Source organism: Moschus berezovskii, chromosome 22, assembly GCF_049115385.1.
Source record: "Moschus berezovskii isolate FMDL1 chromosome 22, NW_MosBer_1.0, whole genome shotgun sequence".
NCBI lineage: Eukaryota > Metazoa > Chordata > Mammalia > Artiodactyla > Moschidae > Moschus > Moschus berezovskii.
Genome location: NC_142481.1, coordinates 41,029,908 through 42,183,340, shown reverse-complemented (window position 1 = coordinate 42,183,340; position 1,153,433 = coordinate 41,029,908). Strand labels below are relative to the sequence as shown.

The window sequence follows — 1,153,433 nt, the reverse complement described above, 5'->3', positions numbered from 1 at the left end:
CGTGAGTTGGACACGACTGAAGCAACTTAGCAACAGCAGCAGCATCCTGAGGCTCGAGGTCTAGTGGAAGTCAACCTGTCCTCCATCCTGGACCCATTGGTTCTAATCAGTTGATGTCATGTCTTTGGTCTGTGTCCCATCTTTTCAAGTTTGTGCCCTGCCCCCTTCCCTCCTGCTTCAGAACTTCTCATGAAAAATCTCAGATTGGACTTCTGAAAGTGTACTTTGGAAAGTCAAGCCAAGAATTTGCCATCAACTATCTACTCTGCCTAAAGGTTTGGATAAAATCCTCTCTTCTCAAGGTCCCCAGAATATCCTCTTTCCTGCACCCTCCAGAAAGTGACTTTCCTTATTCACCTGTATGGCTGGGAATCCCATAATTCAGAGAATAAGCCAATTGTTTCAAGAGAGCTTCATAAGCAATGGCTCCATAAAGTCAATTTTATTTCCTTAAAACTGTCTGGTAGTATTTGATTTTATGTACATCATTCTCAAATACGGCATTCTAGTAAAAACTTTGGTTACATGATCAATTTTTCCAACAGTATACTATTAAAAGGAAGCCAGGTTCTAATTTAACTTATGCAAGTAACTATATTGCCATGAATATAACAACACTCGAAAAGAAGTATCTGAATTCTGGAAGGATCAAGAAGGGAGAAAAAGAGAAGTGCTTCAGTTTTTGTTTACAAACACTTAATATACAAAATTGTTGTAAGTTATAGATATCTTAAGAGAAATAAGAAAGGGGTTCCTTATATCCAGAAGGTGTAATATTAAAGAACCAGCAATGTTCCCCTAAAAAAGTCATAGATATTATAATAAATTTTCATGAGTTCAGTCAGTCTCATGTAATTAATTCTTGTTCTACTTGCTCTTGGTTTGCAGTTTCAACTAGAGTTCTCTACCCAGGCCAGTGTAATCATCTCAAAGTTATTAATACCATCAGAAGTCTGTACCCCAGAGTACATGTCATAACCCTTTATATGAGCCTGAGATGGTCCCTTTTTTTGAAGATGAAGCATTCTGGATTTTATCTGATCGTAAAGCACTATTTGTAAATAATAAGAGAATTAACATGACCATGGTTGAAAATTTGATGAAATTTTATTATAAAATTAACACAATTTTGTTGTTTCTGTGATATCAGTTCAGTTCAGTTCAGTCGCTCAGTCGTGTCCGACTCTCCGCGAACCCATGAATCACAGCACGCCAGGCCTCCCTGTCCATCACCAAATCCCGGAGTTCACTCAAACTCATGTCCACAGAGTCGGTGATGCCATCCAGCCATCTCATTCTCGGTCGTCCCCTTCTCCTCCCGCCCCCAACCCTTCCTAGCATCAGAGTCTTTTCCAGTGAGTCAACTCGTCACATGAGGTGGCCAAAGTATTGCAGTTTCAGCTTTAGCATCAGTCCTTCCAATGAACACCCAGGACTGATCTCCCTTAGAACGGACTGGTTGGATCTCCTTGCAGTAAAAGGGACTCTCAAGAGTCTTCTCCAACACCACAGTTCAAAAGCATCAATTCTTCGGCGATCAGCTTTCTTCACAGTCCAACTCTCACATCCATACATGACCACGGGAAAAACCATAGCCTTGACTAAACGGACCTTTGTTGGCAAAGTAATGTCTCTGCTTTTTAATATACTATCAAGGTTGGTCATAACTTTCCTTCCAAGGAGTAAGCGTCTTTTAATTTCATGGCTGCAATCAGCATCTGCAGTGATTTTGGAGCCCAAAAAAATAAAGTCTGACACTGTTTCCACTGTTTTTCCATCTATTTCCCATGAAGTGATGGGACCAGATGCCATGATCTTTGTTTTCTGAATGTTGAGCTTCAAGCCAACCTTTTCACTCTCCTCTTTCACTTTCATCAAGAGGCTTTTTAGTTTCTGTGATATACAACATCCTAAATAATAATTGGAATTATGACTGCTAATATTATGCCAGGATATTTCATGGAAGGTACTGATAAATTTTTAGAAATTTCATATAGTTTCTGAATACATACATTAACAATATTTTTCCATACAAATAAAGCCTAGGGAAGGTTAAGCATCCCTTTTTATTTGACAATGCTATTTATGCAGTTTAACACATCAAACAAACCTAATTAGTTTAACATCTCTCTTTTTACAAAGAGAGAAAAAAAAAAAAACCTCTTTGAGATGTTCTAGGAGCCTTCTGTGAAATCTCAAAGTCAGTTGAAGGTCAAAAAGACTTCATTGAGAATTTGATTTGGGGAAGCTGTCAAAAATGTCAAAGTGTTTAAACACTTCATTAACCAGAAGCACAGATCACTATGCACAAAACTTAATTGTCAATTTAACCAAAATAACGATAAAAATTTTCAAAAGTAAATATAGGGAGCAACATGGTTGTAAAAAAAAAAAAGCTCTTATAAAAAGTGAGAAGAATTGTTTCTCTTAAATAATTGAGGACATGATAAAGACAACACAGGAAATGATTGTGGGAACTCAGAGTTGTTTTCTAGGTGGATTAACCAAAAGGTAGAGGAAACCTATTATAATCTCTTATTGAAAACAGGCCAACAATTCAATACATTTTGTCTTTTTAAGACAGAGAAAAATCACACTTTAGTTTTGCATTAGTGCACCATCGATATTAAAGTTCACTTTAAAATCTTATAACAAATTCACTTCTCCAGTTTGACCACATGAGATTAAATATTCTCTTTCTCTCTCTTCCCCTGTCTCTCTCTCACAAACTTTTTACAAGTTTCTAGACCCATTCAGTTCTTGTCCTACATTTTCCTCTTTCTGATTCTGGAACAACTTTGACACAACTATTTTAGGATGAAATTACTCTCTTTTTTGCCTTAACAGAAACATAGCCTTAACACCTTGTATACTTTTTCTTATCAAAAACATATCCTACTTCCCTGGCACGTTTTACATAGATTTTTTTCCTTCATCCTTATTATTTCTAGTAGTGTCTCTTACATATACTGATTGTAATTCTCAATCCTTAGTTTTTTTTTTTTTTTTAAAGAGAAAACTAGGAAATAGTTTTTGATCCTGTAGTGGAATAGGTGCCGCTGTTGCTGCTCATGTTGAGTCCAGAACAGCAGCTGGACAGGAGGCTAGAGAATGTGCAAAGGATGCTGACCTGCTGACTGGGTCTGGAGACCCCAAGGAGGAGGAAGAAGTGGAGGAGGAATGAGTGGACCCCCTTACAACAGTGAGAGGGCAATGCAAGCAGCTGGAGAAATGTGAAAAGGCTCATGATCAGCTGGAGCTCTGAGATGAGCGTGTAGCCTCTGGGTCACAGGCAGAGGAGGACTGCACAGAGGAGCTCTTCAACTTCTTGCATGTGAGGGACCACTGTATGAGCCACAAATTGATTAACAGCTTGAAATAAGCGTGCAGATTCATTCACCCCAACCTTCGTCACCTGGGCATCGGGATATTTCCTTATGGTTTTGAACATATTGTGTAATCAAGTTCATGTGAATCTCAAAGATTTGGGCTTAGGCAAGTAGCTTCTATGTAATTATCAGTGATTTCATCTTAATGAAATTCAGTGATCAGCCAAAAAAAAACTAGGAAATAAACAATGGTGATATACCAGCATTCAGTAGTTAATAAGCAAAAGTATGAATATACCATCTCACAATTTCTAGAGCCATATGCTTCCCTACAGTACAGCTTCCCAATGTGGCAAAAGAACATGTTTATTAACAGGTTCAAGTATCTATTCTTTATGTAAAAATAAGAAGTCAGGTCAACTCCATTGCTGCCCTGCAAATAGTTTCATCAGTACCATCTTTCTAGATTCCATAAACATGCGCTAATGTACAAAGTTTGTCTTTCTCTTTCTGACTTACTTCACTCTGTACAATAGGCTTTAGATCCTATGACTGATTCATGTTGATGTATAGCAGAAATCAGCACAATATTGTAAAGTAATTGTCTTTTTATTTATTTATTTTTTAATTGACAATGACTTTACAGAATTGTGTTGTCTTCTGCCATACATCAGCATGAATCAGCCATAGGTATACGTATGTCCCTCTGAACCTCCTTTCCATCTCCCTTCCCATCCTACCCCTCTAGGTTGATACAGAGCTCCTGTTTAATACCTGAGTCATACAGCAAATTCCCACTGGCTATCTATTTTACATATGGTACTATAAGTTTCCACGTGACTTTCTCCTCCAATAAAAAACTTAAAAATAAAACTTTTTTTTTTTTCCAAAAAAGAAGGCAAGGAAACTTCCCTGATGGCCCAGCAGCTGAGTATCCACCTTCCAATGCAGGGGATATGGGTTTCAACCCTGGTCGGAGAACGAAGATCCCACATAGTGTGGGGCAAGTTAGCCTGTGCATTGTGACTAAGACCCAATGTAGCCAAATAAATACATAAAATAAATGTTTTAAGAGGAAGAAGAAACGGGAGAAAGTGGTCTCTTGCGCACATGCAATCTGTCTCGCTCTCTTTTTTAACCAATGCCACCTGGCTTGTGCCACCTGGCTTGTGGGCTCCTAGTTCCCCAACCAGGGATTGAACCCGGGCCCTCGGCAGTGAAAACTTGGAGTCCTAACCACTGGACCACCAGGGGATTCCCACTCTCTTCCTTTCTCTCGCTCTTTCGTTCTCTAATTCCTTCCTCTGTCTTTCTCATGTGAAAATACAGGGAGAAGCCTACAAGCCAGAAAATGACCTTTCACCACAATCCCAGAACACTTGTATCCTGATCTTAGACTTCCAGCCTCTGAAACTATGCAAAATAAATATTTGCTGGGTAACCCTCCCAATTTATGATATCTTGTTAAAGCAGCCCAACAATAACGACACACAATAACACAATGTCACACGTTTGCATACAAAAGTTGGGCCTCGCCTTTGCTCCACTTTATATTTTTATCTGATTTGTGCTTCTGGCAGATGGAACAAGCTGTCACTTCCTCAATACGGGGGTTAAAGCTTGGTCCAATATTTGTAGAGGAGCTTCCTTTTTTCTTGATATATTAATATAACTTTAAGGAGGCTATGGACTAAATTTTGTTTGCCATTAGTCTGTTTTTTCTCAGCCTCATGCGGTTGCTTTTAAGGATGAAATTGGAGCCAATTATACAGAGTGAAGTAAGCCAGAAAGAAAAACATCAATACAGTATACTAACGCATATATATGGAATTTAGAAAGATGGTAACCTGAACCCTGTATACGAGACTGCAAAAGAGACATAGGCATATAGAATAGTCTTTGGGACTCTGTGGGAGAGGGTGAAGGTGGGATGATTGGGGAGAACGGCATTGTAGCATGTATTTTATCATAAGTGACCAGTCCAGGTTCGACGCATGATACAGGATGCTTGGGGCTGGTGCACGGGGATGATCTAGAGAGAGGATATGGGGAAGAGGGAGGTGGGAGGGGGGTTCAAGAAAGGGAACACATGTACACCCGGGGCAGATTCATGTCAATGTATGGCAAAACCAACCAATATATTAATGTAAGATAATTTGCCTCCAATAAAATGAATTAAAAAAAAAAAAAAGAGTTCCTTGAGAGCCCCTGAGGAGGACCACAGTTTACCTGAAGTTCCAGTGACTATAGGAAGTTGAAGGGCTAAAATAGAAAGATAGAAAATCCAGCTTGGGAGATTTATGTTTTCCCAAAGACACTATTATCCTTAGAAAAGTCACACCAAGAAGAAAGGAGGCAGACAGAGTTAGTGCCATGGTGGTAGAACATAGAGTCAGTGGGGTTTGAGAAGAAAGGAGTTTAGTCTACTGAAAAGTTCCCATGAGAGGAACAGGATCAAGTAGGGAGAATATAGAGGCCTTGAAACCAAGGCCAGAAAGGAGAACTTCGCGTCCAAGAGGTATTTTCCAAAAAAGATGCTAGATTGTAACTCAGCTTCAGAAAGTATACTCATTTCAACTGTGACTCAAACATAAGTATCTTCCCTGGTGGGTCAGATGGTAAAGAATCCGCCTGCAGTGCACGAGACCTGGGTTCTATCCCTAGGTTGGGAAGATCCCCTGGAGGAGGGCATGGCAACCCACTCCAGTATTCTTGCCTGGAGAATCCCCATGGACAGAGGAGCCTGGTGGGCTACAGTCCACGGGGTTGCAAAGAGTTGGACATAACTTAGAGACCTTCACTTTCTTCACTTCACAGGACCAAAAATCAAAGAGGGCACAGAAGGTGCAACTCTCATACCCAAAGGTAGCCAAGGAGGAAGGAAGGAAGGATCTCCATCGCCATAGTGATGAACAGAGGCAGTGGGGACAGACAAGAGTCCTTATAGGATGAGACCTTTCAATATTTAGATTTAGATGAATTCCCTGAGAGTTGCTAATGGTCAGTAGAACCCCACTCCAGAAGTGGTACCCAGACTACCCATATTTCAGTCGTGTCTGACTCCTTTCGGCCCCATGGACTGTAGCCCACCAGGCTGCTCTGTCCATGGGATTTCCCAGGCAAGAATACTGGAGTAGGTTGCCATTTCCTTCTCCAGGGGATCTTCCCGACCCAGAGATCGAATCTGAGACTCATTGGCAGGTGGGCTTTTTATCTCTAGCACCACTTAGGAAGCCCCATTTCTACCCTTAAGCAGGTAGAAAACCAGAGTTAACTTTTCAGTTTCCAAAACCAGGTCCTCAGGAAACAACACTTGTAGCTATCACAAGCCAAAACAGTAGCACAAAAGACAGACAGAACAGCTACCTGTAACAAAAGTCCCAACATCCAAAGAACTCGGGGATGGGAGGAGTGGACGGGGAGGGAACGAAGTAGAAAAGAATGGCTTTATTGCTTTCCCAGGCAAAGGGGGACATGGTGGGTGCCTGCCCCCTAAAAAGTGTAAGTCCCAACACAGGAGGATTTGATAAGGAGTTTTATAGCAAGGTGCTTCCCTGGTGGCTCAGACGGTAAAAAAAATCTGCCTGCAATGTAGGAGGCCCAGCTTCAGTCCCTGAGTCAGGAAAATCCACTGGAGAAGGGAATGGCAACGCAGTCCACTATTCTTGCCTGGAGAATTCCATGGACAGAGGAAACTGGCGGGCTACAGACTGGGGGAGGTCACAGAGTCAGACACGACTGAGGGACTAACACACTTCATAGGAACGGTTTAAGGGTGGGCTCCTCTCACACTCCCTTAATCCTGTCTCAGGTGGTCTCCTCCCTAGAGAATTTGATGAAGGGTTTGAGAACAGTGGTTCAAAGCTGGGGTCTCCGACAAAATCAGGCTGTGAGCAGGGTTGGCAGTCCCTCCATCTCATCTCCCAGGTGGCCAGTCTCCTAATCTTGATAAGTTTCCCTGGTCCCTTTAATCTTGCCTTGGGTGATTTCTTGGCTGTTCCTCCCTTGTTTAAAAACAGCAAAGAACTGGCTTTAACCAAAAATTTTCTTCTGTAAATCAAAAATTTGGAAAATCTCTTTCAGAAAGGCAGGGAGAGGTTCTTACTGTCCTTGCTTGGCCAGAGTCTGGCAGAGACCCAGGATTCTGAGTGGTAAAATAAAGTTTACCTTCACTGGCATGGTCAAAGGTCCTGGGATCTCAGCAGCAGTCCCCTGAGAGTGGAGAGTCCCAGCCATCCCATCTTTATTGCCAAAAGTCTTGGGAAGAAAACTTTTCCAGCTTCTATCCAACAGTTGAGGCCTGATAATTTAAATGAGAAAAAGAAAAAAACAGATTAACAAGAGAAAACAGAATGTTAATTTTCACACAAGCTTGTGGGAGCTCCCAGTCATGGAAAACTCTTGAAATAACCCAAAGGAAAGGTATAGACATGTGTGCGTGCCTGCTCAGTTGTGTCTGACTCTTTTATGACCCCCGTGGACTAGCCATCAGACTCCTCTGTCCATGGGATTTCCCAAGCAAGAATACTGGAATTGCCATTTCCTTACTGGGTTGCCATTTCCTTCTCCAGGAATGTATATATAAACAATTTAACAAAGAGCGGTGGGTTTAGGGCTTCAGTGGGAGAGTATGAAAGGTTCTGTTGGGCTTTTTGATGCTAATGAGAATGGACAGTCCCTCTTCTTGGCAGCTAAATTCACAGGAAACTGCCTCGGAGGAGGTTTAATGGCAGCTGTATTTTGTAATGGCTCTGATTCAGGCAGCTAAAGGAAATTTACACAGCATTCATTTCTGCACCTTCTGTGCTCAAATGTTTTCACTTTAAAATAATCTTTATACCAATTCTGAGGGTCCAAGAGGATCGCCACAATTCTCAAAGGAGTTCTCCAAGTCTCACTCTCTGGAACCAAACTGCCTAGTACATGTTCCAGTTCTGTCTGGGAGAGCTGAAAGACCTGGAGTAAATTACTTACTCCTTTGTGTTTCAATATGCAGAAACAGGATGGAGTGATTGAAAGGATTAAACAAGTCCTATGTGTGATGCTAAAGCTGAAACTCCAATACTTTGGCCACCTCATGCGACGAGTTGACTCACTGGAAAAGAGTCTGATGCTAGGAGGGATTAGGGGTGGGAGGAGAAGGGGATGACAGAGAATGAGATGGCTGGATGGCATCACCGACTCGATGGACATGAGTTTGAGTGAACTCCGGAGATTGGTGATGGACAGGGAGGCCTGGCGTGCTGTGATTCATGGGGTCACAAAGAGTCAGACACGACTGAGCAACTGAACTGACTGACTGACTGATGTGTGAAGCATTTGGAAGAATCTCTGGGCACAGTTAGAGTGATACAAGTGTTTCCTATTGTTATTTTTTTTATTGCAGTATAACTGATATATAAGATTGTATTCATTTCAAATGTACAAAGTAATGATTCAACATTTAGGTATATTACAAAATAATCACCACAGTATGTTTAGATAGCATCCATCACCAAGCTAAAGAATTATTATTATTTTTTTTGTCCTATAAGCTTCTCAAACTCAACCATTCCAAAACTCATCTTCTCTCTAAACCTGTCCCTCAGGAATTCCCTGGCAACCCAGTAGTTAGGAGTCTGCGCTTTCACTGCCAAAGTTCCGTGTTCAGTACCTGGTGGAGAGACAGGCACCCACCAAGCCTCTTGGTGCAGTTTTGTTTTTTTCTTTTTTAAGTCATAAAAAAAAAAAATAGATAAACTTTTCCTTCCTCCCAGAGTCCCTTTTTCGTGTGGTGGCACCACCACCAGCCCCATCACCCAAGCAGAAACCCTGATTTCTCTCTCCCCTTTCACCCCATGTAAAATCAACCACTAAAACTGGTTCATTTGAACCCCGAAGTGCTGTTTGAGTTTGTTCTCTTCATTCTCATTTTTCTGTCAGAGCTGATTATTGCTTAGCACTTCCCCATCTTGTTGATGTTGGTTTTGGCCTCATGACTCGCTGCGGGCAATGGAATAGCATTAGACATGACTATAGCTGTGCAACTGGACTCAGCCTCTTATGCTCCTGCTATTGTCATGTGAACACTCCTCAGGTAGCCTTGATTGCCTGAACCACAGTGACTCATAGGCACACGAGTTTGAAGAAAAAGCTTACGCCTGTGTGCCACTGAGATTTTGTGGTGGCAAAATAGTTTTGGGTATTTTTTTTTTTTTTTCTTTTTTGCTGCAATGGGTCTTAGTTGCAGCACCCAGGATCTTCAGTCTTCATCACGGCATACAGGATCTTTAGTGGTGGTATGTGAACTTAGTTGCTTCATATGAAATCTAGTTCCCTGTCTAGGGATCAAACCCAGGGCCCCTGCATTGGACGCACACAGTCTCAGCCACTGGACTACCAGGGAAGTCCTAGCTATTAACAGGAATGCCTACCTGATGCATTTTTCCTAGGGCAGGCAATTGTCTCCTAGTTGGTGTTTCCATTTCTAGCCTTACTCCTCTCAACTGCATCCTTCAAATGGCTACCAGGTTACTCTACCTAAAGTGCAAATCTGATTTGAGCTGACTTACTCATAGTTCTTTGAAAATGACAGAAACCAAATTCAAATCACTCTTGTCAGGGGCGGGGGCGGCGGGGACTGAGAATCTATTGGTTTGTGTAAATCTTTACGGGTGGTCATAGATTCTCACATGGTTGGATCCAGTTGCCCAGACAAGCTCATTGGGAATACATCTCCCTTTCTCAGAACTCCATTCTCTTCTGTGGCTTCATTCTCTTCTGTGGCTTCATTCTCAAGCAGACCCCCTCCAGCCCGGTGGGAAAAATGCCATTAAGAGGTGCCAAACTAAAATCCTACTATTTTATTAGCTCCAAAAGAAAGTGAATATGTCTTTCATAATTGTGCCAACAAAACGTCTCCCAGAAGACTCACTGTACTGATTTGGGTTGGATGCCATTCCTTCAATTAGCCACGTTGAACAGAGAGGTGCAGTGCTCAGCCTTGTACCCGAGAGTGGGATCAGCCCCACTAAGTCATGTAAACCAAGAGTGGATAAGCAAAGAGTTCCCCAAGGGGAAAAGATGGGATTTGTTACCAGAAGGCAGGATACAAAGTAATCAAAAGCAAGTGATTTCTTGGCATCATTCCTCTGCCTAAAGTCCTCCAATGAACTCCTCATCACCATTAGGATGAACACTTAGCCTCTCAGGATGAACCGCAAGGCCCTCCATGATCTGTGGTCCTTTTCACTTATTAAGCCTCACCTCCCTGTCACTGTGTGATGGGCCCTTCGCTCCCACAACACTGCATATCATAACCTTGCAGCTCACACATTCGCCTTCTCCTGAAACACTTACCCTGTTTTCTCTAGCCAATTCCTACTTACTCGTAAAGGCTCCATATAGGTCTCATCAAAGCCGGAAAGATCTCTCTGACTTTCCTGCTCCAGGCTGTGCTCCCACAAGGACTACCTCAACATTTTATTAACAATGACGTGTTTGGCACAGAGGAGTCTCCGAGTAGGTCTTTCCTGGTAGCTCAGCTGGTAAAGAATCTGTCTGCAGTGCAGGAGACCTCGGTTTGATTCCTGGGTTGGGAAGATTCCCTGGAGAAGGGATAGACTACCCACTTCAGTATTCCTGGGCTTCCCCGGAAGCTCAGCTGGTCAACAACCCACCTGCAGTGCAGAAGACCTGGGTTCAATCCCTGGGTTGGGAAAATCCCCTGGAGGAGGGCATGGCCACCCACTCCAGTATTCCTGCCTAGAGAATCCCCATGGACAGAAGAGCCTGGCAGGCTATAGTCCATGGGGTTGCAAAGAGCTGGACACGACTGAGCGACCAAGTACAGCACAGCAGCAGTCTCCCAGTACCTGCTGGGTTAATAGATGGACAGAGCAAGGAATAAGACACTGAGTGGTAGAAACAATAAATATTTGCTTAATGAATGAATTTGGTTTGAAATGGGAAGTTGATTGACTCGTAGAACTGAAAAATCCAGGGGAAGAGCTGAATGTATCGGTTGGTGTTGTTCAGCTGCCAAGTCGTGTCCAGCTCTTTGTGACCCCATGGGCTACAGCATGCCCGGCTTCCCTGTCCCTCACCATCTCCTGGAGTTTGCCCAAGTTCATGTCCATTGCATCAGTGATGCCAGCCAACCCTCTCACCCTCTGTCACCTTCTTCTCCTTCTGCCTTCAATCTTCTCCAGCATCAGGGTAAAGGTAAACAGTATAGGTAGGTAGGTAAACAGATAGACAGACTGACAAATGACAGACGGATGGATTGAACGGACTGGATGAATGGGAGGCTGGATGAATAGGTGGAGAGATAAGTGGATAGAAAGGTGACTAGTAAGCAAAATCCTCCTCCTCGAGTAGTTGTGGGAGTGGGCCAGAGAAATGGCTTTCAAGTTATGGGCTGAGTCTATGCAGACCTGCCTTTAAAGGGTTTAAAGCTCATTTGCGTAGACATAATTCTCGCCACTTAAACCAGGCACTTGAGCTTCAGGGGGAGATAAATGGGTGATACTGGGCCCCCGTGGCACAATTGAAATATCGTTAAAAAGAAACCGGGTCCTTTTTCCTGTTCCAGATTAACTTCCTGGCAAACTGCAACATGCCTGCCACAGCTGGAGGTGGATGAAGAATCCTGTTTTTAAAACCCTCAGAGATCTCGCATTAAATTAAAAGAGCATTTTGCACCATCCCAGGAGGAAGCCAAACAAACCACCCTGTTTCTGAACTTCTAAGGACCTGGAGTCCCCTTCATTTGCAGTTGGTAAGAAGTTGAGTGAGTTTTGCCCCTCAGGAGCTGATGGAAATAAGCACCACCCTGCCTTCAAACCTCACCACCAGCTGAACTTTTTCCAAGAGTCCTGAGGGTGGACACTGAGCAGCTTCTGACCAGACACCATCCTGTTTTGCAGGGTGAATTTCCATTAGGAGGGAGGAGGGAGAAAAACAGAACTGTATTTAAAACAAAAAAAATTGAAAGCAGTTACCAGAGCTTGGCCTATGCCCAGAAAGCTGTAGAAAGAGGCCCCAAACTTCCTGATCCCCAGCTGCAAGCCCAGGCCTGTTTCCTGGCCCACTGCAAGTTTCCTACCCCCGGGAAAGAGCAGGGCTTCAGGCCAGCTGAGGAGGCCCCATCTCTCCTGCTCCCTCCTTGAAAGATGTCAGGCTCTGCCGAAGCAAAAGGAACGTTTTTGTAGTCAAGTTGCAGGCCAAATTGCTTTACTTCTGGTCCTTCCTTCTTCTCTTTACCCCCACTGCCAGATTCTCAAAACAATCTTATTCAGTTTCTGAAGTTTTGATGGCCAAAACAAGGGTTATTTCCAGTAGCGTGCTGCCTCTTTTTCTCCATTCTTCCATCTCCCTGCTTCTCATCACCCAAAACACCCCACACTCCCAGAGAAATAAATAAAAGGCCCTCAAAGCATCACCCGTGGCACAGTGGTAAGGAATCTGCCTGCCAATGCAGAAGACACGGGTTCAATCCCTCGGTCAGGAAGAGCCCCTGGAGGAGGGCACGGCAACCCGCTCCAATATTCTTGCCTGGAAAAAATCCCATGGTCAGAGGAGACTGGCGGGCTACAGTCCATGGGGTCACAAAGAGTCAGACACGACTGAGCAAGCCCACAAAGCATCACCCAGCCTGCAAGTGGCAGGGGTTGGGGCGGCGGGGGGCGGGGGGGGTGATGATCCTAGTTGACCAGTTGCCTCCCCCATAGGCAAGTAGATTCAATGGAGTAGAGAGAAATGGCCCCACTATACACAGGCTGGAACAGGACATGGATTTCCATTTACTTGTGGGAAAGACCCCCGCTACACACACTTTATGCAGGACTCTGCAAGGGTGAATTCAGCTGCTGGAGGGAACTCAAATCTGGGTTCTGCCCCATCCTGGCTGGCCATGCTCAGGCAAGTTATTTAATCTCTTACTACCTCAGTCTTCTCATCTATTAAATGGGGATGGTTGTGGTGGTTACATTAAACCACTCATGTAAATCCTCACCGTGATGCCTGAAAGCAAGTAAAGGCTCATAGCCCCGTTTCTTACGTTCTACTGAATTACACCCACCCTTCCCCGCTGATCCTCTAATCTCAGCTCCCCAGTCCTGTCTTTCAAACGTGTTGTGTCATCATTTATTTGCAAACATGTCTGTTTGATTTCCAATTAAAATGCTTCTGAGTCACATTAGAAAGCAAAACACATGCAAGGAGGGGAAAAAGAGACTGACAGACACGTGAATAAACAGCGAAATATTTCCGAAGTCTGGATACAGAGAGCTGAGACGCTCAGAGTTCAAATTGACACTCTTGATGGGAAGAGACACAGGAACATCAGCAGAGGGGCATTTTTCTGGGGATTAAAACACCAGGAACGTGAAACCCTCCTCCTTCCTTCCCACCAGTACTCAGTGTTCCACTTATTGGATGATCAAGCCTTGTTGTCTTCCATTGCCATGATCACAGTCTGATTCTGATTGCTCCCATAACTCATTAACAATTCTCCAAGTTAAATACTGAAGTGCTCAAACAGTGTGGACTGAGCCAAACCCCAAAACTTCCTGTGAGGGGCACTGGCTGTTCAGCTAGCTATTAGAAAAAGGAGAGGGAGGGATAAAACAAGACAAAACAAGGAACTGAGAGCCACACATCCCCATCAACACTGTGGCCCGAGAGCTTTCAGAGTTCAGGAAAGTGAGGCAGGTGGAAGGCTGGGGGTCACAGGACCATCACATCTCAGCAGCAGAGATGGACCAGAGCCAGAGCAGTCAGCCACGGGGCTCAGGGGAAAGTCCCATCATGTGAGAAGGCGTTTTTCATCCTCTCTGTCTGTTGGGGAGCTGGGGAAATAGGGCTACCAGGGCTGCGACCCCTCACAGCTCCAGAGCAAAGCCAGGTGAAGCTGACTTCTGAAGCCTGCATCCCGAAGGCGGGGATTTCCCTCTCCTTCTTCTCCTTGGAGCTGCTCAGGACAGGGCTCCCCTCGAGTTTCACTGGCCAAAGGCAGTTCCCGGAATGAGGTGAGGGCCCGCGAATCCAGAGCGAAGCATCTCAGTTCTTCTGCTCCGAGGCGCCATCCTTCAAGGAGGTGTCTCTGCCGTCCGTAGCCTCTGGGCCAGCCCCCAGATTTGGCTCCTCTCCCTTGGGCTGCTCTGCGGGTTTCTGGGGCTCCCCCGCCACCTCGGTGCTCTTGCTGGAGTGGCAACCCATCTCGGTCGGGCGCAGAGGGCGAGTGCCCTGGGAGGTCCCGCGGTGAGCAGGGGCTGTGCGGCTGATCCGCGAGGGCCAGAGTTAAATAACCCTTCCTCAGCGCACAGCTGAAAGAGAACGGGTTTGGTTGCCATGGTCACCGGGAGACACCAGTCCAATCTGCATAATGACAACGCCGCCCCCTAACCTTCTCCTCCCCCTGCATCTGTTGGGTGGGCTGAGCCTGGAAGGGGGCCCTTCCGGCTAAGCCAACTAGTTCTCAGAACCAAGCCCTATTCATTCCATCGCAAGAATTCCCTTTTGTTTAACTTGTAACTTCTTTACAAATTACAACCCCCCACGTAGTTACCTGTAAACACCGGGCCTCTCTTCGCACGCAAAGAAAGCCCTGTTACTAAGCAACTAGCTGTGCCCTTCCTCCTTGTCCCAGGGTCATATTCAGTTCCTGGGGCTCACAGACCCCCCACTTGGAGGCCATCCCCACCCGAGAATGCCACCTCCACCCAGGGTTGAAGAAGAATGGGAAGGGAAGGCCTAAGATCGTGCATTCCAGGGGTTACCCAAACAAGTAAGTAATGAAAAGAACTAGCATCAACGGTGCTGTATGTTAAATATGAAAGTTGGTAACAGTGAATCTTAAGAGTTCTCATCACACACACACACACAATTTTTTGTTCCTTTAATGTTGTATCTTTAGGAGAAGATGGATGTTCACTAAACTTATTGTGCTAATTATTTCATGATATAGGAAAGTCAAAACATTAGGCTGTACACCTTAATTTATTTATACAGTGCTATCAATCAGGCTCAGTCACTCAGTTGTGTCGAACTCTTTGCGACCCCATGGACTGTAGCCCGCCAGACTCCATGGTCCATGGAATTTTCCATGGCAAGAATACTGGAGTGGGTTGCCATTTCCTACTCCAGGGAATCTTCCCAACCCAGGGATCAAACCTGAGTCTCTTGCATCTCCTGCACTGCAGGTGGATTCCTTACCACTGAGCCACCAGGGAAGCTCTATGTCAGTTATATCTCAATAAAACTGAAAGAAAAATAAACAAATAAATAAATAAGCAAATTAGCAGGTACCAAGTGCTACTCTGTGCCAAGCACAATTTACATTCATCATCTTGTTTTATCCTCACAACCATCCCAAGGGGTAGGTTGGGTTATTTAACTTTCATTTAACAGATGGAGACACTGAGATTCAGAAAGACTGAATAACTTATTTAATGTCTAACAGCCAGGAAATACCAGGGATGGGGCTTGAACTCCGGTCCCTCAGATTCCACTCTATCATCATTCTCATTTATTTTAAAGACCCCATCAGACCATCTTCATGCACCATCATATGTGTCATCAGTTTGGGAGGCCTGTCATTGCTCTTTTAATCTGGACATATGAGTAAAGGTTTTCAAAGCTGTGAACGAATGTTCTATATATTTTTAAGTTGTTGTTTTTTTTTTTTTTTTTGGTGGTGCTGGGTCTTTGTTGCTGCAAGCAGGCTCTCTCTAGTTGCATGCGTGGGTTTTTCATTGCAGTTATTTTGAAGAACAGGTTCTAGGGATTTCAGGCTTCAGTCACTGTGGCACATGGGCTTAGCTGCTTTGAGGCATGTGGGATCTTCCTGAATCAAGGATCCAACTCACGTCCCCTGCTTTGGCAGGTGGATTCTTAACCACTGAACCACCAGGGAAGCCAAACACTCTATATTTGACTTCTATTTTATTTCTGATCACCTTGCTTTTCTTTTCCTAACTCCAAAAGGAGCCCAATAATTCTGGCCCAGCTCCCAGGAAGCTGGAAAGAGGATCAGGCAGGTCTACGAAGTAGCTTTTCAGAGAAGCACAGAGGGCACTCTTTTCCAAGTATGCACAAAGCCATCGAAAGTGACACTAGCTCCCATTCACTGATGGAGGGGTGGGCACATGCCAGCCTCGGATATCTCACACAAGTCCTCTCGTTTACTCGTCACAATCAAACAGCCCCACGTGGGAGTATTATTAAGCCACTCTAGAGGTGAAATAATTGAGTCCAGATTGGTTATGAGTCCAGGTCAATGGCCTGAGGTCAACTCCGTGTCTGGCAGGCAGTTCAGGATGCTGCCTGCACGCTCTGGAACCTTCCCAGTCCTTGTGCCCTCCTGCCCCCACCCCCACTGCCTTTGGTTCACGCCATTTATCTTCCAGGACTTAGGCACTCAGTGATCCACAAGAATGTGGTAAGCCTTCCCTATAAATCACCTGCCTTTGAATGAGCTTCTTGCCAACCAGGCTGGCAGAATGACAATTAGGAAGACATTTAATGTTGTCAATTTACCTCTCCCATATAAACCCCAAAGTACAGTCTGGAGGTGTCAGGGTGGGAGAAGGAGGTTGCATTTGCCTTCCGATTAATTAGAGGCCCTAATTAAGGCAAATGCTCATTTCGATACTGAGATGCTAAGCCAATGATTCTCTGGTGAAACCTCCAGATTAATCACGCTTATACCAACTCAGCACAAAAGATAGGCAGCAGGAATAGCAAGGAGACAGGTAAAACCCTCAGGTAGGGCTTGGGTTAGTTTAGAGGTGTGGTTGGTGAGAACACATGAGGGCCCTTTTCAGAGTGAATCTGGTGAGAAGCCTTGCCTTGCCCGTGCCGCCCACACCCAGGACAGGTTACACAATCGTGGGGCCCATGTGAAATTAAAATGTGGGCCCTTGTTCAAAAATTACTAAGACCTTCAAGATGGTGACAGTAGAACTTTAAATGAAGCATAAAGGCCTATGAAGCCAGACTTGCCCACACCTAACCTCTTCCCTAGCTTTTTCAGAAATGGATTCACCTCTGATGAAGACTGTAATTTGCCAGATTATTAGCTGGCTCTGCCGAGGGGACACTGCCCTAGGAACAGGATGAGGCCAGTGGAAAGACAAGGAAAGAGAAATGGGATATGGACCACCCAGTAACGGATGGGACCTCAGTAGGATAATTTCAATATATTTTCAGCGTTAAAATGCCTTCTTAACTTTTACTACCTATAAAACATAGCATGCGGAAGATATCAACATATCGAACAAGCAGGGAGACTTCCCTTGTGGTCCAGTGGTTGAGAGTCCACCTTACAGTGTTAGGGACTCAGGTTCGCCCCCCGGTCGGGGAACTAGGATCCCGTATGCCTTGGAGCAGCTAGGCCTGTGTGTTGCAACTACTGAACCCAAGCGTCATGATGAAGAATCCCATGTTACACAGTGAAGATACACAGGCCACAACTAAGACTTGATGCAGCCAAAAAAATAATAAATAAATATTTTTAAAAAAGAACAGATAGGGACTTGCTTGGTGGTCAAGCAAGTAGTTAAGACTCCCTGCTCCTAATGCAAGGTTCCCAGTTCAATCCAGGGTTGGGAAACTAAACTAAATCCCTGGTTAAAAAAACGACAAATACAAAGTACCGATATCATATTTTGGCAAAGCTGCAGAGCAACCAGAAGTCTCATGTGTTCCTGGTGGGAAGGCAAAATGGTAACATCACTCTGGAAAACAGTCCGGCAGCTTCTCATATGGTTAAGCATACACTTAACCATAGACTATTTACCCATATCAGTCTGCTCAGGTGGCCATAAAAAAATGCCTCCAAATTGGTAGCCTAAACAATAGACATTTTCTCCCAGTTCTGTAGGCTAAGACGTCCGTAGCCAGGTGTTGGCAAGTTTGGTTTCTGGAGGGATATTTTTTTCCTGTTTTGTAGACAGCCACCTTCCTGATGTATGTTTACATGGCCTTTCCCCTGCGCTCACAAAGAGAGAACTCTGCAGGCCCTTTTTCTTGTAAGGACACTAGTTCAGTGGGATTAGGACCCCATCCTTATGACCCCATCTAACCTAGTTACCTTGCTGCATGCTCGCATGCTCAGTCGTGTCTGACTCTTTGTGATGCTATGGGCTGCAGCCCACCAGGCTCCTTTCTCCGTGGGATTTCCCAGGCAAGAATACTGGAGTGGGTTGCCATTTCCTTCTCCAGAAGATCTTCCCAACCTAGGGATCGAACCCACATCTGCATCTCCCGCACTGCAGGCAAATTCTCTACTACTGAGCCACCAAGGAAGCCTTAAGGGCCCAATCTCCAAATGCAGTCACATTGGGGGTTAAATTCAACATATGAATTTGGGGAGGGACACAGTCAATCTACAACATTACCTATGGTAAATGAAAACCTATCAGTTCAGTTCAGTCACTCAGTCGTGTCTGACTCTTTGTGACTCCATGGACTGCATCACACCAGGCTTTCCTGTCCATCACCAACTCCCAGAGTTTGCTAAAACTCATGTCCATTGAGTCAGTGATGACATCCAACCATCCTATCCTCTATCGTCCCCTTCTCGTCCCGCCTTCAATCTTCCCCAGCATCAGGGTCTTTTCCAATGAGTCGATTCTTCCCATCAGGTGGCCAAAGTAGTGGAGCTTCAGCTTCAGCATCAGTCCTTCCAATGAACATTCAGGACAGATTTCCTTTAGGATGGACTGGTTGGATCTCCTTGCTGTCCAAGGGACTCTCAAGAGTCTTCTCCAACACCACAGTTTAAAACCATCAATTCTTTGGCACTCAACTTTCTTCATGGTCCAACTCTCACATCCATACATGACCACTGGAAAAACCATAGCTTTGATTATTCAGACCTTTGTTGGCAAAGTAATGTCTCTGCTTTTTAATATGCTGTCTAGGTTGGTCATAGCTTTTTTTCTAAGGAACAAGTATCTTAATATCATGGTTGCAGTCACCATCTGCAGTGATTTTGGAACCCCTCAAAGTAAAGTCTGTCACTGTTTCCCCTTCTATTTGCTATGAAGTGATGGGACTGGATGCCATGATCTTAGTTTTCTGAATGTTGAGTTTTAAGTGAGCTTTTTCACTCTCTCTCACTTTCATCAAGAGGCCTTTGAGTTCCTCTTCACTTTCTGCCATAAGGGTGGTGTCATTTGCATATCTGAGGTTATTGGTATTTCTCCCGCAATCTTGACTCCAGCTTGGGCTCATCCAGTCCAGCATTTTGCATGATGTACTCCGCATATAAGTTAAATAAGCAGGGTGACAATATACGGCCTTGACATACTCCTTTCCCAATTTGGAACAACAGTCCTTTGTTCCATGTCTGGTTCTAACTATTGCTTCTTGACCTGCACACAGATTTCTCAGGAGGCAGGCAAGGTGGTCTGGCATTCCCATCTCTTGAAGAATTTTCCACAGTTTGTTGTGATTCACATAGTCAAAGGCTTTGGCATAGTCAGTAAAGTAGGTGTAGATGCTTTTCTGGAACTCTCCTGCTCTTTCTATGACCCAACAGACATTGGCAATTTGATCTTTGGTTCCTCTGCCTTTTTGAAATCCAGAAAACCTATGCTCACATGAAAACCTGTCCATGAACATTTAGAGCAGCTCTATTAATAATCAATAATTAGAAACAACCCAAATCTGAATGGATAAAGAGTGGTACAACAGACAAACCTTCAGACAACAGATTATTGCTCAGCAATAAAAGGGGAAACTTGCAGTTACGCATAACAGATTTGATGAACTTCAAAGATATTCATGAGTGAAAGAAGCCAGTCTCAAAAGATTATCTACTGCTTGATTTCACTCACATGACATTCTGAGAAAGACAAAAATATAAGGATAGAGAGAACTTCCCTGGCAATCCAGCAGTTAAGACTCTGTGCTTCCACAGCAAGAGGGTACGGATTCAGTCTCTGGTCAGGGAACTAAGATCCCACATGCCCATCAGGCAAAAAACTATATATATACACATGTATATGTATGTACAAGGAAATATAGGGCTTCCCAGATAGCACCAGTGGTAAAGAACCTACCTACCAATGCAGGAAACATAAGAGATGTGGGTTCCCTCCCCGGGTCAGGAAGATCACTTGGAAGAGGGCACCGCAACCCAGTCCAGTATTCTTGCCTGGAGAATCCCCATGGACAGAGGAGCCTGGTGGGCTACACTCCACAGGGTCACATAGAGTAGGACACGACTGAAGTGACTTAGCACGCACCATATGTAGATGGAGAACAGATCAGTGGTGTCACTACAAAGTTATAGCTTGAAGGAGTTTTTTTGGTTTTCTGTGTTCTGTTTGTGGTGTGTTACACAAACCCATACACGTGCTCAAATTCATAGAACTGTACACCAAAATGTTTTTAAAGTCAAATTTGCTGTATATTAATTTAACAAAAAAAAAAATGTTAAAAGCACCCTAACAAGCAAACAAAAATAAATAAAAACTGTTTTGCCAGGAGCCTAGGGGCTTATTTGCCATCTGGTCCTAGTACTCCAGATCATTTAAAATTCTTTCTCTCCTGCTTTTCATTTGAACAAACAAACAAACAAACGCACCTGCCCCTAATTTACCTTGACAGCTGTTTGTTGAGCCACATGGTATAAGGTTCCATTTGGGGTACCCTGTGGTTTCCAGAACCTTAGTGAATTTCCATTAAGGAGGCCTGGATGTGCAGGCAGAGGGGGCTGTATAAAGATAACTTGAAAGCTCTGGCTGTAGGCAGGGGAGTGGCCAGTCCAAACACCCTGCAGGAAGGGAGCTGGGGCCATAAGCATCCCAACCTCACTGTCCTCTCTCCCTCTAGTCCCTCCCAGGTCTCCTGTTGGCCAAACCCAACTTGAAGCCAGTGGACACAGAAGCCTTTGGCTCTTGCTCATTTAGGTCAGTCCCCCAGGCTGCAGAGCAGGGTGGAAAAGGAGAGCGGATGTGGAGAAGTAAACAAACCATCTAGCACAATCCACGTGGATCATGTTCTCAAGGGCACAGAATCTGTATGGGGAGGCAACATCTTTGCAGGGAATTAAACTGTGAGGCAGAATTCAGTGCTTTAGTACAGGGAAAAGGGCATGTTGGAAAAAGGGGAGAGGGAGCAGCTTCCCAGAGATGGACCCAGAAGGATGAGCAGAATATTAGCTGGTAGAGGAGGAACTGATATCCTGGCCAAAATGAAGAAGGCAAATCCGTCCTGAGGCGTTCAGTTCATTTCATCATTCGTTTGTGGAAAGACAGCTAATAACCCAGGTGGTTCGGTGGCGAAGAACTGCCTACCAATGCAAGAGGTGCAAGAGACATGAGTTCAATCCCTGGGTCAAGAAGATCCCCTAGAGGAAAAAATGGCAACCCACTTCAGTATTCTTACCTGGGAAATCCCAAGGACAAAGCAGCCTGGCACGCTACAATCCATGGGGTTGCAAAGAGTTGGACATGACTGAGCGACTAATAGTCACGGTTAGAAGCATCAGATTCAGGAACTTCCCTGGTGGTCCAGTGGCCAAGACGCCTCAGGCGCCCCAGGTTCATTCCTGGTGAAGGGAGTAGATCTCACATGTTGAAACTAAGGGTTCACATGTCACAGCTAAAGAGAGGCAGGCCGCTACAAAGACTGATCTTTCATGCCACAGCTATGACCTGGCACAGCCAAATAACCAAATAAAAAGAAGCACCCCGATTCAGCATGAGAGGAACTTGAGACCGAAAACTAACTCTACAGTGTACATGCTATCCATGGACAGCAAGTTGTTTAACCTCTCTGACTCTCAGTTTCCTGGATTTTTGGAAAGAATCAATGACACAGCATATATGTCATCCTGCTAATACATCTCATATCTGGCAGGCTTTGCATGTGCAGTTCATGACCAGAAAGTGACCAACCTTACTTCTGCCATAAACATACTAGGACCCCCAAGGTCAAGCTGCCATTCAGTCCAAGGGCCAGCCTCACAAGATCAAGTGCCCTTCCTTGGATGGGTACCAGCCCCTCTCCTGTTGGTCTCTGGCATCCTCGCCTCCTTCCTTCTCTACCCCTCCTTCTGCCAGGGTCCTGACATCCTGCCCATGCCCCCAGGGCCCCCATTTCTCGAGGATTCTCACCCTTTTGGGGGGTAAGGCTCTCCGCCCAGCTTCAGTTCAGTTCAGTTCAGTCCCTCAGTCGTGTCCAACTCTCCACGACCCCATGAATCACAGCACGCCAGGCCTCCCTGTCCCGGAGTTCACTCAAACTCATGTCCACAGAGTCGGTGATGGGGATCTTAATTCCCTGCCCAGGGATTGAACCCTCAGTGAAAGCACTGAATCTGAACCACTAGACTGCCAGGGACTTCCCCCCACCTTCTATAATGGAGCATCATTCTAGAAGACAAACAAGCTCTTACCTACTAAACAAATAGGTTACATCTCACAGCATGAATTTATTAAAAAAACAAAATGCAACAAAGAAAATTCTCCCTTTGAAGGAAAGCATGGCCAGAACAGGAACACAGAGGGATACAGATGAGAGGCCCTTGTCCATCCTGTCCCATATCTAAGACACAGTGTCCAGCACGGTTGTCCAGGTGTTCGGTCAACAGTAGTGAAAGTGCTCAAAGGCAAAAGCTATGCGGGTGGGCAGTCCAAATTCAGGTCTTGGCCACACTGCTTGCTAACTCTCCTACCCAATGGCAATTACTTAAGTGTTATGGGCCTCAGTTCCTTCCTCAATAAAATGGATGAGATAATAGTGATTGCTTCATAGGATTATTGTGAGGATTAAACCAGTCAGTCTAAAATTCTGAGTGAGTGCCAGGACCTTCCTGGGGGTCCAGTGGTTAAGAATCTGCCTTGCAGTGCAGGGGACACAGGTTTGCTCCCTGGTCGGGGAACTAAGATCCCACATGCCTTGGAGCAACTAAGCCTGTGTGTTGCAACCACTGAGCAACTAAGCCCCAACAGCACAACTACGGAGCCCGATCACCACAGCTAGAGAGCAAAGATCCCGTGTGCTGCAACTAAGGCCAACGCAGCCAAAACAAATGCTTAGAAATAGTTTTTAAAAAATTCTTAGTGCTGGGAATTCCTTGGTGGTCCACTGGTTAGGACTCCATGCTTTCACCACGAAGGGCCTGGGTTCAATCCCTGGTTGGGGAACTAAGATCCCATAAGCTGCACAGTCAAATAAAATTCTTAGTGCCTAATATGTTACAAGACTTCCCAGGTGGCTCAGACAGTAAAGCGTCTGCCTACAATGCGGGAGAACCGGCTTCGATCCCTGGGTCAGGAAGATCCCCTGAAGAAGGCAATGGCAACCCACTCCAGTACTCTTGCCTGAAAAATCCCATGGACAGAGGAGACTGGTAACCAACAGTCCATGGGGTCGGAAAGAGTCGGACATGACTGAGTGACTTCACTTTAATAAGTTACAAGTTATTTTTATTATTATTGACACTACTTCTACCTGTCAAACATGGATCAGGCCCTCAAGGAGATCATTTATGGAGAACCTGTGGATAAAAACAGACCTGTTGACAACCACAGTCCCCAAACTCTGTCATTAGTGGAATGAACAGAATACTAGAAGAACTCAGAGGAACAATTCTTTAGGAAACCTTTAACCTCATCAGGTGATGCCTGGCATCAGAATAGCAGAGGTTATGCTCTAAAGCTAGGTCCTTGCCTGGGCAAGCTTTGGGGCACAGGAGGGTGGTGTGCGGGGTGGAGAAGGGAGCTCCTGCAAGGCATGAAAGTGACTCAGAGACACTTTAAAGTGACAGAATGGGAAGTGTACCTGTCAGCACTTCTCTGACAGATTCACCTTGACCAGGGCACGAACTGACCCTGGGTAGGCTGGGGGTGGCCCCTGTGACACACACACACACACCCTCGTCACTCCAGGTACTGCCCATAGCTAATACTCCCTCCCCCCCCTTCTGTCCTTGATGGTCACTTTGACCGAATGACACCAGTACAGACAGACCAAAGTTTAGATAGGCATGGACAGGTGGGGGTGGGAGAATGACCCAGGCCTCACTGTCGCTAATTGTCTCTAATATTTCCACTTTGGTCAACTTATCCCCAACTATCACCCCAGAGATACACTGCCTGAAAAGAAGACTTGCCAAACTTGCCTCCATTACCAGGGCACTCTCCACCATTGGTGCCCTATCGATTGCTACATTAAAAAAAAAAAAAACAAAAAACCCTGTACTTATCCTGCCAAGAGCTCAATTACATTGCATTGCATCTGTGTGTGTGCTAAAAGTTAATTTGTTACATAAACGTGAATTCAACAAGGCCAGAGACTTGAAGGTGTTCCGTCCTTCCTGGTATCTTCTATTCATAGGAAAGTGTCTGGGGCACAGTAAGTGCTCAGTTAACATTGTTTGGAGGAAAAAAAATAAATGAAATGTAGACACTTTCAATAATTCACCATTTTCCTGACCTTAATAAGCAGCTAACAGGTTCTCAGCCTAGGGCGGTGCTCCCCCAACCCAGGAGACAACTGGAAATATGAAGGGGTGGTTTTGGTGGTTACAATGACTTCAGGGTGGCTACTGGCATTTAGCGCCAAGGAATCAGAGATGTAAATGTCCAGCAGTGCCAGGACGGCTCCAACCAAAGAAATGTCAATGTCAAAGGCGCCCGGGTCATAAATATAACCTGCATTGCCAACTCCTTAGGAGCCTGTGTCTCTGGACTCTATACACAGGGTGTGATGCAGACTGGATGTTTAATAACAGCGAGACTGGGGGGAACAGGGAAGGAAAGGAAACTGCTAGCGGGTGGGAGGATAGGAAATGGGGGGTGGGGTGGGAGGCGGGGCTAAAACAACGAATCGTTAGTAGGGCAAAGGCCTCCTTGGGTTTGAGAGAGGCCCAGTCCCTTGCATCTTCTGATGCTCGCAATATATTTAAAAGAGTCGGCTCTGCCAAATGGGGGTGTACTGAAAGCTTCTGGATGAAAGGCAAGATCCCTGAGTCCGGCCAGGAAAATCCCAGAATGGATCTCAGGCCAGCAGCCTGGGCCTGGCTGCCCCTCCGTGCCCCCAAGAGAAAGGTCAGCCAGTTCAGGTTCCAGTGCCCTCTAGGGAGTGAAGGTGATCCCACCCAGCCGGGATTTGCGCCCAGGGTGCGCAGCGTGCGGGAAACCCTCCCACGTGGGCAGCTGGGGCCGCGTTTCCGCCCGGGACCCACCGCTCTCCCACCTCCCTGCCCGGGCCCCGCGCCTCCGCGCCGCGCCCACTAGGTGGCGCCTGCGCTCTAGTGGGCGCCTCGCGGGCGCAGACGAAAGCGAGCGCGGCGCCCCGGCGACAGACCGGACCGGAGTCGCAGGATTCCGGGGACCGGAGGGCAGCGCCGGCAGCCAAGGTAGGAATTCCCGAGCCCCGGGCGTTTCCTGCGAACCTCTGTGGTCGGGGTGGGCCGCGCGGCGGCCGCCGAGGTCGGCTGGCGGTCTCGGTAGATAACCAGACAGGTCGGAGCGGCCGCACGTGTGGTTGCCTGCGGGGACCCGGAGACCCGCCGGCTCCAAGCTGGGCCTCGGGGTAAGCCGGACGCCAGATCGCTAGCACGCAAACGTCCTCCACTGGCTGGTTCCTCCGGAGAGCCTGCCCGAATCCCCCAGCAGCCAGTCCTAGGCGGAGAAAAGAGTTGCTGCTCCCCAAATCGACTTCAGCGTTGGAGCCGAGGGCTGATCCAAAAGCACGATTTCTCCAACTTGCCTGCACGCTGGAATCGCTTGGGGGAGCATGAAAAAAAATGCCGATGCCCCGTAGTCCTCCACCCCACCCCTCTCCTAGGCTCAGATGGAAGTGGTCTGGGTTGGGGCCTGGACCTCTGGATATTTCAGAGCTTCCCAGGCGATTCCAACTAGCAGCCAGGGGTGAGGACCCTTGACCCAAAGGGTTGGAGGAAAAGGAAGACGGTTGTTGCAGCCCACAATGCTGATTCTCCTCCTCCTCCTTCTTCAGGGAGTCTTTTAAGCAGGAAATATCTCCGCCTTTGAGCTGTCAAACCCAAGATAACAAACCAACATCCTCCGTCCCCACAGGGCTGGTACTGAAAGGGTTGAACTCGAAAGTGGGCAGGGAACAGAAAGACACAGATGTGGAATATGAGAGAAGGCTCTTGGGGAAAAGGGGGCTTGTCCTTACCCTGATCCCACAGCAGTTAGGGAGGCCTCCTGGAGCAGCCCTCATCATTTTAGTAAATGCTATGTTTACAACAAAGCAGTTATAAGCCTAGGCTTAGAGTTCCCAGAGCCAGCCATCCCTGGGCTGTGTGACCCTCAAAAACTCATAGAATCACCCTTAGCCTCAGTTTCTTCATCTGCCAAATGAGTATGATAGTATAAAACTCTTAGATTTGCCATGGAAATTATAGACCACAAGAGGTAATGTTCCTAAGTGCTCACCTGTGCCTGGCACGATGCTAAATGCTTCCTGTGTGTGGCCACATCTACTCACCATGACCCACAAGGCATCAACTATACTAACTACCCCGTTTGATCACTGAGGAAGCTGGGCTCAGAGAGGACAAGGAACGTGCTCAGAGTTAAATAATTAATTAGAAGCAGATCCTGTGTTTGAACCCAGGCAGTATGATTCTAGAGCCCATGGCAAAAGTACAATGAGTTGCTGTTTGCCTTTTTGATGGAGGGAACATAGAGAAAGCACATAACACAGGGCAGCCCCTGGCGCCTCCTCCACAAGCACTAGCTGTCATTGCTTCCAGTGGGGCACTTTCACAGAACTACCTCATGGGCTCATTTAAACTGGATTTCTTGTGGGAAGCCTACTGTGTGCCAGGTTGTAATCCAGATGCCACTGATCTAACAGCGGGTAAGAGGCAAACCAGTCCTCAGTGAACTCATGCTCCAGTGAATGAGAGAAATGAGAAGGAAGTACAGTGGATCCTCCTTGTTTGCAGACTCTGTGTTTGCGAATTCTCCTACTCGCTAAAATTGATTTGTAACCCCCAAGTCAATATCTGCAGCACTTCTCATGGTCATTCATGGACATGAACAGAATGGCAAAAATTTCGAGTCTCTCAACACACTTGTTACCACCTGAGGTCGAAACGAGATGACACTGCCTTCTTGTTCCAACTCTCAGAACTATGAGCAAGCATCCCTTTTATGGTCTGTTCAGTGCCGTGGGTTGTTGTTTGTTGTTTTCGCACTTTTGTGTGTGTGTTGTTGGTGATTTTGCTGTTTAAAAATCACCCCCCAAGACCAATTTGCCGCATGACTCAGGGAACTCAAACCGGGGCTCTGTAACAACCTAGAGGGGTGGGATGGGGTGGGAGGTGGGAAGGAGCTTACGGAGGGAGGGGACACATGCATACCTCTGGCCAACTCATGTTGATGTACAGCAGAGGCCAAGGAAATGGAAACCCACTCCAGTCCTCTTGCTGGAGAATCCCATGGACAGAGGAGCCTGGCAAGCTACAGTGCATAGGGTTGCAAAGAGTTGGACACAAATGAGTGACTTAACTTTCTTTCTAACACAATATTGTGAAGTAATTTTCCTTCAATTAAAAATAAGTTTGGAAAAAATAAATCAGCCCCCAAACATACTGCTGAAGTGCTGCTATCTAGTGTTCCCAAGCCCAAGAAGGCTGTGTTGTGCCTTATGGGGAAAATGTGTATTTTGTATTTGATAAGCTTTGTTCAGGCCTGAGTTGTAGTGGTACTGGCCATGAGTTCAATGTCAATGAATCAACAATATATATTACATAAGGGGTCTTGAAACAGAAACACACATAAAACAAGGTTAGGTATTGATCTGTTGATGAAAATGTGACCAGAGGCTTGCAGAAACCTACTCTTAGGTTTTTCTCTTTAGGAGCAGTGGTTCAGTATTTGCTAATTTCGTGTTCGTGGCAGCTTCAGAGAACATAACCACTGTGAATAATGAGAATTGACTCTAATTAGAACTTACTGCAGTGAGAGAATCCAGCACAAAGATGGAGAGGCATACAGAAGCGGCCTGCCTTGGATTGAGGGTTAAAAAGGCTGAGAAGCAGCCAGACAGAGGGTGGGATGGGGAAAAAATGTTTCAGGCAGGAAAAACAGTATGTGCAAAGGCCGACAGGTAGCCAGTGTGCAGGGCGTGTGGAGGAAGCAGAGGTCTAATACTGTAATAATACGCTGGAGAAGGAGGCTGGGGCCGGGTGGCAGTGTTTCGTGGGCAGCTCTCCTTTCATCCATTTGGCACAGTAATCCTGGCAGGCGAGGCAGGATGGTTTTCACCTTTGACAGGTGATGAAATTGATGCCCTGGGCAACTATATGTCTTGCTCAAGGTTACACCACTGGTAAGCGGTAAAACCCACCTCCCCAATCTGATCTGAATCTAGTGTTCAACAGATGAGTGTTGGTCTGAGATCTCAGGACACAATCCTGGTCCAGGGATTTGGTTTGGTTTGGTTTTGGGAGAGATCAGTTACTGAATGAAGCCATCCAGAGCGGATGAAACCACCTGGGACAGTAGGCAGAGTGTGAGAGAAGACAAGATCTCACGTCCTTTTAAAAATAAAGTTATTCCTGGTGTTAAAACGTTAATGTCTCAGGAGAAGAGTCCTAAGTACTTGCAGAGAGCAGAGGGAGGCCACAGAGATGTAAGAAAAGGAAATGTGAGTGGCTGATCCAAAAAACCCCTCGATACTAGGTCTGGTGATAGGCTCTCCACCCAGGGGCAACAAGGTCTCAATCTGTCTCTTGTCCCTGCAGGATAATGATATGGAATAGGGGTCAGCAAGCCCTTCTGTAAATGTTTTGAGTGTTTTGGACCATAGAGTGTCAACTGTTGCTGTTGTTCAATTGCTAAGTTGTGTCTCACTCTTTGTGACCCCATGGACTGCAGTATACCAGGCTTCCCTGTCCTTCGCTGTCTCCCAGAGCTTGTTCAAACTTATGTCCATTAAGTTGGTGATGCCATCCAGCCATCTCATCCTCTGTTGCCCCCTTCTCCTTCTGCCTTCAATCTTTCCCAGCATTAGAGTCTTTCCAGTGAGTTGACTCTTCTCATCAGGTGGCCAAAGTATTGGAGCTTCAGCTTCAGTATCAGTGAATATTCAGTGGAAGCCAGTGAATATTCAGGGTTGATTTCCTTTAGGACTGACTTGTTTGAAACCCGTTAGGGTTTAAATTGCAACTACTCAACTCTGCAGTTATGGAGTAAAAGCAGTCATAGATGGTATGGGAATGAATGAGTGTAGCTGTGTTTCCAATAAAACCTCATTGATGGATGTTGAAATCTGGGTTTTATATCGTTTTTATGGGCCACAAAACGTTATTCTTGTTTTGATTTTTTCCCCAACCATTTAAAATTGTAAAAGCCATTCTTAGCTCACAGGCAATACAAAAACAGGCGGGGGATGGGTGCGCCTGTGGGCCATGGGCTGTAGTTTGCTGACTCTTGATCTAGAATCGTGAACCTAAGTGTCAGAAGGATACTAAATGTCCTCCTATTGAATTCCTTCCCCATTCATGAATCTCCATGGAGTACTCCCAGCCATTTCTTCAGCGCCATAGTTAAACTGTGCCATAGTTGGGGTTTCCCCAAAGCACATCAGGAGACCAGGATTTGGGTGCCAGGAATTTCTTGGAAGGTGATCCCAGAAAGCCCAGCGAGATTGAAATGGACTGGGGAAGAAAGGAAATCCAGTAAAGGATGTGTTGATGAATGAGTTACTGTGGGACAAAGGGCTCAGCCTCTCTGGGGATTCTCAGAGAGACTGTGTGTCCCAGTATTCCCCCCAATTTCTGCATGCAGTCTGGAGAACACACCCTGTAGCCAGAAAATGCCTTCAGGTAGAAAGTGAGAGGCAGCAGGTGTCTGGAAACTGCTGCAGGTGTCCTCTGGGGGGTATGGTGGTCTACAACGTGTTTCTAATTTTACTGATCATACCCTTCGGAGAAGGCAGTGGCACCCCACTCCAGTACTCTTGCCTGGAAAATCGCATGGACAGAGGAGCCTGGTAGGCTGAAGACCATGGGGTCACTAAGAGTCAGAAACGACTGAGTGACTTCACTTTCACTTTTCACTTTTATTCATTGGAGAAGGAAATGGCAACCCACTCCAGTGTTTTGCCTGGAGAATCCCAGGGACAGAGGAGCCTGGTGGGCTTCCGTCTATGGGGTTGCACAGAGTTGAACACGACTGAAGCGACTTAGCAGCAGCAGCAGCAGATCATACCCTTATGGCAGAAAGTGAAGAGGAACTAAAAAACCTCTTGTTAAAAGTGAAAGAGGAGAGTGAAAAAGTTGGCTTAAAGCTCAACATTCAGAAAACTAAGATGATGGCAACTGGTCGCATCACTTCATGGGAAATAGATGGGGAAACAGTAGAAACAATGTGAGACTTTATTTTTTTGGGTTCCAAAATCACTGCAGATGGTGATTTCAAAAATTAAAAGACGCTTACTCCTTGGAAGGAAAGTTATGACCAACTTATATAGCATATTAAAAAGCAGAGATATTAGTTTGCCAACAAAGGTCTGTCTAGTCAAGGCTATGGTTTTTCCCGTGGTCATGTATGGCTGTGAGAGTTGGACTGTGAAGAAAGCTGAGCGCCAAAGAATTGATGCTTTTGAACTGTAGTGTTGGAGAAGACTCTTGAGAGTCCCTTGGACTGCAAGGAGATCCAACCAGTCCATCCTAAAGGAGATCAGTCCTGGGTCTTCATTGGAAAGACTGATGCTGAAGCTGAACCTCCAATACTTTGGCCACCTCATGTGAAGAGTTGACTCATTGGAAAAGACCCTGATGCTGGGAGGGATTGGGGGCGGGAGGAGAAGGGGACGACAGAGGATGAGATGGCTGGATGGCATCACCAACTCGATGGACATGAGTTTGGGTAAACTCCGGGAGGTGGTGATGGACAGGGAGTCCTGGCATGCTGCAATTCATGGGGTCACAAAGAGTCAGACACGACTGAACCGAACTGAACTGAACTGATCATACCACTGGGCTTCCCTGGTGACTCAGCAGTGAAGAATCTGCCTGCTAGCGCAGGAGATGTGGGTTCAATCCCTGGGTCAGAATGATTACCTGCAGAAGGAAATGGCAACCCACGCCAGTATTCTTGCCTGGGAAATCCCATGGACAGAGAAGCATGGCAGGCTACAGCCCATGGGGTCTCAAAGAGTTGGACACAACTTAGCAACTTAAAAAGAACCATCATACCACTGGGTGTCAGTTGAGATGATTTCGTGTGACAGACCATCATGGCACTAAAGATCACGAAACCTCATTCGAGAAAAAGAGGTTATTTCCTTTTTAAACCATCTGCTTGATCCTGCACTGCCTCCCTCCCCAGCACTTTGCTGCTGTCTCTCCCCAGAGCAGGAGCTGCAGCTTTTCACTACCTTGAACGTGCCAGACTTTTCCTTCTGACCACAGTCTTCCCTGATGGTTCAGAGGGAAAAGAATCTGCCTGCAAGGCAGGAGACCCATGTTTGATCCCTGTGTGGGAAAGATCCCTTAGAGAAGGGAATGGCAACCCACTCTAGTATTCTTACCTGGAGAATTCCATTATCAGAGGAGCCTGACGGGCTGCAGTCCGGGAGGTCGCAGAGTCAAACATAGCTGAGTGGCTAACACTTCATTTCCTTTTGACCACAGTCAACAAAAGAAGTCTCAGTGAAGTACCAGACCGTTTTTTATAACACTTACTTGTCTCCCTTCTTATGGAAAAAGCAGTGGTCCTCAAATTTAGGGGATGGAACAGGCAACAGTAGCTAGCTAAGATTTAATAACAGTGTTTTATGTTTATTTGTACAGTTGCCATCTGTACATGGCAAGTGCTTCTGGCTTTGCCTTTACAGTAGTAATATAAAGTTTCCTTTCAAATAAATTTGTAGAAATAATGTGTCTGCTTGAAAAATAGTGCATAATAGTGTAAGTGATATTAGATTGTAATAAAAATAGTAATAATTGCTACCACTTACTAAGGACTTACTGCATACTGGGTGCTATTCTAAGCACCTTGCATGTATAATTTAACCAGTCCTTAGCACAATCACATGGGTTACCTCACTATCTGAGGTAGGTACAATTATTAGTGGAGAAAACGGGCATAGGAAAGTAAGGTAACTTGCCCAAAGTTACATAACTAGTAAGTGACAGAACTGGACAGAGGAGCCTGGTGGGCTATAGTCCACGGGGTCTCAAAGAGTCAGACATAACTTAGCCACTAACCAACAACAACACAAAGTGACAGAACTGGAAAATGAACCCAGGCGTTCCTGTTCCAATCTGTGTTCCTAGTTAGTTACACTGCATCTCACAAACCTGACAAAGAAAGAAGAAAGAAAAAAAGTGATAATATTTGGGACTTCCGTGGTGGTCCGGTGGTTAAGATTTCACCTTCGAACACAGGGGGTTCGGACTTGAACCCTGGTCAGGGAGCTAAGACCCCACATGCCTCGCAGCCTAAACACCAAAACATAAAACAGAAACAATATTGTAGCAAATTGAATAAAGATTTTTAAAATGGTCCACATTAAAAAAAAAACTTTAAAGAACTTATTTGATGATATTTGAAGGATTGCTATTAAAGGAATATTACCTTTAAAAATTCCTCTTTGGGGGGACTTCCCCCATCGTTAAGACTCTATGCTCCCAAGGCAGGAGGCCCAGGTTTGATCCCTGGTTGGGGAACCAAGATCCTGCATGCCGTAAGATGTGGTCCCCAATTTTTTTTAAAGTTTCTCTGCTTTATCTTGTTGAAAACTGTCTCCCTGTATCTGCCACCCCCATGGTTGCTGTACTTTCTTCTGGAACCCCAGGGAACAGATCTATACCCCCTGCATCACTGCAGTCCTTCAGATATTTTATGACTGGGAACCCGCTGGCCCTCTGGGATCTTCCCTGCTCTAGATTAAACACTGCCAGTTCCTTCCTCTTGCTTTCTATCAAGTGTTCTTGGCATCTCCCCCACCCCACTCCCCAAGCCCAGGATTTCTTTCTTCCTTATTCTTTTCTATTCAACAGAACTTATTTTGGTGGCTCTAACACTTTTTTTTTGCAGGCCTCCTACAGCTCATTCTGGGCTCAGGGGAGATGACTGTGGTCGGGGTGATTGACATGGCAAAGAGCAGCTGGCTAGTGGTGTTAGGAGAAGAACCCCTCAGGGGCAGCGTGACGGGGGCAGGGTGGAGGGGTGGGTGGGGGAAGCTGGAGGCTGGTGATGCCACTCATTCTTTGCAGGTTACAGAGGGAGAGCCTTTAGTGCATGTGAAGCTGATCAGGCTGAAAGGGACAGACTCACCAAATTCACAGCAGCCTGGTGAGGAAGCCAGATCACAAACATGTGAGACGGGACAGGCACCATGAAGCAGCCTGAAATCTTTATGTCAGCCTGTCAGCACATTCTTTCCCCTGTAGAAAAGTCACGGGGGGTGCCAGATTCTAGCTAAGAGGTTGGTATTCATGGAATCCAAACAAGGTGAACAAGATGAATGATTTTCATAGCCAGGATGGCCCGAGATATTTATATCCTCTGAGGGACACAGGAGTCCAGGATGGCTCCCAGCCTAATTCTCCTTCCCTGTGCTCATGACTAATCGATAACCCGATCTTTGCCTTCCTCCTGCTCCCTGGACCAATCTTAAGATCCTGATCAAGAAAGACTTCCAGGAAGCTCTAAGCGGTCCACTACTGTGGACACTAAGAAAGACAAGATAGACCCTCAAAGCCTTGCTCTTTCTTGCCCTTTTTTCTCAGCTCCTCACACATTTACCATGTCTCTCTACCCAACATGCCTTCAGTTTATGTTAATACAATTGGCCTCTCCCACCGCTCCCATTGTCAAGTTTTGATTTGATTTCCAGGCCTTGCTCTTCCTGCTTTGACCAGAGGCACATCCTGTCCTGTTCTTAAGAACTTTTGCAGATCAGCAATCACAGACATTTCGTGTGCGTGCTACTGATATACTGCCCCCACATTTCAGGGTGACTTGCTGTGTCCCTCTATGTCACAGCTTCTTAGAACCAAGAAGCAGCTTTCTGGGATATTGAGTTGTGTTCCATTATAGAATTGGCAGGATCACAATTTTAAGCTGTTACTGCTGTTATCACTTGCCTATGCCTGAGGGCTGGGGTCCAAGGTGCGCTGAAGAGAGAGAGGCCAGGAGAGGAGGTTTAAGACACTAAACCGAATAAATTATTGAGTGTGCGGCTCGTGACCATCACTTATGCTTATCCATAGAGTTAGGAGTGGGGCTTCCCTGGTGGCTCAGTGTTTAAGAATCCACCTGCCAACGCAGGGGACAAGGATCTTCCCTGGTCCAGGAAGATCCCACTTGCTGTGGAGCAACCAAGCCCGTGTGCTGCAACTATTAAGCCTGTACTCCAGAGCCCAGGAACTGAACTACTGAAGCCCATGCACCCTAGAGCCACGCTCCATAACAACAGAAGCCATCCCAAAGAAAAGCCCGAACACCAGAACTACAAAGTAGCACCAGCTTGCTGCAACCGAGCACAGCGACGAAGACCCAGCACAGCCAAAAAGAAATAAATGAACCTTTAAAACAAAAAACAAGGAGTTAGGAATCCTGTTATTTTGGAACAAAGAGACCTTTTGCCAGCCATTAAAAATGTACATTTGGGGGACTTCCCTGGTGGTCCAGTGGTTACGACTCAGCTCCCAATGCAGGGGGTCTGGGTTCTAGTTCCCTGGTCAGGGAACCAGATTTCACATGCCACAACTACGAGTTTGCATGCCTCAAACTAAGACCCGATGCAAGCAAATAAATAAATTTATTTTTTAAGTATACATTTTGTTGGGACATCCCTGGTGATCATGTGAAGACTCCTTCCCTTGTGGTGAAGACTCCATGCTTCCAGCGCGGGGGGGTGCAGGTTCAGTCCCTAGTAGGCCAATTAAGTCACACAGTGTCTCCAAATAAGAGACTATTTATATATGTATAACCGAATCACTTTGCTGTACACTTGAGAACCCAACATTGTAAATTAACTGTCCTTCAAATTTTTTTAATGTGTACTTTGCACATAACCTCTTTCCCCACCCATATAAAGAACCTTGACTTACATAAAGGAAGATAAAATGCGTTTAGAGAAGGGTCTCCTGGAGCGCCTCAAGAGGAAACCTGGGCTGACCAGGGAGTTCCACTTCTCCCTTGAAGAAGGCTGTCGGTCTAATGAGAGAGGCACAGCCCCTCACATCGGGGAGTCGGATGGAGGAGGTTCCTGCGGTGTCCTTGGAGTGAAAGGCCCCCTCTTCCTGCAAGCTCTGACTCTATTCCCTGCTCCTCCTCAGTCTGTCAGCGGGCAGGTGGTGGGCCTGGCTTCCTTCACAGCCCCGCTACAGCTGTGCAAATGCACACCACAAGGCCAGGGGTTCTGAGGGTCAACCCAGGAATTTGTTTTTAGTAGAATTTGTTTTTTTTTTTTTTTTAGACCAGTTTAGATTTACAGAGAACTGGGGATGACAGTAGAGTGTTCCCATACACCCCATACCCAGGTTCCCCTACTAACCATTTGGTAAGCCACCGTCCATTGGTTCTCATTAATGAACCACACTGATACATGATGGATAACCCAAACCCACAGTTTATTCAGATTTTCTCAGTGTTTACCTAATGCCCTTTTTAAAATTCCAGGATCTCACCCACTGTCCTACGTTATTTCATTTTATTATTTTTGGCCGCATTGGGTCTTCATTGTGATGCTTGGGAGTGGGGGGCTCTCTAGCAGTGGCATGGCTTGTGTGACCTTAGTTCTCCAACCAGGGACTGAACCTGCGTCCCCTGTATTGGAAGGCGGATTCTTAACCACCAGACCTCTAGGTCATCCCTTAATTGTCACGTCTCCTTAGGTTCCTGTTGGCTGTGACCGTGTTTCAGAACTCCCTTTTTCTGACTCACCTTGCCAGTTTTCAGGGGTACCAGACAAGTGTACTGTCAGAACACCACCCTGCTGAAATTTGTGTGATATGTTTCTCACAGCTGGACTCGGGTTATGGGTTTTGGCAAGGAAATCAAGTGAAAATAAAGTCCACAGATATAAAGTGCCTCTTTTGATATCAACATGAGTTTCCACTGTTGCTACTGGATCACCCGGCTGAGGTGGCATTTGTCAGGTTTCTATGTGAAGTTACTCTGTTTCCCCCCACTCCATACTGTTCTCTTGAAGATTATTGTGTACAGTTCTACCCCTCCTCCTTTAGGGTCATGTGCCTACATTATTTATTTATTCGGCTGTCCGGCCTTAGTTGCAATGTGTGGGATCTTTCTTATGGCACAAGAGCTTCTTTCTAGTTGTGTGCAGGCTCAGTAGCCCCGTGGCATGTGGGATCCTAGTTCCCTGACTGGGGATCCCCTGTCCTGGGAGGTGGATTCTTAACCACTGGACCACCAGGGAAGCCAGGGTTTAGAATTGTGCAGGGGAGGTTGAACTCCTCTCTCCCACTGATTAATTTTTCTTGTTATTAGTAATAGTATGGCCTTTGGGTTTCATCTTACACCCCAGGCTGTCACTTTGTTGTGTTGCTCAAGTTATCCTAGCTTTGGCCACTAAGAATGGAGTTTGTGTTTTTAGACTAGCTCGTATGCATTGTTCAAGTTGCACACGCATGCTCAGTTGTGTTCGACTTTTTGTGACCCACCAGGCTCCTCTGTCCATGGAATTCTGCAGGCAAGAGTACTGGAGTGGGTTGCCATTTCCTTCTCCGGGGGGTCTTCCCAATCCAGGGGTCAAACCAGCGTCTCCTGCTTTGGAAGGTGGGTTCTTTACCACTGAGCCTCCTGCAAAAGTTCTCTTTAAAATAGCTCCTGAGGCCGTTAACGTGTTGGAGTTTGGGACCCACGTAGGCCTGGATTCACACACCAGCTCCACCACTTCCTGGCCGTGTGTGTGTTCTTGCCAAGTTGTTCTACTACTGGGGCGTCGGTTTTCCCAGCTGAAAATGGAGCTGAGATTGCTGCCCGCCACTTAGGGCTGTTAAGATGCACTTGGTTTCAGTTTGCATTCCCACCAGCAGGGCAAGAGAGCCCCCTTTTCTCCACACCCTCTCCAGCATTTACTGTTTGTAGATTTTTTTCATGATGACCCTTCTGATCAGTGTGAGGTGATAACCTCATTGTAGTTTTGATCTGCGTTTCTCTAATAATTAGTGCTGTTGAGCATCTTTTTCATTGTGCCTTATGGCCATCTGTATGTTTTCTATGAAGAAATGTCTGTTTAGCTTTTCCACCTTTTTTTTTTTGATAGGGTTGTTGGTAAACTGATATAGCCACTATAAGGAACAGTATGGAGGTTCCTTAAAAAACTGAAAGTAGACCTACCATATGACCCAGCAATCTCACTACTGGGCATAGACTCTGAGAAAACCTTAACTCAAAAGGACGCGTGCATCCCAGTATTCATTGCAGCATTATTTACAGTAGACAGGACATGGAAGCAACCTAAATGTCCATTGACAGATGAATGGATAAAGATGTGGTACATATATACAGTGGAATATTGTACTGTTGTTACTGTTCAGTCACTAAATCATGTCTGTTTGCGACCCCACGGACTGAAGCACGCCAGGCTTCCCTGTCTTTCATTGTCTCCCAGAGTTTGCTCACATTCGTGTTCATTGAGTTGGTGATTCTATCTAACCGTCTTGTCCTCTGCCACCTCCTTCTCCTTTTGCCTTCAATCTTTTCAGTGAGTTGGCTCTTCCCATCAGATGGCCAAAGGAGTGGAGCTTCAGCATCAGTCCTTCCAATGAATATTCAGGGTTGATTTCCATTAAGTTGACTGGTTTGATCTCTTTGCAGTCCAAGGGACTCTCAAGTGTCTTCTCCAACACCACAATTCAAAACCATCAATTCTTTGGCTCTCATTTGTAAAGCCTCATCAGACAACCTCTTTGCTTTCTTGCATTTCTTTTTCTTTGGGATGGTTTTGAAATATTACTCAGCCATAAAAAAGAATGGAATAGATCACTTGTAGAGGTGTAGATGAACCTAGGAGCTGTCATACAGAGTGAAGTAAGACAGAAGGAGATAAACAAAGATCATATATTAATGCATATGTGTGGAATCTAGAAAAATGGTACAGTTCAGTTCAGTTCAGTCTCTCAGTCATGTATGACTCTTTGCAACCCCATGCATCACAGCATGCCAGGCCTCCCTGTCCATACCAACTCCCAGAGTTCACTCAGACTCACGTCCATCGAGTTGGTGAGGCCATCCAGCCATCTCATCCTCTGTCGTCCCGTTCTCCTGCCCCCAATCCCTCCCAGCATCAGAGTCTTTTCCAATCAGTCAACTCTTCGCATGAGGTGGCAAAGTATTGGAGTTTCAGCTTCAGCATCAGTCCTTCCAATGAACACCCAGGACTGATCTCCTTTAGGATGGACTGGTTGGATCTCTTTGCAGTCCAAGGGACTCTCAAGAGTCTTCTCCAACACCACAGTTCAAAAGCATCAATTCTTTGGCGCTCAGCTTTCTTCACAGTCCAACTCTCACATCCATATGTGACCACTGGAAAAACCATAGCCTTGACTAGACGGACCTTTGTTAGCAAAGTGATGTCTCTGCTTTTTAATATGCTATCTAAGTTGGTCATAACTTTCCTTCCAAGGAGTAAGCGTCTTTTAACTTCATGGCTGCAATCACCATCTGCAGTGATTTTGGAGCCCCAAAAAATAGTCTGACACTGTTTCCCCATCTATTTCCCATGAAGGGATGGGACCAGATGCCATGATCTTTGTTTTCTGAATGTTGAGCTTCAAGCCAACTTTTTCATTCTCTTCTTTCACTTTTATCAAGAAGCTTTTTAGTTCCTCTTCGCTTTGTGCCGTAAGGGTGGTGTCATTTGCATATCTGAGGTTATTGATATTTCTCCCGGCAATCTTGATTCCAGCTTGTGCTTCTTCCAGCCCAGTGTTCCTCATGATGTACTCTGCATATAAGTTAAATAAGCAGGGTGACAATATACAGCCTTGATGTACTCCTTTTCCTATTTGGAACCGGTCTGTTGTTCCATGTCCAGTTCTAACTGTTGCTTCCTGACCTGCATATAGGTTTCTTAAGGGGCAGGTCAGGTGGTCTGGTATTCCCATCTCTTTCAGAATTTTCCACAGTTTACTGTGATCCACACAATCAAAGGCTTTGGCATAGTCAATAAAGCAGAAATCGATGTTTTTCTGGAACTCTCTTGCTTTTTCGATACTCATCTCACACGCTAGTAAAGTAGTGCTCAAAATTCTCCAAGCCAGGCTTCAGCAATACCTGAGCCGTGAAATTCCAGATGTTCAAGCTGGTTTTAGAAAAGGCAGAGGAACCAGAGAAAAATGGTACAGATGAACCTATTCTCAGGGCAGGATTGGAGATGCAAATGTATAGATGGATGTGTGGACACAGGGGTTGGGGAAAGGAAGAGGGAGGTGAGATGAATTAGGAGATTGGGATTGACATATATACACTGCCATGTGTGAAACAGATAGCTAATTGGAAGCTGCTGTATAGCACAGGTAGCTCATCTTGATGCTCTGTGGTGACCTAGAGGGGTAGGATTTGGGGGGATGGGAAGGAAGTCCAAGAAGGAGGGGATATATGTATACATATAGCTGATTCACTTCATTGTACAGCAGAAACTAACACCCTATTATTAAGCAACTATACCCCAATTTTTTTTAAAGACATACTTAGTATGTCCTCTGTTAATATGGTGCTGCTGCTGCTGCTGCTAAGTCACTTCAGTCATGTCCGACTCTGTGCGACCCCATAGACTGCAGCCCACCAAGCTCCCCCGTCCCTGGGATTCTCCAGGCAAGAACACTTGAGTGGGTTGCCATGTCCTTCTCCAGTGCATGAAAGTGAAAATGAAGTCGCTCAGTCGTGTCCGACTCTTTGCGACCCCAGGGACTGTAGCCCACCAGGCTCCTCCATCCATGGGATTTTCCAGGCAAGAGTACTGGAGTGGGGTGCCATGTCCTTCTCCAATATAGGTTGTTATTATTGTTAGTTTGGCATTCACATTCCATCTGACTCTGCCTCCAGATGGTTAGAAATGTAGGCCAGCATCCTTCACAAGAAATGAAGGCATCCTTACGCCTTCACAGCGCTTCCTTTCCCAAGTGACTGTGGCCACAGTTCCTGCGAGGGGTCCCCTTCTCCCAGGTCACCTCCTCTCCCCGCCCACCAGCCTTCTCTCCAGCTCCAGGTGGCTCCACAGCATTTTCATCTTCGTTTTCAACTTCTGCCTCTCAGTGGCACCGCACGCCCAGCAGACGATCCACCTCGAGTGCCCGCCAGCAGCTCACACAGCTGCACGTCCTCACTCCCTCAAGCCGCTTCAGCACCACTTCCTGGGGCACCGCCCAGCAGCCCAGCGGGAAGCACCCCCGCCCTCTGCCTCCCAACTGCCAGGGCCCTGCTGTGCCTACTCTTGCCCAACAGCCCTTATCGCTTGAGACCCCCGAGTCCTCCCCCCAGCAGTCCTCATCTTTGTTCATTTTTCTATCCCGCTTGCACACTCTGAGCCCCCCAACACCAGTCCGTGGTCTTGTCTGCACCTGTGCTGAGTTTCGACAAGACAAAGGAAGCAGGGAAAAGGCCATTTCCTCAGAGCTTACTGGGTCTAACGGGACTTCCCAGAGGGCAAAGTGACCCTCGTTTACTTCCAACTTTTATATACGTGTGTGTGTATATGTATATATATTTAAATTATGATAAAATATACAGGGCTTAACATTTACCATTTTAACCATTTGAAAGTGTACAGTTTGGTGGCATTAAGCACAATTGCAGCCATCACTACAGTCCCTATCCAGGTGGTTCCAGAACTTTTTCTTCCTAATGAAAACTTCATACTCATTAAACAATGGATTTAACTGTTTAATCAGTTTTAATTTCTTCCCCTATTTTCTCCTTCCTCCAGCCTCTGACAACCACTGTTCCACTTTCAGTCTCTATGATTTTGACGACCCTAGGTACCTTACATGTAAGGATGGATCACTTAATAGTTGTCCTTATGTGACTGGAGTATTTTACTTAATATAGTGTCTTTAGGGTTCATTCATGTTGCAGCATATGTCAGGATTTCCTTCCTTTTTAAGGCTGAATTATATTCTGTTGTATGCACTTGCAGCATTTGGTTTGTCCATTTTTCTGTTGTTGGACATTTGGGCTGCTTCCACGTTTTGGCTATTGTGAATAATACTACTGTGAACAAGGGTGTACAGATATTTCTGCTTTTAACTCTTTTGGATATATACCCATAATGGATCATAAGGTAACTCTGCTGCTGCTGCTGCTGCTAAGTCACTTCAGTCGTGTCCAACTCTGTATGACCCCATAGACGGAAGCCCACCAGGGTCCCCGTCCCTGGGATTCTCCAAGCAAGAACACTGGAGTGGGTTGCCATTTCCTTCTCCAATGTGTGAAAGTGAAAAGTGAAAGTGAAGTCGCTCAGTCGTGTCCAACCCTTAGCGACCCCACGGACTGCAGCCTACCAGGCTCCTCCATCCATGGGATTTTCTAGGCAAGAGTACTGGAGTGGCTTGCCATTGCCTTCTCCGTAAGGTAACTCTACATTTTATTTTTTGAGAAACAGCCTACCATTTTCTACCGTGGCTGTACCATTTTACATTCCCATCAGCAATACTCAGAGGTTCCTATTTCCCCACATCCTTGCCAACACTTGTTATTTTCTGCTTTGATTATTTGTTTTTTCATTAATAGTCATTCTAATAGGATCTCATAGATTTGATTTGCGTTTTCCTAATGATTAGGGATGTTGATCATCTGTGTGCTTATTGGTCACTTGAATATCTTCTTTGGAAAAATGTCTATTCAAGTCTTTTGCCCAATTTTTAATCAGATTGAGTTTTTTGTTGTTGAGTTGTAGGAGTTCTGTGTGTATTCTGGATATTAATCCCTTATCACATACGTGATTTGCAAATATTTTCTCCCATTCTCCCTTTTCACTCCCTTCTCCCTTTTCACTAGTGTCCTTGTGAAGTTCTGTTTACCTAGTTTTTCTTTTGTTGCTTCTGCTTTTGCTGTCATATCCAAGCAATCATTACCTTAACCCTAACTCTAACATTGCCAATTCCAATGACATAAAGCATTTCCCTTATGTTTTCTTGTAAGAGTTTACAGTTTTAGATCCTATGTTTAAGTCTGGGTTCATTTTAGGTAAGTTTTGTATATGGTATAAAGTGAAAGTCCAGCTTCATTCTTTTGTATACGGATATCCAGTTTTTGTAACACTGTTTGTTTAAAAGATCATCTTTTCCCGGATGACTGGTTTTGGCACCCTGTTGAAATAAGGTCATAATGGTTATTTGACCATATATATTCCAGGGTATATTTCTAGGCTCTCTTTTCTATTCTACTGGTTTACATATCTGTCCGTTTTGTAGTAAACAAAAGAACATGTGACTGCTTTGAAAGGTTTGAAATCCTAAAGTCTGAGTTCTCCAGCTTTGTTCTTTTCCAGGATTGTTTTGGCTTTTGGGGTTCCTTGTAATTCCTTATGAATTTCAGTATGGATTTTTCTATTTCTTCAAAAAAAAAATTGTTATTGGTATTCTGGTAGAGGTTGCAGTTGAATCTGTAGATCTCTTTGAGGAGTATTATCTTAATATTAAGTCTTCCAATCCATGAACATGGGATGTCTTTCCATTTATTTTTATCTTAATTTCTTTCAGCAATGTTTTGCAGTTTTCAGTGTAGAAATCCTTCACCTCCTTAGTTCAGTTTAGTCCTAAGTGTTTTATTCTTTTTTGTGCTCACTTGTACTTTTTGAAGCTCCTGATGTATTGCAAAATGAAGAAATGTAAAACAAGATACCAGAATGGTGGTCAGTTTAAATCATATGATCCTCTCAGTGTTTCTCAGGGACAGCACATACAGAGAGAGTAATGGGACTGTATAGTGACAAAAGCATAACTTGGAGTCCCTTCGTGAATGTGAGGTCTCCCTGTCCACTATCCCCCACTGTGATGGGAGGAAAGACCCTGGGTGGTTCCTGTTACTGGGGTAGGTGTGGGAATGACAAAATAGTCCCTCAGGTGGGCCTGGCTGAGGGATCCAGGAGACGCTTGAAGTCCCCAAGGCCTTATCAAAGCATCTTCCCAGAATGTGATGTTGAGAACATCCAGACCACTTTAAAGCCTCAGGCTGGAAGACCCCACAGTTCTGGATACTTTCTCCCTGGAACAAAAGCAGTCAGCCAAAGGTACAGCTGAAATAGAACAGCCACCCTGCCCACACCCATAGCCTTGCTAACCCTGTGGGGATTTCGTCGGCTGTGTTACTGGCCCACGCCAGTTTCAGTTTGAGGAGCTGAGTGGGGACAAAAGGTGAGGGAGTGCAGCGTGTGAGGGCCGGTCCCTGTTCAGGCGTTTCCCCAGCCTCCTGGGAGGGCTTCTCAATGGCAGGCCTCTCCTCTCCAGCCATTCAGCTGTCTTAGCTTTTTCTCAACCGTTCTTTTCCATTGGATTTATTTTGCTTCTCATTTTTGTGGCCTGTGAGGACACACATACAGCACAGCCACACACGCATGCACACACCCCCCCACACACCCCGTTCTGTAGCCCCCCAGATGTCTGCAGAATTTATAGGCTGTGGTGTCTGGAGACACAATCTCTGTCTCCTCTGCTGTCTTCTTTCCTCTTTCTCCTTCCTGCTAAAGCCTGTTGTTGTCTTATCCCTAGCCGGAAGCCCCCTCTGTCAGGGGGCCAGGTTCCCGGCCACTAGCTCTGCTCCAGCTGCTGCTCCTGCAGGCCCCAGCCAACTCCTATTTCCATGGCAACCAAAACTCATTTTTCTATCCCTGCATTTCCACTTTGGAAAGGAAACCCTTAATAGTTTGTTTTTTTTTTTTAAGAAAAAAAAAATTGAGCTACATCTGGCATCGTCAACTTGGACTGTACAGAATTCCTAGCTCCCCCGACTCCCTTGGTCTCATGGAGACCCTCCCCCACTTTCTTTCGCCTGCCTCCACCCCTCCCACACTCCATGGCTCCTGACTCAAAAGCAGGTTTGAGGAGAAGCCTGGGTGAGTTTTTTGTCTCTTTCAATTAATGCAAGAGGACTCTGTGCTTTGCCAATTCAAGAAGAGGATGAGGTTAGAGGCTGTTTACCGTGGCATCATGTAATGCTAACCTGTGTCATCAGTGGTATTTGTTTATTAACCCTCCCCCTGTCTGGCGAGGTCAGAGGTTGTCTGAATATGTCATTATGTCCTCTCTGAAGATGAAGCTCCCACTCTTGGGCAGCATGACTCTGAGGTTCTGAGCAAGATTTGATGACTACACTCTCAGTGTGGTGGGTTGGCTGGCTGGGCTGGCATTACACGTACAGGAACCTAGGAGAATGATGTGAAGGGGTTTGACAAAGCTCTCCCCTCCCCACCCCTACCCCTAAAGACTTTCCTTACTGACTTGGCCTATCCCTGGTGCCTGGAATTCCACCTTTGTCTGTGAATGCCATTGGGCTAACAAGCCGTTTTCTATTAAAAAGATAAAGTGCATGTTTAGTTGTGGTCAGCTTGGACATTCCACCCTGGCACCGTACCGTGCACATGGAATGTGCTTGGTTATTGTTTGCTGAGTTGCACTAATGTCTTAGCGTATGGCAGTTCAACAGATAACTTTGTTTTGTTGGGTTGTGCTGTTCTGCATGGCTTGTGGGATCTTAGTTCCCCTACCAGGGATTGCACCTGGGCCCCCAGCAGTGAAAGCACAGAGTCCTAACTACTGGACCACCAGGGAAGTCCCAGGAAGGGATTTTCTGTATTTGTGTATTCACCACTTTATCGCACTCCCCTGAACTACCCACTGCCGTCAGTATTGATAACAGAGAGTCACGTGCAAAGTGCAGGCATCAGTTTCTGCTACAGCAGTTGGCTCTTCCGGCTGCTCAAAAAACAACGTGGGCTGAGAAAACAAGGAGCATCATTCAGTCCCTCCAAGGGGAAGACACTGTTTGTCTAAACATGGGTCTTTATCTCTACAACATGCTACCCCCACCCGCTCCTGCTGCCCATGCGAGCCTGGCTATTTGAGTCATTCGTGCTGTGTTTTTGAACATAACGTGGGGGAAGAAGAGCCTCCACGGTCTGTTCAGCTCTGGCTCTGAAAAATACAAGCTGCGTTCAACTGAATGACAGAAAGAAATCTGTCGAGCCAGGAAGCGTAGTAAATACCGTGGCTCTCTGCAAATGTGCACAGCCCAAACAGCTTTTTCCAGTCTGGAAAAATGAAGAGATGTGTCTGTGCAAAACCAGCCAAGCCTCCACCCCTCCTCCCTTTCCACCGCGCCACCCCCACCTCCTGGCAGGGCCTCCCACCCAGCCCCAGACATTCAGTCATCAGCTTTCATCCTTTGTGACTTGCTTTGCCCCAGGAAATAACATTGCCCAGGCTCTGGGGAGATGTACCAGCCTCTCCCAGGCCTCTGAGGGCCGTCTGTCTGGTTGGGTGTCTGTCTGGTCGGGTTTGGCCAGTCGTCTCTGACCTTGGCCAGCTTTGGCTCACAGCACCTTGGTGCGGGAAGCCGGGTGGGTCTGGTGTCTCCTCTCCCCTTGCTTGCTCCCTGCTGCTCTTCCCCTCAATCTTCCCCGTTTTGCTTTGAAAGAACCTTTATCCCATCCCTACTTCCATGAGACAGTGTTTAGAGGGAAGGCTTGGACAAGGTGAGGGTTTAAAAGCATTCGCTTTGGACTGGTACAGGGGGTGGAGGTGCAACAGGAAATTTCTCAGTGACTCAGAGACCACCAGGGCCAGGACAACCTTTGGTGGGTACAGTTTCTAAAGGGGAGGGCCTTACAGGGCAAGTCTGGGTCTGCACCTTGCCTTGAAGATAGATTTGTGTGGCAGCTCTGCTGTTTTTGCTTCGATGGGATGTTTAGGAATGGGGATAGCGCCGACAAAAACACCTGTCTCCTGGAATGTTGACCCCAGAGACCACATATCCAACTGCAGTTCAGCGTGTTGGGAGGGGCTCTGGGATGGAGACTGGAAGCAGTGGGTTTGAACCTTGACTCCTGAGGGTGGTGGGGGTATGTCATTCACCGCTGTTTCTGTAGCACCGAGGGCCAGCCTGCCAGCAGCACGCGCTCGACTGATGGTTGCTGAGTCAGTGAGGGAATGAATGAGCCCGCGACCTCGGATACTTTGCCTCCTTGAACCTCAGTTTCTTTCTCTGTAAAAAATAGCGTAGGGATGTCCCTGGTGATCCAATGACTGACTGCACGCTCCCAAACCAAGGGGCCCGGGTTCAATCCCTGGTCAGGGAACTAGATCCTGGTGCAGCCAAACAGATAAATAAATAACATTAAAAAAAAAAAAAATCTAACCTGCCTAGTTCACCATGTGTGTGCATGTGTGTGTGAGTGCGTGAAAGGGAGAGATACAAAGCAGTATGAATATCCTCTGTTGTAAATTGGAATTTAAAAGTCAGTTTGACTCAGGTTCTGGGTTTGTGTCTTTCCTCAGAATAAGGGTCTATATTTGTGTCCCCTGAACGCTTCGTTCTCCGTGCTGTATTCTCAGCACCCTAACAACTGCAGTGCATTTCATTTATTGTTTTTAATTTTTATTTTTAAAAATTTTTGGCCATGGGGCATGTGGGATCTTAGTTCCCTAACCAGGGGTCAAACCCACACCCTCTGCTTTGGAAGTGTGGAGTCTCAACCACTGGACCCCCAGGGAAGTCCCTGGGGAGCATTTTAAATGCTCTTAACTGAGCAGTTTAAATCAGAGAACAGTGATTTTCAAGGTTGGCTTCTGACCAGTGCCATGTTGGTCCCATACTTGGCTCCAGAACTCCACGAACCAACCCCCCACCCCCACCCCTACACCCCCCTCAACACACACACAAGGTGGAACTCACCTTAGCTCAAACAGCACGTTTCCATCCAGCGCTCTGGGGAATGCGATCCTCAGATCTTTGCTCGTGCTGTTTCCTCTACCTGAAATGCTCCCCTTCCCTATTGCTTGGCTCATTCTAACTCATCCTTCAGATCTCAGCTTAGACCTCAGTTCTCCCAGAACACTGTTTCCCACACCCCGCCCCCAAGCCTATCAGGTCACGCCTTCTCCTCCATGGCCTTTCCTTATCCACATCCCCTATCTGAGAATGGCATCTCCCCATTCACTTGTCTGCCTCCTTCATAAACTGTGGACCCCCTGCAGACGAAGACTGTGTCTTTCTTGTTCATTGATGTAATCTCAGTGCATATCACAGTGCCATATGCCAAGAAGGTGCTCAATAAATATATATTGATTAGATGAATAGCAAAAGTGTGTTGGTGAGATGAAAGAGACAGGAGTCAAGAAGGTTCTCTTAGGAGAGTATTGTATTTACTGAAGTATAGAAACAACCCTTCTCCTTTCTCCTCCTACCAGAATGGCTTGCATACAAATGAAGCGTGCAAACCCACACACACACACAAATACACAGACGCATTCCCCCCACCCCGAGATTCACGCACACACCCTGCTGCAGCCAATCGCTTGTGCAATGTACTTTCCCTTGGTCTGAAACTCTGCTCTTGTCAACTCCTCCCACGTAGCTTTCTCATCCGTGTATACAGGGAATTGCAAACCTAACTGGCAGAGTAGAGGTAATGCCAGGGAAAGAGATTCCATGATCACACCTTTGTGACTTGCTGGATCCAGGTTCCCCCACCAGGGATCGAACCCAAGCCTCCCGCAGTGAAAGCAAGGAGTATGAACCACTGGACCTCCGAGAATCCCCATGCCTAAAATCTTTTCTCATCTCTCTCTGCCCTCTAGATTACTACACCATCCCTTTGTGAGGACATCCTACTTACCTTTATTATGTACAAATCAGGGAGACACCTGAACTTAAAAAAAAAGAAAAAGCTTACTGCGTGGTTCTGCCAGGTACTCGGAGTCCTCGCAAATGTGTCTTTGGGCAAATAGCTCCCAACTCTGTGCCTCTTTTCTATCTCGCAGACAGGAACAGCAGTTGTCCTCAAAGCACCACGTGACTTTTAAAAAACCTTTTTATTTTATATTGGTGTACAGCTGATTAGCGATGTTGTGATAGTTTCCGGTGGACAGCAAAGGGACTCAGTCATACTCATACATGTATTCATTCTCCCCTTTAAACTCCTTCCTGCCATCCAGGCTGCCGCAGTGTGACTTTTCTGGGGGAAGGAAAGAGCTCCTTAAATATGCAGTATACTGGTCATGGTTTTGTTGAGCCTGAGAAACAGGAAGGTATCACTTGCTCTTCTACAGGCAGGTGAATTTTAAGTTGTCTTGAAGGTTATCTCAAATGTGGCTAGAGGCTGAAGTGTCGACTTCTCTCTCCCAAAGAAAGAGTTCTGAGCTGGCCACGTGAACTGCCTTGGGGAGGAGAATTTCCAAAGGGGATGGGAGGGTGATTGGTAAGGACCCAACTGGCAGCTGATCCAGTGTGATAACATGACAGAAGCCTCCAAGTGTTTTATGAACCAGGGATCAGCAGGCAGGGCCACCTCCTTCCTGGGCCAGGCAGGGCCCTCTGCCCCTTGGCTGCATCTGACCTCCTGGCTGCTTCTCCCAGTGGCCTGCTGACCACGTGGAGAGCCCCTAGGTTGGGGCTGCAAACTGGGCTAACCACCAGCAGATCTTACTGAGCTCATAATGTCAGCCTTTGCAATATTTTTCATCTGAAATCAGTTCCCAAATTGGAAGATTTCATATAAAATCCAGATCTCCACATCTATAGAAAAATGAAAGATCTGGCAACACCAGGCTCACGTTCTCCCACAGGAATAACCAGCCAGAGGTGGGCAGCTGCTGCGCCTTTCTGAGAGGATGTGCTGTTTCCAGACCCCACTGCTACTGCCCGGGCTCCGACAGGCTGAAGGTGGTTTCCCTGGTGGCTCAGTTGGTAAAGAATCCACCTGCAGTGTAGGAGCTTGCCTGCAATACAGGAGACCAGGGTTTGATCCCTGGGTTGGGAAGAGCTCCTGGAGAAGGAAATGGCAACCCACTCCAGTACTGTTGCTTGGGAAATCCCATGGACACAGGAGCCTGACGGACTGCAGTCAATGGGGTCACAAAAGAGTCAGACGTGACTGAGCAACTAAACCACCCCCTCCTCCAGGCTGAAACCAGTGTCCACTGCCTTTCATCGCTAATGGTACCTGCTGGGCCCTGAAGGCACCTGCAGGTCTCTCCCTGGATGGGGATCTTCTGTCCCCCAGATGCTTCAGGAACCCCTTTTCCTCCTCCCTCACCCTGTTGATGTTGACGGATCCGGTATTTCAGTACCCAAGACTGGGTTTTTTCTGCCTGTAGGTCGTACGTTGCCATCATCATGAAGAAATACCAGGCCACTGGCTAAGGAGCAGGCAAGGACCTGTTCTTCCCTTCCCAGATAATACACTCCCACTTCAGCAATAACCTTCCGGGAATCATGCCCGTGACTTTCCTTCTTTTTATTCCATTAGTGACTTTCAAAGTGGATGTTTCAGCCAGATAAAGGAAGCAGACTGCACTGCATCAGACCTCCTGCAGGGTGAGCATTTGGAGGAGGGTGGGGGCCAGTCAGGGCTTTCCTGTGATTTGCTCTCATACCTGGGAAGTCAGGATCTGCCAGGTCATGGAGGTGCGTTCTCCTAAGGAAGGAATCAGGCCTTGCTTAACTTTGATCACTGAAATCACTGTTCTCCTTGCCCTTCTTTCATAAACAAGGAAATTGGAACAGAGCTAAGAGAGGCTTTTTCATGCACTTTAGGAAAGAATGAGCAATGGAAAAAGGAAATTGAGAGCTTTGGGGGAGTTTATAGCAGAGGAGTCGTTGAGTTTGAAATCGGAGCTGGAAATCCATATGTTTTGGAGGAAAGAAAAGAAAAGACCAGCCACACGCACAGAGCTTCAAGGGTATGTGCGGAAACGGTTATGGCAGAGGTGGCGGGGAACCCCACGTGGGCTTTATCAGACCCAGATGTTCAGGCACCAGTCCTCAGGATGCCCATGAAAGGGGCTGGAGCCAGAGCCTGCTGTGCCAGACCCAGTGTTTTCTTAACTACCGAGGAACACGTGAAATCAGTGGCTGGGAGCTTTCCCCGCCGGCACTCTTAACCCTGAGGCCCTGCCACCGTCTGTGCCACTCCAGTTACACACAGGCTGGGCTGCCTCCGGGCAAGACAGATGTGGACGGGAGTGGCTCATCTTGTCGCCATCCTTGCCTGTCAGTCCCTGTCAAGCAGGGGCTGCTAACCTGCCTCTGCTGCCCTCCACCCCAGACTAACCTTGGAATACAAGAGTTGGAAAGCCTGGGTTCGATTCTACCTTGTGTAAGTGACTTAGCTTCTCTGAAACTCAGTTTTACCATCTTTAAAATGGGGGAAAAATCCTTTGTGAGGGGCACACAAGATATGTGTCAAGGGCTCTGCAAAGAATAAAAGCATAAAACATATTTTTAAAAAATTATTCGTTATACTTTAAAATATCACTATGGAAAATTTCAAACGTATGCTCGTGTAGACAGAATAAACCCTCACAGGCCGGTAACCTCGCTTCCACAGTGGCCAGCTAATGCTCCATCTTACTTCCTCGGTAGTTCCACCTCCTTTCCCCATCCCCCTGTTATTTCGTAGGATATCTCAGATAGCTTATTTGATCCCATTATCAAAACGACATGGCTGACTTGCTCCCTCAGCTGAAATGTACCACGTTCTCAGACGTCCCTTGTTGCACCCCTTTCCTCTTCCAGCCCCACCATTTGCCTGGTACCCTAAACCCCTCCCCAAGCCATTATTCCTATGAAACTGTCAGCTCAGGTTGTAAGCCCTGGATTTTACCAGACTCAGGGATCTGCAGAGAAAGGAGTAGAACTCTAGGGGATTCCCTGGCAGTCCAGTGTTTAGGACTCCATGCTTGCACAGTGGGGGATAGGGGAGAGGGCTGGAGAAAGAGTTCAATCCACTATGGGCAATGACTCAATCTATCAGGCCTACGTGGTGTGGCCTCCATAAAACCCCAAAAGGACTCTCTTCAGAGGTCGTCCTGGTTGAACATGTGAACTGGGGAGAGGGTGAGCTGGAGAGGGCATTTAAACTCCCCACTCTTTCCCCTTCATCACTGGTGGGGGATCTGAGATCCCATATGTCATGTGGTGTGGCCAAAAAAAAAAAGAGAGAGAGAGAATAGAAGTCAAAAACATAGACACTGAAGCATCAGTCCTTGGAAGGAGATGATAGTGGGCCATTTCAAGCCTTCAAAGGCCATTTTCAGGCCTTTGACATCCGAGCTTAAACCCTGCGGAAGTTGACTAAGCTCCTCCTCTACTGGTGCTTTTCTTCCAGGAAGTGGGCACATGGGGGGCAGAGGTCACCAGGTAAATCAGGTCCTCGCTCAGCCACTGGCTGCAGGAGAATCAGGGCTTGTCCTCTGCCAGCAGGTGCCCTGGAAGTGACAGGGTTAGTCGCACAGCCATGTCTGACTCTTTGGGACCCCATGAACTGTAGGCCACCAGGCTTTTTGTCCTTGAGGTTCTCCAGGCAAGAGTACTGGAGTGGGTTGCCATTTCCTTCTCCAGGGGATCTTCCCGACTCAGGGATCGAACCTAGGTCTTCTGCATTGCCTGGCTAGAGTCTGTGATGGAGCTGATTGTGAGTCTTGGATATATTGCCAACCCCTGGAGAGTGGTTAGGATGCAGGCTCCAGAGACCAGGAGCCCTGGTTCAAACCTGCCTTTACTGCTTACGTCACTTCTCTGTGCCTGTTTGTCTTTCTCGTCTGTAGAGGTTCCAGTCCTTAGCTCCCAGTTGGTGAATAGATTAAATGAGATGATGCCGTATCCATTAGGATTCTCTTGGTAACCAGGGACAGAAAATCCAAGCCAAGACACCTTTGGGCAAAAAAGGAACTTGGGGGCTTACCTTAAGCTGAGAAGTCCAGGGGTGGTGAAAAGGTTTCGGACCCAATTTCCATTGTGTGATTTTGGGGTCGTTCCCCAAAACAACAAGGAACTCTTTCAGATGCCAGCTGAGTATCCCACAATTCAATTCAGTTCTGACACCATCTACTTGGAGATAGTACCAGATCCCACAGGTTACGCGACTGCCCTTCACTCCAAGCCCACCCCGTGTCAGACACCAGTGACAAGTCCAGCCTCTGCTTCTGACCAATCAGCTATAAACCAGAGATTCCCTGGACCTCTTCCTCCAGTGTTTTTAATTTGCCTAGAGCAGCTCACAGAACTCAGTTTATTATAAAAGGATGTAACTCAGGAACAGCTGAATGGAAGAGATGCGTGAGGAAGGTGAGGGGAGAGGGTGGAGAGCCCCCATACCCTCTCCAGCTCACCACTCTCCCCAGTTCACGGGTTCAACCGGAAAGCTCTCTGAATGGAGTCCTTCTGGGGCTTTTTGGAGGCCTCACCACAGAGGCCTGATGGATTAATTCATTGCCCACATGGAAATGAATTCCGTCTCAAACCCTCTCCCCTCTGGGGAAGTCCACAAGGGTGAGACTGAAAGTTCCAATCTTCTAATCACTTGTTTGGTTCTCTTGGTAACCAGCCCCCGTGCTTAGGCACTTTCCAAAAGCCACATTATTAACATAACAAAGGACACCTTTATAGCTCTGTTCACTTAGGAAATTCCAAGAGTTTTAGGACCTCCATGCCAGCAACTATGGAAGAAGGCCAAATATTTCTTATTATAAATCACATTATCACCGGTGGCCTTGGCTGGGTTTGGGGTTCTAATGTCAAAATCAGGACTTGATTTCTCTCTGCTTCTTGGCTCCATCTTTTATGTTTCAACTTGAGTTTTGGGTTAAAGTCGTAAAGAAGATGACAACATCTGTTTTAGCCCCTGTATCCTCTCCAGATTTTCAGAATCTCTTTCCCAAAAGTCCTAGGAAAAGTCTCACTGATCCTGTTTGGGTCACATGACTATCTGTGACACAGTCATGTGATCCAGGGAAATGAGACGCACTCATTTGCGTAGGCAGAGTCCTTGGATCTGTATGACTGGGGGCCCAGGGAGGAGGGGTGTGTGTGTAGGTGATTATGAGAAGGAAATTGCAGAGGGAGTTGGGCAAGGCTACCAGAACGAATGTGGCTAAGCCCTGGTGACAGTATTGAAGATATTCACTTTAGATGCTTTGTAAATCTTTGGGCACATTATCAAAGCTCATGAATATGATTTTTAAAAATTCCCTTCTATCTCTTGGATTATTTTTATTCTTTTTCAAATATCTGAGCCACCAGGGAAGTGGGGGTTTTTCAAATATGTGCTACCTCTTTGATCTTATTGCATTCCTAGGAGACAGACAGGAGGACGCGTACTATCCGCTTTTACAGCTGAGGATATCAGAACAGAGCGGGTCAAGACTGGCCACAGTCAGACAGCAAGATCATGAGGGTGTGCTGGCCGACAGTCCCACTTAACGTGAGAGTGTGTGCTCAGTCCTGTCTGATTCTTTGTGACCCCATAGACTGGAAACTGCCAGGCTCCTCTACCCATGGAATTTTCCAGGCCAGAGTACTGGAATGGATTGCCATGCCCTCCTCCAGGGGATCTTCCCGACCCAGGGATTGAACCCCTGTATCCTGCATTGCAGGCAGATTCTTTACCACCTTGCCACCATAACTGGCTCTGAATTCCCTGGCAGACCCACTGGAACTGGAAACTGGGACGTACCCTGTATGGGTTAATCAGGACCTGACAGGGAGTTTGGATCAGCTGCCCAGGTTCATTCCAAAGTAAGCAGTGTAGACTGGCAGCAGCCTGGGTGGGTCAAGTACCCATCACTGATGCCCTGGCAGATGGCAGTGGAGAAAGCTGGTACATGGGCCAAACCTCTGCCACCCCAGGAACACCTTCTCATGACCCACTCCCTTTACCACAAGAAATTGAGTACAGGACTTAGTTTTCCTCATCCTAGAAAAAAAAAGGAGGGGGGGGAAGAGGAGTAGGGGAAGGCTAAGGCTGTGTTTTTTGCCGGGCTGACTTCTCCCAAGGGAAATTGGTCCCAGAGCCAAGAGTGTCCTTTGCCAAGAAGTGGAGAGAGAGAAGAATCCCCGGTCAAATGGGGGTGGTTTGGCCAGCAGTCCTCGGGATCCTCTTAAGTGTTGTTGGGCTCTCCAAATGTTAGTCACTCAGTAGTGTCCAAGTCTTTGTGACCCCATGGAGTGTAGCCCGCCAGCCTCCTCTGTCCATGGAATCCTCCAGGCAAGAATACTGGAGCGGGTTGCCATTCCCTTCTCCGGGGGATCTTCCCTACCCAGGGATTGAACTTGGGTCTCCTGCATTGCAGGCAGATTCTTTACCATCAGAGCCATGAGGGAAGTCCTGGGCTCTCCAAAGAGCCTCCCAAAACACAGCACCCCTCTTCTGCATCCAAGTTCTTAACACACTGAATAAAAAGACAAAGGAATGGCAGAGAGCCAAGGTACGGCCTTAATTATCACGAAAGCTAGCATGGGCGATGTCACTTAGTGAAAGGACAAAAATTGGCTTCCTAACAACCTGGAAGGCAGAGGGAACGGAGCGGAACGTGGCGGATTGGCCTTCCTGAGCTTTCCAGTCAGATGTCATTCCGTGGGCAAGGGCAGTGAGAGTCAAGATCCAAAGTGTATTTAGGGAAAATCCCTCCTCATGGAAACCAGAAGTGGGGAAAACATGTGACCATCGCAAGTTATTCATCTCTCTGGGCATCCATCTCTTCTAGGCACAATGGGTGATGACAGTACCTCCCTCGTGAAGGAGGTGGTAAGGACTGGTGGTGGGGGTGGATACTGTGTGTGACAGCCCGGGCATGTAGTAATCACTCAGTAAAAGCTGCCTGTCTCTGAGCAGAGTCCAGGTTCATGGCAGGTGGCCTTGCTTTTCTCTCCAGCACTGAAGCCCAGGGCCCCCTGAGTCCCGCTGTGTTTGTGTACGGGCTTTTTCTCTCCAGCTGTAAAAATTCATGAGACTGTGGGTGTGCAGCGGCTTCTCAGTTCTTGGCTTCTTCCCAGGCTGTGTTCTCCCCACTTGGGGGGTAGGGGGAGTGGGGTGGGGTGGCAGACATCCTCTCCGCAGTGGTGGGAGCCCTCCTCCTTCCCCCGCTACCCCCGCCCAGGCCCTGTTCCAGCAGAGCCTGGCTCAAAGTTCAAAGCCGAGGTGGCTTTGTTGAGTAATTCGGTGACACTGCCTGCCCGCCCGCCATCTGAAGGGATGGCTCCCTCCCACACACCCATTTGCCGAGCATCTGCTGCCCTGTGTTTTGCGGTGTGGAGGCTGGGAACGGGCACGCCGCCCCAACTGACCGCCGCGAGGCTGTGCTTCCTTCCTCTCCCCGCTGCCCTTGGGCTCCAGGTCTCAGAGCCTCGCACAGGGAGGTTTCAGATCCGCTCCCAGGCTGCCTGGCGCGGACTGCATCTGGACTCACCCCAACCTCTTCCTCCTGGGGGTTCAGAGTGTTCTTGGAAGGAAGCCTGGGAAGGGAAAGGCCTTCCCCAGCCTCCCCCATTTAGTGGTTGGCCGACAGCAGAGACCCAAGCTGCCAAGGGCTCCGGAGTCAGACAGACCCGAGTTCAAATCCCTGGGTGACCTTGGGCAGGCTGCTCTCTCTACACTTCGGTTTCCTATTCATGAAAAAATGTGACAGCAACAGGATCTGCCTTGTGGGCTCATTGCCAGGATTCAGCAAGACGCTCACTGTGGAACGCTCACCCCACATCTGGCAAGTGGGGCGTGCTGGAGAGATGGTAGCCCTTGACCATCAGGAGGGGATCTTCCTCCCCAGGACCATCCCACCTCCCAACCGAGACCCCTGGGTAGTTGCTCTGACTTGACTTAACTGGGTTGTTTTGTTTTTTTTATTGCAGAGGCCTTTCGGGCAAGGACTCTATCTCATTTATCTTGTAACTCCCCCACCTAGCATGGAAGCTGGCGCTTAAAAAGCTCACTAAGTGTTTTGAGTAAAGAAGTGGAGGGTAAAGGAGCTAGGGAGTGTCTGGTGGCTGCATCTGCTCCTGGGCTGTTTTCTGAACTCTGGACCGTTCTGGTCTTTCTGCTTTTTTCTCTTCTCCCTTGCTTCCTCCCCTGCTTCCTTGCTCCCTTCCCTCTTCCCTTCCTTCCTTCCTCTCTCCTTCCCACCCTCCCTCCTTCCTTCTTTCCTTCCTTCTGACCTTCGTTTTGCTAAACGAAAATAGCTTCTGTCTTTGCTTTTCTTGTCCTCCAAAGCTGTGAGAGCACCCCTTGAGAGCCCTTCACCCAGCCGAGAGAGCTGCAATTCCTCTTTCAAATTGAGTCTGTCCCCTGACTCATTCATTAAAATGCATAGGGCATGTGACCAAACTGCATAATGAGTCTCTCATGAGGAAGGCTCAGAGGCACGGAGATGCTGCCAACTGCAAAGGCAAATACGTGCCCCCCAGCTGCGGATCAGGCTCATTGGCCGCCGTGCCCTGAGAAGGCTGGGGGCTGCCGTTCATCTCCAGTAAATCAGCCAAGCCCTGGAGAACTGCAGCCTGGCTCAGGCTGTGCAGGCTTGGAAGCTGTGTTCCTTTGGAGAATCCAACCCACGACCTTTTCTCAACCTTCCCCCACCCCTGCTTCGCTTCGTTTTTCATTTCTCTCAGTAGATTTTTAACCACACAAGAAGTACGTGAATATATCCTCCTGATAAAAATTTAAGCAGAAAAGCAAGGCTCCTATGACCTTTGCCCAACAGTGCTACTTCTCTCTGAGACAAACTTCTTCTAGTATCTTCCAGCTGCTAAATCCCATAAAAGCAATTTAGGGACCCAAATCCCCTTTTGCCCTCCTGAAGTCCCTAGGCCAGTTCTCAACAGAACAGTCAACATGCATCTTGGACCCTTTCGCAGTCCCCGTCCTGGCAGCCCTCCAGTCCGCCACGTGTAATCCCCACTCACTGAGGCATCTCTCTTGAATCCCTTCCCTACAAGAGAACTCTACCATCCACACTTAGGAAGCAAACAGATAAACGAGATTACTCCCTGATTAGACATTATGTTGAACTGTTTTCCAGAGGCATCTGCACTTTTATTTGGAATCCTGAAGCACGAAAAAGGTGTTGAAATCCAGTGATCATCACGGTGACCCCTCAGATACCAAGGCCATCTATGTTCCACCTTCAGGGCTTGAGCCTCTCCGAACCCCCTAAATTATATTTCTTGGGTAACAACCTATTCCGCTAGGGTGTGGCTGTGTCGCATTAACTCACCTGCAAGATGGGAATAATATTGGCACCTCCTTCAATGGGTTGTTGTGAAGCTTAAGTGGAAAAACTTGGCATTTTGCCTGGCACGTAGTCAAGATGCGATTAATTATCATGTCATAATAAAGAATTATCCTCATCATCATTAGTTTTACTCTAATCCATAATACTCCAGTTCATTCATTTGGGAAGTATTTTTGTTGAGTACCTACTATGTGCCAGGCACTATCCTTGATCTTAGGAATCTAGCAGCAAAGAAAGGGTCAAATATGGTTCACAAATGTATCAGATCTTTCTGTTTGATAAGTACTTTGTTCTCAGTTATGTCATGTCCTCACTGATGCCTTTTAGTCAAGCAGAGGCCGTATGATTATCTCTGTTGTTTGGCTTTAGAGAATTAAGCTAATGTGACAATTAGAAACTGCCCACCTACAACCTGGTCTGGAGTCTTTCTGATTCCAGTCTCTTGCAATATCAATGATTGTTCCAGGGCATGGGGATGGGTGAGCGGCTTGTAAGCAGCTCCCAGAGCCAAGCTGTGGTTTTTCCAGTAGTCATGTACAGATGTGAGAGTTGGACCATAAAGAAGGCTGAGCACCTAAAAATTGATGCTTTTGAACTGTGGTGCTGGAGAAGATTTTTGAGAGTCCCTTGGACAGAAAGGAGATCAAACCAGTCAATCCTAAAGGAAATCAACCTTGAACAGTCATTGGAAGGAGGGATGCTGAAGCTAAAGCTTCAATACTTCAGCCACCTGATGTGAAGAGCCGACTCATGGAAAAGACCCTGATGCTGGAAAAGATTGAGGACGGGAGGAGAAGGGGGCAACAGAGGATAAGATGTTGGCATCGTCAACTCAATGGAGATGAGTCTGAGCAAACTCCGGGAGATGGTGAAGGACAGGGAAGCCTGGTGTGCTGCATCCATGGGGTCACAAAAAGTCAGATACGACTTAGAAACTGAACAACAAGAGCCGGAAAGCCTTCCACAGTAGAACAAAAGAGAGAGAGGGGACAGCCTTCCATGTGCCTCTCAAAGAGTCCCAGTTAGTTCTGTCCGTGAGGTCAGTCAACTGTGCCTAACATGCAAACATATTCTCTGTCTAGTTGCCAGCTTCCAGGGCTTTGAGAAGATTTCATTAATGAAAAAGCACTTGCTCCAGCCTGTGGCCCGTGGTCCTGGCTATGACGACAGGCAGCTCAGCTGTCTAAGAGCATATTCCCCTGAACTCCCCCCAGCACAGGAGAGAGAAGGGCTGGGGCTGTGAGCTCAGTGACCAAACTGCATCTCCTTGGGGAGGTGTCGGAACCCCTAGCTAGAACGGGGTTCTCCGCACACAGCCAGGATCATCCCCCTAGTTAAGGCCAGGCCAGGCAGGACTAGTCCTATCTGGAGAACACACACACAGAAACTGGAAGTCTGTACAGGGCAGGCCTGGTAAAAACCCCACGGAAAGGGCACTGCAGGCCAACCACCTCTCGAAGATGCCCAGGACCCGAACAGGGCTCTGCCCGGGGCATTTGCCTGACCCCATCACAGTGACTACTCACCCTGTCCCTCTGACCACGGGTGAAAAATCTGAATCTACACAGCAGCACGACTGGTGAAGGGTCCCCCACCCTGAAGGTCAGCGCTGCCTAATCCTCATGGAAATTCACACAGCCCTGTCCTTCTTTAGGGTCCTTCATTCACTCTGTCTTGACAAGCCCACACCTTTCCAAGGTGTGCTTCATACCCATCCAAAGAGCAGAGTTGCATTTTCTCTTTTATTGACTCCAAGTATACAGGATCATTCCTAATCTTTGATTCATGATATGCTTTCATCTTCATTTGGACCTTGCACAGCATGCATCTAATTATTTATTATTTATCTATGATTACTTATTTATTTATAATATGGGAAACATCTGTGAGGGGGCTCACCTGCCAGTGTAGGAGACATGAGAGTCTCAAGTTCGATCCCTGGGTTGGGAAGATCCCCTGGAGGAGGGCATGGCGGCTCACTCCAGTATTCTTGCCTGGAGAATCCCACGGACAGAGGAGCCTGGCGGGCTACAGTCCATGGGGTCACAAAGAGTTGGACAGAACTGAAGCGACACGGCACACATGCACGTGGACACCTGTGATCCCCACCACCTGCTTCTTCCTATTGATGCGGAAAGCTCAGCCTTTCTGTGCACTGGTGCCAAATCAAATCTCGGAGACAGAGTTTGGGGTGAAGTAGGAAAGGGTAGCTTTATTGGTTTGCCAGCCAAAGGGGGACACAGCAGGCTAATGTCCTCCAACCCATATATCCTCACTTGGGGAAGATAGTGAGAAGTTTTATATTAATTGGTCTAAGCGGCTGTGGTCAGCTTGTGGACGTTCTTCTGATGGGTTGGTGTTGAGGTAAGTAGGAGTCGGCATATCAGCCTTCAGGTCCAGCTGGTCTGGGGTCTACATGCTTGTGGGCAGCATATCATCATTAATCGTTAACTTCTCCCACCTGGAGGGGGTTTCGGTACCTGTGAATTAGCTCAGAGAAACTGTTGTGTGTATCCCTTGGTGGGGAAACAGGACCTTGCCCCAAGGCTTCTCTTGAGTGTTTCTCCCTGGTCTCCCATCTTCTCCCTTCTCTAATTAACCACGCTTGCCCACTGAAACCCAGGGAACGTCATGGAGGCTGAGTGAAGGCTGTTTCCTATAACAGAAAAGGGAGACACAGAAAGGCCTTGTGCCCAGCCAGGAGCCCCACAGGGCCCTGCAGGGTATCGCTATGTGTTTCTGCCCTTCCCATCACTTGCCCTCCCTCATCCACCCTGAATCTGTTTTTTGGCTTCACCAGGTCTGCGCTGGGGCGGACAGGCCTTCTGTAGTTGTGACGCTTGTGCTTCTAATGTTGTGGCACACAGGCTCTAGAGGGCATGGGCTCAGTGGCTGCGGCATGCTGGCTTAGTTGCCCCGAGGTGTATGAAATCCTCGTTCCCCAGCCAGGGATTGAACCCAAGTCCTCTGCATTCCTAAGCAGATTCTTTTTTTTTTTTTGTAAATTAATTATTTTAATTGGAGGCTAATTACTTTACAATATTGTAGTGGGTTTTGCCATACATGGACATGAATCAGCCACGGGTGTCCATGTGTTCCCCATCCTGAACCCCGCTCCCACCTCCCTCCCCATCCCATCCCTCAGGGTTGTCCCAGTGCACCTGAGTGCCCTGTCTCATGCATCGAACCTGGACTGGCGATCTGTTTCATGTGTGGTAATATATACATGTTTCAATGCTATCTCTCAAATCATCCCACCCTCACCTTCTCCCACAGAGTCCAAAAGTCTGTTCTTTGCATCTGTGTCTCTTTTGCTGTCTCACATATAGGGTCACTGTTACCATCTTTCTAAATGTTCATATACTGTATTGGTGTTTTTCTTTCTGACTTACTTCACTCTGTATAATAGGCTCCAGTTTCATCCACCTCATTAGAACTGGTTCAAATGCATTCCTTTTAATGGCTGAGTGATATTCCATTGTGTCTATGTACCACAGCTTTTTTATCCATTCATCTGCCGATGGACATCTAGGTTGCTTCCCTGTCTTAGCTATTGTAAACAGTGCTGAGATGAACATTGGGGTACACGTGTCTCTTTCAATTCTGGCAAAGCAGATTCTTCGGACCACCAGGGAAGTCCCCCATCCTGAATCTGGACTTTCCAATTCCTTTGTATTTCTAAAAATTAATTTTAGTATATTTTTCTGAAAGTTGCATCCTTTAGATTTTGTTTTCATATTGCTTAAGAGAATATTCTGCTGTTTGTAGCCTTCTAGAATATACTTTTTTCTCAAAATGTTATATTGCTAAAATTCATCCACATTGTAGTATAGAGCTATGGTCTCTTTATTTTCACTATTATAATCCTTTTACTGTTATGTCCCACAAGTGTTTATTTATCCTCCTGTCAATCAACATTTTCATTGTTACCAGCTTTCCACTGTGAATGGCTAAGTTAAACATTCTTGTTGTGGCTCAGCTGGCAAAGAATCCTCCTGCAATGCGGGAGACCAGGGTTCGATCCCTGGGTTGGGAAGATCCCCTGAAGAAGGGAAAGGCTACCCACTCCAGTATTCTGGCCTGGAGAATTCCATGGACGGTATAGTCCATGGGGTCGCAAAGAGTCGCACACGACTGGGCGACTTTCACTTCACTTCTTTGCACCTGTCTTATGGAAAACAGTGTGAATGTACCCATTTACAGCCTCACCAACAACAAATGTATAAAATCCTGTTGATCCACATTCTGTCCAATACTTGGCATTATCAGGCTTCTTAATTGTTTTCAACTGAAAGGTTATCAAATAGTGTCTCATTGTGGTCTGCTCATTTTTATTCATCCAAGTATGGTTAACAATGGTCAGTGGTACAATGGGGATCACCCTGCCTGGAGAGCATGAGATTTAATGAAGCACAGAATGCTTGCAAAAGCCTCTTCCAGTTGGGACCATATCACTGTCTTGTTCAGCTCTAGGTCCCTGATACCCAACATGGTGCCACACAGTTACCATCATACCAACAATGGTGATAATAGATTAAGGGGAACTTCCTTGGTGGCTCAGACAGTAAAGAATCTGCTTACAGTGCAGGAGACCTGAGTTTGATCTGTGGATCGGGAAGATCCCCTGGAGAAGGGAATTGCAACCACTCCAGTATTCTTGCCTGGAGAATCCCATGGACAGAGGAGCATGGTGGGCTAGAGTCCAGGGAGTCCCAAAAGTTGAACATGACTGAGTGACTAAGGATGCACATGCCTGGTGATCCAGTAGCAAAGACTGTGCTCTCAATGCAGGTGATCCGGGTTTGATTCCTGGTCAGGGAACTAGATCCCACATGGCATAGCTAAAAGATCCCACATGCAGCCACTAAGACCCAGCACAATTTTAAAAAAATAATAATAGATTAAGCACTAAGTGCCAAGTGCTATGCTAACTAACACCTTTACTTTTATTATCTGGTTGCCTCATTTCAGAAACTCTATAAGGTAGGTTCTATATTACCCCTTTATAAAAGAGGGGGAACTGACGTTAAATGTCTTTCCCAGAATCACACAAGCAGTAAATGATGGAGGCATTTATTGTACCTGAACCCTGGCATCTGACATCCAAGCCCTTAACCACAATGTTATAGGTGTCCAATAATACTTGAATGAAGTGTCTTTACTTACAGGTAACCAGATGCAGGGTCAGATGCTTGTCACTTTTACTTTTTATCTCCTATCAGATTATTTAGCATGCACCTATATTTTGGTTATAAACAAAGCTTAGAGGATTTTTATAATTTAACTCCAGTCAAATGCATCTCACAATCTATGATTGGTTATAATTTCTCAGCAATCATTATGCAGACTGGAGAAGTCCCACTGTGAGAGAGTTCTAACCTACAAATTGTTCTTAAATGTCATGAGATGTTTATGAATTTCTCCTTTACCAATAATTCCCCAACCCTGCTCTATTTTTCCTCTTATCAGTCACAGTTATTATCTCTAACCTACCATACAATTTACTTATTGTTGTATCTGTTATTCTCCCACAAAGACAGGAATATTTGTCTGCTTAGTTCTGTCTACCTCTTTAATTGGTTTAGCGTTGATGTGGCCCTAGTGCCCAAAACTGTACATGGCCAAAGAAACAGCTCAACAGATATTTGGTGAATGAATGGCAGAAGCATATGCTTCCAGGAGTGAATGAATGGGTGGATGAGTGAATAAGCCAATGAAGACTAAATTGAACAGCTAATGCAGATCGGCTCTGTTATTTTGATTTGCTGGTTTCATTTTTTCCTTTGAAGTCAAGTCTTTTTTTTTCAGGGTTCAGATTTCAAGCATTTCTATAGGTCTGGGAGGCCAGAGATTTTGTGTCTCTGTGCCTAATGGCTAAAATAGTCCTGAGGATCCAAAACCACGTTCTGTTGCCTTTTCCTTTATCTCTTAAAAACCAAAAACATCAGCAATGAGCAGCCTGCCTCAAATGAGACTAGCAGGAGGCATTAAAAAAATTAAATAAAGAAGCTTCTGGCAACTTCAACATAGGAATTTTTCTAGCAGTCTCCGGCAGTGTCCAGGTCCAGTGCATCCTGTTATATGTGCAAAACATCTGACATGTGTGTAACAGGCCTGAACCCCTGGCTGTTAGTCTTATTCAAGACTGGAGTGCACTGGATAAAGGCAGGAATCAGGAACCACCCCTCCCAGTTAAGCATCTGTGGCTCAGTTCTCAGAGCCGGGCCAAACGGGTAATTATAGCTTCCCTCTGTGGTGTACAGGGCAGGAGGCTGATTTAATAAAGGAAGCCTGCTGTCTGTCTCCAGCCCGGCTCTGACTCATGGAACCAGGGAGTCCCAAACTCGCTACCCTCGGAGGGTGGTGAGCCACCAGGGGCGGGTGGGAGGTGAGGGTGGCTGTCTTCTCAGAGCCGAAAGCCCCGAGAATGAGGAAACTCCCCGCTTGGCCTGGAGGAACCTGCAGCTGGAGCCAGAGGAAGTGAGGCTCAGACAGAGCAGCTGCTGTTCCAGCAACTGCAGCCCCTGCCGAGCACCCTTGAAGGGAGACCAGCCCCCCCACCCACACCACCCCACAACCCCCCGCTGCGTGGAGATGCAAAGTCAAAGGAATTAGTAATTTTCATATTCAGGATTAATTGGGGGAAAAACCAGATCGCCTCTAGAGAGACATCCGCCTTTGCCTGCCAGGCCGGGGCGGGGCGTCGGGGGGCGGCTTGGGTTTCTTTTAGGAGCCCAGATGAACGGAGGCTGGAGTCCTGAGCGCTCTGTTCTCCTGATTTCTCACTTGGGGAAGGGGAGGCAGCGAGTTGGTTCTTTGCCACAGTGGCAGTTTGACCTGGGAGTGGCTTCAGCTCCGGGAGAGGGTGACAGTCAGCTCCGGGGAGGATGTGAATTCCGCCCTCCGCGGGTCACCGGAGGTCATTTTATCCAATCTGCCTCCAGCAGCTTCTTTCCCCTCCCCCGACCGGCAGCCAGACGGAGACAGCTTGACCTCATCCACCAGCCCCCACCTCGTCGTCCCTTCCTGCTGAGTCACCCCCATCCCGGTCAGGTGATCTTGCCCTGAGCCCTTCCGAGAGCACCTTGACCTATATTCCAAACTCTCCAGGACAGCGGATCTGAATGGTCCCCAGAGAGGGCCCGCCGGGGCCAGTGGGCAGGATGCCCGTGTGCCTGCTGCTGGCAGCCCCAGGCTGCTGAGCAGGCGCCCTGGGGCAGTGGGAGGAGATGGTTCTCCCCCACCCTCCCCCGGCCCGAGAAGGAGAACCACCAGACCGGCTGGAAAAACGGAAAGTTAGGAGGCTGTGTGCCCAGCAGGGGAGGGAGGTGGCGAGTTGAGTCAGCTGGGAAAGCTGACAGCTCCTGGGAGACGGGCTTCCTCCCCTCCTGCTCCAAGCCCGAGCCCGTGGCTCCGTGCCAAGCCCTGACTGCAGCAGGCCGCCGGGGACAAGCGGGGCAGGGAAGGACACATGCCATCCCAACTCCAGGGTCAGGCGACAGGGCTCCCCAAGGGAAGGGGAAAGGTGAGGAACTATGCAAACCCTGGGATCAACTCCGTCCCAGATGACTCATGTGGTTAATCCGAGCCCAGAACACATCCCCCACTCCACCCCAGCCACCAGGAACAAGTTCCCATCCCCAGATTCCCCACAGAATGAACCCGACTTATTTTGTCTATGGGTTCTTTGTCTGTTCGGGCTTTGTGTCCCTGGGATATGAGGATAACTGGGGGGGTTGGGGGAGGCCGTGGGGTGGGTGGAGGGAAGCAGTGCTGTGGAAAAAGATTAACAGGGAAGAGTTCAGAATCAAACTCCATTCACTGGGCGTCACTCTAGTCTGTTGTTGGGGGTGCGGGTTTAATAAAGCCACACCACATACATCAGATGGTGTGAGCATTAGATCAAATACTATGTGTGAAAATGCTCTGTCAATCATGTATCATTATGTATAACTGTATTCTTTGGCCACCTGATGTGAAGAGCTGACTCACTGGAAGAGACCCTGATGCTGGGAAAGATTGAGGGCAAGAGGAGAAGAGGGTGACAGAGAGTGAGATAGTTGGATGGCATCACCAAATCAATGGACGTGAATTTGAGCAAACTCCGGGAGATAGTGAAGGACAGGGAAACCTGGCGTGCTGCAGTCCATGGGGTCACATAGAGTCGGGCACGACTTCGTGACTGAACAGCAACAGCGATATGATCTCCTCTCTAGCTTGTTATATCACTCCCCCCTCCCTTCTGAGAGGATCATTTTCTTTATTGAATGTCCCAGACATAGAAGAGCCTGCCTCTGGGTGTGTTCACAAATGTAAACAGAAAACCGTAGCTTCTAGCTCCATTGTGGTCTATCAAGTCTAAGGCACAGCCCCACATAGCTTGATTACACAGTACCCACAGGTTAACTGTATAGCATTTTATTCTTTCATACCAAGAAAAGCTATGTCTGTATCATAATTTGGACGATAATCTGTAGACTGGAGCAAAGTCCATTTTTTTCATCAGAATGTAAACTTAGGAAGCTACCTACTGCCTGGTGCATACTGGGTGCTTAAGGGAAGGGCAGGTGCAGGTGACTTGAATGGAAGCAAGGAAGGGAAGAGAGAGGAAGGAAGGGAATTAGTAACTTTAAGAGCAGAGCTGATTTCCCAGGAAGCTAATTATGCTTAAACTTTAGGGCCTTTCATTTGCATGCATTCCGAGACCTGGTACCTAATTATTAATTCGTAATTAAGTATTCTCTCCTTAGAGAGAGCCCACAGTGTTTACACTTCGAACCCCACCAAACCTGGATCTGCCCCTTTGCAGGAGGTCTCTGAGAGACCCAACCATTATTCTGCTAAAGATTCACAAGCACGAAAGAAATCCACATGGTGTGGGAGGTGTGGCATTTCCATGTAGTCTCCACCGTGGCCGCCAAATCTGAAACTTGCAGGAAGGTCCACATGCAGGCCAGGCAAGGACAACACCCCACGGAATGGGATGGAGAAAGAGGGTGGAGGTCAGGAGTGCACAGAATTATTGGGCCAGTTCCAGCTGACTCCCTGACTCCACTCTGGTACTTCCAGGACTCGCTAGTGTCCAGGTTCCGATCTGATTGCACAGCCCAGAGCAGAGGAGAGACAGTGGCTTGCAGTCTAGAATTCCCTCACTAGCCCTGCCTCGTCTTCTGGTGTGTGTGTGCTCAGTTGCTCAGTCGTGTCCAATTCTTTGCGACCCATGGACTGTAGCCCACCAGACTCCTCTGTCCATGGAATTCTCCAGGCAAGAGTACTGGAATGGGTTGCCATGACCTCCTTAAGGGAATCTTCCCAACCCAAGGATTGAACTTGCGTCTCTCATGTCTCCTGCATTGGCAGGCGGGTTCTTTACCACCAGCGTCACCTCGGAAGCCCATAAGTCCTGTCTTAATAAGTAGCTACATGGCCTTGGTGGAGTAACTTAACCACTTTGGGCCTACATTTAAGATAACAGTGGGTGATTTTAAAGTGCTTTACTTAAATTGCCTTGTCCATCACTGTATTCCCATTGTTGAGTACAATGTAATAATATTAAAAGTAATCATTAGTATTGTTTTATATCAATAGCAAAAACTTACGTAGTGCTTATAGATGAGCAAACTGAAGTACAAAACTTACTAAATTTCCCCAGGTCATCCATCGAGTGAATGGTGAGGTTGTGATTCAAATCCATGCAGTCTGGCTCCAGAGTTCCCCTTTTCAATATGCTACATTTTCAATAAATATCTTTTTTTTTTTTTAACTAATAGAGTTTATTTTTTAGAAAACTTGTAGATTTACAGAAAAATTGAGCTGACAGTATAGAGAGTCTGGGGCTTCCTTGGTGGCTCAGAGGTTAAAGCGTCTGCCTGCAATGCAGGAGACCTGGGTTTGATCCCTGGGTCGGGAAGATCCCCTGGAGAAGGAAATGGTAACCCACTCCAGTATTCTTGCCTGGAGAATCTCATGGACGGAGGAGCCTGGTGGGCTACAGTCCACGGGGTCACAAAGAGTCAGACACGACCAAGTGACTTCACTTTCACTATAGAGAGTCTGAGGAATGTAGCAAATCAGCAAATGAAGTATCCTTTGATCGAGACCATGATTCATTACCGAAGGTACATGGAAAAGGAATTGATGAGCTCTCTACTTGGGTAAGTTCCTCCACTTAATTCTCACAGCTAGCTGCTTTGTTAAATAGGCAGCATTAACAGCATTTTGCATTGAGGAAACTAAGGCTCAGAGAGGGTAGGGGGCTTGTCCTAGGTCACACAGTAGATGAAGGTTGAGGACTAGAAAGCTACAATATGTCCGATTCTATAGGTAATCTTTGCCTCTCTGTAAACTTCACTGTTATCACCAAAAGGTATTTCATATTGTATTTAGTAACCTGTCATTTGCCTCTAATGCCTTTCAGTTCAGTTCAGTTCAGTTGCTCAGTCGTGTCCGACTCTTTGCGACCCCATGAATCACAGCACGCCAGGCCTCCCTGTCCTTAGAGTGTTCTAAAAATGCTTTGTAGGGGCCTCCCTGGTGGTCCAGTGGTTGAGACTCCGGGCTTCCAGGGCAGGGGGTGTGGGTTCGATCCCTGGTCAGGGAACTAAGATCCCACATGCCTCGTGTGCACCCCAAAACAAGCAAACAAAAGGTTTGTATTCTTTTTTATCTTTTGGTCCGGGAAGGTGGATGAGGCAATGATTGGGATTGCATTTTACAGAAGCGGCTGTGTGTGTGTGTTTGTGTGTGTATTAGTCACTCAGTCGTGTCTGATTCTTTGCGACCTCACGGACTATAGCTCTCCAGGCTCCTCTGTCCCTGGAATTCTGCAGGCAAGAATACTGTAGTGGGTTGCCATTTCCTTCTCCCAGGAATCAAACCCATGTCTCCCACATTGCAGGCAGATTCTTTACCATCTGAACTACCAGGGAAGTACTTGGGCTTTAAAAATTAAGATCCTGTGGTAAGTGTTGAGGTAGATTCAGGACTGAAACACGAGTTGACCCTCCTCCCTTTTTCATCCAAGCATCCCTCCATCAAAACTACCTCACTGCACGTTGACTCTTGCTGAGCCCATACAGAGGAAATTCCTTGTTTGCTATGAGTCCCCAAGGGGCTGCCCCTCTTACCAGGGGTTTGCCAAGAAAAACTTCTCCAAAACTGAAGCTTTGACTCCATTTAGGTCCTTTACTACATGTTTAGCATTTTATCTGCTGGGTGGCCAAAGCATGGAGAGAAAAGGTTAACTGTGGCATTTTGTTTTCTCACCTGTGTGTAGCCAGCCCAAGGCGGGGAGTTGGCCATTTTCACTTAAAGAAGGTTGTGCCTGATTCGGTTGGCAAGGTCAGAAACTGCATCGCCAGTGTTGGAAACCCATTTTCTGATGGCAGCAAAGAAAAGATTTCCACTCTGCCCTCAGCTTGCAGGCCAACATAAGTATACGTCTGAAACAAGCAAATTATCTTTGGCACTTCCCCTTCCTTGACAGCCTTGAGCTGGAGGCACCCAACTTATTACCCCAGAGCAGAGCACATTCTTGTTTGTTTGCTTTTGCTCGATCATTTCATTTTGAAAAAATTTTAAAACCTACAGAAATGGTACAAGAATGATACCTCCTAGGTTAAGAAGGGCTTAATTAACTTTTAAAATATTTAACATGTTTATGCAATTTTTAAAGATTACACTTCATTTGCAGTTGTTACAAAATGTTGGCTACATTCCCCATGTTGTACAATACATCCTATCTTATGCCCAATAGTTTGTACTTTTTCTAGAAGAAGCCAGTGATTCGGTTTATTATGTACCCTTCCAGAAATATTCATATGTATACAAGAAAATATAACTGTATGTGTGTGTGTATTCATGGGGTTTTAATTTTTATATTTTAATTTTTAGAAATGTTCCTAGATCATTTGTGTTGGTGTGTGTGTTTTTAAATATTTACTTATTTGGCTGTGCAGGATCGTAGTTGCAGCATGTGAACTCTTAGTTGAGGCATGTGGGATCTAGTTCCCTGCCCAGGCTCAAACCCAGGCCTCCTGCATTACGAGCATGGGGTCTTAACCACTTGACCACCAGGGAAGTCCCTGTATGTATGCATTCTTGTTTTACCTTTTGTCCCTATGATAGCATACATACTCTATTATTCCACATCTTGGTTCGTCATTTGAAATCATTCCAGTTCCATTCATAAAGAATATTCTCATTTTAAAAATTATTTAATTGTATTCTATTGTATGGATATTCCATAATTCCATTAACCAGGCCCCCAAGATGATCACTTGTTTCCAAACTTTTGCCATTACTGGTGTATTGTAATGAATAACCTTGTACATGTGTTATTCCTTAGAATGGATTATAATAGAGACCAGAAATAATGTTCTACTGTAAGATTATATCTGGGCGGTTTCATAAGTTCAGGTACTTAAAAAGCAGGTCATTTCTTGTCTCTCTTCTACACTCCTTTGATCTGGGGTTGGTAACCTAATCTTATAGGCTCTAGATCTTAAAAGTTTCACTGGTGATGTCTCTGGTGACAATGGTGATAAAATAACTTTTCTGAAGAGGTTACTTTCTTGTGCTGAAACTGTTTCTCACTGATACCCTGTGCCCACCCCTGCTCAGGACATTAGCCAGTTAGTTCCATACAAATAATGCATATGTTACTTTAGCACCATGAATCTAATCTAGTCTGGGGTCCATCAGTGAATTTGTGTCTGACCTTGGTCCCAGGTTAGAACACTTGAACCAGAAGTTTGGGCTTCATGTTGTTTGGGGAATTAATCAAAGTTTCCCATGCATGCTATTCGAAGATTTCAAAGAAGCGTAGTAAAAAGGTATAAATACCAGTAACAACAAAAAATGATAAACAGTTATTTCCCAAAGGACAGCTGGAAGGCAGTGCTGCAAAGTTAAATAGCCAGAAACATCCTCTGCTGCTTTTTCAAATTAGGTCTTATTATATGCATTTACTAGGACACATTTCAGATAAAGAACTAAACCCCACCTTTGTTAGCTCAGAGGAAATAAAGAAAGGTTCATAATCTAGTTAAAGATGCAGCTGCCACACTAAACACACGCAAACACAAACACCTCACCACTGCATCATGTCCCACATCCCACATCTTACATACGTTTGGTTCCACTGTGGCGTTTTGAAAAATAAGTCATCTTATTCAGCTTCCTGCTTCCCAGATGGGCTACCCGATGTCAATTCTAGATTAAAAAAAAAAAAAGACTGTATCTCATCCTTAAAAATACTTAGGAAAGGCAATATGTATATATGTTTGAGATATATATCTCAACTCCAAATGTGGCTCCAAAATCACTGCAGATGCTGATTGCAGCCATGAAATTAAAAGACGCTTGCTCCTTGGAAGGAAAGTTATGACCAACCTTGATAGTATATTAAAAAGCAGAGACATTACTTTGCCAACCAAGGTCCGTCTAGTCAAGGCAATGGTTTTTCCCGTGGTCATGTATGGATGTGAGAGTTGGACTGTGAAGAAGGCTGATCGCCGAAGAATCGATGCTTTTGAACTGTGGTGTTGGAGAAGACTCTTGAGAGTCCCTTATACTGCAAGGAGATCCAACCAGTCCATTCTAAAGGAGATCAACCCTGGATGTTCATTGGAGGGACTGATGCTAAAGCTGAAACTGCAATACTTTGGCCACCTCATGCGACGAGTTGACTCACTGGAAAAGACTGTGATGCTGGGAAAGGTTGGGGGCGGGAGGAGAAGGGGACGACGGAGAATGAGATGGCTGGATGGCATCACCGACTCTGTGGACATGAATTTGAGTGTACTCCGGGAGTTGGTGATGGACAGGGAGGCCTGGCGTGCTGTGATTCATGGGTTCGCGGAGAGTCGGACACGACTGAGCGACTGAACTGACTAACTGACTGATGAAAGTGGAGGTGTTAATTGCACCATTGTGTCCAACTCTTTGCAACCCCACGAACAGTAGCCCAACAGGCTCCTCTGTCCCTGGAATTCTCTAGGCAAAGAATACTGGAGTGGGTTGCCATTCCCTTCTCCAGGGGATCTTCCCCACCCAGCATCAAACCCGGGTCTTCTGCACTGCAGGCAGATTCTTTACTGTCTGAGCCACCAGGGAAGCCTGATATATATATGTATACATATATGTAAAGGAAAGATCCTGGAGAAGAAAATGGCAACTCACTTCAGTACTCTTGCCTGGAGAATTCTATGGACAGAGGAGCAGGACCAGGCTGCAGTCCACCGAATCGCAAAGAGCTGGACACAACTGTGCGACTAACTTCAACTTTTCAAAGGAAAGACATCACAGCTTCTGAGCAGCCTTCCAGCTTTAGAATATGTAGCCACTCTCATCATCGAGAAGGTCTCCCATGTATCTAACTGTTAACTATGGAAATAATTGTCACCCTGAGGCCTGGGCATGACACATGACAAGTTCATTTATTTAAAAAACCTTTTTGGAGCATCTTCTGTGGACCAGGCACTGCCACAGCACGGAGGCTGTGGTGGACAGACAGAGGATCCTGGTCCCATGGGGCTTACATTCTATTGGAAGCAGGGAGACAGTAAACAACAATAACAAGATACGTTGTATCAAATGGTGCTTAGTGATGTGGGGATACAAGGGATACAGTAGCGAGTGTGTGAGGGGGTGGTCATAATTTTAATTTATGTGTTTAGGGAAGGCCTCACTGAGAGAGTAGCATTTGAACAACATCCTGGAGGAGGGGAGGTGGTATAATTGGTAACCCTTCAGGCATAAAGTAAATAAACCCCTTCCTTTGTGGTATAATTTGAAGGTAAGCCTTTTTTGTTTCCAGATGTTCTTTTCATCTGATCCCTGAAATTCTGTTATTAGTGATACACACTTAGGTTAAAAAACTAAAATAAAAAATATATCCAGTTTTGCTAACATAACATTGTAAAGCAACTATACTCCAATAAAATATAATCAAAAAATACACAGTTCTGAACTATTAAAACCTTAGGGTGAATCTGTTTATCCAATACTTTTGTAAATTTTAGCGAGGGCATAGAGTAAGGTGATTGAACTGGTAGAGGTATGTGAGGCGATCACAGATTTGGGGACGTGCAGGGAGCAAGAGTGTGACAGGAGGCCCTGGGTTGCCGCAGCTGGGAGCCAAGGACCGAATGCTTCTTAAGAATTGCCTCATTTTTGCCTGCTGTCACCCCGCCCATGCTCCTGGGCAAGATTCCTCCTAGCTGTAGCGCTGAGGGAGGCGCCCTGGGATGCAGAAAACAGGCTGATGTGTGGTTTAATAATGCATCTCCCGAGGGGCTCGGAGGGTTTGGAGTCATGCTACAGACAGTCGTATGAAAGGGGACACACAGGGAAGCAGGTCTGAGCCTTGGAACTCTGTTAGTCTGTGGGTATTTTAACAGCCCTCAGAAAAATAAACGAGTCAGGACACTCTAAAGTTTAGTCCTTAATCAGTGAAAGAGAGCCGCATTATATATGGTGACATTCACTTCATTTTCTCCTTTAACTGTAAGGCTGTGCTGGGTCTTCGTTGCTGTACCTGGGTTTTTCTCTAGTCGTGGGGAGCGGGGCCTTTCTTTAGCTGTGGTGCAGGGGTTTCTCATTGCAGTAACTTCTTTTATTGCAGAGCATGGGCTCTAGAGTGCTCGGGTTTCAGTAGTTGCAGCATCCAAGGTCAGTCACTTCCGCGCTGGGACTTAATTGGCCCAAGGCATGTGGGATCTTCCCGGACCAGGGATCACACCTGTGTCCCCTCCACTGACAGGTGGATTTTTATCCACTAGACCACAAGGGAGGCCTCACCTCACCTTTTGAAATGGGATTATCCCCTGTGTCTGATTCTTAGGTTTACCTTTGTTTCTATAAGTTCCATTCTCAAAAAAAAAAACTTCTATAGAGAAAAGCTTTAGACCATGGGTCACAAACTCAAATGCCTACAGGGGGCAGGCGGTAATGGTCGCAAGCAGGTAGGGATGAGTGAGGACTGAGACACACCAAAGAGTGCCTGCCTCTTCTCAGCTCCTGGGAGTGTTAGCTAGGAATGAGAAATCAGTATTGCTAGGATTTCTCCATCTTCAGCAGAAGTTGGAAATCCACATTTCTAGGCCAAAATCTTCTGATTTTTAAATGAGGGCACCCAGCCCAAGAGAGTTGGATACACTGTGCAGGCCATTTATGGTATCTGGTATAAAACAGAGAATTTGGGTACATTATGGAACATGATAGCAGAGGTAGACAGAGGAGGGACATCTGATCAACCTTCTATTAAGAAGATAAATTTTTTAGAGAGTTGACTGGCTTTGCCAAGGTTCTGCCTCACCTATTTAACCAGTTATCTTGGGAAATAAATCAGAGTTTCCCAGCTATGCTGTTTGAAAAATTCAAAACTAGTAACCTCTGAGTCAAGAAAATGCTGAACAGAGAAGTCAGAGGCCTGGGTCCCAGGGTTGGTTCTTTCATAGACTCATGGGACCACCTTGGGTGGATTCCTTAGTCCCTTGGGGTTTAATTTCCTTATCTGCAGAATGAAGGGCTGGACTGAAGGGATTTTTCTAAATGTCCCCCTCCAAGCCTAGGAAATCTTCAGAGATGCCTTTCTAAGGGTGGGGAAGGGCAGGGGGTGCCTAAGCTCACAGAAAGGTTCCTCGGTCTTGGTTCTGTTTTTTCACTCAGGACTTCTGCTTTTCTGTGTTTTAGATCTTGAGCTTCTGAAAAAAAAAAAAAAATAATAATCTTTTAAAAGAAAGAAGTTCCTCATCTTCAGAAAGATTTCCAAAATCATTGAATTAGTTTATCAATATCAGTAAGATGTTATTAGGTAAAGTTTGCAAACTCTATAAGGCCTGCACCTAATCAGAATGATAGGACTTTTCTCCGTTGGTCTACCACAGCTTGTCTGTTTTACCTGCTATTACACCTGTAAACCAAATCAACATGCAGCCAACAAATAGTTTGGGAAGACTAGACACATGACCCAGTTCAATAGATTGTTTTGAGGGGATTTAAGAAAATTTTGTTTTGATGAACAGAGGTGGGTTTTGTTTTTGTTTTTTTAATTAATTAATTTATTTGTCTGCATCGGGTCTTAAGTTGTGACATTCGGAATCTTTACTTGCATCACACGGACTCTCTAGTTGTGGGGTGTGGGCTTAGTTGCCCCATGGCATGTAGGATATTAGTTCCCTGACCAAGGATGGAATCCCTGTCCCCTACATTAGAAGGTGGATTCTTAGCCACTGGACCCCAGGGAAGTCCCCAGATGTGCTCTTTTGTGATATTGTGTATACATATACAGTAGAGTCACATGTGCTACTAAATAAGCTTTTCTTGGGGTGAGGGTGGGGTTTCCCTTGTGGCTCAGATGGTAACGAATCTGCCTGCAATGTGGGAGACCTGGGTTTGATCTGTGGGTCAGGAAGATCCCCTGGAGAAGGGAAATGCTACCCACTCCAGTATTCTTGCCTGGAGAATCTTATGGACAGAGGAGCCTGGTGGCTACAGTCCACAGCGTTGCAGAAGCGTCGAACATGACTTAGTGACCAAACACAGCAACAACAAAGCTTTTCTTGGTTCACATGACTTGGTAAATTGTATCAGCATTTTACAGTGATCTGTCAGTGGGAGAAATCTGCAAATCACTCAACTAGATTTTAAAAATTAGCTATGATTTATTGATAACCTAATTTGTGCTGGTTTTATGTATATCATCTCTAAGCTTCAGATTATTTACACTGTAAAAGAGATGTCTTTAATCTCTATTTTACAAATAAATAAAGTCTAGGTGAGGTTAAAGATTTACCAGGACCACATAGGATTCTAATCCATACCTGTCCCAGCATATTCTCAGCCAGACAACCTCTAAGGTTGCTTTTAACCTTGAGAAGTTCGGAGGCAGGAGTTCTGTTTTAAGCTGTCCTGGGATCAACTGCAAAACTGCCATTAACTTGCAACTTTCTGTATCCTCTTACCTACTGAAACCCTGGAATAGAATTTTAAACTCATAGCTATTCAAGTTCAGTGCCCTGATCTTGACTAAATAGAGGCTCTCTGAATTTATTGATTTTTAAATAATTTTATTCATGTATTTTTAGCTGTGCTGGGTCTTTGTTGCTGCTTGGGCTTTTCTCAAGTTGTGGCGAGAGGGAGCTACTCTCTTGTGGCAGGAGGGCTTCTCATTACGGAGGCTTCTCAGTGGGGAACACGGGCTCTAGGGCTCTTGGGCTTCAGTAGTTGCAGTTCTTGGGCTCTAGAGCACAGGCTCAGTAGCTGTGGTGTACGGGTTTAGCTGTCCTGCGGCATGTGGGATCCTCCTGGGTCAGAGATTGAACCCCTGTCTCCTGCATTGGCAGGTGGATTCTGTACTCCTGAGCCACCAGGGGATCCAAGGCTTTCTGAATTTAAATAGTCCCTTCCATAGAAACTCCAATACTTTGGCCACCTCATGCGACAAGTTGACTCACTGGAAAAGAGTCTGATGCTGGGAGGGATTGTGGGTGGGAGGAGACGGGGACGACCTAGAATGAGATGGCTGGATGGCATCACCGACTCGATGGACACGAGTTAGAGTGAACTCCGGGAGTTGGTGATGGACAGGGAGGCCTGGCGTGCTGTGATTCATGGGGTCGCAAAGAGTCGGACACGACTGAGTGACTGAACTGAACTGAACTGAACTGATAGCCTGGACATCTTTTGCAGGAGATGAAAGAATTTTAAGGGGTGGAAACAGACTTTTGGGGATGAATAAGTGGATTTATTGTGTTATTTCTGGATTTGGCCGAGCTGAGTTTCTCCTGTGGCAGAGGAAATGGCTTTCCCTGTTGAGTGATCTGGTTTAATGGATTCAGGGACAACTTTTTCAGCACTTTGCTGGACACGTAGTATATCCTGGGTCAACATTTCTAATTACTGTAACCACTATTTTGGTTTTTTTTTTTTTTTGTAGTTGTTTGTTTTTCGCTTAAAAGATCATTGCAAGACGGAAGACCAGTAATTTTTATTTTTTAAAATTAATTAATTTTTTAATTGGAGGATAATTGCTTTACAATGCTATATTCATTTCGGCCATACAACAGCTTGAATCCCCTGCCTCTTGAGCCTTCCTCCTGCCCAGTAATTTTCATTTGCGCACTGCACCATTTTCAGAGAAAGTTTGTGAATATCACTAGCAAGAAACAATGACATGGGGCAGGGAGCGCAGGTGCTCTGATGCTCATTTAACAGGCAAGAAAAATTGCTGATCATTCGTTCAGTTGGCAAGTGATAGGGACTGGATGGTAACTCAAATGTTTCTACTTCTAATCCTGTGTGCACACTCATTTTACTACAGTTATTTAGGTTTTCTAACTGGAGGGGAAACAACATTGACTTTTAGCATGAATCTAGCTTTTGTGAACAGTTCTGATGGTGGTTTTGAAAAATAAAGAAGAAAACAGTTTATTAAGTTGCACAGTTTGAGGAAAATACCAATAACCATTGCTTTTCCTTAAAAAAAAAAGGAGGTCCCAATTTTATGTAAGATCTAAAAGTTAGAAACTCCAATACTTTGCCACCTCATGTGACGAGTTGACTCACTGGAAAAGACTCTGATGCTGGGAGGGATTGAGGGTGGGAGGAGACGGGGACGACAGAGAATGAGATGGCTGGATGGCATCACCGACTTGATGGACATGAGTTTGAGTGAACTCTGGGAGTTGGTGATGGACAGGGAGGCCTGGCGTGCTGTGATTCATGGGGTCGCGGAGAGTCGGACACGACTGAGCGACTGAACTGAACTGAACTGAAAAGTTTAGAGTTTGCCATAACAAAAAGTATGGACAAGTGTTTCTTTTCCTTTTTTTTTTTTTAGTATTTATGTATCTATTTGGATGTCCCGGGTCTTAGTTTCAATCCAGGGGATCTTGGTCTTCACTGAACCACGAGAGAGCTTTAGTGGCAACATGTGGGATCTAGTTCCCTGACCTGGAATGGAACCTGAGCCCCCTGCATTGGGAGCTCAGAGTCTTAGCCACTTAACCACCAGCGAAGTCCTTGGACAAGTGTTTCTGAGCCAACCACTACTTGGTCTCTGTTTCTTACAAAGAAGAGGATGGAATTTGGACACATCCCTCTTCTGGGAGCATTGTTTTTTTGCTTGCTTTGCATTTGAGTGATTGCCTCCAATTTCTACAGCTAAATGAAGAAGTTTATTGATGACTTTATTTTATGAAGGAAGAAAAGTGCTGGAACTTTCCCCTTTGAGTTTGAGGTTTTCAGAGCAGGTATTAACAGATGAGGGCTTCCCAGGTGACTCAGTGGTAAAGAATCCTCCTGTCCCAATGCAGGAGACGCAGGTTCAATCCCTGGTCAGGAAGAATCCCCTGGAATAGGAAATGACAACCCACTACCGGTATTCTTACCTGAGAAATCCCATGGACAGAGGAGCCTAGCTGGGTTGCAAAGAGTTGGACATGACTCAGAGACTAAATAACAACTAACAGATGAACCTAGGTTACTTGGACACCTTGTCTTTTTCCTGAGAGGTTAATTTTTCATCTGGTTTATGCCTAATTCTGCCCCTCTGTGATAACAAGGTAGGTATTCAGAAGCCACTAAGGTAGTCTAAAGAACACTTTGAGTTTCCCTAAACAGAGGTGACATAGGAATGACTCACCTAGAGGACAAGAGCTTGGTAGATGGGTACTTACTCAGTTCCATGTCACTTAGACCAGTACTTTCTACCTTGGTTACACAAGCAAAGACACAAAGAGCTTTTAAAACATATTGGTGCCTGAGACCCATCACCCCTAGGTTGGGGTGGAGTCTAAGCAAAGGTAGTTTTTAAGTTTCCCCAGTGATGCTAGTATGCAGTAAGGTTTGAGAATCTCCAGTTGAGGCTTCCAGTATCTTGTTCAAAACCAGGTGGGATAACCCCAAATGACAGCAGTCCTTTCTGCCAGGACATTACAGATATGTTGCGTAAGCAGTTCATCAGTATAAAATAGACATTTTTCTTTTTCTAGTGAGAGGTTTTTTATGTTAGAGCATAGTTGATGAACATGTTGTGTTAGTTTCAGGTATATAGGAAAGTCATTCAGTTATACATATAGATGTACCTATTCTTTTTCAAATTCTTTTCCCATTCAGGTTATCACAAAATATTGAGGAGAGTTCTCTGTGCTATACAGTAGGTCCTTGTTGATTATCTATTATAAATACAGTAGTGAAAATACACATTTCTTGAGCACCAGTGTTCTAGGTGCTGGAAATACTTCTAGGAGCAAGACTGGCCCTGCCTCGGCCTCCAGAATCTTGCTTTCTAGTGGGCAGAGACAAACACGCACACACGACTGTGGTGTTAAGAAGGAAACACACTGAGTAATTAGGCGTCAAGGAAGGCCTCTAAGAGGAATCATTTTTGCAAAACCTGAAGGAGCAGCTGAACCCAGAGTGGTAAGGCAGAGGGAATAGAGAGTGAAAAAATCCCAAGACAAGGAGAGTGGTGTGTTTGAGGAACAGAAAAGCCTGCAGTCCCTTTCGTTTATCTAGAAATGGGAGTGGCAGAGAGTAAGCAAGCTCTAGCCTGACATTATTTATAGTTTGCACACATTGCTCAGCATGTCCCTGCCAAACAACACACACTCTGCAAAGGGAACCCAAAGAGAAGTGTCCCCCCAGGAGCCAGGGTACTGTGTGCTGGACACAGGTTTCCACAGGAGTAGCCAAAAATTGCTAACTATGAGAAAAAGCTAGGCAGACCTCCATGACACTGAGATAAACTGTGAAAAGGGGTAAATTCAATTATATATTTGATATCCAGAGGATTTGGCCTAACATTTTAGTCTTTTATCTTGTTGCTAGCCATCACTCAAAGACAGTCAGTCTTTGGGACTCTGTGGGAGAGGGTGAGGGTGGGATGATTTGGGAGAATGGCATTGAAACACGTATGTTGTCATATGTGAAACGAATCACCAGTTCAGGGTCGATGCATGTTACAGGATGCTCGGGGCTGGTGTGTGGGGATGACCCTGAGGGAGGATAAAGGGAGGAGGGAGGTGGGAGGGGGGTTCAGGAGGGGGAACTCATGTACACCCGGGGCGGATTCATGTCAATGTATGGCAAAACCAACCAATATAATATTGTAAAATAATTAGCCTCCAATAAAAAAAAAAAGTTAAAAAAAAAAAAACAAAGACAGTCTATCAGTGTGGCAGAACTGGCCTCATTTTGGAAGAAATTCAGTTTTCTGACATACTGTTTTTGAGGTTTCTACCCAGCCAAATTTGTTGGAATGCGAGATGTTTGTCAAATATCTGTAATGTTAGAGAAGTCAAATTTGTGCCTATGGTGGTTTAGTCACAAAGTTGTGTCCGACTCTTGCAACCCCATGGATTGTAGCCCACCAGGCTCCTCTGTCCATGGGATTTCCCAGGCAAGAATACTGGAGTGGGTTGCCATTTCCTTCTCCAGGGGATTTTCCCAACCTAAGACTCAAACCCAGGTCTCCTGCATTGCAGGCAGATTCTCTACCGACTGAGAGGCTTAATTTCTATGAATATCTTGTTTTTAGAAACATTGACTCAGTTCCTTTCCTTGTTTTCATAAAGATTTCTACTTCAGTTGTGCAGGATCTGGGAATTCCCTGGTGGTCCAGTGGTTAGTACTCCGTGATTTCACTGCTGAGGACCCAAGTTCAGTCCCAGGTCAGATAACTAAGATGAGATTCCCCCAAGCCATGAAGCACAGCCAAAAAAAAAAAAAATGTGCAGGGTTGCTAACTGCTTACTGTGTAATGGTAACCAGAGGGAAAAAAATCTACACTGATTTATTTTCAGCAAAGCTTTCTAAGGCCTCTCTGCTCTTGAATTTAAAACAATTTTTTTTTCAGTCATGTAACCTGGAATTAATTTTCCTGGTTGGCATGTTGTTACTCATTCTCTATAAAACAAACCATGGGGTTCAGTGCAGAGAAAACAACTATAATTAATATGTATCCTCAACCAGAATGTCCAAGAACTCCAATAATCCCCTCATGCTTTTACATAAGAGATGGTATGTTACCCTGATAAAATAAAAGTGCTTTAAAAGATGATTTTAATAAGAAAGATAGCCCTTCTGAACAGAGAAGGCAATGGCAACCCACTCCAGTACTCTTGCTTGGAAAATCCCATGGGTGGAGGAGCCTGGTAGGCTGTGGTCCATGGGGTCGCGAAGAGTCGGATGCGACTGAGCGACTTCACTTTCACTTTTCACTTTCATGCATTGGAGAAGGAAATGGCAGCCCACTCCAGTGTTCTTGCCTGGAGAATCCCAGGGACGGGGGAGCCTGGTGGGCTGCCGTCTATGGGGTCGCACAGAGTCGGACACGACTGTAGTGACTTAGCAGCAGCAGCAGCAGCAGCCCTTCTGAAGAAATCCATACAAGGCAAGAAAAAAAAAATTCAATTTTTTTTTTTTAAATACAAGACTAAAGTAATTGTTAAAGATTTTATTTCTAGCAATAATACATGAGTTCTGTAAGCTCTTTCCAAGACACAGCAAGGAATGTGAAACCTGGCCAATCGGATTATGGAAAGATGGTGACCAAATTATAGTCGTGGCTATAATGAATGAGGAAAAACAAGTCAAGAGATATTCACAGGAAAGCTAGCGCAATTTTCTCTCTTTTGAAGCTGAAACAAGACAAGATGGATTTCAATTGCACCAGGATGGGTTTCTCCTTGAAATAAGATGCCCATATTACCTCTAAAACAAACTAGTTGATTAGAAAAATACAAGTCTACAGTTTCCATTAGTCCTTAGGCTCTGTGATGTAGAGCATACTTTTTTTTTAAGTACGCCAATCACAGTACCTGTAAGTTAAGTATTGGGAAATTAGTAAAAATAATTAATTAGTGGGTGTTTATTTACTTTACAAAACTTGTCACCAGGCAAAGGACTATGCCTATTTTTTCACTGTTGTATTTCCAGCACTTCACTTTCACTTTTCACTTTCACATATTGGAGAAGGAAATGGCAACTCACTCCAGTGTTCTTGCCTGGAGAATCCTAGGGACGGGGGAGCCTGGTGGAGCTGTCTATGGGGTCACACAGAGTCGGACACGACTGAAGTGACTTAGCAGCAGCAGTAGCAGCGCTGCACCTGACCCCTCACAGGTATTCTTTTCTTTTTTGGCTGCACCATGAGGCTTGCGGGATCTTAGTTCTCTCACAAGGGCTTGAACCCACATACTCTCTGACATACAATTTTTGAGTTCTCCACCTAACCAGACTTTCTGGAAGGTGGGATGTTTGTCAGATGTCTGCGTGCATGCATGTGTGTGTGCGCGCGCGCTCAGTTATGTCCAACTCTTTGCGACCCCATGGACTGTAACCCTCCAGGCTCCTCTGTCCATGGGATTTCCCAGGCAAGAATACTGGAGTGGGTTGCCATTTCCTACCCCAAGGGATCTTCCTGACCCAGGGATCGAACCCATGTCTCTTGCATCTCCTGCATTGGCAGGCTGTTTCTTTACCACTGTGCCACCTGGGAAACCCAAATATCTGTAGTGGGGAAATCAAATATAAGCTTGTAGAAGGTTTAATCTCCATGACTTTTCTGTTTTCACAGTCCTAGGCAGTGAAAGCATCGAGGCCTAACCACAGGACCACCATGGAATTCCCATTCAAAGATATTCTTTAAATATTTGTTGAATGAATTAATTTCTTAAATAGCAGCTGCACGTCATACATTTCATCCCCTCAAACTTGATTTAGAAACTTCTCCAGGAGTGCTTATGTTGCCCAGAGAAAAGCAGATGGATAAAGAGAGGGAATAAGATGCTCAGGATGTCTTATCAAGGAAAACAGCAAAACCTCTTTTAAGATTAGGACAAGCAACTGTTGTTTTTTTTTGCCATGCCATGAAGCATGTGGGATCTTAGTTCCCTGACCAGGGATCGAACGCAGACCCTTGACAGTGAGAGTGTGCAGCCCTTCAACCACCAGGAAATTCCCAGGACAAGCAACTGCAGAAAATCAAAACAGTGAAAGATTTGAACTGTCAAGGAGGATCATGCTTTGAGGTATGCTCCTAACTAAAAGAAGGGGATAAAATGGATACAATTTAGAGACTCTGAGATCTTTCCCTGATTAAGTCAGCCTAAGATAAGAGTCTGAAGAAGGGCTGCCTGGCTGAATACATCCTTTGGATGTTTTTATCAGCAGCCTCTAGATTTGAAAACAGTGCTGAACATGCTTTTAATTGATCTTTGAGGTGCTCTAAGCTACAACTGAAAGCCAACCCTCTTTTCTATTTGCTTGAACAAGAGCCTGAAAAGGAAAGCTAAAGAGCTTTCTAGTGATGTCCTTTACCCCTGTTCTAAAAAGAACCTGTATTCTTCATGGAATTCAGGAAATTTCACAGCACCCAGGGGCTAACATGAAGTTAGTTTTTACTCACTATTGAAGGAAATGGCAACCCACTCTAATATTCTTGCCTGAAAAATCCTCTGGACAGAGGAGCCTGGCCAGTTATGGTCCATGGGGTTGCAGAATCAGACCCAACTGAGTGCATGCACTCACACACACACATGAACCAACTAAAGTTCCTTTCAGATTATTTTCCTAAAGTGGAAAAGTATCTAAGCTCCTCAAGTTACTACTTATAATTGCAGAAAGATGGAAATCATGTTAGATTCCATAATATAATGGGGCATAAAACATTTTAAGTTATGAATCTACATAAAATGTGTAACAGATTACAGAAGAACTCTGTGAAAGCACATTTCCGTTAGTGCCGAAACCTGTGAATGGATGTCAAAGAAGATAAATGAAAAAATATTTTATCTACACACATTTGTTCAGTATTTATTACTAATAATTCATGATTATTTATATGGGAATAACAATCCCTTCTTCTGTAGCCAACACAGTGCCCAGCCTGGTAGACATACATGGTGAGGGTATTTCAGTTCAGTTCAGTTCAGTCACTCAGTCGGGTCAACTCTTTGCGACCCCAGTAACCGCAGCATGCCAGGCCTCCCTGTCCATCACCAACTCCCGGAGTAAATGCATATAAATTACCCCAAAGTCACCAAACTGGTGAGCCCAATGTGAGAAATAACAGTGCCACTCCAGTAATCTTCAGATTAAAAAAATCATTTGCTGTTTAATTGATAAATATAATTAAAATGTATCTATTCCTTTTTGCTCAACATGTGTATATATATATATATATACATGTATACGTAAATATATGAATTTAATGATTGTAATACTGTAAAAAAGTTGGAAGTTTCTGGTAGGCATTACTTTTAAAAAAAACAGCTTTATTGAAATAGTATTTACCTTCCATAAAAATTCACACTTCAGTGGTATTTAATTGTACAAACATCACCACAATCTAATTTTAGAACATTTTCATTACCCCTCACCCCCCATAAGTATCTATTATCAGTCACTCTTCATTCTTCATCCCTTTCTCCCCAACCCAAACATAGGCAACCACTAATCCACTTCATTTCTCCCTTGATTTCCTTAATCTGGACATTTCATATAAACGGAACCATATATGTGGTCTTTTGTATCTGGCTCTTATCATTCTGCAGAATGTTTTCAAACTTCTTCCATGTTGTACCAAGTAGCAGTAGTCGATCAATCCTTTTTATGGTTGAATAATTTTCCATTGTATGGATGTAACACTTTGGTTCAGTTCGCCATTTGATGGATATTTGGGTTGTTTCCACTTTGGGGCTATTGTGAATAACGCTGCTGTGAATAGTTGTGTGTAAGTTATACACATGTGTTCATCTCATTGGGTCTTCTGGTTCATATAATAACTATGTTTAACCTTTGGAAGGACTGGTGACCAAAGTGGCTGCACCATTTTTTGAATACTTTCCTACCAGCAATGTATGAAGGGTCTAACTTCTCCACATCCTCATGGACACTTGTTATTGCCGGTCTTTTTTATGATAGCCATCCTAATGGATGTGAAGTAGTAGTTCACTGTGGTTTTGATTTGCATTTTGTTAATAACTACCGATTATTGGAGTGCATTTTTCATGTGCATATTGGCTGTGATATATCTTCATCAGAGAAAGGTCTATTCAAAAATACTTTGCCTATTTTAAAATTGGATTTTTAAAAAGTGGCTGAGTTGTAAGAGATCTTTATATATTCTGGATACTATACCCTTATCAGATGTATGATTTGCAGATATTTTCTGTCATTCTGTGGGTGTCTTTCTTTGCATTTTCTTAATAGTGTCCTTTGAAGAACAGAAGTTTTCTATTTTGACATTCAGCTTATCTATTTTTTTCTTTGGTTGCTTGTGCAAAAGTTTTTTTATTTTAATGAAGTCCAATTTATATTTTCTTTTATTCTTTATGCTTTTGGTATCATATATAAGAAACCATTGCCTAACCCAAGTTCCTGAAGATTTACTCCTGTGTTTTCTTCTTAGAGTGCTATAGTTTTAACCTCTTACATTTGGGTCTATGATCCCTTTTCATTTATTCTTTTCTGTATTTGGTGTGAGGTAGAGATCCAACTTCATTCTCTAGCACATATAGTTGCCATTCTCAGTTTAACTGTCTCAGCAGTCTTGTTGATAATCAATTGACTATAAATGTAGAGGTTTTTTCTGGACTCTCCATTCTATTCCATTGATCTATATGTCTATCCTTATGCCAGTACCGTACTGTCCGATTTCTGCAATGCTGTAGTAAGTTTTGCAGTCAGGAAGTGAGCATCCTCCAACTTTCTTCTTTCTTTAAGATTGTTTTCACTGTTCTGTGGGCATCACTTCTGCAGGTCTCACTGAAGTAGGGTCTAACCCTTAGTTTTGCCATCTTAGAATCTTGATTTTACCAGTTATTCCCCAAAGTGCACAGTACCAGAGCATTGGTTCACACCCCTCAAACTTGGAAGAAAATGCCAAGTTTGATACACTATATACATTTTGAGATATTCCTTTCTTGGTAATCTCAACCAAAATGGCTATGCAGGGAATTCTTCCTTACAAGGTACCAAATTAGTTAATATAAGTTTCCTTAGTAAACTTGGAATTGGAAACTAAAGCCCAGGGAGGGATATAGTATAATGGCTAACAGTTACAGGCTTTTTAAAAGTTGAATCCTGTCTCTGCCACTCAGTGACTGTATAACCAGGGCAAGATTTTGAACTCTTTCCATCTGTAAAATAGGGAAGAATAATCCCATGTTCATAGAGTCACTGTGGATATAAAATTACAATTATGTAATTAATACTATAACAAAGCTGGAAGTTGCTAGCTTCCTTAGCTAAACTCTTATAAACCCTTACACAGTGCTTGGGACTAGTTAGATTTCAGTAAATGGTACCGACTGAATACACTTGTAGAATGCTTCATTCAGGGTGTGAAGAACAGCTGTCTGACACAGCACAGCTTCCTGGAGACCTGAAACATTGTGTCTACAGATATGGGAACTTTGGGGTTTGAAAGACTTTGGGTAGGAATGGAGCTATTTTTAGAGTGAGATAGAGGGACCTGGAGAGAGCATTGCTACCCCTGGATGTGGATATTCCATTGCCTGAGGAACTAGTAGGCCATTATTACTAGATTTAGATGTTGATGATTATTGATTCTTATTCATTTAAATTGCAAAAAGTAGTATTTACTGATTTAGAGTAGCCTCTAAATCCTAAAATGTAGAGCCATCCTTTGCAATGGTTTTTCTAGAGTGCACATATTCAGAAACTTCAGTTATCAAGAAAACTACTAAGATTTAAGAAATAAGTGAAAACTAGTTATTGAGCAGTTAAAACAGATGTCACACAACCTCATGTGCTTAATCCACAGGACAGCCCCACAAAAAATCGTTACTAAAAACTTGAAAGTCTAAACTAATAATAGAAGTTTATCTGTGTCTAAGGTCATAGTACAATAGAATCATTAAAAACAAACAAACAAACAAAAACAGGAAAGAAGGTTGTTAGGTAGAAGAATGGAGAAGTGTCAGCCCAGTAGTGAGAAAGGAGACATAAAACAAACAGATGTAAATCTAAAGTAATCATAAAACAGCATTCTAGAGATAATTTATTATAAAGACATAAATCTACATAATTTTAAGGGCATTCATTGGTCATAATAGAATGCAATAATGGTAATGACAACGATGCTCCTTAATCACCAACCGTGTATTTTTCAAAGGGCTGTATTCAAGAAAATGTGGGTTTTCTTGGGGAGAGGAGTTCTATAAAGTAGGTAAAGGTTTCATTTAAATAGAGTATCTTTCCAGATAAACGAGATGTTACTGGCCTTAGATTTGACTCAGCAGGTAGAATTTGCAAGCTAAAGTGGCATTCAAATAAGTAGTGTAGGGAGCTCAAAGGTGAACTGTTTTTTGTGTATTCTTATTCTAGCGTGTAGTTGTTACTAAGTATCAAGGGGAATCGAAACTGTAATTGTACCTTTTCCTTCAGCAGGGTTTTCTCCCAACCCTTTCAGTATCTCAGCTAAACAATGTTGTGTTGATCTACTCGGGACAGCCTTCATAAAGAGTGAAATTACTTGGCAACTAGCTGTCTGTATACTGCAGCCATTCCATTCTGGTCAGGCATAAACAAGCACAGTGACATTGCTCTATCCTTCTTTGTGAAGACAGAAAGTCAAGAGATTTCAGACAACTGCAAGTGCAGTGCAAGTCGCTCAGTCCTGTCCGACTCTTTGCGACCCCATTGACTATACAGTCCATGGAATTCTCCAGGCCAGAATACTGGAGTGGGTAACTTTTCCTTTCTCCAGGGGATCTTCCCAACCCAGGGCTCGAACCCAGATCTCCAACACTACAGGCGGATTCTTTACCAGCTGAGCCACAAGGAAAGCCCAAGAATACTGGAGTGGGTAGTCTATCCCTTCTCAAAGTGAATGTTAAATATCACCCTCCTAGGATGGGACACGAACAAACATAAGGTGGTACTGCATATTGCAGGCAGATGATTTACCGACTGAACTTGTAACCTTCCATTATTTTTTCTTCTCTCGTTCTAATATGGATGTTAAAGTTTTAATCCGGTATTAAAGCCAGCTCAGGACCTGAGAGACCCGTACAATTTTTAGAATCAGAAGGCTTTTAGAAAATGTGTCCAGCCTCTTCATTTCACAGAAGGGAAAACCGAGGCCTTGGGACACGTTATGATTTAATGTAGGTCACCCAGTTAATTAGTGACAGAGTAGGAACCCAGGTGTCCCCGGGCCTTCGTAAGCCAGTGGTTTTCTAGTATGCTCCCTAGTCTTGGGACAGTTCCTCCCCCACTTTTTTTGAGGGGTGGGGGGAGGAAGAGTCGGAGGAGGTTGTTCTTTCTTTCCCTTCATAGCTGTGCGATTTAGAACGCGGGCCTGATCACGGGGATGACGAGGTGTCAGCCCGGCTCTCCACCACTTGAGGTGCGCGCGCTCTCTCTAGATGGGGACATGGGGCTGGGTCTCTCCCCATCGCGGCGACACTCTCCTGGCTCCCAATTTTACGGCACAAGCGTGTGCCACCGCCGTCTCCGGCCGAAGGGAGAACCTGGGGTCCGAAATCACGACAGTGTCCAGAGGGAGGCTCCGGAAACCCTCCCGGTTCGTCGGCGGACCCCAGCCTGGCGGGGAGATGCCCAGCAAGTGAGTGACCTCGGCGCCGACCCCGCCGCCGGTCAGCTCGCGGCCGGGCTGTGCCTGCCGGGCCTGACGTGGCGGCGGGGCCGCGGGGAGGGGAGAGGCCGCCGCGAGGGCGCGGCCTGACGTGGCGGCCGCGGCGGGGGCGGCGAGGGGAGCCCGGGCCGCTGCACTGCCCCGCGCTCCGGCCAGAGGGCGCCCGGCCCCAACACTTCCCCGCCCCGAGGCCGCCCAGGGCTCCCGGAGTAACCGCACCGGCGATTGGGTCGGCGGCGCGGCGGGGCCATGTTGGAGCGGGGCAGCGACCCCGCCTCCCGCCGCCCTCCGCCCCAGGTCAGACCGGGTCGTGTGGGAAGGGGAGCGACAGACGGGAATCCTCCCTCCCCGGCCGCCCGGCGCGGCGGGAGCGGCGGCGGGAGCTGCCGCGGCCTCGGCCGCCCCCCCGAACCCCGGGCCAATCAGCGGCGCGGGCACAAATATGCAAATGGAGCGCCGGTGCTGCCGGAGTGCCGCTCGCAGGGGCTGGTGGGGTCGCGCTGGGGGAGTGAACTGGGCCAATCAGGCGGGTGCGTGGCGGCGCGGGGGAGGTGGTGCCCCTTCACTCCTCCCTCCGCTCCCTCCCGGCCCCGCGCTGACAGGGGGGCCTGGCCGCGCCGCCGGTAAGTGCCGCCGCCACCCGCCGCCCCAGGCGTGGGGAGGAAGCCGCGGGGGCGCCCCGGGGCAGCGGCCGCTGCTCAACTGGTGGGGAGAGGCGGGGGCGGGCTCTGTCATCCGGGTGGTCGCCGGCGGCCGCCCCCGCCCGGCCAGCCGCGCGTGTCAGTCTCGGTCGAAGCGCGGGGCGGCGGGGGCGCCTCAGTCATGGCGAAGCCCGCGAGCGGCGGTGAGTACGTGCCGCCGCCGCCGCTCGGCCGGGGCGGGGGCGGGGGTGAGGGGGCCGGGGCCGGCCGGGCCGCGTCGCGGCCGCCGAGGTGAGGGGCCGGCGCCCGGGGGCGGGCGGGCGCCCCGGGAGGCCTGGGAGCGGGCGCTGCCCGCACGTGCGGCCCAGCCCGCCCGCGGCCCGCCCCGCGCCTGTCATGGCTGCGGGCTGCTGCCCCCGCCTCCCAGCCCGCAGACCCCGGGGTCGGGACCGGGTCGCAGAGCCTGTTGCGTCGGAGGGAGGTGCGGGCAGGGCGGGCAGGGCGTGGGTTGGCAGGAGCCTCCCCCCCTTTCCCCTCCCCGCTCGAGGTCGGGGCCTCCCCGTCCGCTCGCTTCCCTCCCGAGGGTCGGGCTTCCCTCCATCCTGCAGCTTCTTTCCCCGCCCGCCTGCTTTCTCGCCTCCGTGACTCATGACAAGGCGTCCCGCGCGAGTGCTGGGTGCCCTCGAGCCCGGGACGCCCCCGGCGCTTTCCCAGGCCCTGGCGTCCGGGTTACGACCGCAGTGCTTCTCTGTGATACCCCGCCCCGAGGGCCTCTCCACGTCTGCAGCGGGGCCCCGACCCCACCAGCCCCTGTGTGTGTCGGGCCTCCGCCGTGACTGCTGCTTTCTTGGCATCTGGGTGTGGGACGTGATGGGTGGTTCCAGGGCGCTCTTCGCGGACATCCATCCCAAAGCCACGCACGAGCCGGAAAGCCTGGGTGTCTGACTGGCCTGTAGCAGTCGCCAGCTCAGAGTGGTTTCTGTTTGTTCCTTTTTTGGTTTTGTTTTGCCCCCTCCCCCGCCCCTTTTCTTAAGGAAAATAAAACTTTTCAGAACAAAGTAGATGAGGTTTTTCCCCCCCAATTGTGATTATTTACCAGTGTTACACAGTTACTTTCTTGTAACTGTGTAAAGACCAAGACTTGACTCTATAATAACTTTTAATCAATTTATGTGAAATATTCGTAAGTACTTCAGAGCCCCTCCCCGTTAAATAAAGTTTATCTTCATGAATGCAATCATTAGCACAATTTAATTTCTAAGTTTTGCGTTCTACTTCTTAGCTTTTCCTTTTCTCTGATTTCAGACTCTAGTTTTACTTAAGCATCTGTGATCTTGAACAGAATTTTTGTTAATACTACTTAGCCTAAACTCTGCATAATATAAGTACCATACTTAGAACCATTAGGTTTACAAATACTTGAATGTACAGAAGGGGAACTTAAGGGGGGATTCCTCTTTGCGGGGGTGGGGAGGTTGTTGTGTTTGGTTTTTGGTTTTTGCAATGCAAAAGGATGAATTTAGTGTTTCTTTTATGTTAGATATACAGAACTTGAATTTAAATGTGACTTTTTGCTAACAGGTAGCACAGAGCCTTCCATATGACCAATGTTTGGTAAAGACTATTTTTGGGTTTCCTGGGTTGTAAAGAATCCGCCTTCAACGCAGGAGACTCCAATTCCATCTCTGGGTCAAGAAGATCCCCTGGAGGAGGAAATGGCAACCCAATTCTGTATTCTTGCCTGGGAAATCCCATGGGAAGAGCCTGGCGGGCTACAGTCCATGGGCTCCCAAAAGAGTTGGACATGACTGAGCAACAAAACATTTTTTGTCAAATAATAAAATATTTTTTATTAAACAACAAAATATTTACTAAGTGAAAAATATCTAATGCTATTATGTAGCTGTCAAGACTTTTCTGTTTATATTGCCTTGTTATTGTTTAGTCACTAACTTGTGTCCTACTTTTTGGTGACCCGCATGGACTGTAGCTCACCAGGTCCCTCTATCCATGGGATTTCCCAGGCAAGAATACTGGAGTGGTTTGGCATTTTCTTCTACAGGGGATCTTCCTGACCCAGGGCTCAAACCTGCATCTCCTGCATTATCAGGCAGATTCTTTGCTGCTGTTGTTCGTAGCTCAATTGTGTCTTATTCTTTGTGACCCCATGGACTGCAGCACACTAAGCTTCCTTGTCATTCACTGTCTCCCGGAGTTTGGTTAAACTCATGTCCATTAAGGCGGTGATGCCATCCAAGCATCTCATCCTTTATTGCACTCTTCTCCCCCTGCCCTCAGTCTTTGCCAGCATCGGGGTGTTTTCCAGAGTTGGCTCTTAACATCAGGTGACCAGAGTATTGGACTTCAGCATCAGTCCTTCCAGTGAATATTCAGGGTTGATTTCCTTCAACCTGGTTTGATCTTGCTGTCTAAGGTGGATTCTTTACTATTGAGCTACCTGGGAAGCCCTTCTGTTGCCTTCACGTTAAATAGTAATGGTATACTGCAAAGTCTTGGCAGGTCTCAGTCCTTGGGGAGTTTCCTATAAAATCCACCTCATGTAATACAGACATTAAATGATCTGAGGAAAATCAAAGTAGTTGCCTCCCAGGCTTGCTTCTGGTATCTCTCTCATCCTTGAACAGTTTTAGAATAGTGGATATTGTAGAGTTTAAAAACAAAACCGTTGTGATTGATTAACTAGGAGAAAATGGTGTCCTAAGGATATTGGAAATAATATTAGGAAGAAAATATTGTGCTGGTGTAACCAGTAAAGCCTTCTTGTCTTGGACGGAGTGCTGACTGGAGAGAATCAGGACTTCGTCAGTTTACTAGCTGTATAGTTGTAGTCCAGTTAATTGAATGCTGTGAACCTTCATTTTCTCCCATTTAACAGATCTGTGATTCTAAATATCCCAAGATTTTTCTCTGAAATGCAAATTATTCTTGGATTTAAGTTTTCAAAAAGGCAGAGATTTTGAAAGAAATAGTGGTATATTGGTATTTCAGGTAAATTGGCCTTTCTGGGAAACATTTTTAGAATAACCTCAAGTGAGCAAGTATGAATGAAGGTAGGAAAGCAGTGTTGTCAATGGAAAAAGCCCATGACAAGAAAAGATTAATGAAGTCATAGTCTTTTCAACTTGGAAGTATCTTTAGATACTCCAAACCCTGTATCTAATATGACTGCATGTCTTCCAAGGTGAACTAATTACACCTTGGTAGTTTACCTGTGGAAATAAGATAGAATCGAAGGAGAGACTTGTATAAATTTAGGATGGGGAACTGAAGTAGCATTACAGATTTAGAAGTAAAACCTATTGAAGCTTCTACCAATAGTAAAATGAAAATGTCGGTACATATGAATATTTTAGATTTTCTGAAGAGTTGCATCAGTGATATAAATTTAATACAAGAAAAAGTCAACTGTTACATTTTGACAGCAAAGGGAAAAAAAGTTTCAAATCAGTCTTGAAAAATGAATGTGATTGAAATAATCTACTGGGGAAACTTCATTAGTTGTTAGTATAATGAATAAAAAGCATAGCAATGAAAATATGGAAACGAGGTGATTGGTCAGAGTGAAAAATGAACTATGAAAACTAATTATGAGAGTGTGTTGTCATAAACATTTGAAAAACTCTAAAAGCCAAAGACTGGAATTAGAAGGGATTCATGGAGACTGAGATAGAGTGATTTTATTGTAACCTTTCAAATGTTTTGTAGATGTTGTGGTCTTGATTAACATGTTTTAGCAAAATACTGATTTAGCTTTTTTACACTTACCTACTTTGTAAATATAAGTTGCCACATTCCAGTTTTGTAACTGTCTTCTAACACTCTGTCTCTTTACTCCTTATTTGGGCTTCACTCCCATACATTCCACCTCTCTGAGTTTTACCAGTCTGTGAATACTCAAGTCAAATTCCACCTTGTGAGTGAAATCATCTCTTATCATCGTAGCCCTTAGGGATTTCTCCTTCCCATGAAATCATAGCATTATTATTTGTCTCACTTTTTTGACATTGTATAGTTTCCTGGCATTCCTTCTATTGTATTGCCTTTGAGTTTGCCAGAATACTTTTTGCTCCTTTCTTTTAGAAGCAGTTGAAAAAGTGATGGTGAGAAACCCAAAGGAGGGGAAAGCCACTTTGAGCTATAATTTGTTTCCTGGACTCCAGGTCATATACATCCATCCATCCATTAAGCAGATTTATTAAGTGGTCCTTTTATTTAGTAATTTATTGTATGTACTGTAATGTGATTTCTGCCTTTCTGGAATATACAGTCTAATAGTGGAGACTCATAACGAATAAACAATAAACAAATGTCAAGTTTCAACTTAGGATGAATACAGTAAGGGAGGAGAACAGAGTGCTATGAGAGGGAAAGATGGAGAAGGTTTTAGTGTGTATGGTCAGAGAAGGCCTCTCCGGTGGTGCTGTTTAAGTCACGATGACAAGACTAGGAAGCCGGGCAGGAAAAGAGGTTCCTAGAATGGAGAAAAATACATATGAAGGCAAGAAAACGACTAATACCTTGAAGAAATGAAAGAAGTTCAGGGTGGCAGGAACATAATGGAGGGAGACCATGCAGCATGAAAAGAGTCCGAAAGCAGATCATGCAGGGCCTTGCAGGGCTCGTTAAAGACTTTGGGGTTTTACTAAGGACATTTCAGTCATTGAAGATTTTGAAGCAGAGGAATAATAATATACTTTAATTTTTAAAATATCACTTTCGTTTCGATTGGAGCTAAAGGCAAGAGTGAAAGCAAAGACATTATGCTACGATCATCATTGAGGTAAAACACAACGCTAACTGGAACTAGGGTAGCAGCTATAGAGATGAGGGAATGGAAAAGGTGATATGTGTATATAAAATTTGATTTGATAGAGACAAGGAGATGGGAATGATAGAGAAATTGACAACTTCATGGTGAACTGAATGTGAATGAAAGGTGTCAAAAATGACCTCCAGGTTCCTGGCTTGAGGAATTAGCTGGTGGTGAGATGTACTGAGAAGAAGAAGAGGGAGAAAGTTTTGAATACTCTCCATACACAGGTGTCTTCAATAGGTGGGGACTGGTTTTACCTGGTAGATGCCTCAGTCAGGATAGCTTTAACTATGTGTGTGACACCACACTATGACATGTTCATAGCTTGTGTTTTAAGAGAAAGGAGTAGACTTCCTATTTATGTTAGAAAAATTGGTAACTGAAATGACCTTTATAATAGTGTTCTTCAGTTTTTGAATGTTTGTGAATATCTTAACGTAGATTGGGCTTCCCTTGTGGCCCAGCAGGTAAAGAATCACCTGCAGTGTGGGAGACCTGGGTTGGATCCCTGGGTTGGGAAGATCCCCTGGAGACAGGGCTCCAGTATTCTGGCCTGGAGGATTCCATGGACTGTATATAGTCCATGGGGTCACAAAGAGTCGGACATGACTGAGCAACCTTTATTTAATGTAGATTACATTGATATGGAGGTTAAAGAGAAATAAAAAACTTGAGTGTAGTATTAGATGGGTTTATGTATTACTTGGGTGCTGGTGCAGAATACAAGTCTTGTAGTCTTGATATCCTCGGGAAATCAGCAGTCTTTAAAGTTATTAGCTTGTAAGTAGCCTGATAGTAAATGTATCATTTTTAATGAGGCTTCTGGTGCTTATGAGTAAAAATTATACCTTAGGTTATTAGTAGCCATTGTTTATCAAATAGCTACAGATGTTGATATTTTTGTTATAATTTGGCGTAATTAAGTGAAGTTAGCTACATGAATTTAAGGTGTTTTTTTTTGGAGGGGAGTGGTTTGTGCTTTAAAACTTTTTTTAACCAGTAATTTTGGACGTTGTTATGGCCACCTCATGTGAAGAGTTGACTCACTGGAAAAGACCCTGATACTGGGAGGGATTGGGGACAGGAGGAGAAGGGGACGACAGAGGATGGCATCACCGACTTGATGGACATGAGTTTGAGTGAACTCCGGGAGTTGATGATGGACAAGGAGGCCTGGCGTGCTGTGATTCATGGGGTCACAAAACATCGGACACGACTGAGAGACTGAACTGGGCTGAACTGATTGCTCCAAACAGACATGGTTTGAAATTTGAGGAGGGGGATATTTATCTTTCTTGGCCATTGGTTATGTCAGGTTAAGTTCCTGAGTAAGCAGCAGCCCTCTATTGAAAGGGAAATTTCCTGGTAGTCTAGTGGTTAGGATTTCTTACTTTCACTGCTGAAGGCTCTGGTTCAATCCCTGGTTGGGGGCCTAAGATGCTATAAGTCGTGTGGCACACCCCCCAAAAAAAAGGAATATTGGAAATCAGTGGTTGTTCACCTGAAAGATAAGTGCAAATATATCTTACTAGGTTTTTTTGTTTTTATAAGAAGAAGGAAAAGGTGGTGAGGATAATGTTTAGGTTTCATATATTTTGCCTAAAATGTTTTGTCTTACAATTTTGTACTTTATTACTGTTTGGGTAAATTAAAAAATTTTTTTCATCGAATTAGCTGACTTGAATTCAGTGTGTTTCTGTATTTTCTGTTATTTTGAAAGAGTTGCAGTAATTTTATGGGGGCAGAAACTGAAGTACAAGAGGTTAACAAGCATATAGGTATTTGGAAAAATGGAGTTAGTGTAGAATTTATTTTCAATATTTGTTTTTGAGTAGAAGGATAGAAAACAAGATGATTTTATTTGTACATTTATGTTTTTGTTAAAGTAGGAGAGATTTGCTCTGGCCTAAAGTTAGAAGGGAAGCAGGTAATTGCAGAGGGTGATTAAAGATCCTCCAGAGGTGGAACATGTAAGTCCCTTTTAAAGGCTGGATGGAATGGTGACTATTAAGAGGTGAAAGATTAATCTTTGGGAAGGAGTCATACTTCCTTTTTTGAAAAGAGTGTAATAGAAGAAAAAAGGAATAGATTCAAAAACAGATACATGCTTTGGAAAAGATGAGTGGTGAATTTCAACTGAAAAACCTCAGAAAACTAAGAGGCAGAATTGTTTGGTGTGAAAATGGGGAAGTTAGGATTGCAGAATTGGGAGGAAAACATAAAAGAACTGCAAAGAGATAGCCTCAAAGCCTGGGAAAGTGAATTTAAACATTAAGCAAAAGCAAGGACCTCATTGAAGGCAAATGTTAGGTGCCAGGCATGTAATAATTGTTAGAAATATTATAAATATTTATATTTATATAGAATATAATATTATAAATATTGTTAGGTGAAATGGACTGAGGCAAGGAGGTAAAATTACAGTGGTGATGTTAATAAAGTATGGTGGGTTGAGTTAGTGTAAAAGGACCCAGTAGTATTGAAAATGATGAGAGGACAGCATTGGAGATAATTAGTGAAAAAGTTTGAGGAGGTAAGACAATGGCACCCCACTCCATCACTTTTGCCTGGAGAATCCCATGGATGGAGGAGCCTAGTGGGACTTCACTTTCACTTTTCACTTTCATGCATTGGAGAAGGAAATGGCAACCCACTCCAGTGTTCTTTCCTGGAGAATCCCAGGGACGGGGGAGCCTGGTGGGCTGCCATCTACGGGGTCGCACAGAGTCGGACATGACTGAAGCGACATAGCAGCAGCAACAGTAGAGAAGCCTAACAGTCTTCGGAAGGTTTGGATAACTGTAGGTTCTTGGGAAGTCAGAGAAGAGGTATGAGAGGGAAGTCAAAGTTGCTCAGTTTTGTCCAACTCCTTGCTATCCCACGGACTGTAGCCCACCAGGCTCCTCTGTCCATGGAATTCTCTAGGCCAGAATCCTGGAGTGGGGAGCCATTCCCTTCTCCAGGGGATCTTCCCAACCCAGGGATCGAACCCAGGTCTTCCACATTGCAGGCCAATTCTTTACAGTCAGAGCAAGCTACATTTGTTAAGCACTTAACTGTATTTTAGAAACTTTGAATGTGTTTCTAAACTGTGAAGCAACTTTGCAAGTTAAATGGTGATAATCAGCCTGAGTCTCAGTTTTTAGTGTATTTCTAATTTTGGAAAATTCTGGATTTAAATCAGTTTCCTGTTTTGAATGTTAATAGTATATATACACACACACACACACACTTAATTTGGTTATGAGTAAGACTAATATTCAGGACCACTTAATTAAACAACTTAACCTGATTCAGTAGCAAACAGGAAAGTTTTAATCTTTCTTCAGTATCAGCCTGAAATTAATTTTCCCAGTTAGCTTTTACCAAGAGTAGAGATGAGATTGTATTTTTAAAGATTTTCTTTCTGTGAGATGTAAACGAACACTAAATTAAGTATGAATGCCTACAGAGTAAGTAATTGAATTTAGTAAGTGGTGATCTACAGACCAGAGATGTTAATATAAGCATTACTTGAGTGCTGTTTATATTAGTAGTTGGAGTTCTTTTAAACCAAGGAATGCTTTGTTTTTAAAATATCCTACTTGAAAGCTTAATCTGTAAAATAAAAGAATATGCAGGGCGAAATCTTATAGGGGAAGAAATGGGGGAAGGGGTAGTCTAAAGCCTTTCCTTCCTTTGGCTAAGTGTTACCCAGTAATCTAGAGAGCACAGTTTGAAAACAGCATTTACAGAGTACTTTTTGTGGGTTATTTATTACAGTTTTAAGAGATCGATATGATTATATTACACTCCCCATTTGCAGATGAAGAAACTGAGCTTGAAAATGATTAAGTGACTTGCTTAAGATTACATAGCCCTACTCTGTATTCTGCACTGGGAAACCCCACGGACAGCCTGGTGGGCTACAGTCCCTGTGGTCGCAGAGTCTGACACGACTGAGCAACTGAATACACACATACAACAGGTGATAAAGCTGACCAGTCTCTTCAGAGCCCTTACTTTTACTTGCTGTGTTATAGGGTCCCTTGCAGAATAACTTATCAATGAAGGCGGAATGCTTTGTGGGATAACTGGGCATTAAGCTTCAGTTGGATCACTGGAGGCATTCTCATGTATGCGACTCTTAAGTGCAGTCCAGTGGAGGCATACTTCAGGTCATAAAAATGATATATTGTTGCTTAAAAGAATGCTTTTTAATCTCATTTTTTGCGCAGCTATTAAGAATTGAAAGGTTTTGTTTTGTTCAATGTTATGACATTGAATTCTTGAACACATTTGTGGATTTACTATGTGACAGGAATTACACTAGATGTTTGGGATAAAGATGAGTAAGAACCATTCTCCACACTCCTCTTAATTAGTAGGGAAGACAGGCAAGTAGACCAAGAATGATAATGCAGTGTGTAAAGTGTGGAATCCAAAAAATGAATGCTTGGGACTTCCCTGGCAGTCCAGTGGTTAAGACTCTGGGGACATGGGTTCGATCCCTGGTTGGGGAACTAAGATCCACATGCCACGTGGCATGGCCCCCCAAACTCAAGACAAACCAACCCTAAATTGAATGCTTAACCTTTCTAGAGGGCTCTATGTGTGTGTGTGTGTACCATGTACTAGCTTCCTAGAGATTGCAGAACTTGAGTTTAATATCAGAGCATTATCAGCTGAAGGAACAGGGATGGTGGAAGTGATATAGGTGAAGAGAACTTCCTGTGTGTCTTAACGGAGATGTGAGAAAATTTGATGAATTCAAGCAGCATTTCAGTGTGGTTAAGTCATGGACTGTTGTTTAGTTGCTAAGTCAGGTGCGACTCTTTAGCAATGCCATGGACTGTAGCCCACCAGACTCTTCTGTCCATGGGGTTTCCCAGGCAAGAATACTGGAGTGGGTTGCCATTTCCTTCTCCAGGGGATCTAACCAACCCAGGAATTGAACCCACATCTCCTGTTATTACAGGTGGATTCTTTACCATTGAGCCCCTGGAAAGCCTCAGTCATGGATTACCTATGGGGAAATAGAAGCAAAAACAGGTGGAGAGACAGTGATATCTTCAGCAAAGGAATGTAAAGTGAAGTTGCTCAGTTGTGTCCGACTCTTTGCGACCCCATGGACTGTAACCTACCACGCTCCTCCGTCCATTGGATTTTCCAGGCAAGAGCACTGGAGTGGGTTGCCATTTCCTTCTCCAGAGGATCTTCCTGACCCAGGGATCGAACCCAGGTCTCTCCCGTGTTGTAAGCAGACGCTTTACCACCTGAGCCACCAGGGAAGTGCAAAGGAATGTAATGAGCAAGCAAATATATTGGGAGATGAGTTTAGGCATATAATGATACTGTTGGTTAGTATAAATACTTTTTTAAATGAGTTGGAAACTAGGTACAATCAGATGTAACAGGCTCTTACTAATTTTTCTTTAAGGCAACATAGACTCTTGATATATGTTCCTAGTTCTACAGATCAGTGAGAAGAAAATACATATTTATTGAACACTTACTACATTTTAGACTTCCTCCTTCTGAACACTGCAGGAACCCTGCAGTGTGGAAGGTCAGGTGAGGAAAAAGAATTTCGAAGAACCACTGAGGGTTGTAAAGCTTAGAAATGGCAGTTAGAATTTGAACTCATAACTGATCTTCTTCAACTATGCTCTGGCCGATCAGTATTTGCCAGAGATTTTTCTTATTGAGTAGTAATCTAATTTATTTTGTAACTAATTAGCTGGATGGATGCCTAATGCAGTTAATTTGAAACATACCAAGTATACAGAGAAAAGAGGTAAGGGTGGTATTTAATAGAGTTGTATAAGCAAGGTAATAGAGATTGGAATACATGACTTGTACAACTTCTTATGTGGGCTTCTGTGATGATTTAGTATGTTGTACATTAATAAAACAACCTAAATTGTCTTGTCTACTGGGAAAAAATTTTAAGGATACCCTTCTGTATAACTATTAACAAGTTAGTTTATCTTTCTGTTCTAGTTTTTGCTAGTATTGATATTGTTATGTAATAGGGTCAAATTAGCCTGAAAATCTTTTTCAGTGAGGACGGTGATATTCCTGCAAATAGTGGAAGGTTAGAACAATCTTCTGTAGCATAATTTGTTTTTAGAATTTAAGTATAGAACATCATGGGTGATGTCTTCACAGGAAAAAAATAACTTTTTTAAAAGTTGAAAGGTATTTTGGGGGCTTCCCAATACTGGTGGCTCAATAGTAAAGAATCCACCTGCGATGCGGGTTTGACCCCTAATCTGGGAAGATCCCACGTGCCGTCGAGCAGCCTAGCCCATGCGCCACAACTACTGACCCTGTGCTCTGAAGCCTGGGAGCTGCAGCTGCTGAAGCCCATGTGCCAAGTCTGCTGAAGCCTGTGTTCCTCAACGAGAGAAGCCACCACAGTGAGAAGCCCACATACTGCAACTGGAGAGTGGCCCTGCTTACTGCAACTAGAGAAAAGTCCAAGCAGGAGCAACAAATAAATAAATAAAATTTTATTTTAAATAAATGTGTTTTAAGTAAGTTAACTTTCATAAATGTTTATTGGGTTGGCCTAAAAGTTTGTTGTTTCCACAAAGTAGTATGGAATAACCTGAACAAACTTGGCCAATCTAAATATTTTAGAATATAGAGGCCACTACTTTTTATCTTCCTTGCATTTATTCCATAAAGAAAATTTTAAGCTTTTCCCCCTCCTATCTCTAGTTTGGTTAGGGTAGGTGTTTTGTGAAAGTGTAAGTAGAAAATTAACCAAGTCTGAACTGAACTGAACTGAACTGAACAGTGTTGATTAATGACACCTTCATAAGCATTCAGTCCAAGCCTGTTATTGACAAGGAAATTGGGGGGGCCAGATGGTTAAATATGCTGTCACACACTTAAGTAGTTCCAGGAATTCGAATTTTGGTCTCTATATAGAAGAAAACAAATAATATTAATAGGTTTTAGTTTATAGTGTTGGGTAAGGAAATTTTTCTTTGTGAATCCTTTTAGTTTACTTTGAAAATTTCTGTTTAGGCTTATAAGCCACTGCCAGGTAAATTAAGCAGAGACACAGTTGATGTTCATCAGTTTCACAGTATAATGTTTTGGTTAGCCCTGAGCAGGTTAGGTCTCAGTTTGGGGTTTGGTATGCTGACATCTTTTACTCTACTTCCCATAAAATAGCTTAAGTGTACTACACAGGGTCGATTCTATAGCATCTCATGCTTCTTATTCACAAAGACTTTGAAAAACAGTGGAAAAATTTTTAATGAATCATCAGTTCAGTCACTCCGTCATGTCCAACTCTTTGCTACCCCATGGACTGCAGCATGAACCGTAAGATACATAAAATGTATACATACCATAATATACACAAAATGGAATATTGTTCAGTCTTAAAAAGGAAAGACGTTCTGACATGTGCTACAAGATGGATGAATCTTGCATACATTATGCTGAGTGAAATAAGCCTCTTACACACATATCCACAAATACTGTATGATTCTGCTTGTATGAGATATCTAATGTAGTCTAATTCATTAGAAACAGACAGCAAATGATGTTGCCAGGGGACTGGGATTGGAGGACGGGGAATAGTGAGTTGTTTAAACAAACAGAAAAGATTTCAAATTTGCCAGGTGAAAAAATTCTGAAGATTGGTTGCACAAAATGACTATGTTTGAAACTACTGAACTGTACACTTAAAAATGGTTAAGATGGTAAATTTTATGTGCATTTTACAACAATTAAAACTTTAAAATATTTTGTGTTTTGCAGATAACATTAATTTTTTGAAAAGATATGTGTACCCCTGTGTAAATTGCAGCATTATTTATAATAGCCAAGATATGGAAACAACCCACATGCCCATCAAATAGATGAATAGATAATAAAAAGATGTGGTATATATAGAAAAAAGAATGCAGTCTTGCCATTTGTAACAACATGTATAGGCCTGGATGACATTGTGCTAAGTGAAATAAGAGACAGTTACTATATGCTTTTACTTGCATGTGGAATCTAACAAAAGTCATAACAAAACAGAAACTGGAGTTATAGATACAGAGAACAAACAGGTGGTTGCCAAAAAGATGGGTGAAGTGGGGAGAAAAAAAGGTGAGGGAGATTGGAAGGTACAAACTTTCAGTTGCAAAATAATCGTCACTGGTATGAAGTGTACAGTTTGGGGAATAGTTAACCAAGCAATATCTTTGGTGACGTCATAACTAGACTTAACATGGTGATCTTTTTGAAATATACAGAAAAAGACTATGTTGTGTAACAGGAACTTACATAGTGAAGGTGAATTATACTTAAAAAATATACAAACAAACTCAGAGATCAGATTTGTGGTTACCAGAGGCAGGAGTAGGGGCTGGAGGGAGGGGAATTGGATGAAGGCCATCAAAAGGTTCATGGTAAAATAATTAACTCGTCCGTTTGTTGTCATATATGAAAGTTAAGAAAGTAAATGCTAAGAGTTCTCATCACAGGTTTTTTTTCTGTTTCTTCAATTTTGTATCTATGTGAGATGATGAGTGATCTCTAAACTTAACGTAATAACCATTCATGATGTATGTCAGCATTTTGCTGTACACCTTTAACTTACACAGTGCTGTGTGTTAAGTACATCTCAATAAAACTAGAAGAAAAAAATTTAAAATAGTTTTAAATAGGCCATAAGCTCATTGTCCAGATAACTACTAATGCCAGTTTTTAGAAAGTTTCATGTAAGATTTTCAAAAAGGACAAAAGCAGTTTCTGCCTTACATTGCATTCCTTGCCTCCTCACCCAGATAGAAAGTTTTATGTGCATATTCCATGGATAAGTATTTTTTAATTATTTATTGTAAGGTAAAGATAGATTTCTGACCTCTTAGAACGTTTATTTTCTGGAGAACATAAGCTTTAAACAAGATAAATATGAAAAATATATCTTGGACTGCAAGGAGATCCAACCAGTCCATCCTAAAGGAGATCAGTCCTGGGTGTTCATTGGAAGGACTGATGCTAAAGCTGAAACTCCAATACTTTGGCCACCTCATGCGAAGAGTTGACTCACTGGAAAAGACTCTGATGCTGGGAGGGATTGGGGGTAGGAGGAGAAGGGGACGACAGAGAATGAGATGGCTGGATGGCATCACACACTCAATGGACGTGAGTTTGAGTGAACTCCAGGAGTTGGTGATGGACAGGGAGGCCTGGCGTGCTGTGATTCATGGGGTCGCAGAGAGTCGGACACGACTGAGCGACTGAACTGAACTGAAGGCGAATAAAGGGAGGGGCAGAGATATGAAGTGTTGGAGGAGACTGACATTTTAGATAGATTGGTCAGGAATGACCTTACCAAGAAAGTTATTTTGAGAAAATCATTTACATAAAATGAGGGGAGAATCTATTTAGCAAGTGCAAAGGCTTTGAGGAAGAAGCATGCTTGGCTTTTGTGTGTGTGTGTGTGTGTGATGGGGGATTTATATATATATTATATAAAACCATAAAGCAGACCCTTTTAGGCATTGTGTATACAATTTGGTGGCATTTCCTTTCACAGTGTTGTGCAACCATCAGCACTATTTCCAGTTTTTCATTTTTGATCACCACAAAGAGAGACTCTCTACTCATTAAGAAATAGTTCCCTACTTTTCCCCTCTTACCAGCCCCTGGAAACCTCTGATATTTCTTTGAATTTGCCTATTCTAGATATTTCATATAAGGAATCATACTGCGTGTTTCCTTCTGTGTCTGCCTTTTATACTTGGCACAGTGTTTATAGGTTCAGCCCTATTATAGCAGGTATCAGAATTTCATCCTTTTTTGTGGATGAATAGTACTCCATTTTACCAGATTTTGTTTATCACTTGATGGCATTTGGGTTTTTTTTCAACTTCTGGCTGCTGTGAAGAATGCTGCTGTTAACACTGCTGTATAAATATCTGTTTGAGTCGTTGTTTTTAATTCTTTTGAATGTATATTGGATACCAAGGCATAGAATTTCTGGGTTATATGGTAATTCTGTGTTTAACTGAGGAACTGCCATACTCTGCCTCAGTGGCTGTACTATTTTACATTCCTGCGAGCAATGTAGGAGGGTTTCAGTTTCTCCATTCTCCTCAACACTTGTTCTCTTATTTTATAGCATCTCTAGCAGGTATGAAATGATACCTCTTTGTGATTTTGATTTGCATTTCCTTAATGACTGATGTTTATTATCTTTTCATGTATTTATTGGCCATTCCTTTAAGTTGGGTTGTCTTTATAGTATTTAGTTGTAGGAATTCTTTGTAGATTCTGAGTATTGCAACTTTATTAGATATGATTTGCAAATATTTTCTCCCATTTTGTGAGTTGTCTTCACTCTATTCATAGTGCCCTTTGATGCACAAATTTTCAATTGTTGTGAAGTTCAATTTACCCTTTTTTTTTATTGTCGCCTATGCTTTTAGTGTTATATTTAGAAATCACTGCCAAAACCAAAGTCATGAAGATTTGCCTCCATATTTTCTTCAAGCATTATAGTTTTGGCTTTTAAATTTATATCTTTGATCTATTTGATTGAATTTTTATATATATGGTATAAAGTAAGGGTTCAGCTTCATTCTTTTACAGGTGTGGAAGAATCTGTTTTTCCCCACTGAAGGGTCTTGGTATCCTTGTCAAAAACTCAGTTGATCGTACATGTGAAGGTTTATTCCTGGGCTTTCAGGTCCATCCCATTGGTCTGTTTGTCTGGCCTAATGTCAGTAACACACAGTTTTGATAGTTGTGATTTTGAGGTAAGTTTTGAAATTGAAAAGTGTGAGTCTTCTAGCTTTGTTCTTTTTCAAGATTGTTTTGGCTATTCTGGTTCCCTTGAAATTCAATATGAATTTGTGCAAAAAATGTCATCGGGATTTTGATAGGAGTTGCATTGAATTTGTAGGTCACTTTGAGTAGTACTGTCATCTTAACAACATTAAGTCTTCCATTCATATCTTTGATTTATTTAGATTTCATTATTCACAGGATGTCTTCCTATTTATTTAGATGTACTTTAATTCCTTTCAGCACTGTTTTGTAGTTTCAGTGTCCACATCTTACATGATATTAAAAAGTATTTAAATAAGTATTTAAATGCTTCATCCCTGAGTATTTTTTAAAATGCTATTGTAAATGGAATTGTTTTCTTAATTTCTTTTTTGGGATGGTGATTGCTACTGTATAGAAATACAACTGATTTCTCTGCATAGATTTGTATTCTGAAATTTTATTAAATTCATTTATGAACTCTGTATATGTGTTATTTGTACTTTTCTGTAAAATCATGTTATCTGTGAATGGAGATAATTGTATTTCTTTTTTTCCGCTTTGGATGCCTTTAATTTTCCTTTTTTTTTTTTTTTTTCTATTTTGTCTGAGTGAATTTTCCAGTACAATGTTGAAAAGAAGTGGTGAAAGTGGGCATCCTAGTCTATTCTTGATATTGGGGAAAATGCATTTCCTAATTTTTTGTAATTTCATATCATAAGATTTGAGGTACTTACTGTGAAATTCTTAGATCAATTAAAGATGTAGTACAGATTGGTCTGTATGCCTATAAACCTTGTTGAAACTCACTAATAAGTAACTTTGAAGTACTGCATTAAGACCAGGAGTTCTCAAATGCCAGGATTCTTAAATGATCAGTGATCAGAAGAAACTTTAAGACTTGTCCAGTCAGTTACAATATGCTACTGGACTCCTTTTCAGTATCTCTATTGAGGTCTCGGTTAGTCTGTTAAAAATTGGAATATGTAACTTTAGTAATAAGGAACTCATTATCTTTGTCTTTGGATAGCTCTATTTTAAATTCCTTTTTTATACTGGGCCAAAATACTCTCCCCTATAGTTTCCTGGTATCTTATCATTCTAGATCAGCCATTTGGGGTCCTACAGATGGCATGAGTAATAGCATGGAAAATGAACAATAGAATGTGTTAGATAAGAAGTAGATTGGTGTGATTAGATTGTGGAGGCCGTGGAGAGATGGTGGAGTGGTAGCTGGAGATGAGAAAAACTCTGAAGGACGTATATTTAGCATTAGGGAACAATAAGTTTTCACTGGCAACTAACATAAAATCTCTGTTTTACAAAACTTACTCTGGTCACAGTGTGCAGGATAGAGTTACACTGGGAGGATATTTGGGGCTGAAGTGTTGATTTTACAGTGCCACTAGCCAAATAAAGCATGTCGGAGAAAGATTTTAGAAGAATGATTGGTTTTGAATCTATTTAGTTTATACTTGTGGGCAAGTCCAGGAGGCAGCTGAAAAAATGGTACTGGACATAAAGTTTGAAGTTGTCAGCATATAGATAATAGAGCATGCGTTTACCGAGGGAGGATGTCTAGAATGGGGCGAGTACTGAGAAGAGGGATTCTGAGAAGCATGGTTTCAAGTAACTTCACCAGTCTCCTTGCTGTGCTCTGAGTATATCCCATTTTGTCTGTGTTCTTCTTCAGTCAAGCTTGAAAGTTACACCCAGGTTTGGTGTTACTGGCGTAAGTGAATACTATGTTTTGTTTAACCAGCATCCTGTTGTTGGACATCTAGGCTATATTCAGTCTTTTGCTGGAGCAAGTAATAAATACCTGCATCTGCCATTTCACTCATACATGACATATTTATAGAATAAATTGTTAGAAGAGAATTGTTCAGTCAGAGGGTATGTGCACTTGAAATATTTTAGTACTCTTGTTTAAAAAAATTTATTTTGGCTGTGCTGCGTCTTCGTTGCTTCGTTAGGCTTTCTCTAGTTGTGCGGGGTAGCAGGGGCTGCTCTTCATTGTGGTGCATGGGCCCCTCATTGTGGTGGTTGCTCTTGTTGCAGAGCACAGGCTGTAGGCACAGGGGCTTCATTAGCTGCAACTCATGGGCTCTAGAGTGTGAGCCTCAGTAGTTGCGGCACATGGGCTTAGTTGCCCCACAGCATGTGGCATCTTCCTGGAACAGTGATGGAACCTGTGTCCCCTGCATTGACGGGTGGATTTGGATCCACAGTGCCACTGGGGAAGGGAAGTCCTGCACTTGAAATATTTATGGATATTAGCAAATTTCTCTCCTTAGGGGTTTTACCATTTTAGCTTTCACAGCATTAGTAGGAAAATGTTTTTTTTAACTTCACTAGTATGTTATTAAACTTTGGAATTGTGAATCTGATAGGTGAAAGATGGTATATAAGTGTACTTCTAATTGACATTCTCTTATTTCAAATAAGAATATGAATTGACTGTTGGTATCCTTTGTCCTTTTTTCTAATAGGCTATTAGTATTTTATGGAAATCTTGATATATTTAAAAATAAGCACCTCAGGGAATTCCCTGAAGTATTTCAGTGGTTAAGACTCTGCTTCCACTGCAGTGGGCCCAGGTTCCATCCCTGGTCAGCTTGTGAGCTCAGCTCAGCCTTAAAGAAAGATGAGCACTTCACCGGTAAATGAGTTGCAGATCAGTTTGCTAATTTTTTTTATAATCTGATTTGTGATTTTTTTTTTTTTTGCCACTCATCTTGCAGGATGTTAGTTCCCCAAGCAGGAATTGAACATATGCCCTTGGCAATGAAAGCCACTGGACAACCAGGAAATTCCCTAATTTATGGATCTTTTCATAAAACTTTATGAAAAATTTCTGTAATCTAATTGGTGATTCTTTAATGACATCTGTATTTTGTTCCATAAATAGAAAATAAGGTGCTCTGTCCATGTTTTCTTCTGGTATTTTCATGGCATTTCTTTTTTGAAATTTTTATCTTTGATCCATTTGTAATTTATCTTGGTTTGAGAACAAGCAATGGCTCTAACTTTTTTCCAGGTGGCCATCCAATTGTCTTGTTTATTTTATAGTTCATTTCCCTTCAATTTGAGATACTAAATCACTTTCTACTGTATCTGTATGGCTCCTCATGTGTTAATACCACAGTGTTTGAAAAATGAAATTTTATAATGCTTTACTATTTAGTAGGATTAGTTCTTCCTGGTTGTCCTTCTTTTTCAGATCTTTTCCTGGTTTTGCTTTTTGTCTATTTAGAAACACCTTGTCTGCCTCTCGAAAAAACTATTGAAATTTTTATTGAGACCACAGTAATATCAGACATTAGTACAAAGAGAGTTCATATATATGTACACACATATATACGTTTAATAGTATACAGAGACTTTATATATTTATAGTATTGAGTGTGAATTAGTTATCAGCATTTAAAAATCAGGGAATTTCCCAAAGAAGTTTGGATGAATTTCCAGCTCCTCCTTACAGCTTAGAAACAACAATTAACTGAAACTGACAAGTGGCTTCCCCTTTGTTCTTTTTAGCTAGCCATAGTTCTCTTCTGGCCAGCTTCTCTCATTATGTCAGCCGCCTGGCCTCTGTAGAATTTGCAACCTGAATATTCTTTTAGAGTTGGTCATCTGCACTGAAAACAGAACTCCAGGATTGAAAATTATTAGATTTGATCTATTGCTCCATTCTCTTGAGATTGTTTTGTATCTTGGTTCTGTTAACTATTGTAATTAAGGCTGCCTTGCAACTTAAAATCACCTTGTTAAGCAAAGTTTCTATACCTTGGTTTAAGCTGACTCAGGCAAGCTGATGATAGGCCTTCTGTGATACACTGTTGGAAAATTAATTAGTACTACTTCAGTGTGGTTTCACCTAGTTACTAGTATATTATCACATAAATTTACTAGTATTAGGCTAGTAAACGTTGTCACATTCTGTACTATCTGTCGTATCCTTAATACCACTATAGAAACCCTAAGGAAATTAGTAATATGTGGCCAGTAGTTGAAGGTTTATCCCTTTAACACTAAACCTTTTAACCATTTGAGATAAAAATTTTCACATTTCAATAAGCTGGAATATTTTGCAAATAGCTTTGAAAACAGAAGTTTTAAAGGGAGACATAAATCTTCAAGAATTTGAAGGTTTGTCACAATTAGATTTATTTTATAACAATCTCAAAATAAATGCCTAGGAAGGCAGGAGAAAATTTGACTTGAAGTTTTGAACAGGTATTCAAGCATAGTCTGAATGCCTTAACAAGAGTTTGTTTCTAGACATCAACAGACCTTTTTTTTCTTTTAACAAAGAAATGGCAAACTCCAGTTTGTCAGCTTTTTATTTTGCCAAATAAGAATATTCTCTTTTTTAATTTTAAAAGATCTAATTAGCTTTATTAAATGATTCATGAATTGGGCAGCATCCCATCTAGCAAATAGAGAGGAATCCCAGGAAAAATCGTTAAAATGACTAATATCATTATCATCTTATTCTTTGAGATACTGGTCACTGTCATTAGTAGAGGTGCTATTTGCTATCCAATGATAACTTCAAATAGTAAGTAGTAGCTACCGTAAAAATGTTCGTCAAGTGTTAAGCCAGAAAAGAAATTTTAATCAGTGAAATAGTTCCCTATTGCCTCCAGGATAAAGTCCAGATTTCTTAACAGGGCTAATAAAAGGCCTGGATATCTGACCTCTGCTTGCTTCTCACCATCTCTCTATTTGGCTAGTAGCATGTTCTGGCCACATTATGATATCAAGTAGTTCCATAACGTCCTGTCCTGCCTCACCTCTGGGCACTTCTTTAGTGTTTCCTCTGTGCTCCTGCCAATTTTAGGTACCATGCAAGAGAGTGAGGAAATTGTAAAAGACCTGTTCTCTACATGAACAGGGATTACTGCTTGCTGGTAGAGACAGTATTTTATGTTACACCTTTGAAGCAGATAGGACTGTAGTTAATAGTTTGAATAGTTATTTTTGTTCTTTGGTTTTTTACAGATGAAAGCAGAAAGTATGTGATCTTCTCAAGGTCATACAGCTAGACAGTGGTAGAGCCAGGACTCAGGTCTTGTGTGTGTTTGTTTGAAGTGTCATGTTCTTTCTGATTTCTTTGTAGTCATTCACTGATTTAGTTAAAATACATCGCATGCCTACCATGCTAGGCAACATACTAATAATGATTCAAAGGTTATAAAGGTGTTCCTTTTTCCCAAGGGTAGAGAGTCTATTGGAAAGAGAAGGTAGTATATTATTATAATGAAAAATTATTTATTGTGTGCACAGGTTACTAAACCAGGGTTGAGTAGGCAGAGGCCTTCTCTAGGGAGGTGAATCCTAAACTGAATTTTCGGCAGGTACAAGTATGAAATATCTGTAAGGAGCTCATAAGCAAAGTAAAAATTGTGCTGTTTAGTCATTAAGTTGTGTTTGACTCTTTTACAACCCCATAGACAGAGCCCGCCAGGCTCCTCTGTTCATGGGATTTCCCAGCCAAGAACACTGGAATGGGTTGCCATTTCCTTCTCCAGGGGATTTTCTCAACCCAGAGATCTAACCCACATCTCCTGCACTGCAGGCGGGTTCTCTACTGCTGAGCCACCAGAGAAGCCCAAAGTAAAAATTAATGCAGCACAAATTTAATACTGTATAAAAATGCTATGGACATGACTATAATAGAGGACTGAATAATTTGGTAGGGATCAATGATTATACTAAGTTGGAAAAACTATTAATATGTAGAACTTACTGGGAAGACATTCATTTAGTAGAAAAATATTGAGACTTATTTAGAGAATATTGAGATGTTTTAGAGAAAAAGCAACTATTAGACACTGAGGAAAGTAAATTTAGCACTGAAGTAAGTTTATATATATATATGTGTGTGTAAATTCTGTTATAGAACACATATTTAGAGGCTTTATTTTTACTCTTATGGTCCAGCTCAAATTTTACCTCTTCATGCCTTTCCTGATCTTTTCTGGATATAACTAATTACTGTCTAATATATGCTGCTGTAATATAATGCTTTGTATCTCTGCTAAGATGTATATCATATTATTTGTTTATGTGTTTTCTTCCCCTCTAAAATTTTGAAGGCAGGGATTCTGTCCTGTTGATTTTTGAATCCATTTTATATGATCATCATGTTTGGCATCGGATAATTGTAGAAACGGAGATAGATAAGTAATTTAATTTTGATTCTGAATACTTGTTTTAACTTTAGAATTCTGTGCCCCAAATGTCTTAATGTACTTAATGATAAGGTCCCCTACAGTGTCGCTCCAACTTTTATTTCTCCCTCTGTTTTCCAGTTTTCTCCTTTTGTATACTCTAAAATGGTCATACTACTCCTAAATATATACTTCCTTCCTTTCTTCCGTTTCTTTATTCCTGAATTCTTTGCCTGACCTGTCCTTTCAGTCCCTTTATAAGAGCCCTTCAAATGCTAATTGTTCTAAGAAGCTTTTCCTAAATAACTTGCCAGGTGTGCTCTCTCTTCTCTTAATAAATCAGCTTATACATAAACTTGTGCTTGCTTCTCTTAGGCCATGTTTACCATATTTTCTTCAGTATATGATGTGCTTTTCTTGTGCCATTACTCCTTATCTCCCCCATTCAGATTCTGAACTTCCTGAGGGTAGTGGCTTTTGTAGCTTCTACAGAGTTACTTTGGATGTAATGGACAGTTCATAATATTTGCTTAATTAAATAGAAAGTTAAAATTGGACTGATGTGATCTTTTTATGAATTTGTAAGATAGTACATTTATTAGAATGAAATAAGATGATAGATTTAGAGAGGAACTTAATTGAGCATTGTGTCAGTTGTAGAATGAAGTCTTTAAATCAGAAAAGGTGACTTCTGTTATAGATTTTATGGACACTTTTTTCTAGTTTATCTTTAGTTTCTATTTTTATAACTAACATTGACTATTTACGTGTGTCTTGTCGCATACGAAATGTATATCTTCTTAGATATAAGGTGTCCATTTTCCTCATTAGATGTTCCTCCTCTGAATGTACTTTAATAAAAGCACAAATGTTGTATTATATTGGTAATGTATTTTATTGGTATTTATTTGTCTGTATCTCCTTTCAGAGGTCAGTTATTCATCTTCCTAGTGCCTGGAAGTTGTTTTTCAGTAAGTGTTTGTTAGAAGAGTAAGCAGCAAAATTGTTTTCTTATTTAAAACTTTTACTTCTCATATTTTTGATAAGCTTTGGGGTACATAAAAGTAGAAAATACTTTGCCACAGTATAATCTATCATAGTGTACAAAATTCAAAGACTACCATTTCTTTTCTAATTGGAATATTACATCATAAGCGTATTTCCAGAACAATGTTCTAAAAAACCTTTAACTATTTCTTAAGAATAAAACAGATGTACAAGCCTATAGTACATGGTATAACTTTGGAAATGTTTACTGTGATCACAATAATTGGAAATATATGAACTAATGTCATATGCTTCAGGTAATTTACTTTCATCATTCAATTGGGCAATAGATTTTGCAGTTCTGAACTCTTGAAGTAATAGATCCTATATATTCAAGAAATTATTTTAATCAATTCTAAGATGTATATTTTTTCTCCTTTTAATATCTCTGAAATTAGGATGTGTTTCAGTCACTGTCTGCCTAGTGGCTGTCAGGGAGTAGTTCTCAGTTGGGTGTTCAGAAACTTGGTCATAGCTATTTATGTTGCCATCACTTCAGTTGGGCTGTGTACACTGCTGCTGCTGCTAAGTCACGTCAGTCGTGTCCAACTCTGTGCAGCCCCATAGACGGCAGCCCACCAGGCTCCCCTGTCCCTGGGATTCTCCAGGCAAGAACACTGGAGTGGGTTGCCATTTCCTTCTCCGACATTGGTGCTATACGTGTTTAATTATTTTAAAGGTGTCAAAAGATATACAGTTATTCGGCTTTTAAACAAAAAGTGAAAGTGTAAGTGAAGTCGCTCAGACGTGTCCGACTCTTTGTGACCCCATGGACTGCAGCCCACCAGGCTTCTCCGTCCATGGGATTTTCCAGACAAGAGTACTGGAGCGGGTGCCATTGCCTTCTCCGACATTGGTACTATACGTGTTTCATTATTTTAAAGGTGTCAAAAGATAAACAGTTATTCGGCTTTTAAACAAAAAGTTATTGATTATGCAGAGAGGCCAAGAGACAGAGTAGCAGAGCATAAATTTAATATTCAGTTCAGTCGCTCAGTCATGTCTGACTCTGTAACCCCAGGGACTGCAGTACACCAGGCCTCCCTGTCCATTACCTACTCCCGGAGTTAACTCAAACTCATGTCCATTGAGTTGGTGATATTCTAATGAATATTCATTATTGAAATTAATTATTCATATATTTGTTGTTGAAGAAATGACAGCAATTCTACACTTTTTTACAGAGCAACAGTCAGGTGTTTTCAGTTCAGTTCAGTCGCTCAGTCATGTCCGACTCTTTGCAACCCCATGAATCACAGCATGCCAGGCCTCCCTGTCTATCACCAACTCGCGGAGTTCACTCAAACTCACCTCCATCGAGTGGGTGATGCCATCCAGCCATCTCATTCTCTGTCGTCCCCTTCTCCTCCCGCCCCCAGTCCCTCCCACCATTAAGGGTCTTTTTCAGTGAGTCTACTGTTCGCATGAGGTGGCCAAAGTATTGGAGTTTCAGCTTTAGCATCAGTCATTCCAGTGAACACCCAGGACTGATCTCCTTTAGAATGGACTGGTTGGATCTCCTTGCAGTCCAAGGGACTCTCAAGAGTCTTCTCCAGCACCACAGTTCAAAAGCATCAATTCTTCGGCGATCAGCTTTCTTCACAGTCCAACTCTCACATCCATACATGACCACGGGAAAAACCATAGCCTTGACTAGACGGACCTTTGTTGGCAAAGTAATGTCTCTGCTTTTTAATATGCTATCTAGGTTGGTCATAACTTTCCTTCCAAGGAGTAAGCGTCTTTTAATTTCATGGCTGCAGTCAGCATACACAGTAATTTTGGAGCCCCCCAAAATAAAGTCTGACACTGTTTCCACTGTGGTTTATGGACCAAAAGGAGTACTTTTTGGAAGAAGAAATTGTCAAATCCTTCAGAATAACTCTACTTCTAAAAATGTTTTTTAAAAGTTATAGATTATAAAATAAAAGATTCAAAGTGATATAATGTCATCGTTTTATTTCTTCATGTTATTATCAACTAATAATGTACCTTATATTTGACAACGTACTAGATTTCATAACTTCTGTTGTATTTCTTTTTCCCTCTTGGTAAATGATCATACATCCATTAAGAAAATATAGGACATTGCTTTCTCTGATTAATAGGTTAGGTATATACATAGATGTTCCCTTGTCTAGTGTCTATAGTGGAACATAAGAGATGTTCCAGAGAATTGATTTAACCTACTTTTTACTTTCTTTTTCTTTTTTTTGGCTAATGCTATGTTCGGATTAAAGCACATAGCACCCTTTCCATTTAGTCTCACAGTTATAAAATCTGGAAAAATAATTTCTCTTTTTCTGTATTTTACTTTTTCTAAAATTATATATTTGTTAAAGTACTTGTATACCATTGTGATTGATAAGTCCATTTCCAGGTAAAATTAATGTAAATTTACATAGTTCTTCCTTCTCAGAAAATTTTCAAAAGTATTTTTTCATTTAAATTGTGAGCAGACATTCTCTTTAGGAAATTTATATTTTCTAATACGGACCTCCCAAAATAGAAGCTCTGGGAAAGTTTTTTAGACATTTGCTAGTTTTTTAATAAACTAATATGTAGAGGAGCAAGAATCTTCATTTGGGTTCTGTATACAAGACAGTGAGGGCGGAACTTAATTTTGAAAAGGTTTGGAATAAATAATAAAAGCCTGAAACAAAATTGGCAAATAACCTATTAGATCCTTTCCACACGTAAATTCTGCGTATGTTTATGTGATGTGTCTGTGTTTATAAATGTTGCCATTTTTTTTCTCTTGCAATTATCATAAGACTAATTTATTGCTTAGCTTAAGCTACTGTTTGCTTTTGCCTCAGCTTGATTATCAGTACATTTTATTTTGCACAGTTTAGTAAATATAATAAGCAGTAGGTATATTCCAAATGATTTAATGGTGGGAGACTTAGAGGTAGAGTAATGAATATAGCTCACAAAAAGGTGCTTGGTTTTGCTACATGGATGTCTGTATCGCTTGGCTCTCAGGAGGCTGATCTTCCGTGGTAGCTGAACAAGAGAACCATGGTAACCATGTGATACAGCATGTCCAACATACCACATGTCTGTGTTGTCTATCAGCTGACCAGATGGCTAACTTTTATCTCATTTAGGGCCAGCTTATCATGATTGCATACAATTGCTCTTCTTGCTGTAATTTCATGTGTACTCTATAATATAAATAGTAGTTTTATCTGCTCAAGAGGTGTAGAACGAAAGATCACAACATACTTGCTAATCTGAGAGGATCTGTTGTCAGTTACCTTAGCACAACATAACTTTCAAGTGTAATACATAAATATTTTGTATATGCTAGAGCTGTTGGGGAGTGATGGCCATTTCATGGTATGGGAGTGTCTGATATTCCATTCTCAAGTTTACATTCTGTCATTATAATATGTGAACTTGAAACTGAAGTAATATATTATTACTTTTAAATGCATATTTATACATAGTCATGTCCCCTGTAGCAGCAACTTTTTCCTTGTAGGAAATATCACTGGGCTATTTGCAATGAATTACTCTACCAAAACATACTATACACTGAGATTGTGTGTTTTTAAAATCATAGATAAACTTTGTTTGTAAAACTTTAATGAATATTCATTATTAAACTTTGCTTTTGTTCTTATTTCCTAGGATTCTGACACTTCATGACATGTCATTATCCAGAGCAATAATGAACATTGACCTGTTACGGATTAGTTGATGACCTTTGGAAATGATCCAGTAATATCTACTACAGAGAACTGAATGTACTCCATTTGGAGTGAACAGCCCAGATTATTATTGAAGTTTTCAAGATGACAGATCCCATGATGGACTTTTTTGATGATGCCAATCTGTTTGGTGAGACCTTAGAAGGTTTGCCAGATGATGCATTTGTACAACCAGGACCTGTTTCATTAGTTGATGAATTGAACTTGGGTGCAGAATTTGAACCTTTGCACATAGACTCACTGAATCATGTTCAAGGTACTCCAACACATCAGAAGATGACTGATTATGAACAGTTAAATCAATTTGATTCAATGAAATTTCACCAAGTTAATCAGTCTTTTGGTAGCCCAGCTGAACATGTGTTATCGCCACACTCTCAGTTTAATTGTTCTCCAATCCACCCCCAGAACCAACCCAATGGTTTGTTTCCAGATGTAGCAGATGGCAGTCCTATGTGGGGCCATCAGACAGCTACTAGCATTTCAAATCAAAATGGGTCTCCTTTTCACCAACCAGGACATTCTCACTCTATGCATCAAACTAAAAGCTTTGTGGCACACCATGACTTTGCCTTATTTCAGGCCAATGAACAACAAACACAGTGCACTTCGCTACGCTCACAGCAAAACAGAAATAATCTTAACCCAGGGCAAAATTCTCTTAGTCAGTCTAAAACTTTTATGGATGTTAATGTTTCTGGTCCACACAGAGTCAGTGTTAACCATCCACCACAAATGAATAATGCATCTACTTCACAACAGTCCCTTTCGATGCAGCAATTTTCCCAAACATCAAACCCTTCAGTACACTTCCTCAAGTGTAGCAGTCACCAAGAAGGTAATTTTAATGGACCTTCTCCAAATATGACTTCTTGTTCTGTCAGTAATTCACAGCAGTTTTCTTCACATTATTCCTTTTCCAGTAATCATGTGTCACCAAATAGTCTTCTTCAACCCTCTGCAGTTCTTGCACCTAATCATACAAATCAGACTTTATCTGATTTTACTGGGAGTAATTCCTTTTCACCTCATAGGGGAATCAAGCAAGAATCGACTCAGCATATGCTAAATCCTAATACATCGCTAAATTCAGATAACTTCCAAATGTTGCATTCATCACATCCTCAGGGTAATTACAATTCAAAATTATCTCCTGTGCACATGAACTTCCCAGATCCTGTTGACTCAGGAACTCAAATGGGCCATTTCAGTGATCATGTAGAAACTAACGGCTTTTCATCTTTGGAAGAGAATTTACTTCATCAAGTGGAATCTCAAAGTGAGCCATTCACAGGACTTGACCCAGAAGACCTCCTTCAGGAAGGTCTCCTTCCCCAGTTTGATGAGTCCGCATTTGGGCAAGATAATTCAAGTCATGTTTTAGATCATGACCTTGATCGGCAGTTTACTTCACATCTTGTAACACGGCCTTCTGATATGGTTCAAACTCAGTTGCACAATCAGGCTCGGAGTTGGCATTCATCACTTTCTAATCATCAGCATTTACATGATAGAAATCGCCTGTGTTTACAGCGACAGGTATGTAACTCTTATTTTGGTTTGGGGTAGCATGAGGGTTTTACTCACTGAGTTTATTTCATATGAGACATACTGAGAATTTCTCAAACTCAATAATTCTGTCAGGTGAATGTGCATATTTTGACGTAGATTTATATTGTTTCAGTATTCTTATATTTGAAAGTCCTTCATTGATTTGCTCAAAGCAATAAACTTCTATTATTTAGATTTTTTTAAAAATCTATATCTTTTATAAGATATTAAGACATCTTTTCTAACTTTTAGTTATGATTGCCTTTGACAGAAAGATTTATTATCAAAAACAAAAGCTTAATAACCATAATTAAAAGGAAAACAATAGATTGGGAATGTTTTATTGCCAATATAATGGACATAGAGTTAATATTCCTATAAAAATAATTTGATAATTTGATGAGATCTCAGTTGATAATTAAATAAAATATAAAAGCTGAAATTCACAAAAAGTCAGTAAACTTGACATTCAGAATGATATGCAACTTTAGTAATAATTCAGTTGCAGTGTGGTTTCATTTTTATCTATTAAAAAAAATTTTTCAATTTGATGCTTAATATTGGAATTCAGATAGCTTTGTAATTGATACAGATATTTTGGAAAGCAATTTGGTGGCACATGGCATATTTGAGTATAAAAACTTTATTACAATAACCCAAATATGGTGAAAGTAATATACTCAAAGATACTTCTCTTGCTGTATCTAAAAGGGAAAATTGGAAACAGCACAATTTATTATCATATGTATATTGGATGAACTGTTATAGGCATTAAAAAGACTTTGAAGACTGATAATATGTTAATAATGGTGGAAAAGCATAATTCAAAATTAAGATCCCAGTAAAGTGGTTAAGAGTACAGGCTCTGGTACCACACTACCTGGATTAGAATCTTGGCTCATGTTACTTATTAAGTGTTAATAATTTTGGTGCATCTCATTTGCTTCATCTTTAAATATGGGATAATAATAGGGCTTTGATAAGAATGAAGCGAGTTATAATATGTAAAGTGCTTAAAACTGCCTGGCATATAATACATGCTTAGCATATAATAAGCACTTAACAAGTGTTTTTATAATTATACTTTTTTTTATAGCAGTATGAAAATATGAAAAATACTGAAAGGAAATAGGTTGTTTTAGGGTAGCACAGTTGGTTTTCTTGCCTTTGTTTTTTATAGTTTTTGTCATATGAATGTATTACTTTAAAATTCTTTTGGTGTATTTAATGTAGTATTTTATCAATTTTCTGAAAGTTTGTTGTTAAAGATTTATAAAATTGCTTTAATACCTTGTTTACCTGTGAGATTTGGTAGACAGTGAAATATAGCATGATTCTTGAAATTAAGTATTTACGGGCCAGTTTTTTATTTCAAAACTTTGAAGTGTCTGAAAAGGATAAAATCTTTATCTTTTGCTTTGTGGGTCATGATGTTTTTAGTACAGCTTTTGAATTGTCTAAATAGATTTAGGATATTTAAAAACAACTTGTCAATTCTCTTCCTCCCCTTTTTTTTGTGGCCTGAATATAATATTATGATTTTGCTCCCTCTACTGGAAGAGGGTCAAGCATCTTGGACCTTGGGGAAAAACTACTGATCAAATCCAGGATCATCTATTCACTTTTTATGTATATTTCTGACTAGTTTGAACAATTAATTTGTCCAGCATATAATTGAAGTTATTAAATCTGAAATTTATTAACTTATTTTCTTAATTTTATTTTTCTAAGGATTTTTTTTTTAATTCATGTTTTCCAAACGTGTTCTACTGACTTTAAAAAGAAGTTAAGACTCTCTTCTATAGATTTGGAATGAATGGAGAATAATTATAAATATCTAAAATAGTCCCCAATACTAATATTTAGATATTAGTACTAAATCAAATACTAATACTCAACCTTAATGCTATCTGAGAGAAATTCTTTTCACACCAATCCATCAGCCTTTAATAAATCATCTTATCTACACTGATACATTCATTCATAAGGCTTTATTTATATCTACTCCTCTTCTTATTTCAGAGTTTGTTTCATTTTGCTAACTTCTTATTCTTTTTGTTACATGTTTAAAAACCGATAAAGGGCAAATGTTTTTGAATACTTATCTGACTTACTGAAAGTCTGTTCTCAAGTTTCCTGTTATTTCTTTGTGTTAAGACTTAGAGCTGTGAGTTTCTGATTGTGGGGGTGTAGAGAAGAGATGGATTGGTAGAGAAGGTAGGAGATTATAATATGGTTAATAGGGATTGGATATAGGTTTTATATGTATAGAATTATGTCAGATATCCCAATATGTGAAATTAAACTATTCAATATGTATAATTTATGATAAATTTTGGCAGAGCATATGTGTCTTTTATCAGAATTTTTTGGCATTCTCTGAACGATAATGGTTATTACATAGCCAAAATGTTGTGTTATTACAGCTTTCCCCAAGTTCTATGAAAAGAAATTTTTTCTTAGATTGTTTTTTTTTTTTGGTCTCTCGCTTAAATGCAATAATTTCATTTCAGACCAAATTAGCATTGTTAAGTATGTATATAGAAGTTAGCAGATTAGAAACTAAGAAAGTGGCATAATTTTTGGTTTATTAGAATTTTTTAAAGGACACATATTGTTATAGCCAAAACAAAATATTCGTTAATCTATCATTGGAAAACTCATGGATGGCACTCTATAATTTTAAAAAGCTTCACTGAGAGTATTAAGTATGTAAAGAATATCTGTAAGCCTTGCTTTTTCTTATTCCCCAATGGAGTTCAAGTATTTGTGGATATAATTTCAAAATCTTAGAATCTGTGTCAGTCATTAAAAACAGTGAATATTGCTGAGAAAATTTCTTACATATTTGACTCTAGAATTTTGCCATTTAAAAAAGAGAAAAGAAAATAGTGAGGTGCTACAGGAAGCATTTCTAAATGTAAATACAAAACATAGTAGAGAAAATACTAACTTATTTTCATCTCTGGTTGTTAGAGCAAAGGAATATTGAGAGAATAATACCATAAATTTTTCCTTGCTCTTTTATGATAAATACTGCTCTTTAGTGACACAGAATCTTTCATTTTTGTCTGATTATTTGTTAAGTGGGAACACTATATGGAGCACTGTGTGATCTTTCAATGTTTGTAAATTAATTTACTGTAAAAGTTCTATAGCAGTGAAAGATATGATATGTGGGATAGCTAAAATAGCTATCAGCATAGGAAATAGAATTTTAGGATGTATATAATTGTACATAATTCCTTGTTGGTTTTTGTATTCTGATGAATTTATGACTTTATTTACTACCTTGAATTTTTTTTTTTTTTTTTCGTTTTCTCTGAAGGTAAGGAAACCTGCCTTTTTTATAAGCTTTAAAAAAAAACTTAGAGCAAGATTTGAACAGCCTATGTAAGGCACATTTTAAAATACTGGATTTGGGGGAATTCCCCACTGCCAAAGGCCTGGGTTCAATCTCTGTTTGAGGAACTAAGATCTCACAGGCCACACAGTGTGGCCAGATAAATAAATAAGAAAATATTGGGCTTCTTTTCTGACAAAAAATTTAATACATAATTATTATTTAAAAATTGAACAACATAGAAAACAGATGAAAAATAAGTTACTTGTAATAACACTACAAGAAGATACCATTGTTGACATTTTGTAAGCTTCCAGTGAGATCTGCTGTGTGTCTCTTCCCTATGTATTTTTGCATTTTTAAGAACAAAGTTGGGATCATATAGTTTATGCTGTTTGGCAAATTGCTTTTTTTAAAATTATTATTATTGCAACAAATTATTGTTACATTTTGCAACAAATTATCGCAATAAATTAATATGTTGCAGGCATTTTTCATGTCTTTTTCTGAAAATGATTTTGAATGGCTAAAAGTTTGCCATCTTAAGTTTGCTAATGCTGAGTACTAAGTTGCTTCAGTTGTGTCCGACTCTTTTTGCGACCCCATGGACTGTAGCCCGCCAGGCTCCCTTGTCCATGTGATTTTCCAGGCAAAAATACTGAAGTGAGTTGCCATTCCCTTCTCCAGGGGGGTCTTCCTGACCCAGGGATCGCACCTGTGTCTCTTATTCCTCCTGCCTTCATTGGCCAGCGGGTTCTTTACCACAAGCGCCTGGGAAGCCCAAGGTTGCTAAAATGTGATATAAAAGTAAAGTTGTTATTGAGATCTCGAAAAAATCTAGTCAAGGTAGTTAAAATATTTTATGTTTTTTTTGTGTTTATTACTGTAATAGTTCAATTTGAAATATGTATGTGATAGTAAGAAAAAATTAGAATATGCCCTATGATAGAGCATTATGTTTGTGCCAACACTGTTCTAAATACTTAATATATGCTATTAACACGTTGATCCTTCACAGCAGTCCTTTTATTTGGAGTTAGTTAACTCCTTCAGTTTCCATATGAGGAAACTGAGGTACAGAAAAGTTAAGTAATATACCCAAAGTCACACAGCCGGTGACCTGTCTAGATTCAAATCAGATTTAGCTCCATTATATATAGTCTTAACTACTTTCACTTTACTTTGGAGTATATTAATGCAGTGTGATGTTTAACAATAATACACTAAGTGATTCCTTCCTTTTCACCCTGCCCCCTCCCCCAACCCCTTCAGAAATATACCTTACTGATGGGATGAAAACTTGCTTTGGAGTCTTTAAGTGAAGACCATTCATCTTATGTATTCTGGCTATATTGACAGATAGTTTATTCGTTATCAGAGGGAAAGACAATCCCAAAACAAAGAACGAAAGTAAAGTGAAATAGCTATTGCTTCCAAAACTGTTTTGACTTTTTAAAAAGTAAGATTGTGTTTAAGATGATGATAACAAATGCCCTAAAGGTAAACCTCATAATTACCTTCAAATATTTGAAGGACTTTAGAGGCCAGAATTGCATCTACCAAGTGGAAGTCACAGAAAAGTAGATTAGTATAAGGAAGTTTGAAGTAAAACACTTTCACTGAAAGCCAGGAGGTGGAAAATGGACTAAATTGATAGGTTCTTTTCAGCTATTCTGTGGTTGTAATTTTGAGTTTCTTTGTGAGATGTATTATTTATATTGCCTGTTTAGCTCCTGAGTGGCAATTACAAATAATGAAGAAAGGTAAAGATATGTGACAAGGTCTCTGCTATCTAGGAATACCTGGGAATTATTTATCACAAATGGGTAAATTTTCCAGATAGTGGAAGTGTGTTCTATTAAGCTTCAAAACCTTTAATTATATGGCTTTCTCCCAACCCCAAGAGTGATGGTAATGGTGATTGAATGATCAGTTAAGAAAAGATGAAAAAACTCTTAGAGTTTTATAGGGAGGTCCTGTATGTTCAAATTTGTAATGATTATTGTTACACCTCCAGGAATCACCCCCACTTAAGTAAGAATTTTAGATATTTGAAAGTTATCTTAGAAGCACAACTAATTTTTCCTGTAAATGAAATTATTATTAAAAAGCAAAGTGGGAAACTTCCTAAAACTGAATGTAAATCTAAAGCAAGGAGTTTGCTATACTTGCTCATACCCTTGAGTTCAGAGGATCCTGAGGTCTTTGCTAGTTATTTTTGGTTTTGGGTTTTTTTAATAGTGGTAACTTTTCCTACATCAAACAGTCAACATATAATGAATAATTTCAAAATTTTTCATTCCATTTATGTCCCAGACAAAAAGAAGAGAAAAAATGACCTAAGTAGTATGTAGATTATTCCATTGAATAATTTAAATTCTTATAAAGTAACATCCCTCTATTTATCAAAATTTATTTGCTTCTTTATACATTTGGTATGCTATTGCTTATAAGAAGTTGAAAAATTCTTAGTTGTCTAAGCTAATACACAAAATAGAATTCTGTGAAGGAATTTCCTGTTCAGTTGGTTTTTGTTTTTTCAGATAAAGTGGACTAGTTTTTTTGGTTTTGACATTTCTGTCGAATCTTCTAGATTAAAATGTTCTGTTTGGACTGAAAATTTGTGTAATATTAGCTACTTCTGAAATATCTTAATTATTAAACTGTGTACTATATTGTATTACAGGGAATGAGTTCTGCACTGAGTAATGACACTAATTGTTAACAGTATCTTTAAGGCTGTTGACTTCTGACATGCATACTTAAGGGTGAGAGGTGAACAGGAAGTGAATTCCAGGGGTGGGGAAGAGGCGGCAGTTGGTGAGAAATTTGTGGATTTGTGCAGTGTGTGAAGAGCATGAGATTCAAGCCAAACTTCTAAGTAGGTCTAACAGAGTTTTATTGTATTCAGTTTTTTTGCTTTTGTGTTTTACTCTTTCTTGCTATTTTTTTTTAATGGAAGTGCAGTTATCATATAAGTTACAGGTATAGCATTGTACTTAATTTTATTGAGGTGTACTCCCAAACACCTTAGAACTACTCAGTCATTTATCCTTATTAATGTCTGAAATTGAAAAAAATGTGTTAGGGGCTACTGAACCATCAAACTTTATTCCTATTATGATAACATGAATACTTTGGAATATTTAAATATGGGAGATCAGGTTTCTTTATTTGGATAGTTGGACTGAAGTGATTTTAAACTACAGAAATATTTTAATTCATTATGCTATGAATAATACATGGAAGGAGATGGTAAGCACATAGGAAGCTTAGACTGCAGTTTTCAGTTAAATAAAATCTGGTAATTTACTATATAGTCAACTATGCAAATAATAACTTGCACATTTTTATGCAAGTAATACCTTAACAAATTATGAAAGGAGGGCAGTCTTCTTTTTTGTATTGAAGTTTTATATTATTTGCAATATTATATTCATTTCAGGTATACAACATAGTGATTGAATATTTTTATGGATTATATTACATTTAAAGTTATTATGAGGTAATAAGGGCTAAGAACCAAGCTTTAAGGAAAGTTTTTTGCTAGATTAATGTACACTTGTGTACCTGAAGAGTTTATGTTGAACATTTATTAGATTTATAGAATTTTAGAGTTGGATAATATTTTACCCTATCCTAATACAAAAAGCAAAAACAGTGTTAGGTCATTTCGCTTGCTGTCACACAATTGGCTAACATGCTTTCTTATAGTTTAAATGCTCTAGTATTTAAGCGTGATCAGAAATGAGAATGGCCAGGTACTTAAAATCAATGTGTTGTAAGTATTGATACTTTTTGAGTTGCTCAGTTTTGTTTTTGTGTGGAATTTTTTTTTTGTATGTATATCTTTCAATGTATTTTAAGTTTTTAACCATATTTCTAGTGTTAAAATGCACACTTATTGTATCTGACAAATGTAGATATAAACTGTGTATGTGTGAATGACTGAATCCGTGTTTTGGAAATGTTGCATTTTTGCTGCTTCTGTTGTTCAGTATTTGTTAGATATCTACCAGGTGTAAGATATTGTGCTGGGCATTGAGGTTGCAAAAATGAACCAGATATGGTCCTGTGCCTTTGAACAACTCAAACTGAAAATTAAGTCACACTTTCATACAGTCATTGATCTGTATGGTAATTTCAGAGGTGTTCACTTTTCAGTTGTGATTCAGTTTCAGTTGACAGAGGTTTCTAGCACTCCTCAGCTCTCCAACTAAGTGATTTTGAATGAGTGATAATTATAAACAATTCATTTCCTTGATCCATCCAATTTAAAGAAGGTATTCCTCTAAGTTTCTAAGATTAGCTCTTTGTTTCATGACATTTTGTCATTCTGTAGCTACTTGATCCTTTGTATGCGTTTATATCCGTATTATAATGTATGTACATATAATATCCAACTGCTCTTGTAAATGGCAGAGTCAAGAAAGCAGGCCCTTTTCTTTTGAACTTCTAATCTCTTTAATTTTATTACAAACTATGTTACAAAGCTGTTTAAAAAAAAGAACTATGTGATTCAACTTTTAGCACTACTTTTTTGTCAAAAGAGAAATAACTAGTTACTGAGAGATACATTATACTTAAAAGATTACATTGCTAGATAAATTTCCAAGGATTTTTTTCCCTCTAAATACCTCAAATGAAAGTAAGACTTTCAGAAGTAATTTTTTAAAATTAATGTGGTAAATAAACATTGAGTGTAATTAGAAATAGAAATAATAAAATATTTGCATAATATTTTAAGTGGTTTACTTACATTGTTTGAGTTTTTTAGTAATAACCTGAGGTATATATAAGTTGGTATTATTTCTCAGAGTGTACAGATTAAGTACTTGAGGTATCAAGAGGGAAAGTAACCTATCTAAAATCTTTCAATTCATTGTGTTTTCTACCACATCAACTCATAAGAGCATAAACAACAAATATATTCATTGAGCACCTGCTGTTTATATATCAGGTACTGTGCTGGGTATTGACATTACAAAAACAAAGACACCTCTAAGGCTACACCTGCAAATCTGTATTTTTGTTATATTACAGGAATAAAGATGACTTCCAGTCAACTTAAGCAATATTAGACATATGAATATTATGAATTTCTTAAACTTTATATTTACAGTAATATTTACTTTTTCTAACTTTTTATATAGAAAAAAGTAAACTTGGAAGTTGAAAGGGTAATAAAGTGGACATCCATCTACCATTCACATAGACTCACTAGTTTTTTGCTCGCCTCATTTGTCGTCTCACTCTGTTTTCATTTTAAATAAAAGTTACTTTTCCTATGTGATAAAACTTGTCAATAACAATATCATATGACCAAAATTCAGATATCTTTTAATTATCCTAGTAATTTTTATAGAGGTTTATTTTAAAATATAGGATCCAGTCAAAGATCAGGCATTGCATTTAGTTATGTCTCTTTAATATTCTTTATCCTAATACAGGGGTTTTCTTGCCTTTTCGTTGTTCTTTTCCAATGTCACCATTTTTTAAAGTCTAGACCCTGTCTGTATTTATCTAATTGTTTCTTCATACTTCAAATTAAACATTTCTTGGTGAGGGTGCCACATAGATAGAGTTCTCTTGGGCCATATTAGGTCATATTAGGAGTTGTCTCATTACTGGTGATGCTAAGTTTTATCACTTAGTAAAATAATACCTTCGGACTTCCCTGGTGGCTCAGACGGTAAAGCGTCTGTCTACAATGCAGGAGACCTGGGTTCGATGCCTGGGTCAGGAAGATTCCCTCGAGAAGGAAATGGCAACCCACTCCAGTACTCTTGCCTAGAAAATCCCATGGACGGAGGAGCCTGATGTCCATGGGGTTGCAAAGAGTCGGACACAACTGAGCGACTACACTTTCTTTCTTTGTAAAATTACCTTCACTCCTCTTTAATTAGTGAGTGGGATTTGACTATAAAGAGTTGGATCCATAGATTAAAAAACACTGAATATGTTATAGTCTATTGCCTTTATTATTCTTTTTGAATATTTTGCCAGTGGGAGTCTTTGCAAGCCCTGTGCCCTTCTAATGTGTCCTCTTTATTCTCTAAGTACTTCCACTTTCTGATGTAAGATGTATTTAATTTCTTTGTCTCAGACCTGGAATCAGCCATTTCTTTAAGGAGCCCGTTTGCTTTGCTTACACTGTGTAATGTAATGGATCTGAGTACCATTTGTAATTTCTTAGTTGGGTTTTTGTGTTAGAACCTTGTGATCCAGAAATTTTTGATTCGCTTTCAGAAGTACTTTGTCACCATCTATTATTTCATGTGGTGCTATGGTATGTATGAAATAAGATGTGGTCCTTGCTTGGTATTTGATTTAGGTTAAACTCATGTTGAACAGAGAGGTTTGAGTTTTTTTTTTAATAAGTTAGATACAAATTTTTGAGAGCCTACTATATGCTAAGCACTAATATAGTTGTAGTTCTAAGACAGCTTTGTTTATAAGACATTCATTTGTTTATGAATTCAGTAAATATATTTTGAACACCTGTCATATGAACAAAGTTAGTGGAGGTGATAGAATTCCAGCTGAGCTATTTAAAATCCTAAAAGATTATGCTGTTTAAGTGCGGTACTCAATATGCCAGCACATTTGGAAAACTTTGCAGTGGCCACAGGACTGAAAAAGTTTTCATTCCAATCCCAAAGGACAATGCCAAAGAATGTTCAAACTACTGCACAACTGCACTCATTTCACATGTTAGCAATGTATTGCTCAAATCCTTCAAGCTAGGCTTCAACACTACTTGAATCGAGAGCTTCCAGATGTACCTGCTGGATTTAGAAAAGGTAGAGGAAACAGAGATCAAATTACCAATACCTGTTTGATCATACAGAAAGCAAGGGAATTCCAGAAAAACATCTACTTCTGCTTCATTGACTATGCTAAAGCCTTTGACTCTGTGGATCACAACAAACTGTGGAAAATTCTAAAGAGATGGAAATACCAGACTACCTTACTTGCCTCCTGAGAAACCCATATGCAGGTCAAGAAGCAATATTTAGAACCGGATGTGGAACAATGAACTGGTTCAAAATTGGGAAAGAAGTACATCAAGGCTGTATACAGTCACCCTGCTTATTTAAATTCTGTGCAGAGTACATCATGTGAAATCTCAGGCTGAATGAAGTTCAAACTGGAATCAAGATTGCCAGGATAAATAACTGTAACCTCAGATATACAGATGACACCACCCTAATGGCAGAAAGTGACAAGAAACTAAAGAGCCTCTTGATAAAGGTGATGGAGGAGAGTGAAAAATCTGGCCTAAAACTCAACATTCAAAAAATGAAGATCATGGCATCTGGTTCTGTCACTTCATGACACATAGTTGGGGAAGTGGAAACAGTGACAGCCTTTATTTTCTTGGGCTCCAGAATCACTGCAGATGGTGACTGCAAGCATGAAATTAAAAGATACTTTCTCCTTGGAAGAAAAACTATGACAAACCTAGATAGCATATTAAAAAGCAAAGACGTTACTTTGCCAGCGAAGGTCCCATGTACAGTCAAAGCTATGGTTTTACCAGTAATCATGTACAGATGTGAGAGTTGGACCATAAAGAAAGCTGAGCGCTGAAGAATTGATGCTTTTGAATTGTGTTGGAGAAGGCTCTTGAGAGTCTCTTGGACTGCAAGAAGATCAAACTGGTCAATCCTAAAGGAAATCAGTTGTGAATATTCATTGGAAGGACTGATGCTGAAGCTCCAATACTTTGGCCACCTGATGTTGAGAACTGACTCAGTAGAAAAGACCCTAGCGGTGGGAAAGATTGAAGGCAGGAGGAGAAGGGGTCAGCAGAGGATGAGATGATTGGATGGCATCACCGACTCGATGGACATGAGTTTAAGCAAGCTCCGGGACTTTGTGAAGAACAGGGAAGCCTGGTGTGCTGCAGTCCATGGGGCTGCAGAGAATCCGACATGACTGAGCGACTGAACAACGACGATTGGGAATCTACTGTTTGAGGTTCTGAGAGAGAGGCAAAGACGATGCCCATATACCATTGTTATAACTCAAAACTTCCTGTGAAACTGCCTAAAAAGGTGTCATGGGAAGTTAAACATGGGGCAAATTTTTGTCCATCTGGCTCCTGAATTCTTCTGTAGCCTGTTGAAGACAATGCACTGAAACTAGGATTTGAAACCCCATCATTTTCCAGTTGCATTCCAATGCCCCCTGCTAGCAAAGCTTAACATTGTGCCACTGGCAGAGAAAAATGTGTACAAGTTCCTTTATTGTAGTGCAGACAATGAAGATTTAGACCTGAGAGGTGATAAAGTGACATCTGGCATGTAAAGTAAGCCTTTGGTGAGGTACTGTTTAGTACTTTTTAAAATTATTTTAGTGGTTGCTTTAAGATTAATGGTGTACATCTTTGACTTATCACAGTTTACCTTTAGTTATAATATACATCTTCAGTACGAATATATATGACTGATATCACAGTGTACTTCCATTTCCCACCATCCTGGCCTTTGTACTTTCCTTGTTGTCTATATAAGTTATAAACTCCACACTAAATTTCTGCTAATGTTCCTTTAGGCAGTCAATTATCTTTGAATACAATTTTATGAATAAGAAAAATATATATTTTATATTAAATGTATACCATTTCCAGTATTCTTCATTTCTTCATGTAGATGCTAAGTTTTCATCTGATACCGTTTTTTCTGCTTGAAAGACTTCATTTAACATTTCCTGTAGTGCAGATCTGATAGTCATGAATTCTTTTAATTTTTTTGATGTCTAAAAAGTTTTATTTCCTCTTTGTTTTTTGAAAGACATTTTTGCTGGATATAGATTTCTAGGTTGACAGTGGTTTTTCTTTTTATCATTTAAATATGTTGCTCTGCTGTCTTCGTTTTTGCCTTGTTTCTGATGTGAAGACTTCTGTAATTCTTACCTTTGTTCCTCTGTGTGTAGCATGTTTGTTCTCTGCTAACTTTTATAAATCTTCTTCTCTTTTATTATTTTTAAGCAGTTTGATTCTGATACTTGGTGTGATTTTCTTCATGTTTCTTGTACATGAGTTTTGTTGAGCTTTTTAGATCTGTCCTTATAGTTTTTTGTCAAGCATGAACATTTTTCTTTGAAATTTTTTTTTGTTTTTGTTCTCAAATATAGGTATATTAGGCTGCTTGAAGTTGTACCACAGCTCACTTATGTTTGTGTATGTGTGTATGTATTTTCTTTAGCTTTTTCCTTGTCTTTAGTTTTGAATTTTATTTTTGTTGTTTTGTGTTTGGATAGTTTTTATTAATATGTATTCACTACTCTTTTCTTTTGTTGTGTAATCTGTTAATTCCAGCCAATATATATTTTAAATCTCATTTTCATTCATTTTATGTCTTCCATGTCTATACTTAGCAGGCTTAATCTTTCCTCTAATTTACTGAACGTTTGAAATATAATTATACTATGTTACTTTTCCTTGTCTTCTATATCTATTATCTGTGCCATTTCTGAGCCTGTTTCTATTGACTGATTTCTCTCCTTAATATAGGTTGTATTTTCCTGCCACTTTGCATGCCTGATAATTTTTGAATGGATGCCAGACATTGTGAATTTTACTGTTTAGTGCTAGGAAAGTTTTATATTTCTATAAATATTCTTGAGTTTTGTTCTGGGATAGAGTTAAGCTACTTGAAAATTGGTTTATCTTTATAAGATCTGTTTTCAAGATTTGTTTGGATGGACAGTCTTTAGGACTAATTTCCCCCCACAACTGACACAATAATAGCGTTGAGAATTCTCTTTCCAAGGCCTTTGAAATAGAAAATTTTCCACTCTGGCTGATGGGAAGGTGGACCATCCCTGGCCTTAGTGTGAGGTCTCAGTTCCTTTCAGGTCGTTTGTTTTGGGCCTTGGGGAACTTCACAAACTAGTAGTATTGGTCAATACTTACCTAAAGCCTTGAGAGGAGACCTTCTGAAGATCTCCAGTGGTCTTTCCCTGTGAAGCTCTCTCTGCTGCAGAATGTTCCCCTGCAAACTAGTTGCTTTGATTCCCCTGAACTTTCAGCTCTGTCTCAACTCAGGCTGAGATTCCACATGACTTCTGATCTCCCTGTTCTGCAGCTTAAAGTATGCTAATAGTTAGCCTTGGCTTAATTGTTTCCCTTCTCTCAGGGATTACTACCATGGGTTGCCTGATGTCCACCATCTAGAAACTATAGTTTTATATATTGTGTTTGGTTTTTTGGTTGTTTTAAGTGTGAGGATAAATCCAGTTCCTATTACTCCATCTTGGCTTTAATTGGAGGACTTAAAACACTATTTAATGACTGTATAATAATTTATAATATAGAAGTAGTATGATTTATGTAGCCAGTTTGCCTTGTATAGTATAATGAGTATCTTTGTAGATAAATTATTGTGTGTGCCTATAATTAGATTCCTAGAATATCAAGGTAAATGTACAGACTTTCCTTTGATTTATACAGTTATGAATAATAATAAGAATACCAATAAACCAAAATAAGAATACCAATAATAAGAATAAGCCAATAAACATTGAGCAGTTATACTTAAAACTTATCATGTTTTTACATATTTTTTACATTTAATTGTCAGAACAACTCTGAGGTAGATCTTAACATTACTTTTTTTTTACAGATACTGACTTGAAGTTCAGAATAATTATATAGCTTGTTCAGGGTCATACAGATAGTGTTGGATACATTTTTATATGTCATCACATTTTATCCTACTCTTCATTATGGCACCTTAATTTGTAATTAAAAAAAAAAAAGAAAACTCAAGGTATCACAGTTTATAAGTCACAGAGCAAAGACAAACATGGATTTGAGAAAACTAGATAGTGAGAAAAGATAAAGAGGGAATCACCTGGAAGTCCAGTAATTAGGGTTCTGTGCTGTCCCTGCCAAGGGCCTGGTTGGGGAACAAGTCTCACTTCACCACCCTCCAAAAAAAGAGAAAGAAAAGGTAAATAATTTATGATTTTGTAATACATAATTCAGTAGTTTGCTTAGTTGTTTTAATAATTACATAATATTTATTATAGTCTTATATAATTCCAGGTTAAATTTGTAAGCATCTTAGATATTGTAGTACTGCAGGAAATAGTACTTTTTTTTTTCAATCAGATATTCTGATTTCCAAAGTGTTGTATTTTATCTTGTAAAACTGCTGTTTTTTACTTTCTTTTTTTTTTCTTTTTTGGCTTGACTCTGTTTCTTTGTAACTAACTCTTTCAGCAGTTTCTTAATATTACTCATGTGGTTATATCTCTTACTGAATTGAGCCATAATTACTAGAAAGTTTAATTCATGAATTTTGGTCACTCGACAAATGAGCTATTTATGAAGAAGATAAATTAGTTTTTCTGTTCTTGGTATCTGTCATTCATTTCTCAGTTTCATTGTTGGATAATAAATATTTTTCAGGTTGGTTTTTGAATGTAAGTTTCTTTGATAAAGTGGGAATAGCACTGAATTTGTAGTAAGGAGAACTAGCCTCGAGTCCTAGCCCTGTTGTCTACTATCATAGTAGTCTTAGGCAAGTTTTCTCATCTGTAGTATGTGGCTGTATATTTTTTTTAACATTTTTGATTAATAAATGTGACAGTAAGTTTGAAAGTGCCCTGTAAATAGTAAAGTCAGCTCAATGTTTGATAGTGATTCCTTGCTTCAAGGATTTTCAAAAAATATTAAAACTAGAAAGACCATTAATTATTAATCAACTTTTTAAAATTTTATAGTTACAGAAACTAAAGCCCAAATATAAAGTCTGCATAACTTTTTAGTGGCATAATCTAAAATCTGATTCTATTTCATTTTATTGTTCTTTTTCTTACATAACATTTTTTACACTCCCATACTTTCTTATGTAACTATTTCTTAACTCATTTTTATTCTGGCTTGCCCCTAAAATTTGTGAGTCCCAGGGAAAGAGTACAAATGTAAGCTCTTTAATTGTATGTCGAAATATTTAAGGTTGTGAAGTCAATAAATTGTTAAATACGTTCTGTTCTTCTTTGAGAAATAGAAGCATTTGTTTGAAAATAGAATCCTTGGTGCCTATGGAGTTCCACACCCAGAATATGACAGAAGTGGGTCATTCTACTTCTCTTTCCACTCCTGTTGCTATCTTGTATTTCAAGTGGCCTCACAAACACAATGTGGACTTTTCAGCCTGCATATCCAGGCTCGCTCTTCCCATCTTTTTACCCTTGCCATACAAAGTGTTCCTTGCCAAACAAGGACTTCCTTGAGAGAACAAACCTAGGGAATAGACCCAGGTGGGCTCTGCAAGTGAGTATGAAACTGTTTTAGGTAGGGAATTCCTACATACCTGGAGCATGTTCTAGAAGAGGGAAGAGGTAATACATTCTTTTGGCTTTGAGGAGGAGTGTGACACAGAAATCAAACCCTCTGAACTGTGCAGCTCAAGGAAGAGGGACTCCTCTTGCCTGATGTTAAAAAAGATGTTTTCTTTTCAAGCAATGACACAGACTTGTGAAGTTTGTTGGTGAGAGCTGGTAAGTTAGTGAGGGATGTAGGTAGCTAGCTTGTCTAAGACCAAGAGAAAGATTTTCTCTTTATGGAAATCTTTATCATTATCCATACCTTGGGCTTTATATCCGTCAATTCAAGTATAGTTGATTTGTGAATTAAGAGTTTGTAGACTGCATAGTTTTAAAATTTTCTTAAAAACAAAGCTGTCAGTATTCTTGGGATTAAAGTGAAATTGTCCTATTAATATGTATGTGTGTTCCAGTCAATAAATTGTTAGTATGGTAGTGGATTAGGACAAGTTATTTTCTAATGAAAAATATTTAGTATTCAAAAACAAATAAAATGAAGTAAATAAATAAAAATAGTATATAAACGTTCTTTCATTTCAGTAGGTGTTAACATTTTGCCTTTTTTGCTCTATTTATAAATAAGAACATAGATTTTATTGTTTTGGGTGGTATGATTTGAAAGTAAATTCCAGTCCTCACAACACTTTACCTCTCAATACTTCATGTTAAAATCTCCTAAAGAATGAGAGGTAGGTTTTTAAATACAACCATTATCACACCGAAGATCATTTCAGTTCAGTCGCTCAGTTCAGTCACTCAGTCCTATCTGACTCTTTGCTACCCCATGAACCGCAGCGCACCAGGCTTCCCTATCCATCACTAACTCCTGGAGCTTACTCAAACTCATGTGCATTGAGTCAGTGATGCCATCCAACCATCTCATCCTCTGTCGTCCCCTTCTCCTTCTGCCTTTAATCTTTCCCAGCATCAGGGTCTTTTCCAATGAGTCAAATCTTCGCATGGCCAAAGTACTGGAGTTTCAGCTTCAGCATCAGTCCGTCCAGTGAAGATTCACTACTGATTTCCTTTAGGATGGACTGGTTGGATCTCCTTGCAGTCTACGGGACTCTTTCAAGAGTCTTCTCCAACACCACAGTTCAAAAGCATCAATTCTTTGGCACTCTGCTTTCTTTACAGTCCGATTCTCACATCCATATTATGACTACTAGAAAAACCATAGCTTTGACTAGACGGACCTTTGTTGGCAAAGTAATGTGTCTACTTTTTAATATGCTGTCTAGGTTGGTCACCAAAGATAGTCAGTAGTAATTTAACATTTCATTTAAAATCTTATTCATATTCAAGTTTCTCCAATTGTTAGCATAAGCTACTGAATTTTTTAAATCATTTTTACTTAAAATATCCCACTGAAATGTTTGAACTCTTTCGTTTTGGTCATGACTTTAGAATTAAAAATATATCCAAGTCTTCATTGCCTTATTAAAATTTTTTAAAAATAATCCTGGCATACCAATTTAAATTATCCTGACATATAAATTTTATATATTTTCTTGTTGTCAGGATGTTCTTTGAAGAACAGTGGTCTGTAAGTAGCTATGAATTCTTTCTGACATTTTAAAATTAATTACTTTTCCCCTTTGTTTTAACATGCCTTTTCTTTTTCCTTAAATTTACTTTTTCCTTCAGGGAAAATGTTGCCTAAAATTGGGATAAATGAAAGGGATTTACATAATTTGAGGGAAACAAGTGAATTACTGCAATCTCTTAGATTTCTTTTGAGGGAAGAGAAGAATAAGAGATTATAAATATTTGAAAACTTTTAGAGATATATTAAGGCAAAAATATAGATGACAGTACTTCTGGTGAGAATAAAGCATCTAGACTTCTTGAAATGTAGAGTAAGGGTTATACCAATTACTTCTCGTAGCTACTCAGTTTTTGACACTGTTGCTCATCACTTTTTCTGAGATCTGTTTCTGTGGATTCAGGGATCTGAATTCAGGACTCCATATGGATTCTATGGCTCAGTTTCACTACAGTCTTCAGTTCAGTCGCTCAGTCGTGTCCAACTCTTTGCGACCCCATGAATCACAGCACGCCAGGCCTCCCTGTCCATCACCAACTCCCAGAGTTCACTCAAACTCATGTCCATCGAGTCGGTGATGCCATCCAGCCATCTCATTCTCTGTCGTCCCCTTCTCCTCCCGCCCCCAGTCCCTCCCAGCATCAGAGTCTTTTCCAGTGAGTCAACTCTTTGCATGTGGTGGCCAAAGTATTGGAGTTTCAGCTTTAGCATCGGTCCTTCCATTGAACACCCAGGATTGATCTCCTTTAGAATGGACTAGTTGGATATCCTTGTAGTTCAAGGGACTCTCAAGAGTCTAATCCAACACCACAGTTCAAAAGCATCAATTCTTCGGCGATCAGCTTTCTTCCCAGTCCAGCTCTCACATCCATACACGACCACGGGAAAAACCATAGCCTTGACAAAGACGGACCTTTGTTGGCAAAGTAATGTCTCTGCTTTTTAATATACTATCTAGGTTGGTCATAACTTTCCTTCCAAGGAGTAATTCTTTCTCCAGTTTCTTGGTTCTTCTTTTTTCTCCTGTACACTGATCCAGATTCTCTGAGATTCTGGCTAAAGCTCTCTTAGCTTCTCACTCTATATTTTCTACTTCTTTTATTTTATGGTATCCCAAGCCTTCTTGTATCACTTTATACAAGATACTCCCCAAATGCATACCTTCTTAAATCTAGTTTAACATTTTTCATTTGACTATAGACCTCTTTACAGATGGGCAGTGAAGGCTGATAACTTAGATGTACCTCCTCTAAGTTACTGCCTCTGCTAAGTTCCACTTTAGTGCCAGCTTAATCCGGTATAGCTTTTATCAATTTTTCCTGCCCAAAGTCTTCACTTAGGCTGGCACTCAAAGCCTCATACATGACACCATAACTTCCCAAATCTCTCACTACTGTAAGTATCACTCATTCATTCAAATAAAATGTTTCCTTTTCCTTAAAAAAACAAAACAATTGAACCACAAATCACTGTATACAAACACTTTTAGTTCTGTAGCTATCTCTTTTAGTGACTGATACATGTAAGATTAAATGGGATAATATTTGTAAAGAGCTCAAGAAATAGGCACTCAAAAAGTATTATAGCCAATTATCACACTGTGCACTGCATAAGTTAGCTTGTTTTAATACTGAACACAATCTTTTATAGCTGGTACCAGTATTAATACACATTTTATGGATGAGGGCACTATAGTTTGGAAAGATTAACAAACTTGCCCAGAGTTACATGGCTGATATGCAACAGAAAGAAGTTTTAACTCCAGAGTCACTATTTTCTTTTATTGTTAATGGTTAATTACACGCTATTTTTAACATAGAGAAAATAAGCTAATCTTCATGAAATTAAATATATATTCATATTTACCTTATTTATTTGAAGTCTCTCTTTCATAAGGTTGAAAAGATGAAAAAATAGAAATGAGTGTTTTTTTTGTTTCTTTTTTTTCCAAAATTGCAGTATAATTGCTTTACTATCAGGTAAAGCAGGTATATGTATACATATATCCACTCTCTTGAGTACCACCCCATCCCATCCATCTAGGTCACCACAGAGCACCAAGCTGAGCTCCCTGTGCTATACAGCAGGTTCCCACTAGTTATTTTACACACAGTAGTGTTCATATGTCAATCCTACTGTCCCAATATTTGTCTCACCCACCCTTCCCCCCCCCCCCCATTTCCACATAAATGCTCTCTACATCTGTGTCTCTATTCCTGCCCTGCAAACAGGCTCATCTGTAAAATCTTTCTGGATTCCATACATGGGCATTGTTGTTGTTCACTTGCTCACTTGTGTCTGACTCTTTGCAACCTCATGGTTGCAGCACACCAGGCTTCCCTATCCTTCACCATCTCCTGGAGTTTGCTCAAGCTGATGTCCACTCAGTTGGTGATGCCATCCAACCGTCTCATTCTCTGTCATCCCATTCTCTTCCTGCTGTCAGTCTTTTCCACCAACAGGGTCTTTTCCAATGAGTCTACTGTATGCATCAGGTGGCCGCAGTATTGGAGCTTCAGCTTCCGCATCAGTCCTTCCAATGAATATGCGGATTGATTTCCTTTAGGATTGACTGGTTGGATCTCCTTGTAGTTCACAGGACTCTCAAGAGTCTTCTCCAACACCACAGTTTGAAAGCGTTGATTCTTTAGCTCTCAGCCTTCTTTATTGTCCACTTCTCACATTGGTACATGGTAATTACATGAAAAAACCATAGCTTTGACTATATGGACCTTTGTCGGCAAAATTATGTTTTTGCTTTTTAATATGCTGTATAGGTTTGTCATAGCTATAGATACTGTGATTATCCTCATTGCGTAGATAATGCAACTGTACCAAACACTGGCTAAGTTTTAGAGATACAAATCGAATATGACCTTGACTTCTAAATAACTACCATATGCTTTGGCAAACATAGCAGTAAAATTACATGTTGTAAAAAGGAGGTGACACCGAATTTTGAAAAAGATGTTTGCTTGGCTACCTTTTAGAGAAAGGGTGCTCCAGACAACTAAAACAGTGAATTCAAAGTTATTGATATAACTTAAAAAAAAAGTATTTCAGTATTTAGAAATTGGAGATACAACTGGAAAAAGAGAAGATGATCATGTTATTCAGAAATGCTAACAATCTAAAATGAGTATAGACTTAAAATGTTCTATTTCTGTTTAAAACCTTCACATTTTGATTGTAGGTTTTAAAAAATTTCCTTTCCTTCCCCCATCACTAATTACATTGGTTGAAGTAAACTCTCAGATGTCTTTCAATATCTTACAGATTTCTCCTGGTATTGGAGGAGATATATAATATTTCCTTTTTATTTTTTACTATTTATTTGGATAAAAAACATTAAATACCATGCTAACACAATAAAGAAAAATTGTTTTTAGTGTCAAGACATCAATGCATTAAAACAGATGGCTTTTTCTTAAGTATCTGGGCGTAATAAATCATTATTTACTTAGATTAATGATAGTAAGATTAAATAGTTACAGCCTTTTAATTTATTTACTTAGATTAACGATAGTAAGATTAAATAGTTACAGCCTTTTAATTTGTCGTGTAACAAAGAAAAGTACACAAATTATAAGTAAATAGTTTGATAAATTTTCAGAGACTCAACATCATCTACTTCACCAATCCAGATCAATAAATTGAACATTATCACAATCCTAAAAATCTCCTCAGGCCTCCTACTAGTCTTGCTTGCCCTCATCCTAAAAGTAATCACTATTTTTACTTATACACTCATAGATTAGTTTTGCCTGCTATTGAACTTTCTGTGTATTTATGTGGAGTTTGTACCCATAAGTGAAATTGTTCATTTGTAGGGTATGTGAATGTAGTGCCAAATCAACCACATATTTAGTAATTTAAAGCAGCATCCATTTATTATCTCATAGTTTCCTTGGGTCAGATGTCCAGGTACAGCTTAGCTGGTTTCTCTGCTTGGGGTCTCATAAGACTGCATCCAGTGAGTCCACTGGGGCTGTGATCTCTTCGAAGTCTCACACCCTCATCTAGGCTCACAGGATTGTTGGCAGGACTCACAGCAGCTTGTTTCTTCAAGGCCAGGAGACTGTCTCTGAGCTTTTAGGAACGCCTAAGCTGTCTTCTTTAATTAAACATTTTTATCTTGAGATAATTGCAGATTTATATGTAATTGTAAAAGCAGGTAAATCTACTGTATTCTTTACTGAGTTTCTTGGCATATTGGTATTTTCCTATGTACAAATTTTTTTATTTTAAGATTTGCATGGTAATATTTAAGGAAACAGTTTTCTCAGTCCAGGTTTCATATAGATAGGCCTTTAATAGAATGGAATCATAGTTAGTTTTATATATCTTACAAAAACTTGAAAATCTTTGCAGTAGACTAACATTTGAAGATAGTTGGCAGATCAAGATATCTTCATTTCCTCATCAAACTTTTGTTTTCATTCAAGAGTATTACTCAAGAGTTAAATAAACTGCAAAGCTAACATAGTCCCGACACTGTCTTCATTTTTTCTTCTAATTAAAAAAAAATAAAGTTTTATTTTATTTTTTTATTTTTGGTTGTGCCAGGTTGTTATTGCTGTGCCGTTATTACTGCTTTTCTCTAGTTGTGGAGAGCAGTCTAACCCTAACCCTCCTCTGTAGTTGTAGTGCATGGGCTTCCTCATTGCGGTGGCTTGATGAAGCGCATGGGCTCTAGGATGCTCAGACTTCAGTCTTTGGGGCATGTGAGCTCAAGTACTTATGGCTCCCTGGCTCTAGAGCACAGGCTCAATAGTTGTGGTGCATGGGCTTAGTTGCTCTGCAGCATGTGGGATATTCCCAGATCAGGGATCAAACCCGAGTCTCCTGCATTGGCAGGTGGATTCATTACCACTGAGCCACCAGGGAAGCCCCTGCCTTTACTTCTGACACCATCTACACATTCTGGATGTTCCCAGAACCACCCTTAGTTTAAATAATAGACTAGCAAGCTCACTGAAGAAGTGTTATACTTATGGTTACAGTTTATTACAGGGGAGGTAATAGTTGTGTGTGTGTACCTGTGTGTCAGTCATGTCTGACTCTTTGTGACCACATGGACTGTGGTAATGGGTTAAAACTTGTCAGAAGGGATGCATAGGCAACTTCAGAGGGTTTCAAACACAAAGCGCTCTCTTTGGCGGTCCCACCTTTGATGTGTGGCAATATGCATGGGATATTGTTAATCAGCGATGCTCACCTGAGCTTCAGGGTCAAAGTTTTTATTATATCCATTAAATAACTATAACTATTTATCTCTTTGATTGATTAACTAATTGCCCAGTATGGTCGATCCTGTCCTCCAGGTAGACTAATACCAGGTGACTCAAAGCCCTCCAACCCTAAGTGAAGAGTCTGCGATGAACCCCTATGAAATAAAATTGAAGTGTTCATTAACCTCTTAGAACTGTGTATTTTAAAATTGTTTACTGGGGGAGGATGTGGGGAAGAGGGAGGTGGGAGGGGGGGTTCAAGAAAGAGAACACATGTACACCTGGGGCGGATTCATGTCAATGTATGGCAAAACCAACCAATATATTAATGTAAGGTAATTTGCCTCCAATAAAATAAATTTTAAAAAAATGGAAAAAAAAATAAAATTGTTTACTGGGACCCAGCATAGGTGTGTTTTTTAGTGTTTATGAATGTATATATGTAGGGGCATGTGTGTATTAAGCTGTAACCAATGTTTCTGAAAACACTAGTCCACTACATTTATAAAGGATGTTAATGGCTATCCCCTGAACTGATGGCTTGTAATGAGATTTTAGTTCATGGTTAAAAAAACCTGACTCTGAAAATCAGACCATTCAGAATAGTGATGGCTAATTATTAAAAGGAACCAGCTTAAAACTGTAGGACCTGAACAGATCTGAAGAGGAATTGAGGTTCTCTTGCATGGAGTGGTCTCCAGAAGTACAGACTGTAAAGGATAGTATAGTTGATGGAAATGTTATCCAGTTGGGAAACTTGGATTTTTAAAATATAAAAATCAGAATGTTGGGTTTTGTGCTTTGTTGCTAATTTCTCAAAGCTGCTTAGAATAATTTGATTCATCTTTCCTCAGATCTTTGCATTACTAGTTCTTTCTTTTCATTCAGATTTCAATATAAGTGGTCTTCTCAGTTAGACTTTCCTTGAGTCCATTTTGAAATAGTTACCCCATCACTTTTAATCACATCATCCTGTTTTCATTTTTTGCATAGCCATTACCCTTACCTGATTTCCACCCCACCCCCCCCATTTGCTTATCTCCTTCTCTAAAATGTTAGCTCCATTAGATCAGGGCCTTTATCTTGCTTACTGTTTTATTCCTGGTATTTAAAACAGCATAGCAAGGTGAAAAGACAGCCTTCAGAATGGGAGAAAATAATAGCAAATGAAGCAACTGATAAAGGATTAATCTCCAAATTATACAAGCAGCTCCTGCAGCTTAATTCCAGAAAACTAAGTGACCCAATCAAAAAATGGGCCAAAGAACTAAACAGACATTTCTCCAAAGAAGACATAAAGATGGCTAACAAACACATGAAAAAATGCTCAACATCCCTCATCATCAGAGAAATGCAAATCAAAACCACAATGAGATACCATTTCACACCAGTCAGAATGGCTGCTATCCAAAAGTCTACATGCAATAAATGCTGGAGAGGGTGTGGAGAGAAGGGAACCCTCTTACACTGTTGGTGGGAATGCAAACTAGTACAGCCACTATGGAGAACAGTGTGGAGATTCCTCAGAAAACTGGAAATAGAACTGCCATATGATCCAGCGATCGCACTCCTGGGCATACACACCGAGGAAACCAGAATCGAAAGAGACACATGTACTCCAATGTTCATTGCAGCACTGTTTATAATAGCCAGGACATGGAAGCAACCTAGATGTCCATCTGCAGATGAATGGATAAGAAAGCTTTGGTACATATACACAATGGAGTATTTCTCAGCCATCAAAAAGAATGCATTTGATTCAGTTTTAATGAGGTGGATGAAATTGGAGCCAATTATACAGAGTGAAGTAAGCCAGAAAGAAGAACATCAATACTGTATATTAACGCATATATATGGAATTTAGAAAAATGGTAACCTAAACCCTGTATAAGAGACTGCAAAAGAGACATAGGCATTTAGAACAGTCTTTGGGACTCTGTGGGAGAGGGTGAAGGTGGAATGATTGGGGAGAATGGAATTGTAGCATGTATATTATCATAAGTGACCAGTCCAGGTTCGACGCATAAATTTTCCTCTGTTCATTTCTTTGCATTTGTGCTTTTTTAATAAAAATACTTTTAACTGTAAAGAAAAAAAAATTATAAAAAAAAATAAATAAATTTTGAGAAAGTCACAAAAAAAAAAATAAAATAAAATAATTAAAAAAAAAAATAAAACAGCATATCTGGTAGGTAGTATATACTCAAATAATACGTCTTGAATGAGTGATCTAGTCTGTGTTCCTCTTAAACCCCAAACAGAATACATTTCTTTTGGTGAGACTGGAGTATACTATAATTATCACCTCCCTTGTTCATTATACTTCTTTCCTGTTGGTGCAGTCTAAGATTGCATTTACTTTTTTGGCAAGCTCATTATACCCTATATTCATGTAGTTTACAGGGAGCTAAAATTTCCTGGTATTTTTCACATGAACTGTTGCACATACTTTTTCTGTCCCTGCCTTTTTTTTTAAGTAGGTAGGAGTGTTTGTGTGTGCATGTACATGCGTGCTCACAAGAATACTCGTTTATAGACTTGGCCTTTTAAGATTTTTTTTCATCAGCATTTTTTAGTATGATCTAAGAGGGAGGCTGTTTAAGAACTAATGGTAGGTTTGCCGATCTTAAGCCGAATTGAAAGGCTAGAGGAGCCCAGAAGATTGACTGGATCGCAGATTTAAGCTGAAAACATTCATTTGGAGGGGCTCTGTGCAAGCTGAGGAAGTAAGATTCTGTCAGACAGATTTTGGAAGAGCTCAGTTGACATGCATAGATTTGCTTCTTCTATTCTTGAAAGAAATGTAGCATGATTTCTGCCAGGTTCAGAACTAGCATTGGAGTTAAACCCTTCATGAATCTAAATATTACTCAGTTTGAAACTTAGTATGGACATGAGTGTAGTAATACTTGAAGAATTATGTTCTCTTGCATCTGTCCCCTCTTCCTTCCCTGATTTTCCTTTCCTAGCTGTCCCACCCTCCCACACTGTATCCTCAAGATCCTAACCCTCTTGCTTAAAGCAGTCAGTGGAGCATTTTTAATTGCCCTTTATCATTTATCAAAGTCATTAAGTCATTGTGAACTTCCCAGCACTATTTCTACAGGTCAGTGTCTCTCATATTCTTCTTAATTCTGTCTTTTGTACTCTGCCTTTCAAAATCTGGTAAGTTTGCAACCAGTATTTTTAGATAACACTACTTCTGTCATTGTTAGAATCATTTCTTATTGAATTTTTAGAATTTGATTTTTGAGTCCTGACTTGCTGAACTATATTTCCTGACTTTATTGATCTGTCTTGTGTTTTGTAAGTTTCAGGCCATATGATGATACTTTTTTCTCTTTAACATCAAAGGCCTACATTTATGACACACAGCTAGTATGCCCAAGCGTGTCGTGGATGCCAAAAGCTCATGTTAGTTTTTTCACATCATTCCCATCACTTCTACTTCCGCAAATAACTTCTCTTGTGGTTAGAGTTACATCCAGAGATGCAGTTTCTCTCATGACTTCCTTTGCATTCTGCAAGATGAAATTTTAATATGATGAAATTAAGTATATTTTCTGATTTCTAAAATGCTTTTGACTTTTTATATATAGCTACTCTTAAGTATTTGATTTTCTCTTGCCTAAAGCTGTAAATCAAATTCAAATAACTTATTTAAAATTTTTTCCTTATTGCAAATGTATTTAGATTAGCCTCCCTTTACCATCACTTTTATTTATGTTAGTAATTACTTGAGTGTTCAAGTAGTTTTTTTAAATATCTCAGAATTCAGAAAGTAAAATTGATTTTTCATTATGCATTGTATACAAAAAACCAGTGTCTTTGAACATAACCAGTTCTCAATCTCCTCTTTAAAGATTTGAGGGTTGTTTTTTTCCCTTTATATTTATTTTATTAGCACCTTTGAAAATATTGTCCAAAGAATTTAGAATGTGATGATTAGTGTTGTCCACCAAATTATGCAACTGTGTGGTAGTTAATTTGCTTACGCTATTGCCCTTCTACTGTATCAGGTTTTCTCAAGGTTATAAGAGTGTATTTCACCCATGAGTTTTGTCAGACTGCCACTACCACATTTCAGTCTCGCTTTTTATCTGGAAGAAATAGAAAATAGCAGATGGATTTACTGCTTTGGAAAGGCTACTGACTCCTCATTCATTGTCTTAAATGTCATGCTCTATGGACTTTGGATCAGTGGTCATCTATGGCAATAACTGAGCAGAAGAGTTGAACTTTGCTATTATTTCAGTGTGATAGATATTTGTCCTGTCTGTGCCTGAACTCTTTCATCTGCAGTTCGGAATAATTAATATTTGATAATTTTAATAATTTGATTAATAGGAATATTGTAAAGTCAAATAAGAAATAGTGAAAACTTTTGGGAAGGAAAATTGTTTTTGAATTATCATATTCAAGAAATCTTGTGGTAAATAGATGGGGAAACAGTGACAGACTTTATTTTCTTGGGCTCCAGAATCACTGTAGATGGTGACTGCAGCCATGAAATTAAAAGACTCTTGCTCCTTGGAAAAAAAGCTATGACCAACCTAGACAGCATATTAAAAAGCAGAGACATTACTTTGCCAGCAGAGGTCTGTCTAGTCAGAGGTATAGTTTTTCCAGTAGTCATGTATGGATGTGAGAGTTGGACCATAAAGAAAGCAGAGTGCTGAAGAACTGATGACTTTGAACTGTGGTGTTGGAGAAGACTGTTGAGAGTCCCTTGAACTGTAAGGAGATCAAACCAGTCAGTCCTAGAGGAAGTCAGTACTGAACCTTCATTGGAAAGACTGAAGCTGAAGCTGAAGCTGCAATACTTTGGCCTCCTGATGCAAAGACCTGACTCATTAGAAAAGACTCCGATGCTGGGAAAGATTAAAGGCAGGAGGAGAAAGGGACGACAGGGGACAAGATGGTTGGATGGTGTCTCAGACTCAATGGACATGAGTTTGAGCAAACTCTGGGAGGTGGTGAAGGACAGGGAAGCCTGGCGTGTTGCAGTCCATGGGGTTGCAAAGAGTCAGACACAACTGAGCGACTAAACAAGAAGCATTTTAGAAAAGATGCTGTGGGAAGTTTGTATTACTTACCAAAGTGATATTTATATATAATATTTTAATTTTTTTGATAGAGTTTCTTTTTCATTTTCTTCTTTTTTATAATTTTCTTTATTGTTTTTTTGGCTGTGCTGGATCTTTGTTGCTGCATGGGCTTTCTCTAGTTGCAGCAAGCAGGGGTTTACTGTCTAGTTGCAGTGTATGGGCTTCTTATTGTGGTGCTTCTCTCGTTACGGAGCACTGGCTTCAGTAGTTGCGGCACATGGGCTCAGTAGGGTTAGTTCCTTCGAGGCATGTGGGATCTTTCCAGAACAAGGATCAAAACCTTAACTCCTGCACTGGCAGGCAGATTCTTAACCACTGAGCTACTAGGGAAGCCCTAATATTTTAATTTTTTATTGGTGGTATAATTTTGAATTGTTTTATGGAAAGGGCTTTAAATTTTGTACTTGTGATAAAACTCATTCTCTAATTTCTTTTTCTCTCTCTCATACAGTAAACATCCCCAAGTTTGCAATCCCACTGTAGCCTGCCATTTTCCCTTCATTTAAGAAAAGTATTTAACACTGTCACTTTCTTCCCATTTACTTCTTAATCTACTGTAATATGGCTTCCACCTCAGCCACTCCATTAAACTATTCTTACCAGTAACCTGGAATATCTTACAGTGCCAGAAAGTAAAGAAGTGTTCAAAATGTGGTGCTGGTAAACAGAGCTTAGGAACCAACTTGAAAGAGCTCTAAATGGTCAAAACTGGAAAAATTTGAATGACAAATAATCATGTTATCAGATTATAACCCATAGAATAAAATAAGTCTATACCAGTCCATGAGTCTATACAAATATAAATAATTGAATAAGTGAATGACTGAATGAATAGATAAAGAGAAGAGGCAACTTTTGTTTGTAGTAGAATTCCAGTTGAAAATGTGGAAGGAATGATGAAAATAAATATTTTCCATTAGGCAGATAATCACAGTAATGATAATTGTTATAGGCAGGAGTCATCAGTGTAAGCTAAAATAACTAGGCAAATATTTATGAGAGGCAAGATATTTGCATAGTCTGATAAGATACTTAATAATTATAAAAGGAGAAATTTATGAGAGTCATGGCAGACATTACTTTAACCAAGGGATCAAAGTTAACAGTACCAGTTATAAGGCATACTGTCATCACAGTAAAGCCTGATACGGTGATGCAGTGAGGTGGGCACAATATCACATTACAGCAGTAACAACAGTATCTGACATTTCTGAGTATTTGTGTGCCAGACGCCACACTAAGCACTTTACTAGCATTATCTGTTAGGCCTCACAATAGCCCTAGAAGATAGACACTATTATTATCTCCATTTTACAGATGATAAAACTGGGACCCAGGGCTGGCTGAGTCCAAAAGCGCTTTGCTTTAATCACAACATTATGCTGAGAACAGCTTTTAGTGTCATTAGTAATTTATGGACTGATGAATTCAGTATCGGTGTCAGTAAGGAGCTTCATGAAATTTTGTGGTTTAATGTGTTTAAGGTAAAATTTTGTTTGGAAATAAAAGATGAAGTTTTGAACAATACGGCATTGAAAAAGCAACACAAACTAATGTAAAATAGGTTAAAATTATTTGTTTTTATATCATGTATAACCTTTTTGTAAACAAAAAAGTTTTCATGAAATATTTGGTTATTTTTTATTGAAACCACTTAGCAACCCTAAATGTAAAAATCTGGTCCTATTACTTCTCTGTATGTAAACAATTACTGATTTCCCTATTTCAGTTTAGCATAAAGTCCAGATATTTTAGCATAATTTACAACACTTGATAATCTAACCTTTCTGTCTTAATTGCTTATCATTCTTCCACATGGATTGTTTTCTTGTCATGCCAAACTACTTGTTATTCCCAGAATAAAACTGTTTAAATTTCTTTATTATATATAACATTTCATGTGTACACAAAATCAGAGTATCTGTCACTCAGCTACAACAGCCATCAGTTTATAGGCAATTTTTCATCTCGATGACCCTGTGACTATCATACCCACCCCTTCCAGCAACTATCTTGAAACACACCTCAATGATATTGTGTCATCTGTAAATATTTCAGTTTATATACCTAGAAGACAAAAGTTTTTGCTTTAAAACACAACTTCAAAATTAGTTTCACACTTAATAACTATTATTCCTTCATAATCAAATATCCAATCAAAGTTACAGTTCCCTAGTGTTAACAAATACAGTCTTACACACTTTCTCAGGTCTGTGTCAAGACAAGAGCCACACATTGCATTCAGTTGATATGACTTTTGAGTGTCTCTTTTCTTTTTTCTATTTTTTTTTTAAATTTTGGCATTACATTTAGTCTTAAGTCTCTTTTGAACTGTGGTTGCACTTTGTTTCTTATAGTTTCTTTGCGAAGAAACTGAGCCATCTGTCTTTAGAGTTTCCCACATTCTGGATTTTTCTGAGTACAATTCCCATGGCATGCTCTAACGTGTTTTCTCTCTATATATTTCCTGTCACATAATAATAAATTTTTATTAAAAAATTTTTTTTCATGAATATCTACTATTTGTCTGAACTACTGTGTGGATGATTAAAACAAATGAAATACAATAATATTACCTTATCAATGTACAATTCAGGACTTATCACAATAAAAAAAAGAGAACGTCATCATTAGCTAAAAGTGGAAACCTGGATACTAGCACAAGTCACAAGGATAAGCCTTTTAATTTGTGAACATGGAGGTTCACAGATGTAAAGAAAGCAAAATAATTGCCTCACATCTATCAAAAACTCTGAAAACAAATCTATGGGTAAAACTCAGAAGACTTTGACATAATAATTTGGATCAATTTTTCCTGCTTTTGTTTTCTTTTTAACAGCAAGTCTTTATTGGTACCTTATGGAAATAATGTTATGTAATGAATGCAGAAGAAGTTGCCACTAAAATGTTTGATACATATTATTAAAATTAACTATAAATTTATTGTTTTTAGAGTTTGGTTTAATATGAATACTTAAGGAAATAATTATATAGTTCATCCTAAAATAAAAATATTAAAAACTAGCACCTTGGCTTACTGTAAACAGTTTGACAGAACTAAAATGCCTTCTAAGTTAGGTTTATAATATCAAATTGCTCTCAGATATTTACTTTACATTTATTTATTAAAATTTTTTTTTTATTTGACTGTGGGCTTCCCTGGTGGCTCAGAGGTTAAAGCGTCTGCCTCCAATGCGGGAGACCCGGGTTCGATCTCTGAGTCGGGAAGATCCCCTGGAGAAGGAAATGGTAACCCACTCCAGTATTCTTGCCTGGAGAATCCCATGGACGGAGAAGCCTGGTAGGCTACAGTCCACGGGGTCGCAAAGAGTCAGACATGACTGAGCGACTGAACGGAACGGAACGTGCTGAGACATATAAAGGATCTTAGTTCCCCAACCAGGGATCAAACCTATATCCCCTGCAGTAAAAGCTCAGAGTCTTAACCACTGGACCACTGGGGAAGTCCCTTTGCTTTCCTTTTGATGGCAGAGCTTTTAACTCTTCCCTTTTGACTTCCATTTCAACACTCATGATACTCACCTTACCATTTTTGTAGTTTTCTTTTTGTTTTTCTTCTTTTGACTCCTCTTCATCTCTAGCTATTCAAAACTTGATGTTTTGGGTTGCACTACTGGTTTTCTTCTTTTATTCTGTGTTGTCTCTTGGCAGTAAAACTCAAGTCTTGCTCAAGTTTCGCCATCTCTGTTCTGTTGTATATTCTCTTCCTTTGGAAATTCCATTCACCTCATCCCCCTAGTCTGAAACCTGAGAGTTCTCTCTCCTGAGAAAAGTTGGAAGGTTTTTAGCTTTAATACAGTTTGAAATACGTTGTTGAAAATTCCTCGTTTTGTGTTTTATTATTGCCAAAGAATTATATCTGTTTTGTTACTTGAGATGCTTTATTCCTTTGTATTGTTGTAAAAATGTGTGAAATAGAACTTTTAATTTTTTAATATTTTTCCCTAAGAAAGGAACCTGTGCTCAATAGTAGGTGTTATGGTAGTCGTGTGACCATTCTCCCTTTCTTTTTGAAGATTTTTGATTTCCATTCATGTCTACACACTGGTGATTCAAGATTTTTAATTGTTTGTATGCAACTAAAATATTTGAAATGGATGAATTGAGAGTGGGCTGGTATGTGGGAAAATTATTCCACCAAGAGGAGAAAGAATTGAGTTCCCACTCAGATTTTATGGTCTCTAACTCCTTACCCAGATCTCTTTGCTTCTTTCATGAGAGAAAAGAGGAGTAACTGTGGTATTAAAACTTTCTAATTTTTGAGAGGTAGCATTCATAAAGGCTGAGTACCACTCTTTTTCATTCTATTCTACTTCATTTTTTTAGTACTAGTCTGGACCCACTAAATTTATATTGTGACTTGTTATTAGGTCATGGTCTATGGTTTGAAAAACACTTATATCATAAATCCTTAAGTTTCTCCAACATTGAAATATGACATCCAGGGTCTTCCGTATATTCTTCCAATTGCTAACAAAAAAATTTGTATGGCACATATATCAAATCTTTATGATTTGCTATGACTTTTCTTCTTATAGATATTTGTATTTTATGTGTTTTTTTTTTCCCACTTAGCATACCCAGTCCTTGGGGAGGAAGACATTTGTCTTCATTTTTTTTAAGTTGTGTTTTGAAACTGTGACAAACCTACAGAGAAATCGAAAATGAAATAGAAAAATTCTATTTCTTTGTAAAGAATTGGAGAGTGCACTGCAAACCTGATGTTCCATCATTCCCAAAGACTTGATATATTACTATTTAATAATAAATATTTGGGCTTCCTGGTGGCTCAGATGGTAAAGAGTCTGCCTGCTGTGCAGGAGACCTGAGTTCGATACCTGGGTTGGGAAAATCACCTGGAGAAGAGAATGGCTATCCACTCCAATATTCTTGCTTGGAGAATCCCATGGACAGAAGAGTCTGGCAGGCTACAGTCCATGGGGTCACAAAAGAGTCGGACACAACTGAGCAACTAACACACAATAAGTATTAATAAATATTATTAATAATAAATATTCTACAGATAATATTTTCCTTTATAACTATAACCATAACGAGTGGAAAATTAATAACAGCAGGAGCTGTTGGGAATGAGAAAGAAAACAAAGCACAATTAAGCAGATTGGACAGAATTTGTTGACTGATTATGTGGGTGAAAAAGAAAAAATGTAACATTGAGAAAAGTTACTATTAACTACCCTTTTGTATATTTATGTAAATTGGGAAATTGCCTACACTAAAAATGATTAGTTACTTAACAGTTCATTGTTGATGTTCCATGAGAATATAGTTTTAAATATATATAAATTAGAATATAGTTTTAAAATCACTAGTAAAGTAATGCTCAAAATTCTCCAAGCCAGGCTTCAGCAATACGTGAACCGTGAACTTCCAGATGTTCAAGCTGGTTTTAGAAAAAGCAGAGGAACCAGAGATCAAATTGCTAACATCTGCTGGATCATGGTAAAAGCAAGAGAGTTCCAGAAAAACATCTATTTCTGCTTTATTGACTATGCCAAGGCCTTTGACTGTGTGGATCACAATAAACTGTGGAAAATTCTGAAAAAGATGGGAATACCAGACCACCTGATCTGCCTCTTGAGAAACCTGTATGCAGATCAGGAAGCAATAGTTAGAACTGGACATGGAACAACAGACTGGTTCCAAATAGGAAAAGGAGTACGTCAAGTTTGTATATTGTCACCCTGCTTATTTAACTTCTATGCGGAGTACATCATGAGAAACGCTGGGCTGGAAGAAGCACAAGCTGGAATCAAGATTGCTGGGAGGAAATATCAATAACCTCACATATGCAGATGACATCACCCATATGCCAGAAAGTGAAGAGGAACTAAAGAGCCTCTTGATGAAAGTGAAAGAGGAGAGTGAAAAAGTTGGCTTGAAGCTCAACATTCAGAAAACTAAGATCATGGCATCTGGTCCCATCACTTCATGGCAAATAGGTGGGGAAACAGTGGCTGACTCACTGCAGATGGTGATTGCAGCCATGAAATTAAAAGATGCTTACTCCTTGGAAGGAAAGTTATGACCAACCTAGATAGCATATTAAAAAGCAGAGACATTACTTTGTCAACAAAGGTCCCTCTAGTCAAGGCTATGGTTTTTCCAGTAGTCATGTATGGATGTGAGAGTTGGACTGTAAAGAAAGCCAAGTGCCAAAGAATTGATGCTTTTGAACTGTGGTGTTGGAGAAGACTCTTGAGAGTCCCTTGGACTGCAAGGAGATCCAACCAGTCCATCCTAAAGGAGATCAGTCCTGGGTGTTCAATGGATGGACTGATGTTGGAGCTGAAACTCCAATACTTTGGCCTCCTGATACGAAGAGCTGACTCATTGGAAAAGACCCTGATATTGGGAAAGATTAAGGGCGGGAAAAGAAGGGGGCGACAGAGGATGAGATGGCTGGATAGCATCACCAACTCGATGGACATGAGTTTGGGTAAACTCTGGGAGTTGGTGATGGACAGGGAGGCCTGGCGTGCTGCAGTTCATGGGATTGCAAGGAGTCGGACATGACTGAGCAACTGAACTGAATAGTAGAAGAAATGTTTGATTATAATTATTTGATTGTCTACTGTTAAGATTCATTGTTAAATGGGATTTTGAATCAAGTAATAGAATCTATTGAGAAGCTTTGTACGAGAAGTGAGATATTTTGGAAATCACCCTAGGTTCTGTGAATAGTGTCATTGAGTTAAGATATTGAAAGAAAATGGCAAGAAAATCTATATCCTATGTTCCAACCCTTACTTCTTTCTGAGGATCTAGTCCCAAATTTCCAGTTACTCAAACTTTCCATTTCAAGCTCAGTGTGAAAATAATTAAATCATGCACACATACACACCCTTTCTCAACTAGATTTCCTGTTTCTTTTATCTTCTCCTGTACCTATACTTGGTCTAGGAAACAAGTATTGACTCCTGCTTGTCAGCCATACCCACCCATGTTTAGTTTATTTCTACATCTTGGAAAGAGGACTGGGAAAAACTGAACTTGTTTCTTGCTTCATTACTAGTATCTCTGCAATTTTGAGAAAGTCATTTACTTTCTTTTGTATTCAAATTAATCTCTATAACAGGATATTTGAACCAGTCTCTGTAATATATTGGTATTTGAACCAATCCATGTAACTTACAATACAAATACAAAAGTTACTTGTATTATACAGTGGTTAAGAGCATGGTTTCCATTATAAGGCTTTCTGCCTCCTCATCCGTGCTCCATCTTTTCAGTAGCCATGTGGTTTCAGGCAAGTTATTTCTCTATGCCTTAGTGCATGCTTGCTCGGTCACTTTAGTCATGCCCGACTCTCTGCGACCTTACGGACGGTAGCCTGCCAGGCTCCTCTGTCCATGAGATTCTCCAGGCAAGAATACTGAAGTGGGTTGCCATGCCCCCCTCCAGGGGATCTTTCCAATCCAGGGATCCAACTTTGTGTCTCTTTTGTCTCCTGAATTGGCAGGGAAGTTCTTTACCACTAGCGCCACCTAGGAAGCTCCTATGCCTTAGTTCCGTTCCGTTCAGTCGCTCAGTCGTGTCCGACTCTTTGCGACCCCGTGGACTGTAGCCTACAAGGCTTCTCCGTCCATGGGATTCTCCAGGAAAGAATACTGGAGTGGGTTACCATTTCCTTCTCCAGGGGATCTTCCCGACCCAGGGATCGAACCCGGGTCTCCCGCATTGGAGGCAGACGCTTTAACCTCTGAGCCACCAGGGAAGCCCTATGCCTTAGTATCCTTAGCTTAAAATGAGGATACAGTAAGGCAATGGCAAGCCACTCCACGACTCTTGCCTGGAAAATCCCATGGATGGAGGAGCCTGGTAGGCTGCAGTCCGTAGGGTCGCTAAGGGTCGGACACGACTGAGCGACTTCACTTTCACTTTTCACTTTCACACACTGGAGAAGGAAATGGCAACCCACTCCAGTGTTCTTGCCTGGAGAATCCCAGGGACAGGGGAGCCTGGTGGGCTCCCATCTGTGGGGTCGCACAGAGTCGGACACGACTGAAGCAACTTAGCAGCAGCAGCAGCAGCAGTGTGTATATGAGGCTTCCCAGGTGGCTCAGTGGTAAAGAATCTGCCTACCAGGCAGGAGACGCGGGTCTGATCCCTGGGTCAGGAAGCTCCCCTGGAAAAGAAAATGTCAACCCACTGCAGTATTCTTGCCTGGGCCTGGTGGGCTACAGTCCATGGGGTTGCAAAAAGTCAGACACAACTTAGTGACTAAGCAGCTGCAGTGGTAGTGTGTATATGTCAATTTCAGTCTCCCATTTACTCCCCGCACCCATCCCCTGGTAACCATACATTTGTTTTCTACATGTACTCTACTTCTGTTTTGTAAATAAGTTCATTTGTGCCCGTTTTTAAGATTCACAATAAGCAATATCATATATTTATCTTTCTGTGTCTGACTTTCTTCACTGAGTATCACAGTCTCTTGGTGCATCCATGTTGCTGCAGATGGCATTATTTTGTTCTCTTTTATGGCTAATATTCCATTGTATATACATAGCACATCTTCTTTATCCATTTCTTTGTTGATGTACATTTAGGTTTCTTCTGTGTCCTGGCTATTGTAAATAGTGTTGCAGTGAACATTGGAGTGCATGTATCTCTTTGAATTTTGGTTTTCATCGTAGGGTTGTTTTTAAGATTAACTGAGTTACTGTATTGTAGATCCTTGAACAATGTAGGGTTAGAGACTCACTGAAAGATCCAATTATAATTTATAGTCAGTTTTCCCTTTATGTGATTCCTCCATATTTACAGTTCATGATTCTGCCATGTCTGTGGTTCCACATCCTTGGATGAAACCAGTGGTGAATTATATAGCACTGTAGTCTTTATTTGAAAAAATCTGTATATAAGTGAACCCAGGCAGTTTAAATCCACATTCTTCATGTGTATATCATATTAGGCATAGTGCCTAGAACATAGTAAGGATGAAATGTGTTAGCTCTTATTATTATTTTTTAAAAATGGTTTTTGCCCCTAAGTCTAGTCTCTCATTTTGAAATACTACTGTAAGAATTTCTCCCATTTGCCACTCATCTCCATTATCACTATTACCCTGTTATTCAGGATTGAATTAATTATTACATGTGAAATGCTTAGAGTAGTGTCTGTCACCTAATAAGCATTTGGTGTTAGCCGTTATTATTGGTTATTATGATTTTTACATAGATGACCTCTCAGGTTGCTGCTGCTGCTGCTAAGTCACTTCAGTCGTGTCCGACTCTGTGTGACCCCATAGACGGAAGCCCACCAGGCTCCCCCGTCCCTGGGATTCTCCAGGCAAGAACACTGGAGTGGGTTGCCATTTCCTTCTCCAATGTGTGAAAGTGAAAAGTAAAAGTGAAGTCGCTCAGTCGTGTCCGACCGTTAGCGACCCCACGGACTGCAGCCTACCAGGCTCCTCCATCCATGGGATTTTCTAGGCAAGAGTACTGGAGTGGCTTGCCATTGCCTTCTCCGCCTCTCAGGTTACTAAGATCTTTTTCTTGCCATTAATGATCCTATGCCTTTAATATCCTCTCCTGCTCTTTACTTTGGTCTTTCTAGGATACTGTTCATATAATGTAGCTCCATTTCAGGAGCTTTGATGCCTAAAAGAAAAAAATAAAACTAAAAACAGGTTATTTGATGCAGATGTCAGATGATCTGCCAAGGCCAGTTGAAAAAATGGCATTAATGAAAGGTAAATGTGAATTTTGAAGCAGTGAAAATTAGGTATTTCAGACTACTAAAATAGTCTCAATATTTTATAGGAGAAAAATGGTATTATCAAATTCAGGAGGACTTGCTACTTATTTATTTTTAGCAAGGGACTAAAACTCAAATTGTTATCTGAAAAACTCAACAGTTTAGTTGAAATAGAATGTGGAGAGTAAAGGTCAGGAATGTTTTAGGAGTTTTCTGAGGTTAGGAAAATAAATTAATGTATGAATTCAGGCTTAAGTAAGAGAAAATTTTAAATAGGATTAGTTATTCTTTATAGACAGATCTTGAGTGTTCATTTCAAAATCTTAAGTTTCTATTTAGAATTTAAATGGAAATAGCTTCAGTTCTCTGTTTTAAAAATAACATTGTTAGCTTTTTGTTAGAAGAATAATGAGAGACCTTATCTAATTTCTTAAAGAGAAGTCACTTGTTATGTGTTCATTTGCATGACCCCCTCTTTAACCCTTCACTCCTCTTCAGCTATGTTTATGCTTTAAATATTTTAGAATATCACAGAGGAAAGTATTTTTCTCTGGTAAAAATTGCGGTGGACTTTGTTTTTTTAATGATGATAGCTACATAAAGCCACTTCGCTACTGTTTTCATTTTGAAATAATTTTTTGAAATCAAGTTTTTATGTATATTTTTTTAAAACTTTACTACAGGAAATGGTAGAGTGAGAGTTAAATATGTTACATGGAGGGAAGAACAGTCCATTGGGGGTTAAATTGCAGAGTCTAATGGAATAATAACTGGTAGCACCATCTGCTGGCCTACTTCCGCAGAAGGAGTCAGTATTTTTAACGACATCTCTAATATTCATGCTGATGCATTTTGATGCTTTGTGCATTCATTTCTTTCTGTGCTTTGTTGGAATCTGGCTATCTGCTTACAGCTATTGAGGAAACATAGCTTTTTAGGAGGGGTTTACGCCTTTTTCGTATCTAATTAGGATGAACAGTGGATATAAACTTGCCAAGGCAGAAATGTGTTGATAAATCACAATGTGTGTTTGTGGAGGGTTGTGCATCTCTTGGTTGCAGCTTGCTAAATAGGCCATTTAGGAATCTTCTTTCAATGCTTTTTTCTTGAGCACTGCCTGGGGTGGTGAAAAAGCAGAGGGCAAGCCTTTGTCTGACGCCAAAAATGTCTTCAGTGAAGAGGCCAAGAGGAAGGGTAAGTGAAAGCCTGAATGAGTGGGAGGAGGAGGGGTTCTTTGGGCTAAAAGGCTAATGGGATTGAATAACCTTCCTTATTACTGGCTGCTGCTGCGGGAGTCGTACTGCATCGCCATCTTGAGCTTGTTGCTGTTTTCTCGCGTCTTGGTTATTTGTTATAGCCTGTAGGCCTTAAGGTGGCATTTTAGTGAGCGATTCTAAACCCTCCTTCCTTTCTCAGTGCTGTAGCACTGCTATGAAACCTTTGATGAGGCAGGTATAGAAAAGATATCCAGTGAAGCACACTGGAATCAGCATGAAAATGTGTTTGGAAATTCCTGGTGGTTTTTTCCCTTGCTGTAGTCAGAGGCATGTTTACGGGTAAGAATGTAACAAAACTGTGATCTAAGAATATGTGGATGAATGCGTGTTTGAAGAGGATATTCTTTTTAAAATGCTGTTGATTTGCTTCCTGTGATATTGCTAAAATATTAATAATTTTAACGTAAAACTATAAATTTGTTTTTTTTCCAGAATTGCTTGAGCAAAATATTATGATATAGAAAGAGAAAAAATCCTCATTTAACTCTTTCACAGAAGAACTAAAACTTTCTCTAATTTTTAGTATGGTTTTGTCTGTTTACTAACTAGCTACATTGCCGCATAGACTGCACTTTAAAATGATTTAAAGGGTTTCAGGTTCTAGTTCCAGTTTCTTGTAAAGCAGAGAGGCTTTGTTTTTCTAAAAATCATAATAAACTATGGGGAGTAGTCATTCTAAATGAAAATTGATATTTTAAATTTATTAATAATTTTCAGAATTCTGGAATGAAGAGGAAAGAAGATACTTATTCCAAATGCCCAGAATATTTATGTGACTAAATTTGGATTAGCTGTGTTTATAGGACAAAATTTGAATCAGCTAATAAAGAGTGCTATGAAAATATCAGTGAATCTATATTGCCCTTCTTTAATCTTCATTTTTAAAAGCGATAGTTCGGCTATACCTAGACTAATATCTAAATCAGCAAAATGTTTTAATTTTAAACTGTAACACATATATTTGCTTATGTATTTTACTTCTTTAAGCTTAATTCTAAAGTTTTGGTTGTGTGTGTTAATTGTTTAAATGTACTTTTATATATTGTGTAAAAATTATTTTGATTTCTCTAGCCTCCATCTTCCAAGAAGAGTGATGGTTCTGGGACATACACTAAGTTGCAGAATACCCAGGTGAGGATCATGTCCGAAAAGAAGCAGAGAAAAAAGGTGGAATCAGAAAGCAAGCAAGAAAAGGCTAATCGTATAATATCAGAGGCCATAGCAAAAGCAAAGGAGCGAGGGGAACGCAATATTCCACGAGTAATGAGCCCTGAAAACTTTCCTAGTGCTTCAGTTGAAGGAAAAGAGGAAAAGAAAGGAAGAAGGATGAAATCCAAGCCAAAGGACAAAGAGAGCAAAAAAACAAAAACTTGTTCTAAGTTAAAAGAGAAGACAAAAATTGGGTGAGTTGGTTAAGAATTAAATCTTCTTCCTTTGAAGTTTTTGTAAAAGCACAGTTTGTCTAATCTTTTACTTTTGATTTGCGTGTGATGTGTTTACTCTCACTTTGGAGTTTTAAGTTGTTAGACATTATGTGTACCTTAGGTATTGATAATATTCCAGAATTTTACTAAATTACTAATATGTGAACATACCTTTTTGTTAGTAAAAAGAATTTAAAATAGGAAAATATTTTATATATAAAATAGTAAAAGGAAAAACAAAAAAATCCACTTTGCTGTTCCAGTTCCAAATTTACTTTATTTAAAATTTAAAAGCACCTTGAAATTCTTTATAGATTTCTCTCTTAGTTGTACTTCACTGGGTACTCTCTAGTTTGGAAACATGAAATATAGTATTTTCTCATAAACCCACAACTTTGAAATAAATGGAATGGCAAGGAAACTAAGACCATTTAAATCAACAACAAGCAGCTCTCAATTCTTACAGACTTACTTCCTCATAGTCTTTCTGATTTACTTTATGTAATAAAGAGGCCAGGTGAGGATTAATGCTCCAAGAGAATTATAAGGATAAAGAATTGCTTTTGGAGGGTACATTAATCCTAGGTGTTTTTATTTGCTTACTTACCTAATACATTTTCAAAAAATAAAATTAATTATTATTTATGTGTATGTTTATTTTATGTATGCAAGGGTAAAACTAACCTAAGGCCAACAGAGTTTAGACTTGTTTTTATGGGAATATTTGTTTATTTTTGAAGGCTTTATATGAAATTTTAATAAAGTATTTAATTTTCTTTTGTCCACATAAAAGAGTGTACAATAAAGGAGAAATTTCATAATTATTAAAATCTTCATTTGCTTAAGAAATTATATATTATATAGATATTTAGAACTAAATTTTATAACAATTTATTCACAGCATTTTAAATGCAACCATCAAACTGAGTTATATTTTTATGTAATGAAGTCTTTCAGTCCAAATCTTTAAATAACATGGGCTCTCTTGTTATAATAGAGAAATAATTAATATTACTGATTTTATATTTTATTTGCAGATAGCTAACCTGAAGTTTGAAGTTTAGATTTTTGTTCCTTTTATGTTTAAAAGTCTTGGTATGAAAATAGCTTATTATTTCAATGTTTGCCTAGTTTTAATTTAGGAAACCCCATATATAATCCTTTAATGTATTAAAAGTTACTGTAATTAAAATTTTCCAGTTTTAACTTATACAGGGATATGGACAAAGTAGTAGTACTATTTGCAAGGATGTTTAAAATAATCATAAGAGGAAACCTTAGAGAACCTTCAAGGGTTATAGTAAGTTTAAATGAGGGGATGGGAGGATAACTAGAGGGAAGGAAAAGATAACAGGTGAACCTGGTTCAAGAAAAAAACAATACATAAAGGGAAATTAAAAATAATAAATTATAATAGAGAAACGTGGATTTTTTAAAAGTGTAGATTAATATGGTAGGGGATAGTAATAGAGTATCTGTAGTCTGTGATATTTGTATTTTTGTTAGAAATAGATGAGTAACAAATTATTTTAATATTGTACAGCATGATCAATTTAGTACTTGTTTTTTAGAGATAGCATTCATGAGAAGAGGTCAGAATTGTATTAGAAAGATATTTTCATGGTCAGGTATTGAGTAAGTGATGGAAAAATCACTTGCTGAAAGTGGATGAGTTTTTGATAGAGGAATTTATAAGTTGCAGGCAAGTAGAACTGAAGCTTGCCCATATATTATTAAGCTGTTGGAGTGCAACAGTTTCTTGATCATCTTTATTAGACAGCCAAAGATTACTTTCATGTTGGAAGAAAAAGCGTGGATGGAAATGAAATTCATATACAACCTGGAGTTCTGTATTGGTCACTTGAAATATTTCATTACTGTGCTTTCCAGTTAGCCCACTACATTGTATTATTTTGAATTTGCCAAGTTTTAAAATTTTTGTGAAGAATCAACCATCCTTTAAATAATTAAGTTTATTTGCATCATTTTAGTAGTATTTCATGATATATTAAATATTTTCTTGTAAAGGTTTTGTTCTTAGTTTTAAAAGAATTGAACTTTTGCTAGTATCAGATGATTTATATCAGATAAAATTAAAGGGAGTGTGTGCTGGAACTTAACCACAAGCATTGTGAAATGTAAATTTCAAAAATAACTAAATTTGTAAACAATAAGTTATGATTGTATAGTCAGAGTTGTTTATTTAATGCACATATGATATAATCTAGGAATTATTATATACTAAGACTAATCTGAAGAAAACCAATACTGCCTCTGCTTGCTAATAAGCGTGAAACCTTTGTATTTTTTCTGTCACTTTCATAGATTAAGTTTTTTAAATACGAGGAATAGAGTTTCCTTTTCAGAAACTTTAATATAGTGTCATTTAATCTTTACAGCAATTCAGAGTTAGACTGGGCATGCAGTATGATAATGAGGTTAAGTGCTTTGACTTTGGAACCAGTTGTACTTACTCACATTCCCCCTTTATCACTTACAAGCAGTGTGACCCTGGACAAATACTTAACCTCTCCAAGTTTTAGTTTACTCATACATAAAATGAGGATAATGATAGTGCTTGCCTTATAGTGTTATATTGAGGGTGAAATGATTTAATAACGTTTAAAGCATATAGAACAATACCTGTAAATAATGTTAGCTATTATTTTCTGAACACGTAAATAGCATTTAGCTATTTAAGGAAGAACCCAAGGCCAGGAGCTATGCCCCTTATTTGAAACTTAAGTTCTCACCTATCTGCCTAGGTTCTCTTTCTATTGAGGCTCTCTTCCTGAATAAGATGAGTTTAAAAATCAAGCAGACAAAATGAAAACAGAAGTAGTTGCTAAAACTGATAAGAAGGAGAGTAGTTTAACTTACTAATATTTTTTCCTTATTTGTATGCCTGTTTATCAGATTAGCTAGAGTGGCATTTAGGACAGGTAAATTTTGTTTTGACACATGCTTGGAGTTTGAAAGGAATTATATAGTTACATGGAAGGGGTGGTGTGAGTTAAAATGAAAATGGCAGATGTAAAATGAAGAATGAGGTGTAGGACTTTTTCTGCTTTGACATTTTTCATGATCTTGGCAGGTTATAACAAGCCACCTTTCAAATAGAAGAGTAGGTATTTCTTTAGTTATCTTTGCTGCATAATAGAAGCTCCATGAATGGAAAGGAATGAATTTTATGAAAAGAATGAATGAATTGAAGATTAAATTTTTAATGATGCCACATGGTTGCATTTGGTTTGTTAAAATCAGAAATGGCAAGCTAATCCTTCACGAAGTCACAGGGACAGAATTAATGATTTAGTAGTGATAAAGTAAATTCTAAAATAAATTCATTCTAAGACTTGTAGTAGAATTTTCTTATAGCTCGGTTTTAGATTTGATTGAAGCGTTTTTAGGTTTATGTTTTGTAACTTTGACATTTAAACTGTGTTTCCATGTTGTCAATTATGACTTACTTCTTTGCATTAGATGATCAGACTGACAAGTAGAATGCTTTTTACACTTAAAAATGTTCTTGTAGCCCTGTAAATTTAATCAGTAAAGGTGAAACCTTCACAAAGGTTAAAAAATACTTTTTTGTATTACTCATAATTATTCTTTTTATTGTTACAAGAGTGGCAGTTAACAAGTGCTAGAAGTAGCTTTTCTCTTTAGTTAAAGCAGAAAACGTCTAAATTAGGAAATATTTATCAAAGCAAGTTGGAATTAAGGGTGTCATGTTATAAAGAAATACGGTAAAACATTTAATTAGATTTGGAAATTACGTTGTGCCCTTCTTTGCGATTGTCATTCTGAGTACCCAAGAAGGTATAAGCAAAATAACGTTTATTAATTACCTACTATGCATATACATATATATGTATGTTTGTATTTTTAAACAAACATGTAAGTATATCCATATGTGTGTCTACAGAGAGAGACACATTTAAATAATAATATAAGGGGAAAATCATATGAACAAAATCTGAGGGGAAAAGAAGAGGAATCAGCAGAAACTGGGAATTATCGCTTTATATTCCATGTTAGTGCAATAACAAATGAGAGCCTTCGCTGGTGGTCCAGTGGTTAAGACTCCACCCTTCTATTGCCAAGGGGTGGGTGTTCATCCCTGGTCAGTCAGCTACTCCCCATGTCACAGGAAGTAACAACTGAGACCCTGATTGCAAACATTCAGAGTAGTAGGAGTTTAGTGTGTGTTTGGATAAAATGTAAATGTATTAATTAAATGTTTCTCAGCATATGATAAGAAAGAAATTTTTTAAAATGTGTGGTATAAATTTATTATGTATTTTTAATTATTAATCATGCCATTAGTAGACTATGTAAGTTCTATAATTTTTAAATGCAAAGAAGATAAAATATTTTATTGATTTGACTCCTTATTTCTAAAGTTCAATGAAAATCTGAAATATTCATCTGCAGAAAGAATAAATGTATATATATTATTATGAATTTAAGATTTACAGGTCCATTTTTAATACGTATATCTTTATATAAGATGTATTATAAGATTTATCACTAGCAAATAATGTGCAGTTATTTAGTTTAATCTAAAATGTCACTGATTATGACACATGATTATTTTATGTGTCAGAAAAAAATATATTAGCAGTTAAAACTATGGCATACCTTTGATTATTGGGTGAATCTTGATTTCATAGATGTTAATATGTGGGGAAAAGGTGTACTTTAGAGACACTATAGTATTTGATTTTAATTTTCCTATTTTGTCAGTGTTTTTAAGCATAATTTTTTTTTTTTTTTAAGAAAAGAAGTAGGTTTTTTAAAGAATAAGGATTAAACTATGCTGATAAATATACTGACTGTGATTAGCTAATACTTGAATCCTAGTGACTATTTATATGAAACAACTCAGTGAAATAAATATTTTGAAAAAATGATGTCCAGTCTTAAACTGGAAGTGATTATTTGTTTTATTTAGTATTGTTTTTTGTCCATGCCACATGATGTACTGGATCTTAGTTCCCAGCCAGGAATCAAACTCATGCCCCCTACAGTGGAAGTGCAGAGTCCTAACTACTGAACCTCCAGGGAGTTCCCTAAACAGGAAGTAATTTATAATCCGTGTTATTAAAAACCTCGAATACAGTCCTCCTTTCATAAATTTAAAGATTAACTAAAAACCGCTTTAAAACTTGATTGTTTTTTTCCAGGTGAGTTTAAGCTAGGGTCTTGAGTTGAACTTTAAACTGGAATAATTTTATCAAGTTAAATGTTTCTTCTTAAAAAAAAAAATACACATGTATATATCTGATGCTTTTAAAAATAGCCCCGTGCCTGTAACTGGCCTTACAAAGAAAAGAAAATTATAATGTAAAATAGTAGTTTTGCTTGTTTCCTCTATGTATGATGAATTGGATGCATTAATTACAACAAATGGACTAAATTGGATAAGACTCATTGTTTGTCCAATTATTGCAATGAGAGAATCTACAGGGGGCAATTACAGATTGACACCACGTTAGAATGTAGCTTGTTACACAGCTTCTAATAACACGTGGGCAGGATTTAGATGAGTGCATAAATTACATCTGAAAATCAAATATAACTGTCAAGTATATAAACACTGAGGTTTTCTAGTACATGTACTTATCAAATGAATTAACATTTCAAATTTATACTTAGTTTGAAATTGCCCTTTTCTGTCTGAAAACAAGCTATGTTTTGATACTTAGTTCTTTTACGTGCCTGGATACTTGCTGCAGTTTGCTAACATTGATAACAGATCCTTTTGATGTTTTAAAAAACAAAACTTGCTTCAAGTCTTTATTATCATTTTAGTCTGTATTACTTTGTTTCTTTACTTTGTGACATTTCTAAAAAGCAGACTATCGATTTATTTGAAGAATGTACCAAAATGACATTTTATTTTAAAATTAACATAGTAAACTTTCTGTAATTCATCATGGAGGAATGGAATGCTCTTTGGTAATTGGATATTTTACTTAACTGATTTTGTCTTACTCTACTTTTGGATCATGTGATTTCCTTCAGATAACATTTATGGCTATCAGTTGTCATTGTACAGGCAGTAGATATCCCTGGTTGTTCAGAAATCAACAAACTTTAACCGTGGTATTTTCTAAAATATAATGTAGTTTCAAAATCCTCTTTGTTTATTAAAGTATATTTATTAATATAAAATTACCTAGCGATTGGTTGAAGTATAGTATCATTTTATTTTAAAATCAGTAAGATATGTTGAAAATAGCAGAGTAGGAGTAAGGAGACTTTTGTCTTTTACTAGATGTGTGGTTTTGGCAATTTGTTTTATCTTTTAGGGCTAAAGTTTCCCTGTTTAGTGGGACTGATGACCGCCTCACCTATATATGAACTTTTCTCAGGCTCAACTGAGATATTGTAGACAAAAGCACTTTGAAATTTTAAGTATTCTGTAAGTATAGAATAGTTCTGTTATCCTGAATATTTGTTCCTGGAGTTTTCTTCACTAATTATTTTGAGTCAGTGGTTCTGAAACTTGGTGGGCATTCTTATAATGTCTGATAAGGGATCCCACTTACTTGATCAGAATTCTGGAGTTGGAACCTACAAATCTGTAGTTTTGTTTTGTTAGTTTTTATTTTGAACTAATCTCACACTTGTAAAAATAGGTTAGGGTTCCCTTAGGCTGTTCACCCAGCTTCCTCAGATGTTAATAATATGTTACCCAAGCACAATGATCAAAATCAGGAAGTAAACACTTAACACAATCCTGTTAACTGAGTTACAACTCAGTGCAAATTGTGTCAGTTCCATTTTTTTGGCTAGGATCAAGTTAAGGATTTTATATTTCATTTTATTGTCTTATCTCCTCATACCTTAGAATGATTCTTCAATCTTCGACGTTTTCCTCTTTGAAGCATACCGGGCAGTTATTTTGTAGTGCTCAGTTGCTAAGTCGTGTCCATCTCTTTGCAACCCCATGGACTGTAGCCCGCCATGCTCCTCTGTCCATGGCATTTTCCAGGCAAGAATATTGGAGTGGATTGCCATTTCTTCCCCCAGGGGATCTTCCTGACCCAGGAATTGAACCTGTGTCTCCTGCACTGGCAGGCAGATTCTTTACCACTGAGCCACCTGGAAAGTCCCTTATCTTGCAGAGTGTCTCTCAATTTGGAATTTATATTTTTAACAAACGAGCTTCTAATGAAACCTGACTCACATGTTTAGGAATTACAGATCAAAACTAACCAAATGTATGTTCTTTGTAATATCCCTTATATGCTATTTTAGAATGTTTAATAAAATGATATGATTTCATTATTTCTAAGAACCAATGTTCTGTGTAAGTAACATAGGATATGTGTATGTATGTGTGTATGCACATATATATAAACTATATATATTTTAGACTCAGAATTATGTCAGTAAAGAATGACTTCACGTTTTAGAATAAATCTTTTTTCTACAGAAGAAATGTAGCTTTTTTGAACAGAATGGTCATATGTGTAAGTATATGGACCTCAGAAGTTTAGTAGGAAACTTGTATTTGAAATATTTCTTGCAAAGTTAGAATTTGAAAAATACTTCTGCATGGGTTAATGATAGTTAATTAGTTTATGAATTAAGATGTTATTCCAGGCCTATACAATAATATTGGAAGAAAATGCAGAATATAAGAAAAATAAATTTTGAAGGTATTTTTGTTTGTAAGTACATTTTTCAAATAATGTAATGAAGGTTTACCTTAGGTATTATCAGTTTAGTTCAGTCGCTCAGTCGTGTTCGACTCTTTGCGACACCATGGACTGCAGCACACCAGGCCTCCCTGTCCATCACCAGCTCCTGGAGTTTACTCAGACTCATGTCTATTGAATCGGTGATGCCATCCAACCATCTCATCCTCTGTTGTCCCCTTCTCTTCCTGCCTTAAATCTTTCCCAACATCAGAGTCTTTTCAAATGAGTTAGTTCGCATCAGGTGGCCAAAGTATTGGAGTTTCAGCTTCAGCATCAGTCCTTCCAATGAAAATTCATGACTGATTTCCTTTGGGATGGACTGGTTTGATCTACTTGCAGGCCAAGGGACTCTCAAGAGTCTTCTCCAGCACCACAGTTCAAAAGCATCAATTCTTGGGCACTCAGCTTTCTTTATAGTCCAACTCTCACATCCATACATGACTACTGGAAAAACCATAGCCTTGACTAGATGGACCTTTGTTGGCAAAGGAATGTCTCTGCTTTTTAATATAAGGTATTAAAACACTTACATCTAACTTATCCACCTCCACCAAAAAGAGTGAGTGTTCAAGACTAATTTGATAGCACTTAGTATTTTTTTTTTAGCACTTAGTATTTAGTCAGTGTTTATTTATAAAAATATTATTTAAGCAGCTTAGTTCAGTGTCCTTAGAGTGAAAACTTACTTACTTTATACTACTAGAAAGGAAAAGTACAATCTCTTCATAGTCATAAATATAAAATTTTAAATCTCTGCTTCTGATTTCATTGAAGTTTTTATTGAGTGGGATTTTAGTCTTTAAGCAGCAATATAGATACCGTATCAGATTATATATTTCACATACAGAATTTATTTAGCATACCAAACACTAATAAAATGCCTTGTTAAGCAATGTACTGAAGGGTATTAACGGGCCTTGATCTGCATTTCATGGGAAGTCATTATTAACAATTTCCTGCCACTAGTGTTGTCCTCATCTACAAACTAGTCTAAATTTGGGTTTGGCAATGGATAGCAGATGAGGGAGTGCATGAAAACTGTATTTCTATGAATCATTTTTAGTTTGGGTTATCCCTTACCTTGCCATTGAAGATCACCTGCCCAAGTGCCTTAGATTGTATTAAATAACCAGAAGTAGCACAAAGGTTACTCTTAGAAGGAGTTTGTTACTTGAAGAAAAAGCATGACAGGAGACTTCTGGGAAACCAGTGTCTTGTTTCTTGATCTAGGAGCTGGTTATACATTTATGTTCAGTTTGAGAAAACTCACTGCGCTAAATATACTCTTTTGATATGTGCACTTCTCTGAATTTACATTTTACTGTAGTATTAGTACACTTTTTTAGGGAAACTGAGGGATTGTATTTGGGACCATATTGAGATTTTAATGTCTGTGGGATATCCATGTGGATATGTCTTATAAACAGTTGGTTATATGAATCTGAAGTTGAGGAAGGGTCTGAACTAGAGATAAGAGATTTGAGAATCTTCAACTTCTAAGTGGTTGTTACGAATGGATTAAATTTCCTAGGAATAGTATATAGAGAGGGAAGAAGTCTAAAGACACAACTTTGAGAAATACCAAAGTTTAACGGACTGGCAAAAAAAAAAAACTGAAACCAGCTTAAAATGACAAAGTAAAGAAGAGCCAAAGAAGTTTAGTCAGAACCAGAAGAGTGCTGTGTCATGAATCTGAGGGTGCAGACAAGGAAAAATTAGTTATGTGTTGGTAGATAAATTTTTTTTAAATTTCCATTGGATTTAGCATTACAAGGGTCATTGGTGGCCTTGGACATTAGGAGGTCAGTCTTTGGAGTGAGGCATATTTCTGTCTCAGTTCTTACTATCAGTATGACTTTAAAAAATTAATTTCTCTAAGCCTCAGTTTCCTCTTCTTGTATAATTTGCCTCTCGGAACTATGTGAACACAAAGTTAGAGAATGCATATAAAGTCAGCAGAGGTTGACTTAGTAAACATTGAGTAAATGGAAGCTATGAATATGGAAAGTTGTTTTAAGAGTTTTTATTATAGTGGATGGAGGAGTGAAAGGAATAGTATAAGTGAGTCTTGAGAACTGTGGATTAGGAGGGAAAAACAAGATGATGTGGTATCTAATAGTAGATATTACCTCAAGGGAGATTTTTATTTTAGGAAAGAAACCAGAGTAAAGGAAGAGGGACTGGAATTTAGAGAGGAGATGACCTGTGTAAACAGAGAGAGGGGATAAAGTGTGACTGTGGGTAGTTCCTTAATGTTGTGTCAGAGTATCCTTTTATATTCTCTGATTTCCTGGATTCAGTGTGAACTGTATGTTTACTGTATGTCATTTATTTGACATACTCAGAAAAGTGCAAGTGAGATAATCAAGTAAAAATTACCATTATCATGTTGACAGTGGTGATCAAACCAAGATGAGAATACCCTGGGAATTAATCATTCTAGAATTTTTTCTCACCTCATATCTCATTATCCAGTCAGTAACCAATTCTATTGTTTCTGCTTCCAAAATGAAAAACTATGTATCTTTCTTGACGTCTTCATCCACCCTACCATGGTCCTGTATTTCATTCTTCGTTTCTCACCCGAATTGGCAGCCTTATTGCTGGTTTCCCCTATTTACATTTCATTTCCTTCTAGTTGCATTGCTTCCTTGTTTAAAATTATTCCCCCCCAATTTTATTGAGATGTAATTGACATATCACAGTGTATTCGTTTATGGTGTACAACATAATGATTTGATGTGTGTATATATTGTGAAACTGTTTACCACAAAAAGTTTGTTAACATCTGTCACCTCACATAGTTATGTATATTTTTTCTTGTGATAAGAACTTTTAAGGTTTACTCTCTCAGTAACTGTTGAATATTTAACTCAGTATTATTATCTATAGTTACCAGGCTGTACGTCACATCCCTGGAATTTTGTTTGAAATTCTTACATCTTCTGGTTGCTTTACTGTTTCTTATCCATTCAAAATATCTCCATGTCATTTGTTGTCAGTGGTGAGCAAGACAGATTACTTTTAAATTTCTGCCCTAAACTAAAACATTAATTCCTTGCGTGTAATACAGGGTCTTCTGTGACCCTGACCCAGCTCTTCCTGTAGTACTTTGTGTGGTCCTAGTGGTTCATGGGGTCGCAAAGAGTCAGACACGACTGAGCGACTGAACTGAACTGAACATGCTCTTATCATTGCATGTTCTCACATCTTCTGTGGTATCCCCCTGTCTGGAACGTACCCGGTCTTTCCTTTCACTGCTTGTTGGGCTCCCTTTCATCTTTCAGTTCCCTGTCTCAAACATTGTCTTTTCTGTAAAGCCTTCTTTACTCTTCAGTAAATATAAGCATTTCTTCCTTTGTCTTCTCGTTACATCTTGTTCTAACTTCCTCTTTATTTTAGCTGAGATCATATTCTAACAATGATATGCAAGGTTAGGAACCTTGTCGACTTTACCTTCAAATCCTAGAACCCAGGAAAGTGCCTGGCATGTCACAGTTAGATGTAGTTACCATTAGTTGAGAAACTATTATGTGTTAAAGGCTGTGCTCAGACATACATTATCCCACTTAATTCTCAACAAAAATGTGGCTCTAGCTATTGCAGTATACCTGTTTTACAGGCAGGGAAGCTATCAAGTAATTTCCGCAGTGTCACACAAGACAGGTAAATGGTGACATCTTTTATGTTTTTGAAACTATGATTTCAAAGTGGATGCTTCAAGTTTTCCCACATTAGTAAATAACTGTTGAAAAAAATTTTGATATATTTCTAATATATCATGCCTGAATGTAATTCTGAAGCTATGTTTGGAATATAGATATCTAAAATAGAACTTTCCTAATAGTGATCATGTCATCTCATCTCTTGAACCAGATAAGAAAATGTGGGCTGTACTTACGTATTTCTGTCTTTCATCAGGAAACAAACATAGAAAACACATTTTCATTTTAGACATTTACATTCAATGTATGTTAATGTACATATATACATGTATATATTAGAGACAGGTAAATGTATGCATACTGTAGAAATATAAAAATTCTTACTCTTTAGAAAGATAGAGTGTAGCTATGAAAAGCCTTAAGTGAAATAATCAAAGAACAATTAATTAAGGGAAAAAATGCTATAGGGTAGAAACAAGTGGAGACTTGGAGAATAGGTGGGAGATTCAAAGAAAGTAAGTGGAATTTGAAATAAAAAGTAGAAGGAAAAAGAATCCCTCATTCCAAACCTATCCAAGATAATAAAATAAATGAATTATGTTAATTATTAAATAATTAAATCACCTGACATTTTTCTCATGAAAAATAATCGTGAGCCTAAAGAAACAAGTGATAGAATTTAATTATATTTCTAAGTTTGAAATATGTTAACTGTATTATTGGTTTCTATTTGTTCCATTGGAAAAGAGTTTATTGTTTGAAAATATCATTTTTTATTTCATGATAAATAGCATCTTTGAAAGTTGAACATTCAAGGGATATAAAACAGAAGAAAGTTTTAGCATTGAGATCTTACTTTGACCAAAAATGGAAAAATACAAAGGGATCTTACTGTTTACTCTTTTTCTCTTAAAACAGCAAACTCATTATTACATTGGGTAAGAAACAAAAGAGAAAGAATGAGTCTTCAGATGAAATATCTGATGCAGAGCAGATGACACAGCATGCATTCAAAGAGGAAGACTCTCAAGTGAGTATAAAATTTTTTTCTGAGAAATGAAGCACTGGCAGATTTAGATAGCATAATATTGTTTTATGGATATTTATACTGTAGTTTAGTGGTAAAAGTACATTTTATTTTCATAGAACTTATGTGACAAAACATTATTACAGTATGTTCCTACAGTGTTAGACCTGGGAGGACACTTACACATCCTCTTCAAACCCTCTCAGTTTTCGGATAATGAAACTGAAGCCCAAGAGAGTTTAAGTAACAATCCAAAGACCCTGGTGGCTTTTAGCATGGAGAGTATCTAGTGATATTATTACCCTGTACTTACAGAGCATTATTAAATGAATTTAATGATGGAGATACTAATTTTAAAAGTCACATACAAATGATAAAGCAAATGGGTTGAATCATTCTTGGAGATAATTTCTTTGGTCTGCTTCTACTGAGGAAAAGATAAACAGGTGTATTAAAAATCCCCTAAAGCAGACAAAAATACTGTGCATTTTTCCTTTTTATTTTTTTAATAGCTGTATATTCAAAATAACCTTGTGAAGTTAAAAAATTATATAGTGAAGGTCATAATAATTCAGGCCACCCTCTGCTCTCTAATAATTAAAAGTACGACCCTAGGCCGTAGGGGTGGTGGCAGTTGTTGCATTATGGGGCCAGAAAGCCCCTGAATGGCCTTTCTTCTTCCTTATGCAGCTTCTTATCCAATGGGAGAGTAGTGGCTCAAGGCTCCTGGGCTGCTGCAAGAGTTGAGGTAAGGGCAGTGACTGAAGCTCCTAATATTATATGGCCTAGCTTTTTCTTCATATGTTATCCTTAACTTAGGCAAACTTATCATTATTCAATATGAGAAAATGTAGTTAAATTTTTACTGAAATAATGCTGGCCATTTTTCCATTATGTAATTACCAAACAATGAAATGGTAGAATAGGTTAACATGCATATTTCTTCCATACCTTTCACAGTAGTTAACTAGGTTGCTTCAACAAGTGTTTTGCTTTAACACAAAAATTTTAATGGAGAAGGAAAGAAATATTTTATGGTAACAATCATAAATCTGTATTATTGATATATTAAAATATATTAGTATATAAATTATGTATAAATATCTAAAAGTAGTTTTCAACCACAATGGATTGTCAAGATTTGAAGGCTTGAAAAGTAATTGAAGGTTTAGAGTCAAATGAAAAATCTAAAAATGTGGTTATGATATTTAATTTTTTACCTGATAGAGAATAATTCAGTAATCTAACTATATTGAGAGACTTAAATTATTTTTACAAGCCCCTATAGCACATTTTAACACATTTTATTAGGTCTATGATAGGAAACAAATGGTATGTTATCATAATGAAGTATTTAGTCATTTAAGAACATAATGTTTCTGACCTCTTATGTAAAGTGCCGTTGATTGAAGCCTTTAAAAACATTAAGGAAAAGTTAGAAAACAGAAATTTGAAGAAATAGTTCATCACTTTTAAGTTGTCCTTTGAAAAATACTATGGAGAAAAAGAAAGCCAAAGCAACTCACATTGGCCTGAAATATGGACATTCAAATTAGTTCTGTATTTTTGAGGTAGTGAAACTGTTACATAACAGAGAAAGCTAATTGGTAAGAGTGACACCTTACTTCCCTTTGCCGAACATGTATCTGTATGCTCTAGTGGAATGTAAGTTTTGGTGAAATCAGTTGAAAAACTACAAAAAACTCACAGTTTTTTAAATTACTCAGAGATTGATAAAAATCTTCATATAATAAGGGAGTAGTTTACATTATGTGGCTCTCATTCCATCTTGTAAAGAATTACCTGAATGTGCATTTTTGTGAGTTGAAATGATACTTTCAGGCCACTTGTTTATTACTCACTAAGGATTGTGTGTGGCATTTCAAAGTAACTGATCTAAGTGATCAGAGAGGAAACTTTAGTGCTGAAATCATCTATAGAATCTTCTAAAAGTGTACCAAATTATTACCAGACTTCATTATATAAAGTATTTGTGCCTTGTGAGACATAACATTCATAATATATGTTATTGTTAGAGTAATAAGTGTCCTGATGGTTATTAAGGTATTTTTGAGCATTAAGAACTGATGCCTGTAATAGAACTCCAAACATTTCTTTAGCCTGGTATTAAAGATCCATACACTTTTCTCTCCCGGGGAATGATAAATGTTTCATATCTTTTCCAAAAGAGGATGCGGGAGAATTGGGTTTCTATAAGTCCCTTGGGCTTCCTCAGTGGTTCATTAAAGAATCCTCCTGTAGTGCAGGAGCCCCCGGGAGATACAGGTTCGATCCCTGGGTCAGGAAGATCCCCTGGAGAAGGGAATGGCAACCCACTCCAGTATTCTTGCCTGGGAAATTCAATGGATGGAGGAGCCTGGCAGGCTACAGTTTGTGGGTTCGTAAACAAAACAAAAGCTAGTATATTTCCTAGAGTGAACTCCCCAGCCTTTATGGGCTTCCCTGGTGGCTAAGATGGTAAGGAATCTTTCTGCAGTGCAGGAGACCCATGTTCAGTCCCTTTTATGTAATCTTTGTATGCCACCTTCCTGCCTCCCATAGTGACAAAATTGTCACCTTGAGTTTTGAAAATGTAAGTATCTTCATGGCTAAGAGATGGTGACCCATCCTAATTGAAGCATGGAGTTTTCTATTACATTTGGCTGAGCTGCCTCACCACAGTACTGCCTTTCTTTCTCTCAATATTACACTACTTTCAAGAGAAGAGGCACTGCAGCCTTTCTGAATACAATAAGTTTGTCCCCACACTGCTGCACTGATTCAGTTTTGTTATGGCAATGGTAGTATGAAAGACCTGCCACATTGAAGACATTGGCAGAAACCAAAAGGAGAACACATGGGTTATTCTGTTAGTTGCATTTTGGGGAAATGTTATGGGAGTTACTAAATACACAGAAGAATAGTAAAAGGAAGAAGGAATATTGAGTAGTAGAACAGTTGACTGAGGTACCTCCATCCATGAGATTTTAGGGAGGTACGCAAAATTAAACCTAAGTCCTTTGGGATTTTCAGGCAATTGTGTAATTTGTTTTTTAGTGGGAACATCAAATATTAGGTTTTTAGGGAGGTAAGTAAAGCCATGTGCATTTGATACTTGCTTTTAAATTATTTAGATTATTTTAAAATCATGTTACTACCAGAATACTTTCTGAAAAGCTTTCTTCCATTTTTATGATAGTGCTGTTATTTATTTTTAAGGGAAGCTAGTAAAGGCAGTAAAACAGTGGTTCCTCCTTCATTCACATTTAAGTTTTTAGTAGATTTCATACTGTTATTTTGTGTCTTTTAAAACATTTTATGTTATTTGGTTTTTTTCTGTTTTAAACACAGGTTCATGGGTTTTGTGTCAAAGTTTTAATTTCTTTTAGTTTTGCACCCCTGATTAATTATTAAACCAATATTCATCTGATGACTTTCTAGGTTTGAAGCAAAAGCTGTGCTAGTATTAATATTTTAAAATACGTGTTTCCCAGTATGTGAAATAGTTAAATAAAAAGACCTTTTTATTCTTAACAAATTCAAAAGAAAAGTAATAAAGGTATTATTGTTAATCATTCTTAATTGACATTTTAGGAAGTAAAATTAAAGATAACTAAAGATTGCAAATCTTTGGCAAAACGAAAATTATAATCTTCCTTTAATTAAAAGTAAAAATGAGGAAAGATGAATGCAGAATACAGTTTTGACAATTTAATGTACAAAATTGTCACATGACCCTTTAAAATAAATCATGTGAATATGATCCTTATCATTCATTACAGAAAAGAAGATCAAATCGACAAATTAAAAGGAAAAAATATGCAGAAGATGCAGAAGGGAAACAATCTGAAGAAGAGGTTAAAGGCTCTATGAAAATAAAAAAGAATTCAGCTCCTTTACCTGGTGAACAGCCTTTACAGTTATTTGTGGTAAGATAGATTTTGGATTATATGACAAAAAACATTTTAAACCAATGTAAATTAAAAATCTTCAATATCTTTCCTCCTAAAACCTGCATCAACTTTTCCTCCTAGGTTCCATATTCTAGTTAATAGAACCATTAGTTATTTGGATCAGAAACCTAGGTATTTGTTCTCTCTTTTTTTATCTTTACTTCTTGACATTCAGTTTTTTGCCTCCTAAATATATTTTCCTGCAATTCCTCCAAACTCTGTTTTTTGTGGAGTGTTTCTAAATTACAAGTCTAATTACAGTACTTTTCTTGAAAACTCCTCCAACGGTGTCCTAAGTCAGAAACAAATGAAAATGCACTTTTTAGTACAGCTTATAAAGCCTTTCATATGGATTTTTTGGCCTTATGTCCTTCCACTTCTCTCTAAGCTCTCAGTCCTCTGGTTTGATGAACATAGTTGTCTCAGTGCCGTATTTTGACACCTTTATGTCTTTACATATGCATTTTCCTCTTTGTAGAGTTCTTTCACTCTCCCTTATCAGGACTGTAACCCAGCTACTCATTTCCTTGCCGAATCATCTGACACCTTGAACAAGTACTAATCTTCTCTATGCCTGAGCTTTCGTAAACTATTGAGAATAATGAATAAGAGATAAAAAGCCCAATATGTTTACTATGATGGTGATGCCAGTAATGATGAGGACAGTAACAGCAATTGATTTTTTTAATTTTGTATTTCTAACATTCAACATGGTCCCTGACATGTTAAGTAAGTGTTTGTTGGATTTTAGTATATTTATAGACGTACAGAGTGGCAACTGAAATGTTTTCAGAATGTATCATACTTTTTTTCCTCCTTCACATAGGAGAATCCGAGTGAAGAAGATGCTGCAATTGTGGACAAGATACTATCTTCCAGAACTATAAAAAAGGAAGTAAGTAATGATACATTACATTCTAAACTTTATATTCCATGGCCTGATTGTAAAACTCATAATTATTGAATCTTTTTCTTAGATATCACCTGGAATGATGATTGATACAGAAGAATTTTTTGTAAAATACAAGAATTAGTAAGTATTTGAGTTAGAAAAATAATAGCAAAATATTATTTAAATGTGAATTAATATTTTGAATATGTTAAATTATTATTTTTATCTGTGTTTTAAAATATTTTGTTATTGCATGAACTTAAAAATCATTAAAAAGTGAATAGACTTTGAAAACGTTTCATGTTAAAATTGAGTAGTTTTTTTCCCAGAAAACTACTTACTAACATCAAAATACAGGAATATTTATAAATGATGCTTTTGGAAATAATAGACATTTTCCATCATATACTGTTAAACTTTTCAGATTTTGTTCAACTTTCTCTTATTCTTTGGTGAAAGAAAGTATTTTAAATAAAATTACATTGCTTTCAAAACAAGTTTGCTTTCTGGTCATGAAAAAATGAAAAGTCACGTCTTGTTATCCTTATGATTCAGTTCACTATTCTGTATAGTGATCACAGTGGCTTTATTTTAGAAATTATATGAGAGTCTGTTGACATTAAATGAAATGATGAACAGCCTGTTTGGAAAGTTATATTTTTAGAGGCCATGATTAAAGTTAAATCTAAAAACAAAACATGATTTTCTATATCATTCTAATATACTATTTTTATAAAATTTTAGCTCTTATCTTCACTGTGAATGGGCCACAGAACAGCAGCTTCTGAAAGATAAAAGGATCCAGCAGAAAATCAAACGATTCAAATTGAGACAAGCACAAAGAGCACATTTTTTTGCAGACGTAAGAAGAAAAAGACTGTTATGTGCTGAACTCTGAATACATGTCGCATTATGTATCAAAAACTTTAGTATTATTCATTTTAATTCTTAGGCTTCTACTTTTGATACTTGACTATAAATGATATCTACGTATTTTCCCCCTAAATTTAGCTTGTGAGTGAAGTGTTGTGTCCAACTCTTTGCGACCCTGTGGACTGTAGCCTACCACGCTCCTCCATCCATGGGATTTTCCAGGCAAGAGTACTGGAATGGGTTGCCATTTCCTTCTCCAGAGGATCTTCCCAACCCAGGGATCAAAGCCGGGTCACCGCATAGTAGGCAGATGCTTTACCGTCTGAGCCACCAGGGAAGCCCTAAATTTAGCTTGAAAAGTAGCTAAAACAGGAACACTAATAAATCAGAATGGTAGATAACTCCTGTATTTTAAAGTTAACATTTATTTCAATACCTTTTAGAGTTGAATGTGAGTATATTAATATCTTAAAGTATTTTATCAGCAAACTTATTCAAGTAATGGTGATGTATCAAATAAATGAAAAAGAAGATTTTTCAGTATATGAGCTATTGCATATTTTCTATATCAGCTTTGTGTATGCATGAAAATTCATAAACCTTTCCAGGCCTTTTTTATAAGTCAGATATCCTTTCCTGCTCTAAACTTTTTTAATTTTTCTTTTAATAGACTTTTTTAGAGCAGTTTTAGATTCATCTAATTATTTTAACTTTATATTTAAAAATTTTAGTACTGGATATTCCCACATATATTTTATCTAGATTCCCTAAATGTTAACCTTTTATCATATTTGCTGTATCATTCACATTAATTCTTGTCTCTGTGCACCTCTCTCCCTCTTTCTGCCTCTCTCCCATGTACATAAATTTTTTTCTAAACCATTTGATAATTCTCAATTTCAGTATTTTCTAGAAGCATTTTCCCATAATAATAGTGCAGTTAACACTGACATAGTAATATTATCCCATCTATAGATCTGAATTCATATTTCACTAGTGTTTTTATAGAAAAAAATTTTTTTAAAGTATGTTTATGCTTATTCTGATCCAAAGTCTAGTTCTGCAGTGCATAATATATTTAGTTGGCATGTCTCCTTTAATCAGTATTTTTTTGTTTTCCATCACTTGGACTTTTTTCTTTTTAAAGAATTTAGGTGGTTTATTCTATAGCATGTCCTTCAGTTTGGGATTGTCTTGATGTTTCCTCAGCTTCAGGTCATGCATTTTTCTAAATGAACACTACAGAAATGTTGCAGCAGCATTCTCAGTGAATCATGTTAGGAAGTATATGATACCTATTTACCCAATTACTGGTAGTGTTAATTTTAATCACTAGATTATGTTGATATCTTAACGGCAGATTTTTCCACCATGAAGCTATTTTTCTTTCTTTGTAATTGTAAAGTCTACTTCAAAAATTTGTTGATTGAAATGACCTATCAACTTATAGATGCTGGGAGGTCCTCAAAAATTTCTCACTTCCTTACTCTGGTACCAAAATCTCTATTGAACTGATGGTGCTTACCAAGTGGCTCAGTGGTAAAGAATCTGCCTGCCAGTACAGGAGATGCAGAAGATGTGGGCTCGATCCCTGGGTCGGAATGATCCCCTGGAGAAGGAAATGGCAACCCATTCCAGTATTCTTGCCTGGAGAATCCTTGGACAGAGGAGCCTAGTGGGCTACAGTCCACAGACGTGACTGAGCACACACAGTGAGCAAAAGATTTTAGAAGTACTCAACTAATAATCTTTTAATTTTTCATGAAGGTTAATTTTTTTAATGTACCTCAGGTACAATATAAACCGGAGCTATGAAGATTTTCTCAGAGTACTTTTTAACCATTCTGGTGTTGGGTAGTGCTGTTTTATTACCAAGTGTGTCTTGTACATGGAGATGATAGTATTGATCAGGAATGGATTAAGATAATGAGGAGAACTAAAGGCAGAGCCATGGAGTACTGTAACATTTAGAGGTTAAACAGAGGAAGAGATGCAACAAAGATAACTGAGATGGGCTTCAGAAGTAAGGCTTTCAGGCATGATTAGAATTGGCTAAGCAGACGAGAGAAGGAACAGCGATCTATTCAGAAGAGAGAAAAATAAGTATAAAAACATGAAGGTGTGATAGAACATGAAATTTGAAAACCATGTGGTTTTGTACTTTTGAAGCATAATATCTGGGGTATGGCTGTGTCAAGCAGTAGGAGATGAGGCTGGAGGAAAATGTTTGAGCCTGTTTATTCCACAGAAACTAATGTGGGCCTGGTTCCCAAATAGGGGAGAGTCAGTAAAGAATTTGAAGCAAGGGAGCAATATGTAAGATTTATATTTAAGAAAGAGTGGGAACATGAATCAACATAATCAGTAGCAAACACCGGAAGGTAGTGGAATACAGAGGAGCCTGGCGTGCTACAGTCCATTGGGGCACAAAAAGTCAAATATGACTTAGCTACTGAACAACAAGTGTGAAAATAAAGGGAGGCAAAACAGTAGTTGGTGACTAATTAGGAAGTTACTTATAAGGATCCAAGTAAGAAGACACGCGGCAATGAGAATGAGGAAGGAGGAACCAATTTGAGTTACAAACAAAATTAGAATCTGTGTGAATCAATGAGTTAAGGGATGTGGAAGATGAAAGAAGAGAAAGAATCTAAGACAACTTCTCTATTGCTGGCTTGGGTAACTGGGAGTAGAGTGTGGAATGAAGTTGATGCTGTGTTGGCCATTAGCCCAATTAGAAACTACAGGCAGAAGTACAGGTTGAAGTGTAAATGAATGCAGTTGAGTGTGAGGTCGCTCAGACAGTTTGCATTTAGTTAGGTAAGGGGGTCTTGAGCACAGGAACCACCACCAGATAGTGTTTGATACAAATAAGAGGAGCCTTCAGGTCAGGTGATTGGTCTTTCTTGGACCTGGTTACTACTGAGGAAAGTAGCACAAGAAAGGTAAAGGAAAGCCTCTTTTCCAACTAGGAAATTTTAAAGGATATACCTTCTAGAGTAACTTACTTGTCTGAGGTACCTCATTTTTTAGTGCTTTTAGTTGAGTTTTTTTTATACATAACCTGGTGATTCATAGTACAGACAAATCATAGAAATCTTTTAGAAATTAAAATGGAAGTATTCCATTTTTTGAAATTCAGTTATAGTCTAACTGAAGTGTTTGTTCTATAGTGAATAGCTAGTAATAAATTTGTCTTTATTTCACTTTTTTCTGCTTCTTTGTCAAATATCAGTTAAGTTACTTTTAATTTCAGATGGAAGAAGAACCATTTAACCCAGACTACGTTGAAGTAGACAGAGTGTTAGAAGTCTCTTTTTGTGAAGATAAAGATACTGGAGAGGTAAATATTTGGTGTAAATACTTTTTGAGTAAGAAAAATCTGAAACCTTCCAGGTATCAAAACATTACTTTTTTAGAGGTAATGATCTAAAAACACTAAACAAAGTTTCATAAGTTTTTACCAGTAAAGATTAATATATTTAAATTGTTTCTGGGGATTCTCAGTTTAAACTGTTTCTTACTATTCTTTTTTCAAATTAATAAAGTGAAAAAAACTTTCTTTTACAGCCTGTTATTTACTATCTAGTAAAGTGGTGCTCATTACCGTATGAAGATAGTACTTGGGAACTAAAAGAAGATGTAGATCTTGCAAAAATAGAAGAGTTTGAGCAGTTGCAAGCTTCAAGGCCTGACACAAGACATTTGGTAAGAATATGCTTTATCATCATGAAATCTTAGCACTTCCTTGTGTAGTGTGATTTTTGAATTTTGAATTTAGTCTGGTGTGCAATTAATACTGTATTTTTCAAATGACTACACAGTAAATAAAATTACTACATAGTATTATATATATATTAACTATTCCTCTATTAGTGGATACTCCAGGTTTTGTCTATTCTAAACAGTGCTACATTGAAACGTGGAACCCTTTATAAGTGAATCAGAAGTATTAATATAATTGTTTGGTCAGAACATATGTGCATTTAAAATTCTTGATAAGAAGGAACTTCCCTGGTGGTCCAATGGCTAAGACTCCATGCTTCCAATGAAGGCGGCCTGCATTCGGGGGCCTGGGTTCAATCCCTTGTTGGGAAACTAAGATCCCACATGCTGCTGTGGCTAGGACCTGGTGCAGCCAAATAAATTTTAAAAATATTTTTAAAAATTTTGATAAGTATTTCCTTTTAAATTTCCCTCCAGAAAAGTTTCAAATACTTCTACTTAATCTTGAATTTACTCAGGTCATTTATAAAAATGTCAAGGATATCTGTTTCAACTCTAAGCAGTGTTATTAATTCTCTGTCAAAGAAAAATCTTTTAATATACCCACCTTTCCCTTGCTTTCTGTAAACCAGTTATTTCTTTATATCTGAATAGCTCTTCTACTTCCATAGTAGCTTTATTTTTATAAAAACCTTTTGTGTAGAATATTACTAAAGATCCACGTAAATTAAATATACTGGTTTCTTATTGATTCATCCTTGTCTCTCCTTGCTTTTAAAAAAAAACTGAATCAGTTATTGATTTTTCTAGTACAAAGACTACAAAATTCTAGATGGTTATATGGCAAGTTGTGTCATTTTAATAATTACATATTGTTTTACTTAGAGCATAAGATTGTTACCATGTGAATCTAGTTTGCAGAACCAACCAAAAGAAATTCACAAAAAGATATACTATGATTTTAATAAAATATTTTGGCCAGTCCTCTTTCAAATGTAATTTGGTCATAGAAATTTCTTCACTAAAGAGGGATTTGGTACATGAAAAGACTAGAGGAGATCACTTTTCAATTAGAATCAGAATTAAGGAAAGCTGCTATGAAAAATGTGGAGATGTAATATAAAAGAAGGAAGTTAATTGTTCCATGGAAGAGACCATATTGTTTTTATAACAATTTTTTTTCTGGTTATCATTTTATTTTCTGGTCCTCTTAATCTGTCTCCCAATAATACCCATAGCTTATTACCAAGAGAATAGCAGCTCATCTCTATTCCTCTTTTAAGTGCTTTTCCTTGAGCCAGGAAAGGAAAGTGTTAATTAATTCAGGGAGGAGCAGCCTAAAGGATATTATGAAGAGGAAAAATTTTCTTTTTGGGGTCGGGTCCATATTTCAGTGGTAACCTGATCTTTAGCCTTATTAAGTAAGCTGTTTCTTAGGTCAGTGGTTGTCCATCAGAGGTGCTTATCAGTACCACTTTGAAACTTTTCAAAAATTAGAGGTGCCTAGTTTCTGTATCCTGGCTCCAGAATCAGAATATCTCTGAGTGGACCCCAGGTGTTAAAAGTCAATTTTGATGCACATGGTGGGAAGAGCCACTGCCTTAGATACATTTGTAGTCTTTGGTAATATAGCCAATAGAATTAATCCCTTTAATTAAAGTAAAATCAGTTTGACAACAGTGCTAGTTTATCAAAGTCAAGTAATATAGGAGGTAAGTGATTTTTTTCTTTTTGCCAGTCTATTATTATTAAATAAAACAACATATAAAACATGTGAAGTATTTTTGAACAAATGAAACTTGTCTCTAAACTAAGGAAATAGTGATTGGATTACTGAAAGGAAAATTATTGAAGAATATTATTTAACGTGGAAATTATTTTAAACAATAATTTAAAATACATTATAGTTAATTATTTTAAAGTTCATTGGCTACTATTTAAGAAAAAAAATTTTTTTTAAACCCTGAATATTTCATATTTAGGTGCTATTGTAAGATAGTACTTTTAAAATTTATTTATAGTTGTTTCTACAATGTAGAATACAATTTTCTGTATACTGATCTTATGCAGTATTGGTAAAATCACTTCTTAGTTTGTATTTTTTCTAGATTTCATGGGATTTTCTGTATAGTCAAATCATATCTTCTGGAAATTAAAAGTTTCACTTCTTCCTTTTTAATCTTGATGACTTTTATTTCTTTTTCTTGCTTGATTACTCCTATTACAACCTATAGTACAGTGTTGAAGTGATGAGAGTGGACATCCTTGCCTTTTCTGATTTTAGGGAGAATGTATTCATTTTTTAACCAGAACATATGATAGATGGCTTTTTCATAGATGCATCTTATTAAGTTGAGGAAATTTCCCTCTATTCAAAATTTAATTAGAGTTTATTTATTAGGAATAAATGCTGGAGTTTTCAAATCCCCTTTTTTACATCAATCTGAGATTATCATAGATTCTTTTAGTGTGATCAACACTGATTAATTTTCAAATTTAATCCACCTTCCATGCCTGGGAAAAACCCCACTTGGTCATGCTGTATTACCCTTTTTATATGTTATTAGATTCCATTTGCTAAAATTTTGTTACAAATTTTTTATCTCTGTTTATGCAGGATATTGGTCTCTAGCTTTCTTGTAATGCCTTTGTCTAATTTCAGTATCAGAGGTTTACAGAATGAGTTGAGACTATGTCTTCCTCTTCAGTTTTCTGGAAGAGTTTATGTAAAACTTATTTGGTCCTTAGATGTTTGTAAAATTTCATCATAATGCCATATAATGTTATTCTTCTGTGATTATTTTAAAAACAGTGCTTTTACCATGTATGAGATGTATGGAAAATTTTAAAGTCTGAAATACATCATTCATTTGTTTTTCCACAAAGGATCGGCCTCCTCCTAATATTTGGAAAAAAATAGATCAATCCAGGGATTATAAAAATGGCAATCAACTCAGGGAATACCAACTGGAAGGACTCAACTGGCTGTTATTCAATTGGTACAATAGGTATGTAGTATGTGTTAATAAAAAAAATTTAGGTGTGTTTTCAAAATGTGTTCCAAAATAACATTGAGTAAAATTGACACTAATGTTGCTACATTATTACTATCGTGGAGTCTTCATTATTGAAAGAAAAATTGTGGTTACCTCTGGAAGATAATGTACATTATAATTTAGAATTTTGACTACAGTTGCTTCCCTTAAATATGTAGCAGTCAGAATAGAAGAAAGTTGATTTATTGATTTTTAATCAAATTTGAAATAGCTTTCTTAACATCATCAAACCTCAACCATGTTATCAAATGTTTTACAACTTACACTACTGTCTGCCAGTAATTGAATCTAGTAACTCAGGTGTGAGCAGTTTCATCTAAAGAGTGAGATAAGTATGTAATGTACATCTTCAAGGAAGCAGATTTTCAGTAATTGATAAGGAATAGAATACAAAATATAAGAACCTAGTAATGAATTACCCCCGCTTCTTATTAGTTTTCTAAACTGTTTAAAAAACTTTTTGGAATATTATGTCACCTTTTTTTAGTGAGATGGGAAATTAATTGCAAAAGAAATAAAAAATGGTATCTTGATTGATAAAGAAGTCAGATTATATATATAAAAGAGCACATGAAGGTACTATTATTAGTAATGGTAGCAAAATTTTATGACACTTATTCAGAATCATTTTTCTGTGTTTTTACTTGTCACGTGATTCTTCTGTTTCACTAAGTAACGGTGAGTCATGAGTCCATGGCAGTGGTGTGTCCGTCAACTCCGTCAGATGGAGTTAGGGTGGGTGATCTATTATCCCACACAGTGCTCTTTCCCCTTGTTTATATTTTCTAAGTGTTATCATTTTTCCCAAGAGAATCTTCCTGGTAAAATAGTCAACAAAACCTTGTCTTAACAGTACCCTTTCTCAGTTGCTTGTTTTAAACTTATACCATTTTCCTGAAGCACTTTATCAGAACCCTACCCCCTTCACTCTCTATATATGACTGCTTCTTAGAGAAGTCTAGGACCAGTAGTTGAATTCATTCAGATTGTTGCCTGCCCTCACACCCAAGCCTAAAAATGTATCTCCATCCTTAGCCATTCATGCCTCTGTCCTCCTGTCAGAAGTTAAACGGTGCCTCCCCAGAACCAAGACTGATGCTGCAACCTCAACTCTTGACAGGCATCTCATCCAGTCTTCAGAACCTCACTTCAATCACTTATCAACTTGGGTTTAACCTATATATAAAAATTTTAAAGGAAAGGATTAATCTTCTCTTAGCTTTGTTTTTCCTTCTAGCTATCTTGATACCTCTTTGTAACTTCCAAGGAAGAGGTCTAGGAAGTATAGCCATCATGAACTCTTCCTGTTTTCTTATCTCCTATTCTCCTTAAACCTGTCGTTTGGATTTTAATTCTGTATGATCTCTGAAACTCTTAATTTTCTAATCCACGATGTTTTTTCAGCCTTAAATTGCTGTCTCTGATGCATTGGATAGTAGTTCTAGTCCTTTTTTATTTTTTTTTTATTTTTTTTATTTTTTCTAGTCCTTTTTTAAACTTTTCTCCCATTCTCACTTCCAACAGCTTCCATAGTGTTAACACTCCCAGCTCTCCAGTACCTCTGTAACTATTCCTTTCAATAATCTTTCCTTGTTCTTCTTCCTCTGCCTACCCTTTCAGTGTTGTTTTTTCTTTCCCAGTGTTTGATTTTTTTGCTGTCTTCTCATGTTTCATGTTTGTTCTGCCTAAGCCAAACTTTATACCGCACCCTCCCCCCGCCCCGTGTCTTCACTTATCAGTAACATCTCTAAGGCGTTAATTCAAGCCCATATTTGTTTGCTTCTTGCTGCCTTAATGTCTATCTCAGTGATATTTTAAACACAACAAATTCACAATTAACCTTATTATTTCCTGTTTCCTCCGTATCAGACTTATTCTTCCATATTTTACGTCTTGATTAAAAATAATACAACTTACTTAGTCACCCAAATTTAAATCTGTCATCCTACACTCCATATATCTGATTGATCATTAAGTCCAGATCATTCTAACATGGAGTTAACTTTAGAATCAGTTTTCACTTGATCCCTCCTACCTTAGTCCAAAGGTCCACTATTCTTTGCCCTGTTATTTTGGTACTTTCCCAATTACTGTCCCAACTTCAAGTCATCTCACCTTCTAGTATTCCCGTGGCACCAGTCAGCTTCAGGTACAAACCTAATCTCATCAGGTTTCTTTAACAATGTTCAGTGACTCCCATTATCAATAAAATGATGTCCATAACCTTTCTTTATGACCCCTGCTTATCTTAGTAAATATCCCTTCCTTTACCATTCCCTCAAAACCATATTAAAGTACTTGTTGCCTCCCAGTTAATTGTATTCTTGACACTTGTACCCGTTTGTTCTGCCCTCTGGCAAAACCCTGCTCATTACTGATCTCCTCTCTGAAAGCATTCTTACTTCTCTCAGCTCTTCTAGATGCAGTTAGATACTTACTCACCTGAGCTTCCATAGTGAACTTAACACTGATAATTCTTAATTGGCCATATATCACAATCATCTGTGCAGCTTATTTTAAAAATTTCAGTTGCTTTTATCCTACTTTGCACATTGAATCAGAATGTAAAGGACAAGGCCATGGGTAATTGTTTCTTAGGCTGTTCCAGTACATAGCAAGAATTGAAAACCAGTTCTTTATTTGTGCTTCTCTGATAGCACGTTGCATGATTATTTATTTATGTCTGCTTTTCTAATAGAAGCAAGCCCCTGGAAGGCAGAGAACATGGTCTTTTTATATATATATATATATATATATATATATATATATCTCCCTGAGATAAGAAGGCATTTAATAAATGTTTCATGAATAAATAACATTTAGTTTGCTTTGTTCTTGCCATTTTGTTCTTTTAAAAACTCAAGTATCTAACAGGTGGTATCTTTATTTTGGAGCTACAAAAGAATCTATATTTTTCCCTTTGCAATACTATAATAAAATTATAATCTTTAACCAAATCTGCACTTCAGAAACTTTCACGTTTATAAATGCAAGTATTTTAACCTGATCTCTCTGCTTTTTTTATATTTATCTTTTAAAACATTGTAGTATACAGAAAACCCAAAATATACATGGGTAATATATTTGTTTATTTCAGACGAAACTGCATTTTAGCAGATGAAATGGGTCTTGGCAAAACCATTCAATCAATTACATTCCTCTACGAAATCCTTCTGACTGGTATAAGAGGACCTTTCCTGATTATTGCTCCACTTTCTACTATTGCAAACTGGGAGAGAGAATTTCGTACGTGGACTGATATTAATGTTGTGGTTTATCATGGGAGCCTGATTAGCAGACAAATGATACAGCAATATGAGATGTACTTCAGGGACTCACAGGTGTGTTATTGGTGATTTTGTTTGTTGTTTGAAAGGTCAGATTTTAAAAAAGATAAGCATTACATATTAATTACTTTAAATTTGTGATTTTAATTGCCTACTTAGATCTTAGTTTGATCTCTTTATTCATCATATTTATTTTACAGTAAACTTTAGTAGCTGAAGTAAGACATGACAAAAGTAGGCAAGTTCACACTGTAGTTTACTGGAAGGAAGTATGCTGATTTATACAAACGTACAAATTTGATTTTATACTTAATTTTTTAGCTGGAATAATTGTTTTATTGTTTTAAATACACATTAAATTTATTTTAAAAATAACTGTCTCTTTGATCATCTTCCAGTTTTTTCCCTCCCTTTAAAAAATGTACTTCTTCACTGACCACCATAGGTCTGAATGCCCATTGAGGTGAAACTGTAGGTTGTCTTGTGTGTTCAGTGAGTTTTGATGTTAGACATTTTGGGTTGTTTTGTATACTGATACACACATACCTCTGTATCTTTCTTCCCTTGCTTTGATGGTTTGCTTCTCCATATTCTAGAGGAATATTTTCCATTTTACTTTGACCACTTACTCTTTAGGAAGGGATACCCCTTTTTCTGCTAAATATACAGATCATAAAATTGAGATGACATTATATGAAAGAATTTCCTAGCAGAAGGTTAAGTTTATAAAACACGAAATGCCAGTTTTGAGTAGTAGTTTGACTCTTCTTAGGTGAAACTTTTACTAAGAAATAAGAAACAAAGTTAACTAAAACACATTTCACACAAAATTGTGCCATTTCATTAGAAAAGATTATGGCACTCTGCCTCAATATAGTACCTTAATATTTTATTTTCTTTTACTGATTCTTAACGTTTTATAAGGATCATTATAACATACGGCCAGGTCATGAGATACGATATAGGTTAAGGTAAGATAAAGTGCATAGCCTTTATTTTTGCGTACCAATTATAACTGATTTTCTACTTATTTAAGGCTGAATATCAGTAAAATTAACTTTCTTCTACTTTAATGTTTGAAACAATGAGATTTCTATGAAATTAGGCATGTCTGTAATCATTTCTATTGAAAATTATCAATTTTGCATTTTTGGAGCCTATGACAAGTTGTTTGATTTCCTTCCATAGTGTTTTACTATTCTTAATTGAACATTTGCAGAATTTTAGAGCTGTATGATATCATTAAAACCATTTACTCTAGCTTTTTAAAGGTATTTTAAAAATATTAGAAGTTTAAGATTTAATCTGTGTTTCATGAGTTTGGTATAAATGTGATAGCCAGAAAGCTGAAAGATTCCTAATGTGTTATAAACTGAATAGTATGTATTAAATTATATTTTATGGTAAATGTTATAAATTCTAGAACATTGTGTGAAGGGTTTAAAATTTCAAGAGTTAAGGATGTCTCACGTAATGAGATAAATAGATCTATACTTTATAGAAGTAACTTTCAGAGTTAACTCTTTCAAATATATATTTTTTATGAATTAAGTGAACATTTAACTTCTGCTTTTTTCTAAGTTATTAAATAATTTGAAATCACAGAAATGGCAAAATTATGCTGTAACAGATAATAACACTAATATCTACAGACATTTACTATGTGCCATGCATTATGCTAAACAGTTTACACATAGTATTTCATGTAATCTTTGTAATATCTACCTTGTAAATAGGTGATATCTTCCTCATTTACAAATGAAGAAGCTGAAGTAAAAAGAAGTGATATTGTTTTCCCTAAAATCGTAGAGCAAAACTGGTGTTGATGAATGCAGGTCAGACAAGGACCTTTGTTTTTAAGCAGCGCGCTGTCTCTGTGACTGAGTGCATCCCTCCCGCGCCTTTAGCGCTGCACAGACTGATGTTTCGTGCCCGTGCTAACGTTCTGCGCGGCTTACCAGTCCACTCAGTGGCCAGTGCATGCAGTCAGTGTGAATCGTTCTAAAATTACTGTAATTTAAGTTGATAGGAATTTTAAAATCTGAATCAGATCACATGACCTTTCTTAACCCTTCGTTTCTCCTAAAAGTTTGTCATTTTCAATGCCATTTATTTATACATTCTCTTCCCTTGGAATCTAGGACTCTTTTCTGGTCCTATATCACTTTCCTTTTGAAGCCCCCTTTAAGTGATTCCTTCTTGTCTTATCTAAACCTGGGGGTGACCCAGGGCTCAGTCTCCTACTTTTTATATCCATACTCATTCCATCAGAGATTTCATTCAGTCACACAACTTAATTACCATCTGTACTGCCGGAAACTCCCAAATCTATATCACCAGTTCTAACCTCTTTCCTAAATTCGAGTCATATGCAAATGCCTACTCAATTACTCCACTTGAATAGCTAATAGACATCTCAAACATAACATGTCCAAAACTGAAATCCTGCATTTCCTCATGGTAGTAAATGGCAACCCCAGCTTCTAGTTGTTTGATCCCAAAAGTTTAGTCAAAACTTGAATCCTCTTAAACTCACTCCATTCCTATCCGTTGGTAAATCCTGTTGATTCCGCCTTCAAATTAAATCCAGAACTGGCCTCCATTGATGATGGAGGCCTCCAAATCTCATGGCCTCCATTGATGATCTCTTGTTTGAATTAGTGCAACAGCCTCTTAACTGGTTTCTATGATCCTGTCCTTGGCCTTTTTCAGACTATTTTTACCATAACAGCCAAGGAATTCTTTTAAAATATGTCAAATCATGATACTTCTTGTCTCAAAACCCTCTAATAGCTTCTTGCTCAAAGTAAAAGCCAAGAGTCCCCACCACAGCTTTCAAGACCCTATACAGCCTCATCCCCTCCATTCACTGGATTTTAGTCTCACTGGATTTCTTGCTAATATTAGAATACTGCCAAAGATATTCCCGTGTTATGCCATTCACATTCTCTGTTTCTACCAAGAATGCTTCCTGGATCAGATCTCTAGATATCAACATGCCTTCCTCCCTGATCTTCAGGACTTTGCTCAAATGTCACTTCTTAGTGATGGCCTCCCAGCCATTGTAAATAGAGTTGGAATGGTCACCTCCGAGCCCATACTTCCCATACACATCCCTGTGTTATCTGAGTCTGTGACCTTTATTACTTTCTAACATAATTTCTTTGATTTTGTTTTTTAATTTTGGGGTTTCTTTTTTCCTTAACGGTTATGTTCTATATTTGAGTAATTGGAACTTAAACTTGAGTTCCACTTGGATAATTAGTTTTGTCTGTCTTGTTTACTGCTGTATTTCGTGCAGCTAGAACAGAGTCTGGCACATAAACACCCAGTAAATACTTGCTAACTAAATGACATGAGTGGCCAGTTTTTATATTTACTACTTATTTGCCATTATATGTGTGGAGTCATGGATATAAATAGTAAACATTAATACTGAAATTTCTTTATAATTTATAAAGATTTTATAATAACCATTTATTTTTTGACTTAACATTGTTAATAAGATTCTTAAAAATTATCAAATGTCTTATCAAGGAATTCTTTTTTGGATATAATTAATTGTATCATTGTTTTGGCAAAATTTTTGACAACATTCTTGAAAACTACAATCTAACACAGTTTTAATGCTGAGGTTCCTCATTTTAAGGGAGTATCTCTGCATATGTAAAATTTTCTATGGAAAATGTTTTATAGCTCATGTCATTAAGTGATTTGTATGCTGCTTGATAGGAATTAAAAATTATGATCAAGACAGTCTAGCAAATTATTACATTTGGTAATAAATTTCTAGGGGCGTATTATTCGAGGAGCTTACAGATTCCAAGCCATCATCACCACTTTTGAAATGATTCTTGGAGGCTGTGGAGAGCTTAATGCAATTGAATGGCGATGTGTAATTATTGATGAAGCACATAGGTTAAAAAATAAAAACTGTAAACTTCTAGAAGGTCTGAAACTCATGAATCTGGTAAGTGACTTAATGTCATTTTAATGACTTCCATTTCTTAGCTACATAGTAAAAAGAGCTAGTGCCAAAAACTTATTCCTTTTTTTTATTTTAAAATACAGATTTCTAATTTCTATCTGATAATTAACATTATTTTGCTTTAATTAGTAAGGGGGAAAAATCTCATCTGTTTTCTAAGGCTTAAACGTTTTAGTACTTTTCTCTTAAAAGCTTTAGTAATTTTGTAATTTAAAAAGAAACTTTGGGAGAGTGTCCTATTGAAAAGAAATAAAAGTATAAGTTTTAAGGCTAAATTCCTCAATAAAAAGCCCTTTCACCAAAGTTAAAATATTATTCAGATCATTTTATCATAGAGGAATAAAGTTTCTGCACAATTAGCGTGTATTTATTATAGTTAATGGGATTTTTGAAAGTCATCTTATTAATGTGTTTGCTTTCAAATCAAAGTATTTTGTGTTTTTTAACATTTCGATTTAATTAGCATCACATACTTAGTACATGAGCACTTGAACAAATGACTCAAGTACATTTGTACAGAACTACATAAAGTACAGAAGAACTACATCAAGTAAAACAGTAAAGTGCTCCTTCATAGTCTTCATCCATGCCTACTCGTAGTCTCCACTCCTTACTCCAGTGTTACCAGTTTAGACTATTTACTAACATCAGATACTTATGTAGGCATGCAGATACATATATAAATATTTTGCTTAAGAATTTAGAGGTATTTTCAAATCAGATTTTAAATACTTTATACTATTATCACTAAAATATTTTTATCTCCTTCTGTTACTATTATGTTTATTTGTAATGCATTTCTAGCTCAGATTTATTCCAGTCAGCCCTTCACATTGTTGGATTGTTACTTTAATGATGTAAGAACTTGTTCTTTTGTAAGAAATCAAGTGATGATCTGCTGTATTATAAAGAGCACTGTTTTGTATACAAATTACCATGCCAAGAATGGCTAAGTACCCCCCAAGAATTTGTCTGTTTCCTTGAATAAAAACCTAAAAATACACTTCTAATTATTTACTATTTTTCTTTTAAAAGCAATAGGTAAAAATAGCAGACAAAGTAAGCTATTATGAGAATAATGCAGAGTCAATGAGAGTAATTTAATGAAGATGAGTGGGTGGAGATATATTTTGAGTTGATTCTTGAAAATTATGGTCAGAAGAATGTTTGCTTTTCAAAAACATGGAAACATTTGATAATCTGTGTCAACTTTCATATCATATTAGCACAGTAGTGTTTGACATGGACTTGATACATGTTATTGGCATGTTATTCTTTCTTTATATAGGAACACAAGGTGCTTTTGACTGGCACACCTCTCCAAAATACAGTTGAAGAACTATTCAGTCTTCTTCACTTTCTGGAGCCCCTAAGGTTTCCTTCTGAATCAACGTTTATGCAAGAATTTGGGGATCTGAAAACAGAGGAACAGGTATCCTATTAGTCTTTGTAAATAGGTACATCAAATCTCTTCTCAGTGTAATTATGCATATGTATGCTACCTATATTTTCATCATTTTTTATGCAGGTGCAGAAACTTCAGGCTATCTTGAAACCAATGATGTTGAGACGATTGAAAGAAGATGTGGAAAAGAAGTTGGCACCTAAGGAAGAAACCATCATTGAAGTAGAACTTACTAACATTCAGAAAAAATACTACCGGGCTATACTGGAGAAGAACTTTTCATTTTTATCCAAAGGAGCAGGGCAGACTAATGTACCCAACTTGGTCAATACCATGATGGAGCTCAGGAAGTGCTGTAATCACCCTTATCTTATCAAAGGTAGTCGAAAAGGATTGCAGAGAAATCCTTTGCTTTTAACAGATACTCATGAAAAAAATAACAGATGCCCAATAAAAGTAACACAGATGTGGTAGCTGCTACAAGGAAAGGCCCTGACCCTGTAACTCTCCACCCTGGTGTTCTGTGGGATAACAGTTGTTCCAGAGTCGGGGGCGGTGTGAGCTACTACTTCCTAACAGTGTCCCATGTTAGCATCACCAGGTTACAAAAGCGGGAGACGTGTTCAGTCTAACTGGAGTGCGGTTCCTCTACCAGCTTAATCCTCTTCATGGACAAAGACCATAAAGCCCATGTTTGAATCTCCGAATTTACATTTTTCTTCCTGGTTTCTTTTCAGTCTGGATACTCTAGTTATTGTCTCTAAATTTGTGTGTTCTGATAACATTACTTTTCAATATCTTATTAGCTTCTCTATTAATGATCTGTCTGTACATTTGAGTACTTTTACTTATTCCTGGGAATATACTCTATGCAAGACAAGCCATTTCTTAGACCAGTAACTCACTCACTTGCAGTTCTGGTACTCTTATGGCTAGACAGGCTGGAGGAAAGGAGAGCACCCTTAATGCTAATCTAGACTCTAAAAGTGTGGTCAAAGAACTATAACTTGACTTCCCTTCTAATTTTTCCTGTTTGCTTGTTTTGATGGCAAGCAGGATGCCTATGGACACATCTAGGTTATGATCACCTTGCAGTGGTGACCACATTTGTATTGGTTTTTAAATACTAGAAGTTTATTTAAAAGTTTGTGTTTACTCACTTAGGATAGAACCACATTTTCACTAATTCTTATACTAAGAACATCCATTCAACATTTAGCAAACATAAATTTATGTAAGACATTATGCCAGTTGTTTTGGGATATTAAAAAAATGCTTAAGACACTGTTTTTATCCTCACTGGAATTAAAGGCTGGTGTTGGTGGGGATTTACCCACAAACATAAATAATTCTAACAGTGTACCTACATTAGAAGATTTTAATGTATTAAAGAAGCACAGAAGATCACTAATTTAAAAAGAAAGTAGTTGAGAGTATCTGCATTTGTGTGTTGATGCTGTCTTCTTACGGAGAAGGCAATGGCAAGCCACTCCAGTACTCTTGCCTGGAAAATCCCATGGATGGAGGAGCCTGGTAGGCTGCAGTCCGTGGGGTCGCTACGAGTCGGACACGACTGAGCGACTTCACTTTCACTTTTCACTTTCACACATTGGAGAAGGAAATGGCAACCCACTCCAGTGTTTTTGCCTGGAGAATCCCAGGGACGGGGGAGCCTAGTGGGCTGCCGTCTATGGGGTCGCACAGAGTCGGACACGACTAAAGTGACTTAGCAGCAGCAGCAGCTATCTTCTTATATTTCTTTGACAGGTGCTGAGGAGAAAATACTTGGAGAATTTAGAGATACATATAATCCAGCTGCTTCTGATTTTCATCTTCAAGCAATGATCCAGTCTGCTGGTAAATTGGTCCTTATTGATAAATTGCTTCCCAAAATGAAAGCAGGAGGTCATAAAGTGCTCATCTTCTCTCAGATGGTACGCTGCCTTGATATCCTGGAGGACTATCTTATACATAAAAGGTAAGGCATGTAATTCGCCATGAATTATACTATAAAGTATGCTAAGTATATGGTATTAAGGTTTCTGCAGAATGGTTTACTGTAACCCAACTTTACTCAAGTCTTCCTTTTTATGTAGATTAGAATCCATTTAAATCTGTACATAAAGATTGTTTAAGATTATGTATCAGGTTTTCCTAACCTACATATTTTGCAACAACAGACAGGGCTAATGAGACTAAGAAAATTTTGGACATAGATATTTGCTGACCTATTAATGGGTATATTAGGTTACATTTTATTTGATGTGTTTGTTAACCTTGTAGTAGCAACAGTCATTTTAAATGGATTTAATAACCATCTTCAAAATTGAAGAAAATGATTCAAGATCCTTTTTCGGATCCTTTTCAGTGTTAAAGTTAGAACCTGAACTTGCTGGACTTTGACTTAGTGTACACTGTATGATATTTGCTCTTGCTTTCATCTTTTCTCATGTGTTTACTGTGGGTTTTTTGTTTTGGTTTGTTTTCTTGTGTGTATGGCAGTAAGATAATCTCTGCAATAATATCTAATCAGTATTTAGATAAATAAGACATTTATCATAGGATATTTATCAGAGTATTTGTGGGCCAACTAGAAATCAACACATTACTATCAAAGAGAATCTGAAAATTCAGCTGTAATTTTACTTGATGATATTTTGACCCTTATTAATAAGTAAAGATCAGTCTATGCCAGTTTATATTTGCAGATATTTTATAGGACATTTTTATTTTTCATTTTGTTTTCGGTTCCACTTTTACTGTCAGTGTTCTCTCCTTTAGTCTTATTCCAAAATTTTTATTCTCTGTTTTATACTCTTAAAATAGCCATTCTTGCATTTTCTTGATGTCTTTACACAAATAACTTTATAAGATAAAGATAAATTTGACTTAAGATGAATTTCATGGAAAACCTCAGATTTCTTTGATTCAAAAGTAACACTATTAGGAGTCACACTCCCCCTTTTACAGGCCCCAAAGATATCAGTGCAACTGCTGATAAGACTAAATTATAAGTGGAAATAAGTGCCTTAAACCAGAAGAGGTGTGGCAAGAGTCATGTGTATTCCTCTTCTAGTTCCAAAGTCTTTATGTATTTTATATTTATTGATGTCTAGCAACTTCTCAGTTTTATGTTAAATGAGGAAGGATAAAAGAAGTTAAAATTTAATTGTTTGGCAGTGATGACTTTGAAGAATTAACATTATAGTTTGCCCTTAATAAATTAGAGTTTACAGGCAAGTTTATCAGTTGAGAGAGTAACATGATTGAGGTACAGAGAAATGTTTTAAGCTTCTTGTATCAAGTTTTATTTAAACCTTTGTTTCTTGCCTCCCACCAAAAAAAAAAAAATCACTTGTTATAGTGAGATTAGTGCATGCATGCTGAGTCACTTCAGTCCTTCCAACTCTGCGACCCTATGGACTGTAGCCTACCAGGGTCTTTTGTCCATGGGATCCTCCAGGCAAGAATACTGAAGTGGGTTGCCTTTCCCTCCTCCAGGGGATCTTCCTGACCCAGGGATCAAATCCTCGTCTCATTGGCAGGCAGGTTCTTTACCTCTAGAACCACCTGGCAAGCCCAGTGAGATCAGTAAAGTATATTAATTGTAAAGCTTTTTACCTATACACCCAGTAATGCAGAGATTTTGTAACTTTATATTATTTTGTGTTTCCTGTTTAGCACAAACACTGAGAATTATAAAACCATAGAAACTAATTGGGGTAATATCCCTTCTTAAATTTGTAGTGAACATTAATGTTGTAGCAAAACTGATAGCTGTGTGTCTGTCAATTTGATAGAATGCCTTTATTTTCATTATATCCATTTATCTAAATATATTGCATTTCACTTGATAGATATTTATATGAGCGAATTGATGGAAGAGTCAGAGGGAATCTTCGACAAGCTGCTATAGATCGATTTAGTAAACCTGATTCAGATCGATTTGTCTTTCTTCTGTGTACCCGAGCTGGTGGGTTGGGCATCAACTTAACCGCAGCTGATACATGTATAATTTTTGATTCTGATTGGAATCCTCAAAATGACCTTCAGGTAAACAAATTCCCTGGCTAAGAGAATTTTTTAAAATTTCCATAGCTATCTTTGATAATCCACCTGTTTTATTTTTATTTGGACAATTAACATGTATATTTCCCTAAGAAATATCAGTGCCAAATAAAATAGATGAAATTATTTTATTTTAAAGACAGTAAAATATAATAAAATATACTTATTTAGATTATATATCTTCATAAAAATAGCTTACCTACTTGAATATAATATTTAATTATTTAGAGTATATCATATATATTTGTGAAATGCTTAGAATAAGTTTAAGAATAGTTTATTTTACTTCTTTAAAAATAAGTGCTTATCGTGATTTCGTCTTTTTAATCATTACATAATATAGTATGCATAGAATTGAGACATAATTGAATTTGCTTTTTATGAAATACTAGAGAAAATTAATGTATACACTTAAATTAAGACTACTTGAACTTCATAGAAGCATGGAAATATTAATTAGTGTTTATAATGAGTCAGAGTTTACAGAAAATGTGTTTCTAGGAAGGATACTAGACGAGAACAAAGTATTGAAGAAACTCTTCTTTTATTGTTCATAGTAGTCTCAGTAGTACTGTAATTGATATTATTCTTGAGAATATACCTGATTTAATAAGCAGTAATGTTTTAACCTTTCATTTGTATAATCTAGTTCAAAATTTATCAGACAGATTTTAAGTTCAGTAGAAATTTGAGATAATATATGAAGCTCTTATGTGATCTCTGCTGTCTTTACTTTCAAAATGTCTACATATTAGATAATTTGTTCTTTGCATATTTAAGTAAAATTTAGGCCTACAGAGTTATTCACTTTAAGTTTTTAGCCCTCTCAGAATTACCCAGCTTAACTAAAATATATTGAAAGGATTGTTAATAATGTAGCAGGGAGAAAAAAACTAGAAATTTAGGGTTAAAGTTTAAGTTTAAAGCCAGCAGCTAAAAAATTTGTTCATAGAATTTATCTTCTTGTCCAGAATTATATTGATGTCACACTCTTTAAGAAATAGTATTACTTCATGGATTTATGTTCTCCAACATAGTTTAAATTTTAACTCATTGCTGATTGTGATATTTCTTCATGGATTCATATTCTCTGCAGTACACATTTAAATTTTAATTTATTACTGATTTTGGAATCATTTCTCATTTTAGTAAGTTCTGCCTTCATTTCCAGAGAAAAGTTACATGCAATACAGTAGCAGGAGTGTCTAAAATATTCTTACACATATTTTTATATTCCATCAAGATAGCTTAATGTGTAATGCCTTTTATGCTATTTTTATAAAATAAATTGAATCTATAACGTTTCATTTTTTACAGGCCCAAGCTCGTTGCCACAGAATTGGTCAGAATAAAGCAGTTAAAGTCTACCGACTAGTGACTCGTAACTCATATGAAAGAGAGATGTTTGACCGAGCCAGTCTGAAACTGGGTCTAGATAAGGCTGTGTTACAGAGCATGAGTGGAAGAGAAAGTAATGTTGGTGGTGTATGTATATTTTCTTCTTTACTTCGAGTTTTCCTGTTTTTGTTTACATTTAATTTAAACCCAAGATAGCATATTATTTAATTTTCATTCATATTGAACACTAAGTAGATATTTTCATGTAAGGAGGAATTTCAGAATAGAGCTGTATTTATTAGTTTACACTTTTGGAACCTGTTCTGTCTATATAGCTCCAATACTTGTGAATCCTAAGAGTAGGATTCACTACTCTCAAAAGAAGAAATTCTTCCTTTTTCAAGATGTTTGTATTATGATACGCCAAAATAGAATTTCTTGTTTTTCCACATTTTTTTCTATAAAGTTTTCAAATTGGTTTCTTTAGGGCTAAACTACCACCGTTGGCTTTGTCTTGTTATAAATGATGTTTTTATCATTTTTCCCCTCAAAATCTTTTTTATACCTTGTGACTATAACAACTATTGAATTCTAATACTGAAAAGAACCTTGAGAGATTACCTGCCCCAGAGGCTTTGTTTTAACTGAAGTTATCATGGGCAAATGGCAGATCTTAGTTTAAAGATAGGAGAGTCAAAAATACCAATATGTTCTTCAGAGAATTCTCTCGGTACTCCCCGAGCCCAAAATGCAATTTTAACGTGACTTCTGTGGTTTTTTCATGTTCTCTAGGGATATTTTCTCATTTTATGAACTTTACAGAATTATTACCAAAATTTTTACTCTTTAGATTCAACAGCTTTCCAAAAAGGAAATAGAAGATCTGCTTCGAAGAGGTGCTTATGGTGCCATTATGGAAGAAGAAGATGAAGGCTCTAAATTCTGTGAAGAAGATATTGATCAGATTTTACTACGTCGTACAAAGACCATTACAATTGAATCAGAAGGACGTGGGTCAACATTTGCCAAGGTAACAGTGAGTGATATTTTATAACTATACCTGTAGTGTTCTCTCGTAAAAAGAAATTAACTGTTTCTTATTTTACTATTATTTGAGGAGCACCTACTTAATGTTTAAATAAACAGAATTACTCAAAAGAAGTAGGTAATATATTCTTTCCCTTCATTTTTATCTGCTGTCTCATATCAAATTTCACATGTATTCTTATGCTAGTGAAATGGGTGGAGTAGGGGTTAATAACTAGAAATGGTTCTAAGTATTAATTAGAGTAGAACATTTGAAGTTAAGAAATGAAAGAACATACATGTGAAAGAGTAAAATATAAGTAACATAGCGTAGGAGGTTAAATCATTTTATATTAACTTATAATAATTTAGAGTACTTAAAGGACTGATGCTAAAGCGAAACTCCAATACTTTGGCCACCTCATGCGAAGAGTTGACTCACTGGAAAAGACTCTGATGCTGGGAGGGATTGGGAGCAGGAGGAGAAGGGGACAGCAGAGAATGAGATGGCTGGATGGCATCACCGACTCGATGGACATGAGTTTGAGTGAACTCCGGGAGTTGGTGATGGACAGGAAGGCTTGGCGTGATGTGATTCATGGAGTCGCAAAGAGTTGGTCACGACTGAGCTGAACTGAAGTGAACTGAAAGAAGAGAAAGGATTTCTATTTTCATTTTAAGTGTTTAAATCAAGTTTAAACACTTGAGAGTAAGATGAAGTTTGTGTATTGGAAAGAAATATTATTTTAACATTCCCATTTGGGGAAAACATTTAAAAAATGTACTAGCCACCTTTATGCCCACCCTCTTCCCTTCTTCCCTCCCCCACCTCCCTGCTGGTAAATGTTTATCTTGTGTTCATCTAAAGAGTTTTTTATTGCAGTGTTCTATCCCACCTGTAGTGATTCATACAGATTTCTCCTTCACACTTTATTTCCTTTCTGCATTTTCTTCCTTCGCACCCTGTCTACTTCCAACCCGGATGTCTTTGTACGTCTTTATGGAGAGCAGTGTAGTATGGCAGGTAATCCAGGGGCTACACCAGAAGTGATGATAACCCGTCTTCAGATGAGAATTTTCCTCTTGCACTCAGTAAGCAGACTAACGTAAGCATGTTGTCAGGTGCTTCACTAAGTGGTGGAGGTACTAAAGTGAAAGGATCCTAGCCACTGAGAAAGAGTAAAAGAGAAAGTATTAATTCTGCATAAAATGGGAGAACAACACATCAGGAAAGTCTTTGCAGAGGAAATACATTTAAGCTGACTCTGGAAGGAAGTTTAAATTTAGTTGTGTTACAGAAAGAGAAAGCCACAAAAATGAACTATATGTTGCTAAACTATAAGGAAGATTTCAAGAACTGTGGTGCAGGTGTGTATGGATGTGCAGAGTAAATTAAAATGGAAATGAAATGAAGGTTAGGGAGATTGGACCTAAAAGCTAAAAAAAATTCCATTTTGAAGAATTTGAACTTGATTGTGAGGCAGTTGAAAAGCTTTTAAATCCCTTCAAGCAGAAAATGGACATAGTGCTGTCTGGTTTAGAAATTTAACTCTAGCATCAGTGTAGAGAATGAGATTGAAATGTGAAAGACTGAAAGTATAGAGACCAGATAAAAGACTTCTGTAAGCTGTGTCGATGGGCTAACCAGAACAGTGGAGACCCATTTGAATCAACAGGAATTGATAAGCAGTTAGAAATTTGTGGAAGGAGTTGTCAAAAATAACTTTAATGTAAATTTCTAACCCAATTTCTGGTGTCATTAAGTAAAACAGAGAATGCAGAAGAGGAAGTTCATATGGAGAAAATAAAATATTGGGGCTCCTGTATTTGTGACATTTATAGGGCATCCAAATGGAGATATCCAGGAGAGTTGCCTAAGTTACAGATTTGGGAGTCAATAGAGAAAAAAGCAGAAGAAAGTAGTATTGTGGAAACAAGAAATACTGTAGAAGTATAAGGTTAAGAACTAAAATTAGTCATGATTGGTTAGATATACCCTGGGTCTAGCCTCTTTCCTGGGAAATCTTGTTTCCTTTGGATTCCTTACTCAAGTTGTCAACATACTATGTACACACTGTGTATTTTCCCCCTCTTGCCTGAAATTATCTGAAGTTTAGTTAGTTTAACCAAAAGGTATTAGTCATAGAAATCACCTTTGTTGGTTAAACTGAGCATAGGGATATTCTCTTAATTATTTTTTAATTAATGATGGCATATCTTCATTTACAGTGTTAATTCTAATAGTCATGAAAAGTCAGAACAGCAAGACTTGAATTCTGGCTCATAAGCTTAGTAACCCTGGACAGTTAACATTGATGAGTTTTTCTTGTCCTGAAAGGAGAACCTAATAATCATCCTGGACCTTTTCCTTCTTTACTATAAAGTGCTCTGTGAGTTTTATTTTCCTCAGGTGTCTAATCATAACCAGCTGTACTCTAAGAATATGAAATACTTAAACACTTATGTATCTATTTTAAACCTTCAGACCAGATAGTAATTGTTGTATTTGAAAAAAGAGCTTACTGAAGAGGTAACACTACAATAGCTAAAGAGGTACCTCATAAGCCTGTACTTATAATTTTTTCATTTCCATAATGGTGTGGAAATGCCACTGTATGATGGGCATTTGGCATAGTAGAATATGGCACTACTATGTAGTGGCACCAAAGGAATAAGTTGGTACTATTTTTGACTTTTCCCTAGAACTTCCAGAACTTCAGTTCCTCAGTTGTTTTCAGTGGTTTTGGTAACTGTAATTCCAATACCTGTTTCTTTGCATTACCAAATAGTTTTTGATAAGAAGCTCCATATATGGAGCAGGTTTCCTTGGTGGCTCAGACAGTAAAGAATCTGCCTGCAATGCAGGAAACTTGGGTTCGATCCCTGGGTTTGGAAGATTCCCTGGATAAGAAAATGGCAACCGACTCTAGTATTCTTGCCTGGAGAATCCAATGAACAGAGGAGCCTGGTGGGCTACAGTCGATGGTATCACAGAGTCGGACACAACTGAGCGACTGACACTTTCACTTTCTTCACTACATATATGGAGCAGGGTGCATAATAAGACTAACTAGACTTAGTTAAATATAGTAAACAATTTTGGGGGATGTGGGGGGCTGGGATCTTAGTTCCTCCGCCAGGGATTGAACACACATCTTCAACAATGAAAGTGCAGTGTCCTAACCACAGGACTGCCTGGGAATTTCCAGTACTAATTCCTGGATACCATCAGTGTTAAAACTTTCAGTTATCTTGAATTTCATAAATGGCTTGTTTACTTGTAGTAGTTTTATTACCTATGTGTAATTTTCTGCATTTTAAAGTTCCATTGAAATGCAAATGAAGATTTTTATCATTTGATTATACCTTAGCTAATTAGCCATTATCCTACAATGATTCACTAATTATATTCTCTTTTGCAAATCATTTTATGTGACTATATTCTTCCATTATTTTCACAGAAGTTTTGTTGTTCAGTTGCTCAGTTATGTCCAGTTCTTTGCAACCCCATGGACTGCAGCCTCCCCGGATTTCCTGTCCTTTACTATCTCCCAGAGTTTGCTCAAATTCAAGTGCGTTGACATTGTGATGCCATCCAAACATCTCATTCTCTGATGCCCCCTTCTCCTCCAGCCCTCAATCTTTCCCAGCATCAGGATCTTTTCCAGTGACTCAGCTCTCTGCTTCAGGTGGCCAAAGTATTGGAGTTTCATCTTCAGCATCAGTCCTTCCAATTTGAATATTCAGGGTTGATTTCTTTTAAGATTAACTGGTTTGCTCTCCTTGCTTTCCAAGGGATTCTGAAGAATCTTCTCCAGCACCACAGTTCAAAAGCATCAATTCTTAGGCATTCAGCCTTCTTTATGATCCAACTCTCACATCTGTACATGACTACTGGAAAAACTGTAGCTTTGACTGTATAGACCTTTGTCGGCAAAGTGATGTCTCTGCTTTTTAATACACTGTCTAGGTTTGTCATAGCTTTTCTTCCGCAGTCATCATCCACAGTGATTTTGGAGGATGAAAATAAAATCTGCCACTGTTTAGGCTCTTTTCTTAAAGTATTATATATCTTTACTGCATATTTCATTTTCATAAAGCACTGTGATGACTTTTCTTTGAAGCAGCATATCTATTTTTAGGACCTTAAGTGGCAGATAATGGTTATTCATGAATTACAGTGTCAAACTATAATGTCTAGAGTTTGATTTAGTTAAAAGATTTTATATAATTTCTGTAATATGTAAGAAAATAAATCATTTTTATTTTCTTTTATTCCTCTGTAATTTGTTAATTTTTGCAGTGCTTATGCAGTATTTTTGTTGTTAGGAAAAGAGTTTTTTAAAATAAAAATAGGCAGTGACTCATTTTTCTTTATTTCTCATCTTCTGCATTGCATTTTTAAGGAGACATATCTACTTAAAGTAGAAATACCAGAAAATGAACTGTATAGGGCAAATAGGTTTAAAATTCTTGTAGCCTAATTTCTTTATATTTGTGTATTTTTAAAAATCAATTCTGTATCATGTCATTTTTTTGACCAAAAAGATTTGATCCCAGCTTACCCAAAGTTAAATAACTCTTTTAACTTTGCTCGTAAAACTCCAGCCTCTGGTGGTATTAAGCTTTTTGCCATAAGCAGATGCTGTGCTGTGTTTCAGATCACTGCAGTTTGGAACATCCTTTGAGTGTACATATTATATATGTGCTGAATTCAAATTCTATCCACAGTAAATATGAGGAGATAAGATTTTAGATATACTTTAATAGATTTTTCCTCTAAGCTTCAAAAGATTTTGAAAAATTACCATTATGTATTTCAGGCAAGTTTTGTGGCATCTGGAAACCGAACAGATATTGCATTAGATGATCCCAACTTCTGGCAAAAATGGGCGAAAAAGGCAGAAATAGATATAGATGCCATCAGTGGTAGAGTAAGTATTTCCGTCCCTTAAAAAAAAAGTTACCTGTTGGAATAATTTATTATTATAATATTTTAAGGTGTTCAGACTATGTACTTACTGAAATTTATCTGCGTAAATAAGTTGATACAAGGCAGTTAAATGACAGCATATTGAACCAGGCACTGCTTCAATTTAATTCTTCAGATACCTGACATGATAGGTTGTAATACAGGGAGAGTTAAATTTTGGAGGTTATTTATGTCTTAAAATTATAATGTGTTTTTAAGTTTTCTAATTGTCTTCAAATAATGGATTACTTTTGTTTCACTCTTTAACCTTCATTTTGCTTTTTTGGTGTTAGATCTCATTAATGATGATCTAGTCAACTATAAAAGGAGAAAAATGCAATCAAGAAAGTGGCATTTTCAAATTCTGACAACTAAAAAAAGTTAAAATCCATTTCTGCTTATGTACACGAATCTGTTATGCTTAATAAGTATTAATGAAATTTAAAGAAAAAAGAAAATGGCTTTTTAAACTTAAAACCCTTTGGAGTTAAGAAAGGGCCAAAAAGCTAACACAGAGTTCATGGAACTGATAATATAACTTCATTTCGAAAGACACCTGTCTAATAATTTATAGGAATCAGTGTTTGTAAGTCTTACCTACTGTCAAAATAACTGCTAAATGGTTTCAAGAAATTTATATTAAGCATTGATGCATGGGATCCATTTTAATAGGTAGCCTTTTAAAACGTAAAACTTTACGATGAGGAATAATGCGACTGCCAAATAATCATTACTGTTTAATATGTTTTGGAAATATGTATAATTATGTGTGAAACATTATAAATAAGTAAATTAGAAAAGAGATGTTTATTAAAATATTACTGTTTGCATATTGGCATGTTTATATGCCTAAAAAGTCAATGGAATCTGCAAACCACTTTAAAATTAATGAACTAGTGAATTAACAGGATAGAGGATAAATATGACATTTAGCCTTCTTAAATGTGAGTACTACCAGAAGTAGAAAAGTTATGGAAGAGGAACTCTACTTCATAATAGAAAAACTATTTAGAACACTTAAGGGTATACCTACTGGTCATGTATGATTTTAATAAAGTGAATTACCAGACTTAATTGTAAGATTTGTCAATTAGAAAAACTATACATTTTAAACATTTTAAACTTGAGTTTAAACATAGAAATGCAACCCCAATTAAAAATATTAACAACTTATTCATGTAACCAAACAAAATCTAAAAATTCCTCTGAAATAATAAATATTCAAGAATATTAAATCAACTCTTAGAAATCTGACTTGGCAATAATGATAATGTGGTGCAGTAATGTACATCACTGCGTTGTTCATTTTAGAAAATAATTAGATACTAATCAGTACTTTTATATTATCTAATGCAGTAAGTAAAAATCATTATGTAAATCTGTAAATATTCACTTAGAGCTCTGAAACAGGATGTTTTAGTCAGTAAGTCGTGTCTGACTCTTTGCAACCTCATGGACTATAGTCCACCAGGCCACTCTGTCCGTGGGATTTCCCAGGCAAAAATAGTGGAGTAGGTGGCCATTTCAGCCTCCATGGGATCTTCCCCACCCAGGGATCAAGCCCACATCTGCTGCATTGCAGGTGGATTCTTTACCACTGAGCCACCTGGGAAGCCCCCTAAGATAAGATAGTTAACTTCAAAGTGTCAGAGAGAGAGAACAGTACTTACAGTGTGATCTTGGTTTATGATTTTTCAAAAGTATATAATGGTAATACACAGACATTTGTATATTTGTGCTGGCTCCAGCTAGAGCACACTATGAACTAAGTACCGTTCTTGTGCTATGACTAAAATGAATGAGACAGATGAACCACTGCTTTAATAGGGCTTATAAATTCTGGTGGGTATGTAAACAAATATATAAGATAATTTCTGAGACCAAAGAAAATAAAATCGTAAGATGGTAGAGAATACCTGAAGGAATGGAGATAGCATTCGGTAAAGTGGTCAAGGGAGATCACTCTGAAGGGACATCTGACCTGAGACTTGAATGATGAGAACAAGGCAGCAATGTAAAGACATGAGAAATAAAATTGCAAGGTAGAGGGAATAGCAGTGAGCCATTGGTTGAAATAAGCTTAGTGTGTTCCAGAAATAGAAATGGCTTTGTGTCAGAACATAGGGAGGTGTTGAGAGTGGTGACAGCTTAGGTCAGAGATGATAGATATGGCTTAAATCAATAGTACCTTTTAGATAATCTTATGGAGTTAAGGATTTTATAAAGTTTATATAAACATATAGATGGCTCCATGGTAAAGAACTTGCCCTCCAGTGCAGGAGACACAGGTCAATCCATGGGTTGGAAAGATCCTCTGGAGAAGGAAATGGCAACCCACTCCAGCATTCTTGCCTAGGAAATCCCACGGACTGAGGAGTCTGGTGGGCTGCAGTTCATGGGGTTGCAAAGAGTTGGACATGACTTAAGAACTAAACAACAACATAGTCTTTTAACACTTGTGCAGTTATGTTTCCTGATTTCTACATTGTTTAAAATTTTTTATATTTTCCAGCAAGAAGTATGATGAAGACAAACGGGTATATATGTTTAAAATATAAAAATATATTAACATGTAATAAAGGAACTAAGATATTGAAAGAAATATATAGAGAGCAAAGAATAGAGTAAGAACCAGAGAAAATCAATTTATAGGATGTAAATAGCATTAGAGGAAAAGGACTTATGTAATAATCATGATTAGAATATTCAGTTAGCATTGGTGAAGCATTTTAATAATATGCTCTATACCAAGTAAACTCCAATTTGTGGTAAGTGTATTTTTGAAACAACATGAAAAATAGGAAATTTGATTTCATTTTATCAGATATTTGCTGGGAAAACATTCTGAATTGGAAATCACAAAGGAAATAATTGGCATATTCAAATATATGACAAAAAATTATGTAATAGCAAAAGGTGCTGACTGGTGACTGTTTGTAACAGAAGTATATATGAAAGTATTTTTATTATATAAAAGCTGGTGTATTATAGCTGATTCATGTTATACAGCAGATACTAACACGACACTGTAAAGCAGTTAAAAAAAGCGCTAATGTAATTTGATCACAGGTAGAAATAAATCAAAATCTTTACAGATTATGGGCAAAAAAAACTTGAAAATTTTACTCGAGAAAATCAAACTAAGGTTTTTTGGGGGTGTGGCGGATAGGGAAAGGAACAACTCTTTGTTATGTTTTTAATTAATTTTTATTGAAGTGTAGTTGATTTACAGTGTTGTTTTAGTTTCATGTGCACAACAAGGTGTTTCCATTATAAATACATATTTTTTTTTCAGGTTCTTTTCCCTTACAGGTTATTACAAAATATTGAGTATAATTCTCTCTGTTATACACTAGGTTCTTGTCAGCTTTTTCTTACATAGAAGATGCCAGTCAATAAATGTAAAAGGAATAAGAGAGATGAAAATCTCAAATAATCCACCCTATTGATGAATTCTAAAATTAGTTTAAAATATAAGGAGAAGCTAAACTTCTATATATCTTTCAAAATATTTATTAATTATAAAAGGAAAACTAGTAAGTTTGCAGTGGAAGAACTTAATAGAGAAGGTTAGTGTCATGAGTAATAACATACTAACATTCTGTAACCCATTAAATTCAGTGGCCTGTGTACATAATTTACTGTGGGATAGCAGAACCTGCCTGGCCTGCTTCCCTGCTCCCTTTTACCCTCTCCTGCTCTGGGACTTGAACAGAGAATACCTTTTCTGGTCCATTGCTCTTTTCATCACTTATAATGCCATCTGTTTCTTGGATGCCTAGCAAACTACTTCTCATTCTTGAAAATCTCTTTCAAGAATCACTACTTTGTAAATCATTCAATCATCTTTGTACCCATCTTGTATCATAACATATTGTATCCTGAATAGCATTTGTTTACACATTAGTCTGATCATCAAGACTATCAATTTCTCCTGAGCAGAGAACTTAGTCACAGCTACGCCTGCAGCCCATAACATAGTGCCTAACTTAGAGAAATTGCTCAATAAAGGTAAAAGTTTGTCAACTTAAGTTGTTTTGAATGAATTAAAGTGCATTGAACGTAGTGACGTTCATACACTTACTACCTTGCTTGTTGTATATTCAGTTCACTTCACTCAGTCGTGTCCTACCTTTTGAGACCCCGTGTACTGCAGCACGCATATTAGTATGAGTCTTTTGGAAAGCACTGAAACATGATTCCAGATGCATTAAAAAAAAAGTATACCCTTTGATCAGTATTTCTATTTCTGAATATTTCACTTCTTTGGACTTATCTTTAGGATAAAGTACGAAGATTTACTTTAGCATTGTATATTTTAAAAATTGAAGACAATGTAAATTAAATAATGACTTAATTAGGTAAAGAAAATAATTAGGATGCATAAATTCAGTTTAAAATATAGTTTATGGTTGTTTTAGAAACACAATATAATAATTTTCAGGTTAATAATAAAGTCATATACCAAATTTTTTTATCCTATGATTGTAATATGAATTTATGACAGATGGTAATAAGGATTTTAAAGAAATAGTAAAATTTTTAAATTGACTTGGTAAGTCAGTGGAATCTTTAGTAATTTCTTTCTTCTGGCTTTATATAATTATTTTGTTGTTTGTACAGCTTGAAAGGTAAAAATGTAAAATATTGTTGCAAGCAAAAGAGTAAAAGGACCTTCAAGTAATAGCTGTTAAATTTTACAGAACAGCTTGGTTATTGACACTCCAAGAATTAGGAAGCAAACAAGACCCTTCAGTGCCACAAAAGATGAGTTAGCTGAATTATCTGAACCTGAAAGTGAAGGAGATGAAAAGCCCAAACTTCGGAGACCCTGTGAGCGTTCGAATGGCTATGGAAGAACTGAATGCTTTAGAGTAGAGAAAAATCTGCTAGTTTATGGGTAAAATATTATTTTTAATGTTTACTGTTAGTAGTCTGGTATATAAATTATAGGAAACATATGCTATATTCTAGTATACTTTTTGTCTTGTTAGAAGCAATAAAATTATGTTTAAAGTATCATGCATTTATATATTTAACATATTTAATAGAATGATGAGATACCTTAAATTTTAAAATTACAAATGTATTGCTAATGTCAAACTCCTTATTATCAGATTTGCATATTCAGTAACAAAATGGATAATATTGTTATCCATTATTGAATAAAATATACTAGAAATTACTATGATTCTGCATTTTATTCTGTGGGGAAAAAAACTTTATTAGGTAAATCCTGTTAATGACAAGGTGTGTTTTTTGCAGTTTTCAGACCTTTTATCCATGAGTTATGTTTTTCTCTAGGATTTCATCCAATATTAATGTAAATATACCTCTTTTTAAATAGATGGGGCCGATGGAGAGAGATTCTGTCTCATGGCCGTTTTAAAAGGCAGCTAAACGAGCATGATGTAGAAATAATTTGCCGAGCCCTCTTAGCATATTGCCTTGTTCACTACCGAGGAGATGAGAAAATTAAAGGCTTCATCTGGGATCTCATTACTCCAACTGAAGATGGGCAGACACGAGAGCTACAGAATCATCTAGGTAGGAACATACTTTATTTCCTTTGTATAACTAGCACTTTACATAGTATCCTGTAAAATACTGAAGTATTTCAGATAATGGTAAAGAACTCTTAACCTTCCCTCTCAATACAAGTTCCAAGACTAGTCTGAGTTTTATATATTGTTATATATATAAACATTTATTGGTTTACAATTTGTTGACCCAGTAGTATTTCTTAGAGGTTGTCCATCTATATTCATGTAGATCTATTTTATTTTTTAAACTCCTGCTTAGTAATAGTATGGATATTTCTTAATACATTTAGCATCTCCTTTAATGATGGACATTTAAGACATTTCCAGTTTTAGACAATTGAAAAACAGGTATCAGTAAAGATCCCTGTACATTCCTCGTTGTGCACAGAAACAGATCTTTCACTAAAGTAAATGTCAAGAATTGGGATTGTTGAATTACAGCATATATACCTCCTTAACGTCTAAAATGTAGTCTGTGAGCCTTTCCCAGGAGCTTTTTAGAAATGCAGAATCTTAGACCACAGACTTACTGCATCAGAATCTACGTTTGAACAAGTTCCTCAGCAATTAGTATGTATTGTAATATTTGGAAAACAGTGATATCCATTTAAATTTTTTTAAATATTTTAATTTGTCATCAAATGTGGCTATGCCAATTTACAGTCTTATCGAAGGGCTGGAAATTTTTCTTTGTAACCTTGCTAACAGAACGTTCTTTTTTGCATTAAAATAACTGAATTGTCTATAAAGATAAAAAAGATGACTATGCCTTTAAATTTGTGTTACAGTTTTGTTCCCTTTAATCAACAAATACCTGTCAAAGCACCTGTTATGTGCTTCTTTGCAAAGTACTGGGAAAATGAAAAGGAACAACACAGACAAGATCCCTGAGCTCATGAACCTTACATTCTGGTCAGGCAGAGTTAGACTATATGGACCTTTGTAAGCAAAGTGATATCTCTGCTTTTTAATGTGCTATCTAGGTTTGCCATACCTTTTCTTCCAAGGAACAAGTGTCTTTTGATTTTGTGGCTGCAGTTACCATCCTCAGTGATTTTGGAGCCCAATAAAATGAAATTACCTAAATACTTTTAGATTATGATGAATACTGTGAAGGAAATAAACCAGGAGCTGAGATCGAGAACAACAGAAAGCACGTGGTTTAGATTTGGGGTGGTTATTGGGGTTCTATCCCAAGAGGGAATGAAATTATTAATGTGAAGAGCTGATTTCTGGTAAAGATGAAAGATTGTGTGTATTACACCAATATAATTTCCTTCTTCCTTGAAACCCAACTTAAATGTCAATAAAGAGGAAAAAATTCAAGGCATTAAGGTTGATGAAGTATCCAGGTAAAAATTTTGGTTTCTTAAATAGTAGAAGGGAAGGAAATGGAGAGGGTATCTATAAATCAGTAGTTCACAGCCAGATATGATTTTGTGCCCGTCTTGCTCTCGCTCTGGGTTGTCACAACTTTGAGGATGTTCATGGCATCTATGGGTAGAGGCCATGAATGCACAGGCAGCACCCACAATAAGAAACTGTGCAGCTCAAAATAACAGTAGTGCCAAGACTGAAAAGCCTGCTATAATCCGAAAGAGATTTAAATGTCCTCAGCCAGTTATAATGTATGAGCCTTATTTGGATCCTGATTGAAAGCAGCAGCCCAGGGGAAATTTTTCTGTTATTGTTATTAGATAATTACAAATTTGAATACTAAATATTAAGTAAGTATTACTGCATTTCTTGGGGCTGACATGTTGGGTATTGTAATTTTTTTTTTTTTTAAAGGAGGTCTTTTACATGTGTTAAAAGATACTCAGACATTTATTAGAGGTGATTATTGTCTTCAGTTTATTTCAAAATGTTATTGGAGGTTCGGGAGCAAACATAACACAGATGAAGCAAAATTGGCCATGAATTGATAATGAAGTTGGAAGATAGGACCCAATGCTCCATCGTATTATTCCATCTATTTTTGTGTATGCCTAATTCCATAATTTAAAAATAAATAAGAATAAACCTTTAAAAGTAGACAGGTTGGGAAAGAAATTTTGGAACCTTGGTGTGTTAGATAAGTGGTGACTAACTTAACCAACCAGAGAGAACTGAATCTTAGGTCAACATTAGGAAAGGGAAACAACCAGCTGATTTTGCTTAATAGATTATCCAAAAGTTTCGGGAGTTTGTGACATCCGTGATCTCTGAAAGTGACAGGGGCTTTGATTAAATGTTGTCTGAAAGGGAGATCAGACCCATAAACACCCTCTTCAGCTCCATGTAGCCATGATATGAAGACTGACTGAATGTTTATTCTCTAGAGAAAATAAGGTGTGCATTTCATTGGGATTTGCAACATGGACTTACCAAATGGCTGTTAAATTAATATGTATAATGGACAGTGTCATACTCAAGGAAGAAAACTAAGAAATTTTCCTTGGTTAATCTGATCAGAGCAAAACCTAAAGATAATGACTGGGAAAAGCCAGCCAGATTACCCTTCAAAGAGTCCAGTCATCTCCATTCATTCAGACGGCCAGTCAGTTCTCCTTTTATTCTTAAATATGAGCAAATAACCAGGAGTATCAGACATCTGAGCAAAGTCTCCAACATGAATGAGAGACTAAAAACAAATTGCTAAAATGTAATTGTAGGAAACAGGCTATAAAAAGAAAAGTTTTTAAATATTAATATTTTAAAAGATACTTCAAGTATACCATGATTTTGAAAGAAGAGTAAACACACTCTTGCAAAACAGATCTTTTAGCCACAACTTACACTTTTGTAACTAAGGAAGCAAAAAGTAAAGCACAGGGAAAGGTTTGATCTTTTGGTTTTTACATTTAGAAAAAAAATGTTTTGGAACATAGAGGTAATCAGAATGATTAATTAGAGATATTAAATTGGGTGTTTGGCAGAAATTATGTTAATATGTATGGAGTCATTGTATTGACTGGACTTGTAATTGAGTTAATATTGATACCATTAATGTTTCAAAGATCTCTGTATAGCCTCTACATACCTCTAAAAGCCTCCAGAAGTTGCTTGCATTGTAAAAATGTTTCAAACTGAGCATCTTTATACAAATTATCCCTGATGTCACCTGTCCTCATTTCAACAGGCCTGTCAGCCCCGGTACCAAGAGGTCGAAAAGGGAAGAAAGTAAAGACTCAAACAAGCTCATTTGATATACAAAAAGCAGAATGGCTTCGAAAATACAATCCTGAGCAACTACTTCAAGATGAAGGCTATAAAAAACATATAAAACACCACTGTAATAAGTAGGTAGTAGGGTATTTTTAAGGCAACTCATTAAGAGTTTACTTTTCTGAATTTTAATAATCTTAAAGCATGCTGATTTGGAGTACAGGGACACTATGGTCTAGGGCCAATCCTAATCTTAATCTTACAGGGTGTCCTTCAGCAAATCATGGTACCTTTTGTGTCACTTTTCATCAACAGAGAGAGAAATAAAACTGACCTCCAAGTGATCTTGTTGTATCTTACTTGGCTCCTAAATAATGATGATTGTGAAGATTCTGGAGAACTCTATTTTTTATATATATATATATGATAATAGTGGGGTTAATTTAATCAGAAATAATTATTATTATTTCATTATAAAAATCCGGTATACAAATTCTTTTTTAATTGTAACCCTATGGATGAATTTTCTTTAATGATGGTTAATGTCTTTTGATTTTTTTCCCCCTCATTTTTAGAGTTTTGCTTCGTGTAAGAATGCTGTATTATCTAAAGCAAGAAGTCATTGGAAATGAGTGTCAGAAAGTTTTTGATGGAGTTGATGCAAGGTAAATAACATGTTTATAGTTATTTTTTAGCAACGTAATGAGGCAAAATGACTAGAAATGACTTGAAAATTGTGTATTAAGTGGCTCTATTCAGTGAAATTCACAGAAAGGAAAATCTACCAAATTTAGAGTAATCTTTGTCAGTTTGTTGCCTCTCATCAATAATCTCATTGTTGACTCTGGCACTGAAAATTATAAGAAGAAGAGTGAAAATAACAGTAGTAGTAGCTTCCTACTACCATGTGAAGTGACAGTCTCTCAGTCGTGTCCGACTCTTTGCGACCCCATGAACTACACAGTCCATGGAAGTCTCCAGACCAGAATACTGGAGTGGGTAACCTTTCCCTCCTCCAGGGGATCTTCCCAACCTAGGGATCAAACCCAGGTCTCCCACATTGCAGGTGGATTATTTACCAGCTGAGCCATCAGGGAAGCCCTCCTTTCTGGTTGTGGTGGTTGAACAGCTTATTTGTGTTTAATCACATTTGAGATTAATGATCATAAGTTTGAAGTGAGTCATTTGACAGGGCTCTTGTGATTTTCTCCAGCAATGTTCAACTGCTTAGTTATAGGCAAAAAGGTAAGTGGATTTTTAGGTTTAACATGAATTGGGGTTGTGTCATGTATGTAGAACAGAGGCAAAAGCAGGCAAAGAATTTAAGTGAGTACAGTGCTGGACTACAGAATGCTTATTTATAATGAGGAAAGTGGGGGATGAAAGTGATGATGAGCAGTAAGTGATAAGATGGGGGAAGCCATGATGAAGCTAGAGAATTATAGTGAAAAGTACCCGAGTTAATTGAGTTGGAAGGACCTGACAGTTGGAATTCTGATTGCAGAGATAATGCTGCTATTGGTGATGGTAAGATTAAGTATATGACTGTGTACATGTGTGACTGTGGTAGAGAGAAAAAAAAGATGTTGTAAAGGTCAAGGAACCGAGAGACCAAGTATTGGATGGATCACATGAGGATGCAAAAGTCTCTCACTATAGTGAGAGGGAGGAAACTTAAGTTTTAGGGCTCCTACTGCCATATCTAAGCCCTAAAACTGTAATTCTCTAGCTTCACCATGCTGTTGGTGTCCCCATCTTCCCACTTACTGCTCATCATCAATTTCATCCCCCACTTTCCTCATTATAAATGAGCATTCTGTAGTCCAGCACTGTGCTCACTAAAATTCTTTGCCTGCTTTTCCCTCTGTTCTACATACATGCTGCTGCTGCTGCTGCTGCTAAGTCACTTCAGTCGTGTCCGACTCTGTGTGACCCCATAGACGGAAGCCCACCAGGCTCCCCCGTCCTTGGGATTCTCCAGGCAAGAACACTGGAGTGGGTTGCCATTTCCTTCTCCAATGTGTGAAAGTGAAAAGTGAAAGTGAAGTCGCTCAGTCGTGTCCGACCCTTAGCGACCCCACGGACTGCAGCCTACCAGGCTCCTCCATCCATGGGATTTTCTAGGCAATAGTACTGGAGTGGCTTGCCATTGCCTTCTCCGCTACATACATGACACAACCCCAATTCATGTTAAACCTAAAAATCCACTTACCTTTTTGGCCTATATCTAACCAGTTGAACATTGCTGGAGAAAATCACACAAACTCTGCCAAATGACTCACTTCAAAATTATGATCGTTAATCTCAAATGTTATTAAATACAAATAAGCTGTTTAACCAATATGACCAGAAAGTTCATTTACCAGTTCGTCAAAAGGACCATTCCATACCTCTCTCCTCAAACTATCTTCCTATCCTACTAGCATCCCCTCCAATAATGACTTTGGTAGATATTTCATGGAGAAAATAGACTGGAGAATCCCATGGACAGAGGAGCCTGGCAGGCTGCAGTTCATGGGGTCACAAAGAGTCTGAAGTGACTTAGCACGGACATAACACATAACACATATATTGCTTGAGAGGTTTTTTGTTGTTGTTTGGTTGTGTTCTTTAAAAATATACATATTTTTCTCAGTATAATGAATAGTTTCCTTTCTCACAGGGTTTCCCTGGTGAAGTTCTGCTTAGGACTTATAGCCACTACAGTTTATACATGAATTGTTTCTCAAAGTAGGCAATGAAATTGTGCTAATCAAATTACATCCATCTTTTAAAAGATCTGACTGCCCGTTACTAAGTACTCATAGATACCACTGGAAAGTAGGGCAAAGCTGGGCAAACAGAAAACGGAGAAAAGTATACGGAGGCAAAAAGGAGAAGGAGTGAAAAATAACATTGTAAAGGGAAGAGATCACCGACTCGATGGACATGAGTTTGAGTGAACTCCGGGAGTTGGTGATTGACAGGGAGGCCTGGCGTGCTGTGATTCATGGGGTCGCAGAGAGTCGGACATGACTGAGCGACTGAACTGAACTGAACCTTCAGTTCTACTTGTCGTATGTGTCCCCCTATTTATTCCTTCTCTCAGGATGCCCTAGAAATCCTCTTCCTCATCCTCCTAAGAGCAGCAGCCCTTATGCTTGGAACTCATCTTTTACCTTTTAAAGATTTTACACCTTTGTTTCCTCAGTCATCATTTCCCCCACTCTTTACTGAATCATTCTCTTGGCATATATACATTCTTTAATATCATTCACTTTAAAAAGAACAAAAAACCTACTATAATATACATACATCTTTCTAATCCACTTCTCTGCTCTCCTTCACAAAAATAGCTGTGTGGGTTGATAATCTTATACCTCTTTACTTGCATTTTCTCTTCAGCCTGTTCCAGTTAATCCGATATCTCCACTCTCTAAAATGATTTTTAGTAAAGCCACTAATAACCTACAGTGTGACATTTAGATGTCTCTGAACTTACTCTATTTCGCCTTTCTTGAAGTGATGTCTTCAGGAGACATCCATGCTGCTACAGCCACCTGGTTTTTCTTTTTTCCTCATTGGTCTTCTTACTTTCCTTTGCTAGCTCTTACTCTACTAATAGAGGTTTCCCAGGTGGCTCAGCTCTTTAAGAATCCATCAGCTAATGCAGGAGACGCCGGTGCAATCCCTGGGTCAGGATGATCCTATGGAGGAGGAAATGGCCACCCACTTCAGTATTCTTGCCTGGAAAATCCCATGGACAGAGGAGCCTGGCAGGCTACACAGTTCACAAGGTCGCAAAGAGTAGGATATGGCTGAGAGACTAAACAACAACAGTTCCTTTGATAGAGCTGTAGATGTTGGATTGGTCAAGAGCTGTGTCCTCAGCTTGCTTTCTTGTCTGTTCTTTCTCCTTAGGTGAACTTATGCAGCCTCCTCATATCAAATATGATCTATACATAGATTACTGTCATATTTACATATTCATCCCAGACCTTTCCCCTCAGCTCTAAAGTCTAAAGCAGCTGCCTCAAATATTTCCACTTGAAATATCTGATTAACATCTCAGTCTTCCCCTGCATCGTCCAAATTTTCTGTCTCCTCTTGTTCCCTCCCCACCTTCCCACATACGGGCCTTCTCTATCCTAGTAAATCTACCACCCAGTTGCTCTGGTATTATTCTTGATTATTCTTTTCTCCTCAAACCCTACAGGAGGACCTGTTAGCTTGACAAAGTATATGCAAAGTCTGAGCACTTTTTCACTCTTTCCTCTGCTGACTCCCTAGTCCAAGCCACCATTATCTCATGTTTAGACTTTTGCAATGGCCTCCTTATTGAGTCTCTTTGCCTCTTCTTTTTCAAGAGTAGTTGGATTTTTGTTGTTGTTGTTTTGGCACAGCCCCACGATTTGCAGGATCTTAGTTCCCCAACCAGGGGTTGAACCCAGGCCCCCTGCAGTGGAAGCACAGAGTTCTAACCATTACTGGACTGCCAGGGAATTCCCATTTTTGCATCTTTTGCCTCTCTACAGTTGGACCTTGATACAGAAGCCAGAGTGATCTTTGTAAAGCAAAAATCCGGCCAAAGCAGTCCTCTTCTTAGAACCTTCTCATTTCCCTTAGAATGAAGACCCATCCTACAGTGCCCTGCATAAGTCTGGCCTTCCTCCTCCACTCTGTCCTTCATCCACAGCGTTCCTCCAGCGTGCAGGCTCATTCTGTGCTGTTTCCCCAGTGCAAATATTCTTTCCCTGCATTTTCCACAGAAGTGCCCACTCCCATCATGCAGGTCTCAGCTCAGGTTTCACCTCTGCAGATAGGCCTTCCCTGCCCACTCTAGCTAGAGCAGCCCACCAGTCACTGACTATGACCTAACCTTATTTTATCTCATTCATGATGCCTACTAGTATTAAAAATTGTATTTATTTTTAAACTTTATTTCTCCTGTCAGTACAATTTAAGCTGACTGAAGGTGACATCTGCTATCTGTCTTATTGATGATCATATTCCTAGCCCCCAGAACCTGGGAAATAGTAACAATCAGTAAATATAATTTGTTGTTGACTGATCGGCTCCTCTTTTTCTTTGATCTGATTGAATTCAACCCCCTTGTGATTTCCTAGGAACTGTGATCTTTGAATTATCCTCTTTCATTACTCTTTCCCTCACTGTTTTCTCATTTGTGTTTTATTTGGATTTTAACGTATTCATCTCTCTCTCAACATACTCCCTCATTGCCTCCAGGCCTTTCATTCTTGGGGCAACATTCCCTCTCCCATTTCCCATTTTCCTCCCTTCTCCCTCTCTTACTACTCAGGCTACATCAACTCAGCCTCCCTGTCTTCTCAACTGGGTTCCTTGTCACAGCACTCATCACAGGTATTGAAGAGGTTTTGCAGATACTTCTTCAAAAGTGCAGGGATCTGTATCTTATTATTGGCATTGTTAGCACATAGTGAATACTGTTTAAATCTATTTTGAATGGATGATCTGGCCAGGGGAAATCAGAGGCTTTATGCAAGAGATTGCAGAAATTAACAACAGGAGTATATGCACCTTATTGTATTTCTTTCCCCAGCAGTTAACGAACAGTTAACATGCATATGGCACATTTAAACCATGAGGTGTATACTGAGTCCCCTTTATTCTTTGTGTGTGTTAGTCGCTCAGTCGTGTCTGACTCTGTGACCCCACAGACTGTAGAATACTGGAGTGGATTGCCATTCCCTTCTCCAGAGGAACTTCCCACCCTAGAACCCTGGTCTCCTGCATCGCAGGCAGATTCTTTACCGTTTGAGCTTCAGGGAAGTCTGTAAAGTGAAAGTCACTCAGACCTGTCCAACTTTTCAGGACTGCATGGACTATACGGTCCATGGAGTTCTCCAGGCCAGAATACTGGAGTGGGTAGGTTTTTCCCTTCTCCAGCGGATCTTCCTAATCCAGGAATTGAACTGGAGTCTCCTGCATTGCAGGCAGATTCTTTACCAACTGAGCTATCAGGGAAACCCCCTTTACTCTTTAAAAGGAAAAAAACCTTCTACCTCAGATATCAGTATTTTGAGCTTAGAGTGCCACCTGCTGGTTTGTATAGGGAAATACAGTATCTGACCCACTTGATAATTCCCCTTTGGGTATCCTGTCTCCAGTGTTCTTTCCTTTTCCCTTTGTCTTTCTGTGCTTCTGCTTTAATTAATCCTGACCAGGAATGCAATCAAAACTAAATATCTTCTTTAACTGTGTTTTTCCTCATCTGTTTTTCAGCTTTTGCCATATCACAGGAAAACCTCTCTTCCTCTTTCTTCACTAAACTAAAAAATATTGTGATTGTGACACTTCTGTTTTTAAGCAAAATAAAATATAATGAGATGTGCATTTTAGAATGCTGAAAAATGTCTTTCAGTCTCCTGGCAAAACACGAAAAATAAAAAGTGATTTCCTTGTGTTTTATTTACTTATAAAACTTAAAACTCTTTCTTTTTCATTGTCAGTGTCTTTTATTTCAACCATATTAGTGTTTAAGTATTAGGTTCTTGTGAACCAGACCAGAAACATTGATCACTTATTTTATATCTGTATGAAAGTTTATTTTGAGTTCCCAAAGATAACCAACTTATAGATAAACTTTTGTCACACAACTTAGGAAACTCTTCATATCTTACATCCATAGTCCTTTGTTAATTATAAAATTTATGATGCTAAGATGAAGAGATGAAATGCAACTAAATTTGTGGGGGGTTTTTGTGTGTTGTGTTTTTAAATCATATCTGTGATTCTTTGAAAACTAATAATTCATTAATTTCATAGAGAAATTCTCAAGTAGAATTTTGATTCCCTGGGGTATTATGCTGTGCTTAATCACTCAGTCGTGTATGACTCTTTGCAACCCACTGGAGTATAGCCTACTAGGCTCATCTCTTTATGGGGATTCTCCAGGCAAAAATACTGGAGTGGGTTGCGATGCCCTCCTCCAGGGGATCTTCCTGGCCCATGGATCAAACTCAGGTCTCCTGCATTGCAGGTGGATTCTTCACCCTTTGAGCCACCAGGGAAGCCCAAGAATACTGGAGTGGGTAGCCTATCCCTTCTCCAGGAGACCTTCCCAACCCAGGAATCAAACCGGGGCCTCCTGCATTGCAGGAGGATTCTTTACCAGTTGAGCTACTAGGCAAGCCCTATTCAATCTTTGCCCCTTTGGCTGTTGAATACAATATAAGAATGACATATATTTATATAAAAATTAGTGATTTTGCTAATCCTTGTCAAACATTATTAACTATGCTAGGCTGAAGGAGACAGTGGCTTGAATCTCTATGGTAAGGAAGTGAACATTTCAGTCTTTTTATGCGTGGCATCTTTCCCTTTTTAGAGGTATATATTACTTTAGAGGTGTGTTACTTGCAGAATGTTTCTGGGAAAATAATAATTTCAAGGGATAAAGGAAAAGAAAGTTATATTTATAAAAGTGTTGTAGTTGTTTTATATTAATGAAAACCACCAATTTACCAGAGCATCATGGATTTATCATTGTCTTTTTAGTAACCTATCATATTGTCATTTTGTGGCATGGTATTATAAACAGCATAAAAATAGCTGTGTTTTCATAAAATTATTAATCAAAAACTTGCGTTTTCCTCTACTTGTAAGCAGTGTTTCATTTTTCAGTGTGACTTCCTAGCAGTTGTTGTTGTTCAGTCACTCGGTCGTGTCCAACTCTTTGCTACCCCATGGACTGCAGCACGCCGGGCTTCCCTGTCCTTCACCATCTCCGAGAGCTTGCTCAAACTCATTCCATTTAGTCAGTGATGCCATCTAACCATCTCATCCTCTATCATCCCCTTCTCCTCCTGCCTTCAATCTTTCCCAGCATCAGGGTCTTTTCTAATGAGTGGGCTCTTCGCATCAGGGGGCAAAGTATTGGAGTTTCAGCTTCAGCATCAGTCCTTCCAATGAATATTCAGGATTGATTTCCTATTCCTAGCAATAGCATTCTAAAAGAGACATAACTTGTTTTACAGTCTAGAGCAATTGGTTTGCTTTTTTAGGGGCTCAGTCCCCTCATATACAAAATAAGATATTTGAACCAGATGATTTTGGCCACATTGTTTGCTGACGTAATCAGATAGAACCTTTTGTCTGTATCTGAAGGAAATCAGTGGAAAGAATAGTATTCCTTAAGGATAAAGTAAACCTGTTGAAACTTACTTTTTCTGTTGTGCTTAAGAGTATTAATTCATTTTATGATATGTTTGTAGTTATTGTGCAATTTTATAATTTTAATTGTGATATATAATAATGATAATTGAGGGAAATAATAAAGTTATATCCTCTTTTTTGTTAAAAACCACAATGCTTTTTAGAAGCTCTGTAAAATTTTGCCCCTCTTAGACTTGTTTATAGTAACTTATAAAGTTATATCATGTTTTTTTTTAAGTGACATTGATGTTTGGGTCCCAGAACCAGACCACTCAGAAGTGCCAGCTGAGTGGTGGGATTTTGATGCTGATAAGTCACTCCTTATTGGAGTTTTTAAACATGGTAAGTGAGAAGTAAGATAGGTAGAGTCTTCATCTCTGTATACTGTTAACTCAGCTATGAATTTATTAATTTCCACTTATAGCTTTATTTCAGTAACACCCATTGAATACACTATATAAAGTGTGCACTCTCAAACTGTCCATCAGTCACTGCATTTTCTTATGAGTGGGTGGCATATATAAACTGCTTCTCCCGGACATATCTCATGTAGCGTTCCCTCTCAGAGTTTTTGTGTGAGAATTGTTACATGTGATCAGTTTTTTCCTCTTTTTCATTTTAACTGATTAATTTAATCTAGATTCCTAAATATACTTATTGTCAGACCATGTAATGTTTGTGATAATTTCTAGAAAACATTTAACCTGTATCATTTTAATACATGGTCCCTTTAGCCCAGGAACATCACCCATCATAAATATGAGAAATACTTACATGTTTTTCTTCTTTTTATCCTTTTTACTTCCAAAATTGGTGGTCCCTCAAGGTTATGAAAAGTATAACACTATCCGAGCAGACCCGGCATTGTGCTTCTTGGAAAGAGTGGGAAAACCTGATGAGAAAGCAGTTGCTGCGGAACAGAGAGCAAATGATTATATGGATGGGTACGTGCATTTCAGAAGCACGAGTTCTCTGTATATCTCTGTCAGCATCAGCATGTTCTATGTCAGTGATGTTTCTCTTTAAATAAAGTAGTAGTAAGAGATTTTGGAGTTTACAATCCAAACAAGCTAATGATAGTCTAATAAGTCAGCACTTGTCAAACAGAGTGTGAATGAAGAAAAAGACTGGACCTTCCCCACACCCATTCATTTGATAAGTTCTTCACTTGTCCATTCTTAGTAGTCACAGCAATTAAGACCATAAAATTCTGGAGGTATAAGAGGGAAGAAGAAAGCTAAGCATACACAACTGAAGAGAAATATAATGTTCGTTATACCTGTTTCTTCTCTCACCGAAAGAGAAAAGTTAGAGACTATGTTAAGATTAATACCATATTTATAAGTTAACTTGGAAGTTATTAGAGTAATTATAACTAGCATTTTTCTGACTTGCCATGTAACTGCCTTCATGCTAACAGACTTGAGCTCCTCTGGCTAAAGAACAGAGACTTCAGTCTGACCTTTAAAACATTAAAAAGTCCTTCCAACAGTACCCCATCTGTTTGTCCAGCCAAGGGAAATTTGAAGTTCGGGAAGAATAATTATGGCATTTGTTGGTATTTAACAGGGATGTGGAAGATCCAGAATACAAACCTGCCCCAGCTATCTTTAAAGATGATATAGAGGTAGGCTTTGAATCATGTTTTTAAGTCATCAGTTCTGGTTATCCATGTTTTCTTTTGTGTGTTTTTCCTTCATATGTTTTTATTATGCATCATTTCTCAAGTTAGTGACCAGCTTAGGTTGCCAGACATCACAAATAAGCATTTAGAATTTGCTTGATCTCCCCTTCCAGACAAGCTGGAGATTGGTTTGGACATATGGATGAAATGGAACTTGCCGACTTGCTACACTGCTAGGAACCAAAGAAACAGTGTTCAGGGACAAAACCCCAAAGCAGAGTGAAAACTAGATACTAAAGGTACACAGCAACAGTTAGAAACTGTGCCTCCATAAAACAGTTTGAAATAGAGGGTAGAGCCTAGAGGAATTTTGAGCTGCTACAGCACAGTTCTAAGTGTTCTATTTATAGAAAGTCAAAAGGAAGAAAAAGAGTTGTTGAAAGTACAGAAAATAATCTGTTGGATTGGAGAAATGATATTAAAAGAGGAGAGGAATTTCTCCAGTATTTCTGAGAACATAGTAAAGACTAAATAATGCTATGGCTGTCAGGTAGGATGTGCTGGCCTTGGTTGCCAAGGGAATGGGATATTGGTGTGGTGCCTACATGAGGAAGAAAAATGAGGTTTAGGCCAGTGTGTACCAGGGACAGTGATAGCCAATAAAATCAGAACCTTTAAAGGGTAGTACTTCCTGCCAAACCGTGCATAAAAACATAGAAATTTATCTCAGCGTGGACTTCAGGTAAGGAGAAAATTATCTCCCCTGAGAATTCATAACCATAGGCCTACCTTTTCTTGAGTTTATGGTTTGATTTTTTTTTTTTTTAATTTAATCTTCATGGTCCAGGAATTCTCAAGGCAAAAAATGTAATATAAAAAGAGATCCCAAGCTGGTAATACACTTGAGGTACCTGGTGAAAGAAAACAAAGATAAAGAACTATTAGAAGAAACAACTTCAGTTGAGATTATATTTGTATCCTGAAGATAAAAGCCTTCCATGAAATAAGGTCAAAATCCAAAACTTCATCTATGAGGAACAATTTACCATGAGTTAATGTTAGCAAATACAACAAAGAACAAGATTAGATCTCTAAGAATTTCTAATAATAGATCTCCTGAAATAGAAAATAAATAAATTTTTTACTGATTAAAGACATTAAAGGAAGAACTAAGAACAGAACAAAAGAAAGCATAAGATTTCGAAAGGGACATGTGAAGGAGACTTATATGTAACTTTAGAAGTGGAAAATATTGACCTTGAAATTTAGAACTCAACAAATAAGTTAAACCTTGTGCTGGAGAAGCAAATTAGACACAGTTCATGAGAGAAGAAATTATTTACAGTATAGAGGAAATTATCCTTAATGTAGCATGATGAATCAGTTTGAGTCAAAAAGAGAGAAACCACATAGTAATTTCAACAACAGGGAAAGCTTGATGTAAAGACTTACTGATTGTGATAGAGGAATTGAAATAATGAGAGGTAGACTAGAAAGAAGTGTCGGGAACTCGAAAGAATTTAAGAATAGCCACTGCTCCTAAGGCTGAGATACAGCACCCTGAGAAGGATCCTGTCCCCATGAGGGCTAAGGGTATGGCCTTAGTAAGCAGAGGACTATTACCAAAAAGATTAGAAATAACAAGTATTGGATAGGATGCAGAGAAAAGTGAAACCTTGTACATTGTTGGCGGGAATGTAAATTGGTGTAGCCATTATGGAAAACAGTATGGAGGTTCCTTAAAAATTGTCATGTGATCCAGCAGTCAAACTAATGGGTACCTAGCCTTTAAAGAAAAACACAAATTTGAAAAGATATATGCACCCCCATCACATGTTGTTTCAAGTATTATTTATAATAACCAAGATGTGGTAACAGCCTAAGTGTCTCTTAATGGAAAAATGGGTAAAGAGATTGTGAGAGATATATATACATAACACACATTTTCGTATATATGTATACAATGGAATATTATTCAGTCTTTAAAAAGACTGAAATCTTCACGTTTGCAACAAAATGGATGGACCATGAGAACATTATGCTAAGTGAAATAAGTCAGAGAAAGACAAATACTGTGTGATCTCTTAATATGTGTAATCTAAAAATATGTTTTTAAACTAAATTGATAGATAAAGAGAACAGATTGTGCTTGGCAGAGGCTGGGAGTTAGAGATGAGGTGGAAATGGGTGAACTGTTTTTGGTTTGGGTTTTTCTAGTTTAAATAAAGTTTTAAAATTCTATTGCAAAGCAAAGTATTATAAAGAAAATCGATTGTCTTACTGTATCTTGACCCAGTTTCCCTGTGACAGATTTCTGTTTTCTTTTGAAAGGATGATGTTTCCTCACCAGGAGATCTTGTTATAGCAGATGGAGGTAAATAACGTTTCTTTCTTTCTTTATATTATTGCAAATTAGCATTCCCATGATACCATGAAATAAGTAAACTAGTACACTATTATATGTTTCAAATGTACATGAAATTTATTGAAGACAGTTAAAATTGTTATAAAACATAGTTGATTGAAAGTTTAACAATATTTTTAGTTTTTAGAGCTCTAATTAAAGCTTTTTTAAAAGAGATTTGTTTTTGCTTTTCACTTAATCACATTAAAAGAAAAAATTAAGTAGGGAAATTTTGCTGCTTTTCTGAGCTTCATGACAGTATCTGTTTAGGTTTTTGTGTGTTTTTTTTTTTAATTGACATGAGTTTCTTTAAATGTAGATGGTCAGCTGATGGAGGGTGATAAAATTTATTGGCCTACTCAGTCAGCTTTAACTACCCGTTTGAGGCGTCTCATTACTGCATATCAGCGTACTAATAAAAACAGACAAATCCAGCAGATACAACCTACTTTCCCTGTGCCTGCCAGTGTTATGCAGCCTCTTTATGAAGAAGCCACTCTTAACCCTAAAATGGCAGCCAAGATAGAAAGACAGCAGAGGTAAGACTAAGATTTAGTATATAGTATGTAAATATACTATTCATTCTGAAGTCTGTTAGGCTATGATTATCTCACTTTCCTAAAAACATATCTAGGTAGAGAAATTGTTCAAAGCAAAATGCTTTATGCACACATACATGTGTACATAAGTATATGCACACACAAAGATGGTTAAACTAATACAGATTGCACTTTATAGTTACTAGGTCTTATTTTATGTGTAATTCATGTTTATGAACAGTGAGGTGTAAGGGAATGAAGGTGAAAACTCAACAATTATAAATGAAATTCATTTTTAAATTATATGAAATAAATTCCATTGTGTCTTATTTTACATGATGGCATTAATGAAGTACAGAATTCATGAAAGAGAAGTTTGTCTGCTTTTTACAGAGGATGAACCCTTAAAGCTACTGATGTCAGAGGGAAATAAATAGTAGTAGAACTTCTTGCAAAAGATCTTGTTAGGAAGACAGGCACACTTCTCTCATCCCCAAAATTTTAACTTCTTAAAAAGGGTAGAATCCCTGGAAAAGAATAAGAAAGTTTATCAATAACCTGGCCTCTTTGTTAACCTGGATCTTTGGATTTTTTCTGAAAGATAAAGCATTGTTCCTTTGTTTCACTTGGGGTACATTCATTGTAGCCAGAATTTAGTCTGACACTTAAGATTTTAGCTATCCTAGATGTAATATTCAAATGCTGCTACCTGTGTAAATACACTGTTTCAGTTATCTGTCCTTGCATAATCACACATCCCATAACACAGTGATGTAAAGCAACATCAGTTTTTTATTTCTCACGTTTCTGTGGGTTGACCAGGTGGTTGGTTCTTCTGCTTCCCATGGTGTTGGCTGGAGTGTGGGGAGGGTTTGAAAATTGAGTTAGTTGCACGGTCACATCTGACTGTGATCCCATGGACTGTAGCCCACCAGTTTCCTCTGTCCGTGAAATTCTCCAGGCAAGAATACTGGAGTGGGTTGCCATTTCCTTCTCAAGGGGATCTTCCCAACCCAGGTATCAAACCTGGGTCTCCTTCATTGCAAGCAGTTTCCAAGAGGTTTTTTATGGCCCAGCCTCAGCAGTTACAGAATGTCACAGCTACTGCCCTTCAGTACAGTTCAGTCACTCAGTTGTGTCCGACTCTTTGCGACCCCATGAATCACAGCACGCCAGACCTCCCTGTCTGTCCATCACCAACTCCCGGAGTTCACTCAAACTCATGCCCATCAAGTCAGTGATGCCATCCAGCCATCTCATTCTCTGTCGTCCCCGTCTCCTCCCACCCCCAATCCCTCCCAGCATTAGAGTCTTTTCCAGTGAGTCAACTCATCGCATGAGGTGGCCAAAGTATTGGAGCTTCAGCTTCAGCATCAGTCCTTCCAATGAACACCCAGGATCGATCTCCTTTAGAATGGACTGATTGGATCTCCTTGCAGTCCAAGGGACTCTCAAGAGTCTTCTCCAGCACCACAGTTCAAAAGCATCAGTTCTTCGGCGCTCAGTTTTCTTCACAGTCCAACTCTCACATCCATACATGACCACTGGAAAAACCATAGCCTTGACTAGACGGACCTTGGTTGGCAAAGTAATATCTCTGCTTTTTAATATGCTATCTAGGTTGGTCATAACTTTCCTTCCAAGGAGTAAGCATCTTTTAATTTCATGGCTGCAATCAGCATCCACAGTGATTTTGGAGCCCAAAAAAATAAAGTCTGACACTGTTTCCACTGTTTCCCCATCTATTTCCCATGAAGTGATGGGACCAGATGCCATGATCTTTGTTTTCTGAATGTTGAGCTTCAAGCCAACCTTTTCACTCTCCTCTTTCACTTTCATCAAGAGGCTTTTGAGTTCCACTTCACTTTCTGCCATAAGGGTGGTGTCATCTGCATATCTGAGGTTATTGATATTTCTCCCGGCAATATGGATTCCAGCTTGTGCTTCTTCCAGCCCAGTGTTCCTCATGATGTACACTGCATATAAGTTAAATAAGCAGGGTGACAATGTACAACCTTGATGTACTCCTTTTCCTATTTGGAACCAGTCTGTTGTTCCATGTCCAGTTCTAACTGTTGCTTCCTGACCTGCATACACGTTTCTCAAGAGGCAGGTCAGGTGGTCTGGTATTCCTATCTCTTTCAGAATGTTCCACAGTTTATTGTGATCCACACAGTCAGAGGCTTTGGCATAGTCAATGAAGCAGAAATAGATGTTTTTCTGGAACTCTCTTGCTTTCTCCATGATCCAGCAGATGTTGGCAATTTGATCTCTGGTTTCTCTGCCTTTTCTAAAACCTGCTTGAACATCTGGAAGTTCACAGTTCACACCCTAGTATTGGTCAAAAAAATCACAGGGCCAGCCATGATTTAAGGGAAATGAGTTGCATCTCTCAGATGGAAGAGTGGCAAAGAATTTGTGGCCATCTTCAATCTGCCACATACATTTTGCCTCAGTCTGAAAGATTTAGATAATCTTCCTAAAGTTTTAGTTTTATCATAATATTCAGTGGCCCTTTATTTAGTACAAGGATAAAGTCTAGCTTCTTAGGCCTTAATTCAAGAGTCTCTTCAGTTTAGGCCTTAGCATGCATTTATAATTTTATTCATTACTAATTCTTCAGCCTGAATGCCCCACCTAGTCTTGATTCAGTATGCTACTTAAGTTGTTCCTGTCACAGAGAATATTCTTATTAACTCTTTAGTCCATACATGGCCCTACTATTCCTTCAGTGTTCAGCATGGCTTCTGTATCTGTTGGTTTTTCCCTGCACTAGACTAGCTCACAGTATTCTTTGTTTTCTGCACTCATGTAGCACTTACCTAAATAAAACTAGTCATTTTCAAAATGATAAAAGATCCTGTAATAACATTCATCTTTTCCTTTCCATGTCTTACCTAAGCTGTAAACAAATGCCACTTAACTCTATGATGTCTTTCTTGATTTGTCAAGTTTGAACAAATCCTTCTATCTTCTGTGCTATCCTAAACTTGTGGTTTCTATAATACATATAACTGTAAAACACTACCTTATAAATATGGTTGAAATGTTTTAATATTTTAGATATGTAAATATGTTTGAAATGTTTTATCTTTTATCCAAAGGGAGGGTCATCATGTCTGATACATTCTTGCATCCCTTGCATGTTTCTTCACATAGTTAAGCACGCAAAAACCATTCTTGTCTGAAGGAAAAGAAACATGGGTAGAGATGAGCCAGCTAGCATTTTTAAATGTGTTGATAAGGCGGTGACCCTGGATTTAATCTTTCAAGTGTTAGGTACTTGAAATGTTTTTGAATTTTACAATAGTCATTTATATTCAGCATTAATATTATTTCCATGAGCAATGTGAATTTTTCTTTAATTCAAAATAGATGGACAAGAAGAGAAGAAGCTGATTTTTACAGAGTTGTGTCTACATTTGGAGTGGTATTTGATCCTGACAGAGGCCAGTTTGATTGGACAAAATTTAGGGCTATGGCTCGACTACATAAGAAAACTGATGATAGCTTGGAGAAATATCTGTACGCATTCATGTCTATGTGTCGGAGGGTTTGTCGTCTTCCTTCCAAAGAAGGTATGTATAAAAATCTTTTTTCCTTTGTTTCAATCAAAGAAACAGAATTAAAATTCAGAAATTCCCAGCTTTTTAATATAGTATCATCTAATTCAACATTTCACCAGTTTTTCTGAATTGTAACTAAACTCTGCTTAACAGTCCTTTATTCCTTAATTCTACTGTTGAAATGAGAGCTAAATACAGGTACACATTTAATTTTGAGAAAATAGTCAGTGTTTTTATTTAGAATTAGATTTATGATTGTCAGGAGTGGCAAAATAAAGGATAGCTTTTGGTAAATAGAATAACCTATATTTTTAGTCCATCTGATAGGAACTGTGCTGGAGGGCTTATTTAGCACAAACAATTTTGCAAGAAATGAGGCTTCCATTCAAAAGACATTTTAGTAGGAAAAACCACCCAGAGCCTTCAGAAAACAAAACCAAAACAAGAGCAATTTAATCAGAGCTGCTAATTCTCAGCCAGTTTAATTGATTTTGAATCCCAGGTGGGGAGTTTTCACATATCCCTCTTTTTCTCACAAAATGTTAAAATCTTATATCATTAATCATCCTGCTGCTGCTGCTAGTCACTTCAGTCGTGTCCGACTCTGTGTGACCCCATAGATGGCAGCCCAACAGGCTCTCCCGTCCCTGGGATTCTCCAGGCAAGAACACGAGTGGGTTGCCATTTCCTTCTTCAGTGCATGAAAGTGAAGTCACTTAGTCGTGTCCGATTCTTAGCGATCCCATGGACTGCAGCCCACCAGGCTCCTCCGTCCATTGGATTTTCCAGGCAAGAGTACTGGAGTGTGTTGCCATTGCCTTCTCTGAGATTATTAGCCCAGGAAACTAACATTAGTACAATACCATTAACTAAACACCTTTTCACGTCTTACCTGTTTTTCTGCTGATGTCCTTTTTTGTTCCGAGAGCCCGCATTGTATTCCACTGTTATTTTTCCTTCATCTCCTGCAGTCTATAACCGTTCCTCAGTTTGGGTTTGTTTCTTTGTTTTGTCTTTAAAGACCCTGATACCTTTGATCAGTTTTACCAAAAACCCTTCAATTTGGATTTGTCTTGTGTTTTCACATGATTGTGTTGAGGTTATGGCTTTTTTTGCAAGAGTAACTTAGAATTGATGTTGTGTCTTTCTCAGAACGTCACATCCAGGGGCTCATGATGTCAGTGTGTCTTATTACTGATAATGTAGCCCTTGATTCTTTGTTACGCTTAGGTAGTTTCTGCTGCATTTCTCCAATGTAAAATTATGTTCTCCCCTGTAGTTAACAGATATCTTAAGAAGATACTTTGAGACCACAGAAATCTTATTCTCCTCAAACTTTCACCTATTGATTTCAGTAACCATCAGTAGATCTTGTCTGCAGCAACTTTTAACTGTGCAGTTCTACTGCAAGGAAAAGCTGTTCCTTCTTCCTAGTCTACTCTATTTATTATTTATTCATATTTATTCAAGTGAGTGTTTATTTTTTATTCTGTAGGTTATAATCCAGTACTGTCAGTGTTAATTCTAGTGTTCAGATTGTTCCAAATCTGGCCATTAGTAGCTCTTCAGGTAGTCTCTACGTTAGTCCAACAAGCTTCTATCATTTTTTGAGTACTTCCCAACTGCCAGTATCTCTACTGATAAAGATATGACCCCACCAAAAAGAAGAGAGTATGGTCTGATGTTGAAATGGAACTGTCTCAGACTAGTAGTCATATACTGTTTGACAGTTGTTCCTATGTTTATATCAAATTTTAAGAAAGGCTTTGGTGTCCCTGTGAGTCCACTGTAATACTCTGAGTTACCTCAGTGCACTTAAAGATATACAGACTTAAGTTTGCTTATGGGATGTTATTTTAACCGTTTTAATTTGTATTTATAAGTGAGTTTGCGTGCTTTTCTCTTTGATTAAAACAGAGTAGTGTGACATTAGCTCATAGAGAATTTCTTAAAAGTACATCCTAGTTACATTAACACACTTCCAAAGTAATCTTAATGTTTTATTTAACTTTCTATAGATCCAGTGTTATAGAACCATATAACATGGTTTTTAATATTTCTTTCTAAAACTTACATTTTCCTCATTTAAAACTGTTAAAATGAAACTCCGAAACTATACAATGATGTTGAGTAGACGTGTATTTTAGAAGTTGCATTATTTGTGTTAAACCTATAATGAAGTATTTTTTAGGGTAATATGTTTGTTCTTGTCTCAATATAGAATTGGTGGATCCAAGTATTTTCATCCAGCCAATCACAGAAGAACGTGCTTCTCGGACTTTATATCGCATTGAACTTCTAAGGAAAGTAAGGGAACAGGCCCTCCGACATCCACAATTGTTTGAGCGCTTGAAACTTTGCCATCCAAATCCAGACTTACCAGTCTGGTGGGAATGTGGCCCTCACGATAGGGACTTGCTCATTGGAGCTGCTAAACACGGGGTGAGCCGAACAGACTATCACATTCTTCGGGACCCTGAACTCTCATTTATGGCCGCTCAGAGGAACTACAGTCAAAGTAAGATGGCTCATTCAAGGACTTCTACCCCACTTTTACAGCAATATCAAGTAGCACTTTCTGCTTCTCCTCTTACCTCTCTACCTAGGCTCCTAGATCCTAAAGCTGTTATTCTAGAGGATGTGAAAGTTAAAAGTGAAAACCTTAAAGAGGAGCCTCAGTCTTCTGAAGAAGAGTCTATGTCTTCTGAGGAAACCAGGACACTAATAAAGTCTGAGCCTGTAAGTCCAAAGAATGGTGTTTTACCGCAGGCTACTGGAGACCAGAAATCTGGTGGAAAAGGTGAAACAGACAGACGCATGGTTGCAGCCAGAACAGAGCCTCTAACTCCAAACCCGGTTTCTAAGAAGCAGCGAGTCCACAAAAGAGGATCAGAGTCTAGTTCTGATTCTGACTCTGATTCTGAGAGATCGTCCTGTTCTTCCAGATCATCTTCTTCCTCGTCTTCCTCCTCTTCGTGTTCCCACTCTCGATCAGGCTCTAGCTCTTCTTCCTCCTCTTGTTCTTCAGCATCATCTTCATCCTCATCCTCATCTTCCTCTTCCTCATCCTCCTCCTCATCTTCGTCAGAAGAAAGTGACAGTGAAGAAGAGGAAGTCCAAAAGCGAGGTATATGCATAAAGTGCTTTTGCTATTTTAAGACATTTCATATGCAAATGAGAAGTGATTCAGATTGCTTAAGCATGCTTAAAATTGTTAGTTTAAATTTTATGTGTACAGATTTTCTTAAAGAGGAACTGCTAAAAATGCAACTACATTACTGGTTCATACTCTGTATTCAGTATTCACATTGCAAAAATGGATTAGTCAAAAAGAGGATTAGAGACTTGGCACAATAATTTTATTTCTTTGTGATTGCTTTAAATATAGTATTTTTTCTAAAACAAGTTCATCAGTGAGCGAATAAAGATAATAATTTTATAATAGACACCAGTCCAACTAACAAGACCCTACTTGGCCCTACTCAGAAAGCTATAGCGGAGGAACTGCAACCTGTCCATAGAGTAGTGGTAGGTGGTCCTCTTCTGCGGGTGTCCTTGGTGCAATCTAACAGCTCATGTGTAAGGAAGTGTGAGTGAGTGTGAGTGCGTTAGTTGCTTAGCCATGTCCAGCACTTTGCTACCCTGTGGATTGGGGCCCGCCCAATCTGGAGTGGGTAGCCATTCCCTTTCCCAGGGGATCTTCCCAACCCAGCGATCAAACCCAGGTCTCCAACATTGCAGGTAAACTCTATACCATCTGAGCCACTAGGGAAGACTGTAAAGAATGAGTCAACATCAGATGGGCACAGGAGCCATCCTGATTCAAGCATGACTCTGCGTTTTCACACAGGACATGCCCAATTACAAGAGTCCCCTCCTGAAAGAATGATAAGCCTCCCCAGCAGATATTTGTGCCCTCCCAGTCCAGATTAGAGTTTACCAATCAGGAGTGTATGTGTTTTCAGGGAAACAGACCTAGAGAGTTACCACAGGTCAAATCTTCTTGCAGAAAGGGATGTTTGGTTAACCCTTTTCCTTCAAACTCTGTAATGCCACTCATTTGACTTTTGCTATAATTTAAAAAATAATGAGTACTTTATTGTATTCTAGGTGATTTTTTTTTTACTTCTCAACTTTTCATTTTCAAATCCTAATTATATAGGATTTGAGAAGTATATGCAAAATTGTGTTACACAGTCTTTAAAACAATTATAATTGGTCATAATTATTCTTAGCAGAAGGTACCCCTCACATGAAAGCCTACGATGAAGAAAGTGTCGCATCACTGAGCACTACCCAGGATGAGACCCAGGATAGTTTCCAGATGAACAACGGGACTGCAGAGTCTGCTTACATCCTACAGGGTGGATACATGCTGGCAGCATCATATTGGCCAAAGGTAAGTAAATCATTTCTTGCTGATATAGGTTATTTTTTAAAAGATTTTTCTATCTTTAATGGTAAATATTCTTATTATATAGGAAAAAAGAGTCACTGTCATGTGTGGGATGACCATTTGGTGTTAGCATTAAAAGTAACAACTTTTACTGTCAACTATTATGCCGTTAGATGTATGTGTTTAAATGTATATGATTCTCAACCTTAGAACATTCAGAAGAAAAGATAATGAATGCTTACGTTCAGATACAATTCAGATGCTTCTTTATGAAATAAGTGCTTTTAAGTGGGTCTTCTTTAAGAAAATTTACAGTTTTAGAGGCAGTTATGACCATGGCAAGCCACTCCAGTACTCTTGCCTAGAAAATCCCGTGGATGGAGGAGCCTGGTAGGTTGCAGTCCGTGGGGTCGCTAAGGGTCGGACACAACTGAGCGACTTCACTTTCACTTTTCACTTTCACACATTGGAGAAGGAAATGGCAACCCACTCCAGTATTCTTGCCTGGAGAATCCCAGGGATGAGGGACCCTGGTGGGCTTCTCTCTATGGGGTCACACAGAGTCGGACACGACTGAAGTGACGCAGCAGCAGCATGACTTAGAAAAATGTTCGTTTAAGTACATGTTCATATAGTGGTGGAAGCTCAGACTATATTAAGACAGTTCTTCCTTCCTCCAGTATGTGACTGGATTAATAGAAGAGTACTTTAGAAATGAGAGAGAAGAGAACTCTCTACTCTTCTGTATACTTCTGAGTTGTTTGAATTTTTTATGAGGACCCTGTATTAGTCATAAAAACAAAAGAACAGCAAAATATCTTTATATTTTGTTTAACTTCACCAATGGAAATTTATACAGAATTGTAATATGTATGTGAGAAAATGTATGCATACCAAATGATGGAAGTTGTACCAGGGATAAATCCATCAAAGCTGTGATTCCCCAAAGGTCTGGCTCAGTTACTAAAATTACCCTTTGATGTTCATGCTGTTGTAGGATCGTGTGATGATCAACCGGCTGGACAGTATTTGTCAAACAGTCCTGAAAGGGAAGTGGCCGTCAACTAGAAGAAGTTACGATGCCAACGCAGTGGCTTCTTTCTATACCACAAAGCTGCTGGACAGCGCTGGTGCAGCCACAGAATATAGCGAGCCCAGCGCACCCCCTCCTTCAGGTGCTGCAGTCAAAGAAGAACACGATCAGTCAACACAGATGTCAAAGGTGAAGAAGCATGTACGAGAAAAGGAGTTTACAGTGAAAATCAAAGACGTATGTTTATTTTTATTGCCCTAGGACCTGATTGCGATTGCGGTGTGCAGCATGCTTTTCCTGCAAATGGCTGCCTGCTCTTACTCTTACTTCCTTCACATACTTGTTTTCTGGTATTTGGATTGTTTTTTTCTTTTTGATATCCAGGTTATTAAACTTGAATATTCTACTAGAGGGATCATCATTAAATATGTTTCTCTACCTATACTTCTGAAAATAGTCCTTCTGCTGATCAAGATGCTTTCTTAAACAGTCTGACAATTTCTTATTGTTTAGTTCTGTTATATAATATTCGAATGGTATGTCAATGCACTTTCTGTTTTAAATATTTAGCATGCCTTGTTATCAGTAACATTTCATTGTTCAGTATGATTTTTGAAGCTGCATTGATGCCTAAAACATGGGTAATATCTCTTAAAATGTCATGTGAACAATGTACACAGAGATATGTGTCAGTCGCTGAAAGGGTTACAATTTACTAGTCACATGAAAAGTTTGTTTTTGCTCAGAAAAGTGTATGTAATACCGAGATTTTTTTTTTTTTTTCACTTAAAGACAGAAATTTTAATATTCATTATAGAAATTGATTAAATGTTTTTCTCTAGTTGATGTATGAACAAGAAGAGAACGTGACTGATTTTTCAGGGGTTTTACCTCACTTTCTCTAAGTAAAAAATTTATCTTAGTATACTGCAATGATTTTAATCATTTCTTTCTTGATAATGGCATCTGTTTTAATAGGAAGGTGGTTTGAAGTTGACATTTCAGAAGCAAGGGCTCGCTCAGAGAAGGTCACTGGACAGTGAAGACTGTGCTCCTGGGCAGCAGCAGTACCTCACTCGACTTCGGGACCTTCAAGGTGTGTCAGAGAGCAGCCTCGCCAGTTTCCCAAAATCCATACCACTATCAGGTGAATATGCTAGTAATCATTGCCTCAGCATGAAATAGTCCGTTCTTCCTAAATCCTCACTTACTCACAGAATACTTGCAAGAACAAGATTGTTTCTACTTTAAACAGTCCTTTTATCACAAGAAAGCTCTAAAATATCACAAAATTTCTTCTTCGGAAGCAAATTCTGCCGGCAATTGGTTCTTCTCAATGATTGTGTTTTTGTCTTTAAAGCCATCACAGAAATAACCTAGTAAAATGTAAGCATGATAATCTTAACATTTTGAAAACAATGATAATATCTCCCCTTGAGATTATGTTCTGTTCTAACTTTTTTGCAATGTGAATCACTAATTATTAAATACTGAATTAGTGCCATGTGTTCTGTACTCTAAAGGCACTGAGGAATCCATCCATGAGAATTTGTTTTGTTTCTGTTGATACAGTTGTATTTTAGTTTGTCTGTGTCCCTCTTAAACTGTGCTATCAACAATTGAGAATTTTAGTTAAGAGTAGTTGAGTCTTAAAATGTATGGACCACAACATACTAATCATAGAAAAATGTATCTTTTCAGTTAAAAGCAGATGAATGACTGGAATTTCCTTTGTACCTCTGTTTACATAAATTTAAGGACTCTATTTCAGTTGCTATCCAATACTTGAAAACATTTCAAAACTCCTGTGCTTGTGCACAGTGTGTGAATTTCCTAAAATTTGGGAAAATAATGCAATATTACAGATGTTAAATTGATTGCTGTTTCCAGTAGCTACTGTTACCACTTTCTAATTGTACATTATAATTAAATGATGAATTAGAGTCGTCAGAATTTTGTCGCATAGTTTCATTAACCATTCACTGTAATTCTCTAATTACTAGACTTTCAGACAAGTATGAAAGAGCCATAGTTCCCTTCAGTTCAGTTCAGTTGCTCAGTTATGTCCGACTCTTTGCGACCCCATGAATCACAACACGCCAGGCCTCCCTGTCCATCACCAGCTCCCGGAGTTCACTCAAACTCATGTCCATCGAGTCGGTGATGCCATCCAGCCATCTCATTCTCTGTCGTCCCCTTCTCCTGCCACCCCCAACCTTTCCCAGCATCAGAGTCTTTTCCAGTGAGTCAACTCGTCACAGGAGGTGGCCAAAGTATTGGAGTTTCAGCTTTAGCATCAGTCCTTCCAATGAACACCCAGGACTGATCTCCTTTAGAATGGACTGGTTGGATCTCCTGGCAGTCCAAGGGACTCTCAAGAGTCTTCTCCAGCACCACAGTTCAAAAGCATCAGTTCTTCGGCGATCAGCTTTCTTCACAGTCCAACTCTCACATCCATACATGACCACTGGAAGAACCAAAGCCTTGACTAGACGGACCTTTGTTGGCAAAGTAACGTCTCTGCTTTTTAATATGCTGTCTAGGTTGGTCATAACTTTCCTTCCAAGGAGTAAGCGTCTTTTAATTTCATGGCTGCAGTCAGCATCTGCAGTGATTTTGGAGCCCAAAAAATAAAGTCTGACACTGTTTCCCCATCTATTTCCCATGAAGTGATGGGACCAGATGCCATGATCTTAGTTTTCTGAATGTTGAGCTTTAAGCCAACTTTTTCACTCTCCTCTTTCACGTTCATCAAGAGGCTTTTTAGTTCCTCTTTACTTTCTGCCATAAGGGTGGTGTCATCTGCATATCTGAGGTTATTGATATTTCTCCGAGCCATCTTGATTCCAGCTTGTGCTTCTTCCAGCCCAGTGTTCCTCTTGATGTACTCTGCATATAAGTTAAATAAGCAGGGTGACAATATACAGCCTTGACGTACTCCTTTTCATGGTCAACAAAAGTGTCCGAAATGCAGTACTTGGATGTAATCTCAAAAACGACAGAACGATCTCTGTTTGTTTCCAAGGCAAACCATTCAGTATTACAGTAATCCAAGCCTATGCCCCAACCAGTAACGCTGAAGAAGCCGAAGTTGAACGGTTCTATGAAGACCTACAAGACCTTTTAGAACTAACACCCAAAAAAGATGTCCTTTTCATTATAGGGGACTGGAATGCAAACGTAGGAACTCAAGAAACACCTGGAGTAACAGGCAAATTTGGCTTTGGAGCACGGAATGAAGCAGGGCAAAGGCTAATAGAGTTTTGCCAAGAGAACGCACTGGTCATAGCAAACACCCTCTTTCAACAACACAAGAGAAGACTCTACACATGGACATCACCAGATGGTCAACACCGAAATCAGATTGATTATATTTTTTGCAGCCAAAGATGGAGAAGCTCTATACAGTTAGTAAAAACAAGACCAGGAGCTGACTGTGGCTCAGATCATGAACTCCTTATTGCCAAATTCAGACTTAAATTGAAGAAAGTAGGGAAAACCACTAGACCATTCAGATATGACCTCAGTCAAATCCCTTATGATTATACCGTGGAAGTGAGAAATAGATTTAAGGGACTAGATCTGATAGATAGAGTGCCTGATGAACTCTGGATGGAGGTTCGTGACATTGTACAAGAGTAGGGATCAGGACCATCCCCAGGGAAAGAAATGCAAAAAAGCAAAATGACTGGGGAGGCCTTACAAATAGTTCTCTTACTGAAGTATAAATCCCCCAAATTGTGCTTTACAATGTCAGTGTTGTTATTTTTTCTTTTTCCCATGAGAAAATGGGACGAGGTGAGGCAGATAAGCTCTGGGAGTTTTTTGCCTTGCCCAACATAAGTGTGTTTAATAATACTGCTGCTTGTACCCTGATAACTCCAGAACTATAGAGTGGGATTGATACTTCTGTCATCTGAACATTTTATTATTATTGAAGTTGAAGACTTTCAAAGACTACAACCTTTGCCTATAAGTAATTCTTTGGTAAATAATACTGTTTTAATAGTGTCAATAGTAATTATAATGTTAACTTGCACCTATACAAAATATTAAAAAGCCGAAACATTAAAACTAGATAAAATTATTTAAGAATTATATCTCATTCATCTTGATAATTGCAAATGTGAAATCTTTCTTTTGGCCATGCAACACAGTGTGAAGGATCTTAGTTCCCCAACCAGGAATTGAACCTGTGCCCCTGCATTGGGAGCACAAAGTTTTAATCACTAGACCACCAGGGAAATCCCCTTGAATGTGAAATCTAGCTTTGTCTTCTTACAGGACTCTTACGAAATCTGTTAACATTTTTGAGCCTTTTCTTGTTTGTGAAGTGAGGGGTTGGGGTCAGAGGAAAGGTAGCATTGTTAGGTAGATTAAATAATACATGTGAAGTGACTGGAATGGAACTTGGCACATAATTAGATGCTAAGCAGATGTTAAAATTAGATTTTAGAATTGGATTTTGAACAAGTGCTATTGTAATTCTTCATATTAAGCCCTTTTTATGTTTATATGAGTATGCCTCTGAATTTTATTTAAAAGCTTTGAATGAGGTGATATTGTATAATGTAAATTTAGTAATGAAAGTAAAATAGCATAAATTATAAGTCTTTAGTATATTCCAGAAACCACCTGGAATAGTAATCAAAAGATGGTAGAACTAATAAACAGCCTGGAGTTGAATTCTGTCATTTACCAACTGTTGTGACATTGGGCTTGCAACATAACATTTCTGATCACATTTATAAAATGGGCTTAATACCTCTCTGTTTTGTTTGTTCTGTTTTTGGTAATTTAAGAAGACATTTGTGACACTTAGTCAAGTTTATGGCGACACCTAGTAGGCACTCAGTAGAAAGTGATATTTATTTTAAATTTTAATATTATTATAATTACATCTTAGAAAAGTCAACACAGGCTTTATGAAATAGAGTAAGTTAAATTTTCCATTTTGGATTCTAGCCCAAAATAAATCAGTAATGTTTGTAAAAATCACTCTCTAGAAGAAATTAAGGTAGCTGAGTTTTATGTTGTTTTTAAAAAAGAAAGAAAGGAAAGTGTCTTTCATGAGTACACAGGACTTGCTCAAGAAATTCTCCTCGGATGATTGAAAATGTATTTCTCGCCACAAGCTGAACCATTATAAGCAAACATCTCATTGTTAATAATAATTTCTCTCATAAGAGTATTCTAGATGATGTACTCTTTAAGGACAGGAACTGTGTCTTACCTTTGAACCATCCTAGTGCTTTGTACGTAGCTGTTTAAAAATATGTATCTATTGGGAAAAAATGAATGCATGGAACTGTTTGATTCATACCTCTTACAAACTTTTTTTATTGAGTGCCTACTGAAATAAGGAGTGTTTAACTGGCAAGAAACACTGGTGATCTTAGGGAAAATACCTTAAATAGTCTGGTAAGGGGCAGACTTTGGGAATTTGAGGAGCGAAGTTTGTCATGAAAAAGCGGAGCATGACAGATACCAATGTTTCAAAAGTTTTGAAGGCTATGAAAAAGCCAAAAAATGTTTATTTTTTGTTTGTGTTGGTCCATGATTTTACGTTGATACAAATCTAATGTAGATTAAAATATTTCTGCACCAAAAAAGCAAAGATAAATGGTAAAACATAATTAATAGAAAAAGTAGGAATTAATGGGTTCAAAAAAAGTGGAAAGGTTTGCCTTATACATGAGAAAGGCATGCTTCTTCCTCTGAAAGGGGATGAAAGAAAAGATATGTGGATATCCACGGGAAAATTTTGAGGAGACATGTTAAAACTTGAAAGAGGCCTGGATTGCAGTTCTCCTGGTTTTTAAATGAGAACTGGGGTGGTGTTTTTAGTTCAAAAAAAAAGAAAAACTGTTTTTTTTTTTTAATTAAACATTTTCTTTTATTTTGATCATGGGTCTCATTACAAGCCTTCATTATTTTATTCCATTTTATTCGAGTATAGTTTACTTATAATGTTGTATTAATTTCTGCTATACAACAACGTGGGTCACTTAAACATATCTATATCTATCTATCTATAAACACACACATTCTTTTCCATTATGGTTAATCACAGGATATTTAATATAGTCCCATGTGCTATACAGTAGGACTTACTGTTTGTCCATCCTGTATATGATATTTCGCATCTGTTAATCCCAAACTCCCAATCCATCCCTCCAAACGTGATTACTTTTAATTTAAGAACTAGATTTTTATCACTCTTTTGCATTTTTAATTTGTTAGGTACTCCCATTCAATCAACCCTTGGTGCCAATGGAGTCTTATTAGACAACCAGCCTGTAGTCAAAAAAAGGCGGGGAAGGAGGAAGAATGTAGAAGGTGTTGACATCCTCTTTTTTAACAGAAATAAACCACCTAATCATGTAAGTAACATGATGCTTAAAAGCTACTGATCTTTGAGTCCAAAATTCATCCTAGTAAAGATACATATTGCTGCTTGGTGAATTTTTTGGGAATAATAAAAATAACTGGAAAATTAGGAATATACTGTATAATTTTATAGATTGTATCTCAGTAGAGTCCAGCTCTGGCCACGATTCATGAATATTTTAAATTTGAAAGACCTAGAAGAAAGTTTAAACAATTTTTGTTTCTCTTCAAGAAGAAATGCTTCATTGGACCAAAATCAGAATGCTAAAGCGTGGAAATAAAATTTTCATTTGGTGTTTTTCTACAGGTTACGTTAGGCTTAACCACCTCACAGATTTCTACAGGGATAAATCCAGCACTATCCTATACTCAACCTCAAGGAATTCCTGATACAGAAACTCCTGTTCCAGTTATTAACCTTAAAGATGGGACAAGACTTGCAGGCGACGATGCACCGAAGAGAAAGGATTTGGAAAAGTGGCTTAAGGAGCACCCAGGTTATGTGGAAGATTTAGGAGCTTTTATTCCTGTAGGTGATACCTTATAAATCTTAGTATATTTTATGTCTGTGATTCATTACATCTATAATGATGAAGTATAAATTCTCACCAGCTTATGTTAAATATGTGTTCTGCCCAAGATTTAGGAAAGATTAGCAGCAAAAACTAATGACCATCTTTCCTATGATATAATATCATTTTCCATTTTTCATTCTGTATTCAATGTGTTTAATAAAAGTCACCTGTCATACACAGAGTACTATCATAGACCAAATGACAGTTATAAAGGTATAAAACCTCCAATCCTTTCCCTCGAGGAGTTTATTTTAAAATAAGAATGATCATAGTAAACATTTATTAAGACTTAACTCTGTACCTAGCTTTGTACTTGGCACTTACATGCATTATCTCATTTAACACTCCCAAACTTTATCAGAATGGCCTTGTTATAACCTTGTAGATAAAGAAATGGAAACTGAAATTTTAAATAAATAGTGTAAAGCAACACAGCTAATAAGTCTTAAACCCACTGTCCAAACATCTGCTCTTAAGATCTTATAAGAATACTGGTACATAGATTATATTAGTCAAGATGAGAATAGGTCTATTCATTTGCATTTTCCTTATCTTCTGAGATACTTCCTACTTACCCTCTTATGGGCATATGACTTTCTTACTTATATAAATGTATCATTTCAGTTCGCAGTGCTTTACTATCAGATGCTTATGTACCAGATTTTGTGTCAGTCTCCCTTGTTGTTTCTATGTATTTTATAAGGTAAAAGAGTAGTGGCATATCCCCTGCATGCCAATTAGTAGTCTTACTCTATCTGCCTCCATTATGAAGATTAAATGGATAACCCAGTAATGTTGTTCCCTACGCTGTGAGCTGCTTAAGGATGGTGTCCTGTTTACCTTGTAGCTCCAGGATTTGGCACCTAATTTCTGATACAGAGAATGGTATCTAGTTCCCTGTAAATATTTACTGGGTCAATGATTTGTAACTGAAAATCTTTTGAAAATGAAAGAATACCATATAAAGGTAAAGTGATTGTTATTAACAGAAAAAAATTTAATTGCCTTATTTTTTCATGCAAAAGAACCACAAAAGCTCCGGTCCCTAGAATGTGACTGTACTTATAATATATATATGTGTGTGTGTGTGTATACAGTGTTTTACATTACTGTTATTATCACCAAGAGGTAACGTGGTAGTCTAATACTGAGAACCTCAGTCTTGGCTTTCATATCCCTAGTTTTTTTCAGAAAATGCCACAAATTTTCAAACTTCCACTTAATTCTTTAATAAAAAGCCAAATAAAGCTCTTATAAGGGACAGGTTTTCAGTAAGATGAGCAATAATAAAACGAGTATTGCAGTTCTGAAGATAATGAGAATCATTAGTTTAACCCTGTAACTTTTTAGCATGTTAGAAAATAACATTCATTTATTTAGTCAATTTTTATTGAGCAACTGCTATGTGCTAGTTACTGTTTTAAGGGATTTAGGATAAAACAGTGAACAATGTAAAGTTTTTGCCCTTTTGGCAGTTATACTCTCGTCTCTGAAGATTCTCAGACCTTTCTCTTACTACTGCAAAGGAGTCTTTATTACTTTTTTTAACTTAGAGCCATTCATCATTTTCCCTGCAAATAACCCTTTTATCACAATGTTTTATATAATGTTATAAAACAATTTTAAGACATTGCTATAAGCCGCATTTGTTTGAGTAGAAAATACAACATAATGTTGGTATGATTTCCCACGGGCACTTGATGTTAATGGTTCTTGGCTCTCACACGCTACTGTGGTATGTCTACAGCAAAAGGATTGCAACGTGGTATATGTACTATACCTTCAATATATAACATAAATAATTGGCCCTTGAACAACACAGGTGTTAAGAGATACTGACGCATGCCACCCTTCACAGCCAAAAATTCAAGTATAATGTTACAGTTAGCCTTCCATGTCCTCAGTTACACATCCTTGGAATCAATCAATAATGGATTATGTAGTCACTGAAAAAAAAATCCACGAATAAGTGAACCTACACAGTTGAAACCCATGTCGTTCAAGGGTCAACTGTATTACTATATCTTATATATACCATATATCTTCAATTTTACATGGTTAAATTACTTGGATCAACTTATTTGTGCCATTTGCATAGTTAAAGATTTTACAGCTATTTCTTTGTCTATATATTTTAGAGAATGCAACTCCATGAGGGGAGACCCAAACAAAAAAGGCATCGCTGCAGAAACCCCAATAAATTAGATGTTAATAGTCTCACTGGAGAAGAACGTGTTCAGCTGATTAACAGAAGAAATGCCAGAAAGGTATGTGCATACTTGTTGTTAATTTTTCATCCTGATGCAGTATGTAAGAGATCTCTAGAACATTGTTTCATTAGGCAGTATTTTCTAACAGACCTAGTTGGGTTAAATCTAGAAGATTTGAGGGGAAAGACACAGACTACAATTTTATGCAGTCAAATTTCAAATCCCACACCTTTGGCTAAGCTGTCGAATGAAATAAGTTACTTTATATATCTGTACCTTTGCAGTGGCACCGAACCAGGGCACTGCATCTAAGGCAGTAGTTCTCAAAAGGGTGTAACTTTGTCCTCCAAGGGACATTTAGCAATCAGGGGACGTTTTTGATAGTCTTAGCTCTAGATGCGGAGAAGGCAATGGCAAGCCACTCCAGTACTCTTGCCTAGAAAATCCCATGGATGGAGAAGCCTGGTAGGCTTCAGTCCATGGGGTCGCTAAGGGTCAGACACGACTGAGCGACTTTACTTTCACTTTTCACTTTCACACATTGGAGAAGGAAATAGCAACCCACTCCAGTGTTCTTGCCTGGAGAATCCCAGGGAAGGGGGAGCCTGGTGGGCTTCCGTCTATGGGGTCACACAGAGTCAGACACGACTGAAGTGACTTAGCAGCAGCAGCAGCTCTAGATGAAGGAGGTGGGTATTGGGGAGGTGGTAAGCTGCTGGCCGGATGCTCTTGGCCTTGGTGGATGGAGGCCAAGAACACTGCTACACCTCCTGTAGTGCCTAGGACAGCCCCCACAACACCAATCCAAAATGGTCTGTGGTGTGGAGGTTGAGAAACTCTGCTGAAAGGGAACACTATTCTCATCATAGCCGTTACAGATTTATATATATTTATCATGTATTGATAATTCCATCATTAGGCTTTAAAGTGTCTTCTTCTATCAAAATTGGCATATTACATAATTTTCTGATAGATGGAAATTAAATGTCTTAAAGCAAAGATAAAACATCTTATCTTAGAGACAAATGGTACCCTCGTGCTTATCTTCTTGCTTTACTGATTGATGAACGGTAAGAGCCAGGTTTTTCCAGTCTTATTTCTCAATCAAATGTGGCTCAACATTTGTTTCCCCAAATTGTTTCTGTTTTATGTATGGATTGGTATATATCTCTTTTACCTCACAAAGTAAATAGATCATTTGAGGCACCCTTTTGTAAGTTTATAGCTTTGACACTTTTATTGTTTTTTATTCTGATGAGCAAGCAGCACAATAAGTAAAAACAAAGAAATGACCTTCAAAGTAAGGACATCAAGTTTCCCATTGAGTTCCTTCACTCGCAAATTAAATTACCCTACATAGATCCCGAGTTAATTCCCTACTTCTGTTTTGCTCTCTGTTGAATGACCTCACTGCTAGTATAAAAATACATGAAGGCATTTTAATTTTTCAGAAGTATTGAAATTGGAAGAATACCATTTTTAAAATAACAATTATCTTAATATTATTGTATGTACTAACTCATTAAAATTAATACTAATTTTTCCCCAAGTTTACTCAGCTTTTGTTAGTAGATTAAGATGATGTCAGATGTATTAGGGCAAGAACACAATGACATTTTAGTTGCATTTTACTTAAATTTTGTGCTTACACATATTGTGTTACAAATCTTTGCACTTCATCTTATAACAAAAATTAACCTTTCTAGATACAAATAAATTTGTCTTAGCTAGTTTTAAGGAAATGGAACCATTTTGAAATTTTTACTTGGTTTAATATTAAACATCCTAAATTTTATTTTTAATAGTAGTAGCCTGGTAAAGGACCTGTTAATTTCCCTTGGTTTGTAGATTTCTTTATTTTTCTGAGTTTCTAGAGTACAGGCTTTAAACCATACAGAGGGCATCACCGACTCAATAGCCTAGTTTGCTTTAGGCAGCTTGTATAACTTCTCTGTGGCTTAATTCCTTCATTTGAAAAATAGAAATAATGCATTCTCAAATGGATATAGTGAGAACTAAAATAAATTATATACTTAAAGTCCTTAGCATAATAATTGGCAATATAATAATAACAACTTATATTTATTATGTACCAGACCCTGAAGCTAATTAGCAGCAGCAGCAGACCCTTTGCTGAGGTGCTTGAATTATCTCATTTTCATAAAACCGTATGAGGGAGGTATTATTGTTATCTTCATTCTACAGATCAGAAAACTGAGGCTCAAAGAGATTTACTGATTTGCCCGAGTTCATGTAGGTGGTAAGTCTGACTCCAAAGGATATACTCTTAACAAGGTTACACTGCCTACCCAACATGGTAACTTCACTTTACGTGGTAGTTAGTTTACTGTCCAAGGAACTATACATGAAACATCTAAAATTTATGTTAACGTGTGTTTATGTAGTATATTGATAGTTCTTATGGGTTGTGGTAGTCCTTTTTACTATAATAAAATTGTCAGGGTGGTTCAAAGAATACATGGGTTTTAAAGAAATAAACTCTGTATAGTACAGATTAAAAGAAAGAAATGTCTTCACATTTAATATGCTTTTAAATGTCTAAGAATCTGTTTTTCATTTATAGGTTGGAGGTGCATTTGCTCCCCCTTTGAAAGATTTATGTCGGTTCCTGAAAGAAAATGCAGAATATGGAGTAGCTCCTGAATGGGGAGATGTTGTTAAGCAGTCTGTGAGTATTTCATGAACACTAATTTAGACATCATTTTTTAAATGAAATGCCGTTTAATTATATCTTAGATTAAACTTTAAGAATTAACAAAATATTCCATAAATATGATATTTTTTAGTTCATAATTTTTATTTTGCAGAGTATGTTGTAAATTTCTCAGATACTTGTTGAATTAGAATGCAGAATCAGTGTATACTAACTGGTGTCATCTTTGTATTTTACCTTTTTTTATTGTGGCTACTAGAAAATTTTAAGTTACATATGTTGTTTACATTGTTTCTATTGGACAGTGCCGATCTAGAGGTTCTAAACTCCTAAAATTTAGGAATTTTGGTTTGTTTGTTGGGGGGGGATTGTTTTTTTTTGACTTCTAGGAGTTTTGAACCCCAGAAAATCTTGGGGGAATTTCAAGAAAGTAGCATAGGTTGTTCTCCACTCAGGACTTGGTGCTTCCCAGTCTGCAGGTGCTACTACTGTTCTGAGCCAAGTGATTTTTTTTCCCCATTGAGTATCTTTTCCAGCTTGGCTCTTATCTCCATTATTCCCAAAGTGATAGTCAGAAAAGAGTCAGAAGCATCTCATTTTAATTATTACTTACTTCTGTCCTTTCCATACTGTTCTTCCAGGTTAGAAGAAGGGCATTTCTTTAGTCTTCTGGTGATGTGAACAATGTAAGGGCGTGGCAGTAATAAAATTTTTTGGATCTTCCGGTTTCCAGAACTATTTTACAAACCTATGCCTCACATTTGTAAAAGAGAACCAGAGGCTCTCTTAAGATAAAATGAGAAGTGGAAGAACTGTTTCAAGCCCTACTTAAAAATAAGATAAAATTGGGTTATCTCTTTCATAATTGGTTATTTTGTATCAATACAGAATAAGTTTATGAATAATTTCATGTTTTTAATGGCTTATTTGTATCATAAGTTAATAGCTATTGATTTTATTTTAAAATGGTTATTGTTGATGGCTTTTTTTTTTTTTTTTTAGGGATTTCTTCCAGAAAGTATGTATGAACGTATTCTCACTGGTCCCGTGGTAAGAGAGGAAGTAAGCAGGCGAGGGAGACGACCTAAAAGTGGAATTGTGAAGGCCACCGCGGCGGCAGCAGCTGCAACTGCCACCAGTATTTCAGGCAATCCTTTATTAGCCAATGGATTACTTCCAGGTGTGGACCTCACAACTCTTCAGGCCTTACAACAAAACCTACAAAACTTGCAATCATTGCAAGTGACTGCAGGGCTGATGGGAATGCCTGCTGGCCTTTCTTCTGGAGGAGAAGCTAAAAATGTAGCCGCCATGTTCCCCATGCTGCTGTCGGGAATGACTGGGTTGCCAAATCTGTTGGGCATGGGAGGGCTCCTGACAAAGCCAACAGAATCCGGAACAGAAGAAAAAAAGGGAAATGACTCTAAGGAGGTAGAAGGAAAAAAAGAAAGGACAGAGAGCCAAAACTCCGAGAACGGCGGTGAAAACTCTGTGTCAAGTTCTCCTGCAGCATCCTCTGCTGCTGCATTAAGTTCAGCTGCAGCTGCCAGCCCGTTAGCTCTGAACCCACTGTTGCTATCTAATATTCTTTATCCAGGGATGCTTCTCACTCCAGGCCTTAATCTTCATATTCCAACTTTGTCTCAGTCCAACACTTTTGATGTACAGAAAAACAAAAACAGTGACTTAGGCTCATCTAAGTCTGTGGAAGTAAAGGAAGAAAATTCCATAGTTAGAGATCAGGAAGACAAAGGGGGAACTGAACCGAGTCCTCTCCACGAAAACAGCACAGATGAGGGTTCAGAGAAAGCCGATGCTTCATCTGGATCTGATAGTACATCATCGTCATCCGAGGATTCAGATTCTAGTAATGAAGACTGATTCCCAGACTGCACTTAAATTATGAACTGATTTTGGATTTTTTTTCCCTTTAATTATTAATTGTAAATACACCAGTGTTGAGTGCATCAATAACTTACTGACCGAACATTTCAGTTATTTGTTTAGAAGTGCAAACTGCTTTCAGAGACGTTTTGCATGTAATATTTCTTAAAATTCATAAGTTTCTGAACTCGTATGTACTATCAAATACATAAAGGTGTAAAATTACAACAAAAGGCATTATAATTTTGTTGGGGGTTAATTTTATGAAAATTATGCTCAATAAGAGTTGTATATTTAATATATTTGCAGTGAACACAGAATACTTTATGCATATTACTGATTTAATTTGAATATAGTTTTACAGCCTCCTTGACACCTATAATTTACAGATCAAAACTCAGCAATAATTTGGGCAGCTAATGAATGTCATGAAAGCTGTAGAATCTACATCACCATCCATTGCTTTAATTACATGAAAATGCTCTAGTGTTGTGATGCACTGCTGATATTTCCAATTCAGGTACAAGTGTGTTTTAAAGAAGAAATAAGTTTCCCAATCGGCCAATTTAACTGGCTACCTGTTACCTCAGCTGAGTTAGTTTAGGAAGTTTACATTCGTTTCTAATTCTATACTTGTTTTCAGGGGTTTTTTAAACACATCCTATATATCATGTTAATCGGGCAAGAAATATGACTTGCTTTTTGCTGAGCTTAACTCTAAAATCAGTAAAATGAAGTCATAAAATAATCCTGTGTCATGTGACTTTGATACCCTCTAGACACATTTAGTTTTAACTTTTCAAAGTTTGGCCTCCTATTAGAAATAATCATGTCTCAGATGAGTAATGTCTGTTTCCAGGGTTCAGAAAAGGTAAATCATGAAATACCACTGAAAAGAACTTTTCAACACAGCATACTTCATGTAAAAGAAATTGTTTGTTTGCTTTATTTGTGTAGATTTCTATTTGTGTTTTATGTCATGGAAATATTCCAAAATTAACAGATAATAGGGTAAAGTAATATGCAGATAGTCTAAATTCATTTTGCATTTCTAGGTATAAGCAGACTAAATGTTGGCCCAGAATCAGTGTTGGGTTATCAGTTTATATTAAATATACTGAGTTGCCCATTTTGAAAATGCACTTTTAATAATCTCAAAAAATATATACATTATTCCTGTAAACCATAAAAAAAGGAAGCCTAAGGCTTCTGATCAATTTCTTAGAAATTTACCATGTAAAATTTGTCTGATATTTGATTTGTGAAACAGTTTCTCCTGCTAAAGCTGCTATTATTCTGACAAGGTAGAGGTCCAGGTTCACCTTCATATACATTGAAAATAGCTGAATTGGTTATAAAATATCATTTACATCCTGAGGAGAGATAAGCATTGTTCTGGTATTTAAATAAATAAGTCAGTGACAAACTTTGCTAGGGGGGAAACTACCCCTCTTCTCTCCCACAGAAAAATTAACTCTCAGTTTGTTTTGATACAACTCTATTGCTTTGTCAGGAATTAAGCAATTATATTGGATTTTCCAAGACCTTTACCAGTAAATTATGTTTCTGTATGTAAAATAATCCCTTATTAGAGAGACAGTGTTACATGTATTTACAAAATTATATCAGTTCCATTGGGATTGTATTGATTTTTGTATTTTCCCAAAATAGTACTTTGAATTGATAGTCCTTTATGCAATGTCTTAGCAATAGTCACTATAATGCCCTTCCAGGAGAAGTGGGTAGTAATTCTTCATCATGAAAATGATATATTACATATTTAGTATCTTCCCTTTGCAGTATTGCACTTTTGTTTAACTAGAATACACCTATGAGATAGCCAAAGTTTTCAAACACAGTTAACTTAGGTTGCCGGTGGAGTATTTCAGCACCATCCATATTTCCTTTCTCTCCCTCTAGTCCTACCCACATGATCTTCATTCCTTTCTGTCTCCAGTTTAAAAGGGAAATAAAAAACCCTAGATCTTGTCAGTAAAGTCTAATTTATATCAAATTTATGAGATAAAGTATTTTCCTAATTAGATCAAATGAATTTGGTTAACATCTTAGTGATTCTTTCTATGTAATAAAGGCAGTTGCAGTTTTCAAAGCATTAAAGCTAATATTAACTTTAAACATTCTCTTGGGTTTCAAGATACTTCTATCTAGTACTGATTGGGGAAAAGTTGTCCAGCTCTCAGCTTAAAAAAAAAAAACAAACATGCAAACATTGTTGTGTAAAGTTAAGGGTTATAAGAAAAAAAGAAATCAGTAGAATTACATAATACTAAAGTTGCAGTTGAAAGGATATCCAAGTATGTGTTGGTAGTTACTAAAAGAATTATAGCTGTTATTGCCTTGTATTTATAGCCCTGTTTCAGGTTTCATGATTCAAGTCTTAGTCCAATTTTTCTTTTGGACATTTGCAATATTTACCAGTTGTGTTTTGTGTAGTCTGAATTTGCTTTCTGTAGTTGAGCAAACGTCTTAAAAAGTCATTTGTAATTTATTAAATTACTTTCTATGATGTTCTATAGAGCAAATGGAAGTTTAATTATTTTTTATTAAACATATTCTTTGACTACCCATGATGTCATTCTCTGTACATGACAATACTTTTATTATTTTATATGTAGTTTATTCCAGTTACGAAAGAAACATTAGTCATAAATCTTTAAAAGGAAAGTGAACATTGGAAGAATTTTTAAGAGACAGAAGCAGGCTATAATTATACCCACAATGTTATTATTTCCTAAAGTTCTCTTCTCCTGGACCCTTAAAAATCCAGAAAGGCTCAGAGATATACCTAACCTCTTAAATCTGTTTGGGAAATCAGTAATTATTTTTCCCTTGGTCTTAGAGGCTTTTCTAATTTATCACTTTTGTTTGTAGTGTTTGGTTGTTTTTTGGGTTGTTTTTTTTTTTTTTTGGTAAATACAAAAGAAATTTGTTTTCCCTCAAATTGTAAAAGTGGAACAGTGGAGTCTCATCACTCACTCATTTAACTTGACCACATTGAATTATACTGTCATGCTTAGAAAATCTTTTTTTTTTTCCCTTTTTGAAAAATAAGGTAAACAAAAGTCAACTGCTTCATCTGATGCTTACCCAGAGGATCAGTAATATGTTCAGTGCTGGAGGAAGAATTGGCTGTGTTGGATGTTTTTGCAAGAAGATACATTACATGTAAAATGATGTATTCGATATATTTTGAGCTGTAGGAAGAAAAAGTGAGTTGCGGGGAGAGTAATTTTTGGCTATAAGTGATGTTCAACTCACACAATAAATTCAGAACTTACATAAATGCAACTCCAGAACATAAGCTGTTTATCTTTAAATGCAGAAAAACAAAAAAATTATTTAAATTATCCATCAACCTACCCTGAAATACTGTTCATGGAGCTGTCCAGTCTTCTTTATATGTACGTTATATACATATTGTGGGTTGAATAGTGTCTTAAAAAACATTCACATCAACCCAGAACTTGAGAATGTGACCTTAATTGGAAATAGGATCTTGGCAGATAAAATCAGTTAAGATGTAGTCATACTAGATGAAGGTGGGCCCTAAATCCAATGACTGGTGTCCTTACAAGAAGAGAAGAGGACATAAACACAGAGGGGGCCATGAGGCAATATGCAGAGATCAGTGCAATGCAGCTAGGACCTAAGGAACACCAAGGATTACCAGCGACCACGAGAAGCTAGGAGAGAAGCATGAAGCAGATTCTCCAGAGCGTCCAGGAGGAGCCAGCCTTGCCGACACCTTGATTTTGTACTGCTGGCCTAAACTGTGGTAGGAGTAAATTTCTATTGTTGTAAGCCATCTAGTTCATGGTAGTTTGTTGGTAGCTTTAGGAAACATACATTTTCATATTAAATCAGTATTATATAAGACATAATGTTTGCTGTTTTGCCTTTTAATATACAGGCCTGTATGTCAGTAAGTATCCTGCAATGTGATTTTTAATACATATATTGCTCATAAAGATGTAACTTATCTAACCAAAAACCTAAAAATGGACAGTTGAGTTTATGTGTTCATTTTTTGCATCCATCTTTAATGATTTGCTTAAGCCCTAGAATTGAAATACTTCGGTTTTTAAGGCTTTTCATTTGTGTTGCCAGTGCCAGTAATGACATGAGTTAACAGTTTATTCTACCATTAGCATCATATATTTTATGTATGATTTGATTTCTTACTAATACTGTGTATTGCATTTGAAATCATTTTTGCCATTACTAACAGGCAAAAATATCATTTTTTAATTGAAGTATGGTTGATATACAATATTATGTAAACAGTTGTTCAGCCAATAAGTCGTGTCCAACTCTTTTGCAGCTCTGTGGACTATAGCCCACAAGGCTCCTCTGTCCATGGGATTTCCCAGGCAAGAATACTGGAATAGGTTGCCATTTCCTTCTGTAGGCGATCTTCCCAGCCCAGGGGTCAAATGCGTGTCTCCTGCATTGGCAGGTTTGTTCTTTACCACTGAGCCACCAGGAAAGCCCCATTATATAAATTATAGTGTGCAATATAGAGATTCAAAATTTGTAAAGGTTATACTCCATTTATAGTTATTACAAAATATTTGCTATATTCCCCATGTTGTACAATATATCCTTGTCACATATTTTAGATTCTACATAGAAGTGATATCACACAGTATTTGTCTGACTTACTTCACTTAGCATAATACCCTCCAAATCCATCTATGTTGCCAAAAATGTCAAAATTTCATTCTTTTCTATGGCTGGGTATTTCAGTTGTGTGTGTGTATAACCACATCTTAATATCATAATAAATTTTTTAATTCTTCCTTTTTAGTAAAAAATAAGACAGTATTATAGAAAATCATGAGGACAAGAGGAAGAGAAGCACAAAGTAAAAAATCTCATGTTGAATACGCAGACATAATTGTTAGCCTTTGAGTCATTATTTGGATATACATGTTATATATTATTTTAATAAGAGTAAGGTTAAACTGTACGTACCATTTTGTAACCTTTTTTCATTTACCATCAGTTCAGTTCAGTCACTCAGTCGTGTCCGACTCTGCGACCCCATGAATCACATCATACTAATATCTTCACATGCCATTAAAGAATGTTTCATATTTTTAAGGGCTTTCTCATTCCACTTTTTAAAATCTTTGTCAATTTAACAGATTAGAAATAGACCCTTATTTGAGTTTATTTTGGTAAGGAATCTGAATTTCTCCAAAGAGTTATGCAGTGTCCTAGCAGTGTGTAGCGTACAATCTCCACTGATTTGACATGCCTGCATTGGATTGGTCATAATCTAAGTAATGCATACATTTATATGTATATGTGAATTATTTAGGTATATATGATTTAGATCATATCTATCATAGATACATGATATATCAGTGGTATGTAAGAAGTAGCCATAAGAGTAATTATACTGATAAAAGAGTAATAGATTTGAGGACAAACCAAAAAAACATGTTACTAGAAATAAAGGAGAACATTTTACAGTGACTGAAGGGTCAACCTATCAGGAAAATAAAACAATTATCGACATATGTGCATCTAATAACAGGTCCACAAAATACATGAAGAAAAACTAACAAAACTAAAAGGAAAAATACACAATGCAGCAATAATAGTAGGAGACTGATAGCTCACTTTCTATAATGGATAGAACAAGTAGGCAAAAGAGCAACAAACCGATTTGAAGGACACTATAAATCAACTAGACCTAAGAAGCATCTATTGGACACCACCCGACAATAGCAGAATACATGTTCTCAGAGTCCACAAGGACCATTCTCCAGGACAGACCACATAGCAAGTCCAAAGTTCTCAAATTTAAAAACATTAAGTCATACAAACTATGTTCTCATAGTCACGATGGAATGAAGTTAGAAACCAGTAACAAAGCTTGGAAATGTACAAATATGTGAAAATGAAATAATTTATCAAGAATGAGTCAAGGAAATCTCAGAGGAAGTTATAAAATACTTTGAAATGAATGGAAACAATATACCAAGGCATCATATAAACAAACCAGTGCATGCAGGGAAATGTATAGCTGTAAGTATCTACATTAAGAAAAAAAAAAAATCACAAATCAACCTTTCTACTTTAAGAAACTAGGAAAAGCTCAAACTAAACCCAAGGCAAGAAGTAAGGAAATAAAGATAAGAGCGTGATTACTGAAATACAAAATAGAGAAAATTAATGAAACCAAAAAGTAATTCTTTAAAAAGACCAACAAAATTGACAAACCTTTAGCTAGACTGATCAACCAAAAAAGAAAAGACTCAACTTACTAGAATCAGGGAATTTCTTAGTGGTCCAGTGATTGGAACTCTGCAGTTTCACTGATGGATGCCTGGCTTCAATGCATGGTGGGAAACAGATGCTGCAAGCCATGTGGCATTACAAAGAAAAAGAAAAATTACTAGACTCAAAAGAACATCATTTGTACCAATATTACAGAAATGAAAATGATGTTAAGAGAATATTATGAATAATTATACGCTAATAAATTAGATAACCAGATGAAGTGGATATTCAAGAACGCAACCTAGTGAAACTGAATCAAGAAGAAGAAACTTTAATAACAGGATAAAAAAGAGACTGAATTACTAATTAAAAACAAAAACTATCCACAACATAACCCCTAGACTGGCGGCTTCACTGAGGGACAAAAAAAATAAAGAATACCTATTCATCACATAGTCAAATGGAAAAGAAAATAATTCCCAACTTGTTTTATAGGTGAATATATCTCAATGCCAAAGTTAGACAAGCATTTTAAGAAAACTGGCAACAAATATCCCTTAGGAATACAGATGCCAAAATTCTTAACAAATTGCTAGCAAACTGAATCCAGCAGTACATGAAAGATACTGTACACGAGGACCAAACTGATTCTATCTCAAGAATGCAAGGATGGTTCAACAATACGAGAAATAATCAATGCACTGTTAATGGGAAAGCAGGGGAGGGGGGAACATGAGTATCTCAATAGATGCGGAAAAGACATTTCACAAAGTCCAACACCATTTCATGATTTAAAATAAGCTAGATTACACTTTGCTCAATAAAGGTCATTTATGAAAAACCTACAACTAACATCATACATAATGGTAAAGATTGAATATTTTCTCCTAAGTGAAGACAAGACTAGGCTGTCTGCTCTTACTACTTTTATTCAACATTGTTCTGCAGATTCTATCCAAAGCAAAGAAAAACAACAAAGGAAGACATCTAGATTGGCCAAAGTAACCCAAGAGAGAAATGACTGGGAGCATTTGCGTGTGTTTTTTTTCTTTTCTTAAATTGAAGTATAGTTGATTCACAATGTTGTATTTATTTCAGGTGTACAACAAAATGATTCAGTTATATAAAATTTGGGCTTCATCAAAATTAAAGTCTTTAGTTCTTCAAAGGACACCTCTAAGAAAGTTAAAAAAAACCCACAAAACTGGGGGAAAATTACAAATCATGTATCTGATAAAGTACTTCTATCAGAATATGTAAAGATCTCTTACAATTCAGCAGAGACAAAAATTCAGTTGTGAAATGGGCAAAAGATTTAAAAAGACATTTCTTCAAAGAAGATATATAAATAGCAAATAAGCACACAAAAAGATGTTCAGCATTATTAGCCATCAGATAAATGCAAGTCAAAACCAAAAAAAGATACAATGCCATACTCCTCGGAATGGCCAGGATCAAAAAAAAAACAGATAATAACTTGGGTTAGCAATGATGTGGAGAAATTAGAACTCACATATTGCTGGAGGAATGTACAATGATGCAGCCACTTTTCAACACAACTTTGCAATTTCTTGCAGTATTCCCTTATGACAGCAATTCTATTCCTAGGTGTATACCCAAAGAAATGAAAATATGTCCACACAAAAGCTTGTAAACAAACATTTATATTATTCACAATATGACCATCAATTAATGAAAGGATAAATAAAACATGATATACCCATAAATATACCAAAAATGACAGAATGATCTCTGTCCATTTCCAAGGCAGACCATTCAATATCACAGTAATCCAAGTCTATGCCCTGACCAGTAATACTGAAGAAGCTGAAGTTGAATGGTTCTATGAAGACCTACAAGACCTTTTAGAACTAACACCTACAGATGTCCTTATCATTATAGGGGACTGGAATGCAAACGTAGGAAGTCAAGAAATACCTGGAGTACAAATTTGCCTTGGAGTACAGAAAGAAGCAGGGCAAAGGCTAATAGAGTTTTGCCAAGAGAATGCACTGGTCATAGCAAACACCCTCTTCTGACAACACAAGAGAAGACTCTACACATGGACATCACCAGATGGTCAATACTGAAATCAGATTGATTATATTCTTTGCAGCCAAAGATGGAGAAGCTCTATACAGTTAGAAAAACAAGACTGGGAACTGACTGTGGCTCAGATCATGAACTCCTTATTGCCAAATTCAGACTTAAATTGAAGAAAGTAGGGAAACCACTAGACCATTCAGGTATGACCTAAATCAAATCCCTTATGATTATGCAGTGAAAGTGAGAAACAGATTCAAGGGATTAGATCTGATAAAAGTGCCTGAAGAACTAGGGATGGATATTCATGACATTATACAGGAGGCAGGGATCAAGACCATCCCCAAGATAAAGATGCAAAAAGACAAAATGGTTGTCTGAGGAGGCCTTACAAATAGCTGTGAAAAGAAGAGAAGCGAAAAGCAAAGGAGAAAAGGAAAGATACACCCATTTGCGTGCAGAGTTCCAAAGAATAGCAAGGAGAGAAAAGAAAGCCTTCCTCAGTGATCAATGCAAAGAAATAGAGGAAAACAATAGAATGGGAAAGACTATAGAGATCTCTTCAAGAAAATTAGAGATACCAAGGGAATATTTCATGCAAAGATGGCTCAATGAAGGACAGAAATGGTATGAACCTAACAGAAGCAGAAGATATTAAGAAGAGGTGGCAAGAATACACCAAAGAACTATACCCAGATAACCACAATTGTGTGATCACTCACCTAGAGCCAGACATCCTGGAGTCGAGTGGGCTTTAGGAAGCATCACTATGAACAAAGCTGGTGGAGGTGATGGAATTCCAGTTGGGCTATTTCAAATCCAAAGATGATGCTGTGAAAGTGCTGCACTCAATATGCCAGCAAATTTGGAAAACTCAGCAGTGGCCACAGGTCAGTCTTCATCCCAATCACGAAGAAAGACACTGCCAAAGAATGCTCAAACTACTGCACAATTGCACTCACCACCCTTATGGCAGAAAGTGAAGAGGAACTCAAAGGCCTCTTGATGAAAGTGAAAGAGGAGAGTGAAAAGGTTGGCTTGAAGCTCAGCATTCAGAAAACAAAGATCATGGCATCTGGTCCCATCACTTCATGGGAAATAGATGGGGAAACAGTGGAAACAGTGTCAGACTTTATTTTGGGGGGCTCCAAAATCACTGCAGATGCTGATTGCAGCCATGAAATTAAAAGACGCTTACTCCTTGGAAGGAAAGTTATGACCAACCTAGATACCATATTAAAAAGCAGAGACATTACTTTGCCAACCAAGGTCTGTCTAGTCAAGGCTATGGTTTTTCCCGTGGTCATGTATGGATGTGAGAGTTGGACTGTGAAGAAAGCTGATCGCCGAAGAATTGATGCTTTTGAACTGTGGTGTTGGAGAAGACTCTTGAGAGTCCCTTGGACTGCAAGGAGATCCAACCAGTCCATTCTAAAGGAGATCAATCCTGGGTGTTCATTGGAAGGACTGATGCTAAAGCTGAAGCTCCAATACTTTGGCCACCTCATGCGAAGAGTTGACTCACTGGAAAAGAGTCTGATGCTGGAAGGGATTGGGGGTGGGAGGAGACGGGGACGACAGAGAATGAGATGGCTGGATGGCATCACCGACTCAACGGACGTGAGTTTGAGTGAACTCTGGGAGTTGGTGATGGACAGGGAGGCCTGGCGTGCTGTGATTCATGGGGTCGCAAAGAGTCGGACACGACTGAGCGACTGAACTGAACTGAACTACACGCTAGCAAAGTGATGCTCAAAATTCTCCAAGCCAGGCTTCAACACTGCATGACCCAGGAACTTCCAGATGTTCAAGCTGGTTTTAGGAAAGGCAGAGGCACCAGAGATCAAATTGCCAACATCCGCTGCATCATTGAAAAAGCAAGAGAGTTCCAGAAAACATCTGCTTTATTGACTATGCAAAATCCTTTGACTGCGTGGATCACAATGAACTGGAAAATTCTTCAAGAGATGGGAATACCAGACCACCTGACCCTCCTCCTGAGAAATCTGTATGCAGATCAGGAAGAAACAGTTACAACTGGACAGGGAACAACAGACTGGTTCCAAATAAGAAAAGGGGTACATCAAGGGTGTATATTGTCACCCTGCTTATTTAACTTATTATGCAGAGTGCATCATGAGGAACGCTGGGCTGGATGAAGCACAAGCTGGAATCAAGATTGCTGGGAGAAATATCAATAACCTCAGATATGCAGATGACACCACCCTTATGGCAGAAAGTGAAGAAGAGCAAAATAGCCTCTTGATGAAAGTGAAAGAGGAGAGTGAAAAAGTTGGATTAAAGCTCAACATTCAGAAAACTAAGATCATGGCATCCGGTCCCATCACTTCATGGCAAAAAGATGGGGAAATAATGGAAACAGTGACAGACTTTATTTTTCTGGGCTTCAAAATCACTGCAGATGGTGACCACAGCCATGAAATTAAAAGATGTTTGCTCCTTGGAAGTAAAGTTGTGACCAACATAGACAGCATATTAAAAAGCAGAGACATCACTTTGCCAACCAAGGTCCGTCTAGTCAAAGCTATGGCTTTTCCAGTAGTCATGTATGGATGTGAAAGTTGGACTATATTTCTTTATAGCTCAGCTTTCTTGCTGAGCGCCAAAGAATTGATGCTTTTGAACTGTGGTGTTGGAGAAGACTGTTGAGTATCCCTTGGACTGCAAGGAGATCCAACCAGTCCATCCTAAAGGAAATCAGTCCTGAATATTCATTGGAAGGACTGGTGCTGAAGCTGAAACTCCAATACTTTGGCCACCTGATGCGAAGAACTGACTCATTTGACAAGACCCTGATGCTGGGAAAGATGGAAGGCAAGAGGAGGAGGGAACGACAGAGGATGAGTTTGTTGGATGGCATCACCAACTCAAGGGACATGAGTTTGAGTAAACTCCAGGAGTTGTTGATGGACAGGGAGGCCTGGAGTACTATAGTCCGTGGGGTCACAGAGTCAGACACAACTGAGTGACTGAACTGAACTGATACCCATAAAATAAAATATTACTCAACAATAAAAAGCATGAAGTACTGATACATGCTGCAACATGGATAATCCTTGAAAACATTATGCTAAGTGATAGAAACTATCACAAAGACCACATATTATATGATTCTATTTATGTGAAATGTCTAGAACAGGCAAATCTATAGAGATTGAGATATAATCTATAGGTCAGACAGATAGATAAGGCTTCCCTGGTGGCTCAGATGGTAAAAGAATCTACCTGCATCATGGGAGATCTGGGTTCGATTCTTGGGTCTGGAAGATCCCCTGGAGGAGGAAATGGCAGCCCACTTCAGTATTCTTGCCTGGAGAATTCCATGGACAGAGGAGCCTGGTGAGCTACAGCCCATGGGGTCTCAAAGAGTTGGACATGACTGAGCGACTATCACTTTCATAGAGATAGAAAGTATACTAGTGGTTGCCTAGGGCTGGGGACATTGAACTGCTCATGTGTATGGGATGTCTCCTTGGTATGACAGAATGTTCTCAACAGATTTTGGTTTGTTGCATAATTGTGAATATAATAAACAACTGCATTGTATACTTTAAGTGGGTGAATTTTATACTATGTGAATTGTATCTCAATAAATTTGCTTTTAAAAACTGACAAAGTACAGTGTACAAGCTCAATGTGAAATCTTTAAACTTTTAATCTTAATAAATACCCTCTTTGTCTCCCTTCTGGAGCCCCTGCTGAGATGTGGAAACCTCTGCCCCTTCAACTACATTTATTGCTGATCCATGAGGCTCAAACTAGCTAGTAGCTCCTTCAACTAAGAGCACCCCCTGGGGATCAAGAGGAAAAGCAAGAATTCTGGAACCTCTTTTTTCCTCCTCTGTGCATTTACTCCCAAGCTGATCTCACCCTGTCTTTTTTTTAAATTAGTTTTTTCCTGTTAAAAAAAAATTTATTGAAATATAGTTGATTCACAATGTTGTGTTAGTTTCAGCTATACAGCGAAGTGATTTGGACACATACATATATATATACACACACACATACACATACATATATACATATATATATATGAAAAAGATTGTTTTCCCTTATAGGTCACTACAAGATATTGAATAGAGTTCCCTGTGCTATTAGGTCATTGTTGATTATCTTACATATGGTATTGTGTATATGTTAATCCCAAACTTTCATTTATCTCTTCCCCCCTTTCCCCTTTGGTAACCATAAGTTTGTTATCTATATCTATGAGTCTATTTCTGTTTTGTATATAAGTTTATTTGTATCATTTTTTTTATATTCCACGTATAAGCGATATCATATGATATTTGTCTTTAACTTCACTCAGTATGACAATCTAATGTTGCTGCAAATGACATTATTTTCATTCTTTTTTGTGACTGAGTAACATTCCATTTTAAGTGTATACCACATCTTTTATCTATCATTGGACATTAGGTTCTTTCCATGAATAGTGCTGCAATGAACATTAGGATGCAAGTATATTTTGATATTGTGATTTTCATATGGAGAGCGATCTGCTCGAAGTCCTCTGATTTCCCCTCACAGAATCATCCTAAAAAGTATTTGATCAAATATCTAGGCACAGGGGCACATGTTAACACATAAATTTTACCATTACAGCTTCTATGTTAAGAAATTATGGTAAAAGGAAAGACAGAAGCAGAGAGGCCAGATGGAAGGACTTTGCAAGGATGCTGGAAAGAGAAGATGGATGCTCAGATCAGAGAACAGGCAGTGGAGGATCTGAGAAGTGGTTGGATTGTGAAAAGGTGAAGACTGAGCTGATGGATTAGATGGAAAAGGTAAGAAAAAGAGGAATCAAGGATGACTCCAAAGTATCTTGGCCTAGTCAACCAGAAAAATGATGTTGCCGTTTACTGAGGGGGGAAACGGAGACAATAGGGGGTGGGCTTCCATGACCTGAGGATGAGACAGTGAGGGTCCAGTGGGCACAGGGGACAGCAGAGAGGGGACAGCAGCGAGGACACAGCCCTTGGCCCTGACCTTGAACCTGGGAGACATGAGGAAACGTTGGGCATTCCAGAGTGCACAGTGACAGGATTGAGTGGTCATGAGAAGGACATTTCATCCTGGCCAAAGTGCTGTTTACCTCGAGAGGGAAATGACTGGTAGGCTTTGCAGTTTCTCTTTTTTTTTTTATTGAAGTACAGTTGATTTACAAAGTTGTGTTAGTTTCAGGTGCACAACAAAGTGATTCAGTTACATAATGTTTCTGTTGTTGTTTAGTAACGTCTGACTCTGTTGTGGCCCCATGGACTATAAGCCCACCAGGCTCCTCTGTCCATGGGATTCTCCAGGCAAGAATCCTGGAGCAGATTGCCATTTTCTGCTTCTGGGTTTGATCCCTGGGTCAGGAAGATCCCCTGGAGGAGGACATGGCAACCCACTCCAATATTCTTGCCTGAAGAACTCCATGGACAGAGGAGCCTGGTGGGCTACCATCCATGGGGTCACAAAGAGTTGGACACGACTGAGCGACTAACACATACACACACACACATATCTATCTATCTATAGACACACACACATACATACATAATACACATTTATTATAAATATGTGTATGTATTTAAGTATGCATATATTCTTTTTCAAATTCTTTTCTCTTGTAGGTTACTATAAAATATTGAGTATAGTTCCCTGTGCTATACAAAGGTTTGTATCTTTTAATGAAAATTGAGGAAATCAGTTTGATCAGTATGATTGATTTCATTTTGATCTGGGCTTCACAGAATTCAGTAGTGACCTTGAAGTCAAGCTAGGTGTTTAGTTAAATAAATATTAGTTGAATACCTGTTAAGTGAAGAACACTCTTCTAGGTTTTGGTAACAGAGTGTCACTGCTCTCCTTACCCTAAAACCTTAACCTTGCAGTCACCTTTAGAATCAAGTCCAAAATCTTAATCAGGACTTTGACAGCATCTCTAGCCATACCTCCTTCCTTTTCCTCTTTCTTTTTATTTATTTATTTATTTTGTAATTAATTTATTTTTTATTGGAGGCAAATTATTTTACAATGTTATATTGGTTGGTTTTGCCATACCTTAACATGAATTCGCCCCGGGTTTACATAAGTTCCCCCTCCTGAACCCCCCTCCCACCTCCCTCCTCCCTTTATCCTCCCTCTGGGTCATCTCCGCATGCCAGCCCCGAGCATCAATAATAGCCAGGACATGGAAGCAACCTAGATGTCCATCTGCAGACGAATGGATAAGAAAGCTTTGGTACATATACACAATGGAGTATTATTCAGCCATTAAAAAGAATACATTTGAATCAGTTCTAATGAGGTGGATGAAACTGGAGCCTACTATACAGAGTGAAGTAAGCCAGAAAGAAAAACACCAATACAGCATACTAACGCATATATATGGAATTTAGAAAGATGCAAATGATAACCCTGTATACGAGACAGCAAAAGAGACACAGATGTATAGATCAGTCTTTGGGACTCTGTGGGAGAGGGTGAGGGTGGGATGATTTGGGAGAATGGCATTGAAACACGTATGTTGTCATATGTGAAATGAATCACTCGTTCAGGGTCAATGCATGTTATAGGATCCTCTTGCTTTTTACACTTCAACTGCATTCTCATTCCTACAACTCCCTGAATCACCCACGCTTTTTCCTGATACACAGTCTTTCCAAAAGCTTTTTCCTCTGCCTGAAATGAACCCTTCCCTTGTACTGGCTATGACTTTTAGATTTTTTTCTTGCAGAAGTGAAGGGGAAGAAGGGAAAGGCTTTGTCCACTTCCACCCACCCAGGCAGCCCTACTCCTGTGCCTGGTAAAGCTCTTCCAGGAAGCACTCCTATAGTTTCCTGACTTTCTTTTTTTGTAATATATTCACACTTGACAATTTCTGTTTGTTCTAGGTCTGTTTTCCCCATGTCAGCATAAACTATGGAGGGCAGACACCCTGCATTTAACATTCGTTACTATATCTTCAGTGCTTGGCAAAGTACTTGACACATAATAGGCACTCACTAAACATCAGTTGCTGGGAAGGATTGGGGGAGGGAGGAGAAGGGGACGACAGAGAATGAGATGGCTGGATGGCATCACCGACTCCATGGACATGAGTTTGAGTGAACTCTGGGAGTTGGTGATGGACAGGGAGGCCTGGCGTGCTGTGATTCATGGGGTCGCGAGAGTTGGACACGAAACATATTTGAATGGATGGATGGCACAATCTCTGGCTAAATGAATGAATGAATAAATGAGTGAAAGAATAATCGGAGCCTAAGAACCAAATCTCTGGAATAACCAAGATTGATTTCTTTTTTAAAAAATCTTTTAAAAATTGAGATAAAACTGACATATAACATTGTATTAGTCTTAGGTATATAACATAATGATTTGATATATGTATGCATATATATACATATATGATTATCACAAGTTTGGTTAACATACAACTTTTTTTCTTGTGATGTGAAATTTTAAGGTTTACTTTCTTTTAAGATTTCTTCTTCACACATACAATGTGGTATTTTAACTGTAGTCACCATGCTGTACTTTGCATCCCCATAACTTACCTATTTATAACTGGAAGATTGTACATTTTGTCCGTGACCGCCCATTTCACCTACCCACTCCTGCCCACCTCTGGTAACCACCAATCTCTTCTCTGTATCTATGAGTTTCATTTTGGTTTTTCCTTTATTTTTGATTTCACGTATCAGATATCATATGGTATTTGTCTTTCTCTGTCTGACTTATTTCATTTAGTATAATACTCTCATGATCCTATACTTGTTGTCACAAATGGCAGGATTTCCTTCTTCTCATGGCTGAACGGGAGGCCTGGCGTGCTGTGATTCATGGGGTCGCAAAGAGTCGGACACAACTGAGCGACTGAACTGAACTGAACTGAATACACAACTATCTTTATTCATTCATCAGTCAATGAGCACTTAGGTTACTTCCTTGTCTTGGATACTGTAAATAATGCTCCTATGAATATACAGGTGCAGATATCTTTTTGAGCTAGTGATTTCCTTTTCTTCCAATAAATACCCAGAAGTGGAATTGCTGGATCATCTGGTAGTTCTTTTTTTCTTTTTCTCTTTTTGAGGAACCTCCATATTCTTTTCCATAGTGGCTGCTCAATATACATTCCCATAAACAGTGTACTAGGTTTTTTTTTCCTCCACATCCTTGCCAACATGTTATTTATAGCCTTTTTTATGATATCTATTCTGATAGGTGTGAGGTGATATCTCACTGTGGTTTTGATTTGCATTTTCCTGATGATGAGTGATGTTGAGTATCTTTTCATGTGCCTCTTGGCCATTTGTATGTCTTTTTGGGAAAATGTCTATTCAATTCTTCTGCCCATTTTAAAAATTGGATAGCTATTTTTTTAAGAGAATTTTTTTTTTTTTTTGCCTCTCTATGTGGCTTGCAAATTTGGAAAACTTAGCAGTGGCCACAAGACTGGAAAAAGTGATTATTCATTTCAATTCCAAAGAAAGGCAAGCCCAGAATACTCAAACTACTGTACAATTGCACTGATTTCACATTTAGTAATTAGAAATCCTTCAAGCTAGGCTTCAGCAGTACGTGAACTGAAAATTCCAGATGTACAAGCTGGATTTAGAAAAGGCAGAGGAAGCAGAGATCAAATTGCCAACGTACACTGGATCATAGAAAAAGGAAGAGAATTTTTTTAAAAAATGTGCTTCATTGACTATGCTAAATCCTTTGACTGTGTGGATCACAACAAGCTGTGGAAAATTCTTAAAGAGATGGGAATACCAGACCACCTTAACTGTCTCCTGAGAAGCTTGTATGCAGGTCAAGAAACAACAGTTAGAACTGGACATGGAACAATGGACTGGTTCCAAATTGGGAAAGGAGTACATCAATGCTGCATACTGTTACCCCGCTTATTTAATTTAAATGCAGAGTACATCATTTGAAGAAAAATGCAAAAAGGCAAAATGGTTGTCTATGGAGGTCTTACAAATAGCTGAGAAAAGAAGGGAAGCTAAAGGCCAAGGAGAAAAGGAAAGATATACCCATGTGAATGCAGAGTTCCAAAGAATAGCAAGGAGAGATAAGATAGCCTTTCTCAGTGATCAATGCAAAGAAACTGGATAACAATAGAATGGGAAAGGCTAAAGATCTCTTCAAGAAACTTAGAGATACCAAGGGAACATTTCATGCAAAGATGGGCACAATAAAGGACGAAATGGTATGGATCTAACAGAAACAGAAGATATTAAGAGAAGGTAGCAAGAATACATGGAAGGACTATACAAAAAAGATGTTCATGACCCAGATAACCATGTTGGTGTGATCACTAACCTAGAGTCAAACATCCTGGAGTCCAAAGTCAAGTGGGCTTTAGGAAACACCACTAACAACAAAGCTAGTGGAGAAGATGGAATTCCAGCTGAGCTATTTCAAGTCCTAAAAGATGATGCTGTTAAAGTGCTGCAATCAATATGCCAGCAAATTTGGAAAACTCAGCAGTGGCCATGGGACTGGAAAAGGTCAGTTTTCATTCCAATCCCAAAGAAAGGCAATGCCAAAGAATGTTCAAACCACACAATTGCACTCGTCTCACATGCTAGCAAAGTAATGCTCAAAATTCTCCACATCAGGCTTCAACAGTATGTGAACAGAGAATTTCCAGATGTTCAAGCTGGATTTAGAAAAGGCAGAGGAACCAGGGATCAAATTGCCAACATCCACTGAATCACAGGAAAAGCAAGAGAATTCCAGGAAAACATCTACTTCTGCTTTATTGGCTATGCCAAAGCCTTTGACTGTGTGGATCACAACAAACTATAGAAAATTCTTCAAGAGATGGGAACACCTGACCTGCCTCCTGAGAAATGTGTATGCAAGTCAAGAAGCAACAGTTAGAATCAAACATGAAACAATGGACTGGTTCTAAATCAGGAAATGAATACTTCAAGGCTGTATATTGTCACCCTGCTTATTTAACTTATATGCAGAATATATCACGCAAAATGCCAGACTGGATAAAGCACAAACTGGAATCAAGATTTCCAGGAGAAATATCAACAACCTCAGATATGCAGATGACACCACCCTTACGGCAGAAAGTGAAGAAAAACTGAAGGGCCTCTTGATAAATGTGAAAGGAGAGTGAAAAGATGGCTTAAAATTCAATATTAAAAAAAAACTAAGATCATGGCATCTGGTCCCATCACTTCATGGTAAATAGAGAGGGAAAAAATGGGAACAGTGTCAGTGTTTAATTTCTTGGACTCCAAAATCACCATGGACTGTGATTGCATCCATGAAATTAAAAGACACTTGCTCCTTGGAAGAAAAGCTATGACGCACTTAGACAATGAATTAAAAAGCAGAGACGTCACTGTGCCAACAAGTCAAAGCTATGGTTTTCCAGTAGTCATGTATGGATTTGAGAGTTGGACTATAAGGAAGGCAGAGTACTGAAGAAGTGATGCTTTCAAATTGTGGTGCTGGAGAAGACTCCTGAGAGTCCCGTGGACTGCAAGGAGATCAAATCAGTCAATCTTAAAGGAAATCAACCCTGAATATTCATCGGAAGGACTAATGCTGAAGCTGAAGCTCCAATACTTTGGCCAACTGATGTGAAGAGCTTCAATTCAGTTCAGTTCAGTCGCTCAGTCAGGTCCAACACTTTGCGACCCCATGAACTTCAGCACACCAGACCTCCCTGTCCAACACTAACTCCTGGAGCCTACCCAAACTCATGTCCATTGAATCAGTGATGCCATCCAACTATCTCATCCTCTGTCATCCCCTTCTCCTCCTGCCCTCAATCTTTCCCAGCATCAGGGTCTTTTCAAATGAGTCAGCTCTTCGCATCAGGTGGCCAAAGTATTGGAGTTTCAGCTTCAACATCAGTCCTTTCAATGAATACTCAGGACTGATCTTTAGGATGGACTGGTTGGATCTCCTTGCAGTCCAAAGGACTCTCAAGTCTTCTCCAACACCACAGTTCAAAAAGAGGAGAAGGAAGTAAGGGAAATAAAAGTTTAGATATGCAGATGACACTACCCTTATGGCAGAAAGTGAAGAGGAACTCAAAAGCCTCTTGATGAAAGTGAAAGAGGAGAGTGAAAAGGTTGGCTTGAAGCTCAACATTCAGAAAACAAAGATCATGGCATCTGGTCCCATCACTTCATGGGAAATAGATGGAAAAACAATGGAAACAGTGTCAGACTTTGTTTTTTTGGGCTCCAAAATCACTGCAGATGCTGATTGCAGCCATGAAATTAAAAGACGCTTGCTCCTTGGCAGGAAAGTTATGACCAACCTTGATAGTATATTAAAAAGCAGAGACATTACTTTGCCGACCAAGGTCCGTCTAGTCAAGGCAATGGTTTTTCCCGTGGTCATGTATGGATGTGAGAGTTGGACTGTGAAGAAAGCTGATCGCCGAAGAATCGATGCTTTTGAACTGTGGTGTTGGAGAAGACTCTTGAGAGTCCCTTATACTGCAAGGAGATCCAACCAGTCCATTCTAAAGGAGATCAATCCTGGATGTTCATTGGAGGGACTGATGCTAAAGCTGAAACTGCAATACTTTGGCCACCTCATGCGACGAGTTGACTCACTGGAAAAGACTCTGATGCTGGGAAAGGTTGGGGGCGGGAGGAGAAGGGGACGACGGAGAATGAGATGGCTGGATGGCATCACCGACTCTGTGGACATGAGTTTGAGTGTACTCCGGGAGTTGGTGATGGACAGGGAGGCCTGGCGTGCTGTGATTCATGGGGTCGCGGAGAGTCGGACACGACTGAGCGACTGAACTGAACTGAACTGAACTGAACCCTAGTCTAGAAGTCTAATGTCCAAGTCAGTTAATTGCCATCATCAAAAGTGCTTCTGATTTAAGTGCCTAGTTCTTTTTTTCTGGAGGGAATGTTAATGTCAATTATTAAGTAATTTTAGCTTTTCAAAGTTAAAATTTTTAATCTATTGGTGAGAGTAGTGATGGCATAAAAATTGACTAAGAAAAAAGTTCATTATTAAGTGATTTTTTTTCTTTCATGATAATTGATAGATACATGTCTTACACTTAACAGGTGTTTGGTTGCTTGTTGCTGTATAACAAGCCACCCAAAAACTTCATGATTTGAAACAATAATAATCATAATAATTATTTTTGTTTATAGATCTGCTGTTTGGCAGGATTCATCTCTGCTCCATGTAGCGCTAGCCAGGACAGCTTGACCAGAGGCTGAAGGATTTGCTTCCAACGGGCTCATTTAGCATGGCTGAGGCTAAGGACCAGGGGACTCAGGTCCTATGGGCAAGGGGAAAACAACAGAACTCCTGTCCAAACCCTTGCTCTAAGAGTTGCCCAAACCCTTCATGGCTTCTAGCAACGTAAGACTGTGTCCCAGGATGACTCCACTCCCTATTAAAATGCCTGCCTGAGAAAGCTCAGTGCTGCCAGAATTTAAAGATTGTTCTGCTAACATCTGATGAAAAGCCCCAATTGTCCCTTTCCTACAGCATTTACTAAATAGGGCTTACAATTGTGATACATTCCTCTGCCCTTCTGAGATGTACAGTCATCCTTTGGTATCTGCAGGGCAGTGGTTCCAGGAGCCCTTCAGAGACAATATCTGCTGGCAATGAAGTCATATAAAACATCATAGTATTTCCATACAAGTTATGCACATCCTCTTGTAAACTTTAAATCATCTCTAGATCACTTACAATACCTGACACAATGTAAAGAAATTGAAAGTGTTAGTGGTTCAGTTGTGTCTGATTATTTGCAAGTCCATGGACTGTAGCCTGCCAACTTCCTCTGTTTACGGAATTCTCCAGGCAAGAATACTGGAGTGGGTTGCAATTCCCTTCTCCAGGGGATCTTTCCAACCCAGGGATCGAACCCAGATCTCCTGCATTGCAGGCAGATTCTTTACCATCTTAGCCACCAGGGAAGCCCCACTCAATATAAGTGCTTTTCAATTAGTTTTAAATACAATGTAAATGCTGTGTAAATAGTTGCTAGGGTGTGTGGCAAACTCAGGTTTTGCTTTTTGGAAATTTCTGGAAATATTTTAAAATTTATTTTTAATTGAAGGATAACTGCTTTACAGTATTGTGTTGGTCTCTGCTGTACAAAATGAATCAGCTCTAAGTATATGTATACTTCCTAAGTATACTTATACTTTCTAAGTATATGTTCTCTTCCCTCTTGAGCATCCCTCCCACCCGCTTCCTGGGAACTTTTTTAAAAAATATTTTTGATCCACAGTTGGCTGAATCTGCCAGTGCACAACCTATGTTTACCGAGGACTGACTGTATCATCTACAAATCAAGAGTGTCTTTCTCAGAGACCTGAAAGCCATTCCTTTGAAATGTAATCCTCAGGAAAGACAGAGTCTCTGTTCCCAGTGTTTGTGAGAGGATACAATTCTACCTACAACAAATTGACAGCTAGCAGGCCCAGCTGCCCTAATTATACACTCATTAACCCTCTTAATAGTTTTGCTTGAGCTCTTCTCTCTTCCCGCACCTCTGCTCTTTCATTTTCCCTTTAAATCCCTAGTCCTCTCCACACAAACCAGGACTGAGCCTGGCTCTTTCCCCTACTGTCAGGAGTGATGGAGTAAAATGTTTTCATCCCTTTCACTGATGTCTGGCTTTATCTATCTTTGACGATAGGCTACCCTAAGTGACCTGGGCTTCCTTGCAGTATGGTGGCTGTGTTCAAAGGGTCAAATGAAGAGAGAGAAAAGTGACCTCATAGCAAAACAGCAGTGCCTTGGGCTCCTGGAGCAGGAAAACCTTTTATACTATCAGTTCAGTTTCACTCAGTCATGTCTGACTCTTTGTGACCCCATGGACTGCAGCATGCCAGGCTTCCCTGTCCACCACCAACTCCTGGAGCTTACTCAAACTCTTGTCCATCGAGTCGGTGATGCCATCCAACCATCTCATCCTCTGTCGTCCCCTTCTTCTCCTGCCTTCAATCTTTCCCAGTATCCAGATCTTTTCCAATGAGTCAGCCCTTCCCATCAGATGGCCAAAGTATGGGAGCTTCATCTTCAACATCAGTCCTTCCAATGAAAATTCAGGGTTGATTTTCTTTAGGATTGACTGGTTTGATCTCCTTGCAATCCAACAGACTCTCAAGAGTCTTCTCCAATACCACAGTTCAAAAGCATCAATTCTTTGGTGCTCAGCTTTCTTTATGGTCCAACTCTCAAATCAATACGTGACTACTGGAAAAACCATAGCTTTGACTAGAAGGACTTTTGTCGCAAAATAATGCTCCTACTTATTAATACTATACCCCATTATAAATCAAAGAGGACTGGAAATAAAGTTATTCACATAGATTTGAAAAGAGAAAGCAAAGAAAAATGAAGTTTAAGCCAATTAGGTAACTAAGAACAGAACAAATATGCCACTTAGGGATAATTGTAAATTCACCCTATGGGGGAAAAGTGAACCACTCCTTTAAAAAAAATCAAATAATTATTTGAAAGTCTCACATATAATTAAAACATCGAAAAAGAGAGTTCCCTGGCGGTCCACTGGTTAGGACTCTGCTTCCATTGAAAGGGGCGCTAGTTGAATCCCTGATGGGGGAAATGATACCACAAACCACTGCAGCTCGCACAAAAAAGAAATATAGGAAAGAACTAGAATTGGTGAGAGTGATGCCAAAATTTGAATTTAGGCAGACAGGCCCTTACTATTACCTTGGTTTTTCAGATTAGGACACGCAGGTGATAAGTATTATTTCTGAGAACACTTTGAACAATAAACCTTAACATGTCAACCTTTCTTAGATACTTTCTCTTCAGTACAACCCTGCTGAATGGGTCTCCCGATGAAGAGGTACTTGAAATGTAGAGAAGTCAGTTTTATTTCAGGCCTCAGATATGCAGATGACACCACCCTTATGGCAGAAAGTGAAGAGGAACTAAAAAGCCTCTTGATGAAAGTGAAAGAGGAGAGTGAAAAGGTTGGCTTGAAGCTCAACATTCAGAAAACTAAAATCATGGCATCTGGTCCCATCACTTCATGGGAAATAGATGGGGAAACAGTGGAAACAGTGTCAGACTCTATTTTGGGGGGCTTCAAAATCACTGCGGATGCTGATTGTAGCCATGAAATTAAAAGACGCTTACTCCTTGGAAGGAAAGTTATGACCAACCTAGAGAGCATCTTAAAAAGCAGAGACATTACTTTGCCAACAAAGGTCCGTCTAGTCAAGGCTATGGTTTTTCCCGTGGTCATGTATGGATGTGAGAGTTGGACTGTGAAGAAAGCTGATCGCCGAAGAATTGATGCTTTTGAACTGTGGTGCTGGAGAAAACTCTTGAGAGTCCCTTGGACTGCAAGGAGATCCAACCAGTCCATTCTAAAGGAGATCGATCCTGGGTGTTCATTGGAAGGACTGATGCTAAAGCTGAAACTGCAATACTTTGGCCACCTCATGCGAAGAGTTGACTCACTGGAAAAGACTCTGATGCTGGGAGGGATTGGGGACGGGAGGAGATGGGGACGACAGAGAATGAGGTGTCTGGATGGCATCACCGACTCGATGGACATGAGTTTGAGTGAACTCCGGGAGTTGGTGATGGACAGGGAGGCCTGGCGTGCTGATTCATGGGGTCGCGGAGAGTCGGACACGACTGAGCGACTGGACTGAACTGAAGGAAGAGGACGAGAGAGGACTTTTTTTTAATATGATTTTTGAGCCCCGTGGGTCTCCGGCCTGGACTACATTTCCCAGCAGGCCGTGCTCCGAACTACGGGTGCCGACGTGAGGTCCAGCGCCGTTGGCGGCGGCGCAGTCGCCGAGAGGGCGGCCGACCGGCGGGCGCTTCGCGGTTTGAATGGCTGCGGGCCCGGGCCCTCGGCTCACCTGAGGACCCGCCGTACAGGTGTACGCTATGCCGTCGGGAGGCGACCAATCGCCGCCGCCCCCGCCTCCCCCTCCGGCGGCGGCGGCCTCAGATGAGGAGGAGGAGGACGATGGCGAGGCGGAGGACGCCGCGCAGCCGGCCCGGTCGCCGGCCCCTCAGACCCAGCAGCGGTTTGACGAGCTGTGCAGCCGCCTGAACATGGACGAGGCGGCGCGGGCCGAGGCCTGGGAGAGCTACCGGAGCATGAGCGAGAGCTACACGCTGGAGGTGCGCCCGGGGGAGGAGACCAGCGGCTTTCGGGGCCTAGCGGTCCCGCCCCGCCGCGGGGGATGGGGGCCCTTCTCGCTCCGGCCCGGGCGCCCCGCGGGGGGACCCCCGGGTCAGCCCCGGCTCTCCCGGTCCCCAGCCTGGAGCGGGAGGGGAGCCCTTTCTGCCCACTTCCGTCCTGGAAACCTGGCTTTTGAAAAGCCCTTTGCGGTCCTAAAAGTCAGCTCTCTCTCGGTGCTCTCCCCTCTCCGGTTCCGAAGGGGGAACAGCCTTCACCCTGAACTAGCTCCTCGGGGCTGAGGTCGTGCTGGGGTCTGATTACAAAAATTACCGCCGTCTGGTTGGCAGACTGAACAGGTGCAGTTGTCAGGACCGTCCTCAAAAGGGATGGGGGTGGGGGGCTTGCCTGCGCTCTTACTGAAATTAACCCGATTTTAGCGTCTGCGTTTCCAGGCTTCTCCTTAAGTTCTTTGCAAGCTGTACCTAATTGCCTTTGTCCAGGCATTGCCATTTGAGTAAATGCGTTACGTTTCGGGCTGTGTTTGTGTATTTGTAAACAAAGACGAATCTTCCCGAGGGCGGATGAAAAGGGCTTTCTGCCTACCTGGATATAGACTCCTATCTGTTTCTAGGAAGTCAGGACTGCGGCGATCTTGAGGACCTCTTGGTCACCCAGACACTGCACAGGATTCTTAAGAGTCGCTGTCATCTAGACATGTTTTGTCCCTTTCTTCGGACGGGGCTCGCAATTGAGAAAAATGGCCATCCTAGCCAGTGAGGCTCAACTCTGTAGGCACCTCCCCTTTACGGGCCAATGGGAAGTGACACGGAAGTCTGTATTGTTTATTCGCTGTCTGGCTGCCCGTGGGAGTGGTATTTAAACTGCGGGCCATATGATTTTCTTAAGTTGTTTAATAGTTTGTGGAAAGAGTAGGGCAAATAGGCTCAGAATGGGAAGCCTAACCGAGGTGTTATTTAACTGTAATACAGTGTTTTTGCCTGTGTGGCACTCACTAAGTTTCTTCTTCTTATTATTTTTTATTCTTGCATTAATAGAATTTTAATTTAGTTACATCGGAGGCGGAGGCGGGGGGAAGCTAGTAATGTACTGGCTTTAGAACCTGTCAGGCCTTGGTGACTTCAGGCAACCACTCCAAACTCAGTTTTGTGATATGTCAACTTGAGATATTTGTACCTACTTTACACAGCTGTTCTGAAGATTAAGTAAGGTAATGTGGAATTTCTGGAGCATAGAGCATTCGTGGATAGTGCTTTAGAATTTACAAAGCTCTTTCACATGCTTAGGTGATCTGACTGAATAGGCCATGTTATTGTTTATTTCCTAGTGATTCCTGTGACAAAAGAGAAGGACTATTTTTGGTGATAGGCATAAGTGCCTCCAAATAAGCTCTTATTTTACCCTCAGGGTAACCTTGTAAATTAAATAGAAAAAGCATAATTTTACACTTTTTATGCTTAACTGACAGTGGTTAAGTCATGTGAAGCCCAGGGTTATATAAACAAGTGACAAATAATAGATGGTTAGTTATTTTTAAAAATATGTGTATGATTGCTCGATTTTTTTTTAAAGACTTTGATCTCAGGTTCTTAGATCAGTTTACCCAATAAGTGAATCAATATTCATTTATTTTCCAAATACTTGTCCATCACCTGTTCTTTGCCAGACACTCTTATCTAGGAGCTGGCCGTAGAGCAGTGCACAAAGACATCAAAATCCCTGCCCTTGTGGAGCTAGTAGTCAGGTATGCTGTAAGACCATGTGGGGTGTCAGTCTCATGGAAGTGTACCATGGAAAATAGAATTCACTTGATATTTAATATAGAATACTGGTTATAGACTTTTATCTTTTGATTTCTTGTATTTTCTGTCCTTGTTGGGACTTCTAAGGTATATGTTCTGAGAGAGAGAGAGAACCACTTGGACTCCCTATTGCCTTTCATGATCTTGAAAGTTGTATCACTTTCATCCGTGCTGTTGTTGGAGCCAGATCAAAGTGAAAGAACAAACTTATACTTCTCCTTGGAAAAATGTGTCATAAAAGCATTTGGGACAGAAATATCATTGAAAATGCAGTTTCCCACAAGCATTTTTCAACTGAAATATATATAGTTCATTAGCTCAAACTCAATTTTCTTTCTTTCTTTTTTTTTAATAGGGAAATGATCTTCATTGGTTAGCATGTGCCTTATATGTGGCTTGCAGAAAATCTGTGCCAACTGTAAGCAAAGGGACAGTTGAAGGAAACTATGTATCTTTAACTCGAATCCTGAGATGTTCAGAGCAGAGGTAACTATGTTCGAGTTTTTAAAGTGCGGCTAATATAAAAACCTAGTGATAGTAGGAATTCTCTTTTTCACTTTCTGAGCCTTTGTGCCTGTGGAATGCTAAATTTAGAAGTTAGGTCATGGTTTTTCTTTGCCACATCTAAGTTAGTACCCGTTATGTTTTATTTCTTTGGAGAAAAATATTTAAATTTTAATGTATTTGACACTTAAATGAGGAGTTTACTATTAAAGGTTATGACTTACCATTTTGTAATTATTGGGAGAATTCTAAGTAAAGATATTCTAAATTGAAAAGGTAAATATTTTATGGTATTAACCCTGCAACTACATGCACAGGACTGGTATCTTCTATAAGTAGTGTGTAAATACCCAGTTTCCTACTTGAGGGATAAGTAACACTTAGAAAATCAGTTAGAGAGAAGGCAAAGAATGTTTTGAGGAGGAGGCAGAAATTGCTTTTTCTATCTGTTGTGTAATTGAATTGATTATGTTTCATTATTTGGGCACTTTGGGTTAATTTTCTCATGGCTTATTAAAGACTGGTGGGAAAAGGATGTTTGGCATTTTGGAGGAATACCACTGTCAAAACTTAATGGACCTGCTGCTGCTGCTAAGTCACTTCAGTCGTGTCCGACTCTGTGTGATCCCATAGACGGAAGCCCACCAGGCTCCCCCGTCCCTGGGATTCTCCAGGCAAGAACACTGGAGTGGGTTGCCATTTCCTTCTCCAATGTGTGAAAGTGAAAAGTGAAATTTGAAGTCGCTCAGTCGCGTCCGACCCCTAGCGACCCCACGGACTGCAGCCCACCAGGCTCCTCCATCCATGGGATTTTCCAGGCAATAGTACTGGAGTAATGGACCTAGTGGTTTAAAAAAATCACTTACTTCAAAATAATTAACAAGAAATGCAATCTTTTAGCTGTAGTCTATTTATTAATCTTGAATTTCATCCTGAGTTATATTTAGGCCTAAGAACAAGAGGCAGTTGATAAAGAATTGAACACCTCGCTATAAACCTTAAAAAGGTGTTAAGTATAATCATTGCAAAGAAGCAAAGTGGAGACAGAGTAATCTAGTTAAATGACAGATAAGGAACTTTAGAAGCAAAGGTCAAATTATGGAATAATCATTATAGACTTTACTAGACTAAACTTATCTAATACTTTAACACAAATAATTTCTCAGACTTCAGTTTTGTTTCCATTTCAAAAGCTCAGTTTTTAACTTCTTACCTATGGGTTCAGGTTACTTACTTTTCTGCCATAATGGACTAAATGAATTAAAAACAAAGAGCAGTTTGGGAGAAGATATTTACAATGTAACAACAATCAATATCCAGAATTAAATAAAGAACCACTAACAGTAGTTAATAATTGACAAATAGCTACTAAAAAATGGGAAAAGTATATGATTTCACAAAAGCCTAAACTCAAGTAGCTAATAGATGTAACAAATATATTCAGTCTCACTAGTAATCAAAGAAGCTCAAAGTAAAAATTAGATATTATTTCACTCTCATCAGATTGGGGAAATTTATACTATATAAATACTATTATTTGGGCTTCCCAGGTGACACTAGGGGTAAAGTACCTGCCTGCCAATGCAGGACAGGTAAGAGACGTGGGTTCGATCCCTGGGTCGGGAAGATCCCCTGGGGAAGGGCATGGCAACCCACTCCAGTATTCTTGCCTGGAGAATCTCATGGACAGAGGAGCCTGACAGGCTATAGTCCACAGGGTCGCACAGAGTCGAACACAGTCGACTGGAGCAACTTAGCATGCATGTACAATATCATTATGCAGGGAAATAGGAACTCTGTATTGCTAATATACATTAGAGAGAGTATAAATTGGCACAGTCACTCTAGTGGGAAATTTGGCAGCAGCCAGTAAAGTTGAAGATGCATGTTCTCTGACTCAGCAATTCTATTTCTTGGGGGTAATTCTTAAATTCCAGTATACATGTATAAAAATGTGTTCATTATAGCATTTTTTTGTTACAGAGAAAAATTAGAAGCCTCAGTTTCCATTGGTTGGGGAGTAAATGCAAAAAAATAGTAGTTCATATGGAGGAATATTTTTAGCAATTAAAATGAATGAATTCGATCTATCCATATCAACATTAATCTCATAAACATTACTGATTGGGGAATTCTCTGATGGTTCAGTGATTAAGACTTCACACTCTCACTGCAGGGGGTGTGAGTTTGATAGGGAACTAGGATCCCACATGTTGCAGGACAAGGCCAAAAAACAAACAAAAAGCCATTATTGAATGGAAAAGTAAGTTACAGAATGCTACTTACAGTATACTATTTATATAAAATTTTAAAATCAGACATACAAAAGATACTGTTGCTGGGTACATATATAACCACATAGTAAGTATGAAAACTTGGATGAGAAGGACTCAGACTGTAGAATGATGGTTATCTTTGGGGAAGAAGAGTGAAAAATAGGATTGGGGAAAGTACAAATGAGAACTTTGGCTGTTTCTATAGAATCTGAAGCAAACATGTGGAAATTTATGTGCTACATTAATATCCGTTGAATCAGTTGGTACGTGAATGTTGGTTTTGTTCTCTGGTTACTTACTTATTTTATAGTGTTGATGTGTATTTCATAATTTGAAAAAAAACTTTAATCTCAGAAAAAGAGATGAGGAAAATTAGATTTGGAAGATGCGAGAAATAAACTGACCTGTGAGACTAAGCTAGTCAGAGTCATGAGTTGTGATTTTATATCACTGTCTAAAAGTAATAGTGAGTTAATGTTGATTTACTTTTATTTACCTATATTTGTACTAATTATGAAAATCTCACTTTTTATTTTTACTATCAGCTTAATTGAATTTTTTAACAAGATGAAGAAATGGGAAGACATGGCCAATCTCCCTCCACATTTCAGAGAACGTACTGAGAGATTAGAAAGAAACTTCACTGTTTCTGCTGTAATTTTTAAGAAATATGAACCCATCTTTCAGGATATTTTTAAATATCCTCAAGAGGAGCAGCCGCGTCAACAAAGAGGAAGAAAGCAGCGGTATGTTTTTATATTTGTTAAGCAGGAATACACACTCTTCTTTCTGTGCTGCAGTTTTGATCCCTTGGTCTTCATCCCTCAGTTTATTTTGCTAGTCCTAAGAAATCAATGTGATTTCATAAGTAATCTTTTTTTTCTCATCATAATTTCTTACTTTTCATTTTCTGTTAGCTCTGAAGAGTTTAGCTTCTTTCATGTTGTAAAATGTCAATCTTTCATGAACAATGGAATCTTTGTTCATATAAACTTTTCCTTTTCCTTTAAGCAGCCAACAGTGCAACAGTGGGACTGTCGGTGCTCTCACCCATTAGCCACCTTGGGTATAGAATTTGATTACTTAATTTTCTTATATTGACTGTATTGACTTTTTCTATTACTTTCTACATATTATAATACATATAAACTCTTTATTTGACTTTTATGTCAAACTGAGTAAATTCCCCTGAAAAGGCTTCTCCTTGTATTTGGATGTTTGCAACCAGTAAAAAGTAGAGAAATTCGGTTGAGGGAGAGGAGTCGAATTAAAACTGTCATGAAATTGTGCTTCTGACTGTGTCTGCAAAGTCTGAAAACGTACTCTGGCTCACTGTCTTCCATTTTTCCTGGCAGATAAGAGCAGTTATGGGATACAAATTCTCTACTTTTCTCAGGAAAATTGTTTCATAAAGTAGAAGTGGAAATAGAACTAGAAAGATGTTGACAAGAAAAGTAGGGGAAAGGGAGTTGTTATAATTGAATGAATAAAGTTTGCTTCTCTTTCAATATATAAAAATGTTCCCAAATTTTGATGGATGTTTATAGTAAGTGAGCATCTTTAAAAAAAAAAACAATGTACATTTTTATATAGTTGACCCCACTTCTATGGAAGCAGCCGGTCTGGTTTGCTTGCAGTTTTGGGGAATTGTCTGTTTATAATGAAGTGATAGAAGCTTGTTTCTGAGTCTGAATGAGATGATATGATCATTTATAGAAAAATATAGAGTATCTTCTTTCCTTAAAGTGTTGCGGAAATGATTTCATATTGTATTTGCTTTGATATATATTATTACATATATATATTATCAGTTCAGTTCAGTCGCTCAATTGTTTCCAACTCTTTGCGACCCCATGAACTGCAGCACGCCAGGCCTCCCTGTCCATCACCAACTCCCAGAGTCCACCCAAACTCATGTCCATTGAGTCAGTAATGCCATTCAACCATCTCATCCTCTGTCATCCCCTTTTCCTCCCACCTTCAATCTTTCCCAGCATCAAGGTCTTTTCAAATGAGTCAGCTCTTCGCATCAGGTGGCCAAAATATTGGAGTTTCAGCTTCAACATCAGTCCTTCCAATGAACACCCAGGACTGATTTCCTTTAGGATGGACTGGGTGTATCTCCTTGCAGTCCAAGGGACTCTCAAGAGTCTTCTCCAGCACCACAGTTCAAAAGCATCAATTCTTCGGCCCTCAGCTTTCTTCATAGTCCAAGTCTCACATCCATACATGACCACTGGAAAAACCATAGCCTTGACTAGACGGACCTTTGTTGACAATGTAATTCTATAATATAGAATTTTATTCTATAGAATTTTCTTAATTTTGTATGTATATATATTGCTGGAGAAGGAAATGGCAATCCACTCCAGTATTCTTGCTGGAAAATTCCATGGACAGAGGAGCCTGGTGGGCTACAGTCCTTGGGGTTGCAAAGAGTGGGCCACAACTGACTGACTGAGCTCATACATATTAGGTGTATATATTACTTAATTTTAATTAAGAAAATTCTAAGATAAGTTTACTAAAAGTTCTACATGTATATCACCCTAATCATAGTAATAATAATTCATACCATCTACTGAGCATTTATTATGGTGCAGGGACTCTGCTAAGACTTAAATTAAGCATGTATTACTTGAGTTAATCACTACTTCAGCTTTATGAGGTTGATACTGTTGTTATAGGTGGGGGGAAACAAGCTTTTGAAAGGCTAAGTGATTTGGCCAAGGTCACACAGTAAATGTGGAGCTCTTACTGGAACTTAAAGAGTCTGCCTGAGAGCCCATGTTCTTCTTATAAACTGGTCTTTGAAAATTTATCATTGAATATTTATTGAGAGTTTACTATATGAACTACTTTGTTAGGTATTATGTAGGGCACAAATATTAAAAATAAAAAGGCCAAAATCCAAACCCATCGTTACTGTCTTTTGAGAGCTTACAGTAGGTATTACAAGGTAGAGGCTTGTATAAATGCAAAAGATAATAGACATGTAGGACTTCTGAGGCAAAAATAATCCCCTCTGTATAAGCCGGTTAGGTAATGTTCCATGGAGGAAGCAGAAACATGTCTGAAAGGACGGGTGGAACTTTGGTACCCATCATTTGGTGCCCATTTTGGTGAGTTTGGAGAGAGAGATGTTCTTCTATGCAGAGGATGAAGAACGAAAATACCACAGCAGCACAGAGGAAATTTGGCTAAGTTGGTTGTTTGTTCCAGAGTTCTCAAGTTACAGAGCCAGTTTGGGGAGTAGGTTAATTTTTTTTCTCCCTTCCAGTTTTATTGAGATATAGCTGACATACAGCACTATATAAATTTAAGGAGTGCAGTATAACGATGTGACTTATGAAATGATGACCACAGTATGTTTAGTGAAAGTTCAGCATCTCACAGAGAGATACAGAATTAAATAGAAAAAAAAAAATTCCTTTTGATCAGAACCCTTTAAGATTTATTCTCAACAACTTGCATATATTAACCTACAGCAGTGTTAATTATATTTATTATGTTGTACATTACATCCCTAGGATTTATCTTATAACTGAAAGTTAGACTGGCTTGAGGATTAAGCCTAAAAGTTTGACTTTTATCTTCTTAGGCATTAAAACTACATAGTTTGTCATGTGTCTGTGGTGGGAAAGCTGCTTTTAAATCAGGGCCATGACATTTAACCCTTGCCATCAACTGGTGAATGAAGCCCTACAATATGCTACCCAAGGAGAAGTATCTTTTAGCGGATGAGGAGACTAAAGCACATGGAGAGCAAGGGTACTGAGTTAATGACAGTGTGGGAACTAAACCCCAGTCTTCAGCTTCTCCTCCTCAAAACACCTTGTAAGAATAAGGCTATTGGGATATGGAGCCAACACATGTCTGATCTAAACATTGGCAGAGGTTTTGGTAGAAAAACCAGTTTAAAACAGGTCTAAAACTCCCTTTAGCAGATGACTTAGCAAATACAGGTACTCTTTTATTTTTTCCCCCTCTTCTTTCCTACAACAGTCCCTGCAATAGGTACTCTTAATGATAGAAATGTAAGGAATTATAGGAAGCCCAGAATCTCCACTGAAAAGTCCTCTCGTGGGCCTTCCCTGGTGGTCCAGGGGTTGAGACTGTGCTTCCACTGCAGGGGCACAGATTTGATCCCTGTTTGGGGTAAGATCCTGCATGTCATGCAGCATGCTCCCCCCAAAAAAAGTCTTTTTGTGACTTAATATAATCTGGAATGTCTTTAGAGAGTGAGGGTTTACAGTTCATCAGCTGTGATAGAGGGGAAAAAATTGGAGGACTATCTGACTGCATGAGTGTGTGCCAAGTTGCTTCAGTCATGCCCAACACTGTGTAGCCCACCAGGCTCCTCTGTCCGTGGGATTCTGCAGGCAATAATACTGGAGTGGGTTACCATTCCCTTCTCCAGGGGATCTTCCTTACCCAGAGATCAAACTCGCATCTCTCATATCTCCTGCACTGGCAGTCAGATTCTTTACCACTCGCACCACCTGGGAAGCCAATCTGACTGTATAGGTGGGTCTTAAAGCAACATTAGCCTTGCTGATGTCATCAAAAGAGCTATTGTTATTTTGTTCATTTCATTTTTATTGTTATTTTGTTTGTACCCTTATTCTAACAAGGTGCTTTGAGGAGAAGCAGCTGAAGACTGGGGTTTAGTTTCCACACTGTCGTTAACTCAGTACCCTTGCTTTCCACGTGTCTTAGTCTCCTCATTCACTACAAGGTCCTTCTCCCTGGTTAGCATATTATAGGGCTTTGCTCACCGGTTGATGGCAAGGATTAAACATCATTGCCCTGCTTTAACAAACTTGTTAAAATATAGAACTCGTTTTATGTTCTGCCTTAGCTATCTTGACCTGGAAAAGCTTCTACAGTTCTTCAGGATTTTTCTTCTGAGTGAGCTTTCCCTCCCTCCCAGCTATTTCCTTACCTGTGTTCGATTGGAGCAGAGCTTCTTGCACCTTTTCCAGGAGAAATGAATCTGCTGTCACTCCCTCTAACTGTGGGGTTTGTTTCTCACCTAGTGTACAGTCATGTGTCGTGTCTTTTTCTGATTCTTCTGTTATCTCATGACTTTTTTCTCCCCCCCAAAGGCGACAGCCCTGTACCGTGTCTGAAGTTTTCCATTTTTGTTGGGTGCTTTTTATATATGCAAAAGGTAAGGAAAGAGTAATATTTATTTCAATATTAGCTTACTTAAAAGTTCAGGTACTACTACTGTCAACCTATAATGTGTATCAGGAAAAGATGCTCACTGAAAAATTTCTCAAGGATTTGAATCCCACCTTCATTTTTTAAAGTATTGCCATTTTATAAATCTTTTGAATTTCTTTTCTTTCTTTCTGTTTTTTTCCTTTGATATTTTCTCCCTTCCTCCCTCTCGATCTCCCTCTGTTTTTTTAAAAATTATTTATCTGTTTTTGGCTGCACTGGATCTTTGCTGCTGTGCACGAGCTTTTCCCAGTTGTGGCGAGCAGGGGCCCCTCTCTAGCGTGGTGCACAGGCTTCTCACTGCAGTGGCTTTTCTTGCAGAGCGCAGGCTCCAGGGCGCTCAGGCTTCAGTGGCTGCGGTGCCCCAGCTTAGCTGCTCCGCAGCATTGGATTTCTTTACAGTATACCAAATATCATGCATTAAATGGGATATCCTTTAGTTTTGTTCTTACACAACATCTTTTCCAAAGCATATTATCTCTGAGTTATGGGCTGAAAACACATTAGTGTGTCTGTGCTTTTGTCTTGGACTTGTATTTTGCACACGACGTGCCTTACATAATGGAGTAAAATCATTCTCAAAGTAATTTAGATTACTTTTTATGCCTTGTTCAGATAAACATGCTTGATCAAATGCCTTTAGATACAACTTATTTTTGCTACCCTCTCTTCTCACTTAACCTGCCCAAGGTCTGCATTCAGTGAAATCCATTTTTATGACTATCATTGTCCTGTGTTTCTATGTAAAAATGATTCTTAGTAATTTAAGGAAGAAAAGAAAGTACGGTTCCTTAGCTTTTTCTGTAGACTGTGTAGAATGCCTTTGCCATTAAGATAGCCTAATAAAATGCAAAGTTAAAATCAAAGAGTTATAGAGCTGAAAGGTGTTTCTTCAGGAGAGATTCTCACTATTAGGTCAAGTTACTGAGGCCCAGAAACCAGCTGCTGGAACAAGAGCTAGGATTTGAAGCCACATCTTCTAGCTCTTGGTTTCATACTGGGTGTGTGGGCCCTCCAGCAGGGATGTGTCACTCTGTTGGTGTCACTGTGATTTGTCTGATAGGTTACAACTTATCCTGCCTTCCCCGAGCTGCATGCTTGGTTGAAAAGAAAAATCTTTCTTTGTCAGAAGGGTTGGTTATTTTTGCTTTCCATCACACTGCATATTTCTTTAGTGCAGATGAAGGTGGTGTGATCAGTGGCATGAAATGTAGAACATCTTAAGAGCACGTAAACTGTTTTCATGATGGTTTGAATATTTGCTGCCCCTTGGCTTACCGTGACTGGTGTTATATATGATATTTATCTTGGCAGTAGGTTATGGGCAGGTATATCTGACTTAGAGGATTTTTATCTGTTTTATGTCTTTTATCGTATATGTATACTTGGAGGTAAGTATTTAGTACTGGTATATAAATTACTGGAAAAGAAGTGTATTGCCCTCAAGTAGGTTTTGGTCTCAGTTGAGCAACTGGAGTGGCATATTTTTTGTCTCTACAGTTAACTCAGTGTTTGAATTTTATCTTACTGTTATTAATTCTGTCTATAATTATTTGGTCTGAAGAGCCTTTGTCTACTCACAGTCCAGTGCTGTGATCATTTATGATTCACTACGATCTTTTCCAGTAGAGTAGATTAGTTGGTTTTATTCAGTTCTTGATTTCATTATTTGGGGTGTATTCTTTTATGGGCATCTTTTTCATGACTTTGTGTGCAACAGTGGGCATCCCAGATGATCTCATTCCTAATAAATAAGCTAACATTTGCCTGTTATCTTTATTGACTTCCAATGGCAGGTACATACCAGTGACAAGTTTGGGCTTGTTATGAAGGACTTTGTGGCCTGAAGACCGTTAGGCACCACTTCCTGTTTTACATGCTATCCCAAGTCTTTAGTCAGATTATCTTTGTCGATTGAAAGATAAAATATTTCGCAAAGTGGGATTTATTTCTAAAGTCAGGATTGGAAAGGTAGACTCTGTCGTGTTAGAAGAGTCCTGGAATTTAGATTCTGATCTTTAGGGGCATTTAAGTTTCTCCTAAGAAGTTACTGGGCTGCAGGTTTTTTCCTTCTATGGCAAGTACACACCAGCGACAAGTTTAGGCTTGTCAGTGTGATGGACTTTTTCATTTGAAACTGGTAGATACCACTTCCTGTTTTACATTTGAGGAATTGAGTATATTTTAATATTAAGCATCTTTATAGTCAAACCAAGCAAGTTAGTTTGGTTATATCAATGCAGAATTTAACCTATTAATTATCATTTGTGTTTTTGGCAACAGAAAAATATATTTTTCTCTTTCTTTAATTCATTTAAATTGATTTGTTGAAATGTTTCACCCTTATAAAAATGAATTGCTTATCCTGATATGCTGAGGTAAGTGGTAACTTTCTTTCAAGGAAAGAAGAAAAAAGCCTGAAACAAAGTAGCATGAGTGTGTGTTTGTATTTAGTATGAAAATGTTGAGTTTCAGAAATAATTCTTCAGATGTATGTTAATTATTTAGATTGAATTAATCTGTTACTACAAGAATGTAAAATCAATATGAAGCATATATAAGCAGTGTTTAATGGAAGGGGGGATATCTTAAAGATAGAAAATATCTAGAACTATGTTTTAGTTTCTAAGAATAACTCTTTTAACTGCCTGTAACAACCTGTTTTCAATGTTAGAGATAACCCAGAACTACAAAAGTTATATGTTTCTATAGGTTTAGGTTTATTTTTTTTTCTGTTGCCAGGCATCAACAATTATTCCCAGGATATTTGCTCTCGAACTGAAATATCTTTTATTGTGATCCTGTTGCGTTAGTTTGTATGAGCTTGTATTACTACATCAAAAAGCTTTGAACTATTACTGTTAGGGGTCTGATTATAGTTTCTGGTCTTTTGAAAGTACATATATGCTAAAAAATAATTATATTCATAATTTTTGAGCTTTTCCCAAATAAGTATTTATACCAGTTTTCCTGACAAAAAAGTATTTTCATGTACAACAAGTTCTTACAGCTTGAGATAATTTATGAAGTTGTGTTCAGAGTTTTCAAAAGAAAAACCAGTGAAAGTAAGTTTGGACAGGCATTTAATAAATGTTTATTTAACAGCTATTAAGTGAATGGCATTTTTAGTGAAGTTTTGGTTTTTCTTAAACTCTTAGAAGTTTATTAAACAATAAGTAATATTTCAAAATGTAAATTTGCCAAAACACTTTCTGTAGCTCTTGAGTCAGCCTTGCATATTGTTGTATAATGTCATTTTAATTAAAGGAAGAGATTATTTTTATAATATTGTAAAGTTGATGCAAGTTTGACTCTATAATTGTTTATAATCCTATAGGTAATTTTCCCATGATTAGTGATGATTTGGTTAATTCTTATCATCTTCTACTGTGTGCTTTGGACTTAGTTTATGGAAATGCCCTTCAATGTTCCAATCGTAAAGAACTTGTGAACCCTAATTTTAAAGGTAAGTTTGTAAATCAGGGACTTGGATGACTCACATGTCTACACTATGTTTACTCTTGGGGGTTGTATACATAGTACAGGTTTCCTAGCATCAGAGAACATAAATGCTTTTCCACGCTTCATCACCATAGTTATCCCAGAGTACTTAGAACTAGGAGTTGAGCTCTCTGTAAAAATATTTGTAGAAAAAGAAATCGCAGATATCACAACGTTTTAAAAGTGTTAGATGACAACTTTAGAAGTTTCTGAAATATATACTCGATGAGAAGAAGGAATTTAGAAATCTGGAGTAGCAACGATGACATTCGAGCTGACGGTGGTTTTGTGCGTTGGCAAGCTTTATGCCTGACACACAGGAGGAGACCAATGAAGATTTCTTGAAAGGTTTATTCATTCAAATCTTCTCTACAGAAGAGGAGTGCCTGTGGTTCTAAAATAATGAAAATGCATTTTCAGCTCTAAAAGGTGTGTGGAAATGATCATTATTTTGGTAATGCATTTAGTAGGCTTTAAGGTGTAGAATTTCTATGAATGATATACAGTGAGAGGCCAAGTTATGATTTATAAAGCAAATATTTAAAAAGTACTTATTGAACTAGTATGTAATGCTCTTGCTGCTTGAATAATACCTTGGTAGGATTCTGAGTGATTGTCAGTTTTGAAGTGGTTATGATTAGAATTTCAACTTGTCTGACTCCCAAGGTAGATTTTTAAAGTTAGTGGAGTTAATTACTTCTGTTGCTCCTGGTTTGGTAAGTCTAGTGTTCTCTGTATTCTTTCCTTTCATTTATTTTCTTCCTAACTCCCTTTTGTATTTCTATATCACTGGTTCCCTTCATTTTTTCCCATCTTCTTTTATTTATTATTTGTGTTTTTTTTTTACTTTGCATTGAGTCTAGGGCAGGAAGGGCTATAAAGTAATATGATAAAAACATCTAATATAATTAAATCAAAGTATATAAAGACTGTGTGCTTTGAACAGTAACTTTTCTCAAAGTGACTTTTTTATTTGACTGTAACACTTTTTTGCAAAATTTTATTTTTCTGTTTTGTAGATATTATAGTAGTATAAAAAATAAATTTTTAGTTTTTCTTTTTTAACTCTCTCCAGATAGATAACTGAATAACTGAAATCTTTTGAGTCATAATAAAAGCTTTACTTCTATTTGCTATTTTTGAAGTGTATTTAAACAGTTAAATTAGCACCTTACACTATTTCCTATACACACGTGTGCTAACAACTCATGTGCTGATTAGACTCTCTGTTATTTATATTTTAATTTATTACAGTTAGGCTTGTTGAATGCTACCTGATATCTCTGTTCTGTGCTTTTACCCATCATAGGTCTGTCTGAAGATTTTCACGCTAAGGATTCTAAACCTTCCTCCGACCCACCTTGCGTCATTGAGAAACTGTGTTCCTTACATGACGGCTTAGTTTTGGAAGCAAAAGGAATAAAGGAACATTTCTGGAAACCTTATATTAGGAAGCTTTATGAAAAAAAGGTTTGTAAGTAGAAATAAATGATTTGAAAATATTTTCTGGGTAAAGACTTGATTTAATGTGATGACTTAAGGATCTTTTTTTCCATCATAGCTCCTTAAGGGAAAAGAAGAAAATCTTACTGGTTTTTTAGAACCTGGGAATTTTGGAGAGAGTTTGTGAGTACTTCTGTTATAAAAAGTGTTTTCATACTTTATGTGCTCGGGAAACGTCAGAGTTTAATGTTTTTATTGTTTGTATCCTGGAAATTTAGAATATGTTTTGTGGCAGAATATAGGGATGCAATAAAAAATTCTATCAACTCTTACTCAAAGCACGTGTTTTGAAGTAGTTGAAAATTGTGCAGCTGTTCTTTAAAGCTTTAATAGTTAAGTTTTGGGATCATGATTTTTGAAAGAAATCCTTTTGGAACTACCCAGGTGGCGAATGGTGATGTGGAAGCACTGAGGTCTTCATAGGTGCCTGGAGCAGCCAGGAGAGAGAACTCGACTGGCAGCTTGGTACAGGGTACCCACCCTGGAATACTGTCAGCAAAATACACTTCTTGTACAAGGCATGAGCATAGTGGAGCACGCCTGCATTTCTATACTCCTCAGTTTTTATCTTAGTGGTCCCACCAAAATTTAACTTTCACAGAACTATTAGAATTTTTAGTACATGAAAACAATGAAACAAGTAGCCTCGCACAACTTCAAATGGCAGTTCTGCGAGTGTACATTTTGCCTGTTTGTTTTTTCCCCCTCTAGTAAAGCCATCAATAAAGCCTATGAGGAGTATGTTTTATCTGTTGGGAATTTAGATGAGCGGATTTTTCTGGGAGAGGATGCTGAAGAGGAAATTGGGACTCTCTCAAGGTGCCTGAACACTGGTTCAGGAACAGAGACTGCCGAGAGGGTGCAGATGAAAAACATCCTGCAGCAGCACTTTGACAAGGTGAGCCAAGCCTTGCCAGAAGAGTGGCAGCACAAGAGCAGACATGCCGGAGGTTCTGCTTTATTTTGGCAATTGTGTGTGTATGGGCATTTTACTGGCTTCCAGTACAAAAAAGAAAATTCACATCCTACCTATTGCAGTTGAAAAGGTTATCTCTGTCTTTATTATCTTAACTTTTGTTGACCTTGACTTTCACAAGTTTTGGTTAGATCTGCAGAAATGAATTTAATATAAATGTCAACGAATGCATCATGCTGGTTGTTGGTTTTGAAAAGATGGGCCAGGAATATATAGCTTTTACATACTGAACATAGTAGGCATTTCGAAAATGATTGACCCAAATTAGTCCCTTCATCTAAGCCACTACGGAAACTGAGAACCTGTAGTCTTTTAAGAAGACTCTCTTACACTGAGTTTCGGGATCATGTGTTCTTTCAGGCAGGATAATGGAGACTTGAGAGTTTCCCTTCTGTTGTGTGGTGTTCATAGAAAATAAGCAACTTGTGACAGGTACTTCCAGAGGCAAGAGTGGCTAATTTCCAAGGGGTAACTCACCTGTAACCCCAGACTTAAGGCTGGTTTGCTTTTTTTCATTCAGCAAATATTCTCAAGATATTCTATATACCAGGTTGTGTCCTAGACACTGGGACTACCCCAATGAACAAAACAGCTATGAATATCCTGTTTAATATTCTGATGTGGGGAGATGGATAAGAGATAACCAAACAAGTAAATATATAGTATATCAGATGATAAATGAAGAAAACTAAAATAGAGTAGTAGAACAAAGTATTGAGAAGAGAGAATGGGTGGGCCTTGGGCTCCTGGGTGTAGATAGGATGGTTGGAAAAGACGTCTCTGAGGAGGTAGTATTAACGCAGACCTGAAGAAGGTGAGGAAGCAAGTTATGGGAACAGCTGGGAAATGCATTTGAAACCAAGACAACAGCAAAGACAAAGCCGTGAGGTGTGGACATGGTTGGCCTTTTGGAGGAAGGGTGAGTGAAAACACCAGTGTGGCAGAAGTTGAATGAGTGAGAGAAGCAGTGACCGAGAAGTGAGGGGGGTGGACCAAGGGGACGGGCCGAGCATATAGGGCTGTGGAAGCCGTGGGAAGATGTCCACTTTGCTCTGCTCGAGAGGAAAGCCGTTAGGAAGGTGTTGTAGAGAACAGTACTGATGGAATCTGGTTTACATTTCTAAAAGGGCTCGTGAAGAGGTGGGATGGGGCAGGGGTGGGAGGCTCTTGCAGTGATTCTGGTGATAATTCATGGTGTCTTGAATCAAAGAAATGGTTGTATTTGGGCTCTGTTATGGAGACAGCATCCACAGAATTTACTGATGGCTTGGATCTGGGGTGTGCAAGAAAGAAAACAGTGAGGACTCCAGTTGGGTGCATGGTATAAAAGCTAATGTCCTTACAGATGTCTGGAAGGTCTTCAGTGATCTGGCCCCACTCCCTCTCTGAATTCATCTCTCACCACCTTCTTCCTCCCCATTTCCACTCATGTCACATTAACCTCCTTTTTCCTTCTTCAGATATGCCAAGCATACTCCCAACTCAGAGCAAGCTGTTTCCTTGGCCTATGGTGTGTTTCTTCAAGATACTCACGTGGTTTACTTGTTCACTTCCTCCAGATCTCTAATAACTTGACTACTATATAAAATAATAACCACCAGCATCCTCCCATACCTCAAGACTTCCTTTCCCTCTTACTCTGTGATTAGTGTTAGTATTAATCACTGTCTGATGGTTGGTAGGTAGGCAGATAGAAAGAATTGTTTATCTGAAGATGATAGAGAAAGCCAGAAGGAGGAAGAGGGGAAGGAAGGATAGATGGACCATTCATTATCTGTCTCCTTGCATTAGAGTCTAAGCTTCATGAGGTCTGTGACAAGTGTTGTGTTCAGTGCTTGTAGGCATTACATAATTATTTACTATTGACAGTTCCTGAGGGGAGAAAGAACAAGTCTCAGTTCAGTTCAGTCGCTCAGTCATGTCCGACTCTTTGCGACCCCATGAATCACAGCACGCCAGGCCTCCCTGTCCATCACCAACTCCCAGAGTTCACTCAGACTCACCTCCATCGAGTCGGTGATGCCATCCAGCCATCTCATTCTCTGTCAACCCCTTCTCCTGCCCCCAATCCCTCCTAGCATCAGAGTCTTTTCCAGTGAGTCAACTCTTCGCATGAGGTGGCCAAAATATTGGAGCTTCAGTATCAGTCCTTCCAATGATTAGGGGGGTGAAAATCAAGAGTTACAGTTATGAGTATGTTCAACGTGAGATGTCTTTTAGACATTCTAGTAGAGGAGCTGAGTAGGCAGTTAAGAGATACATAAGACTAGGGCTTCCCTGGTGGTCCAGTGGTTAAGAATCCACCTGCCAATGTAGGGGACACAGACTCAGTCCCTGGCCTGGAAAGATTCCACACGCTGTGAACTAAGCAACTAAGCCCATGAGCTGCAACTACTGAGCCAGCACGCCTGGAGCCTGTGCTCGCAACAAGAGAGGCCTCCAGAATAAGAAGCCTGATCATCGCAACAAAGAGCAGCCCCCACTTGCTGCAACTAGAGAAAGCCCACACACAGCAACCACTGTTGAAGCCAAAAAAAAAAAAAAGATTAAATCTTTAATAGAGAGAGATATAAGACGAGTCCACAGCAAATGTAAAGGCTATATATAAAAGTACCTGTGTGTGCGCGCTCAGTCGTATCTGACTCTTTGCAACCCCACAGACTGTAGCTTGCCAGGCTCCTCTGTCCAGGCAAGAAGACTGGAGTGAGTTGCCATGCCCTCCTCCAGGGGATCTTCCCGATCCAAGGATCAAACCAGCACCTCTTTGGTCTCCTGTATTGGGTTCTTTACCTCTAGCGCCACCTGTGAAGCCCATATGTAAGGACTTCACACACACATATACATAGAATCATTAGGATACAGATGGCTTTTAAAGTTATGGAATTAGGAGAGGTTACCTAGTAGTATAAGTTGACAGGCAATAAAAGCGGTCTAAGGAGTTAAAGACTCTTCTTGATCAGAATGCACAGGAAGTTTTAAGCTAAGAACTTAAACGGGGCTACCAAGGAGCCCCGTGCCGACCTTGAGGACTGTGGGCAGGAAGTTGTTTGTGGTTGTCTTACCTCGTTTCCTTTGTGGAAGCACTGCTGCCTGTAGGCACAGTGGTGCGATGCTGCCGGCTGCAGTTGCTTCTCCTCCCAGAAAGGCACCGGGTCATACACAGGGAAGACGGTGGCTACAAGAAAAGCTGCTCAGGGACTCCTCTGGTGGCCCAGTGGTTAAGACTCTGTGCTCCCAATGCAGGGGGCCCAGGTCTGATCCCAGTGCCGCAACTAAAGAACCTGCACATGGCAACAAAGATCCCAAGTGCAACAACTAAGAACTGACGAAGCCAGAAAAAAAAAAAGCTGTTAAGTACAGAGAGAAATCTTCTGAATGTAGTTAATCAACCTAGATCATCTTATTGACCTAAAAAAATTATAGAATTAATTTCTTTGAAGCAGAGTGGAAGTCTTGGCTCTACTCTTAAGTCACAGAGAAAGCATATAGATTTATTTCTGTACAGTGGATTTCTGTGTTTTTCTGTATGTCCTGGAACTCGAACAGTTCTGTTGCCAGGTAAAATTTTTGGTGGGTGTTTTTACAGCTGTCTCTGGAATAAGTACATTTACTACATAGGGAAACATAGTCTGTCTTGAGTATTAAAAAACTCTTAAGCTATCTTAACCTTTTGGAGTTTGTTGGAAATACAGAAAAATATATTTTATTAGATTATATATTCATGCTTCAATTTTTTGGCGTCAGGTTGTATCTTTTTCATTTTTGTGTTCAAGAATTTCACTTGAACTTATTTCTCTGATGACCTGTCTGCTTCAGGGGGGAAATCTATGCTAGATTCTAGAAACTAAAGGAGGGGCAGGAAGACTGAAGAAGGCTCTTCTGCGTCAGTTTGTGTTCTACATCTAGGAAGGCTTGCTTTATCCTCTCTGTGAAGCAAGATTTGATTATTCAGATGGGCTTTTGTGAAATCATGGATTTCAGTTGGGCCAGATTTAATTCTCAGCTTTCTTTTGTAAGTCTTTGAATAATTACAAAAATAAAAATAAATGGGAATTATGAAATTATGTTTGTCAGAGATAGCCTTAATATTTTCATGCTTCTTTTTGCTTTCAAGTTAAGTTTTGAAGGAGGAATAATAGGGATCTATTTTAAACATTAACTTTTTTTTTGTCTGTGCCACATGGTGAGGCTTGTGGGATCTTAGTTCCCAACCAGGGATTGAACCCTGGCCCTTGGCAGTGAAAGTTCAGAGCCCTAATCATAGGACTGCTGGGGAATTCCCATAAATATTTAACTTTTAAGAGACAAACTTCTTGGTTGGCTAGACTGTCCTTTAACGCAATTTCACAAGGATAGTGATGTCTCTTAGTAGTGTTATAATTAAATTCCAAGAAAGTGGGGACATTTGAATCACTAATATTTATCAGTGATTGGCTTGAATTCCCATTTATGAAGTGATTGACAGTCTCTTTGACCTAAAATAATGTTCCTTTCCCCCCTTTAGTCTAAAGCACTTAGAGTCTCTACACCACTTACCGGTGTGAGGTACATTAAGGACAGCAGCCCTTGTGTGACTCCAGTTTCCACAGCGACACATAGTGTGAGTCGCCTTCACACCATGCTCACGGGCCTCAGGAGTGCGCCAAGTGAGAAACTGGAACAGACCCTAAGGTTAGTCTGAGCCCTTCTCGCCTTCTAAGATTTGGTTGTTGACTTTCTTCCAATTTTTTATTTTAATATTTTGCCATTTGTTCCTTAATTCACCCATTGATAATTTTATATCAATGTTATGCTCAGTTCTATTGTTAGTTCTTAGAGGACATAAAAGGTATGAATAGAAAATTATCCTTTTTTTCTCAGTATCTTAGTCCATTTGGGCTGCTATAACAGAATATGGTAGACTGAGTATTGGTGGCTTAGAAACAACAGAAATTAATTTCTAACAGTTTTAAAGGCTGGAAGTCCAGGATCAAGGTGCTATAACAGTCAGTGTCTGGTGAGGACTGCTTCCTGTTTTTGCTGTGTCCTCATGTAGCAGAATTAGGTTTTCTTTATAGGGGCTCTAATCCCATTCATGAGGACCGACCCCCGCATGACCTTGTCACCTCCCAAATGCCCCACCTCTGTACATTGTCACCTTGGGCATTAGATTTCAATACATGAAATTGAGGTGGGAGTAGGGAGGGGAGCAACTGCAAACGTTCAGTTCATAGCTGTCAGATTTTTTAAACATAGTTCAGGAGACAGTAACTAATAACACTTGATACTGTAGAATAAAACACTAAACTATATCAGTTATTCTAAAGATTTCAAGGAAAGAGGGATCAGTAAAGATGGGCATCTGTCAAAAGGACTTCAGAATGGGATTCTGAGCAAATTTCTGAAGGGTGGGTCACATTTGAAGATAGCCAGTTAGATTCACAGCCAATGTAAAACCACTGTAACTTTTCTGAGTTCTATAAAACACCCTAGCCTGAAAAGGAAGTCAGCTGCCTTTTGTTCCTTTGATCTGTCTGATACTAGTAAGAATATCAGGGAACTTTAGTGAAAAACACAATAGACTGAATTTCATTACCTGTGCATAATTTTTAGCAAATTTATTTGACAAAATTACCTCCAAGACTGCTCCTATTCCTAAACATTTATGATTTAATGACATAGACCCTTTGGGAGACCATTTAATTTCTGGCAGTATAGTATAAGAAAGCCCTGTATAAGCATACAGTAATTTCCCACTCATAGCCACACATATTAAATACCAAGACTGATCAGTTTTCCTGTACATTTTTATGAAGTCTACCTTATTCATAAACTCGATTGTGATTGACACCCAGTAGGCTTTTTCTATATGACCTCTTCCTAAGTCATATTGCTCAGATGAATCTTTTTTACCTAGAATTCAGAAGCATTTTATAAATACATTTTGGAAGGCTGTCAACCTGTGTGTCTTCCAGATCTCCTTGCTGTCTCTAACTAGGTGTAACAGCTTCTTTACTTTACAATACCATTAGTGGGGTTAAATATTGCCAGTGGATACTAAGTAGAACCAAAGAGTCCTGTTTTTGTAACCTCTGTGTGTATTCATAAATAAAATTCTGTTTACATATGATACTCAGTAGCCATTAGTATCAGGACTATAATTGATTTTTATTTCCTTTGTAATTTTCTAAACTTGCTGCATTTCTACAATGAATATATATGTTTATGATCAAGATAAAAACATAGTTATTACAAAAGCCCACATGGTGATCATTTATATTATGCTTCTGAATTGAACATATAGTGCCTTTCAAGTAAAACTAGAAAAATCAATGAAATAAACTTCATTTTGGAGGAAAAAATGTAGAATGCCAGTAATGATTTATATGACTTTGTTGTAGTGTAGATTATATAACCCTTCATTCTATTTTCTTCCGCGAGTCCTTAATAAGAAAGAGTTGTGCTGCTATCTGGGGAAAGAGTTGAGGGCAATTTGGTTTGTCAACAGTGATTACAGATGTGTAGGGTAGGTGGGGGCCAGTCAACATACATCAAATGGGCACCGGTCAGAGTTGTTCCATGGAATAAATATTTTTCATTCAAATGGTAATACTAACAAGCTTTGATAAGGAAGTATGGGATTGCTTGGATTAATTGGGATGTGTATAGTTTCTGCTCAAAGTATTTGATATTTACAGGTTAAAATTACTCTGAAATTCCAGAGTTGTAAACAGTTTATCACTTTGTGACTTGGCGAGACCCTTAAATCAGATAATTTCTTCTTCTTTTTTTAGATCGTGTTCCAGAGATCCAACCCAGGCTATTGCCAACAGATTGAAAGAAATGTATGAGATATATTCTCAGCATTCCCAGTCAGAGGAGGATAGCAGTAATTGTGCTAAAGGTAAGGCTTAATATTATCCATATTGTTCTCATTTTTGAAATTTAACTATTAATATTTGGATTTCTTTCTTGCAAACCAAGTCAGAAATTGACTGTAGTCTGAGGGCCACAATACGGATATCCAACTTTTCTATCAACCAACTGATTTCTGGGCTAATCTCAATAAGAGAGAAATTTTAGATTGATAATCTTTATTATGTTGGACCTCTGGCACTTAAAATCTTTAGTTTTCATTTATAGACTGGATATTAAGTATAGATAGTGATTCCTCATAATATTAAGAACAAGGACAGGAGGAAGATATAGCTGTTACCTGCCTAGGCTTGTTCTTGGAGTTGTTTGATGTCATGAAGTATAAGTACCAAATAGGAGTGCAGTAGTAAGCCAATTACATACCTCTTAGCATAGAGCTGCTCTATTCGGAATTTAAAAAAAGAAAAAAAGTGTGATCTTGATGGAGTGCTCTTACGGTTTTTATGTACAAATTTTATTTCCAATTTTAGAAAAATTTCAGTGTTGCCATGAAGAAAGTGTTAAGGAATCTTAGGGACGGTTGAAATAGTAGCTCTGGGAAGTACATACATATATATGAAGTGTTGGGGTTGGTTTTTAAATTGTATTCTGTGGGCAGGGGATGGGATAGACCCTTATTTTCCACAGTACTTATGTTCTTTGCATGTGATTTTTGTGTTTTTTTATTATTTATTCAGATATTGCCAGCAAACATTTTCGTTTTGCAGAGATGCTTTACTATAAAGTATTAGAATCTGTTATTGAGCAGGAACAAAAAAGACTGGGAGACATGGATTTATCTGTGAGTAAATAACCAATGTACTGAGCAGCACAATAAAATGTAGTTCCCTTTCAGCCCAACTCACCAAGAAAACAGCCATTACTGAAAAAATAATATATGACTTTGCGGGAATAAGATTGTCATCTGAGGAAATTTGTGTTCTGAGCCTCTCATCTCCAGTTGCCCCTTAGTGTTTCCCACTGCAGCAGGCTGTGTGTTATCACTTAGCGTTTCGGTGGGTAATAAGACTCTGTAGTCAAGGTTAGCACATTCAGACTTAACCTTAATTGAGGTTTTTAAATAACATGGAGTTTTAATTCAAGCCTTGAATAGAATAAATTGAGTATTGACTATATAGGAATTTAACGTAAATATTCAACCATTGATCTTTGATTAAGGTAATTTTTCTAGATTGGAAGTAATTGTTACTTTTAATGACCTCAATAAAAATAATTTAAAAATAAATTAACTTTAACATTTTAATGAAAACTGTAAAATTGACAAATAATGGTTCTGACTCCTTATGACTATCTGCTGCTGCTGCTGCTAAGTCACTTCAGTCGTGTCCGACTCTGTGTGACCCCATAGACGGAAGCCCACCAGGCTCCCCCTTCCCTGGGATTCTCCAGGCAAGAACACTGGAGTGGGTTGCCATTTCCTTCTCCAATGTGTGAAAGGGAAAAGTGAAAGTGAGGTCGCTCAGTCGTGTCCGACCCCTAGCGACCCCGTGGACTGCAGCCTACCAGGCTCCTCCATCCATGGGATTTTCTAGGCAAGAGTACTGGAGTGGCTTGCCATTGCCTTCTCCGTTATGACTATCTACACTGCTTTTATTCTGTATAAAAATATGGCTGTGTATACAATGGAATGTTAACCATAAAACAGAATGAAATTCTGCCATTTGCATGGTGCAGATGGACCTAGAGAATAGTAAGTGAAATAATGTCACTTACATATGTAATCTTAAAAATATGCAAAACAGAAACAGACCCACTGATACAGAAAACAAACTTGTGGTTACCAAAGAGGAGAGGGAAGTAGGAAATGATAAATTAGGACTATGGGATTAACTATACTAACTGCTATATACAAAATAGATAAGCAACAAGGATATACTGTATAGCACAGTAAATTATAGCCATTGTCTTATAATAACTTATTTCTAGAGTATAATCAGCAAAAATACTGAATCATTACACTGTACACCTGAAACTCATGTAACATTGTAAATCAACTGAACTTCAATAAAAATAGTATATGGTTGTAGAAATTTAAAAGGCTGTTTTAGGACAATTTTTCTTTTTTTAATTTTGAGACATACAGAAGAGTATAAAAATGTTCCTACATGTTGAAGCTTTGTTTTTTTTATAGGGCATTCTGGAACAAGATGCATTCCACAGATCACTCTTGGCGTGCTGCCTTGAGGTCGTCACTTTTTCTTATAAGCCTCCTGGGAATTTTCCATTTATTACTGAAATATTCGATGTGCCACTTTATCATTTTTACAAGGTATTTTTGAAAATCTGATACTGATGAGGAATTGTAGAAGAGAGTAGCATTTAGTCATCTAACATTTTAATCATCTTCCATTTTAATATGGAAGTACATTTCTTCTGTTTTTAATTACATATTTAATAATTTCCACTCTAAATGGGGAGCAAAGAAGAAATAGAGTCTTAAGAAATATATAAATTCTTTTAATGTGTATAGACCTATTTTGTATAAAAGTTTCATATGATTCCTCCATTTATCTGATGGTCTTTTAGAATACTTTCTTTTTATAAGGTAAGAAAGTTTATAAAAAGTAGCAAATTATTACTAGCTAATCATGATAGCAACCTTCTTTTTAATTTTATGAAAATTAAATGAAAGTGTATTTCAGAAAAGAACTTTTCACATGTTATGTAGAGGCATACAGTTACAACACTGATTTGGTTTCCCTCTTGATATTGATTTAGTATATAAACTTATCTTAATTCTCATACACTAGTCAAAACTAATTTTTATAGTGGCATAGACTGTTCAGTTTTTAAATATCACATTTTAAGTCATGTTTCTTAATCTCAATAGACAGAGCATGTTTTTTAATTTAAAGATTTTTGAAATGTATTACCATACAAAAGATTTTAGATGGTTCATACCTGCAGTTTAAATAATTATTTATTTCGGTAATAAAATGAAGAGCAGTTGTTTCAAAATAGTATTCTTTAACCTTATAATTTTTCATAAATTGACTTCTGTTTCTATAAATATGTAAAAAATATTGAAATATGTTTGCCCATTTTGCTTTTCCACTTGAATAATTTTCTTGTTAAAAGTTATTACTAAACAAACCAAGACATTTTTAAACATTTCAGGTGATAGAAGTATTCATTAGAGCAGAAGATGGCCTTTGTAGAGAGGTGGTAAAACACCTTAATCAGATTGAAGAACAAATCTTGGATCATTTAGCTTGGAAACCAGAGTCTCCACTCTGGGACAGAATTAGAGACAATGAAAACAGAGTTCCCACATGCGAAGAGGTTTGTGAAAGGATCTTAACATCTTTTATGACAAAAAGCATATCAACATCTATCCTATTCATAATTTTCTTTCACTGACCACAGTTAAACTTAGCATCTTGCTCATAAGTGTGGGAGGGTAACAGCTGGGTGTAATTTAGTACAGTCACCTCTGTATCTACGAGGAAACAAGAGTCAAATGATTAGTGACTGCCCCAAGGTGTTAGTGACAGAGTAAGAATTCAGTGTTCTGTCTTGATTTCCTGATCAAGTTTCTATACTTTAAAATGGTTGATTGTCTAATTCTCCAAATGAGTAATGAAGGTTAATTTGTATTGAGTATCCAGTTATTAGGTTTGAATTTTTTTTAAAGATTTACTTATTATTTTTTTGGCTGTGCTGGGTCTTCCTTGCTGCACTTGGGCTTTCTCTGGTTGCTGCAAGTAGGGGCTGCTCTCTAGTTGCAGTGTTCAGGCTTCTCATTGGGTGACTTCTCTTGTTGCAGAGCATGGGCTCTAGAGTGCATGGGCTTTAGTAATTGCTCGGGGGCATGTGGGATCTTCCTGGACCAGGGATCGAACTCATGTCCCCTGTATTGGCAGGCAGATTCCTATCCACTGCACCACCAAGAAAGTCCCAGAATTTTTTTTAACTTCAGTATGAAAGTGAAAAAGATAGGTGATTTTATTTAGGTGGAAAAACTGATGAGCCAAGATAATTTCCTTTTGCGTTAGATTATTATTTTATGGTGTTTAAAAAAAAATACTTTTTTGAATAATGGTATTTTGTGTAAACATTTCTTAATAGGTCATGCCACCTCAGAACCTGGAAAGAGCAGATGAAATTTGTATTGCTGGCTCCCCTCTGACTCCCAGAAGGGTGAGTGAAGTTCGTGCTGATACTGGAGGACTCGGAAGAAGTAAGTTTAAAATACTAGGGGAAGTATTTTGGGGATTTAAATTCCATCCAAAACTACAAGTGAGGTTAGTAGGGTATATATAGAAGAAAACAGTCCGTGCATTATAGTGTCACAGTTATAGTGTATCAGTTAAAGAGCACAGGAAAATGTATGATAAGTATCTTTTAAAATAAATAGAATGCTATATATTAATGTGATTCCTATTTTTTAAGTATATTTTTTCCTATAAACACACAAAATGGCTGAAATGGAAAAACCAAACCGTAAATGATTATTGTTGGGTAATAGAATTCCAGGTGATTTCTATAAAGTTTTTAAGATGAATATGTATTACTTTTAAAATCAGAAGAAGCAGAAAAAGGTTTCTTAAAGATGGAGTCTATGATGTAATTAATTAGGTATAGGTGAACCAGTGAGTTGAGAGGACTGAATGGCCTGAGTGTGTTCAGGTTTTTTAGTTTTTTGACCATGCCTTGCTGCTTGTGGATCTTAGTTCCCTGACCAACGATTGACCCCAGCAGTGAAATCTCCAAGTCCCAACCATGGATCACAGGGAATTCCCAGGTGTGTTTAGCTTTGACTCTTGTCAGTTGAGCAGTGCTGCCTACCCTGGTTAACGTAACAGCATTGCTGGCCCTGAGGTACAGCAAAGGGAAGTTTTGCTGTTCATCTGGTTACAGTTTAGACAGCTCTTTATAACAATTGCCAAGTGCAACACATACTTCAGATAAAACTACTTTTTTAAAAGCAATTCTGTAAATCCAGAGAGTTCTAAATCATTAGATGCCATTAGATACTATTTCTAGATCAACTTTTTAATGTCATTGATAAGCACTGGCTATAGAAGATCAGTTTTAAAATCAGAAATCACTCTATATCAGTGCATAGTCAATGAATATGAATGATCAATATGAAAATTTCCTCCTTTTTTAAAGAGGAGACATAATGGCTTAACTTTTTCTGCTTGTTTTCCACTTTAAACTTCATTTTTTGTACTTATCACTTTTCCATTTTCATGAGGTCTTTTAATATTTTACAAGATAATGATCATAATTTGAAACACTAAAAAAACTGTATTGAAGTATAGTTGATTTATAATATTGTGTTAATTTCTGCTATCTAGCAAAGTGACTCAGTTATACATGTATATAATTCTTTTTTCAAATTCTTTTCTATTATAGTTTAGCACAGGATATTGAATATAGTTCCCTGTGCCATACAATAGAACTTTTTTTGTTTATCCAGAGATAATGATCATAATTAATGTGTTCTTAACTCTGCAGCTTTGTTCCAAAGGTAAATCTAGTAAATTTATTTCCTTCTGTATCATCAAGAAATTGAAATGTTAAGCCACAGTCTGTCAGAACTACTCCTATCAATCCTCTTATGACCTCTCTACATATATTTTAATACTTAAAACCCACTCATGTGCAGTTTTTACAGCTGGACATGGAAAAGAGAAAGGGATGCTTCTCAAAAATTCAGATTGGTGTGGATTCAAACTTAACAATAGACGAAGCTACAGCGGTTAACAGAGTTTCTGTTTAGGGTGTTGAAAGAGTTTCGGGGAAAGATGGTGGTGATAGTGGTGGTCTGCACAGTAAGTGAAAGTCACTTAGTCGTGTCCAACTCTTTGTGACCCTGTAGACTATACAGTTCATGTGATTCTCCAGGTCAGAATACTGGAGTGGGCAGATGTTCCCTTCTCCAGGGGATCTTCCCAACCCAGGGATCGAACCAAGGTCTCCCGCATTGTGGGCGGATTCTCTACCAGCTGAGCCACTAGGGAAGTCTAAGAGTCCTGGAGTTGGTAGCCTATCCCTTCCCCAGTGAATCTTCCCAACCCAGGAATCGAACGGGGGTCTCCTGCATTGCAGGCAGGTTCTTTACAAGCTGAGCTACCAGTGGAACCCTCTGTGAATGTGATACAACATGCCAAATTATATGTATTTTATCACAACTTAAAAAAAAATAGTGATGTAATATACCCCAAACTATTGAATTGTACAATCTAAGTGGGTGAAATATAGGTGAATCATATCTCAGGTTGTTTAAAGAATAGTAAACTAAGCTTAATTGAATCTAAAACATGCATGTCCATTCTTACTGACATTATTGTATTTTAGTAACTTTCTACGTGTAAAAAATGACGATGAAAATGCATAAAATGGAGAGTAAATGCCCCAAATGTTACCATAGTAATTTCAAGTCCATCAAATCTTCATATCAAGTAGTAGCTTTACAGTGAAATCGTGTTATCTGAGTATTAGGTAGAAACTGAATACGGTAGAAAAATAGTTATTCAAAATCCCCCTAAATCATCAAGACCTCATGGTAGTGGAGGGAAAAGTCTAGTTTGATTTAGCAGAAGATGTAGTGAAAAAAGCAACTGTGTGAGACAAATAGAGAAAAATCCTTCCTTTAAATTTTTCTCTTAATAGTATTCAGTTGAATTTTCATTCATTGAATTTAGCTATGATGTGACTCCTGTAATTTTTGTTTTTCAGTTATAACGTATTTCAAACACTTATTTGTGAACATAATATCTTGGATGGAAGTCAGATCTGTCTCCTTGAGTTAAATGGTTCGATCTTTTCTTTTTTCTCACCCTAGGCATATCATCTCCAACCACACTGTATGATAGGTATAGCTCCCCAACAGCCAGTTCTACCAGAAGGCGACTATTTGTGGAGAATGACAGCCCCACTGATGGAGGGACTCCAGGGCGCATTCCCCCGCAGCCTCTAGTCAATGCTGTCCCTGTGCAGAATGTATCCGGGGAGGCTGTATCTGTCACACCAGTTCCTGGACAGACCTTGGTCACCATGGCAACAGCTACCGTCACAGCCAACAATGGACAAACAGTGACCATTCCTGTACAAGGTAAGGAAGGCAGAGTTGGATATTGAGTTCTTTCTCTGGCATTTATTACTTGAGATTTGGCTGGGATGATGATACAAGACAAGCGCGGACTGGGAAAGGGGTTTGGAGGGGAAAAATGGGAAACCTCTGACTGGAGAATCTGGTATTATCAACATTTTCTTTGTGCTTTTTTTTTTTTTTCTTTGAAACAAACTTTAGGTATTGCCAATGAGAATGGAGGAATAACGTTCTTCCCAGTCCAGGTCAATGTTGGGGGGCAGGCGCAAGCTGTGACCGGCTCCATCCAGCCCCTCAGTGCTCAGGCCCTGACTGGAAGCTTAAGTTCGCAACAGGTGACAGGAACAACCTTGCAAGTCCCTGGTCAGGTGGCCATCCAACAGATTTCCCCTGGTGGACCACAGCAGAAACCAGGCCTGCCTTTAACCAGCAGCAGTATCAGACCCAGGAAGACCAGCTCTTTATCGCTTTTCTTTAGGAAGGTAATTTTTCACATACCCTCACCAGGTCTAGAACTTGGGAAATACAAGGGTTAGATCAAGTTTGAGATATTATATTTTTGTTTATCTACTAGGTTTATCACTTAGCAGGTGTCCGCCTTCGGGATCTTTGTGCTAAATTGGATATTTCAGATGAACTGAGGAAAAAAATCTGGACCTGCTTTGAATTCTCCATAATTCAGTGTCCTGAACTTATGATGGACAGACATCTGGACCAGCTGTTAATGTGTGCCATTTATGTGATGGCAAAGGTGAGTACCATTAAGAATATAAAAGGAAAAAGATGCTACTTCCTTGCTCTTAGAACACTTTTAACAGCTTTGCTAAGGTAAAATTCACATACTGAATAATTCACCCATTTAAAATATACAGCTCAGTGGATTTTAGTATATTCATAGATATGTGTGACAAGTACCACAGTCAGTTTTAGAATATGATATTCCATTATATGAATATATTTTGTTTATCCATTCATCAGTTGATGGACATTTAGATTATTTTTACTTTAGGGCTGTTATAAATAGTGCTGCTAATGAACATGTGTATACAAGTTTCTGCATAGACATTTTTTCATTTCTCTTCTGTATATACCCTTGGAGCATATCTCTGGGTCATGTGGTAAACTCCATTTTTAACTGCTTGAGGAACTGCCAGACTGTTTTCCAAAGGCACTGCACCATTTTACAGTTCCACAGATAGTATATGAAGGTCCTTATTTCTCCACATTCTCATTAACACTCATTATCTGACTTTGTTTTTTAAAATAATTTATTGAGCTGAAACTCACATAACATTATGCATTTTAAAACAAGTGGTCCAAGTTTTAAAATCGGTAACTTTTTTCTTCTTTTTCAAGGTTTGGCTAGTCTAAATTGCTTGACATTCTTGATGAATTTTAGAATCAACTTGTCTATTCTTCTTCTTATAAAGTCATTTGGGGTTCAGATAGAGATTATGTTGAATCTATAGATTAGGTTGAGGAGTATTGTTATCTTAACCATATTTTACCTTCTGATTAATGAACATTTTGGGCCTATGCTTTTCTTTGTGGGTAGTTTATTGCTGAATGATTTTTTCCTGGTTACACGTCTATTCAGATTGTCTATTCCTTCTAGAATCAGTTTTGATAGTGTGTATCTTCCAAGGAATTTGTTTTCTCCGGGCTTTCTAATTTGTTGGCACAACATTGTTTATAATATTCCTTTTAGTCCTTTTTATTCTTTGTCAGTAGTAATTTGACGGTCTTCTTTAAAAATTTTGGTCAGTCTAGCTTATGTTTTATTAATTTTGTCAAAGAACCACTTTCTGGTTTATTATTATATGCTCTAATATTTATTATTTCCTTCTTTCTGCTTGCTTTTGTTCTTTTTGTTTTTTCAAGCTTTCTTGAGGCTTACTTTTGTTCTTTTTGTTTACCTGGCTCTGCCACACGGCTTGTGGGATCTTAGTTCTCTGATCAGTGATTGAACCCAGGCGTTTGGCAGTGAAAGTGCCAAGTCCCAACCACTGAGCCACCAGGGAATTCCCTAGGCTGTGTTTGCTCTTTTTTTTTTAGTGTCTTAAGATGGATGGTTAGGTAATTTAATCTTTCCTTTTTTTTTTTTTTTTACTATGGGCATTAAGAGCTGTAGATTCCCCTCTAAGCACTGCTTTAGCTGTATCTCATAAATTAGGGTATGTTGTGTCTTTATTTCACTCATCTCAAAGCATTCTCTAATGTCTTTTGATTTACTGGTTGTCTAGGTGTGTTGTTTAATTTCCATGTATTTGTGAGTTTCTCAAATTTCTATTAATTTCTAGTTTCAATCCATTGTGGTTCCAAAACACACTTTGTATTAGTTACTTTAATCCTTTTAAATGTATTGAAGGTTTGTAGCCAAGCATATGGTCTATCCAGGACAATGTTCAGTGTGCACTTGGGAAGAATATATATTCTGTTGTTGGGTGTTACATCTGTTACATCCCTAGATGTAAGGTTTTTTGGTGTTGTGTTTATTCTTTCTTAATAGTGTTAAAGTCTGTTTCTGTGTTGATCTTCTGTCTAGTTGATCAATCCATTATTGCCAGTGGGGTATTGAACTCTAAATATTATTGAATTGTCTATTTCTCCATTAATTTCTGTCAGTTGTTACTTCATGTATTTTGGTGCTCTTATTAGGTGTATGTATGTTTTTAATTGTTAGATCTTTCTAATGAATTGACCGCTCATTATGAAATGTCCCTCTTTACCTCGAGTAACTTTTTTGTTTTAAAGTCTATTTTATAGTGTGATCTTTGCATAGACACTCAGCTTTCTTGAGTTGCTGTTTGCATGATATGTCTTCTTTCCATCCTTTTAAATCTGTTTGCTTTAACCTAAAGTGTGTTTTTTTATATGTGGAGTATATAGTTGGATCTCTTTTTTAATCTAATGTGACAATTTCTTCGATTGTTAATACATTGACATTTAACATTGTTGTAACTGGATTTGTGTCTGACATTTTACTTTTTGTTTTTTATGTCTCTTGTCTTTTAGATCCTCTCCTTCACTGCTTTCATTTTCATGTGCATTCAATAAATACTTTCTAATATGACATTTTAATTTCAGTATTGAGTTTTAAACTTTTTTTTACTAGTGGTTTCTTTAATATCTTTTTTTTTCTTTTTGCTCTATCTGCCTTTTTTTGGTCCCATATTTATTGAGATATAACATCACATTTCTTCACATATATATTTTGTTTTATACAATTAAAAAATCAATTGAGAAGAAATACACATTTTATATTCTTTCCAGTTACGTAATTATTTTTACCATTGCTCTTTGTTTTTTCATGTGCAGTTGAATTACTGTGTGGGGTCACTTTTAGCTTGAAGAACTTTCTTTAGTGTTTTCATGTAAGATAGTTCTGCTGGCAGCAAGTTTTCTGTCCTGTGTTTAGCTGAGACTATATTCATTTCACTTTCATTTATGAAAGATAATTTTGTTACATACTGGATTCTTAGATTTTACTTTGTACACTGTTTCATAGCTTCCATAGTTTCTAACGAGAAGTTCTCTGTTACGTTATTACAGTTTCCTAGGAAGCAAAAAGTTGCTTTTCTCTTGATGCTTTCAAGATTCTCCCTTTCTTTGGCTTTCAACTTTTTTACTATGTGTCTGGGTATGGAGCTCTTTGCATTTGTCCTACTTGGAAATTGTTAAAATTTGTGGACATATTTCAGACTTAAATTGAAGAAAGTAGGGAAAACCACTAGACCATTCAGGGTATGACCTAAATCAAATCCCTTACCAGTATACAGTGGAAGTGAGAAATAGATTCAAGGGATTAGATATGATAGAGTGCCTGATGAACTATGGATGGAGGTTTGTGACATTGTACAGGAGACAGAAATCAAGACCATCCCCAAGAAAGAGAAATGCAAAAAAGCAAAATGGCTGTCAAAGGAGGCCTTACAAATAGCTGTGAAGAGAAGCAAAAAGCAAAGGAGAAAAGGAAAGATTTGAATGCAGAGTTCCAAAGCATAGCAAGGAGAGATAAGAAAGCCTTATCAGTGATCAGTGCAAAGAAATAGAGGAAAACAATAGAATGGGAAAGACTAGAGATCTCTTCAAGAAAATTAGAGATACCAAGGGAACATTTCATGCAAAGATGGGCTCAATAAAGGACAGAAATGGTATGGACCTAACAGAAGCAGAAGATATTAAGAAGAGGTGGCAAGAATACACAGAAGAACTGTACAAAAAAGATCTTCATGACCCAGATAATCATGGTGGTATGATCACTCACCTAGAGCCAGAAGTTCTGGAATGCGAAGTCAAGTGGGCCTTGGAAAGCATCACTACAAACAAAGCTAGTGGAGGTCATGGAATTCCAGTTGAGCTATTTCAAATCCTAAAAGATGATGTTGTGAAAGTGCTGCACTCAATATGCCAGCAAATTTGGAAAACTCAGCATTGGCCACAGGACTGGAAAAGGTCAGTCTTCTTTCCAATCCCAAAGAAAGGCAAGGCCAAAGAATGCTCAAACTACCACACAATTGCACTCATCTCACACGCTAGTAAAGTAATGGTCAAAAGTCTCCAAGCCAGACTTCAACAGTACGTGAACCCTGAACTTCCAGATGTTCAAACTGGTTTTAGAAAAGGCAGAGGCACCAGAGATCAAATTGCCAACATCCGTTGGATCATCAAAAAAGCAAGAGCGTTCTAGAAAAACATCTATTTCTGCTTTATTGACTATGCCAAAGCCTTTAACTGTGTGGATCACCACAAACTGGAAAATTCTGAACGAGATGGGAATACCAGACCACCTGACCTGTCTCCTGAGAAATCTGTATGCAGGTCAGGAAGCAACAGTTAGAACTGGACAGGGAACAACAGACTGGTTCCAAATAAGGAGTACGTCAAGGCTGTATATTGTCACCCTGTTTATTGAACTTATATGCAGAGTACATCATGAGAAACGCTGAGCTGGATGAAGTGCAAGCTGGAATCAAGACTGCCGGGAGAAATGTCACTAACCTCAGATATGCAGATGACACCACCCTTATGGCAGAAAGTGAAGAGGAACTCAAAAGCCTCTTGAGGAAGTGAAAGAGGAGAGTGAAAAAGTTGGCTTAAAACTCGACATTCAGAAAACTAAGATCATGGCATCCAGTCCCATCAGTTCATGGGAAATAGATGGGGAAATAGTGGAAACAGTGGCAGACTTTATTTTTTGGTCTCCAAAATCACTGCAGATGGTGACTGTAGCCATGAAATTAAAAGGCGCTTACTCCTTGGAAGGAAAGTTATGACCAACCTAGACAGCATATTAAAAAGCAGAGACATTACTTTGCCAACAAAGATCCATCTAGTCAAGGCAATGGTTTTTCTGGTAGTCATGTATGGATGTGAGAGTTGGACTTTAAAGAAAGCTGAATGCCGAAGAATTGATGCTTTCGAACTGTGGTGTTGGAGGAGATTCTTGAGAGTCCCTTGGACTACAAGATCCAACCAGTCCATCCTAAAGGAAATCAGTCCTGAATATTCAATGTAAGGACTGATGCTGAAGCTGAAACTCCCAAAACTTTGACCACCTGATGCAAAGAACTGACTCATTTGAAAAGACCCTGATGCTGGGAAAGATTGAAGGTGGGAGAAGGGGACGACAAAGGATGAGATGGTTGGATGGTATCACTGACTCAATGGACATGAGTTTGAGTGAACTCCCGAAGTTGGTGATGGACAGGGAGGCCTGGCGAGCTGCAGTCCATGGGGTCGCAAAGAGTCAGACATGACTGAGCGAGTGAACTGAGACTAATGTTTTTAAAATAAATTTGGAAGGTTTCAGCCTTTGAACATTTCTTCCTGCTTCACTCCTTCTGGTACTCCCATTATGTGACCTTGATGTGCTTAATGGTATGCCCCATTTCTCTGAAGCACTTTTAATTTTTCTTAATTCTGTCCTCTGTTCTGTGAACAATTCCATCTCAGGTTTGTTAAAACTTTTCCTTTGCCAATTCAAATCTAGTTTTTCATTCCTCTAATGAATTTTCTGTCACTATGGTTGTTTATTCTAGGTCTTGATTCAGATACCACGTATTCCCTCTATTGTTACTGAATTAGTAGATTTACTTGAATATGTATTTCTTCATTTGTTGTATGCTTTTTAGAGACATTTCCAGAGACTTTAAATGGCTGTTTTTTAATGCGATTTTCACCAGTGTCGCTGGGGAGAAGGTTCGTGGAGCATCTCGTACTGTATTCTGCTAGAAGTCAAATTTACTCTCTGTGTGCCCTTACTCTCTGCCAGGTCACAAAAGAAGACAGGTCCTTCCAGAATATTATGCGTTGCTACAGGACTCAGCCGCAGGCTCGGAGCCAGGTAACTACATTTTCTCTTAGGGCTGAGGTTAAAGATGAAAATCTTTTTGATGCATATAAAAGAATTAACTACAGGTGATTCTGTAGCCTCTTCTCCAGGATAAAAACTAGGACTCTATTTTAATCTTATTTAGTTATTCACAGCCACACATCTTGATTAGTTTAAGTTCTCTTTCCCCCCAAAGTTAATGATGTAAAATATTTGATCCCTTTTTAATTGAGATAATTACAAGATAGATGTAAATTAGGAAGCTGCTGTTTGGATTCTATGTCATCTTGAAATCAGTCTGGTTTAGGACACACAGTGCTGCACATTTAACCAAAATAGCATTAAGTGAAATTTTAAAACCCATTTTACCTTTAATTCTATATACTTGTCTCAAAGAGATAGGTAGGTATGTAAGACTTAGAATGACTTGATTTTACAATTAGACGTTATTGCTGCTCTGTAGTACTGTAGGCAGCACTTGGAAGTTGAAGCCTGACAGGCCTGGATGTAAATCCTGTAAATGTTATTTAAAAGATACATAACCTTGGCTGCATTTACAAACCTTCTCTGAGTAGGACAGCTATTACTGTAGGGAACTGTGAGAATTAAATAACATGTTAAAGTTGTATAATCTAGGATGTGCTCAATAGATACTGTTCTGTTGCCTTCTCATGCTCTGTTTAAAGGTGTATAGAAGTGTTTTGATAAAAGGGAAAAGGAGAAGAAGAATTTCTGGCAGCAGTGACAGCAGAAGCCATCAGAATTCTCCGACAGAACTAAACAAAGACAGAAGTAAGTGGGATCTTTATGAATTTATACATTAGGAGCTCCTCTTATTTTTTAGGTCTAGGACTAAAGAATTACTAAAATTACTGTTGTAGAAACTGTGAAAAAAGTTTATTGGGAAAAGATTTGTTGGAACAATAAACTAAATTCTAAATTTAGTAGCAAAGTTGTCCTTTATTCCATGGTTTCGAGACACATTGTGCATAACATTTGTCTCTAAGGGTACTAGAAAAGGTTAGAGAAGACAGGCGTTTGTTGACCTGAGTTCCAGAAAAATGTGGCATGTCAACAGAAACCATGCTATGAAAATACCATCCTTAATTGCTGGTTTATACCACTTAATGTAGTCAAGGCTATGGTTTTTCCCGTGGTCATGTATGGATGTGAGAGTTGGACTGTGAAGAAAGCTGATCGCCGAAGAATTGATGCTTGTGAACTGTGGTGCTGGAGAGGACTCTTTGAGAGTCCCTTGGACTGCAAGGAGATCCCACCAGTCCATTCTAAAGGAGATCAATCCTGGGTGTTCATTGGAAGGACTGATGCTAAAGCTGAAACTCCAATACTTTGGCCACCTCATGCAACGAGTTGACTCACTGGAAAAGACTCTGATGCTGGGAAAGGTTGGGGGCGGGAGGAGAAGGGGACGACGGAGAATGAGATGGCTGGATGGCATCACTGACTCTGTGGACATGAGTTTGAGTGTACTCCGGGAGTTGGTGATGGACAGGGAGGCCTGGCATGCTGTGATTCATGGGGTCGCGGAGTCGGACACGACTGAGCGACTGAACTGAACTGAATGCAGGGCTCAGTCCTAGAAAACTGGTGTCAATTAATGAATACTTGGTATCAATTAATCAAGCCCTTGCTACATTAATAGCATGATAGTAAAGTTAGTGGGGCTTCCCAGGTAGCTCAGTGGTAAAGGATAAATGCAGGAAAGCAGGAGATGCAGGTTCGACCCTTGAGGTGGGAAGAGCCCCTGGAGCATGGCAACCCACTCAAGTATTCTTGCTGGGATAATCCCATGAACAGAGGAGCCTGGTGGGCTACATTCCATGGATTCGCAAAGAGTCGGACTTGTTTGAACATGCACACACATACACAGAGTTAGTACTAAATACCTTATCTGTGCTTTGCTTCTCGGTTTAGAGGGCCCATTTGCCAACATTTAACGAGGAGAGCGAGTAGCTGTTCACCCTCCTCTTCCTGAATTTTCTTTTTGAAAGCAACCTGAGCCAGCAGTCTCCCTGTTTAACACCTTCTGTTTTACCCGTTACAGCCAGCAGAGACTCCAGTCCTGTCATGAGGTCCAGCAGCACCTTGCCAGTCCCACAACCGAGCAGTGCCCCTCCTACCCCGACTCGCCTCACGGGGGCCAACAGTGACGTGGAGGAGGAAGAGAGGGGAGACCTCATCCAGTTCTACAACAACATCTACATCAAACAGATTAAAACATTTGCCATGAAGTACTCACAGGCAAATGCAGTGAGTTTGAGGAAGATTATTTCATACTTTTTTTCACTTGAGGAATGAGAAATCATGTGTTTTTGAGCTACTTCTGTGTAAACAAGTTTGACAAATAATTCTTTTATTAAGTAAAGTAAAACTGAGAAAGTCTTTAACAGAAATAATTTGCTTAATGAACATAACCTCTACTGTTGTGAAGCGTTAAACATGAATAAGATTGTATTTGGATCCCTGCAAAGTATAGTCATATGAGACAGACTGCAGAAGTTCAAATGACCCAAAACTTGCTAGCTCTGGTGACCTTGCAGATTATTTAACTTTCTCTGTGCCTTTTGTTTCCTTGTATATAAAATGGGACTAGTAGTAGTCCTTTGCTTATAGGGTTGTTGTGAGGATTAAATGACATAATATATTAAAAATGGTTAAAACAGTGGCACAAAGAAAGCACTTAACTAATTCCTACTGTATGGTTTTCTTTAGGTTTCATTTTTGCCATGAATACACCACTATCTACCATTCATAAAGCATTTGGTTTATTATACCTCTTCACTGATTCAGCAAGAATAACCATTTTCCCAAAAAAGTAACTGGTTAGGAATTTTGTTTACTGTAGAATTTTTTTTTTTTAACAGATGGATGCTCCTCCACTCTCTCCCTATCCATTTGTAAGAACAGGCTCTCCTCGCCGAATACAGTTGTCTCAGAACCATCCTGTCTACATTTCCCCGCATAAAAATGAAGCAATGCTTTCTCCTCGAGAAAAGATTTTCTACTACTTCAGCAACAGTCCCTCAAAGGTGAGCCTAATGTAAAGCTTGGCCTTTACCAGCCCCACACTTTGGATTGTAAGGGTTGTTGGGAAGACTTCAGCACACACACGAGTGATGGGATCCACCAAGGAAGAGTGACCAGTAGTCCCACAGCAGCAGGAAAGAAGCGTTTGGGGGAGAACTTTCAAGTTGGAAACAGTGTAAGGGGTTTGGATTTTCATTCCTCTCTTTTCCTATTTGTGCATCTGCACATTTTGCTATAAATCTGGAATTTTATTTTTTTGTCCCATTTGTAAAACTTTAAAATTCCAAATTTCTGTTAGGCAAAGAAAATCCAGATCCCTTGACGGATTACTCAGTGCCTGTCTCTGGGACAGGAACTGTCTCAGTCCTTTGAATTCTTAGTCTAGGAGGAGAAATGGGCATTTTCTAACGATACGCACATTAGCACCGATTTAAGTGGTAGCATCTGCCTCAGTCTGCAGTGGGTAGGGAAGCTTGAGTCAAGCCTTAATGGATGAAAAATTAGGAGGGTGCTGAGGTGTGGAAGGAAGGGCATCCAGGATAAAGTGGACAAGAAAGGGAAACAAGTCCTTGAGGCAATAAGGCTAGAGCTCTGGGTATCATGTTATTTACTGTTAAGGAGGCATAGATCTTAAAGGTCCTTAAGTGATACTTATAAAGATTGTTCAGAAAACACACATAGATAACAAATGGCCCAGGAAAAACACATGCACAGATTCCTAAAAAACATAATGTCAATACCATGAAGAGATGGATGACAGACAGATGGCAGGGAGAGTACTGCTCTGATGTTTCCCTATTAGTAGATTTTCATCCCATACCAAATTAAGTTCCAAACGGATTAAAAAGTTAAACAAAAAATAAATTGGAGTAGGACTATTCAAAAGAAGGCCAAAAGAAGGAAGAAAACAGCAAACAAACAGCAAGTAAATATAAATGGTCTAAATACCCCAGTTAAAACTCAGGAATTGTTAACACTGGATTAAAATATGATACAGATTACCACAGAATACTATGTAGCAGTTAGATATGTGATCCATATATACTGATATGAGAAGGTGTAAGACATAATGTGGACCGAACAGTACATAATATACCATTTTAATTTTTTTGAAATCCCACTTAATGAACATTATTATATTTCTAATGCATGCCTTCCTAGAAAAAAGAGCAGAAAGCTACACAGTAGCCTGATCTGTTCAGTGAATGAATGGTAACAGTAAGTGTCCTTAGGGATTGGGTGAGGACAAAAAGGTATATTCTGTATGAATCTGGGGGGGAATAAGTATTCATATTTAAACTGTCATATACATATTATATAAATTATGGTGTATAAAACACTGTATTGTATATAAATTATATGTATTGTGTTATTAATCTGTATTAATGTTATGTAGATAGTAAGACACACAATTACACTTGCATGATACAAAATATGTTGTATATACATTATACAAATACCACTTATACAATTAGTGTATAGTTAACAATTTAAGAACATTCAAGTAAGTGGGAGACTAGAGGTAAAGTGCAGAGCAGACTTTTAGGGAGGCAAGAGAGTAGAAAAGAGGAAAACTTGCCTTTAAAATGGTTAAAATTTGAGAAAGATGTATATACTGATTGTAGAAAACTGTGGTGGTTTTATTTTAAACCTCAGAAAAGCCTATTATTTAAGAATAAAAAATAAATAGGATTTGCTTTAAAACATCTGAGAGATGAGACGTGAATGAGGGTATAGATCAAGTAAGACTGGCCAACACTGCTGAAGTAGGGTGATGATCATGTGAAGGTTCACTATATACGCTTTTCCGTTCCCATGTTTGAAATGTCCTAAAACAAATGCATGTAAAATCTGCTCAGTATGCTTTCTACTAGGAAGCATGGACAATGAAATCAGTGGCACATGAAAAAAAAAATTAGCCGAAAATAATGTAACAGCTACTCTGGGGAAAATAGTGCTGAAGGCACCTATACACAGTTCCAGTCTTTCTAGCCCCCTGGCAATATTCTTCTCACTCCAGGCTCCTCACGTGAACCAGAGAATGCAGAAAATAATTTGCCTGACTTTCCTCAGTTCTCCCGAGGAAGATGTATAATACATTCTAGAATTCTGTATTATACTAATGAATTACCTACCAGGGAATTAAGACTTCTCCTATGAAACTCCATGGCTGCTAAAAATAAAAAAAAAGAGTAAACTAGACTGGGGGAAAGGGGACGTAATACTATATAAAGTCATGTTACTTTTTTAAAAAAGGAAAATGGAAATGTATGAAATTGATTAAATATGGCATAGCAATGTGATGCTATGTGACTTCTGTAAAAAAGAATCAGATTTGTGAACTTTTATAAAGTATATATCAAAATCACCTCTGGAGCATGTTAAAAAAACAGAAATACTCTGCCTCTATCCCAGTCATCAGTGTCAGCTAGCTGAGAAGTGAAACCGGAAGGGTATAAATTTGCTAGTTCTTTCTTTTATAAAGATGTTCAGACTCTTCAAAGTAAACTGCTTAACTCATTTGAGGTTCTTTGATGTAACACTGAACTGTGTGTATCAGAATTTTAATGCTTTTTGTATCTATTTTTACCTCCGCCACCAGAGACTGAGAGAAATTAACAGTATGATTCGGACAGGAGAAACTCCAACCAAAAAGAGAGGGATTCTTTTGGAAGATGGAAGTGAATCACCTGCAAAAAGAATTTGCCCAGAAAATCATTCTGCCTTATTACGTCGTCTCCAAGATGTAGCTAATGACCGAGGTTCCCACTGAGGTTAGTCCGTTGTATTGAAACTGTCTCTTCACAAACTGTTTAGCAGCAGCATTTGACGTATGCTAGATTATGGGGCTCTTTTCCTGAATCCTTCCAGTATCCTTAGGATATTACTTACCCCAACTGCCTTTTTTCCTACCTTGCAGTGCTCGCCATCAAGGCTGCCTAGAATCCAACACAGTTGGATTTTTTAACTCTTTGGCAAAGCTATTCCAAGTATTACAAGTACTTCAGAGAACGAAGTGTACTCGTGTGTAGAAGAGGTTTCTGTTAACATGTTCTAGCAGAGGAGCCATATTTCAGTTCATTCCTGTTTTGTGGTCAGCCCTGGCCCTCATGAAAAGCGAAACTTGGCATTTCGTCCTAAAACACTTGGTAGGAGTGTGAGATTTCTGCATTCCTAAAAGGTAACAAATTGGGAAAGTGCCCAGATTTGGAGGTCCTAGGTAACCAGTCCAAGTCTCCCATTTCCTCTGTGTAACTCTTCCCTACCCCAGTAGGTGTGGTGCAGTGTGACAAGTCTTTGATTAGTGTGCAATGTGTGAGTGAACTTGTATAAGAAGTGGCACTTTAGGGCTGTAAAAAGCATGATTTTGTAACCCAGATTTTGCTGTATATTTGCGATGGCACTTTCTACAATGTGAACTTTATTAAGTACAAAACTTCTAGGCTTAATATCTTCTTTGATGCTTTTGTACTTTTTTAAAATTGTTAAAGCCCCAGTAGCTACCTTTTGGGCATGTGTTTTAAATTCTCCATTTTGTTGATAGGGATCAGCTGGCTAAGTAAAGATTTTAAATCAAGTTGAATTAAGGGGATTATTATGAAAAATTATGACCTCTTCCTTTAGGAGGTAGTTATCCAAAAAGACATGTGTCTTTATTAAGCTGGTATTTTTAAATATCTTTGGGTGTGTTCCTGGAAGTTTAAAAAAACAGAATGGAGAATTTTAGGTTTTTATTAGTACACAGTACCATTTATACAGATTAGAAAATGTTAATTTAACAGCTACTGAATTATCTATATATACCTTTATTAATCACTATTGTTCCAGCAGTTTTAAAGTTGAATGAATAATAATCTTATTAGGGAGAAAGTTCAATTGTAAATTGAATCAGTATAAACAAAGTTACTAGGTAACTTCATATTGCTCTGAAAGAAATATGGAACTTACACTGTTCAATTAGAATAGTGTTCTGCAAAAATATTTATAAAACCTCTCAAGATACTGCTACTGTAATTTTATATGAAAATAAGTGTATTTTTCAATAAAGCATTTATAAATTAATCTGTTTAGTTATATTGAGAAAAGGGTAGTTTCCTGCATAAATGACAAAGAACAATCATTCATTGATTTATTGTCTCTACAAAACACACTAGTCATTCATCGTTTAAATCTGACTTCATTAGAAACCGTTTTAACACTTTTTCTCCCTCCTGCCATAAAAATACAGTAATTTGCTTAAAAAAAAAAAAAACACAAACACCTAAGAACAAGTGTTCTGGCTTCCTCTCACTCACCTAGTATGTCCCTCAGTGACAGCGGTTTGTAATATCAGTAACACAGTAAGCTGAAGACTGAGGTTCATTCATTCAACTGCTCCTCCACTTAAAAGTGCTAATAAGCTATGGAAACTGCTCTCTCTATCCTTTCATCTCTGCACCCTAACATATGTACAACCGAAACCACCAATTAAACAATAATTATAGTGTTGAACTTTGCTTAACTTCATTAGTTTAAATGAATGCAACTTACCTTTAGCATTATATTCAAAAAAATACGTAAGCTTCAAGGTCCCCAATAATTTGGAGTACTGAACTAGATAACCACCTTAAAGACACTTCTGACAGAAGTAATGCATTACGTAAAGAGAGGTTTCCAGAACTTGCTGTTAGAACCTAAGCATACACGGACAACACTGACATCAGCCACTGTTCACAACGTTTTACTCTGCAGGCAGTCCTTTGCCATTGGTCAGCTTTATGAGCCGAAGTCCAGCAGGAAAGTGCATGGTGCACCGATTCACCAGCTCTTAAGTTGCTACTGTTTTCTCTTCTTTACTGAAAGGCTGTACTGAGCCAGGCTTTACCCATGACAGGCCAGCAACATGAACACTTTTATTGTGCTGTTCTTCAGGCTTCTTCTAGGCACAATGAAAAACAGACATTACAGACGGATAAGGAGATTTCAGCACTGTATCAATCTGTCTCCCCAAAAGTCACTATATATACTCAATGGTCACCAGTGAAGGTACTTTAGAAAGGAAACAGCAAGTTACCTATTTCTAAAATGGCCCATCTACTTACTTTCTGAGTCAGCATCTTCTCTCTGGCTTCATCATGGACAGAAGGATTCCATGGAGAAAAGCTTAAGGAAGAGAGAAACACTAAAGAACGGCTCACTAAATTTAATGTCCATTTTTAAGCCCATTCCCCAAACAGAACTTAACAAGGAACAGTCTTAATCAGTTGTCAGTATGTAAGTTTCAGACATTACCTAAATTGATATTCTCACATAATTATCCCTTAGCACTTTTCCTGGGTTAGCTCACATAAGCCTTGCAACCACCCCTGATGTCCTATTACAGATGAAGAAAGCAAGGCACAGTAAAATTAACTGCTTAGGGTCACCGAAGCCAATTAAGTGCAAATGTCACCCAGTCTAACTGCAGACAGAGCCCAAGCTCTTGAACACTACACTACGCTCCTCTTTCCCAGCAACACCCATGCTGCCCAAGAGCTAAGTCACTTTAGCTCTCAACACTCTTGCAGACACTCTTCCCCAACACACACCAACAGTGCTCAGGGAACCCATGATTCCCACTGTTCACTCACACTGATTAGTTTCCCTCCTTTCACCAAATCTGTAGGTTGATGGCATAATGACCATTTAAGAGGGGCTCCAATTGGAAGGAAAAGTCCTGACACTTGTGTGAGCACATTACCAGGATCTTTGAGAAACCAAAGTCACTCAATAGCTTGCTCCTGGCACAGTGTCATCCATGTAAAGCAGAAATCAAGTTAGAAAGGTTGTAGGCTAGCAGATGACTCACTTTCCTTTTAAATCCCCATTCTAAGGCCACCTGGAAAACAGAAGCCCAGGACTGCCAAGTGTGGCTTATCTGGATAATGTACCACTCACCTAATTGCATAGGGGTCTTCTATTTTAGGTTGGTCAAACAAGCGAGCAGTGCACACCTTAACGCTGTCAACCACTTTACTTTTAAAAAGCTGAATATCTTTCTCGTACCTGTGTCAAAAGTTGAAATCAAAAGGTTACCAACATGATCTCCTCCGCTGTCTTTTCAAATGTATCTTAAATGACAAAGCAAAGTAACATACAGCACTGCAGCCTCTGGGTTTAGGGGGCTTGCTGTATCAATCTTGTAGAAGACTCTCCTTGCATACATCAGTACTTGCCAAATGTGATTATGGTTCCGCCTAAAGGGAAACACAGCAAGGTGACTAAGGCTTCCCCTTACTGGCTTACATCACCACATGAAACTCCTTATTTACTAACCTCCATTTTGCAAATGCTCTCTTCACATCCAGTTCACCCGACGTGGGATCCACTAGCGGGTGAAAGACGGGAATATCAAACACCAGACGCTACAGTGAGAGAAAGACACTGCCTTTAATGGAAGCAGTGGAGCTTGTTAAACCCACACACACAAGTTGTAAAAGGAGCTTCAGGACAAGGCAGTCTTGTTGCTTAAAGTCAAAGAGCTGCCTTGACAGGGACACTTAAGTACTTTCACCATTTTCCTATAATAGTAAATTTTGCAGTGAAGCAAAGGAAAAGTCCTACACTACAGCCCAACAATCGCCACTCACATGGCAAGTGCTATACCACAGCTTCCAGCCTCACAGGTACACCCTGCACAGAGAAACAAGCAAAGCTGAAGGCAGAAGCCAGCATGGCAAAAGACAGAACAAAGCAAAAAAAAAAAAAAATCCCCTCAAAGGACTACACAGTAGACGGAACATTCTGGGAAACTGAAATCGTAAAAGTTATTAGGTCTGGAAAAGAACCAAGACATTCTGAAAGCCCCGTTAAGCCCTCCTCACTGACCTAGCTATGAAGCCAGAGTGTATATCCCCAACTTACTGGACAGTCACCATCTGGGTAGTTATCAGGGATGTAAACTGTAAACTTAAATACGCCATCCTGATAAAGTCCGTGCCGTATGAATATTACTCCAAACCACACTGCAGGACAAAATAGAAACAGTTAAGGGCTAAGTTTGCGTCAGCGGAATCAAACATGCTATAAAAAGAGCGAATGCTTCTTACTTAATGCAGATCGATAAGATGGCTGCACATAGACACCCGGTAACTTCTGCTTCACAACCAAGGTACTAAAACATAAGCAGCAGAATAGTGAGACTGTAGGAATGTAAATGACACACACAGACCAAACCACCCACATTCACTGTTTAAAGAAGGGACAGGTTCTCAAAGGGGAGCCAGTGCCCTGACCACATAGATGGAGTCATCACAGTCTCTCACCTGGCCCTAACTGCTGTCTGTCTCTGGCTTCATAACATATGGGTGCAGAGTAGCACAGCCAAAATAAGGGCCCCAGATTTAGAAAAGAGCCATGCAGGGATTCACAGTCAAGCTTTTCTCCTAGAAATCAGCTTCCCCAAAACACCATCTTGGAAGCCAACCTGTATAGTTAATGCTGGACATCAAGTTTTAGGTCAGTGAGAGTTATTTGTAAGGTTATTGCTTTTGTGACCACGGACTTAGATTTTACTCACATACATTCAAAAGCTCTTTGAAGGTACAATTTTAGGTAATTAAAACATTGAAATTCCATGGAATTTCCCTCACTTGGGGGTTGTTTTAAGTTTGAATGGGCAGCGTCTGACTGTACTCTGGTCCTGAATTCACCCCCAACTCAGGCCCTTGAACTCTTCAGGCTTTGGCATGGGAGCCGGCGGGAGCTGAAACAAGGGAAGACAGGCAGCAATGGCTGTTCTGGGACCTGGTCGTTATTCTCTGTTCCCTGCAGATGAGCCATGAGCCTACACAAGTAATGCTGTGACCAGACCTCTAAAAGAACTGAGGGCCTTAAAACACATTAACCTGCCAATCCTCAGTTTTACTGAGAAGTAACTTATTAGATCTCAGTTGACATTTCATTTATTATCTATTTGCTACCACACTTATTTTTCAATCATTTTAAAGTAGTTATTCCATTTTTAAATCACTAAAATTGAGCAAATCAATAGCAGTGTGGATGGCAGATGTATCTCCTACAGAGGTCTGCCAGAAAGGCAGATTTTGTGGCCTAATACAGCAGATTTAACACCACAATAGAAGCCTGTCCAACTCACTGCTTCGCTTCAAACACAGGCATTCATTATAAAGATACCAGCTCATGCTCAGCCATTCACACTGGGGCCTCAGACCCTCTGACCATTACAACATTAGTAAAGAAAGGGAGCACTGGAGGATGCTTTTAAAACAGCTTCATGGGCAAAGGCATTTTTAAATGACTGAAATTCAGAATTAATTCTCCAAGCTTGCTGCCAATTAATAAATGACCGAATAAAATGCCATCTGCACTCACTCACTGCTTGAGCTCCTCTGATGGGCCAAGCACTATTTCATCACTACCAGACTATGCAGAGGTGTCCATCTCCTCACAATCTATGGATAGGTACAACCTCAGTCCAATTTGTGACTTCTGTGACTAGTCCTTACATGGAGCCCAGATCTTCTAAAACTTCCCAACTGCCTACTTCTGCCTTTGGGGGTCCTACAGAATAACTCAAATCCTCTTTCTAATTGATGGGCCTTCAAATATATGAAGACAGCTTTCATATGTACCTTCTAAGTTTTCTCCAAGTTAGCAGTTCCTGTTCCTTCAATTGTTGACTCCTAAGGTCAGGCTTCCTGACTTCCGCCTCCTGGGACTAGCCTCTCAGTCTGTCAGGATGCCTCTTAAGGGTAATCACCAGAATGGAGCACCAGCCTCCAGCTGCGCCTGACCCAAGAAAGAATAGATTGCCACCCTCCCACTGTCCTGCCCTCCACAACAACCTCTTCAGGGGGTGAATTCCCCACCTCATATAAAGGTAGACCAAAATTAAGTTCCTGGATGCTTAATAAATCTGTTTCTCCCTCCTCTTGCTTTTCAAAACAGACATGGAAATTAAAGCACATATTTGTCTTTGAATCTTACTTACCCAAGCTTTCAGTAAGAACTGTTACTTTTAGAAGCAGATATTTATATAACACCAAAGCCTTGGTGAAGATTACACTGCCAGCAATAGATTCCATCCTATATACGTTAAGGCTCATACTGAAGGGGAATGGGTTTGACTGTCAAGATTAAATGGCTGCTGTTTACTGAGTCCATCAGAATAAATTTCATTCTTCACCTTTAAGGGTCATTCAAAATTTATCCGGATAGTTTCAGAACTTACAATTCTGCAAGAAGGGAGTATTCCAGGTAGAAAGGTCCGTAGGAAGCATGCGTGCCATTTGTTGACTGTGTTGCTGGGGCAGGAGATGTAGGCTTAGTTATGGGCAAAGCATTTTTGGGAATAGAAGGCAGCTGTTTCTTTGGAGCAGTGCGTGGAGGACTAGTTTTCACATCCCCTGTTAATGTCTTCTCTTCACCATCAGACCGCTATTCAAGATGAAGTGGTGAGAACATTTGTTAGGATGATTCTTAAATCACAAGGCTATGCGTGATGCTCTTCAGTCCTTGACTGAAAAGCTGGAATGACTCTCTTACAGGGACCTTCTAGCACCATGATCGAGATGCTGGAAGTCTGTTGAGTGGGCAAGCTATTATAGACAGCAGAATCAAGCTGATGCAAGACTAAACCATTAGAAAAACTCATTCATCAGCTGTATCCTATAGACAACAAAGCCAACATTTACAGAATTTACATGAAACAGAGAAAGAAAGGGTCTCTCTTCAAGGCTCCAGAAAGAGGGCAAGGGGATACTACACAATTAGACCAGATTAGAAAGGTGCCCTGGCACGTAGATGTAGAAACCTGGGTGCTAAGCATCTCAAAACAAATAGTGTAATGACTGAAATTAGTCACTCCCTGATGTCAGCACTTTGGTTAGAAACAAAGGATGAATCTCTTCTCTCACTTGCATGGGTCTGATTTTGATCTGGTCCCTAACTGGTATGTTTTCACATTTGGACTACCATTTGCATAAACTGTCATTCTTAGTCAAAGACAAAGGTCTAAATGATTCAGAGACTAAACTACCACCCACAGGTTATTTCCTTGTCTCCAAGACCATCAAAGGCTGTATCATCACCTGTATTAAAAATATATACAGTATCAGAAACAGGGGGAAAAAAAAGATTATAAGGGTATTCTTAGATATGGAATTATGGTTGACATTTTCTTGTTTGCATATTTTAAGCTTCCCTAAAACATGTTTTATTTTACAAGATATTTTAGTTAGATAAATTAAACCAGTCTCTCTCAAGTCTGACTTGACCACATTGGACTGGCCTTTCCCAAAACTTCTCTAACCATGAAATCTTGAAGTTTGTAGAAAAACTACCTATAATATGTGTCACAAATTTCATTATGTGAGAATATAACCTAACCAAAGTTAATTCTGCTGAGACGATAGGCAACCTTAATATGGATTATTCTGGCCTCTGTTTTGACACAAATGGGTTTCCTCCCTAAGTTCATCAACTATACCTACTTTGCGTACAGAGCTTGTAGACATGCTCCAGAAAGGGTTCATAACGTGTGCTCCAAACAAAGAAATTCAGTGGTCTGTGTCATCAAATTCTTCTGTCCTCAGAATTCACTTCACCTTAAAATGAGATGGGAAAACAGAGAAACATACTGATACCAACAGTTAAGACTTCTGAAATAGTTAAGAGCTAAATCTGAACCTCTAAATAGAAATACAATAGAATGTTATATAATATACCGTTATAAAAACCTAGGAGAGAAAGTCTTCAGAAATAGTTTCCTTCTACACCCCCTCCCTCTTCTGACTCCAATTTCTTTCCCATCTTTAAATGCCGACAGGAATCTGTGTACTGAGTCTTTGGCCAGGATTCAGAATATTCAGTGACATAGTTCAGCTCTGGTGCCAGCAGTGCAGAAGATATGGACTAAACAGTTGCTACTAGCAGAATATCTACGCATTTGACTGCTGGGAAAGCCAGGTTCAGAATGCACTGTACCCACAGACACAAAAGGTCTATCACAGTTCTCAGGGTTATGGGAATTGAAGATCCACGGGAGCTGATTTAAGCGTGTCTTAAACACAGAATAATTCTCTCCAGTAAAACTAGCAACCAAAAACAAAGCATGAGAGACAGAGAAAACTGGATGCTGTTGGGACCATCCACATACACAGAAAAACCCGATCTTTTCAACTGCTTCAAGTGTGGAAACAGCAGGATTATGCATTTAAGGAATTGCCAAGCAATATGTAGAAACGCAACAGAAGAGGGCCAAAGAGACCTTTCACAAACACACATCTTCCACTAAGGCTTCATGAAGTGGATAAGAAACCCTGTCTTAAAGGTCACAAAGTCAGTGGGTCATTTACTAACAATACAAGGGAGAAGCAGCAAGTGGAGCTATAAGGACAGCAGCTTGTCTGCTCTGGGGACATTCCCCCCAGGCTCAGTCATGTTTAAAACAGAACTCTGCTCAATTCCTACTTGCACCAATCAAAAGGCTGAAGGTGAAAAGGGTCAGAGCTTAAAAAGTATTTCACCAAATTTATAAGCAAGTCATTAGAGTAGGATGTGCCAAATATCCCCATTCAGCAAAAATTTGTTTTCTGCTGAGATCATGACATACACAGGTGGGTCTCTTATCCTGCCAGTGCCCATTACTGCTGTTCTGCTTTCCAAGATACAGTGCCACCCAATAATTAAATCAAAAGAATGTGGGTTCTAGTTCTTCCACTTACATAATGACTTAAACCTAGTAAGTAGCAACTTATTGCTGAGACCTTTCTGCAAACCTGGTGACTATTATACAAGCCAAAATGGCAGGGCACCAAAACTGTAGTGGGGGTAAATATTCCTATTTGGTGCAAATGAAAACAACATGGTTTTCAGATCCAGAGTAATGGGCAGCACCCAACCATCATCTAGGTCAGACCTAATTTGACAGGGGAACCCTGTTCCCCTGGGACACAGTGCTCACCACCATGTAAATTGACTGGGGTGGATTACTCACCTGTAAAGTCTTCCGAGTCTAATACCTAGTAATTCTATGACTTTTCCTTTAAGAATCAAATATTAATCAAACTTACCCCCAGGTTCCTCCTGTCTTTAAGCAAGAGGTATTGTCTACTGCTGCCTTTGTTTCCAGCAACGACATAATCACCTAGAGAAACTGCAGCACGCTTTTCAGGAGTAACTACATCATTTAATAGATGTCTACTGGGCAGGTACAGCATTTTTCCAATAGATGTGACATAGATGGAAGAAAAAACAGGACAGGTCCTAGTCATTCCGAAACAATTAAAAAATTTCTCCTGATCTGGTCGTACAAACAACAAGACTGTCTCTTGATATCATACAGCTGAGAAGTCGTAACTTAGCCCTATACGAATTATCCGCACGTGTACTGAGCCAAAACTTGAGACGGGCGGTGCTACCTGCTATGCCTAAACAGGCACATCATCCCGAACAGACTTAAATCACACGTTAAGAGGTGGCAGAGGAGGACCCAGGGAAAAGATAAAAACTGCCTCGGCCCCAGATCTCTGGGGACAGCCGGGACGGGCACCCTCGCCCGGGGCGTAAACCCATCTCCGCGCACGTAGGGAATCTGGACAAACCTGTCTCGGGATGATGCAAGGCAGGAGCCAAACCTTGACCTCGCTGTTAGCTCGAGGCCGGCCCGGGACCCGCGAGACCCTCGGGTGAGGGGACTGCGGTCCTCGGACGCTACCCTCAAGCTGGAAGCAGGGACGAAGCAGGGCAACGAGGGAAGGCCCCGGACGGGGCGAGCCGGCCCGGCCCGCCTCCCCTCCTCAGGCCGGCCCGGCCCTGCTCCCGGTCAGCCCCCAGTGCCAGGCCCCCGGGTCGGCGGCGGACGGCGCAGCAGGTGCCTGCAAACGCGGACAGGTGCCCGGCCCCGCCCCCGTGTCCCAGCGCGGCCGCCGTCGCTCCAGTCTAGAAACCCCGGCAGAGCACACAAATGCCGGGCCTGAGGACGCTGGCGGCCCGGGTCCGAGGACTCCACGGCCCTCGCGCACCTACCAGAGCCTGGCAGCGCACCTCACCTCGGTGTTTTCAGTGCAGTGCTCCCAGCGGCCGAGCGCCGTCGCAGTCCCACAGCATCTCTGGCCGCAGCGCCAGCCCAGCCCCTGCCTACTCTCCGCCCCGCCCGGCCCTGTTCTCAGCCTCCGGCTCCGCCCCGCAGCCCCAGCCCCAGGGCCCGGATGCTTCCGCCCAGCCTCGCGGCGCAGAGTGGTTCCTATACCTGTCGGTCAAAGACGTTCTTCCGGGGGCGTTGGGGCGGTGGCTCCAGGTCCTGCCAATCAAATCTGCTCGGTTCGGGTGGGGCCGCGCTTGACCCTCCCCTTACGTAACAGCGCCCGGAGAGAAATGTCAGCCACGGAAGTATCGGTCCCTGCGGGGGAGGGGGGAATGGGGCGGAAACAAGCGCCCGGACATAATTGGTCACAGCGTCTGCCAGTCACCATGGAGACCCGCCCACGGGCCCGTGCGTGACCGCCGCTGCTAGTCGGGGAGCCTGGGACTGCGGGTTTCCCAAGCCTGAGTCAGCGCTGGGTAGTGTCGCGGAGCCGGAGTCCCGAACGAGGAGCCCGGGGGCGGGGCCGGCCGCCGCCCGACCGCCCGGGTACCCGCCCTCGCTCGTCCCTCAGGCTCCTGCTGCGCCGCCAGGCCGGACACCGCCACGTCGGGCCGCTCGGGTCTGGCCGGCCCGCAGTGGGAGGGGCTGCGGCCGCTGTCAGGGTGGGGGAACCTGGGAGAACGTTTGGTGTATCCTTGAGAAATGTCTGTTTTCTGTGTCAAGGAGCGGAGGAGCGCATAGGTACAGAAAATGGGACTAAACTCCCAAGCCACTCCTGGGCAGTAGCCTTGCTGTCAGAAGGGCTTTTTAAAAGTGTACCTGTCGGACCTGACCTATAAAATCCGAACCCGAGGGGCGATGAGTACCAGGAATTTACATTTGTCCTAAGTTCCTCTGGCGATTCTGGTACGCCTTGAAGTTTGAGAACGTCTTTCACGGTAACGAAGCTCCCGGTCCTCTGATTTTTTAATGGTTATTTTTGTTTTTTTACCTAACAAAGGTGATCTGGAGCATCTTCACCACATCTAACTCAGAAGCCTTCCACGGGAGTCGTTTCAGACTGAGTGAGATTTAAACGCAGCCTGATTCACAAGGCACACCCTGCGCTGGCCACATTCCCATATTCCCATCTCATTTCCCACGTTTCTCTGCGGCCTCATTATGTGGCAGATGCCCTTGGCTTTCACACCTCCGAGGCTTTTCTTACAATGGTGCCTCCTTGGAAGGGTGGGTGGGTGCCCTTCCAATCCCCACCTTACTCGGTATCTTACACTCCGAAGAGGAGAAATATTCTCTGATCTGGCTGTTTTGTTCAATTTTTGGTGGCCTTTCACGTTCTGGTAAAATGACCTCCTTGTTACATGGCAGACAGCCAAACGCTCCTAATCCCAAGGGTTGGTTCTGAAATCCAGCTTCCTCCTCTAATGAAAACATTCCTGAGCCACTTCCGTTTGTCCAGTTAAAATACACTGGGGAATGTTGTGATGACCTTACTCTTAGTCCCAGTCAATATAAAGAGGAAGATAAGCAGGAAGTCCTTTCTCCTGGCCACCGGTGATCTCCCTTGGCACCTCTCTGACCCAATCCCTCCTCAACTTCTTGGCAGTTTCATCATTCTTTCCTAAACTTTTTTCTGATCCCACCTTCTACCCTTCTTGACAATCTCATCTCTTCCCTAAGCTTCACCAAGGACTCACATATATTTCTCCAGCTCAGACCTCTCCACTGAGCTTCAGCATCCATTTGGCACTGGATGCTTCAGACACGTATCAGAATCCTTACAGCTGCAGGTGCCAGAAAATCCAATTCAAATCGACTTGTATAGCATGGAGATTTGCCTCATATGGGAGGGCAGGGTCCAGTGGTGGCAGTCTGGACTTCAGGCACTGCTTTCCTTCTAGTGCCTGGAATGGTTCCTTAGACACACCCAGGTATGACAATGGCTAGCAAAACAGAGAGCATCTATTTCTTCCACGGGTCTCTTTCACAGAGCAAAGATACCTTTCCCAGAAGCTCCCCAGAAGCAATGCTCATGTTTCAGTGACCAGAAACAAGTCACGCGCGGGTCTCTGCCCACAACGAAACCAATCGAGGTCAAGTGGAATCAGTCTGCCATGATTGGCTAGGGCCTTAGCAAGATTTACCCTGGATCCCTGACCTTTAGGCACAGGAGTAACATGATTGGTTTGTATTTTGAAAAGGCCCATGGAGAAGGAAATGGCAACCCACTCCAGTATTCTTGCCTGGAAAATCTCATGGACAGAGGAGCCTGGTGGGCTGTAGCCCATGGGGTCGCAGAATCGGACATGACTGAGTCACTGAACAACAACAGCTTTGCCCGGAGAACAGACTGTGGGGGTCATGAGAGCACTTGGGAAAACGTTGCAGTAGTTCAGCAAGAGACGGCTGCATGAATTTGATGGCGAAGATGCAGAAGTGAATGAGTTCGGATATTCAGGAGGTGGATGGACAGGACTTGCCCGTGGATGAGATAAGGGGATGAAGACAGGGGGTGTGTCATAGATGAAGCCTCGATTTTGACTTGAGCTACTGGATGAATGGTGAGGACTTTCACTAAGATGAGAAGCAGTAAAAGCCATGCTGTCTGCAGGGGTGGAGGGATGGAGAAACAGTTCGGTTTCCGTTAGGCAATGTTTGGGGGTGTTTCGTTAAGTTCTTTTGCCTGTGTATTGTTCACTATTTCCCCCTTCTTCATGACTAACAGAGCCTTGATTTTTGTTGAGGAGTCTTTCCCTTCAGTGGTTTCCTGTTCTTGGGGCAATATAGTCACTGTGGGCCTGGCATGGCAGGGCCTATCTGTCCAGCCCCATAGGCCCCAGGCTCCAGCCACTCACATTCTTTTGATTCCTTGGACGTGTGATGCTCTCCCAGTCTGCCCCACCACAAGAGGGGGCTTGGGTATTCCCTTTGCCTGCACCATCCTTTTCTCAAAGAGTCGGGACACAGCGGCTAAACAACACATGTCTCTGCTCAAACACCACTTCCTGAGGGCAATTTTCTGTCTATGTGGGAGATGACTTGTTAGTATCTATCTCTACACTATATAGTAAGCTCCATGAAGCAGGCACCATGTCTGTTTTATTGTTCCTGGCCTCCCCAGCATCCAGTGCAATGCCTGTGTGTGGTGGGTATGAAACAGATCCTTGACAAATGAAGGGCAGAAGCAACTCAGTTCAGTTCAGTCGCTCAGTTGTGTCCGACTCTTTGCGACCCCATGGACTGCAGCACGCCAGGCTTCCCTGTCCATCACCAAACTCCCAGAGCTTGCACAAACTCTTGTCCATCCAGTCAGTGATGCTATCCAACCATCTCATCCTCTGTCATCCCCTTCTCATCCTGCCTTCAGTCTTTCCCAGAATCAAGGTATTTTCCAGCATCAGGGTCTTTTCCAATGAGTCAGTTCTTCACATCAAGTGGCCAAAGTATTGGAGCTTCAGCATCAGTCCTTCCAATAAATATTCAGGACTGATTTCCTTTAGAAGCAACTACAGCATATTTAAAATACCGACCAACCTGCATGCCCCCAGATCTGCACCAAGAAAGGAGCTGATTATATAATGAGGATGATTTATTTAAAGGGAAATGAAAAGGTAGCCTTGAGGTACCATTTCTTCAAGACTAAATATAAAGCACTAAGAAAAAATAAAAAAGCTACTGACCCTAAACCTTACCTGTAAAACATTTTTAATCACTTCATATTATATTCATTAGTCTAACCTTTTGGAGCATATCTGGTATTTGTGTCAAAAGATGAATTCTTGGAACTTCCCTGGTGGCTCAGTGGTTAAGACTCCGTGCTCCCAATGCAGGGGGCATGAGTTTGGTCCCTGGCTGGGGAACTAGGATCCTGCATGCCACTTAGCCAATAAATAAATAATAAAAAATAAAAACATGTTAAAGAATTTTAAATTATTTAAAAAGAATTCTTGCAACAGGACTTCAGTAGACATGTGATCTCTATGAGTAGTCAAGACTCCTGCTCATATTCTAATAAGCAAAATACTCACTGAGTCCATTTTTCTTTTGGTCTCTGGGAAATTAACTAAATTAATTAAAGCCAGCTTAGATCACTGATTTAGTACTAAAGGGAGGCCTGAACAGAAGGAAAGGGCCAAGTGATTGTTAGTTGAAATGTGTGTTTCATTTTTTTTTTTTTTTACATTGAAGGTATTTGATTTTCTTGTAACTAGCACTTCAAATGCAACAAGCATTGGAAGCAACAAGCATTTGACCCATCAAGTAAAATTTTCTACAGTTCATAACTTTTATAAATAAAATAAATGTACAGTGAATAAGTTCTCTGAAATATTTCAATATTTCTGCAGGTTTAATAACATCATAAAATACATTTCAACTAAAATTCACAAAGCTAAAAACCTGTTAGGCATTTTTAGGCGTTTTAAGTTGGAAATGAAGACCAATGGTACATCGTAATATGCCAATTACAAATAGTACTTCAAATAGCAAATACTACAGTTTGTCCCAAACTTTAAAAACTATTCATGAACTCAACACTGAACTATTGATGGCTATGAGAATTGTTTCCTAGCCTTTTTGAAAATTTCAACCCATTTACGTTTAAGGTAATTATTGATAAGTATGATCCCGTAGCCATTTTCTTTATTGCTTTGGGTTCAAGTTTATACACTCTTTCTGTGTTTCCTGTCTATAGAAGATCCTTTAGCATTTGCTGGAGAGCTGGTTTGGTGATGCTGAATTCCCTCAGCTTTTGCTTGTCTGTAAAGCTTTTGATTTCTCCTTCATATTTGAATGAGATCCTTGCTGGGTATAGTAATCTGGGCTGTAGGGTATTTTCTTTCATCACTTTAAGTATGTCTTGCCACTCCCTTCTGGCCTGAAGAGTTTCTGTTGAAAGATCAGCTGTTATCCTTATGGGAATCCCCTTATGTGTTATTTGCTGCTTTTCCCTTGCTGCTTTTAATATTTGTTCTTTGTGTTTGATCTTTGTTAATTTGATTAATATGTGTCTTGGAGTATTTCGCCTTGGGTTTATCCTGTTGGGGACTCTCTGGGTTTCTTGGACTTGGGTGATTATTTCTTTCCCTATTTTAGGGAAGTTTTCAACTATTATCTCCTCAAATATTCTCTCATGGTCTTTCTTTTTGTCTTCTTCTTCTGGGACTCCTATGATTCGAATGTTGGAGCGTTTAACATTGTCCCAGAGGTCTCTAATATTGTCCTCATTTCTTTTAATTCGTTTTTCTTTTTTCCTCTCTGTTTCATTTATTTCTACAATTCTATCTTCTAGTTCGCTTATCCTGTCTTCTGCCTCTGTTATTCTACTGTTTGTTCCCTCCAGAGTGTTTCTGATCTCATCTATTGCATTATTCATTGTATATTGACTCTTTTTTATTTCTTCTAAGTCCTTATTAAATCTTTCTTCCATCTTCTCAATCCTTTTCTCCAGGTTATTTATCTGGAACTCCATTTTGCTTTCAAGATTTTGAATCATTTTCACCATCAAAATTTGAAACTCTTTATCAGGTAAATTCCCTATATCTCCTTCTTTTGTTTGTGTTGTTGGGCAATTATCTTGTTCCTTTACTTGCTGGGTATTTCTCTGCCTCTTCATCTTGCTTATATTGCTTTGCTTGGGGTGTCCTTTCCCTCTTCTTGCAGTTTGTGGAGTTCTCTTTATTATGTAGTTTCTTCGCTGTGTGTGGGGTTGGACGGGTGACTTGTCCAGGTTCCCTGGTTAGGGAAGCATGTGTCGGTGTTCTGGTGGGTGGAGCTGGATTTCTTCTCTCTCCTTTAGAAGACAATGGGCTGCTTTTCTGGGAGCCTGATGTCCTCTGCCAGTATTCAGAAGTTGTTTTGTGGACTTTACTCCGCGTTCAAATGTTCTTTTGATGAATTTGTGGGGGAGAAAGTGGTCTCACCGTCTTATCCCTCCTCCATCTTGTTCCTTCCTCCCTAGAACACTGGATTCTTATATTCCACTTGGTCGTGGAGTAGCTCTTCCCAGCTGCTCCAGCAAGGTGCAGCCGCTGTACCTTACCTTGGATGAGGGGTATCTCCTCAAGGCCGCCCCTCCTACTTTGAATCAGCTCCTCTCGGCCCTACGGTGCCCGAGCAGCCACCGCCTCCTGAACGTGGTACAGCTCCTCTCGGCCACCGCCCTAACCCTGGGCGCAGGGTAGCTCATCTCAGCCACGACTCTGCACGTGGTCGGTTGCGCCGGAGCCGGGCGTCTCTCGCGTCTGCCAAAATGTGTGTTTCATATACATGAACCAGTATTTTAAGCTCACTCCATTTACCTCCTAAATCCTTTTCTGAAAGGCAGATTCCTATATAATAGGTATGTATGCATACCACCGTTCACATGATTATTGTTAAAGATACATGAGATGATTATATAACTGTGCATTTATTTTAATACATCAGAAAAATGCAGCAACACATCACTCCCAAGACTTTATGGATAGGAATGTTTAGGCTGAGACCACAGTAATCTCTTTTTTAAAGTGAACAGGTTTAAGGGAAGATATTAAGTAGTATTAGTTAATGATCCTTAGATATGGCAGAAATCATGAATTTTTGACAATGATTTAAATTTGAGAAACTGCTATAGAGGATGGTGTGGCTTTTATCCTTTCTACATCCTCACTGATATGACAGTTTTTGCTTATAACCTCACAAATGTGCTTCTAGTTTGGGGTTGCATCCCATTTTCTCCCCTGACCTAGTTCCTATAACTCTTGACTCGTGAATAAATTAGTGAGTGGATAGTTGGATTACTGGATAGATAGATGAAATAGATAGATGAATTTTACAGAATGCAATATTTCAAATCTAAATCAGAGTAGCTGACAGACTACTCTGTCAGTAAATAACAGAGTAAATACTACTCTGTGAGTATTTACACCTTAAGGAAAAGCTGCAGTTCATAGAGGGCCAGAAGAGAACTGATTTTCTTTTATAAACCAAAAAGTGCTTTGAACGTGGCATGACACTGCAAATAACCACCCACTCTCTTAGCGTGCTGCTGACTATTCCACCAGCCGCAAGAACTCCTGTTCTCTGATTGGCATTGTAGGCAAAATCACCTCACTCTGCAGTTTCAAAGCATTTGGAGAGATGATAAAGGCTTAAGGTTAGTTTTAGCCAGAGTGGTAGATTTCAGAAAAGGACAAAACGAAAAGAGCAATATTCATCCACTAATAAATATTGATAATTCAGGGTCTGCTGTGGGCAAAGTACTGTTCCTGACATAGACGCGTTTCTTTCTTACAATAGGTAAATAGAGATCTGTGAAAGCCAAGAAGTCCCAATGATTTTGAGAGTCTGCCACCCGAAGTAAATGATGTTGTCACTCTCATTTCTATGTTCCAACTTTCTATTAAGAAAATTTTCAGTCATAAAAGTATCCTTAAACTCACTGCCCAAGTTCAACAACATATTAACGGTGTAATAGTTCTGCTGTATTTCCTTTTACTGTCTAATTTTTTCCTCCCAAATCATTTAAAAATAAGTTGCAGAGGAAGACCAAGATGGCAGATGGGGAACTCACCTCCCCCCACAAACACATCAAATACATCTACATGTGGAGCAATTCTCACTGAAAACTAGAAATTGGCAGAAAGATTTGTTCAATCAAGCCTGTAAAAAAAAAAGATCCACGTGGACCTGGGTAGGGAGGGAAGAGACCCATCCGGGTTGGGATCTATGCCCCTGGGAGAAGACTCAGAAGAGGAGGGGGATTACATGGGCTGAGATCCTCCCTGGGGAGTAAGCAGTTTGAGCCACATATTGGCCACACCAGCCCCAGGGGAGTGGGTCTGACTTCAGGAAGATGAGTCCATTTGGCTGGCTGGAAGGCTGGTAGGACTAACAGGTAGGCTGTGGGGAGCCTGACTCCACCTGTGAGGACTGCATACATGCTTGCTTACTCCCAAAACAGGGCAGAGAGGGCAGATTGAAACTGCCTGGGATGCTAGCAGGTTTCTTGCATCCACCCTGGCACTCAACTCAGCCTAAGCTGAGCGTCCACACCGGCCCTGCCCACTCTGCAGCACAGTTCTACACTAGGGTGAGGGCTGCAGAGGCCAACGGGAGAGCTCAGTTGTGAGGGACAAAGGTGGCTTGGACCCAGAATGGCTTCTGGTGGCAGCGGGGGGGTGGGCCGCCATTATAGAACCTCAAAAAAACCTGGATTGCCAAAGAAAATTTGAGAAAAAAGACAGCTTGGAGGTATCATACTCCCTGACTTCAGACTATACAGCAAAGCTACAATAATCAAAACACCATGGTACCGGCACAAAAAAACAGATGCAGAGATCAATGGGACAGAATAGAGAGCCCCTAAATAAATGATACACTAATGATCAGTTTTTGCCTTGAGAACCCCATGAACAGTATAAAATGGTCAATTAGACTGTGACAAAGGAGGCATGAATATATATACACTGGAGTAAAAACAATCTCTTCAATATGTGATTCTGGGAAAACAGGACTGCTGCTGCTGCTGCTAAGTCACTTCAGTCGTGTCCAACTCTGTGTGACCCCATAGACGGAAGCCCACCAGGCTGCCCCGTCCCTGGGATTCTCCAGGCAAGAACACTGGAGTGGGTTGCCATTTCCTTCTCCAATGTGTGAAAGTGAAAAGTGAAAGTGAAGTCGCTCAGTCGTGTCAGACTCCTAGCGACCCCATGGACTGCAGCCAACCAGACTCCTCCATCCATAGGATTCTCCAGGCAAGAGTACTGGAGTGGCTTGCCATTGCCTTCTCCGGGAAAACAGGACAGCTGCATGTAAAGACTGGTAATAGAACACTTTCTCACACCATGCACACAAAAGACTCAAAGTGGATTAAAGACCTAAACGGAAAACCTGGAACCATAAGACTCCTAGAAGAGAATATAGGCAGAATACCCTTTGACACAAATTGTAGCGGTATTTTTTGGATCTCTAAGTGTCTCTAAGGCGAAAGAAAAGCAAACTGTAAACAAATGGGACCTAAATTTGTTAAATTTGAGAACTGCTGCTCATCAAAGGAAATGATCAACAGAACAAAAGACAACCTACTCAATGAGAAAAAACATCTGTAGATGAGATGGATAAGGCATTAATATCCAAAATATAAAAACTGCTCATAAAACTCTATATCAAAACAACCGGGTTTAAAAAATGGACAGAATACCTGAATAGACATTTTCCCAAAGAAGATACACAGATGGCCAACAGGCAAATGAAAGTATGCTTACTGTAGCTAACCACGAGAGAAATGCAAATCAAAACTACCATGAGGTATCACCTCACACCCGTCAGAACGGCAGTCTTCAAAAAGCCTACAAGCGACAAATGCTAGCCAAGGTGTGGACAAACTGGAGCCATAGTCCACCATGGAAAGTAGGGGCAAGTCCTCAAGCAAATAAAAACACAGCTACCACGTGGCCCACAGATTCCACTCCTGGGTATTACAGCTGAAGAAAATGAAAACACCTGTTTAAAAAGTTACATGCATGTCAGTGTTCGTAGCAGCACCATTTAGAACAGCCAAGATACGGAAGCAACCCATGTGCCCATCAACAGATGAATGGATAAAGAAGATGTGGGGTGTGTGTGTATACAATGGAATATACATGTATATATACACACACCCATTCAATGGAATATTGCTCATCCTTTAAAATATTGTCCATCCTCTAGGATGGACCTAGAGGGTATTATGTTTACTGAAATACGTCCCATTGAGAAAGAAAAATACTGTATGACATCACTTACATGTGGAAATTAAAAAATGAAATAAATGAATAAATCTAACAAAACAGAAACAGACTCACAGACAGAGAAACCAAACTAGTGGTTGCCAGTGGGGAGAGGAAAGCAGGGAGGCAAGAAAGGGTAGGGGATGAAGAGATACAGACTGCTGTGTGTAAAAAGTATGCGACAAGGATATATTACACAGCACAAGGATACACAGCCACTATTTTGTAATAACTTTAAAAGGGGGAAAAAAGGGGAGCTTCACTGGTGGCTCAGATGGTGAAGAATCCGCCTGCAGTGCGGGAGACCTGGGTTCGATCGCTGGGTTGGGAAGACCCCCTGGAGGAGGGCATGGCAACCCACTCCAGCATTCTTGCCTGGAGAATCCCCATGGGCAGAGGAGTCTGGTGGACTACAGTCCATGAGGTCGCAAAGAGTCAGACACGACTGAGAGACTAAGCACAAGCACAGCCTATAAAAACATTGAATCACTATGTTGTACACGTGGAACTTTCATATTTTAAATCAACTATATTTCGATTAAAAAAAATCAGCTGAGGGCATCGTGAGCTTCACTCCTAGGTACCTCTCAGCATGTATCTCCTAAGGTCTAGGACATTTCCCTGCCTACAGGGCCACGGTCACACCTGAGAAAATGCTCTAAATTCCTAGCCTCATTGCATGCCCATACCTATTTAAATTGTCCTTATCGTCACATATCATAAGAATGCTTTAACTGTTATCATTTTCTGAAGCCACGATCCAGTGTGCTTGGTTGTTACGTCTCTTTAATCGCTGTTACAGAACGATTCTTCCTCCCGCCCCCATAACTTGGACCCCTGGAACAGACCAGGATGGATTCCTTGCGATTTTGTTTGCCCTGATCCTCTATCCCTGATTTACTTATTATTTTTGGCTGTGATGGGTCTTCCTTGCTGCATGTGGGCTGTCTCTAGTTGCAGTGAGTGGGAGCTACTCTTCGCTGAGGTGCGTGGGCTTCTCATTGCAGTGACTTCTCTTGTGGATCACGGGCTCTAGGCACTCGGGTTTCAGTAGCTGCAGTACATGGACTTGGTAGTTGGGCACAGGCTCAGCTGCTCCATGGCATATGGGATCTTCCCGGATCAGGGATTGAACCTGTGTCCCCTGCATTGACAGGCGGATTCTTAACCACTGGACCACCAGGGAAGTCCTATCTCTGTATTTCGTGAATACAGTAAGGGCTGAACACCTGATTAGATTTAGCATTTCTGGCAGGAGTACTTTGTGGGGGAGGAGTTTATTTTGACTCCTTGAACTGCTGATTTAGCAGAATTGCATCCTAATGATTATGTGTGAACAATTAGAAATACTGTCTGTGCTAACACAAGTTGCTTTACTCTCTGGCAGTGTAAATAGTAAAATTTGAAGTTTGCATTGGATATTTTGGCCACTGCTACTTCTCACTCTTAAGGCTGACTTCCTGTCAATGACTTTTGTCCTCACAAATATCAATGAGGCCAGAAATGACACTTGCTATGTGGCCACTTGCTGGCCAGCTTAGTTGTGGCGGTTTATTTGATAAGTTGTGTCTGACTCTTTGCTAACCCACAGACTGCAGCCCACCAGGCTCTTCTCTCCATGGGATTCTCCAGGCAAGGATACTGGAGCAGGTTGCCACTTCCTTCTTCAGGGGATCTTCCCGACCCAGGGACTGAACCCATGCCTGCTGTATCTCCTGCACTGGCAGGTGGATTCTTTATCACCAGGACACCTGAGAAGTCCGCCGGCTAAGCTGAGTCCAGTTGCAAAAGGAAACTGAATGTGGCTCGGAACACACCAGGCAGAACGGGGTGATCGCGGGTACTAGCAGCTGTTGGTGAGGGCAAGAAGGGGGCCTCTTAAAGATGATGTTTACGCAGTTCACATTTGAACATTTGCCCCTTCCCACCTGTAGCCAAGCCTGGCCTTAAGTGCCTGCTAACTGATACACTGTAAACCTTAAGGACACTCACTTTTTTCTTTTTGATGTGTCAAGGTACCAAACATTCTTTAATGTGCAGAGTAGGGAAAATGAAGACTGCTTGAAGGAATAGTAAAGCCTGGTGCACTGCTTTTTTCTGTGGCAATGTGACTCTAAACAAAGGTGACAGCAGAGACTATTACTGTATACCCTAGTGGGTTCATATGAATGTATTTGTATTTTCTCTAGTAACAGGCAGCAGTTGCTCCTGACACTATTTATATGCCCTTCCCTTTCAGTTGACAGTAGCTGGCAAACCTTGCCCTGCTACTCCAAATACAGCTTCAAGCCGGGGAAGGTGCTGGGTGAGTCAATTTTCCTTAGCACCTCCTGGTGGAGGGTTGAGTGCCCTCTGGTGGCCAATGGGAAGAATGCATGCAGCAAAGCAGGAATTAATTTACCAGAGGATGTTTGTTTTAGAGAATACTATGTGTACATTTTAAATGGGCCCCTGCTCTTGAAACCCAGTGCCTACATCTGTATTCTTGAAAAAATTCACAGCTTAAAAGAGTTACGTTTCCCTTACACAAAGTTGCTTAATAGTCTCAATATCTCCATCAAGTCCCCAGAGTTAAGAAAGGGATTCAAGAGAGATTTTTACTGACGCTTTCACTGAAGAAGCCTTCAATAACACACTGTGAGTATTATTCCAGAAGCCATTCCCCAGGGCTGCACCTAAGAAAGGTCATGCCTTTGCCCCCCAGCAACGCCCCATTGGTATTCTTGGGCTTGACTTTATCCCTGTACAACTGCCTTCCTCTCACCCCCATCAATACCAGAACTTGGAATCTTTATTCCCTAAAACATGAACGACTACAGAAAGCTGAGCCCTTCTGCACAGTCTGGGACCCAAAGCCCAAAATTTGAGATGAAATGCTCACAGTGGCGTTTCGGCACTGACCCAGAGCACACTGACCGATTCTATCCTACAGGGGCAGGGGTCTGGGGAATGAAGGGTGGGGGGAAGGAATTAGGAGAAATTAGGGGCTGGGATGAGCAGGTGACTGCCGCACCCCTCTCCAAGGCTCTACACTTGGACTGTTCAAGGGCTGTGACACTGCTGAAGAAAAGGCCAGGCCAAATATGCCCACGTGACAAAGGGCGAGGGGGATCAGCTGGGCATCAGGTTTGTGTTTAGGTAGAAACTCGGGAGCAGAGGTGTCCGTGAGCGATGCAGCATTCCCAGTGATCCCAGTCACTCAAGAGTTAGGCCATCACCTGAGCATCACGTGATCCGGCTTCTCAGGACAAATATTTATCTTCATCACTGATGAGTGGAGGCTGCACTGGTTGCCCTGGTCGGCTGGAATGGGCAGGCTCCTTCCATAAAGCAGAACAACCCAGGTGATGAGCCCGCCAGGGTCAGCTGGGGAAATCCCAGCTTCCAGGAAGGTTTGAAACCGCCATCCATCCACATCTTCACAGCCTGTATCCGGGTCTGTTGGGGTCTTTCTATCTTAAATCCCAGCATGAGATGTAATAGGAGGCCCTGTCTACACCCACAGTGGGAGTGCTCCCCTAGCTCTTCCCTCCTGGAAGAGCCACAGTGACTTAACACAGCCACAGCTCTTTGGCTGTGGTGTCTTGCTATTAGAGGGTGTCTTGCTATTGGCTTGCTGACCAGAAATATCACCCAGCAGCAAAATGCAAGGTCACACACACAGAGAGGAAGGGGGCAAAGAATTATGCCACTGAACAGATAATCCCTAAGCCACCTATATGCCTCCGCTGCTGTGCCTCCACTCCACTGCGATGTGGTCCCAGCCACCATGATCTGGATGGCACCTCTTATCGGAACGAGGGCACCAGCCTCTCCACTGGGCTCTGGCTTCCCTCTCCTCCTCCCAGTCTATCCTCAACACGGCAGGCGCAGTGAGCACATTGTCTCAAGCCAGGCCAATCACTCTGCTCAAACCTCCCGCGGTTTCCCGTCTCAGGTAGACTAAAGGCCTAAGAGACTCCAGATAATCTAGCCATCGCTACCGACCCACCCATCCCCAGCTCCTTCTCTGCCTCTGTTGTTTTGTAGAACACAACTGATGTTTGTATGTTGGTTTTCTATCCTACAACTTTACTGAATTCACTTATTATTTCTAACAGTTTTTCAATAGAAGGCTTAGTGTATTCTACATATAAGATCATACCATCTACAAAAGAGATATAATTTTACTTCCTTTCCAATTTGGATGTCTTTCTTTAGTTTTCCTTCTTTCTTTTGCCTAATTATTCTGGCTAGGATTTCTAGTGCTGCGTTGAATAGAAGTGGCAAGTGGGCATGCCTGCCTTGCTCCCGATCTAAAAAGATCTTTTTTCCACCACTGAGTATGATGTTAGCTATGGGCTTTTCGTACATGACCTTATTTTGTTGAGGTAAATTCCTTCTCTACCTGATCTGTTGAGAGGTTTTTTGTTTTTTTAAATCATAAAAGGGTGTTGAATTTGTCAAGTGCTTTTCTGCATTTATTGAGATGATCATGTGACTTTTATCCCTTATTTTGTTAACATGGCATTATCACACTGTGGGATTATCAACTTGCATGTGTGGAGCCATCCTTGCATCCCAGCGATAAATCCCACTTGGTCATGGTGTGTGATCTTTTTACTGTGCTCGAAAACAGTTTGCTCATATATATTTTTTTAATTTATTTTATTGGAGGCAAATTACCTTACATTAATATATTGGTTGGTTTTGCCATACATTGACACGAATCCGCCCCGGGTGTACATGTGTTCCCTTTCTTGAATCCCCTTCCCACCTCCCTCTTCCCCAGTTTGCTCATATTTTGTTGAGGACTTTTGCATCTGTGTTCACCAATCTTTTCCGTTTTCTGCTCAAACACCCTTTACCAGTGAGGTCTTTCTTGACCACCATATTTAACATTTAACTCCTCCCTACCGTCTATACCTGCTCTGTTTTACCCCTTGGCATTTATCACCAAGCATACTAAATATTCACATGTTTGTTTATGGTCTGTCTCTCCCACCTCCATCTCTGACCCATGTAAAGGCAGGGATTTTTCTTTTTTGTCTGTTTTGGTCACTTCTATAGCCCCAAAAGAGTCTGATGCTAGGAGGGATTTGGGGTGGGAGGAGACGGGGACGACAGAGAATGAGATGGCTGGATGGCATCACCGACTCGATGGACATGAGTCTGAGTGAACTCCGGGAGTTGGTGATGGACAGGGAGGCCTGGCATGCTGTGATTCACGGGGTCGCAAAGAGTCGGACACGACTGAGCGACTGAACTGAACTGAACTGATAGCCCAAAAAATGTGTGACATACAGCAGGCAAATGATGGGTTGAACTGTATCCTTCTGAACGTTTCATGCTGAAGCCCTTACCCCTAGAACCTCAGAATGCGGCTATATTTTGAGATAGGGCTTCAGTGAGTTAAGTTAGCATGAGCCCTAATCTGACTGATGTCTTGCTAAGAGGAGGAAATTTGGACACACAAGGAGACATCTTGAACTCACACTGTTAGACAGATGACCATGTGAAGAAATAGTAAGAGGGAGGCCTCAGGAGAAACCAACCCTGCCAGCATCTTGATCTTGGAATTCTAGCCTCCAGACTATGAGAAAGTAAATTTCTGCTGTTTATGCTACCCAGTCGGTGGTATTTTGTTATGGCAATGTGAGCAAACTAATACAGCGTGTAAATATTTGTTGACTGAATGAACGTCTTTGGAAGGCCTGAAATAGCTGCATCCTTCTTTTTCTCCTTCCCATATTAAGATGACTGTTCACTGGGTATCTCTTACTCCTGAAGGGATCTGTTGGCCCCAGGGAAAGCTGGCTTGTGAGGAAGGGTTCCCCATACCTGTACCAACATGTGGATGGGCCACATTGGAGCTTTACGGGAGCTGATGGTACCAAAGTGCTTCTAATGATGCTTTATCCAATGGCCTGCAGTGTGGGTCAGCAGAATTTGCCATCTCCTATGATGACCTTCTGACCACAGTTAAAATCAGAAAACATAAACCAGAAGGGGCTGTCAAGATCCCTGTAATAGTGGTAGCAGATGTGGTGGTGATAGCAGCTGTAATTATTGTTGCTGCTAACATTTAGCGAGCTTTTACTCTGGGTCGGTGTGGTAAGCACCCTGTAAATCTTAGCTCTTTAATCCTTGGGATAATCCGGTGAGATGGGACCTTGCACTGCCCCTACCTCACAGATAAGGTAGCTGAGGCTTGGAGAATGAGGCCGCAGTCAGTGAGAAAAAGCAGAAAGAGAATCTGTTTTTATTTTCTGCCTCTCACCAAGCTCTGCTCCTCCTCCTCCAGATAACAGCACCCTAATTTCCCTTGAGAAGTCATCCTCCCTAATGTGTTCTTTGTCCAGCTGATTCAGATGGGACTGACCCCCGCCCCTCAACCCCAGTTCCAAGTGGACCAGGATTGACTGATCAGAACGCTCCATTTCTTCCGACTCTCCACTACGCCACCAATTCAAAGATGGTCACGTGATACAAATTAGTCTAGCGAGGCCCCACCCTGTGGTTTTGAACATCTGGGAGAAGTCCTGGGTACAAGAAACTCTTGTCAGTCCCGGACACGGCCTTCAGCAAGACTCAGTTCTTCTACCTTATGACCCAGTAATCCCACTACTGGGCATAAACCCAAAGAAAACCATAATTCAAAACGACACATGCACCCAAATGTTCACTGCAGCACGATCTGCAATAGCCAGGACATGGAAGCAGCCTGAGTGTCCATCAACAGAGGGATGGATAAAGAAGATGTGGGATATATATATACACACAATGGAATACCACTCAGCCATCCAAAGGAATGAAACCGGGGCATTTGTAGAGATTTGGATGGATCCAGAGTGAAGAAAGTCAGAAAGAGAAAACCAATATCGTATATTAACGCATATATGTGGAATCTAGAAAAATGGTATAGATGATCTTACTTGCAGAGCAGAAATAGAAACACAGACTTAGACAACAAATGTATGGAAACCGAGAGAGGGAGGGGAGGTAGGACCGACGTTTACATACTATTGATACCAGGCGTGCAAGAGACAATAATACAATATAGAGCGCAGGGAACACCACTCAGGGCTCAGTGGGGACCTAGTGGGAGGAGCTCCAAAAGCAGGGGATATATGCGCACGTACAGCTGATTCTCTCTGTGGTACAGCAGGGACTAATTCAACGTGGTAAAGCTACTCCAGTAAAAATTCATTTAAAAAAGACTCAGTTCTTCAGCGGAGAAGGCACTGGCAAGCCACTCCAGTATTCTTGCCTAGAAAATCCCATGGATGGAGGAACCTGGTAGGCTGCAGTCCGTGGGGTCGCTAAGGGTCGGACACGACTGAGTGACTTCACTTTCACTTTTCACTTTCACACATTGGAGAAGGAAATGGCAACCCACTCCAGTGTTCTTGCCTGGAGAATCCCAGGGACGGGGGAGCCTGGTGGGCTTCCGTCTATGGGGTCACACAGAGTCGGACACGACTGAAGTGACTCAGCAGCAGCAGCAGCAGCAGTTCTTCAGGTCTCTCAGTTGAGTGGTTCCTGCAGGAGACTCTGCTGGTTCTAGAAGAGGCCAGGCCTCCACGCCTTGTCAGTTGTCTGTGGCTGAGAAGGGTGGGGAGGGACAAAGATCACCCCTTAGCACCAACCACTGATGCTAAGAAAACAGGAAACGAGAAACTGAGATCAAAACTCTTGACGGTCACAACCTTTCTGTGGGTGAAAATGGGCCCCAACATCTCGGCCTCTACAACCATCTCCATTGATTCCATGACCTGCCTTTGCCAACAACACGTTAACAGAATTCTCTCAGCTGCGGGCACAAGGCAGATAGCCCAGCAGAGAACGTCAATATGTGAATCAAGCCAGGTCCGAGTTAATAGATCTGGTGCTGTCACCAGGCCATCTGCCTGCCTAGTTACGTTGCTTCTAAAACATCACAGGGGACTTCCCCGGTGGCCCAGTGGCTAAGACTCTGGGTTCCAACGCTTGCAAATCCTACAGAGCAGCTAAACATCGCCCCTCTGGGCTAGATGAACATATTTCCACGAAGAATTCTGGGCAATGTACCGGCCAGCAGCCTGTATTCAGGTGGTGACACCAAGGAAACAAAGACGGAAAGCACGTCTTTTTGTGGGAGGGATACACGAAGAGCTGAGGTAGCATTTGATTTCAGGAAGCTTGCAGTCTAGCCAAAGAGATCTGACAAGTGCAAGAGAAAGTGGTTAATGCACAGGTCCTTCCTTGGATGGGCCCAAGCTGGGCTCTGTCAAGGACAGAGGTACCAGTGGCAGATGGCTGCAATTTGAATAGTTTGAGATGGGAATCATGCACTGGTGAGAAACCCAGGAGGCGAAAGGGAGGCATCTCTTTGACTTGGAGATCTCTTTGACTCTCTCACAGCCCTCTTGGTTTGGCCAAGTGGCTCCTGAAGGCATCCTGACTTCTGTCTTCTTTACCCAGGAGGAGGATCACATTATACACACACACACACACATTATAATATATACGTTTGTATATAAATGTTATTATATATTATTTTTGTATTTATTATATAACTTATATAATATTTATATATAATATATAAATATATGATGTATATGTAATATATTCTCTATATATAATGTATGAATGCATGCATGCTCAGTTACTTCAGTTGTGTCAGACTCTTTGCAACCCTACAGACTAGCCTGCCAGGATCCTCAGTCCATGAGATTCTCCATGCGAGAGTATTGGAGTGGGTTGCCATGCTCTCCTTCATGAGATCTTCCTGACCCAGAGATCAAACCCAGGTCTCCTGCATTGCAGGTGCATTCCTTCCCACTGAGCCACCAGGAAAGCCCATGTAATATGTGTGTGTGTGTCTGTGTATATGTATGTGTGTGTATATATATATGTGTGTATATATATATGTGTGTGTGTATATATATATATATTTGGTTGGAACCTGGGCCCCCTGCATTGGGAACACAGAGTCTTAATCACAAAACCACCAGGGAAGCCCCTCACATTTTATTTTTATTGAGCACAGCAAGCCCACGGGCAAGGTTCCATTGTCAGTATCTACAATACAACTTACAAAAATGAGAGAAAGCGAGAGAAGCCCACTCAAGAAAGGGAGGGTCCGTCCATCAGCTGTGGCCTTCTGCGCGTCTCTCTTCATTTTCCTGCAGTTCTGTCACCTCCTCCTGAATTCAGGGAGAATCTCAACGAAAGTTCTCTTAGAGTAAGAGCTTGGGAGGAGTGGGAGCACGGTGGTGCCTCAGGGAGGCCTCCTCTGTCTGCCAGGGTCCTCTTTTGGTGGGGCAGGTATCTACCCTTATTTCTGCTTATAGGGTACAGCTGACAGCGTGTCGTGAAAAGGGGGCATGGAAGAGATGGGTCTCAGCATAAAACAGTGGTCATGATATGCCCCTTGGGTCGGTTTGACAGTCACGGGGACACTGAGGATTCTCCAGTGACAGCAAATACTTCTGATCCTCCCCTCCCTTCTGTTAACCACACACCCACGAAGTCCTCCCAACGGTGGAGGAAGGGGCAGCCCCATCTGAAATAGGATCCGGATGGATCACACACATTCCAGCTCCAGAGAACTCTCAGTGGATTGGTCAGGCATGATTTCTGCATAACTCAGGCTGGGCTGCTGCTGTGTCAACAAGTTAGTAACTTTGCAGCCTAACCTACTGAAGGGCAGGGACTCAGAGGTGTTTCCTGGCACACCCACCCGTGCAGGAGCCTGGAAGAGCTGGAGCCAAGCTTCAGCTTCTCCCATGGTCAGCCCTTCACGAGAGTACACACAGCCACCTACACACTCATGAGTCAAGACACAGTGCTTCTTATTTGTGTCTTTCCACCCAACCCATTGCTCTGGCAACAGGACATCTGACAACCTGCACTCAACTGCCTGAGTGTCAAGACTCTAGAAATTCCCTTGGACAGCAAGGAGATCAAACCAGTCAATCCTAAAGGAAATCAATCCTGAATATTCATTGGAAGGGCTGATGCTGAAGCTGAAGCTCCAATACTTTGACCACCTGGTGCGAAGAGACGACTCACTGGAAAAGAACCTGATGCTGGGAAAGGTTGAAGGCGGGAGAAGGGGGCGACAGAGGACGGGATAGTTGGATGGCATCGCTGACTCAATGGACATGAGGGTGAGCTAGCTCCGGGAGAGAGTGCAGGTCGGGGGAGGCTGGTGTGCTGCAGTTTACCTGGTCACAAAGAGTCGGACATGACTTAGCAACAGAATAACCACCCCAGAAAAAGGTCTTTGTTGCCACAATTTTGAGTCTTTTTGCTCCTGAGAAACAGAAAAACCCGAGGCTGCAGGGAAGTGGGATTGGTGGAGCGGTGATCAAGGAGTCCATTCCCATCACTTTCCTGCCATGATTGTCACGCTCAGCTGGGACCCGGGTCCCCTCTCCCACGTGAACAGAGGAGTTTGGTTGCAATTCCCTCGCACCTTCCAGCTCTCAACTTGGTGGTGTTAAAGATCTCAAGTGAGAAAGGACTTTAAAGATAAAATAGAGCAATCCTTCAATTTTGGAGACTGAGGGAGGCGAACTGAGGTTTACCGTCTCACAGTTTATCAGTTGTATATGTGGTGGTGCAGGGGCCTGAGTGTGTGTGTAATGTGTGTGCAGTGTCTGTGCAGGGAAGGGTCAGACAGGCTGGGAGGTAGAGAGAGAAGTGCAGAGAGTATGTCTCTTTCCTTTCACAGATCACCCCGGAGATTTCCCTGACTTTACAGGTGGAACTGAAGATAAATGGATTAGCCAGGTGAATAAACCTGTATTAAAAACTTTCTGAAAAATCAATTTGAGAGAGAAGATTTGGGAGAATAAAATATGATCAACTGTGTCAGGTAGCTTGAATAAATCGATGCCTGCAAGTCTGGTAAACAATTTCTGATCTACGGCCCCCAGGGTCTCCTTGCTGGTGATAGTTACCTCGGTAATTGGACCATGGGATGAGGCCAGACCAAGGAGGAGAGGCATTAAAAATGATGTTTCTTCAAGTGAAAATTAATTTCTTTGCTGACCAACAAAGACCAAAGTAATTTCAGAATTTTAAGGATGGCGAGACATCATAAAATTGTTTATGCTTTTCATTCCCTCCTGAAATTAGACATGGAAATGAAAGAGAAATGAGTCTCTCTGTCCCCATGCGTGATATTCCAGGCACTGAGGCAGTCGGCTACTATTTAGAGGAGCATCTGATGGCTCCAGGAGCAGGGGAGGGGGAGCATCGCTCATCAGAGTACACAGAGTATATATCTGTGCATATGGCAGGAGGGAAATCAACCCTGAAAGTCAGAAAGGGCTTTCTCTTCTGCTCTGAACTTTCTCCACACAAAAGTTAAAGAGATGTAGCTTTTGGCCCTGAAATGGAATGAATCAGCCTCCAAAAAAAAGATGAAACGTACTGTTGAAGTAAAATTAAGACCTAAGACTAGCTTTTCTATACAGAATGGATAAACAACAAGGTCCTATTGTATAGCATGGAGAACTATATTTAATATCCTCTAATAAATAATAATAGAAAATATTAAAAATAATATATACCTATGTGAAACAGAATCACTTTGCTGTATAGCAGAAATTAACCCAACATTGTAAATCAACTATATGTCAATTTTAAAATTTGATTAGGAAAAGAATCCACACAGGGAACCCAGTATTTTATAATGACTTAAGGGAAAATAATCTAAAAATGAGTGGATATATGTATATGTATAACTGACTTTCTTTGTCTGTGTAGCAGAAACTAACACAGTGTCATAAATTAACTATACTTAAGAAAATTGTTTTAAAAAGAATCTAAAGTCAGTGTTTATGCCAAATAATATCTCCTAATGTATTATTATTAGGATATGACTGCAACAAGCCCCAAATTCCCTTATAAATCTTCATAAGGAATATTCGATACTTTTCTTATCAGTAGAATAAAGTGAATGTCTGAATAACCAGCTTTACACAAGTGGATGAACAAGCAATATGCATGCAGCCCTAACAAAAACTATCATTGTCTTTGAAATCTGTAATTTCAGAAGTGTGTACACTTAAAAGAAGTTGGGAATACTTAATTTTCAAATGTAAATAAGAAAGACCTAAGGCTATATATATGGAGAAGGAAATGGCAACCCACTCCAGTGTTCTTGCCTGGAGAATCCCAGGGACAGGGGAGCCTGGTGGGCTTCCATCTATGGGGTCACACAGAGTCGGACACGACTGAAGTGACTTAGCAGTAGCAGCAGCAAGGCTATAGTACACACCTTAGCAGAAGAGGAAGGTGGGACATAAGAAAGAAATGCAAGCAAGTGACAGGCTTGGCCCTGAAGTGAAGGTGGTATAGGCGTGTGTGATTTCAAGGACCTCAAAATGCCACATGATGGCCAGAATGATCTTGACATGAATCAAAGCATCTCACTCTCCAGCTTAAACCAGTGGTGTGCTGGAGCCCCCTCTTTCCAGCTTGAAATGTTTTGTTTTAGAAAATGCCCTTTGAGACTTTCTTGGTGGTCCAATGGTTACAACTTCCAGGGCAGGGGTGCGGGTTGAATCCCTGGATGACAAGCTAAGATCCCATATACCTCATGACCAAACAACCAAAAACATAAAACAAAGCGATAGTGTAACAAATTAAAGACATTAAAAATAGTCCACATTAAAAAAAATAACTAAAAAGAAAGAAAATACCCTTTAATGTGTAAAAAGCAGAACACTTTCAATAAAATGAATCCTGAGATGCAAAGAGCAAGCATTTTCACCCAGTGGATGGTCTTTTGCACATAACCCTTCCCAGCCCCAGCTTCAGGGACCTCAACTCAGTAGCTTGAACTTGGTCATGATGGGGTGTTTCCACCACTGAAATCCGTCTACACGCCCAAGGGATGTTGCAAGTTTACCAGCCCACTGTTGCTAAAAAGTCTCCTTACTCTTTAAACTGTAACCCAAGACATTCCGCTGTGGCCTCAGGAGCTCACCTCTCTACCTTCAGCTGGTATTTCTCTCCCTTATTCTGCTCTGCACCAGCCCACAGGGTCTACACCTACTCCTTAATGTTCTCTGTTCAACCTGTGCTGTCTGCCTAGAGAATTCTTTCTTCAGATCCTCTCCAGACCTCAAATGTCACCTCCCCAGAGGCCTTCTCTAACCTGCTCCTCTTCCAACACCGTTACAGCAGCCGATTTTATTGTCTTTGCAGGATTCACGACTCCCTGAAATCCTCCTTTGTTTTCTTAATTGTTGTCCAGGCTGCTGATAGGATATACACTTCCTTGAGTGTGGCGATCCTAACATTCCCATGTCTTCAAAATCTAGCCCTGATACATGTCAGGCTGTCCAACATAGAGGCTGAAATAAGTAAATGAATGAATAGCCCAGAGCCTCAAATACCATCATGGACCAGATATCCTTTTTTGATAAGGGTGGCTCCTCCTTTTCTGTTCTGAAAATAAATCATTTCAGGGACAATCCCACTTCCAGTCACTGAAACCCTGGAGGAAATAAGTTTCTTAATGTATTTCCTCCTGGGCTAAGAGGCCCAGAACAGTCTGAGCCATTGGAAGAGGGCGAGCAAAGAAAAGGGCACCAAATACAGACTTTGCTCCTATAATTCTTCTGCTGAGTGACATTTCTGGGTGCTGTGTTGACAGCCACAGGCAATCTTACCTGTAATAAGAGTAATGCAAACTAAAACTCCATTTTTAAAAACTCTGCAATTGGGAAAGATGGAATAATTTAGTTACAGACTGTTGGAAATTGTGTCAAAACAGACACGCATATATTGCTTGTAGGAGCTTAACTTCGTACCACCTTTGGCAACTTCTATTACAAATCCAAATGTTCAAGCACTTTGACCTAACAATTCCACATCCATGAATTTATCCAAAAGACACAGGGGTGCAGAATTCCAAGCATGCAAGCTTATGAACTGTGGCAAAAGACTGCAAACAACGTAAAAGTTCTTCACTAGGGACTGGGTTAGACAAATGAAGAAAATGAACTGCTACAGAAACAGAAAGAAATGAGGAAGTTCCTTATGTACGAACATGGAGCAATCCTCAAGATACAGTCAATGAGGAACCACAGGCCTATGACACCGTTTGTGTACAAGTGGGCAAACAGAGAAGTGCGTGTCCACACAGACACACCAACACTTGTATATGCTAAGATGCTCTCGGGAAGAATGTACAAGAAAACGTGGGGGCCTCCCTGGTGGTTCAGTGGCTAAGACTCAGCACTGCCAATGCCAGGGGACCAGGTTCGACCCCTGCTCAGGGAACTAGATCCCACACGCCACAACTAAAATCCCCACAAGCCATAACTAAAACAATCCTGTGTGCTGTAAATAAGACCCGGTGCAGTCATATGAAAAAAAAGAAACTGGGAACCTGGTTGACTCAGGGTGAGAAGTCAAGTGGCCAAGTGGAACGGTAAGAGATCTTTTCACTCTGCTTGTTGAATCTGTTTTCACTCTGCTTGTTGAATCTGAACCGTGTAACTAACTCTTTTATGCAAAAAAAAATTTAATTGAAAGTTTAAACTATCGATGTGGCCCTAGAGCACTTACGAGAGAAAATGCTGCATTTCAGTCATGTTAAAATGTCAGCAGAACTTTTCCACCCAACTTTCTTCCCTGTAAAAGATGACCAGGAGGGGAACAACTTCTAGCCCCAGTGGCAATTGACCTGATGTTGCTGTCTTCTATGCCGATTTCACCACTTGCTCCTGGCCTCAGGCCTGGGACTTCCTTTCTTTTCTTCTGCACTCACTTGTGGATCTCATCCAGTCCACACACTCCCAATCTGAGTCTCCAGCCTGGCCCTCTTTGCCTGAACTCCAACCAAATGCCTCCTCTGCCACTTTACCTGGATGTGGTCCTCTCATCTCCTCTGACGCATGAATGCTCCACGGGCTTCTCCTGCTGTGTCATCCCTCTCTCACCTGTCCGCAATCTGCCTCAGCTACGTCCTGAACCCAGCGGCTTCTCACCCTCAACCTGATCCATCCTGGCCATCGTCACTCTCTCTGCTCACCTGGGCTTTTGTCAAAGCCTCCTAACCATTGAGTTTCCCTGTTTGCCCTGAAAACAGCCAACATGATCCTGTTGAAACTTAACTCCGATCATGTCATTTTTCTGCCCTGAATGCTCAACTCTGTCCCATCTCAGAGCAAAATCCAAAGTCCTTGCAGGGTCCCTTAAGGCCGAGACAGTCTCCTGTCCTTGGCCCATCTCTGTGACCTTGCCTCCCACCATTCTCCCACTCCAGCCTCAGCAGAATTCCCGTTCTTCCTCAAAGATCCAGGCACAGGGCCTGTGCACTTGTTCTTCTTTCGTTCATCCTGGAAAATTCTTGTCCCTGACAACTGCACGGCTTGCCTCCTCCCTTCCTTCAGGGCTTTACTCAAACACAAACCTCCTCAGAGAGGTCTACCCTGGCCACTCTGTCTACAGTCACAACCCTTTCCCTGCCTCCACCACTGGCCTCTTTTCCCCTGCTTGGCCATCACCCTTCTCAGTTTAGTTCAGTCACTCCTGACTCTTTTCAACCCCATGGACTGCAGCACACCAGGCTTCCCTGTCCATCATCAACTCCCAGAGCTTGCTCAAACTCATGTCCATCAAGTTGGTGATGCCATCCAACCATCTCCTGCCTTCAATCTTTCCCAGCATCATGGTCTTTTCTAAAGAGTCAGTTCTTCATATCAGGTGGCCAAAGTTTTGGAGCTTCAGCATCAGTCCTTCCAATGAATATTCAGGACTGATTTTCTTTAGGACAGACTGGTTTGATCTTCCTGCAGTCCAAGGGACTCTCAGCTCTTCTCCAACACCACAGTTCAAAAGCATCAATTCACCCTTCTCACCATTTACTAAATCATGTGTTTTATTTCCCTGCCTTGTATATTATCTGTTTCCCCCTCTCAGATGTCCACTCTGCAAGGGCAGAGATATTTATCTGTTTTCTTCATGGCTGTTTCCCCAGAATTTAGAATAATGCCTGACACACAATAGATGCTCAATAAATATGCATTGAATGAATGAATCATCCCCTTGGCTGGCTCTCTGGGGAGTGAGTGTCAGCTTCCTTGAGTTGGTGTTACATCGTTGAAAGGCAGAATTCAGTGGCAATCTTGATGGCCCTAAGCCACATCACTGCTTATGCTGTTCACCTGTCCATCACCTACATCACCATCAATGTCCCTGCCTGCAATCAGCAGGCAGAGTCCTGTATATTTCTAATATCTGGGTTTTTTTAAATGGATATCCCCTAGTTTTATTTTTTATTTAATTTTTAAAATTATAGTTGATTTACAATGTTGTATTCATTTTAGTGTACAGCAAAGTGATTCAGTAATACATATACACTATCTATTCTTTTTCAGATTCTTTTCCCTTATCAGTTATTACAGACATTAAGCTCCCTGTGCTGCACAGTAGGTCCTTGTTGGTAACCTATTTTATAAATAGTAGTGTGCATGTTATTCTCCAATTCCTAATTAATCCCTCCCCCTGCCGCTTTTCCCTTTGGTAACCACATCTGTTCTCTCTGTCCATGAGTTTGTTTCTCTTTTGTAAATAAGTACATTTGTGTCATATTTTAGATTCCACATAAAAGTGATATCATATGGTATTTATCTGTCTGACACTTTATTCAGCATGAAAATCTCTAGGGCCATCCACTTTGCTGCAAATGGCATTATTTCCATTCTATTTTACGGCTGAGTAATGTTCCACCCTGGGCTTCCCTGGTTGCTCAGTGGTAAAGAATCCATCTGCCAATGCAAGAGATGCGGGTTTGATTCCTGGTCCTCAAAAATCCTCTGGAGAAAGAAATGGCAATCCACTCCAGTGTTCTTGCCTGGGAAATCCCATGGACAGAGGAGCCTGGTGAGCTACAGTTCATGGGGTAGCAAAAGAGTCAGACATGACTTAGCGACTAAACAACAACAATATTCCACTGTGTGTCGGTATATGTATATATGCATAAATATGTATACTAGCGATCTCCTAATTTTAAAAGCAGAAAATTAAAAAGTGCTCAAGCATTGAGGGCTTGGTCCACTCACCTTAAGAGTCACTGCTTGGAAACCTCTTTATAACCCTTGGACCTTGCAGAAAGCTGAACTCTAGATAGGGTGAAGAGAAGCAGTCCCTGGGATAGAATCTATTGGTAGTTTTAATAAGTTGGGAAGTATTATATCGTCTCTCATTGTTTTCTAGGGGGATGGACACCAGTGACTGAAGGATCGTGTTTACTGAGTTCAGGCTTAGCCTCCCTGTTGTAAGGGCTTCCATGGCCTTTTCTCTGCTCACAGAGAACATTACCAAGTTAAGGGGGCAGCGGGCTTGACGGAGCTGAGCGTGAGCTCACACGCCTGTGAAAGGAGCACTGTGAGGGGAGAGAACTGAGATGGCTTGAGGAAAGGTTGGAGGAACCAAGAGAGGACAGAGGATGAAAGCAAGGAGGCCAAATGGGCGATTTGGCTCATCAAGCACACGGGATGTTCACGGCGGCCCCTTTGCTCTGTCTGTACAGTCTTTAGCAAAACATATGCAACCAACTTCATGTGTTGGTGCCAAGAGAAGTCATTATTGGTGGGGGAGGAGTTTGATAAAGAAGGACAGGAGATAATTGACATGTGGGAACAAATCTAACACTTGGACCAACTTAATTTTAAATATCGATCAAAAGTTGGTGGCAAGGACCTAGTGAGTCTACTCCTAGGAGTACATGTATCCAAAAGAATTGGAAACAAGTGTTTCAACAAAAAAATTGTACATGACTGTTCATGGCAGCACTATTTCCAATAGGCAAAGATAGAAAACAACCCAGATGCCCTTGAATGATAAACAAAACTTGGTCTGTTGTTACAAGGGAGCATTATTTGGTCCCCTAAAGGAACACAGTACTGAAACACACTACGATTTGATGAAGCTTGAAACCAAATGAAAGAAGCCAGTCACAAAAAACCGTATGTTATATAAGTCCACTCATCTAAAATGTCCAGAACAGGCAAATCTGTGAAGACATAAAGTACATTAATGATTGCTTAGGGAGTAGGGCACCTCTGAAGGTGATGACTTAAAGGTATAGACTCTCAGACAAAGACAAAATTCTCAAATTGACTGTGGTGATGGCTGTGCAACTGTGAATATACTAAAATCCATTAAACTGTCTACTTTGACGGGAGAAATCATCTGGTATGTGAGCTCAGTAAAGTTATTTAAAAATAGAATAGTTGTTGATTTCCCTAGTGGCCCAGTGGAAATCTAAGACTCTGAGCTCCCAATGCAAAGGGTCTGGGTTCAATCTCTGGGCAGAAACTAGATCCTGAGTGCCACCACTAAAAGCCAGCATGAAAGTGAAGTGAAGTCGCTCAGTCGTGTCTGACTCTTTGCGACCCCATGGACTGTAGCCTACAAGGCTCCTCCATCCATGGGATTTTCCAGGCAAGAATCCTGGAATGGGTTGCCATTTCCTTCTCTGGGAGATCTTCCTGACCCAGGGATTGAACCCGGGTCTCCTGCACTGTAGGCAGACACTTTACCATCTGAGCCACCAGGAAAGTTCAAGATCCAGCATAGCCAAATAAATAAATATTAAAAGTAGAAAAGTTGGTGGCACACCTGCAGAAGATTCATAACATATAAGATGCCATGACTCATCCACCCAAAACCACAGCCTGATGTTATCGTCAAGCAGAAAGGAGGGTCTGGACCATGAGGCAGAACCAAGGGGCAGAGGCTGGACTAGACATTTCCTTAAAGACCCCCATTGAAAACAACACTAGCCTCTTTGCCACATTAAAGGGGGGAAATATGGAGGAATAGAAAAGTCACCAGCACCCTCTCCTGTGGGGTAAACCCCTCTCAGACCTTCCCTGTTGACTGTCGTGACTCTGCCCTCTGAAAACATGCTGTATTTCATAAACTGGAAGTAGCACCCCAGACAAAGTGTGACTGCTTAGAATTAAGGCCCTTTTAATATTAGAGATTAGTGGGGGTCAACCAAGAGGAGAGGGCGGAGGGCCTTAAAGGCTCCCCCTTCTCTCCTTGCAGTATGACTTGAAGCCTGGGCCAAGCATCAGTGTGGCCTCTGGGACTGTCTGTGGTCTGGCTGGAACCAACACAGGGTCAGGATCTTCTGGGTCTAATTCTAAGCACTGAAACATTTTTTAACTGAAGGAGAGTTGATTGCAATGTGTTAGTTTCTGGTGTAAAGTGACTCAGTCATACTTTTGTATTTTCTTTTTCATATTCTTTTCCATTATAGCTTATTATAGGATATTGAATACAATTTGTCGTGCCATATACTAGGACCTATATCCACTAGGACTATAATTTTGTATGTAATATTTTTTATCTGCTAATCCCAAACTCCTAATTTATCTTTCCCCCATCCCCTTTTCCCTTTGGTAACCATAAGTTTGTTTTCCGTGCCTGTGAGCCTGTTTCTGTTTCATAAAAAGTTTATTTGTGCCGTATTTTAGATTCCACATATAACTGATGTCATATGGTGTTTGCCTTTCTCTAACTTATTTCACTTAGTATGATAATCTCTAGGTCCACCCATGTTGCTGCAAATGGCATTATTTCATTCTTATTTTCTGACTGAGTAGTATTCCATTGCATATATGTACCATATCTTCCTTATCCATTCACGGGTCAATGGACATTTAGGTTGTCTCCATGTCTTGGCTACTATAAATGATGTTGCAATAAACATTGGGGTGCATGTATCATTTTTTTAATATTTTCACTGGACTATAGTTGATTTACAATGTTGTGTGGAAGGTATTTTTTTGAACTATCAGTTCAGTTCAGTCGCTCAGTTGTGTCCGACTCTTTGTGACCCCATGAGCTGCAGCAAGCCAGGCCTCCCTGTCCATCACCAACTCCCAGAGCTTACCTAAACTCATGTCCATTGAGTCGGTGATGCCATCCAACCATCTCATCCTCAGTCGTCCCCTTCTCCTCCAGGCCTCAATCTTTCCAATCATCAGGGTCTTTTCAAATGAGTCAGCTCTTCGCATGAGGTGGCCAAAGTATTGGAGTTTCAGCTTCAGCATCAGTCCTTCCAACGAATACCCAGGACTTATCTCCTTTAGAATGGACTGGTTGGATCTCCTTGCAGTCCAAGGGACTCGCAGGAGTCTTCTCCAGCACCACACTTCAAAAACATCAATTCTTTGGCGATCAGCTTTCGTTATAGTCCAACTCTCACATCCATACATGACTACTGGAAAAACCATAGCTTTGACTAGCTGGACCTTTGTTGGCAAAGTAATGTCTCTGCTTTTTAATATACTATCTAGGTTGGACATAACTTTCCTTCCAAGGAGTAAGCATCTTTTAATTTCATGGCTGCAGTCACCATCTGCAGTGATTTTGGAACCCCCCAAAATAAAGTCTCTCACTGTTGCCACTGTTCCCCCATCTACTTGCCATGAAGTGATGGGACCAGATGCCATAATCTTAGTTTTCTGAATGTTGAGCTTTAAGCCAACTTTTCCACTCTCCTCCTTCACTTTCATCAAGAGGCTTTTTAGTTCCTCTTCACTTTCTGCCATAAGGGTGGTGTCATCTGCACATCTGAGGTTATTGATTTTTCTCCCGGCAATCTTGATTCCAGCTTGTGCTTCCTTCAGCCCAGTGTTCCTCATGATGTACTCTGCATATAAGTTAAATAAGCAGGGTGACAATATACAACCTTGACGTACTCCTTTTCCTATTTGGAACCAGTCTGTTGTTCCATGTCCAGTTCTAACTGTTGCTTCCTGACCTGCATACAGGTTTCTCAAGAGGCAGGTCAGGTGGTCTGGTATTCCCATCTCTTTCAGAATTTTCCACAGTTTATGATGATCCACAGAGCCAAAGGCTTTGGCATAGTCAATAAAGCAGAAATAAATGTTTTTCTGGAACTCTCTGGCTTTTTCGATGATCCAGCGGATGTTGGCAATTTGATCTCTGGTTCCTCTGCCTTTTCTAAAACCAGCTTGAACATTTGGAAGTTCATGATTCATGTATTGCTAAAGCCTGGCTTAGAGAATTTTGAGCATCACTTTATTAATGTGTGAGATGATGGACATATGCCTAGAAGTGGAGCATATGGCAACTCTATTTTTAGATTTTTGAGAAACTTCCATACTGTTTTTCATATTTGTTGCATCAATTTATACTCCTACTAACAGTGTACAAGAGTTTTCTTTTCTTCACATCCCCTCCAGCATTTGTTATTTGTAGACTTTTTATTAATGGCCATTCTGACTGGTATGAGGTGTTACTTTATTGTAGTTTTGATTTGTATTTTTCTAACGATTATAGCTTTTCATATGCCTATTGTCCATCTGTATATCTTCTTTGGAGAAATGTCTATTTTAGTCTTCTGTGCATTTTTTGATTGGGTTGTTTTTTTGTTTCAAGTTGTATGTTGTTCAACCCCTAAGTGTGTCTGACTCTTGGTGATGCCACGGACTTCAGCATGCCAGGCTCCTCTGTTCTTCACTACCTCCTGGAGTTTGCTGAACTCATGACCATCCAACCATCTCATCTCCCATCAACCCTTCTCCTCCTGCCCTCAATCTTTCCCAGCATCAGGCCCTTTTCCAATGAGTCGGCTTTTCGCATCAGGGGTCCAACGTATCAGAGCTTCAGTTTCAGCATCAGTCCTTCCAATGAATATTCAGGGTTGATTTCCTTTAGGACTGAGTGGTTTGATCTCCGTGCAGTCCAAGGGCTTCTCAAGAGTCTTTGCCAGCACCACAATTTGAAAGCATCAATTCTTTGCACTCAGCCTTCTTTATGGTTCAACTCTCACATCTGTACATGACTACTGGAAAAACCATAGACTATACAGACTTTTGTCAGCAAAGTGATGTCTTCACTTTTTAATACAGTGTCTAAGTTTGTCATAGCTTTTCTTCCAAGGAGCAAGCGTCTTTTAATTTCATGGCTGCAGTCATCATCCACAGTGATTTTGGAGCCCAAGAAAATAAAAACTGACACTGTTTCCACTGTTTCTCCATCTATTTGCCATAAAGTGATGGGACTGGATGCCATGATGTTAGTTTTCTGAATGACAAGTTTTAAACCACCTTTTTCACTTTCCTCCTTCACCTTCATCAGGAGGCTCTTTAGTTCCTCTTCACTTTCTGCCATTAGAGTGGGTTATTATTTGCATATCTAAAGTTATCGATATTCCTCCCGACAATCTTGATTTCACCTTATGCTTCATCCAGCCCTGCATTTCTCATGATGTACTCTGCATATAAGTTAAATAAACAGGGTGACAGTATACAGCCTTGGTGTACTCCTTTCCCAATTTTGAACTAGTCTGTTGTTTCATGTCTGGTTCTAACTGTTGCTTTTTGACACACATACTCGTTCTCAGGAGACAGGGAAAGGAGTCTGCAATTCCCATCTCTTTAAGAATTTTTCACAGTTTTGTGACCCACACACAGTCAAAGGCTTTAGTGTAATCAATGAAGCAGAAATAGATGAGTCTATGGAATTCCCTTGTTATTTGTTTGATCCAGTGAATGTTGGCAATTTGGTCTCTGGTTCCTCTACCTTTTCTAAATCTAGCTGGTACATCTGGAAGTTCTCAGTTCACATACTGCTGAAGTCGAGCTTGAAGGATTTTGAGCATTACCTTGCTAGCATGTGACAGGAGCACAATTGTACAGTAGTTTGAACATTCTTCGCCATTGCCTTTCTTTAGGATTGGAATGAAAACTGACCTTCAATTTGTATGAGCTGTTTGTAAATTCAAGTTGTATGAGCTGTTTGTATATTTTGGAAATTAAGCCCTTGTCAGTCGCATCATTTGTAAATATTTTCTCCCAGTTCATAGGTTATCTTTTCATTTTATTTTATGGCTTATTTTGCTGGGCAACAGCTTGTAAGTTTGATTTGGTTCCATTTGTTTATTTTCTAAACACTGACACTTTTTAACAAAGGGCAGAGAAAAGATTTTGGAAGCCCAGCCTTGGCCATGAACCTTCAAGTGTTTCTGATTTGGGTGATAGTTTTTCTTCCTGGGGCTGGTCTACAACTAGCTTCCTTGAACACTGGACCTCCATGGAGGACAAGGAAAGCCCAGGTCCATAGTGGTCTTTTGACTGTGGTCCCAAGAGCTGCTCATGGCAGATGCCTCTTTCTTCCAGCATGGCTTGCTCTCAGACCTCCTCCTGGCAAAGCCCCTTCCTTTGCATCCTGTGGGCAAGACTTGGTGCTTCCAGAGCCGTCTTCATTTTTTATCTGCATGATAAGCTTGATACTTATCCCTGATGCTGTCTTCACAGACATTTAATGAACAGGCTATTAGTGGGCAGCTTATTCCCACCTAACTGCTCTACTGGATGTGAGCACAGGCAGAGGTGAATGTGGTCCTGAGGACGATGGCTGCCCATGTGACCAGGCTCTCGCTACATCAGCAAGATATAGCTGCCAAATGCACATTTGAACTCTAGGAAAAATGGTGTCCTTTGTGGAAATACCAAAGAATAAACACGCACAACTTTGAAACTAACTGTGTTTTCTCCCCAGCTACAGCTTAACAGGGGCTTCCCAGGTGGCTCAGTGGGAAAGAATCTGCCTGCCAAACAGGAGATGTGGGCTCTATCCTTGGATCAGGAAGATCCCCTGGAGAAGGAAATGGCAACCCACTTCAGTATTCTTGCCTGGAAAATCCCATGGACAGAGGAGCCTGGCAGGCTATAGTCCAGGGGGTCTTAAAGAGTTGGACACGACTTAGGGGCTAAACAACATCAATAACTTAGCAGAGTCTGGCTTCCTTCGGGGGTGGGGTGTTACACAGCAGCCCCTAGCTCAACATCAAGTTACTCCATGGCTTCTGTAGTGGGTGTCCTCCCAGCCAACCTGCCTCGGTCAGCCACCCAGGGCCCCACTATCTCTCTCTCTGTGCTCAGCACACCCACCTGGGTGTCCAGCCACCGCCAAGGTGATCGGGAAGTACTAAGGCTGTGCGCTTTCCTTGCCACCAAAATAATCACCAGGAGCCCCTTTGATTTGCAAGGAAATCGGGGCTTCTTAATGCACTTGCTGTCAGGCCGGCCCTTTGAACAAGCTCACTCCATAATTTAGAGTTTGAATCTCGTTTTAAATGGCAGTTAAAAATTGTATGTGGCAGTTCACAATGAAATTTAGCTTGACAGCTTGGACATAAAACTAAAAATAAATGACTTCACATCCAAATAATAAGTAATAACAATGTTAGGCTGCATAAGAATAGCAGGGCTGGATTCAAATACAATATTAATTTTAGGAATATGAGTGACTGGGGAGAGACAGAGGCAAAGAAACAAATCCTTCATATAGCAATCGTCTCCCCTCATCCCCCAGGCAACTGGCTGCCTTTCACCTCCGCAGCACAGCAATTATGTGGTGTAATGGAGGCAGCGCAAATAAGCAGAAAGATTTTATTAAACCAAATGAGCAAATCATCTGCGTATTATTGCGATTTGATTGACACTGACAAGTGTCGAGCAGACTCGGATGTGAATATGATAAAGAAGCTTGCAGAAAAGCTCTTGATAATGTTACTCTTGATAAAGTTGCCCGGCCACCCTCTCTAAGTAAATAAAGGGGAGAAGAAGATGACGCATATTAATTCGCCCAGTTTGCAGCCTACTGGAGGACGAGGTGGGGGGAAAGAAAGTTGCAATGGGTTCAGCGTATGGCATTTTCTGTGAATACCAAAATTGCATTCATGATTCGCATAGACTTTACGGTAATATATTAATATTAAAACTAAAGGTCATTCCACATAACAGTTAAGCTGCCTGAGCTTCAACCTTTATATCAATAACAGACTCGGGAAAGTAAGAGATATTTGAATACTCTAAATATATACATATATATATATTTTTTATTTGGGAAGATTGCTGGGCTAACGTGAGCTCAGGTGGCCCCTCACCCACCTGCCTTCTCCAGGGACAATTAAAGGGCTACTTGGAGGATGGCTGCATCTGAGACAGCTGGGGCCCCCAGGGAGGAGAGGTGATTAATTGCCACAGGCCTTCGGGCCCTCGCACAGGGCTGCGTTTCACTAATGATTCCCTTATGAGCTGGCGGCGGGCGCTGCCACCGATGGGGCTCTACGGAGTCAGCACAAAACTTTACACGGCTGCTCAGGGCGCTCCGAGCAAAGGGCCTCCAACGAGGCAGTCTCTGTCTAGGACGATTTGTAGGAGACCTGCCTGAAGGCAGGGGGCTGGCTGCGATGACCTCTGGAGTGCCCTCCAGGGGTTGGTTTGCTCTGATTCTGTCACCTGCGCTAGCTCCAGAATAAGCTTGATACTTATCCCTGATGCTGTCTTGGCTGGGTGGGTGGGAGAGTGGGTGCATAGACCGACTCTGAAGTTTTCTTGGAAGAAACAAAAATGGTCATCAGCTAAATTGAGAGGCTGTTGACATGAGGGTAGGGTACCATTTCTGTAGAGGGAGTTAAGTCAGTTTCCGGAGAAGGGAGTGTCTGTTGATGGAAAGTTTATCAGACCCCCATGGGCAGATGCCCAGGTCTGGTTGGCTCAGAAAGGAGGACAGAGAACCTGAAGGCTGAGGATCACCATCCAGTGACCTTGCCGACAGCTTGAAACTGGCCACAGGTAGAGTCTTTCCATTGTGGAAATTGGCAAACGCTTTCAATCGGGGCTCCGTCTCCACTAGCCAGTTTGCACACATTTTAGCAGCAGTCCGATGGCTGACTCAGGACAACATATGTGGGAAATTTCACTTCCCACGAGTAGCTGGGCTGTTGCTATGTTTACTCACTTATATGGGCGTAGAACATAGATTTTTTTCCTAAAAAATTTTATATTTATTGAAGTATTATATAAGTTACAGGTGTATAATACAGTGAGTCACAATTTTTTTTTGGCCTCGCTGTTCATTGGGAGCTCAGAATCTTAACACTGGACCACCAGGGAAGTCCCAGGGAGTCATAATTTTTAAAGGCTATACTCCATTAATAGTTATTATAAAATATTAGCTATTATTCTCTGTGTTGTACAATATACGCATGCATGCATGCTCTGTCACTCAGTCATGTCTGACTCCTTGCGACCCCGTGGACTGTAGCCCGCCAGACTCCTCTGTCCATGGAATTTTCCAGGCAAGAATACGGGAGTGGGTTGCCATTTCCTTCTCCAGGGGATCTTCCCAACCCAAGGTTTGAACCTGAATCTTTTATGTGTCTTGCAGATATATGTCAGGCAGATTCTTTACTATGGAAACCACCTGGGAAGCCCCATGTATAATATATCCTTGTGGCTTTTACCTTTTTAAGACTTTTGGGGGGACGTGGACCATTTTTAGTCTTTATTGAATCTGTTTGCAATGTTGCTTCTGTTTTATGTTTTGGTTTTTTGGCAGCTAGGCATGTGGGATTAGCACACTGATTAGGGATTGAACCTGCAAACCCTGAATTGGGAGGTGAAGACTCAACCACCGGGTCACCAGGGAAGTCCCTCTTTGTAGCTTATTTAATACGTAATAGTTTGTACCTCTTAATCCCCTCCTTCTGTACTGCCCCTCCCCCTACCTTCTCCCCAGATAACCTCTAGTTTGTTCTATCTGTGAGTCAGCTTCTTTGTTATATTTGCTAGTTTGTTATACTTTTTAGAGTCTACATATTAGTGAGCTCTAGTATTTGTCTTTCTCTGACTTATTTCACTAAGCATCATGCCATCCAAGTCCATCCATGTTGCTGTAAAGGGCAAAATTTCATTCCTTTTTATGGCTGAGCAGTAGAGCGTAGTTTCTTTCACACAGAAAATCTTTGTGAAGCCCCATTTGGTGCAAAGCAAAGGCGGAGGAAGATTAGATTTAGCACCACTTAATGTAATGATTCCAACCATGTCTTTTGGTAATTTTCTGCGTGTTTTGAGAAAAGAATTAGGGCCTCTGACTTTTTAGTCTTCTCCCTGCCCAGCCGGCTCCTCTCCCAGGTGGCACTTGAGTGAGTGGCACGGGCGGAGACAGGTGGCTTCAGTGCCCGCATCTCTCTGGAGGAGTCCCTTGACTACTGGCTCTCCCTCACCTGCCTGGCATTTTAAAGTGTTATAACTAGAGATCTGGTCAGTCTCCCTGACAGTCTCATCTTGGACAGGTCGAAACTGCCTCCCATCCATGACCTTCTGGCCTAAGTAGGGCTCTCATCTATCATCTGTTCTGGCACCTCCTTGGGTCTCCTGGAGCAGCCACACTGGGAGGGAATGGAATGGGAGGCAGCTCTGGGTAGTTGAGGTCCAGTGCCTGATCACATACCACCTCCCCATTGTTGGGTCCCCTCCAGGCTAGTGCAGAGGCAAGGGATGAATTTCCAGGGTCCTAAGGAGAGCTGGAAGAAGCACAAGCTGGAATCAAGATTTCTGGGAGAAATATCAATAACCTCAGATATGCAGATGACACCACCCTTATGGCAGAAAGTGAAGAGGAACTCAAAAGCCTCTTGATGAAAGTGAAAGAGGAGAGTGAAAAGGTTGACTTGAAGCTCAACATTCAGAAAACAAAGATCATGGCATCTGGTCCCATCACTTCATGGGAAATAGATGGGGAAACAGTGGAAACTGTGTCAGACTTTATTTTTTTGGGCTCCAAAATCACTGTGGATGCTGATTGCAGCCATGAAATTAAAAGACACTTACTCCTTGGAAGGAAAGTGATGACCAACCTAGATAGTATATTAAAAAGCAGAAACATTACTTTGCCAGCCAAGGTCCATCTAGTCAAGGCTATGGTTCTTCCAGTGGTCATGTATGGATGTGAGAGTTGGACTGTGAAGAAAGCTGATCGCCGAAGAATTGATGCTTTTGAACTGTGGTGTTGGAGAAGACTCTTGAGAGTCCCTTGGATTGCAAGGAGATCCAACCAGTCCATTCTAAAGGAGATCAGTCCTGGGTGTTCATTGGAAGGACTGATGCTGAAGCTGAAGTTCCAATACTTTGGCCACCTCATGCGATGAGTTGACTCGCTGGAAAAGACTCTGATGCTGGGAAGGCTTGGGGGTGGGAGGAGACGGGATGACAGAGAATGAGATGGCTGGATGGCATCACCGACTCGAGGGACATGAGTTTGAGTGAACTCCGGGAGTTGGTGATGGACAGGGAGGCCTGGCGTGCTGTGATTCATGGGGTCGCAAAGAGTCGGACACGACTGAGCGACTGAACTGAACTGAAGGAGAGCTGGGGGCTTCCCAGATGATTCAGTGGTAAAGAATCTGCCTGCAATGTAGGAGGTGCTGGTTCGATCCCTGGGTCGGGAAGATCCCATAGAGAAGGAAATGGCAACCCACTCCAGTATTCTTGCCTGGAGAATTCCATGGACAGAGGAGCCTGGCGGGCTGCAGTCCATGGGGCTGCAAGAGTCGGACATGACTTAGCCACTGAAATGCAGCCGCAAGGGGACCCAGGGCAGACATACTTCTTCCTTTGGCTTCTGCCATTCCTGTCCCTCTCCAGGCCAAAGTATGGAGCAGAGAAAGAAGGTCCCGCATCTGACTGCTCTCCTCCCCACTCCATCTCTCCCGTCTTCCTCCTCCCACACCTGCCAAAGCCAGTGCCTCTATCTCAGTGTTCTTGAAATGAAGTAGGTGGATCATGACCAGCATCCATCAAAAAGACAAAAGCAAAACCAGAATTTTAAAAGTGAGCAAATACCACATATAACAAGGCTAAGAATCGTTCCTTGAAATTTGTTTCGATTAAATGCACACGTGGGAGTTGGTTAAAATGTAAAATGAAAAGATGCTCCACATTGCTGATTATTAGAAAAATACGAATCAAAACAACAGTGAGGTGTCACCTCACACCAGTCAGAATGACCGCCATCAAAGTTACAAATAGTAAACGGGGGAGAGGGCGTAGAGAAAAAGGAACCCTCCCACTCTGTCACTGGGAATGTAAATTGGTGCAGCCACTGTGGAAAGCAGTATGCTGCTGCTGCTAATTCGCTTCAGTCGTGTCCGACTCTGTGTGACCCCATAGACGGTAGCCCACCAGGCTCCCACGTCCCTGGGATTCTCCAGGCAAGAACACTGGAGTGGGTTGCCATTTCCTTCTCCAATGTGTGAAAGTGAAAAGTGAAAGTGAAGTTGCTCAGTCGTGTCCAACTAGTAGCGACCCCATGGACTGCAGCCCACCAGGCTCCTCTGTCCATGCGATTTTCTAGGCAAGAGTACTGGAGTGGCTTGCCATTGCCTTATCCGGGAAAGCAGTATGGAGGCTCCTAAAAAACTAAAAATAGAGTTGCCATGTGATTCAGAATCCCACTCCTGGGCAAATAACTGGAGAAAACTCTAATTGGAAAAGATACATGTACCCCAATATTCACAGCAGCAATATTTACAATAGCTAAGACATGAAAGCAACCTAAGCATCTATCAATAGATGACTGGATAAAGAAAATATGGTATATATAAACAATGGAATATTACTCAGCCATTGAAAAGAGTGAAATAAAACCATTTGCAGCAACATGGATGGACCTACAGACTGTCATACTAAGTGAAGTCAAAGACAAATATCATAGGATATTGCTTATATATGGACTAAAAAATGATGCAGATGAACTTCTTTATGAACCAGAACTAGACTCACATATATAAAGAGCAAACTTATGGTTATCAAAGGGGAAAGTTGGGGGGAGGAATAAATTAGGAGTTTGGCATTAACATACACATACTTCTACATATAAAATATAATAGATAAAAAACAAGGACCAGAAATGGAAACCCCCTCTAGTATTCATACCTGGAAAACCCCACGGATAGAGGAGCCTGGCGGGCTATAGTCCACAGGCTCACAAAGAGTCGAACACGACTGAGTGACTAACATAACAGGGAACTAAAATCAATATTTTGTAATAACCTATACCAGAAAAGAACTTGAGAAGGAATATATACATGAATATGTGTGCTGAGATACTTCAGTCGTGTCCGACTCTTTGTGACCCTATGGACTATAGAGTCCACCAGGCTCCTCTGTCCATGGAATTCTCCAGCAAGAATACTGGAGTGGGTTGACCATGCCCTTCTCCAAGGGTCTTCCTGACCCAGGGTTTGAACCCACATCTCTTATGTCTCCTGCCCTGGCAGGCTGGTTCTTTATCATTAGTGCTACCTGGGAAGCCCATATACATATACATTAATATAAGCATTATTTATATATGATTTACCTCATGCGACGAGTTGACTCATTGGAAAAGAGTCTGATGCTGGGAGGGATTGGGGGTGGGAGGAGACGGGGACGACAGAGAATGAGATGGCTGGATGGCATCACCGACTCGATGGACATGAGTTTGAGTGAACTCCGGGAGTTGGTGATGGACAGGGAGGCCTGGCGTGCTGTGATTCATGGGGTCGCAAAGAGTCAGACATGACTGAGCGACTGAACTGAACTGATGTTATATAAATTATATATTATACAATATACATTATATATTTATGTATTAATATGTGTATATGCATATTAATATGTAAGCTGAAGCATTTTGCTGTACACCAGAAACTAACACAGCATTGTAAATCAGCTTTACTTTAATTAAAAATGTGTAGAATGAGCTCGTGCTGTGGGTCCCAGAAGAACCTGTTTGGCCGTCACTGCTCCACCCTGTGTTCTCCTGCCCCAGAGTGACAGGCCACCCACCCCAGGGCTCACAGGGTCTCCTCTTCACAGCAGAGACCTCCAAGCATGGCCCTCTCCAAGCTCAGCTCTTAAGGAACTAACCGAAGAGATGAAACAAATCAGAAAATCTCCCCAAGACAAGTCTGGCTGGCCACGCAAAACCACTTTTGAATGTCAGACCCTGAGCAGGATTTTCTCTTGCTTTCTTCTGTAACCAGCTCTGACCTCCCCTCTCTCCTTAAGGAAGACTGAGGCGCCTAGCCTACAAGGGAGAAGGCACATTTGGAAAAGGCTAAAGAGGTGATCATGAATATGACACTTCTGCTGTCACATGCTAATTGTTGAAGAGGCTGTTTTGCTTTGACTCCCATCCAGCTTAGCCAGCCACCAGCCCATGGGTAGTGACGGGCCCTGAGCTACACACATGCCAGGAGATACTCGGAGCTAAACTGATCCACCGCTGAGAAGTCTCCGTCACATATCCTGGTTTCAGATGCCTAATGAGTCACACATGACTTTGATGAGCAAGTCCACGTGAGATTATAAAAAAGACAAACCAGGACTTCCCTGGTGGCTCAGGGGTAAAGAATCTGCCTACTGATGAAGGAGACATGGGTTCAATCCCTGGTCTGGGAAGATCCCACGTGTCACGGAGCAACTAAGCCCGTAAGCCACAACTATTGAGCTGATGCAATACTAGTATCCTGTGTATACGTACATTAATTCCTGCTCAGGAGCTGCAACTACTCAGCCCCCAGGCCTAGAGCCTGTGCTCTGTAACAAGAGAGGCCATAGAGTAAGGAGCCCTTGCACTACCACTAGAGAGGAGCCCCCTCAACGCAACGAGAGAAAAGCCTGCACAGCAACAAAGACCCAGCACAGCTAAAAACAAAGAAATGACATTTTAATTTTAAAAAACTTAAAAATAAATGTACAGCTCACAGTGCAGTACAGCAGAGTATCGCATGCTCATTTACTCGGTCTTTACCCACACCCCATCAGCGCTAGTAAAAGTGAGATACACACCCATCAATCTAGTTTATGCCCTTCTGTTCAAGAACACACACAATGATAATACCATTCCCTGTTTAATTTTGTATACTGGTCTGAGGGAAAAATAAACAAGGCTATATATTTTTTGGAAAAATAGGTCTTTAAATTCTAAGAAATTCCAAGGGATAAAATCAGTCAGATATATCTTAAATGTTAACTGCCATTTCCCTCTATTCTTCTGCTAACAGAGTTAGAAACCACCCCCGTAGTGTATCTGATATCTGTCAAAATGTATTATAGGCGTCCCTCATAGCTCAGCTGGTAAAGAATCTGCCTGCAATGCAGGAGACCCCAGTTTGCTTCCTGGGTCAATAAGATCCACTGGAGAAGGGAATGCCTACTCACTCCAGTATTCTTGGGCTTCCCTATGGCTTAGCTGCTAAAGAATCGGCCTGCCATGCAGGAGACCTGGGTTGGGATGATCCCCTGGAGAAGGGAATGGCTACCAACTCCAGTATTCTGGCCTGGAGAATTCCACGGTCTGTAAAGTCCATGGGGTCACAAAGAGTCGAACATGACTAAGCGACTTTCACCTTCTTTCAAGACATATATATTTACTAATTCTTGCTTTCTTTATGGCCCAGTGTTACCAAAACTGTATTTTGAACCAAGAGAACTTTCCAAAGACTCCACTATTTCCCCATGGCTGACATACAGAGCAAACTCTGTAACCTGGCACTCACACCTTATCTAAGCTGAGCCTATGAGACGCTCCCAAACTTACCTGTTCATTCGCACAATCATTCCATTAGAAGGTACCAGCATATGTGCTAAGACCTTAGCAAGTCAAAGCCTTTCTCCTCCTAGAATTTACATTCCAGTAAAGGAAAGAAAAAAGCAAACAAACAATTACAGACTGTAAGAGGTGATATGAAAGAAATGTGCAGAGTGAGGGGATCGTGACTTCAAGGGGAGGTGTCAGGGAAGGCCCCAGAGAAGGAGGCATTGAATCTGTGAGTCAGCTACTGGAGGGCCAAGTGAAAGCTAAGAGGACAGGGAGTACCTGGCCTATTGACAGATCAGCTCAGCAGCAGGGAGCACCTTGAGAAGAGATGGAAGTGGTCAGCAGTGGTCCGTGGAAGCCAGCTCGGCGGGGCCTGAGGACCGCAGTGAGAAAGAGCATCTGAAGTCAAAGACGCCTCCTTTGTCTTTATTCGTGTTTGTGCTGCATTGTGCTAAGTTGCTCAGTCGTGTCCGACTCTTTGTGACCCCAGGGACTGTAGCCCACCAGGCTCCTCTGTCCATGAGATCTCCCAGGCAAGAATACTGGAGTGGGTTGCCATTCCCTCCTCCACGGGATCTCCCCCATCCAGGGACTGAAGTCAGGCCTCCCACATTGCAGACAGAATCTTTACTGTCTGAGTCACCAAGGAAGCCCAAGAATACTGGAGTGGGTAGCCTATTCCTTCTCCAGGGGAACTTCCTGATCCAGGAATTGAACTGGGGTCTCCTGCATTGCAGGCGGATTCTTTACCATCTGAGCTACTAGGGAAGCCAGTCTTTACTCATAATTGCCCCCAAACAGGGGAAAACTCTCATATTCCTCACCTACTAAATGGATAAATAAACTGTGGCACAGATGTTTAAAGCCATGCTACTCAGCAATAAGAGGGAATGAACGGCTAATACATGCAGCAAGGCAGAAGCAGTTCCAATGCATTATGCCAAGTGTGTGCATTACCTACGTGTGTGCGTGTGTGCTCGGTGGTGTCCAATTCTTTATGACCCCATGGATTGTAGGCCACCAGGCTCCTCTGTCCATGAGATTTCCCAGGCAAGAATACTGAAGTGGGTTGCCACTTCCTCCTCCAGGGGATCTTCCTGATCCAGGGATCGAACCTGAGTCTCCTGCATCTCTTACATTGGCAGAGAGATTCTTTACTGCTGAGCCACCTGGGAAGCCCCATCTGTTATCTCTATTGTGTAACAAATCATCCCCAAACTCAGAAGAGGCAAAATGATATAATCTTACCATGTGTCAGAAAGGAAAACTGGAAATATCAAATGAGAGGGACAATAGCCCATTATAAAAGTTGCAGCTATACTGTCTCACTTCTAGAGAGAAAGTGAACGCTGCGTCATTCTTCACAAATGAGCCTCATCCGTGGAGGTCTGCAGTGTGCTAGAGACAGACTCATGTAATTCACAGTTCTTGCTAGTCACATTCTGGTTGTTGCTGTTCGGTCACTCCGTTGTGTCTGCCTCTTTGAGGCCCCATGGACTGTAGCCCACCAGGCTCCTCTGTCCATGGGATTTCCCATGCAAGAATACTGGACTGGGTTGCCATTTCATTCTCCAGGGGATCTTCCTGACCCAGGAACCGAATCCGCATCTCTTGCAGCTCCTACATTGGCAGGTGGATTCTTTACCAATAGCGCCACCAGGGAAGCCTTAGTCACATTACTGGAAGCAAAATGTACTATTTTGTTGGGTCATCTGGGAAAAGAGAACGTCCCATGACATGACACAGTCTTGATACGCATGAGATGGCGTGTGGCTGATAGAATCCTTGGCTGAGAATACAGAGCCACGGAACCCAGTGCTGCTTCCCTGCTGACACCTGTGGGACCCCCGACCCTCAATGCTTCCGAGCTTCGGTTTCCCTCACCTGCATTAGTTGTGGCTGGGACCCAATCTCTAAGGCTCCTTCCTTCTGTGAATTATTAGCCATCATTCTGTGACTTGACCACATGCTGCTCTTGTGTGATGCTCTTTCCCGCCTTCCCCGGTAGGGCTGGGGGCTCCTGCATCCCTCTAGTGCATCCCCGAGACTTCCTGGGGCCATTTGGGTACCACCTGCACGAATCCCGCTACCGCTGCTGGCCACCTGCTCCACCTGTTTAATCTTTCCTGTCAAATGAACTCACTTTTTAAAAGCTTGAATTTGAGTACGTTTATTTCAAAAGTAAACTTTATGTCATAATAGCAAGTGGAAGAAAATCAGTGAGACTAGTCAATTTAAAGTCAACTATAAAATGAATACAATGAAGGCAGAGTGATGGTGCCGGTTACAGCTGGAAACTTGGGTCTAAGTCCTTTTTTTTTTTTTTTTTTTTTAAGATGGGGGCTCTATGTCTTTTCAGTTTTTTAAGTGATTGAAGAGCAGCAGTAAAGACCTATTAGCACCAAACTGAGGCGTTCTTCCTGCTTTAACTAAAGGCTTAAAAGATAACTGAAAAGTGAATAACTTTGTCCTTTGGTGATTTGGGGTTATTTAATGCCACCTTCCCTGGTGGCTAGATGGTAAAGCGTCTGTCTACAATGCGGGAGACCCGGGTTTGATCCCTGGGTCGGGAAGATCCCCTGGAGGAGGAAATGGCAACCCACTCCAGTATTACTGCCTGGAAAATCCCATGGATGGAGGAGTCTGGTAGGCTACAGTCCATGGGGTCACAAAGAATTGGACATGACTGAGCGACTTCACTTCAGGTACCATCCAATACCATTTCCCATTCACACTGATATTTTCTCTATAGGGCTCACTCGGAGTAAAGAATCTGCCTGCCAATATAGGAGACGTGGGTTCGATCCCTGGGTTGGGAAGATCCCCTAGAGGAGGAAATGGCAACCCTCTCCAGTAGTCTTGCCTGGAGAATTCCATGGACAGAGGAGCCTGGCGGGCTACAGTCCATGTGGTCGGAAAGAGTCAGACACAACTTAGGGACTGAGCCATGCAAACACACATATATATGTCCTCCATATTTGGGGAAGTTTTGAAATTGTCATGTGTTATAATTATTTCAGAGTTGTTTCCCTTGACTTGGGGCACCTGACACAGGTCAAGCCATCAGGGGGTGTGAGGAGGAGAGGATGAGATGAGGGAAGCTACCATCATCAGTGAGGGCGGTATTTGAGTTCCATCAAGAGATCTGTCTGAAGTTCTAAAAAGGGGAAAGGAGACTCCAAAGGAGGATTTGGCCCAAGTTCAGGTACTGTTGTGAGGCGATTTTCAGAGCTATGTTAAATTTCCAAGTGGGTTTAAGGCTGCCAAACAGCAGTACCCAGAACTAACAATTACCAGCAGGGAGGGACTTCCCAGGCGGTCCTGAGGTTAAAACTCCACGCTCCCAATGCAGGGGGCCTGTGTTTGATCCCTGGTCAGGGAACTAGATCCCGTGCACTGCAACTAAGAGGGCACATGCTGCAAGGAAGGTCAAAGGTCCCGCATACTGTAACTGAGACCGAGGATGGCCCCCCCAAAAATGCTTAAAAAATCCATCTTGCCTATATAATAATTCCCTAAAAATTGAATTAAAAAATAAAGAATAAATAAAAGCAGTGAACATTTTGGAGTGAAATATTTTTAAAATGAAAAGACATGGAGTTTAGGGTTTTCAATTTTTTTTTCCTTGAAAAGTAAGAGAATCCCCTACAGTATGCCAACATGGGTAGAAGGTACCTTAAAAGGCTGGAAGGGCCACAGATACCTTGTATACCTGTGCTCAGAGCAGGACTTCACCACAGTCAAGAAATAGAAACAACCCCAATGACCGTTAACTGATGAACAGGCAAACAAAATGCAGCTAGAATATTATGCAGTCATGAAAAGGAATGAAGCAGAAACATTCTACGACATGGCCAAACTTTGAAAACATTGTGTTAAATGAAAGAAGTCAGATACAAAAGGTCACATATTATATGATTTGGTTTACATGAAATGTCCAGAAGAGACAGATTCATAGAGACAGCAGATGAGTGGTTGCCAGGGGCTGGGAGGATAAGATAGGATGGAAGGCTGTTGAAGTTTCCTTTTGAGGTGATGAAAATGTTCTAGAATTGATGCAGTATGTGAGTGCCATCACAATAAAGCTGTTACGAAAAAGGCTTGGAGGAGCACAGCTTTGTAAACCAGCTGGGAGGGTAATGGGTAATGAGGTTTGTTTACAGCTGTGGTCCTCAGGCCTGAGTGCCCATGAGAATCACCAGGGAAGTGTCAGGAACCAATGCCAGCCCCACTTGGACTGCTCACATCAGAAGCTCCTGGGGGTGCGACTGGCCTTTACAGTTTTTAAATCTCCCCAGGAGATTCTGAGAGATAGGGAATACTGGCTTAGGACACTGGCAAATACAGATGCAGACTTGACCCAGAAGCACATCCTTGCTCATGACCAGACTGGCCCACTTTGCGTTGTCCCTGTCAAAGCCCCCTCTTCTCCATTTTGTGACCTTTGAAAATAAATCAGCTGCCCGAGAAGCTATGTGCTCAACCTTCATTATTCATTAGGGAAACACAAATTCACAATGAGATACCACTTCACACCCAAGAGGATAGCTATTATTGAAAGATGCAAAAGTGTTGGTGAGGATGTAGAGAAATTGGAACCCTTGTGCAATGTTGGCAGGAATGGAAAATGGTGCAGTCATTAAGGAAAACAGTATGGAGATGTCTCAAAAAGTTAAACTTGAGGACTTCCCTGGTGGTACAGTGGTTAAGAACAGACCTGCCAATGCAGGGACATGTGTTCAATCCCTGGCCCAGGAAGATCCCACATGCCTCAGCACAATGCAACAAAGAGTGGCTCCCACTCTCTGCAACTAGAGAAGGTTCGCATGCAGCAACAAAGACCCACTGCAGTCAAAAATAAATAAAAATTTTTTAAAGGTTAAACTTAGATTCCTTTGTAACCTTGCAATTGCATTCTTAGGTATATATCCAAAAGAATTGAAAGCAGTTAAACAAGCTTACACAGGTTCATAGAAGCATTATTCACAATAGCCAAGAGGTAGAAACAACCCAATTAATCATCGGCAATGAATGATTAAACAAAGTGCAGCATATACACACAGTGGAATATGATTCAGCCTTAAAAAGGAATGGGATTCTGACACACGCTACCACATGGATAGACCTTGAGAACATTATGCCAAGTAAAATAAGCCAGACAGAAAAGGGCAAATACTGCATGATTCCACCTATCTGAGATACTCAGAAGCAGCAATTTCACAGAGACCAAATGTAGACTAGGTTACCAGAGGCTGAGAGAAGGGGGGAGATATTTTTGATACAGTGGGTACAGAATTTCTGTTTGGGATGCTTTAAGAGTTCTTGAGATGAATAGTGTGATGGTTGCACAAAACTGTGAATGTACATAATGCCATTGAAGTGCATAATGGTTAAAATGATGACATCTGGACTTTCCTGGTGGTACAGTGGATAAGAATCTGCTTGCCAATCCAAGGGACCCATGTCTGGGATGACCCCTGGTCCCAAAAGATTCCATATGCCACAGAGCAACTAAGCCTGTGTGCCACACTGCGGAGCCCGAGTGCTGCAGCTGCTGAAGCCTGTGTGCCTAGAGCCCGTGCTTCACAAGAGGAACCACCGCAATGAGAGGCCCTGAGCACTGCAGCGAAGAGTAGGCCCTGCTCACCGTAACTAGAAAAAGCCTGCCCGTGGCAGCGAAGACCCAGCACAACCAAAAAATAAATCAATTAAATTAAAAAAAAGCAGCAGCAGTGGAGGGGGACCTTTCCTGGTGATCCAGTGGCTAAGACTCTATGCTCCCAATGCATGGGGTCTGGGTTTGATCCCTGGTCAGGGAACTAGATTCCATATGCCACAACTAAAGGGTTTGCATGCTGCACACCAATGCAGGCTAAATTAGACCCAGTGCAGCTAAGTTAAAAAAAAAAGCAGCAGTGGAGGGGTAGGGCTTGCATCACCCTGGGTTCAGACCCAGCGATAGTGGGCTGTCAGCTTCATCTCTCTGCACATTGGTTCCCTCACCCACAAAAGCAGGATAACCATAGGGGCCGCCTGTTTGGGATGTGGTGCAGACTGAATGAAATAATAGGCAAAACGCCCAGCTCAGAAGCTGGGATACAGGAAGTGCTCAGTAATGGCAACGGGTATCATCACCACCATTACCAGCATCATTATCCAGACCCACACTGATGTGTCTGCCTTGACTCTGACCTCCATTCAAAAGGCAGCGTGTGTTTGGGAGTGATGAAGATGTTCTGGCATTAGATAGTGGTGATGGCTGCACAACCTCCATTAAGTGGTGCATTTACGGACTGTAAACTGGATGTAGACAAAACAGTTAGCTACGCTGTGCTCAGTCAAGTCCATGAACTGTAGCCCGCCAGGTTTCTCTGTCCATGGGATTTCCCAGGCAAGAATACTGGAGTGGGTTGCCATTTCCTCCTCCAGGGCATCTTCCCAACCCAGGGATCAAACCCGCATCTCCTGCATTGGCAGGCAGATTCTTTACCACTAGCACCACCTGGGAAACCCACAGAAACTATAATCACACAGATCAGTCCTGGGTGTTCACTGGAAGGACTGATGCTAAAGCTGAAGCTCCAATACTTTGGCCAACTCATGCAAAGAGTTGACTCACTGGAAAAGACCCTGATGCTGGGAGGGATTGGGGGCAAGAGGAGAAGGGGACGACAGAGAATGAGATGGCTGGAGGGCATCACCGACTCCATGGACATGAGTTTGAGTGAACTCCGGGAGTTGGTGATGGACAGGGAGGCCTGGCGTGCTGTGATTCATGGGGTCACAAAGAGTCGGACACGACTGAGCGACTGAACAGAACGTAGACACGTAAGAATTGCATAGTAGGAAATACGTATTTGCTAAGCGGCAAAGTCAGGATCACACGGTAGAGAAATACTTGAGCTGCTGTTTGAGAAGAATCCCAGTTCCTGGTATCAGTGACCAGCTGGGGCTGGGTCTTGGGACCTCAGTCACCTCCGTTCTCTCTGGAGCTGCCCCGCCATTCTTGGGGCCTTGTCTGGCTCCGGAGAGGCACACAGAGGAGGCAGGCAGGAGTCTAGGCCTTTGGGAACAAAGCCGAGATAGACCCCCTGGGGAAAGAGTGCTGAAAGGGTCAAGCTCACTGACATTCCAGATCCACAGTCTGTGCCCCTTCCCACGTCACACCTACCGCCTGTAGCATTCCGTCTGCCTCCTCCTGGGAAACTCTATTCTCCTCGGATGTCAGGACAAACCTGCAGGGCAGAAGAGGGGAAGATGGTGATGACCACTTCTCCCAGCCCCGCTTTCCTCGTTACTGACTAGAGGCTGACAATGCTGGCTTGAGAGCCCATCGGGGTGGGGAGGGGTGATGCAGATCCCTGGGAGAGGGCTGCAGACCCAGGTAAATGCTCAGAAACAGCACCTGCCTTGTGACGTTAAGCAGCAGCACCTGCTTGGGCAGCGGGCAGTCCCACACCTTCCATGTGCTGGGCAGGTAATTTCTACGTGGAAGACTCAGCAACCCCAGCCTGGGATCTGAGAGCCCAGCTGGAGCGAGGATGTGGAATCAAGCACCTGGCAGGGTGTGGGAAGAGTTCCAGCTAAATCTCATCAGTCACGTCCGACTCTGTGCGACCTCGTGGACTGTAGCCTGCCAGGCTCCTCTGTCCATAGGATTCTCCAGACAAGAACACTGGAGTGAGTGGGTTGCCATTTCCTCCTTCAGAGGATCTTCCCAACCCTGGGATTGAACCCGTGTCTCTTCTGTCTCCTGCAGTGGCAGGTGGGTTCTTTACCACTACTGCCACACGTGCTGGAAATAGAGGGTGGAGTCTCAGTTTTCTCAAAACTCAGACCCTGGAATTCTCTGAACTGGCTTAACAGTTTCCCTCTGCGGCAGGAAAGACAATCCGCACCCCTCCACCGCATCCCATGACTGTGTGATAAGGTGGAAACCTAGCAACACCCACCCTGAATCCACCAGGGGAACACTGGCTGGAACACGTGCAAACCATAGTCACAAAGCAAATGTATGGGATCTCAGGAGTGAGGAAGAGAAGAGCCTGCTCACTCTGGAGGTTCAAAAAGATGATGAGGGAAAATCACCCCACACAATGTGAAGCCCAATGTTCTTATGATTATTTCAGGACTATTATAGTATGCTTTAAATATGTACTGTTCATTGTATGCACATCTCAAAGCATTTGAACGTTAAGAGGTGAGCCATTGTAAGTCACCTGACCTTTGTAGTTTATCTATCCGGTCTCCTCTCCTTTCAGAAACAGGGGGAAAGGAGCTATATCCGAAGGCTGAGACTCATGGTGATGGGTTGGAGGTCAAACAGCCAGTTGGTGGCTGGGCCTCTGATTCCAGCCCCTATGAAGTTTCCACAAATATTTACGAGCCTTTTGGTGGCCGGATGGTGGGGAAAATGTTGAGGAAAATTACAGGGAGTCTTTGCATTTAGGATTTGCCAGCAACTCTGAGTAACTGAGGTGGCCTCTCTTTGGGCCTCCGTTTCCTCATATGTAAAATGGGGCCAGAAAAAGCAGCCTCCAAGACCTCTTTTTGCTCCAAGAACGCAGTGAAGATTTGTGAATAGTTTTTCTAATTTCTAAAGCAATGTAGGGACTTCCCTGGAGGTCCAGTGGTTGGGACTGTGCATTTCCACTGCAGGGGGCATGGGTTCAACCCTTGGTTGGGGGAGCGAAGATTTCGTATATTTTGTAGCTCTGCGAAAAAAATAAAAATAGCAATATCTTAATTTAAAAAAGAGGCAACATAGCCTCTCCTCACCTAAGTATTATTAAAAAAAAAAGACCCATCTGTTTCTAAGTTAAGTGGCACTTTTTCCCCAAAATGTAACTTTGATTCTGCTGTCTGAAGTCAGCTTCCTACCTCTTATGCAGGACCTCAAAGTTATGAAATTTCTAATTCCAATGTCTTGGCCATTTAGGTGTTAGAGAATTATACATTATTTCTATGACTCAAATCAGGCTTTTGGCTTTAAGACTAAAAGATCTGAGTATCTGGGTTTTTGGTGATTTTTTTTTTAAAGAAAAATGACGGATATCAGCCCTGAGAAAAATCAGCTCACTTGGAGACCTCCGCGGCGTTATTGCCTCCTTTAATATTGCTGACAGTCTCTTGCAAATGTATCACAAGTTGGCATTTATTAGTGCGAGGCACAAGTAAGGGGCATGTTATTTGATTTGAATAACAGCTTGGAGCTACAGTTTGAGTCCAGAAATATATTAGTCAGAAACAATCTCATTTAATAACACAGAAAGTAATAAAAGAAAAGTATTCCAACTGATTCAGAATTGAATTTATGAATATTGCTTTAGCAGGATTAATGATCAAAACCCCAACCTGTTTGTCATGTTATAACTGACTTTTCCATTTAAATGCAAAACCAGAAGTCAATGAGTCCGAAGGATTGTATATTGCTTTGAAGAAAACCAGTTCATTTTACATGTAAGCTTCCAAATTGGCAGTAAACTTTAATTACAGGGTCAGATAATCAAATTATAATCAAATAGCCTCACATAAAAATCTATGTTTGAAATTAATGAGATACAAGGCTGCCACTCAGTACCAATACACCTCTGTAGCTTACTAGCAGACATTTCATTTTCATTTAAAAGTCACCTTAAGGACTTTCTCAATTTTCACCATGTAGCTTAATTTGATTTAGAAAACATTTCATTCTTAGACCATACAGTCCTTTGGATTTTCAGACTCATCTCTGCCTTTCCCTCCTCCTCTCAACCTCAGGGGAGGTCTGTTTTATAATTGACAATGGAATTTCCAAATGGGCGCTGTTGGAAAAATTGCCAACTGTGGGGCGAGTGCGTATCTATCTGGGTTGAGAAGAACCTTGCCCCCGTGTTAGGTGTTATCTGGCAGAGGCCGCATCCAAACCATGGAATGGGGTCACCTGGGAAATTTTGCCAGAGAGGGGAAAAAATGTACGTGCCTTCAGTTCAGTTCAGTCGCTCAGTCGTGTCCGACTCTTTGCGACCCCATGAATCACAGCACGCCAGGCCTCCCTGTCCATCACCAGCTCCCGGAGTTCACGCAAACTCATGTCCATTGAGTCGGTGATGCCATCCAGCCATCTCATTCTCTGTCGTCCCCATCTCCTCCCACCCCCAATCCCTCCCAGCATCTCTTTTCCAGTGAGTCAACTCTTCGCATGAGGTGGCCAAAGTATTGGAATTTCAGCTTTAGCATCAGTCCTTCCAATGAACATCCAGGATTGATCTCCTTTAGGATGGACTGGTTGGATCTCCTTGCAGTCCAAGGGACTCTCAAGAGTCTTCTCCAGCACCACAGTTCAAAAGGATCAATTCTTCAGCGATCAGCTTTCTTCACAGTCCAACTCTCACATCCATACTTGCCTTCCGTCCGTCCATTTTGTCGCTAAGTTGTGTCCGACTCTATGCGACCCCGTGGACTGTAGCCCGGCTTCTCCGTCCATGGGATTCTCCAGGCAAGAATACTGGAGTGGGTTACCGTTTCCTTGTCCAGGGGAATCTTCCCGACCCAGGGATCGAACCCGGGTCTCCCGCATTGGAGGCAGATGCTTTAACCTCTGAGCCACCTTAGAAATACTTAAATTGTTTTGAAATCAACTAATCCATTGGCAAGTGAATGGCATTAACACTTACACCGGCCTCCTTATCTCATTATCTTACAAACAAGGATGTGGAGTTGTATTTTAAAACCTATTTTATTTTTAAAAACCAGCAATGTCTTTGTCTTTATCAGTAATAGTTTCTTTTGGGTCAGAATGATGAAGAACCAGCTTCTGGGGCTTCCTCTTACTGGTAGGTAGGTGAGCTGGGACCAGGGAAAAAGAGTGATGGACTGACAGGCACACAGAGAGATGTGGAGGGGCAGCTTTCTATCACTGACATGCTTTCACTTTCTGAAAATTAGACTTTTGAGTCTTTCCATATTATACAATAAGTGAGGTGCATAGCACCTGACCAGGTTGCCAGCTTAAAAAAACTCAATTTTTAGCATAAGTATATCCCAATTATTGCTTGGGACATACTTCTAAAAATAGTCATTCATGAAATTCAAATTTAACTGGACATCTCATGTTTTTGAAAACGCTGGGGATCATAATCTGTAATAATAATGATAATAAAGTTTGGTATCTTGCATATGTGTGCAATCTAGGAAAATGGTACAAACGAACCTATTTGCAAAGCAGAAAGAGACATAGAGAACAAACTTATGGACACCAAGAGGGGAAAGGTGGGTGGGAGGAATCAGGAGACCGGAATTAACGTATATAACGGGCTTCCCAGGTGGCACGGTGGTAAAGAATCCGCCTGCCAATTCAGAAGACACAAGAGATGCGGGTTCAATCCCTGGATCAGGGAGATCCCCGGGGGAAGAAAATGGCAACCCACTCCTGTATTCTTGCCTGGAGAATCCCAGGGACCAAGGAGCCTGGCGGGCTACAGTCCATGGGGTCACAAAGAGTCAGACACGACTGAGCAATTGAGCACACAAAACATTAAAAGGGTTTCATGGGGACTCCCTGAATATTTTGCAAACTTGCCTGATTACCCAATCACATGGATCAGCTGGGAGTTTTCTAAAACTACAGTTGCCCAGGGCCACCCTAGTAACGCCCAAGCAATACTGATTCACTAGGTCCAGGGTTTGGCCTGGGAGTTTGTATTTTGACAAGTTTCCCAGGTAATTCTTGACATCAGACAAGTTTGGGAAACACTGCAAGTATCTCTTTGTCATGACATCCCCGAGAAGGAGGTGGTGATGGAGTGGGGGAGGTAGGCCAAATGATGCATTTTTCAGCTGGGGAATTCATGGCCCACAAAGGACGAGGGAGTGTTCGGCTGTCTTCAGAACCTTGCACCAATTGAAACACCAGCCTTGGAACATTTTATTTCACTGTGGCATAAAGTTAAAGGTTATTTGCCTTAGAGATGGACAGGTAAAAAGTGTGTGGCCACGTAAGTTAGTTCTATCAGCGCAATTATGATCTTTGCTGTTTTGCTTGGCATGTTCAAGGGTCCTACTGTGAGCTATGTAAGTGTGAAGCAGCGATCGAATCTGCCTTGGGTTTTTTATTTGTAATAAGGACATCCTCCCACCTCCAGCCTCCTCCATGGTTTTATCACTAGGACACAAGAAAGACAGAAAGGAACTAAAAGCCTTTGAGAAGCTCCATCCATCAGGGCTCAGTCCCATCTGTGAGGTGGGAGGTGGAGCGTGCCACACGAGGTCTGGTGCCGCCCCCCACCCAAGCCCAGGACCCCTCTAGCTCATCCTCCACAGCAATCCACAGGGACACCTGGAAGATGCTGCCCCACACTGCAGGGCAGGGAGGAGAACACCATTTCAGTGTGACCCACAGCCTGTGTCTCACCCCCACTCCCTACACACGCACATTAAAAAGAAACCGTGAGGATGACAAGGCGATGAGGATATTCAGTAAAAACAGAGAGGACCGTGGGGCATGCCCATGCTGCCCTGTTCTGCGCTGTTACCTCCAGGGCAGGAACTGTGGGTTTGAAGTCAACCATTTTTCTCTCCTCCTGTTCACCAGCAGAGGCATGAAGCAACACATAAGAGGGAAGTCCGGTTTCTCCTGCTCCCGGCTCCCCCTTAATACCTCCTATTTTGAGTGTCTTCTTGCTCCCCAACAACCCGGGCATTCACATTTTACTTGCATAGTACAAGCAGCCTCTTTTGGTCAATGTGGACTGACCACCTGGCCAGCAGTCAGAAAGGGAGGGCTTCCTCCACCCCGTCTCGTGCCATGACCTTGGGCAACCCTGGTCCCTGCCTCGTCTCTACTCAGCTTACGCGTGTCTCTGACATCCGGGACTCTTCTGCCACGTCTTCCCTTTTATTGGTGACTGATGAGAGTGTCAATTAGGCAGCCTCTAAGATCCAAGAAACACAATTTAATTTCTCCTTTTCACCTGAAGCAGGTTATGTCTGCCATGTCTCATTTGAAAATTAACTCCTAAATGACTGCCGCTGTGCACGCCTATCTTGACAGATCTCCTTTTCGCCATTGCTTGATTTGGCTCCGCCCTCTATGAACCCAATGACTCGAGGGATAATAAGGAATATGTTTCACTTGTAAAGACGATGGTCTGCAAGTCCTCCCGAAGCCACTGACCTTGCAGATTACACCTCATGTGATCCCGAGGGGTGCCAGGATTTTTCTAAAGACCTGATGAATGCAGTTGCCTTTTACTCTGTTCTGAGGAATCCAGAGGAGCTGGACTCAACCTAATGAGACGTGCAGGAGAAGGCAAAGCATCCATGGGAACAGGACAGGATACGGAAGAAGGAAAAAAAAGTCGGGATAATAATGATCATGGCAAGTGGTGGTGTTTGGGTGATGAAGATGAATAAATTATCCTTTCTTCCTAATCTGAGCCTTTGGTGATGTTCTATTGACTACATATGCACCAGATCCGAAACATGGCTTGTGGCATGTCTTCTAGAGACATCTGAGTCTAAATCACTCACGAGGTAAGGGATTTATCAAAACCAGTTCTGAGCCACTCAGCTCCTTCTGGTTGTGATGCTTGGCCGAGCACCGCTTGGCGTCACAGCGAGTTCTTTCTGGAATGGTGAACACTCAGGGCCCCTAACGTAGGATTTTGGTTCAGACGTGATGTGAAATTCTGGGAGATGGATGTTGGATGGGTTTCATAAGCCCTTTTTGATCCAGAAGTTCTACGGCTAGGGGTTCATCATAAGGAATATCTGTGTAAAGTTTACAGTTGTGAAAACCTGTATCGAGCGAATTATGGCTCATTCCTAAGCAAGAATACCGTGAAGCCATTCAAAATCACGTAGAAGAGTACTTTCCTAGTCATGCAGTGGTTAAGGATCCGCCTGCCAATGCACGGAACAGGGGTTTGATCCCTGGTCTGGGAAGATCCCACATGCTCCAGGGCAACTAAGCCCGTGTGCCACAAGTTCTGAACCTGTGCTCTGCAACCACTGAAGCCACTGCAGGGATAAGTCCAAGCACCGCAGCTAGAGAGCAGACCCTGCTTACAGCGACTAGAGAAAGCCCGGGCACAGCAAAGACCCAGGGCAGTCAAAATAAATAAATAAGTAAATATCACATAGCAGAGCATGCAGGGACATGGAGGTTTGGGTTAGTGAAACTGGAGCACAAGTTTCATAAAGACAAAAGTAGTGCAGGGCCACGTTAAACAGTTAATGATGGTCTTCTTCAGTTGACAGAATTATGAATGCTTTCGATTTTGTATTCCTTTTTTTTTCTTGTTTTCCATGTTTTCTACACAAAGCTAATATTATATATATGTATTTTTTTTAATTAGGAAAAAACGAATTAAACTTCTGTGGGGAAAAAGTATTGAACAGGACAAAAATCTTAGTGACCCTTAAGGAACTTTCAGCTTCCATTTTGTCATGAGTCACAGGATTTTATGTTCACTGTGTATGGAGGCTGTTCCAAGCTCTACAACCACTGGCGACCTGGGACTTTCTCCTTTGCTCTTTTTGACCCTGTGGAAACGTTCCACCCAACAAGAGGAAGTAGCAAAAGTTCTCTCTTATGGGTCAATTATGGGATGTTTTCAGACCTCACCTACCCTTGTAGGTACCTGACTCAAAGAAGGTGCTGAGGATTGGCTGAATGAATGAAAGAAAAGGTCATCTTGCTATTTTGAGGGCGTTCATCTTTGTTCCATTGTTAAAACCTGGTGAGGGGAGTGGGGAGAAAAAAGACATTTAACTCAATTCATAACAATCAGGGGTTTAAAATAGAAACTCCCAACCAATTTTGGCTGAAAGGGTTCTAGAATAATCTGAACAGCTGCTGTTGTAGACGCAGCCGAAACAAATAACTTCCAGCGAAGTTCCAAGTCTGCGTTGAATAAACGCGCAGACGGGGGCAAGGGCTTCAATTAGCATTAATTGCAGTGCCGGCCGGCTGTTTGTCGAAGCCTGGCGGCGAGCATCCTTCCGCAGGCTGTAGATGGAGCCATAACATTACTAAACGGCGTCCCGGCGCGCAGGGTGGGGGTTTTGTGCCGGGAGAACCAGATGGATGGAAGTTTTTCCGCTTCCGTTTCTGAGTGTGAACAGCCAGCGAACTCAGACCTCCTAATTTTCTCCGGAGCTGACTGTGTTGGTTGAAGCCCAGAAGCTGGCGTTGGGGTGGATTCAGATTCCACGTGCCCAGCATTTATCACCTTCTAGCATCTTCCCCTCTGACAGTTTCTCTGCTCGAGGGCATCCCAGGACTGTCTCACCTGGGCCGATGAATGCATTTCGAACAGCAGATATGGTCCTGTTCTTTGTAATCTCTTGCCTTCTTTCCATAAGAGCCACTCACCTGAGTGGCCGGGGCTCCCCAGGGCTCACCTGGCGTCCTGGCCAGAGGGGAGCTCAGGGAGGGTTTCACACCCACAGATAGGGCCTTGGTTAGCTGGGCAGGCCTCACCTCCCCTTTCCCACGGAAAGGCCCAAATTCGATGAATGGTCCGACTTCAAAACCCTCCCTGGCTTGGCTGATCGCTCACATTTCTTTCTCTTCTCCCTTCGGGACACCTCTCCCTGGCTTGCACTCTCCTCCTCCCTCCATCTCTCTCTGCCTTCTTCCCCTCTCCTCTCTCCTGCCTTCTCTGCACCTTCTCTCTTCCCACACACAGATTCTACAAGCCAGAGTCAAATCTTGAATCAAAGGCCATTTCACATCCACTATGCTGTGTTTCGGAGAAGGCAATGGCAAGCCACTCCAGTACTCTTGCCTAGAAAATCCCGTGGATGGAGCAGCCTGGTAGGCTGCAGTCCGTGGGGTCGCTAAAGGTCAGACACGACTGAGCGACTTCACTTTCACTTTTCACTTTCACACATTGGAGAAGGAAATGGCAACCCACTCCAGTGTTCTTGCCTGGAGAATCCCAGGGACGGGGGAGCCTGGTGGGCTTCCGTCTATGGGGTCACACAGAGTCGGACACGACTGAAGTGACTTAGCAGCAGCAGCAGCAGCATGCTGTGTTTTCTTACTGACTTTGCCACATCTTATCAGGTCACTTCTTTCCTCCCAAATATTCCATGGCTGCCGCCCTGCTGTCAATCAGGAAAGGCCGACCTTGGCTTGACACTGTCGGGTGCATAGACCGGCTCCTCCTCTCCTGCTCCACCTGGGACTCTCAGGGAGCTGCCTTGATTCATACCTCCCCTCCACTGGCTGGACTCATGCTCGTCTCTCCAGGCCCATAGCATGTGCCTCTTTTATGCTGCTTTCCTTGCTTGCCGCCAGTGGGATTCCTCTCTCCTGTGAAAGGACTTCAGGATGGCACATGTTTTATTTGCTTTGGGTTCTAGCTGCTGGAGTGTATGTAAGATAAGATAATCCTTTAAACAGTTTTCATTGTAGTACCCTCTTCCCAGGCTTACCCTTGCAAGAGAAGGAGGGCTGTTGACCAGGGTGATGAGCAGCCAGGGTGACTTCCTGTGCCCTGTGCAGAATGGGGAGCTTCCTGGCAAAAAATCGATAGCTTCAGGTTACCATGTGTTGGTGGAAGAGAACCTCTTCCCATCTCTGCGGTGAGATGGCAGGTCCTCAGGCCAGCTGTGGGGAGGGCAGAGGGAACGGTGAAGAAGGTGGGGAGTGCAGACAGTGATGGAGCCTTGAGAAGGGGTAGTGCCCTTGTCCCATGGCAGGTGGGAAACCAGGCAGCTTTGTTGGATCTGAGAGAAGAGGGCCTCTGAGCTTGAGGGGAGAGTCTAGTGGCAAACCAGCTATAGGATGGGTCTGGACAGAAAGGGCCTTAGCCGTATAGAGTGAGCTTCCAGTCTCCTGGCCTGGCACAGGAGAGATGTGGGACACACAGACTCAGGCCTTGCAGCAGAAGCGGTCGGTGTCCCCCGGCCCCTGTAGCTCTTGGGCTGTACCTTCTCCTTGCCTGCTGGTCTACCAGCTGCCAGCCCTTGCGTCTCCTTGCCAGAGGGATTCCCCCAGTTGCTCTGCCCAGGCACAATGGCAGGCCAGTGTGCTGGGAAGATGAGACCACAGCAGCCTCGGTGTCAGCACGGATAGAGCTCATGGATCAATACCCCAGCTCTCTCGCCCCTCACATGTACTCACTCTCCACTGTTTCTGAGTTCCTGGCAAGACCGAATGCCACTTGCCCACTGGGTACTGTGATAACATGCTCTGTGGCGGCTTCTTTCCCTTCCCTGTCTCACTGCTGTGTCCCCTACTACTGTGGGTATCACCTCCAAATAAATGATCGACCTGATTCTGGAGGAACTCAGAACCAATACAGACTCAAAAGAGGCCCCTGGGAAGGAACGAAGGATGATGCAGCAGGAAGTTTCAGGGCCTGACATGGGCATGGAACTCTCCCAGGGCACTCAGCACAGGCAGGTGATACCTTTTCCCAGAGTCTACATCTCATAAGCCTCCTCCTTTCTCTCCCCACGGAATCACAGCAGGACAACCAGGAAGAAAGGGAATGGGGGCTTGTGCTTTAAATTAAATTGATTTGTTGAAAGAGGAGAATCTCATGTTCTTTTCATCTGCGTTTGTGGGTGCCTCCTCCAGCTGTGGGCTTTACCCGCTTCCCTCTCCATCTGAGCTGCCTGAAGGCAGGGAATGGGCCTTGCTCGGCTTGTGGCGGCCCATCCCCCAGTGTCTCCCATGAGGGACACTTGAGCTCAATTCAGTCCACTGGGGAGTGTGCCAGGAAGTGCCGATGGCCCCAAGGAGCTGAGAGTAGCCCCCAGCTGATGGCCAGTAGGGAGGTGGGGACCTCATCCTGATTGGTGCAAGGAACTGAACTCTGCCAACAACCAAGTGAGCCTGGGAGTGGATTCATCCTGGGTCTCCAGTTGAGAACCCAGGTTGGCCGACACCTTGACTTTGGCCTCAAGAGACTTGGAGCAGAAGAACCAATTAAGTCTACCTGAAATTGTGACTTGAAATAAAAAATTTGAGTTGTTTTAAGCGACTACGTTTGGAGTGATTTGTTACAGCAGCAACAAGAAACTAATACAGAGATTATAACAACCCCGTGAGTGCTACTGCGTGTGGCAACTCTGGCTGGAATGTTGAAATGCCACCTCTACAGCAAGGCCCTTTGTGCTTTGGCCCCATCCTGCAAAGCCTGCAGGTCACATGTGCACTTCCTATGTGGGTGGCTTGTTAAGGATAATAAGCGAATGAAGAAAGCTACAGGCTCCTTTGGGTCTGAAGAAGGGAGACATGGATAGGGATCTAGGGTAGCTTTAGCTGGTTTTGGTATGATGTGGGGGTGACCTCTGAATCACAGAGCTTGACAACCATTTTCTGACTTCATTTCTTCAGGGCTTTTGGCAGATAGAGCCCTGGAATCTGCCAAGAAGGCTGGTTATGTGGGCAGAAGCGGCGGTTCAGGGACAAGACTTGACAGCACCCCGGCCGGTTCATCTCTCTATCCAGGTGGGATGATGCCCTGAGGTTTACCTTCAGGTTTTCCTCAACTCTTTTGCTTCTCTTCACCCAAGAACAGTGTACCTGGAGGCAGGAACGGGATTTGCTTTTCCTTCCCAATTCAACTTCTCAGTTTCAACAGGTTTTAAGCTAATGGTTGCGATGGCTGCCAACTGGGGCTGTTCATATACATCCCAGGGGTTGTGGTAGGGAATGGGGGTTCACAGTTTGATTTCTGCAAAGAACATAAGCAGCATCTTCAGCCCCCAGATGGAGGAAGTGGGAGCTGGTTTCCTGCCTTCATCATGGAGCTCTGTGGGACCGACTTCTTGTCTGGAATGCAAAGCCTTTGCGTTTGGCTGGACTGTCATGTCTCTTGCTGCTCAACCTAGAAAGACTGTGAACTAGGGAAGCAACCATGTGTAGGCTTTGGGAAACCGCCCCTGCCAAGGTTCAGGGGAGACTGACCATGGGGCAGGAGACCGGAGCCCGCCTCACTCATCTATCCTCTCTGGCCCTCGGCTCCCTCGCAGGTGAAGACACTTGGCCTCCTTAGATAGCTTGCAAGGTTCCTTTTGACTTTAGAATTCTAGGTTTGAAAAAAAAAATCTGGTAGAACAGACACTAGCTGTTGACAGCAGTAATCTCTGCTGGGGTGGGACTGGGGAATAGTATTAGAGATTAACTTCCCAGGTCAAATTTAAGAAAACACTAAAAAATAATTTTTGGATCATATGCAACAAAATATTAATTTTTAAAATTGTGTTTTTGTTGTTGTTTTTCTTTCTAAAAAATGTGCTTTCTGTTATGGAAAATTTCAAACATATATAAAAGTATGGGGTAACGAATTCCCACACACCCATCACTCAGCTTCAACCATGGTTGGCTCATAGCCCGTCATTTCACCAGTATCGCCACCTACTCCCCCTCCTTCTGTCTTATTTTGAAGCAAATCCAAGACATAACATCATTTCACTCAATACAGCGTGTATCACTTTTGTAATTAGAAATTAAACTTTACCTGAGGCATTCTGAAACTAAATATACCTCCATACTCTCCTGCAGAAGCACCACAATAGGATGGAAATAAAATGTAACTTAGTCTTCTGGAGATCTGGAAGAAATTTTCTCTACCCATGATTGCCTAACTGTTTAATCCAAAGGAAAGAATCTCTAACCGTGGAATGTCATTTATCTGTGGGAGGGAATGTATTGAGGGACAGGGGATGAGGGAACACTGGCAGCTACTCCACTGTGTAGTGTGTAGAGCCAGTCCTGGGAGGGAATGGCTTGTTCATTATCTTCCCCAACTGCTTTGCACTGTATGTGTCAAATCCCATAGTAAATACTGAGAATTATTTTAAAGGATCTCTCAGGAGTTTGGCAGCCTCTCTCCTCCCATTCAACAGTTTCAAAAATCCCTGTTACTACCACCACCCTCATCAGATTGTGCTTATTAAAGGTCCACTTGGACTCACAGCCCCACCTGTTTCCCACTGAGATGGGTCCTTGACTTAATTTCGGGGGTGAGTTCTCCTGCTTTGTTCATTTGGATTAGAAACCCCGTGACGTTCGACCTGGTTTACGTTTTTCCTTTTCTCTTTTGAAACAATAAAAATGTTTCGTGGGGATTCTGGACTACATTAGAGGGTCGTTTTCAATTTTCATGCGAGACATATGGAAAGACTCACCTCCGCTTACAGTTTATTCCCTGAGACGGTCTGACCCACAGCCGACACTCCGAAATGGAAAAGACCTTCCAGGCAGTCAGCATTTCAGCACATTTCCCGCCCGCGGCCTGTACTGACCTCAGCTCAAGTCAAAACTCACAGGAACGCTAGGCTGGGATGATCCGGGACATGGAAACTTTCAATCCTGAAGTGTGCCCCCACCTCACTGAGACTGGGGCTCCCCAGACTCTTTAAAGTGAGATTGGGCCTGACCCTGGGGGTGGGAGTCAGCTGCTACAGTGTTCTTTTCTTTCTCTCTGAGAGAGGGAGAAAGGCCGGTGGGACTTCTTCTATATGGCTGATGGTGCTTCTTTTTGCCTGCTTGAGTTAATGGAGAAAAGCCATACATGGATGTCTGCTGGACTAGTTATGTTTTCCTTGCAAATACAAATCGAAATTGCTCTAGCACAGACAGCTTTAATGCCTAAGTTAAACGCTTGACCTTTGGTGAGTTTCCAGAATTGAGGTGTTCGGGTCTTTTGGCATCATTAGGAAATGGGCTTGCACCTGACAGGTTAAGGGGTGACAGCAGTAAATACAGACAGGATCGTAGAAGCTGGGAGTTACAGGGTGGGGAGCTGGAAAATTCGGTCCTCTCCAGCCTTTTGACATGGGGGTTAAGAATGACCTGCAGAGGCAGCCTGCAGTAGGGAGATTTTAAAGGAAGGATTCTTTGGGTGGAAGCAGATCTGGCAAGGCAGGGGGAGAGGTTTACTGAGAGAGAAAGAAGAGACTGAAGGCTGTTTTCAGGGAATGGGGACTAGGGGAGATGGGGAAGGCAGGGGAGAGATGAGTAGCAAGAAGCTATGCGGTGGATGAACCTGGAATCTCTGCAGCTGTTTCCCCAGGAACCCTGATGAAGACTCTGCTTTCTTCTCAATTGCTTTCAGTTGTCGCCCCTGACACTGACGGGCTGTGATGCTGATGGGAGCCTGGAGCCCAAGGTGGTCCAGATCTTTAGGGTCACAAAAGAAGAGGGTAGAAAAGCAGGGTGCATCCTGGGAGACAAGGGAGATTTCACAAAATAGACTTTGGCCTTTTGCTGAACTTGACCTACCCCCTTTCCTTTTTGACCAGGAGCGGGTCATGGGGTGGCTGCTTGCATCCGGGACCATCAGGTGTATTCCCAGCATCGTGTGGAGAATGGGTGTTGTGGGAAACCAGCGATCTGCTGGGGCTGGCTTTCCCAGCCTTGCCTAAAGGGCTGAGCCGCGGTGTTCTGTGCAGGCGGGGGCGCTGAGCAGCGCGGGACAAAGGCACATGTCAGCAAGTCCTCCATCCGGCAGTCCGGGGGACTTGGCAGACCAGCCAGAGTTTCCTGGCATTTGGTTCTGAAGTAGGTAAGGCCAGCTGGCTCCGGAGAGTTTTTTGTGAAGCTTATGTCAGTCTGTGTCTTGGGGTCCTGTTTGCTGCCTGGGGGGTGATGGAGCTGGCTGGCCGAGTCCTAGCTGTTCCTTTGGGGGCCCACGTGGAGATTCTGGACTCCGATAGCATCTTTCAAGCCAGTAGAGGATGAGGGGCGGCGGGATGCAGGAAGGTAGGGCTGGGGCTAGAACACGGTGGGGTGGGTCTAACAGCCGGAGTTGCTCTCTGGGGCTTACACAAGCCAAGGAATTCTCACTGACCTGGACAGCAGGCAGGGGGTGTTCCCTTTTCCCGCCTACTGTGAAGCGTTCTGCCAGAACGTAGCCCTCCCTGGGGCGCAGGGGTGTGAGGCACGCTTTGAAAAGGCATTCTTGACCCAGTACACCCACACGGGCTTTTTCTCTGGAAATAAATTTTAAAAAATGCTTCAAAGCCCAAGTTTTATGCAAACACTTAAGGCAGGCTTTCTGCCTCTTCACTTCATTACTACCACTAGACAGACTCCATTCCAGGTCCGGGCTGGGGGGAGGGGGAAAGCTTGGGGTTTGCCTCCAAAACCAGGGATCTGTTTCAAGCGATGTGTGCACACTTGACTCCCACTGCTCCGGAACCTCAACTTTCTTCTTCTCTGGAGCAGAGAGTTCTTTTTCCAGGGGCCTTTCCCCCAGTCCCTCTAGTGCTGCTGGGAATGGCAAGACCCCCCCCCCCTCCGCCCCCGCCATGCAACCAAGGGTGAATGGGAGAGCACCCCAACCACGGTCTCAGGCACGCTAAGACGACCTGCTGCTCTGCCTGCCTCCTTCACCCCGAAAAAGAAAGTCCCCGGGGCCAGGAGGTCACAGGAGTGGCTGATGCGCATGCGTGCTTGGCGTCTGCCCGGCACTCCTCCTGAGTGCTGTAGCATGAAATAACTGACTTAAGCTCCAACTAATGATGACTATTTATGATCCTCATTCTGTAGAGGAGGAACCTGAGGCCCAGGGAGACAATGAAATGAGCACAGGTCGTGCCGCCAGGGAGCAGGGGGAGCTGGGATGCGAACCCATGTTCTTCTCGCGTGTCTCTGCACCTGCGCAGACTGAGCGTGGAGGGAGGGCTTTGGCTTTGCGCGCTGGGATCCGAAGCGGAGCATCCTCTGAGGAGGAGCCTTGATGGGGGCGGGGAGAGGGAGGGGGCTGGAGCCAAAGCAGCACTAAGGGAGACGCGGGTGGAACTAGCTTCTTCCCGGAAGCCCACTGGAGCTCTGGAACCAATGAAGTCTTAGAATGAGCAGCTTGGCGGCTGCGGGCTTGAGGGTGATTGCTCCACCCCCCACCCCGCCGTCCCCAGGAGCCCAAACTACACCCATGGATGAAGCGGCTTCATGCTACAGCGTCTTCATCCAGCGTTCGCCCCATGCCAGGCCCAGGTTGTGGGGCTGAGGACAGAGAGGAACAAGATGCAGCCTTTACAGATGAGTCTCAGGTCATTACATCCCGTACTTGATGGGGAGGGGTAAAAAGAAGGTTGGTGTAAAAGCCGCCGCTGTTGCAGCCCGTTGGCACCTTGGGAGAATTCCACACGGAGGATAAAACGCTACTGCTATTAGGAGAGACCCCAGTAATGGGCCTGTGGGACTGAGAAAGGCTGGACGAGGAGGTTTGGACAAAGAGGAGTTCAGCTGTGCTACGTGCAAGGAGTTATGGACTTACCTTGCTGAGACCTTGAGAAGGAGTTTGGGGTTCGAGAATAAGAGATAGGAGTGAAGAGCTCTCCCGGCCCCAGTTATATCCTTGTATCTTATCTTAACAAGGATCTGTGGAGGGGGTGAGGCAGGCAGTGGTTAATGAGATCTAGCAAAACTGAGGCCTAGAAGCTTCCACTTTAGAGTTGTGTCCCACCAGTAGTTATTGCTGTGATTTCCTCCTTGCTCCTCTCTGCCCGAGACCTTAAGTGAGTAAAAGTCGGTCACTCACAGCGGTGCGCCTGGGAAATGCTGGCGGAGTTCCAGGCAGTGACGTGCAGGAGGGGCCCGAGGCCCGCCACGAGGAGCTAAATAACAACGGAGTAAGGGGCTGCAGTGACCAGTGACGAATTCTTAACAAACCCGGTCTTCCTCCAACCATCTTGAAGGGAGGTGTGGGAGGTGGATGGGGGGCCGACCCTATTACTGCAGAGAGCCTGGGGCTTGGGGCTGGGACAGTGAGAGGTGGGTGAGGCACTGCCTCTGGCACATTTCAGGGTCTGCCCCCAAACTCAGCCATCAAGATAAATCATATTTTGATGCAACCTTTAAACTGTCAATATACAAAAGTCTGATGAACAAAATAACAAAATTTTAAATTAAGATAGAGCCAGTGTATTACGGATTATTCCTTTTGCCTCAGGCTGCAGTATGACTGAGAAATGCATTGTTATGGATCCTGTCTTTATTTAAAATGTTGATAATTCATTCATCATTGATTTTTTTTTTGCATTGATTTATGATTCTTAAAACCTTGCGTTAAAATATGACTTATCTTGATGGCTGAGTTTTTGGCACACCTTGAAATGTGCCCTTGCCTTGGTCCTGGCTCTGCCTGGGGACTTGAGACATCATTTTATTTGGCCTTAAAGAAAAAAGTAATTCATGAACCTGTGGGTTCGCAGGGAAGGGCCGCTGCGTGGATGATACGCTCTTGCAGAGTACGGTCAGAGACGGGTTCACTATTGACAGCGGTCTCTCCTCTGGCTGGTTAGTGCTGTCAAATGACAAAAATTAAACACTTCAGTACCAGGTTTGATGTGCTTTATTCAAGGGAAAATAATCCATGGACTGGGGGAGTACAGTGTCTCACAAGCAGTGGGGCATTCTTCCCAAGGGATTTTGGGCACCGGGGAGTTTTACAGATGTTAGAAAAGGCGATGAAGAGACAGGGCATGGTTGGCTAGGACGCTGGGACTTTCTTTAGAAGGCAAGTGGTCCTCTTTTGTAGGAGAAGGTGAGCTGGGTAAAAGCTGAGTTGGAGGGACTTCGCTGGTCCAGTAGCTAAGACTCCATGCTCCCAATGCAGGGGGTCCACGTTCAATCCCAGGTCAGGGAACAAGATCCCACATCACGCAACTAAGGGTTCACATGCTTTAATTCAAAATCCTGCATGCTGAAACTAAGACCTGGCATAGCCAAAAGAGAAAAAAAAGCCAGCAGAATTGGAGGATTGGGGCTGGTTTCCTTGACATTGAGGTGTGTTCTGGCCCACTAGATTGGCCTGGCTACCATGGGTCCTGGTACACAAATGACCTTTACAAGTGCCCTGACTGGGAACAAGCCCATATTCACATATCATGATGAGGGAGCAAGGCTGGGGCCTCCCTGAGCCCAGATGGTGGGCACCGAGCCAAGGGACCCAGTGTTCTGAGAGGGACGTCTTTTGGGAAGGAGGCTGATCCGATTTTATCTCAATGAGAACTTTCTTTGGATCTCTGTTCCCCAACTTCACTGCACATTTCAAAACAACATTCTTTTATGAACAAGCACCAGGACATCAAATACTTCCACACCCTATGCTAGAAGCGCTTCAGGCCATGTTGCTCTTTTACTTTTAAATAGTTCCATGTAAAATCAGATGTTAACTCTCTCTGAATAAACCCAACTGGAAAGGCTTTTTCTTTAATAACACCAATGACAATCAGAACAGGTGCAAAGAATATGTGCCCCTAACTATAGAGCACCATGGTTTAGAAGGAAAACACTTAAGTTGTTACATATGTAACAAATAATTCTTATTTATGGATGGTGAGAAAAATGAGCAACAAAGCTTGGAGGGAAAGTACAGCAGGAAATATATTAGCAGGAAGCATGATTTATGTCTTTGAATGTGGCCCATTTCTTTAATAAATGGATTTTGTTTGGCATCTTGGTCAACTGCAGCTCCACCCCACCTTTTAATTATTAAAGCTTGTGTTGGGTTCATCACATATGGCAGCTTTTTGAAACCTTTCTTCAACCAGCAAACGACGAAATAGAATTCCAGGATTTGCGACTCAAGGGAGGTGTGCATACTTCTCAGAGTCCTGAGATTACAGAAAGCTGCAGCCGGCCGGGATCATGGAGGTTGACTAGTGCAGCGTCTCAGGCCTCACCTTGGTCACCCTACACCCCCTCCGTTGATGGTGAGGAAGATAACTCTGAGGGGAGGGGTCCAGGCAGGATCACATAGTTGGCTGGTGGTGGAAGTGAGTTCTTGTCTAAGAGATGCTTTGTGGGAAGACTCAAGACCTAGAATTCTAGACTTGGTTTCTTTCTTTTACTTTTTCCCTAAAGTAGGACGTCAAACAACAACGTCATTAATTGGTCTTGAGTATTGGATAGGTGGCCTTGATGATAACTCACGAAAAGCCTAGTGAAGTGAACGTCACGCATCGTGTCCGACTCTTTGCGACCCCGTGGACTGTAGAGTCCATGGAATTCTCCAGGCCAGAATACTGGCGTGGGTAGCTTTCCCCTTCTCCAGGGGATCTTCCCAACCCAGGGATAGAACCTAGGTCTCCCACATTGCAGGCGGATTCTTTACCAACTGAGCCACCAGGGAAGCCCCACGAAAAGCCTGCTGCTGCTGCTAAGTCGCTTCAGTCATGACCGACTCTGTGCGACCCCATAGATGGCAGCCCACCAGGCTCCCCCGTCCCTGGGATTCTCCAGGCAAGAACAGTGGAGTGGGTTGCCATTTCTTCTCCAATGCATGAAAGTGAAAAGCGAAAGTGAAGTTGCCCAGTCGTGTTTGACTCTTAGCGACGCTATGGACTGCAGCCCACCAGGCTCCTCCATCCATGGGATTTTCCAGGCAAGAGTACTGGAGTGGGGTGCCATTGCCTTCTCCCATGAAAAGCCTGGGAGCCCTCAAATCTTTGATTCACCTCTATGATGGTGATGTTCAGTCATAAGTCTTTTACATTATTAATAGCAAGTTTAAAGGAGACTTTCTAGCCAGTATTGTTTCCCTCCAACCTGGAGAACTTCCTTTTGGATTCTTTGTAGTGGAGGACTGCTGGTGGCAATTTTTCTTACCTTTTATTTATAGAATATATAAATATTGTGCCATACTCTTGAAGGATATTTGTTGGTACTAAATTATGAGTTGACTTTTTTTTTCCTCTCTCAGCATTTAAAAAATGTGATTTCCCTGTTTCCTGGATTCCATTTTTGTCTGATGATAAACCAGAGATCATTTGTAGCATCGTCGTATGTAATATGTCATTTGTCTTTGTCTGCTCAAGATTCTCTCTGACTTTTTAGTTTTCAGCAGATTGACTATGATATGTCTAGGTGTGGTTTACCTTTGTGTGTCCTATTTTGGTTTCTTCAGATATTTTTTCCATTTTGTTTCTCCTCTACGTTTAGGATTCCAAATATATGTGTACTAGATTTTTTTTATACTAGCTTTTCCCACTGAGGCTTTGTTCACTTTTGAATTCTTTTCTGCTGTGCTTCACAGAGTAGTTTCTATTGATGCATTTTTAACCTCACTAAACCTTTTGTTATCTACAATCAGCTGTGTGTTTTTAATTTCAGATTTTAATTTTTGGTTCTAGGATTTCCACCTGCTTCTTTTGTTTCTATTTCTCTGCCTAGAGTTCCTATCTGTTCCCTTATAACAAGCATATTTTTCTTTACTGAGCATTGTTATAATAACTGCTTTAAAATCCTGCTTGAGAATCCTAAGTTCTGGGCTATCTTGGGGTTAGTGTCTCCATTGGTTACCTTCTCTCTTGAGTATGAATCACATTTTCCTGTGTCTTTGTAGGTCTAGTAATTTTAGATAAGTTCCTGAATATTATGGATGAAATGTTATAAAGACCCTGGATTCATTATATGTCTCTGAAAGATTCTTCATTTCTTTTTTGTTTGTTTCTCTGCTTAATGTACAGTAAACTGGGGTGAATTCAAACTCCAAACTGTTATCTCTTCTGCGGTGGACAGCAACTGAAATCTCAGTTAACTTCTTTTATCCTTAGTTGGAACTGCTTGAAATCTGCCCCAAGGGTGTGTGTAGGTTGGAGGCAGCCAGAGATTTGAGCAGAGTTTTTAGACTGAATTCAGGGCTGTTTCTCTGTGGATTTCTTCTTTGCATGATGCTTCTCCAACTTTCTAACTGTTGTGGTCACCCTAAACTCCTCTGATTATTCATGCCTCTGAGACTAAGGGGTTAGTTTTAGCCAGCTGCACAGTAACTAACTAAGGCCGGCCCTGAGGAAAAAAGGTGTGTGTGTGTGTGTGTGTGTGTGTCTCTGTGTGTGTGTGTGTGTGTGTGTGTGTGTGTGTGTGTCTCTGTGTGTGTGTGTGTGTCTGTGTGTGTGTGTCTCTCTGTGTGTGTGTGTGTCTCTCTGTGTGTGTGTCTGTGTGTGTCTGTGTGTGTGAGAGAGAGAGAGAGAGAGAGAGAGAACTTTCTGTAGGTTTTACCTGCTTTGGAACTTTCTCCAGTGCATTCAGATAGTTATTTTTTTATATATTTATCAAGAGGTTAGTTTGTGATTCTGCCATCAACACAATGTAATCCTCTTTTTTACCTTTTAAGAATATAAAATATAATAAATGTTCACAGTTCTTTTTCCATTTCATAAAGGGTTTTCTCTGTGTGTGTCATGTATTCTAGTTGTGTCCTGTTGGAATGTCTCCACTGCATCATTCGTTCTTCCCTTATTGGGGAGGAATCTGTGCTTGCAAACCTCTCTGTGTAAATCACAAGGGCTCTTCTGTCAGCTCAGAATCCTCTGCGAAGGACAGAGTGAAGCCAAGTTTGCTGGCTGATGTCTTGGGTCCTGAAACATCTTTCCTCTCGTTTATCCAGTACAAGTTACTGCCTGACCTCCCGAGTTAAGTTCTCTCTACACTAACTGGGTACAGGTGACGGTGGCCCTGACACCTTACCACTTTCTGATTGTGGAAATAAAACTGGAAAATGAAAAGAATTACAATTTCAAGGTGCAGGTGATTTTATAACAACTATGCTCATATTTGGGTTGAGGTAAAAGGTCAAGGAAGTTGGCCTTATTACGGAGATGTGGTCAATTAGGAGCAGATGCGGTGAATTTCGTTCCGTGGACTCAGCGGTCTCTGTTTTCACATATTGACAGTTTGAAGCTATACTCTTCTTCTGTTACCCAAGACTCGTCTATGAAAGAGTTTCTTAATATCTAAATAGCTGCAGGGCTTCAAAGAAGCAGAAAGTGAGAGAGAAAAAAAAGTTAGGCTATTCTGTAGTTTTAAAAATACTTTATTTTTTTAGAGCAATTCTAGGTTCATAGCAAAACTGAGTGCTAAGTACAGAATGTATGATTGTCTTCTCCCATCCCCCAAGCCCTGGCACAGGCACAGCCTCCCTGATCAGCATTCAGCCCCTGAGTGGTACATTTATTATGTCCACTGAACTTACACTGACACATCATTAAGTCCCTGGTTTACGTTATGGTTCACTCTTGGTGTTGTGCATTCTAAGGATTTGGACAAACGTACAAGGACATGTGGCCACCATTATAGTATCAGACAGAACAGTCTCACTGCCCTTGAAATCCTCCGTGCTCCCCCTGTTCAGCCCTCTCTCCCCTGCTACCTCCTGGTAACTACGGATCTTTTCTCTGTCGCCTTAATTTTGCCTTTTATAGAATATCATACAGCTGGCCTCATACAGTATGTGGCCGTTTCAGATTGGATGCTTTCACTTAGTAATATGCATTTAAGTTTTCTGTGTGTCTTTCCATGGCTTCCTTGGTTCATTTCTCTTTACTACTAAGTTCCCGTTGTCTGAATGTACCACAGTTTATTTATCTAGTCATCCATCGAAGGACATCTTAGTTGTTCCAGGTTTTGGCATTTATGAATAAAGTTCCTATAAACATCCATCTGTATGTGGGTTTTTGTGTGGACATAGTTTTCAGTTTGCTTGGGTGAATATCGAGGAGCTTGACTGCTGGATTGTATGGTAGGAATACATGTAGCTTTGTAAGAAACGGCCAAACTGTCTTCCAGACACTCCACCAGAAATGTCTGAGAGTTGCTCTCGTGTCACATTCTTGTCAGCATTTGGCACTATCAGTATTCCAGATTTTGGCCATTGTACTAAGTGTATAGTGGTAACTTGCTGTTATTTTAATTTGTTATTTCTTGATAACATATGATGTAGAACATCTTTTTATATGCTTACTTCCCATCTGATTATCTTCTTTGGTGAGGTCTCTGGTTCAGATCTTTGGCCCAATTTTTAATTGGGCTGTTATTTCCTTATTGTTGAGTCTTGAGGGTTCTTTGTATATTTTGGATAACAGTCCTTTATCAGATAGCTCTTTTGCAAATGTTTTCTCCCAGGCTGTGGTTTATCTTCTCATTCTCTTGACAGTGTCTTTTGCAGAGCAGAAGTTTTAAATTTTAATGAAGTCCAGCTTATCAATTATTTCTTTCATGGATCATGCCTTTGATGTTGTGTCACTGGTTTTAATAACAAAAACAACGACCATAATGAGACTAACCCAAAGTGGGAAGTCAACTGCCATAAAAGCTATCAACTAGAGCTCCATGGTAATGTTTTATTTGGCATTTGAGGATCCTTCCATGCAAATCATTCCCATGGACATGTAATACGGAAACGTATATGTTTACAATTACTTTGTAAATGGTATAGCTATTTCAAGTGAGATGTCAGCGGTAGAAATAGATTAGGCTGCATATGTGAGTCCTGATTTGGGATTAGCAAGCAGCAACCACTCTTTGAGCTGCTGCTCCCGACATTCTGCTTGAACTGAAAGCCAGGTCTTATCAACAGAGGTGTTTTTCCATTCCCTGGGAAGCTAGTAATCGTGTACCATGGAGCAGTGTCCCCCTCTTCACTGTTTCCAGGAGTTAACACTATAGCTGCTAATGACTGTACTCTACAGAGACACTGAACATCACGATTTGTAGTAGGGGTTGGTATGCCATGGCAAGCAATGACGGTGACAATAACAAGTCAGTTACCTTTCAAGGAGTTGGACTCCAGTGAAATAAATTTCAAGGAAAAGTTTGGGAAAAGATATCAGCATTCCTGATCCAAGAGATACCACAGCTGGTGTGTTTATCAGCTGAATGAGTTCAGATGGAGGGGTAAGTGATGAAGAGCTCAAAGGAAATGGGGCACTTCTTAAAGGTGACGTCAGGAACCGCCAGAGCATCACCTTCACTGTATTCTCCTGGTCAAAGCCCGTCATGGGCACAGCCCAGATACATGGGGGAGGATGAAAAGATCCTACCTTCATGGGGGGAGTGTGGCTATCATTAATCCACCACATTTAGTAATTTCTCCCCCCACCCCATCTCTTAGACCACTGACATGAAGAGCCCAAAATAACAGGGCATTAATTGTGGCTTCCGTGGGACTCTTTCTGTGTTCCCTGGGGTGAAACGGTTGCCCTTGGAACCAGGGTCTCACAGAACCTAAGACTGTGGCCATGGGAAGCACCTATTCTGCAAGTGTGCTCCTGGGAGTGGTGGTGAAGGGGGTATTCCTATTTCTACCTTTTGGTTTCTGGAGCCACATATTTTACTACTGGGGACAGAGGGCCACACCAGCTAGAGAGTCAGTGCAGAATTTGTATCCCGGAGGACAGGACCTCAATTCACTCAGTTGTTTCTAACAGGGCACCTCAGCTGGGCCTGTAACAGGCCATTCCTTCGTTCTTGGAGAATGGCTGCCTCTGGACACTGAAATATTGGGCAGAAGCAGTCACCCCTTCATTTCTATGAAAGGCCTCCCTTGAGCTGAGGCATGTGATGTGGGATCTTGTTTGGTCAATCAGACACTGTTATCCCTCCAGTGGTGGAACTTGTGGAAGCACTCTGGACGGGGCAGACAAACACATCTCCAGAGGAGGTAGCAGCTCCAGGAAGGACAAATTCCTGCCTCCTCCGAAGAAGGAATCCAGTGGGATCAACTTGCTATCATCAGTGATTGGCTGGTCTCCTTGAGAGACGGCACCATAACGAGGGCTCAGTGTTAATCTGGCTGCTAGCAGGCTGAGCAGCAGCCAGGACCAGCCGTGGTGAGAGAGAGGCCATCATTTGGGCCCACACACGGTCTCCATCATTGTGCTTTGGGGCATCCTTAAGTGGGGCTTGGTGCGGCAGTTCATACCAACAGATCGGGCCTGCTGACTCATAAATCAAACTCAAGATTTTTTTCTCCCTGATAAATCTGGTAGCATCAAAGACCCTTCCTAAGCCAAGAGACCACAAGTGGGGGTTGAGGACAAGGCACTGGTGTCACCCCGTCAGGTGGCATGGGAGTTTGGGCCATTTGTTTGTGTGTCTAACAGCACTGTCTGGGCTGCCTGATCCTGAAAGTACCATTCGATCATGCTGTGGATTGCAGTAGCATGCGTACAGGCTTAGGAGACTCCCACAGGTGTGCACAGCTTTAGCAGAGTTGCAGAGCATTCAGCAAAGAACACAGGAGGCAAGATGCTGGTAGAGAGAAATGAGTTGAAGCTGTCGCAGAACTGGCCACCAGAGCCATCGCTGGAATCTGAGATGCGGCTGTGGGGATGTGAGGTGGGGGCCCAGAAGCCTCTGGTCTCTTTTCACCCCATCTCCTTTGGTTCTGCTATCCAAAACTGATTTAGATTCTCTGCCCCCAACTTTAATCAGTTTTTTGAGAAAACAGAAAGATGAGATGGGGAAAGCAGAACAAGAGACCTTGGAGGATCTCCAGCCATGGAGAAACCACATGATACCCATCGTAACCATTAATATGTTCCCTCTGTTAAAATACTTGTCAAGTTTTATTTTGTTGTTTGTGGTTCCCTAGGTATATACCCAAGAGTCATGAAAACGTACCTCTAAGGAAAAACTTGTACACAAATGTCCATAACAGCATTGTTCATAATTGCCCAGAAGTGGAAAAAACCTAAATGTCCGTCGCTCGATGAGTGAATAAACAAAGTGTGGTATAGTCATACGATGGAATATTATTTAACAATAAAACTGAGACGCGGATGCATCTACAATGTGAATGAACCTTGAAAGTATTGTTATTTAGTGAAAGAAGCCTGTCACAAAACCACATATTATGATTCCATTTATGTGAAATATACAGAATGGGCAAATCCAGAGAGACAGAAAGTAGATTAGTGGTTACCTGGGGCTGAGCGGAGGGAAGCTGGGAATGGACAATGATTGCTGTGTTTACGTGTTTTCTTTTGGGGTTGCTGAAAATGTTCTAAAATTTGATTTTGGTGATCACTGCAGAACTCTGTCATTATGTTAAAAATCATTTAACTGTATACTTTAAATGGATGAATTTTATGGTATGTGAAATACATGTCAATATAGCTGTGAATAATATACAAATGGAAACACAGTAAAAAGTTAAGTTTTTTTTTTCCTTCTTCTTCTAGCTGCCAATTCCCTTCCCCAGAAGCCACCACTTATCAACTTCTTAGATGTAGTTCCAAAGATGTTTTATTTATATTCAAGCACATGTACATATGTGTTTTTATGTAAGTTACTGCATAAACCAAACACTGTTCTTTACCTTACTTTTTCATTTAAAAATGTATTTTGGAGACACAACCAGAGAGGAGAATGCCCTGTTAAGATAGGGACAGATAGGAATAACAGGCCTACAAGGCAAAGAATGTGGAAGACTTACCAGTAACCACCAGAAGCTAGGAGAGAGGAATGGAACAAAGTCTTCCCTGGAGCCTTCACAGAGACTATGGTCCTGCCAACACCTGGCCTTCAGAACTCTGGATAAATACCTGTTTTTAAGCCAAAAATCAAACAGAAATATACCTTGGAGATTATATCTACGGTTGACTCCCCTTAAATAATCTAAGACATAATCTAAATTATATCCAAGTGACTCCTTTTAAATAGTGGCATAGTGTTAAGTTTCATGACCATAAGAACCATAATTTATTGAATGAATTCCCAATTGGATATTTAGGGTGTTTCCAATTTTTCCTTTTTTAACAAATGATCGAATAAACAACCTTGTCCAATATTATTCCTTACATTTGCAAATACAACTCTGGGATAAAGTCTTCAAAGTGGAATTACTGGATTAAAAGATAAGTGTATGTTAAACTTTGATAGAATTGCCAAATTCATCACTGTAGCATTTGTGGGAAATTACCCTCCCACTAGTAATATTTGAGTGTGCCTCTTTCCTGTAGCCCTGTTAGCACTATGCACTATAAAATTTTTAATCTTAACAATCTGATACTTGAAAAATTTTATCTCACTGTGGTTTTTATTTGCGTTTTTGTTATTTTGAGCATGTGGACTGTCTTTTCCATGTTTAATACCATCACCAATATCATTACATTCAGTAATGTTATATTCACTTCATTAAGTCAGTTGTAGTTTCTTTTCTGTAAATTATATTTACCCATTTTTCTATATGCTATTTTTCTTTTACTCTTTTAGGAGCTCTTTATATATTAAGAAAACTAGCTATTTGCTCTATTTTTTAGCAAATATTTTTCCAAGTTTTTTCATTTGTTTTGATTTTATGATTTTTTTCCTTGACTACGAGGGCTTCCCTCATAGCTCAGTTGGTAAAGAATCCGCCTGCAATGGAGACCCTGGTTTGATTCCTGGGTGGGGAAGATCCGCTGAAGAAGGGATAGGCTACCCACTCCAGTATTCTTGCGCTTCCCTTGTGGCTCGGCTGGTAAAGAATCCGCCTGCAATGCAGGAGACCTGGTTTGATCCCTGGGTTGGGAAGATCCCCTGGAGAAGGGAAAGGCTATTCACTCCAGTATTCTGGCCTGGAGAATTCCATGGACTGTATAGTCCATGGGGTTGCAAAGAGTCAGACACGACTGAGTGACTTGCACTATGAGGAAAATTTTATTTTTGTGTAGTCAAATATATTATTATTTCAGAGCTCCTGGATTTTGTGTTATAGAGGTTATCTCCATTTGAAACTGTAAAAATAATTATTTGTTTAGTTCTAGTGCATGTATGGTTTCATTATTTTACATGTATGTATTTATAAAATTTATTTTGCTTTATGGTATGAGTAAGGACCCAATTAATGTTTTACTAGATGCCTTTTATTGCTTCTAACATCATTACTGAGTAGTCTTCTTTTCTCTATTATTTAATAAGCCACCTTTGCTGTGCCAGCTTCTTGTTGGTATTTTGGTCTCTTTCTAGATATTCTGAGCCACACTACATTTCTTGATAATGGTGTATTTAATTTATATATATATATAATACTAATAATAATATTTAAATTGTTGTTGTTGCTCAGTCACCAAGTCATGTCCAACTTTCTGTAACCCCATGAACAGCAGCACACCAGGCTTCCCTGTCCATCATCTCCCAGAGCTTGCTCAAACTCATGTCCACTGAGTATTTAAATATATGTTTATATTTTATGTTCAATTTTATTTGGTAACATTTTACTTGGAAGATTTTTGCTTCAATATTCACAAATGAGATTAGTTTTCTTTTGAGTATGTCTGTGCAATATTTATTGGTTTTGCAAAACAGTGATATATTCACTTTAAAAGCTTATGGAAATTTTCACTCATATCTCTGAAACAGTTTGAATAGCATTAAAATTATCTGGTCTTTGAAGGACTATTAGAATTCATCTGTAAACCCTTCTGGGTCTAGTACTTTTGGAGGATTAACCCTTTAACAACTATATTTCTTCTATGGAAACTGACCTTTTAAACTTTCTATCTCTACTATGGTTAATTTTGGTAAGTGATATTTTCTAGAAAGTCATCCACTTTATCTAGGTTTTCAAATGTATCTGCATAGAATTGTGCAGTTTAAGGTTCTTGATATTTTAGAATAGCCACTGATTCAAGAGTTAAATCTCCAGTTATCATGTTTTAATCTGTACTTGTGCTTGCTTTCTTTTATAATGATTACATCTATTTTGTTGATTTTTTTTCAAAGAAAGATCTTTTTATTAGTTCTATTTGGTTTTTAACTCAATTGCCTCTGCTTTTATCTTTGCTATTTCCTTCTCTCTACTTTCTAAACTTCCTTTTCTAATTTTTGAGATAGGTATTTAATTCCTTTATTATTGCTCTCATTTTGTTTTTTATAAATATTTAATCTGTGTATTCACTTTTTACCTTTGCTTTAATTGTATCTCAAAGACTCTGATACATACTGTTGTCATAATTATTATTTTTAAAAGAAATTGTTTAATTTCAATTTATATTTCCCCTTTGGCTAAAGAATTGTTTAATAACTGAAAATTTTCCACATGGAAAAGACTTTGTGCCATTTTATTTTATTTAAGCCTTATCACATTGTAATGTTGGTTTGCATTTATTTTTACTTAAAAAACCTTATTAATGTTTTCTTGGTGAACTTACATATGGTCGGTTTTCATGAATGTGCCATGTATTTGAAAAGAAAAAGTATTCTCTTTAATATGGGTGAAGGCTTCAATGTATATTCATAAGATCTACCCTGGAATTGTATTTTTTCTACATGTTTATTTATTTAGCCCATTTGCTCTGTCTTGAACTAAGAATGGATTACAAATCTCTTCTAAATATATTTCCATGTGTTTTTCTTCTGTATTCTGTATGAAGGCTGCTGCTGTGTTATTTGATGCAGTTATTAGTAACTCTTGTTTCTTCACTATGAACTGTGGTTTTTAGTTTTATGAAGTGTCCTTCTTTGTCTCGTTGAGCTTATTCCCCCCATGAATTTCATCTTGTCAAATATCAAGTTCACCATCTCTGATCTCTTTATGTGCATTTGCCTGGTTATAGTTTTACCTACCCTTTTAATAATTGCACTTTGTTTTAGGAGTGTCTCTTACAGTATAGAATTGAATTTTTCCTTGAAGGATGATCTGAAAATCTTTTCTCACAAGTTAGTTAAGATCATTTACATTTATTTTTATAACTTAAATACTTGATCTTAGTTCTTACTGTTTTGTGTTGTATTTACTATGTGTTTTTCATTCTCTGGTCTGTTTTCTTTTCACCTTTCACCTTTTTAAAAATGTCGGTGATTAGAATGATTTGTGGGTTTTGTTTTAGTAATGATCTTTTCACTAATATATTTATATAATGCCCATGATTGCTTTATTTAGGCATCTGCTATCTGACTTGTCTGCTTTAAATGATATCTTTGACTCTCACCTTTAGTCTTTGTGAAACCAAAATGAATTTATTCTACTTTTGCATTTCTTTTACTGTTTCCCCTCTTTATAAAATGGTGTTGAGTCTGCCTTATCAGAGCACAAAAGTTTTGCTGCATACTATTCTTCCACCTTGTTCCCCTATAGTGAGATACAGGCAGTGCTTACCACCAGTCTTTTTAACAGTTTCATCATTCGTCTTTTAGTTGGACCAAAGTGGTCTTTTAGTAGATTCCTCAGGAAGGACTTATTAGTACAATACTCCCAGAATTCTTGTCTAAAATTTTTTTTCTGTAAAGAAGCACATGAAAAGATGTTCTACATCATTAGTCATTAGGGAGATACAAATCACAACCATAATGATGGGGAGGGAGATGGGAGGGAGGTTCAAGAGGGAGGGGACATATGTATACCTATGGCTGATTCATGTTGATGTATGACAGAAACCAGCAGAATTCTGTAAAACAATTATCCTTCAATTAAAAAATAAATTAAAAAAATACAAACTATAATGAGATTCCACCCCACACTCATATGAATGACTATGAAAAATTTAATATTCTGAGTCTTTGCAAGTGCTGCAAGGATGTGGAGAAACTGGAACCCTTGACTATTGCTAGAGGGCTTCCCAGGTGGCGCTAGTGGTAAAGAATCTGTCTGACAATGCAGGAGACTTAAGAGATGCAGGTTTGATCCCTGAGTTGGGAAGATCCCCTGGAGGAGGGCATGGCAACCCACTCCAGTATTCTTGCCTGGAGAATCCCATAGACAGAGGAGCCTGGCGGGCTACAGGCCACAGGGCTGCAGAGTGGGACACAGCTAAAGTGACTTAGCATGCACACAATCACACCACTGCTAGTGAGGATGTAAGATGGCTCAGTTGTTGTGGAAAGCAGCTTGTCAGTTCCTGAAGAAGTAACATAGAATTGTCACATGACCCAGCAATTGCTCATCTAGATTTACACCCCAAAGAGTTGATAACAGGTACTCAAACAAATGTTTGTACCAAGATGTTCATAGCAGCAATGTTCACATTAGCCAAAAGGTAGCAACAATCCCAATGTCCATCGATGGACAAATAGACAAATTATGGTTATTAATACAATGGGATATTATTCAGCCACAAAAAGGAATGAAGTACTGATAATGTTACAGTGTGGACGAATCTCAAAACATTATGCTAAATGGAAGAACCCAGACACAAAAGGTCACATATTGTATGACTCCATTCATATGAAATATCCAGAATAGGTGTGTGCGTGCTCAGTCATATCTGACTCTGTCACCCCATGGACTGTAGCCCGCCAGGCTCTTCGGTCCATGGGATTGTCTAGGCAAGCATACTGGAGTGCATTGAAGACTCCTCAGGGGTCTTCCTGACCCAGGGATAGACCTGCATCTCCTGCATCTCCTGCATTGCAGGAGGATTCTTTACCGCTGCGCCACCTGGGAAGCCCCAGAACAGGTCAATTCACAGAAACAGAAAGCAGATTAGGGGTTGCCATGGGCTGGGGAGAGGGTAATAGGGTATAAACGCTTACTCTATGCAGGATTTTATATTGATGAAAGTGTTTTGAAACTAGAGGTAGTGGTTACACAACAGTGTACTAAACACCACTGAATTTTTCGTTTTAAAATAGTTAATTTTATGTGAATTTTATCATAATAAAAATCGATTTTCTTAGCTGAGTTGGATAAAAAAAATCCTTGGTTTTCACTTCATCTGAGTTTTTTGATCAGTATTTTACTACTATCTTGCGAGTTGCTCTTGCAAAATCTAATGTCAACCAGTATTTATTTTCTTTGTAAGTGACATTTTTTTTTTTGGCCTGGGGGACCAAAGGATATTTTTTCTTTAACCTTAATGTTTCTTTGTTTTATTAGGATATATTTCAGACTTGTTTTGAAGTAGTTTTCATACTTGGTGGACCTTTTCATACATGGTGGACCCTTTCAATATGTAGACTCAGGTATTCTTTAATTTCAGGAAAACTTATTTAAGTTTGCCTGTCTATATTGAAACTATCATTTTCTCACTGGTTCTACCTATTTCTGTAATTTTCTTGGCTCCTTTTTCTTCTATCCACTGTCATCCCTAGTCTATTCTCAGCCATATTTATTTTCTCTTAGGTACATTATAATCTAGTCATTTCAAGATTCATTTTGTTTTCCCTTCAATTTCTTTCCTAACATCAGTTCCCATTTTATACGTTCCAGTTTGTATAGTTTGAGTTTTTAAACTCCCAATCTGTTTTTTTCCTATCTTCAGTTCCTTTCTAAATTATATTTAATTCATGTTGAAATACTGAATTAACATTTTCTTTTGTCATCAGGGCTGGTTTTATTTCTTCTGGAATTTTCCATCTACTGAGTTGTTTTTTTTTTTAACTTACAAAGTTGAAATATAAATTCAGAAAGTAAATAGCTGATAACCATGCTTCACTTTCCCCTCCAACCATTTAATCCACCATCATTAAGAATCTATCACATGGTAGGGTTTTTCACCATTTACCATAAATCATGTCACCCTTTTTGCCACTTGATGAGTGAGCAACCCAGCTTCAGAGTCCCATCCTGATGTTCTGCTTTCTAGGGCCATTCCTGGTAGCTACCCTTGGCTAGGTTCCTCCAAAGCAGGGTCGGAAACAAGAACTTGCAGGCAGGTACTTTATTTGGGTTCCCAGGCGGCTCAGTGGTAAGGAATCTGCTGCCAGTTCAGGAGATATGGGTTCTATCCCTGGGTTGGAAATATCCCCTAGGAGGAAATGGCAGCTCACTCTCAGTATTCTTGCCTAGGAAATCCCATAGACAGAGGAGCCCGGTGGGGTCACAAAGAGTCAGATACGACTTAGCACCTGAGCACACAACTTTATTTGGGAGATGGTCCCAGGAAGAGGAGGGAGGGCCTGAGAGGAGTAAAGTAGAAGGAAAATGCTAGTGCAAAGTTGTATTTCCAAGTTGCTCACCTCTGTAAGTGGTGGGACTTATTCTTGCTGGAATCCTATAGAATGCACTTCAGGGTTTTCCATCTGAGAGAAGAAAAGGGGGAGTAATCATCCACTGGCTGCTGACTCCTATTGGTCAAGAGCTTCCCTGGGGAGTTAACTTCCTTCGTTGTGAATAAAAGATAGAGAGGAGAAGATGGGAAGTGAGGTAGGGCCCAAGAAGGATTTCATACTCTTTCTCTAATGACTTCCAGCGTTTCAGTAAAGAAGTCAGCTCTCAGTCTCAGCGTGGTCTCTGACTTTGAAGATTTTCTCTGTCTTGGGCTTTCAAGTTTCTCCACAATGTGCCTCAGATAACTTTATCAAACTTGAGCATATAGGATTAATTCATTCTTCTAATTGTGTCTTATGCACAGTCTGGAAAATTCTTAGCCATTATCTCTTGGAATATTGAGTCTGATTCTTTTTTTTTCCTCTTTGGGACTTCAGTTATGTGTACAGGCCTATTTAGTTTTATTTTACTGTGCTTTGCAGATATTGTGTGTATGTGGCTTTTTTTAAAACAACAAACAGGGTATGTAGTAACCCTATATTGATCAAATCTTTTGACTTGATAATTTTCCCAAGGTGCCATTTTCCCAACAAGATTTTCTCATTTTGTGTCTGTGTCACATTTTGATAATTCTCATATTTCCAGCTTTTTCACTATTATTTTGTTATAGTGACCTCTGATTAGTGATCTTTGGTGTTACTATGCAAAAAGATTATGGCTCACTGAAAGTGCAAATGATAGCATTTTTTAGTAATGAAGCATTTTTAAATTAAGGTATGTACATTTTTTTAGACTTAATGCTATTGTACACTAAATAGGCCGCAGTATACTACAAACACAACTTTTATATGCACTGGGAAATGAAAAACTGTGTGTGACTTGCTTTATTGTGATATCCACTTTACTGCAATGGTCTGGAATCAAACTTGCAATATCTCCAAGGAGTGCCTGTATAACTTTCCATACAATCCCAGGCTTATTAACTGCTCCCTCTTTTTTTCTTCAGTATTTTCCATTTTTCTTTCCATGCATCCAAATTGATTTTTATTTTTTTTTAAGTTTCCTAAGTCTGTCTTCAATTGTGTCTGATTTGCTGTTGAATATCCACCTAGTGAATTCTAAGTTCATGATGAATTTCAGACAATGATCCTATTATCTGAATTACTTATCTGTGTTTCAAGTCTGTTGTCTTCAGTCATATGGTCTTTTCTCCTTATGTGCCTAGTTAATTTTATATGTATACCAAGTACTGTAAGTAAAAAAAAGGTAGAAATAATTTGAGTCTGGGGTATTTACTGGGGCTCTTAGTCTTCGATGGACGCTGAATTACAATTTTTATCCTTCAGAGCCCTGTGAGTCTGCTGGAAGCTCTACTCTGCTTCTGAACCTGTCACCCATGCTTTCAGATTGGCAGCTGCATCTAGGAGAAAAGCAGCCTTTGGGGTCAGCCCACTTTCTGGGCTTTCCTCTGTTCCCAGATTTTGTTCCTATAATTTCTTACATCTTATGTAAAATGAACTTCCCAAGTTGTTCTTAACAGGAAGGGTGATCCAAACTATCAAATTTATCATTCCTGGGGTAGAACTCCATCCTGCTGAAAAGTTTTCTCATTGTTTCCTTATGGAAAATGGATGCAGGATTCTATTTTTAATTAAAAGTTGATTTGGATTTTCCTGGACTAGCCAAGGCAGATAATCATATGGGTGGGGAGGAATTTGGGTGGTTTCTAAAGACTTCTTAGGTTAAGTGTGTCCTCTTTTGTTATTATAGTGAAGTGCAGTTTTTAAAAATATCAAACCTGTATCACCTGCACTGGCAGGTAGATTTACAGCGTGTGCGTGTGTGCACGCAGGTGTATTCTTTACCGTTGTTCCATCTGGGAAGCGCACGCGCGTGTGTGTGTATGCGTGTATGCATGTACGTGTATGTATTCAAGTTGGCTACATCTTTGACCTGTTGTTCCCTTTAACAGTATAGAATCTTTGTCTCTTGTTTTCCACATTGCATTAGATTTTGTCTGATATTAAAACTGCCACTGTACCTTAATGTTTTACATATTTAAGGCTTCTATCTCTTGTTTTATAGCTTTTCTTTCTTCTCTTGGTTAGAAAAGTCTCCCCAGTCTTTAGGCTGTATTGTAGTCTCTAAGTTTTCTTGCAAATTTTCTCTTAATTTTTTGTTGTTAATGATGATGTGTAAACCATGACAAAACACATTTATAGAATATATAGCTTGATTTTTAATGACACATTTCCTTAAAATTTCTTAAAAACACCTTATGCTTCAACTTCTTATCAGTGATAAGAGCTTTCTGAGTTTCAGCTTCTGTTACTTCACTGTAAAAAGGTACAAGAAGCAAAGACATAAAAATTAGCTTGCTGTTTCCTTAGTTTCATAATGGCTGACTAAGAGTGCCCCTGTTATGTTAAATTAAGAGAAGACTTAACACAATGAAATGTTTTGGGAAGGCCATTTTAACTGTCATAGACGCTGGTATCTAAAGAAGTGCTTAGAGTGGGAATGTAAATTGGTACAGCCACTGTGGAGAAGAGTAGGGAGGTTCCTTAAAAACTAAAAACAGAACTGCCATATGACCCAGCCATCTCACCCCTGGGCATATACCCAGAGAAAAACCGTGAAAGACACATGTGCCCCAGTGTTCACTGCAGCACTGTTTACAATAGCCAGGACATGGAAGCAGCCTAAATGTCCATCAACAGAGGAATGGATAAAGATATGGTATGTATATACAGTGAAATATTAATCAGCCATAAAAAGGCAAGAAATTGTGTCACTTGTAGAGATGTGGATGGAACTAGAGACTTTCATACACAGTGAAGTAAGTCAAAAACAAGTATTGTATATTATTGCATATATTTGGAATCTAGAGAAATGGTATAGACAATCTTATTTGCAAAATAGAGACACAGATGTATAGAAGAACAAACATATGGACACCAAGGGGGGAAAAGGGAAGTAGGATTAATTGGGAGATTGGGATTGTCATACATACACTATTGATACTGTGTCTAAAATAGATAAGTAATGAAAACCGACTGTATAGCTCAGAGAACCCTACACGGTACTCTGTGGTGACCTAAACGGGAAGGAAATCCAAGAGGGGATACATGTATACGTATAGCTGATTCACCTTGCCATACAGTAGAAACTACGCAACATTGTAAAGCAACTATACTATGATAAAATTAATTTAAAAAAAGATGTGCTTTTCTTAAAGCACAAGAAAAGAGGAAGGAAATACATGCGCTTTGACTAATAACTAAAAATGAGCAGGGGGATAGACAGGTGGGAGGAAACGTCACAGCGGAATATAGGTGTGAAGGGAATAGAGGACAGAAATATAAAGATCAACACGTACATCTGATTTAAAAAGAAAACTGATGACATTCACCGGGAGAGAGCTGACTGTTATGGGGACGAGAAAGGCGCATCTCAATCAAGAGTGAGAAAGGGCAAAAAGCAAGGAGCCCAGAGGCATCTACCACAGAAAAGCGCTCGTGTTCGGAGGCTGAGGGAACCAGGTTTTACTTCAGAAAAGCTGAAGGAGAAACACGGTTTAAATATATGAGTCAATGTTATATGGAAAAGGAAAAGGGCAAGAACAAAAGGTGTGACGGTACCAGGAACACGGGCCCGGTTTCCCAGGAGGTCAGACTGTCAGGTGCAGTCCACTGGTAGTACTTTGAAATGGAAGTGAAGAGTCTATCTTGTAAGATAAAAGAGATTGGGATGAGATGTTTTCTCATTCTGTATTTTCAGATTTTGAAACACTTGTTTCTGTAGCTTTGATATTTTTTAGCTTTCTGGTTGACCTGCGGGTTGTTTTTGTTCTGAACAAAGAGGATGGAAAGCTGCGTTTGCTCCCATTCATGGATCTAATTAGGCATGTTGCCCAATCTGTAATAAATCATGGGTTTAGTTTTTCTTTGCTAAGGTGGTCAGAGGCCTTCAGGCATGAGTGACTTATTAAAATGTACTCTCATAGTTGGGAATGAATGATCATCCTGGTATTTTTGTACTACCCAAAGATGACATTTTATTCTCGTATTTGTTCTTAGACATGATTCACATTTTGTGATATCTAGAGCATAAGGAAATCATTCTAAATTCAGCAATCGTGCCAGTTTTGACTAAAAAAACTTATTTTCCATATCCACAGAAATGTTAATCAGATTCTTGTTAGAACATGTGTAAGAAGTGGTTTTCATTGTCACAGTTCTTGATGTCAGATTACTAAAATAATTTATGTTTTGTTGTGGGAACATGGGTGCACGCAGAGCCTTCCCAATCACACGACCGCTCTCGGCCCACACTTCTTCATAATACACAGAAATTATTTGCATTTTGTGGTAACGAGTGAATGGCAGCAACAGCAGAATTTCAACGTGGCTGTTCTTTATTTGATTAAATATATTCTCTATTTATTCTTAAAAAAACTAATTTAAGTTAAACGGCAATAAACCATGATAATTTAGAAAACATGTTGAAACTGAGAGTGAAGAGAAATGTTCTCTACGTAAACCACACTATAAACCATAAAACTTATTTTTGTCAACTGCTTCTCATGACAGTGGCTAGGAATTTGACATTTCTACTACAGTAGGCAAAAAAACATGTAAAATACACTCTCCCACATACCACATCACATCTCTATTTATATTTCCAAACTAAAAGCATTTCAGCCCCCAAAAGTGCTGAGTGTACTGTGTCCGTTTACACCAAGAGCTGTAAGTTCACACAGGCCTTACCTTAAACGGGTGCATCTGTGTGGCCAGGCCCCTCTACCCTCCAGCCATACTTAATGGGTCAGGCTTGGCTCACCAAGAGAAAAACACTGCTCTTGATCCTAAAAGGTGGGGAACTTTTCAATGAACTCTGGTCAACACAAGACAAAACAAAAAGCTATTCTATAACCCATCTGAAGCATCCAGGATCACTTATCTACTTCAGGATGTGCCAGCAGTTATTCAACTACTTATGAAAATGAGTTTTGTGAAAATTCATGTAGTTTGCGGCTGAGTATTTTAAAACTAGAAGTGGAATCTTGAGTTATCGGTTATGGTACACACGAAGTGACAGAAATGTGGCTAGTGCTCTGATGTCAGCTGAGATGTCTATTCTATACAGGTGGCTAGATCTCAGTAGATTTATAATCAAAACTTCCCCTTTCCACTTCGAGATCATAAAAAGTCAGCACAATCCAGTCTTCTCCCTACAGAAAGGGCATTTAGTTTGGGATGTAACGTTTTAAAACAATAATACAAACCTCCTGGGAGAATACCACAATAAATGTCTCAAAAACCACTCAGTTAATCCCAGGGTATAATCCGGCTGTTTTAAATTACAGCAGGGAATATTACGGGGCCTTAATGACACTGTAACTGCTTAAAGCCAAAGAAAGCTAGAAAGAGAGGCCAAAAAGATGAGCTCAGAGCCAGCTGAAGTGACAACAAACATGTGGCTGTTTACTAGGGTTGGAGGAGTTTAGTCTGCAGATGTTTGTGGTCTCTGGAAGGCTTCAGAGGAATGAGTTGTTATGAAGATTTGCCGAGTTTGATGAGAGCAAGATTCTTCTTGGAGATGGCAGGCCCCAGACAGGGAGGCCCAATGGTAGAGACAGAATTTATAGATTTCTGTGGTCAGATCATACTCTACTGGTTCCACAATGTACATCAACAAATTAATATTGTACGGATGTCATTTCAAAGCCTCTTAAAGACGAGAGTCATTATTGAAGCCATTAGAGCACAGATGGTTCAAACTATATGCAGATATTCATACTTGCATTTTTGCATTATAGCTGCTTTTTTTTTCTGTTGAACTGTAATGAATTGTCTCATAATCTATTCCATCTTCTTGCCATTAGCAGGCTTTGAATGTTCACAAATAGGAGCAAAGAACTCATTTTCCAGAGCTTTAATCACACAAAGAGGGAATGCCTAATTCTCTAAATGAAATGGTCTGTGATCACTGAAGCAGAGATTTAATATATCACGGCAAATTAGGTAGATTTTAATAAATTACTTATCTCTCTGAATACTTTACATATGCTTAAGAAGGAACATAGCCTGTTTGCAAACAGTGAAAACCCACAGCCTATAAAAATCCTTTGAAGAAAATGACAAATAAAAAAGTAAATTAAAAAATGAAATGCATTATATCCTAGACCTCTAGAGACAATTCCTTTGCAGCATTGATTCACAGCTCCATTTAAAATATCAATTAAATCCTTCAGTGAGATTGACTAAAAGCTAGAAAATTAACTTTCTGAGCTGCTTTTAAAGAATCTGGTTATCCAGATACACCCGAGCATTGTACAAGCTTGATGTAAATTTTAAAAAAATGATAAAAAGATACTCCTTTCAGGTCTAACTAAGCATATCAAAATCTGAGTCATATTTTTAGTATTTTCTTTCTCTGTCAGAAGCTAAGTTTTCAAAGTGTAAATTTCATGTATAAATATTTCTTTATATACACACATCCCTGGATCCATATGACCATTGAAATATCTGAAAACAATACAAATATTAATAAGAAAAACTATACTTTTTAGGAAAGAAAAACAAAACTTGCAGTGATTTAATAAGTTGGTGCCAAGTCTCATTCTTTATATTTAATTGATAGAAACGGCATGCATCAAAGAAAATGCATACTGAGCTTTAATGTGCATAAAATGGATATTAGCATTTTAAAGAGGAAGATTAACACATTAATCCAAGTAATTTTCATATACTGCTTCTAATAAAATCTTCACAGTATAAAACTCTTAATGAGGCTAATCATAGGCATTCCATTTAGTGGGACAATTAGGGATAACATAAAAGTATTTCTTTTTCAGAGGTTTTCTAAGATTTATGCTTTTTTGCTTATTAAAAATAAAAATGGGAATTGCATTTCAGTTCTTCATAAGGAAATGGTGAAAATGCAAATAGACTTTCTAATGTTATCATGTAGGTATAAATTATTAAGAAGGTGTTATCCTCTGTGGAGAACTTAAGTTCTCAAGGGGTGGCAGTCATGGGAAGAAGGGAGCAGAAAAATAAACAAGTGAAAAAGTATACAAAACATGAACACTTCAAACCCCAGTCCTCCCCGCCCCGGCTTCCCATGAATTATAGATTATATACACCAGAGTAATTACGGAAACCTCATCTAAGCACTTTCATGTGAGCATTTACTCAGGAGCAGGAGATGCCTCTGGAACAGTTTCTTTCAAGCCTCCAAGTCATCTCTGAATTGCTCGTAGACAGACCGTAGGGCATGGAGTGCTTCGACTGTTACCCTGAGCTTGCCAATACCTCCACCACCTGCTCTGGCATCCAAAACTAGGGAGAGAATAGCAGAGAAGTGTTAATATAATTCAACAGATTTTTCTTGAGATAAGCCTAACTGAAATAGTAGTTGAAAAGATGAAAACAGCTCTATAAAAGTCCAAAATTCACTGGTATCAGAAATCTAAGAATTAAAGTTTGTCATGTGTGTATGAATGTGTATACCCATTTCAGAGGTATGGCATGTAGGCCATATGAATACACATTGTTTGTAGAGTTAAAACTAGTTATCTGATCCTGACCTTTACCTAGTGGAAAGGTTATAGGATAATGATTCCCACACAGAATCAGAATTTCTTAGGAAGAAACAAAAAGTCTAAAAGGGATCAAGATATGACAGTGAAGAATTTATTCTAACATATAGTGTTAGCAAATAACAGAATGGCAACCCACTCTAAAGAAATTATGTGATCATAGTTTGAAATGCTTATTTATCTTTCTAAGGAAAACATTCCACTTAAAATAGATTATATGTGGGACTTGCCTGGTGGTCCAGTGGCTAAGACTTCGTGTTCCCAATTCAGGGGGCCCATGTTCGATCCCTGGCTGGGCAACTAGATCCCACATGCCACTAAGAGTTTGCATGCCGACACTAAAGATCCCACATGCTACAGCTAAGACCCAGCACAGCCAAATAAATATTAAAAAACAGATGATATGTGAAATGAGAAAAAGTTAAAATGGCAGACCCAGAATCTTAAGGTCTATGGACTCGTTTTGAGGATCTATGAACAGATGTTGCAGGAAAGGAGATGTAAAATTTTTGATTGTCAGTGGGCTTCTCTGGGAAGGAGGCACAGCTTTCAGTGGTGTGCCAAAGGGAGATTGTTTGATCCTTCTCTGAGTTCAGGGGTGGCAGCGAAATGGGCTGCTGATTCAAACTCCACTCTCTCTGTGAACAGTGATACCTACTAGTGATTCAAGGCCAGAATTTTGGACCTGGTAAGTCTGAGAACACTTAGGAGTATATGTAGTTTCTTTTGTTTTTGTATGTGTGGTTTTCTTGAACTTTTAATGCGTGTGTGCCTAATTCCAAGAAAATTTGGAAGGAAACCTTCATATAAAACTTAATATACAAAGACTTAGGTAGAGAAATGAGCAGGTAGCACACAGAGGAGTCGTCACCTCTTCTTTGGGATGTTTCATGTCTATGGGTGGCAAAGCAATAAAAACCTGACTTGACCAGTGTTTTAATTTTCTGACTCTTTCCCAGAACAAGGCCACAATAGCTGTCGACATCAGGTCAATACGGTCATTTGTGGTCTTGCAGAATGAAACGGTGGCGTGTGAAACAGAACTGACTGGAGAAGAGATTAAGAATACAAAGCAGAGATAATTTTGATCCTTTTTGTCTCTTGGTTCTGGCTATCTTTATAGGCTTTAGGTTAATATTTTAATCCTCTCATTTTTTTCTTCTATGCCTGCCAAAGTTGTGACATGTATATGATATGTATGTGATGTGTACAGTTTATAAAATTTCCCAGAACAGGTTTCTAATTTGGTTACTTGGTCTAACTTGGTTAATTATTTGGCTTGATCCTGAAATTGGAGCACTTGACACATATCCAGGGCAAGCTTGATGGCTGAATTATGGTATAAGCAGAGTGCCTGGCACTTAAGAGGTGCTCAGTTAAGTGTTCACTTAATGCATGAATCAATGAGTTAACAAACCATTTACATTCTTCTAGCCGTGGATGGCTCTGCTGACTTAAGAAGTGAGAATAGGACTCAGCCTCATTGCTCCATTTACTGTATAGCTCAGGCCATCCCTGATTATTATTATTAAAAGTCTTGATTTCATAAAGTGTAATTCCTTCAGCAGATTCTAAATGTGTTATATAAGGATAAAGAGTAGAAATTAGGCATTGGTGGGACTCACACCTGGTGAGGTGGAAGTCGAGACTTTTTGTAAAGAATCCCTAACTCCTCCCTGAATCCTGATGAGAAAAAAGTGACCAAAATGACTCAGAGTTATTAGCTGTGACTCTATCACCAGACTGTAACACTGAATTAAAGAGAAGCCTTGCAAAAGACACTATAATGATCACTCAGAGTAGCATGCCTTAGCTGAAATAAGGCTTGACAGCATGAGGCTTCTATGCTGCTGCTGCTGCTAAGTCACTTCAGTCGTGTCCGACCCTGTGTGACCCCATAGACGGAAGCCCACCAGGCTCCCCCATCCCTGGGATTCCCCAGGCAAGAACACTGGAGTGGGTTGCCATTTCCTTTATAAACAACACTAAAAACAATCCAATGGCCAAATTATTGTCACACTCCCTGACCACCCCCATACTAACAAAATGAGTAATTCCTTGTGAAACACAATTAATTATTTTTAAATTTCTGTTGACTCAAAGGAAGGCAGAGAGGGAGAGGGATGCAGGGAGAGATTCCAGCTTCAACAGAAAGTCAGCTTGAGTTGCAAAGGGTTCAGCTCGTGTGTGACTCAACATCTTTGCAGCCAGCAGAAAGGTTTTAATAAAGGCTTTGGATTTCAGCAATTGCTGGTGGTACAGATTGAGCAATACTTCCACCCGTACCATCAATATTTTGCTCGATGATGTCTCTCCCTTCCCGAAACACGTCAGCGAGGTCAACGTTAGCGATGCCAATGTCCTCACACTCCAGGTCCTGCTCATCCTCAGGAGGGTCACTGACCACAGTGAAGCGGACACTGAGGTGGGAAAGAGCAGAGAACATCACCAGAAAGTGAGAAGGAAACCACCACAGACGGAACAAGGCTCCTCAACGGGTGTTTCTTAAAAATCACAAACTGACATTTCAAAGTTTTCTATCATTCCGATAAAAAGAAAATTGTGTTAGATAAACTAGTCTATGAATGATTAGAATGATAAGCGCACACCCAGACTTCACATGAACACTAATTCACTTTTCTCAGCACTGATTACCATTTATCTCTAGAATCTGAGAAAATTACGAGGCGAAGAGAAGAACCAGATGTTCACTCTATTACACAATTATCTGATCATATTTTAACATGTCTACTGTTGAGGCTAAAAGGATCAAGTGAGTAAAGACCATGGAGGTTAGCGCAGTGTTTGCAACAGAAAGGTAACATTTTCTATAAAAACACACAATTTTAGAGTTTCTGTTAAGCAGCTTAACCAACTGTGTTCTATATATTCTGAATTATGTTAGATAAATGCTGTAGTTCTGCCCAACAGTTATATGAAATGTTTGTATTACTTCAGCAATCTTTTAACTTACAATCATAGCATCCAAGTTTTATTTTACTTTTAGACATATAATTGTAGGGTTCTGATGGAACTGATTTGAATTAGTGGCTTGTGTTGAGGCCAAACACGGATTGACCAAATGACAAGAATTTACAGTTAAGTAGTCTTTTGATATGTCTTGGCAGCATAGCTTAAACCATGAATCCTTGTAAACTACCATATTAACCATTTTCAAAATGTATCCATCCCAAATCAGACGCAAACAAGAAACTTGTTTCTTAGATAACATTTTTCAGTAAAAATCTAAGTCTCTAAGACATTGTGCCTTGAAAAATATGCACAGTTAAAATCCTTTCCTAATACTTACAAGTAAGCATGACAATATTTTAAAATAATTTGCTGAAAGTATTCAACATTTCATTTCTTTACTTAGTCCCTGCTTTTTGGCTAGCAATACATTTTGTTCAGGAAATAGAAATCCCTTAAGTTGAAACCAAAGGTAATACCTATTTACACAATAACTGTATAATTGTGAACACAGAATGGTCTGCAAAGTGGGTAAGATGGATATTTTATATGATGCATAAAATAGAGAAATTAAGTGGTTAACAACAAAGCCCTACTGTACAGCACAGGAAACTCTGCTCAATGTTATGTGGCAGCCTGGATGGGAGGGGAGTTTGGGAGAGAATGGATACATGTATATGTACGGCTGAGTCCCTTCGCTGTTCACCTGAAACTATCACAACATTGTTAATCAGCTATACCCCAATACAAAATAAAAAGTTAAAAAAAAAGATTAAGTGGTTAAGGGCATCCATTCTGGGTTCAAATTTCTGCCTTACTATTTATTCGCTGTGTGACTTTGTACAAATTACTTAACCTCTCTGATCTCAGTTTCCCTATCTGTGGGATAGTAATAATTCATTTGGCTCTTGGCCACCTCATGTGACAAGCTGACTCATTGGAAAAGGCTCTGATGCTGGGAGGGATTGGGGGCGGGAGGAGAAGGGGACGACAGAGAATGAGATGGCTGGATGGCATCACCGACTTGATGGACATGAGTCTGAGTGAACTCCGGGAGTTGGTTATGGACAGGGAGGCCTGGCGTGCTGTGATTTATGGGGTCGCAAAGAGTCAGACACGACTGAGCGACTGAACTGAACTGAAGATCAAATTAGATGATACACTGAACAGTATCTGGAATGTAGTAAGCACTGAATAAGTGTTTGCTCTTTTATTATTATTATTTTTAATCTAGGTAAAGTTACTTAAGCCTCTCCATTTCTAAGGGGAGAGAAAAAGAAGGCATAGGAAAAGCTTGTTTCAATAGAAAACAGAGACACCCAAATTACCCAATGGCTATATCACTCAAAGAAGAAGAATAATGATGAAAGATATTGTCCTAAAATGAGTGTGCTTAGAAAAGCAGGAATTAGAAGTGATATTTGATGCATACTTTATACCCACAAGACTTACAGAGAAGATAGCAGCTGCAAGATTATAATAATAATATTAAGTGTTATCCTTAAATAATGTCTCATCTAAGGATAATATCTATCACTTTACAAATGCAGACTACAACCTCCACGGAATATATGAGAATTCTGAGACAAAAAGGAAAAAAAAGACACCCTTCTAAATGCCAACAAAAGGGCTAAACATTAAAAAAAAGCAATATTTCTGGTTTAAATTCTATCGAGAGCAAAGTGAGATATCAAATACAAAAATAAGAAATTCTTGTTAGGCTGAAAAGGGAAGACGGTGAACTAAGACAGTTTAAAAACTATATAGTTTAGCCTTGCTTTAGGCTAAACTGTATATACACATACATGGACTCATACGGACACATCTTATCTTACCTTGAACCCTGTCAGACAAGAGAGATGGAACCCTGCTTTATGTGCTGGACAGGCTTCGCTAGCCCGCTTAAATGTCGTCTCCTTGGATTTGCCTTCATGTTATCATTATTTTCTTTACTCTTACTTTTTTTTTTTGGCTGGGCTGCATGGATCTTGGGCTCTTAGGCCAGGGATCGAGCCCAGGCCTGGCACTGGAAACTTGGAGCCCTAACCACTGGACTGCCAGGGGATACCCTTCACGTTATTTTCTATTTTAGCAGCTAGTTTAGCTTTCTCTTAGTACCCTGTAATGTACAGTTGGTTGACTTGTTGGCTGTCTCCCTCAGCGAGATGTACATTCCATGAGTGCAGAGACTTCCTCTTATCCAGCATTTTAGTTCCTGATAGTTAGGTAGGGATCATAAATGTTTGCTGAACTACTATGTGAACTGCAAAACCAAAGTCCTAGTTGAAGACTGGATGGAGAAGGCCAGCTTTGGGCTGGGTGGGCCTCAAGATTGAGACCTCAAACGTTGCTCGCTGTCATTTAGGAAACCAGAAGACACTGAAACTCCTTAGATCATTTACCATTTTTGATTCCTTCCACATTCTGAAATACTTCCTTTCTATATGAAACAGGATAGAAGAGAATAAGGTCACCTGTGCGTTTTATGCTGGATCTGCGCAGTAGAACACTTGCAGGGAAGAAATGAAAGCAAAAAGGAGCCTTAAGTCAGTGTCAAAATGACTTTGAAGAAATAGTTTTCAGACTCCCATTTCAGTGTGTTGCCTCACTTTTAATGTGATGCTTATCTACTTGTAAATATAGCATGGGGCAGCAAGCAAAGGTGCTATATGTAATTCACTATATTATACAACGCACATCATTTTATGTGTGTCAGGGAAGTCTGGTCAAACTTATCTAGCTGTGGTTGAATATGTTATCACCAGTTTACGGGAGGGCTGCTGTCTGAGCAAATATGTTCTCATAATCTAGGAGGTATTTGAAGTAATGTGACCTCATTGTATTTACAAGAAGCGAGAACATTCACTGGAATCACAACTGTCTTTTGGCTGTGGACAGATGTAAATTCTTTTTTTTTCCTTAAGAAAATGACATTGCCTCCCACGATGGCCCCGTCCCTCCCTTGGCAGTCAGAGGAGCTCGCGGCTGGCGCTCCAAGCCCTCACTCAGCTGTCATCAGTCCTGAGTCAGTCACTCTGCCCCTGCGGTGCCTTTTGCTGTGTTTTTCTAAAATGACACGAACATTTGTGTCTCTGGGGGGCGTTTAGAAATTTTAAGGGAAACAATGATGGGAGAGTGGGAGTCATTATAGTTATTGTGGACTTCCTAATTTTATTTTTTAAAGCTCAGTTCTGGACAGTGATAACCTAGCTTGTTGACCGCAGAGAAGCAGGTGATATGGCCAGTGATGTCTAATGACTAGTGACCTGCGATGCCTAGGAACTGTGGTATGTGAGGGGGCCTTGAAAGAAGCTGAAGTATACAAAGTAAGTAAAACCTGAGTGATTATCTACCTTCCTGGGAAAAACACCAAACCTCGAAGTAATTGTTAATTACTATTTAATAGGGTTTTCCTATTCTTTCTTCAGAATCAAGATCCAAGGAAACAATACATGTATTTCAAGGACTTAAAGAAAAAGCTACTATCAGATCCTAAGAGCTAAGAATTTGAGTTTCCTTTCATGAAACAGAAGACTGGATGCTAGTTTGAAAGCTCTTTTGAAAAATCTAATGTTGTGAACATTCACTTCATGACCTCCAGGAAAGAGATGAACTTGAGTCTCTTTCTCAGGTTGGGGGCTAAGCTCAGGTAAGGCAGTGAGAGGCTGTGTCATCACAGGCCATAAGGCAAGGAGAGGAAGACAGTGGGGAGATAAAGGGTGTGGGACGAGCCAGTAAAGGGGTACTGGTGAAGCCCAGCTCAGTGTTCATAGGCAGCACTGAGGTAACACCTCAGAGTTCACTGAAATGCACGAACTCACTAAGATCACGTTCTTTTTCTCTTCAAAAGGGTTTAATTTCTATACTCACCCAAAATGCAAAGTGCCCTGTTCAAATTTGCCCAAAAATACATTAAAAAATAACATGAAATGATGAATTATTAAGCCGTGATAGTGATGTAAAAATGTCTGAAAGGCTGAGGAGCTATTACACATAACAATGTTATTATATACTTCCTACTGCTTATCATGACTGCAGTGAATACCTGCTAAGCTGCTAAGTCACGTCAGTCGTGTCCGACTCTGTGCGACCCCATAGACAGCAGCCCACCAGACTCCCGTCCCTGGGATTCTCCAGGCAAAAATATTGGAGTGGGCTGCCATTTCCTTCTCCAATGCAGTGAATACCTACCGTGCACTTAAACTCTGTGTGAGGAGCTATTCTATCCATCTAACATGTATCATCTCGCTTAAGCCTTACAACCACCCTACATGGAATTATTATTTCCATCTTGCAGGTGCAGAAAGTGAGGCACATGGTGGTGGTCTGAGGTCAGACAGCTAGTGACGGAACAAGAATTTATACTCCAGACACTGGGTCCCGAGTGCCCCCTGGCAACCATTGTTAGGAGCTTTACGGTCACAGTGGCAGTGGGGTACTTTATATACTAACTACACTGTACAGGTCTTTTGGTTTGCAGAGCACTGTAGGATCTTTACAGCTACTCTGTATGATAGGCAGGGCTATGACATTTCTAGGAGGAAAGAGACGCAGAGAGGTCACATACTCGTTCAAGGACACAGCAAATCAGGGAAGTTGTGTTCTGCTTCCTTATCGTGTGCTTTTTTTTTTTTTTAAACCATACCATGCTACCTTGTATAAACCATCAGGTAACTCAGAATGCTTAAAATGTACCTTCTATTAGGCATCTCTTGTTTCAGTAGTATAGCTTTTAAGATGTCTCTCTTGGCCTGGTTGTTTTCTTTATCCACGTAGATCACTAAACGAAAAAAAAAAAAAATTCACAGGAGGCAGTCACTCAGGAATATGCTATGTTAGTACCATTCTGTATTCGTATAAATACCTGTTTTTAGAGACGCGTGCCACCTCGCTGGTACGCCGGGGAAAAGAAAGCAGCGCTGGAAACCAGAATCAAATCTGAACAGTCATGTGATCTAATGTCATGTCACTGGCAGGTCTGTGTGCAAACTGTCAGAAAAGATACGAGCGACATCTGAGGGTGCCACATTGCTGTCACTGCCTGTTAATGGCAGTGGCAGTCACGACAGTAAAAGCCAGTGGTCTTTATTGCTTTGTATTTGAGGGATTTACTGCATTTTCTTTCACCCAAGGAGCGAGTGATAATGATAATGTATGGCAGAGAGCTTGTCCTTCCTGACAGCCCCGGTAATTTAATCCTTCTTTCCTGCCACAACATGAAATAAAAGAGGCATCCTAGTGTGTTGGGCTGAGGAAATCCACAGGCTGACGTTTGTTCGTGGTTGGGTGGGGGGTATGGGATAGGCTTGTGGAGGCAGGCGGGGAGAGGCTTTTTTGGGCGTGAAGTTTGTGGGTTTTAAAGGTACATGCTGGCATGCAGGGATGTGGCTAGACTTTACTGAGCTGAAATAGCAGATTAGATAACTCATCTGAGTCCCACCAGGAAGAAGACGGTGAACACGTAAAAGTAAATAAGTGTCTGCACTTTGGGAAAATGGCATCTTGGAGTATGAACACTTCAATTTTCATCCTGCTTATTTTTTTCTCAGCTTGGCAGCCCGTCAGCCATACCTTAGCTGTGGAAGACATTTCTTTTTCAGATGCCATTTTGGAGTTAAAGTCTCTCTGGTGACCAGATCTCAATTTAGAGATTATCCCTTTATCACACACAGGGTGAAAGATACCACGACAATTCTAAAGCCACGTTTCACTGGGAACAAACATATTTTATACTGAGAAAGTTTCCCTGGACAATTTGAGTTCAATCTCAAATTATGATGCTATCAACTCATTTAATCCTTGGCTCAGTTGGATAAAAACTGAGAGCCAAAGACTGTACGTGCCAGGCAGAGTTAGGCACACATGGTGAGGGGCGCAAAGGTCTGTATAGGGGTGGGCTGGTAGTTTAAGAGAAGGAAGAACCAAGGTCAAACTACAACTTTGAGCTTATTGTTCTTTGCACGATACCGTACTAGTGAATGTGACCAATTATATAAGTTACTGTGATTTACACAAATCAAAAAAGGTTCTTGTAAATTTTTTAAATATAGTGTGTTACTTATCAATGCTAAAATGTCATGCTTTTTAAAAAAAGTCATGCTCTTCCACTATGGGAATAGCAACAGGACCTCATTTTAGCCACCAGAACCCACCTGCCAATGCAGGAGATATAAGAGATGTGGATTTGATCCCTGGGTGAGGAAGATCCCCTGGAGAAGGGACTGGCAACCCACTCCAGTATTCTTTCCTGGAAAATTCCATGGACAGAGGAGCCTAGTGAGCTATAGTCCACGGGAATGCAAAGAGTCGGACATGACTAAAATGACTTAGCATGCACACCATACCATATTTTATGTCTTCTGATGGGTACTTAGGTTGTTCACCTCCTGGCTATTGTGAATAATGCTGTAATGAACATGATGTACAAACTCTGTCAGAGTCCTTGCTTTTAATTCTTTTAGCTGTGTTTCCAGAAGTATAATTGCGGAATCTCTGGCAATCTCTGTTTTTTTAAAAAAACATCTTTACCACTGAAGAATACTTTGGCTACCTGAACAGCTGACTCTTTAGAAAAGACCCTGATGCTGGGAAAGATTGAAAGCAGGAGGAGAAGGGGACGACAGAGGACGAGATGGTTGGATGGCATCACCAACTCAATGGACATGAATTTGAGAACGCGCCAGGAGATGGTGAAGGACACAGAAGCCTGACGTGCTGCAGTCCATGGTGTTGCAAACAGTCACGACATGACTGAGTGACTGAACAACGGCACTGAAACTGGTAAAAACTGGTATAGTTGGGACACGTTTTGCTTTTGCTTCATTCACTTGACTAGCACACTGTATTGGCTAGTCTCTTAACAAAGATTAAAAATGGTGATGGCCACCATTTAGTGAGTGACATTCACATGCTACATACTACATTCAATGTTTTGCTTACTGCAATCACATCTGTTAAGAACCACACTGACCCACAACTTACAGACGATCAAGCAGACCTAGAGAAGGTAAGTAATGTGCCTCAAGTAACCTAGCTAGGAAGTGGTGGAGCTAGAATCTGAATCCAGGACCATCTGCCTCATGGCCTGCCTTCTTAACCTCTGTGCTAAACCTCCTTCTTCCACACGAGGCCAGAACTCTTCCTGTTGTTTAAGCTGCAACCATGCTGTTAGCACAGAGTGACGTGTGAGCAAGTTCCATCACTGTGTCAAGAGAAGCCACCTCATTCTCCTTTCACGCTTTCTTAAAGGGATACTGCTTCATTACACCTGGTACCTTAACCAATGCTCTTGACTGAACACTTCCAAAAATTCCTTTTTGACAAATAATAAATGCTGGAGAGGGTGTGGTGAGAAGAGAACCCTCCTAAACTGTTGGTGGGAATGTAAAATGGTGCAGCCACTATGGAGAACAGTATGAAGTTTCCTTGAGAAACTAAAAACAGAACTACCATATGAGCCAGCAATCCCACTCCTGGGCACATATCCAGAGAAAACTGTAATTCAAAAAGAAACATGCACCCAAATGTTCACTTCAGCACTATTTACAATGGTCAAGACATGGGAGCAACCTAAATGTCCATCAACAGATGAATGAAGATGTGTGTGGGGGTGTGTGTGCTCGCACATAGTATATATACACCACAGCTTCCAAATAAATATATGTATATACAATGGAATATTACTCGGCCACTGAAAAGATTGAAATAATGCTATCTGCAGCAACATGGACGGACCTAGAGATTATCATAGTAAGTGAAGTAAGCCAGATAAAGAAAGACAAATATATGATATTGCTTATATATAGAATCTAAAAAAAATGAAAAAAAAAAAGAGACAAATGAACTTATTTACAAAGCAGAGAAAGAAAACAAACTTATGGTTACTAAAGGGGAAAAGGTGGGGGGAGGGATAAATTAGGAGTTTTGGATTAATAGATTTGCGCTCAGTTCAGTTCAGTCGCTCAGTCGTGTCCGACTCTTTGCGACCCCATGAATCACAGCACGCCAGGCCCCCCTGTCCATAACCAACTCCCGGAGTTCACCCAAACTCATGTCCACAGAGTCGGTGATGCCATCCAGCCATCTCATTCTCTGTCGTCCCCTTCTCCTCCCACCCCCAACCTTTCCCAGCATCAGAGTCTTTTCCAGTGAGTTAACTCGTTCCATTAAGTGGCCAAAGTATTGCAGTTTCAGCTTTAGCATCATTTCTTCCAATGAACACCCAGGATTGATCTCCGTTAGAATGGACTGGTTGGATCTCCTTGCAGTCCAAGGGACTCTCAAGAGTCTTCTCCAGCACCACAGTTCAAAAGCATCAATTCTTCGGCGATCAGCTTTCTTCACAGTCCAACTCTCACATCCATACATGACCACGGGAAAAACCATAGCCTTGACTAGACGGATCTTTGCTGGCAAAGTAATGTCTCTGCTTTTTAATATACTATCAAGGTTGGTCATAAATTTCCTTCCAAGGAGTAAGCGTCTTTTAATTTCATGGCTGCAATCAGCATCCGTAGTGATTTTGGAGCCCCCAAAAATAAAGTTGGACACTGTTTCCACTGTTTTTCCATCTATTTCCCATGAAGTGATGGGACCAGATGCCATGATCTTTGTTTTCTGAAGATTCGCGCTACTATACATAAAACAGGTAAACAATAGGGACCTACTCTACAGCATAGGGAACTCTACTCAATATTTTGTAATAACTTATAAGGGGAAAAGAATCTGAAAAAGAAATATATATATATCTGTATGATTATATATAACTGAATAACTGTACACCCAAAACTAACATAGAACACTGTGCAACTATACTTGAAAATAAAAAAAATTTCCCTTTAGAAAACACTCCAGCTACACACTGATGCGTTTGGTCTCCAAAAGTGTACCAAGTGAGAAGTACAGCTCTCCTGCTTGTATGAATGAAGCCTTCGGGAACTTAATCTATCCTAATGGTTCTTAGTCTTTCAGCTCAGTTCAGTTCAGTATACTCGCTCAGTCGTGTCCAACTCTTAGCAACCCCATGAATCACAGCCTCCCTGTCCATCACCAACTCCCAGAGTTCACTCAAACTCATGTCCATCGAGTCGGTGATGCCATCCAGCCATCTCATTCGCTGTCGTCCCAGTCTCCTCCCACCCCCAATCCCTCCCAGCATCAGAGTCTTTTCCAGTGAGTCAACTCTTCGCATGAGGTGGCCAAAGTATTGGAGCTTCAGCTTTAGCATCAGTCCTTCCAATGAACACCCAGGATTGATCTCCTTTAGAATGGACTGGTGGGATCTCCTTGCAGTCCAAGGAACTCTCAAGAGTCTTCTCCAACACCACAGTTCAAAAGCATCAATTCTTCGGCGATCAGCTTTCTTCACAGTCCAACTCTCACATCCATACATGACCACGGTAAAAACCATAGCCTTGACTAGACGGACCTTGGTTGGCAAAGTAATGTCTCTGCTTTTTAATATGCTATCTAGGTTGGTCATAACTTTCCTTCCAAGGAGTAAGTGTCTTTTAATTTCATGGCTGCAATCAGCATCTGCACTGATTTTGGAGCTCAAAAAAATAAAGTCTGACACTGTTTCCACTGTTTCCCCATCTATTTCCCATGAAGTGATGGGACCAGATGCCATGATCTTTGTTCTCTGAATGTTGAGCTTCAAGCCAAACTTCTCACTCTCCTCTTTCACTTACATCAAGAGGCTTTTTAGTTCCTCTTCACTTTCTGCCATAAGGGTGGTGTCATCTGCATATCTGAGGTTATTGATATTTCTCCCGGCAATCTTGATTCCAGCTTGTGCTTCTTCCAGCCCAGCATTCCTCATGATGTACTCTGCCTATAAGTTAAATAAGCAGGGTGACAATATACGACCTTGATGTGCTCCTTTTCCTATTTGGAACCAGTCTGTTGTTCCATGTCCAGTTCTAACTGTTGCTTCCTGACCTGCATACAGGTTTCTCAAGAGGCAGGTCAGGTGGTCTGGGATTCCCATCTCTTTCAGAATGTTCCACAGTTTATTGTGATCCACACAGTCAAAGGCTTTGGCATAGTCAATGAGGCAGAAATAAATGTTTTTCTGGAACTCTCTTGCTTTCTCCATGATCCAGAGGATGTTGGCAATTTGATCTCTGGTGCCTCTGCCTTTTCTAAAACCTGCTTGAACATCTGGAAGTTCACGGTTCACATATTGCTGAAGACTGGCTTGGAGAATTTTGAGCATGACTTTACTAGCGTGTGAGATGAGTGCAATTGTGCGGTAGTTTGAGCATTCTTTGGCATTGCGTTTCTTTGGGATTGGAATGAAGACTGACCTTTTCCAGTCCTGTGGCCACTGCTGAGTTTTCCAAATTTGCTGGCATATCGAGTGCAGCACTTTCACAGCATCATCTTTCAGGATTTGAAATAGCTCAATTGGAATTCCATCACCTCCACTAGCTTTGTTTGTAGTGATGCTCTCTAAGGCCCACTTGACTAAACATTCCAAGAGGTCTGGCTCCAGGTGAGTGATCATGCTATGGTGATTATCTTGGTTCTGAAGATCTTTTTTGTACAGTTATTCTGTGTATTCTTGCCACCTCTTCTTAATATCTTCTGCTTCTGTTAGGTCCATACCATTTCTGTCCTTTATCGAGCCCATCTTTGCATGAAATGTTCCCTTGATAGCTCTAATTTTCTTGAAGAGATCTCTTTAATATGCATCAGAATCCCTGCAGATGACTGGGCTCACCTTCAATTTCTAACTCCTTAGGTATGGGGAAGGCCTAAGAATCTGCATGTCTAACATCTTCCCAGCTGCGGGTCAGGACACCATTAAGAACCAAGGTTTAGACCCTTGATTGATTTTTGAAATCAGCTTTTTAAATCAGCTCCTTCCCTGATTTTTGAAAAGGATCAGAAACTAGTAAACATTTTTTTTTGTTGTTGTTAAACATGTGGGAGACACTTCAGTTCAGTTCAGTCGCTCAGTCATGTCTGCCTCTTTGCGACCCCATGAGTCACAGCACGCCAGGCCTCCCTGTCCATCACCAACTCCCGGAGTTCACTCAAACTCATGTCCATTGAGTCGGTGATGCCATCCAGCCATCTCATTCTCTGTCATCCCCTTCTCCTCCTGCCCCTAATCCCTCCCAGCATCAGAGTCTTTTCCAGTGAGTCAACTCTTTGCATGAGGTGGCCAAAGTATTGGAGTTTCAGCTTTAGCATCAGTCCTTCCAATGAACACCCAGGACTGAACTCCTTTAGTATGGACTGGCTGGATCTCCTTGCAGTCCAAGGGACTCTCAAGTTACCTCTAATCAGGCTATGATCCCAAGAATATACATTTGATATTCTGAATTAGGTGGGTTAAAGAAAAAATCTACATTTCAAAACTTAAAATATCCATTAAAAAGCAATCCTGGTGCTTATGAAATGAATCTGAACTCTCCAAAAGTTAAGATAATTACCTTTCATTCTCATCAGAAGCCACATGGATTTAGGATTTGCTAGAATTTGACATAAATTTACTGAAAGGATGTGTCTCAAAAAAGATACAAACCAGTAGTCCAAATGCTTGAGGTGATCTTGAATTCTCTACCATTAAAAACACAACCCACATATATGTATAACTGATTCACTTTGCTGTACCGCAGATACTAACAGAACATTGAAAAGCAATTATACTCCAATAAAAAACAAAAACAAACCAGAAAACTGCATCCTTCACGTCTGCAGGTTGGGGAAATCCCTATTTTCTTTAGCAATGTTATTTGGTAAAAGAAATGCAGATAGTTTAATTATATAAGGGGGCTTCCCAGGTGGCACTAGTAGTAAAGAACCCACCTGCCAATGCAGGAGACATAAGAGATGCAGGCTCGACCCCTGGGTCTGGAAGATCCCCCCGAGGATGGCACAGCAACCCCCTCCAGTATTCTTGCCTGGAGAATCCCATGGACAGAGGCACCTGGCAGCCTACGGGTTGATAACCTTGAATCTCTTTAACTTTTGTGTTAAAGTATTATCTCCCCTCAGTCCTTATCTTTGCCAAGTTTTTCCTCCCATTAGTAACAAAATCTAAAGTTCTGCATCCTTTTCATCTTCTGAATTAAACTTTAATTGTTCCAACAGATAGACTGTTCAGTGCTCAGAGACTAAAGGCCTAGATCTGTATAAGACTCATAAAAACTTTGGACGATTTCATTAATCTTTTTTCCTTCCCACTGTCAACTCTCTAGAAGATGTTATTCAGCCCAGACAACATTCTTTAGATCTACCATTAATCTTATTTTTTTTTAACCAAACTGTTCTCTTGCTCTCTCAGCACTCTCCAAGCAAAATTTTCAAGTCCAATAAAATACAACTTTTGTTTTTTGCTACCGATGTCTAGCAAGTTAATTCAACTTTGATTCTTTTTTTTTGCCTCTTTGTGTTAGTAGCCCTAAAAAAAGATCTATTTTGTGTATGTGGAACTGGTACTAACACCTCTTAATAAAGACTGAATTAGGCTATGAATAATCCTGGGGATCACTAGCCTAAACCTCTCATTTTATGTACCTAATTCAGGCCTCAGTATACAAATCCCTTCTGAGTAGATTCAAGTCATACTGCAGAGTAAAATTGTTGCAAGGGTCAGTTCACCTCTCAACTGATATGGTGTTCAAACAGGAGACAGCATGCACTAGTTGGGCCTTTAAATTTTGTCTCAGTTAAAAAGTCAGTTTGGAAATAAAACTACTTTCATTAACATTTAATATGATTTGGAAGATGTAAGGCTATATTATATTGACCTTTTATATCAAGTAACAAGTGAATGCTAAATCGTTGCAGTAATTAGATGAATGAGAGAAGTTATTTATGAAGCAAAGATTCAAGGAGATTCTCCTACAAGGAAGGAGATGCAGACATATTAATTTAAAAATAAGCACTTTCAACATGTCCTCCTTAAGTGAAAAATAAGCCTTCTACAAGGTTAATAATAATAATTTCTCAAATTTGCTGAATATCTAGGACTTCATTTTTTAGACAATAGATATAAAACAGCATTAATTTGCTTCTAAGCCCAAAGTACATTTCTCTCCCTTCCCACCACATAAATATCCTTAAAATTCTTTCCAATTAATCTTGAAAATTCTATATAATCAAAACTCAATAGGCAGAAATAGAAGCTGCAGAAAAGTATGGTAAATACTTCTAAAGAATTCAATTCTAATAGATTATTGGTTTTCTTGTTGCTATCAGGTGACTATTAATAATTCATCAGAAATACTAAAATACCAATTAGTTAGTAGTGTATCTTGTAGTAAAAGGAAAAAATGTAAAAAAACAAACAAACAAAAAAAAAACACCACAAATCAATGCCAACTAACCAACCTGAAGTGAGTGAAAGTCGCTTAGTTGTGTCCAACTACTTGCAACCGCATGGACTATACAGGCCATGGAATTCTCCAGGCCAGGATACTGGAGTGGGTAGCCGTTCCCTTCTCTAGGGGATCTTCCCAACCCAGGGATCCAACCCAGGTCTCCTGCATTGCAGGCGGATTCTTTATCAGCTGAGCCACAAGGGAAGCCTGAGAATACTGGAGTGTGTAGCCTACCCCTTCTCCAGTGGATCTTCCCAACCCAGGAATCAAACCAGGGTTTCCTGCACTGCAGGTGGACTCTTTACCAATTGAGCTATCAGGGAAGCCCCAACCTAGCAAGTGACAAAAAGCCCAAACAGACCTAAGTCATCATGTGAGACAGAACAAAATCCAGGAAACTTGAGCATGTACCACAGGTTTCCCCAAATAACGTGCATCGCTTCTTTAGCAAATGGAAACATCTGTTGTGCTGCATGGCCAAATTTCTCAATGCATAACCAACTTCTAAAAAACAATTTCATTGTCAGTTCAACCAAACAGTCTCCTGCTAACCTTTACAATGAATAATAATTAAAAAAAAAAAACAGAAGAGCCTGTCCCTTTTCTTGGGAGTACCTTCATTAAAATTAGTAACAGTTTTTTCATTACTAATAATATGGTGATTATGGCTTACTTTTCTGATACTTTGCAGTTAAAACATCTCTAGGAAGTGTGAGGAAGTCTTTGGAAATGTTCTGTTAGATCAGTTCAGTGATAGGAAGGAGAAATCAGATTCTTATCCTCACCACACTACTTATTCCCCAAGTGACTTCTCAACCTACCTCTATATCATAGAATGATAAAATCTGAACTGGAAGGGTTCTTAGCACCTTATTCAATAGATAAAATGGGGAATCATGACATTTAAACACCTTGCCCAAGTTCTCATAACTAGTAAGAACTGAGGATACAAGGTAGACTAGACCAGATCTCTGCATACTCATTATTACTATCTCAAGAAATGAACATGTTTCTAAAAATGCCAGTTGCAAAACAAACCAACCATGAGCATTCACAATCCTATTGGTACAATAGTATGATTGTACATATTGATCAAAATGAAATTTATAAAACTTGTGAGAAAAAAATATTGGTGTTTTGAGATGGCCTGTTTTGCTAAAATTAATGCAACACTCCATCTTTCTGGTTTGTTTTAACATACGGCTTTTGAAGAACTTAATAAGCAGTTTTAATTTACGGTCATGGCAGCCTGATAAGATTTTTAACTCCCCTCTAATTATACACTGATACCTACTATTCTTAAAATCATCCTAAAGTTGGTTGATCTAAGAATTTACAGAGTGCCTATTGGATCTGTACTGGCCTAGCAGATTTTCATGTGAACTAGCTTACAGATTGGAGAAAGCAATGGCACCCGACTCCAGTACTCTTGCCTGGAAAATCCCATGGATGGAGGAGCCTGGTAGGCTGCAGTCCATGGGGTCGCTAAGAGTTGGACATGACTGAGCGACTTCATCTTCACTTTTCACTTTCATGCATTGGAAAAGGAAATGGCAACCCACTCCAGTGTTCTTGCCTGGAGAATCCCAGGGACGGGGGAGCCTGGTGGGCTGCTGTCTATGGGGTCGCACAGAGTCGGACATGACTGAAGTGAGTTAGCAGCAGCAGCAGCTGATAGATGGAAAAGGCAATGGCACCCCACTCCAGTACTCTTGCCTGGGAAATCCCATGGATGGAGAAGCTTGGTAGGCTACAGTCCATGGGGACGCTAAGAGTCGGACACGACTGAGCGACTTCACTTTCACTTTTCACTTTCATGCACTGGAAAAGGAAATGGCAACCCACTCCAGTGTTCTTGCCTGGAGAATCCCAGGGACAGCGGAGCCTGGTGGGCTGCCATCTATGGGGTCGCAGAGTTGGACATGACTGATGCGACTTAGCAGCAGCAGCAGCTGATAGATGATAAAGCCTTAAAACAGAAAACCTGCTGGCTGTTATGAAGGGACGTGTGGGCTAAAAATGAAAAGATACTGTAAGAACTTATATCACTCAATTAAAATCCTGAATATCTAGACACTAGGCGAGATATACATGTATATTATAAAAAAAAATCTATGTGACGATACTGAGCAGAAATGCGGATAAAAATAGGACATTCAATTGTTAGAATCATATTATTTTAAAAAAAACTAGTACTTTTATTCCCCTTGAAATACATTTTTTTTATTAAATTCAACTTTAGATGCAGCTGGCATTTTTTCTACTGTTACTGTGATACAGTAGGAAGATCTAAAACATCTTTTTCCCACTGTTTTTGATATAACTTTAGCATTGCAGTTGTCCCTTAGTATCAAGGGGGGTTGATTCCAGGATCCCTGCAGTTACCAAGGATGCTCAAGTCCCTTATATGAAATAGCATAGTATTTGCATATAACCTGTGCACATCCTGTATACTTTAAATCATCTTTGGATTACCTATGAAATTTTACGATGTAAATAGTTGTGGATGCATGGCAAGTATAAGTTTTGCTTCTTGGAATTTTCTGGAATTTTTTCCCCCAAGTGTTTTCCATTGTGTTTTAGTTGAATCTGAAGATGCAGAACCCACGGACACAAAGGGCCAACTGAATTTTAAATTTAATCTCTGAATCCTTATGCTACAGGTTTGACTTCCATTAATCTATTCTGATAATACTTCCATGATTTTATGTGAACATTATACAACTGTACTTTCTCGTGTTCCTTTGGCTTCCTTCACAGATAAAAGTCTATATTATAAATACCATACCTACCATTGCTATAATTATAGTAGACCCACTGGCCGCTCTTGGGTTTTGGAAGTGACACGGGTGTCTCTTCAGCGGGAAGACTGTAGAATCGGCACTCCACGAAGAGTCGCTGGATAGTGTCATCTGCAGTTATTCGGGAATCATTAAGGCTTAGGGCTATGATCTCAATCCGGATTTTTTCTGGTGGCTATTTAAAGAGCAAAAACAAAACACAATAAAGAAACAAAAAAAAATTAACAAAAAAAAATCCTTTACTCTTTTTTCACTGTCAATTTTAAATAAAACATGAAGGTACTGGCCTTCATTGATTTCTTTTTTTGGAAGGTATTGTACCCTACAGTCTAGTAACACATGATAGATCATTCACGACAGAGAGAGAGAGAATGAGCTTCTAATGCCCCAGGGTTTGAAGTTAACAGTGTCATGGCAATAGTCTCCTGATTTACATTTGAGGCTATAAATACCCTCTAGTAGTCCATCAGGAGTGCAGATTATGAGATCTTCATCTCCAATTGCTTTCAGAATGACACACATCAGTTGGCCTTGTTTCAAACTATGTAGTGAAATACATGTTTATCACGTCTTTTATTTTACTCGATGGTAACTGAGAAAGTTTTGGTTATTCAAAGATCAAAGCCTGTTGAACACTTTATAGCTAGTATGCTAACATAAATAACTGTATGAATCCATATTAAGTAGGGCCACAGCTCATTCTCTTGTGTATTCTTCCATAACATATTTCATTTAATGATTAATAAGTTTTCAAACAAAAGACAAATTTTTATTGAATTTAACATAATTTTCTTACAATTTATTATCTCATTTTTACAGAGTTAATGAATATATTTGTGTAATTTTCATCTCAATTCTTATTTAATAGATTTTAGTGTAACAAACATTATATGTGAGTCATATGTTTCCTTGAACAATAATTTAAAACAAATGATAGACTATGACTAAAAAATTAGATCACACCAAGATAATTCCTCAGTTAAATGTTTACACCAAATTTAATTTTAAATATTTACAATTTACAATTTGTTCTTTATTCCCCCTTACTAAATCTTTCTTTATTAAATTCAGAGGTATGCTACTGTAAATTATATAACTTAAAATAATACTAAAAATCCTGATACTAAGTCCTGCTTATACAACTAACTTTTAGGAATTCATTGTCAAATGTAAATCAGTGTGTAAATTCACCATAGCAATTACTATTTCGATATTTCAAAGTATATAATATAATTAATCAAACTGAAAAGCATAAGTACCCTATTGTAAAGAATATTCCCATAAAGAACAATTTCCGTTGCTGGCAAACCCCCTCAATATTTGATGAAGTAATTTTACCCCCTTCTTTCAAAAGACATTTTCTTTTATTATGTATTCTAAGACACTTTAACTAAAAACCCAAATCTGAATATTTCAATAAGGTTATTTTATTATTCAGTAGATTCATGGAAATTTTACTAGGATGACAGAGAAAATTCCACACCATTCTGTCTCCACTAATACAGGTACAAGGCTGCAGCTGGCAATATTACTAGGATTAGCATAGTATGATGAAATATTTAAAGGAAAATTTTTTCTAAAACCTAATAAATCAAATGACTGCCAAATGTCATTAAAGTGATGGTCTTTGACTTGAATATGCTTTTCATATTCAAATTTGAAAAGAAAGAGATGAAAGCCTGGAAAGGTTACTCGGTTTCAACTAATAACCTCAAGCCCTCTCTGTTCACGTGCATAAAAAATGAAGTTGGCTCTATTGTCTAATCTCACTTCAGAAAAGCCCTTCTCTGCTTGCCGAAGACTAACTTAGTAAAGAAAACATTTTAAATATTATTTTTCCTTAAAATGTATTGTGGTTGTCAAAATAGCATACACACAAACTATTTTATACTTCTGGTTCAACTGCAGCACAATGCATAATTAAGTCTTTTATATAACTTGCAATTTGACAAACTTAGAATTGTTATGACAATAACATAAAACATTCCTGTGCTATGCTGTGGTTAGACTGCTTCTGCACAAAAGAATTAAAAGAAAACAGCTTATAACAAAGGCAGAAGAGGAGTATACATCGTTATTTTCACATTGTGAATGAGAGGAATTTAAAATCTGGTTATCACAGAATCCAATGAAGAGACAAATTAACTTTTAAATAGCGGGGGAATCAAATTTATTTAAGTGTTTTTTAAAATTAATAATATATTAACTGTACAATTCCTGTATGAAAACTTGTATTACTGCAAGAATGAACTTAGGCTGTCAAATAAGACTATATACAAAATATAGTCTACAAACTAAATAAATGTAGATACTTGGATAACAAACAAACAGAATACCAAAACCAAATCAAAAGAAACCCACTATATTACCCCCTCCCCAAAAAAAGCTTTAAAATTCTTTTTATGATGTCTGTTTTCTTTCTGGCCTACATCGTTTTTCGCTTTTTTCTTAGTTTCCCTCCCACCACCCCAGCCTCATTAACTCTAGATTATGTCCTTTTCAATTCTCTAACTTAACAGAGTTATCAGTTATCATTTCTTTGTTCCTTTAAGGCTACACGAATCAACCTAAGTCCAAAAAGGGATAAGTTCCAAATAGTATGTACCTAGGGAAGCATGCGGAGAAGGCAATGGCAAGCCACTCCAGTATTCTTGCCTAGAAAATCCCATGGATGGAGGAGCCTGGTAGGCTGCAGTCCGTGGGGTCGCTAAGGATCGGATGCGACTGAGCGACTTCACTTTCACTTTTCACTTTCACACACTGGAGAAGGAAATGGCAACCCACTCCAGTGTTCTTGCCTGGAGAATCCCAGGGACGGGGGAGCCTGGTGGGCTTCCATCTATGGGGTCACACAGAGTCGGACACGACTGAAGTGACTTAGCAGCAGCAGCAGCAGGGAAGCATGCCCTGAATAAACAACTTCCAAACATTATAAATTTTGGCCAATCGGCCTAGCCAACTTCTTTTTCAACACTGGAACAATTCTGGTTCTGCTCATGCCTCTGTGAATCAAAAGTTCAACTAGATGATATGCAAAGATTTTGAAGATTAAGAAGCACATCAACTGTGTAGCAGACAACTCCAACTTGTGCAAAAAAAGAACTCACAATCTCTCCTCTCCACCACTCTCATTCATCCTGATACTTGTTATCTCAGGTGATGACATCACCATCCACCTGGTCACCCACAACCAGGAGACCTTGGAGCCATTCTTGCAAATCTCCGTATCACACCCACCATATCCTATAGATCATTCATTCCTGTTCCTTTGACTTCCTAAGTATTTCAGTGGTTCACTGAATTAAGGAAAGCTGAAGACATTTCAACACTGTGTCAGCTACTGGAAATACAAAGACAAAACAAGACGCAGTTTCTTTTCTCATTTTTATCTCTAGAGAAACTTCTTTTATGTTCTCACATGATCTGAGGAAGGAACTAATTCAACAGCTTCCAACAGTTAGAAAGTAGTTTCATAGAATAAGCAGAAAGAGTTTCCCAGGTGGCTCAGGGCTAAACAATCCACTTGCCAAGGCAGGAGATGCAGGTTTGATCCCTGCGTCAGGAAGAGGCCCTGGAGAAGGAAATGGCAACCCACTTCAGTATTCTTCCCTGGGAAATCCCATGGACAGAGAAGCCTTGTGGGTTAGAGTCCATGGGGTCATAAAGGAGGTGGACACAACTTCGGGACTAAACAACAAATGACAATAATGACTACAGAGTAAGTGGGGAGAAATCAGAAGGAATCAAAATAAAAAAATAACTGGTTGGTAGAGTTGGAAGCAGACAGACGGGTGGTATGAGGCTGTTGGCTGTTTTAGTTATAAAGGGACTATAGTCTTGCTGTGAAAGAGTGTTATTCGTTCAGTCTGGTCTGTAGCCCACCAGGCTCCTCTGTCCATGGAATTCTTCAGGCAAGGATACCGGAGTAGGTTGCCATTTCCTTCTCCAGGGGAGCTTCCTGACCCAGGGATCGAACCCGGATCTCCTGCACTGCAAGCAGATTCTTTACCATCTGAGTCACTAGGGAAGCCAAATCTTGCTGACTGTCTCAGTATACACTCAAAAAATAAATGGCTCTATGCTCATGATTGTGGGAAGGGTGAGGCCCTCCTGCTTCTAGTCTCCTGCCTGCAGTCTCAACTATTCTGGTGGCAGAGTGCCTTCTCTAAAACAAATTGGGTATCACCTTTCTGCTTGGAAACCCATTACCCTACACTCTGGCCATTTCCCTAGACCTGTGGTGTACTGTTTATATTGCTGAGCTTTTGCATCTGAAATCTTCTCTATCAGACAAAATTCCATTTATTTGAAGCCCTGGGCCACGTATGTACTCCTTTTATGAGGGCATTACTCCTGATTTCCAAGACTGACTTGGTTCTTCCTCTGGGCCCGCGCTGCACTTTTCACTCACACTGGATTGCATGGATTTGTTTACATATCTGCCTCGCTCTGCAGACTGTGAATTCCTGGAGGCCAGGACCATATCTTATTCATCTTTTGCTATTTAACATCCTCTCTAGGATCTGGCACTTAGGAGGCTCTCAATAAATACTTAATGACATTGAGTCAAGGGAATGCTGAGGATCTTCTATATATTGGGAATATCTTTTATATATTGCCAGAAATAGGTGAAGCTGCAATTATTAGTGCTGCTCCTTTAAGCAAATATTGATTGTATCTTCTACATTTTGGGAAGTTGAGGATTAACTGTTGAATAACATAGAAATCTTGCCAGTCTAGATTTTAATTGAATAATACTGTTTCAAATACTGTCAGTTTTGTAGAATATAGGGGTAGGGTACTGTTATGTCAGCTTCTCTGTGTGTTTGAAAATTCTCATCGTGAAATAGTGGAAAAAAAAATTAGTTCAATTAGGTGAACTGGAAGGGATAACAATACACTGATTCACATGACAGTGACTGAAGCATAGCGTTCCAGACGGATGCAGAATAATGTCTGTTCAAGACCACGAGAGGAACCCACGTGGTCATTCCTCTGAAGGACACTCTGCTCACACAGTAGGTTAGCTGGCCAGAACGGTTTTTGGGCTTCTCAGTACTTCTCAGTGCATTTTCTCTCCTGTTCACCAGTTACCCTATTAGCTTCCCTAGTTAGCCAGATGTCAGCATCAGCATACAAAAAGAGCATTTAAAATTTCTGATTGTGGTGAGCAGCAGTAATAGAAGTCTCTCAAATAAGAACTGTGTGTAACTTCTTTTCAGTTGTCTGTATGGATGGACACTATACTTTATGTGATTGAATGATCTGGAAATGTGACGACAGCTTGTATTACTCTCAGAGAAAAAAAAATTAGAGTTCTCATGATTTTGGCTCAATTCCACTCCTGCTTCCTGACTGAGGCTATAATTCTCATTTTAGGCCATATTTCTCTATCGTATTTACTTGGGCTTTTATTGGCAGGCTTATATATATATATTTTTATGTTTTACTTCAGAAGATCATGCTGAATTCTTCCTCTGGTTTCAACAATCATAGCAGCCACACTGGGGTTGGATTGTTAGGCTTCTAAAAACTTAATTCAACTTGACAGCTCTTAAACACAGTATGCTTAACTGAGAATGTCCTCTGATAAAGGTTTGGAACTTGTTTCAGTCAGTTAGATTTAAATCTCACTATTGTAGGAGATTGTATGTGAGTTTTATTTCATTCTTAATTCTTCAGCACAAGCATTTCTTTAACTTTTTAAACTATAAAGAAAATAATTAGACATGTTCAAGTACTCAACATCTTAAACAGATTTTACTTTTTTGCTGTATCTGATTTAAATCTTTTTGTTTTTATTGTGGAAGAAATAAAATATATCAGATTCAGGGAAAAGTGCCCCCTCCCAATTCTTTTCCCATCCTTTCTTATTTCCCCCAGAAGTAACCACTATCCTGAAGCTGATATGTATCATGCCCAATCATGCTTTTATATTTTCTACTATGTACATATATATCAATAACTTATTGTTTTCTGTTTTTAGATTTTATATGAATGATACCACCCTCTATGAATTATTCTGCAATTTTTTCACTCAGTGCTGTATTTTGAGATTTATGGTTATAATTGAAATCTAATTCATTAGTATTACCTGTTGTCCAGAATTCCGTTTATATATGTAATTAATTTCTAGTCTGTTCCTCTTTTGAACTGTGGTGTTGGAGAAGACTCTTGAGAGTCCCGTGGACTGCAAGCAGATCCAACCAGGCACTCCTAAAGGAAATCAGTCCTGAATATTCATTGGAAGGACTGATGCTGAAGCTGAAACTCCAATACTTTGGCCACCTGATGCGAAGAACTGATTCATTGGAAAAGACTCTGATGCTGGGAAAGAGTGAAGGCAGGAGGAGAAGGGGACGACAGAGGATGAGATGGTTGGATGGCATCACTGACGCGATGGACATGAGTTTGAGTAAGTTCCGGGAGTTGGTTATGGACAGGGAGGCTTGGTGTGCTGCAGTCCATCCGGTCGCAAAGAGTCGGACATGACTGAACTGAACCCAGTCTGTTTCTCTACTGATAAACAAAATGCTTAAAATTTTTTGCAATTAAAACAATGTTGCATTGAATATCCTTTTGTTTTCTTGTGTATATGAGTGGTTTCTTAGAACTGCTGGGTGACAGATATGAGAAATTTAACTTAATAGGATTATCAAGTTACTTTCCAAATGGTTACACAAGTTTACATGAGTATTATTTTATTGTCATAAAAATGTTTTGTGTATGTAAATAAATTAAAATAAAGCCTATGAAGAACTTGGAGCTTTATAATAATTGAGACAAAATGGAAGTGCAAGGGAATGAATCTATGTCTATGACCTTTAAGGATAAAAGTTTAATTGGAGTGAGGTCTAAGACAAGCTCAAAATATTTGGTTCAAAAAGTCAAACTCAGCATTGGTACTGACAGAGCCATGAGTAAGTAGAGTAGGTAGGAATGATACAGGATTAAAGATGATTCTTACAACTTGCCTTCTTCAGACTGGGGGTAGGCACAAGCACCTCAGAGACTCAAAGAGTCCCCTAGACCTCATACTAGGCTCCAGAGCTTCCACTTGCTGGTAATCAAATCCATTCTTCGTGCAAGTTTTGGTTGACAAGTCTTTGATTTTAAAAATAATAACAGTTCTTTGGGAGAAATAAGAGTGAAGAAGAGCACAAACTGTTAAGGTGATAATGTTTTTCAACAAACAAAACAAAAGAAACTCAATCCAGTTTTCATCAGTGGCCATAAGCTTTCTTTTATCATATGTTCTGTTAAAACATAGTGTGTTGAACAAATAATATAAACAGTAAAAACTTCAGTGTTGGAGATCAAAATGATGCTGGGGTTAAGAGTGTTTATTTTTAGAACATTGTCTCCTTTATATACCATGAAAATTACTGTATCTATAATGGTCAGCAAATTACAGAAGCTCGTTGCCACATGTTCTAAAGCAATGGTTGGAATGCGTTTAGGAAAATGTATTAGATGTGGAGATACAACATGTCTCCATCATTAACTGTGGCTTACTAAGGCAGTGCTGTGAAGAAGAGAAGAATTTTTAAAATGACCCTCAATTTCAGGTGATTTTGATATGCTGTTCCACTTTAACCATCATTGAGAACAGATGTGATAAAATAGTGACTCTCAATTTTGGCTGCTTACTAGTATCACTTGGGGAGCTTTAAAGAAAAGTCTGGTCTAACTGGTCTGAGTGGAGCCTGGGCCTTGGCATTTAAATGTGCTCCCTAGGTGGTTTTAACATGTAGCCATGGCGAGAAGTACCGCCTTTCCCTAAAGAGGTAGCTGTCAAATTTTAGCATACCCCAGGAAAACATGAAAGAGTTGACAAGACACAGATTGCTGGGCTCCAGACTCAGAGTTTCTGATTCATTAGGTCTAGAATGGGGTCCAAGAATTTGCATCGCTCACAAATTCTCAGGGCATGTTGATGCTGCTAGTTTGAGGACCACACTTGGGAAATCCATGGCTGTAAACCAGAAAAGACTCACCCTCTATTTATTGACCCTCTCTAAGATGTTTATCGGAGAAGGCAATGGCAAGCCACTCCAGTACTCTTGCCTAGAAAATCCCATGGATGGAGGAGCCTGGTAGGCTGCAGTCCATGGGGTCGCTAGGGGTCGGACACAACTGAGCGACTTTACTTTCACTTTTCCCTTTCACACATTGGAGAAGGAAATGGCAACCCACTCCAGTGTTCTTGCCTGGAGAATCCCAGGGACGGGGGAGCCTGGTGGGCTTCCGTCTGTGGGGTCACACAGAGTCGGACACGACTGAAGTGACTCAGCAGCAGCAGCAGCAGCAAGATGTTTATAGAAAAGCTTCTACAACTCATATTAAACTATTCTTTAGTTAACATTTTAGTACAGAATTAGCTAACAAATTATTCCCTTTTAAGAAGCAGTCTATGTGTATGTGTGTGCTCAGTTGCTTCAGCTGTGTCTGACAAGATCTTTGTGACCCTGTGGACTGTAGCCCGCCAGGCTTCTCTGTCCATGGGAGTCTCCAGGCAAGAATACTGGAGTCAGTTGCGGTGCCCTCCTCCAGGGGATCTTCCCAACCCAGGGACTGAACCCACATCTCCTGAATTGCAGGTGGATTCTTTACCACTGAGCCACTGGGGAAGCCCAGAAGCAGTCTATACTCATCACTAAAAATAGTTCAACAATATAAATCCTAGAAAGTAAAATATCAAAGTTCCTTGTTTCCTCCCATTCCCTAACTTAGGAGTTGGCAGATGCTTCTTTCCTGTAAAGGCCAGATGGCAAATATTTTTTGCATGGCAGGCTATAATGGTCTCTGGTGGCAATACTCAACTCTGCTCTTGTACATGTAGAGGCCACAGACAACCTGTAAATGATGGGTGTGGTGTGTTCCAATAAGACTTTATTTACAAAAATAAGTAGAGTGCTGCGTTTGACACATGGGTTATAGTTTGCTGCCTCTTGCCCAGACTCACGTCCCAGAGATACTGCAGTACAATGTTTTGATTACATATTTTCAAACATTTTCTTTGATTGTGTGTGCTCATTTCCAACTCTGTGCGACAACACGGACTGTAGCCCGCCAGGCTCCTCTGTCCATGGGATTTCTCAGGCAACAATACTAAAGTGGCTTGCCATTTTCTCCACCAGGGCGGATCTTCCCAAACCATGGGTTGAACCCATGTCCCCTGCTTCTCCTGCATTGGCAGGTAGATTCTTTACCACTGAACCACCTGAGAAGCCTTTCCTTTGCTTACATGAACCCCAATGTTAGATCTGTATGCTCATATAAAAATACATAAGCATGTATGTACAAATATATCCTTTTGTTTGCTTTTAAAATGGAATCATCAGTGATATAATTTCTTACTCATTAGTTTGACAAAAAGCGTGATGTCAGAAAACAGTAATTTTCACACACTATGTATAAAAACATTTCAGATGGAAATGTTTGTATTGGCAAAAACTGATAGAAACCAAAGGGTCCATGAAAAGGCTCTTATTTAAATAAATAAAGTTTAGTTATACAATGTAATATTATGCACATGTGTAAAGAAGTAGAATATACTGCTATACACTATATACTATACATACAGTATATATACTAGTGTATACAGTATATACTATATACTGCTATATGTAGCAGTATATAGTTCATGGTATATCAGCAAGAGATAATTAAGTTGCAAAATATTAAAAATAATTTTAAAAGCAACTAATATCAGGAGAGTAATACAATATTTTTGGTTATGCAGCTTACGCTTCCATATGTAAAACAGTGGGAGGGGTGTACTTTACCCACTGATAGGATATCATATTTGATTCTGAAGTGACTTAATCACTTTTAATACAGGAATGCCAACAGTAGTGAATTGCTTTATGCACTCTGTCTTTTGCAAAAGCTTTGAAACACTTCTGCTGGACATCACTACTGTGATTGCCTGGGAATGCCTGCTCAATTTGTTCAAGAGAACCTGGCTTCCAGGTGGAAGTGCATTTTAATCCGATTGACTATGGCAGCTTTTACAAAACTTCTGTTAGTTAGGAACGGAGAAAGACATAAACATGCATTGCACAAAAAAGAGCGTTACTGTTTCAGCCTGTGATTTCTCACTCTCACCTGTGGGCACACTTTAAGAAATCTGTGAGTTGAAGGCAATGCATTTAGTTGTGAAAACTGAATGATGCACTGCTTAAATGGTAAAAATTAGAAATAATGTGAAAGAAGGATTATAATTTTTTTCCTTAATGCCATGGCAGATGCAAATTTTCAGTTTTGATATCTATTTTGAGGACCTAAAACAAGGCTTTTAATCAATGTATTATACATCAAATTGATACTGTTAACTTCTGATTATTCAAATTAATAAAATATTCATAGAGAAATGTCCAAAGTTTTACATTTCTCAGACTCCCTCCCCACCCCCACCCCCATTAATTATCATGCCTAGAAGCTTTTTAGTAAAAGCAGCAGTCATCAGGCTGACGGAATCTGACAGGCCAGCAAGGCCCAATTACACTGGTGCTCTGTGGCACTTTGATGTCCTGGAAACGAAGAGAGATAGGGGCAAATTGGGTAGCACATTATGTTAATGACTTGATTTAATCCAGCCACTAAACTTTATGTAGCCTGTTAAAAAAGATGCTAACACTAATTATGCCACTTTGGAAAGGAAAGGAGGGGACAAGCATTTCATTCTGACAAAGTGAAGCTCATAAATGTTGTAAATGAAATGAAACAAAATGAAGTAATCTATGATTAATTATACATCACAGACATGAAGAAAAGAGGAAGAACCGAGTAATATGTCTAAGTCCTGGGAAATCTGTTAGATTTCTTTTAAGGATCAACATTTCTAAAAAGTAACTATGAGCTGTCAGATTCTGTAAAATGAAAAAAAGAAACTGAATGATCTTAAATTGCTTACATAGTATAGGCGATAACTGAAATTCAGAGTGTAATTGGCATAAATGATTTTTATCTAGGACACTACTTTTAGTCTCAATTTGGTGACATTATAGCTATAGGTAAAGGCAATTTAAAACATTTCTACACAGTGGAGATAACCACAGAGTAGGGTTAATTACCTTTTAACTAATCTCTGTGCCTCTATTCTTTATACTATTGATAACAAGATCTTTTAAAATGTGATGTAAGAGTGTAAGCTCCCCCAAAGCAAGAGACTTATTTCTCTTACTGCTGAATTCCCAGTCTCCAGAACAAGGCTGGGGACACAGTAAATGCTTACTGACTCCACCTGTTTAATGAGTGAGTGATCCTCCTCCTCCCTTAAAAATCTTCACTGGCTGCTCATAGAACTTCGGGATAGACTTCAGCTTCCTCAGCTGATACACAGAGGCCTCAATGCTCTGGACAGGCCTATCGTTTCAGCATCTTCTCCTGGGGCTCCCTCCGTGTGCCCTAGGCTCGGCCCATCCTAAAACCATTCTGCCTCTGAGAATAAGCCATGTTCTCCTCACTCTCTCAAAGTCTCATGCTTTTTATTCCTTTGGGCTATAATGACTCTCCTTTGCTTTCACTAACTCTCAATCATCTTCCACAGGTGGTTCAGGCTTCACTGACTCTAGGAAGCTATCCCTGATGAGGGTCCCTCATGCTGAGTTAGGCACCCCTTCTGAATGTTCTCAGAGCAGTTGTGTATCCCAGTGTCCCAGCACTAACCTCTGCACTATAATTGTATTTCCCCTACACTGTAAATGTTTGGAAGCCATGGATTGCTTCTTATATGACACACAGCATATGCTAATGAAGGAAGAACAGTTGTGAGCACTAAAGGAGATATTACATATTAGCCATTCAGTAATACCTTTCCTTCCAAAGAAACCTATTATAATAGTGTCCTGAGATTTCTACCTGAAGCAGTTCTTAAAGAGGAGATGAAAGAAGAAATTAAGGAGCCACAAAAGTTTTTACACTTAAAAAGTGAATATCAGCAGTGGGACAAAATGACATTATGTGTCTCCTGGTTTCATGCACTGAAAAGGACACAGCACTGCTTCTGTAGGATTCCTACCTAAACAAATAAGCTGAATCCAATGAGGGGAGAAATCACACAAATTCAAATTGAAGGACATTTTACAACATAAATGGCCTGCATTCTTAGAAAAAGCCAATGTTATGAAAGACTAACTCAATGGAAGGCTAAGGAACCATTATGGGTTGAAGGAGGCCAAAGGGGCATGACAACTAAACGCAATGTGTGATCTCGATTTGATCCTGGACCAGGTTAATAACTTTCTATAAGTGATAATACAGGGACAACCCGCAAAATTTTACTAAGAACTGTAGATTATAGTATTGTATTATTATTCTGAAGTATTTAGGGATAAAGGGGCATGATTTCTGCAACTATCCAATGATTCACTAGTTATGTAAGAATGTGTGTATATAATGCATACATACATATAAATGTATATAGGAGAGAGAATAGAAATGATTAAAAAGAGTGCAGCAAACATTAACAACTGATGAATCTGAGTGAAATATATTCAGGAGTTCTTTGTACCACTTTTGCAATCTTTATAAAGAAAAAGGTTCCATGACTAGTATTAAAAGATTTACAAAAGGAGCACATAGAAAAATTGGTACAATCACTAGAAAATGCTGTATTTCACCATTATGGTGAGCTCCTGAGTTTTGTTCCTGTGTTCACAGATTATACTATTTTACTGTATTTGTTATGTAATTTGATAAAACTAAATTTCACCTATTAACATAAGGTACTGGTCAGTACCTTCTACTAAACGTAGAATTTGAAAAACCCCATGGGAACTTGATTAATGGCTACCAAGGCATAAAGCATTGCTTAGAATAGCTGGTTGCTTGAAACAAAAATTCACACTTCTGAGACGGCATCAAAAATCATTATAGGAAGTTATATTTTGGTAGTGAAGGCTATATTAGGCTGTAGCAAAGTAACACATTTTACTTTTCTGGAAGTAATAAGGAAAAAATGCAATTTACTCCAAGGGAAAAATATGTGTACATTAGAATTAGCTGAATATTTCAGAGGAATAGCTCTTTCATTAAACTTGTTAAATTAAATTCTTTAGTCTTAGTTAAGAGCACTGGACAATTGCACTGAGATGCTAGCAATGCAGTCAGTATACACATGATTCCGTTGAGAAGTCTGACAAAGGATTTCTCAGCCTCAGCACCACTGAGTTTCGGGCCAGACAGGTCTTTGTTGTGGGGCCTGTGCTTTGTAGCGTGTTAAGCAGCAACCCTGACTTCTATCCACTAGATGCCAGTAGTGGTCCCTCCCAGGGTGACGACCAAAAACACCTCCAGACGTTGCCAAAATGAATCCCTTGCGTGGCAAAACTGCCCCGGGTTGAAAATCTCTGGTCTGAGATTTTAGATAACATTTCCCCATTCTTTGAAGCTGACTTTTAGATGATGAACACAATGTTTAGAAAATAAAGTTAACTGTTGAAATGTCTCCCTAGTATCTCCTGGATAAAATCCAAAATATTTAGTCTTCTCCGTCATATCTGAAACCTTCTATCCTGTTCCGCAGAAAGGTTGCTTGAGTTAGTGTATCCTTATCTCTGAAACATACTGTGCATCCCCTGCCAGCATTAGCGTGCACGTGACTTTTTGCTTGCTGCCATGGACACTCCTTTTCACTATGTGACTGGCTACAGCTGAATGGGTCAAAGGACCACAACTGATAAACACAGATCCAATCCAGAGGCTAGACGGAGCTGATCAGATCTTTCTTTTTGGGCTTGGGCATTTTGAGGGGCTACTTTTGGGCAAGTGAAGCAAAAAAAAAATCATCTTAAAATGAGAAAAAGCAGACACGAAACTCACAAGAAAGAGGGTGGGTGAGCAGCTTATGGGCATATCCTTAATGAAGTCTATTGAAAAATCACTCCAAATTTCTCCTTCCTCTGAACTTCCTTAATAAGTGGCATGACTGTCAGCAAGTCACCTTATTTCAAGGTCTCAGTTTACTTATTTGGAAAATGAGGAAGATGGGCCCCGAACAGCTTTATTCTTTAGCTCAAACATCTACTAATCATTGGTGGTACTGTCTCCTGATTGTTTTAGATTGTGATTTAATACTTGACTTTTCATGAACACATCTTACCAATTAGTATAATATTTCCTGAGGGCAGGGCCAGAATGCTCTATTTACCCTCTTAGGGAGATGTGATTACCAATTGCAGATGTGAATCCCTGGGAATCACTGAGTTATAAGAAGAGATGAGTGCTGTTTGTAAATCTGCTAGAGAAATAAGTCCTTTGGTACTAGTCCCTTAGGCCCTAGGACTGATTCAGTATTTCATACTTTTATGTTCAAAGGCTAAACCATGTAAGGTATCCAAAAATCATGATGAAAGTAAGCAGAGTCTTGCAGAACTACTGAGAAAGAAATATCTGAATCACACTTGGAGGCTTACTACTCTTAAATGGAGTGTTCTTAGTAAAATGATGTGATGGTTAACTTTATATGTCAAGTTGACTAGGCCATGAGGTATACAAATGTTTGGTCAAACATTATTCTGGGTAAGTCTATTAAGGTGTCTCTGGATGAGATTTAACACTTGAGCTGGCAGACTGAGTCAAGAAGATTATACTCCTTGATGTGGGTGCATGAGTGTGTGCTCAGTCGTGTCCAACTCTGAGAGCCCATGGACCCCTGCCAGGCTCCTCTGTCTATGGAATTCTCCAGGCAAGAATACTGGAGCAGGCTGCCATTTCCTACTCCAGAGGATCTTCTGATCCAGGAATGGAACCCATGTCTCCTGCACTGGCAGGCAGATTCTTAATCACTGCGCCACCTGGAAAACCCTAATGTGGGTCAAAGTGAAAGTGTTACTGACTCAGTCATGTTTGACTCTTTGTGGCCCCATGGACTGTAGCCCGCCAGGATCCTCTGTCCATGAAATTCTCCAGGCAAGAATACTGGAGAATTCCATATATCAGTACGCTATACATTAAATGATGTTATGATAATTAACAATCATATAACAATGATAATAAAACTTTGGACAGATGGATGAAGTATTTATCAATCATCTGTTTGTATTTCTCAATCACAGAAACAATGGGTTTCTCTATTTTATGGAGGCACCTGTGACATCTGAAATGTTCTGTTCTATGAGCTTGTTCAGCAGAGAGATTAAGCTAAAAATATGAGATTTTAAGAGTTGAAATAAGTATTGCAATTCTTAAAAAAATACAGTAGAAATTCTATTTTTTCTTTTTTTTTTAAAAAAGGGGAAATTCTAAAAAAATTAAAGGAATACAATTAATCATTTCAGGAAAATTAACTTGGATGAATAAAAAAGATACTACTTTACTTACGTTTACTTTATAAAACCTTTTTTCTCCCCGACAATGAAAAATGCTCTGGTAAGTGGGATATTTCCTATGTAAATTAAAGTATAACTTTCTTTTCAAAATTTCAATTTACATATATACTACTTTTCAGCAATGTGCTACAAAACAAGCAAAGTATACATATGTGAAATTAATTACCTTCTAAGAAAGTTTAATTTTTGGGTAGAATGAAATAACTTTTAACAGTTTATCAGTGACATATTTAGATATGAACAGTCTATGAATTTACATATGTAACTTACTATAGTTTTAAAGGCAATCTCACATTTTGGAAATTCTTTAAAGTTCAGAGTTGATTCAATATATCTTTGTATAATGGTTCTGCGAAGGAGTCGGAGAAGTCAACCGATTTGAACAAGTAACTACTGAAGCTATAGATGTTAGGTACTCTAAAACATATAAGCAAAACTAACACTTAAATGTTATGGCCCATTCCATAAAGAAAGTATAAATAAAATTTTCTTACACTAGATAATTACTTGGATAAGATTATGACAATACATTAAATTTTTTCCAGAAATATTCTTCCTTAAGATTTTCATATATGAAGACTGATAAACTATGAATGAAAAGCAGCTTTATTTCAGAACATTTTTGGTTGATATCAGGTTACTGACCTGTTTGATATTCTTGGAGATAGGACCTGGAATAATACACTCATCACTGTCAGAAGCTGATCTGTCTTCTTCATCTGTTAAGAAATAAAATTTTATTGGTTTAAATCTATTAAACCAATTACATTTGTACCCTGTGAAATGGAGAGAAATAAGCATACACTACAAGGATAACCATAAAAGAAAAATATGATAATCATGTCTGAATTTTTTTTAGCACTGAAGGTAATTAGATTTACATTACATTTTAGTACTGACTCATTGGAAAAGATCCTGATGCTGGGAAAGACTGAAGGCAAGAGAAGAAGGGGACGACAGAGGATGAGAGGGTTGGATAGCATCATCAACTTGATGGACACGAGTTTGAGCAAGCTCCAGGAGATGGTGAAGGACAGGGAAGCCTGGGGTGCTGCAGTCCATGGGGTTGGAAAGAGTCGGACAAGACTGAGTGACTGAACTGAACTACATTTTAGAAAAGAGAAGAGGAAATAAAAATATTGCTTGTTCAAGTATAAAATTAAAATTTTTTTAAATAACATGATAATCATATTTTCCAACAGCCTAACCTATTGTGTAAAAAATAAAGTTATTCCTACTATTTAAAAATATTTTTAGAGGTTTTACAGTTTTTACTGCAGTAAAGTTGACATATAATAAACCACACAAATTTGTGTGAAAAATTTGTATTCACATTTTGGAAATATGTATTTTGACAAATCAATAATTCTGTGAAGCCATCACCATAATTAAGACAGTGAACATGTCTATCACCCCCAATAGTTCCTCATGACTCCTGTAAAGTTTTTCCTCCTGCATCTTTCTATTTCCATTCGTCCTTCCCGAGGCAACCAGTTAAATGCTTTCTGTCACAATCGATTAGTTTGCCTTTTCTAGATGTTTATACAAGTGAAATCATATTGTATGTAGGTTGCCTTTCTTCATTTTTAAAAAATCAAGTCCTCTAGAATAACCCAGATAATAGTACTGAACCCAAAGGGAATATAAAGTCATTTAAAATATAAATTTGGAACATGGTCAGCAACAATACTTGCATTCCATTGTGGTGCTCTGAGTTTGAAATAAGATATGCAACAATTCCACCCAACCACACCTGAGGAGACTGAACTACATCCCATCATTTCTGTCAAGAAACAGCTATCATGAAGTAGACTCATGACTAAATGAAGATGTTCTACGAGGCGTGAACAGATTAAACAAAGCAGAGTCAGGGAAACAGTGGTAATTTAAAAAAGGAAGTCACCTTCTGGTTCCAGTTCTTCAGTTATTTCTGTTTCATCTTCGGAAGAAGTCAAACTTCGTTCTGCCAGCTGGCCCTCAGACAGTAAAGACACATCGCCGTCCTTTCCTTGCTGCATTTTCTCAGTATTCTCTTTTACCTTATCTGCACTGCTTTCCTGAGGAACCTGAAGAAGCAAAAGCACAGTGATGTATTATTGCTTATATCACATTTACAGCATTCTTGCTGAAGCCCTTGAATGATAATAAAGCAAGTAAATATACTGGCATGCGCTTTATAGTCGATTCATGGGAAAATAATCACTTAAGCTGCACAAACGAAAATATGCAGATGAATTAAAATCTGATTACAAACTAAATATCAAAAAGCATTAATCTCAAAATGAATTTACACTATAATTTATATGTGTATTTACTACCTACTAATGTCTGAATAATTATAACTATTACACTGGTAATATGTTGGACCTTTCTACTCCAAGGAAGTCATGTAGAACAGGATCAGTGATATGATTTCTTTAAAAAAATTTTTTTTTCGTTTTTGGCTGCACTGGGTCTTCATTGCGGCACACGGGGCTCTCCATTGCTGTGCGTGGGCCTTCTCTAGTTGTGGCAAGTGGAGGATACTCTCTAATTGTGATGTGCAGGCTTCCGGTTGTGGCGGCTTCTCTGATTGCAGACCACAGGCTCCACAGGGCAGGCTTCCAAAGATGCGGCTCACGGTCTCAGCTGCCCTGCAGCATGTGGGATCTTAGTTCCTGGACTAGGGACTGAACCTATATCCCCTGTATTGGCAGGGGGATTCTTAACCACTGGACCACCAGGGAAGTCCCAATGATCATGACAAAGTATTTGAAAAAGAAAACTTTCAAGATAATATAAACACATACCTCGGGAATATGTGAAACAGTTGGCATATCAATTTGTCTTTCTGGTACATGTTCCACTTCTGGCGAAATTTCCTTCCTATCTTCAGGAAGAGTAGAGGTCTCCTTATATTAATGTGAAAATGTGAGTATATGTTATTTTGTATTTTTTATTAAATCCTAAATCCTCCCAAGACTTTTTCATACACACACATACACACACGCTTAGCATTTACTCTCTTAACAACTTTCATATATAACATATAGCAGTATGAATTATATTTATCATGTTGGACATTATATTCCTAATACTTATTTACTTTACAACTGGAAGTTTGTGCTTTTGACCACATTCATCCAATTCTCCCTTCCCCATCCCCTGCTTCTGGTAACCAGAAATCTGATCTCTTTTTCTATGAGCTTTTTAAAATTTATTTTTAACTGGATCTCTTTATAATATTGTGTTGGCTTCTGCCATACAACAGTATGAATCAGCCACAAGCACACGTATGTGCCCTCCATCCTGAACCTCCCCCCCAATACCTGCCCCATCGTACCCCCTCATGGTTTTCACAGAGCACCAGGTTGAACACCCAGGGCCCATACAGCAGCTTCCCACTGGCTATCTATTTAACACACGGTAGTGTATGTATGTCGGAGAAGGCAATGGCAAGCCACTCCAGTACTATTGCCTAGAAAATCCCATGGACGGAGGAGCCTGGTAGGCTGTAGTCCATGGGGTCGCTAAGGGTTGGACACCACTGAGCGACTTCACTTTCACTTTTCACTTTCACACATTGGAGAAAGAAATGGCAACCCACTCCAGTGTTCTTGCCTGGAGAATCCCAGGGACGGGGGAGCCTGGTGGGCTTCCGTCTATGGGGTCACACAGAGTCGGACACGACTGAAGTGACTTAGCAGCAGCAGTGTATGTATGTGGTTTTGAAGTATAACTGACCTATGACACTGTATTAGTTTTCTGTTAAAATACACCGTGATCTGATGTTTCTATACATTTCAAAATGATCCAAACAACAAGCACAGTGATTAGGCTGTGTCAGCATACAAAGATACTACAGTTACTGTGTTCCCCATATTGTACATTTCCTCTCCATGACCCATCCATTCTACAACTGGGAGTTTGTATCTCCCAATCTCTCTTGTCTATTTTTTTCTTTCCCTCAACCCCTCTAGCAACCACATTTGTTCTTTGTTTCTGTGACGATCAATGACTATGCTTTTGTGTTGTTATGTTTGTTCATTTGTTTATTTGGATAAGGTCTCTTTACCGAGATGCAGACTAAGAAGAGAAGGGGTCTAGGTCTGAAGTTTGACTGCCTAGGAACTTCAGCATTTAGAGATATGCTCCAGGTGAATGTGAAGAGTAAGTTAGGCTGGAGGAAAACTAGGAAGGCATGGTATCCCAGAGGCCAAGAGGGAAAGGACCAAGTATTCCACTGTGTCAAAAGTCACTGGGAGATTAAGAAACGGATAGGGAATTGATCACTGGATGTAGCAAAGTGACAGCCACTGTGACCTTAGCAAAAGTGGTTTTAATGAGGAAAAGTTTTACTAGTGTGAGCGAGGAACAATTTGAGGAAAGGGAGACAGAATTAAGACAACTTTTTGAAGAGTTTTGTTCTGTTTTGCTTTAAATGGGGAAAGAAGACTAGGGTCAGTATCTCGAGAGAGACATGGGGCCAACGGAAGAGTCAGATCAAGAGTAAGATCGTTTAACATTTACACACAGTGCCAATTACAAAGGTAACATTTTACCGGAAGAAGTGTTTTATACCTGTCTCCATTTAATCAGGTAGGGTATACTATTCATTTATTTCAAATACTGTTACGCGGAGGGCAAAAAGCAAAAAAGCAGTATTTTGAATGTCTACTACTTACATAATGCTGATGTGGTGTGATATCCATAAAAGATACCTTCTTATCTTTAGCTGTTAAACGTCTTGGTTTCGGTGTTGGTGCCTAAGATAAACCAATATGTGAAACTGAGTATAATGAACATACTTTTCAGATTTTTTTTCTCTTTTCTGTGGCTATTTATTAAGGAATAATGATAAAAATTATGTAGGAATAATAATAATTTTGTAGGAAATTCAAAGTCACTGTTACTCACTACAATTAGTGCACTAACAGAGGATGTTGGAGGTAGTCTTTGAACAATCTCTGACTCTTCCTTGTGTATGAAATTTCCTAAGTCTTCAGTTGTTATAGAACCACTTGGTGGAAGGTAAGCAAATTTCCATTTCAATATAACATGAATGGTTCCAGCAGGATGCTTTTTATGATCTGTTAACTCAAATATTCCTGTGAAATTACAAAAATAATTGTAATTAATGCTAGAGAGAAGTTTTATTACCATAAGAATTAAAGAACAGCAAAAAGAAACACCCACAACTTTACAAATAAGTTTAGCTTTTACTCACAACTCAAATGGCTTAAGAGAATAAAATAAGACAAAAGGATCTATGACAGGTTCATTTTTCAAGCAGACTGCTTTTAAAAGTTAAGACCTCACAGATAATACCGATTCAAAGAGAAGAAAATTGACTAATAAATATTTTAATTCATTGAAATTAAATTCAGAGATTCTTCAGAATTTTTAGCCTTCTTCTAAGATATTATCTGGGTTATAGCTCAAATAAGAACCTTCATTTTTGACTTGATATTCTTGTGTCTCTGTAGAAAAATATATTAAAACTTCAAAATTTATCTATATATAATACATAATAATGTATATATCCTAAGGAGTCCTTATATTACTACATTATTCTATTATAATTTTAAATACATTTTACTGGGATCTGTTAAATCATTGCGGATTAACAGCAGCAAAACACAAAATGTCTTTAAACAAACCATCCAAAACATAAAGTATCACCTAGCTGAATATGTAATACTGAGTCACACATTTTAATCATTATACTAGAGTTTTCAATATGAAAATCCCTGACTTGAAAAAAACAAACCTATATTTCAAGCATAACTTTTGTTTAGGGATATCCTTTACTTCGTTCTCAAGTGTTTGACACTTCTTCTAATGACTGTCTAGGAAAGACTAAACAACTCTAGACTTAAAGTAGAAAAAAGGATACAGGTGGAATATAGGGAGGTGAGAAACTTCTACTATAGGCACAGGTGAGACTTACAGAATGGCTGAGAGAAGAGATCAGTAAATATTTTCCACAAAAAGCAATGGTAACACTGCATAAAATGGTCAAAAATATTCATTTAAGAAGTCCAGAAATTGATCAAAAATGAGATGGCTGGATGGCATCACCGACTTGATGGATATGAGTTTGAGTGAACTCTGGGAGTTGGTGATGGACAGGGAGGCCTGGCATGCTGTGATTCATGGGGTCACAAAGAGTCGGACATGACTGAGCGACTGAACTGAATGACTGACTGACTGATACAACAAATTAAGAAGCACTTGTTCAAGAAAGTCTACTGAACCTCAGTAAGAACAATAGGAGTCAGAAAAGGCCCTAGTAAGTTACTTGGCAGGCTTCCCTGGTGGCTCAGAGGTTAAAGCGTCTGCCTCCAATGCGGTAGACCCAGGTTCGTTCCCTGGGTCGGGAAGATCCCCTGGAGAAGGAAACGGTAACCCGCTCCGGTATTCTTGCCTGGAGAATCCCATGGATGGAGAAGCCTGGTAGGCTACAGTCCACGGGGTCGCAAAGAGTCAGACACGATTGAGCGACGGAATGGAACGGAACGGAAGCTACTTGGCAAATAGATGGGGAAAAATGTAAACAATGACAGACTTATCACTGCAGATGATGACTGCAGTCATAAAATTAAAAGACACTTGTTCCTTGGAATAAAAGCTATGAAGAACCTCGTGGTTTAGTCGCTCAGTCGTGTCTGACTCTTGCGACCCCATGGACTGCAGCCTGCCAGGCTCCTCTGTCCATGGATTCTTCAGGCAAGAATACTGGAGTGGGTTGCCAATTCCTTCTCCAGGGGATTTTCCCAACTAGGAATTGAACCTGGGCCTCCTGCATTCCAGGCAGGTTCTTTATTGACTAAGCTATGAGAGCTACCTGACAAACCTAGACAGTGTATTAAAAAGCAGAGACATCACTTTGCCAACAGAGGTCCAAATAGTCAAAGCTATGGTTTTTCTAGTAGTCCTGTATGGATGTGAGAGTTGGACCATAAAGAAGGCTGAGCACAGAAGAATTGATGTTTTTGAACTGTGGTGCTGGAGAAGACTGTTGAGAGTCTCTTGGGCAACTAGGAGATCAAACCAGTCAATCCTGAAGGAAATCAACCCTGAATATTCACTGAAAGGACTGGTGTTGAAGCTGAAGTTCCAATATTTGGCCACTCAATGGACATGAGTTTCAGCAAACTCTGGGAGATGGTGAAGGACGGGGAAGCCTGGCATGCTGCAAATCACGGGGTCACGATTTAGTAATCAAACAACAAGAAGCTACTTGTCCCTGGCTGAATGTGAGACGTATAGACTATCTAAACATTGAATGCATTACCTAAGCCATACATTGACCCATAGGCAAAGGGTGGAAGCCTGACAGCTCAAGGTGTTTGAACACAACTTTCAACAACCATAGGCTGCTCACTAAACTATGTTCAGGCTTAAAATTAAAACAAAATCTTAGCAGAGATATCAGTGGCTATAGCAAGGGAAACAAAACTACAGAACTGGTACAGGCCAAGTCACCAAACAAACAATAACAGCAACAGAAACCCTGTGGAGGGTTAGAATCTACAGATTCTAAAATACAGTGTCCTAAATGTCCAAATTTAAACAACAGCAGAAAAAATTCATGAGATATGCAAAGAAACAGAAAGGAGAATGTGCTCCATACACAGACAAAATGTCACCCAGAGATGCTTTCTCAGGGTATCCCGATGCTAGACTTAGCAGACACAGGCCTAAGAGCAGCTATTGTAAATACGTTCAAAGAGCTAAAAAAAAACATATTTAAAGAATTAAAGGAAAGTGTGATGACAATGAATTATAAAACAGAGAACATAATAGAGAAATTATAAAAAAGAGAACTAGAATATATTATAAAATATGGAATATAGCTCATATTTTATAACTATAAATGGAGTATAACCCTTAAAAATGACAAATCACTATGTTGTATACCTGTAACATATTATACATCAACCATATCTCAATAAAAAGAGAGAACTAAAAAGGGGTTCTGGAGTTGGAAAGTATAATTACTGAAATGAAAAAATTCAATAGAGGGGCTTAGTAGGAGATATGAGCTGGCAGAAGAATCAATGAGCTTGAAGACTAATCAATAGGGATTATCCAAGCTGAAAAGGAAAACTAAAGAAAAATGAACAGAGCCTCAGAGACCTGTAGGACACCATTAAACGTATGAACATATGTGTAACAGGAAACTAAGAAGTGGAAGAAAGGGCAGAAAAGAATAACTGAAGAAATAAGAGCAGAAAACTCCCCAAATTAAGCTCAACAAATTGTAAGTAGAAAAAGCACAAAGAGATCCACAACAAAACACATCATAGTAAATTGTTAAATGCCCTTCCCACCTTCCCAAAAAAGAAAGAAAATCTTGAAATTTCTATCATGTATTAGGGCACCATAACAAGATTAACAGATGATTTCTCATTAGAAACAATGAATGCCAGAATCAACTGTCCGATACACTCAAAGTGCTTAAATAAACTAAACCTGACAAGTAAGAAAATGATATCCAGCAAGACTATCCTTCAGAAAATAAAAGCTACATATAAAGACATTGCCAGATAACAATGCTTAAGTGAATTCACTGCCACCAGACCTGACTCACAAGACAAATTAGAAGAATTTCTTCAGGCTAATAGGAAGCAATACCAGATGGTAACTCATCAATATGAAGAAACAGGTGAATAAAGGTAATTACACAGGTAATTATAAAAAGTATAAATACTTTTCTGCCTCATTTCTTAACTGATTTGAAAAACAATTGCATAATTATAGAATTATTATCTTGGATTTATAATATATAAAGATAAAAGATACATGAAATAATAACACAAAAGATGGAGAGGAAATAGAGTTATTTGGAGTAAGAAATTGACAACAGACAGTAACTCAAACCCAAATGAAGATATAAATACCAGAGATGCTAAATACATAAGTTAATATAAAAGTCTCCTATAATTACATATATTCTCCCTTTTCTTAAAGGCTATAAAGTTATATAAAGCAAATAACTAACATTGGACTGTTGGGTTTATAACACATATAGGTATACCATGTATATATATATATACACACACATATATGACAACAGTATCACAAAGGAAGGGGGAGGGAATGGAATTATATTGCGGTAGATTTTTCTAAATTTCAGTGAGTTATTAGCATTAAGTTTAAGTGCATTGTGTCATGTTGAGGTGCATATTGTAATCCTTAGAATGACTATTAAGAAAATAACTACAAAAATATAATATTGTGGGTCCAAAGTTTAAGATTATCTTAGAAGGCTAGAAAGATTAGTTACAAACAGATCATATCAATAACACTGAGGAATAATTTAGGTCTTTTTTTTTTTTAATTTCATGGATTCAAGAAATAGGCTTACCTGAAATACATCTGTCATGTGCCAATGAAATCAGAGGCACATTGACTTTTCCTATGTAAATATTCTCCTGGGTATCACTATCATCAAAAACATAAAAACTCAGAGACTCTGACTTCAGGTATCGATCCAAATCCATATTCATTGGCACTGGGAAACACCTATGATCATCAAACTGTGGATCATTGCTACTGGGAATGATGGCTGTGTCATGGTCTGCAAAATCAAAAAACTTGTACACAACATATGGGTGTGGCTGAAGGTGGCTTGCTCGGGACTGCAGGTGGTTGCAACATCTTATTGTAATATGAAGTTCATTTAAGTTGCCATCTGTGGAATCAGCAGAACTGAGCTGAGCAGTTTTGGGTGCTTGATGACTTGACTGGAAAAACATACATATTTACATTACACTAGTAATACAATGAAAAGTAAACAGCAGCTGCCAACCCCCAAACACAATAATTTTGTAAATGGACCAAAAGGCTGCAGATTTTCAGTTCATAGTGAATTTCTCAGTAAAAGACTCTTGACACTTATTCAAAACCAATATTCTCTAGAACCTGTGTACAGACGCTGTTAGCAGCAACTATAAAAGACTGAGCATACATGCAGAGATTGCTGTTAAAATAAACAAACAGAAATAAATAAAGCCAAGAAAACAGTCTGATGTTTTTAAATTCTATTTAATGCTTAACAGGTAAAGTGAGCAGATAGGTACAAAGATAAATGTTTCCTAGTTTACAATTTTATTAAGAGCTAATCCTTCAACTATTCCAGTTATTCTGATCATATCTCATTCTTAAGTGAGAACTAATGAACTTGATAGTACCCACTCAGAGAGACGATTTTGTTATATTTGGGTTGGCCCTCATCCTGAACCAATGGGATTTGGGGACGCAGATACCTTAGGCCAAGGAACAAGGGAGCAGAGTGAGAGATAAACTTTGGAGGGGTAAAATCTTGGATTGGAGGGACTTTTCAGAAGAGAGATGAGCAAAGGGAGTTATCAGGCAGAGTTGGAAGCTACTCTGTGGCCCTCTATGGAACTATTACTCAGGCAATCGGTGCACAAGTACTCTAGTGAACAACTGCCCTGACGAAATGCTAAGCCTTTTGTAGCCGATATGATCTGGGACAAAACAATGCAGTGTTGCAATGTCAGAGAATTCTCCACCTCCCATGCAGGGACCCCTCTTTCACTGTATTTTTTAATCTGTATTGAACATCTGGAACTTTTGATTCTAGAGAAGCTTGTGAGAGAAAGAAAACAGAACTGAAGTCATAATCTCCTTAGTGGAGACATCTGGTGGTATGGATAGGGGAAATCTGAGAAGGGAATCACAGTACCGCTTTCCCAGGGCTAGTTTGCATCTGGCTATAGAGGGCTGAGTGGAATGATTTACAAAGTAGCCTTCTGCTTCACCCCTCAACCCTACCCACAAAACCTGAAGTTCCACCAGTAAATGACTCATTCAAATCATAAACTGGGAGTCTAAAACTCTTCAAATTACAAAAATTAATAAATCATGTGGTTTCACTATTTCTAATTCCCTTTTTCATAATGGCATTTCCCAAGGTGTGCTCTGAAGAACATTAATCCAGAAAGATGATCGCTGGGAAATGGGTGCCATTCTTTAAGTTTGGGAATCAATGTTATATTAATCATGGTTCTTTTAATTGAAAGCTATAAAAACTGATTTCACCAAGTAAATACAATGAAAAGAATATACGAGCATGCATAGTCACTCAGTCATGTCTGATTCTTTTGCAACCCCATGGACTGTAGCCCACCAGGCTCCTCTGTCCGTGGAATTTTCCTGGGAAGAATACTGGAGTGGGTTTCCATTTCCTTCTCCAGGGGATCTTCCTGACCCAGGGATTGAATCCACATCTCTAACATCTGCTGCATTGGCAAGTGGCTTCTTTACCACTCCTCCACCTTGGAAGCCTTTAATATAAGGCTATAGGGCTATTTCACAGAACTGTGTAGCAGAAATGTGGTTGTGTCTTAGGAAGGGAATGGGACTGGAAAACTATAGGAATTTACTCTCCACCTAGTTCTTCATTTTTCTCTGTATGCTTGCTCATTATTCTCTTTCTAGACACATTTTCTTTCCTTTGCAGTTTAACATGGTAGCAGATGGCTGCTCCATAGCTCCCAGTTAGTCTTACTTTCTCTTGGCGGCTATCACTAAATCACTAATTATAATTGGGTGGAGTGGAAGAGAGCAGGATCATCAAATGTAAAGCTGGCCACCAGGGGCCCAGCCCCATGGATTGGAAGAGAGGGCAGTTCCAAATGAAAAAAGAGAATTGTGCCTTCAACAGACATTCCAAAATATTTCTACCATATTCTATCCCTTTGTTACTTAAGTGTATACTTCATGCTTCCTCTTGAGATTTGAGTTATACTCAAATCTCAAAAGAAGTCCTAAAGTCAAGGATCTTATTTAACTTTGCTCAATTTAGTCTTTTCTGCATTTATTGGATCATGGAATTCTTCTGGAAATAAGACTGTTAAGACTTCATGAAACACAGTTTGGAAAATGCTACTCTGAGGAATTGCTTTTAAACCTTTAATTCTCAGTAAAAGAATATTCATTTTATATTCTACACTTTGCATTTCAGAAAGCTACAGGTTTCTGAAACAGCCTGGAAGAAGTTGGAAATGGTTGGAAAAAAAGAATAACTGAAACTCCAAGAACAGCTATTCATTTCCTTAACAGCAGAAATTATAATGAAAGTTACAACTGATGTGTAATATTAGCATTGCAATTCTATTTTTCAAAAGTGTCCTGGATAGCACAAGGGAGTTCCTCTGGGGTGCAGATCAAATCTGTATCTTGATTGTGGTGGTTGTTACATGATTATATACACATGATAAAACTGTACTAAACTCTGCTTCTTCCTACATAAACATACATACACATACACAAATAACAGTATACACACATAAGTGCATGTAAAAACTTAGAAAATCTGAATACAGTCTGTAGCCTAGTTAACAGTACTAGCCTAGTTAATAGTACTGTACCAATGTCAATTTCCTGGCTTTGATATTATACTATAGTTACATAAAATATTACAACTGGGAGAAGCAGGGTGAAGGCTACACAGGACCTCTGTACATTTTTGCTACTTCCTGTTAAGTCTATGATTATTTCGACATAAAAAGTTTAAAAAAAAGCCACTTGATGGCCATGAAAGAAAGTGATTTCAGTTTAAAGCATGGTAATATAAAGAAATACTATAAAATTTCCGTGTCATAAAAGGGTTGTAAAGTCAAACAAGCTTACCCACTGCATTTGCTCTGGCCCCTTAAAATTTGATGTTATGTATCCCAAAGCCTTTGCCCGTTCTCGATAAAGCCGAATCGCTTGATCCATGGGAACTCTTAATCGGAACCAGTATTCCACTGTGCCAAAATTGGAGATGTCTCCTTTAGTTCCTACAAACCGATACATAATTCACTGTTAAATGGCCCCATAAATAAAAATATATACCAGTAAAACAAACATCAATGGTATTAGGCATTAAAACTATAAATTTTATACTGAATAAAATAATATATGACTTGCACAGATGGTGTGTGACTGGCAAATAACAGAGAAAAAGAGAATAAGTTACTTCTGCAAGTATGAGTTTCACTGTGTGTTAAATATGATTAAAAAACTATGTTTGAGGTAGTCCAATTCACACTATTTCAATCCTTCTAACATGTAAAAAGATTTTTTCGATGCTACTTTTTTAACCAGCTGCACTAAATGTAGTCTGACAGATACAATATGAAACCTCAAAACTATGAATGTGATATTCCACATTATAATTCAAATTTCAAGAAATCTTTGGCACCTTCCTAATTTTTCTACCGTACCATAAGTACAGGGGAAAACACCATACCTATTGCCAAATCTATACTGTATATAATACACCCCTGCATGTCTGCCCTGCACATCTTCAGTCCTTCTCACAACTCTGCGGCTCCTTATCTCTCTTTCTCTGTGACGACTATCCCTGTGGCTCCCGGGAGACTGAAGAGCTCCCTGCTTCCTTTGCAGGAATTCAGGACTACGTCCTCATTAGGGCACTGACTGCTTTGGCAACTATCACTTCACCAGTTTACTTCTCTACCACACTAAGTTTTTGAGGGCAGGATTTTTTGAACCACGTGAATATAGTATCTATGCAATCAATAAAATAAAATCCCCCCCCCAGAACCTAAGTCACCTTCTTTCTTTCTTGAGAAGGCTTCTTCGCTTGGCCTCTAGGATCTCTTGGTTTATCTCTTAGTTATGCTTGGTTTATCTCCTGGTTTATACTCTTGGTTTATCTCCCTCTTCACTGGTGAATCCATAGTTTCCTTTTGCTGGCTCTTCCTCTTCTTCTCAAACGCTAAGTTTTAGAGTTTCTCAAGGCTCAATCTTTGGTCCCTTTATGTACAATTACTCTCTCTGTGAAATTATCTGGGTCCAAGGCTTAAAATATATTCTGTATGTTAATGAATCCCACTTTTATATTTCTATCCCTGACCTTCAGAATATTATATCCAACTGCTTATGTGATATTTCCACTTGGCTGTCTAACAGGCAGGTCAATCTTGTTCAGACACAATTCTTAAGTTTTCTTCCTCAAATTTGTTCTTCTCCCCGACCTATTTCAACAAATGGCCTCATCATTCTCCTAGCTGTTCACACCAAAGTTCTTACCTTGTCTGTTTCTCTTGTTTCTCTACATTCAGTTGATGAACAAGCTTTTAAAGAAGACTTAATCAAACCTACACTGAATATGACTACGCCTTATCACTACTTTTATTACCATCTTAATCCAAGCCACCATCCTCTTTCCACAGATTAATGCAATAGCCTGAAAATGGTCCTATTTTCCCTCCTGGCCTGTATAGACTATTTTTCCCACAGCACCCATCATGGTTCCTCTAATATCTATGTGTGCTGGACTTCCCTGGTGGTGCAGTGGATAAGAATCCACCTGCCAATGCACAGGACACGGATTCGATCCCTGCTCCGGGAAGATTCCACATGCTGTGGAGCAACTAAGTCCATGTACCATAACTACTGAGCCTGTGAGCTGCAACTACTGAGCCCGAATGCTGTAATTATTGAAGCCTGTGAGCCTGTGCTCCGCAACAAGAAAAGCCGCTTGCAACTAGAGAGTAGCCCCCACTTGCTGCAACTAGAGAAAGCCAGAGTGCAGCAATGAAGACCCAGAACAGCCAAACAAACAAATAAAGAAACTACGTGTTATCTCGTAACTCACCTTCTCAAAACTATCCAATGACTTGCATCACTCAGAGGAAAAAAGGTCCAAACATGACCCACAAAGCTCTACAGAATGATCTGATCCCTGCCTATTGCTTTAATGTCATCTCTGCACTAGTCACAGGCCTCCTTGATGTTCCTTCAATTGGTCAGGTTTGTTTTTCCCTCAGGCCTTTGTACTTGCTGTTTCCTTTGCCTGAAACAATCTTCCCCTGGATCCTGACATGCAGCTTTCTTTTTAAAAAGTATTTATTTATTTGGCTGTGGGTCCCAGTTGCAGCACACGGGCTCTCTAGTTGTGGTGCATGGGCTTACGCTGCCCCATGGCTGATACGGATCTTTATTCAGGTCTCTTTATCAATGTCATCCTGTAGGGAAGTCCTTATTTCAATAAGCAGCCTTCCATCTCTGTCTTTAGCCTCTTGTTCCAATCATCTTTCTTCATATCTAAGGATAGGTGTATAGTTTTACGGCCCGTCTTCCCCTCTAGAAGGTAAGCTGCAGGAGGGCAGGGGCTTCATCTGTCTTATTTATCACTGATCACAGTATTCCCAGTGCTCAGTAACAGTGATAACGATACGCTCTTTAAAAAATATTTGATCAACATACTATAATTAAATGTTTACTCAAACAAATATATCAACATGGTAAGTAAACATCTATACTAAGAAGCTTTAAAAAAATTAACAGCCATTGTACTGACATTATCAATGACATTTAAGAGCGCAATCAACAGTGGGCAGCTCAATCAGAGAGCACTGTCCTTACCCTAAAGGCACCTTGAATCTGTGAGGGAAGATACTAATGTGAAATGCCTTATTAATACAGAAACCAATCAGGGATTCAAACAGCCGAAGTCTGTAAGACTGTACTCACCAACCAAACTTGCTGTGCAAAATATTCGACCACTTTTTTCTAGAATTTCATGGAATCGCAACTGACAAGCTGCGATTGTTTCATAATCTGTGCTGTAAGCTTGGTGGACCTCAAGAGTGACAGTATTTTTCTGAATGTATTGTAAGAATAAGTCATTAACATGAACGAGGTATTGAGAAGTAAAGTTATATTCTGGGTGAAGGCCCCGTACTATGGGAGTTGTCTGTAGTTCAAAATCATAGAAAGCGTAGGTACAGAAGGTGACAGGCTCTTTATCCCCAGATGCCTGTAAAACTTCGGAAGAAAAGGTTACTTTGTTGATATGGATTTCAAACAGGTTTTCGCCTCGTTCTAAGTGAATGGCTTCATCAAATTCATCAACTGAGTCATCTGGCATGATTTCTGGCTTAAATTTGTACTGCTTGGTGCCATAGGCAATATCCTTTAATTGGGCTGCAAGAGAAGACACACAGTTTAGAGGTTTTAAGGTGTTGACATATAAAGATACAAAGATACATATGAAGTGGTAGGAAATCTGAGGGCTTTCAGTGTATGCTGCTGCTGCTGCTAAGTCGCTTCAGTCATGTCCGACTCTGTGCGACCCCATAGACGGCAGCCCACCAGGCTCCCCCGTCCCTGGGATTCTCCAGGCAGGAACACTGGAGTGGGTTGCCATTTCCTTCTCTTTTCAGTGTATAGTCCCAATCAAATTCTTCAGCTACACTGTTTTTCTGTAACTGATACTGTGTTTTAAAGAAATCTATCATTTATTTTGACATCATTTAGTTAAAAAATTACCACTTAAGTGGCAATACAGGACATACCAGCGAAAAAAAGAAAGAAAAAGAAAAAAAAAAAAGCCTTTGAATGAATAACTGAGGTAAATATTTAGATTCCACTTGCTTCTTTGGTTTGGCTCTATTATCTTCTCTTATTTAAAATCAATTTCTCTTTCCACTGCTACCTTCTTGTCAGTTTATTCAAATATATATTTTTCTACTTTTGGGGATGGATATGTTTATTATCTTGATTATGGTAATAGTTTCACAGGTGTATATATAGGCCAAACTCCCAAATTGTGCACTTTAAATATGTGCAATTTAAAGTATGTTCATCCAAAGAAATGAACATTTTTAAAAGTTGTGGTATGATCGGAAATTTAAATACTGATTAGAAATTTTATGATAGCAAATAATTATTGTTCATTTTTAGGTATAATTGTATTGTTATTTTTTAAGACCTCAGTTAGATGCATCCTGAAATATTTATTGATGAAATGATATGGTATCTGAGATTTGTTTTAAAAGGATATGCGTAAGATAGAAGGGAGTTGGGGAGACAGATAAAAAAAGATTGGCTATGAATTGATTGGCTATGTGATAAGAACATCAGAGTTTACCATACAATTATTTCCACTCATATATGTTTTAACTTTCCCATAAAGAATTAAACAAAAAATTTTTTATAATAAAACCATTATGCTGGGGAAAAAATAAAGTATGTTCATTACAATTCTATAAAGTTGCTCTTAAAAAAAATATGTATATATCTTTCTAGATTAGAACATTCCCTCACATCATATACAAAAATAAACTCAAAATGGTTTAAAGATATAAGTGTAAAACTCGAAACCATGAAACTCCCAGAAGAGAACACAGGCAGAACACTCTTTGCCATAAGTTATAGCAATATATCTTCTGGATCTGTCTCCTAAGGCAAAAGATATAAAAGCAAAACTAAATAAACTGGATCTAGTTAAACTTAAGAGCTTTTGGACAGCAAAGGAAACTACTGACAAAACAAAATGATAATCTACTGAATGCAGGAAAATATTTACAAATTATGCGACCTACAATGGACTAACACCCCAAATACGTAATATGAAAAAATGAAACCCAGTATGAAAAAAACCCAAAAAACTTCATTAAAAATGGCAGAAGACCTGAATAGATAGTTCACCAAAGAAGACATACAGATGGCTGACAGGCACATGAAAAGATATTCAACATTGCTAATTATTGGAGAAATGCAAGTGAAAACCACAATGAGATATCACCTCACACCAGTCAGAATGGCTATCATGAAAAAGTGTACAAATAATAAATGCTGGTGAGGGTGTGGAGAAAAGGGAACACTTGTATGCTGCTGGTGGGAATATAAACTAGTACAGCCACTATGGTAAGGAGTATGGAAGTTCCTCAAAAAATTAAATAAAAACTATCATATAATCCAGCAACTCCATTCCTGGAAACATATCCAGAAAAAACAAAAACACCAACTGAAGAAGGTAATACATGCACCCCAATGTTCATGTTGTTGTTCAGTTGCTAAGATGTGTCTGACTCCTTGCAACCCCATGGACTATAGCACGCCAGGCTCCCCTGTCCTTCACTATCTCCCTCAGTTTGCTCAAATTCATGTCCATTGAGTCAGTAATGCTATCTAACCATCTCATCCTCTGCTGCCCCCTTCTCCTTTTGTCTTCAATCTTTCCCAGCATGAGGGATGAGGGTCTTTTCCAGTGAGCTGGCTCTTCCCATCAGGTGGCCAAAGTACTGAAGCTTCAGCTTTAGCATCAGTCCTTCCAATGAATATTCAGGGTTAATTTGCTTTCTGATTGATTAGTTTGAGCTCCTTGCAGTCCAAGAAACTGTCAAGAGTCTTCACCAACAATACCATTTGAAAGCATCCATTTTTTGATGCTCAGTCTTCTTTATGGTCCAACTCTCATCTCACATTTATACATGACTACTGGAAAAACTATAGCTTTGACTATACAGATCTTTGTTGGCAAAGTGATATCTCTGTTTTTTAATACACTGTCTAGGTTTGTCATAGCTTTCCTTCCGAGGAACAAGTGTCTTAATTTCATGGCTGCAGTCACAGTGATTTAGGAGCCGAAGAAAATAAGATCTATCACTGCTTCCACTTTTCTCCCTTCTATCTGCCTCCATGAAGTGATGGGATCAGATGCCATGATCTTAGTTTTTCTGAATGCCAAGTTTTAAGCCAGCTTTCTCACTCTCCTCTTTTACCCTCATCAAGAGGCTCTTTAGCTCCTCTTTACCTTCTGCCATTAGAGTGTTATCATCTTCTTAACTGAGCTTGTTGATATTTCTCATGACAATCTTGATTCCAGCTTGTGATTCATCCAGCCTGGCATTTCACATGATGTACTCTGAATATAAGTTAAATAAGCAGGGTGACAATATACAGCCTTGATGTACTCCTTTCCCAATTTTGAACCAGTCTGTTGTTCCATGTTGGGTTCTGACTGGAGCTTCTTGACTTGCAAACAGGTTTTTCAGGAGGCAGGTAAGATGGTCTGGTATTCCTATCTCTTTAAGAATTTTCCAGTTTGTTGTGATCCACAAAAAGGCTTTAGCATAGCCAATGAAGCAGAGGTAGATGGTTTTCCGGAATTCCTTTGCTTTCTCTGTGATTCAATGAATGTTCATAGTAGAACTACTTACAACAGCCAAGACCTGGAGGCACCTAAGTGCCCATCAACAGATGAACAGATACACACACATATATATAATATATATACACACACACATACACATATATATAATGGAATATTCAGTTCAGTTCAGTCACTCAGTCGTGTCCGACTCTTTGCAACCCCATGAATCACAGCACGCCAGGCCTCCCTGTCCATCACCAACTTCCAGAGTTCACTCAAACTCATGTCCATCGAGTCGGTGATACCATCCAGCCGTCTCATTCTCGGTCATCCCCTTCTCCTCCTGCCCCCAATCCCTCCCAGCATCAGAGTCTTTTCCAGTGAGTCAACTCTTCGCATGAGGTGGCCAAAGTATTGGAGCTTCAGCTTTAGCATCAGTCCTTCCAATGAACACCCAGGATCGATCTCCTTTAGAATGGACTGGTTGGATCTCCTTGCAGTCCAAGAGACTCTCAAGAGTCTTCTCCAGCACCACCGTTCAAAAGGATCAATTCTTCGGCGATCAGCTTTCTTCATAGTCCAACTCTTACATCCATACTTGACCATTGGAAAAACCATAGCCTTGACTGCTGCTGCTGCTGCTAAGTCACTTCAGTCGTGTCCGACTCTGTGTGACCCCACAGACGGAAGCCCACCAGGCTCCCCCTTCCCTGGGATTCTCCAGGCAAGAACACTGGAGTGGGTTGCCATTTCCTTCTCCAATGTGTGAAAGTGAAAAGTGAAAGTGAAGTTGCTCAGTCGTGTCCGACCCTTAGCGACCCCATGGACTGCAGCCTACCAGGCTCCTCCATCCATGGGATTTTCTAGGCAAGAGTACTGGAGTGGCTTGCCATTGCCTTCTCCGATAGCCTTGACTAGACGGACCTTTATTGGCAAAGCGATGTCTCTGATTTTTAATATGCTGTCTAGGTTGGACATAACTTTCCTTCCAAGGAGTAAGCGTCTTTTAATTTCATGGCTGCAGTCAGCATCCACAGTGATTTTGGAGCCCAAAAAAATAAAGTCTGACACTGTTTCCCCATCTATTTCCCATGAAGTGATGGGACCAGATGCCATGATCTTTATTTTCTGAATGTTGAGCTTCAAGCCAACTTTTTCACTCTCCTCTTTCACTTTCATTAAGAGGCTTTTTTAGTTCCTCTTCACTTTCTGCCATAAGGGTGGTGTCACCTGTATATCTGAGGTTACTGGTGTCACCTGTATATCTGAGGTTACTGATATTTCTCCTGGCAATCTTGATTCCAGCTTATGCTTCCTCCAGCCCAGCGTTTCTCATAATGTGCTTTGCACACAAGTTAAATAAGCAGGGTGACAATATACAGCCTTGACATACTCCTTTTTCTATTTGGAACCAGTCTGTTGTTCCATGTCCAGTTCTAACTGTTGCTTCCTGACCTACATACAGGTTTCTCAAGAGGCAGGTCATGTGGTCTGGTATTCCCATCTCTTTCAGAATTTTCCACAGTTTATTGTGATCCACACAGTCAAAGGCTTTGGCCTAGTCAATGAAGCAGAAATATATGTTTTTCTGGAACTCTCTTGCTTTTCCCATGATCCAGCGGATGTTGGCAATTTGATCTCTGGTTCCTCTGCCTTTTCTAGAACCAGCTTGAACATCTGGAAGTTCACAGTTCACGTATTGCTGAAGCCTGGCTGTGAAAGTGCTGCACTCAGTATGCCAGCAAATTTGGAAAACTCAGCAGTGGCCACAGGACTGGAAAAGGTCAGTCTTCATTCCAATCCCAAAGAAAGGCAATGCCAAAGAATGCTCAAACTACCGCACAATTGCACTCATCTCACACGCTAGTAAAGTCATGCTCAAAATTCTCCAAGCCATGCTTCAGCAATATGTAATGGAATATTACTCAGCCATAAAAAGAATGAAATTCTGATATTTGCAGCAGTGTGAATGGACCTAGAGAATATTATAGTTAGTGAAATAAATCAGAGAAAGATAAATCGTGTATGATATCACTTATACGTGCAACCTAAAAACGATACCAATTAACGCATATGTAAAGCAGAAGCAGACTTCACAGATATAGAAAAAAGCTTGTGGTTACCAAAGGGGAGAAGGAAGTTGAGGGACAAACTTGGGAGTATGGGATTAACAGATACAGACTACTATGTATAAAATAGATAAGCAACAAGGGTATATTGTATAGCACAGTGAGTTAAAGCCATTATCTCGTAATATATTATAATGAAGTATAATCTACAAAAATACTGAATCATTATGCTGTGCATCTGAAACTAATATATTGCAAACCACCAATATTTGAATAAAAAAATAAAAAGATATCTCTTTCTAAATACACATTTTCCCCCAAGTTACATCCAAACGTCTAAAAAGAGTAATATCTACTTGTGTTTCCTATTCCTTATGTAATAGATACTCTTCCATCTCCTGCGAAAAGCATCTGCTTTACTTTTCTTATGAAACTACTCCAGAAAAAGTCACCAATAACCAACTGATTTCTACAGTGAATGGACTTTGGTCCTGTGTTACTTTGGGATTGGAATGAAAACTGACCTTTTCCAGCCCTGTGGCCACCGCTGCGTTACTTGATTTCCTGTGTTACTTGATTTCCCTGCTTAATTGACAATGAAGACCACATCCTCTACTGTGAACTTTTGTGGGATTCCATGTCGTCATCTGCCCTGCTTCTCCTCCTACCACTCCTCTCATTCTTTAAGGGTTTCTCTAGGTATTGGGAGGGGGCATCAGAGGGCAGACACACTGAAATCATAATCACAGGAAACTAGTTGATCTGATCACATGGACCACAGCCGAATGTGGTCCACTGGAGAAGGGAATGGCAAACCACTTCAGTATACTTGCCTTGAGAACCCCATGAACAGTATCAAAGGGCAAAATGATAGGATACTGAATGAGGAATTCCCCAGGTCGGTAGGTGCCCAGTATGCTACTGGAGATCAGTGGAGAAGCAACTCTAGAAGGAATAAAGGGATGGAGCAAAAGCAAAACCAATACCCAGTTGTGGATGTGACCGATGACAAAAGCAAGGTCCGGTGCTGTAAAGAGCAATATTGCATAGGAACTTGGAATGTTAGGTCCATGAATCAAGGCAAATTGGAAGTGGTCAAACAGGAGATGGCAAGAGTGAACATAGACATTCTAGGAATCAGTGAATTAAAATGGACTGGAATGGGTGAATTTAACTCAGATGACCATTATATCTACTACTGGGGTCAGGAATCCCTTAGAAGAAATGGAGTAGCCATCATGATCAACAAAAGAGTCCAAAATGCAGTACTTGGTTGCAATCTTAAAAACGACAGAATGATTTCTGTTCGTTTCCAAGGTAAACCATTCAACATTACAGTAATCCAGGCCTATGCCCCAACCAGTAACGCTGAAGAAGCCAAAGTTGAACAGTTCTATGAGGACCTACAAGACCTTTTAGAACTAACACCCAAAAAAGATGTCCTATTCATTCTCGGGACTGGAATGCAAAAGTAGGAAGTCAAGAAACACCTGGAGTAACAGGCAAATTTGGCCTTGGAGCACGGAATGAAGCAGGGCAAAGGCTAATAGAGTTTTGTCAAGAGAACGCACTGGTCGTAGCAAACACCCTCTTCCAACAACACAAGAGAAGATTCTACACATGGACATCACCAGATGGTCAACACCGAAATCAGATTGATTATATTCTTTGCGGCCAAAGATGGAGAAGCTGTATACAGTTAGCAAAAACAAGACCAGGAGTTGACTGTGGCTCAGATCATGAACTCCTTATTGCCAAATTCAGACTTAAATTGAAGAAAGTAGGGAAAACCACTAGACCATTCAGATATGACCTAAATCAAATCCCTTATGATTATACAGTGGAAGTGAGGAATAGATTTAAGGGGATAGAGTGCCTGATGAACTCTGGATAGAGGTTCGTGACATTGTACAGGAGACAGGGACCAAGACCATCCCCAAGGAAAAGAAATGCAAAAAAGCAAAATGGCTGTCTGAGGAGGCCTTAAAAATAGCTGTGAAAAGAAGAGAAGCGAAAAGCAAAGGAGAAAAGGAAAGATATAAGCATCTGAATGCAGAGTTCCAAAGAAGAGCAAGGAGAGATAAGAAAGCCTTCCTCAGGGATCAATGCAAAGAAATAGAGGAAAACAACAGAATAGGAAAAACAAGAGATCTCTTCAAGAAAATTAGAGATTCCAAGGGAACATTTCATGCAAAGATGGGCTCGATAAAGGACAGAAATGGTACGGACCTAACAGAAGCAGAAGATATTAAGAAGAGGTGGCAAGAATACACAGAAGAACTGTACAAAAAAGATCTTCACGAAAAAGATCTTCACGACCAAGATAGTCACGATAACGTGATCACTGACCTAGAGCCAGACATCTTAGAATGTGAAGTCAAGTGGGCCTTAGAAAGCATCACTAGGAACAAAGCTTGTGGTGGTGATGGAATTCCAGTTGAGCTATTTCAAATCCTGAAAGATGATGCTGTGAAAGTGCTGCACTCAATATGCCAGCAAATTTGGAAAACTCAGCAGTGGCCATAGGACTGGAAAAGGTCAGTTTTCATTCCCATCCCAAAGAAAGGGAATGCCAAAGAATGCTCAAACTACCGCACAATTGCACTCATCTCACACGCTAGTAAAGTCATGCTCAAAATTCTCCAAGCCAGGCTTCAGCAATATGTGAACCGTGAACTCCCAGATGTTCAAGCAGGTTTTAGAAAAGGCAGAGGCACCAGAGATCAAATTGCCAACATCCGCTGGATCATGGAGAAAGCAAGAGAGTTCCAGAAAAACATCTATTTCTGCTTCATTGACTATGCCAAAGCCTTTGACTGTGTGGATCACAATAAACTGTGGAACATTCTGAAAGAGATGGGAATCCCAGACCACCTGACCTGCCTCGAGAAACCTGTATGCAGGTCAGGAAGCAACAGTCAGAACTGTACATGGAACAACAGACTGGTTCCAAATAGGAAAAGGAGTGCGTCAAGGCTGTATACTGTCACCTTGCTCATTTAACTTATATGCAGAGTACATCATGAGGAACGCTGGGCTGGAAGAAGCACAAGCTGGAATCAAGATTGCTGGGAGAAATATCAATAACCTCAGATATGCAGATGACACTACCCTTATGGCAGAAAGTGAAGAGGAACTAAAAAGCCTCTTGATGAAAGTGAAAGAGGAGAGTGAAAAGGTTGGCTTGAAGCTCAACATTCAGAAAACAAAGATCATGGCATCTGGTCCCATCACTTCATGGGAAATAGATGGGGAAACAGTGGAAACAGTGTCAGACTTTATTTTTTGGGGCTCCAAAATCACTGCAGATGCTGATTGCAGCCATGAAATTAAAAGACGCTTACTCCTTGGAAGGAAAGTTATGATCAACCTTGATAATATTTTAAAAAGCAGAGACATTACTTTGCCAACAAAGGTCCGTCTAGTCAAGGCTATGGTTTTTCTGGTGGTCATGTATGGATGTGAGAGCTGGACTGTGAAGAAAGCTGATCGCCGAAGAATTGATGCTTTTGAACTGTGGTGTTGGAGAAGACTCTTGAGAGTCCCTTGTACGGCAAGGAGATCCAACCAGTCCATTTTAAGGGAGATCGATCCTGGGTGTTCATTGGAGGGACTGATGCTAAAGCTGAAACTGCAATACTTTGGCCACCTCATGCGAAGAGTTGACTCACTGGAAAAGACTCTGATGCTGGGAAAGGTTGAGGGTGGGAGGAGAAGGGGACGACCGAGAATGAGATGGCTGGATGGCATCACCGACTCTGTGGACATGAGTTTGAATGAACTCTGGGAGTTGGTGATGGACAGGGAGGCCTGGCGTGCTGTGATTCATGGGGTCGTGGAGAGTCGGACACGACTGAGCGACTGAACTGAACTGAACTGCTGCTTTGCTAGGCTTCTGCTTTTATCTGTTTTTTAGTCCATGTTTCATGAGTAATTGTATCCCTTTTTATTTTTTAATTAATTAAATTGAAATACAGTTGACTTACAATCTTGTGCTAATTTCTGCTGTATAGCAAAGTGACTCAGGTATACACATATGTACATTCTTTTTCTCTACAGTTTATCCCAGGAGACTGGATACAGTTCCTTGTGCTATACAGTAGGACTTTGTTGGTTTTCTACTCTAAATGTAATAGTTTGCATCTACGAACCCCAACCTCTTGGTCCACCTTTCTCTCCCCTCCCATCCCCCTTGGCCACCGCAAGTCTGTTCTCTACATCTGTGATTCTGTTTCTGTTTTGTACATAGGTTTCTTTGTGTCATATTTTAGATTTCACATATAAGTGATACTGTATGTGTTTGTCTTTCTCTGACTCAGTTCACTTAGTATGATAATCTCTAGCTGTATCCATGATGCTGAGAAAGGCATTATTTTGTCCATTTATGACTGGGCAGTATACCATTGTATCTATGGACTACATCTTTATCCGTTCCTCTGCTGATGGACATTTAGGTTGTTTCCATGTCTTGGCTATTGTGAACAGTAATACTGTGAACATAGGGGTGCATATATCTTTTTGAATCATAATTTAGTCCGTGTTTATGCCCGGGAGTGGGAGTGGATCCACTGGGAGTGGGAGTGGATCCACTGGGAGTGGGATCATATGGTAATTCTGTTTTTAGTTTCCTGAGGAACCTTCATACTGTTTTCCATAGTGGATGCACCAACTTATATCCCCACCAATAGTATGGGAGGATTCCCTTCACTCCACACCCTCTCCGATATTTGTTATTTGTAGACTTAAAAAAAATTTTTTTTTTAATTTGGCTGCATGAGGTCTTAGTTGTGGCATGCAGATCTTCAGCTGCAGCATGTGGGATATAGTTCCTTGACCAGGGATTGAAACTGAACCCCCTGCATTGGGAGCACAGAGTCTTAACCACTGGACCAGATAAGCCCTGTTATCTGTAGACTTTTTGATGATGGCTCTTTTGACTGGTGTGACGTGGTCCCTCATTGTAGTTTTTATTTGCATCTCTCTAATAATTAGTAATCCCATCCCCTTTTATGACTTCTGTTACTATCAATATACTGAAGACTCAATATTTTCAATTTTAATCGAGATTTTCCCCCTAAATAACAGACTCACATTAAGTGGCTTGCTGAGCCCTCTATCTAGATATTCCTGAGGCACATCAAACTTAATATAACTAAAGGAGAAGGACTCATATTCTCTTCTGGTTATTTCTGGACTTTGAATTCCAAGTGAATGTTACTGGCCTACATCCAGCTCCCTAGGTTGCTCTTCGTCTTTGGGCTCCCCACATCTGCAGGGTCACTGCTATTCAAAACTATTTCCTAAGCCTTTAGCAAATCTGTCCCTGTCCTCCCCCTCTCCACTGATGCTACCTTACTTACACCCAGTGTTTATTACCTAGATTATTAATGGAGCCCAAACTTCTTCATTCCTTCAAATTTTACTCATTCTTCCCAATACCTATAGCATAGTCTCCAAAATGTGGTTTTGTGTACTACTTCCTACCCCAAAGATTCCTTGGTGCTTCTCTAGGTTAATAAGGTTCAAACTCATTCAGGTGGCAAACACGGCTTTCAGCATTTGGTTCTCTGCAGCTTTATCTCCAGGTTATCCTCCTTTACCAACCTTGAGTTCCAAACTGATGAAATCATAAGCAGTTTCTCAAATCAATGGTGGTGCTTCACATTTAGGGCATTTTTACCTGCCTCATCTACTGCCTGGAATGCCTTTAACTACTTTTATTTAGTGGTGAATTCTGTTGTTATTAATGACTCCAAGCCCACTGTACGGAGTCATCCCTGAATCTTCAGATATAAACAGGCATTCTCTCCTCAGTGTTTCCTAGGTAGCTTTTTCATTTTCCTAACTTCACCCTCTTCACAGTAAAGTGTGTCTACTTACTTGTTGACATCTTGCGAGACTGAGCTTTTTTCTTATTTGTATTCTCACTGCCTAGCCCTTTGCTTAGGATATGTTAGGAACATGACCATGTTTATGGAATTAATCAATGAATTTAGGAAACAAATAAAATATATTGCTAAAGACTTAGTGACATTTGAAAGGAATGAAAATCTCAAACTATGTGACCTTCCTGTTATTCATGAAAATTTCATTAAGCAAATTTTTATTGAGTACTACTTGAAATAAAAGGAACACATGCTCTTTGACTTTCAGAAACCCTGTTCAGTCAGACAGATTATTTATTGAATTCTTCTACTTAGAGCAGTGGTTCTCAGAGTGTGGTCTGGGAACCCTTGAGGGTTCCTGAGGCTGATCTGGAGGTCTGTGAGGTTAAAACTATCTTTAAAATAATACTAAGATGTTATTTGCCTTTCTCATTCTTATTCTCTTACAAATGTATAATAGGGTTTCCCAGAATCTACAGGATAACCGATTGACTGCAGAAGCAGATATAAAAACCCAGCTGTTTTCTATTAACACAGACACTAAAAAGACTTGCAAAAATGTTAAACAATTTAAAAAGTTTAAAACAGTGTCACTTGTCTTACTGTTTTTTTTCGGTATGAAAAATGCAGCTTTTAAAAAATAAATACTGTAATTTATGTTAAATATGTAATGGGTTTATTATTATTATTTTAGCATGACAAATATTTTTTAAATTTCTCATTTTTAATTTCTAATATGACAAATATCTTAAGTATAACCCATATAAACTCATGCCTTTTGGATTCTCAGTGATCTTTAAGAGTGCAAAATTACTGCTGGCATAGATCACCGAGTTTAAGTGCTGCATGGCAGAGAACATGAAAGACAGACAAAGTATTTATCATTGAGAATTGATATACGGTAGTCACAGAGAATATGCAAAACTGCAATGGTGAAGAACACTCGTATAATACAATCTCCAAACGTATTTTTTAAGTACAGTTCAGTTCAGTTGTTCAGTCGTGTCCGACTCTTTGCGATCCCATGAACCGCAGCATGCCAGGCCTCCCTGTCCATTACCAACTCCCGGAGTTCACTCAAACTCATGTCCCTTGAGTATGTGTGAATAAAAGTGGTAAGTGCTGAGGAAGTCGTTTTCAAAGTATAGTCTTACCCCTGTATCTGTAGGACCCAGGACGCTACCTATGAAACAAGTTCCCCATGTTATTTTCTTACTTGCAAAAGTCTGGAAACTACTGTGGGGGCTTTTCAAGGAGAGGGGTGGCTAGGAATAATGGGAGCCAGCTTCCCGACATGGGCATGTACTGAGTTAGATTTCGAAGTGGGGAAGGGTTATATCTTGGAGTCAGAGAAGAAAGGAGGTTCAGGTGGAGCAGACAAAGGCCTGGTGGTGGGCCAGAGTGAGATGAATCTGACCAAGAGCAAGCAGCAGACTTTGTCTGGCTGAGAGGCATGAGAAATTAGAAATGAGATGCTTAAATTTAGTCTGTGGTACTTTATAAAGTACTCTGAAATCTTGCCTGTGACACCAAATTAAAAAAGCAGTAGGGAATTCTTGAATAGAGAAGTACCAGATAAAGTCAGCCTTTCCGGTAAATTACTATTATCGTTAATAAATTGGGGGGGAAAAAAGAGCAAAAAGAAATTGTGAGTGTACACTTGGATGACATTTTCAACTGTTGTAAAAATCCATTCCTCTAGTTACCATGGACAAAGAACTGTGCACGTTGTACCTTCTAGTTTCTGGATGCGTGCAGCCCTGATATCAAGAAGATGAACATACTGTTCCACTTTAAGTTCATAATCTTGCTGCAGATTTTCCATCTTCTGGGTCACTGCCTCAACTTCCATCTAAATAAAATACAGATCACAAGCTTCATTACTTAGGATCTGTTCCATTAAAAATTTTTTTTTAAAGCAACTATGATTCAAGCAGTTTTTAGATCCTGGGGATACCAGGAGCTGTAAACCATTGCTTCCTGACTTCAAAGAGCTTACAGTTTAGAAAATTATGCTTGACAATGTTCATTAATCAGGAATGAAATCCACACAACTCTGGATTTCTTTTAAGGAGTGATATTCCCATTAGTTAAAAGCTGATAGAAACTTTGGCTGTGGTAGGACCTTAGGAGAAACTATAACTCAGCTGCAGAGTGCGCTAACACTAGTAAAGGGGGAATTCATCGCCACATTTCGCTCTCTAAAACCAAGGACTTAAAAAAAAATTATTTGTTTTAGAACTCTTTAGTCTAAGTACCCAGTTACAAGGCTAAATTCCCAGCATGTGGTAACACATGACAATAGATTACAACAGATGATAGTAGATGATACTGCTTTAAAATGCAAATAATCAGTAGAATATTATAGGAAACCTATCTTCTGGATTTAGTGTATTACAGTACCTGATAATCTTTATTAATTTTATGTTGCATAATTAACATGTTTCTTGTCTTTTCAAGTTCTTGGACTGTTTCTGTATGAGTTGCTTGCAGCTCTTTCATGGAGCGTTCTAGATCTTTATTAATTTTACTGTCTACTTTTTCTAAAAATGAAAGGTCTCCATTTTTTTGTGTTTTTTGAGCCTAAAACAAAAACATGTTTTATTCACAAAACAAGAGTTTCTAAAATGTAATCATGAATTAACATGGATATAGCAAGAAATCATTAATTGAAAACATAGATTTCTATTTTCCATTAGGAATAAAGCAGTCCTGATATGGAATACAATATTTGGATAGATATTTGGAACAATTAAAGAGAAACAGAAAAACAGTTTATTACTCCATGATGTAAAAAACAATCAAGTACATTTATTTCTATTTCTTCATCTGATTAAAATCTACACTGTGATGACCTAAAAGAAATGTATTTTCTTGTGTCTTCTTATAAATAACAGAATATTCTAGAACTGGAAAATATCTTCTGGTGACATGTATAATTCAATATTTTACTTAAGATAATAGGGTGCAGCAAAGTCTCCTAGGACAGAAAATTGTTGATTAGTTTTATAGTGGGGGACATAAAAGTGAAATGTTTGTTACAGTTGGAGAAAGTGCTTTAAACATGAGTTTTTGAGGTCTACTTTAATGTGATTTTGATGTCATTATGAAATATGTATATGCTATAACTAAATGTCACCTGACCACTTTCCTGAATAATTCATTCTGCAAGTATAAAGGTTACAGATAAGGGTCATCATTATGCTGAAACACTTATATGTAGACATGAAATTCATGGTGAAGTTTAGAAAGTTACCTTTATAAGCAGGAGAGCTTCACTCAATTCATCAGCATTGATATCACTCTCCTGCAAAAGACAAAGTAAGTAAAAGCGCACAATGAGATATTAATGGAAAATACAAGAGACACTCCAACTACGCAGATTACCCTCATGGAACATAAGCTTCAAGATACCATGGATTAATAAACTAAGTTGTATATTTGTATTCTGCTGCTTTGTGGTACAGTGTTTTCTTGACGTATAAAGTAGTTAGATAAAAATTTGGAGTTCATTTCCTAAATAAGAAAATGATTCACCTGGTTGTAAAACTTCATGCGGTTTTTAAGTTCATCAAGTTGTTGCTTTTGATCCAGGTACTGTAACTGGAGTTGTCTATTTTCTTGACTGATTTTCTCATTTTGGTCTTAAAAATAAAGTCAACACAATTAGAAAGTTAAGTGAGAACGAGGTAGAAGAACACATTTTAAATTAACTTAATTTGTGATACACACCCAGCTTGAGATAGTATTGTTCTGGCCAGAGAGGAAATTAAGCTAGCACCTTAGACAAAGGCAGTGGGGAAATGAGGAAGAAACGCACACTATCATGTGTCCACCATATGATTCACTGGCTTATCAGAAACTTAAGACTGAGGTTCACAGTATTAATATAAGGAAATTGTGCCTCTGGGACTTCAAAGGAACATACTATCTAAAATAGCCAAGAAAATATGTTTCTAAATCTATGACTTTTACTTACTTATTAAGGGTCCTGAAAGGCATGCAAAAAAAAAATTGTGCCTTTTAGTGTTTTTAAAATCGACTTCCTTGAGTTATCTTTTCCCCATTTAGCATAAGGTCTTTTTAAATTAAAACAAGATAATTTCTCTGGTAATAACTCTGGATCCATAATTATCATCAACCCCATTTTTTAATAACTCTGTTACGGTGAGAGAAATGGATTCTCAACCAGAGCATGGTAGTATCAATAACAATTCATGGGCATTCTTTATTCATTGAGTTCATGCTATTAATTAGGACACGGACTCAGAGCTATCATTATGGGATGGAGATAGGTTACCCTTGCCTATGTGCTCATTCACCAGGACCCACAAGCTGGGGTATAGGGAAGAGCTACAGAAGACAGCAAATCCATAGAGTAGAATTTTTTACTCTTTGCCTTAAATATGCTTAACTTAAAAAAAAGCATAATGGCTAGCTAACACATCTATCCTTCAGTCCTATGTTCTTAAGTGTATTCTTCACTAGAGATCATTGTGGTGGTCAAGTATTCTCTTTTGTTGTCTCCCTATGGACTGACTCTAAACCATGTCATCCAAAGTGTCTCTACTAATTTCATCCTGCTCACAGAGATTTATGGTTATCATAAGTCCTCAACTCAAGTTGTACATTTCTGCTTCCTTTTCTTAAAAAAAAAAAAAAAAGGGGAAATCAACATATTTGCCAAGAATTTCTTACATGAATACAGTTGTACACTGACTGCACTTTATACAAAAATGTTTCTGACTTTCATAAAGCTTTGTGTTCCCAAGACGTAAATGCTACATATAAATAAAAACTGTAAATCACACAATTAAGAAGAAATGGATTAAATTAGAATATTTTTAATAAGACATATTTCTGGCAAACTAAGAAGAAAAGTTACCCGAGGGTATGTAAAACCATTTTAATATCAAATATGTAAATATTTTTCTTATTGATGAAAGGTTAAAAGGTTATCCTAGAGTATAAACTGCTACTATTTGGTGAACTAAATGAAAGAATTTTCCAATGCGAACAATACTTGAAAAATTTTAAGGTAAAGCTCAAATATTTATCTCCAAACTAAAAATTAAGATTAATAATAAATGTGAATTATTATGAGATAAATTTGCTTTTTTGGTTAGAGAGTAAAACAATAATGAGAAACCCTATATTTGATGTTGATTAGGTTAAAACAAAATCCAGATTAGGTAACAAAAAGAAGGTAAATGTAGTGAGAAAGATAGAAAACCAAGGTCCTAGGGATAATGTAATTTCCTTCTCTGGCCAGTGAAACTCTTAGGGGTTCTGAGGGGGACCTAAAGTGTTAAGGACATGACTGCTCCATCTTCATCCAGATGCAGTGTAGATTACTTCTATGCTCTAGTTTTTCTGGTCTCTCAACGTTTCAGAGCAGGGTATATGTTACTAGTGTAAATAAATTTATTCGAATGTTCCTTCCTTTACTGACTTTTGTTTCAACAACCACGTCCCTACTTCACTGATTATTTTTAAAACCAAGGCTTTATTAGTGTGAAAATAATTTATTAATGGGAGAAGGTATTACTGAGTAACAACAACTTTCTTTCTACAGAATTTTATGTAGAATTATCTACTATATTTTTTCTTTCTTAAACTGTTTATTGGGGGATATAACTCCTGGGACTTTAAAAATATGGAGACGTTATAGTTCAAAGAGGAAATAGACTTGCTGAATTATAATATGAAAAATCAAAGCACTCTGTACAAGATGAAAAATAACCTCCTTACCTTATGATTTGACAAAAAGCAGGTTAAGCTAAACAGCTTTTTATTCAAATGAGATAACATTTCACTCTTTTAAAATTATGTTCTTTGAGCACACCATTAATAAGCAGAGTGCAGAGAACAATTCAACTAAACAATTTTCAGAGCTCCTTTGTGCTAATATCTTCAGCTGTGATCAATATAACCATATGTATTATGCTGAATTATGCATTTCAGCTAAAGATAGAAAGGAACTTTCAAAAGCAGGCCCTTAAACACATGCAGTTAATTTAAGCATTAACCAAATGCAAACTGCATTTACATATCCTTCCCCCACATATTCACACAATCTGAAACTAATTTGTACCTTGAATAAAGAGGTGAGTATTCTCTAAAAATAATTTGCCAGTTAGATGAATGACTACAAGAAGCCAGGGAAACATCTTCTGGCAGAGAACACTTGATACACAAGAAAGTAAATGTGTGAAGAGACTTCAAAGTAAAACGAAACAATTTCAAAATCTGTAATACAAAAAGGAATTTTCTAAATATTAAAAGATTTCCTTAAATAGACAAATTCAATTTTTGGTTTAATACTTCCTGGAAAAAAATTGTTTAAAGGCTGTATTATTTGTCTTAGAATCTATTTGAACATTTTCACAAAGAAACAAAAACTTGAAACTAGTCGAACTGTAAATTTCAGGTATTCAAGCAAAAATAACTAAAATAACAGTTGCATTAAAAAAAAGATTTGGTTCTAGCAATTTTTCTTAAGCAAATAACTGGATAAATGTGTAAAGATCTGTGCAGAAAGATGTTCATGATACTTAAAAAAGCTGAAGCTATTTAAAAATTCATCAATAGAAGGCTGTTAAACTGTCTATGGCAGATCTTCACACTGGAAAACTATGACAGCCATTATGAAAGATGATGTGGATTTATACATGTACTTTTTAAAAAAGCACATTAAATTACATGTATACATATAGAAACAACTCTGGAAAGACATATATAAATAATAGTGATTATTTTGTGGGTTGTGGGATTGACTTTTAGAAGAAATTTTTTTGTTTATTGGACTCTTCTTTTTTAATCATGCACACGAGTTATTTTCATTATTCAAAAAATCTGAAAAAACTTAAGAACCAGTAAAAAAAAAAAACCAGATAGGGAATGTACTAGTTGCATTAAAATAACTTAGCAACTGTTATTTTAAAAATTTACAAGAACCCCCAGAATTAATCCAACAGCAATAAATAGGTTGTTTTTTTTTTTTTAAAAAAAAAAAGACCAATAAGCTTCTATCCTCTTAAGAGTTTCTTTCCAGAGAACAATGTAAATGTGGAAAGATGAGAGTTTGGAAATTTTGATATCTAGGGAAGAACAGAAAGCAAAGAAGTAAGAAAGGTTTATTTCATTTCTCTTTCCTTTAGAACGAAAAGAGAGGAAATATAGAGAACCACTTTGGTGGAAGACTTTATTGAGCAACTACTAAACAAAGCACTCTGTTAGGCATAAAATGCTACACATTAAAATCAGGAACTATATATCTTGACGTAGAAACTTTAAAATATCCACCCAGTCAGAAATCATGTTACCATTTTATTCTACTCACAATCTTCTAGAAAAAAATTCAGAAACCATCTGCCATCAAATTTATCCACTTGGTAAATATAAATACTGTATATATATTTCATTGAGATTAAGACCCCATTGATTACAAGATGTGCTCCAATTTCAGACTTCTTAAAATGCTAAAAAAAAATCAGACCATAATTTTAAAAAATGTTATCACCTTTTTAGTGATGCTAAAAAGACGCTTCCCAAATTTAGAGATATTAAAATGGGAAAAAAATCTTTCTTAGAGTTAACACAATATGGCAGTGTGATCTAAATCAATACAGAGAATACTGCCTAGATATGTAATTGTTTTTTTTAACTGAGTCTGTATTAAACATTTAAATGTTCTCATGCAACTAAATTGCAAATGTTCAAAAGGAGCAACCTTAATAGCACATCAGTGGGTTTATCCAGTGGATGAGCAAACACATACAACACTTGCAGCAAACAATTCACTTTCCTGGTTGTGCATTTGTGAGCATACGTGTGTATAAGATAGTAGAGCAGACATCTACTTTAGTTATAAATTAGTTTACTTCTATGAGACAAGGAGGGTGAGATCTGGGACTCATAAAATGTAATAATTATTAATGATAATTATTTTAGCAGGGACATCTTGACAAGGCTTCTGTATTTAAGTACTCTGTCACAGAGTAGAATTCGACATTTCACTATTGGAGAGGTCTTCCCTGTCTGCCAGATCAAAAACAGCCAAGAGAGACTTCCACCCTTCTCGGCTGTCTTCCACTGCCATTTTTTTCCCCCTTTGCACTTGCCACCACCTGATGTACTGCATATTTATTTAATTACTATCAGTTTCTCCCTCTCAAATTTATGCTGCATGAGGACTAGGTCTTTGTTTTATTCCTTGCTGTATCCCTGGAACTTAGAATAGTGCCTAGCACATACTGGTGCTCAATCAACACTTGCTGACTTGAATAAATTTAGGAAAATTAAACAAACTAAAAACAACCTGAACAAGAGTAACTCTGAGGAAAACTAATTTGTTTGGCATGTATGCTAAGCTGAGTAAAGGGAAATTTTCAGCAATCACTAAACTCATAAAAGCGAATGACTGTTCATACAGGCTATGTCCCCAGTATGCAGCAAGGTGCCTGGCAAAGCAACAGGCACCATAATGAGTACTTATCAAGTCAGTGAATCACGATGAATAACATGCATGTCCGAAATGAGTAAGTCAGTAGTCATTTCATATATACCTCTTTCAGTTTTTAATCTGTCAAGGATTTCAGTTTTGTCTGTTAAATCGGATTTTAAGGCTGTCTCGAGTTGAGCAATCTGTACTTTCAGCTGCTGTTCCTTTAACTTCCATTGCTCTTCATGGGCAGCACTGAAGGCACTGCAAGACACACGTGACAGGCAGGGAAAGCTTGGAAATCAGCTTCAACCGAAAATAATAAAGAGAAAAGCTTTTAGTGGCACAGAGACCACTGTCATCATGTCTTAGGAATTAAGTAAACATATGCTGGTCTGCTGCTGTTGAAACCAAGGCGCCTTTCTCAGGCTGCGGTTAGGGAACATGAAAGAGTTTGTGGGATGAGCAAAGGAACTGGCCTTAATTTAGAGCTCTAAAGTCAGAAAAGTTGGCAGTGTGCAGCTTTTGTGGGACTACTAAAGGAATTCAGATACTGTACATAGTCCAAAGGAATCCACAATTCCAAACCTCAGCAGTAGACCTCAGACAAAACCATCCTCTCCCACGAATGCACCCTCTTAATACAGAGAAAAGGGACTCTCCACCTGATCGTTAATTCTAGAGTTTGAGCTCTTAAAGAGTCTGTGATAAAAACATATCCACAAAATACTGGCCACAAAACGATGGCGATTCTGATATTAAACAGCAGTGATCATATAGTTTTTGTCCTTAAAAGCAAACAGCAGCAGGCTAAGAACAACCAGTTTTACATTGTTACACATGACTGGAGTGAAAACCCAATGAGAGCACCTTGATAATAATGTTACAGATAGAATTATTATTCATTAATAAAAGTAGCAGTTTAAACTATCATGAAAATCTACTAATGATTAGACACAGGACATTGGAAGAATCAGCTGCAAAATAACCAAGTGGTATGCAGAAAGTATACAGTAAACATTTGTTTAGGTCACTGGTTTCCAAACGCTGGCTTAAAACACTGGTGCTAGGTTAAAAATGCAGATCCTGGGGCCCAGGAATTCATAGTTTTATAAAGTTCCCCAGGTGATAACCAGGTTTTGGAAAAACTGATCTTGATCTGTATTTCAGCAGAAAACTATTATCTGTGAAGCTTGATATGACTGAATAATTATCAGCAGCTTTGACCCTTCTACTTATTTTTAAACCCAGTAAAGGAAGCAGAAATTTACTAAATCTGGTTTTAAACTGATGATGAAGTAAATGGAAAAGAAACTTGTTACTGAAAATTGCTGAAACTTGTTACTGAAAATTGCTGTAAATGTTGCCCCCAGCTAGTCTGAGGTTTTATTCCAAAAGAGATACTTTTCTGGGAGGCATATCTTTCAAAAGAACAAAAAACTGTGTATTTATTTTACAGTTTGAATGTTTTTACTGTATTTAAAATAACATGACCTTAAAAATAAATGGAATTCTAGAAGTTTCTCTAAATATGACATCTGTTTCTTCTATCAGTGTTCTCATTTCACATATGGAACCTTAAAAAAATACATGGATCTGATATATCAATGTTTTATGTTAATTTTATCAAAGGTAGAGTTACCTAGGTTTAAATGAAATCCAAATATGTACTTTAAATACTGAAGTAAAGAATATCCCTTTACATTTTCATTTTTTTATACAGAACAAATACATTTCCATGTCTGGTCAAATTATGTATACCAAACACATGCACATATATGCATATATGTGAGTGTATATGTGTGTATGCGTGTGTGTGTTTTATATTATTAAAAACATGTACTACCCGGAAAAAAAATTAGCATGATGAAATAGGCACAACCATACATTATATCAGCCGCTAAAAATTAGAAACAGTAGTGTTCCAATAGCATTAGTACCAGCAAAAAGATCACCAACAGTTAATCTGGCAGAAACATCAGAAGCTGTATGTGTTTAAATTAAGAACAATTTAGCAGCCTGGTTTTTCCAAACCCACAAAATACTAGTGTAAATCAGCATAAGTCACTCTGAATTTAGTCCACTGCTATCTTCCCTCTAAATTTAGGATTACATTCCACTGGAGTTTCATGAGGAATTCCTTTTGAATTTACTGTATTCCTCTATGCTTGGAGCCATCTGTGTAACTATAAATGGTAAACCACATCTGGCTCCATTTTCTTTGTAGAGGCTGTGTACATGATTAAATCTGCATATGTGAACAGTCTTTGAAAACCCTTTATTCATGAAAATGTTTTTGTACATTGCCTACAGTGACAACTGAGGAAGGGATCATAGCTGGTCTCTGTGCACATTTCGTTGTTACATTATGTTGCTGGAGTGATAAAGTATCCATCTGCAGTGGAATGCCCATTGGTTCCTGTGGTCACTAGCATGTCCACTGGCAGTCATGGGTCAGCATACTGTAAGTACACACCCTTGATCAACAACATGGTAAGATTAAAAAAAAAAAAAGAGCTGAAGAATTCATCTCTACCCTAAAGTCTTTTTTCTTACAGAAGGAATTCCTTTTATTCCAACGTTCAAGGGCATCCTAATGTGAGAGATAGGGAAGAATAAGCTCTAATCCTCTATAAGGAAATCCATAGGTACCTTAGTTAGGCCTAGCGGAAATTAAATGCATATTAACATGGGGATATTTCACTTACTAAAGGAAAAATGATTGCCCCAATGTACCCAGTTTGATTTCTGGGAAGCACAAAGTGCTCATTTAGGATCATATGAGCTTCCATGTTTCTTAGAAGATTATAGGGGGTCAGGTGTTTGATTTATAGAAATAGAACACAGATGGTCAGCAGTGTGCCCTTAAACATTGGATATTAGATGACTATCACGTTGTAAAAACTTGAATCATTCAATTCTTAAAATGGTTAATATCATCTTTAGAAACTGGACCAACTCTTCTTTTAAATATGCATTGGATTAGTGTCTCTCAGGAGTTAATACCTTAAAATCACCTTTAAGAGAGTCTCTGGATTCAAAACTCCAATTGGCTGAATCTGAATTGAATGGTGTTGGGGGCGAGGGACAAGGGCAGGTGGAGAGGTTTCATAGGGTGGGTGAAACCTCCATTTCAGTTTTCAGGTTACTGATATACATTATAGTTGAGGGACTGTTGCATTCATCAGCTGCATTACCCTAAAACTATACACTAACTTCAAAAATGGGACACAGCTTCACTATATTATAGTATAGCTTTTCTCTCTGACCAAATGGAAAGATTTAATTGCAAAAAATTTTATTCTAAATATTTTTAATGAACATTTCTTAAAGTTATACTCATTGCTTGGCAAAGTATCAAAAATGTTATAACATATTAAAAATGGCTCATACCAAATACTAGAATGAAGATTTTATCTTACCAGATGATCCTCTAATATGTCATATGTCAAGTAATAAACACATTCAAAATACCATTTGAAAAGGAAGATGAGAATGCAATCTGCACATCACATTTTTCTACTGAAAACTGGCCAATTCTGAATAACAAACAAATGCTCTCCTCTTAAAAACATGCTATCACTATGACTAACCAAACAGGGAATATATGTAGTTTGTGATGAGCCTTACTTATTGGCAATGATGAATAACACTGCCATGAAATCCAAGAGCTGTAAAGAATCCTGGGGAGGATGTTGATTTTTGTAGAGTTTTTTTCAACTATGCTTCTGAAAACACATTATATATTTAAAAAACTGTATTAGAGAATTTTATAGTCCTATTTACTATCATGTGTGCTTGCTGGATTGTGTCCCTAAGTGACATTTTTTTTTGACACAAATGTTTTGACACTCATTATACCCATTTACTTCTACACACTTCACACAAAATTCAAGTGTAAGCAGCATAATGAAGTCTGTTTTTAATGTGACAGGGAAAAAAAGGTTGCTCAAGCACAAAACACTAAAATAAAACCCTTCAAAGTCGGATTTATACTCTTAGATTACCTTCTAATATGGAAGGATAAATTTCATGATGATAAACCCTGAGAAAAACATGCCTTTCTTAAAACTTCATTTATGCATTATTCCCAACAAAGTTTAATGTTTTTTATCACAAGAAAGTATATTCAGTAAATTCTCACATTGAAGGGGAGTAGAAAATGTAAAAGTAATGACCAAATGGCACTTACATTCATGTATTAAGACCATGATAAATTACTTGAAATTATAAGATGTTAAGATAAATATTTATAAATTAATAAAAATTTCAAAATGTATGAGAGTTCTATTATTCCATGAATGTTTCCCTTTTGCACATATATTTTCCATTGCAATTAAAATCAGAGAGATAGACATAGGGGGAAAAAAAATCAAGTTTCAGATTCAGAAAAAATGGATTCTAGTCTTGTACTGGGGTTTCAGCAATGCTGAAACTGACTCTGTACAGGTTTCTTAATTTTTCTTGAGTCTTAATTCCCTCATTTATAAGATATGGGGATAACATTATTTTCTCTGCCATATAATATGGTGATTGTGTGATCTATACAATGAAATTTTAAGATTTCAAACATACAACTACTAAACAGGCATATATCAATAGAAATCTATGCATTATTCTATAGAGACAGATAAAATAGGATAATAAATGCTTTACATAAGATTAATCAGGGCTGATGAGAGTGGGACCAGAACAAAGCATTAGGGCCACATGATCTGGAAGGGGGTCCAAGGTAAATTCCACATAAAGATTTTTAGCCAGTCTGTCCTTGCTAGAGAGCCCAAGATGTTACTTTGATGTTTGGACCTGCTACTGGTAACCTTTAATATAACAAGCCACCGTGCAAAGACAATCAACACTAGGATAAGCAACATAGGTGATGCTCCACAATGACGCGTAACATTAATTTAGGTATCTTCTCAAAGTAAACCAAAATAAAAGCCTCTCCTTACTACTTGTTTAATTTGTAAGATGTAAATTTAGCTTACAAAACATATCAAACAAAACCCAGTTAAAAAGTTAAAGCTATATCTGTAGATCAGGTAGCTATTTTCTGATGTTTCAGAATGTGACCAATTAGAAGCAACTGTTGAATATCAGCTCTAACATAAATATATATGTCAATATATATAAAATTTACTTACATGTAAATCTGTATTTATCACTTATCAGTATCATACACTGAAAAGACTCATAAGTACACACACGTGTGTATCACTTAATTAAACAGAGTTGTGGAGTAGAATTTTGTTTCTAACATTACTAGAAAGGATTAATTTTTAAAATACCATAATTATGAAGCAGATTTAAAAAAAAAAAGGAAAGCAGCTCTTTAAAATACATCTTAGGATAAAGATGCTGTGTTTCTCTTTTTAAGAACCAGAAAAAACTAACACCTTTGCTTCTCATCAATGGAATCAGGCTCAGCTAATAGGCTGGGTAGCCCAGCAGACCAAACAAGGGCTTGGAGAGACCAAGAGAGGTTCAAATACGATCTCTATTACTTCATAGCTTTAAGAACTCAGGTAAATTTACTTAATTCTATTTTATTTTCGATTTCTCCAAAGTGGGCATTAATAATACCTACATTTCCAAGTTGTTGTGAGGAGTTTATAACAATGCATAAGCAGAGTATTTATTACCGTGCCTGCAAACTTGCAGTCTGTGTTCAAGAAACGATAGCAGTTGTTACTGACAACAAAGTGATATGTTTTCTTAGTAACAGACTGCTGCTCAGGTTAAAGAACTTATTACCAATCCCTTAAAAAAAGCTTGTTTTTCTTTTGTTACATGTATAGATTTCTTGCAATCAGCTGTGGCTAATTCTTTCATCAATATTAGGTTTTCCTACATTCAGTGTTTTGATAGAAAAGATCTCAAACAAGAGAAGGAGAGAACACATGGAATCATGATTTACCTGTTATAAAGTTTATCATAGTTTTCCTTTAAAAGTTCCCGCTCCTTTTCTAAATCACTAATTCTATCCTGCAGCTGAAATGAAAAGAAAATTACACACTAAGTATATAAAACTACCTAGGGATAAAAAGAAAACAACATATGAGGATACAAACATGTTTCAGTCTTGATTTCTACATTGCAGCCATAAACTAGGCCACATATATTGTCTGTATCTAATTTAGCATCAGTTTTTCCAAGTTGTTAAGTAAACATTAAATTAATATTTCTGTTTTAATTTACTAAGAACGTATGCACTGCTTTATGGCAACATGTGCCAAAACTCAATAAAGGATGTGTTAAAAGCTTGCTATTAGGTTTGGGGAAACAGTATTTTTTCACTTTCCTCCCCGATGGATTCCATCATTATATTCATTTTGTATAAATTTCCAATTCCCCCCTCCCAAAATTAAAGGATTAAGCTTTCTTTTGGTTTGTGGTTCAAAAAAATTGTGTCAATCACTATTTACTCTTAATACACAATTTCTCATGTTACCTGGAATTTACAAAGAAACAGTAGTACATCATGACTGAACAAATTAAACTGTATATCTTGCTTTATCCCAATGTATAAATGAATAATATTTCTAGAAATAAACACAGGCCAATAATTATATATTGATGACTAAAACGTAGCTTTCTGAATTTATTTCTAGTATTTCAGTTTAATTCACCAGTATATTTTGTTGTTACAACCTTTTCCCATGGATCACAGTACTCTTAAAATTCATTCCCTTCTCAAAATTCTCTTTTGATGCCAGTATGAGACACTGTAAAAGATTCTTCCAAGATGACAAGAGAAAGTAGGCATCTTATTTCATTTCCATTCTCTTTAAGGACAAGGTTAACAGACTACAGAAAGATTGTGCTAGCTGGGAAACATGAGAAGCAACATGAATAGGAAGATGAGTTTTCAAACAACCTCTTAGAAAAAAAATAATTTCTCAAAATTGCTGACATTGTACGGCAGAACATTCTCCTCCTTAGAGACAGATATATTTCTATAATTGTTCTGACATCTCAAATGACTAATAAGCTGTTAAGACTGAGAAAGTTAAGTGCCTCAGGTAATCTGGCATCCGTTTAAAAATGTCATGGTTAAAAAAAAAGCCATGGTTTTCCTTTCCTAAAGGATCCTTAATTCTTTAGACACACAGTGGATCTCAGCACATTTGTAAATATTGTTAAGTATACCGATTTGCCATGCACATATTTCTGGGTGTGCTCAAAGTGCCATGGATGTAGTTTAGGATTCTGAAGTCAATATAATATTTAAAATGTCTCTATTTTACTTTTTCAAAACAGTTACAGACAAGTTTTAATGCAACGAATGGCTAAATATTTTAGGAGCTTACCTCTTCTATTCTTCCTTCAGAAAATGTCATGGAACGTAACTGTTTCTCAAGACTGCAGCATTTTAAACGTTGTTCTTTAAGTTGCAGATTTAGCTCGTCTCCATTTGCCATCAAGGCATCATGGCTGATCCGGAGAGTTTTTTGCTTCTAAAAAACAAAAAGAAAATCCTTTCAAAACTATTTTTGGATTCTGCTTTGAATGAATGATTACCATTGCAAAAAATGAATTTACTCCAGAAGTTCACGTTACACAGTTTATTCTTTATCGTACCAACACTGTATATGTACTACTGTTATTAATGTGCTACTATACAATGTATAATGTCTCCATACAGGGTAGTCTTGACCAAAGGGTTTCATGAGAAAGAAAATATTTTAGCACAGAGTCACATAATCCAGTCTGTTTTTGTCCTTTATTTTATTTTTCCCTACTTTTTGACTTGTTGATAGTGACAAGTGAGTAAATTAATTTTAGCAGATAATTTTTTTTTCATTTCACTGTAGGTGCAGCTGTTGGAAATGCTGTCTAAAAAATGCTGCTGCATGGGTTAAAGATAAATTCTGATCACAGATACTCAAACTGAAAAGATTTGTTGCCACACCAGATAAATAGCTTTGGAAGGTTAGCTTCTAATTTTAATACAATTATGAATTTCAATTTTGTAAAATAGATACTGAACTCTTAATTTCAAAAATTGATCTACTTATGAATGTTTTAAATTCAGTTTTATATACTTAAATGCCACATACTTCTTTTAGAAATAAAAAAGGTGACTACACTGAAGTCTTTTCATAGAGTCTATATGACCATAACACGTCATGCCTCCTCTGCTAATTTAAATCATTAAAGTTCTACCGAAGTTCTTCAGTTTTTTAAAAGAAATATGGATATTGAGATCCTTGAGTCTAATTTTTGTTAATCTTGGTATTATTATAGAACACTATCTTTAACTAGCTTTCTTTGGGCTACCTCAGTGAAGCTGTTGGTCTGAACCTCTCAAATCTCTACCCAATGTCAATTCCAAAAGAGGTATCTGTGTTATCAAAGACACTTGCTACTCATGGTATTAAACAAATACCTACAAATACCTGGAGTCACTGTGAAATGGAAATCAAAACAGTCAAAATGATAAATGAATGCAGAATCACTCTTTAACTCCTTTCTTAAGTCCTCCTTTAGAGATGGCTTTCAACTACCTGTATTTTAAACCTCCTTCTTCCATCTGTCTACTGATAGCACTATCAATCCCACTCTCTTAATTACTCTTTCATACACGCTCATATTTATATGGAAGGCAACATATTACTTGACATTTAAAGAGGTTACTGCAGGATGGAAAACACTATCCAGAGTATGGTTGAAAATATTTATCTAATTCAACAGTGAATTTAGGCTTCAGATGACCCTATGCTTTGCATCAATTTACTGCTTTCCTTGTTTCAGTACTTCAAAGAAAGCATTGCTTAATATGAATTCTGCTCATCTGGAATGCTTTGGAGTTCATTAATTCCAGAAACTATATTAATTATGCAGTGCCAATAAACAGGAATGCTCTGATGGCACATTCCTGTGGGGCCACAGTCCTTGTGAAAACAACCATGGGGACAAGAGTGCCACGCACTGTCAACCTGAATGGTGAGGATTTAAAACAAATACACTGACAGGAGACGTGATGGGCATTCACATATTTTCTGAATAGTAAATAGTAGTAAAAACCAAAATACCACATATCAAAATAGATTTAACTATACTTGGTTATTAACCTATTCTAAGCACTGATTCATGGGGTCGCGGAGAGTCGGACACGACTGAGCGACTGAAATGAACTGAACTGAACTGAACTGAAGCACTGATCTATCTTAGATACTTCATAAATGCGTGGAACTGAAGATATATACAAATACATCTAAACCTTCATTGCTATATGCCCATATGATTTCAGATAAAAGGAGTGAAGAATAAATTTTCTTGACATGAGATGATTTACGATAAATGTGTTTATTATTTCAAGATGACACAGGTATTCATAAAAAGTCCAAGCAGTTATTTCTTTAGTTAATTAAGTTATAAATAACTAACCATATCAGAAGGGAAATAATACACACTTGAGAATAAAAAGAGCAATCTTTAAAAATTACTTTTTAGCATTATGACCATTCTACTTTAAAAAAAGTCTGAACACTATTTTTGAACCTCTGTATCTATGTATCACCCTACTAAAATAATTTATCACAGTACCTCTTGAAGCTGAATAAATTTTCCTTCCATTACTGAAAGGGCATTGCTTTTCTCCACTAGTTGCTTATGAAGCTTAATCATTTCTACGTTGTCCCGAATGTTTGACCTTCAATGATGTATTTAAGAAAACAACAGAGACAGAATTAAAAATGCAAGACAAAAGGAAAAAAGAAATCTGTGGTGAGACAATAATTTTTCATTGACTGTGACACAGAAAAAAATTTACACACATGCTTATCAGTCATTGAGGTTTCTAGTTGATTATACACTCAGGATAGACTTACTGTTTAAAACCAACCAATAATCTCTTGAACTTTCATATATACACAGACTCTCAGAGTTTGAAGGGAGTCCCATATTTGATTTTGTCACTTCTACATAGTATCATTTTACAGCGTCCTGAAAGATGTGCAAAAGGACATCGGTCTTTAGCCAGTCATCATTCCACCACCAAACTTCAGGCTTATTTTAAGGAGGACTATCATATTATTTTCCTCTAAATGAAAAATATGCCATACAGCTACTCATCTTTCCAAAACTCCCTCGAAACAAATGGTATCATAAGATTATCATTTATTGGAGTTTCCTCCTGGAGTTCAGACTTTTCAAAATATTTCAAAAAAAAAAGTGACTTAGCATTTTATACTAATAATGCCCAAAGCTGGCATTTAAATACGTTGCAGATGTGCCTGTAGCTGTAAGAGATCATTTAACGTCCACAGGGTATATAGAAACTCTATATGCTGCAATACTAGTTTGTATTTTTCCTACTGAGATTAAAGCAAACGTAGAATTTAACAGGAAGATCTTGTTAAAGGTTAATCATAGATCTAAATGAATACCTGTTTTCAAAAGGCATTTATTTTCCTGACAGAGAAAGAAGGTTCCTTAATTTAATATGTTTTACATTCAAAACTATTCTAAAAATTGTGAGGCTTAGTTTTAGACTTTATTTTCTAAGAAAAATAAACACAAAAATCTTAAGTTCAGAAAATATTTCAGTATTTAAAGTAAGTAATTTTACTTCCAAAACTTATCTAGTATACACATATTGGAAAAATTGTCACAACGCCCTACTGGAACCAGAAAATGGACTACAAAGCTCACACATCTGTAAACCAGCTGAGGACTTGAAATACTTAATTTTCCTCTTTGATATTTGAAAGTTCATTGTATTTTGGCATCGGACAGTTAGTTGTCCTCACACAGAAGATAAACAAGTCCAAGAACCTGGATCTTGCCCAGGGTACAGTCTTAACACAATGTTAAAATAATTATGTGTCTAAAACATGTTATCTACTGGTTCCGAGCACACATTCAACAGTACACTCACCAATATTTCCCTCAGTATTATTTTTACTTACTAAAATAATAATAATAATATGAAGGGAAAATTTTTTTGCATAGGTCGATAGAAAATATACGTATTTTTTCATATTTAAAAGTCAAAATTAACTTATCTGTTTTCTCCAGAATTAGTTGGTTTGACTGTTCAACAGTGAGTGACATTTACTGTTACAGAAGGACAGAACATTGTTCAAATAATTTCAATCTCTACTTCTATTTTCAGCTGTAATTCATCTTTTTTCTTGTTTTTAAGCATGTTAATATTTTCAAGATTAAATATATATGAGATATGTATAAATAACAACTAGTATGTGATGACATTAACAAAAAATTAAGCCCCAACAACCCATTCAGCCTCATAGGGTCATACAAACAGCAGGTTTTAATTTTGAATTTTCTTTGTAAGACAAAGGCCAGTAAGTATCTTAGAAAAACTTTCAGTGGTCTAACTGGTAGATGCTTTCTTGAATATTTCCTAAAGTCCTCGGAGTTTAAACTTTTCACAGTACTGCCAAGAAAGGTGACTTGGTGTTTTATACTAAGGGTGCCCAACGAGTAGGCACAGATACAACAAAAGTAATATTTAGAAAACAGTGATAATGAGGTGGCACTTTAAATAAAAATTCAGTTCATTACAGAGTACACCTATTCTGAAACAACACAGCACCTGGAAGTCTTTAATAATTATTCTAAAGTTTTAGGGGCTCTATACATAACGGCTGGGGCTTCCCAGGTCAAACAACCCACCTCCCAGTGCGGGAGGCTCAAGAGATGCAGGTTTGATCCCTGGGTCTGGAAGATCCCCTGGAATAGGAAATGGATGTGAGAGTTGGACTGTGAAGAAGGCTGACCGCCGAAGAATCGATGCTTTTGAACTGTGGTGTTGGAGAAGACTCTTGAGAGTCCCTTATACTGCAAGGAGATCCAACCAGTCCATTCTAGAGGAGATCAATCCTGGATGTTCATTGGAGGGACTGATGCTAAAGCTGAAACTGCAATACTTTGGCCACCTCATGCGACGAGTTGACTCACTGGAAAAGACTCTGATGCTGGGAAAGGCTGGGGGCGGGAGGAGAAGGGGACGATGGAGAATGAGATGGCTGGATGGCATCACCGACTCTGTGGACATGAGTTTGAGTGAACTCCGGGAGTTGGTGATGGACAGGGAGGCCTGGCGTGCTGTGATTCATGGGGTCGCGGAGAGTCAGACACGACTGAGCGACTGAACTGAACTGAACTGAACTGAACTGAACCCGCTTTAGTATTTAGTATCCTTGCCTGCAAAATTCCACGGACAGAGGAGTCCGGCGGGCTGCAGTCAATGGGGTCGCAGAGAGCTGGGCACAACTGAGTGACTAAGCATGACAGATAGTGGTTATCATTATGAGGGGGTATTTCTGATGGTGACAGTGAAAAGGAAAGATCACTTGCTGTTAAGCTGAGAGTGAAGAGTCGATGATATGAAGTGCGTGAAAGTTAAAAGCAACACTGTGATGAATGTGGCCTGGTCTTCAGAAAGGTGTACAATGAAAAACCATCTCAGATCTGCCAGTCAACGTTTTACACAGACGAAACACAGTAAAAGAATGTGGGTGTGTGTGAGAGAGGACAGAGGGAAGGAGATGTCACGGAAAGCTGACGAGGGACGTGAGGATGCTCGAAGGCAAGAGGGAGCTGGAGGCCTTGCTCAGTGGCTGGCCCCAGACCTCTGCGTGCAGAGGAAGGCCTCAGGTTGGTTTCCTCTGAAGAGCAGAGACAGACAGGGCTGATTTTATGAACAATATTTTAAGTGACCTGACCGCCACATAATATGTTCCTGCCCTGTTCTATGCGCCTTGATGGGAACACGGAGTCTTCAGGATGATGACATTTGAACAGAAAGAACAATGCACAGCAAACACATTCAGATGAACTCAGACGGTCATGCACCAATTCATACATGCTGCATTATACATGGTGAAGTGATCTGCAAATGGATATCAAGCACACTAATTAGGTGCCTTGTAAAAATAAATTTCTCATATTTTTCAACAGGGATTTTGAAAAAAAAATATATATAAAATTAAGTTGGAAAATGTGGTTTCTTTTCCTTTTTTTGCAGACATATTATTTAGAATTATGATCAAATCTTTTAAAACTATGAGAAGAGCTGTTGGCCCATCTCTAAGATTAAAAACAAACTAAAATAAATTAGATTTTATGTTGAAAAAAGTAATCCAGCTCTCAAACCTATGTGCCAAGTTTCTCTCATATAATTTGAAACAGTCAAGCAATAAACTCTGGAAGAGGAATTTCTAATGGAAGCCTTGAAAACACTTGACTCCAGCTCTGCTACTGGGTGCCATAATAAATCCAGAAACTTAAAACCTCAAATATACTGGAGAAGGAAAAACTTTCAGTGGTGCTATGTAATGTATAGTCTAATACGAAAGCTTAAGAAGCCAAAACTTGCTCCAGTGAAAGTTTCTAATACTTCACTTCCTAGGCACACAGTTCCTTCCCGCCTTCACACCTGTTAACATTTCTTTCTTGGCTACAGTAAGGAAATATGAATGCTAAAAAAAAAGTTTCTTGATTATTTGATGCAAATATGTTATAATACCATTTTTAGCACCATTTAGCACCATTTAGACGGAGAAGGCAATGGCAAGCCACTCCAGTACTCTTGCCTGGAAAATCCCATGGATGGAGGAGCCTGGTGAGCTGCAGTCCGTGGGGTCGCTATGGGTCGGACATGACTGAGCGACTTCACTTTCACTTTTCACTTTCACACATTGGAGAAGAAAATGGCAACCCACTCCAGTGTTCTTGCCTGGAGAATCCCCAACAGGGGAGCCTGGTGGGCTTCCGTCTATGGGGTCACACAGAGTTGGACACGACTGAAGTGACTTAGCAGCAGCACCATTTAGAAGGGAAGATTTTCCAATACAAAAGGTAGGCTATGAAATTCTGGAAAGTTATTAGGTAAGATATTTATGAGATAGAAGGAAGAGGTTCTTTTTTGAATAATAGTGTTAAGCTGACTTAATTTGGAGGATAAGCTTGAAAACAATCTTAGAATTAAAAAAACTCCACAGTTTTTTTTTTTTAACAGTGGCAGACAGTCTCTAAGCATACAGGTCATTCCTAGCTCTTATTAGGGAAACACATGTGTGCTAAGTCATTTCAGTTGTGTTGGACTCTGTGCGACCCATTGACTGTAGTTTGCCAGGCTTCTCTGTCCATGGGATTCTCCAGGAAAGAATATTGGACTGGGTTGCCATGCTCTTCTCCAGGGGATCTTCCCGACCCAGGGAGTGAACTTGTGTCTGTCTCCTGTCAATAAATGACAGAAACGGTATGCACCTAACAGAAGCAGAAGATATTAAGAAGAGGTGCAAGAATACACAGAAGAACTATACAAAAAAGATCTTCATGACACAGATAACAACAATGGTGTGATCACTAACCTAGAGTCAGACATCCTGGAGTCCAAAGTTAAGGATGTGTCATTACGAACAAAGCTAGTGGAGGTGATGGAATTCCAGCTGAGCTATTTCAAATCCTAAAAGATTATGCTGTGAAAGTGCTGCACTCAATATGCCAGCGAATTTGGAAAACTCAGCAGTGGCCACAGGACTGGAAAAGGTCAGTTTTCATTCCAGTCCCAAAGAACGGTAATGCCAAAGAATGTTTAGACTACTGTACAATTGTACTCATCTCACATGCTAGCAAAGTAATGCTCAAAACTCCAAGCGAGGCTTTAACAGTACATGAACTGAGAATTTCCAGATTTTCAAACTGGATTTAGAAAAGGCAGAGGAGCCAGAGACCAAATTGCCAACATCCTCTGAAAAAGCAAGAGAATTAAAAAAAAAAAAAATCTGTTTCATTGACTACGCTAAAGCCTTTGACTGTGTGGTTCAAACTATGGAAAGTTCTTCAAGAGATGGGAATACCAGACTACCTAACCTGCCTCCTGAGAAATCTGTATGCAGGTCAACAAGCAACAGTTAATACCAGTCATGGAACAACGGACTGGTTCCAAATTGGGAAAGGAGTACATCAAGGCTGTATATTGTCACCCTGCTTATTTAACTTATATGCAGAGTACATCATGAGGAATGCTGGGCTGGATGAAGCACAAGCTGGAGTCAAGTCTGCCGGGAGAAACATCAATAACCTCAGATATGCAGATGATACCACACTTATGGCAGAAAGCGAAGAGGAACTAAAGAGCCTCTTGATGAAAGTGAAAGAGGAGAGTGAAAAGGCTGGCTTAAAACTCAACATTCAAAAAACTAAGATCATGGCATCTGATCCCATCACTTCATGGCAAATAGAAGGGGAAACACTGAAAACAGTGACAGACTTTATTTTCTTGGGCTCCAAAATCACAGCCAAGAAATTAAAAGATGTTTACTCCTTGGAAGAAAATCTATGACAAACCTAGACAGCATATTAAAAAGCACAGATAGTACTTCTCTGGCAAAGGTCTGTCTAGTCAAAGCTATGGTTTTTCCAGTAGTCAGGTATGGATGTGAGAGTTGGACCATAAAGAAAGCTGAACGCTGAAGAACTGATGCTTTGGAACTGTGGTGTTGGAGATGACTCTTGAGAGTTCCTTGGACTGCAAGGAGACCAACGCAGTCAATCCTAAAGGAAATCAGTCCTGAATATTCATTAGAAGGACGGAAGCTGAAGCTCCAATACTTTGGCTACCTGATGCAAAGAACTGAGTTATTGGAAAAGACCCTGCTGGGAAAGACTGAAGGCAGGAGAAGGGGACAACAGAGGATGAGATGGTTGGATGGCATCACCGACACGATGGATGTGAGTTTGAGTAAGCTCCGGGAGTTGGTGATGGACAGGAACGACTGGTGTGCTGCAGTCTTAAGGGGTTGCAAAGTGTTGGACATGACTGAGCAACTGAACTGTACTGTCTCCTGTATTGGCAGGAGACAAAGGTAACAATAGAGTATCACTCCTGAATAGAATTACAGGAGGTTACTAGAAAATTAAATGGAATAAGCTTCACTAAAATAGCTGAGCAAAGTCTATTTGAAAGGTCATGGCTTTGCTCAAAACTGCAACTTTAGTTCATAGATGAAAATAATGCTCCCTCATTTTAGACGCATAAAGGAGAATGTTTGTATGTGTATGCTTATTTGCCTGTGGATTGTATCCTTCTTGTGGTATTGGGGCAAAACATAAATAAGAACTCAATATTTTCTTATTCTCAAACACCTACAGGGAGTGGATGGGGACATTATAAAGGCCTTTCTACATGGACATAATGATACTCTTCTGAAAATAGAGGGAGCACTCCCAAAGACTGGTTGGGGACAGGAAGAACCCAAATCCTGGCTCATCTTCTTAAGGGGCCATTTTGAAGTTCAAGTTTGTGGATTCTGACCAGTAATGAGAATTTGAGAATTATATTCAATATATCAAAAAGCCCAATGAGAAATGTAGATATACTGGCAATTGAGTTGTACAAGTGAACTAAATGCTTTATATTGTTTTTACTTTTTGATAGAATTATAGCAAATCCGTGCAAAATTATAGGCTATGTCACAATTAGCACGATACAAGTTTTAGATTAAAAAACCCCCAACAAATTGATTAAATTAACATATCCTGCTTAGTTAAGAGGCAAAAATCTTTCCGAATCACAAGGTCCCTGGGGTTAAAAGCAACTGTTGTTTCAAAGGACAGAGAACCACTTACTCATTTCAGCCTCTTCATTTCACAGCTAGGGTAGCTAATTGAGGCTTAGAGAAGTAAAGCATTCTGCCAGAGTTTCTACATGAGGGAGTCAGGTCTAAGAGATAAATTCTTCCCACTCTTGTGTTTCCTTCCTCTGAGATGTTCCTAAGTTTTAGCTTTCCTTCCACGATCAAGTATACTCTAATACATTAGTTACTATTAATTTTGATAATTTCTGTGGTTTAAATAAAGTGCCTGGGAAACATGCCAAGCAGCTATCACAAAAAAATCTTAGATAACAGTCATAATAAAAAACATGGGGATAAAAGACAAAGTATTTGAGCTTGATAACTTTTCACTAGGCAAATTCTAAGGTACTCAAAACACCAGTAGGAACTTGTTGGATATATTTTTTAAAGATGACAGATCACCTCTCTGTATCAATGATGTCAACATGGTTGTCCCTAGCCCCAGTTTCCCTTCCATCCGAGAGCCAGATGTGCCCTCTAAATTAGGGGGCTGGGCAATTGGACAAATCCAAATGGAGGGGCACTCTGCAAACAACCATCATCAGTAGCCTGGAAGACTAGGGAACCTCTCGAGAATGAGGGAAACCTAAAAAGTCCTGACGATTAATTACAATACATGGTACTTGGTTGCATACGAGATTAAAACAAAGAAAAACAAAAGAAAAACAGCAATTAAAAACAAAATAGCTATCAAGGCCATTAATGGGACAATGGGGAAATCTGAATATGGACTGAGTATTTAAGATAATGCTATTGTATCATTCACTGTGAAATGTCCTGAATGCGTGATAGGTGTCCTCTGGTTATGTAGGAAGATGTCCTTGTTCATAGAAGGTGCTTAGCAGTGTAGAGAGGGTGACATGATATATGCACCTAACTCTCAGAGAGAGAGAAGACAGAGGGAAGGAGGGGAGTAGGCCTCTGCCTGAGTGGCCAGAATGCAGGACAGGCTGTGTCATTCACAAACATGCCAAGGGGTGAAAGGTATGTGTGTTCAAGGTACTAATTCTTGCAACTTTGCTGTAGGTTTGCCATTTTTCAAAATGAAATGCTGGGAAGACCTCTGAGTGCCAGGAAGTAATCTGCGTCTGTGCACAGCTGGAAAGATGGAGCCCTGAAAGCCAAGCTGCTTTGTATACTGCATGGCTGTAAAAGGTCTCTGTGTTTTTAAGATCCGACAGTGTGCCATCAACCAAAGGGAAGAGGACAAGTCAGAGTGTCTGAAATATTTATGGGTTAAATTTCTTCCAGTGGGACATTATGGCACTTACATGATTTTTAATTAAGAAGGTAAACACCCTAACATTTACTTAAAAAAATAAAAACAACATTTAGTACAAACTAGTTACACATTTGGTAAGAGTGTAAGTATTTTGGGAGTTGAAAAAGTCAGTAAAGGTAAAATCATCCTGATTTTAATGTTCATGTACATGTGTTCACTGGTTACTGCTTTGCATTTAATTTAAGACAGCCTTTTTAATAAGCAGAAAATGTGCATTTTTATATTGTTTAAATTTTAATATGGATTTTTGTTCAAAACAACACAGACATTCAGGCTACTTGTAAATGATACAAGATTTTTTGCTAATGAGGCATTATGTAGAACATATGCAAAAATCACAACTCAGTCTTCCAAAATAGACCACAATAACAGGAAAAAACATGATTTTAATAAAAAAGAGCAGTACTGGGCTTTTACTTCAAAGCAATTAAGGGCTTTGGATAACCAAAAGTTTATGTCAAGCTGATGCCAAACCAAACTGGTCTATTAAACACATACTACGAAGAGTTTCTGTAATATTCTATGAAAAGGCTCTTTGCCATAAATATCAGGCACCACACTCTGAAGATTACAACTACTTTAGGTTCATGTTTGAGAACAAGGAGTCCAACATTCAGATCAGACTTCTAGAATTTCAAATCTGAAATAATGTACCCGTGAAAGAGAAGTTTAAATATGTTTTCCATTTTGTGATTTTTCTCTACAGTAAATTATACCAAGTCTTATATTCTCCCCAACATTTTTCAACAGTTTTCCATTAGTCTCAAAAAAAATTTCTGTTACACATAAAATTCTGAGCTATGTGTAAACATATAAGGAAAAAAAAAGACTTGAAGACCCTTATTTGAAGTCATTTCTTCAGTTTTCAACAACTGTATCTCAAGAAGCAATATGTTATTCACCATAGGTATCCTTCCTTCTAAGCAAATAACCAGTAATTTTCAATTTATATAATCTGTGAGGTAGGGTGTAAGTTGGTTGCTTTCTTTGGTCTCTGCAACAAAAGTTTCTCTAACTAATACTTAGTCTATCCTTCACATTAAGTGACAAAAAATCAGGGTGAATAATACAATCCCCTAAAGAAAGCCTTACTTTGTAAGGAAAGCTTTTCTCTGTGTATATGCTGAAGTCTCCTGCTGACAACACGTATACTGGAAAATATGCAGCCCTGTCTGTTACTCCAGTTCTGCTGTTATCTAGTCCTAGGACCGAAGAGCTCTTGGATTACCCTTTCAATTAACACTGAACACTAGTTCTCAGATGATCATATCATTATGGAAGGAGGAACGGCCAACATAGGTTCAATCTCACCCTTTGGAAATTTAAGAAATATAAAAGAAATTGAGATTCCTGGTGGCTCAGAGGTAAAGAACCCGCCTGCAATGCAGGAGACATGGGTTCGATCCGTGGTTTGGGAAGATCCCCTGGAGAAGGAAATGGCTATCCACTCCAGTATTCTTGCCTGGAGAACTCCATGGATAGAGGAGCCCGGCGGGCTATAGTCCATGGGGTTGCAAACATGACTTAGCGACTGAGCAGGCATGCAACTGAGAAAGTAGTTTGATAACCCTGTATTCAGCTGTTGAGGAACGGCTCCAAGCTTGGGCTTGGACTAATGCACAGTTTTTATATTCAGATAACATTTAAATATGACTGTTGGCAATTCATTAAGATCACCATATTCAGTGTTGGGGTCTTCAGCTCTGTTCTTCACAAGGAACCATTTCTTGGTTTTCCAAGAAGGCTGAAACTCCAATACTTTGGCCACCTCATGCAACGAGTTGACTCACTGGAAAAGACTCTGATGCTGGGAGGGACTGGGGGTGGGAGGAGACGGGGACGACAGAGAATGAGATGGCTGGATGGCATCACCGACTCGATGGACATGAGTTTGAGTGAACTCCGAGAGTTGGTGATGGACAGGGAGGCCTGGCGTGCTGTGATTCATGGGGTCGCAAAGAGTCGGACACAACTGAGCGACTGAACTGAACTGAACTGAAGTTTATTCTTAGGGGAAAATGGGTAACTCCCAGGTATTTAAAACCCTGGTTTAAGACCAGGGTTCAAATTACATTCCCTAATGTGAAGAAAGCTGATCGCCGAAGAATTGATGCTTTTGAACTGTGGTGCTGGAGAAGACTCTTGAGAGTCCCTTGTACTGCAAGGAGATCCAACCAGTCCATTCTAAGGGAGATTGATCCTGGGTGTTCATTGAAACTGGGTGTTCCTGATGCTAAAGCTGAAACTGCAATACTTTGGCCACCTCATGCGACGAGTTGACTCACTGGAAAAGACTCTGATGCTGGGAAAGGTTGGGGGCGGGAGGAGAAGGGGACCACCGAGAATGAGATAGCTGGATGGCATCACCGACTCTGTGGACATGAGTCTGAGTGAACTCTGGGAGTTGGTGATGGACAGGGAGGCCTGGCGTGCTGTGATTCATGGGGTCGCGGAGAGTCGGACAAGACTGAGCGACTGAACTGAACTGAATACAAATATAATTCTCAAAAATACTCATTTTTCTTTTGCTCTGCACTTAGAAGGGTATAGAAATGTCAACATATACAATTTCATTACATAATTTAATTTTACATGTAACTTTTAGGAACAGAAATTAGTAGAGATAATACTAATCTTTCAAATCTCTGAAATAAAGAATCTGCTTTATTTTTTTAAAAAACAAATCTATTATGTATTTTAACTTTTTCAAATATTACCATGTGAGGTTAGTTTGTGAAAAGAGAATTAAACTCTTATTCCAAAATGAAAAAGTGGAAAATCATGCTTGGTTTTTTGAGAACCTAGTCACATGAGCATGATATCACTTGATAAGGGGAAAACCAAACAGAGAATCTAGGACTGGTTTTAAAAAAACATAAAGAAAGAAATAAAAGAAACAAAAAAGATCTAATAGTCATATGCAATGTGTAGACCTCATTTGGATTCTAATTCAAACAAACAGCAAGAAGTCATCTTCAGAGAGGTTGGAATATAAAATAGTTATTAGATGGTGTCAAGGAATTGCTGCTAATTTTGTTAGGTGTGATAATGGCACGGTGATTACGTTTAAAATTCCTTATCAGATAAAGCAAATATACTAAAGTATATACAGGCATGATGACATGATATATGATAGGGGTTAATTAATTACAGAACATGAAGGTGAAGGAAAGATGAAACAAGATAACTGTTAAAGTTGAATGACGAGTACATGAGATTTCAATATATTACTCTTTCTGCCTTTGGATATGCTTGTTCCAAACAAAAAAGAAAAGGGCCAGAAGGAAGAAAATAATTCAAGACAGAATACAGTAAAAAGGTAAAGTCTTACTGGAAGAACAGCATGGAAGCACAAAAATGAGAGAAGAGGTATTAGAAACCAACAAATGACAAGAGAGGATGGGAAAGAAAACACTACATATTATCCAACGTCAAAAATGAAGAGGCAGGACTTCCCTGGTGGTCCAGTGGTTAAGAATGCACCTGCAAGTGCAGGGGACACAGGTTTGATCCCTGGTCTGGGAAGATTCCACAGGCAACTAAGTCCGTTTGCTGAACAACTGAAGCCTACACACCCTAGAGCCTGTACTCCACAACAAGAGAAGCCACTGCAGTGAGAAGCCCACACACTGCAGCAACAAACACCCAGTGCAGCCATAAATAAATAAGACTTGTTAAAAAAAAAAATGTAGGGGCAGCAGGGAGACTAGTGAAGAGCCCCAATGTCACCATAAAGATCAGCATAATTCAGTGCGAACTCTGAATGTAAGGAGAGGTAACATCTTTATGGGATGGAGGAAATGGGTACTGTACTACAGAATTTACTACCTTTTATGGGTGGGAAAGAAACTTGAACAAGGTTGGGCTTATTCACAAGGTATGCCAACAGCTGAGTCCTTGTCATACATATTTTTCTGGGTAGGTACAATCAAATGGTATCAGAGCTTCCTACGGGTTTGGTAAATGAGCAAAGGAAACAAGGTGAGGCAGAGTAGGTTAGGGAAAAATGCCATTAGACTTGAGCTGTTGATAACAGTAGGTCTGGAGCGGGCTTATATGAAGAATGCTAAGTAAAAACATGATTTTTTAAATAGATTAGACTTATCCTTCTATGGCACATGATAAAGTATTTTAAACTAATTTTGACCTTATCAAAGTGCTATTTCTGTTTTAACATACCTTTGATCTGTAGCCTGCTGTTCTCGAAGCTGAAGAAGAGATAACTCAATTTCGTTTTCTTTTCTCCTCAACTGAGTTTTCAGGATCTCCGCCAAGTGCTCTAACTCTTCTATTTGGCCTCTCTGTGACTCAATAACATTTTCTCTGAAATAAAGAATCTGTAGTTTGAGGCAAAATCTGCAGGATTTAAGATCAGTACAAAGAAAGTGCTTCGTAGTAAAGGGCAAGCAAAAGTTAAAAATTTTAGCTTAACTGTCTCTGAACATAGTGAAATAGTAGCAGATTAAATCTGATGGCTTGGGAATACATATGGAAGAATTCAAGGGCTTCCCTGGTGGCTAAGCAGTAAAGAATCTGCCTGCCAGTGCAAGAGATGAGGGTTCGATCCATGGGTTGGAAAGATCCCCTGGAGTAGAAAATGGCAACCCACTCCAGTATTCTTGCCTGGGAAATCCCATGTGCAGAGGAAGCTGGTGGGCTACAGTCCAGCAAGTCACAAAGAGTTTGACAGGACTTTGCAACTAAACAACAACAAAATGAAAGAATTCAAGGTACTGCTTTATATTAGATAATGTCTGAGGCAATGGGTTAGACTGCAGTTCAGTTCAACATAGTATTTTTTGGTTACTTACTACACACTCTGTGGTCTGGTCATCTTCAGATAATTCATGCACCTTTGTTCTTTTATATGCACGCTTGCCTATACCACCCAAAATAACACTTTATAGAGAGAAGGCAAGAAATTTGCAAAACGTAACTTAGTGGTCTTTGGTTTATATTTTCTCTCTACCAGGTCTGGCAGCATCCCAGTGTACTGAGCCTCAGCACTGGTCTGAACCCCGGCTTTTCTGCTAACAGGTACAAGGTAGGGCTAGTCTTTTAGTTTTATTCCCTCACAGGCAATCATTACTGTAATTGGTATTTAAAATATTCAGAAGAAAAAAATTAAGCCCATATTATTCTTAAGCAGCTATCTAAAATATGATATTCTTTGCCTGTTTTCTCTCCTTATTTAGAATTGTGACTTTTTGATGGTCCAGGTGAAGACCTGTACTGTAGATAAGGTAGATTCTTATCTTTATTTGTGAGACTTACAGACACTGAGATTACCATGAGGCTTTCATTAACAGAAAAGTAAGCTAAATGGGGCAGAAGTAACTTTTTTGAAACCAAAGTATGATGAAGAATCAAGTACTGTAGAATCACAGTGAAACAAAATCTGAAATCCATATGTATTTGATAGTTGCAAACTTTTAAGCCACTCCCTCCAATTCTTTTTCTAAACCACAGAAAGGCTAATTAATTCATGATCTAAAAACAAAAACAAAAAAAAAAAAGAAAAAAACTATCTGTAATTCTTCTGAGAATGAAAATGTTGCCTCTAAAGCTTATACTATTCTAAATGATGGGGCTTTATGCCATTTCTTTGAGGGGGAAGTTATAATAAAGAGAATTATTCTGTCTCTATATGCTTCCATTGATGCAGTTGGTTAAGATATTAATTTTCCTCACTGTACTGCAAGCATACCTGTTTTTGACTCACAGATCTAGCTGGAGGAAATTTTTTGTACATAAGCCAATTTTGTTTAAAATAAAGGAGAGGGATGGATCAAAAGAGACACGATCAATACAGTGGTCTAAAGATATCACAAAAAGCATACATACAAATTTCTTATTTCTCCTCTGGCTTCTTTGAGTAAACTGTTGCTACATTTTGTAGGCGTGGGTTGCACAGTTTCTGCTACATCTGTATCTTGGAATTTAATACCTAAAAATAAATTAATAGGATCATACAAGTGAAGTTAGAAAAGAAGGACCCTTGATTTGCTATCGTAAGGAAATCTGTAATAAACAAGTCTCTTCCATACTGAGAGATGCAGGCTCTACAGTACAGAGAATTAGACATACATTGCCAAAGGAACTGTTAGATCTCAGCCACCAGCTGGCATTAAATAAAGCACAGCACCAAGTACTGCTCATTTAACAAATTCTACTATGTAAACCAAATTACCCACAAATACTTTTATTCAGCTTAGATTTAGAACTTCGGAAGTAAATTCTGAAAGAACCAAAGTTTTAAATTTAGGTCTTTACAATATAAACTGAGGTATGAAGGAAAAAGTTTTCAAAACCATGATTTATTTTTTAGTATTTTTGATAAAGGTTTTTTGATTTTTAAATTACTCATTCACACCATTTGACTTTACATTCTGAAACTTATCCTTATTTGTGTGACTCATAGATACTGTGAACATAGTAAAAATGTTTCCTCTATTTTGATTTATTTTACCTTAATAAGAAAATCCATATTTCAACAAAGGTAAGTTGAGATCATTAATAAGATTCCAAACAAAACATTTTGTTGCTGCACTGAATACAATTTTGCTTATAAAAATAATTATATGTAATTTTTATAAAACTAATCCATTGTTAAAAATAATGAGACATTCTTTTAATTATAAAAGCTACTTCACACTTATACAATAATTAAATGATTAGCTTTTGGTAAATAAAGTAAGTGAATACAAAGAAAATTTTAGTCTATATAAGTAACATTTTCAAGTCTCTTCTGTTCTGTGGCCGTTCTATAAGGAGAAACTTCTATCAAACAATTTAGATAGAAATTCATAGCACTAATATCTTGTCATGCTAATCTAATATTTGGGCATTGTCTTTATTTAGGATAAATAGACCATAGGGATCATCTTTCCCAAGTCACAGGTGACAAAACTAAGGTTCATAGAGGATAAATGACTATTTAAAGGTAAAACAAATCATGGTATACCTACCATCTCCTGAACTTTCTTCTAATCTGGTGTTATCATTCCATTTTACAGATGGGGAAAATGAGGCTCTGGGAAGTCAAGTGCTCTCTTGATGTAAAAAGTTAACTAGCAGTCAAATGTATTTTTGATTTATAATTCATTATGATTACTTTGATTATATTCAAAGCCTATTGCCAATCTCACATAGCTCAGAGTAGCCAAGCCCTTTCATCCTGCAGCTGCCTCTTGCCTGCATGGAGGCCTTATTGACTTCAAAGGAAACCTGTCTAGGGAACAGATAGTGTTAACATTTTGGCTTGCAGAAAAAAAAATAGGACAAATTTTTCTCTTTTTCTGTTCAGATGGTGTTTTTTATTCCCTCGATGAATTGAAATGAAAGTTTTACATGATTTTTTATTTCCCTAAAAATGTTTGGTCTTTATGTGAAGCATATTCCAAACGAAGATGAATTAGAACTAACATTCTATTTCCTTCCCTGGTAGTTGTAATGAAAAAAAATTGAAATATTTATTAACTTTTTGCTTCATTAAAAATAAAGTCTGTGGGTGGAGAGAGCAATTTTTATTAGAAATACGTAGGTTCTGTGTATAGTCCTGAGTCTTCTATATGCAACTGAAAAGCTTTGTAAGCTGGGTAGGTTTTAGGTGATTCATTTTCAACATAAGGAAAGTGATTGACCAATGATGATTTTTTGGAGCTGGAAGAGACTTTTAGGGTCACTTGTTTACATCCTTTCATTCTACATGTAAAGAAAACTCAAGTTCAGAATCTCCAGAAAACTTGTCCAAGGCCACCAAGAACCCAACTTTTAAAAACCCTAGTTATGTGCACATTCCACGGTCAAGCTGCCTCCCATGATGAGAAAGATTTAAACAATTCTGTACAATTTATGGAAGGCCTTTGGACAAAGAACTTAAGTGTGATCATTCAGAACAACAGTGTGACCATATAAGCAAACTAGTGGTTTCTCCATTTGCCTGAGTCAATGCGATTTTCATAACTGACTATAAAAACCAACTAAAACTAAACTAATTTCATATGAGTTTCTTTTACCCGTTAGGATGAATACTTATGTTCAATGTTTTACTAGACAGATTTGAGCATGATCTAGTGATTCTTATATAAAATGACCTTCATGTTAATGTGATTTTATCAAAAAGTCAAAAAACAATTAAACTCTGTGTGTGTGTGTATGTATGTATGTGAGTGTAAAACAACCTATTAAACTTAGGATTTAATGTAAGCTTTACTTTACCTTTCCTGGGGCATTCCTGTAAGCCTGCGTTTTCATTCACTCTTCTACGCCCGGTGTTAACACGAGATTGCACATAACTGTATGGAGTGTGCCTGTGACCCTGGATCTGAAGTTGCTGCTTGGTTGAAATTAGCCTGCTTTTGAGGACTTCATTTTGTCTTTCAAGCTCATGAACTTTCTCTTGCAGCCGCTCAATCATTTCTTCCATTTCCACATCTCTTCCCAACCGCTTGGGGCCGCCACCAACCTGTTCATATCTTTTCTTGTCATTAACTAGCCGTATTAACTTGGTGGCCATTCTAGGGAAATAATAAAAAGATGAAAAGGAATGTGAGAAGTCAGCATAAAATGCATTCTGTTGAAAGGAACATAATCACTGTGAAGACTTCAGTGCAGAACCTGAATAATAAATTTCAGGTTTTGATGTAACTATTACTGCCTGTGAAGAATCCTTTGATGATAATTGAAACCACTGGGCAACAATCTGCTTTATAGCACTGACAAATAACAGTTTCCTAAGGCTTATCATTTAAGGTTAGTAAAGAGAGGACACATATTTACTCCATATGTTCCTCAAATGCAATTTTTAACGCATGACCTTATGTAGGAATGCTGTATGCACTTAAATGTAGCTACAGATTGTGGATGTGGTGGGTTATATCTGCAGGCCACAGTAAGTTAAAACTTTTCAAAAGTGTATTAAGACTATGCAGGTGATATATTGTTTTCAGTTTCTCTGAGATTAAGATATATTACAAATATAAAAATGCTAGAATGCATAGATACATATTAAAAGCCCAATAAAAATTAAAAAGAAACCCAAATGCACCATTAAATGTTGCTCAGTGCTACAGCAACATGACTGTTTAATGGTGGAAAATAATTAGACACAAAAAAAGTATTATTTCAATGTTGCTTTTAAATTTAGACATACACTGTGCTTTTTGACATCTCAGGAGTTTATACCTTTGATTCTTTTAAGTTTTGATAAAAACTGGTTAGACAGAACAAAAGACAGAAAGGGCACATGGGGGTGATGTAATATACACGTACGGAAAACATGCTTGACAGTGAATGGAAAAATCTTGGCAGTACAAGAAAGAAAAGGTGGCTTTGATGAGAGACACAAGTTCAAGACTTTACAAAATTGGTCGCACATCTTCAATAGCTGATTCTAGTTTATAGTGAATCTATTTTTATAAAGACCCAGACAGGAGATTGAAAATAAAAACATACTTCATTTTTCTTTAAATGGAGTTTTGCTTTATTTTAGCCTGGTTATGGACAGAAGCTTTTACTTAAGAGAACAAAAGTGAAATAAAAAAAAAAACCCTTAATAGCTTTGGGATGTCATAGTACAACCTTTTGTTGCCCTGAGCGGAGCGCTTTGTAAAAGCGGTAGTAATACATGTCTATCTACACTTCTGGCTACTCGGCCTACAGCATGTGGCATGGGGGGAGATCTACGCATAACATAATCAGTTAAGATTGTTTTCTCTTTCCCTTGAGGCACATCCATTAAACATGCTTTATAAGGGATATAGGATAATAAAAACCAAGATCCGAGAGTACCACAAACACCCTAGTAAAATAATCAATGGATTAGTTCCTTTTCCACCTAATCCTGAGAAGGATATATCATTGGGAAGTTTGGGCAGGTATTGCAACCTAACAGAGCCATGCGTGCTACCCAGCCCTCTTGGAACCTCAGCCCCACCAAAGGCAGCTGCCATAGAGAGATGGTGGCCGCTTAAAGAGATGTCAACCTAAATATCTGAATCTTCTGTTACACAAAGACTTTCACACAGAGATTGAGATTACGTTCAAAAGAAAGACATAGATTTAATGTGAAAAAGTGGTCAACATCTTGGGAAAAGTAAACAACTCCAGTTTTTAAGGCAAGAGGAGTACACCCGTAGAGGCTTACAATTCCTCCAAAGATACTGAAGGAAGCTTCGCCAAGAAAGATAAGATTGCTTATCTTTGTCCGGTGATAGCAACAATATTCATTTGATTATTTTCTATTAGTGAAATAAGTGACCAGGTAAAGTTTGAGTACGTCTATAGAAAGGTAGTTTTTCAAATCTACATTTATTCTAAAGTAAGTGAATCTAATTATATCTTAAGGATAAAGTTCTATCCATGTATCTATGTAGTGTCAGTGGTATGAAATTGAGAAGGAAATTAGAGCTTTGGGTTATACTGGTCACTGGATCACTACTCGCAGGACTGGGTAAAATAAAATCCCTGGGGGTTAAATGGCTTGAACATGCCACAGGAGAGTGGCAGAGAGACAAAAGAACAGATGCATACAACTTGACTCCTAGCACAGTGCTTTTTCCATTAAACTATGTAGCTCATTATTAAGTTGTTTTCTACTTTCGAGCTAGGACAAATTACTAATGAGGTCAAGGTTGTGAATTTAATTCTTTTACTGACCAATTAGGTTTACAAAGAAAAAAACTGTTAAGCAGTCACAGACTAAATGCCTCATTTAGACAGGGTGATGGCTATGTTACTGATCAGGAAAACAATCAGGCAAGTGAGTCACATGTCTTGCAAAAAGCCATCATCATGACTCAAAAACCAACTCAAAGTAAAAGCTCTGCACAAAGCAGGTCAGTGGGTCATTAAAACAAAGTCCACAGAGTAGAAACTGACTAGAAGTCATTCCTTTAGAGGCTAAGTTCCAAGCAGAAAAAAATAAACTCTCTTCCTTCTTTGATCACTGTCTCACCTTTCCATTGGATCTAGAACATGAATACAGATCTGTCCATGCTCACATATGAGAATGAACTTTAAGTCACACATTCAGAAAATAGTCAAGTGTTCCTGAACAAGAAAGAATGAAAGATATGTATTCTTAAGAAATAATCCCTGCAGAAATTGTGCACACAAAAGTGACAGTTTCTTCAGAAACAGTAGACTTTTTGAAATAAATATAGATTCTAGATTAATCCAAGCAAAGTAAAATGTTTTTCCTTAGGAAACCACAAATCTTAAAGGAACACGCATTCTAACAAGTTAGAATAGCTAATTACTTTTTTTAAACTTTCATTTTAAAACCAGGACATTAAGAGAACAGATGTTTTGGCCATTTGCTTATTAAACTATAAATATTAAAACAAAAGTTACTTAGAGATATGATACACTCATGGCATTCATAGCTATTAGCTCTTTCTTTCAAACGGGAATTTCAGACATAATAAAAACTCATAATTTTTTTGTTTTACTATACTAGTTTGTAAGATTTTCCATTTTTAAAATTGTATTTATTTACAACCTGCATTGCTCCAAAAAAAAGATTCAAGGTGGGGTTTTCAATTAAGTTTATAGAAAAGTATATCCTCCAAACTTTACAGAGTCAGGAAAAAAAAAAAGCTAAAAGCTTTTTATCATAACCTTTTAATCTTATCCTCTTGCTTGCGGGCATGTTGTTTAAGTAAAATGTTCTCATCGTGCAAACGCAGAAATCTGTCTTCCAGTTCCTCACGACTGATACGTGACACTGCCTGGCGAGACTTCATTGTCCGTGTTGTTGAAGTTTCTGCAAAAATGACAAGGTAATTAATAGTAGGATTACTTAAAAGAGCCTCTAAAAACAATAACTGTTGATAGTAACATAATCTCTGATGCTTCAGAAAATGTTATAGCATTGTTCATGTCACTGATTGGACGTAAGAACAATGGACGTAAGAACAAAAATCTTTGCTATTAATACTTTATATGCAATATTAAGGATTTGAATAACAATAGTTTCCATTCAAAAATGTATTCAAATAACCGTCTTTAAGAACATAAGATGGAACTGATTCAATAAAGACTTCAATTTGTATGTTGAAAAAAACTAAACTAAAAGGGTATCTGGAAATATTTTTTTTTTTGCAAAGGTAAGAGTTATAACAAAAACAATATGATTATGATATTTTTCTGAGCTACGGGTGTTGCCTTATAGAAAATAAACTATAAAATCTGCAAGACCAAACAAACAAAAACCTTTGCAAATCATTTATAAGCTATCACATATTTTTAAAGAACTTTTATACCTTTTAGCAGGTGTGTATGATATTTCTTTTACATATGCTTAAATTTGATATTTTCCTGTGAAGCAGGTCAATTTTCAACAGTCCTCCACAAGAAACAAAGAACAAATGGACAAAGATTAAAGCCCTATGAGGAGGTTACTGAGGGCAAGGATTGAACTTAGGGTATCAAATACTAAAAAATAGCCTTGCACACTTAAAATTTCTTTGTATTTGAATCCCCGATAGTCCATTAAAGATCTAAAGCAAAGCTGATACAGTCTATTTACTTTTAACAATAAAAACTGTACAGTCAAATTTATTTTTTTCAATGAATAATATTTTGACCACCTTTCTTTAGTACTTCAAGGTGGCTACCTGTAATACTTTGATTAACAAGCTTGTAAAGACTTAGTGGAATATATTTTACATCATAGGCTTCTCAGTGAGAAATGCTGTGGCATGACAGCATGGCTGACATACTGTACACACAAATACAGCTCTACACTCTAAATTGTTCCTTAAAGCAGTACTTTTCTTTTTCAATTTGAAAGTGCTTTTTAGCTCCATAGCAACCACTAAGTGATAAAAGGACAAAGAAAACCTTTAATGTGTATTAATTTGATAAAACAAAGTCAATATCTCTTGGATAAACAAACCATTTTGAGATACTCTACTTGAAAGGCAAACTTTTTAAAATATGGCATTTCCTCCCATATAAAACTTAAGCATAAAGAAACATTTTAATGGTGAATGTGATTTAAACCAGGCAATTCAGTTTGGAGGCTTGGTACTCTCTGTGTAGTTTCTACTGATGTGTGGAATTTTAAGAAGATGATTTATAACAATTCTTTATCAGAACAGAGGGGGATTTTACATTTTCTATGAGCTGTTGATAATTGATCCATGCAGTAAAATACCATATGTTGTTCTAAATTCTCCATCTTCTTGTTTAGTCCAATCAAGAGCTATATAGTCCCTTAAATGGCTTTGTTTGTATGAATATCAGAAATACTTTAAAAGTAAAGAAGTTACTGATCAAAGTTCATAACTGTAATATATAGCAGCTGGCCATACCTTGCAACCCTCCCATGCCAAAGAGATTTAGACCTATATCCTTCACAGGCAGGTCTCCTGCAGTCTCATCAGCTGGACCAGACATTGCCTATCTGTGGAGAGGAGAAAATTCAAATAAAACCTTTCCAAGTTGTAACATTAAGTATGCAATGGAATGAACCAAATAAAATGAATAAGGCACTAGAACTTTAATGGACATCTTATTGCCCACATGTGCTGCTTGAAGAAGATGAAAGCTTCTATTTTAAAAGTAATACTACATTCAATCATGGAGCCAGTGTTCCTTTCAACAGTATATTTCCTATAGTTTGCTGAGGAAATGAGGTAAGATTATCATTCTTCCTTCTCCCTTCTTTTTCTTCCTCTGTTTGGAAAAAAAAAAACACAAAACCTTCCCGCAACTGAAGAAAGACCTCCTCCCCATCCTCCATCCCTTTCTCTGCTCCCCAAAAGAAAGCAGGTATCAAAATACTTCAGTCAGGAACTTGATTCAAATGGTTGTTCTATTACTTACTGGCTGGTCAAGTCACTAATCATGTGGAGAAAGCAATTTAATCTTAAAAGTGGAGAAAACAACACCTATTCTCACAGAGTTATTTTAAAGGTACATGACATGGTAAATTAAAGGCAATTAATACATTTGCCTGGGATGTTAATGTCACTTGAATACTAATCTTCAGCTTGATGTACAAAGGAGTTGGTAGTTTCCTGCGAAAGAGGTTTCATAAATTTACCAGCTGAATTTGTTTTTGTTGTGTCTTTTGTTGCCATGAAGCCTATGTCCCAGGGCTTCCTACCTCCACATACAGGCTGTCCAGCTAATTCTGGCATTTTTAGTTTCTGTTCTTTACAGAGATGCAACAAAGTAATTTAGTTTTATATATGGATGTGAGTGGTTCATGCTCACATGTTTAGTAATGCAAAGAACCAGTGAAGATGGCCTAAGGCAGAGGTTCCCAATCTCTAGCATGTTGGTCCTAGAATACAGTCTGAGAGAATAAAGCGATTTGTCTCATTCACCTCTGTATTCTCAAACGCTGGGACAGAGCTGGGCACATGGCTGGCATTCACTAAATAGTTGTCGAATGAATGAATGGAGTCCTTGGGGCTTCAGGGTCTGGAGCCATAGGTGGTTTCCAAAATCTTGTATGCATTATGTGTATACACATTATCTTTTAGAGACAGGGTTAATAACTTTTATTATAATTCATCAACGTTGCAGACCACTGAGTTTTTACTGTGACGTAAACAACTAACAGACATATGCCTGAGAGATCATCTACTACTTTTGGAAACACTCCTAAATGAGAGGACAATTTAGGAACCAAATTATCAAGAAGTTTAAACATAGGATAACTGTGAAAATGATAACTTTTCCATAGTACAATTATGGTGGCTTTTATAATAACAATAATGAAGGTGATGGTATTAACATTAATTGAATGCTTAGTAAGATGTGCCAGGCACTCTTGAGATTGTTACTCAAATGTGTCCTACTTTATAAATGAAGAAACCAAGACACAGCTCAGGGAACTTGCCCAAGGTCACACATCTATGAAGTATCTGTTTGGCGCTACTTTTGATGGTCACAAGTGGGAAGCAGGCAGGTGGTGTTACTGGCATCTAGCCGTCAGAGATAATGCTAAATATCGCAGAAGTCCCCAGCCTTTTTTGGCACCAGGGACCGGTTTCATGGAAAACAACTTTTCCACGGACCAGGGTAGGAAGGATAGTTTCAGGATGATTCAAATGTGTTACATTTACTCTGCACTTTATATTTCTATTATTATTGCATCAGATCCACCTCAGATCATCAGGCACTAGATCCTACTATAGTGTACAGGAACCACAAAAAAGAATTATCTGGCCCCAAATGTTAATAATGCCAAGGTTGAGAAATACATAATGCATGATGCTGCAATGCCTCCCCAAGAGTTTTATACAATCATTCCTGGTTCACTACGTGCCACTCACTGTTCTCTAGATTCGTGAAATCCATCATAACCTTGCCCTGCTCAAGCTCTTTGCACTAGCTGGTTCCTCATTCTTTGGGGCTCAGCTCAAACATCATTTTTTTCCCAAGAAGCCTTCCCTTAGCATCCTGTGCTACGGTACTCTTCCTCCCAACTTTAGCACTGTTAATTTCTTTTACAGCCATCATCTTCACTTGAGATTATTACGTGTGCAAAAGAAGTCGCTTCAGTCCTCTCCAACTCTGTGCAACCCTATGGACTGCAGCCCGCCAGGCTCCTCTGTCCATGGGATTCTCCAGGCAAGAATACTGGAGTGGGTTGCTGTGTCCTCCTCCAGGGGATCTTCCGGACCCAGGGACCGAACCCGCATCTCTTATGCCTAATTGCATTGGCATGTGGGTTCTTTACCACTAGCGCCACCTGGGAAACCCGAGAGGATCATATTTACTGCTATTTACTATCTTCACTGGTCTTTCCTGGTGGCTCAGACGGTAGGTAAAGTCTGCCTGCAATGCGGGAGACCCGGGTTTGATCCCTGGGTCGGGAAGATGCCCTGGAGAAAGAAATGGCAACCCACTCCAGTATTCTTGCCTGGAAAATTCCATGGATGGAGGAGCCAGGCGAGCTACAGTCCATGCGGTCGCAAAGAGTCGGACACAACAGAGCGACTAACACTTGCACTTATTTGCACTATCTTCATTACTACCTCCTCTACACTAATAAAGTAGAAGCATCTTGAGACCCGCATTGGTCCTGTTCCTACCTGGTAGAGAACAGTGCCTCAGGGTACAGTGTGGACGCCAGTATTCTTGTTTATGGAATGAATACATGAATACTTGGTAAAGAGTAAACAAAGTCTCCACCGTCACGGAGTTCATAGGCTATGGGGTACTCACGATAAACAAATAATTGTAAATAATAAAGCAATAAGTTACTTGGGAGGCCTAGGAGTTTCTCAATCAACTCCTTGCTGCTGTTCAGTCGCCAAGTCGTGTCGGACTCTTCGCGACCCCATGGGCTGCAGTTCTCCATGCTACTCTGCCTCCACTATTTCCCCGAGTTTACTCAAATTCATATCTACTGAGGCAATGAGCGAACTGCTTGCAGGTGACCTTTTGCCTGAGGAAGGACCTGGATAAGCACTGTACTTAGCCTCACCCCTCAACAACTAAGGTTCAGGGTTGGGGTAGAAAATTTCAAACAGATGCTGGGAGTCGGGATAATGGGCGGGCTGTGATTCAGGCCTGAGTAGGTGAGGTGTCTCGTGCTGGGCTGCTCTTCACGTGAGCAGAACGCCAAGGCCTTCTCCAGGAGGTATCGCAGACCCCACGACCCCGGCCCGTGCTAGAGGTAGAGGGTCGGCTACCTGCACCCCTCTCCTCCCCGGGTGTACTCACCGCCACTCTCTCCCAGCCGCTAGCTACCGTTGCTATAGCGCCGACGGCATGTGAGGCGGCCGGCCGAGAGGAGCACGGGAAAAACATGGCAGGCACCGTTGCCTTCTGGGAATTGTAGTTCTTTTCGGACCTTCTCCGGGCCGCTCGCTGAGCAGCGGACTACGCTTGCCCAGCTGTCGGACCTGGGAAATTCTCTAGCTTCCAACCCCGAGGCGCATTCCGGACTTACCGCGGTGCACCCTGGGAGTGGTAGTTCTCTCCTTTCCGAGGGAGAATGGCGCCAGGCGGGAGCAGGACGCTAACAGAACTACATGGAGGAGGCGGGGTCCAGGGCTAGAAATCTACGCGGTTAGTAGTGGCGAAGGCGGCTATATCGGCAGCATGAAGCGGACCCAGACGGCCGAGGAACGCGAGCGCGAAGCTAAGGTATTTCGGGCCCAGCCGAGTCTGGGCTCTTTCGTGCACTTGTAGCTGGGGTCTGGGAACCGGAAGGGCTTGGTTGGATGGCAAGCGGACCCACGGTCTTAAGCGAAGGGGTTACAAGGCCTTGTCAGCAAGGGAGCCAGAGACTTTGGGGGCTTTGAATACGTGCTGCTCGGGATGCAGGCCTAGTCCTAGTGGATCGACTCACACGAGAATTAAGACACCCATTTCCTTGTCCTGCTTCTGCACTTCATTCCTTGGTTTAGTTTGTAGCCACCCTTGTGCCTCAGTTTACCGGACTCTTGGATGCTTGTGATCATATCAGTTGTGCTTTCCTCTTCGGTAGTGATTTCTGTGGATTGAGATCGGGTGAGGTGAGATAATCTATGTGATCAGATGTGTGTGTTTGAAACAGTTGTCTATGTTCTGTGCCTTGCGCACACCGGATGTGGAGCTTTAACTACAGTACCGTTTTCTACTTTGGCGGGGTTCACGCTGTAGCAGTGGTTGTTCCAAGGGATGACAGTAATAATTGTTACGGAATTTTCTTTTTTTAGCATTTATTACGCATCAGACTCTGCGGTTCCATAATATTTATATTATTTCATATTTTTATCACAGCAGATTGCAAGATAGATATTATACAGATGGAATATCAAGAGTCCTGTTTTACAGCTGAAGACTTGAGGCTCAGAAGAATTGAGTGTTTCTCTCATTCCCCAAATCAAGTCCTATCAATTTGTCTAAAAATATTGGTAACCTGTTCACTTTTCTCCTTCTTCACCACATTGGACCAGGCTACCATTACCTCTTCAATGGACTGTTCCAGTGATCTCCTTATTGGTCTATATTCACTTCTGGATCCAATCACTCCTTGGTCCCCTTTTGTCCCACCTTCCACAAAAGACACTTCTTCACAATGTAGTGTGTGAACTTTTCAAAATGCAAATACAGTCATGGCCCTTTCCTTCTTACCTCCTCTGTCAACCAACTGTTTAAAAATCTTTCATGGGATTCCTTGGTGGTCCAGTGGGTTTCCTGCAATGACTTGAGTTTGATCCCCAGTGGGGAAACTAAGATCCTGCAAGCTGGGTGGCATGGCCAAAAGAAAAAAAAAAATCTTTCATGGCTTTCTGTTGCTCTTAGGATAAAAAGGAAACGTCACATGACCTACAGTGTTTTGCACAGTGAAAACTCTACTTGCATCATCCACAACCTCAATGAATGTGACCCCTCTCTGCTCCCTGCCCATCAACCACATTGGCCTTCTTAGAAGTTCCTACTTGCCCTGCTTTATCTGGTTACAGGGTGTTTTTGTTTTTTTTTTTGTTGTTGTTCAGTAACTAAGTCATGCCTGACTCTGTGATCCTGTGGACTGTAGCACTCCAGACTTCCCTGACCTTCACCATCTCCCAGAGTTTGCTCAAATTCATGTCCATTGAATCAATGATGCCATCCAGCCGTCTTGTCCTCTGTCTTCCATCCCTTCTCCTCCTGCCTTCAGCCTTTCCCACCATCAGTGAGTCGGCTTTTTGCATCACGTGGCCAAAGTATTGGAGATTAAGCTTCAGCATCAGTCCTTCCAATGAATATTCAGGGCCTTTATACATACTGTTTATTGCTCACCCTGTATTAGGCAATTATTGGAAGTGAGAGCCATTGGTAAATGAACCAGATGCTGTTTATGCTGTCAGAAACTGGAGTCCTCAAGTGAACTCACTTTGTCTTAGGGCAGTACCTCTATGGATTGAAGATATAAAATATACTGTATTATAACCTGAGTTAGGGCTTTGCTGGTGGCTCAGTGGTAAAGAATCTGCCTGCAATGCAGGAAATGTGGGTTTGATTCCTGGGTTGGGAAGATCCCCCAGAGAAGGAAATGGCAGCCCCCTCCAGTGTTCTTGCCTGGGAAGTCCCATGGATATAGGAGCCTGGTGGGTTGCAGTCCATGGGGTCACAGAGTCAGGCAGGACTGAGTGACTAAACCACCACCACCACCGTGACCTGAGTTATAGCAAAGTTTCTTTAGAGTCCTGAAGTTTTCATGCTTGAACCTGTATGTGATAAGGCAGTATATAAAGATGAGTTGTTGTTTAGTCACTAAGTCGTGTTTGACTCCTTATGACCCTGTGGACTGTAGCCCGCCAGGCTCCTCTGTCCATAGAATTTCCCAGGTAAGAATATTGGAGTGGGCTGTCATTTCCTTCTCCAGGGGATATTCCCGACCCAGGGATGGAACCAGTGTCTCCTGCATTGGCTGGCAGATTGTTTACCACTGAGCCACCAGGGAAGCCTATAAAGACAGGTGCAAAGGAGAAAGATCCTTCTGCACTCATCTACAATAGTTCAAAGAAAGAAATGTCACACAATGGTATTGTGCATGATGTCTTTCTTACCTTTTGGGTTTACACTGAAAGTTACTCATTTCTTTTATAAAGACTTATTTAGCACCTATTATTTGCCTGACGGGCTTCCCGGGTAGCTTAGCTGGAAGGAATCCCCTTGGAATGCATGAGACTGTGGTTCAATTCTTGGGTTGGGAGGTTCCCCTGGAGAAGGGATAGGCTACCTCCCCCAGTATTCTTGGGCTTCCTTGGTGACTAAAGAATCCGCCTGCAATGCAGAAGACCTGGGTTTGATCCCTGGGTTGGGAAGATCCCCTGGAGGAGGGCACGACAACCCATCCCGTATTCTTGTCTGGAGAATCCTCATGGACAGAGGAACCTGGCAGCTACAGTCCATAGTGTCGCAAAGAGTTGGACATCACTGAGTGACTAAGCACAGCACAACACATTTGCCAGATCCTGGGATTTTTATTTTGGCTAAGATAGAATCCTGCGCAAAGGAGCTTTTACTCTTTTAAAACCCTAACAGTTGCCTCTAAGATAGCTGTTAGTGTTATTGACATCTGATGGATGTTGAAACCAAGGCTTGTAGAAGTTAAAACTTGCCCAAGGTCACCTGGTTGCTATGTGAAACTAGGGCCCAGAGCAAGGTCTTCTCATTCCAAAGCTTTTTTCCATTTTCTGCTGGTAAACATGTTGAAATGATAGAGCAAGTTGTCTGCCTGTTTAGTTTAAAAAATTTCTTTGATCTTTATTTAAAAGTTATTTGAGAAATATTACTGGTTAGAGCAAAGTATAGGAAAGCAAGTTTTAAATCTTAAATAGAAAATGTTCATTTAATCATAAATTATTTTCTCTTTTTTCTAATCCACTCTTGAGGTGTACTTTCCATACCATAAATAGCACCCATTTATCGTGCACAATTTGATGAGTTTGACAGATGTTTACACCTGTGAAACCACCACCACAGTTGATACAGAGAACATTTCAATCCCTTCCAACAATTTCCTCTTGCTGATTTGCAGTCAGTCTTTTCCCCACCTTGGCTCCCAAGCAACACTAGTAGGTTTTCTGTCACTGTAGATGAAGTCTGTATTTCCTAGAATTTCATATAGATGGACATATACTCTGTGTATTATTGAGTCTGTCTGCTTTCAATCAGCCTGGTTTTTGAGATTTATTCATGGCATTGCCTGTATCACTACTGTGTGTTTAGTTGCTAAGTCATGTCCAACTCTTTGTGACCCTATGTACTGTAGCCTGCAGTCCATGGGACTCTGTCCATGGGATTCTCCAGGCAAGAATGCTGGACTGAGTTGCCATTTCATTCTCTAGGGGATCTTCCTGACCCAGGGATTGAACCTGTGTCTCCTGCTTGGCAGGTGGGCTCTTTACCCCCGAGCCACCAGGGAAGACCTGTATCAATAGCTTGTTCCATTTTATTGCCGACTGTGTACAGTGTGGTTCTGGTGTATTTGTTTATTCATTTGTGTGTTGCTGAACATTTGCATTGTTTCTGAGACTATTAGGAAGGAAGTGGCTCCGGCCATTCATGTATAAGTTTGCATTTTCATTTCTTTTGGATGAACACCAGGAGTCCACTTGGTGAGTCGTATGGTAGTTCCGTGTTTAATCTTATAAAAAACCAGCTCAACAATTTTCCAAAGTGATTCTCCCGTTTGTATTCGTTTCTCAGGAATGCTGGCACAAGTTACCACAATGTCCCTTTTTAAAAAAAAATGGTTCCTTTTTTTCTTTTTACATGGACTACTTTTAAAGTCTTTATTGTATTTGTTACAATACTGCTTCTATTTTATGTTTCTTGGTTTTTTCTTTTTTTGCCACAGGGCATAGGGGATTTTAGCTCCCCAACCAGGGATCGAACCCACACCTTCTACATTGGAAGACGAAGTCTTAACCACTAGAACTTCAGGGAAATTCTAGCCTTGCTGTCTTAACACAACAAAAATGTATTCTCTCATTGTTCTAGAGATATGTCTGAAATCAAGGGGTCCATAGTACCCCTGATGGCTCTGCTCTAGGGGAGAATCCTTCCTTGAGTCTTCCAGCTTCTGGTGACTCTAGGCATTCCTTGGCTTGGGCTGTGTAACTCCAATCTCTGCTCTAGTCTTCCCCGTGACTGCCTTCTTTGTGTTTTTCTGTTTCATTTCTCTGTGTCTTTTCTCTTGTAAATCCAGGATGATCTTAATTTCATGATCCTCAAGGTCCTTAACTTAATTCCATATGCAAAGACCCTTTTTCCAAATAAGATCACATTTACAGGCACCAGTGGTTAAGACTTGGACATATCTTTTTGGGCGTGCTATTCAAACCTGCTGCACTGTTTGATATTTCCTTCAGCTGCGTATGAGAGCTCTGGTTGCTTCCTATCTTCACCAGTACTTGGTATTGTCTGTTTAAATTTTAGGCCTTCTGGTGGGTGTGTGGTGGTATCTCATTGTGGTTTTAATTTGCATTTTAGTGATGACTAATGAGAATTAATATCTCTTTGAAAAGCTTTTTCCATCTTGTAACATGTATCAGTGCTTTGTTCCTCTTTGTTACTGAATAATGTATTACTCCAGTGTCTGAATGTATCACACTTTGTTTAATCCCTTCCCCTGCTGATGGATGTTTGGGTTGTTTCCAGTATTTGGCTATTACAAATAATGCTGCTATGAACATCTGTGTTCTACTTTTTGTATGTGCCTATGTTTTCATTTGTCTTAGATAGAGATCTAGGAGTGGAGTTGCTAGGTCATATGGTAAATCTGTGTTTAACATTTTGAGAAACTGGCTGTACTGTTTGTCATGGTCTGAATGCTTGTGTTCCCCCCAGATTCTCTTATTGAAATTCTAACCCCCAAGGTGATGGTATTAGGAGGTGGGCCTTTCGGAAATGATAAATGATTAGGTGGTTAGGAACGGAATTAGTGTCCCCTTCTACAAGAGGCCTGAGAGAGCTCCCTTGCCCCGTCTACCATGTGAGGGTACATGATTAAGTTGGGTGTCTGAAACTGGAAGAAGGTCTTTACCAGAACCAGACCATGCTGGCACCCAGATCTTAGACTTCCAGCCTTCAGACCATGAACAATAAATTTCTGCTGTTAATAAGCCACCCAGTTTATGGTATTTTGTTATAGCAGTCTAAATGGATTAAGACATGGTGCTTTCCAATGTGGATACATCATTTAATATTCCTGTTTGAATGTTACAGTTCTTAACATCCTCGTCAACACTTGTCACTGTCTTTATGAAAGCAGGTGTGAGGTGGTATCTCAGAGCAGTTTTACTTTTCCTTTTTCTGATGTCCAGTGATGTGAAACTGCTTCTTGTGTAGGTTGACCAGGTATAAATCTTCTTTGGTGAAGTGTCTGTTCAGATCTTTTGCTCTTTTTTTTTTGGTTGGTTTGTGTTCTTAATATTAAGTGTTACGAGTTATTTGTATTTTCTAGATATCTGTTCTTTGTTAGCGATATGTATTGTGAATATTGTCTCTCTTCTTTAGTTTATGTAATGGTCTTTTGAAGAGCAAAATTGTTTAATTTTGATAAAGATCCAATTTATTATTTCTTTTTATGATTCTTGCTTTTTGTGTCATATCTATGAAGTCTTTGCCTGTCCTAAGGCCACAAAGATTTCTTCTTTGCTTTTTAAACTTTTTACCGCCATTGGGGGTAATTGCTTTTGGTTTTCCTTTTCTTTCTGAAATAGATTACATTTTCTTCTTGTGATTGCTTATATCATAGACTTTTGTATAGTTCCCATGTCTGGAGGGTGAATAAAAAGGTTGGAGTAAATAGCTTTTTATGATGACATCTGTTTAGTTTGTGTTAACAACAGAAGAGGGTGCCAAAGTATATTCATGAATTTTTAAAATGAATTGTTAAAATAAGGCATACAGCAGGGTAGTTGAGCTTAGTATTTGAAAAGCTGAGTTAGAATCGTGCTCGGTCACTCTTTGCGATGTCAGGGACTGTAGCCTGCTTCTCTGTTCATGGGGTTTTTCAGGCAAGAAAACTAGAATAGGTTGCCCTTTCATGATTAGGTTTGGCCAATGTGCCAGGGACCCAGTAACTATGGCTTTGATTGAGGGTTGCCCCAAGAACGTTTTGCTGATATAAGGCTGCCCCCATATTTTTGTGTTTTTTTTTTCCCCGAGGATATAATTTATTATTTTGAAATAATTTAAAATTTATAGAAGAGCTGCAGGAGTAGAACAAAGAGCCCTCATATCCTTATCATCCAGATTTGCTCACATCTTGTTACATTTGCTGTACAGCTCGCTCTCTCTCTTTCCCTATATATAAATACATGAACTATTACTTTCTTTTTTTTATGAATCATTACAGAGTAAATTGGTGACATCAATCCTCTTTACCCCTGAATACTTCAGCGTGTATTTCCTAAGATGCTTTCTTGTATATAAACATAGCTGATTGTCAATTTCAGAAAAGTTAACTGATAAAATACTCTTATTTAGCCCAAAGTCCATATTTAAATTTTGCTGATTGTCCTAATGTTCAAGCTGCTTTTAGAAAAGGCAGAGGCACCAGAGATCAAATTGCCAACATTCGCTGGATCATCGAAAAAGCAAGAGAGTTCCAGAAAAACATCTATTTCTGCTTCATTGACTATGCCAAAGCCTTTGACTGTGTGGATCACAATAAACTGTGGAAAATTGTGAAAGAGATGGGGATACCAGACCACCTGACCTGCCTCTTGAGAAACCTATATCCAGGTCAGGAAGCAACAGTTAGAACTGGACATGGAACAATGGACTGGTTCCAAATAGGAAAGGGAGTATGTCAAGGCTGTATATTGTCACCCTGCTTACTGAACTTCTATGCAGAGTACATCATGAGGAATGCTGGGCTGGAAGAAGCACAAGGTGGAATTAAGATTGCCTGGAGAAATATCAATAACCTCAGATATGCAGATGACACCACCCTTATGACAGAAAGTGAAGAGGAACTAAAAAGCCTCTTGATGAAAGTGAAAGAGGAGAGTGAAAAAGTTGGCTTAAAGCTCAACATTCAGAAAACTAAGATCATGGCATCTGGTCCCATCACTTCATGGGAAATAGATGGGGAAACAGTGGAAACAGTGTCAGACTTTATTTTTTTGGGCTCCAAAATCACTGCAGATGCTGATTGCAGCCATGAAATTAAAAGATGCTTATTCCTTGGAAGGAAAGTTATGACCAACCTAGATAGCATATTAAAAAGCAGAGACGTTACTTTGCCAACCAAGGTCCGTCTAGTCAAGGCTATGGTTTTTCCCGTGGTCATGTATGGATGTGAGAGTTGGACTGTGAAGAAAGCTGATCGCTGAAGAATTGATGCTTTTGAACTGTGGTGTTGGAGAAGACTCTTGAGAGTTCCTTGGACTGCAAGGAGATCCAACCAGTCCATTCTAAAGGAGATCAGTCCTGAGTGTTCATTGGAAGGACTGATGCTAAAGCTGAAGCTCCAATACTTTGGCCACCTCATGCGATGAATTGACTCACTGGAAAAGACTGATGCTGGGAGGGATTGGGGGCAGGAGGAGAAGGGGACGATGGAGAATGAGATGGCTGGATGGCATCACCGACTCGATGGACATGAGTCTGAGTGAACTCTGGGAGTTGGTGATGGACAGGGAGGCCTGGCGTGCTGCGATTCATGGGGTCGCAAAGAGTCGGACACAACTGAGCGACTGAACTGAACTGAATTGTCCTAATAGTATCTTTTATCGCATTTTTGTCTACCTGGTCCAGGTTTCAATCCAGGGTTATATGTTACCTTTAATTGTTATGTCTCTGGTCTCTTTTAATCTTATTTAAATTGCTTCCTCACCCTTTCTTTGTCTTTTAAGACATTGACATTTATGATGAGTAAGGCAGTGACCTTTGTGATGAGTACAGGCTATTTGTTTTGCAGAATGTCTCTGCATTCTTATGTATCTGATGTTTCCTTATGATTAGATTCAGTTGTTTAGTCACTCAGTAGTATCCGACTCTGCGACCCCATGGACCGCAGCATGCCAGGGGAACCCTGGTATGCTGGCTTAGATTCAGAATATGCATTTTTTGGCTTGTATATTTTTGAGGAAAGATAGGGGCCACTGGAGATCACAAATTTACAACTTACATATCCATCCTGCCTATAAAATTGTGCTATTTGACCCAAATGAACTGCGTTTGAAAGTTTCTGAATTTTTTTCCATCCAAGAGATTTCACATGAAAGTCTGGATGACAGGCTTTCTTGAAAAACTAGACTGTCTGGCCACACTGGGCTTGCATTTCACTAACTAGAGCCGAATAGTGGCTGCCCCTTTAGATGAGAATTTACTTTCCCTTCTGCCACACTCCACCTTTGCCCACTTAGTCACAGTACAGGCTTCCCTGGTGGTTCAGACAGTAAAGAATCCACCTGCAGTGTGGGAGAATGGGGTCGATCCCTGGGTCAGGAAGATCCCCTGGAGAAGGGAATGGCAACCTACTCCAGTATTCTTGTCTGGAGAATCCAATGGACAGAGGAGCCTGGTGGGCTACAGTTCATGGGTTCGGAAAGACTCAGACACGACTGAGTGACTTACACTTTCACTTTTCTTTCACAGTGGTTTAGAGTGTGAGACTTTAGAGGGAAATCCCAGAATTGAATCCTGCTCCATCACTTGCTTTAAATAACTTAACTTCTCTGTACCTCTGTTTCCTCATCTGTAAAACGGTGGTGAGTGCTCAGTGGCTCAGTCCTATCCAACTCTTTATGATCCCATGGGACTGTAGGTATCCCATGGGGTTGTATGATCCCAGACTCTTCTGTCCATTGAAATTTTCCAGTCAAGAATACTGGAGTGGGTTGCCGTTTCCCTGGCCAGTGATCTTCCTGACCCGGGGGTCGAACCCATGTCTCTTGCGTCTCCTGCGTTGTCAGGTGCGTCCTTTACCACTGCACTATTGATGATTGTCATGAGGATGAACTAAGATACAGCTGAAGCACCTGGAACATTGTGTTGCTTTTATCACTGTCATCCCATTGTCGTCATCGTTACCGCCTGTCTGATCCCTGTAGCTCTTCTAGCTTGTATTCAGAACATTCATTCTGTGACCTTAAACTGAGTGTCTAATTGAGCTCTGGTGGCCTCGGCCTGCAGCAGCTTGAAGTGGGGCTTTGGTTCCTGACCAGAGAGTGGGGATGGGTCGCGGTGGTGACAGCACTAAATCCTAGCCACCTGACTCGTGGTCAGTGGCATGGCCCTGGCTCTTTGGCTTTGCAGAAAATGATTCACAAAGACGGAAAGTAGTGAAACAAGTAAAGTGTTTGTCAGAAAGAAGAAGAGTGCAGTACATGCGGATAGACACACAGGCAGGCTGAGAGAGAGAGAGTCACACCCTCATGGTAGCTTGAATCACTTTTATGGGACATTTCTTCCCGGTTTCCTTTGACCAGTCATCTTGCTTTGCCTGGTTCTGAGTCTGTATTTGGTATTTATCTCAGGAGGATCCTCCTGTGTGCCTGCACATCTCTTAGGAAAGATGGATTCTACCGAAGAGGCTTATGGGTAGTTAGCACCCCTTAGCGTCACTCCCCTTTTGACTTCCAAGGTGCCTTTCTTTGCATGTGTAGTCAGGGAGGCCTCCTCACTTTGGGAATGAGAAATATGTGGTCTCTTATCTTCTCTCTGTGCAGCGCCCAGCCTGTTCCTTTGATTGTCCTGCAGTTTTTGTCTTTGAGTATCTATCCTGTGTGCCGGAGGTGGGGAGTGGGGACGTCTATCTACCTCCTACCTCTTAACCAGGCAGATTTTCTCAATTAGGGGTTCCATTTCCTTCCCATTCATCCTAATGGTGCTAGTTATATGCCGCCGTTGGAAGAATTGAGAATATAAACTATTTTCTGGGTTCCTTGGTTCAATTGAGGAATCTGGTTAAGTGCCAAGCAAGGTATGGCAGGTTTGGTCCTGTAGGACTGGCTTCTTTTCTATGGAAAGTACATAATTAAGCAAGTACCAGCAGTAGAGTGGTGTGTTTTACCATGGGAATAGGACGTGGTAGCAGGGAGGATCCACTGTGGTAGGGGGATCATGGAATCTCTTCCCCAGGAAGATCTGTTTCAGCTGGTCTAGGGACAGGAGAGAGGAACATGGTGGGCGATAGTCCATGGGGTCATAAAGAAGCAGACATGACTGAGTGTGCATGCAGGGGTTGTGGAATTCCTTCCTAAGACTTCTTTAAGAGTGTGTCTGTATTCCAGGTGCTCAGAAATATGATAAATGTTCTTTAGTTCTGGAATGAAAGATGTGGGTGTTGAACTCCAAGTGAGCTTCCAAGGTTCTTAATGCTGGCTTGGGTGAGATCATCATTTTTTAAGTTGTTGAGCATAGAAGCAGTTTACCTTTATTACTGAGAGGGTTATATACTTAATAGGCACGTAATAATTTTGTTTAAGAAATGTACGTTTTAACTTTACAGTGGAGAAACCTGGCAGTCACTCCCCCAGCCTGGTAATCAAGACCAACGTCATCAGTGGTGACAAGTCATGGTGATGACGTAGTCCCTGGATCTGTTTAATTCACAATAAAGTGATTTAAGTGGTGAAAAAAAAATGTACATTTTTATCAGTGAAGGAATGTATCCAGAATAGATAAGCCTGCTGTTTCTCAAATAAAAATCATTTAAAAAGTCTTCCATTATTGGTGATAATTGTCTTAATATGATCTAAGATAAGCCTTAGGTTACAAGGCCTGATGAGTTGTTAATATAATAACTCAATTTAAAAAGTTTGTTATTTATGTATGAAGTGAAGTGTTAGTCTCTCAGTCATATCTGACTTTTTGTGAGCTCATGGACCGTAACCCACCAGCCTCCTCTGTCCATGGGACTTTCCAGGCAAGAATACTGGAGTGGGTTGCCATTCTCTTTCCCAGGGGCTCTTCCTGACTCAGGGATTGAACCTGGGTCTCTTGCATTGCAGGCAGATTCTTTACCGTCTGAGTCACAAGGGAAGCCCACAGTTTTTAATTCTACCTAGTTTATTTTATTTTTTGCAGTTTGGTCCTTTAGTGAAGTTCTGAGAAGGTTCTTTTGGTCCCTACCTTCATCATGGGCCATCCTGGACTGTTTTACCAGTTTATCTGATGGTAATTTAGGAAACTAAATGTAGAACATTTTTGGTGGTGGACCAATGACCAGGGGACTTAAAAAATTAAAACTTCACCTGACAGATTCTACTCTGTTTTTTCCCCCAAATCCAGATTATTTTTTGCTTGATCTGTCTTCCAGAGTATGGGTCAGTCTTTGTGTGTGTGTTGAGTCACTTCAAACTCTTTGCAACCCTATGGGCTACACCTGCCAGGCTCCTCTGTCCGTGGGATTCTCCAGGCAAAAACACTGGAATGGGTTGCCATGCCCTCCTCCATGGTGTCATTCTGACCCAGGATCAGACCTGCGTCTCTTATGTCTCCTGCATTGGTAGGCGAGTTCTCTACTACTAGTGCCACCTGGGAAGCCCCTTAGGTCAGTCTTTAATCATTGTTTAATAGTTTAGATCGCCTTCTCTAGGTAGAAGAAGGGTTAGTTTTTTTTGCTCGTTAAGTGTCCACACCACTTTAAATACCTTCCTTGAAACTTAGCTAGTTAAACCATTGAATCACAGTGAGTTCTTGATACTTTTTATTATTTTCAGGTTTTTTTTGTTTTTAATTGAAGTATGTTAATACAATGTTGTGGTAGTTTCAGGTATATTCAGTTCTGTTTCTTAACCGTTCTTTGTCTTTTATTGAGACATAATTCAACATACCGTATAATCCACCCCCTTAAAGTATGCAATTCAGTGGGTTTTGGTGTTTCACAGAGTTGTATAATCATCACCGTGGTTAAATTTAGAACATTTCATCATCCCCAAAACAAACCCTGCACAGACCCAGCCGTTTAAAAATTAACTCCATTGGTTTCCATCAGTAATATATGTTCATGGTACAAAATTCAAAGGACAGAGGGAAAAGAGGGCCAGCCTTCACCCTTATCAGGAACTCATCCATCCCCCAGAGGCACATCGTGTTAACCTTCTTGATCTTAATGTTGGTTTTGAAAACTTAAGTTTGCCATTGGAAATAAAGTCTCTGACACTTTAAACAACCATTAGCTTCTTTGAAGACAGCATTGATGTCTCATTCATCCTTCGATCTTTGCGGTGTACTTGCTGGAGAGTCTTGCACATAAAAGAAATTTATAAATATCTTTTGAATGAAGAGTGAATGATCAAGGCCCAGCATCTGAGACTTGTTCCATATGACCCTTAATAATGATCATACTGGCTCCCTAGCTGCTGATTGGATTTATATTGGCTGAGTTTAGCAATACAGGTTTTGGCATTTGGACTGCATGCATCGAGAAAGTTTAAAGAAAGTTTGAGGGACTCCTCTGGTGGTCTAGTGGCTACAACTCTGATACTCGGGTCAGTCCCTGGTCAGGAAACTAGATCCCCATATACCCCAACTAAGAGTTTGCATTGTTGCAATTAAAGTTCCTGTATGCAGCAACTAAGACCCAGTGTAGCAAATAAATATATAATAAGTATTAAAAAAATACATTGAATTATTTAAAAAACAAAAGTTTGGCACCATGTCTTCTTAGTTTTGTTATCACCATTGTATCCATAGTACTTAACATGGTGCCAGACATATAGTGAGCATTCCATAAATATTTATCAAATGAACGAATGAATTCCCAAGAGCATAGCCTGTTATTGGTTGTTAGGCTCTCATTAGTGAGAGATGGAACCAGAACCTGAGAGAAACAATGGAAAATGGTTAAGTATCAACACCTGTGGATTTCAAATTATTTTACCTACGATGTGTGCCTGTGTGCTCAGTTGCTTCGTGTCCGACTCTTTGTGTTCCCATGGACTGTAGTCTGCTAGGCTCCTCTGTCCATGGGGTTGTCCAGGCAAGAATACTGGAGTGGGTTGCCATGCCCTCCTCCAGGGGATCTTCCCAGCCCAGGGATTGAGTCAGCATACCCTGCTTCTCCTGCATTGGCAGGCAGAGTCTTTACCATTGAGCCACCGGGGAAACCCAGGTACTCTGTAGGCTTACATTTTTGTTTATGCTACAAACATCTGACCTGACGCCATGCCCATCATATATTTACCCTGTAGTTTTGTAAATGACCTGCTTGTGAAGCAGCGTGCCTTCCTTTATGTTACAGAACTGCCCTGTGGATAAGTGTCTGGGTCGAGACCTTTATAGCTGGTAGAAGGGCTTCCCAGGTGGCGCCATGTTAAAGGATCCGCCTGCCGATTCAGGAGACGCAAGAGACTCGGGTTTGATCCCTGGATCAGGAAGATCCCTTGGAGGAGGAAACGGCAACCCACTCCAGTATTCCTGCCTGGAAAATTCCATGGACAGAGGAGCCTGGTGGGTTGAGCACAGCACACACATGCAGCTGGTAGAAACCATGTGGACGACTTAGTCTGAAGGAACAAATTCTGTTGCATCCGGTCTGAGGAGATTTGTTGCCAGTTGCATGAGTGTCTTCATAACTGTTTGTGATCAGAGAATTCAAAGCTCTGATTTTTGCATTAGCCCCAAGTCTGCCCTTTGGCGCCTTCATTTTTAGCGACCAGATCATTCAAGGCTGAGCCTCAAAGGCTAGAATTTCTTCAATAATATAAAATGGGCTGATGTGGCAGCCTTAACTCATTCTGCAGAATTGGGCATGATTAAAGTCTCAAGGCTGCATTAATTCAGATTTTCTGTTTCCATGTACAGCAGTCGTTTATCTCACTGTTTTCCAGGTTGCCATTTTTTGAAAACAGAGATGGAAAATTTTGCTGATTTTCTTTTTTCTATCAGCATGAACATTCAGCTTTTCTTTTCACCCCCCTTTTCTTACCTTTTTACCCCCTTGAAAATAGGATCAGGCAAACGAATGCAGACAGCATAGTTTCTGCAGACTCTGGCCTGTTGTCACATCAATCTCGTTATTTAGGTAAATAGTGTGCCATTTTTCGCTGACTCAGCAGCCAATATGCTGCGAGCAGTTTTTGTGTCGGTCATGTGATTGGCTGGGAACACTATTAATGAGACAAATAATTGGGACATCTTCGTGGTTGTTCTCCTAAAACCTGATCCTGGTGTTGGAACCAACCAGGGAGAGGAATTGCATATGCAGTCCCCAAAAGGAAAGGATGAGTAGCCAGGGTGCCCAGCTTTTAAATTCATCAGACCCCTGCTGCTTAAATTGCCCCAGCTGTTAATGCTGGAACCATTACAGTAATGGACTCAGCAAATGAAGGGGAACGAAGACACGCACACTTTATTACCAGAGGGGCAATTTTCTTTTCATCTGTAATAGCAGCAGTGCCTCTGTATTGATCAGCCCATCAAGATACTAATCCTCTGTAAAATTACTCGTTATAACTGAAAATGTGTTAATCCAAGTCAGTCTGTGTCCCGACTGTCTACTTACTATTGAATACAGGCGATCAGATGGTTTATTTTTCATGATTTAAAGCCTCTGCCCTGGAAATGGCTGGCGTTTCCCTCGGAACACGGAGCGCTTAATCTTAGCTCTAGCCCAGGGTTGTCTTTTTGTTTTAAACAGAACATCACCCACTTAATTAAGGAGTGAGTGTCTGTCTTGCTGTCTGAATTATGCCGGTGTTTTATGTTCTGCGGGATTTATTAAGCATCTTGTTTTACATTCCGTGTGTGCTTTGCGCTGTAAATAAAAATAGGCCCATCTTGCACACGTTAGAAATTTGCAGGTAGCAAAACGTCAATAAGTAGCAGGGAGGGAAGGTTCTTTGAATTATATTCCAGGCACCAGGTTGTGCTTTGTCGATTGAACGCGTAGGCAGGATGCATCCTGGTGTCTGCTCTGTGGCAGACGTGTTTTGGCATCGTTGTGTGAGAAAGTTTGTGGTTATTTCTGCATCCTTGATTCAGTAGATTGCTTTTGAGACAATGAAGCATTATCTGCTCCGCCCCTTCCCCTTCTGTTTTGTGAGAAATGACTATAGGTAGATGTTATTATAAGGAGACCTGTTAAAACTGAGTTCTATCTTCTTTAATATTCAGAATTTGAAGAATTACTCTTTAAAACTTTCATTTAAAAAAATTCAGTGTAGTCTCTGTGTACATCATATATTTATTTGCACACAGACTCAAATACCCTCTTGGCAGTATTTTTATTTATTCGAATACACTGTCATTGCTCAAAGCATTTGTGTGGTGTCATTCATCAAATTCATTCAGAAATCCTTAACTAGTACTTTCTTGTGCCAGGCCGACCCGGGGCTGAGGATTCAAAGATGAAAAAGACACAGTCTTTGCCAGGGAGGAAAGGGCAAAGCTCAGTTTGAAGATAGGCATGCGAACAAATAATTACAATAATGCAGTATTGTAAATGTTAAAATCCACTTGCGAATGTAGTTTCTAGGAGCAGATAGGAGTTATGGGCACCATAGCAAAAGCAGCCTCATCGATTTTTCTTGCTGTGTTACCCAAAGCAGAATTAAGCAATTTAATCACACCTGAAGACTTGCATCTGAATGATTCCCAGCTGTTTGAAAGAAATCTCATCTTTCAGGAGACTTGTTTACTGCTCCCTGGGGACAGTCAAAAGAAAGATTTCCAAAAATGTACGATCAGTGACCACATCTTTGGATATGTGTAGCTTCCCATGGAGACTACTTTGAAGGGGATAGTGTTTATTTGATTGCTTATGTTCTGGCATTATATTGTAAGTCAGTCTTGTTGCTTTAGAGTATAGTTTATCAAGAGAGACAGTAGCCTGTCCTGGTTAAGAGCATGGATTTTGGCCAGCCTGCCTTGTTCTTCCCCTAGCTCTTTCTAATAGCTGAGCCGTCTTGAGCAAGTTATCTCATCTTCTTGAGCCTCAATCTTCATCTGTAAAATGGGGATAATCGCAGTTGTGAGCATTAAATGGTTTAATATATGTAAAGCATTTAGAATAGTGATGGCATATATAAGTATTGTGTTTATAAGCATTAGCTATTACTGCTATGGATGTGACTGTAGGCTAATGAAATTATTTTCCACGTGTAGTTTATGAAAGGAGACTCTGTAAATGTGTGACCACAATATGTGTGGCATATAAGGTGGTGAAGCATTTTTTTATTTAAAGTACTGGTTTTTCCTGATTATATAATTTGTTATTTTAGAAGAGTTTTAATATATAGAAAAATACCAAGCAAGGAAAAAATATCTCATAATCCTTCAGAGGATTCACTGTGTTACATATTTGTTAGAATATTATTGTTATGCCTGTTACATGTACTATATATGCAATATGATCCTAATTTTATCTAAAATAAGTTTATGATACATATTTATACAAGAGATATTTTAAACAAAAATTGGAATCATAATGTGCATATTATGGACTCTGGTTTTGGACTCTGGTCTTTTTTACTTACCTGCGTCCAGTATATTGTGAATATTTTTCCATGTTGTTACAAGTATATGGATTTTTTTTCCTGCTGTTATAAATTATCCTTCGGTGACCATTCTTGCACATAAATCTCTGCACAAATATCTGCTATTTTCCATAGGGTAAATTAAAGGAAGGTGAATCCTCGGGTCAACATTTGTAAAGATTTTTGGCTTACACTGTCAAATTGCCACCCAGAAGGGTGATGCCAGTTTCCATTCTGACAGGCAGTGCATGAGAACACATATTTGTCCATCCTTTCCAACACCGGGAACTGTCACACGATGAAAATATTTGCCAGTCTGGAAGAGATGAGTCGGAGCTTATACTAGTTTATATTTTCTTAATTACTAACTGCTATATGGTTGAATTTCCTCTTACTGTGTTAATTGGCCAGATACAGTTCTTTTGTAATTTGTTCATTCGTATCACCTTCATTCTTTTTACTAATGTATATCTTTTCTTATTGATTTGTAAGAACACTTCATAGATTAGGGGTATTATTATTTGTTAATCATGTGCTAGAAATATTTTTCCTAGTTTGCTTATTTTACATTAGTATTTTTGTTATTCAAAACTTTTCCTTTATTAATGAATAGGAAAAATTTTCCCCCTGAATTATCTAATTAATGGTCATTCTATGTCCATCTAGTTATTTTACATTTTAATTTTTCCACATAATTCTTGTAATGCATCTAAAATTTAGTTGGTGTATGGTGTGGAGTAGATGTCTCATTGCTCCTAAATGATTAACCAGTTTTCCCTGCTGCATTTATTTACTAGATTGAATGCCAAAATACTCATAGCTGCTTTTTATTCTGTTTCATTTTGTCTGTTATTCTGAAAAATCATTTTAGTTACCAGAGTTTTGTGGCACCTTTCATTATCTGGCAGTACATGGCCCCCATGGTTATTCTTTGTTTTAGGAGTTCCTTGGCTCTTACACTGAGAAGGCAACTTAAAAATTTTTACAGAGAAACTTAAAATTCACTTTTTCAAGATCTCCTGTATATTTCACCAACCCTTTGGTGTTTTGTTATTTTGTTAACTTTAGAGCCTGATTTGGAAAGAACTGAAGTATTTACGGTGAAGAAAATTTCTTATTTAACAGTGTTATCTTTTACATAATGGAAACTCACTCCAGTGTTCTTGCCTGGAGAATCCCAGGGACAGGGGAGCCTGGTGGGCTTCCGTCTATGGGGTCGCACAGAGTTGGACACGACTGAAGCGACTTAGCAGCAGCAGCAGCAGGCTTTCTTTTATGACCCTCAGGAAGTTTTGTAATTTTATTCAATCAGATACTGTTTATTACCTTTTAGGATTATTCCTGGGTGTTTTACATATTGAATTACTATTTGTGGTTACTGTTGTAAATGGTGTATTTTTAAATTATATTTTTAAAATCGTACTCAAGAAAACTTTTCTTCTGTGCTACCTTCATAATTGACCACAGTACAGAATGCATGCTTATTATCATTCTAACAGTTTTTTGTTGTTGTTGATTTTCTTGGGTTTTCTAGGTGTTTAGTAGTTAGATAATTTAATCATTTGCAAATAAAACTTGATCTCCTCACTTTCAGTAATTACACTCTCCCCTCCTTTTTTTCTCTTCTGTTATTACATTGTCTAGAACCTCTAAATAGTGGTGATAACATAACCATGCCTTTAATAGTGATGCTTTGGGATTCTAGTATTAAGTATAATGGTAGTTGTTGGCAATAATCTTTGATTCTTAGTTTACTTTTTCTTCCCCCCTTAGGACTGAGGTTGAATTTCTGTTGAATATTTTTTGACATCTATTTAGATGGTAATATCTTTCCTTCTCCTACTGATAAGATATAATCTCTTAATACAGTTTCTAACATTGTTTCCTGGTGACAAATCATAATTGGTCAGATTGTGTTGGCCTTTTAGCATGCTACTGAATCCAACCTTTTTGTATTTCAGTTAGGAAAGTCAGATGGGTCTGAAGCAGTGATTACCAGGGAAGCTGGAGAGTGATACCCTCAGGGGGTATGTCAGAATCTTCAATGAGGCATATTTAATATACATGTTAAGGTCATAATTCATACTCGAGTTAGTAAAACTTAATAAAGCTCTTTTGACTAATACAGAGGGAGATAAAATGAGTTAAAATGCTGTGAAATATTCCTTTTTGTGCTTTATTTAGTTTTGATAGAGTTTAGTTTTGATACATAGCACGTGTCATAAAATGAATTACGCCATTTTCCTCCTCTGTGCTTTAGAGCCATTTATAGAACACCAGCATTATTTGTCCCTGGAAGTTTGAACTAAATTAACTTGTAAAACTCTTCATGCGATGCTGGGGAAGATAACTTTTGGATGACTTTTTCAGTATCTTTTCTAGCTAATGGTCTATTTAGTTTTCTTCTTTTTGAGTAAATTTTGGTCATTTTGTTTTCTCAGAAATTGAGGTTTCAAATTTATTGGCATGGTATTGAACATATTCTTGGGTTTACTAAGGTAGAATTGTACAGTTTCATAATTTAAAAATTCCATATTCACTGTTTTTATTTCCTTTTAAATTACAACTTCCTGTATACATATATTGTCTTCAAAAATTGGTTATACTTGTTTTAAAACTAGCTCTTGAATTTGTTTATGCTTATTCACTTATCTTTACCTCTGCCTTTGTTGTTTCCTTCTGCTTTGCTTAAATTTCTTTTGTTTTTAATTTTGAAATAAAGTCTAAGTTCTTGCTGCTGCTAAGTCACTTCAGTCGTGTCCGACTCTGTGTGACCCCATAGACGGAAGCCCACCAGGCTCCGCCGTCCCTAGGATTCTCCAGGCAAGAACACTGGACTGGGTTGCCATTTTCTTCTCCAATGTGTGAAAGTGAAAAGTGAAAGCGAAGTCGCCCAGTCGTGTCCGACCCCCAGCGACCCCACGGACTGCAGCCCACCAGGCTCCTCCATCCATGGGATTTTCCAGGCAAGAGCACTGGAGTGGCTTGCCATTGCTCTCTCCGAACTTAATTTGTTCATTTATTTTCATTCTTTTTTTAATATGGGCAGCACTTCACAATCTTAAAAATAATTTTCTGTGTTTCTGTAACAGTTTGTGCATGTTTTTGTGGCACTTACCTTTCAGTATTATAATGATTTTTGTTAATCTCTTTCTCTGCTTCTTCATTTTACAAACAACGTTATTTTTGCATTTCAGTGTGTGTAGAATCTTGAACACCACACGCCCTAAATAGTCAGTCTCTCCCTTCACAAAGGAATTAACCAGTTCCCCAAATTTTCATTGTGTTGTGTAGTCTTTACATGAAATAGTAGCTGCCATGGTGGGAGAACTTCACTGGTAGTTAGGAGCCTAAACTTCTGACCTTATATCTGTCACTTACTAGGCATTCAGTAACTGGTACGAGTTCCCCAGTGTCTGTGATATCTCCTTATCTGTAAAATGGCAATGATCATTCACTCCCCTCTGCGTCTTCTGAGTTGTTGTCAAATGATAATGAATGTGAGAGAATTGTGAACACACAAAAAAGTTGTATGGATATAAATATGTTTTAAAATAAAAGGCTTTTAGTATTCTTGCCTTATCCACTACTCTACCATCCCCATTCCCCAACAGAGAAATTATCAAGTTTTTTGGAGCAGAAACTATTAAAAAAAAAAAAAAGTGTGTTTGTGTGTGTGTGTGTGTGTGTATAGTGTATGTCCTCTGAAATATCTACCACAGAACTTCGTTGGCAGATATGCAGTAAACATTTGTTGATTGAATGTTTTCTGAAATTCACTTTTCAACTGCTTATTACCTACTGATCCTTAAGTTTACCAAGACCTAGGAGCTCTGTTCCCAACCGTGAAATTTCTAATTTACTGTGAAACAAAGAGTTCCTGATTTATTGGAGTTTATTGGAGTTACGTAGATAACCGGATCACCACACAGTGAAATGGATGTGCATTGTTTGAGGACATAAGCTTTTGGTACAGTCCTATTTTCTCTGCTGAAGAAAACTGAACACATACTCTCCTCCCAAAATGCAGACTCAAAATCTAGTGTTATTTACGTATATTGATAACAAATTATAAAATTCATAAAGATCCGTTTCCATTTTTGTATGATATCACTTATGTGTGGAATCTAAAAAATGATACAAATGAACAGAAATAGGCCCACAGACATAGAAAAACTTAAAGGGGGATGAGAGGGAGGGAGGGATAAATTATAGAGATAAATTTTACCTATATACTATATATAAAATTAACAAGGACCAGGGGACAATAATCAATATCTTGTAAGAACCTATAATGGAAGAGAATCTGAAAGAGAATATATATGTCCATCTGAGCCGCTTTGCTGTACACCTGAAGCACTGTAAATAACTATATTTCCATTAAGAAAAAAGTCTCTGCATATTCTTTGAGGAAATGTATGGCATCTGATAAGCCAGTCCTAGGTTAACAGGTTGCTTTTCAGTTGCTCAATGCCATCCGAATGCAGACTGGTTGTATTCTGTGTGATTGTTAAATATTTTCTTTAAAAATAGTACTCATTGAAAGAGTTCATGTAACCACTGGTGGCTTCTTGGACAGCATGTGTATGTATAGTCCTCTTTGTAAGCTCCCCATTCCCCTACTTTTTTGTTTCTAACAGTTCATTGTAGCTGGAAGAAGATGGTATAACTTTAAAAACACACATACCCTTCAGGCAACTTTTAAAGATTCTTGTGAGACTTTATATCTCAAATAATTGATGGCCAATTTTGTTTGGTTGTTTTTAAGCTCAAACTCTGAGGATTTACCAAAAAAAAAAAAAAAGTTTTATCTCAGAGATCAAGAAACTAATGTGATGTTGTTGTGTTAGATCCACTGGCCCCTGGGGAATTATCTCAAGTTCCCCGCTCTTTCACAAACCTTTTGAGGATTATTCTTTTCATCTCTTCCTTTGCTGGCCTTATTTCCTATGTCGAAATATATGGTAATAACACTAATGATGCCTGTGGCACGCTTACTGGTGACTGGTACCTGACATCTTGACATTGGGTTATATTAAATTCGGCATTTTGTTGTTATTTGTACTTATTCGTGTTTTATGTAATTATCTCTTTCCTAGGGAGATTGTAAGCTCCCTCTGGCTAAGAACCGTGGTATAAATTTGTTTTATGTATCTGACAAGGGCGTGCACGGGTGCGTGCTAAATTGCTTCAGTCATGTCTTTGTGACCCCACGGGCTGTAGCCCGCCAGGCTCTTCTGTCCGTGGGGTTCTCCAGGCAAGAAGACTAGAATGAGTTGCCATGCCCTCCTCCAGGGGATCTTCCCAAAGCCCATCTAACATGGTACTAAAGACAATTGGTTTTCAACATTTCCAGTCAAATGGAAGAAGCACGTATAGACTGGAAGGTGACGTTTTTTCTTTTTTTTAACTTTACAGAGCATTTGTTTATCTTCATCTCTTGATTTGTTCTCCATCAACAAAAAATATTCTGTTTAGAAACATAAAAAAGTCCTTAAGGTCCTAGTGTATAATGCAGGGATTTATCAGTATCCTGTGATAAACCATAATGGAAAATAATATAAAAAGGAAATATATGTATATGTTTATATAACTGAATCACCTTGCTATACAGTAGAAATTAATACAACATTGTAAATCAACTTTAATTAAAAATAAATTACAAAAAAAGAAAAAGAAAACAAACCCGAAACCCCGTATGATAGACTAGGTCTCAGGAAATTCTATTTGTGGACCATAAGAAAACCTTAGATTTTGGTGGCCCTGTACCTATCACTGTGTTTTTTTTTTTGAAAGAGTTATATCTGAACCACCTATGTGTCCTGGTTCATTTTGCCATTTCATCTACTGCTCTTCCTCCTGTTTTTATTTAAGACTATAAAGTTACTTTAGTGTAACTGCTGCTGTCACCTTTGCCCTTAGCTAATCAAATAGTTTACCTTGAGGGAAACATTTATCTCCCACTTTCATTATTATTATTTTTGTAGCTGTAAAGATATATATTTTATGTCGGCAGAAGGCTGTAACAGTGAAACGAGGTATTGATCCGCTGTATTTAGCAATTTCTTTCCACCTTGCCATCAATAGCATGTCAGCATCTGTCTGTACCGTGGTTGACCTCACAAATAGCTCTTTATGCTCCCATTGGATTCAAATGATATAGTATGCTGAAAACTAAATCAATGAATGATTATAAAGTTTTTAGTACTATTTCATGACCCAGAGGCAACTGGTACTCTTTGCACAGTACAGTTCAGTATACAATGAATATGGTCAAGGGAGTGTGTCTGGCTTTTGTTCTGTCAAAAGGAGGAAGGCAGGGTACTGGCTTGGGTTCACTCATCTTCTAAACCAAGGATCTCAAAGGACTTAGGCTTCCCTGGTAGCTCAGTCAGTAAAGAATCTGCCTGCAATGCAGGAGACCAGTGTTCAGTCCCTGGGTTGGGAAGATCTCCTGGTGAAGGAAATGACAACCCACTCCAGTATTCTTGCCTGGAAAATCCCATGTATAGAGGAGCCTGACAGTCCATGGGGTCACAAGAGTTTGACCCAACTTAGTGACTGAGCCACCACTAGGCTTTCAGTGAGCATTTCACCTTATGGAGTGAAACTTGGAGAAAGCAGTTCCTCCATTTAGTTTAAGTTTACTTTAATGCTTCACCTCTCCCCCCGCCCCAGCATGTAGCAATATTTCCATAATTATTTGAGCTTTAAGCTTACAGGCTTTTGCTTCCATTTACAAAAGAAAGATAAAATTAAATGCTGTTTAACTATCACTGAAAAGTGAAAGTGTTAGTCACTTAGTTGTGTCTGACTCTTTGCCAGCCCATGGACTGTAGCCCATCAGACTCCTTTGTCCGTGGAAATTTCCAGGCAAGAGTACTAGAGTGGGTAGCCATTCCCTTCTCCAGGGGATCTTCCCTCACCCAGGAATTGAACCCGAGTCTCCTGCATTGCAGGCAGATTCTTTCCCATCTGAGCCACTAGGGAAGCTGTTTCGCTGAGAATCTAACAAAAAAGGCACGTAGTAAGAGGAGGGAGAATAACGTTGGTCAGATCTAATGGGTCTCTGGGCTTCTCTCAGCACGTGGAACAAATACCAGGGTACTTTTGGGTCCACATTCTTCAGCCTTCATCCTTCCTGTGGGTGTTGTGCTCACTTTCCCTGATCTGTGGAACCTTGAAATAGCAGGAGTCACTAATTTGAATTCTTGTGAATGTTGCTGAATCCAGCTACATTAAGCAATTTTTTAAAAAAATTGAAGTATAGTTGATTTACAGTGTGTTAATTTCTGCTATATGGCAAAGTGACGTGCATACACATGCATACAGTTCTTTTTATATTTTCCATTATGGTTTAATCCCAGGATATTGAGTATAGTTGCCTGTACTATACAGTAGAACCTTGTTGTTTAGTTCAATATATTTTTTTTGAATCTCGCTGAATCTTATGTGTATATATGAAAGAATCTTTTTGATATTGAAATTTGGGGTATGTGGAAAGGTAGGGGACGATTGTAGGGACTGAATGGGGAAAGTGAAACAGAGCAGTTGTCATCCTGATCTTTTGAGGCTATGAATCAAATGCATTTCTTTCCAAGAAAATGCCATTTTGATGCATTCCTTTGTCCATCAAAGGACAACCCTGCCCCATAAGATATTTGAAGGGGAAAATAAATGATGGATATTAGGACCACAGGTTGATGTTCTGTATGGCATCTACATGAGGACCCTCCATGCAACGTCACAGAGGAAGAAGGCCTGAGGAGGGAATTTAGCCTTGTCCTCTTAATCTGGGCTTGTCAGTGACAGATTCAGGCATCATGCTTTCTTTTTCCTGTAGTATTGACTTTGCCGATATTTTAATAATTGGAGCATTGGACTCATCCAAGTGAATTTTTTTATCCTTGGGATCTGCCCAAGGATCTGACTCTCGTAAATTCTTAGTTTAACTTTGTTACCCGTTGTGAATCTGTGACTGATTAAGCAGCTAATCTGTTTTTGAAACCATTTAAAATTTTGTTCTGTGTCATCCCTTAAGAATATGAGTGACATCAGTTGACTCTGTAATACCTGAAGAAGTATTTCCTTTTATTTGTCCTGTGTCAGTTCACATTAAACTTGGGGGTGTGCACCCCAGGCTTAAAATAGGGATTTGGGGAAGAACCTCCTGTCTTGGAGTTCAGCCTTTGTGATTTTTGTGTACCATACTTGCCTGAATACGGACTAAGATTTTTTCCCCCCTAGATTTTTATCCCTCAGGAAAGAGAAGTCATCTCATATTCAGATTCTTAATCATGTCTCTTGTATTACAGAATGCTTGCTTGGTTTCTTTACTTTGAACAGTAGGTACTTGTGGCTTGAAGTATTTTTCTTGATCAGAGTTACAAATAGTAATCTAAGTTTATACACCATAATTTCTGGGTTTGCCTGGGAGTAGAAGGTTGGTACATTGCACATTCATGCATGCTTAAGGTAACTCTTGTTTGGCTATCTGCAGCTGTGTATTAGAGACTAGCTATGTTCTTGTTGCTAGAGCAAAGGGCAGTTAGTTGACCTCTGTCTGTAAAAGCTTTAGTAATTGTGTGTCTTTGTAAGCTTTGTTCTTTAGAGTTGATAGGTTATCTCCTCTCCTCAGACTTCATTAAGGAAGAGTAGGTGATAGTGATCAAAGCTTAAAGACTGACTAGTTAGTACTTTAGTTGGTGAAGACCAACACCTTCAAATAAGGTTCATTTTCAAGTTCATACCTCTAAGGCTTTCTCTTTTGAGGGCCACTATGGCTTTATTTGTGGATAGAAGTCTCATTGTTGGTGAAAAGGGTGTTAGAAGAGTTGTTTAACTTAATTCTTGATCCTAGCCAGTCACTTTCAGTGACAGTCATATAGCTTCCGAATAAGATGAGATATTTCTTTTTACTCAATAAAAGTAAAGAAGAAATCTCTCTGTTAATATGTTAACACACATATCTGAGTGGGGTCATGTAATTCCACTGTGTAAAAAGTGTTAAGATCTCAGAGTGGTAGAAGGATGTATTTGTATTGTGTGCTAAACTTTGAATCATTTGTGAACTATATTTTTGGAACCAATGCAAAAAATATTATAAAAAATATTGATAAGTTACTATATACTTAAAATTATATTGTTTTCATTAAATAAAATTCTCGCCATATATTACATTCTTATGCTCTCATAGTAATATGATATTAAGGTGACATAATTCATTTTCAAGATTATTTTCTTTTCTTTTGATGCTTCGGAACTTTCCTAGAAAACTGGCACCTGGGTTCTTCTGTGCCGTTTTGAATGATACGCTTTATTAGAAACTCGCTGAAGAAGAATACATTAATTTTGCATTTTTTTCTCTTCTTTAGGCTCTGAGAAGGTGTATGTGTCTGAGACTACGCTGGTGTCTAAAAGCCTAGCGGTGCTTAAAACCATGGCTGAAGAGTTCTGCTTAACTGTATACTTTGCATGGATTTGTGATTTGAAATAGGGGGGAAAAAAAGTCAAATCGGAGACAGCTTGAATGGCATGCTGTCAGTTTGGAGCTTCATGAATTGGCAATGGTCTCATTTAGGACCTTCAGATGTGTCTCTGCCTGGACAGAATGAGACCGTTTTGCATGTTATGGAAGAGACAGCCACTCCTGGCTGCTTCACCACAGGCAGTGGTGCATGACAGTTGCCCTTCATTGCTGGCTTCTTGGAGCTTAACCTCTGACCCTCCACTTAGTCGCTGTGCAGTGGTTGGAGCAGGCTGGAGATGTTGGTGAATGACGGGCATTGGCCTGCAACGTGCTTGTCATTATTTGACTGTCAAAAGGAGCCTGCCATTGGTTTCCATCAAGGTTTGAAACCTCTGTGCAGCAGTCCATATTACTTAACTTCCAAGGCTGTCAACAGCATGATCAAATGTGCATATAAAATCAGAGGGCTGAATATATCTTCAATACGGAAGTTTCTCCCCTCTTCTTCTCTCTGTCTCTTTCTCTCTTTTCATTTTTCTTTTGGTTAAATATATTCAGATGACTTTCACAGGGCCAAGAGGTTGAATCTGTTGCCACGGTGAAAAAAAGTGAACTGTTGTCTCCTGTGGTCTGAGTTTCAAACAGCACAACATGAATCTGAGCAGCTCTGCCAGTTAAGCTCTCAGGCTTGTCTTGCATATTCTATCAGCTTTTGGCCATTTTGCTTAAGGGACTTGATGCTCCCCCAGTGATACCTGGGGTTCGTTGACAGGATGAAACGTTTACTTTAGTATTTATGTAATTTTGCGAAGGGATGCGAGGTCTGTTTGTGTGATTCGTAAAGCAGGGGTTGAACTTTAAAATAATTTACAAAGGGATGATAGAGTTTTTTTTTTTTTTTCTTCTTTTCATGGTAAAGAAGTGCAAACATAAGAGTTTCATTGGCTGTGACCAAGTCTTAGAAACTTCAGAGGTCAGTGTTAAGCAAGGTGTTTCTTGGAGAAAAATATGGTGGTGAAAGCCATCTTTTCTTCTGAGACTGAAGAAATTCATCTGAGACTGAATTAAAAAGCATCCTGAGGTGGAGAAGGATGAGGGGCAGCCTCCAATATTGTTAACGTATATGAAAAATTCTGGAAATCAAACTTGATATGCTTCTAGCTTTGTGTAGTAAACGGTTGCAAATTCTAGTTTTGCTTCTGCCACATTCCCCTGTGTCACCTTGGATAAGTCAGTTAACCCTTTATTCTCAGGTTCTTTATTTGAAGAAATAGGGGTACTAATGTCAGTGAGGATGAAAGGAGATTTTGTTTGAAAAGTTTTTTAAAAAATTATTTTTAATTGAAGGATAATTGCTTTACAGTGTTATGTTGGTTTCTTGCCTTACAACATTGTGTATCAGCCTTAAGTATACATATATCCCCTCCCTCGTGAGCCTCCCTCCCAACCCCCATCTCACCCGTCTAGGTCATCACAGGGCACCAGGCTGGGCTCCCGTTGTTATACAGCAGCTTCCCACTAGCTGTCTGTTTCACGCATGGTAATGCGCGTGTTTCAGTGCTACTCTCTCAGTTCGTCCCACTTCCTCCTCCCCCCGCAAGTTCTGTTCTCTGTGTCAGCGTCTCTATTCCTGCCCTGCAAGTAGGTTCATTGGTATCATTTTTCCAGATTCTGTATGTATGTGTTAATATATGATGTTTGTTTTTCTCTTTCTGACTTCCTTCACCCTATAAAACAGGCTCTAGGTTTTATCTACCTCAGTTCAACTGACTCAACTTTGTTGTGCAAAGTACTTGCATTTGTGTAGACCTCTGGGACCCCTGTAGGTACTTCCTGATTTCTTTTATGTCTTTTTCTTAGCAGGAAAGATTTATTGTATAACCTCATGTGACAAGTTGACTCACTGGAAAAGAGTCTGATGCTAGGAGGGTTTGGGGGTGGGAGAAGATGGGAACGACAGAGAAAGAGATGGCTGGATGGCATCACCGACTCGATGGACATGAGTTTGAGTGAACTCCGGGAGTTGGTGATGGACAGGGAGGCCTGGCGTGCTGTGATTCATGGGGTCGCAAAGAGTCGGACACAACTGAACTGAAGGCAATGCTTGGGTAGTTAGCGTACTCTGGAACTCAAGACTGTCTGTCGTTGTGTTTCATCTGCCCCCCAATGTTACTGATTTTGGTTCATAATATCACATTTTAGTCAAGCACTCAAACCACAGATCTGAGTGAACTGCCTGCCTCCTCCCTCCTTTGCTCACTGTACAAATAATTGGGTTGTCCAAAAAGTTCATAAGGATTTTTCCATAACAACTTACGGAAAAACCTGAATGAACTTTTTGGATAACCCAATATTTTCTGAGCTCTCACTGCGTGCTGGGCTGTATTCTGAGTTCTGGAATCCAGCCATGAACCAACAGACTGATGGTATCTGCCTTCATGGAGCTCAGATTCTGCAAGTAGAGACAGCTAATAAACAAGTCAACAAATAACTACCTCTTTCATAGTTCTAAAGGCTGTGGAGAAAAATAAAGCAGGGCGAGAGGATCAAGGATTGTTTGAGTTGTCAGGAAAGAGCTCTCAGTGGAGGATTCTTTCAGCAGAGACCTGACCAGGGGAGAGAGAGGGCCCTGGGAGGATGGGAGAAGGGCTTCCATATGAAAGGGGATCACACTTCTTTCTCCTGCTCCTCAGCCAGTTGGGCACCAAGTTCTGACCTCTGTCCTAATGTCTGCCTTCCTTCCCTCCCTCTCTCTCTCCTTCCCACTCTCTATCTCCTCTCTTCATCTTCACTCCTGTGTTCCTGCCATTTAAGAAAAAAATTCCTTAGCCTCCTAGCCTGTGGTCTATCTCTCTTGCCAGCTTTAGACATGTAAAGTGGCGGTAGCCCTCCGCTGTTTACCATTTCTCAGAGATTTGCCACTGGCTGCATGTTAAAAATTCAGGCCCTTGGGCTTGCCATATGAGGTTTCCATTGTTTCCGTCTCCTTCATTATCTGGGCTTGACCCCTGGCCTCTCCCCTCTCCCCCTGCAACTTCACACCTGGTACCCTCCTATAAGGAAACAAAGCTGTCCTGAACATACTTGACTTCTGTGCCTTGACACGTGACTTTTTCTCCCTGGACTCTTCTCCTACCTTACTGGCACTAACAGAATGAGAAAAGGAGATTTCTGTTAACCGTGGCCTTCAGTGCCACCTCTTCCAAGACTTATCGGATTCTGCCACCCTCATCTGCTTCTTACCTTTAACCTCACTGAACCTGTTTGTCCATTTACATGGACTGTGTTTTTATTCACCTCTTGTATTTTCAGTATCTGACTTAGTGTCTGGAACAAAACAAACTCTCCGTAAACTGTCATCTGTTGTGGCATAATGTGCAGAACTGTTTACGGATAGATTTATTGTAGAGTTTAAATATGATCAGAGTGGATATATGCCTTTTTGAAGACATCTTAGGTCAAAATATTCCACTACTGTTAGTGGGATTTCTTCCCTTAGGCTTGCCTCAAATAACCAACATCATATTAAAGGAAATGGAGGGTGGAGTGTAAACATTAGAAAATAGAATATTGTGTTAATTTCCTAATAATTTTAATACTACTAGGATATAGTGTCAGTGAGTAGGCTAGCTCCAGATAAACTTTTATGTTGCCTTTTAAAATAATCCAGCATGCTATGTATCTTTGGCCAAGGAATATAGCTCTAAATTTAGTATCCAGTTCAATCAATAAGTAAACTTTATAATATATCTAATCCATCCCTGTATCTTTACATTTTCTAGATGACACTGTAAAGTGTTGTCATGCGTTAAAAAAAATTATATTAGAAGCATTTTGATGCCAAAGCATGGTAGACCCTTCATATGCCTATAATAATCAGTTAAGCAGTTCCTTATTGTTGACCATTTAGCTTATTTCATTTACATTTATTAACATAAATAATGCTGTGTTTGTTCAGACGTCTTTAGGTGCATTATTTATTTGTTTTTTTTTAATGAATACACTTCTAGAAACTGTGAACAATTAGGTCCAAAGATTGTACCATTTTTTAAGGCCCTTTGATGCATAGTACCAAATTACCTTCTGGAAAAGGTGTATACATCATTGTCAAAATAGGCTATAAAAAGTATTGAATATCTTCTTTGTGCTGTGTGTTTCTTAGATTGGGAGAAGGGGGTGACAAAGGATGAGATGGCCAAATAGATAGCATTACCAACTCAATGCACATGAATTTGAGCAAACTAGGAAATAGTGGAGGACTGAGCAGCCTGGCTACAGTCCTTGGGACTGCAAAGAGTCAGATATGACTTAGTGACTGAACAGCAACAAGAGTAGTGTTCAGTATGGCTATTAAGAGAAGAAAAAAGAAGAGAATAAAAAAACAAACAGCAAATCTGAAGTTTTGCCCTTTTCAAATGGTATGTGGTCTTCCCAGGTGGCGCTAGTGGTAAAGAACCCACCTGCCGATGCAGGAGATAGAAGAGACGAGTTCGATCCCTGGGTTGCGAAGATCCCCTGGAGGAGGAAATGGCAACCCACTCCAGTATTCTTGCCTGGAGAATACCGTGGACAGAGGAGCCTGGTGGGCTACAGTCCATGGGGTTGCAAAAAGTTGGACACGATTGAAGTGAGTGAAACATGGTCTCTGGTGCATGATTTGCAACCTGTGTCCTGGGCACTGCTAGGACTCTGCTCCAGGAGGTGGAGGTCTGCGAATGGCTTGGCTTCTTTTTATGTATTTTTTAAATGCTTATACTTTTGGAGATTTCTTTCAAATTAATGGTTCAAAACGTTATAAAAATTTTGAAAGCTATGAATTAGCAGCTAAGTTCACTAGTACTATTTTCAGATGAGTGATTCAAAATGGATCTGATTCTTGCCTCTGCTTTTTTGTTTGAGAAGCCAGTATCTGATTCATTGTTGCTTTCTTAAAGGAACCATCTTACTTGCCCAAAGGAGAGAGGTATAACCTTCTGAGTTAGGGTCTCTCCTGCGCGTCATAGCTTTCTCTTGGATTACCTGGTAGATGTCTGTGTGGTTAAGACCGTGTGGTGTCAGATCGCTTCCTGGTTCCAACTTCAGAGGAGAAACTGTGAAGTCTCTTGCTTTAGGCAAGGGAGAGGTTAAGGCACCTTAAGGGCATCAACTTCTTATCTTAACTTTTATTAGCAGTGGTGTCCTTGCCTCCTTTCTGATAAAAGGAAGATGACCTGCCTGGCCTGGATGGAGGGACGGGGTGCCTGAGGCATGTTGTCATCTCTCATACCAACAGCAAGCATTAAAACAAACAGAAAGGCCCACACATTTCTGTTTATCCATGGAAATGTTTGACATTTTTGGCTCCCTATGAAATGTGCTGGGTCCAGGGGAAGAGGGAATAATGTTATGGCGGAAGGAATGAATGAACAAGGGAAGAAAGGAGTCTGGCTTCTTAAGAGAGATTTGAGGACTCAGAGGGGCTCCAGTCACAACCCTGTAAAAGTCTATTGGCAGAGTGTGTGTGTTTGTGTGTGTGTGATTTGCTCAGTCGTGTCTGACTCTTTGCAACCCCATGGACTAGAGGAGTCCGACAGGCTCCTCTAGTCCATGGAATGCTCCAGGCAAGAATACTGGAGTTAGGGTTACCATTCCCTTCTCCAGGGGATCTTCCCTACCCAGGGATCAAACATGGGTCTCCCACATTGCAGGCAGGTTCTTTACCGTCTAAGCCACCAGGGAAGCCCACTGGCAGAGTCCTAAGACTCAAACCCTAGAGGGAGCTCGTCTTTCAGAGTTTTATTTAATCTCCATTTGTATGGCACCAACGTTGCTTGGCTGAAACTTCTCTACAGGGCTACCATAGAGTTTATAGTCCTAGAGGAGATGCCCATTTGGAAAACTAGAGAATTAGCCACTCCTCAGTGAAGGAGAATTTTTCTCCTCAGTTAGATGTATTTTACTGACGGGTTTGAGGACAGAATCTGAGAACTCTTAGAAAAAGCTGTAGTTATTTTGAGATGTTTGATGTAGTTTAAGGCTTTTTTAAAGACAATCATGGTGTGGTTTAACCAGTCATCTTGAAATATGAGTCATATGGAGATAACACAAGAAGTGAAATGTGACACTTCTAGGTGTCTTGGGAAAAGGTTGGGTTTGTCTCCTGTCTACCATGGCAACGCTCTTGAGGTGTCACTAATGTTGTATAAGGATTTCCTCTGGAATTTTAAATCTTAGAATGAAACTTACCTTAGCCAGAACAGGAGTTTTATATTCATGGAAAACTGATTGGAAAGAAGCTGGAAAGCACACAACAGTAGCAGCAATGAAACAAACAGTACTTAAGCCATATAATAGAAGCACATGGGTTCTACACATTGAAGGTATTTTTTGAAGTTTGTTTATTTTCCTAATTTGAATCAACTCAGGGCAAAACATTTTTAAAAAAGTGTACAGAATGGAAAAATGCTTAAAAAGCCTGTTTTTTTTTGGAGGGTGGGGTGGGGTGGTTAGTAGTATTACCAGGTCAAGTCTAACAGTGAAGATCCCCACTCGACCTTTTCTTTCTCCTTAGTTTTGAATATCATTTGTAAGTGGTAAAAAACCTGAATAGTACCACAACTTCAGATTCTGGATTTCTGCTCTGTTTATTTAGGTTTCTTATGAATAAGAGATTGAATTTCTTATTTTTTTAAAGGAAGTTATTTGTAATCGTAGCCCTGTCTGTTCTGTTCTGCATGTTATGAACCTTCCATACAAAATTTGAGAGCAATAGACATTCTCTGGTGATGTTGGGGCTTTTAAATGTTTCCAAAATTCAGTTCTTTCCCCCTGGAATAGATGAACTTTGTGTTCACTTGATTGCAAATCCCATATGTATACAACTCAGTTTGAGTGGTCACTATCACATTCAAGGAGATGGTACATTAACAACTTTTGTGCATCTACTCAATATGAATTTGAAAACTTTGACTTCAAGTAACATGATTTCTATCTTTAACAGTGGGTTAAACAGGACTCATTACACATCATAAGCTGTCTGAAAGAAGGAAGGTCTTCTGGAGCAGTGGCTTAGTAATATAACCAAGGATGCTGGCACTTTCTATCTTCTGCTCTCCATCTTTAGCACAGGGACCTTTTGGTCTGTTGGCTTAACCTCGTGATCACAAGATGATTGCAGTAGCGCCATTTATCATGTCCTCATGTAACTATTCAAGGCTGGAAGAGGGTGGGAAGATAAAGGGGGGTTTTATATTTGGTGGAAAATCTTTCCCACAAAGCTTCTAGCAGACTCCTCATTATGCCCTTTTGGCCAGTGCCGGATTCCTTGACCATTCCCCGTTGCAGAGGAGGCTGGGAAATCTAGGATCTAGCAGAAATGAATGATATTTCTATGTGTTACAGGTGAATGTTTGTGTCCCCTCAAAACTTATTTGTTGAAACCCTAACCTCCAATGTGATGGTACTTGGAAATGGGGTTTTGGGGAGGTAATTAGGGTCAGATGAGGTCATGAGGATGCAGCCCTCACGGTGGGATTAGTGCCCTCGTAAGAAGTGATATCAGAGAGCTCACTCTTTCTCTGTCCGTGCACACACAGAGAAGAAGTCGTACGAGCACAGTGAGATGGGGCTGCCCACAAGCCAAGAGAAGAAGTCTCAAAATTAAAACCTGCTTTGTCAGCACCTCTGTCTTGGACTTCCCAGCCTCCAGAACGCTAAGCAATAAAATTCGTCTAAGCCACCCAGTCTGTGGTGTTTTGTTATGACTGCCTGAGCTGACTAAGATGCCATCCCTGGGTTGGAACACTCATAATCCATTCCTTGGAGTTGTGCTCATTGCTCCTCTGTTGGGGTCAAAGAGAAGGAAGAGCTGATGAGTAAGCAGGCGTGGTTTCTGCCACACTCAGTTAACGTATGAGTGGGAAAGAGATTTTTATCTTTTATTCTGGAATGACCAAGGAGTGTAGCCTTAGTTTCTGTATGTATACAAAATAATATATATGTGTATAATATAACCTTCTGGGACAAATACATATAAAACTGGGATTGGAAATGGGTATCAATCATGCAGCAAGTTTAACTGGCACTTTCAGTTAAGCTGTTGTGAGTTGTTGGTCAAAGCTGAGGATCTTATAGTGAATAAGATGGACAGCCCCCAAATGCACAAGGTTGATAGACCGGTAGGATAGAGAGATTAGGGAGTAGTTTCAGCACAGTGGCATTAGTGCTCAGAATGGACATCAGTGAACACAGACTCAGGGGTCAGGGAAAGCCTCTTGGAGGAGGTGACATCCTCACTTGAGTCCTGAGTTGCAGGAGCCACTTCTTCTCAGAAACTGATGAATTGACCACCCTTTTTACATGGGTTCTCCTGGACATCAAGGCACAAACAAGTCAGCTCTTCCTATGGATGTAGTGGCGATTGTATCAGCACCTCTGGAGGTAGCGTAGCACAGTGGAAATATTATTGCCTTTGAAGCCAGACAGATAAAGGATTCTGCCTTCAACTAGCTGTGTAAGAACCTGGGTGTCCCTAAGCCTCAGTTGCCTATTGTATGAAATGGAGTTGATATGTCGCTATGCAGATACCATACATAGTAGAAATAGCAAGTGCTGTTAGCGCACTTAATATTTGCAAGACACTTTTCTAATCACCTTATCTCCCGTCATACACATGGTATCCCTGTGAAATAGGCCTTTTAATTACCACTGTTTTACAGATGAAGAAACTGGGGACAGAAAAATTAAATCATGTGCTTGAAGATCTCTAGCTAGTACTGGTTGAGCTGGATTTGAACGCAGGCTGGCTGGCCCCTGAATCCATGCTGTACGTTGTGCTGAGAAAAGTCAACTGCAGTTCTTTCAGTACTCTAGTCTATTGGATAAAACCAGATCAAACTCCTAGCTTAGTGGCGATTAATAATTTCTGCCCTTCCCCAAGTCAGTATCGCTTTCTTTCCAAAAGTCTTGGGTTAGCATTCCTTTCCCTCCCCTTCTATCTGCAGCCTATGACTGTCTTTCAGTTTATCAGCAGCTCTAAAATCTGACCCCTGCTCATTCCTTCTGATTCTGCTCTAGTTTAAATGATCTCAAAATGATGAGATGGTTGGATGGCATCATCGACTCAGTGGACATGACTTTGTGCAAACTCCGGGAGATAGTGAAGGACAGGGGAGCCTGGTGTGCTGCCGTCCATGGGGTCGCAAAGAGTCAGACATGACTTAGTGACTGAACGAAATAAATTTGTAGCAGCTTCTGAGCTGTTTTTTTTTTGACCTCTCTCCTTTCCTTCTTTTCCACATGCATCCTCTGTCCTTGCCAGCCTATCTTATCTAACAGAACGGATTTCCTTACTGTTTGACTCTGCTCTTTACTCACTGTAGATCTTAGTTAAATGCATTGCTGTTGTCTGCAGGATAAAGTCCAGGTGCCACAGATGCACGCATGCTCTTATTAGTATTTCCAGACCACTATCTAACTTAACCTTCCCCTCTTGTGCGTTAGCCCTCTCTGCCTCCCCGCTTCCAGGCTTATCTATTTACTCTGTATTTTGTTCATCCCTGCAACCCACTGTCTTCCTTCCCTGGAGTTCATATGGGGGAGAATCGTGCAGCTTCTCAAGATTTACTTCAAAAGATGCTGCCGCTGCAAATCCTTCCCTCCATCGTGCCCACTTAGGTTCAGTTCGGTTTCTGATCACTTAGGACCTCACTGTTGAACTGGTGTCGTTGGTGGCTCTTTGATGGTGAGTTCTGGAGAGCCAGGACCTCATCTGCATGTGTTGCTACAACACAGAGCACAGTGCAGTTTTTGCCAATAGGAGGGCTATGCTAATACTTAGTGGAGAAGGAAATGGCAACCCACTCCAGTGTTCTTGCCTGGAGAATCCCAGGGACGGGGGAGCCTGGTGGGCTTCTGTCTATGGGGTCACACAAAGTCGGACACGACTGAAGTGACTTAGCAGCAGCAGCAGCAGCTAATACTTAGAGAAGGGTTCATATGATCTCCTGAGAATATAGTTTTCATTTGTACAATGGGTGTTTTTACTTGTTTCTCTGTGTGAAAGAGATTCATACGTACACACACACACACACACACACACATGCATACACACCACATATGCGTGAGGGTGCTCCTTCTTCAGTTCAGTTCAGTTCAGTCGCTCAGTCGTGTCCGACTCTCCGCGACCCCATGAACTACAGCACGCCAGGCTTCCCTGTCCATCACCAACTCCCGGAGTACACTCAAACTCATGTCCACAGAGTCGGTGATGCCATCCAGCCATCTCATTCTCCGTCATCCCCTTCTCCTCCCGCCCCCAACCTTTCCCAGCATCAGAGTCTTTTCCAGTGAGTCAACTCGTCGCATGAGGTGGCCAAAGTATTGCAGTTTCAGCTTTAGCATCAGTCCTTCCAATGAACATCCAGGATTGATCTCCTCTAGAATGGACTGGTTGGATCTCCTTTCAGTATAAGGGACTCTCAAGAGTCTTCTCCAACACCACAGTTCAAAAGCATCGATTCTTCGGCGATCAGCTTTCTTCACAGTCCAACTCTCACATCCATACATGACCACGGGAAAAACCATTGCCTTGACTAGACGGACCTTGGTTGGCAAAGTAATGTCTCTGCTTTTTAATATACTATCAAGGTTGGTCATAACTTTCCTTCCAAGGAGCAAGCGTCTTTTAATTTCATGGCTGCAATCAGCATCTGCAGTGATTTTGGAGCCCAAAAAAATAAAGTCTGACACTGTTTCCACTGTTTTTCCATCTATTTCCCATGAAGTGATGGGACCAGATGCCATGATCTTTGTTTTCTGAATGTTGAGCTTCAAGCCAACCTTTTCACTCTCCTCTTTCACTTTCATCAAGAGGCTTTTGAGTTCCTCTTCACTTTCTGCCATAAGGGTGGTGTCATCTGCATATCTGAGGTTGTTGATATTTCTCCCAGCAATCTTGATTCCAGCTTGTGCTTCTTCCAGCCCAGCGTTCCTCATGATGTACTCTGCATATAAGTTAAATAAGCAAGGTGACAATATACAACCTTGACGTACACCTTTTCCTATTTGGAACCGGTCTGTTGTTCCATGTCCAGTTCTAACTGTTGCTTCCTGACCTGCATACAGGTTTCTCAAGAGGCAGGTCAGGTGGTCTGGGATTCCCATCTCTTTCAGAATGTTCCACAGTTTATTGTGATCCACACAGTCAAAGGCTTTGGCATAGTCAATGAAGCAGAAATAGATGTCTTTCTGGAACTCTCTTGCTTTCTCCATGATCCAGCGGATGTTGGCAATTTGATCTCTGGTGCCTCTGCCTTTTCTAAAACCTGCTTGAACATCTGGGAGTTCACGGTTTACATACTGCTGAAGCCTGGCTTGGAGAATTTTGAGCATGACTTTACTAGCGTGTGAGATGAGTGCAATTGTGCGGTAGTTTGAGCATTCTTTGGCATTGCCTTTCTTTGGGATTGGAATGAAGACTGACCTCTTCCAGTCCTGTGGCCAGCGCTGAGTTTTCCAAATCTGCTGGCATATTGAGTGCAGCACTTTCACAGCATCATCTTTCAAGACTTGAAATAGCTCAACTGGAATTCCATCACCACCACTAGCTTTGTTCGTAGTGATGCTTTCTAAGGCCCACTTGACTGCACATTCCAAGATGTCTGGCTCTAGGTCAGTGATCACGTTATCGTGACTGTCTTGGTCGTGAAGATCTTTTTTGTACAGTTCTGTGTATTCCTGCCACCTCTTCTTAATATCTTCTGCTTCTGTTAGGTCCATACCATTTCTGTCCTTTATTGAGCCCATCTTTGAATGAAATGTTCCCTTGGAATCTCTAATTTTCTTGAAGAGGTCTCTTGTTTTTCCTATTCTGTTGTTTTCCTCTATTTCTTTGCATTGATCACTGAGGAAGTCTTTCTTATCTCTCCTTGCTATTCTTTGGAACTCTGCATTCAGATGCTTATATCTTTCCTTTTCTCCTTTGCTTTTTGCCTCTCTTCTTTTCACAGCTATTTGTAAGGCCTCCTCAGACAGCCATTTCGCTCTTCTGCATTTCTTTTCCATGGGGATGGTCTTGGTCCCTGTCTCCTGTACAATGTCACGAACCTCCGTCCAGAGTTCATCAGGCACTCTATCAATCAGATCTAGTCCCTTAAATCTATTTCTCACTTCCACTGTATAATCATAAGGGATTTGATTTAGGTCATATCTGAATGGTCTAGTGATTTTCCCTACTTTCTTCAATTTAAGTCTGAATTTGGCAATAAGGAGTTCATGATCTGAGCCACAGTCAGCTCCTGGTCTTGTTTTCGCTAACTGTATACAGCTTCTCCATCTTTGGTTGCAAAGAATATAATCAATCTGATTTTGGTGTTGACCATCTGGTGATGTCCATGTGTAGAGTCTTCTCTTGTGTTGTTGGAAGAGGGTGTTTGCTATGACCTTCTTACCTAACAGCAATCCCCAGGCTCCTGTTACCATGGGGATCCTCCAGGCAAAAATACTGGAGTAGGTTGACATGTCCTCCTCCAGGGGATCTTCCTGACCCAGGGATTGAACCCAGGTCTCCCTTGCAGGCGGATTCTTTACTTTCAGAGCCACCAGGGAAGCCCTAATTTTACTTGTGTGGTACCTTCTAGGGCAGCATGTTGTTTCTCTTAGTTTGACTTTATGAGCAAAGAATGTGTGTCCTCAGTGATATATGTACTATTTTGCATGTCCTTTTTCCAATAATTATTTTTACTTTTTCATCGTATTAATAATATTCTTACGTAAAATATAATCACATTGTGCAGAGGGATTATGGGGCTTTTTTGGCAGCTCAGTGCTAAAGGATCTGCCTGCCAACACAGGAGACGTGAGTTTGATCCCTGGGTTGGGAATATCTCCTGAAGTAGGAAATGGCAACCCACTCTAGTATTCTTGCCTGGGAAATTCCATGGACAGAGAATCTTGGTGGGTTATAGTCTATGGGGTGGCAAAGAGTCGGATATGGTTTAGTGAATAAACAACAACAACAGGGATTATGATGGAAAATAAACATCTCTCCCTTTTATTCCTCCCCAGCTGCCCGCTTAGAGATGACTGTTCTTTTCAAAGAAAAAGAACTTTGTTGAGATATAATTTGCATATGTGCAGTTTGCCCAATTAAAGTATACAATTCAGTGTTTATTTTATTTTATTTTATTTTTTTGCCTGTTCACAAGATTGTGGAACTATCGCCGCTGAAATCTAACTTGAGAACATTTTTGTCACCTCTAAAATAAACCCTGTACCCATGTGTTGTCATTCCCCATTCACTTTACCAAATACCCACCCTCATCTCGTCTGGTTGCTATTTTCTCCTCCTGGGAATCTTCCCGACCCAGGGACTGAAGCTTCATCTCCAGTGTCTCCTGCATTGGCAGGCAGATTCTTTAACACTGAGCCACATGGGAATCTATTTTCTCTGTTTATAGATTTGCCTATTAGAGACATTGCATATAAGTGGAATCATAGAAAACGTGATTTCTAGTGACTAGCGGCTTTGACTTAACATAATCTGTATGTTTTCGTCATTTGTCCATGGTGTAGAATGTGTGAATACTTCTTTTTTTTTAATGGCTGAATAATGTTCCATTTATGGATAAAGCACATTTTATTTACCCATCCATCACTTGACAGACATTTGTTGTTTTAACTTTTTGGCTGTTATGAATAATGCTGCTGTAAACACTTGTGAACAAGATTTTGCATAGATGTGTTTTCATTTCTTTTGGGTATATACCCAGGAGTGGAATTACTGAGTTATATGGTAACTCTATGTTTAAACTTTTGAAGAACTGCTGCACTGTTTTCCAAAGCAACTATACCATATTACATCCCCACAGCAATGTAAAAAAGGTTCTGATTTCTTTGCACCCTTGCCAACAAGTGTGTGTGTGTGTGTGTGTTAGTTGCTTAATGGTGTCTGACTGTTTGCGACCCCATGGACTGTAGCCCGTCAGGCTTCTCTGTCCTTAGGATTCTCCAGGCAAGAATACTGGAGTGGATTGCTATTTCCTCCTCTAGGGGATCTTCCTGTTCCAGGGTTTGAACCCAGGTCTCCCGCATTGTAGGCAGATTCTTTACTGTCTGAGCCATTAGGGAAGCCCTGCTGCTGCTGCTGCTGCTAAGTCACTTCAGTCGTGTCCGACTCTGTGTGACCCCATAGACGGAAGCCCACCAGGCTCCCCCTTCCCTGGGATTCTCCAGGCAAGAACACTGGAGTGGGTTGCCATTTCCTTCTCCAATGTGTGAAAGTGGAAAGTGAAAAGTGAAAGTGAAGTCGCTCAGTCGTGTCCCCGACCCTTAGCGACCCCACGGACTGCAGTCTACCAGGCTCCTCCATCCATGGGATTTTCTAGGCAAGAGTACTGGAGTGGCTTGCCATTGCCTTCTCCGAGGGAAGCCCTACTGTCAATTTTTTATCTCTTTCAATTTAATTCCCATAATCCTGAGAGTTAGCCAAAGAAAAATATTCTTGCTGTCATTTTATAGTTGAAAACTGCAAGTCAAAGGACCAGTGAAATGAGATGCCTACTTTGTGTGTGAATAGAAGGGAGGAAGAGACATGGATACTTCAAAACATCTAATCATCCAAAAGAAATTTAGAAGTTTTTGAATTAGCTACTTCTGTTGGAGGTCACATTTCCCATCCCCTCTCTCTTTCTCTCTTTTTTTTATCACTATGGTTGTATTTTTTTGTCTGTTTTTAAAAAAATTGAGGTGTAATTTACATGACATAAAATTCACCATTTTAAAGTCTGTTAGGTGGCAGCTCTTATTCATGCCTATTTCTTAGTGCTTCTGTGTTTTCAATTTATTTTTAATTGAAGAAAAATTGCTTTACTATGTTATATTGGTTTCTGCAGTACAACAGTGCAAGTTAGTGTTTCTAACAGTTGTCTTGAAAAAATTTACATGTGGTTAAAAATACCTTTTCTATATTATAAAAGAGGGAGAAATACAAAGTTTGGTCTCTGGGGAGCCATCCTTGATGTACAGAAGGGACAAGCATAGAAAGGCCAGAAAGCAAACAGAAGTCATCTGCTTTGAAGAAGTAAGGTAATTATGTTGACTTTCTTCCGTACTTTATATAGCACCTTTTCAAAATTAGAGGGCGACGCCGGCCTTGTGTTCTGACATGAATATTTAGCAGTGTCATCTCTAACCCCAAGGATCATCTGGTAAATGTTAACAAGAAGCACCAGAACTTGTGTTTTCCCTGTCTTACTGTTTTTCTACAGGAATGATGACAGCTGGAATGGCTTTATGACATAACGCCTGCAAAGCTGAGTGTTACACATGTAGTTACCTGGGTTGGCGTAGAGTGTGTTTTTTTACGAGCTGGACAGAGTGACTGGATATCATCAGTTACGTCAGTTTTGTGATCCTGAAGAATTTTACGTACAATTTGACCAAAGTTACAAAGAATTTTTATCATAAATTATGTTTCCATGTTATGCTTCTGCTCAGTGATTATTTTCTGAATGTGTGAAGATTCTAACATACATATGGGATTAAAGAAGTGCTTTGTGTTGTATTTTCAGGCTTTTCTTGTGTTTCTGCCCAGTGTGGCAGAGTTTTATTTTTTATGGACACATGTCATGCTCGGTTTCCCTAGTCTGTCTCAAGTCTCCATCTCGTATCACTTCTTTGTGTGATAGATAGTTTCTGTCCACTCTGGAGAATCATTAGGGCCACTGAAAATGTTATCTCTGGCTTAGTTAACAGTTTTTATTGCTCATCTGGTGAAACCCAGGTCAGTAGACTTTTTCAGTGCTTTCCCAAGTCCCTGTATCGCCCATGAAACTTTTTTTCCCTTCCTCTCATCTCATATGAACAAAATTTCACTGCATATTCTAATTATAAAAATGATGGTAGGGACTTGCCTGGTGGTCCAGTGGTTAAGATACTCCTTCCATGGCAGGGAGTGCGGGTTTGATCCGTGATAAAGCGAAGATCCCACATGCCTCAAGGTCAAAAAACCAAAATATAAAATAGAAGGAATATTGTAACAAATTCAGTAAAGACTTTAAAAATGGTCCACATCAAAAAAAATCTTTTAAAGAAAAGTATTGGAAAAAAATGATGGCATATTCAGACAATGCTGAAAGTTTCAAGAAGAGAGTACAAGTCTTCCTTTAGTCTTCCTCCCCAGACGAGCATATTGGCTGTGACTGTTTTGGACTGTAACAGGAGTGAGTCACCTGTGACCTGTGGACCAGATCTGGCTCGCCACGTTTTTGTACAGCCCCTGAGCTAAGAATGGAATTCACATTTTTAAATGGTTGGGGGAAAAATGAAGCATAATATTTCATAACATGTGAAAATAATGTGAAATTTAAAATTTAGTTTCCGTAAATAAAGACTTCTGAGCTTCCCTGTGTGTCCAATGCAGAGAGGGTGTATGTTTGATCCCTGTTCAAGGAACTAAAATCCCACGTGCCATGGGGGCTTGGCCAAAAAATGAAAGAAACAAAAAAGCTTGCCCATTCATGTTCGTATTGTGTATGCCTTCTCTCAGGTGACGGCAGAGTTGAGGGTGGAGTTGTTGTGAGAAACTGGCAGCCTCCAAAACCTGAAGTATTTACTCTCTGGTCCTTTACAAAAAAATATTTGCTGACCTCTGATCTCTAACCTTCAAGACTTTTTTCCTGTGCCTTTGTGTGAATATTTGTGTGTGTGTAGTTTTTAAAACAATGTGGCCATTCTGTGTGCTTTTGTAATCTACCCTTCAACAGCATATTATGTTGACCAGTAACTTCTGTTTCTTTTTTGTTTTTATTCCGTTGAATTAAAATCTGAGCACCACTGCTTTCCGTTTTATGTTTGTATTATGTAAGCCCATTAGCTGTTACCTGGGAATAATAATAAAATAATAATAATAGTACTTAATGTGTCATTTAAGATTTATTTTAATTGTTTAATGAAATAAAAGTCCCCCCCCAATGATGAGATAGGTGGTGGTGGACCAGCCTTTGAAAATCATGAGCACCCAGCATCTCTCAGCATCCTGTTTTGCCATTCTAAGCTTATCATCTCATTGAAAGATGGTGAATAGATTCTATCATTGCTGTGTAACAGATTGCCGCAAAGTGTAATGTCTTAAAGCAACAAATATTTATTCTCTTACAGTTATATTTCTGTGGGTCAGAAATATAAGATGTGGACACATCTTAGCAGGGTACCCCGGGCTTAGGGTCTCTCATAATGTGGCACTCAAGATGCTGGCTGGGGCTGCCGTTATTTTCAGATTTGATTAGGGTTGTAGGGGCTCTGTTTTCAAGGTCACTCTTGTGGACATTGGCACGATAGTAAACTTGCAGTTCAATTTCATCAACTGGGACAGTGCCACATGGCTTCTCCAGTGTGAGGAAGTCTGGGATAGCCAACTTTTTGGATGTGCCCATTGTTGCCTACATCAAAATCAGGATTTTGTTAATAAGATAAATTGTCAGAATAGGTACTAGGTGGGCAAAAGATGGTATCTGCTATGTTGTTGTTTAGTCGCTAAGTTGTGTCCAACTCTTTGCGAACCCATGGACTGTAGCCCACCAGGGTTCTCTGTCTGTGGGATTTCCTAGGCAAGAATACTGGAGTGGGTTGCCATTTTCTTCTCCAGGGGATATTCCCGACCCAGGGATCAAACTTACGTCTCCTGTGTCTCCTGTATTGGCAGGTGGATTCTTTATCACTGAGCCACCAGGAAAGCCCAGGTATCCACTACACTGGCTTTGTAAAGTAGTTTGAAGAGTTCAGTGAAGTAACAACCTAGCCCTTGTCTGATTTATAATACACACTTGAACACTAGCTATGTTTTTTGTTACTCCTTATCAATTATCTAGTATTGTTTTGAAGTTTGTGGATATATCAGGATCTTTGTGCAGTTCTATTAAAAAAATAGCATAGAAAGAAGAAAACAAACATTTATTGAGTACTTTATATATGCACTAGTATGTGCATTTTATGACTATGAAGTGAAGAGAAAGTTGCTCAGTTGTGTCCGACTCTTTGTGTCCCCATGGATCATACAATCCATGGAATTCTCCAGGCCAGAATACTGGAGTGAGTAGCCATTCCCTTCTCCAGGGGATCTTCTCAACCCAGGGATCAAAACTCAGGTCTCCCAAATTGCAGGCGGATTGTTTATCCAGTTGAGCCACAAGGGAAGCCCTTGTGTATGAATATATATTCATACATATTATCTCATTTAATCTTCATAAAAATGGGTATTATTTGTAAAAATAAATGGGTATTATTTGTAAAAATAGATGAGGAAACTAAGGCCCAATAATATTAAGTAAATTGTTTCAGGAGCATATCCCACTGGTGTGCCTGGAATGGATTCTTGGTTGTGGAGAGAATGGTTCCCTTAGTCCTTGGAGTGGGTTAGTAGAGAGTTTGAACTCTGGCCCCAACACCTCTTCTGATTACTCCAATGTGGTCTGCAAATTTTATAATTTTCTACATGCTTCATGATGTGGAAGAGGGTAGAAAGTATTGTTCCATCAACGAGCAATTGGCAGAGCTGGAATTTGAACCCAGGTGTGTATAACTCCAGAGCTTCCCAGGTGCTGCTAATGGTAAAGAACCTGCCTGCCATTGCAGTAGACCCAAGAGGTGTGGGTTCGATCCTTGGGTTGGGAAGATCCGCTGGAGGAGGGCATGGCCACCCGCTCCTGTATTCTTGCCTGGAGAATCCTATGGACAGAGGAGCCTGGTGGCTACAGTCCATAGCGTTTCAAAGAGTCGGACACAACTGAAGCAACTTAGCATGCACACGCATATAACTCCAGAAATCTGTCCTCCTTCCTCTAAACAGTCCTTCCCAATCTGTAAAAGCAGTAAATTCTAGTTAGGCTGACATAGCAGTTAAAATGCAGCTTCGTTTAATATGTAAAGTATTATGTTTCTTTTATTTAGCGTGTCTCTCTCTGTCTCGCTTTTAATAGACATAGCACATGCTAAAAAAGAGATTTTCTTGGATTATAAAGTTGTTTGATATTATTTGCTGTTTAACTGTAGTCTGAATGGAAGTTCACTTGGCCACTAGGTGTCTCCTTTCGGTTTTGCCCCTTCTGTTGCCACGCTCTTAGAAGGAACCTGGAATGGATGTAAGGGAGATTAGACAATGAGAACATTTAAGAAATGAATGGGATCTGCTCTCTGATGATCCCAGGTGCCTATTTTAAAAAATTAATTTTTTTGGAGCATGGTTGCTTTGCAACGTTGTATTAGTTTCTGCTGCTGCTGCTGCTAAGTTGCTTCAGTCGTGTCCAACTCTGTGCGACCCCATAGATGGCAGCCCACCAGGCTCCTCCGTCCATGGGATTTTCCAGGCAAGAACACTGGAGTGGGTTGCCAGTGCCTTCTCCATTATTAGTTTCTACTGTACAGCAAAGTGAATCTGCTATACCTAATATCCTCTCCTTTTTGAACTTCCTTCTTATTCAGGTGATCCCAGATGCTTTTTTTTTTTACTCTTTCCTCTCTACTTCTGTTTGTCTTTGCTTGCAGACTGATATTTAGGTAGTAACTTATTTCTCTGGAAGCTGGGATGAGTCTTTGGTATCTGTTTCTCATTTATAAAAGTAGTGAAGTGGAGGGAAAGGACTTCTGTTCTTATCTAGATAATGTTAGGTAATAATTGTAACAATTTTGCAGAACATTTTAGGAATGATTTTAATATCATGGGAATACTTGTGTTACCAGGCAAATGATAATTGCATTATTAATGTCAATTCCCCTTATTCTTTAATAATATAATAATGGCTGTCACTTAACGTATATTGTCTTCTGTAATCCTTGCAGGGATCCTACATGGTTGCTGTTTTCCTCCAGATTTTATAGATGAGGACAGTGAAGCTTAGAGAAACTGGTTAATTTGCTCCAAGTTTAATAGAGCTTGGTTACTTTCTCCTCCCTTTTGTTGTTGTTTAGCTGCTGAGTTGTGTCTGATCCTTTGGCACCCCATGGACTGTAGCCTGCCAGGCTCCTCTGTCCATGGGATTTCTCAGGCAAAAATACTGGAGTGGGTTGCCATTTCCTTCTCCAGGGGGTCTTACTGACCCGGGGATCAAACTCTCCTGCTTGGTGGGCGGATTCTTTACCACTGAGCCATCTGGGAAGCTCCCCCGATTTGAAAGTTGTTAATTGACAATAACGTCAGGGAAAATTTAACTTAAGCACTCAGATTTAAAATTCCCATAGGATAATTCAGCAGAAAGCACTGCTGGAACCATGATTTTGAGGGCAGAGATCCATTTTCTGCAGTTGTCTTGTAGAAGCGAGCACTGTGCTCCGGATGTGGGCTCCCTTCAAGAAGGCTTCAGTCTGTTTGTAGAATTAGTAATCGCTACACACAGGGATCACTTTCTGTCCCTTGCCTACAAATGCAGCAACCATTATCATAGGAACAGCTGGGCATTTGACAGATGGAGCTTCGTTAGCTGGAACCTTCTTCTTACTCAATTAAGGGCACACCGAAAAGCTGGGAATGAAGCTGGATCTAGGGTTTTCTTTGAAGAGCACAGGCTGATAAGATCTCTTTTACCTGAATTTCCATTCTGCACTAATTTCCAGATTTCTCCAGTTGTCTTAAAAAAAATAAGCTCATTCTAGGTGTTCCTTAGTCTCAAGTACTTTAATTGTGCATGGCTCTCCAGTTGACTCCCCAGTTGGGCTGGTGGTTTCTGCAGACCACAGGAAAATGTATAACAAATGTGAGATGAGAGGGCCTTGTCAGGCAGGGAGCACGGTCTCCGGGAGGTGGGAGCTGGGAGTGCGAGCAGTCCCCAGCACTAACAGGCACACCCCCAAGCTCTGCCCCCGACACTGTCAGCCCTCTCTCTTTGTTCCCTTTCCCGCGTCGCTTCCTGCCAGGGATTTGTGACATGTTTCCTAGCAGATCAAATGAGCCCCTGACACCTGATTGCCCAGTGCTTCTTGTTTACAGTTGCTTTCCAAGGGCACCTCGACAAGATGGAAGGCTTAACGTGCTGTAATTAAATTTGCATCTGCTCTGTGACAGGACTCAGAAGAGTTTCCCCCCCTCCACCTATGAATCTCATTGTAGAGCTCCTAGTGTCTTTGACCATACAACATCTAAAAAGGCAAGATGTGGACAGATAAACAAACATTGGTTCAGTCTCCTGCCTGTCAGTATAATGATGAATATTAAATAAGGAGATCCCTTTCTTACTTGACTTTCTACCCTTCACCTACTTGTTTAGGCAGATTTTTTAACTGGTCTTCTAAACATAAGAACTGTAGATTGGAGGTGATATTTTTTTGGTAAGTATTTTTAAAGGTAAACAAACATTGCCGAACAATCTGGATTGGTTTAACACCCTTTGGGTTGTACATTTCTCACAAATGCTGATGAATAATTCAGCAAGGCCAAACACAATCTGCTGGTGGTATCCAGTGTGATTCACACTCGCTAATGAATAATTCCTTTTGGCTTTTATAGAGCAGCTCTAAGGAGTGACTTCTGAGACTCAGATGGGTTATTATTGGGCTATTTGTCAGTGTCCTTGGGGCATTGTGAGCCAAAGTCCAACTTGATGACCCTCTCCACATACCTTCTCTGATTCTTCTGGGAAACAGGCAGCTCTTTCTGTCCCAGCCTTTTAGCTCTCAAACATTGCTGTGAAAGAGGCAATGCTGTAACAGGATTCAGCTCCATCATAGTTTCACTGATTAACTTTCTTCAGTGTTTCATTCAAAGAAGTATTGAGTACCTTACTTACGAAGTACTGAGCATGGCATTGTTTGTATACCGAAGTAACTTAGATTTTGTGCGATGTGTCCTCAAAGGGACCATAGGGTATGTAGGAGAGGCATGAGGTCCGGGCGAAAGATGCTGAGCATCTTTTTTGTTAAAATGGTCAGCTACCATTTTCTCATCAGGTTCTCAGGTACGGATTTCAGTGCATATTTGCTATTGATGGTGTTGTGTCAAGGTTATATTGTGTCGGATGAACCTGAACCTTGATTAATGTTGGAACTGCTTAAGGGATATTCTCTATAATGTGACTGCAGAAACACCTAGGTTTGCGGTCCATGTTCATTTCTGCTGCACTGAAGTTAGGAATGTGGTTTGACCAGCTTTACTAGCCTGGAGAGTGTGAGAATGGTGAACAGGGATTTGCTTATCTCTGAGCAGTCTATATAAGACTTCCCAGGTGGCTCAGTGGTAAAGAATCTGGCTGCTAATGCAGGAGACACAGGTTTGATCCCTGGGTTGAGATGATCCCCTGAAGTAGGAAATGGCAGCACTCTCTAGTATTCTTGCCTGGAGAATTCCATGGACAGAGGAGCCTGGTGGGCTATAGTCCATGCGGTCGCAAAGGGTCGGACACAACTAAGCAACTGAACGCACACACACAGTCCATGTATGGTTTCTTAGCAGTTGTACTGCATAACTTGTAACTCTAGGATCAGTGAGGCACATCCAGCCTTGGGGAGGTTATCTCTGGCATCCTGTATCTGCTTCAGCTTTTCCTGTTTAACTCCTGGGTTTTGCTCTTCTTTGTATTTGTACTGGAAGATCACAACCCCTAGCGTCTTTGCAGTTAGGTGAAATTCCATGATTCGTTTTAACCAATGAAATGAAGTAGAAGTGACTGGTATCCATTCCTGGTCAAGACACTTAAGAGCTGGTGGCTGTTTGCATGCTTCCCCTTGCCCTGCCAGAGTGACCTTGGGGGCTGTGTGTTCCAGGTGGTGGAGTCTCCGTTAGACTGAGTTCACGAATGACTGTGTGTAGAGCCCTCAGTGGCCCGTATTGGGCAGAGAACTTGAGCAAGAAAGACCTTTTTGTATTAAGTCCCTGAGACTTGGGAGTTTACCCGCAGTATAGTCTAGACCATTCTCACTAACACAGAGGGATTAGTATAGGAAGAGTCCTTGGTGTGTGTATGTGTGTCTTATCTAGGGCCTGGTACTTAACAAGATTCCAGTTAGCTTTGTCAAATGTATTGTCAGTTAGGAATTGAAGGGTGGATTTTATTTAGGGACGGGAAAAGAGTTTATTTCATCAATTGCCAAAGCATTTGTGGGAGAAAAAATAATGGTATAAACAAAGTCGTGACAATGAAAGGATAATTAGTGAGAGGAGCCAGAGTTGAGTTGAGGCTATTGTAACTCACATTCATGAATTTTAAGTTGTATCCAGCATGTTTAATTGGTTAAGATAGTGAACCTGTAATTTTTCTCTTTGCTTATGGTTTATACTAGGGGTTGGTTTTTGAACTGAAAATGGCTTTTACATTTTTAAAGGATTGTCAAGGAAAAAAGAAAAATGAGAATATTCAGTAAGGGCCATATGTGGCCCACAGAGCCTAAAATATTTACTGTGTGGCCCTTTATGGAAAAAGTTTGCTCTCTTTTGGTTTATACCCTTAAAATCTTTGCATACCATTATCAAAAAGTATCAGACATTAAAATATGAGTTCCTCGAGCCTGAGAACGGAAAGGTTTTATTAATTTCTGTGTCTTTCAGCATATCAAGGTGCATGGAACATTGTACAAGTTCAGAACAAGTTTACTTTATTAAATTGTATGTGAAACGTGGGAGTTAAGACATTTTCAAGGATAAGAACTGAGAAGAAATCATGGAATGTCATAGCTCTGAAGGAATAGAGCTTTACCTCCTGTGTTCACTTGGCTGGTGACATTTCTGGATTTATTTAAACCTAATATGTGTGGACATATATTTAATTTTCATATTTATTTTCAAATAAATGCCATCTTATTTAAAATGCCATTTTAAGGATACTGACTTCTTCTCTAGCATCAAAGTATTGTTATAATCTTCTTGTTAACCTACCACCTGTCAATGTTTTGCTTTCTCTCTTTTGCTGTGTAACATTCATATTAAATTTTTTTAATGCAAGTTTCTATCTGTTCACTCACTCATCCATCTGCTCACTCATAGATACCTACCTGCAAGAGATGAAAACATATGTCCACTTAAAAACTTAGACACAAATGCGCATAGTAACATTATTCATAGTAGCCAAACAATAGAAGCAACCCAAATGACTGTCAGCTGATGAATGGATAAGCAAAGTGTTGTGTAGCTGTATGATAGAATATTATTTTGCAACACAAAAGTACAAGGTTGCAACATGTATAGTACAACATCAGTGAACCTTGAAAGCATAACACTAAGTGAAAGCTAAACACAAAAAGCTACATGTTATCTGATTCCATTTATATAAAAGTGACTGCAGTGCGCAAATCTATACATAACAGAAAGATTAGCAATGGCCTTGAGTGGGAGTGGGATGAGATGGGAATTGTGGGTGACTTCTCATGGGTACGAGGTTTCTTCTTGGTATGATGACAAAGTTCTAAATTTAGATTATGATGATTGTTGCATAACTCTGTGCCTATACAGAAAATCATTGAATTGTACATTCTAAATGGGTGAATTTTATGTTATGTGAATTATATCTCAATAAAGACATTAACAGAAATTATGCAGCTGATGGCTCGTTTTCTCGTAATGCTGCTGAGTGTGCACCTCTTATTCAAACAACAGACAGGGCTTGACTCTCTTGTATTTTACCTTCTTGAATTAAAATCTCCTAGAAAGAAGATTGATTTATATTCAGATCCCCTTTGGCCCAGCTACTCTACTTACATGAATTTATTCCATTTTCTTTACCTGTACAAAGACATATGTACAAGACTCTTCAGTCGGCGTTATTTGTAATGGTAAAACCTAAGAATGCAATCTAAATGTCCATCCATAGGGGACACTTTAAGATTGGGGACAGGAAGAGAAGGGGGCGACAGAGGATGGGATGGTTGGATGGACATGAGTTTGCGCAGACTCCAGGAGATAGTGAAAGACAGGGAAGCCTGGCGTGCTGCGGTCCATGGGGCTGCAGAGCTGGACGTGACTTAATGACTGAACAACAAAGGGGACACTTTAAAAACCTAGAGGGGTGGGGTGTGGGAGGGAGTCTCAAGAGGGAGGGGACATATGTATGCCAGTGGCTGATCCATCTTGTGTGTGGCAGAAAGCAACACAACACTGTAATTATCCCTCAGTTAAAAATAACTAAATTAAGAAAAAATATTAAGGAAAATGTGGCCAATGAACTGTCCTAGTACCATTAAGAGGAGACAGTTCTAAATGTACCAATATGAAACAATCGTTAAGATATTTTTTAAAAACAAAGGTACAGAATACTTGTTGCTCTTTATATGAAATGTTTACATGAAGATAGTATATCTCAGCAAAAATTCAATAATAGTTACTTCTTTAGGAAGGAAAGTTTGAATATTCAAGCAATAGGAGACTGACTGACTTTTGCAGGGTTAGACATTTTTTAGTACACTTTTTCCCTCATGACAGTAGGATTCATAATCACCAAAAAGTGAATACCACACAACTGTTTATCAGCTGATGAACAGATAAAATGTGATATAACCATATAGGCATGTAAGTAGAAGAGCTGGGTCAGTGGGGATTTGAACGTAAATCGGGTTTGATTCTAGGAATTTTAACTCAAGAGGGTAGGCGTGTTCAAATATTATCAAGACCTTAAATGTCCATTGACTGTTGAATGGATAAAGAAGAGGTGGTACATGTATACGATGGAACTCAGCTGTAAAAAAAGAATGAAATTGGGTCATCCCTCGTGACGTGGCTGGACCTAGAGGCTGTCATACAGTGAAGTAAGTCAGAAAGAGAAAAATAATGTATATTAACACATATTTATGGAATCTAGGAAAATGGTATTGATGAAACCTATCTGCAGGACAGGAATAGAGGCGCAGATGTAGGGAATGGACTTCTGGACACGGTCGGGGGGAGGAGCGGGTGGGACAAACTGAGAGAGTAATATTGACATACATGTACTGCTGCTGCTGCTAAGTCCTTCAGTCGTGTCCGACTCTGTGCGACCCCATAGACGGCAGCCCTGGGATTCTCCAGCAAGAACACTGGTGGAGTGGGTTGCCATTTCCTTCTCCAATATATGTGCACTACCATGTGTGAAGTAGGGAGCTCAGCTGTGTGCTCTGTGATAATCTAGAGCAGTGGGAGGGAGGTGGGGCTGGAAGGGAGGCTCACGAGGGAGGGGATCTATGTATCCATGTAGCTGATTCACCGGAGAAGGCAATGGCAAGCCACTCCAGTACTCTTGCCTAGAAAATCCCATGGATGGAGGAGCCTGGTAGGCTGCAGTCCATGGGATCGCTAAGGGTCGGACACGACTGAGCGACTTCACTTTCACTTTTCACTTTCACGCATTGGAGAAGGAAATGGCAACCCACTCCAGTGTTCTTGCCTGGAGAATCCCAGGGACGGGGGAGCCTGGTGGGCTTCCGTCTATGGGGTCACACAGAGTCGGACACGACTGAAGTGACTCAGCAGCAGCAGCAGCAGCTGATTCACGTTATTGTACAACAGAAACTAACACCACATTGTGAAGCAATGACACTCCAATTAAAAAAATAAAATTCTCAAAATTAGCAATAAATTAAAGTGAAAGCATGATTTGTACCAAAAAAAAAAAAATTTGTAAAAAGTTGATTTCTGTACCACAGCTCAGCAACCAATCTTGCATCTGTTTGTGCCCCTCTCCTTTTCAATGCGTGTGGAATAATTTTCTTGAAGACTTAATCCCCCCTCAACCCCACCCCCAGCCACTAATGATGGAGCAATTATGTGGTTCCACAGTGATTTTAACACCATCTTCTAACCCAGCTGTGTGGTAGCAGTGTATCTGCAGGGCAGAAATGTGGCCTACAAGGGACAATATCAGATTGCCCACAATTATTTTAATGTCTCCTGTGAAATGATAAATGAAGTTTACAGTTATAATAAAAGTAGACCAAGTTCCCCCAAGGTATAAAGAGTTTGCAAGGAAAATTTACGTAGTTATAATTTTTTTTTTAAAAGCAACAACAAACATTCTTCATTGAGAGCTTAAAAAAAGCACAACCCAGAGATAGGTTTTCACTGTAGGCATTTATTTGATGAAGCCCAGTAGTGACGAGGGGCTTCCCAGGTGGCGCAGGGATATAGAATCCATCTGCCAGTGTAATAGACACAGGAGACGTGGGTTCGATCCTTGGGTAGGGAAGATACCCCAGAGTACGAAATGGCAACCCACTCCAGTATTCTTGCCTGGAAAATGCCATGGAGAGAGGAGCATGGTGGGCTGTATAGTCCATGGGGTTGCAGTGAGTTGGGCACGGCTGAGCACACATGCACAAGTAAGGATGAGTAAAGTATGAACATGTTGTAAGATTTATCGCTGCTTCTCTAGGAACTTGGACTTCTAGGTTGTTGGTATAATTGAAAAAATTCTTCCAAGTTTTGCATCTGTGTTGTGCATGGTTTAAAACACTAACTTCATGCAATTTACAAAATACTTGCTGGGATTTTTTTCCTGGTCCTGGGAGGTCCCATAATTTGGCTGTAACTCCTGCTTTCATTATTTGGTGCCGCTTGGGTTCGTGTCTTTCCCAGTCACTGTAAATCCTCCAGCTGGCTCCACGTATGCTTGGTAAGACTGCCATCTTGAGAGGTGAGTGGTTTCTGTTCACAGTAGCATTTGATGCAGTGCCCACGTCTATAATTTAAATGTGTCTTTGAAAGATAGCAGGCTTCCCTGGTGGCTCAGATGGTAAGGGATCTGCCTGCAATGCAGGAGTCCTAGGTTTGATCCCTGGGTTGGGAAGATCATCTGGACAAGGGAATGGTTACCGACACCAGGATTCTTGCCTGGAGAACCCCATGGGCAGAGGAGCCTGACGGGCTACAGCCCATGGGGTCACAGAAGAGTAGCACATGACTGAGTGACTGAAACTGTCTTTTCATTTGAAAGAGAGCACACCTGGCTCAATCTCACTCTTTCCTCAGCTGGGAAATGGGGCATAGTAAAAGCAGCACTCCTCCCTACATCGAAAGATCTCTGCTATCACATAAAGCTAGCGTTTCCACGTTGGATTTCCTTCCAGCTGCAGGTGATCTGGCTGCAGTGTTCTTGTTTAAAAAAGATTCCATTTTCTTCCTGTTCCTGCTGCTTGCTACCCACTGACCCACAGCTAGAGGCTGCTCTTGCTGTAGTTTATCTGTTTGCATGACAGGGCACTTTCCTTTATGCCACTGATGTCTTGGTATACTTTTTTATATCATATTTGTATTGTTGGTGAACTGGTTTGGAAGTGCCCATGACTTAAAGAAATGCTGCTGTAAATTCTCTTATAATCCCTCTTTCAGAGAGATCCAGTTGATAGGTTTAATATTTAGATAGATTATTGTTATTCAATTATTGAATGATACCACTTATTATAGGTTTATACAAATTCATCCATCTGTACTGTTGAATCTCTGAAGAGTGAGATGGCCTTTTTCTGTCAAACTTCCCCATAGTGTTGAGCTTCCCTGGTGGCCCAGTGGTAAAGAACCCGCCTGCCAATGCAGAGGTATGAGTTCAACCCCTGGGTTAGGAAGATCCCCTGGAGGAAGGCTTGGCAACCCACTCCAGTATTCTTGCCTGGAGAATCCCATGGGCAGAGGAGCCTGGTGGGCTACAGTCCATAGGGTCACAAAGAGTCAGACATGAGAGATCCCCAAAGTATAGCTGAGGCCCAGCGAAGCCCAGGAAGTCTGTTGGTGTCTTCAAGATTACGAAGTTGCTTAACCACAGAACTGAATCTGTCGTTTAGAATTTCAGACTCAGAGCTTTTTACACTAACTAGAAAGACAAGTTCAAAGACACCTTGAATTGAAGAGGAGGCGGTCTAGAATGGATGGTGAATTATGACAAATGGCACTCCATTAAAATACCTGAACAGTGTAGTACTTAGGAAAAAAACGATGCTTAAGTACTTAAATTTTTATTTCCCTTCATTATAATCAAAGGAAATAACAAATCTTCTTGTATATAGTATTTCAAATAGTCTTCGAATAAATATTCTTGCAGCTGCTTCTACAACTTAGCGATAGTCTGACAACATTGCTGATAGTGATTCTTTCTCTTGATATTGTTGGATGAGACTGAAGAGGAAGTCGGGCTGGGGCAGTTGTGCCAACACCGTTTCAGTTGGCTATAGGCAAGCCAGAAGCTGCATCGTTCCTAGGTTAAAAGGGCTGACCCTTTACTACTGCTAGTTGGTGTGTGCAACATGTTTTAGAAGAAGTAATTATTTTTAGCCGACTGACTATGACCAAGATTAATAGCTCTTGAAAGGGCTGTGATAAAAGGCTGCCCCAGCTGACTTCTGCATTATTCTTTATTTATCCTGCTCTCATCCCTGTCACCTTTGGGCATCAGCCAAATGTCATTTGTGTGAGCTTTGCCCCTTGGATGTGAAGGGCCTCTCTTTCTTAATGATGGGAGGTGAATTGGGCTGTGAGGTTGAGGTACTTGGACAGTTGACACGACCCAGGGGAGAATCTTCTAGGTCTGTGGGAGTCATAGGAACAGGACATTCACTCCCGGCAAGGGCTTGGGGGCGTGGGGGGATGGGCAGAGAAAGAACATGAGCATATTCAGCTATCTGATGCAGATCCTTGATACAGGGAGTAGTTCAAGGTCTCCATTGCCAAGTCCATGTATCTCAGTGGCTCTTCTGTTCAGAGCATTTGCAAGTTTCTTCTGAAGATTTTTTTGCTTGATATTGTCAACTATCTCTGGGCTTCCCAGGTGGCGCTAGTAGTAAAGAATCCACCTGCCAATGCAGGAGATGCAGGAGACACGGGTTTGATCCCTGCGTTGGGAAGAGCCTCTGGAATTGTTGTTGTTCCGTCACTAAGTCATGTCAGACTCTTTGTGCCCCCATGGACTGCAGCATGCTAGACTTCCCTGTCCTTCACTGTCTCCCATAGTCTGCTCAAACTCATGTCCTTTGAGTCGGTGCTGCCAAACAATCATCTCACCCTCTGTCGCCCCCTTCTCCTCCTTCCTGGAGGAGGAAATGACAACGTGCTCCAGTAGTTTTGCCTGGAAAATGCCATGGACAGAGGAACCTAGTGGGGTACAGTCCATGGGGCTGTAAAGAGTCAGACACGATTGATCGACTGAGCACATACGCATCAACTACCTCTAGTTTTATAAAACTGGGCAATGTCTTTATGGCAGTGACTGCAGGCTAACCCCCAGATCCCTTCTTGCCTCCTTCTGTCATGGACTCTTCAGGGCAATTAGTTTTCTGGAATACAGACTGCATTTCCCAGCTTTCCCTGCAGTTCGGTGTGGCCATATGACCAAGAGGATGTAGCCTCTGGTAGTTTCTGGGATGTTTCCTTAAGAGAAGGCTGGTGTGTGCCCTTTGCCCTTTTCTTCTGAGGCCCTTCCTTTTATCCTGCTGTCTGGAATGTAAATGCTGCTTTTGGATTTTGAGAGTGAGGGCCAGTCCTTAGTGGTGAGCTGAAAGTGGCTTGAGTCTCTAAGATCAGCATGGGAACCACCATTCCAGTCTGGTGAAGCCACTGCCACTTTGGATTTTCTGTCAGTTGCAGCCAACCTAATCCTAGATCATACACGGTTTTTGCATGTTGCAGAGGAGCAGAGGAACTCTCAGGCCCTTAGGTTTCCTTCTGTTGTGCTGAATATGGACGTCAGAATTCAAACAGATCCCTCACTTTTCCTTCTTTCAACTAGTATTGAAAGTAAAAAAGTGCAAGTGTTAGTTGCTCAGTCATGTCTGACTCTTTGTGACCCTATGGACTGTAGTCTGTCAGGCTTCTCTGTCTATGGAATTTTCTAGGCAAGAATGCTGGAGTGGGTAACCATTCCTTTCTCCAGAGGATCTTCCTGACCCAGGCATTGAACCTGGGTCTCCTACATTGCAGGCAAATTCTTTACCATCTGAGACACCATCGACTACTATTGATGGTGGCTTAGTCGCTGTCGTGTCCAACTGTTTCAATCCCATGGACTGTGTAGCCTGCCAGGCTCCTCTGTCCATAGGATTCTCCAGGCAAGAATACTGGAGTGGGTTGCCATTTCCTTCTTCAGGGGATCTTCCCGATCCAGGGATCAACCTGGGTCTCCTGCATTGCAGCCAGATTCTTTTACCAGTGGTAAAAGAATCTGGCTGCAATCCTGGAGATACTCAGGAGACCTGGGTTCAATCCCTGGATCGGGAAGATCCCCTGGAGAAGGAAAAGGCAACCTACTCCAGTATTCTTGCCTGGAGAATCCCATGGACAGAGGAGGAACCTGGCAGGCTACAGTCCACGGGGTTGCAAAGAGTTGGACAGGACTGAGCGACTGAACAATAGCAATGATAACAATAATGCATTAATTTATTTAAGAAATAAAGACCTGAGAGATACATGAATATGAAATATACGTGAGAGATAGGTTGGCATGGAGACTGGACCAAAATATAACTCATTTAGGAAAATGATAACCAGGGCTGATCCTAATGGCCTTCTGTAAGAGCTGGGTCAGGAAGCCCTTCCCACCTGTTGGCAGCAACAGCTTCTTGTTTAGAGGGCCTTTGAGATGTAACTTCATCTGCTTTCTTTTTTTTTAAAAAAATCAATTAATTTAGTTTAATTGGAGGCTAATTACAATATTGTAGTGGTTTTTGCCACTACAGTAGTTTTCATCTGCTTTCTTAAAGACTTGGGGAGCTTTTTAGAACTTTAGGTGGCTAGTGTCAAGTCTGTTCAGTGCTTTCAGTTCTCCTGCTGGTTCAGTTCAGTTCAGTTCAGTCGCTCAGTCGTGTCCGACTCTTTGCGACCCCATGAATCACAGCACGCCAGGCCTCCCTGTCCATCACCAACTCCCGGAGTTCACTCAAACTCATGTCCATCAAGTTGGTGATGCCATCCAGCCATCTCATTCTCTGTCGTCCCTGTCTCCTCCCACCCCCAATCCCTCCCAGCATCAGAGTCTTTTCCAGTGAGTCAACTCATCGCATGAGGTGGCCAAAGTATTGCAGTTTCAGCTTTAGCATCAATCCTTCCAATGAACACCCAAGATTGATCTCCTTTAGAATGGACTGGTTGGCTGGTTAATGCTGTTTATATTTTGCATGATTCACTGGTTTTAGGCCATAATCTTTGCATGTAGCCATCCTTTCTCTAATATTATCTATATTAGATAATACATACTACGTTAGCTATTTATATATTTTATATTGAAAGTCGCTCAGTCATATTTGACTCTTTGCGACCCCATGGCTATAGCCTGCCAGGCTCCACTGTCCATGGAATTCTCCAGGCAAGAATACTGGAGTGGGTCTCCCCCATTGCAGGTGCAATCTTAACTGTCTGAGCCACAGGGAAGCCCAATATTAGCTATCATGCACTGCAGATTATTATTTACACAGCTTTTAAAAGAGATGCTGAGATGTGTAATTACTTTTCACAATTTTTTAAACTTTGGAAGGAGAAAAACAGCTCTTCACTTCTCTGGTTCTCATTAGCATTTGTAACGTGGTCCAAGCGGGAGGTTTTCTGTGCTGTCTTTTTCCTTGCTGTTTCTTGCCTTTTCATTTGAAGAATAGCAGGATCTTGTCTTTTGTTCACACAAGTAAAAGTCCATTCAGCCGGAAAACAGAACAGGGTGCTCTTTGTACACTCAGAGCATCTGAAGGCTTTTGGTCCCACACTAGTTGCTGTTTAACTACAATAAAATTGTGACCAAAGGAGATAAACATTTAAAGGATAAATGACAGGGCTGTTAATCCAAAAGCCAGTTTTGTAGCATTGTTGTTTTTAGCTAATAGGTATATAGCCCGGAGTCATGGGGATGCCTTTCATCTCTGAAACACAGCTAAACCTGTTTTCCAGCCAGTTTAAAAAAAAGGTCACTGGATATTTTTAATGGCCGATCACTTTGTGTTTTAAAAAGTCACTTGAATGTGTCTAAACGGTCTCTGGAAACTTCTAGGAATTTTCCTGATGTGTTTGTTAATCTCGGTCATGTCATTCATACGTAAATTATGAAAAATATATAAATTCATGTATAATGTGACAATTCTATATGTGTGTGTGTGTGTGTGTGTATAATACCACATCTATTATCTAAGAAAAGGCTTTTATAAGTACAAATTCAGAACTTGATCTGTCTTTACTCCTATAAATCATGATTTGCCTACTCTTTGGTGGAGGAAAAGCATTTTTGAGAATTTCCTTCCCCTGTGAGAATGCAGTGCTCCAATACTCCAGTGCTGAAGCTCCAATACTTCGGCCACTTGATGCAAAGCACTGACTCATTGGAAAAGACCCCGATACTGGGAAAGATTGAAGGCAGGAGGAGAAGGGGATGACAGAGGATGAGATGTTTGGATGGCATCACCGACTCACTGGACATGAGTTTGAGCAAACTCCAGGAGCTGGTGATGGACAGGGAAGCCAGGCGTGCTGCAGTCCATGGGGTCGCAAAGAGTTGGACATGGCTGAGCGACCGAACTGAGCTGATGAGAATGCAAAGGATAAATCTTTGTTCCATTCTCTCATGTCTCTCTTTCCCTTTCCTTCCCTTTATGCTTTTTTTTAAAAAAAATATTTATTTTTACTTAGAGGATAATTGCTTTACAGTGTTGTGTTGGTTTCTGCCATATATCAACATGAAACAGCCATACGTATACATGTCGCCTTCCTAGTGAACCTCCCCCCATCTTCTGCTCCAACCTTCCCTTCCTTTTTCTTTCTTCTCTCTTCCCCTGGCTTCTCTCTCTGGCTTTGTCTTTCTCTCTCTAAGCTGAAATTCAAGTCTTTGGCATATGACCCTTTGAGAAGAGATGCTTCTGGTTGTGGTATGGGTACTCAGATGTTGGAGTGAGGTTTATTTTTATAAATGGTTTCACTTGTTTGTTGTTGCCAAATGCTGGGGTCTATTTTCTCTTATTGGCTGGATTATTCAGGTTTATCCTTTTCTAGGATATCCCAAAATAAAATAATCCAAGTATATTTTACAAGTGCATTTCCCTTTTATGCAGTGGCATCTCATTATAGCAGGAAGCTTACGCTTTACCTACTTAGGAGGCCTGGAGGTGCCAGTGGTGAAGTAAGAAGTAGGTTTACCACTTACTGGGGCCAGCTGTAACTTAGCTTCAGTGTATGAATGTGGGCCCAGTGTTTGCAGATAGTCAGCATTTTCAGAGGAAACTGAAAATGTGGATTTTTATTTGAAAGCTCTTTATTTTAAAGAGCAGTCTACTAACTGAAATTTAAAGCCCATATGATCCAAATATACTTTATTTACTTTCTCAGATGGAAATCAACTGAGGGTCTGCCCTTTGTGATGTCTATTATTTAGAGAGATTATATAACTAATGTTACCAGAGAGGAAACTGTAGAGGATTCCTCTTCAAGGAAGTGGACCAGCCCAAACAAAAATATGAATGTTGACATTAGGGGATATCTAAAGAAGAGGCCAGGTTTCCACTGTATCGCCCTACAGTGGGGCCCATCAGTGGACAAACTCAGTTTCTCCTCACCGTGCTTCCAACCCCATTTTTCTTGCCTCACTTGAAATTAGAAATTGATAGGCAAAGATCACCAAACACTGTGGGATGCCTCCAACAAGAAGGACAGCACAAAGCAAACAACAGAAAGAAAGGAACCCAGAGAAATAGGACGATGGAGAACAGAAGACAAAACTTCAAAAGAAAAGGTGATAAATATTCTTAAGTAGGTGAGGAAAGATGCTGTATACATGAAACAGGAACAGGATAGTAATAAAAAGGAACATTCATATTGTTAATTTTGTTAGTTGTGATAGTGTATTGTGGTTATGTATATATATTTTTGAAAAGGCTGTCCTTATGTATTAGAGATACATATCAAATACATACGTATTTCAACGTACAGTTGAAATATGATGCTTGAAGTTTGTTTTGAAGTAATTCAGAAAAAAAGGTAGGATAAAGAAATAGAAAAGGTAGGGTAAAGAAATAGAAAAGCTAAGATTAGGAAAATGTTGATAATTGTGTAATAAGTATACGATTGTGTAATCTGTGTAATAAGTATGTGAGGGCTTGTTATAACATATGATTTTCTATGTGTTTGTGTGCTTGAAATTTCCCATTGTGAAATGTTTAAAGTCGGGGAGCATTTAGAGACTCAAGAAAAAACTCTTGAAAATTAAAAATATGGTAACAGAGGTAAACATTTTAATAGGATTTGAAAATAAGGTAGAACTTAGAAAGCAGAACAAAAAAAATGCAATGAAAGATTAGAGAGGAAAGATACGAAATTAGATGATCAGTCCCAGTGATCCAGTATCTAACTGTATGAGTTGTAGAGTAAGAGCCAATATTTTAGAAGGGGAGGAATTATCAAAGAAATATAACAAGGTAATTTTCTTGATCTGCAAGATGTGAATTTTGAAATCCAAAAATGCCCGACTGAGTATCTAGCATGAGAGCTGAAAAATGACCCCACCAGGGCCCTTTTTTATGAAATTACAGATACCCAGAGAAAAAGAGGAGGTCTTAAGAGCTGACATGCAGCCGTGTCACTTCTCTCCTCGGCTGGGCTGGGTACTCTGGCTCTAAACTCCTGGGCCAACTGCTTTCAGACCGTCAGGCTTGTGCTGGCTACCTGATGCTTGGGATTGGAAGGGCGTGCTGTCTAACCTCTGTTCCTGGACTTCAAGCTTCTTGTTTTCGGCTCCGCTTCTGAAATGCACCTGCCATCAGAGGCACCTGGTTGCTATAATACCTGAACCTTTCTGTAGATGTTAACATCAACCCCCTCCTGTTAAGAATGACTACATCTTTCCCTTTCCCTCCTCAATCCCTGCCCTGCCAGTAGACTTCAACTTTTCCTGTTCTGTTACATTAGTTAATACTCCCTTTTCATCTTCCAAAAGACGAAGCTGACATATTTTTTAAAAAATAATTTCATTTATTTATTTGTTTAATTTTTGGCTATGCTGGCTCTTTGCTGCCGGCGGGCTTTTCTCTAGTTGCGGCCAGCCGGGGCTGCCCTCTGGTTGTCGCGCACAGGCTTCTCATTGCACTGGCTTCTCTCATTGCTGATCGTGGGCCCTGGGGCACGCGGGCTTGAGTAGTTGTGGTATGTGGGGTCAGTCGTTGTGGTCTCTGAATCACAGACTGAATAGTTGTGGCGTGTGCAATCTTCCTGGATCAGGGATCAAACCTATGTCTCTTGCATTGGCAGGCTGATTCTTTACCATTGAGCCACCAGGGAAGCCCTTTCGTACTGTTTTGGGTCTTACTCTAGGTTTCCCAGGTGGCCCAGTGGTAAAGAATTTGCCTGCCCCTTCTGGAGAGACAGGAAATGGGGATTTACTTCCTGGATGGGGAAGAGCCCTTGGAGAATGGTAACTGGGACTCCAGGACTCTTGTCTGGAAAGTCCATGGACCGAGGAGCCTGGCACACTGCAGTTCCTGGAGTCACAAAGAGTTGGATACAACTGAGTGACTGAGCATGTACCCACTAGGCACTCAATATACGCTTTGTCAGCCAACCAGGTTTTGTAGCCTGTGAACGCAGGGTCATGTCGAAGTTTACTTACATATTCCCTATGGCTCCTGATGAATTTGAATTCAGTACTTGCTGATTGAAATGTATACTTAGTTTTTTATTACTGTTGTGTACGTTTTATGTGATTTTGTTTCAGTGTCCTCTTAGCTTATTGCTCAGAGATTGTACGAAGGACTAAGCATAATGAGTCATTAAGTTAAAAATATCATTAAGTGATATCAGTGAGTTAAGTATCTCACTGGCTTACAGCTTCAGAAAGATTTTACTGAAGTGGCAAATTTTCAGTTGCATTTAGAGAGGAGGAATGGAGGCCTGACTAGCCATTATTCTGAAAAGGGGAAATCTGGGACTTGTGTTCTGATTTTTAGACTTCCCTGAGAGTCTGTTTGGGTTTGCTTAATGACTGTTACCTGTACCCAGGTACTGCCCTTTGATTTTAAGCTCATCCCTCTCAGCCTGGGAGAGTCTCAGTTGTTGAGAGTGTGCCCCTCCAGTGTATAGGAACAGTGCTGTCATTTTCTCTAAAGTCACCTTTTTTCTTAAAGAAACTCTTTTAATAGTTCCACATATTCTGTAGTTATGCATTTCTGTGAGTGCTTACCGACCCCAGCACTGTGTTTAATAAATTATTGAACTTTGAAGAACCTTTGAGAAGAAGGGCTTTATGTGACTGAGCAGCAGACATGAAAAAACGCTATCCTCCTGAGTATCTAACAGACAGAATAGAGGCTTGATCAGACAATATAAGCATCGAGTGAATGATGGTGATACCATGAAATATTTACACCTGGAGAGCATGCTCGGGTGGGAAGGAGAGTGGGTGGGTTTTTATCATTTGGGGTTGAACGTGATGCCATACAGCTCACCACTCTGTGAACTTAAAAGCAAAACAGAAAGAAAAAAAGAGAGAGAGAGACAGAAAGATAGGAAGAAAGGAAAAAGAAAATAAAGAAGAGAAAGAAGAGTTATTGATTTGGTGATATTTTGTTGTTTGCAATAGTTTTTCATAAGAGCAAGGCTCCTTTTGTGGACAGAACCTTACAAAAAGCCAAGTTTTTATTGATCCTTAAAAGAGACTAAAAAGTCATGGTTTCTTTTTTTAATTTTAAAATTTTATTGAAGTATAATTGATTTACAATGTTGTGTTAATTGCTGCTGTACAGCAAAGTGATTCAGTTATACATATACATATATTCATGACTATGTAGGGTCATGGTTTCTTGCCATCATAAGTTTAAAGTTTTAATTTAATCAACATCTCATGATGTAACATACCTTAAAAGCCTTCATTTTATTATCTGTAAAAATAGATACTTGCATAGCAAAGAACCAAATAACCTATCATGTTCTTATTTTCAAACCAAATATGCGATTTATTTTTTATTTCTAGTTTAAATTGGCTTGTGTTGTGTTTATTTAATAATGCTCCACAGAAAGTTAATATAATAGAAGAAGTGTCTAGATTACTTCAGAAAAGTTTAGAAGATACTTATCTGAGCTGATATATTTAGAGAATTTCAAATAAGTTCCAGTATAGAAATAGGTTAAAATGAACACGCCAGACCAATTTGTTTTGTCCCTCTGCCAGTATTTTGTATGTAAATTTTTCTTATAGTGATGAACTTTCTTAGATTTCCTGCTACTGTGTAATACTATTGAAAATACTTATTGTTGATAGTGAATAAATGTTGACAAAAACTAATTTATTAAGTTTAATTTTACTCATGATATATGTGCAAAGAAAACAAAAGCCACAGATTGTATTTGGGAGCTATTTTAATGTAATATTTTTACTTTTTCTTTTTATCAGTAGTATAAAGAATTGAATCACATATTAATAGGGGAGCTCAGAACTAACATAACATTATAAGTCAATGATACTCCAGTAAAAGTTAAGAAAAACAATACGGAAGCTCAGATTGACCACACCACTGGCCTTTCAAGGGGATCATCTGCCTTTGGTATCTGTCATGAGCTCCCTGGGTATTCGGGACAAGTTACACTAAATAAGGATGAGATGGTTAGACGGTATCACTGACTCAATGAACATGAACTTGGGCAAACTCTGGGAGATGATGTGGGAGAGGGAGGCCTGGCATGCTGCAGTCCGTGGGGTTGCAAAGAGTCGAACATGACTTAGGGACTGAACAACAACAACAGCATACTAAACAAATTTGGAAAATTTTCCCCATGATCACATTGTCCTAAACAGACAGATTTTGTCACTTGTAAAGTCAAAGTGTTAACGTTGGAAGGGAAATTTAGTGAGACTTTGCTTTGAAAGTGCAATATTTTGTCCGTTGATTCTAAGTAAGGGAACTTATAATCAAAGGAGTTTACGATTTATAATGCAGGAATCCATTGCATATAGAGAAGTTTATGGTCTAAGGATCCATTAGCAGTGAAATGTGGTAGGAACCTATTTGTGAAAAGATGTATTCCCAAATTGAAACGGTAGTGGTAAGACAATAATGGTGTGCTTATTTGTTGCTAAAGTGATAACTTGTTAAGAATTGGAATTTTAGGGTTTGATTGATGTGGATTTAAATTCTGCCTCTGCCACTTTCTTGTTGACTTCTGGCAGTTCATGGGCCTAAGACTCAGTTTTCTCATCTCCAATAATGGGGCCAGTGATAGGTTATGTCTCAGTGAAAAAGCATCTAAGCGTTCAGCACAAGACTCAGTACATGGCACATGCTCCCTCAACATCAGTTCCTTTTTTAGACCAAAAAGGTTTTATCGAGTGTGTGTGTGTGTGTGTGTGTGTGTGTGTGTTTTATGTTGGACAGATAGGGAAAGGAAGGATCGAGTTCACTGGTTTGTAGAGGTAAATATGATATTGGTGGTTTGAGATGCCATCTGAAATATCACTGTCATTATTTGCTGCTCCAAATTGTGCTAGAAAGTTGAGAATGTGCACAGTTGAGAATTTTATGTCTTCCTGCGTTTTCCTGAACTTCTCACTCTTTTCAAATGCAAACTGTTAGAAATGTTTGAGCCCATCTAGGGCAAGTCAACGGAGAAGGCAATGGCAAGCCACTCCAGTACTCTTGCCTAGAAAATCCCATGGACGGAGGAGCCTGGTAGGCTGCAGTCCATCGGGTCACTACAAGTCAGACATGACTGAGCAACTTCACTTTCACTTTTCACTTTCACACATTGGAGAAGGAAATGGCAACCCACTCTTGCCTGGAGAATCCCAGGGATTGGGGAGCCTGGTGGGCTGCCATCTATGGGGTCGCACAGAGTCAGACATGATTGAAGTGACTTAGAAGAAAAAAAAAAAAGGGCAAGTCAAAGGTTTGTCTGTTCTTAAATTCTGTCTCTGTCCAGAGATGCTTAGGGTTGTACCGTACTCTGGGGATTTGGTGGTGACCAACAGACCAGACTCCCTCCTTTTGTGGAGGTTAACATCTTATTAGAGGAAGAGAGGCAGTAGACCGTATTTAAGATGATAATAAATAAGACCGTGTTTACTAGATGAAGAGTAGGGTACCATGACTGAGGGATGGAGCCTGCTGTGGAGAGAGTGGTCTGAGGTTGGCTTTTGATGTGAGATCTGAAGGATAAGGAGGGTGTTCATTCCAGCCACAGGGACATGGCTGAGCCACGTAGGAGGAGCTCAGAAGCTTGGTGGCCAGATCTTAAGGAGAAAGAGACAAAAGGGGGAAGGAATTGAGGCCAGATCACTTTAGGGCATCTAGGCTGTGGTAAAGATTTGGGTTTTATGCCAAGCCTGATGGAAACCCATTGGAGGGTTTGAAGATGGAGCATGTCTGTGTGTGTTTGTGTGTGTGTGTGTGTGTGTGTGGCCACATCTGATTTGCATTTTGTAAACATCACTCTGGCTGCTTTGTGGGGAATAGTGAAGAAAGGGTAGAATTAGGGAGAAGAATCAGGGGAAGAGCTAAGCTGATAGCTAGGCCCAGGTGGTGATTATGGAGGTAGAGAGAAGGATTTAGAATATATTTCAGAGGCAAAGCTGACAGGACTTGAAAGGGTTTTGAAAGTAAAGAGGAAATCAGGGGTAAATTCCACGTTTTGAGCTTGACGGACTGGACTGTGCCCACTTACTGAGATCAGAAGACCGAGGAAGGAGCGGGTGTGAAAGCACACGTGCTCCTTTGTACCTTCACATACCTCTGGGGCCGTCACTTAGGTTTTGGGGCAGGGGACGTCTGGTGGTTGGGGCTGGATATAGAAATTTTGAATCCTCAGCATAGAGCTGCTTGCTGGGTTTAAACGTGGGAACGCCTCTGCTCATGAATCCTTGTTCTTTCTTAGCTTGTAAGGAATTTTTAGGCCCTTTCCCTGAGCTGATGTTACCCCTTCACCTTTCCTGCCTCTGAGTTGCACTACCAGACCGTCATCTCCAAGCCCACAAACGTGTTCCTCCCAGGCAAAAACAGAAGATGACGCACACCACGAACCAGATTTTCCAGACAGACTTGTAAGGAACAAGATAATCTCATTGTTCCTCCTGCTACTTAAAATAAAGGTAATATTGATTTTAGAGTAGCAGTTCAGGTCCTAAGGCGTGATATCGATCAGGCATCTGATGAGAATTTGCAGGGTAGGCTTCCAGCCCTGCAGCTACAGGGCATCTCCCCACTGGGTCACGCCTCCGTGCTGACCTCCACTATTACAAGTGGTGTTTTTCTTAGGAATTCTTGGCCCTGTTTAGTCTAGGCACTGTCCAGGAGCATTTATTTTACTGATGGATGGCTCAATCCAGCCTGTCTCTTACCTTAATCTGACCTTAAAAATGAGAACTCTTTTGTTCTTAGTAAAAATGAGGACTAATTTGGACACTGCTTAGAATGATTTTCTTCTCCATGGCAGTGGAGTTCATGTTGCATCTTTGGCAGCGAAACTTCTTATTAAAATGTTTTAATCTAGCTTTCCTCCTTTTTTTGTTTTTAAAAAACGTGTCCTTTGGAACATGGCTCACTTTATCTGTATGGATTTTTTTTTTAAACAGGATAAGGTACCTCTTTTAAAGATGCCAGTATTAAACCCATGAGACTCCTCCATTTTAATGTTACATCAAGGAAAGTAATGTCCTTGTGGCTATTGTGATATGGTGCATTCAACATACTCCATTTACAGGTTAGGCTTAACAATATTTATAAGTCAGGTTCTGAGGATATTTTGAATTTAATAACAATTTAATAACAATCAAGGGATATATATGAAGGATATAAAGAATCCCTAGAAATCATCTGAAAAGAATCTTTTCTTATAGAAAGTTTTGACTTCCTACTGTCATAAGGCATGTATTTGCCTTCTGTGTCTGAAAATTCTGGCGGGATTGCCCATGGGGTTGCTTTGAGGTTTAAAAGCATTAACACAGGCTAAGGCACTTAGCACAGAGCCTGACACATAGTAAGTGCCCATTGATGTTAGCTATTATTAGTTGCTATGATGAGACATTAGCTGCAGAGTCCTTTAAAACACTGTGTATTTATTTCTTTATGACTGTGATGGGTCATGGTTGCTGTGCTCAGGCTTTTCTCTAGTTGTGGCAAGCAGGGGCTGCTCTAGCTGCAGTGTGCAGCCTTCTCGTTGCAATGCCTTCTCTTGTTTCAGCGCACAGTCTTTTGGACACTTGGGCTTTAGTAGTTGTGGCACATGGGCTTAGTTGTTCCGGAGCATGTGGAATCTTCCCAGATCAGAGATCGAACTGGTGACCTCGGCATTGGCAGGTGGATTCTTAACCACTGGAACACCAGGGAAGGACCACTTCCCTGCAGAGGAAAAGCCCCGCAGAATCCTTTTCTGTCAGCCACAATACGTGGCACAGGTCTGAGCACACAGCACAGTGTTCAGCTAGATGCACAGTGACTGATTAATGTCTCCAACATTTGGGATTTCTTTCCACATGTGAAGTGTCAGAGACAATTTTATATCTTTCCTAAAATGATCTAAAGTACCTGATATCCTTGGATTCTTTACTTGGTTACTCGCAAAAACAGCTGCATGCATTTTGACCATTTCCCTTATCAGCCTGTCTTCTTTGTTAGCTGCCAGATAAGGCTCTGCTTTCAAATTCTTCGCAGTTAGAAGAGATAATAAATGTTCACCTTTCTAGTGCATTGCCAGGCGCAGAATGGGTCACTGTCACTTGACATCATCACGGCTGCTGGTCAGTTCTGCCTCTAGGGAGACTGTTTTGGGAAGTGGGGTTGTGGCTTCTTTTAAGGTATAAGGTGAAATAGTTATTTCTTATCCTAGTAGTGGGTACCAAGGGGATCTTCAGTTCAGTTCAGTTCAGTTCAGTCGCTCAGTCGTGTCCGACTCTCTGCGACCCCATGAATCACAGCACGCCAGGCCTCCCTGTCTATCACCAACTCCCGGAGTTCACTCAAACTCATGTCCAGAGTCGGTGATGCCTTAGGCTTTCTTAAATTCTCTGGTGGTTGCACAGAGGGACAACACACCAGCCTTCTGTGTAACAGAAGGTTGGTGGAACGGACAGGCAGCTTCGTTAGTGGAGACATGGCCTCTGTTTGGCTCACGAGTACCCAGTTATTTTGGGGGTGGTTTGTGAGTCATCTGAAATATGCATTTAATCTAGACTTGTGGCCTGTTGGTGAGGCTGCTGCTTTTTTATGATCTCAAATGTCTTGTCCATGTTCAGACTTGCCTTGTTTCTCTGTTTACTTTGAACTGGGAAAATGTTCACCATGGCATTTGGAATTCCTCCTCAAGTGTGCGTTCAGTCACATCACCCCTGGCTACCACCAGTACATGACTGTTTATTTTGGATGTCCTTTTCTGATGTTCAGCTAATTTAACCCACAATGAAGTTAATCCTTGCTTCTTTGGAAAAGTACAGATTTACTTATTAGCTGCTCTCAGAGATATTTGCATTTGCAGGCCAGTGACTATATAATTCCACTGACTTTTGGACCCATCTACTCACGTACACAGCGGGCACCTTTTTCAAGTCAGGGTTTAGATAGAGCAAATCATAACCATCCTGAGGTATCTGAAGTTCTCTTGAAGGTTAATAATGAACATATTGGGACAAGGGCTTCCCAGATGGCTCAGTGGTAAAGAATCCACCTGCCAGGCAGGAGATGTGGGTGTGATCCCTGGGTTGTGAAGATCCCTGGAGAAGGAAATGGCAACCCATTCCAGTATTCTCACCTGGAGAATCCCATGGATAGAGGAGCCTGGTGGGCTATAGTTGATGGGGTCGCAGAGAGTTGGGCACGACTTAGCAAGTAAACAGTGACAGACAGTATGGGGAAAAATGGAGGAGTCGTGTTGAATATTCTGTTTTGTCCATGTATATTGCCTTCTTGTGCAAGAGAGCGAAGAAAATCCAGTAGTTTTTTAATTCAAGCTTGTTGACTAACAGCATGGAAGCTACTTCCATGTACTACTTGGGCTTGAGTCTTGGCTCTGTCACTAACTAGTTGTGTAACCTTGGGCAGATTACTTAATTTTTGACCTCAGTTTCATTATCTGTCAAGTGAGGATAATTATAGTAACTACAAGGAGGGTTGTTATGAAGATCAAATGAGTTAATTTATATAAAGCATTTAGAACCAAAGCGAATACATAGTAACTGCTATACAGTGTTAGGTATTATATTTTTATTAGGAATTAGTAATTGCATAAATAAAAAAGATGCAAAGATGTAAATCATTAACCAGAGCCATTTATCTGTGGGATCCTTAGGTATTGCATCTAGCCTTTTGGATTTATATTAGGAAGGTTACTGCTTAAACAAAAATATCAAAATACTGTATCATGGCTTGAACCTGAGGAAAATGTGCTTTTTGCTTATGTAATGGTAATGAATAGGGAAGCTGGTTGGTGGGATGGCTCTCTGCATGGGTTTATTTAGGAAAGGAGGTTCTATCATCTTTGGTACATTGCCTGTGAGGTCACCTGAGCTTATCTCCATTCCAGTCAGTCAGAAGGGGAAGAGAGCAGGCAGAAAAGTGCTTAGGAGTTTTGCATGGGTCAAACCCAGAAGTCGCACTCATCAATTCCATTCACATTCCATTGGCCACAACTCAGCAGCTACCATTTATGGCTCCAGAGTTTTTCAGGGGTCTATAAAAATGTACAAGACTTTAAAACATGTGTTGACTCCCAATTCCAAACATAAAATTGCAGAATTGAAATGAATTGACATGGTTCATTCATTGATTATAAAATGTAGCCTTCTATTAGCTCCATAAGTTGTTAACATTTAGTATTCATGAAATGTTATTAAATTTGAAATGAATTTATAAGTTGGATTTTCTGATTTCTCAAGAATTCCCAAATATGCCTGATGCTGATGACTGCTGAGATTATAGTCAATCATCGGTGAGCTTCTCAAAGTCCAGTGAATTCAAATAGAAAATGCTAAAAAATCCCCTCATATTTTTCTATTGCAAAGCAACTTTAATGTGACATATGGGTACAACTTGATATGTTAATTTCAATGTTGAGTTGGGACTTCAGAAATAGCAATGATCATGGCTTAGATGATCTTAAAACATTCCTGTTGTTGAGTGTTAGTGTATGCAGACCATATTTTGGTTGTTTTGAAAAGGTATGTGATGGGGTTGACTAAACACATTTTGCATGTCCCCCCGCCCCACCTTATCTTCTCCCCCCCACCTCTCTTCTTCACTTTTAATAAAATATTTGCTGCTGTGATATCCAAGAATATAAATTATACTACATTTAATAACATAGGTTCTTGATCATGGTGATGGCAGGGAGGAAAAGTGCCTTTTCTTTTTCAGGTCATGTTTGAAGGCTGGGGTTGGATTGGTCTTTCTTTTCAGTCATTCCTGGCCTCTCGGACCATGGTGTCCTCTTCCTGAACTTTCTTTCTCACTCTTCCAAAGTGAGGCAGTACTGAATGGCCATTGGGAGATGTAGTTTTTTTTTTTTTTTTTTTTAATACTCCTTTTTTTTTGGCTGTTCCACATGTCTTGCAGGATCTTAGTTCCTCCACCAGGGATCAAACCCAGACCCCTGGCACTGAAGGGGCTGAGTCCTGCCCACTGGACTGCCAGGGAATTGGGAGATATAGTTTCAAAAACCACTGCTTATGAAGGATCTTGTCAAGGGTTATTTCATTACAATAGCTTTTGGTTTTTGTTTTTTTTGCTCAGCCTTACCAACTGGAATTGATTCGTTGATTACAAAAACGAAATGTCCAGAATAGATCAGAAAAGACTTTGATGTAGGTTGGGGCTGTGATATAGACTTTCATGAAAGGGATAGGCAAAATAAGAAATATAGCTGTTGCTTCTGATCAGGCATTGCAGGAAGCCCTGAGAGTGGAGCACGGGGGAACTTCCCTCCAGGAAGGGGATGGGAAGGGAACTCACGTTTCTTATTCCTCTGACAGTCACCTCTACTTCAGTACACAGCGACTTCATCCTTCTCGTTGCTTAGGCCAGCAACCTCAGAGGCATCCTAAACTTGTCTTCTCATATCCCACATCTTGGGTGCTTGCTGAGTTGCTTCAGTTGTGTCTCTTTGCGACCCCGTGGACTGTAGCCTGCCAGGCTCCTCTGTCCATGGGATTCTCCAGACAAGAATATAGGAGTGGGTTGCCGTGCCCTCCGTGCCCTCCTCCAGGGGATCTTCTTGGACAGGATCGAACCCGCATCTCTTATGACTCCTGCACTGGCAGGTGGATTCTTTACTACTAGCACTACCTGGGAAGCCCATCCCACATCTTGCTGCTGCTGCTAAGTCGCTTCAGTCGTGTCCAACTCTGTGTGATCCCACATCTTTTATGGTAGCAAAGTGTTGACCCTGTCTTCATAATTTATTTAGAATCCAGCTGCTTCTCAGAACCCCGTACCTCTGTCATTCTTCTCCAGCCTACAGGCCTCTCTCTCCTGGGTCATTGCCATGTCTTCCTAACTAGCCTTGCCACGACTTTCCTTGGCTTTCTCTATGTGCAAAAACCAGAGCAAGTATTAAAAAAAATTCACATCATATCATTCTTCTGCTCAGTACTTTTTATGGCTTCCCATAACATTATAATCCAGCAATTCCACTGCTAGTTATCCAAGATGAATGAAAATGTCTGTCCATACAAAACTCATGCGTCAAACTTCATGGCAGCATTATTCATAATGCCAAAAATGCCATTATGCCAAAAAGTGGAAACAACCACGTGTCCATCAAATGATAAATGAATAATTGAAATGTGGTATATCCATACAGTGGGATATTCGGCAGTAAAAAAGATGAAGTACTGATACGTGGTACAACATGGATGGATTTTGAGAACATAAAGCTTCGTGAAAGAAGCCAGTGACAAAAGGCCAGATGTTATACGATTTCATATCCAGAATAAACAAATCCATAGGGACAGAAAGTAGATTAGTGGTGGCCAGGAACTGGGGAGAGAGGCATGAAGAGTGACTGATCTCGGGTGCAGGGTTACTTTTTGGTATCACAAAAATGTTCTGTGATTAACCTGTGGTGATGATTGCATAACTCTGTGCATATACATTCTGAATTATAAACTCTCAAAGGGCAAATTACATGGCATGTCAGTTGCATCTCAGTGAAGCTACTATTTAGACAATAAAACACGAACCCTTTTGACTTTCTGTCTGATCTGTCCCCCTTCCATTCTGTTGTCAGACAAGGCAATGCCTTCCTGCCCCAGGGCCTTTGGACTTGCTGTTCCACCTTAGAACTTTCTTCCCCCAGATATCCACATGGCTGGTTCCCTCACTTCCTTGAGGTTTCTATTTCGGCATTACATTCTCAGGAGGCTTTCTCTGATCATGCTAAAATAGCGCGCTCCATCTCATTGCCTGATGGCCGTCTCTGTTCCCTTTACCCTGTTTTATTTTTCTTGCCGTCCCTTACCATCATCTGATATCGTACATATTTTCTTGTCTGTTTCTTGTCTACCTTCCTCTATTACAGTGTGAACTCCAGGAGACAGACAGTGACTCTGCTTTTGTTTACTCCTATATCTGCAGCAGTGTAGTCCGGGTCTCTTTCCACCACACCATTAGCATGAGAAGGGCAAGGATTTCGGTGGCTGTGTTTTGGGAATACACTATATTTGTGTGGAGTATTCAGTGTATCTTTCTGGTGCCACTTTAGAAATCAAGAGACTGGAAACGGTCTCTATGGGAAAGGTAATTTTAGGTCAGAGGGTGGAATGGAAGTCCTCAAAGTTATTGTCAGATAATTCTTCCTGTAGATTGGTAAGTTTTCCTACCTTTTAAATAAAGCATCTGCGTTACGCTGCTGTGTTATGCAGAATGTGCTAGTTTTCATATATGCCTTATGGGATCAGGGCCTTTGGTTTTATTGCATCTTAATTTACCACCCCTCTGCTATCTTTTCCTACTTTGGAAAAGATAAAACTTTTGAAGAAGTTTTCTGCCAGAAGATTATCAGCAAAGCAAAATCTTTCTAGAAAGCAACTGATTGGTTTGGGGGCTTTGATTTGGTTTTAGAGGAGTTTAAGTTGAAACATACCTGCTTTGTGGTTATTTAGAGATGCAGAGGTAGAAATAGAAGTAAAGAAAAGAATGTATTTGTTTTAGATAACTAATGAGAACCTACTTTATAGCACGGGCTTCCCTTGTGGCTCAGCTGGTAAAGAATCCACCTGCAATGCGGGAAACCTGGGTTCGACTCCTGGGTTGGGAAGATCCCCTGGAGGAGGGAACAGCTACCCACTCCAGTGTTCTGGCCTGGAGAATTCCATGGACTGTGTAGTCCATGGGGTCACAAAGAGTCGGACACGACTGAGCGACTTTCACTTCACTTCACTTCACTGTATAGCACAGGGGGAAAAAAAAGAAGGTACAAAAATAAAAACAGTATCGGTATGTTTTAAAAAGCAAGTACTTAGTTGGAGAGGCCCTCACCATTCCTGTTTCTTTTTCTTACTTCCGAGCTTAGGTGGAAGATATCGCCAGTTGCCCTAACTCTCTGCAGGTTAAGAAGCACATGTCACTAGATGGCGCTGAAGTGTCGTTTTTTCACACACCAGAGCCCAGGAACCCTTGGGTTATCTTGCTTCAGGCGACTGGCTTTCTAGGTGTCAGGGAAATTGTTTTATTGGTCGAGGGCATAGTGTAATATATTCATCTCCACCCTAGGCAGCTATTTAATGCCCTGAAACATGGCCCTCTTGTGGCCATGGCCTGTTAACTATGCTTATTTGGTGTAATAATTAGCAGAATTTCTCACTAACAGGCGTACTTACCAACACTTCACATCTTCCCCGTACGTGATGGATCGTACATTCTGGAGAAAAAAGTTGGGAAGGTCAAAGCTTAACCTCCTTCTATCAGGGCTACTTTCTGCACATTTGCTTAGAATCGGTTTATATTAACTTGCTTTTGAGCTTCTTCAAACCAGAGTTGTGAGTCAGGTAAACATATTTGAGCTTTTATGTAATAGCCCAGTGATGGTTTGTAAACACAACACTGTTAATTTTCCAACTCCTAGAATGATAGGAAAATAAATGAATAGCTGCCCAAATGGTTGGATGACACTTGCTACCCAGACTGTGTGTGTTGGAAGCGTGTCCTGGGAACAGTGGGTCTGCCACAGACACCACATTTTAGGTTAAAATTGGAGAAGAAAATTACACACGGGATTTTAATTTTTTCCATGATTGTAAGTTAGGCCCCATTGAATTCCCTGTGGTTTTACAAGCCCTCTTAGGCTCCTAATATTTCCACACCAGCAGTTTTAACATTCATTTTAGGACGTGGTTAGAGTTAACTGACAGAATGCCAAACAGGAGAAAATAGGTTTAAAGCAGGAAGTACTTTAGTTGGACCTGTAACTTACCACCTCTCTGACCTTAGGCAGATTGTTTACCTTTTCTATGCTTTGGTTCCCTCATTTCTTAAAATTAAGATGATGATACCCTTTTGGTGTCCTGTGCCAGGTAAAATGAAGTGAGAACTCTGCAAAATGCCTTTACTTATTTTCAAAGCTCCAATAAATGTAACATTGTTTATAGTTCATTAAGAAAGCTAAGAGGATTTTTCTTTGTTGATTCAAAAGATGAGTTGTGGAAATTTTAGAGACTGAATTAACATAGTCCCTGACTATTGCCGGGGACAGTCCCTGACTTTTTTAAAGCTACTCATCAAATACTTTCACTTAATTGTTCTGCCCTTATATAAGCCCGCTTGTGTGTCTGCATTTAGTTGCAGGAAACAGAAATTAGGTAAGATAGGGAAATGTGTTGTTATTTAGTTGCTAAGCTGTGTCTGACTCTTTGTGAACCTATAGACTGTAGCCTGCCAGGCTCCTCTGTCTATGGGATTTCCCAGGTAAGGATGTTGGGGTGAGGTGCCTTTTCCTTCTCCAGGGGGACCTTCCCAACCCAGGGATAGAACCTATCTCCTGCATTGGAGGAGGGTTCTTTATTACTGAGCCAGTGGGGAAGCCCAAGATAAGGAAATAGATTCTTATAGAGTCATTGAGAGGACCAGAGAAATGCAAGCTGAGCCTCTGGAGGGTGGGCTTCTGATACAGACTGGCCTGCCAGGTGGACTGCTAATCCGTCATACTCGAGAAGGCAAGGGATCAGGAAGCCATTACTAGAGTGTTCACTGGTTTAAGAACATACAGGCTGTGGTTTCAACTGGCCTTGGATAACACCAAGTTACTGGCCAGATCCTGGAATGTTGCTGCAGAAATCCTTTAATCTTTCCATAACTGTTGCCTATAGAAAAAGTTGGAACAGCAAGAAGATGGCCTCCATTTGACTTCTGCCTTCTGCATCTCACACGGAGCCTTGTAATTGGTACAACCATACCCTCACCCAGAACCCTAGCAGTGAAGGGCTCTGGGAAATGTAGTTTTTAGCTTTCCATCCTCTGCAGCATTGGAAAACACCATGATAGGACTGGAATGCTGCTGAGTGCCAGTCCATCACACCAATACCCCTCTCTCTCAGTATGTTTTAAATCTCTTATCTTTACCTCCAAATCAGTATTTCATTTACAGCCTAGCACAGCAAGAAGCTTAGTAGACCTTCAGTAGATGGGCTGTTAATGACCTTGACTTCTTTATTTCTGTGTATAGTCTTCCCACCTTTTTTACACTCTTGGTACCAGATTAGCTTCCAGTTTTATCTACCTTGATGTAGCTTTTGATGCTTTTTCATTTCCATCGCCATCTCCTTGTTCAAGCCCAGCCCTTGTCTCTCTGTGCTTCTCAGTCTCCTTATCTGCCACCCTCTTCCTTGGCCTCTAGTCTTGGGTTCTTATAACTAGTCTGTATTATTAATAAATAGCTTAGTGTTTAAAAAACAAAACAGCAAATAAAATAGCACACTTCGATTGTGCTCCTGTCCTTCTCAAAAGCCTTTTGTGGCCCCTCATTACATGTGGTGATAGACTCTACTTACCTGAACTTTCAGAACCTTCCATTATCTGGGTAAAATCTAACATTCTAATGTCATCTTCCATTTGCCCCTGTTGAAATGGCATCTTAGCCAAAAGGTCCGATTGCTGGTGTCTGAGAAGATCCTGTCCTTTACTAATCTTTCAGCATTCTTACGCCTTGCTGCTGCTGCTGCTAAGTCACGCTACCTGTGTTTAATTTTCTGCTTTCTTCCTCCCATTTTTCGTGCCTTAGTCATGTTGGTGCGTATTTTTTTAATTTTTATTTTGTCCTTTCTTCCACACTTACACACCACTGTTTTATGCGGCCCTTTTTTTTTTTAAATTATCTGTATTGTTAGTTTTCTTTTGTGACCATATATGTTCTCTCTCTCTTTTTTTTCCATGTAGACAGTATAAATATTTGTTATGGATTGATTGACTTGTTGATTCTTCATGGTTTAGACATTTACTTGCTTGGGACAGGGGGATGGGGAAGGGTTAGTGTGGGGGCTGAAGCCATGTCTAGCTGTGTGATTTTGTCCTTTTGATTTCTTGTGAAAGGACAAATTAACTATTTGCTTTGAGCAAGCTAATGCCGTGTTTTGTGGACTTAATGTTTGAAAAGGGCCCTTGGCTCAAAAGCCCTGGAGCCGAACTCCTTCCCCCTGTTTGCCAGGCTGGATGAGCTCCATGTCTGTACCGCCGCATCGCAGTTTGCTTAAGAGGGGGTTGTGAAATAGCGATGGAATTTGTCTGTGGTTTCTTGCCAGGGAGGAGGAGGAAGAAAGGATTTGGAGTAAATCAGACATGCAAATTTTCAAGGCCCATGGGCCTTAAGTAAATTGCACAATAGAGTCCAAAGAAATTCAGTTTTGTCTTCCTTTCTGCTTTTCGTTTGTGCAGGATGTGTGTGAAAAAGGGCAGCTATTCTATATTTGATCTAAGCCAAAATTCTCAACTTATTGGCTTCAGGAGCCTTTTTAGACTTACCACAGTCGACCCTCAGTATCTGTAGGGGGTTGGTTCCAGGGCCCCCTGCAGATACCAAAATCCCAGTCCTTTATATAAAATGGGTAGGTTTTATATGTAACCTACACACATCCTCCTGTATACTTTAAATCCTCTGTAGATTACTTATAATACCATATACAGTGTAAATGCTGTGTAAATACTTGTTAAGTGAGTGAGTGAAAGTCGCTCAGTCGTATCTGACTCTTTGTGACGCATGGACTATACAGTCCATGGAATTCTCCAGGCCGGAATATTGGAGTGGGTAGCTGTTTCCTTCTCCAGGGGATTTTTCCAACCCAGGGATCGAATCTAGGTCTCCCACATTGCAGGAGGATTCTTTACCAGCTGAACCACCAGGGAAGCTCTTGGCATGTGGTAAATACAAATTTTGCTTTTTGGAACTATCTGGAATTTTTCCCCCCCAAGTTTTTTTGATCTGTGATTGGTTGAATCCACAGATGCAGAACTCATAGATACAGAGGGCTGACTCTACTGCTAAAAGTTATTGAGGACCCCCAAAAGCTTCTATATATATTGATATTATATTAGGAACTAAAATTGAGAAATTTAGAAATATTCATTAATTTTTGAAAAGATGTTTGCCAAATTGCAAAGTCTGACTAACCACATTTTCTGTGTCAGACGTTTTCTCAAGTAAAAATGGTGTACTGTGAAAAAAATGGCTAGTTTAGTCAACAACTCAAATAATCACACAAGGACTTTTCTTTGAAACAGCCATCTTACTCTGAAGTGCTTTAGGTAAACATCCCATTTTGACACACAGTATGCTAAAAAGACAACTTACTTACTTTTGAGATTTAATAAAGTTAATCATTTTTACTGCTTTGTCAGGGGCATTCTCAAGTGAAACGAATGTTTTTCTTTTTTCTCCTTTTACTGGACTGTGTGATGTAAAGAACGCAGTGACTGATAATGCAGTTTGTGCTTTTGGTTTGATTTGTGCCAAGGTACATCACCCACCATTCTTTTGAACCATTGGTGCAAATGTCAACACAGTGAAAAAAGCAAATGATAGTATTATAAAAATAGTATTGATCTTGTAGATCTCATGTTGAACCATTGTGCTAGAGCAATTAGGAAGACTGGAATAGTTAAAAATTCAAAGAATGGAATAAGAGTTTTATGAGTTTTAACTTCAAGGCTGATTTCTTCTTCACTCTGGAGCTTTGCCTGAGTGAGGCAATGCAGAGGAGAAAATTTCTCTCCTTCTGTGCTTGCTCTCAGCTGAGGGTTTCATTCCTTGGGTTTTTTGAGTTTAGGAAGCATAGGGAGATTCTCTATTTTCGGTAATTATTAATATTTACCTTAGGTCAGTAGACGGTGGTTTTTGTTGTAAGAAAAGAATACATAAGTGCTATTTTTGAGATGAGTTCACCATAGGCCTGCCTGTTTGGGACATTTTTGAGGGCTTCTCTAAAAAGAATGTAGTTTGACAACATGTGAAAATTCTTTCAGTCAGTTGGGCTCATTGACAAGCTTCTGATTGTTTTATTAGTTAGCTTGTTTGCGTCTTGTTTTTTTTTATACGTGGAAGGTAATCTTTCTGTTTCTTGAATTGCTGTCAGGCTGTCAGATCTCCCAAGTAGGATCATCCCATTTCTGGGGTGAATATAACCTGCACTTGAGACCGCAATGAACCGATCCTGTAAGAGAAGAATCCCAATTTTCCAGTTTCTTTCTTTTTTTTTTTTTTAACTTCTTGGGTGGTTGGGGCACATTATTGAGACAATTATTACATTTACTCAAGAGTTTGTCTTTTCTATTTAAAAAAAATTCCATCTAAGTGCCTCACGGTGAAGAGGAGGAGATTGTGTAACTGGAGTCTCCTCTTAACTGGTCTTCATTGTTGAAGAAGACTGGCCCCTTTGTGTCTCAGCTTGGCACACAGGAACGGTTTTAATTTAACAGTCCAGCTCCTTTAATAGATCAATTCTCCATTGTGTTTTGAACTTGTTGCATTCCCAGGGTACTCTCTGAGCTATGGGCTTCTTTGGAGAAATTGGGGTGGGGGTGGTGGTGTCAGGGAAGCTTAGTCATTTTGGGGTATGATTTATGGTTTAAGCCCAAGCCTCCTTCCTTACTGTTAGACTGGGAAGGTAATTAACATGTGTAAATAGCTGCTGTGTGTCGGATACTCTAGTAGATGTTCTGTTCATCCCCATCTAATCCTCCTGGCATGTCTGTGATACATCCGGAGCCTGTACACTTTCTCCCACCTCTGTTACTTCAAGTCATCATTCATCTCTCTTTTTTTAAAAAAATTATTTATTTATTTGGCTGTACTGGGTCTTAGTTGCAGCATGTGGGATCTAGTCCCGTGACCAGGGATCAAACCCGGGCCCCCTGCATTGGGAGGGTGGAATCTCAGTCACTGGACCGCTAGGGAAGTCCCCATCATTTATCTCTTGATTGGACTTGCTTACCCCCAAATTGGTCTCCCCTCTTAAACTTAAAAAAAAGAAAATTTCTTTTTTTAAAATTTTAATTAATTTGGCTGCGTTGGGTCTTAGTTGCGGCATGCAGGATCTTTTGTTGTGCCTCCCAGGCTCTTGGTTGCTGTGTATGCGCTTCTCTCTAGTTGGGGCGTGCAGGCTCCAGAGCGGGCAGGAGTAGTTGCATTGCACGAGCTTAGTTACACTGATTCTAGTAACCAGCACCCCGCCTGCCCCCCCAGCCCAGGGATCGAGCTCACTTCCTCTGCATGGGAGAACAGATTTTTAAAACTCCGGGACCTCCAGGGAAGCCCCTCTTCACTTCAACTTTGCCCAGCCCTCTCCTTATCATAGTCCATTTCCCACACATCAGTTGGACTCAGACTTTAAAAATGTACGTTGAGTTGTGTCCCCTCCCTACTTAAAGCCCCTCTGTGACTGCTTGGCACACAGAGTGAAATCCTGTGTTCTGGCTGACCAGGTCTCACGTGACTGGGCTTCGGCCCACTCCCCAGACTTGTCCACTGTGCTCAGACCTGCTAGGCTTCTTTCTGTCGCAGTCTGGTCTTCCTCAGGGCATTTGTACCAGCTGTTCTTCCTGCCTGGAACTCTCCCTTTAGATCTTTACTCTGAGCCTGGCTGCTGCTGCTTGTGATTTGTGTCTTACCTGAAATGACACCTGCTCAGTGTAGCCTCTCCGGCCAGCCAAGCTGCAGCAGTCTTCCCCTGTGTCGTTCATTTTATTTGTGTTAATTTACCTGGTGCAGGTGATGAGTGAGGTTCTACTGTCAGATGGTCTGGGTTTCTGTCTTGGTCAGCAGCTGTGTGACTTTGGGCAAGTTACTTAACCTTTTGGGCCTTTAGTTTTCTCCTCCAGAAAATGGATATCATAATTTTATGTTGCTCCATTATGAGAATACAATAAGTCAAGACTTGTAATAGTTTCTGACACATTGTATACGTTCAAGAACCATTGTTGTTGTTCAGTTACTAAATTGTGTCTGACTCTTTGTGACCCCATGGACTGCAGCACTCCAGGCTTCCATGTCCTTCACTATATCCTGGAGCTTGGTCAAGCTCATGTCCATTGAGTCAGGGATGCCATCCAACCATCACATCCTCTGTTGCCCCCTTCTCCTTTTTTTTTTTTAAATTTATTTATTTTTAAATTGAAGAATAATTGCTTTACAGAATTTTGTTGTTTTCTGTCAAACATCAACATGAATCAGCCATAGCCCTCTTCTCTTGTCTTCAGTCTTTCCCAGCATCAAGGTCTTTTCCAGTGAGTTGGCTTTTTGCATCATGTGGCCAAAGAAAACCCCATGAACACAATGAAAAGGCAAGAACCATTAGCTATTATTTTATTAATGTGATCTCTTGCTGTTGTTGTTTAGTCGCTGTCATGTCCGACTCTGCGACCCCATGGACTGGAGCCAGACAGGCTTCTCTGTCCATGGGATTTCCCAGGCAAGAATACTAAAGCGAGTTGCCATTTCTTTTTCTGGGGCATCTTCCTGACCCAGGGATTGAACCTGTGTCTCCTGTGTCTTCTGCATTGGCAGGCAGATTCAGTACCACTATACCACCTGAGAAGCCCCATTAATGTGATTAGTGTTATGAAAATTATTTTATATTTTTTTACTTATTTGTTTGCCTATTTTAGTCTTACACTGAATGTATAAGCTTTATGAAGAAAGGAACTTTAGCTGTTACATTAAAAATGTACCCCTAGGGCCTGGAACAGTGGCACAAATCGGCACGCACTAAAAATCTGTTGATTATTAAAATCTGAAAATCCTTACCCCTGTTTTCCTGTTTTAAAAATATTTGTTTGTTTGACTTCATTGGGTCTTAGTTGTGGCATGTGGGATCTCTGTTGCATCACGTGGGATCTTTCGTTGCTGTGCACAGCCTCTACAGCTGTGGCTCGCGGGCTCAGTTGTTACAGCATATTGTGGCTTAGTTGCTGTCCATTACACCAAAATACAAAAGTGTAGATTTCTTTCCTCCAAAGTGTGTCATGTTCGACACATGATTTTCAAGTTGCCTTTTATATAAATACATTCCAATATTTCTCATGAAATGAATACAACCATTTCTGTGAATATGAAGGATCACGGCCAAGAGTTAAATCCAGAGGGAAGTTCAGAAAGTGAGATGTACGCAAACCCACCAAATTCAAGGGGCGGGGAGAAGTTACCCAAATCCTGTCTTGGGGATGTGCAAGACAGTGACCTTGGGATTGGACTGCCTGGGGAAATTCATGTGCTTTGACTCCTTCAGGGAAAAAAATCTCTAAAGTCATAAACCCCTATTTCGGGCTCTTGTACTTCTGTCATCTTAGTCTGGTGAGGTGGAGACAGAAGTTGAGAAATGGCAGTGTTGGCATCTGCTGCTTCTAGGAAATAGTGAACTTGACTCTGATATTGCCCTGACAGCATATGACAATGGTCCTTGGTCCATGGGACTTCATTGACTCATTCTTTTAAGCAACCTTTTTTCTGTTTTGTTTAATTTTTGGTAAGCCATGAAATTAAAAGACGCTTGCTCCTTGGAAGGAAAGTTATGACCAACCTTGATAGTATATTAAAAAACAGAGACATTACTTTGCCAACCAAGGTCCGTCTAGTCAAGGCAATGGTTTTTCCCGTGGTCATGTATGGATGTGAGAGTTGGGCTGTGAAGAAGGCTGATCGCCGAAGAATCGATGCTTTTGAACTGTGGTGTTGGAGAAGACTCTTGAGAGTCCCTTATACTGCAAGGAGATCCAACCAGTCCATTCTAAAGGAGATCAATCCTCGATGTTCATTGGAGGGACTGATGCTAAAGCTGAAACTGCAATACTTTGGCCACCTCATGCGATGAGTTGACTCACTGGAAAAGACTCTAATGCTGGGAAAGGTTGGGGGCGGGAGGAGAAGGGGATGACGGAGAATGAGATGGCTGGATGGCGTCACCGACTCTGTGGACATGAGTTTGAGTGTACTCCGGGAGTTGGTGATGGACAGGGAGGCCTGGCGTGCTGTGATTCATGGGGTCGCGGAGAGTCGGACACAACTGAGCGACTGAACTGAACTGATGCAAATAGTGGGAGAGTGCATGGCACACAGGGGAAACTATAGACTTTGGAGATGGGCAGATCAAGGTTTGAGTTTCTGCTTGGCTACTTCTAGGCTGCCTCTTGGCACATTAACTTCTCTCCACCGCTGTTTGTTTATATAATGGGGATTCGCACGACAAGTCAAAGAGCGCCCCTGCCTCAAGCATCTTGTGTCATGTCTCCAGTTTGGATCATCAGCCCTTTTGAGAATTTAATAAAAGCTATGGATTCTCTCCTTGGAAATGTGGCCATACACCCCAAATTTGGCATTTAATTTCATGGGGTTCATGGAGCCTTTGAAACCCTGGTTAAGCATCTCTGCACTGGGATCAGGGTCCTTGTGGTTATGGGAAGAGCCTGTGTGTGTGAGTGTGTGTGTGTTTTCCTTAGGAACTGGACCAGTGCTTCCTGCAGCTTCTTATTAATGTTTGTTGAATGAGGGAATTCAACTAATTTCTGGATTCCTTAATCACCTTGAACTTGATATTTGGTTTCCTTTGCCCTCGGGCTGGTGACAGTGCCAGCTTCATAACTTTGTCCAGGCATGCCAGTAGGTATTGCACTGTGGCAACAAATATCCGAGGCTGTGGTTTTGCCTTAGGTAAACCATAGAGGTGGGCTCAGCAAACGCTTGGAAAATATCTCTGGTTTATAATGACACATAAATGTCACGAGCCAGCCCTTGTGGGGTGGTACCTGAAAGTATTTGGACCCTAGATTGGGCCTGACCATCACAGTATGTGACGTTTTGCTTGTACAGCTTTACTGGCGGGATATATTAATACAATCCCAGGGCCAGGAAGTCTTAGAGATAGTTTCCTCTGATTTCTCCTGATGGGTTGAAAGATTTGTCCAAGGTCACTCAACTGGTGTGGTGGCAGAGGTCAGGGCATGTAACTCTCCATCTAAATTTAAATTCCCCCTCTAGGGCTTCCCTGGGGGTACAGTGAATAGGAATCCACCTGCCGATGCGGGGGACGCAGGTTTGATCCCTGGTCCGGGAAGATCCCTCATGCCGTGGAGCACCCGGGCCCATGCCACACCACTGAGCCCGCGCTCGAGAGCCCATATGCTGCAACTACTAAGCCCCATGTGCCTGGAGCCCACACTCTACAAGAGAAGCCCCCACGATGAGAAGCCCACGCACCCCAACTAGAGAGTGGCCCCTGCTGTCCACAACTAGAGAAAGCCCATGCATAGCAATGAATCCCAGCACAGCCAAAAATAAAAATTAAGTTAAAAAAATATGTATAAATTCCTCCTTTACTCCTCATCAAGTGGGTATTGTTCACCTTCTCTGAAACCAGTACTTACCATTGACTTCTATGTGGTTTAAACAACCTTTGAGACTAGATGCAGCCATGTTAATGCTGAATAAACAGCAGTGTGTGAAATTGGCTTATTTATGAATGTTTATTCCCCTCCTGCTACCCCAGATGTCAACCCCACATGGACAGGAATCTTATCTATTTAATTCAATGTCTGTAGAGCTGTATATACATATTAGATATGTAATAATAAGAATTTTTTTTTTTTTGACCATCCCACACAGCTTGTGGGAATTTAGTTCACTGACCAGGGATTGAACCTGTGTCCTCTGCGGTGGAATTAGGGACCATGTGGACTGCCAAGGAAGTCCAGAATTTTGGTTGAATGAACAAATGAGTTTCTCTGATTCCTTTGAATCCTATCAGAAGAGTTGGGATTTCACCTCATTTTCATCAGTAATTTAGCAAACATTGACTGAACCTACTATGTATCGGCACAGAAATGAATGAGATATGGTGCCTCGCTTCAAGCAGTTATAATCTAAATACAGAAATAACACAGTCAAGAACAGCAGACCAAATTTGGCTGGCAGTTTTTGTTTTTGGGTTTTCCTTTTCCTAATACAGTTTGAATGCGTGCTCCATTATTTCCTGTGTCTTTTACTCACCTGCTTTGCTCATTAAACTGCCTGGCTTCTGATGGCATTTGAGTTCAGATTTTAGGTTCCGTTGATAGTGGTTTCTAAGTATGGTCGATCATCACTTTCAGAAACAACACACACACGGGCATGCGTGTGCGTGCTAAGCGCTTCAGTCATGTGTATTTGCAACTCTGGACCATATTCCACCAGGGTCCTCTGATGGGCAGAGGGGATTCTCCAGGCAAGAATACTGGAGTGGGTTGCCATGCCCTCCTCGGGGGATTCTTCCCGACTCAGGGATCAAACCCATGTCTCTTATGTCTCCTTCATTGGCTGGTGGGTTCTTTACCACCAGTACCACCTGGGAAGCCCACACACATGGGCAGCCAGATGCTATCCCTGGAGATCTGGCATCAGTGGAGCTGGGCTGGGACCTGGGAGGCTGTGCAGAAAAGCAGTACCTCCCTAGTCAGTTGAAATGAGCAGACAGTCTAGCTAGATACCTGTGCTTTACAGGTGAGCATTGAATATGATGAGTCCTTGTTTTAGAACCTGGACCTGCTATTCTATATTAATCACATCTCCTCTTCCTCAAAGATTTTTTTTCTTCTTCCTCTTTTTAAAAAAATTTTAATTGGAGGATAATTGCTTTACAGTGTTGTGTTGGTTTCTGCCGTGCAACAATGTGAATGAGCTGTAAGTATACATATGTCCCTCTCTCCCACCCCCACCCCACCCCACCCCTCTAGGTTGTCGCAAAGCACTGGGTTGAACTCCCGGTTCCTCAAATATTGTATGTTCTTTTCAGTACATGTTTCTGTTCCAGGGGGCTCTAGAACAGTGAAATCATGTATTTTTCGTCTGTACACTTAACTCTAAGAACTCCTTGAAATCATGTAGACAACTGAATGCAGACATCAAACGAATAACCCCTGAACTGGTCAGAGCCCCATGTGACTCTTTTTGTGTCTTTTCATGGGTGAGGGTTATCTCTTTGATTAGATGCCAGCATATAAGTTGAGTATGCCTTGGTCACCTGGTGACTTTCAAGAGTGAATCCTTTTTGTGTGGACCACGGGAGCTGGTTGTGTGGTTTTTCAGAATTCCTCTTCCTTGACTTGGCAGAAAGATACCCAGGCCTATCTTAGCAGACCTGAAAATGGGTGAGCTATCAAGGTGTTGGCAGTGATAGGCTCCTCTGGGTGGGACTCAGGGCATCCTACCAGCAAAAAGGAGAGGAGGCTTAAATGATTTCACACCTGGGCTTTACTTATTATAATTGCTGGAAGTGTTAAATTGGGTGTGACACATCTAACAGGCAATTGCCAAGTGGGTTTCATTACCAGCCATGGAATAGATAAACAAGGTTCCTTATGTTAAAGACCAAAAGCAAATTAAAGAAAAAAAAATTAGACTCTATTTGGAGTTAGAGTTCAAAAACTATAGATACGTTCACACATATCAAAACTGTTTCAATCTGTCCGTTAACTCAGTTCATGAGTCCCTGTCAGGGTCGGGGTTGTGGAGTGGAGAGAAGTGAAGAGAGGCTGTGATTGATGAGAATCTGTAAAAGAGGTTAGGATTGGTAAGCAAAGACTTTCTGTCTAAGATCAGTACATGTTGCCTTTGGACAACACTCAGCTCTTCAAATTAATACCTATGTTAGACCTAAGATTTTTGACATTATTCAGTTCAGTTCAGTTCATTTCAGTCGCTCAGTCGTGTCCGACTCTCCGCGACCCCATGAATCACAGCACGCCAGGCCTCCCTGTCCATCACCAAATCCCGGAGTTCACTCAAACTCATGTCCACAGAATCGGTGATGCCATCCAGCCATCTCACTCTCGGTCATCCCCTTCTCCTCCCGCCCCCAACCTTTCCCAGCATCAGAGTCTTTTCCAGTGAGTCAACTCGTCGTATGAGGTGGCCAAAGTATTGCAGTTTCAGCTTTAGCATCAGTCCTTCCAATGAACACCCAGGATTGATATCCCTTAGAATGGACTGGTTGGATCTCCTTGCAGTCCAAGGGACTCTCAAGAGTCTTCTCCAACACCACAGTTCAAAAGCATCGATTCTTCGGCTATCAGCTTTCTTCACAGTCCAACTCTCACATCCATACATGACCACGGGAAAAACCATAGCCTTGACTAGACGGACCTTTGTTGGCAAAGTAATGTCTCTGCTTTTCAATTATCAACTGTATTTTACTGATGTATGTATAACTAGTCTCAATAGGTTTCATATATTAGTAACTTGATTGGTTTAATGAAAATATTTTTAAAAGGAGTATTAAAGCACAGCACTAAAACTTGAGGATCACATCACTGTATAATATTTCGTTCATTCAGTAAATATTTGTTGAATAACCACCTTGTCTGGGGATACAGTGATGAACAGGGCAGGCTGGCAAAGGATAAAGAAAGGGATTTTTGCCTTGTTGTTTTACTACATTCTAATAATCTAGCTTTGCACAAAATTGACACAAAATAATTATAGATGGTCCCCGACTTAACGGTGGTTCAATTTAGGTTTTTTTATTCAATAAATTATATGATATTCAGCACTTTATTATGAAACACACTTTATGTTAGATGATTTTGCCCAACTGTAGGCTACTGTGTTTTCTGAGCACATTTAAGATGGACTGAGCCATGATATTTGGTAGGTTAGATATATTAAATGCATTTTTGACATGTTTTCAACTTACGATGGCTTTGTCAGGATGTTCTCTCATCCTAAGTCGAGAAGGATGTGTCCTATATGAAAGAAGAAGGGAAGATAGACTTGATCTCTTCTTTCATGGAGCTTACAGTCTGGTGGGAGAGACAGACAAAAAATAAGCACAAATAAACAGAATATGTGATAGTGCCTGGAGTGAGAAGGCTGTTCTTGATAGGCCAGCGAGGAATGGGCTGGTTTGGAAAGAGACTGATGGGAAAGGTTTGCAAAGCTGGGGAGGAAGAGTGTTTAAGGAACAGAAGAAAAACCTGATGACAGGTGAACAGTGATGAGGGGAGGTTTGTAGTAGGTTGAAAACATAGGTAGGGGCTGAATTGAGGTAAGGAGTTTGGATTTTATTCTGTGTGCACTGGGGACTGGGAGCCCATTGTGTGTGTGTGTGTGTATGAGTGTAGCCCATTGTGTGTGTGTGTGTATGTGTGTAGCCCATTGTGTGTGTGTGTGTATGTGTGTAGCCCATTTTGTGTGTGTGTGTGTGTAGCCCATTGTGTGTGTGTGTAGCCCATTGTGTGTGTGTGTGTGTGTGTAGCCCATTGTGTGTATGTGTGTAGCCCATTGTGTGTGTGTGTGTGTAGCCCATCGTGTGTGTGTGTAGCCCATTGTGTGTGTGTGTGTGTGTGTTTGTGTGTGTAGACACTCAGTCTCTTGTAACCCTTTGGTTTTTGGCTTGCCAAGTTCCTCTGTCCATGGGATTTTCCAGAAAAGAATACTGGAGTGGGTTGCTATTTTCACGTCCAGGGGATCTTCCTGACCCAGGGACTGAATCTGCATCTCCTGCATTGCAGGCAGGATTCTTTATTGCTGAGTCACTGGGGAAGCCTTGGAGCTCATTAGGAAGGTAGAAAATTTTAATCAAGGGGATGATCTGATCTGATCTGCTTTTTTAAAGAGGTTACCCTGATAGGCAGGGAACCAGAGGAGGACCAGGAGGAGGCCGTTGGAATGTGGTCAGTGAGAGGTGATGGTGGCGTTCCCCAAGGACATAGCAGTGGAAATGGAGAGAAGTGGGTGGATTAGGAATGTATTTTGCAATAGAGAAAATTGTTCAGTGGTCTTGGAGAGTTGCATGAGAAAGTTGACACACACACATACACACATTCTCTTTTCATAAACATTCTTTAAAAAGTATTTGTCGGATTATGGGATTATTGGCCATAAGTGAGAAAACAACTGTTTTTGAAGTGTGGAGAGTCTTAGGAGAGGAGAAGGTGAGCCGTGTGTGTCGCTCAGGGTGGTACATGGCTATGGGTCTGCAGGTCTAGGCATTTTTGACAGCCTGGATTCAAGGCGAAACGGCAACTCACACTGTGTATCTTTTGGCAGATCAGAGCATAATGAAAATAAAAGCAGAAAATTCAGCTCTGGCTCTTGAAGGAAATAGGATTCAGAAGAGATTATCTCAAATCTAGTTTATGAGATAATGTGCCCTCTTATGAACACTGACATCGGTTATGCGTTTGGAATGTCTGATTTATTCCTCTGGATTCTTTTTGACTGCTGCAAATTCAGTGATCCACTTGGGTAGTCTCTGTTACTGTGAAGTTTTAATAGGTAACAGTCAGAAACGGAGGGGGCAAACATAAAAGCGAACTGAAATGCTAATAGCTCGTACTCTGAAACCATTAACTCGAAGCCGGTTCTTTCTGGCCTAACGTTGTTGGAACATAAGACGGCAGAGAGGTGGAGTGTAACTTGTGCGCTGGTTCTTTACAAACATTATCCTCATGAAAAGCACACACCTTCAGTTTCCAGCGCAGGAGCCTTGGCTTTCCAACCTGCATGGCTTTGTGGAAGAGCATGAAATTCCGTCACCTACGGATCAAAGGGGAAAAGTGAATATGGCCCTGATGTTGGAAGAGGCAGAGCAAGACGAGTTCCTCTTGCTGGAAAGTGCAACCAGTGTTTGCTAGCTAATTTTGATTCTGGTGGTCTTTAAATCACCCTGGATGTAAGTCCAGATGGAGGTCATCTATTTTCACACATTTTACAGATAAGGAAATTAAAGGTTCATCTGACATTAAACATTAACTATGCATGTACACGTGGCCCAAGGAAAACTGAGCAAGTAGAATTTTATAAACAAAATTAACTTTCTTTTATGCTAGATTTCACATAAACCTGATTGTCCATTTCAGGCTGACTCATTAGCAGATTGTTCATTTCAGCAGGTTGAATTTGAGACTTAATGTTGAACAGAAAAGGGAGTGATATTGACAAGAATGGATGAGATTAATTTTATCATGGCAGGTGAACATTTTTTCCAGGCTTTCAAATTTTTTTTTCTCCTTGTCTTTTAGTTCATTTGTAAGTCTGGTATGTTAACTAATCATATAAACATCTTTCACCTTAGACTACTTAGTGTGTCCCTAGCAGACTAGGTGGGTCAAGTGAAATTGTAGTTCAGTCAAGCCGAAAAATATAATATCAGAGAGAAGACAATTGAGACTCGACTCCATAGCTGAGTGGTAAAGGTTCAGACCAGTCAGGGACACTGAAGCATTCATTGTTGCTGGTTTATGACAGAACGAATCCACAGATGTGTTATGCTGATGCCACGTGATTGGATAATTCTAGAACTGGTCACTTTGCTTCCTGTCGTACTCGAGTCTCCTTGGATAATTCTAGAACTGGTCACTTTGCTTCCTGTCGTACTCGAGTCTCCTTGCTGCCTTTAGCATGCATTTATGCTAAGTCGCTTCAGTCATGTCCAGCTTTTTGCAACCCCATGGACTGTAGCCCACCAGACTCCTCTGTCCATGGGATTCTCCAGGCAAGAATACTGGAGTGGGTTGCCATGCCGTCCTGCAGGGGATCTTGACAGCCCAGGGATCAAACCAACAGCTCTTAGTCTCCTGCATTGGCAGGCGGGTTCTTTACCATTAGTGTCACCTGGGAAACATGGGCATTTGGAAATGCCATGTTTTTGTTAAGAATAGCAGGACTGGTGTGAAGATCAAGAAGTAGCAAAGTGGGCCATGTTTCCTTCCCATCAAGTAATGTTCTGCCAACATTTATACTGTATGTGCACTGAACTGGGAATCAGCTATAGAGTTTCCTTAGTTGAGGAGATTATAGTCTAATGGGTCTTCTTTACATTTCAACTTTGACTAAAGTTTGTAAATTCTTTCTCTTTCATCTTTGCTCTTTACTCTTGACCGCCTTTTCATCTCTTGTTGTTTATTTGCTCAGTCGTGTCCAACTCTTTGCGACTCCATGGACTGCTGCGTGCCAGGCTTCCCTGTCCTTCACCATCTCCCAGAGCTTCCTCAAAACTCATGTCCATTGAGTTGGTGATGCCATTCACCCATCTAGTCCTCTGCCTTCAATCCTGCCTTCAGTCTTTCCCAGCATCAGGGTCTTTTCTAGTGAGTCAGCTCTTCCCATCAGGTGGCTTTTGATGTAAAACTGACCTTATACATGCTCAACCCTTGTCTCCATTTCTCTGTCTTCCTGAAGAACGCTTGGTACTGGATGCCTCTTTAGCCTCACTGGGGTAGGTCCCTCCTGAGGAGCAGGGAGAGCTCGGGCATGTGTCTCTGACTTGTACATCCACTGTGCTTGCTGAGTCAATGTGCAGACACATTATATTTTCCTAGTCAATAAAAGTAACAAGAACCAGGTGCTTGAATAAATTAATTACATGCCATGCTTCATTTTGGAAATATTTTAGTCTAAGACTGCAGTACATTTTAAAAGCTATAATATATCACTGTGATGAAAGCGTCTTAAAATCTGTTAGAGCTGTGCACTTCTAAAATTATTCACTATTACCTGTGTTTTCTGTGTGTGTGCTTATTCACATACATACAAATAAATGAACATGTATATACTAATTTACACAATATATAAATAGAGGTGTTCTCTGATCCAGGACTTTGTGTTCCAGCTTTTTGACTGAATTAAATTTTATGGCTGAGAGAGATACCCTGAAAATGGAACCATTGGCATAATCCTGTGTATAATTCTACTCACAGGCAGAGCTGTAATGATCTGTAACATAAGCTCAAGATTGACAAAGTGTTCAGAGAACACAGGCAGAAGCATTTTTTTCTTCCCTCCTGAGCTCGGTTGTTCTCCAAAAGCAACAAGTACTACTTATCTTTTCAGAGAACTGTGATGAAGCCCTAAGACTCTGTGGTTTAGACTTCATGTGAGTAGGATACCTCTGTACGCTCAGCCTAGAAAAACTTTACAGCACTCTTGGAATTTTATGAAAGTTTCCTAACTTTGAAGCTCAAGCCCTCATTTCTGATTAGGCAATTGCGAACAGTTTTTTTTCTGGTCTGACTTCATGACGCCTAAAACTCATACATGATTGCTGTATTTGGAGGAGAGTATGTGGCCTCAGAAGCTTAAGATCATATTTATTTTCGAAATCATGTCAACTGCAAATGTGTGTTTTTGTTTTTCCCCCAGCCTTCCTGAACGTTTTGGTTTCTTCAGATTCTCCATGTTCCTTTTTTCTTTCTTTCTGACCTTCACACACGCTGTTCATTCATGTTATAGTAAGTATCATCATTTCCTACCTTTTTTAAGGATGAATAATATTCTGTTGTATGAATATACTGCATTTTGTTTATCCATTCATCTGTTGTTGGGCTTCCCTGGTAGTTCAGCTGGTAAAGCTGGTAAATTTGCCTGCAATGTAGGAGACTGCAGTTCGATTCCTGGATCGGGAAGATCCCCTGGAGAAGGGATAGGCTACCCGCTCCAGTATTGTTGGGTTTTCCTGGTGGCTCAGAGAATCTGCCTGCAGTGCAGGAGACGTGGGTTTGATCCCTGGATTGGGAAGAGCCCCTGTAGGAGGGCATGGCAACCCACTCCAATATTCTTGCCTGGAGAATTCCATGGATAAAGGAGCCTGATGGGCTACAGTCCATGGGGTCACAAAGAGTTGGACATGACCAAACAACTAAGCAGCAGCATCTGTTGATGGACCCTTGGGTTTCTTCTGTCTTTTGGCTGTTGTGAATATTTACTGCTATGAAGATGAGTGTACAAATATGCCTTTGAAACCCAGGTTTCAATTCTTCTGGGTGTATACCCAGAAATGCAATTGCTGGATAATACAGTTATTGAATTTTTAACTTTTTGAGAAGTGCCCAGACTGTTTCCTATCACAGCCTTCACTAACAGTATACAAGAGTTTCAGTTGCTCTGCACTCATGCCAATACTTGTTATTTATTTATTTGTGTTTTTGGTAATAGCCCTTATCTCTGGGACACTTTTGACCACCTTTCCCTCTGCTTGGCTAACACTGACTAGTGTTTCGGTTCTCTGCTCAGATGTTAGCTTCCGGAAAATCTTCCCCTGGAGCTCTGTATCCTGTCTTACTAGTTAGGTGCTACAGTCTTTGCTTTCTGTATCATAGGACTTCCTGCCTTTGATTATAGTTTGCTTGTTTAATAGTTGGATACACTTCTACCATGGCTTGGGGTCCATGATGTCAGGAACATCTGTCCTTGATAGATCTGTCATGACCCCTATTGTCTCCTTGCGCCCTGGCTCTCAGCAGAGGCGGTGGTTGGAGTGTGCATCCGTAAGTTTAAATATCCCCAATGTAGTGTATCACGCAGCTTGGGTTTAGTAGATAAAACATATGAATTCAAACTCCTTCTTTGACTTTTACCAGCTTTGAGATCTTGAACCAGATATTTTTTGTAAGTCTCCGTTTTCACTTCTTTAAAATGGGGGAAACGGTATCTGCTTCATCCTCATAAGAGTTTTGTAACAATTAAGAGTTAGCATAGGTACAAGTACCTGTTAAACCATGAGTGAAATGAGAAGAATCAGGGAAACAGAACTCCAACATTTTCAGTCTGGCTGGTGCTGATGTTAAGATGAGAAACAGGAGAAACGGACTCCAGGAAGTTAAGAAAGGAAAATGGAGTGCTAGTGGGGACTTTCATGTTGTAATATTCTGGAGAAGTTTAGGTGTAGATTTGGGCTTCCCTTGGTAGCTCAGATTTTAAAGAATCTGCCCACAATGCTGGAGATCCAGGTTTGATCCCTAGGTCGGGAAGATCCCTTGGAGAAGGGCCACTCCAGTGTTCTTGCTTGGGGAATCACATTGACAGAGGAGCCTGACGGGTTACAGTAATCCATGGGGTCGCAGAGAGTCAGACATGGCTGAGCAACTAACACTTTCACTTTGGGTTCAGTTCAGTTCAGTTCAGTTCAGTCGCTCAGTCATGTCCGACTCTCCGCGACCCCATGAATCACAGCACGCCAGGCCTCCCTGTCCATCACCAACTCCCGGAGTACACTCAAACTCATGTCCACAGAGTCGGTGATGCCATCCAGCCATCTCATTCTCCGTCGTCCCCTTCTCCTCCCGCCCCCAACCTTTCCCAGCATCAGAGTCTTTTCCAGTGAGTCAACTCGTCACATGAGGTGGCCAAAGTATTGCAGTTTCAGCTTTAGCATCAGTCCCTCCAATGAACACCCAGGATTGATCTCCTTTAGAATGGACTGGTTGGATCTCCTTGCAGTATAAGGGACTCTCAAGAGTCTTCTCCAACACCACAGTTCAAAAGCATCGATTCTTCAGCGATCAGCTTTCTTCACAGTCCAACTCTCACATCCATACATGACCACGGGAAAAACCATAGCCTTGACTAGACGGACCTTGGTTGGCAAAGTAATGTCTCTGCTTTTGAATATACTATCAAGGTTGGTCATAACTTTCCTTCCAAGGAGCAAGCGTCTTTTAATTTCATGGCTGCAGTCAGCATCTGCAGTGATTTTGGAGCCCCCCAAAATAAAGTCTGACACTGTTTCCACTGTTTTCCCGTCTATTTCCCATGAAGTGATGGGACCAGATACCATGATCTTTGTTTTCTGAATGTTGAGCTTCAAGCCAACCTTTTCACTCTCCTCTTTCACTTTCATCAAGAGGCTTTTGAGTTCCTCTTCACTTTCTGCCATAAGGGTGGTGTCATCTGCATATCTGAGGTTATTGATATTTCTCCCAGCAATCTTGATTCCAGCTTGTGCCTCCTCCAGCCCAGCGTTCCTCATGATGTACTCTGCATATAAGTTAAATAAGCAAGGTGACAATATACAACCTTGACGTACACCTTTTCCTATTTGGAACCAGTCTGTTGTTCCATGTCCAGTTCTAACTGTTGCTTCCTGACCTGCATACAGGTTTCTCAAGAGGCAGGTCAGGTGGTCTGGGATTCCCATCTCTTTCAGAATGTTCCACAGTTTATTGTGATCCACACAGTCAAAGGCTTTGGCATAGTCAATGAAGCAGAAATAGATGCTCTTCTGGAACTCTCTTGCTTTCTCCAGGATCCAGCGGATGTTGGCAATTTGATCTCTGGTGCCTCTGCCTTTTCTAAAACCTGCTTGAACATCTGGGAGTTCACGGTTTACATACTGCTGAAGTCTGGCTTGGAGAATTTTGAGCATGACTTTACTAGCGTGTGAGATGAGTGCAATTGTGCGGTAGTTTGAACATTCTTTGGCATTGCCTTTCTTTGGGATTGGAATGAAGACTGACCTCTTCCAGTCCTGTGGCCACTGCAGAGTTTTCCAAATCTGCTGGCATATTGAATGCAGCACTTTCACAGCATCATCTTTCAAGACTTGAAATAGCTCAACTGGAATTCCATCACCTCCACTAGCTTTGTTCGTAGTGATGCTTTCTAAGGCCCACTTGACTTCACATTCCAAGATGTCTGGCTGTAGGTCAGTGATCACGTTATCGTGACTATCTTGGTCGTGAAGATCTTTTGTGTACAGTTCTTCTGTGTATTCTTGCCACCTCTTCTTAATATCTTCTGCTTCCGTTAGGTCCATACCATTTCTGTCCTTTATCGAGCCCATCTTTGTGGATGTGACCAGTGATAGAAATAAGGTCCGGTGCTGTAAAGAGCAATATTGCATAGGAACCTGGAATGTTAGGTCCATGAATCAAGGCAAATTGGAAGTGGTCAAACAGGAGATGGCAAGAGTGAATATAGACATTCTAGGAATCAGTGAATTAAAATGGACTGGAATGGGTGAATTTAACTCGGATGACCATTATATCTACTACTGTGGGCAGGAATCCCTTAGAAGAACTGGAGTAGCCATCATGGTAAACAAGAGTCCGAAATGCAGTACTTGGATGCAATCTTAAAAACGACAGAATGATTTCTGTTCATTTCCAAGGCAAACCATTCAATATTACAGTAATCCAGGCCTATGCCCCAACCAGTAATGCTGAAGAAGCCGAAGTTAATCGGTTCTATGAAGACCTACAAGACCTTTTAGAACTAACATCCAAAAAAGATGTCCTTTTCATTATAGGGGACTGGAATTCAAAAGTAGGAAGTCAAGAAACACCTGGAGTAACGGGCAAATTTGGCCTTGGAGCACGGAATGAAGCAGGGCAAAGGCTAATAGAGTTTTGTCAAGAGAATGCACTGGTCATAGCAAACACCCTCTTCCAACAACACAAGAGAAGACTCTACACATGGACATCACCAGATGGTCAACACCGAAATCAGATTGATTATATTCTTTGCAACCAAAGATGGAGAAGCTGTATACAGTTAGCGAAAACAAGACCAGGAGCTGACTGTGGCTCAGATCATGAACTCCTTATTGCCAAATTCAGACTTAAATTGAAGAAAGTAGGGAAAACCACTAGACCATTCAGTTATGACCTCAATCAAATCCCTTATGATTATACAGTGGAAGTGAGAAATAGATTTAAGGGACTAGATCTGATTGATAGAGTGCCTGATGAACTCTGGATGGAGGTTCGTGACATTGTACAGGAGACAGGGACCAAGACCATCCCCATGGAAAAGAAATGCAGAAGAGCGAAATGGCTGTCTGAGGAGGCCTTACAAATAGCTGTGAAAAGAAGAGAGGAGAAAAGCAAAGGAGAAAAGGAAAGATATAAGCATCTGAATGCAGAGTTCCAAAGAATAGCAAGGAGAGATAAGAAAGCCTTCCTCAGTGATCAATGCAAAGAAATAGAGGAAAACAACAGAATAGGAAAAACAAGAGACCTCTTCAAGAAAATTAGAGATTCCAAGGGAAAGTTTCACTTTGGGTTAGAGATAAGGATTTGAGTGTTAGATGAGATTGCCTAAAGGAAGAATGTTTTATCAAGGGAGAAGAAGCAAAAGGGCAGGGCAGAGGAACAAAGACCTGAAGCAGGGACTGAGAAGGAGGGAGCAGAGGGTATAGGAATAAAAGGGATGGATGTTACGAAACCAGTGGAAGAGAGGATTTTTGAGAAAGGGATGCAGGCACCTCACTGTGCCCAGTGCTTCCCAAACAGCCGAGAGGATGCTGCTGCGTTTCAGCAAATGAAGTTGGTCACTGATCTTGGGAAGAATCCTTCTAGGAGAATGACGGTGATAGAAACCAGGTCAAAATGGGGGTTAGGGCAAAACGAGACAGTGAGCGCGCGTGTCATTTATCCTGATGGTTTTTCACGACGTTTGGCAGGACATCTTGAAAGATGTTGAAAGAAAGAATGCATTGGGATGGTGGCCGGAGTGAGAAGTAGAAAAAGCCAAGAAAGGGTTTAATTAATTAATTAGCTAGTTAATTAACACTTTCTTAAGATGGAAGGATTTCATGTATTTTTTTAAGCCTGAGATAATATAAGTGCAAATGATACAGAGAAGAGAGAAGGGAAGAGAAAGAAAGTTGCTTGATGATGTAAAATAGAACTGTGATGACTGGCACATGACGCCGAGGCAGATCGGAAGGAATGGGACCTTGAGGACAGGCAAATTTGTTGGTCTATTTTTAAACTTTTATTAACATGTATAATTAAATAAAATGTATCAAACACTTATATAGTGTTTGTTTTGTAAAAGGAATTGCACGCATGTTTGTTTCTTTACAAATAATAACCCATTTAATTTTCATAGCAACCTTTGGTTGCTATGGTTCAGTTCAGTTCAGTTCAGTCGCTCAGTCGTGTCTGACTCATGTCTGTTTTATAGATGGAGCAACTGAAGCATAGAGAGGTTAAGTAACTTACTCAAGACCACACAGCTATTAATGGATGGGGGTGGGGGTGAGATTTGACCCAGTAAGGCCTAGAGCCTATGTTTTTAACAATTATTTTAGGCTGTGCCTCCTTTCATTTTAGCTTGTGTTTAGAGGATACTTAAATATCTGTGTGTCTGAAGTTAAAATCTGAATAAGTAAGTAGAAAGACTAGTCCTCTGCTTTGTTTGTTGTTTAGTTACCGAGTCATGTCCAACTCGATGCGACCCCATGGACTGTAGCCCACCAGGCTCCTCTGTCTGTGGGATTTTCCAGACAAGAACATGGGAGTGGGTTTCTGTTTCCTTCTCCAGGGAATCTTCCTGACCCAGGGATCAAACCCATGTCTCCTGCATTGGCAGGCGGATTCTTTACTGCTGAGCTGCCAGGGAATCCCATTCCTCTGCTTATTGTATCTCAGGTTGGAGTTTTATATTTTACAGCACAATGAAATTCACACATGTGATGGTTAGGTTAGGTTGCAAGCCTTAGCATATTTGCAGAAGAATAACTTTGTTAGAATTATTATTTACTCTTTATCAAGACAAGCCAGCAGTGATGATTTTTCATGTGTGATATAATTGGCAAAGGAAACTTGTGAACATAAAATGCACATATTGAAATAAAATTAAATGTGTGCTGGTGAAGTTATAGGGTTTTGCTCAATACCTCTATCAAGAAATTTTGATAATAACGAGTGTGTATTGTCTTTCCAGAATCCTGGGACTGGATAAATGAAAACAAAAAGAAACATCTACGTTGTACTATAGACCTCTAAAATAGTTATTAAATAACTTATTCTTTTAGGCATTTTTATTTCCTTTAAACTTTTCATCACTGCTCGGCAGAAACTGTTAGTTGCTATAGCTGTGTCAGCAGCTGAGGGATTTCTATTGTTGTTGTTGAAGTAATATATCATGTCTTGCATAATTCAGTTGTGGCTACACAAGGGGAAGTGTTTAATGTTTGATTATGCAGCACTTGCTGTGGAAACTGCAGAGAGGGACAGTGGAGAGCTCAGAATAATTAAATGGACAGTCACTGAGGTCACTTCCTGATGTTTTTACTGCAACACCGTGTACATTCTACTTTCCCATGGCAGGTTGTTTGATCATGGTGTAATGGTTAAAGCTTTGCAAAATGACAAAGAAGTCAGACATCCTACTGGTCTCAAGTGTGATTATTTACAATTGGACTGCTTGCGGGAAAGTGCTTAGTTTGATCAGACCAGTGCTAAGCTGGGCAAGACACATGGTGACATCGCGCAGAGCTCAGTGCTCTGACCTTGGAGTAGACGACTCAGGTATCAAATTTCCAGGTAGAAAGTTCCCTGAAGATTGAACCATGATTGAGAGAATTTGCTTTTTTCATACAAACAAGTGTGGCCAAGAGGAGTGCTTTTTTCCACTTGAAAATGTAAGCGGTCCATTATTAGGTCTTTGGAGCTAGAATGTAGGTACAGTGGCCATGAAAGAGTTTTAATTAATCTGTTATCTCTCTCATGGTTTGGAAGGGTATTGCCCTTGCTCGTGTATTCACTTACAAAATTAAGGGCAGTATTTTGATTGTGGAGAAGAATCTTGGGTAAGTGATTATCTCTGTTTTCAGTAGAATACTTGGAAGTGGCTCAAGGAAATTATAAGGCAGCTACTCCAAAGGAAGTCAAAAGACATTAGACTTCTGAGTTATTATCCTTGAACGAAGAACCCAACCTTTTACTAAAGACATTTATTACTGTGATATTAATGTTATATCCTTCACATGTGTAAACTGTGCTTCCCCCAAACTTTCAGAACATTCCTCAGCTTATTTTTTCTCTTTTTTTTCTTTATTTTTACTTATTTGACTTCACGGGGTCTTAGTTGTGACACATGGGATCTTTGATCTTGGTTGCAGCATGTGGATTTCTTAGTTGCGACATGTAGGGTCTAGTTCCCTGACCAGGGATCGAACCAAGGCCCCCTGCATTGGAAGCACAGAGTCTTAGCCACTGGACCACCAGGAAGTTACTTGACTTTTATTTCTTTTTAGATCCTGTTTAGCTGCTTTTTATCATAGAAAATTTTCTCTTCAGGAAACTTTCTTCTCTTTTAAAACTTGGACTACATTCATAAAATTAATGATCATGGGTGGGAACTTGAAATCAAATTGGTGAGGTAAACAGGTCTTGCTATTCAAATTATTATCTGAAGAGCTAAAGTATATATTTTGTACATGTCATTTTGCTTATTTAAAAAAAAAATTTCCTCAAAAGATAATTTATGAGGTCAAGGAATGCTAACTTTGTGGAGTACTTGAGAAAGTATGACATGTAGGGAAAGGTGCTATCTTAGGGAGGATATTTTTAAAATACTGGAAAGTGTAGCTTTATAGCTAGATGCAAGAGAGGTGAACTCCATTAGTAACTAAGTAATTTGTTAGAAAGGTGCATGTCATAAAAGAATGAAGGAGAAATGAATTCTAACTAATCAACTTGCACAGGACCCAGATTCATTGTCTTTATGTGGACACAAAGTATAGATTCTTAGATATAGAACAGCAAAGGAAAAAAATAGAAAAGACATGAATAAGCAGTTCACAGAAGAGCTACTGCAAATGGCAATTAACATGAAAAGTTACTCCACCTGAATAACAAGTATAAATTTGTATGAACTTGTTTTTTCATTTGTCAACTAGCTTAAGATGTAAAAGTTTGATAATAACTGGTATTTTGTATATGAAGAAATGGTTACTGTCTGTTGATGGGTTGAAATAGATACCATTTTCCTGGACTGCAATTTCACAATCTGAATCAAGAGGCTTTAAAAGAGCATGCCTTTTGACCTAGTGAATCTCCTGCTAAGGATTTTTATCATAAAGAAATCATCTGTGCCTTCTTGTTATATGCTACAGTTAAGCTCACAGTTTGTGTTTGCCCTCTGCTCCAAACACATGTCAGTGACAGATAACACATTAAAAGAAATGAGAGTAATAAAAGAGTCATAGCTGGGCTTACAGGGAAGAGGTTGTTGTTGGCCAGAAAGAGAGCAAAACATAAAGGGATAAGCTGGATTGAAACTATGGCGCTGCAAGGGCGTTTGGTATGGAAACAGAAAGTGAGTTTAGGTCCTATGGATCACAGGGACCAAGGTTTACCACTTGAGATGGGACCAGAACTAGGCTTACTGTGTGAAGCCAAGGGTGAAGGTGAAGTTACACCTTTCACAAAAGAAGACTGAAAAGAGATTGCCATGCCAGGAACATAGCTCTATGGAGCTATGGGTTTTGAGGGGCAGGAGAAGATCGCTAAACCTTTAAGAGTAGAAATTGAATCAGACTGATTGATTGTAGAGTGATGGGGGAGAGAATGTCGTGCTCCAGATCACCGCCGTATGAGGCTGTCCTGGCCTGGTGGTACAGGATCCTCGTGGAGGGAACTGCTGAACCATGATGGAGGGAAAGGCGAGCATACGGGGAAAGCGAGAGGAGGGGGAAACAAGGAAAGACGAAAAGCCGCCCACTCAAAATCAGTCTTCAAAACGAAGTCCTGAAATCTTAAGGAAAGCACAAATAGAATAGACAGTGTGAATAAAAATCCATTTCAGATGAGACTAATTTTATAGAAAAGTCAATGAAATAATCATGTTCAAGAAATTCCAAAGAATAAGGAAAGGCCTCATACTGATAAAAAAATGAGATCTAAAAATGCCCCCAAATATCCAAAAATGGAACAGGAGCAACTTTACATAAAAAGGAGCCAGGTACAGATTTCGAAAATGAAAAGTGTAGTCATAGATATAATAAACTCAATAGATGGGATTAACTTTAGCCCAGACACGGCTGGAAAGAGAACTGATGAATTCGAAGAGAGTACTGAGGAGTTCACTTGGAATATATTATACAGAGACAAAAGACTGCGAAAAAGAGAAAGCAGTCAGAAGGCTTGGAGAATAGATGGAGAGAGTCCAACCGAGTCTAAAAAAAGACCAGGAAAAAAGAATGAAGGTCATGATGGAGAAGCAAAATCTGAAGAACCAAGAGTTGAGAATTTTCCTTATTTAAAGAGACATGAGTACACATTTTCAACCAAGCATGGATTGTGTACTAAGTTTGTGATCTGTGGTTGGTTTAAGCCATGAATGTGGATCCCATGTGTACGGAGAGCCAGCTCCTGGACTTGGGCATACTCCACTTTGGGTTTCTGAGGCAGGTTCTAGAACTAATGTCCCATGGATCCTGAGGGATGACTAGGTGTTCCAGTGTTGGGTGTGTATATATTTATGATTATTATACCCTCTTGATGAATTGATCCCTCTATCATTGTACAATAATCTTTTATCTTTTGAGTTGAAGTCTGTTTCATCTTAAGTATAGAACGCATGCTCTCTTTTGGATTCCACTTACATGGAGTATCTTTTTCTATCCCTTTACTTTGAGTCTGTGTGTGTTCTTAAATCTTAAGTGAATCCTTTCTAGACAGCATGAAGTTGTGTATTTTTTTAAATCCATTCAGTCGTTCTGTATCTTTTGTTTAGAGAATTTAATCCATTTACATTTAGAATGATTATTAATAGGAACGGACTTACTAATACCATCTTTTAAGTTGTTTTCTGGTTGTTTTGTAGTTCCCATGTTCTTTTCTTCCTCTCTTACTTTCTTTATGAACGATGATTTTCTGTAGTGGTATGTTTGGATTCCCTCTCTTTATGTTTGTGTATAGGCTATAACGTTTGACTTTATGGTTAACATGAGGCTTACAGAAAACATAAATGTAACAATGTATCTTATGCTGATAAACTGCATTTTATTTTTTTATTCCTTTTATTTATCCTTTAATTCCTCCCCTTTTATCTTCTCTCTATATATTGTGTATTCATTAATAAATTGTTGTAGCTATAGTTTAAAAAATATATTTACTAAACTATTTCAGTCTTTATACTAGAGATAAGTGGTTAGCACACCTTTATACTAGAGATAAGTGGTTCAGTTCAGTCGCTCAGTTGTGTCCAACTCTGCGACCCCATGGACTGCAGCACGCAAAGCTTCCCTGTCCATCAACAACTCCTGGAGCTTGCTCAAACTCATGTCCATTGAGTTGGTGATACCATCCAATCATCTCATCCTCTGTCATCCCCTTCTCCTCCCACCTTCAGTCTTTCCCAGCATCAGGGTCTTTTCCAGTGAGTCAGTTCTTTGAATTAGGTGGCCAAAGTATTAGAGTTTCAGCTTCAGCATCAGTTCTTCTAATGAACATTCAGGACTGATTTCCTTTAGGATTGACTGGATTGATCTCCTTGCAGACCAAGAGACTCTTAAGAGTTTTCTCCAACACCACAGTTCAAAAGCATCAGTTCTTCAGTGCTCAGCTTTCTTTATAGTCCAACTCTCATATCCATGCATGACTACTGGAAAAACCATAGTTTTGACTAGATGGACCTTTGTTATCAAAGTAATTTCTCTGCTTTTTAATATGTTATCTAGGTTAGTCATAGCTTTTCTTCCAAGGAGCAAGCGTTTTTAAATTTCATGGCTGCAGTCACCATCTGCTGTGATTTTAGAGCCCAGAAAAATAAAGTCTGTCTCTGTTTCCATTGTTTCCCCATCTATTTGCCATGAAGTGATGGGACCAGATGCCATGATCTTTGTTTTTTGAATGTTGAGTTTTAAGCCAGCTTTTTCACTCTCCTCTTCCACTTTCACCAAGAAGCTCCTTAGTTCTTCTTCCCAAGGAAACATTTCATGCAAAGATGGGCACAATAAAGGACGGAAATGGTATGGCCCTAACAGAAGCAAAAGATGTTAAGAAGAGATGGCAAGAATACACAGAAGAACTATACAAAAAATATCTTCGTGATCCAGATAACCATGATGGTGTGATCACTCACCCAGAGCCAGACATCCTGGAATGCAAAGTCAAGTGGACCTTTGGAAGCATCACTACGAACAAAGCTAATGGAGGAGTTGAAATTCCAGTTAGCTATTTCAAATCCTAAAAGATGATGCTGTGAAAGTGCTGCACTCAATATGCCAGCAAATTTGGAAAACTCAGCAGTGGCCACAGGACTGGAAAAGGTCAGTTTCATTCCTATCCCAAAGAAAGGCAATGCCAAAAAATGTTCAAACTACCACACAATTGCGCTCATCTCACACACTGGCAAAGTAATGCTCAAAATTCTCCAAGTCAGGCTTCAACAGTACATGAACCGCAAACTTACAGATGTTCAAGGTGGATTTAGAAAAGGCAGAGGAACCAGAGATCAAATTGCCAACATCCATTGGAACATCGAAAAAGCAAAAGAATGCCAGAAAAACAGCTACTTCTGCTTTATTGATTACCCCAAAGCCTTTGACTGTGTGGATCACAACAAACTGTGGACAATTCTGAAAGAGATGGGAATACCAGACCACCTTACCTGCCTCCTGAGAAATCTGTGTGCAGGTCAGGAAGCAACAGTTAGAACTGGACATGGAGCAACAGACTGATTCCTAACTGGGAAAGTAATACATCAAGGCTGTATATCGTCACCCTGTGTATTTAACTTCCATGCAGAGTACATCATGCGAAATGCCAGGCTGGATGAAGCACAAACTGGAATCAAGATTGCCAGGAGAAATATCAATAACCTCAGATAGGCAGATGACACCCACCACCCTCTGGCAGAAAGCGAAGAACTAAAGAGAGATAAGTGGTTAACACACCTTTATACTAGAGATATGTGATTAGTGATTAGCACATCACCATGTTACAGTATTGGAATTTTGGATTTTACTGTATATGTTATCAGTGTGATGTATATTTCTGTGTTACTTAGTGTTCTTTCAGTACAGCTTACAGAATTCCTTTCAGCATTTCTTATAAGGCAGATCTAGTGAAGATGGATTCCCTCAGTGTTTGTCTGGAAAAGTCTTTTTCTTCATTTTTGAAGGACAAATGGAAGCTTGATTTCTTTTTTCTGTTAACCATGTTCAATCTTTTCCCAACTTCTTGAACTTATGATCTGCAGTTATATTGCTTTTTTGATGTACTTGTCTACTATAATAATTCTGTCATCTGTTCCATTTTGGGGACAGTTCCAATTGATTGATTTTTATCTTCTTTATCAGTCATATTTCCTTGCCTTATAGTGTTGTCTTCCTTTCCATGCATAATAGTTTTTGACTAGTTTGATCCTTTCAGTCTTAACTTTTAAGTTGTTTATAAAGGAATAGAGTGGTAGTCTATGGCTAACTTTGTACCACTATTGAGGCAGAATCTTCCTGAGAATTTGTCCTGCTTTGTGGTTTATGTGGCTAGATTTTTCTACAGCATCCATTCCGTTCTGTTCTGTCGCTCAGTCGTGTCCGACTCTTTGCGACCCCGTGGACTGTAGCCTAACCAGGCTTCTCCGTCCATGGGATTCTCAAGGCAAGAATACTGGAGTGGGTTACCGTTTCCTTCTCCAGGGGATCTTCCCGACCCAGGGATCGAACCCGGGTCTCCCGCGTTGGAGGCAGACGCATTAACCTCTGAGCCACCAGGGAAGCCCTTACCACAGCATCAGTTCAGTTCAGTTCAGTTCAGTCGCTCAGTCGTGTCCGACTCTCCGCGACCCCATGAATCACAGCACGCACAGCATAGGCTCCCATTATTAGAAATTGAACATGAAATGATTAAAAAACAAAATTCTTGAAAGCATTGTAGAACTACCAAAGCAGTGAGGACTTGAGAGTCCAAAAGTAGTGATTATAAGCATTGGTTTTAAATTTTTAAAGTAGCATTGGTTTTAAATTTTAAAAGTAGTATTGATTTTAATTAAAATTGTTTAAAGTGTTTGCATTTGTATGTGTTTTTTTTTATTTTAGTAGTGAAAAATCGAACATTTCTTGAAAGATCATATTTCTCTAATCTTAGGGTTGTGTGGTATAGTGTAGTGGAAATGACCTTTATACTTAGGAAATGAGATTGAGTTGTGACCAGTAGTGTAATTTCTTGCCAGTCACTTGTGTCTCTGGATGAGGCTTTGTTTTTTCATCTGTTCTAAAATTTCACAGCAATTTTTATCACCAGTGTAGTTAACTGAGGCATTTTATATATATACAGTTTCATGGAGTGTTTTTAGACAGTTGTGCTGTAGTTTGTCCAGGAAAATAAGTATCTGAATTTCTTACGTGGCATTGATCTATGGCATTTGATGGGTTATACACAGAATTGCTGGTAGATAATTCACAAGTCATAAATGAAATTGTCCTTTTCAGAAATGGGTAAATGATAGTAGCAAGTGGTTGCCAAAGTGTAATGAGGGTTTTTTATGTGCTTGGCGACATTCTTAGATCTCTGTATGTACTGCTTCATTTGTATTTCACAGGGAGATAAGAAACTAGTCCCAAATCATACATGTAGGCCCATAGTACTGGTGTTAGAACTAACAGGCTTCTTAGGTGCTCCAGTTTTGTTGTGGAGCAGCATTTGAATACTATTTGCCTAATAGCTGCATAGTTTATAATTTCTAAAATGTACTGATATATGATTAATTTTACTTAATCTTCACAACACCCTGTGAAACAGGGTTTTTTATAGATAAGTAAAGTGAGGTTTGAAGAGGTTGATTCAGGTGTGGTATTACAAGTAGGAAATGATAGAGTCAGGATGCAAATTCTTCCATTGGCCGCAGCATGGTACATGAGGGAACTAGTTCCCTGACCATGATTGAACCTGTGTCCCCTGCATTGGGAACTTGGAGTCTTAACCACTGGACTTCCAGGGAAGTCCCTTGAACGCTGTTTGGTGAGATACTTTTTCTTTTTAAAACAAACATGTCACATGGATACATGAAACATTTATACTTCTTTTGGCTTAGCTACTTCTCACTCGTCTTTCTGGTATTAGTTTTGAAGAGTTTTCCTCAGGTAGGCTTTCCTTTCTCACGCAGGCCCTGCCAAAGCATTCAGTCAGTTTTCCCACTTATTATTGGAGACCCTCAGAAGATTAGGTGATTATTTTTATATTGAACTTTCATAAACTTTTATTTGTGATTGTATCTTGAAGACTCAGATAAAGTTTATTTTTTACTGAACCTGAGAAAATATGATTCCTAGTGTAAAAATTATGTGGAAAATGAAAAAATGTGTGAAGAAGAGCTGTTTGCATAATCTGATGAAGCCAAAGAGACAGTAGTGGGAAAATACACTTCATTTGTAGGTGAGATACACCTTCCCATTACGAGTCATGATCTAGTTAATCTTTTTATGTAATTACTATAAGATGAACAAACTGTATGCCTATTTGATCGGAAAAGGCAATGGCAACCCACTCCAGTACTCTTGCCTGGAAAATCCCATGGACGGAGGAGCCTGGTAGGCTGCAGTCCAAGGGGTCGCTAAGAGTCGGACATGACTAGCGACTTCACTTTCACTTTTCACTTTCATAGGAGAAGGAAATGGCAACCCACTCCAGGATTATTGCCTGGAGAATCCCAGGGACAGAGGAGCCTAGTGGGCTGCCGTCTGTGGGGTTACACAGAGTCGGACACGACTGAAGCGACTCAGCAGCAGCAGCAGCAGCATGCCTATTTGATAAGATATGGAAACTCAGATACAAGTTAGTTTTTCACAGTGAATCAGAATCTTACTAGGGATAAAGTTTTTGACATCCAGCCTTTATGGTTTGAGTTGTGATATGAGCTTCCCAGGTGGCGCAGTGGTAAAGAACCTGTCTGCCAATGCAAGTGACACAGGAGATGAGAGTTTGATCCCCAGGTTGGGAAGATCCCCTTGAGTAAGAACTGTCAACGCACTCCAGTATTCTTGCCTGGGAAATCCCATGGACAGAGCAGCGTGGTGGGTTATAGTCCATAGGGTCACAAACGGTTGCAACTGATCACAGACGCACACATGATTTACCTAAGGCCTGTGTCTAGCTATCCTCTCCTTGCAGGAGCTGTGGAGGTAGATGGGTGTAGCCCTCATGGAAGGGTCTTGACTGCTCCTCCCGCAGGTGGGAGAGCCAGCTTTGCTCTCCCTCTGGCTTTCTATGTGACATTTGTGAGCTGCTTGATGTATTTAACACTAGGGTGACAGCAGAGACACCTGTGAGCAGAGCAGTGTGCTGGAGGGCCCAGCTGTGTGTATTTATCTGTATCTCAGGCTGAGGAGCAACCATTAGCCAGATCTGACAGTCAAACAGGAGCCGCTTCTGCCTCCACTCCAGAGTGCATTTGAATATTGTGTCTGTTTACCAACTGCTTGACAGTTGACGCAAAGAAATTGTCAGAGCTAATTTTCTTTCCCCTCTTCACTCTCCTATGCTAGTCTGCGAGTCTCCCTCTGAAATACTTTATCATGCATCACAAATATCTGCACTTTCTAAAATAAAGCCCCAGATCACGCTGTCTTCATCTTTGTATTGAATTCCACTTGAAGAATTAATCGGTAAATATACTTGAGCAAACTCCAAGAGATAGTGGAGATAGTGGAGGACAGGGAAACCTGGCGTGCTGCAGTCCATGAGGTCGCAAAGAGTTGGACACCACTTAGCGGCTGAATGGCAACAACAAATTCTTGAGTTGATAATTGGAAATATGTTGAATAGGCAATATGTTTACAGAGTTCAGAAATCAAAACAATACAGGAAGAAATCTTCCGTCTTGTCTTGCTCTATCCGTGGTCCCTTCTAGATGTTTCCCACCTCTGTCCCTGAGAGCACGTGTGCGTGCTTGCTCAGTCACTCAGTCGTGTGTGACTCTGTGGCCCCATGGACTGTAGCCCACCAAGCTTCTCTGTCCATGGCATTCTCCAGGGAAGGATACTGGAATGGGTTGCCATTTCCTTCTCCAGGGGATCTTCCCAACCCTGGGATCAAACCCACGTCTCCTGCACATCTCCTGCATTGCAGGTGAATTCTTTACCACTGAGCCACCTGGGAAGCCCTTGTCCCCGAGAGAGAACCACTTAAATAGTTTGTCACAAATCCTTTATGTTTCTTTATGCAAATACAAGCAGATGGTTTGTCCCTTGCTTCACTCAAGGGAGCCTCCTCATTCTTGTTGACTGTTGTGTTGTATTCACTGTGTGGATGTACCACCATTTATTTAACCGTCCTCTGTGGACATACACTGGCATTGTCTCTAATCTTTTTTTTTTAGTTAATTCATGCACCATAAAATTCAACCTTTCAAAGTATACAGTTAAGTAGTTTTTAGTATGTTTCAAAGCTTCTGTTCTGCAAATTGTGATCTGGTGTACATACATTCTTCTGAACATGGTACCCATAAGAGAAAAAAAAAACACTTTAGAAGTAGGATGTGGGGGTCAAAGGGAATAGGTTTGAATTTTGATAGGAATTGTCTGTTGCCGTGCATTGAGATTGTGCTGTTTTGCATTCCTGAGTATGAGAAGGCTTGTTTCTCCATTGTTCTCCCTACAGTGACTTTGCCTTTTCTTAAAGCAATGTTAATTTTTAAGAAATGTGTGATGTTCATAAGCTACCAGTTTAATAATCATTCCTGATTGAGTTCACCAAGGCAAATATCCCCAAAACTTCTTTTTAAGTTGATAAATGGTGCTATTTATATTGATTTCATTAGTTAATTAGTAGAATTACAGGTTGTGAATGTTGATGTGTAGAGCAGAGTTCATCTGTGTGGCCTTAAGTTGAATGGTTTCTCGACCCTGTTCTCTCCTGTCATAGAGATATAACAGTGCTCACAGTGTTAAAATTCCCAGTGGAGGAAGACCACTTATATTCTGCTTGCTGTATAATCTGGATATTCTTGTAGAATTTTATCCTTTTGGACACATGTACCCCAGTGTTCATAGCAGCACTACTTATAGTCGCCGAAACATTAAAGCAACCTAAGTGTCCATCCACAGAGGAACGCATAAAGAAGATGTGGTACATACATACAATGGAATATTACTGAGCCATTAAATGAATGAAGTAATGCCATTGGCAGCAACATGGATGGACCTAGAAATTATAATACTAAGTGAATAAGTCAGGTAGAGAAAGCCAGATATCACGTGATATGACTTAGATATGGAATCTTTAAAAAATGACCTAAGTGAAGTGATTTACAAACAGAATAGACTCACAGTCATGGGAAAGAAACTTACGGTTGCCAGAAGGAAAAGGGAGGTGGAGGAGCAGAATTTGAGATGAACAGATGTAGACTTCTATCATTATATAAAAGAGAATTTTATCCTCTCAGTACAGCCTTCCATGTTATAATGTTTTATGTCTGTCTGACACACTGGACCTCAACTAAGCTGACTGTTTTTATAATAATTCAACTGAAGTATAAACAAGTATAAACAGTAATTATAAACAGAATTTCATCCTCCAGGGTGCTTGTTCTTCTTTGGGCCAGGTGTCTTGCTGTTTAATCTGGTCAAGGTGGAATATGTAATTCCGAATACGAATCTGTATTGTTGTGTTCCTTCTTGTATACAGATTAGCTCTTTGGGTTCTCCTGAAGAGATTTTAAGGTGGTATTTGTAAGATGGAGCCATCTCAAGGTCTGAGATATCATGTGCATTTCCATCATTCAAGGCTTTTAAACATTTTTTAAAAATTAAAACTTTTTTTTTTTGGCATTTAAATGTTCTGTCTGTAGAAAGGACTGGTAAAAGAGTCATAGGAAAATACAGGTTTTCCTGAGCTTGAAGTGAAAATTGAGGTATAGGTTTTGATTCAGTTTGTGATGGAGTTCATAAATGTACAAGTACAGGCATGGAAACGTCATTAGTTCTTTCTCTGTCTCAAATAACGGCTAATATAGAAAACAGATAAACCGCTTAACCAGTGATTTATCTAAACCAATGCTTTTGTGTTAGTATTATAGGTCTTTCATAAAGGAAAACTCTTCATAGTTTTAACTGGTTGTTGTTGTCATTTAGTTTCTAAGGCGTTTCTTGACTCTTTGGACGACCCCATGGAGTGTAGCCTGCCAGGCTCCCCTGTCCGTGGGATTTCCCAGAAAAGAATGCTGGAGTGAGTTGCCATTTCCTTCTCCAGGGGATTGTCCCAGGCCAGGGGTCGAACCCTCGTGTTCTGTGTTAGCAGGCAGATTCTTTACCACTGAGCCATCAGGGAAGCCCCATTTTAACTGATAAGCCAGTCTTACTATCACAAATGAAAAACTCCTTTTAAATTAGCATTAGACAAAGCAGAAAGTTTAATTAGATAGATGGGCTAGAATTTTGCATAAGAGTAAATTTACTGTTTTGTCTCTCTTAGGTCAAGTGGTTGCTATTTTTCTGTTCCCTCTTTTCTCTCTCTTTATTCACTTTGGATAATTATACAAAAGATCTGGAAATAACTTGAGTTCTGCCCAATAGGGTGTTTGTTCTGGAGTACTCTGTGATGGGTTGGGGCTTCCCTGGTGGCTCAGCAGTAAAGAATCTGCCTGCAGTGCAGGAGCCACAGGAGATGCGGGTTCGATCCCTGGGTCAGGAATATCCCCTGGAGAAGGGCACGGCAACCCACTCCATTATTCTTGTCTGGAGAATCCTTTGGACAGAGGAGCCTGGTGGGGTTGCAGAGAGTTGGACACGACTGAAGCTGCTTAGCACGCGCGCACTCTGCAATGGGTTAGTGAGAGAAGGCTGTGCAGACATGGGGGAAGGTGAGTCTCAGGGCTCCTCTGGTTGAGCAGGTTGTTCACTGCGTGAAGACAGTGCCCGTGGGGAGGGTTGAGGCTAAAGTCTGGTTTGTGTTCTCCAAGTCCTGCTTTAGGGCTTAGGGCTGCACTAACCCAGAGTAAGGTGTACCATCTTCTAATTCTTATAATTGTGCCTCAGTGGCTGATAACAGCCTGAATATGCATTGCAGTTTTATTTGAAAATCAGTTGTTTCTGCCTTTTCTGTTTTGCTGTCCTTCGGGAAACTTCTGTAGCGTCCAGATGATTTCTGTGTGTCTGTATACACGTTGCTGTTGTTCAGTCGCCCAGTCATGTCCACCTCCTGTGACCTCATGGAGTGCAGCACACCAGGCTTCTCCGTTCCTTACCGTCTCCTGAAGTTTGCCCAAGTTCATGTTCGTTGCATCTGTGGTGCCCTTCAGTCATCTCATCCTCTGATGCCCTCTTTTCCTTCTGCCCTCAGTCTTTCCCAGCATCAGAGGGTTTTCCAATGAATCAGCTGTTTGCATCAGATGATCAAAATACTGGCGTTTCAATTTCAGCATCAGTCCTTTGAACGAATATTCAGGGCTAATTTCCCTTGAGACGGGCTGGTTTGATCTCCTTGTTCTCCAAGGGACTGACTCTCAGGAGTCTTCTCCAGCACCACAGTTCAAAAGCATCAATAAACATCAGTTCATTTCAGTTCAGTTGCTCAGTCATGCCTGATTCTTTGCAAACCCGTGGACTGCAGCACGCCAGGCTTCCCTGTCCATCACCAACTCCCAGAGCTTGCTCAAACTCATGTCCATCGAGTCGGTAATGCCATCCAACCATCTCATCCTCTGTCGTCCCCTTCTCCTCCTGCCTTCAATCTTTCCCAGCATCAGGGTCTTTTCAGATGAGTCAGTTCTTCGCATCAGGTGGCCAAAGTATTGGAGTTTCACCTTCAGCATCAGTCCTTCCAATGAATATTCAGGACTGATTTCCTTTAGGATAGACTGGTTGGATCTCCTTGCAGTCCCAGGGACTCTCAAGAGTCTTCTCCAACACCACATACATATATAATAAACATATATATGCTATTTATGTGCTACATAAACACATATACACATGCATCATATATGCTTGAATATAAGGTCAGATATTCTTTGAAAAAAATCCCTCATAATAAAGGTGTCATCTTAGATGTGTTTGATTCCTTATGAAGTACGTTATGGTGTGGGGCCCTCTCTTAGTTACTTTGTGTGAACTTCCTTGGGGAAGTTTGGGGAAGACACGGTATCTTGAAATAGCCTCGTGTAGTGCTAGTTGCGGAGAAAGCGATGGCACCCCACTCCAGTACTCTTGCCTGGAAAATCCCAGGGGCGGAGGAGCCTGGTGGGCTGTAGTCCATGGGGTCGCGAAGAGGCGGCCACGACTGAGCGACTTCACTTTCACTTTTCACTTTCATGAATTGGAGAAAGAAATGGCAACCCACTCCAGTGTTCTTGCCTGGAGAATCCCAGGGACGGGGGAGCCTGGTGGGCTGCCATCTGTGGGGTCGCACAGAGTTGGACACGACTGAAGCGACTTAGCAGCAGCGGCAGCAGTGCTAGTTGTGGGTGCTTGAAAAGATTTATAAAATTGGAAAAGAAAAGAGGCAAAGGTACTCAACATAGGTTTAGTAATTATTCTAGAGATGAAAGATTACTTTAAAAAAGTAATATGGAAGTGGATATGATCTCAAATGTTCACAGGATGAACAAATAATTCATATACCCTATTCTTGTGGCTTAGTTGGGTATTTTCAGTGAAAGTGAGGATTTACAAAGTGATGTCTCAAGCAGTTTTTACAGATAGGAAGGTTTGTTCTGGAAAACTGTATTAGATGACTCAAAAGATGACTCTGCTGCTGCTACTGCTAAGTCACTTCAGTCGTGTCCGACTCTGTGTGACCCCATATACAGAAGCCCACCAGGCTCCCCTGTCCCTGGGATTCTCGAGGCAAGAACACTAGAGTGGGTTGCCATTTCCTTCTCCAATGTGTGAAAGTGAAAAGTGAAAGTGAAGTTGCCCAGTCGCGTCCGACTTGCAGCGACCCAATGAAGAAAAAGATCCTGGTATTAAAGAGTGAAGCAAATTGCTTCCTGAAATGTGTGCGTGAATAAAATAATTATTTCTAAGTTAACATTTTATATGATGTAATTAAGTTGATATATTTTATAATTGACTTTTGGCTAGCTTTTCCCTCTAAAGTTTGTACATTTAAGTCGGCTAACTTTTGGAGGGTATTCTCTTATTAGAAATATAAGGCATTGTCAGCCTGGATGGGAGGGGGTTTTGGGGGAGAATGGATACATGTATATGTATATGTGCGACTGAGTCCCTTCGCTCCTCATCTGAAACTTTCACATTGTTAATTGGCTATACCCCCAGTGCAAAATAAAAAGTTAAAAAAAAAAATAAGACATTGTCATATATTTTGGGTCTCTTTATAATTTAGTCACCTATAATCATTATTATTTTTAAACAGAAACTGAGGCTTCTTGAAGAGCTTGAAGACACATGGCTTCCCTACCTGACACCCAAAGACGATGAATTCTATCAGCAGGTAAGGTCTTTTAATATTTGTCAGTTTCCATTGATTCTTTTTCCCCTTGATCTACCTCATTTTACCTACGAAGCAACTGTGGTCTAGAGAGATTAAATGAGAGGTTAAAGGTCTGATTTGGTCACCCATTGATTCACCCCATAACATGTAAGTTCCTGCACAATGTTTCTGCTGTGAACTTAGTGCTTTGGAATAGTGGACTGTCTTTTCTTCCCCAAACGTTCTATGTTTTTCCCTACTTCCTTCCCTCTGCTTCTGTTTCTTCTGCACAGAATCTTCTTTTGCCCCTTATCCTGTTGCCAGATGACTATTCTTCAGGAGTTCACTGAAACATCACCTCCTTTGTGAACGTTTCTTTAACTTACCTTACCTCCAAATAGAATTGATTGCATTCGCCTCTGTCCTCCTTGTCCCATGTAAATACCTTGATTGTACCCCTCACGTTGCATTGCAGTTATAGGATTCTCTGTCTCTCCCCTGAATTAGTCAGCACTCTTTCAATTACAACTGGCAAAATCGCAAACAAACTCATTGTGGCAAAAAAGGGAATTTATCGACTGATAACTTAGATGTCAAGGATAAGCACACGGCCAAATCCAGTTTCTCGAAAGATGTCATCAGATCACTCTTTTCCCCTGTTTCTTGGCTTGGCTTTTCTCTGTGACCTAATGCTAGACAGGTGATCCCTTGATGGTGTAAGAGGACTCTGACAGCCCTCGGAGGGGTTGGGGGTGGTGGTCTTAAGCCCATAGGATTTTAGAAGAAGGTGGTGATGTCTTCTTTCCTGGTTCTGATTCTCCCAGGCGTGATCTTGTTGGCCTGGTTAGAGGCATGTTCCTCTCCCCGAATCAGTCCTTGTGTTCAGAGTACTGAAATGCTTCTGTCTGCCTGGCCTAATATCCTCACCTCCTTGTGGAGTAGGGTTGGAGTATGACCATTCTCACTCACACTGCAGGGAGGGTTAGGTCAGAGATGGAGGATTTTTCCCAAAGGGAAATTAGAGCCCTGTTAACACCAAAGAAGGAGAGGAAGGCACGCTGGGAAATAAAAATAGGCCCTTTTCACCCCTTCTTTCCTATGAGGATGTTAGCTCTTGGTGTGTAAGAACTGGGCCACATCACCTTGGTTTCTCCAGCACCCAGTGTATGCCTGTCATCACATTGTTGATTCTCAGTAACCATGGAAAGAAGAGAGAAACGAATGAGCTTTACCCAGCCGGAATCCCAGATCTCTTGACTTCCAGGGTATTCTGACTTCCAAGACATCATGTGTCATCTCCCGTGTCATTAGAACTTCACCATCTGTCACCTGATCAGTCATTTTTTGGATTGTTCTCATTTTCCTCTTTGTCCTTTTTTGTTAATCCTTTAAACTGAAGTAAACACTTAAAAATTTTTTTAAAAAATTTTTTAACCAAAACGTAAATCTGAGTCTGTCAGCTTCCTGCTTCACAGCCATGTGGCTATTCATTGCCTGGATCCTGCATTTCTAGCCTTGTCTTCCCCACTCTTTTACCTTTTTACCCACGCTGAGTTTTGGCTCTCAGTGCTTTGGGGCTTCCCCGATGGCTCAGTGGGTAAAGAATCCACCTGCAATATAGGAGACACAGGAGACTCGGGTTCGATCCTTGGGTCAGGAAGATCCCCTGGAGAAGGAAATGGCAACCCACTCCAGTATTCTCGCCTGAAAAATCCCATGGACAGAGGATCCTGGTGGGCTACAGTCCATGGGATCGTAGAGTCGGACATGACTGAGCGACTAAGCACACACTCAGTGTGTTGCATTTTGGGTCTTCCTGTTACATCCTCTCCCTCTCCCTTAATTGGTGAACTTCCGCATGACCTGTTAGTAACAGTTCACGTGTCATCTCCTGTGGAATGCTTCCCTGACACCTCTGTAGCCCAGAGGGTTGTCTCTGCTTCCTCCTGTGTGCACCTGTAGTACTTCGTGTGTCCTTTAATTATCCGAGGTTATTGTAATGATTATATCTACTACTGTGGGCAGGAATCCCTTAGAAGAAATGGAGTAGCCATCATAGTCAACAAAAGAGTCTGAAATGCAGTACTTGAATGCAGTCTCAAAAACGACAGAATGATCTCTGTTCGTTTCTAAGGCAAACACAGAAGAACTGTACAAAAAAGATCTTCACGACCAAGATAATCATGAAGGTGTGATCACTCATCTAGAGCCAGACATCCTGGAATGTGAAGTCAAGTGGGCCTTAGGAAGCATCACTACAAACAAAGCTAGTGGAGGTGATGGAATACCAGTTGAGCTATTTCAGTTCCTGAAAGGTGATGCTGTGAAAGTGCTGCACTCAATATGCCAGCAAATTTGGAAAACTCCGCAGTGGCCACAGGACTTGGAGAGGTCAGATTCCATTCCAGTCCCAAAGAACAGCAATGCCAAAGAATGCTCAAACTACCGCACAATTGCACTCATCTCACACGCTAGTAAAGTAATGCTTAAAATTCTCCAAGCCAGGCTTCAGCAATATGTGAACCATGAACTTCCAGATGTTCAAGCAGGTTTTGGAAAAGGCAGAGGAACCAGAGATCAAATTGCCAACATCTGCTGTATCATGGAAAAGCAAGAGAATTCCAGAAAAACATCTATTTCTGCTTTATTGACTATGCCAAAGCCTTTGACTGTGTGGATCACAATAAACTGTGGAACATTCTGAAAGAGATGGGAATCCCAGACCACCTGACCTGCCTCTTGAGAAACCTGTATGCAGGTCAGGAAGCAAGAGTTAGAACTGGACATGGAACAACAGACTTGTTCCAGATAGGAAAAGGAGTACGTCAAGGCTGTATATTTTCACCCTGCTTATTTAACTTATATGCAGAGTACATCATGAGAAACGCTGGGCTGAAGGAAGCACAAGCTGGAATCAAGATTGCTGGGAGAAATATCAATAACCTCAGATATGCAGATGACACCACCCTTATGGCAGAAAGTGAAGAACTAAAGAGCCTCTTGATGAAAGTGAAAGAGGAGAGTGAAAAAGTTGGCTTAAAGCTCAACATCCAGTAAAGTAAGATCATGGCATCCGGTCTCATCACTTCATGGGAAATAGATGGGGAAACAGTGAAAACAGTGGCTGACTTTATTTTTCTGGGCTCCAAAATCCAAAAGATGGTGATTGCAGCCGTGAAATTAAAAGACGCTTACTCCTTGGAAGGGAAGTTATGATCAACTTAGCATATTAAAAATCAGAGACATCACTTTGTCAACAAAGATCCGTCTAGTCAAGGCTATGGTTTTTCCAGTGGTCATGTATGGATGTGAGAGTTGGAGTATAAAGAAAGCTGAGCACCAAAGAATTTATGCTTCTGAACTGTGGTGCTGGAGAAGACTCTTGAGAGTCCCTTGGACTGCAAGGAGATCCAACCAGTCCATCCTAGAGGAGATCATTCCTGGGTGTTCATTGGAAGGACTGATATTGAAGCTGAAACTGCAATACTTTGGCCCCGTTGCAAAGCGCGGACTCATTTGAAAAGGCCCTGATGCTGGGAAAGATTGAGGGAAGGAGGAGAAGGGGATGACAGAGGATGAGATGGTTGGATGGCATCACCGACTTGATGGACATGGGTTTGAGTGAACTCCGGGAGTTGGTGATGGACAGGGACGCCAGGCGTGCTGCAGTTCATGGGGTCGCAAAGAGTTGGACACGACTGAGTGACTGAACCGAACTGAACTGAATTGTAATGATTTTTTCTCATGCTCCTCTGTCTCATCCTCTGTACTATGATGTATACAGGGCCTTGCACCTAGTAGGTATTTAATTAGTTTGCTTGAATGGATGAATGAATTACTGTAGGCGTTAGTTCTTTATTTATTTTTAGTAAATATTTATTCATTATTTGGCTCTGCAAGGTCCTAGTTGCAGCATGTGGGATCTTTAGTTGCAGCATGTGGGATCTAGTTCCCTAATCAGGGATCGAACCTGGGTCCCCTCTATTGGGAGCACAAAGCCACTGGACCACCAGGGAAGTCCCTAGTTCATTAAAAAAAAAAAAGACGTATAATAATATTTGGTGTTATTTGAATTTTATTGACTCCTCCCCAGGGAGGTGGTATCTATAGTAATCTACAGGATTTATACAGAAATGTTATACCCGACACTGGTAGACTTTTCTCTTTTGAGCTTTTCTAGTTTTCCAAATTATCTAAATGATCATGTATTCTTTGGTAATCAGGAAAAAAATAATTTGAAAAAGTACTCTTACAACAGGTAAACCCTCCGAATGTAATCAGTTCTTAAATCCTTGCTAATATTTTCATAGATAGAAACTTTCTGGTACATGGTAACACACATTGTTACTAAGCAGCCTCTGACCCACTTCAGCTTTTGTATGGCAGAAGTTGTACACAAAGAGTTAAACACCAAGGTTAGCCCAGGTGTTCTGAGCCAGACATACACTGAACCAGGAAAGGAGACGCCAAGGCAAACAGAACAACTCTCAAGGTTTCACTTTTATCTTGCTAAGACCCACAACAAACCTGATACCAATATCTAATCACTTTAAGTGCACCCTATAATAAGGGAGTGTTTAGACCAAACCTTAGTCCAGTAAATCTCTTCTCTTAAAAGATGAAGTGAAAATACTTTTTAATGACATGAATGAATAGAAAGGTCAGCCCTGACACTGAGTCCCTTACACAGGTCCTAGCCACAGGAATGCCAGCCCAGCTGCTAGTCATCAAAACAAGCAGTTTCTAGATTGGGTCTGTTTATTGACCCTTCCTGCCGGTGTGCCAGGGATTGTGCTCAATGTTTTCTGAACGCTTGTCGCATTTCATCCACACAGCAGCCTCTTGCATTCATTCCACAATTACGGATTCAGCAACCTCCTCTTCTTCAGCCTTCGATTGCTTGAGATAGAGATATTGATTTCCTCTTTCACAAATCAGGACAGACTAAGCTCCATATCTGAGAGACAGAGCTGCAGTTCAGCCCAGATTTATTTGACTCTGAAGACCCAGACTCTGCTATACTGTTTGCTTCCCAGTATACCTTGCTCAAATTCACATTGCCTTCAAAGAATTTTGTTTGTTTGTTTGTTTCTTCTGATTAAGACTATAGAGAAAACCAGTGAAAGAAAACAGCAACAGTAACAAACTCCAAGCAGAAAAGCCAGAGGACCTCTTTTGGTTTCCTGCAGAGCACCGGAAAGTGAATTACATTGAACGTAACCTCTGGATTCCAGACATGGGAAGTCTATCCCTCTTATCCAGAGACAGCGCCACCCTTCTTAACTTACCCTGTTATTTTCAGTCATTCTGTGCTTTTTTTGTGTGGACTTCTCTGGTGGCTCAGTGGTAAAGAATCTGCCTGCAATGCAGGAGACAGGGGTTTGATCCCTGGGTTGGAAGATCCCCTGGAGGAGGGCATGGCAACCCACTCCAGTACTCTTGCCTGGAGAATCCCCATGGACAAAGGAACCTCGCTGGCAGGCTCCAGTCTATAGGGTCGAAAAGAGTCGGACACGACTGAAGTGACTTAGCAAGCAGGCAGGTGCTGCATTCTATGTGTCAGTGTGTTTTCAATGCTTTACATGTATTTGCTCATTTAAATCTTATCATGACACTCTGAGGCAGGTTGTTTTAAAAACCCTGCCATAGGAACTTCCCTGGTGGTCCAGTGACTAAGACTCCGTGCTTCCAGTGCAGGGGACCTGGGTTCTATCTCTAGTCAGGGAACTAGATCCCACATGTGGCAACCAAATAAATGAATATTAAAAAAAATTTCTTTTTTTTTTTAGAGATGAAACTCAGAGGCACCGAGAGTTTTAAAACTTTGTTTAAAACATAAGCATGAAGTGTCAAAGGCTGGAATTGAGACTGTCTGGGTCCTCCGTTTAACTAAGCACTGCCCTTCTGTATCTCCTGGTGATTCTGGAATTGCTTTGATTTTATCCCGATGATCCCACGCCTCTGTGTCCATCCCTTTTCTCCCTCATAACCTGCGATGCTCTCATTCCAACTGACTGTGCGGTGGTTCTACCCGAAAGTCTTGCAGGGACATTAAACTACTCTTGACCTATATGAATTCATTGTGTGTGGGCTCAGTTGCTGTCATGTCTGACTCTTTGTGACCCTACAGACTGTAGCCCACCTGGCTCCTCTGTCCATAGGATTCTCCAGGCAAGAATACTGCACTGGGTCACCATGCCCTCATCCAGGGGATCTTCCCAACCCAGGGATCGAACCTGCGTCTCTTGCATTGCAGGTGGATTCTTTACTGCTGAGCCACTGGGGAAGTCTATGAATTTGTTACTTAATTAAACACATGTACTTAGCCTTGACTTCCCAAGTGGCGCTAGTGGTAAAGAACCTGCCTGCCAATGCAGGGGACTTAAGAGATACCAGTTCGATCCCTGGAAGATGGGAAGATCCCTTGGAGAAGGGCACGGCAACCCACTCCAGTATTCTTGCCTGGAGAATCCCATGGACAGAGGAACCCTTTTGGCAGGCTACAGTCCATAGGGTAGCAAAGAGTCGGACGATTGAAGTGACTTTAACACTTCTTTGCTTCTGCACAGAGTTAACAGCAAAGTCTCTAAGATACATTTGAGGACATGCAGCTGAGGCTGAAACATCTGGTGGGGAGTGAGAGAGTTGGGGGGCGTAGAAGGAAGTGAGATTGGAGCATGATGGTCCAATTCTGCAGGAACTTGCTGCCCACAGTGAGAACACTGACCATGACTCTGAGTGAGATGAGAAGACATGACGGGGTTTGGAGCACAAGAATGATAGGATATGACTTAGGTTTTACAGGGATCCTGCCTTGCATTCCCTTCTCTAGTGACATTACCCCTGGTCCTCTTGTTCAGATCAGGCCTTTGCAACCCTCAGCTTCTCTTCATGGCTTCCAGACCTTGTTTACTGCCTGGGCCCTGGCAGTTCTAATTTTTCAGAATCTCAAATTTTTTCTTTTTGAGAGTTAACAGAGAGTTCTGTTTTGGAATAGGTTGCGTACGTGCTAAGTCACTTCAGTTGTGTCCGACTGTTTGCGAACCCCTGGACTATAGCCCACCAGGCTCCTCTGTCCATGGGATTTCCCAGGCAAGAATAGTGGAGTGGGTTGCCATTTCCTCCTCCAGAGGATCTTTCCGACCCAAGTGTCAAACTCTCATCTCCTGCATTGTCAGGTGGATTCTTGACTACTAGTGCCACCTGGGAAGCCCTTGTTAAATTGATTTTATAAACAGAAAAATCTCAGTAAAGAACACAGTAAATTAGCATTAGTCTCCCAGAGGCTTTCTTCTCTTCCAGTCTCACCGACAGTGTGAATTCAGGTCTTCATTTGTCATCTTCCACTGCACAGTTTTAAGAGTTTCCTAGTTGGTATGTTCCTTTGCTTGCCCCAACTCCATCAGAATTGTGTTCCAGTAAATATGGCCTGCAGATTCTTTACCACTGCACCACCAGGGAAGCCCCAAAGAAGTTGAATTTTTAAGTATATTTTGAACCTCTTTTGTGTACCTTGTTGTGTGTGTGTTAAGTCGCTCAGTCGTGTCTGACTCTTTGCGACTCCATGGACTGTACCATTGGGTCTCCTACATTGCAGGCAGATTCTTTACCAAAGTAGCCACCAGGGAAGCCCCCCAATATGGCAGACTTGTCATTCCTTGCTTTGTAAATTTGGTTGGGTCTCTCTTGCCTCTGAGGTCAGGTCCAAACTCCTCTGCATATGCTCTAAGGCCATTGATTCTGTGGTCCCAAATGACCTCTGCTGGTCTAGTGTCCACTGCTTTGCCTGACATTGTGTCCAGCCTCCAACTGCAGTCAGACAGTTTCTCACTACCTCTTGGCTCTACTGTGCCCTGTCATCCTTTCGTGCTCTTCTGTCTCTTGTCCCCTGGGTCTAGAGTACCTGCCCTCAGCCCCTTTTCTGTCTGGTGAGCATCTGCTCTTCTTAATGTTTGCCTTACTTAAGTACAGTCTCTTCTGTGTTGATACCAGGAAATCCCACTTGTGTTACGTTCTGCTAAGTCACTTCAGTCGTGTCCGACTCTGTGTGACCCCATAGACGGAAGCCCACCAGGCTCCCCCGTCCCTGGGATTCTCCAGGCAAGAACACTGGAGTGGGTTGCCATTTCCTTCTGCAGTGTGTGAAAGTGGAAAGTGAAAAGTGAAAGTGAAGTCTCTCAGTCATGTCCGACCCTTAGCGACCCCACGGACTGCAGCCTACCAGGCTCCTCCATCCATGGGATTTTCTAGGCAAGAGTACTGGAGTGGCTTGCCATTGCCTTCTCCGTGTGTTACGTTCAGAGTATATTAAATATCAGAACGCTTCTCACTACCTCTGCCACGTGCATCGTGGCAAAGGCTGCCTCCGTTTCTCTCTCTTGAGTGGTTGCAGTGGTTTCCTGATTTCTTTTGCCTCCATGTCCAGTTTGTTTTAACACAGCATCAGTAGTAGTTTTCTTCTTAAAGTATAAATCAACTCATGCTTCCTCGGTGGTCCTGAATTGCCTTCCACTTCAGGGGATGCGGGTTCGAGCACTGGTCAAGGACGTGGGTTTCCACATGCCTTGGGACCAGAAAACCAAAAGATAAAACAGAAGCAGTGTTGTAGCAAACTCAATAAAGACTTAGAAATAGTCCACATCAAAAATAAATAAATAAATCGATCAGTTCATTAGATTTTCTTGCACAAAGCCCTTCGTGGCTTCCCATCTTTTCCGAGTAAAAGCCTAAGTCCTGATGGTTACTTACAGAGCAGGGCAAAACCTGTCTCTGATTTCTCTCCCTTCATTTCCTGCTTGTCCTGGCCCCTCCCCTCCCACTCTGGCATTCTAGCTCTTCCTAGAATAAACCAAGCACACTCTTGCCCCAAGGCCTTTGTACTTAATGTTCCCTCAGCCTGGAACTCTCTTTGCCCCCAGCTGTCTGCAGGGCTTGTGTGCCCATTTCTTGCCTTCCTTGGCTCAGATGTCACCTCATCAGAGGCCTCCTCTGCCCATCCTGTGTAAAATTCAGCCCTGACACCCCTGTTCTACTTACTTGGGTTTGTTTTTCTCCATAGCACGTATCACATTCTAAAATGCATTAATACACCATAAACAGCAATACACAATCTAAACAATAAAATAAATTTATTTTACTAAATAAACAAGTAATTAATGAATAAATAAAATACTCTATATATACATATATATAATGAACTATATGGTGCTTCTCTGGTGGCTTAGTGATAAAGAATCTGCCTGAAATGCAGGAGACGTGGATTCAATCCGTGGGTCAGAGAGATCCCCTGGAGAAGGAAAGGGCAACCCACTCCAGTATTCTTGCCTGGGAAATCCCATGGACAGAGGCACCTGGTGGGCTACAGTCCATGGGGTTGCCAAGAATCAGACACAACTTAGCAGCTAGACAACAACAATGAACTATATATAGTTTATATTCATAGGGTATAAATATATACTAAATATAGTATGTGTGTGTATATATATATATATATATATATACACACACACACACACATATATGGGCTTCCCTGGTTGCTCAGATGGTAAAGAATCCATCTTCCATGTGGGTGGCAGTTCTATCCCTGGGTTGGGAAGATCCCCTGGAGGAGGGCATGGCAACAACAACAGTGAACTATATATACTGTATATTATATAAATATTGTGTGTGTGTGTGTGTATAAAAGCTCCAGAAGAGCATATGGAAGTTTTGCTTTCTCTATATTCCTAGCACCTAGTGCTTTGCAAATAGTATGTTCTAAATAAATATGTATGGCACTAGTGATAAAGAATCTTCCTGTCAGTGTGGGAGATGTAAGAGATGTGGGTTCAGTCTCTGGGTCAGGAAGATCCCCTGGAGGGGGGCATGGCAACCCACTCCAGTATCCTTGCCTGGAGAATTCTGTGGACAGAGGAGCCTGCCGGGCTCCCAGTCCATGGAGTCACGAGTCAGACACGACTGAGCACATGCACACAACAAAGAACAGTTTTGTTTGTGGAAGGATTTTCCAGACTCCATTCCTGATCATTTATTCCCTGCTCCCCTGGTAGTATATTCATACTTCTGTTGTGAAAAGTCTGAGATCTCTAACTCTTGGTTCCTATTTCTGTTTCTACTGTTAAACTATGAGATGTTATAAAATGGGCCCTAACTCATTTTTATCATTATATTTATGGCACTTTATACAGTGTTTGGTACAAATAAATATTCAGTAAATTTTAAAACAATTCAAAATGAACTACTGAATGAATGAGTGAACCGACATGTTTTCTCAGTTTGTAGCGTACTTTGTCGCGTGTTCACAAGGCTCCTTGTGGGAGCTGTTGCAAGGCCTGGGCAGTGCCTTGGGAAGATCGCCTGCCTCCTTTGGGAGACAGCTCAGCATCTTGCAGCCGGGGGGCTGGACCAAATAAGTGTCTAGCCCTTTTGTCCTGGGATGGCTGCCAAGTCATAAGTAATTTACAACGAAAATCATGTAGAAAATATTGTGATTGATATAGCGTGAATTTCTATAGAGTGCAAAATAAAGTGTTAACTGGCAAAATTTATTAACAGCCAGATTAGAAATATACTCCCATGAAATCAGAGTGTCCTGACACTTAAATGAAGTCCATTTCCCAGGTCACTTGAAGATTTTAAATTTTATTTCACTCTATGAAAGGTTGAGTTCCATTGGTCTTCATTTAGGAGAACCTCCTGTGAACTGGTACCTTATTCAGTACCATGTTTTGACATCACCATATGATGAAAGTCTTTCAGAACCATCCCTTGATATGAGAGGAAGAAGGAGAATTTTTTATATAATGGTTTAAAATAGCTAGAAAATAAAGCTTATGCTCCAGAGAAGCTAACATTCCATGTCTTTCAGTCATTGATAAAGGTCTGGCATGTTGGCAACTTATATCTAAAATACCTTTCCAGTTTACAAAACAGAAATAGACTTACAGACATAGAAAACAAACTTATGGTGACCATAGGGGGAGGGATAAATTAGGAATTTGGGATTAATAGATACACACTACTATAATAAAACAGATAAACAGCAAGGACACACTGTATAGCACAGGGAACTATATTCACTATCTTATGGTAACCTATATTGGAAAATAATCTGAGAAAGAATACATGTAACATATATATATATATATATAAAACTGAATCACTTTGCTGTATACCTGAAACTAACACAATATTGTAAATCAGCTATACATCAATTAAAAAAATACCTTTCCAAATACTTAATAAACTCTTGATATATAATCATCATTTATGTCATAGAATCTTTGATAGATCTTAAGAAATGTATTATGTGACCAGTTACTGCTAATATTATAATTACATAACTGTACACTCCCTGGAAAAACTTTAATGGGAATAAATAACAACCAAAAATTCTAACATATTTGAAAATCTGCCAACAGGTGTTCCAAATTATTGTGTGATATCTGATGTTCTACTTGTACCTTGTGTCCAAAATGTAAAGTGGACTTATTTGTTTGATGGAGTGAATTAATATGAAATTATTTAATGTTCATTTCTTTTCCAAAATTCATCTAATGTTCATTTCTTGAATTACAATAATTAACGTTCATTTCTTTACCCATTGTTGTCTTTAAAGAAAAACCTAACAAGCACTTCATGGCACTTTTATGTGTCAAGCACTCATCTAATTATGTCATAAATAATAAGAGAGGTATTTAAATTTAAGTTTGGAGAAGTTTTCTCCTGCATTTTTGGAGATTATGACAAAATTAATTAGTTATTGTTATTTGTATTCCTTGTGGTAAAATCAGAATTTCCTAGAGCATTGAGCAACATGTCAAGTCAGATTTCGACAGTACCAAAAGATATCTTGCGGAGAAGGCAATGGCACCCCACTCCAGTACTCTTGCCTGGAGAATCCCAGGGATGGGGGAGCCTGGTGGGCTGCCATCTATGGGGTCACACAGAGTCGGACACGACTGAATCAACTTAGCAGCAGCAGCAGCATCAGTAGAAGATATCTTGAAATATTTTGAAAATTTAGAGTCATTGAAAAGAACCTCCTGGCACATACAAGAGGTGTCATATTACTCAAAATTAAGAATTAGCTATTTGAAATTAAGAAATTTCAAATGTAACATCTTTTCTGATTTAAGAAGTAGTCTGCATTTATTTTTGAAAATTTGAAAATTGTACAGATGTCTAAAGAAAAAAATTAAATTTACATCCAAGTGCGTTACCCAGAGATAACTACCAGAAAATTTTGGCTCTGTTTTTTTCCAAATCTTCTTTTCTGTATTTTCACATATACTGTTTTTCTTTGTATGAAACTATGACCCTGTTGTCTAAATATCTTGTTACTAATTTCTGATATATCATTAGTTCATAAAACATTTTAAAAAATCCTTCTAAAATGTATTACTTACAGAGGAGCCTGGTGGGCTACAGTCCATGGGGTTGCAAAGAGTCAGATACGACTTAGCAACTGAACAACAGCAGCAGCAATTCTGGAATCGGCTGGAAAGAGGAGCAGATTTACATTCAGATAAGATTGTAAATTTGATAATAGGCAGATGAGTGAGTTTCAGGGTGGTTTGCAGAGATGGAGGAACAATTCAATGAAAATCTGAAATGAATCACTGGTTCAGAATGTGTGCCTATCCCTGGAGCTGATTGCCAAACAGTTCTCCACCCCTCCCCCATACCCCGACTCTGCAGAATTACACTTCCAGGTCCTCTCATCCTGGATGAAACATGTGACTGTTTCTGTCCAGTGATGGAAGGCAGCCATCACTTCTAGCCTGGGGTGTTTCATTGGCAGTGCCAGACCCTGCCAAACCCTCTTTTTCCTTTTGGCATAACCACCTGGTGGCTGCTTGGATCCCTGAGTTACTGCTTTAGTTCAGTTCAGTTCAGTTCAGTCGCTCAGTCGTGTCCGACTCTCCGCGACCCCATGAATCACAGCACGCCAGGCCTCCCTGTCCATCACCAACTCCCGGAGCTCGCCCAAACTCATGTCCACAGAGTCGGTGATGCCATCCAGCCATCTCATTCTCCGTCGTCCCCTTCTCCTCCCGCCCCCAACCTTTCCCAGCATCAGAGTCTTTTCCAGTGAGTCAACTCGTCACATGAGGTGGCCAAAGTATTGCAGTTTCAGCTTTAGCATCAGTCCTTCCAATGAACACCCAGGATTGATCTCCTTTAGAATGGACTGGTTGGATCTCCTTGCAGTCCAAGGGAGTCTCAAGAGTCTTCTCCAACACCACAGTTCAAAAGCATCCATCAATTCTTCGGCGATCAGCTTTCTTCACAGTCCAACTCTTACATCCATACATGACCACGGGAAAAACCATAGCCTTGACTAGGCGGACCTTTGTTGGCAAAGGAATGTCTCTGCTTTTTAATATACTATCAAGGTTGGTCATAACTTTCCTTCCAAGGAGTAAGCGTCTTTTAATTTCATGGCTGCAGTCAGCATCTGCAGTGATTTTGGAGCCCAAAAAAACAAAGTCTGACACTGTTTCCACTGTTTTCCCATCTATTTCCCATGAAGTGATGGGACCAGATGCCATGATCTTTGTTTTCTGAATGTTGAGCTTCAAGCCAACCTTTTCACTCTCCTCTTTCACTTTCATCAAGAGGCCTTTGAGTTCCTCTTCACTTTGTGCCATAAGGGTGGTGTCATCTGCATATCTGAGGTTATTGATATTTCTCCCAGCAATCTTGATTCCAGCTTGTGCTTCTTCCAGCCCAGCGTTCCTCATGATGTACTCTGCATAGAAGTTAAATAAGCAAGGTGACAATATACAACCTTGACGTACACCTTTTCCTATTTGGAACCAGTCAGTTGTTCCATGTCTAGTTCTGACTGTTGCTTCCTGACCTGCATACAGGTTTCTCAAGAGGCAGGTCAGGTGGTCTGGGATTCCCATCTCTTTCAGAATGTTCCACAGTTTATTGTGATCCACACAGTCAAAGGCTTTGGCATAGTCAATGAAGCAGAAATAGATGTTTTTCTGGAACTCTCTTGCTTTCTCCATGATCCAGCGGATGTTGGCAATTTGATCTCTGGTGCCTCTGCCTTTTCTAAAACCTGCTTGAACATCTGGGAGTTCACGGTTTACATACTGCTGAAGCCTGGCTTGGAGAATTTTGAGCATGACTTTACTAGCGTGTGAGATGAGTGCAATTGTGCGGTAGTTTGAACATTCTTTGGCATTGCCTTTCTTTGGGATTGGAATGAAGACTGACCTCTTCCAGTCCTGTGGCCACTGCTGAGTTTTCCAAATCTGCTGGCATATTGAGTGCAGCACTTTCACAGCATCATCTTTCAAGACTTGAAATAGCTCCACTGGAATTCCATCACCTCCACTAGCTTTGTTCGTAGTGATGCTTTCTAAGGCCCACTTGACTTCACATTCCAAGATGTCTGGCTCTAGGTCGGTGATCACATTATCGTGACTATCTTGGTTGTGAAGATCTGTTTTGTACAGTTCTTCTGTGTATTCCTGCCACCTCTTCTTAATATCTTCTGCTTCTGTTAGGTACATACCATTTCTGTCCTTTATCGCACCCATCTTTGCATGAAATGTTCCCTTGGAATCTCTAATTTTCTTGAAGAGGTCTCTTGTTTTTCCTATTCTGTTGTTTTCCTCTATTTCTTTGCATTGATCACTGAGGAAGGCTTTCTTATCTCTCCTTGCTATTCTTTGGAACTCTGCATTCAGATGCTTATATCTTTCCTTTTCTCCTTTGCTTTTTGCCTCTCTTCTTTTTACAGCTATTTGTAAGGCCTCCTCAGACAGCCATTTCGCTCTTTTGCATTTCTTTTCCATGGGGATGGTCTTGATCCCTGTCTCCTGTACAATGTCACGAACCTCCGTCCAGAGTTCATCAGGCACTCTATCAATCAGATCTAGTCCCTTAAATCTATTTCTCACTTCCACTGTATAATCATAAGGGATTTTATTGAGGTCATATCTGAATGGTCTAGTGGTTTTCCCTACTTTCTTCAATTTAAGTCTGAACTTCGCAATAAGGAGTTCATGATCTGAGCCACAGTCAGCTCCTGGTCTTGTTTTCGCTAACTGTATACAGCTTCTCCATCTTTGGTTGCAAAGAATATAATCAATCTGATTTCGGTGTTGACCATCTGGTGATGTCCATGTGTAGAGTCTTCTCTTATGTTGTTGGAAGAGGGTGTTTGCTATGACCAGTGCATTCTCTTGACAAAACTCTATTAGCCTTTGCCTGCTTTACTGGACAGTAATTCTCTGCCATAGTTGGACACGACTGAGTGACTGAACTGAACTGAACTGAACTGAATTCTGTGCCAGCCCACAAATAATATGTAAAATGATCAATATCATTGGGTGAAGCCATTAAGATTTGAGGGTTTTCTGTCACTGTAGTGTTATCTACTCTATTCTGCCTGATCAGTAAGGCAAGACATAGTAGAAGGGATGCAGTAAGATTGAGGAAGTGCAAAGAAGGGAGATGAATTACTCAAGTCTAAATGTGGGGAAATGACTAGGAAAGTGTAGTAGCACCGCCCTGCTCCTCAGAGCGCCTGTGTTAGATGTGTGATTACAGGTTAGGTGGCATCGCTGTGCACTGCCATTGAGCCTGCCAGGATCCATTTAGGAGTTCTGGTTTCTATACCTCGTTTATCCCAGTAGAACAGCAGACACAGACATACTTTCTGTTTACACAGCCCATGAGGAGTGCAGCGTAATCCAATAAACAAGAGACAGAACATTCTGGAGCCATGAGCCGTCACCCTAATTTTATTGCTAAACTGGCTACTCTCTGAGCAGGTCCCTGAGGCCTCAGTATACTGGAAGCACATTTAGCTAGCAGCAGTGATTAAAAGGAAGTTTCTCCGTACTTTCTTAACAATTCCAGTGTTCTTTAAATAATCCTTAGTATAAAACATTAAAGGGAAGGAAGATCGTTCCCAAGAACTTGGTTTTGAAACACACTCCCACTGGGACTGAGAGAGGAAGAAGCCTGGAAATAATACACACATGCATCCATAACACTCTCACTGCTATTGTTCAGTGCAGACTGGGCCTAGAGACTAATGAAGTTATATTTAACGCAGGGGAATTATAACTAAAGATCTGGGAAATTCACATAACCATATGAGGATCACATATAAATACCTTAACATTAAAAACAACACTAAAAATATAACAATAATAATGACATGGGAAAGTATTAAAAAATTTTTTTTTCACTGGTAACTCTTGTTCCTCTTGCCTTGGATCACGTGCTTCTTTTTCTTTGGCCTTAAGAGCCCAGGACTTCAGTACTTCCCCTTCAAGGCATTCTCTTTCCCCCAACTCTGTACCTGGCAGAGCCTTCTCATCCACCAGGTCTCTTACTCAAATAAACCCTCCCTGAATTTCCATCCTCCATTACATATCCCCCTGCTCAAGACACTCAGCGACTTTGCTCCTGTAGTAAGTCACTCTCCCTTCTGTACCACCCCCTTCTTCCCCTATCATTCCCATGAGTACGCTGACAAACCCTAGTGTGCCCTTTTCTCTTCCATTGTCAAAAGTCATCCCTTGGTCTAGCATTCCCCTGCATCAAGTCCGTTTTTCTCTTCCCTGTCATAGCAAAACCACGCCAATAGACAAATGCCATCTCTGCCACCTCCTCTCTCATCCCCAGCTGACTCCCATCAGGCTCTTGTCCCCCTCACTCTGTTGAAATGACCCTGGTCATTGTCATCAGTGATTTTCATGCTGCTCAGTCTAGTGGATAATTTTTTCCCCATGTCTCTTGGTCTCTTAGGGGAAGCTGACATAGCTGACGTGTCCATCTTTCTTGAAATACTCCTCTCTTCTTGGCTTTTGCGTTCATACACTCTCCTGGTTTTCTACCTCAAAGTTCTCCTTTGCTGAGCCTTTGTCTGTGACTCAGGAAGTGGCTTCGGGTTTCCTTCTGTGTTTGTGCTGTTCCCCTAGGAGACCTCAGGTCTTTAAAAATCAACGTGTGGTGTGCTGACGGCTCCCACCTTGAGTTCCCTGGCCACACTCTGTCCTCTGAGATCCTGCTTTATGTCTGCAGTTGCCTCCTTATTTCCACCTGAAGATTTTGTTGCCATCTTCTTGGCTATAGCTTCACAATAAAGCTCCTCATTCTCTCCTGTCCTTCTCCCTGTTTTGCTTTACCTCAGTCTCTCTTATTTAAAAAGAAATAGTAAATTGGGACTTCCCTGGTGGTCCAGTGGCTAAGACTCCTCGCTTCCAATGCAGGGAGCCCAGGTTCAGCCCCTGGTCAGGGAACTAGATCCCACATGTCACAACTAAGAATTCGCATAGTGTTTCCATTTGATCTGCCTACAAAATACATATTTTACCTGTTCATTTATCTCTGTCTCTAATTCAGACCCATTATTGTTTTTCTCCTGGGTGGTTGTAATAGCAACAGAGTTTTCCACTTTGACATTTGCCTCTTTCCAGTCCATGCCCGATATTTTAATTAAGAATGATTTTTATGAAATGTAAATCAGCCATACAACACAGGGAGCTCTGCCTGGTGCCCTCTGGTGACCTAGATTGATGTAATGACGGCCTGAATTTCACTGTGTAGAATCAGGGAGCTGATTGGCTGAAAAGTGAATGAAGTCCTAAACTGCATCAATAAATCCCTGTGTTTCCATATTATGGGAGGACATTATCTTATAGTGCTCTCCTCTGGTGATACCAGTAGAATTATTACATTTTTCTAAATTGCAATGGGATATCTCATCCATTTATTCAGCCAGTATTTACTGAGTACCTCCTGGGCACTCGTATTATAGTTGGAAACAAAACTATCATGGCTTTTGGGTTCGCAGGACTCAGTGTCTGACTCGCAAAGAAAAGTTATCTCTCTTTCAGTGAAAGCACTGAAGCAGAAGCCAGTTTTTCATTTATTGAGAGGCTGTGCAATCTTGTGGTTAAAAGCTCATGCTTCTGGAGCTCGACTCTGGAGCCTGCAGGTTTTAAGTTCCAGCTCTCCTATTATCAGCCCTTGTGACTTTGGACAAGTTTTTATTTATTTTATTTATTATTTTTTAATTTTGCTGTGCCACGTGGCATGTGGGATCTTCGTTCCCTGAGCAGGAATTGAACCCACGACTCCTGCATTGGAAGTGTGGAGTCTTAACCACTGGACCACCAGAGAAGTCCCCAAGTTTTTGGAATGTCTCTCTACCTCAGTATTCTCATCTATGACCTAGAGATAACATTAATAATAGTACCTCCACATAAAGTTGTAAGAAGTAAATGAGTTGTTATGTATAAATCATTTTGAATAGTACACAACACTTGGTAAGCCCTTAAAAAAATAAGTGTTAGGCAGCAATTGATCAGATTGTGTCTTTTTGGAGGGCCAAAACCTGGAAGAAAGGTTGAGGGTGGGAGAAATAGTCATAGAGGGAGCTTGGAAGACCAAAGACCAAATCATTATTATCATTTTATTTATGTTGTTGTTGTTTAGTCACTCAGTCCTGTCTGACTCTTTGCAACCCCATGGACTGCAGCACGCCAGGCTTCCCTGTCCTTCACTATCTCTTGGAGTTTGCTCAAACTCATAAAATTTTGTTTATAATTGTCTATAATTGAGCTTGGATCTAAAACTCTTTGGTGGAGAGTTGATGACTTTATTTAGTTTTCTCTTTTAGGCTGGAGAGATGTATATTTAGAAATACCCCTGACAGTTGTTTTTATTCTCCTAAGGCTTAAAAAACACACTTTTGAAATAATAAAATTATAGCTATCCATAAACACATGTTTTTGCTTTGCTTTTGTTCTAGTGGCAACTGAAATATCCTAAACTAATTCTCCGAGAAGCTGCCAGCGTGCCCGAGTTGCTCCATAAAGAGGTTCAACAAGCCTTTCTCACGCTGCACAAGCATGGCTGTTTATTTCGGGATCTGGTGAGGATCCAGGGCAAAGACTTGCTCACTCCAGTCTCTCGCATCCTCATCGGTAACCCCGGCTGCACCTATAAGTACCTGAACACCAGGCTCTTCACGGTACCCTGGCCCGTGAAAGGCTCTGATGCAAAGTACAATGAGGCCGAAATAGCTGCTGCCTGTCAAATCTTCCTCAAGCTCAACAGCTACCTGCAGGTAGAGACCATCCAGGCTTTGGAAGAGCTTGCTGCCAAGGAGAAAGCCAACATCGATGCCGTGCCAGTGTGCATAGGTCCAGATTTCCCCAGGGTTGGCATGGGGTCCTCCTTTGACGGGCACGATGAGATTGACATGAAGAACCGAGCGGCGTACAACGTCACTTTGTTGAATTTCATGGATCCCCAGAAAATGCCATACCTGAAAGAGGAACCATATTTCGGCATGGGGAAAATGGCCGTGAGCTGGCATCATGATGAAAATCTGGTGGACAGGTCAGCGGTGGCAGTGTACAGTTATAGCTGTGAAGGTACAGTCTGCTTTATGAAGAAGCAGCCCTGAATGTAACGTGACCAGAGTCACGCAGGCTCTGGAGATATGATCGTATATGCATGCATGTGTTTGTGTGTGTGTATGTACGTAGATGTTGTGTGTCCTTCTAAGGTTTCCCACGCACATATATCTACAGCAGATGCTTCTTTCTCATCCATTTGTGCTATCTGGCTCATTGTTTTCCTGTGCTCAGAATATTTTCCCTTGCAAGCACTGCTTGTCACTGTCTTTCTCAAGCCCTGGAGAGCCTCATCTTGGTTTCACACACCCAACTGCCTTTTTCTAAAGCTCAGAGTAGATCGTACAGTTGTTATAATTAACTTGCTGATAAAGGGCCAGGAAAACAAAAATCTGTCAAATCCTTCCAGGTTCCCACAGGTGTACATTTCCAGTCTTGCCAAAATGTTTTATTACGATTGACATCACTGTCTTGAAGGGAGTGATTTGTCAACTGTGGGCTTGTTCTTGGCTTCCTCCAGTTTTGACTACTGTCCTTCCTCGTCAGAAACAGCTGAGGTGGGTTTTATAAGCTGACAGACCTCTGTTTTCAGAAGTATCTCTAGCCCCCCCCACCCCCCCGCCCCTCTGTCAGTTCTGCAGTTTTAGACCTGAGAGGGTTTCTGTGGCCAGCCTGTTCTTGCAGTTTCTGAAACCTGGTGCCCTTGGAGCAAAGATCATAGGCTACCTTTTCTGTGGTCGGCACAAAGTTTCCTTCTCTGATTGTTCAGGTTCTGTGTCTTAAAAGTCCCTAGTGTTTTTCAGAACAGGATTGTAAAAAAGGTAGGTAGACAAATCAAGGACAGAGTGACCTTTGCTGACTTCTTTGCCTGATCATTTGGCAAAGGAATAGAAGATGTAGTATCAGCTCTTTTGGTGATGGAGAGGGAGGCCTGGCATGCTGCAGTCCATGGGGTCGCAAAGAGTCGGACACAACGGGGTGACTGAAGAGCAGCAATTAGCTCTTTTGCCAGTTTCCCTCTTCTTCTTGTTCATTGAAAAATGCTTGGAAAACCAGAGTTCTAGATATACCATCCAGGAATCAACTGGAACTTTTAAGGGTCATTGTTTCCTGAAAGCATGTTTTTTAATTGGATTTTGTTGTTGTTTGGTTCTTATTTACTAAGACAACTGTTTTGGAAAAGGGATTTTCAAAAAGAAGCTGTCCTTGCTGTCTATCTCACTATTTCCCAGTCTCAAAAATTCCCTCTGGATAGCTGAAATGTTTTCCACCTTTACTTTCAGTCTTCAGCCAAGAGCACGGAACTAGTTTAGCAGTTAGAAATTTTACTAGTTTCACTGGCATCTCAAATAATGGTGCTGACCCAGGAAAATTGCTTGCAGGAGATTTGATGCTGCCCTAATGGAAAGAACCGCGAACCTCTGATCTTTAATAAGGCCTTGCCAGGGATTTAAGGACTATCACATCCAAGAACTCTGATGTTAACGAACAATGGAGTTTGTTAGTTTCTTTCTTAAGGAGGCAACTCTCTGAAACCGAGGCAGTGGTATGTGATAGCTCAAAGAGCTACAAAGATATCTTTGTGCTCCTGCAGACTCTCAGCCTTTCTGTTTAATAGTCCTATTGTACCCCCAGAGCGTGGGTGATCAAATAGTTTTTGAAACCTAGAATATCTTGTGGAGAGGAATGAAAATTTTTAATGACTCGTTTCTGTGGTTGGGAGTAGTTAAGATTGATAAACTGTACAAATACACGTAAAGCTTCATCCTTGCGCTTATCAGCTAGATGGGGGAACTGCAGAATGCAAATCTATAGGGGCAGGGTAACTCCTTTGTGTTCTTCATCCCCAGAATTCCCAGAACTCAATCTCATAATAGTAGCAATACTGGGAGCCCTCATTTATTGGGCACCTACTGTGTGCCAGGCACTGGGAGAAGCATTTTACATTTATTAACTGATGTTATTTTTGCAACTCTGTAAATGAAGTACTACTGCTAGCCTCATTTTACATATGAGGAAACTGAGGTACAGGAGGATGGTTAACTTGCCCATAGGTATACAGCTATGAATCAGCAGAGCTAGGATTTGAACTAACAGCTAAGGCTAAATGCTTTTTGAGCGGGTATTTCCTACCCCTACAGTATAGCTGGGCTTCCCTGGTGGCTCAGTGGTAAAGAATTTGCCTGCCAATGCAGGAGATACAGGAGACGCAGGAAACATGGATTCGATCCCGTGTCTCTGACCCTGGGAAAGCTGAATCCGTTGAAGCATGGACGTTTGTTTCCATAATTCTTAACTCTTTATTTCAAAGTGAGTAGCTTTATACTTCTTAGATGTCTTTGAGACCAGGAAAAGCTAGGTTATAATTACAGCTAGAAGTTTTAGAGCACTCATAATTAAAAAAAATTTTTTTCCCCCTTAGCCTCTCAGCATCCCTGTCTAAGGTCTCAAAGCTCATTTGATCTTGTTTATTTCAGTGTGTCATGCCATATCTGTGTTTGTTGTTTCTGAAGTCACTTCCACTGCTCAGTAAAACTTGTTTGATCTTATAAGTCACATTTTTTTTAACCCCCATGCAATTATTTATTCAATTAACAGTATGCATCTACTGTTTGCCAAGCACTCTTCTAGAAACTGAGAATGTGACAGTGAACAAAAGTTCTTGCCCTCGTGGAGCTCTGGTTTAGCAAGGAGAGACAGGAAAGAAACAAATAAGCTTAAGTATATTGCAGAGGTAAGGCACAGGCTTCCAGTTTAAAATGGGAGAGTTAGCCTTCCTTCAGTTGGGTAAGCTTGGAGCAAAGATTGGGAGGAGCATGTGAGTGAATTTTGAAGCCTGAGAGATGGGACATGACTTTGGGATGTTTCAGAAGCAATAAGTATGGATGGAAGAGAGGCAGAGAAGAGGTCAAGTAATAGAGGTGAAGACAGACTGGAAGACTAGGGGTGGGAGGTGGCAGAAGATAGGACCTTCTAACATTGCTACAGTGTGTGCCAAGTTGCTCCATTGCGCCCAACTCCTCGTGAATCCATGGACTAGCCCTCCAGGCTCCTCTCTCCATGGGATTCTCTAGACAAGAAAATTAGAGCGAGTGGTCATGCCCTCCTCCAGGGGATCTTCCCAACCTAGGGACCAAACCCGGGTCTCTTACATCTCCTGAATTGGCAGGCAGGTTCTTTACCACTAACACCAGCTGGGAAGCCCAGTATTGTACAGTTCAGTTCAGTTCAATTCAGTTCAATCGCTCAGTTGTGTCTGACTCTTTGAGACCCCATGAATCACAGCACGCCAGGCCTCCCTGTCCATCACCAACTCCCGGAGTTCACTCAAACTCATGTCCATCGAGTCGGTGATGCCATCCAGCCATCTCATTCTCTGTCTTCCCCTTCTCCTCCTGCCCCCAATCCCTCCCAGCATCAGAGTCTTTTCCAGTGAGTCAACTCTTCGCATGAGGTGGCCAAAGTAATTGTACGGTAGGCTCCCCTTATCCACAGGGGATGCCTTCCAAGACCCTCTGTGGGTTCCTGAAACCATGGATAGTACTGAACCCTATGTAGACTGTTTTCTCCTATGCATCCATACCTATGATGAAGCTGAATTTATAAATTAGGCACAGTAAGAGATTAACAGCTATAACTAATAATAAAATACAACAATTATACCATAATAAAAGTTCTGGATTCTCTCTTAAAGTATCATATTATACAGATTTAGTACCTTGCCTATCTTATCTAACCACTTATCACTCATTGTCACCGTAACTTTTGCAGTTTGAGGTGCAACAGCAAAACTAGCTTAAATTTCTTTTTCCTTCTTCACAACTTCACAGATAGAAGATTTGTTCTTACCATAGATGTTAGAAACATTGGCATACAACTCTTTCTTTTTCCATACTAAGTTGAGAATGTTCACTTTTTCATTTAAAGGAAGCACTTTACAACTTCTCTGTGGCCCGTTGGGATTGCCAGCGTCACTGTTCTTGTGCTCTGGGATCATTGCTAAGTATAGTAAGGCAATGCAAGCACTGGATCCAGTAATGCAAGCTTACCGGAATGCAGGCAGTACCATGACAGTTGACCTGATAACCGGAGGGTGACTAACCAGGCTACCTTGGACAAAAGGGTGAGTTACTTTACAGGCAGGACAGAGGAGGATATCATCGTGCTGCTCAGAACGGCATGCAACTTAAAAACTTACGAGTTGTTTATCCCTGTAACTTTCCATTTAATATTTTCAAGATTGCTGTTGACTGTGGGTAACTGAAACTACAGAAAGCTAAACAGCAGATAAGGAGAGGCTGTTGTATTATAATAACAATCCTGGGCTTGTCCTTGGAGTGGGATGGGGAGCCATTGCAGCTGGGGTAGAAGGGACTCAGGACTGGAAGCAGGGGAGCTGCAAGAGGCCATTGGGTAGTTCAGACTAGAGACGGTGGATCGGGTTAGAAGAGGCAGAGGTGATGAGACATAGTTCTGTCGAGTCCCATATCTTTTCACCAGAAAAGATTGGCAGTTCCCGTCAGAGAAGAAGCCCAGCAGCAGCAAATTGCCCAGAGAAGGCTAGGGATTTCCCTGGTGGTCCAGTGGCTAAGACTCCATGCTCTCAATGCAGGGGCGGTAGATTTGACCCCAAATGGCAACCCACTCCAGTGTTCTTGCCTGGAGAATCCCAGGGACAGTGGAGCCTGGTTGGCTGCCGTCTATGGGGTCGCACAGAGTCGGACACGACTGAAGCGACTTAGCAGCAGCAGCAGCAGCAGGGAACTAAATCAGGCATGCCACAACTAAAGATCCTACATACTGCTACAAAGATGGGAGATCCCAAGTACTGCAATTAAGACTGCTAATTTGGGATTAGCAGGGATTCTCCAGGAAAGAATACTGGAGTGGGTTGCCATGCCCTTCTCCAGCGGATTTTCCCAACCCAAGGATGGAACCCTGGGTCGTCTCTTACGTCTCTTGATTTTTTTTTCTTTATCCCTTATGTGATAAAGATTTTTTGATTGGATTTTCCCCTAATATTTTATACATTCACAGTGATATATTTTTCATCCATTATACTGGCATTTGATGGGTCCTTTCAATCTGGAAGGAAAGTCATGTCCTTCAATGTGGGATATTTTCTTGAATCACTTTGTTAATTATTTCTTCCTCTCCAGCTTTCTTTTCTCTCTCAAATCCATATGGTTTGGTACTCAAACTGTTTCCTCTAATTTTGTTATTTATTCTCTTGTTTTTTAATCTTTTTTTGTATTTTAATGTTTTTAATCTGTTTTTAATCTTTTTGTATTTTTTAATCTGAGAGTGTAATCCACTCTCAGAAGTTATCTTACCTTTATCTTCCAACTGGTTACCACTGTCTTAACTTCTAAGGCCATATATTAGTTTTATACATATTTGAATTGGAATTGTAAGCTCTTTGAAGGAATGGTTTGTGTCGTGATCCTTCTTTGTATGTGCATATAATGCAAATCAGTATTTTTTTGCCCCAAATCAGTAGGTATCTTTTGTCCTTGAGTAGTTCAGGCTGTTTAACTACATTGTGGCCATTGTCCAATAACTCTTTGATTTCTGCAGCTGCAACTTCTGTTTAATACTAAGATTCTTTAGATTGCACATAGCAGATGCTTGGCCTAAACAGGTTAATTTAAGACAATATGAAATTTTTTTACTTACTACTAAGACCAGTCTTGGAGAAGGCAATGGCAAGCCACTCCAGTACTATTGCCTAGAAAATCCCATGGATGGAGGAGCCTGGTAGGCTGCAGTCCGTGGGGTCGCTAAGGGTCGGACACGACTGAGCGACTTCACTTTCACTTTTCACTTTCCACTTTCACACACTGGAGAAGGAAATGGCAACCCACTCCAGTGTTCTTGCCTGGAGAATCCCAGGGACGGGGGAGCCTGGTGGGCTTCCGTCTATGGGGTCACACAGAGTCGGACACGACTGAAGTGACTTAGCAGTAGCAGCAAGACCAGTCTCACTGGCTTCAGGTGCACTTTGTTTCAACAGTAATAGTGTGGCCAGCTTCAGATTTCTTCCCCTTCATATTTTGGCTCTTTTTGAGCTGTAGCTTTATTCTCTTGAGGGAGGTAAACTTCTTGTGGCCCTCAAGTGCCTGCCTCCAGCTTTTGTGGCTACTCTCTTTCTTGCTGAGGAGCTTTGAGAAGGAGAGAAACCATGCCTTGGACCTGTATTTTGAACCCTGGGTAAAACTTTGCCCTAGGGACTTCCCTGGTGGTCCAGTGGTTAAGAATCCACCTTCCCATGCAGGGGATGTGGCTTCTGTCCCCAGTCAGGGAACTAAGATCCCACATGCTGCAGAACAACTTCGCCTCTACACCACAGCCAGAGAAGCCTATATGCCGCAACAAAGACCCAGCGCAGACAAAAATGGTTAAAAATAAAGCAAGACAAATTAAATAAAAAGCTTTGCCTAAAGATAGTTGAACAAATAATTATTCTTTTTGATTAATCCAGTTTGATTCTGGTCTTCTATGCTGTATATAGCTTTCCCTGGTGGTTCAGTAGTAAAGAACCCACCTGGATTTGATCCCTGTGCAGGAAAAATCCCCCGGAGAAGGATATGACAAGCCACTACAGTATTCTTGCCTGGGAAATCCCATGGACAGAGGGGCCTGGCGGGCTACAGTGCATGGGGTCACAAAAGAGTCAGACGTGACTTAGCGACTAAACGACAACAACAATATTGTTTCCAACATCTAGGTTTTCCCTAAGGCTCTATGACTCTGTACTTTGCTGAGGTTGCCCACAGAATTGCAACCTTTGTTGTTTGAAGCTCTGGTTCAAGGAAGTTTATTTGAGAAGTATCTTGGCTTCCACTCCTCATTTCGTGTGTGTGTGTGTGTGTGTGTATGTGCGCGCGCGTGCGTGCTCAGTCACTCAGTTGTGTCCTACTGTTTGTGACCCCATGGACTGTGGCCTGCCAAGCTTCTCTGTCCATGGACTTTTCCAGGCAAGAATACTGAAGTGAGTTGCTACTTCTTCCTCCAGGGGATCTTCCTGATGCAGGGATCAAACCCACGTCTCCTTCATTGGCATATGGATTCTTTACCACTAAGCCACCAGGGAAGCCTCTCATTTCATATTTTAAATAATGTCATGGTCTTAGAGCTTTAGCCAAGAACCCCCAGAGCAATTTTTCTCTCCTCTTCTCACGTTCACTGTGTTCCACCATGTCCATGAAACATGATATAATGAGGTTCTCTATGATGTGAATATTTATATCTTAAAAAATTTTTTTTTTCAAATGCTTAATCTGAAAGCTGACAGAGCCAGACATCCTGTTGAAAGGCTTCAGATTTTTTCGGTAAAGCGTTTTCAATATTTCTCATGAAATCCTAGAAAACTTATAATTAATTTCATAATTTATCTGTGTCAGGGGACTACATTTGTCCCTGAATTGCTGCTTTCAAGACATGTTAGAACAGCTTCTTATCATAGGTTTTGAGCTGAGACTGATGAGGGTTTTTTTTTTCCTTCAAACTTCTGAATTCTCTATTATTTCTTCAGACCATTCTTTGCTCAGTGGCTAAGGAGTGTGCTCTGGGTTAGCAGCTGGCTTGACTGATTGTTCTTCACAGCCAATCAAGGAATGCATTTTTAAATGGTAGAGTTCTTCCAGGAAATCTTCTTGGCCAACCCTTCTTTACAAGGAGCAGAGACCTTCAGCTTGTCATTGTTGTTTAGTTGCTAAGTCGTGTCCGACGCTATGCGACCCCAGGGACTGCAGCATGCCAGGCTTCTCTGTCCTTCATTTTCTCCCAGAGTTTGCTCACACTCATGTCCATTGAATCAGTGATGCCATCCAACCATCTCATCCTTCGTCATCCCCTTCTCCTCCTGCCCTCAATCATTTGCAGCATCAGGGTCTTTTCCATTGAGTCAGGTCTTCACATCAGGTGGCCAAAGAATACCAAAAGGAGCTTCAACTTCAGCATCAGTCCTTCCAATGAATATTCAGGGTTGTTTTCCTTTAGGATTGACTTATTTGATCTTGCAGTCCAAGGGGTTCTCAAGAGTCTTCTCCAGTGCCACAGTTCAAAAATATCAATTCTTCAGCAGTCAGCCTTCTTTATGGTCCAACTCTCGCATCCGTACATGACTACCTACTGCACTGTCTAGGTTTGTTATAGCATTTCTTCCAAGGAGCAGACATCTTTTAATTTCTTCAGGAATATTTCCCAAGTGTTCTCTGGCTTATGCCATTTGCCATTATTTTGGAAACGTGTCCAGAAAGATTATCCAAAGTCAGCGTTTAGAAGCATCTACCTTCCAAAGGGATCATTCTGGGAAACAGATCTGACCTATGGAAAAGTCACCATCAGTCTCTGCCACTGCCCTCAGCATAAGCCTAGGTTGCTTACGTGGTTCACAAAACCCGCCATGTCTCTTTGGGCCTTTCGCCACCTGTCCAGCCTTTTCACTTGCAAATCCATGTCATTCAAGTAGCAGTCCTTTGCTGTTTTTGTTGTTTAATTGTTAAGTCATGTCTGACTCTTTGTGACCCCATAGACTGTAGACCCCCAGGCTCCTCTGTCCATGGAATTCTCCAGGCAAGAATACTGGAGTGGTAGCCATTCCCTTCTCCAGGGGATATTCCTGACCCAGGGATCAAACCTGTATCTCCTGCTTGGCAGGCGAATTCTTTACCACTAAGCCACCTGGGAAGTCCGTAACACTCTTACCACTCGGAATCACTTATGTTTCTAAACATCCATCTGCCATATCCCTTCTAGAGTGTGTCTTCCCAGCCTCATAGCTTTCCCCTTTCACCTCTTGTGTTTTTCCATTTTGAAAAACGATTCCTTGTCCCAGACACTGGAATGTCATAGATCAGTGCTGGACAGAAAACATCCTTAGACTTCGTCTACCAGCTGAGCCTCTGCAACTTCTGGGTTTCTCCTGCCTCAAGATTTGTGATATGAACAGGATGGGACCTGCTATGTAAGCCCCTCTAGGTATGGGGTAAGGAAGCAGAGGAAATTGTTGCCTGGGCCAGAGTCTTGGAAATTTTAGCACTTGGCTAAGGCAACGCATATATGTGTGCATATATGCTCAGTTGTATCTGACTCTTTGTGACCCCATGGACTGTGGTCTGCCAGGCTCCTCTGTCCATGGGATTTTCCAAGCAAGAATACTGGAGTAGGTTGCCATTTCCTTCTCTAGGGAATCTTCTCGTCCCAGGGAATGTACCTCTGTCTCCTATGTCGGCAGACAGGAGAAGCCCCAGCTAAGGGCTAGGAATAAGAAATAGGAAATAGATCAATTTTTTTAATGTGTGGTGATGTGAAATATTTGCACATCAGCAAAATTATCGACAAAGAATATTAATGGTATTATGCTTTAAATATGTTAGAAAATTTCAAGTGATATATTTTATTAAATGGAATTAATTTTTTCTCAAAAACTAGTTAGCTATTTTTTCCCCTTTATTTCTTAAAGCCTTTACTTTTAAGATGTGACAGAAGAGTTACAGGTGCACATGGAAAAGTAATACTTGATTGCAGTTGAAAATTACTTGGTTAACCTGGGGGTTGGAGTTTTGGACATTTTAAACTTGACAGTTAAACTTCACATTCTTTTGGGTTTTGTCACATCTTTCACTTCTTTAGTCGTTATGTTACTGAGAGCTGGGAATGCGCTGAACACACTGAGACACATAAAACCCTTTCAGTGTTGCTGAAGTTCAAAGGCAAGTAGGAGCCAATTGCCTCTGCTTGTTTCCAAAATAACATAGGGAGACAGTAATCAGTTGCAGTTGCTGTAAATAATTACAAGTTGATTTTATTGAGAAAGTGAGCAGCACTGTATTTATGCAATAAAAAATTTATCAGACATACATCTTCCCTCCTCCCTTTCCAGCCCACGGAGGAAACAAACCTTCAACAAAACATTATTTTAATGAGCACATTTCAAAGGTGCTGGATTTATGGGAGACATCAGGCAACACTGATTGCAATTACTGTCTCTCTTTGTCGTTCAGGACTTTATTGATGCCATATTGAGAAGAGTGTGAGGATGAAAGTTAGAAGGGGAAATAGTCAACCAGCCTGTTAGCCTGTAAACATCCATACTTGGTGGCATCAAAAACCTCCTTAAAATGGTTGTCTTTGTAGTTTAAAAATCATTTCTTTTTCAAGTTAAGTTGTTGATTTGACCAGAGATGGATGTACAAAAAAACTTCTTAAAATGTCTATTCTTTTCCCTGGGCTTCCCAGGTGGCTCAGTGGTAAAAATATCCACCTGCTAAGCAGGAGATGTGGTTTCAATCCCTGGATCTTGAAGATCCCTCGGAGAAGGAAATGGCAACCCACTCCAGTATTCTTGTCTGGAAAATCCCATGGACAGAGGATCCTGGCAGGCTACAGTCCATGGGATTGCAAAAGAGTTAGACATGACTTAGCAACTAAACAACAATTCTTTTTCTTGGGCTACAAGCTACAGCCATTATCATTGGGACCCTCTAGAATGAAGCAGCCTGAAGACTTGTAGTATAAAAGATAATAAATACTGATTTTTCTTATCAATATTCTTATTCTTTTGTTAAATCAATCTTATTATCAAATAATTGAATATTATTGCTTTACTATGCTGTATGTTGGTATTGGTCATGTGAATTAGTTGGTATTAGTCACATTACATCTTTTTTTTAATTTAATTTTTTTTCTACTTTTTTTTTTTTAACATTTTGGCCACACTGCGTGGCATGTGGGATCTTAGCTCCCTGAGCAGGGATTGAACCCACACTGTCTGTAGAGGAAGCACGAATCCTAACTGCTGGGCTGCTAGGGAAGTCCTGCATCATGATTATTGTATTCAGCCTCAGCTTCCTCACTAATGAGTGCTGTGCACATCTCTGTCAAATCACAGATGTCAAGTCTATAGAGCAGGGGTCGCAAACATTTTCTGTATAAAGGACCAGATAATGAAGATTTTCAACTTCAGAGGCCTCTGATCTGTGTCTTAGCTACTCAACTATGTTGTTATGTGTGAAAGCAGCTGTGGATAGTATGTCGGTGAATGGGCCTGACTGTTCCTGTTAAACCTCACAGAAGCAGGTGATAGGACTTTGCCTATGGACTAGAGTGGGGTTCATGGACTTGAATGCCTGTTGGGGGCCAGGCAGGTATCTAATGGAGTCACGTGGCTGATGGAACTGCCACTAGTGCCTTGTCTGAAAGATGCAGCTACTTCTTACTTCTGGCCACTTGTGACCGGCTCAGTGAGACCTGAGTTTGTAATTCAAGAGTAGCTGGAGCAACTTCCTGGTGGTCCAGTGGCTAAGACTCTGAGCTCCCAATGCATGGTGCGCAGGTTCGAACCCTGCAATTAAAACTGGGCACAGTCACATAAATGAATAAATCTATGTTAAAAAAAAAAAAAAGAATAAGCTTCAGAGTCAGACAGACCTAATTTGAGTTCTACTTACTAGCAGTGTGAACCTAGATAAGTTATTCGTTTTTTTTAAAGAGTGGCTGGAAATTGGTATTTTCATGCAAAGCAATTTTATCAGTAGGCAGCTAATTTAGATTCAATCAGAAAATGTTGTGCAGGTCAGGCTATATACCTTTGAGAACTCTTCTGGTCCATAGGATCTAATTTAGAAGTGCTGGTCTTTTCAAGTATAATTATGTATAATGTTTAATGAAGAACTTCCTGTTATACTTTTACCACCTGAGGAGAAGAGTCAACTCTTTGGAAAAGACCCTGATGCTGGGAAAGACTGAAGGCAAAAGGAGAAGAGGGTGGCAGAGGATGAGATGGTTAGATAGCATCACTGGCTCAGTGGACATGTATTTGAGCAAACTCCGGGAGACAGCAAAGGACAGGGAAGCCTGGTGTGCTGCAGCCCAAAAGGTTGCAAAAAGCTGGACAAGACTTGGCAACTGAACAGCACTACCAACAAGAAGTTGTTGGTGAATGTTATTAGACATGGGCAGCACATATCTAGTGCAGGTGTTGCTAACTACCTATTCTAGTGCTGTGACAGACGTCAATAATTGATCATACCACTCTATCCTGCTGAGCCTAGAGTGATTCACCACCAGATCTCAAAAAAGCTACAGCCGGTGAATTCACTGTGTCCTTTGTAGCTCAGCTGGTAGAGAATCTGCCTGCAGTTCAGGAGACCCCTGTTCAACTCCTGGATGGGAAGATAGGAAAGGGATAGGCTGGAGAAGGGATAGGCTACCCACTCCAGTATTCTTGGGCTTCCCTGGTGGCTCAGCCTGCCATGTGGGAGATGTGGGTTTGATCCCTGTGTTGGGAAGATCCCCTGGAGAAAGGAACAGCTACCCACTCCAGTATTCTAGCCTGGACAATTCCATGGACTGTTCAGTTCATGGAGTTGCAGAGTTTGACACGACTGAATGACTTTCACTTTCTTCTGATATGTAAGGTATTTGTCAACCCTGTTCCAGAGGATTCTCTTTAAAATGTTTTTTTTGGATTAATCCAGAAAATGGCATAGGATTTTTAAATTCTGTGCTTTTAAAGAATCTAGCCAGAAATTGCTCTTAACTACAGAGTATTTGAGAAAATACATATCAGAAATAACAACAGATAGGACAGAAGGCAAAATCCTATTCCTATGGCAGTATCAGATTTTAGATTCAAACTTAGGGAATTGAAGAATATCCATAGTTGGATGTGTCCTAAAAACTTTAGTAGCATTCCTTCTTTGAAGACACCTGAACTTGTATTTCTGGTGTGTCTCTTTTCACCATACCTGTGTGAAATAATGGGAGTGAATAGTTATAAAGGGCAGGTCCTTTTTTTCTTTCTCTTTCTGTCTCTGATGCTGGTTTACAGTTACTAGATAGAGTATAAGATGTTCAGAATTTAAGGACTCTATATGTGAATACGTGCAATCCGGGATGCAGGTAACTTTTGGATTGTGTATATGACATGCTGGATGTGATGCTGCCTAAGTAAAACGTGTTTTATTGTCCATTTTGATTGCATAAAATTTACATCTTTTGTATTCTGCCCTCTGTGAGTCTAAACCATCTAACCCGCGTTGAACCTGTCCTGTAGATTTCTTGAATGTTGAGAACTGTGCTAATTTGGCAGTGTCATGCTTTATTACGTTATTTGACTTACTTGCATTTGTTATTCCCTCCAACCCCTGTCATAATTAACATTTTCTTTTCCTGTCATCTTGCGCAGTAAGGACCATGAATGGTGTAAACTGAAAGAACATATTGTGTTTAGCTAGGCAACTTAGAACAAATGTTCATTGGATGTCATTTATATGCCAGTTATTGTTCAGTTGCTAAGTCATATCCGATTCTTTGCAACCCCATGGACTGCAGCACGCAGGCTTCCCTGTCCTTCACTATCTACTGGAGTTAGCTCAAAGTCATGGCCATTGAGTAGGTGATGCTATCTAGCCGTCTCATCCTCTGTCACCCCCTTCTCCTTTTGCCTTCAGTCTTTCCCAACATCAGGACCTTTTCCAGTGAGTTGGCTCTTCGCATCAGGTGGCCAGAGTATTCAGCTTCAGCATCAGTCCTTCCAATGCGGAGTTCTAAACGTGGATGAACCAGAAAAATGGACCCTGCATTTGAAGACCAGTCTAGTGGAATTTAAAATGTTCCTTTTCTAGTAATCAGTGATGAACAGTCACAATTCCACTGGAAGTAAAGCTCCACTGGGCATAGGTGTTTGTTTCCTTTACTGATATACCCTACGTGCCCAGGTCGGTGCATCGTATATTGTAACTGCTCAATAAATATTTCTTAGATGAACTTTTGCACGTTTTTATGTAGGTGTGGGACAGTTAATGTAGGTGAATCACAGGGTGTGCCTTCTATTTCCTTTACGTGTCTCTCCTACTGTTTACGCCAGCCATGTAATTCTCTTTCCAGAAAAATCAGTCTTGAGTTTTCTTCCAGAAATATTATTAATATATGTACATATACACACATATATGTGTATGTGTAGTTTTTTTATACAAATTACAGCCTATTCCTTTCTTTCTCTTAAAAATATAGGAGATAGTTTTCTATCATTTCATACCCATATGATTTTTTAGTGGCTATGTCGTTTTTTATTGCCTGAACATTTCTTATTTCATTAAACCAGAAATTTATTGGTGAATGTTGAAGTTATTCTGATCTTTTGCTTTTATAAACAGTGCTCTAGTAAATAGCCTCTCTCAATTTGCAACCTCTGCAAGTAGGAATTTTAGTATATATTTGTAAAAGTGGTATTGTGGAATTCCTACAAGTTCAAAGGTTTTATACATTTGTAATTTTTATAGGTATTGCAGATAATCTTCCACAGAGAATATGAATGTGCCATTTTGCTCCACTCTTGCTAACATTATATTTTATCAAAATGCTTACTTTTTTCTGATCTAATAGGTGAAAAATATCTATTATGGCTTTGTTTTGTGTGTTTGAACATTTTATATGTTTACAGACTCCATTTTGTGTCTTCTGTCTTTATAACGTTTGCCCATTTTTCTATTTGATTATTGATATTTATCTTTCTGATGTGTAGAGGTTCTTTATATGGTTAAAAAAAATTCCCTAGCCAAGCTTGCTTGTTTATATTTCTGTGTTAATTATAGAGTCATTTTGTCTAGGGACCAAACCCAGTGAACTAAAAATCAATCCTGTTGGTATTTTGATTGTGTTTGTGTCAAATTTATGGATGACTTAGGGAGAACTGACATTTCCATAATGTTTCACCTTATTTCTCAAGAACATAATATGTCTTTGTATTTGTTTAAGTGAGTCATTATGGTGATAAAGGACACTGTCTTAACTTTTTCTATTAAGTCTCTAATGTTTTCTATTAAAATATGTTGGCTTTGAGATAAATTTATATTGTATCATGTTAAGGAACTAGTCACCTATTGCTCTTATTGAGGTTTTTATAAGGAAAGGATGTATTTTGTCAATTATTTTTGTGTATCTGGTAACTCATGTATTGTTTGTTTTCATCTATGAATATGATAAATTTTAAGTATTGTTGGTGTTGTTCAGTCACTAAGTCGTGTTCAACTCTGCGACCCTGTGGACTGCAGCACGCCAGGCTTCCCTGTCCTTCAGTATCTTCTGGAGTTTGCTCAAACTCATGTCCACTGAGTCAGTGATGCTGTCTAACCATCTCATCCTCTGGCACCCTCTTCTCCTTTTGCCTTCAATCTTTCCCAGCTTTAGGGTCTTTCCTAGTGTGTTGGCTCTTCTCATCAGGTGGCCAAAGTATTGGATTTCAGCTTCAGCATTAGTCCTTCCAATGAATATTCAGGGTTGATTTCCTTTAGGATTAGCTGGTTTGATCTGCCTGCTGTCCACGGGACTCTCAAGAGCTTTCTCCAGCACCACTGTTCAAAAGCATCTATTCTTCAGTGCTCAGCCTTCTCTAGCATCCAACTCTCACATCTGTACATGACTGTTGGAAAACCATAACTTTGACTAGATGGAGCTTTTCCAGCAAAGTGATGTCTCTGCTTTGTAAAATGTTGTCTGTGTTTGTCATAGTTTTCATTCCAAGGAGGAAGCATCTTTAATTTTGTGGTGCAGTCACTGTCCGCAGTGATTTTGGAGCCCAAGAAAATAAAATCTGTCACTGCTTCTACTTTTTACCTTCTATTTTCCATGAAGGATTGGGACTAGATGCTTGACCTTAGTTTTTTGAACGTTGAGTTTTAAGCCAACTTTCTCATTCTCCTCTTTCACCCTCAAGAGGCTCTTTAGTTCCTCTTCACTTTCTGTCATTGGTGCGGTATCATCTACATATCTGAGACTGTTAATATTTCTCCCAGCAACAGAGTTTTGCATATTGAACTATCCTTGTACTCCTGGAGTAAGTTCTACTTCGTCATGTTATTCTTTTAATATGCTGCTGGATTTTGATTCTTTTTCCTTATACAGATCTTCCTCAACTTTCATTGGGATTATCTCACAGTAAACCCATTTTAAGTTGAAAATAGCGTAAGTCAAAACTGCATTTAACAGACATAATCAACTGAACATCATTGTTTACCCTGCTGCTGCTGCCACCCTAGCCTGCCTTAAACCTGCTTGGAAACATTAGCCTGCACTTGAGTAGAATCACCTAACACAAAGTATATTGTAATAAAGTGCTGAGTATCTCATGTAATTTTTGGATATTGTACTGAAAGTGGAAATTAGAATGGTCTGTGTGCATACTGAGTAGTTATCAGTGTATTGATTCTCCACCCTCCTGATCACGAGGCTGACTTGGAGTGGCTGTCGCCCAGCATCACAACAGTACTTTTCTGCATACTGCTAGCCCGTGATGGGACCAAAATTCATCTTCAAAGTATGGTTGCAACTCAATGCATATTGCTATCACACCATTGTAAAGTTGAAAAATCATTAAGTTGAGCCATAGTTAAGTTGGGGACCATCTACAGTATTAATATATTTAGAAATTATGCGTTGATTTTGGATGTGAGACTGGTGTGTGTATTGGATTTTATATGTATTCTTGTCTTTATGAAAAGAATCTGGACACTTCTTTTGTGTTCTTGAACAATTTACAATTTATTGAAATTACACACTTCTTAACTATTTGATAGAATTTTCCTTTGCAACTCTCTAGTTCTGTGTTCTTTGACAACTTCTTCTATACCTTCTATGACTTTTTAAGCCATTCTACCTCTTCTGGGGTCAATTTTGGCCATTCATATTTTCTTAAAAACTTATACAGATTTTCTGATTTAGTTACATGAAACTGAACAAAATAATCATCTTTAATTTTCTTTTATATCTGTGGTTATTTCCTTACCACTTTCAGATCTTTTTATCAAAAAAAATTAATGACATGTTAAAATATTTTAAAGAATTTTTTAAATGTTGCAAATAGAATATATAGTTCACTTATCCATATTTTATTAAAACTTAAGTTATTCTTAAGGTAACTATGAAACTCAGAACTTTAGAATTAACATTTCTGACAACTCTCTTCTCTTTTGACAGGCCCTGAAGAGGAAAGTGAGGATGACCCTCAACTTGAAGGCAGAGATCCTGATATTTGGCATGTTGGTTTTAAGATCTCATGGGACATAGAGACACCTGGTTTGGCGATACCCCTTCACCAAGGAGACTGCTATTTTATGCTTGGTAATGTGATGATCAAAGCTATACTGATGCTCTAGTGTCTTAAGTTTTAGATTATTGGGTACATATTTTGCATATGTCTTTTGAAGTAAACTTTGTAAGTTTTTCATATGATAATGAAGCTTCTACATGTAACTTGATTTTTTTTTCTTTTTAAGATACTGCTAATTTAAAAAGTTGCTTTTCTTTTCATTCTAAGTATTGATGGTGTTCCCCAAAGTACTAACCAGTTTTCAAGATTTTTTTCATCAGAGTTACTAAATCATCTCAATCACCTTATTAATGTGAAGTTTTAAAAATATGTCCCTGTCTCTGTAGGTTTTTAGTGAAATTTTTTTTCCAGTTTTGAGTTTAATTTCCTCTCAGGACCAGCTAGCCTGACAACATAGCCTCTTCCTCTATTCCCTGCCCCCTACTCCCTCCCACTGAGTTCCCCTCATTTCCCTCATTTAGTTCTTTGGGAAACAATATTTCAGCTATGGTCAGCCTCACTGAAGCTATGAAGTTTGGGGAGCTTTGTTTTTTGTTTCTTAGCTCTAAGTTTTTTTTTTTTTTTGGTTTATTTTTAGACTTTCTGTTTGCTTTCTGATGCACAGCCTGCAAACAGTATCCTTTTTTCCTTACAGAGCCTTTCAGGGTTTATTTTGTCCTTGGCTCTCACTCCTAATTATTTTGGGGTTAATCTCACTCTTACCTGCCTAGGGGAATCTACTCATGTGTTTGGTTTTAGAGCCAGGAACATCAAGGCTCAAACCCAGTATTTATAATAAGAATTATCTCCCAATTAATAGAGAGTCTATAGAGGGTCCTCTCTGTGCTTCCTAAGTTTCTGGAGGAGATAGTGGAAATGGATAACACTTGGTCCTTGCTTTCTAGAAATTATGAATTTGGGGTGGCCATTCAGTCATGACCTCACTAAATGTTTTCCAAATTTATTCTTTCGCACATTAGCTTCAAGTTTCTTGCCATATTCCTGAGCTACCCATACTATTGTTGTTGTTGTTTAGTCGGTAAGTCTCTTCTAACTCTTTGAGACCCCATGTACTGCAGCATGCCAGACTTCCCTGTTCTTCACTGTTTCCCAGAGTTTGCTCAGATTCATGTCCATTGAGTAGGTGATACTATCTAACCATCTCATCCTCTGTCATCCCCTTCTCCTTTTGCCTTCAATCTTTCCCAGCATCAGGGTCTTTTCCAATGAGTTGGCTGTTCCCATCAGGGGGCCAAAGTATTGGTACTTCAGCTTTAGCATCAGTCAGGGTTGATTTCCTTTAGGATTGACTGATTTGATCTCCTTGCAGTCCATGGGACTCTCAAGAGTCTTCTCCAGCACCACGATTATTACTTATGTAATATTTGTCTCTAGATAAACTCTTTTTTTTTCTTGAACAAAATTAGTTTATTTTAGGTGATTTTATATCTGAAATGGAAAACCAGTATCACTTGACATAAATAGAAGAATTGTACAGAATGAAAGTAAAGTTGTTTTAAGTATCTGGTGCTTTTGTTTGCTGAAGACCCTGAGACTCAGGCCTGTTCTGTCTTCAGTCATTATTCGGGAGAGGTGTTAACCCAATCATGGTACCAATTTTGGGCTTTCTCCTTTGTGTCAGTGGGAAGATTGGAAGATCATGATGCAGGGAATTAACCTTCTCACAGTGTGATTCAATAGTCAATTCCTAAATTCTTTTCGTGAAGGAGTCCTGCATTTGTTGCACACTCCTTTTTTGTTTTTGTTCAGTCATTAAGTCGTGTCCAACTCTCTGTGACCCCAGGGACTGTAGCCTGCCAGGCTCCTCTCCTCCACTGTCACCTGGAGTTTGCTCAAAGTCACGTCCATTGAGTTGGTGATGCTGTCCAACCATCTCATCCTCTTAAGTAAGCTCCAAATCTCTTGCCTTCTGTTTGCTTGCTGCTTTCCAGTTTACAGATCAGTTTCACATAAGCCATCTCAGTCAATCTCCAAACAGCCTTGCTAGGGAGATGTTGCAGGGTATCAATCTGTTTTAAAGTAATTTGCCCAAGGTCACTCAGTTCGTGTGAGGCAGAGCAGAGGGCAGTATGTGTTTGTATGTTTCTTATTCGGTGCTTTTCTTGCTCTCAAAGGGACCATTTAGATTTGATCCCAATTCATTGAAGATCTCTAGGTGGGAATGCTTCTAGGGGTAAGGTCATCTCTTCATCTGCTCCGCTCCTGCTTGTCTCAGGATTTGAGTTTCTATTCTCAAGTCTTTGCCCCATTGTTGAGCATCATTTTATAGGTAAAACAGACTATTATTTCATTTTTTAATATATCACCCAGATGTGGATATTTACGGTGAGTATAAATAGGTTGTCATTTCAGCCAGTAAATCACTTTCCTTTTGGGTACTCTGTTCGAGTTTCTATTAATATTTTTCATCTTTAAAAGAAATGAGAGTCAGAATAGTGCTATTTTAAATAGCTTTATTAACTTTCTATGTATAAAAGTAGTAAATGACATTGTAAAGGTTCAGCTACTTTCCATTTCTTTAGTAACATGTCATATTTTCTTTTCTGATTGAAAAAGTAGTATATCCTCATTGTAGAGAAAAGAAACTCTGTAAAGTATAAAGTGAAAAGAAGAAAATAAAAATCAGGTTCATGCCTATTTTGGTACTTTCCTTTTCAGACTTTTTCCAACGTGTACATAAATAATGTACCTGGAATGGCAGTTGTTGGTGTCTCAGTGACAAGTCATGTCCGACTCTTCTGTGACCCCATGGACTGTAGCCCGCCCGGCTCCTCTGTCTGTGGGATTTCCCAGGCAAGAATAATGGACTGGGTTGCCATTTTCTACTCCAGGGACTCTTCCTGACTCAGGGATCGAACCTGTGTCTTCTTCCTTCTCAGGCAGATTCTTTACCACTGAGCCACCAGGGAAGCCCAGGAATGACAGTAGTGTATGAATAACAGCTATGTTTACTGTGGGCTAATGACAAGTCAAGCCTTCTGTGAATCTTCTCAGTAACCCTGAGAAGTAGATACCAGCTCTGTTGAGGAAGAAGAAGATCAGGTTAGATCGATGTAGTGACTTAGCCATGGTTACACAGTGGGACAGAATCATGGATTGAAACTTGTCGCTTTAGCCCACCTGTGCTCTGATACCCGTGTCAGGCCTTCCCCTCCCCGCACCTGAGGATCCTCTGCACTCCTCTCTGGCACTGACCCCTGCTCTGGGCTTCTCTGCCTTCCTCAGTGTGATGCCTCTGCCGTACCTGAAGGCTTAAGGCTAAATTGTTCAGAAGGGCAGAAAAGAAGGTGATGATGGTGGTCTGTTTGCTTCTTTCTTTTCCAGTTCGTTTTTTAAAAATTATTTATTCATCTATTTATTTTTGGCTTGTTGCTCTATGTGGGCTTTCTCTAGTTTTGGTGAGCAGGGGCTACTCTTCATTGCAGTGCATGGGCTGCTCATTGTGGCTTCTCTTGTTGGAGAGCGCAGACTCTAGGGCACATGGGCTTCAGTAATTGGGGCTCCCAGGCTTTAGAGCATGGACTCAGTAGTTGTAGCCCATGGGCTTAGTTGCTCCAAAGCATGTGAAATCTTCCCAGATCATGGATTGAATCAGTGTCCCCTGCATTGCAAGTCGGACTCTTAACCGCTGGACTACCAGGGAAGCCCTCCATTTCTTTTTAAAGTTATGTTTTTCTTGGCTCAGAAATTACATTAAAAATGAAAATATCAAATAATTGCATTGTCCTTTTAACTTATATATTATAATGAATATACATTTTTAGAATATACGTTGGTTCCACTTATCTGTTGTAGGTGATAAAGAATGAGTAGTTATCATTTTATAGGAGCTGATATCTGAGACATAACATCTAGTCCTGATTTCCAAACTCCTGCCTTCAGATAAAGGTGAAATAACTGATAACTTAGTGAACTAGGCCAAGCATAGCACAGTACACCTCAAGTTTGTGCTTGGAATCTGTTTTCTTATTAAGATGTCATATTCAATTTCTAAAATGATTTGTCCCACATCTCCTCTTAGGCTAAACAAAACAAAAATAAAAGCAACCATGGTTGAAAGCTACCTTTTCTCTTTACTTTTTAAAAGCCAAGGACTCTAAAGAACCCTGTCCCGGGATCCCTGCCCTGTGCTGATACCTGAAATCTGAACTTCATAGCACTTTTGAAAAGGAAACAGTTTAGCTCAATTTATAATAATATATTGGTCTGCAGAGGAAGTGCAGACCAAACCCTGCTGTCTCAAGTCAATCCTCCAGGGGTGTCTGATGGGGAACGTGTCGGGTGCCTGTAATAAATCCACTGCCTGTGGAACTGAGTGAAGGCCCTGCTGGCAGTGCCCGAGGACACGCTTAACTGGGGTTGTCACGGTTTTACTTTTAAATTGGAATCTTTGCCCTAATCTCAGAGTTAGACATGACCAGATTTGCAAGCAGATTTACAATTTTCACTAATTTTCCAACCAGGACTTCAAAACACACTTAGAGAAGAAAAAAAAATGCACTCTGGTCTTTCTCAGAATGGGATGATTTACTTTGCCACAGATGTTTTCCATAGACTGAAGGCAACCAGGGAGTTAGGGACTTAAAAGTGGCTTGGAGACAAACCGTGGGTTTGTTTTTTGTGTGGAACCGATTATGCAGTTCAGGGGACATCAACCAAATCATGTTCATTAAGCCGGAGCCGAGCGTAGAGGTGGGATGGTTCAGGACAAAGGTGAGTGCTAGGTAAACGGTTTGGACAAGCCTCCTCCCCCACCCCTTTATTTGTTATTACTATTTTCACGTTATCACTCTTCATGACTCTGTTCTCTCTGCTCTCTATACTTTGGTTTCCTTAAATCCAACTACATCTCATTTTCACATGTCGTTATTGTACCAATTAGCTATTTCAAAGCTTCAGCTGCCAGGTAAAAATTGCATGACAAAAAAGAGAACAGCAATATAAATTGAAATGCACAGTATCTCCTTTTTGGGTTGGCATTCCCTCACCAGCAGTTTAGGGTGGAAAAATAGAAAGGCCATTTCTGGTCAGGTGACTAGTTTCCCCAGGTTCCACTCTTGTCTGTGGGCTGTGCATTGTTAGCACCAGTCTGAGCCTCTGCCTCCGCTGAAAAGCTGGTGCTTCATGACACTTGCTTCCCAGGGTTACTGTGAAGTCAAATAAAAAAGTATAGGGGATCTATTTGCAGGGCAGGAATAGAGACACAGATGCAGAGAATGGACTTGTGGACACGATGGGGAAGGAGAGGCTGGGATAAATTGAGAAAGTAGCACTGAAATGTATACACTGCTGCTGCTGCTGCTGCTAAGTTGCTTCAGTCGTGTCCGACTCTTAGCGACCCCATGGACCCTAGCCCACCAGGCTCCTCCATCCATGGGATTTTCCAGGCAAGAGTACCGGAGTAGGGTGCCATTGCCTTCTCCGGAAATGTATACACTACTGTCTGTAAAATAGCCAGCTAGTGGGAAGTTGCTGTATAGCACAGGGAGCTCAGCTCAGTGCTCTGTGATGACCTAGAGGGTTGGGAGGGAGGTTGAAGAGAGAGGGACACATGTATACATTTGACTGATTCACTTTGTTATATGGCAGAAACCAATACAACGTTGTAAAGCAGTTATTCTCCAATTAAAAAGAAATTTAAAAATAAGTATAGAGACTTCCCTGGTGGTCTAGTGGTTAAGACTGAGCTTCCGATGCAGGGGACGTGAGTTCAAGTCAATCCCTGGTTAGAGAACTAAGCTCTCACATGCTATGTAGCAACAATAACAGCAACAACAAAATTAAAAGAAATTAAAAATATTTTTTAAAAAGAGAAAGTTTTTGGAAAGCGCTTTGTGAATTACAACTTGAACATGGGGACTCATTACGAAGACTGGGACCTGGGTCATGGTATATTGGAGACCCAGTGAGGGAGAGGGTGACAGAAGAGTGCTGAGTGCTGGGTTCTTACCCCGCTCCGTGCCCTGAGCTTGGCTGGCTTTGCACCTAATCGCTCCATGTATATACTTCTGTAGCCACATAAAGGAACTACAAGGAAGGGAAATCTCCCCAGTTGATTCTTGCGGGCGAGAAGAGTTGCCATCTGGCCATTGTTGAATCAGAGCTCTGTGGTAACCGCAGTCTTGCCTTGGTGGGGGTCGGGTTTACTTATAGAGCCTGACCCGTGGTTTTCTCCTTGTTGAGGTTCACCTTCTCTGAAATACCTATGGCTTAGAGCAGCAAGACCCGGTGTGCTGTGAACGTTTGATGTGGTGTAACCTGAAAATGTGCCATGCTTCTATTTCGGGAGTCAACAAGAGCAGTAGAGTTGGAGTTTGTAGCTCTGTGAGCAGGAAGAACAGAGTCCTCTAGGAGTTTAAAAGTCTCTTGACTGGGACTCTTCTGGGGCTTCACATGGAGACCATGATAGCTTTGTAAATCCTCCAGGTGTCCATCAGTCCTGCCCTGTCTTAGACCTTTTGTTCAGAGGAAAAGGCTTGTGTTATTTTTTCCTCTGACCCCTTTCCCTCCCTCCTCCAACCTCTGACTGACCAGCTGAAGCTAAAAAGACCTCTAATATATGGCTTAATCATAAATTCTAAATAATTATACTTTATTACCTCTCATGGGTCTTGAAATGTAGGTGCTACATTCTGCTTTCTGCCGAGGCAAGGGAATAATACAGAAACAGTAGTAAATTATAACTTCAGGCTGCAGTCGTAAGCTTGAGGAATTGCCATTTAAGTGGAAAGTGCTTGAACAGCCAAATGAGCACCTGTCATGTTTATTTTCACTCTGAAAAGTAGGAACATGACAGTATAGTTTCAGCTGCTTGTCCAATGTGAACTTAGCGTGTTCTCCTTCCCTGCTCAGCAACCGCAGTATCTGCTTCTTGCTGTTAACTTTTTTTTTTTTGCAGGGTTGGGGATGTGTCTCTCCTGAAACTTTTTGCTCTAAAATATGCCCCTAAATGCTGACATTTTCAAACTTGGGCTTTCTGACTTGATATCCCTGGTGGCTCAGATGGTAAAGAATCCGCTGCAATGCAGGAGACCCAAATTGGATCCCTGGGTAGGGAGGATCCCCTGGAGAAGGAAATGGCAGCCAACTCTAGTATTCTTGACTGAGAAATCCCATGGACAGAGAAGCCTAGCGGGCTACAGTCTATGGGATAGCAAAGAGTTGAGCATGACTGAGCAACTAACACATACTTTACACACCAGATTTTTTGGTATTCAGACAAATTGGGGAGAGGACAAGGCTGGTGTCATAGACTCTGAGGGTAGGAACCTGAGTATGTTCCTAGGTCCTTGGAAGGATCTGCCACTTTCTTATCATATCTCAGTTCAGTTCAGTTCAGTCGCTCAGTCGTGTCTCTTTGCGACCCCATGAATCAGAGCACGCCAGGCCTCCCTGTCCATCACCAACTCCCGGAGTTCACTCAAACTCATGTCCATCGAGTCGGTGATGCCATCCAGCCATCTCATTCTCTGTCATCCCCGTCTCCTCCCACCCCCAATCCCTCCCAGCATCAGAGTCTTTTCCAGTGAGTCAACTCGTCGCATGAGGTGGCCAAAGTATTGCGGTTTCAGCTTTAGCATCAATCCTTCCAATGAACACCCAGGATTGATCTCCTTGCAGTCCAAGGGACTCTCAAGAGTCTTCTCCAGCACCACAGTTCAAAAGCATCAATTCTTCGGCGATCAGCTTTCTTCACAGTCCAACTCTCACATCCATACATGACCACGGGAAAAACCATAGCCTTGACTAGACGGACCTTTGTTGGCAAAATAATGTCTCTGCTCTTTAATATGCCATCTAGGTTGGTCATAACTTTCCTTCCAAGGAGTAAGCGTCTTTTAATTTCATGGCTGCAATCAGCATCTGCAGTGATTTTGGAGCCCCAAAAAAATAAAGTCTGACACTGTTTCCACTGTTTCCCCATCTGTCTCCCATGAAGTGATGGGACCAGATGCCATGATCTTAGTTTTCTGAATGTTGAGCTCCAAGCCAATCTTTTCACTCTCCTCTTTCACTTTCATCAAGAGGCTTTTTAGTTCCTCTTCACTTTCTGCCATAGGGGTGGTGTAATCTGCATATCTGAGGTTATTGATATTTCTCCTGGCAATCTTGTTTCCAGCTTGTGCTTCTTCCAGCCCAGCGTTCCTCATGATGTACTCTAGTCTTTCTGTTTATATCTGTAGCATTTCTGTTGTTAACTTTACTTGAAGTGTGTGTGATGAGTACCTCCTGAGGGCCAGGCACTGAGCTGGAGGCTTTGATATATATTATTTATTTCTCATAACAAACCTGTGAGGTGTGTAATTGTCCCCTTCTAGTCACCTTTTTTTTTTCCCCAGAAAAGAAAATTGATGGGGATGGACTGCTAGTGGGTAGTATATGGTTTCTTTTAGGAGTATGAAAATACTCTCAAATTAGTTTATGATGATGGTTGCACAATTCTTTGAATGCACTAAAATGCAGTGAGTTGTATATTTTCAATGAGTGAATTATTTGATATGTGAATTGTTTCTCCGTAAAGCTCCATAAAGTGAGAATGTTAGTTGCTCAGTCGTGTCCGAATCTTTGTGACCCCATAGACTGTAGCCCGCCAGGCTTCTCTGTCCATGGGATTCTCCAGGCAAGGATACTGGTGTGGGTTGCCATTTTCTGCTCCAGGGGATCTTCCCGACCCAGGGATCGAACCCAGGTCTTCTGCCTTGCAGGCGGATTCTTTACTGCCTGAGACTCCAGCACCAGGAAGCAGGTATGTGAATTGTATCTCTGTAAAGCTCCATAGAACCCCTTTCACAAAGGAAATTGAGGCTAAGAGAAGTAAAATCACTAGGTGACATATCTAGTGAAGCTTATGTTTAAGTCCAGATTTTTCTGAGACCAAACCTGTTCTTTCTTCCATGGAACTATGCTAGCTCTACTAATTATATCGTTGTGGAATCCTTTTCTATAAAAATGTGGAAAAAAGAATATTAGTTGACCAACTAATAGATGAATACACACATATTCTCACTGTTAAGGTTTCAGATAATATGGAAGTGCGTAGGATAAAATGTGGAAGTACTCTTTTATCTTCTGTCTGTTCCTTTTATAGCATTAACATAAATAATTATGTAGATATATTTATGTTATAGCTGCTTTTTTAAAAAACACAAATGGGACAGTACAGTATTGTGTTAGTTGAGTACCTAGGCTTTGTTGGATTTATGAACTAATTGGACTTAAGACTACTCTCAGAACAGAACTCATTTGTGTGTAGGGGACTTATTGTATGTTAGTATGTACATATGTGTGCATGTGTGTGTATATTGTTTAGTTTTTTTAACTTAATAATATGTCCTGGAGATTTTTTCATGTCAGTACCTCATCCATATTATTGTTAGTATTATAATAAAAATAATGTATGTACTAGGAAATAAAAATTTAAACAGTGGAGGCTGGTCTAAAATGGAAAGCGAAACTCTTTGCCATCTGCCCCCAAGTTCCGTTTCTTAGACGTAACTACTTTTCACTGTATTCACATTTTATTCTTTAGGCGATTCTTTCCTGCTTAACTGTTAAAATATCCTTAACACTTCAATTTTTTCATTTAACAACTTTAAGGCGTATCAGTCTTTCATGAAGAAAAATGTGGGATTGGCTCTCTTACACTCACTGTTCCTAACTATTGTCAGTTTATGTTTATTTGTAGGGTTTTTTTCTCTTAATTGATCAACTTTATACCAAAACATAGATGCTCTCTCTTGACTTCTGGTATTTCAGCCTTATTATTGCTTTCATATTTTTGAACTGTATAATGTTTACAGGCTCATCTGTAATCTTGATAAGAGGACCATGCTTTCTCTGTATATTGACAGTGTACAGTGTATATTAACAATGCTTATATGTGTGTTATTAATTGTAGAATGAAATAGAGTGGCTAGATTCATACGTGGAAGATCTCATCCAGGGTAATCACTAAACTTACATCAGTTGAAAGAGTATGTTGCAAATGTCAGGTCAAGATTTCATACCTCATCAAAAGCTCAGAGTCATGCTCCATTATTTAGGTGATGTTGTGTTTGAGCTGTGGCTTTCTTGTTGGGTGGTTCTCTCTCTCCCCCTGGAATTCATCATCGCCTTTCTCTATTTTTACTGACTGGAGAATCATGCTATGGTGCTGCTGCTGCTGCTGCTAAGTCACTTCAGTCGTGTCCGACTCTGTGTGACCCCATAGACGGAAGCCCACCAGGCTTCCCCGTCCCCGGGATTCTCCAGGCAAGAACACTGGAGTGGGTTGCCATTTCCTTCTCCAATGTGTGAAAGTGAAAAGTGAAAGTGAAGTCGCTCAGTCGTGTCCGACCCTTAGCGACCCCACGGACTTCAGCCCACCAGGCTCCTCCATCCATGGGATTTTCCAGGCAAGAGTACTGGAGTGGCTTGCCATTGCCTTCTCCAGCTATGGTGCTAGCTCTTTGCTATTAGAGGTTGTGTCATACTACTTATTTAATGTTTTGATAAACACTGCCTTATTCAAACCCATCTGACAGTTATACTGAGATTTCTTCTCATTGCACTCCTCGGAGAATTCTGTTGTCACTCAGGTCCTGTGTCTTTGTCTTTTACTAGAATTTTCTAAAAATGCCTTCTGACTACTATATTTTAGAGTCCCCAAAATGTGTACTCTCTCCAGGACCTACCACAGTACTTTGAACATGGTAGGTGCTTTAATAAATATTGAATCAATGAGTGAAATGAATGAACCAAGGATTGCCTTTTTCCTCTTCATTCATGGCAGTGTAGGCAAAAGGAAATATTTATTCTATCCTTAAAAGCTCCTGGCTGGAAAAGGTTTTGAAGACCCCTGCCAAAAGATGTCCATTCATCTTATATTCTGGGATCTCTAGAGACAGCTTTTAGAATCTTCCATGACAGTCTATTCCCTCAGTGACCCATGCTTTACTTCCACATAACTAATCCAGATAACGACGTGGCATCATAGAATTTTCCAAATGACACAGTGTCTGGATCAATCTGTACATTCTCTTTCACGTTTTTTTATAAGAACATTTTTTTTTTTTATTAAAAAAAATGTGCCTATGTGTTTTTTTTCTAAGCTGAGGATGAATATATTACTATGAATTACTATGAAGTCCTTTTAATCTCTTATGGTTCATTCAATCAGTCATGTGGTATTGAGATAATTCTCCATACCGGTTGGGTAGGTGGAGTGTACCCCATTGAGTGGCAGTCTCTCTCTCTGTCTCTTTTTTAATATTTATTTATTTACTTTTGGCTCTGTCAGGTTTCAATTGCAGCATGTGAGATCTTTCATCGCCTTGCTGGCTCTTCATTGCAGTGTTGGCTCTCTGGTGGTGGAGCTTGGGCTTAGTTGCCCCACAGCATGTGAGATCTTAGTTCCCTAGCCAGGGATTGAATGGAATCCCCTGCATTGGAAGGTGCATTCTTAACTACATTCTTAACTACTGGACCACCAAGGAAGTCCCTGGCTGGCAGTCTTACTCTTTGGCTATTGTGTTATCTCTACAGCATAATTTATAAAAGTACAGTCTATGGGAAGGAATTTTTCAGGCTTTTAATTTGATTGCATATACTGTGTATGCTCTTTGCTCCTTCTGTAAAAACAGTGGGAGAAAGACCATGAATGAAACCGTTAAAAAAATGTGTTTATTTAATTGATTTTTGCCGCCTGAGCTCAGGACTAGACCAGGAACGAATCTGCCCTTCTTGACTTAGTCAGTTCCTGCAGCAGATTCAAGCAGGTTATGTCCTCACTGGGCTTCCCTGGTGGCTCATTGGTAAGGAATCCGCCTGCAGTGCAGGAGACAAAAGAGACGCAAGTTCAATCCCTGGATGGGGAAGATGCCCTGGAGAAGGAAATGGCCACCCTCTCCAGTATTCTAGCCTAGAGAATCCCATGGACAGAGGAGCCTGGCGGGCTACAGTCCCTGGGCTTGCAAGAGTTGGACATGATTTAGCGACTAAGCCACCGCCACTATTGTGGTGGCACTTATACCCCCATTAAACTGTCTCTGTGGAATAATTCTTCTAGGCCCAATAAACATTTCAACTTTCTTTTTTTTTTGGACACAGAGGCTTTCAGGATCTTAGTTCTCCAATGATTTCTGGCCACGGCATCAAAAGTGCCAGGAAATTTCCTACAAATTTTAAAAAGTTATAAATGATCGTCCTTAGTTCATTATAGTGACTTTGTCCTAAAACTGATCCTGGCATAACTCTTTCCCCTTACATTTTCATATTCCCTCTACCTTGTTACATTTTCTCCTTCATTCTAGGTACATGTATAACTCACCTATTTAGGGTTGACATTTAAAAAATTTAATAGCCACAGTAAAAGTGATACCAACCACTCAGTGTGGTTGCCATAACTCTTTCCCCTCCAGATTGTAGCAATTGATATAGAAGTCTTATCTCACCTATTAGAGCTAAGGTTTTTCAGAGTCACTATTAAATGTATTTTTGTACTGTACACAGCACTTAGTGCCTTGTACAGAATAGGAACTTGCCAAGTATCTGGAGAGAACAACCTTATTTCCTCCCTAATCGTGGCTCAGATGGTAAAGAATCTGCCTGCAATGCAGGAGACCAGGGTTCAATCCCTGGGTCAAGAAGATCTCCTGGAGAAGGGAATGGCAACCCACTACAGTATTCTAAATGCCTGGAGAATTACATGGACAGAAGAGCCTGGTAGTCTATAGTCCATGGAGTCACAAAGAGGTGGACATGACTGAGCAACTAACACTTTTACTTTTTTAAAAAAAAAAACAACTATCTTCAATTGCCAATGGAAAATCAGGTATTGAAATAGGAGTGACTAAAGAAACTAGTCAAAAGGTATTTGAAGGAACAGAACTGAAAAGTTTAAGTGGCTCCTTCAGTTTCATTCATTAACTTTACTTGGAAGTTCTGGGGCCCGGAGTTCACTGGAGCAGTGGCTTTGTATATACAAAATGGGAAGAAAAGAGACTTCATTAAAGTTTTCTGTTAACTTAACCTTCTCATCTCTCCATTTCCATGATCCCCTCTGCCCTTCTGTCTCATGGGAAGAGTTGCTACCAGGATGAGAAAAGGCAGCCCTTCCTAAAGTGGGATTAAAGTTCCTTTTGCTGATTTAGAAATCAAGAATGAATGATTAACCTCAAGAATGTATTCTCTTCTCAGCCCAACAATAAACTAAGCATTCCGTAAAAGTTAATCTCAGAAGACAAAGAGGGAGGAAGGTGTGTACCCTGAGGTCATCTTCACCTCTGTACTTGTTTCTATGAAAGAGTTTTCAGTCCCCTGGAAAATTATACTGCAAAAGATGCATAAAACGAACCAAAGCTCTTAATGCCCTTACTGACTGCAGTGTTCTTTCATTTCTCTTTGGGGAATGAATATCTTTTCTGAGGACCTCTTCATTGAGCATTTCCTTTTGCATTTAAAAAAATCATCATACTTACTGCTTTATTTTTTATTGTTAAATACAAAAGTAATGATGTGTGCTATCCAGTCAAAGATGCTGTGAAGGACTTCTCTGGTGGTCCCATGGTTAAGGATCCACCTGCCAGTGCAGGGGACATGGGTTCTGTCCCTGGTCCAGGAAAATCCCGCATTCTGCACGGCACCTAAACCCCTGTGCCACAACTGCTAAGCCTGCGTTCTAGAGCCCGTGAGCCACAACTACTAAATCGTGAGCTGAAGCTACTTAAGTCTGCACCCTAGAGTCCATGCAACAGAGAAGCCACCACAGTGGGTAGCCCATGCACTGTAACTAGAGAAAGCCTGTGTGCAGCAGTGAAGACCCACCCAGCCAAATTTAAATATATAAATAAAAAACCAACCCCCCAAAAAACAAACTATCAATTTTAAGATGTGCTCTAAATTCAGAGCTAAAAATGAAATATTAGAATTGATGCTCACTGTAAAGAATTTGTAAACTATAAGAAAGTGTCACTTGGATAACAAAAATGGATCATATAATATGACCACACAGAGATAGCAACATTCATAACTATTTGATGTGATTTCTTCTAACATTTTTTTCCTATACCTGGGAAAATATGGGAAAATTAATATCAGATTATATGGTATTAGATATAATTTTAATATGATATTAATATTGTATTAGATATAATATTTAGAAAATTAACATATTAGATATGTTTGGGAATACCAGACCACCTTACCTGTCTCCCGAGAATCCTGTATGCAAGTCAAGAAGCAACAGTTAGAACTGGACATGGAACACCAGACTGGTTCAAAATTGAGAAAGGAGTGCATCAAGGCTGTATATTGTCACCTTCCTTATTTAACTTATATGCAGAGTACATCATGTGAAATCCAGGCTGAATGAATCACAAGCTGATATCAAGATTGCTGGGATAAATATCAACAATCTCAGATATGCAGATGATACCACTCTAATGGCAGAGAGTAAAGTGGAATTTAAGAGCTTCTTGATGAAGGTGAAAGAGGAGAGTGAAAAAGCTGGCTTAAAACTCAGCATTCAAAAAACTGAGATCATGGCATCCGGTCCCATCACTTAATGGCAAATAGATGGGAAACAATGGAAACAGCAACACTCTTTCTTTTATTGGGCTCCAGAATCACTGCAGATGGTGGATTGCAGCCATGAAATTAAAAGACGCTTGCTCCTTGGAAGGAAAGCTATGACAAACCTAGACAGTGTATTAAAAAGCAGAGACATCACTTTGCCAGCAAAGGTGAACATTGTCAAAGCTAAAGTTTTTCCAGTAGTCATGTATGAATGTGAGAGTTGGACCATAAAGAAGGCTGAGTGTTGAATAATTGATGCCTTCGATTTGTGATGCTAGCAAAGACACTTGAGAGTCCCTTGGACTGCAAGGAGATCCAATCAGTCAATCCTAAAGGAAATCAAGCTTGAAAAGTCATTGGAAGGACTGATGCTGAAGCTGAAGCTCTAAAACTTTAGCCACCTGATGTGAAGAGCCAACTCGTAGGGAAAGATCCTGATGCTAGGAAAGATTGAAGGCAAGAGGAGAAGGGAACAACAGAGGATGCGGTGGTTGGATGATGTTACCAACTCAGTGGACATGGGCTTGCGCAAACTCCAGGAGATAGTGAAGGACAGGGAAGCCTGGTGTGCTGCAGTCTATGGGGTCACAGAGTCGGACACAACTGACCAACTGAACAACAGCTACAACAACAATAATGTTTTATATCTTGGTTTTTCCCCCAATAGTTTTATGTCTTTTTTCTCGAATACTTGTATATCTTGAATATTTTCCTTATTAAATATTCCTCGGAAATGTGATTTTTAAAAATGGCTTAAATAGGAGTCCTCTACTTTTGTCATGCCATTTATTACCAGTGCCTTGGTATCAGATATATCTCTCTGGTGAACATCTTTGTACCTAATCTTTGTCTGCACCTATAGTTATTTCCACTGTATAATCATAAGGGATTTGATTTAGGTCATATCTGAATGGGGTCTAGTGGTTTCCCTACTTTCTTAAATTTAAGTCTGAATTTGGCTTAAATTCAGGAGTTCATGATCTGAGCCACAGTCAGCTCCTGGTCTTGTTTTTGCTAACTGTATAGAGCTTCTCCATCTTTGGCTGCAAAGAATATAATCAATCTGATTTTGGTGTTGACCCTCTGGTGATGTCCATGTGTAGAGTCTTCTCTTGTGTTGTTGGAAGAGGGTGTTTGCTATGACCAGTGTGTTCTCTTGGCAAAACTCTATTAGCCTTTGCCCTGCTTCATTCCGTGCTCCAAGGCCAAATTTGCCTGTTACTCCAGGTGTTTCTTGACTTCCCACTTTTGCATTCCAGTCCCCTATAATGAAAAGGACATCTTTTTTGGGTGTTAGTTTTAAAAGGTCTTGTAGGTCTTCATAGAACCGTTCAACTTCGGCTTCTTCAGCGTTACTGGTTGGGGCATAGGCTTGGATTACTGTAATATTGAATGGTTTGCCTTGGAAACGAACAGAGATCGTTCTGTCGTTTTTGAGATTGCGTCCAAGTACTGCATTTCGGACTCTTTTGTTGACCATGATGGCTACTCCATTTCTTCTAAGGGATTCCTGCCCACAGTAGTAGATATAATGGTCATCTGAGTTAAATTCACCCATTCCAGTCCATTTTAGTTCACTGATTCCTAGAATGTCTATGTTCACTCTTGCCATCTCCTGTTTGACCACTTCCAATTTGCCTTGATTCATGGACCTAACATTCCAGGTTCCTATGCAATATTGCTCTTAGCATTGGACCTTGCTTCTATCACCAGTCACATCCAGAACTGGGTATTGGTTTTGCTTTGGCTCCATCCCTTCATTCTTTCTGGAGTTATTTCTCCACTGATCTCCAGCAGCATACTGGGCACCTACCGACCTGGGGAATTCCTCATTCAGTGTCCTATCATTTTGCCTTTTGATATTGTTCATGGGGTTCTCAAGGCAAGTGTACTGAAGTGGTTTGCCATTCCATTCTCCAGTGGACCACATTCTGTCAGACCTCTCCACCACGACCCGCCTGTCTTGGGTGGCTCCACACGGCATTACAAATAGCTGTAAAAAGAAGAGAAGCAAAAAGCAAAGGAGAAAAGGAAAGATATAAGCATCTGAATGCAGAGTTCCAAAGAATAGCAAGGAGAGATAAGAAAGCCTTCCTCAGCAATCAATGCAAAGAAATAGAGGAAAACAACAGAATAGGTAAAAGAAGAGATCTCATCAAGAAAATTAGAGATACCAAGGGAACATTTCTTGCAAAGATGGGCTTGATAAAGGACAGAAATGGTATGGACCTAACAGAAGCAGTGGTGTTGGAGAAGACTCTTGAGAGTCCCTTATACTGCAAGGAGATCCAACCAGTCCATTCTAAAGGAGATCAATCCTGGATGTTCATTGGAGGGACTGATGCTAAAGCTGAAACTGCAATACTTTGGCCACCTCATGCGACGAGTTGACTCACTGGAAAAGACTCTGATGCTAGGAGGGATTGGGGGCGGGAGGAGAAGGGGACGACCGAGAATGAGATGGCTGGATGGCATCACCGACTCTGTGGACATGAGTTTGAGTGTACTCCGGGAGTTGGTGATGGACAGGGAGGCCTGGTGTGCTGTGATTCATGGGGTCGGGGAGAGTCGGACACGACTGAGCGACTGAACTGAACTGAACAGAAGCAGAAGATATTAAGAAGAGGTGGCAAGAATACACAGAAGAACTGTACAAAAAAGATCTTCACGACCAAGATAGTCACAATAACGTGATCACTGACCTAGAGCCAGACATCTTGGAATGTGAAGTCAAGTGGGCCTTAGAGAGCATCACTACGAACAAAGCTAGTGGAGGTGATGGAATTCCAGTTGAGCTATTTCAAATCCTGAAAGATCATGCTGTGAAAGTGCTGCACTCAATATGCCAGCAAATTTGGAAAACTCATCAGTGGCCACAGGACTAGAAAAGGTCAGTCTTCATTCCAATCCCAAAGAAAGGCAATGCCGAAGAATGCTCAAACTACCTCACGATTGCACTCATCTCACACGCTAGTATAAGTGAAGTGAAGTGAAGTGAAGTCGCTCAGTCGTGTCCGACTCTTTGCGACCCCATGGACTGTAGCCCACCAGGCTCCTCCATCCATGGGATTCTCCAGGCAAGAATATTGGATTGGGTTGCCATTTCCTTCTCCAGGCCACACTAGTAAAGTAATGGTCAAAATTCTCCAAGCCAGGCTTCAGCAATATGTGAACCGTGAAATTCCAGATGTTCAAGCAGGTTTTAGAAAAAGCAGAGGCACCAGAGATCAAATTGCCAACATCCGCTGGATCATGGCGAAAGCAAGAGAGTTCCAGAAAAACATCTATTTCTTCTTCATTGACTATGCCAAAGCCTTTGACTGTGTGGATCACAATAAACTGTGGAAAATTCTGAAAGAGATGGGAATACCAGACCACCTGACCTGCCTCTTGAGAAACCTGTATGCAGGTCAGGAAGCAACAGTTAGAATTGAACATGGAACAACAGACTGGTTCCAAAAAGGAAAAGGAGTACGTCAAGGTTGTATATTTTCACCCTGCTTATTTAACTTATATGCAGAGTACATCATGAGGAACGGTGGGCTGGAGGAAGCACAAGCTGGAATCAAGATTGCCGGGCGAAATATCAATAACCTCAGATATGCAGATGACACCATCCTTGTGGCAGAAAGTGAAGAGGAACTAAAAAGCCTCTTGATGCAAGTGAAAGAGGAGAGTGAAAAAGTTGGCTTGAAGCTCAACATTCAGAAAACAAAGATCATGGCCTCTGTTCCCATCACTTCATGGGAAATAGATGGGGAAACAGTGTCAGACTTTATTTTTTGGGGCTCCAAAATCACTGCAGATGCCGATTGCAGCCATGAAAGTAAAAGACGCTTACTCCCTGGAAGGAAAGTTATGACCAACCTAGATAGCATATTAAAAAGCAGAGACATTACTTTGCCCACCAAGGTCCGTCTAGTCAAGGCTGTGGTTTTTCTGGTGGTCATGTATGGATGTGAGAGTTGGACTATGAAGAAAGCTGATCGCTGAAGAATTGATGCTTTTGAACTGTGGTGTTGGAGAAGACTCTTGAGAGTCCCTTGGACTGCAAGGAGATCCAACCAGTCCATTCTAAAGGAGATCAATCCTGGGTGTTCATTGGAAGGACTGATGCTAAAGCTGAAGCTCCAATAGTTTGGCCACCTCATGCGACGAATTGACTCACTGGAAAAGACTCTAATGCTGGGGTGGATTGGGGGCAGGAGGAGAAGGGGATGACAGAGAATGAGATGGCTGGATGGCATCACCGACTCGATGGACATGAGTTTGAGTGAACTCCGGGAGTTGGTGATGGACAGGAAGACCTGGTGTGCTGTGATTCATGGGGTCACAAAGAGTCGGACACGACTGAGCGACTGAACTGAACTGAACTGATAGTTATTTGTCTAGGAAGAGTTACCAGAAGTGAGCCACCTGAGTAAGGATGAGCGTGTTGATGTGTAAAGACTGCACATAATGTATGGTTAGACTGTTCATCAGAATGTTCTCAGTTTACCTTCCTACCTACAGTGTATGAAATGTGTTTATCAGTTCCTTCTACCAACCTACTTTATTGCACCCTAGGTAATACCAGGCATTACAATTTAAAAATGTTTTCCCCAATGTAATGAGTGAAAATAACATGCTATTGTTTTAAAGTACACTTACTTGTTGATGATGTTGAACACTTTCCATGTTTCATGGCCATTTATATTCTTCTATTACTATTTATTGGCTGATCATCTTTTGCCCATTTTTCTGTTGACATGTTATTGACATGCATCCTGATGCTTACTTTATTCAGCTCTTCTGTTCTTTTACTGGGCATTTAAAAATATATATACGCTTTTAAATTTTTGACTTAGATTTTTTTAAACAATTCTTAAAAAAAAATTTTTTTTTTAAATTTTTGACCCTGCTGCACAGCATGTGGGATCTTAGCTCCTGAACCAGGGATCAAACCCATGCCCCTTGCGTTGGAAGCCTATGGTTTAACCACTGGCCTACCAGGGAAGTCCCTAAAATAAATTTTAATATAGAAAATTTTTTAGATGAAGTGTACTTACTTTCATTTATTATTAATTGTGTTGTTATTTAGTCACCAAGGCATGTCCAACTCTTTGTGACTCCATGAACTGTAGTCCACCAGACTCTTCTGTCCATGGGGTTTTCCAGGCAGGAATACCTGAGTGAGTTGCCATTCCCTTCTCCAGCGAATCTTCCCGACCAAGGGATTGAAGCTGGATCTCCTACATTGACAGGCAGATTCTTTACCACTGAGCCACCATGGAAGCTCATTAATTATACTAGCATTGAATTAAATAGCCGTATATTTAACAAGTTTTATGTTCACTGCTTGTCTTTTTATATTGTAGTTTTAATTATTTTGATTGCCATCTTGTCAGCTAAAGTATAGGTTCTAACTGTTTAATGAAGGCTAATGATAGGGAAATGGTGGTAGTATGTTTTCTGAGTCTTGCATTAATTGAGTGTAACTTACTATACCTACATGTATTCATATCTCCTTTAATGGGTATAGCAATCTTGAGTAAGGAGGTTTCCACCTTAAAGCTCTATAGATATTGTTCCTTTGACCTCTAATATTTGATGTTAAGGAGATACCTGAAATCATCTTCATTTTGATTCTGTTGTAGCAAGTTGTGCTTTTCCTTTGGACATTTTTTGTATTTTATATTTAATTTTTGAACAGAAAATGTTTATGCACTTGATTAGCCATTTTGTAGTTTAGACTCAGGCCTTTTTACAACTTCGCCAAATATTCTTCTGTTATTTCTTTGATTATTCTTTCTTTGCTCAGTTTTCTGCTTTCTAAGATTCCTGTTCTTTCTCTTTGGGCTTAATCTGCCCCTCATCTCTTATCTTTTTCTGTCACTAATTGTTTTCCCTCCGAGTTCTGGGAGAATTTCTTGAGTTCCCATTCACTTGGGTAATTTGGTTTTTCTGCATCTTGCATTCTGTTGTATAGTCAAGCTCTTATTGTTTTTAATGAAGCCATACTTACTAAACAAACAAATCAGCTCCAGGCAGCCTTTCCTGATCTCATGCTCTTCCATCTTCATGATTACTTTGCCCCATTTTTACAGGTGCAGTGCCTTCTTGAATCAAGTGGCTTCTTGAAAAATTGAGACTTTTATGAAAATTTTTTTCTGACCTTTTGAGTAGCCCTTTTTCAGAAGAGGCAGTTTCTGTCAAACTGGTTCCTTTCCTTAGAACTATAGTAATTTTGCCCAAGTCTAGTAATTTTTTCCTTGTCTGTTTTTCCTTATAGAAAGAAGACTAGCACCAGCTAAGAGGCAACTTGGTGTTAAGATCGGTTCTATGAAAACTTAGTATAGGTTCCTGGCTAAATACTTCATTTGAAGGAGGAAGGAAGAAAACGTATCTTTCCAGGGTCAGATGAGAGACTTGATAAACTGGAGTGCACTCAATAACTTGTTTTTGTCTTTGGGTGGTATGGATGCTCACAGTATGAGCAAACACTGGCAGCTTTTGGACTGGGCATTGAACCCTTACCCCCTGCCTTGGAAGAGGAGATCTTAACGACTGGACTGCTAGGGAAGTCCTGGTATTTTTTTCTAATTGAAGTATAATTGATTTATAGTACAATGCTACCTTTCTTTAATCTCATTCCACTTATACTGTATCCAGCAGAGTTCCTTGTAATTTCTGGCATATTGAGTACCTTTCCCTAATATTGAGCACTGAAAGGAATCTTCATTCTTTTGATATTTCTTTGATCGTCTCATTGAGCATCTAGGAATGGGGTAGGTAGGGGTCTGGGTCTCTACTGTCATCAGGAAATCTCTCCTCCCCCCTTTCACTGGCTATTAAATTCTGAAAATGTTCTCAGTCATGGATGTCCCCACGTCTAGGAAAAATAAGGTCATAAATATTAAGATTGAGGGATGAGAATGGACAGGTGAGTAAGAATGAAAAGCTTCAGTGATTGTGTGAAACTGGGAAGATTGGATTTCAGTATTGGGCTTATTTAGCTCTGGAGTGCCTTTAGCAAAGCTCCTGATTGTTACTTTAAGAAATTTGGGGACTCAATAGCCCCTGGTGACACACTGGACAACAAAACCAAGAAAATAAGGGCTGGGTTAAATTTAGGGTGACCAGCTGTCCCAGTTTGTCTGGGTGGGGGTGAGGATCTCAGGATTTGGGACTTCTGTATTAAAGCCAGGAAAGTACTGGGCATGAATTGATCACCCTACCGTAAATTATGCCTTTGCATCTGTGGTCTCTTATACATGAGATGAGATTTCATGCTACAGTGAATGTCCAGAGTTCTCTCCTTCCACTGATAGAGCACGCAGCATTTAGCCTGCAAAGAGTGAGAGCTCTTTTTCCATTTGTTTTTTTGAATAAATTCTACAAACTCTGATTGCTCCTGAGTATAGTCAGGTTTTCAGCTGTTTTCTGAGATAACTCTGGCAAATAGGCATTCTTTAATGTTTTTTTTTCTAAAAATTATTAGTATTAGTCTTTAAAGCTGGGGACATCTTTAGTATATCCTTTGAGATGTACAATCCATGAGGTTTGAGCCATGTTCATAGATTTAGAGTTTTAGAAAAATTAGAAGTCCTACAGTGAAAATACAGGGTTCCTTCTAAAAGTCATAAAGGATTAGAGATATTTGGGAGCAATTTCAAAAGAGTTGTTTGATTAGAGAGTTGCCAAGGATTTAAATAAAGGTACACACCTCGGACTCTTACTTCTAATGCTCTGTTTGCCACTTGGCCTGCCTTTTTAAGTGCCTTTGAGTTGCCCCTCAGTGGAACAAAAGCTCTTAAGAAATCTGTCCATTAAGATGATTTTTTCCCTCCTTGTGATGTCTTTAGAGCCCACTGTTAATAGCCAGGGAGCAATGAGGCTTTTATTTGGATAGGTGAAAGTGGCATCTATATATTTCTTAGAAATTGTTTCAATCCTTTATGGGCATCTGGCCTGGGGAAAGTCCTCCAACCCCTGCTTTTTGTTTTTGTTTGGATTCAGACAAAATAGTTCAGATCAACTAGAAATTCTCAGGTGTGTCCTTAACTGAAATCCTCAGAGGGCAAATTGAAGAGAGAAGGGTCATCCAGTCCTCTTCAGGCCTTAAGCCACACTTAAAAAAAAAAAAACTAATTTAATTTTAATTTTTTAATTGGAAGATAATTGCTTTATAATATGTTAGTTTCTGCTGTATAGCAAAGTGAATCAGATTTATATATATATATATAATATATATATATATAAATCAGTTATATATATTCCTTTCCCATTTAGGTCACCACAAAGCATTGAGTAGAATTCCTTATGCTGTACGGTAGGTTCTCTTTAGTTATCTACTGTATCGTATATCTTTTATTTCTCCCTGTTACTTTTGGGTGAATACTCAGTTCTGTCGCTCAGTCGTGTCCAACTCTGCTACCCCATGAACCGCAGCACGCCAGGCCTCCCTATCCATCACCAACTCCCGGAGTTCACCCAAACCCATGTCCATCGAGTCAGTGATGCCATCCAACCATCTCTTCCTCTGTCGTCCCCTTCTCCTCCTGCCCTTAATCTTTCCTAACATCAGGGTCTTTTCAAATGAGTCAGCTCTTCGCATGAGGTGGCCAAAGTATTGGAGTTTCAGCTTCAACATCAGTCCTTCCAATGAACACCCAGGACTGATCTCCTTTAGAATGGACTGCTTGGATCTCCTTGCAGTCCGAGGGACTCTCAAGAGTCTTCTCCAGCACCACAGTTCAAAAGTATCAATTCTTCGGCGCTCAGCTTTCTTCACAGTCCAACTCTGACATCCATACATGACCACTGGAAAAACCATAGCCTTGACTAGATGGACCTAAGTGATGTCTCTGATTTTTAATATGCTCTCTAGGTAGGTCATAACTTTCCTTCCAAGGAGTAAGCATCTTTTAATTTCATGGCTGCAATCACCATCTGCAGTGATTTGGGAGCCCAGAAAAATAAAGTCAGCCACTCTTTCCACTGTTTCTCCATCTATTTCCCATGAAGTGATGGGACCGGATGCCATGATCTTAGTTTTCTGAATGTTGAGCTTTAAGCCAACTTTTTCACTCTCCTCTTTCACTTTCATCAAGAGGCTCTTCTTATTAACAGAGGAATAGAAGCAATGCTCTAGCAGAGGAGATACAGATTTTTGCCTCACATGTGGTCATTTCATAGAATACACAAGAACTTGGCCATTGGTTTTTCTCCCACTGCATGTGGTTTCAGGCATATTCTTAGCTGATGAATTCACCACCTACTCCATTCTTGGGTCATGAATCTGTAGGCTTGAATTCTGTTCTGAAAGCCAAAGCGTTGCAACGTGCTGAGTTGGTTGGTTTGTTGCCTGGAAAATTGTTAGGGCAAAATTGATACTTTGATTGGGGAGGGAAAGAGGCAGATTTTCAGATGAAAGATGTTCAATTCCAAATAATATGAAAGAATTTGGCTTATTCATAAAGCATGAGTAGAATTAGATGTATCGTGAAAAAGAGAAAGAAGTTCAACCCATAAATAGTGGTGAGTGGGTATCATAAGACTACAGGTAAGTAGGGTAACCATATAGCCTGTTGGCTAAGTATAGCGCTGGTTTACGCCTGTTGTCCTAAAGTAATTATTAATCCCATCCCCTTTCTCTATTGAAAGTGTCATAGTTTTTGATGGCTTTACACCACAATGGTTTTATACCATATGACTATATATATATATATATATATATACACACACACACATATATATATGTATGTCTATCTATCTCTCTAAAGTCATCCTACTTGCAAAGAATAGTTTAGATTATACAAAGTAATTGTTATATTTTTGGTTCTTGTCATTCTACTTGAATGATGGATTTACTGTTTACTTTGTAATTTAAATACTATTTAGTGACTGATACGTGCGTGTTGGATGCTTTTTTTCCTTTAATTTTTGGTATTTTTCCTGCAGATGATCTCAATGCCACCCACCAACACTGTGTTTTGGCTGGTTTACCACCTCGGTTTAGTTCCACCCACCGAGTGGCAGAGGTAAGTGTAAATAAAAATGTGACTCAAACTTAATTGGATGTGACAGAAGTGGTTGCATGAGCAATTTACCATAGAACTTTGGAAGACTATTTGATAGGAAAATTGCTTCCATCTAACTAGACTTTAGCCTCTGTTTACTTGCTTTTTGAGCTTTGAGTTGTGTTGGATCCAGTTGTAAAAAGTGTCTTCACAGCCTGGGCTAAGTCTGTTTTGCTCCTTCCGAGTTGTGTTTCTTGGAAGAGGTGCCTGCAAGAGGGGACCTTGGCCGGTGTTGCTGGTTGGAGATTTTCTAAAGTGTTGGTACCTGTCAAGGTCAAGGTGAAGGTGGTGACTAGAACAAAATTGGGTAGATCTGTGTGCTTGTGCATGTGTTAGTTGTAACTGGGCTCAGAGGGTTGAGAATTTACATTCCCATTAACTTTTGGGTCAGGCTTCTGGGCATGTGAATGTAAATTAAGGAGACAGAGTGGTGCCAGGGAATTTCTGAACTCCCCAGTCGGGTTCCTAACCCAGGCTTGATTGCTAAATTCTGCCACCACTTGCAGTGGCTGATAGTCAGCTGATTAGACTACTTCAGAATAGAAAGTTAAGAGATGAGGGAAGCCCTTAGTAGTCACCCTGGGGTGTTGTGTGTGCTTACTTAGGAAGAGTTGTAGAGAGCAGGGGGAATGATCATGAAAAGGATTACAAGTTGCCCTTGTATCCAAACTTGTTATCTGTGCTTTGCTTTTATAGATTGACTTCCTACCATACTGCAGGGGGACCAGTGTGGGAAAGCTGGGCAGAAGGGATAAAATAAAGTGTTAGGGAAACACAAAGACACAACCTTTCTAGTCCTGATACTATAGAGCACACAATGTCATGTGTGCTGGTAATTAAGTCGCTTTCCTGGTAGACTGGTCAAGCTGCTAGGTGGCTGAGATGGCGGGTGTCTGTTTAAATCAAGATGCCAGCAAGCCCATCAAGCATTCCCTCCTCACCCCTTTCTCCTTATCTCCCTTTCTTGTTTCTTCCATTCATTCATTCATCTAAATATTTGAGGGCCTATTCTGTGTTCAGCAGCACTAAAGCCTTGAGAGAGAGAGCGAGCCATCAACTTGACGGGTATGCCCACTAGCTTTTCAGTTTGAGAGGCACATATTAAATAGATAAAAACACATATAATTTATCTTAGAGACCTGAAAGTAAGTTCTATTAGAAAAGAAGAAAGGAAGAAAGGAGGGAAGGGAGGGAGGAGGCAAGGGACAAAGAGAAGGAGGGAAGAGGAAGGAAGGTGAAGGGGAAGAGTGAAGGAAGGCAAAAAGAAGTGAGCAAGCAGTTATAGAGCATCTTCCACGTGCTTTGTGTTGTGCAGAAAAGATGTCATTTTTGTATAATACAAGATGGTATAGACATCTGTCTCTCTCGTTAGAACTTTCCCAATAATTCTTTTGAGTGTGTGGCTACTTACACATATCTTTGCATCTTTCCTAATTCAATCTGGAAGAGTGGACAAGGTGATTAGTGCTGTGCTGAGAGGGCTAGTGTAAAATGATGAATAAGAAGTTTGGGAAAATGTATTTGATAAGGATAACAATCATCTCAAATTCAGAGTGTTCTTATGAGGATTAAATGAGTTAATACATGTAAGTGTTTTAGCACAGTGGCTGATACAGAGTATGCCTGCAAAGAATGTTAGCTGCTATACATATATATTAAATTGCTACTACCTCTTCTACTCCTGTTGCTGCTGCTATTACTACTACTGTCTTTTTCAGTTATCCTGATGAAAAGCTAGTAGGAGACAGGAACAACCAAAACTCTGTGTGGAAGGCGATAGGTGTCTTCGTTGATACACTGGAATGAACACAGTAAAGCAAGAGAATTTATGTCATCAGCAAATCTTAATTGGAAGAGTTGCTATTGACTGAAAGCTACTATGCAGAAGAAGGGAAGTGATTTTAGCTCTCTCATCCATTCTGCAAACTTCTGTTGGACTTCCCAGTGTTCAAGGTGTTCTTTTAGACACTTGTGAATAGCAGTAGTTGACATGTGTGGTATCTTTAAGATGCTTCCTGTCTAAGAGGAGGTAAAGTACAGAATAGAGAGTAGCAAAACAGCGTAAGACTCCATGAGTGACCTGACAGGTAGACGTGTAAGACTTGAACGTGTAGGGATTAGGGAATTTAGGACAGTTGAGGTCAGCTAATGGGATGAGGGCTCAGGTGGAAATACTGTGATTGGTTGGGGATGGGGACACAAGGGGAATATTGAATGGCTCAACTTTGACTGAATCCAAGGATTGCCAGAAAAGGAGTGTTAGCAGATAAAGGCTGATTCCTGAATGGGACCAGATTGTGAAAGATCTTGGATATTAGGTGTGTTTAAACTTAAATTAGGGGATTTCCTGGTGGCTCAGACAGTAATGAATCTGCCTGCAATGCAGGAGACCCAGGTTCAATTCCTGGGTCAGGAAGATCCCCTGGAAAAGGGAATGGCAACCCACTCCAGTATTATTGCCTGGAGAATTCCAGGGACAGAGAAGCCTGGCAGGCCACAGTCAATGGAGTCACAAAGAGTCGGACTTGACTGAGCCACTAACACTTTCACTTTCACAAACTTAAATTGGTTGGTGAACTGAAAGTCACTCAGTCGTGTCTGACTCTTGAGACCCCATGGACTGTAGCCTGCCAGGCACCTCTGTCCATGGGATTCTCCAGTCAAGAATACTGGAGTGGGTTGCCATTTCCTACTCCAAAATTGGTTGGTAGATGGGGGTTATCAATGATTTATTTATTGCAGTATTGACATATGGGAGATATCTTTTGGAAGATGAAAATGATAAAGACATCAATTAAACCTATTAGTCTGAGCTAAAGTTGAGGCAGCAGGAGAGGAGAAGAAATTCCCTTGACTAATGTAGAAACGTAGTGACAGACTCGGCAACTGAAGACGGTGGAGGAGGGAATGAGTGGGCGAGTGAATGAACGGACGGACGAGCGAATGAACACACTAACCCACTGCCTCTTTCCTGTGTGCTTGTCATGTGCCAGGCTCTTGGGTGACTCTGAGGATGCACGTCTGGGTGATTTGGAAATGACATTACTGTAAGCAGGTAGTTCTAAGCCACTGGGGAAGGAATATAGTTCACTTTTTAAACAGTCTGAGTTAGAGCTGCTAAATGTAGAGGTCCAGCAGACAAATGGAAATTTGTGATTAAATCAAAGGCAATTTAAATTAAATTTAAATTAAATAAGAGATCAGGGCATCTTTCCTTCTCCACCTCCTACAATAAATACATACTCGGAAGTTCCCAAAAGGAACCCTTCAGACTGTGTTTTTATAGGACACCTTTGGTCTTCTTTTTTTCCTAGATGACCAACTTTACTAAAGTGGCTGTGCTGTAAAAATGTCCTGAGGTTTAGCTTTCTCTGTTTTGTTATAGCTGTTTATTTGTGTCTTCTAGTTTTTAGGGAAAATTTTGAGCATTAATTTATTTATTAAAAAAAGAAAAGAAATGGGGATGTACAGTGATGCTCTTAGGAGAAAAATATAGTCCCAAACCTGCATCTTTTATCTCTACTTTAGTTGAAGCTTACGGAGAAGGCAATGGCACCCCACTCCAGTACTCTTGCCTGGAAAATCCCATGGACGGAAGAGCCTGGTAGGCTGCAGTCCATGGGATCGCTAAGAGTTGCACGCGACTGAGCAACTTCACTTTCACTTTTCACTTTCATGCATTGGAGAAGGAAATGGCAACCCACTCCAGTGTTCTTGCCTGGAGAATCCCAGGGACGGCGGAGCCTGGTGGGCTGCCATCTATGGGGTCACACAGAGTTGGACACGACTGAAGCGACTTAGCAGCAGCAGCAGCAGTTGAAGCTTATGATATTTTACTGATTCAGTTCAGTTCAGTCGCTCAGTTGTGTCCGACTCTTTGTGACCCCGTGAATCACAGCACGCCAGGCCTCCCTGTCCATCACCAACTCCCGGAATTCACTCAAACTCATGTCGATCAAGTCGGTGATGCCATCCAGCCATCTCATTCTCTGTTGTCCCCTTCTCCTCCTGCCTCCAATCCCTCCCAGCATCAGAGTCTTTTCCAATGAGTTACCTCTTCTCATGAGGTGGCCAAAGTATTGGAGTTTCAGCTTTAGCATCAGTCCTTCCAATGAACACCCAGGACTGATCTCCTTTAGAATGGACTGGTTGGATCTCCTTGCAGTCCAAGGGACTCTCAAGAGTCTTCTCCAACACCACAGTTCAAAAGCATCAATTCTTTGGCGCTCAGCTTTCTTCACAGTCCAACTCTCACATCCATACATGACCACTGGGAAAACCATAGCCTTGACTAGATGGACCTTGGTCGGCAAAGTAATGTCCCTGCTTTTTAATATGCTATCTAGGTTGGTCATAACTTTCCTTCCAAGGAGTAAGCGTCTTTTACTTTCATGGCTGCAATCAACATCCGCAGTGATTTTGGAGCCCCAAAAAATAAAGTCTGATGCTATTTCCACTGTTTCCCCATCTATTTCCCATGAAGTGATAAGACTAGATGCCATGATCTTTGTTTTCTGAATGTTGAGCTTCAAGTCAACCTTTTCAGTCTCCTCTTTCACTTTCATCAAGAGGCTTTTTAGTTTCTCTTCACTTTCTGCCATAAGGGTGGTGTCACCTGTATATCTGAGGTTATTGATATTTCTCCCGTCAATCTTGATTCCAGCTTGTGCTTCTTCCAGCCCAGCGTTCCTCATGATGTACTCTGCATATAAGTTAAATAAGTTAAATATACAACCTTGACGTACTCCTTTTCCTATTTGGAACCAGTCTGTTGTTCCATGTCCAGTTATACATACAATGTGAATGATGTGACTATCCTACTTTCTGTATTGTAGATCATGGTCAGCACACACTACGGTCTGTGGGCCAGCTAGCTGTTTTATTTCTACCAGAAGTCAAAAATGATAATATTCAATGCTGGTGCAGTTACAGTGAAACTGTACATTAATGCACTTCTGATAGTTTTTCTAATTGGCATACTTTTTGGAGAGCTATATTGGGATATGTCTGAAGCACCATGAATATTTTTATGGTATGGTAAAGATATTGAATAATATCTTTGATCTCAAACCTAGGAAAAAGTTCAAAAGAAGTATATATAAAAAACTATTTGCCTGGCGTGATTAATAATAGTGAAAAGTTGGATAGAACCTTAACGCCTTTATATTATGTGACTCACTAATTGTTAATATCATCTCATGGAGCAGCATTGCAAATGGTAGTTTGGAATACTTATGCACAAACAGTGACAAACAGCATATACGTTGCTATGTATATATTGATTACAGCTATGTGTGGATGAAGAATCAGACTCAATAAAAATAAAATAGGGTAAGGTGACAGGACTGTGTTTTTATCTTATTTAAAACTTTTAATTTCATCTTACTGTTTTCAGTAACAGAAGAGGGAACAGATTTTTTTCCCCATCACTATAGTTAACATTGCTGTTTCCTTCAGTATATATATAGAAAATCCATGCAACTTTATAGCCTTGCTTGTTCTACAAATGCAGTATTAAATTTGACCTCATGCAGTATTAAATTTGACCTCTTTTCTGTGCCAAACAAAATGATTTGCTATTTTCTGCCTATTCACAATATGTAGGAAGCAGATTGTTTTAAGGAAATGATGTTCTGAAATTCGTTTTAGTTACTCAGAAGAAATCTGTTCAGTTTTTGGTTGCAAAAATGTTATTAGATTATGTCTGATGACTCTCAATCTTTATTTGATTTTAGGGTTTTTTTTTTTCTGGTTGTGATAGAATGTTCTTGGGATTCAACACAGAATATCTGTTTTTTCTAAATTTAAATTTTATGTATAATTATATTTTGAATAGGTAGTTACTGAAATGGTTCAAAACTTAAAAAGTATCTAAGCATGTACAGTTGATATGTGTCTCTCCTCACCCCAACCAGCTCCTATTCCTCAGAGGCAACCAATATTATCAGATATTTTTTATCCTTTCAGTGATATTTAATAAATATGTAAGCAAACACATATGTATTTAATGATAATTTTTAAAATGTCTTACATAACTAGTAGCCTGCACACTATTCTTCACTATTTTTTTGCTTTATTTTAGTTAACCTTGATGAATAATTACTTATCAGTATGTGATTCTTACAGTAGGAAATTTTTTTAAACGATATGATACCAAAAGCATAAGCTGTCAAAGAAAAAATAGATAATTTGGATTTTATCAAAGCTAAAACTGTGATACTTCAAAGGTTACTATCAAGAAAGTAAAAAACACAACCCACAGAATGGGAGAAAATATTTGTAAATGTATTATAAATATATATATGTCACATATCTCACAAGATTCCCATCTTTAGAATATGTGAAGAACTCTTACAAGCCAGTGATTGAAAATATAAATAATCCAACCTTTTTTAAAATAAAAAAAATTTTTATTAATTAATTTTAATTGGAGGATAATTGCTTTACAATGTTGTGGTGGTTTTGGCCATACTTTGACATGAATCCAATCTTTTAAAAAGGTAAACGATCTGAATAGACATATCTCTAAAGGAGATATACAAATGGCCCATAAACACATGAGAAGATAGCTATAATCAGAATCACAGTAACAAGTGTTGCTGAGGATATGCAGAAATTGAAGCCTTCATACCTTGCTGGAGGGAATGTGAAATGGTGCAGCCATTTTGGAAAACAGTCTAGCACTTCTTCAGAAGGTTAATATAGAATTAACTTATTGCCGAGCAATTCCATGCCTAGGTGTGTACCCAAGAGAGATGAAAACTTGTACGTGAATGTTCATAGTAGCTTAATTCATAGTAGCCGAAGAGTGGAAAGATCCCAAAGGTTCATCCTCTGATGAATGGATAAACAAGTGGCATATCTCTATGGCTGAATGATTTGATGATGATATTTGACAATAAATAGGAATGGGATACCGACACATATTCAACATGGGGGAACCTTGAAAATAAGACTGAGTGAAAGAAGCCAGGCACACAGGACCAGAGATTGTATGATTTCATTTATATGACATATACAGAGTAGTCAAATCTGTAGACCCAGAAAGTAGATTAGTGCTTGCCTCGGGCTGGGAAGGCTGGTGGAAATGAGACGGCGTGACTGCTGAAATGGACAGGGTTTCTTTTTTGGAGTGATTAAAATGCTCTAAAATTAACTGAGGTGATGGTTACACAACTCAATATACTAAAGAACATTGAATTATATGCTTTAAGTGGGTAAATTTTATGACATGTGAGCTATTAATATATCTCAACAAAGGTGTTGCCTAAAAAATTAGTCCTGATTATAGGTTCTTTAGAAATATATATATACATTTTCTGGGTGATTAGAGTTCATCTTCCTCTTTATATCAGATGACTTCTGATCACCCAGAAAATGTATATATATTCCTACCCCTCCTTTTTTTTTTTTTTTTTTGGTGACAGCAAGCATGGCTTCACCAGAGTTCATTTAACTGGTCCCTTATTGATGGGAAATTCTGTGTTGTTCTTAATCTTTTGTTATAGAAGATGGCATTTTAATTAATTGCCTCTCATGGAGGTTACATCATACTTGGGAAAGTAAAGGTACAGGCAGAATATGTTTATAGACAGAATGTCATGAAAAAAAAAAGTTATAGAGTTGCCCGTGGGACAAAGGCAAGTGGTAATTTAATTCTAGTTTTTGTTTCTTCTTTGTAGCACATTAGAGCTGCTGCCCTTCTATTCCCAGCACTTTGGGATCATCATATTAAAATACCTATTAGTCAAGCTTCTGGATTTGGCACAGAAACTTCGGGGTTTTTTTTCCCCCCAGGCGTGCCCAGGTCACATTGTGTAAAGTGGCAGTAACCGTGCGAAGAATTTTTGTACCAGGGGATTAGCCTTCAAGGTTATTTCGAAGGGATTCGTTTAAATTGTAAATAATAAAATAAAAATACTTTGGGGAGACATTTCCCTCATTGGGTCTAAAGGATATTTATAGCTTGTTTTTTATCATCCTAGGAAATCGTGTCATTATCAAAACAAACGGATGCACACTCTGCCTGCATCCTCTTTTTTTCAGACATATGCTAATTCAAAGGAGTTGGTCCCTTTGACCTCTGTTTGCTCCCACAGATCAAAGAGGGATGGGCCCCTTACCTGTGCTTTTGCTCATGCCCAGGTACTAGGTGATGCCTTTGAACATGCCTTGAGGGCACGAGTCACAGATTCTCCACTATTTGAAGATTCTCTTCTGCCAACGACTTGCAGCTGCCTAGTGTACACTTTCTTGCCGAAAAGGAAAATGAATCCTTTGCTCTGTGCTTATAGCTTCATTTTTTTCCCCCATTGCTGTTGTATTTTGGGTGTTTTTGAACCAGTTCCACTGTCTGTTTACCTCTTTATTTCCCTTGTTGTTAGGTGCAGTGCACTTGAGATAAAGTCAGCATCCTTGACTTCTTGGTTAATTAGTTATTCCTCCAGTAGGTACTTAGGGCCTATCACCCGGTGGCTCAGATGGTAAAGAATCTGCCTGTAATGCAGGAGACCCAGGTTCGCTCCCTGGGTCGGGAAGGTCCCCCGGAGAAGGGATTGGCAACCCACTCCAGTATTTTTGCCTGGGAAATCCTATGGACAGAGGAACCTGGCAGGCTATAGTCCATGGGGTCGCAAAGAGTCGGACACGACTGAGTGACTAACACTTTGCGATAGGTACTTATTAAGTTTTTGTTTTACATATATATATATATTTAAGACTCAGGGACTTCCCTGGAGGTCCAGTGGTTAAGACTCCATGCTTCCACTGCAGGGGGCACAGCTTCAGTCCCTGGTCAGGGGACTAAGATCCCACATGCCTCACAATAGGGCCAAAAACAAGCAAAAAGGCTCAGTTCTAGGTGCTGTGGTATATGCAGAGTATATACATTTGGAAACAGGGCTTTAGCCTCCTGAAGCCTACTCTTTGGAGATATGAAGCCTAAGTAATAAGAAAACAGCAACATGAGTAGCCCAGGGGAGGCCAAGGTGGGAGCACAGAGCCCAAGGAGAAAGCTGCTGTAGTCATTCTTGGGTTAAGAAGCATAGGCTGAGTTGTGAGGGCAGCAGGTAAATGCCCAGGAAGGGGACAGACATCTTAGGAAGGAGGTGTTGGTAAACTTGGAGTTCGCTTATCATCTCGGTGGCTGGTTCTGTCTCCACAGTGCTCGACGGGGACCTTGGAATACATCTTACAGCGCTGCCAGGTGGCCCTGCAGAATGTCCGCGAAGAGGCAGACAACGGCGAAATCTCTTTGAAGTCCTTGGAGTCGGTGGTTTTGAAACAAGGAGAAGAAATCCACAACGAGGTAAGGGCTTCCGGGAACTGTGGTGATTCTGTCCTACTTGTAGCTAACAAAGTAATCGGTCACTGTTTGCTGTGAGTGTAACAGACCAAGGATGGTTCATTGCTTACAAGACAGTAGCCAGAGCATCAGCATTTTCATGCCAGTTCTGCCAGCCTTTGTCTCCACAGTGCACAGTGGGCCAGATAGCATGTGCATGGAGGGTTTACATTCTGTTAATAGGAGAGGGGACTTCCCTGGTAGCTGAGCTGGTAAAGAATTCGCCTGCAATGCAGGAGACCCCTGTTCACTTCCTGGGTGGGGGAGATCTGCTGGTGAAGGGATAGGCTACCCATTCCAGTAATCTTGGGCTTTCCTAGTGGCTCAGATAGTAAAGAATCTGACTGCAATCTGGGAGACCTAGGTTCAATTTCTGGGTTGGGAAGATCCTGGAGGATTTTCCTGGAGGAAAGCATGGCAACCCACTCTAGTATTCTTGCCTAGAGAATCCCCATGGACAGAGGTGCCTGGCAGGCTACAGTCTATGGGGTTGAAAAGAGTTGGACACAAATGAGGGACTAAGCATAGCGCAATAGGAGAGGAGCCCGGGCTGGGGTAACCTGTTCATGATGGGCAGTAGGCATGCTTGTCCTTTGCTCCAAATCAAGGCACATCTTTTTCCTCTAAGTCTGCTATCAAACCTGCCCTTTATTCTGGGCAGAGAAATTATATTTTCCAAGGGTATTAACCATACATACATCCTTGCAGTGAGAGTTTGAAACAAAAGGCAAGGCATGTAGAAATGAAAGAGGCCCATGAAGGATAATCTTCCAGCGAGGACTGATGGAAACTGAAGGCGAATCCTCAGAGCAGGTGAACTGTAGGAGCCATGCCTTTCGTTTACAAAATTCTGAAGCCTGTGAGACCAGCAGGACTGGGTCTCCTGAGTTAGTGTTTCACAAACTTTGTTATTTTCGTGAATACCCTGTCAGTTTTTGCTATATCTTTGGACTGTATCTATTGTTATCTTTTCAATACTTTTAAAAGAATCAGCTCATTTTTTTATATAAATAAAAATCTTTAAAAAGGAAGCTTTATATTACCACTTTTAAGTGGACAGCCAGTATCAGCAGCCAAAAGAAAAAGTAACCAGAAAATGCTAGCCTGTGTAAACAGCAATGTTATGCTATTCTAGCAGATGCATTTGGCTAAAGAAGGTTCTGGGCCTACAGTCTTCATTTTTCATGTTAAGATGTGAGATTAGTGCAGAACTTCATACACTTTCTAAAAGTCACTGAATTCTACACTGAAATGGGTGAATTTTGTAGTGGGTGCATGCGTGTGTGCTTTGTCGCTTCAGCATATCTGACTCTTTGCAACCCTATGGACCGTAGCCCGCCAGGCTCCTCTGTCCTGGGATTTCCAGGCAAGAATACTAGAGTGGGTTTCCATGCCCTCCTCCAGGGGATCCTCTCAACTCAGGGATTGAACCCACATCTCTTGTGTCTCCTGCATTGCTGGTGGATTCTTTACTCCCTGAGCCACCTGCGAAGCCCTTTATGTTGGGTAAATATACCTTTAAAAAAAAAAAAGTTACCAAATGCTAGAGAATCATTGAAGATTATCATCAATCAAAGACTTTTTCTTTGATATAGTTACAACGATTGGTGGAGAATTTGGAATACAAAAATATTCTCAGTCATCATTTCAATAAATAATTGCTGAACATGCACAAAGCAGTCTTTCCAGGTGCTTTTGGATAAGTGAAGTGAAGTCGCTCAGTCATGTCCAACTCTTTGTGACCCCATGGACTGTAGTCTACTAGGCTCCTCCATCCATGGGATTTTCCAGGCAAGAATACTGGAGTGGGTGGCCATTTCCTTCTCCAGGAGATCTTCCCGACCCAGAGATTGAACCCAGGTCTTCCGCACTGTAGGCAGACGCTTTACCTCTTTCGGATAGACTGGTAAGTAAAATAGACATTCTAGTGCAGGGAGATGATGATAAACAATAAACACTCTCCATCAGATCATTACATAATATGTTGGGAAAAGTTAAAGTAGAGGGGATTGAGATAAGCAGAGAGCATCCCCACTGTAAGATGTCCTTTGAGCAGAGACTTGAAGGAGGTGAGGGAGGGAGCCATGTGGATATCCAGATCACAGTGTTTCAGGCAGAGGGAAAACCTCTGCATGGGCTGTGCAGTGGGAGAGTGCCTGGTGTCCATGGACTAGCTGAGGGCCAGCCCTGTGTAAGTGGTGGGAGGGAGGCTGAGAGTTCCAGGAGATGAGGTCTTGGAGACGGTGCCAGGGGACAAGGAGCCGAAGGTTGTATTGGTTATTGGAGGTGTCTGTAAGGACCAGGACTTTCCTTTTTACTTTGAGGGTAATAGGGAACCACTGAGGGGTTTTGAGCAGAGAACAGTATTCACACAGAGCCATTAATATTTTCTTTCTATTTTTTTTTTTTTACTGTGATACAAGTCACATAATATAAAACACTATTTTAAACGTATTTACCTGTATGGTTCAGTAGCACTATGGTTCACCTTGTGGTACAACTCTCACCATCATCCGTCTCCCAAATTTTTAGCTTTCCTAAACTGAAACTCTGTCCCTGTTAAACACTAAACTCTATCCCCATTAAACACTTAAGTCCCCATTCCCTGTCCTCAGCCGCCCTGCCCCACCACACCCCTGACCCCTGGCATCTACCAGTGTACTTTCTGACTCCATGGATTTCCCTATTCTCATGTAAGTGGAATCAAACAGTATTTGTCTGTACCTCCTGTATGTTGGAATGCATTTAACTTAACATATGTCCTATATGTTTAGTACCACTTCCTTCCCCCCTGTGCTGTACAGTAGGTTCTTATTAGTTATCTGTTTTATACATAGTAGTATGTAAATGTCACTCTGTTTCTCAATTTTTCCCCCACTTTCCCTGCTTCGTGTCGATACATTTGTTCTCTACATCTGTGTCTCTATTTCAACGTCATGTAATATCTTTAAAAAGATATTTAATTATCTTATGAGCTGCTCTGTACTTTGTGAAATATGCCGTAATTTCTAGAACCAAAGGCAGAGAAATTCTGCCTTTTAGGGAAATAATAATCACTTCTAACGCTCAGCTAAACCCAGGGGTGACGTTCCTCAGTCCCTTTTGTCTGCTGAGTGGCCTGTGTTCTCTGCCACCAATTCCTGCAGGAGACACTGCTGAGAACCAGAACTTGAGGAAAGAGAAGCACCTGTGGGCCCGGTGACCTCACTCAGTTAGACTTGGATGCAGAGTTATGTCTTACTCCATACTGCCTTCTGGAAACACCGTGCAGTTTTAGGAGCCAGGCTAGCGATGCACCAGGGTGGATGTGTTCCTTAACACACATGTGGGCTCTTTTCCATCCTTTCTGGTCTTCTGTGACTGACTGCGATGTTTTGTTACCAGTGATGGGTGGGGGTCGTCTGTAAAATCACACTGTTTATCTAACCAGAGGAAAAATGCTGTCATCTGAGCCCATGTGCTTCAGAAAGTGGCTGGCTGCTTTTGACATTGTATATGTTAGTGGGGTGGGGATGGGGGCAGAGATGTATCAGAAATGTTAGCCCCTTGAGGCTAGCCTTGGCTTGAATGGGGAGGTCTTAAATCTAAGTAGCACGTTTACCAGTCTTCTCCAATCCCCCAGTCTTTGATTCGTCAAGGTCATGTCCTTGCTTTCAGAATGAATTCCGTATGTCAGGGCACATCATCAGATACTCTTCTTGCTGTGTGAGTTGGCATGCTCACACTCTTCTGTGTTCTGTTGTGTGAATGAGAGCATGAGTGTCCATAATCCTTTCCACACTTCTCACTGTGTGCTTTCCTCTCTCTCAAAGGCCTCTGCTGGACTAATTATAGGATGAAGCCCTTGGTTTTATGTCTGCAGACTTTTGGGCTGTGCGGGTTTAACTGGGATTGGTTTTCCTTGTCTTAGATAGTTTCTAACTAAGCAGTTTGGGGACTTTGGAGATTGGAACTCAGTACCTGAAGGATATACTGTTTTTCCAATTTAAGATGCTTAAACAGATTTTTGGTCACGTTTAATAGAACTTTCCTCTGTGTGTATATAATAGTGTTTTCCTTCTTAAAATTTTTAAAATGTGGAATTCATTCTTGTCACTTAGTAAATTTCCTCTAGGAGAGTGTATTGGGTTGGCCAAAAAAGTTCGTTCAAGTTTTTCCACGGCCAGAAAGTTCATTTAAGTTTTTCCATGGCCAAAAACTTCATTCAGGTTTTTCCATAAGATGTTGCAAACATAAGATGTTATGAACATAATATGTTGGCCAAATGAACTTTTTGGCCAACCCATTACTATTTGATGTCATCATTTGGTTCTCATTTTGTCCTGATCAGACCTGCATCTTCCTTAGAACTCCTGGTAAAGGGCTTTCATGGATTTACTCTTTGTAGATTGGACCTTAGCATCTCTCCCTGTTCTAATATTTAATATTAGATATTAATATTTCTGTTCGTTTCCAAGGCAAACCATTCAATATTACAGTAATCCAGGCCTATGCCCCAACCAGTAATGCTGAAGAAGCCGAAGTTAATCGGTTCTATGAAGACCTACAAGACCTTTTAGAACTAACACCCAAAAAAGATGTCCTTTTCATTATAGGGGACTGGAATGCAAAAGTAGGAAGTCAAGAAACACCTGGAGTAACTGGCAAATTTGGCCTTGGAGCACGGAATGAAGCAGGGCAAAGGCTAATAGAGTTTTGTCAAGAGAATGCACTGGTCATAGCAAACACCCTCTTCCAACAACACAAGAGAAGACTCTACACATGGACATCACCAGATGGTCAACACCGAAATCAGATAGATTATATTCTTTGCAACCAAAGATGGAGAAGCTGTATACAGTTAGCGAAAACAAGACCAGGAGCTGACTGTGGCTCAGGTCATGAACTCCTTATTGCCAAATTCAGACTTAAATTGAAGAAAGTAGGGAAAACCACTAGACCATTGAGATATGACCTCAATCAAATCCCTTATGATTATACAGTGGAAGTGAGAAATAGATTTGAGGGACTAGATCTGATTGATAGAGTGCCTGATGAACTCTGGACGGAGGTTCGTGACATTGTGCAGGAGACAGGGACCAAGACCATCCCCATGGAAAAGAAATGCAGAAGAGCGAAATGGCTGTCTGAGGAGGCCTTACAAATAGCTGTGAAAAGAAGAGAGGGGAAAAGCAAAGGAGAAAAGGAAAGATATAAGCATCTGAATGCAGAGTTCCAAAGAATAGCAAGGAGAGATAAGAAAGCCTTCCTCAGTGATCAATGCAAAGAAATAGAGGAAAACAACAGAATAGGAAAAACAAGAGATCTCTTCAAGAAAATTAGAGATTCCAAGGGAACATTTCATGCAAAGATGAGCTCGATAAAGGACAGAAATGGTATGGACCTAACAGAAGCAGAAGATATTAAGAAGAGGTGGCAGGAATACACAGAAGAACTGTACAAAAAAGATCTTCACGACCAAGACAGTCACGATAACGTGATCACTGACCTAGAGCCAGACATCTTGGAATGTGAAGTCAAGTGGGCCTTAGAGAGCATCACTACGAACAAAGCTAGTGGAGGTGATGGAATTCCAGTTGAGCTATTTCAAATCCTGAAAGATCATGCTGTGAAAGTGCTGCACTCAATATGCCAGCAAATTTGGAAAACTCATCAGTGGCCACAGGACTGGAAGAGGTCAGTCTTCATTCCAATCCCAAAGAAAGGCAATGCCAAAGAATGCTCAAACTACCGCACAGTTGCACTCATCTCACACGCTAGTAAAGTCATGCTCAAAATTCTCCAAGCCAGGCTTCAGCAGTATGTAAACCGTGAACTCCCAGATGTTCAAGCAGGTTTTAGAAAAGGCAGAGGCACCAGAGATCAAATTGCCAACATCCGCTGGATCCTGGAGAAAGCAAGAGAGTTCCAGAAGAGCATCTATTTCTGCTTCATTGACTATGCCAAAGCCTTTGACTGTGTGGATCACAATAAACTGTGGAACATTCTGAAAGAGATGGGAATCCCAGACCACCTGACCTGCCTCTTGAGAAACCTGTATGCAGGTCAGGAAGCAACAGTTAGAACTGGACATGGAACAACAGACTGGTTCCAAATAGGAAAAGGTGTACGTCAAGGTTGTATATTGTCACCTTGCTTATTTAACTTATATGCAGAGTACATCATGAGGAACGCTGGGCTGGAAGAAGCACAAGCTGGAATCAAGATTGCTGGGAGAAATATCAATAACCTCAGATATGCAGATGACACCACCCTTATGGCAGAAAGTGAAGAGGAACTCAAAAGCCTCTTGATGAAAGTGAAAGAGGAGAGTGAAAAGGTTGGCTTGAAGCTCAACATTCAGAAAACAAAGATCATGGTATCTGGTCCCATCACTTCATGGGAAATAGATGGGGAAACAGTGGAAACAGTGTCAGACTTTATTTTTTTGGGCTCCAAAATCACTGCGGATGCTGATTGCAGCCATGAAATTAAAAGACGCTTGCTCCTTGGAAGGAAAGTTATGACCAACCTAGATAGTATATTAAAAAGCAGAGACATTATTTTGCCAACAAAGGTCCGTCTAGTCAAGGCTATGGTTTTTCCCATGGTCATGTATGGATGTGAGAGTTGGACTGTGAAGAAAGCTGATCGCCGAAGAATCGATGCTTTTGAACTGTGGTGTTGGAGAAGACTCTTGAGAGTCCCTTGTACTGCAAGGAGATCCAACCAGTCCATTCTAAAGGAGATCAATCCTGGATGTTCATTGGAGGGACTGATGCTAAAGCTGAAACTGCAATACTTTGGCCACCTCATGCGACGAGTTGACTCACTGGAAAAGACTCTGATGCTGGGAAAGGTTGGGGGCGGGAGGAGAAGGGGACGACAGAGAATGAGATGGCTGGATGGCATCACCGACTCTGTGGACATGAGTTTGAGTGTACTCCGGGAGTTGGTGATGGACAGGGAAGCCTGGCGTGCTGTGATTCATGGGGTCGCGGAGAGTCAGACACGACTGAGCGACTGAACTGAACTGAACTGAATATCTTTCTGCTTGAAAATACTTATTTATTACAGTGAGACTTTTACCCCTGTGGGCATGTTCCCACCCCTCATGCATAAGCTGACCTGGGATCAAACCATGGATTGAAACTAACTTGGCAGAAGTAGGTGACTTCTTTGCTTACCTTTAAGAGTGGTGCAAATGATTTCCAACTGTACAATGATGTAGTGACTCAGAAATGTGATTTGGGAATCTTATAAGCCTTGCTCCCCATTGCCTAAGTTCCCAGTGACTATGGTTCAGGTCAGCAGATGGATTCTGTTGTGCTTCACCTTCAGATTTTTCTAGACATTGCTAGGAGAGAAGCTTTTCTTGACTGACCTCTCTTTTGACTATCCCACAGAGCAGTCAGGTGCAGGTGAATTAGAAAGGTTCTAAGAGATGATTCTCTGGGTCACAGCTACGTAACTAACATTGTTGGAAACATATTCATTTTTCTCTGACGATTCAGAAGGCCCTTCAAGATCCTGCAAGTTCTCTAGACTTATCAATGTGCCTCTGACACCTGTGGATATTACATATCATTTTATTGCCATTACGCTAAAGATCAGATAATAGTGAATTTCCGTTAAGTGCATGTCTGAAACCTGGGAGTGTGGTTTAAAAGCATCATGAACAATGACAGCACCTCAAGAGACGCTGAGAGCCTGATGGGAGGGACTACCTTCTGGAGAAGGGTTGAAGAGCCTCCTCTAGTCATGGCTAGACCATTGTCAGTCAGCCAGTATAGTGAGACTGATTCTTTTCAGCCTTGAAGTAGTAGGATTTGTGCTCTATTCTGAGTCCTGGCCCTTTGGTTTTGTGCAGCATCTGCCCTGCCTCTTTCCTCCCTTATCAGCAGACTTTGGGGTAGAAGGGTGGACGACTGCTTTTATTTTGGTAACTCAAACGGAATCAGGCAGCTGGAAATACTTTTTGCTTTCTTAATTAATTTTAAGGAAAGTGCCAACTGCTTATCTTGGCAATGTTAGAACTGACGAGGGCAGCATTTGATGAATATCCTGTAATATTTTTTGCCCACAATGTCAAAGTGAAAAAGCCAGGTTACAGAGTTAATTAAAATGCATGCCAGTGGGTTTCATGCCCACAAAGATTGTATCTCATGGGCAGTACTTCCACTCCTGAGAAAAACTCTGTTGGGTATAAGTTTCAGGGGTTGAACTTTTCTGGACCGGCCTCAGTGGAACAGGAGGTGAGCGTGAATTGACATGGTTATTAAAACTTTTCTTGCTCAAAAATTTCATAAGATTGTGAGATTCTTGAGGACAAGGAGTGCTGGGCCTTGTGGTTTCCTTTGGTCTGTATTCTTAGTATCTCCCAAGTGTCTGGCATGTTTGGCTGTTCATTATTAACCCACTTAATCCTCACCACAAAACTATGTGGTGATTATGTAATTATTTTACAGATGACAGAGCTGTTCAGGAGTGGAGCCTGGAACTGACTCCAGAGACTTTATTCTTAACCATGACACTGTCTGCTTCAAAAGATAGTTGGGGCATCTAAAGAGGAAGTGAACATCATTATTTATTAAAATGGACAATTTTTTTTTTTTGCTTCCTTGTCCTATAGCAGAGCTTCCAAGTATTCTCCACTCTTCTGAGTTTTCATTTACTGAAATCCAGACTCTATTGTACCTTTACAGGCTGAATGAACTAATTACAAACGATAATTATTTTGTTTCCTGGGATATCATGGTTGCCAAGGCTTGTATGTTTTATTCCCATAATGGAAATAACCAGCCCAAAGGTTAAAAAAAAACTAAAAGCAAAACCCTTTCAACTCTCCCTAACATAGGGGCTTGATGCTTTGCTGACAGGCTGTTCCTGTAATGTGAACAAATTTCATGTGAAATCTAAAAAGAACTCTTTTTTTCCTTTGTAATAAATAATGTTGTTAAACCTGTATTTTCAGAGAAGTTGAATTACACTTGTATTCATTTTCCTTTCAAAGCAGTTAAGTTTACCTCTGTTAACCACTGTCTTTTAATACCACAGATAAGGTTTAGCAGCTATTGTCTGAATATTGTCTACATTCCCTTTTTTTCCTGTTTAAACAGCTTTAACTGAAATCAGTTCTACATATCAAACAAACATTTAGTTAATGTAAACTAAAACCCTTTCATATGACTTGGTGTTCTCAGGTTAGTTATTTGAGTGATTTTCCCCATTGTTAAATCTTCACAGGTTGCTTTTGTTTGCCTCATGAAAGTTCAGCATGGATAAACAAACAAAAAATTCTTTGTGGTAACAGGTGAAGACTATAATAACTCTGTGTCTGTATATGGAACATGATTACCTTAGTAAAGCCAACCTTAACCAATATTAAGCTGTGAAAGCTCTACATTTCTTTAGACAGCAGAAGTAAAAAGAGCTTTGGGATGAATGAAGTGTACTTTGATGGTAAAATTTGCTTTTCAAGTTGAAGATAAGTGATAGAAAATACATCGGCAACAACTTCTTATTTTTTTAAAGCTTAAGTTGGTCTCTCACCTACATATGTTAGGATTATTTCAGTGCAGGAAGCAGAAAACTCAGTCTGAAATGGTTTAAGCCAAAGGGGCTTCAGGAATAGCTTGATCAAGAGTCAGCTGATTTGACTAGGACCTGGTTTTTTAATCTGTTCGTGTTGTAGCTGCTTCCTGCTGTGTTGCCTCCATTCTTCCATTTCTGCAAAATGGTTGCAGAATCCTTTTCCTGAATCTTCTGACAGTCTTATTCTGATTGATCATATGCCTGTTTTCCCCAATCCCATTTCTGTGGCTGGAGAAGTGTGGTGGGCTGATTGGCTCAGATAGGGTTGCACGTTCCACTCCTGGTGTTAGAAGTAGAGTGCTGCCCAGACTGCATGGACTGACTGGGAAAGGCAGTGGGTTACCCGATGACTCGTGGGATTTGGCTAGAGTAAAAGGGTGCTGAGGAGAGAGATAGCTGAAGTTTACCATAGTAGGTTCTCAGGAAGGGAGAGAAATGATTAGTGGCTCTACTGTGCGTTTTGCCTACTGTCATTTGCCCTGACTGAATTGAAAGTGACAATTAGAATGGCTCAGTAGGTATAATGTGTGCCTCCATAATTAACTTTATATTGTTCAGTTACATGAACACCTTCCTGCCAGCTCCTCCTGGCCCATGGGTAAATTCCTTGTTTATTTTAGATCTAAAAATACTTAAAATTGGTACCTCCTAATATGTGTCTGTGTTTTGCTATTTTTGTTGTTGTTTTTCTGTCGCTAAGTCATGTCTCACTCTTTGCAGCCCCATGGACTACAGCACGCCAGGCTTCCCTGTCCTTCACTGTCTCCCGGAGTTTGCTCAGATTCATGTCCATTGAGCCATCTAACGATGTCATCCTCTGCCGCCCTCTTCTCCTTTTGCCTTCACTCTTTCTCAGCGTGAGGGTCTTTCCAATGACTCGGCTCTTCGCATTAGGTGGCCAAAGTATTAGAGCTTCAGCTTCAGTCCTTCCAGTGAATATTCAGGGTTGATTTCCTTTAGAACTGACTGGTTTGATCTCCTTACGGTACTAATCCTTAATAAAGATGTTTAATGAAAACGTATTTTGTTTGATTATGCCTTTCCCACCCTACACAGCGCAGGCTGTCATATGCTTTAGGATCTCAGGATTTGTTGTGATTGACTGATAGCTTCCTCATATCTGAGTGATGGATGTTGACTGAAAACCCCCTCCCCAGCCTGACCTGGGTTGTCTCACTAAGCTCAAAGTATGCTTCCTCCTTGACTTTGTGAAAAGGCTCCAGAGACTTTGAGTTATATTGGGAACTGGTTAGGCTGAGCTTTTCTCACTTTTTCTCACCCTATGGCTGTGAAGTTACTGGAGGAGAATTGAGTGACAAAGTTCATTGTCCTTGATTGTCCATCGTGAGGAAGTTATAACTGCGGTCTTGTCTTTATGATCCCCAGGTCGAGTTTGAATGGCTGAGACAGTATTGGTTTCAAGGCAGTCGATATAAAAAGTGCACTGACTGGTGGTGTCAGCCCATGAGTCAGCTAGAAGAGATGTGGAGGAAGATGGAATGGTTGGTAAGTATCTGGGAATGGATTTCTTGGGATGTTGTGCTCTGTCAGTCCTTGGCTGCTGCCTTTGCATGGGTACATGCAAGAAAAAGACAAACATCATATGATATAGCTTATATGTGGAATCTAAAGTAATGATGCAAATAAAATTATCTTCAAAACGGAAGTTGACTCACAGACATGGAAAACCAATTTATGGTTACCAGAGGGGAAAGGGAGGCGAGGAGGGATAAATTGGGAGTTTAGGATTAATATAGACACACTACTATGTATAAAATAGATAATCAGAAAGGATCTATTGTATAGCACAGGGGACTCTACTCAGTATTTTGTAATAAGCTATAATGGAAAAGAATCTGAAAAAGAATAGGTTTATATATGTGTGTATATATATATATGCTTTGGTATTTGTGGCTTTGGTCTGCACCTGAAACTAACACAACATTGTAAATCCACTGTACTTACTCTTTGTAAGGTAATGGGAACAGCCAAGATTTGATCAGCACAAGCTGAGTTCAGTGCAGTGAACCTTTACTGAGCACCTCCTATGTGCAGGGCTTCGCTAATAGCTCAGTTGGTAAAGAATCCGCCTGCAATGCAGGAGACCCCTGTTCACTTCCTGGGTTGGGGAGATCTGCTGGCGAAGGGATCGGTTGCCCAGTCCAGTATTCTTGGGCTTCCCTTGTTGCTCAGCTGGTAAAGAATCCGCCTGCAATGCAGGAGACCTGGGTTCGATCCCTGGGTTGGGAAGATCCCCTTGGAGAAGGGAAAGGTTACCCACTCCAGTATCCTGGCCTGGAGTCCATAGGGTCGAAAAGAGTCGGACACAAAACTGAGTGACTTTCACTTCTCACTTTTCCTATGTGCAAGGCGCCGTATTAGACATATGTTGGGAAGCGATCATGAGAGCCATGCAGCAATAATTCCTGAACTTCATCTGCATTTTTATTGGCACCAGGCACTATTCTAAGAGTTTTCCCTATATTAACTTTTAAAGTTAAACTGGTAAAGTTCTTACGACAGTCTGGTGAGGTGCAGAAACTGTCAGTTTATAGCCGTGAAAACCAAGGCCTAGAGAAATGAAATGCCTCGCCCAGGGTCATGGAGCCAGTGGCAGAGGGAGATTGAATCCCAGGCCGCCTGGCTCTGGAGCTTGAGCCCTTAACCACTGCATTCGCTTTAACAGGGGGAGAAGCGCGAATATAAGCAGGTGTTACATTAACTCAAGTGAAATCCTGTAATAGAGATTTAAAGAAAAAGATCACTGTCCAGAGGCAGGAGTATTAAATTCAGAGCATTGGAGCTGGGACAGTTGTGAACAACAGATGTGGCTTTGGGGGACCTTGGGTGGGGAGAGGGAGGGTTGGTTGCATAAGGCATTCGGAGAGAAGCATTAGGTCCCAGTCACTGTAAAAACAAGATCTCAAGGGGGTACAGCGTGACCAGAGCATGGAATTCAGGGCATGTGTAGTAGGAACTCTCACTGGAAGGTATGTTGAGGCCATTTGGGTTAAGTCTAAATTTAAATAGTAGTTAGTAATAATGCAAACGGGGCTTCCCAGGTGACCCAGTGGTAAAGAATCCACCCACCAAGGCAGGAGACACGGGTTTGATCCCTGGGTTGGGAAGAGCCCCTGGAGAAGGAAATGGCAACCCACTCCAATGTTATTGCCTGGAAAAGTCCATGGACATAGGAGCCTGGTGGGCTACAGTCCAAGGGGTTGCAGAGTTGGACACAACTTAGTGACTGAGCATGCATGCACACACATGATACTTATTAAGTTCCATACACTATTCTAAATATTATATATATAATTTATTTAATTTCTATGATAATTGCATAAAATAGGTATTTTTCTCCCATTTTACACAGAGAGTTTTGTGTTGTATTGTGTGTTAGTCACTTAGTTGTGTCTGACTCTTTGCAACCCATGGACTCCTCTGTCCATGGGGATTTTCCAGGCAAAAATACTGGAGTGGGTTGCCATTCCCTTCTCAGGGGATCTTCTCCACCCAGGGGTCGAATCTGAGTCTCCCGCATTGCGGGCAGATTCTTTATCAGCTGAGCCACCAAGGAAGCCCAAGAATACTGGCCTGGGTAGCCTATCCTGTCTCCAGCGGATCTTCCTGACCCAGGGATTGAACTGGGGTCTCCTGCATTGCAGGCGGATTCTTTACCGTCTGAGCCACCAGGGAAGCCCAAGGAGACTGGAGCACAAAAGGTTTCCCTAACTTCCTCAAGGTCATACAGCTAAGTCGGGGAATTGGAGTTAGAACTCAGGAAGACCGGCTCTAGGGTCATGCCCTGCACCTCCTCACTGTTCTACCTCCAGATCGTCAAGTTTGGAATGTAGTGGAAAAGTGATAAAAGCCTGCTAAACTCTTGAGAGAATACCGCTGTGCATACTTTATGAGATGTGCTAGAAACAGTGAACCAATTTGCAAAAATGGGTAGTTCTTGCTAGTCCCTATTTTATAATAATGAAAATACCAAGTCACAACTGTGATGGCACCCCAGTTTGAAAGTCCGAATCAGAATCTAGAAGTCCCAGCTATCCAGCCTTGTCCTTAAATCTCTAAACCACACCTTTTCATGGATGTATGTTTAGGGGGAGGAATGTTGTAATCCTTTTAGTGTACTAACAGTATCACAAAAATTGATTTCTCCAAAGACATGAATCAGTTCAAAACGGAGCACTGTACAACTGGATCGGAGGTGATGAAAATTTCGTGCTGAAATTTCCTCAGTTAGTTCTCTTCCTAAAATTAGGCTGTGCAGGGTATTCTCCTGTTTTTCCTGGGATGTATATATAAAGGCAGCGTCATTTTGAAAGAATTTCTTTTTCACTGTGTAGTACTGGTTTTATCTCTTTATCTACGTGGGTTAGAAACTTCCCTGGTGGCTCAGTGGTAAAGAATCCACCTGCAAGTCAGGAGCTGCTGGAGATGTGGATTCAATCCCTGGATTGGTAAGATTCCCTGGAGAGGGGCATGGTGACCCACTCCATTATTCTTGCCTGGAGAATCCCCATGGACAGAGGAGCCTGGCAGGCTACAGTCAATGGGGTTGCAGAGTCAGATATGACCGAAGCGACTTAACATGCACATACGAGTTAGAACTTCTTTACTTGCTGAACCTTGATCTTAAGACATAGGTTTGACTTTGGGACTGTAATTTAACAGTTCTTTGAATTAGAGTTGGCAAACTGTAACAATTAAACAATTAGAGTTGGTGAAATAAGAAAGAAACTCACTCGTAGTATTTTAAAAATGTATTTTTGAATTGATTTTGTTCAAGGGCTTCTTTTTTTTTTTTTTAAATGGAATCTTTGGCTTTGTGAGCTTACCCAGTGATGTTCATTACGAATTCACTTAAACTATTTAGTTTTATATATTATATATATTTAATTTGGTGGTGCTAGCACATTAGATAAACTATCTGTTCTTCATAACTCTTGTGTAAAAATACTAAAAAGAACAGTCTTGGGAATTGGCCAGAGCCAGTTTCATTGCAGTTGGTATGGTTTTACTGAGTGTTCTGAGTGAAATCAATGGGCTCTGTGTCTCAGCAAGTCTAAGGATGATGGTTATCAGCAGAGTGAAGGTTTGGGCCAAGATAAAAGGAATGACACTTCTAAATTAAATTTAAGCATTGCTTCAAGCCTTTTTGTAATGACTTTTAACAAATTCATAATAATGTACTTTTTCTATTGGAAGAGACGAGAATGATCATTGGAAAAGTCTGTGATTCTGTGACTGGTATTGCCATGCCATCCGATAGTTATGTGGGCATGGAATTGGCACTGGCTGGTTACATTCCTACTTTGAACCAACCTGCCTCCGATTTTTTCATTTGTGAGCAGTAGGGGGCAATGTTGAGCTACCAGTTTGAGGCCCCCGAATGGTAACTAAGCCTTTCAAGAAAATGCAGACAAATGTACCATTAACTGTCCAGAATTATCCCTGTTGCTTCAAGTTAGCTGTAATCTCCAGGATTCCTTAACACAGGAAATCAGTTGTGGGTTAACAAATTCAACAGCAATTTAACATAAAAAGTGCAGTGTTTGGTGCACATTTGGATTCTATAGAATTAGACTAATCCAAACAGCCTTTCTGAATGCACTCACTTGGCTTCCAGGGAATACACGACCAAAATGATGATCCTTTTAGACAAATGCTTCTTCTTCATCATTATGCGTTTCTGCATTTGTTGCATATGTGTTGTGGAAAGATTTCTCTAATTAATGCACTTTGTCTGTTGTGCAACATAGCATCGATCTCCTTTGGCGAGAAAATAAAACAAAAAAACCTCAGGCAATATGTACATTGCTTTTCACCTTTTGCTTGTGATTAAAGCAACCTTTGACAGCCCTTGTACTGGGGAAGAGACTTGTGTTGTAATGCCTCTCTGTGTTCTTTTCTTTTTTTTTCTTTGTGGTTGGAAGGTATAGTCTCAGGTAGGATCTAAAAGAAGAACGGAAAATGAGCTTTGAAATCACATTTCTTCCATTAATGGTAATTGCCTCACATGTCATAACCAGTCACATATTTTAAAAAGTTTAGTCAGCTATCTCTGAGACTCCCCTAGCCTCCATTGCCCATCCCCTGTTCCAGCAAGCACCTTTTTTTCCCTTTTTTTTTTAATCACACTGTTTATTCTTGCCATTTTTTCCCTGAGGATAGTTCTTCTCTGGGCATCCTCTTGTGATGTAAATGTTAAGCCTTATATTTGAATGACATTCTGATAAAATATCACATTTTCCCTGAATATTACCTCATGAATTTATAAGCCATTAAGCCCCAAAGCACCTTATAATCCAGGAACTTAGCCTAGTCGTTCCTCTCAATTCTGCTCTTCAGGAAGGTTTGATGACACTCTTAACACTATTCAAATATTTGTATTTTATTTTATTTTTTAAACTAGCCCACCACTCCACATCTGAGATTAGCACGTTATGTGGAGACTCTTCAGGATAAGAGAGTTACCATTTGAAAGAAACTGCACAGGCTTTGCTTTCTGCGTAAAAAAAAAATATGAAAAGCTGAACTCTCCTGTGAGGTGAGGAAGCCTTACTGTAGCCAGAGATTCAGCGGATAGGCCATTTGTCTCATAGGGTCTGGTATCGCGCTCTGCAAAACTGACATTTATTTTACCTATAAAAAATGTTTTAACACTATCAAGTTCACTGAGATATAGAAAAGAATGCCAGGTGTGATGTCCTCTAAATTGATGACATTTATTCCTTGCCTTTTGACCTTAAGAAAAAAAAAAAAAAGAGGTCAATTTGGTATATAATCCAATAGAATATTCTAGAAGAGTTTCCAGAGTAAACATTTTCAGAATACAGATGATTTTTGTAGTGGAGAGAAATTCCCTCCTCCTTCCTGTATGGCTTTTTAAATTTCTTTTTTTGTTTTTCTAGAGGAGAAGGGTAGATCCTGACCGTTTTCAGTGTTTTGAATTGCATTTCCTGACTTGACAGTTCCTCTCACTGGGATAGCAGTGCATTTATATGGCAGTTGGCCTTAATAACCTTTATTGACTTCAGTGGGTTGGAGCCAAGGCTGGATTATTTTAATGTATCCGTTTTGAAACAGTGTAAAACACAACATATAATTATGTTAGGTAAGCTATCGGCTACATTTAATTCTACCCATTTATGTTAACATTTGGCACGGGAGAGCAGGGAGTGGAAAATGAGTAGGTGTTTTATTTCAGACTGTTACCCGTTTTTTTGTTGTTAAAGTTTCAAGAGAGAAAGGTACTTAAGAATGTGAAAGTTGTCCTTTACAAGTCAGTTGTAATAGTTTAATTTCAAGATGAGTCATGCCTTTTAGCTTGTCATTCTGGCCCGTGTAAATCATCTGAGAAGGCTCAGAGTGCAGAGCCTGTCCGCTGCTGTCTAGCTAAGCCCTCCTTAGTATAGGTTACACAGAGGTGGGGAATGATGGAGCCAGGAGCAGTTTGTTTGTTTTTGGAGAGATTAATGAAGCTATCATCACAGTGCTTCAGATTAAATTCTTTGTAACTGAATGGAGGAACAGGCTGCTTTTTCACATCCTGAAATATATCCTGGGTATACTGCTTTTTGCCATCATACTAGAGTTCAGTTAGCTAAGTTCATTTTAAACTTCCAGGATTAACAATTTTTAAGGGTGTGAAGAAGAAAATGATATAAATGTAAATATTGATCTTTTTTGTCTTATAAATGGTGAAATCATTAACTTATATATGTGTGTGTGTATATATATTTACATATCTCTTGCCTTTAGTGTTAGTGCATATACTAAATTATATTTGCTGAATTAATAATATTAGTTTTATTAATTTAATATATTTGCTAAATTATTATATATTATTTATATTATTAATTATTTAATATATTCGCTAAATTAATAATATTAATCCTGCTGTCTGTTTTTCAGAGTCAGCATTTCTGATATAGAAGCAAAGCGTATTATAGTAATTTAGAATCTGGTGTGAAATGTCTAGTGGTTTTAAATGAAAATTTAAATTCCTTTTCTCCTTTTTGGTCCAGTGCTGAGTGGCTCAGAAGAAGCACAGATTGGAGGCAGGTAGACAGTCGCAAGCACCCAACAGTTCAAATTATGTGCGCAGACTCTGAGCTCCGGGGATAGTCTATGTTTAACTTTAGAAATTTGGAGAAAAGAAGAAAGCCACTTTTTTGGCTATAGTAGCTTAAAATCCTCATTCTTTTTATTACTTTAAATATCTTCCCTGAAGGTTGGTTCTTTCCATATGCCTCCCTCCCATCCCTCCCACCCCCACTTCCACACCTCTGAATTGTTATATTAAAAATAAAATATCTGGGGGAAAATTGTATGGATAATTTAGCAATGAATTTTGAACAGGTTTGGATTCCTTTGATTGCCTTCTGGGTTTCAGATTTTTCCAATTTTTTTCCTTTGTTGCTGCAGACTTAATCATGAATTAAGAAAAAAAAAAAGTGTCGTGAATTCTGTCTTTTTGGAAAGAAATTTCCAATTTCAAGAGAATTCAGGCTTAAGCCTTAGAAGCAGAATGTGCATGGAAAGCACAAAGGACTCTGTTTATGATTCTCTTTGAAGTGTTTTTGCAACTGGATAAGGAAAATTTTAGAAACCGTCTGATAGTGTTCAGGGTAAATACTTAAACCCCTTTAGAGAATTTCACACACAGATACTGTGCAGCAGAAAAAAGGGATACTTATGTTTCTTAAAGCTGCTACAGCCTACAGCTTTGTACTTAAAGACAGAGGTGTTGAATAGAATTCTACTGAGGATACATCCAGTGACAGTATCTCCAGAAACATCAGAGCAAACCAGTGGGTAGGACTTTCTGTTTTTAACCCTTCCGTGAGCTGTGTGAGTTGAGCTTTATTGGTACCAAGGACTAGAATGTCCCTGTTACATTCCAGGAATTGTTAAGAGGATTGTTCCAGTACTGCCGCTCTGCACACAATGAGAACACGACTAAAAATGTTGAAGATGGTGAGACAAAGTGACAGGAGCTGGGAAATTCCAAGTGAAAAACCCTGGCCATCTCTCTTAACTCTGTGTGAGACAAAAATGGAATAAAGAGCCAAGGTTTCTAATATTTGAGCCTGATTTCATAGGCTTTAGCTAGCATGTGTTAATAAACACACACACTCACACACATGCACATTTCACATATATTCTGTATATTTTTTAAGGAAACAAATTCTGTTGTTATATATGATTTTCACTACGCTGAAATTCAGATTCATATAAAGGTGTAAAGCGCCTGCTAGTTTTCCCCAGGGAGCTATGGGAGCCTAGGCTGCTAGAATTTATTTTGGATTGCTTTGACTAGCAGACCATCTTAGCATTTCAGATGTAAATTCAGAAACCTTCGTGCCATATTGGGCTGGTGGGAATTTCCATTTTTCCTAGAAAAGATAGAGAATAAAACAAATTGTATACTTCCTCTGGTTTCTTGGGGCAGGGGTAGGGAGTAGGACATTAAATTCAGCTCTAGTCTGTTATTTATCTTTTTATAAATATCTTTGACATAGTCTAGAAAAGCTCAGTCTGATAGAATGAAATGATTTTTTTTTTAAACAACAGACCTGCAGTTTTGCAAGGGAAGCAAGATTTCCAAAGGATAAATGTGCCAACTGTTGGGGATATTATCAACATCTTAGGATCTTATTTCCCAGGTTGGTTACTGAATGGTCCCTAAAACTGTTCTCTTCTGAAAAAAACTGTTTTGATGATCAAATGAGAGTTTGTAAAGTGTAAAAATACTGAACATGCAGAAGGCGTCACCAGGAGTGACTTTAGAACTGTAAACAGGTGGCCGTTCCAGACTCCTTACTTAGAGATCATTTGACGCAGTCTCCTTAGTGTCAGCATCACCCCACCCCCCACGCCCATTTCCCGTTTCCCTTCCTCTAGAACTGGGATCAACCCTGGAGCTAAAGCGACTCATAATGGTTTGGAGCTCAAGGCTACTCTGGTAATGTTTCTTCTTGACTGTGGGCTAGATACTTTGGGAGGCAGGGCTGGGAATCTTCTCATACTTTGCAAGTGTCTCTCTGGACAAATGTGCTCCAGGTGTCAAAATCTGACTTACCAGAGAGCTCGGGGAACATATTAAGTTGACTTTTTCCTGCATTAAGGGTAACATAACCATCATCCTGCTCTCTTCTTGTCAACATCTGCAAAAGAATGACCTTTTTTAAAAAAAAAAAAAAACTAAAGAAAACTGAGGTAGTCTTTCCAGTCTTCTTGAAAGTATCTCTGGTAATTTTCATTTTTTTTAACGACAATATATTTTTTAAATTGTATTTTATTTTTGATTGGAGGACAACAGTACTCCACAATCTTGTGATGGTTCCTGCCATTCATCAACATGAATCAGCCATAGGTATACACATGTCGGCTCCCTCTTGAACCTCCCTTCCACCTCCCTCCCCATCCCACCCCTCTAGGTTGTCTTAGAGCACCAGCTTTGGGTTCCTTGCATCATGCAGCAAAAATTCCCACTGGCTACCTATATTTTTAACACCATCTTTTCCCTAACACATAAATTAGGATCATCTTTTTGTATCTCCTTGCCTGATCTCAGCCCATCTGGAACCACCTGTGACGGTCCTATTTGTAAATTTTTCCTTGATGTGGGGAAAGATCTCAGATAATCTCCAACTTGGTTTTGATTGATGGACAGAATTAGCCTTCACATAAAAATCTGGAGTCTCCTAGCCATCTGCAAAATTAATTTTCAGTGTGTAAGACATACCTGCCCTGGTTATAAACACCTGGAACAGGTGGTTGCTTGATAATATATATATCCCTCTAACATCAATGTTATTAATTTAAATGAACAATTATGAAATTGACCAGAATTATGCATCAGATCCTCTTTAACAGATGTTGGGGGATTAAGAGGGCTTGTATTTTATTTAATGTCATAAACTTTTCATGCAGCCACCAGTGAATTATTTTTAATGAATGAAAGTTGTGGAATATGCCAGTACCAGCAATAAATTGTAGTTTTTTGTTGGTACTGGGGTCTTGTATCTTGGGGCACCTGAACAGTAGTTGGGAAGGGTATACCCTCTTCAGCCATATAGTAGTAAGTATCTCAAACTTAACAACTCCAGAACCAAACTCTTGATTCCCATAACGTCCCCAGCCTTCCTCGCACAGGTCAATAATTTGCACTTCTCACTGCCCCAGTCAGAAACCTTGGAATTCTCTTGGTTTATCTCTTGATCTATCAATGAATCCAGTTAGCTCTGTTTTCAAAACAGAGTCATGATCTGACCTCTCTTCACTACTCTCTCTGTTACCATCTTGGTTTAGATAACCTCCCTATTTTTATCACTTTTGTTCACCCCTGTCAGAGTGTTCTTTTCAAATGTGTCAAGTCATTTCACTCCCTGGTCCCAATCTCACCAGCCTGTCCAGAAATCCAGTCTCCCTTACCGTGATAATCTCTAGTTGCGTCCATGTTGCAGCAAGTGAAGTAAGTCAGAAAGACAGTACCATATGATATCACTCATATGTGGAATCTCAAGTATGACACAGATGAACCTATCTGTAAAACAGAAACAGAGTCGTAGAGAACAGACTTGTGGTTGCCAAGGGGGAGGGGGTTAGGGGAGGGATGGAGTGGGAGGCTGGGGTTAGCAAATGTAAGCTTTTAGATATAGGTTTGATAACAAGGTCCTACTATACAGCACAGGGAACTTTTAACATATTGAGTATCCTATGAGAAGCTATAATGGAAAAGGATATTTTTAAAAAAGGAAAGAAATCCAACTTCCTTCTGAGGGGCCTAATGCCCTCTCAGTTCAGTTCAGTTCAGTCCAGTTCAGTCGTGTCGGACTCTTTGCGACCCCATGAATCACAGCACGCCAGGCCTCCCTGTCCATCACCAACTCCCGGAGTTCACTCAAACTCACGTCCATCGAGTCGGTGATGCCATCCAGCCATCTCATTCTCTGTCGTCCCCGTCTCCTCCCATCCCCAATCCCTCCCAGCATCAGACTCTTTTCCAGTGAGTCAACTCTTCCCATGAGGTGGCCAAAGTATTGGAGCTTCAGCTTTAGCATCAGTCCTTCCAATGAACACCCAGGATCGATCTCCTTTAGAATGGATTGGTTGGATCTCCTTACAGTCCAAGGGACTGTCAAGAGTCTTCTCCAGCACCACAGTTCAAAAGCATCAATTCTTCGGCACTCAGCTTTCTTCACAGTCCAACTCTCACATCCATACATGACCACGGGAAAAACCATATAGCCTTGACTAGACAGACCTTGGTTGGCAAAGTAATGTCTCTGCTTTTTAATATGCTATCTAGGTTGGTCATAACTTTCCTTCCAAGGAGCAAGCGTCTTTTAATTTCATGGCAGCAATCAGCATCCTCAGTGATTTTAATGCCCTCTGGGATCTATTCCCACCCCCTCCTTTTCTCCCCAGCATAGTCTTTCTCCCCTCTCCCTTTTCCACTAGCCTTCTTTAAAAAAAAAAAAAAAACAATGAACTTTTTAGAAAAGGTTTCTTTATTGGGCTGTATTGGGTCTCAATTGTGGCACGTGGGATCTTTGGTCATGGCGTGTGAACTGTAGTTGTAATGCGTGGGTTCCATAGTTGCAGGGTACGGGCTTATTTGCTCCGCAGCGTGTGAGATCTTTGTTCCCCGACCAGGGGGTGAACCCGCATCACCTGCATTGCAAGGCGGATTCATAACTGCTGGACCACCAGGGACGTCTCCCATCTTTACCATCTTTAGGACATGCCCAGTTTCCTCCTGCCTCAGGGCGTTTGCTGTTGCCTGTGCCTGGAACATTCTTCCCTCCGTTGTTTGCCTGACTCACTCCCTCATTTCCTTTCCATCTCTCTGCTCCTGTCCCTCTGGGAGAGTTTCCTCTGACTGTAGAGAGAGTATAGCGCTGTTCTGTTTTCCTCCTCCTGTTCTCCCCTGCCTGCCGTGATACCATGTACGTATTTATAGTATACCTCTACTTATCATCCTCATAGGGGCAGGAACTTTGTTTCATTCACTGTTATTTCCACAGCTCTTACACTGTGCCGCATGCTTCATAGTTTGCTGTGGTTCAGTCATTCAGTCATGTCCGACTCTTTGAGACCCCATGGACTGCAGCATGCCAGGCTTCCCTGTCCATCACCAATTCCTGGAGCTTGCTGAAATGCATGTCCATTGAGCCGGTGATGGCATCCAGCCATCTCCATCTCCTGTCATCCCCTTCTCCTCCTGCCTTCAATCTTTCCCAGCATCAGGGTCTTTTCCCATGAATCAATTCTTCGCATTAGGTGGCCAAAGTATTGGAGGTTCAGCTTCAGCACCAGTCCTTCCAATGAATATTCAGGACTGATTTCCTTTAAGATTGACTGGTTGGATCTCCTTGCAGTCCAAGGGATTCTCAAGAGTCTTTTCCAACACCACAGTTCAAAAGCATCAATTCTTTGGTGCTCAGCTTTCTTTATAGTCCAACTCTCACATCCATACATGACTACTGGAAAATCCATAGCTTTGACGAGATGGACCTTTGTTGGTAAAGTAATGTCTCTGCTTTTTAATATGCTGTCTACGTTGGTCATAGTTCTTCTTCCAAGGAGCAAGCATCTTTTAATTTCATGGCTGCAGTCACCATCTGCAATGATTTTGGAGCCCAAGAAAATAGTCTCTCACTGTTTCCATTGTTTCCCAACTATTTGCCACGAGGTGATGGGACTGCATGCCCGTCTTGGTTTTTTGAATGCTGAATTTTAAGCCAGCTCTTTTAGTCTCCTATTTCACCTTCATCAAGAGTCTCTTTAGTTGCTCTTTACTTTTTGCCATAAGAGTGGTGTCATCTGCTTATCTGAGGTTATTGATATTTCTCCCTGCAGTCTTGATTCCAGCTTGTGCTTCATCCAGCCTGGTAGATACTCAACACTTAACTTGTTAAAGAAAATTAGGAGTTTTGGATTAACAGATACATACTGAAGTGAAGTGTTAGTCACCCAGTGTCCTGTTGGTGAGTCAGACACAACTCTTTGTGACCCTGTGAATTGTGGCCCACCAGGCTCTTCTGTCCATTTCCTTGGCAAGAATACTGGTGTGTGTAGCCATTGCCTTCTACCAGAGGATCCTCCTGACCAAGGGATCAAACCTGGTCTCCTGCATTGCAGGTGAACTCTTTACCATCTGAGCCACCATATACACTACTAACTATACTTCACTTAAAAAAAGAAATGGAGACTTCCCAGTGGGCTCCAAAATCACTGTAGATTCTGATTGCAGCCATGAAATTAAAAGACGCTTACTCCTTGGAAGGAAAGTTATGACCAACCTAGATACCATATTAAAAAGCAGAGACATTACTTTGCCAACCAAGGTCCGTCTAGTCAAGGCTATGGTTTTTCCCGTGATCATGTATGGATGTGAGAGTTGGACTGTGAAGAAAGCTGATCGCCAAAGAATTGATGCTTTTGAACTGTGGTGCTGGAGAAGACTCTTGAGAGTCCCTTGGACTGCAAGGAGATCCAACCAGTCCATTCTAAAGGAGATCGATCCTGGGTGTTCATTGGAAGGACTGATGCTAAAGCTGAAGCTCCAATACTTTGGCCACCTCATGGGAAGAGTTGACTCACTGGAAAAGAGTCTGATGCTGGGAGGGATTGGGGATGGGAGGAGACGGGGACGACAGAGAATGAGATGGCTGGATGGCATCACCGACTCGATGGACGTGAGTTTGAGTGAACTCCGGGAGTTGGTGATGGACAGGGAGGCCTGGCGTGCTGTGATTCATGGGGTCGCAAAGAATCGGACACGACTGAGCGACTGAACTGAACTGAACTGAGTGGTTCATTGGTTAGGATTCCAGGCTTCCACTGGAAGCCTGGGTTTAGCCCCCCCCCAATAATAATAATAAAGGAAATTAATTCATGTTAGGTCATTGTTCCAGCCCTGCCACTTCCTCACTTTCTGGCTCAATGTCACAGCCTTCAATGCATTCTTTTCTTTTTATTCCCAGTTTTAAAGTCTTTATTGAATTTGTTATAATATTGCTGTTTTTTAAAAAAAATATTTTTAATTGGAGTATAATTGCTTTACAGTATTTTGTTACTTTCTGTCATACATCAGCATGAACCAGCCATAGGTATACTTATGTTCCCTCCTTCTTGAACCTCCCTCCCACCTCCCACCCCACTTACCTCTCCTCCCAGAGCACCTGGTTGAGCTCCCTGTGTCATACAGCAACTTCCCACTAGCTGTCTGTTTTACATATGGTCACGATGCATCCTTTTTAACTCTGCACGTTTTCCTCAAATGTTTGGTCCTGATCCACGGGAATATTTAGGGGTTAGTTTTATTTTTAAGCCAACACAACCCGCCCAGCAGTACCCTCGAAACATCTTGAAAATTAAAAAATAATAACAGTATCAAGAGCACAGATGATGCACCAGAACATTCTGTTTTATGCCTTTGGCATTTGCACTGTGAAGATGGAGCAATCCCTGGCAAACAGCTTACGCGAATATGAAAACTCTTAAAAAAAAAAACGAGAGACATAAGTAGGTTATTAAGTTTCCCTGAGCAACAGTGCTGCAAAAACTTAAAATCATGGGGTTTTTTTTTGCCTCATTTGTTGGCATCCTTCACATTTTAGATTTTCCTCTTCTTGAAAAAGTTAAGTACAATTGTCATAAAAGTAAATGTGTTCCCCAACAAAGCTTGGACTTTTATGACTGATTTCCCAAGTCAGAGAGGGAGAGGACCATGGACTGGACAGGTTTGGGGCACAAAACTAGGGAAGTCTCTGAAGAATAAACTGACTTCCTCTAGACAAGCCGAACACTGATTAAAATATTTATCATCCTTTGGGTATGCAATAGCTTTTGATGATGGAAGGAATATTAATATTCATCTTTGCTGCTTGTCTGCACTTCAGATGGACCCCAGGAAAGAGTGTTCAGTTGACCAGTTTTCTCTCCTCTCCAGGAGTCCTTGAGACTTAGTACAGCTTGGAACCAAGAAACTTGCCTTGTGATGGGATTGAGCTTTTTCTGGGGGGTGGGAGTGGGGGTGGGGACGGCCAGGGGTAGTGGTGTGTGTGGAGGGGTGGAGATGGGAGGAATACAAACCAGGAGAGACCTTTGGACTGGGAAACTGAAGCCATTTGCCAGAACAAAGGGAGACGTTTGGTCATAATTTTCTAAGCAGCAGAACTGGCATGGCTGAGTCTATGAGGCTGACGTGTCCTTGTGGGGAATCTAAGCTTTACAGAGGATGTTGGGGTGAATGACACTGGAGGCTGAAGCTTCCCCTCTTCTTCCCCCTCCTCCCCTGCCTTTACTGAGGAAGATGTTTGCTGCCGATGCCCAGGTCTTCTGAAAACTGGTTCTTCTGGAATGCATCATCTCGTTGTCATCTTGAGACAGAATAAATATTGATGGTGTCCGCTTAGGCAGGCATGCATAGCACAAGGTGGCCTGCTGGGGTTCTCAAGACTTGTCTTTTTAAAAAAAAATTTTTTTTTTAAATTGAAGTATAGTTGATTTACAGTGTTACGTTAGCCTCAGGCGTACAGCAAAGTGATTCAGTTATATATATGTGTGTGTATACACACATACACAGGAATTCCTTGGTGGCTCAGTTGGTAAAGAATCTGCCTACAATGCAGGAGACCTGGGTTCGATCCCTGGGTGGGAAAGATCCCCTGGAGATGAGAATGCCAACCCACTCCAGTATTCTTGCCTGGAGAATTCCAAAGACAGAGGAGCCTAGTGGGTTATTGTCCATGGGGTCACAAAGAGTCGGACACACATTCATAAATACAAACACACACACATATATGTATATTCTCTTTTAGATTATTTTCCCTTATAAGTTATTACAAAATATTGAGTGTAGTTCCCTGTGCTATAGTAGGGTCCTTGTTGGTTACTTATTTTATATATAGTAGTGTGTATATGTCGATCCCAAACTCCCAATTTATCCCTCTCACCCCTCCTTCCCCTTTCATAACTGTAAATTTGTTTTCTGTGTCTGTGGGTCTATTTCTTCTTTTTAAACTTTTAATTTTATGTTAGAGTATGCTTGATTGACAGTGTTGTGATGGTCTCAGGTGTATGTGGATCTGTTTCTGTTTTGTGTGTAAATTCACTTGTATCTTTTTTCTTTTTTTTAGATTCTACATATAAGCAATATATGGTTATTTGTCTTTCTCTGTCTGACTTAACTGCACTTAGTATGGTAATCTCTAGGTCGAGACCTGTCTTTTAATTTTTTCTTTTTTTTCTTTATTGGGAGGAAGAGTCTGGCTTATTAGTTTAGTTAATTAAGCAGTGTTGTTTTCTGTCTTGATGGGAATAGCCTTGATTATATTTTTGAAGGCAAGTAAGAGCCCTGAAAGAACCTGATCTTTTTATTGAGTTGTCTTTTAAAAAAATAAAACCTGGCAATTGAATAGGAAATGTTCATAAAAGCAGCAGTGTGTGAGGACACTTAATTTCTGTCTTTAGATTCTGAAAATTCAGAAGCTTCGCCCCTTTGCATTTTAGTTTCTCTGTTTCCATGCTGAGATAGTCCTATGAAAGATACTTTAGAAAATTGGACAATGATGATGTATTTGAAGACTCAAAAGAGTAGAAGTGTTTTTTTTTCTTAACCCTAGTTATTTAATCATTCATCTGCTCCAGCTTATGTAGGTATTGTGAAGTTATTAAAAAAATGAGGACTTGTGTCTCCCACACTGATAAGGCACAAGGCAGTAGGTCATTCAGAGAGAGGGAAAACAAAGGAGAAAAGTGGACTCTGACAGAGGTTTTGGGGACTACAGAGGAGGATGTTCATAGCTAGATCTGGTTGGACTCCATTCAAAGATGGCTGAAGCCAGAGACACTGTTGCAGGAAAACACAAGCTCTGCTCACAGATTTGAAGAGACTGGATGGCGCATGCTTTGGGGAAGTCCAGTAGTGAAATGAGAAGATAAACAAGGGCCTTCTTTTTCTAACGCATTTCTCTGTGAGGTACAGCACTCTCACCCCTTCACAGCTGGCTTTCCTATCAAAGTCATGGGCAGCCAAGTGCCACACATGCACAGTGGAAAATAAAATGGATAATAATAATACAATGATATAATGTATAATATTAATAATATATAACAGTATAATAATTATTATTTATTATAATATAATAATATTTATTGTTATATAATAAAAATAATAATAAAATAATAAGATAATCATTTTATTTTCTTGCATTTGTACAGATTTTCCTTGGGAAACAAGTCAAGATTGTATTATTTGCACTATTTTCATCCTGAGCACAGCAAACAAACAACATTACGTTTTCAAAAGAATTACAAATGAGTTGAGGCGTTTTTCCAACCAAGGTCTTTTATTATTATTATTATTTTGCTTCAAAAATGAGTATCGAACCTGGGGTATAGCACTCGGAACTATACTCAATATCGTGTAATAACCTATATTGGAAAAGAATCGGAAAAAGAATGTATATATATATATATGTATTTATCTGAACCACTTTGCTGTACCCTTGAAACTGACACAACAACTGTACGTCAGTTTTAAAAAATTGAATACAAGGCTAATAATTTTCGCCTTTTGGTCAAAAGTTTTCCCTTGTGTGAACCAGTGGTTCACCACCATTCTCTTCTGTGTTTAGGAACCTTAGGTCCCTTTTCTCTTTGCTTTTTTCTCCTTCCTGCTTTCCTTCCTTCTTCCTCCCTCCCTTCCTATCTCTCTTGCTGATATTGGAATTGGGATCCAGAGGAAATGACATCTCCACTGCCTCTTACAGAGGCGACAGTGTTGAGGACCTAAGTATTTACACAGAAATATTTTGAAGCACAGCCAAGAGTGTCATTCATGAGTTATTTGATTTGGTTCAGGACAGCAGGTTTGGTCACCTGTCATTTCCACAGCTGAAAAAGAGCATTTTCTTTCCCACGCGTATCTCCCCATTCTTCAGCTAATAGCTCCAGGTTAGTGCTTGAGCACTCCACGCTGTCTTACATTTGCCATTGCACTTTGGCATGTCAGTCACACCACTTGAAAGGCTGAGTCACTGTTCGGAATGTAAATGGTGGCTGTTCATTCTAGTCTCTCCCACCTTTTATATATAGATTTCTGCTACACATTCACTTTTTCTCTTTGTGTGATGTTATTATTTTCTAGTGACTAGTTTGATTACTTCCAAGGCATGAGGTGTTAATTCTTGAGTGATTAACAACTCCCTGTGAGTTTGATCTTCACACTCAAGCTTCTGCAGTATTGTCGTTACTTTGATCCCTTCGAGTTTGTAAAAAAACAGTAATATCTGCAAAGTACAATAAAGCAAAGTGCAATAAAATAAGGTATCCTTGTACATAAGATTTTTACATATAACATCTATGGTAATACCTAGGAGTAAAATTGTTGGATCAAAGAATATGTGTATTTTCAGTTTTAAGAGAGATGGTCAAAATACCCTCCATAGATAGACTTTGTCATAGAGTTTCAGTGTGTGTGTATGTATGTATATTTATATGTAGTGGTAAAGAATCCACCTGCCAATGCAGGAGATGCAGGTTTGATCCCTGGGCCCGGAAGATCCCCTGAAGTAGGAAATGGCAACCCACTCTAGTATTCTTACCTGGAAAATCCCATGGACAGAGGAGCTTGGTGGGCTACAGTCCATGGGGTCGCTAAAGAGTCAGATGTGACTTAGCCACTGAACAACATCAGCAACAGTTCACATGCAGAGTTTATGTGATGCAGTGCCTGTTTTCCTCACATCCTTACCAGTGGCAGTATATTAACAGACTTTTTGCAAGTACGATTGGTGAAGAGCGGTTACTGTTCTGCATATGAAGAAGCTGAGGCTCAGAGACGTTAAGTGACTTTGTTAAGATCACAGAAGTGGTGAGCTCCAGAGCTGGGGTTTGCAGTTCGCCAAGGCAGTCTGGTTGCAGGGTCTGCTCTCTGAGTCACTATAACAGTCCTAGCTGAAGCTCCGTTCTGTTACATATGACCAAAGAATTCTGACAGATTTAGAGGTTCCAGCAAGGAACACTCACATTTCTTTGGCTGGTAACTGTGGGAAGTTGTTCTTTCACCATGGAGTTGTCTGCCAAGTCAGCTGAATCAGTCCAGGTGATCAGAATCGTTCCTCTGACATCCAGTGATATCATTATGTAGTGGAATTGAGTTTTATATGGGAAGTAGATGGCCCTTTACCCTGCTGAATCTTAGAGCCCAGTGCTGTAGCTTTTTTCATCAATGGAAAGGGAAGGTCGGGGGGTGGTCTCCTTGCTGCTGGAGACATGGCATGTTGCCTGATTTTCTGTTTAAAGTTACGTTCCTGTTGGACTCTGTTCAGGTGTGAGTTTTGGTGGCTGTGTTCTGCTGTGATGAACCTCCTTGGCCTCTCCTGCTCATCTTCATTCTTCCTCCACCTGGCAGTCTTCATTAGGTCATTTAAACAATGATTCATTTTCTGTTCTGGCCCTTTTCTGCTTGGCTCTGCAACTGTGAGTTCAAGCCTTCACCCCGCACACACAGTTCCTAGGTAAGAGTTTATTGCAGGAAGACTTTGGGCAGGATTGCGATGATCAGAGAGAGGTTAGAATTATATTTCCAGGTAAAGGCAAGGATGAGAAGAGGTCTCAGGAGGGGTAGAGAGGTCCTCTTTGACCCCTTCCTAAACTGTGTTGGTAGACTCTCATTCTCAGGAGTTCGGTGGGGTCCCTTTACGACTCTGGGCCCTGATGGGTCACATCCCTTGCTGTGTTGTAAAGTCAGGTTTTACTGTTGATGGCATGACCCACATATCAGTCATCAAGTCTTGTCGATTTGAGTCCTATCCCCTTTGAAGTAGTCAAGCTTAGATCCTTTTGGGTTAAGAACTTCAGGTCTCAGGCTAGCCAAGTCTGAGCCCTGGCTGAATTAAGTAAGAGTGTATACTACTGGGCAGTGACATGGGGAGCCTCAAGCTTCCTCTTCTGTAAAATGGGCGTGCTGAAAGTACTGCCCTATTGGGATTATGGTGAGATCTGTCCACAGTAGTAAGTGTGGTGTTTCGTACATTGCCTGGCATATTTTCAGCATTATTGTTTTGAACCTGTCCTCTTCTTTCATTCCTCCTGCCATCTGCTAATTCAGAGCCCCCTCAACTCTCACCTGAGTCATTCCTCCAGCTCCCATAGACTCCTGGCTTTATCTTATGGTTACATTTGCCTAGAATCCATGCTTTCCATTCAAGTCTCTGTTCAGAAGTCCCCTCAGAGTGGCCCTTTCCTCTCCCTTCTTTCTCTGCTTTATTTTTCCTCAGAGCATTTATCACTCTCTGATTGGCTATCTAATACATGCATCTGTTTCCTGTGCTAGAATTTTAAGCATCTCAAGGGCAGGGACTCTATCTTGTCTCTTCTGTGTTCTCAATGCCCAGTGTAGGACCGCAACTATTTGTTGTGCAAGTGAAGACACACATGCTTTGTGGGTGTAGACTCTTTCTGAGTTGCCCCTTTTTGTCCTATAGTGCTTCATACATACGTACATATAAATATATATATATATATATTTAATTAAAAAGCTTTTTTTGGGGCCATGCTATGTGGCCTGCAGGATCTTAGTTCCCTAACCAGGGATTGAACCCATACCTCCTGCAATGGGGGGCTTCCCTGCTGGATCAGACTGTAAAGAATCCACCTGAAATGCAGGAAACGTGGGTTTGATCCCTGGGTCAGGAAGCTCCCCTGGAGAAGGGAATGACTACCCACTCCAGTATTCTTGCCTGGAGAATCCCATGGACAGAGGAGCCTGGTTGGCTACAGTCCATGGAATCACAAAAAGTCAGACACGACTGACCAGCTAACACTTTCCCCTGCAATGGAAGGGAGGAGTCTTAACCACTGGACACCAGGGAAGCCCCTGTGATCTTTGTTGAATGCCCTGCTGTCCCTTCTTCTTGGTTTAGTCCATTTTACAAACTCCTTTGTTTAAAAACATTCAATAATGATCCATTACCAACTGCCAAAAACTTTATCTTTTCAGCCTTTTCTGGAATGTGATTTCTCTGCCTTCAAGGTCTTCCACCTTAGGCTGTACATGAGAGACCCCTATGCAGCTTTTTAAGGTTTTGAGCATTATGTCCATGGACTTGGGTTCAATAGCTATAACTTTCAATCTTGGCTGCACATTTGAATCATGCAAGATTAATTTTTAAAAATAGCATGTGGGTGCTCCAGCAATACTGATTTAATTGGTCTATCTGTGGTGCTTGGTGTATTTCAGTGTGTGGCCAAGTTGCAGTAGGTTTAAAAAGCCTCACAAATTATTCTGATATGTATGCAGGGCTGAGAACAACTGTTCAACAGGTATCTGACCTCTCACCAAGTTCAGTTTGATCAAATGAATAAATACATGGACGTCTGAGCAAATTAACAGGAAATGCTATCTCACTTTGAAGTGAAGTGAAGTTGCTCAGTTGTGTCTGACTCTTTGCAAATCCATGGACTGTAGCCCACCAGGCTCCTCCATCCATGGGATTTTCTAGGCAAGAGTACTGGAGTGGGTTGCCATTTCCTTCTCCAGGGGATCTTCCTGACCCAGGGATTGAACCCAGGTCTCTCTCACTGCAGGTGGATTCTTTACCAGCTGAGCCAGCAGGGAAGCCCAGTGACTTTAAACCAGGGCAAATATAAATATTTTTAAACTTTAAAAATGTGTTGTCTCACTTTAAAAAACAACACAAATGTATTGAGTGCCTGTTGCATTTCCGAAATTCTGGGGAGGACTCAGAAGGGAAACAGCCATCTTTATAATTGTTATACAGGGTAGAAGAGGATGTCAACAAATGTACGAACAGAGCTGTAAAAGCTTGGGAGATGGTGGGGTACATGTGGATGGGCAGGATTTCGGAGTCTTCTTGATCAGCAGGGACTTCTGAATTGAGTCTTATGGAGTGGGGAGAATTTCAGCAGGTGACGATGGCAATGGGAAGAGAGTAGACATCTCCCATGGAGGGATCAGCACATGTAATGGTTGAGGTCGGGAAATGCAGTTTATATTCAAGCTGCCTACAGTGGGACTGGCAGTCCCCCAAAGCTAGTCTCCTTCTCTGTGCTTAGTTGCTCAGTTGTGTCCGACTTTTTGTGACCCCATGGCCTGTAACATGCCAGACTCCTCTGTCCATGGAATTCTCCAGGCAAGAATACTGGAGTGGGTTGCCATACCTTCCTCCAGGGAATCTTCCCAACCCAGGGATTGAACCCAGGTCTCCTGCATTGTGGGCAGTTTCTTTACTGTTTGAGCCACTAGGGAAGCTCAAGAATACCGGAGTGGGTAGCCTATCCCTTCTCCAGGGGATCTTCCTGACCCAGAAATCGAACCAGGGTCTCCTGTATTGCAGGCGGATTCTTCACCATTTGAGCAACAAGGGAAGCCAGTCTTCTTCTAGAGTTCTCTAGCTCAAAGACATGGTACCACTGCTCAGCTATCTCTTCTTGCAAGAAGTAGAGGAATCTTCCTTGAGACCTACCCCTTCCCCACCCCACATATCCAATCTGAGAACTTTTATTCCTGAAGTATCCACTTCTTTCTGCTGTGTGTGCTTAGTCACTCAGTCATGGCTGACTCTTTGTGACCCCGTGAATTATGGCCCGCCAGGCTCCTCTGTCCATGCAAGGATACTGGAGTGGGTAGCCATTCTATTCTCCAGGGAATCTTCCCTACCCAGGGATGTATGGATTTACAATTAAGGGCAGTATTTTCAAGTGCAATTTCCAAACATTTTGGTACTAGGAGCCATGCAGAATCTGGACAGTGGTTTCAGCAGTGTCACTTAACTTAGAGGCCATTCTTTCTTATGCTTCTTGTGTCAATGCCCAGAGTCACTATCCAGCTTTGAAGGGACCAGAGGGTCTCCAGCCCAGGGTATCTTTGGCGCAGGTACAAGAATCCTCATGCTGACTGACTTGGAATCTCCTGGTGAGAAGTGATTTGTTACCCTGATTAGAATGTAAACACTTGCTGGGGTTGAGTTTTGTCTCTCATGTGAGTTTTATTATAGCCCTCTGTGTTTATAAACATGTCTCGAGCATGAGGGAGAAATGTGATAACCTTTAAGCCCCCAAGAGAGTATCCATTTGTTTATGCTGTGGGCTGAAATTAAGATAACTTAGCATCCTCCTCTGAGAGTCCTGTATCCCTCTTGCTTTGACCAGTTGACGTGGGGTGGTGCCCAGATTACCATTCCCTAATTGTTCCGTCCTCTTCTAGTAGAGTCTGAAAAGTCTTTTGACAGATTACTTTTGTAGTCAGTTGGCATTCACTGGAGGGGTGCAAAGTCCAGGTGAGACTTCCATTGAATCCAACAAACAGATACTGACTTTTTTAAGATTTAATGTGTCAGGCAATGGAGCGAATCAAGAGTTGCTATACTCATGGAGCTTACATGCTTGTTAACGAAATAGACATACACGTAAATAAGGCACGATGTGGAATGTCAAGTGAAAGGAAGACACAGAGTGTTGTGGCAGTGCCCAGAGCATGTGAGTCAGATTGAGAAAGCTGGGGAAGGCTTCATGGAAGAGGAGTGTCCTTTTGATTGTACCTTGAAGAGTGAACTGACTTTTGATAGGCAGAATTTTCACAGGTGAAGAGGAGGGACAGGCCCCATTTTCAGCAAGGCCAGCAGCAGGCACAAGGGCTCAGTTCTAGAACACTAGGGCATGCCTGTAGAAACAATATAGTATCTTGTCACTGGTGCTTCGGGGACCTGTTTTTGGGCTGAAATGGAAGTGAGAGAGGTAGGCACCTAGGAACTAGAGAACCAGTGAAAAGGAGAGAATGGGATGATCTTATGAAGAGCAGTGAATGGCATGCTTAGGAATTTGGCCTTAAAAAATTATTTATTTATTTGGCTTCACTGGGTCTTTTTAAAAAATTAATTAATTTATTTTAATTGGAGGATAAGTACTTTACAATATTGTGACAGTTGTTGCCACACATCAACATGAATCGGCACAGGTGTACACGTGTCCCCAGGTTGTAACTGTGGTACACAGGATCTTCGATCTTCATTGCGGCAAATGGGATCTTTAGTTGGAGCATGAGAGCTCTTTACTTGAAGCCTGTGGGATCTAGTTCCCTGTCCTGGGATTGAACTCGGACCCCCTGCATTGGGAGCATGGAGTCTTAGCCACTGGACCACCAGGGAAGTCCCAATTAATTTGGCCTTAATTCTGGAGATCATGGTGGGAGTTTGGTTTCAAAGAGTTTTGAATAGGTTTCATTTTTCAAAAGTGTAACTGGCTGCAGTGCAATGGATGGATTATAGAAAGGAGAGGCTGGGGACCGGAAGACCTGTTGCAAATATTCTGGTGAGTAGTAATGAGCTTCCGAACCAGGGAGGGTGATGGAGAGAATATGAGGAGGGATGAATTCCAGAGTTTTGCTTAGTTTTTAGAATGGTACATAAGGCAGACTACAGTCAATAGGGTTACAAAGACTCTACTTCAGTCACACTCACACACAAAGAACTTCATCATTGGATGTTAGGGACGAGAGATGAGGATGAGTCATGGGAAATTTCACAAGATATCCACTCTTAGTTACTGGATGGATGAGGATACCATTTACCAAGCTAAGGAAAAGAAGAGAAGGACATGAAGCGCCATATTGACTTTGAGGAGTCAGTAGAACATCTAAGATGGTCTAGAAATTGCAGAAGGTCTGGAGCTTGGTAGAGATGCCAGAAGCAAGTGTAGACATGGGGGTTGGACTCATGTCTTCAGCAGGCATTCCTTCCATGCCTATCGTTCATCCGTATTTGAAAGCCCCTAACTTGTGGCAGCCATCAATATGGAGACACAGCAGAAGGAAGTGGAGCAAGAAGGAGCAAGAAGGTCAGTGAAGAAGTCAAAGGACATCACAGGTAGAGTCTATTAATAGTGTAAAGTTTAAGCATAGGAGATGGCAGTCAGAGAGCTGCAAAGAAAACCAGGGGCAGGTGGTAGAATTGAAGGAGATGTCGTGTCAAGCCCCATGAGAGGTCAGTAGGGTCAAGAGGGAGTCTACTGTTGAATTCAGCTTGGAAAATTCCAGTAGGACGGTAAGGGCAGAAGGACAAGGAGGGTGAAGACTGGTGGACCAGGCTGCACATTGTTGTGATGGGACATGAGAGCAGGTTTCTCAGAGCTGCTCTGTCTTCCAGCTATGCTGTAGGTCAACCTGAGGGGCCTGAGAAGAGGCACGTTTTAGACAGATGGGGGCGCTGCAGTTAGCTGTCAGAATTCTTGAGTTCCTCCAGCTGTCAGCCTGTAAACCTTCACTTGCCTGGTAGCTGACTAAATAAAGGCTGACCTGGAGCCATAAACATTTTAATTTGCAAAACCATTGTCGTATTCCAACATAAATGGGGAGCAATTTAGCAATGCATCTCCAAAATGGCACTGGGTGCTGGCTGAGGTTTTTGCAATATATGTTGAAAATGAACATTGAACTCTGTGGCATAAAAAAACAGACTGTTGATTTTTGTGATTAATTTGGTCTCTAAGGCCAAGGAACCTGTTCATGCCATATATCAGTTGTGGGGCAAAATGAAAAATCAATACTGGAACTACAGGGCTGTACTCTTAAAATCCAAGGTGTGTTTTGTTGCAAATCTTGTGGAAGAAACCGACCCTCAAAGGGACAGAAATACCTTCATTATTGCACAAGTGTGTGTCCATGGTGGAAAAGCCAAGGAAAGGGATTGGGTCTATCAGAGTGTAGCTGGGGTGCTTGGAGAAGTTCAGATGGTTGCAATTTCTAGTAAAATCTCACTTACAGTTCTATGTGTGGCTTCCCAGGTAGCTCACTGTAAAGAATTTGCCTGTCTGTGCAGGAGATGCAGGACACATGGGTTTGATCCCTGGGGTGGGAAGATCCCCTAGAGGAGGAAGGGGCAACCCACTCCAGTATTCTTGTCTGAAAACATCCCATGAACAGAGGAGCCTGGCAGGCTACAGTCCATGCGGTCACAAAGAGATGGACATGGCTGAGTGAGCACCCGTGCACGTACAGTTACATGTGTCCTAAGGCTGCCTCAACTAGGAATCTCTGGAAGGTTGTGCAGATGGAAGCCAGGATACCTGGGTATACTTCAGCCTCCGCTAATCACATGCTGCTGTCAGACAAGTCTCTTCCCCACCCCAGTGTGTTTCTGTGGTTTTCTGTGTTAGGACTTCAGAGATGCTTGAAGTCCTTTGAAGAGACTGACATACTTGAGTGGGAAAGAAGCATCTTTCATTAGCATCATTATGAATAAGACACCCAAGAGGCTTGTTTACATTTTCCATTCCGTTGAGTGGGAATAGACTTCTTTTCTGTCAAGCCTGTGTTGTTTAAGTCTGTGTGTAGGGGATTCTTTTTGGTGTTTCGCCCTTTGTTTTGGCAGAAGTGGCCGATCCCCACTTGCCATGGTGAAAGAATCATTACCTGCAGACTACATTAGACAAATAGAACGTGAAGGGAAGAACCTTGTGTAGGTCGATGGGAGTGTGAGAACCAGGAAATGGCCTGCTCATGGGTCCAAACGTTGGCAACAGTGCCACGGTGAGAAGAAATCTCAACATCCAGAAAAGAAAAAAAGCAAAAGTGTTAGTTGCTCAGTCGTGTCTGACTCTTTGCAACCCTGTGAACTGTGCCTGCCAGGCTCCTCTGTCCATGGAATTCTCCAGGGATGAATACTGAAATGGGTTGCTATTTCCTATTCAAGGGGATCTTCCTGACCCAGGGATTGAACCTGTGTCTCCCGCATTGCAGGCAGATTCTTTCCCATCTGAGCCACCAACATCCAGGCGAAGATTCATTCTGTGATCAGACCTGCCATTTTTCTAAGCCAAGCTGGAGTTAATTAAGTAGATGCATAAGTCAGTTGAAATTTACTAGCAGCTTCTTGACCTAATACCTTAGAAAGTTCTGTCCTTACAGATCAGGTCTCACATTGAGGTCAGAAGAATCAGATCCAACTTAAAGAAAGGAGAGCTAGTGGAAATGCCAAAGGCGCCTTCCAGTGAATGGTGGCCCCTTTGATGCGCTTCTGTTCCATGAGACTTACGATTATTTGAATGCTAAGGTTTGCGGCAGGCTGCCTTCATGTACAGGCCGAGGTGGTGATTTGTTTCTTTTCCCATCTCCTTTACGTCTCCTCGTTTCAACTTAAGAAATGAATTGTGTGGCCTTTTATAATATAGAGATTAGTGCAGCCTTTTTTAAGTCCCTCTTCTGTGATCTCTCTTAGGAGTTGACTCTTTGCAAAAGAAACACTTCTGTCTTGTCAGAATGACAGTGATTACCCCACAGTTTGGAAAATCTCCAGCAGCTTTTGTTCCCTGAAAAAGAAAAAAAAAAAAAACGAACTTGATTTGATGAATAAAAAGTTGGGGGATTTGATGAGTCAGAGGGCAAGAAAATGTCCTCGTCTCACATGAGGCTCTCAGAGTCAGACACAGCGAACATCGGGGAGAAAATAAACCTTAATCTCCCAAGGAAAAACCCTGGAGCATGAAAGTGTTCCCGCTAGAAATGCAGTAAATCTTGCAAACCGTGTAGGTTTTCTGTTTGGGGCAACATCAAAGCCCAGTGACTTTTCAGATTAAAGTGTGTTTGACAAACAAAACTTTCCCCATGCCACACTCTTTACTAGATTTGGCCTGTCTCTTGCCTTTGTTTTACCTCCATGGGACTTCCTTTCTGCCTGAGATGTGGGAAGTCTCACCTCAAATCTGGGGCAGGCTGCGACAGTTTGTGTCTTGAATGGCGGGTGCAGGCCCCGGCGGCAGGCCCTCCACTTTCCAGCATGTTCCCGCCCCAGTGGTGGCCAACACCTTCTCCCAGTCACTTCCCAGGGACCCTCTTACTTGTGGAAGAGTTTCAGAGTCTTCACTGACTCTAAGAAGATCAAACAGCAGGAAGACAGTGGTCTCCCTCCGCTGAGACAAAGGAGTTTGTCTTTTACCTCAGAATTTCTGTTTCTTTTCAAACCGTCTTCCCCACTGTCTGAGAAGAAATGCTTGTGTTTTTTTGTTTGTTTGTTTGTTTTGTCCTGACCTGTTTCCGTGTTGGGGATGTCTCAGCGCTTTCTCTCTTGCAGACTGGAAATAGATGATTCTATTGTGCAAGGAAAGTTCATTTTTTGGAGAAATTATCACTTAACAGGAAAAACTTTCCTTCAGTAAGATCATTGTTTTGGGAAGTAGAGAGTGATAAGATTTTGCTTTAAAAAAAAATGCCCTTGTCTTTTAAAGGAGTTGGGTTCTCTCAAGTCACACATTCCAGCCTTCTGCCAAAGTCCTCTGTAAGGTCTGGTCTGCGGCTGCTCCTCAGGGTGGTCAGATCGCAAGTGGAGGACAGATTGGAGAGGCAAACGGCTTTAAGGGTAAACCCCACAGCGTAAAAATCTCATTACTGGAAAAGCGCTTGTGTGGTTCAGGCTAGGTACTCCTAAGTGGAAGGATGGTGACGGTGAATGGTTAAGGGACTCACTAAAATATCTTAAATTGTCTCTGTTCAACACATAGTGTCCTTAGAGGTCACACAGAGCTGAAACTTGAACAGCTGTACAACAAGCATCTGAGATTGTTTTTAATTGTGTCCCCTTTCTCGAACAGCAGTAATTCTTGTTGATACTGTCAAGAACCTTTCCACCGAGCACAAGCGCACCATACTTGAAGGTCAAATGCTTAACCCTTCTGCATGGTTACAATGCAAACGGACCCCTTTGTTTTCATTAATGTATACCCCAGCCGTGCACATGGGGAGAATGGGGGCCCCAGGCACTCACCAAGCTGAAGTAACTTATTGTCCCAGCGCCACAAAGAGAGCATATTTTCGTTTTCATCCAACAGTTGCTTCGCCTTTGCCTGTGCAGCCAACCACGAGACAGTACGGCCATTTATCAATGGGCTGAATTTTTGGGTACCATTTTGTTCCTCTGACCTGTGTTACTTTTTACTGACCCGACCAAATTGCTTAAAAATTTTCCCTTTTCTGCTGTCAGTGTTTAAAGCTGCTTAATGTCTCTGAAGTGATCCACGCACCAACACCCCCCACCCCGCCCACCGCTTTTTTAAAACACTTTACATTCCTGTTTACCACCACACCTGTTACTGTAGCGAACCATGAAATCACAAATGTTATGCAGCTCTTAGTGGCCAATGATACTTCATTAAATATAAAGAGCATCTCTTATACTCTGATACTCTAATGCCAGGGTGGTGTATGAAGGTAAGTGGACTGATGATCTACATATATTTATTTGTCGGGAGCCAATCAGGAAAGTAGTTTGGTGTGTTTATTTGTTTGTTTGGTAAAAAGAAATCTCTCTTTTTTTTTCTGCTCCTGAAGAGTTAAACCAACGGGGCCAGTTCAGCAAACATTAAATATGAGCCTCAAACATGAAGGCTGCATTGTTACTGAAACAAAAATGCCGCAGCAGGTGGTGGACTTGAACAGGAGGGAGGAGGAGGTTCAGTTGTTGCCCATTTTTCTAAGCCTTTCAGAAAGCCCATTGTCTAAACCCCAAAGTTAGTGTCCTGGTTCAGTCTCAAGGAGACAATTTCGACATGAAAGGACCGTGCCCACCATGGGTTTTCTACAACGGTTTAATCTTCGGTTATGGAATGTATCACCGCTAAACAAGGCAGGAGAGGCAATTATCTCTATGAGATGAGCCAATAATATCTGCTTATCAAAGCGTAAAACTGTCCTGAGTGCAGCCAGTTAGTTAAGTAGGAATTCGTGCCAACAGCAGTCGTATTAGCAGCTTTTAGATTGTTATCACTCGAGACAGAAATGTGGTTTCTGTTGTCTTTGGGGCTTTCAGAGCAACTTTGTAGTGACCACATTACCTTTATACAGCTCAGGTGAAACCTCGTTTAGTCTGTACCTGTTTATATCAAAGTGTATCATGGAGGGGGTAATTTTTAAGAGATATCAATAATTGAAGTTGAAATGATTGCTTTCTTTCCCCAAAGATGAATAAAATATAGTTTCTAGCTTTAGAATCAGAGTTCATTAAATAGGAGGCACTGAAAAATGAGTTAGGGACTTGTCTGGCGGTCCAGTGGTTAAGAGTCCACCTTCCAGCGCAGGGGTTCTAGTCCTGGTCAGGGATCTAAGAGCCCAGATACCGTCAGGCACCAAAGCTCTCGTGTGGCAACTAGGGAAGCCTACCCACTACAACTACTGAGGCCATGAGCTCTAGAGCCTGTATGCCACCATTTGAGAAGCCCATGTGCCACAACAGAGAGCCCGCGCAGCCAAAAATAAAAAATAAACCTTTTTTTTTAAAAAAATAATGAGTTTAAGGGCAAAGGCAGACTCCTGGACTGATTCCCATTATTGCTTCTGCTGCAGGGTGTGAAGTAGCCCATTTGTGTGCAGAGTCCCTCTGTGTTTTTTTTATTTTTTTAATATTTCTTTATTTTGTTGAACTGGATCTTAGTTGCAACTCCTAGCTGTGGCATGTGGGACCTAGTTCCCTGACCAGGGATCAAACCTGGGCACCCTGCACTGGAAGTGCCAAGTCTTAGCCACTGGATCACCAGGAAAGACCTCCTCTGTGTTCTCGTTGAGCTGTTTTGATTGTTGATTTTATTCAAAATCGCAGTTGGAATAATTTAAGAAATTGAGTGCAGTGTAGTGACAGTTTTCTGTTATAAATCCCTGAGAAGTCTAGAGTTGAAAAATCTCATTTTCATAAACTTCTGACACAAATTCTGATACATTTGTTCAGTCATGTTCTTGTATTAATGGCTGACGTGAACACCAGGTTTATTAGCCTAACCAGAAAGAAGCTACATTTCTATTGCTTAAGCCACGTGTAAGATCTAATGATGGCTGCTGTCTGTGGCACTAAATATGTAAACAGGATAAAATCTGCCCAACTCAAAGATTTTTGTAGCCTTCTATATAATACTGGCATTCAGAAGTTAGTGAACTTACGGTTGCCAAAGGGGAAAGGTCTGGGGGGGGGCGGTGGGGATGAATTGGGAGTGCGGGATTGACATATGCACATTACTATGAAAACAGATAACCAACAAGGACCTACTGTATAGCGCAGGGAACTCCTGCTCCGTATTATGTAACAACTTAAATGGGAAAAAAATTTGAAAAAGAACAGATACGTTTATGTGTATATCCAAATGACTTTGCTGTACGCCTGAAGTTAACACAACGTTGTTAATCAACTCTACTCCAATAGAAAATAAAAATGAAAAAAAAAGTTAATGTCTCCATCCGACACTGATATTCCTTTCATGTGTGATATTCATAAACATGAGAAAGGGTGAAAAAAAATCCTGATTGATGTAATTTTCAGCCTTGATTTGGACATTATAGCTGGGACAGGTCTGGATATCTGAAGCAAATTTAGGTGGAAAGAGAGTTGGGTAGAGATGAGGTTCAACAACCTTCAGGATTCAAAAAATGGCGCTGTTCCCTGTGACCTCAGGTCCTCTGTTTTTGTGTCTAAGTGGGACTGCAGTCAATCAGAAAGCAAGCCACTGTTTCTTCTACAAGTAGAGACCATCTCTGAACGCTCGTCTGATACTGAAATCATTGTTGAGAACTTTGCAGCATTTACCCTGGTTCTGGTAACCACTGTTACTCTACCATCTGCTGGCAGTGAAATCCTGGACCAGTTATTAAGCACTGGTAAAACAGGTTTGAAATGATACCAGCCAACATTAAGGGGTTGTTGGAAGGGTTAAATGAGATGCTGTATCCCAGCTTCATAGCATGTGCTCCAGAGTCATTCCATAGTTTTGTGGTTGAGACAGTGCACTCTGCTACCAGACCGCCTAGGTTTGAATCCTGACCCCACCGCTTACCACCTGTGTGAGTGGACACCAGTTATTTAATACTTGTGTGCCTTGATTTTCTTGTTTGTAAATTGGGATAATGATAAAACCTGCTTCGCTGAACTGTTATGAGGAAGTAACATGGAATCCATGAGAAGCGATCAGGATGGGATCTGGCACGTGGTAAACGTCCAATCAGTGATTGTTTTTGTGGTTGTTTTTGTTATTAATACCTCTCTAGTTGTATTTATTTAGCCACTGAAATGTGTTTTTCTTTTCATAGCTACTATTAATGCATTAGTAATATGTACTTAAATTGCTGCTTTAATAGGCATTTCAATAATTCCTGAATTCCTGTTTGAGAACTCTGCTTCCAAACCATGTGTGTATGTGTTTTCTGAGCAGATATGTGTCGAGCAGCAGGTAATGCTGACATTGAAGACTTGGTAGGCAGCGGTGTTTACAGAGAGTGTAAGCAGGCAGGGACTGCATGTGTCTTGGGTAGATTTTATCTGTGGACAAGTGCAGCAACTCTGCCCACGTGACCTGTACTGAATTATCTTTCCCTACCAGATTGTGACTTCATTTAGAGTTTTAATAGTCACATTGTCAATAGCATGAGCAGCTTCATTACAGCAGGACATAGCTCTGACCTCAGGAATCTTTAAGAAAAATAAGACTTTTTTTTAAGGGTGGGCAGATCTTTATTTTGAAATTTTTTAGTTGTATCTTTGTTCTTATGGGTTCACATTTTAGTTTTCATTGCCTCAAAATGAAAAGGATAAGAGTGTTTAACAGATCAGGGCTAAATAATAATGTAATGGTTATGCTTGGTCGTGAACAGGACAGTCTACTGTTTTATAAATCAAAATCAATTCTGACAGTTCAATAGTTAATTTATATAACCCCTTTGGTCACCTTCCACCCCATGTATATATTTTATTTTTCTATCTAGATAGTAAGCTCCTGGTAGCCAGGTACTGTGGCCTTACAGATTACAGACAGCCTTATAGTAGAGACTCAAATTGTTTGATTTATTACATAGAAGTTTGCCTTCAGAACAGTCTGTTCCTTGTGCTCTGTGTGTTTGAAAGGTATTGGGCCTGGAGTTGGAGCACCTGATGTCCAGTCATAGCTTGAGTTTTATATTCATTTTGATGTTGAATGAGTTATTTCATGTAGCCGAGCTTCAGTGTCCTTATCTGTAATAAGAAGGTTAATAGCACTTGCTCTACCTAACGCACATAGTTGTGAGGATTACATGAGCCATTGTTCATGAAAACACTTTGTAAAGTGTAAATCAGTTTACACACGTGTTGGCTTTGGTCCCTGGAGGCTGATGCAGGGGTTAGATTTGGCTCTGTTCCTTACTCATGGTGTAAAATTTGGCCAGTTACTCAACCTTTCTGCATCTCAGATTTTTAACATATGTAAAATAGAGATAATACTACTTTTATTGTGCAGACTTTTAGAATTTTGTGATATAGTGCATGTGAACAGCCCCCGGAGTGTCATTAGTGCTCAATAATGTTAGCTGCTTTGTCATCACCGTCATCAGCACCACCATCATCACGCTTACCACCACCACCATCATCACCACCAGCAGCAGCATCTGGAAGGCATCCAGCTTAGAGATACCAGCTTAACTGCATAGACTGGACAGGGAGAGAGGGAAAAATAAAGGCTGAGGAAGTAGAAACACGATCAATTTTAGTAGTTTTGTCAGGCACTTTATGTAAGGACCTTACATGTAAAAACTGAATCCCATCAACCCTGTGACAAACCTAGACAGTGTATTAAAAAGCAGAGACATAACTTTGCTGACAAAGATTCGTGTAGTCAAAGCTATGGTCTTTCCGGTAGTCATGTACGGATGTGAGAGTTGGACCATTAAGAAGGCTGAACACCAAAGAATTGATGCTGTCAAACTGTGGTGCTGGAGAGGACTCTTAAGAGTCCTTGGACAACAAGATCAAACCAGTCAGTCCTAAGGGAAATCAACCCTGAATACGCATTAGAAGGACTAATGTTGAAGCTGAAGCTCCAGTACTTTGACCACCTGATGCAAAGAGCCGACTCATTGGAAAAGACTCTGATGCTGGGAAAGATTGAAGGCAAAAGGAGAAGAGGGTGGCAGAGAATGAGATGGTTGGATAGCATCACCGACTCAAAGAACATGAACTTGGGCAAACTCCGAGAGATGGTGAGGAACAGGGAGGTCTGGCATGTGCAGTCCATGGGGTCACAAAGAGTCAGACACAACTTAGCGACTGAACAACAGTGACAGCCCTTTGAAGCAGGTTCTAGAAATAGTCTCTTTTATAGTGAAGAAATTGATGTACGGAGGGTAAGTCACTTGCCATGGCTAACTCAGCCATGAAATAGATTCAAGAGCCTGTGTCCTTTCTCCTCATCCTAAAATCCGCAGGGCAAGAGACCTCCTGACTTGCTTCCTGTAGCATTCTCTTCCTTACCCATCCGCCTCAGCTTTGCTTAGTGAATTTGAGTTCCGTGCCATCCAGTTGTCAACTCAGATAAAGTAACAGTTAAGTGCAGAATGATGTGTATGTTTGTGTGTGTGTAATTTCCCCAAATCTTTAAGTCCAACATACATGTTTCTCTCATACTCTCGACCATCTGTCTGCTAAAATGTTCCACTAGCGTTTCCAGTTTCATGTGTCTACAATTGGACTCTTCCCTGCAGCTTTGGGGAGTTATTTACTCTCTCCATCCCTCAATTTCCTCATTTAAAAAACAGAGGATGGGAATTCCCTAGTGACCCAGGGGTTAAGATTCTGCGCTTTCACTGCAAGGGGCACATGTTCAATGCCTGGTCGGGGAACTGAGATCCTGCATGCCATAAATGCATTTTAAAAGTGTTTTTAATTAAAAAAAAAAATAGAGATGGCACTTAAACAGTTGTTTTCTTGATGAAATGAGTTCCTGTTGATAAAATGCTTGATTCAATGTCTAGCACCTAGTAGGCACTAAACAAATGAACCTTGGGCTGTTCCTGCCACTTTGTGGGAAGCAGGCCTCAAAGCCCCGGGGGGCAGTCGAAGGTTCTTGGCGGGGCATTCTGGCCTCGCTCTCCTGAGCAGTTACAATTTCTACCAGGGCTTTGGTCTGGATGTGACTGAGAAGGGGGTGGGCAGAAGGTAGGGTCAGGGGAGCCAATAGATACAAAGGAGTGAATTATAACAAAGAGCCTTTTCTGCTTCAGTTCTTGTGTAGAAAACATATGTTCAGTGATGCGGGCAGCAGTTGGGTTAAAGACACACTGTAGGGCTGCAGACAAAAGGCCCGCACTCTTCCTGCATCACAATGTTTTCAAACATATTCACTTGGCTCACTTGTTAGGGACTGAGCTGTCAGCTGGATCTTCTTGCAAGTGTGATTTCTTTTTCCTCCCGGTTCCCTTTCAGAGGCCTCCCCGCCTCCCCTCCCCTTCGTCCCCCAATGTTCAGACCACTTCAGCCTTTGTGTTCCTGATGTTTGCGGGGGCAGGGGGAGCAGATCTGATGGAGATCTCGGGTACCTTTTCACTGGCCCAAGGATTGGAAGGCGCTAAGCCACTCTTAGGCCAGACATCATCTGGGGCTCAATTACGGGGCTCTTGGTGTTGCTACCCATTCTCCACCTTCAATTAACAGTTCCGACAACAGATTAGCGCAGCGAGATGCTTAGAAGTGGCGGCTGGGGATTGAGGGGTGGGGTGGGGTGTGTGTGTGTGTGTGTGTGCGGCTGGGGATTGGGGGTGGGGTGGGGTGTGTGTGTGTGTGTGTGTGTTGCGGTGGCCTTGGGAGAGTTCATGTGTGTGTGTGTGTGTGTGTGTGTGTTGCGGTGGCCTTGGGAGAGTTCTTGCTCTTATTTGTGGAGTGAATAGATTTTGATGAAAAGACGAAGATAAGGGAAGGCACTGCTAGAGTAGCCAGAGAAGTCGGCTGTCATTCTGTTAACAACGTTCATGGCGTGAGGTGTGTGTGTCAAGACCAAATTCGAGGCCTGGGTGGTGGTGCTCTCCACCATGGCTGTAACTGAAACATGTCTGTTTTCTTTCTTTCTTTTAAAAGGTTGGAAAGGCCCATTCTTTTTTTATTTTATTTTTTAAAAAATATTTATTTGGCTGCATTGAGTCTTAGTTGCAGCACAGGGACTCTTCGTTGCAATGTGCGAGATCTTTCACTGCAACACCAATGGTGGCAGGCCGTTCAGTAGTTGCTGTGAGAGGGCGCCAGAGTGTGTGGGCTCAGTAGTTGCTCCAAGTCAAATGGGATCTTTGTTCCCCAACCAGGGATCGAACCCTTGTTCCCCAACCAGGGATCAAACCCATGTCCCCTGCATTGCAAAGTGAGTTCTTAACCTCTGGACCACCAGGTATGTCCCCAAACCTTTCTGTTTCCTTTATTGAAGATTTTGAGGCTATGGTAGGTTTGTTTCCTTGCATAAGACTTTAGAAAGGTACTTTTAGATGTATTTCTCTTTACTAGGTAAATGTATATAATATAAAGCATTACACGTAGTATCTTGATGTATTTATTTTCTAGTAGAACTTCCATTTCAGTGAACAGTCAGCTAGAAATGTAAAGAATTAGCACTCTAGCCCTTCTGCCACTGATGTGTATTTACTTTGGGTATTTCACCTTCCCAATCTCAGTTTTCCCATCTATGAAATGGGAATCCCATTATCCTCACACCTTATAGAGCATACTATAACAATCACTGTAAGATAATGGTCAATGAAAATACTCTCTTGTCTTTTTTCATACTATTTTTATTGATCTGGTAGTTTTCTTTCTTTCTTTTTTTACTTTGACTATTTCTGGATTTTTTTTCAATTTTGGCTGCATGGCCTGTGGGCTATAGTTCCCTGAGCAGCAGCTGAACCTGGGCTCCCTGCATTGAGAGCACAGAGTCTCAACCACTGGACCACCAGGGAAGTCCCCACACTCTTTTCTTTGTAGAAACTGTGTGTTGAGTCTTCATTGTCACATCACTGAGTCACTTTCAAGGCTTTTGCTGCTTCTTCCAATGGCCTTGTTCAGTTGCTCTTGTGTCATGATATTGTTGATTAGTTGAGTTACTCGTCCTGGAGGTCGCCAGCATCTTGCAGGGAAGGCGAGGCAGCAGGGAGACAGGGAAGTTCGCATTGACTTAGAGCCCTCCATGGGCTGTTAGCTCATTTCAACAGTAGAGGCAATTACAGCCCTGCTAATGAATAGGCCATCAAGTGGAATTTCCCATATATGGTGTCTTCTGGTGTGAGGATAATTTCAACACTTCCAAGTCCTGAGACATGAAACATGATATAAATATTTTCTAATGAAAAGCACCAGCAAAGTCATCTCTGCCAACACATGTCAGAACTGACAAAGGAAACTACTGATGCTATTAGTTTTTAGTGCTGTCATTTGAAAATCCTTGAAAGTATTGTGGAAATGTATACCTGGTCCCCTTAGACAGAAAGTAACAGTCTGCAAAGATTAGAGTAATGGAGAAAGCTAAGAGGCTGTAAGCTGGGGACTAGAATGACACCTGAGGTGGCACCCTCTTTGGCCTGGAGTGTAGTGTCACCCTGGGCCAACAGAAGAACGGCTGGAAAATAAATGGATATTCTTTCCCACATCAAATGGGTTCATTTCGCAGAGTGATGGGAAAGGGAGGCAAGAGTAATAAGGGTGTGTGTGTGAGACTTTACCCCCTAGTGTATAGGTTTTTTTTTTTTTTTTTCTTGTTTTGAAAGAAAGTGAATGTTTCAGAAGCAAGAATGATTCCTGGGCTCTCTTGGCAAGAATAATTATGCTGTTTCTCTCACCTCCCCATGAATCAGCTTTATTATATAGACTGCACGAAATAGTGACTAAGTGTTGACTCTGCTGAAACAAACGAATATATTAGGCTCTTTGGAAAACAGAGGGTAAAGAACAATGATTTTTGTAAACTCCATAAAGGTCAAAAAAAGGCTTTCAGTAAGTTTGCAGAGACTAGAAATCAAATCCCATTTCCTATCATAAGAAGCCCGTTGTTTTAGCCCTGGTAGTTAATGTACTGTATGTGAAAGATTTAAGACTGGCTGGAAAGCTTGGCTTCTGTTTTATTAGGCTGCTATTGAAAAGCCAACAGCCTAACTTCGACTAGGTGCTTTGAGATTTCTTAATGGGCTGTCAGGGGCAAGACACTAGGGCTGTGCTATACTAGCTCTTTCCTGTACATTAAAACAACAGGGGCCAAGCGATCGCATGCAGAAGTATGAATGACTTGATGCTTTCTCTGTTCCATATGGCCAGCCATGTCTTCGGCAATTAATCATGTACAAAATCAGTCGAGTGCTCTCTGAAGCATTGAAGTCAACATTTAGCTGTGCCGGTGCCAGAGGGGGCAATGGGGTTGCAGGCATAAAGTAGCAGGCAGAGGGGTCGCTGGCGCCACGGCCCGAGCAGCTGGCTTCTATAAACAACACTTTTTGCCTCTCCACCTTTTATTCCTTTTCTTTCCGTCTTCCTCTTTCTTGCTTACTTTTTTCCCTCTCTTTATTTCTTACCCCCTTTTCCCTTCAGTTTTCTCCTCTTCCTTTTTTCTTTCTTTTTTTTTCCTCCCTCCCTCACTCCCTTCCTCCTTCCCTTCTCCCTTCACTTCCTTCTTGCCTTCCTGGACAATCACAAGGATCATTTTTCACCATCCTCTGAAACACCACGGTTGCCAGCTTGGTTCTAAGGTTTAGCTTCTGCTTACTGCCCTGGCACCCCAGGTTTAACACCTGGAGCAGGCGGCCGTTTTTCTCCAGCAGCCTGGCCATCCCAGCAGTCACCCACAGGACTTGTCCTGAGAGTTCACCCAGGACCAGGCAGGCTGCTGTGGCTCTGTAGCTTTTAGTGAACCACATTAAACATGGTGATTTCTGTACTGTTCGGAGGGGAAAAGTGGGAAGTAACTATGAAAGTGCCTTGGGGGAAAAAATTAAGTAATTATTCCCATTTATGGCTGTAGTATTAAAAAAAAATCAGTATTCATTATCTTCTTTGATCTTTCTCCCCCCAGTTTTTTTTTTTAAACACAGAATGCTGCTGATGTCAGTCATGACAATTTCTAATATCTATTGAGCATTTTGTGTGTGCCAAGTGTTGGGCAGAATGCTTGTGCTGGATAATCTCATGTAATTGTCCCAAGAACTCTCGATGCTGTTACATAGACCCCTTGACAGATGAGAAGACGGATCAAAGAAAGGTTTGCCCTGAATTCTTTTCTCACAGACATTCCTGATGACTCTCACTTAGCTCCCGCCTCTCAATAGCACACAATGGGTAAGCACCAGAATATGTCTTCTGGGTACATTTTTTTGAGGATTCATTTGGTAAACGCTGCTGAGATGTTCATGCACCTTAAAGCAGGTCTTTGAGATAAACTGAACCAAGTGTCTCTTTAGGTGGAAATAAAAGGCTGCTTTGTTGGCTGCCTCTTGGAGACTTCTGCTTTTGCGCCTGCCTTTCAGGACAGCCTAGCTTATCTCCTGCCCTCCTTGGTAAGACTGTGAGGGGTGGGGGAGGGAAGGGGTGGGGGGTGGAGAAGACGGCAGCCTTAAGTCATCCGGTAGACGGGGGCACCCAGTGGTGACTTGCTGTTATCTCTTAGCCCAGGTCATGCAGGATGTGTCTTCTCAAATTCAGGAAACAGGGGGAAGAAAGTCTGAACATTGTGTAAACATTAGCACCCTCAAAACCCCTTGCTCCCGGAGAGGGAGATAAAGTAGGCAGAAAGGCCGAGGGGGGATGTTTATTTGTTCTGCTGGGCTGTGGATCCAAGCACACTGGAAATCTTCGGCGGTGCCCAGTCCAGTTTAGAAAAGGCGGAGGCATCACTCAGCATCGAGCTGCAGAGGCCTCACAAAAGAGCCATCTGAAACTGACAATCAGTCAATGGAGGCAGACCCGAGATCGACCTCTCTTTGATGGGACCAAGGCTATCTCAGTGGGTTCTGTGCCTTTTTTCTTCTTCTTCTTTTTTAAAAAAAAAGAAAACAGGCTGGGTTGGGGGGAGAAAGAAAGAAAAAAAAAGAAAAGAGTTCCTGGACTTTTGAAGAAGGGAGCCCTGGTTGGGTTTTTGACAGCCCATGGCAATGTTGATGTGATGAAATAGCTTTCCCAGCTGATAACATCTTAAACCAAGTTTCTTCGCAAGTTGAACCTTTCGCCCTCATTATCAGTCAGGGCATATCTTTGTAATTTGTGTGTGCAGCAGGGAACTACAGCCCTAACATGAGGCAGCTACGTATATAAAAAGTGTTAGGAATGGCATTTTTTCCCACCACAACAGTAGGACTTTTTTGGTGGTAGTAAGGTATTTGAGAGATGCTGAGAAGGTGGGAAATGTGTGCAACTTCTGGCATCCTGGTGTTTATATGGCTTTTGGAATTGGAAAAACAGCAGCAGATTTTTTTTTTTTTAATGAACTAAGAAGAGGGATCACAAGCCATATTTATTGAATGCCTCCTGTTTCCATGCATTTTCTTAGACACAGTTCTCCGATTTGTAAGAAGGATGGATTAAGCCTAGGTTTTGGAGTTGAAGGCCTGTCAGAAGCTATTACTCCAGATCAGAAAGGAACCAAAAGAAGGAAGGACTTACTTTCCATTATTAGTAAATGAGTAAATACTGTTATTCTCCTTTTAAATCTAAGAACGATTCCTATCTGAAAACCTTATATGGTATAAATTCTGCATATTGTAAGTTATGTTCATAATGTGCTTTCCTAAAGATGCCTTAGAATTAGGACATATTGAAAGTTACCAAATGTAAAAATATAACCAGCAAGAGTTAGGTGAATTGCTCAGGGTTAATTGAATGAATTCAGGATTGGGAGACTTTTTTCCCAAGAAAGATGTGAAGCCTATGCCTAAAATTTAAGTCCTCTTAGAGCTTTAGAGTTTTGGTTTTTCTTTTCTCCCTCTCTCTTTCTCTCTCAACCTCTCTCTAGTTCTGGACATTTTACTTAATCTTTTATGCATAGTTTTGAGCCAGGAGAAGCTAAAAACGCTGCAGAATTCTCGGAGGTCATTAGAATGCTGTGGCTTACCAGAGTTCAAAATAGTTTTCTCTGCTGAAATGGACATAGTAAAACTTCTTCTTTTGGCTTATCAGGAGGCTGTGCATAGATTAGATGTTATCATAGCTTTGTGGTAAAACGATCTATTTTTAGATACATCCATCCAAATGAACATTGCCCTAAGCAGTCACCTAGGGATTGCAAATGCTTCATTTTTCATGATACTTTTGTTTAAAAATAGGTTTTATAACTTTTTTTCTTAGATTTGTCTTTAGAAATAGTTTGAATCAGACCAAAGCTTGTTTCACACATTGTTCTTGGTCTTGAATAATACACTGTGACTAGACTGTCCATCTTCTTCACCAGACATGCTCAGACATGTTGTTTGACTTCATTTGTTCCACAAACCTCTATCAGGAGTCCACTTTCACAACTGGCGCCAAACTTTGCATCTTAGAGCATATTGAAAAGAAATGGCTATGGACCCTATCTGTTCTCACAGAGCTGACACTCTGGAAGAGGACAGCTCTAGTGTGTAATTAATCACAGTGGAATATGAAGTGATCTATGAGATGCTCAAGGGTGGTCCATAGGAAGGGGTGACCCACTCTACTTAGTTTGGTGAAAGGATGTGGTTCCTGGAGGACTTCACAGAGGAGGTGTTATCTGAGATGTTTCTTAAAGAATTCATGGTTACTGGTAAGCTATATAACCAGGTACAAGTAAATATATAATCTAGAATAGTCATGTATTTTCAGGGAACTGCAATTAGTTTAATGTGGAATAGAAGAGAGACGGAGCTAAGATTTGAGACGTCAGCACTGCCTATGTAAAAATGAGAGGGTTTTCATTTTTTTTCTGGTTAAGGAATCTGGACTTTAAAAATTATTGTTTTGTATCTCTCAGATACCATAACTGAAGTCTGTATGAATCTGAAGTCTGTAAGCTGCTCTGGCTTAGGTGGAGTTTTGGAGGCTGAAGTTTCTTATCTCCTTTGACTCTGACATACTCCTCTGGTAGGAGGTAAATTCATGAAAGGGGTGAGACTGACCCAGAGATGCTAGTTTGGACACCATTTCATGGCCCAGATGAAAGATGTCCTGTACCGAGTCTAATGGCTGTGGGGAAGAAGTAAGTCTGAGTCCTGTTGAACAAAGAGGAATGATGGGTGTTGATGTTTAGGGGCAGGGAGGGCAGAGAACAGAAAGACAGGAGACTAGGACGATTTCTAGATGTCTAGTTTAGGTGACTGCATTGGTAGTGGTGTCATTAGTCATTCTAGGGAAGTAAAGGGAGAAGGGGATGACAGAGGATGAGATGGTTGATAGCATCACTTACTCGATGGACATGAGTTTGAGCAAGCTGCAGGAGTTGGTGATGGACAGGGAAGCCCGGTGTGCTGCAGTCCATGGGGTCGCAAAGAGTTGGGCATGACTGAGCGACTGAACTGAACTGAAAGGGAGAAGGAGCAGATTGATGGAGAACAGAAACTGCAGTTCACAAGTGGACGAGTTGAGGCTGAAGTGTCATTTTGAGATGTGTGTCGAAGGAGAACCATCTAGTGGTTGATTCTTTGGGACCAGAGTTCAGCAGAGAGGTCTGCTTGTAGGTAGAAGTCCCTGTGAAGTTTTTGGTCTGCAGAGACCTGTAAAGCCTTTGGAGGGGAAGGTTGCCCACAGAGAATGCAGGCAACAGAGAGAACAGGAAAACCAAGGACAGAACCCTGGGCTAAGCACAGTTGAGGGTCCCACAGGGAGGAGCCCCCCTAGAAGACTCAGAATAGGGCACATATTGGGTAGTGGCCTCAGAGAGAGAGAGGCGTCTACTAATAATGTCATGTACAGTGAAATCAGAACTGATTCTAAAAATAAGGCCCACCCTCCAAGGATCAAGATTTTTCTCCTGTGAGGGATATGCAAAGGAGGGTACCTCTGGCTTCTGAGAGAGGCTTCTTCTGATGGCTGTGGCCATTCGATGGTTGCCTGTTCTCCTTTGGAAATTTTTCAAGTTGTAGACACTTTGGGGAATCCTCTTGCTAAAATAGCAGAGCCTAACACAAGGTGGATGAGGGCATTTAAGATGAAACTAAACCCTCATAATCATAATGGCACAAGACTGGGCAACTAGGCCTCACGAGAATCCGTAGGGAGGCTCTGTGGTCCTCTCCATCCTGCAGTTGTGGGAAAGGCCATAGTGAGGAAGTGGCAGCTGGAATTTGTATAGCCAGCTCTCTTACATGGATATTAAAGGGGAAAGAGGGGATGGGATGAATTGGGAGACTGAGATTGACATATATATACTGGAGTGGGTTGCCATGCCCACCTCCAGGGAATCTTCCCAACCCAAGGATCAAACCCGCCCCTCTTAAGTCTCCTGCGTTGGCAGGCAGCTTCTTTACCACTAGCGCCACCTGTAAAGTCAATATATACACTTCTGTTTTTCTTCAGTCACTAAGTCGTGTCCAACTCTTCGTGACCCCATGGGCCGCAGCACGCCAGGCTTCTCTGTCCTTCATCATCTCCCTGAGTTTGCTCAAACACATGTCCATTGAGTCGGTGATGTCATCAGCCGTCTCATCGTCTGTCATCCCCTTCTCCTCCTGCCCTCAATCTTCCCCAGCATCAGGATCTCTTCCAGTGAGTCAGTTCTTTGCATCAGGTGGCCAAAATATTGGAGCTTCAGCTTCAACATCAGTCCTTCCAATGAATATTCAGAATATTCAGTACTATAAAATAGGTAACTAATGAGAACCCACTGTATGGCAGACTGTATGTAGTAAACTGTATAGCACAGGGGACTCTGCTCAGCGCTCTATGGTGGCCTAAACGGGAAGGAAACCCTTGGGGAGCCGACACTATTATAAGGATGAAAATATCACAATTTTTATAAAAAGAATGCCCTTTGACACTCTGAGATTTCCTTTTGCGAAAGAACTTCTTTTCACTTTAAATTTTATGAAATACTGTATTTTAGGGTCTGAATGCTCAATCTAAGTTCAGCCAGCCTTTTCCAATACCTTAAAGAAACTTTTTTGTAACAGAATTTGTTTTGTAATCCAGATACGTTTTTCTGTATTTTTTACTAACTGCTTCTCTTTTAAATATATTTATATGTAAACATGTTATCTACATTCTTTCTTGTCCTAAAAATGTGATAAAAGTGAACTTTTAAAGTTAAATTTTATAAAAGTTACGTATGATAAAATTGACTTTTTTTGATATACAGTTCTGTGAGTTTTAACATATGTCTAAACTCCTATAACTACCTCTCTGTCTCTATAATTTGCTTTTTCCAAAATGTCAAGTAAATGGAATCATGCTGTGCTTTTTATCTCTGGAGCATCACCTCTCTCACTCAGCATAATGATTCTGAGATTCATTCGTGTGGGTTGCATGTATCAATTACCATTGCTTTTATTTGCTGAGTATTCCACTGTATCACAGTGTGTTTATCCACTTGCCCTTTGAAGGACATTTAGGTTATTTACAGTTTTGGACAATTATGAATAAAGCTGCTATCCACATCTATATATGTGTTTCTGTGGGAATGTAAGTGTTTATTTCTTTAGGTAAAGCCCTAGAAATGGGATTGCTGGTGATAATATTAAGTTTGTGTATAGCTTTATAAAAAACTGCCAGACTCTCTACTAGAATGATGCTCTTTTGCATTCCTACCAGCAAACAGAAGTATAAACTTTTGAACACTTAAATGCTATTTTAAACACTATTGGCTTGAGGTTGGCAAATTGTGTCTCACAGTTCCTTAGACTTTTGAAGAGATACCCCACGACAAGGGGAGAACCTCCAGTCCTCCATACCTTCAAAGCTTCAAACAAAAGCACTCCAGTTTGCTTTATATATTGAGTTTCATAGAAGAATACCTTTAGGGAGCAAAGAGGTTTATCTGGGAAATATGGAAAACCATTGCAGTAGGGCAGCCAACCCACTCTAGTATTCTTGCCTGGATAATCCCGTGGACAGAAGGGCTGACAGGTTAGTCCATAGGGTCTCAAGAAGTTGGACACTATGGAGCAAAACAGCTTGGTGCAGCATGGCAGTTCATCTGGAGCATGGGATGCAGACCTGGAATGATGCTAGCTGGTATTCCAGGACTCTGCACGTAGTGAGAATCACTCAGAGAAGGTGATTACATCTCCAGCTCCTTTTCAATTTCTGTGACTGTGTCCAGGAGGTCTTCATTTAGACTCATATGTCTCTAACATTCTGCCATACACGTTCATATCCTCTTTTACAAAGAAGAAACCAGCTTCAGCCTCAGAACCTTCAGCAAGCAACAATAATATCCGTCTAGAAAGAGGGGAGATTACAAGGAGATCAAACAAGTCAATCCTAAAGGAAATCAGTCCTGAATATTCATTGGAAGGACTGATGCTGAAACTGAAGCTCCAGTACTTTGGCCACCTGATGCGAAGAACTGACTTATTGGAAAAGACCCTGATGCTGGGAAAGATTGAAGGCAGGAGGAGAAGCAGATGACAGAGAATAAGATGGTTGGATGGTATCACCAACGTGATGGACATGAGTTTGAGCAAGCTCTGGGAGTTGGTGATGGACAGGGAAGCCTGGCATGCTGCAGTCCATGGGTTTACAAAGAGTCAGACATAACTAAGAACATTTAATGTCCTTAGTTGAATGAGAGGAACATTTAACTTTGTTTTAATATATTATTTTTCTGGTTATTTTCTCATTTATGACAAGTAGCACTGGTCTTCCATTTTTATTTTGAAGAGAATTCATTTTATGTTTTAAAATATAAGTGATTGAAAGAAAAATAATTAGGTATTAATACAAGATCTCCTGGAAGAGGAAATGGCAACCCACTCCAGTATTCTTGCCTGGAAAATCCCATGGATAGAGGAGTCTGACGGGCGGCAGTCCATAGGGTCACAAAGAGTCAGGCACAGCTGAAGCGACTGAACACAGACATTAATACTTTATACACAAAAAATGGGTATTCTAATATAATATGTACCTGCAGACATGGTCATAAACTGCATGACTTTCTGAGGTTCCTTCTGACTTTCAGTGCATGAGATGGGGTATCACAGACAAGGAGCAATGCTGTTGTATCTGAGTCTTCGTGACCCCATGGACTGTAGCCCGTCAGGCTCCTCTCTCCGTGGAATTCTCCAGGCCAGAATACTAGAGTGGTTAGCCGTTCCCTTCTCCAGAGTATATTCCCAACCCAGGGATTGAACCCAGGTTTTCCACATTGTAGGCGGATACTTTACCATCTGAGCCACCAGGGAAGCCCAATGCTGTTGTTAGAATACCCATATTCAAGAATTATGAGGGAATAGCATTGAAACACGTATATTACATATATAAAATAGATGACCAGTGCAAGTTTGATGCATGAAGCAAGGCACTCAAAGCTGGCGCCCTGTTGCTCTGGGGCAACTCAGAGGGATGGAGTGGGGAGGGACGTGGGAGGGGGGTGTCAGGGTGCGGTACACGTGCACTCGGGGCTGATTCATGTTGATGTGTGGCAAAAACCACCACAGTATTGAGAAGTAATTATCCTCAAATTAAAATAAATTAATCAATTAAAAAAAAAGAATTTTGAGACTGAACTAGAATGACTGAAGTTGGGAAACTCAGAACTAGGAGAACTAGTTATTTAAATAGACCAGGAAATGAGTCCTTTTGTGAAGTGACAAGAGCTCCTTGGTGGAGCACGTGACTATCTTTCAGCTTCTATGAGTTTTATCAACTCATAAAATAGTAATACTAATAATGTGTGTGTGTGTGTTAGTTGCTCAGTCGTGTCTGACTCTTTCGACCCCGTGGACTATAGCTCGTCAGACTCCTTTGTCCATGGGATCTTCAAGGCAAGAATACCAGAGTGGGTTGCCATTCTCTTCTCCTGGGGATCTTCCCGACCCAGGGATTGAATCTGGGTCTCTCACATTGCAGGCAGAGTCTATAATAGTAATTTCTTAAAAGAAGACAGTCTTCCATTGCTCTTTGTTTTTGCAGTACTTCTTTTTCCAATTCCCACTTTTATTACCAGTTTGACAAGCATTTATTAAAAGTCATTAGGGGAGCAGTGGGGATATAGTCGAAACCAAATAGACATAGTCCTCTGCCCTCATGAACTCGACTTTCTTCAATCTTTCCTCTTCAGGATCCATGGTAAACTAGGGCTTCTGAATAAAATTTAAACAATATGAAAGGCAAAGAAGAGATAAACGCCTTTTTTGAAAAAGTCAAATAAAGAAGTAATTTTATTTTCATCATGTCTTTGGAGCCATCTAGATGTATATTTTATTTTCCATTTGAAGCACTTTTTGGTAAAATAATATGTACCAGCAGGTATAGTAAGAAACTACATGACTTCCTGAGGTTCCTTCTGACTTTCAGTGTTTGAGGTGGGGTATCACAGACAAGGAGCAGTGCTGTTGTTAGAGTCCCAATTGATGCCAAGACCTCTGTGAAATGAGACATTTTTTACACTATAGGCCACAAATTGGCAGCTGCCTGAGTTCCGTTTAGCCATTGTTTCTTGTTTGGCCCACATGGTATTAAAAAAAATTGGGGGACAAGAGAGGGGCAATATAGGGATAGGGGTGGGAGGTACAAACCCCTGGGTATAAGATAAGCTCAAGGATGTATTGTATAATGCAGGGAATATAGCCAATGTTTTGTAATAAATGTAAATGGAAAGTAACCTTTAAAAATTGTATTAAATGCAAATAAAACTACAGTGGGGTATTACCTCATACCAGTCAGAATGGCCAATATCAAAAAGTCTACAAATAATAAATCCTGGAAAGGTTGCGGAGAAAATGGAATCCTCCTGCGTTGTTGGTGGGAATGTAAATTGGTGCAGCAGTCACTGTGGAGAACTGTGTGTTGTTTAGTCGCTCAGTCGTGTCTGGCTCTTTGTGACCCCATGGACTGTAACCCACCAGGCTCCTCTGTCCATGGGATTTTCCAGGCAAGAACACAGGAGTGGGTTGCCATTCCCTTCTCCAGGGGATCTTCCTGACCTAGGGATTGAACCCCCTGCCTCCTGCACTGGCAGGCAGATTCTTTACTGCTGAGCCACCAAGGAAGCGTCTGCCTCCAATGCGGGAGACCCGGGTTCGATCCCTGGGTCGGGAAGACCCCCTGGAGAAGGAAATGGTAACCCACTCCAGTATTCTTGCCTGGAGAATCCCATGGACGGAGAAGCCTGGTAGGCTACAGTCCACGGGGTCGCAAAGAGTCGGACACGACTGAACGGAACGGAACGGAACGGAGCCACCAAGGAAGCCCATGGAGAATAGTATGTAGATTCCTTAAAAAGAAAAAACAAAATAAAACTGAGAATAAAGCTACCATATGATCCTGTGGTCCCGCTCTTGGGCATATATCTGGGGAAAAACTTAATTTAAAAAGATACATGCACCACCCCAGTGTTCATAGGGGCACTGTTTATAGTAGCCTAAGACATGGAAGCAACCTAAGTGTCCATCAACTGATGAATAGATAAAGAAGATGTGATATATACATGATGGAATATTACTCAGCCAAAGAATGAAATGGTGCCATTTGCAGCCCCATGGATGGATCTAGAGATTATCATACTAAGTGAAGGCAAATATCATGGGATATCACTTACATGTGGAATCTAAAATATGACACAAATGAACTTATTTATGAAATAGAAACAGACTCACAGACATAGAAAACGAACTTATGGTTACCAAAGGAGAAAGGGGATGAGGATGGATAAATGAGGAATTTGGGATTAAAATCTACACACTACTATATATAACATAGGTAACCAACAAGGACCTATTGTATAACACTGGGAACTATACTCAATATCTTGTAATAACCTATAGTAGAAGAGAATGTTTATATATATATATATATAAAACTGATTCACTTTGCTGTACACCTGAAACTTAACATTTTAAGTCAACTCTATTTCGACAACAATTTTAAAAACAAATGAAATTTGTATAAAATTAAAAACTAAAAAAAAATTAGTTTCCGACATTTTAAAGTTAGGAGTTTTCACATTAAAAAAAAAAGAACAGAGTTCATGTTTATTTTGAAAATTCGTGAATCTGGCCCCACCAAAACAGCTTTTCTGAATGGCAGAGTTGCCTGGGGCTGAGGCTAAGTAGCGACTGTCTTTTTAGACAGAGCGTATGCTCTCTTCAGGAACCTTGTTTAACTTACTCATGTTACCTTTCTGGTCCTAGTCAGTATTTGAATTTACAACCCCTGCTTTAGACACTGGGAGCCTGGGTGTCATGCTTTAGAATCACCTAGAGAAACCCAGCATTCCTCCCGATGCTGGGGGCCCACAAGTATTGTTGTCCTAGGAGCGCGTGTGTGCTTAGTCGCTCAGTTGTGTCCAACTCTTTGTGACCCCATGGAGTGTAGCCCACCAGGAGCCTCTGTCCATGGGGATTCTCCAGGCAAGAACACTGGAGTGGGTTGCCATGCCCTCCTCTAGAGGATCTTCCCAACCCAGGGATCAAACCGAGGTCTCCTGCATTGTGCGCGGATTCTTTACCAACTGAGCCACCAGGGAAGCCACAGAAGCTCATAGAGTATGCATTTGGTTATACCACCAGTAGAGTAGCTGTCATTCTGGGTCCAGGAGGCAGAGATAGGGTCCTTTTCCTGACTAATGCTAGACAGATTATTGTGGATCCTTTCCAGTGGACATACCGTTTCCTGTCTGATCTGTGAGGTCTGTACTTTTATTTATTTTTTCTGGCTGCACCACACAGCATGCAGGATCTTAGTTCCCTGACCAGAGATGGAACCCATGCCCACTGCACTGGAAGTGCACATTCTTAACCACTGGACCAGCCAGCGAAGTCTCTCCTGTCTTACCTGTTTGTATCAGTTAGGGTGTTTGATTGTAAACAATAGAAACCGATTCTGGTGAATTTGAACAAAGTGGGACTTTATTGAAAGGATGTTGGATAGCTCAAGTTGTCCAAGGAAACTCTAGAGTTTGAGAGAACAAACTTACGGACACGGGGTGGGGAGGGAATAGAGGGTGGGATGAATGGAGAGAGTAGCATGGAAACATATACACAACTGTATATAAAATGGCCAGTGGGAATTTGCTATATGACTCAGGGAACTCAAACTGGGGCTCTGTAACAACTTAGAGGGGTGGGATGGGGAGGGTGGTAGGAGGGAGGTTCAAGGGGACATATGTATACCTATGGCTGATTCTTGTTGATATTTGGCAGAAACCAATAAAATATTGTAAAGCAATTATCCTTCAATTGAAAAGAAATACATTTAATTATGTATACGGGAAAAAGAGAAAGTGATCTGGGCTCAAATTCCAGGAAGCCGGAAATACTTTGAGGGCCATGGGTGCTAGGAACTGTGGAAATACAGATAAATTGCTACTACATTCCGCAACCCCCTCCCCTTTCTTTGTCATTCTTAAAGTGTCTAAAGTCCTGGAAAAGAGAATTAGGTCAGCCTGGCCCACATCCTTGATGGGGGAGAGCAGAACACTTTGGCTGACAGTCCCTGTAAGATTACATATAATAAAAGACTTCCCCTACAAGGAGATCTAGATGCTGTTACAGGAAAGGGGGTATGGAGGGAGGGCAACGAAAACTGCAAGTGTTTGTCACACCTCTTCTCACAGTTGTCTTGAAGATATTAAGCATACAGTGTAAAATGTTATAGAGGAGTGAGGAAGTAGGATTTCAAGATCCATGAGAATCAGAAGTTGAGCGTGCTCTTCGCGTCCGTGAAGGTGTGGCCATCAGTTAAATAAGGAATTGCTGTTTAGTCGCTAAGTCATGGCTGACTCTTTTGCAATGCTATGGATTGTAGCCTGCCAGTCTCCTCTCTGTCCGTGGGATTTCTCAGGCAATAATACTTGAGTGGGTTGCCATTTCCTACTCCAAAGTAAGGAATACCCCAAGTGATTAGAACAGAGAAAGTGGCAGTTTTATTCCCTTTGGCAATTGCTTTGATTATAACATCTCCAAAGAAGGCCCCCCGCCCCCGCAGCCTTTCTATGAAGAACAACATTTATAAATCGTAAAGATTTCTACCCCAGTTGTTAATATATGAAGGTAAATGTATTTGAAGAAAAGTTCTGTGATTAGAACTTGAAAGGCATTTTGCTCACTTAGATTTCAAGTACCAGTAGAATACTTTCCATTGTTTTCTTAATTGTTTTTCCAGTGTCACAGACATTTGCATGTTTAAAATACATATAAAAAGAGCCTACAGAGGTGAGTTGTAAAGTTGAAATAACAATTTCAAATTTGAGTTTTGATGTAACATTAGTTATTAGAGTGAGCCAGGTGTGATGCGCTTGCTTTTCAACTACTTAAAAAAGCAGCATCTGAATTTCGAGTGTTTTTTTTCACCTGTGAGCCTAATTTTTTTTTTAAAGACCATAACCGTAACCATGGAATAGCAGATTCTTCCCCAAATCATGTGTCTCCTGTACATACGAATCCCTGTATCTACTATTTCAAGTATGTGGTGGATTTTCACACCTGGAAAGATATTCATCGAGATATACTCTTCTTATACATTCTTATGTTCTAGTGTTCCTTTCTTCATAAGCTCTTGATTTGCAGCAAGCGAGGAAAATGGAGTGAACCACAAAAAACAAAAACAGAAAAATTCCTGGCATGGCTGGAAATAGAAATTAATGATTCAAATAAGAAAGGCAGTGCAGTAAGCCTCAGCTGGGTGGCAGGAAGCAGAGAGAGGGAAAGCCAGAGACTGCTCTTTTTTAAGAGGCCAAACAAACAACACACAGTGAAGTGTACGTGAAAATAATTTCTAATAGTAGCTCATGGTCGGCAGTTGCCAGGGAAAAAAAATCATTGGTGCGCTGAGAAAATTAGAGCGAGAATGCACAGCATCTTGATGTGTTACTTAAGGCAGTGGAGCTTTAGCGTTTACCTTATGTGCCATGTACATTGATTAAGTACAAAATATATGCAGGCCATTTTTGACCATCATTTACTGTATTGATTTGTTAGCAGGGGAACTGTAATAAAAAAGCCATTGATTTACTGTCCTTATTTGCTTATGGGCTTTTTTTTCATTATTAATTTTTCACTTTCACTTTCTCTTTTTGGGATCGTTTTTTCTAGACAAGCGCTGTGCTTCGTGAAGTTAAACGAGAGGGGGTCTCCATGGAACAAAAGAATGAGATGTTGACGTCCATCCTCGCTGCGATCACCACTCGCCAGAACCTGAGGAGAGAATGGCATGCCAGGTTTGTTCTGTTACAAAACGGGATTTGTTGTCCCTGGAAAATGAGGGCTTTATTTGGGGAAGCTCTTCCTGATGGCTCCCTCTCAGTGGAGGGGCTATGAAAAAAAGAAGCAAGTTACAGATGCTTTCAGCCAAAGTTTTCTTTCCTGCACATGGTACCTGCATTAATTGCAGTGATCCATGATGTCATCTGTATGCATATATGATTTATCCTCGAGTGGAGCATTTAGCATAAATGTTTACATCTTGAGCATAACGTAATCTAAGTACCTGATGCTGAAGAACCCTTTTAATCAACTGTCTAAAAGTCAACACTGCTGTTTAGCTGGGGCAGGTGTCTAGGAAATTCACACAGTGTTCTTACATCACGCGGGAGGCAGATTGCTTGCACTTAGTCTGTGCAGCAACCCCATTTTCAGAACTGACCAAATAGAAATGACTTTGGCTTCAGCCTCATTTCTGTGCACATGGACTTAGCTGTGGTTGGACAGCTGTGGCTGGTAAAAAGTGTCTATAGATCATCAGTTTTTACAGAACGGATTCTTGCACGCTAAGTACCATGTTATCCTGCTTTTCTTTGAAAAATGCTTTGCTGGTAGAAGCCTTGAACCAGTTCCTTCAAATGTTAAAATTATCCTTTAGATGTGTATTGCGTATTGTTGAATTACCATCAGTCTCTGAGCAAGAGGAGAGGAATCAGGAAAATTATGCTGCGTCCAAGTCTTATTTGATGCTTAAAAATTCTGTGTGCCTGGGAGTGAAGAACATTTATTGATAGCCATAATATTCTCCAAATGAGTTCATGCAACAGAATTTATAATAATTAATGGCTTTACTAGTAACAATTATCATAAAAATAGATTTCCTTGAACAAGGCTGAAGATGAGCATTTTCCAAAAAAGGAGACAGTGAAGAGTATGAACTATCCATTATGATTTGGTATCAGAAAGCTGCTTTTTCACATATGCGTATTGTTTCTGAATTTAGACTTGCATTGAAATCATGATTTTAAAATTCCCAGTCACTTTTTCCTCTTACCCCCTTTTGTAGTGTGGTCAGGGAGAATGACAGTTTCAGCTATAGTCATGAAATGATTTTCAGTCGAAGTTTCAATAATTAATTAAAAATGTTTCTATTACAGTTTGAATATGTATATCCATTAAAGTATGCATATTTTATTAAATAGTGGAATATCCATGAGGGGACATCTAAGAGATTGCCCTCTCTCTTTGACCTTTTATATCTTTTCCCCTGGTGATTTTTTTTTTTTTTTTTGGGCTGTGCTATGAGGGTTGTGGGATCCTAGTTCCCAGACCAGGGATCAAACCTGGGCCCTCAGCAGTGAAAGCATGGAGTCTTAAGCACATCACTGCCAGGGAATTCCCCTGGTGATTCTTATTAAACACAAAAGGAAGGAACTTCCCTGGCGGGCTAGTGGTTAAGACTTTGCATTCCAATGCAGGGGATATGGGTTCGACCCCTGGTCAGGAAGCTAAGATCCCATATGCCTCGTGGCTAAAAAGTCAAAGCATAAAATGGAAGCCATATTGTAACAGATACTGTAAAGACTTTAAAATGGCCCACATAAAAAAAAAAATCTTAAAAAAATATATTAAAAGAAGAAAGAGAGCGGAAGATGGAAGGATGGATGGGAGGGAAGGGGAGAGAGAGAGAAAGAAGGAAAGAAAAGAAAGTAAAGAATTCCCCTGTGAACCCTCTCCCCGCAACCCCTCACCAGACAGCACAGCTAGAGAAAATGTTGAGAATGAGAATGGACTGCCTCTGTTGAGTGCATTCAGTTTGTTAACAATAATTTCCTAATACACCAACTCATCAGACGGCGTGGCCAAAAGTGGCCTGTTTTTAAAAGGAGTCTGGTTGCTGCATTTCTGGCCCTTAACTGCTAACAATTTAATCAGGAGTTGGAGCCAGGGCTGAAGTTGATGTAGTCTAGCATCTGAAACAAAACTTGTCGAGTTTCCTTTGTGGCAGGGGAGGAGACAAGAAAGAGCTTAGCCGCTGACACTCTGCAGACCTCCTTAAAACCAAACACCTGAAAGAAAATTTCAAGAGGGCAGTGTCTTGAGAGCTCAGAAGTGTCCTTAGAGTATTCAATAACCGTAATCCTCACCACCAACCCCCCCGCCGCCAACCCCCCATCCCACCCCTCTGCCAGCCCCATTTGATGTTTCTCGTCTCATTGATCTATCTAAAAGACTCGTCCATGCAGTCTGTATAAACAGACGGTTACCATCCACCTTTCTTTTCCTCATCAAAGCTTCCCCTGGCCGTCTGGAACTGGGCATCGCCTGGAGTGGCCATCGGGCGTGCGGTGGTGAAAGTTATAAAACACCCTCTCTGGCACTAACCCAGAGTGGCCTGGGTTTCAGAGGTGGGCCTATTGTGTGCTTCGGAATTACACAAGGAAAAATGTACTCTGGCAGATAATAATTAGTGCTTGCCAAAGGCCAAGCAATGGGTTATGGTATTTTACTTTTTCACCCCAGCTATCTGGGGATCCTTGAGATTTAGATAATAGAAATTTTTTTTTCCTCCGAAAGTTAAATACAGATGACTCTAATTACCTGATACTGCACCTTAGAGAATGCATTAGAAAGAGTACGACTTGGAGAAATTTAGGTCACTGAGACTCCGCAGCTGGTGCTAGCTTTTGTTGTAATAAAGGCTTTAGTAGTTTTATTTATGTGAACAGTATTAGGGAGACTGTCTTCCATGCAACTCGTAACTTGGTTTTCAAATATTTGTCTCTCTCTGCAAGGGCCAGGAGCCGAGCCATTGTTTGGGATGCACTGAAGTCTCTTAAACTGAAAGCATATGTTCCCTGTAATTTGGCTTTTGGAGGAAAGTGTCAATTCTGTGTAACTGAGTTTGTCACAGTGTCACACGACCCTGGGATTCTCGAGGCATATCTGAGTCCTGTGGGTTTCCTTCCCCAAGCCCAGTAATCCCATAAACAACCCTCTCCAAATAGGCTTATTAGGGCTGTCTATTCACTTCCCCGGAGTTGAAAGATCCCAAGTACATCGGGAGAAGCCGTGTGAATGCAGGGTAAGTGTTAACAGAAGTGGTACCGAATTTCTTAAGATTTGGCTTTGTTTATACAGTCCACTCCGCCTGATGGACAGCTTGTTATAGCTTTTAAAGAACTGGCCAAGCCCTCTGATCTGACCCCTTCTTGACCTCTGCAGCCCGAAGGTCAGTCTGCAGCTAATAAACTCGAAGGTTCTTAAGGTCTACTGTAGGAAAAGGCAGAAAAAGAGCAGCTGCAAGGGCTGGGTGTCCCGGGATCGGCTGCTCAGGGGTCACTCTCTGATAATGAAAATGATTACCAAATTATATGGAAGTTTAACCGCCGTAGTGAGTGAGAGGAGGGTGGAGCCCAGTGTATTAGGTTTGATAAATGAACTGTGAAGAGGCCCATCTGGCCCTCAACATCTTTTCTCCCCCTCTTTCCCTACCAAGGGGAAACATTTTAAAATAACAGCAGTACATATAGACTCAATGACCCATGCAAGGAGCTGGAATGGATTAAGATTTAATGGTGACAGTGGAAGAAATTATCATTTGAAAAGTGCACTAAAGAAAAGGTACAGTTCCATGTCCAGGCCCGAATTGTTTTTCTAAATGAGAAAAAAAAAAAAAAAAATCAGTGCCTTTGTTTATTTTACACAAATCCCTGACGTCTTGCCTTGATCACTGAAAAATCTAAGGGCGTGTTTGTTATGGAATAATTATTTGTAGTCAGCTTAAGGAAAGGAATGGGCTTCCTTTGCCTTGAACATGTCAGAATGTGAAGCAAATTATTTTTTTTCCTGCTTGCATGCTTAGTCGAGAGAATATAACTAAGTCAAGCCTTAGCAAAAATGCTTTACAAAAATATTGCAATCCGTTTCAGCAACTGGCCACTGAACGTTGTACATTCTTTTTTTTTTTGATACTAAATATACATGTGACTCTTGCATACTGTCTTACTCCTACACTTGCCAGTTTTCCTGTAAAAATAAGAAAGTGCCTAATGTTAGTTGAGTAGATATGTGTATTCCTTTCTTTATCCCTTTTTCAAAGAAACATCATAGCAATGCTGATTAGAGCCAACAATGGGTCAGTCTCAAGCTATACATTCCTTTACTTGTGAATTGATAAGAGTAATCTGTCTAAGGGGTTTCCCCGTATGGCTCAGCAGGTAAAGAATCCACTTTCAGTGCGGGAGACACAGGACATGCAAGTTCCATCCCTGGGTCGGGAAGATCCCCTGGAGGAGGAAATGGCAACCCACTCCAGTATGCTTACCTGAAAAGTCTTGCAGAGGAGCCTGGTGGGCTACATCCCATGGGGTCGCAAAGAGTCAGACGTGACTGAGCGACTAAGCAAGCAACATATTCAAAACTCTCTCCCAGCTTCCTCTGGGCGCTGATTGTACTGGTTTCTGACCAGCGACATTGGTGTTTGCAAACCTCTGTGCTCTTCTTCAGAGGGACATCCTATGCTTCTACTTTCAGAAAGATGATGATTTCATTCAATGAGCATTTTAGAAAATACATTTTTAAACTTTGTTCTTTGGCTGCTTTGGGTCTTAGTTACGACACAAGGGATCTTCCTTGCATCATGCCAGATTCTTTGTTGCAGTGCATGGACTCTCTAGTTGTGGCGTGGGCTCAGTAGTTGGCAGTGTGCTGGCTTAGTTGCTCTGCAGCATGTGGGATCTTAATTCCCCCACCAGGGATTGAACCCACATCCCCTGCATTGCAAGGTGGATTCTTAACCCCTGGACCACCAGGAAAGTCCTGGGCATTTTTGTGTATTTTGTATACCTATTCGATATAAAATATACTGTGTGAGGTGCTGTGCATGAGATAAATTCTTAATGTGTGCTCAGCAGTCAGTTTAAGAGTTTATCTGGTAATGAGAACTGAAATTCCTAGAAAGAGGCTGTGGAAAGCAGTGGAAAAGAAAGTAGTAGAGCTGTCGTGACCACAAGAGTGGCCCTTTGCTCTAACCCTCCCTGGAAAGTATTTAATTGTAGATGTCTCTGAAATCTAACATTGCCATGCTGTTGAAAACTCCTTAATTGAACACTGTTGCCTACCTCATACAAGCTACACCTAGACAATGCTTATGTTTAAAATAGAAATAAAAATCTACTCAACATTACTCAAAGTTACCATATTTTTCATCTTAGGTTTTGACTTGACTGTTTATATCCACAGGGATTTGCAGTGAGCAGAAATCTCACTGGGTTGGGTGAAGGATAACTCAGGGAGATGAGGTACACGTCCAGAATGAAGTGTGCTTTTTAACTTTAAAGCATTCTCCTTTAAATTTTTGCTCGGCAAGGTGCAAATATAAAAAATAAGATGAAAGCCAGGCCATTCAGGGGTCTTTTAAATTGAGATATAATTCATGTAACATAAAATGAATCATTTGAAAATATACAGTTAAATGATTTTTTTTCCTAGAATATACACAAGATCGTACAACCATCACCATTATTCAATTTCAGAGCATTTCCATTACCCCCGAATGAAACCCTGAAACTGTGAACAACCACTCTCAAGTTTCCCTTTTCCCTACAGTCCCTGACAACCACTTTCTGTCTCATCTACTTTCTGTCTCTATAGATTTGCCGATTCTGAACATTTCATACGAATGGAATCACGCAATATGTGACCTTTTGTATTTGACTTCTTTCATTTAGCATAATGATTTCAAGGTTCGTCCCCATTGTATCAGTTCTTCCTTCCTCTTTATTGCCAAAAAAATCTTGCATTGTATGCATAGACCATGTTGTGTTGATCTATTCATTGGTTGATGGATATCTGGGTTGTTTCCAACTTTTTGGCCTTACAAATAGTGCTGCTGTGTACATTCATGTACAAGTTTTTGAGTGGCATATTTTCAGCTCCTCTGAGTATAAACCTAAGCCTGGAATGGGTGGGTCATATAACAACTCCATGTTTAACTTCTTGAGGAACTGCCAAGCTCTTTTCTTCAACTGCTCTACCATTTTACATTCCCACCAGTAGTACATTAAAGGTTTCGATTTTTCTACAGTCTTGCCAACTCTTGTTCTTTTCCTTTTTTTGGATTATATTATAGACATCCTAGTGTTATCTCCTTGTGGTTTTGATTTGCATTTCCCTGATGATTAATGATGTTGAGCATCTTTTCATGTGCTTATTTAAGATCACTTTTTTTAAAATTAGGAGATTTTAAAACATGACAGACTTAAGGACTTAACCCTTTAAGTGGTAAAGAGGTCATGAGTCTGTTAGGGTGTATGGCTTGTAGGATGGATAGAGCTCCAAACGAAGCTGGCATGAGTGTGCCCAGTCCTTTACTTATTTGCATGTGGCCCATGTGTGTATTGATTTCTTTCTGAGTCTCCCCTACATCCCCTTCTACCATTCTCCTAGATTTCTTTCATTACAGAATTTCTGAACATTGCTTTCTGGATGGGAATGTAGCCCAATCCAACGGAAAGTCTGTTCACCTAAGCTCCACCCTCTTCTAGGCTCAAACAGGGCTTACTATATCTGCCTAGTAGACAATTTCAGTTGGGTCCAAGGAGCCTTAAAATGGTTTTGAGAAAAGTTTTTTTTTTCTTTTTTATAGCCAATATTTTTTGGCAATAAAAAAGAATGAAGAATTAATACATACTACTGTGGGGATGAACCTTGAAATCATGTTTTTTTTTGTTTATGGTAGTTTCTTAGAAAAACTTTTAGAACTACTTCTTTCCAGTTAAAAGTAACTTTGTAGACCTAGTTGTCTTTTTTTTTTTTTTTGATGTGCACCATTTTTAAAGCTTTTATAGAATTTGTTACAATATCGCTCTGTATTATGCTTTGGTTTTTTGGCCAAGAGGCATGTGGGATCTTAGCTCCCATACCAGGGATCAAACTCATACCCCCTGCACTGGAAGGCAAAGTCTTAGCCACTGGACCACCAGGGAAGTCCCCCTAGATGTCTGTGTGTACGTGTCTTTCCCACACTGGGCTTTGGCCTCTCAAAACGCTGCCAACTTAGCATCTTTTTCTGGACAAGTGAAACACCCAGACATCTTATTATTGATCATCCTGACGTTCCACAGCCCCAACCATCACCACTTACCTCCAGGATGGATCCACTTTGCACAGGCTCCAAAATCAAGTTGTTATAACCCAGATCTTGTAACGAACAGCGTTTACTTTCCTAAGCTAATCAGCTTCAGAACTCTGGTATGGATGCAACAGGTAAAATATTTTGTGTGGATCGACTTTGGTTGTCAGGCTTGTACAGTTTTCTCCCTGGTTATCTGATCTCTCCTTTTGTCTGCTGGCAAACCTGAATTCTACTCAAGCCTGCCAGGTTACCCCTGTCCAGTTTTGCAGTTATAAGCTGTTATTTTCTGAGTGCTTACTATATACAGGTAATTGTGCTCTATGCTGTGGGAAATGGAGCAGACACATTAAAAAGAAAGATGCATTAAAAAGAGGGAACAAAGGAAGTCCCTCCTTCATAATTTTGAGGAGGAATGAGCATTTGAGATATTGGCCTATTGCTTTGAGTTTATAGTCATCTAATCCTACCAAGAATGGAAACCTTGAAACTGGATATAAGGAGAGATCTCTAATAGGTGCTGAGTCTCTGGTATTTAACTCCCAGACCAACACCTCTGACCCTTGCATCCAGCATGAGGGAAGAAGGGCTCTCTGGGCACAGACTGACTTGGGCTTTCGAGGAAGAGCCCAGGAGTGAATAGCATGGAACTGAGCCGGGACCAGTACAAGAAGACATGATCTCCTCCCTGAGCCAGCTGTTCCTGAGTCCCTGTCCTTCCTGGAAGTGAAATTGAATGAATAAAAAAAGGAAGGACAGGGGGAGGGGGAAGGTCCTCCCCAGGGTCATTTCTCTGAGTAAGCAGTCGGTTTCATGCCAGGAGGGCAGAGCTGAGGCTGAGTATGGCTTCGAGTCCATATTTCAAAGGGCAGCTGATCTTTGCCGGTTACCTGCTGATGTCCTGATGGGCAGCACAGTGATGAGCTCAGGCTTGGCAACTAGGCATTGGGGCCAAATTTGTCTTTAATACTAGGAAGTCATGGTCACAATAAGTGGACTCACCAGCCTTGAGGTTGGGCTATAGGATGATGTTGTTGTTTAGTCACGAAGTCGTGTCTGACTTTTTGCAACCCCATGAACTGCAGCCCACCAGGCTCCTCTGTCCATGGGATTTCCCAGGCAAGAATACTGGAGTGGGTTGCCATTTCCTTCTCCAAGGGATCTTCCCGACCCAGGGATCCAGCCTGCATCTTCTGCATTAGCAGGCAGGTTCTTTACCACCTGAGCCACCAGGGAAGCCCATGTGGTGATGCGGCTGTTGTCCTGTGAGACAACATGTGATGGGTCATCCGACCATGTCAGTTGACTGGTCAGGTTAGTTGGGAACCAGAAGTTGCGGCATCTCCAGTTCAGTGGCTGCCCCCTGCAATGAGCTAAATGTGTGTGCAGCATTGGGGGTAGGGGAGCAGGGAGGCACTGGCCGACTAGTTGTCATCCTTGTCATTCTTTTTAATGCGTCTGCCCCATCTCCTTTAATAATTGCAGTCTCCACTTTCTTCTGCCCCTAGCAGAAGAATGTCCTTTGTGTCTCTGAACCAGATTACTCCATAAAATCGGATAACTCCATAAAACCTCCTCATAAATGTGTAGGAAATGAAACATTGTATAAATTTAGAGCATAGGGATTAAATGAGTCTAGAGATAAAGTTACCTTTCTTCCAGGATCCAGCAACTTATCTTAAGGAGGCAAGTGTTGTTAATGTTATTACCACTGTTACTGTCATGATTTGAACAGTTTTATGGGGGACAAAAGCCAATTGACTTCTGCGCATCTTATTTGTAAAATCAACACATAGGCTTCAGTATGTGCTCCTGGCAGTTTTCTGAGTGGTAGCTGGCTGTTTCTTAGAGGCAGTGCTTCTTCAGTTTTTTGAGAAAACATGGGTTCATTCATTGATTTATTCATTAAATACTTATCAAGCACCAGCTTTTTATCAAGCACTGTTCCAGGTGTCAGAAACAGCAGTGAACAAAACCGATGAGCATTTTTCTCTCATGGAGCTTCTATTCAAGTGGAATGACCAATAAAAAGTGTTTTCCTGAGTAGAACTCTGAACATTTCTTTAAAAAAAGAATGTGCGGCGACTTCCCTGGGCCGTCCAGTGGTTAAGACTTTGCCTTCCAATTCAGGGAGTTCAGGTTTGACCCCTGGTTGGGGAACTAAAACCCCACCTGCCTCGTTTCCAAACCCCTCCAAAAAAAATTTAACATAGAAGCAATTATGTTAACAAATAACATAACTTTGTTAACTTTATGGAATTTAACAAATTCCACAAAGACTTTAAAAATGGTCCACTCAAAAAAAACTCTTTAAAAAAATGTGCACAGTTGCCATGTCCTACCTGTGCAGCACACAGTGGAAGCAAAATATAGTCATTCAGTTGAAACAGAGATTAAAATTTCCTCTTCTCATGTTCATCCTAAGATAATCACTTGTTATCAGATTTGCAGCTCTAGTGCTAGTGGGTCAGATTTAGGCTCACCATCCTTGGAGTCCACAGCATTCATTTTTTCTTAGATAGTTTGCACCCTAGTTCCCAATGACTTTCACACAAAAGATGTGTCACTTTAAATGTTTTCACTTTAAAGAAGTCTTAGATTCATGTCACGTTGTATTCACAAATATCTCTTACGAGTAAACAGTTAGAAGCTATACGTGTCTCATTGGTGTTGGTGGGGGGGAGATTACACGTGGCAGTGTGACAGTGCAGTCCAGCATTTAATAGATGGCATTTATGATTCCTGTGAGTGAGCAGTCAGTCACGCATGCACTGATTTAGCAAATATCTGTCACGTGCCTACCCGGTACCAGACGCTACTGTACTCCCTGAGGTTATAGGAATGAATCACACTTGACCAGGGGAAATAATAATCTTGTCTAATAATGCAGTGCAAGGGGTTAAGTCTGGATTCTGGAGAAGTCCTTGTCCCAGAGATGAAAGTGGCAGGCTCACCAGAAATATTCTTGTGTGATTCTTTATATGCCCGGCCTTTGTGAGGGGCACTGCTCCGCTGAGTAATTGTACAGCCTACACGTGGGTAAGAACCTCCTGTTTTCAAGTGTGTGAGAGAGGGGAGAAGCCTCGATGTGATTATGGGCCAGAGGATAAAATCTGGGTTACCTTGTCTCCAGAGAGTTTTCAGTGTTAATGGGGGAAAAATGATTTCTTCCAGAGTAAAGTTTATGCCTATGGTATAGAGGTTGGGAGCATAGATGCTGAGCAGATGGCCTTGGTTTGAATCTCAGATCTACTTCTGAAATTCCAAGCAAGTTATGTTGAACTCGACAAGTTACTTAACCCCTTTGGACCTCAGTTTTCTCATTTGTAACTTGCCTGAGCAGATAATAAGAGAATCTGTTCCTTAGACATGTTTAAGGGATTCCATGGAAAACACCTACAGCGAATACCTGTCACATACTCTGTGCTCAATAAAAATTACCCCTCCTCCTCAAGGACTTCCCTGGCAGTCCAGTGGTTAAGACATTTTGCTTCCACTGCAGAGGGCACAGGTTTGATCCCTGGTCGAGGACCTAAGATCTCCCATGCCGCATGCTGTGGCCAAAAATTAGGAAAAAAAATTCTGCTCCTCTTCAGATCAAAACAAAAAAGTGAAGAGCAGTGCAGGCCAGACTCACTCAAATTGGCCTCTCCTTTGCGAGAGTGCCCCCATGTAAAACCCAAGCCTCATGGTATGGCTGGGTGTTGCTGAATTGGTGAAGGAGGGAATGTTAGATAGAACTCAACCTGTGTCAGGCCCTGTCCTGAGTCAGGACTGTCACATCAAATTGACAGAGGCTTGAATACCAATTTGAATGCTGTCTCCAGCCGGCTTGTAGACTCTGGGCACGTCAGAGACATCGGATCTCAGCAGCTCTGTCTACAAAAGAACTGGCTTGATTCAGTGACCTCGAAGGCATCTTCCCTCTCTGGCAAGGTGTGACCCTCTGAGTTAGAGCCCAGGGGGCCACTGAAGTTGGGGTAGTTGTCACTCCTGAAGGCGTTTACCTTTCTACCTCCACTGTCCTTGAAACCTGAAGTTGTCCTAATTTTAGCCATACTAGCAGTGAACATTTAGTGAGAACTCTCTAAGTGCCAGACAAAGTTTTAAACGCTTTAGGAGGTGAGAAAAGGGAGACAGAAAGATGCAAAGTCATTGCAGGGCAGCAGAGCTAACAGTGCATGCTCGTCTGCTCAGCTGCTTCAGTTGTGTCTGACTCTGTGACCCTGTGGACTGTCAACCAGCAGGCTTCTCTGTTCATGGATTTCTCCAGGCAAGAATACGGGAGTGGGTTGCCATGCCCGCCTATAGGGTATCTTCCTGACTCAGGGATGGAACCTGCATCTCCTCTGTTGCAGTGGAGATGGAATTTGAGCCGAGACATCCCAGCTCAGACCTCTGTTTTGTGGCCACAGCCGGAGCTGGAGTAACAAGACTTTCCTCTTTCTCAGCCACTCACATGTTCTCCTAGTGCTTGACCTGGGTCTCACAGTTTAAGAGTTAGAAACCTCCCAGGGACCTTCCCAGCATGGAGATAGATGGGTGTGTGTCTGTGAATGTGTATTTCCTCTGGTACCTAAGCACGTTTCATACTTTTTAGTTGTTGGGGGCATCTCTGTCTCTAAGGAAGTAGTTTCCAGCTCATACTTTATAAATCTCCCTGCCTTAAATCCTTGAAAGTAGAGTTATTTACCTTGATAGCTATGTCATCTCCTCTATACTGGTTACAGTCTCTTAGAAGTTGGGAGAGTAGGGGCCCAGATGAGAGCATCAAAGTTTAGCCTCCAAGGATCTGTAAAACTTTTAAGTGGAGTAATTTCAGAGCCAGGTTAGTTAAGGCTGATTTGAGTAGATTTCCTTAGACTGAACGGGTAGCATTTATCTTCTCTATAATGGGTTAATCACTGCTCCACAGTATGTTTATGTCTAGGAAACAATTTGCCGCACGTGAAGAGCAGTAATTTTATTTTATCTCAGGGGTGTCCCCAGTGTATTTTACAAATTTTCCCTGTAATGGATATTCCAGGTTCTAGATAAAAGTTTAACTCTGGCTTTCAGTTGAGGAAGGAATGGGGTGAAGGGTGGGGGTAGGGAATAGCTCTGCCGGCCTGTAGGGGACACTGTTGCCTCATTTATCAGGACGATTTTTCTTGTCCCAGGACAGAAACAAAACAAACAAATCAAACAACAAAAATAGGTCCGTTCACCTTAACATTGCTTATTGAAATTATTTGAGTGACTCCTGTGTGTTTAGAATATTTGGTGTTTGGGGGGTATTGACTAGGCTTTTTAGTATCCATACCAGGAGAGACATAGCTTAGTGTTTCTTTCCAAGAGACGAGTGATCGACAAGGCTTTTCTTACATTTCTTACTAGCTTTCTTTTCATCCTCTTCTCTGGAAAGGGTGCCACTTTGTAGTTTAATAAACCTGAGGTTTAATGTGGACCATCTTGATTTTTTACAAACTTCTGCCTACGTTACATTGAAATGCTTCGATTCTGTTAACGTTGTTATCTGAATGACAATCCTAAGCCTTGGGGAGGGCTTTGGAAGTTCCAGCTCCCTTCTTTTCATCCAGATCTTTATCATCACTGAAAAAGATGCGGTTTACGGAGAAAATGAAGTCATGTCTAGGAGGCAGGCATGTGGAGGGCCCGGTCTGAAATCCGGGAAGCATCCTGCCAGATGCTCGACCTGCTCTGGGTTCGGCCTGCCTCTCGCCCCATCCTGCCGATAGCCTCTGCCTCCTTGTCCAGGGGCCCCAGGACCTTGCCAGGAAATTTCCAGCCCTCCCTGGCCAGCTTTGGCCTCTTCCCCACCAGAACAGCGGCCCTAGAAGGCGATTGTAATTAACCCCTGGAAAGCATCAGTTCTGCTAAGGCAGCGTGTGCCGTAATGATACCGTTCGCTCGCCCCCTTTCCAGTTTCACCATCAATTATGCCATGTGTTTCATCCAGTTGGTGCTACCCTCCCAGTGTTAATTATAACCTACAAGACTGTTACAGTTAATTTTATGGCAAGCATATTGTCTCTTCAAGGCTCTGGAGCAGCTCATAAATTATCTTGAAGGTAAAATGTAACTTGGGGAACCAGTTATGAAAATTCCATCCATCTCGCTTAGGAGCCACAGCTGCTACTGTCAGCTGCCTCACGGCCGCATTGTGAAGGAATTACGGTGGGTCAAGTTTAAGAGGGGAGGCCCAGGCTGTCACTGAGGAGGAAGGCTGTCCTGGCCCTGTCAGACCAGTACCTTCTGCCAGTCCCTGGTGGTTTCACTTTGCAGGCAGGAAGAGGCAGGCAGCACAGGTGACCGGTCCCCAAGCTGTCTGTATTCATTACTTTACAGAAACTTGTTGTAGGTAGGCAGGTCCGGAGACCTCGCCTCTTTTCTGTTGTCATGATGTTAGGCATCATCTGCAAAGTGTGAGAGAGATGACTCTATAACTAAGTCTGGGCTTGGTTCTGGAGAGCCCAGGAGGAGAGGGGTGGGAGGCATCAGGGGCTGTGTCTCCCAGGAGCCCCACACTGGACTCTCCCAGCGATGCCCTGGTCTCTCCAGCTACTGCTTGTCTGGCCAAAGTCCTGGGCTTCAGCTGACGTTTTCCTTGTGGCTGTTAACTCGTCTTCCAGTCTGATCAAATGAGATTTCACTGTGAATGAACATCCTCTTAAAATCGCCTACTAAATAAATTAACAGGTTCTCTGATTGGGATAATAAACACCCTTCTTTTCAGTTTCCTTGCACGAAGTAGAAGCTTTACATTTCAGCCCTTGGGGCTTTGGCATTATTATTTTTAATGACTTGAACACCAGTCTTTCATTTAGCTTGTTTGTATAGTTACTGTAAATGATCTTTCCGCTGTTGGTTCTTCATTTGAAATTCCACATGTTATGCTCGCTTTAAAAGCTTTGAGGGGGCCTCTGAGGATTGGGAGCCTTCTTAAGCACAGCATCTTCCAGCAGTACTAGAAGCAGACTGTGGCAGAAAAGTCAGAGCGGGTGTGCTAAGCAAGTAGGCGCGCGTGTGGAAATCTCAGGGCGAGTCTGAGGGATGCAAACACAAAACAGCGCTGGCGTGGTGCCGGGTGACTGCTCTGCGTAGTAAGGAAAGTAGGCCTTACCTGAGCTGCTCATTTCTTCCTGTGTATTTTAGAGCATGTCCTGTGTGTTCACACAGGTACCTGCCTTTGTACCAACAGCCCCAGAGACCATTACACCTGGGCTATGTGACTTAGAGAATGAGACTTGGTTGTTGTTTTTTTAATAGAACTATAGTTGATTTACAGTGTTGTATTAGCTTCAGGTACACAGCACAGGGATTCTGTTATATATATATATGTATATATATTCAGATTCTTTTCCATTTTAGTTTATCACACAATATTGAGTATGGTTTCTGTGCTACACGGTTCCTACGTGTTTATCTTTTTGTATATAGCAGTGTGTACCTGTTAATCCCAAACTCCTAATTTATCCCTTCCCAGCCCTTACCCTTTGGTAACCATAAGTTTGTTTTCTGTGACTTTATTTCTGTTTTGTAAACATTTTATCCTTTTATTTATATCTTTTTTTTTTTGATTCCACATCTAAGTGACATCATATGATACTTGTCTTTCTCTGTCTGACTTCACTTAGTATGATAATCTCTAGGTCCATCCATGTTGCTGCAAATGACATTATTTCATTCTTCTGAGTAGTAGTACACATTATTACACTCAGTATTATGGCTGAGTAATATATACACATTATATATACGTGTGTAGGGCTAACCAGGTGCCACAGTGGTAAAGAATCCACCTCCCAATGCTGGAGATGTGAGTTCCGTCCCTGGGTCGAGAAGATCCCTTGCCTGGAAAATTCTGTGGAGCCTGGTGGGCTCCAGTCCATGGGGTCACAAAGAGTCAGACACAACTAAGCAAACACACACACACATCCACACATCTTCTTTATCCGTTCATCTGTTGATGGACACTTAGGTTGCTCTCATGTCTTAGCTACTGTAAATAGTGCTATTATGAACATAGGAGTACCTATAATTTTTCGATTTCAAGTTTTCGTCTTTTCTGGAGAGACCCTATGTTGAGGGCACATGAAATGGTGAAATCATGCCCAAAGAGAGTTTGGACTTAATCACGGACGTGTTCTTCTGAGCTTTTGACCATAAAACCGCTGAATACCTGGGTACTTGTGAATTTTCTAGTGAATTCAGACAAGAGGTTGCAAGCTCAAATGTCTGCAGGGAGGGCCTGGCAGATCATTTGGATGAATGAAGACAGAGAAGTGAGATTGAAGTAAACGGGAAAGTTCACACCCTATTCGAAGTGGGCAGCAAGGAGGCTGCATCCATCTTACTAGGTCTCCGACATTTTTGAGAGAAGGGGGAGAATTGAGCTTGTGTGTGTCAGTTGACAATTTGAACGTTAGCCATAATTCAAAGGCTTTTATTTGAAAATAAGATTTCCTGAGATATCTGTATGCAGGTCAAGAAGCAACAGTTGAACCGGACATGGACCAACATCCTGGTTCCAAATTAGGAAAGGACTACATCAAGGCTGGATATTGTCACCCTGCTTATTTAACTTATATGCAGAGTACATCATGCGAATGCCAGGCTGGATGAAGCCCAAGCTGAAATCAAAATTGCCGGGAGAAATATCAATAAACTCAGATACGCAGATGACACCACCCTTATGGCAGAAAGCGAAGAAGAACTCAAGAGGTTCTTGATGAAAGTGAAAGAGGAGAGTGAAAAAGTTGGCTTAAAACTCAACAATCAGAAAACTAGGATCATGGCATCCGGTCTCATCACTTCATGGCAAATAGATGGGGAAACAATGGAAACAGCGACAGAGTTTATTTTGGGGGTCACACAGAGTCGGACACGACTGAAGTGACTTAGCAGCAGCAGCAATATCACTGCAGATGGTGACTGCAGCCATGAAATTAAAAGATGCTTGCTCTTTGGAAGAAAGCTATGACCAACTTAGACAGCATATTAAAAAGCAGAGACATTACTTTGCTGACAAAGATCCATCTAGTCAAAGCTATGGTTTTTCCAGTAGTCATGCATGGATGTGAGAGTTGGACTATAAAGAAAGCTGAGCCCCAAAGAATTGATGCTTTTGAGCTGTGGTATTGGAGAAGACTCCTGAGAGTCCCTTGGATTGCAGGGAGATCCAACCAGTCAATTCTAAAGGAAATCAGTCCTGAATATTCATTGGAAGGACTGATGCTGAAGCTGAACCTCCAATACTTTGGCCACCTGATGTGAAGCACTGACTCATTTGAAAAGACCCTGATGCTGGGAAAGATTGAAAGCAGGAGGAGAAGGGGACGACAGAGGATGAGATGGTTGGATGGCATCATGGACTCAATGGACATGAATTTGAGCAGGCTCTGGGAGTTGGTGATGGACAGGGAAGCCTAGTGTGCTGCAGTCCATGGGGTCACAAAGTATTAGACATGACTGAGCAACTGGACTGAACTGACTGAAAGGTTTTTATGTGTTGTTCAGGCCGATCAATACATGTCTGCAGACTGGTATGGCTAGGGTTCTGAGTATAGAATGCAAGTCCCTGCCTGCTTTGAATGAAAAATCTTCTCCACCATCTTATACTTGTAGAGAAGAGAGGCAATACCCTGGCCAGGGAACCAGGAGGCAATCTGAGTACTGCCTCCTGTGACCTTGTAGTGTTGTTCTGTTCTGTGTCAGTTCTTGCTTGGAGGAAGCATTTGTGTGTGTGTGTGTGTGTGTTTTCTTTTTGCCTTTAACTTGGCAATCTTTCATCTTTCCTTTTACAGAGGAAGCATATGAGAGTTTTCCAAAGTGAATGAGGTGTATATAGTACTCATTGTCACTATAAAAATGGTGTCTGCAAAAATGTTGGCAGTTTGGAATCCAATGAAGAGTTTGGTCTTCAGGAAGGTAGGGCAGGGACTCCATTGCTGGTGATCACCATTTCTCCTATTACACCCTCAAGTTTATGCCTCATCCCTAGCTCTGCCATGAGGGAACCCAGTTGTTCCTTCATGGCACAAAGATGTCATGTGGTCAGAATAATCTTTCAGTCTATTTGCTCAGACTGATGGCTCCATGGAGGTGTGGTCAGGGAAGTTGTTAAATACATGTGGGTTTGATCTTCTGGAGAAGAGGAAAATATAAAAAACGATTTCTTTCCTTTAATAAAAAGAAAAAGATAATCTTAGACCTTGGCGGGTGCGAGAGTCAACTGCTACGCATGCGTGGTTCAATTTCATTGTAAATTTTTCATAAGGGTTATTAGGAAGGAGCCAGGCTGACATCACAACCCCAACTATACCAGAGGAACCATTTCACTGAAATAAGCCAACATTTCTAAAGAAACATGAATTTCTAATATAAAGTTAACATCAGGTCAGAAAACCCTCTGGAAGAAACGCCTGTATCAATGTTTATAATCTCTGCATTTATGGATTTGCAGTTTGTGCAAAAGACTCCCAAAGAGACTCTATTTTGGTTAAATAAGACTAGCTTGTGAAATAGTCTGTATATCCAAATCCATCCTAACCCAGTGTCTTGGCAGCCTTTTGTATAAATAATGTCTTTTCCAAAATGTGTGTATTTGAAAAAGGAAGAGGAAAATTAAGTGGCAGACTGTGTCTCTGGGTTGCCATAAACTGACAGAATCCTAGAAACAGAAAGCAAAGACTGACAACTCATTCATTCTTTGAGCAAATTATAGAGCTGTACATTAATTTATGGATTTTATTGATGTATGGAAGGTTGCCGTGAGAGGCAAAATGTTCACCCTACTTTTTTTTTTTTTGGAGTAAAAGTTTATTTAAGATTTTGGGGGCTGGGGTGGTAGGGGAGGGGGAGTATGTCACAGAAATTATGACTTTTAGAGGTATTTGGCAAGAGGAAAAAAAGAATATTCATGTTTTGTAAAAACGTAATCTGCGTTCACAGATGGTCGTGTTCAGGTGCTATTTTAATTACGAGGTAAAGAACAGCCCCACACGGTAGGAAGTCATCTTAAATGGAGAGAGGCTTTTGTCTTCAAGCGTCAAAGATCCTGGCTATGGAGAAATTTAAATACTTTGTGCTACAGGGGAGAGTCTCAAAATGACCAAAATACTTGGAGAAAGCAAAATGATGGACTCTACTCAAGATCAAAGGAGTCTACTAGACATGTTTCACCAGCATGCAGCTTTGAACTTCCTCAATAGTGGTCATTTTAGCGATGGCCTTTCCAGTGGTAAACGTCCACCATGGATATCTTCATGTGATCAGAGGGAAAATAAACAGAACAAATTGCAAATATATCTTGAAAATTTTAATCCCAAGTGGAAGTTATTTCTTTATGGTTCTTCAGCTCCGAGCACTGCTGTGCCCTTCAAGATAGAGTGCCCAGAAGAACTAAGAATAATTCAAACACTGCTGTAACTTACAGCTTGCATTAATAACACACAAATAGAACAGTCTTCTTATTAAATATCGGTAATATATTATAATAATGTTTTACTGTCTTTCCCTTAGTGGGGAATTATGAGGACCTCGTGTTAGGACCTCAGTGTCCTGACATAGTTAATTATCCATGGATAATGGTTTTCAGGCATCGCTGTTCTGAGGGATGCAGCTTTGTTGTGGAGGGCCTAAGTGTTTGCAGACTCAGGTGCGGTGCACCTATGCACTTTCCTACAGAAGCAAACAGATGCGTTTTCTTTACCGTATTATACATCACATAGAACATCTCATTTATTATAGCTAAGCTAATGGTGCAAGTGCAAACCTTTATGTCCTGTCCTATATGGCAATAATATATTTGCTGTTGAGATGTTCGCTTGATTTTCATAAGTAATTAATCTTTTCCTGTACCAAATGTATCACAGGAAAATGGGTTAGCACAGGGGTCAAAATACATTTAATGCAGTCTGCAGAGATTGGAGGAGACCTCTGGTATAGCATCATTTTTTTTTTCTTTCACAAGGGCCTCACCCTGTCTGTAGTCTCCCCCACCAGCACGATGCTCTCATTACTAGGGACTTAGACTAGTGAAAGGGAGTTCTTTACCATCCTTCAGCACCAAGACAGGATTCAGGACCTGAGTATATGCTAAGGGAAGTAAGCTCATAACAGTCACCCACATTCAGTCCCTTGACAAGGCTTTGTATTGTCTGTGTGGATGGTGGTGGTGGTAGGTTTCTGTCAAATCTAAAGTGTCTCCCAGTCCATGCATAGGTGGGTCCTTTGGAAATGTGCCAAGGCCTCACTCAGAGGCCCCTGAAGAGTAACACGCAATGCGCAGGTGGAACAAAAGGTGATTTTGCAATATACCGAAGCCTGTTACTTTAAAAGTTACGTATTTTGCTTTAGATGAACAGGCGTGATTGACATTTGGATCCATGGTTCCCAAGTCATATTGTTGAGGATAGGGCTAAAATCCATCTTTAAGTTGTTGGTTTTTTTGGTTTTTTTTTTTAAGTTCTTTTTTTTTTTTTTTTTGGCCACCCCATGTGACATGTGGAATCTTAGTTCCCCGACCCGGAATGGAACCCATGCCCCCTGCAGTGAAAGTACAGAGTCTTAACCACTGGACTGCCAGGGAAGAACCTAAGTTGTGCGGGTATTTTTTAAAACTGATTTAAAGAAAAATTCTGGAAATATAATAGTGTAGGTGGTTCATGAATGTTGCTAAAAATCATGATGGTGGAGCACATCACAAAGTGCTGTCCTTAACAAACTGAAGGGATTAGGAAACATGTATCTTAGTCATAATTATGCTGTTAGTTATGAAGAAGATGATGGTGATGATCATCGTCATTAATAAGAGTAGCTGACTGGCCTCTGGTGAATCTTGACTATGTGCTGGGCACTGTTCTGTTTCCCCCGTACTTCCTGACTTACTTTTCATGCCAACCCAGTGAAGGAAGAGTTGTTTTAATTTCCATTTTATAGCGATATCTTAAAACTCAGGGGATACTTCAGTTAAGGTAACTAAGACCCCGAAAGACAAGGAATTTGCCCAAGATAACAAGTTATAAGTGAGCCTAGGCCATGAAGTTCTTGTGTCTTGTCCCCACCTGCTTGTCCCAGCTTTATTGAGATACAATTCATGTATAGCATTGTGTAAGTTTAAGTTGTACCATATGATAATCTGATATATGTATATATTGCAAAATAATTCTGGTGTCTGCCTTTTAATTATTGTATTTTTCTACATGTTGTTGGGTTAAGAAATATTACCCTCTGTTCTCTAAAGAAGAGAGGTAGACAAACATGAAAACACATACTGCATATAATTATATATTAGGTAATGTGAAAGTGAAAGTCGTTTGGTTGTGTCTGACTCTTTGTGACCCCATGGATTATACAGTCCATGGAAGTCTCCAGGCCAGAATACTGGAGTGCGTAGCCTTTCCCTTCTCCAGGGGATCTTCCTAACCCAGGGATCAAACCAGGTCTCCCACATTGCAGGCGGATTCTTTACCCACTGAGCCACAAGGGAGGCCCATTGTATAATGTAAATAATATTTAAGTTTGCAGATATTATTTACATATATTAGACATGTTATGTATGTGTAATATAATAATGCAATGGTCGTCCATATTTTGTGAAGGCTGTAACCGGTGCTACTGGTCGGGTCCTGCTCTGTGTTCTAGAGCATGCTAAGTATTGCACAGATGACTTGGAACTTGAGATTCTTTATTGAAGTTAATGAAAAGCGGGGGGCAGGGAGATTATAAAGCTGTGTTTTGTAGTTACCGCCATAGACCCTTCTGCTTATATGTTATTAGGGAATGCATGTATGCATGCATGCTCAGTCATGTCCGACTCTTTGTGACCCCCTGGACTGTAGCCCCTCCAGGCTCCTCTGTCCATGGAATTTCCCAGGCAAGAATACTGGAGTGGTTGCCATTTCCTTCTCCAGGGAATCTTCCTGACCTAGGAATTGAACCCTCATCTCCTGCATTGACAGGTGGATTCTTTACCACTGAGCCACATGAGAAATCCAGCCCATTAAGTGACACTTATTTCTTACCAAACAAGGGCCTAGGGAGCAAAGGATCTTTGGCAACCTCTCATAATTCCATGCTTAGAAAAACGTCCTAGTTCTTTCACCCATTCACTTCAAATGTATTGAAATAATGTCTGATCTTGTCTGAAACTTAAAATGGAGATCTTGAGCAAATAACATGGTTATAGTCCCCAAAAGAAAAGACAGAGAGTTAACCTGTGACAATTCATCTCGACTCTTAACAAATGAAATGCATAGAAGATCAAGCCCCCAGGACCAAGATGTAAGTGGGAATTAGTTCTCCTGGGTCCCAGAGTAAGACTGAATGTGCACATCTGAAGTTCTTCTGTGACTCTTGGTTCATCTTGATTTAAAATTCCAGAAAGATGCTCAAATAGGCAAGATCTTATCTGATAATTTTCTGAGCTAAGTGCTTCATTTTTTTCCAGTGTTTATGACTAGCCACACTGCACGAGGAAACTTTATCTGGATGAAGTGTGAAGGTGTGGAGAAATCGCTAATAGGGTCACTTAGAAAGCTTCAATAAGTGTTTTCAAGCCAAGGTCCCCAAGAGCCAAGAGTCATCATGAACAATTACTTGAGAATCGCAAGATGCTCACAGAGGAAAATTGCTGAACAAAATGGGTTGGAAGAATGTATACCTTTGTCATTTCACGTTGAAGCCAGGGGCTAAAACTCACATTTTGCACCATTGTAATCTACAACCATTTAATTTGCTAACAAGACTTCACTGATCAGGATTGGCAGCCTCCTCCTCCAGGATAATCAAAACAAGAAGTTTTTGGCTCTGGAGAGTAAATGTTGTCGATCTTTTATTGTCCAGCCCCACCATTTTCTTGCTGGCAGGCTAAGATGAAACAGAAAGCTGATATTTGGAGCCACTGGAATTGCAGGCCTTGTAATTTAGAAATATCCATTTTATCCCGTGTAATTTCTTTCCCTAAGATTCCTCCGTCTAAATCTGATACAGGTAGGAGCCAAGACAAACAGTAACCATTTATAGTCATCCAGACCAGTTTGAATTTCACCCTAATGTAAAGCAAAGAGAGTTTTTGGCTTCATTTCAGGTGTGTAACAGGGGTAGAAAATGCATTTAAAATTTAGCAGCAAATGTTACCATATGTTTCCATAACAACTGCAAACTTTTATGTTAGAAAAGCAATAATATAAACACGGAGGAATCTTGGAACAGTAAACTATTAATTTACCAAATATAAAAAAATCCAGCATGAAGGGGCTTTTATAGCCACAGAAGCCATCAGGGGGGCCAGCATCCTGTGAATTTCTCCATTATGTGGCAGAACATGCCTCTGGTTGGTTTACATGAGCAGATCTTTTGAAATTATAGGTACAGTGTCAATTCTCCACAGTGCATTTTTCTGAAACAATGTGTGATGGTGCCAGCTATGGCTGATTTCTTTGACCACAGTGAGCTAACAGAATACCCTTTCGTAGCTGCCCCCAAAGCATATCTGTAAAATAAATGCGTTTTTTTTTTTTTTTTCCCTTCACCCATGGCGTCAGACTTAATAAGGAAGGCTAAGGTCCTGTGGAAAGTGTAACACTCAGGATCAGGCTCTAGTGGTTATCAAGGAAAAGAGGCTCATAGATGGTTGATATATATGAAGACAGTTCACAGCTTTCTCTCTAACTTATTTTGGAATCTCAGAGAAACAAGGGAAGGGGTAGGGAAGGAAACGGATCTGAAGATTGATTGATTGATTGATTAGCTGTGCTAGGTCTTAGCTGCTGTGTGGGCTTTTCTCCAGCTGTGGTGATTTGGTGATTTCTCTACTTATGGTGCTCGGGCTTCTCACTGCGGTGGCTTCTCTTGCTGCTGAACTCAGACCCTAGAGTACGCAGGCTTCACTAGTTGCAGCGCGAGGGCTCAGTAGTTGAGGTTCCCGGGCTCTGGAGCACAGGCTCAATAGTTGTTGTGATCATTGCGCTTGGTTGCTCTGCAGCATGTGGGATCTTCCTAGATCAGGGATTGAACCTGTGTCTCCTGTTTTGGCAGGTGGTTTCTTTACCACTGAGCCACCAGGGAAGTTCGACTGCATCTTAACAATCAGAAATTAGTAACTAGAGTTGTTGACATCACCACCAAGGCAAACTCAAGAGTTCTCGGATTTCTTCTTTTAAGGGATGTGTCAGAAACTTAACAACATGTGGATGGGTCTTTTATTTGGCAAGACACATGATTGTTTTTCCCCTAAAACTACCTCAGAGTGTGGGTAGGGTTTTGAATATTTTCCTGGAACAATGTTACCTTGTCATTTAAGGGAAGACAAGGCACCTTGCCCAGCCCTGAAACCTGGGGGTGATTAAAAAAAATGTTTTTTAAGATTTTTTGCTGTGGACCATTTTTAAAATGTTTATTGAAGTTGTTATGATATCACTTCTGTTTTATGTTTCGGGTTTTTGGCCCTGAGGCATGTGGGATCTTCGTTCCCCGTCTGGGGATTGAACCCGCACTCCCTGCCTTGGAAGGCAAAGTCCTAACCACTGGACCACCTGGGAAGTCCCCTGAGATAACTGCCACTGAAGGTTAAAGTCAAAGAGAAAAGAAGGTCAGAGGGAGAGAGGCGGCCCTAAAAATGAAGCGTGGACTCTGGAGGGGGCGTGCGTCCAGGAAGGGCCCTCAAACAAGTTCGAGAAGGGGCTAATATTCTCAAAATTTTAGAAGGTGGAGGAAAGTGCTTCCACTGTTGCAGCTGGGGTAGGGTGTGCCTCTTGGCCTCCCTGCCCTTCATGGTGGAACTCACAGGCTGCTGAGCCAGAAGGGAGGCAGCCAGGGGCCTTGGTTACAGCAAAGATTATAGTTTGTGTGCCAAGGAGAAGACAGGGACTGATGTTTAAGGAGCTGAGAAAACCTGGCCAGGCAGGAGTCAGAGGTGTGATCGAGAGGAGAAGAATGTGAGATGGGGCTGGAGAGGCCAGAGCCGTCAGAGCGTAGGGTTGGGGTAAAGATTTCATTCCATCATGGCGTTTGCTGTCTCTGAATAGAAATGACTCCAAATTCCATTTGCAAAACATGTTGAAAGTTTCCATTTTGTGTTCAGTGCTGTCTTCTAGTCGAGGTTTGGTAGTCATCAGAAAGCGGGCAGAATTGGTTGTGAGAGAAATGCCAGATTAAATGGCAAAAGCCATAAGTAAATCATGGGCTCTTTGAAATCAGTAGTCATTATGAGTTGGGAAAGTTTTTATAGAAAGAAAGAGGGAGTCAAAGTGGAGCCCAGCAGATACCGGGCACCTACTGTGTGTTGATGCTTTATATGTATTTTCATGATTCTTCCTCCAAGTCATCATACAAATGTTGAGTACTATTGTCTTTATAGACGATGAAACTGAATTTGAAGAAAATTAAATAAAGACAGTTATGGTCGGAACTTCAGTTCAGGCCAATTTAATGTGTTGCAAGAGCATCAGAACCTCAAAATCCCTCACCATGAACTAAAAATGTTACAGGTTTTCGAATAGCTCTGTGATGTAGTCATTCTCCCACTTGCGCTCTCACTTATCTGCTGTTGATGTGCTAAAATGTCAAGACAAAAGGATCTGTGTGTTTGTTTTTAGGGATGTGGGGAAGAAAGGGGACCCTCGGGAGGTGGTGGCCTACAATGAAGCCAGTCTCGGGGAGAAAATCCTCTCAAATAGAGTAGGCAGTGGCAGCTACTAAGTGGCCAGGAAAGTAGCCTTAGTCCCCGGAGGAGGAGAGGAGAATTAATGGAAGAAATAGGTGTCAGGTGTGACCTTGTAAGGTTGAGGAGAGCACCGGGGTGGAAAGACCCTGAAGACATTGGAATGTAGAACACATTATCACTGGTGTTATTTCCTGGAGGCAAGCAGAAATGCCTTGAAAGGAGACATAATACAGCCCATGAATCACCGACATTTTCTTCTTTGGTCCGAGCATCTCTAAACAACCCTGTTTAAAATGTGTTTCTCTTGGAAGTCATTGTTTGCTTCAGGGGTTCTGTCCTTAAGTTATCTTTTGAGGGATGGCCCTGGGTGGTGACAGGTCAACCTTAAGGTGACCTTTTTTTTTTTTAAACAGAGGCCGTAGCCCTGTAAAAGTTTTCTTCTCCCCTGGCTTCAGCTAGGCTGGCATTTCTGACAGACGTGTAAACAGATGCCAGCATTGTCGCTAATGACAGGTGATTATAAGAGGCATGGGGGCCAAGGTAATTAAACCACAATTTGACAGGAACATTTGGCCGTGTAATATTTCAGCATAAAAAAAATATCTTTGCCACGTGCATCTTCCCCACTTGGTTTGGTAAAGAGACTTCATTTTATTCTTCAGAGCCTGGTACTTTGAGATCTGAAACTTTTCTGCCTGAATTCTTCACAGTTCATGGTAGGGCTCCAGAAAATGCTTAGTATTGGACTGTAGGGATCTAGAGAGGGTCTGAGACTCTCGCCACGGTCTGGTCTCAAGCAGTAGTGGGAACAGGGTTTGTGACGCTTTGCTGGGATCGTACTTGACATATTGTTGTGTCCAGTTTGATAGTGGTAATGCTTTCAGAGAGAGATGTGAATTATTTTTATACCAGTATCATTTCAGCTTCTCTCTCTATTGCCAGGATCTACCTGATATTGCTCCCAGAGATCAAAAGATAGCATCTTCAATTCTTGCGTCCCCTTCATTCCCACTACTGGAAGTAGGGGAAAAGATATCTGGAATCACCAGTAACGTTTTGTTACAAGGAATGATAGAAACAGCCGTCCAGATATGGAGTCTGTTCATTTATCCCTTAGATTTAAATGTAATATGTCCTTTAAAACCCACTACATTCTTTCTGCTGCCAGGATATTAGCGATGCCTGTAGATCTAGACACTTAGAGGCTACCTCCTGCTAACTGCTGATGCCTTCTAGCTGTGATGATATGTTTGAAGGGATCTTGTCTTCTGTTGGATAAATAGCAGACCTTCCTAGACTTACAGTTTTCACTACTGGACTAGCTATATGAGTCTTTTTTATAATCAATGTAGTTAGCATGTTTTCTTTCAACAAACAACAGCCAACATTTACTACTTAATTATGGTTCTGGTGCTTGTCTAAAATGGGAGCTTTTCCCAAGCAGGTTAGATCATTCCTCTGCTGCAAAACCAGCCTTTTAATACTTTTGGTGTGTTGTATACCTGCCAATTTGAAGAGGTTGTTGGAGCAGGCCATTCAAAGAAGGTCAGCTTACTGGCCAGAGAGCTGTTTCTTTTCTTCGGCTGGTTCTGATTTTCTCAAGGGAGGGGTTGAGGAGGAGATGAACTGGCGAGTACGGTTTGATTTCTGCCGGAGGAGAGCTGAGCGATTGTGACTCTGTGGGCTGGCCCCCTCCAGCGTGGAAAGCTCACGGCCAGCTTTTACATTCTGCTTCAGGCTGCAGTCAGTTTCTAAGCAGAGGCTTTTTTAAAGCTTTGTCAGATAGGTTAAAAGGTGTCCCACCTCCGGTGTATTAAAAGAGAGAGAGAGATTAAACTCACTAAGCCTGCCATGTTCCCGGTAAAATATCAAGTCAAAATGATTTTTAAATCCAAAGTTACCAGGCTTAGGGGGTGTGACCTTTAGTGAAGGCAGCCTCCGAACTGGGGAGGGGATCTGAGCAAAAGACAATCGGTCCACAGGCTGGGGGCCTCGGGAAAGCCGCCGCTGAGTCCGAAGTGAATTGTTTCGCTGAGTCCGAAGTGAATTGTCTTGTTTCTCTGCCTTGTGGCTGACACAGCATCAACCGCAGATCAATAGCCAGCCTGCCTCCTGGGCCTCTGGATTCACCACAGAGTTCCAGGTAACCAGGCCTGAGCTCAGCTCCTGGGGGTTACAGAGATGAGTCAGGCAAGCTCTCTGCCTGCAGGAGGCTGAACATCAGGTGAACACTACTGCAGGAGCAGCTCTATGGAACTCCTGCTAAAGCATCCAAGTGCTTTGTGTGTATCAGTGATAATAGTACTGGAGCAGGAAATGGCAAACCACTCCAGTATTCTTGCTTGGAAAATTCCAAGGACAGGGGAGCCTGGGGGGGGGCTACAGTCCATGGGATTGCAAAGAGTCGACAGGCCTGAGTGACTGAGCATGCACAGTATGAGTTAGTGTCTCAGTGAGTGCTTCTTTGTGCCAGGCCCAGAATTTTTAAGAGGTTTATGTGAATTAATTTGACCTCTACAACACTCAGTATTTTTTTTAAAATGGTATCCCTAATTTTAACAAGGGCAAGACAAGCCAAAGCAAAAAAATGTTAAGTAAGTTTCCCAGGAACATGGGTCTGGGAGGCAGAGGAGCTGGAGTGCTGTAGCAGGAAGTCAGGACATCGAGCCCGAGCCCGGGGACGTGTCCTCGGGATCACCATCAGGATCACCTTGTGGACGTGCACACATGGATTGCAGGTGGGGCTTGAGAATGTGCATTGCTGGCAAATTCTCAGATGGCGTTGATGCCCACAGCCCTGTGCCAAATGGAAGAGCACAGTGGAAACCCGCAGGAAAAACATGAGATACTGTATTACTACTATAAACAGAGGGGCTTCCCAGGTAGCTCAGTGGTAAATAACCCGCCTGCCAATGCAGGAGCCACAGGTTTGATCCCTGGGTCTGGAAGATCCCCTGGAGGAGGAAGTGGCAACCCACTTCAGTATTCTTGCCTGGAGAATCCCATGGACAGAGGAGCCTTGTGGGCTACAGTCCACGGGGTTGCAAACAGTCAGACACACTTCATGACTGAGCACACACACAGTATAAATAGAGTGCTTTGGGAATACCAATTGCGGTGATATGATTATTATTATTGTTACTGATGTTTTATCAGCATCATTATTATTGGCACGGAAGCAGGTATTTATTGAATGCTGCCCTTTCCTGGGTACTGTCTGGAAACCATGAAAGCATTGTAACTGCTACTGTGGGCTATCTCGTGTAATCCTCACCACGGCCACATTGGGTAGACACTGCTGTTAACCCCGTTTTAGAGCTGAGGGAAACTGAGCCACAATATTCAAACTTGTTTCAACGCCCGAATGAGGACTCAGACTACCCCCAGGGTCTCCCCAGGTTCTTAACCACAAAGAGGATGATGAACCACTCAGGGGCATCAGCCACCTCCATACTCAGGACACCTGTGAGCGGGGCCCTGAGGGAGGTGGGGGAGGGAGAGAGCCCTTCCCAAGTGAAACAGAGATGTGCAAGGGCCCAGGGGCATGAAAGCAAGAGGTGTGAAAAGGAGTGAGTAGCACAGAGCCTTCTGTGTACACTGCGCGGCAAGGAACACAGCACGGTAAGGCTGGGAAAGTAGGTTGAAGACCTGGAAAACCAGGAGTCAGTGGTGCTCCCGAGTGGACCTGGAGCTCTTGAGCATCTCCCTGGGGCACCCTTTTCTCAGAACTCATCCTGAGACTTCCAAACAGTGATGGAGTCATGCTTTGTTCAGGGTGCTGCCAGGCCACCCCCTCCCTGCCTTTCATAGCTTCAGAGTGTCCAAAACACATTCCAAGAAGGGTTTGATTTCTAAGGTCATTGACCCCGTGACAGTGACTCATGCATCACCTGCCCAGGAATAGGTGAGGTTTGTACACCAGCCAGATCAAAAACAAATGGGCGCGTGTGCACGCGCACGGCTGTGAGTGTGGTGTATAAATCCACATAGCGGGTTTAGAATAGGCCTGCCGTGGCCCTGGTGCAGTGGTATCATCGGAGCTGCCAGCTTGTTTTATTTCTGATCTCGCCTGGCAGCCCCTGAAGGAGGGGAGAGTATGAATTTTTATCTCCCATTGACTAGGCTTTCATTATATTGTGCTTACAGACACAATGTCAGCACATAAAATGTTAAACATCACTGGCCTGAAAGAGGTTCCCACTCTTTTAGCTCTGGTGCTGGGGGAATCTTGCTAGCCTTGCCGTAGTGGTTCTGTCAGTGTAATATGACATGAAGCATTTCTCAGTGATGACAGACATTGCATATGAGTGACAGGAACTCTGACCGCGAAGAGTGGGTTCAATTACCAGAGACGGGGGGATACCTGAGAAAAAACGAAAGGGCCCAATTGTGCTTGCTTTTGACCTCTTGACTCCGAGATCCAGAGCAGCCAAGACAAATGGCTGATTAGCCAGTCCCTAACCCTTTTTTTTTCAGTGATAAACTTGTTTGGATTTCTCTGTCCGGGAATTAAAAAAAAAAAAAATCTGTGGTTGGTGTGTTTCTAAAGGAAACATGATCAGAAAACAAGAGGGCTTCTTGGTGCGAGTCAGTTTCGTCTCTCGTAAGCACACAACCGACAACTGTCATTCTATCTTGGAATGGATCTAGGGCGCCGTGTCCAGAAATCAATACAAGATCAATGATGCCTTGCTCTCTGAACCCCGCCTCTCTCCTGCTGCCGCTCCCATGCACCTGTAGCCAGGCTGACGCCAGTGTCAATGAGAGATCCTGCCATCAGAAGCTCTCCTTTTTCCCGCTTCTCCTCCTGTAGTCCGCTCTGCTCAGCATCAGGTGCTGCATTATGGGTGTTTAGGGACCACTGCTTCCAGCTCCCAGATAGAATTCTCGCGAGCTGCCCAATTAAACTGTTGCAGGCCGCCCTTAGTTGACTAGCTCTGCAGAGTCACTTAGCCAACAGACATTCCTGACTATTAAAGCCAGTAGCAGCATGTCTCCAGAGCTGGAGATAAAATGAATGAAATTTGTTATTCTGGGCTGACACTTGATCTCGGCTGTTGAACTAATGCTGTTGCACCTGAAGTTTTCCTTTATGGTAATTGCTGTCTGTGTTATTATTTCATAGACTAAATTGGAGAAAATTGCAACAGGTATTAAATTCTTGGAGCTCATTCATGGGAGTTCTATTGTGCATTCTTCCAGGGTAGATTCCAACTTCGGTTCGAGGCTGGGAAGACGGATTTTGCCAGCCAGATGCACTGGCTTGTGTTTCATTATTATCGGAGATTTTCCAATTTTAGGTCTCATCAGACATTTATCAGCTTTACCTGAAATCTGCTTTTCAATCCACTTTTGTTATTAATTCAATCAGCACATGTTGGGATGGGCCCTTGGGGAATTATTAGGATAACGGATATCATCAGCAATTTGCCCCAGTCCTGATCCATGACACATCCTTGGTGGTACCACTGAATCTCTTGCATCATGAACTCTCAGGTAGAGGGCAGGGTGAAATAAGACTTCTCACAAGGCACCTTTGGCATCTACCACTCTCGGTGGTATTTCTTGAACACCTCAAGTAGTACCACTCCCATGAGTGCTCACTGGAACAAGTATGTTCGGGAGGTGATGTCTGCAGCCTCCCGAAGCGTCTGAATCACTGGTTCTCACTCCTAAGTCATGCTCACTATCTCCTTGTTTGTGTTAACCTCTTTCACTGGGCCTCTTCCCAGAGCTGTGTGTGTAGTATGTTAGTCATTCATTCATGTCCAACTCTTTGCAACCCCTTGGATTGTAACCCTGCCAGGCTCCTCTCTCCGTGGGATTCTCCAGGCAAGGATACTGGAGTGAGTTGACATTCTCTTCTCCAGGGGATCTTCCCGACCCAGCGATCTAACCCAGGTCTCTTGCATTTCAGGCAGACTTTTTACCATCGGAGCCACCAGGGAAGCCCACTATAATAGCTGCACATGTGTATTTCAGATCCAGAATTCGTTCTTCTTCAAATTTCTGCTTCTGTATCTCACCAGCGTGAGTGATAAGCTCTTCTCTCCAAATCTTACCTGCACTTACTATTCTGTATCTTTTGAATGACTGATAGGGCCTTGATAATTTGGCCTATTTTGTGTGGATTACATGAAGAACATGGTGGCGACCTTAGCCAAAGAGCCTGCCTAAGAGCTTATTGTGTGCGTGCTGAGTCGTTTCAGTCGTCTCCGACTCTCTACGACCTTATGGACTGTAGCCCACCAGGCTCCTCTGTCCATGGGATTCTCCAGGCAAGAATACTGGAGTGGGTTGCTATGCCCTCCTCCAGGGAATCTTCCCAACCCAGAGATCGAACTTGTGTCTCTTATGTCTCCCTCATTGGCAGGCGTTTTCTTTACCACTAATGCCACCTGGGTTAGGAGTCAAAATTTGAAAGACTCCTGAGGTTAGGGCAGCAGAGAGGCTGACTGAGATTTGGGCTTTCCGAAGACAAAAATTGAAGGAAACCAAACCCCTTCTCTGTAGTACTAGGAATTCAGCCACGTCTAGACAGGTCACTGGAGTAAAAAGATTCTCAAGATGGCAAATATTTGGATGAGGGAAGACTAGTGCATAAGCAGGAAGGCCTCTTGAAAGTTTATCCTTCAAATCCTGAAGTAATTCTGTTCTTCTCTCCGAGACTTGAGTTAGACAGTGTCAGACCTTGCGTAAGGGCCTCACATTCATTGTAACAACTTATCTCATTCACCTTCATGCAGAGAGGTTTTTCCCTCACTTTCCCAATGAAGAGACGAGGTCTCTGAAAGCTAATGAAATAATTCACACTTCACATTTTTATTTTTTAATTAATTTATTTGGCTGGGTCAGGTCTTAGTGTGGTATGCCGGCTTCGTTGCTCCTCACCATGTGGGATCTTAGTTCCCTGACCAGGGATCAAACCCATGTCCCCTGCATTACAGGGCAGTCTCAACCGCTGAACCACCAGGGAATCCCCCGCTTCACATTTTTAAAGTCATTTTAGTGGTAGCGACTCAACTTGGGTCTGTTGCTTCTGAAGCCACGGTCACCAGCTTTAGATTTGCCCCTCTGTGAGATGACTTCCTCTTGTCTTGGAAGGTAGCGCAACTTTCAGCAAGGAACTTTCAGCAGATTGCTAAAATTCCCTGTAGTTGTTCCTAATAATAATACCAACCCCGCGCTAGGCTTTCGGCCACTACTATGAAAATAAAAAACCCTGCCAGAGCATAAAACAAAGTGTAATTCTTCAAATATAAACTTTAAACTCGTTTTCACAAGCCTGAGTTATTTAGAATTGGTTGAGCTCCCTGCCACATGGATCACAGCAGGTCTTTTTCAAGGCCAGGGGTTGGCAAACTTTTTCTGTAAAAGGTCAGAGAGTAAATATTTTAGGCTTTGGGCCACATGGTCTTTGTCACAGTTGCTCTCGAAGCACACGAGCTGCCATTGACAATATACAAATGAACCTGGGGGGTGGGGGGGGGCTGTATTCTAGTAAAACTTTATTTACTAAAACAGGTGGCAGGATTTGGCCCATGGACCTTAGCTTGCCAAACCCTGGCCTAAAAAGCTTTGAGGAAGACATATGTTTAGAGGAACCAGAACACAACCAGTATTTTATTCTCTTTTCATTTATTAGTTTATACGTAGATTGCTAGTAAGGGAGATGTCCTCTCAGCATAATTTGAAACCCTTCCCATTGGCTTGGATTTTAAAGTTGTTTTCTTTCTCTTTTTAAAAATTTCTTATTTAAGCCCATGTTTAATGTGTCCATGTTCTTTCCATTAAATATCTTGGTTGCCTTCCCAGACTTCAAATTGCAGCGAATTTATCCCCAAAGGATGTTTGGTATCAATTCTCAAGATGCAGTTTGGATGTAGTCTGTTTCTATAATGGAAGCAGGATTCCAAATCTTCATTATTTAAGTTCCAGAGAAAGTAATTAATCATTGACATGACTATTACTCAGCACTGTTAAGGTATACTGAACCCATTGTTTTCTTGTCTTATAGCTTTATACCAGCTCAAAGGATAAAACAGTAGAAAGATTTAATTTTAGGGCTGCGTTTGAGTCATTAGATTATGATTTCTAGCTAAGCCATGCTAAACTCAGATTATAATGAAACTTTTTTTTCAACTCAGCATTTTCCCTGAGGTAAAACTAAAAACAAACAACAACCAGAAGAAAAAAACTAGTTTGTGAGTCCCAGAATCATTTATCCTAACAGTTGTAATAGTTCCCTTGTTGTTACTCCAGGCTTATAATAATGACCCCTTTTATAAAACATCCCATCATGTTGTCACGTATAATAGGGATTAGTGGCATAATTTTCTTTTACCAAGAAGGAATTAGTAGCTGTACTAGGATGATAGTCACTCAGTCGTATCCGACTAGTAGCAACCCCATGGACTGCAGCCCACCAGGCTCCTCTGTCCATGCGATTTTCTAGGCAAGAGTACTGGAGTGGCTTGCCATTGCTTCTCGGACACGACTGAGCGACTTCACTTTCACTTTTCACTTTCACACATTGGAGAAGGAAATGGCAACCCATTCCAGTGTTCTTGCCTGGAGAATCCCAGGGACGGCGGAGCCTGGTGGGCTGCCGTCTATGGGGTAGCACACAGTCGGGCATGACTGAAGTGACTTAGCAGCAGCAGCAGCAGGATGATAGTGGTAGTGTTGTTTAAGTGGTGGCATGCGCAAGCAGTTAATTGTGCTCTTTGAAAGTCCTAATAAAGGCATCTCTGATGTCCTCATCTTCCCACCCAAGGGCAACTATGTTGGGGAGGAAGGAAGATACTAGAAAGAACTGCATTTCAACACCTTGCTGCCTGCCTGAAGCCCATGTCTGCTCTCCCTACTCTTACTGTAAAGTGAGGTACTAGTGTTCTCCTGATTCATCCAACACTGTACACACTCAATATTTAGTTACTTCATTCTGTCTTCTGTGTTTTCTAGAGCAACAGCACAGGGCAGTATGCATTTTGCGGTCAAAAACCCTATTATCTTGGATGAGCCATCTAACTTGTCTGACCTTCAGTGTCCTCTTATATAAAATTGGAAGACTAATACCAACCTTACAGTGTAACTTTGAAACTTAGTGCAGCCGTATATATATGTAAGTGCTTTGTAAATGGTACTTGCCACCTATGAGTCATTTTTGCTATTTGACTAGCTACTGCCTTTGCTTTGTCTGGGAGGCTCCTCTACTATCATTAAAATAGCTAAATCCATAGTCCTTTTGGAACTTACTTTGTGGAGTTGCCCATGTGAGAAGCCACTTAATTTCAAATCAGCTGGGATTGGTCCATGATCGAATGCCAGGGGACACTGTTCCCATTGTATTGAATACACGGTACCCTCAGAAACACAATTTCAATACTAAAATCCATTAGTAAAACTAAATATGCATTAAGTTTTCAAAACACCATCCTTGTAGAGAAGGGAGACAAAATTAAGCAAATATAGAAAAGTATGGGAAACCTATTCAAAATGTGTTCATTTCTCATTTCCCTTGTAACTTCTAATTTGGCGCTCATTATTTGAAACTGCTGTTGGTTTTCTCAGCATACGACGTTTTAATCCACAGGGCAGTTCTTTCTCTTTTATCCCCCTTTTAGGATCTTTTGCTGATCCTGGTTTTTATTGCTCTGGAGAACTGCCTTCCAAAGCTCCTGAAAGTAAATTTCATTTATGTCCTTCATCTGTATTTAGAATTGAGCCAAACCAAGAATGGCCTCTATGTTTGGTGACCATCTTGGATGTCATTTATATGCAATGTGATCACAAACAGAAAGAAACTTAATTTTCTGTATGTAGATGTGAGAGACAGGTGGATACAAACCATAAGATTCTAGTACCTTCTGCCCATGTCAAATGAGCTAAACCCTTCCCAAAAAGCCAGCCAGAAAACATATGATACCATTTGCAATGGTAGAATGTTGCACGCTGTTCTTCTGTAATTATAATGGCCTGATCCATGTGGGGCGAGTGAGTCTTGGTTAACCATCATTAATCTGCTGAGTCTTGGTATCAGCATCCCATCTTGAGGAGCAGCAGTGCTTGGCTGGCTGAGTAGGGCTTTGATTTCATTATAATAAGGATAGCTTTGTTGAAATTCTGCTGCTTGGTAGTACCCAAGGATTCTGGGAAGAGAAGGTTTGTCTTTTTTTCTTTTCTCCTATCTTTTCTGCTTTTCCTTTTTTGGCCTGGTGGGGAAGCATTGTTTCTGTCTTTCCCATCCCCTAGATTACTATTTGTGCTCTCCCTTGATCTCCTGCTTGTCCCTTTATTTCTCCACGTTGTGAAAGTTTCTTTCTGTGTGACCAGGAGTCTGTTTAGCAGACCATATTGTGAGTGAAGGGCCAGCGTTTGTTGCCTGATTTTGGCAATGCTGGGCAGTCAGCTGGGATGTAATTAAGACTCTGAGAACAGGCTGTCTTCTCCACGGGAAGGGCATGTTAGATGGTACTGGGATTTGGGGCTGTCAGTTTGGCCAAGGCTGGAGACAGAGAGCTAGGGACAGAGATATTTCCTTTCATTTATAATCCCTTTATGTACAGTGTATGCACTTGGCGAAGTTTACATCTAACCTAGTGGCTGGAGCTTACAAGCCAACGCAGTGCAATTAGCATATGTTACATGTATATTTTAGTAAAGCAAGTGCATATTTCCAAAGTGAATTATGCATGGATGACAGCAATAGGGTTGTGTTGCACTGGGTGTCAAATCCCACAACTTTTTGTCAAGACTGTGGATTTAACACTAAAAAGGCAGAAAGACTAAACGAAGTAAAACAGTTTTAATTTTTAACAGTTTGGTTCGGCCCAAGGAGCCAGGCTGTGACAGATATAACTGACATTTGAATAATTGGATTAATTTAGAGAAGGGCAAATCCGGTTTTGACGGTTGTGCTTGTGTGTATGTCTTTTTTTTTTTTTTTTCAATTTTTTGCAGGAGTGGAGTTGTTTGGCTTAGATATGCACTTTGTGTGATGCCAAGCAAAGCTCAAGGAAACTCCACCAAATGATTAAAACTGTCATTTAATTAGCCTGTTTTCATATATGTGTGTCTGTGTGTGCGTGCGCATTCTTCCTACGTTATAGAAAAGAAGCCCACAGTATATACTTCCTTCACCTCTATCTGTGGCATGCATATATACATCTTGGATATATAAGCAAATTATGTGTGCTCTTGGGAACTTAGGAAATACAGTTTGAGGAAAATATACACCATTTCAGAGGCATTGTAGAAAACGTGCGAACAAGGAAACTCACCATGACATTGGCAAGCCCTTTTCCTCCCCGTATCCTTGTGTTAGAAGCCATCACAGGGCAGCAGAAGAAAAGCCTAATTTGGTATCTGGGGTATCAGCAGCCGAATTCCCCCTGGTTAAGTCCTCAACCCGAAATTCCTGCAGATTTATGTGGCTTTTTAAGCTTCTTGTGTGGAGATCATCTCAGCAACTTGAAACCAAGTACAGCGCCCTAGCACCCCTCCCCCTCCAAAGTTCTATTAATAAAATACGCCTTCTAGAATCAACATGCTAAGGCTAGAACTTGCGGCAAGCAGTCTTGAATTGTGGCGCTGGGCTGGTTCTAAGAGCCTTATCCCCAGCAGGACATTAACAGACATTAACACCCGGGCAAGAGGTGTTGATGTGCAGTTTATAATGTTAGCACCCAGTTAGGCAGGTCTAACACATGCTTTAGGAATCTTGTAGTAACACATGTGTGTGTGGAGTCAAATTAATGAGAACCATAAAAGGAGAGACATTCCACTCGGGCTGGGGAGCCTCATCTTAGCCTAGTTTTACCAAGTAAACCCAGTGCTCAGCTGGCTGGCAACGGCCCGGTTGGATGCTTTCGATATTAACAAAACATATACACACCACTCTCTATAAAACAGGTAAACAAGAAAGACCTGCGGTATAGCACAGGGCACTGTACTCAATGTCGTGTAATAACCTCTAATGGAAAAGAATCTGAAAAAGAATAGATGTATATGTGTAACCGAATCACTTTGCTGTACTCTTGAAACTGACACAACATTGTAAATTAACTATACTTCGATTTAGAAAAAGACTAGGAAAAGAAGAAAAAATGAGGAGGCTTGAAAGTTGTGGTTTTTGCTCTCTCATTATTTGATGGTGGAGCCCTGCATGCTCTTCAGCACTTTCGATTAATACCCTTTCTCATCAGGTGCCCTTCAGGCTGAGAGGAAAGGAAACTCACGAGACTCACAATCTGACTACGAGGCAAACATTATTATTTTCCCCTTTCGGCTTCCCCCGGCTCTTCTTCAAGTGTTTCTGGATGGTTCGGAGACACTTTCTGGTTTACTTTGTAAATGGGGCGATGAAGCTTTCTTGTCTCCTGCCTGGCTCTCCTTAGGGGATTCTCAAAGCCTTTTAAAATTGTGTGTTTTTCTGGGGCAGCCTTGAAAGTCCCAAGAGTGAAGTTGCCATCTGTCCTTTATATTAAAAGAATCTTCTGTATTGTATACCTGATGGGCTTGTCCCAGAGATAGATGTTGTTAATTAAAGGACAGCATTTGTCCTTTATCTGAAATAAATCTTCTCTCTTGCCTGAAGAACAATTTTCCCAGCTTTAGGAAACAGTTAAGGACATTCTGCTTGGAGTCCTTGTGTTTGCTAAAGGTCCTCATTCCAGAATCACTCCCTTGGCTTTTATGTGATCAGATATGAAGAATAGTAAATTACTTAAGAAAAAAAATTTTTGCTCGTTTTCTTTCTAATTCATTTATCTACCAAGGTTGTAGCTTTGGCAGAGGCTTATATAATTGAATGTAACACAGAGTGTTAATGGTAATTGGTGATTTTGGGGTAGAAATGTGCAAACAGCAGGTTCCCAGACATTCTAAACATGCGGCATCCTTATGCAGTAGATAGGATGGTCCCGACACCTTGCAACGCCACCTCTCTAGTTTGCTACGACCAGGCTCTGTTCTTATACCCTCTGCCCCTGGGAAAAGAATAATGCCAACATCTGCCCTCAGTAAAAAGAGCTGGAGTTCCATCTGATCACAACTCAAATACGTACAGGGAGAAAGAAAGCACCTTCTTTAATCTGCCGGCTGTCTATCTCAAGAAACTCAGAAAATAATTTGGATTTTTAATGTGGAAAAGCAGCTCAGGCAGTGTGGCTGTGAACTGGTGTCTAAAGTGTGTCAGCCTCTGTAGTCCTGTTAAGCTCGGAGAAAAAAGGTGGCCAGGGCCTTGCCAGGGAAGAGCTTCAAGGAAAAAGCAGACCGATTGCAGTGGCAGATATGTTGCTTGAGGAACATGGCCAGGGTTGAGAATTGAGGTGGGTACAACTGTCCTTTTGTTGGTAGGAAAGACCCAGAATCACCTATGCCATGTGTTGTGAAAATAATAGTGGACTGGACCATGAATTTCTGGTGATATAATGGTCCAGCCAAAGCCTAAGCTTAATATGCAGTGATTCACCTTTAGAGAAAGATTTCAGTTAGGTACCATTTTCCATCATCTGTTCTTTTTTTTTTTCCCTCTTAATCATACAGACCAGCAATCAGGCAGGTGACAGGTTAGAGTAAAGCAGACTTGGATGAAAAGACTTGTGGCAGCTGTGATGAACAGGCCACCACTTAGACTTTTTGCAGAGACCAGTAACATCTTCATTCTGACCAGTTGTACCTTGTGGGGATGTGAAGAAAGCTCAGATTTTTCACTAGGAGCTGTGCATGTGAAACTGTTTGAACGTTTTAATATTAGCAGATAATTCACTATTTTAAAACCGTATAGGCCAGGGACTTTCCTAATAGTCCATTGGCTAAGACTCCATGCTCCCAGTATAGTGTGCCCAGGTTCAATCCCTGGTTGGGGAACTAGATCCCACATGCCACAACTAAGGAGTTCTCATGTTGCAACGAAAGATCCCGTGAGCTGCAGCTAAGACCCCATGCATGTATGCTTAGTCGGTCAGTGGTGTCCAGCTCTTTGCAACCGCATGGACTGTAGTCCTCCAGGCTCCTCTGTCCATGAGATTTTCCAGGCAAGAATACTGGAGTGGGTTACCGTTTCCTACTCCAGAGGATCTTCCTGACCCAGGGATACAACCTGTGTCTCCTGCTTTGCAGGCAGATTTTTTAACCTGCTTGAGCCATCAGGGAAGCCCCAAGACCCAGTGTAGCTAAATAAATAAATAAAATGTTTAAGTTAAAAATAAATAAAACCATTTAAGTCAGATCAAATCATCTGTAGTAAGATGTGCTTTTTGGGCTGCTAGTTAGTACACACTGATATGCATAATATGGTAACTTTAGCAAAATGGGGATCTCCTCAGTAATAAATTGACCACGTGGAAACATTTTTTTAAAAAATAGACACTCAGCTGCAAACAACTATTAATGTTTTGGGAATATGTCCCTTTGAGTCTTTGTCTACTGCCTATGCTTTTTATACATGTTTTAAAATAGTTATCATAGCCTTTGTTTTCTCACTTACAATTATGGGCAGTTTTCTTGTATGGCTGTAAGATATTCCGTCAAGGAAATGTATTGACTATGCAAAATCATTCCCCTGTTGTTGGACATTTAAGTTGCTTTTGATCTGACACCATTGTAAGTAATGTTGCAATTACATATTTACTGATACTGCTTTTGCCTTATTTTGGATTACTTCCTTAGACTCTGAAAGGAGGATTGCTTAATCAAGATATGACTGTTTTTATGGTTTTCAGTCCGTATTGCCAAATTGCTTTCCAAAGGGGTTGCACCAGTATGCACTGCAATCAGCAAAATAGGAGTATGCAAGTTTTCAGTCTACCCTTGCCAACATTCTTATAGTTTAGAGATTCCCTCTAGCCAACTGGTAGGTGAAAATCAAACCTCACTGATGTTTGGATTTGCCTTTATTTGAGGTTTTTCATACATCTGTTGACTAATTGTACTTGCTCTTCTAACATCTGTATTTTCTGGGGCTAAATTCTGTTGAGGTTTGGGTTGCTTTTGTGTGTGTGGTTTAAAGTTGTCTCTGTTAACAATTGATAAGTAATTTGCGAAGAGCCTCCTTGGCCAGGCCCTCCTCCAGGGGACCCCCTAACTCAGCACGGCTGCAGCTGCCACTGTTAACTGTGCATTAACTTGGACTTGAGCCAGGGCCCAAGCAGGGTCCCCTTCCTAAAGAGGGGCTCTTGTGTGTCTGGTGAACCGCAAGCTCAGGGCTGTATCTGCCAATATGTTTCTGGCAGAACCTTCTAATAAAATCCCATCCATACTCTTCTATGAAATGCAGTTGCAAAACTGAATGATGATTACCTGATGCCCTTTTTCAGTAACAGCCAATCTCCATGTGTCAGATAGGTTTGTCCCTTGCCTCCCGACTTCCGTCCTTCACCTCTCTGTTTCATGCATGTTCTAACTACAGTATGCTGCTGCTGCTAAGTCGCTTCAGTCGTGTCCGACTCTGTGCGACCCCATAGATGGCAGCCCACCAGGCTCCCCCGTCCCTGGGATTCTCCAGGCAAGAACTTTGGAGTGGGTTGCCATTTCCTTCTCCAGTGTGTGAAAGTGAAAAGTGAAAGTGAGGTCGCTCAGTCGTGTCCAACTGAGTGACCCCATGGACTGCAGCCTACCAGGCTCCTCCATCCATGGGATTTTCCAGGCAAGAGTACTGGAGTGGCTTGCCATTGCCTTCTCCAGAACTACAGTATAGATGATAGATGATGTAAAATCTGAGTTTCTTATAACATGATCGACTGGAATGGGCCTTGAGCCAGTGATATGGAAGAAGGTTCTGTTACTGGCTGTATCCTTTGGTTAATAATAGCTAACAACAAGAATGTATTGAATGCTGAAATACTTTCATAGCATTCTTCATATGTTATTGAATCTTCATAACAATCCTACTAGGTAGAAAATGTTATTATCCCATAGAGGTAAGGAAACAGAAACTCAGAGAGGTGAATATTTGTCTAATATCAGACTTAATTGTTCTGGACGAAAGTGAATTTTTCATTATTCAAGGTCTAAGCCTTCTCATCTGCAAAATGGAGTTGCTTCTCTTCACCTCATAGCATTGGCATGGAACCAAAATGATGTCCTGTAAAAAAAGCCTATGTAGTTCCCAGGGGCGGTACTGATGATTGCATGCAGGTTAAGTCAACTCTGCATGCCAGGGTTATCCAACCCCCGGAGCCATTTTTTTTGGGAAGAAAGTGCAGACTTTTGAGAAGGAGGAATTCCACTCTTCCATGTGCACAGAGCGCATGTGAGCTACATCTCTTCAGTCATGTCCGACTCTTTGCGACCCTATGGACCGTAGCCCACCAGGCTCCTCTGCCCATGGGATTCTCCAGGCAAGAACAGTGGAGTGGGTTGCCATGCCCTCCTCCAGTGGATCTTCCCAATCCAGGGATCAAACCCACATCTCTTATGTCTCCTGCATTGGCAGGCGGGTTCTTTACCACTTGTGCCACCGTGCACACACAGAGTACAGGAAAATTCTCAGAATAGGGTAGTTGAGGTACCAGTGTCTCGTGGCTGCTTTAAAGCCATATGGAATTGCTTACTTTGGCCCCAAGGATGCTGTCACCTCTTAAATGTAAAAGTAGGAATATACCTTATTTCTGGTTTTCCTCACGCAGTACCTTACCCTCAGGTGGAAACTGAATCAACCAAAGGGATTAATGGAGAAAGAAAAAGGCACTGAGTCAACTCCACACAGAAATGCATTCAGGTTTAATTTCATACATATCATTTAAAAAAGAAATAGAGGTTCATGATCCCATATGGCATTTAGCCTCCTAAACAAAGATGAGACGCCCCAGACGAGAAGCAGGTGGCCTGGCATGGAGAGCAGAGGTTATTTTTGCCTCTGGGCTCCTGCCATTTCAGAGTTGAGCAGTGGCAAGGCTATACAGCAGGACGCTGACCCCAGATGCTCCCTCGATGGTGGGGATGGAGCAGGCCCATCACAACTTCCGAGAGAGTGAACCTGCTCATATCTAGGTCACAGTGACACTCCCAGAGAAGTCTCCGTCTTAACTTATTCCTCTTTGCGGCTTAATTGCTACTTCCAAACCTGATTCGTCTTCAGTGAGGTCACAGCCTTCATCATTCACCCAGCCCTGTGATCCCGTGATTCCCTGCAGTGAGGGTCTTTGGGCGCATTTCTTTCATGTCACCTCTTGGGCACCAGGTTGAGAGCGCTTCGTCTTGAGGGTGGTGTTAGGAACCAGAGGTTCGGGAGCTTTGCTTCTCCTTCTGGCTCTCCCTCTCCTTAGGGTGTAGTTTCCCTGACTGAAATCTGAAGAAATTTGAAAGGAATTTCAGGAATTTCAAAGTCCAATGCTGGTAACATTTATTACCTGGCCAGTAACAAACGTGAATGAGAAGGGAAGAGAAAAAGGAGGGAAGTAGCTGGAAATGAGGGATCTTGGGGATGAAGTGGAATGGATACTTTGATTGGGTGATGGTTATATGGGCATATACATTTTTCAAAACTCACTGAACTCATTACTTGAGATCTATGCATTTTATTGTAGGTAAAGTAAGTAAAATGAACAACCTACTGAACTGGGGGACACATACTTTATTTAAAGACAGCAATACAAAAATTGCTATTATCATTATAGCCTATTTTTCTACTATTTAATTAAATTGAGAAAATAAAAGTAGCATTGAGTCTATGTAATTTATCTATTTATGAATAAAAATAACTGGTATATATTTAAAAATAAATAAATGAAGGTAGTGGTGATGAGCTTCATCTAATTGCTTTTCTGCAGAAGGTGGCCCCAGTGTGGCTACATTTTCAAGAAAAGTCAGAAATTTGGATATTTTTATAAAATCTCAGATTATGTAGGTTTGTGGGCCTTGTTTAGTCAAACAGAACATCAGTTCATGCTCTTTGAATTAGAAGCTTCTTAAGTCTACCCGAAGGATCATTTGAGCTCTAATATTGAATGATTCTGGTTTGCTGTCAGACCTTGAACCAAAAAATTGTGCTTGAACCTTATATTAAAAAATGAAAATCAAATTTCAGTTTTCTTCCCCTATAAAATGTTGATAATCCATGGCTAATTTTACAGGGATCTGGTGAAGAGCATATGAAGTACCTTGTCCAAAACTGCTGTGAAACATGAATAAGTAGCGTATAAAGCCAAGTCACGATTACCATTATTGTTATTCAAAAGAATTATTTAGTTTTTAGAACTGTTAGTGTTCAGAACGGAAGCACTGGGCTTTTTCGGGTTGGCTAATAAAAACATCAAGAATTTACCAGGAGTCCATTGCTTGCCTGCAAATGAACATGCAGACTTTTCATTATCCTTGGAGGAGAATGTTTCTGTGGCATGTGAGGAAAAGAGAAGGCGTTTCATTTGTACAGCTGCTCATATAAATTGCAAAAATTCTGGGAGCTGAAGTCCGAGGTATGGCAGTAGCATATAAAGAAATGCAGTGGGTGTTGTATTAAAGATTCCTTGTCACAGGCATTCATTGCCCAGAAATCAGAATGCTCTATCTTGTCACTGACATTTTGTGAACAAGCAGCCTGTATTGGATGGTGATAAATGGATTATCTTAAATGTCATTCTGCACTGTTTTAGAGTTGCAAGGAGAGTTTTGATATTGAGTTGTTGGTTAGTATATTCTATACCAATCCTTTATGATGAAATAATCTCCTCAAGTTACATCTAGAAATGTCAAAGTTGCTTATTTCTTCAATCACCCGTAGCAATGTTTCCATTACGAGATATGCAGAGCAGATAGTGTAATAATGTCAAACTATTTATAGAAACGTTTCCTAGGAATCTCTTCTCTCCTTGAGTTGTTTGTGTATTTAATACTAGAGATTTGTTTTTATATTTATGTATAGTTTTCTATTTCTAAATTAACTTCAGCTGAGGTTGTTTCACTAGTCTTTATAGAGAGTGCATTTAAAAATTGATATTAGCATTCAAAATAAAACTAAGGCCAGTTTCTAACCTTTTTAAAATATAAAGATCCATTTCGTATGGTTTCCAATATTGTAATGTTCATGTGTGTGTGTTACAACTTCGTCCTGTATATGATATGAATGTTATCATCATAACAGATTGAAAACATGCTGTTTATTTAGGATGAAGTAGTATGTAATACTTTGACGAAAGAAAATTTATTATTTATTTTATGCTAATTTAGGCATTATTTCAATTTGTAGTATTTCTTTGAAATTCCAGGTTTAATCAAATTATAACTGTTATACAGAATATAGTCATTTATAGAAAGATTTGGTCCAGTGAATTTATTTGGAAATATGTACAGAGTAGATTTTGAAAGCATGTCTCAAGTTTTACTTGGCAAAGGTATTCTAAATATTGACTTTCTTCCCTGAAGATAAAATCTTTCTACACTCAGATATTGAAATTATTTAATACATCTGTACATAGACTCTTCCATTCCCTCTGTACTCTACTAATCTTACCCGGAGTCTTCCTTCTCTACAGTCCTTAAAAAAAAAGCATGTAATGCATATTTAAAAGAATAAAAAAATATAAATAATAACATTAAGTTGCACCATATAAAATTACTATTTTTGTACATCAAAAAAGTCACATATCAACAAATTTATACAAATTACCCTAACTGTTAATATTTATATTATGTTTGCTATATGCCAGACATGTGCTTACTGCGTATGAATTTATTGATTACAGTAAATCTTATGAATAGGCACTATTATTACCCCAACTTACAGATGACATCTGAGGCACAGATTGATTTAAATAACTGTTAGAACAAGGCAGCCTACCTCCAGCGCTTGTAATCGTTGCTCTATGTTGCCTCTCCAGAAAAGCAAACTTTTTTTGGCTCTATCACCAAATATTGGCTTCTCCTGCAAAAAGTCATGTCACCAGCTTGATGTGTATTCTTTTAAATCTGCCTCTTACGATCTTGTGCATATTTATGCATGTACCGATAGAAGATAATGGTATTATCTTATTGTTTTCATTCTTTCTTTTTGCTTTTCTGTGCAATGTCTTACCTTAATTTCTTCGTTTCTGTATTCATTCCTTCTCTCTTTATTTTCTACAAATAGCGCAAACTGTATAGTTCTACAACTTGTGTTTATTACACTGTAAACTAACTTTGAAAGCTATTCATTATTAGTACATACAAATCTAAGTAATTCATTTTGACTGCTGCGTGATATTCCATGTCTGACTTTATTTAACTACCTTGCTATTGGTGATGTATGAATTCTTTTCTTTTTTTTTTCTGCTATCACAAGCCATATTGTAGCGAATGTCCTTCTTCATGCCTCTTGGTCCATATATAGACTGAATATTTCTATAGTGTAGAATTCAAGAAATGGTAATAATAGGTTAAGGTATGTACACATTTAAAACTTTAGTGACTGTTACATCACCTCTAAAAAAGCTGTGTCAATTCTATTCCCATCACTTGCATGTGAAGAGTTGTTATTTGTTCATTTGTCAATCTTGATTATTTTATTTTTGCCACTTTGATAGATGAAAAAGTCTATCTTGTGGTTTTAATTTGCATTTGTTTGGTAACTAGTGAGCATGTTTTCATGTTGTTGAACATTAAATTAAATTTTTTTCTTCTCATATTACTTGTTTACACCCTTTATGCATCTTTCCGTTATTTTTCTCGTATTCATTTATAGTTATCTATATTTCTATATATTAATTCTCTTCAATTTTCAGTGTTACAAATTTGTTCTCTTAGTCTGTCACCTATTACTTAATTGTGAAATTTTTTTATTGTGATATCTTTTATCTCAGGTATATTTTAATATATTATTCTTTTCGTATACTTTTATCAAATATATTATTCTTTTCCTTTATAGTTTTTGCATATTATTGCTTTCTTAAGACTGCCTTTCTTACTCCACATTTTGAAATAAATCCATTTTTATTGTATTCTAGTGCTTTCATAGTTTTGTTTTTAATGTTTATCTCTTTAATCTACCAAAATTTTACCTTTGTGACTGGTTGTTAGGTAGAGATTAACTTTACTAATTTTTTTTTCAAATGGGAAAACCAGTTGGAACAATAACATTTTAAAAATAAACTATTCTTATCTCTACTAATTTGAAAAGACACTTTTATCATATACTAAATTCCCATAAATGTGTATGTCAGTTTCTGCACTATCAATTCTATTTGAATTACATTTTTGCCTAATTACCAAAATATTATGTTCCGATATATTATAATGCCTGTCCTTCCTATTTTTAAAATAATTTTGTTGCTGTTCTCATGCCTTTTTCTTCCAGATGAATTTTGGGATCTAAATGAATCAAATTTCATTTAAAAACATCCCAGTGGTATTTTTATTATGAGTGCATTGAATTTATAGATTTATATGTTAGAGAACTTTTAAAAAATTAAGTTTCCTCATCTGTTAAAGATGATATATTTTATATTTATTTATGTCATCTTTTGTTTACTTCAGCAGAGTTTTGAAAGTTTTCCTCACATCTTCCTAAGTGTATTTCTAGATATTTTATGGTGTCTCTTGCTCTTGTGGTAAGAGTTACAAGTGTGTAAGATTCCCTGGTGGCTCAGAGGTTAAAGCATCTGCCTCCAATGTGGGAGACCTGGGTTCGATCCCTGGGTCGGGAAGATCCCCTGGAGAAGGAAACGGTAACCCACTCCAGTATTCTTGCCTGGAGAATCCCATGGATGGAGAAGCCCTGGTAGGCTACAGTCCACGGGGTCGCAAAGAGTCAGACACGACTGAGCGACAGAACGGAACGGAAGATAGCTGCTGGTTTTTTACATTTATTTAGTTATCTTGTTAAACTCTTTTATGAGTTCTAGTAGTTTTTCAGTTGATTCTAACACAGGTACTTTAAAGTTTTCTTTCTGCCTTAGCTGAAATTTTCAGAATAAAGTTGAATAATAGTAGGAATAGTAGGCATCTTTATGGTTTGCCTGTTGGTAATAAGAATACTAATGTTTTATAAGTAAGTTTGAGATTTGCTGCGATTTCTGGTAAATATCTTTTACGAAGTAAGGGAATTTTTGTTCTCTTTAGTGGATATTGCATTTAATTGGATCCCTCTTTTTTAGGAGGAGACTATCTATTGAGATGGTCATATATTTTTTTCCTTTAATTTGTAAATGTAATATATTAGATTATTAGATTTTATTCTGTTGAACCATCCTTGTACTCCTGAAATAGACCTTTCTTGATCCTGATGTAATGTACAGATGGATTTGATTTTCTGGTGTTTTATTTATTATTTTTATGTCTATTTTCATAAGTGAGATTTCCCTGTAGATCTCTTTTCCCTGTAGAGACTGTAGTTAACAGGTTTCAGTAGAACTCATTCATTCCTAACCTTTCCATGAAGTTGACCCTTTTGAAGTTTGTCCAAGTCTTGATTGGTTTTTGGCTATTTTAGCATCAAGGCTTTTGCATGCAGCTTCCCTTATGTCTTTGAACTTTATTTCTATTTATAGCTTTCCAGAGTCAAGGCATGAGTTTGCTCTTTCAACGTTTTTTTTTGCTCTTGCCTCCCAGCTTCTTTATGGAGAGAGAGTATTTCATTGAAGCATGATGCTGCACCTTTATGAAACCTGTAATTGCCCCTTTTCAGTTGGAAAGGACAAACTTTTCTTTTTCTTCATTTTTTTCCTTGTTAAAGCTGTGGTTTTATTCATACCTAATTAATGTTAAATGTCTCCCTAGAAATAGACATTTCCTATTTTATAGGGACAAGCACCAGGTTTGGAGAGGACAGTATTATGTAAGTTTTTGTAGGAATGTCAAACATTTGGCATGCCTAGCACTTACTCTCTTTTCTCCTACCTATGGCTGATACCACTGATCTTAATGCATGTTTTCCTCCTGAGCTTTCTCAACACAGGATATCAAACAGCTACTCCTGGCACTTGTAATTTAGATGAAACCCATTTGCAGTTCCTAGAGTTATGGAAATGGCATAAATTGGAAAGCAGGAATCCTAGGTTTTTTAGTCTTTTAACTTGCAGTGAGGGATCAAGCCACTGCGATACTTAATCTTTGTTTCCACAACTGTGCAATGAAGAGGTTAAACTAGGTAATCTCTAATGGATCTTCTGTTTTGAACGTTTTCTGATGCCTTTTACACGTTCCTTCAACGTTGTTTCAGGGCTCTGTGTGTATATATCTTGAGGATTTGTAAATCTTCACCCAAATGTACATATGTAATTTTGCTGTTACCATTTTGCTGTTTTCTTGTTCGGTTATATGTTTTTCAGATTCTAAATACATCTGCTCTGTAGCTAATTCCTTTTTTGTTGTTTACTACTTTTAAAATTGATAAATGTTCATTGTAGAAAAATTGAAAACTATAGAAAAACACTGGGAGAAAATAAAAAGCACCCATACTGCTGCTGGCTATCCAGAACTGTTAATATTTGGTATGGGATTAGGAATGTTTGTTTTTAAATTTTGTGTACCCTGTCTTTTTCACAGAAAAGATTTTGTTATCATTTTCTCACTATTCCACTTCATTCAAGAATCGTTCTCCTCAAAATATACAATAATTTATTTAACCACATGTCTTTTGTTTTTCACTTTTAAATATTATGACAGACATCCGTTTATAAGAATCTTTGACCCTTTATTGAACAGATTTCAAGGTATGAAATTACAAGGTGGAAGGGACTATACAGTTTAAATCCCCAACAAATCATGCTGCTGCTGCTGCTGCTAAGTTACTTCAGTCGTGTCCGACTCTGTGTGACCCCATAGACGGAAGCCCACCAGGCTGCCCCGTCCCTGGAATTCTCCAGGCAAGAACACTGGAGTGGGTTGCCATTTCCTTCTCCAATGTGTGAAAGTGAAAAGTGAAAGTGAAGCCGCTCAGAAGTGTCCGACCCTTAGCGACCCCACGGACTGCAGCCTACCAGGCTCCTCCATCCATGGGATTTTCTAGGCAAGAGTACTGGAGTGGCTTGCCATTGCCTTCTCCGTAACAAATCATAGATACCTAATAAATGTGTGCAGTGAATTTTTAAATAAAACATAAAACATTTGTGTGCCAGTTTACATTTTCATCAACAGTTTTTAAGACTGCTTGTCCCTTCTCATGTTTGTGAGCATGGAATAGTGCCATTAAAAACCTTTTTTTTTTGCCAATTTTATGGGAAATAAAATATTTCTTTATTGCTACTGTGGTTGAATTTTTTTTCATGCTTATTGGCCATGTACACGTGTGTGTGTGTTTGAACTTCTTATGTCTTCAGTTTATTTTCTCCTTCCTTTGGAGACATACATGTTAATGGTTAATAGCTACAATGGCTCTGAACTCATTAACAAGATGCTGTTCTTGCCTGGAGAATCCCAGGGACGGGGGAGCCTGGTGGGCTGCTGTCTATGGGGTTGCACAGAATCGGACACGACTGAAGCGACTTAGCAGCAGCAGCAGCAGCAGCTACATAATTTACATTTGGAGCTAACCTTAGCAGGATGGAAATCCCAATAAGGAGGTAATAGAGAGAATTTCAAAAGTCTCTATACATCTGGTAAGACTTTATTGTTGCTAAACAATAATTATATAATTAAGGAGTTATAAGATTGGGATTGACATATAAGTACTACTAAATATAAAACAAATAACTGATAAGGAACTACTGTATAGCATAAGGAATTCTCAATACTCTGTAATGACCTATATGGGATAAGAATCTAAAAAAAGACTGGCTATATACATATGTCAGATTCGCGGAAACTAACACAACATTGTAAATCAATTATATCCCAATAAAAATTTTTTGAAGGCTAAAAATAATTTAAAAATGAGTAACATTTTGGTAAAATAATAATATTTTGGTAAAATCTTGGTAAATCTGGAAGCTCCTTCCATGCATGCATCCTTATAGGAGAGCTTCAGCTTGCTCTCTTCTTGGAAACTTATTTGGGTTATAGGAAGCGTTAAGCCAAAGCATGTTGCCTCATTAAGTCAGATCTCAGGACCTTGAAACCTGGCTTCCATGTTTATGATGCTCACCAGTAGAACTCCACTCGTGGCTCTTCATGCCACTGAAAAAACCAGACCCACTGATCTCAGCTATGTGTGTGCCCTTTATGAATCAAAAATATGAAGATAGAACCAGTCCAACTCTAAAGTCAAGAAGAACTGGTTAGTCATGAAATGAAACCACATGACTTTGCTCTTTTCTATTTTGTCTGTCTATAGAATCTCTTGATTTATTCCTAATTCTTCTAACTTGGTACTGTAGGAGTCATTTTACTAAAGAGTTGTGAAATGGTCACTGATCTCTGCTCTCTGGTGAGATTATTTGACAAGATTTTTGCTACCCAGAAACCATCAGAGTGGCTGAAAACAGACCTCTTAATGCATTTTTCAGGTTCAGTTCTAAGTAAACAAGTTAGACTCTTTTCATTCAGGCTCCCAGCAGAGGGAGGGGCTGGCATGAGGCGGGGAGGAGCTGAAATCCAAGGCACTCTCCCCTCTTCAAACTGGGACTCTGTTTGCCCATTGGGTCACCTTCTACTAATTTGCCTAAAGGTGCCAAAAAGGCCGCCAAAACCCTAATCAACAGTTTCTACAATTTAAGAAAGAGCCTCTCCTTGCAAGTAGATCTGGATCCCAAAAACTGTCCATAAGCCTTTAGTGTGTAAATCAAGAATGGCATTAGCCTGTTGAGGACATAATTTTGCTCTAGTATTTAGGTTTGTCCCTATGAGTAAGTCCAAACAGAAAATAATTAAGTTCTAGATAGATAGTTTCTTAAGAAACTGTTTAAATAACTCAGTATACAACTATTATATTTTTTATTGCAACACTAGGGCTTTGTTTATTTTTTTGTTTTTCCTGAAGTGACCGTAACTAACACAGGATTAGACGCAAAAATTGTTTTCTGATACAGCTTGTCCTTACAAAATTCTCAGTTCCCATAGAGTCATGTTATCCACAATTGTAAACAGAATGTTGCCAGTTTTCCTCTCAGTGAGATAGCAGGGTTTTCCACAGTGTTTTAGGCCTGACAAGTTACTATTAAATTTGGAGGTAAAGTTCTAATTTTCTTGAAGAGATCTCTTGTCTTTCCTGTTCTGTTGTTTTCCTCTATTTCTTTGCATTGATCGCTGAGGAAGGCTTTCTTATCTCTCCTTGCTATTCTTTGGAACTCTGCATTCAGATGCGTATATCTTTCCTTTTCTCCTTTGCTTTTCGCTTCTCTTCTTTTCACAGCTATTTGTAAGGCCTCCTCAGATAGCCATTTTGCTTTTTTGCATTTCTTTTCCATGGGCATGGTCTTGGTCCCTGTCTCCTGTACAGTGTCACGAAAATCTGTCCATAGTTCATCACTCAGAGTTCAGCACTCTGTCTATCAGATCTGGTCCCTTAAATCTATTTCTCACTTCCACTGTATAATCATAAGGGATTTGATTTAGGTCATATCTGAATGGTCTAGTGGTTTTCCCTACTTTCTTCAATTTAAGTCTGAATTTGGCAATAAGGAGTTCATGATCTAAAAGATCTTCATGACCAAGATAATCACAATGGTGTGATCATTCATCTAGAGCCAGACATCTTGGAATGTGAAGTCAAGTGGGCCTTAGGAAGGAAGCATCACTATGAACAAAGCTAGTGGAGGTGATGGAATTCCAGTTGAGCTATTTCAAATCCTGAAAGATGATGCTGTGAAAGTGTTGCACTCAATAGGCCTGCAAATTTGGAAAACTCAGCAGTGGCCACAGGACTGGAAAAGGTCAGTTTTCATTCCTATCCCAAAGAAAGGCAATGCCAAAGAATGCTCAAACTACCGCACAATTGCACTCATCTCACACGCTAGTAAAGTCATGCTCAAAATTCTCCAAGCCAGGCTTCAGCAATACGTGAACCGTGAAATTCCAGATGTTCAAGCTGGTTTTAGAAAAGGCAGAGGAACCAGAGATCAAATTGCCAACATCCGCTGGATCATGGAAAAAGCAAGAGAGTTCCAGAAAAACATCTATTTCTGCTTTTTTAACTGTGCCAAAGCCTTTGACTGTGTGGATCACAACAAACTGTGGAAAATTCCGAAAGAGATGGGAATACCAGACCACCTGACCTGCCTCTTGAGAAACCTGTATGCAGGTCAGGAAGCAACAGTTAGAACTGGACATGGAACAATGGACTGGTTCCAAATAGGAAAAGGAGTACGTCAAGGTTGTATATTGTCACCCTGCTTGTTTAATTTCTGTGCAGAGTATATCATGAGGAACCCTGGGCTGGAAGAAGCACAAGCTGGAATCAAGATTGCTGGGAGAAATATCAATAACCTCAGATATGCAGATGACACCACCCTTATGGCAGAAAGTGAAGAGGAACTAAGAAGCCTCTTGAGGAAAGTGAAAGAGGAGAGTGAAAAGGTTGGCTTGAAGCTCAGCATTCAGAAAATGAAGATCATGGCATCTGGTCCCATCACTTCATGGGAAATAGAAGGGGAAACAGTGGAAACAGTGTCAGACTTTATTTTTTTGGGCTCCAGAATCACTGCGGATGCTGATTGCAGCCATGAAATTAAAAGATGCTTACTCCTTGGAAGGAAAGTTATGACCAACCTAGATAGCATATTAAAAAGCAGAGATATTGCTTTGCCAACCAAGGTCCGTCTAGTCAAGGCTGTGGTTTTTCCAGTGGTCATGTATGGATGTGGGAGTTGGACCATAAAGAAAGCTGATCACCGAAGAATTGATGCTTTTGAACTGTGGTGCTGGAGAAGACTCTTGAGAGTCCCTTGGACTGCAAGGAGATCCAACCAGTCCATCCTAAAGGAGGTCAGTCCTGGGTGTTCATTGGAAGGACTGATGCTGAAGCTGGAACTGCAATACTTTGGCCACCTCATGCGACGAGTTGATTCACTGGAAAAGATGCTGGGAGGGATTGGGGGCTGGAGGAGACGGGGACGACCGAGAATGAGATGGCTGGATGGCATCACCGACTCAATGGAGGTGGGTTTGAGTGAACTCCGGGAGTTGGTGATGGACAGGGAGGCCTGCGTGCTGTGAACTGAACTGAAAGTTCTAATGGCGTCCACATGTGAGGGACCATATTCCTTTGTGTTCCCCAGATCTCATACCAAAAACAAACAAACACACGCAAAAGAAAATGAAGTCACTTTTCTCTGAGTAGTATCAGTAGAAAGTGAAAGTGTTAGTCGCTCAGTCATGTCTGACTCTTTGCGACCCCATGTACTGTAGCCCGCCAGACTCCCCTGTCCATGGGATTCTCTTCGGCAAGAACACTAGAGTAGGTTAGCCATTCCCATCTCCTGGGATCTTCCCCACCCAGGGACTGAACCCTGGGTCTCCTGCATTGCAGGCAGATTCTTTACTGTCTGAGCCACTAGAGAAGCCCCAGTATACACGAAGGAAAATCTGAAGGCTTTTCTGCTCTTAAGAGCGATTCTGAGCCTAATTTCAGTATCACAGTCCTGAACCTCACTGAGAAATTAAGCAAAGGCTCACCCCACCACCCTCTGTGATTAGAAGCCATTAGAAAGGAGGCGTTGGGGTAAGCCTCAAGCTCATCGTTGAAGTAGGTTGAGAGTTACACTGTTATGGAAGGCCATGGCATACCTCAAGCACATTTTGCCTGCCTCAGCTGGTGAATATGCTAGAGTAGTGTGCTTTATGTGAGATTTACATTTTCCTTTCTCATGGTGGAAATTAAATTTTAAATCTTTTTATTAGACATGTTGTTCAAATACCATAACAATAGATAGATGAAGAAGAACTTAACCTGATGGTAGTTCATGTGCCCTCATGTTATAACCAGAGGGATTTTAGTGAAGAAGCCTGCCTGTAGGGGTCAGCTTGCCTAGAGGTGGTGCTGGAGAACACTCTTGAGAGTCCCTTGGAGAGCAAGGAGATCAAACCAATCAATCCTAAAGGAAATCAGCCCTGAATATTCATTGGAAGGACTGATGCTGAAACTGAAGCTCCAATACTGTGGCCACCTGTTGTGAAGAGCTGACTCATTGTAAAACACCCTGGTGCTGGGAAAGATTGAAGGCAAGAGAAGAGGGTGACAGAGGATGAGATGGTTGGATGGCATCACCGACTCAATGGACAGGAGTTTGAGCAAACTCCAGGAGATAGTGAAGGACACGGAAGCCTGGCGTGCTGCAGTCCATGGGGTCACAAAGAGTCAGATATGACTTAGCAACTGAATAACAACAACACAGAGGTCAAGAGGCTTGATTCTCTCCTGCACCACATGCAGCAGTTACCATTATAATACCTGCTCACGAGAATTTGTTCAGCCTCACTGGTACAAATTCACATCTTCAAGTGACAGAAGGCTCAGAAATATTACTCTCTTGGAAGCTCTGTCCAGGAAACAAGTTTTCTAACTGGGCTTTTGCAGCTGTTGAAACTTCATCACCTTTCCACCTGAATCTCTACTATGATTTGCAAATGAGGAGCAAGTGAGAAAAATATGCAGCTCGAAGCTGGCAAGGTTTTAAGTGGGTAAAGCTTGTAGCGTTTAGATCATAGCCCCAAATTACTTAAGGCTTCTGCTAAGATGGAAATCAGAATCTTTACTGCTGAGAGACTGGATATTCAGATAGATTTTTTTATGAAGCAAATAAATATTTTAACATGCAAACACTACCCAAGCGGGTAGTGATGCTTCAAAACAGGGTCAGAGGTCAGGTGGTTTTTTTTTTCTGTCTTTTTGGGGGATGGTGCCAAGTTGAAAGGTATTGCATATTACTGCCTACCCTGGGCCTCACGTAGTAAAATAATTACTGCTGGCTGGTGCAAAATATGTACATGCATTTCTATCGTCAAGGATTCTGAGATTTCTTTCTGCATTTTTTTTTTTTTGTGGCCCTCATTATAAAAAATATATCATGAGGAAGGAGAGGATTTTTTTCCCTTGCAACTGTAAGAGTTAGGCTGAAAATGCATGTTGGATAGTTCAACTTTTAACACACTTAATTTTGCAGAAATAAGTAAGAATATGATGGATTTTTCCTTTAGAGGATAGTAAGATTCATTTTCATAGTTTGCCTTTAAAACATGCACCAGAGCCCTAGGGTTGTATGCATTCTAAGTTTTCTTGGTCGTGTCCAACTCTTTCTGACCCTGTGGACGGTAGCCTGCCAGGCTCCTCGGTCCATGGGATTCTCCAGGCAAGAATACCGGAGTGGGTTGCCTTGTCCTCCTCCAGGGGATCTTCCCAACCAAGGAATCAAACCCACATCTCCTGTGACTCCTGCATGGCAGGCGACTTCTTTACTGCTGAGCTACCAGGGAAGCCCAGGACCCTAGAAAACCAGATGCTATTTAGAGGAGCTGCTGACTGGTCTGAGTGGATCAGGTCCCAGCACGTCTTCAGGCAAATGTAAGCTTCTGTGGTACCTTTTTCCGAAACTCAAACACTGACTTACTGGAGTGGAATTTTCATCACAGCTGGAATTGCTAGAGAGGCCTTGGTGCTTCTGAAATCCATTTCTTCTCTGCCTTCAAGTAGGGAAAAGTAGTATCGGTGGGCAGTTCATTAGTAGTTACACAAAGGATCAGATTCATACAGGAGCCAGGTGCCATGTGACAGGGAGACATGGGGACCAGGAAGAGCCAGGAAGCCCACCTTGAGTTTAAAGGAGGACAGCTAGCTGCCCTGAGGGAACGGACCCGCTGTCATGGACTTGTCAGATTTCTTTTTTCCTGATGGAAGCCGGAAATCCTGACTTTTATATGAAGTGTACTTGTATAAACATTTTGGCAACTAACGTTTTAAAGTGTTTTTAAACCTGTTGAAGGCTGGAATTTACCTGCAAGCCACATGTTTGTGACTTCAGCTCTCAAACACCACAGAAGGTGCAGCTGGCAGCTTACTGGCAATACTTACTTGTCCCCCAGGGAAAGTGTTCATAGGCTGCTTTTTTTTTTTTTTTTTGCGAGCACGTCGCAGACCTTGTTTTATTTGAATGTTGCTGCTCAGAGAAGTGTTTAAAAAGTGATAGAACCACCCATAGAAATAGCTACAGGAAAGCCTGATGTGACCTGAAGTCTGTCAGTAAGAGCAAGTCTCTAGAGACCCAGCAGCCAGGCCTTCGCTCTGAGAGGCCACGCCCACTGGATGCAAAAGGTACAGGGACCAAGCCGGGTCTGTGACCACTGGGTGAAGGCCACCTGCCCCCAGCAGGCTGTGAGCCCACACCACACTGCAGACCCCGCAGAGCTGGAGAGAAGCCACGTGGCACCGACACTGCGCAGGAGGGAGAAGCACTGATCAGCTTCCGAAGCTGCTCGTCCTCGTGGAAGGGGCACCGAGGCAGAGGCGGAGGCAGCCGCTGTCACTGGTCTTTGAAGTTGGCCTTTCTCTTCTCCACAAACGCGGCCATCCCTTCCTTCTGGTCGTCGGTGGCAAAAGTGGAGTAGAAGAGCTTCTTCTCCAATTTAACTCCCTCTGCTAATGTCATTTCAAAAGCTGCGTTCACTGATTCTTTGGCCATTGCTGTTATAATTTTAGAGCTGCTGGCAATTTTTTCTGCACATTGGATGGCTTCTTCGACCACTGTCTCAACAGGAAAAATTTTGCTTACAAGACCTGCTTGCTTGGCATCCTGGGCTGAGATCCGGTCACCAGTGAGGACCATCTCCATGGCCAGTGACTTTCCAACAGCACGGGTCAGTCTCTGGGTGCCCCCTGCACCTGGGATGGTTCCTATTAGAATCTCCGGCTGCCCAAACTGGGCCTTCTCTCCAGCATAAATGATGTCACACATCATAGCAAGTTCACAGCCACCACCAAGGGCATAACCATTGACAGCAGCTATGATCGGCTTCTTGACACGCGTGAGTCGGTCCCAGTGGCTCAAAAACCTGCCAGAGTAACAGTCCTGGAACGTGTGACTCTGCATTTCCTTGATGTCGGCTCCAGCTGCAAATGCCTTCTCCCCGCCTGTGAGGACAATGGCCCCCACAGCTGGGTCTTCCTCGAAGGCCTCCAGTGCCTGGTTGAGCTCCATGATCAGGCCATTGCAGAGCGCATTGAGGACCTTGGGGCGGTTCAGCTGGATCAACCCCACGTTGCTGTTCTTTCCCTTCTTTGCTGTGATGATGTACTCAAAGGCTGCACTCGAGGCGAAGGAGCGCTGCGCCGGGCAGAAGAGCCAGGGCCGCAGCGGGCCGCGGACGCGGGGCAAGAGGGCACATGAAGGGCGGACATGGCGCTCGCGCGGACGACTGCGCGCTCCGCCCGCCCGCGCGGAGGGCCCGCCCGCGGAGCCGCCCCGCGGCAGCGCCAGTCAGGGCCCGCCCCGCCCACCGGCCCGGGCCGCGAGGCCACGCAGGTATCGCGAGACCGCGCCCGGCGGAGGCAGTGGGCGGGGCCCATAGGCTGCTATATTCAGGATGGGGGCTTCCCTGGTGGCTCAGCAGTAAAGAATCTTCCTGCCAATGCAGGAGACGTGGGTTCAATCCCTGAGTCCGGAAGACTCCCTGGAGATGGAAATGACAACCCAATCCAGTATTCTTGCCTGGGAAATTCCAAGGATAGAGGAGCCTGGCGGGCTACAGTCCGTGGCGTCGCAAAGAGTCAGATACAACTTACCGACTAAAAACAATGACACAGACTTATTTGGGATGATGACTGTTCTGTGGTTTTAAACCTTCCTGCAAAGAGTGCAGAGTTACTCTGAGATTGAGAGCAGCTTGTCACATTTATTTCATTTCCTTTTAATGACATAGATCCTTTGTCAAGGCCGACTTAAGGGAGTTGTTCCCAAAATGTTTGTAGGGCAGAGCCACCCTCAGCTTTCTTTTCTTACTGACTTTTAACCCATCACAGAGTAATTACTTTCTCTCCTCCTCCCGCCCATCAACTTTTGGAATGTGGTTATTCTTCAAAGTTCATTCTGAGGCAGGACATTATTCATGTTTCCTTTCCCAGAGCCACTAAGCATCAACAGAAGATAGTGTTTGTACCACAGTCAAACAGATTAATCATCACTTAATGTGTGCTTTTGAGTAATGACTGGTTTAGCAATGATCAGATAGACAAGAAAAGACCTTGGTTAAGTCAGTGATGTTATGACATGATTATTTTAATATTGTTTCTTTTGGTTTCTTTCAGGATGTCTAACTGGCATCTGAGTTTCTTGGGCAAAGAGTGCTGTGATAGAAATATGTTTGTTTTCCAGGGCAGAGGGGAGTGGTGGTGAGCAGGGAAATTACAGTGTGTCCTCAGCTACCATTGATGTCCTTCCAAATAGCCACCATTAATTCTTGGCCTCTGGCAAGAGTGATACAAGGTTGCCTGTTTGTTCCAGTGGGAGTTTGGGGGTGGGGAAGGGGGACAGGGCAGCAATTAGTCCATGACATTTATGACCGATTTATAAAATACAAATGAAATAATTGGTTACAAAATCAAGGCAAGCCTTTGCTTGCCTTTTGCAAACTTGTTCTCAACACATTGTGAAATTTTATGAACAGTCTTTGCAGAAAGCAAACAGCAGCCAACCTGAGGAGATAAATCCAGGGCGCTCGACCCAGGGAAGTGATGGGACAAGAAGATTCTCAAAGAACATTTGCCCTCATCTTCACGAATACACACCTCACTGTTATTTCAAATCCAGAGACAGTCTCAGACAGGGACTCACCACATTTTTGGTGTAGCAGGCCTAGTTAGGGAAAAGAAAAAGAAAATGTTTCCCACTCAATGTTAAATGTATAGGAGCCCTTTTAAGTCATTGCTCATGATTCAAGTACAGGGCATTGGCAAAAGAAAGTGAGTGAGAGACAGCATGCGTCTTTGCAGCCCTTTCTTCACCCGTTAAAATGCGTGAGGTGGTGTTTAGACTTAGAGAACAAACTTATGGTTACCGGGGGTGGGTAGGATGGGAGGACATGCTAGTTAGGGAGTTTGGGGTCAACATGTGCACACTGTTGTTTTTTACATAGATAGCCAACAAGGTCCTACTGTATATTGGAACTCTGCTCAGTGTTACATGGCAGGGGGCTTCCCTGGTGGCTCAGTTGGTAAAGAATATACCTGCAACGCAGGAGACCTAGGTTTGATCCCTGGGTCAAGAAAATTCCCTGGAGCAGGAAATAGGAACCCAGTCCAGTATGACTGCCTGAGAAATCCCATGGACAGAGGAGCCTGGCAGGCTCCAGTCCACGAAGTCATAAGAGTCGGACACGACTGAAGCAACTTAGCACAGCATGCATGGGAGATGAGTTTGGGAGAGATTGGATACATGTATATGTATGGCTGAGTCCCTTTGCTGTCCACCTGAAACTGTACAGTTCAGTTCAGTTCAGTCGCTCAGTCATGTCCGACTCTCCGCGACCCCATGAATCACAGCACGCCAGGCCTCCCTGTCCATCACCAACTCCCGGAGTTCACTCAAACTCATGTCCACAGAGTCGGTGATGGCATCCAGCCATCTCATTCTCCGTCGTCCCCTTCTCCTCCCACCCCCAACCTTTCCCAGCATCAGAGTCTTTTCCAGTGAGTCAACTCGTCTCATGAGGTGGCCAAAGTATTGCAGTTTCAGCTTTAGCATCAGTCCCTCCAATGAACACCCAGGATTGATCTCCTTTAGAATGGACTGGTTGGATCTCCTTGCAGTATAAGGGACTCTCAAGAGTCTTCTCCAACACCACAGTTCAAAAGCATCGATTCTTCGGCGATCAGCTTTCTTCACAGTCCAACTCTCACATCCATACATGACCATGGGAAAAACCATAGCCTTGACTAGACGGACCTTGGTTGGCAAAGTAATGTCTCTGCTTTTTAATATACTATCAAGGTTGGTCATAACTTTCCTTCCAAGGAGCAAGCGTCTTTTAATTTTATGGCTGCAATCAGCATCTGCAGTGATTTTGGAGCCCAAAAAAATAAAGTCTGACACTGTTTCCACTGTTTTTCCATCTATTTCCCATGAAGTGATGGGACCAGATGCCATGATCTTTGTTTTCTGAATGTTGAGCTTCAAGCCAACCTTTTCACTCTCCTGTTTCACTTTCATCAAGAGGCTTTTGAGTTCCTCTTCACTTTCTGCCATAAGGGTAGTGTCATCTGCATATCTGAGGTTATTGATATTTCTCCCAGCAATCTTGATTCCAGCTTGTGCTTCTTCCAGCCCAGTGTTCCTCATGATGTACTCTGCATATAAGTTAAATAAGCAAGGTGACAATATACAACCTTGACGTACACCTTTTCCTATTTGGAACCAGTCTGTTGTTCCATGTCCAGTTCTAACTGTTGCTTCCTGACCTGCATACAGGTTTCTCAAGAGGCAGGTCAGGTGGTCTGGGATTCCCATCTCTTTCAGAATGTTCCACAGTTTATTGTGATCCACACAGTCAAAGGCTTTGGCATAGTCAATGAAGCAGAAATAGATGTTTTTCTGGAACTCTCTTGCTTTCTCCATGATCCAGCGGATGTTGGCAATTTGATCTCTGGTGCCTCTGCCTTTTCTAAAACCTGCTTGAACATCTGGGAGTTCACGGTTTACATACTGCTGAAGCCTGGCTTGGAGAATTTTGAGCATGACTTTGCTAGCGTGTGAGATGAGTGCAATTGTGCGGTAGTTTATACAACATTGTTAATCGACTATACTCCAATATAAAATTAAAAGCTTTAAAAAAAAAAATAAAACATGTGAGGTGGAGTTGAGGGAGTAAATGCCAAAGTTGACACCAAATATTGGCCCTGTTTTTCAAACCTCCTTTCATAGCCTCACCCCTAACCCTTAGTCTCTTCATACTGTCCCACCTCTAGAGAGAGGACATTTGCTGAATAAAATGAAAAGGGGAGTCAGAAGATAAATAAGTGTTTACAGTCAGGTGTATTGGGGTATAATTTGAAGCTCATTTCAAAAAGAATTTGTCCATGTCTTTGATAAGGAAGTTCTCAGTTTGAAGAGCATAATCCTCAATTTTAGCAGAAACTTCTTTTTTTTTTCAGTTCTTCAACATTTTAGCCCCATGATCAAAAGGGCTGACTGGATCTAAATCTTTTGTTTTCTACATGTGTGCGTATGTGCATGCATGCTGAGTCATTTCTGACCCCATGGACTGTAGCCCAACTTCACTGGTGGCTCAGATGGTAAAGAACCTGCCTGCAATTCAGGAGAACTGGGTTTGATCCCTGGGTCGGGAAGATCCCCTGGAGGAGGAAATGGCAACTCACTCCAGTTTTCTTGCCTGGAGAATCCCATGGACAGAGGAGCCTGCCATGCTATCGTCCATGGGGTTGCAAAAAGTTGGAGATGATTGAGTGATTAATACAAACAAAGACAAGGACTGTAGCCTGCCAGAATCCTCTGTCCATGGAATTTTCCAGGCAAGAATACTGCAGTGGGTTGCCATTTCCTCCTCCAGGGGATCTTCCCAGACCAGGGATAGAACCAGCATCTCCTGCATTGGCCGTTGGATTCTTTACCACTGTGTCACCTGGGAAGCCCTTTATTTTGTACACTCCTGAGCAAAATTTAGAAAAACTGGCTGGACTAGTTTAGAGAAGAAAGCTGCTGCTGCTAAGTCACTTCAGTCGTGTCCGACTCTGTGTGACCCCATAGATGGCAGCCCACCAGGCTGCGCCATCCCTGGGATTCTCCAGGCAAGAACACTGGAGTGGGTTGCCATTTCCTTCTCCAAGAGAAGAAAGTTAATGGGGGGTTATTTTCAAAATGCACTCCTACTCTAAATGGTCTGCTTTTAGTAATAGGCTGTTCTAATTTTGAAATGAATTCATACCGCTCACACACTCTAATAAAAGTTCAGTTTTCCTCTCCAACTGCTTAAAATTACAACCACCATCTCCAAATGCCTGAAATTCACTTTGGTTAAACTGAAATCGAAAAGGGAAAGCTAGGACAGGCCATTACCCCCACAAATCTAGGTTAAACCGGGTTGAGTTTTGCCAGAGTCCACCGTTTACGGTTTCAGCCACCCCAGCCCGGCACGTGGTGTTTTCCTCTGCTCCTTTGTGAAGACTGACCACGTGTTCTTTTGCCATGCTCCAAAGCTGAACATCATCCCAAAGGCTCTGGAGCCTTCTGTGGAGCCTTTGTGCGGCTCCCCGGAAGGGCTGGGACATGAATATGCAATGCCTGATGTGTCATGTTGTCTTCTTTTAAAAATACGAAAAGGGCGTCCTGATCTCCAAGTTGGGAGCCGACTTCTGATTTCAGCCTAGACAGGTCTGCTTAAAACTATAATCAAGCTGATTGTATTGCCCTGGAATTCTAATTTCCAATTTAGGGTTTTGCTATATAATCTCTAGTAGAGTGTGTCTAATCTTCATGAAACCCAGAGTCTTTATAAAAACTCGATGGATTTTCTTCCACGGGTCTAGGCTGAGCTCTAGAGACATTAGATTACTGAGTAATTGAAGGCAGCGTTGTTATGTCACTGTCTTTTTGAAAGACCAACTCAAATTCTATATGCCGTAGCTTTGATCCTTTTCATTTAATTCTAAGTACACTTGTTATTATAGTAACTGTTGTTTGTATGTTATTTTAGCTTTTTACTTAAGTAGCTATTTAGCAATTTAAATGAAAATGTAATTAGGTTACATCTGTTTTACATGCATGTAATACCACGCAGATGTAAACTTCTATTAAAGCCATATTTTCTTTTTGGCAAGGCAAGGCAAAAAACAAAATTGCACCAATCATTGGAGTGAGTCTTGCTCTTAAAAAAAAATAGTATATACAAAGCACTATGCTATTATTTATGTGATGGTAAGAGTACATCACTTCAGGTTTTTTTTTTTTAAGTAAAAGAACAAACAAATGCCTTTAATTTATCTGGATACAGAGTTTAAAATGACAGTGTAACTTCCTCCATTCTGTGGGTTTGTGCAGACAGAGTTGCACCATCTCCACATCATAAACACAAGCTCTTACAACTCCACATCCTGTGGACTCAGGGAGCTGCAAGGTTCTAACTCAGCTTGGCTTTCACTGACTTTGATGAAGCCTTAGGTTCAGGTGGCTTAGTGATAGAGAATCCGCCTACAGGGCAGGAGACCCAGGTTCGATCTCCTGGAGGAGGAAATGGCAACCCACTCCAATATTCTTACCTGGGACATCCCATGGATGGAGGAGCCTGGCAGGCTACAGTCAATTGAGTCGCAAACGAGTCGGACACAACTTAGTAACTAAACAACAACCACCACCCCTGGCTTGTGTAAACAACAACACAACTAAAAAACAACAACAACAATTATTTTAAAAAAAAAAATCCACGAGTAACAATATTTACTTAAACTGCCTCATAGGCTTTTTGTGACGATCAAAGTGAGATAATAAGTGTACGTGTATTTTGAAAAGTACAGAACGTAACTGTTAGAGAGCATTATTATTATATTAATCCAAAACCAGCATCAACAATAAGCCCCCTCCCATCCCCCTCCCACATTTTTGTGTGTACAATGGGGACTGAACTCAGAAATTAATTCTCCTGTTTTGGGAGCCATTGCATCCCTTATAGCCTCTTAATAGGATTTATAAAACATCATTTCAGACAAAGTCATCTATCTTACTTGCTAACGAGACACAAAATTTGGACTGTCTGGAACCAGGTAATATTTTAAGAGTTGCCCATTTGTTCCATACATGTTCAGCTTTTCAATGCAGTCATTTTTAATGGTGGTTTTTATAGCATCCATAAAAATATTTTCATATAATTCTTCCTTGTAAATATGGTTAAACTTTTAGCTTTCTGCTACTTGGTGACCTGTTAAATAACTTAATGTACTTTCAAATTGATTGTTCAGTGCCAAGACAATAAGAAGCCAGGAGGAGCCAGCTTTATGGCGTTGCTCTGTTACATTGGGGCCCTAGGTTGAGCTAAGAAGAAAAAAAATTCCAGCAGGGTTTGCCATATCCAACTTGTTAGAGCTTTTCCATCCCTGATTCTGAAAGAGGGAGCATGGGTTTCATTGCTAACATCTTTCTCATTCCTGTTTTAAGAAGTTCGTATTTTAGATGGCAGGGAAAGGAAATCTGACCTTCATGTAACGATCTGTGTAGCACTTATTGAAACTTACTGTATGCCAAGTGCTATTCTAAATGCTTCCTGTATCATTTCATCCTTGAGAGCAAACTCATGAATAGTTACTCATGTTATCCTTCATTTTTTTAGATAATTTTTTATTGAAGTATAGTTAATTTACAATGTTGTGTTAGTTTCAGGTGTATAGTCAATCAGTTTTATATATATAATATTTTCAAAGTAATCTGAAAGAGGACAAATAGTTTTAATATATACTTTTATAAAATTTTATATTTTTACATTTATAAATATATATATAGTCTTCAGATTATTTTTCATTTTTAGATTATTATAAGATATTGAGGATAATTTCTGGTGCTATAGAGTAGGTCTTCGTTGTTTAGCTGTTTTATGTATAGCAGTATGTATATATTAGTTCCAAATTCCTAATTTATCCCTCTCCCACTCATTTTGTGGGAAGTGAAGAAATCTAGAGAAATGAAGAAGATCAGCAAAATTAAGAATTTTCCCCAGGTTGTAGAGCTACTAAGTGACAGAGCTAAGATTTTAACCTTGGCAATCTAGCACCAAGATGTCGATTTTTATACTTCTCCATACCTCATGTAATACCAGGAGTTTTGCAGTTACTTTCATCTCTTTGTTTTTTACTGGTTCCATCATCCAAATCAAGCATCTGTGAACTAGAAAAACTCTTAAGAGTCTTCCTCCCCATAGCCCCCTTTTCCCTGTTCAGAAAACCGTGTTTGAAAGACCTAGGTGACACAGAAATAAAAATAAATAAGACATGGTGCTCACTGTACTTACAGTTTACTTTGTGAAGGGTTGGGGTAAGGGATATGGAGAAAAAGACCGCCAGGGAGGATGGAATACATACTAAATAAAGATTCAGCTGATGTGTTCTGGGAGCCCGATCAAAGTCATCAGGATCATGGGAAACATCACTTGACCTGGGCCTGGAAGAATATATAGGATTGTGATAATACAGGTGGTATTTCAAGCTTCAAGAATAGAGTGAGCAAAGACTTAGAGAAAAGAAAATGCAAGCTGGCCTATTGAAACAGTTAAAGCGAGAGGTGCTAAAGCCTCAATTGGCCACTGGCAGGAAAAGCACAACTCAGGAAATAGAACGACCTTGCAAAGGCAGGGGGTTGCAATTTGGCAATCAATTAGCAAGAGGCGGGGTGAGGGAGAATTTGAGGAGGATACTGGGGTCTCTGACCCAGTAGGCTAATAAGTAACGTTCATCATTCAAGAAACATCATGTAATTAGGAGGACAGAATCTGGTCCATCAGGTAAGAACATGGACCTTTTATTCTGAGAGTCCTGGATTGGGGAACTTCCCTGGCAGTCCAGTGGTTAAAGATTTTGCCTTCCAGTGGAGGGGGTGGTGGTGAAGTTTCAACTCCTGATTGGGGAACTAAGGTCCCACATGGCCTCATGGCCAAAAAACCAAAATATAGATCAGAAGCAGTATTGTAAGAAATTCAATAAAGACTTTTAAAATGGTCCACATCAAAAAAAAAAAAAGAAAGAAAAAAAAAGAGAAAGAGAGTCCAGTGTCTGAATCTGTTTTCTCTCACTTTCTGATCTAGTGACTTTGAGCCAGTTACCTGTTTCACTCCCAGTTTCCTCATCTCTCAGATGGAAACAGTCTTCACACTTACCCCGTAGTATTGTTGGGGATAAGCTAATAGCTGTAGAATGCTTAGCAAGAGGCACCGTAGATAAATATCAGTTACTAGCCTCTTGCTTTGGGTGAGTGGGCTTTCATCCCCATTTGAGAGATGAGGCTGCCTAAGTGTGGGTGGGTGGAGTCACTTTCCAAAGTCCTGCATTCAGCAAGGGCTCTCAGGGGTGAGTAGAGACCGGTAGTCTTGCCTCTTGGTACAGGGCCTGTACTGGACACTCCGTCAGTGTCAGGGCAGATCTCGTCGTGGTGTGACTTTGACCTTTTTTCCATAGAGGATGGACCTAGCAGAAGCCAGTACTGTCACTCTTATGCCTTTTATGGCCATTTGTTGAGCATGGAGTATGTGTCTAGTATGCGGCTATATGTTTTGCCTGCATTTCTTTTTTTTTTTTTTAAGATTTTTTTTTCATGTGTACCATTTTTAAAGTTTTTCCTGAATTTCTTACAGTATTGCTTCTGTTTTATGTTTTGGTTTCCTGGCACGGATCGAACCCACACTCTCTCCACTGGAAGGTGAAGTCTTAACCACTGGACCGCCAGGGCATCCCCACTTACATTTCTAATGACCAGAATATAGATTTAAATGTTCTCCCTCTGCTTTCTTTGATTAACTCAGGCGTTCAGTTTTTCAGAGTCTTGCGGGTCCACCCAAGGCAGTGGTAACTGTCAGTGTGTGTCCTGCAGAGTGTGCGTGACAATGTAAACTGTATTTCTTGATGACTTGCTGGCACAGGAAGGCCACCCAGAACGTACCCGCTTCTCTAACCTACATCTCAGTGTGTGTCCTTTTCTCTTTTCTCCTTTTGTGCCCAAGTTAAGCTGTTAAGTAGGTAATACCCGGTTAAACCCAGATCATGGTGCTTGGGAAAACAACGCCCAAGCCTTGTGAATAGTCCTCACTGTTAATTGTTAAAAGCTGCTGATGCCGGTGGCTGACCTCGTAGCGCCTGTGTTGTGACAGCTCGTTTGCGTCGATGAGGCGAATGTGTATCTGCCGTGGTGGCAGGAGTCAAGGATGAGTTTGGGAGCCCCGGACACAGTGTCAGAGCGTGTTTCCCCGAGAGAGCAAGATTGACTGATTGTGTTCCATGAGGGTGAGGTGGACCCGGCACCACTGTACCACATGCTTTCTTTATTTCCCTGTCTGCTAACTATGCAAGTACAAACAGCTTTAACACAATTTTTTTTTTTTTTTTTTTACCTAGAAAGGAGCCTGAGGCTGCATCCAAGTACATTTAACATATGAAAATTGAGCTGCTTTGAACTTGTATGTTTTTGATAACTGCTTGGTATGCTTCCTGGAGAATCACCTGTAGGCTTTTCTTTCCAAATCCTAATCCCTTTGATTGAGTGCCAGGACAGATAAGTCTCATTGAATCACTCCAGTCTCATAATTCTTCCTTCATTCAGAGTTGAAAGGGAACAGCACCAGATTCAATAGGCAAATCCTCAGATTTAGCGAAAGTCATTCAAACACTTTAAAACTGAAATGGTTTTGTTCTCAAATAGGGTTCAGATGGGCTACCGAATGTTTACACAAGCTAGTGGCTGCCATGCACTGCAGGACGGACAGAAAAACACCCTTCTCTCCACCTCCATCCTCCCCCCAACCCCCAACCATTGCCGTCTCTGAGACCAGGGATTGAAAGGAGGACAGCTCGGAGAGTGTGAAGTTTAAAAGCAAGCTGGCATGACTGTTTAAACATGGGCATAAGAACAAGCCTGACTTTTCTTGTTTTCTCTCCTCCTTGAGACCAGCCGAAACATTCCTGTCCTCTCTTCCCAACCCCCTTTCAGAGGAAGGAAAACAACCATGTTCTTTTTATCTTTACAAATGTGCCTGGTGGGGACTAATCTAAACCAGTTCAAGATGCTTTTATTGAAAACCGTTCAGAGGAACGGAAGGTGCTGCAGAATTAGAAAGAGAGTGGCATCTGGGCCTCCCTGCCCCGAGCTTGCTCTGTCTCTGTCTCTCTCTTCTGGCGTTAACCTGGATTTCTGCTGAGATCTCTGTTAAGAGCCTTTTCAGAGATCATGTTTACTTCAAAGATGGTTCCTTTCTGCTGCACATCCTGTGTTTGTCCTATTTGGCCAAGAGAGCGCTTCAGTTCGGAAAGGTCATCCTCTTTGTGTTTGTTTCTAGTTCCCTGTTATACCTGAGAAGTCATTTCTAGGTTCTCTTGTGATTGGACACCTGCATAGCTTTGTCAGAGTGGCTGTCCCCTCCTGGGTGAACAGTTCTTCCCTCCTCTCAGCCACTGGATAAAGAAGAGATGGATTCGTTATCAGAGTACTGGGAATCTGAGGGTCCTACTCAGCTTGAACTTGAGGCTTGACTGGATGTATTTTTGCCTGGCTAGTTTCCCCGGGGCTTCCCAGGTGGTGCTGGTGGTAAGGAACCCGCCTGCCAATTCAGGAGATGTGGGTTCGATTCCTGGGTTGGAAAGATCCCCTGGAGGAGAGCATGGCAAACCACTCCAGGATTCCTGCCTGGAGAATCCCGTGGACAGAGGAGCCTGGTGGGCTGTAGTCCATGGGGTCGCAGAGTCGGACATGACTGAAGCAGCTTAGCATGCATGCATGCAAAATGAAGCCACTTCACAAATTGTTGACACCAAGCCTTTGTCAAGAACCTAGTGTATTAGGGAACTTCCCTGGCAGTCCAGTAGTTAAGACGCCACGCTTCCAGTGCAAGGGGTGTGGGTTTGATCCCTGGTTGGGGAACTAAGATCCCACAATGCTGTGTAGTGCAGCCCCGCAAATTAATTAATTAAATTAAAAATGGCTTTTAAAAAAGAGAATATAGTATATTAGTGAAATGAAAGATGCTATGTGATTATGAAAAAGGTTCAAGATTTAAATCTACCCTGAGAGCATGTTAGTCACTCAGTTGTGTCCAACTCTTTGCAATTCCATGGACTATAGCCCATCAGGCTCCTCTGTCCATGGGATTCTCCAATCTAGAATCCTGGGATGGGTAACCATTCCCTTCTCCACCCAGGGATCAAACCAGGGTCTCCTGCATTGCAGCAGATTCTTTACCCTCTGAGCCACCAGGGAAGCCCCATGAGGGAGTACATGAAATGATTCAGCAGTGATCCAGACAGCTCTTATCAAACATATCATTTTCTCCTATTGGACTCCATGTTCTATCTAGATCTGTACTAAGACTTGACCTTGCCTTGCTTGTGAATTTTCACTCATCAATGGTATAAGTTTATTAACAACCTCATTCATTAGACCCTTCCCTTTGCTCTTTTTTTCTTTTTCTCTCCCTGGAAGGTTTTTATGACGTTGTAATCATTTATAATTTTTAAGAGCCTCTCGTAGTGTCTAAAAACAGTACTAGATTTTAATGAGTGCCGTTTAACCATAGGAGGCTTGTGTCTGCATCCATGTCAATTCTTACAACAATACTTTGGAATGAAAGTAGAAAGTTTATGACACGTTTTATTGTATTCCTAAATGTGAAAGAGGATTCTAATTTCAAAATAAGTGGCTATACTTTTTAATTCTTATTTAGCCTCTGTAGCTGTTTTAATATCCCTTTTATGGTTGACTGGTTGATGTTTTAAAACAAGTTCTTCGGGGACTCCATGCCCATTAGTCCCTGGCCATAAAACCTGAACTTGACTAAAATAAAACATGATGCCATGGAGCAATTAAGAGGAGAACTTTCAGAGATGACTGTGAATATGAAATGCAGTGATTTATTTTATTAATGGATTTGGGGGAAAACCAGCCCACCTCTCTTAAGCTCAACTCTGTGTATTTGGGGATTTTTATATTTTTAATTTATTTCTTTGTTTCTCTCAGGGCAATAGGGGGTTCCATAGCAGGCTCTTAAGGTACAGCAACCCTTTTGTAGCCTACTACTTCTGAATATGAAACTTTATTTTTTTCATTTTATGTGGAAAATGGGGGTGATGTCACTTAGGAAAGCAATTTTTCCCCAAAGTGGTTTTGGGGAACCAGGATCTGGTGATGTGTTATTTAAAAAAGTGGTAATGTAGTAAGGCTAGGCTTTGTGCTTTAAATAATTGCAGGATTTATGGGATCTATCCCCAACCTGTTCAGTTTTATGGGAGGACAAAATACAGGTTTTTCATTTCATCAGAATTTCTTAAAAACCTGGAAAGGCAGTTGACAGTGGTTTCTCCAACATTATAGTAACGTCTTTGTTTATTAAACCTAGTTTGTAATCATTAAGGAGTGCTGCAATTTTGTAGCCATTGAATTTGCAAATAGGATCGGCCTCTAACCTTTGAAGGAAAGGGTTTCTTTTAATGCTTTAAAACTTCCATTGACTCTCAGCTGCCGACTAAAGGAGAAGATAGGTTCAGGCTGTAAAAACCCTTATGTGCTTTCCAGCCTCCTTCGTTTCTTCTGATCCCCTTTTCCCCACCAGTGGTCGGTCCGCTCCAGAGCATTTCCTGTAATTCAGTTTTTCCATCTACTGTACTTTCCAGTTTCCATTCCTCTGTTCATGTTTTCTTCTCTCTATATATTCCTTCTTTATTCTGTCTCCTCCCCCTCACTGTGTCCCTCACTGCCCCCCACCTCCGGCCCCCAGCAAATTGGACTTTTCTTTTGCCTCCAATGCAGATGTTTCCTGCTTGAAGAGGCCTATTTTGACTCACTACTTGGAGCTTCCTCCTACACCTATGCAACAAGTGTGCAGTGTTTGCTGCTGCCCTGCCAGCATTCTTCCCCTGCCCAGCAAACTGACCTCCTCGCTGGTCCATGACACTTCCTGCGGATCTTAATTCTTGCACTTATCACATTAAGCTCAGCTATTTGTATGAATGTTTGTCGTGTTCACCTGAAACCCACCCTCTTGAGGGCAGAGGTGGTCTTAACTCTCTCTGTGACCCAAACAACCACATGGAAGATGCACGTGCTGTCACTTCAGTCGTGTCCGACTCTTTGTGACCCCATGAACTTTAGCCTGCCAGGCTCCTCTGTCCATGGGATTCTCCAGGCAGAAATACTGGAGTGGGTAGCCTTGCCCTCCTTCAGGCGATCTTCCCAACCCAGGGATCGAACCTGCATCTCTTACGTCTCCTGCATTGGCAGGCGGGTTCTTTACCTCTAGCGCCACCTGGGGCAGTGACTCTCGATTGCATGAACAAATATTTTCTGGCCTTAAGAAATGTCAGGGGATGCCTAACCTAAGAATTTGGGTGGATAGAAGTGCTTCCCCTCTCTTCCCCATTTTAAAAGTCATTAGCCAGCCCACGTGATATGACTGAGAAAACCTCCTATTGGAGCTAATGAACGTTAAACTCAGAGATCATCAGGAGCTGGCCAAGAACCCAAGGGTGGCCAGTGAGAAACCACGGCCTAGAAACTTGAATCTTCTGGTTTCACAGCCAGATCCCCTGGCAGCTGTACCAGTGTTGTTCTGGCAGGCACACTCTGTTGCCTGTCTGACAGCAAACCCCCTGTCCCAACCCTGCTTCTTCAGCCCACTAAGAGAGTCGAATTTTGTTCAGCTGGTGGATAGAGTCTTTGATTGCAGGGACCTTCTGCCAGCTCCAGGGGTAAATCAGAGTTGAGTTAAGCAAGTCATGGCATTAGATGCTCACACCCCCAGCCTCCCTTGCACATAGGGGACCATGGGACAAACTCTAACCTCTGAGATATAAGGCAAAGTCTGCGAGGGCTTCTAGGAAGGGTTTCCTTCCAGTGAAAAGACAGAGCCTTATCTTCTGCCCTTTCAAAGGCTTCCTGCCTTGGTACCCAGCGAGAACATGATGTCAGAACTTTAACAGCCAGTTTTCAACCACGAGGGGACACCCATGAGGACAAAAACCTACACTAATGCTGGAGGAATGGATGGACAGAAAGAGCCTGGATCCTTGATGACCAACTCAAAACCTCCCACCTCCAGACTTCTTATATAAAGTTGTGTCCTGATGGTTGCAGTTTTTGAGAGTTAGTTTTCTGCTCCTTGGAGCAGAGCACATCCTAGCTGATTCAGTTGCTCTTTGAGGGAAAAAGAAAAATGAAGACAGCATTCTAAGAGGAAAGATAGTGACTGGATAAAATGTGGAGAAGTCTTGACAGCATAGTGGTCAAGAAATTGGGTGGGTGACTTGTACACTTCTGTTTAGTACAGGGAAGACTCACTGAGAAGGCCTGAAACAGTCATCATTCAAGAAACATGAAAGTGTGATCTCTGATATTCCCGGCAGGAGGTTGAGGATACAGAGGTTTTAAAAATAAACAGTTTCTATCCTTCAGGAACTTTTAGTCTACTAAGGGAGACTGGTGAGTTCAGTTCAGTTCAGTCGCTCAGTCGTGTCCGACTCTTTGCGACCCCATGAATCACAGCACACCAGGCCTCCCTGTCCATCACCAACTCCCGGAGTTCACTCACTCATGTCCACCAAGTCAGTGAATAAGCAGGCAATTAACTAAGAATGGGATCATTGCTATCTTTTGATAGGGGTACATTCAGGAACTCTGGGAATTCAGAGGAAACCATGGAACCATGATAGGCTGGGGGAAAGGAAGGGTTAGGAAAGATTTTCTGGAGGTATTGATACCTGAGTCTTGAAGAAGGAATAGGAGTTCGCCAGCTGAAGAACAGTGGGGAAAGGAGAGAAGGGACACTCAAGACAAAGGGGAAAAAGCACAAGAGTGGAACTTTGGAAAAGTTGAAGAATCTCGCCATCTTTGATCTAGACGTTTTTCATTGAGATTTGGCAAAACTGTGATAGCTATAAGTGTTCTGTATACTTTTGGTATTTACAAATATTCATAATAAATTTTAAGTGAATAAGCAGGAAATAAGAGATGAAAGCAACAAGTACTGGGGCTTCCCTGGTGGCCCAGTGTTTAAGACTTAGCCTTCCAATGCAGGGGGTGTGGGTTTGATCCCTGGTTGGGGAACTAAGATCCCGCATGCCTTGTGGCCAAAAAATCAAAACATAAAACGGAAGCAATCTTGTAAGAAATTCAATAAAGACTTAAAAAATGGTCCACATAAAAAATAAAATTCTTAAAAAAAAAAAAACCCAAATATTAAAGCATTATTTCCCAGTGCATCACTCTAGATCCTTGGAATGTTCAATGATTTTAAGCAGAGTAAAAGAGAAGAATGGTTTATATGGCCAAATAAATTTGGGAAACATTGGTTTTAAATAAAATTGAATAGTTTTCTTTCCTGCAAGAATCCTCAGAGCCCTTAATACTCTCATGTTAATTGTAACTATCCAAAAGGAGGCTGGATCATTTCCTCACATATATTTGCTTTGAGAAGGGTTGGTATAGACTATTCCTTCAGAGAGCCTGACTGAGAAAGAAAGTAGACTTATAGGATGCAACTAGATTGGGGTCTGAGTAAAGAGAGACATTTCATGAAGTGGGAGAGTAAAGAGCATGTGTCCACACCGAGGGCGAAAAGCAGTGGTGAGGGAGGTTATAGACACAGGAGCAGGGGTGCATGATTGGGAATGCAAGCGAGGTACTTGAGATTCTAAGAGAGAGAATTCTAAAGGAATTCTGCCAGCATCTCTGCTCAAGATGTCAAGATTTTTATAATACTGTGTTTCCGTGTACTAGGACTGTGTAGGACTCTAGATCAGAGACTAGACACACACACACACTGTAGATCAGAGACTAGACACACACACACACACACACACACTCTCTTTAGATCAGAGACTAGACACACAGACACACACACTGTAGATCAGAGACTAGACACACACACACACACACACTCTAGATCAGAGACTAGACACACAGACACACACACTGTAGATCAGAGACTAGACACACACACACTCTCTAGATCAGAGACTAGACACACACACACACACTCTCTCTAGATCAGAGACTAGACACACACACACACACACAGAGTCTCCTTACGGAAATTAGGTATCAGTTGCAAGAGACAGAAAAGCCAACTCAGATTGACTTAAGGAGAAAGAGTTTAGTGGTTCGAGTCAATAAAAAGTGCATGGTAAGTAGCTTCAGACATGGCTAAACGCAGATTAACCATATCATCAGGACCCATCTCTCTGCTCTTAAGTTCTTAGTTGGTCACATTGTTAGCTTCCACATAGCTCCTAGCAGCTTTGGCCTCTTCTGTTTATAATATGGTTGCAGCTCCATATTTCACATCTACCATCACACCACTAATCCTCTAATAGTTCCCTTCTCAGAAGCCCTAGCCTGTCACCATACCTCCTTACTCTGAGTGAATTATGTGTCCTTCCTTGAATCAAGCCCTGTAGCCAGGAGATAAGGCATATACTTAAATCAGTCAGTGCCCAAGAATCCTCATAACCCTCCTCCTGTGAATGGTGCTAATTCCCATAAGGAAAACCAAGAATTCTGTATCTCAAGAGTTGACTATGTTAAAAAAAAAAAAGTAACTCCCTCTTACTTTCTAAGAAAGGAAACTAACTCCCAAAACAGAGTCCTTAGGTTTTTACCCAAGGTGATTTTAAATTCTAAATGTCAGATTGTGTAGCATCCCAGATCTGACAGCGTGAATTAGATCCCTCTGTGTGGAGCACCCAAGTAAACCAAGAGTGTTGACAGCCGTCCTGGGGAATACTTACTGATGCTCACTGAAGAAGTCCTGCAAGAAATCCTCTTTAGAAAGAAACAAAAAGCAGTTTTTGAGAAGCCAGCTTTCGCCAAAGACCAGAACCTGTCAGCCACAGGCAGAAGTCATTAGCAGGATTTATGCATGCCCGTAGCCAGCACTGAGTCAAAAGGATATATGCCAAGGGGATTTCTCTCTTCCGGAAACCCACCAGGGGAATGAGGAAGACTTTCCGGGTTAAGTTTCAGAGAACCTAATGCATAAATCCCCTTAACAAACACTGGGATTTGGGTCTGTAACTCATCCCTCTCAGCTTGGGTCCCGTGGAGACGAGCTGCCATGGCTGCCTTGGGACCAACACAACGAAACCGAGGAAGAGTGGGGTAGGATTTATGGTGACAACATGGAAACTGCTGAACATGGTGACTTTTTCATACTGTCACCCTGGATGCATTTCTGCTTTCAGGACACTTGGTAGTCCCTGAGCTGTGGCTAAATCCCAGGGAAAACAGCCGGTTGCTGGGTGGTAGGCATTGCCCCCTCTCTGTGGTTTGCAACTCCGTGACCTTCATTTCTCCTCTGATAGAGACTGTGCCATAAATTGGCTGGATCCTCCTCCCAAACTCTGAGGCAAGTTAGAATGCGAAAATTGGGATTCTCTCCCTGTCTAAATCATAGAGAACATTGTTACTTTGCTGAGTTTCTGCCTCATGAGGAGATTTTAGAAACCTGCACATAGAATGTCTGGATTGCCAGACATTCTTCCTAGAGGTACCTCTGGCTTGGAGAAATGTAGCCAGAATTTTTAAAAAATCTTTTTATGCTTTTTTTTATTATTATTATTTTAAATCAGAAGATAATTGCTTTACAACATTGTGTTGGTTTCTGCCGTACAACAACATGAATCAGCCACGAGTATTCCTCCCTCTCCCTTCCACCCACGCCCACCCCATCCCACCCCTCTAGGTTGTCACAGAGCACAGGGTTGAGCTCCCTGTGTTACACAGCAACTTCCCACTAGCTGTCTGTTCTGCATATGGTAATGTATGTGTTTCAGTGAGGAACCAGACTTTATATCCAGATAGCGTGCCATTTACTGTTTACCTATTTGTTGCATTAGATATAAAGTCAGAGTGAATGACGAGACTCAAAGAAAAAGATCCACAAGGAAGCCTGTTGAACAGGAAAGCAGGGATGAGTTTGTGTGGCCAACACTGTGCTCCATTAGCACTCTGGCTGTGGATTTGGCCGCCATTCAACAGCTTCCACGGTCAGCTTTCTGCGCCCCTTTTTCTCTTCCTCCTCCTGTTTGATTGCAAATTTATTTTAACTGAGGATTTACTTGTCACCTCATGTTGACATTTCAAGTTATTGCATTAAGGAAAACACAGAAGAAAGCAAACAAGCAAGTGTATTCCAACAGGTCACCAGGCGTAGAAGTCATACTCAAATTACAAAGGAAAGGAAGGGAGTTGGGCTAGGGGAATGGAGGCCAGATATATTGACGCGGCAGGGGGGTTGGCAGGGGGAACCCTCCTAACCAAGTCAGATCCTGGATCGTGGATATTTTTCTCAGCTACTGGTGATTCCTGGGGCCACTAAGCAGGAGGAGATTCTGATCCAGCTGAAGTTGCCATGTAATCCTGTGGAATCATGCTACTATTCTGATTCCTCTGATTATAAGTGACTGCAACAACAAAAAGGATAGCTCTGCTTTAAGAACTGTTGCCACAGTGTCTCTAGGGGACTGGTTTGCTTTGGTCTGTACATTCCCCAAAGGCAAGCTGAGACCATGTAAATTAAAGAAACAGAGCCAGTGACAACCAACTCTGTGGTTTTATTTGATTTTCCAGAACACATGTCCATCAGCATGTTGTAGACAACACAATATGATTAAAGCCCAGCAATAATCACCTCTATATTGCATTTTAATTGGTATAATGTGTGACGAATAGTTAAGTGGGAACCACCAGGTATACTTTTACCTTTGAGCAATGTGTTTGATTCATCAGATTTTATTTAACAGCATGAAATAGGAGTTAGGAAGTCTGCACCCTGAGCTAGGCTCTGCCACTCATCAGCCTTGTGACCTTGGATAAGTCACTCAATATCTTTGGATCTCATTTTCCTCAGCTCTAAAATGAGTGGTTTATGCTAGATAAAATCTAAATAGTCTTCCATTTCCAAAAAAATCCAAAACCTTTTTTAGTGTCTGGAATTTTATTAGTGAGTTCAGGGATCTTAAGTCTCTTTAGCAATTGAGTCTCTTCCTTTTTAATCTATGACAAAGATGGCTTTTGTCTAAACTTTGGATTTTTGAAACTGATTTCAGTGAATTGCATCATACACATCTTAACTAACTTATATTAACCAAGAGAGAGAGGGAAAAAAAAAGCAATAGCAATAGAAATAGTTCTTTCCCTGCTGTGAGCATTTGCCCTGGAGTAAATGTGAGATAGGAGTCAGGAATGCCTGCCTTTCAGAGGGTGAATATCTTCCTATTTTGAGTGTGATTCTAACACCTTTAATACATATATTGTTTTTGCACAATGTGGCCTCAAAACATAAGGCAGCTATTCAACACCTAACTACACATTTGGTGGTTAAGTGAAGAGCCATACCAGTGATGGGGGAAAACCTGGCTCTGTTGTACTTAACTGAAAAATGGTATATTGACCTACAAGTGACAGGTAAATATTTGAGTTCAACTTTGAAGGATTTTTGAGTGTAATTTGGTCCCTTCATAATTTTTGCTTTCTCTGATGACTTTAGAGTCTGATAGCCCTGCCCTTTATCCTACTTCCAAAGCACAAGATAGGACTCATCGATAAACACCATTAGATTTTGAGCCTTTTCTCTGCTTGCAATTGGTCTAAGAAACGATAAGAGTGGAATTTGGAATGGGAAACCATGTCAGAGCCTACCCACTGTACTTCATGGCTTTTAAGGCTACTAAACTAGCCTTTCGAGGCTTAGACTTTCTCAGTCTCTTGGGAACTTGCCTTTCAGCATGTGGTCACCAGGTTGTGCTCATAGACAAACGTAAGCCACCAGCTTTGTGCTCAGCCTTCCAACCCTAGTAGAATTTGGCCTCAGAAAGGGCTTCCTTTAGGCTAGATGATTGGTGACATTGTGTTCTAAACACTTCAGGAAAAAGACCACAAGTTTCTACTTGAAAGCATCTTTTTTTTTTTTTTTTTTACCACCTAAAAGCAATGAACACAAGGAGAAGACACTAAGAGGAGTACTTTAGTCTCTTTATTTATGAAGCTGCATGCATTTTTAACCGATTCTAAGCTAAATTCTAGATTTCCACTTTAACCTCTTCATCCTTATGTTTCCCTGGTGTCTGTTGTATGGAAGGAGGTTTCTATTTCTCTTGATATTCACATTTCTTTTTACAATTCCAGAAGTACTTCAGGCCTTCAAAACTCTTAATAAATAGTGACTTTCACAATTATTTTTAAAGTGGTGCTACTAAAAAAATGTGTTGTGATCTCTTAAAAACATGTTCTCATAAAGACAAATTAAAACAAGTGTTGATGATAATAGGGATTGATTGCAGTCCTTGTATATTGCTCGTGTGGATGTAAAATGGTGTAACCACTTTGGAAAACAGTCTAGAAATTCTTAAAATTATTAAACACAGAATTACCATGAGATCCAGCAATTTCACTCCTAGTTTCCCAAGGGAAATAAAAATATATATCTACATAAAATTTTCATTCAGATATTAAAAGGAACATATTCATAAAGGAAAAATGGAAACAACCTAGGTGTTCCTTGAATAATGAACGTGTAATCAGAATGTGGTATATCCATCAGTTCAGTTCAGTTGCTCAGTCATGTCCAACTCTTTGCAACCCCGTGGACTGCAGCACACCAGACTTCCCTGTCATTTACCAACTCCTGGAGCCTGCTCAAACTCATGTCCATCAAGTCAGTGATGCCATCCAACCATCTCATCCTCTGTCGTCCCCTTCTCCTCCTGCCTTCAGTCTTGCCCAGCATCAGGGTCTTTTCCAAAGAGTCAGTTCTTTGCATCAGGTGGCCAAAGTATTGGAGTTTCAGCTTCAGCATCAGTCCTTCCAATGACTATTCAGGACTGATGTCCTTTAGGATTGACTGGTTGGATCTCCTTGCAGTTCAAGGGACTCTCAAGAGTCTTCTCCAACACCACAGTTCAAAAACATCAATTGTTCCGTGCTCAGCTTTTTTTGTAGTCCAACTCTCACATCCATACCTGACTACTAGAAAAACCATAGCTTTGACTAGACGTACCTTTGTTGGCAAAGTAATGTCTCTGCTTTTTAATATGCTGTCTAGGTTGGTCATAACTTTCCTTCCAAAGAACAAGCATCTTTTTATTTCAAGGCTGCAGTTACCATCTGCAGTGATTTTGGAGCCCCCCAAAATAAAGTCTGTCACTGTTTCCACTGTTTCCCCATCTATTTGCCATGAAGTGATGGGACCAGATGCCATGATCTTAGTTTTCTGAATGTTGAGTTTTAAGCCAACTTTTTCACTCTCCTCTTTCACTTTCATCAAGAGGCTCTTTAGTTCTTCTTCACTTTTTGCCATAAGGGTGCTATCATCTGCGTATCTGAGGTTATTGATATTTCTCCTGACAATCTTGATTCCAGCTTGTGCTTCACCCAGCCCAGTGTTTCTCATGATGTACTCTGCATATAAGTTAAATAAGCAGGGTGACAATATACAGCTTTGACGTACTCCTTTCCTGGTTTGGAACCAGTCTGTTGTTCCGTATCGGGTTCTAACTGTTGCTTCTTGACCTGCATACAGATTTCTCAGGTATATCCATACAATGGAATATTCTTCGGCAATAAATGAAATACTGATACATGCTTACAATATGGATGAATTGTGAATTGCTAAGTGAAAGAAACCAGTTACAAAATACCATATAATATGATTCCATTTATATTCAATGTCCAGAATTGACTAATCTCTTAAAAGACAGAAAGTAGTTTAATGGTTGTTGGGCTGGTGTGGGCAGTAGTATAAGTCACCAAAGTATCCTCTTTAAGTTGGTAAATCATATGGAAGGTGAATTATATTTTAATATATATAATTAAGAAATGGGCTCAGAATATGTCTAATTATATTTGAGTGAGTGAGTGAAAGTTGCTCAGTCATGTCCGACTCTTTGCAATCCCAGGGACTATACAGTCCATGGAATTCTCCAGGCCAGCATACTGGAGTGAGTTGCCATGCCCTCCTCCAGGGAATCTTCCCAATCCAGAGATTGAACCCAGGTCCGTTGTAGACAGATCCTTTACCGTCTGAGCCACCAGAAATGCCCTTAATCCAAGTCTAATATCCTGTCTTGAAAGTGAAAGTTGCTCAGTTGTATCTGACTCTTCGAGACCCCATGAACTGGGGTCCATAGAATTCTCCAGATCAGAATACTGGAGTGGCAACCCATGGATCGAACCCAGGTCTCCCAAGGTCTCCTGCATTTCAGGTGGATTCTTTACCAGCTGAGCCACAAGGGAAGCCCACCAATACTGGAGTGGGTAGCCTATCCCTTCTTTAGCGGATCTTCCTGATCTGGGAATCGAACTGGGGTCTCCTGCTTTGCGGGCAGATTCTTTACCATCTGAGCTACCGGGGAAGTCCTGTGCTGGAGCAGAATTCAGTTATGTCATTTCAAAGTTAAAGCAACTCAAACTGAGTTTTGGGGCATCTGTCTCAGGACTCAATGGCCAAGAGAAATTGATAAATAAGTGTAAGATCACTGTGCTAATGGGAAATGGTGTTATGGAGAGCATTTCATTAAACGTATGTAGGACTCTTGGGAACTACTCCTTCATTATTAAGTTCTTTGATGATGCAGACCATTGCTCAAGAATCTCTTCCCAGAGCATTTTATAAACATCAAGTAATTTTCATGATGGGTAGTTCCAGAAAGGGTTAAACTCAGCTTCTCTGGGACACATAATGGGAAAGTGGCTGAACATGATTTCAAAGGGATTTTTTTAGGAGAGAATTCCAATTACAGAGAAGTAATTTCCCTTTCTAGCTTACTAAGCTCTCTTTCAGACTAATGCAGTTTCAAGATTCATATCCCTTCTCTCCTTATTTCAACAGATATTTTGAATATGAAAATCTTATGTCAAAACTTAGCCAAAGCCTTCATCAGGCTTTTGAAAGGCTAAGTAAGAATTCTGTTTCTAGGAATAAAAAGATTCGGATCAGAAAGATTCTTTGCCGGCTAGAGTTCCTTTTCGGAGGGTAGTTCAAGCAGTCTTTAATCATATTTTTGTTGATTATTTATTAGTTTCCCTGGGAAATCAAAGACTCAGTAACGTAAAATGTGTTTTCCTTAAGATATTTTATGAATCAGAATCCCCAGTCAAGATATAATGGAAAATACATTCCCTTTGCCGATATGGACTAATTGGGAATTAAAATACCTTTCTCTGGTGAGTGCCCCACGTGGAAATGCTAAATGACCCAACTGGCCCAGTTATACCAAACATGGTTTCTGTACATCCAGACAAACACAGTTTGTCTTCTGCCACCCAGATGAAACTCTTATGCCACTGCTAGATGAAGAGAGTGCTTTGTCAGTAAATCAAAACTGCAGAGAACTAGAACTAATTTAAGTGAAAGGATAGGCTCCAGGCCAGCTGTGTGGGTAAATCCACTCTGAACCCGATGGGGGGACTATTGAAACCTAATACATGTGTATTCCAGCCATCATCAGCATAGCGTCTGTGTAACGCAAGCTCCTAGGGTTTGTCAGTGTGAGAAGTGTGAAGGTTGATCTCCATCCTCAACCATGTGGGTTACCAGCCTGTGGCAGTTTTGGCCAATACCGGGCTTGCTCGTTAAGGAGCCAGCTTTGGCTAGCTTCCTAATGGAGGTGAGGGCAATTATGAAACATACTTACTTGTATACAGATCCTCCTGATCAAATGAAATCAAAGGGCATTTGAGAAAAAAAGGCCGTCAAAAGGGCAAGAATAGAGACTCAGACATAGAGAAAAGACTGTGGCCACAGCCCGGGAAGGAGAGGGTAGGATGAATTGAGAGAGCAGCATTGAAATACATACATTACCAAGGGTAAAATAGCTATTGAAAAACTGCCATATAGCACAGGGAGCTCAGCCAGGTGCTCTGTGATGACCTAGAGGGGTGGGATGGGGTGAGAGGTGGGAGAGAGGTTCTAGAGAGTGGCTGGTTCATGTTGATGTATGGCAGAAGCCAGCACAACCTTGTAAGGCAATTATCCTCCAGTTTAAAATAAATTTAAAAAGAAATCTGATGCATTTTTTACTGTTGAGTGGGCTTCCCTGGTAGCTCATCTGGTAAAGAATCTGCCTGCAATGCAAGAGACCCCAGTTCAGTTCCTGGGTCTGGAAGAGCCCCTGGAGAAGGGATAGGCTACCCACCCCAGTATTCTTGGGCTTCCATGGTGGCCCAGACAGTAAAGAATCCATCTGCAATGCAGGAGACCTGGGTTCGATCCCTGAGTTGGGAAGATCCCCTGGCAGAGGGCATGGCAACCCACCCCAGTATTCTTGCCTGTAGAATCCCCATGGACAGAGGAGTCAGACAGAGTACAGTCCATGGGGTCACAAAGAGTTGAACATGACTGAGCGACTAAGCACACAGCACAGTATATCACTGAGTCCACTATAGTTTTGGGAAACAGAAGATGCACTTTCATGAAAAATGCAAAAGCAGTTCAGAATAATATGTATGTGTGTGTGTGTGATAGAGGCAAATGGACCTTGGTAGTGAAGGGCACAACTCTGGAGTCAGTCTGAGTTCAAAGCCCGCTCTGCCACTTCCTGAGAATGAGACCTGGGGCAAGTTGTTTATCCCTTCTCTGCTTGGATCGTCATCTATAAAATAGAGATGATGAGAGTGCCCACCTAGTAAAGTTGCTGTGAATTAATGCATGTGAAGGTGTTGAGAATGCAGGCATGTTATAAGCACAACACAAGTCCGTTGTTAATATCATAGAGTAGAAATCACAAACTTGAATGCTTGCCACACCCAGGAGTACAGGCACAGGCATTGCTGGCTATAGAGGCAGGGCAGAGTGAGTGGAGGGACAGTGCAAGCTACTCACCAGAACCACCACTTTGCACTGCACTGGATGCAACTACTGCATTGGATGTGACCTCGTCCCACATTGCCTTGTCTTCTGGTATTTCAGAGGAAGCTGAAAATCTGGGTTTTATTGAAAATCACCCAACTCTTTTCACTGCAGTTGATTTATTTTAAAACCCTCTACAAGCCAAATAAAGCTCTGTCTGCAGGCTATGGGCCACCAGCTCATGACCTCTTTGGTCTAATAGGGAAACATTTTAATGGAGCTTGTGGAAATCCATCTGATGAATTTATTCTCACACTATGAAACAGGTTCATTCTGATTTCAGAAATATTCACGGGGTTTCTACTAAGTGCCCAGGCTGCAGTAGAGGCCATGACAGACAATCTGAGAAACACACACGCTTTATAAGGCTTTTGAAGAGAAGGCGACACCTGGCACTCAATAGATACTCGGTAAATGTAGGTTCCAGCTCCCTTTACCATTAGTCTAGACTTGATTCAGTAAGTGTTTGGGAGCTAACTCAGATTTCTTTGTAAGAATCGTTGTGATGCAGTTAGAAGTGAATGAACCTACAAATACTGTTGCAGAAATACTCTCTTAAAGCTCTATTCCTTTTAAGTTCCCTGGTTTTTCTTTGGTTCATCTTCTTAACTCTTTTATTTGATATCACATCAGTACTGAAGGGATTTGGGCTATGATATTTTGAAGTTATTTGCATGTTGCTCCACAAATTTTTCTTGTTTTCTTCTTTGAGAGTACGAGCTCCCTTCCTGCTTCCAAAGGTGTTCCATGGGACACTAATTCTGTGAGCTAAGCCAGTGTCATTTGGAGAGTATTATACAATCCCCTGCTCGTTCTTGGAGATTCACGAAGCATATTAGCAGAGCCTGCTAAAGGCTCGGAGGGGAAAACCGAACCCCTCTTTCTTTCTCCCCAGTTAACGCATCTGAATATGCCCGGTTTCTGATACTGTTTGGCCCATTAGGGGAAAAGCTGGATTGTTCAATTACAGTTCCTGTTAGAACTGTAGTTGCCCCCAGATTCTTCCCTAAGCCAGCTTCTACAGGTAAACATATCTCCTTAGACTCAGACTTTATTTTCAGTTTGAGTGTGGCATTGGCCATCTTGTTGCTGCCTAACAATTGATTTCTAAGTTTCTTGAGGAAAGAGACTGTCATCCTGTCCTCTCTCCAGCATCAAGCTTCCACAGGAAGCGTTTAGTAAATGTACATTGCATGCTGTCTCAAATATATATATATAAGACATAGATAGCCACCAGCTTACCTGGTGGCTCAGTCAGGAAAGAATCTGCCTGCAGTGCTGGAGACTGCCTGCAAAGCAAGAGGTGGGGGTTCAAGCCTCGTGAGCTACAGTCCATGGAGTACCAATGAGTCGGACACCGACCACTTTATATAGATACATGTATATCAATCACAGGAGGTGTTAACAAGAGATGAATTCTGATAAAGAGTGGATGGGCATTCGGGGGTCCTATTCTTGTAACTTTTCTGCACTGCACTTTTGAAATGATTTCCAAAATTTAAAATTTCTTTCTATCAAATTGTGCTCTTAAACGGCATAAATTATACCTGTTTTAAAAAAAAGGAAAAAAGAGATTTCAAGGTCTAACAAGCTTGAGAGATAGGAGTAAAAAAAGGCAAATGGAGGGTGCCCATAAAACAGGTCAAGAAAAGAGGGTGGAAATTTACTGGGAGAAGAAGAACAAGTGAGCAATCAATTTAGCAGCTTGGGATTTCCCCAAAGATCAGTGCCTGATAGTGGTTTCAAGATAGTATCACCTAAGAGCCCAGTTCCCAGACTGCATTCCACCTCGGGTCTGCCTTGTGCTTGTGGTGTCTGCCAGCACATTCTGTCTTCACAGGTTGCTGATTCCTCCGCTCTCTGTCCACCCACTCCCCCCGCCTCCTACGTATACATCTGGTCTTTCTGCTATGAGTCCAGCCCGGTAATCTCCTCCACCATCATGTAGCTTCCTCCATGACTCAGCCACCCAGGCACACTGCTCAGCACTTCCTGGCAAGACTCAACTTCACCCTTCTTTAGAGAAAGAGGAGTTAATGTCAGAGAGGAGGGTTCATCTGTAAAGTGACATTTCCCACCCATCAGCCACTGAGGAACTGGAGTTTATTTTTGACCATCCCCATGACCTTTCCGCAGACCCTAACAGACATGGGAACACAGAGCTGTTGTCCCCATCTTTCTGAGCCTCAGTGGCTCTAGTATGTCTTTTTGTTGTGGGCAGAGTGCTCATTCTTTGGCTTTAATATAATTCCTTTCCTTCTAGCTCTTTGCATTTATAAATACTGAGTAAAACATACATGGGAAATCAATATGACATGCCCCAACCCAATTGTAATGGTCAAAGAAAGACCATTGTAGCCTTTAAAGTCAGGCCTGTTGACACTCATATTTTCACAACCAGTCCCTCTTCCTCACCTCTCGAGCTTTATGAACATGAGCGATTTAAGACGATAAGAGTCACAGGATTTTAAATAGCTTAACTCCTAGGTGTGTTTGGTATGGAAACAAAGATAACCCTGTTCAAGAGTGAATTTGTGCCTCTGGGTGAATGGCCAGGTGTTCTTTTAACTGAACTGTGAGACTAATTTCTTCCTGGCCTCTGGAAACCAGCTGAAGCAGTGGGCCAGCTGGTATATCTTCAATCTTGCATACCAACATCTTTCTCTGATTCACAGATTTCCTTTATCCCCAGCACTTCCTCTGGTATGTGCATCCCCGACAGTAAGTGATATCTCTTACTGGATTTGGGCATTTTTAAGTTGAGTCTTTTGGAGCAGGGAAGGAAGAAGGGTGGATGGTTACAACAGACCTATTTCCAGAGGGAACCTGCCTTTAATCTCACTCACCGCTGACTCCTGCATTGGATGGTCTCCACACTTACAAGGAGATGACACCGAAGTCATTGAGGATAACTTTATGAACATGACTCTTTTCAGTGATCTCAGAGAAAACAAAGTTAACTTAGATCCAGTAGTTGTAATATCCTTGACTAGGATTGTATAACAGCAAGAAAAGTATGCTGATGGTTATCTAGAGAAGAAATTTCTTTTGGAAATTTTCCAAGAACTTTCAGTTGCAGGGCACAGCCTTTATTATTAATTGACTCACTTTCTTTTTTTTATTGGACTATAGTTGATTAACAACGTTGTGTTAGTTTAGGGTATACCCCAAAGTGATTCAGTTATACATGTATCTATTCTTTTTCAGATTCTTTTCCCATTTAGGTAGTTACAGGATACTGAATAGAGTTTCCTGTGCTGTATGGTAGGTCCTTGTTGGTTATCTGTTTTAAATGTTGCAATATGTACATGTCAGTCCCCAACTCCCAATCTATCCCTTCCCCCTCTCTCATACTCCCCTACCCCAGTAACCATAGGTCATTCTCTAAATCTGTGTTAACTGACTCACTTTCAATGATTTGGGTTTTGGAGAGCCCGAGGGACTAACTTGGTGACTCACCGAGTAAAACTTGATATTGGAAAAGCAGAAGTCTATACCTGACATTCTGGTGATTCTCAGAATACCAAATCATATCCATAACTTATTTCTCCCAAATAACTGTGACATGTAAGATTCTCCATGCACTAGCAAGGGTATTTGAAAGCCATAAGTTAAGTGATAGAAGACCTGTGGTGACTTGAGGCATGGCTACGGTTGGCAGCGTGTGCCTGTGGGCACTTACTTCTACTCTACTCTGATCCTATATTGCTCACAAATATTTGAAAGGAAATGCAGTTTTCTCTGCTACTGATAGATGGGCTCTGGTTTTCAAGAGCCTGTAGTGCTTCGGTTGAAGCTCTTTTAGAGAGAAAATTTTCAGGGGTTCCCCAGCGTGAGCAGCACCAGGAGGCAAACTGGGGAACCTCCTTTAGTCCCGTGTGCGTGTGAGGATTTTGATCCATTAAACCAAGTCATCACTCCTACGGCCTGAATTGTGTGCTATAAGATGTGAGAGGTTTTCAGGCATTTTATTTTTTAATTTTTGAAAATGATTGTGTATCTGTTTATTTCGGCTGCACTGAATCTTCATTGCTGCACATGGGCTTTCTCTAGTTGGGGCAGGTGGGGGCTATTCTTCGTCGTGGTGCACAGGCTTCTCCTTGCAGTGGCTTCTCTTGTGGAGCATGGGTGCTGGGGCACACAGGCTTCAGTAGTTGCGGTGCATGAGTTCAGTAAGTTGTGGCACCCCGGCTTAGTGGGTGGCATGTGGGACCTTCCCCGGCCAGGGATCAAACCCACGTCCCCTGCATTGGCAGACGGATTCTTAACCCCTGGACCACCAGGGAAGTCCCACCGGGTTATCAGGCATTTTTAAATGAAGAGAGATGTCCTGGTTATTTCAGTGGCAGAGTGCCTTGAACTGGATGTTGTCGGATATTTCCATGTTACAGAAACAATGAGGTTTCATGTAAAGAAGTGTAGCAATGTTCACTCCTAAGACTGTACATTCCTTGTTCTGTTTACACAGAGTTGTGTGTTACCGCCATTCTTTACACTCGGCGACAAGAGATTCATTTTCAAAAAGGAATTTCCTGTAACTAATAATAAAATAATAGAGACTTGCCTGGCGGCCCAGTGGTTAAGACTTCGCCTTCCAATACAGGGGGTGTGAGTTCAATCCCTGATCGAGGAACTAAGATCCCACATTCCTCTCAGCCAAAAAACCAAAACATAAAACAGAAACAATATTGTAATAAATTCAATAAAGTCTTTTAAAATGCTCCACATTAAAAAAAATTAGTAATAAAGTAATAAAGCTGTATCCATAGTAGAAGGGACTGGGACCAGAGCAAAAAGTCTGGACTAGCTTTTGAAAAAAAGATTTAAAGATGTTAAGACTTTGGAAAAAGTCAACTTCAAATATAACATGAATAATGATAACAATCATATTTCTTGGTTGCTTGCTGCTGCTGCTGCTGCTGCTAAGTCACTTCAGTCGTGTCCGACTCTGTGCGACCCCATAGATGGCAGCCCACCAGGCTCCGCCATCCCTGTGGTTCTCCAGGCAAGAACACTGGAGTGGGTTGCCATTTCCTTCTCCAATGCATGAAAGTGAAAAGTGAAAGTGAAGTGGCTCAGTCGTGTCTGACACTTATCATATGCCAAATCCTATGCTACATGATTGTGTAGATGGTTAAATTTCATCTTTACAAGACTTTATGAAACAGGTGCTTTGCTATCCCTATTTGCCTGATAAGAAAGCTGAGACTTCACCCAGTGACTTAAGGTGTGGCAGCGTCCAGCAGGGAAGGGAAACAGACTTCCAGGTCACATGGTCGACCTTAGAGCACTTGCTCTTGGCTGTTTTTTTTTTTTAATCTTACCTCATACATCATTTCTTCCTACAGCAGAGGTCACACACGAAGAGCCAGGAGGCCAAGTCTGGCCTCAGGTAACAAGAGTAGCTATGGAGCAATTACTATGTGTCAGGGTTGTTTTATGTGCCTTCTTTTATTCCTTCATTTTATCCTCAAAACAACTCCATGAAGTAGGCAGCGGTTACTATCCCCACTTACGTGTGGGGAGAAGTGACATTCAGATTAAGTAATGTATCCCAAATGTTGGCACAGCTAACATGCAACTCCAGATGGTCTGGTCCCAGAATCCATCCTTTTAACTGTTTTGTTTAAAAAAATAAAAATGCAGTTGCTTGCCAATATTTTTTTAATAAAAAAATTTTTTTTAATTGAAGTATAGTTGATATATAATTTGTGGAAGTTGCAGGTGAGGTGCACACCAGAGTGACTCAGTTATGCATATATTTTTTTTCTTCAAATTCTTTTCCCTTGTTGCTATTGTTGTTATTTAGTCGCTAAGTCACGTCCAACTTCTGCAATCCTATGAACTGTAGGCCTCCAGGCTCCTCTGTCCATGGGATTTTCCAGGCAAGAAAAACCCACTGGAGTGGGTTGCCATTTCCTTCTCCAAGAGATCTTCCCAACCCAGGGATCAAAGCCTCCTCCCTTTCATCTCCTGCCTTGGCAGACTGATTCTTTTCCACTGAGCCACCAGGGAACCCCCCGTTACAGGTTATTACAGAATATAGTTTATTCTTTTATTACAGAAGTGTAGTTCTCTGCGCTTTACTGTAGGTCCTTATTGGTTATCTATTTTATATATAGTGGTGTATATATGGGGGCTTCCCAGGTGGTACTCGGTTCCCAGGTGGTTCCCAGGTTCGATCCCTGGGTTGGGAAAATCCCGTGGAGGAGGGCATGGCAACCCCCTCCAGTATTCTTTTTTTAAAAAATTAATTAGTTTTAATTGGAGTATTGTAGTGGTTTTTGCCATACATCAGCATGAATCAGCCATGGGTGCATTTGTGTCCCCCCATCCTGAACCCCCCTCCCATCCCTCTGGGGATGGGGTGGGGAGAGGGCATCGGCATGTCCCAGAGCACCCGCTTTGAGTGCCCTGCTTCATGCATCAAACTTGCACTGGTCATCTATTTTACATATGGTAATATATGTGTTTCAACGCTATTCTGTCAGATCATCCCACCCTCCCCTTCTCCCACAGAGTCCAAAAGTCTGTTCTTTACCTCTGTGCCTCTTTTGAGGTCTTAGGCATAGGGTCTTCGTTACCGTCTTTCTGAATTCCATATATATGCGTTAATATACTGTATTGGTGTTTCTCTTTCTGACTTATTTCACTCTGTATATGTGAGAGTTGGACTGTGAAGAAAGCTGAGCGCCGAAGAATTGATGCTTTTGAACTGTGGTGCTGGAGAAGACTCTCGAGAGTCCCTTGGACTGCAAGGAGATCCAACCAGTCCATTCTAAAGGAGATCAGTCCTGGTTGTTCATTGGAAGGACTGATGCTAAAGCTGAAACTCCAATATTTGGCCACCTCATGCAACGAGCTGACTCACTGGAAAAGACTGATGCTGGGAGGGATTGGGGGCGGGAGGAGACGGGGACGATAGAGAATGAGATGGCTGGATGGCCTCACCGACTCGATGGACATGAGTTTGAGTGAACTCTAGGAGTTGGTGATGGACAGGGAGGCCTGGCGTGCTGTGATTCATGGGGTCGCGGAGAGTTGGACACGACTGAGCGACTGAACTGAACTGAACTGAAGCTCCAGGTTCATCAACCTCATTAGAACTGACTCAGATGCATTCTTTTTTATAGCTGAGTAATATTGCATTGTGTATATGTACCACAATTCCCTTGTCTGTCTGCCAATAGACATCTAGGTTGCTTCCATGTCCTAGCTGTTGTAAACAGTGCTGCAATGAACATTGGGATACATGTGTCTCTTTCAATTCTGGTTTCCTCCATCCCACACCAATATGCTTGCCTGGAGAATCCTATGGACAAAGGAGCCCACAGTTCATGGAGTCGCAAAGAGTCAGATTCATCTGAAGTGACTTAGTACACATGCAGTAACAATGTGTGTATGTTTCCCAGACTCATAATGTATCCCTTGCTCTGTAACCTGTTCTCCTTTGGATACCATAAATTTGTTTTCTGTGTCAGTGGATCTGTTTTGTATATAAGTTTATTTGTATCTTTTTTTTAAAGATTCCACATATAAGTGATATCATGATACTTGTCTTTTTCTTTCTGACTTACTTCACTTAGTATGATAATTTCTAGGTCTCTCCATGCTGCAAGTGGCATTATTTCATTCTTTTTTCTGATGTGGACCATTTTAAAAATCTTTATTGAATTTGTTACAATATTGCTTCTGTTTTTATGTATTGTTTTTTTGGCCCTGAGGTTTGTGGCATCTTAGCTCCATGACCAGGGATCGAACCTCTGCCCTGGAAGGTGAAGTCTTAACCACTGGGCTTCCAGGGAGGTCTCTCCTTTATTTTAATGGTTGAGTAATATTTCATTGTATAAATAAACCACCTCTTCTTTATCTCTTCATCTAGAGATGAACATTTAGGTTGTTTCCATGTCTTGTCTATTGTAAATAGTGCTGCTATAAAAGCCTCTTGATGAAAGTGAAAGAGGAGAGTGAAAAAGCTGGCTTAAAGCTCAATATTCAGAAAACTAAGATCATGGCATCTGGTCCCATCACTTCATGGGAAGTAGATGGGGAAACAGTGGAAACAGTGTCAGACTTTATTTTGGGGGGCTCCAAAATCACTGCAGATGCTGATTGCAGCCATGAAATTAAAAGACGCTTACTCCTTGGAAGGAAAGTTATAACCAACCTAGATAGCATATTAAAAAGCAGAGACATTACTTTGCCAATAAAGGTCTGTCTAGTCAAGACTATGGTTTTCCAGCGGTCATGTATGGATGTGAGAGTTGGACTGTGAAGAAAACTGGTCACTGAAGAATTGATGCTTTTGAACTGTGGTGCTGGAGAAGACTCTTGAGAGTCCCTTGGACTGCAAAGAGATCCAGCCAGTCCATTCTAAAGGAGATCAGTCCTGGGTGTTCATTGGAAGGACTGATGCTGAGGCTGAAACTCCAATACTTCGGCCACCTCATGCAAAGAGCTGACTCACTGGAAAAGACTCTGATGCTGGGAGGGATTGGGGGCAGGAGGAGACGGGGACGACAGAGAATGAGATGGCTGGATGGCATCACCAACTCGATGGATGTGAGTTTGAGTGAATTCCGGGAGTTGGTGATGGACAGGGAGGCCTGGCGTGCTGTGATTCATGTGGTCGCAAAGAGTCGGACACGACTGAGCGACTGAACTGAACTGAACTGAATGAACCTTGAGGTGCATGTATTTTTTTAAATTAGCGTTTTCTCCAGGTCTTTGTGGCAGGAGTGGGATTGCTGGATCATATGGTAGCTTTGTTTTTAGTTTTTTAAGGAACATCCTTACTGTTCTCAGTAGCAGCTGCACTAGTTTACATTCCCACCCACAGTGTAGGAGGGTTTCCTTTTCTCCACACTCTGGCATTTATTACTTGTAGACCTTTTTCATATTTGTTTGCCAACATTTTAAAACCAAGTCAACTTCCCTTTAAAAAATAAAAAGAACACATGATTGGGCAGTACTGGTCCCCTTCCACCTGGCGACAATCACTTGGCAGCAATGGGTAGCCGCCTGTTTTACAGGGAACAGACATCTCTTACCTGGTTGGCACTGCCCCCTCACTTCCACTGTGTTTACTCTTTGGTCGCCCACCTGGCGTGGGCTTCTTATCTTGCAATTCCAATCTATGGTCTCCCTAGTACTGGAGCTTTCTCTGCAGCAGCCTAAATAGCTTTTATTGCAGCACAAGGTATTCTGTGCATTTTCCCCAAAGAGCAACAAACTCCTCCTCCTGCCTTCCTCCCTGTCCTCTTCCCCCAGTTCCTGCAGGTGTAGTGTTTGCACCCAATCAGGTGGGGAGCATGTGAGGTTTATAACATTTTCTGTCTGCCTGGTCAGTGGCACTCTGGTGCTCGGTTGGCAGTAACCAAGGTGGTAACAGCATCTCCAGGCTTTGGCACACAGCTTGGTAGGTTGTTGTGTGACACAGAGATTCCCGGCCTCTTACATGTCAAAGCAAAATGCAACTCTTAACATCCAGACATGCAGAGAAAGATTTTGGCAGGTATCTGCCTCCTTCTCAAACTAGAGATTTAAATATTTTAAAAGGGCTTTTCTAAGAGCGCAGTCTTGATTATTTGTTTCATGTCGGGCCCAACCAGTGCATTATTGGTAAGATAATGAGTGGCATTCACCCAAGGGTAATCCTTTCAGGGATTTTGATGATGCAGTAAATCATGAGTGTAAAGCCTGAGTGGTTTATGCCATTAAAACCTCAAGATAGAATTAGACTTGTAATCACCACTTGCCCATGTTTTGTCATTTATGATAATTATGGTAGTAATAATCCGTGTATTGTTGAGAAGTAGCAGTCAGAAGCATCCATCAATTTTTTATCGACACCAAATCAAGTTGATACTTCATCTTTGCTGCAAAAATGTAGATTGCACCAATTAGTCTAAAGAAATTGGGCAGTCATTAGCAATGAAGTCAGCAGTTAATCTACAGGACATTTCTGGTCCCTCTGATGCCAACAATCCCTCTTAATTATGTGGAATATCGTGAGTGTCTTTGGGAGTCTGTCAGTAGTGCCGTTGTTGGCTTAGAACTAGAAGAAGCATCTATGTCCCTGCTTTTTATTGTTTTTTAAAAAAATGCCCTAATGCCTCCCAGTTCCTACCTTGTACCCGTTTGCCCTTCTGGGCAAATTTATTCTGAAGCAGAAAACTCGAATCAAAGCAGTTGGAATTTTTTTCGTCTTATTTAGAAATAGGAATTTTCCCCCAGTGGGCTGCCTTCAGTGAAGGTGTGATAGCTCGCTGTCCCATACTTCTTAACTATTCTTGTTACCCAATGAAATAATCATCTCTAAAAAAAAAAAGGAAAGAAAGGAAGGAAGGAAGAAAAAGGAAGCCAGAATTTAAAGGAGAAAAATCCAACTAGTTGTGAAGAAATCCTGGGGCTAATGAGCTTTCTGCATCTGCCTCAAGTCTTTTCCCCAGGCTAGCCCAATCTCCATCTCAGACGTTTTCAATCAGCGTTCCCCACAGATTGTATTAAGCAGCTGAATAATACAGGGTAGAAATTTCAAATATATATATATATATACTTGTATTTAGGGAATTTGGAGACGAAAGAACAGGAAAGAGTAACTCATTCCTAATCTCCTACCGTGACACCAACTCTCTGACCATTTTCATAGGTTTTATTTTGAGCTCGTAAACCTGCGTACATGTTGAGCTTTGTTGTTGATTTAGTGTTTATTATAATCTTTTCTTTTCCTCTTATAAATATTTTTTACTTTACTAACAGTTTTAATCATCATTTTTAATGGATGCATAACACTCTATTAAAAATATGTCTCCATGTTTTAGATTGTTTCCTTGAGATAAATTGCCCAAAATGAAATACTGGATCAAAATTTATAAGCTTCTTTATGACTCTTGATATATATTGACAGACTGCTTTCCAAAAGGATTATTCCAGTTAAAAAGAAAACAAACCCCACCAATAATATATGCAGATGCCAGTTGAGTTTTAGTAAATGAGATTTAAATTCAGATGTGTTTTTAAGCTTGTAGCTAAGCTAAAAATATAAATGCTAGTTTCCTTAATGGACAAATGGATACAGTATCAAATTGTGTGCTGACTCAAGTTGGCTTCAGTTCAGTTCAGTTCAGTCGCTCAGTCGTGTCCGACTCTTTGCGACCCCATGAATCACAGCACGCCAGGCCTCCCTGTCCATCACCAACTCCCGGAGTTCACTCAAACTCATGTCCATCGAGTCGGTGGCTTAAACAAGGCCTATTATTATCTCACATTACAGAAAGTTCAGAAGTAGGACAGCTGTAGGTTGACATGATCATAGGTCCCATGATGTCACTGAATACCTGGATTCCTCTGTTTTAAGCTCTACCATTGTAACCTTTACCCTTATGCAGGCTTCCTTCATGTTTCAAATGGCTGCAGCTGCTCCAGGCATCACATCCAGATGCAGAAGCAGCAACAGTGGAAACAGATCAACTCTTCTAGTGTCTCCTTCTCTAGAGTGAGAAAATCCTTCACAAGAACTCCCGATTGACCTTCCTTCTGGTCTCATTGCCCAGGTCCGGGTCAGATGTCTCCTCCTTAACCAGGGACTGGCACGGGAAGTGGAAACACCATTATTGGCTTTATTAACCAAGACTTCCTCCTGAGCCAGCACTGGAGTCCATTTCCTCTGAATATTGAACACCTGAATAAAATAGAGGTTCTGTTCGCAAGGAACAAGGAGGAAATGGTTGCTGGGGAGGTAACCACCAGTGCCTCCCACAGTCACCATGCTTTTCTTTCTTCAGTCTCTGGCACACTCTCAGAACCATTTAAAATTCTTTACTAACAGTTCATGTATCTAATGAATATATGCAAAATACATGCAAGCGCTTGGGTTTGGCCGTTCTGGGCAGACACTTGTCAGGTCCTCACGTATGCTGATCACTCTCTGTTATTTCCTTTACGTTTTTCTAAAAACTGACTTCAGTGCTGGGCCCCTAAGACGGAAACCAGGAACTTCTCTATTTTTATACACCTTCGGTGCTGAGGGTCTCCTTAGGGGGAAGAGGTAGACGTCGGAGGATTTTCTGTTTGGTAGAGATTTGACATCTGGTAATGCTATGGTCAGGGCTGCTGCTGAGATTGAAGGTTTACAGCCTGATGAAACAAGCCTCGCTGTCCAGCCTGAATCACCCGGCCTCTGTGCGTCTGACTCTGCTGCACGGCATTTCAGTCCTCATTAGCACCTCCAGGAAAAGACCAGGAAAGGAGAGGGGGATTGAGGGATTCACGTCAGTCACATACTTTCGATCTCCTTGTAGGAATGGCTGAAATTCCTGCTTCAAAGAGTATTCTGAGAAGAATCTACTTTGTTTCTATACATATTTCCCCACTAGTGGCACAGATTATTTAGGAACATTATAATTTGGGGTAAAATACGTAAGAAAAACATTGTTTAAAGGTACAACAGAGGGAAAAAAAAATCCACGTGTCTCCTGGTTGAAGAAACCAGTTGTTGTTTTTAGTCACTAAGTCGTGTCTGACTCTTTTGCAACCCCGTGGACTGTAGTCCACCAGGCTTCCCTGTCCATGGCATTTCCCAGGCAAGAATACTGGAGTGGGTTGCCATTTCCTTCTCCAGGGGATCTTCCTGACCCAGGGATTGAACCTGCTTCTCCTGAGTTGGCAGGTGGATTCTTTACCACTGAGCCATCAGGGAAGTGAAGAAACCGACCTAGACACCATGTGCCTCAGAATTTCAGTACTATTTTGCATTTTGTGTGGCAGCCCACTCTGGTCTTGCCTGGAGAATCCCACAGATGGAGGAGCCTGGCAGGCTGCAGTCCATGGAGTTGCAGAGTCGGACACAACCGGAGGACTTAGCACACAGCACATATGCAGCTGGGCCACGTGATACACGTTGACTCTGTTGTCAGTGCGTGACTTGCAAATACTCTTTGGCCCCAGGGATACTAAGGTGATCTTGGGTCAGAGCTGCCAGCTCCTTCGCCCAGATAAATGGGGGCTCCAAAGTTACCCATTTCCTGGTATGCCATGATGGAGTCATTGAGTCAGTTGTTTTTTTGGAAGTGGGAATTAAAAAAAAAAAAAAAATGGAAAAGAAACCCCACCTGCTATTTTCTTGTGCTTTCTATTTTACAGTTTCCTAAGGATTTTTACACCATAATTGCATGTCCTAATTATGAGATTACATACATTTCCACCACTTACTTAATCAGGCGTAATTATACCAACTCCTTGGACAGACAGTGGTAAAAAGTACTTGACGCAAAAATGACACAACAAAATGCTGTTTCAGAAAGGCTTTGGGAGTGTCTGCTCCACAGTCCCTCAAAAGAGGCGGACCAAGATGACTGTGATAGCCTTCAAGTAGCTATTAGAGCTTTTGTAGGTTATGACACCTACAGTGACTTGTGTAGCCCTCCTAAAGTTAACCTGTGAGGGAGCCGGTGGAGTTCTGGAAGTTCTGGTTCGGTCTCCTTCTTGGCCTCACCTTCTCTCCCTCTTTCTCTTGGCACTTCCTTCTCTTCTCCCCTTCCCGCCCTTCTCTCCTCTTCCCCTACCCGGTTCCTCTCATTTAGGGGCCAGGACAAGGGTTTGAAACTGTAGGCTACTGGGGAGAAATGGCATAGACCCCTGGGACTTTACCTCCCACAGAAGGGATCCATGGATGAAAATACTTTAAGGCAGCTGGCTTAGAAGAGAGAACATGGTCCTTAAAATCTTCTTACTCCTCAGAAAGTAGACTGGATATAAGGTCAAGGTCCATTGGGTTTCACAAGCCTTTCTTTTTTTCTTTTTAGCGTGGTATCATTGTTCTATAGGAGACAAAAAAGGGAGAGAGGGCAGACTACAATATATGTATTAAAATTAGGAGCCTTTGAAATGAAGAATGGTATTACAGATAATTCCTTAGAACAGCATGCTAGTTTATTAGAACTGTTTTTTTCATCACCGATAACAAAATATGTTGAAAGGGTGATTGTTTTCCAACTCAACTCCTTCCCCTCCTATTTTTTTTTCCAAGAAAGAATTCTAAGCAGGTTTTTAAATAGATGTTTAAAACCATTTTTTTTTTTGAAGGGGGGAGGATGGGGTTATTGTTATATTACTCAGATTTCTCTAGAACTTTTCCATCATCCACCTATTGAATTTTTTTATTAAAAAATAAAATACAGTGTCTAATCACTATCCTGAGTTTACAGTTCAGAACAGTTTTGGGGACTAGTTCATGACTTTCTCTTGAGGACAGTATCTCTTAGGTGTATTGCCTGTAGTCCATATGGAGCAAATTAGAGTGAAAGGGTGGAGTTGCCACTGTTTCTGATTGGTTACGGTAGTATTGGGGGAAAAAAAATAATGACTTGCCCTGCTCTGGGAAGAAAGATGGATAAAATGCTCTTTGAACACACCAGGCTTTTTTTTTTTTCCTTCTTCTTCTTCAATGTCGGTACAGAAGGGTTGCATTTATATTTGGCTTTCCAGACTTGTCTCTTGACCTTCTAATTACTTTATTTGAAACAGCACTGAGGGTATAATAAACCTGGAGGTTGCCTCTCCTTTGCTTTATCATAAATTAAAGCTGCCGGTTGGTCGAGGTGAAAGTGAAGGCAGAATGTTCATTACCGCACAAGTGACGGCTTGTCAATAGCAGTGCTTTTTAGTTTGTTCTAGTCAGCACTTGCTGTGCATTTTGTTGGACCACTGGGAAATAAATACAACAAGATTATACATTTGGAATACCACAAGAGTTCACCAGGAAAAAAACACACAAATGATGAATTATACACTCGGTAGAAAGTGACATGCTATCTTGTGCTATTAACAACCACAGATAATTGCAACGAATTGTAATTGCAGTTTGCAACTTACAGTACAGTGTGTCCGACATCAATCTTAATAGTGAACAAAGCAATTTATATTAAAACTTAATTCACTTGGTAACTTTCAGCTGTATACACGGGAGCTAACAGATGTAGCTTTTCAGAAAGTTCAAAGGCATTTGAAACATGGCAAGAAATGCTAATGCAGTAAGCCTTGGAGAAATATTGCATTACTCCTTGTAATGAAAACAAATGTATGTCATTATCTCCCAGTTTGTGTTTATTTAATAAAATATGCAGTTTGCACATTGGTGAATTCAGTGTTTCTGAATGGATGTAGAATGCTCTTCTATTTGGAATCAGAGACCAAATAGGACTGGCAATTATGCGTCTAGTATAAATAGTCTGCATTACTATTTTAGTAGCATGCACCTTAATGCTTCGGTGGATTTTGTATGAGGTGTAACAGCAGACTGGCGTAACTTTATTCATGACTTTCCTTAGATTGGATGTCTTTGAAGCAAGAAAGGGAGATCTCCTGGAATTACTTAAGAGAACAAGCATATTTGTTTTGTGAGCTTGACTGATGGTCGGTAGAGCAGTTGAGTGAAATCTCTAAACTGATTAGGGCTTTAGTTCAAATAATCTTCTACCTTTTTCATTAATTTATTCCTTAATGCTATTTTGCTGCTCTTCTACCAAGGATAATAATCTCACACTCGCTGACCTCCATGAGTGGATGACCTGGAGCCCATAACTAATCTTATTTACTCTCCTGACCAGCCGAACTTCATTTACCTTGACTGGATAAAGAGCCTTGCGTGGCTAAGCCTCCCCTCCTTTGAAGCATTCTAGTTAATCTGTAGTGAAGGGGTGACGATAGACTTTCCCAATCAAGATCCAGAAGCATCTAGGGGCAGTGGAAACTTGGTGCCTTTTCTCCTTCTTTCTTCGAAGCATTTTTCCTGTGTCATTTTTCATCCTTCCTGAGAGTTTCAAAATGATAGAGAAGAACTCGGTGGGGCGGAGGCACAGCGAAGAGGGGACATAGCCCCAGTCTCACTGTCGTAACATAACCTTTGAAAGTCAGTTTCCAGCTGTGGGCTGTGTGAATATGAGTACAGTATTGAATTTAGAAGTCATCATTGATACATCTAATTTTGTATTCTGCTTTTTTAAATGCCAGTGTTTCCTGTGTTGCTGGATAATTTAATAGTTTTGCATTTTAATAATGATGCTAATAATCCATTAAGGTTCAACAGTGTATTTTATTTACTCATTCCCCATTATTGGAAAGTTGGGTTACTTCCACTGAGTTTCACTATTATGAATAATGCTGTGACAAAAATCTCTTTAGGTGTTTTCTTTGTTTAGATTGTCTACCTGGAGTATAGTACTAGAAGTGCACTTGTTAAGGAGAAGATACAAATGTGTGTGTGGCTTTTTGCCTTACATGACCAGAATAGCTTCCTGGACTAGTTATGGTAGGGTATGTTACCACCAGCAGTGTAGGAAGGGTATACAGTTTTATCAGAGCAGTACTGATGTTTATCCTGCTTCTTCCATGTACAAACTAAATGATGTTGGGCAAGTAAATTAACCTCCCTGCCTCATCTGAATCTCATTATTCCCCATCTGAATAACAGGGATAATAATAGTGCTTACTTCATGGATTATTATGAGTATTATATAAGTCAAGTTTTGGGGACAGGAAGCACTCAATAAAGGTTGCCTTTTATCAATATTACTGTGATTATTACTAAATTTACACTTTTTTCCTAATTTAATATCACCTTCTATTTAAGCTGCAGTTTTTAAAGCAAACATCGTAATCCTTAATGAGCAGACTTATCTCATTATCCATAATCATATGATCCATAATCAGCAACTTCTGTCCTTTTTCAATGAAAAGGTTAAATTGCTTAGGCCATGAGCCATTAGGAAGACCTTCTAATGGGGTGAATATTCTGTCCGTAAAGTAGAGGTTTTTGGAAACCCCCTCTCTTAATTTATAATAATAAAATGCCTCTTGTGCCAGAACTCTCTAAATGGGCCTTGAAGTTGTAAGGTTAGGGTGTGCTCATTCTGCAGTTCTTATATTCAGTGAGAACCCAAGTTTCCTACTTGTGTATAGGTATCGGGCTATGCATTAAATCGTGTCAGGTGTCTGCTGGTTTTTCAGTAAGACAAAGAACGGGTTTCCTGGGTCCCTTAATTTTGGAAATTCGATTTCAAATTTATTTGAAGCAAAACCGGAACGAATCTTATTATCTCATGGGATGATTTTGTTGCAGAGCATCTGCTGCCTCTTACTGAGACCTGAGTACAGTGCTTTCCAAAGCAGGGAGTCAGAGCAGTTTGCCCCGCCTGACCATAAAACCCCTGGTTAGACTCAGCTGGGCATTACCCACCCCAGGCAGAGACTGGAAATCACTTTTCCCTGAGACTATCTTTTAAGCGAAAGAAAGGTGGCTGCTTCATAGTTCCCTTCTGAGGATAATTTCTGAGTTAGAATGCTTTGATGGCAAGCAACAGAAACAAATGCTGGTTAACTTAAGTCCAAAAAAAAAAAAGGCAGGAAAGAAGGTTCTTTTTATAAAAGCTTATGGGGTGGTTTGATGGACATGAGTTTGGGTAGAGTCTGGGAGTTGGTGATGGATAGGGAGGCCTGGAGTGCTGCGATTCATGGGGTTGCAAAGAGTCGGACACAACTGAGAGACTGAACTGAACTGAACTGATGGGGTGGTTTACAGTACCCATGAAAAATGACTCAGATGGGAGAAGAAACATGTCGTTTCTAGGATCGAGGCAGCAGGGAAGTGTGTACACTCATTAGGAGGGAATAAGCTCTGCTCCACTCAAGAATCAAAATCTGATGGGGCCCAGGGGTTCCCTGGTGGCTCAGTGGTAGAGAATCTGCCTGCCAATGCAGGAGTCACGGGTTCGATCCCTGGTCCGGGTAAATCCCACATGCTGCAGAGCAACTAAGCGTGCATACCACAGCTACTGAGCCCATGTGCTGCAACTGCTGAAGCCTGCATGCCCTAGAGCCTGTGCTCCACAACAAGAGAATTCCCTGCAATGAGAAGCCCTCGCACTGCAACTAGAGAGTAGACCCCCCAGCTGGCCTCAACTAGAGAAAAGCCTGCACAGCCGTGAAGACCCAGCACAGCCAAAAATAAATAAATAAAATTAGAAAGAAACAAATTTTCAGCCTTTAAATAAACAAAAAAAATAATGTGACCCAGCCCGAATCGTGTGCCTGGTTCTCAGCTGGGGGAGGCACAGTCACCCTGAGGGCAGCCCTGCTAAGTCCCACTACTGGGGGAAACAATTTCCCAAAAGAAAATTGGAGTTGTGTTACTAGAAGGAGTTATAAGAAAACGAAATGGTGACTGCACAGCTGAAAAGAACAAATACTTACTGAACTTTTAAGATTGTATTACTATAGTAATTCCTCCAGACTAATGATTAGAAAACCAACTAAATGGTTATGGACATCATGAGGTATTTGGACCACCCAGTAGCTATTGCCTATGACATTAGAGACAAACGTAACTCATTTTTATTAGTCGTTATGACATCAAGGACCTGCATAATCAGGTATTTTGTGGGAGAAATATCTCATGTTTGGCTATAAATATTGCAGATCTGAAAGACAGTGTCTTCAACCTTATGGAGATTTACATTTCCTTCATGTGAGAGGAATCCGCAAAGACTAGGGCCCTTATGGACGCTTCACAACATTACCAATGTTCAGAGCTCCTTCAGTCTTTCTGCTCTGTCAGACTTTTGACATGGCTTCTATCTTAAGGTTTACTTCATGATCACAATAGAACTGCTCCAGCTCTTAACATCTCATCTACATTCCAGGTTGAAAGAAGGAAGAAAGAGGGGAAGGTAAATGTGCCTGGCAATGGAGTCACCCCTCTACTCACTCCCCCTCTTAAGGAACTTCCCCGGGAGCCCTTACCTAGTGGCAAAGAACCTGCCTACCAATGCAGGAGATGTTAAGAGACTCAGGTTCCATCCCTGGGTTGAGAAGATCCCCTGCAAGAGGGCATGATAACCCACTCCAGTATTCTTGCCTGGAGAATTCCATGGACGGAGGAGCCTGGTGGGCTACCATCCATAGGGTCGCAAAGGATCAGACACAACTGAAGCGACTTGGTTGTTATTCAGTCACACAGTCATGTCCAACTCTTTGCGACCCCATGGACTGCAGCACACCAGGGTTCCCTGTCCTTCACCATCTCCCGGAGCTTGCTCAAACTTCTGTCCATTGAGTTGGTAAAGCCATCCAACCATCTCGTCCTCTGTCGTCCCCTTCTCCTCCAGCACACAGCAATCTCCCTCTAGATTCCATTAGTCAAAACTTCGTCACACCTGTCGATAAAGGGAACATAAATATTTTTCAGCTGAGTACAATGTGACTCCCAACAAAAGCAGGTTTCAGTAAGGGAGGGAGGAAAGGAGGATGGATGCAGGAAGGGAGCCAGCAATTTCGGATACAGTCCCCTTGTGGGGAGTAGATACTCTTCAGCTCTCTGCTAGGAGTCCCTGATGTCACACCACTATTATAGACGAGAAGCCAGGAGAGTTATAATGAAGCGTTTTCTCAGGTAGAGAGAGAAGGAAGTGGATTGAATGATGAAAACTTTAGGTCATCAAATAAAGTTCCAACATTTTCTTCTTGACCCAAACATTCACAGCAAACTCTGTGGAGTAGAAATTGAAGGCAAATGTGCCCTGCCATTTTTCTTTAGCCTTTTTGCAATGCAACAGGACAATCAATACAAATCTTTGCAGTAATCATATATTGATTTTCCTAGAATATAACTCCATTTAAAGCACTTTTATCCCCAAGAGTAGAAACATTGGAGGCTATCAAAGGAGGAAGTAGGTTTCCTTGACCCCCATCTGCAGTGCACAATTGATTAACAGAGAATAGTTATGAGAGAGAGAGAGAAAAGAGAGAAGTCACTGAAAGGTTAATACTAGCTAAAGAGAAACGTGATTATAGGATGTTAGGCTTTTGGAAAAAATCATAAGGTCGGGATAAGATAATGATACCGTCTAAAATTACATGAGATTTTGAGTACTTAGCATCCTCTTACTGTGTACCTCCCTTCCCCCAACAACTGCAGCCAAATTTGGGGAATCGACAAAGCCCTGAAAGGCCAGAGGCTGATTGATAATGCTTAGGTTTGGACTTGGGATGAACTGGCTTGATAAGGGAATGAGAGATGCTGTGGTAGTTTTTCTGGAGTCATTTAGTCTTTAAGTACTAAACTCAAACTTTCACATATATCATATTGAAGCTTTCCTTGCCTCTAACAAAGCCAAAAGGAAAAGAAAGAAAAATATTTTAAAAGATTCATTGTAATCCCTTTTCTTAAGAAAATGAAGAACAAAAATACTAGTCCTTTCCCTGCTCTTCATCATTTCAATCCCTAACAGTAACAAAAATGAACAACCACCTTCTGACAATCCCAGGTTAGATCTGCTGAATATTTCGATGTGCCGACACCTTCATCCCAGAGACAAAAATGATTGGATAGTAACATTGAAAAAGGAAGGCCAATTCTGCTCTGACTCTGGCCTAAGGAACTGTTATTCAGTTGCTAAGTTGTGTCTGACTCTTTGTGACCCCATGGAATGCACACACCAGGATTCCCTGTCCTTCACTATCCTGCCCTGTCCTTCACATGAGTTTGCTCAAACTCATGTCCATTGAGTCCATGATGCCATCCAACCATCTCTTGCTCTGTCACCCCATTCTTCTCCTGCCCTCAATCTTTACCAGCATCAGGGTCTTTTCCAGTGAGTTGGCTCTTCGCATCAGGGGGTCAAAGTATTAGAGCTTCAGTTTCAGCATCAGTTCTTCCAATGAATATTCAGGGTTGATTTCCTTTAGGATTGACTGGTTTGATCTCCTTGCTGTCCAAGGGACTCTCAAGAGCTTTCTGCAGCAGCACAGTTTGAAAGCATCAATTCTTTGGTGCTCAGCCTTCTTTATGGTCCAAATCTCACATCCATACATGACTACTGGAAAAATCGTACCTTTGACTATCAGTTCAGTCCAGTTCAGTTGCTCAGTCATGTCCGACTCTTTGCGACCCCATGAATCACAGCACGCCAGGCCTCCCTGTCCATCACCAACTCCCGGAGGCCATCCAAACCCATGTCCATTGAGTCAGTGATGCCATCCAGCCATCTCATCCTCTGTCGTCCCCTTCTCCTCCTGCCCCCAATCCCTCCCAGCATCAGGGTCTTTTCAAATGAGTCAGCTTTTCACATCAGGTGGCCAAAGTATTGGAGTTTCAGCTTCAACATCAGTCCTACCAATGAACACCCAGGACTGATCTCCTTTAGGATGGACTGGTTGGATCTCCTTGCAGTCCAAGGGACTCTCAAGAGTCTTCTCCAACACCACAGTTCAAAAGCTTTGACTGTAGGGACCTTGAATAACTGGGATGTTACCAAACTGAGGGTGACACCTCCTCCAGCAACCCCAAGTACCCAGCTTTTACACATTGCTTGCTCAAAAGGCAAGAGGGTGCCCCGGGCTTCTCTTGTTTGCAATTTATTGTTCCCGGTATATGTCTTACCCTTAATCCCTCTTATTTTGTTATCAGGGCTGGATTCTCACAAACAAGCTCTTTAGTAAATTGAAAGGTGCATGTAGCCTCATTATCCTTCTCAATGTTCTATACTTGATACTGTTTATTTTCCTAGCAACTTCAGGAGTTTATGTTTTGTTTTGTGTTGCTTTTTCTTTTGCTTCAGGCAAAGCAACTAGTACACATTGTCAGATAAAGTATCTTATCTGTCAGCAGCACCCTTGTGAATTAATCATAATTCAATGGGCTTACTAATCAAGATTTGAGATGAATGTTTTGATAGAGCAATCAGATTTGTCTAATCTATCATTAGTTGACAGTCGCTTCGGGCAGAGTGTGAACTTGGCAATACTAGACTTGTTTCTGATCCCTTTGGCTTGGCGCCATTTAGGTAGTGTGGCTGAGCCTAAGCTGTGGACCCAGGCATTACAGATAATTAGCTTCTGCTTCTCACTCCCCCCAATCCTTCTTCCCCTCCCACCAATTTTCAGAATACCTTAGGTGGTATATAGCTCCTGTGAACTTCCTCTTCATGGCATCAAGAGTTTCAGGAACATGGCATTACCTTTGTCATTTTCACCTGATAACAAAGGTGTGCCAAGTCCAAGTGACAAATCTCCAGGGTAATTTATGATTGATATCACTTAGAAATGATAGTCAGACAAAAACATAAACATAGTCTGTTGTTCAACTTCTAAAAGATGATGCTGTGAAAGTGCTGCACTCAATATGCCAGCAAATTTGGAAAACTCAGCAGTGGCCACAGGGCTGGAAAAGGTCAGTTTTCATTCCAACCCCAAAGAAAGGCAATGCCAAAGAATGTTCAAACTACCGCACAATTGGACTCATCTCACATGCTAGCAAAGTAATGCTCAAAACTCTCCCCAAGCCAAGCTTCAATAGTACGTGAACCGTGAACTCCCAGATGTTCAAGCTGTATTTAGAAAAGGCAGAGGGATCAGAGATCAAATTGCCAACATCCGCTGGATCATGAAAAAACTAGAGAGTCCCAGAAAAACATCTACTTCTACTTTATTGACAACACTAAAGCCTTTGACTGTGTGGATCACAACAAACTGTGGAAAATTCTTAAAGAAATGCAAATACCAGACCACCTGACCTGCCTCCTGAAAAATCTGTATGCAGGTCAAGAAGCAACAGCCAGAAGTGGACATGGAACAACAGACTGGTTCCAAATTGGGAAAGGAGTATGTCAAGGCTGTATATTATCACCCTGCTTATTTAACTTACATGCAGAGTACATCATGCAAAATGCCAGGCTGGATGAAGCACAAGCAGGAATCAAGATTGCTGGGAGAAATATCAATAACCTCAGATATGCAGATGACACCACCCTTATGGCAGAAAGCGAAGAGGAACTAAAAAGCCTCTTGATGAAAGTAAAAGAGGAGACTAAAAAGTTGGCTTAAAATTCAACATTCAGAAAACTAAGATTATGGCACCTGGTCCCATCACTTCATGGGAAATAGATGGAGAAACAATGGAAACAGTGAGAGACTTTATTTTTGGGGGGCTCCAAAATCACTGCAGACGGTGACTGCAGCCTTGAAATTAAAATACGCTTGCTCCTTGGAAGAAAGCTATGACCAACCTAGACAGCATATTAAAAAGCAGAGACATTATTTGCCAACAAAGCTCCATCTAGTCAAAGCTATGGTTTTTCCAGTAGTCATGTATGGATGTGAGAGCTGGACTATAAAGAAAGATGAGCATAGAAGAATTGATGCTTTTGAACTGTGGTGTTGGAGAAGACCCTTGAGAGTCCCTTGGACTGCAAGGAGATCCAGCCAGTCCCTCCTAAAGGAAATCAGTCCTGAATATTCATTGGAAGAACTGATGCTGAAGCTGAAACTCCAATACTTTGGCCACCTGATGCGAAGAACTGACTCATTTGAAAAGACCCTGATGCTGGGAAAGATTGAAGGCAGGAGGAGAAGGGGACAACAGAGGATGAGATGGTAGGATGGCATCACCGACTCGATGGACATAAGTTTGAGTAAGCTCTAGGAGTTGGTGATGGACAGGGAGGCCTGGTATGCTGCAGTCCATGGGGTCACAAAGAGTTGGACATGACTGAGCAACTGAACTGAATCTGTTGTTAACCTTTATTGATTACAACTCTTGTCACATCATGTGTCACTAAAATCTGTACCCTGTGTGACTGAGTTGTTCATACTTGGGGGCAATTTACAGCATAGCTTGTACATTTTTTTTCAATTTGATAATATAAATGAAAGCTTTTGTTGTAGATTAGTATTTTGTGGTACACAATGTTTTAAGTTCTGAAATAAGATCCCAAAGTAGTAAGTTACACTGTGTATATTACTGAAGCTGAAGCTTCAATACTTTGGCCACCTGATCTCCTTGCTGTCCAAGGGATTCTTAAGAGTCTTCTCCAGCACCACAGTTGGAAAGCATCAGTTTTTCGGTGCTCAGCCTTCTTTATGGGCCAACTCTCACATCCATACATGATTACTGGAAAAACCATAGCTTTGACTAGATGGACCCCTGTCGCAAAGTGATGTCTCTGCTATTTAATTCACTGTCTAGGTTTGTCATAGATTTTCTTCCAAGGAGTAAATGTCCTTTAATTTCAGGGCTGCAGTTATCATGCAGTCATAGTGATTTTGGAGCCCATGAAAATAAAATCTGCCACTGTTTTCTTTTTCTCCTCTTTTTATTTGCTATAAAGTGACGGGATTAGATAACGTCTTAGTTTTTTGAATGTTGAGTTTTAAACCAGCTTTTTCACTGTCCTCTTTCACCTTCATTAAGAGGCTCTTTAGTTCCTCTTGATTCCTCCCTGATGGCTCAGAGGTTAAAGCGTCTGCCTCCAATACGGGAGACCTGGGTTCAATCCCTGGGTCGGGAAGATCCCCTGGAGAAGGAAATGGTAACCCACTCCAGTCTTCTTGCCTGGAGAATCCCATGGATGGAGAAGCCTGGTAGGCTACAGTCCACGGGGTCGCAAAGAGTCGGACATGACTGAGTGACTTTACTTTACTTAACTTAGTTCCTCTTCACTTTCTGTCATAAGGGTGGTGTTATCTGCATATCTGAGGTTATTGATATTTCTCCCAGTGATCGTGAGTCCAGCTTGGGATTCATCCAGCCTAGCATTTCAAATCATGTACTCTGCATGTAAGTTAAATAAGCAGGGTGAAAATATACAGTCTTGATGTACTCCTTTCCCAATTTTGAACTAATCTTTTGTTCTTGTCTGGTTCTAACTCTTGCTTCTTGTCCTGCAAACAGGTTTCTCAGGAGGCAGGTAAGGTGGTCTGATATTCCCATCTTTTTAAGAATTTTCCACAGTTTATTGTAATCCACAGTCAAAGGCTTTAGCATAGTCAGTGAAGCAGAAGTAGATGTTTTTCTGGAATTCTTTTGCTTTTTCTATGATCCAACAGATGTTAGCAACTGGATCTCTGGTCCCTCTGCCTTTTCTAAATCCAGCTTGTACTTCTGGACATTCTTGGTTCATGTACTGTTGAAGCCTGGCTTGGAGGATTTTGAGCTTTATCTTGCTGGCATGAGAAATGAGCACAATCGTACAGTAGTTTGAACATTCTTTGGCATTGTCCTTCTTTGGGATTGGAAAGAAAACCTACCCTTTTATAGTCCTGTGAGCACTGCTGAGTTTTCTAAATTTGCTGCCATGTTGAGTGCAGCACTTTAGCAGCAGCATCTATATATAAATACATATAGTTATATAGATGTATATATCTTTATAAAGATAAATATAAAGATATTTCCTTGTAAAGTGTTTGGGAAATTCCAGAAAAATCTAAGGGAAAAAAATTTTAATTTCCCAGAATTCCATCAACACTGAGTTAATGTTAACAATATTAATTAATCCTATGAAAGTTAAATAAATAACAGTACAAATACCAATGAGTGATGGCCTGAATAAAATGGAATTCTCCTGACATGCTGTTCTGGAATCCGTGAAACACCAGAAGAAAATCTAAAGGCATCCAGGAAGATAAAACTCTCAAGGTTTCAGTTTCTACATGAAAGGCACATGGGAAAGCTCATTTACACTGTTAGTGAATCCAGAATGTTGACAACCTTTCAGTTTCACGGGTATGTCACAGGGCTTCCTAAATGAACGCTGGGCACACTTTGAGAGGTGACTGAGGCAAGGAAGAGTGGAGCTTTACCTAATTAGACTCAGGAATTATGTAGTTGCTTCCCTGGTAGCTCAGCTAGTAAAGACTCCACCTGCAATGCAGGAGACCTGGGTGTGATTCCTGGATTGGGAAGATCTGCTGGAGAAGGGATAGGCTATCCACTCCAGAATTCTTGGACTTCCCTGGTGGCTCAGATGGTAAAGAATCCGCCCACAATGGGGGAGATCTGGTTTTGATCCCTGGGTTGGGAAGAACCCCTGGAGAAGGGTTAGCAAGCCACTTGAGTATTCTTGCCTGGAGAATCTTCATGGACAGAGGAGTCAGGCAGGCTACAGTCCATGGGGTCGCAACGAGTCAGACACGACTGAACAGCTAAGCACACACATAATTATGTAGTTACATAAGGTGTTCCAGGCAGCAGTGTTCTGTGTGTTAATTAACTTTCATGCTGAATGTACAGTAACACTTGAACAAAGAACAGTTCCCAGAGGAAGAGAAGCTCCCTCACTTGCCCTGATTTAGTCATTTTCTTCCTAAAACTACCTTCCCTGTCCCGTTTTGTTAGTTGAGATGGGAGGCATAGGGCAGGCTGTTTTGCTCGAAGTTCATCATCGGTTCCTTTAACTGCCTACTTTCTTCCCTAGTTCTCGCACATTCTTTGGAATGATCTTTGAAGAAGTAGTATGTGTCCAAATTTACCTTCGTATTTATCTGTTACCGGTTTGTAAAATCCAGCCGATTTTCAACTTTGATCTTTTTCTCTTCATGAAACCGCACAAGTCTCTTTCTCTAGTGAAGAGTGACATTCACTGGACCACAGGATGAGTTCACATCCTGTCAGCTGTCTCGTCTCCTGGTCCTCCCTGGTTGGTCCCATTCCTGTCTGCAGGTGACAACAATGGGAAGGGTGCTGGTTAAAGAATATTCTTTCTTCTAGAAAATTAGTCTGTGGCTTCATTTGTGCTAGCCTTTACTGTTGATTGCTGCCTGAGTCCTTAACTAACACGATAAAGTACACTCTGTAAATCCATATATATCAAGTCTACATACTTGCATGAGAAAAGATTTCAGGTAATCAGTGATGCACTGTGTATGGATAGGAGCCAATTAATTTTCCACCTCTCTGTCAGTCCTTAAGTGGGAAAATCCCATTTTGAGGTTCTCTGCTCCTTCTAATCCTGTCTCCTTGACATCTCCTGGCTTCATTTTGCTACTAATGAAGTCTTTGGGATGACACACAGGACCACCCTGATCATGTGGGAGAACGGAGGGTACTTGTAGGATTCTCTGTATAATAGCAGGCAATTAACATAGATTAAGGATTTACCAGAAACTTTACTAACTCAGATTCACCACCTTCTAAAAATATTCTAGTACCTCTCACCAATTATGAGAAAGAAATGCTTCAAAATGGTCTTGATTTTTGTTGTCTTATTAGAAGAAAGGTATAATGAAAGCCTTTGTTGTGTAAAAAGCTTCATCGAGGAGCCCTGTGATTGGACAGGAAATGTTTTCAAATAATGCAGCCCTCATGCAGATAAGGCTCACCTTGTGCAGATAAGTACTGACATTTGGACTGCTTGAGTACTTCCTTTCCATAATTTTCAGTTGGATAGCTGGTGAAACTGTCCTCATTGTTTTATTCCCCTCTAGCTTGCCTGGAGAATCCCAGGGACGGGGGAGCCTGGTGGGCTTCCGTCTGTGGGGTCACACAGAGTCGGACACGACTGAAGTGACTTAGCAGCAGCAGCAGCAGCAGCAGCAGCATCCAGTGTGGATGGATCAGAGGGGAATCCATCAGGGTATCCATTGACCAGATCAGCCCTTCATAGTCAAAACCAGAATGACCAGTTTTGACCAAGCACTTGCTCTTTGCAGGATTAGTTTGGGGCATCAGAAACCCAAAGAAGACTAAGACGTAATCCCCGCCCCCAGAGAGTTTGCCATCTATTTGGGAAGATAAGACCGAGACATGAAGGACCCTGACGCTGGAAAAGACTGAAGGCAGGAGGAGAAGGGAGTGACAGAGGATGAGACGGCTGGGTGGCATCACGGACTCAATGGACATGAGTTTGAGCAAACTCTGGGAGACGGTGAAGGACAGGGAAGCCTGGCGTGCTGCAGTCCATGGGGTCGCAAAGAGTCGGACACTTCTGAACGACTGAACAACAAAAAAAAAGGACTCAAATAGCAGTTCAAGACAACACTAGGGAAGATATGTCACATGATAACACATGATTGTCAAAGGCATTTACAGATTTCTCTTAGAAGAAATGTATTCTTAGATCCTTCTAGTAGTCAAAGCTCATAGATACCAGTTCTGAACCCCCATAATATTAAGTACTACTCTATAAAGATGCTTTTCAATTTCACAATGTCAGCTAAAGAGAAATCTGGTCTATGTAACTTATAAAATAATTACTTTAGGTTATCATTGAACTAGTGGTAAAGAACCCACCTACCAATGCAGGAGATGTAAAAGACATGGGTTCGATCCCTGGGTCAGGAAGATCCCCTGGAGAAGGACATGGCAACCCACTCCAGTATTCTTGCCTGAAAAATCCCATGGACAGAGGAACCTGGTGTCTATAGGAACCCTATAGTCCATAGGGTCACAAAGAGTCGGACACGATTGAAGCAACTTAGCGTGCAAAGGCATAGAATTTTAAAAATTCTGATAAAACTCACAGACCCCTGAGAAGATACCAGTGGGTCTCACAGACCGAGAATCGAGTCATTTCATTAGCAGGATCCAGGTTCACTGATGGGTTCATTTCAAGCCATGTTGATCAGACTTTGGGGGAATAGTTGGCTTTCAAATTGAGTTAGATGTAGGCAGGTGAAGAGAGGTCATTCTATTTAGGTAGAATTCATTAGGAGGGTCAGGAGAACCTAGTATAAGCCAGGTTCCATGTGTTGGGCTTCCTGGCTAAAATAGAAAGTTTCAGAAACTTAGACCAAGTACGTAGGATATACTAAGAGACAGCTGAGTTCTGAGAAGCCGTCAAAGGTTTCCAGTGCTAAGTGTGACATGATGCTCATGATATTAATATTTTAGAAAGATTAGTTTGGTGGCAGGTGTACAATGGATTTGGGTTGTTCTTATTTAAAAGTATGTATTTGGAGGAAAGCAGGATTCTTGAAATAACATGATGTGGACATGTACTCTGCAGAGCAATGATACAGAAGGGAAATATGAATTTCAAAGGACTTCCAAGGTGAGAGAATTGTATAACCAATTATTTACAGAGATGAAGAAGAGGACAGAGTCAAGGGTGATTCTCGATTTCAAACCTAGCAGTAAACAGACATTTAGAAGGAACGAGTTGTACACGCCAACACTTAGCTTAAGCACAGGGAGGAGTTTTAAGGATACAGCCATGTGAAGAGCTATTGATAAGACCCACAATGCAAAGAAGGAAGCACTGCCTTGACATTCTCCTGGTTGAGAAAATTATGAAATTGTTCTACAAAGAACTACTTTAATTTTCATGTCAACTCAGCAACCTGAGCTATAAGAATACTTAAAGTACAAAGTCAGTAATTGAAAGTAAACAGATTGCCAGATGTTTTCATGATTTTGATATTTTATTGCAGTTAGTAATCACCTTAAATTGTCTTCTTATGGGGGTTTGTGATTAAGGGCTTGGTGATGCTTCCACCAGTGGATGGCCAGATTTTCCCTCTTTGTTCCTGTTTAGGTTAAAACTCATATCACCTTGGTTCTCAGAAACTGACAAATTGACCAATGACCTGTCAATTCCCAACTGCCTTTTTTTAAAGCTGCTTACCGAGATTCTGTTGTCTCTGAAGAACAAGTGCTCTTCTAGTGATGTGACTTAGCCTCTGTAATCCTTGAAGAATTGGCTGCATTCGGTCTAATGGAACAAGGAAGTTGAGGCTGTGGGGCAGGGAAATCTCTGTGGTGACACCCTCAAATTTGAAGAGTGAGGAGAAAAACCCTGTACCTCCTGCCAAACCTGCTCCCTCGACCTAGGAATCTACTGGGTTGGCCAAAAAATCTGTTCCAGTTTTTTCATTAGATGTGATGGGAAAACCTGAATGAGCTTATTGGCCAACCCAATAGATCCAGGCTAAAGATTGAATTGAGTGCAGACAGTTGTCTAGTTGAAGACTGTCTATGAAACTTGCACTCACCCCTCTTCAGAGAACAGGGAAACTTCCACGTTCGTCAGAAACGTCTAAGTCCTGTGAGCTCCAACGTATGTGACTTTTTAATAGGCGGTGGCCTTTAAGGTCTTTACAACTTTCCAAGTGTCTCACTTACAGTGCCTTCAGTCTTGCACTGCCCTGTCCACAACTTAGCCTTAGCCATCTCAGCATCACTGCTGAAAGGTGAAGGTCAAAGGTCTGTGGAACAGGCCCCCTGACACTTTGAAGGGGCAGAGCCGTGCTGGCCAAATTCTGAAACCATTTACAAATCAGAAAATAACAAAATTAAGGGTGGTTATTTCCCCCATTACCGAGAGGTGGTATATGTGAAATCGCCTTTTTAAATAGACTTTACAATAAATATTGGCTTTCCTCTCTCTGGGAAGGCAGACGTTTGTGTAACAAGGAAAGAAAGCACTCTTCTAATAAAAGATCCCGTCGCTTTTCCATCTTAAAATGAGAGTTTAAGAGCTTTATGATCCTAAAATGAAAAGAATTCCCTGACTATATAAGAAAAAGGAAAGAGTGATGGAAAATTTGGGCCTCCCCGCCTCCAAAAAAAATGTACCTCACCTTGCCGTCTCAGCATAGCCCATTGGCATGAGCACCCTGGGAGGATGGAGCTTTTATTAGGACATAATCATTTCCAGCTCTGTTACAGTCATTATCCTCAGAGTTTCCCAAACGCTGTGCTATGTATGGTACTTCACCCTGGACCTACGTAGCCACAGGTGGGGAATGAACCGAGCTTTTGAGACCAATAGGATGGTGTGAACATAAGACCAGGTAACAGAGCTGTAGTAATTTTAGGATCATAAAAAGGTCGTTGATGCTTTGCCTTCAAGCCACTGCAGTTTCTCTAATTCTTCTGGAGCTATACTTTTTTTTGTATATATAATCATAGTTCACATTTTCACATAAATTGGCTTGAAATAATTTCCAATAATAAGCTGATATCTATAGCTATACTTATATTAGGTTCTCAGTCTAATATACGTATTATATTAGTGGCTGCTTAGAGGACAAAACACACTGAGTCTCCAGCAAAACATAACTGGAATAAATCCCTTTCAAAATAATAATATATGATCACCTCTCTAAAGATGGGCTTCCCTGGTGGCTCAGATGGTAAAGAATCTGCCTGCGATGCAGGAGACCTAGGTTCAGTCCCTGGGTCGGGAAGATCCTCTGGAGAAGGGAATGAGAACCCACTACAGTATTCTCGCCTGGAGAATTCCATGGACAGAGGAGCCTGGAGGGCTACAGTCTATGCAGTCACATGACTGTGCAACTAATGCTAATACTTTCTAAATATACAAAGCTTGGAATCACCCACTTAATATCATTTTTTGTGTGGTACTGTAATCACTGAGGTCAGAAAATGCAGAGCTGATTCCAGTTTTTTCCTTATGGTCCGAAAGAACTCACGTATCTCTCAAAATGACTGATAGCAGGAAGTACCTTACTGATGGAACAGGAACTGCTGTGTCCATTTTGTTATTTTGGCTGTAAAACAGATGTTCTCTTTAGTCAGGTCATCTACTTTTAAGGTATTCCTGAATCCAGATTTGCAAGATAACTTGCCAATTAGTACTTGATGGGTATAAAAGTTAAAGCACCAAGAAAATAGGTGTCTTTCCCAGACCACATAGCTGTCCACATCCAGACGTGAAATGAGACCCACTGTGAGGCCTTTTCTTCATTTTGGTGGGAGTCACTGGGGCTCTGACCCCTCAGTCTGACTTATAGTAACATGAAGGGGGAGGTCTCAGCCGAATGCGCAGTCTTCATTAGATGTCCTGGAACCATGTCAACACGTGACTTCCCAAAGATCTCTTAACCAGACACTGGCTCTAACAGCTCCTCCCCTGGGACAGAAGGGTCTTTAAGGTATTTCGAGGGGAGGAGAAGGGTTAAGAGGTCTAATCCATAACTCTAAATCCCCATGCTTGGGGGAGCTCATTGACATGGTGGGTTTTAAGGCTCCTCTGGAGCCATTAGGGTTTGTCATGCTGAGGCCCACTAGAGAACACTTAATTGTAGATCATTGCCCCAGTGTGTTACAAGGGCTTTTCAGGGTCTTTAACAAAGCAGCTTCTTGCCGCTTATGGGAAACCTTGGGAAAGTTCTGAGGCAGACAAACCCAAGCATATTCTTTACGTCTGTGCTGAAGTAACTGGAATTGTCAGATTCTTTGTATCTTCCCCTCATTTTTTCCCTCTTAAATAAATCAAGCCTCGGTTGTACATAGATCCCTGGGTGCTGGATATATGTCGAATACATTTCTTTCCCTTTTCAATTTCTTGCTTTTGAAGTTGGGATTTTTTGTGGTGGTGTGGTGGTGGTGGAGATGGTGTAATGAAGAAACACAGTTATCACATCCAGGGGCTGCGAAACTTTAATTTAGCAGTGTAATAAAACCACATTGTTTCATATGGAACCGATTCCTCCTTGCCTTCTTCCCCCAAGGACTGAAGGAAATATCTCTGGTATATGGTTAAATACCTGATAGAGTATACCTGCAGATAGATGGGTGGATTAAGGCAGAGCACAAAAGAAAGCTCATGTTTTTAGCTCTCTATCCTATTTTCAGGTTCCAGTTGCCCCTCAGTATTCAGAATTTACATTAGTCCTAATCTAACATTTAGCTCTTTAATGTTTCCAATATCCTGGGTGAACTCAGTTCCCAGCTTTCACATTGCCTATCTCCATTAACATCTCTGCATCTATAAGAGGGCATTCATTAGGGCTGGATGGAGGGAAATCCACCAAAAGGCCAGACCCCATTTCTGGGGGCCAGGAATCCAAGTCCCCAGCATTGAAGACAGAATGAATTGAGAGGTACCCTGAGTCATAAAGATAGATCCAAGGGTCAGAGCTAAAAACCTAGAGTCTCTTTTTGCCCTGAACTCTCAAGCTCTTTCAGAAACGGGTGCATTTCTGAAAATGCTGAGGTTTTGAGAGTTCTAGCTCCTTCTCATGGTTTCCCACGCTGTCAAACAAAAGTCAAGCTCTAGGGTCAGAAATAATTAACAGGTAGTCTTTGGGTTAAGCAGGAGGCTGTGCACTGAGCTTTAGCTCCGCCGGTACAATTCTGTGTTGTTTGGGTTTTTACAAGCACATTGCCTCTGTTCCTCTTCTGTTGATGGGAACAAATAATACTGTTTTGTTTCTTTCTGTTTAAATTACCAGGAGGTGTGTAGATGTGTAGAAATACTGAGGACCCTGAATGAGGACTGTTAACTCTGAGTGCTTTTTGCTAGGTCAGATATACCAGTGAAATAAGGGACACGATTGTTTTGGTAGAACTCTGTGACCGATTCAGAAGGTCTCATTAAACCCGATCTTGGGAATAGTTGGGAAGGTTTCTGTCTTTGATTTCTGTATCTCTCTGTGTGTCTGCTTGCTCCCTTCTTTCAGCACACCAACTTCTGCTGTATCTCTGTCCACATGACTGACTGAAAGATGGCTGCCAGTTCTAGAATAATCCACCCTGGCTCAGGAAGTTGGGGGTGGTGGACTGTGAGGCCGCCCTGAACAAACATGGCTGCCAGGATCCTACTGCAGAGGCCACATGTGTTCGAGAGGCAATCCATAGTATTTCCATCGTACCACTTCTTTAGGGAGTACGTTAAAGTATCTATAGTTCCTTGTATCCCTCAAAATAGAGTTATTTTAAGGCATGAACATAAAATTTTAGAGCAGGAAAGGATTTTAAAGTTCACCCAACCCTACCCTCCATGTCTCATTGGGGGATAAAAAAGTGAAGGCAAAGAGAAAGTGATTAATTTCCCAGAGGTCCTAAAGCTAGGGAATAGTGTCCAGTGCTCACGCTTTTAGGCAAAATCATCTACTATATCCTTCATTCAATTTTCTCCTGCTGTATCACAGCTACACATACTTCAGATGTTATTTTTTCCTATTGCCTAGAAATTTTTGGATTACAAGGGATTTATATTTATAGTCCCTTATTTAATAGATGGTTTGTTTTAGGTTTTTATAGACTCTTCTGTGCTAGCAAAAACATAGGTAATGTTTGTGGAGACAACACGGAAACATGGAAAAGTGCTTATGATGTACCATTCAATGAAAATAGCCAATTAAGTGATTCTATATTTTTTATGTTCAAAAGTATGTAAAACTATTCGTGTGAATGTCAGCTAGGTTTTTTAGAATGATGGTATTGTGTGTAACTTTCAATTATCCTAAAGACTCATTATTTTTAGTATTTTAGAAAGTACACTTAATGAGAAGACAACCTACCCTACTTCTCATTGTGGGGTTTCCTGAACCTGTATACCTAGTATTCTTGCTCACAGAAGTGAACTTGCCCTAACATAATGCTGTATATTTCGGAGCCACTGGAATCTTTATTCCACTAGTAAACACACCAGAAATGAAATCCTCATCACTGTGGCTCAACTGCATTAAATTAGGGTCTAAGCAGAGACTTGGTCCCAGAAAGATGGCGCATCCACAGAAGCAATCAGAGGATATTTTCAAGCACTGGTAGAATCAGAATCTAGGAGTTGGGAAGAACCTCAAATCATGTAATTTCAGAGCCACTGGGTTTCAGAAGTGATAGAAGCATAGAACGTTGCAGGTCTGTAGAGGCAACAGTTTGGTTAAAATCCAGATAAGGGACTCTCATTGCAGTGAGTGAAGTGCTTTCTGCAAGGGAAATTAGATGCATCAAGATTGTGCTTTAGGAACTTCCCTGGTGGTCCAGTGGTTAAGAGTCTGCCTTCCAATGTAGGGTCACAGGTTCAATCCCTGGTCGGGGGATGAAGATCCCTCAAACTGAGGGGTTACTGAGACTGTGCACCATAATTAAGAGAAGCCCACATAAGACAACAAAGATCCTGCATGCTGCAACTGACTCGAGGCAGCAATAAATAAAGAAAAACTAAAAAAACGATTGAACTTCGCCTGGAAAAGGCCTGCTCCACCCTCTCCACTGCCCTCCCGCCGCCCTGCCCCCAAACCTTGCTGTCTACTTCTGACTGCAAAACTGGGGGTGAAAATACAACCCATTAGACACCATCTGATTTTTAATCTACCCTTATGGCAGTCCATGTGTAAAGCAAGGCAGGACAACGAGAACAGCCAGCAGGGCTTGTGCGGGCTTGAGGGCGCACCTCGGAAAGGGGGTCTTTTGCTTGCACACTCCTTTTCTTCTACTTGAAAAGGGCAAACCAGATTGTCAAGAAGCATGAGAAGTAAAGGGAAGGGATCAAGAGGCAAGCTGACACTCATGTCCCACACCTGTCAGGTGCCTTTAAGCCATTAGCTCTTAGACCCCAGGAACCTGCTCCTTCTGGCTTTTTCTACCGCATGTAACAGTGCTGTGTGGTTGGGGCTTAATGAAGGTAGTGCTTAATGAATTTGATGAAGGGGACAGGTTGTCAGGAGCCTCCACTGAGGCACTTCTGCTTCTCTGAAAGTAGGGCAGTCTTTGTTTCAGAGTCAATACAGAGGATGGCAGAGAACGAAAGATAGTTCACTATCTGGAAAGAAACTATGTAGAGTTTGGGAGAGAAATTTCAACACCTCTACAGGATTATAAAGCATCTTAGCCCTATAGGAATGATCTGACCCATTCATTCATTGACAGATTTATTCATTGATCTGTGTTTTTCATTCAACAAACTTTTTAACCTCCCACTGTGCTGAGTACTGGAGAAACAGGACCTTGAGCTCATGGAGCTTACAAGGAAGACCTGTTCTCCAGACTCACTCCACCACATCTATCTTGAGTGCTTAATATATTAGGTACCATGCTTTGCTGTGCTTAGTGGCTCAGTCATGTTCGAGTCCATAGGGCAGGCTACACCCTGTGGACTGTAACCCGCCAGGCTCCTCTGTCCATGGGAATTCTCCAGGCAAGAATACTGGAGTGGATTACCATACCCTTCTCCAAGGGATCTTCCCCGACCCAGGGATTGAACCCGGGTCTCCAACATTGCAGGCAGATTTTTTACCATCTGAGCCACCAGGGAAGCCCAAGAATACTGGAGTGGGTAGCCTATCCTTTCTCCAGGGGGGTTTTCCTTACCTAGGAATTCAACCAGGGTCTCCTGCATTGCAGGCAGATTCTGTATCAGCTGAGCCACCAAGGAAGACCATTATACCACGAGGAGTCATAAAGGTGATCCAACAGAGTCCTCAGGAAGTGCAAATGTCAGGGATGGATCCTAATTGTAATCTCTCCAGAGATTTTTAGTCACTTAGTCACTTATTAGGCCTCTCACTTCCTGTAGATATTTGTTTTCTTGGTTGGATTCCAATTTCCCTGTTCTATTGCTTTTCTGGTCCTGGCCAGCCCTTAGCATGCAAGATTGCCATTGGTACCTGCTGTTTGTAGCACAAGCCAATGATTCTTTATTTTTTTTTTCTTTTAGTCTGGCTGGATTGGGTCTTTATTGCTTTGAGGGGACTTTCTCTAGTTTCAGTGAGTGGAGCTAGTCTGTTGTGGTGTGCGGACTTATTGTGGTGGCTTTTCCTGCTGTTGAGCACAGGCTCTAGGCATGCGGGCTTCAGTAGTTGCCTCTAGCACATGGGCTTGGTTGGTCCACAGCATGTGGCACTGTAACTAACAGGAGGGAAAGGGACAGGGCACAACTTTGAAAGAGTGACATGGCCCAGGGACACAATTAGAATCAAATGGGAGCAAGATGGCAGACAAGACTAGACCTTGATCCTCAGTCAGCAAGCGAAATGATAGAACCAGAGGTGCCATGACAGTTCCAAGGCACTGTCCAAAGACAAAGGAGCTGGTGGTGGCCCAAATCCTGGAAGTCTCCGCCCGTTCCCAAAAATAATCTTCCTGGCTCACTAAAGTGAAGTGAAGTCGCTCAATCATGTCTGTCCAGGCTCCTTGTCCATGGGGTTTTCCAGGAAAGAATACTGGAGTGGGTTGCCATTTCCTTCCTGCTCACTAGCATATGAAATTACCCAGCCTGTAAAAACTAACCACGCCACATTTCTAGGCCGCACTAGGCTTCTGCGATGGCCCACACATCTGTGGAGTGTGCTTCTCTCTGAATCTGAATAAGTCCACTTCTTACCTATCACTATGTCTCTCGCTGAATTCTTTTTGCGATGAGACATCAAGAACCTGAGCTTCATTAGTTCCTGAAACCAGGTACCATGGGTTTTGGCTGGGTTTGAGTCCCAGCACATGAGTTCAAGTCCCAGTCTGAGATAAACTGTTTCAGAATCTTCCGGGGTCAGGGAAGTCCACAAGCCAACAGTTCTTGTTTCCAAAAATCTTGGCTCTCTGTGCCCCAGTGCCAAACAGAAACAGAGTTATGGAGGAGAAAGAAAGAGGAAAGAGTAGCTTTATTACTTTGTCAGGCAAGGGGTGACATAGTAGGCTAGTGCCTCAAGAACTATGCCTTGGATGTCCCTGGGGGCTCAGACAGTGAAGAATCTGCCTGGAGTGCAGGAGACCTGGGTTCGATCTCAGGCTCGGGAAGATCCCCTGAAGAAGGGAATGGCAACGCACTCCAGACTTCTTACCTCGAGAATCCCGTGGACAGAGGAGCCTGGTAGGCTGCAGACCATGGAGTCACAAGAGTCGGACACGACTGAGTGACTAACAGCATTAGCAGTCCTTGGTGAGTAGGGAAAGGTTATATAGTCAGGCAGGAGTATGTGATGATGCTCAGGCAGTAACAGTCTTGGATTCTTTCTTCTGCAGTTTTAAAAGGGTGGGGTTTGCTGACAAGATTAGGGTGTGTGCAGGGTCCCAGGTGGTCCTCTTCTAATCTCAATGAACCTCTGCCTCAGGTGGTTTCCTTGCTGCTTCCCCTTCGATGAGCAACTGTTCTGCCCTTTGAAACTCAGAAGGTCATGGAGGCCAGATTCCTGCTCATGAGGAATGGGGGACGAAAAGGCCTCCATGCCCTGGAGTCCCACAGGGCCCTGCTAGGCATCATTCTCACCTTGGCCACAGCTGCACTTAGTTGCACCTCCCTGAAGCTGCATTTAGCAGGGATTGGTTGAGCCTCTGCAAACCTCAATTCAAATCAGAGTTCAAACCTGGTGAACAAACTGCTTTAATACTAACAGTTGGGGGGGGCGGGGCGGGGAATGAGTTTAAAATAATCCTTTTAGAGACACAAGATGCACTGACTTGACCTTTTATTCAGATTTTTCTTTTCAATAATAGTGATTTCAGGTCAACATCTCTTTCCATTTGGTTAATTCCATTAGGGTCACGCCAAAAGAGAGGTTCCCTCTGTGGCTTTGAAACCCAAATGGGATGAAGAAAAATCATTGACATGGTCAAAATTTCAGTTATGCTAACCAGATTAAAGACTTTCTACGGAATTAAAGAAAAATTTGACACATAGATTATTCGAGACTAATCATTTAAGCACATAGGGAAATCTTCCCTGAAGTGGTATATTGCCAAGCTCTCTTAGTACTGACATGTCAGCAGGAGAGACCAGTTTTAAACCAGTATTGGATTGGCCAAACAGTTCATTCCAGTTTTTCTATGTAACACTGATGGAAAGACCTGAATAAACTTTTTGGCCAACCCAATATAAAACAGCAGACATCACTTTGCCAACAAAGGTCGATATAGTCATAGCTATGGTTTTCCCAGTAGTCATGTACAGATGTGAGAGTTGGGCCATAAAGAAGGCTGAGCACCGAAGAATTGATGCTTTTGAACTGTGATGCTGGAGAAGATTCTTGAGAGTCCCTTGGGTTGCAAGATCAAACCAGTCCATCCTAAAGGAAAAGTCAACCCTGAATATTCATTGGAAGGACTGATGGTGAAACTGAAGCTCCAGTACTTTGGCCACCTGATGTGAAGAGCTGGCTCATTGGAAAAGACCCTGATGCTGGGGAAGACTGAGGGCAAGAGGAGAGAGGGACAGCAGAGGATGAGATGGTTGGATAGTATCACTGACTTAATGGACGTGAATTTGAGCCAATTCTGAGGGATAGCGGAGGGTAGAGGAGCCTGGCGATCTGCAGTCTGTGTGGTGGCAGAGTCAGACACAACTTAGCGACTGAACAACAATAATATAAAAATCAGATCATTGCAGAGAGTGACTTAGGAAATGAGGGTAGAAGGGTGGGTAATTAGAGAGGTCAGAGAAAGCTGCTCTGAGAGGTGACGTTTAAGCTGAGATTAGAAAGACAAGAAGGAGACATCTACGTAAGGATGTGGAGTTAGTGTTCCCAACAGAGGGGACCCCGGCAAGTCAGAGTTCCTGAGGTAGGATTGGGCTTGCTGTCTTAGGGGAAGAGGAGAAGGTTGGAAACATGTTCAAGGCAGAGTGATAGGAGACGGGAATAGTCAGAGAGGACACAGGGCCACAGGAAGAAGTTTCAGTTGTGTTGTAAGTCCAGAGAATACTTTAGACAACCAAACACAGACTTCTCAGCAAAGGGAAAATGGGTGAGGTGTATGTTTTATTTAGGACTGAAGAACGCACAGAGGTTTCTCCCCTTTCTGGTACCTCCACGTTGAGTTATGCAAGGATTAGTAAAATCAAATCATATTTACCAAAGTGCTTTGAAAATTTTAAAACACTATACATTTAAGGATATTGTTATGAAATCGTTTAACAACATTGAAGATATTATTACTTTATGAAAGTGTTAGTTGCTCATCGTGTCTGACTCTTTGCGACCCCATGGACTGTAGCCTAGCAGAGGAGCCTCGCAGGCTACAGTCCATGGGGATTCTCCAGGCAAGAATACTGTAGTGGGTTGCCATTCCTTCCTCCAGGGGATCTTCCCAACCCAGGGTTCAAACCTGGGTCTACCTGCATTGCAGGCTGATTCTTTACCATCTGAGCCACCAGGGAAGCCATTATTGTGGGAGAAGCCAGTTCTCCCTGTTAGACCCATGTGGCCATTCCCTGAGGCCTGCGTTGCTCTGAGGACTCTGTTGCCATTTTCCATACATCGTGAGGGCTTCAGGGAGGAGGTTTCCCACCATGTAAACCCACACACACTGAGGAGAGGATCCTGGTTTGGCCCAGTGCCCTCCTCTGAGTCCATGCGAGCAAAGGTGAAGATATCCTGAGGCTGTGATTCCCAGAAAGTCCCCACTTCTGGGGCCACATGAGCTAAATGGAAATTATGAAAATATCCAGGGCAAGAAGCTAATAAATAAGAAGTGACAGGCATTGCATATTAGGGGATTATCTGACTCTCTTGCAAGACCCATGATGAAGGCTGAGGGTGTCTAATCATCGCCCGGTAATGTGCTGCCTGATGAACTCCTGATACAAAAGGAAGTCTGGTCCTTCGAAAGAATTAACCAGAAGATTTATGTCCTGAGGAGGATCGTGCCCTTTGACGTGGGCCGTTTCTAAGAGCTTTTTTTTTTGTGACCTTTGGTTTCTAAATGTAGTCTTTGGCCATGATCTCTAGAAAAGGTAAAGGAATATGGCCCAGGTTTGTTCCATGGCACCAGGAATAAGGAAGCTAAGATACAGGATGGTGATCACCATTCATGCTGGCTGTTGTCTGGGCCTGGCCCCCTCCATGGAAAGCCCTGGCAGAGATGCTGTAATCGTGTACTCAATGAAGGCAGAAGTCATTTTGATATCTTTTTACTAAGTAATTCTACCAGTGCTCCCCAAGCCAAAAGTGCAGCACGAATTAATTGAGCAAAAAAAGTGACTTGCATTCAGTTGGCCTTTCTGTTCTTATTAGGACTGGAAAGGACCATTGGATGCAGATCATTTCAGAGGGAAAAAAAAAAAGGCGTATGTTACTTATTGTTTGGAGTGAATGTTTTTAGGATTTACAAAGGGGATGCCGTGTCCTTAATAACTCTGGCATGCCACACCAATTCTGGTTGGCCTGACAGATTAAACATGAGCAGCCTCCCATTATTCTTGCAGCCTTGGCTTCCCCTCCAGCCTGATATGTATTCCACGCACAGTCAAGCCTCTGAGTTGACATCTTCTTCTAAAATTGTTTGGCTGTAATAAATATAAAACTTTCACCACTGATGTAAAGCATTGCTGCTTGGCATCATTTCCTACCCCCTTTTAATTATTCCTGACACTGTGGAGAAACATCTAATATAAATCTGTAATGTGTGCTGATGACAAACTACACGGTTGAAGGACCATGTAATTTCTCCACAATTAATTAAAGTGCATGGAGATTTTTTTCCCCCTTCTTCCTTGCTTGCTTTTTTTTTTTTTAGCTTTCCCCTAGCAGCCAGATGCCACTGAGTGGCTCAAATAACACTGCTGTCAACTGTAAAAAATTAAGATCCAAACCGTAAGAAAGGTACTTAGATAAAGAAACCAGATGCCGGGTTATTTTGATCCCCACATACATCTTGATGTAAGCCGCCATTGTTCAACATCTGTATTTCCACAGCCTTAATTACGTACTTAACTTTGCAAGTCTGTCAGCAGTTGATTTCCACAAGTATCGTCACTTTGGTAAATCTTTTATTTAAAAAAAAAAAAATCGAATGGTGCCAATCAGCCAAGGGATGAGAGACACTAGGAACTAGGAGACCTTGTGCAGAAAGAAGCTGCTGCCTGTTTACACCCCTGACGCTGGCTGGTGTTTATAGGCACGTGTGTGTGGTCACTCAGAGAATGGGGCTGGGGGTGGAGGGGAACACACGCTCTACTACCATAGCCGGCTGATCTGCCACCTGGAATTGATCAAAAGCAAATTAATTTTCATTTTCAATTAGGAATACAATTAAATCCAAAGTGGTGAGGGGGGGAAATTGTAATGTTTACATACAGCTCGGGTGGTGGGAGGGCGGAGGAAATGGCAGATGACATGAAATACACGTCTTTGTATCTGGGCGTTTAATTCATTCAAGTGTGAAGGGGGTGGCTTGGGCTGCTGCCGCCACTGCCACTGCCTTTCACTTCCCCAGAAGCGGCCCCCTCCTTCCCTTGAGCAGAGTTTTCAGGGAAAGGGAAGAGGGACAGCCCATCAGGGGGTAGAGACTGTGAGAGGTCCCTCCGTGGGGCCCTGCCCTCTTGCTCTGCCGGCTCCTTTTCCCAGGATTCTGCAGCGCGTCAAAGAGGTGGATGTTTTCGAGAAGTGCTTGAATTCGGAAACAGGAATTTGGCTTTGCAGTCTGCCCCCAGCCCGCCGGCTCCCAGCGTCAGAGCAGTACCTGGCAAATGGATCCCCCGGCTCAGTCTGGCCATCATCAAGAGATATTGAGTGATTGTGTGAAAGCAATCTGGCTGCTGAATGCCTCATGTCACAGGATCCGAGCTCTTTTCGCTTGACTTTTTCTCTGCTGCCTTTTGTTGGAGTAACTGAGTGGGGGCCTGTGGGGCAGACAGGATTCCTCCTGGCTACCCGGGGAACACTTGGCCCACTGTGTTCATCACCAGGGGTGGTAACTGGGGGGAGCTTTGACCCTGATTGGAAGGCAAGTCAATTATTTGTCAATTATGAGATCTAGAAATCCAGATAGGGGGCTCTTGTCAAAAGCTTGGCTCTGGGGTCTAGGGACGGATAAGATAACAGTGGTTTGGTGAACAGGCAGCACATGTTTCTTCCCTGTATCCACCTGTCTGTCTCCCAGGGCAGTCACATTTTGGCCTGCCCTAAGCCTGCTGCTGTGCTGGTGAGAAACTCCCAAATACTCATCTTGGAGATCAGCCTCTTTGACAAAGCAGAGTCGGTCAGTGATAAATATTTTGTCATATAAATAACAATGAAGATAGCTTCAGATAATAGCTGACATCTTTGCAAAATCCTCCGGGTGATGGATTAAGAGGAAGAGAAGGCTCTGGGTCAAGGCAACAGCTACTTCTGCTGGAAGATCCTCCAAGGCAGTGTGGTGACCACTAATCCCCAGCGCTCCAGTCCATATTTTCCTTCGTACCACCCCCACCTTCCTGGTCCCAGTGCAAGGGTGTACGTTTCTTCCCTGCATGGTATTTGTGCTTTTAAAGAAGATTTTATGACTTCTGCTACATTGGAATTCCTCTCTTTACTAGACAGTTGGCATGACCGCAGCCTGAAACCATGATGGAGTTGTTAACACACTGGGATCAGTTTTTTTCCTCCCTTTAAATCTACTCTTTTCTTTATTTTTTTAAAGCGGGGGGACTCCAACAAATCAACAGAACTATTAACTTTCTGATTTATTTGCTACAGAGAACAAAAAAAACGTCAATGTGAAGTGACAGAAACACCAGGACAGGAGGAAAACATTCTACATGCAAGTTTCCATCTGAAATCCCACCACAAGCAGTGGGTTATCTGGAGATAGACATCTTCAATTTCCTGACTGCATAATAGAAATGGGATTTCTTTTTCCTCTTAAAAAGAAAAAAAGCATGCTCCATAGCGTTGACATAAAGTTTTCTGTGATTTGGGTTCCCGAAACTCCGCCTCTCAAGAACAGGCTTCTCTCATCTCCACTGCTAACAGTTTTCACCATTTCTCCTTCAAGGGCAGAGGTCAGTGTTGCTAACATGATAAAGGCCAGAAGACGTCTTCACAGGAGCCTGGGAGATTAACTCTGCCCACCTGGCAGATATCATGGCATTTAGTAAATAGACAGGTCAGGGCTAGTGGCTCAGCTGGTAAAGAATCCACCTGCAGTGTGGGAGACCTGGGTTCGATCCCCACATTGGGAAGATTCTCTGGAGAAGGGAACAGCTACCCACTCCAGTATTCTGGTCTGGAGAATTCCATGGACTGTATAGTCCATGGGATCGAAAGGAGTTGGACACAACTGAGCGACTTTCATTTCCACCATTCAGCGAAACAGCAGTGAGAAAATCAATCTGGATTGGTGACCTAATAGCTGCATCTCGCTCTCTTTTTAAAAGTTTTGACTGTTACGGGTCTTCATAGTGCCGTGCGTGTTCAGTAGTTGCAGTGTGTAGGATCTTAGTTCCCCAACCAGGGATCGAACCCAGGTCCCCTGCATTGCAAGGCAGATTCTTAACCACTGGACCACCAGGCCAGTCCCTAATAGGTGCATCTCTTGCACACATTACCACTTAGCAAGTGTCTTAGTGTTAGAAGTTTCTAATCCTAAGGATTTGAGACTGTGGTTGGAGGCAGTTCAGGACAGTGTGGACATTTGTCCCAGCCGAGGTTGGGCTAGACTCTGCAGGTAGCTGACCCACTGTCCTCAAGAACTGGCCCAAGTGATGTGTGGTCTTCAAATGCACATGTCTTCCTCAAATGCACTGTATTTTCCTCACCCCTAAGTTTCCGATGACCCATTTCTGAGACGTGAAATTCTTGGCATTGGTGCATAGCTTACATCACTTTTACACTTCAGAATGCCCTATGATCTCAAAAGCAGTCCTTGTTTTTCAATCACGCTGTATATCGATACTTCATTTTATTTCATGGAATGTTTTAAAATTATATTTAAAAGGCAGCCTCTTTCGTCTCATGTGCCCTTCCTTGGCTGGGAAACAAAGGCAGTCTCTTAAGAGGTGTTTTATATTTTATGAATACGGAGAGAGAGCATAGTTCTTTAATAGGTATATATGTAAGAATTCCACGTTATAGGTTTTCAGAGATTAAAAGTTCTGGAACAAGGCCGTTTGATAACATCTTTGAAGGGCAAAGGAGCAGATAGAAACCTTAGAGGTCTGGATGCCAAAACAGCACACTCCCAGAACCTGGGGACAACAGGAGCTTTTCTGAGATCATATTATTCTCACCAATAAGAGCATGCTGCCTCGACCGCGGGTGAGGGCTGTGCAAGATGGATCATTCTCATCTTATGCTTCATGGTTATGGGCATGTAATATGTTCTTCATTGAGCCAGGCAATTGACGGAGACGCCAGTGCATTTAAGACTCAAGTCTACTGGAAATGAGACTTGCATTCTTGCCAGAAATGGATGCTTTTCTGTGTCTGCCACTATCACACATCTTGATATTTTTTGTAATCCTGACTCTTAAAACAATAATATCAAACAACTCCAAGGGAAAAAAAAAGTTAAATATTTCCATATGAAGAGCTGATTAAATTTGTATGGTTTTCTTTTCAGTAAAAATTGATACGTGATGAAACGCAGTGCAGCTGGATGGCTGGTTGGAGCTGATATTCCCACGTCCTCTGATCTCTCTACCAGCTTGAAGGGCGGGTGCCCAGTGACCCGCCGTGCTGTGACTCGAGTTCTGAAATGCTCATTCACTGGGCACCTGGACCGCAGAATGCATGCTCTAAACAGAGTCAGCAGTCACCTGGTTCAGGTCTCTCCTCTTAAGTCATATGGTTATCCCCTGAGCTTTCCTTTGGCGGCAGGCGGAGTCCATGGGAAGTGTTGTAGTTGACAGTGGGCAGGTGACACTCTTTCAGGATCTTTTCAGTTGAAATTGGGGCAAAAGCCTGGCTGGGATGTGTGGGAAGGTGGTGGCAAAGATTTTATTGGCTCGTGTGTTTGAAAAGGGGCTTCTCCGGTGGCTCAGTGGTACAGAGTCTGCCTGCAATGCAGAAGACACGGGTTCAATCCGTGGGTTTGGAAGATACCTCCAGAGGAGGGCATGCAACCCACTCCAGTATCCTGCCTGGAGAATCCCCATGGATAGAGGAGCCTGGCGGGCTCCAGTCCATAGGGTCGCAAAGAGTCGGACACAACTGAAGCGAGGTAGCACACACGCACGTGTTTGAAAAGGTCAAGAATATCTGACTTTAGTACAGTGTGACCTGAGTTCAGATAAGGTGGCCGTGACCTACATTCTTCTGCTCCGTGTGCTCTTCCCTCCCAGCAACATTGGTCCCACTGTCAGTCAGACTTTCTTCCCTTGCTCCAAGATGTTGACCAGTTGCTCTTGATGCTCTTTCCTTCCATGTTCATATCCCATGGTGTTCCCAGCACAGGTGCTCCTTTGCCTTGATGGAAGCTAGGGGAGCAGGGTGATGCCAGGGCTGGGCATTGGCTGCACTCAACGCCCTGGGGCCCAGAGTCTGGAATGTAGAGCTTCCATGGAGTACAGCTAGGATAAGGTCACAACCTGTGTTGGTGACCAAAACAAGAGTATCCTGGGGGACACTTCCCTAGATAGAGAAGTCCAGTGGTAAGACTCTGCCTTGCAATGCCAGGGACACGGGGTCAGTCCCTGGCCCAGGAAGATCCCGCATACTGTGGGGCATCTAAGACTTCTGGCTACAACTACTGAGCCCGGGAGCTCTGGAGCCCAAGCTCCACAACTAGAGAGAAGCCCGCATGCTGAGGTGAAGAGGCTGCATTCAGTAACATGGTGCAGCCAAAAATAAAGAAATATTGAAACCAAACCAAAACAAAAAACCAAGACTATACCAACGGCCATTCCACCAAAACATTAAGACAGGAAAGGAGACCTCTTTGATCAGGAAGCTTGGTGTCACAGGTTAATCACATTCACTGCTTCTATTTCCACTCCCTTTAAAATATGGATAATAAGAGGGAGGAGCGTTCAGTTATTCCTGTGGATGTCCAGGCTTGACTTCCAGTTTTCCCAGTGTTCAGGGTGGGTGGGTGTCTTTCTGCTGCTGCTCGCAGTGGCCCAAGGTGACAGAAGTGTATTTTTGTTCAGCAGACTTAAAGGAGATGAAACCATCCTGCCATGTCTGTGCTTAAAAACCATGTCCATCTGGCGACCTCTGCGGACAGGAAGTTGTCAAAGAGTCAGGGACCCCTCTAGGCTTCGGCCGGCTTTGACTCCTGCTCATCACACATCTTCAGGACTCTCCTTGACCGCTAGGATAAGGAAGCACCCATTTTGTCTTTATTCTGCCTGCTCTTGCTACCCACCCTCATTTCCTCCTTAGAGCTTTCAAAGATCAGCTCCTGCTGGGTCACTGCCCAAAGTTCCCTTGGTCTGCTGGTCTTGCCTTGAGAAGCAGAAGTACCTTGAACCACCTCCGATGGTAGTGACTTTCCCCGGGTGAGGTCAGGCACTGGGAAAATGGGTAGGAGATATTTACAGTGGCTCTCTTTGCGTAACTCCTCAGTCAGGGATGGCAGAGGCCCCCCAACTCAAGGACTTCACTGTTTGTGATTAGAGAAAAAGACAAACTTGACTCTCAACGTTGGCGAGGCTCCAGGGAATGTCGTGTGTGCCACTGAGCTATTAGAGATCTCTATTTGTCAAACAGAGTGTTTACCGTGAGCTCCTTTTCCACCCTCCCCCCTGCCCCCCCACCATACCAGGAACCTGTCTACAAACAAAGCATTTACCCTCTGAGGATTTCTTTCTAATTAAAATTTTACATATACCCAATAAACAAGGGCACGTTTGAAATGGAAATTTGTCATTTTCTTAGGCAACTTAAATCAGCCCCACCTACCTTGAGACCAGGGTTTCTCCTTCAGCTCAAAGCTGCACAGGGCTGTTTTCCCTTTAGTCTTGGGCGGCTCACACTCCCTGTGTCCTTAAATCCCGGTGTGGGTTCTTCTTGGTTTTTTTTTTTTTTTTCCTTGAACACTTTCTGCAGTTTAGTTATTTGTTGTCATTATCAAGTTCGTTTTTCTCTAATAGATGTGATTAAGTATATTTAGCACTGTGTAATGAGTTTTCTGCCTGGTTGCATCTTAGCTAATAAGGAATTCCTCAGCGGCATCTCTTGACAGCTGCTGCGAATCCCAGGTCTGTGCGGCCACAAGAGACCCCTTCCATGAACTGCTAGCATTAAAGAAATTAACTCCATTACACTCACCGTAAAATTGAGGCTGAAATTTGATTACTCATAGACCCTCAATTCAACTAGAAACTGTAGAAATGGGGTGGGGCCAGTAGGGAGGAAGGTGCGTGAATGTGAAACGCCAGTGTTCACCTTTCCATCAGTGTGTGGGTTCAGATGCTTCCAGGCGTACCTCTGATTTGGTACCTGAGCAGGACCGGAGAACGGTGCCAAGATGATGACTTTATAGCCATGCACTTTGGTGGGTGTAAGAGACTGCAAGTCTTTGTTTCTGCCTTGACGGTGGTACCTTATTTTTCATGCTTTTGCCTTCCCTGAGCTAAGAAAACCTGTTGGTGTGTTTTTGGCCATCGGAACTACTTGCCATCGTCATAGGTGGTCCAGATTTGTCAGGCGAAAGTGCTGAGGGCAATTAGTTATTGGTGACTGGCTGCTATGATGTATAGTTGCCTAGCAACAGTCTCTGAATTAAGTCTCTGGAAAGGGGCATACAGGAAGAGACAAGACAGGAAGATGAAATAGGTACCATTTCGATGGGTAGGTGAGTCGGTAATGAAAAAGGAGTAAAAGGTATTAGTAATCATAGAAATGGCTGAGTGGAAAATTGGGGCTACGGGAGAGAAAAGACGGAACTTAGTTCCTCCCTTGCTAAGTAAGAGAAAGCGGCAGTCGAACCAACCCCATTAATACAAAAGCTCATCTTCTTTCTTCGACACTTTGTGATTCCAGTGCAAGCAGAACTCAGGGAGCGCTCTTTATCTCAAGTGCAGCGTGAAAATTCATGGAAGGGAGAGATGGAGACCCGAGTCATGCCTGATTCTTGAAATCTTGAGGACAAGCTTAATTCATACCAACTTTAGTTCATACCAATGAACTGGGGTTAACTGGGGGACAGGGTCCAGTTTTGATTCAGTCCTGCTGTAGTACCAGGTGGAATTGGTACTCTCAGATACAGATGTTCCATCTCAATTCATGTGAAGTCAGGAAGTATCTTGAAGAAGCCGAGAACAGCACATCCATTTCATTAGAGTTGGCTGAGTTTAGACACGCGGCAGACTAAGCCATCACCCTGAACTCCCTGATTTATTTAGTGAGCTGGTTTAGCCTCTGGAAGGCCAGACAAGCCAAAGAAAGTAGAGAAGCAGACTACGGCCTTGATCCAGATACGGAGCCTTGTTAAGGGGCTGCCTTATCTACACAAGGAGCCACGTCTAGAGGTCTGCAAAGGTCTGAGGCTCATTACCACTAGTAAGAGCTGCTTTGCAATTAGTGTTGAAACACTGAGATAAAGAAAGGATATATAGGAATTAAAAGCAGATAATGTAAACACTAACAAAGAGTCTTAATCCCCTCAGATGAGTGTTTTGCATGTTTACCTCTGATCGGAATTCTTAATAATATCGAGTGAGTTGCAATTCAATAAAGATTCCCCAGGAAAGAAAGAAGTCGATCCTTGGATTACAAAACAAAACAAGAAAAACAGAATCCACCGCCCCCCCCGCCAAAAAAAGAAAACTTACACTCACTGCCTTTCCATTACTTGAAAAATAAAAAAAGAACATTTTAAATAGTAAATACGTGACACAAGAAGGTTTTGTCTGGATTTAGTTGGGTTCAGATCACTTACAGGCACAATGGAATCCCCCATTATGTAGTAATTAGAAGGGCATCTTTCAGGCTTGGAAAGTAGATTTTCTGTCTCCACCCATGACTTGTTTTCTCTCTGAAGAGTGAAGGTGTTTTGATATAAAGTTATTATCATGCAGTTGAGCAAGGCTTTGCCCTCCTGGCCTGAAGTTCCTCGCTGGAGAGAGGAAGTTGATAACCATCTCTGATTCTTGCCTGCTACCTATTAAAGGCTCACCCTCACTTACAATCCAATACTGTATTTTCAGGACAGTGTATAATTATTTGGGAAGAAGCCAAAATGATGGCTAGGGCATAATAATAGCATGTATAATAGCAGTCTGTCTAATGGGCTATGGTTCCAGTTTAAATATCTTAAGCTAAGGGTGCCCTGCGCTCCTACATTCCCACCCCTACTCCCATCACTTTTCCGCATGTAATATTCATATTCTAATTTCTTAACACCCAGCTTCCCTACTGGATTGTAAACTCTGTGAGGGCAGGAGACATACCTTGCTTTCCACTGACTGTTGTAGGCATAGCACCCAGCACAGGGTCTCTTACATAGCAGGAACTCAATAGCTATTGATTGAATTCATTGTTTTCTTAGCATCCAGCAGTGGTAACTGACCTCTCAGATGGCCCCACATGATCCCCAGCTTCCAGAATTCACAGCCTAGTGAAATCCTCTCTTTCAGTGAGGGCTAGACTTGGTGACTTGCTTCTAACAAACAGAATAAGGGGGGAAACTAGGTCATAAAGGGTGTCATGGTAACTCTCGATGTCTTTCTGTCTGGACCACTTATTCTGGGGGAAGCCAGCTGCCATGCTGTGAACGGCCTTCTGGAGAAGCCCCCATGGTAAGGAACTGAGGCCTCCAGCCAACAGCCGTGGCAGTGAGCTTCCAAGTGTACCTTCTAGCCCACATCAAGCCTCAGGTGCCTGCAGCACCCGCTGACACATTGAGTGCATCCTCGTGAGAGACCCCGAACCAAATGCCTGACCTACAGAAACACTGAGGTACTCACGCTTCCTGTTTTAGGCCCCTGATGTGGCGGGCAATTCGTTACCCAGCAGTAGATAACGGATGTACTAGCCATTGCTTTATTCACTTGTTCATTCGTGAGTGCTTGTTGAACGCCAGCTCTGCCAGGGGCTGTGCAAACACCAGGACACCAGGGGCACCAGGACAAATAAGGCAAGGTCCCTGCCATCAAGGACTTGCAGGAGAGGGAGACGGGCGTGTCAACAGAGAGCACTGAAGCACTGCCCGTACAGGTGCAATGGACATACAAAGGAGAAAGCTGGAACAGGGTGGCCTGGGAGGGTCTCTAAGACTGACACATGGCCTCTTATATACCCACAAGTACATCACAGGAAACGCTGCTTCCCAGTTGTAACTTAGCTTAGCTTTAAACAGTTCTCAGCCAGCTTTGTTCGGTGTCCATCCACATTGAGTCATCATAGAGCGAGTCTGCCACTACAGAAGAAACGTCCTAAGTTCTTGGCCCCGGGGGTGTGAGCATCCCATGCTGAACTTGACTCCTTTTGAATGGTTCTTCTGTCTGTCAGTTTTCTTTATCCTCCCCTGATCTCTCTGTCACTAACACTCTATTATCCAGGAGCCTTTTGATTAGAAACAAATGATTTGATTATTTTTAAAAGAACAAAAAACCATGAGACTGTTTGAATGTTTTGTATGTTTGCTGGCTGTAGAAACACTTGTTTCACTGCGACTGGAGGCTGAACATGATAGGAGGAAAAGGGCCCACCAATAGAATAGGCCCACCAACGAATGCTTCTAGAAAATGATGAGAAGATAAAGACATCAGCCTGTATAGCCTGTGTGTGTGTGTGTCTGTGTGTGTGTGTGTGTTCAGTTTCGCAGTTGTGTTTGACTTCTTGTGACCCTGTGGACTGTAGCCTGCCAGGCTTGTCTGTCCATCAAATTTTCCAGGCAAGAATACTGGAGTGGGTTGTCATTTCCTTCTCCAGGGGATCTTCCTGACCCAGGGATCAAACCTGCATCTCTAGCCTTGGCAGGCAGATTCTTTACCACCTAGTCACCCATATTTTATTATTTGTTTAGCTTCACTGGTCTTAGCTGTGCCATGTGGGATCTGCTTCCCTGACCAGGGATCGAACCCAGGGCCCCTGCATTGGGAATGCAGTCCTGGCCACTGGACCACTAGGGAAGTCCCACCCTGATAATACTGATGATCAGTATTAAACGCAGTGAAGGAGCGTATCTCCATAGGGACCTCCTATGGTGGCCCTTTAGAACAGCGGATTCATCAGTAGACCCATTTTCAGAACCTCATCCTCTAGGCTAAAGCAAGCTTTCCCTGCACAGGGATGGTGTTCTATGGCTGACCTATGGCTGATGAATGACAGAGAGGGGAGAATTCACTTTGCAATAAAGAAGCAGCTCTGCTGAGCCTGGGCCCTCTACCCTCTAGGGGCTGGAGCTCAGGAACAAGAAGGAAGAGGCACCAGAGAACCACAATAATACTGTCAAGATGCTCCCAGCTTTAGAGATGACTCCGAGGAGGAAAAGAGCCAACACATTCTTTTTCCTTTTGCCACAGGCCATGGTGGGAAAGCAGTAAGATGCTGATACTGTCCTCTTGCAGGTATAACTGATTTGAGGCAGAGAAGGGAGGCAGCCTAGGAGGGACACCAAAGATTGTTTGGGCTCTTCCCACCTCCTGTTTGTGCACAGGAGAACGGAGGAGCCATGGGTGGTGTGTAGGAATTTTTTGTTTGGATTCTTTTCCTCCCCTTTAAAAAAAAGAAAAAGCGCCTCCTCTGTGTGCTGCGGCAGTGTCTGTTTTTTGTGGTGGTTGTTGTTTTAAATAGGAGAACTTGTGAGATGAGACTGCATGAGAGATGGACTTGTTTTATATATGGGATATTGCCTGTCCTTCAGATCTATGTGTCTCGCTTATGGAATGAACCAAAGCAGGAGAGATAAACTAATATTTTGTATAAGCTCAGCCAGACAATACAGATGATAAAGATGTTTCATCTTCTTATGCATGCAGAAAATATGAAAAATCGTAGTTTACACATATTTGCTCAATTCAAGTGTAAAATTGGGCCCCTCGATTGCCCTGGGCCACAGTGGCTGTGTTAAGGAAGCTCGATTTACCTTGCAGCCGAGTGAAAAATGATCAGAATATTAGACTCATCTAGCCCACATTAAGGAGCCATTGCATTTCCCGACAATTTTCTGCTATCTCAATATGAAAACAGAGCAATTTCGACTCATATCAGGTTATGATCGGCAATTACAGTTGCATAATTCACCTAGTCGCCTCTTTGCAGGGCCTTTATTTTCCCTCTTGGTGACATTCCTGAGAAAGTGCCTGATAAAAATGTCATATATCATCCCAGCTTTAGAACTCGTGAGGGGGTAATCTGCTATGCCTTGCTGAGCCCATATTCATCACTGGATTTTTGACTTGGAGGGGTCATGGCACTCATAATTTCCTGTTTGATATTGTCCTCACCAGCTCTGACAAGGGCTGTAAAAGCTGGGTTGTAGGCAGCGGTTAAGCCCTGTTCCAATGGGGCTCATCACCAGCAATAACAGTGCATTACCGTGGCTCGTGCTGTAGTTGGCCGTTTCGAAGATAATTAGATTTGATGTCAACATTTCTTTATCACCTGCATCCTTTTGTGCATCTGTGTGTCAAGTTGTTATTTCCGGATTTATTAGCACCCTCAGAGCTCCTCTCTATCTGTCAGCCTGTGGGCTGTTTGTGTTGACAGTTGTAAAGTTAATTACTAGTACTAATGAGCACCGGGCTTTTGGTGGACATGGCGTTTTGGACATTTAAAACTATAATTAGTTTTTTTTTTCTCCTTGTGTAGAGCTTCAGTACAGGAAAACAGTGTTAAAAAAATACCTTCCGTTCCATTTTGACATTCTGTGTGCAGTCAACTTATCTTTTATTCAAAGGCTCCAAAAATTCAGTTCTGTTTATTTTTCAAATAGACTTCTTTTCCATTGTAACTCCATGAATAATTTCTCTTGTTCCTTACTTCTCTTTCAACTTGATCATGTGACCATCTCATTTGCCTTGAGAATTAAGCTAGTGATGGTGGAAGGCTCAGAAAACATGCTGGGAAAATGTTGACCTCCACCCAATCAGTAGATGGCAAACTTTCCCCGGATAACTCTACTCTTTTTAAATCTTACTCTGGGTTCGACTGGAAGATTCAGTGACTGGCAAAGACAGGGTAAAATTAAAAGAGTAATAGATAGTTCTCCAGGTGGCCGGTCCCTAACTAATAGCCAGTATTTATGTTGTATTAACTCTGTGCCCAGGAATCATGGTACCGGGTCCCTAGATTCATCCTTACAACAAACCTAAGAGGGGATTACTAGGATCTCCATCTTACAGATGGGGAAACTGAGGTTGAGAAAGGTTAAGCAACTTACCCAGGGTCTCACAAGTAGGAAGTTGCTGAGATTTGAATCCAGTCCATGTAGCTTGGAGCCTGTGCTCATAACTAGAACTCTAAAGATAAAAAGTACGCTTTCACAAAAAATTAGCAGACTCCTGGGGCATGTATTCTAGAACAACAAAAAGCCATCACTTAGTGAATCAGATGGGCTCCTTTGTATTTCACTCCCAGTCATCCAGGGATGCGAGTTTCAGTGTAATGGCAATTATCTGTGGCATGTACTTTATGGAGGTATTTTGTCTGGTCTTTTGCAGCGGCAGAGTACCACTCCCTTGCTGCTATTCATATTTACTTTCTATTCATCATTATCTGCCATTTTGCTAAATAACTATCCTTCCCGGACATAAATCATCTATAAAAATACTCTGGCTCAGAGAAAATTTCGCCCTGGCACTGCAATGATGAGATAACTATTTTCATCTCTTGTTGAAGCATTGAGATTTATTGGCTTTCGATGGGCAGCAGACCAGGCATCACTCTCTGCTAAACAGACTCCCACTTGCATTTATTCTTATTGCATTTAGCGATTCAAAATGGAGCGCTGGGAATCCCTCGAGGGTCCATTCCCAGCCTGGGTGGGGTGTTATTACTTTATATTAGATAAGGGAAGGACACACAAAGAAACATGTGGCGATTCGGATGATTTTTTATTTCCGTTTAGCAGTGATGACAGAATGTCATAGTGAAATGACTTCAAAAGTCATTTTTCCCCACTGCCCCGGTTCTACAGCCCTGTCCCTTGAGGGCTCTTCCATTGTACAGTGTTATTAATTCTGCTAACTTTCAGACTTCATTGCTGACAACAGGCCTCTTGGCTTTCGCAGCCTATTACATTAAATTTCCCATCAAACCATGTCAGCCTCTGAGGTCACAGATTTCGAGAGAAGCTTTAGATATTTTGCCATCTGACTTCACGGGCAGGTGTTTTCTAAATTGCTTTTAGGTTTGTTTTTCCAGTGTCAGAAATCAGATTGAACTTATTTAAAAAAAAAAAACAAAAACTCAAGACAGTGAGTGCTCATCAGAGTAAGAACAAAGCGGAGTGCAAGACACGTCTGAACTGGTGTGTGTGTTTCTGTGTGTGTGCACGCCCCTGCCTTGCACTTGTATTCCAGTTGACCTTCCAATAGACTATCATCCCCGACCCAACCTGGTGAGTAGAATGTCTTGTTGACTTTTTTCTTTTTTTGCATCTATTGAAGCCCCCAAATAATAGTGTGATGGCCCTGGTGAGCAGGGCTAGGTTCCACTGACCTTGATTTTGGAGGGATCTGTGAAACTGTGGGGTGGCATTAGAAGGTCAGTGGGCAGGCCGGTGAAAGGATTGTGGGCCTGGTCTGACACTAGCATGGCTTAATGTAGAATCTTTGAGCAAGTTCCCAGTGGCAATAAAAACTCCCTTGTTCCCCTCCCTGTGTTAATTTCAGCACACTGTTGTGGGATTAAAATAAAGGAAAGGCAGAAACCTTCCTTCCAACTAACATGGCCACAGGCACCACGTTGCTGTCAAAATTACATTCCGAAGGAAGCGTGGGGAGGAAAATGGAGCCGGGGCTCCCGTCTCAAAACAGAAAAGAAATGAGATGTTATTTTTGAAGCAGTCAGCTCCCGAAAATGATTACAAATCATTTGGCAAATCCAACGTGCCCTCCAAGTCCTTATTTATTATTAGTTCCAGTTAATATCTCTGCTCTAAAAAAACGACAACATTCAGGTCTCCGCTTGCCGTCGGTGGCCGTTCAGATTTACAGGCTTGGCGGGGAGCAGCCTTGAGGTTCCCTCGCTGCATGTTGTATGTGCGCTGGGGAGGGTGACCAAGTGACAGGCCTTGGGGGCTGGAGGGGAGAGGAGTTATCCACTCTCGGGCCTCTGCAGTGGTAGATGTTCATCACTCGGATGTCCCACCTCCGCGCAGGTGACAAGACCCTGGGTGCCTTGCGGGCAGGGGTGAATGCCGGCCCCGCCTCCTCTTTCTCTCTAATTTTTAGAGACCACACATCTCCCCTAAACCCATCCTTAGCTCGCTCTCCACGCAGGAGGCGGTGGCGGAACCAGGCTCGGGCTGGAGAAAGGATGTGAGTGAGACGAGGCAGTGTCACCGCGCTTCCCCTGCTAGCAGCCATAAGGAGAGAGAATCATTTGTGGCACTCTGGGGACAGTTTTGTCACCCTGACAGTAATGCTGTTATGCGCTGGCTTGACACACAGGATGAATCCATAAAGACAGATAAGTAACTGTGAAAGTGGCTGGGGATCAGGCTGAGTGCCACCACTCACCTGCAGTGACAAATAGAGAGTCATGAAGGATTGGAAATCCTGCCTAACACGGAGATCTGTCAGCAAAGAGATGGACGGCAGCCCGGGTGACACTGGCGACTGGAGTGACGCGTGCCCCCGGCGGGGGGTGTCAGGGGGTCGACTTCAGAGCCTCTCTGGGTGGGGGCAGAGGCTTTTCCCAGAGGGGTGTTCACTGGGGTGGGTGGTGGGGGGCAGGGAGAGGATTTCAACGCTCTCCTGTACTTTTCTTGGTGAAATGAAACTCTGGGTGTTGTGTGTTTTTCTTGGTTAGGTTCAGATTTATTTGGTTAAGAAGGTTGTGTTTCGTTTCCATTTTCTTTCCCTGGGATTTTTTTCATACCAATAGGGGTCCCCATCTGCAAATCAAATGAATCCACGTTTTGATAGTTAGCAAAATATGACTGCTAAGCCGTTGATGTCAGGGGCACCAGGCAAAGGGCAGGAGGTAGCCAGGAAGGCACGGAGGGGATGCTTAAATTTATCTTTTATGCTGGAGAGGCTTGTTATTTCTGGCTAAGAATCTGCTTTTCTTCACTGAAAGAGATTCAGAGGGAATCACTGCGGGGAAAAAAAACAACAGGCTGTATTCTGGACCTGCTGCTTCCCAGTTGAGCTGGAGATGCAAACAGAGCTGTGTGGTCAGGTCCTGAAATCCATTGTGTTACCATGTGGGATATGCTATCTTTGTTTTAATTATTCTTGAGGTCGTTAAAGCCTGGCTGTGTGTCCTATCATCTTCTTGGAAAGTTATGAAAGAGATTTGAGATGATAGTTAAGCATACACGATAAGAGTGAAAACCTCCTTGGGTCCCCATCAGGGATTGGGGCAAAGGCATTTAGAGCTCTCCTTTTACCCAGAAGGACTCTTTTGACCCCAGGGATGAGTGTAACCATATTGGGGATCCAAGGGTTTCAGACAGGGTGGGTCCTGAGTCTTATGTGCAGATTAGCAGGACGGCGGAAGGAAAGCAAACCCATAATCAAGAATCTGTTTTCTATAACAGTGATCAGTATCGCTGCTGTTGATGTTTGTAAGTGGCATATGGAGGCTCATCTAGCAAATTCTTTTTCTGACTGTTTTACTGTAATCGTTTTTAAAGAAAAGAATTACCATAATATGCCCCCCCCCCCCGGCAAATGAGTCCTCTTGGTCTATTCCACTGCTATCATTTTTGCCACCTACCTTTGTCATAGGTGAAAATGTCCTTGTGCTGTGCGAAGTAACTTCAGTCGTGTCCGACTCTGTGCGACCCTATGGACTGTATCTCACCGGGCTCCTCTGTCCGTGGGAGTCTCCACGCAAGAATACTGGAGTGGGTTGCCATGCCCTCCTCCAGGGGATCTTTGCGACCTAGGGACTGAACCCATTTCTCTTATGTCTCCTGCATTGGCAGGCAGGTTCTTTACCACTTGTGCCACCTGGGAAGCCCTGAATATGTCCTTGATTTATGTCAATTGTACCTACTCTACTAATTTTACTTCTAGGAGCTTAATCTAGAGCACCTTGTGTTTCTGAAACTTTGTTTCCTCAAAACTGGTTACAAATAGCTTAAACTGTGACTAATGCTGCAGCTACTCTGATTGCTACCACTTCTATTTGAGCTGTATATATTTAAACACTTATTCTCCTCTCTAGGCAGACCCTTGCAAGGAGATTTTTCTTTAGAAAACCCTGGGGCCTATTTTTTGGTTTTAAGATTCTTTTAGTTTATAATTTGGGGAGGCTAAGGATGTTTTAAAGCCATTCAACGATAATGAAAACAGTTTTTTTTTTTTTTGACCCAGGTTCTCAGTTTGACATGTTTTGACCCTATCATTCTAACCATGATTTAAATTCTGAATTTCCAGAAGCCTTATTAAAGATGTCAATTTGTGCCCCCAGAATGGTAAATGTTCCTGTGAACTTTGACTCCTAAAGGAAACTCGATTTTAAAAGAATAAAAGATTTTCCTGATAAATATGTTCCTCATTTTGGGCTAATACTTTCAGTCTGAAGGCTGGAATGGGGAAGGGCCAGCCCACTCCCTGACCCCACTCGCTGTCTCTGTGATCCAGTGCTCTTTTACAGCCCAGGGCATTAGATTTTTATTTTGCCAAGATCCCTTTTGTAATGGGATGTGAATCTCCCAGTGCACACCTGATTACATAGGCCTGTCTGTGAATTTAAAAAGAGGGTGGACCACTTAGCATCGTGGAGCTACAGGTGAGCCTGCCAGGTACCCAGAACTCCAGAACCTAAAGGGAACTCTTGGCTTATTTTGTTCATTTGAGAGCCAAGGTCACACTACTTCTTGGGGCCTTGGTGATGCAATGCAAGCCAGGGGCTTTTCCCGGCTACAAATCTCCTTGCTGTGATGTGCACAGATTCTTCTGGAAGTCATCCAGCTCCTACCCACCTCTTCTCATTGGATGGGCACAGTGGCCACTGTCAGGGGGCCCTGTGGCTGTGGACAGCTGAGTTGTGCTAATGTTTGTCATAGTTACCCTTTCTCTTCTCCATCTATCTACTGCTCTTCTGTGTATGTGCCAACTTCCTAGCCAGGACACCAGCTACCAGAATTTGTCACTAAAAATGCATCAGATGGGGCTTCCCTGGTGGTTCAGTGGCAAAGAATCTGCCTGCCAGTACAGGAGACACAGGTTTGATCCTTGGTCTGGGAGGATCCCTCCAGTCTTGGGAGCAGCTAAGCCCAGGCATCAGAACTTCTGAGCCTGTGCTCTAGAGCCCGGGAGCCTCAACTACTGAAGCCCATGCGCCCTAGAACCCATGCTCCGCAACAAGAGACGCCACCTCAATGAGAAGCCTGGGCACCGCAACTAGAGAAAAAGCCCGTGCAGCCATGAAGACCCAGCACAGCCAGTAATAGATAAATAATTTTAAAAATGTATCAGATGATGCTCACATCCTCGGTTTTAGCTCCATACCCAAATTCTCGATGAGAGTGCTTTGGGAGAGAAGTTTCTTTTGGAGAGTTTAACCTACCTTATCACTGGCCCTCCCTGTGTTCACCTAGTCACTGCTCACAGAGATAATTCACCCACCTGTACTACCTTCCCAGGAATCAAAAAGCTTTTTTAGTATTAAAATTTTTTAACTTGTTTTTAAAAAATATTTATTTAGTTATTTATCTGACTGCGTTGGGTCTTAGATGCATCACGCAGGATCTTCATTGTGGTGCACAGGCTCTAGTTGCGGGGCACAGGCTCATTAGTTGTGGTTTATGGGCTTAGTTGCCCGTGGCATGTGGGATCTTAGTTCCCTGACCAGGGATCGAACCCAAGTCCCCTGCATTGCAAAGTAGATTCTTTTCTCTCTCTCTCTCTCGTTTTTAAATTGGAGGGTAATTGCTTTACAATATTGTGTTGGCCTCTGCCATACATCACCATGAATCAGCCACAGGGTACCCACGTCCTCTCCCTCCTAAACCCCCTCCTATCTCCCACCCCATCGTACCTCTCTAGGTTGTCACAGAGCACCGCAAGGTGGATCCCTAACTACTAGACCACCAGGGAAGCCCCAAGGTGTAATTTTCCAAAATTGATGCACCCGGCCCATTTTTGTATCATGCCCACCAACACTTGGCGTTGCCTCAGCCTCCTCAAATCCTCTTCACCAATCCGCTTCCGGCCCGAGTGATTGTGAGGGACACTGGTGTCTTTGGAACCCTTGGGCCAGCAGCACCTTTGGAGATTCTCAAGAGGAGACTTGGTTCAAATAAGAGCACAGTTGCGCTCTTCAGGGTTGACTATCCACTTTGCACACATTATTATTTTTTTTTTGATCCTCTTAATGTGGTGAGGTGACTAGGCAGATACCATTGGCCTTGCTTTATTACTGGAAAACTTGGAGAGGTCCCATTACCAAGTGGCTGGGCTGCATTTGCTGTCCCAGGAGATTTGTGGGCAGTGTTTCCCAGAGTCCTTAGAGCAGTCCTTGCTGTAGGTGGGACAGGTGATGATGACCCACTTTGCAGAGGGGGAGCCTGAAACTTGGGGAGGCTGACTAGTTTTCTTGGGAACACAGCAGATGACAGGTGACACAGCTGGGAAACATATCCCAGACCTTCCAACTCTTAGACTAACACTCTTTGCATTATAGTGGGATTAACCCCACAATCAAGAAAACCTCAAGAACAAAGCTACTTAAGTCTCTGTAGAGCATCACCCTTCAGATGATTCCAAATTCCCATGTCAGTCAAGCCGCAGTTCCCTGTGGGCAATCTTCTCCCTCGTGAGAAGAAAGTCTCCTTTGGCCAGCTGTTGAGACCAGAACCAGAGAGGGCTTAGTGGAGTGCCCCTCGCCTGCGGCATGCTCACTAATTCATCGGCATCAGAGATGCTGATGACTGGGACCCAAATTCTGGCACTGCTTGCCTTTCGCTGACTCACCCCGAGTATTTTCTAAGGGCAGGGGCTGTAATGCCAAGATGGCATGGGTGAATGAAAGAGTGTCAGGTATCGCTGAGGAAAGGTGTCCCTGGCAGGGGGACAGATTGTAGACGCTGGAGGCAGGAGAGAGAGGGAGGGGGCTGTGGAAGGCTCCCATCCCCGAAGCCCGGGCGAGGATCTTGAATCACAGGGGAAGCTGCAGCAAGGCCGAGTGTGCTGCCTTGCAAAGGTCAGGCTTTAATTACATGCACAGTTAAATGGAAATACTGTAGCGAGGTCACACTCATATTTCTTCAGCCTTCATTAATGTTATTGCTCCATCACTTTCTCTCTCCTTGGGTTTGTAAATGAAAGTTCCTTTAAGTACATTTAAAAGGATTATTTATTTTTAATTGTTTTACCTCTGGAGGGAGAGGTTACCTTTTTTTTTTTTTGAGCAGTTAAAAATAAAACTTCACCTATGCATTTCTTGCTAATTTATTTCAAAGCCTGTGCTTTTTATAGTCTTATCTACTAATGCTTTTGATTAAAACACAAGCAAAAACCAGCCAACATGAACAGGTTGAATGGCACATCTGTGCAGAAGATAGCAGCTCACTTATTTATGGCTCAAAGAAATGGAGCCTAAATGAAGCTAGCTATTGCTGGAGAGTGGATAAGCGGCCATTATGAATTATCCTTAATTATAGCGATTTCCTAAACTAATAAACCTGCTAAATCTTTATTGCAAAGGTTAGTTTACGCAGTGCATATAAAACCCGCATGTGCTTCGAATCAGACACCAGCTGTCTGACAGTGTGTTCCTATTTCCGTGAGTGTTCACATAAATTTTATGTAGGTTATATTAACAGTCAGTCCATATCACTAGCCACAGATGCCAGGAGACATAAAAATTGCTCTCTAGTGAGCCTAAATATCCCTAGAAGCTAGTTGTGTCTAATGTTCCATGTAGTATTTGTACGTGAAAGCGCCAGATTGGAGGGTTATTTACAGATGAATATTTCAATCCAGTTAGTTCATATAGGCCTACTTAGCCTTCGTCGCTGGTTTATTTGTATGCTAAATAATTCACCAAAGGTTCTTGTTTACTTTCTATAGTAGTTTCTATGAAATGCAAACAAGGGAGCCAACTTTAGGTGTTCAAAAGGCTAAGCAGTTCTGTGTTTAAATGCAGGTCAGAGCAGCAAATGCAGGCTTGCCGCCGGGCTGTCACTCAGTTTTACCCATTCTTCATCGTCTTCTCTTTTTTTTTTTTCTCCTTTCCTCCTCCAGATATGACTGGAGCTTGCTGCTTTCATAGGAATTTTTGGCTGGGCTATCTTTAGTCTAAATTTATCTTTTTCAATACCTGCTATAGGCTGCCTTTGGTTTACACAATTAACCACCCAGCACCAGCAAACAAGAACGCCTCCTTGGCTTCCTGAAGCTTCCCCATAGTCCTCTGGGCTGACAAGAACAGGTCAGTCCTCGGCTGTTGAATGCCCTTGTTTTCTTCCCCTTTTTCCTTTGGCTTTCTTTTTTTTTTCTTTTTTCTGTTTCCTTTTTGTCCTCCATGATTTTTTTTTTTTCTGGTACATTTCTTATTCTCAAGATCTGAAAAGACAGCAAGTAGGACCTTTCTCTTTTCCTGGAAAGCCCTGAGGCAGCCCGACCTCTGTCACCCTGAAGGACAAAGGAGCCAAGTCCAGTTCTAAATGAAGTCACCTTCCGTGGCCCGCAGAACGTATGCTCACCTGGGTGGGAAGGGTCGTCGTCTTCTGAGGTGGCAGTTACCTGGCCCTATTGTTCAGATGTTCCCGTGGCTCAGTCTCTATGTGAAAAATACCTCTTTTCTCCCCCTATGTTTTGCAAATGTTTCTGATCCTAAACATTTGCCCCTGAAGAGATTGGAAAATAGCCTCCTTCATTTTCAGCCAGGCACTGCCAAGACCATGAGAGGGTTCAATAGCAGTGCTAACTTTTTATTTAATAATATTGATTTTATCATTTTTACTACTTACAATGGGGATTGGTCTGCTGATAGTTATTTGACCTCCCTTTGTGCATGGCTGTGGAGTGCTTCGTTAAAGCTATCGACATACCTCTCTCTTCGCCCATCCCCTTCCAGCAGCCCATCTCGGCAAATAATATTGAGATGCAGTAACTGTTCCCCGATATTGATTCCAGACCGTGTTCATCACACCCTTCCCAGGGCCAGGCCAAGAGCATCAGCCCCCGTTCTGTTAAACCCTTGACTGCTGTAGGCGAAGTATCATTTCCATCTTCTGAGCGAGAATATCACCCTTATATGTTTCAGAAAAAAAAAAAAATTACCCAGGAAAATGAAAGCGTTTTTTGATCTTGATTAGTTTTTACGAATACACAATTAAACTGATCTTTTCAGTTTTATATTGAGCATTTTCTTTTTTTAAGGAATACTAGAAGATCCATGGGTCTCTGAGCTGGTAGGAGGAACTCTGATTACATTTTAAGCCTCTGGGATTCAGAGTTTGGCACATTCAGCCAGACTCAGGGCCTCTCTGACCTTCAGTTCTCTACCAGCTGGGGCTGTTCTCAGCACCTGGACCTAAAGAAAGAAAAGTTCCATGTTTTGCCTCTATGGAATCAGTTGAGATGACAGCACATTTAAAAGAACCAGGGGTTTCACATTCAAGAAGTGACCGATTTAATCCAGTGATTATAAACACATCTATCCCTAGGAAGGACGTGATATAGGTGGATGTGTATATTCACCAAGAAAAATACCAAACACTGAGCCAGTAATCCTGGAAATCATAAGTTTTATAGACCAAAAAAAAAAAAGAGCAGTAGAAAATTTGCACCAAGAGTGATTATATCTAAGTATTGGAATTATACGTGATTTAAATTTTCTGCTTTGGGCATTTCTACATTTCCCAAATTTTCTTTTGGAATTAGAAAAGGAATCCTACTCAGAAGTGTTATTTTTCAAAATGGAGAGGTTAGTAGAAGGATTAGAACTCCAGAAAATTCCTGTCTACCAAAGTGAATACGTTAGCCAAGGTTGAAACTGACTCAGTGGCCCTGCTCATCTCTGCTCCGAGGTAAGCAAGACAGATGTGACTGTCACTGTTCACCTGCTGGTTTGTATTTTGTGACTCTAACAGGGATTGAGCCAACCTTTGCCTTTGAAATGTAAGGCAGAATGGTTGGAAAAATGGATTTTGGAGTCAGACAGACCTAGGTTTGATTCCTGGTTTTCTCCTAAGCAGGCCTTTGAGTAAGTTAACTTTCCCTGTGCCTCAGTCTTCCTATCTGGAATATGGATTACTGAGAGGATAGGGTGAGATTCTGTATGTAAGATCTCCACACAATGCCTGGCATCTAGTACTCCATCAGTAAACTGTAATTGTCATGAATGGCATCTGTATAGCAATTTCCTTGTCATACCAGAGCCATAATAGAAATTAGCATACTCACAGTTCACAGAACGGTGATTTTTTTTTTTTTCTCCTTAAGCCCAACCAAGACTCAAGTGAGATCAACCCAGTGTCTAATACATTTCAGAATTCCAGGACAACTCTGATTTCCTATAGCACTCTTTGACTAAAGGCAATTCATTTTTTAATGTCTATCTAAATGAAACCTTAGGTTTTGTTAGGATTTTTTAAATTTTAAATTATTATTATTATTTTGTTCATTCGGCTGCTCCGGGTCTTAGTTGCATCATGCACAATCTAGTTTCCTGATCAGGGATCAAACCTAGGGCCCCACCCCGCCACCCCACATTGAGAGCACAGAGTCTTCACCACTGGACCACCAGAAAGTCCTATCGTTAGAGGATTTTTAAAGAAACAAACATTTGTATCAGGAAAAAAGAAAACCTTAGAGGTCTTTATTTGTGGTTCTGAAACTGTGATCACCATACTGAGAGTTCTTCAGCATAGAATATACTCCTCCCCCAAACATATGTATACACGCTCACACATGTACACGTGTGCGTGAACACATGCGCACACACGTGTACACATGCACACACACACAAACACACACACCTCCTCTCTGAAGCAAGGATTCTTCCGGAGAAACGTTAGACAAACGTAACTGGAACCCTCAGACTGTCATCTCATTTTTGTCCTAGAGTCAGTTTTGCTATTCTATCCGTATGGTCAGAAACACTTTCTAATACGACAGACAGCAGAGGTTCTTCCCTGCAGGCAGCCATTTTCAGGGCTGAAAGCAGAGTATAAAAAAGCGGCTAAATTAGAGACTTTACACAGTTGCTGGAACCGGCTTAATGAGAGACAGCGAACATTTTGCAGGCTACTGAACTTCTGAAATGTGACAATCCAAGCAAATGAAATCATGGTACCTCTCATTGTAGTTTAATTGGACTCAAACTTGGCACGAGGGGCTTGCTGAAAGCTGTATTCCAGGAGACAGACAGGATCGTGCACCAACGAATTCAGCCTACACCACGCATCATCTTACGAGCACCCGAGCTCCACGCGGCTCTCAGGACGGACTCTTGCAGTCAAGAGAAAGAGAACCGCAGCGAATGAAAGCAGAGATGATAAGGCGGGCCAAGCCCTGGCCCGCTGAATGGCATACCTGTCACCCCGAGTTACGCACTAGAAATAGCTCAGCCTCGTGGCAGCCCGTACAGGCCAATTTATTTTAAAGAGGCAAAAAGAAGTGAAACAAACTTAGGCACTCTCTTCTGCCTGTTAGGGTGTCAGGATATCAGTGTCAAGGAGCCCTCTTCACAGAACGGTGAGGGTGAGCTAAGCATAAACGCTAACAAGAGAAGGGCTAAGCACGCACCTCCTGTGGAGTGGAGCTAAATGGAATCCCAAAAAGCAGAAAATTACCATAGCTGTCAGGAATGGGACCAGCGTCCTGTCAGGCAACAGTCTAGGGAGTGAAACTGTGAGAGGGGAAGATGCATTTGGAGAGAGGATGATCTGAAGAATCAGATTATTTGGGGATGTACCTGTCTGGAGTCAGGAGACCCTCGGAAAGCTTAGGGGGGTCTCCCGGCTTCCTCATTTGGTCCCCATGTCCTTTGAGTTCTCAGGGTTGAAACTGAGTATAGGATCCCAACCTCTTCTGATCTAACCATCCCGCCTGACCACTTGAGCCCATGTGTCCTGTTTATTAGGGCTTCAAGTTCTCGCCGGTGAGGCTAGGGAGAGTGGACAAATGGGGTGCCGGCATGTAACAGGCCATCCTGGACATTGATTTTTGAAGGTTCATTAGATAAATGCTGACATCAGAGATTGATGTCTCTTTAAACCAGTACCTACTGCAGGGGTGTCTAGGGAATCAAAAATATTGATGTAACATGTTTGAGCAGAAGGCCCACTGGAGAATTCCCCTGCCTAAATGGGATCCATCAATTTAGACTTTCTTTAATTATTCTAATTTGGTGCATCCCATCAGAAGAGGAGTTTGTGTGCAGATCTGGTTTTTATGGAGAAGGCTGCTCCCACTTTAGGGGCCAAGGAAAGCCAGCCAGGGTGTGTGCGAATCTATTTTTCATTGTTGTTTTGAGCCGCTGTTTAGTAATTAAAATTTTTGATCATAGCCTGATTTTTCCATACAGTGTGGCCGTGAAATTGACAAGGGACTGATTAATGGGCCGACCCTGGGGCCAGGAGGCTACTGGGTTGTTCTCTCGTGGAAGACATGCTGGCAAAATAAAGTTGATGGTTTTGTTTGTGTTTAACCCTTCACCTTGGCACTATCAATAGATTGAAGACATCATTTGTATCTGCAAGTGTTTCTTTAATTAAGACCTTCTAAAAATCTTTCCTATTGATTCATTCCATTATCCTATTGATTAACTGCAGTGGATCATGTACTCGGTCTTCAGTGGAAGGCAACAGTCTGGGCCGGCTGTCATGACTACAGATGCGGACCACAGGCGGCTAGCATCCAACGCCCAGGGTCGGCAGGAGTGTCTTGCGTTCTAATGAGGTATCGGCAGTGGCTCGGTGGGGCTCGCTGAACACCGCGGAGAAAGCCAGTTGTCTCCTGCTGGAGGGGTGGCCAAGCATAAAGCATTCCTTCTAGTCATTTATGAATGCAGCCGCTTAGCGAGCTGGGGTCTGAGGAGGTGGGGTGGGGGTGCGGCTTGCAGGCTTGAGAGGAGGACGGGAATGGCAGATTCTGCTTTGCATTTGAAAATTTAAGCTTTGGAACAAAAGCAGTCTCAGAAATCTCGGTGTGAGCGAGGCATGGCTCAGGGACAAGATGTTCGGTCTTCCCTTGCCCAGGCTGCAGCTCTGTGCCCCTCCCCCAATGTTAATCCGCCTCCTCGCTGGACAGGCTACTGGTGCCACACAATGGGTTTCCTGTTTTAGAGGAGCTTCGCCATCTTCAGGGTTCCCTGGTGTCTCAGTGGCAAAGAATTCACCTGCCAGTGCAGGAGGCACAGGTTTGATCCCTAGTCTGGGAAGATCCCCTGGAGGAGGAAATGGCAACCTATACTAGTATTCTTGCCTGGGAAATCCCATGGACAGAGGAGCCTGGCAGGCCACAGTTCACGGGGTCGCAAAAGCAAACATGACGTAGCAACAACAACCCATCTTTGTAGTTCAGAAAGAAGAGCTGGCCACTTTTACCTCTGTCTAGACATGAGTCTAAACCATCCCCTGGTATTAAAAATGAAGAAATCCGCAGCTGAGAAATCCGTAGTTCTTACACTTTGTGCTTTGAAACATACCTTAATATTGATGGTCATAATGAATAATCCTAGCTGGAGTTTGAGGACAGAAGGACTTTACAAGGTTGTAGTTTGGAATTCCGGAGAAGGCAGTGGCACTCCACTCCAGTACTCTTGCCTGGAAAATCCCATGGATGGAGGAGCGTGGTAGGCTGCAGTCCATGTGGTCACTAAGAGTCAGACACAACTGAGCGACTTCATTTTCACTTTTCACTTTCATGCGTTGGAGAAGGAAATGGCAACCCACTCCAGTGTTCTTGCCTGGAGAATCCCAGGGACGGGGGAGCCTGGTGGGAGGCCGTCTATGGGGTCTCACAGAGTTGGACACGACTGAAGCGATTTAGCAGCACAAGCAGCAGTTTGGAATTCTGTGATGTGCAAAATCAAATGAGATAAAGCACTCAGCACATAGTGAGTGCTCAATCAGTAGACCAATGACTTTTTAAAAAAATTTTATTTATTATTTATTTTTGGCTGTGCAGGGTCTTTGTTGCTCTGTAGGCTTTCTCTAGTTGCTGCAAACAGGGGCTACCCTTTATTGCGGTGGGCAGGCTTCTCATGGTGGTGGCTTCACTTGTTGCAGAACATAGGCTCTAGGCATGCGGGCTCCAGTCATTGTGGTGCACAAGCCTAGTTGCCCCATGGCATGTGGAATCTTGCTGGACCAGGGCTCGAACCTGCGGCCCCTGCATTGGCTGGTGGAAGTCCACCAATAACTGTTGACCTGCCCAATACACATTTTTCTTCTTCTCATACATGTTCTATTCCATTCCTTATGCATTCCCTTCCTCCCCATCCTTCAAATTAGATAAGAATTGATGGCCTTCTCAAGGATCAGGAGGCCTTTCTTCCCAAGTGAAATCCAGCAGAAAAGAAAAAAAAATGCAGATGCGCAGATGCTGGGCAGGAGGCAGATAAAGTTAGAGAAGATAAGAGGATCTCTCTCTGCCCTGCCTCTTTAGTTGGCAAATTAATGAATTTTCACTCTCAGAGTGGAAAATCCTGTGACTGTGAAACATTTCACCTCCTAAGCAAGGTCATAATGGTCATCATCTTCACGGTCAAGTTGGGCCTGGGATTTCAGTAGTGGGTGGGTGTGGAAACTAAGTTCGTAGCCAGGGCTTCGCAGACCCTGAAAAAGAGAAGTCAGAATGTCCCTGTGTATTTGTGTTTGGGGGTTGAGAAAGGTGTGATAATGGCTGAGAGAGACTCCTCTTCTGAATATGAATATTTAAAATAAAAATTTCCCCATTGATAGAATTTTAAAATCAGAATTAAGTGCACATCCTTGCTGGCTTGTGTTTCTCCTATGGACTGTTAGGACAGCTAGTTGTTTGTGCTAAACCAAATGCTCAGTTTCCCGTGGCACCAAATGTCATGTTTTGGGTGTCCTGCGTTCCGTCTAGCACGTTAGCATTGTAAAATGAACAAACTATGCGGCCTGACCAGCCTAACATCCAGGTCCAGCCTCGTCAGCTTTTAAAAATGCCCAATTTCCATGTATCTGTAAAGTTTGCCATTGTGTACATACTCCAGACTCTTCTTCTTCAGAAAAGAAATTTATTTAGATCTGAGTGTACTTTCCATAAGGGAAATTATTTCAAATATAGGGTAGGGAACATTTAAAAATAAACAGTATTTCTGAGCATGTTTTAAATAAGCATGTAATCTTCACTTTATTGAATCACTTTTTTAAATTTAAAGACATATAGAACTGAAAAGAGATGTCTCCTATAACCCCATCACCTTGAGATAACCACTATGAATGTTTTTTAGTGTATTATCTCACAGTAAAAATTATCTTATTTGTAAAATACATACACACATATGTACATACTTTTTTAAACAAATGAAGTATAGTTCTTTATGAAGTGTTAGTTTCAGGCGTACAACAAAGTGATTCAGTTACATGAATCACTGTATGTATGTACGTATATATATATATATATATTCTTTTTCAGATTCTTTTCCATTATAGGTTTTTACAAGATATTGAATATAGTTCCCTGTGCTATTTAGCAGGTCCTTGTTGTTATGTATATACTTTTTAAAGCAAAATTATAATTTTTTTTCACTTATTATATCATAAGCAGTTTTTCATATCATATTCCCTGAGAACATGATTGTTCATATCATATTCCCTGAGAACATGATTGTTAATAGAAACTAGAATTCCCTTGTATAGACATCCCGTATTAATTTCATTTTTCTCCTGTTGTTGAACACTTAGGTTAATTCCTATTTTTTTTTCATGTTATATAAAACACCAGGATAAGTATTCCTGGCTGAAATTTATGTGTGTTTCTATCACCTTAAATTACTAGAAATTTAATTAACTGAGTCAAAGAATATGCACATTTTGAAAGTTTCTGATACATGTTGCCAAAATATTTTTCCAAAAGGTAGAACTGATTATATAGCTTCCTCCAGTAGTTTGTGAGCGTGCCTGTGTGTGTGTGTGTGTATTTTCAATTTGACAGATTAGGAAAACAGTGTCTCCTTGATTTCATTTACATTTTTTTGATTACTAATGAGGTAGAAGTGTTTTCTTCTATTTAAAGTTATTTATATGTCTTCTTTTGTAAAATATTTGTCCAGTTCTTTTACCCATTTTTATTGAAGTGTTTGGCTTTTTCTAATTGATATGAAGAATTGTTTTCAGTTAAAAATTATGGCTCCTTTTCATAGATAATCAGATGAGATTGCTATAGACAGTCCAGTTGGATTCTTCATGAAGACATTAAGTTGTATTTGGAATGTCTTGATAATGGCAATGTTATTCATGAACTTCTTACTTTTTAAAAAATGGCTGTTTGCCGCTGATAAAAAAGATATATGGGAAAGAATCTGACAGTGTCAATCCAGCTCGAGTTAACTATCCCAGGACACTACCAGCATTTTATTACAGTTGTCAAAAAAAGGAAAAAAACCAACAATTTTATTGTTTTGATTATTGAGATCCAGCCACAGATCAACTGAGCAATTAAAATCTCTAAATAACGTTCTCTGAATTGTCAAACAAAGGATTCGTTCCCAGAGGAAAGGACTTTTTTGAAAGAAGATAGTTTTCGCTGTAATGTCTGTGCCAGTAAATGGTTGCACTAATTGGAATATACAGAAATATTTTACCAGTTTAACAATGCATGACATCCTAATAAGATTGTGATGACAAGCTTTTCTTTTTATGAAAGGTGATGCTACTGCTTGCTTCTAATATACATGGGTTCATGTGTCTTTTTATGACATGTTATAAATGAAATGTTTAGTAGAAATTAATCTGCCCTAGTCAAATCTTTCCTGTGTATGAAATTATGTTTTAAAAGCAGGACAACAGAATCTTGATTTCTGTTGTTTTCATTTAAGTGCTCGGAATATTAATAATATATTTTATGGCGTCTTGGAATGGGATAGAAAAGGATGACAATTAAATGCATATTAAACTGCTTGTCCCAAATCCCACTCATCTGCTACTAGAATGTGTGAAGCCAGATTCCCCATCTTGCCCCAGCTCAGATGGCTCGCTGAGTGCAGACTTGGGACAGTTAATGACAATTTTCCAAGACAAGCAGGACTTAACATCAATATCCCTCTCCCTGATAATCTATATACTCTAGAGGTGGTGAGCCCTGGCAGGGTTTTGATGATTTTATGATGGCTTGTGTATATTTACAGTGTGTTTAAAATACTCTTTTTAATTATCATTTGAGTGACAAAGCTTAATCTTTCGATCTTTATCTGCACCTCCTGCTGATGTATGTTTGTTGGGTAACTAAAAAGCGGAAATTTACTAAAGCCCGAGCTTTACGCCAGTAATAAGACTGAGGAGTCAATAGATGATTAACCTGCCTTTCTCCTCTTTATGAGAATAAAGGAATCACTTTAAAAAATCTTTGAAGGTGGCTGAGGTTTTTCAAAACCACCTCCGAGAAGCATATAACAGCCATGCAGCACTGGGCAACATCTGAATTGCAGAAAGCAAGCATGTGTGGAAAAGAACATTTAAAATATCACTTGAATACTGTTCTTCAAGTACATTGATATAAACCCTTCATCTACATCCTAAACATTTCATATACACATACCTGTTTATGAATGTATATGTAACACATATGTATACATTGTGCTATGTATGTGTTGTATACATACAAACCATCTAGTGGAGTTAGGCAGCCTGTCTGATTGGATATTGATATTTTGTTAGATTTTAGGGGCTAAATACATACAACATAGTCATCATTCAGCCTATCATAGCTACATCTTAAAATGTTCCTTTTGTATTGTTTCACTTGCAATGAGATGAAAGCCTGGGGTTATTGGTCCTTGGCACAAATGAGTAAAGACACACGTTAATAATGGAAGCCAAGAATTTAGAATGAAGTATTGAACCTCTGTCTTGGTTTTCCAGAAAGATGAGACACAACCACTACTCTTTCTGAAAGCTCTTGTTTCTGATAGTAATAGGTCAGAATTTTAAGCAAAAGCAAAGCAAAACAATTCCCAGTAACTGGCCTGTGTGGTTACTGACATGTGCGATTCTCTGATAAAGTTACTGATCGTCATCTTCGGCATATATGAAGGACCTGCAGACTGCCTAAGCCTCCTCTCAAAGAAATCTTAAAAATCATGGATTGATTTGCAGATTTAGTGGGATATTAAAAGCTGATGTTGTGCCCGAATAAGATAAGCGTTCTATATTAGACTGTCCTGGAGAAAACCCTCACGTGGCTAGGTGATTTTATTGACATCTTGGAACTGAAGACCATAAATTCTGCTATCGGGCAATATACTGTCCTAAGAAATAGACATCACAGATGCCAAAGCTGCCTCTGGGAGCCCAGCAGACACAGCATGGAGTCAGATAAAGCATTAAATCCCAGACCCAGCCCAACATCTGCAGCCTTGTCACCTCTTTTCAGCCTGGTTATTGGTAAGCTTGGCTGCCATTTGTAACCCATCCATGCCCTTGAGCAGGTTGTCGCTAGCACCACCAGTGAGTCGTATATACCCAAGGCCAAGTGTGCATCCCTAGCAGCCTGTCTGCACCCCACCCCATGGCTCCTCCTATCAAAATGATGCTCGTCCTGTGGTTGTCACATGGAGGTTTAGGCAGCAGCAGTGGAATTTGTGCCAAGAGTTCAGCTAAACAAGGCAGAAAACTTACCGAGTCCCCTTGGTCAGGCAAGTGCTCATTTTTCGAGAAATCGTGAAAGGGCCAAAGCATGGTAAGAGGTAGATGAGGGGGGTTGGGTGTGGGGAGCTGAGTCTGAAGGAAGAGACCAGCAAGGTCCAGAGGCCAGAATGGCAGGCAGTTGCATCAAGAATCCAGATTGAGTGGAAAGGCTCCAACTGAAGTTCTAGGCCAAAAGGTGTTTGGAAACAGGACCAGAATGTCTTAACCATGAAAAGCTGAAATCAACTTAAAAGCTGGGCAGTGGCATACCAAGGATGGGGCAGTGGGAGGAGTCCCCCCCAGCTCTCCCTCTCAGAACCCATCCATGCTGTCTGGAAAGGGCTGCATTGTCTATAGAAGGTTGAAAAACAGTAACAAAACAGAAGAGAGTCTATCTGCCTTTCCTTATCACCATTCTCTGTCAGTTCTAAATAACAGCCATGATGGAATACACATTCCTCTCAAAAGAAATCTTGTATTGGTCTAACATCCATCCAATTTCTGAGTTACTCCTGAAGTTTACTCACGTATGTACAAGCTTCAGATTAGCACATTTTAGTGAGACATCCTTTAAGAAACCTTGCATTTGGCATAGACATCCTCTCAGAGAATTTGTGTCGTCAACAACTGACATCCACTTATTTGTGCAGTCTTAACAGCTGACACATACGTACTCAACTGTACCCATTCCTCTCAAGAGTAAGTTCATCACCATTTGGAAATGACTGAACCTTGCTTCAGGTGTGGTGTATATCTCCAACCACTATGCTTGCCATATTCCTGCACCCAGACAGTAGCTGGGAAATAAATAGTTATCAACAAGACCAAAAAACAATTGGGGTACTTCAACTCTTCCATACCATGAGACCACTTGAAGTTTTTGTTTTTTGTTTAAAATTTAAAGCTGTGAAACAGCTGACAAATCTCTCTGTAATAGTTGTTATTTGGTAAATGAAACTTTTGCTTCCCTATGTAAAATATTTTATTGAATTTGAATCACAGTTTGAAGTTAAATATATTCTTTGATTGTTTGTTCATTGATTATTTTAAATTGAAGACTAAATCAAGGAAAATATTTTTACTGATTATAATATGCTAATTATTGAGAAAATTTTATGATATAGAGGCAAGGGGTATGAAAAATGATTTGCTTCAGCTGTCACACATGCTAAGCACTTCCCTGGAGATGGGGTAGTGTTTATGAGTTACTGAGTGAATTCAGTCCCTGGAGAAGGGGATGGCTACCCACTCCAGTATTTTTGCCTGGAGAATTCCATGGACAGAGGAGCCTAGCAGGCTATAGTCCATGGGGTGGCTAAGAGTTGGACACACTGAGTGACTAACGCTACTGCACTGAATTCAGTGACTATTGACATAATCAATAATAATAAGGAAACATAGGCACAGGATGACCAAATCCAAAAAGAACTTGATTCTGGACTTTGTGATCTGATATCACCTGATATTCTTTGCATCTAAACTGGCCCCCAAATGAAGCCAGGAATGCTATCACAGAAGGAGACACATCCATCAGTTTACCTAGAGTTCAGTTCAGTTCAGTTGCTCAGTCACGTCTGACTCTTTGCAACCCCATGGACTGCAGCACACCAGGCCTCCCTGTCCATCACCAACTCCCGGAGTTTACTCAAACTCATGTCCATTGAGTCAGTGATGCCATCCAACCATCTCATCCTCTGTCGTCCCCTTCTCCTCTGGCCTTCAATCTTTCCCAGTATCAGGGTCTTTTCAAATGAATCAGTTCTTCGCATGAGGTGGCCAAAGTATTGGAGTTTCAGCTTCAGCCATCAGTCCTTCCAATGAACATTCAGGACTGATTTCCTTTAGGATGGACTGGTTGGATCTCCTTGCAGTCCAAGGGACTCTTCCAAGAGCCTTCTCTAACACCAAAGTTCAAAAGCATCAATTCTTCGGCGATCAGCTTTCTTTATAGTCCAACTCTCACATCCATACATGACCACTGAAAAAACCATAGCTTTGACTAGATGGACCTTTTTTGGTAAAGTGATATCTCTGCTTTTTAATATGCTATCTAGGTTGGTCATAACTTTCCTTCCAAGGAGTAAGCATCTTTTAATTTCATGGCTGCAATCACCATCTGCAGTGATTTTGGAGCCCCCCAAAATACAGTCTGCCACTGTTTCCACTGTTTCCCCATCTATTTGCCATGAAGTGATGGGAGCAGATGTCATGATCTTAGTTTTCTGAATGTTGAGTTTTAAGCCAACTTTTTCACCCTCCTCTTTCACTTTCATCAAGAGGCTCTTTAGTTCCTCTTCACTTTCTGCCATGAGAGTGGTGTCATCTGCATATCTGAGGTTATTGATATTTCTCCTGGAAATCTTGATTCCAGCTTGTGCTTCATACAGCCCAGCGTTTCTCATGATGTACTCTGCATATAAGTTAAATAAGCAGGGTGACAATATACAGCCTTGATATACTCCTTTCCTAATTTGGAACCAGTCTGTTGTTCCATGTCCAGTTCTGACTGTTGCTTTCTGACCTGCATATAGATTTCTCAAGAGGCAGGTCAGGTCGTCTGGTATGCCCATCTCTTTCAGAATTTTCCACAGTTTATTGTGATCCACACAGTCAAAGGCTTTGGCATTGTCAATACAGCAGAAATAGATATTTTTCTGGAACTCTCTTGCTTTTTCGATGATCCATAGGATGTTGGCAATTTAATCTCTGGTTCCTCTGCCTTTTCTAAATCCAGCTTGAACATCTGGAAGTTCATGGTTCACATACTGTTGAAGCCTGGCTTGTAGAATTTTGAGCATGACTTTGCTAGCATGTGGGATGAGTGCAATTGTGAGGTAGTTTGAGTATTCTTTGGCATTGCTATTCTTTGGGATTGGAATAAAAACTGACCTTTTCCAGTCCTGTGGCCACTGCTGAGTTTTCCAAATTTGCTGGCATATTGAGTGCAGCATTTTCACAGCATCATCTTTTAGGAGTTGAAATAGCTCAACTGGAATTCCATCACCTCCACTAGCTTTGTTCATAGTGATGCTTCCTAAGGCCCACTTGACTTCACATTCCAGGATGTCTGGCTCTAGGTGAGTGATCACACCATCGTGATTATCTGGGTTGTGAAGATCTTTTTTGTACAGTTCTTCTGTGTATTCTTTCCACTTCTTCTTAATATCTTCTGCCTCTATTAGGTCCATACTGTTTCTGTCCTTTATTGTGCCCATCTTTGCATGAAATATTCCCTTGGTATCTCTAATTTTCTTGAAGAGATCTCTAGTCTTTCCTATTCTACTGTTTTCCTCAATTTCTTTGCATTGATCGCTGAGGAAGGCTTTCTCGTCTCTCCTTGCTATTCTTTGGAACTCTGCATTCAGATGCTTATATCTTTCCTTTTCTCCTTTGTTTTTCACTTCCTTTCTTTTCTCAGCTGTTTGTAAGACCTCCTCAGGCAGCCATTTTGCTTTTTTGCATTTCTTTTTCTTGGGGATGGTCTTGATCCCTGTCTCCTGTACAGTGTCATGAACCTCCGTCCATAGTTCTTCAGGCACTCTGTCTATCAGATCTAGTCCCTTAAATCTATTTCTCACTTCCACCGTATAGTCGTTAGGGATTTGATTTAGGTCATACCTGAATGGTCTAGAGGTTTTCCCCACTTTCTTCAATTTAAGTCTGAATTTGGCAATAAGGAGTTCATGCTCTGAGTCACAGTCTTGTTTTTGCTGACTGTATAGAGCTTCTCCATCTTTGGCTGCAAAGAATATAATCAGTCTGATTTTGGTGTTGGCCATCTGGTGATGTCCATGTGTAGAGTCTTCTCTTGTGTTGTTGGAAGAGGGTGTTTGCTATAACCAGTTCATTCTCTTGGGAAAACTCTATTAACCTTTGCCCTGCTTCATTCTGTACTCCAAGGCAAAATTTGCCTGTTACCTAGAGTTAGGGAATGAAAATAAATGAGGGACAGGCTGTTTGTTAATGGTCACCCCGGGAAAAGCATGCAGAGCCCACCAAGGAACTCCTGTGGAGTGGGGCAACTCCCCAGATGACAAGGAAGCCCTCCTCAACCAAGGCCCTTCTGAACTGAGAATTCAGAAAGCAAAATGAACAGCATCCTAGAAGACACGAGACAACCATTGGATGTGCATGACCACAGACATGGGTTGGCTCTTTAACAGCCCAGTGAGCTGGAGCAGAACGCAACAGAGATGAATGAAGCAGGCCGAGCGTGGAGAGGTGGGATTTGATTCACACTGGAGCATGTGTGTCCTGTCTGAAGGGGGCAGCCGCTACTCAGCTCCCCCTAGTTATCATCCTGGGGGGATATTGACCCAGATAAGCACATCTTTCAGTTTTTCAAGCAAAGCCAAACATCTGACTGTTAGAGCAAAATCTCTAGATTTCTTTTTCTTTTTCAAAAAATAACTGATTCACTTCTTTTTTTTTAAAAAAAAAAGTATAAAGCCAAAACTATTGGGGCCACAATAAATATTTGGGAGCAAAATGTCAGCCTTGAGCCACCATTTTGCCAACTCAGCACCAGAGCCTTGTACCGTTTCTGCCATTCTCATGTGATGCCAACCACAGGGCGAAGTCATGCCTTGGAATACTAGAGAGGGCTAAGAATCACATTAGGAGGAAAGTAGAGGCAACTCTTGACTTAAAGACAGTGATGGGGACTTCTCTGGTGGTCCAGTGGTTAAGAATCCGCCTTGCGGTTCTGAGGATGTGGGTTCAATCCCTGGCTGAGGAACTAAGATCCCACATGCCACGGAGCAACTAAGTGCAACTAGTTGCGTGCAACAAGTGAGTCCACGCACCACAGCTAGAAAGTCTGTGTACCCCAACGAAGAATCCCGAGTGCTGCAGCCAAGGCCAACACAGCCAAATACATACAAATAAATTAATTTTAAAAAAGACAGTAATGGAATAACTGCCACAGCTTGCAGTCACCAGGGCTCCCCAGGCAGCTCAGAGAGTAAGGGATCTGCCTGTAAGCAGGAGATGTGGGTTCAGTCCCTGGGCTGGGAAGATCTGTGGGAGAAGGGAATGGCAACCCACTCCAGGGTTCTTCCCTGGAGAATCCCATGGACAGAGGAGCCTGGTGGGCTATATACAGTGCATGGGGTCACAAAGAGTCAGACACAACTGAGTGATAACACTTCCACTAACACTTGTCATCACCAAACACCAGGGAATACATTACACTATGAATAGTAGTTGTCATCTGTTGAGCTCATGACTCTGTGCCAGGCATTTTGGGGAGTCTTCCCAGCAGTGCCATGAAATGGAGTTTTACTTCCTCACTTATGGATAAGGATGCTCAGCAAGATTTTGTCATTTTTCCCAAGTTCAATCATACAGTCAAGACTCCACCCCATACCTGTCTTGGACTTCAGAGCTCAGGGTCTCAACCACTGAGCCTAAGCTGCCCAGTGGTGTGGAGCCTCTGTTCACTACACTAGGACGCCAGAGCCAGGTTGCCTTGAATGCCACGCATCACCCACGAGCTTCAGCAGCTTCCCCAGGAACACAAAGATAACAATCTCCTTCCATGGTTTTTGTTGCCTGGTCAATAATTGTTTGAACACCAAAGCTGGGCACCACCCTTGTCCCATTATGGAAAGTTCTCTTTAGCAAAAGCCCAGGGGAGAAGGGACCAACTCAGTTTGGCCCTGGAGCGCTTGCATCAGCGTTCTCCTGCAAGAATATACTTTGACTTATGCATCGCTTGCTTAATAGACCACAAAAGTCAACATCCCTCTGGAAGAACAGCTCGTGCTTGGAGGCATCACGGGGCCTCAAAAGATCCTGTTGGGGCAGGATGTTGTGTAAAACCCACAAGTGGAGCTAAACCCCATGTCTTCTCATTATAATGTTAATATTTAAGAAAGCTTCTGTGCTTTCTCCCAAAAGTGGGGGGGGTTGGATTTTTCTTTCCCCTATTTTGCTTTTCAGACCTGGAAGCACATCACCATTTTTTTTTTCAACAAAAGAATGTGTCTCTTGTCCCTGGGTATGGCAATGAGGCAGAGAAGAAGCCAGTGTGTAGAGGGGAGGGAGGGAAGGTGACTGATGGAGCATAGCCCCCATTGGAAAGAGGTACAGGCAGAGGGGCTCCCGGGGCTGTCTCAAGCCCCGCCTTCCCAAAGGAGGCAGTGAGATCTTATTTCAGATCGTGTCCGCATTCCATTTTCCAGGAACCTCGTGGCAGGTCCCCAATTTCTGTTGTCCTCCAGCCCAGTCTGGGTCTGGGCTCGCACTAGCGGCTGAGCCAGCCGTGCAGGTATCGGCATGGCAGACACAGAAATGAGATCCAGCCTGGGACCCACTCAGGACACATTCTTGAGTGACTGCGTGGCCCCAGAGTGCCCAATAGTCACCCTGCCACCACGCACACTGGCCGCTTCTTGTGCACAGTGGATTGAAATAAGCTCTGACCATGTTCAGTCCATGCCATGCCCTGCCCTCGGGTCAGTAGCCAAAGAGGCAGCAGATTTGAACCAAAAATAACAAGCGCGATAAATCATCAGATGCCCCCAAACACTGCAGCATTGTTTGGAGATTATGGCGTGCCCTGGATAGTAGGAGATCTAATCAGAAAGTCAGAATGAACAGCCCCATGGAACAGATGGGCGAATTCTATGGACTTTCCTTCCTTCAAGAGGGGAGGGGCCATTATTTAAATTTATATACAGCAGAAGCCACTGGAACCCCCATCCTGATGATTAAATCTGGATGATCGCAACATCCAGATGCATTAAACAGCGACCTTCTCAAATCAGATACGAGCAGAGACACCACATGACCATGGCCAAGGACACAGAGTTCACTTCACAGGCTTGTGAGTTTCAGTGCTGGGTCAGTTAAAGACATTAGCAGAAAGCAGACTGATTTCCACCAGCATCTTGGGCCAGGGGAGTTATCGCTTCTACTAAGTTAAATTCCACCCCCACTCTGTGAGTCTAGGAAATTATTTCAGTCAGAGTTATGCAATGTCAAGGAAAGAGACACGGCATATAGGAAATACAATTTGAACTGTTGAGTCAAGGGCAGTGTCTCTGCCTCCAAGCTCTCCAGCTCCTTTCACTGATCTGTAGAACGCAGATGACCAACGTTTCAAATATTTTGCCATTTAATTCTTTCTCCAGAGGCTGAGAGCTTACAGGAGCAACTTCACATGGAAGCCAACGTTCCCACAAATATAAAAGTTACATGTAGGGGACTTTGCTGGTGGTCCAGTGGTTGAGAATCCTACGCCAGTGCAAGGGACACAAGTTCAACCCCTGGTCCAGTAAGATCCCACATGCCCCAGGGCAACTGAGGACGTGCGCCACAACTACCAAACTCCTGTGCCTAAAGACTGTGCTCTGCAACAAGAGAAGTCACTGCAATGAGAAACCCGTACGTCATAGCAACTAGAGAGCAGCCCCTGCTCGCCACAACTAGAAAAAGCCCACTTGCAGCAACAAAGACCCAATGCAGCCAAAGATAAATCAATTTTTTCAAAGTTTATGTAGGAAATGTGACCTCAAAAAAATCACCATATTGAGTGAAATCTGGGAGATGCTCAGTGTGTTTAGTTCGGAATTCTGCCTCTGGTTAAAGTACTTAGAAGCTTAGGCATATACTCACAGTATCTTTAAGATCACCTTCATATGTGCTTTGTCACTCTTGGTCCATTAATTTACCATACTATTTGGGAATTTCAGGATTCCCATAGTCTATAATGGCAAAACTACAATTGAATTTAACAGACTGAGGGGCCCATATTGTTTCTCAGACAATTTTAGGAATTCTTAAAAGTCAGTTTCTCATGCTAAGCAAATTTTAGTTTAAAAACTTTACGAGGTGGGAGGGATCATTCTTCATTTTGGCTCAAGGACCCCTTTTGGTTGCAACGGACAAAAGAAAATCTTTAAAAGCAAACTTTATGAGAAGGGAGAAAGGATTGCAGTTTGGGGGCTCTTTTTAAATTGGGTTTGCCTTCTTAGCTCCTGCCTTGAGCGGGAAACAGAATATATTGCATCCACAGATTTTCTTAATTGTAAAAAGTGAATACCCTAAAATGTATTTTTTAAAAATTGTGATTATGTTACAGTGGTTTCTATGTACCATCGATTGGATTTTGATTAAGGGTTTTATTAAATAACTGGTGTTTCACCAGCATCTAATTAAATCTTCTATCTAAATTGAACAGAAAATTATGGGTGAAAAGAAAGCATTTGTAGCCGACTTTATTACAGATAAGACTATTATTTGTTCATCTTAAGAATTTGAGATCAAATTTACAAGCAGCATCCTCATCAAATTTCTTTTCTGGGCTGCTGAGCCCTGGCCCCTTGAAAGCAGCCCATTATCTCCCCGCCTCCTTTTGATTATAGTGTCCTGGTTGTTGGCAACACGCCCGCTGTTTAAGGTTACTTTCATTAATTAACCGAAAGTTAATTTCTTTGCAAGCAAAATCTCTGATCTCATTATGTTGTCTTTAAAGCTGAAAGCTTCAGGTTTTCTGGTCTCCTTTGATGGCACAATAAAAAGCATGCTCTTTATCTTAAGGGAAACTGTCTCCAGGGTTTAATTTAATAGTCCTTGAAATAGTTACAGCCCAGCCAGGCAGACTACAATAATCTGCCCATTTTAGAAAACCTTGGCTTTGTCGTGGGTAAGAGAGCCCAGTGACTGGTATGTATGTGGACCATGAGGGCTCTGTGTTCACAGAAATTCTGCATTTTACCTCTTGGAGTCCCATGTTTATACCCCCATTCTGTGTCCTGATGGAGATCAGAACAAATGCCAATAGCAGTATCCCTTCCAAAGGATGCATCTTAGTATCTGGGAATTTGGAAGTTTGAAGGAGTGACATTTCCTCTGTTAGCCTTTACTGTGTCTGCTAAGCTGTCTTTTGTCCTCTGGTAGAAAGGAAGCAACATTGGATGGTCCTCGAGAGCTTTGGGTAGTGGTTTGGAGCCTGCCAAACCTGAGTTTGAATCCCAGTCTTTCCTTGGAGAAGCTCTGTCTCTTTGGACAAGTTACATAATCTCTTTGTCTTAAGTCTCAGTTTCTTCATCAGTAAACTTTAAATGATTACGCAGAGTTAAGAAAGTTAAATCTAGAACTTACCTTGGCAGTTCATCGGTTAAGACTTACATTTACAATCTTGAGGGCTTGGGTTCCATCCCTGGTCGGGGAACTATCATTGAATTGTGCAAGTAAAGCAAGTGAATTTTATGGTATATAAATGATAACTCAATAAAAAAAATTCAGTTCAGTCAAGTAACTAATCCATAGTAGTAGGGTTAGTCGCTCAGATGTGCCAACTCTTTGCAACCCCATGAACTATATAGCCTGCCAGGCTCCTCTGTCCATGGAATTCCCCAGGCAAGAATACTGGAGCAGGTTGCCCTTCCCTCCTCCAAGGACTCTTCCCTACCCAGGGATTGAACCGGGGTCTCCTGCATTGCAGGCAGATTCTTTCCCATCTGAGCCACCAGGGAAGCCAACTAATCCATAGCAGATACTTATTTGTTAAGTCCTCTTTCCTTGATGGTCCTGCTCTAGGCTTTACCAGCTACAAATGTGTTTCTCAATTTAGGGTTCAGCTTGATATTTAGGGGCTAGGATCCACAATGCTATAGCAGAAGCAGCAGTTTGGGGGAGATGCTCAAACTCTACAGAGCATTTTTGGTGTGGATTTAATGAGTTGGGTTCTGAATGGCCCCGAATGCTCTTTTATAGATGTGGGGATGTGAAGAGTGTATTTCCTTTGTCTCTCTGAGTTAGCTTCATTCTCAGTGATGAAATCTGGTTACTTTCTGGAGCATTAAATTCAGTGAGTTGAGAGGGGCCAGAATGTCTTTTTAGAACCTCCAGGTGTAGGTCACACGGAGGGAAGAGAACTCTTCAGGTGGCTCAAGTCTCAGGAGCCATCCAGGTACATGGAGAAGCCATTTGTATTCCACTGAGCCCAGTGATGTTGCACACACACAGCTGAGATTTACAGAGTTCGGGAGGAAGGGCTGCCGAGAGCCGGTAATGGCATGACCCGACACGCTGCTTCCAATGCCTGGGAGACCAGGTCTGCGCCATTTGCGTACGACCCCGGTACCCATCGCTGGTGAAGGATGCAATTGACTCAGCTCAAGCAGGTCAAAGTCACTTAGGCAGAAAATCCCAGGTCCTGGAAAGAAAAGTCCCGTGCCTCTGGGGCCGTTGGCAGAAGTCAAAGGTCCAAGGTAATGTATTGGCAAAGATTCTGTCTGCTTTGGTGCCTCACTTACTGCTCCCCCCACCCATGCTTTTAGGCAGGAATATTGTCAATGCTATTGATTAGTTGATCTGATAATCCGGCAAGCTCCCTGATGTGTTAAGTCTCCTCCTTTGGGCTGACTGTAAGTGTGGGCAGAGTGTATGCTTCAGTTGGGGGGTGTCTCTCGGCGGACCTTGCTTAGACACTGCTTCTACAGTGAGATTGCTACAGGCATGACAGTTTCCATTATTCTTTTGGGTGTCACACTTAACCCTTCCTGAGACTTTTTTCCTAGTTATCTACATTTTCTAGCCTTACTTTATTTTTTTTTAACTTTTTATTTTATATTGGAATGTAGCCGATTAACAATGCTGTGATGTTTTCAGGTGGACAGCAAAGGGACTCAGCCGTACATATACGCATATCCATTCTCCACCAACACTTCCCTCCTATCCAGGCTGCCACATGACCTTGAGCAGAGTTCCCAGTGCTATACAGTAGGACCTTGTTGATTAACCATTTTAAATACAGCAGTGTGTACATGTTGATCCCAAACTCCCTAACTGTCCCTTCCCCTGCTTCCATCCCCCTGGCAACCATAAGTTCCTTCTCTAGGTCTGTGAATCTCTTTCTGTTTTGTAAATAAGTTCATTTGTAGCCTTACATTAGATTTGGGAACACACTTTGTCTTCTGCATTGGGCCTCTAGGGTCTCATGATTTCTTAGCATTTATGTGGTTAGGTTTTTATTTTTTATTTTCCTTTTCTGTTGTGAGTGCACTCCATTTTCTTCAACTTCCCCTCCTGGACAACCCCCACCTCCACCCCCCTCCATGGCAGAAATCATATTTGCCTTTCTCCTCATCTGGTAGTGATCTTTAAGTATTCCATCAGCCACATCCCTCCTTTAAAAACTACGTAGCAACTCAGTGGTATGTGATGCACGGTGTGTAGGTACCAAAAGAAAGAGTGGTCTTCGGTAAGGGCAATAGAGTTATCTATAAAGAGCACAGAGTGATGATAAATTAGCTAGCACCGTATCATTCATTGCAGTTTGTTTATCAGTTGCTTGATTTAGAGTCTGGTCTGGAATAGCTAGAAACTTCAGAACCCTCTGATCTCTTTCTTTAGCTTGTTATTTATTCACTCCACCCTCTCTTTGGCTTCCATCTCCGAGGTCTTCAACCTTGTTTGTTGAAAGGGCATCAAGGTACCACTGGAAATCCAAGCCACCACTTGGATAAATTACGCCTTCAGCTCTTGGGGTCCATCGTGCTATTTGTTCTACCTCCCAGCTCACTGTGCTAGACATCAATTACATTCTCTGCCTTGGTTCAAAGAATGCGAGATGAGTACTTTAATCCCCTTTGCAAAATAATAACAACAACAACGACAGTAAGGCCTCCGAGCAGAGAACGTTAAGCCTAATTCAGATTTTTAAAAAGTGGAAAACGAATCATAAATACCTGAGAAATGAGGTTCATAATGCAAGCCCCAAGAAGCCCTTTAACCTGGGCAAAATCCTATAACACAATTATATACAATTTCACACTTGACTGGAGCTGTTATTTGAGCAAAAATAACCATTTTTCTGCTTGCGCTAAATGAACCACAAGAGCCATGTATCCAGCTAAAGAAAAATGTAGGCTCGCACGTTCAGTCTGCATGTAATCAGCGTACTTGATGGCAAGGGCATTGTAGGATCAAAAGAGTTAATCATTGGATCCTGCCCACAGCAACCACACAATTAAGGGCAAGATTAGCAGAGATGAAAAATTTATTGTGAAAATGCAACGCTGGGTCTGCAAAACAAAATGATTTCGCAGAGCAGTTGTTCTGTTGCCATAATCCTAATGATCAAGTCTATTACACTAATAATAGGAGAAAAACTAATTGCAGAGAGGACAGGACAAATCTTTTTTAATCTGCGTTGTCATCCCAACTAAGTCCCAACCCATTTGTATTAACCTTTGCTGACAGAGTCACATGATGGACATAATTTCTTATAATTTACCAGCTATGGATCTAACCTTTCTTCATCAAATATTCATAAAGGCAGGATTCTCAATGATTTTCTGTCTCTCTTCATATTTACAGCTTGTTGTCTTCTTCCTTTTTACAGTAATTTGGACACAATTGAAGTCAAATGGAATTAAAGTTAAATGCCTTTAGCAACTGAGGTGCCTAAAAGCAGAGACTTGGGGGAGGGGTCGTGAACTGGAGGGGAAGAGCCTGTGTTTCCAGGACCATTCACATCCCAGAGGAGTTCCAGTGGGCTGCCCTGCCCCCAAAGGGAAAAACAAAATCAGTTGGAGAATAAAATGCCATTGCCCTCACTTAGCCTGCAGAGCATGCACTCTTAGGCCTGTAGATCGAGATGCCCAGAGGCTGAGCTGACTGGGAGCTCCATGCCTTCCTCTGACTGCAGGGCTTGCTGGGAACCTAGGCTACTGGGGCCAGGTCCTGTCTAAGCATGCGTCAGAGGGGCCCCAAGAAACATGCCACAGGCTGTAATGGTGGACAAGAAGAGCTGGTTGGTACTGTTACTTAGAAAATGAACGTGAATATCTGAAACCATTCCTGAGAGCATTTTTGGTAGAAAAACATCTGTTTCCACTTTGCTTCTTTGTTGCTTTGACAGTTTTCTTAAGAGACATGTAGATGAAAGAAGTTTTATAAAGCTTAGGTGTTTAAAATAAGTATAGCCACTGGTCCTGTATTTTCTTTCCTCTCCCCGCTTGCAAGGCTTCAGTTTCAGTGAAATGGCAGGAGTTTGGGGAAGAGGAAATAGTGTGGAGAAATCCCTTTTCTACTCCAATCCTCAGAGGACCCTACCTTTACTGAAACAACCAGGGTGTTGTGGGTAAATTCTCCTTTAAGATGCAAAGGAGTTGTTTTACCTGGTTAACTTCAAATTCCTATATTGACTAAACCAAGACTTTACTTCTTACTGAGTTTCCAGAATTCTGACTGGGAACACAAGTGAGAACTGAAGCTGCTTATATTCTTTAACAGCTGATTCACATCCCTAACTGTAAGGGATTTTGGTTTTTTTCACTATTAAAACTTCATCAAGTACTCTTTGAGCACTGCCTCTAAATCTCAGGCCTTTTCACCCTTCCAAATATTTTTAGACCTGTAGATGTACTGCAGAAAAATACGTTTTCTTTGTTTTACCTAAATGGTCATGACAAACCACCATTGGTTCTTCCAGTCAATACTCAGCTTGCTTTTGCTACTCAATACCACATCTAGATTTGGGACTCTCCCTATATTAGAACATATGATATAAATCTATTTAATTGTTGCAGAGATGCCATAGGTTGTATATACCATCGTTCAGTGTTAGTCCCATAATAATGGACATTTAGGTTGTTTCCAGTTTTTCAAATTATAAGCAGTTCTGCAAAACACCATTAAATGCTTAGAACCAAGATAGAGCACATGTAATCGTCTTTGCTGGCTTTTGCAAATACAGTTTTGAGAATGTTTATACTGACCTGATATAGCTGAATATTGACCTGACCCCATACTTTTTTAATGTCTTCTACCAAGCCAAGTTTCCTTTCTGATGGGAAGGACCAAAAACAATAATGAGACATTTGGTATCATACACGCCCCACACATAAATAGACATTCCAGATGGCAGTGAATTAAATGTTTTCAGTAGGGGGAAAAAATGATAATCAGCTGTAAGAAATGCCCAAGTAGAGCTGTTATTCAAGGAGACTATCATTGTGGTGAGTTTGCTGTTATGCAGATTGAGTTACACCGAAGGTCAGACTGTGCGCCCTGAGCTACAGTTGCATCCTGGGAAATTCTCCTCCATGGTACTAGGTTCTCTATTTGCCTTGTTTATCAACACTCATGCTATAAAGAGGTGTCTGCTGCTGCTGCTGCTAAGTCGCTTCAGTCGTGTCCTACTCTGTGCGACCCCAGAGATGGCAGCCCACCAGGCTCCGCCATCCCTGGGTTTCTCCAGGCAAGAACATGATTATGTAAAGGATGACTTGCCAATTAGGATACACGTACGTGTATGGTGTTAATAACCACACCTCAGTCTCTTACAAATCTAATTGAAGATGGCAGGAAATTCTTTTAAAGGACTAAAATCGTTGGCCAGAAGGGGTAAGTTCCATGAAAATGTTTACCAGGGATATCAGATACTGTCATTCTTCTGGGCTAGAATCGGATAGGTACGGAGATGCTCATTGGCTTCCTCTGGGTTAATGGAAGAAATAAGGCAGGTACACAGTCAGATTCTATACATTTGTGGAAGTGCAGATTGAAAACTTCCAATCTGAGTGGGTGTAAAGATTCTAAGTTATTTCACATTAACTACTGTTAGGTTTAGGGTTAACAATCTTGTCAGATAGTGTTTAGCTTTGCTGAAAACCAACAACTGACTTAAGAATGCCACACAGATGGAAAAGATCCTTCCACCAGAGTTCATAAAACATTAGGTATCTCTTATTCCTGCAACTGTTTAGGCTGTTAACTGGCCCAGTCTCTCATTCTATACTGGGTACTCTTATCCTTATCTTACAAAAGGGGAAGTTGAGAGATTCTGCCAAAAGTTAGTGGAACCTAAGAAAAAATAGGTAAATTCATCAAAAATGAAAAAATTTTGTGCGTCAAAGAACACTGTCAAGAAAGTGAAAAGACAGCCCACAGAATAGAGGAAAAAATCTTGCAAATCATGTATCTGATAAAAGTTTACTACCCAGACTATAAATAACTCCTAAAATTCAAGAACTAAGAGACAAACAACCCAATTAAAAATTGGGCAAAGCAATTGATTAGATATTTTTCCAAAGAAGATATACAAATACCTAGTAAGTCCATGAAGAGATGCTTATGACCATTAATCATTAGGGAAATGTAAAATAAAACCACAATGAGAGACTACTTCACACCTACTAAGAGAGCTATAATTTTTTTAAAATAGCGAAATAGCAAGTGTTAGCAAGGATGTGGAGAAATTAGAACCCTCATACATTGCTGGTAGAAATGTAAAACCACACAATGCCTTTGGAAAATAATTTGGTGGTTCCTGAAAAAGTTAAATGAATTACCATCTAGTGACCCAGCAAATCCATTCCTAGGTATAAACTCAGAAGAATTGAAAACGGATTCAAATAGATACTTGTATACCAACATTCATAATAGCATTATTCACAATCGCTAAAAGGTGGAAGCAACCCAGGCCTCCACGAGCAGATGAGTGAGTAAACCAAACATGTTATATACGTGGAATGGAATACTGTTCAGCCATAGAAGGGAACACAATTCTGTCACATGCCGACTGAAATAAACCAGACACAAAAGGACAAATATATGATTCCACTTATACGAACTATCTAAAATAGACAAACTCAGAGAGACAGAAAGTCAATTAGAGGTTACCGGTACTGCAGCAAGAGGGAATGGGGAATTGCATGATGAATTTCTGTTCGAGGTGATGATGAGAAAATTTTAGAAACAGATACCAATGATTCTTGTACAACATTGTGAATGCAATGAATACCACTGAATTATATGCTTAAAAGTAGGTAAAACGGCAAATTTTACATAATATATTTTTTAACACAGTAAGAAAAGTTAATGGAACCAGATGTAGAACTTAAGCATATCATCTAAAGTTCCAAAGGTATACAATTAAGGAACTAAAAATACAGAAAAACTCTATTGCAGTTACTTGCTTCAAAGCAAATCACTCTAAAACTTAGCAGCTTACAACCACCCAGTTGTTGTTTAGTCACTAAGTTGTGTCCGACTCTTTTGTGACCACATGGACTGTAGCCCACCAAGCTCCTCTGTCCATGGGATTTCCCAGGCAAGACTACTGAAGTGGGTTGCCATTTCCTTCTGACCCAGGGATCAAACCATGTCTCTGTTGGCAGGCGGATTCTTTGCCGTCTAAGCCACCAGAGAAGCCCTCAACCACAGTTACTAATTCTCATATAAGACCCCGGTCTTCTGTGCGTTGACTCATCTGGATAGAAGGCTCTTCTACTCGCCTCACTGAGGGTCTCTCACCTGGATTGTAGTCAGGCAACAGCTGGAGCAGAAAGGCTGGGTTCAGCTGGGGACTCTGGGATCACTCAGCCTCCATCTTTCTATGTGGCCTTTCTGTGCGGTCTCTCCTGCAGATACACAGACTCCTTGCAGTGAGGCTCAAGACACCCAAGTGCACAAAAGCAGAAGCTTCCAGTCTTTTCCAAAGAGCTGTTCTAGTGTTACCTATGCTGCAGGCTCCTGTTTAAAGCAGATGACAGAGAGGTCCAGCTGAGCCTCGGAATATGGGTAATCCTGGAAGCGAGGTCTGTTGGGGCCATGTTTGGAGGCTAGTTACATCAAACACCAGTCTCACATGCACAGGATAAGGAGAGTCAAACCCTACTGTCACACTGCAGGAAGACAAAGGATTGTATCTGAAGTTGAAGGATCAAGGAATAGGAGCGTGGTGCATACTGGTGAGAGATACACCAGGTAACCACTGTTGGAAACAGATCCAGGGCTGAGATGGATTAGAGCCAGGAACTCCTGCTTTTTTCGTTGTATAAACTCTTCTATATCATTAGATTTAAAACTGTGGGTGTGCACTGTTTCCATAACATGCTAGGGTGGTTTGGAGTATTGGCTGTGGGGCCAGATCACCTGGGCTCCTATCTTGGTCACGTCAGTTACAATCTCTGTGACCTTGGGCAAGTGACATCACCACTCAGTGCCTCAGGGTTCCCATCTGTAAGCTGGGGATAAAAATCATAACCTCAGGACTAACCTGGCCCTGTGGCTAAGACTCCGGGTTCCCAGTGCAGGGGGCCCAAGTTCGATCCCTGATCAGGGAGCTAGAGCTCACGTGCCACAACTAAGGATTTCACATGCTGCAGCGAAGGCTGAAGATCCCAAGTGCTGCAGCCAAGACCTGGCACACAAATAAAGACACATGTCAATAAGTAAATACTTTAAAACAAAATCATAACATCACAGGGTGATTAGGATTACATGAATAGAACACTTAGAATGCCGATGAGGCGCCAAGTAGACCCTCCAATAATGTCAGCTCTTAACAGCTATAACTTTAAAAAAGAAGAAGCATGCCAACCCATGGTGAACTAGGGATCCTCAGACCAGATCTTTAGTCTCCTAAAGTGAAAAGTGTTAGTCACTCAGTTGTGTCTGACTCTTTGCAACCCCCCGGAATGCAGCCTGCCAGGTTCCTCTGTCCATGGGATTCTCCAAGCAAGAATACTGGGGTGGCTGGAGTGGGTAGCCATTCCCTTCTTCAGATCTTCCTGACCCAGGATGGAACTGGCTCTCTGGCATTGCAAGCAGATTCTTTATCATCTGAGCCATCAGGGAACCCCAACTCTGCCACATGAGCTGAGCAAGTTTGTTAACCTCAGCCTCCAACTGAGAAGGATATAAGCTAAGATGAACTCCTAAGAATAGAGGTTGTGTCAGATCTGAAATCTAAAAGGGCCACGACTGTCAAAAATTACCCTGCTGAAACATGAGACTCCCCTCCCTTTTCCGAGAGATTCTTTACAGCTGAGCCTATTCCTTTATCCTCATACTCTACCCACTATGGAGGCATAATTCAGAGCCTCACTGGCTGCCTGTCCGGAGACCTTCTCCTGGGACAGAACTTTATAAATCATTTTAAGTTAGTGGCCATAACTCCCAGGTGCTTACACGAGACCAAGTGAAAAAGGACATTAACTTGGAACCAATTAAATTGCTGCTAGTCTGTATTTGCTGGCCTCCTGGACGGATCTCTCCCAGAAGGCTGCTCATGTGGTCAGCCCTCGGTGAAACTGTTACGAAGGTAAAATCAGCCTCCAGAGAATCCCCCTTCCTCGCACCCCAGGGAAGGTGGAGTTCACATGTCCCTCTGCTCCATCAAGGAAACAATGTGATCAGTCCAAGAGGTGACTTAAAATCATCTCGTCCTTAGAAGCAGTTGCATTTTTAAATGCCTTTCCTTTTTTCCTCTGTACACTGGGGGAAAAAAAAAAGAATGAATGGTACACTTTCTGGTCTGGATTAGAGGCCAGAGCAAGAACTATTTGCATCGAGGAGGCTATCCTAAAACCTCTGCTCGCATACCACGTGGGCAGGCCACCTGCCATTGGCAGTTACACAGATGACCCCGGCCTTGTAACTTACTAGTGGGTGCTGTTGGGCACTAGGACCTGGGCCAGTCCATCTCCAACTAGAAAGAGCAATTTAAATTAGGAACCGAAAGCTCCTTCCATCTCACTGAGCTTCCCTAGCAGCTAGGGGGTGATGCAGGGAAAGCATAATGGCCCCTCAGTTGAGGAGTCCGTGCCAACTCCCAGGTGGTCTCAACTGCAGAACCGTTCTTCCAAAAAGTGTGAAATTCTAACTTAGCAGTCGGCTGAGAAGCCTGGCTCGCTGGCAGGCCAGGCACGGGGGCAGGAGGTGACAGCCGCTAATCAGGCCCTCGCTGTGCCGGCCTGACTCACCACCGCGCCCTGGCCCATTCCCCGCTGACCCCGCTCCTGTTGCTCTCAGTCAGGAGCCGAACCTCTCCATTAATCGGCCTGTTCGCGGGAGCCGGAGAGGTGACTTGTAACAGGCCTCTCGTTCCCAGCCTCCTCTATAATGACATTCTGCACAAGCAGAGTCGTCCTTTGATTCCCTGTGACCTTCTGGATTTTGGCAAATGAGAAAGCGCCTGGGATGCATGGCGAGGGCCCAAGGGTGTCTTTCCTGCAAAGAGATGCTCTGGTCTTCCACCCCCGCCTCCACCCGCATCTCTCACTCGCACCAGGCAAGGACATGGCCTTATTCATTTTTCCCTGGTGGAAAAAAGCCTTCTTCTTCCGGAGCCAAGGGGGCACTGAGATGAGATGGCCGGTACTTGGCCCATGTTTTGAGTATTTACCAGGCGAAACTCTGGGGCTCAGTGGCTGTCTCGCCTTGACAGATGAGAAAATGCTGTCTTAGTGCCCTTGCCAAGGTCACCCCACCAGCCAACACCCATGTAGGGAGAACATATTCCCCCCCACCACCACCCCAGAGAGTGAGGGAACTGCCGACCCAAGCTTTCAAAGCCACAGCGTAGAAGGCTTTGCACCAGCCTGCAGAAGGCGAAACCCTACAAGGCTGTAAGTAATAAATAGATAATGGCTGGTCTCTCTGCCTGCTTGCTCCTTGGAGATGCTCGGATGGGAACCTGGTGGCTGTGATGATTAATGAATCAACCCGCCCGGTTAACCTGCAGTTTGGAGGCCACGCGCAGCCCCTAAGGCAGTCTCTGGGCAACTCATCCTTTCTCGCCGAGGTGTCCACGGGTGGCAACACTGGTAGCCCAGCAGAAGCTTCGACTTGGATGATTTCAGAATTTGGTCCGCTTTCTACTGAAGTGCAATTAAAAAAAAAAAGAAAACTGCTTTCAAACCCAGTCATTTTAGAGGGAACCCCCGCACTGACTCAGAGCCCTGCTTAGTCTTCTGTGGCTCCCAGCATCTAAGATTACCCTTCTTCCTCAGCCTGAATCCACAGCCCCCCGAAGGAAAAGAAAAGCAAAAATTGGATGTGAGTTACATTCAAAAGAAACACTTCCAGTGAACTTTGGAATACTGGGAGGCTCTCCTTTTCTCTTCCAGCACAAATGGGAACAAAGCGTCAAAGTGATGAGAATGGTCAGGTTCAGTACTGCCCCCTCCCTCTCATCCAGCCTGGGGAGGGCCCGTCAGGCCAGGAGAGAGATTTAAGGAGAATATTTCACTTCATCAAGTCAACACCTGGAGTAGGTTGAGCGTAGAAGTTTCTTCTCATGAAATGACCACCAGTTCCTAAAGAAGAAAGTTTTCTACGGAGGATGAGACTGGATCCTGTCACTTTCCTTCTTAAGTCCCCCAGGGCTTTCCCACCTCACTTAGAATACAATCAGTCTGTATAGTAGCTGCCAAGGCCCTGGTCCTCTCTGACCCTGCCGCCTGCATCCCTTGGTCACCTCCTTCAGCCTCCTTGCTGTTTCTCTTGACCATGCTTGACTCACAGTCACCTGAAATCTCTTTCCCCCGGGGGAGATGCCTGCTCCTCCCACTCCAGGCAGACCCATTCCCCCATCCCTCATTCGCTCTCTTACTCATTTCCTGTTTGATTTGCTCCAGAGCATTTATCTCTAGCAGAAATTACCTTAATGTCTATTCACTGACCTCGTGTGGCAGAGAATTCTAGTTTCTCATCCTGGCCCCTTTCTTTCCTTGTTCCTGAGTATAGAATCCCAGGTGTTTTTTTTTTTTTTTTTTTTAAGCTTTTATTTTGGAGTATAGCTAATTACCAATGTTGTAATAGATTCAGGAGGGCAGCACAGGGACTCAGCCATACATATGCATGTATCCATTCTCCCCCAAACTCCCCTCCCATCCAGGCTGCCACATGACATTGAGCTATGCTTTAGAGTAGGCCTTTGTTGGTTAACCATTTTAAATATAACAGTGTGTACGTGTTGATCCCGAAGTCCCTGAGTATCCCTTCCTCCCTGGCAAACATAAGTTTGTAGAATCCCAGTATTGATGGAGCAAAGAAGAAGGTAGCACATCCAGTTAAAACCCAGCACTTCCCCGCCTCTTCTGTACCCCCAGGGGCTGAGTTCTAGTCTGTGAGCTAGAAGTGGAGGTTGACTGGCTGTCTTCCTTAGAAAGAGGAGGTAAGTGTGTATTTTACTCCTCTGTCCTTCCTGCTCCTGCTTGGGATACCAGATGTAGTGGCGAGGCACCTTGACCTTAAGGTGAGCTCCAAGATGGCAGCCATCAGCTAAGAATGGCAGAGCAAAAAGACAGATGGAGCAGCCCTGGATGTCTGTGGATTGCTGTCATGTGACCTTCCATGAAAAAGAAAAAAGCTTCCCTCTTCTTCAGCCACTGTTAATTCCTAATCCCTCTTGCTGGCAGCTAGATGCAGTTTATAACTAATATTGCTATTGTTGAGTCGCTCAGTCAGGTCTGACTCTTTGAAACCCTATGGACTGTAGCCCTCCAGGCTCCGCTGTCCACGGGGCCTTTCCAGGCAAGAATACTGGAGTGGGTTGCCATTTCCTCCTCCAGGGGATCTTCCCAAGTCAGGGATTGAACCAGCATTTCCTGTGTGTCCTGCCTGGCAGGCAGATTCTTTGCTACTGAGCCACCTGGGAAGCCCCTTATAACTGATACATGGCTTATTCTGTCTTCCTTCAGTAGAATAGTTACCTCCATGGGACCTGGAACTTTGTCTAGTTCATTACTGTACCTTGATCCTTGTGAAGTGAACATCACTCAGTCGTGTCCAACTCTTGCGACCCCATGGATTGTAGCCCGCCAGGCTCCTCTGTCCATGGAATTTTCCAGGCAAGAATATTGGAGTGGGTTGCCATTTCCTACTCCACTAGATCCTTGTACGTAGTAAATATTTGTTGAATGAATGAATGGACTCAGGCACACACACAGAGCACTAACCAAACCCCTTCTGCCTCAATCCTGTCTTGATCAATAGGTCAGTAGGCAGGCACTTAGTAAGCTACACTGAGTTGTCATCCTTTTTTAAAATTAAAGTATAGTTGATTTATAATATTATATTAGTTTTAGGTGAACAGCAAAGTGATTCAGTTATATATACATATATGTATAAGGATTCCCCGATGGCTCGGTGACGAAGAATCTGCCTACCAGTTCAGGAGACGTAGGTGACTTAGGTTCAGTCCCTGGATTGGGACGATCCCCTGGAGAAGGGAAAGACTACCCACTTGCCTGGAGAATCCCATAGACAGAAGAGCCTGGTGGCTACAGTCAGACATGACCAACTGACTAAACAACAGCATATGCATATATCTATACTTTTGAATTCTTTACCATTATAGTTTATTGAGTTTTCCTCCTTTTTGATCACTGAACCCAGGAGCATAGCTATTTATGTGGGTAAAAGCAAGTTTAATTTCTAAACATTAGCTGCAGAAACATCATTCAGTTCCTAGGGATATAAAACGCAGATTTGCTTTGGCTGTAAGATGAGGACATTTCTGACATCTTTGGAGTTTGGGGCCTTATTAGCATAGAAGTCTTGATGCTGCAGTTGCTTGGACTTCTTGCCGTTCTACTGAAGAGCTCCACTGAAATATAGTTTTATTCCTGTCATAAAACACCCATAGGTGGCGGGAGCTGTTTATTATCTCTAATCTTGAAATGAAATGGCAGCTTAGGGAATCTGTGGATTCTTGGGCTAGCGTAGAATAGTGTCCAGTGTAGTCTGTGATCCACATGTGTAACCTTGAGGGAATGAGAATTTGTGGGCAAAAATAGTTTCTGAATCAGAGTAACAGTGAGCGGTAGTACTTCCAATTCCACCAGGAGAAGTGAGGTTTCCTAGAAAAATGCTGAACTAGCAAATCACCTAAATTTCAGTCCCAGCTACGTGACTTACCAGCCATGTGACCTCGAGCAAGGCCTCCACGTCCTAATCTCTCCAACTGGGCCAGCACCTTTATTTCCTATCCTAGTAGTGAGGGTCACTTGAGAGAAGGTATGTGGAGGTAAACCATAGTATTTATATATAGGGACGAACTTCCCTGGTGGTCCAGTGGTTGAGAATCCGCCTTCCAATGTAGGGGACACAGGTTCGAGTCTCAGATCCCACATGCAGTGTAGGCAGCTAAGCCCACATGCTGCAACTCCTGAGCGCAAGAGCTTACAATTCGAGAGAAGTCCACGTGCCATAACAAAGACCCTGCACGCTGCAACTAAGACCCGCCACCACCAAAAATAAATAAATTAAATACCGTTAAATATATTTTTATATAAAATCCCAATTTTTTTAAAGATGGGAAGAACCTTAGGGATTGTCTAACCCAGCCCTTCATTTTACAGATCTGAGTACCAGTGGCCAGAAAGTCAAGGTTTTGCCCACGGTCTCAGGATAGGTTAGTGGTAGAGCTGGGTCTTGAGTTTCCAGACCAATATTTTTTCCTCCGCTCTGATCCTCCTTGTCCATGGGTAGTAAGATATTATCATTATTCCTCCTCTGATTATGCCTTGTACTTTTACTGTCATCATCATAAAATGGGTGCTTTCACAGAGAGATGAGTTCATCTCTGTACAGTTGGGATGTTCCCGTGATGCGAGTTGCTTTCCATCATCTGTACATCCCACCCCTATTTACTGTAACTGCCATTTCCTCCTCCAGGGTCTCTTCCCAACCTCGGAATCAAACCCGCGTCTCTTGCATCTCCTGCTAATTAGCAGGTGGATTGTTTACCACTGCACTGCCTGGGAAAGCCCATTTATTGTGGGTACAATGTGCCAAACTGTGCTTTAGGCTCGGAGGATATAGCAATGAGTAAAACAAAATTCCTGCCTTCAGGGAGCTTACACACACACACACATGGTATCAAGTGTTGTGGAGCAGAAAATGGGGCAGGAAAAGAAGATGGGGAGTGGGGAGCACAGGGTTGGATACAGAGGAAGGGGAGATGCTGCTGTTTTCCATGGGGCAATCTAGGAAGGCCTTGATCATTGGATCATGTTTAATCGATGATCTGAAGGAACAGGGGAATGAACCACATGGATATTTTAGGGAAAGTGTTTTCAAAGCTGAAGAAACAGCAGATTCAAATATCTGAGAGTGTTCTTTGCCTGTTCAGTTCAGTTCAGTTCAGTCGCTCAGTCGTGTCCGACTCTCCATGAGCAAATAAGCCAGAAGGACTGGATCAAAGAGAATAATGGGACAAGTGGAAGGAGAGACCAGGAGTAGGGGTGGGGAAGGGGTAGGTCATGTAGGGACTTGAGGACCATTGTAAGAATTTTGACTTGGACTCAGTTTGTTTTTTTTTTTTAATTCTTTATTGAATTTGTTTTGCTCCTGTCTTATATTTTATTTTTGGGGGTGTAAGGCATGTGGGGTCTTAACTCCCCAACCAAGGATAGAACCCGCACCCTCTGAATTGGAAGGCCAAATCTTTAACCACTGGACCACCAGGAAGCACCAGGACTCAGCTCGTAAATGGGTGTAAAGCATAGATTCGTCAAAAGACTGGGATGTGTGTGTGTTGGTCGCTCAGTCGTCTCCGAACTTTGTGACCCCATGGACTCTAGCCCGCCAGGCTCCTCTGTCCATGGGATATCCCTGATTAATTGGCATTCTGTTTCAGCGCGCCATTTTCTCATTCCACACCTAGACTGCCTTCCCCTGCCCCACTGTCGGTTTGGGGCTCCACCGAGAGTTCTGTGTAAGTGCTCTCGACCTGTTAACGAATGTTCTTAAAGGAGAGAAGAGGAACAAAGGCCCAGTTAGCCTCTCGTTCGGCATAAGGTTAAAATAAACTTGGGAGACGCTTCTCGGCCTCCAAAAACCAATTAAGCAGGTTACTCGCAAGTATTTCTAAAAACAGCAGCCCAGTGGAAAGAGACTGACAGGTGAGCAGATGGGAGAACCATCAACTCAAATTTATTTCACAGCTTACAACTCAAATGAGCATTCCAAAGTCAGAACAGCTGGCCTTTTATGCTGTAAGCCATTGTCCTTTGCTTTGCTCATCTCTCAAGAGTATGAGCGGGTTATGCGGCAGTGGCCGTCTGTCTGTCGGTCTTTGACTTTGCAGGGGAAAATCCTTTGTAGGAAACAAGCTCTTGATGTAAACCAGACTCCTCTGTAATGTCTGCTTCTTCCATGGGTTATGAAGTTTCTAGATCCTGAAAATCGATGGCTTTGACCCCTTAGCTTTCATTTTCATAACTATATTCATTATCTCTGTGACAGCTGTTATCTGATGCTGAGTAAATGGAATTTAACCAAATAGTCAAAAAGCAAAAATCTTCAGGTTTGCAAGAAGAAGCATTTTTTAAAAAACGTTACAGTGCATCTGAAAATCACAGCTGCCTTGAATTTCTGATCGTAAGTTATTCTGGGAGCTTTCTGAAGTTTGAGACTGTCCCATGCAAACTTTACTTAAGTTTCAGGCAATGGGGGAAGTCATGAAATTTGGAAAGGGTTATCTTTTGTCAATCATGGCCCTTTGTGGGGTACGGTGCTGACAGAGGATGGAGGAGAGACCGTATTCTATGGCTGAAAGGAGGGCTTGATACTACCCCGTGGGGATTTTGTTCCAGTAATTGCATCAAATCGGACCTTCTGCCATGCTGCAGGTATAGCATTAATATCACTCATTAAGTCATAGGGCTGTATGCTTTCCCTCCCAATGGCAGAATCACTGGCAGAATATATTTTCTTCCAAAGTGTTTGTTTTCATTGTTGCCCTTTAAAAATAATGAGTTCATTCTATTCCCTTGCAAGGAAAGTTACTCTAGACTGCTTTGAAATTGTATATCTTTTGTTGAGCACAGTTCTGCAGTGGTTCCATAGCTTTGTGTGCTGGGGAACCCAACCCGGCCTCTCTTAAAACTCCTAACCAAGCTGCCTCAGACCTGATTCATATAATCGTCCAGCCGATTTGACCTTTATATTGTTACCCTCAGCCAGGTAGAAGTCATGCCAGTTTCAGATGACCCTATCGTGTGACCAGAGATCAAAGGTCAGCAGCTCCTAAACGTTCGGCTGTCAAGGTAGCCCATTCATCACTCTCATTATGTAACTGACAAGCCGACAAATGAAGCTGGGGATAAAATTGTTTTCTACCCTCCGCCTCCTGGGCTTACACCCCAGTGGTGGGCCAAGCAGTCTCACATATTAAGTGGTTCCATGAGCCTGACGGAGTCCCCGAAGTAAGGGGAAGGAGTCCAGGAGGCCTGTTCTCTGTGCTGGACCCTGAGAAGTCACCAGTTGGTTGCCTGCCTAGGGGGCCAAGTTGCAGGTCTTCAGGAACCAATACTAAGTCTGGTATCCTCTGAAATGGAGATGAATTTAATGTGAGTTCTCTGTGGACCCAAAGAAACCCTCGTGTCCCTCCCCCCACCCCCCACATATGACCTTCAGCATCTTTGTGGTCCTTTGTGGCAGGTTAAGATGGTGTGTGTTTTCGCAGACTGACGCAGTCTGAAGAGTCATATGCAGAAATTCACATGGACAGGACCTTCCTCTGGGGAGGCTAGCTTGGGGCTAGGTGCCTTCGGGAAACTTTTTTAAAACCAGGATCCAAAATGATTCTTTTGATGTCTATATTTTAGAATATTACAAAGAGCTGGAGATTAGGAATCAGACAATTTTGCCAAATCCTGACTCTGTCCTTTCTTGAGCTGTGAAATCTTGGACAAGTTAGTTAATCTTCTGTATCTCTACTTCTGTTTGAGGACATGCATTTAATAAGAGGACTTACACAGTGTCTGGGCTTCCCTGGTGTCTCTGTTGGTAAAGAACCTGCCTGCAGTGTGGGAGATGTGGGTTCGATCCCTGGGTCGGGAAGATCCGCTGGAGAAGGGGGCTCACTTTCACTTCTCACAGTGCCTGACGCTTAGTGTGTATGATTGTGTGTGTGTTTTACTCGCTCAGTCGTGTCTGACTCTTTGCGACCCCGTGGACTATACAGTCCATGGAATTCTCCAGGCCAGAATACTGGAGTGGGTGGCCGTTCCCTTCTCCAGGGGATCTTCCCGACCCAGGAATCAAACCCACATCTCCCACACTGCAGGCAGATTCTTTACCATCTGAGCCACCAGGGAAGCCCAGTGTATATGATTGGCTATGTTTAATGCTTCTATTACTATTATTACTATTCCTTTGGTCTGAGAGGAGATGCCATCAGGGAAGCAGTGGCATGAAATAGAATTTCTTTATAGGATCTCCCATAGCAACAGAACCTCTGAAAAACTCGTAAGGGCAGAAGGGTAAGGAGATGGCAGGATTACACAGTATAATCATGTGGGTTGGGAGGAAACCCTAGAGGAGGCAGCAGATTGTACTGTAGAAGGGAAAAGCATGTGCCATCCTCCTGGGCCCTGAAAGAAAGAACCGTCCGTCCGTCCCGTCACTCAGTCGTGTCCGACTCTATGCGACCCCGTGGACTGTAGCCTACCAGGCTTCTCCGTCCATGGGGTTCTCCAGGCAAGAATACTGGAGTGGGTTACCGTCCTTCTCCAGGGGATCTTCCCGACCCAGGGATCGAACCCGGGTCTCCCGCATTGGAGGCAGAAGCTTTAACCTCTGAGCCACCAGGGAAGCCCGAAAGAAAGAACAGAGATGCCTTTAAGGCTTATTAAATGGCTCAGTAAGCCATTCCACTGCCAAAAAGTATCACTGATTTTTATACCAGCAAGAGGTCTTGGGACCTTGCCTTTTCCCCTCCTGACCTCTTGGAGGTACTATCTGAGCACTGTATCCCTCACCCCAGTGCTTCTCTTCTTTGGTGGAACCTTTGCCACAGGTCACAGGGGCTCTTTCAGTGATCCAGAGTGGGACGAAGCCCTGGTTCCATACACCAGGTGGACCAGAAACCTGGACCTGGTCAAAGGAAATTTCTTTTTGGCTCCCAAGTTGGAATTCTGACATCCTGCTATTTATGGTTACTGGGCTACATAATATATTAATATTATATTTCAGAGAAATTATAGGTAATATTGGTGTTGAGGAGAAGAATTAGGAAATATGAGAACCATTGTTTACATAGAAAATGTTGAGTTCCAAACAAATGTGGAAAACACAGCTGTTAATATTTACAGCAGTTGGGCTTTGCTTGGGTTATTCCCTACCCCTCCCAATGAGACAACAGTACAGCATCAGAGTTGTTGTTAACTCCCTAGGTCATGTCCAACTTCGCAACCCCGTGGGCTGTAGCCTGCCAGGCTCCCCCGTCCCTGGGATTCTCACCCAAGGATTGAACCTGTATCTTCCACATTGCAGATTCTTTACCACTGAGCCACCAAGGAAGCCCACAGGTAAAGTACTGCTTGTCTTTAAACACTGGAATTACTCTGCCTGGCGAGATGTTTCTATTCTACTTGGCCTGGGGAGACTAAGAACAGAGAGCATTCAAGGTCCTGGATTGGTCTGAGCTCCATCCAAAGCATCAGTTCATTCAGTTCAGTTCAGTTCAGTCACTCAGTCGTGTCCAAATCTTTGCGACCCCATGAATCGCAGCATGCCAGGCCTCCCTGTCCATCACCAACTCCCGGAGTTTACCCAAACTCATGTCCATTGAGTCGGTGATGCCATCCAGCCACCTCATCCTCTGTCATCCCCTTCTCATCCTGCCCCCAATCCCTCCCAGCATCACAGTCTTTTCCAAGGAATCAACTCTTCACATGAGGTGGCCAAAGTATTAGAGTTTCAGCTTCAGCCATCAGTCCTTCCAATGAACACCCAGGACTGATCTCCTCTAGAATGGACTGGTTGGATCTCCTTGCAGTCCAAAGGTCTCTCAAGAGTCTTCTCCAGCACCACAGTTCAAAAGCATCAATTTTTTGGCGCTCAGCTTTCTTCACAGTCCAACTCTCAATCCATACATGACCACTGGAAAAACCATAGCCTTGACTAGACGGACCTTTGTTGGCAAAGTAATGTCTCTGCTTTTTAATGTGCTATCTAGGTTGGTCATAACTTTCCTTCCACGGAGTAAGCGTCTTTTAATTTCATGGCTGCAGTCACCATCTGCAGTGATTTTGGAGCCCCCAAAAATAAAGTCTGACACTGTTTCCACTGTTCCCCCATCTATTTACCATGAAGTGATGGGACCAGATGCCATGATCTTAGTTTTCTGAATGTTGAGCTTTAATCCAACTTTTTCACTCTCCTCTTTCACTTTCATCAAGAGGCTTTTAGTTCCTATTTAATTTCTCCCATAAGGGTGGTATCATCTGCATATCTGAGGTTATTGATATTTCTCCCAGCAATCTTGATTCCAGCTTGTGCTTCTTCCAGCCTAGCGTTCCTCATGATGTACTCTGCATAGAAGTTAAATAAGCAGGGTGACAATATACAGCCTTGACGTACTCCTTTTTCTATTTGGAACCAGCCTGTTGTTCCATGTCCAGTTCTAACTGTTGCTTCCTGACCTGCATATAGGTTTCTCAAGAGGCAGGTCAGGTGGTCTGGTATTCCCATCTCTTTCAGAATGTTCCACAGTTTATTGTGATCCACACAGTCAAAGGCTTTGCTGTAGTCAATAAAGCAGAAATAGATGTTTTTCTGGAACTCTCTTGCTTTTCCGATGATCCAGTGGATGTTGGCAATTTGATCTCTGGTTCCTCTACCTTTTCTAAAACAAGCTTGAACATCTGGAAGTTCACAGTTCATGTATTGCTGAAGCCTGGCTTGGAGAATAGAAGCCATTGAAGAAATTGTTACTCCTTTACATTTTTACTTCCCACTTTTTTCATGCTGGTCCTGGCAGTTGGGTTTTGCAGGTTAAATGTATTAATCGATTTGATGTGACACGTCAGGATTTTCTAGTGAAGCCTCTTAAACTTTGGTGCTGGTTGACACTGTTTGAGGGAATGAATGTATTCTGATGTGGCCGATATCCTGAAAAAGTCTTCTGTTTGATTTGAATCAGAAGGACGCTCAGCTCCTCAGCCTGAATGAAAATTCCAGAAAAAAACTCTGACTTGGAGAAGAGTGCACTTTTTTTAGTCCTTGGGTATTTTCTGATGAAGCTGTGAGTCTAAATTGTTCTAGTCTTTAGAAGTGTGATGTCCTTCCACTAGCTTTTTTTTTTTTTGGATGCTTTCTTTTTAATGGCTACATTATATTTCATTGTCTGGATGCACATAGTTTATTCATTTTTTCCCCAAGCATTTTAAAGCATTACAGGCCTCCCAGCCAATGTTGCCTGAGCTGTATTTTATAAATAGAACTTGTGTCACATTGGAAAGGGCTGTTATTGTTGTTCAGTCGCTAAGTCGTGTCCAACTCTTTTGCAACCCCATGGACTGTAGCCTGCTAGGCTTCTCTGTCCATGGCATTTGCCAGGCAAGTATACTGGAGTGGGTTGCCATTTCATTCTCCAGAGGATCTTCCCAACGCAGGGATCAAACCTGTGTCTCCTTCTTGGCAGGCAGATTCTTTACCGCTGAGCCACCTGGGAAGTTGGAACGGACTATGGAGGTGTAATTCAACATTTGTGCAGTAGTCAACATATTTTAAAGGACTTTTATATACATTGTTTAATTTTTATCTTCACATAGTCCAGTGAAGCAGGAAAACATGGACTTCACATAACAGTTGAGGAAACTAAGGGTTCAGGAAATTTTTCTCAGGGTCACCTCAGGAACACAGTTGACCCTTGAATAGATTTGAACTAAGAAGATTCCCTGATACATGGATTTTTTGAAAATAAATAAACAGTCAGACCTCTATATCTGGATACATCACCTGAGGATATGGAGGGCCAGCTGAAAGGGATATGAACATTCATGGATTTTGGTACCCAAGCAGGGGATTCTGGAATCAGTTCCCCAAAAATACTGGGGGATGACTCTATATACCTGGGGATGTCTGTCTATACCTGGGGATAACTGTGTAATTAGAAGTAGTTTAGGCTTGTAAAAGATAAAGGTGTGGGACTTTTCTGGTGGCCCAGTGGTGAAGACGTCACACTCCTACCGCAGGGGGCATGCAGTCATCCCTGTTTGGGGAACTAAGATCCCACATGCCACAAACCATGGCCAAAAGAAAGGAAAGCTCTGTCAAAAGATGAACGTGTATCTTTTACGTCTATAGACAAAAGATACTTATGCTATGAGAACCGCAAAGTCATTAGAATGAAAAGAAGAAAGTTTTATCAGTTCATTTGCTGTAATTATTATTTTAGAAACATGACAAAAACATTTTGCTCCTTTCGTTCCCCTGAAATGGTTTGGAATCTCCTGAATACCTAAATTTGGTGAGAATAGCCAAGGAATCAGGGGATAGGGCCCACTTTGGTCCAAATGGGAATCCATGAGAAAGATGGAACATGGTAGAAAGGGCGGCCTACCAAATGTCTAGGGTCTGCCCACCCCCTGCTCTCCCACCTGCCATTGAATTAACCTTGGGTGAGGCAGCTCTCTTGTGAAACATGGTTCAAATACCAGCCTCTTCCTCTCTCAGGTTATTGTGAAAACTGAGCACATCAGTGCTGCGTGTTAAGACTCTTCAGGACGTTCAAACAATATACAGAATGCACTTACTTTATCAGCAGTTACTCTCTTCTTTCACATTAAAGAATTATCTCTTAGGAGTTTGTTTTCCTTGTCTCCTCAAGGCCTGTGCTTGGTAATATTTAATCCATCAAGTTCTAGTTTCTGGTACTTCTTTTTTATTTTTTTATGCTTGCTTTATCCCAGTCCATCTTTTAGCAGGAACCATTCCTCCTGAAATCTTGTCATTTCATCAAGCATACTTAACGGAAATGTTACCTGTCCTTCTTTATTTGTCGCAAAATGTAAGGATGAGGAGGAAGACCTTACATGTTTTCTTAAAATCAATGGCCAGCACATTACTGTAAAACCTATTGATTAAAAACACAAAGTATAATGTTAGTCATTTAGTCTGTGAAGTGATGCAATAAGGGAAGAAATTTATCCTCTGACTCTTGCATTAACCTTTTATTGACTGCTTGCATACCCATAATTAACACACACTTTAGCTAAAGTGGTTAATTTCAGCATGGCGACCAGTGCTCCCTAATGTAGCCGCCGTCCTGATGATCCAGATGGAAGTGTAGCCCTGGGGGAAATCAGCGAGCAGTGGGGCCCTGCATGAGTTACACCTGTGGGCGGGGATGGTAAAGAATCCGCCTGCAGTGCAGGAGACCCGGGTCGGGAAGATCCCCTGGAAAAGGAAATGGCAACCCATTCCAGTATTCTTGCCTGAAAAATCTCTTGGATGGAGGAGCCTGGTGGGCTACAGTCCACGGGGTTGCAGAGTCGGGCACAACTGAGCTACATCACTTTCTTTCTTTTCTAAGTAGATCTAAGTTTATTTGTTAACCTAAAGCATTCAAAAGAGGATTTTTTTTAAGGATGGGAGTAGAGAGTACAAGGTGGAAAGGGGAAACTGTAACTTTCTTACTGTTTAGCTGAGTTTCTTACTATTTAGCTTCTCTCCTCTGTCTGTAAGGAAAGAAAGAAAGTGAAGTTGCTCAATCGTGTCCGACTCTTTGCGACCCCATGGACTGTGTAGCCTACCAGGCACCTCCGTCCATGGGATTTTCAAGGCAAGAGTACTGGACTGGGTTGCCATATCCTTCTCCAGGGGATCTTCCTGACCCAGGGATCAAACCGAGGTCTCCTGAGTTGTAGGCAGACGCTTTTGCCCTCTGAGCCACCAGGGGAGTCATGTCTATAAGAGATGGAACCAATTCCACTCAAACCACATGGCCAAGCATAGGAACGGGACAAATTCTCCATAGGCAAATTAGAATCTTCTTTGTGGCAAAGATGGGAATAGACACAAGACAGCCAATGTTCACCACTGTCAGGATTCCTAAATCATTGCTGAAGAGAGCTCAGGGCCCCTTGATTTTGCAAGAACCACAGAGTATGCACAGTGAGAAACCATCCAACTTCATTTCCTGGAAATGCCAAGTCAGTCTGAAACAACTGCCGCTGAAGTAGTCCAACGACAGTGCTTATTAAGAATTCTGGGTCTTCAGGAGCAACCGCTAAGTCTTTCCTGAGTCTGAGTAGTTTAGCCTGTCACTGGAGAGTTGCAGCAGCTTGCATACATAAGCCTTGGCATCCTGGAATGTCACATTGTGCTAGGATTCAGCCTCAGGCTTCATCTGATTCAAGCCAGAAAGAGTTGCTCTGGCTCTCCAGTTTCCCCCACAAAGAGCCAATCCAGAGGCCACCCCACTCAGTTCGTTGAAGGGAGGGGACGGTCAGAGGAGCAACAGGCAGCCCCCTCGTTGGCATCTCCTGTCATCACTGGAGATACCAGTTCACTACTGGTAGGAGAAGTAACAGTAGTGACAGTTCAGTTCAGTCGCTCAGTCATGTCTGACTCTTTGCGACCCCATGAATCGCAGCTCGCCAGGCCTCCCATAGTATTTAGTAATAATGTGCCAGGCGGTGTGTTAAGTACTTCACATGTGTTAATCCCTATAACTTTCACAACAAGCCCATACATAAGGTAGTCTCATTGTCATCATCGTTATTCTCATGTGACAAGTGAGAAACTGAGGTTTGGTGAGTTTAGGGTACTCAAGATGTCAGGCCCCAGGGAAGCGGCAATGCCCTGTGTCCAGAGGACACCTTCAGCACTGTGCTTCCCCATCTTAGGAAATTAGGATGGAAGAGAGACTGAATGCATGGTTTGAGCAGGAGCTTCCCTGGGAGCTCAGCTGGTAAAGAATCTGCCCGCAGTGCAGGAGACCCTGGTCAATTCCTGGGTCAGGAAGATACCCTGGAGAAGGGATAGGCTACCCGCTCCAGTATTCTTGGGCTTCCCTGGTGGCTCAGACAGTAAAGAATCCACCTGAAATGGGGGAGATGTGGGTTCGATCCCTGGGTCGGGAAGATTGCCTGGAGGAGAGCATGGCAACCCACTCCAGTATTCTTGCCTGGAGAATCCCCATGGACAGAGGAGGCTGGTGGGTTACAGTCCATGCAGTCGCAAAGAGTCGGACGCAACTGAGTGACTATAGGAAGATACGCTTTCAAGTCATTCTCAAGCCTTTCTTTTTCAGTCCCACTGTCTGGCATGGTGTTGAAGCGGACAGTATGATTTGAGTCGGGGCTGACTGTCCTTTCTCGTAGGTGGATCCATGACCTCAACAGCAAGCCCTCTGCGGAGCCCAGTCATCATTGACAAACTGGAAGGAGCGCTGAGCATTAAAGAAGAGTTTTGTTTTTGTTTTGCAGCTTGCAAACTCTTAGTGTGGCGTGTGGAACCTAGTTCCCCAACCAAGGGTCGAACTCGGGTCCCCTGCATGGAGAGCATGGAGTCTGAGCCACTGGACCACCAGGGAAGTCCCTAAAGGAAGATCTTTAAAGTGCTCTTGAGGGGACTTCCCTGGTGGTCCTGTGGTTAAGACTGCACTCCCAGTGCAGAGGATGCAGGTTTGTTCTCTGGTCTGGGAGCTAAGATCCCACATGCCTCGGAGCAACTAAACCCTAAAGTAATGAACTCTAAACTACGGGAGCCCGTGGGCCACAACTAGAGGGTCCTTACCCTGCAATGAAATATCCCACATGACGCAATGAAGATCTTGAGTGCCGCAACCAAGACCCAACACCGCCAAATAAATGAATATTGAAAAAAATAAAGTGATCTTGAAAGATCTGAATTAAGGCCCTGAAGAGCCCCAGCAAGGGGTTCTGTCTCTAGTCCAGAGGGAGGCAGTGGGTATACACAGCTCCTAGCCTCTCAGGACCAGCATGAGAAGGAGGTAGGCCCCACGTCAGTCAGCTCTTCCATCAGAAGAACAATAGTAGAAAATCAGAGCAACTTCACCCAGAAGAAAACTGGATGGGCTTCGGACATGTGCAGTACAGTGTCAGCAAACTTCTGCAGCAGGTGTTTGTATTTCTAATACTTTCTCAAAATGAGGGGGCCAAACCCATTTGACAGGTGAAAAAGCATCTCTATTGACTTTGGACAAACCTTACACTAGCCAAGGTGGATCAGCACTTATCATAGCCCTTTAATCTGCCAACCAGGATAATGTGTGCAGAGATCATTTCCCTGCCTGAGATGGAAGTGCTCAATTTGGAGTAACTCTCCCTCTCTGGTAAATTGAGCCTTACTCTCTGATTCTGAGGCCGAGAGACAGCGCAATTTAAAAAGCTTTGCAGAGTTCCTTTGTAATTAGTCGCAGCTTCCCTTGAATATTAATTTCTCCCCCATCCCTTTCATGTGATTTAGAGACTATATCTCTAGAACTGAAGTGAGCGGCAGTGTCTCAAACACCTATTATTATTAAGTAGTCTGTAGAACGCGCCTCTGTTCTTCGGTGCTGTGTGGGCTTATCAGTGCAAACAGTTTAATATTTATGCTAAGAGGATTGTCAAAAGCAGCTTCTGTTGCTTTAATTCTTGTTTTAAATAAATAATGAGAACATTTAAACACATTACTCTTCTTGGGGCCCTGAGGTCAGCTAATCTTATTATTTATGAAGTGATGTGCTACATAATAGTACTTAGTGCATGTTAACAGACGCTATTATCAGGGCCCGATGCGGAGAGCTGAAGATATATTGGAATGTTATGTGTAATGTACGACGGATTGAGTGCACAGAATGCCGGTGGAGCAATTAACCACCCGAGAAAATAGGTGTAAAGTTGAAGTATGTTTTCCCATGGGGATCCCCTCACCATTAATAATTCCCCAGAGGAGAAGATGTCTTTTAGTTAGGAGCCTTCTCGACCATCAAGGCTTGGAAATAGGGTCGGGATGGTCCATTCTTTGATCTCTTCATAGTTAGTCCTACACGGAAGGCACATGATGGATGGGTAGGGCCACTTTTTTAATTGATTTAAAGGATAAGGCTGAGAAGGTAGGGGTTGTGTGGGAGAGGACCAGGCAGATCTCCCAGATGTACTCAAGAGTAATTCTTTCTGGGGGCACGCACTGTCCCTGCCACATGCTCCAAGAGAACAGAGAAATTGTTCGTTTCTTATTGCAATCTGTGTTTTCTTCTCTCTGATCCTCATTTCTCGGATACATAAAGCGAAAGCCACCAAGTTTTCCCAGACGAATTTCCAGTAAGCTGGTCTCTTGGAGAGGTAGCTGCCTGCCAAGGTGTGACAATGTGGCCCCAACTTTTTTCCTCCGAGGCTATAATTTAGTTGCATATGATAATTAATTTCTCTACTATTGATGAATAATCCATTTAATAAAAACCGTGATTTAAGTGTTTTCCTTAGGGAGTCACTCTCACTAGCCTCTTAATTTAATTTTGTGGAAGTTTTCCCCACCTATTCATCAGTGGAAATGATTATTAACCTCTATTTGCATATATCCTTATAAATTGGTCTCTCCTTGGAGTGCCTTTTTCCGAGCACAGCAAGCTGGGACACTTGTAAATCTCCAGGATCTCCGAAGTCAATCCCAGTCTGTAATATTGTTTAATCTATTCTTGGACGTTTTAATGCAGTAAATTCAATTTAATCTTTCCCAGTAATCTAGTAATACATGGAAATCCCACAAACATTTAAATCTGATAATGGCTTAATCACACACTTTAAATAACAGTTGAGATAATGAAAAAATAATTCACCATTTTAAAGGCAGAGTAACTGAATTTCCCCCCATGATTGGCTTCTACAAAGCCTTGAGAGATAATACAAATCTGAAAACTGAAATAAAAAGGTTCCAGCCTCATCAAGAACAGTTCTTCCTTCTTATACACACACCTGCTTTCTGCCTCCCAAACTCGTCTTTCCTTCCTCCTCATCACCACCATCACAGCGGATTGCCAAGCTTGCCCCAAGTTGCCTAAGTATGGGTCTTGCAGTCCTCTCTTCCCAGGAATTAACTGCCTGTTCTTACTTTTCCAGGTGCCAGTCTCGAATTGCCCGAACTTTACCCGCTGATCAGAAGCCAGAATGCCGGCCGTACTGGGAAAAGGGTGATCCTTCGATGCCTCTGCCATTTGACCTCACAGAGATCGTTTCTGAACTCAGAGGTCTGCTTCTGGAAATCAGGCCCTAGAGACAGAGCACAGTTCTCAGGTGGAGGAGGAAAGGCCATTTTCAATTCCTCTTCTCCAGCCCTGTCATGGGCTTAGGCAAGGGCAGCATGGGGTAGACTTGGCCTTGAGTTTGTAGAAATTGTTGAGATGATAGAGAATGGCCTTGGAAATCATTTCCAGTTGGGAACAATTAGGGAGTGGAACCCATGAGGATTAAAATGTTTGAAAATGACACAGTGTTATAGTGATTTGGTATTAAATGAAAAATACCCAAAAAATGTCATACCCCCCCAAAAAAAAACAAAACAAAACTATTCCCCACTTGGATTTTTAATGCAAGCCATTCCACTCCTGAGGCCTGGGGAGTGACCAGGATGAACCCAGCCTTTGGTAGAACCTAACCTACTCTCCCCTTTCCCAAGCCTTTGTAGAGCCTCTACAGGGGATCTCTCAAGTCATGGAGGAAAAGACCGAATTTAGCCCATTTTCTCAACACACCCTTCAGAGGCTCTGCGGTCCAGTATGGTAGCCACTAGGTAGATGGGGCTTCTACCATTTAAATTCCATTTTAATTGTAATGAAAAATTCAGTTCTTCAGTTGCACAAGCCACGTTGCAAGTGCTTAGTAGCCAGGTGTGGCCAGGAACTACTGTATTGGACACAGAACATTTGCATCATTCTAGAAAGCCCTCCGAGACGACACTTCTGTCAAAAGTTTGAGAGAGAGAGAATCTGTCTGCCAGTTCTCTGTAGCTGCTCTCCCCACCGGCAAAATAAACGAAAAGAGCAATGCCTCGTTGGAAAGTAGCCTCTTTCCCTTCTCTAAGACAGCCAAGGTTGTGAGCCTTGTACTCTGCACACAGGAATAGAGCAGTGTTGAAGATTAAAATAAAACTGACATCCTGTCTTTAGGAAGTTCCTCTGATCTAGTGAAAGAGACAAAACTATTTACATTGCTTCTTGGGTTTAACCAACTCAGTACATATTTGTTTTCCTTTAATTCCTCCATTCGCACATAATGGCTAGGATTGAGGCTTGAAGAACCCTAGTGCCCCATCCTGATGATGCTGGAGCACCAGAGAGATGAGAAAGAGATTAGAACTTGGGCTTTGGTTTTTCGAGTGTCTAGATGCAAATGCCCACTGGCTTGTGATCTTTGACGTGTGACTGTGCCTCGGTTTCCTCATCTGTATAATGGGGATACTACAGGCACACCGATTCCCAAGGTGAAGATGAAATGAAATAACCTAGCTACAGATTTAGAACCTCTGGTACGTAGTTAAACATGCAGTAAATATTAGTAAAATATTATATATCAGTAAGCTGACCTGCTGTAGGCATTTCCCCCTCCCTTCCTCAATTTTGGCGCCAGTTTCTCATGATGCCATGAACCCACCTCTCCCTTTCAGGCCTGGCTCTCACCCTATGGTGGCCCCAGAAATCACAAGACTAGTCAGCCCCTCTCCCCAGTCTGTCGCCTTCTCTTGTCATTTGCAGTATTTGGGAAGCCGAGGAGCTTTTTTACCCATTCAGAGGTACCCTGAGAACTAAACTCTCCCACCATCAGAATCTTCACCGGTTCAAGGTATGGGCTCATTTCTACGGAGTTAACCTCAGAGAGATCACATCACACAAGGCAGGCAGGGTTTCACCATCTTGAGACTCTCAAATCTTCGATGAGTTCCCTGATGCCCTTAAGTCTCAGTCTCCTCATCGGTAAAAGATGAAGTGCTCCCTCTTATGGTTGCGGGAAAGATGAAATCATGGAGGCAGGGTGTGCAGGGCAGCCTCGGGACCACACAGCTTCGTGTTTTATTTCACCCCCTGGAAAGTTTGTTCCTTGTCATAGTTCATGAGGAGCCAGTAGTTAAAAATGGAAGATTTCATACAACATAAAGATGTGTGCATCCTTTTTAAAATTGAGAGCATCCAGCAGCCTCCATCCTGACGTGGCAGAGAGCTAGGTAGCATCCTCTTAGGTGGTACATGAACCCTCCATGGCCCCCGTCGCTCCCAGTTACCATTTATTGTGAATCTGACCATCTTTTCCCCTTCACATCAGCACCTGCTTGCTTGCACCCCTAGAGTAGAAATAAATAATAAAGTTGTGTGCTTACCCCAATATGTGTGTGTTACTGTCCAGCTGTTGTTGTGGACTGCTTGTACTAATATGCCATGTACATCATAAAACACGCATAAACAATAAAAGTATTGAAAGGATGAGATAAGAAACCAAGAGAGTGCCTGCTCTAGTTCTCCTTTCACAGGTGCAGGCAAGCATGCTTCCTGGGCCCAGCTGGGGCGGGGCTGGGGGTGGGGTGCAAGTGAAGAGTGTGCCCAGGGTCTTTCAGGTGGGGAAACAGCCAGTGTTGGAGAAACCAGTTCCAGCTGCTGCTGCTGGTGCTAAGTCGCTTCAGTCGTGTCTGACTCTGTGACCCCATAGACGGCAGCCTGCCAGGCTCCTCCATCCCTGGGATTCTCCAGGCAAGAGTACTGGAGTGGGTTGCCATTGCCTTCTCCAAACCAGGTGAGATCATGTTTTCTCAGAAGTGGTGGCTTTCAATGAGCTTGAGCTCAGTGTGTTTGAGGATTACCTATGCTTGCTCTCAGAGAGGGGTAGGGTAGGTTTCAGACAGGTGGAAGGGGGAAGGTCAAGAGATGATAAGAAAAGGGGTGGCTGGGGACACTAAGCTGACAATCAACTCAGTTCCTTCTCCTCCCCCATGAACTCCTGCAGGACTTTTCCGGGGACATGGGCCATGTGGGTAGTGGGGGTGGGGAGGAAGCTTTGCCCTGGGACCACCTTTGGTCAGCGGTCCTCACTGCTACCTGTAAGGCTTCCCATCCTCCAGGCCCAGCTATCATCAAAAAGTTATCTGAAGAGACAGGTCCCTTTCTGCTAAGATGCTACTGACTTTCCCTTCCCACAGATGTTTCTTGACCACCTACTGCACCTCAGGGGCGTGGTGAGCCCTGGGCATCCAGGGAGGTCCCTGCCTTCCAAGGACTCCCGTGTACCAACCCCCATGCTGGAGCGGGGGATGTGGTGACCCCAGTAGGAACTTAACTCTATAGTGGGGAAGCAACAACAATGCAAATAAACAACAAGATGGTTTCCAGTCATTTTCAATACCAGGATGGAAATCCATAAGGCAAGGGGACAGAGCATAGCTGGGGACTGAGGAACGGTGGCTTGGCTTAGGAAGTCCAGGAAAGGGGGTGATGGGGGGAGAGCTTCCCAGGAAAGGGAACAGTAGGTACGAAGGCCCCGAGGCTGGAAGGTGCTTAGAGTGGGAAGATCAAGGAAGCAAAAGGACCACGACGGCTGAAGCAGAGAAACAAGGCCAAGGAGGGAAGGAGATGCAGGTGGGGCAGAGGCGGGACCAATGTTTGAATGTGATTGTCAAGTGCCCAAGAAACATGGAAGGCTCTGTACAGGAGGCTGGGGGTCATTGGTGTAAGTCTCACGCTTCCAGATCATTGCCTGGTTGCTCTCTGGATTCCGAAGGGTCTCCGTCCAAAGGCACGGCTTTCTAACCAGGAATTTCCTGATTCTTGGGGCCAGGTGGAGAAGATGTCCTGCCAGCTCCTCCAAGAGCAGGAGGCAGCACCCCATTCTCCTGTTGCTTCACTTCCAGCAGTGCCCACAACTTTGTGTCCACTGCACCCCCTGCACCCTGCTTTCACAGGCAGCCTCTGCTCAGGGGAGTTCACTAGAGAGAAGAGGGAGATGGGGGAGATGGTCGTGGCATGGTTTGTGACACAATTTTAGTAATGAGCTTCCAAATCCATCACTAACCAAACCGAGGGGTGTTAGAAATGAGATTCCATCACTCTATTAAATGGACACACCACATTGAGTAGTTTTTTGGTGTGTATTTCCAGGGAAAGTATTTTGGAAAGCAACATTTTTTTTTTTCTTCACTGATCTAGTTAAGGCTGATTTTTACCACTGGGCAAATTGCATACATTTGGATCTATGCCACGCTAAATACTGTTTATTTTGGAAATCTGTCAGAGGCAAGCCCATGGAAGACGGGGCGGGGGGTGGGGATTCTTATTTGAAAAGGCAATTCTCATCCAAACAGATTGAGAAGGACCGAGGAGCAGTGCGGATTAAAATGAGCTGAAGTGGTAATGCCGTTTATCCAGTTTGCCTTTGTTACTTTGTGATTAAATGGTATTTTTAATTAAGTTTCATTGGGAGCCATAGGTATGGCAGTGGTGAAATCAATTTGACAACCATAAAGGGGGAGGGAAGGCCCAGGAGTGCTGTAATGATCGTGGCTGCAGGGAGAGCCGGGCAGTTTTAAAAGGCTGGGGTGAGGACGGGGAGAAGTAGGGGTGGGGGAGGAAGGAGCCGGCAGCCAGGGATGACTTCCCGCAGGATGCCCGGGTTCCCGGGGCTGCTGCTGCATCTGGGGGGCTGGTTGTAGGGATTATCAGGAAAAGGGGTACACCTGGCTCTCTCAGGTCCCGAGTCCCTCATTAACGAGGAGATTGGGTGAGCACCCCCAGACCCGGTGCCGTAGCCTCACCCCAGCCTGACTCCTGAGCAGGGCTGACCCACCAACCTTCCGCCCAGCCCCTTCCTTTCTCCCCGCAACCTGTCAAGGCAATACAGTTTACTAATATTATCCAGGTTGCTGTTGTGCAGTCACGGGCGTGTCTAACTCTTTGCAACCCCATGGACTGTAGCCTGCCAGGCTCCTCTGTCCATGGGATTCTCCAGCAAGAACACTGGAGTGGGCTGCCATGCCCTCCTCCAGGGGATCTTCCCAACCCAGGGATCAAACCCATGTCTCTTGAGTCTCTTGCACTGGCAGGCAGGTTCTTTACCACTTTGCACCCAGGAAGCCTATTGTCTAGGTATCAAATGTGATGGTAACATATTGTTCTGGAACTAAGTAGGAGATACAGCGTGAACCATTGTGGGGACGGGACAGCCCAACCAGCTCGGCGTTATAAAAATAGAGACTGGCTCACAGGGAGCCCCCAGATCCTCTTCCCGTGGTTGCACACCCGTCCTCTCAACACCCCTGCTCTGTATCCGGTCAGCATGGGTCAGAGTTTCAGAATCTTCTGATTCCTGGATGTCAGGAGAGTCTTTTGGTTGCAGAGTCCTGATTCTGTGTGTATTCCTAAGGCTAGCCTCCCTTTCAAAACTTTGTTTTCTTATCTGCAAAATGGGAACAATAGTAGTATATCTACCAGCTGAGGTTGTCGTGAAGACTTAAGATGTTGGTGTGCACACGGCCTGGCTGGGTCTTCAGTGACATGCCAGCTCTAATAATTATGATCCCAGTTTCTTGTGATAACAGTTGTCGCTTCATGACTGGGGCAAATCCCTTGACCCCCCTGTGATCCATTCTTTGTTTCTGTAACGCCTAGCTGGTTAAGCTGCCCTGCCACCGTAGTGGTTCACAGTGTCTCCTACTTAGTACCAGAGCAATATGTTACCATCCCATTCTATCCCATTTTCCTCTCCCAGCTTCCACTTTTTTTTTTCCTCTCGGCAGATGGTGTGGACCTTTTTATAAATGAGATGCTCTGAAAAATGATTCCCTCGTACTCCCCATTACTACAACGGGATTAGGTCACCCCCTTGCAATTTTAGATCTGCTTTAAAAATTCTCGCCATCACCTTTTAATGGATGATCTGTGTTCAACAATTGTTTATTGACTCTGCATGTCTAAGTACCAGAGTCCATCTCTTGCCAGGGGAAGGAAGCATTAATTAACTCCCAGCATTAGATTCAGTGATTCTTTTCCAATGATGCAGTTCGTGACTTTTGCTTGCATTTTCTTTTCATCAGTCCTGAAAGAATTGAGGTAAAATAGTTCCGCTGCACATGTGTGTCAAGCTAAATGGATAACAGCAGATACAGATCTGTTTGCCTGTCTGCACTTGCCTTTAGACAAAATTCATCAATTTTACAAAAGCCACTGACTAAACATGGCACCAATACAAATAAGTGCTTCTAGCATGTGGGTTTTCCCGTTGTTTTTAATCTGGTAAAGTGCTGGAGCTTCCTGCTGAAGGATGGGAAGTGCTGGCTTAGGACAGTGCTGCCACAGATGGGGACCAAAAGGTGAAGGCCATTCTCCGGGAATTTTAGGAAAAGCCCAGTGGTTCCAGACTCTGTGTGCTCGAAACCATCCCAGACTGCTTGGTTAATGACTGCCGCAGGAAGCTGATCCCGGCTCTCATATTCAATATTCAACAGAGACCATAGGTTAGCCACCCTTTAGTGGGGCCGGGGTCTCAAAGGTACCCTGCTTCCCCTTCCCAGCTTCTGAGACAGAGAGTCAGAGGATATACAGGAAACCGACAGGAAACTTCACCAGCGCTATGAGGCCAGCACCTCTCGCGCCAGAGACAATGTTTGGAAGAACGTTGTAAATACCAAATGTTAGTTGCTCAGTCATGTTTGACTGTTTGTGATCCCACAGAGTGGCCCATCAGACTCCTCCGTCCTTAGGTTTTCCTAGGCAAGAATACTGGAGTGGGTTGCCATTCCCTTCTCCAGGATATCTTCCTGACCCAGGGATCAAACCCGGATCTCCTGCATTGCCGGCAGATCCTTTACTGTCTCAGCCACCAGGGAAGCCTATAAACAGCAAAGCGCTAGGCAAATCCAAAGAAGGAGGATTCTTATTATTTATTTTGTGAGATCAGTTTCATTTGGATGCATAATGGCAGAGTTTGTGTATGTTTATCACTTCTGATCAGGCAAAGCCAGTTTGACACTTAGTGACCTACAACTCCCTTTTGAGACCACAGCAAACAGCCAGAGCGTGGCTGCACTTTCACAAAAACAGTCTTGAAAAATACTGTTAAGGCCGCTTTTAAAACTTTTTCAGACACCACGAACTCCGAGAAAACACCTTTCCAGAGTGAAGAACTGTTCAGTCCTTGCTAAAATAATCTTGGGTCCTCGGGACACAGAGATACAGAGAGCAGACATTCATTTGTTTCTTTGCAAATTGGCCATTCCCAGCTTAAAATGCTTTTATCTTTTCAAACAGGGAATTGAGTTTTTCCACTTTGGAGCAAGTGCAGTTAACCTACCAACCTCAGAGCCCCAAAAGGGCTGAGTCAGTTTCTCAGGGCAACTCGAGCTCCAGCTCGTAACTCATCCAACTCAGAGAACGGTACCCCTGGTCACCCTCCCGCCCCCGCCCCCCTGCTCTTCAGACAGAGATTTCCAGTTGATTACCCCTTGATTAGAGCCCAGAGAGAGGCAAGCCAGGTATATAGGATTCCCATTGTCTTTCCCGCCTCTGCTCCCGACCAGGGTCAGGCCGAGAGGGCTCTTGGTGAACACTGAACAATCAAGCCCTGTTTACCATGGACGTTTAGTTTTCTTTTCTCAAAATCAAAACAGAGTTTAGTAGGCAGTGTTATTTCATACATGCCTCTTGATCAATGGAATGATCTGTCAGAAGCCATTAAAGCCCCCATTAGCTTGAATGCATTCAAAGCTAAACTATTGGATCATTTAAAGGCCACAGTGATTGTTTTTAATATACTGTACATTGATTCCTCCCTGTGAGCGGCAACATCAGTTTGAAACTAACTGTGTATGACTAAGGCTTCATTGGCTGTCTCCAGTCCTCTGTGACAAGCATGGTTTCACTTCGACCAGAAATGCCTGTGTATAGTTTTTAAAGAAATGCAGACCCTGGTAGATTTCCCAAGGTTTAGACTGAGTTGAGTTGTTTTTTATTTTTTTCCTTTCCCGAGCTTTCTCCCATTTCTTTGAGCCCACTAAGTGAGCTGGGCGTGCAGAATGGGAGAACCCATCCCTGCCAGGGATCTCACGTGAAAGGCAGTGGGGGAAATTTTTCTGAAAGCATGAAGCCCCAGTCGAGGCCAAAATCGAAGTGAACTTGACAGCCTTGGGCTGACGAAAGTGTGTATCCAGCACAAAGCAACAGAAGTGTGGCCGAGTTAGGGGCATCCTTGCTGGGGCAGAGGCAGCAGATACCACCAATTCTTGGTAGATTGACCCTTCCTTAGCCAAAATGGATTCTTCTAACAAACACTCACCGATTCCTTCCTAAATACCAGACTCTGTGCTAGGGGTCATCTGGCTCCCAGATGGCGCTAAAGATAAGAACCCATCAGCCAGTGCAGGAGACATAAAAGACATGGGTTCGATCCCTTGGTCGGGAGGAGGGCATGGCAATCCATTCCAGTACTCTTGCCTGGAGAATCCCATACACAGAGGAGCCTGGTAGGCTACAGTCCATGGGGTTGCAAAGAGTTGGACGCCACTTCGGGACTTTAATTTCAGTTCTTCTCTTTCAAGAATAAAAGAGTATTTTAGTCAAAGGAGCAAGACATGTATCCCAAAGAAAAGTTTTCATATGTTGTACCTGTTTTACAGATGAGGCGATTAAAGCCTGGATGAAAGAAATTAAGTTATTTAAGAATTACAGAAGTGGGTTTTCAAGTTTCTGGTTCAGTACAGTCGCTCAGTTGTGTCTGACTCTTTGCAACCCCATGAGCTGCAGCACGCCAGGCTGCTCTGTCCAACACCAACTCCCGGAGCCCACCCAAACTCATGTCCATTGAGTCGGTGATGCCATCCAAGCACATCATCCTCTGTCATCCCCTTCTCCTTCTGCCCTCAATCTTACCCAGCATCAGGGTCTTTTCAAATGAGTCAGCTCTTCGCATGAGGTGGCCAAAGTATTGGAGCTTCAGCTTCAGCATCAGTCCTTCCAATGAACACCCAGGACTGATCTCCCTTAGGATGGACTGGTTGGATCTCCTTGCAGTCCAAGGGACTCTCAAGAGTCTTCTCCAGCACCACAGTTCAAAAGCATCAATTCTTTGGCAATCAGCTTTCTTCACAGTCCAACTCTCACATCCATACATGACCACGGGAAAAACCATAGCCTTGACTAGATGGACCTTTGTCGGCAAAGTAATGTCTCTGCTTTTTAATATGCTGTCCAGGTTGGTCATAACTTTCCTTCCAAGGAGTAAGCATCTTTTACTTTCATGGCTGCAATCAGCATCCGCAGTGATTTTGGAGCCCCCCAAAATAAAGTCTGACACTGTTTCCACTGTTTCCCCATCTATTTCCCATAAAGTGATGGGACCAGATGCCATGATCTTTGTTTTCTGAATGTTGAGCTTCAAGCCAACCTTTTCACTCTCCTCTTTCACTTTCCTCAAGAGGCTTTTTAGTTCCTCTTCACTTTCTGGCATAAGGGTGGTGTCATCTGCATATCTGAGGTTATTGATATTTCTCCCGGCAATCTTGATTCCAGCTTGTGCTTCCTCCAGCCCAGCGTTCCTCATGATGTCCTCTGCGTATAAGTTAAGTAAGCTTCTGGTATATCTTGAGATTCAGAAAGAATGTGAGCATTCTTTTCGGAGGTGCCGGTGCTGGGTCTTCGTGGCTGCACGTGAGCTTTCTCTAGCTGCGGTGAGCGGGGCTGGTCTGGCATCACGGTTTGTGGGCTCCTCACTGTGGGGCTTCTCTTGTTGTGGAGCATGGGCTCTAGGGCACATGGGCTCAGTAGTTTTGGTGCACTACTAGAATCTTCCTGGATCAGGGATCAAACCTGTGTCCCCTGCACTGGCGGGTGGAATCTCAATCACTGGGCCACCAGAGAAGTCCGATACGGGCTTTCTTAAATTCACCTCCCCAATAAACCTGAGATATGGGGAATAAGAACAAGGACAAGATTAGCCTACCCCTCCAATTGCAGCCCAGAGGGGAGAAATTTTGTGAAGTCTAGAAAATAGTTCAGCTCACTCGCTCAGTCATGTCCGAAATTTTGTGACCCCATGAACTGCAGCACACCCGGCTTCCCTGGCCATCACCAACTCCCAGAGCCTAATCAAACTCATGTCCATCGTGTCAGTGACGCCATCCAACCATCTCATCCTCTGTTGCCCTCTTCTCCTCCTGCCCTCAATCTTTCCCAGCATCACGGTCTTTTCCAATGAGTCAGTTCTTCATATCAGGTGACCAAAGTATTGGAGTTTCAGCTTCAGCATCATCCTTCCAATGGATATTCAGGACTGATTTCCTTTAGGATGGACTGGTTGGATCTCTTTGCAGTACAAGGGACTCTTAAGAGTCTTCTCCAAAACCAAACTGTGGTGTTGAAGAAAAAGCATCAAAAGCATCAATTCTTTGGCACTCAGCTTTCTTATAGTCCAACTCTCACATCCATACATGACTACTGGAAAAATCATAGCTTTGACTAGATGGACCTTTGTTGGTAAAGTAATATCTCTGCTTTTTAATATGCTGCCTAGGTTGGTCATAAATTTTCTTCCAAGGAGTAAGCGTCTTTTAATTTTGTGGCTGCAGTCACCAACTGCAGTGATTTTGGAGCCCAAAACAATAAAGTCTCTCACTGTTTTCCCATCTATTTGCCATGAAATGATGGGACCAGATGCCATGATCTTAGTTTTCTGAATGTTGAGTTTTAAGGCAACTTTTTCATGCTCCTCTTTCAATTTCATCAAGAGGCTCTTCAGTTCCTCTTAGCTTTCTGCCATAAGGTTGGTATCATCTGCGTATCTGAGGTTATTGATATTTCTTCCAGGCAATCTTGATTCCAGCTTGTGCTTCATCCAGCCCGGCATTTCACATGATGTACTCTGCATATAAGTTAAATAAGCAGGGTGACAATATAAAGCCTTGACATACTCCTTACCCCATTTGGAGCCAGTTCTCTTGTTCCATGTCCAGTTCTAACTGTTGCTTCTTGGCTTGCATACAGATTTCTCAGGAGGCAGGTCAGGCGGTCTGGTATTCCCATCTCTTTCAGAATTTTCCACAGTTTATTGTGATCCACACAGTCAAAGGCTTTGGCATAGTCAATAAAGCAGAAATAGATGTTTTTCTGGAACTCTTTTGCTTTTTCAATGATCCAACGGATGTTGGCAATTTGATCTCTGGTTCCTCTGCCTTTTCTAAATCCAGCTTGAATATCTGGAAGTTCATAGTTCATGTGCTGTTGACACCTGGCTCGGAGAATTTTAAGCATGACTTTGCTAGCCTGTGAGATGAGTGTAAATGTGCGGTAGTTTGAGCATTCTTTGGCATTGCCTTTCTTGGGGATTGGGATGAAAACTGACCTTTTCCAGTCCTGTGGCCACTGCTGAGGTTTCCAGTTTTGCTGGCACGTTGAGTGCAGTACTTTCACAGCATCGTCTTTTAGGATTTGAAATAGCTCAACTCGAATTCTATCACCTCCACTAGCTTTGTTTGTAGTGATGCTTCCTAAGGCCCACTTGACTTCACATTCTAGGGTGTCTGGCTCTAGGTGAGTGATCACACCATTATGGTTCTCTGGGTCATGAAGATCTTTTTTGTATAGGTCTGTGTATTCTTGCCACCTCTTCTTAATATCTTCTGCTTCTGTTAGGTCCACACAATTTCTGTCCTTTATCGAGCCCATCTTTGCATGAAATGTTCCCTTCGTAGCTCTAATTTTCTTGAAGAGATCTCTAGTCTTTCCCAATCTATTGTTTTCCTCTATTTCTTTGCATTGATCGCTGAGGAAGGCTTTCTTATCTCTCCTTGCTATTCTTTGGAACTCTGCATTCAAATGAGTATATCTTTTCCTTTTTGCCTTTAGCTTCTCTTCTTTACTTAGCTATTTGTAAGGCCTCTTCAGACAACCATTTTGCTTCTTTGCATTTCTTTTTCTTGGGGATGGTCTTGATCACTGCCTCCTGTACAATGTCATGAACCTCTGTCCATAGTTCTTCAGGCACTCTATCAGATCTAATCCCTTGAATCTGTCACTTCCACTGTGTAATCGTAAGGGATTTGATGTAGAAAATAGTTCAAGTGGAATTAATTTGTTTTCTCTTGGGCCACGAAAGTCCACAAAATTCTGGTAATTTTAACTACTCAAATAAACCGTTGGCATTTATGGTACAGGATACTAAAATCAGAGGCCAATCATCCCAATCACTGGCAGGTCAAGCAGAAGTCACAATAGTAAATTCTAGAGCAGGAGTCAGCAAATGATGGCCCACAGCCAAATCTGGCCTACCCTCTGTTTTTATAAATAATGTTTTATTGGAACACAGCCACATTTGTGTGTTTACATGTTATCTACCCGTGGCTGCTTTTGCACTCCCAGAGTAGTTATGATAGAGACACAAAGGTGAAAATATTTACCATCTGGTCCCATACAGAAAAGCTTGGCTGACCCCTAGCCTGGCTCAAAGAACTGCTGTGTCACCTGTGATCCTTCGGGTTAAGTCACATCATGTCTGCATGTGTGCATGCTAAGTCACTTCAGTTGTCTGACTCTTTTCAATGCTATGGACTGTAGCCCACCAGGCTCCTCTGTCCATGGGATTTTCCAGGCAAGAATAGTGGAGTGGGTTGCCATTTAGTTCAGTTCAGTCACTCATTCATGTCCAATTCTTTGCGACCCCATGGACTGCAGCACGCCAGGTCTCCCTGTCCATCACCAACTCCCAGAGCCTCATGTGCATCAAGTCGGTGATGCCATCCAGCCATCTCATTCTCTGTGGTCCGCTTTTACTCCCGCCTTCAATCTTTCCCAGCATCAGGGTCTTTTCCAATGAGTCAGTTCTTCACATCAGGTGGCCAGAGTATTGGAGCTTCAGCTTCAGCATCAGTCCTTCCAATGAATGTTCAGGACTGGGTGTCAAGCCCTCCTCCAGAGGATCTTCCCAACCCAGGGATCAAACCCACATCATGTCTATTACTTCCGTTCCGTTCCGTCGCTCAGTCGTGTCCGACTCTTTGCGACCCCATGGACTGTAGCCTACCAGGCTTCTCCTTCCATGGGATTCTCCAGGTAAGAATACTGGAGTGGGTTACCGTTTCCTTCTCCAGGGGATCTTCCCGACCCAGGGATCAAACCCGGGTCTCCCGCATTGGAGGCAGACGCTTTAACCTCTGAGCCACCAGGGAAGCCCCTACTTACTAATTACTCAATACATAAAAAAGATGATGATAAATCTTGCTATAGTACCCCAACAAAAACACTCATGCCAAGGCCACTCTATACAGCAACGTGGGGAAAAAACATTCAAGGGCAACACCGTTAAGGAGCAAAATAGACTCGTAGCAAGAGCCGTGGTTCTTGAATTATAGGAGCTTGAGTGAGGCAGGCAGGGGACAAGGGCAAGCCATCCCAAGAGGGTGGAGCCACTGCCTGTCTTTCAGGGTCAGGCATCTGGTTTAACTGGAGGGCAGGCCTGCAGGAGAGCGAGTTGCAAGCTCATCTTCCTTGAAGAGATAGGTGAAGAATCGTTTCTGAGCGCTCCCCGTCTCTCTTGCTCTTGCTAAGGTTATCTAATGCCTCATTAGGAGCAGTGATGATCTGGTCCATGATTTTTTTTTTCGTGGAGGTGGGTGGAAGGAAGGGGGAGGGGTGGACCTGTGCTTTCTACCTTACAGGGCTGACTAATGTGTCATAATAAAGGATCAGAAAAACACAGCTGCTGCTTATTCTGTGGTTGAACTTATCACCCCAAAAGCTCTGGTGGCTTATAGAGTTTTGTGAAGGAATTCACAATTTATCATTTTTGTTCAGACTGTTACCATTGTAGTGAAGATGCGAGGTGAGTCTAGCTGTCCACAGATTTCTCCTCCATCCCGTGTGCTGTCAGGTTCTTGTTGCCGCCTTAAAGCTTCTGCATTTTGCCCTACCATCCAAACTCTCCAGGAATGCCCTAGGTCTTTCCTGTCGCACTAATCTCCTGCCATCTGAATCCCTGAGTCACTTAAAAATCACTCCGTTTTCATTTGTTGATCATTTCCATTTGTTCTGCCACTAGCGTGTTTATAAATACCATTTCACTTTGTCAAATTCAGTTTCCATATTGGACTATGAAATACCAGAAGGCAGAGCTCACAGAATCCGATCTTTACTTCCATTTTATTAGGCTCCATAACATTCAGAATCACACTTCATCTCTCCCAAAGCATTTAATATTTATTAGCTATCAATCCAGGTAACTTTTATCTGACACATAATAGATACTCAATAAATGTGTTGACTGGCTGCTAGAGCAAAAGATCTATCATCATCCTCTCCTGCTTTAAAATCTGCCCCCAATCCCCCAGACCCCCTTCCCCTAAGATTTTTCTGACCACAGCTTACAAGGCTATTTGAAATTTACCCCCAACTTCTCTCTCCAACTTCATCTCCCCAAACTTACTTCTCACCTTGTTCCAGCCACACCTAATTTTGCACCATGTCCTGGGTTCTTCCATGGCTCTGGCTCTGCATCTAGGTGAGTGGCCTTGAACATGGTGGGACTTACAGTAGGCAATAGGATAAAGCTGAGAATGGGTGGAGCTGGGGAGCATTTGATCAACAAAATCTGTGTTCTGAAGAGGCATTTGATCAAGGAGGTGCTGATATGATAGCCAAGCATCTGAGATGGTGGTTGAGACATGGCAGCAGGGACTATATGGGGCCTTGATTCTGCCTAAGATTAAAGGGAACAGAGGAGGCACCCCCAGGAAGGAGCAGGCAAACCTTTCATGTGAAGTCAAGGCCCAGCCAAGCTGTGTAGCTTTCAGTACAGGCATCCAGGGCCAGTCCAGTTTTGAGAGCAAGATCACAAAAGACACATGCCTTGGCCAGTGAAGACTGAGGGAAGACTGGAAGAGCTCCATGGCCATGGACTTGGGGCACTGGACTTGAGTCGGCAAGACTAATCTCAGATCCCATTGACCTGGGATCATTAGGCTACTCTACAAATAACAGCAGTGTCATATCATAAACATTTACTCGGGAATTCAATTCTCCAGGCACAAGCAAACACACACAAAGCAAAGGGCAAACCAACATAATGATTCCATCACCAAGTGGCAGTCATCAAGTGCCCAGCCTGGAGGATGAGATGGGGACAAGTATCCTGTTTTCTCTTTGGGGAAGGTACCACATGGCTTCTAAATAGTCAGTTACTTCACCTGGAGCTTACTGAAAAGACACAATCTGTTCCAGCAACGGGGAGGCAAAGCTGCCTAAACAGTTGACCAGAGAGAACTTACCGGTGGCAAACAAGCTCATGAAAAGATGGTCAATATCATTAGGCATCAGGGAAATGCACATTTAAACCACGACACACCTATTATAGGAACAGCTATAATTTTATAAGTTTTTTAACACCACTTGCTGGGAAGGATGTAAGAAGCTGGAGCATCAAAAATGGCTGGTAGGAATGGGAAATGGTATAGCCACTCCAAAAAAGAGTTGGGCAGTTTCTTATAAAATGAAATAGGAAATTAACCATAGGATCCAGCAATCATACTCAATCATTTATCCCTGAGAATTAAAGCCTCTACTCCTAAAAATGTACATGCCTGTCCACAGCTTTATTCATAATAGCCCAGACTGTAAACAAACTACAAAGGATGTAATTTGGGTGTATCCATATCACGGAATACTTCTAAGCAATAAAAAGAGGAATAATCTATTGATACACGCAACAACTTGAATGGATCTCCAGAGAATTGTGCTGAAAAACAACAACCGAAAAATCTAATCTCAAATGGTTATATGCTATACATGTATGCAAGCAAATGATTTCACTTCTTGAATAACCTTGAACTATCAAAAGTATAGAACTGGAGGGCAGATTGGTGGTTGCCAGAGGTCAGGGATGGGAAGTAGCTATCAAAGAGCAGAGTACAGGGAGACTCATGGTGATGGAAGAGTTCTGTATCTCGAAGCTGGTGGCAGGGGTTTTATGAATCTACACATAGGAAAATATTGTGCTTCCTGTTTATACATGGCCATGAAACTGTTGAAATCTGAGTGAGCTCTGTGGACTGCAGCACTATCAGTTTTGATATTATAGGACTATTTGATATCGTATTACAGTTACCTCATGCGAAGAGTTGACTCACTGGAAAAGACTCTGATGCTGGGAAGGATTGGGGGCAGGAGAAGGGGACGACAGAGGATGAGATGGCTGGATGGCATCACCGACTCGATGGACATGAGTTTGAGTGAACTCCGGGAGTTGGTGATGGACAGGGAGGCCTGGTGTGCTGTGATTCATGGGGTCGCAAAGAGTCGGACACGACTGAGCGACGGAACTGAACTGAGCTGAAGATGTTACAATCCTGGGAAACTGGCTGGAGGGCACAAAGGACCTCCCTATATATTTTGGAGGGGGGCAACTTCCTGAGAATCTATAATTATTCCCAAATAAGAAGTTAAAAAAGAAACTGGTCAGGTATTGTATGAGAGGGGAGAAAAGGTTAGCACTCCCTTGACAAGAATGGAAGAGGCCCTTGGGCCTGACAACACCCACATGGTTAAGGCATTGCCACCTACTTTATGACACCTAACCACTGCTTTTGTAGAAAACAGACAGTGGACTCAGTGAGGGAAAGTAGTGAGGGTTACGAATTGAGAGAGCAGCATTGCATATAAATATATACTACCAGTGTAAAATAGACAGCTAGTGGGAAGCTGTGGCATAGCCCAGTGAGCTCAGCTAGGTGCTCTGTGATGACATAGAGGGCCGGGGGTGGGGCTGGGGGGAGAGACGCTCAAGAGGGAGGGGATATATGTATACATATGGCTGGCTGACTCACATTGTACAGCAGAAACGAACGCCATATTGTAAAGCAATCACATTCCAATTTTAAAAAATTAAAAAAAAAAAAAACTAGTCAGGCTGAACAAAATAAAAGTCAGTGTTCCCATTTCCAACATACCACCTCCCTGGGGGACTCTCAAGAGTAATTGTCACTGTAGATGATTCCTTGCACATAAGATGTGACTATACTCTTGAAACTCAAAGCTCGCTCATGCTTGTACCTTAGAACTACACTTGTCCCTGGGGACCGAGCTTCCCCTGGGCGTTGCTGCCGTGTCTTCATGAATTCTGCTGGAAGGAGACCCCTCTCCCCATTCATTGATTGCATGAGACTTCTTCAGACAAGGTCACAGGCACATCCAATAATCCGAAATGATCCTTTAACCAAACATATTTGGGATGCACTGGGCTAGACTGTGTTCCTAAATGTCCTCTGAAACCTGTGGATGGAAACAATAACTACCATCTGGGCCTGTGCTGTAAGTACTTCACATCACTGTCTCACAAAACATTCACAGCAACCCCATCTGATAGTTACTATTGTTTAACTCCATTTTTTCCACGTGAGGGAATTTAGGCACAGAGAGGTTGAATAACTTGCCTCAGATCACACAGCTAGTAGCTGGCAGAGCCAGGATTTGAACCCTGGGAATCTGGCTCCAGAGCCTAAGCACTTAATCTCTCTTTCCCAGCTTGAGCTTGATACCCTTCTCAATTCCATCCAAGTTACTGGTTCCACCAAACCTAGAAAGTACCAGATCTGGTAAAGTCAGGAACCAGAGTAACTTTCAGCCACTGTCACATGAGAGCAATTCATTATAGTGGAGCAGTTAGAGCCCTGGACTTTGGAGGAAGTCTTACCCAAGTTTCAGTCCCAGCAGATCTCCACCTCCACCACCACACACACACTCACAAACAGCTGTGTGACCATGGGTGAGTGGCTTCACTTCTCTGTGCCCCAGCTTCCCTCCTAAGTTTGACTACTAACCACATCTATGACATAGGATGGTTTGAGGGTTAAAAAGAGAGTACACAAATCTCTTAGCATAGGGCAAAACAGAGTAACTGCTCAAAAAAGAGAAACAGCTTTTTGAGGAAGAGACTTTGCTCTTTGGTGCTGAGGAGTAAGTAGGGAAGGGGGGCAGGTTTCCATGAGTGTTATTGTAGAAGAGAGCAATTGCTGATCCTTGATGAAAAAATAAAGGCACCTCCTCAAGGATCCCGCAGCGTGAAAGCAGTCCATGCACTTCATAGCCTGGAGGTGGTCTAACGATCATGTCCCCTCTGAACAGAGTCAGCAACTGCTTTGGATGGGACCACCTGCAAAGATGGCAGGACTGCTAAGGTCACTTGATTCTTAAACCATTCGAGAAGCTGCCAAGGTAGAGTTTAGGTGTGAAATTGATAAGTACATGCTCATCCGCTCAGTCATGTCCCACTCTTTGCGACCCTATGGACTGTAGCCCACCAGGCTCCTCTGTCCATGGGATTTTCCAGGCAAAAACACTGGAGTGGGTTGCCACTTCCTCCTTCAGGGGATCTTCCCAACCCAGAGACTGAATACATGTCTCCTAAATCTCCTGCACTGGCAGAAAGATTCTTTACCACTGAGCTGCCTAACCGCCCCCCAAAATGTTTTTTGAAGAATATTCTTAATATTCCTAAAAAATTTTTGTTTAGCTTCATAGAAAACTGGAGGAAATTTTTATCACCTGGAGGAAACTTAAAAAAATTTTTTTTTACTGGAGTCCAGTTGATTTACAATGTTGTGTTAGTTTTAGGTGTACAGCAAAGTGAATCAGTTAAACATATACATTATACATACACTTATTTTAGATTTTTTCCCATACAGTCCATTACAGAGTTTTGAGTGGAGCTCCCTGTGCTGTGTAGTAGGTTCTTATTAGTTATCTACTTTGTATATCATAGTGTGTCTATGTCAATCCCAATCTGCCAATTTATCCCTCCTTCCCTCTTGTCCCCTGGCAACCATTCATTTGTTTTCTGTGTCTATGACTTGACTTCTGTTTTGTGACTAAGTTCGCTTATACCCTTTTAAAAGATTCCACATATAAATTATATCATATTTATTTGTCTTTCTGTGTTTGATTTACTTCATTCAGTATGAAAATCTCTAGGTCCATCCATGTTGCTGCAAATAGAATTCTTTTCTTCTTTTTTATAGCTGAGTAATGTTCCACTGTATACATATTCCACAGCTTTATCCATTCCTCTGTTGATGGACATTTAGGTTGCTTCCATGTCTTGGCTGTTGTAAATAATGCTGCAAGGAGCCTGAGTCTTCTTTTCTGATTGTGGTTTCCTCCGGATATATGCCCAGGAGTGGGGTTGCGGGATCATATGGTAATTCTATTTTTGTTTTTCTAAAGAACCCTCCATGCTGTTCTCCATAGCGGTTCTTACAGTCTACATTCCACCAGCAATGGAGGAGGGCTCCTTTTCCTCCACACCCTCTCAGCATTTATTGTTTTTTTTGACGATGGCCATTCTGACTGGTGTGAAACAATACCACACTATAGTTTTGATTTGCCTTTCTCTAATAATTAGTGATATTAAACAACTTTTCACTTTTTTTTTCCCATCTGTATGTCTTCTTTGGAGAAATGTCTATTTAAGTCCGAAACTTTTGTTTTTGCCGTCACCTTATTGACCTCATCTCCTGTGAACCTCTCTCCTCCCACTTCCAGCCTTCGTTATCTCTCTCTGCATCATCCACTCTGGCTTCCGTACACCAAGTCCTCACCCACCCCAGCGCCTCTGCATTTGCTTTTGGCTCTCTGGGAACCCCGTTCATCCCGGTACCCACACAGTGCCTTCATATTCTTTAGGTCCTTCTTCGACTGTCACCTTCAAAGTGAGGCCTTTCCTGGCTACCTTCTACACAATTGAGTATTAGGATTTTCAGCATTGAGTCCAAAATAACATTTAAAAATAACAGCTTTATTGAGCTATAATTCACCTACTGTAACCAAGATAACAGTTTTAAGATTGATGTTAATCTTTACCTCATCTAGTTTTATGGATTATATTGAGTGAATTCTAAAATACCTTTCCCCCCCAGTTTTAACATCTCTGACATCAAGATGTATCTTACAACAATGGCAGGTCATAGTTTAATTAGCAGCATTTTATTTTTTCTTTCATAACAATACATAAAATAGCAGTATAGTGCATAACCAAGGGTCTCTGCACTGATGAAATGTGTCTAAAATTTCTATCACCATTTACTCTAAAGAGATTAAAGTACAGAGCTGGATTGTTGATAAAGATGTAAAGTACATTATTAAACTGCAATAAAAAGAGATTCCATTCGGAGTGAGACTGCATCACTGGGGTGGGGGCATTGATTCCGCAGTTGCTTCTGAGTTCACCTGTGCTGGAAGGTGGGAAATGTTTTTGTTAATTTATGACTCCTGCTCTTCTATTTAGAATCTTTTCCTCGTCTTCCTTCCCGTTTCTCTCTCTCTCTCTAATGCTTGCTGAGGGATTTCTTTTCTTTTGAGAATGTTAAAAACAATCATAATGAAAAACCTTCACAGTGACTCGGTCTTTGAAAACTGACATCAAGGTGAATGTCTAGTGGAAATTTGGAGCTTGCTGGGCTGCCACGGGCCGTTTGCATTTAAACAAGTGGTGACTTTGATTTAAGGATTTGACTTGATGGGTAATATATCCAAAGCAGGAGATGATGTATATACTGTTTCCATCAGAAATATCAAGTTCTATGTGTGATGTGTTTATTTCTCTGAGTGGTTATGTATTTAATAAATAATGTGTTTCAGTGGGTATTATTTTCATTTCAGTCTGTAATTCCTCCACAATATGTCTCAGTTTCGGGGGTGAATGACACTTCATAAATTATGAGCTGTTATTAGCTGCTTTCTTGTTGCATCTTAATTATTAGGCTGCAAAGAGAGGGCAGACTTTTATAAGCATTCATATTTTCTGTTTACAAGGCTTTTACTGACGTCTAATAAATTTAATTACCTCTAATAAGAAGAGGAAATGGAGTTCTATTTAGCAAATTCATAGCTTTGAAATGCATCTTGTAGCTTTATGAGCGTGGCAAGCTCCAGGAAGGTGAATGCCATTTAAGAAGCCGTGGCTGGGTTAAACTAACTGCAAAACTGTTAAATTATTTTTGTTTCCATTTTATTGCTTAACCTCCAGGGTAAACTTCAGGCTACCTGATAAAGCAGCCACTCAGGAACTTTAAACTTTACATGCTTTGCCCCACAGGGCCAAAGCCGACTCTGGTATTAAAGGTACATTTTTCAAACATAATTTTAGATTTGGAAATTGATTGTGTCTTGACCTACTTATTTCCAAGAGCTGTTCATTCCCGACTCCTTTGTTTTGCTCATATTATAAATCTATTGTTCTTTCAGGAGGACTCCCAGCTGGTATGGGGGTGGAGGGAGGGGAATCAATGCAGTGAAGACAGACTCATTCTGCCAACGCTGATATCACTTGAATCAAATCCACAATTAACCGGACTTGGGCTGCAAAAAAGACAAGCCAAGATCTCTAATCAACTGCTTCCTACAGAGGGTGGGAGTGGAGTACACGGCTGGTTTATAAAGATCATATTTGAAGGAAGAGGGATCTTATAAAATATTTAATGACTTATTTTATAGGGCATCAGATAATTTAGATTTTTTTTGGGTTGGATATCTTCCCAAATAACATTTTTAAGGCATCTAGATTTTCATTTATTGTAGCAAACAGACACTTGGAAAAACCTTACTACTTAGTGATGAATGCTTTCTTTTCTTGGTCTTTCTTCAAAACCTAAACACAATCTAGAGGTTAATAGGAGGGGCTTGTGAATGAATAAGCATCTTTTAAAGTGCCCTCACGCCTGGAGTCTCTTTCTATGGGACTTGGCCATGCTGCTCTGAAGCACTCCTAGGGGTTGTCCTCAGCTCTTTCTTGGTCCCCATCTTTACTCTCTCCATCCATCCATCAAGTCTGCAGCCTCAGAATCATGTTTTTTCTCTATTTGCCAACACCTTATTTCTGTTCCTTGTCATTTCCTCTGGGACAATGTCAGCAGCTTTCCCAGGGATCTTTCTTCCAGTTTGGGCCCTTAGAATCTGTTATCCACAGCAATGGCCAGAATCAGCTTCCTCTAAAAGAATAAACACATGTGAGCCAGCCCTACAGTAGGGTCCCAAAAACTCCTCTAGTCTCATCTCCCATCTCTGTGCCTGACTCTCTCCTCCCTGAGTCCTGCCAAGCCTCTGGTTCCAATCTAATGGTGCTTCCTGTTTCCCAAATACATCCATTCCTTCCAGGGAGCTGAACAGACTCCACTGGGACATTCAGCAGAGAGGTGATGGCAATGGATTTAAGAGTGGAGACAAAGTGGACACTGTGAGAAAATCATTTTTGTTTCAAATAATCTATAAGACAGGAAAAAGAAAGGATCAAGAAAGGGTATTTTTAACATATATTTTTGGCATACCAGTCATTTCAATTTCTTTTTCTAAGAATTGCCTCTTCCTGTCCTTTGTCAGGGGCTTCCGTGGTGGCTCATGCAGGAGACCCCAGTTTGATCCCTGAGTTGGGAAGATCCCCTGGAAGAGGAAATGGCAACCCACTCCAGCATTCTTGCCTGGAGAATCCCATAGACAGAGGAGCCTGGTGGGCTACAGTCCATGGGGTTGCAAAGAGTTGGACTTGACTTAGCAGCTAACACTTTCACATCCTTTGTTATTAAAAAAAATAAAAAATAGTCCTTTTAAATTGATTCCTAGAAACTCTTTGTATATTTTCAATATCATCACTCTCTTGTATGTGTCTCAAATATTGTCTCCTGGTCAATCATGTGTCTTTTAATGTTGATTATGGTATCTTTTATCACATATTGTATATTTCATCATATATGAACATTTGGACTTTTAATATATTCAAACCTGTTCATATCTTCCATTATTCTCTTTTGTTTCTGTCCTACGAGCACTCCCCATCACAAATTACTCTTTGTTTTCTGCTGGTGCTTTGTCTGTTTTCTATTTAACTTCAAATCTTTATTTTACCTAACATTTATTGTGGTGAATGATGTCAGAAAAAGTTCTGGCTCTGTGCCCTCCCCCCCAGTGTGTCCACTTGCCTTGTAAATAGTCAATGGACAATCAATGATTCCTACACTGATTTGAAAATTCATCTTTTTAAAAATTCTAATTTTTAAAATGTGTGTATTTTTAATTTATTTATTTTGCTGCATTGGATCTTATTTGCAGCACGTGAGATCTTTTTTGTGGCATGCTGGATCTTGGATTGCTGTGGTGCCCAGACCCTATTTGTGGTGCTTGGGCTCGAGTGTGCAGGCTCAGTAGGTGTGATGCCTAGCCTTAGGCGCTCTGCAGCACGTGAGATCTTAGTTCCCCGATCAGGGAACTTAACCACTGGACCACCAGGCAAGCCCCTAAATTCTAAGTTTTAAAGGAGAATAGTGTTGAGTATGTTTACACACATGAAACAAGGTCCTTTGGACATCTTTTCACTCTGGCATGTGCTGCTGTGTCAGCTGGAGTCTCCGAATTAGGATGAGCAGAGCCCCCCCGGGAACCCATGATGGAAGTGCAGCATGAGTGAGAAATGCAGGGAGTGCTTGTTACCAAGCATAACCTAACCTGTCACAACCAGCACATCTTCTGCTCTCATCTGAATTCTGATCATAGCTGTATTCCTAGAGGAAAGGGAAGGCAAGCGTACTTTTCAGTTACTGAATTTCTTTTTTTCTCCTTAAAAAGATTTTTTAGTAGCAAAACATCTTGTACATAACTTAAAGTTTACCAGTTTAACCATTTTTAAGTATACAGTTCTGTAGCATTAAGTACATCCACATTGATCTATCAACTATCATTACTATCTGTCTTCAGAACTTTAAAAAAATTATTTTTATTGGCGTATAGTTGCTTTACAATGTTGTGTTGGCTTCTGTTGTACAGCAAAGTGAATCGTGATACATATACATATATACCCTCATTTTTAGATTTCCTTCCTATTTATGTCACCACAGATTACTGAGTAGGGTTTCCTGCGCTAAACAGTAGGATCTCATTAGTTATCTATTTTATACATAGTAGTGTACATATGGCAATCCCAATCCACCAATTTGCACCCCTCCTTGGTAACCATAAGTTTATTCTCTACATTTAATCTCTACCATTTTTCTAGATTTCACATAGAAGTAATATTATGCAATATTTGTTTTTCTCTTTCTGACTTACTTCACTTTGTAAGACAATTTTTAGGTCCATCCATGTCTCTGCAAATGGCACAATTTCACTCGTTCTTACGGCTGACTAACATTCCGTTGTGTATGTGTACCACATCCTCTTTATCCATTCCTCCACTGATGGACATTTAAGTTGTTTCCATGTTTTGGCTATTGTAAATAGTGCTGCAGTGACTATTTGGGTGTGTGCATCCTTTCCGTCAGTGGGGTCACACAGAGTCAGACACGACTGAAGTGACTTAGCAGCAGTAGCAGCAGCATCCTTTTGAAAGATGGTTTTCTCTGAATATATGCCCAGGAGTGAGATTTCTGGGTCACATCACCTAGGCTTTGATAACCACTGTTCTACTTTCTGTCTCAATGAATTCAACTATTCTAAGTATCTGCAGCCATGAAATTAAAAGATGCTTGCTCCTTGGAAGAAAAGCTATGACCAACCTAGACAACATATTAAAAAGCACAGACATTACTTTGCCGACAAAGGTTTATCTAGTCAAAGCTATGATTTTTCCAGTAGTCATGTATGGATGAGAGAGTTGGACCACAAAGAAAGCCAAACGCTGAAGAATTGATGCTTTTGAACTGTGGTGTTGGAGAAGACTCTTGAGAATCCCTTGGATTGCAAGGAGATCCAACCAGTCAATCCTAAAGGAAATCAGTCCTGGATATTCATTGGAAGAACTGATGCTGAAGCTGAAACTCCAATACTTTGGCCACCTGATGTGAAGAACTGACTCACTGGAAAAGACCCTGCTGCTGGGAAAGAATGAAGGCAGGAGGAGAAGGGGACGACAGAGGATGAGATGGTTGGATGCCATCACTGAGTAGATGGACATGAGTTTGAGCAGGCTCCAGGAGTTGCTGATGGATAGGGAGGCCTGGTGTACTGCAGTCCATGGGGTCGCAAAGAGTTGGACATAACTGACCGACTAAATTGAAGTATCTCATTAAGGAGAATCATACTTATGTGTCTTTTGTGACTAGCTTATTTCACTTAGTATAATGTTCTCAAGGTTCATTCATGCTGTAACATGAGTCAGAATTGCTTTCTTTTTTAAGGCTAAATAGTATTTTGTTTCTCCACTCCATCCACTGATGGACATTTGAGTCATTTCCACCTTTGGTGGAATGTTGCTATGAACACTGGTTTGTGAATATCTGTTCCAGCACCTGTTTTCAATTATTTTGAGTAATATACCCCTAAGTGGAATTGCTGGATCATATTGTAATTCTGTTTCTAACTCTTTGAGGAATCGCTCTATAGTTTTGCACAGCAGTTATACCATTTTACATTCCTGCTAGCAACAAACAGGATTTCAATTCTTCCACATCCATGTCAGCACATTGTTTTCTGTTTTTTTCTTTGTTTGTTTAATATTAACAATCCTAATGGGTATGAAGTGGTTTTTCACTGTGGTGCAAATTTCTTTTTGATTCATTCCTTGCCACAGGAGAACAAAGCCATATTTGTTGTCCCTAAAAATGGGGGAAATGCTTTCAGCTCCACTTTAGATTTGAAAGCAGCCCTTAGCCAGACTCTGATATGGCTGAATTCAGTCTTTTATCCCTGTTCTTCTTTTGTCTTATGCCCATTTCCAAATGCCTCTCCTGACAAGCTCTCTTCTCAACCATAACACTCATTTATACTAAGAATGGAGTAAGATATCCTGAGAGCATTTGCTGTTTAAACACAAGGCTGGGGTAGGGGCAGCATTCACTCAGAGAAATACATTGCTGATGGCCTAAGTGCAAAATTCAGTGAGAAAGATGTGTGGGGTGAGGCGCCCCGGAAATCGTATAGACAAGAATGCCTCACAAGAAGGATGCCTCATTCCCACAAGCCACATCCTGAATCAAGCCTCCCTGTGCTGCTCTCTGGCTTACTGTGTTTGGAGTTAGGCTCTCTTGGATGTGTCTTTATGTTTTTGGTTTTTTTAAGAATTGAGTTTGTTAATCCTTTTTTAAAAATTTATGTAAATGTCACATAGCATAAAATTCACCATATAAACCATTTGAAAGTACATAATTCAGTAGTTTTGAGTATATTTACAAGGTTGTACAACATCATGACTATCTTATTCTAGAACACTATCTGATTCCATCACCCTCCCCACCCCCACCTCCCCCCTCAATAAAAACCCTATGTCTGCTACTGCCTCTGTACATGCTAAATTGCTTCAGTCATGTCAGACTCTTTGCAACGCCATGGACTATAGCCTGCCAGGCTCCTCTGTCCATGGGGATTCTCCAGGCAAGAACACTAGAATGGGTTGCCATGCCCCCCTCCAGGGGAGCTTCCTGACCTAGGGATGGAACCCACATCTCTTACATCTCCTGCATTGGCAGGCACCAGCTTGTTAGTAGTCGATCCAAATTCCCAATCATTTTTTCTCCCTTTTTCAAAACTGAAATATAGTTGATTTACAACTTTGTATTAATTTCTGCTGTACAGCTAAGGGATTGAGTTATATACAAGTGTGTACATGCACACGCACACACACACCCTTTTAAACTATTTTTTCCATGCTCTTTAAGTGTCAGCATTACTGTATGACTTTATCCAGAAGTTTCCTGGTGAACAAAACTCAGCGTTTTCATTGGAACTAAGCCTTATTTGGACTCCTAACATTCTGAGATGTTCTTAAGATCCCTCCAAGTGATGAGTCTGTGCAGAATGTGAGGACTGCTGTGAGCACTTGGAATGGGGCTAAAGCTCTATCAAGGAGATTCAGGTTGAGGGGATCTGGTCAGCCAGGCCTGGCAGATTCTATCCATTAAATGTGACATCATTGGCTCTGAAAATGCTTCCAAGTGATGACCAGAGAGGCACCATCACTCCTTAGCCGGGTGTCTTGGGACCTGAACACTGGGCATGCTGCTTTGTTCCACCCCTGGGAAGTCCAGGGCTTGGAGCTGTGGCCAGTGAAACCAGGGCTTTGCCTGCCCACCTCCACTCCACTCAGGGTGCCTCTTGTTTTGCTCCTGGTCACCTCCTGAGTCCTGTAAGAAGAGCCATCATGGGGAAACACATGTTCTTTTAGATTCCTGCTCACAAAAGAAGACAAGAATACCGCCTATAATTCCTCATAAGAAAGTGGAGACTGCACAGCAATGATGAGCAAGGGTTATGTCAAGGTTGATGACAGGTTGATGATAACTACAGGGACCAACAAGTCAAAGTGTTAATCGCTCGGTTGTGTCAGACTCTTTGCGACGCCATGGACTGTAGCCCACCAGGCTCCTCTGCCCATGGGGATTCTCCAGGCAAGAACACTGGAGTGGGTTGCCATGCCCTCCTCCAGGGGATCTTCCCAACCCAGGGAATGAACCCAGGTCTCCCACTTTGCAGGCAGATTCGTTACTGCCTGAACCACCAGGGAAGTCAACCAAGAAGGAGCCAACACCTACAGGAAGCAACACCAAGAAGGAAAACCTAACAAGAAAATCCTGAAACAAGAATTCTCTCCACCTGGAAGCCAGCAGTGTCTTAATTTCACCAAGGGCCTGTACCTGTCACCTCTTCCCTTTACCCTCCAACTTGACACCATATGGTAGGTGATAGATTTTCTTCCCAGGCAAGGAGCTCCTTTCTAATGGTTCTCTCTTTCCCCACCTCCAGCCCAAAGGTATCACTACTGACCTCTTTTAAGAAAAAAGTTGTTTTGTTTTGTTTTTAAATTGGTGAATATCGTAACAGTCTTCAGAAATAAGCCCTGTCCTTCATGAGGTCAGCCTTTGACATGAAGAAGCAGACCTCTTAGCATTTCTTCAGAATCACATGTCTCTGGATGACTCCATTCCCATAGCATGGGAGGTTCTTACTTAATGTCTACATGAATAAACTCACTCACCAAGTGGTCCCTCCCAAAGTGGGAGTTACCCTGAAGGACAACCCCAGCATCTACCATTGAAACTACCAAGAGTTCAGAAATATTGGGCTCCAGTCTCAGACCTTCCTGCTAAGACTTCCTAATTCTCAACCTACAGAGTGGCCAGTCTCTGTATAACTGAAGGGAGATATCAACTAGATCATTAGACTGAATGCCAAAGAACATTTCAACTCAATGTCCATTGGCATTCATTGGATAACTACCCAGAGCTGCACTTCCTGCCAGATCCTCTGGGGGAGTCAAGACTCTGGCCTAAGATATCCCCGGTGGTCCAGTGGCCAAGAATCCGCCTGCTAATACAAGGGACACAGGTTTGATCCCTGGTCTGGGAGGATCTTGAATGCCATGGAACAGCTAAGTCCATGTACCATAACTATTGAGCCCCTGTGCCAAACGACTGTACCCCACAAGCCTACAGCCTGTGGTCCGCAACAAAAGAAGCCGCTGCAAAGAAGAACAGCCTCTGGTTGCCATGGAGGCTTGCTGCAGCCAGAGAAAGCCCACATGCAGCAAAGAAGAAAAAAATAACTCTGACCTGGACAAACCTCCAGCCTAGTTTCAGTAGGAAAAAAGGGATAGGATGGAAATAGCATAATATGGTTCATGATCAAAGACTGATTCAGAAAACGAGACTTCAGGAAATAGGAAAAGTGTCTTTTTCTATAGGAGATCTGTTATGGAATCCTGGAATTCTAGAGCTAGAAGGATCTTGGAAGTCAATTGTCCCAATTTCTTCACTTTTGAGGAAGGAGGCTGAGGTCCAAAATATTTATGAGTTGTGCAAGGTCATATAGCCAGTAAAGTCAAAACTGGGGCCGATCACCAGGATTCCTAATTACCAGACCTTAGTGTGTGTGTGTGTGTGTGTGTGTGATGGACAGAAGTGATGCTCTCAGGGGATCCTCAGTGCCTGAGGCTTTGAAGGACCCAGAAGGATTTGTTCAGCTGCATTGAGCTCATGTGGGTTTATGTTAACTGGGAGCAGAAGGAGCTTCCTTTTCTTTAAAAACTCAAGTCTGACTCATTTATATCTGAACCACTTGCCTGAGCAGCCAGTAGCAGCCTGACTGATCCTCTTGCTTCATTCTCCCATTCCATTCACCAGCAGGCTTCCCCTCACCCAGCTCTGGTCAAAGCTGTGCCCCCATTCGCGCTCTTCCTGTACTTCCCATCACCTGCTTGGGATCTGCTAAAGTTAGAAAAGGCGCCCTTCCCCAGGTTAAGTCTGATTTTGATCCTTGTGTTCACTACCAAAGAGGTTTTCTTTAATCAAGATATAATGCAATTCAGTTCAGCTCATTCGCTCAGTTGTGTCTGACTCCTTGCAACCCCATGGACCACAGCACTCCAGGGCTTCCTGTCCATCACCAACTCCCAGAGTTTACCCAAACTCATGTCCATTGAGTTGGTGATGCCATCCAACCATCTCATCCTCTGTCGTCCCCTTCTCCTCCTGCCTTCAGTCTTTCCCAGCATCAGGGTCTTTTCCAAAGAGTCAGTTCTTTGAATCAGGTGGCCAAAGTGTTGGAGTTTCAGCTTCAACATCAGTCCTTCCAATGAACACCCAGGACTGATCTCCTTTAGAATGGACTGGTCGGATCTCCTTGGAGTCCAAGGGACTCTCAAGAGTCTTCTCCAACACCACAGTTCAAAAGCATCAATTCTTCGATGCTCAGCTTTCTTTATAGTCCAACTCTCACATCCATACATGACTACTAAAATTCACCCTCTTAAAGTATACCATTCAGTGATTTTTCAACATTCTCAAAGTTATGCAACTATCACCACTAGCAATGTTTTCATTAGTTCAAAAAGAAACTGAATACCCATGAGAAGTCACACCCACTCTCCCTTTCCCCAGCCCCTGGCAACCACTAATCTATTTTCTGTCTCTATAGATTTACCTTCACTGGACCTTTCATATAAGTAAAATCATATGATTTGTAGCCTTTGGCTTGTATAATGTTTTCATTATACAAAGAAGCCTTTGGCTTTGGCTTCTTCGTATAATGTTTTCAAGGTTCATCCATGTTGTAGGATGTATCGATGCTTCATTCCTTTTTATGGTTAAATAACATTACATCGCATGGATAGACCACACTTTGTTTATTTATTCATTAATTCTTGGGGACTTCCCTTGTGGCCCAGTGGTTAAGAATCTGCCTTCCAATGAAGGGGGCTCAGGTTCCATCCCTGCGTGCTCTTGAGCCTGCCAACCACAATTAGAGACAATCCTGGGCACCAAAAGAAGCCCTTTGCCACAGCGAGGAGCCCAGGTCACAACGGAGGAACCCATGTGCCCCAACTAAGATCCAATGCAGCCAAATAAAGAAGATTCATTCACATTAAATTTTTTAAAAATTCATCAATTCATGGATATTTTAGTTGCTTCTACTTTGGGGTTTTTATGAATAATGATGCTATGAATATTTGTGTGCAATTTTTTTTATGGATGTGTTTCAAGTTCTCCTGCATATATACCCAGGAATGGAATTGCTGTGCATTTATTAACTTTATGTTGAACTTTTTTGAGCAACTGTCAAACTGTTTTCCAAAGCAGATACACCATTTTATATTCCCATCAGAAGTTAATGAGATTTCTGGTTTCTGCACATCTTTCCCAACACTTATCGTTGTCCATCTTTTTGATGATAGCTGTCCTAACCTCACAGGTATGAAGTGGTATTTTCTTGTCCTTTTTATTTAATTTTCCCTAACGATTAATGGTGTTGGGCATGTTTTCAGGTACTTATTCTCTATTAGCATATTGTCTTTGGAAAAATGACTTTTCATATCGTTTGCTCATCTTTTAATTGAGTTATTTCTTTTTTATTATTGAATAATAAGAGCTCTTTATATGTTATGGCTATTAGTCCTTTATCTGATATGGACTTCCAAATAATCTCACATTCTGTGAGTTATCTTTCACCTTCTTGGATCTGTCCTTTGAAGCACAAAAATTTTAAATTTTGATGAAGCCAAATTTACCTAATTTTCCCTTTGGTTGCTTGTGTTTTTTGTATCCTATCTATCCAAAAACTTAAAAAATTTTTTAAATATTTCTTTGGCTGTGCTGTGTCTTAGTTGCAGTATATGGAATCTTTAGTTGGAGCAAACACGATCTAGTTGTGTCATGTGAACTCTTTTTTTTTTTTAATGGAGTTTAATTGCTTTACAATGCTATGTTCGTTTCTGCTGTACAGCAAAATCAATCAGCTATATGTATGCACATTCCCCTTCTTCTTGGGCCTCCCACCATCGCCCCATCCCACCCATCCCACCCCGCTAGGTCATCACAGAGCACTGAGCTGAGCTCCCTGTGCTACATGGCAGCTTCCCACCAGCTATCTGTTTTGCAAATGGCAGTGAATATATGTCAGTGTTACTCTCCCAGTTCGTTCTACCTTCTCCTCCCCCCAATCCCCGTGCCCACAAGTCCGTTCCCTACTTCTGCGTCTTTATTCCTGCCCTGCAGATAGGTTCATCACTAGTCTTAGTTGGCATGTGAGATCCATTTCCCTGACCAGGGATCAAACCCAGGCCCCTTGCATTGGGAGCACAGAGTCTTATCAACCAGGAAATCCCTGTTCAAAGACTTTTAAGATCACCTTTAATTTCCTGTCCAAGATGATACTGAGCAACATTCAGATGGTAGTTGCATATCTCTCTTTTAAGAAATAATCTTTTCCTGTTTGAGCTGACCAGCACTTTCAAAATACTCTTGGGAGGGAGAAATGTCGAGGGCTTGCACTATGGACGTAGCTAGGAAACTGCTCCCAAGTATAGGGACAGAAAATGTTCAAATGTTCACATTTTGAGCCATGGCGATAGCCAATCACAGCTTTCTTTTACCTCACTTAGGAAGAGCAACTAGTTCCTATTGGCTTTCAAACTCTAAAAAAATAAGAGACAGATACTGAATTCTCCTCTGTGGGCTTTTTCAAATCTTCCCTTGGGCCTTCCCAGGTGACTCAGTGGTAAAGAGTCCATCTGCCAATGCAGGAGACCCAGGAGACATGGATTTGCTCCCTGGGTCAGGAAGATCCCCTGGAGGAGGAAATGGCAACCCCCTCCAGTATTCTTACCTGGAGAATCCCGTGGACAGAGAAGCCTGGCGGGTTACAGCCCAGGGGGTCACAAAGAGTTGGACACGACTAAGCATGCATGTATGTGCACCCTTGGCCTCTTGCCTTCTGGTCAAGGTTAAAGATTAGACTGAGTGACAATTTTCTCCTCCATGAAGATCAGGCTTTGGATGGCAGGGAAACCTCCTGATTTTGTCTTGAATCCAGATCAGTGGTACTTTCTACTGATGTGTATATGTATATATATATACATTTTTTACTTTATTATTATTAATTTTTGGCCACACCTTGCAGCATGTGGACCTTAGTTCCCTGACCAGGGATCGAACCTGGGCCCCTGTATTGGAAGACCCTGGCTTACCAGGGAAGTCTCCATTCTGCTAATCTTGATGCCTCAGGGCATCCCCTCTGTCCTACTCTCTACAGGGCAGATGGTCTGAGCCACAGCAGTCCTTATCTCTTTGAATGACCAATTATGGCTTTTGCCCTCTTAAGGACTCTAACAAAACCTGCTTCTGGGTTTTGAGGGAATTTACTCATAAGAATGCTTGGAGTCCTCAAAGTGTCCTTCAGAAACCTAGTCTGTCCCAGAGTAGGAAGGACCCAAAAGGAGTCCTGGGCAGATGGAGGCACTCTGGAATTTGGGAGATGCCCGTTGTCTACTTGGGGGCGCCATCTTGCTCTCCTTATCCAACTAAGATCCCCGACATCGGATGTGTGGGGTCTGAAGTCAAATTTTAGCTTTCCTCCATCTCTGCTATCTTGCTACCTATCCTCTGCCAGCTTCCAATTATAAGCCTGGGCACAGCCAGAGTTCCAGAACTGTGCATGCTGGAACTGTGCAGTTCCAGAACTGCCCACTCCCCTGTGGATTGGCCAGTGGGTATGCCCTCGAGTGGATAGCAGGGATAGGGAGACTAATCAGGAATGGGCCGAGAAGGCACCTCAAATAGAGATAGAAAGTATGATGAATTTGCCGCCTAATGAGATGGATCTGTCATGCTCCCAGCCTCACGGCCGCATCCCCAGGATAGATCATGCAATTGATAAGCGGGAGATGAAACACTCTGCCTCCTTCTCATTTATTAGGACTTAGAGAAAATGAATCTCATTTGGAGCTCTCTGGGGTCACTTTGGGCTCGATTCCTTTTTAGCTGGGAAGTGGAGAGTCTGGAAAGGTTAGCTGCCTGTCCCCGAAGCTGTTAACCAGCGTGCTCAGAGCTCAGGAAGTGTTGGGGGCGGGGGACCAGAACATTAGGGAATGAAGTTTGCCGTCTGACCCCACCGGCCATGAAGGTTAAGGAGCTGGTGACAACTGATTTCTCAAGTGCGTTTTGTTTGCAGATGGCTTTCTAGCGATTTAGGTGGGTCGTTAGTGGATCAATACTTTTCTCAGGAGTCTCTGAAATCCCTGGCTGCTTGAGAGTTGAGCAGAGGTAGTTATTTCTAATGAGCAATTGTGCCCAGTGGCAAGACTCCTCCCTAATTTTTAGCTACCATCAGGGCTCTGGGTGTTTTATTTGTGATATATATATGTGTGTGTGTGTGTGTGTGTGTGTATATATATTTTAATGAATTCTGTGCTTAGTCACTCAATCATGTCCAATTTTTTGTGACCCTATGGGCTGTAGCCCCTCAGGCTCCTCTGTCCTTGGCATTCTCCAGGCAAGAATACTGGAGTGGGTTGCCATTTCCTTCTCCAGGGGAATCTTCCAGACCAGGGATGAAACCCGCATATCCTGCATTGGCAGGTGGGTTCTTTACCACTCATGCCACCTGGGAAGCCTGCCGGAAGGAAAAGTGAGCCTCAATGGCTGCCACTCAAGCAAGATAGGTTAACTGTGAAGCAGGGAGGCAGACAGGGGAGACCAAAGGCCTGGCAGCCCCTTTCCATCTGATGCCTGATCCATAGAAGGGAATGAACTTTGAGATTTTATTTAGTTTTATTTTTAGTATTTTATTTATTTATTTGGCTACACCAGGTCTTAGTTTTGGCATGCAGGAACGTTAGTTGCATGTGGGATCTAGTTCCCTGACCAGGTATTGAACCCCAGCTCCTGCATTGGGAGCTCAACTACTAGAGACGTTCCAGTATTATTTGGATCATTGTGTAGATAGAGTTGTGTTTCCCCGGTGGCTCAGTGATAAAGAATCCACCTGCAAACCTGGAGATGCAGTAGACTCGGTTCAATCCCTGGGTCAGAAAGATCCCCTGGAGAAGGAAACGGCAACCTATTCTAGTGTTCTTACCTGGAGAATCCCATGGACAGAGGAGCCTGGCAGGCTACAGTCCATGGGGTCACAAAGAGTCGGACATGGCTGAAGCAAATGAGCATGCACCCATGCATGCACACATGTAGATGGAGTTACATGAGACTCAGAGGGATTAAGTGTCTTAACTGGAGTAATTTAGTCCAATTGCCTGAGCTGGAATGTTCTCCCTCTGACTGTGAGGTTATACAACCTACTCAGCCTTCCTAAGCTTAAGTTTCCTTATCTGTCAAATGAGATATTATGTGCTATGATTATGACTCTGTGCCTGGAAAGTAGTCAGTAGTCAATAAATGATAGCTGACCCAGATTTTCTGCCTTAGAGTCCATTTTATTTCTTACAAAATTACGGGAACCTTGAGACAGGAAGGAGGGAGTGTGGTTGGATTTTGGAAATGTGTAAATGTGTGTATTTTCTTCAAAGGTGTACTGTAGTGTTATTTGTGGTTGAGTGTGACTCGGAAGAACCCTACAAGCACTGATCTGGTCAGGATGGCACCGTAGGTAAGTGCCCAGGTTCCAAAACCAGGCTGCCCCGGATCAAGTCCCAGGTCTACCACTCAGTAGCTGTGTGACCTTAGGTAAGTTAGGTAACCATTCTGTGCCTCCGAGTCTTCACCAAAACGTGATGCTAATAACAGTGTCTACCTTATAGGTTGCTGGGAAGATTCAATGAGTTAATACCTGCAAGTGCTCAAGGAAGGTTAGCTGTTATTCTGTTCTGTCTGTTCTGTTCTGTCGCTCAGTCGTGTCCGTCTCTTTGTGACCCCGTGGACTGTAGCCTACCAGGCTTCTCCGTCCATGGGATTCTCCAGGCAAGAATACTGGAGTGGGTTACCGTTTCCTTCTCCAGGGGATCTTCCCGACCCAGGGATCGAACCCGGGTCTCCCGCATTGGAGGCAGATGCTTTAACCTCTGAGCCACCAGGGAAGCCCCAGCTGTTATTAGCACCATCCTTTTATAGGCTGGGGATGGAATCAGGGCCATTTCTTTTGCCAGAATATGAATAAGTCAGTGGTGAGATTTATTGGGTTATAAACTGCTGATTGAGGGTTATATGTTAAACATAGAGGAGTTTCTGATCTCAGTAGAGGTTATACACAGGAACAAGGGAGGAAAAGAGACTGAAGAACCTGAGAAGGAAGAAAAGAGGTGTGACCTAGAGAGGAAAGTGTTCATTGGATGGGGTTAGGAGATCTGGGTTCTTCTACAGGTGATGCCATTAGCTAAATGGGGGATAGCAGGGGTCCCAGCCAGGTACAAACTCCCTGGGAATCAGTCCTGGTCTCTTCACCCATATAGTGAAGTTTGACTAGAATCATTCCATTTATGTAGACATTATTTAGCAAATATTTATCAAGTGACCATGTGCCAGGGGATGCACCAGTGAAGATAACTGTCCCTTCTCTCATGAGGTTTACATTCTGTTCTGTAGTGGAGGGGGTAGACAGGAAGCCAAGAAACCAACAAACAAGACAATTACAAATGGATGGGAACCACCTTTGCTCTGAGAGTTGCAGGGAAGGGGAGTTTCTCAGGGACGAACTCTCTGAGCAGGTGATGTTTGTACTGATTCCTGGAGAAGTAGTCAGATCTGGGGAAGAGCACTCCCGGCAGAGATCTGGGGACAGCAAAAGAATGGGCATGTTCAGGGTTGGGGGAAGGGATAGTTAGGGAGTTTGGGATAGACATGTACACACTGCCATATTTTAAATGCGTAACCAATAAGAACGTACTGTATAGCACAGGAGACTCTGTTCAACGTTATGAGGCAGGCTGGGAGTTTGGGAGAGAACAGATACATGTATATGTGTGGCTGAGTCCCTTTGCTGTCCACCTGAAACTATCAGTTCAGTTCAGTTGCTCAATCGTGTCTGACTCTTTGTGACCCCATGAATTGCAGCACTCCAGGCCACCCTGTCCATCACCAGCTCCTGGAGTTCACCCAAACTCATATGCATCGAGTCGGTGATGCCATCCAGCCATCTCATCCTCTGTCAGAGCATCCTTAATCGGCTATCAGTCAGTTCAGTTGCTCAGTCATGTCCGACTCTTTGCAACCCCATGGACTGAAGTACGCAAGCTTCTCTATCTTTCACCAACTCCCGGAGCTTACTTAAACTCATGTCCATCGAGTCGGTGATGCCATCCAGCCATCTCATACTCTGGCGTCCCCTTCTCCTCCCACCCCCAATCTTTCCCAGCATCAGGGTCTTTTCAAATGAGTCAGTTCTTCACGTCAGGTGGCCAAAGTATTGTAGTTTCAGCTTCAGCATTGTCCTTCCAATAAATACTCAGGACTGATTTCCTTTGGGATTGACTGGTTGGATCTCCTGGCAGTCCAAGGGACTCTCAAGCTGACTCTAATCTGCTATACTCCAATACAAAATAAAAAGTTAAAAAAAAAGAATGGGCATGTTTGAGGAAGAGAGAGCAGAGAAATCTGAGCTACAGTGGAGAGAGATGAAGCCATAGAAACTGGGCAGAGTGAGGAGTTTGACTTGTAAAACTATGAGAAATCTTGGAAGCGGGTTTAAGCATGGGAGAGGTGTCATTTAATTTTCATTGTTGAAAAACAGACTAGCTGCTGAGTGGAGAAAAGATGGGAGAAGAGGAAGAATGTGAACTGGGGGCAGAGTGCTGAGTGGTGCAGGAGGCAGAGCGAGGAGATGAAACAGGAGGGACGGAAAAAAGTGGGTCGACCTCAGACAGAGCTGATGGTAGCAATAGCAGAGCCTGGTGCAGATGGATGCGGAGGCTGAGGGAAAGAAGGCGATCGGGACAAGCCCTCAATTCGGGATGCGAATTCATCCAATTTTACCGAGTTACGCTGCAGTAACAAACAGCCCTAGAATCTCAGTCACTTACAAAACTGTTTTATTTTTCACATAAGTCCCATGTCACCTGAAGGTTACTGGGTGCTCAGTCTTCTTCCCACGTCTATTTCACTTTAGGATCCAGCCTGAAGGAACATCCTCTCTTCTTCAGGGTAGATTAGGGGAAAAAAGGAAGAAGACAAGTTGAAACAAGCAACAACTGGGAAAGCTTCTGCCTACCTCACGTCCCCTTGTGTGCCATTGGCTAAAGCTAGTCACATGGCCAAGTCAATGACAAGGACAGGTTATATACTCCTCGCACAAGACACAGTTCAAGTCTCAGGTGGGGAGTGGCTCTCTTGGAACAGAATAAAATCTATTGAAAGGCCTGGGCTAGCAGCTCATGCCTTTTATTGAGAGTGGGGTGAGCAGTGATGGGAGGAGACAGAGAGCAGTTTGCGGGGGGACACCATAAAACGACCCCTTCTCATCATCTGAATTCTCATCAAGGGCTTGGATCCCACGTGAACTAAATGAGTTGGATACGAACCAACCTAGGGAGAATGTCTGCCTTAGAGGCAGCACTGAGTTGTTTCAGAGAAGATAGACTGGATATTCTAGAGACCAGGGGGCATGCAGGTTAAGTTCCCTCAAGAAAAAGGCCTGTAATCCAAGCCCATCTGCTTTGTTCAGCCACTCATTTCAGCCCGACCACCGAGTCCTCAGGGGGTGAGCCAGGGCCCCCACCCTCTTCTTTGTTCTCTCTCCTCTACCCCGGCTCAGGATTTCCAGAGCCTCTGGGGAGGTCAAGTGCTGGTTCCCTGCCCTCCTCTTCAGAGATCAAAAAATGGTTCCCTGGTTAAACAATGGCCCAACCATCTGCGATATGTTAACTGCATAATGGAATGTAACTCGAAGGGCTTTTAAAAACACGAAGAGAGATTTTATTGTAACTAATCGTGATGGATGGTGAGTACGGTCACACCAGGAACATAAATCTTTGTGCCAAGCCTCGAACTAAAAAGCCGACTAACTCCAGAGTTCAGAGAGCCTTGTCCTCAGCCACGGGCAAGTCCCATGGGAGAGGTTTGGAGACCTCGTCTGCATTAAGAGGGCAGTTACCTTCCCTCCCTGGGGCCCCTGACCACCCATCTCCAGGTCCCTCTGCAGTGAAGTCACTTGGGCTGCTTCTGCTTGAGTGATGGGCTGCCTGCTGCATCCTCTGAGGCTCCCAGGAGAGGACCAGGAGGCAGGGAATAGACCAGGCAGGAGCATGGCAGATCCCACTACTCTCCTGATTAATTAAAGAGAATGAGTCAAAGACCAAGGCGAACTCTCAACAGAAAATTTCATGTGTAATAGCTGCTCCTCTTAGTTCTGTTCACTCTTTTAGGACCATCTCAGTTCCCATGAATGACACCAAGGCTCTTCCTTCATGAAGGCTATTAGGTCAAGATTTTATGGTCATTGGTGAAGGAGTAAGAATACCACTCTTAGACATTCTGGACTCAAGAGTCAGCTCTACCACTCTATGACTGTGGGCAAGCCACTTAAATTATCTGGGCCCCAGTTTTCCCAATGATCATCTGTTTAATGGGCACAATAATACCTGGGTTACCTAATTACAAGGATGAGTTTGAGGGGCAAATGAAATTATGTATGTCTCAAAGCACTTTGTAAAACATGACTATATGATTTTTATTCAATACGAATTTGGGAAAGAACTCAAAAGACATTCTTAGATATATATTTTTTTTTCCTGGAAAAACAAAAACCAGAAAGAAAATGAGAAAACTGGGTTGCCTTCACTTTCAAACTGAAGATACGGCTTGGCTTCCGGTTCCCATCTCCCACCTCCAACTTAAAAATAAAACTCTCTAAACTCAGCATTTTAGAATCTGAGAATGAAGATGCTGCTTTTTTTTTTCCACACAAGTACTGTGACAAATTTATGCTTTGAAAAAGCATGACACAATGATGACTTCTCCCTGGGTCTTTACCACCCATCACTATCTATAAGGAAAGGGACCAGAGCCTGGGGACCATAGGGAGCCCAGGAGACAGGAAGGGCACATCAATTTCACCCTGGTGACCTTACCCATCACTGGTAGTGGCTGGATTGTCATCAGAATCTTAAAAAGGACTGTGTTCAAGTGCCTGCACTGGCTGCTTCTGGGTCATCCTCATCCTTAGAGTGGCCCTTCTGGTATTAGAGGTTCTCCTGGACTCCTTGAAGTGTCCAGGTTCTTCTCAGGGTTCCTCCATGCCTGATACTCAGTGCAGGATCTTTGTCACTGGATGGAGTGTTTTTCAACCTATTTCTGAAGCTTCCAGAAGTTTTTTAAAACTTGAGTTGACTGAATTGCATTCTTCTCAGTTTCCTAGGACAACAGCAGGTTGTTTCTTATTCTTAGATATCTTCAAAAATTTCTTTGGGATTTTGGAAATGAAGGGGAAATCACTGTTGCCTTGATTTTCAGTCTTAAAACGACCTGTTGAGAGCTCAGTACATTTTTTGGAATTGATTAAAGTCAATATTGGAAACTAAAAGATCATTCTTGTACATGTTTAATGGAAAAATTTAAAGACTATGGTCTTCCTTTGTAGGGAATATAATTTGATATTAAATCAACCTTATTATATTATTCAAATTTTATATCTTTATTTAATACTCTTGAGTCCTTTTCTTTGAGGCTTATCTAATTAAATAACATTTTTAAAATTCTGAGAATCTCTGAATTTAATAGAGTTAACTCATTTATCTGGTTTTGTATTTAATAGTTAATCTACTTATATATTATGACTAATATTTGGCTTTCTATTATTCCATTTTACTTTTGGGATTATTTGCTTTCCTCTTCCTTAAAAAAATATAATGTTTAATTTCTTTCTTTTATTAAAAATTTTAGAAAGGCAGACCCTAATTTTGTTCTGTTAGTGGCAGTCCTTAAGTTTTTCAAGTACATCTTTGATCATTTTTCTCTGTCACTATAAGTCGGTATCTCTCTGACTTTCCCATGTGTATAATAGAAAATGTCTTGAATTTGTCTTTTACCTCATTAAATTGATTTTCTGCAGTATCCAACCTGCTGTTCAGATGATGGTTTTTAATTAATCAATTGTGTTTTTTCTCTATTCGCTCTTCTCTTATCTCAGATTGTTTCTTTCTCATCCTGCTTGCTCTAGTTTCTGGACTCATTGTCCTTTGAATATTGTTGAAAAAGCAAATCAGACATTTCCTAAAGTTGTCTATTTCTTGCAGCAAGTCTATATGGTGAGAAAAGGGGTTTCTAAAGCCCTTCAGGTGGCCTTTTTCTCAGACCTGTAGGAGTTTCAGCGTCCAGTGCCTCCTCTGCCCCATTAGCAGGAGGCTGGCTCTCTCTGCCACCTCTCCTCCAAGAAAGGACAGTTCTGTGGGCTTTTGTTAATGTCTCCTCCACGTACTTCCCAAGCAGCTCCTCTGAAATGGGAAGAGGGATGAAGAACTGGTCTCCTGAACTCTCCCACCATGTCTCTGGTCATCCTTATGAAGGGCAGTGATATGTGACACACAAGACAACACCAACCAACTCTACTGATTCTTCACTGCCTTGTGGGAGGAACAAAATAAAGCCATGTAACATCATTCAATCAATCTGAGGCTGTCCCTAGATCATGGGTATTCTCTGATCTCATACAGAGTTAATGCTAACAGGTTTCTTTCAGTGACAAGTTTGATCTTTTTTTTTTTTTCCAACAAGTACATTAGTAGATGGAGCATCTCCTGTTCTTGAAATTGATTCATACGCAATCATTATGGCAGTGTACAAAGATTCGGTCTATGATGCTGAATACACAGTGGTCTTAAATTAGCATAAAACTGGAAGCAGCCTAGAGGTCTAAAAATAAAGGACTGATCGATTGGTTAAGCTTGGTGATGCAGCCCTTCAAAATAGAGCAGGACTGTTTTATTACATGGGCATATTTTCATTGTTAAGCAAGTAAAAAAATCACAAAACCTTGTTTGATCCCATTTTTTAATAAAAATAGTATAAATAAGTGTGTTTGTGTGTAATAGAGAGAAAGTAAAGAGAAATAACAGAATAATAATATGCATGCTTAATCCCTCAACCGTGTCTGACTCTTTGTGATCTCATAGACTCTAGCCCATCAGACTCCTCTGTCTGTGGAATTCTCCAGGCAAGAATACTGGAGTGGGTTGCCATTTCCTCCTCCAGTGGATCTTCCTGACTCAGGAATCAAACCCATGTCTCCTGCATCAGCAGATGGATCCTTTAGCACTGAGCCACCTGGGAAGTCTGAATAATAATACACCAACATGTTAATCTCTGTGTGAGGCTAACTACTGAGATTTAAACATTTTTTTTCTTTCCTGATTTCACCTATATTCTCTTCAGGGCATATATAATGCTTTGGTATTGAGGGAAAGAATATATTTTTTCTTTTTTCTTTTCAGTTGGAGGACAACTGTTTTAAATTGTTGTGTTGGTTTCTGCCATACAACAACGTGAATCGGCCATAAGTATCCATATGTCCTCTTCTTCCTGAACCTCCCTCCCGCCTCCCATCCCACCCCAGCACTCTAGGTTGTCACAGAGCAAGGGGTGGAGCTTCCTGTGTTACACAGCAGCTTCCTCCTAGCTGTCTATCTTACGTATGGTAATATATGTGTTTCAATGCTACTCTCTCAATTCATTCACCCTCTCTTTCCCCCACTATGACCACAAGCCTGTTCTGTATGCCTGTGTCTCTATTCCTGCCCTGCAAATAGGTTCATCAGTACCATTTTTCTACATTCCATATATATGTGTTAACATATGATATTTATTTCTCTTTCTGACTTACTGCACTCTGTATAGTAGGCTCTAGAAAGAAGTTATTCTTTAAAATATTAGTTCATTGGAAGATTTCTGGGAATCCTTATAGACGTTATCTCAATATTAGATGATCTTGCTATTGTCTTGCTGTTCCCCCTCCCCTGAAAGAACAAAATGAGAAAGACTGGATGTTCTGGGCATCCTTTTCCATGAATCATATTGAGGTTCATTATTATGACCCTGGTATGCTGGAGGGTTCTGAAATAATTTCTGAATTATCAGAAACAAAAAGTATAATTCTCTTCTTGTGTATGTGCATTTAAAACTTGTTTTTATTCCTTCTCTGAAAGCCAGTATATTCATAAAGTAATGAAATTCTTGAACTGGAAGGGATCTCAGGGGGCAGTGGTAAGCTGGGACTCACTCAAGGTGGCTTGAGGCATCATCCCAACTATACGTCCAGTCATGTCAAACCCAAGGCTTGAAATCAGCAGCAGTGGGAGTATTGACACCATGGGAATGGGCAGACACTGCCAGTCAGCGGCCATCCCCCTCTAAGAGCTGGCTGTTTATCAGAACACCATCACTTTAGAGATAATCTAATCCACGAAGGAGCAGGGAGGGGGGCGTGCCTAGGAGAAGTAATCTGCCCAAGGTCACATGACAGCTTGAGGACAGAGCTGGCCTGACAGCTGGGGCCTCTCGAATTCCTCCAGCCAAATATACCACAAGGGCTCTGCTAAAAACAGCACAACTCAGGTGTTTCCAGTGCTAAAGGGAAGCCTGTTCATTTCATTCAGGAGCAGGGAAAAATCTCACTTCTAGAGTCTGAAGAAAAATGAGCAGAGTGCCCATAACCATTATTTAACTTTATGCGGATTCACAGGGACTTGGAACAATGACTCAAGACAATTAATCTACATGGGAAACTAAGCACTTATCAGATAATTGTTAAAAAGAAAAAAAGCTTAAATCCCTGTATTAGACAACACAATATTCTTACCGTTTCTGCAATGATTTGTTAATTAAATTGCTGCTAAAACAATATTTATTTTTCACCTTAAAATCAGCTGAATATCAATCTACAATCAATACAATGTTGCCTGGAGGCATCACTTGCTTCAAATTTGCTTCACAAATCTGCTGCAGGTAATTTATACCCAGTCAATAAGACATGTTTCAAAAGCCACTTTTCCCTCCCAACAGGCAACCCTGGTCTAATTTACAATTGGATAAGAACTAGCAAACTATACACACCTGAGTTAAATGTAATTTGTAATAGGATTTTTTTTTTTTAAGCAATAGTGAAAGATTTGATTTCGTCTGTTCGGTATGCAAGTAATCTTTGGCTATTTCTGGGACGATAACTGAAAACATAAATTGCTTTTGTTTCCCTTTCAGGCATCATTTTCTGTTGTTGTTATTTGGGTGGGGAGGGGGGACCTTCAGGGACAGCGAACATCATAATTGCCCTCTCCTGTACACGTTTGCAGAATCCACTGGTAAAAATTTAAGAGGTGATATGATTGTTTGGGTTTATTTCTTAAGAAAAGGAAATCTTTATTCCAAGACAAATCTTCCTCTTATTATCTGGGAGGAGGCAGAGGCAGAGGCGAAGCAAGAGCGGTCAAATTTTGGATGAATGAAAGACTTACAAATTAATCCCAGGGCTTGAAATCTCAACAGAGGTTGAAATCTATAATTAGCGTTAGGAAATACAATTAACTTCTTTGGCAGCCCTGGTGCAGTTTGGGTACATCTTCAGCCGCGGGTGGATACCATGCTTAGAAACGTTCTCTGGGAAGTGGGTCTCTAAGCTCTCACCCACCCGCCCCATTTCATTCCACCAGCTGCCCCATTTGATTGGTTAAGTAGTTCGGATCACACAATCCTCTCTTTTTCTTTTGGATTGATGTGTTTATTACTTTTTGTGACAGTGGCTCCCAAGGCAGATGTTCAATAAAGGGGGAAAAAAATCTGATACAGACCCAAGAAAAGAGAGAAGCGGTGGAGATTGCAGAAAATTGGGAAAGTTATCATAAGCATGGAGCTGTTATTGGCGATTTTGCTCCCAGCGTTCGTAGCCGTTGTGTTATTTACTCTTCTGCAGCCAGAAACCTAGCGGGGAATTATTGAAAGCCGAGTTTCCCGAGTTTTAAATTGCCCTTGTTTTTGTGCACGTCGTGCCAGCAGCTCATCAAAGGGAGGGCTAAATTGAAGCTCTGAGAGATGCGAGCTGTGCTGTCTCTCTTTCTCCCTGTCTCTTTTTCAAGAACGAAAAGAGTGGACTTAGCTTCCTAAGGATATTGTTGTGGTTGAGTTGCTTAAATTGTGTCTGACTCTTCCCTGACCCCATGGGCCATAGACCCTGCCAGGCTGCTCTGTCCGTGGGATTTTCCAGGCAAGAATACTGGAGTGGGTTGGAATTTCCCAAGCAAGAATACTGGAGTGGGTTGTTATTTCCTTCTCCAGGGGATCTTTCTGACCCAGGGATCGAACCTGTGATGTCTGCATTGGCAGGCGAATTCTTTACCACTGAGCCACCTGGGAAGCCCCTCTTAAGGATGAGGTTGTATTTATTTGATGGTACCAGGGAGCAGGGTCAGGCTTGGGCATGACTGTGACCCTCGTCTTCAGGGTTCCTTGGGGCCCCAGCTTCCCATCCCTGGCTGCCTCTATGGCTCTGCCCTCTCACCAAATTCCCTGCTCTCCTGGCTCTCCTCCTTCCTCATCTTTCCCAACTCATGCTCATTCCTGGGTCCCTGGAAGATTTACCTACCTTAGATATCTGCAGGGGACCCAATGACAAATCCATGCAAATCAACTTCCTCTGATATATTTAAATTGAAGTATAGCTAATTTATAATGTTGTGTTAACTTCTACTGAACAGCAAAGTGATTCAGCTATATACATATATATATATATATATATATATACACACACACACACACACATATATATACACATTGGTTTTTTTGCAGGGGGGCTTCCCTTGTGGCTCAGCTGGTAAAGAATCCATCTGCAACTTGGGAGACCTGGGTTCGATCCCTGGGTTGGGAAGATCCCCTGGAGAAAGGCTACCCACTCCAGTATTCTGGCCTGGAGAATTCCATGGACCGTATAGTCCATGGGGTCACAAAGAGTTGGACCCAACTGAGTGACTTTCACTTTTTAAATTTTATTTTAATATTCTTTCCGTTATGGTTTATCATAGGATGCTGAATAGAGTTCTCTGTGCTATACAGTAGGACCTTGTTTTTTAACCATTCCATATATAATAGCTTACATCTGCTAATGTCAACCTCCCAATCCACCCCTCCTCCCTTGGCAACCACAAGTCTGTTTTCCATGTACATGAATCCATTTCTGTTTCATAAATAGGTTCATTTATGTCCTATTTTAAATTCCACATATAAGTGATATCATATGGCCTTTTTCTCTTTCTGACTTACTTCTTTTAGTATGATAATCTCTAGTTGCAGCCACGTTGCTGCAAATGGCACTATTTTGTTCTTTTTTATGGCTGAGTAATATTTCATTGTGATTATATACCACATCTTTATCCATTCATCTGTAGATGGATATTTAAGTCAAATCAACTTCCTCTGAAACGCTGTTCTCTCCCTGCCCCTGATGTAATTGAAACACATTCAACCAGATGCCTTCTAGAGACAACACTCTCCATCAGGATTTCCATCAAATGGGCTTTGAGGTCCTTCAGGTTTCCAGGTTTTCCACAGGTCCCCATCTATGCAACTGCTTCTCAGTCTGCCCAAAGTCTATTTTTATCAGGTTTATGCCCCTTCACTTGCTTCTTAATGTTCTTCTTCCATACAGCACAGGAAACTCTTCATCTATAAAAATTAACCCCCCCAAAAAAAGAAAAAAAAAAAAAAAAACTACCCAACAGGAGAACAAGAACATCTCAGTTTGGCAATTAACCAGATGTGGGAATATTGTTGTTCAGTTGCTAAGTCATGTTCAACTCTTTATGACCTCATGGACTGCAGTAAGCCAGGCTTCCCTGTCCTTCACTATTTTCTAGAGTTTGCTTGAGTTCATCTCTGTTGAGTCAGTGATGTTATCTAACCATCTCATCCTCTGCTGCCCTCTTCTCCTTTTGTCTTCAATCTTTCCCAACATCAGGGTCTTCTCCAATGAGTCAGCTCTTTGCATCAGGTGGCCAGAGTATTGGAGATTCAGCTTCAGTCCTTCCAATGAATATTCAGGGTTGATTTCCTTTAGAATTGACTGGTTTGAGCTCCATGCAGTCCAAGGGACTCTCAATAGTCCCAGATAAATATGTTTCCAAGGAAGCTCCCTCTCTTGGCCTTTCCTAAGGCACATCCACTCTTAAAGCTCTGCAAAGGCCCAAAGTAAGAAAACGTGCTTCATGTTGGCTTTCATCTGATGTTTCCTGAAATTATCCGGCTGGTTAAATGATCATTCTAGAAAGATTGACTGCATAGTCTATGTTGCAGGTCTCATGCTTAGGTCTAGGATGGCAATGTGTAAGAGAAGAGGTAGTCTCTCTTCCTTACCACCCCACAAGCCAAGGAGAGATGCCACCGAGGAAACCAAAACTGCCGACACCTTGACCTTGGACTTGCAGCCTCCACAGCTGGAATAAAACTGATTGTCTTGTGTAAGCCACCCAGCCTGCTGTACTCTTTTATGGCAGCCCTGGTAAACAGAGGGGAAACTAGCTTTGGGTGCAGAAAATAGTCATAACTAAGTATCAAACTGGTTAGAGAAAGCAAATGTGCAGACAGTGAGGAAGGAGAGAGAGAAAGGGGAAGGAGCTTGAGTAAACATCCAGGAGGGCAGTGAACTTTCCCCATAGACCCTTGGCGATAAGCCCTCCTTTTCACTTGAGAGATGCTGGCCAAGACGGAAGCAGCCTGAGAACTTGGGAAAGAAGCATGTGGACAGCACAGCTGGTTTCCTGAGTGATGGCAGTGGGTCCATTGATCCTACCTTACTGTCTTTTTTTTCAGATGAAAAGTGAATTTTTGAACCCACGAGGGGCATCACCCATCAAATGGTTTCATTTATTTCCAACCTCCATGTTTGACAACTTTAGGCTCAGAAATGCTGGTGCTGGTCTCTGTAGAGGTGGAATGATGGACGGGAGGGAAGTGAAGACTCTCAGGTATGCATTTCAAAACAATTTTTTTTAAATCAAGAAATTGCCAGATGGCCAAATGATCAATGGAAACCTCTAGATGGAATGGGTATTTGGTTGAGGCCAGGAAGAAATACTCTAAATAGCATTGGAAAATGACCATTTTTTAAAAAAACAAACCTCCCTCGGATGTCTGCATCATATAAATCTAATAAGACAGAGCGAAAAATATTGGATTTATTTTTACAAGTTAGTGATGACCTTCTGACCTTCTGAATGGATTCACTTCACACGGTTCCTCTTAAGGGCCTTAGGGTGATGACTAACTCATAAAAATAAATCCAATATTTTCCCCTTAGCCATGTCATAGCCAATGTAGGAATTCAGATGATGGGGTAAGGGAGGTGGGTTTTCATTTCATTTGACCTCCCATTATGAGAGGTGCTGAGCCCTCAGCCCTGGCGGGGCCTCCAGCTTCCAGCCCTCCTATAATCTGTGAACAAAGGAAGAAGAACAAGCTACCTGTGTTGGGACCAAGCCCAGGGCTGGGCATCACGGGGGTGTGGTGGCCAGACACAGGAGACCTGTATACCTGGAGGGAAAACCCCATTTTGGTCCAAGGTAAAAGGTAATCCCCTCCCCTTGTTTGTGGGTGGGGCAGTGGGTTGGTAACAGGGCTATTCTTCAACAAGAAGTGAAATCCCACCTTTGATGAAGAGTCTTCACAGAAGAGGGCATTTGGCCTCATGGAATAATCGAGGTTGGGTCTTCATAAGATCGGAAACACCACTTGGATCAGCGCTTTGACTCCTGTCACTACTAGGAACACTTGTTGATCAAACATATATATCCAGGCATGGGATGGCTATGAGGATACGCAGTGGACAAAACCAGACACTGGCCCTGTCCCCATGGGGCTGTGAGCACACGATTCCGACAGTCACCCAATAAACACCGTCATCACAAACTGAGATCAGGTACCCAAGAGGGCACACCTGAGTCCTAGGGAAGCCAATGATGGCAAGACCCTGACTGCAGGGGGGAAGAAGGGCAGTCCAAGGGGACTTCCTGGAGGAAGTGGCGCTGCAGCTGAGAGATGACAGGGAGCTAACAGGTAGCAGGGAAGTGGAGGAAGAGGCACCAGCATTCGTGAGGCAGGTGGTGTTCCCCCCAAAGCAGGGGGACTCTGTGACAAGCAGTGTGCCTGGGATGACCACTTGCAGGAGGAGAGGGAGGGAGTAGCTAGGCTCATAGGTGGAGGCCTTGGGGAACCCCCAGGAGCTGAGAGGCTGGGATGGCCTCTCAGATCAGTCTTGAGCTGGGCTGAGGGCTCTGGGCCTAAATACTCGCTCCCCGAGCCCCCACTCCTCTGCCACAGCTGTTAGGCACTGAATGCAGGCCCTCTGGGGTGGGTGGGGGGCCTGGGTAAGGCAGACCAGCTTCACCTGGGGCACAGCGCTGTCATTTAGAATTAGGCCCATGTCCTCCCGGTACCTGCTCATTTCTTTCTGCCAACACCCCTCTGGACCTAGGGAGCATTGGAAGTTTCTCAGCTACCTTGTGAAGGAGTGCTTATGTCTCCTTTATTTATTTACTGGCTGTGTTGGGTCTCAGTCTTGGCACACAGGATCTTCATTCCGGGATGAGGGGCTGTGCGGGGAGTTCCCTCTAGTTGTGGTGTATAGGCTCAGTAGTTGGGTACTCTGGCTTAGTTGCTCTGCAGCATGTGAGATCTTAGTTCCCCAAACAGGGATCAAACCCACGTCCGCAGCACTGGAAGGCAGATTCTTAATGACTGGACCACCAGTAGTAGTGTGAGTTGCTGAGACATGTCTGACTCTTTGCGACCCCATGGACAGCAGCCCACCAGACTCCTCGGTCCATGGAATTCTCCAGGCAAGAATACTGGAGTGAGTTGTCATTTCCTCCAGGGCATCTTCCTGGCCGAGGGATTGAACCCAGGTCTCCCGCATTGCAGGCAGGATTCTTTACCGTCTGAGCCACCAGGGAAGCCCACTGGACCACCAGGGAAGTTCCCTATTTCTCCTTTGGACTATTCCTTCTTCAGGTGCCCTGCCCTCCTCAGAGAGCTCAGTTTGGTGTCTGTCCTCCTGGGGGAGGTTGGTTGCTTTCTCCTCAATGTGCTCTTTTCTTTTCTCGGGGTGTTGATGGTTGTTTCTCTACAAGAGGCTCTGGGAGGCCAGCCTGAAGGGGTGGGAGGAGGGCGTGGCAAGGGAAGTTGTGTCTGCCAGCACTTTATACCATCCTGAGGAGGTGTCAGTCATGCCAAAGGTGGAGAGCCACTGGCATAGGGAGCCTACAAAAGGAGCCTTCACACCAGAGTCTAGGCCCTGTCTCTTAGCACAACCCACCTGCCTGCCTAGTAGAGAAGCAAGAAACACCATGTTTCTTTTTATGCCTTTGCCCTGAGGCTTGTGGGATCTCAATTCCTCAAGCAGGGATTGAACCTGGACCATGAGAGTGAAACCCCCAAATCCTAACCATTAGGCAACCAGGGAACTCCCAAGACACACCATTTTTTTTTTAACTCCCCAGTACCTGCCTGGAGTTCTCCCCATAACCAGGGCTCCATTTACAATTAACCCCTTTTCCATGTAGCAGAGACACATGACAATTTTGTGAAGGACGTGGCAAAGCTCCCCAGTACTACCTTAGGTATGGTGGCAGTGGTTTAGCCTCTAAATCATGTCCAACTCTTTGTGTCCCCATGGCCAGCCTTCCAGACTCCTCCATCCATGGGATTCTCCAGGCAAGAATACCCTAGAGGGTTGCCATTTCCTTCTCCAGGGGATCTTCCCAACCCAGGGATGGAACCTGCATCTCCTGCATTGCAGATGGATTCTTTACCGTTGAGCCACCTGGGAAGCCCCTTTGCATATTTTACCATAATACAAACAAATGATGTGCCCTCTAACCAATGCCTCTTTATTTATTTCTATCTCCCGACCCACCACCCCCACTTCTGGCAACCACCACTCTACTCTCGGCTTCTGGGAGCCTATTTTAAATCCCACATATAGGTGAGATCATGCAGCATTTGTCTTTCTGTGTCTGGCTTATTCCATATAATGCCCTCTAGGTTAATCCTTGTTGTCATACACAGCAGATGTCCTTCTTTTTTAGGGCTGAATAGTATTTCATTGTAAAAACAGACCACTATTTCTGTTGACCAAAAGGTATGATGTTTGAGTTATACAGGATGTTATGAGTTCTGGGGATCTAATTATGGCATGGTGATGATAGTTAACAATACAGTGTTGCCTATTTGAAACTTGCTAACAGGATAGACTTCACTTATATCTCAACATACACACACAGATGGAAACTCTGTGAGGTGACAGATACGTTATTTAGCTTGATTACAATGATCTTTTCACAATGTCCACATATACGAAGGGCTTCCCTGATGGCTCAGCAGTAAAGAATCTGCCTGCCAATGCAGGGGACGTAGGTCTGATCCCTAGGTCGGGAAAAGCCCCTAGAGAAGAAAATGGCAATCCCCCTCCAGTAGTCTTGCCTGGAAAATCCTGCAGACAGAGAAGCCTGGCAGGCTGTATAGTCCATGGGGTCGCAGACGAGTTGGACACAACTTAGCGAGTAAACAACAACATATATCAAAACATCGAGCTGTACATCTTCAGTTCAGTTCAGTTCAGTCGCTCAGTCGTGTCCAACTGCAAGGAGGTCCAACCAGTCCATTCTAAAGGAGATCAATCCTGGGTGTTCATTGGAAGGACTGATGATGAAGCTGAAACTCCAATACTTTGGCCACCTCATGTGACGAGTTGACTCACTGGAAAACAGTCTGATGCTGGGAGGGAATGGGGCGGGAGGAGACGGGGACGACAGAGAATGAGATGGATGGATGGCATCACCAGCTCGATGGACATGAGTTTGAGTGAACTCTGGGAGTTGGTGATGGACAGGGAGGCCTGGCATGCTGCGATTCATGGGGTCGCTGTACATCTTAGATATACATAATTTTTAGTATTTTTATATTTTTTAAAAAATAGAAGTATTACTGATTTGCAATGTGATAGTTTCTGGTGTACAGCAAAGTGGTTCAGTTATGCTTCTGTATGTATATACATTCTTTTTCATATTCTCTTTCGTTATTGGTTACTACAAGATACTGAATATTTCCTTGCGCTATACAATAGGACCTTGTTTATCTCTTTTACATAGTAGTGTATATCTGCTAGAGATATATATGATTTTTATACATCAAAGGTCTCACCAAAAAGTGTTTAAAAATGGTGTGTTTTCTCTGCCATCCACGTTTAACTGGCCGTTCAGGATGTTATTGGGCATCATGGTTCCTATGGCCGCAGGAACTCTGGGGTCTCCTCTCCACCAGGGAAGCCGCTCGGCTCTTTCAGCTCAACCTGAAGCCTGGAAAGGATGGGAGGTGGCTGTCTGAGACTCTGCTAGGCCTGTTTTGTCTTCTATTTTTTTTGTCTCTTGGTCAGCAGTGACCATGTTGCCCTGTCCTCTTGGCTCATCTTACAGGGAGAACCCCATCATTCCGGACAACCTCATGCAGTATCACTGGACTAGTTGAGTGGCTCATCTTGATATGGGGAAGTGGGGGAAAATTTGGAACTTCCAGCAGTCAAAGACCCTCTCTCCACCTCCTGTGTCTGGTTCCATATGTTCAATCATGGGCTCCTCTTTCCCGGAGCTGCCCTGGAGCAGGTCAGGACTGGCTTCCTCCTCCAGCCTGATCTTTAATATAAGCAATATCTTCCCAGCCAGGGCTCCTGCGATAGCAGTTTGCTTCAAGAGCACAAATTAAAGTGATGCCACCCAGGGCATGAATGGTCTTAGCAGAGTCAACAGCAGGGAGCATCGGCATCCTTATTTAATATGAAAGGTGACTAAGCAGAGACACTGCCCTTGCAGCCAGACCTGGTCTGAATACCAAATGAATGGCAAGGAGGAAGGGGGAAGGGCAAGCTTGGAGCCGCGGGGTCACCCCAGGCACGGCTCACGTGCCTGCCCTGGGGGGCTGTGGGATAGGAGGGAAAGGTCAGGAACTCTCTGCAAATATTTGGAGGGCTGTTCCCACGCCCGGTGGGTCTGGACACAGGGTAATCCTCTTCTGAAAGGGGCCCAGTAATCTCTGAGCAAATGCTGGCCTAACCGGTAAGGCCCTGGCTGAGCTGGCCTCTCTCCCCCGGGGGCAGCAGCCAGGAAGAAGGTGAGCACCCCAGGCTGGGGCCTGAACGGAGCACACCTGCCGAGAAATGCTTTCGTGCGAGACCCTAGGCGGTGGGGTGTACAGTATTTTGTTATCTGTAGAGACATTTAAGGCAATGGCAAGCCACTCCAGTACTCTTGCCTAGAAAATCCCATGGATGGAGGAGCCTGGTAGGCTGCAGTCCGTGGGGTCGCTAGGGGTCGGACACAACTGAGCGACTTTACTTTCACTTTTCCCTTTCACACATTGGAGAAGGAAATGGCAACCCCCTCCAGTGTTCTTGCCTGGAGAATCCCAGGGACGGGGGAGCCTGATGGGCTTCCGTCTATGGGGTCACACAGAGTCGGACACGACTGAAGTGACTCAGCAGCAGCAGAGACATTTATGAAGCCTGTGCTGTATATCAGACTCTGGGCTAAAGATGGGGCTTCAGAGATGAGAGATGTGGTTACCCAGAGTCTGACATGTAAGCTCCCAGAGGACAAGGAGCATCTCTTCTGCTTACTGTTAGATCCCTGGGAGCTAACAGTGAATGGATGACTTGTAACACAGCGGAGCCTCTTCCCCATCCCGTGGGACTTGATGGCTTCCTGGAGGTGAACTTACAGAGCAGCTGGAGAGAGCTGGGCAGAGAGGTAATGGGAGGAGAGACGGATCAGCCTATACAAAGACATGAAGGCTCTGTGGGCTGTGAGACTTGAAGCTGGAACCTGGGCGGGGACCAGGTGTGGAAGGAAGGAGCTTGCAGATGGTGGTGAGGAGCTTGGATTCCTTTCTGAATCTCCTGAAGGATTTTAAGTAGCAGAGTGACAAGGTCTGATAGGCATTTCAGATCATCTACCTGGAGGATGAATTTGCTCATTGTATTTATTAAGACAGACAAAAATAAACCCCTAGTGCTGTCCAACAGAAACATAATGTGGGACACATCGGTAAATTTATATTTCTTACTAGTCACATTGAAACACTGACGCCTAGTAGCCACATGGGTTTCCCTGGTAGTTCAGCTGGTAAAGAATCTGCCTACAATGCAGGAGACCCTGGTTCGATTCCTGGGTTGGGAAGATCCCCTGGAGAAAGGTTAGGCTACCCACTCCAGTATTTTGGGGATTCCTTGGTGGCTCAAATGATAAAGATTCCACCTGTGATGCGGGAGACCTGGGTTTGATCCCTGAGTTGGGACCCTTGGAGGAGGGCATGGCAACCCACTCCAGTATTCTTGCCTGGAGAATCCCCATGGACAGAGGAGCCCCATGGGGTCACAAAGAGTTAGATAGGACGGAGTGACTAAGCACACAGACACACATGCACATTGAAAATAGTAAACAGAACCGGTGACAGACTTACTGTTTTATTTAACCAATGGATCTGAAATATCACAATACCTTTTACATTGTCTTGGTTCTACATCTTTGAAATCCAGTGTTTCTTTGACTCTTCCAGCCCTTCTGAATTCAACTTGCCTCATTTCAAAGGAACAGTGGCTACTATACTGAACGGTGCCTGCAGGTGTAGACAAGGGTTCAGGTATAGACAGTGGTGTATGAAGCTCTGTCTTCACAGAGCTCAGAATCTAGCAGAGAAGACCCATAACTAAGCAAGCAAGCAGAACAGTACAATGAAAGTTACAGTGGTGGTGACAGTAGAAGGGAGGATTGTGACCCGTAATTCAGGGAAAATGAATCCTTAAGGATGAATGGGGGTTCCGTTATGTGAGAAGTAGGCATGCCTGGTGGGCAGAACTACTGTATGAAGGGCCAATGGCCACACTTAGTGAGCTGCCCTAAGGCCCGGGAGCACGGCTTGAGATGAGTCTGTCACGGGCACCAGGACCAGGTCAGGCCAGCCTCCAGCCATGATGGGCCTTCGGACTCTCTGATAAGAGCAGTGAGAAGACACTGGAGGGTCATAAGAAGCAGGGGAATTGCCATGACCGGATCCTTACAAATACATCCCTGGGGCTGATGTTGCCAGGTTTGGAGGAAAGGGGGCTCTGAAAATGGGACGTGGTGGAAGGATGTAGGAGAAGCCAGAAGCTAGAAACAAAAGGACTTAGTAGGGGGTTGGAGGGGTGTGCAGGCGGAAGGGAGGTAGAGGTTGAAAGAAAAGAGGGTGATCGTGGATGACTCCTGGGTTTCTGGGGCTGTTGCTGAGACTGGGGACCTGAAAGAGAGGCAGCTTTGAGGGGCCCAGGAATTAACAGGTTCTGTTTAGAGTGTGTTGAGTTTGAGGCACGTGTGAGATCTCCAAGATCTGATTTTACATGACAATAAATAAGGCCAAACTCAGGAGAGAGGTCTGAACTACAATCACATTTGAGAGATGGTCTGTATTCACATGTGTGGTTGGTAATTAAATAGTAGCAGGAGTTAAGCTGGAGCTCCAATACTTTGGCGACATGATGAGAAGAGCCAACTCATTGGTGAAGAGCCTGATGCTGGGAAAGATTGAGGGCAGGAGGAAAAGGGGCCAACAGAGGATGAGATGGTTGGATGGCATCACCAACTCAATGGACATGAGTTTGAGCAAACTCTGGGAGACAGTGAAGGGCAGGGAAGCCTGGCATGCTGCAGTCCGTGGGGTTGCAAAGAATTGGACATGACTTAGCAACTGAACAACAAACAAGAGTTAAAGACACTGAACGCCATCTAGAGCAGTGGTTCTCAACCAAGGGTGGTTCTGTGGCCTCCATCCCTACACCGGGTGATTTGGCAATGTCTGGATTGATTGTCCCATTCATGGGGTTAGGAGGAGTGCTACTGGCCATTTTTATCATACTAGGAAGCAGGAAAAAAGGCACCAGATCATAAACTCTTTAAGGGCCCAGGCATACCAGACCTTTTCAAAGCAAAGGAGAATAAACTTGAACCATCCTTCATCCAGCCTCCCAGGGTTTGGGATGTGATGCAGGCAAGTGTTAGGTAATAAACTCCAGGGAAAGATTTTCTTTTAAGTCCCCTGTTTCATCTTTAAAAATCAATAGATTTAAATTCTAGTCATAATATATCACTGTGCATCTTAATATAATAATAAAAATTTTATATTCTTTTCTAGCTGAGTTTCATGATCCCTCCCCATCCTGTTAGTTTTACCAAGCCTCTGAGAGACACTCCCTTATAACCCTGGGAGAGCAAGTCCAACTTGAGATCAAGTCCAACTTGATCCCCATAAACACCCACATGCTCTCCTTGGATACCATGGACCTTTTGGATAGTTGACAGATCCCAAATAATGTAGGGGATGATGAAGTGATGAAGGAACAGCCATGGAGAACATCGTGCTGGAATAAAGAGTTCTCTGGAAAATGTGAGGAGGGTTCCTGAATTCTCTACATCTTCTACAAGAACTGTGATTCTGATCTGATTTTTCCAGCTGGCAAAATTTTCTAAGTAGAGTTAGTAGTTAGCAGGAAACATTGCCAACTTCTTTGAGGCACCTATTGGAGGTGTTTGACGTAGTTTCTGTTTGGTAACAGTTTAACCCTCACAGGTATTGAAGTTGGAGGTGTTTGCCTACTGCAAAGTCACCCATTACAGACACCCTCTACAATAGCAGACATGGCCAAGAAAGCTGGCTGTGAGAACCTCCGAAGAAGGATGCCAGGAGAAACAGGATGTCGGAGATAATGTCCTCTTCTTTGTCTCTTGGGAAAGATGTCATCCCCAGGTTGCTCAGGCCAGGATGGGGTTGACTCTTCTCTGCCACATCCCATGCCTTGCAGTTAAGTGTGCCGAGATTCCAAACAGGGACTACATTTCCCTCTATGGAAAAACAGTCTGCTGATTTTGAACAAAATGGCTCCGAATTTACATAATTAAAATTCCAGTGTCTTTCAGATCACAACAATGGGTAATTAACATTGTTACTTGTCAGCTGGGAAATACCTCGGGGAGGAGGAGATCAGAGCCCAGCCGCTTTATTTTGGGCCACATCTCACGGACAATCAGGGCTAATTGACTCACCCCCATCTCATCGAAAATGAATGAAAAGAACATTGAAAGTCACTCAGCCCGGCTGGCGATCCACCCAGAAAGGCTGCTGGCTCAAACAATCCCGCGTGAGATCAGAACCCCAACCCGGCATTCGAGGATGGCGGCCTGACAGTCTAATTTAGAAGCGTTGCTTAAAATCTTAATCAGCGTGTTGAAATTAGCAGAGGCGAGTTTTGACACCGTGTTTGTTGTCTATGGTTATCATTTTTAATAAACGTTAAAGTGTTTTTACAGGTGTGGAAAAAAGCACATCCCTGAGATACCTATCTCCTAGGTTTGTACTCTTCTCTCAAGGAAAAAAAAATATGTCATCGTCAAGAATGAAGACGTAACATATTCATCAGAGCTCGTCTTCCTTTTATTTTGCAGTTCCCCGAAAGCTATCTGCAATCCTAAGCCTGCGTCCATCTTCCCTGCACAAGGATATCTTGATTGACACATCTCCAAATAAGCTTGTGAATAGCTTTCCGTATTAGCCTGAGAATAATTCAGATGTCAAATTACGGCTCACAGACTCCCTGACTCCTCTAGCGCCCCAGAATGAATTTTTTAAATATTTGGGAGAAAATATTAAATTTTGTTCAGGTTGGGTCAAAGTTCATATCATTTGGTAATAAAGAGCCACAGAGGGTGTTTGCACAGAACTGGGGGCTGCATTGATTTTATTTTCTGCGACAGCTGCAGGTCAGGCTGACCCTTGGTGAGCTGTTTGGAGTTGGCGAGCCTGCAGCTTTCGGCATCTCTGGCAGTTTGCCGTGGGTTTCCTTTGGACAGAAAAGGGAACGAGGGAAGAAAGAAGGGGAAAAAAAACGCGACTCATTCTCTCTCTGTGTGCAGGAGTCCTAGCTGATGTCATCTCTAAATATGCAGCTTTAATTGCTCCTCTCGGCAGCAACAAGGGGAGAGGTGATCTTCTGTGTTTTCATCCCTGTTGAAACTACACTGCCGATTCAGCCTGGATTCCTGTCCTGCAAAACCACACAGAAGCATCTCTTACCAGCAAAAAGGCAAAGCAGTGCTTGCCTGGCTGATAATGACCACTTTTCATAGTATTTGTTGGATGCTCTGTTACATGTGGCTGAGAAAACTCTCATTATTACTGGCTGTTTGCGCAGCTGTAAATATTTAACCAAGAATGCTACCTGCTTTGTGGAAAGACTGGCTAATTACACCTGCTCCTGTCTATAATTACATATTGTTGTAAAAATTCCAGGATAATGACACAACTGTGTCTTCTTCGTGCAAGGGGTAAATTTATACCGAGGACAGCACTTGAATTTCCATAAGCAATTAGCCTACACATTTTCATCCTTGTGTTTTCCTGTGATTTTATTGAAATGAAAGATAATGAATTAAATCCAATTACAGCAAGAAGACAGCCAGTAACTGGATGTTCATTGGGAACCACAGTTCTACTTTGTAAGCAAAGTGAGGAAGAGAACTATGTCCCTGCTCAAGACAGTAGAAGCATCTCGATAAATTAGCAATATCAGCCTGATAGCACAGTTCCTGCTGAACAGTCCTTATTGGAGACATGGGTTCTCTTCACAAAATGTTTCTTCTAAAGGTGCATATTTCTAGTCTGATGAATGTGAGGTACTGCTCTTGGCTTGTAGCCTGATTATGAGTGGAACATCTCTATAAAAAAATGTTTCCCCAGATGCCATAATAAAGCTCAAGACAATAATCCATAGTTCACAGGGTTTGTCAAAGAGAGCGAGAGAAAGAGAGAGCTCTCTGGAAACCAGGAAATATGAGGCAGGTAATATCCTAAACTTCTTACTTTAAAACATGGGCATTCCTATTCTTTTGGAAATCTTAGCTCTCCAGGAGATATAGAGAGATGTAACCCCTCTCTAGATAACAGAAAAGGCTCCCTTGCTTTAATCAGGAGACCGTTCAAAGACGCAGAGCCACGGTTCCCGAAAAACAAAACAAAACGAGTGGCTTGACGGCACAGACATCTCCCAAATCAATATGCCTCTACATCTTTATCAGTCTCTTTTCCTTTTTTGCTCCCACACCATCCTTCCTCTCCACCCCTCTTCTCCCTCTGGATAAATGCAAACACCTCCAAATGTCAAAAGCAGAGGCATGACCCATCCTTTAACCGCACACCGAACGGTGATGTTCTGAATGCCGCATCATTTAGACGCAAACACATCTCCGCGGCTTACGGGCTCCCCGGAACAGTTTTAAACCTGATGGTGATGAATTCACTTATTTATCTAGTGGTCATGACTATTTCTACTAACACTTTGGTAAATATGAGGGTGATGGTGTAATTATACCAGGCAGGGGGAGGAGGAACGGTGACAGCCCAGCTGGCCAGGGACGGGGAGCTGACAGGCTGCCCTGCCCAGCCCAGCCAGGCAACTATTCTCTTCGATTTCCTCTCAGTGGCCAGGCTGGAGTGTGGCTGCCTAATGGTTTGCTGTCAATACAGTAAAAATGCTCACCCGTCTTTACCTCTAATCCATTCTGAGAGCACTCTACATAAACGGTCTATGCCGTGTCTTCATTTTCAGAAAAGGCAATCGAGTAAGATCGAACCACACAGGCTGTTGGTACAGTGTTTGGGGAAGCATGTGTGTGTTTAAAAAAGCACGGTGATTAATTCTGAGACACAGCATTTTGTGTTAAGTTGTCTTTGACTATTTTCTTCCTTGCTGTTTTTTTCTTTTAAAGGGCTCGGAAAATCAATGCCATGTTTCACTACCATCCATCTTTATATAGTAATAAATTAAGTGGGAGGTATTGATATTTTTGACTGAGCTTTTAAAATTTACATACTAATGACAATTATACCCTTGTGGCTGTTGATTTCTGCTGCTGTTTACTGCTCGTGACTTGGGAAAGACTCAGTAGAGGTTTACCTTGTTTCTCTATGTACATGAGGGTTCTGAAACCTCCACCCATGGCTCAGATGGAGGGCAGTCAGAAACCTGGTCCCAAGGAGATGAGAGCTCAGAAAAGCTTTGCCTGTCTGCTGTTTCACTTGTTCTCCTGAAGAAATTCTGCAGGAACTTGCCAAGGCTGAGTGACCTCAGACTGGGCAATGGATGTGCTAGAGCTAAGCTCGGGTGATATCAAAATATCTAACACCGGCTGTGGGGTGGGCAGTGGCCCCCATCAACCAGCTCATGGCAGAGATGTCCTGGAGGTTCTCCTGCTTTGCCAGCTGTTAACCCTTTAGATGCTGAAATAAGGGAAGGGAAGAGGTTCTGGGGAAAGGCCAGGGCAATGGGCAACAGAGGGTTTGGGAGAAAATGATTCTTTATCAGCCAGTTCAAAATGTCCCAATATTTACTATTGGTGTCCACTGGGTGAATTTTAGCCCTGGATATGAGTCCCTCCACCCACAAATTTAGGAATCATGGGGATTTCTTAGATGTATTGTGTGTCCTTCCCATTCCTTAAGAAAAAATAGGCTAGAATTTTGAAACCTTGACATGGCCCCATGCTTCCAAACTATTCCTGATAAACTCTGTTCTTATTGTTTATTTGCAAAAGTCGTGTCCGACTCTTTTGTGGCCCCATGGACTGTAGCCTGCCAGGCTGCTCTGACCACGGGATTCTCCAGGCAAGAATACTGGAGTGGGTAGCCATTTCCTCCTCCAGGGGATCTTCCCAACCCAGGGATTGAACTCGTGTCTCCTGCATGGCAGGTGGATTCTTTACCACTGAGCCTCTTGGGAAGCCCTGATAAACTGCGTTTGGGCAAAAACGTAGACTGTCACCATTTGCCCTCCTTTCTACTCCTCCCTCTGTCAAGTAGGTTAAAGGCATCGTCTCAGCATTTGCAAATGTTTGTTCAGAAGCAGAGGGACATCCTAGCAGAGAGGGGATTCAGGGAGCAGGGTCACGCCTCCTATATGACTTTATTTTAGGAAATCAAATCCCTCTGGACAATCTGAGTGCTAACCATAGGCAGATGACCAGGACAACCACCCACACACTGGCACAAGGGCCTCCACTGCATTTAAACGGTTATTTGGGAGGACTGGGACAGCCTTAAAGTGCACAGCAGTTTATTCACAGAGATTAATATGTCAGTAATATTGATTGTCAGAGACCTGCTTCATTCTATTTAGGATTCCACAGGCCACAGACGGCAGTCATTCAGGCATGATTTTTCCCTCTAGAATTTCTAGCATGTTGAGGCGGCCAGTCCAGGAGATGCTGAATGGCAAATTCTGTCAAACTAGATACTGCCAAGGCGATCCCCAGGGCAAGGTGCATGGATTTTGTTTACATGTTGCCAAGGCAGGCATCAATTGTCTGCTACTATGTCAGGGTCCTTTCTCCCATCCCCTTCTAAATAAAGGAGGTCACCCATTGACCCGGGCACCTAGGGTGTAGAGGAGCCAGAAGAGTCTTCCAGAATCAATTCTGAAATCATGATCCAGAATTAACCAAATATTGTGGTTGTGGTTCAGCCGCTAAGTTGTGTCCAATTCTTGCGACCCCATGGACTGCAGGCCGCCAGGCCCCTCTGTCCTTGGGATTCTCCAGGCAAGAATACTGGAGTGGCTTGCCGTTTCCTTCTCCAGGGGATCTTCCCAACCCAGGAATCAAACCCGGGTCTCCTGCATTGCAGGCAGGTTCTTTACCAACTGAACTACAAGGGAAGGCAAATATTAAGGGTGCTAAAAGTTCGGTGTCTCTGGTTTCCCTCTGCATGGAGATTGCTCCGTTACATGCAACTGTCCAGGAAGTGCCTTTGCAAGAGTGTCTGTGATGAAAGAACGGAACCTATGAGAGGTGTGGAGGAGAACTCACTTTCATCAAAGGATCAGCTTTCAGGATGGTCTGGGAGCCCAGAGCATTATTGTATTACACACCGCACTGAAACGCGCCTTGTTCTGATTTTTTTCCCTCCCCCTCCTCCTCTCTTTTCTTTGAGTGTTTTTGAAATAAAAGAGTTTTTTTCTTCCAAATTGCGCTGGGAGGCAAATTCTTGAACGGTGTAATAGAAAATGTTAGACAATATTCCTTACCGGAGCTATTGACATTTTGGATAGTTGTGACACTTTGATTTTTCTCAAAACATATGGATCAAGCCTGGCTGCCTTATTGGACAGGAAGTCCGGATGAAAGGGCTTCCTTTATCTTTCTTTGTATTTTCCCCTCTCTGTTTGTTCGTGCCTTTCTCTCTGAATAGAATCGTGGTTTTCTTAAGCTGTCCGGGGAGTCGTTATTGCCTTACTAAATATTTCATGGTGCACAGCACACCATACCTGCCAACTGCTTCTTATTTGTTGTCAAAAATAAAGGGTTCATCCTTCAGAGGGGGAGGGAAAAGAAAAAGATAGTAGGTTTCTCCTATTGTTTTTATTTTAAAGTTTCTCGTCGGCACCCCATGCACGGGAACACTGGAAACCTGAGAAGGATGCTTTTATTTTCCCAGGGACGCACGGCTGGCCACTTATTTATTTATTTGCGGCTTATTTATTTAGTTGCCGCACACTCTTTGCTATGATTCCCAGCACTTGTTTCTTGGCGGTTTCCCTTCCGATTTGTTCAAAAGGGAAAAGTTCAAAGCGGCTCTGTCAGCTGAGGGAGAAGCCTGCTGAATACTAACCCTCCAGCGCCCGCCTGCGCTGACCTTGAGAGAGGGGCCCTAAACGGTTCCATCTCGCAGCCCCGCATGTGTGTTTTGTTAGACCAGGTCGGGAGGGGTCAGGGCTCACCTGAGGCCAGCGGAGCCCGGGCCGACCTGCCGGAGCAGCAGGGTAATGCATTTTTAAAAGGGACATTCTCGCCTCTGAGTGGGCCTAATATGGTCTCTGTTTAAAAATCTGTCAGAATCCCAAGCACACACTCCATAAAATATAAATAAGTACTTACTGTTTGCAGATGTTGCTTGTTTTTTCTAATGTGTGTATTTGAAGTCCCAGAATCCTCACTTCCTGTCAGGCTCCCCCATGCCTCTGTCCTCCGGTTTCTGAAGGAACAAGGAGCGGGGAACTTCAGATCGCAATTTCTCAATGAAGACACCTTCTGTCAAAGCTGTCAGCATCCCTGGAGCAATTAGCATTCCCTTTTTCTTTCTCCCTCTCCCCAACCTCCCCCCTCTCCCTTTCTCTCTCTCCTTCAACACTGAGGTTTATTTCTTGTCACAGCTTTACCTGGGCCTTGGAGAGCCACCTCCCTTGTTAGCAGCCTTTGAAAGAGGCTTAAAGTCTCAGGAAAGAGTGATTTTTGGAGGCTCTGAAAGGCAATGCTGTAACTCGATAGACCTGTAATCTGCACGCTGAGATTAATTGGAAAGAATTAGGGAAGGGACTACAGGGAGCCACCACCATCCTTCCTGGGGAAATTCATAGATGGGGCCTCATACATCTTTGCCACCTCCACCCCGAGAGTCCCATTGATAAATGCACAGTGCAGGTATCTGATTAATTTAGACCTGTGTTTGGCTGCATCTGGGCTACCGGCCCCTGAGTCTGACCCACGATTTCTAGATTCATCCACAGCAGTCTTCCTCCTGCTTCTACTACACTGCACCCAGCTCACCCCCAGCTCCAAACCTGCTCCAAAGTCTGATGGAGAAGTCAACTCCTGGTTCTGCATATGTTGCAACCGCTTCTTTCTCCTCCTGTTACCTTCCTTAGTTGCTGCCTGCTGCCCTGGTGGGGGTGTTGAGTGACAGGTGGAACCTGGGCACTCTTTTCTACGTGACCAAGCCAAGTAGTTCATTTAGGCCAGTGTTCCCGATGGGCAGTGCGTGAAGAGGTCTGTGGAAGTGACTGTTTGCTCTGCAGCCCTCCCAGGATGCACGCCAACATTTTAGTAACTCACTCTCTGGGGACCCCGCCACATGTACTAAGAAAGCAAGTCTGTGGACTTTCCAAAATCGGCAGTTCGGGCTTGTATGCTTTAATTTACTTACTCTTTGCGTGTATGAACTGTGCTTAAAAAGGCCAGCTGAACACTTGTTTCTTGGCCCCTTTCTTTCTTTACTTAGAAAGTGGTGGTTCAGAAGGAAACCCACTGCGAGGTCCTTGCTCTGTCTGCACATCCTCTTAGTTCTGACTTTCCCAGTTTTGGAGCCAGTGGTCATCAATAGTTTATCAATAGCCTCATGAACTGCCCCAGACCCAAATTGCTGCTAAAAATCAAAGACTTCCCCTCCACCCACTTTAACCAGAGACTCTTGACAAATGCTATTCACTTGCCACGTTCTTTAATTATCTATTATTTTTAAAGAAAGAAGAGACAGACACCAAGCCTTCCCTTGTTTCTACACCATTTGGGGAGGGTCTGATTCTGAACACACACCCAGGACAGCGTGGCTCCATGCTCGAGTCGGGCTAGTTGAGTTTGCTTCATCTTTAAAGCACAGGAACCATAAATCAAGATGAAAATCCTACAGCCCCAAAGCCTTACCAATTGATACAATTTGAAAATGGGCAGCCGGAGAGGCTGGGGAGAAAGCTGACATGATGACTTTTATAATAGCAGAACGTTTAAGGTTATAGAAATAAAAGGAAGAGGATGAAATCAGGAGCGTTGATCTCTGCCTGCAGGCTCTCAGCTCACTGGAAGCTCCAGCAATTATTTCTGCTCTGGCTTTCCCCTGCTTTTTTTTCCCAGCAGTCTGTTTGAAATGAAGCAGAACCGGGCATGGCAGGCTTATCAGTGTCGTTAGCTGACAGGGCGCCCAGCACACCTGCTTTTACTTGCTGCCATTTCAGGCACTAATGCCACAGAGAATGTTGCTTGGGTCCTTATAATGTGTAAAGATTCATTTATTTCACCTTTTGAACCTGCCTGACCCCCTGGGCTTGTGTTGGGGAGTGGGGGGAGGGTGGGAGAGGGCTTTTTTTTTTTTTTTCTCTTGGCACTTAGAAGAAGCTGGCAATTAGGGATCTGGCCCTGGGGCTATTGCTATGATAGAAACTTAAAAGAGGTAGGGGCTTAGCCAGGGAGGCGCTGGGAGCCGGGTAGGAGTTGGGCCACCCGAAGTGGACTGGGGGATGGTACTGAGCAGAATTCCCCTGACTGCTGCCTCCCTGTCTTCAAGGTGTCCCAAACGCTGTGCTATTTTGACACATGGGCACCCCGACTTTTGGAGATTCCCCCTATCACGTCACACGTATTCAAATGTACCTACCTCTCTCATTGTCACTAAGATTGTTGACGTGATATTTTAAAAAAATATGTATTTATTTATTTTTGGCTGCACTGGGTCCTAGCTGCCCACAAGGGCTCCATAGGCCTGTGGCATGTGGAATCTTAGTTCCCCCACCAGGGATCGAACCTGAGTCCCCTGCACTGGAAGAGGAAGTCCTAACCACTGGACCACCAGGGAAAAGTCTTTGTTGACAAAATTTTAAAAAATCATTTCACCTTTGCAATGACTTGGCCATGGGTACCTCATTTTACTGATGGTGGCTAAGAATTCCTGGCAATCATCACATGCACCTAGGAATTCCTGTGGAGAGAAAGACCTACCCTTCAAACTGTTGTCCAATGTAATGGAATTTTTATGAATACTAAATTTAGCCATCAATGAAGTGGACATAATATTAAGTTTTGCAGACATTTTAATTGAACACCTATTCAATTTCATGGTTTTCTTTTTGAATTTTGGAGCCAATAAACATAGTATATATTTTTTGGTCTCAAACATTTTAATAGGTCCCAGAAAAACAGAATCTGCTCACCCCAAAACTGATGGCCCATGTGTGTAATGATGCTTTTTCTTCCCTTTTCCTTCTTTTTTTCTTGCCTTCCTTTGATATGGGTTTGACCAATACATTTTCCCTTCTAGAAGTCTTAGTTTAAGGTTTTGGTTTCTCAGGAGTAAAATTGTAATTCTTGTTGGTGGGTATTGTACTCTTGTAGGACTTTGATTCTGTTTCCTTCTATTTCATATCTCATGACAAGTACTGGAGTGTAGGGCATATTCTTCAACCTCTACATGAAAATCTGGGAATTCCTTCATTTCTTGATGTTTCCTTCTTTTCAAGAGGTTGATCATATAGCTCTGTTGTTTATGCCTCAGTAGCACTTCCTCTTCTTCCATTAATACAATTCCAGTTTCCTCAGGGAGAGGCACCCCTCCCCAGTGATTTAGTCCATTTGTCTCCAGGTCAATTAGAGCATCCCATCATCCTGGCCAGTTATTGGTTTCAGAACTTCTATAACTATTTGGAAAAATAGAGCCTTTCTTTTAATGCAGAGATTGCTGGCTTAAGAAGCTGCCAAGAGAACCAATCGTGCAGATAGTATGGTTGAAGCAGAGAAAAACAGATGAAAGAAGTTAAGCCAGAAGAACCAAGTCTTAATGATAGTACAAAGGCCCCTGGATCCAGCCATGCCTGAAAGCCATAAAGCGATACTGCCCCTAAAAGAATTGATTAGATGAACAGGTAAATTCCTACTTTGCTTAGGCCAGTTTGACTTGGGTAGCAGTCATTTGTGATCAAAAGGATCTTGACATGTTGTGATATCATTAAGGGGACAAGGCCAGGAAAGAGATCCCATTTCACCTGCTTTGTTAGGAAACAGTTTGAATTGGAATGTGAGATGTGAGTGTTGGAAGGTCAGGGAGGGGAACAATGTTATCAATAAGGAGAATAATGTTGTGGACCGGTCCCTGTGCTCACGTCTTCCAGTAACTCTCAGAAATTCATTGTCCCCAATTTACAAAAAACAAATTGAGGCTCAAAGCTACCTACCCAGGAAAAACATAGCCTGATTGGTTTCGGATCTGTTTTACTCTAAAGTGGCTCAGAACAACACCTAGAACTAAATGTTTGAGCTCATGTTTCTAATCCTTAGGGCACAAAGCCCTGGAGGCTCAGGTCCTCCTGTTGGATCCTGTGGTCTTGCATTGCTTTGCTGCTTAGTCACTCAGTCGTGTTCGATTATTTACAACCCCAAGGACTGTAGCCTGCTAGGCTCCTCAGTCCATGGGCTTCTCCAGGCAAGAATACTGGAGTGGGTTGCCATTTCCTCCTCCAGGGAATCTACCCGACCCAGGGGCTGAGCCTGCATCTCCTGTGGCTCCTGCATTGCAGGTGGGCTCTTCACCGCTAAGCCACCTCGGAAGCTTCTGTGCTCATTGTTTCACTTTTTTCTCACTGCTACCTCCATGGAATTCCTACCATTTAAAGTTCCATTCCCATGAGTCTGGAGAAATTTTACACTTAGAATCTTCTATGAATTTGCAAATTCCAGTTGATATTTCAGGTATTCAGACTCCTTGGGAGGAGTTTGGGGAGAGTGGGAGATGGAAGCAGGGATCAAAGAAAGAAAAACTTGCCTGTGTCCCAATCGTTTCAAGACTTGGCCCTAACAAAGGAAAAGAGGCCAGACCCTTACCTGGTAAAGAAGAAGTAGGGCTCTAGAAGAAGTGGATCTTGGATTATTCTGCCTGTTTTCAGTCTTGGTGTGACTAAATTCTCTTTTACATAACCTTCCTCTCCCCATCCTCCCACCTGTGATTCTGACAGCTCTCACTCATCATCAAAGCCAAAGAATCTCAGAGTACATCTTAGGAGGTGCTTCATTAAAACCGACTGACTTGGCATCTGGGTTCCTCTATTGATGAACTCCCAATAGAAACCAACTGAGCCTTTGATCTCGTGAGGGCAGTTGTGTGTGCAACCTTGTTGCCCAGGCTACCCAAGTGGGGAAGGTACCAACCAGAAGGTCTTAGTAAGAGTAATGACCTCCTTGCTCTAAGTTTCCTTCTATTAGTTCTGTGGACTCTCCATTTAGATTCATTCTAGCTCATTCTGGGAGCGATCAGAGGTGTCTCACGAATACTTGCACTCCAGTCATCTCAGCTACAATCAAGAGTCCCCCATTTTCCTTGTGTCCTACTTTTAATTGTTCAATTACCACCGCTAATGCCGCACGTGAAGTCTTGTCTGTTTTCCCAGCGCGTCCGCAGGCAGTCCTGTCCCCCGAGTTCATTCATTCCTTTAATATTAGCTCCTCCCTGGCCCTACTCTTTGTGACTCAGTGAGAGAGCAGGACTAGTTTATGCTTTCAGTATTTAAAGAACTCTTATGATGCTTTGAGAAGTTATCCTCATTAGCTTTCTAATGAAGTCAACATCATTTTCCTCTTAGCTCTTTTCATTTTACTCCCTCTTTCTTTAGGCTTCTTATTCCTAGAATTCAGACATCAATTCCCTGGCTGGACTGGACAGCCATCTGAGTAGTAGACAGCCTTCCTTTCCCACACTGACCCATCACTGTAACATGGTAGGTCTGCAGCTTGTTTCTCATTTCCTGTAGGATAAGCTCTTTCCCAGGAATTCCTAGGTCCAATGAAGCTCACCCTCCCCACTCTGCTGAACCCAGGGTGAGTTTTCTACCCGAGGGCGTCAATGTTCTACGTTCTGAGGTCCCCTTGAAATTTCGAAAGAATTTGTGCCAGAAAAGGGCTTGCTCTTCAAACATAAAACGGAGTCATTACTGCCCATGTTAAAGATTTTAGCGGTTTAGCATCTTTTTGTGAGTGCATGATTTTCCAGTGGTTCTGTTTTCCACTCTTGGTGGCAAAGTGTTCCTGGATTTGTGATAAGGTTTGTTTCTTTCTTAAAAACTGAAAATTCCAAGTGGAACTCTCCATCAGTGGACTTCTATCTGAATCCCTTCCCTGGTGAAATTTTATTTGCAGATGCTGCACAGTTCAAATTTCATAGACTTGAATTCTGAAGATTCTTTGGGATGAAAACATTCTTAGTTTACAGGACTGGGAAGTGAATTTCGCTGCCTATAGTCTGGGCATGTATATGGCTGCTCTGTGAATTAATACTTGTCAGACCTTGTTACTGTGAAATAGCTTTGGTGAGGTGGTGACCATCATTTATTTTATTTTATTACTGTTTTTTATTTGATTTCATTTAGGCTTTGGCAAAGGTGAGAGTACTGACTCGTATTTCCTGTTTATGTTTGATATACAAAAGCCCCTTGGGAAGGGGAGTGATGCTAACTGAAATTACGTAAATTAAAGAGGAAATTTGCTAAGACACCTTGATAGACTCAGAAATGGGAATATCTTACTTTAAGTGTTTGGTCATTCCCATTCTTGGCTTTGGCACTCATGCTTAGTGGAAGGGGTTTGGAGGCAGCATGGAACAGGTATGGTGGCCTAGGGAGTGGCTTTTTAATGTCCAAGTGAAATGGTGATTAGGGCTTACTGTGTATAAGCAAAAAAGCTGACTGGTTTAGCCAATAATTTAGAATAGGGAACCAGCCGAGTAATGAGACCAGGTTTTATCAACCTACGAATCCTCCCGAGACCTGCAGAAGTACTTGAAATTATGAACAGGGTCATTCAGTGAGGCATGGTGCTGGTGGGGGAGGCGGGTGTCCCCCTGGGAAAGAGATCATTCTAAGTGAACAGAAACTCAAGAGCAGACATTTGCTGCTGGGACAGAAATCAGCATGGTGTCCTAGAGAGCAATATAGGTTCAAATCCCACTTTTGACATTTACTAGGTATGGGGCTAATTGTAAAATAGACTTTTATCTCTTATTACAAAAGCAATAGTTTTTTTTTCTTTTTTTTAAAAATAGAAGTAAAAGGAAGAAAAGGGAAAACTCACTCAATCTCTCTCATCCAGAAAAAATATCTACTCTTACTTCTTTCAGGGCTATTTTCCAAAACCTGTTTTGTGTATAGACACATGTACTTACCTGTGTTACAAAAATAAAATTGCGCATGGCATTTTGTAAACCTCCTTTTAATGTTCAACTCCGAACATTGTCAGCATCATTTTTAATGGCTGTACACTATCCCATCTTATGGAGATACTTTTATTGACTCAATCCTCTCTCGCTGGACACATAGGTTGTTTGCAGAATGGCTGTTGTATATACTTGCAGCTGTGAGTGGGAAGGGAAGGTGTGGTATGGTACACTCGGGTCATGACATTGCTCCCCTCCTTCTCCCTTCTCATAAACTCGTAAAATTGAAGTATGTCCTCCTGTCCCTCCTGCCAGAGACAAGGCTGAGATGGGAGCCCAGGCTTGTCAATTACTGCATCACAGGGTCTCTTGTTTGAGGCCTTCCAGGAGACACTGAGCATGCCCAGTAGGGTCAGCTCACCTGGAGTGAAGAATGCAAATGGAGAGAAGATCTGGAGCTGTCTGACAGGCTTCAGGGTACCAAGCAAAGCTGAGTCACTGTGACCTGGACTTGCCAGCCTCTGGAACTGCACTTTCCAAACCGGTCTTGGAAGAGAGTCTTCTTTCTTATGAAAGTTACGTTCCAAGCTCTATTCAGGAACTGGTCTCAGACAAGTCTCACTGGGGAGTCCTCGATCTTTAGATCACTCTTGTCTCTACATTTGGGGTGATCGTTTACTTCTTCCCCTGGAATCCTGCAGGGAGAGAAGAGATGGAGGCCACACATAGAGACAGGTATGTGGTCTGTGTGTCCCAAGGAGACACAGGGGCAGGTGACCAAGCAGGTGCTGGCTTTGGAATCTGCCTTGGATGCTAAGTAGGGCTTCCCTCATTGCTCAGTTGGAAGGGAAAGGCTACCCACTCCAGTATTCTGGCCTGGAGATTTCCTTGAACTGTATAGTCCATGGGGTCGCAAAGAGTCAGACACGACTGAGTGACTTTCACTTTCACTTTGGATGCTAAGTGGAGTCTGATTCTGGAGTCATGACTGGACTTCGGTGTCCTTTCCTCCTGGTGATATTGTCATTTGAGCCAGAGCTTTAAATAATAAAAATTAAAAGCCATTAGAGGATAAGACTTACATACTTTATACCCACGAAGATGGCTCTTCTCCAAAAATCAGAAAAGAAATATTGACAAGGATGTGAAGAAATTAGAACCCTTGTGTCCTGCTGGTGAGAATGTAAAATGGTACAAATTCTGTGAAAAACACAGTATGTATGGCCCAACTGTCTGATCCAGCAATTCCACCTGTGGGCTTATATCCTAAATAACTGAAAGCAAGGACTGCCATAGCAGCATTATTCACAATAGCCAAAAGGTAGAAACAACCCAAATGTCCCAGTTGTCCCATCAACCCAGTTGATGAATGAATAATAAAATGTAGTCTCTGCCTACAAAATAATATTATTCAGGCTTAATATGAATGAATAGGAATGAATAGGATTCCTTAATAGGAATTAATAGGAATGAATCTGATTCATGCTATAATTTTGAAGATACGCTAAGTGAGCTTTAAATAATAAACATTATCAGCTACCAGGAGGCTTCCCTGGTAGCTCAGATGGTAAAGAATCTGTCTACCATGCAGGAAACCTGGGTTTGATGCCTAGGCTGGGAAGATCCCCTGGAGAAGGGAATGGCAACCCACTCCAGGATTCTTGCCTGGGAAATCTCATGGACAGAGGAGGCTGGTGGGCTATAGTCCATGGGGCCTCAAAGAGTAGTACATGACTTAGTGACTAATGCTTCGTGCTAAGTGAAACAAGCTGGACATAGAAGGGCAAATACTGTATGATTCCACTCATATGAAGTACTTAGATGAGTCAAAGTCATAGAGGAAGAAAGTAGAATGGTGGTTGCCAGGGGTGACAGGGAGGGAAAAGTAGGGAGTTACTGTTTAATGGGACAGACGGTTATGGAAAATGATGATAGCGATGACTGTACGATAACTGGGAGTTGAATGTACAGAATTGGACACTCAAAAAGGGTTAAAATGGTAAAATTTATGTGTTGTAGATTTAAAGAATGATTTATCCTTTTTATAACTGAAGAGACCAGCTCTAGGAAAATGGAAGTAGCACAAAAGTTTCACCTTTTGAGGGAAATTCAGTTCTCTAATGACTTTTGTTAAAGAATTTTTTTTTGATGTGGACTATTTTAAAGTCTTTATTGAATTTGTTACAATACAGCTTCTGTTTTGTGTTTTGGTTTCTTGGCCAGGAAGCATGTGGGAGCTTAGCTCACTGACCAGGGATAGAACCCTCACCCCCTGCACTGGAAGGTGAAGTCTTAACCACTGGACTACCAGAGAAACGCCTCTAATGACTTTTTCAGCGCATGCTTGCTGGTCATCTAACGAGGGTAAATCACATGCACTCCCGCTGTGCGCTAAGGACTCGAGACAGTGCCAAGGGGCTCACAGTTTAGCTAGTGTGGGTTGAGGAGTCGGGAGAATGGGGAACGTAGATGAAGGGACACTCGTGCGTTGTAAGGCAGAATGTCACCAGGCTGCGGAAGGTGGAAATGGGCTCTAGAAACGCAGGGGAGTGGGGTCTCACTCCTGCTTGGGGAGGCTAGGAGACCCAGGGGTAGGATGTTGATAAGCAGCCCTGGTGAGAGGGGATTCCAGAAGGATACAATGTTGATAGAGTAACAGGAATGAGAAGATTAATAGTGCCTGTTCCATGCCAGGTGCATTCTAAGTACTTGACACATGGAATCTCATTTTATCCTCATAACACTTGAGAGAGGCAGCTACTTTATTAGCCCCATTTTACAGATAAGGAGAAAGAAGCCCAGAGAGGTTAAGAAACCTGTCAAAGATCACACAGCTAGTTTTAACAAATACGCAGCTTGGAGTGGGGTGGTGACCATCCATATTTAGGGATCTTCAGGTCATTGCTGATGGCAGAAACATGGGCTGGTGGAAGAGAAATGGTAGAAACAAAACAAGAGAGGGTGTCAGATCCCCTGGGACCGTTAATATAGGATGATAGGTGGGCACTGTTTTATTAAAGTGAATAAGTTAACTTATGCTTTCTTCTGTTCCAAAAGGAATTTGAGAGATGGAAAATTCCATGGAGGGAGGAGCCTGGTAGGCTGCAGTCCATGGGGTCGCGAGGAGTAAAGCGACTTCACTTTCACTTTTCACTTTCATGCATTGGAGAAGGAAATGGCAACCCACTCCAGTGTTCTTGCCTAGAGAATCCCAGGGACGGGGGAGCCTGGTGGGCTTCCGTCTATGTGGTCGCACAGAGTCGGACACGACTGAAGCGACTTAGCAGCAGCAGCAGCAAGTGGGAATCTTTGTGGGGCAAGTGGGGGGACTAGGGGCCAGTGAAAGGTGGAGTAGAGTCAGAGATGGTGGTGTTTGGGGTTACTGAATGTGAATGTTAATTACTATGGTAGCCAGTCTTCAAGGTGGCCCCCAATGAGAATTTCCCTTGGGGTGGTTAAGACTCCTCGCTTCCACTGCAGAGAGCATGGGTTTGATCCCTGGTCAGGGAACCAAGATCCCACATGCCACATGGCACAGCCGAAAACGAAAAGATGACCCTCAGTGATCTCTGCCTCCTGGTATGCATGCCCTTGAGTGATCCCCTCTCATACTCAATAGAAATGACCTGTGTAAGCAGTAGGATATTATGTAAATGATGGTGTGCAGCTTCCAAGGCCAGGATATTCAAGACACTTGGCTCTCATCCCACTTCCTCTGGCATCACCTGCTCTGGAGACAGCTGGCGGCCGTGTTGTGAGGCTGCTCAAGCAGCCTGGTGGAGAAGTCCGCATGGTGGTGAACTGAGGCCTCCTGCCCACCTTGGAAACTGAGTCTCCAACCCCAGTCACGCCTCCTGGTGACCGCAACATCATGAAGAACCCTTGGACCTGCTCCCAGATTCCTGACCTGGAGAAACTATGTGAGATAAGAAATGTTTATTGTCTTATTAAGTTTAGGGCTTTAAACATTACCCCCAGGTAATTTTTCAATGTAATGCCTAGACAATAAATAGTTAATGTATTAACTAAAAGGACTCATTCTCTAGCCCCTGCCTAGACTGCAGTGTTTCCTTCAGAGGGAAACATGGTTTAGTGGTAACTGAACTTTTAGCTTAAGGAATATTTCATTTTCATAGGAGTAGAGGGGGAATCACGGAGTAATTCTTACATGCTGATACCATATTCTTCATAACCTGGAGATCTTCCCACCATTGACATCCCTTACATGCAGAGACTAAAAAGAAATGGTACTAATGAACTTATTTACAAAACAGACTCACAGACTTAGAGAACAAACTTATGGTTCCCCGGGGGAGGATGAATAGTTAAGGAGTTTGGGATGGACATATACACACTGCCATATTTAAAATGGATAACCAGCAAGGACCTGCTGTCCAGCACAGGGAACTCTGCTCAGTGTTATGTGGCAGGCTGGATGAAAAGGGAGTTTGGGGGAAAATGGATACCTGAATATGTATGGCTGAGTCCCTTTGCTGTCCACCTGAAACTATCACAACATTGTTAATTGGCTATATGCCAATATAAAATAAAAAGTTTTAAAAAAGGATGCCATATATGACTGGGGAGAGGTGGAAGCAAGAGCAGCTAGGAAATTTCTTTTGCCTCCAGGTCTGCAGGTCTGTTCCTCCCAGGGTCACTTAGATGTCCTGCCTGGCTACTGTTACCCAACCTCCCCGCACTGGCCTGTGAGCTCTGTGGAGGCGGGCCTGAGACACGCTGCTTTTCTTGCCCCGCTCCTTGTGTGTTTTAATGCCTAGGATACATAACCTCGTACTCAGCCAGGTTCTGGTATCAGACCATAAATAGCTATTTGTTTAACTGTGTCCAGTTATTTTGCTATTGAAAGTAACGCTGCCATGAAGACATTTTGGAAAATTTCGGCCAGTCTATCCATTGTGTAAATTCCTGGTACTGTGTTTCTACTTAGGATGCTATAGTTGTTAATTTTCTGAGACTGGGAAGATACCATTATGACAGGAGACGCCAGAGTTGTAACAGGAGGATGAGCAGGAAGTCCTCTTAGAGGAGAAAATCTTGCCCCGAGTTAGGGGAATGGAAGAGAGGAGATCTTTCCCCTTGTTTACCCCCCAATACGTATCCTATTTTAAAAGCATTTTATTTGGTTGCTCTTGGGTTTTTGTTGTGGCATGTGGGATCTAGTTCCTTTACCAGGGATCAAACCTCGGCCTTCTGCATTGGAAGTGTGGAGTCTTAAACCACTGGACCACCAGGGAAGTCCCTATGTGTTGCATTTTAAATAAAGGAGGCCTTTTAAATAGAGACGGCCAGATGGAGGGGCTCATGTTACTTAGGCAAGCGTGTCAGCCTCACACCCTGGCTCCTGTGCGTGTGTGTGTTTGAGTGTGTCCCTTAGGCACTGGGGACCAACCCATGTTGACCCCTCCTCCTAACCCAGCTTGACCTTGACCTTTGCGGTGTCCCTGCACTGCCTTATGGCCCCACCAGAGAGCATCTCGTCCTGGAGGGAAGGTCCAAAGAGGCCGGATGCTGAGGGAGGGAGGCCTGGAGCTAGGCGGGCTGGCCTCCCAGGGGTCTGAGCTGCACACCCGCAGGGACCCCCCGGGCCTTTCTGGAGATCAGCTCTTGAAGGCCTGGCTACTGTGGACCTGGCTTTCTATCCCCTGGAAAGGAGAGGCAGGGACAGACACCAGGGGACAACCTGGAACCCAGTGCTGCTGTAACCCAGGGTGGTACAAGAAGATGATCTGATTCAAGTCGTGTTTAACCTCCTCTCCATCAGGTTGAATTCTGAGACTCCTCTGGTTGTCAGGAGTCAATAACGCAAGCCACCCTGGGTCTCAGCTCAGCACATTTCAGCCACCGAGGCCACACCGTCTAACAATTTGCGGATGTTGAGTTTTCCCCTCCCTCCCTCCCTCTGTCTGCCGTGGCTCCCCAGCTGACCGACTGTGCCCTTCGCCCCAGCAGTCTGGCCTCCTCCCTCTTCCTGGGGATGCCCGTGGGTGAGTTGCTCTAGGAATGGAAACCAGACTGGGGCGACCACCGTGCCCAATGCCATTGGCACGAGTCGGGGCCTCTAATGCACACAGCATGGCCCCAGACACACCCAGATGGGTGCGGTTAGTCCCCGCCGGCGCGTCATGGGTGTGTTGGGGAACTGCCACCCCTCCCTAAGCATCCGTGAAGCCATGGCTGTGACAGCCCTGCAGGTCACGTGTTGTCCGAAGGGTTTCCTTCTGGGTGGTTTGTGGGCCTGGGGTGTCAGGGAAATCTGGGACAAAGGCCCTGGGGATGCAGTCATAGGAAGCGGCCACGTGTTCCATCCTGGAGGTTGTCCTGTCCCTTGCCCAGCTCCGCCTGGGTACAGTTTCGTGCCAGATATCCTGCTGTCCAAAAATATATATATATAAAATATGTAAACTCTTTTTTAAAAAATTTTATTTGCAAGGTGCCTGTATTTGAGTCCCAGGGCTGCTCCATCCATGGACTGGGGTCCATCTTTGGCTGAAAGTGGGCGTTTAGTCCATCAGCCAGAAGAGCGAAGGAACTCTCTCGATGGGCCGAAGGGTGGCCGCTGAAGCCCTAGTGGCCAGAGCTGGGCAATCAGGGGCCTTATGAGAAGCCTGACTTGTGTCTGCCGCAGTGACAAAGGGAAGAAGGAATGGAAAGCTGGCATTCCCTGCCTTTCCTCTGACTCACCGTGGTTTGACCGGGGAATTGGCCACACGGTGCAATCCACAGACACAAGGACTTTTGAGGGGCCTCGAGCCGCACTTGTTTCTGCAGGTCTGCCCCGTCTGTGCCCGTCTCCCCACCCAGCCCTGAGGCCTCCGAGGGACGGGAGATAGACGATCTGGCAGCCCACGTGAAAGGCCCTTTTGTGCTCTTGCCTGGAAAGGTCTCCGGCGCGGCTTGGAGCGCTCTCGGAGAAGGGGATTTGTTCCTTTAATTGATAATGAGTATCAGAAAGGTCATATTTACATTATGAGCTGGGTGGGAATTGTGTGTGTGCTGACAGCGGGGGCGGGGAGGGGGTCACACAAATAAATGACATCCAGCTCCCTATGTTGCGGCCGCCAGAGGTTCGGAAAAGGTGGGGAATCCAGGCGGGCTGAGAATAGAGAAATGGTGGAAATGAAGACGTGGGGGAGAGGGTGTGGGAGAGGGAGAGAGACCCAGACAGAGGAAAAAGAGGACAGAGTGGGGAGGGAGAAAAGACAGAACGCGGGGAAGGGAGCCCAGAAGGAGAGGGGCAAGCCCAGAGAGATGGGGCTGCAGAGAGTCCACATGGCCCCGTGTAACCATGATGCGGTCTCCCTAGAGTGGTGTGTCAGTTATGGGAAGAGAACACACTGCAGGAGCCAAACCATCAGACTCCTGGGGTCATTTCTCAAATACCCACCCCGTGACCCAAAGTGAAAGGAAGTGTTAGTCGCTCAGCCATGTCCGACTTCTTGCGACCCTGTGGACTGTAGCCCACCAGGCTCCTCTGTCCTTGGATTTCTCCAGGCAAGAACACTGGAGTGGGGAGTGGGTTGCCATGCCCTCCTCCAGGGGATCTTCCTCACCCAGGGATTGAACCCGGGTCTCCCGCATTGCAGGCAGATTTGTTTCCATCTGAGCCACCAGGGAAGCCCTAAGCGAAGTTCAAATAAGATTGCATCACTATTTAAAGTGGTTTGATGACTCGCCATTGACCTCAAGAGGAACTCTGCAACACGGCTCACCAGTCCAGGGTGGCCGGACTCTTCCTACCTTCCGCCCTTGCACACCTTGCATTTCCCTGGCCAAACCCCTCCTCCACACAAAGCCCTGCCTGATTTCTGAAAATTCCCTCTGCGTCCTGCCATCCCCAGCATTCCCAGATGTCTCATGCTGTGCTGTAATTGTCTGTTGAGTTGTCCTCTCCCCAACGGGACTCCTGGCTCTGAGGGTCATCACCACGGCACGTAGGCACACAGTCCTGGTTTTATATACATATGTGAGTCTGATCCTCTGTGCGTATTTATTGACTCGGGTGGTACCATTTTAGCCTCTTCTAGTAGAGTCTCCAGAAAAGGGTCTTCCTCCTAGTTCTCATAGATGGGGAAATGTGATGTTTTGGAGAAAAGACCTTGAAGAATAATACATCCAGGTTTTTCATTGGAGTCTTAGTGTGGGGAGTGGATAACCCCACTGAGTCTCAGGTTCCCTCCAGCTGCATTATGATTGGAAGAGCATCCACAGGAGAGGTCCCTTGTGCCCCAGGGTGCTGGCAGAGAGAGCCCAGGGATGGATGGAGAGCCTTTTTTCTCCTACTGACATCACTCAGGACACTCATGGAAGGACAGGAAGCTGCCACGGGGATAAGCCTGTTGGTGGGACCATCACAGAAAGGCCCCCACCCCCTGAGGTTGAAGTTTTTAACTTTCAAGCAAGGTCATGCTTCCTGATGTCACTGACAAAAAATGGGAAGAGCCAGTGTGTTGGGGACATGGCTTCCGGCTGGTTCTCTGACTGAGGAGTCCAGCATAGCATCAGGGGCAGCTGATGAATTGCAGGGGAAACCCAGTTTCCATCCACATGGGAAGGTGTGAGAGTATCAGTGTAGGAAGAAAGCAGGCAAGTGTGCAAGAGAGAGAGACACACACACACACACACACACACAGAGAAAGAGACAGAGACGTGAAGACCTGGGGGTGATGGAGGAGCGAAAAGGGGACCATGGACTTTATTGTTTTCCAGACAGAAGAGGGGAATTATCTTTCTTGATTTTTATAAATGATGTTATCAGACTTCCCTGCTTGTCCAGTGGTTAGGAATCCTCCTGTCAATGCAGGGGACACGGGTTCGATCCCGGGTCTGGGAGGATTCCACATGCCTTGGGGCAGCTGGGCTCGGATACCACAACTACTGAAGCCCTCACACTCCTACCCATGCTCTGCAACAGGAGAAGCCACCACGATGAGAAGCCCACATGCAGCAACTAGAGAGAGGCCTCTGCTGACTGCAACTAGAGAAAGCCTGCACACAGCCGCGAAGACCTAGCACAGCCAAAAAAAAAAAAAAGTTATAATTTGCTTCTTTGAAAATCTAAAATCTAACCTGATTGTTATGTGTATAAATGGCATCGTACAACAGTCATTTGCTTCTGACAAATGAATTTGGTATCAGGAGAGGGTGGAAATGTCCACCACCCTGGTCGTCCCTGTTAAGTGGGACAGTTGGATGTTGTCAGTGGGTGCATATGTTGTCAGCACCCTCCTGCAAGATGGCTTAGGAGTTAAAGTCTGGGTGGCGGAGGTCTGAGTCAGCATCCCTGTAAGGGACCATGTTTGCTTCATCTTTTCACCGCAGAGTCAGGCATTCAGGAAGACAGTTCATATGTGTGACCATGTATCATTCCCTGTCCCTCTTATAATTATGCATTCTCTAAATTTATGAACTCTTCCTGTGGACAGCACAGTTCTAGGCACTGAGCATACAATGATGTATAGAGAAGACAGTCTATCACATTTTATAATAACATCCCAGATTTTAAAAAAGTATAATGTTTACTGGTGTATTTAAAATAAAATATTATCTATTATAAACATCGATTTGTTGATCTATTTAATGGGAATAAGGATTATAATGGTGCTCATTAATTGATCTCACACTATAATCAAGGTTCACCTGTTTCATTTTTGCGGGATTATCAATAATTTTTTAAATTATGTTTTATAGAAGTATACTTGATGTACAATGTTATATAAGATACCTGTGTACAATATAGCGATTCACAATTTTTAGAGGTTATACTCCATTTAGAGTTATTGTAAAGTGTTGGCTATATTCCCTGTGTAGTACAATATATCCTTGTAGTTTATTTTTTGTTTATTTTTATTTTACTTTAAAAACATTTTATTTATTTATTTGGCTGTGTCGGATTTTAGCTGTAGCATGCAGGATCTTTAGTTTTGGCATCTGAACTCTTAATTGCAGCATGTGGGATCCAGTTCCCTGACCAGGGATTGAACCCTGGCTGTCTGCATTGGAAGCCCAGAGTCTTAGCCACTGTACCCCTAGGGAAGGTCCCTCCTTGTGGCTTATTTTATATGTAACAGTTCATCGCCCCTGATTTCCCCTGTACTTACCCTCCCCACCCTGCCTTCTCCCCACTGGTGACACTAGTCTGTCCTCTGTGTCTGTCCGTGTATGCCTTTTTTGTTATAGTCACCAGCTTGTTGTAGTTTTTAGATCCCATGTATCAGTGATATTACATTTGTCTTTCTCTGTCTGACATTTTCACTTAGCATGATACCCTCTGAGTCGATCCACTGCCTGTTTCATTTGATTTGATCTTCCCAGCAGTCCTTTATATGGGTATTTAACATTCCCATTTTACATGCAAGGAAACGGAGGCTCCTAGAAATTAAGTGGCCAGAGCTAGGACCGGAATGTTAGACCAGACTTTTTGACTCAAAAGCCCACGGTCTAACCATGGCATTTATTATGTGATTAAAGAGACTCAGAGGATAAAACAGTGGGCCCCCCTGGGACTGTTCTGGAATTCCTCAGGTAGATACTCGGGAATGCCTGGGTCCTGGGAAGGGCTGGAGGGCACGACAGGGAAGCCTGATTCCACATGAGATGCCCTGTGATGAGTCAGTTCCTGCTTTTTGATTTAATCCTTCCCCCTAATGTGTGTTCATCGTGTAACCCAGGGAAGATTGGTATTCGGGGAAGGAGCGTCAAAGGCAGTAATTAAACTGTCCCCACTGATGCGCTCAGGCTCTGAGAGTAGACCTGTTTGATTCCACAAAGGAAATCACTGGTATTTTAACAGGAGGCAGGAAACTTTTGATTAGCAAGTGATAGATAAACAGATCGATGCCTTTTCTGGCGACATTTTCAGCTTCATTATTGTCACCGGAAAAAGCCGGGAGTGGGGTTGGAGGAGGCAGATCTTGGGGAGAGATGAGAGGAGGTCATGGTGGGTCCTTCGGGGCTTGAATGAGCAAGGGGCTGGGGAAGGGGCTGAGCTGGGGGGGTGGGTCCCAGGAAGATGAGGCTGCCCGTCAGTCCCTGATGGGGGTGGTGGAAGAGGGACCTGGAAAGCCTCCACTCCTGAACAGGCTCCTGGTGGTCCCTGCTGCAGCATCGCTGCCCCACCAGGGTCTGATGGGATTCTGCCCGCCCGGCTTCTCCCTGATTGTCTAAATCTCTGCTCCCTGGTGCTCCAGCGCCTCCACTTTACTGCCGCTTTCTCAAGGTCAGGGGGAGTTAAGACCAGAGATTATACTGTGTCAGGCTTGCCTTTTTGAAATATGACTCAGTGTAATCTCTTTCCACACCAGAGGAGAGATGCCAAAATCGCACTTCAATCTCCAGCTCGCAATGGGCTTATTGGGATTTTAGCAGGGCTCTGGCAAGATAAGACTTTCTTCTCTCAGGGTGCCCTTTGACAAACTTTGGTTAAGTGAGGCCATAACTTAGCAAGGGCAGGTTTCCAGATGTCATGGACTCTGGGCCCAGCAGACAGAGCAGGGGCCAGGCCATCCCCAGCACCATTGATCCTGGCACCAGGGCAGGAGGGAAGGTGTGCTCCCTGGCACCCAGCCCTGCTCCTCGCCTACAAGCCTTCCAATCGGGTGGGCTCAAATTCCAGTTCATCGTTCCGAGCCTCAGTCTTCTCACCTGTAAAATGGAGACAGCACACCTGCCTCTCAAGGTTCTCCTGGGGCTTGGGGGTAATGTTGGAAAAGCTGGTGCTGAAGAAGAGGCCATGACTCTCATCTCCAGCACGTGGAACAAGCTGGCTCCTAATCCCCTCTGACCCTATTCAGAATTTCTACTTCCTTTCTCCTTCCCTCTGTTTTAAATGGCCTTTTAATTTTTGCTAGTTACCCAAACCCAAGTCAAACTAGTACGAGAGGGAACATTTTGCCTTAGTTGACTGTAACGGTTTCAGGCACAGGTCTATCCAGGGGCTAAGACACTGTCACTGGGAGCCTATCCTTCCTCTGTCCTCTCTCAGCTCAGCTGCCTTCTCTTTGGCTCCATTCTCATGGTAGCAAGAGGGTGGCCAGCGGCTCCAGGCTGTCCCCCTGTGCCCTCAGGCACAAGTCCAGTGAAGAGACTACTTCTTCCCTGATCACGGTCATGATAATCCTGGAATTGACTCTTTCTTACTCTGGTTTGCCTAGATTTGGACCCGGCATGTATACCCGAGTCAATCGCAGTATCCAGAGAGATGTGATGCTCAGACTGATCAGGCTGAGGTCACATGATGGCTTAGAGTTGGCCCCATCAAACTGCATGGACAGAATGTGTGATGGGTGGAAACCCAGATGCTCTTTCCAGAAGAATGGGAGGTGTGCTGGGCAGGCAGATGTCTGTGACAGAACTTACCACCAGAGTCTAGTTTTGAGACCGAGGAAGCGCCTGGCTCTTTCCAGTACAATTAAATAAGGAGGGAATTTTGTTCAGGTCAACCTTGTTTAGCTCTTGGGATCTGAGCCCCAATGACAGGGAACAGAGATTGTGGCTGAAGTTTTTGTTTTCCTGCCTGGCCAAATTCTGGCCGCTAACACAGGGCTAGAAAAGGAATCAGGACAAAGATGCAAGTTTCTGGGAGGGTGGACGAAGAAGGCGGAGACCTTCTCCATTTCCCTGAGCCATGGCTCCCCTGGGCTTGGCACCCAGCCCCGACCCACAACCTGACAATCTTGGCTTGCTGGCCGAGAAGTCTGACTGCTTCTTGAGTGCCCATGGGAGTGGCCATTGTCCAAGAGGGTACCTGGCAGGGGAATAAGAGCCTATGAGATCTGGTGGGAAGTCACTCATTTATCATCTGGCTTCTGCCAAGGACTGAGTTCAGATCTGGACTCCACCACATTTACGCACAGTTCAGTTCAGTTCAGTCGCTCAGTTGTGTCCGACTCCTGGCGACCCCATGAACCTCAGCACGCCAGCCCTTCCTGTCCATCACCAACTCCCAGAGTCCATCCAAACCAATGTCCATTGAGTCGGTGATGCCATCCGACCATCTCATCCTCTGTCATCCCCTTCTCCTCCTGCCCTCAATCTTTTCCAGCATCAGGGACTTTTCAAATGAGTCAGCTCTCATTTGAGTTATGCACAAGTATTATAGATTCTTGGGCCTCAGTATTCTCATGTGAACTGGGATAATGATGATTATGATACAGATGGGTAACACTCATAGAACATGTTATGTGCCTGCTAGTATGAACTGAGTTAGGCCCCCTGCCCAACTTGTATGTTGAAATTCTAACCTGCAATGTGACTATTTCCATACAGGGCCTCTGAGCAGGTGGTTAGGCTAAATGAGGTCATGAGGGTGGGGCCCTAACCCAACAGGTTTGGTGTCTTTTTTATTATTATTATTTATTTATTTGGCTGAGTTGAGCCTTAGTTGCAGCATACAGGACCTCTGTTGCGGCATGTGGGCTCCAGAGTACACAGGCTCAGTAGTTGCAGTGTCTGGGCTTAGTTGCTCCACAGTATATGGGATCTTATTTCCTTGACCATGGATTGAACCTGTGGCCCCTGCATTGGAAGGCAGATTCTTAACCTCTGGGCCACCAGGAAAGTCCCAAGGGTTGGTGTCTTCTAAGAAGAAGAAGAGACATTGAATCTCTCTTTCCTTGTGAGCACAGAAGAAAGGCCAGATCACAGTGAGAAGGTGGCTGTCTGCAGGCCAGGAAGAGAGGCCTCACGAGGAACTAACTTGGCCAGCTTTTTGATCCTGCACTTCCCAGCCTCTGGAACTATGAGAAATAAATTTCTGTTGTCTAAGCTACTCAGTCTATATATATTTTATTATGGTCACCTGAGCAGACTCACACGCTTGGCTTTGTTTGTTTGTTTTCTCTATTAGAAACAAATGTTATTTAAAGAAATTTTTAAATTAGGGTATTGTTGTTTTACAGTGTTGTTAGTTTCTATTGTACAACAAAATGAATCAGTGACAGGTGTACATATATGCCCTCTTTTTGGATTTCCTTCCCATTTAGGTCACCACAGAGCCCCTAGTAGAGTTACCTGTGCCATACAGTAGATTCTAATTAGTTATCTATTTTATACATAGTAGTGTATACATTTCAATCCCAGTCTCCCAGTTCATCCCACCTCCCCTTACTCCCCAGTATCCAAACATTTGTTCTCTATGTTTCTGTTTCTGCTTTGTAAATAAGATCTTTTATACCAATTGTTTCAGATTCCACATATCGCTTCTCGGCCTTTTGGCTAAGATCAAGTGCAGATTCCACATATATGCTTAATATATGTTTGCTTTTCTCTTTCTGACTTACTTCACTCTGGGTTAGTCTTTAGGTCCATCCAGGTCTCTGCAAATAACCCAATTTCAATTTTTTTGGCTGAGTAATATTCCATTGTATGTATGTACTGTACCTTCTTTATCCATTCCTGTGTTGATGGACATTTAGGTTGGCTTTGTTTTAAATACTCTCTGTCTCTCTCTATTACCTCACTGGAGCTTTACAACAACTATGTTTGCAAGGTGCTGTTATTTATGTTTTACAGATCAGTTTCAGGTATCGAAAGCCCAGAGAGATTAAGTCACTTGCTGGAGGACACACAGCTAGTCAGTGGCAGCAGGCTGGCTCCAGAATCCAAGCTTTCATGATGAATCTGTATGTATTTAGCCAAGGCTTGGTGTGCAGAATAAATGAGATACCATGTGTAAAGGGCTTCTTCTGGTGCATGGCATGTGGGAAATAGCAGAAGTTTCTCACTTTCCCTGCTGACCTCATGGGCAGGTTAACCATCATGCCCCATGCCTGCAAGAGCTAGATGAGCCGCATTGCAGGTTTCCAAGGCAGGCCCTGCACTGCTCCCAGCTCCCGACAGCACACATCAAAGACCCACCATGGGAGGCTCCTGTTTGCCCATCTCACCCATCACCAGGCAACACGGTACTGGGGGGAGGCTGAGTAAGCACATACGAAATGAAAATGGTTTTGGAAACAAGAGCCACCTTGGGAGAGATGTTTGTCTACAGGGCCTTGTGATTTTTGAGGTAGCTGGCAGGCTGGGGGTAATTGGCAGTGAGATGTTATCATCAGACTAGATGTGGAGGTCTTGGGAGGCCGTGCTGGGGGCAGAGGCTGATGACTGCCCCACCTGCTTGCAGCTTTGATCTCAAAGCATCTCCGTTTTCATGATGACTCTGGCAGTGGAGGGCTTCCTAGGTGGCACAGTGGGTAAAGAATCTGCCTTCAAAGCAGGAGATGCGGGTTCAATACCTGCCTGGGGAAGATTCCCTGGAGGAGGGCATGGCAACCTACTCCAGTGTTCTTGCCTGGAGAATCCCCTGGGGAGAATCCCATCTACTATATTCTGGTGGGCTATAGTCCATAGAGTCATATAGAATCGGACATGTCTGAAATTACTGAGTACACACATACACAGGTAGTGGGGACAAGGCAGCAGGGGCTAGAAGGGTGGGGTTAAAGTCAGGAGAGTGGAAGAATCCTGGGAGCAAAGGCAGAGGGGTGGGGCAGTGGGCAGGGCTGACCACTTAGTGCCAGGGACCTGATGGACCTTCTTCTTCTATCCATGGAGCCAGTCTTTAAAGCCATCTCAGGCCAGGAAAGCTCAAAAAGGACAGCACATTTCTGAGACCATCTTCCATGACCTGGTGAGGCCCCAGGCTGGAGAGAGACCTTTCAAAGGCTCCTGCCCTTCTTTATCAAGGTGACCTTGGCCTTGAATGAATTCTCTGTCTCATTCTACCCATGATGGAGGGTGGTTATTAACAAAAGTGGGACTCACTGCTGATTACTTCCCCACTCCATTAATTTTCATTTTCCCTGGATCCTTCGAGGCAGGCTGTGGGCTGAGGCAGTGAGGACTGGAATGCGCTTGTTACTTGCTCCTGATTTCTGAGTTAGAACATCTTCCCATCTGCCAGGCAACTTTCTGCTCAGTGTCCTGGCAACACATCTGTGCTCACTTATCATCAGCCAGTTCTTCTCTTCTCCATATAATCCAGAGTCCTTTCTACAGTCCCCACATCAGGAGAACTGAGAAACCACAGGTAGACTGAGGCATCCACCTCACACCTGGCCCAGGTCCTTGGCTAGACAACAGAGCTCAGCCAGGGGAGAGAGCGGTACAGCCCCCAGACTAAACAGTCCCTGGCCTCTCTGTGGGCAATCCACAAACAGTGGTCAGTGGTGTGTCTCCTGGTACATTTCAGTAGGTAAAAACTTGCCTGGGGAAGTAGTGCTCGGTACTCATATTGCATCAGAAGGACCTGGAGAGCCTTTCCTAACTCTGGATGCCTAGGCTCTGTCTCCAAGAGACTTAGTTTCGATTATTCTGAAGCATGGCCCATGTAACTCTAACATATTGCCAGGGTCAAGAACCACTGATCCATGGCCTCCTCCCCTTCATGTGGTGAATGCATGACGCATAGACTTCCCCCAAGTAATCTGTATATTTTAATACTGCATCTGGTCAACACTAAGGAATGAATCCCTAATGGTGACATATAGGACACGCAAAAGTATGGGCTTCCCAGATGGCTCTAGTGGTAAAGAACCCATCTACCAATGCAGGAGACGTAAGTGATGCTGGTTTGATTCCTGGGTCAGAAAGATTCCCTGGTTGAGGGCATGGCAGCCCACTCCGGTACTCTTGCCTGGAGAATCCCATGGACAGAGGAGCATGGTATGCTACAGTCCATGGGGTTGCACAGAGTTGAGTCAGACACGCCTGGAGTGACTTAGCACACACACACCGTGATGGTACATTATCTCTTGAGATGTAAAAGTTCCTCTGCAACTCACAAGGGAAGCCCTCATTGCCATAATGGGCACTGCTGCCTATCTTTGGAGGGGATGCCCTGCCAGGAATTAAACTTGAGTTCTTCTCTTTTCTTCACAGGAAGAGTTCCCATGCACAGGAACAGACTAAACATCCTCATGTAATCTACATTTCAATACTGCATCTGGTCAGTACAAAGGAATGAATCCCTAATAGTGAAATTTAGAGGAAGTGGAAGTGGTGAAGCCTCCTTGGAAAGATAGGGGAAAAGTAACTAGGTCAATTACCCTGAGAACAGAAGCAGCCCAGCCGGAGCTGGGTGTTTACTATGGGGAAGCGGGTGGTGGCCCTGAGTCTGTGGATGGCAAATGAGAAAACTGGTCTAACCAGGGGTTCATGGGGAGACCTTCCAATTGTGGAATAGCCAGGAGCTCCGAGCACAGGCCCTTTGGGCTAACTGTTGGTGGCTGCATGGACCCATGGGAGCTCAAGTGCTACACAGTGGGCCCAGTCCGGGCTGGGTCTCCCACTTTGCTTTCTTCTGTGGAGAGGTTGCAGAGAGGCCTCTGGTCACATTTTGAGCCCCTCACCTGTGAGACCGCCTCCTTGGTACCTGGTGGCCGTTGACTTTTCTCCTCTCTCTTGAGCTTGCTGAGGCTACTTCCTCTTCTGGTAGCTCGTGACCAGGACCACAGGTCACCTCCTGGTCTGTGGAGGGTAGTCACTGCACAGTGTGGGAGCTTCAGGGACCTGTACACGCCTGGATTTCAGGGGTGCTGCTTGGGCAGCTGGGGTTCCAGGGACTGTGTGTGTGTGTGTGTGTGTGTGCGACTACACATGATTCTATTTCCTTTCAGCAAGCTGGGTCCAGAAGAAAGAAGAATAGTCCCCACTCTGGAAACACTATGTCTACGGCCATACCACCCTGAACGTGCACAATTGCATCTGATCTCAGAAGCTAAGCAGGGTCGGGCCTGGATAGTACTTGAGACTGCCTGGGAACACTGGGGTGCTGTAGGCTTTGAGATTCCTTGGTGGCACAGATGGTAAAGAGTCTGCCTGCAATGCAGGAGACCCGGGTTTGATCCCTGGGTCAGGAAGATCCCCTGGAGAAGGAAAGGGCAAACCCACCCCAGTATTCTTGCCTGGAGAATCCCATGGATATAGGAGCCTGGCAGGCTACAGTCCATGGGGTCTCAAAGAGTCAGACACGACAGAGAGACTTCACTTCACTGGGAACACTGGAGCCCAGTTCCCCTCCCCTATGAAAGCTCTTCTCAAATGGTTGGAAGGGGATGGAGTCAGGGAAGGGACCATGGACTGCTCTAGGTAGAGCTTTGGAAGCTTGAGGACTAGACCTTCTTAAATGGACCAGATACTTTGATGGTGCAAGTGATATAGGAGACTTGTGGGTCTTCAGTTGGGTCTCCAAAGGGCTTGAAATATGGAAGGAGGCAGGAGGCAGAAACAGCAGAAGCAAAGGCCTGGCAGTGGCTGCTCAACACGGCTAGCATATCTGTTCAAGGAGTTCCATGGCAGCTGGGTCATAATTTTACAAGTGGAGAAACTGAGTCAAGTGAGTGGAACCAGGACTTGGGGCAAATGGGTGTCTAGCCACTGAGCTTCCTTCTTGGAGCTCATTCACTCACTATTTCCTGAGCACCTACTGTGTGCCAGGCACTGGCTAGGGAGTCATGGAGGGAACAGCTGGGAGGTGAACTGGGTAGGAAGTCTGGGAAGGGCTTCTCTGAGCAGGTAACACTGGAGCTGAAGCAGGTATAAGATGCTATCTATAGGGACTTCCTTGGTGGTCCAGTGGTTGAGACTTTTCTTTCCAACGGAGGGGGTGTGGTTTCGATCCCTGGTCAAGGAGTTAAGATTCCACGAGGCTTGCAGCCAAAACCCCAAAATATAAAAACAGAAGCAATGTTGTAACAAGTTCAATAAAGACTTTAAACATGATCCACATCAAAAAAATCTTTAAAAAGATGATATCTCTAGATGTAATACAGAGACACGTAGAGATTCTTATGCATGACACAGGAAGGAAGGAATCTGTGTGCTCAGTCATGTCCAATGCTTTGCGACCCCAAGGGCTCTAGCTCCTCTGTTCACGGAATTTTCCAAGCAAGAATACTGGAGCCGATTTCCTTTTCCTTCTCCAGGGGATCTTCCCAACCCAGGGATCAAACCCATGTCTCTTGTGTCTCCTGCACTGGCAGTCATTGAGCCACGAGGGAAGCCTATGTGTATGGTATATTATGCAATGATACATCACATCACATCACAGTCCAGCATTTGAAGACACAGGGGAGGCACAAAGAGCAGTCCAGGAGGGTGCCACAGCCTTGGTGAAAACCCTGAGATCAGAATAAACTTGGAGTGTTCAAGAGCTGATTGTGTGGGCTAGTAGCCTACAAGGGGTTGGAGAGGTAAGGATGGGTAGGGGCCACTTCCTGAGGAGCCTGGTCCCTCCAAGCACTGTGGGAAGACATGGAGGGTTTTATATATAAAAGTACCAAGACCTGATGGATAATTTTTAAAAGACCTCTTTGATTGTCCTCTGAAGGATGGATGGGGGTGAGAAAGAAGCAGGGATGGGCTGAGTTGCTCCCAGGAGTATTCTGGGTAGTCTAGACTCCAGGCGACACAGGCTTGATGGAAGCAACGTACACAGAAAAGTGGGCAAATTCACCCTACACGTTAGCAGGAGAGAGGCCAGTAGTCCAGGATTCTATCCCAACAGGGGGGGCTCTCATCAATAAGACTGTTTTCAAGACGGATCCTAAGGGTCGCTGCCTCCCGGGCATCGCCAGCAGCTCCGGGAGTGCCTTTGTTTTCCATCTGTTCTGCTGTTTGTGGTTAAACTGATCTGCATGTAACTGATGCTGCTCCTCACCGGTCTGCAAGCCGGGTGTGCATCCACGGGGCTGCGACGTTGTCCACAGCACAACCGCTCTGCAGAACCCTCCTCCCCTCCCTTCCCGGATGAAAGGAGGAGGTGCACCCCGCAACAGCAAAAAATCTCGTCCCCTATCATCTTTATGATTCCTGAAGAGTGTCAGCCAGAGTTTCAAGACAACACATGTTCCCAGAAAATAGTCCTGGCTTCGAGACGCTCCAGGCATTATCCTATTCAAATCACAAACAGATAAATCATCGCTCCACACCATCTCCAGTTAGCCCGCGTCGGAAATTAGAAGAGCTTGCATATTCACCACAGTCGGCTTCTGTCAGTTTGGAAATGCTTATGATAATCGGGATTGCAGCCTACATGCAAAGTTGTGGAGTGTGTAAATAACCAATTATGAGGTTTTTAAAGGAGAAGCTTGTTTGGTTCTGAGAGACAGATTCTCCCCAGTGGAACTCGCTTTTGCCTTTGTACGATATGGATGTAATTTAAAGTATCCCTGGGTGTTCTCCTCGCGCTGTTTATTTAAGGTATTTATACAAGAATAGACTCTATCGAGATGAAGCAGTGTAGATTGAGAGGCGCTTGCTGGAGTGATATTGATTACAATGGCAGAAGACGGTGGTTGTCAGGTCACCTTCCCTCCATTGATTGTTGACTGCTCCTTAACACCCCCTTCTCCAGCCCTCCTGGCCCTCCCCTCTGCCAATCACAGCCACATTAATTGTGGGGACAAATTTAATTATTGCTCCCTTGCAGTCCTGTTGCAATTCCAAGTCATTTTTCACACACAGTAAAATTGTGGTCAGGCTGCGGGAAGGCAAAATTATGAGAGAAGCAGGCTACTGAGAAAAGATACAGCGCATTTCCGTCGTTTAATGAGGAGAGCTGGAAGGCTAGTTAATTTTCTCTGATTATGCTACGGCTCAGTCTGGGTATTGGGCTGTGCAGAAGAATGCAGCATTGACTCTTTCAATTGCTAGGAAATTTTCCGTGTCTTTGTCAGTAATGGGTAGCCCTCCATCCTCTGGGGGTGTGATCGCCGAAAATTAAACAGCCTTGGCAGATCAGCTACCTACTTGTTTAATAGGGGCCAGACCAGCAGCTACCACTGTGGTTGGTGTCAATTTCATTGTCTCTGTGGCCTGTTTGAAAGAGAAAAAAAAAAAAAAAAGACTAACTAAGCACTTTGGACTGCAAAGATTTTAATCTTGCCAATATAGATAGCTAGGCAAATCCTTAATTAACTTTGCAAAGTAGGATCTAAATCTTTACTTCAAGTTTTCTCACTGTAATGGAAAGATGGTCAACATCATATAACAAATAGTCATTCATTGTGTAAGTATTTTGCTGCTAGATGCTGGCAATAGAGGGGTGACTCAAGCTTGCCTTTATGGAGTTTATATTCTAGAAAGAGCAGTGTTTTTTCTTTTTTTAAAATTGTGATAAGAACACAACATGAGAGCTAGCCTTTTAATTTTTAAATGTGCAGTATGTTATTACTGACTATGGGTGCAAAGCTGGCCAGATCTCTAGCACTGATTCATCTTGCTTAACTGAAACTTTGTACCTGTTGATGAATATGTCTCCATTTCCCCTTCTCCCCTCCTCCTCCTGGTAATCACCATTCCAGTCTTTGATCTTATGATTTTGCCTCCTTTAAATACCTCATCTGAGTGGAATCATGCAGTACTTGTCTATATGTGTCTGGCTTATTTCAGGAGCATAACTTCCTCAAAGTTTATCCATGTTGCTATATTTTGCAGGACTTTCTTCTTTTTTAAAAATCAAACTGCATGGCCTTGGCACTTATTGCCACCTTGGCCAAGAATGAAGATCTCCTACTTTTTGAAGTCTGTATAGTATTCCACTGTATGGATCCACCACATTTTCTTGATCTGTTCATCTGTCAGAGAATGTTGAGGCTGTTTCTGTATTCAACAGCACTCAGGTATTTTGCCTAGTGCTGTGATGAACTCAGCCTGGTACAAATGACCAACAGGTATTTGAAAAAAATGCACTTTGTCACTAGTTATCATGGGAATACAAACCCAGACCACCATCATCCCAAATGTCAGGAGAGCTTTAATCAAAGTAAGCAAAGCGAAAGTCACTGTCGTGTCTGACTCTTTGTGACCCCATGGACTATACAGTCCATGGAATTCTCCAGGCCAGAATACTGGAATGGGTAGCCCTTCCTTTCTCCAGGGGATCTTACCAACCCAGGGATCAAACCCAGGTCTCCCACATTGCAGGCAGATTCTTTACCAGCAGAGCCACCAGGGAAGCCCAAAAATACTGGAGTGGGTAGCCTATTCCTTCTCCAGAGGATCTTCCTGACTCAGGAATTGAACCAGGGTTCTCCTGCATTGCAGGTGGATTCTTTACTAACTGAGCTATCAGGTCCCAGGTAAAGCATACAAACAATCCCCAGAATCAGAAGACATCAAGTGCTGGTGAGGACGTGGAGAAATTAGAACACTTGAACACTGCTGGTGGAAATGCACAATGGTAAAACTGCTATGGAAAATGACACGGCAATCCCTCAAAAAATTAAAAATGAAGCTACCACATGACCCAGCAGTCACGCTTCTGTGTTTGTATCCAAAAGCCCCTGAAAGCATCTCAAAGACATCTTAAACCGTGTCTAAAGCAGTGGTTTTTAGGCTTTAGCATGTTTCAGAATTACCTGAAGGGGTTGTTAAAACTGTCAGTTGCTGGGCTCCTCCCAGCTCTGGAGTTTCTGATTCAGCAGGTCTAGGGTCAGTTCTGGACTTTGCATTTCTTTTTTTTTAATAAAATTTTATAATTTTAAGTATTTATTTTTGGCTGTGCTGGGTCTTCATTGCTGCATGGGCTTTTCTCTGGTTGCACCAAACTGGGGCTGCTCTCTAGTTGCGGTGTATAGATTTCTCATTGCAGTAACTTCTTTTGTTGCAGAGCACAAGCTCTAGGGCTCGTGTACTTCCATAGTTCCAGCACGTGGACTCGGTAGTTTCGGCTCCCCAACTCTAGAGCACAGGCTCAGTAGTGTGTCACACGGGCTTCATTGCTCCGAGACTTGGGAGGTCTTCCTGGATCAGGGATCGAACCTGCATTGGCAGGCAGATTCTTGACCACTGAACCATGAGCCTGAACTTTGCATTTCTAACTAGTCCCTGGGTACCACTGCTGCTAGCCCAGGAAGCCCCACTTTGAGAACAACTATACTAATGAGATCAGCAGATGTCAAGACTGGTTGCACATTCACATCACCTTCTGAAAGCTTTTGAAGAATCCCCGTGGCTGGGGCCCCACTGCCAATGATGCTGATTTAATTAATCTGAGCAAGGGTCTGGGCAGGGGTGTTTTGAAAAGAGCACCCCAGGTGATTCTGTGCAGTTGGGTTCAAAAACACTACTTCATCTGAATTGAAGAGTAGAGGATGGAAGATTTTAGTGCAGGAGCTGAGAGTCTGACATACGTCACTGAGCACTCTAGGGCCATTTCTAACCATGGCAAATTAAAAAAAATTTTTTTCTTAATTTAATTAAGAATTTATTTTGGCTTCACACACAGTATGGGATCTTAGTCTCCTGACCAGGGATCGAACCCAAGCCTCTTGCATGGGAAGCATGGAGTGAGTCTTAATCACTGGAGCACCAGGGAAGTCTCCTCATCCTGGCAGATTACTTGATCTTCCCGTGCGCCACTGTTCTCGTCTGTAACAATCAGAATATTGAATTTGTAGAGCTGTGGGGAGGATTGAGGGAAGTTATATATATGCCTGGTATATAGCAAGCCCTTGATCCATGCTGGCTTTCTGCATTGTTTTTCCAGTGGTGCATACAGCAGGACTATACCAATTTTAATTATTCAATATGTGCTTAGTTGCTCAGTCATCATGTCTGACTCTTTGCCACTGCATGGACTATAGCCCGTCAGGCTCCGCTGTCCATTGGGATTGTCCAGGTACAAATACTGGAGTTGGCTGCCATGCCCTCCTCCAGGGGATCTTCCCAACCCAGGGACTGAACCCAGGTCTTCTGCATTGCAGGCAGATTCTTTACCATCTGAGCCACCAGGGAAGCCCAATTATTCGGTATATTTCCAGTCAAATGCCTTGCCTATTAAGATACCAGCAGAGGCTTACTCCATCTTTCTTAGGCTTGCCATTTGCCCTGATGCTGTCTAGAGGGATCCCTGACGCCTCCCTTCTCTTTCTTCATTAAAACACCAATAATAAGGTCCTCCTGCTGCTCTGACAACCCCAACTTCCTAGCCAAAGTGTCTTGTTTGCAGCTGTGGAAACATTCGTCATTCAGTGTAACCAAGCAAAGCGCCCCGCCCTGGGATGGGTCTAAAACACACGCTGGAGATGCAGTGCCAGGAAAGCAAATGGTACCCGAGGATAATTCCTCAGTTGAGCCACAGGCACGTAGTGAAAGCTGTCGGAAGCCAGAGAACCCATGTTTAAAGATTTGACTGACAGTCAAGTTTGCGCCTCTCTCCACCACTTTCTCATGCTCTGCTAGGCTTTGGACGCTGTTCATTTAAAGAAAGTCGCTTTCATTGGGGGTGGGGGTGGGGAGAGGGTGGTGGGACCCTCAAGAGTTTGGGAAGGAGACGAGGCATGTGCGTGAGGGTGGAAAGCATGCCGCGGGACCCCGGGTTGCTTTAGGAAGTGGTTGGGGGTGGAGTCAGAGTTCCCAGAGGGAGGGGCAGGGGAGAGAACGTGCTCTCCTGTATTCACCGTGTTGGACTTGGTGCATGCGTGCTCAGTCGCTTAGTCACGTCTAACTCTTTGCGACCCCATGGACTGTAGCCCGCCAGGCTCCTCTGTCCATGGAATTTTCCAGGCAAGAATACTGGAGTGGGTTGCCATTTCCTCCTCCAGGGGATCTTCCTGAACCAGGGATCGAACCTATGTCTCTTGCATTGGGCGGGCAGATATTTTTACCACTAAGCCACCTGTAGGACTTCATAGAAGCTAAATTTGTACATGGCACCTGCTGAGACCAATAATCCAGACTAGTCTCGGGGTGGGGAAAGCAGGGAAGTGATTCCAGGCCCAGTTACTCAGAAGCTCTTATAAAACAGCCTCGCCTTTCTCTTGGGTGATGTGGGAGACACAGCATCCTCCTTTTGGGTCATCCACAAATTGAGGTCATATAGCCTCAGTTCAGTTCAGTTCAGTTCAGTCACTCAGTCGTGTCGGACTCTTTGCTACCCCATGAATCACAGCACACCAGGCATCCCTGTCCATCACCAACTCCCGGAGTTCACTCAAACTCATGTCCATCGAGTCGGTGATGCCATCCAGCCATCTCATTCTCTGTCGTCCCCTTCTCCTCCTGCCCCCAACTCCTCCCAGCATCAGAGTCTTTTCCAGTGAGTCAACTCGTCCCATGAAGTGGCCAAAGTATTGCAGTTTCAGCTTTAGCATCAGTCCTTCCAATGAACACCCAGGATTGATCTCCTCTAGAATGGACTGGTTGGATCTCCTTGCAGTCCAAGGGACTCTCAAGAGTCTTCTCCAGCACCACAGTTCAAAAGCATCAATTCTTCAGCGATCAGCTTTCTTCACAGTCCAACTCTCACATCCATACATGACCACGGGAAAAACCAAAGCCTTGACTAGACGGACCTTGGTTGGCAAAGTAATGTCTCTGCTTTTTAATATGCTATCTAGGTTGATCATAACTTTCCTTCCACGGAGCAACAATACAGGCTCTGGGATCAGAAACTACCCTGGGCATGTGTCCTCACCACCTCCTCTTGCTAGGTTGCATGATCTTGGGCAAGTGCTTCATCTAGTTTTGTTTCTGTGTCTGTAAAATGGGCATTATAATAGCCCAGTAGCCAGAGTACAGGATTGTCACAAGGGTTGAATGGGTCATGTCTGTAAAGTACTTACACTATCTGGTGCATAGTAAGTGCTGCCCTTCAACCATCCAACAACTCTTTACTTGTTAAGCCCTACTACGTGCCTGGCCTCACTCACATAGGAGCTGGCACACAGGGGTAAACAAGGCAGGCATGGTCCCTGTCCTCAGAAAGCTTATCTTATATCCTGGAACAGAGAGGTTGAAGAAAGAACAACAAAACAGCAATAATAAACACACAAAGGCAATACCCTGAGAAAACCATAATTGAAAAATATACATGGACCCCAGGGTTCACTGCTTCACTATTGACAATAACCAGGACATGGAAGCAAGCCCAGTGTCCACTGACAGAGGAGTGGATAAAGAAGATACAGTGTGTATATATAAAAATATATAAAATATATATATATGCATATATATACACACACACACACACACACACACACACACACAATGGAATATTACTCAGCCATACAAAAGGATGAAATCGGGTCATTTGTAGTGATGTGGATGGTCCTAGAGTCTGTCATACAGTGTGATGTACGTCAGAAAGAGAAAAACAAATATTGTATATTAATGCATATACATGGGATCTAGAAAAATGATACAGACAAACTTATCTGCAGGGCAGGAATAGAGGCGCGGACATAGAGAACGGGCTTATGGACAGAGTCAGGAAGGAGGGAGTGGGACAAATTGAGAGAGCAGCATTGACACATGCACTCTATCACGTGTAGAACAGACAGCTGGTGGGAAGCTGCTGAATAACACAGGGATGTTCAGCGAGCGTCGGTCTGATGCTCTGTGACGGCCTAGGAGGCTGGGCTGGGGCTGTGTGAGGGAGGTTCAAGAGGGAGGAGTATATGTATACATATAATTGATTCACGTTGCTGTGCATCAGACACTAACACAACATTGTAAAGCAATTATGTGTTTGTGTGTGTGCTAGGTCACTTCAGTTGTGTCTGAATCTTTGCGACCCTATGGACCGTAGCCTGCCAGGCTCCTCAGTCCGTGGGATTCTCCAGGCAAGAATACTGGGAGTGGGTTGCCATTCCCTTCTCCAGGGGATCTTTGGGACCCAGGGATGGAATCCACATCTCTTATGTCTCCTGTACTGGTAGGTGGGTTCTTTACCACTAGTGATTATACACCAAAAAAAAAAACAAGAGCAAGGAGGTGGCATTGAATGCTATGGTAATAATTAGAAGGTGGCATGAAGGGGGGGCACATTCGACTGAGTGGCAAGATGAGGTCTCTGTGAGGAGGGAACACGTTGCCTGAGATAATGAGGAGGCAGCCATACCAGTATCTGGAGCACCAGCATTTCGGGGAGAGGGCAGCAGGTGCAAAGGTCCTGGGCCTAGACAGAGGAAGAACAGAAAGGAGGCCCGGGGGCAGAGCAGGAGGGGGTGACATGGTGGAAAGAGGCCGGAACCAGATCCCGTAGGGCGTCTTGGGCTCTGGAAGGACTGTGGATGCTGTGAGTGCAATGGGAGGTCCTGGGAAGATTTAAGCAGGTGAGAAAGGGACGTGGTTGGGTTTTCAGTCTCAGATAATCCCCGGGGCGGCTCAGGGACAATGGATTGGAGGGCGCGAGCAGAAGCAGGAAGGCCAGCTAGGGGGCCCCTGCCATCTTGGGGGACAGAGATGCTAGCTGCTGAGCTGTCCCTGCTGATGTCTGCTTTCAGCCCTCCTGCTCTCTCTTGGGATGGGCAGCAGAGAGAAGAGCCTCCAGTCCAGTTCCCCGGAATGGCAGCTGCAGGCTGGAGAATGGGTTTGGTCCTCCTCACTGTGCATCCCCCGGCCTCAGGGAATGAGCTGAGATGCAGCAGGAGGGAAGATCCCTCCTGTGCCTAGGTCCCCCCAAATCCTTCCTGTTCTCCAGGGAACCAGGATGCTGCCCATCACCTGCCCTGGAGGTGGCACTAGGTGTTTGCTAGGGGTTTTCTGGATCGCTTCTGCTCTTGGAGGCAAGCACATCACCAACAGGTGCAGGAAACATGCCTGCTCTGCCTGCTGCCCAGATGCCCAGCCAACCATTAGGAACTTGCTTGGAATTTTTATCCCCATCTCCTTGGGTCCATCTGGTTTGGATACTGAAGAGGCCTAGGCCCTGATGTTTGACTGACTCCCCCCGCCCCCCACCCCCGACCTTCTGGCCTTCTTGCAGGATTGGGTCTATCTGAAGGCCTCTGGGGTAGAAAGGAATTAGACATGAGGCAGAAACCTGGTCTCAGAGAACGCATCCCTGGACACAGGACTTGCTGGACAGGTTGTCAAACCCGTCTATCAAACCAAATTCCTTCTGGGGTCCCCACCCATCCCCCAGCCTGTCTCATGTAACCAGAGAATTCGATTTTTCACAAAAATAGATTTCTCTTCCTCCTCTGGTGTTCTATGGAAGCCCCCAACTTGAAGAAATCCCTTCCCGTCCTGTGCGTTTTTTTCCAGCCCATCTTTGTATTCCTTCGATTTTTATAGCCGACCATTTCCTACGTGAACTAAGTACTAAACAAGCATCATTACCGCTTTGTGCACTGCACACCACCGAGGCATAAATCCCACATTAACCTCATCCTAAAGAGCAGCTGAATGCATTTTAATAAATGTCCCAAATGGCTTCAGTGTCTAGTAGCCAAACGGAATAAAAAATGCACACACATTACAGGATGTTATGAACCTTTCGATCAAAAGTAATAATAAACAGACTGCTTGTTGGACTTGGTGATTGGGTTACATTTCTAAACAGTAGATTGAGAGACAAATCAAGGAAGAACTGAGATGATGCTGTGATGTGATCCAAGGGGGCCCAGCGATTTCCAGGGGTTTGCGATGAAAAGGTAGACATCTCTCTTTGCCTCGCGATACGTTTTCATTCTAAGCTCTCTGTCTAAATGGTACCAAGAGAAACGAGCAAATTAAGAAATCTTTGCTGCACTCAGATATTGAATCTAAGCAGCTAGATAAAGGCTGGGACGCACATCGTTTGTCAGCGGAATAAAAATTCAGATGAGGTCTTTTCCTGATGCTGTGCCAGGCACATTAGGAAAGCATTTTATTTTCATGTGTCAGTGACGGCGTGCCGTTGGGGCCAAACTTCATCCTCCTACAAGGTGTGACTTGAAGGCAGGCATGGTGCGGTCTTCTGTTAACAGGCAGCACATCAAGATACAGGGCCTCTGTCACCAGGCTGCCTTTTTCATCCCCTGTCTGGGATTTCCACTCAGAAAGTTCCAGAAGTTAATTAGCCCTTTCGGTCATCAGCCCGGGGTAGATAAGCTATCCTGCCCGTGGCCATTTCGGATGTGCAGATGTTTTGGTCTGGGCACATCTGTAGGCAATCACTCTGCTTTCTGGGCAGGAATGGTGTTTTATTATGGGATTAGATGTGTAATCTTGGATAAATAGTAGAAATTGGAGGACTTCAGTTGGACGACTTGTTTTCTCTCCCGGAGAGCAGTGTAAATAGCAAACCAGAAACCATTCGCTCATTATTGAAGTAATAATCGAACTTGCCAGTCTTTTCCCTTCTGGCTGGACCTCTGGGGTCAGCGTGAAACTCTTGGCATGCGAGGCGCTAAGGGGTGTCGGGCCAGGAATGGGGTACAGCGTGGGGGAAACACTGGCTGGGGCCTCTGCTGAGGAGGTGGCTGCTTTGGGGGCCTGGCCACCAGGGGGTCTGGACTGCATCTCAGTGCCTCCTTGCAGTTTTGGAGGGGTAGCTCTTCCGCCAGCCCCAGCCAAACGCCTTCCAAGTGTGAGGATTGCTGAAATGAGGAGGTGGCGTGGAGGCGGTCCAGGCTGTTACTGATACCCTTCCCCAATTCTGGTAATACATATAATGATGTTACTCAGTTTTGTTTTACATTTCCAAAACAGATGTACCAAATCCCTGTAAACTGATCTATGGTAATGCACTTAATTTTAATCTTCAATGTTAAAAGTAAAAACTGATCATGCAAAGCAGAAACATGTGTCACTTCAGCATAAGCTGGCACAGGATCCAGCCTCCCCCTCGCCACTTAACCCTTTGGGTCCTGCTGTCGGCTCTTTCCTGATTTTGTCGTCCTTGTTAATTTCCTCCTCACTTCTCTGGGAGTCTTCCTCTGCCAGGGGTCCTCTGCAGCTGGTGGGCACTTCTTCCCTTGGGTGTGTCCCAGGGTCCCAAAGCTTGCTGCTTTGGGCTACCATGAGTGGGCTCTGCAAGGCACATGTCCACTGTGGTATGGAAAGTTGGAAAAAGACGTCTCAAAGTTATGTCAGATTGTGGAGAACCATTGTAAAAATCGGGCTTCCCTGGGAGCTCAACTGGTAAAGAATCGGCCTGCAATACGTGAGACCCCGGTTCGATTCTTGGGTTGCAAAGTTCCCCTGGAGGAGGGATAGGCTACTCGCTCCAGTGTTCTTGGGCTTCTTGGGTGGCTCAGATAGTAAAGAACCCACCTGCAATGTGGGAGACCTGGGTTCAATCCCTAGGTTGGGAAGATCCCTGGAGGAGGGCATGGCAACCCACTCCAGTATTCTTACCTGGAGACGCCCCACGGACAGAGGAGCCTGGCAGGCTACAGACCATGGGGTCACAGAGTCAGACACGACTGAGCGACTAAGCATAGCACACATTGTAAAAGTCAATGGAAAAGGGCTTCCGTGGTGATCCAGTGGTTAACAGTCTGCCAATGCAGGGTCATGGGTTCGATCCCTGGTCCGGGAAGATCCTACATGCCGCGGGGCAGCTGAGCCCATGTGCTGCAACTACTACATCTGAGAGTCACAACTCCTGAAGCCCGCGTGCCTAGAGCCTGTGCTCTGAAACAAGAGGAGCCACTGCAATGAGAAACCTGCACACTGTGACAAGGGAGTATCCACAACTTGCAGAAACTAGGCAATGAAGACCCAGAATAGACAAAATAACTAACTAAATCAATAAAATTATTTTTTTAAGTCAGTGGAAAGCAAGTGCTCCCCTGCCTAAGATACTGGTTAAATATTAAAGCAAGTTGGGTAATAATTACCAACAATTTCATTCATGAGTGGACTTCCCTGGTGGGTCAGATGGTAAAACAATCCACCTGCAATTCGGGAGACCTGGGTTTGATCCCTGGGGAACTGTGGTGTTGGAGAAGACTCATGAGAGTCCCTTGGACAGCAAGGAGATCAAACCAGTCAATCCTAAGGGAAATCAGTCCTGAATATTTGTTGGAAGGACTGATGCTGAAGCTGAAGCTCTGATACTTTGGCCACCTGATGCTAAGTACTGACTCACTGGAAAAGACTCTGATGCTGGGCAAAATTGAAGGCAAGAGGAGAAGGAGGCAAGAGAGGATGAGATGGTTGGATGGCATCACTGACTCCATAGACATGAGTTTGAGCAAGGTCCAGGAGTTAGTGATGGACAGAGAAACCTGGTGTGCTTCAGCCCATGGGGTCACAAACAGTCGGACATGACTGAGCGACTAAACTGAGCTGTTTCATGAGAAAGTGAAAGTCTCTCAGTTGTGTCTGACCCTTTGTGACCCCATGGACTATACAGTCCAAGGAATTCTCCAGGGAAGAATACTGGAGTGGGTAACCATTACCTTCTCCAGGGGATTTTCCCAACCCAGGGAGCGAACCCAGGTCTCCGGGATTGCAGGCGGATTCTTTACCAGCTGAGCCCCATTCATGAGTAAGGGTCAAGGTAAAAGCCCAGAATATTTCTTCTATAAGTTGGTTGTAGTTTCTTAACAGAGGAGGTCCTGCTTCTCAGAGGCTCAACATAGGTGGCAATTAGGAAAGTCGACCTGAAAGAAAGGAGGGATTCTTTGGAATATGACAGTAGAGGTGTACCTTCATCATGGATCAGAGAGGCTTGGGATGGTGGGGCACACGGAATAATTTTTAAGCCAGTACAAGGCCTCTGGCCCTAAAACTTTACTCATTCCCAGCTGAGCATCCTATGTGGTACCAAATTTTTTTCTGAATAACTCCTGGTGGCCATCACCAAATGATGTGGCATTGCTGAAGCTTCATCCCTTGATCAAGGTTAAGAAGAGTTGACAGCGGGTGGACATCTTTTATAACAGAGTTGGGTGGAGGTTAGGGGAAGGTTCTTCGACGATCAGCTTTCTTCACAGTCCAACTCTCACATCCATACATGACCACTGGAAAAACCATAGCCTTGACTAGACGGACCTTTGTTGGCAAAGTAATGTCTCTGCTCTTTAATATACTATCAAGGTTGGTCATAACTTTCCTTCCAAGGAGTAAGCGTCTTTTAATTTCATGGCTGCAATCAGCATCCACAGTGATATAGGAGCCCAAAAAAATTAAGTCTGACACTGTGTCCTCTGTTTCCCCATCTATTTCCCGTGAAGTCATGGGACCAGATGCCATGATCTTTGTTTTCTGAATGTTGAGCTTCAAGCCAACCTTTTCACTCTCCTCTTTCACTTTCATCAAGAGGCTTTTTAGTTCCTCTTCACTTTCTGCCATAAGGGCAGTGTCATCTGCATATCTGAGGTTACTGATATTTCTTCCAGCAATCTTGATTCCAGCTTGTGCTTCTTCCAGCCCAGCGTTCCTCATGATGTACTCTGCATATAAGTTAAATAAGCAGGGTGACAATATACAACCTTGCCGTACTCCTTTTCCTATTTGGAACCAGTCGGTTGTTCCATGTACAGTTCTGACTGTTGCTTCCTGACCTGCATACAGGTGCCTCAAGAGGCAGGTCAGGTGGTCTGGTATTCCCATCTCTTTCAGAATTTTCCACAGTTTATTGTGATCCATACAGTCAAAGGCATTGGCATAGTCAAAGAAGCAGAAATAGATGTTTTTCTGGAACTCTCTTGCTTTCTCCATGATCCAGCAGATGTTGGCAATTTGATCACTGGTGCCTCTGCCTTTTCTAAAACCTGCTTGACAATCTGGGAGTTCATGGTTCACATATTGCTGAAGCCTGGCTTGGAGAATTTTGAGCATGACTTTACTAGAGAAGAAAGCTGATCATCGAAGAATTGATGCTTTTGTACTGTGGTGCTGGAGAAGACTCTTGAGAGTCCCTTGGACTGCAAGGAGATCCAACCAGTCCATTCTAAAGGAGATCAATCCTGGGTGTTCATTGGAAGGACTGATGCTAAAGCTGAAACTCCAATACTTTGGCCACCTCATGCAACGAGTTGACTCACTGGAAAAGACTCTGATGCTGGGAAGGATTGGGGGCGGGAGGAGAAGGGGAAGACAGAGAATGAGATGGCTGGATGGCATCACCGACTCGATGGACATGAGTTTGTGTGAACTCCGGGAGTTGGTGATGGACAGGGAGGCCTGGCGTGCTGTGATTCATGAGGTTGCAAAGAGTCGGACACTATTGAGCAACTGAACTGAACTGAACTAGGGGAAGGTACTGAGTGCCATGACTGTTGGGGTTGACCTCTTGGGAGCAGATACCTTGATACACTCCAGTAAATGAATTATCTCAGGCAGAAGGAAAGGCATACAGAGTCTGGAGACCAAGAGCCCAGGCAGAGGGTGGGAACCAGAAGCTGTGAGTACCAGTGAGTGCTCAGCATTAGGGGAGGTAGTGGGGCCAGGTGACAGAGGGCCTGTGCTAGGGAGTTTCAGACTCGAGTCTGAGGCTGATGGCACAAGCCTCGGAAGGAAGTGACATCAGAGATGTGTGACTTAGAAAGAGCTCTTGGCCAACTCAGTGGGCGGCACTGAAGGCACAGAGACCAAAGAAGAAATGGTGGTCTTTTTCAGCTCTGACCCCTGTCCTTTGACCACCCGCAGGGGCATCTCGTTCTCACTGGGCCCCCTGTTTCTGCTCTTCGTTCTTCCCATTACATCACTTGCTCTCTAGGCTTTGCATACAAGATCGAGATAACTTCTTTCTTCTTCTGGGACCCTAAATTCTTCATCTTGGCCAAGATCAGAGAGAACTCTTTCCTTCAGGAAGTGAAATCCATTATATGAAAATGCTGAAGGCTGGTGTGGCATGGGAATCCCCTGGAAGACTTGAGAAAAACACAGATTTCTGACTCAATAGGTCAGGGGTGTGGGAGGCCTGAAAATCTGCATTTCTACAAGCTCCCAGGTGCTGCCTCTGCTGCCGTCCAGGGACCACACTCTGAGCAGCTGTGACAAGCCTCTTGGTGTGTGATCTGGAGGCGGCGGAGGGATTATCAGATGGTCCTGGATGGTACAAGTGGAGACATTTCCCTAAGGGAGCTTTAGAAATTAAATTCAGAAGAAGGGTCCTGTGCCCTGGGCCCCGGAAAGCCTGTACACTTTCTTTTGGGCTCTTGAGGGCAGAGGTCTCTCAGCCCTAACCATGCACGGAGGGTCCTGTTCTTTATCCAAAAACAACATGATGAACAAGAATTCAATTTGGCAGGGGCACTTTCTGTTGAAGCATACTTTCTCTTAATTTAATCACCCATGCAAGAGCCTTCCAGACGTTGGGATGGAAGTTTTTAGAAATTCAGCTCATTTTCTCAGATAGTTTCATTCTGGAACATCTGGTGGGGGATGGGAGTTGAGAGGTGGAGAGACAGACTGTCAGATGGAGAGTATTCAATGAGGAATGGGAACCCAGATTTTTTTTTTTTTGAAAGACACAAAAATGGAGTTGTGGGAAAAAGGCATTTCTGGAGTCAGGCCCACCTGGCTGGAATTCCAGAACTGCCGCTTACTGGTGTGTGGCTCTGGGCAAACTATCTGATCCCTCTGAACCTCATTTTCCCTCATCTGGAAGATGGGTCCATAACAGCTACTTTGCAGAGATGCTGTCAAGATTACAGGTGACATATGTACAGCCTCAAGCACACATTGGAAGCCTCAGGAAACCCTCTATTCTCATAACGTTGTTGCTATTATTTTCCTTCTTCTTTTTAATATTATCTCCATTTCAGAGGATATATTTCATTCATTTATTTTATTTTTGACTGTGCTGCATCTTCACTGCGGCTCAAGCTTTTCTCTAGTTACGAGCGGGGACTGCTCTCCAGCTGGGTGCAGGAGCTTCTCAGGGCAGCAGCTTCTCTTGATGTGGCGCACGGGCTCCAGGGCGTGCAGGTGTCCGTGGCTGCAGCATGTGGGTTCAGCAGCTGCAGCTCCCCAGTCCAACAGTTGTGGTGCTCGGGCTTCGTTGCTTCAAGGTATGTGGGATCCTCTCTGATCAGGGATTGAATCTGCGTCTCCTGCGCTGGCAGGCAGGTTCTTTACCTCTGAGCCACCAGGGAAGCCCGCAAAGGTTCTTTCATTCTGCCAGTGTTCTGAGGGTGTCTGCTCCGTGCCAGCTTCTGCTCGGGCCACAGGGACAGAGTATGACAGATATGTGCCTGCCTGGGAGGCGTTCCGGCCTGGCCCACCGGAGGACATGGACCATGTGCATACACGCAGCTCCATGACAGAGGCATCCGCTGGCACTACACCTGGCACCTTGGAAAGAGATGGTGGGCAGTTGTGCCTGACCTAAATTGGGGGCCTATATCCCTGGACAGAGGCCCTTTCTGGGGACAGCAACATGTAAAACCTTGTCTAAAGGCAAAAACAGACAAAGCTTATCTAGCCTGGGGAAAATATGGCTTCTCTCTTGCCCTCCCAAACTGTGCTTCCTGCCTCTGTGACTCTGTTGTTTGGTCAGTTGTGTCCGATTCTTTGCGACCCCGTGGACCGTAGCCTGCCAGGCTCTTCTGTCCATGGCATTCTCTAGGCAAGAATACTGGAATGGGTTGTCATTTCCTCCTTCATCTGTGACTCTGCATGGAGGAAAATAGACTAGAAGGATGTCTTTGTAGTTGGGAATGGGTGACTTGGATAGGTGGTATGACCTCTCTTAGCCGTGGTTTCCAGGTCCAGGCAGGAGGATGGGTGATAAAAACGCAGTGATTGTCACCACAGCTCACCTGTGTCTGGGGCTTGCTGGGTGCCCGTCACTGATTCCCAGGCATCAGCTCATTTAGTCTCTGCAGCAACCCCATGAGACTGGCACTATCATGCAAGACCAAGCCGAGGGTGAGGCAAGTGAGTCACTCACGCAGGCTCCCAATTTAAGGAGGCACCCAAAATTCAATAATCAAGACAATACTTTAGGGACTTCCCTGGTGGTTCAGTGACTAAGACTCCAAGCTCTCAAGGCAAGGGGCCCAGGTTGTTCAATATCTGGTCAGGGAATTAGATCCTACATGTTGCAAGGAAGATCAAAGATCTTGCATGCTGAAACTAAGACTCAGCACAGCCAAATATATAAATGAATGAATGAAGAAATACATGTTTAAAAAGAACACATTTTTAAAGTTATTTATTTTTATTTATTTTTCTGGCTCCGTGGGATCTTAGCTGCAGCATCTGAACTCTTAGTGGAGGCATGTGGGATTCAGTTCCCTGACCAGGGATTGAACCCAGGCCCTCCTCATTGGGATCACAGAGTCTTAGCCACCAGACTGCCAGGAAAGTCCCAAAAGAAAATATTTTAAAGCCACTTTAAAACATCAATGCAAAAGATTTCTGAGGAACACATTATCAACATTTTAAGTAACAAAAATCCTACTCTACACTTTTGTGACCCGCCCTTACTCACCTCACCTTTAATCCTGGCCCAGCATCATCCCCATTTTACAGATGAAGAAACTGAGGTGCTGGGAGACTGCCTTTGCTCCTGCCTTGTAATTCAGGGCCTTCTAATTGAAGGGTAGTGACCAGACAGATGGCCTTCCCAGGTGGCTCAGTGGTAAAGAATCTGCCTGCCAATTCAGGAGACGTAGGTTTGTTCCCTGTGTCAGGAAGATCCCTTGGAGGAGGGCATGGCAACCCACTCCAGTATTCTTGCCTGGAGAATTCTATGGACAGAGGAGCCTGGTGGGCTATAGTCCATGGGTTGCAAAGAGTTGGCCACGACTGAGTGCCTGAGAGTGCACGCACGCACGACCAGGCAGGCAGCTTCTTTCTGCTCTGAATGGTCCTCTGGGGGCCTCTGTTCATCCACCCCTCATAGGGAAACAGGAAAATAGACGGTGGATAGCAAGGAGCCTGGGGCAGCTGGGCCGTTTCTGTTGTGGTCGCCGTTACTGTTTAACATGCATCAGACCCGCAGTGCACTTTGAAATCAAAATGTACCAGGAAGCATCCTGGTAAACTTAGCTCTTTAGTCTTTTGAGGAGGGGGGCACCTGGCTGTACTTCAGAGAGAAATCAGATAGAGCAAAGACAGGACCATTGTCAGTGACCCCAGATGGGAAGAAAGGGAGAATTAGACACCAAAACAGAGCCTGTGGCTACTTGAAAGAGATCACCCGGGGACGGAGGAAGGATCCACACACAGTAATATTTCCTCTTTTTTTAATGACTTTCACAAACATTAGTTCATCTATTCATGGCAAGCTAGATGCCATGATTTCCATTTTACTGCTGAGAAAACATTAAGTGCAGAGAAGGTAGGGATTAGCTTATGATTGGTAGCCTGGCAAGTTGGGAGACTAGGACTTAGACCCTCTGCTCCCCTTCCTGCCCTTTTTTCAATACTTCTGTACAGCAGGAGTCCCCAGCCTCCAGGATCTAATGCCTGGTGATCTGAGGTGGAACTGACATAATAATAATAGAAATGAAGTACACAATAAATGTAACGTGCTTGAATCATCTCGAAGCCATCTCCCCATCTGGTCTGTGGAAAAACCGTCTTAAAGGAAACCAGTCCCTGGTGCTAAAAAGTTTGGGGACCACTGCTGTACAGAGCAGCCCACGCATGACACAGAGCTTGTTTCTGATTAACTCATAAGGGCAGCACTAGACTCACTGCATCTTTGAGTTGGAGGGAAGCAGAGTTCTCTCACCCCAAATCTACCCCAAATGCACCCGCTTTCCTTTCACTCTGCACACGCAAGTTATTCTTGGACCTAACAATCCTGGACTTTGCATTCATAACCTGTTTCATTTCACTGTGCTTCGGTTGATGTCAATTCCATCGTTTGCTTCTGTGGTAGATGAGAATTATACAGTGGTCCTAAGGAATCTGGTCTCTCTGCGTCCGTGGGTCTCACAATGTGATGCTGCTGCTCCTCCCATCCATTGATCTATTACTCTCCCCTCCTGGGTCTGGGCTGTCCTTGGGGTTTGCTTTGACCTGAAGAATGTAGCAGAAGTGAGGTTGTATTATTTGCAACAGTCAAAAGGTGGAAACAACCCAATTGTCCACGGACAGAAGAATGCATGAACCAAATGTGACACACACATACAAGAAATGTTACTCAGCATGGAAAGAGAAGGGCACTCTGACACGTGCCATATCAAGGATGAGGCTTGAAGACATGATGCTAAGAGAAATGAGCCAGTTACACAAAGGACAAATATTGCATGACTCCACTTCTGTGAGGCTTCCAGAACAGTCAAATTTATAAAGGCAGAGGTAGAAAGGTGGTTACCAACAGCTAGGGTGTGGGAAGAATGGGGAGTTAGTGTTTAATGGGTACAGCGTTTCTGTTTGGAAAGGTGGAAACGTTCTTAGAGATGGATGGTGGTGATGGTAGCCCCAAAAAGTGAATGTACTTAATCTCAGTGAATTGTACACTTAAAAATGGTTAAAATGGCAACTTGTATGTTAAAAGTATTTTATCACAATAAAAATAAATTTTTTTACAAAAGTGAGAGTGAGCAAATTTGGAGCCTAAGCCTTAAGGGGCCTTGCAGTTTCTGTCTTGGCCTTCTTAGAACATGGCCCCAAGACCATCAAGCAAAGACCATCATCCCCAGTCTAGCCTTTGAAAGGGCAAGAGGCCACTTGGAGGGGCACAAAGCACCCCAATCAGCAGCCAGTGTGACAGGTCTTCTGGGGTTTTCCAGCCCAGCTGACATGACTGAGGCCAGGCAGAACCCATGGAAGAACTGCCCAGCCAACCCACCGAACCAGGAAGAATACTGGTATTGTTGTTCTAAGCCAAATTCTGCTTTCGTTTTGGCTGCTCACTCTCCTCCAATTTCTGCTTGTTCGTGGATTGGGGGAAGATGTATATTGTACTGTTTCATCCAGCTCTTATTTGGTATTACTATTTTTTTTAAGCACAAAAGACCTTCCCTTTCATGGTGACAACCCAGCTAGGAATTTTCATCTTATGTTTTAGTGATTCCTAGTGAATCAGGAAATAAAATCCAAGCCTTAGCTCTTGTATCACCTAAAAGGCTCATAGGTGTCCCATGAAGACCTGTTTACAAGCCATGTACTCTTTCTCGTGAACTCTCCCCCAATCCTCTGTTAACCAAAGGCGATTTTTTTTTCCTGTTCCCCAGATGAAAGTCAAACTCCCAGGAAATCTGTCATTTTTCCAGGTGGAATAATAGCTTATGAAAGGCTTTCTTAACCAACTGAGTTAAGAATTTACAGCAGTGAAACATGGAATCTTACCCCTGCTGATGACAAAATAAGTGATGCAAACTTTCTAGAGACAATGTAGCAATCTTGATTAAAAAAATGAAAAATATACACATCCTATGAGTCCCACATTTCACTTTTAGGAACTTAAGTAAATAATTGTGGCTGTGAGCTAAGGTTTAGCTACACAGAAGTATATTATGGTACTGGTTGTATTAGTTAAAAATAGGAAACAACCCCCATTTCCAATAAGAGGGGATTTATCAAATACTTTTAAGTTACAGCTATAGAAAAGAATGTTATGCAGCTGTTAAAATTGTTTTGTAGAAGACTACTCAATGATATGGGGCTTCCCTGGTGGCTCAGATGGTAAAGAATCGACCTGCAATGTGGGAGACCTGGGTTCGATCCCTGGGTCAGCAAGAACCCCTGGAGGAGGGCATGGCAACCAACTCCAGTATTCTTGCCTGGAGAATCCCCATGGACAGAGGAGCCTGATGGGCTACAGTCCACGGGATCTCAAAGAGTCGGACACGAATGAGTGACTAAGCACAGCATGCAATGATATAAAAAGATGCTCAAAATCTGTTGCAAACCAATATTCAATAACCAACTGAGTGTGATTTTGCTTTTATGAAAAATGTATTTATATAAAATATATTATAATACAGACGTGTATAAAATGCACAGAAAGAGTTATACCAAAATGTTAACAATGGTTACCTCTGGGAAGTAGAACTAAGATTGATTTTGAGTTATTTTTTCCCAGCTTGTCTATGTATTTTAAATAGTTCCCAAATATTCTACACTCAGTGGTTAATTGCTTTTGTTTTAGGAGGTAACACAACAGAAGAAGTGGTGATATTTATTTAAAAATAGTCTTCAAACAAAGTATGTATTAATTACGGAAGAAGGTGGAGAAACATTGTCTCCCTTCCCTCGCTGAATCTTTTTTTAAGAAATTTAAAATAATTTTATATAGTTATGTGTTTATCTTTGGCTATGTTGGGTCTTCATCGCTTTTCTCTAGTTGCAGCGAGTAGGGGCTACTCTCGAGTTGCAGTGCACGGGCTTCTCATTGCAGTGGCTTCTCTTGTTATGGAGCACAGACTCTAGGGCGTGAGGGCTTCAGTAGTTGCAACTCCCAGCTCTAGAGCACAGACTCAGTAATTGTGCTTAGTTGCCCTGCAGCATGTGGGATCTCCCCGGACCAGGGATTGAACCCATGTCCCCTGCATTGGCAGGTGGATTCTTTACCACTTGAGCCACTAAGGAAGCCCTCACTGAATATCTTTTTAATGAATGGTTTGGAAGTAGTGAGGCCAGGTGTCCATGTCTCCACCATGAACCAGAAGAGTAAGATGCTGAGGACCTGGTCAGTATTGCGAAGGGACATCTGTTCACTCAGCTTCCCACAGATCCTTATTTAGGGAGCATAGCTCAAGAAACCTAAATGTGGTCTCCACCTGGCTAGCCCAAGGCAACTGGATTAACACAGTGGCTGGTGGAAACAGACCTCTTGGATTGAAATCCTGGCTTGGACTGCTACCAGCTTTGGGATCTTAGAAAGGAAACAGAGACTTCAGCCTTTTGTTTACATGAAGCAGGGTCAGCACTGGCCCATCAGCTAGTCAGAGTTGAAGTCAGAAACTTCCTGAGCACCTATGATGGAGACATTTTTCCCAGAAGAAAGCCCTGGAAGTAATTTTAAAATGTCTAAGACCCAGGATTGCTTCCTGGGGCTGTGAGTGGTTCACCACCTTCTGCTTACTGGAGCCTTGTGTTGGCTCTCTGGGTGCTCCCACAGCGAGGCAGGACAGTGCCTTTGGAACAGCCCCATTCAGCTTGGACTCTGTGTTCCTGAGTCTGGTGTCAGCTGCTGAAACCCCAAACGGCTTCCCAAGGGTTCGAGCCATAGAGAAATAGCCTGTCTGTGCCCCACATGGAGAGGCCAGAAGGAAAGACAAATGTTTTAAACTCTCAGCCACCCGGCCTCCTGTTCTTGCTATTTCCCTAACATATGCTAACATATGCTTTCCTCCAGAACTTCAAAAACCTGCTTTTAGCAGCAATGAAAATAGGACCGTGCATCCAATTCAACTCTGAGCTTCAGAGTTTCCTCTAATACCATTACCTCATGTACAGAAGAAAATGTAAATCTGAAATATGCTGGTGATTATAACCTTTCTTCCTGACAGACATTGTAATATAAATGCACATAAATTGAATTTCTTCTTTAAAGAAATTTGAATACCTTTGGAGCATTTTAGCAAATCATCTGCAGTCCTCGCGGCACTACATCAATGATCTGTGGAAAAGTGATCTGTCTGTAGCATGACTTCTGCAAAAGAAGGATGGAGCAGGGCTGGGACATGCCAAGAAAAATAGGACCCACCTTATTGATATTCAAAATTTATTTTATTAAACTTGCACAAAAGACAGAGACGTGGGGAGCGGGCGCTTCCAGGGAAGGGGGTTCAAATATTAACTCCCAATGTCCTGCTCACCATCATCTGCCTGCCAAAACTAGGGAGAAAATGAAGAAAGAAGGGGAATGACAGGTTTTTGGTTTTCCTTCATTTTGACTCTGTCCACTGGGGCTGTGTTTGGAGGCCCCATGTTAACTATTAAATCAGAAATAGAGTGGAGTGTGGGCGTGGGAAGCTGCGTGCATCAGATAAGAGTTCTTGGGCCCAGATGTCTCTCCGGGATGGATGGAGAAGGGAGGTCAGAACAGTGTGTGTTCACCAGCTTGGGCTTGGATGGGAATGTGCCCACTCAGAGCTCTCGTCCCTCCCAGGGGCTAAGGATAGGGCTTCCAGAGGCTTGATTGCTGATTGTCGCTGCTAAGCTGATAAGACTCGAAAAATCATCATAATAAAAAATACGTTTCAGTTTGAGTCTTAGCATTATAGGCTCTTGTTTGCATGACCTTGAATACAGTACAATCTGGGTCAGAGTTTCCCCTCTGTGTAGAATGGATCCTCCTATGATTGTTATAAAGATCAGCTGATTTTGTATTTAAATCACCAGGTTTCTTTCATATGGACATTTCTTTTTTTGAATAAGAAAACAGAAATTGTTACTTAAAGAAAGAAAGTGCACCCGTTTTCAACCTTTGGCTCCCACAGCTTGAACCCTGGTCCTGTGCCCAGGTTCATTTTTCAGCTCAGAGTTGGCATTCGAAAGTGACCAGTGGACTGGGCCCTTTGGATCTGGGCCCAGTGGGTGCCCAAGAACTCTAAGGCTGTGGTTTGGGAGCTTAGCCTTGGCTTGGCTTGGAGTTTCCCGCTGTATAGAAACCTCCAAGATGGTAGGAAAGGAACTGGTGGATTTTGGTCAGAAGCAATTTTCAAGTTAGGAATGTTGCTTAGGACCCCTTCAGCCATAAATGCTGGGACATTAACAGAGAATATTGTCCTCTGAGAGCAAACGTGGTCTGTGTTCCCCAGAGTGATCCATCAACAATAAGGAATTATGGGTACGTCCACTTCCACCATCACCTCCCAGCTCCAGGGGCCCATAGCTAACTTTTCTTCAGTCAAGAAGCCAGCTGAGGCCACAAGATCCTTTGGGCTACCTGGAGGAGGCATCTGGAAGCACCTCTCTTGGTCTGCTGGCCCTAAGATGGGTTAGGCTCCTGGGCTGCTCTTTCTTAATCTATCAGACCACACACCCCCCTGACAAAACAAAGCCCACCAGTGCCTGACCAGTGACAGGACTACTCTGACAAGACAGTCTGGAGGCAGGTGGGTGATTCAGAGCCTGACCTCGTACCACAGATTGCCCAGTTTGGAATCCTGACTCCATCACTCTGGGAGCATTGGGCAAGTGAATTCCCTTCTCTGTACCTCAATATACTCATCAGCAAAATGGGAATGATGCTATGAGACCAAACCACAGGAAACTGCCATCTGTATAGATCAGAAACAGCCAATGGCAATTTCATATGATTCATTCTAATAGTATATACTAATGGAGAGTCCCTTGGACTGCAAGGAGATCCAACCAGTCCATTCTAAAGGAGATCAATCCTGGGTGTTCATTGGAAGGACTGATGCTAAAGCTGAAACTCCAATACCTTGGCCACCTCATGCGTCGAGTTGACTCACTGGAAAAGAGTCTGATGCTAGGAAGAACTGGGGGTGGGAGGAGACGGGGACAACAGAGAATGAGAGGGCTGGATGGCATCACCGACTCGATGGACATGAGTTTGGGTGAACTCCGGGAGTTGGTGATGGACAGGGAGGCCTGGCATGCTGTGATTCATGGGGTCGCAAAGAGTCGGACACGGCTGAGCGACTGAATTGAACTGAACTGAATTGAATGGAGTCATCAGAAATTCACAAGCAGAAAAAACGTGCAAAGTACATGGTAAGAGCATAGTAGTGCCCTTGACCTGAGCACTTAACAGGGCAGCCCTGTACACTAGCCATCTCCTGACAAATGCATTCATTCCGTGGACACTATGGGAAGGCAAAATTTACTTCCAGTTGGGGCTATATTTGCTTTTATTTTCCATGAATTTTGATCTTGTGATTTTTGTTTGAAAAAAGCCAACAGCAGCAACTACAAAGCACATGGGACCGGGGCTGCGTGTCAGGCGAACAGAGCTACTGCCGGCCACGGTCTGCCCCCTCTGACAGCGCTTGTTGCAATCACATAATTACTTGTTAGTCTGAACTGTACTGATTTATGGAGGATCAATCTTTCTGCTGGTCTCCATTCCGCAGGGTTCCGTGCCAGGAGCTTGTCAGAGAAGCTCATTTTACTAGAAGAGAGAAAACAGTGAGACAGTGAGTGTGCCCTTGCAGATGTGGAGCTCAGAGAACAAAGTTCTGTCCACCCCATCTAGCACTATTTATTATTTAAGGGCCACCCAGTCACACGCATGGAGACAGCACCTTGAGAACAAGCCCAACTCTGGCCCAGGTCAACTGACTTTTCCCCACCCCCTCCTTACCTGGAATCCATAAAGGATGTGAAGCTTAAAAAGCTGAGCTATGGGGCTTCCTTGGAGGTCTGGTGGTTAAGACTCGGCCTGCCAGTGCAGAAGACATGGGTTCAGTCCCTGGTCTGGGAAGAGCCCACATACGCTGTTGGGGCAACTAAGCCCATGTGCCACAATTACTGAAGCCTACATGCTCTAGAGCCCATGCTCTGCATTAAGCCCCCACAATCAGAAGCCCATGCACTGCAACGAAGACCCAGGACAGCCTAAATAAATAAAAAAATTTTAAAAGCTGCAGCTTCTCAGATTTATTCATTTAGAGACCCAGGGGAGAGTTTTTTTTAAGGGGGATTTGTAAAACTCTTAACCTTAGGGGTACAGGAAGGTTCTAGTGGGGACTGGTGAGGGGCAGCTGGTCGCAAGGAGGCTGAGAACAATAGCTCTGAAGTCAGACAACTGCAGGGCAGATCCAGGCTCCAAGCCTTCCTAGCTACATGGTCCTGGACCAGTCAGTTAACCTTGCCAAACCTCAGTTTTCCCATCTGTAAAATGGCACTTCCTCACTGAGCTAATGTCCTGTGAAAAGAGCTGATGTGTGTGAAGCAGTAGGCATAAGGCACTGTATATCGTTAATGCTCAATAAATGCTGGTGAATACAGAAAGGTCACAGTGCTGCAGGAAGAGTTTTAAGTGTCTTCTTTGGTACTTGTACCATTCTCAAGTGTGAACTCTGGGAAACAGGGCACATTGGTTCTCTTCTGTATCTAGCACAATGTCTTGTGTCTGTGGGGTATCTAAAAATGAAGGTTAGTTATGAAAGAAAGGGATTGGGAGCTGGCATATCTGCCTTCTGGTCCCAGCTCTGTGACCTTGGGATGGGTCCCATCTCCTCTCTGGGACTCAGGTTTCTCTCCTAGACTGGAACCAGCATTTCTCAAAGTTTGCCCTGAGATTCTAATAATATTACCATGTTATATAGCTCAGTGGGCAAAAGAAGAGGAAAGATGGGCTCTGTGGTCAAGTTCATTTAGGAAAAGTTGAGATGAACCATCAGACCAAGTTCCCTTACAGGACTTCTCAGAGCCCTTGTGGATTCAGCATTTCTGGGATCTCTCTGACCTTGGAGGCCCACTTCTCTGAAATCTTTCTATACCTGGATGTGATTTATAAGGGTGACCCAAGAGAAGTTAAATCTGTTTTGCTGGACTCATTTCTGAGTCTCCTAAGAGGACAGAAAGTCACAGGGCAGTCAGGCGTTCTCCAGGACTGGGAGAGCCCCTGGCAGAAATAGTGGCTTCCTTCCCTTGGTGGTCTTTGCAAGCTTCTCCGGGACTGGGATGGGCCTGGGGAATCTTTGGGCTCCTCAACTCAGGGTCTGAACACAGACGAATGATAGTGACTTTGAGTGCCTGGAAAGTTGTGCGAAGGAATGTGTCTGGCTTATCAGAAAGGCCACTTCATCTTAGCCCAGAGGGGAACCTTCTCTGGGAGATTAATGTCCATGATTTCCTTGAGACTTGGCTAAAGATGAGGGGTGACTAGAAATGTCTACCCCACGATGTGGAGGCCAGCAGACTCAAGAGGGACGGAGATGAGAAAAGGAGCTGGTTTTCCCAAACTGTGGTTGTTTAGTGCTAAGGCGTGTCCGACTCTTTTGTAACCCCATGGACTGTAGTCTGCCATGCTCCTCTGTCCATTGGGAATTTTCCAGGCAAGAATACTGGAGTGGGTTGCCATTTCCTTCTCTAGGACGTCTTCCCCACCCAGGGATCGAACTCACATTTCCTGCATTGGCCGGCAGATTCTTTACCACTGAGCCACCGGGGAAGCCCTGTTTTCCCAACAGGGTGAGGATATTTACCAAGGGAGTTGCTTTTACTTTCTTAATCGATGATTCATCTGTTTGTTCAACATATTCATATTGAGTACCCAGCGCATGCCCGGCATTGTTCCAGGCTCTGGGAGTCCTGCGGTGGACAAATACAGAGTCTCTGCTCTCTCGTGGAGTTTACGTTTCTATGTGGGGAGAGAGTAAACAAAGATGTAACAGGTCAGGAGGCGGCTACGATACATGCTGAGAAGAAAAATGAAGCAGGTTAAAGGGACAGGGTGGTTAGGAGGGCTCCTTTAGGTAGGGTGACCGGGAAAGGGCTCTCAGATTTGGCAACCTCTGAGTAGAGATCTGGATGGAGTGAGGGAGCTGTGTGGATATCCAAGGGAACGTAATTCCAGGAACAGGGAGAAGTCAGTGCAAAGGCCCTGAGGTACACGTGTAGTTGATGTGTTCCAGCAACAGGGGAGAGGCCAGTGTGACTTGAGTGGAGCGAGCAGTGGGGAGAGAAGTTGGAGAAAGTCATCAGAGAAGCCTTTAGAGCTTGGACTGTATTTAAATAAAATAACTTTATTGAGGCATAGTCTGCACAGTATATAATTTGCCCTTTTCAACTGAATGACTCAATGCTTTTTAAAGTGAATTTACCAAATGGTGCCACCATCGCTCTAAATCTGTTTGAGAGCCTTTTCATCACCCCAGCATGAGCTCTTGTGCTCATTTACTGTTAATACCCGCTCCCCTCTGCCCCCACCCCAGGCAACCACTTCTGCTTTCTACTGTCATTATAGCTTCACCTTTTCTGGAAGTTCCCTACAAATGGCATCTCTTCTGTCTGTCTTCTTTCACTGAGTATAGCTGTTTTGTTTTTGTTTTGTTTTGTTTGTTTGTTTGTTTTGAGATTTGCCCATGTCTTAGCTCATATCTGGGCTTCCCTGGTAGCTCAGATGATAAAGCATTTGCCTGCAATGCAGGAGACCTGAGTTCGATCCCTGGGTTGGGACTATCCCCTGGAGGAGGGTATGGCAACCCACTCCAGTATTCTTGCCTGGAAAAATCCCATGGTCAGAGGAGCCTGATAGATTATAGTCCATGGGGTCGCAAAGAGTTGGACACGACTAAGCGACTTCACTTTCACTAGCTCATATCTTCAATTCATCCCTTTTTATTTCTAAACAGTATTCCTACTTGGATTGTGTTTTAAGCAGTGACAGAAATCCATGGGAGGGTCTGGGGTGTAAGAGAGACTTATCATGACAGCACCTGGGCTTTATCACAGAGAAGCAGAATTTCTGGCAGGGCAAGCCCATGGCTTTGGCATAGATGAGTCTGCTTCTGCCACTGATGGGCTGTTGCCCTTGGACAAGTCATTTTACCTGCTTGAGTCTCAATTGTTTCATTTATTTTTTACTGGGGTGAAATATACCTAGAGTAAAATGTATCCTCTTAACCAGTTTCAGATAAGTGCTTCAGTGGCATTAAGCACGTTCACATTGTCAAGCAACCGTCACCACCAGCCGTTTCCAGAACTACTCCACAACCCCAAACCGAACCTCAGTACTCATTAAACTGTATCTTCTCCCATCCTCTTGCCCAGCCCTTGACAAGTTCCATTCTATTGGGCTGGCCAAAAAGTTTGTTCAGGGTTTTCCATACCATCTTAGTCAACCAATACTTCCAGTCTTTTTTGGATTTGACTCAGTGGTTCCCCAACCTTTTTGGCACCAGGGACCGTTTTCATGGAAGATAATTTTTCCACAGACCTGGGAGGGTGGTGGTTTCAAGATGATTCAAGTGTGTTACATTTACTGTGCAGTTTATTTCTATTATTATTATATCAACTCCATCTCAGACCGCCCAGTCACTAGATCTGAGAAGCTGAGGACGCCTGCTCTAGGTAATTTATATAAGTGGAATCATGTGGTATCTGTCCTTTTGTGTCTGCCTTATTTCATTTAGCCTGATGTCCTCAAGGTTCATTCCTGTTGTAGCAGGTGCTGGAGTTTCCTTCCATTTTAAAAGCTGGTTAATGTTCCATTGTGTGTATAGACCACATTTTGGTTATCTGCTCATCCATCGATGGACATTTGGATTGCTTCCACTTTTGACTGTTACGATTAACACTGCTGTGAACTTGGGTGCCCACCTCATTTTTAGAATGCAGATGCCAGTAGTCATCTACCTGACATGACTGTCACGCGGATGCAATGACACGATTCACATAAACTGCTTGGCACGGAGCCTGACACATGAAAAAATGCCATAAGAACACCATTCGCTAACGACTCAATGACAATAGAGTCATTATTATTAATGATGATCTGTAGCCAAGTATTTGATAGAGAAATGTCACAGAAAGGCAGGCTCACCAGGAAGGCCATGGGTGCTTTCTTTTTTCTTCATATAAACACAATTTCTACTATAAAAGTAATGTAGCATTAATTTATAAAATTTAGAGACTAGAAAAGAAATAAAAAACACCTCCACCTATAATCCCACCATTTTCGTGGAGTTTCAATTTGCTTCTATTCCAGAGGGATTAAACAGACTGCATCTCAATAGAACAGAGAAAAACTGGATTTCAGGGGTTGGGGGGGCGCTGGTGGGGGTGGGGAAGAGACCCTGTTGAAGATTCTTCTTTGAGAGGAATCATGTTGGTGTTTGCTTTTAAAATCCCAGGGTCTGGCTGATCCAGCCAAGCTGGGATGCATTTTTATTTTTTTTTGGCTTCAGCATTGAGAGAGAGAGAGAGGGAGGAATCAAAAAAAGGAAATATCATTTCCTTAACGACTAGGTATTAATATCCTGTTTAATTTAATTTCGGCTTTCTGCGCCGGTGAGCTCTTTTCCCTCTAACGTACAGTGTCAGCTTGGCAGGGAGTTTCTGACAGTATCAAAAGAGGATTTAGCTCTGAACCCTTGCCATGAAAGTGTCTCTATCTGCGCCCAGTGTAGGCTTTCAGAAGAGAGCATTGTGTCCTGTGAAGACGGTAATTGAGTGAATGAGGCCTGGCACCTGGGCCTGCCGTGGAGTCCTGATAAGGACATAAAGACAAGCTTAAAGGGCCTGCTTGCCAGAGGCAGAGAGCCTGGTATGTCCCCGCGGAGTGCTGAGCTGGGGGACTCAGCCCCTGCCGCCCCGCAGAAGGAGGATCCTGGGCAGAGGGGAGACTCTAGCATCCTGCACTTCAACACGGTGGACGGCACGCTGGGGGAGATAAGCACAGATGAATGGGATGGAGTTGGCCCAGCCAGCTGATACACCCTCTATTTCTTGATCAATACAATCTATTCTTTGGCTAATGCCGGTCTAGAGAGCTGTCTTCTGTCTTGTCTTAAGGGACTGAATGGCCACTGTGAATGGGGATCTCTGTGAGTCTGAGTGGTTAATTTTCCTAGTGATTCCAACCTATATCCAACTGCCCTTGGTCAGGATTTACAGCCCCAAACAGGATTGCCCATCCCTCTGAGGACTCAAGGGCAGTCACTTCCTCTCTGAACTGAAGACAATTAAGCAGATAAGTGACCATGGGAATATTGCCTACCTACCCATCTACCTATCTGCCCATCCATCCACCACCCCATCCATCTATCCATCCATTGACAAGCCCTGCTGCTATCCCAACCCTGCAGTTACCCATAATCCATTCATCCACCCATCCATCCACCCACCCATTCATCCATCCATCCATTTGACTTTAGAGAGCCTTCAGGAACTGATGGATGGGATCTTTTAATAGGCTTTTAATAATGAGAGCTTTGAACAAGAAGTTGAAGCCCAAATCCCCAATTAGCTATGTGACCCCAGCTAAGTTGGGCTTCCCTGGTAGCAGCTGGTAAAGAATCCACTGGCATTGCAGGAGACCCCAGTTCAATTCCTGGGCCAGGAAGATCCCCTGGAGGAGGGCATGGCAACCCACTCCACTATTCTTGCCTGGAGAATCCCATTTCAGAGGAGCCTGGTGGGCTACAGTCCATGGGGTTGCAAAGAATGAGACATGACCGAAGTGACAGAGCATAGCACAGCATCCAGCTACGTCACTGCTTTAGAGTTTGCCAAAACTGTGGCGTTATTAATCAGGGGCAGGCTAACTTTGTAAACCATCACTCCCAAATTTCAGTGGACTAATGTAAGGCCCAGGAACACAGAGAGAACAGAGACGTCAGGAGTGCCAGGTGTCTCTGCCCCTGGGTCTCTGGATGGCTCTTGATCCTAAAGAAACAGTAAAATGTCAGATACCAAGAGAGAGAAGTGGGTCCAAAGCTTCCAGATTTTCTTTATTCCCTAAGCATCAAATTAGGTGTTATCTTCATAACTTCTGATTGGTGCCAAAGTGGGAGATTCTTCTACTGGCCATTGGAGAGCAGAGAAGATAGAAGACTGAAGAGCAGAAAGGTTTTCTGTCTTTCTTTTCTTCTTCTATTAAAGTACAGTTGATTTACAATGTTGTGTTAGTTCCAGGTGTACAGCAAAGTGATTTAGTTATACATGCTACTGCTGCTGCTAAGCCGCCTCAGTCGTGTCCAACTCTGTGCGACCCCATAGACGTTAGCCCAACAGGCTCCCCCATCCCTGGGATTCTCCAGGCAAGAACACAGGTGTGGGTTGCCATTTCCTTCTCCAATCGGTTATACATACATATATATCAATTTCAGATTCTTTTCCCTTATAGACTATTATAAAATATTGAGTATAGTTCCCTGTGCTATACAGTAGGACCTTGTTGGTTATCTATTTCATATATAGCAGAAGTTTTTCTGATCCCTGAATTCAAAACTTTTCAAATATGACCACAGGACCCTGTGCTCCAAAGTGGAGGAAAGAAGATCATATTCTCATCTCTTTAAATATTTGACATTGGGAAGAAATGAAAGGCCCATAATATCATCTAATTATAGTCTTCTTTTATCTGGAATTCTGATGAACAAGTTTATACCTAGTCTTTTCTAGGAACCTATACAAATATATATTTCAAAATCATCATCAGCATTGCTGACATCACCTGAGTACTTATTAAGGCCACCTGATGTGAACAGCCGACTCATTGGATAAAACCCTGATGCTGGGAAAGATTGAGGACAGAGGAGAAGAAGGCAACCGAGGGCGAGATAGTTGGGCAGCATCACTGGTGCAATGGACATGAACATGGGCAAACTCCAGGAGAGGGTGAAGGACAGGGAAGTCTGCTGTGCTGCAGTCCATGGGGTCACGAAGAGTCAGACACAGCTTGGTGACTGGATAAAACATTATGAGCCAGGCATTATTCTAAGAGGTCTATACAGTTATAAAGTTTACGTGCAACAACCTTATGAAGGAGGTATGATTATAGCCCCATGTTTCGGAGATCTGTGATGGGATGAGATTTACCTAAGATCACACCGCTACAAAGTGGTAGAACAAGCAAGAATGATTTGAGTGACTCGACTTGCACCCAACAGCACGGAAGGTATCATGGTGGCTCCGACAGGAGATCTTCCTCAAGGTCCCTCTTTTGGCTACTTAAACTCTATATATCAGTTTTCTCTTCCATCAAGTGGGGGTGCCAGTCACTGACTGTCTGGCCTCTGTGGGCAGCTTTATTGCAGAAATCATATAAGAGAATGGATTTAAAAGCACTTGTCTGAGTACGAGATGCCACAAATGAACTGTGTGTAGCATCTTCTGTCTGCAGGCCTTTTGCTGCCCTTGGCCTCAGCCTTGCTAAAAATCATCAAGTGAGCGATTCAGCAAAGTGAGGGCTTACGACAGAACACAGTGTTCAGATGAAGTCCTTACCTTTGGAATATTAACCTTGGAAGGCCTTTGGAATATTAACCTGGGAAGTCTGGAGCCTTCCCCGAGGTCCCTGGCAGTCTCTCTGCTGTGCATGTTTTTCCAGCTCGAGGATAGATGAGCCTCATCTCCACACTCCAGATGTTTCCAGGACTGCAGAGACAGCACTGTCTGGAGCGGGCTATTGGGCACCAACTCTTCCGGTCCTGTTCTCCCCTGGGTTCTCTGATTTACAATGCTGTGTTAATTTCTGCTGCATAGCAAAGTGACTCGGCTATACATCTACATATTTCTTTCCATGATGGCTGATCACAGGATATTGAGTATGGAGTTCCCTGTGTTATACAGCAGGGCCTTGATGTTTATCCATTTTATTTATAATAGTTTGTATTGGCTAATCCACCAAACTCCCAATCCTTCCCTCCCCTCCCAAGGGTTCTCTTTAAATGGCTTGGTTTCACTGCAGGGAATGGGAGGAGATGGGAGTATTTTTATTTTTTTCTCTCAAAAGAATTACAGAAACTGTAATTTCTTTGACATCTGGGTCTGACTGCAGATAGGCAAGAGCAGGCAGAAGAGGCTGGCGGGCAAGTCAACCTCAGGAAGAGGCAGGTACCCTTTAGCAGACCGCACACGCGTGCAGGTATGACTGCTGGCCCCCCATGCAAAGTCTCAACAAGAAGAGGTGAGGTGCCTCCAGTGGGGGTTGGGGGAGGGGGTTTGCTTTTATTTTTCCGTGATGTTGGGCTCTTTCCTCTTGGAGTGTTCTGTCTGCGTTTTCTGGAAGCAGTTAGAAGAAACAGTTAAATGTTTAAGGGAAAATGGCTAACACGCCTAGCATCTTTCTAAAGCTGGTTCCCACTCAGAGAAAGGCTTTATCCGAATTGATTCTTCCCTAACCAACTCTATTCTCTCTATGCAAAGGGCTTTCCTGAAACTTCCAAATGTTTATAGGGCAGATTAAACAAGCTTGAGGTCATAAAGTGCAGCTGCTATTTAAATATAAGCATCCAGGTCCCAGGCATCTGATTATTGGTAGGTGTTGAGTGCCACTTGCAAAGCGAGTGGCCGGCCTGCCTTAAATAACTCTAACTAGGCCCAAACAGTCCTTAAGAGGTTTCTAGGATTAGATCACAGCCTGGCAAAAGCAGAGAAAGTCTGGAAAAGTCCTAGGAGGATTTTAAATTTTTTTCTTTTGTTTTAATCTAGCAGATCAAGCAGCTGAGGCAAGCTTTGGACCAAATTAAACATTTCAATAACTCGTATTTTTAAATCATAATCAGCTGGAGGAATGCTGGTTTGTGCCTGGCCCAGAAGAACATTCTTGAGGATATTTTGAAAGGATCACCAATAGGGAGGCTGGGGAAGCAGATTATTGCCATTGCTCCTAAAGGAAAGAAGGATTTGCTTTATTCCAAACTGGAGGGTGCTCAGTGGGGTGACTGGCAGATGGAAAATGACCGAGCCAAGTGTCTTAGTTAGCACAGGCTGCTATGACGAAATACCATAGACTAGGTGACTTAAACAACATGGACTTATTTCTCAGAGTTCTGGAGGCCGAGAAGTCCAAGTTCAAGGTTCCAGCCAATTTGGTTACTGGCGGAAGCTTTCTTCCTGGCTTGTAGATGGTTTCTTGAGTGGTAGAGAAAGACAGCTCTTTTTTCCTCTTATATCTCTTCTTGTGTACATGTGTGCTAAGTCACTTCAGTCGTTTCCGACTGACTCTTTTCAACTCTATGGACTGTAACCCACCAGGTTCCTCTGTCCATGGAATTCTCCAAGCAAGAATATTGGAGTGGGTTGCCATGCCCTCCTCCAGGGATCTTTCTGACCCAGAGATCAAACCTATGTCTCCTGGAGCTCCTGCATTATCAGGCAGGTTTGGATTCTTTACCACTAGCTCCACCTGGGAAGCCCCTATCTCTTCTTATAAGGGCACTAATCCCATCACAAGGACATGACTCTTGTGACCTAATTACCTCCAAAGGCTCCACCTCCAAATACAATCACATTGGGAGATAAGGGCTTCAGTGTAATGATTTTGGGGAGGCACAACTTATTCAATAGCACCAAGGTACCCCTTGAGACCGTCAAAATATTTAACAAACCAAGACACAAGCGCCTCCCCAAAATTATATCTGCTAGAAACGCTTCTGCATTAGAAAGCACAAAAAACATGAGTCCTAATCACTGATGTAGGTGACAGTGTCACCCAGGAAGTATGACCCAGGAAGTCTTATTTCATGCCTGGTCCCTGATGCTGTGTGCTAGAACAAAATTAAGTGCCAAAGGACGAGCACTGCCTGGGATTCTCCCTCAACATTTATTCCACAAAAGATGGGTTTGGTCCTTTGGGGCTTAATGTTGAAAATAAACTTGGCTGAGCAGGTAAACTCTTAAGAGGCCAGCTAATGCCAGGTGATTCTCTCAGCTTGTGAAATCTCTGCCTTTTACTTGGTCATATTTTCAAAAGAGAAGACAGTTAATGGGAGTAAGTTCCTTACATTAAAAACATACTTTGGTTAACAGCACAAAACCACTTAAGTTGGCAGCTGACCAATTATTAATTAGACGAATGGCCTCTTATAAATCCCTCTGCAGCCTCTGGACAGCCGATGGGTTTATGGCCCATGCATTAGGGAACATGGTTGCTCTGTGGTTATAATTATCCACAGTTGCTGGCAGTATGAGAGTCACAGAGCCAAAAACATCTGCCCTGTGGACATGCTGTCCCGTGCTACCACAGGGGTGATGGGGAGAAGGCTGACATAGGAGAGGATGGTTTGTTCTATTGTCTTTCTTAGCTGTTTGTTGTTGGCAAAGTCCCGAGAATTGTTTTCTTTTTTTATTGTACATTCATTTTTAACTGAAGCATGGTTGACTGATAATATTGTGTTAAGGTTCAGATATACAGCAAAGTTATTGAGTTATATATGTATTTTCAGGTTATTTTCCATGACAGGTTATTACGAGATATTGAATAGTGCTTCCACTGCTATACAGTAAGTCCTTGTTGATTATCTATTTTAGGTATAGTAGATTGCATCTGTTAATTCCAGTCTTCTAATTCATACCCCTCTCCATCTACTTCCCCGTGGTAACCATAAGTTTGTTTTCTATGTCTGTGAGTCTGTTTCTGTTTTCTATATAGATTCATTTGTATTATTTTTTAGAGTCCACATATAAGCAATATATGATATCTGTGTTTTCCTGTCTGACTTACTTCACTGTGTATGATAATCTTTATGTCCATCCATGTTTCTGCAGAAGGTAATATTTCATTCGTTTTTATGGCTGAGTAATATAATATATATCACATCTTCTTAACCAATCCAAGAGAAGTGCCTAGAATTTTCTCTTAGTTTCCTCATCTGAATGTGTGTCCAATTGATACCTCTAGTTTTCACCTGCTTAGCATCCACTTCTCCTCTCTTTTGATAACAGCACCTTGATTTGCCTTCAGAAGCTATCTCTTCTCTACTCTCAGTCCCTGGGTTTCTCTTAGCACTAGAGATGGCCACATGACCCCAGCCTGGTCAGTCAGAGAAGTGCCTCCCCCTTGCTTCAATGACTGGTCCTATCTAGTTGGAAGCAGAGCCACTCAATTCCCTGGCACCATATCAATAACTATTGTTCATGGGGATTAGATCCAACTCTGGCAGTCAGCTTTGTTCATGTCTCTGAATGTCTGTAGTTGCAAAGTTTTGAAAGTTAGTATGTTTTTATAGTTCTTTAAAAAAAAAATAAAATGAAAATACTGGAAAAGAACCCCATTGCTTTTATAGCACAAATTATAGAGGTGAGAGACCCTCAAGATCTTAGCCAGTGGAGCTGAGAAAGACTGATGCAAGGGGGAACCCTATACGCATGTATTAACCCAGAATCTAACTACTGATGTAAAAGCACATGAAGTTCAGTGACTTCACACACACAGTTTAGTTTTTCCAATGTCCTGTTCTCCTGACAGTGGGTAGGAGGGAACTCTCTTCCTCCAGTCATTCAGACTCTAGGTTCTTTCCATCTCATGGTTCTGCCATCCCCGGCACCTGCCAACCCTACTCTGGATCTTTGAGTTTTGTTAGTAGGCAGCAGGAAGAGAAAGCCTGGAGTATGATGCTGAGGTTCAATGGGCTAGGTCTAGCAGTGATGCACATCAGCCCATATCCCATTGGCTAGAACCCAGTCACATGGCCACCCTAACTGCAAGAGGAGCTGGGAAATGTAGTTTACCTTGTTGCCCAGGAAGAAGGGAAACATGTAGGTAGACAGCAGCTAGGCTCTGCTGCACTCCAGTGACACCATTACAAGTTGGTGGTTCAGCTGCAGCGTGTTTTCTTTTTGTGACTATGAATATCACAAGTGTGCTTTCTTTGGGGCGACAGAAAGGTACCAAAGAAAATAGCAAAAACTCAAAGCCAGCCATTTCTCAGGCTTTCTGGCTCCATGAGATTGAAAATATTTAGAGGTCATAGGCTTCTTGGTTCTCACTGAATGCCACGTTTGTCCTAAGTGATTAGTTTGACGTTGGGTAACAGAGTTGAAGGGTCCAGTGTTGTTTTAGTCAAAACTGGATTTTCCTCTAACTGTCTGTCCACTTGTTTATTACCGTCTGGAAACCTAGTTCCCAAGAAAGCTGGAGTTTCGTACATGTCCAGGCATCTGAAGGCTCCACACTAGTTTGATGGGTGACATTATGTGTGTTCATGAGAAAATCATTTCAAGGGCTACAAATGAGTCCTTTAGTAATACCCAGGAGTCATAATGTCTGTGACATAATGAACCTTCCTAAATTACAACCTACACTAATTAGATCACTTATTGCCACATTCCAGGCCCTGAAACAATTTGCTTAAAGTGATAGTTACCTCTAATGAAAAGATACATAACGGAAAATGTCAGCAACCTTTTAAATCCTCCACAACTTATCATGAAGACTGTCTTGTGCAAAGTGCTCATGGTGAAGCAACTTCTTTTGTCTCTGATTCCTCCTAAATTAGGTGAGTATTTTATGATCGCTTAGAAATAGAGGGAATTCCCCGGGGTCATCAGGAGATTAGGTAAGGTCTGTCTGTCTCCTCCAACCCTTTTCTGACCCCTTCCTGCCTCTGCTCCTCTCTCTCTGCTCTACCACTCTCCTCTCCATGGCTGAGACACTCACAGCATCTTGCCTAGAATGATTTATGGTTGTCCGTTTCTTAGAAAGTGGGCTTTCCTGGGATGCCTGGGGACTCTGACAGCCTGGCAGGGGTGACGTTCCTTGTCTCTCCTCAAGCCCTCCCTGAGGGTGCCCTATGTCACAGCCACCTCTCTGGTGAGGTTGGAAGGGGTGTCCCCATCACATATACTGATGGAAAACAAGGTCTGGAGAGGGCTGGTACCATCGATGCCAGACTGGCAGTTAGAGCTTCAGTAGGAAACAGAGTCATTTGAGGAGGCCATTGAAAGGTACTATAGTAAATCCCCTACATACAAACAACTTACTAACACGCGAACATGCCTCTGGTTCCAGCAAGGAACCAGAACCTGTGTCGTCAACGTCAGAAAGTGAAAGTGGAAGCCCTTCAGTCGTGTTTGACTCTTCGTGATCCCATGGACTGGGGTCTGCCAGGCTCCTCTGTCCATGGGATTTTCCAGGCAAGAATACTGGAGTGGATAGCTGTTCCCTTCTCCAGGGAGTCTTCCCAACCAAGGAATCAAACTGGGGTCTCCTACCTTGCAGGTGGATTCTTTACCAGCTGACCTACTATGGAGTGAAATTGCAGCTTGCCCTCCATCTCCTATTGCTGGCGATCCTTCAGTTCTACCATCTCCTGGTTTCTTTCCCTCCTCTAGTCTGTAATTCTTCTTGCCTGTTCAGCCCCTTATACCAGCTGTTGTACTGTACTACTGTACTTTTCAGGGTACTGTATGATTAAAATGTTTTCTTTAATTTTTTGTTCGTTTTTATGTATTATTTGCATGAAAAGCATTGTACACCTATTACAGTACAGTACTGTATAGCCAGTTGTGTTAGTTGAGAACCTAGGCTAAGTTTGTTGGACTTAATGAACAGACGGGACTTACGAACCCTCTCTCGGAATGGAACTCTTTCAAATGTAGGGGACTTACTATATTTGCAAAGATATGGGCAGGGTGCAGAGAAACCCAAGGCCGTGAGCTGTTGCCACCTCTTGGCCCAAAGGGACCAGGGTAAGGAGCAGCCATCAGAATCGAGAAGTCAGAATCTCTAGAGAGGACCTCCGTGAGTTCTCTGCTGACCTCACTGCCTGTCCCAGGTGCCCCAGGGAGGGAGCCAGAGAATAAATTCCCCAGGGGGGAGGTGAGCAGGAAGCACACTGGACCTGTTTGATCCAGACCGGTTGGATCAGCTTCCAGGGCCACAGAGCAGGGAGAGGAGAGGGGAGTGCAGCTTTGAGGGGTGAGGCACACAGATGATCAGCGCCCGGCAGGTTCTGCTCAGAGCCCTGCTGTTTGGGAAACCATCTTCCCTGCCTGCCATGGCTCCATGTCCTTTTTTTGTTCCCGTAGGTCCTGAGTTGCCACTCTCCTCCGTGTAGGTGAGGAGCAGAACTTTGGTCAGCCTGGGGTCTCACCTTCAGCTTGGCTTCTTCTGGGGACCAATGGCTGCCCTTTGGGGACATCCAATGACATCCTATCGGTCCTCCCAGGCCCAGAACACAGCATAGGCTCCCTTGTGCTTCAGAACTCACCCTGACAGCCTGAGGGTGTGTCCCTGCGACAAAGAAGGCGTCTCATCAGAAAAACAGACCACACCTATTTAGAAAATGAGATCTCTCTGCTACACTCCTCTTTCTTGGGGGAAAAAAAATGAAGAGGAACTGAAAGGGACTTATTTATTGCCTGGACCTTCTGGCTTCCAGAAAGCTTATTTGGAAGCACCTGGGGAGTTGCCTGACACAAAACAGGTGCTAAGAACCTATCAAGGGAATCTGAGTGGTAGGGCCTCCGGGAGAGTTCTCCAAGTTTGGAGTTCTTGTTAAAAACCTTCCTTGATACCACCATCCCCTGGAAAAGAACAGAATCCATCTTGCAACTGAAAAGACATTCATTTGCCTTCAGGCTTGTGTGTCAGTAATAATTGTGATAATAGCAATAGCTCCTTTTAGTGCATTAGGTAATTTATTTATGTTTTCCCATTTTGGTCCTCAGAACATCTCCATGAATCAGTTAGAGGTGAGGAAACAAGTTCTGAGAGCTTCAGGCACTTCCCCGGGGCAACACAGCTGGGCGATGCTGTGAGCCAGTTCTTCCTGACAGTAAAGCTGGTGCTCCCCAACCTCCATCCCTCCTTGGCAGGCCCAACTGGGGCAGAGAAAAATCCAGAAGAATTCTAAAATAGTATTTCTGCTCTCAAGGAGCTAAAGATCTATTCGGGGAGACAAGATAAACCTTCAGGGAAGAGTTGTGGGTGCTGTAAGCTTCAGAGCCAGATGCCAGTGTGCGTGTGTTTGTATGTGCCTATGTGTGTGTGTGTGTGTGTGTGTGTGTGTGTGTAGAGGGGGCAGGCTGTGTTACATACATCCTCTCATGCAAGCATCTCAACAATCCTATGAAATGGGGACTTGGGATCACCTCATTCTTACAGATGAGGAAGTTCAGTCTCAGAGAGGTTAAGAGGCTTGTCCAAGGTCACACAGCCAGTAAATTCAAGAGCCCGAACTGTAACCCAGAGAAGTCTGTCTCCACAGCTAATGCTTTTGACCACTGTCTAAGGCTCTGAGTTGATCGATACATAACCCAGCCTTCCTGTCCAGTCCATGCAGTGGAGCCTGGAGAAAGCAAGGACAGTCCTGTCCTGGGATTCGTGTTAATGAGATAAGACGGGATTTCCCCCAGGCAGGGACCTCAGGGCCAGAGGCCAGGCAGAAGAGGGCAGTCCTCCTGCTTTGGGGGCAGCCAGGCTTCCCAGGGGTTTGGAGACTGCTGCCTGTAGGCCTGGGCAGAGTCCCACACCTTAGACCCCAAATCCCTCCTGGGCCACTCGAGAGAGATGGGAGCAAGCTCTGATGGGGAGGACCCCCAAGATCCCTTCTCAGGTCCTGCTCCCTTGAAAATGTTTTTTTTCGCAGGCCAGCGAGGCTCCTTTCTCTCTGTAGCCAACATGTCCAAGGCTGACAGGTTAAAACTGCTCGCTTGCTTTTAAGTGTCAGGAGATGTAAATAGTTTTAGTCTTCAGTGGTTTCTGATTGAATCTCCTTTTGAAGTAATGATAGCTATAATTTAAAGCAACAGTTACCATATTTTCCTTGCTGACTGGCCTGCTTTGAAGCACTAAGTATAAATCTGCTTAAAATCTTAAAATAGCTGTAGCTCTGTCTCAATATTCTACCAGGAGCCAGGGAGATTCGGCCTCTAATTGCCATCATCTGTAACTAATATCAGCAGCACAGCGGGCTCGTGACAAGGTGGCTGGGAGAATTGCTCTGACATGGACAGGAAGGTAGAGGCAGAGACATGGTCCCTCTTGGGGACCCTTGGCTTTGGTTGGAGTTCGGAAGAAACCCGTCCTGAAATTAGGACCAAATGGGCTCAGAGCTCTGAGATTTTCGGGATGGTCTTTTCCAGCCCCGTCCAGGAGCCTGGGGTGAAAATGAGAGGGGGGCCTCCTTGCAAAATAGTGTGTGGAAAGTTTAAGGGTGGGCAGACACTCAGTTTGAGCCAATGCAATTCCCAGGGACTGCCTCCAGGCTTCCTTATTCTTCATAAGAAAAATAAGGGCTGGAGGGGAGACTCCAGTGTGGCTGGTGATCTGTGGGGAATAATGGATAACCTTTTCTGCTGTGTTCCAGCAAATGCATTGAAAACCCAGTTGATATCTTAAATTGGCAGCCATGTTTCATTCATTCACAAACATTAGTTGATTCGATGAATACTGGTTGAATCTCTGCAGTATGCGGGGCAGTGAACAAAACAGTCAGCAATCCCATCTGACAGGGTTTCTGATAAGCACAGGAGAGTTGGATGGTGATGAATGTAAGCTGGTAAAGTATAGCAGGAAAGAAGGTAGGGACGACCAAGGTTGCCATTTAAAAATTTATTGTCAGTCTTCTCTCGTGGCTCAGTGGCAAAGAATCTGCCTGACAATGCAGGAGACACAGGTTCGATCCCTGGTCCAGGAAGATCCCACATGCTTCGAAGCAATTGAGCCTGTGAGCCACAACTGTGGAGCCCATGAACTCTAGACCCTGTGCTTTGCAACAGGAGAAGCCACTGAAATAAGAAGCTCATCATCACACCTATAGAGTAGTCCCCCTTTGCCACAACTAGAGAAAAACTGTGCAGCAGCTAAGACCCAGCACAGCCCCAAATAAATAATTAAATAATTTTAAAAAATTGTCACCCAGAAGGTGGCATAAAATGACGTTTCTGTTTTGGTGTGAACTGGCCAATGAAAAGTGTACTAATGTGAGCAGATGCAGACAATTATAAATAGAATGGATAAACAACAAGGTCCTATACAGGGAACTATATTCAGTATCCCATGACAGCCATTAAGAAAGAGAACGTGAGAAGGAATATATATATGTATGTATGTATAACTGAATCACTTTGCTGTATAGCAGAAATAACACATTGTAAATCAACTACTCTTTAATAAAGTAAAATTTTTAAGAAAGTGTACTAATATGGATCAACTTAGCATTCTAAAAAATCCTGGTGGGAAACATTCAGAGAAGTTGACAAGGCTTATGCCAAGACTATGGGTGATTTTAACTTTTTCTTCTCTCTGCACACATTTTCTAAACAGCCATGATAAAGATGTATGCCTTTTGGGAAAAACTGGTAATTGATTTTGGCAATTCCTCAGTAAGTTAAACACAGAATTACGGTATGATCTAGTAATTCCACCCCTGATTATATACTTGGTGTTCAAACAAAAATTTGTGCTTGAATGCTCATAGCAGTGCTATTCAGATTAGACAGAGGACATTAAACAACCCAATGTCCTCTAAGGGATGAACAAATAGAATGTGGTATATCCGTATAATGGAACATTATTTGACCGTAAAAAGGAATGAGGTGCTAACCCCTGCTACAACCGAGATGAACCTTGAAAAATTATGCTAAGTGAGAGAAGCCAAATGCAAAAGACCAGGTATTGCATGATTCCATTTAAGTGGAGTATCCTTACCAGAAAACAAAAGAGTGGTTGCCTAGGGCTACAGGGAGAAGGCTTAATGACTATAGGGGTTCTTTTAGGGTAATGAAAACATTGTGGAACCTAGGTAGTGATGATGGTTGTACAACAATGTAGATGTACTAGATGTTGCTGAATTGTGTACTTTATTTTTAAATTTTATTTTATTTTTAGGCTGCATCACACAGCTTGCGGTATCTTAGTTCCCCAATCAGGGATAGAACCCAGGGCTGTGAAAGTGCAGAGTCCTAGCCATGGGCACACCTGGGAAGTCCCTGAATTGTTAACTTTAGGGTAAAATGGTAAATTTTATGTTACATATATTTTACTGTAATAAAGAAAACATGGCAGTCGGGTTAAGTTACTGAAAAAACTTAGTGGCCGTAGACGCCTGTAAGAGTTGCTTGAGGGATCTTTGTCTGGTAACCAAGAAGTTAGGTTTGGGGATTGGCAGAGACCTCACCTGAAAGACTCATTACTTCCTGTAATTCACTGAGCACCGCCTAGGTGCCAGGCAGTGAGGCTGCGATAGTCACAATGACAGGCCTTCTCGGATGGATCCCCTGCTGGTCTGGTTCCCCAGGTGATGAAGCAGTTGATGGGCAGAGGTGAGGAGCCGAGGTGAAGCTGTCTGTGTGGACCACTGGCCCTGACATGCCCCTCTGTGCTGAGGATGGAGGTCTCAAAGAGAAGCCAGGCAGACACTCTGGGAAGTGCCTGCTGGGAGTTCACTGGGAAACCAGCAGGGTGGCTCTGGGGGCCCATAAGGAATTAATGATTTTCCACAGATGATCCACAGAGAGGGCAGAAATCATTGAGAAAGAGCCCATTTTCCTGAAACCTGGGCATTCCAGTTGTCCTTAAAAGTTCCCATGCTTTTTAGGATGAAGGAAATCAAGCTGTCTGTTCATGGGGAGGGAGGGGCATCTCCCATCATGGGGTAGGAGGTAAGCCCTCTCATCACACCTGCCTCCTTGCCTTTGCCTCCCCGAGAGCCCAGGAACCATCTCTCACATGTACCTCTGATACTATGCCCCATGCCCTGGGACTCACTAGAACTTTCTGGGTCAGGCTTTACAGCTGAAAACTTTGGTGCCAAGGGACAAGAGAGATTTTCTCCAAGCAACCTGCAGATCCTTGCCTGATTCTCCTCCTCTTTATCCAGTGAGAAGGGGCAAAGTCCCCCACCCCAGCCCCAAGAGAAGTCGCCCTGCCCCTGGGCATAGCTGGGTGAAGCCCTCCCACCCCAGCCAGGGGCATCCCTGTGTGGGTACGCCCCACAGCTGGTGCCTCTCCCTACTCCTTTCTATGTCTCTGATCATGGTCTAGCCAAACTCGACCATACACCTTCCTGAAACAGCCCCTGCCTTTCCTGTCTCCGACCTACTTTCCGTTCTCTCCTCTTGGAATAACCTCCTGCTAAGCACCTCCTGTTGAACTCCTAGCCGTCCTTCCATCTCAGCTCAAATGCCACCTCCTCCAAGTGATGCCCATCCTTCCAACTGTGTCCTTGCCCCTGTACAGGATCCAGCTCTCCTCTTGTGAATGTCAGGACAGTCTGCCAAGTACAGACTTCATATGTGCTGCTCTCTAACCTTCAAAGAATCACACAGAGCCCCGTGGTTTAAGACACAGCTTTGGAGTTGGACAGTCTGGGGTTCAATCCGGAATCAACTTGGGAAAATCACTTTACCTCTCTGACCTAAGTTTTCTTATCTGTGAAATGAAAATAATAGTAGTAATAATAATAAGGGGACTTCCCTGATGGTTCAGTGGTTAGGACTCCAAGCTTCCACTGCAAGGGGCATGGGTTTGATTCCTGGTCAGGGAACTAAGATCCTGCATGCTGTGTGGTACAGCCAAAAAAAAGTAATAATAATAGTGTGTTGAAAGTGTGTTAGTCACTCAGTCTTGTCTGACTCTGTGACCCGTGGACTGTAGCCACAAGACTTCTCTGTCCATGGGATTTCCCAGGCAAGAATACTAGAGTGTGTTGCCATCTCCTTCTCCAGGGGATCTTCCTGACCCGGGGATCGAACCTGGGTCTCCTACCCGGCAAGCAGATTCTTTACCACCTGAGCCACCAGGGAAGTCCAATAACAATAGCACCTACTTACAACACAGATGTCCCCTGAGGATTAAATAAGAAGATGCTGTATATTGCAAAGCAGGACCATGGCCGAGGTTAGGATGAGGAAAATGAGATGCCCAAGGTGCAAAATTTAAGGAGGTATCCAAGGGGTCATTAAAGTGCAGGCTGCCTCTTTTACCTCACCTTGGTCCTGACTCTAATGCAAGTTACACTGGACTAGAGAACACAGTGAGGGATTGTGGGATACACCAAGCACACATTCAGAAGCACATGCAGAGATTACTTCTGTATTTGTACAACTCCCTATGTGTGTGAGTGTTGGTAGGTACATGTGTAAGTGTGTGTATATATATATACACATATACACGTACATTTATAGGTGCATATATCCATCCTAAAGGAGATCAGTCCTGAGTGTTCATTGGAAGGACTGATGTTGAAGCTGAAGCTCTAGTGCTTTGGCAACCTGATGCGAAGAGCTGACTCATTCGAAAAGACCCTGATGCTGGGAAAGATCGAAGGCGGAAGGAGAAGGGGACGACAGAGGAGGAGATGGCTGGATGGCATCACCGACTCAATGGCCATGGGTTTGGGTGGACTCCGGGAGTTGGTAATGGACAGGGAGGCCTGGTTTGCTGCGGTTCATGGAGTTGCAAAGAGTCGGACATGACTGAGCAACTGAACTGAACTGATATGTATATACATATATAGGTACATTTATAGGTGAATTAAAATGCCTGGAAAAATGCATCAGCAGTGATTTCAGAACTGGAATGGAGGAACTTTGCCATTATGCTTGTTAGTAGTTTTTCACACTTTTATATTAATTTTGTAATTAAAAATTAAACAGAAAGATATCCAATGAAGCAATCTGGACTCAGGATAGGATTTTTTGCTCTAATATTTTCCTGCTGTGTGACCTCAACATCTTTGTCTCCCCACTACTCTCTTTGTTCTTGGTTAAGAGGATGGGGAAAATTGTCCTGGCGTGCTCAGATATCTGTCTCTTTATCATCTGCACTTAACCACATGCGTGCTCAGTCACTCAGCCGTGTCCAACTCTTTGGGACTCCCTGGACTGTAGCTCGCCAAGTTCCTCTGTCCGTGGGATTTCCCAAGGCAAGTACATTGAAGTGGGTTGCCATTTCCTTCTCCAGAGGATCTTCTCGACTCAGGGTTCGAACCCATGTCTCCCTCGTCTCCTGCTTTGGCAGGCAGATTCTCTACTGCTGAGCCACCTGGGAAGCCCTAGTCTGCCTCCTTATCCTGGGACATTTCAGTTCAACAAATATAAACTAATCAGTTCATCTACTTGCCAAATATTTATTGAACTCCTACTGTATGTTGGGCAACATGTTAAAGTGCAAGGATTCAAGGATGAGAAAGAAGATACTGGCCACCCTCCTAGACTTGGCATCCAGTGCAGAAACAGACGGTGATCCGGCAACCAACGAGGACGGGTGTGGTTACAAGTGTGCTCACGATGTAGAGCCAAAGACTAGCACTGTCCATGACAGAGGGTTCTGGGGGCTCAGGGAAGTTTGGGGGCTCAGAGGGGACCCTCTGGAGAAGGTGGCTTTGACCTAACAACCAAGGAAAGAATTGGCTTAACTGAGCAAAGAGTGATTGGGGAGGGGACGATCCTGGTGGGAACAGCTTGTGTAAAGGCCCAAAAAAGGGACTGTTGAGGAATTACACGAGGACCAACAAGCTGGGAGAGAGCATGGGGTTGAAGGACAAGTAAGATTAGGATGCAGCAGTGGAGCTTAAGATCCTGGAACGTCCACTAGATTTCTGATCTTCCACCCCACAGGCAACAAGAGGCCAGTGAAAATTAAGCAGGTAAGAGACTGGATCAGAGCTGTGGTTTAAAAAGATCTTTCACTCACAGATAAAAAGAGCAAATTCGTGGTTAAAATGGAGAGAGGGAAACGAGGGGCCATATAGAGGTAGGGGAGTAAGAGGCACAAGCCGCTATGTATAAAATAAGCTATTAATACAAGAATATAGTGTGCAACACAGGGAGTATAGCCAACACTTTATAATGATTATAAATGGAGTATAACCTTTAAAAATTGTGAATCACCATTTTGTATACCTGTAACTTACATAATATCATACATCAACTGTACTTCAATTAAATAAATAAACAAAGAGATGTCTTTTCAATCTGGGATATTTCAAGGCAGATGGGATACTACATATCAGGGGCCAGCAAGCTTTCTATAAGGGCAAGGGTAAACATGTTAGACTCTGTGGGCTGTATGGTTTCTGTTATAACTGCTCGACTCTGCTATTGCAGCTTGAAAGCAGCCCTAGGGAACAGGAAAGCAAATGGGTGTCACTGTGTTCCAATAAAACTTTATTTACAAAAACAGACAAAGGGCCAGATTTGTCCTGAGGTCTGAAGTTTACTGACACCTTTTGTTAATGTTAATTTTGTCAGTGAGAACAATATTATAATTATAGTTTTTTAAAAGTTCTTATCTGTTAAAGCTAGGGACTGTAGAAATTGTGGATGACATACCATGATGTCTGAGACTTATTTCCTATCTCAGGCAAAAACATAAGGGATAAACAGATGGGGAAAAACTGACAAAATATTGATAGTTGCTGAAGATTGTTGACAGGGGCCCATCAAACCGTTCTCTCTGCTTTTGTTTACAGAAATATTATTTTTGGTGTGTGTTAGGAAATTTCCATAGTACTCTTGCCTGGAAAATCCCATGGATGGAGGAGCCTGGTAGGTTGCAGTCCATGGGGTCGCAAAGAGTCGGACACGACTGAGCGACTTCACTTTCATTTTTCACTGTCACGCATTGGAGAAGGAAATGGCAACCCACTCCAGTGTTCTTGCCTGGAGAACCCCAGGGACAGAGGAGCCTGGTGGGCTGCCGTCTATGGGGTCGCACAGAGTCGGACACGACTGAAGCGACTTAGCAGCAGCAGCAGGAAGTTTCCATAATAAAAAGACTTAAAGCTCTCTCCAGATCTTTTAAAGCAGAGTGGAGAGTGGGCTGTGGGGGTTGGGGGCAGAGGGGCACTGACCTTGTGTGAGGCCCAGGAAAGGCAGACATAGACAAGTAAGGTCGGATCCCCACCCTCAGAAAGTTGACCATCTCATGGGGGTGATTAAGGATTCCACTAATAATAGCAGCTGGGGGTGTGTGGTTGGGCAATGGAGGAAATGTGTTTCAGCAAAGATGTCAAGAGGATGTTGATGGGTGAAGATGTGTCAGAGTACCACTATCCATTTGAGTGACGGACCTGGTGTGGCTGGGACAGGAGGAGCCAGCCGAGCTGGTGGAGGGTCAAGGTAACCTTCCTGGCAGTCTGTGAAGGGAGGTGGGACCATAAACGGGTGAAGCACTCAGCTTCTGGTGCCATATTGCCCAACCCTAAGCCTACTCCTGTCATCATTTACTAAATGTAAGGTCTTAGGCAAATCGCAAGCCTTCAGACTAGGAAAAATCATGTAAGACTTAGAGCAAAGCAAGTGCTTAATAAACCTCACCCACAATGATGCCTGAGGACGATATTGTTTGAGCAGGTGAATCTGTGCATTGAGAAATCCCTCTAGTTGCAGTGGGTAGGATGAATTAAGGAGAAATGAGGGCAGGGTGGTGCTTTGGAGGCAAGAAACCGGATAGTCAGAGTGGGAAGGAGAAGGATGCGAAGAGCTGAAAGATATAAGAGATAAAGTATGACGAACTGGGCGATGGATTTGGTGGAGGAGATCGGCAGTGGGAGTGGGAGGTGGGTGAGAGGTAACAGGGAGGGGAGTGAAGACACAGTTCCAGAGCCTGGGAGGAGAGTGCTGTTGTTAAGGGAGAGGTTCGCTGTGCAATGACACTGGGTTGGGGACCCTGAGCTTGAGGGACTGTGGGAATGCAGATTGGAATCCTGAAGCAATGAGGGTGTGGCCCTAAAGAAACATAAGTGATGTAAGATTTCCTGTCACCTTTAAAATAGGTTCCTGATTTATGCATCCCGAGGTCTTGGAACTGATTATTAAAAATGTATCGTCACATGCACTTCCCAGCTGCCTTCTCCTAAAGGTAATACAAGGGACTCTGGTTGCCTTTATTACAAGGAAGAGTGTTGTTTCTCAAAATATATTCCAGGTCTGCCTGGAAGGGGTGTGTGTGTGTGTGTGTGTGTGCAGGCATACACATGCGCATGTGAAATACTTCTTTTGAAACTACCCAATCATCTTAATTAGATTGAACAGTCTTCCAATCCCTTATTTAGAATGGAATTTGGGGCCCAAGCTCTGCTTTCCTTTAACATGGAGAAGGGGAGAATGAAAATAAACTCTGATTTCACTGTGGCTGAGATGCAAAGTTGGGGGTGGAAGTGTCTGGATTTTGAGCTGTGGATGCCCTGTGCCAGCAGTTGTCACTGGACACGGTCGGGTCTCCCAAGGCAAGGAGGTTTCTGGGACCTGAGTACCCGCCCCACGCCCTCGCATCCAAGCCCTGCTCTTGAGCCTTTGAAAGGTCATCTGCTAAAGGGCCTAGCCTTTTAAGACTCTAAGTTTGGGTTATATGGCACTAGGTTTCAGTCCCAACTCCACTATTTACTAGATCTGTAACTTTGAACATGCCCCTTAAGTTCTCCAAATCTCACTTTAGTCTCAGTAAAATGGAGATAATAACAATTGCTTCCTACACCTGCATGATGGTTGTCAGGCTGAGGAGATACGCATCTACAGTATAAAAGCATAGTTGTTGTTTAGTGGCTAAGTCATGTCTGATTCTTTTGTGACCTCATGGATTGTAGCCTGCCAGGCTCCCCTCTCCATGGGATTGCCCAGGCAAGAACACTGGAGTGGATTGCCATCTCCTTCTCCAGGGGATCTTCCCGATCCAGGCATCAAACTCAGGTCTCCTGCATTAGAGGTGGATTCTTTATCAGTGAGCCACCTCAGTTCAGTTCAGTTCAGTCGCTCAGTCATGTCCGACTCTTCGCGACCCCATGAATCACAGCACGCCAGGCCATCACCAACTCCGGAGTTCACTCAAACTCATGTCCATCGAGCTGGTGATGCCATGCAGCCATCTCATTCTCTGTCGTCCCTGTCTCCTCCCGCCCGCAATCCCTCCCAGCATCAGAGTCTTTTCCAGTGAGTCAGCTCTTCGCATGAGGTGGCCAAAGTATTGGAGTTTCAGTTTTAGACACAGTCCTTCCAATGAACACCCAGGATTGATCTCCTCTAGACTGGACTGGTTGGATCTCCTTGCAGTCCAAGGGACTCTCAAGAGTCTTCTCCAGCACCACAGTTCAAAAGCATCAATTCTTCGGCGATCAGCTGTTTTCACAGACCCAGCTTAAATATTCTGAAATAAGTGTAGTGTACTCTGACTACAGACTATGATGATAGCAATACTGAAGGTAAAATGGACTAAAGGGGACAATAAAACAGTAGGTGCTCAATAAATGGTGACTTTTTTCTTTTTTCCTTTTCCAGGAGAATCCAATGAGTCAGAACTATTGTGCTTTCCACACGTTTGTTTTATGGGCGTGACCACTTTCTGATATTTTAACTGTTCAGAGCAGGGCTTTGATTGACTTCTCCAAACAGCCTGAGGGAGAAACAAGGGACATTTCCAGAGGCTGAGATAGGTTCAGGGCTGCAGGTCCAGTGGACACCGGGACATCACTAAATTATAGGCTGACATCCCCGGAGTCCTGAGTATGAGGGAATTGACTCCTTAATGGCCAACGCCTTGGGGACAAAAGTCCTTATGACCCAGCATGTTGAAATGTGAGAAAGGAAACGTCAAATGTCCTCCCGTATCTTGATGTGAGGGGGCCTCTGTTGGCCCCTGAGGCCATCCTTCTAGCCTTACCTAGTGGAGGGTTATGAGGTTCAGCCAAGGAGAGTGGAGAATCCTTTAATGCTGAGTTTCTGTTTTTGTCCTCCCAGGGCTTCCCACAGGCAGACTTGCCTGGTGCAGGAGGAGCTGGTAACTAGACACTGCCACCTGGGGAAGGACCGCCTGAGAGCCTTTGCAGTCAATGTTACAATAGCAACTATTCATGAAATAATCACTTTCCTGGATCTTCTGTTTGCTTTTTAATTTTTACTATGCTGTGTTGGTTTCTGCCATACACCGATGCGAATCAGCCGTAATTATACGTATATCTCCTCCCCCTTGAGCCTCCCTCCTCTCCTCCCATCCCACCCCTGTAGGTAATCACAGAGCGCCAGACTATCCATTTCACATGTGAGAGTGTAAATACGGCGATGCTACTTTCTCCAATCATCCCGCTCTCGCCCTCCCCGATTGCGTCTGCAAGTCCGTTCTCTGCATCCGCATCTCCACTGCTTCCCTGCAGACAGGTTCACCAGTACCATTTTCCTAGATTCTATAAATATGTGTTGATATACAATATTTGTTTTTCTCTTTCTGACTCAATCCATCTTTTAATTCCTTCCACATGCTCCAAGCTAGAGAGTAGTTTGTGGAGGAAAATAACTTAGCCCCACAGAGGGGAAGTGACTTTGTGGTTGTTACACGTAAAGCTGGGGTGTGGACTCACCTCCGTTGGACGCCAGAACCCTAGTGTCTTTCCGCACGGCATCCCTGGGCTCCCCTTTTCTGTGCCCTGGTGCTGGAGTCCATCAGCTCAGTCTCGGCACCTCCCCACCTAACCTCATCTCCCCCTAGCCTCCGCTCCCAGACTCACACAGAAACTCTGCTTTTCTGGAACCTCCGACATCATTCAGTTTGTACTTAATGCTGCTTCAAATGACAGTCCTCATACCCCCCTGGAATGAACCAGGCCACTTTTTGATGCATTTGGTTCTCTGGCTGACATTGAATATCTTGTTACTTTCACCTATGGTGAAAGACAGTGGCATCTGGCTTCTGGGCTTGATGAAGGATCACTGTATTTCCTCTTCTCGTGAAAATACCTGACCCTCCTTGTGGCTCAGATAACAGGGGTGGTCCCCAGTGGCTGCTGTCTCAGGGGCATTTCTGGTCTCCAAGGGGAGGAGAGGCTTGCACTGGCTCAGAGCTATGAGAATTCTCCTAAAATTGTCCCAGGTACCCCAGGGAAAGAAAGGACTTTTTTGGTTCACTCTTGTATGTGAAACATTTACTGGTTGTTTAATAGAATGGAAGGGCTGAAACATACATTGTAGTAACATGGTAGAGATTGCTAGTTGCCCAGTTAACGCCTGCTGCTGCTGCTGCTGCTGCTAAGTCACTTCAGTCGTGTCCGACTCTGTGTGACCCCATAGACGGAAGCCCACCAGGCTCCCCCGTCCCTGGGATTCTCCAGGCAAGAACACCGGAGTGGGTTGCCATTTCCTTCTCCTAATCTCCCCTTATTCCTCACCAAAAGGACTCTAATCACATAGTAGTGCAGCCAGCTATAAGACTATTTCCCCCAACCTTCTCTGAGACTTAATTCTGGCCAGTGAAATTCAAGTAGAAATTGTTGGGAGAGCCATTCAGGATGTCTCCATAAATAATGACTGCTGACAAAGGCCTTTTTTGTTCTTACTTCCTTCTCCCTTCTGAAGCATAGATGTGATGGCAGGAATATCAGCAGCCATTTTAGATCATGAGGTAGCTGCAGATGGAAAGAACATACTAAGAAGAATGGAAGAATAGAATGACAGAGGAGCCTGGGTCCCTGAGGAACCATGGAGCCACTGTACCAACCCCTGGACTGCCTACCTCAGTGTTTCTTTCATACATATAACAATAACCCGTTAAATGTTTGTAGTATTTCGAGTTTTCTATTACATGCATTTGGGTCTAATCATTACTGATACATAACACTTAAAAGCAGATGACATTCCAGTAATGAGAAAATGTGTATGTGAAAGGTTGTTCACTCCTGTATCTTCTGTAATTACAAAATATTGAAAAACCTCTAAAAATCCACAATATGAGACTGGTTGTATAATTGTGATATAGCTACCCAATGGAATTCTATGCTGCTATAAAAATGATTGAGGATAAGATCTGTGGCCTTAAGTGGGAGTGATTTAAAGGACATATTGTCAAAGTAGGATGCTACATTTTGTGTAGAGAAAAAATATATGTATTTGCTCATTTGTGCAAAAAAGTGCTAGAAGGATAAGACAGAAACTCGTGAAACTGTTAGTGACAGGAAGTGAGTGGGAGTGGGATTGAAAGAGGAGAAGGAATGGGAGGGAGTAACACGTCTCTAGTATACTTTTTTTGTACACGTCTGACTTTTGGAACCATGTTACTATTTCATGTGCTAAAAAAAAGAGAAGGAAAATCAACAGAGTTGGGGAAAAGTCTTAAAATGAGATACAAGTGAAAACAAATGAACTGAACCAGTTTTCAAAAGAAATGCACAGCCACACTGAAAGGAAGGGTCAGGAAGAGCTGACCCCAGTGATTTTGGAACACAGTGTTTGGATGAAAGATAAAAAGAATGCTGCTTGAGTCTTAAACTCTAGATAGTTGGTTTCTTTTTTGCAGGTGTATAGGTTAGCAATGCTGAAAATCCTGGAATTGAGCAGATAAGTAAATCATTGTATGTAATGGGAGCCAGGTTTCTCATTGACAGGGAAGGGAATCACATATAGGGAAAAAAGAAAGATCTAACGAACTCTGACATGTTGGATTGGAATTGGAGGTACAGTGGGTAGGGGTTATGTATGGAACCCCTCGGTACAATTCTTGCAAGTTTTTCTGTAAATCTGAAAGTAGGTCAACATTGAAAAGTTAAATTAAAATGGATGGCTTGCTTGTGAGAGTTGAGACTGAGGCTTGAACCCAGTCCTTCAGGCCCCCGGTCAGCGGTTTCTTTCCTGTCGTACAACCTTCTCTTCCTTCTGGGTGTGGACCTAGGGAGGAACCTCAGGTGAAGGTCAGCACAGGGCGAATGGATTTCCCATCCCCCTGCTCATTCATTGGTGGGAAGGATCCCTGACATGTGGACAGAAGAGGAGCGGGTACCCTCTGTTGGGGCTGAGGCCACATCTCTAGGATCTTTTGTTGCTGCTGGAGCACTAGACCAGGAGGTGTCTGTCTGGGTCCCAGTGTGGACACAGGTAAGGGGGTGTGGCTCAGCTTTTGAGGGTCTTCTCTGCACGCTCATCTTCCTCACTTACCCACTGTTCCTCCTTCTTCCCTAAATATGTGCAGGAAGGTTTTTTCAGTGTGAATATCCCTCCCCTTATTAACTCTTTTCCCTTATCTTGGAGAGGGCCTTTCCTCTCATAGGCTTCTTACATTTCAAAATGTTGCTTCCCTAGAGTTTCAACAGTAATTCAACACAATGGCCGAAAAAAGAAAGGAATGAGCCTTTTCCCTTGTTACCATTCCCCTTCTTGTTCAGTAGCTAAGTCATGTCAGACTCTTTGTGACCCACCAACTGCATCATGCCAGGCTTCCCTGTCCTTCACTGTCTCCCTGAGTTTGTTCAAACTCATGTCCATTGAATCGGTGATGCCAGCCAACCGTCTCATCCTCTGTCACCCCCTTCTCCTCTCGCCTTCACTCTTTCCCAGCATCAGGGTCTTTTCCAATGAGTCATCTCCTCACATCAGGGGGCCACAGTATTGGAACTTCAGCTTCAGTCCTTCCAGTGAATCTTCAGGGTTGATTTCCTTTAGGATTGACTGGTTTGATCTCCTTGCTGCCCAAGGGATGCTCAAGAGTCTTCTCCAGCTAGGAGTTTGTTAATGTGTGTTCAGAGCACCTGAGTGATTCAGAGTTTGGCAACTGGATTAAAAACTTCATTCTTCCTTTGGGACCTCAGTTCCCCACCTGCAACATGGGGCATGACAATGGTACTGACCTTGCTGAGTGGTTCTGAGGATTAAAAGAGATAAAGCATATAGGTGTTTATTCTAGCATCAATGAACGTTGATAAATAAATGGTAGTAGAATTTGGTGGTAGTGATCTTGTGCAGCAGTGAAAAGAGGAGCCCCTGAGAAGACCACATTGCTTTCTGAACCCAAACTCATCTTCTCTGGAATTTCATTTAACCAGCCAGTGTGTTTGATAGATTTCATGGCCTTCTGAATAAATACGTGGTTTTAATCTGCTTGGCAAATATTTTTCTCCCAGTCTTTCCCACACGGCGTATAACTGAGGGCTCCCTGCCCTGGCCTGGGGGTGTGTGTAGCTCAAACTTCCATCTCTCCTGGACACAGAACTGCACCGTGGTGGTGCAGTTTTCCAGAAAGCATTTTCTTCCACTGCCTCTTCATAGTGAGTGTTGGACAATAGCAGTTTGCTGATGTGGAGGGAAGGTTGCCTGCTTTTTTAAGCCTCATGCAGGTCTCCCTTCAAATATGGCCATTTGGAGTCTTATTACTGTAATAATAGGGAGATGAGCACAATCCAGGAGCTTCTCGAATAAGAACATTTCAGAACATCATTATTTGAGGGTATAAAAGCTTATTCTTTGGGGAGGTAAAATCATCTGTAAAATCTGTTAAGTAGTTTCAACAGGACCTCTTATGCCAAAACTCTACAACAAAAATTCACTTTCCTTTACCAGCCTGTTTGTGTTGACCTAGTTCTCCCAGTTTCTTTATCTTCTTGCACTTGAGTCTGGCTGTTGTTGTTGGTGTGTGTGTATGTGTGTGAGCCCATGTCTGAACATTTTGGGGAGCGTCTTTAAATAGTATGTTGGCCAGTGGGCATACCCAGCAGTTTTTGAGATACAATTCACAGGAAATTATAATTCACTCATTTAAATGTACAGTATTCAATGGTTTTAGTATACTGACAGTATTGTGCAACCATTACCATAATCAATTTCAAAACATTTTCAATCACTCAAAAGAAATCCTGTACCCTTTAGCAGTCATACCCCACGTCTGCCTTGCCCTTACAACCCTAGGGAACCACTAATCAATCTCCTGTCTCTATAGATTTGCTTGTTCTGGATATTTCAGATGAATGGAATTATGTAATATGTGATCTTTTAAAGTGGGCTTCTTAGCACGTTTTTAAAGTTCACCCATGTATAGCACAGAGATCCCCAAACTCTAGGATCTAATGCTTGATGATCTGAGGTGGAACTGATGTAATAATAATAGAAATATAGTGCAATAGGTATTATGTGCTTGAATAACCCCCAAACCTTCCCCCACCTCTGGTGCATGGAAAACTTCCATGAAACTAGTTTCTCGTGCCAAAAAGGTTGGGGACTGCTGCTGTAGCATGTATGAATACTGCATTCTTCTTTAAGGCCAAGTAGTACTGGACATACGGCATTTTGTTCATTCATTCATCAGTTGAGAAACATTTGGGTTGTTTCCACTCTGGGGCTGTGAACACTGCTGTGAACACTGGTGGACAAGCTTTTGTGGATGTCTGTTTTCATTTCTCTTGAATGTGTATCTAAGAATGGAATTGCTGGGTCATACAGAAACTATGTTTAACTTTTTGAGTAAAGGTCAAATTTTTTTTCAAGGGGTTGCCCATCTTACATTCCCATCAACAATGTATGTATTAAGGTTGCAATTTCTTCATGCTGTCACCAACACATGTTAATGTCTTTTTATTGTTGTCATTTAGTCGTTAAGTCATGTCCAACTTTTCTGCCACCCCGTGGACCCCACCAGGCTCCTCTGTGCTTGAAACTTCCCAGGCAAGACTACTGAAGTGGATTGCCATTTCCTTCTCCAGGGGATCTTCGCAACCCAGGGATTGAACTCAAGTCTCATGCTTTGGCAGGAGGATTCCTTACCATCTGAGCCACTAGGGAAGCCTGTCTTTTTTTTTTTTACAGATAACCTAATGAATGTGAAGTGATATCTCATTGTGGTTTTGATTTGCATTTTTCTGTTGACTAATCATGTTGAGCATATTTTCATGTGCTTATTGGTCATTTCTCTTTGGAGAAATGTATATTCAGATCCTTGGCCCACTTTTAAATTGGATTATCTGTGCTTTATTGTTAAGTTGAAATAGTGTTTTAATATATATATTCTAGATACAGTTATCTCATCAAATATATAATTTGTACATATTTCCCTCATTATGTTTTTTATCTTTTCAACCTTCACAGCATGTTTATAGCACCTTTATAGTTATCCTTCGTAGTTTTACATTTTGATGAAGTCCAGCTTACCTATTTTTTTCTTTTATTACTTGTATTTTGGTTTCATATCTAAGAAGGCTTTACTTTGCTTAGGGGCACAAGTATTTTTGCCTGTATTTTCTTCTAAGAGATTTATAGCTTTAGCTCTTTCAATTAAGTCTATGGCATTTAAAACATTTTGATTTAATTTTTACATATGGAATGAGGAAGGATCCAACTCGGTTCTTTTGTACATGGATATCCCGTTGTCTCCATTTTTAAAATATAGAAATAGTTCTGTGCCAGTTTGTAAATTGTGTCCCCTCTTTTGCTCTAACAATTCCCCTACTTCCTGGACATTCCCATGACTCACAGAACAACTTGTCAATGTCTGGCCCAGAGAGAGGCCTCAGGTCCCTGCCAGCCCTGATGCTGGTGAAGTCCCAGTTGTTAAATATTTCAAATGTTACACCTATGTGTTGGTGTGTGTTGTGACACATTCTTGGGGTTGGTGACGCCAGTATCGATTCAGAGATATCCCGTAACTTGCCATTAATAACCATGTATTGTACCTGGAGGGGGTGTTGCTAGAGCAAAGAGAAAGGTCAGCTCTTCTGTAATTAGCACATCAGTGAGGACTAGACAAGGGTGGACCCTGCCCCAAAATGAGCTCAGTAGTTGCATGAAAACCTGGGAGCCAGAGATCTCAGCTGGCAAGAAGAGAACATTCTATTGTGGTTTCTCCACAGGCAAACTTCTAACCCATCTGATGCTCTCATCACAAATGTGCCATCTGGGGACCAGGGAGATGAGCTGGGGGGTTCCTCCTCTGCCGTCTCTTAGGGGGTTAGCCTGATTGTCAGAGTGAGTTTGACTGTCCACTGTTTTATGGGATGGAAGGAGCCTCTCCCTTTCCTGGAAAGGTGAAATGGTCAAGACAACTTCCTTAGACGCCTCTAGTGTGTGGATCAGTCTGGTGTCACAAGAGTCAAATGCCACTTAGCAACCAAACAACAGAACACAACCAGTATCTGGTGCCTTCTAAGGCCCTGGATCTGCAGTTTGCTGGGCCACGGAGAGGGACCCTCCCCAGCCATCAGAGGAACTCCATTTCTGCCAGCCCTTCTGTGCCCTCCCTCCCTCTCCCCGCCTCTGCTCAGCCTTCTCTCCTGCAATGTCTTGGCTCCACATTTCTGGATAATTGTATTTTTGGCAATGGCCCTTCTGCATGCTGTGGTGCGAACCGTCGAGTCAATGGCCTTTTCCCAAGTACTATTTCCAGCTAGGTTGTGCCATCCTGTTCTTCTGCTGAAGTCCAGGACACAAAAGGTCAGGAGTCTTGCAGGGGGAACAGACTGTGGTGTGGAGACCTCCTGGCTCAATTGTTACATGGCCAGTAAAGGAAAGTCTTAGGAAAAAATCAGTGAGAGCATTTGACAGGTTTCCCCAACCTCATTGACCGGCCTCATGAAAAGTCCTGACGGTACCATAATATACGAGTGGTCAGGAGGAACTGGGCATATGTTTAGGTATGGCAGGGAGAGGACAGAGGAAACTGAAAACAGAGTGGCTGCTGCCTTCAAAACATGCTCTTGGGCTGACTTCATATAGCAAAACACGATGACAAGTCCCTGACACAGGGCACACCTGAACAAAGGCTAACTCTTGCTATCTCGTATGATTGCATGTTATAATTGTATTTAAAGTTGTTGTATTTGATGACTACTACACGATTTTTCCAAAATTCTATCTAGAATGATAATATGTAGTAATTCTTATTTTGTAAAGTGTCTGTAGGTGGTTTTCTTAACCATCTAAATACACTTTTAGAAAAAAACTTAATTTGATTGCTGAATTCCAAAGCAGCAATGTATTTATTAAGTGGTCACTAATACTAGGCTCTGGGAGGTACCCAGCACTACGATATCTCCAGCCTAAAGATGCATCCCCCAGCTCAGGTTCAAGTACAAAAGGACAAGAGAGAGGGACAATTAAAGAGAAGAGAATATGCCAAGCATGTTCATGACTTCAAGCAAAACATGGTCCCCAAGAATCTGACCCCATCCTTCTGACATTTGTCACCCTTCTGAGACATTGGGGTCCACCTTCCACCCCAAGCTAGGGTGTACTCCCCTTCCTGAGGCATGCTTATAGCATCTTGTTCTTATCCTTCATGTTGCTATTGTTCAGTCGCTAAGTCGTGTCCAACTCTTTGCAACCCCATGAACGCCAGGCTTCCCTGTCCTTCGCTATCTCCCTGAGTTTGCTCAAACTCGTGTCCATTGAGTCAGTGATGCCATCCAACCATCTCATCCTCTGTCATAGTCTGGTATTTTTATTATTATGACTACTTTTATGAATAAATTATGTGTTTCCAATAGAGTGAAAGCTCCAGGAGGGCAGGGACTTTGTTCATTTTGTGTCTCTGATACATTATTGAATGAATTAATTAATAAATATTGTTATCCTTGATAAATATTCTTGAATGAATGAATGAATAAAAATAAGCAAAGGAGTCAATCCTTGACTCAGAAGTTCCTACCTATTTTGTGCCCATCTGGTATAGTGCCCTGCCTTCCTGTCTTCGTTCTCCCTCCGTTACTCTTTCTCTCCCCACTTCTTTCCTTCCTCTTCTCCTTTCTCTCTTTTCCTCCCACCTCTCCTTCCTGCTCTTCGTGAGATGTACCCAAGTTTAGTGGGGATCAGCCGTGAGGCAGGCTATAAGAAATCAGTTCCTCTGAATCGAGTCCTACACTTTCTATTTATGTATATCCCAGAGAAAGAAATGGCAACCCACTCCAGGATTCTTGCCTGGAGAATCCCATGGACAGAGGAGCCTGGCTGGCTACAAGTCCATGAGGTCACAAAGAGTCGGACACAGCTAAGTGACTAACACACACACATACACCTATGCTGTCAAACGGGGCCTCCCCGGTGGCTCAGCGGTACAGAATCTGCCTGCAATGCAAGAGACGCAGGTTCCATCACTGGGTCAGGAAGATCTCCTGGAGGAGGGCATGGCAACCCACTCTAGTATTCTTGCCTGGAGAATCCCAAGGACAGAGGAGCCTGGTGGGCTACAGTCCATGGGGTTGCAAGAGTTGGACACGACTGAAGTGACTTAGCAGGAACACACTCACTACACTGTGAAGTATCTGGAAGGGCATGTGGGCAGAGGCTGTGGCCGTGAGGAACGCAGTGTTACTCACAGCTGATCGTGAACACATGTGAAGGTGGAAGAGGGGCAAAATGCCTCTTGAGCCCTGGCATTCTCAGCCTTGGGTTGGCATGTGGCATCTTCTCCCTTGACCACTTTCATTCCCTTCTTCCCTGCCCTCCCTCCATCATCTTCCAGTTTAGGCATCCCACAGAGGTCCACATCTCAGAGCAGGTTCCTGTCTCCATCCTGGAAGGACCACAGGCTTTGCTGAGGAACATCTAGCCCAGTGTTTTTCTCACTTCAGTAAGCTCTCTCATCACCCAGAGAGTCCTAAGCAAATACAGCTTCTGATTCAGTGGATCTGGAAAGGGCCCGAGACTCTGCATTACCAACAAGCTCTGAGGGTGATGCTGCTGTTGCTGGTCCAGGGATGACACTTTGAGCACTAGAGACCTCGAAGTAGGCAAGCCTTTCTTCCGCTTATGTGGATGGCCTCTTACTGCAAACCTTTGGTGTCTGAACTCTCTCGGAAACCCCGTTCTACCAGGACTAGAGATGGAATGAAAGGAGGGGACAGAGCCCCTCATCCTGTCCTTTGCTCACTTAAAAGGATAAAATCAAGGGTGACAGACTCAAACGTACCCCTCTGGCACATCTGCTCCCAGGCCCAGGCCCCGCTCCCAGGCACTGCCCTCCGTGCAGTGGGAGCTGGTGCACTGGGCCTATCTGAGACAGGCCAGGCCCAAGTGCATCAGGGGCCCAGGGTCTGGGTCAGAACACTTGGTCAAGTTGAACAAGTGGCTGAACTTGGGTTTCCTTAGGCACACACTGGGGACAACAATAGCTATTGCCTAGGTTCGTTGTTGTCATAGATAAAAATAATATTTGCAATGTAGTAAGCAGAGAATGAGATGGCTGGATGGCATCACCAACTCGATGGACACGAGTTTGCGTGAACTCCGGGAGTTGGTGATGGACAGGGAGGCCTGGCTTGCTGTGATTCATGGGGTCGCAAAGAGTCAGACATGACTGAGTAACTGAACTGAACTGAAGTAATTATTGCCTGGAGAATCCCAGGGATGGCGGAGCCTGGTGGACTGCCGTCTATGGGGTCGCATAGAGTCAGACACGACTGAAGCGACTTAGCAGCAGCAGCAAGTAATTATTAGGCAAGAGGCAAATCATTATGCAAGATGCATTGTTCTAAGCGTGAATTAACTCATTTAACTCTATTAACAATGAGGGGGGATTTCCCTGGTGGTCCAGTGGTTAGGACTCTGAGCTCTCACTGCTGAAGGTCTGGGTTTGATCCTCAGTCGGGGAACTAAGATCTCACAAACTGCACAGTGCTGCAAGAAAACAAAGAAATAAAATAAAAATAAAAAATAAAACCTATGAGGGAGGCAAAATTATAATTATTATAATTATTCTTTCTGTTTTAAAGGAAGAAAAGTTCAGAGAGGTGCAGTGAGTCACAGTTAGGGAGTGATGAAACTGGGATTTGAACCAAAGGCGTCTGACCCTGCTGCTTCATGAGTATCTGGGGGTGCTTTTTGAGTGGATGAATGAATGATCTCAGCTCCACTGTGAGGCCCAGAGAAATTGCTCTCTATCTCTCTCAAGTATATTAGTTATTTAAAAACAACAAACAAAAAAAGCTTTTTGAAGAGCTAACATATTCACATTGTTCAAAAGGAACAAAGGGGTAGAAATGGAAAAATAGCCCTCAGGGCCTCGATCCCCAGCCACCCAGGTCCTTTCCTTAAGGCGACCACTCTTACCAGCTTCTTACACAAACAAATGTATATTCTCCTTTTAATTCAGATAATAGCTCGCCATATGGAGTATTCTGCCTGGATATTTTTCACTCCATGAAGATCATTCACTTTACCAGAAGACTTTCTTAAACTCCGTTCCCCTCCCCCAAGCCTGAATGTCTTCATCTGTGGTGATGAACATTGAATAAAATGCACGGAAAGTGTTTACCATGGGGCCTATCGAATAATAAACACATCACTCCATCTAATTGATTGCATTTTATTGAAGCAGGGTAACGGAAGTGAGAGTTGAAATGGCCTCCGCTCTGGACAGGCCTCGGAGGCCAATCCTGGCTCCTGAAGGTGACAAGACTTCCCGTTGAAGTTTGTGGCCAGATAATGAGCCATTCACCCCTGAAGACAGGAAAGGAGGAAGGAAGGAGCAAACCAAAACATGGACGAAGAAAACTTCAAAACCACTCTGAAAAATAGAAACTGAGCCCCCCAACCCCCACCCTCACTCCCTTTCAACGGCCTCACCAGCACTGAGGTGAACACCATCTGGCTTCAGACACTTTTCCTCCACACCCCAGCATCAAGTTAAGTGAAGTGGGATGGGAGGAGAGAAATAGATGGGGTTGATTCACACAGAGCCTCTAGATTCCATGCTGCAGTGATGAATAATGTCCAAGGCCCAGAAAACACACAGCTTGGTCAGGTCCAGGCCTCTTATTCATACAGAGGTGTGAGCAGAGGGGAGCAGAAATCTTGTCCTGCAAAGTTTGTGGAGCTACGATTCTGGGCCCTAGCAGGAGCCCCTGGTGACTGGAACAGTCTGCTACCCAGGCAGATGGCCTGCCTGGCTCCCCACTCTGGACGTCCGGCTGGCAATGGTGTCATAGGCCCACACCAATCTGGGTATGAGAGGCGGGTCTCTTACTATCACGAATTCATTTCTTTCCTCCTAGCCATTGAAACCCCATTAAAAAAAAGACCCCAACATAACATTTAAATAATAGCAAGTTTCTTCTAATCTCTTCATATTTTTTTATCACCGTTTAAAAGACTTTTTTCAAATTACCCTTGGAAACTCCCACTATCTAATAATCATCAGAAAAAAAGGAGAGAGGAAAAGGAAAGGGAGGGGGGAGAAGGAAAAAAAAAAAGCCCACCAGAGGCAGGGAAGGTCTGCTTTGTCAGGGAGAAGGAAATAAAGAGAAATCAGTCCAGCTTCAAAGGGCGCATTTCCATAATTGCCCTGTAACTTTGGCAAAATAAATCTGAGCGGCTGAGAAGAGCACAGTCTCTCAGATGAGTGCACTCCAAAGGCCCTGAGGGCTGTGGGCCCACTTGTTAGCCGCTCAGAGCAGTGAGAGAATGCAGGACAAAAGCCATGAAATCACAGCCTTCTCGTCCTAGACGGCCAGCCCCAGAGTGAGACCTTACCCCGCCTGCCTCCATCAGCTCCAGCATGGGACATGAGCGTGCACACACACTCACACACACACACACACACACACACACACACACACTCCGGGTTAAATAAACAAGTAAATAAATGCATTTATGGGCATGGTAGGACTGGCAACAGTTAAGAGGTGGCAATAATTAGGAGGCAGGAGTTAAGCTTTCAGCTGTGACCATATTCCTGTAAGCTGCTCCTGATATAAACATCCAGGGGAAAAGGCTCTAACTTTACAGGCATGCGTCCTCTTTAGGGTTGACTCTGTCCCTCTGGCCCAAGACAATGCCACCTCCAGTGGCTCCTCAGGCACCGGGCTGAGCTGAAAATCTGCTCTTTCTTTTTCCCAGGCTGGCATGGTTTCCTGTTTGCCTTGCTCACTCCTGCTTCCCCATTCCAGGGCTAAAAAGTTTTTTTAAAGAACAAAAACACTCCACTTAGGGCCCTGTGTTAATGTTTGCCTCCACAAAGCTATGGTTTCTGGGAGAAAATACCTTCCATGATTGCCCCCAGACACCTCTCCCCTCTCTCAACTATATGTTTTTCAAGCTTGGCGCTGTTGACATTTTGGACTGGATAATTCTTCGTTGCAGGGAGCCCGACTTTGCCTTATAGGACCTTCCCTGGCTTCCATGAGATGCTGGTAGCACCCCTACCCAGTCATGACGACTGAAAAATGTCTCCAGACATTGCCATCCGTCCCGGAAGTGGGGGGATCACCTGACTGACGACTGCTCTTAGGAGCTCTTCCAGGTCTCTCGCCCTGAGTACTCATGCTTTCCAGCTTCAGGAAGAGATGTCTTGTGGGGTTTTCCATCCAGACCATCAGGATGGCCTTGAGAGGGGCTGGAGCTTCTGTTCAAAGGGGAACAGCAGCACCATTAAAGCTAGGTTGGTGACGCAATAGATGGATATTTTTTAATGTGGTCAAGTAGGCTGGCTGGACCAGGTGACGGTGACCAGTTAGGATCCAGGGGTGGTTTCTAGAGCGGTTTCCCCATCATTGTCTTGGGAACCCACATTTCTTTCGTTTCTGCTTAATCCTAGCCAATCTTGGATTTGTAAGAAATTCTGAACAAATTCATCCAATCTGATCTCCTCCAGTGGCAGTTGATGAAAGCCTGGGGTCTTGAGAGAGTATGAAGCTTGCTCCCACTCAAGTTGCAAGTGATTCTAACCACAGATGCAATTTTTACACACCTGCAATTGCTCATTTTCATTTGATGGAGGTAGAAGGTACATACAACCAGAAACTACAGGATGCAGAGGACATTTCTAGAAGGATATAAATAATTAGGCCCAAAGTGAGTTCCTGACACAAACTCCCAACGAACCAGTGAAGGCATCTGACATCCAATTCCTTCCCAAGCATTCAGTCCCTCTCTCTAATCTTCCAGAACCCAGGCCTAAGACAGAGGACTCACTGGCCCTGCCTGGCCACCAGGTGCCCAGAGGACAGCAGCCCAGGAGGTGGTCCCTCCCTCTCCCCACTCCTCCTCTGGAGCAGGTGAGTGGCTGGAGCAAACGTTCCTCTCCCCAAAGCCCCCTGGCCCTTCCATGCTGCCTTCTGACTGGAGACCCTGCTTCCTCCTTGTTGCATTCAACCCCAAAATAAATTCAATTGGAAACCATGGGCCTGCTGGTCCCAGAGGCGGGTCATCACTTAGGGAGATAATTTTATTCTCCTCTGGCTCCCTGGCCCGGCGAAGCACCCCCCACCTCCAGCTCCACGCAGATAATGAGAGAAGCAGTGACATCTACTCCTTCCTCTGACCTAATTGATTATCCCCACACACCTCCCAGTGCTTTGCATAACCAGCCCCGACAGCAGGAACTCCTTCCAGGCAGAGTGATTGACATATTTTATTTCTAATTGAAGCTTAATCAGGACCAAGGATGCGATTCCCAAATATTTTTTCTCATTCTCTGGCTTTCTGTTTTTCTCTCCCTCTCTTCCCTGGTTTCCTTTTTTAAATCATAGGGCCAACTGATAAAGGACAGAGGCAGTTTCTAGGATCCCTGAATGGAGAGTGATGAGGTGAGGAACTCAGGGAGGAGGTCCTGAGAGGAGGCTGGGGAATCTGTTTCCTGGTGAAATGAAAGTGGTGCAGAAAAATAGCCTCCTCTTCCCCTTATTAGCTGAAAAGCCTGTGGGTTTCTTTCTGTATTGATCACATTATCTTATTGGGGCCACCTTGGGACCATTGGGGCTTCCCTCGTGGCTCAGATGGTAAAGAAGCTACCCTCAGTGTGAGAGACCTGGGTTCAATCCCTGGGTAGGGAACCCACTCCAGTATTCTTGCCAGGAGAATCCCCTGGACAGAGGAACCTGGTAGGTTACAGTCCATGGGGTTGCAAAGAGTCAGACACAACTGAAAGACTAAACAGTAACACTTGGGGCCATTTGAAGTGGCCATGTATTCTATGGGATAGGCAAGTCACACACATACTGGATCTCTCCCAGGTCTACCTCAACTCTCCTCTGGTATCACATATCCTGCCCGTTCAGTGGGGTGTGATTGGCCTCCTCCAAGGACCAATATCCCCAGAGTAGGATGGGTTGTTGACGTGCTGACCAAACTGACAGGCAACCAGACCCGACCTCTCCAAGCTGGGGCTGGCCTCTCCATGCCCATCTCCCTCTGAACAGACGGATGCATGGTTCAATCTCTTGCTGGACGGTCAGTGTGGAAATGCTGTCCACCCAACTTCTGCCCTCACTTGCTCTCCCTGCTGCACTCCTACCTGGAGAGTGTCCCTTCTCCCTGAGTTCAGCTGGGTCCTCAGATGTCTGACTTTTATGGCTGATGGGAGAGGGTGGGGCAGAATACTACCAGGAGTTGAGGAGTGGGGATTGAGAGTCTGGAATATAAGGACAAGACCAGGGCTATTTACTCCTACCACGTGCCAGCACTGGACATGCTCTGTCTCTCATCCTAACCACCACCCTGCCAGGTCACTAGTCCCATTTTACAGGTGAAGAAATAGGGTGCAGAGAAGCTCACTGTCTGCCCAGAGTTTCCCAGGATGCAGAGAGGGGGAACTCTGGTCTGTGCTCCATGAAGCCTGTGAGTTACTAGCAGAGGGGCTATCAGGCTTGTCCATGTGCAGACACTCATGTTAACCAGAGGCCTCTGCCCAGGAATGGAGCCCTGGCCTCTGAGGTTCAAGGCGCAGGCAGCTGGAACTGGACTCCACGTCTGGAGGCACTATGTCCAGGGCCAGGGATGAACCACAGCCTATGCCTGCCACCTGGGAAGGAGCCTGAAGTCTCTCTTCTGGGTTAGAGGCTGGAGGAACAAGTCCCATCTTTGCTGGGTATTTGCTTCTGTCTCACCCGCCCACAGTGGGCCCCAAAGGCCGAAGACTGACCCTCCTTCCCGCCTGCCCTCGGGGAGCCGCCACAGGAGGCTCTCCCAGCCTCCAGGCGGGTCAGCTGGGGCGCAGAACTGGCGGCTGTGCCACCCCTGGGTGGGTCCTTGCCGGACTCTTCCGCTTCCACCGGATCTCTAAGATGTACAATATGATGCAGCGGCCTGTTCCATGACTTTGAGTGTGCAGGCTCCCCCCAAACTTCCCGGGGACCCGCAGAGACTCACATGTCCCACTGTGCGGGTGCAAACACGGGGTGTCTGGCCGCTCTATACATTTACAAACTCCACGTGGGAAGGGAGATGCAAAAAGGATACTCCCACTTTGTATCCCAAGGCGCCACTCTTCCAGCATCTCTACAATTGAAGTCAAAGTTGAGCAGGGCTGGCTGACTTCAAGGGAGAAAAGAAGGCGCGGAAGGGAGGAGACGCGCTGCCTGGCTGGAGAGGCCGCGGAGGCAAGCGCCGAGCGGCCCTTTTGTCCTGTAGAGGGAGCTCCAGCCCCAAATTTCCCGGCTCCCTCCCCCGGCCCGCCCATCCCTGTCCGGCCTGGAGCCGGACTCCGGGTTGGACCCTTGCATCGGCCCGAACCGCAGCTCCCCCGCCTTCCCAGCGCAGGGACCTCAGAAAGCTGCCCTTCCAGGGCACTTTGGGGAAACCCACTGGGGTGCCAAGACGCACAGATGCCGCGCGGAACCGACCCCTCAACTCATAATGCGGGCTGGGCAGTGTCAACAAAGGGAAAGGCTGTGCACCCCTGGATTTCCTGCTCCTCCATACGCCCCCACTCACTGCCACCCCACATCCACATAAGGAGGTGTTTGGGGGTCCGTGTGGTTGGAAGGGGGTCTGACACGGAGCTTGCACAGACCCTTATACAAGACTGAGAAAGCCTCAGTTGTGTCTATGGAAGGATGGGGGGCAGGCTTCCAGATCCTTCTTGTGAGTCTTTCTGCTGTGTCATCAGACAAGGCCCCATGGCTCCGCGGTTGCTTCAGTGGAACTGGGAGCTGGGCCCAGTTTCCCAGCTCCTGGAGGGGAATCTTGCCCCGTTTCCCACCTGTCTCCTCTGCCCTTTCTCTCGATCGCCCGGGGTACTTCTCCAACCGCCTCTTCTCCAGCGGCGCCCCCAGCCTGGCCGCTTCGGCCTCTCCTCCGATTCTGCTGTCCCTGACTCGCCTGGCCTTCTTGTCTGCGGATTCCGGCGACTCTTCAAACATGGGCGTGGGGTGGAGGGTCAAACAAAACCAAACGCACCAAGCAGACCCCTCTCGGGGCAGACAGGCGGTTTATAGTCAAAGTGGCAACAGCTCATTTATTTAGCCAAAAATAGATACTTTCTTGTACAATTTGGTTCACACATATGTACATTTTTCTGTATATACAAAAAAAAAAAAAAGTCAGACGCGCTTATTCTCACTGAAACTCCACCCCCCAAAACCAACCGAACAAACAAACCTCACAAACTCAGCTAATGTGGGGAACAGAAGCCACTGGGGGGAGGACTAAGGGGGGGATTTGTTTTATTCCTTTTTTTTTTCTTTAATTTTCTTTTTAGGTATTCATACACCAACATGCTTACAAGTCATAACTATACAGAGCGATTTTTTTTTTTTACAATTATTACAACGATTTAAAAATTTCTTTTAAAAAAAGAACTAGGATGAGGAGAGAGCCGATAAGACCAGAGCGGCATCCAGGTGGTTCTGGGGCCTGCAAGAGAGAGGCGACCGTAGTAAAGAAAGAGATTTTTAGGGGGGACCGATGCACCCTAGGACTGGGAGACCCAACCCAGAGTGGGGGCCGGGGGGAAAGGAGACAGGCAGATCTCACTGTGAAATGAGGTCCAGCTGTGGACGCTGGTCTTCCAGTTTAACTATAATATTGGGCGGGAGGTGTCAGGACCCGAGATCTGGGGCTGGCAGGAGGTGGGCTTCACCGAAGCCTCGGTGTCTGGACTGGGACTGTCGGCGAGTCATCTCAGAGCCCGCGGGGAAGACGGAGTGTTTTGTCCCCTTGTAAAAGCGCTTCCTAGCTGCGTTCCCCCGGGGCGGGGTGCGGTGGAGGGACCTGAGACCTAGCTTCCTCCGCATTCCTTCCTTCCCCGGCCTGCCAGTCCCAACACCCCCACCCCAGTTCGCGGGTCTCTTACCGCCTGGGCACCGGCTGGAAAGCTGTCTTGAGTAACTTTTTCTCCACTTCCAAGGCACTACAGCGATCTACGGGAAGCGGGGAGAAAAAGGAGGGCCTTTAGCGCGCTCGGCGTCCCGGGCCGCGGGAGGCGGGCGCGGCGTGGTCAGCGCGCGGCGCCCGCGAGGGACCTGCCCGGGCGCGACCCCCAGACTCACCCCCTCCCTCCGAGTCCTGCGCGCCGCAGTCACCTGTTCCGCCCTCGGGCTCCGCCGGCCGAGCGAAGGCAGCGGCGGCGGCCGGGTGGCCCGCGGCTCCGGGAAGTCCCAGCAGGTGTGGAGGGCCCGAGCCCAGCAGGGAGAGCGGGTGCGGACGCGGGCCAGGCGGCGGGCCTGGGAACGGCCGGTTGGTCCAAGCGGGGAACTTGCCCAGCGGCGCCGAGACGAGTCTGTGAGCCGCCGCGGCGGCGGCCGGAGAAAGCTGCAGGGCCGAGGGCGCGACCGCTGCCCCGGGGGGAGAACCCCCCGCGCCCTGAGGCGAGCGGCGTGGGTTGTCCGGGCTTGTGGCCGTCTCAGCCAGGGACCAGATCTTGGGTTTTTGCAGGGCCGAGGCGGGCGCCGGCGCAGGAGCGCAGGGGTCCAGGCCCGCTGGGGGCGAGGGCGGAGATGGCGGAGCGGTGGCCACGGGCGGTGGCACTGGGGCCAGACTCAGGACGGGCAGCGGACGCTCCTCCAGGCCCTCGGAGCTGTCGTCCGAGTCGCTGTTCTTGGAGTCTGAGATGGGCTCCAGGCCGAGGTCGCCGTCCCTGTGCGACGCCCCTGTCAGGGCCAGCTCGGGTCCCGCGACCGCGCCGTCTAAGTTCTCCAAATCGATCTCCTCGTCTTCATCGTCGTCCGCCAGGCCCTCCTCCTCCCCCCCGAGCTCCTCCTCCTCCAGCTCCAGCTCGCGTTTGCTGTCTTCTTCATCCTCCTCCTCGTCTTCCTCCTCGCGCTCGCTCCCATAAGCGTTGCCCTCCTCGTCGCTGCGGCTGCGGGGCGCCCAGGTCATCTTGTTCTCCTTCTTGAGGCGCCGGCGCGCGTTGGCGAACCAGGTGGACACCTGGGTGAGGGTCATCTTGGTGATGATGGCCAGCATGATCTTCTCTCCCTTGGTGGGGTAGGGGTTCTTGCGGTGCTCGTTGAGCCAGGCCTTGAGCGTGCTAGTGCTCTCTCGGGTCGCGTTCTTGGGACGGGATGGGTCCCCGAACTGATACTGGCCATATGGGTAGAAGGCGGGGTGCGGGTGCGGAAACGCGGTGGCCGCGGCCGTGTGCTGCACCCCGGGGCTGTCCTTCAGCTCATACTGCGTGCCCTGTACGCACATGGAGAAGGAAGGGACACGCGCGGAGGGAGCGTGGATGAGCCCCGGCCGTCGCCGCCTCCACCCTCCCGGCTCAGGCCACGCTAGTCTACTCTCCGCGCGCACACCTCGTCCGGCGCCCCAGCTCTACCCTCCCTTCCGCGGCTCCCAGGGCACTTACCAGCTGAGGGAAGATGGGCAGCTCGGCGGCGTAGGGCAGGAAGGCGCCGTAGCCTTGGGCGGCTGCGGCTGCGGCTGCCGCCGCGGCATAGGGCGCCCCGTACACGGACGAGAGCACGTTGGACAGGGACCCCGAGGCAGCCAGCTCCGAGGCGCCGGCTCCCGGGCCGCCCCGGGCCCCAGCGCTGCCACCGCCGGCGGCGGCCCCCGGGCGCTCGGGTGGGTAGAGCGGGCGGATGTACTGGTATCCGAGCTGGGGGAAGGACATGGTGGCCCGCGGGGCACGGACAGAGAGGGGGCCCGGCCCCCCGGGGCCGCCCAGCTCAGCGCCGCCCGCGGGCTCCGGGGCGCATCGGGGGCTGGGCCCGGCTGCGGCCGCGCTGCCTTCCGCGCTGCGCTGCGCTCCGCGTTCGCCTATTGATCTGCTCCGGGGCGGCGGCGGCGGCGGCGGCGGCGAGGAGCCAGGTCAGGTCCGAACAGATTGGCGGAGATTCCCGGGGCTCCGGAATCTGATTGACATTTCTACGGGCCCGCAAGCCCCTCCTCTCTGCGCCGCGCTCCCTCCTCTCGGCCGCCCGAGCCGCCTCTGCCCGCGCCTGGCTCCTCGCTGCCCTCCTCTCCCCGAGCAGTGTCGCGCCTCGCTTCCTTCACCCTCCTCTAGTTTTCACTCCCCCTCCTCGCCCTTCCTCTCTCCTCCCCTTTCTGCGCTCCTCTTCCCCCCAGGATCGCTTCCGCTCCTTCGGGCTCTTTCGCGTTCCTGGACTACGGAACTCTCGTCTTTCCCTTTCTCACCGTTCCCGTCTCTCCCCTTTCTGTTCCCGTCACTCTTTCTTTTTAAAATCTATTTTCTCTGTCCACACACCACACTCCCCACACTCCCATCCCCCCGGCCTTTGAGCCCTGGGTTCAGGCGGCCTAAACTTGTGGACACTTGGGGTGCCTTGCGCGGGGGGTGGGGTGGGGGGAGGGCTGTGTGTGTGTCCGTATCTGTGTCTGTGTGTCCGTCCCCGCCCTCACCCCCTCCCTCGCCCTTCCCCAAATCTCGGGTCTGACGTCGCGCCCTCTTATTCGACTTTCCCTCGCGTCTCCTCCGCGAGTCGCCAATCGCCTGGGCGCCCTGCAGGCGAGGCCGCCCACCCCGCAGAGAAGGCGCGCGGGGCGGGGCGGGGGCGGGAGCCCCGGCGCAGCGAGTCCCTTCCCGCCCCCTCTGGCCCGGGGCGGAAGGGGGCGCGGGAGGCGCGGGGACCGGGGTTAGCACTGGGTCAGCTCACCCCTCTCGCTTCCCGCCTCTCGGTACCTCTCCCCCTGCCCCAGCGCGTGCGATCTGGGTCGGGACCAGACAGACCCTGGTCCGGGGCAGGCGCTGGGACTTTACTCTGCCCCGGCCCGCTTTCCAGCTCCCACCTCTAGACTCTTGGTCACTCTCCGCGGCTTAGGGAGGGAGTGGAAGAGGCGTGAGGGAAGTGGGGGCGTGTGCTCTAAGGGAGTCCTCAAGGACCGTCTCACTGCCCGGGGCGGGGCGGGGAGGCGAGGTAGCCCCCTTCCCAGAGGACTAAATCCTGCAATTAACCACGTTCACCCCGCGCCGATGTCAGGGTGCAGAATCCTTTCTTAGAAATGGCGTGTGTGTTGGGGGGGCGGTGCTGCAGAGTGGACACCCCAGGCATCCTGGGGAGCGATGTCAGGGAAACGGAGCCCGCCGGAGCCCCAGGCCGGCTTGGGGTGCGGGAGGAGCAGGGAGCCGGGTGGCGGAGGCTCCAGGAACTTTCAGGGAGCGCTTGGAGAAGTTAATATACTGGAATTTTCGGTCCGTAGAGATTCTTCGTTTCCCTCCCCCTTCTCCTGCTCCCGGGGTCTCCGCGCCAGCCTGTTTTCTTTCCGCAGAGATCTTCCCATCCGCGGGGGTGGGGATGGGAGGCAAGACTTTTAGTTTTACAGTAGGGTATTTCCTAAACCAAAGCTGAAATCCCAGAATCCGGGCGCCCACCTGCACAGGTTAGGGCGTGCAGCCGAGAGCAGGATTGAAATTCCTGGTATTGCGGCGACTCGGAGCTAAACGCTTTAGGCCGCTGCGGCGACCTACGCACAGACTAGGCCCGCAGCAGGAGCGCTCCGGGGACAACCCCCGGGCGGTGCCTGTCTTGGAGTTGCGGGTCCCGGCTCGGAGACGTAAAGTGGCTGCCTTGCTCTGATTGATAGAAGAATCTAATCCGAATTCTAGCAGAGCGGAGGAATCGGAGAATCTTGGCTCTAGCTGTCTCTGGTCTCAGCCACTCCAGGGAGCCCCGCTGGGAGTCCCGTGGACACCCAGTTTTGACCTCGCCTTTACTCCCCGCCTCTTTCTACCAGTCTTCGTGCAGGTCGGCGCCTCGAGTAGGCATGAAGGCCGAGAAAATTGGGTGGTGGTGGGGGCGGGTACAAGGGAAAGTTTTGGGGCAGCTAGGTTTGGGGTTTGATTGGGGAAAGTAACGTGCGGCCTTCTCAAACTGGATCAGACTGCTTCCCTAACCTCCTACTCACCTGCTTCTGCCTGGTGCCAGGTGTTGGCCTTAGCTGGAGTCTCCCCAGAAGAGGAGGTATCAGAGGAAGCTTTGAAATATTTCCCCGGCGCCTGATTTCGTTTTCAGTTAAACCTCTCAGTGGCATAGGGAATCACGGGCTCACCGACTCAAGAAAAATCTCAGGGTTACAAAATTGAGGGTAACGTTATTGCCTGGAGTGTTCCCTAAGTGGCTGACGCAGAGCCTCGACGGCCCTGAAAATCTAGAGTTTGCACAAGGTACTGGCACCAGACCCGCCCGGGGAGAGCCAAGAGCGAGATGCCGAAGTGGGGAAACTGGGGCAGCGCTGGGCCCCTGTTTAACGCGCAGCTCTTCGAGAAGAACAGAGAACAATGAGCCCAGGAGATGCTTCCTCCGCCCGCATTAACTCGCTATCGACCTGGCTGCGTTGGACTGCCAGAAGAGGGAAAGGGGCCAGGCAAGGGGCGAAGCTGTGCTCAATGAATTAGCCACGCCGGACCAGGGGACCCATGGCCCAGAAGACGAACCTCCAACCCAGATGAGGACCCAAGGACCTCGATTATTTAGATACCTCCAGGCACCCCAGGTCTTCAGCAGAACAGCCTCTCCGCTCCCCTAGTCTCCAGCGGAGACCCTAACCCGGGCGATCCGCGCCCCACCTCGGGACCCAGAGCCCTAGGCAGCCGAGCCCCGACGTGGCGCTAGCTCCCCAATGCCACCAGGCCAGTGGAATCCGGCTCTGAACTGAACTCACGGGTCCAAGGACAGCCGAGCCTTTTCCAGGGATTTTTAATCCAAGAGATGGGGTCAAAGTGACACGCGCACAGGGAGGAAAAGCAGGTGCACGGGAAGTTGATTTGGAAAAGTCGTGCGCGCAAAAACGCACACAAACCCTTCTCCACCATCTCGCTTTCTTCCAACGTTCCCAGAGCACAAAATGCTTCGGAGGCTTGCTGTAGACGCTCTCTCAAAGCGGCCGAGGGTGTGGGGAGTGATCAGGGGGCGTCCACAGCACTGGCTTAGCGCAGTCACTGCAGCGCTCCCGGGTCTCACACTTGGAGGTGCGGGCCCGACGTGTGCCCAGGGCCGGTGGCCCGCTTGGCTCAACGGCTGCGCCCGCGCACTGTACACGGGACTCCAGTCACCAGGCCCCCTTCTTGCCCCGTCCTCGCTCGGCCTCACGGCGCCCACGCGTCCCCATCGGGGGCGCCGCTGTAGCCCTAAGTTTCTCCGCCGAGGCCCATCTTCTATCCTTCCCTCCCAGGCCCGATGTCCCTGGGCTGCAGTGCGGACCCGCGATCCCTCTGCTTCCTGCAGACGCCGCGGCGCACGCTCCCACCGCTCCCTCCCCCCGCGCTCGGGTTACAGGTTAATGAAATGCTCGTTTTCCTCAGTCATTTGTTTTGTTTTCCTGCAAAGTTCTGATAAGTAGCTAACCAACGAAGCTTGTAATTACAATCTTACAGAAACCGGGCCGATCTGTATATAAATCTCACCATCCAATTACAAGATGTAATAATTTTGCACTCAAGCTGGTAATGAGGTCTAATACTCGTGCATGCGATAATCCCCTCTGGATGCTGGCTTGATCAGATGTTGGCTTTGTAATTAGACGGGCAGAAAATCATTATTTCATGTTCAAATAGAAAATGAGGTTGGTGGGAAGTTAATTTCTCTCCGCTCTGTGAAGCGTAGACAAGAATTTAATGATTTAATTACAGTTGTAAGCCCTTTCCATGAGACTTAAATTGAGCTGAGAATATTTTTTTCTTTCTCTCTCTTCTGCGTTCTCTCTCTCTCCGCTATTAGCAGCCGCGTGGACGCCCGAGTGCGTGGCCTGGTGTCCGCACCGGGAGGGGTTTGTATCAGGCTAAGAGTCCAGACCCCAGCATCCCTGGAGGCGCGGGGCGCGGCCTCCCGGGCCGCCCAGAAACGGACTGCCTCTTGCCGCCGGTTCTCAGGGCCTCGGACCCCTTCTCTGGGCCCAGAGAAGCGACTGGGAAACTTTGGAAGAAAGTTTGCCAACTTTGCTCTCGGCGAGGGAGAGGCCGGGCCAGCGACTGGCCGCTCCGGGCGGGGTGGGCCCCCTGCCAGGCCGGGGCACTCGGAGCTGGCCGGGCAGCCCGGGGAGCGGCGCGAGGCCGGCCGGCGGCGGGCCCCTCGCTTCCCCCAAGCCGCCCCCGCCCCTCCTCGGAATGGCCTGAGCCCCTGGGTCTCCAAGCAGCCGCGACGCGCAGCAGCACCCAGCGCTGCCAGGATTGGAAACCTGGCCCTCAGCGCGAGTGATGTTATTTCTTTTTACCTCTCCAGGATCATCTTTCCCACCTGACTCGAGCAGTTTCACTCCCTCCCCATCTTTTGTTTTTTCCTCTATCTGTCTTTCCCACTTTCTCTGTATATTCGAATATATATTCGATTTCTAGGTCATTGATTTTACTGCTCGTCCCCCAGTTCCCTCATTCGCTGTTATCTTTTTCTCCCCCGTCTGGACCACTTTTCGGTTCACTTTTCTCAGCTGTGCTCCCTCCCTCTTCCCTTCATTTGTGTCTCTTTTCCCCCTCTCTGACTCCGCGTCTCTCCCCCTCTTCCTCATTTCTCGTTCTTTCTTTCCTTTTTCCCGTCCCTCTCGTTCCTCCTAATCTGTTTCCTTCCTCGATTTCTTGGTCTGTCTCTCTGCGTGTATGTTCTCTGCTCTTCCTCTCCAGCATTCGTCCCCTCCCCCCGTGGATCTGCCTTGCCGGCGGCGCCCCCTCCTCATCCATCTTGGGAGATGAATATGTCGCTTTATTAGATGCCGAGGCCAGGGCTGGGTGGCGGGGCTCGGCCAGCCTAGCGCATTTTCTTCATGCATATTGACGAGATGGTAATGAGCGCGTTTGCATTGTTGAGTGGAGATGCTGCGTTTCCTGCCGCAGTTCGGAGCCGGCGAGGGTGTCGCGGGCCCAAGAGTGACCGCAGTGGGCACCTGGCCTGACGGCCGCTGCTGGCCCCCAGCGGGTTCACGGTGCTCGGGGCCGGGGGAAGGAAGTGACCTCGGCGCGAGGGCCCGGGAGGGCCGCCACCTCCTTGGGCTCCTCCACAAAGGCTGTCTGCTCTCCCCTCATTAAAGCCTCGTTATGGGAACCCCCGCCTGGCTCGCGACGGTTCTTTCGGCGCCCCCAGTCCAGGGGCCTCGGACCCCCCTCTCCTGTTGTTTTGAGGCCTGGGATGGAGCGCCACCAGGAAATTAGTGCCTGACAACAACCGTCTAATGGCAATAAATTGTTTGCGATTCCGAGTGACACGTCGCGGGATCAAACACAGCCGCATTGTGTACGGTGCCGGCTCGCTCCTCGTTAATCTTGCAGCGCGCAGTGGCCGCGCTTGGTCAGGGAAGGTTGCGCTCAGACCCTTGGCTGTCCGCTCCGCCGGCTCTCAGCTTACCTGGAGGACCAGTCTTTCTAGAGGGTGCTTGCCCTTTCCCGAGAAGGTCTGCAAAGCTCAGGACCCGGACCCAGGCTCGCCTCTCCAAGAGGTGGTTTCTGAACGTCAGGATCTCCAAAAGCACAAACTCTGAATTGAGCTAAGACTGAACCGAGAGACTCCTTGCTGGAAATTCAGAAGAGTGTGAAGCCCCCGTTCTAGACACAGTGGAGTGGGGGTTCTTTGGACATTAGACTTTTGCATTAATCACCCCCCCCCCACCATTCTCTTCCAACTTCATACTGGGAAAGTTGAGAGCTTTTGGTTTATAAGCAAAAAAAGTCAATATTTGGCCTTGTCTGGAATTGTGTTGGATCTTGTCCCCCAAACTTAAAGCCCTCCACTACCACCTCTACTATTATTTGCTTAATATTTTTTCTTTCGTTGACTCAAGTTAAATATTTAAATACATGTTTTTAGAAAGAAAACTTGATATTACTACTGTAAATGGAAAAGTGGCTATCACTTACCATAAAAGTAAATTATAAAAGATAAATACAAGTAAAACCAAGCAATGTTAATACATTTTAGCCATGATTTCTTGCTTGGGAATGACTTCTAGAGGTCCAGCTGTGTGTATGTGTGTGTGTTGTTTTTCAGTTGCTCATTCGTGTCTGACTTGTGACCCATGGATTGCAGCATGCCAGGCTTCCCTGTCCTTCACCATCTTCCAGAGCTTGCTCAAACTCATGTCCACTGGGTTGGTGATGCCATCTAGCCATCTTGTCTTTTGCTGTCCCCTTTAGCAAGTGTTGGGAATGTCAAATACTGAATCTTTCTAGAAGATGAGAGAATTGAAAAAGAAATGTTTCTCACTATTTAATAATGTTAGCTAATTCTATGTCTCCACGCCACCTAATATTATGTCCAGGATCCTAAAAGCTGCATTGGTTTAGGGTTTACCAAAGTCTGTTGAAGAGTATGTAAAAAATTCAAGATAAAAAAATAATATGTTATTATTAATTACCAAATAATTGTGTTAAGCATAGTCACCCAAAATCATATTTAATTCTCACAATAGACCTATGAGGGAGAGACTAGCTTAGGGTTGCCACATCTGGTTGTGCAGGATGCTTACTGAACGAGGGCACCTAACTGAAGAACTAAGAGGCTCTGAAGTCCAGTCTTTCCGTGCTCAGGGCTGCACTCAAGGAAAAGCAGATTTCTCTAATCTGCACAAAGTTGGGGTATGACCCAGCCCTAGAGAAGGGGAAACAAGACTTAGAGAGCTTGGCAAAGCCCAGGCTGGAGCCCCATCTAATATGTATCCCTCCTCTGGGAGGAAGATCAGGGCCTTTGGGTGATTGGGGGAGGTGGTGTAAGGGTCTGGGAAGAGGTTCCTGGAAGACTAGTCCCTGGTTTGACCAAAGGTAAAGGCAATGGGCCTGCCAATGCAGAAGATGCAAGAGACTTGGGTTTGATCCCTGGGTCGGGAAGATCTGCCTGGAGTAGGAAATGGCAATTCACTCTAGAATTCTTGCCTGAAGAATCCCCATGGACAGAGGCGCCTGGCAGGCTACTAACCATGGGGTTGCAAAGAGTTGAACATGACTGAGTGCACACACACACACACACACACACACACACACACACACACACACACAAAGAAACACACACAAAGGCAACAGGACTGCTGTGCTTTCCCTTCCCCTTGAACCTCACACTTCTTGCAAATATTTGGAGAGGACTTGGGTAAAAATACAGCAGATCGAATGTACATTATCTCAGCTAGCAACCAGGTTGGGGCAGGGGGAGAAGATGTTCTTGGTTTGCCTGACCTAACCATGGGTGTTTCGACTTTTTCTTGCCTTTTTTTGGTTCAGTTTACCTGCATGAGTTTATAGCCCAGAGTCCTGCTTTATTGCCATCCATACTGTTAAGAAGTTTCAGATTCTTAAGGGTAAACAGGAACTGTATTGCATCAGAGAGTGAGAATTAGTGTGACCTCTGGAGAAGGGAATGGCTACCCACTCTAGTATTTTTGCCTGGGAAATCCCAAGGACAGAGGAGTCTGCCGGGATACAGTCTATGGGGTCGCAAAGAGTGGGACACGACTGAGTGACTAACACTTTTTTCTGGTCATAGACATCTTTGGGGGGAAGTTTTATCTCCATAGAGTCTTTTTTTTTTTTTTAAGTTGAATTGCTTGCCAACACTTGCTAATTAGGTGATTTTATTTAAAAATCTAGATTTCAGTTTGTTAGAAAAACCAGAAGGCTAAGAAATCCAAGACTGTCCTCAAAGAGATCACAGCAACTACTCATGTATCTGGACACCCATTTGCTCCAATTTGCTCTATTGCCTGCAGGCAGCTGAGTAGTAGCACTGCTTTGCATCCTTAGTTGACAGAATGGAAGCCCTTGCAGTAGATGCTGCTCCTCCGTTGTGAAGAAAATAGCACAGAGTGTGACCTGGGCAAGGTGTTGTAAGAGCTGCTTCTTTCCTTTTCTCTCTCCCACACTCCTGGTTAGCTGGGTAGCTGCTTTTCCAGCTAACCAGGTTGAGGGCAGGTTTCCAGGAGTCGAAGAAATGAATAGCTCTGAGAGGATGTCCAGGAGACCTAGCTAGGCCAATTCTAAAGCTTCTGGGAAGAGAATAGAAAGACTGGTCCCTAAACAGCCATTTGTAGGTTGCCCCTACCTCCTTGCTTTCCCGTCCTTAGCATCAGCCCTATTCCCCTTTTTTTATTTGGCTGCACTGGGTTTTTTAGTTGCTGTTGAATGGGGGATAGGAATCTAGTTCCCTGACCAGGGATTGAACCCAGGCCCCCTGCATTGGGAGGGTAGAGTCTTAACCACTAGACTACCAGGGAAATCCTGTGCATCAACCCTTTCTTGATTCCCATGCGCCATCTTAAAAATGTCAAGCCACGAAGCCTGCTTCCTCCCTTCTTTTCTCTCTCTCCCTTTCTCCTTGCAACAAACGGGAACTGTGCTAAGTTCTGGGAAACATGAGCTAGACAGGCCAGGACCCTGTTCTCATGGAGCTTACATTTTAGTGGGACAATCAAATACCAATGAGGAAAACAAGGAGGACAAATTAATACGAGTTTAGTTCTACAAAACAGCACAAACAGTAATACAGGGTGTACCGAGTTGGAAGATGTCTTCCTCAGATTCATGTCTTTCCCAGAACCTAAGAACCCAACCTTACTTGGAAATAGGGCCCTTGAAGATGTAATGAATTGAGATGAAACTTACATTGGGGTTTCATCTCCTATTGGAGCAGAGTGGGCTTGGAATCCAGTAAGACCAGTGTCATTGTAAGAAGGGGAGAAAAGACCCAGAGAGAGACACAGAAGGGAACAAGGCAATGTGAAGGCAGAGGCAAAAATTGGATTGATGCATCTGTAAACCAAGGAATGCCAAAAATTGCTGACAATCACCAGAAGCTAGAAAGAGGCAGGAAAGAATTCTCCCCTAGGGCATTTTGAGAGAGCATAGCCCTGTCAACACCTTGATTTCAGACATCTAGTCTTCAGAACCATAAATTTCTGTAGTTTCAAGCCATCTAGTTTGTGGTAATTTGTTATAGCAACCCTAAGAAACGAATGCTCAGAAGGATAAGAGAGCTGTTACTTTAGATAGCACAATCACAGATCTGCAAGGAGGAGATGATGTTTTAGCTGAGATGGAGTCAGTCGTGAAATTCTGGGAGAAGTGTGTTTTAAAGTTGCTCCGTCCAATACGGTAGCTGCTAGCCACATGTGACCATAGAACACTTGAAATGCAGCTGGTCCAAATTGAGATAAGCTGAAAGAGTAAAACACCCACCAGATTTCAAAGACTTAGTATGAAAAGAAAAGAATGTAAACCATTTCACTCATTTTTTAATATTGATGGCACATTGAAACAATATTTTGGATAGCTCGAGTTAAATAAAGAATATTATTAAAATTAATATCACCTGCTTCTTTTACCTTTCTTAATGTGGGCAGTAGGAGATTTCAAAATGCATTTGTGACTCACATTGCATTTCTATTGCATGGGATTGTTCTAAAGGTAAGAACAGGATGTGCAAAGGCCCTGAGGCATGGAGGAGTGGTTCACTACTCAGCTTGCATGTTGATATTTATTTGGTGATGTTGCTAGACATGGGGAGCTGATCTGAGAAGCCCTGTAGAACTTGCAAAGAGTAAATATGTCTTTGTTCCTTCTCAGTGGAAACAGTGGCCATGAAGTTCAGTCCTTCAACCTGAATGGTGCCTCCTTCCTCTTTGCCAACACCCTTAGAAACAAACTTTGCCATCTTTCCCGTTTGGTACATTCATCTCATCCTCTCCCTATGCTTGTTAACATGAGGACTTACAGTGAGGTCTAACTCCTTGTGCCGAGGTCCTGGGGTGATATATAAGCAGAGTCCACCCTCTCCAAACCCACAGCTTGCAAAGTGAACTTCAAAGACTATATTAGTTCACTTATGAAGCTAGAATTTTGTTCTTTCAAGACAAAGGTCACAAAAGGATACTCTGGACAGTGGGATGTTGCCTATGAGATGAGACTATAAAAGACTATGGCTTCTGTCTTGGGCACTTCTGACTCTCCGTCTTTGAGATTACCAGCTGCCATGTTGTGAAGATGCTCAGACCGCTGGTGAAGGGGCCCACCTGGCAAGGAACAAGAGTTCCTGGCCACCATGTGGGTGAGCTTGGATGTGGTTTCTCCAGTCCCTGCTGAGTCTTCAGGGGACTATAGCCCAGGCCAACCACTTGAGCATAACCCTATAAGAAATCCTGAGCCAGCTGCACCTGGAGTCTGACTCATGAAACTGTGAAATAATATATATTTGTTGTTTGAAGCTAAATGTTGGCAGACTACAGGTGGGTAGGCTGCCTGTTTTTATAAATAAAGTTTTATTGGAACACAAGAATGCCCATTGTCTATGGTTGCTTTCAGACTCCACAGCAGAAACTGTTGAGTAGTTGCAGTGAACGTCATACGACCCACAAGCCTGAAGTATTTACTATTTGGCTCTTTAAGGAAAAGTTTATTGATTCCCATTTTAAGATGCTGTGTTTTAGAATAATTGTTACACAACAATAGCTAACTAATACAATGACTTTAGGATCTAGAACAATGGGCCTAACATGGCTTGTATGTTATGGGTTAAGGCTTCTGCTTTCAATGTAGCTTCATGTAGTAGGTGTTGCATCAAGGAGTACGTCAAGGCTGTCTACTGTCACCCTGCTTATTGAACTTATATGCAGAATACATTTTGTGAAATGCTGGGCTGGAGGAAGCACAAGCTGGAATCAAGATTGCGGGGAGAAATATCGATAACCTCAGATATGCAGATAACACCACTCTTATGGCAGAAAGCAAAGAGGAGCTAAAGAGCCTCTAGATGAAGATGAAAGAGGAGAGTGAAAAAGCTGGCTTAAAACTCAACATTCAGAAAACTAAGATCACGCCATCCAGTCCCATCGCTTCATGGCAAACAAATGGGAAAACAATGGAAACAGTAAACAAACTTTATTTTCTTGGGCTCCAAAATCACTGCAAGATGGTGACTGCAGCTGTGAAATTAAAGGACGCTTACTCCTTGGAAGAAAATCTATGACCAACCTAGACAGCTTATTAAGAAGCAGAGACATTGCTTTGCTAACAAAGATCTGTTTAGTCAAAGCTATGGTTTTTCCAGTAGTCATGTATGGATGTGAGAGTTGGACTATAAAGAAGGCTGAGTGCCAAAGAATTGATGCTTTTGAACTGTGGTGTTGGAGAAGACTCTTGAGAGCCCCTTGGACTGCAAGGAGATTCAACCAGTCCATTCTAAAGGAGATCAATCCTGAATATTCATTGGAAGGACTGATGCTGAAGCTGAAGTTCCAGTACTTGGCCACCTGATGTGAAGAGCTGATTCATTGGAAAAGACGCTCAGAAAGATTGAAGGCAGGAGGAAAAGGGAATGACAGGGGACAAGATGGTTGAATGGCATCACCAACTCAATGGACATAAGTTTGAGCAAGCTCCGGGAGTTGGTGAAGGACAGGGAAGCCTGGCATGCTACAGTCCATGGGGTCCCAAAGAGTTGGACAAGACTGAGCAACTGAAAATAAACTAGTATGTTAATGATGTTAAATGTGAACTGAAAATTTACTGTGTGCCGGGTCCAGTCTCAATCATATTCCAGAATGCTGCATTCATTTCTTTATCTATGGTCCACTCAGGCACTTCTGCAGCTGATGACATTCTGTAGGTGTGACAAGTGTCTGTGGATGTAAATTGCCTTTTAGAGATTGGAATTAGCAGGACACACAACGGAAGACTCTATAATCGTGGGGTGATGAGCAGAGAGCAAACATGTTCAGCTGCTAAGTGCGTTTGTTGGTTGTTAAACTCTGGAAACGTTCCTATCACCTTGTCCGGAACCTCTCAGGGCTCTCCTGCTGCTTCAGCAGCCCATCAGCCCCTTCCCTCTCCCACCGTCACCCCGACCCTTGGCCCAATGATCCAGCAGCCAAAGGGCATAAGGCAGGCACGGCAGGGGCCTTCCAAGTCTTTAGGGTCTACCCTGACTGGTCGGGCTTCCCAGGTGGCGCTAGTGGTAAAGAACCCACCTGCCAATATAGGGGATGCAGGAGATGAGGATTCGATCCCTGGGTCGGAAAGGTCAACACACTCCAGTATTCTTGCCTGGAGAATCCCATGAACAGAGGAGCATGGGGCCTATGGTCCATGGAGTTCCAAAGAGTCAGACAGGACTGAAGTGACTTAGCATGCACGCACACTAATTGATCAACTCCCATGTCATGCTGATGGTGGCATATTTAATGTCACCCAAAGGCAAAACCCCGACTGCCAGCCACTGCTCCACCTTGGTCTTGGCTTGTGGAAGAAGGCCCATCACCACTGCTCTCCAAGGTCAGACCTCAACCTGGTCCAGAAGAGACACTCAGCAAAGCTGATGGAATGCACAGGTGTCTACTGAAAGTTTGCCCCTTTATGGGATTAACAGGGGAGAGGATGCAAAGAACAATAAAACATGGGAGGGTCTGTAGCCAGAACTTCTGCACATAATCAAACCCCACTTCTGACCTCAGGCAAGTGACTCAGTTCTCTGTGCTTCAGTTTCCTCCTCTGTGACAATCATGGTTCCTTCATGGCATTTTTATTAAAGAGAAAGTAATATAATCACACATATATATGGGTTTTCCCCAGTGGCTCACTTCCCTAGTGGCTCAGCAGGTAAAGAATCTGCTTGGAATCCAGGAGACACAGGAGACGTGGGTTTGATGACTGGGTTGGGAAGATCCCCTGGAGGAGGGTGGAAACCTGCTCCGGTATTCTTGCCTGAGAATCCCATGGACAGAGCAGCTTGGCAGGCTACAGTCCAAAAGGGATGCAAAGAGACATGACTGAGTGACTAAGCACAGAAGCACACACACACACACATATATGTATACATTCCCTTCTCCAGGGAATCTTCCCAATCCGGGGATCAAACCCAGGTCTCCCACATTGCAGGTGGATTCTTTACCAGCTGAGTCATCAGAGAAGCCCAATATATATATACGTACATATATAATTACAATAGGTATGTGTGTGTTAGTCGCTCAGTCATGCCCAGCTCTTTGCAACCTCATGAATTGTAACCCACCAGGCTCCTCTATCCATGGGATTCTCCAGGCAAGAATACTGGAATGGGTTGCCATGCTCTCCTCCAGGGGATCTTCCTGACCCAGGAATTGAAGCCTAGTCTCCTGCATTGAAGGCAGATTACTTACTGTCTGAGCCACCAGGGAAGCCCCACTATATATATATATATATATATATTGCATGTCAATATATTATACCACTATAATATAATTATATATAATTTAATAATACAAAGATAGCACTAACACAAGTGCTAAGAATAATACCTGTACTTAATAAGTACTCAGCAAATGTTAGAAAAAGAGTCTAGGGGCCAGAAGAATAAACTCAGAGCAGGTCTTGACAATGGTAAGATGTGCATTCAGCCAGTGTGTAGTGAGCATTGATGAGCTTTCCACGATGCGAACAAGGGCTGGTTTCCTGGGTGTGTGACCTGTGCCCAGTGTCGCATGCTTAAAAGCACTCTGGACTTGGTTTAATGCTCTGCTGAGGCCATCTCAAGATTCTTAAGTATGTTTCGAACAAGGGGTCACATTTTCGTTTTGTGCCAACCCCAAGATTATGTACGGATCTTGCACACAGTGGTGGGTGAGGCTCAGTTCTGTTCCTTGGAAACTTTGCCTGCCTGCTGCGCGGGCGGATGGACCCAAGGCAATCACATCAGAGAGCGATACGCATCCTGGGGGAGCGTCAGGCCTGCGCATGCGCACCCACGCACCTATGGTGGGGAAAATGGCCCAGAAGACCGGGTTGAAGCTGCAACGAGAACACAGCAAAGGCCAAGCCTGCCTGATTCCACCATGGCAACCTCGAGAGGAACTGCGGCTGGGAAACCAGGTCCCATAATGCCTCTGTTCAGGGAATTCTGCTTGGATTTATTTTCTGCAAAAGGAATAAAGTCTTGAATTCTGAAATATTTTTGAAACCTTTGGAAAATCCCACTTAAATCACTGATGACAGTTTGACATTTTTCCAGCTGTTTGGAAGCAGTAGACAAGTCGAGTCGCTCGGCAGGGCACAGGCTGGCATGCTGGGATGTGTGTGGGTTCTACACTCCCTCCCCATTTCTGGCTCCTCTAGGCTTCTAGGAGAAAGCGAAGGGGAAAAAAGAGAGGAAACCGAAACCCAGACTCTCAGGGTTTGTGCCCACTTGTGCCATCTGCATTTAGGGGGTCTATCCTGAAAGTGAAATCTTAATTGGGAAACTATGGCTTTCCTCCTTTTCCTTATCAGTGATCTCACCTCCTTCTCGCCAGCAAAGATTCCAGTTGCTTGTGTCTTTCCCTCATTAAATTCACATCTTGGTCAGGAGGATTGTTTTCTTGGCTCATTGGGTACCAGTGATGGCTCCTTAATTTTTTTATTTTTCGTGGTCTGCCACAGGCAATCAAGATGTGGGTATGGATTGTAACTCAGGTTCCATCTTCAGCTAGATCCATTGGATAAGAGCATGTGCTCAAATCTTAATTTTGCCTCTCACTCTCGGGGGGACCTCTGCGAAGTTACTTGGCCTCTCTGTGCCTCAATTTTCCCATCTGTAAAACGCCCAGAGGAGGATTAAATGATGTAATACATATGAAGTACTTAGAACTCATAATTAAGTGTTTTGGTATATAAGGATACATCAGTCAGTTCAGTCGCTCAGTTGTGACTGACTCTTTGCGACCCCATGAGTCGCAGCACGCCAGGCCTCCCTGTCCATCACCAACTCCCGGAGTTCACTCAAACTCATGTCCATCGAGTCGGTGATGCCATCCAGCCATCTCATTCTCTGTCATCTCCTTCTCCTCCCGCCCCCAATCCTTCCCAGCATCAGAATCTTTTCCAGTGAGTCAACTCGTCGCATGAGGTGGCCAAAGTATTGCAGTTTCAGCTTCAGCATCAGTCTTTCCAATGAACACCTAGGATCAATCTCCTTTAGAATGGACTGGTTGGATCTCCTTGCAGTCCAAGGGACTCTCAAGAGTCTTCTCCAGCACCATAGTTCAAAAGCATCAATTCTTCAGCCATCAGCTTTCTTCACAGTCCAATTCTCCATACATGACCACTGGAAAAACCATAGCCTTGACTAGACGGACCTTTGTTGGCAAAGTAATGTCTTTGCTTTTTAATATGCTATCTAGGTTGGTCATAACTTTCCCTCCAGGGAGTAAGCGTCTTTTAATTTCCTGGCTGCAATCAGCATCTGCAGTGATTTTGGAGCCCAAAAAAATAAAGTCTGACACTGTTTCCACTGTTTCCCCATCCATTTCTCATGAAGTAATGGGACCAGATGCCATGATCTTTGTTTATATAACATATTTTAAAAGACATCTTTCCCACATATTATTATGTATGGATATACTATTGTCTCCATCATCATATGTCTATCTGTAAAAACATGTAATCTATAATGCTGTTTACATCCAGGTGCAGTTTTAAGCCCTCTCCAAGAATTATCTCACTGAAACCTCAAAATGACATTTTGAGCTAGGGACTGATGTGTCCCTCATTTTAAAGATTAAGGAAACTGGGGCACAGAGATGTTAAGTAACTTGCCTGAGGCCACACAGCTAGAATCAAGAGATACTCAGCCTTTTAGCGCTATGGTCACCCCCTCCCCCAACCCTTACCCTTTAGGATCTGCTCATACATACAACTCAAACTTTGCTTAACATTTAGGATTTTTTGTTTTTCAATAATGTCTTCAACTTCTTATTGAAGAATAACTCACTTGAAATGCATGTATCCTAACTGTAAGAATGCATTTATTTTCACAAAGTGAAAACACCCATGTAAACATGTAAGTATCCACACCAGAAAACAGAAGATGGTGGTCCCCCAGGCACCCACTGTGTCTTCTGGTCACCCCATTCCCACCCTCTACCGGACTAGCCTGACTTCCAAGAGCAGAGATTAGTTTTGTCCAGTTTTATACTTCATGCAAACAGAATCATGCAACATGCATTCTTTTGACTCTGGCCTGTTTTGCTCAATATTATGTTTATAAGATTCATGCATATTGTTGCTTGTGGTTGTAGATTATTTATTCTCATACTGCACGGGATCTCATTTATAATTTATCTATCTACTGTTGATGGGTGTTTGGGTCATTTTCATGAATGGTGCTGCTAGGAACATTCATGCCTTTTTTTTTTTCATTTTAAGATTTTTTTTTTTTGATGTGGGTCATTTTTTAAAAGTCTTTAGAATTTGTTACAGTGTTGGTTTTGTTTTATGTATTGATGTTTTGGCTGGGAGGCATATGGGATCTTAGCTCCCAACCAGAGATTGAACCTGCACCCCTTGCATTAAAAGGTGGAGTCTTAACCACTGGACCACCAGGGAAGTCCCTGGCACACACCTTTGGGTGGACATATATATGCGTTTCTGTCACGTATACACTTAGGAATGGGGCATAGGATGGGCATATATTCAGCTTCAGTTCAGTTCAGTTCAGTTCAGTCGCTCAGTTGTGTCCGACTCTCCACAACCCCATGAATCACAGCACGCCAGGCCTCCCTGTCCATCACCAACTCCTGGAGTTCACTCAAACTCATGTCCACAGAGTCGGTGATGCCATCCTGCCATCTCATTCTCTGTTGTCCCCTTCTCCTCCTGCCCCCAACCTTTCCCAGCATCAGAGTCTTTTCCAGTGAGTCAACTCGTCGCATGAGGTGGCCAAAGTATTGGAGTTTCAGCTTTAGCATCAGTCCTTCCAATGAACACCCAGCTTCAGTAGGTAGTGCTAAACGGTTTGCTAAAAAGTTTTTTTCAGGATACCATGTGGTGGTGGTGATGGTGGGGAATGAGATCGGGGGTTGGATATTTTGCAAATGATTTCCCTTTCTGACCATTGAGTGGAAATGAAATGTGACATTTGGACCTAGTGGCAGGCAGAGTCTCATCAAGGCATGCCAGGGGCTTATTTATGGGGTTTTGTTAAACATCCCACCTTTCTTTAATTTCTGCAGGATATCCTCTTCCTGTAAAGTTGGCCGAAAGGGCAAACCATGCAGGACTCGTGATGGGGCTGTTAGAGCTGAAAGGAGGAGTAGCAGTGGAGCTGACGGTGACACTGTACCTGGGCGGGTGTGAGTCAGGCATGGAGCCCTCTCACCCTGTGGGTCCACAGAGCCAATGTGATGGAGTGAACTCTCTGCTCATGGCCAAATGTCAACTAAGCTCTCTCTGCATGGCCCCCCCTGAGCTGGACATCAGGGACACGGTGGTATACGAGGTCAGCTGGATTCCTGTCCTCTCTGAGCTTATCTTCTTCTGGGAATGCAGACACAAACACGGATCTGAACCAATTGACACAAATATTTTCAGAGCATGATAAGAAAATGAAAAAAATAAATGAAACAAGGAGATAAGAAAGCAAGAAATCAGAAGGAGGGGTGGCATTGGAGACAGTCCATGGAAAAGACATCAGGCATCAGCTTAGAAATACCCTGTTATTTAGAAATACCTCAATATGTACAAATAATGAGCAGGGCCAGCCTCGTGGGTATGCAGATGTGTGCCCTTGCTGTGATGCTCTGCTCTTCTTGTCCTAAAAGTCTTTTTTTTTTTTTTTTTTGATTGAGCCTCATGACATGTGGGATCTTAGTTCCCCAACCAGGAATCGAACCCTTGCTCCTTGCATTGAAAGCTTGGAGTCTTAACCATTGGACTGCCAGGGAAGTCCCCTGAAAATCTTAATAATTTTTGAACAAGGAACCTGATTTTTCGTTTTGTCCTGGACCCCGTGGATCATGCAGCTGGTTCTCGCAGGTTGTTGGGGTGAGGGACAAAGAAACATGTGGAACACCCCAAGGGCTAAGCCTGGAGGACCCTTGAGTTTCTCCTTGCTCCTCTCCCTTTCCCTCATTTCTCTACAAGTTCTGAACCTGGCACTGAGGCTTCGGGGAGAGCAAATTAGGACCCAAATGGGGCAGTTGCTTTTGATGTGGGTTTTTCAAGGGCTTAGAAATCCTGCAGTTCCTGTCCCTGGAGGCCCCGGGTGATTAATGATAAAGGGGCTTTCTCCATTGTGTAAGCCAGAAGGAAGGAAGGAAGAGCACTTGAAAAGCAGAGAGTGTCCAAGTGCTGGGCCCTTGGACTTCCAGGCCTCTGGGGAGGGAAGTGGAGCCCTTCGGCAGAGGGCCTGTCCCGGGTAGCTCGGGGAGCCGGATGGGCTGGTGTCCCGAGTCAGGTCATCGGGCTGTGACCCTGGGCCATCTCTGTTGTGCTTTGATAATCCAGCTATGGCCTCAAGTCCAGCTGAGGCTCGGAGAGTCGCTGCTGAGGATCTGAGACTGACAGAATCCAAATCCTAGCCTGGTCCTCCAGAATGTTCCTAGTGTCCTGGCAGACCCTCAGACCCAGTTGCACTGTCAGGGAGGGTCTGGGGCAGCTGTAGATAGGGCTCCTCAGGGTCTGAGAGGAACCCCACTTCTGCTGTCATGAGCCCTTCCATCATTTCAAAGGGAAAAGAAATGCCAAGGTAAGGTTCCAGAAGATCGTGATTTGCTAGAGACATTTGCTACCAACTAAATAATTCGTTTGAGAAACACACACAGAATATCACGCAGGGTGATCATGTGAGATGGGACTTTTATATTCTCACTCACATTTATATTTATAGTTAATTAGCTAATTGATGGGGGAACAAACAGGATCATATGGATACACAGCCCAGCTTACCCATCCCCCTGGGGGATGATTCTTAGGTGGGGTCTCCGTGGTTCCTCTGAGGGTCCCAGGGGCTGAGTCCCAGTGGTAACCTGCTCGCTGATGCCTCTCTCATGGCTTGCCTCCCTCCCCTGCCTCGCTTTGCCCCCACCTTATTGTGCTTCTGGGATCAGCCCCCTAATAGACGACCTGCACCCTCAGACTCTGCTTTTAAGCTCCAAATTAGGACAGTGCCTTAACAACTCGGATCTAGCATGTCAGTCCCAGAACCCATGACCATCCTCCAGATTATGGTTATTTATTTATTTACTTATTTTTGGCTGCCCTGGGCCTTTCTTGCTTTCACATGGACTTTCTCTAATCTAGTGAGCAGGGCTGTTCTTCACTGTGACACTCAGGCTTCTCACTGTGGTGGCTTCTCTTGCTTCAGAGCACAGGCTCTAGGCATGCAGGCTTCGAAGTTGCAGTGTGAAGGCTCAGTAGTTGTGGTACACGGGTTTAGTTGCCCTGCGGCATGTGGGATCTTCCTGGACCATGGATCAAACTTGTGTTCCCTGCACAGGCAGGTGGATTCTTATCCACTGTGCCACCAGGGAAGTCCATCCTCCAGATTCTAACTGCATTTCAAGGTACTGACATTTTTTTCTGTGACTTTAGGTAAATTACTCTGTCAGAGGCCCCTTGATATTTCACCCAAATATTAAGTGAAATAGCATTTAACTCATACTATCCATATCTCTACTTTTCCAGTATGGTTATGGACATTAAGTGCCCTAATACCTCGGGAATGGTGATGATCCCCGAGTAGAGGGATTGGAGTGCTATCAGCTTTCTTTGTTCTTTTTCTTATTTTCCAATTTTTGTGCAAGTTGCATGTAAATGTTTTGAAATCTGAGAAAATCAATATGGGCAATTAGAAAATGAAGTTGAGTTCAGTTCAGTAGCTCAGTTGTGTCCGACTCTGCAACCCCATGAACTACAGCACGCCAGGCTTCCCTGTCCATCACCAACTCCTGGGGCCTGCTCAAACTCATGGCCATTGAGTCAGTGATGCCATCCAAACTTCTCATCCTCTGTCATCCCCTCCTCCTTCTACTTTCAACTTTTCCCAGCATCAGGGTCTTTTCCAATGAGTCAACTCTTTGCATCAGGTGGCCAAAGTATTGGAGCTTCAGCTTCAGCATCAGTCTTTCCAATGAATATTCAGGACTGATTTCCTTTAAGATTGACTGGTTTGATCTCCTTGAAGTCCAAGGAACTCTCCAGAGTCTTCTTCAACATGATAGTTCAAAAGCATCAGTTCTCTGGTGCTCAGTTTTTTTATGGTCCAACTCTCACATCCATACATAAGTACTGGAAAAACCATAGCTTTGACTAGATGGACCTTTGTCGACAAAGTAATGTCTCTGCTTTTTAATATGCTGTCTAGGTTGGTCATCGCTTTTCTTCCAAGGAGCAAGCATCTTTTAATTTCATGGCTGCAGTCACCATCTGCAGGGATTCTGGAGCCCAGGAAAATAAAGTCTCTCACTCTTTCCATTGTTCCCCCATCTATTTGCCATGAAGTGATGGGACCAGATGCCATAATCTTCATTTTTGAATATTGAGTTTTAAGCCAGCTTTTTCACTCTCCTCTTTCACTTTCATCAAGAGGCTCTTTAGTTCCTCTTGGCTTTCTGCCATAAGAGTGGTATCATCTGCATATCTGAGGTTATTGATATTTCTCCTGGCAATCTTGATTCTGGAAAATGAAGAGAGCTTCTGAAGACTGGAGAACATTAGGTAAGAGGAAAGAGGAGGTTAGAAAAAGTGGGATTTGAGGCAAGCATCTGTCATCTGGGGCACTGGGTCCAGGAATTGATGACAAACATCCGTTTTTTTTGAAGGCAACATGGGAGCCCATGGTCTCAGGTGGGTCATGGAAGCCTGGGCTGGGGTCTAGAGTGGGAGACTCCTTTTCGGAGTCTTGAATGAGGGAGAAGGGGCTGATGCTGGACTTACAATCTGAATTGGAGCAGGGTGGTGGGAGGACAGCAGGAGTGTGGGGAGAGGGGATGAGAAGGAGTTGGAGGGGTACCCAGCCCTGAGGGATAGATCAGGGCAGAGGAGAGACCCTAAGAACAGATATCCACACCAAAGGACAGCTTGGATGCACTTGGATTTTCCCTCACATGGTTTGTAGAAGAAGAAAGAGAAAGAAGCTGTAATATGTCCAGAACTCCAAGTGTCTCTGAGCACCCCATTTCCTGATTTAAGCCAGCCCTCTGCTGGGCTTCCATATCTGTGAGGATGGACATCTCTGTCTTAGTTATTGCCACAGACCTCGTGTCCGGCTCTGTGCAACCCCATAGACGGCAGCCCACCAGGCTCCCTCATCCCTGGGATTCTGCAGGCAAGAACACTGGAGTGGGTTGCCATTGCCTTCTCCAGTGCATGCAAGGGAAAAGTGAAAGTGAAGTCACTCAGTCGTGTCCGACCCTTAGCTACCCCATGGACTGCAGCCTACCAGGCTCCCCCATCCATGGGATTTTCCAGGCAAGAGTACTGGAGTGGGTTGCCATTGCCTTCTCCAAGAGTATCTGAAAACTAATATTATTCAACTGCGCTGCGTGCTATGTTGATTCAGTCGTGTCTGACTCTTTGTGACCCTATGGACTGCAGCCTACCAGGCTCCTCTGTCCGTGGGATTCTCCAGGCAAGAGTACTGGAGTGGGTTGCCAAGCCCTCCACCAGGAGATATTCCTGATCCAGGGATCGAACCTGGGTTTCTTATGTCTCCTGTACTGGCAGATGGGTTCTTTACCACTAGCGCCACCTGGGAAGCTCATATTATTCAACTGGTTTAATCCAAAATATAAGCTGGGGGCTTTTTGTGGCTTAGTCTTACCTCAGTGTGGGATTTAGAGAAACAGGGTCCAAAATAAAAAATACACAGGATTTAAAAACGATTCTAATCTTATTTGTGATTCACAGGACACTTCCATGTGGATTTAATTCATAAACTAGAGCCACGCCTCCTATGGTAACACCCTCCTCTTCCCCTCTTCTCTGGTCCTCGCACATCCTGAGGCCGCTGCAGAGATGCCAGGTCTCCAGATGCCCCCAAGTCTGTTCCTCATCTGTAGCCTCTGTGGCATTTCCTCTTCCTCCTTCCCACATGTCACACTGCATGGCCTCTCTACCAGATGTCCCTGGGATGTCCGCTCTGGCCAAAAGAATGTGCTAGAAGGGTTGGCGAACACATGAGCTCTTTGCTCGGATTCCTTCCTCAGTTTTCAGAGAGGGACTCACGCTGAGATCACTGATCACAAGAACAGCTGAAGAAGAACTTGGCTAACCGAAGCATCTGGGTTTGGATCCTGGATCCTCTTCTCGTTTGCCACATGACGTTAAGCAAGTGATGAAGCCATTTGGAAAGTCAGTTTCCTTGTGAGCAAAACAGGGAAGTAACCTAATTACTTTAGAGAGTCATTGGGGTCAAATGAGTTAATTTATTGAGATGTTCTTCTAGCGCCTGACATGGAGTGAGCTCACTCCGTCACCATCCTGAAATGTCTTTCACCAGCATGGAGAAAAGAAAGATTGGTCCTCTTCTGCCCCAGGAGAGAAGTGACTGAACTCAGTTTCCTTTGAACCCAGTTTCCCTTGAACCCTCAACACTGGCGCCACCATCCTTCCCCTCCCGCCTCCTCATCCTTTTCTGCTCCTCCTCCTCCCCTCCCTCCTCTTCTGCTCCCCCTCCCCCCCCCCCATTTCCTCCTCCTTCTTCTCATTACATTATCATTTTATGGGCTCTGGGACCAGGCTACCTGAATTAACATCTTTACTCTAGGACTTACCAGGATCCAAGTGAACTGCTTAGCTTCCATGCACCTTCTTCCTCTGTAAAAAAAGGTTAATAAGAGTATATACCATATAGAATTGCTGTGAAGATTGAGAAAGCTCATACCATATGTAGAAGAGCTGAGAAGAACGTTTTCTTACAGTAAATGCCCAGTGAGTGTTGATTATTCTGTTGTACGTAGAGTAACAGGCAGAATCTGAATTGGAAACCAGTTTTATCTGTCAGTGAAACTGTTTATAACAATGATCCTGCCTCCTTCCTTCAGGCTTAGCATGGGGCCACTGTTAGTTACAAAAATGTTCCCTCCCCGTATGCCCCGAGGAATGAAAAGTAGAATCTCAAAGAGATATTTGTACACATATACTCAAAGCAGCCTTACTCCCATTGGCAAGAAGTAGAAGCAACTCACGTGGCGGTTGATGGGTGAACGGATAAACAAACATAAATGCTTCCAGTGGAATATAATTCAGTCTTAAAAAGGAAAGAAATCCTGACATATAGTACAACACAAAAGACACTACGCTGACTGAAATAAGCCAGTCCCCAAAAGACGGCTTACTGTATGATTCCACCTATACGAAGTACTTAGAGTAGTCAAAATCAGAGAGACGGCAGGTAAAGTGGTGATTCCCAGGACCTAGGGGAGGAAGAAATGCATAGTTAGTGTTTCATGGGTACAGGCTTTCATTTTCCCAAGATGGAAGGACTGCTGTGGATGGCTGGTGGGTATGGTTGCCCAGCAGTGTGAATGGACTTCATGATGCTGAACTGGACATTTAAAGTGGTTATGACGGTACGCTTTTTAATGAGTTATTTTTGGCCGCTCTGGGTCTTCACTGCTGCACGTGTGCTTTCTCTGGTTGCACAGGCTTCTCTCCATGTGCCTTCTCTCGTTTCGGAGCACAGGCTGTAGGTGCAAGGGCTGCAGTAGTTGCAGTACACTGCTCAGTAGTTGCAGCACATGGGCTTAGCTGACCCACAGCATGTGGGATCTTTGTTCCCGGACCAGGAACTGAACCCTTGTCTCCTGCATTGGCAAGCAGATTCTTAACCTCTGGACCACCAGGGAAGTTCCATGATGGTAAATTTTTTGTTCTGTGTATTTTATCGCAAAAAATCCCCCCAAACCAAAACGCTGCCCCTCTTCTGCCCCCAGGAAAGAGATGACAGGACTCAGCTTTCTCTGAGTCCTTTCGTTGCTAATCTGGGAGCTGCGGTTGCCCCGTCTTATGCCCTGAATTTGTGGTGTGATGACATTAGTGGTGACCAAGAGCACTGAGCCCCCAATATCCTGCTGGGGGTGGGCGTGCCTGGCCAAGACCCATCCTCATGCCACCTTTGAGAAGGATCGGCATGGTGAGAGGGTCAACAGAGCCAGTGGCTCAGGCAGACAGGAGGCTTTTAAAATTGATTCATTCTGAAATTTGCAGGGAAGCGTCTTATTATTATCTGTGTGTCGTTGAGGGAAAAGGGGCAAATGTGTGAGTTTTTGCGGTTGCTCTGTTGGTTCATGTGAGTATCCGTGGCTGTAGAGACCTGTCTCCCCATTTGTCACAAAGCTCCCAGGTCTCCTGGCCACATTCTCTTTAGGGTCCGGATGGTGAGTGAGCCTATTGTGTCAGCTGGAACACACTGCAATGACCTGTGGATAGTTTTTTTTTTTTTTTCCTTTTTCCAGTTAAATTGCTAATGTCCACTGGGTCTTTTTTAGCTAAAGTGTTGAGATCTTCTGGGTTGGAAGGAGGCGAGACCGTCCATGGGCAGAAATTGCCTCCTCTGGAATAGGCTTGATTGGAATGCAGAGAAAGTGAAGGCAATTTGGGACTTGAAAAGAGAGAAAAGTGGTGGGCTAACCGGCAAATTGAGTTTTTGTGTTTTTTTTTCCTCTCTCTCTCTTTTTTTGGCTTAATTTTTCTCCCTGTCTTTCTGGGGATTTTGGTTCCATTTCTCTCTGCCAAGCTATTTCTACTTAAAATCCCAGTTCAAATCTCTAGCTCTCTGGGAACTGATTATTTCTTATTAAAGCATTGTCTTTAACTGGACTGCCCCAAAGGCAAAAGCTGGCATGCAGGTAGCTTATTTGGGGAAAATCCCAGGGAGCTAGGCTCCCAGGATGGAGCAGGAGTGAAGTGAGGAGGGTGAGAAAGCCACCACAGAAAAGCATCATGGACTGCGTTTCAGCGCTCTTGAGATTTTCTGTCACTGGCGAGGAGCTTGTTGTGGTCTCAGGGCTGTCATGAGCCAGAGAGAGGAGCAAGTGGGAAGGCAGGCTTGACCACCCCAAGTACACACCTTCCACCTTTCCTTACTCTTAAGTTCACAGACTCCCAACTTCCTGAAGCTCCAGTAGGGACTCATTCTTTCTCCTTTTTCAGGGAGATTCTGGAGAGTGGAGCATTTTAAGGTCTGGAAGGCACACAGGTGCTAGAAATATTTTCATGTTCCTGGTCCATGTGTTTCCGGCTGATCAGGAGGGAAGAGATCAGTGTCTAGAATCAGATAGACCTGGATTTGAATTCCAGCTCTGTCACATCTAGACCATATAAGTTTGGGCAAGTCACTTATCTCTCTAGATTGACTTTTCTTTCCTGAAAAATGGAGACCAGAATATTTGATTTATGCGGCTATGGTATTCATTTGGTTAGTGCTTAACCTGACTGTTTTAATAGGAGGCCTTAATCTCAGTGGTTTAACACACAGAAGATTATTTCTCACTCAAGTGATGTCCTAAATGGTTGTTTCTGATTGGTAGGCAGCCTTTTTGCAAGTGATGGGCTTCTTTAATCTTTGGCCAAAGATGCTTCTTCCAGCTTTGGCTCTTTAACACATGGCTCCAAAGTTCCCATATTGTGTGTATCAAGTGGACAAGGAGAAGTAAGCATGGAGGTCATGTTTCTCCTGGACTGCTCTCAGCCAAAACTAATCATGGCAGAGACCAGGGACTCTTCCAATGGGTGACTCTAGCTTGAAGACCTCACGTTGGCCTGGCAGCAACTTTCTTGGAGGTGTGGTGCAGTCTGAGACTTTTCCTACTCCTTCTTCCACCTAACTTTATTCCCACAAGAGTCAGACCCTCATATGTCCTGAAAGCTCGTCATGCTTTCTTTTTTTTTTTCTTTTCTTTTTTTTTTTGTGAGCTGAGCACCAGCATGCTCCCTGATGATGGGAGGGCAGCAGGCTGTCTCCCTTGTATGAATGCAGTCAGGCTACTCTGTTCTTCCATTCATTCTTGGGAAGATGTCTAACCGGGTGTGTGTGTGCGTGTATGTGTGTGCTGGCAGTGCACGGCTGTGATCTGTGCCATACCCAGGAGTGCCAAATGCTCCTCTTGTGGCGGTCGAGCTTTGATCTCCACAAATTGTCCATTGGTGTATTCCCTGTAAACCACTTTCTTGTACTGAGAGCCGATCCAGTTTTCAGTGTGGTTCATGAATATATCTCCATGTCTTTCCCCTCCTGCGTCCAAGTGCTGCTTTTAGAACTCCCAGTTTTTGTTAGGGGCATAATCCCATTCTACCTCTTCAGCGGCGATGTAAAAGGTTCTTATCGTCCCATAGGGCTGTTCAGGAGGGTCCTTATTGCCGCAGCTCCTGACCTCATATATCTGATGCATGCCTCTCGCCAAGTGGTGCAGGGTGGAGCAAAAGACCCTGAAGACGCCTGCACGGTCTGGCTGCATGAATGCCGTTGTGGAGACATGCGGAAACAGCGCCAGAGAGTCCCGGTGAGTCCCTCGTAGGTGGATGGTGTTCCCTTGAAAATAAACTCCATGCATGTCCGTGTCGGTGCCCATTCCAATCAGATGCCAGGAGACTCTATCCATTTTGCACATGGTTAGGCCTGGCTGGTTGCCATACATATAGCCATTAATAGCGTGCATTCGGTTGGACTTCACAAATTCTTTGTCCTCCTTGTCAATGCTGGAGGGATGCCAGGTAAACTTCTGAATATTTTCATCAAGATACCTGCTCAGATTCTCATCAAAGACTGTGATTAGTAGGTAAAATTCCTTGTCTATTCCTTTCTGTGTCGCATCAGCATTGAGAACGCCCCTTTTACAGACTGGCAAAGGCCCTACAAGGCCAGAGCTCGTGTCCTTGATTGGTTCAACCGCTGAGAAGTAAAGATAAGTCAGACAGGGTGGGTCATCAGCTGTTGGGCCGACACTTTCAGGCACCGTCCACCTGTATGTGAAGATCTCACCTGGCTTAACATGTGCCCCTGGCTTCAGAAATCCATCTACGTTTGGGGCTGCATCAGAAGCTTTGTCATAGATCACACCATGGGGCAAAATACTGTAGACCTTGTCAGCTTTGTTGGCAAATGTCACTAATAGAGTGTCACCCACCTCTGCCTTGATGACGGGACCCAGAATTCCAAGGTGGGCTTCTGCCTCAGAGAATCTCTTTCTTCGAGTAAAAGTTGCATCAACATACTCTGTGTACCGAGCCTTCCAGTATTTCCCTCCTATTCTGTTGTCGCCTTGTGTGAAGTAGAGCTCAGAGTCACTGCCAGAGGCCTTTAGGGGAAGACCACTGAATTTGTCATAGCCTTGAGGACCATAATCCCAAAGAATTTTTTCAGCCGCTATAAAGTAGTGTCTCTGTTGACCCTTCATCTTGGGGTGAGAAATACCACTTTTGCAGTTACCAACATTGTATTGCCCCAGCATGCCAGCTTGGAGGTGATCACTGACTTGGCAGGTTATCATCCACTTTCCAGGATACTCAACTATCATTTCTATTGTCAGGAAGGTGGCTGGGAACAGGTTGACGACATCAGTCCGATGCCCTCTGCTGATGAAGGTGTTACCATAAAAATAGATGGAATGGATGTCTATCTCATTCCCCATCCCAAATAGGTGCCAGGACACTGATTCACCAACGCACATATCAGGTTCAGGGAAGTTCCCAAAGAGGTATCCATTGAGCGCTTCTTTGCACACCAGCAGTGGGCCGATTAGCCCAGAACATATGTCCTTAGGGGCATCAATATGTGAATGGTACACCCAAGTCAGGCAGTTTGCATCTGCTAGGGCAGGAGCATATTCTTCTCTCACTGGCCAGACGTAGGTATAGTTTTTGCCAGGAGGAACCATGTCATCATCCTCGTTCTTTCCAGATGTTCCATCTGGATACAGGGCTCCTCACACCTCGGGGCCGGACTCCCGGGAGGCTGCGCTGCCGGCCGGGGGCGGCCGCGGGTCCCTCGGCTACCTCGTCATGCTTTCTTCTGCTGCCCTCAATGAAACCCTTGCATGACTAATTCCGTCATGATGTCTACTTATCAGCCAACCTGAACTAATGCACATGCCTACTCTTAACTGCAAGGGAGTCTGGGAAATGTAGTTTATCTGTGTATCCAGGAGGGAAAGGAAGTAGGTCTAGTGAACAGTGAGCCAGTCTCTGGCATGGACATTATGAGAATTAAGATACTATGTAATAAACTACTTAACTCTGTACCTGATATAGAGACAGGCAGCAAGTGGCTGCTCTTGTCACTGTTGCCATTTGTACCCTGATATCAAGTCCCTGCAAACATGTGGGGTATCTCTTTCTCATCCCCACACTTGACCTGGCCCAGCAGATAGTCTGACACTCCCTCTGTTTCTTATAAATCAAAGTAGGGAAAGTCGCAGACACATGTTCCGAAATGACGGCATTAGTGGAACAGAAGCTACCTCTAAGAACATCTTTCCAGCAGCCCCAATTCACCCCCAACTTGGCTCACCCCTCAGATGAGAGCAGGATCCCATGGTGTGATACGACCAGTATAGCCAATGATGACCCTCTGGGAGAAGCCCAGGCATTTCAGAAGGAGCATCTTTGCCCATCCCCAGCTGTTTCCCTCCATGCCTGCTTCCAAGGGCCACCATTGCTTTAAGAGTTCCATAAATGCTGATAATTGTTGCATTAAGCTTCAGTTTATTATTTTTTCTGGGTGCAGGTATGTGGATGATAGGAGGCCTCGCTGCATTTACATACAAATTGAAGATTTTTATTAATCAGTCCAGTACCAGAGATCCAACGGTAACAGTCCATCAGGCCCTTAAATACATTTGGTGACATTTTTACCATGCATTAGCATGGTAGGGCAAGGCGAATATAATGTCCCAATGATTGCTTTTCCATTGAAAGCACAAACGGTTTCATTTTTCCTGTCATCTCAAATAAGTGTTAAAGAGGGTTTGGAGGCTGTTGTGTCCGCGCCGTATGCTCGGGACTTACAAACACTGATGAGGGCATTAAATAACCATTAGCGTCTCGGCCTGGATCACAGGACCGTCCCTCCTCTTCAGAATTTATTCTTTGATTTAAAGTGAAGGCAATCTGTGGTTGCTTTCATAAAGTCCTGAGGCCCCTCCATTCTCCCTCCAACAAAATGCATTACAACAGTAATTTTATGACTGTTAAAATAACTGTCGTTAACAAGCACTTAATTAAAATGTACAATAAATAGCCGACTGCCGCCTTATCTGCTCTCCGGAGTGGCCGCGGCCCGAGACTGCAATGCCCAGGCCTGCTGTTGCCCAGCTTGTTTGCAGATTAATTGCTTTTCGAGCTGGCAGGAGCTGCCTCTTCAGCAGCCAGATCGTAAATGACCAGATAGGGACTTTATCAATCAGGCGAGTGCGCCTGTGACCGCCAGTGGACAGGCGGGAAGGCTGGGGGCGGGCGGAGGGCAAACCTTGGGTTGGGTAGGTGGCCTTCCTGGCTGGGGATGGGGTGGGCAGCCATGGAGGTGGCAGAGTCTGGGCGATAGCAAAAACCTGGGCAAGGGGCTCCCTGGAGGCTTAGCCTCCTCCAGCATTCATTTGGATAGCTCTGGCATAAAAACAGTTGTGATCATCATAATAATAATCATAGCTAGCACTTACTTGGGTAGGGAAGATCCCCTGGTGAAGGGATAGACTACCCACTCCAGTATTCTTGGGCTTCCCTGGTGGTTCAGACGGTAAAGAATCCACCTGCGATGTGGGAGACCTGGGTTCAATCCCTGGATTGGGAAGATCCTCTGGAGAAAGGCATGGAAACCCACTCTACTATTACTGCCTGGAGAATCCTCATGGACAGAGGAGCCTGCTGGGCTACAGTCCCTGGGGTTGTAAAGAGTCGGGACATGACTGAGCGACTAAGCACAGGATAACACTTAACTTGTACTGGTACTTTATCAATTATTATTTTTAATACTCATTCATCTGTTCAACTGCATTGGGTCTTAGTTGCAGCATAGGGTATCCTCTATCTTTCTTGTGGCATGGGGGAGCTAGTTCCCCACCAGGGATGGAACCCATGCTCCCTGCACTGGAAGCATGGACTCTTAGCCACTGGACCACCAGGAAGACTCTGCTACTTTATTTTTATCAGCGTATTTAATTCTCACAAGAATACTATGAGATTGTGATTCCTAAAATTCTCATTGACAGATAAGGAAACCGAGGCTCACAGAGGTTAAGAGACTCACAGGGTCACACAGCTCATAAGTAGCTCAGGTGCAATTCAGAAGACCCAGGAAGGACTGCTTTATGGGCAGGGTGCTTAACCACTGCTGGGGTGCTGTCTCTTAGTAGATGTGAATTTACTGTGTGCCTGCCTGTCAAGTGCCCAGGACTGTCTTCAATTCTTTATATGCATCACTTTCTGTGAGTATTTATCCCTTTAATAAATACTTGTTTTTGAAGGGAGATCTGGGTTCGATCCCTAGGTTAGGAAGATCCCCTGGAAGAGGGCATGGCAACCCACTCCAGTATTCTTGCCTGGAGAATCCTCAAGGACAGAGGGGCCTTGTGGGCAACAGTCCATAGGGTCACAAAGAGTTGGACACGACTGAGTGACTAAGCACACACACGTGACTATGTATTAGGTTTAGTTGCTAGGGGTACCGTGATGAGCCTGGGAGATCTGATCTCTGCCCTTACTCAGCACACAGGTAGCGGGGAAGACAGCCGTGGAGTAGACAATGGGAGACACAGAGCAGAGTTCCTTTAAAAAAGATACATATGTGTGTGTATGTGTTTGTGTATGAGTGTTAGTGGCGTCAAGGAAAGCTTCCAGGAGCAGGTGACTTTGAAGCTGAGGCTTCAGTGGTGCAGGGACCAGCCAGGTGCTGGGCAGGGGAATGAGTGTCCCGGGCAGGGGTGGCAGCATTGGTGAAGGCACAGAGGACATAGAGTGTGGTGTGTCTGGGCAGTTCAGTGTGGCTGGGCTTCGGGGTGGCACATATGAGCGACAAGGGACGAGGCTCAGGACGTCGGCAGGTGCTAAGTGAGAAGGGACCTTGAGCCTGGAGGTACAGACAGGGCTCTGAATTTTGCTTTAGAAGGGCCCTGTCTGGAGAAGGATAGCTTTTATCTAAAGTCAGCAACCTTGCAGAGCAGATATCATGATTCCCAGTTTTATGGCTAAGAAAGCAGAGGCATGTAGATGGAGGGGTAAGGAACTTGCCCCAGCTCACCTGGCCAGAGATATCTGGGGCAGATCATGATGGATAGGAGACCAGCATCCCACACAGATGCCCAGAGCTTATCCCCCTCTGCTCAGCTGTCACAACCCAGGCGGGGGGGGGGGGTCACTCCGGGTTTTGAAGCTGGTGTCTTAGAACCCCTGAAACCACTGAGTCATGAAAATAATCATCTTTCAAGTGTAGATTGTCTTCCTTTGGAAATCCATTCTTCTAGGGTTCTTCCTCAATCCCCACTCAGGGAAGAAATATGGGTAAATCTGGGAAGGATGGGTAGAAATGTTTTAGGCTGCAAATAGCAGGATAAAATATAAGACCCTACTGACAGGCTGAAACAATGTACCCATCGAATCATATTCCACAATAAGAGGTCTGAAGGAGGGCAGTTCTGGTTTGGGGCAGCAGTCTAACCATATCATGGAGGACCCAGGCTCTTTTTATATTCCCTTCCGCTATTCTCAGCTTGCTAGCCTTTCACTCTTCAGTTCAGTTCAGTTCAGTCGCTCAGTCGTGTCCGACTCTTTGCGACCCCATGAATTGTAGCACGCCAGGCCTCCCTGTCCATCACCAACTCCCGGAGTTCACTCAAACTCATGTCCATCGAGTCGGTGATGCCATCCAGCCATCTCATTCTCTGTCATCCCCTTCTCCTTCCTCCCCCAACCTTTCCCAGCATCAGAGTCTTTTTTTTCTTCCCATGAGGTGGCCAAAGTATTGGAGTTTCAGCTTTAGCATCAGTCCTTCCAATAAACACCCAGGACTGATCTCCTTTAGAATGGACTGGTTGGATCTCCTTGCAATCCAAGGGACTCTCAAGAGTCTTCTCCAACACCACAGTTCAAAAGCATCAATTCTTCGGCGATCAGCTTTCACTCTTAGACTTGCAAAACCATCACAAAATGGCCACCACATTAAAGGTAAAGGAAGGAAAGGACTGAAGCAGGAAGAGCTTTCCAGAAAGTTGGTGCACCCGTACCCTTCTGTGCCATTGGTCAGATCAAAGTCATGTGACCACCTCTAGCTGCAAGACATGCTGGGAGTGCAACTCCAGCCTGCCATAATCAGTGGAGTCCTGGGCCCAGGGCCACCCTGAACAGAATCAGATCTCTCAGCTAGCAAGAGCGGGCAAGATGGATGGTGAAGGGAAGACATCTGGTTGTGTCTGCCACAGTATCTGGCCATGACTGCGTGTCAGAAGTTAGCCTAGGGGCTCTGCAGGAAGGCTGGGGAGACTGAAGCTCAGAGAAGCCCAGGACTGGTGGGTGGGGGGATGACTGTGGTTCGACTTAGATCTGTCTGTCTCCAGGGTCTCTGCTCCCAAACTCCAGGCCTTAGTTATGTTGCTACTGCAGCCCTGGAGGGATGTGAAGGAGGCTGACCCCAATCCCTGGACACCTGCTTACAGATAGCCCCAGTGCTCCAGATGAACCAAGCACACCAGGCCCTCAGCCTGGAGTCTGACTTCTGATTTCCTTGCCCAAGGATTGCCTTCATCCACCACATCATCTCCTGACTGCTTGGCAGAAAGATTTCTCTCTCAGTATCCAGCAACAAGCTCATCTTGGGCAAAGCATAGACTCATTTTTAAAAGGTCAGTTTCATGATAATAAGGAAAAAAGACAAATAGACAGCAATGGTTGATTTTTTTAAAAAATAAGATGTGATTACTCTTTTTGATATGTTTGTATGTATAAGGTCTTGGGGGACAATGCATATAAGCCATCCCATGCTGGGCAGGGGATTGGTAATAAAGTGGCTGTGGGCAGCTGAAGGGTCAGGCTGGGTATCTGGCTGCATCCCTTCAGCCTGGAAATGCATGAGAATCCTACTAATGTGCAAGCTTTATTCATATGGATCCATCCCAGCCTTGTAAATCAATGGAGCCAGCCAAAGATGATCTGGAAGCCACTGCAAACAGGGGAACTGCTGTTGGGGGGTGGGGTGCCCTGGAAAGAAACACTTCCAGTCTTGGCATCTTGGAAGATATTGAACTGAGGTCTCTACCTGACTGTTATTTAAATAAACACAAAAGATGAAGGTAAGCATTCCAGGAAGGATACTGCAAACAGTCAGCAAACAGAAGAGCTCAGCTGGGAGGGAGCTGTTTGGTGTTTCTGTTAAATCCATTTGCATCAGAATCCTGCAGGGCAGAAAGACCCAAATGCAGAGTGAGTATGCACAGTCATTTGCCAGTGGGTCAGGGAAGGAGAAGGGCTGTTCCCCCTCCCTTGGGGATGCACAGAGGGTCCCACATAGCCTGGTAGCCAGTCTCTCCTCTGTGCATTCATTAAAGGGCCAGCTTGGTGGCCCCATGGCCAGAGAGTGACTGCACCACTTATGAACCAGGTATCAGGCACGCACTGTTCTGATTGACGTTGATGAACTGCTTAGGAGTCCTCTTACTGAGTGCAGGCTGTGTTTACAGAGCCTCTTAGCAGCCCCTCTGAGGATGGTCCTTGTCATTGTTCATAGTCTCTGGTTTGGTTTCTCCTGAAACTTGCCCATGGAGACCAGCAAGATGGGGTGGGAAAGACAGAGGCTTATCATCAGATCAAAAAGCCCTGGTGTGGGAGACTTGTGTAACTTCGGCTAAGTTACTGTCTGCATGAGCTATAGTTTCCTCTTTGGGAAAATGGGTATAATTTTTCTCAGCATTGTCGGGAGCAGTAGAGGAAATTGTGGTCCCTTTCAGAGGTACGATTCTTTTCCCTTTGTCTGCTGGTAGGTTAGATTCCAATTTTATTGTGTGCTTGCCAGGAGACTACAGACCTAGAAAATAAACCCAGGGACCACGGATGCATTGTTTGCCGACTGTGGGATGACTATCAGGGGTTTAGGCCCTGCAAGAAGGGGCACTGGGTGACATTGTGACATAAAATTCCAGAGCATGAACTGTGTTGCCTTTTGATTCTCTTTCTATCATAATTAAGTAAAAAAGAGAATCTCAGTTTGGTGCTAATATGCTCTCAACACTTTTCCAACTCTTTCTAATGTCCTTTTAAACAAAGACTGGTTATAGAGACAGAAAATAGAATGCTGGTTGCCAGGAACTGAGAAGAGGGGGAATGAGGAGTTACTGTTTAATGCAGATGGAGTTTCAGTGTGGGAAGATGAAAGAAGCTCTAGAAATGAAGAGTGATAATAGTGCTAATATGTACCCAGGGGGAGAGATGTTAGAGATGTGGGTTCCATCCTCGGGTCAGGAAGATCCCCTGGAGGAGGGCATGGCAACACTCCAGTATTCTTGCCTGGTGAATCCCATGGACAGAGGAGCCTGTGGGCTACAGTTCACGGGGTCACAAAGAGTCGGACACGAATGAAGCGATCTATCATGCATGCACACAGTACGTACACAATGTGGAGAGGACACAAAACTGCTGAAACACCTGGACATATAAAAATGGTAAATCTTATGTTATGTGTATTTTACCCTGATAAAAGCAACCAAAAACAAGAACAAAGACAGCAGGCTTCGGGCACAGAGGTTGTGCTAGGTAATAGCATCAAAGTGGCCTTAAATAGCTTTAGTCTAAAATGTCACATTTACTGTTAAAGTTGCCTTTTTATCAAGGACAAAGAATGCTGGCTTTCCTTTTGCAAATATCCACTGGATTCAAAGTTTTCTTTTGAAGTACACTTAATAAAGCTAGGAGACATTGTAGGTAAATAATGGCATATGCAGAGGGCAAAATCACAAATCTGGAGCAGGAATGCTTGAAGTTGGAGTATCAGTGTGTAGTTGCTTCAGTTGTGTCTGACTCTTTGTGACCCTATGAACTATAGTCTGCTGGGCTCCTCTGTCCAAGGGATTCTCCAGGCCAGAATACAGGAGTGGGTTGCCGTGTCCTCCTTCAGGGGATCTTCCTGACCGGGGATTGAACCTGAGTCTCTTATGTCTTCTGCATTGGCAGGCGATTTCTGTACCACTAGCGCCACCTGGGAAGCTCGGGGTATCAGGACCCAAGGCCAGTAGTGGAGCACAGGCTCCTGTGCACCCTCTCATGCCCACACGTCTCCTGATCCCCTTGAGTCTTTGTCTTGGGCTGTTTTGACTTTCCACTGCCCTTGTAAGCTGAGAAGGATATAGGGTAGACCAGAAGCAGATGATGAGGCACCTTGGGTCTTTGCCTGTGCATTGACTTCCCAGAGATGTCACCTTTTAGGAGATCTCTGCCCCTCCCTCCCTCTGAATTTGCAGCTTTTAGAAGCAGTTGGTGGGTCCACGGATGCTCAGCTAGTTGAGACCAAATTAATAAAGGCTTGATGGCTCAGTACCAGCCAGAATCTCACATTCAACCTAAATTCAGCCCCAGTACAACTTTCCTTCAGCTTCCACAAGCTTCTATGTCTTATTTTTCACATATGAGTGATTGTAAAAATATGGACCCTTTCTTTGGTACCAGTGATCAGGGCCCCTGACTGTGGTGGGGCAGCAGGGGCTTGGGAGTCTAGCCTGGCTGATGGTAGGGTGCTAGGGAATCCTTCGGAGACTGGGTGGTGTTGAGAGAAGACTCAGGGCCTCTGTCCCCACTAAGAAGGTTGAACTAAGCATCAAAATAGTATCTCCAGGCTGGGATATCAGTGATCTCTGGGACTTGATTACGTTTTGAAAGGCATAACTTGAAAAGTATTCATGAAGCAGAATTGGTAGGCCAAGGAGATCAGATTTCTTGTTAGACAGAGGTTCAACTGTGCAAAGGCAGGTGGTGGAGTAGAAGGTAGGTGCCCATCCTGCTGTTGGATACTGGGGGTTGCTGCTGTTTAGTTGCTAAGTCATTGTTTGAATTTTTACGACCCCCATGGACTGTAGCCCGCCAGGCTCCTCTGTCTGTGGAATTCTCCAGGCAAGAATACTGGAGTGGGTTGCCATTCCCTTCTCCAGGGGATCTTCCCAACCCCGGGATTGAACCCTTGTCTCCTGCATTGACAGGCAGATTCTTTACCACTGCGTCACCAGGGAAGACTTGGGTTTATCCTGGTTCTGCCAGATCTGCTCCACATTTGACCCAGACATTGGTGCCATCTCCTTGCTCCCTCTCCCCAGGGAGCTACCACAGATGCAATAGGACTGCTTCTATTTCACCCTGGTCTCATGAAGGATCATATTTTGGTGTTTTTCTCTGCCGTGAAGTTTTGTCTCTAATTTTAACATTTGGATCATGTTCCGGTCAGATTGGAAAGATCTGTCTGTTCATCTGCAGAAAGAACATCCTATTCCCACTGAAACTTAAGTAACAAGACCTGATGGTTTCCGAGAATCCTCCCCCTTCTCCTCCCCCCATGCTGCATGGAACCCCTAAATGTTGCCAGAGTAGAGAGACCCGAAATTGCCTCCTTTCTCACATCCCTGGCCCACTTATACCAGTCAGGAGAAGCTAGGTTACAATGCTGTAACAAATAGCACCCCCCTCATGTCACATGTCACTGGCTTTAAGCCAAAGTTTATGACTCATTCATGGGGGCTTCCCAGGTGGTGCAGTGGTAAAGAATCTGCCTGCCAGTGAAGGAGAAGCAAGAGACGCGGGTTTGATCTCTGGGTTGAGAAGATCCCCGGAAGAAGGAAATGGCAACTCACCCCAGTATTCTTGCCTGGGCAATCCCATGGACAGAGGAGCTTGGTGAGCTACAGTCCACGGGACTGCAAAGAGTTGGACATGAGTGAGTGACTGCGCATGCACGCATGCACATCTGCCCACTCATCACCCACCCACACATTTCCCACTCACACTTCATGTCTGACAGGGCTTGGTGTGGAAACTGGGGGCTAGCGGAAGGGGGACTCTCCTCTGTGTGGTTTGTCACTCAGGGCTCAGGCTGAGGGAAGGGCCCAGCTGATGCCACAGGCATCTTCACACGAAGCCTCCAGGGCTCTTGCTCACCAGGGGAAGCGGTGGCCGGAGCTTGCTCCCATGTCATTGGCCGTGACTAGTGCTGTTGTCGTTCAGTCGCTCGGTGTGTCCAACTCTTAGCGACCCCACGGACTGTGGCACACCAGGCCTCCCTTTTCTTCACCATCTCCCGGTGTTTGCTCAGACTCAGGTCCATTGAGTCAGGGATGCATCCTGACTCAAAGGACTCAATGAGCAGAGCTAGAGGTAGGGGGTTACCATTTTTCCCAGTAGAAGAGAAGTAGATCCTGCTGACGGTAATGTCTGTGCCCCACTGAAGCCCCTGGGCCTTTGGCCCTTTCTGCATGACTCTACTCAAAGCCCAAGTGCTTTCTTCATGCTTGGGATCCCCTCCCAACCTCCACCGCTGAGCACTTCTCAGTAGAGTCCTTCATTTAAAAAAAAAAAAAAAGTTAATTGGAGACATTGTTTTACAGTGTTGTGTTGGTTTCTGCCATACTACAACATGAATTATTCATAAGTGTACACATGTCCCCTCCCTCTTGAATCTCCAGCCTATCCCACCGCTCTCGGTCATCACAGAGTACCAGGTTGATCTCCCTGTGCTACACAGCAACTTCCCACTAGTGAGCTGTTTTGCATATGGTAATGGACAGGGAGGCCTGGCGTGCTGTGATTCATGGGGTCGCAAAGAGTCGGACACAACTGAGCGACTGAACTGAACTGAACTGAACTGAGTGTATATATTTCAATGCTCCTCTCTCAATTCATCCCACCCTCTCCTTCCTGCACTGTGTCTCAGTGGAGCTCTTTTCGAAGAACTTGTCTTAGACCGTCTTCAGACCTGGTGCAGTGCAGTGGTGATAAGCACAGATTCTAGAGCCAAATTTCCTGGGTTTGAATCTGAGCCCAAGGAAATAGTCTAACATTGCTGACCCTCACTTTCTCAAATAGAGACAAAAACCGTACCTGTCTCTAGGCTTATGTTGGTATTATATTGTCCATGTGTGTAATATGCTTCAGGAAGTTGTCTGGCACACAGTAAGCTCTCTGTAAGCTCTGTTTTAGTTCTGTTACCTGTGGCACCAAATGTGCGTTATGGATCAGGCTACAAGATCCACTGGAACATAAACAGCAGGCCAGCTTGGTGCTAGACTGGGGGTACTGGGTTCAGCAAGGCATCGCCACCCAGCCAGGCTGAGGCTCTGTGCGATTCCTCACTCTCGGCCAACTTTCTTGCACTTTACGGAATGAAAATCCATGACCGTGACAGGATGTTTTCTCATTCTCGTGCACCTTCCAGACCCTAGCGGGGCCTGGACCCAAAGCCAAGGGCAGAGCAGAAAGGAGCTTTGCCCCTCAAGAGTTTCTGACTCTTCTGAAGGTGTCCCCACAGAGCAGCCTGGTTCCTAGAGCCGGGGAAGCAGGGATGGGCTTCGCATCCTCTCTCTGCTGCTAGCAGAGTGACTCTGGCTAAGTCAAGCTTCAGTTTCTTAATCTGTAAAATAGGGACTGTATCTGTCAACCAATGATATCATGCAACAACATGCTCACAATCAGGTCTGGCGCAGAGTAAGTGCTCAGTAAGGCTCCTGTTATCTGTTTATTGGCTGTACTCCGTCTTCACTGCAGTGCCAAGTTTCTCTGGTTAAAGCATGTGGGTTCTTTAGTTGCAGCACACAGGCTTTAGAGCATGCGAGCTCAGTAGTTGCGGTGTGGGGGCTTTTCTGGTTGCTTAGTGCAGACTTGTTGCCCCAGCCCTCCGTTTGTGGGACCTTAGTTCCCTGACCAGGGATTGAACTCATGTCCCCTGCATTGTAAGGCAGATTCTCTTTTTTTTCTTGGAAGGCGGATTCTTAACCACTGGACCACCAGGGAAGTTCCCCACCCCCCGCCGCCCCTTACTCTTATTAGTACTGAGGAGAGTGTAGGGAACTGGGAAAGAGAAAGCCAGAGAATTAAACAGGGGTCGGTTTATGAAAGCCTTGTAATCATTTGGGGAATTCAAACTATCCCAAGGACAAAGGGGCAGCCCTGGAACTTTTAATCGAAGCATGACGTCACTGGGCCTGCACTTTGGGAAGATTTCTCTGGCTTCCTTCTAGAGAGTGGATTAATGGGAACAGGATAGGGCAGAAAAGCATCCAGAGAGTGTTCTGGATTAGGGTAATATCAGTGGAGGTTATCCGGAGAAAAATAGATTTATAATGTATTAAGCAGACAGCATACTGTTACAAGCAAATTCTTACATAGCATTAACTATGCATCAGGGACTGTTCTAAGCATTTCACACTGCTTACTCATTTAATTGTCACAACCACTCTATGAGGTAGGTTCTTCAAGTGTCATCACCATAACTTGGCCAGGTTCACACAGCTGGCTAGGAGCTGGAGATGGGATTTGAAACCAGAAGCTGTGGTTCCAATGTCACCCTCTTAAAACTGAGCATCGATTTGGTAATTGATAGGATATGGAGGAGTGTATCTGCTATCTATGACTCCAATGACGCTGCATAACAAATGTACAAAACCCAGCCACATAGACCAAGAAACGTTCTGTGTGTGTGTGCTCCTGGGTCTCTGGGTTGATGGAGGAGTGGTTCTGCTGCTCTGAGTTCACTGGAGGGCTCACTCACTGGTCTGGGTTTATTTGTGGGCCTGAAGGTGGCTTTTCTGGGATGGATTTTCTCACGAGTCTGAGGTATCTGGTGGACTCAGTGCTGTCCCATGTTTCATCCTCCAAGAAGGTAGCCCAGGCATGTTCTCATGGAAGAGCAGAAGGGCTGGGAGGG

At 41.9% G+C, this 1,153,433-nt stretch overlaps 7 protein-coding genes, 1 long non-coding RNA gene, 1 other non-coding gene and 2 pseudogenes across 34 annotated transcripts; 4 read left to right on the top strand and 7 right to left on the bottom strand.

Annotated features, from left to right (window-relative positions):
• Positions 1 to 6,506: 6,506 nt before the first annotated feature.
• CHD9NB (CHD9 neighbor) lies at positions 6,507 to 25,861 on the bottom strand. Of its 2 annotated transcripts, none has more exons than XR_016035812.1 (2): positions 25,723 to 25,852; positions 6,507 to 7,629 (listed from the first exon to the last, which is right to left on the bottom strand). XR_016035812.1 is itself a non-coding variant. In XM_055413232.2 (2 exons), the coding sequence occupies exon 2, from the start codon at positions 14,526 to 14,528 to the stop codon at positions 14,370 to 14,372; it is 159 nt and encodes a 52-aa protein (XP_055269207.2). In that variant the 5' UTR covers positions 14,529 to 14,635; positions 25,723 to 25,861; the 3' UTR covers positions 14,222 to 14,369. The 2 variants fall into 2 exon arrangements, 1 of the variants encoding a protein (XP_055269207.2); XM_055413232.2 differs by lacking the exon at positions 6,507 to 7,629 and adding an exon at positions 14,222 to 14,635 and having other exon boundaries at positions 25,723 to 25,861.
• CHD9 (chromodomain helicase DNA binding protein 9) lies at positions 25,214 to 248,626 on the top strand. Of its 16 annotated transcripts, none has more exons than XM_055412768.2 (40): positions 25,214 to 25,686; positions 49,755 to 49,822; positions 115,246 to 116,864; positions 156,539 to 156,870; positions 169,190 to 169,301; positions 173,081 to 173,227; positions 174,078 to 174,146; positions 174,229 to 174,284; positions 174,888 to 175,005; positions 178,273 to 178,359; positions 178,587 to 178,724; positions 181,629 to 181,750; positions 184,896 to 185,139; positions 188,879 to 189,055; positions 190,362 to 190,505; positions 190,602 to 190,857; positions 192,246 to 192,456; positions 194,336 to 194,531; positions 195,864 to 196,031; positions 196,735 to 196,914; positions 201,734 to 201,844; positions 206,586 to 206,782; positions 207,230 to 207,429; positions 210,547 to 210,706; positions 211,148 to 211,237; positions 218,986 to 219,089; positions 219,574 to 219,691; positions 220,317 to 220,374; positions 222,703 to 222,745; positions 223,095 to 223,314; positions 226,690 to 226,892; positions 229,102 to 230,007; positions 231,116 to 231,279; positions 232,274 to 232,546; positions 233,288 to 233,456; positions 238,553 to 238,692; positions 239,007 to 239,228; positions 241,413 to 241,541; positions 244,069 to 244,173; positions 245,161 to 248,626. In XM_055412768.2, the coding sequence occupies exons 3-40, from the start codon at positions 115,410 to 115,412 to the stop codon at positions 246,037 to 246,039; spliced, it is 8,703 nt and encodes a 2,900-aa protein (XP_055268743.2). In that variant the 5' UTR covers positions 25,214 to 25,686; positions 49,755 to 49,822; positions 115,246 to 115,409; the 3' UTR covers positions 246,040 to 248,626. The 16 variants fall into 16 exon arrangements, with proteins under 16 accessions (XP_055268743.2, XP_055268740.2, XP_055268742.2 ...); XM_055412763.2 differs by lacking the exons at positions 25,214 to 25,686; positions 49,755 to 49,822 and adding exons at positions 88,625 to 88,764; positions 98,574 to 100,134; XM_055412764.2 differs by lacking the exons at positions 25,214 to 25,686; positions 49,755 to 49,822 and adding exons at positions 88,794 to 88,985; positions 98,574 to 100,134.
• A 21,517-nt stretch (positions 248,627 to 270,143) lies between these two features.
• On the top strand, positions 270,144 to 313,727 carry RBL2 (RB transcriptional corepressor like 2). Of its 2 annotated transcripts, XM_055412779.2 has the most exons (23): positions 270,144 to 270,501; positions 272,678 to 272,808; positions 275,648 to 275,848; positions 280,211 to 280,275; positions 283,666 to 283,794; positions 285,139 to 285,299; positions 285,391 to 285,455; positions 286,044 to 286,230; positions 290,813 to 290,979; positions 293,082 to 293,191; positions 293,901 to 294,004; positions 295,355 to 295,492; positions 296,341 to 296,505; positions 297,292 to 297,403; positions 300,017 to 300,286; positions 300,485 to 300,765; positions 300,858 to 301,034; positions 306,558 to 306,629; positions 307,304 to 307,409; positions 308,683 to 308,888; positions 309,503 to 309,667; positions 312,268 to 312,439; positions 312,586 to 313,727. In XM_055412779.2, the coding sequence occupies exons 1-22, from the start codon at positions 270,262 to 270,264 to the stop codon at positions 312,436 to 312,438; spliced, it is 3,423 nt and encodes a 1,140-aa protein (XP_055268754.1). In that variant the 5' UTR covers positions 270,144 to 270,261; the 3' UTR covers position 312,439; positions 312,586 to 313,727. The 2 variants fall into 2 exon arrangements, with proteins under 2 accessions (XP_055268754.1, XP_055268757.1); XM_055412782.2 differs by lacking the exons at positions 270,144 to 270,501; positions 272,678 to 272,808; positions 275,648 to 275,848; positions 280,211 to 280,275 and adding an exon at positions 282,686 to 282,706 and having other exon boundaries at positions 312,268 to 313,727.
• A 642-nt stretch (positions 313,728 to 314,369) lies between these two features.
• On the bottom strand, positions 314,370 to 322,824 carry AKTIP (AKT interacting protein). Of its 5 annotated transcripts, XM_055412783.2 has the most exons (11): positions 322,697 to 322,824; positions 321,719 to 321,845; positions 320,138 to 320,251; positions 318,877 to 319,082; positions 316,733 to 316,797; positions 316,548 to 316,648; positions 315,960 to 316,048; positions 315,782 to 315,880; positions 315,582 to 315,689; positions 314,747 to 314,807; positions 314,370 to 314,583 (listed from the first exon to the last, which is right to left on the bottom strand). In XM_055412783.2, exons 3-11 carry the CDS (start codon positions 320,177 to 320,179, stop codon positions 314,473 to 314,475), a joined length of 882 nt encoding a protein of 293 aa, XP_055268758.1. In that variant the 5' UTR covers positions 320,180 to 320,251; positions 321,719 to 321,845; positions 322,697 to 322,824; the 3' UTR covers positions 314,370 to 314,472. The 5 variants fall into 5 exon arrangements, with proteins under 5 accessions (XP_055268758.1, XP_055268759.1, XP_088686337.1 ...); XM_055412784.2 differs by lacking the exon at positions 321,719 to 321,845 and having other exon boundaries at positions 322,697 to 322,823; XM_088830211.1 differs by lacking the exon at positions 321,719 to 321,845 and having other exon boundaries at positions 314,370 to 314,580; positions 322,697 to 322,823.
• An 84,845-nt stretch (positions 322,825 to 407,669) lies between these two features.
• On the bottom strand, positions 407,670 to 516,558 carry RPGRIP1L (RPGRIP1 like). Its single transcript, XM_055412759.2, has 26 exons — positions 516,462 to 516,558; positions 513,092 to 513,183; positions 511,395 to 511,539; positions 507,993 to 508,291; positions 505,617 to 505,719; positions 503,952 to 504,095; positions 491,427 to 491,532; positions 489,188 to 489,334; positions 487,795 to 487,868; positions 482,002 to 482,141; positions 476,972 to 477,078; positions 476,691 to 476,741; positions 475,838 to 476,017; positions 475,169 to 475,286; positions 462,075 to 462,527; positions 459,219 to 459,370; positions 455,926 to 456,304; positions 451,470 to 451,660; positions 451,238 to 451,318; positions 449,363 to 449,464; positions 448,477 to 448,639; positions 447,219 to 447,292; positions 431,230 to 431,413; positions 419,799 to 419,883; positions 414,420 to 414,553; positions 407,670 to 411,873 (listed from the first exon to the last, which is right to left on the bottom strand). Exons 2-26 carry the CDS (start codon positions 513,174 to 513,176, stop codon positions 411,761 to 411,763), a joined length of 3,810 nt encoding a protein of 1,269 aa, XP_055268734.2. The 5' UTR covers positions 513,177 to 513,183; positions 516,462 to 516,558; the 3' UTR covers positions 407,670 to 411,760.
• A 164-nt stretch (positions 516,559 to 516,722) lies between these two features.
• Positions 516,723 to 955,797, top strand: FTO (FTO alpha-ketoglutarate dependent dioxygenase). Of its 3 annotated transcripts, XM_088830202.1 has the most exons (10): positions 516,723 to 516,887; positions 631,236 to 631,313; positions 650,083 to 650,710; positions 667,673 to 667,816; positions 692,301 to 692,380; positions 701,583 to 701,726; positions 712,722 to 712,841; positions 764,320 to 764,444; positions 908,145 to 908,246; positions 955,251 to 955,355. In XM_088830202.1, exons 1-9 carry the CDS (start codon positions 516,843 to 516,845, stop codon positions 908,209 to 908,211), a joined length of 1,431 nt encoding a protein of 476 aa, XP_088686328.1. In that variant the 5' UTR covers positions 516,723 to 516,842; the 3' UTR covers positions 908,212 to 908,246; positions 955,251 to 955,355. The 3 variants fall into 3 exon arrangements, with proteins under 3 accessions (XP_088686328.1, XP_088686329.1, XP_055268732.1); XM_088830203.1 differs by lacking the exons at positions 908,145 to 908,246; positions 955,251 to 955,355 and adding an exon at positions 812,847 to 813,294; XM_055412757.2 differs by lacking the exon at positions 908,145 to 908,246 and having other exon boundaries at positions 516,725 to 516,887; positions 955,251 to 955,797.
• On the bottom strand, positions 638,771 to 643,952 carry LOC148774413 (uncharacterized). The gene is made up of 2 exons (XR_016035810.1): positions 643,700 to 643,952; positions 638,771 to 642,058 (listed from the first exon to the last, which is right to left on the bottom strand). It is a non-coding gene; the product is annotated as an uncharacterized LOC148774413 (long non-coding RNA).
• Positions 820,141 to 821,485, bottom strand: LOC148774412 (enoyl-CoA hydratase, mitochondrial pseudogene; annotated as a pseudogene).
• Positions 955,798 to 971,603: 15,806 nt separating the features above from the next.
• Positions 971,604 to 971,730, top strand: LOC129547389 (U6atac minor spliceosomal RNA). The gene has a single exon (XR_008684066.2). It is a non-coding gene; the product is annotated as a U6atac minor spliceosomal RNA (small nuclear RNA).
• A 138,445-nt stretch (positions 971,731 to 1,110,175) lies between these two features.
• IRX3 (iroquois homeobox 3) lies at positions 1,110,176 to 1,114,170 on the bottom strand. 3 transcript variants are annotated; one of them, XM_055412755.2, is made up of 4 exons: positions 1,113,254 to 1,114,167; positions 1,111,953 to 1,113,084; positions 1,111,757 to 1,111,823; positions 1,110,176 to 1,111,317 (listed from the first exon to the last, which is right to left on the bottom strand). In XM_055412755.2, the coding sequence occupies exons 1-4, from the start codon at positions 1,113,518 to 1,113,520 to the stop codon at positions 1,111,263 to 1,111,265; spliced, it is 1,521 nt and encodes a 506-aa protein (XP_055268730.1). In that variant the 5' UTR covers positions 1,113,521 to 1,114,167; the 3' UTR covers positions 1,110,176 to 1,111,262. The 3 variants fall into 3 exon arrangements, with proteins under 3 accessions (XP_055268730.1, XP_055268731.1, XP_088686324.1); XM_055412756.2 differs by having other exon boundaries at positions 1,110,187 to 1,111,317; positions 1,111,986 to 1,113,084; positions 1,113,254 to 1,114,161; XM_088830198.1 differs by lacking the exon at positions 1,110,176 to 1,111,317 and adding an exon at positions 1,111,326 to 1,111,568 and having other exon boundaries at positions 1,113,254 to 1,114,170.
• Positions 1,114,171 to 1,139,484: 25,314 nt separating this feature from the next.
• On the bottom strand, positions 1,139,485 to 1,141,543 carry LOC148774411 (ferroxidase HEPHL1 pseudogene; annotated as a pseudogene).
• Between the last annotated feature and the right edge of the window lie 11,890 nt (positions 1,141,544 to 1,153,433).

Excerpts from the sequence above, each read along its gene's own strand:
- RBL2 (XM_055412779.2), top strand. The coding sequence starts at position 270,262 with ATGCCGTCGGGAGGCGACCAATCGCCGCCGCCCCCGCCTCCCCCTCCG. Across the intron at positions 275,849-280,210 it reads CAAAGAGGAAGAAAGCAGCG|GCGACAGCCCTGTACCGTGT; the intron begins GTATGTTTTTAT and ends TCCCCCCCAAAG. Across the intron at positions 300,766-300,857 it reads TATCGCTTTTCTTTAGGAAG|GTTTATCACTTAGCAGGTGT; the intron begins GTAATTTTTCAC and ends TTTATCTACTAG.
- IRX3 (XM_088830198.1), bottom strand. The coding sequence starts at position 1,113,520 with ATGTCCTTCCCCCAGCTCGGATACCAGTACATCCGCCCGCTCTACCCA. Across the intron at positions 1,113,085-1,113,253 it reads TGCCCATCTTCCCTCAGCTG|GGCACGCAGTATGAGCTGAA; the intron begins GTAAGTGCCCTG and ends ATGTGCGTACAG. Across the intron at positions 1,111,569-1,111,756 it reads TTCCAGCCGGTGCCCAGGCG|TCCCAGTCCAGACACCGAGG; the intron begins GTAAGAGACCCG and ends ACTCGCCGACAG.
- CHD9 (XM_055412765.2), top strand. The coding sequence starts at position 115,410 with ATGACAGATCCCATGATGGACTTTTTTGATGATGCCAATCTGTTTGGT. Across the intron at positions 194,532-195,863 it reads ATCCTCAAAATGACCTTCAG|GCCCAAGCTCGTTGCCACAG; the intron begins GTAAACAAATTC and ends CATTTTTTACAG. Across the intron at positions 233,457-238,552 it reads AAAATCCATACCACTATCAG|GTACTCCCATTCAATCAACC; the intron begins GTGAATATGCTA and ends TTAATTTGTTAG.
- FTO (XM_055412757.2), top strand. The coding sequence starts at position 516,843 with ATGAAGCGGACCCAGACGGCCGAGGAACGCGAGCGCGAAGCTAAG. Across the intron at positions 667,817-692,300 it reads AGACTGCTATTTTATGCTTG|ATGATCTCAATGCCACCCAC; the intron begins GTAATGTGATGA and ends TTTTTCCTGCAG. Across the intron at positions 764,445-955,250 it reads AGGAGAGAATGGCATGCCAG|GTGCCAGTCTCGAATTGCCC; the intron begins GTTTGTTCTGTT and ends TTACTTTTCCAG.
- CHD9NB (XM_055413232.2), bottom strand. The coding sequence starts at position 14,528 with ATGGGTTGCCACTCCAGCAAGAGCACCGAGGTGGCGGGGGAGCCCCAG.
- RPGRIP1L (XM_055412759.2), bottom strand. The coding sequence starts at position 513,176 with ATGTCTGGTCCAGCTGATGAGACTGCAGGAGACCTGCCTGTGAAGGAT. Across the intron at positions 511,540-513,091 it reads TGGCATGGGAGGGTTGCAAG|AAACTTCAACAACACGGACA; the intron begins GTATGGCCAGCT and ends TCATTTTTGCAG. Across the intron at positions 431,414-447,218 it reads TCTCCAAGAATATCAAACAG|CCACCAGAAAAAATCCGGAT; the intron begins GTCAGTAACCTG and ends CTCTTTAAATAG.
- AKTIP (XM_055412783.2), bottom strand. The coding sequence starts at position 320,179 with ATGAACCCTTTCTGGAGCATGTCTACAAGCTCTGTACGCAAA. Across the intron at positions 316,049-316,547 it reads ACCCAGATGGTGACTGTCCA|CGTCTGGTGTTTGATATTCC; the intron begins GTAAGTTGGGGA and ends CTCTCACTGTAG. Across the intron at positions 314,808-315,581 it reads GAAGACCCCTATGCAATTAG|CTTTTCTCCATGGAATCCTT; the intron begins GTGAGTGGTACA and ends CTCTTCCTTAAG.